The sequence below is a fragment of the Podarcis muralis genome, chromosome W (genome assembly GCF_964188315.1).
Source record: "Podarcis muralis chromosome W, rPodMur119.hap1.1, whole genome shotgun sequence".
NCBI lineage: Eukaryota > Metazoa > Chordata > Lepidosauria > Squamata > Lacertidae > Podarcis > Podarcis muralis.
In genome coordinates, this window is record NC_135674.1 from 28,417,465 (window position 1) to 29,502,911 (window position 1,085,447).

At 48.4% G+C, this 1,085,447-nt stretch overlaps 7 protein-coding genes and 1 long non-coding RNA gene across 12 annotated transcripts; 2 read left to right on the forward strand and 6 right to left on the reverse strand.

The window, feature by feature from the left end:
* The first annotated feature begins 36,610 nt into the window (after positions 1–36,610).
* LOC144326341 (kyphoscoliosis peptidase-like) lies at positions 36,611–50,379 on the forward strand. Its single transcript, XM_077922876.1, has 7 exons — positions 36,611–36,650; positions 37,738–37,820; positions 44,673–44,741; positions 46,095–46,203; positions 47,440–47,557; positions 48,907–49,068; positions 50,256–50,379. The coding sequence occupies exons 1-7, from the start codon at positions 36,611–36,613 to the stop codon at positions 50,377–50,379; spliced, it is 705 nt and encodes a 234-aa protein (XP_077779002.1).
* Positions 48,115–701,638, reverse strand: LOC114584510 (unconventional myosin-XVIIIb-like). 2 transcript variants are annotated; one of them, XR_013391460.1, is made up of 7 exons: positions 701,550–701,638; positions 687,596–687,816; positions 684,883–684,993; positions 683,140–683,244; positions 673,975–674,130; positions 656,951–657,054; positions 48,115–48,168 (listed from the first exon to the last, which is right to left on the reverse strand). XR_013391460.1 is itself a non-coding variant. In XM_077922810.1 (6 exons), exons 3-6 carry the CDS (start codon positions 684,958–684,960, stop codon positions 657,040–657,042), a joined length of 354 nt encoding a protein of 117 aa, XP_077778936.1. In that variant the 5' UTR covers positions 684,961–684,993; positions 687,596–687,816; positions 701,550–701,638; the 3' UTR covers positions 656,845–657,039. The 2 variants fall into 2 exon arrangements, 1 of the variants encoding a protein (XP_077778936.1); XM_077922810.1 differs by lacking the exon at positions 48,115–48,168 and having other exon boundaries at positions 656,845–657,054.
* LOC144326342 (kyphoscoliosis peptidase-like) lies at positions 75,819–82,776 on the reverse strand. The gene is made up of 6 exons (XM_077922877.1): positions 82,650–82,776; positions 81,643–81,725; positions 80,179–80,287; positions 78,825–78,942; positions 77,121–77,282; positions 75,819–75,942 (listed from the first exon to the last, which is right to left on the reverse strand). The coding sequence occupies exons 1-6, from the start codon at positions 82,774–82,776 to the stop codon at positions 75,819–75,821; spliced, it is 723 nt and encodes a 240-aa protein (XP_077779003.1).
* On the reverse strand, positions 166,829–176,696 carry LOC144326343 (kyphoscoliosis peptidase-like). The gene is made up of 5 exons (XM_077922878.1): positions 176,691–176,696; positions 171,195–171,375; positions 169,841–169,958; positions 168,137–168,298; positions 166,829–166,952 (listed from the first exon to the last, which is right to left on the reverse strand). Exons 1-5 carry the CDS (start codon positions 176,694–176,696, stop codon positions 166,829–166,831), a joined length of 591 nt encoding a protein of 196 aa, XP_077779004.1.
* LOC144326374 (putative helicase senataxin) lies at positions 336,298–569,757 on the reverse strand. 2 transcript variants are annotated; one of them, XM_077922942.1, is made up of 26 exons: positions 569,556–569,749; positions 523,188–523,365; positions 514,808–515,012; positions 512,231–512,340; positions 500,562–500,781; positions 499,569–499,688; positions 491,003–491,174; positions 455,081–455,171; positions 451,689–454,571; positions 443,766–443,868; positions 442,417–442,575; positions 441,580–441,803; positions 428,497–428,664; positions 407,337–407,484; positions 406,335–406,436; positions 381,334–381,449; positions 380,607–380,678; positions 379,436–379,588; positions 376,467–376,574; positions 375,109–375,296; positions 371,318–371,410; positions 357,755–357,919; positions 345,202–345,300; positions 343,360–343,447; positions 337,787–337,940; positions 336,298–337,639 (listed from the first exon to the last, which is right to left on the reverse strand). In XM_077922942.1, the coding sequence occupies exons 2-26, from the start codon at positions 523,362–523,364 to the stop codon at positions 337,614–337,616; spliced, it is 6,144 nt and encodes a 2,047-aa protein (XP_077779068.1). In that variant the 5' UTR covers position 523,365; positions 569,556–569,749; the 3' UTR covers positions 336,298–337,613. The 2 variants fall into 2 exon arrangements, with proteins under 2 accessions (XP_077779068.1, XP_077779069.1); XM_077922943.1 differs by lacking the exons at positions 336,298–337,639; positions 337,787–337,940; positions 343,360–343,447; ... (3 more) ...; positions 375,109–375,296; positions 381,334–381,449 and having other exon boundaries at positions 569,556–569,757.
* LOC144326258 (protein CIMAP1C-like) lies at positions 648,218–656,836 on the forward strand. Its single transcript, XM_077922809.1, has 5 exons — positions 648,218–648,328; positions 650,765–650,934; positions 651,959–652,069; positions 652,709–652,822; positions 655,208–656,836. The coding sequence occupies exons 2-5, from the start codon at positions 650,811–650,813 to the stop codon at positions 655,690–655,692; spliced, it is 834 nt and encodes a 277-aa protein (XP_077778935.1). The 5' UTR covers positions 648,218–648,328; positions 650,765–650,810; the 3' UTR covers positions 655,693–656,836.
* LOC144326266 (uncharacterized) lies at positions 688,359–693,309 on the reverse strand. Of its 2 annotated transcripts, none has more exons than XM_077922819.1 (2): positions 689,087–693,309; positions 688,359–689,056 (listed from the first exon to the last, which is right to left on the reverse strand). In XM_077922819.1, the coding sequence occupies exon 1, from the start codon at positions 691,440–691,442 to the stop codon at positions 690,510–690,512; it is 933 nt and encodes a 310-aa protein (XP_077778945.1). In that variant the 5' UTR covers positions 691,443–693,309; the 3' UTR covers positions 688,359–689,056; positions 689,087–690,509. The 2 variants fall into 2 exon arrangements, with proteins under 2 accessions (XP_077778945.1, XP_077778944.1); XM_077922818.1 differs by having other exon boundaries at positions 688,359–688,861; positions 688,901–693,309.
* On the reverse strand, positions 688,359–701,251 carry LOC144326267 (uncharacterized). Of its 2 annotated transcripts, XR_013391462.1 has the most exons (3): positions 701,053–701,251; positions 700,210–701,013; positions 688,359–690,084 (listed from the first exon to the last, which is right to left on the reverse strand). It is a non-coding gene; the product is annotated as an uncharacterized LOC144326267 (long non-coding RNA). The 2 variants fall into 2 exon arrangements; XR_013391461.1 differs by having other exon boundaries at positions 700,210–701,251.
* Positions 701,639–1,085,447: the final 383,809 nt, after the last annotated feature.

The window sequence follows — 1,085,447 nt, forward strand, 5'->3', positions numbered from 1 at the left end:
AGGAGGGCTTTAAACTGACTAATGTGAGGGAGGGAGACAGTGCACCTGAAGGTAGGAGTCGATCAATTGATGAAGATGATCATCCAAATGTCATAGACCGAATGGAGCAAAGAGCATGCAGACCTAGTGGTGGGAGGAGAAAATCCTTAAATAAGAGACACGGGGGAATGATTAATGGACTTCAATGTCTGTACACTAATGCGCAAAGCATGGGAAATAAACAAGATGAGCTTGAGCTCTTGGTACAGCAAACTAAATATGACATAATAGGCATCACTGAAACCTGGTGGGATAAGTCCCACGATTGGAATGTAATAATGGAGGGATACAATCTATTTCAGAGAAACAGACCAGACAAGAAAGGAGGAGGAGTGGCGTTATATGTCAGGGATGTGTATACCTGTGAAGAGATCCAAGATTTAGAACCTCAAAGCCAAAGTGAGAGCATTTGGGTCAAAATTAAGGGAGAGAAGAATAACAGAGACCTCATTGTGGGAGTTTACTATAGATCCCCAAGCCAAACGGAGGACATAGATGATGCCTTCCTGGAACAGATGGCCAAGCATGCAAAAGGAAGGGAGATAGTAGTAATGGGGGACTTCAATTACCCGGATATTTGTTGGATGTCAAACTCAGCCAAGAGCATAAGGTCAAACAGATTCCTCACTGGCCTTGCAGACAACTTCATTGTCCAGAAAGTGGGAGAAGCAACAAGAGGAACAGCCATTTTAGATCTGGTCCTAACCAATGTTGAGGACCTGGTTAGTGGGGTAGAAGTGGAAGGATCATTAGGCGCGAGTGATCATGCTCTTCTGAAGTTTACTATACAGCGGAAAGGAGCAGCCAAGCATACTAGGACTCAATTTCTTGACTTTAAGAAAGCCGACTTCATAAAACTTAGGGAAGTGCTGGGTGAGATCCCATGGACAGTAATACTAAAAGGAAAGGGAGTTCATGATGGCTGGGAGTTTGTTAAGAGGGAGATAGTAAAAGCACAACTTCAGGCAATACCAATGAGACGGAAACATGGAAGGTGCCTAAAGAAGCCAGGGTGGCTATCTAAAGAACTTTTAACTGAGTTAAGATTAAAAAAGGATGTGTACAAAAAATGGAAAAGGGGGGAAACCACCAAAGAGGAATTCAAACAAATAGCCAGCACGTGTAGACACAAAGTCAGAAAAGCTAAAGCACAGAAGGAACTCAGGCTTGCTAGAGAGGTTAAAAGCAACAAAAAAGGCTTTTATGGGTATGTCCGTAGCAAAAGGAAGACCAAAGAAACAGTGGGGTCACTCAGAGGAGAAGATGGTGAAATGCAAACAGGGGACACAGAAAGGGCTGATCTCCTCAATGCCTTCTTTGCCTCAGTCTTCTCCGATAAAGAAAACAATGCCCGACCTGAAGAATTTGGAGCAAATGATTCAGCAGAGGAAACACAGCCCAGAATAACTAAGGAGATAGTACAAGAATACTTGGCTAGTCTAGATGTATTCAAGTCTCCAGGGCCAGATGAACTGCATCCAAGAGTATTAAAAGAACTGGCAGATGTGATTTCAGAACCACTGGCAGTCATCTTTGAGAATTCCTGGAGAACAGGCGAAGTCCCGGCAGACTGGAGGAGGGCAAATGTTGTCCCTATTTTCAAAAAGGGGAAAAGAGAGGACCCAAATAATTATCGCCCAGTCAGTCTGACATCAATACCAGGGAAGATTCTGGAGAAGATCATTAAGCAAACAGTCTGTGAGCACCTAGAAAGGAATGCTGTGATCACCAATAGTCAGCATGGATTTCTGAAAAATAAGTCATGTCAGACTAACTTGATCTCGTTTTTTGACAGAATTTCAAGCCTGGTAGATGAAGGGAACGCAGTGGATGTAGTCTACCTTGATTTCAGCAAGGCATTTGACAAGGTGCCCCATGATATTCTTGTAAAGAAGCTGGTAAAATGCGGTCTTGACTATGCTACCACTCAGTGGATTTGTAACTGGCTGACTGACCGAACCCAAAGGGTGCTCATCAATGGTTCCTCTTCATCCTGGAGAAGAGTAACTAGTGGGGTGCCACAGGGTTCTGTCTTGGGCCCAGTCTTATTCAACATCTTTATCAACGACTTGGATGATGGACTCAAGGGCATCCTGATCAAATTTGCAGATGACACCAAACTGGGAGGGGTGGCTAACACCCCAGAGGACAGGATCACACTTCAAAACGACCTTGACAGATTAGAGAACTGGGCCAAAACAAACAAGATGAACTTTAACAGGGAGAAATGTAAAGTATTGCACTTGGGCAAAAAAAAATGAGAGGCACAAATACAAGATGGGGGACACCTGGCTTGAGAGCAGTACATGTGAAAAGGATCTAGGAGTCTTGGTTGACCACAAACTTGACATGAGCCAACAGTGTGACGCGGCAGCTAAAAAAGCCAATGCAATTCTGGGCTGCATCAATAGGAGTATAGCATCTAGATCAAGGGAAGTAATAGTGCCACTGTATTCTGCTCTGGTCAGACCTCACCTGGAGTACTGTGTCCAGTTCTGGGCACCACAGTTCAAGAAGGACACTGACAAACTGGAACGTGTCCAGAGGAGGGCAACCAAAATGGTCAAAGGCCTGGAAACGATGCCTTATGAGGAACGGCTAAGGGAGCTGGGCATGTTTAGCCTGGAGAAGAGGAGGTTAAGGGGTGATATGATAGCCATGTTCAAATATATAAAAGGATGTCATATAGAGGAGGGAGAAAGGTTGTTTTCTGCTGCTCCAGAGAAGCGGACACGGAGCAATGGATCCAAACTACAAGAAAGAAGATTCCACCTAAACATTAGGAAGAACTTCCTGACAGTAAGAGCTGTTCGACAGTGGAATTTGCTGCCAAGGAGTGTGGTGGAGTCTCCTTCTTTGGAGGTCTTTAAGCAGAGGCTTGACAACCATATGTCAGGAGTGCTCTGATGGTGTTTCCTGCTTTGCAGGGGGTTGGACTCGATGGCCCTTGTGGTCTCTTCCAACTCTATGATTCTATGATTCTATGGATGTGTTTTTAAATGTTTTTGTTTCTCTTGTTTTGCTGTGTTTTTAGTTTTTTCCTTTTATTTTTGATGTATTGTGAACTTTTTTTGTTTTTTGTTTTTCTTTCTTTATTCTGTAACTATTAAACCCTTAATATTTTTTTTTAAAAAAAACAACAACACAAAGTTTTTTGCAACTGGGTAAAAACGCATTTTAACCAACCTATTAAAAACCTGTTTTCTGACCGGGGCGGGGAATTTTAATACTGTGTATGCCAATAAGGCGGTTTTTGAGCCAAAAAGCTACAATGATGTTCAGAATTTACCTAAGCACCAAGCTGTAAATTGGTATTGTTACAGCTAAAATCTGGGTGCGGGGCTACTCTGCCACCCAGCTCGTCGGACTAAGTCCGCGGGTCCCTGCGGAAGAAAATGAGCTCAGCCGGGCACAGGAGCAAACTGCAGAAGATCCAAGTTTATTGCGCAACAGGTTCAAGACAAGATTGAACCGCGAGAAAGGGGTGACATGAACTTTTGAAACTCCCTTCATGTCCCAGAATACAGTGCAAAATACATCCCAGTTACATCATGAATACATTAAGAAGAGGTTGGGTTACACAGAATTAACATATGGAGGAGGGAGGGGGGAATATGCAGAGCTGGAGATATGCGCAGATATGCACATCCTGATTACCGGTGATGAGAAGACAATGGTCCATGTATGCATGGTCTGCCACCTGGCATTGCCCGCAGGAAAGGCTTGGCAGAGTGATTTGACAGGATTAGGGTCTTGACACCTTGCTTGAGGGATTATGGAGGACAGGGGAGGTGTCATGGAGTCCTAGAGAAATTGAGCAAATTGGCATGTTGATTTTTTTATGGATTTTATAGATTTTAGTCCCTTTTGACATTGACAATTGGGAATAAATGGATATATTGTAGCGAAGAAGAAGGTGAAGAAGACATGCCCCCCCTTCCGTAACAGTCCCCCATTCGGAGATAGATTTGCATTAAAGTTCTGTAAGAACTTGCAAATCTTTTCTCCGCACCCTAAATCTCGGTGAAGGTAGGGGTGCCCTGTGAGTGGGAATAGGCTATAATGGAAAAGGAGGTGGGTTGAGCAGGGCAGCAAAGGAGGGAGCAACACGGACCAATACAATTTACGCGCGTGTTATATAGATATGCGCTAAATAATAACTTGGTATCTACCGTACCAGATGTGTGGGTTTCTGCAAACCTGAAGGGACTTGCAAACCATGCCTCTTAAGGTCATTTGCAAGTATAGTAGTGCAGATAGCTGGATATAGGATATCACATAAAAGAACACCTGTTGTATTTTGTTCAATAGTGGTCTATGCCAGTGTTTCCCAACCTTGTGCCTCCAGCTGTTTTTGAACTACAACTCCCATCATCCCTGACTAGCAAGACCAGTGGCAAGGGATGATGGGAATTGTAGTCCAAAAACAGCTGGAGGCACAAGGTTGGGAAACACTGGTCTATGCTTTACATTTAGCAGGAAGGTCCACTACTGACTGAAAAAAAAAATGCAGTTTGGTTTTTTTAGCTCCACCGTTTTTGTGTTCTCAGGTGCGAAGGTAGCTCTTCTGTGGTCTCACACCGGCATGGTGTCACAGTAGTGGCAATCCCTGGAGAATCCACTTAGGGCTTTCATATTAACCATGTTGCATGGCACTCACCACAGCTGGCACAGGTTTGGACACGTCATGAGAGAAATGTCTTTGCCTTGGCCATTCTATGGGATTTTATTATTATAGGGTCTGGTCTTGCAGTCATGGGAAGTTGCTCACTTGCACTTTAAGGACCAAAAAGCTAATTGCAGCCTGGATACACTTGCCCAATTCAAACTGAGTCCAATTTGAATTTATCTTGCCCCATGGTTCTTAACTTTTCAAACCAATCTGTTAAAAGAAAACCATTCTTAAAAAGGGCACTTGTCCAAATAAGTCAATTTAACTCTATAAGGGATCATTCCTGCTAAACCAAAGCATATCCACCTTCCTGAAGCTCCTCCTTGGTAAAGTGAGTTTTAGCACATTTTAAAATGGGTAGGGAAGTTGGCAGAGTGTCAGGTGAAACAACGAAATGTGGTTATAAATTTATCTAATTCTAAACATTGTACTACATAATAGCCTGATTTGTTAAAAGGCATAAAGTGTATGAGAATCCTCCACTGGGGTGTAAGGAATAAGACATTAAACATAAAACAATTACACACAAAAATAGCCCCCCCATTTGTGGAAATAACACACTGTCAGACACATTTCAACATTCCTACGTAATAACACATAATACAAAACAAACTAATTAAGTATCAGTTGCATATCTTGAGACAATTGTAATATTTTTACGCATGTATCTTCTCAATGCCGGAGCACAGTCTTGAGGTTCAAAAGTGAGAAAAGGTCCTTGCAATTCAACTCCTCCCCCCCCTTTGTCAGCCCCACTCCCCCGACAGTCTATATCCTTTGAAAGAAATAGCTGTGGCCACTTTGAAAACTTTGGTGTCTGTTGTTGTTGCAGGTCTTGTGGTGGCGAAGCTTTTCATTGGATCTGTAGTAACACATTTGTAGAAGTGATATCCTGTATGGGGCAGGGTTTTGGGGACTTAAAAGACAGAGTTAGAAAAGGGAAGGGGCGAAAGGCAAAAAGGATGTCCTTCAGTTTCCGTGGGAAGCTGCAAATAATAAAAATCTTAGCGGATTAAGCATTTTATTCATTTCAATATTATTATCACACTTCCATATTGTCAGAGCTGCCCTAGGTCCCAGCTCACAAAGGACCAACGCCAGTTCGTTGTTATATAAAACAGTCTTTATTGAAGCTCAGTTTCGCTTTCACAGCCGCGGCGCGCAGCTCTACGTCTCAAACTCTAGACCGCCGAAGCTCCGTCTGAGTCTCCTCCCCCCAGACACCAGTTTAAGACTCTAGCCTTGCTCCACCTCTTCCTTTGCTCTTTCCTCCTCTGGTTCCGCCTGTCCGCTGGGGTCTTGCCCTTCCTAGACTCTTCTGACACTGAGTCCCCTGAGTCTTCCCCCTGCCTCCGGCGGGCTTTAGGACCTGGTTCCCAATCCGGGTTTTCTGCTGTCCCGCGCGCCTGTACATTCGAACTTGGCGCGCGCACCCAGCCGGCCACCTTCCTCCTGACCGTTACACTGCTCCTGTCACTGCTTCCTCCTTCGGGGAGGCTAGCTGGATCTGACCTCCCCTCCGTTCCCCCACTCTCCGATAGAGGCGTGGTCAGCCCTGACTCATCTTCTCTCCCTGCTGGAGGAGACACTGGCCCTGACACATGGGACTCTTCCCCCCCCCACTACGCTCTGGTGGGGAAGCTGGTCCTGATCTCCCGCTGCTGCTTTGGGAGTCCCCGCTGGCCCCTTGCTTCTGGTGCGTCCCCCCTGGGACCCCCCTTGCCCTGACCATCGGCGCCTCCTTCTGGGAATCTTCTGATTCGCTGGAGAGGCTCATGGAATCTCTCGGGTCACTGTCATTCTCCCCTCCGCTGCCCTCAGATTCTTCCCCTTCGCTCTCCATTTCCTCTCTCCCCTGTGCCTCTGCTCCTGAGCCCCTGACATCCATCCCCCCCTCGAAGCCCCCCCTTCCCCCCTCCCCCTCTTCAGGTGTGGGTTCCGGGTGCTCCAGTGCTGTGGGGGTGAGTGCGGGATACCGTTCTCTCCCCCTGGAATGCAGCCGGCCAGCTGGATCCGGCCAGCCCGTAATGGGCTCGTCGAAGTCGATCTCCTCTGCTGCCATCTCTCTGCAGGTGTGCTCGAACCCAGGATCCTCCCCCAACACGTCCATGTCCTTCCCTCCCCTTGTCTCCTCGGGTGATGTTGCGAGTAAGGGTCCCCTCGGCAGTTCCCTGCTCCACCCCACCTCCGGTTGATTGTCCCACCAATAGGAACGGTCTGTGCCAAACCCCGAGAGTGATCCCTCTGGGGAGCTTGTTTCTGGCGCCGTTTCCTCAGCTGATGAGAACCCCTGGAACGTGCTGGCTGAAAGTGTGGGTGTGAAAAGCCAGTCGTCGAAAAAATCTGCTGGCATAGGTCTGTGTGGGAAGAGTGCATGGAACTCGTCTTTGAGGTAGTGCTCCTCCACGGCATAGTACGGTACCCACCTGTTGGCGCTGGCCGGGGTACCTTCCCTGGCGAGGAGATATTCAACCCCCTCTTCCCCCCATCTCGAGTCTAAAATCTCCGTGACCTCGTTGAGTGGCGCCGCCCTCGGTGACCCCTCCCCTGTTGGCGATTTACTGAGTGGGTCTGGTGTGTCCCTTGGCGCCTGAAACCTGTGGGGTTCCTTGTAGGGTGTGAGCACTGACCTGTGAAATACCGGGTGCATTCTGGAGCCCTCCGGGAGCGTCAACCGGTAGGCCACTGGATTGATTTGTGCCTCGACTTGGTAAGGCCCTAGCTGCTTGTGTCTAAGCTTCTTCTTAGCTAACGTTCTGGCCGGCACTGCCTGGGCTGCTAACCATACCCAGTCCCCCACCTGGATGTCTTCCCCGACTCTCCTGTGCCTGTCTGCCTGCATTTTGTAGGCGTGTTTTGCTAGTTCCAAGTGCCTTCGGAGTTGCTCGTGGACTTCCTGCAACTCTGCTGCCAAGTGCTCTGCTCCCCGTGGCTCCCCCTCCCCCTTCGTCTCTAATCCCGGGAAGGTTCTGGGATGCCGCCCATTGTTGGCGAAGAACGGCGTCACCCCTGTAGACGCGTGCTTCGTGTTGTTGTAGGCAAACTCGGCCAGCGGTAGGTAGTCCACCCAGGTCGAGGGCTGTTGGTTCGCGTAGCATCGCAGATACTGCTGCATGATGGCGTTGACCCTCTCCGCTTGTCCGTTGGTCTGCGGGTGTCGTGCCGACGCTAAGTTGATCTTGACGTTCAGGATGCCCAGCAGCTTCTGCCAGAAGCTCGAGATGAATTGGCGACCGCGGTCGGACAGGATGGACCGCGGTAAACCGTGAACTCTGAACACGTGGTCTATGAACAGCTTGGCGGTCTGTTCCGCTGTGGCCACCTTCACGCAAGGAATGAAGAGCGCCATCTTGGTGAATAGGTCTATGACCACGAGTACCGCTGTTTTGCCTCGCGAGCTGGGCAGATCTGTGACAAAGTCCAGGGCCACTTTCTCCCACGGTTCAAGCGGCGTCTGTAGCGGTTCCAGCAGTCCCGCCGGCGCCCTGTGTACTGGTTTGGCCCTTTGGCATGTGTCACACCGAGCGACGTAATCCGCAACTTCTCCCCTCATCTTGGGCCACCAAAAGTCTCTGGCTACTAATTCCGCCGTCTTGTCCTTGCCGAAGTGCCCAGCGCTGGGCGCGTCGTGTAACTGCTGCAGGACTTTCGCGCGAAGGTCGTCTCCCGGCACGTAGAGAGCCCCTTTGCGGATGAGCAGTCCGTCGCGTATCTGGAACTCTTCGTCCTTCGCTGTGCCTCTTTGCACCTCCTCCATCTTGGATTGTGCGAACGAGTCCGTCTGCAGCACGCGACGCACCGCGTCCAGGTCCACGGTGGCTGAAGCGCACGCCCACGCTTTCGGTGCGAAAATGTGTTTGGCCGCCACCGGTGCCGCTTCCTCGAGATACTGCGGCTTCCTGGATAGTGCATCCGCCATGACGTTGTTGTCTCCCGGGATGTATTCTATCCTGAAGTCGAAATCCGCAAAGAACTCCGCCCAGCGGATGTGTCTCCAGTACTCCAGGTTCTTATGGTCCGTCCGGACCTGCACTGTGTGTCTGGCTCCGATGAGGAAGTGCCGCCACGCCTTGAAGGCTGCATGAATAGCCAGCAACTCCCTGTGCCAGATGGTGTAGTTCTGTTCCGACTTGCTGAGTTTCCTGGAGTAGAATGCGCACGGCCTCCAGTTCCCTTGCGGATCTTGCTGCAACAGGACCGCCCCCACCGCTCTGTCCGAGGCGTCCGTTTCAACCCTCATTGGTTTGCTGGGGTTTACGTGCAGCAGCTGTTCTTCGGACGCGAAGAGGCGCTTGAGTCTCCGAAAGGACTGCTCCGCCTGGTCCGTCCAGGTGAACTTCTTCTTCTTGGAGCTGAGGGTGTCCGTGATGGCCGCCGTCTCCATCGCGAACCCCTTGATGAACTTGCGATAAAAGTTGGCGAAGCCGACGAACTTCTGGACCTCCTTCCGATTGCGCGGGCTCTTCCAGTCCAACACCGAGCGGACCTTGGTGCTGTCCATGGCGAGTCCCTTGTCGGACAGCTTGTAGCCGAGGAAATCCACCTCCGTCATGTCGAACTGGCACTTCTCCAGTTTGGTGTAAAGTCTGTGCTCCCGTAGTCTCTGCAGGACCTCCTTGACGTCTCCCTCGTGAGCCTCCTGTGATTCTGAGAAGATCAGGATGTCGTCTAGGAAGCAGACGCACTTCTTGTAGAGGAGTCCCGCCAACACGTGGTGCATAAATGCTTGGAAACAATGGGAGCCATTTTGGAGACCAAACGGCATAACTCGATATTCATAGGTGCCTAAAGGCGTAAACATGGCCGTCTTCCACTCATCGCCCTCCCGCATGCGTATAAGGTTGTATGCCCCTCGTAAATCCAACTTGGTGAAGATTCGTCCCTTCCTCACCGTCGCGAGCAGGTCGTCGATCTTGGGCATGGGGAATGCTGTGGGCTTTGTCCTGGAATTTATGATTCTGTAATCAACTACCAGCCTGCGTTGGGGCGTGTCTTTCTTCTTCACGAAAAACACGGGACTGCCCCCCACTGCTTTGGATTCTTGGATGAATCCCTGCTCCAAGTTGTGATCTATGAACTCCCTGAGTTCTTGCAGTTCGTCTTCAGACATGGAATACAGTTTTCCAGTTGGCAGCGTCGCCCCCGGCAGGAGGTCAATCTTGCAGTCGTAGGGCCTGTGGGGAGGCAGCTTGTCCGCTTCCTTCTCGCAGAAGACCTCCAAAAACGCCTTGTACTTGTTAGGTACCGCTTGTACCATGCCTAGGTGTAGCTGTGGTTCATCCTCTTGCCCCTCTTCTTCCTGGCTGGTCCGGATGCAGTGTTCCGCGCAGTAGGAGGAGCAGAAGGTCAATTGACGCTGGTACCATGCTAAAGCCGGGCTGTGCCTATCCAGCCAACTCATGCCCAACACTATGGGCGTGTCCGACAGGTGGGTGACGTTGAAGCTGATGACTTCGCGGTGATTTCCAATTTGCATTACCATAGGGGGTGTTTGCTGTACCACCTGTCCTCCCAGTAGCTCTCTGCCATCGACCGTGACTACGTTTAGGGGCATCGTGGCTGGTAGGAGCGCTATGCAATGTTGCCTGATGAAGTCCACTCCTACAAAGTCTGCATTACTGCCAGAGTCAATGGTAATAGGAACTTCCAGGGTGAGTCCATTGGGCAGCTGGAGCGATGTGGTGAGTTGCACCACTGGTTTGGGTGGGAGGGGGTCTGTGGGCTGTAAAATCTCTGGGGACTGCTTCACTGACTCGCCTGGCTGGGCCCCAGTGCTTCTGCCTCCAACCAGGCTTCGTCGTTTCCCTGTATCTGTTCCCCCTGCTGAACTGCTCCCCTTACTGTTGCTGAGGCTGCAGTGTGCCTCTGGATCCTCTGGGGACACTCTTTGGCCATGTGCTGTGCACTGTCGCAGATATAGCACTTCCTGTTCCCTCTAGGAGCCTTCGCCTTGACTGCTCCTGGTGTTTGGGCTCTGGTCGCTGTCTGAGCCCTGGCACCACCTATCTCCATCGGCTCTTCTCCCCTCCCCAGTGGAGGCGTGGATTGCGCGCGCCCTGTCTCTCTGGGTAGGAAGGGAGTTGTTCTGGCTGGTGTGCGCCCCATACTTCCCTCATTCCTGCTCCAAGGGCGTTCTTCCAGGCGCACGCCTATCGCCAGCGCTCTCTGCACGACTTCTGTGGTGCTGTTAGGTCTCTCCCCCCTCGCCAGCTCATCTTTCACGGCCCCATTTAGTCCCTCCCAGAACAGATCCCTGACGGCAGCGGAGTCCTTCTCCCAGCCCAGCACATTTACTAACGCAAAAAAGCGGGAGTGATATTGTCTCACAGTGGCTTTGCCCTGCTTCAGCCCATGCATTTCCCTCCTGGCCACATCCACATCTACCGTTGATTTAAAGCAATCGTCCATAGCCTTGATAAATGCTTTTGAATCTTGGAGGGCGGGATCATTTTCGCGCCATAAATTGCGCAGCCACGATTTAGCTTCCCCATGCAGATGAGTTATTATGAAGCCTACTTTCTCCTCCTCATCTCTAAAGTCTTTCCGAAGCAAATTGAGCACGAAAACTATGTCTGCTCTGAAGTTAGGATACTGCTGCAGGTTCCCGTCGAAGTGGGCTACGATGCTGCCCCCCCTCTTCCCGAGGCCAACTCCCTCCGGCTTGGTTCCTGGCAGCCCCTCTTTGCCCAAACGTTCCCACCTGGTCTGCAGATCCTGGCAGAGCGCTACTGCTTCTTCCTCTCTCTTTCTGGATGCTGCTACTTCTGCGTAAAGCGTCGTGACTGCTGCTTGCAGCTCTTTCACCTTCTCCTCTGTAGTCATCTTTGCCTATCTTCGTGAGCTCGCAAAACACCAAGTTTTGCCCCTCGCTGTGCGAACTCACGCTGCGAGGGTTGAATTTGAGAGACGGAGCTTACTGTCAGAGCTGCCCTAGGTCCCAGCTCACAAAGGACCAACGCCAGTTCGTTGTTATATAAAACAGTCTTTATTGAAGCTCAGTTTCGCTTTCACAGCCGCGGCGCGCAGCTCTACGTCTCAAACTCTAGACCGCCGAAGCTCCGTCTGAGTCTCCTCCCCCCAGACACCAGTTTAAGACTCTAGCCTTGCTCCACCTCTTCCTTTGCTCTTTCCTTCTCTGGGTCCGCCTGTCCGCTGGGGTTTTGCCCTTCCTAGACTCTTCTGACGCTGAGTCCCCTGAGTCTTCCCCCTGCCTCCGGCGGGCTTTAGGACCTGGTTCCCAATCCGGGTTTTCTGCTGTCCCGCGCGCCTGTACATTCGAACTTGGCGCACGCGCCCAGCCGGCCACCTTCCTCCTGACCGTTACACTGCTCCTGTCACTGCTTCCTCCTTCGGGGAGGCTAGCTGGATCTGACCTCCCCTCCGTTCCCCCACTCTCCGATAGAGGCGTGGTCAGCCCTGACTCATCTTCTCTCCCTGCTGGAGGAGACACTGGCCCTGACACATGGGACTCTTCCCCCCCACTACGCTCTGGTGGGGAAGCTGGTCCTGATCTCCCACTGCTGCTTTGGGAGTCCCCGCTGGCCCCTTGCTTCTGGTGCGTCCCCCCTGGGACCCCCCTTGCCCTGGCCATCGGCGCCTCCTTCTGGGAATCTTCTGATTCGCTGGAGAGGCTCATGGAATCTCTCGGGCCACTTTCATACTCCCCTACGCTGCCCTCAGATTCTTCCCCTTCGCTCTCCATTTCCTCTCTCCCCTGTGCCTCTGCTCCTGAGCCCCTGACACATATAATTACTGTTATTATCTGCTAAGTTTGTTTGCTTTCCTTCACTTTGGTCTTTTCTTCTCCCTCCCATATTATTAAATAAAAAATTACTCCATATGTAGAGAAAGAGGACTGTAAAAAAATACAAGGTTAAAATAATAATAAAACACACAGACACACATACACAATGACCTATGAGGAACCAAAAATAAATAAATGCTAAGACACACAATTTTAAGAAATCTGAAGCAACAATGAAAATAAAAGAGTGTTTCTTGATGTGACAATATCGGCTAGGATGTTAATAGCAAAATACTGGGAAATGACTTAATACCAAGAAAAATGAATGGCAATTTAAAGTTGTGCAAGTACCTTGAACTAGCACATGCACAGAATTAATAAGAAATGCTCAGGCAAAAGGTAAACAAATACCATTCCACAAACAATGTTTGGTTGTGCTTCGATTAATTTCATAGACATAAATAAATGAAAACAGATTATTTGTAACTTAAAAGTGTCAAAGCCACAAAGAGATGGAAGTCACTAATATAGCAGGGATTCAGACTTGTTTCACAGAACAGAAAGAAAGTTGCTGTGGGAGAAAAGAAGGGACAAACACTTTGTTATCGGGGTTCACATATCCTGTTAAAAGGGAAAATTATTTCATGTGAGAAGCCTGTCAGGAAATGCTGTTCCTAAAATGCACACAAACAAAGTCTGTGATTTAAATCCCATTGAGGGGGGGAATGCTTTGATATTTACCTGTGAAAAGAATTTGGCATGTTAAGATTTGAAACTTGGCAACCTCTTGACTTTGATGGTCCAGTACTTAACCCTTTTGTCTTACGTAGCCCCTGGAGCAAAGGACACATTAAGGATGATTTCCCTCAATGGTTCCAAGTTTTACATAAGGAAATTTGGATAAGTTTCTCCCTGCAGCCCAAGCTCTCCAAACCTCCTCTCCTCCCTCCTTCCTCTCTCTTTTTCTTTTCCTTTTTTTTAAAAGCTGATCTAGCCTCTGTGTATGTGCAGAGTTCATGTCTCAGCAAACCTTTTATACTATTGAAAATGTTGAATCTTTTGGCTAAATTACCATTTGAATAAAGGAAATGAAGGGTAAGGAGTAGATTTTTAAAAATAGGGTTAGATTTAAAACAAAACAAGAAACTCCGCAATTCAAGCATTTACCAAAGCTAGAAATTTTCTAGGGGATCATGTGCAGCCCAAGCAAGGGAGTGCTTCCTTTATTTACAGGAAAGGGCTATCATTTTGTGTGATTTCCCTCTGGTCATTCGCGGAACAATGCCACGCCCTTCTATATGGGGAAAATGGCCAGAGAGTCAGAATTCATAGGATTTTTTAACATTCTAAGTCATTTCAGCCTTACCATTTGCAGACAAAAAAATTTTTCCTGCCCTTTATTTACAGGATTGGTCAAGGCCCATATGTATTTGTATGTGCTTAAACTTTGAATTGACTTTGAAGTCTGATTTTTAAATAGTAGACAAAATGATAAACACTGTAATCACTCAAATGCTTGATATTACCAGTTGTGCTTCAAAACATTACAGCTTCACCTGTCACCTTTTAAAACTAAAGAGCAAAGCTAGGCTGAATTTCAACTCCATCACCACACCAGAATTTAAGAATTACCCTCCAATGCTTGCGGACACATGTCCTTCCACACAGCCACAAATTGGGAGAGTTGAAAGGGACCCTGGGGTCATCTAGTCCAACCCTCCAAAATATAGGGTTCACAGCAAGATTTCACAGCAAGATTTGTACTACCAAAGAGACACACACATACTTATGTACACAGGCACTACTGGGGAAGAGAGCACAATCAATGCTCCTATCATGTACTAAGCAAGAGGAAAATAAAAGTACCCAGCTTTATACAGAACCCTTTTAGCAGATCTTGAAGCTAGTTTGAGTGAGAGTTTACTTCCTTAGACTAAGAGTGCAAGTTCCTAGAGAAATGCCCTAAAGGAAGAACAGTTTTCCTAAGATAAGATAGGAAGAGAATCTGGGAGAGAATATTTTATAAGCATAGGGTTATTTCAGTTGATATAACCACTCAAATAATAAAAGCAGTCCTGGATTTGATTTAAAAGGGATACAAAAGTTAATAATGTTTCTGAACTTGCATAGGAATAGTACGCCTAATTAAGATTTTTTTTTTAAAAAAATAACAATACATAGGAAAGTGAGATGTCGGGTACTTTTAGCAAAGAATGTGCCCCCCTCCCTTGTTGAAGGAAGCTTACTCAGGAGTAAATTCACTTGGCACAGAAGTAAGGGGGGGGGACCTGAAAGAGACTGAAACAAGTGGGGGAGGCATTTTCCAATAAGAAACCAGGAAACCCTGGCTGATCTTAGAGACTGATATCAGGACGGGACTCTATAGATAGACAATTGTTGTCTATCAAAGCTTCTACCTTTTATTAACAATTTTCTTAGAAGGAACACCTATTTTCATAGGCATGTGCTTAATGAAATACATACACTGCATTTTAGCTAGAGAGAGCAGTTGGCTCAACTAGGCTTTTGCAGCAGAAACATTAGTTTCTTCACAGCACATTTCAAAATACTGGAAAAAAGACTGGAACACGGATGTAGAATCACAAACTCAAAGGTTGCAATATAACATTATCTACCATCAACTTAAAATCATACTCCTCACTTAAGCTACTCGGAGGAAGACTCTTTGGAGCCTCTCTCAAATAACAAACATTTGCACCCTTTCATTCTCATTTTGTTTTTGTTTTTTTCCTGTTTTAAGATTGATAAGGTCCAGCATGGCTTCCCTAGATTTAAATTTTGAAGCAAGCTTGTAGTTTAAACTATGCACACTTAAGAAAGGCAGTCTGTCAGAGACAGAAGGAACAGACAACACACATAACAGACAACATGTAAACATACATATTCTCATATATGTATTAACAGACAACACACATAACAGACAACATGTAAACATATATATTCTCATCCTTTAGTTGGTTATTGCAAGGAGTTGGGCCGCTTCCTTTGGCTTCATTAAGTGAAATTAGTAGGAAGGTCCCACATGGTTTTATGAGCTTCCTTGCCTCTTCAAACACACCACCAGTTAATCAAACTGGCAGGGCTCACAACGCTTGGTTGACTGGGTACCCCTTTATATATGCATGCGTTGCTGTTGTTGCTTTTTTTGTTGTTTTTGTCGGGAATCAAGCCCTTCTCATGAGAAGCTGGCAGCAGTCCCAGGCACCCGGCTTGAGTTCCCTGTTGACCTCCCTGGCTGCATTCCCCAGCAGACGCAGGCAAGGTCTCGATCGGCAATTCTTCTCAAACGTGAGAAGAACACACCCCTCTTTCCTGCCTCCCCAGGCAGGAGAAAGAGATAGACAGAAACGTATTTACATGCCTTTTATTTCTGTCTTTGCAGCGTTTCAGAAAACATGACTGCACTCTTCAAATTCCGGCAGTCGACTCTCACAAACTCCTCCTGTACTTCCTGTACAGCTCATATTACACTCTGAGGTAATTCCGGTGCTGCGCACTGTGAAATGACTGCCCCTTTGTTCCCACAGCAGTTCCAACATTTCCATCATGTTTACATTCCAAGCTAGGACTTCGCAGCAGCATTGCTTCATTATCGTAACAGTTTTTTTCTTTTTTGGGGGGTGTCTGGGATAGAGAAGGGAGAAAGAGAGGGGTTGATTAGGATTTGGGTAACTTGTACAGGGGGCTATTTAGGGTTTTCCTTTTCCTTGTTGCTTGGCAACTTCCTAACGGTTTAACGAGCTCCACCCACTCGGTTCCTTTTTCTATTCCTTTCCTATTTCCTATTTAATAACCTGGGGTTCCTTTCCACTCTGCCGATCCCGCCCAATTCCTCATGGGCTATCCCTCCTGGCAACCTCCTACCTATCGTCACAATCTCAGGAAAAGGGGCCCTACTGGATGCCCGCGCCGTGCGGTGCCAGATCGGGCGATCCCTGGATAGAGTTTTGAACCGAAAATCCCCCTTGCTTTTGGAAGTGGGCTCACGCACGATACACGTGTTACGTGGCACCGACCAGTGCGGCTGGGATTGAGACAGAAAGCAAGACCCCTTCCTGCCCCCTTGCTAGGACGCTAGGGAAGTTCGGAAAGAGAGCTCCAACCCCTTGCTTTCAACTGAGATGCCCGTTGCGGAGAGTCGGCTGTCTTTCAAGTCGGCTCTCTCCGTCTTACTTTCGGGCTCCCAATTGGTGCGGCTGGCTGGAGGGTTTTTTTTTTTTAAGAGAAAGAGATAGAGCTCAGAACCCCCCTTTCGGGTTGAGCGGCGGTCCACGGTCTCTCTCACTAACCGGACCAAGAGAAAGGTAAGAAGGAGCGATAGAGAGGAGGGCAGAGAATTCAGTTGCCAGGAGATTTCCACCCCCTTCCCACCAGTGCACTGGATTTTTCCTTTTCCTTATACTCACGTGTCTTCTATGATGATCCCGGGATCGATGAATAAGCCAGCTGGATCCCTCTTTGCTCCCCGGCTGAACTCCTGGGGCTTTCGATTACCGCCCGGAAGATGGCCGGGGGTCCAAAGGATCTTCCCAGGCAAAATGGCCCAGTGCCGGCTGAAGATTTCAGGGCCCCCGGTCAGCAACACGGGAGAACCGCAAAATGCCCCACGTGGGCCACCATCTGTTATGGCTAAAATCTGGGTGCGGGGCTACTCTGCCACCCAGCTCGTCGGACTAAGTCCGTGGGTCCCTGCGGAAGAAAATGAGCTCAGCCGGGCACAGGAGCAAACTGCAGAAGATCCAAGTTTATTGCGCAACAGGTTCAAGACAAGATTGAACCGCGAGAAAGGTGAACTTTTGAAACTCCCTTCATGTCCCAGAATACAGTGCAAAATACATCCCAGTTACATCATGAATACATTAAGAAGAGGTTGGGTTACACAGGATTAACATATGGAGGAGGGAGGGAGGAATATGCAGAGCTGGAGATATGCGCAGATATGCACATCCTGATTACCGGTGATGAGAAGACAATGGTCCATGTATGCATGGTCTGCCACCTGGCATTGCCCGCAGGAAAGGCTTGGCAGAGTGATTTGACAGGATTAGGGTCTTGACACCTTGCTTGAGGGATTATGGAGGACAGGGAAGGTGTCATGGAGTCCTAGAGAAATTGAGCAAATTGGCACATTGATTTTTTTATGGATTTTATAGATTTTAGTCCCTTTTGACATTGACAATTGGGAATAAATGGTGTCAGGGGTGCCTCAGGTCCCAGCTCACAAAGGACCAACGCCAGTGTCTCTTTATATACAAAAGTCTTTATTGAAGTTCATTGTTGGTTTTACATCCGTGGTGCGCATCCCTACGTCTGTAACTCTAGACCGTCGAAGCTCCGTCTGACTCTTCCCCTCCCCTACACCAGTTTAACACCCGAGCTTTGCTCCACCTCTTCCTCTGCTCTTTTCTCCTCTGGGTCCTCCTGCCCCCTGGGGCTCCACCCCTCCTGGACTCCTCGGAGGCGGATTCCTCTGACTCCTCCCCCTGTCTCCGGCGGGCTTTGGGACCTGGCTCCCAATCCGGATTTTCTGCTGACCCGCGCGCCAGCACATTTGAACTTGGCGCGCGCTCCCAGCCGGCCACTTTCCTCCTAACGGCTACACTGCTCCTGTCACTGCTTCCTCCTTCGGAGGGGCTGGCTGGAACTGACCTCCGCTCCGCCCCTCCACTCTCCGACGGAGGCGTGGTCAGTTCTGACTCTCTCTCTCTCTCTCCCTGCTGGAGTGGACGCCGGTTCTGATCTGTGGGCTTCTTCCCCCCCGCTACGCTCTGGCAGGGAAGCTGGCCCTGATCTCCAGCTGCCGCTTGGAGACTCACCGCTGGCCCCCCTTGCCCTGACCCTGGGCACCTCTTTCTGAGAATCTTCTGATTCACTGGAGAGACTCATGGAATCTCTCGGGTCACTGTCATACCCTCCTAAGCTCCCCTCAGATTCCTCCCCTTCGCTCTCCAACTCCTCTTTCCCCTTTGGCTCTGCCCCTGAGCCCCTGACAAATGGATATATTGTAGCGAAGAAGAAGGTGAAGAAGACATGCCCCCCCCTCCGTAACAGTATAAAGCTATGAACTCCGTAACAGTATAAAGCTATGAACTTTAAAAGAGCACAACACTTGGTCTCTTGTACCACAAACCCCAGATATGAGACTTATTGATTCAAAATGGGTTTATAGAGTTAAATGAATGACAAAAATGAAGTTGTAAGGTACAAGGCTAGATTAGTTGCTAGGGGTTTTCAACAAATTCCAGGCGAAGATTATGATTTGTGTTATTCACCAAGTGTAAAATACGAAACAGTTAAGCTTTTGTTAAAAGATGCATCACAACGTGGACATTCTGTTTATCAATTAGATATAAAAACTGCAGATTTGTTTGCAGATTTAAAATAACAAATTTTTATGCGTGTCCCTGAAGGCATAGATGCCGCTGAAGGTTTGGTATGCAAATTAAATAAATCCTTTTATGGTCTGCACCAAAGTGGAAGGAATTGGCACCAAACTTTAGCAAAAGAATTGCTGGATATTGGTTTTTCGCAAGGAAAGGCAGACAATTGTGTGTTTATAAAAGAAAGGGCAAATTCTGTAACAAAAATATGTGTGTATGTAGATGACGTGTTAATTTCTACAAAAACTAAACAGGAATATGAAGAGGTAGTTTCACAGTTACAGAAGAAATTTGATGTGGTGGAATTAGGCATAGCTAAAAATTACTTATCCATGCAAATTGAGAAAGGCAAAAATGGATCTTTTCTGGTTCATCAAACTGCAAAAATTGATGATCTTGTTGAAATGCTATGCTTAGAAAATGCAAATGGGAAGGAAACGCCTATGATGTGTGGTTTCACCTTTACAGGTGAAGATAAGCCATTTCCTAACAAAACTTTGTATCGTTCTGCTATAGGCAAGCTAAATTTCATTCAAAGAATCTCAAGACCAGATATAACTTATGCTTTTCACTTTCTGGCAAAATTTGTGGAAAAGCCCACTACGCAATGTTTCTCTTCTGTTAAGAGAGTGGTAATGTAAACATACCAAACATTATAGGTTGCAATTTACATCAAGCATTGACAAAGGTTTTGAAATTTTCCGCGATGCATCTCATGCAGTGGAACAAAATAATTGCAGGGGTGTGTCTGGTATGGTGTTTTGTTATAACGGTTGTCCATTTGAATGGAAGTCCCAGACGCAAACCATTATTTGTCTCTCCACAACAGAGAGTGAATTATGTGCATGCGTTCAGGCCACTCGTGATGTAGAATGGTATCTGCAAGTATTTGCAGACCTACAGATGCAAGTAACAATACCAGTAAAAGTTTACCTTGATTCTCAGAGCGGACTCGCTATCCTGTGTTCAGAGACCAATACGCAGCGCACTAGAGTCTTAAGATTACGTTTACAGTTTGTAAAGAAACTAATTGCTGACGAAATGATTGTATTTGAATATGTTCCAGGTGACAATCAAATTGCGGACATTTTTACAAAAGCACTTCCAAAGGGTACGCATGAAAGACATGTACAAAATATGCTTTATGTTTTTGTTCCACAATGATGAACTGCAGGGGAAATGTTGAATGGTTTCTTTAAATGTAAAGGTTCATCATTGTTCCACCCAATGTGTATGTCTTTAAGGGGCCAGAGCAAGGGCCAGAGCAAAATAACGAGACCCAGCTTTACAGCTGTGAAACATAGCAGGTGCTGCTGAGTTGAATTGATTAAGCTGTGTCAGCAATTGGGTGTAGTACATAAGGAGCAGCACCTAGCTCTCCCATTACCCTGGGGGATGGGTTGGTGGTTGGGTCTGGTTTGTTGTTGATGTATTTAGTGTGTAAGGAGTTTTTGTTTTTGTAATTAAAACCTTGTTTAAGTACTTTTTGAGTCCCTTTTTAATGCATGGTCTCCCCAGCAAGCTCTCTGCAGCGCTACCATACTGCAAATAGCCAACAGCTGGTAACTTCAAGAACACTACCCAACCATTTCGTCCTCTGTTGTCCCCTTCTCCTTGTGTCCTCCATCTTTCCCAACATCAGGGTCTTTTCCAGGGAGTCTTCTCTTCTCATGAGGTGGCCAAAGTATTGGAGCCTCAGCTTCACGATTTGTCCTTCCAGTGAGAACTCAGGGCTGATTTCCTTAAGAATGGATAGGTGTGATCTTCTTGCAGTCCATGGGACTCTCAAGAGTCTCCTCCAGCACCATAATTCAAAAGCATCAATTCTTCGGCGATCAGCCTTCTTTATGGTCCAGCTCTCACTTCCATACATCACTACTGGGAAAACCATAGCTTTTACTATATGGACCTTTGTTAGCAAGGTGATGTCTCTACTTTTTAAGATGCTGTCTAGGTTTGCCATTGCTTTTCTCCCAAGAAGCAGGCGTCTTTTAATTTCGTGGCTGCTGTCACCATCTGCAGTGATCATGGAGCCCAAGAAAGTAAAATCTCTCGGACTTCCAGGTTGGTGCCTCCGGCAATGGCGGAGTTCCTCTGATCGGGAGGAACTTGCCCCGTGGGAAATTGGGTCTGTACCGCCGCGGTGAAGGCGGAGACCCATAAAAATCACAGGCGGGAGAAGCCTGTGAACGTGGGATTCGGCGGGCACCTTTTGCGCCTCCCCTACTTGCGGGGGAACCCGGTTTCGGGGACCCGGAGCGACGTGGGGTGAGCGGCGCGGTGCTTCAAATCGTCTGCTTCTTCCACGGAGCGAAGCCGCATAGCTGTTGCCGGAGAGCGCTGACTTTTTCCTGTGGACAATTTGACTTTAAAGTAATTACCCGTGAGTAGAGCTGAAACGGGAGAATTGGACTTTAAACATTTAATTTGGCATCAAAACGGGGAGGTTCAAAACAGGAAGTCCGCCTTCCCTATTTGTAAATAGATTGAGGCAAGGAGGCTGCAAGCTGAAGTCTTGGAAAGCCTTTCGTAAAAGACTAAACTTCCATCGGTAAAGAGCATAAAACCCCCCTTGGAGGCAGGAGAAGGGGGGGGGGAGTTGTGGACTGAGTGCCTGCAGGAGAGAGTGGAAAAAGTTAAAATACCGCCGCTCTGACCCTGGAAATGGGCTGCTGGTAGGACTGACGTTTTGGAATGTTCATTGACAGCATTTAGAACGTTCATTGACAGGTAGCGAAATGAGAGAATACATTGTTTCTACTGTCTCCGGTTGCTTTTAAAGAGGAGATAAAGTAACTGAAAACTTAAACTAACTTTGGATTATTGGAACATTGTCTAAAAGAGGACAGTACTGACTAATACAAATGGAAACTGTTTCCCCTAGTGGAAGCTTTTGAAATTGGTTGCTCCATAGGAGCTGGGCTAGGGGAATTTTCCAGCTGCAAGATAAAGAAGTGTGAGACTCTGGGATTGACCTTGAGTCTCTTAAGTGTTATGGCAAAAGGAAAGGAAAAAATAGACGGAATGTCGACAGAAGAGGCCTTAGTGGCCGTATTGGTGAAAATAAACAATTCGCTGGAACAGCTTCACAAGAAAACAGATGTGATGAATGTGAAAGTAAATGCTGCAAATATTAAAATAGACTTAATGGCAGAAAGTTTAAATAATCTGGGACAAAAGGTGAATACCTATACAGAAACCATCCAGAAATTGATACAGGAATCTACTCTGATACGGCAAACTGCGGATGAAGCCAAGGAGAAAACCCTTGCTGCTGAATTTGAAGCAATTCAATTGGAGAGAGAGAGAGTCCCTTCCATACAAGGACAACTTGAGGAACATAAGCTAACATTTGTTATGATTGAACTTAAAGAGAAACAGATGAATTTGAGGATCAGAGCCCTACCTGAGGAAAAGGAAAGCTTGACAGAGGTTCAGGAGGAGACAGGACTAATATCGGTTGAGAAAGAGAGGTTTTTGGAGGTTAGTATGACCGCCAGAAATGTGAATTTATTCAAGGACAATGGTGAAGGACGTTGGATTGAAGGGAAGGAGGATTTGGAAATATGGTTAAATCTGAAGTTGTCATTGTTGGGCCGAGTTGCTGTGGGGGGAACGAGGGTTGCTGTGTTGTCGGGGATGCTGTTTTTGTTTCAAACATTGCAAGTTTTGGATGGGATAGATTGTATCAGGAGGTGGCAGAGGGATGTCTCTAGATTTGCCTGGCAGGGCAGGGAGCCACGAGTAAAATTTAAGATATTGACGGATGCTAAAGAAGGAGGTGGACTTGCCCTGCCAGACCCCTAAACTTTGTTGTGAACCATCTGCTTTTTGCTGGCTGAGAGAATGGTTGCTTCTTGAAAGCACTGAAGTGCTAGATAAATGGCAGATGAAGTTGATGGACTATATGGAATTGGCGCAAATGACTGGCAAGATCCGAGACCAGGGAGAAGAGTTGGTGGAAGAAGACTGGAAAAAGTTTAAAGACTATTTATAGAAATATTGTAAAATTAATGAATGTTAAAAAAATGTTGAAATGAAGTTATATGGCTTTAGTAGAAACGTTATAAGGAATTAAGTATAAATAGATTAATAGAAAATTAAAGGAAAAAAATAAGGTAAGAATGTGTTAAGATAATTATAGGATAGAAAACAGAGGAAGATGGAAAGGAATTGCTGAAATAATAAATAGAAGTGGAATACAAAAAGGGAGGTGTGAGGAGGTCGATGGAAATAAGCGAATGAAAGATAGGATGTTGAAAATGTTTGAGGTGATTTTAAATTGTCTTTGTTTGTTTTTGTTTTGCTTTGTATGTGGTGTTTTTGAATTGTATTTTTATTGTTCTTTTTTCTTTTTTCTTCTTTCTTTTCTTGTGTAATGTTGTGTTGAAATTGTTTGAAAAGTAATAAATATTTTATTTTTTTTAAAAAAGAAAGTAAAATCTCTCACTGCCTCCATTTCTTCCCCTTCTATTTGCCAGGAGGTGATGGGATCAGTGGCCATGATCTTCGTTTTTTTGATGTTGAGTTTCAAACCATGTTTTGCGCTCTCCTCTTTCACCCTCATTAAAAGGTTCTTTAATTCCTCCTCACTTTCTGCCATCAAGGTTGTGTCATCTGCATATCTGAGGTTGTTGATATTTCTTCCAGCAATCTTAATTCCGGCTAGGGATTCATCCAGCCCAGCCTTTTGCATGATGAATTCTGCATATAAGTTAAATAAGCAGGGAGACAAAATACAGCCTTGTCGTACTCCTTTCCCAATTTTGAACCAATCAGTTGTTCCATATCCAGTTCTAACTGTAGCTTCTTGTCCCACATAGAGATTTCTCAGGAGACAGATGAGGTGATCAGGCACTCCCATTTCTTTAAGAACTTGCCATAGTTTGCTGTGGTCAACACAGTCAAAGGCTTTTTGTAATTTGGTCTCTGGTTCCTCTGCCCCTTCTAAATCCAGCTTGCACTTCTGGGAGTTCTCGGTCCACATACTGCTTAAGCCTGCCTTGTAGAATTTTAAGCATAACCTTGCTAGCGTGTGTAAAAGGTAAAGGTAAAGGTACCCCTGCCCGTACGGGCCAGTCTTGCCAGACTCTAGGGTTGTGCGCTCATCTCACTCTATAGGCCGGGAGCCAGCGCTGTCCGCAGACACTTCCGGGTCACGTGGCCAGCGTGATGAAGCTGCTCTGGTGAGCCAGCGCAGCACGCGGAAACACCGTTTACCTTCCCGCTAGTAAGCGGTCCCTATTTATCTACTTGCACCCGGGGGTGCTTTCAAACTGCTAGGTTGGCAGGCGCTGGGACCGAGCAACGGGAGCGCACCCCGCCGCGGGGATTCGAACCGCCGACCTGACGATCGGCAAGTCCTAGGCGCTGAGGTTTTACCCACAGCGCCACCCGCGTCCCACAGCGCCATTTCACCTAGCGTGTGAAATGAGTGCAATTGTGCGGCAGTTGGAGCATTCTTTGGCACTGCCCTTCTTTGGGATTGGGATGTAGACTGATCTTCTCCAATCTTCTGGCCACTGCTGAGTTTTCCAAATTTGCTGGCATATTGAGTGTAGCACCTTAACAGCATCATCTTTTAAAATTTTAAATAGTTCAGCTGGAATACCATCACTTCCACTGGCCTTGTTATTAGCAGTGCTTTCTAAGGCCCATTTGACTTCACTCTCCAGGATGTCTGGCTCAAGGTCAGCAACCACACTACCTGGGGTGTACGAGACATCAATTTCTTTCTGGTATAATTCCTCTGTGTATTCTTGCCACCTCTTCTTGATGTCTTCTGTTTCTGTTAGGTCCTTACCACTTTTGTCCTTTATTATGGTAGTCTTTGTACGAAATGTTCCTTTCATTTCTCCGAATTTCTTGAACAGATCTCTGGTTCTTCCCATTCTGTTGTTTTCCTCTATTTCTTTGCATTGCTCGTTTAAGAAGGCCTTCTTGTCTCTCCTTGCTATTTTTTGGAAATCTGCATTCAATTTCCTGTATCTTTCACTATCTCCCTCGCATTTTGCTTGCCTTCTCTCCCCCGCTATTTGTAAGGCCTCGTTGGACAGCCACTTTGCTTTCTTGCATTTCCTTTTCGTTGGGATGGTTTTCATTGCTGCCTCCTGTATAATGTTGTGAGCCTCCATCCACAGTTCTTCAGGCACTCTGTCCACCAAATCTAAATCCTTAAACCTGTTCCTCACTTCCACTGTGTATTCATAAGGGTGTTGACTTAGATTGTATCTTACCGGCCCAGTGGTTTTTCCTACTTTCTTCAGTTTAAGCTTGAATTTTGCTATAAGAAGCTGATGATCTGAGCCACAGTCAGCTCCAGGTCTTGTTTTTGCTGACTGTATAGAGCTTCTCCATCTTTGGCTGCAGAGAATATAATCAATCTGATTTTGATGCTGCCCATCTGGCGATGTCCATGTGTAGAGTCGTCTCTTGTGTTGTTGGAAAAGCGTGATTGTGATGACCAGCTTGTTCTCTTGACAGAACTCTATTAGCCTTTGCCCTGCTTCGTTTTGATCTCCAAGGCCAAACTTGCCAGTTGTTCCTTTTATCTCTTGCCTCCCTACTTTAGCATTCCAATCCCCTATAATGAGAAGAACATCCTTCTTTGGTGTCACTTCTATAAGGTGTTGTAAATCTTCATAGAATTGCTCAATTTCAGTTTCTTCAGCACCAGTAGTTGGTGCATAAACTTGGATTACTGTGATGTTAAAATGTCTGCCTTGGATTCGTATCGAGATCATTCTATCATTTTTGAGATTGCATCCCAGTACAGCTTTTGCCACTCTTTTGTTGACTATGAGGGCCACTCCATTTCTTTTACGTGTTTCTTGCCCACAGTAGTAGAGATGATGGTCATCCGAACTGAATTCGCCCATTCCCGTCCATTTATTCTTGCCATCTCATTTTTGACCACATCCAACTTACCCAGGTTCATGGTTCTTACATTCCAGGTTCCTATGCAATACTTTTCTTTACAGCATTGGACTTTCCTTTCGCTTCCAGGCATATCCGCAACTGAGCGTCCTTTCGGCTTTGGCCCAGCCACTTCATCAGCTCTGAATCTAATTGTACTTGTCCTCCGCTCTTCCTCAGTAGCATTCCTCTTCCTTGGACGCCTTCCGACCTGAGGGGCTCATCTTCCAGCGTCATAACATTTATATGCCTGTTGTCTTTGTCCATGGAGTTTTCTTGGCAGGGATACTGGAGTGGCTTGCCAGTTCCTGCTCCAGGTGGATCACGTTTGGTCAAAACTCTCCACTATGACCTGTCCATCTTGGGTGGCCTTGCACGGCATAGCTCATAGCTTCCCTGAGTTATTCAAGCCCCTTCGCCACGGCAAGGCAGTGATCCATGAAGGGGGAGTCTTTTTAGATGAGTCTAAAAAGCCCGGGACACAAATTTTCACGGCCCTCTAATGGCTATGGTGGCTGATTTACAGGTAGGTAGCCATGTTGGTCTTCCGTAGTCGAAACAAAATAAAAAAATGCCTTCCAGTAGCACCTTAGAGACCAACTAAGTTTGTTATTGGTATGAGCTTCCGTTTGCATGGTATCTGAAGAAGTGTGCATGCACACGAAAGCTCATACCAATACTAACTTAGTTGGTCTCTAAGGTGCTACTGGAAGGAATTTATTTATTTTGTTTGTTTGTTTTGTTTTGTTTCATATTACAGATGTAGGAAATCTTTGGCCATCCAGATGTTGCTGAAGTATAGCTCCTGTCATTTCTGGCCATTGGCTAAGCTTGCTTGGCCTGATGGGAGTTGCAGCTGAGCAACGTCTGGAGTGTTACGATATAGAAGCAATGCAGCTGCGAGCTGGTAGCTTGAAAACAAAGCATGATGTAATGTTGGGACTGTTCCGTGGGAAACAGAGGGACAGTCATTTCACACGGCAATGCACCGGAATTAGCTCAGAGTGTAATATGAGCTCTTCCTCTTGCTCTTGTACAGGAAGTACAGGAGGAGTTTCACTCTCGACTGCCGGAATTTGAAGAGAGCAGTCATGTTTTTTGTAACGCTGCAAAGACAGAAATAAAGGCATGTAAATACGTTTCTGTCTATCTCTTTCCCCTGCCGGGGGGGCAAGAAAGAGGGGGGGGTGTTCTTCTCACGCTGAGAAGAATCGCCTATCGTGACCTAGCCTGGATCTTGCTGGGGAATGCAGACAGGGAGGTCAACAGGAGATCAAGCCGGGTGCCTGGAGAGTTGCCAGTTACTACTGATATAGGCTTGAATTCCGACATGGAGGGCCAAAGGTTCTGCATGCCTGCTATATAAGCATGGCGGTCCTTTGCACCTGGTCCTTTATTGGCACAGTTATCCAATTCAGGACCAGGGTGTCCACCACACCTGCCTGCCCCCTCTCCCCAAGAAACAGTCCATTGATTTCAGTGGATCTGCTCAAAGCTGAATTCAACACAACCCTATACATGCAAATTTGCTTCAGGAACATTCAAACCATTGAGCAGGGTTGGGGAACCTGTGGCTCCCCAGAACTCCCATCATCCCTGCCACGAAACCACTGCTTGACCTGATAACTGGGGCTGAAAGAAGTCACCTGCACATTTCTTCAAAGAGTCCACAAAATCCCATACAAATTCCTTTTCCTGACTGCAGGACATCTGCTGCCTCTGAAGCCCTCTTGGCTTCATCATAGAAGGCTTCCGTATCATATTCTGGAGAAATAAACACATTTATGAACTATCACCCCAAAGCACGAAATGCATAGTGAATAAGGGTCTGCAAAAGTCATGTGTGGGTTACAAACGTTCAGAAGATGCGAGTGATCAATCAATTCAATGAACATATATCTTTTTTCCTTAATGAAATAACAAAAGTTTATTGTGTAACAAATCACCATCAATTGAAGAGTGGCAAACAAAACTTTTTGAATATGTAAACCTAGCAAAATTGACGCAAAAGATTAGGAACCAAAAGAATGCAAGGTTTGTGAATGATTGGAACAAATTTATGACCTATATTGAAGGGAAACACAGAAATTTAAGGACTGTAGCGGGTTTGATATAAATCTCATGATGTGTGTCAGGGGTTCAAGAGCAGAGGGACAGGAAAGGGAGGAATTAGAGACCGAGGGAGAGGAATCCGAGGGAGAGGTCAGCGATGATAGCCGTCCGAGGTCTCTAAGTCTCTCCAGCGAATCAGAGGATTCACAGAAAGGGGCTCCCGTGATCAGAGCTAGGGGGTTGCCAGAGGGAACACCTCAGGAAGGAGGGGCCAGAGGGGACTCAGAGAGCAGCAGCTGGAAATCGGGACCAGCTTCCCCACCGGAGAGCAGTAGAGGGGAGGAGCCCCAGGCATCGGCAGCAGGCAGCTTTCCGTCAGCGGAAGGACATGAGTCAGGGTTAGCCACGCCTGCATCAGAGAGCGAGGAAACGGTCAAAAGGAAGGTCAGGGGCAGCGCGCGCGCCAAGTTCAAATGTACAAGAGGGTGGCGCAATGAGCAGCCCGGAGAGGGAGCCGGGTCCCAAAGCCCGCCGAAGAGAGGGGGAGGAGTCCGAGGGGTCTGCATCCGAGGCGTCCAGGAAGGAAGGCACCCCGGGGGGTAGTAGGACCCAGAGGCGGAAGGAGAAACGCAGAAGGTGGAGTAAGGCTAGAGTCTTAAACTGGTGTACAGGGGGCGGAGACTCAGACGAGGCTTCGCTGGTCTAGGGTCTAGACGTAGAGACGCACGCTAGGGTTTGAAAATGGGAACTAAACTTCAATAAAGACTTTTGTACAGTTCTGCTGGCTAGCGTTGGTCTTCTGTGAGCTGGGACCTGGAGGCAGTCTCTGACAGTAAGCCTCGTCTCCACATTTCATCGGTTTTCTTCGCCTCAAGCATCGCTACGGGAGCGAGGCAGGGAGGGCAGAAGACTGGTGCCTTGCGAGCTCACAAAAGTCAGGCGAGATGACTACAGAACAGAAAATAGCTTCCCTGCAAGAAGCGGTGACACAACTCAGCGCTGAAATAATCGCATCCAGGAAGAGAGAGGAAGAAGCGGCGGCTGCCTGCAGAGATCTTCAAGCCAGGTTGGAAGGGCTTGCGAAGCAGGGGCTACCGGGACCCAGATCCGAGGGGATTGGGTTGGGGAAGAGAGGAGGCAGCATTGTATCTCATTTTGATGGGAATTTGCAGCAGTACCCCAATTTCCGAGCAGACGTGCTGTTTGCGCTGCAGCTGTTGGATAGAGACTTTAGAGATGAGCAGGAGAAAGTGGGGTTCATCTTGTCCCATTTGCATGGGGACGCGAGAGCATGCATGCGCAATCTGTGGAGGGATAAGGATCCAGCGCTCCAAAGCGCAAATGCATTCATTAAGGCAATGGATTCCTGTTTCTTATCAAACATAGACGTTGAAATTGCCCGGAAAGACATATTTGGGCTAAGACAAGGGAAAGCCAGCGTCAGGCAGTATCATTCCCGGTTTTTTGCATTGGTCAACGCGCTGAATTGGGATAAGGATTCTCCGCCAGTTAGAGACCTTTTTTTGGAGGGATTGAGCCCACAGATCAAGGATGAGATGGCACGGGGAGAGAGACCCACAACCACTCAGCAAGTGGTTGAAAGAGCGCTATCGATTGGGGTGAGGCAGGAAGAACGCCCATGGAGCAAAGAAGAAGGGCGTTGGGGACGCACACCAGCGAGAGTGCCCCCCCTCTTGCCCAGAGATGCAGCGCGTGTGCAGTCCACGCCTCCACAGGGAGGGGGAGAAGAGCAGATGGAGATTGGCGGTGCTAGGGCTCACTCAGCTACCAGAGCCTTAACACCGGGAGCAGTCAAACCGAAGCTGCCTAGAGGGAACAGGAAGTGCTATATATGTGAGAGTGGACAGCACATGGCGAAAGAGTGTCCCCAGAGGCTCCACAAGCACACTGCAGCTTCAGTGACAGTACTGGAAAAAACTCAGCAGAGAGAACCACAGCAGGGAAACGACGGAGTCTGGCTGGAAACGGAGGCACTGGGGCCCAGCCAGACGAGTCAGTGAGGAAGTCCCCAGAGATTTTGCAGCCCACAGACCCCCTCCCACCCAAACCAGTGGTGCAGCTCACCGCATCGCTCCAGCTGCCCAATGGACTCACCTTAGAAGTGCCTATTACAATTGACTCTGGCAGTAATGCAGACTTTATAGGACTGGAGTTCATCCAACAACACAACGTAGCGTTACTGCCAGCTACGCTGCCCCTGAAGGTTGTCACGGTGGATGGCAGGGAACTGCTAGGGGGGCAAGTGGTACAGCAGACGCCGCCGATGGTGATGCAAATTGGGAATCACCGGGAGGTCATCAGCTTCAATGTCACCCAACTGTCAGACACGCCTGTAGTATTAGGCATGAGTTGGCTGCACAGGCACAGCCCAGCATTGGCTTGGTACCAGCGCCAACTGACTTTTGGCTCCTCCTACTGTGCGGAACACTGCATTATACCCAGCCCAGAAGGGGAAGAGGAAGACCCGCAGTTACAGTTGGGCACGCTGCAAGCAGTACCCCTCAAGTATGCGGAGTTTTTGGAAGTATTCTGCGAGAAGGAGGCGGACAAGCTACCTCCTCACAGGCCCTATGACTGCAAGATTGACCTCCTGCCGGGGGCGACGCTGCCAACTGGGAAACTGTACTCCATGTCTGAGGATGAACTGCAGGAACTCAGGGAGTTCATAGATCACAATTTGAAGCGTGGGTTCATCCGGGAGTCAAAAGCGGTGGGAGGCAGTCCAGTATTCTTTGTGAAGAAGCGGGACACGCCCCAAAGGAGGCTGGTCGTGGACTATCGAATTTTAAACTCGAAAACCAAGCCCTCAGCCTTCCCCATGCCCAAGATAGACGACCTGCTCGCGACGGTGCGGAAAGGACGCGTTTTCACCAAGTTGGATCTACGTGGGGCGTACAACCTGATTCGCATGCGCGAAGGCGACGAGTGGAAGACGGCCATGTTCACGCCACTGGGCACCTACGAATACAGAGTTATGCCCTTCGGATTACAAAATGGCTCTCACACTTTCCAAGCCTTTATGCATCATGTGCTGGCGGGGCTCCTTTACAAGAAGTGCGTATGCTTCCTGGACGACATCCTGATTTTTTCAGAATCGCGAGAGGCGCACGAGAGGGATGTCAGGGAAGTTCTGCAGAGACTGAAGGAGCACAGGCTGTACGCCAAGCTGGAGAAGTGCCAGTTCGACATGACGGAGGTGGATTTCCTGGGATACAAGTTGTCGGACACGGGGCTCGCCATGGACAGCGCCAAGGTTCGCGCAGTTTTAGACTGGAAGAGCCCACGCAATCGGAAGGAAGTCCAGCGGTTTGTCGGCTTTGCCAACTTTTACCGCAAGTTCATCAAGGGATTTGCCATGCAGACAGCGGCCATCACCGACACGCTCAGCTCCAAGAAGAAGAAATTCATCTGGACGGAGCAAGCGGAGCAGTCCTTTCAGAAACTCAAGCGTCTCTTCGCGTCCGAAGAGCAGCTGCTGCATGTGAATCCCAGCAGACCCATGAGGGTGGAGACAGACGCCTCAGACAGAGCCGTGGGAGCCGTCCTGTTGCAACAAGACCAGCAGGGGGACTGGAGGCCGTGCGCCTTCTACTCGAGGAAGCTCAGCAAGTCGGAGCAGAATTATACCATCTGGGACAGGGAGTTGCTAGCCATCCATGCAGCGTTCAAGGCATGGCGGCACTTCCTTATCGGAGCCAGACACACAGTGCAGGTCCACACGGACCACAAGAATCTGGAGTACTGGCGCACGGCTAGGTTCCTCAACCAGAGACACATTAGATGGGCAGAGTTCTTCGCGGATTTCGACTTCAAGATAGAGTACATCCCAGGCGACAACAACGTGATGGCGGATGCATTGTCCAGAAAGCCGCAATACCTTGAGGAGGCGGCACCGTCGGCGGCCAAGCACATTTTCGCACCGGAAGCGTGGGCATGCGCGTCGGCAACCGTGGACCTGGACGCCGTACGTCGCGCGCTGCGGGAAGACCCCTTCGCACAAGCCAAGATGGAGGAGGTGCACAAGGGCACAGCGAAGGCCGACGAGTTCCAGATACGAGATGGGTTGCTCCTCCACAAGGGAGCACTCTACGTGCCGGGAGACGACCTCCGCGCAAGGGTCCTGCAGCAGCTACACGACGCTCCCACCGCCGGGCACTTTGGCAAAGAAAAGACTGTCGAACTAGTAGCCAGAGACTTTTGGTGGCCCAAGATGCGGGGGGAAGTAGCGGATTACGTCTCGAGATGTGACACCTGCCAAAGGGCCAAGTCAGTTCACAAACCGCCGGCGGGACTGCTGGAACCGCTGCAGACACCGTCTGAACCGTGGGAGAGGGTGGCCCTGGACTTCGTCACGGATCTGCCCAGTTCGAGGGGAAAGACAGCAGTGCTAGTGGTGGTGGACATGTTTACTAAAATGGCACACTTCATTCCGTGTGCGAAGGTAGCCACGGCAGAGCAGACCGCCAAACTGTTCATAGACCACGTGTTCAAAGTCCACGGTCTGCCACGGTCTATTCTCTCCGACCGGGGGCGACAGTTCATCTCGAACTTCTGGCAGAAGCTGATGGGCATTCTGAACGTCAAAGTCAATTTGGCGTCGGCGAGACACCCACAGACCAACGGGCAAGCGGAGAGGGTCAACGCCATCATGCAGCAGTACCTGAGATGCTACGCCAATCAGCAGCCCACGACATGGGTGGACTACCTGCCACTCGCCGAGTTCGCTTACAACAATACGAAGCACGTGTCGACGGGGGTGACGCCGTTCTTCGCCAACAACGGGAGGCATCCCAGAACCTTCCCGAGTTTAGAGAGAGTGGGGGAGGGGGAGCCACAGGCAGCGGAAGCCTTAGCGTCGGAGTTGCAGGAAGTCCACGAACAGCTCAGGAGGCAGTTAGAACTAGCAAAACACGCATACAAAGTGCAGGCCGACAGACACAGAAGAGTTGGGGAAGACATACAGGTGGGAGACTGGGTCTGGTTAGCAGCGCAAGCAGTGCCGACCAGATCGTTAGCAAAGAAGAAGCTAGGGCATAAGCAGCTAGGGCCTTACCAAGTCCAGGCACAGGGCAATCCAGTGGCCTTCCGGTTGGCACTTCCGGAGGGTTCCAGAATGCATCCGGTGTTCCATAGATCGGTGCTCACGCCCTACAAAGCACCTCATAGATTTCAGGAGCCAGGCACAGCGCCAGACCCGCTAAGAGAAGGGCCCAGAAAGGGAGGGTCGCCAAGAGGGGGCCACATCAACGAGGTCACAGAGATTTTAGACTCGAGATGGGGGGAAGAGGGAGTAGAATATCTCCTAGCCAGAGAGGGTACCCCGGCCAGTGCCAACAGTTGGGTGCCGGACTATGCCTTGGAGGAGCCCCTGCTCAAGGAAGAATTTCATGCCCTCTTCCCACACAGGCCCATGCCAGCCGAGTATTTCGACGACTGGCTCTTCACACCCACACTTTCAGCCAGCACATTCCAGGGGTTCTCCTCGGACGAGGAACAGGCCCCAGTCACGAGCTCCCAGGTGGGTTCGCCACCGGGGTCTGCCTCAGACAGCTCTTATTGGTGGGACGATCGACCAGAGGAGCAGTGGCGCAGGAAGTGGCTGAGGGGTCCTTGGCTGGGACCACCCGAAGAGGGGGAGGGGGGCGAGACGGACATGGACGTGTTGGGGGAAGACGTGGGGTTCGAGCACGGAGACAGAGAGATGGAAGCAGAGGAGAGCGACGTAGACGAGTACATGGGGGACGAACTGTATCCTGCACGCACCCCCGCTACGACGGAGCACCCAGTACCCACACCGGAAGGAGGGGAGGGGGGAAGGGGGGGCTTCGAGGGGGGGATGGATGTCAGGGGTTCAAGAGCAGAGGGACAGGAAAGGGAGGAATTAGAGACCGAGGGAGAGGAATCCGAGGGAGAGGTCAGCGATGATAGCCGTCCGAGGTCTCTAAGTCTCTCCAGCGAATCAGAGGATTCACAGAAAGGGGCTCCCGTGATCAGAGCTAGGGGGTTGCCAGAGGGAACACCTCAGGAAGGAGGGGCCAGAGGGGACTCAGAGAGCAGCAGCTGGAAATCGGGACCAGCTTCCCCACCGGAGAGCAGTAGAGGGGAGGAGCCCCAGGCATCGGCAGCAGGCAGCTTTCCGTCAGCGGAAGGACATGAGTCAGGGTTAGCCACGCCTGCATCAGAGAGCGAGGAAACGGTCAAAAGGAAGGTCAGGGGCAGCGCGCGCGCCAAGTTCAAATGTACAAGAGGGTGGCGCAATGAGCAGCCCGGAGAGGGAGCCGGGTCCCAAAGCCCGCCGAAGAGAGGGGGAGGAGTCCGAGGGGTCTGCATCCGAGGCGTCCAGGAAGGAAGGCACCCCGGGGGGTAGTAGGACCCAGAGGCGGAAGGAGAAACGTAGAAGGTGGAGTAAGGCTAGAGTCTTAAACTGGTGTACAGGGGGCGGAGACTCAGACGAGGCTTCGCTGGTCTAGGGTCTAGACGTAGAGACGCACGCTAGGGTTTGAAAATGGGAACTAAACTTCAATAAAGACTTTTGTACAGTTCTGCTGGCTAGCGTTGGTCTTCTGTGAGCTGGGACCTGGAGGCAGTCTCTGACAATGTGTTAATTATTTAATAAAACAACTGCTGGAAAGACAAACCATAGATATTAAGAAGCCTGAAAGCAGGAGGGAAGGAGGTCAGTGGGGAGATGAAGAGAGAGGTGGAATATTAAGGTTTTAAAGAAGCAAAGGAGAAGAGTAAGACCTGAACTGGAGATCGGTTACTTATTGCTTATTTGTTCACTTATCATTTTCTTTTTTCTATATTACTTCTGTGTAACGAAGGTCTAGCTGTTTGGTCTTCTTTTTTATGTATTAATTTTTGGTTGTGTATATAAATCAAATAAAGAGAATTAAAAAAAAACAAAAAAAAACCAAATCACCTATATGATGGCACATCCGCATCCAAATGGCTCGGACTTTCTCCAGGTCACTGTGGGCTTTTTTGAGCAAGACGCTCACCAGGTTTTCCACGCTATCCTTGACATTCACCTGTTTCACAAAAGGTAAATAGATTTGGTAGCAGTTAGACTGGGTCAGTGTCAGGATGCACTGGTGGACTGGATGAGGGGCAATAAACTGCATTTGAATCCTGGGGCGATGGAGTAGCTTGGTGGGTGGTTCTCATGTTCCAGAAATTGACAGGTTTCCTGTTCTGGATGTGGTTGCACTCCCCCTGAAGGAGCCAGGGCATAGTTGGGGGCACTCCTGGAATAATAATAATAATAATAATAATAATAATAATAATAATAATAATAATTTAAAAAATAAAAATTTATACCCCGTCCGTCTGGCTGGGTTTCCCCAGCCATTCTGGGCGGCTCCCAACAGAATATGAAGAATAATAATAATTAAAAAATAAAACATCAAACATTTAAAACTTCCCTAAACAAGGTTGCCTTCAGATGTCTTCTAAAGGTCAGGTGCTTATTTCCTTGACATCTGATGGGAGGGCATTCCACAGGGTGGGCACCACCACTGAGAAGGCCCTCTGCCTGGTTCCCTGTAGCTTTACTTTTCACAGTGAGGGAACCGCCAGAAGGCCCTCGGAGCTGGACCTCAGTGTCTGGACTGAAGGATGGGAGTAGAGACGCTCCATCAGGTATACTGGGCCAGGGCTCTTTAGGGCTTGAAAGGTCAGCACCAACACTTTGAATTGTGCTCGGAAACGTACTGGGAACCAATGTAGGTCCTTCAGGACCGGCGTTATGTGGTCCCGGCAGCCACTCCCAGTCACCAGTCTAGCTGCCGCATTCTGGATTAGTTGTAGTTTCCGGGTCACCTTCAAAGGTAGCCCCACATAGAACACATTGCAGTAGTCCAAGCAGGAGATAACCAGAGCATGCACCACTCTGGCGAGACAGTCTACATCTTTGTCACTAGACAGCAAAAGTTTCTTACAGTGGTACCTCGGGTTAAGAACTTAATTTGTTCTGGAGGTCTGTTCTTACCCTGAAACTGTTCTTAACCTGAGGTACCACGTTAGCTAATGGGGTCTCCCGCCGCCGCACGATTTCTGTTCTCATCCTGAAGCAAAGTTCTTAACCCGAGGTACTATTTCTGGGTTAGCGGAGTCTGTAACCTGAAGCGTCTGTAACCTGAAGCGTCTGTAACCCGAGGTACCACTGTATCTGGCTAGGAGTGCCTTTTACCAGCTTCATCTGGTTCGCCAACTACGGCTGTTCCTGGCTAGGGATAGCCTGGCCACTGTAGTCCATGCTAGATTACTGCAATGTGCTCCAACTGGGGCTGCCCTTGCTTTGGAAGCTCCTGCTGGTGCAGAATGCCACGGCCAGATGGGAGCTTGTGGTGGAGACCATGTGACGCCATTGTTAAAACAGCATCTACTAATTTACAAAGCCTTGAGCAACTTCAGGACAGCTCTGTCAGAAGAGCATGAGCAAAAGGGATTCCGCCCCCCCCCCCGCCCCCCCCCCCAGCATAACATAGGGCAGGGTGAGGAGATACCTGGCTGAAACATCGGCTTGCAGGTTGACTGGGTAAAGAAATTAGCATTTGGAGCTGAATGTTGGCAGAAGCTGAACGGAAGCAGAATCCCTTTTGGAGGAAAGCACTTAACCCTGGCTACAGTCAGGAAAATAAGAGACCTAAGATTTGTTATTGGAAATATATGTGTGATAGGAAAGATTCTAGATCTGTCTGGCTAAGGTGGAGATGCAATAAGCATATGTTTGGTCTTGCAACTCAAACAAAGTGTGCTCCCGTTATGTATGGCATCATGGAGGAGGAAGGGAAGGAGGAAGGAGGTGAGATCAGCAACTCTGTGATTGTCAGTGTAACATTGAGGGCTTATCCACACTTACATTTCCTCTGCTCCTTCCAGGTATGGTCTGTGCTTTATAGCTCTGTGAGCGCTCTTTTTTTTGCCCCAGAACATTCCCCTAAAAACCCACTCTTTGGTGCTAATTCAGAGCAAATGTCAATCGGCAGAAAACCCAAACTGACATTTGTGCAAGTTTAACCTGGTCAGCCTTTACAATACAATGTCCCAGAAGGCCTTTGCAACTCAGCTCTCTCCCAAGCCCGGGCTCTGCCTCACCCGGGCAAGCACAGCTCCACTGCCAGGATGAGGACTCTGTGGGATGATGGAAATTGCAATCTATGCTTTCATGTGCATCTTGTCTCATCCCAACAGTAGCAATTTTGTAGGCTTTCCAGGAGAAGGAGGAAGATCAATGGCGCTTAAGAAAAAAGATCTGTACAGTAAATATAACTTCTTTGTTATGGCTATATGTGGCTATATATTAGGTGTGGGGAACGTTTGGCCCTCCAGATGTTGTTGGACTACAACTGCCAACAGCCTCAGCAAGCATGGCCAGTCGCGAGGAATGATGTGAGTTGTATATCATAGTAGTAGAGAAAGCAATTTTCATGAGAGCCCGTCCACACCTCTTGAGATGTTCTGGGAACAAGGCTTGCGTGGTAAAAATTAGATGCACCTTACATTTAACACCAAGGCCGGCCCTAACGTTAGGTAGTTGAGAGGGCCATCTCGGGCTTCAGATATTCCTGGGTGGGTGGAGGGAAGAGAAGACACATCCTCGCATACTATGCTGTTTGCCCTACGCCCACTAGGTTAGCCTGCTCTCCTCAGGTATGGTAAAGGATTCTATCCCATACCACCATTTAGTTTTTTGCAAGTGGAATGGGGTTTCTATGTGTGGCATGTGGGCGGGTACATTTTGTCCATCACCTCAAGCAGCCCTGCTTGTGTCACTGTTACGCTGCCATTATAGTTCCTGAAATGAGCCTACAGTTAACGTCCCAATGAATGGATACTGTAGATAGGTATGAGAACAGATCAAAATCCACGTCTTCCATGTTTCTTCCTAGACTATCCTTGGGCTGAATCCAATGAGAAATCGATAGAAATAGACTTGACGCAGTTCGAGGAACTCGATGCCTATGCACAGAAGGTATGCTGTCTCTTATTGTGATATATTTACAAGTGGAGTAATAGCAAGGAATCTGCTAGGATGCCTATTCGGGGGTTGTTTTTAACGTGGATTTGGATTTTAAGAGTACCTTCAAGTGTGCTCTCCTGAGAGGAGGCAACTTCTTATGTCCACATTGAAGGTCACAATGGGAGGTGTCATGAGTCACAAGACCCTGTTTTGTGCATGTTTTGTCCACAACAGAGGGCCTGTTCACATAGGCTGAAGACACATAAGAATACGAATAAGAATAAGAAGAGTAATAAGAGTAATTTATTATTTATACCCCGCCCATCTGGCTGGGTTTCCCACAAAAGATTTAAAATACATTAAAACATTAGTCATTAAAAACTTCCACCCTGTGGAATGCCCTCCCATCAGATGTCAAGGAAATAAGCATCTGACCTTTAGAAGACATCTGAAGGCAACCTTGTTTAGGGAAGTTTTAAATGTTTGATGTTTTATTTTTAAATTATTATTATTATTCATATTCTGTTGGGAGCCGCCCAGAATGGCTGGGGAAACCCAGCCAGATGGATGGGGTATAAATTTTTATTTTTTTAATTATTATTATTATTATTCCAGGAGTGCCCCCAGCTATGCCCTGGCTCCTGACTCCCATCAGGCCAAGCAAGCTTAGCCAATGGCCAGAAATGACAGGAGCTATACTCCAGCAACATCTGGATGGCCAAAGATTTCCTACATCTGTAATATGAAACAAAACAAAACAAACAAACAAAATAAATAAATTCCTTCCAGTAGCACCTTAGAGACCAACTAAGTTAGTTATTGGTATGAGCTTTCGTGTGCATGCACACTTCTCCAGATACCATGCACACGGGTGTTGCGTGCCAAGTCCCCCTCCCCCCTTGAGAAATAAAGACACAGGACACGGTATATAAGGTTAATGGGCGAAAATGTGAGATTTTGACCAGCTTCGGCCCCTCTGAAGCTGATACAGGCTCGTCTCATCTTGAGCCCACGCAGAGCAGTCCACACAGCAGAAGGACAAGCAGTATGTGCCACATTCTGAACTTTATTTCCTCTCTATGCTGAGAGAATACAAACATGCATCTTGCCTCTGTGAGAGCAGAGAAGCAACCGTCTCTCTAACAAAGAAACCAAGAGAACAGTGAAAAACAGGAAACCAGTGAACGTCACACCCAGTCTCCCATTCCCGTGGGAATCCAACAGTAACTTGGACTGTGGAATGCAAAACAATGTCTTGTGACTGCAGTTGCTGCTCAGTGAGGGAAATAGAAACCAACATCCTCCCCCTTTCTGTGAACATCACTGGGCAGCATGTTCGCACAATATCAGTACAAACCCAACTTCTGCACATAGGTACAGTGTTGATCCCTTGATACAATCTTGGACAATACATCAGCAGGAATTTCATTACCTGGCATATAGGACACCGTTACGAGTCCCTTCTGAATACATTCCCTAGCATGTTGCAGTTTCAATTGCAAATGCTTCGTGCTTTGCTTACAACCTTCCGAATTCAGCAAAGCCAAACATGCTTTGTTGTCCTGGTAAACCTGGATTGGACATTTGACAGGAATTTTCATGTCTTTGCACAATTGTAACAACCATTCACAATCCTTAAGTGAATAAGACAGTGCATTCAGTTCAGCTTCACAAGTACTTAACCTAACTGTTGATTGCTTCTTGCATGACCAATCAAATAGACCCTGATTGTACATGTAGCAAACTCCAGACGTACTTTTCCTGTCTGTAGTGTCACTTCCAAAACTTGCATCTGCAAATATCTCAAGACCACCAGACTTCTGATTGTTAAATCTCAGTCTGTAATGCATAGTGCCTTTCAAATAGTGAGCTATGCGTTTCAGAGCTTTCCAATCCTTAACAGTAGGATTGTTGACTTGTCTGCTTAGCAAATTACAGCTAACAGCAATGTCAGGTCTTGAACATCTGGCAATGAAGTTTAGTTTGCCTAGCACACTTCTGTACAGTGTAGTGTCAGAAAATGCTTCCTCAGTGTCATCTACCTGATAACCTGTTGTCATCGGTGTGTCTACAGGGTTAGCATCCATCAGGTTTAGTTTGCTTAACACATCAGCAATTTCCCGTGACTGGTGTACAAGAATGTTACCATCTTGATCTCTCTCTATTTCCAGAGATAGGTAGTTGTTTACCTCACCAAGATCTTTCATGTCAAAATGCTCTTTCAGTTGAGCTAGGGCGTTATTGTACATTGTGACATCCTTCCAAAAGAACAGAATATCATCAACATAAAACAAGCAATACAGCTTCTTTTGCCTTTCCTCTTTGACAAATACACATGGATCAGCTTTCCCTTGCTGAAAACCTAGAGAAAACAATACTTCAGTGAGTTTTGTGTGCCAGCACCGTGCACTTTGTTTGAGACCATAAAGGGACTTCTTCAGAGCACAAGCAAATCCCTGTTTTATCTGTACGCCATCAGGTGGAAGCATATAAAGAGATTCACCTAGAGATCCGTACAAAAACGCTGTATTCACATCGTGGTGACTAACATGTAGATTCTCCTCTGCAGCAAGCTTGAGCATAAGCCTAATGCTCTCATACCTCACAGTGGGTGAGTAGGTCTCGTGATAGTCTTCACCTGGTACCTGTGAAAAACCTCTGGCTACCAATCTGGCTTTGTGTCTTACTATCTTGCCATTTTGATCAGTCTTCGCTTTGAAGACCCATTTGCTTCCAAGCAGTTTCATTCCTGGAACTACTGGAACTAGCTCCCATGTTTTGTTCCTTTCTAAGGAATCAAGCTCAGCCTTCATGGCATTTAACCATGGCTCAGCATCCTTTGAATCCAGATCCTGGATTTCTTGGAAACTTGAAGGTTCAAATACCTTCTTGGAGCTTTTAACAGCTGCCATTGCTGTTTTTGCAAATTCATCAGCAAATCTGTTTGGAGGTCTGCCTTTTGTGGCTCTTTGAGACCTGCGAATTAGCCTTAGGTCTTCAGCACTCTCCTCTTCCTTCTTAGGAGAAAAGTGACCTATTGTGAACAAAGGTTCCTCCAATTCTTGATCAGAGCTTTCAGAGGGTCGCATAGAGGCTTTCGCACTCTTGAAATCCTCTGAATCATCTGATTCAGTCTCAGACTCAGAATCAGGACCTTCATCAGTGGGTGTGGGTTGTTGCGGCAGCTGCTGCTGTTGCTGTTGCTGCTGCTGTTGCTGTTGCCTATCCTTAGTCTCATCACTGTCATCAGGATAACATTGGAAAATTCCCACATTCTCCCCCCACTTGGCATTGTACTCAACACTTCTTGTCAGGGAACTGCCATCGGAGCCTAGAGTGGAGGTAAGGCTCCCCAACGATGCAGGAGAAGGGACCAGCAGGGGGAGAGAGAACACTTCCTTTGAGGAAGGAAATAGGAGTGACACCAGGAAGCAAGGGGGAACTGCGGAGAGAGGGCTCCAAGACTCTTCCACAGAGACCAGTGGGGAGAGCCCAGGACCTCCGTTGGGCACGCCCACTCTGCGCAGGAGACTTCCACGCAGGGAGGCTAGGAGGAGACTTGGCGTCAAAGAGTTTCTATGTTGGAAGAAGTTCAGGAAATGCCCACTGACTGATTCTGCCAGCGACTGACACAGCCATGGAGAAAGGGCTGTCCAGCCAGGGAAAGGTTTAGCCAGGCTACGTTGCCTAGAACAGTAGCACCCTTTACGCACAAGCAACCCCAATACCCTTTACACTTCTTGTGAGCCTAATTGTCTTACAGTCAGCCATCATCATTCTGTAAGAACCTTTCTGATAGCCTAGAAAGATACCATGCAATCCACGCTTGCCTAACTTGGAGCTTTGTGGTGTGTGAACCCACATGTCAGAACCAAAAATTCTCATGTGTTTGATGGTTTCTTGCCAAACATCTTCTCATAGGGGGTACAACCAATCGCTGAAGATAACCTGTGATTATAACTGTAAACAAAACAAGCCAAAGATTCGGCCCAATAACTCTCTGGAAGATTGGCATCATGCAGCAAGGTTTTTAACCCTTGAAGCAATGTCTGATTTACCCTCTCGCAAAGTCCATTCTGCCATGGCGAACGAGGACTAGACAAATCATGTTGAATTCCTTTTTCAGTCAAAAAAGCTTCAAACTGCTGAGAAGTGAATTCCCCCCTGTGATCAGTGAAAAGAGTCTTTATCTTCTTACCATGCACGTTTTCCAACCAAGCACAGAATTCCTTGAACCTTGTAAAAGCCTCTGATTTCTGCTCAAGATTGTACACATAAATATACCTGGAAAATACATCAATGAGAACCATGAAGTACCTGTTTCCACCCAAAGAGGGCGATAGTGGACCAACCAAATCAGCATGAACAACCTGGTATGGTTCTGTAGCTTTCCTACTAGACACCTTACCTTTCGCAGCCATTTTCACTTTGTTTGCTGCGCATGCCTTGCACTTCATGTGGTACCTGCAGGGTTTAATGGTCATACCTTCAACCAAGACAAGCATTTTTGATACTTTCCCAAAATGCAAATGACCAAATTTCCTGTGAAAATCATGAATACATCCTGCATGCAAACTTTTGTTAGAACCTGCAATGCAACAAGTTTCATCCTGCACAACATCATCAAAATACAAAACAAACAAACAAACAACATATTCAGCATGCAATACATAATCGTTTTTCTTTGTGATGGTGCACTTATTGTTCTTGAATGAAACGTCAATTTTCCGTTCATTCAGCTGCGCAACACTGAGTAGATTGTGTGAAGCATCTGGAACGTAGAGAACATCTTGTATCGATAAGTCCAACCTGTGAAGAACAACAGTTCCGTAGCCTTGACTGGGGATCGTGTGGTCATCCGCCTGGTGAATCGCACCTTCCTGCGGTGTTAAAGACACGAACAGTCGCTTATTGTTGCATAAGTGTCTGGTCGCTCCTGAATCCACCACGAAGAAAGATCTAGACGTCTTCTGGACCTTTGCAACCTTTGGAGTGAAGCGTGAGACCATCGTCTTGTGCTGCGTTGTCCTGGACACCGGACCTTTGCCTTTGCCTTTTCCACGTGATGAGCTTTCTCTGCGCTGCTCTGTCTTGGCCCTGGGAAATCTGCATTCCCTCTTCACGTGGCCTAGACGTCCACACGAGTAGCATTTCACTGCCTTCAAAGCTTTGGCGCCATCTGGTGGTTCCACTGCATTCTGGGATGACGTCTGTGAAGACTCCCCCTTACCCATGCAGCTAGCACCTCGCCTGTCCGCTTCATTCAGAATCACGGCAATAACATGTGCTACTGTGATCTGAGCAGTTGGCTGAACAGCAATCTGAGTGGCAACGGACTCCCAACTTGAACCCAAAGAATGTAGTATCATGAAGGAATACACAGCCTCTGGAAAGGTGAGTCCTCTCTGTTGCAGCTCATGTCTCAGATTCTGCATCTCCATCAGATGTGTACGAACACCTGCACCTTCAGCAAGTGCCATATCATGCAGCTTGGCATAGTAGAACAAAGAAGCACCAGCCTGTGTTCTCAAATGAGCAGCTCTCAAAGTGCTCCAAATCTCTCTGGCTGAGGTCTTCTCACGCAACAGAGCTCTTCTGGGGAGACTATCAATGTAAGAGTTCCCCTTGCTTTGGAATCCTTAGCTGCCCATTCATCTGTTATTGGAGCTGGGGGGGGGTGTCTGTAATAACTGTAAACAGACCTTCTTTTCGCAGAAGAGCCTCTGCGTAGAGTACCCACTCCGCATAATTCTTCTTATTGAGCTTTGGAATCCCAAAAGCATCAGCCAGCCTTGCATTAGCCATCTCTGCTGCTTTAATCAAGCTGTGTCTGTGTACAGCTGCTTCATTCCAAAAGCACTTTTAAAAGTACTTTCGCTTTTCAAGCCTCCGAGCCTGTGAGCCTGTGCAAACAGCTCTAAAAGTTCAAAGTCCAGCCATAAAGCCATTAATTAGGAGCTGGCAGGCTTCCCGGAGCAATGAGCACATACCTCTCATCAATCTTCTTGACGCGCAGAGCTGATAATGTCCGATCCACTGTTTCTCTGTTCCTTTGCCAGCAGCCATTATTCAGTCAGATTTCGTTTTTCTGGGCCCGGAACCAAAAATGTGAGATTTTGACCAGCTTCGGCCCCTCTGAAGCTGATACAGGCTCGTCTCATCTTGAGCCCACGCAGAGCAGTCCACACAGCAGAAGGACAAGCAGTATGTGCCACATTCTGAACTTTATTTCCTCTCTATGCTGAGAGAATACAAACATGCATCTTGCCTCTGTGAGAGCAGAGAAGCAACCGTCTCTCTAACAAAGAAACCAAGAGAACAGTGAAAAACAGGAAACCAGTGAACGTCACACCCAGTCTCCCATTCCCCTGGGAATCCAACAGTAACTTGGACTGTGGAATGCAAAACAATGTCTTGTGACTGCAGTTGCTGCTCAGTGAGGGAAATAGAAACCAGCAGAAACTTGGCCACAACTTTATTGTGAAGCCCAAGCTTGCTGAGCTCTTCAAGAGATAGGTGGGGGCTCCCAAAGGCTTCCCCTCCTTCCTTTAAGCCTGATCTCACTGCAGTCCTAAAAGGGGGAGACTCTCCAAGACTGTAGTGATATTAGGCTCTTTCCCTCCTCCCTTTTAGGCCTGATGTCTCTTTGTTGGTAGTGAAAGGGATTTTGACCCAAGATACAGATCCCAATAAGGATCTGGCACACAAAGTCCAGACGTTTCCCACCTATTCAGCCTAGCTGGAGAGAGCCAACCTGAGGAAGCTGGCACAAGCTTCTATCTAGATGCTTCAAGAAATAGGGTGGGGGCTTGGCAGCGAAATAGAAATTCTAACAAGGCTGATGCGTCTGATAGCTAACCTAAAAAATCCAATCAGAAATCAATACAAATAGACTTGGCAAAGTTTAAGGAACTGGATGCCTATGCACAGAAGGTATGCTGTCTCTTATTGTGATATATGCAGCAAGGAATTTGCTAGGATGCTGAGGTTTTTAATGTGCATTTGGAATTTGAGAGTGCTTTCAAGTGTCCTCTCCTGATAGGAGGCAATTACTTCTGTTCAGATGGAAGGTCCGAACTGGGAACATCATGAGTCACAAGACCCTGCTCCTGTTTTCCAGAAAACTAACACGGTGGAGCACCTATTCACATGGGCTGCACACACCATGCATTTGAAGAACACCAACTCCCCAAAAGAACTATGGGAGCTGTAGTTTTCCCCTCACAGAGCTACAAATCCTAGAACCCTTAACAAACCACAGGATTCTCTTTCTCTCTCTGTTCGTGCGTGAATTAAATGCATGTATATACACCCATATTTAGTTATTTTGCAGCATTGCTTTGCTTTAAAAATTCAGGAGATAGCTCCAAAGTCAATTCGGAGGAGAGCTAGCAATCATAGGCAATATGAAAGGGTTTGAACGACTCCTCTCTCTTTCACAATTCACTTTCGATCGTATTTATACTACAGACTGAAATTGATTTGGTAGTTATTTCCTCTCCTCGGGGAACTCCGAGTACTATACTTCTGTGAACAAGGCTAGCAGTCATTAACAGAAAATTCTCAGGGCCCTTGCCAAACCACAACTCCCAGGAATCTCTGGGGGGCCTCGCCAGAATTAAACTGGCATAAAATTAATATACTGGTGCAGTAATCAGCCCTGGGTTTCCCCCAGTGCTGTCAAGTGACAACAGTAGGGCCGGCTCAGGATCCAGGGTTGCCTTGGTCCCTCCCTGCCCCCAGAATGCCCCCCCCAGTTGTACTTCCACCCCCCCAAAGGTGCAATCCTGGGGGCGTGGCGCCCGGCACGGTGTGGGGGGGTGCGTGGCGCATGTTGGGGGCGGCCGCAATGGTACCCCCTCCCCGATGGTGCCGGGGGCAGTGCGCTCCCCCCCCCCCGTTCCTCTGCCAGTAGCAATGGGGGAACTCTGCACTTGTGGGGAGACAGTAGCAAAGAGGATTTGGGTTTCAGCTGAAGATTGTAGAGATAACATGCCTGTGAACCCTGGAAAAAGGAAAGGTTAATCATGCGTCTCCCTTCAGAACAACTTCCCCCCCAAGGGTACATTTTTGGCAAGTATAATAAATTCTTTGATTGATCAATCAAGTAAAACACATACACTTAATTGACTAACTGTGCAATCCCAGTGAATTCAGCAAGAGACACTCTTGTAAGTGCACGCAGGATTGCACCCTTTAAACAAGTGGACTTAGGTAGAAGAAAGGAACTGGTACCCCCTCGTCCATATTAACTGCTTCCAAGTCTATTTCCCTTCTGTGAAACAGGTGAATGTCAGGAATAGCGTGAAAAACCTGGTGAGTGTCTTGCTCCAAAAAGCCCACAGTGACCTGGAGAAAGTGCGAGCCATTTGGATGTGGATCTGCCACCATATAGGTAGGTGGGGGTACCACCTTTCTGCATACTTGAGTCCCCTTGCCTCTGACAACTTCCGGTATTAAAAGATCAGCCTTTGTCACTGCCCTGCGCCCATGAATCCAGCTCTGTAGCAGAGTTCTTTAGCAGACACCCAGTCCAGTGATTGCCAGCCAAGGAAGATGGATACGTAAGGTCATATCAAAGCAAGTTATATTCAGAGTAGACCGGCTGAAATCAAAGGATGTAAGTAACTCATGGACATTAAATTTAGTGGGTCTACTCCGAGCATGGCTTCTTTGCAGCTGTCTCGGGCATTTTCACCATTTCATAGCCAGTCATGTCAGCTCCATTTGCACAAAGGATTCTGGATTGTAACCTGTGTGGATCAGTGATTTGGTGTTTGGCTCACACAGAGCTTGACTGGGATCTCTGTTCAGCCATGAATCTCAGAAGGGATCAGGAGGTGCTCATTGATAACAGAAATCACTGGGTTAAAGCTCACTGAAAGTGCCGCGGTAGCATTATTATCAATTTACGATGGGGTGGAAGGTTTGCAGGCTATGAAGGACTCGCTCACAAATTTATTGAAAGCTGCACGAATTATGATAGCTAGCAAGTGGAAGGGGCAAGCAGAATATAAAATGGGAAAATGGTATGAAGAGGTGTGGGATATATAGCTATTAATGATAAATGAACATGTGCCATTAAGGTAAGACGGGGAATATGCAGGAGGAATGATTTTGAGGAGATATGGAGGGTGTTTGTAGAATTTGTACTGTTACAACGGAAAGGGGTCAAACCATCGCTAGAGGTGTTGAAATTTGGGGAGGTTGGATAGTTACAATGGAATGGTCTCGCTGGTGGGGTGCACATTTTTATTCTTATTTATTTATTCTTATTACTTTGTCAAAATAAAGTAAAGGTCGCAGCACGGGAGGAGAGAAGGTGTCTCCCGACTCCTAACCCTTGCACCAGTGTGCATTTTTATTTGACAACAAGACCCTGGGTCTACACAAAGCAGATTTACGAGTGCTTCCAGACTTTCTCTTTTGAGGTGCGATTCAATCACATATGGGCAAATTCATGTTGTGCAATCAAAAGTTCATTTGGAGCTCTTGCAAGACAAGCCACCCCACCCCCCAATCAGATTTTGGAAACCAGGAAAGATATCGAGAAACACGATGGAAAGTGTTGCAAAGTGTTGCCACCCCACAAGCAAATCAGAATGGGTGCTCATTGTCTTTATTTCTACAGAATATGATGTGGAAGGCTGCTATAACCTGGACAAGGTGTCATTTAAACCAGCTGATGTCCTTCAGTCAGGAAAGGCTATTTGCGGTGGATACGCTCGACTCTTTCAAGAAATGTGCAGGTAACTTCTGTTGGCTCCAGCCATCATGGCAAGTGGTTGTTACTTGGCTGTAGCGATAGGAGATCTGGAGAGCCACAGGTTCCCCACCCCTTGCCCTAGGCAGCCATCTCCATGCTTAGGCGTGATCAACTCGCACATGACAGCCCTCAGAAATAAGTAAATCAATAGATTTTAAGCAGAAAATGGCGGGAGAGAGCTGGAGAGTCCTCATGGCTCATGAGGAGACCCTCCCCAGAACCCAAAGAGGACTTCAGTGGGAGCGGAGGAAGCCCCAAAGAGAACGGAGGCACAGTGGGGCTTTGTTTAGGCTGCTCAGCCTCCCCACCTAGTAGCTGACACACGTCACAGCATGGCAGCTGCTGCTGCTTTTCCACAGGTCCTCCAGCCAGCTCCAGAGCTTCAACTCTAGTTGAAAGGAGTGTTGTGGGGAGAGAGAGCTGGAGAGCAGGGAAAAATGAGCTTTTTTTAGTGTGTGCTCCTACTTACACAGGGACACGGGTGGCGCTGTGGTCTAAGCCACTGAGCCTCTTGGGCTTGCCGATCAGAAGGTCGGCGGTTCAAATCCCCACGACGGGGTGAGCTCCCGTTGCTCGGTCCCAGCTCCTGCCAACCTAGCAGTTCGAAAACATGCCAAAAAGTGCAAATAGATAAATAGGTACTGCTCGGGCGGGAAGGTAAACGGCGTTTCCGTGCGCTGCTCTGGTTTCGGTGTTCTGTTGCGCCAGAGGCGGCTTTGTCAGGCTGGCCACATGACCCGGAAAAACTGTCTGCGGACAAACGCCGGCTCCCTCGGCCTGTAAAGTGAGATGAGTGCCGCAACCCCAGAGTTGTCTGTGACTGGACTTAACTTTCAGGGGTCCTTTACCTTTACCTTTACCCTACTTACACAATTTTTGCTTATGTGCATGGGGTTCCGGAACATGACCCACCATGTAAGTGGAGGAATGCCCACACTGTGAATGATCCTGAAGCAAACTTGCATATATAGGGCTGCATTGAATTGAGTAGATCCACTGGAATCCATAGACTTAAAAATTACTTGAATTTAATGGGTCTCTTCCCTGTGTGACTTAGTTCCTCATCCATACTTACCTTTGCTCTGTGCTTTATAGGCACAGGTCCTGGCTTTCCAGGTCCGTGTCCAAATGTTGTTGTTGTTGTTTCATCCCAGGAAAACTTGTGTTTTCCTGCCAAATTGGAGCAAATGAGAATCTGTGGAGAACCTGATTGCTGTTTTCTCTGATCCAGCAAAATGAAGGACGGCCACTCCAGCCTATCAAAGCGGTGAAAGCAACCACTTGTCCTCTTGGTAGCAACACTGTTCCTGAATACCTTCCTTCCCCTCTCAGTATTGCAGGGATACAGTGCCAGTATTTGATAGGCAGCTGCAGCGTAAAGGGGAAGAGCGACCATGCCTGGAATGCTGTCCGCATTGATGGAAGGTGGCATCTCTTAGACTGCACCTGGGGAAGTGGCTCTGTGAATACTGCTTTTAGCAAGTTCACTTTCAGGTACGTTGTTAGGCAGACCAGGCAGAGCGTGGGACACACTGAGGGGATAGCAGAAGAAGAAGAGTTTGGATTTGATATCCCGCTTTCTCACTACCCTAAGGAGTCTCAAAGCGGCTAATATTCTCCTTTCCCTTCCTCCCCCACAACAAACACTCTGTGAGGTGAGTGGGAGTGGGGCTGAGAGACTTCAGAGAAGTGTGACTAGCCCAAGGTCACCCAGCAGCTGCAGGTGGAGGAGCAGGGAAGCGAACCCGGTTCCCCAGATTACGAGTCCACCGCTCTTAACCACTACACCACACTGGCTCTCACAGTTAACTTCATTTGCTTTCAGGTGGTTTTGTTTTGCTTGGACCACTTGTCAGAGTTTGCAATTTGATGGCCGCAGGGCTGATTAATGTAAGCAAGTGCAATAAGAATGCTGCAGCTAGGTTGGTGACTGGGAGCGGCCGCCGAGACCATATAACACCGGCCCTGAAAGACCTACATTGGCTCCCAGTACATTTCCAAGCACAATTCAAAGTGTTGGCGCTGACCTCTAAAGCCCTAAATGGCCTCGGCCCAGTATACCTGAAGGAGTGTCTCCACCCCCATCCTTCAGCCTGAGGTCCAGCTCTGAGGGCCTTCTGGCAGTTCCCTCACTGTGAGAAATGAGGTTACAGGGAACCAGGCCTTCTCAGTAGTGGCGCCCGCCCTGTGGAACGCCCTCCCATCAGATGTCAAGGAAATACAATAACTATCTGACTTTTAGAAGACATCTGAAGGCAGCCCTGTTTAGGGAAGTTTTTACTGTTTGAAGTGTTATTCCGTGCAGAGTGGCTGTGGAGGCCCGGCCAGATGGGCGGGGGTATAAGTAATATTTCATTATTATTATTGTTATTATTATTATTATTATTATTATTATTATTATTATTATTATTATTATTAAGCCATGGGCATGGAGTGTCCTGATGGCAGGGATAGATACCATCTATTTATCCTCTTTGAACAGTTCTGGAGTGTTGTGCTTATTCTGGGCTACATGTGTAAAATCTGGGGATTCTGGAGGCGGGATTGTTGCAACACAGCAGCTTCCTCAACCAGATGCCCTCCAGCTGCTCTGGATCACCACTCTGTTTGCCTGCCTGGCCCTGGTGCTGATTTAGGCATTATTATGAAATACTAGACTATTGCGCTTTCTCCTTTTGCAGGTACGATGAGTTTTACTTCCTTACTCACCCCACTCTGTTTATTAAGAAGCACTTCCCTGAGGACCCCAAGTGGCAGCTTCTGAAACAGACGGTGACACTGGAGCATCAGCATGATCTGACTTAAATGCAGAAGGACTGACCGTCGCAGTCATAAGAACATCAACCACTGAAAATGGGTAAAGTCAATTAGAAGCATCTGTCTTGTTCCCTTTGATATCACAGTTACATCCACAATCAGCCTCATGTACAAGCTGTTACTGCAGTGTAGATAACAGGGATGGAGAACCAGAGGCCCTTTCAGAGGTCCTGCACTACAACTTATCCAGAATGCGGCAGCTAGACTGGTGACTGGGAGCGGCCGCCCAGACCACAGAACTTGAAAGACCTACATTGGCTCCCAGTCCATTTCCGAGCACAATTCAAAGTGTTGGTGCTGACCTTGAAAGCCGCCTAAACGGCCTCGGTCCAGTAGACCTGAAGGAGCGTCTCCACCCCCATCGTTCTGCCCGGACACTGAGGTCCAGCCCCGAGGGCCTTCTGGCGGTTCCCTCACTGCGAGATGCCAAGTTACAGGGAACCAGGCAGAGGGCCTTCTCGGTAGTGGCTCCCGTCCTGTGGAACGCCCTCCCATCAGATGTCAAAGGAATAAACAACTATCTGATGTTTAGAAGACATCTGAAGGCAGCCCTGTTTAGGGAAGTTTTTTAATGACTGATGTTTTAATGTATTTTTAAGCTCCTGTTGGAAGCCGTCATCCCTGACTATCATGTGGTTGATGGGACATAAGAATTCAGCAACATCTGGAGGAAATCAGAGTGGCGAAGGCTGGTTTAGCACACCACCCCAGACTCTCAGCTGTGGTTAATGTTATAAAGTTATAGAGTTATTATAGAGTTGGAAGGGACCACAAGTGTCATTTTGCCTAACCCCCAGCAATGCAGGATTATTATTTTTGAGGCTCAAACCCACGACCCTGAGATTAAGAGTTTAAACAAGCTAGCTGGATGAGCCATGGTTTAAAGATGGCTTATCAAACCAATCAACCAGGGTTAACAATAAGCATAGTTCATCAGATTTGGGTGAGGCAACAAGCTGTGGTTAAGCCTAACGAGGATGTAGTTTCCAAACTCTTCACCGCTTGTGTAGAGGGAGGAGGGGGGAATGTGTGAGCCCACGCTTGCTTTGGCTCATTCCCAGCATACTAAACCATGGTTTCACTTGACATCTGAACTGGGTCTGTAAGTATCGACCTTAGATACCTTTGTTTGCCCCTAGTGCTGATTTAGATAGTGTTGCTAAATACTGCACTATTGACCTCTCTTTTTCAGGTACCATGTGATTTACTTCCTCAACCATCCTGTTCTGATTATTAGCACTTCCCAGATGATCCCAAATGGCAGCTTCTGAAGCAGACTTCTGCACCTGCAGCAGCTTGAATGGAATCCGCCTACCGTGTAATTTGATATCCTTCAAGGACAGTCACTTGTCTCGGGCATCACTGCTAAACTGACCACGGTTTTGATGCACAGGGTTTTTAGCTTGACACAAAGTTTTTAAAAATGGAAAACATATATAATATATATAACATGATACTTGTTTCAATGAGCTAAAATTGATTGCAGTAGCTATTTACAAATTTACAGTATAACAAAGAAATCGGGGAGGTGTTCCAGGATTTCTTTTTAAAGGCCGTATCAAAAAATGAGTAAAGTGGGAAACCCTAGATTGATTTTGAAAAGCAGATAATGAAAGGGTACAATTAATGTTTAGGCATAAACTTGTTCATATAAAAATGTGTTGAATCCATCCTTTACAGTACAGCAACACAAATCATTAGCATTTTATCCACCATATTCTTGAGACACCCTAATGTGGTCCTATCCATTCACTTAAAGTAGTAGCAGATTTTATATATATATATAGCAAACAGTAAATAAAAAGAGTACAATCCATAAATTGGTGCAAACTTTTGGGGCTTGCCTTTGATTTCCCAGTGTGTTTGTAAATGCAATAAAGTTTCACTGTTCTCCGCCAAATGTGTCCTTGTGTTTTGTTCCTCTTGCTTGATTCAGTTGTTTAATATGTGGCAATGTAATAAATTTACAGTCGTACCTTGGATCCCGAACGCCTTGCAAGTCGAACGTTTTGGCTCCCAAAAGCTGCAAGCCCGGAAGTGAGTGTTCCGGTTTGCGAACGTTATTTGGAACCCGAGCGTCCAACGCGGCCTACGAGGCTTCCGATTGGAAGCCACGCCTTGGTTCCCAAACATTTTGGAAGACGAACGGACTTCCAGAACGGATTCCGTTCGACTTCCGAGGTACGACTGTACCTACAGCATGATCACATCTTACACGCAGAGGCATATCTAGGGGTTCTCTATGTAGAGGTGAAGGGGGTAAGGTCCTGAAAACTGCTGCTACTTAGGGGTCTAAAACAGATACATTTTTACTTAGCTTTAACACACTTACAACTGTTATTTTATAGTGCAGAGCAACAGGGACAGAAGGAACCATGAGAGAAGCGGTGACTGGCTTCACGGTTTCCCCCACATAATGGTTTTTTACACGGCACGCGCACACATTGTGATTAATATTATGGCACTGTTCTAAAACCAAGGTGCGGCTTCCAATTGGCGCCGGCGCCCCGGAAACAATCGGCCACATCGGACATTCGGCTTCCGAAAAAAGTTTGCAAACCAAAGCATTTAACTTCTGGGCTTGCGGCGTTCGGGTTCCGATTTGTTCGTCAACTGAGCCATTTGAGAACCAAGGTTCCACTGTGCCTTCAAGTGTCTTCTCCAGATAGGAGGCAACTTCTTCTGTTCACATTGAAGGTCCCAATGGGGAACAATGTGGGTCACACAAGACCATGCTCCTGTCTTGCACATGTTCTAACACAATAGGGCACCTGTTTACAGGTGTACACCTGTGTACCCAAGAAAAAGGAAAGCTTAAGCATCTTTCAGAATACTTTTTACCCAGGGGCAAGTTTTTGCCAAATTTAAGAAATTAAGTGGTCAATCAGCTAAAACACATACATTTAATTGACCAGCTGTGCAACCCTGAGCAGTTTTACTCACTGAGCAGCCCCACTGAGTTCAGCAAGATTGACCCTCTTGTAAGTGCCTGTAAAAATGCACCCCACATTTTCTTTAAACCATGTCAGGCTTAGAGAGAAAAAGGGAACTGGGTACTCCTTATTCGTGTCAGCTGCTCCTGAATCTATTTCCCTTTTTTGCCTGGTGCCTAAAGGTGTATGATGAAGGTGCCAGCCAAGCATTCCACAAACAGGGAGCCACTGCAGATAAGGCCCGTTCTTGTGTTGCCACCCTTTGGCCCTCTCGTGGGGGAGGCACACAAAGAAGGGCCTCTGATGTTTATTTCAGGGTCCGGGTAGGTTCTCATGGAGAGAGATCCTTCATGTCTTTGCTTTAGGAAAGAGGTACAAGGAGACCCCCTCAGCTCAGTTCTAGCAACTGGAACAATAATTCTTGATTATTGTGGTTATAGGTTTAAAAAAAGGCCACTGTCCTGAAAATGCAGTGGGGCCTATTGTAGCTTTGCAAATCAGCCCACAAGTGAGGTGGGGGGAACTTTGATCTTTCAAATTTCAGTGGCGCTCTGTGCAAGGTCAAAATCCAGCAGCTCCCTGCCTCACCACCTGCTCTGCTCAATTCACTACATCATAGTTGCGACACCCTGCAGTGCCCCCCTTGGCTTGATGCCCAGTTTGGCAGAACTGGCTGCACTGCCCTAGATCTGCCTCTGCCACAAGTTACTAGTCCTCAACATTTCACTTGCTCACACTGACTTCCTTTAGGTACCCATGTCCATGTTATCTATCTATCTATCTATCTATCTATCTATCTATCTATCTAATTTATTACGGTTGGAGACCAGCTCATAAAGCGCACTTGGGGGTACAGTCACAGAAGAAAACCAGAGAATTAAAAAATGTACAAGAATAAATTTAAAAACAATGTACAACAATAAACTATCGCAGGGAGTTGACCCAGAGTCACCCATGGAACCGAGTTTGGGGATTTTCATAATGAACTAGTTTGAGTTGGGAGATGGTCTGTGCCTACAGCTCTGTACACAGAATCTGGCGACCATCCAGGTCGTCTTCTGATCTTTGCCTAACAGGAAAAGGTCAAGTTTTTGCTTTTCCGGGAGGTTGGCGAGCCTCACCAGCAGGGGATCAATGGTCTTACTACGTGCCTCTTCATAAAAGAGACATCTAAAGAACAAGTGCTCTGGGCTTCCTGTCTCTCCCAATGGACAGGCGCAAAGACTCTGAGCATATGGGACTTTTTAAAGGCTCCTTCCAGGACCGGCGAGGGCAGAGCGAGCTTCTGGCGAGTGTAAGGGCTCTTCTTGCATTTTTAGATACGAGAAAGAAGAGATATGCTGCCGGTGCAGCTATATCTCTCTCGATTTCTCCAATTTTATAGTCGGGGCACCTTGCGCAGTCCTGTTGTCTCTCGGTGTCTAAGATTCTTTGCCTGACCGTGGCTTTTGCCTGGCCCAACCCCAGGCTCAGAAGGGCTTGAGGGGCAAAACCCAGTTTCTGAAGGGTGTTCAGGACTGCAGTCTGCCAGCCTGACTGGAATTGATCGCAGAGGAGCAGATTCAATGTCAGCCATTTGTAGATTGATGTTAGGCAGATATAAGCCTCCACTCTCATCATCCCCATTTCTAGTCTAACCCATGCGTTTGAGACACATCTGGGGACTTGTAGGAGAGCTCTAAGAAGTTTGGATTGAACTCTCTCAAGCGGGGAGAAAGCAGAGGAAGGCGGGCCCAGAAAGGATCCATAAAGGAGCTGTGCCAAAGTTTTGGCCTTGTATAATTTTAGAGCCGCGGGGATGACGAAGCCCCCTTGTGCTCTGAAAAATTTAAGGATACAGTTTGCGGTTTTTTCCGCTGAGCTCCTGATGGAGTTTATGTGAAGTTTGTTGGTTCCTGAGGCCTGTACCTAGATATTCCTAGATACTTATAATTTGTGACTTGTTCTAATTTATGGCCTTAGAGTTCCCAGCTTCTAAGCTTTGGTTTTCCCCCAAAAGCGAGTATCTTGGTCTTTTGATAGTTGATTTTGAGACATTCAGTTTCGCAGTATGCTGCGAGCTTCCTTAGTGCTCTTTTGAGTCCAATGGGGGTTCTAGATAGAATTACTGCCTCATCGGCATATAGCAGGACCGAAATATGCTGATTTGCGAGCTTCGGAGGGTGGAGTTCTGAGTCATTGAGTGCAGATACTAAATTATTTAAATAGAAATTGAATAGTAGAGGGGCCAATAGGCACCCTTGACTGACTCCTTTGAAGGTTTTAATGGGGTCCGTTAGGTGTCCTAGGCGGCTACACCTGACTCTAAGAGCCGTGTTTGCGTGGAGTGCCTGAATTAAGAGCAGAAGCTTTCTATCTATATTGGTACCCTGTAGTCTGTCCCAGAGTCTGGTTCTGGAGACTATCTGTCTATCTAGCTAGCTAGCTATTCAGTGCTTTTTTTCTTTAAAAATGTTTAGGGGTACTCTCATTTTCTTACTCATATTTAAACACGGCCCCTCAATGAGGCCAAACTTAGATTCACAAAATGTTTAGGGTTATGCACACCCCCCCCCGCGTCCCCCCAGAAAAAAAATCTGTCTCTCTCTCTCTCTCCTATCTATCTCTATCTATCTATCTATCTATCTATCTATCTATCTATCTATCTATCTCTGTATTTCTTTCAGTAGAAGCGGAAAGTATTGTAATAGGAAAAAAGATAACCTATGTGATATATTAATTCAGCTTTTAAATCCATTGTATTTTCAGACATAGTCAGGTTTATCAAGGTGAATGAATAGGGCCTGCCAAAAGGGCCCGAGAGCATAAACTCACCACTGCCCTTACCTGCTTTTCTTGCCATTCCCATCCATCCCTCACCGTTCATTTGTATAAAACTGGAGAGAAACACTCTGGAGAATTCACTGAACTGCTATTCTGTGACCTGAAAAGTTCCCTCCAGGGGCTGTGTGTAGGGATCAGATGGGATTACCATGAGGAATTATAAAATATACATCAAGCCGTCGTGTCCACGATGAAAGCATTGTGTTGACTGGGTTTGATATATTGACGATAATTTCTGATTAAATCCCATAAGATTCTACATTCATGCCCTTTTCATGCCCTTTTGACTCTACTGCCCATTCCTCTCTTCCCCACTTGTCACGTACACAGCAGTTGCTTCGCCAGGCAGGCATCCTGTGCCATAAAGATAGTGGGCGAGTTACTTTGATGTCGTTTCTTATATATAATCTTAAAATGTTAATCTTGGAGCCAGGAAACAGATTTCACATTAAGGTGATAATGGTCACTGTCCTCCTGGCCATCCTTCTTATCATGTGTACTGATTTTTTATGACCTCCGGGGTTGCTGTATTCGCACCTTTGTAGTATTCATTCATTTACCCAAAGTATGTATGCCTAACTAGTGTTTATAGTTTAACTTTGTCCCCACTTGAGGTTTGTTTGAATGCTCCGAGGAAATCTGATTGGTTCTTACGAGCACTGTGTAAAGGATTCTTTTGCTAATAAAATGGCCTGGCGAGGGGTGTGGGGTACGCACTTTTCTCCGAGAGCCTTGCTGGTCAAAGCCCCGTGTCTTGTTTTTAATCAGGGTCCAGTCCTTCCTTTACTTTGCGAACGCAACAGCTGTGCCTGGAATGAGCTTCTGCTTCCTAACTATCCTAGGATTCCGGTCTGCCAGGCTTACCAGTTCCTGGTAAATAGACACTCCATGGACCAGTCAGTTGCTTCATTTCACAAACCCTGCTTTTGTAAGAGGCCCAAACAAATCAAGATGCTCTGGTTACCTTTTCGGCATAGATGCTCAGCAGGGACATCCAGGTAATGATTCTTCTCCCTTGGAGAAGACTTCTCAGTGCACCTAGGAGAAACAGGTAAGTTGGGTTGGGTTGAAATAAACGACAGACGAATGGCAAGTGTCATATGGGAGGCATCTCTCGAGCATGTCTCGGGGAGTCCCTTTTATTGAATATTACAGCATTGCCACATATGTGCTTGTTGCTGATTGGTTAATAATAATAATAATAATAATAATAATAATAATTTATTTATACCCCGCCCATCTGGCTGAGTTTCCCCAGCCACTCTGGGCGGCTCCCAATCAGTGTTAAAAACAGTACAGCATTACATATTAAAAACCTCCCTGAACAGGGCTGCCTTAAGATGTCTTCTGAATGTCAGGTAATTATTTATCTCTTTGACACTACCGAGAAGGCCCTCTGTCTGGTTCCCTGTAGCCTCACTTCTCGCAATGAGGGAACCGCCAGAAGGCCCTCGGCGCTGGATCTCAGTGTCCGGGCTGAACGATGGGGATGGAGACGCTCCTTCAGGTATACAGGACCGAGGCCGTTTAGGGCTTTAAAGGTAAGCACCAACACTTTGAATCGTGCTCGGAAACGTACTGGGAGCCAATGCAGATCTCTCAGAACCGGTGTTATGTGGTCTCGGCGGCCGCCCCCAGTCACCAGTCTAGCTGCCGCATTGTGGATTAATTGCAGTTTCCGGGTCACCTTCAAAGGTAGCCCCACGTAGAGTGCGTTGCAGTAGTCCAAGCGTGAGATAACTAGAGCATGCACCACTCTGGCGAGACAGTTCGCGGGCAGGTAGGGTCTTAGCCTGCGTACCAGGTGGAGCTGGTAGACAGCTGCCCTGGACACAGAGTTAACCTACGCCTCCATGGACAGCTGTGAGTCCAAAATGACTCCCAGGCTGTGCACCTGGTCCTTCAGGGGCACAGTTACCCCATTCAAGACCAGGGAATCCCCCACACCAACCCGCTCCCTGTCCCCCCAAAACAGGACTTCTGTCTTGTCAGGATTCAACCTCAATCTGTTAGCCGCCATCCATCCTCCAACCGCCTCCAGGCACTCACACAGGACCTTCACCACCTTCACTGGTTCTGATTTAAAGTAGAGTTAGAGCTGGGTGTCATCTGCATACTGATGAACACCCAGTCCAAACCCCCTGATGATCTCTCCCAGCGGCTTCATATAGATATTAAAAAGCATGGGGGAGAGGACAGAACCCTGAGGCACCCCACAAGTGAGAGCCCAGGGGTCTGAACACTCATTCCCCCCCCCCCCCACTTTCTGGACATGGCCGAGGAGGAAGGAGCGGAACCACTGTATGACAGTGCCCCCAGCTCCCAGCCCCTCTAGACGGTCCAGAAGGATGTTATGGTCGATGGTGTCAAAGGCCGCTGAGAGATCCAGCAGAACTAGGAAACAGCTCTCACCTTTGTCCCTAGCCCGCCGGAGATCATCAACCAGCGCGACCAAGGCAGTTTCAGTCCCATGGTGAGGCCTGAATCCCGATTGGAAGTGATCCAAATGGTCCGTTTCCTCCAGGCGTGCTTGGAGTTGTTCAGCAACCACCCGCTCAATCACCTTGCCTAAGAATGGCAGATTTGAGACTGGGCGATAGTTGGCCAAATTGGCCGGGTCTAAAGATGTTTTTTTAAGAAGCGGTTTAATGACCGCCTCTTTCAGCGGCTCTGGGAAGGCTCCCTCACAGAGGGAAGCATTCACCACCCCGCAGAGCCCATCACCCAGCCCTTCCCGGCTCGCTTTTATCAGCCAGGATGGGCAAGGATCAAGGAGACAGGTGGTCGGTTTCACTTGTCCAAGCAGCCTGTCCACATCCTCGGAGGTAACAGATTGGAATTGATCCCATGTAACAGGACCAGACAGAACTCTAGCACTCTCCCGCCGTGGCCCTGCTCCCACGGTGGAGTCTACCTCCTTCTGAATCTGAGCGATTTTATCTGCAAAAAACTTTGCAAAAGCATTGCAGGAGATCTTGGGGTCCCTACCAGGCCCCGGTGGTACAGGTGGTTCCGATAGATTGCGAACCACCTGAAAAAGTCTCCTGCTGCTGTTTTCTGCAGATGCAATGGAGGCGGCGAAGAAGGCCCTCTTCGCCGTCGCCATTGCCACTTGGTAGGCTCGACATTGAGCTCTAGCCCGTGTCCGGTCTGATTCAGAATGAGTTTTCCGCCACCGGCGCTCTAGCCATCTCAACAATTGTTTCATCACCCTCAGCTCCGGGGAAAACCACGGGGCTGTCCGGGCTCCATGCAATCGGAGAGGGCGCTTCGGAGCCAGACAGTCAATAGCCCTGGTTAACTCCGCATTCCAGCGTGCCACCAGGGAATCAGCTGAAAGGCCATCAACTTGGGATAAAGCATCCCCTACCACTCTCTGGAAGCCAAATGGATCCATTAAGTGGCGGGGGTGGACCATCCGAATCGGTCCCACCTCCCTGCAGAGGGGAAGGGTTGCGGAGAAGTCCACAAATTAGAAGTTAACACAAATACAATGCAAGGGTTGCATATAGACATTAATCATCAATAGATTAAAGGTTGGGAAAGGGAACACAGAATTGGACAGGTATGAAAGCCTCCTTATTAAACTATTACTAATGATTGATATAACAAAACTTAAAAGAGCAAAACTATCGCATTCCGTAGATGTGGTCAACCATGCATTAAGAACAGGTCAGGGTACGATGTTTCATGAACTCAATGTGAACTAAACATTCTAGGGTGGGTGAGGAAGGAATGCTTCAGCTTAGAGCGATTTGCCAGAGCCATGTGCAGAAGCAAAACTTCCCATCATCTCCCCCTTTCTTTTCTTTTCTTTGGTGAGATGTTGCTATATGATTTCAGGGTGAATGGGACAAACATACTTCGGGATATGTGGTTTGCCAGCGCATGCCCGAAGTAAGTCTGCCCACATTTCCCCTATTATTTACTGTTGGTGCTGCCACTTCACAAAGTAGGCAGCAATGATTTTATTAGGTGGCTGAGGAGGAGAAAGAAGCTGAGACCAAAGACGCATGAGACCAGGAATGCATTGGATGAAGCAGCATAGCAAAATTAATATACATATTATGACAATAACGTATTGAAAAAGTTTACGAAACCAATTCAGATTTGGCAACCAGCCAGTGAGCCACTGGGCGAACGAATCCCAGAGGCCAGAAAATCCAACGTCCTGTTTAATATGGTGTGTAAGATTTTGCAAATGAGAGATTTGCTTTTGAATGGCTTTAGAATTATCAGTAATATTGAAACAACACATGTCATTCACTTGTTCACAGCCATAATGATGAAGCATGAGCAAATAGTCATGAACTTCCAGGGTGAAAAAGGGGAGAAGTGAGTCACATCCATTTGCCACAACTGGTTGGCCTCCAGCCCACGGGGATTGACACCAGGGCTGGGGTGGCCAATCTGATTAGAGCATTGAGGGCATTGTTGGATAATTGCACGAGACGCTTCCAACGGAATTTGGAATTGGCGGCTAAGAGCTTTTGCATTCTGATGATGGAAAGCATGACTTTCAATGGGGGAGACAGGCAAAGCCCTAACCAAAGAGTCTGCTTTTGCATTATCATCAGTGAGAAAGCCTGGGAAGGGTTGGTGAGAGCGAATATGCACCACAAATAGTGGGTGGCAGCAATTGGAGAGAAGCAATTGTAAGGACAGGAAAAGGCTCAATAGATTGTCATCCAATAAAGGACTTACATAGCTGCCCTGTAAACGAGTTATAACATTGGCAACATAAAGGCTATCCACTACCAAATTAATTGGCTGTGAGGAGAAATGATGCAGAGCTTTAATGGCAGCTGCCAACTCAGAACGCTGAGCTGATTTTTGCGGGAGAGTATAGAGGCTGTGCCATTCCTCATTTTGTTGCCATACAACCACCCCCCTGGAGAGGGCTCCACCAGTGAAAACAGTAGGGGCATCCAAAGGGACAGGAGACAATATGGAAGAGAAAGATAGGGAAAATTGTCTACCCATTTGCAGGCGAGGGTCGGCGGGGACATGGCAGTCCACCAAGCCGACAAAATCGGCTAAAGCGCATTGCAAATCCATGCTAGTGGAAAGAACAGTCTCCCATTGCTCCAGGGGCATGGGCACAATAATTTGGTGGCAATCGATACCAAAGAGACTTTTGCATCGACGGCGACCCTTGCTGATGAGCTGAGCAAGGAGATCCACTAAAGGAGTCACCATGTTTTTTGGTGTATGATGTAAATACAACCATTCAATAATATGAACTTTTGATGGGCCTGACTGAATAAGGGCCGCAAAAGGTTGAACAGAATCTGTCATTATGACCACATCTGGCAAAACATTAAGAATTGCTCGATCAACCCAGTGGAGACGCATAATTTCCTTTAAGTGGGCAACGATTTTCTGTTGAGAGGAGGTCAAGGTAATTTGCTCACCAGGAGATTGATGGCCTTTTAAGGCTGAAAAAAATGGCCGTAAAACTTCAAGAGGGATTTTAAAATATGGTCTTATCCAATTGATATTGCCCAGCAATTGTTGTAGCTGGACATATTTCATTGTTTTCGGAAGATGAAGCTCAGGGACTATGGGAATGGAATAGCTAACTATCATTTTGTGTCCCAAGTAATGAAAAGGAGAGGATTCCTGCACCTTTTCGGGAGCAATTTGCAAACCATAAATTGACAAACAGGCTACCATATCATGTTTCCATTGAGGGGGAAGGTGGGGGCCAGTAATCAAAATATCATCCATGTAATGTTAAACTAAGAGGTGTGGATACTGAAGACGGAAAGGCTGGAGGGCTTGATTCACATAATATTGGCACATGGTAGGGGAATTCAGCATTCCTTGCGGTAGGACTTTCCATTGATACCGTTCCGTGGGCTGGCTGTTATTTAACATAGGAACAGTGAAAGCAAAGAATTTACGATCCTTCTCCTGTAAGGGGATGGAGAAGAAGCAATCTTGCAAATCTATGATAGCCAATTGATAAGAATGGGGGATCACATTTGGATTAGGCAGACCACACTGCAAGGGCCCCATGGGTTCAAGGATGTCATTAATCTTCCTTAAATCCTGGAGAAATCTCCATTTCCCACTTCTCTTTTTTATGACGAAGATGGGGGTATTATAGGGGCTAACAGAAAACTCAATATGGTCTGCCAATAATTGTTCATTCACCAATTGTTTTAAAGCAAGTAGCTTTCCCCCCGTTATGGGCCATTGTTCCACCCATACAGGGGTGGTGGATTTCCAGTTGAGAGGGAGTGCAAGCTTACTCATTAAATTGAATGGTAGCTTGTAATTGTTGTAGTAGATCTCTGCCCCACAGATTGAGGTGGATTTTCAACACACAGGGCTGGATGTATGCAATGGTTTCAGAGCTATCAGGCAGAGAAACAGGCAACCACTGTACGCTTTTGGAAGAGGTTTGAGGTCCACCCACACCCCAAACTGCAGAGGCAGACTCAAGGGGCCACGTGGGGTCCCAGCAATTACTGGATATAACAGAAATGTCTGCGCCCGTGTCAATCAAGCCTTCCAGAACTTTGCCATTGATTTTATACTTACGAAGAAGTTTCTGTTCACCAATCCTCTGGATTACAGCTAACAGCTGTGGAGAGAGGGGAGAGAGCTGGTGCAAATTATTATCCATAATAGAAGCAGTAGGATGAGAAGGGAGCACTACCAAATGCGCCCAAGACTCACCCTTTTTTAACTCCATGGGCATATGGCTCCAAAGTTGAATCATGATTGTGCCCACATAGTCAGGATCTAGGACTCCTGGAATAACCAGGATTCCTTCTTTGGCCACAGAGAATTTGGGTAAAATTAAGCCTGCGACCTTAGGTGGTAGTGGGCCCGCCAATTGGGTGGGCATGAGCACAATTTCACCAGGTAAAACAGCGTCTTTGGTTTCCTGATTGATTAAATCAATGGTGAAATCAGAGGGTGTATCCTTAGAAAAATTTTCAATAGTGGAAACTAACGGCGGAGGGCTCTCTATTTGTCCTGGCCCGAGAGCTGGGCCCCTATGGAGTTTCCCGAACTCCTGCACTGATTTGCCCAATGATAGCCTTTTCCGCATTTTGGGCATTTTTTGGAAGGTTTAGCCTTATTGGCATCACCATTCCTGTTTGCTCCCCCGCCAGGGGCTCTGCATTGTTTAGCAAAATGACCTGGGCGTTTGCAATTGAAGCAATTGCCCGTGGGCTTATTGCCCGCCTGGATGGCACCGGCAAGCAAAGACATCGTGTGGCTCTGGCTGCCAACATCTGCACAGGTTTGAATCATATCGGCCAGGTCATATTTGGGGTGATGTATGATTGCCTGCAAAGCCTTCTTGCAATCGGTGTTCGCATTTTCAAAGGCCAATTTTTCCATCAATTCATTTTGAGCTGTAGGGTCATCAATCTGCCTGGTGAATGATTCTTTCAATCTATCTATAAATTGATGGTAAGGCTCCGAATGTTGTTGCTTAATATTAATGAAGGAACTCAGCGGTTGCCCTGAGACAGGGACTTTTCGAAAGGCGCGTTGTACACAGATCGCGGTGCGACTGAAATGTAAAGGTGTCAATTGCGCCTGGGCTGGTATATTATCATACAGACCAGCGCCAAAGAGTTGGGTGGCTGAATGCTGTGGATCAGCCAGGGCTGCTGCGCTATGCTTAAATTCACTTTCAAAAACCACATACTGAGCAGGAGATAAAAGCATGCGCATCAAATCCTTCCAATCTTGAGGTAGCATTGTGTAACCATTTGCGATCCCCTCCAGCATCCCTAGCACATAAAAAGATTTGAGGCCAGAATCAGTAATGGCTTTTCTTAATTCTCTCAGAACAGAATAAGGAAGCGCCTCATACATAACCTGCTGTTGTGCAGTGCCGGGGTTCACATAGGAGATAGGGAAAGCAGATGGCATTTCCCCAGCCCATCCAGCCTCTTCCTCTAAGGAGAGGAGCCCTTGCTGCCTAGCTTGAGAAAGCGCGGCGCGCACAGCTCCTGTGGGAGAGCACGCAGGGGCTGAGGCAGGCGAAGGAGGGATGGGGGGTGGATGTGGGCTGAGGCGTAGGGAGGGGTTGGCAAGGTTGCGATGGAGGCAGAAGCTTTGGGTAAGGTGGGGGATTGTCTGCTTCGGCTAAAAGAGCAGGGGCCGACGGAGATGCCTGTGGTCCTAATCTAGCGACGGCATCTGCACATTTCTGCCAAGTGAGCAGACAATGAATTGGTGCCCTCGGTTCTGTGAAGAGGGTTTTTCCGATCTTTTGCCAAGCTTCTGATCCCAGAGAGCCGGACTCTGGGTACCAGGGGCACTGGCAAGCAATCTCACATAACAATTGTTCAATTTCTTTCAAAGAAATATGAGCACCCGCCACCCACTGTCTAACGAGATGAAGCAGCTCCCTGGCATGCTCCTGTTGGAACTTTGTCAGTCCCCCTCCCCCCCATACTCACGAAATAGCGCGCTGAGACTTTTCCAGTCGAGTGAAGTGGAGGAGTGGCTGCGTAAAGGGATCTGGCACGTCGGGGTCACCAGATGTTGGGTTGAAATAAACGACAGACGAATGGCAAGTGTCATATGGGAGGCATCTCTCAAGCATGTCTCGGGGAGTCCCTTTTATTGAATATTACAGCATTGCCACATATGTGCTTGTTATGGAAGTGTATGTAGCCTTTGGCTGAAGTCCACATGCTTCCCTCCTGCGCGCTCCCCTCAGCTCTCCGGTCAGCTACTTGTAGCAGAGTGTACGCAGCGTAGAAACTGTTGCTGTGTGTGTGTGTAATAAATCAAGCTGCACGCTCGCGTTCTTGGTTATCTCTTTCCAGTCTTTAATCGTGTAGAAAAAACAACTCATAAATTCAGCCTGGCGACAGCGCACTCATTTTGCCTGCTCACGCCAACAGAACGGAACGAACACTGAGACACAGAAACACTCCCCTCTGTGAACTAAACCACGCCTCAGAATGTGAGACGTCACTCAGAACTTCTTAACCCTGTAAGTTCTGATTCTCTCCACACCCCCTCTCGTATTGCATTCTGAGGGGAACTGTGAACACACATGTACAGACCTCTGAGAGTTCAACACCTTCCCCATTGCCTTTCGCCCCTTCCTGGCGTCTTTGTCAGGCAACTGTTGATTCTCCTCAAAACTCTCAGGTTCGCACTGTGCGAAACCAACCCACGCATTGGTGACCTGAAACCTCTCAGGTGGAATTCCCTTTGTTGCCCGAGATGATCGCCTGGGCACAAATTGGGGTGCTCCTTCTGACCCACTGGGGCCAGCAAGTGTGTCTTCTCCATCAGACGACTCCCCCTCTGACTTGACCCGTCTGTGAGCTTTCTGCATTATGCTAACAGGAGATGAAGGCTCACTCTTGGACTCTCCTTTAACAACCTGTGGAGACGCCCAATCCTGTTCTGGACTCTGATCCTCATCAACAGGTTCAGCCTCTAGCTCTCCCTCATCCTCAGAATCAGACAGACAATCTGAGTGAACGTCAGGGCTCGCTTTGCGCCTTGCCCAACCATCCTGCTCATAGAACTCAGCGTGTTTACTGATCAGAAGCTTGGTCTGATCACCTTCTGGATATGCAAACCTCCACCCCTTTGTCGCAGGTTCATACCCACAGAAGATCATTTCCTGGACCTTTGGACCACCCTGCTCTTGCAGAGCTTTTGGTACCGGCTCCAAGGCTTTCGTACCAAACACACGGAGGAAATGCAGGTTCGGCTTCTCTCCGTGAAGCATAAAATGCGGGGTTTCACCTACCACTGAATTGTAGGACCTATTCTTCGTGAAATTTACAGCTTTTATCCCTTCAGCCCAAAAACCTTGAGGCAAACCAGAGTCATTCAGTAGAATCTCTGTTGCTTGAACCAGAGCTTTGCTCCTAAGCTCTGCCACTCCCCTCTCCTGAGAAGTCACCTTGTGACGTATCCCTTTCTGGCGAAAGAATTTCTGCAGAGCAGACCCAGTAAACTCTGCACATCGGTCACTCTGGAACCCCTGCACCTTGGTGGAGAACCTTAGTTCCACCTCCGCAATCCAATCTTTGATCAGTTGCGTTGCATCTTCCTTAGTTCTCAGTGTGAATACCCATGAATTCTGGGTAAAATCATCTGAAAGCATCAGCACAAACCTGGCCCCGCCCAGACTTGGCTTTGGCATGGGACCGAAAAGGTCTGTGTGCACAAGCTCAAAAGGCTTTGAGGTTACCCTCTCCACCCTGGGATAACTACACCCTTTTACATTCGCTTTTCTGCAAGCCCTGCACTTTAGGGATTTACCACATTCTCTTATTTTGCACCCTTTAGTGCACTCTGGTAGCATCTGGATATCTTCACAAGAACCATGTGACATTCTCTTGTGCCACACGCAAGCACATGAAACATGAGTGTGAACGGTTGCACACTGTGCCTGTGCTTTCTCAGCATTCCCTTCACCCTCCAGAGGTGTTTCAAGAACAAAAAGGCCGTTTTGCCCTTTTGGAACACTGATAAGTTGCTTCCCCCCTCTGGAAATTGTACAGACATTCTTCTCAAAGCAAACCTTATACCCCTCTTGTAAGAGACAAGGTACAGATAAAAGACAATGTTTTATCCCTGGCGCCACGAAGACTTCCAGCTGCGCCTGCAAAACAGAAACATAAACATTTCCAACATCAGACAATGACTTTTGTGACCCATCTGCAAAACAAACTGTTTTCCCAGCTAAAACAGGTTTGCAGTTCCACATCTCGACACTAGGTGTCGCTGTTATGAGATGCCTGTTCGCACCACTGTCAATTATCCAGCGCATCACTCTGTCCTCACTGTGGTTGTCCTTAACTGTTGCCATAGCAACAAACTTCTCGCTGCCCCCGTCCTTGGGGCCTCTGCAGATGTCCTCTCTGGTTGTCACGGCAACAGACTTCCCCCGACAGGAAGACTTGCTCACGACCTTCAAAGCTTCCGTAGATGCAACTCTCTCAGTTGCCTTGGAGACCGGACTTGCCTCGGCGTTCCCACACAACTCTGAAGCTCTTATCTGTCTTTGCTGCAGGTGGCTGACCTTGGAGCCTTTAGCTCTTTTCAGCTTCCCAGGCTCACGACGTAAACAGCTCTCAGCAGCTTTTGGAGAAAGAGGCGTCTCTGAGCTTCCACCGCTCACTGCCCCCCCACTGCTCCCAGGGCTCCCAGGACGTTTTCCTGCACCCCCTCTGGTGGGTAAAGGGCTCCCAACTCTTGGCCTCTCTCCTGGCTCCTCACAAACACTAGCAGCATTGCCAGCGACAGCAACAGTCCCTTCGCCCCCCTGTGGGGCCTCCCAGCTCTGCTTAGAACAGGGGTTCCCAGAGTGGGCACAGGCTGTGGGATTAACCAGAGGGTGCTAGGAGGCAAGAGGGGCATTGGGGGTATAACTATCAGAATTTGAAAAACTGGTATCACTCAATCAAGCTCATCGATTTTACTGATTTAATTGAACTAAATAGTTTTAACTGGATTTGGACTAAATGTGCAATTGATCGTTGCTGTTTTGAATTTTATTGCGTTATTATCTTCCTTAGTTGGTCATGCAAACCACTATTCTGAATACCGTTGTACCTCTGCTCCCGAATGCCTTGGGAGTCAAACGTTCTTTTGGAAGCCGAACGTCCAGTGGGGCTTCCACGGCTTCTGATTGGCTGCAGGAGCTTCCTGAGGCCAATCAGAAGCCTCACTTTGGTTTCCAAACGTTTCAGAAGTCAAATGGACTTCTGGAACGGACTCCGTTCGACTTCCAAGGTACGACTGTACAGTGGAACCTCGGTTGTCGAACATAATCCGTTCCGGAAGACCGTTCGACTTCCGAAACATTTGACAACCAAGGATCAATTGCCGATCGGCAAATTCTTTTTTAAAAATGGACTTCCGTTCGACTTCCGAGGTGCATTCAAAAATGGAAGCATTCGCTTCCGGGTTGTCGGCGTTCAGGTTCTGAATTGTTCGGCTTCCAAAGTATTCAACAACCAAGGTTCCCCTGTAATGCTTTTTATAGAGTGGGACTGTAGGAGGCACTGGGGATGAGTCTATGGAACCAAGCGGGCAGCAGCCCCAGAAAGTTTGGGAACCACTGGCTTAGAAGTCCAGAGTATGGTACAGGCAATCCTCGTTTTGTGTAAGGGTTTAGTTCCGGACCTCTGTGCAGCTTGGCGGACCGCATGTTCACTCCTTTTTTCACTCCTTTTTGTGACGTCTATATGACGTTTTAGGGCTATTTCTGGGTTTGGAGCCCTGCATGTGAGCAATATGAGGAACAAAATCAGATGAGCTTACGAAAATAAACTCATGAGAGTTTAGCATATTATGCTTGTCACAAATACACACACACACACACTCAACAAATGAAAAGAAAAAGCCATATGTTTTAACTTTATTCTCTTCTTTGGAGTTCTTAGTGTTAAGAAATATGATGAGATGCTACTTGAAATGTGTTTTACATGCAGTATTTCTTTTGATCAACATAACACCACAATGTGCAACTTACCTAGCATAAAAGTGTTGTCATGTGTGTCATTTAAACCTCTTTTTAGGACTGCCATAATTACTTCCCTGACTTTACCTTACTAGATTGCCAAAAACACAAGTTGGCCCTCGTGCTTCTGCTTTATTTGGGTTCCCAACTTACTATAACTATGTTTAAAAAATACAATATGCATTTAAACATGACATTCTTGCTTTTGTCTTGAGAAACTTTATTTGAAAAGCTATCAGTCACGATTACAATTAGATGGTATAGCAATAACTGCAGAAATCAGTTTCTTGCACAACAGCAATTATTATTTGCTAAAGTAATAGTTCTGCTGCTCTGGTTCGCCAGAAGCGGCTTAGTCATGCTGGCCACATGACCTGGAAGCTGTACGCTGCCTCCCTCGGCCAATAAAGCGAGATGAGCGTCGCAACCCCAGAGTCGGCCACGACTGGACCTAATGGTCAGGGGTCCCTTTACCTTTACCTTTTTCTCTCTAAGCCTGACACTTGTTTAAAGAAAATGTTGGGTGCATTTTTACAGGCACTTACAAGAGGGTCAATCTTGCTAAACTCAGTGGGGCTACTCAGTGAGTAAAACTGCTCAGGGTTGCACAGCTGGTCAATTCCACCTAAACATTAGGAGGATTCCACCTAAACATTAGGAAGAACTTCCTGACAGTAAGAGCTGTTCGACAGTGGAATTTGCTGCCAAGGAGTGTGGTGGAGTCTCCGTCTTTGGAGGTCTTTAAGCAGAGGCTTGACAACCATATGTCAGGAGTGCTCTGATGGTGTTTCCTGCTTGGCAGGGGGTTGGACTCGATGGCCCTTGTGGTCTCTTCCAACTCTATGATTCTATGATTCTATGATTCTATGATTCTATGATTCTATGATTCTATGATTCTATGATTCTATGATTCTATGATTCTATGATTCTATGATTCTATGATTCTATAATTAAATGTATGTGCTTCGGAAGTCAAATGGACTTCCAGAACGGATTACATTCGAGAACCAATGTACCACTGTACTATCAAATTCCAAATCCACATGAAAAAAAACCCTCAGCATTCTAGCAGATTCCTTACAGGACTATAATTCCACACTGTATATATCACAATAAGAGACAGCATGCCTTCAACACATGGGCATCCAGTTCCTTAAACTGCATCAAGTCCATCAGTACCGATTTCCCATCAGATTGTTTCTGGGACAGAGTTGATCCTTGTTCTCCTTTCCTCTTGAAAGGCTACAAAATGGTTATCCTTGGGATGAGACAATATGTACATTAAAACATATATTGCAATGCCCACCATCCCTGACCATTAGCCATGCTGGCTGAGACCATCTGTATGGCCACAGATTGCCCGGCCCTGATATTTTATTTTTATGGGTTTTCCACACACATCTGCTCAGCTTCTGTGAGAACAGGATGCTTGAATAGTTGGGCCATTGGCCTGATCCAGCAGGCTCTTTTTATGTTCTTACGTTAGAGGTATGCTGCCTTTGTGCACGGCTGTTCCACTTACCTCTCATGTTCAAGCCATAATAAACGAGTGAGTGCCTGAGCATGTGCAGAGTGCCACCCTCCCTCAGTGGTGAAATAAATAATCACTACTTTTACTTGAAGCCCTGATAGCCATCGCACCCAGCAGCTCTGGTATGTTTCGTGCACACAATAGAGCACCCTTGATGGATCAAGACCGATGACACAATGCCACGTTGTGTTTCTGTTCCGTAGAAGTTGTTTCAACTTTCGTGCACGCAATTTCTGCTTTTGATGGAGACCTTGGCATATGATAAGAGTAACAGGAACAGCACTTACGGCGCCAAAACAAAAGTGAAAGCAGAACAAGTTTGGACAAAACAGCACAGCAGTGTGTCAAAGTTCCCTGAAGTCCCAATTGCACATTTCCTCCCCTGCCAGGTAGATTTCGGCAATTCATAGTCTATGTTTTATGTGGATCTGCCCACATATAATTAATGGAAAGGTCCATCTCCTGTTCCCATTGCCGATTGATATAAGAGGTGTGCTCAGTTTGTTTTTAGGGCGTCCTTCTTTTTGCAGGGAATGGGGTGTAGTATTTTTTGGTATTAATTACTATACTATTTTCATCATCATCATCATCATCATAATCATCATCATCATCATTTATTCCTTATACCCCGTCCATCTGGCTGCGTTTCCCCAGCCACTCTGGGAGGCTTCCAACAAAATATTAAAAATACAATAAAACATCAAACATTAAAAACTTCCCTAAACAGGGCTGCCTTCAGGTATCTTCTAAAAGTATAAGTTATATATCATTCATAATTCCACTTCATATCATTTTCATATAATTTAATTGTGATATTATGTTTTCAATACAGTGGTACCTTGCTTCTTGAACTTAATCCGTTCCGGAAGTCCATTCGCCTCCCAAAACCACTTGAAAACCAAGGCGCCGCTTCCGATTGGCTGCAGGAGCTTCCTGCACTCAAGCGGAAGCCGCGTCGGACGTTTGGCTTCCGAAAAACTGGAACACTCACTTCTGGATTTACGGCGTTTGGGAGCCGATTTGTTTGGGAGCCAAGCCGTTTGACTACCAAGGTACAACTGTAAGTCTGATTGAATTTGGTGGGGCTTACTCTCAGGCAAGTGGGTTTAGAATTGCAGCCTAAAGCAGCTTTGGAGGCTGGCTGTGTCCACACTATGAACTTAGGACTTGCCTGCACCAGAGCAGAATTTGCAGTCTAGAGTAGATTTGCATCACCCTGTCTCCCCATGAATATATGGGCCTTCAGATGAGATACTTCCCACCCCATTGTTCCCCTGGACCTTTTGCCCTTTAAATTCAGGGTTTTTCAGTCCTCAGAAAGTCCAAAATGGGCATGATCGAGAAACCCCTTTGCACGTAGTACAAGAAACATGTATTAGTGCTGAGCCCCAGAATAAATTTCCCCCATCATATTTGGGAGACAGATAAAACTATAACAAAAGATTATTATTTCTTTTTCTTACAGAGGAACAGCACAATTCTATGTGTCTTTGCTTTAGGAAAGACCTCTAGGAATTTCTGGTTACAAATCAAAACTTAGCCACCATGCTGAAAATAATGCAGGGCCTACCGTAGCTTTGCAAATAAGTCCACAAGTGACTAGCCCTCAACATTTCACTTGTTCGCCTTGACCTCATTAAGTAGAGAAGTGTACTGTCATTTTGTGACAGAGACGTTTCCTCCAAGGCAACTGTCCTAGAATGCCAGTCTGCAAAATTTGCCAGTCACCATTAAGTAGATATCTCATTCGCGAAGTCAGTTGTTTCATTTCACAAATGCTGTTTTTGTAAGAGACCCAAACAAATCGGGATGCTCTGCTTACCTTTTGGCGTCGATGCTCAGTGAGGACGTCCAGGTGATGATTGTTCAACTTTGAAGATTGGGTATTGCTGCAGGAGTCTCTGTTTCTCTCGAGGTAAATGATTCCTTAAGCTATTACATTATTTCTAGAGGGTGGAGGAAATGCTTGTGCTTTCGGTTTAGAGAGCGAGGGGGAATTCTGGGGAATTCAAGCAAAGAACAAAGCGTCAAAACAGAGCTTTGTGGCTTGAGTATGACTTGATCTCAGTCCAGACAGATCAACCATATGTGGCCAGTTTACAAGCCCCCCTACCCCTGGTACCCTTTCTCCCTGTATTGCTGCTCCAGAACTTTTCACTGCTTAGAAATGTAGGACACAATATTGGATTGTCGGAGGGGTTGGATTCCTATTGGATCGGTTAGTCTAGGCTTAGCAGAGTGAGCAGGGCAGGCAGCCCCTAGTGCCGTATTTACATGTAAGCTAAACAAGCTATAGTTTAGGGCCCCACTCTCTTGGTCCCCCCCTTCAAATTTAAAGGAAATAAAACCTGGATGTACATTTCCAAAATATAAGGTAAAAAAAATAAAAATAAAACCTACAGACAGCAACAGTGTTTTGTGTTGTGTAGGGACACGGGTGGTGCTGTGGTCTAAACCACTGAGCCTCTTGGGCTTGCCGATCAGAAGGTCGGCGGTTCGAATCCCCTTGACGGGGTGAGCTCCCGTTGCTCGGTCCCTGCTCCTGCCAACCTAGCAGTTCGAAAGCACATCAAAGTACAAGTAGATAAATAGTAAACGGCATTTCCGTGCGCTGCTCTGGTTCGCCAGAAGCGGCTTAGTCATGCTGGCCACATGACCCGGAAAAACTGTCTGCGGACAAATGCCGGCTCCCTCGGCCTATAGAGCGAGATGAGCGCGCAACCGCAGAGTCGTCCGCGACTGGACCTAACGGTCAGGGGTCCCTTTACCTTTTAGCCATCACAAATAATACTGCTTTCTCTCAAAGTTGACACCTTTCACGAAAACTGATAAGTTACCTGTTGTAGGGAATCATTTCTCCTCTTTTCTTAATCCAAACCCACACTTTTAAGCCACTTACTTAAGCAAACTTAGACAAATTCTTTTCGAAGAATAACAAGGTTTGAGAGGAGGGCTAGATGTTACCTGGTTTTCAAAATCGTGATAGAGCACCAGCTAAATTTTGCAATGTACCAATATATCACCATGTCTGCAATCAGGATGGAGCTATGTAGAGGCACTAGCTGGCTTCACAGTTTTTCCCGCATGGTGATTTTTGCATAGAGCACACACACATACTTTAAGGCTGGGCAATGTATCAATACATTTGGGGGTGAGGAAATAAGTTTGAAGTCCACAGCGTGGTAACAGTGCCATAATATTAATCACAAGGTGTGCGCGTGCCGTGTAAAAAACCATTATGTGGGGAAAACCGTGAAGCCAGTCACCGCTTCTCTCATGGTTCCTTCTGTCCCTGTTGCTCTGCACTATAAAATAACAGTTGTAAGTGTGTTAAAGCTAAGTAAAAATGTATCTGTTTTAGACCCCTAAGTAGCAGCAGTTTTCAGGACCTTACCCCCTTCACCTCTACATAGAGAACCCCTAGATATGCCTCTGCGCGTAAGATGTGATCATGCTGTAGGTACAGTCGTACCTCGGAAGTCGAACGGAATCCGTTCTGGAAGTCCGTTCGTCTTCCAAAATGTTTGGGAACCAAGGCGTGGCTTCCAATCGGAAGCCTCGTAGGCCGCGTTGGACGCTCGGGTTCCAAATAACGTTCGCAAACCGGAACACTCACTTCCGGGCTTGCAGCTTTTGGGAGCCAAAACGTTCGACTTGCAAGGCGTTCGGGATCCAAGGTACGACTGTAAATTTATTACATTGCCACATATTAAACAACTGAATCAAGCAAGAGGAACAAAACACAAGGACACATTTGGCGGAGAACAGTGAAACTTTATTGCATTTACAAACACACTGGGAAATCAAAGGCAAGCCCCAAAAGTTTGCACCAATTTATGGATTGTACTCTTTTTATTTACTGTTTGCTATATATATATATAAAATCTGCTACTACTTTAAGTGAATGGATAGGACCACATTAGGGTGTCTCAAGAATATGGTGGATAAAATGCTAATGATTTGTGTTGCTGTACTGTAAAGGATGGATTCAACACATTTTTATATGAACAAGTTTATGCCTAAACATTAATTGTACCCTTTCATTATCTGCTTTTCAAAATCAATCTAGGGTTTCCCACTTTACTCATTTTTTGATACGGCCTTTAAAAAGAAATCCTGGAACACCTCCCCGATTTCTTTGTTATACTGTAAATTTGTAAATAGCTACTGCAATCAATTTTAGCTCATTGAAACAAGTATCATGTTATATATATTATATATGTTTTCCATTTTTAAAAACTTTGTGTCAAGCTAAAAACCCTGTGCATCAAAACCGTGGTCAGTTTAGCAGTGATGCCCGAGACAAGTGACTGTCCTTGAAGGATATCAAATTACACGGTAGGCGGATTCCATTCAAGCTGCTGCAGGTGCAGAAGTCTGCTTCAGAAGCTGCCATTTGGGATCATCTGGGAAGTGCTAATAATCAGAACAGGATGGTTGAGGAAGTAAATCACATGGTACCTGAAAAAGAGAGGTCAATAGTGCAGTATTTAGCAACACTATCTAAATCAGCACTAGGGGCAAACAAAGGTATCTAAGGTCGATACTTACAGACCCAGTTCAGATGTCAAGTGAAACCATGGTTTAGTATGCTGGGAATGAGCCAAAGCAAGCGTGGGCTCACACATTCCCCCCTCCTCCCTCTACACAAGCGGTGAAGAGTTTGGAAACTACATCCTCGTTAGGCTTAACCACAGCTTGTTGCCTCACCCAAATCTGATGAACTATGCTTATTGTTAACCCTGGTTGATTGGTTTGATAAGCCATCTTTAAACCATGGCTCATCCAGCTAGCTTGTTTAAACTCTTAATCTCAGGGTCGTGGGTTTGAGCCTCAAAAATAATAATCCTGCATTGCTGGGGGTTAGGCAAAATGACACTTGTGGTCCCTTCCAACTCTATAATAACTCTATAACTTTATAACATTAACCACAGCTGAGAGTCTGGGGTGGTGTGCTAAACCAGCCTTCGCCACTCTGATTTCCTCCAGATGTTGCTGAATTCTTATGTCCCATCAACCACATGATAGTCAGGGATGACGGCTTCCAACAGGAGCTTAAAAATACATTAAAACATCAGTCATTAAAAAACTTCCCTAAACAGGGCTGCCTTCAGATGTCTTCTAAACATCAGATAGTTGTTTATTCCTTTGACATCTGATGGGAGGGCGTTCCACAGGACGGGAGCCACTACCGAGAAGGCCCTCTGCCTGGTTCCCTGTAACTTGGCATCTCGCAGTGAGGGAACCGCCAGAAGGCCCTCGGGGCTGGACCTCAGTGTCCGGGCAGAACGATGGGGGTGGAGACGCTCCTTCAGGTCTACTGGACCGAGGCCGTTTAGGCGGCTTTCAAGGTCAGCACCAACACTTTGAATTGTGCTCGGAAATGGACTGGGAGCCAATGTAGGTCTTTCAAGTTCTGTGGTCTGGGCGGCCGCTCCCAGTCACCAGTCTAGCTGCCGCATTCTGGATAAGTTGTAGTGCAGGACCTCTGAAAGGGCCTCTGGTTCTCCATCCCTGTTATCTACACTGCAGTAACAGCTTGTACATGAGGCTGATTGTGGATGTAACTGTGATATCAAAGGGAACAAGACAGATGCTTCTAATTGACTTTACCCATTTTCAGTGGTTGATGTTCTTATGACTGCGACGGTCAGTCCTTCTGCATTTAAGTCAGATCATGCTGATGCTCCAGTGTCACCGTCTGTTTCAGAAGCTGCCACTTGGGGTCCTCAGGGAAGTGCTTCTTAATAAACAGAGCGGGGTGAGTAAGGAAGTAAAACTCATCGTACCTGCAAAAGGAGAAAGCGCAATAGTCTAGTATTTCATAATAATGCCTAAATCAGCACCAGGGCCAGGCAGGCAAACAGAGTGGTGATCCAGAGCAGCTGGAGGGCATCTGGTTGAGGAAGCTGCTGTGTTGCAACAATCCCGCCTCCAGAATCCCCAGATTTTACACATGTAGCCCAGAATAAGCACAACACTCCAGAACTGTTCAAAGAGGATAAATAGATGGTATCTATCCCTGCCATCAGGACACTCCATGCCCATGGCTTAATAATAATAATAATAATAATAATAATAATAATAATAATAACAATAATAATAATGAAATATTACTTATACCCCCGCCCATCTGGCCGGGCCTCCACAGCCACTCTGCACGGAATAACACTTCAAACAGTAAAAACTTCCCTAAACAGGGCTGCCTTCAGATGTCTTCTAAAAGTCAGATAGTTATTGTATTTCCTTGACATCTGATGGGAGGGCGTTCCACAGGGCGGGCGCCACTACTGAGAAGGCCTGGTTCCCTGTAACCTCATTTCTCACAGTGAGGGAACTGCCAGAAGGCCCTCAGAGCTGGACCTCAGGCTGAAGGATGGGGGTGGAGACACTCCTTCAGGTATACTGGGCCGAGGCCATTTAGGGCTTTAGAGGTCAGCGCCAACACTTTGAATTGTGCTTGGAAATGTACTGGGAGCCAATGTAGGTCTTTCAGGGCCGGTGTTATATGGTCTCGGCGGCCGCTCCCAGTCACCAACCTAGCTGCAGCATTCTTATTGCACTTGCTTACATTAATCAGCCCTGCGGCCATCAAATTGCAAACTCTGACAAGTGGTCCAAGCAAAACAAAACCACCTGAAAGCAAATGAAGTTAACTGTGAGAGCCAGTGTGGTGTAGTGGTTAAGAGCGGTGGACTCGTAATCTGGGGAACCGGGTTCGCTTCCCTGCTCCTCCACCTGCAGCTGCTGGGTGACCTTGGGCTAGTCACACTTCTCTGAAGTCTCTCAGCCCCACTCCCACTCACCTCACAGAGTGTTTGTTGTGGGGGAGGAAGGGAAAGGAGAATATTAGCCGCTTTGAGACTCCTTAGGGTAGTGAGAAAGCGGGATATCAAATCCAAACTCTTCTTCTTCTGCTATCCCCTCAGTGTGTCCCACGCTCTGCCTGGTCTGCCTAACAACGTACCTGAAAGTGAACTTGCTAAAAGCAGTATTCACAGAGCCACTTCCCCAGGTGCAGTCTAAGAGATGCCACCTTCCATCAATGCGGACAGCATTCCAGGCATGGTCGCTCTTCCCCTTTACGCTGCAGCTGCCTATCAAATACTGGCACTGTATCCCTGCAATACTGAGAGGGGAAGGAAGGTATTCAGGAACAGTGTTGCTACCAAGTGAACTTGCTAAAAGCAGTATTCACAGAGCCACTTCCCCAGGTGCAGTCTAAGAGATGCCACCTTCCATCAATGCGGACAGCATTCCAGGCATGGTCGCTCTTCCCCTTTACGCTGCAGCTGCCTATCAAATACTGGCACTGTATCCCTGCAATACTGAGAGGGGAAGGAAGGTATTCAGGAACAGTGTTGCTACCAAGAGGACAAGTGGTTGCTTTCACCGCTTTGATAGGCTGGAGTGGCCGTCCTTCATTTTGCTGGATCAGAGAAAACAGCAATCAGGTTCTCCACAGATTCTCATTTGCTCCAATTTGGCAGGAAAACACAAGTTTTCCTGGGATGAAACAACAACAACAACATTTGGACACGGACCTGGAAAGCCAGGACCTGTGCCTATAAAGCACAGAGCAAAGGTAAGTATGGATGAGGAACTAAGTCACACAGGGAAGAGACCCATTAAATTCAAGTAATTTTTAAGTCTATGGATTCCAGTGGATCTACTCAATTCAATGCAGCCCTATATATGCAAGTTTGCTTCAGGATCATTCACAGTGTGGGCATTCCTCCACTTACATGGTGGGTCATGTTCCGGAACCCCATGCACATAAGCAAAAATTGTGTAAGTAGGGTAAAGGTAAAGGACCCCTGAAAGTTAAGTCCAGTCACAGACAACTCTGGGGTTGCGGCACTCATCTCACTTTACAGGCCGAGGGAGCCGGCGTTTGTCCGCAGACAGTTTTTCCGGGTCATGTGGCCAGCCTGACAAAGCCGCCTCTGGCGCAACAGAACACCGAAACCAGAGCAGCGCACGGAAACGCCGTTTACCTTCCCGCCCGAGCAGTACCTATTTATCTATTTGCACTTTTTGGCATGTTTTCGAACTGCTAGGTTGGCAGGAGCTGGGACCGAGCAACGGGAGCTCACCCCGTCGTGGGGATTTGAACCGCCGACCTTCTGATCGGCAAGCCCAAGAGGCTCAGTGGCTTAGACCACAGCGCCACCCGTGTCCCTGTGTAAGTAGGAGCACACACTAAAAAAAGCTCATTTTTCCCTGCTCTCCAGCTCTCTCTCCCCACAACACTCCTTTCAACTAGAGTTGAAGCTCTGGAGCTGGCTGGAGGACCTGTGGAAAAGCAGCAGCAGCTGCCATGCTGTGACGTGTGTCAGCTACTAGGTGGGGAGGCTGAGCAGCCTAAACAAAGCCCCACTGTGCCTCCGTTCTCTTTGGGGCTTCCTCCGCTCCCACTGAAGTCCTCTTTGGGTTCTGGGGAGGGTCTCCTCATGAGCCATGAGGACTCTCCAGCTCTCTCCCGCCATTTTCTGCTTAAAATCTATTGATTTACTTATTTCTGAGGGCTGTCATGTGCGAGTTGATCACGCCTAAGCATGGAGATGGCTGCCTAGGGCAAGGGGTGGGGAACCTGTGGCTCTCCAGATCTCCTATCGCTACAGCCAAGTAACAACCACTTGCCATGATGGCTGGAGCCAACAGAAGTTACCTGCACATTTCTTGAAAGAGTCGAGCGTATCCACCGCAAATAGCCTTTCCTGACTGAAGGACATCAGCTGGTTTAAATGACACCTTGTCCAGGTTATAGCAGCCTTCCACATCATATTCTGTAGAAATAAAGACAATGAGCACCCATTCTGATTTGCTTGTGGGGTGGCAACACTTTGCAACACTTTCCATCGTGTTTCTCGATATCTTTCCTGGTTTCCAAAATCTGATTGGGGGGTGGGGTGGCTTGTCTTGCAAGAGCTCCAAATGAACTTTTGATTGCACAACATGAATTTGCCCATATGTGATTGAATCGCACCTCAAAAGAGAAAGTCTGGAAGCACTCGTAAATCTGCTTTGTGTAGACCCAGGGTCTTGTTGTCAAATAAAAATGCACACTGGTGCAAGGGTTAGGAGTCGGGAGACACCTTCTCTCCTCCCGTGCTGCGACCTTTACTTTATTTTGACAAAGTAATAAGAATAAATAAATAAGAATAAAAATGTGCACCCCACCAGCGAGACCATTCCATTGTAACTATCCAACCTCCCCAAATTTCAACACCTCTAGCGATGGTTTGACCCCTTTCCGTTGTAACAGTACAAATTCTACAAACACCCTCCATATCTCCTCAAAATCATTCCTCCTGCATATTCCCTGTCTTACCTTAATGGCACATGTTCATTTATCATTAATAGCTATATATCCCACACCTCTTCATACCATTTTCCCATTTTATATTCTGCTTGCCCCTTCCACTTGCTAGCTATCATAATTCGTGCAGCTTTCAATAAATTTGTGAGCGAGTCCTTCATAGCCTGCAAACCTTCCACCCCATCGTAAATTGATAATAATGCTACCGCGGCACTTTCAGTGAGCTTTAACCCAGTGATTTCTGTTATCAATGAGCACCTCCTGATCCCTTCTGAGATTCATGGCTGAACAGAGATCCCAGTCAAGCTCTGTGTGAGCCAAACACCAAATCACTGATCCACACAGGTTACAATCCAGAATCCTTTGTGCAAATGGAGCTGACATGACTGGCTATGAAATGGTGAAAATGCCCGAGACAGCTGCAAAGAAGCCATGCTCGGAGTAGACCCACTAAATTTAATGTCCATGAGTTACTTACATCCTTTGATTTCAGCCGGTCTACTCTGAATATAACTTGCTTTGATATGACCTTACGTATCCATCTTCCTTGGCTGGCAATCACTGGACTGGGTGTCTGCTAAAGAACTCTGCTACAGAGCTGGATTCATGGGCGCAGGGCAGTGACAAAGGCTGATCTTTTAATACCGGAAGTTGTCAGAGGCAAGGGGACTCAAGTATGCAGAAAGGTGGTACCCCCACCTACCTATATGGTGGCAGATCCACATCCAAATGGCTCGCACTTTCTCCAGGTCACTGTGGGCTTTTTGGAGCAAGACACTCACCAGGTTTTTCACGCTATTCCTGACATTCACCTGTTTCACAGAAGGGAAATAGACTTGGAAGCAGTTAATATGGACGAGGGGGTACCAGTTCCTTTCTTCTACCTAAGTCCACTTGTTTAAAGGGTGCAATCCTGCGTGCACTTACAAGAGTGTCTCTTGCTGAATTCACTGGGGTTGCACAGTTAGTCAATTAAGTGTATGTGTTTTACTTGATTGATCAATCAAAGAATTTATTATACTTGCCAAAAATGTACCCTTGGGGGGGAAGTTGTTCTGAAGGGAGACGCATGATTAACCTTTCCTTTTTCCAGGGTTCACAGGCATGTTATCTCTACAATCTTCAGCTGAAACCCAAATCCTCTTTGCTACTGTCTCCCCACAAGTGCAGAGTTCCCCCATTGCTACTGGCAGAGGAACGGGGGGGGGGGGGAGCGCACTGCTCCCGGCACCATCGGGGAGGGGGTACCATTGCGGCCGCCCCCAACATGCGCCACGCACCCCCCCACACCGTGCCGGGCGCCACGCCCCCAGGATTGCACCTTTGGGGGGGTGGAAGTACAACTGGGGGGGGCATTCTGGGGGCAGGGAGGGACCAAGGCAACCCTGGATCCTGAGCCGGCCCTACTGTTGTCACTTGACAGCACTGGGGGAAACCCAGGGCTGATTACTGCACCAGTATATTAATTTTATGCCAGTTTAATTCTGGCGAGGCCCCCCAGAGATTCCTGGGAGTTGTGGTTTGGCAAGGGCCCTGAGAATTTTCTGTTAATGACTGCTAGCCTTGTTCACAGAAGTATAGTACTCGGAGTTCCCCGAGGAGAGGAAATAACTACCAAATCAATTTCAGTCTGTAGTATAAATACGATCGAAAGTGAATTGTGAAAGAGAGAGGAGTCGTTCAAACCCTTTCATATTGCCTATGATTGCTAGCTCTCCTCCGAATTGACTTTGGAGCTATCTCCTGAATTTTTAAAGCAAAGCAATGCTGCAAAATAACTAAATATGGGTGTATATACATGCATTTAATTCACGCACGAACAGAGAGAGAAAGAGAATCCTGTGGTTTGTTAAGGGTTCTAGGATTTGTAGCTCTGTGAGGGGAAAACTACAGCTCCCATAGTTCTTTTGGGGAGTTGGTGTTCTTCAAATGCATGGTGTGTGCAGCCCATGTGAATAGGTGCTCCACCGTGTTAGTTTTCTGGAAAACAGGAGCAGGGTCTTGTGACTCATGATGTTCCCAGTTCGGACCTTCCATCTGAACAGAAGTAATTGCCTCCTATCAGGAGAGGACACTTGAAAGCACTCTCAAATTCCAAATGCACATTAAAAACCTCAGCATCCTAGCAAATTCCTTGCTGCATATATCACAATAAGAGACAGCATACCTTCTGTGCATAGGCATCCAGTTCCTTAAACTTTGCCAAGTCTATTTGTATTGATTTCTGATTGGATTTATCCCATGGATAATCTAGGAACAAAAATGGAAAAGTCATTCTTGAAACAGTGGGGAAAGGGAGGGGGAGCAAAGGATGACCTATGCTGTGATTTAAAGGGTTGGAATACAGGGAACCAATAGGGAATAGAGATAGGGAGCCTTTTCTGCTTCTCCCCAAGGGAAATACAGCAGCAGGGAGTAGACCAACGTTGCTCTGCTTAAAAGGACACAGACAGAAGGAAGGAGAGGGAGAATGCTGAACCAGGTAGGATTTTGATCTGATCTTGCAAGACCATTTTGAGTACAGTACACAAGGCGTATGGCATGGTTTGCACTTCCCACTGGAAGAGCTGGTACCTCCTTAGAGAAGCCCTCTTCGCACCAAACATCTGGCTTTGATAGGAATCCCTTAACCCCGGCTGCAAATTTCACTGCATCCGTCTGCAATATGCATTCAACAGAACGCCAACTGCAAGCTCATTTCAGGAACTATAATGGTAGCATAGCAAGAACACAAACAGGGCTGCTTGAGGTGAGGGAGACAATGTACCCACATGCCACATATTGAAGCTCCAGCCTTAGAGGGAAAAAATATAGTGCAGCTTTCCCCCCCAGCCAGAACTCACTGGAACTGAGTTCTGGCACCTCTCAGGTTGGTGCCATTGCCATTGTAAAAGAACAAGGGAAGCGTTCGTGGTGAGTTCTGGCACCTCTTTTTCTAGAAAAATAACACTGAGCACAGTTAATTTTTACCATTCAAGCCTTGTTCCCAGGATATCCCAAGAGGTGGGTGCAGAGATGTAGCTGGGGGGGTGGGAGGGGGCACTGGGCGCCACACCACAGGGGGCAGCACTTCCCGCGGGGCCAGTAGCGCGCCCGAGCCATGCATTTTTTCTTTTTCTATTTTGTAATATTGTAAAAACCCCAATAAAAATTTTATATATATAAAAAAATTACCATTCAAGCCTTGTTCCCAGGATATCCCAAGAGGTGGGTGCAGAGATGTAGCTGGGGGGGGCACTGGGCGCCACACCACGGGGGGCAGCACTTCCCGCGGGGCCAGAAGCGCGCCCGAGCCACGCATCTCTCCTGGGAGTGACGTGGTGGCTTGGGCCCCTGAGCGGCTAGCTACGCCACTGGGTGGTTGAGTGACGGGCTCATAAAATGATTTCCTAAGATACGCAGCACTACTAAGTAGCATTAATATATACAGCAGGTGTAGGGGATCTTTGGCCCTCCAGATGCTGGGGAAGTACAGCTCCCATAATCCCTGGCCATGCTTGCTGGGACTAACAGGTGTTGTCACCCAACAACATCTGGAGGGCCAAAGGTTCCCTGCAGCTGACACAGAGGATCCAGATCAATAGCCATACATAAGCTTCTATTTACCATAGAGATCTTCTTCCTGAGGCAGCATTGATGCTTGTACTCCTCCCATCTTGAAAGCCTACTTGAAAGGCGCTCCTTGGAGGAACAGTTAAGTGCTTCGAGCCAGGAATGAAATGCCCAACTGGAGGGATGAGGGAAGAGCATGGCTTGATCTGGGTTTATCAAACCCTTGCTTGGAGACCTTGGCATTAGGAGACGAGTAGCAGGAAGAGCATCCATGAAGTCAAAACAAAGGGGGAAAGCATAACATGTTTGAGCAAACCAGCGCTGGAGTGTGTCAAAGTTCCCTGCGTGGGGAAGCGCAGATACAGAAGGTGTCCCCATTGCTCATTTCCTCTCCCCTCCTGTGGTTTCCAGCAACTGGTATTCAGAAGCATTTCTGCCTCCAACTGTGAAGGCAGAGCATAGCCATCAATGCTAGTAGCCATTGATAGCCCTCTCCTCCAAGGACGTGTCTAATGCTCTTTTAAAGCCATCGATGTTTCGAGGCCTTTACTGTCTCTTGTGGGAACAAGTTCCATAGTTTAACTATGTGCTCCATGAAAAAGAATATATATTTAGTAATTAGATCCTTTTTTTAGGTTAGCTATCAGACGCATCAGCCTTGTTAGAATTTCTATTTCGCTGCCAAGCCCCCACCCTATTTCTTGAAGCATCTAGATAGAAGCTTGTGCCAGCTTCCTCAGGTTGGCTCTCTCCAGCTAGGCTGAATAGGTGGGAAACGTCTGGACTTTGTGTGCCAGATCCTTATTGGGATCTGTATCTTGGGTCAAAATCCCTTTCACTACCAACAAAGAGACATCAGGCCTAAAAGGGAGGAGGGAAAGAGCCTAATATCACTACAGTCTTGGAGAGTCTCCCCCTTTTAGGACTGCAGTGAGATCAGGCTTAAAGGAAGGAGGGGAAGCCTTTGGGAGCCCCCACCTCTCTCTTGAAGAGCTCAGCAAGCTTGGGCTTCACAGGGAAGGGAAGAAACCTCTCCCTCCTTTTTTAGTGCTCAGAAGGATCTGAAGGGATGGGCAATTCTACTTAGTACTGAGTATTGGCTCGCCAAAGAGCTCTCTGCCAGGAGTGCCATGGCTCAGCCCAACTGAATGGGATGTTCTGCGTTGATATGAAGGGGGAGCCATCCTGCTTAGCAATGGGTCCCTGGTTTCTGCATTTCTTCAGAGGATCCTGACAACTAGTCCCATGCTTTGAGGGCTGTGCAAAGAAAGCAGCTTTGGAAAGCCATGTCCTATCAGTCAAGCCTCACCCCTTACCTGCATGTGAGAATGGCCTCATGGACCAAATGGGGAAGACTTGGGGAGGGGGCAAGATGTGCTCAGAGGTCAGACGTTCCCCACCCCAAAATTTCACCTCAGGAACTGATGGACTCTTACTTTGCCTCACAATCGTTTTGAAATGTGCCGGGTTTTCGACGTTCGGGAGCCGAAACGTTCCAAAACGCAGGCGTTCGGGAGCTGAGGTTTGACTGTAATATATATATATATAATTTAAAGATATTTATTAAGATTTTCAAAATATTACTACAAAAAAAAGAAAAATACAAAATAAAAATAATTAAAAACAATTCAATCTTTCCATTACTTATCTTTCATTTGCTTGTTTCCCGGACCTCCTCACACCTCCCTTTTTTGTATTCCAATTCAATTTGTTAGTTCAGCAAATCCTTTCAACTCTTTGTTTATCCTAGTCTTTAATCATAAAATATTATAACATTAAATTTTTACCTGTTAATAATCCATTTTTTCATATTCCTTTATGGCATTACAGCTAAAAACCACTTAACTTCTATCCAACATCATTCTAACATTCATTGATTTTGCAATATTTCTGTAAGTAATCTTTAAATTTTTTCCAGTCTTCTTCCACCGACTCTTCTCCCTGGTCTCGGATTCTGCCAGTCATTTCCGCCAGTTCCATATAGTCCATCACCTTCATCTGCCATTCTTCCAGTGTGGGTAGATCTTGTGTCTTCCAATACTTTGTTTTTTGTTTGTTTTTTTAAAGATATTTATTAAAGTTTTAAACAATAAAACAAACTTCACATTCACAACCAGATAGGAAAAAGGAAAAAACACCATCACAATCAATCAAGAAAACCAAAAAAAAAGTACAATAAAAAACCCCTAAGAAATAGAAGAAAAAAGACATAAAAAAGAGATAAAAAACCAGTTTCTTAGTTATAGTTTTCATAACCCTCCTTCCAGACTCCCTCACATCTCCCTTTTCTGTGTTCCCTTTTACACAATCTTATTCAGCAATGCCTCACCTTCTTTCAAATCTTATTTTGTATTATACATTTCAACTATTATGTCTCCAATTTTTCCCTTTATTATCAGTTATTTAAGTTTGACATAATATTATTCTAACTTCACCTTTGTTCTTATAGACCATTTTTCACATACTCCTTTCAACTATGTCACTAATGCCATATTATCCTTATATCCTGCATCATTCTAACATTCATACAATTTGCAATACTTTTGCAAGTAGTCTTTAAATTTCTTCCAGTCCTCTTCCACCAGCTCTTCTCCCAGGTCTCGGATTCTGCCAGTCATTTCTGCCAATTCCATATAGTCTATCAGTTGCATCTGCCATTCTTCCAGAGTGGGCAAATCTTGTGTCTTCCAATGTTTTGCGATAAGTATTCTTGCTGCTCTTACTGCGTACATAAAGAAAGTTCTATCCTTTTTTGGCACCATTTGGCCAACAATGCCCAAAAGGAAGGCCTCTGGTTTCTTAGGGAAGGTATATTTAAATACCTTTTTCAGTTCATTATAGATCATTTCCCAGAAAGCCTTTACCTTTGGGCACGTCCACCAAAGGTGAAAGAATGTTCCCTCAGTTTCTTTACATTTCCAACACTTATTATCTGGCAAATGATATATTTTTGCAAGCTTGACTGGGGTCATGTACCACCTGTATATCATTTTCATAATATTTTCTTTCAAGGCATTACATGCCGTAAATTTCACACCAGTGGTCCATAACCGTTCCCAGTCAGCAAACATAATATTATAGCCAATGTCTTGCGCCCACTTTATCATAGCTGATTTGACTGTTTCATCCTGAGTGTTCCATTTTAACAGCAAGTTATACATTCTTGAAAGTACCTTAGTTTTGGGTTCTAGCAATTCTGTTTCTAGTTTCGATTTTTCCACCTGGAAACCTGTTTTTTTGTCCATATTGAAAACCTCCCTAATTTGACGATAATGTAACCAATCTCGCACTTTATCTTTTAGTTTCTCAAAACTCTGCAATCTCCATGTGTCTCCTTCTTTTTCTAATATCTCCCAATATTTTGGCCACTTGGCCTCCATATTGAGTCTTTTCTGAGCCTTAGCTTCCATTGGTGACAACCACCTTGGGGTCTTATTTTCTAATAAATCTTTGTATCTTATCTAGACATTAAACACTGCTTTCCTGACAATATGGTTCTTAAATGCTTTGTGAGCTTTGACCTTGTCGTACCACAGATATGCATGCCACCCAAACACATTGTTGAACCCTTCCAAATCCAAAATATCAGTGTTCTCTAGAAGTAGCCAGTCTTTCAACCAGCAGAAAGCTGCTGATTCATAATACAGTTTCATGTCTGGCAGGGCAAACCCTCCTCTTTCTTTAGCATCAGTCAGTATTTTGAATTTTATTCTGGGCTTTTTGCCCTGCCAGACAAACTTAGAAATATCTCTCTGCCACCTCTTGAAACAATCCATCTTGTCCACAATCTGCAAAGTCTGAAACAAAAACAGCATTTTTGGCAATACATTCATCTTTATAGCAGCGATTCGACCCAACAAGGAAAGCTTCAGTTTTGACCAAATTTCTAGATCCTTTTTGATTTCTGACCAACATTTTTCATAATTATCTTTACATAAATTCAAGTTTTTAGCCGTCATATTAATCCCTAGATATTTCACCTTTTTAACCACATTTAACTCTGTCTCCCTCTGAAACCTTTCTTTTTCCATAGTTGTCAAGTTTTTTTCCAGAACCTTAGTTTTTTGCTTGTTTAATTTAAATCCCGCCACCCGACCAAATTCTTGAATCAGTTCTAAAACCCTTTTCGTACTAGATTCTGGCTCCTGTAATGTCAAAACCAGGTCATCTGCAAAGGCCTTAAGTTTGTATTGTTTAGCTCCGACCTGAATTCCTTCAATCAACCGGTCCCTTCTGATCATGTTCAAGAGCACCTCCAGGACCGAAATAAATAACAATGGAGAGATAGGGCAACCCTGTCGTGTTCCTTTCTCAATTTTAAACTCTTCTGACACCACATTATTAACTATCAATTTTGCCTTTTGTTCTGAATAGATTGCGTCTATGCCATTTTCAAACCCCCGTCCCACTCCCATTCCCTTAAGATTTTTCTTCATAAAATTCCAAGAAATATTGTCAAAGGCCTTCTCCACATCAATAAAAATCAACACTGCTTTTGTATTAGTGTTCATTTGCAATAGCTCCAGAATGTCAATAATGTTCCTTGTGTTATCAGATAAGTGTCTGCCTGGGAGAAAGCCTGCCTGGTCTTTATGAATCACTTCATTTAGCACTCTTTTTAATCTATTTGCTAATATGTCTGCAAAAATTTTATAATCCACATTTAAAAGGGAAATGGGACGGTAGTTCTTAAGTTGTGTCTTTTCAGTTTCAGATTTAGGTATAAGTGTGATGAAAGCTTCTTTCCACGACTCCGGTGCCTTCTTCCCCTCCATAATCTCATTGCAAACCTCCTTCAGTGGTTGAATTAAATAGTTTTTCAAGGTCTTATAATACTTGGAGGTTAGCCCATCCGGCCCTGGAGATTTGCCCAATTGCATGTTCTGAATGGCACCTTCAATCTCTTGTTCTGTTATTTTATAGTTCAATATTGTCTTATTTTCTTGAGATAGTTTTGGTAATCCGTTATTTGTTAGAAATTGATCTATCTCAGTCTCTTTTTGCGGCCCTTGGGTATAGAGTTGTTTAAAGTATCTCTGGAAGCATTTTCTAATCTCCACAGGGTTCTGAATGTTTCTCCCTTCAATCTCTAAGTTAGTAACCGTGTTCAGCTTCTGTCTTTTTTTCAACTGCCATGCTAGCAGTTTTCCGCATTTATTTGCCGATTCAAAAGTCCTTTGTCTCATTTGTTTAATTTTCCATTCAACTTCCTGATTTATCAATTTCATATATTGTACTTGATGTAGTTTAATTTCTCTCAGAATCTCCTGTGACTTTGGTTTCGATCTTAATTTTTTCTCTCCTTCTTTTATTTTCTCCAAGATCTTATCCTTTTTCTCATTCTGAACTCTTTTTTTAATTGCATTCTGTTGTATCAGAAACCCCCTCATAACCGCTTTACTTGCATCCCAGATTACTCTTTTTTCCACTGTAGTTCTCAAATTTACTTCAAAATAATCACTCAGGTTCTTTTGGGCCTTCTTAACAATCTCCTGGTCTCTTAATAAGGTGTCATTCATCTTCCATCTGAAGGAACCAGTTGGAGTTAATTTCATTTCCATCTTTACTGCATTATTGTCGGAGCAGGTTTTTGAGCAGATTTCCACCTTTCTAATCTTAGGTGCCAGTCCTCTAGTTATCCATATTTGGTCGATTCTTGTCCATGTCATTTTGGCTTCAGAGAAGAATGTCCCCTCTCTTCCTAAGGGGTTTTTTGTTCTCCAGATATCAATCAGATCCATATTGTCAGTTAATTCAAAAAAGGTTTTTGGTAGCCTGCCCTCTTTTGTCATACTTTGGCTTTGCACTTTGTCCATGTTCATAGATACCACCCCATTCATATCGCCCATCATAATGATGTTATTATAGTCCATATAGTCCAACATTGTCTCATGCAGCTTCTTGTAGAATTCCGATTTCCCCTCATTTGGTGCGTAAATCCCCAAAATCAAGAATTTTTCCCCTTGTATTTGAATTTCAATTGCCAAAATTCTTCCTTGCTCATCTTTAAAAAGAAGTTTTGGTGACAGGCTTTCTTTGGATGGCGGCTAACAGATTGAGGTTGAATCCTGACAAGACAGAAGTACTGTTTTTGGGGGACAGGACGCGGGCAGGTGTGGAGGATTCCCTGGTCCTGAATGGGGTAACTGTGCCCCTGAAGGACCAGGTGCGCAGCCTGGGCGTCATTCTGGACTCACAGCTGTCCATGGAGGCACAGGTCAAATCTGTGTCCAGGGCAGCTGTTTACCAGCTCCATCTGGTACGCAGGCTGAGACCCTACCTGCCCGCAGACTGTCTCACCAGAGTGGTGCATGCTCTGGTTATCTCCCGCTTGGACTACTGCAATGCACTTTACGTGGGGCTACCTTTGAAGGTGACTCGGAAACTACAACTAATCCAGAATGCGGAAGCTAGACTGGTGACTGGGGGCGGCCGCCGAGACCATATAACACCGGTCTTGAAGGACCTACATTGGCTCCCAGTACGATTCCGAGCACAATTCAAAGTGTTGGTGCTGACCTTTAAAGCCCTAAACAGCCTCGGTCCAGTATACCTGAAGGAGTGTCTCCACCCCCATCATTCTGCCCGGACGCTGAGGTCCAGCGCCGAGGGCCTTCTGGCGGTTCCCTCATTGCGAGAAGCAAAGCTACAGGGAACCAGGCAGAGGGCCTTCTCGGTAGTGGCGCCCGCCCTGTGGAACGCCCTTCCAGCAGATGTCAAAGCGATAAACAACTACCTGACATTCAGAAGACATCTTAAGGCAGCCCTGTTCAGGGAAGTTTTTAACGTGTGATATTTTACTGTATTTGTGGTTTTTATGGAAGCCGCCCAGAGTGGCTGGGGAGGCCCAGCCAGATGGGCGGGGTATAAATAATAAATTATTATTATTATTATTATTATTATTATTATTATTATTATTATGCATAGATCACAACTACTTTGCAATAAGTATTCTTGCTGCCGTTGTAGCGTACATAAAGAAAATTCTATCCTTCTTTGACACCAATTGGCCGACCATGCCCAGGAGAAAGGCCTCTGGTTTCTTCAGGAAGGTATATTTAAATACCTTTTTCAGTTCATTATAGATCATTTCCCAGAAAGCCTTAATCTTAGGGCATGTCCACCAAAGGTGAAAGAATGTACCTTCATTTTCTTTGCATTTCCAACATTTATTATCAGGCAAATGGTAAATTTTTGCAAGCTTGACTGGAGTCATGTACCACCTATATATCATTTTCATAATATTTTCTCTTAAGGCATTACATGCCGTAAATTTCATACCGGTGGACCACAACTGTTCCCAGTCAGCCATCATAATGTTATGTCCCACATCTTGCGCCCATTTAATCATAGCAGATTTAACCGTCTCATCCTGAGTATTCCATTTCAGCAGCAAGTTATACATTTTTGACAAAATCTTAGTTTTGGATTCTAACAGTTCTGTTTCCAATTTAGATTTTTCCACCTGGAAGCCGACTTTCTTATCTGTATTGTAAGCCTCCATTATCTGATAATAATGAAGCCAATCTCGCACTTTGTCTTTTAGTTTCTCAAAACTCTGCAGTTTCAATCTGTCTCCTTCTTGTTCCAAAATTTCCCAATATTTCGGCCATTTGGCCTCCATATTGAGCTTTTTCTGAGCTTTTGCTTCCATTGGTGACAACCACCTTGGGGTTTTATTCTCCAATAAGTCCTTATATCTAATCCAAACATTAAACAATGCTTTCCTGACAATATGGTTTTTAAATGCTTTATGTACTTTAACCTTGTCATACCACAGATATGCATGCCACCCAAAAACGTTGTTAAAACCTTCTAAATCCAAAATGTCTGTGTTCTCAAGAAGCAGCCAGTCTTTCAGCCAGCAGAACGCTGCTGATTCATAATAAAGTTTAAAGTCTGGCAGGGCAAATCCGCCCCTTTCCTTTGCATCAGTTAATATCTTAAATTTTATTCTGGGCTTCTTGCCCTGCCAGACAAATCTAGAAATATCTTTCTGCCACTTCTTGAAACAGTCCATTTTGTCCACAATTTGCAATGTTTGAAACAAAAACAACATTCTAGGCAATACATTCATCTTTATGACTGCAATTCGACCCAACAAGGAAAGCTTCAAATTTGACCAAATTTCTAAATCTTTTTTCACTTCCATCCAACATTTTTCATAGTTATCTTTAAACAAATTCCAATTTTTTGCTGTCATGTTAATCCCCAGGTATTTCACTTTCTTAACCACAGTCAAACCTGTTTCATTCTGAAACTTCTCTCTTTCAGACAATGTTAAATTTTTCTCTAAAACCTTAGTTTTTGACTTATTCAGTTTAAATCCTGCAACCTGACCAAATTCTTGAATTAGTTCTAATACTCTTTTAGTACTAGATTCTGGCTCCTGTAACATCAGAACTAGGTCATCTGCAAATGCTCTCAGTTTATACTGTTTGGCTCCGACCTGTATACCTTTAACCAACCGGTCCCTTCTAATCATATTCAGCAGGACCTCCAGGACCGATATGAAAAGCAATGGGGAAATTGGGCACCCCTGTCGTGTCCCTTTTTCTATCTTAAATTGTTCCGTAACCACATTATTTACAATTAGTTTGGCCTTTTGTTCAGAATATATTGCACCTATACCATTTTCAAAACCTTGGCCTACCCCCATACCCTGTAAGTTCTTTTTCATAAAACTCCAAGAAATATTGTCAAAAGCTTTCTCCGCATCCACAAATATCAGAACTGCTTTAGTGTTAATATTCACTTCTAGCTTTTCCAAAATGTCAATTATGTTTCTCAAGTTATCAGATAGATGTCTTCCCGGTAGAAAGCCCGCTTGGTCCTTATGAATCTCTTCAATCAATACTTTTTTCAGTCTCTTAGCCAAAATATCAGCAAAAATTTTGTAATCCACATTTAATAAGGATATGGGACGGTAGTTCTTAAGTTGAGTCTTTTCAATCTCTGTTTTCGGTATAAGTGTAATATAAGCCTCTTTCCACAATTCTGGTGCCCTTTTCCCTTCCAAGATTTCATTGCAGACTTCCTTCAAAGGTTGTAGTAACCACTCCTTCAAAGATCTGTAATATCTGGAAGTCAGCCCATCCGGTCCTGGAGACTTGCCCAATTGCATATTTTGAATGGCACCTTCTATCTCCTGGTCAGATATTTTGCAATTCAACATTAACTTATTTTCTTGCGAGATTTTTTGTAATCCATTTGTTTTCAAAAAACGGTCAATGTCCATTTCATTCTGTGGCCCTTGTGCATATAATTGTTTGAAATACTTCTGGAAGCAATTTCTAATCTCGATTGGATTATGTATGTCTTTTCCTTCTACTTCCAAATTTGTAATGGTATTTAGCTTTTGTCTTTTTTTCAATTGCCAAGCCAGTAGTTTCCCACATTTATTCGCTGATTCAAATGTCTTCTGTCTCATTTGTTTAATTTTCCATTCTATTTCCTGATTCATCAGTTCCATATATTGTACTTGATAAAGTTTTATTTCTCTCAAAATCTCCTGTGACTTTGGCTTTACTCTCAGTTTTTTCTCCCCTTCTTTTATTTTCTCCAAAATTTTATCTTTTTTCTCATTTCGACTTCTCTTCTTTATTGCATTCTGTTGTATCAAGAACCCTCTCATCACAGCTTTACTTGCATCCCAGATTACTCTTTTTTCAACATTAGTAGCCATATTTATTTCAAAATAGTCTCTCAAAGTTTTTTGGGCCTTTTTATATACTTCTTCATCTCTAAAAAGGGTGTCATTCATCCTCCATCTAAAGGAGCCGGTTGTTGTTTGGTTCATCTCCATCTTTACAGCATTATGGTCAGAGCAAGTTTTGGGGCAGATTTCCACTTTCTTTATAGAATCATAGAATCATAGAGTTGGAAGAGACCACAAGGGCCATCGAGTCCAACCCCCTGCCAAGCATTTATCTTTGGTGCCGTTCCTCTAGTAATCCAAATTTGGTCAATTCTAGTCCATGTCATCTTAGCTTCAGAGAAAAAAGTTCCCTCTCTCCCAAGGGGGTTCTTAGTTCTCCAGATGTCAATCAAGTCCATATTGTCAGTCAATTCAAAGAAAGTTTTTGGTAGTCTACCATCTTTGGTGACTACCTGTTTTTGTGCCTTGTCCATGTTTGTAGATACTACTCCATTCATGTCTCCCATCAGAATTATATTATAGTCCATATAGTCCAGCAGGATCTCATGCAGCTTCTTAAAGAAATCAGATTTCCCCTCATTCGGTGCATACACCCCTACAATCAAAAATTTCTCTCCTTGAAATTGAATTTCAATTGCCAAATATCTTCCTTGTTCATCTTTAAAAATAAATTTCGGTAGCAATTTTTCCTTTGCATATATCACCACTCCTCTCTTTTTGACTTTGTCAGACGAAATAAACTCTTGTCCCAATCTCTTGTTAATAAGTATTTTCCTGTGTAACCTCATTACATGTGTTTCCTGTAAACAAGTCAAGTCCAATTGTTCTTTTCTTAATATATGAAAAACACCTTTTCTCTTTCGAGGGGAGTTCAGTCCATTACAATTCCAACTTAGAAGTTGCAGAGCCATGGTGAATTACTTAGTTTTTCCTCCAACTGCGCCAAGTTGTTGTTCTTCTTCTGTCGGTGGTGTGTCTTTCCCTGGGCCAAAAAGTCCAAATGATAAGTTTGCTATGTCTAGAATTCCTTTTCCTGATGCAATCGGCTCCTCTCCAGATTCCACTTCCTTCTGTAAGTCCTCCTCGTGGTCTTTCAAAAACTTGTCTTTGTCATTCACTGTCCTTATTCTTATTTTCCTTCCTTTGTATTTAAAAGATAGACCTTGAGGAAATTCCCACCTGAAGAGTATTCTGTTTCTTCTCAATAGGACGACAAGATCTCTGTAATAAGCCCTTACATCCAAAATATGTTTGGGTATACCCTTAAAGATCTCCACATGTGAGTCTTCAATTTCCAGAGTTCTTTGGTAGTGCAGATTCAAGATTTTATCTCTTTCTTCTTTTGTTCTAAAGGTAATCAAACAGTCTCTTGCTTTGTTCTTTCTTTGTCCTTTACCAAGTCTAAATGCACTCACAATCTTGAATTCTTCCTTCCCCAGGTCCTGTTGCCAAAAATCTATAAATTCCTTTGTAAGGAAGTCCGCCAGGCTACCTTTCTCACTTTCAGGTACTGCTCTGATTCTTAAATTTCTCTCCTTTCCTTGTAATTCAATCATAGACAGTGTCAGATCATGCTCCTCTAGTTTCTTATATACCGGTGGTATCTTCTCCTGAGTGGCAATTGCAACCTCCTTAGCTTCCTCTGCTATCTTTCGAGTCGAGGCCGATTCCTCTAGTAGTTTTTCAATTGTCTGTGTATTAGAATTCACCTTCTTTCCCAGTTCATTAATACTTGTAGTGTTCAAATCAATTTTTGCTGAGGCCTCAGCTACTTGTTTATTTGTCTCTGCTACTTGTTTGTTTGTCTCTGCTACCTGTTTTGTTAAATTTTCCAAGGATTCATTGATTTTGCCGAGTGCCTGAGCCAATACATCTTCAGATGACATAACTTTTGGTTTTGCTTGCGAAGCCGCAGCTCCTACTATGCCTGCTGCTCCGGATGTTGATGCCCTTCTCTGATGTGCAGTGTCAGTCTTGTATTGTCTGCTGGACCTGGTAGTTTTTTCCTGTGGCAGCTCTATCTTCCCTTTCTCATTTGCCATAACACTCTCATGTAAAACCCAAGGTCAGTCTCACGCCTGGTAGATTTGTTTTGAAGAGGAATTTTCCACAGCTTGGTTATTTAGTGGCTTACTTGTTGTGCAACATAGTCTCCTCTAGGGGGATACACTTCCAATTTCACTTTGCAACTTTTAAAACAAATATGGTTCTTATGAGTTCCCCGTATCCCTTAAAAGCCACTATTTCAATGTCCTTAATAGTTACTTTATAGTCAAAAGCAGTTCTAAAAACACTGTATCTTTTGCAGAGTTATTTCAGGGTTCTTTACCCCTAGCGTGCTGACAGCCTTCCCACTGATCGGCTTTCCCTGTCATAGGCAGTCCATTCCCAGGTTTTAGAGGCAGCGGATATATATTTACTCCCTCTTTTCTTGCAGGTAATAGTGCTCAATTCCCCCCCCCCTCCGCTCCTGCAAACAGGAGGGGAATCGCTTTTTTGATGTTGGATTTTAAGCCTTTAAGAAACGTCTTTCAAAGTCTCAGCTTTACAGTCTCTTTGCTTTGATCTATTTACAAGCCGGAAAGGCAGACTTCCTGTTTATGCCTTTCCCATTTCAGTGCCAAAATTGCTCAAAATTTTCTCCAATTAATTCGCTTAAACCTACTCACAGGTAGTTGCTTTAGAGTCCAATTATCCAGAAAGAAATCAGCGCTCTCCGACTATGGCCATGCGGCTTCGCTCCGCGGAAGAGGTAGACGACTCTCAGCCCCGCGCCGCTCACCCCCGCTCCGTTCTGTAGCCTTTAAAAAGGCTCCTTCGCAGCTGGGGGGGGGACGCAAATGGTGGCCGCCGAGTCTCCAAGTTCACAGGCTTCCCAGTCCCGCGGAGCCGGTTCCCTCTGGAGCTCAGAGGGAATCCGACATTAGTCGCTGGCGCTGACCGGAAGTCCCCCCCCTCTGGAGCTCTCTCTCTCCCTCCGGCACTGATGGCAGTTCCCTGACATCCACCTCCTCCCCAGGACCCCTCCCACCCCCGGCGCGATTTTCCGACACAACCTCCTCTCTCTCGTTGGCGATGATGCGGGGAATCCACTAAAGGAGCCGTCATCCTCTTCTGAGGATTCAAAACCAGCCTCCCATCCGCTCGGATATCTACCCGCTGGTTGAACTTCCCAGTCTGATTCTTCTCCCTCGGACACCTCCTCTCCCTCCTCTTCGGAGGCAGCAAAAACCCACAAAGTCCCCTTCGTCGTCTGTGGGTCCAAATTCTTCCTCCCAAAATCTAGCTAATGGTTTGGGCTTATCCGGGAACAAACTGTGGAATTCTTCCACCAGCTACTCTGCAGTGATTGATTCAGCAGGGACCCACGTGTTTTCCGACCTGGGTTCCCCCTCCCAGGCTACCAAGTACTCTACCTGGCGACCTCGCCACCTTGAATTGAGTATTTCTGTGGCTTTGTTACAGTGTTCCCTCTCCTCGACTCGGGGGTGGGTGGTAACCCCCCCTCCTGTCCCGGGAATTCCCGCCCCTCCCTGTACGGTGAAAGTAGGGACCTGTGGAACACCAGATGTATCTTCATGCTGTCAGGCAACTTGAGTTTAAATGCCACTGGGTTCACCTGCTGCATGACCTCAAAAGGCCCTAGCTGTTGGAATTCTGCCCGGTCAGAGGAATGTGCCACAGCGTAGGCACCGGCAGATATTCCTGTCGACCTCCCCGCGTTTCCCTCTGCTGATAAGCAGGCGAGGTCCCGGCGATTCTTCTCAGATGTGTGAGAGGAACACACCGTTCTTCCTCTCTCCCCTTTGGTGTCCCCCAGGGAGGGGAAAGAAGCAGACAGAAAACTATTTACATCCTTTATTTCTGCCTCTCATATCAGTACAGAGAAACATGTCTGCACTCGACAACAGCAAGAAGAAACTCCACCCATGTACTTCCAGTACAGGTCATATGACACACCCACTGAGCTAACATCCGGTGCTCAGTACAGAATGGACTGCCCCTTTGTTCCCATGGCAACAGTCACAAACATCCTGTCTGGCTTTACAGCCACAAGCAGCAGACTGAGCTGCTAGAGCCTTTGCTTGCTGCAGCATTGGTGCTTTATGGTAACATACTCCCCCTAAAGTATCAATGCTTGCCGCGAGCAAAGCGTCATCCAGAGAAGAAAACAAACAGTTGTTATACTTATAACATTCCCCTGTTGTTTCAGTTCCACCCTTGGAACTACCCGCCACTGGTTTAACCAATGTACCTCTCTGGTTGTGTGACTTCGCATTACCTTGGTTAACAACTCTCTGTTGTGCCTTTGTCTCTGACTCAGACACATCTTCAATCTGTCCTTGGTCGTTTACAACAGCAACATATGCTAGGTTAGCAAACTCATTTGAATACCTCTTGGGTGGTACACCCTTCGTTGCTCTCTTAGACCTACGTAAGAGTTGCTTCTCTTCTCTGCTTTCTGGTTCAGCCTCTGAACTCTCTGGAGAACCAGCACTAAGCTTAATCAGTGGTTCATCCTTCTCTTCTGAGGGTCTAGTCATTATTTGAGATTTCCTCTCAATGACTGTTACAACTGAGCTGTCTGAGCTATCGCTGTCATCATCAGTACCACTGAACTCAATAAGATCAAACTCATCATCAGAATCATCAGAATCATCTGTGGGATATGCGTGAACAACCACTCTCTCCTGTTCAGGAGCACTCTCTAGAAATTTTGTGAGAATCACCTGACCAGATTCAGACAAAATTACTCTATAGAGACCTTTTTCATAACCCACAAAGATGCCTCTGGCATTCTTAACCCCACTTGGAGCTTCTGTTCTCACATGAGACCCGAAAACCTTAAAATAGGCAACAGAAGGTTTTCTATTAAACAGCTTCTCAAAAGGAGAACATCCCAACTCTGTTGAGACTTTTCTCAACCACACATGAAGATAGGACGCTAGCGACTCGGCCCAATATTCATGTGGTAAATGTGAACTCAGCAATTGTGCATGCATTCCCTTTTGCAATTCTTTGTTCACTTTTACACAGACACATTTCTTCCATGCTTCTTCGGAACTAGCAAGTTTGTGTCTTATCCCTTTTCCATCCAGGAACCTCTGGAAATCCTGTAACAGAAAAACTGGCTTGTCATCTGTGAAAAGACAATCAATGTTAGCATCATGCATATTTTTAACCTTGTCACAAAACTCCTGAAACTTTTCTAAAGTTTCCTGCGGTTTCTTCATCATATAAACCCAAGAATAATTAGTGTAACAATCAACACACACAAGGTAATATTTTGCACCGCCCCTAGATGGTTCTAAAGGACCAATCACATCAGCATACACCCGCTGAAACGCTCTGTCGACCTTCTTAGCCACCTTTTTGGTGTCCTCTTTGTTGGTCAGACCTGTAAGAGAAATTTCGTTAGAATCAGAAGTATTACATTTCATGTAATCACTTTGATCAAAAGTCAACAAATACAGTCCATCTTTCTCTTTGGCAGTAAGAAACAGTTCTCCATCTTTGTAGATCTTGCATCTTTCAGCATCATAGTACAGTTTCAGTCCCTTCTTAGCAATCTGCGAAGCACTCAGCAGACTAAACTTCAGTTCTGGAACCAGGTAAACATCGCTTATAGTCAAGTTCAGACTCTCAAGATACACAGTTCCAATTCCGGTCGCTTCCAGTTCTTGACCGTTGGCTTGTTGCACAGTGAAGCTTTGCTTCTTCAACGTCGAAAACAGTTGTCTGTGTGGGCAGAGATGCTTCGTTGCACCCGTGTCGATTATGAATGCGTTCCCAACATCTGGCGTGGTTCCTTTCGCCATCATCGCCTTTGCAGGTTTCACCTGGCACTTGTTACGGCTTTCGTTTGACGCCTCAGGCTTCGTAGAGCTGTTCTTGGCTCCTTTTGACTGTCGCGGCTTCCTACAGTTCCGCTGTAGATGCCCAGTCTGTCTACAATTGTAACATCGGACAGCACTCAATGCTACAGCATTCCCCTGAGTAGCATCAGCAGTGGGAAGATTTGAACTCTGTTCTTGCACCCTCCCTTTAGGGGCAACCCTTGGGATGACAACCACACCCGGTCTCCCACCCGTATGGCCTCCCCCTCCCGACGGTGCCTGTCTGCCTGCCTCTTGTAAACTTCCTTGGCCCGCTCTAAGTTCAGCCTGAGTTGCTGGTGTAAAGCCTCCATTTCCTCCACAAATTGCTCAGCCACCGGTACGCTCCATCCTTCCTCCCCCCGCCCCGGGAATGCCCTGGGGTGACACCCGTAATTGGCCATGAAAGGGCTCATGCCCGTGGACACGCGTTCAGCGTTATTGTACGCAAATTCAGCCAAAGCTAATTTCTCTACCCAATCGTTCTGTCTCTCACCGACATAGCAGCGCAGGTATTGCTGGAGTATGCCATTCGCTCTTTTGGCTTGTCCGTTGGTTTCCGGGTGCCTCACCGTCGAGAAGCTCACCTCGACCTGTAGCAAGCTCATGAGTTTCCGCCAGAACCGGGAAGTAAATTGTTTCCCGCGATCCGAGATTACCCTCAAGGGAGCCCCATGCAGTCTGAAAATGTGATCCACAAACAGTTTGGCTGTCTCCTCTGCCGTTGCTGCATGTGAGCACGCTACGAAATGGCACATTTTGGTCAGTAGATCGACTACTACCATGACCGCTGTCTTTCCCCTTGACTTGGGCAGATCTGTCATAAAATCGATGGACACCACCTCCCAGGGCCTTTCCGGTGTGGGTAAGGTTTCCAGTAACCCCGCAGGGGCCGCCCTTTCCCCCTTAGCCCTCTGGCATCGGTCGCACCCTCGTACATATTCTCTTACGTCTTCCCTTACCCTTGGCCACCAGAACTGCCTGGTGACAAGTAGCATGGTCTTGTGCTGCCCAAAGTGCCCAGCTGTTGGGTTGTCGTGGAGTTGTTTAAGTACCTTCCCCCTCAAAGTCTCCCCCTGTACATACAGCGCCCCCTTATAGTACAATAGCCCTTCCTTTTCCTCGAACCGTCCATTGACTTCCTTTCCGGCCCTGAGTTCCCTGATTTTGGTCTGAGCAAACTCATCATCTCTGGTGAGCCCTGCCAGTTCCCGTTTCCCAACCAATGCTCCCCCACACACCCACCGGTCCTCGGGGAACATGTACCTGGTCTCTGGTGGCCCCTCTCCTTCCATGTACTCCGGTTTCCGGGAGAGAGCATCTGCCCTTACGTTTTCCTCTCCCGGCACGTACCGGATCTTGAAGGAAAACTTGGCGAACTCCTGGGACCATCTGATCTGTCTCTGGTTGAGCACCCGCGCGGTCCGCCAGTATTCCAAGTTCTTGTGGTCAGTTCGGACCTGGATCTTGTGCCGCGCCCCTATCAACAGATGTCTCCATTGCCGAAAAGCCGCATAGATGGCAAGCAGTTCTCGGTCATACACTGTGTAGTTTTGCTCTGACTTGCTCAGCTTCCTTGAGAAAAAGGCACACGGCATCCAGTTCTGCTTGACCCCGGGCTGCAAAAGGACCGCTCCAATGGCACGGTTGGACGCATCCATCTCCAGTCTCATGGGCTTCTCCGGATCCACGTGCAGGAGCTGCTCTTCCGAGGCAAACGCCCTCTTCAGTTTTTCAAAGGATTGCTGTGCTCCCTCTGTCCATGCAAACTTCTTTTTGCTACTAAGACAATCCGTAATGGGTGCTGTCAAGTGAGCGAAGTTCTTTATGAACTTCCTATAGAAGTTGCTGAAGCCTAGGAACCTTTGCACATCCTTTCTGTTTTGGGGGGCTTTCCATTCCAGCACTGCCTTCACCTTGCCCGGATCCATGGCTAGTCCCTTGTCTGACAGCCTGTACCCCAGGAACTCGACCTCCCTGGCGTGGAATTGGCATTTTTCCAGCTTGACCCACAACTGATGCTTCTTCAATCTCTGTAGCACCTCCCTGACGTCTCTGACGTGTTGCCTTTCATCGTCTGAATAGATTAAGACGTCATCCAAAAAGGCTACGCAATTCTTGTACAGCAGGGGCCCCAACACATGGTGCATGAAGGCTTGAAAGCAGGCGGACCCCGATTGTAATCCAAAAGGCATAACTAAGTACTCAAAAGCCCCCAGGGGGGTGAACATGGTCGTTTTCCATTCGTCCCCCTCCCTTATCCTAATCAGATTGTACGCTCCCCTGAGGTCTAGCTTGGTAAAAATCTTCCCCTGCCTCACACGTGTCAAAATATTGTCAATCCTGGGCATTGGGAAAGTCACGGGTTCTGATACCAGGTTCAGGGCCCTGTAATCCACGACTAGTCTGGGCTGATTAGTCTCCTTTTTGTCCACAAAGAACACTGGACTGGCCCCACCACCTTAGATTCCCTCATGAAACCTCTCTTCAGATTCTTGTCAATGAACTGCCTCAGCTCCTGCATCTCCCGGTCGGACATGGCGTACAGCTTACCCACTGGTAAATGAGCCCCTGGAAGCAGGTTGATTTGGCAGTCAAAGGGCCTGTGGGGGGGGGGTAGTTTGTCTGCCTCCCTTTCACTGAAGACCTCCTTCAAATCAGCATATTGTGGTGGCACCTGCCCTTTTTGCTCCAGGGCCAACCCCGCGACTCTGGCTACAGTCAATCTTGGCTCCTCCCCCCCAGACAGTGTTCTGAGCAGTAAGCTGACCCAAAGGTGACCGACCGCTGATGCCATGACACTGTTACGAAAAAGGAGCAATGCAGCAGCGAGCTCCAGCTGGCTGGAATGCCAGACAGGATGTTGATGCTTGTGACTGTACCGTGGGAACAAAGGGGCAGTCTATCCACTGTACTGAGCACCGGATGTTAGCTCAGAGTGTCATCTGACCTGTACTGGAAGTACAGGGGAGGAGTTCTCTCTCTCTGCTGTTGGTGTTAAGAGAGTACAGACACGTTTCTCTGTACTGCTGAAAGACAGAAATAAAAGGCATGTAAATACATTTCTATCTGTCTCTTTCCCCTCCCTGGGGAATGGCAGGGAGGAGGGGAAGAGTGGTGTGTTCTTCTCACGTTAGAGGAGGATCGCCGATAGAAGATCTCCCCTGATCTTGCCGGGAGTCGCAGACGGGAAGGTCAACAAGGAATTAAGCCCGGTGCCTGGAGAGTGGCCAATTCCTCTGATAAGGCTTAATTATGACAACTGGTAGCAGTGCCGGTGGTTTTCTGATCCATGGAAATGCAGAATGAGAGGTTGATGGGATCGTTTGTCATCCTCTGCACCAAATGAAAGAAGATAACGTCTGCGAGCAGCCAGAAGCTGAACAGATGGCTGGACACCGAGATGAGGTGTTTTCCAAGCAACGGAGCCCCAAAAGGTATGCTGATTTTCGGGCTAAAAAGTGTGAACGCAGATTGATTTATTCTCTGGTTCACGGGAGCTGCGTTTTGGAAAAACAGCTCCGAGAGCGAAGCTTTGAATTCTTGTGGTTGATAAGATTTCCTGTTCAAAGATTGGAATGCACAGTTGCTAAGCAACGACCGTCAGTAAGGTGGAAAGCTACTGACAAAAGGGGCTGGCTCAGAAAGAGCCTGGGAAGAGAAAGTTGTTTTGGCTATCTTCGCTGCTGTGCAAGGACTGAGAAACAGCTTGCAGTTTGCCTGCCAGAGTAGGCAGTAAACAACCCAGCAAAGACTTTTGGTTTTTTACAGGCTTGAGAGTGGGAACTGAGGCTTGGGTTCAAAATGGATGCCAAGAAGGGGGGAGGCTTACCTTATCCACCTCCCCTGACTAATGACAATTATTCATCTTGGTCTGTAAAGATGAAGGCCCTGCTGCAGAATCAGAGGATCTTTGGGGTGATTGAGAACCCCATTCCTGCAGCACCAACCATAGGTTGGGAATCACAGAATGTTAAGGCCAGGACGGCTATAATTCTGTGTGTCTCAGATTGCCAATTGGTGCATATTCAGGATTTAGAATATGCGCGAGAGATTTGGGAGACGCTGCGTAGAACACATCAGAGGGATGCTGGTTCTTCAGCGTTGCTGTATTTTGAGAAGCTGACCAATCTGAGGCTTGCGCCTGATGGAGATGTTCAAGTGCACCTGACGGAGATGAAATATCTGCGCCAACAGATGGTGGAACGCAATTTCCGTCTACAGGAGGAAGTGTTTTGCTTCATGATGATAAACAGCCTAAATCGGACTTACAAAACGGTTGCCAGTCAGCTGGGTTCCCTACCTGCCGCCGATCTCACGGCAGAGAGAGTGTGCGCCGTCGTTCTGAATGAACACGACAGACTTGCTGCACTGGAAGTAAAGGACAGGGGGAGGGAGGAACGGAGTTCTAACTCCCCCACTGATGTTGCTACTGGAGAGAATGCTGTAGCTTTGAACGTTGTCCGCTGTTACAATTGTGGACAGGCTGGGCATCTTCAGCGGAACTGTAAGCAGGGGGACAATATACAGCCTTGTCGTACTCCTTTCCCAATTTTGAACCAATCAGTTGTTCCATATCCAGTTCTAACTGTAGCTTGTTGTCCCACATAGAGATTTCTCAGGAGACAGATGAGGTGATCAGGCACTCCCATTTCTTTAAGAACTTGCCATAGTTTGCTGTGGTCGACACAGTCAAAGGCTTTTGCATAGTCAATGAAGCAGAAGTAGATGTCTTTCTGGAACTCTCTAGCTTTCTCCATAATCCAGCGCATGTTTGCAATTTGGTCTCTGGTTCCTCTGCCTCTTCTAAATCCAGCTTGCACTTCTGGGAGTTCTCGGTCCACATACTGCTTAAGCCTGCCTTGTAGAATTTTAAGCATAACCTTGCTAGCGTGTGAAATGAGTGCAATTGTGCGGTAGTTGGAGCATTCTTTGGCACTTCCCTTCTTTGGGATTGGGATGTAGACTGATCTTCTCCAATCCTCTGGCCACTGCTGAGTTTTCCAAATTTGCTGGCATATTGAGTGTAGCACCTTAACAGCATCCTCTTTTAAAATTTTAAATAATTCAGCTGGAATATCATCACTTCCACTGGCTTTGTTATTAGCGATGCTTTCTAAGGCCCATTTGACTTCACTTTCCAGGATGTCTGGCTCAAGGTCAGCAACCACACTACCTGGGGTATACGAGACATCAATTTCTTTCTGGTATAGTTTCTCTGTGTATTCTTGCCACCTCTTCTTGATGTCTTCTGCTTCTGTTAGGTCCTTTCCACTTTTGTCTTTTATTATGGAAATCTTTGTACAAAATGTTCCTTTCATATCTCCAATTTTCTTGAACAGATCTCTGGTTTTTCCCATTCTATTGTTTTCTTTTATTTCTTTGCATTGCTTGTTTAAGAAGGCCTTCTTGTCTCTCCTTGCTATTTTTTGGAAATCTGCATTCAGTTTCCTGTATCTTTCACTATCTCCCTCACATTTTGCTTTCCTTCTCTCCCCCACTATTTGTAAGGCCTCGTTGGACAGCCACTTTGCTTTCTTGCATTTCCTTTTCATTGGGATGGTTTTCGTTGCTGCCTCCTGTACAATGTTACGAGCCTCCATCCATAGTTCTTCAGGCACTCTGTCCACCAAATCTAAATCCTTAAACCTGTTCCTCACTTCCACTGTGTATTCATAAGGGATTTGACTTAGATTGTATCTTACCGGCCCAGTGGTTTTTCCTACTTTCTTCAGTTTAAGCTTGAATTTTGCTATAAGAAGCTGATGATCTGAGCCACAGTCAGCTCCAGGTATTGTTTTTGCTGACTGTATAGAGCTTCTCCATCTTTGGCTGCAGAGAATATAATCAATCTGATTTTGATGCTGCCCATCTGGTGATGTCCATATGTAGAGTCGTCTCTTGTGTTGTTGGAAAAGAGTGTTTGTGGACCAGGGAGAAGAGTTGGTGGAAGAAGATTGGAAGAAATTTAAAGACTATCTACAGAAATATTGTAAAATTAATGAATGCTAGAATGATGTTGGATTAAAAGTTAAGTGGTTTTTAGCTATAACGCTATAAGGAATATGAAAAAATGGATTATTAACAGGTAAAAATTTAATGTTACAATATTTTAAGATTAAAGACTAGGATAAATAAAGAGGGAAAGGATTTGCTGAACTAACAAGTTGAATTGGAATACAAAAAGGGAGGTGTGAGGAGGTCCGGGAAACAAGCAAATGAAAGATAAGTGATGGAAAGATGGAATTGTTTTTAATTATTTTTATTTTGTATTTTTCTTTTTTCTTTTTTCATTTTGTAATATTTTGAAAATTTCAATAAATATCTTAAAAAAAAAAAAAAAAGAGTGTTTGTGATCACCAGCTTGTTCTCTTGGCAGAACTCTATTAGCCTTTGCCCTGCTTCATTTTGAACTCCAAGGCCAAACTTGCCAGTTGTTCCTTTTATCTCTTGACTCCCTACTTTAGCATTCCAGTCCCCTATAATGAGAAGAACATCCTTCTTTGGTGTCATTTCTATAAGGTGTTGTAAGTCTTCATAGAATTGCTCAATTTCAGTTTCTTCAGCACTGGTAGTTGGTGCATAAACTTGGATTACTGTGATGTTAAAAGGTCTGCCTTGGATTCGTATCGAGATCATTCTATCATTTTTGAGATTGCATCCCAGTACAGCTTTCGCCACTCTTTTGTTGACTATGAGGGCCACTCCATTTCTTTTATGGGATTATTGCCCACAGTAGTAGATATGATGGTCATCCGAACTGAATTCGCCCATTCCCGTCCATTTTAGTTCACTGATGCCCAGGATGTCAATATTTATTCTTGCCATCTCATTTTTGACCACATCCAACTTACCCAGGTTCATGGTTCTTACATTCCAGGTTCCTATGCAATATTTTTCTTTACAGCATTGGACTTTCCTTTCGCTTCCAGGCATATCCGCAACTGAGCGTCCTTTCGGCTTTGGCCCAGCCGCTTCATCAGCTCTGGATCTACTTGTACTTGTCCTCCGCTCTTCCTCAGTAGCATGTTGGACGCCTTCCCACCTGAGGGGCTCATCATCCAGCGTCATAACTTTCATATGCCTGTTGTCTTTGTCCATGGAGTTTTCTTGGCAGGGATACAGGAGTGGCTTGCCGGTTCCTGCTCCAGGTGGATCACGTTTGGTCAAAACTCTCCACTATGACCTGTCCATCTTGGGTGGCCCTGCACAGCATAGCTCATAGCTTCCCTGAGTTATTCAAGACCCTTCGCCACGGCAAGGCAGTAGACCCTGCATTATTTTCAGCATGGTGGCTAAGTTTTGATTTGTAACCAGAAATTCCTAGAGGTCTTTCCTAAACCAAAGACACATAGAATTGTGCTGTTCCTCTGTAAGAAAAAGAAATAATAATCTTTTGTTATAGTTTTATCTGTCTCCCAAATATGATGGGGGAAATTTATTCTGGGGCTCAGCACTAATACATGTTTCTTGTACTACGTGCAAAGGGGTTTCTCGATCATGCCCATTTTGGACTTTCTGAGGACTGAAAAACCCTGAATTTAAAGGGCAAAAGGTCCAGGAGAACAATGGGGTGGGAAGTATCTCATCTTGAAGCAACTTCTATGGAACAGAAACACAACGTGGCATTGTGTCATCGGTCTTGATCCATCAAGGGTGCTCTATTGTGTGCACGAAACATACCAGAGCTGCTGGGTGCGATGGCTATCAGGGCTTCAAGTAAAAGTAGTGATTATTTATTTCACCACTGAGGGAGGGTGGCACTCTGCACATGCTCAGGCACTCACTCGTTTATTATGGCTTGAACATGAGAGGTAAGTGGAACAGCCGTGCACAAAGGCAGCATACCTCTAACGTAAGAACATAAAAAGAGCCTGCTGGATCAGGCCAATGGCCCAACTATTCAAGCATCCTGTTCTCACAGAAGCTGAGCAGATGTGTGTGGAAAACCCATAAAAATAAAATATCAGGGCCGGGCAATCTGTGGCCATACAGATGGTCTCAGCCAGCATGGCTAATGGTCAGGGATGGTGGGCATTGCAATATATGTTTTAATGTACATATTGTCTCATCCCAAGGATAACCATTTTGTAGCCTTTCAAGAGGAAAGGAGAACAAGGATCAACTCTGTCCCAGAAACAATCTGATGGGAAATCGGTACTGATGGACTTGATGCAGTTTAAGGAACTGGATGCCCATGTGTTGAAGGCATGCTGTCTCTTATTGTGATATATACAGTGTGGAATTATAGTCCTGTAAGGAATCTGCTAGAATGCTGAGGGTTTTTTTTCATGTGGATTTGGAATTTGATAGTACAGTGGTACATTGGTTCTCGAATGTAATCCGTTCTGGAAGTCCATTTGACTTCCGAAGCACATACATTTAATTATAGAATCATAGAATCATAGAATCATAGAATCATAGAATCATAGAATCATAGAATCATAGAATCATAGAATCATAGAATCATAGAGTTGGAAGAGACCACAAGGGCCATCGAGTCCAACCCCCTGCCAAGCAGGAAACACCATCAGAGCACTCCTGACATATGGTTGTCAAGCCTCTGCTTAAAGACCTCCAAAGACGGAGACTCCACCACACTCCTTGGCAGCAAATTCCACTGTCGAACAGCTCTTACTGTCAGGAAGTTCTTCCTAATGTTTAGGTGGAATCCTCCTAATGTTTAGGTGGAATTGACCAGCTGTGCAACCCTGAGCAGTTTTACTCACTGAGTAGCCCCACTGAGTTTAGCAAGATTGACCCTCTTGTAAGTGCCTGTAAAAATGCACCCAACATTTTCTTTAAACAAGTGTCAGGCTTAGAGAGAAAAAGGTAAAGGTAAAGGGACCCCTGACCATTAGGTCCAGTCGTGGCCGACTCTGGGGTTGCGACGCTCATCTCGCTTTATTGGCCGAGGGAGGCAGCGTACAGCTTCCAGGTCATGTGGCCAGCATGACTAAGCCGCTTCTGGCGAACCAGAGCAGCAGAACTATTACTTTAGCAAATAATAATTGCTGTTGTGCAAGAAACTGATTTCTGCAGTTATTGCTATACCATCTAATTGTAATCGTGACTGATAGCTTTTCAAATAAAGTTTCTCAAGACAAAAGCAAGAATGTCATGTTTAAATGCATATTGTATTTTTTAAACATAGTTATAGTAAGTTGGGAACCCAAATAAAGCAGAAGCACGAGGGCCAACTTGTGTTTTTGGCAATCTAGTAAGGTAAAGTCAGGGAAGTAATTATGGCAGTCCTAAAAAGAGGTTTAAATGACACACATGACAACACTTTTATGCTAGGTAAGTTGCACATTGTGGTGTTATGTTGATCAAAAGAAATACTGCATGTAAAACACATTTCAAGTAGCATCTCATCATATTTCTTAACACTAAGAACTCCAAAGAAGAGAATAAAGTTAAAACATATGGCTTTTTCTTTTCATTTGTTGAGTGTGTGTGTGTGTGTATTTGTGACAAGCATAATATGCTAAACTCTCATGAGTTTATTTTCGTAAGCTCATCTGATTTTGTTCCTCATATTGCTCACATGCAGGGCTCCAAACCCAGAAATAGCCCTAAAACGTCATATAGACGTCACAAAAAGGAGTGAAAAAAGGAGTGAACATGCGGTCCGCCAAGCTGCACAGAGGTCCGGAACTAAACCCTTACACAAAACGAGGATTGCCTGTACCATACTCTGGACTTCTAAGCCAGTGGTTCCCAAACTTTCTGGGGCTGCTGCCCGCTTGGTTCCATAGACTCATCCCCAGTGCCTCCTACAGTCCCACTCTATAAAAAGCATTACAGGGGAACCTTGGTTGTTGAATACTTTGGAAGCCGAACAATTCAGAACCTGAACGCCGACAACCCGGAAGCGAATGCTTCCATTTTTGAATGCACCTCGGAAGTCGAACGGAAGTCCATTTTTAAAAAAGAATTTGCCGATCGGCAATTGATCCTTGGTTGTCAAATGTTTCGGAAGTCGAACGGTCTTCCGGAACGGATTATGTTCGACAACCGAGGTTCCACTGTACAGTCGTACCTTGGAAGTCGAACGGAGTCCGTTCCAGAAGTCCATTTGACTTCTGAAACGTTTGGAAACCAAAGTGAGGCTTCTGATTGGCCTCAGGAAGCTCCTGCAGCCAATCAGAAGCCGTGGAAGCCCCACTGGACGTTCGGCTTCCAAAAGAACGTTTGACTCCCAAGGCATTCGGGAGCAGAGGTACAACGGTATTCAGAATAGTGGTTTGCATGACCAACTAAGGAAGATAATAACGCAATAAAATTCAAAACAGAATCATTGCACATTTAGTCCAAATCCAGTTAAAACTATTTAGTTCAATTAAATCAGTAAAATCGATGAGCTTGATTGAGTGATACCAGTTTTTCAAATTCTGATAGTTATACCCCCAATGCCCCTCTTGCCTCCTAGCACCCTCTGGTTAATCCCACAGCCTGTGCCCACTCTGGGAACCCCTGTTCTAAGCAGTGAAAAATTATGGGGCAACAATACAGAAAGAAAGTGCTTTTTTAAAAAAGCCAGTCCTTTTTTTAAAAAAAAAATGTTTAGGGGTACTCTCATTTTCCTAGGCATATTGAAATACTGCCCCTCAATGAGGCCAAACGTAGATTCACAAGATGTTTAGGGGTATGCGTATGCCCCTCGCGTCCCCTCAGGAAAAAAAGCACTGGGTAGGACAATACGCAGGCCACATCTGGGTGACCTTTCCTCCTGACTGAGTTCAAGCCACGTTAATCCCTCACTCCTCCCCTTTGGGACTTTATTCCTTGATTACACAAATGCAGAGTTCCCCGTTACTCTCCAAATTCACACTGCTATGCCGTTGTGATGATGACACACCTTGGCTGTATAAATTTCTTTCCCTAAGCAACCTCTATAAATAATATGATTGCTTGCATTTGCATTGTGTGAGAGAGATAAAGTTCAGCCTTTCTCCAACAAGGAAATGAAACAACTCTGATGGGAAGTTTTGCTTCTGCACATGACTCTCTAAGCTGAAGCATTCCTTCCTCACCCACCCTAGAATGTTTAGTTCACATTGAGTTCCATAGGCGCCGACTCCATGGGGCCTGAGGGGGCCCGAGCCCCCTCCAAAATTCGTTTGGGGGGGCTCTGCCCCCCCAATAATTTAAGAAAATTATTAGTTATATTATCCTTTGTAAAATCACAAAATTATGTTGGTATTTTTTATTTTCCTTGTTTGACGATAGTTACCTTTTAAAATACATTCAGTAATGAGTTAAAACAAATAATTATTACGGTAGTAAGCAGGTTAACTGAAAAGAGTGGTGTGAATCATGATAGTGTTACGGTGCTGCGGGCACACTTAGAATTTGTCCCAGTGCGCGAACCTTCATGTAAAGTCTGGCGGGCCAGCGCTGCGGCCGCGGCGACATCAAAAGGACTGGAGCAGAAGCGCCTGGAATCCTCCACCTCGCGTCGCCTTGACGCTTCGAGACATTACGACGCCGCGGCTATATAAAGCCCACCCTGCTGGCGCAGTCATTCAGTGTGGATAGTTTCGTTCAGTGCATGCTGCAGACATGTTTAGCGTTCCGACTTTAGTGTTTAGTGGACTCTTTTATATGACTATATTTTATTCGTTTACTTTAGTCTCTTAGTGTATTGTGAATTAAGTTTGCAATGGATAAATTTGTTACCAAAAAGGCGCGCTTGGAAGTTGATGATACTGCAAGTCAACCTCCGACAATAATTGTGTCGTCAATTGCTTCGTCGTCTTCAGGCGAGAACTGTTCACAGCCGAAACCTGGACAATCCGGTAAGGGAAGATCATTTCAGAAGTCTTGGTTGAATATGAAGCATGTACCGAAAAAGTTTTTTGCAAAACCTGCAAAGAGGCAGATGCTAAAAATCTATTACAATTTTCTTCAAAAAAAGAAGATGCATTTATTTCCGTAGGGTTTTCTAACTGGAAAAAGGCTTTGGAAAAAATCCATCTTCATGAAAATACGTTTACGCATAAAGAAGGTGTTCTGAAACTAAATTCCATCACTAACCGAAGTGTGGCCTCCCAATTGAATGAACAGTTAGATAGTGATATGAAGAAAGGCCGTTTAGCTCTTGAGACAATTTTTACTACCGTGCAATTTTTATGCCGACAAGGACTAGCAATTAGAGGGCACGAAGATGTAAACTCAAATTTTTTTCAATTGTTGGAACTCCGAAAGAATGACGTACCTGAGTTAAAAGATTGGTTAGGGCGTTCGGGGTATAAGTGGACGTCCCACGATATTCAAAACGAGATAATTGATCTACTAGGAAAGTCTGTGTTGAGAAAAGTATTGGCTTCAATCAAGAAGACTAAACATTTTTCTATTATGGTTGACGAAACAAGTGATTCTTCGCTTCACGAACAAGTGTCATTTTGTATTCGTACTGTCGATGATGATTCCTTAATTATCAACGAAGACTTTATTGGCTTATACGAGACCCCCAACACTGAATCACAAACTCTGTTTAGTATTTTAAAAGACGTATTTGCTCGTCTTGATTTGTCAATGGATAACTTAAGAGGACAGTGCTATGATGGTGCCTCGAATATGAGAGGCAAGTTCAAAGGACTAAAAAAGTTAGTTTTGGATATACAACCAAAAGCACGTTATGTGCACTGCACTGCTCACAGTTTAAACTTGGCAGTTGTAGACAGTCTCCGCCATCTTACGTCTATGAGGGATATTATGGCCTTAGCCAAGGACTTAATAAACACCGTAAGGGAATCCAACAAAAGGATGGGACTTTTCAGAAGCATACGCTGTGAGAGCGCCAACGACCAAGCTGGTCTACGACCCCTTTGCCCGACTCGATGGACTATGCGAGCTTCTAGTATCTTGAGAATATTGAAAAACTTTGAAGAACTTCTAGAGTTTTTTGAAACATTTTCTGCAGAGGACAAAACAGAGGCAGGTTACAAATGTGCAGGCTACCTTGAGTCAATGTTACAATTCAAAACTTATTTCTTTTTACGTCTTTATTGCCATGCAATGAACCCAGTAGAGGATGTCAATGAAAAAATTCAATGCCCTCATCTAAGTGTTGCTGATCTGGAAAAAATATATGAGGGCTTGATTTGTATATTGAATGGAAGGCGTGATAGTTTTGAACACTTTTGGGAATTGTGTTTAAAAGGAAAACCTTCACAAGTTGATGATCCTTCGCTTCCTCGGAATCGACGTATACCAAAGAAGTATGAAAACAATGAAGCCAGCTCACCGCACACTTTCAAAACCCCAAAGGAATACTACAAAGCTATTTACATTGAAGTTTGTGAAACGGTGCAATCTTGCATTACTGAGCGGTTTGCATCAACTGGATTCACACAGGTCATTGCAGTTGAACAAGAGTGCTTGCTTTTAGTAAACAGAGGTGAAACAAATTTTGAAAAATCAACTGAGTTTTTCAAAAATGACCTAGACATTGAGAGACTGCGCTTACACTTGAATATGTTAGCCGATATCGCTAATAAAAAACAACTGGTCTTAAAAAACATGCGTGATGTGAGAAAGTACATTACACAAGAGCCTGCAGTTGGAGAAATGTTATGTGAAGTAGTGAAGTGCATTAAGCTTCTCCAAGTAGTTCCAATCACGACAGCAACAGCAGAACGGTCATTTAGCGCCCTTAGATGTCTGAAGTCATATCTCCGATCAACAATGGGACAGAAGCGATTGAACAACTTGGCTGTTCTTCAAGCCCATCGAGATGTTTTGGATGAATTGGATATCCGACCAGTCATCAACGACTTCATATTCAGTAATCCAGTCAGACGGTCGACATTTGCACCTTTCTAAAGACACTCTAGCCCTAATAATGGTATTTAGAGCAATATTAAAAATCTTTATAAAATAGAGAATTAAATACATACAGAATGTTAAATTTTCAGTTTTGAAATATTAGTACTAGTTTAGTACTGTATTTCTATATTACTATAGTACTGTATTAGTTGTTTTCAAATACTTAAATATTTTTAGGGTGTGAGACCCAATTAAAGCCCGTTATTTACATACAGTATTACAGTATTTACATACAGTATTAGGCATACTGTATTAACTTTATTAACTGTATTAAAGCATTAACTTTGAGATATTGTTTTTATTTAATGAACCCTCAGCCTTATTCAAAGTAAGCTTAAATTAGCTATTTCACTTATTAATCAAAGTGCTATTACTGTGCGACAGCAATATTTTATGTTTTATTCTTTTAATGATAGTTTAGGATTTATTTAAATATCATTTCAGTCTTTTCAGAGCTATATATTCACTGCTCTGTAATAGTCTATAAGCATAATTGTTACTGTAAATTAAATTAGCTTTTTACGAAAATACCGTGCGTGTTTATGTTTTGTTTCTTTTTTCAAAGCCAAAAAGTGTTTCAGGCTTGTCGAGTTTCCCGGAGTGTGGAGTTATAGAGAGTCGAGTTTTCGGGGTTCTAATGTTGATCATATGACTCTAAAATACTTTAAAAAAACTTTAAAACTCACTAATTTTCATCTAAAATTTAGAAAACTTCCCGGGGCAGGACCCCGGTATGGGCCCCCCCAATATTTTTTATAAGTCGGCGCCCCTGTTGAGTTCATGAAACATCGTACCCTGACCTGTTCTTAATGCATGGTTGACCACATCTACGGAATGCGATAGTTTTGCTCTTTTAAGTTTTGTTATATCAATCATTAGTAATAGTTTAATAAGGAGGTTTTCATACCTGTCCAATTCTGTGTTCCCTTTCCCAACCTTTAATCTATTGATGATTAATGTCTATATGCAACCCTTGCATTGTATTTGTGTTAACTTCTAATTTGTGGACTTCTCCGCAACCCTTCCCCTCTGCAGGGAGGTGGGACCGATTCGGATGGTCCACCCCCGCCACTTAATGGATCCATTTGGCTTCCAGAGAGTGGTAGGGGATGCTTTATCCCAAGTTGATGGCCTTTCAGCTGATTCCCTGGTGGCACGCTGGAATGCGGAGTTAACCAGGGCTATTGACTGTCTGGCTCCGAAGCGCCCTCTCCGATTGCATGGAGCCCGGACAGCCCCGTGGTTTTCCCTGGAGCTGAGGGTGATGAAACAATCGTTGAGATGGCTAAAGCGCTGGTGGTGGAAAACTCATTCTGAATCAGACCGGACACGGGCTAGAGCTCAATGTCGAGCCTACCAAGTGGCAATGGCAACGGCGAAGAGGGCCTTCTTCGCCGCCTCCATTGCATCTGCAGAAAACAGCAGCAGGAGACTTTTTCAGGTGGTTCGCAATCTATCGGAACCACCTGTACCACTGGGGCCTGGTAGGGACCCCAAGATCTCCTGCAATGCTTTTGCAAAGTTTTTTGCAGATAAAATCACTCAGATTCAGAAGGAGGTAGACTCCACTGTGGGAGCAGGGCCAGGGCGGGAGAGTGCTAGAGTTCTGTCTGGTCCTGTTACATGGGATCAATTCCAATCTGTTACCTCCGAGGATGTGGACAGGCTGCTTGGACAAGTGAAACCGACCACCTGTCTCCTTGATCCTTGCCCATCCTGGCTGATAAAAGCGAGCCGGGAAGGGCTGGGTGATGGGCTCTGTTGGGTGGTGAATGCTTCCCTCTGTGAGGGAGCCTTCCCAGAGCCGCTGAAAGAGGCGGTCATTAAACCGCTTCTTAAAAAAACATCTTTAGACCCGGCCAATTTGGCCAACTATCGCCCAGTCTCAAATCTGCCATTCTTAGGCAAGGTGATTGAGCGGGTGGTTGCTGAACAACTCCAAGCACGCCTGGAGGAAACGGACCATTTGGATCCCTTCCAATCGGGATTCAGGCCTCACCATGGGACTGAAACTGCCTTGGTCGCGCTGGTTGATGATCTCCGGCGGGCTAGGGACAAAGGTGAGAGCTGTTTCCTAGTTCTGCTGGATCTGTCAGCGGCCTTTGACACCATCGACCATAACATCCTTCTGGACCATCTAGAGGGGCTGGGAGCTGGGGGCACTGTCATACAGTGGTTCCGCTCCTTCCTCCTGGGCCGTGTCCAGAAAGTGGTGGGGGGGATGAGTGTTCAGACCCCTGGGCTCTCACTTGTGGGGTGCCTCAGGGTTCTGTCCTCTCCCCCATGCTTTTTAATATCTATATGAAGTCGCTGGGAGAGATCATCAGGGGGTTTGGACTGGGTGTTCATCAGTATGCAGATGACACCCAGCTCTACCTTTCCTTTAAATCAGAACCAGTGAAGGTGGTGAAGGTCCTGTGTGAGTGCCTGGAGGCGGTTGGAGGATGGATGGCGGCTAACAGATTGAGGTTGAATCCTGACAAGACAGAAGTCCTGTTTTTGGGGGACAGGGAGCGGGTTGGTGTGGGGGATTCCCTGGTCTTGAATGGGGTAACTGTGCCCCTGAAGGACCAGGTGCACAGCCTGGGAGTCATTTTGGACTCACAGCTGTCCATGGAGGCGTAGGTTAACTCTGTGTCCAGGGCAGCTGTCTACCAACTCCACCTGGTACGCAGGCTAAGACCCTACCTGCCCGCGAACTGTCTCGCCAGAGTGGTGCATGTTCTAGTTATCTCACGCTTGGACTACTGCAACGCGCTCTATGTGGGGCTACCTTTGAAGGTGACCCGGAAACTGCAATTAATCCACAATGCGGCAGCTAGACTGGTGACTGGGAGTGGCCGCCGGGACCACATAACACCGGTTCTGAGAGATCTGCATTGGCTCCCAGTACGTTTCCGAGCACGATTCAAAGTGTTGGTGCTGACCTTTAAAGCCCTAAACGGCCTCGGTCCTGTATACCTGAAGGAGCGTCTCCACCCCCATCGTTCTGCCCGGATGCTGAGGTCCAGCGCCGAGGGCCTTCTGGCGGTTCCCTCATTGCGAGAAGTAAGGTTACAGGGAACCAGGCAGAGGGCCTTCTCGGTAGTGTCAAAGAGATAAATAATTACCTGACATTCAGAAGACATCTTAAGGCAGCCCTGTTCAGGGAGGTTTTTAATATGTAATGCTGTACTGTTTTTAACACTGATTGGGAGCCGCCCAGAGTGGCTGGGGAAACTCAGCCAGATGGGCGGGGTATAAATAAATTATTATTATTATTATTATTATTATTATTATTATTATTATTATTATTATTATTATTATTATTATTATTATTATATTACCCAATCAGCAACAAGCACATATGTGGCAATGCTGTAATATTCAATAAAAGGGACTCCCCGAGACATGCTCGAGAGATGCCTCCCATATGACACTTGCCATTCGTCTGTCGTTTATTTCAACCCAACCCAACTTACCTGTTTCTCCTAGGTGCACTGAGAAGTCTTCTCCAAGGGAGAAGAATCATTACCTGGATGTCCCTGCTGAGCATCTATGCCGAAAAGGTAACCAGAGCATCTTGATTTGTTTGGGCCTCTTACAAAAGCAGGGTTTGTGAAATGAAGCAACTGACTGGTCCATGGAGTGTCTATTTACCAGGAACTGGTAAGCCTGGCAGACCGGAATCCTAGGATAGTTAGGAAGCAGAAGCTCATTCCAGGCACAGCTGTTGCGTTCGCAAAGTAAAGGAAGGACTGGACCCTGATTAAAAACAAGACACGGGGCTTTGACCAGCAAGGCTCTCGGAGAAAAGTGCGTACCCCACACCCCTCGCCAGGCCATTTTATTAGCAAAAGAATCCTTTACACAGTGCTCGTAAGAACCAATCAGATTTCCTCGGAGCATTCAAACAAACCTCAAGTGGGGACAAAGTTAAACTATAAACACTAGTTAGGCATACATACTTTGGGTAAATGAATGAATACTACAAAGGTGCGAATACAGCAACCCCGGAGGTCATAAAAAATCAGTACACATGATAAGAAGGATGGCCAGGAGGACAGTGACCATTATCACCTTAATGTGAAATCTGTTTCCTGGCTCCAAGATTAACATTTTAAGATTATATATAAGAAACGACATCAAAGTAACTCGCCCACTATCTTTATGGCACAGGATGCCTGCCTGGCGAAGCAACTGCTGTGTACGTGACAAGTGGGGAAGAGAGGAATGGGCAGTAGAGTCAAAAGGGCATGAAAAGGGCATGAATGTAGAATCTTATGGGATTTAATCAGAAATTATCGTCAATATATCAAACCCAGTTGTCAGGGCTGCCTCAGGTCCCAGCTCACAAGAGACCAACGCCAAGTCCAGTTTATATATAAAAATGTTTATTGAAGTCCATTGTACGCTCCACAGCCGAGGCGCGCAGCCCCACGTCTGTTACGCTTAGACCGCTGAAGTCCCCTCTGAGTCAGTCCCTCCTCTGCACCAGTTTAAGAGGGCTGTGCTGCTCCACCTCTTCCTTTCCTTCCTTTTCCGCAGGGTCTTCCTGCCCCCTGGGGTTTCGCCCCTCCTGGATTCCCCTGACGCGGAATCCCCAGACAGCTCTTCCCCCCTCCTGCGTGCTTTGGGACCTGGCTCCTCCTCCAGGCTCCCTGTTCTTCCGCGCGCCTCCACATTTGAACTTGGCGCGCGTTCGCAACCGCTAACCTTCCTCTTGACAGTTACACTACTCCCTGCACTACTCCCCTCCCCTTCCGGGAGGATGTCTTGTTCCGATCTCCCCTCCCTCTCTGCTTTCGGACCTGCTTCTCCTGTCACTCTGGAATCTCCACCCCCTTCACTGCGCTCTGGCGGAGAAGCCGGTCCCGACTCCCAGCTCCCACTTTGGGTTCCCCCGCTGGTCCCCTGCTCCTGACGAGTCCCCCCTGTGACTCCCCTTGGCCTGACCACAGGCGCCCCCTTCTGGGAATCCTCCGATTCACTTGAAAGACTCACAGAATCCCTCAAGTCATCGTCATCCTCTTCCTCGCTGCCCTGGGATTCTTCCCCCTCGCTCTCTGTCTCCTCCCTCACCTGTGCCTCTGTCCCTGAACCCCTGACATCCATCCCCCCTCGAAGCCCCCCCTTCCCCCCTCCCGCCGCTCGGGCGCAGGTTCTGGGAGCTCCGTCGTTGCGGGGGTAGATGCTGGACACAGGTCGTCGACGTCGATCTCCTCTGCTTCCAGTTCAGTGTATGTGTGCTCGAACTCGGGTTCATCCCCCAAGTTGTTCGCGTCCTCCTCTTCCCCTGTTACTTCGGGCGGTGCTGTTTGCCAAGGACCCCTCAGCCACCTCCTGCGCCAGTCCTCTTCTGGTTGATCGTCCCACCAGTAAGAGGGGTCCGTGTCCACCCCCGAGCACGATCCCCTTGGAGGGCTCGATTCTGGCGTCGTCTCCTCTGCGGAGGAGAACCCCCGGAAAGTGCTGGCTGAAAGTGTGGGCGTAAAAAGCCAGTCGTCGAAATACTCGGCTGGCATGGGCCTGTGTGGGAAAAGGGCATGGAACTCGTCTTTGAGAAGAGGTTCCTCCAGAGCGTAGTCCGGCACCCAACTGTTGGCGCTGGCCGGGGTACCTTCTCTGGCGAGAAGATATTCTACTCCCTCTTCCCCCCATCTCGAGTCCAGAATTTCTGTGACCTCGTTGAGTGGCGTGGCCCTCGGTGACTTCCCCCCTCTTGGTGACTCTCTGTGTGGGTCTGGTGCCGTCCCTGACTCCTGAAATCTGTGTGGGGCCTTGTAGGGAGTGAGCACCGACCTATGAAAGACCGGGTGCATTCTGGAACCGTCCGGGAGGGTCAACCGAAAAGCTACGGGATTGATCCTGGCCTCAACTTGGTACGGCCCTAGCTGCCTGTGTCCTAGCTTCTTCTTAGCTAACGACTAGGCCGGCATCGCTTGGGCCGCTAACCATACCCAGTCCCCCACCTGGATGTCCTCTCCTGCCCTCCTGTGCCTGTCTGCCTGCACTTTATAGGCTTGTTTAGCTAGCTCCAAGTGCCGCCGAAGCTCCTCGTGGACCTCCTGCAGTTCTGCTGCTAAATGGTCAGCTCCCTGCGGCTCCCCCTCCCCCGTCGTCACCAACCTCGGGAAGGTTCTGGGATGTCGCCCATTGTTGGCGAAGAACGGTGTCACCCCCGTTGACGCGTGCTTCGTGTTGTTGTAGGCAAACTCGGCCATCGGCAAGTAGTCCACCCAAGCTGCAGGTCGTTGATTGGCGTAACATCGCAGGTACTGCTGCATGATGGCGTTGACCCTTTCCGCTTGGCCGTTGGTCTGTGGATGTCTTGCCGACGCTAAGTTGATCTTGACGTTCAGGATACCTAGGAGCTTCTGCCAGAAACTGGAAATGAATTGGCGACCCCGGTCGGACAGGATGGACCGTGGCAAGCCGTGCACCCTGAATACGTGGTCTATGAACAGTTTGGCGGTCTGTTCCGCTGTCGCCACCTTCGCGCAAGGAATGAAGTGCGCCATCTTGGTGAACAGGTCTACAACCACAAGTACCGCCGTCTTGCCTCGGGAGCTGGGCAGATCAGTAACAAAGTCCAGCGCTACCCGCTCCCACGGCTGTAGTGGCGTCTCCAGCGGTTCCAGTAGTACCGCTGGCTTCTTGTGCACTGGCTTGGACCTCTGGCAGGTGTCACACCTGGCGACGTAATCCACGACCTCTCCTCGCATTTGGGGCCACCAAAAGTCTCTGGCTACCAAGTCCGCTGTCTTCTCCTTGCCGAAATGACCCGCGCTGGGTGCGTTGTGCAACTGCTGCAGAACCTTCGCGCGGAGATCGTCCCCCGGCACGTAGAGGGCACCTTTGCGAGTTAGCAGACCGTCGCGTATCTGGAACTCGTCGTCCCGTGCTGTACCTCTGCGTAGCTCTTCCATCTTGGATTGTGCAAACTGATCCGTTTGCAGCGCGCGACGCACCGCGTCCAGGTCCACGACGGCTGAAGCGCACGCCCACGCCTGTGGTGCGGAAATGTGCTTGGCTGCCACTGTTGCCGCTTCCTCGAGATATTGCGGTTTCCTGGAGAGCGCATCTGCTATGACATTGGAGTCTCCCAGGATGGACTCTATTCGGAAGTCGAAATCCGCGAAGAATTCCGCCCAGCGCATGTGCCTCTGGCTCTGGAGCTTCGCCGTGCGCCAATACTCTAGGTTCTTGTGGTCCGTGCGGACCTGCACGGTGTGCTTGGCTCCTATGAGGAAGTGCCGCCACGCTTTGAAAGCCGCGTGAATGGCCAACAACTCCCTGTCCCAGATGGTGTAGTTCTGTTCCGACTTGCTGAGCTTCCAGGAATAGAAAGCACAGGGCCTCCAGTTCCCTTGCGGATCTTCCTGCAAAAGGACGGCCCCAACCGCTCTGTCGGATGCGTCAGTCTCGACCCGCATGGGCCTGCCGGGATTCACGTGCAGCAGCTGTTCCTCGGATGCGAAGAGGCTCTTAAGTTTCCGAAAGGACTGCTCTGCCTGGTCCGTCCAGGTGAACTTCTTCTTTTTGGAACTGAGAGTGTCCGTGATCGCTGCCGTTTCTTTCGCGAAACCCCTGATGAATTTGCAGTAAAAGTTGGCGAAACCAACGAACCTCTGGGCCTCCTTCCGATTGCGCGGGCTCTTCCAGTCCAACACCGCGCGGACCTTGACGCTGTCCATGGCTAGTCCCTTGTCGGATAGCCTGTAGCCCAGGAAATCCACCTCCTTCACGTCGAACTGGCACTTCTCCAGTTTGGCGTAGAGCCTGTGTTCCCGTAGTCTCTGCAGGACCTCCTTTACGTCCCTCTCGTGAGCCTCCTGCGATTCCGAGAAGATCAGGATGTCATCGAGGAAGCATACGCACTTCTTGTAGAGGAGTCCCGCTAGCACGTGGTGCATAAATGCTTGGAAACAGTGCGAGCCATTTTGGAGACCAAAAGGCATAACTCTGTATTCATAGGTGCCCAACGGCGTGAACATGGCCGTCTTCCACTCATCGCCCTCACGCATGCGTATGAGATTGTACGCTCCGCGTAGATCCAACTTGGTGAAGATCTTCCCCTTCCTCACCGTCGCAAGCAGGTCGTCAATCTTGGGCATGGGAAAAGCCTTGGGCTTTGTCATCGAGTTTATGGCCCGATAGTCCACAATGAGTCTCTTTTGGGGCGTGTCCTTTTTCTTCACGAAAAACACAGGACTGCCCCCCACTGCTTTGGATTCCCGGATGAATCCCCGCTTCAAATTGTGCTCTATGAACTCCCTGAGTTCTTGCATCTCATCCTCAGACATGGAATACAGCTTGGCAGTCGGCAGCGTCGCCCCTGGTAAAAAGTCAATCGCACAGTCGTAGGGCCGGTGGGGTGGCAACTGGTCAGCTTCTTTTTCGCAGAAGACCTCCAAAAACCCCTTGTACTTGTGGGGGACTGCCTGCACCATGCCGAGGTGTAACTGCCGCCCTTCCTCCTGGCCCTCCTCCTTCTGGCCTGTCTGGATCCAATGTTGTGCGCAGTAAGATGAGCCAAAGGTGAGCTGCCGCTGGTACCACGCTAATGTTGGACTGTGTCTATCCAGCCAGCTCATGCCTAACACTATAGGCGTGTCTGACAGGCGGGTGACATTGAAGCTAATGACTTCTCGGTGATCTCCAATCCGCATCACCATAGGAGGCGTCTGTTGCACAACTTGCCCTCCTAGCAATTTTCTGCCATCGACCGTGACGACGTTCAAAGGCAGCGTGGCTGGTAGAAGCGCTATGCGATGCTGCTTGATGAACTGCACCCCCACAAAGTCCGCGTTGCTCCCAGAGTCGATTGTAATGGGGACTTCCAGGGTGGTTCCATTAGGCAGCTGGAGCGTTGCAGTGAGCTGCACTACTGGCTTGGGTGGTAAGGGGTCTGTATGCTGCAAAATCGCTGGGGACTGCTTTACTGACTCGCCTGGCTGAACCCCAGCATTTCTGCTTCCAGCCAGGCACTGCCGTTTCCCTGAAGCTGCTCTCCGTGAAGCACCTCTTCTGTTACTGTTGCTAATGCTGCAGTGTGTTTCTGGAGCCTCTGGGGACACTCTTTGGCCATGTGCTGCGCACTGTCACAGATGTAACACTTCCTGCTCCCTCTAGGAGGCTTCGCCTTGACTGCACCGGACGCTGGGGCTCCGGCCGCTGTCTGAGCCTTAGCACCACCAAGCTCCATCGGTTCCTCCCTCTGCCTCAGCAGAGGCGAGGGATGCGCACGGCCCAGATCCCTGGGAATAAAGGGAGGCGCTTTAGCTGGTGCGCGCACCTGGCGACCCTCTTCACTGTGCCAAGGACGTTCTTCGTGCCGCACTCCAATCGTGAGTGCCCTCTGCACGACGTCTGCTAGGGTCTGAGGTCTGTCTCCCCTGGCCAATTCATCCTTTATGGAGCCATGGAGCCCCTCCCAGAACAAATCTCTCACTGCTTTGGAGTCCTTTTCCCAACCCAGTACGTTCAGCAATGCAAAAAAGCGAGAATGGTACTGACGCACTGTAGCTTTGCCCTGCCGCAATCCATGCATCTCCCGACGCGCCACATCAACGTCCACGGTAGATTGGAAGCAAGCATCCATAGCTTTGATAAATTCGTCAGAGTCTCTGCGGGCAGGACCATCTTCGCGCCACAAATTGCGCAGCCAGGCTCTAGCTTCCCCATGCAAGTGGAACACAATAAAACCCACTTTCTCCTCCTCATCTTTAAAGTCTTTCCGAAGCAAATGCAGCGCATACACGACGTCTGCTCTGAAACTGGGATAGTGCTTCAGGTTCCCGTCGAAGTGGGCTACTAAACTGCCCCCCCGCCTTCCGAGTCCGATTCCCTCTGATCTGGACCCCGGGAACCCCTCTTTGCACGCACGTTCCCACCTGACTTGCAGATTGTGGCATCGTGCCTCCGCTTCTTCACTCTTCTTCTGGGAGACCACTACCGCAGTGGAAAGCTCGGTGACTGCGTTTCGGAGGGCTGCTAACTGTTCCTCCGCATTCATGGCTGCCAAACTTCGTGAGCTTTGCAAAAAAAAATTTGCGTTCTTTTGGAGAGGGGACTTACTGTCAGGGCTGCCTCAGGTCCCAGCTCACAAGAGACCAACGCCAAGTCCAGTTTATATATAAAAATGTTTATTGAAGTCCATTGTACGCTCCACAGCCGAGGCGCGCAGCCCCACGTCTGTTACGCTTAGACCGCTGAAGTCCCCTCTGAGTCAGTCCCTCCTCTGCACCAGTTTAAGAGGGCTGTGCTGCTCCACCTCTTCCTTTCCTTCCTTTTCCGCAGGGTCTTCCTGCCCCCTGGGGTTTCGCCCCTCCTGGATTCCCCTGACGCGGAATCCCCAGACAGCTCTTCCCCCATCCTGCGTGCTTTGGGACCTGGCTCCTCCTCCGGGCTCCCTGTTCTTCCGCGCGCCTCCACATTTGAACTTGGCGCGCGTTCGCAACCGCTAACCTTCCTCTTGACAGTTACACTACTCCCTGCACTACTCCCCTCCCCTTCCGGGAGGATGTCTTGCTCCGATCTCCCCTCCCTCTCTGCTTTCGGACCTGCTTCACCTGTCACTCTGGAATCTCCACCCCCTTCACTGCGCTCTGGCGGAGAAGCCGGTCCCGACTCCCAGCTCCCACTTTGGGTTCCCCCGCTGGTCCCCTGCTCCTGACGAGTCCCCCCTGTGACTCCCCTTGGCCTGACCACAGGCGCCCCCTTCTGGGAATCCTCCGATTCACTTGAAAGACTCACGGAATCCCTCAAGTCATCGTCATCCTCTTCCTCGCTGCCCTGGGATTCTTCCCCCTCGCTCTCTGTCTCCTCCCTCACCTGTGCCTCTGTCCCTGAACCCCTGACACCAGTCAACACAATGCTTTCATCGTGGACACGATGGCTTGATGTATATTTTATAATTCCTCATGGTAATCCCATCTGATCCCTACACACAGCCCCTGGAGGGAACTTTTCAGGTCACAGAATAGCAGTTCAGTGAATTCTCCAGAGTGTTTCTCTCCAGTTTTATACAAATGAACGGTGAGGGATGGATGGGAATGGCAAGAAAAGCAGGTAAGGGCAGTGGTGAGTTTATGCTCTCGGGCCCTTTTGGCAGGCCCTATTCATTCACCTTAATAAACCTGACTATGTCTGAAAATACAATGGATTTAATAGCTGAATTAATATATCACATAGGTTATCTTTTTTCCTATTACAGTACTTTCCGCTTCTACTGAAAGAAATACAGAGATAGATAGATAGATAGATAGATAGATAGATAGATAGATAGATAGATGAGAGAGAGAGAGAGAGAGAGAGATTTTTTCTGGGGGGACGCGGGGGGGGGTGCATACCCCTAAACATTTTGTGAATCTAAGTTTGGCCTCATTGAGGGGCCGTGTTTAAATATGAGTAAGAAAATGAGAGTACCCCTAAACATTTTTAAAGAAAAAAAGCACTGAATAGCTAGCTAGCTAGATAGACAGATAGTCTCCAGAACCAGACTCTGGGACAGACTACAGGGTACAAATATAGATAGAAAGCTTCTGCTCTTAATTCAGGCACTCCACGCAAACACGGCTCTTTTTTAAAAAAAAAAAATATGCATTTTTATTGAAGTTATACACAAAAACAGACATATAAGAAAATACAAAGAGAAAATTACAAAGAAAAGAGAAGAGAAAAAAAACACTCATCCGAAAAAAGAAAAACACACAATCTGAACTTCCTTCCATCCTTTTGATAAGTATCAAATATCTCCTTCCATTACGTATTTGATTTTCAATCTATAGTCTTAAATTCACTCGCTGGTCGTATTGTTCTAACCCCGTCAGTTCACTTTAAACATTTATTCCAATATATTTCCAAAATTTGCTCCAATTTTTCAGAAATTTCTGTTCATCCTGATCTCTTATTTTACCTGTTAATTTGTCAAGATCAGCATAGTTTACCATTCTAATCTGCCAGTCCTTTATGTTGGGGATAGTTTCCACTTTCCAATATTGTGCCAACATAATTCTCGCTGCTGTGGTGGCGTAGAGGAATATCGTCCTATCTTCCTTTTTAATTTCTTTATCCATCATTCCCAACAAGAAGGCTTCAGGCCTCTTGGGAAAGGTATACTTAAATATTTTTTTAAGTTCATTATAAATTGATTCCCAAAAGCCTTTCACCTTTTTACATGTCCACCATAAATGATATAGGTCACCCTCCACCTCGCCACATTTCCAGCATCTCTTGTCCTTTAATCTATACATTTTGGCCAGTTTCACAGGGGTGTGGTACCATCTATATAGCATCTTCCAGATATTTTCTCTCAGTGCCATACATGCTGTGAACTTTATGTTACAATTCCAAACTTCTATCCACCTTTCGAAATCAATATTATAACCAAAGTCAATTGCCCATTTAATCATTGCCTCCTTCACCTCCTCGTCCTTTGTGTACCACTCTAATAGTATATCATAAATTCTGGACAGGGTTTTGTTTTTGCCTTCTATTACTTCTATATTAAATTTTGATTTTTTATCATCAAAACCCACCTTCCTCTTATCCTCTTTTAACAAATCATTCACCTGGTGGTATTGCAGCCAACCAGTGAATAAATTTTTTATTTCTTCATAAGGTCTAAGTTTGGGCCCTTGGTCTGTTTTTCTTAACATTTCTTCATAGGTGGCGTTTATCTCCTCCATATTTATTTTCTTGACCGTTAAAGCCTCTATTGGTGAAATCCACCATGGGGTCTCCTTGAAACCTCCTTGAAAACAAACACGGCTCTTAGAGTCAGGTGTAGCCGCCTAGGACACCTAACGGACCCCATTAAAACCTTCAAAGGAGTCAGTCAAGGGTGCCTATTGGCCCCTCTACTATTCAATTTCTATTTAAATAATTTAGTATCTGCACTCAATGACTCAGAACTCCACCCTCCGAAGCTCGCAAATCAGCATATTTCGGTCCTGCTATATGCCGATGAGGCAGTAATTCTATCTAGAACCCCCATTGGACTCAAAAGAGCACTAAGGAAGCTCGCAGCATACTGCGAAACTGAATGTCTCAAAATCAACTATCAAAAGACCAAGATACTCGCTTTGGGGGGAAAACCAAAGCTTAGAAGCTGGGAACTCTAAGGCCATAAATTAGAACAAGTCACAAATTATAAGTATCTAGTAATGGTGGTACAGGCCTCAGGAACCAACAAACTTCACATTGAAGCCTTAGTTACTTGGGATCCATTTGCCCGCTTACCCAGGACGTAGAGGTGACAAAGAAGCACCAGGGATTCAGTTCCTTCGGAGAAAAAAGTTTATTGTGATCTGCGCAGAGGCAACCAGCAGAATTGCTTCCATTTTTTTTAAATAATTTTTTATTGGTTTTTCAACATAGATTAAAGACAAAACAATACACAATACAAAAACAAACAATACATATAAACACAAATAATTTCAGAACCTTTTTTTCATAAACCCTACTTTCCTGACCTCCCCATGCCTCCCCTTTTCTGCATCCCTGTTTTAAAATTTCTTCAGCAACCCCTCGCATCCATTAACCGATTACTCGTTTTCTTTTTTCCCTTCTTCTCTTACTTAATCAATTACAGCTGTAATTCTATTTTTTCCCTTTCCCTTGACATTTTAGCACTCATTAATTTTACAACAGTTCTTAAGATATACTTTAAATTTCTTCCAATCTTCTTCCACCGTCTCTTTTCCTTGGTCACGGATTCTGCCAGTCATCTCCGCCAGTCACATATAGTCGATCACCTTCGTCTGCCATTCTTCCAGTGTGGGTAGTTCTTGTGTCTTCCAATACTTTGCTAAGAGAATCCTTGCTGCTGTGGTAGCATACATGAAAAACGTCCTATCTGGTCCGGGTGAACATTAACTATATTTCGCCACAGGGGGTCTATTAACTGCAGTGCCCTCTGATGGCCAGCCAGTTCCTTGCGTGGGCCAATCTACTTCACATAAAGTTCTGAGTCTCTCTTTCTTCAACTTAAAACCCCAAACGTCATCTTTTGTAGCTGTTCTCCAGTTATCCAGTAAACACTGCAAAGGGGTACATTTACTGCCTCCAGACCCCATGTCTAACAGAATAGTCCACTCCTATACGGGACTTCTCTTCAAACACACCGGTTTCGCTACAGACCGTGGCTTGGACAAGCTCGCGCTGCCAAGAAACTCACAGTCCTACACACGCTTGGCCAAGGGGATGCTAAGCCCCGGCCACTCATACATTCATCCTTTCAATGGAGTATTCTTCACACCACACACAACACAGGCTCCCCTCTGTCCTCCCCTCCTACCCTACTGGCGGCACTTTACTGCCAAGGCCAGTTTCCTTCCTGGTGGCACTTTATTGCCACGGCCAGGCGAGGTTGATCAAGCCTCTAGCCCCTTTCCCTTAGGGCTTACCTTTCTCCCGTTGTGGGTCCCTTTCCTCGGCCGTCCTTTTTTCTCCCTCGACCGGGTGTCTCCACTTCGGGACGGTGTGGCTGGCTCCCCCTACAAACTGGCAGGGTGCGTGCTGGAGCTGCGAGCGCCAGTCCAAGCTGTTCACCGCGGTCGAGCCTGGCCTCCGGTCCAATGGGTTGGGGCAAATCCCGGCACGAGCCCCCAAATCTGAAGCCTTAATTACTTGGGATCCATTTGCCCGCTTACCCAGGACGTAGAGGTGACAAAGAAGCACCAGGGATTCACTTCCTTCGGAGAAAAAAGTTTATTGTGATCTGTGCAGAGGCAACCAGCGGAATTGCTTCCAAAGGCTGGCGGCCCCTAATACACGTAAGCAAGCGATATTTATACCCCTGCAGCACCTCCCGACCACCCCACCACCAGTAACTCATCATATCATCTTCCCCAATCTGCCTTCTTGCCTCATTGGGTGTTGCTAAAGCATTTTGGCAGTGCACTCCTTTTGCTTATCAGCCAAGCCTGCATATCTTGTTTGCTCCAGATGCATTCCTCCTCCTTCTCTCCGGGCGTTGCCTTCCAACTGTCAATACACTCCCTGCCTATTCCCTTCAACATAAACTCCATCGGGAGCTCAGCGGAAAAAACCGCAAACTGTATCCTTAAATTTTTCAGAGCACAAGGGGGCTTCGTCATCCCCGCGGCTCTAAAATTATACAAGGCCAAAACTTTGGCACAGCTCCTTTATGGATCCTTTCTGGGCCTGCCTTCCTCTGCTTTCTCCCCGCTTGAGAGAGTTCAATCCAAACTTCTTAGAGCTCTCCTACAAGTCCCCAGATGTGTTTCAAACGCATGGGTTAGACTAGAAATGGGGATGATGAGAGTGGAGGCTTATATCTGCCTAACATCAATCTACAAATGGCTGACATTGAATCTGCTCCTCTGCGATCAATTCCAGTCAGGCTGGCAGACTGCAGTCCTGAACACCCTTCAGAAACTGGGTTTTGCCCCTCAAGCCCTTCTGAGCCTGGGGTTGGGCCAGGCAAAAGCCACGGTCAGGCAAAGAATCTTAGACACCGAGAGACAACAGGACTGCGCAAGGTGCCCCGACTATAAAATTGGAGAAATCGAGAGAGATATAGCTGCACCGGCAGCATATCTCTTCTTTCTCGTATCTAAAAATGCAAGAAGAGCCCTTACACTCGCCAGAAGCTCGCTCTGCCCTCGCCGGTCCTGGAAGGAGCCTTTAAAAAGTCCCATATGCTCAGAGTCTTTGCGCCTGTCCATTGGGAGAGACAGGAAGCCCAGAGCACTTGTTCTTTAGATGTCTCTTTTATGAAGAGGCACGTAGTAAGACCATTGATCCCCTGCTGGTGAGGCTCGCCAACCTCCCGGAAAAGCAAAAACTTGACCTTTTCCTGTTAGGCAAAGATCAGAAGACGACCTGGATGGTCGCCAGATTCTGTGTACAGAGCTGTAGGCACAGACCATCTCCCAACTCAAACTAGTTCATTATGAAAATCCCCAAACTCGGTTCCATGGGTGACTCTGGGTCAACTCCCTGCGATAGTTTATTGTTGTACATTGTTTTTAAATTTATTCTTGTACATTTTTTAATTCTCTGGTTTTCTTCTGTGACTGTACCCCCAAGTGCGCTTTATGAGCTGGTCTCCAACCGTAATAAATTAGATAGATAGATAGATAGATAGATAGATAGATAGATAGATAGATAACATGGACATGGGTACCTAAAGGAAGTCAGTGTGAGCAAGTGAAATGTTGAGGACTAGTAACTTGTGGCAGAGGCAGATCTAGGGCAGTGCAGCCAGTTCTGCCAAACTGGGCATCAAGCCAAGGGGGGCACTGCAGGGTGTCGCAACTATGATGTAGTGAATTGAGCAGAGCAGGTGGTGAGGCAGGGAGCTGCTGGATTTTGACCTTGCACAGAGCGCCACTGAAATTTGAAAGATCAAAGTTCCCCCCACCTCACTTGTGGGCTGATTTGCAAAGCTACAATAGGCCCCACTGCATTTTCAGGACAGTGGCCTTTTTTTAAACCTATAACCACAATAATCAAGAATTATTGTTCCAGTTGCTAGAACTGAGCTGAGGGGGTCTCCTTGTACCTCTTTCCTAAAGCAAAGACATGAAGGATCTCTCTCCATGAGAACCTACCCGGACCCTGAAATAAACATCAGAGGCCCTTCTTTGTGTGCCTCCCCCACGAGAGGGCCAAAGGGTGGCAACACAAGAACGGGCCTTATCTGCAGTGGCTCCCTGTTTGTGGAATGCTTGGCTGGCACCTTCATCATACACCTTTAGGCACCAGGCAAAAAAGGGAAATAGATTCAGGAGCAGCTGACACGAATAAGGAGTACCCAGTTCCCTTTTTCTCTCTAAGCCTGACATGGTTTAAAGAAAATGTGGGGTGCATTTTTACAGGCACTTACAAGAGGGTCAATCTTGCTGAACTCAGTGGGGCTGCTCAGTGAGTAAAACTGCTCAGGGTTGCACAGCTGGTCAATTAAATGTATGTGTTTTAGCTGATTGACCACTTAATTTCTTAAATTTGGCAAAAACTTGCCCCTGGGTAAAAAGTATTCTGAAAGATGCTTAAGCTTTCCTTTTTCTTGGGTACACAGGTGTACACCTGTAAACAGGTGCCCTATTGTGTTAGAACATGTGCAAGACAGGAGCATGGTCTTGTGTGACCCACATTGTTCCCCATTGGGACCTTCAATGTGAACAGAAGAAGTTGCCTCCTATCTGGAGAAGACACTTGAAGGCACAGTGGAACCTTGGTTCTCAAATGGCTCAGTTGACGAACAAATCGGAACCCGAACGCCGCAAGCCCAGAAGTTAAATGCTTTGGTTTGCAAACTTTTTTCGGAAGCCGAATGTCCGATGTGGCCGATTGTTTCCGGGGCGCCGGCGCCAATTGGAAGCCGCACCTTGGTTTTAGAACAGTGCCATAATATTAATCACAATGTGTGCGCGTGCCGTGTAAAAAACCATTATGTGGGGAAAACCGTGAAGCCAGTCACCGCTTCTCTCATGGTTCCTTCTGTCCCTGTTGCTCTGCACTATAAAATAACAGTTGTAAGTGTGTTAAAGCTAAGTAAAAATGTATCTGTTTTAGACCCCTAAGTAGCAGCAGTTTTCAGGACCTTACCCCCTTCACCTCTACATAGAGAACCCCTAGATATGCCTCTGCGCGTAAGATGTGATCATGCTGTAGGTACAGTCGTACCTCGGAAGTCGAACGGAATCCGTTCTGGAAGTCCGTTCATCTTCCAAAATGTTTGGGAACCAAGGCGTGGCTTCCAATCGGAAGCCTCGTAGGCCGCGTTGGACGCTCGGGTTCCAAATAACGTTCGCAAACCGGAACACTCACTTCCGGGCTTGCAGCTTTTGGGAGCCAAAACGTTCGACTTGCAAGGCGTTCGGGATCCAAGGTACGACTGTAAATTTATTACATTGCCACATATTAAACAACTGAATCAAGCAAGAGGAACAAAACACAAGGACACATTTGGCGGAGAACAGTGAAACTTTATTGCATTTACAAACACACTGGGAAATCAAAGGCAAGCCCCAAAAGTTTGCACCAATTTATGGATTGTACTCTTTTTATTTACTGTTTGCTATATATATATATAAAATCTGCTACTACTTTAAGTGAATGGATAGGACCACATTAGGGTGTCTCAAGAATATGGTGGATAAAATGCTAATGATTTGTGTTGCTGTACTGTAAAGGATGGATTCAACACATTTTTATATGAACAAGTTTATGCCTAAACATTAATTGTACCCTTTCATTATCTGCTTTTCAAAATCAATCTAGGGTTTCCCACTTTACTCATTTTTTGATACGGCCTTTAAAAAGAAATCCTGGAACACCTCCCCGATTTCTTTGTTATACTGTAAATTTGTAAATAGCTACTGCAATCAATTTTAGCTCATTGAAACAAGTATCATGTTATATATATTATATATGTTTTCCATTTTTAAAAACTTTGTGTCAAGCTAAAAACCCTGTGCATCAAAACCGTGGTCAGTTTAGCAGTGATGCCCGAGACAAGTGACTGTCCTTGAAGGATATCAAATTACACGGTAGGCGGATTCCATTCAAGCTGCTGCAGGTGCAGAAGTCTGCTTCAGAAGCTGCCATTTGGGATCATCTGGGAAGTGCTAATAATCAGAACAGGATGGTTGAGGAAGTAAATCACATGGTACCTGAAAAAGAGAGGTCAATAGTGCAGTATTTAGCAACACTATCTAAATCAGCACTAGGGGCAAACAAAGGTATCTAAGGTCGATACTTACAGACCCAGTTCAGATGTCAAGTGAAACCATGGTTTAGTATGCTGGGAATGAGCCAAAGCAAGCGTGGGCTCACACATTCCCCCCTCCTCCCTCTACACAAGCGGTGAAGAGTTTGGAAACTACATCCTCGTTAGGCTTAACCACAGCTTGTTGCCTCACCCAAATCTGATGAACTATGCTTATTGTTAACCCTGGTTGATTGGTTTGATAAGCCATCTTTAAACCATGGCTCATCCAGCTAGCTTGTTTAAACTCTTAATCTCAGGGTCGTGGGTTTGAGCCTCAAAAATAATAATCCTGCATTGCTGGGGGTTAGGCAAAATGACACTTGTGGTCCCTTCCAACTCTATAATAACTCTATAACTTTATAACATTAACCACAGCTGAGAGTCTGGGGTGGTGTGCTAAACCAGCCTTCGCCACTCTGATTTCCTCCAGATGTTGCTGAATTCTTATGTCCCATCAACCACATGATAGTCAGGGATGACGGCTTCCAACAGGAGCTTAAAAATACATTAAAACATCAGTCATTAAAAAACTTCCCTAAACAGGGCTGCCTTCAGATGTCTTCTAAACATCAGATAGTTGTTTATTCCTTTGACATCTGATGGGAGGGCGTTCCACAGGACGGGAGCCACTACCGAGAAGGCCCTCTGCCTGGTTCCCTGTAACTTGGCATCTCGCAGTGAGGGAACCGCCAGAAGGCCCTCGGGGCTGGACCTCAGTGTCCGGGCAGAACGATGGGGGTGGAGACGCTCCTTCAGGTCTACTGGACCGAGGCCGTTTAGGCGGCTTTCAAGGTCAGCACCAACACTTTGAATTGTGCTCGGAAATGGACTGGGAGCCAATGTAGGTCTTTCAAGTTCTGTGGTCTGGGCGGCCGCTCCCAGTCACCAGTCTAGCTGCCGCATTCTGGATAAGTTGTAGTGCAGGACCTCTGAAAGGGCCTCTGGTTCTCCATCCCTGTTATCTACACTGCAGTAACAGCTTGTACATGAGGCTGATTGTGGATGTAACTGTGATATCAAAGGGAACAAGACAGATGCTTCTAATTGACTTTACCCATTTTCAGTGGTTGATGTTCTTATGACTGCGACGGTCAGTCCTTCTGCATTTAAGTCAGATCATGCTGATGCTCCAGTGTCACCGTCTGTTTCAGAAGCTGCCACTTGGGGTCCTCAGGGAAGTGCTTCTTAATAAACAGAGCGGGGTGAGTAAGGAAGTAAAACTCATCGTACCTGCAAAAGGAGAAAGCGCAATAGTCTAGTATTTCATAATAATGCCTAAATCAGCACCAGGGCCAGGCAGGCAAACAGAGTGGTGATCCAGAGCTGCTGGAGGACATCTGGTTGAGGAAGCTGCTGTGTTGCAACAATCCCGCCTCCAGAATCCCCAGATTTTACACATGTAGCCCAGAATAAGCACAACACTCCAGAACTGTTCAAAGAGGATAAATAGATGGTATCTATCCCTGCCATCAGGACACTCCATGCCCATGGCTTAATAATAATAATAATAATAATAATAATAATAATAATAATAATAATAATAATGAAATATTACTTATACCCCCGCCCATCTGGCCGGGCCTCCACAGCCACTCTGCACGGAATAACACTTCAAACAGTAAAAACTTCCCTAAACAGGGCTGCCTTCAGATGTCTTCTAAAAGTCAGATAGTTATTGTATTTCCTTGACATCTGATGGGAGGGCGTTCCACAGGGCGGGCGCCACTACTGAGAAGGCCTGGTTCCCTGTAACCTCATTTCTCACAGTGAGGGAACTGCCAGAAGGCCCTCAGAGCTGGACCTCAGGCTGAAGGATGGGGGTGGAGACACTCCTTCAGGTATACTGGGCCGAGGCCATTTAGGGCTTTAGAGGTCAGCGCCAACACTTTGAATTGTGCTTGGAAATGTACTGGGAGCCAATGTAGGTCTTTCAGGGCCGGTGTTATATGGTCTCGGCGGCCGCTCCCAGTCACCAACCTAGCTGCAGCATTCTTATTGCACTTGCTTACATTAATCAGCCCTGCGGCCATCAAATTGCAAACTCTGACAAGTGGTCCAAGCAAAACAAAACCACCTGAAAGCAAATGAAGTTAACTGTGAGAGCCAGTGTGGTGTAGTGGTTAAGAGCGGTGGACTCGTAATCTGGGGAACCGGGTTCGCTTCCCTGCTCCTCCACCTGCAGCTGCTGGGTGACCTTGGGCTAGTCACACTTCTCTGAAGTCTCTCAGCCCCACTCCCACTCACCTCACAGAGTGTTTGTTGTGGGGGAGGAAGGGAAAGGAGAATATTAGCCGCTTTGAGACTCCTTAGGGTAGTGAGAAAGCGGGATATCAAATCCAAACTCTTCTTCTTCTGCTATCCCCTCAGTGTGTCCCACGCTCTGCCTGGTCTGCCTAACAACGTACCTGAAAGTGAACTTGCTAAAAGCAGTATTCACAGAGCCACTTCCCCAGGTGCAGTCTAAGAGATGCCACCTTCCATCAATGCGGACAGCATTCCAGGCATGGTCGCTCTTCCCCTTTACGCTGCAGCTGCCTATCAAATACTGGCACTGTATCCCTGCAATACTGAGAGGGGAAGGAAGGTATTCAGGAACAGTGTTGCTACCAAGTGAACTTGCTAAAAGCAGTATTCACAGAGCCACTTCCCCAGGTGCAGTCTAAGAGATGCCACCTTCCATCAATGCGGACAGCATTCCAGGCATGGTCGCTCTTCCCCTTTACGCTGCAGCTGCCTATCAAATACTGGCACTGTATCCCTGCAATACTGAGAGGGGAAGGAAGGTATTCAGGAACAGTGTTGCTACCAAGAGGACAAGTGGTTGCTTTCACCGCTTTGATAGGCTGGAGTGGCCGTCCTTCATTTTGCTGGATCAGAGAAAACAGCAATCAGGTTCTCCACAGATTCTCATTTGCTCCAATTTGGCAGGAAAACACAAGTTTTCCTGGGATGAAACAACAACAACAACATTTGGACACGGACCTGGAAAGCCAGGACCTGTGCCTATAAAGCACAGAGCAAAGGTAAGTATGGATGAGGAACTAAGTCACACAGGGAAGAGACCCATTAAATTCAAGTAATTTTTAAGTCTATGGATTCCAGTGGATCTACTCAATTCAATGCAGCCCTATATATGCAAGTTTGCTTCAGGATCATTCACAGTGTGGGCATTCCTCCACTTACATGGTGGGTCATGTTCCGGAACCCCATGCACATAAGCAAAAATTGTGTAAGTAGGGTAAAGGTAAAGGTAAAGGACCCCTGAAAGTTAAGTCCAGTCACAGACAACTCTGGGGTTGCGGCACTCATCTCACTTTACAGGCCGAGGGAGCCGGCGTTTGTCCGCAGACAGTTTTTCCGGGTCATGTGGCCAGCCTGACAAAGCCGCCTCTGGCGCAACAGAACACCGAAACCAGAGCAGCGCACGGAAACGCCGTTTACCTTCCCGCCCGAGCAGTACCTATTTATCTATTTGCACTTTTTGGCATGTTTTCGAACTGCTAGGTTGGCAGGAGCTGGGACCGAGCAACGGGAGCTCACCCCGTCGTGGGGATTTGAACCGCCGACCTTCTGATCGGCAAGCCCAAGAGGCTCAGTGGCTTAGACCACAGCGCCACCCGTGTCCCTGTGTAAGTAGGAGCACACACTAAAAAAAGCTCATTTTTCCCTGCTCTCCAGCTCTCTCTCCCCACAACACTCCTTTCAACTAGAGTTGAAGCTCTGGAGCTGGCTGGAGGACCTGTGGAAAAGCAGCAGCAGCTGCCATGCTGTGACGTGTGTCAGCTACTAGGTGGGGAGGCTGAGCAGCCTAAACAAAGCCCCACTGTGCCTCCGTTCTCTTTGGGGCTTCCTCCGCTCCCACTGAAGTCATCTTTGGGTTCTGGGGAGGGTCTCCTCATGAGCCATGAGGACTCTCCAGCTCTCTCCCGCCATTTTCTGCTTAGAATCTATTGATTTACTTATTTCTGAGGGCTGTCATGTGCGAGTTGATCACGCCTAAGCATGGAGATGGCTGCCTAGGGCAAGGGGTGGGGAACCTGTGGCTCTCCAGATCTCCTATCGCTACAGCCAAGTAACAACCACTTGCCATGATGGCTGGAGCCAACAGAAGTTACCTGCACATTTCTTGAAAGAGTCGAGCGTATCCACCGCAAATAGCCTTTCCTGACTGAAGGACATCAGCTGGTTTAAATGACACCTTGTCCAGGTTATAGCAGCCTTCCACATCATATTCTGTAGAAATAAAGACAATGAGCACCCATTCTGATTTGCTTGTGGGGTGGCAACACTTTGCAACACTTTCCATCGTGTTTCTCGATATCTTTCCTGGTTTCCAAAATCTGATTGGGGGGTGGGGTGGCTTGTCTTGCAAGAGCTCCAAATGAACTTTTGATTGCACAACATGAATTTGCCCATATGTGATTGAATCGCACCTCAAAAGAGAAAGTCTGGAAGCACTCGTAAATCTGCTTTGTGTAGACCCAGGGTCTTGTTGTCAAATAAAAATGCACACTGGTGCAAGGGTTAGGAGTCGGGAGACACCTTCTCTCCTCCCGTGCTGCGACCTTTACTTTATTTTGACAAAGTAATAAGAATAAATAAATAAGAATAAAAATGTGCACCCCACCAGCGAGACCATTCCATTGTAACTATCCAACCTCCCCAAATTTCAACACCTCTAGCGATGGTTTGACCCCTTTCCGTTGTAACAGTACAAATTCTACAAACACCCTCCATATCTCCTCAAAATCATTCCTCCTGCATATTCCCCGTCTTACCTTAATGGCACATGTTCATTTATCATTAATAGCTATATATCCCACACCTCTTCATACCATTTTCCCATTTTATATTCTGCTTGCCCCTTCCACTTGCTAGCTATCATAATTCGTGCAGCTTTCAATAAATTTGTGAGCGAGTCCTTCATAGCCTGCAAACCTTCCACCCCATCGTAAATTGATAATAATGCTACCGCGGCACTTTCAGTGAGCTTTAACCCAGTGATTTCTGTTATCAATGAGCACCTCCTGATCCCTTCTGAGATTCATGGCTGAACAGAGATCCCAGTCAAGCTCTGTGTGAGCCAAACACCAAATCACTGATCCACACAGGTTACAATCCAGAATCCTTTGTGCAAATGGAGCTGACATGACTGGCTATGAAATGGTGAAAATGCCCGAGACAGCTGCAAAGAAGCCATGCTCGGAGTAGACCCACTAAATTTAATGTCCATGAGTTACTTACATCCTTTGATTTCAGCCGGTCTACTCTGAATATAACTTGCTTTGATATGACCTTACGTATCCATCTTCCTTGGCTGGCAATCACTGGACTGGGTGTCTGCTAAAGAACTCTGCTACAGAGCTGGATTCATGGGCGCAGGGCAGTGACAAAGGCTGATCTTTTAATACCGGAAGTTGTCAGAGGCAAGGGGACTCAAGTATGCAGAAAGGTGGTACCCCCACCTACCTATATGGTGGCAGATCCACATCCAAATGGCTCGCACTTTCTCCAGGTCACTGTGGGCTTTTTGGAGCAAGACACTCACCAGGTTTTTCACGCTATTCCTGACATTCACCTGTTTCACAGAAGGGAAATAGACTTGGAAGCAGTTAATATGGACGAGGGGGTACCAGTTCCTTTCTTCTACCTAAGTCCACTTGTTTAAAGGGTGCAATCCTGCGTGCACTTACAAGAGTGTCTCTTGCTGAATTCACTGGGGTTGCACAGTTAGTCAATTAAGTGTATGTGTTTTACTTGATTGATCAATCAAAGAATTTATTATACTTGCCAAAAATGTACCCTTGGGGGGGAAGTTGTTCTGAAGGGAGACGCATGATTAACCTTTCCTTTTTCCAGGGTTCACAGGCATGTTATCTCTACAATCTTCAGCTGAAACCCAAATCCTCTTTGCTACTGTCTCCCCACAAGTGCAGAGTTCCCCCATTGCTACTGGCAGAGGAACGGGGGGGGGGGAGCGCACTGCCCCCGGCACCATCGGGGAGGGGGTACCATTGCGGCCGCCCCCAACATGCGCCACGCACCCCCCCACACCGTGCCGGGCGCCACGCCCCCAGGATTGCACCTTTGGGGGGGTGGAAGTACAACTGGGGGGGGCATTCTGGGGGCAGGGAGGGACCAAGGCAACCCTGGATCCTGAGCCGGCCCTACTGTTGTCACTTGACAGCACTGGGGGAAACCCAGGGCTGATTACTGCACCAGTATATTAATTTTATGCCAGTTTAATTCTGGCGAGGCCCCCCAGAGATTCCTGGGAGTTGTGGTTTGGCAAGGGCCCTGAGAATTTTCTGTTAATGACTGCTAGCCTTGTTCACAGAAGTATAGTACTCGGAGTTCCCCGAGGAGAGGAAATAACTACCAAATCAATTTCAGTCTGTAGTATAAATACGATCGAAAGTGAATTGTGAAAGAGAGAGGAGTCGTTCAAACCCTTTCATATTGCCTATGATTGCTAGCTCTCCTCCGAATTGACTTTGGAGCTATCTCCTGAATTTTTAAAGCAAAGCAATGCTGCAAAATAACTAAATATGGGTGTATATACATGCATTTAATTCACGCACGAACAGAGAGAGAAAGAGAATCCTGTGGTTTGTTAAGGGTTCTAGGATTTTGTAATGGTTGTGAGGGGTTACTTGTGCGTAAATTGCCTTCGGTTTAGTTAGTTTGCTTGCCCAACCATGCTTGGGGTCAGAGCTCTCCCTCCGTCACTTGCAGAATCCGTCAGTGGGCGTCTCTTAAACCTCTTCCAGCATAAAAGCTGTTTGACCCCAAGTCTCCTCCTAAGTTCCCTGTGCGGAACGCGTCTGCGCAAGTGAGGGGAAGGCAGGGGCGTGCCAGCGCTCTCTCCACTAGATTCGGGTGAAGGGTCTGGGAGCCCTGTCACCAATTCCTCCATTTCCCTCTCTTCCCTATTGGTGTTACACTGAATTCCTTTCCCCCTGCTGCTCCCCTCTCCAGCATCGTTCGGGAGCCCTGCCTCCGCTTCTCGCTCTGATGTCAGTTCCCTGACATCCACCTCCCTCCCAGGACCCCCTCCACCCCCGGCCTGACCCTGTGACGGGACCTTGTCCCCTTCTTCAGCCGACGATGCAGGGAACCCCCGAAAGGAGCTGCCGTCGTCGTCCGAGGACTCAAACCCCGCTTCCCACCCACTCCGATTTCTCACGGGAGGGGCTTCCCAATCTGATTCCTCCTCTCCTGACGATTCTCCTCCTTCCTCTGGGGAGGCTGGAAAACCTCCGAAATCCTCCTCCTCCTCATCGGTGGTGGCAAATTGCTCCTCCCAGAATAGCTCCAGGGGTTTGGGCTTCCTCGGATACCTGTTGTGGAACTCTTCCATCAGATATCCATCATCTATTTCCCTCGCTGGAACCCACGTGTTTTCTGACTCGGGTTCCCCCTCCCAAGCCACTAGGTACTCCACCTGCCGCCCTCGCCAGCGCGAGTCCAAGATCTCCATTACCTGGTGGTGGTGTTCCCTCTCTTCCAGTAGCGGGTGTGTGAGCCCTTCCCCTCCTACCCCCCGGACTCTCCGCTCCCCCCTGTACGGAGAGAGCAGCAACCTATGAAATACCGGGTGGATTTTCATGCTGTCTGGCAACTTGAGCCGGAATGCCACCGGGTTCACTTGGTGTGTCACCTCAAATGGTCCCAGCCGTTTTGGCCTCAGTTTCTTACACCCGCCCTTGAAGGGTAAGCCTTGTGTGGACAACCACACCCGGTCCCCCACCCTAATGGTCTCCCCTTCGCGGCGGCGTTTGTCTGCTTGTCTTTTGTACGCCTCCTTGGCCCTTTCCAGATTCATCTTAAGCTGCTGGTGCAGGGCTTCCATTTCTTCCACGAACTGCTCTGCGGCGGGCACGCTCCACCCTTCCTCCCCCCTCCCTGGAAAGGCCCTGGGGTGACACCCATAATTAGCCAAGAACGGGCTCATCCCCGTGGACACATGCTCCGCATTGTTATATGCAAACTCTGCCAGTGCTAGCCTTTCTACCCAATCGTTCTGTCTCTCGTTGACGTAGCAGCATAGATATTGTTGTAAAATGCTGTTCGCCCTCTCTGCTTGCCCGTTAGTTTCCGGGTGCCTCGCCGTCGAGAATCCCACCTCCACCTGCAATAAGTTCATAAGCCTCCTCCAAAACCTCGAGGTAAATTGTTTCCCTCGGTCTGAGATAACCCTTGAAGGAGCCCCATGCAACCTGAAGATGTGATTCACGAACAACTGGGCGGTTTCCTCTGCTGTCACCGCATGAGAGCACGCTATGAAATGGCACATTTTGGTTAGCAGATCTACTACTACCATGACTGCTGTCTTCCCTCTAGATTTGGGTAAATCTGTCATGAAATCGATAGACACCACCTCCCAGGGTCTTCCCGGTGTGGGTAAGGGTTCCAGTAGTCCTGCCGGGGCTGCCCTATCTCCCTTGGCCCTTTGGCAGCGGTCACACCCCCGTACATACTCTCATACATCTTCCCTCACCCTTGGCCACCAAAACTCCCTGGTGAACCGTAACATGGTCTTGTGTTGTCCAAAGTGCCCCGCTGTTGGGTTGTCGTGAAGCTGTTTGAGCACCCTTTCCCGCAAGGCTTCCCCGGGCACATACATTGCTCCCTTGTAGTACAGCAGTCCTTCCCTTTCCTCAAAACCTCCCCGGTCTCCCCCAGTTCCCCTGAGTTCCCTGATTCTGGTTTGGGCGAATTCGTCCTGGCGAATTAGCTCGGTCAGTTCCCGTTTCCCAACCAATGCTCCCCCACAAACCCATCGTTCCTCAGGGAACACGTGTCGAGCTTCTGGTGGTCCTTCTCCTTCCATGTACTCCGGTTTTCGGGAAAGCGTGTCTGCTCTCACGTTCTCTTCTCCTGGCACATACTTGATCTCAAAGAAGAACTTGGAGAACTCCTGAGCCCACCGAATCTGTCTCTGGTTGAGAACTCGCGCTGTTCTCCAGTATTCCAAGTTCTTGTGATCAGTGCAAACCTGAATCTTGTGCTGAGCCCCTATTAGGATATGTCTCCACTGGCGGAATGCCGCATAAATAGCTAACAGTTCGCGATCATACACCATGTGATTCAATTCTGATTTATTCAGCTTCCTTGAGAAGAAGGCGCACGGCCTCCAGGTGTGTTGGCCCCGTCCCGGCTGGAGTAATACCACGCCTATGGCTTTGTCCGATGCGTCGGTCTCTATCCTCATCGGCTTCTGCAAGTCCACGTGCAAGAGCTGTTCCTCAGAGGCGAACGCCTTCTTTAGCCTTTCGAAGGACCGTTGGGCACTTTCCGTCCAGATGAACTTCTTTTTGCTACTGAGGCAATCCGTGATGGGCGCGGTCAAGTGGGCGAAGTTCTTGATGAACTTCCGGTAGAAATTGCTGAACCCGAGGAACCTCTGTACATCATTCCGGGTCTTGGGGGCCTTCCAATCCAGCACCGCCTGCACCTTGCCGGGGTCCATGGCTAGGCCTCTGTCTGACAACCTGTATCCCAGGAATTCCACTTCTTTGGCATGAAACTGGCACTTTTCCAGCTTGACCCACAGCTGGTGTTCTTGTAGCCTTTTCAGCACTTCCCTGACGTCCTGGACATGTTGTTTTTCATTGTCCGAATAGATCAGGACGTCGTCCAGAAATGCTACGCAGTTCTTGTACAGCAGGGGACCCCGCACATGGTGCATGAAGCTTTGAAAACAGGCTGAGCCCGACTGTAATCCAAAGGGCATGACCAGGTACTCAAAGGCTCCTAGGGGGGTGAACATGGTGGTTTTCCATTCGTCCCCCTCTCTCATTCTAATCAAGTTGTATGCTCCCCGAAGGTCCAGCTTGGTAAAAATCTTACCCTTCCTTACCCTAGTCAGAATATCATCAATTCTGGGCATTGGGAAGGTCACGGGTTCCGATACGAGGTTTAATTTTCGAAAGTCCACTACAAGCCTAGGCTGATCCGTGTTTTTTTTGTCCACAAAGAACACAGGGCTGCCCCCCACTGCCTTAGATTCTCTTATAAACCCCCTTTTCAGGTTTTTGTCTATAAAGTCTCGCAACTCCTGCATCTCTCGGTCCGACATGGCATACAGCTTACCCACCGGCAGCTGCGCCCCAGGGAGTAGGTTGATTTGGCAGTCGAAGGGTCTATGTGGCGGCAGCCTGTCTGCTTCCTTCTCGCTGAAGACCTCTTGTAAGTCCGCATACTGTGGCGGCACTTCTGCACTCTGCTTCAGTGTAGTTGCTGCCACTCTGGCCAATCTCACCCTGGGCTTCACTCCCCCTAGACAGTGTTCCAAACAGTGCGCTGACCCAAAGGTGACTGTCCGTTGATGCCAAGCCACCACTGGATCATGTAGCACTAGCCAGCTCATGCCCAGTATTATAGGGGGTCCCGCCAGTGTGGCCACGTGAAAGGCAATGGTTTCTGTGTGCCTGGACACACTCATCCTCATTGGCGGGGTTTGATGTGTTACCTCCCCTCCCAGCAGCTCCCTGCCATCTATTGTGGTCACTTGGAGTGGGAAATCAAGTGGCAGCAGGTGCAGTTGGTGCTCCAGTGCAAACTCCTTACTAAAAAAATTACAGGAGCTGCCTGAGTCCAGCATTGCCTTCACCTTGACTGGGTGTCCATTCGGGAGTTCTAGCACCACCTCTATCGCTATAGAGACCTTGGGTGGGTCCGGTTGGGGCACTTCTATTATCTGTTCGCTTGGCTGCTGCGCCCCCCTGTGGGCAGTCAAGCGCTGGCGTTTCCCTGCACCTTCTCCTCTGCCCCCTCTTCCTCATTTCCAGCGGCTCCCACCATCCCTTGCCAAGCCTTTCTTTGTGGACAGACCCTGGCAAAGTGTCCTGGCCGTTGGCAGAGGAAACATTTCTTGGTGCTTTTCCCAGCCTTTCCTTCCCTTTTGCCTCCTTGTTGGGCGCTCGGAACCTTGCGTGCGCGCGCCCCATCAATTTCCATTGGCACCACGCCGTCGGGAGGCTGCTTTGGCATCTCAGGAATGCGGTAGTCAAGGCAACGCTCTCCTCTCCCTTCCCGCCTTTCCAAAGCGCGCGCTTCCTGGCGAGCGCCTATCGCCATCGCAGCCTTTGTCAGCTGATCCATAGTCTCCGGGCGGGGCGCGCGGGAGAGTTCATCTTTGACGGTTGGGGACAACCCCTCCTCAAAAAGCATCCGTACGGGGGGGCTATCTAGGTCCCATTCAAGCCTGTGTATTAACATCGCAAAACGGGACCAGTAGTCTCTAACTGAAAGATCCCCCTGTTTGCATCCCATCAGCTCCCGCTGGGTCAGACTCTCCCCCAATTGGCTTGAATACATAGCGTCCATCGCCTGCAAAAACTTCCGGACGTCCTTCATGGCGGGGTTCTGCGCGGCCATTAAGGGTCTAACCCATTGCCTCGCGCTGCCCTCAAGGTGCCCCACGATATACGCCACCTGCGCTGCCTCGTCAGCAAAGTCATCCTGCTGCAGCTGCAAGGCGTACTCTATTTCTGTTCGGAATCCATTATATTCCTGGGGCTTCCCCCCAAATTTGTGTACCAGTCCTGGCACCTTCTTTGCCACTGGGGTGGGTCTAACCTGTGCGTCCTGGGTGCGCCTCTCATCCAGCCGCGCCATCAGCAGGGCTACGTGCCGTTCCAGCTCCTGGTTCCTCTTCACCAGGTCCTGCACTCCCACAGCTTCCTCTGCTGCCCCGGTGCCTCCAGTCTGGCTCATGTTTCTCCTGCTTGCGCACAAGTAACGTCAAAGACTGACGGATTGCTGTAATGGTTGTGAGGGGTTACTTGTGCGTAAATTGCCTTCGGTTTAGTTAGTTTGCTTGCCCAACCATGCTTGGGGTCAGAGCTCTCCCTCCGTGACCTGTTAGTCACTTGCAGAATCTGTCAGTGGGCGTCTCTTAAACCTCTTCCAGCATAAAAGCTGTTTGACCCCAAGTCTCCTCCTAAGTTCCCTGCGCGGAACGCGTCTGCGCAAGTGAGGGGAAGGCAGGGGCGTGCCAGCGCTCTCTCCACTAGATTCGGGTGAAGGGTCTGGGAGCCCTGTCACCAATTCCTCCATTTCCCTCTCTTCCCTATTCCAGATGGAAAAATCAAAATTGGAAACAGAACTGTTAGATCCCAAAACTAAGACTTTGTCAAGGATGTATAACTTGCTGTTGAAATGGAATACTCAGGATGAAACAGTGAAATCTGCTATGATTAAATGGGCACAGGATGTTGGACATAACATTATGATGGCTGACTGGGAACAGTTATGGACCACAGGTATGAAGTTTACAGCATGTAATGCTTTAAGAGAGAATATTATGAAAATGATATACAGGTGGTACATGACACCAGTTAAGCTTGCAAAAATCTATCATTTGCCCGATAATAAGTGTTGGAAATGTAAAGAAACTGAAGGTACATTCTTTCACCTTTGGTGGACGTGCCCAAGGATTAAGGCTTTCTGGGAGATGATATATAATGAAATGAAAAAGGTATTTAAATATACCTTCCTGAAGAAACCAGAGGCCTTTCTCCTGGGCATTGTCGGCCAATTGGTGCCAAAGAAGGATAGAACTTTCTTTTTGTACGCCACAACGGCAGCAAGAATACTTATTGCAAAGTATTGGAAGACACAAGATCTACCCACACTGGAAGAATGGCAGATGAAGGTGATGGAGTATATGGAACTGGCGGAAATGACTGGCAGAATCCGAGACCAGGGAGAAGAGTTGGTGGAAGAAGACTGGAAAAAGTTTAAAGATTACTTACAGAAATATTGCAAAATCAATGGATGTTAGAATGATGTTGGATAGAAGTTAAGTGGTTTTTAGCTGTAATGCTATAAAGGAATATGAAAAAATGGATTATTAACAGGTAAAAATTTAATGTTATAATATTTTATGATTAAAGACTAGGATAAACAAAGAGTTGAAAGGATTTGCTGAACTAACAAATTGAATTGGAATACAAAAAAGGGAGGTGTGAGGAGGTCCGGGAAACAAGCAAATGAAAGATAAGTAATGGAAAGATTGAATTGTTTTTAATTATTTTTATTTTGTATTTTTCTTTTTTTTGTAGTAATATTTTGAAAATCTTAATAAATATCTTTAAATTATATATATATATATTACAGTCAAACCTCAGCTCCCGAACGCCTGCGTTTTGGAACGTTTCGGCTCCCGAACGTCGAAAACCCGGCACATTTCAAAACGATTGTGAGGCAAAGTAAGAGTCCATCAGTTCCTGAGGTGAAATTTTGGGGTGGGGAACGTCTGACCTCTGAGCACATCTTGCCCCCTCCCCAAGTCTTCCCCATTTGGTCCATGAGGCCATTCTCACATGCAGGTAAGGGGTGAGGCTTGACTGATAGGACATGGCTTTCCAAAGCTGCTTTCTTTGCACAGCCCTCAAAGCATGGGACTAGTTGTCAGGATCCTCTGAAGAAATGCAGAAACCAGGGACCCATTGCTAAGCAGGATGGCTCCCCCTTCATATCAACGCAGAACATCCCATTCAGTTGGGCTGAGCCATGGCACTCCTGGCAGAGAGCTCTTTGGCGAGCCAATACTCAGTACTAAGTAGAATTGCCCATCCCTTCAGATCCTTCTGAGCACTAAAAAAGGAGGGAGAGGTTTCTTCCCTTCCCTGTGAAGCCCAAGCTTGCTGAGCTCTTCAAGAGAGAGGTGGGGGCTCCCAAAGGCTTCCCCTCCTTCCTTTAAGCCTGATCTCACTGCAGTCCTAAAAGGGGGAGACTCTCCAAGACTGTAGTGATATTAGGCTCTTTCCCTCCTCCCTTTTAGGCCTGATGTCTCTTTGTTGGTAGTGAAAGGGATTTTGACCCAAGATACAGATCCCAATAAGGATCTGGCACACAAAGTCCAGACGTTTCCCACCTATTCAGCCTAGCTGGAGAGAGCCAACCTGAGGAAGCTGGCACAAGCTTCTATCTAGATGCTTCAAGAAATAGGGTGGGGGCTTGGCAGCGAAATAGAAATTCTAACAAGGCTGATGCGTCTGATAGCTAACCTAAAAAAAGGATCTAATTACTAAATATATATTCTTTTTCATGGAGCACATAGTTAAACTATGGAACTTGTTCCCACAAGAGACAGTAAAGGCCTCGAAACATCGATGGCTTTAAAAGAGCATTAGACACGTCCTTGGAGGAGAGGGCTATCAATGGCTACTAGCATTGATGGCTATGCTCTGCCTTCACAGTTGGAGGCAGAAATGCTTCTGAATACCAGTTGCTGGAAACCACAGGAGGGGAGAGGAAATGAGCAATGGGGACACCTTCTGTATCTGCGCTTCCCCACGCAGGGAACTTTGACACACTCCAGCGCTGGTTTGCTCAAACATGTTATGCTTTCCCCCTTTGTTTTGACTTCATGGATGCTCTTCCTGCTACTCGTCTCCTAATGCCAAGGTCTCCAAGCAAGGGTTTGATAAACCCAGATCAAGCCATGCTCTTCCCTCATCCCTCCAGTTGGGCATTTCATTCCTGGCTCGAAGCACTTAACTGTTCCTCCAAGGAGCGCCTTTCAAGTAGGCTTTCAAGATGGGAGGAGTACAAGCATCAATGCTGCCTCAGGAAGAAGATCTCTATGGTAAATAGAAGCTTATGTATGGCTATTGATCTGGATCCTCTGTGTCAGCTGCAGGGAACCTTTGGCCCTCCAGATGTTGTTGGGTGACAACACCTGTTAGTCCCAGCAAGCATGGCCAGGGATTATGGGAGCTGTACTTCCCCAGCATCTGGAGGGCCAAAGATCCCCTACACCTGCTGTATATATTAATGCTACTTAGTAGTGCTGCGTATCTTAGGAAATCATTTTATGAGCCCGTCACTCAACCACCCAGTGGCGTAGCTAGCCGCTCAGGGGCCCAAGCCACCACGTCACTCCCAGGAGAGATGCGTGGCTCGGGCGCGCTACTGGCCCCGCGGGAAGTGCTGCCCCCTGTGGTGTGGCGCCCAGTGCCCCCTCCCACCCCCCCAGCTACATCTCTGCACCCACCTCTTGGGATATCCTGGGAACAAGGCTTGAATGGTAAAAATTAACTGTGCTCAGTGTTATTTTTCTAGAAAAAGAGGTGCCAGAACTCACCACGAACGCTTCCCTTGTTCTTTTACAATGGCAATGGCACCAACCTGAGAGGTGCCAGAACTCAGTTCCAGTGAGTTCTGGCTGGGGGGGAAAGCTGCACTATATTTTTTCCCTCTAAGGCTGGAGCTTCAATATGTGGCATGTGGGTACATTGTCTCCCTCACCTCAAGCAGCCCTGTTTGTGTTCTTGCTATGCTACCATTATAGTTCCTGAAATGAGCTTGCAGTTGGCGTTCTGTTGAATGCATATTGCAGACGGATGCAGTGAAATTTGCAGCCGGGGTTAAGGGATTCCTATCAAAGCCAGATGTTTGGTGCGAAGAGGGCTTCTCTAAGGAGGTACCAGCTCTTCCAGTGGGAAGTGCAAACCATGCCATACGCCTTGTGTACTGAAATTGATTTGGTAGTTATTTCCTCTCCTCGGGGAACTCCGAGTACTATACTTCTGTGAACAAGGCTAGCAGTCATTAACAGAAAATTCTCAGGGCCCTTGCCAAACCACAACTCCCAGGAATCTCTGGGGGGCCTCGCCAGAATTAAACTGGCATAAAATTAATATACTGGTGCAGTAATCAGCCCTGGGTTTCCCCCAGTGCTGTCAAGTGACAACAGTAGGGCCGGCTCAGGATCCAGGGTTGCCTTGGTCCCTCCCTGCCCCCAGAATGCCCCCCCCAGTTGTACTTCCACCCACCCAAAGGTGCAATGGGCAGTGGCGAAGCTGCATGCTCTGGCACCAGGGGCGGAGAGCAGGCAGGGGCGTGGCTGCCGTGTGTCCTGGGGGCGTGGCACATCGCCTGCGGGGGCGTGACATGCATCCTGGGGGCGTGGCTCCCGGCACGGTGGGGGGGGGTGCGCGGCGCATGTCGGGGGCGGCCGCAATGGTACCCCCTCCCCGATGGTGCCGGGAGCAGTGCGCTCCCCCCCCCCCCCCCGTTCCTCTGCCAGTAGCAATGGGGGAACTCTGCACTTGTGGGGAGACAGTAGCAAAGAGGATTTGGGTTTCAGCTGAAGATTGTAGAGATAACATGCCTGTGAACCCTGGAAAAAGGAAAGGTTAATCATGCGTCTCCCTTCAGAACAACTTCCCCCCCAAGGGTACATTTTTGGCAAGTATAATAAATTCTTTGATTGATCAATCAAGTAAAACACATACACTTAATTGACTAACTGTGCAATCCCAGTGAATTCAGCAAGAGACACTCTTGTAAGTGCACGCAGGATTGCACCCTTTAAACAAGTGGACTTAGGTAGAAGAAAGGAACTGGTACCCCCTCGTCCATATTAACTGCTTCCAAGTCTATTTCCCTTCTGTGAAACAGGTGAATGTCAGGAATAGCGTGAAAAACCTGGTGAGTGTCTTGCTCCAAAAAGCCCACAGTGACCTGGAGAAAGTGCGAGCCATTTGGATGTGGATCTGCCACCATATAGGTAGGTGGGGGTACCACCTTTCTGCATACTTGAGTCCCCTTGCCTCTGACAACTTCCGGTATTAAAAGATCAGCCTTTGTCACTGCCCTGCGCCCATGAATCCAGCTCTGTAGCAGAGTTCTTTAGCAGACACCCAGTCCAGTGATTGCCAGCCAAGGAAGATGGATACGTAAGGTCATATCAAAGCAAGTTATATTCAGAGTAGACCGGCTGAAATCAAAGGATGTAAGTAACTCATGGACATTAAATTTAGTGGGTCTACTCCGAGCATGGCTTCTTTGCAGCTGTCTCGGGCATTTTCACCATTTCATAGCCAGTCATGTCAGCTCCATTTGCACAAAGGATTCTGGATTGTAACCTGTGTGGATCAGTGATTTGGTGTTTGGCTCACACAGAGCTTGACTGGGATCTCTGTTCAGCCATGAATCTCAGAAGGGATCAGGAGGTGCTCATTGATAACAGAAATCACTGGGTTAAAGCTCACTGAAAGTGCCGCGGTAGCATTATTATCAATTTACGATGGGGTGGAAGGTTTGCAGGCTATGAAGGACTCGCTCACAAATTTATTGAAAGCTGCACGAATTATGATAGCTAGCAAGTGGAAGGGGCAAGCAGAATATAAAATGGGGAAATGGTATGAAGAGGTGTGGGATATATAGCTATTAATGATAAATGAACATGTGCCATTAAGGTAAGACGGGGAATATGCAGGAGGAATGATTTTGAGGAGATATGGAGGGTGTTTGTAGAATTTGTACTGTTGCAGCGGAAAGGGGTCTGATACGGAAGGAGGGGGCATGTCTTCTTCACCTCCTTCTTCGCTACAATATATCCATTTATTTCCAATTGTCAATGTCAAAAGGGACTAAAATCTATAAAATTCATAGAAAATCAACGTGCAGATTTGCTCAATTTCTCTAGGACTCCATGACACCTCCCCTGTCCTCCATAATCCCTCAAGGAAGGTGTCAAGACCCTAATCCTGTCAAATCACTCTGCCAAGCCTTTCCTCCGGGCAATGCCAGGTGGCAGACCATGCATACATGGACCATTGTCTTCTCATCACCGGTAATCAGGATGTGCTTATCTGCGCATATCTCCAGCTCTGCATATTCCTCCCTCCCTCCTCCATATGTTAATCCTGTGTAACCCAACCTCTTCTTAATGTATTCATGATGTAACTGGGATGTATTTTGCACTGTATTCTGGGACATGGAGGGAAGTTTCAGAAGTTCATGTCACCCCTTTCTCGCTGTTCAATCTCGTCTTGAACCTGTTGCGCAATAAACTTGGATCTTCTGCAGTTTGCTCCTGTCTCCGGCTGAGCTCATTTTCCTCCGCAGGGACCCGCGGACTTAGTCCGACGAGCTGGGTGGCAGAGCAGCCTCGCACCCAGATTTTACCATAACAGATGGCGCCCAACGTGGGGCTTGTTGCGGTTCTCCCGTGTTGCTGACCGGGGGCCCTGAAATCTTCAGCCGGCACCGGGCCATTTTGCCTGGGAAGATCCTTTGGACCCCCGGCCATCTTCCGGGCGGTAATCGAAAGCCCCAGGAGTTCAGCCGGGGAGCAAAGAGGGATCCAGCCGGCTTATTCATCGATCCCGGGATCATAATTGAAGACGCGTGAGTATAAGGAAAAAGGAAAATCCAGTGCACTGGTGGGTAGGGGGTGGAAATCTCCTGGCAACTGAATTCTCTGCCCTCCTCTCTATCGCTCCTTCTTACCTTTCTCTTGGTCCGGTTAGTGAGAGAGACCGTGGACCGCCGCTCAACCCGAAAGGGGGGTTCTGAGCTCTATCTCTTTTCCTTAAAATCTCCAGCCAGCCGCACCAATTGGGAGCCCGAAAGAAAGACGGAGAGAACCGACTTGAAAGACAGCCGACTCTCCGCAACGGGCATCTCAGTTGAAAGCAAGGGGTTGGAGCTCTCTTTCCGAACTTCCCTAGCGTCCTTGCAAGGGGGCAGGAAGGGGTCTTGCTTTCTGTCTCAATCCCAGCCGCACTGGTCGCTGCCACGTAACACGTGTATCGTGCGTGAGCCCGCTTCCAAAAGCAAGGGGGATTTTCGGTTCAAAACTCTATCCAGGGGTCGCCCGATCTGGCACCGCACGGCGCGGGCGTCCAGTAGGGTCCCTTTTCCTGAGATTGTGATGATAGGTAGGAGGTTGCCAGGAGGGATAGCCCAGGAGGAATTGGGCGGGATTTGGCAGAGTGGAAAGGAACCCCAAGTTTTGGAATAGGAAGTAAGGAAAGGAATAAAGGGAAACCGGATAGTTAGAGCTCACTAAAACCACTAGGAAGTTGCCAAGCAACAAGAGATAGAAAAAACCCCTAAATAAACCCCTGTACGAGTTACCCAAATCCTAATCAACCCCTCTCTTTCTCCCTTCTCTATCCCAGACCCCCCCCAAAAAAAGAAAAACAACAAAAAAGCAACAACAGCAACGCATGCATATATAAAGGTTAATCCACAATGCGGTAGCTAGACTGGTGACTGGGAGTGGACCACATAACACCGGTTCTGAGAGATCTGCATTGGCTCCCAGTACGTTTCCGAGCACGATTCAAAGTGTTGGTGCTTACCTTTAAAGCCCTAAACGGCCTCGGTCCTGTATACCTGAAGGAGCGTCTCCACCCCCATCGTTCAGCCCGGACACTGAGATCCAGCGCCGAGGGCCTTCTGGCGGTTCCCTCATTGCGAGAAGTGAGGCTACAGGGAACCAAACAGAGGGCCTTCTCGGTAGTGGCGCCCGCCCTGTGGAACGCCCTCCCATCAGATGTCAAAGAGATCAATAATTACCTGACATTCAGAAGACATCTTAAGGCAGCCCTGTTCAGGGAAGTTTTTAATATGTAACGCTGTACTGTTTTTAACACTGATTGGGAGCCGCCCAGAGTGGCTGGGGAAACTCAGCCAGATGGGCGGGGTATAAATAATAAATTATGCCTCCCATATGACACTTGCCATTCGTCTGTCGTTTATTTCAACCCAACACAACTTACCTGTTTCTCCTAGGTGCACTGAGAAGTCTTCTCCAAGGCTGACTGTGGGACTCGGCGGGCACCTTTTGCACCCCCCCCCCCCAATCGGCGAAGGAGTCCAGATTTGGGCTCCGGAGCGGAGCGGGGAAGTGGCGCTGTGCTGTGAGTCGTCTGCTTCTTCCGTGGAGTGAAGCCGCGTAGCCGTTGCCGGAGAGCGCTGCCTTCTTCCTGAAAATTTGACACTAAAATAACGATCCGTGAGTAGGTCAATTTCGGAACTAAAGGAACTGTACAAAAAGATTTGGCACTGAATGCGGAAAGGCATAAACAGGAAGTCTGCCTTCCGTTCTTGTAAATGGACTAAAGCAATGAACTTGTAAGCGGAAACCTCAAAGGACGTTCTTAAGGATTACAATCCGAACATCTAACAAGCGTTTTCCCCCTTTGATGCAGGGGAGGAGGGGGGGGGGAAGGATTTGAACGGTATTTCCCTGCTAAAAGAGAGTGCAAGAGCAGTTAAATCCCGCTGCTCAAATCCCTGAGACCGGCTCCTAGTGAACATTAAAAAAGCCGTATTGGGAAACGTGCTGTTGCTGAAAGTACTTTCTCTTTTGACAGTTAACTCTGCGTCTGAGGATACAATTAAGATACAATATTACTGACTGATTTCTCCTAACTTCAAAGTATCAGGAAATAATTGGAAACAGAAACTGTTGTCCTTTTGAGACTGGGGGAAAAAGTAAGTTACTTTAAGATATTATTGACTGTTGCTGCTACTGTGTCCCCCTAGAGGAACTTTGAAATTCTTGCAACTGCAGCTGGACTAAGGGGAATTTTCCATTTCAAAACAAACTCTGACTCTGAGTGTGTGACCGGCCTTGATAGACTCTGACTCTGACTTTGTGTGACTGACCTTGACTTTTATCTGGAGGGTTATGGCAGATGGGAAAGACAAGTTAGAGTCCCTACAAGCAACCAGGTCTGGCAGAGTACTTCGTACAGACGGTGGGCTGCAAAGGAGAGCTTCGACATCCGGCCCTGCTGGCTTGCCAACAGCAACCCCATTGGCACAATCTAAACCTAAAGGTATGGCTGCTGACGATGCCCTGGCCCAGGCACTTAGTAAAATAAATGAATCTTTGGATAAAATAAGCAAACAAGTAGCCGAGGCATCGAGTAAAATTGACCAAAACACCACAAGTATTAATCAAAATACTACAAGCATTAATAATTTGGGTCAGAAGGTAAACACTAATACTGAGACTATTCAGAAATTACTACAGGAATCTACTTTGATACGAAAGACAGCCGATGAGGCACAAGAAATTGCAACCACTACCGCCACCGTTGTAGAAGAGAAGATACCACCGATACACAAACAACTACAAGACCACAGATCAATATTGTCTATGATCGAGTTGAGGGAGAAACAAGCAAATTTAAGGGTCAGGGCGGTTCCGGAATTGGAGAAAAATAATTTGATTGAATTTCTTACACAGGAATTTGCAGACTTCTGGAATCCAGATTTGGAGAAGGACAGCTTCAAGATACTGAGTGCTTTTAGACTTGGACAAGGAGGGAGAAAGAACAGAGTGAGAGACTGTTTGATCACCCTCCGATCAAAAGAGGAGAGAGACAAAATCTTGAGTCTGCATTTCCAGAAGACTTTGGTGATACATCAGTCAAGAGTGGAAATATTCAAGGATATTCCAAAACACCTTTTGGACCTTAGGTCCAATTACAGAGATTTGACTGCATTGCTGAGAAGTAACGGAATCTTTTTCAGGTGGGAATTCCCCCAAGGCCTGTCTTTTAGTTACAAAGGCAAGAAGATAAAAATAAGATCAGAGGACGACAAACTTAAATTTTGGAGAGACCACGGAGAAGACCTGCAGAAGAAAGCTGAAGGAGAGTTAAGCGCACTTGTAAGTGAAACTTTGGATATACCAGATCTACCTCCTGAATTAAAAGACCGCCTGAAGAAGGTGATACCACCAACAGAACAGGAACAGGCACTGGGTGCTGTTGGAGGAGAAGCATAGTAAATATATCATGGCTCTGCAACTATTAAGTTGGAATTGCAACGGTTTGAACTCCCCTCAGTGAAGGAGATCTGTGTTTCATTTATTAAAAAAGGAACAATTGGATTTGATTTGTTTACAAGAAACACATATAACAAGGTTACATAGGAAACTATTGATTAATAAAAGACTTGGTCAGGAGTTTATTTCATCGGACAAGGTAAAAAAAAGAGGAGTTGTGATTTATGCAAAAGAAAGATTACTACCGAAATTTATCTTTAAAGATGACCAAGGAAGATTTGTGGCAGTTGAAATTCAAATACAGGGAGAAAATTTTTTGATAGTAGGCGTTTATGCACCAAATGAGGGGAAATCTGATTTTTTAAAAAAGTTGCATGAGATCCTGATGGACTATTTGGATTACAATGTAATTTTGCTGGGAGACATGAATGGAGTGGTATCTACACATATGGACAAGGCACAAAGACAGGTAGTCACCAAGGATGGTAGACTACCGAAAACTTTTTTCGAGATGACAGACAACTTGGATTTAGTTGATATTTGGAGAACAAAAAACCCCTTGGCTAAGGAGGGAACCTTCTTTTCTGTTTGTTTTTTTTTAATGCATTTTTATTGAAGTTATACACAAAAACAGACATATAAGAAAATACAAAGAGAAAATTACAAAGAAAAGAGAAAAGAAAAAAAACGAAAAAAAACACTCATCCGAAAAAAGAAAAACACACAATCTGAACTTCCTTCCATCCTTTTGATAAGTATCAAATATCTCCTTCCATTACGTATTTGATTTTCAATCTATAGTCTTAAATTCACTCGCTGGTCGTATTGTTCTAACCCCGTCAGTTCACTTTAAACATTTATTCCAATATATTTCCAAAATTTGCTCCAATTTTTCAGAAATTTCTGTTCATCCTGATCTCTTATTTTACCTGTTAATTTGTCAAGATCAGCATAGTTTACCATTCTAATCTGCCAGTCCTTTATGTTGGGGATAGTTTCCACTTTCCAATATTGTGCCAACATAATTCTCGCTGCTGTGGTGGCGTAGAGGAATATCGTCCTATCTTCCTTTTTAATTTCTTTATCCATCATTCCCAACAAGAAGGCTTCAGGCCTCTTGGGAAAGGTATACTTAAATATTTTTTTAAGTTCATTATAAATTGATTCCCAAAAGCCTTTCACCTTTTTACATGTCCACTATAAATGATATAGGTCACCCTCCACCTCGCCACATTTCCAGCATCTCTTGTCCTTTAATCTATACATTTTGGCCAGTTTCACAGGGGTGTGGTACCATCTATATAGCATCTTCCAGATATTTTCTCTCAGTGCCATACATGCTGTGAACTTTATGTTACAATTCCAAACTTCTATCCACCTTTCGAAATCAATATTATAACCAAAGTCAATTGCCCATTTAATCATTGCCTCCTTCACCTCCTCGTCCTTTGTGTACCACTCTAATAGTATATCATAAATTCTGGACAGGGTTTTGTTTTTGCCTTCTATTACTTCTATATTAAATTTTGATTTTTTATCATCAAAACCCATCTTCCTCTTATCCTCTTTTAACAAATCATTCACCTGGTGGTATTGCAGCCAACCAGTGAATAAATTTTTTATTTCTTCATAAGGTCTAAGTTTGGGCCCTTGGTCTGTTTTTCTTAACATTTCTTCATAGGTGGCGTTTATCTCCTCCATATTTATTTTCTTGACCGTTAAAGCCTCTATTGGTGAAATCCACCATGGGGTCTTTCTTTCAAGGAGGTTTTTGTTCCTTTCCCATGCTTGATATAATGGTCCCCTAAAAATATGGTCTAAGAAACTCTTGTGGACTTTCACTTTCCCATACCAAAGGTACGAATGCCATCCGTACCGATTATTAAAGCCTTCCAGGTCCAGTAGCTCTCTATTCTCCAGTTTTATCCAATCTTTTAACCAAAGTATACAAGCCGCTTCATAGTATAAGCTTAGGTCCGGGAGAGAAAAACCCCCTCTTTCTTTTTTATCTATCAAAATTTTCATTTTTATCCGTGGCCTTTTCCCCTGCCAAATATACTTTGCCAAGGCTCTCTGCCACTCTTTACATTGTTTTAGGCCTTTAAGTATGGGGATGGTTTGGAATAAAAATAACATTCTGGGCAGAATGTTCATTTTAACAACAGCTATCCTCCCCAAATAGGAGAGTTTCATCCTCTCCCAAATTTCCATGTCTTTCTTTATAATCCTCCAGGTGGCATCGTAATTATCCTTGTATAAATTTATGTTCTTAGCTGTAACCCAGATCCCAAGATATTTCACTTTCTTAGCTACCGCAATTTCGGTCCTTCTTTCTAGATCTATCATTTCTTCCTTTGTTAAATTTTTAACTAACATTTTGGTTTTATTTTTATTTACCTTAAGTCCTGCCACGGCTCCAAATTCGTCAATTTTTTGTAAAGCTTCTTTTACGCTATTTTTTGGGTCTTCTAAGGTTAGTACGATGTCATCTGCAAAGGCCTTGATTTTGTATTCCCTCTTTCCTACCTTGACTCCTGTAACTTCTGTTGCCCCCCTCAGTCTCTCGTTTAGTATTTCTAATACTGTTATAAACAATAGAGGGGACAGGGGGCAGCCCTGTCTAGTTCCTTTATATATACTAAAATATTCTGTTGTGGTGTTGTTTATTACCAATTTTGCCTTCTGTTCCTTGTATATAGCTTCTATGCCTTTTCTAAATTTCTCTCCCATTCCCATCATTTCCAAACTTTTCTTCAAGAAATCCCACGAGATGTTATCGAACGCTTTTTCAGCATCTATGAATACCAAGGCCGCTTGTCTATCTATGCTCATATCCAAATATTCAATAATGTCTATCAAGTTCCTTACATTGTCCCTTAGTTGTCTCCCTGGAAGGAAGCCCGTTTGATCTTTATGTATTCTGTTGTTCAGAACCTTTTTTAGTCTTTCTGCCATTATATCTGCAAATAGCTTGTAATCATTATTTAATAGTGAAATTGGCCTATAGTTTTTCACTTCCAAGGTATCTGCCTCTTTTTTGGGAATTAAAGTAATATATGCTTCCTTCCAGGTATTCGGGATCCTTCCTTCCTTTAATATATTGTTCATCACTTCTCCTAACACTGGGGATATTTGGTTACTTAGTGTTTTATAATATTTGGCCGAGAGGCCATCTGGACCTGGCACGTTCCCATTTTTCATCTTTTTAATAGCCTTCTTTATCTCTTCTTGAGTAATTTTCTGGTCTAGTATCTCTTTTTCTTCTTTTGGGATTTGTTTTAAATGATGTTCTTGCAAAAAGTGCTCTATTTCTTGTTTTGTTTCCTTTCCTCTTTTATATAAGTCCTTATAATATTTTTGAAATATCTTCCTTATTTCTTTTGGCTCTTCCACAATCCTTTCTCCTTCCCTTATCTTACTGATCGTGTTTTGTTTTCTTCTTTCTCTTATTTGCCACGCCAAATATTTGCCTATCTTGTTTGCAGATTCAAATGTCCTCTGATTCATCATTTTAATTTTCCATTCTACCTCTTGGTCAATTATTGTAGAAAGTTTAGCTTGTAATATCTTTATATTCTGCTTTGCAATCTCCTCACTGGGGTTAATGGTTATTTTTTTTTCATTTTCCATAATCTGTGTTAGGATCTGTTCCTTCTTTGACTCTTTTTCTTTTCTTACTTGACTATTTTTCTGTATTAAAAAGCCCCTCATAACTGCCTTTCCTGCGTCCCACACCGTCTCTATAGCAGTTTCCCCGTTTAAATTCCATTTAAAGTAATCTTCTATTGTCTCTATTGCCTTATTTACGATCTTCTGATCATGAAATAGAAATTCATTCATTCTCCATCTAGTTGTTTTAATATCCTTGCCTTTCAGCTCAATGTAAACCGCATTATGGTCAGATATAATTCTTGGGAGAATTTCTGATTTAATTAAATTATGAGTTAATTCCTTCGAGATCCAAATGCTATCTATTCGCCCCCAACTCTGATTTGGGTTTGAGAAGAAAGTATATTGTTTTATAGTGGGGTTTTTGAGTCTCCATGCATCAGTTAATCCCAGATTATTTACCATGTCGAAAAAGGATCGCGGTAATTTACCTTCCTTCTTCTCTTGTTTTTTTGTTAACTTATCTAAATTTGGAGACACCACCCCATTAAAGTCACCCATTAAAATCATTTTTTGATCCATCCATTCCATCAATTTATCTCCTAATTCAGAATAGAAGGCAGATTTTTTATCGTTTGGAGCATATATTCCAACAACAATTATTTTTTCTCCCTGAGACACCATCTGAACAATGATTACTCTCCCTTGATCATCTTTATATAATAATTGTGGCTCATATTTTTCCTTAATATATAATACCACCCCTCTTTTCTTCACTCTATCTGATGTCACAAAATCTAATCCCAGTCTCTTATTACATAATAGTCTCTTATGCTTATTTATTATATGCGTCTCTTGGAGACATATTAAATCATAATTCTTTTTCAATAATACATGCGTAATCTGATTCCTTTTGTTTTTATTGTTCAACCCATTCACATTCCAGTTTAGTATTTTTAACGTCATCTGTTCTGTAATATAAGTTAACTTATCAAACCTATGCGCAATCTACTGTTCTTTGTCTCCTTTCTCTAGTTCTTCTCCTTCTCCTTTTGAGCTCTCCTCTCTTTCTTCTTCTTCACTCCCCCCATTTTCTTCCCCCTGCTGGTTCCCCACCTCCTCCTCCCCCATCATTTCCCCCAGGTCCTTCTCATATCTCCTTGCAAATTTTTGTAGTTCTGAGATGGTAGACAGTTTGAACTTTTTTTCTTTGAAATAGAATGAAATACCTTCCGGAAACTCCCATCTGTACAGGACCCCATTTTTCTTCAATTGATTTGTTAATTTTTTATATGGGTCCCTCCTTCGAAGAAATCTCGAAGGAATCTCTTTATAAATAATAATTGGGTTTCCTCCAATATATAACCTTTTAACATAATTCTGTTTCAAAATTTCATTTCTTATCTCCAATGAATTAAACATGGCTATTACATCTCCTGGCAATTTTTTCCCTCTGGCTTTTGCCGATTTTATTCTTATTCGGAATATGTTTACCAGACCATGGTTTATCTCTTCTTCTTTTCTATCTAACCATATTGCCAGCTCTTTCACCACTTTAGCTCGGATATTCTCATTTAGATCCTCTGATATTCCTCTAAATTTTAGGTTAGATTGATTCTGGCGCATCTGCGTCATAGCCATGTTGTCCAACAACTCTTCCTGTGTTGCTCCTATCTCTTTAACTTCTAGTCTAATCCTGTCCATCTCTTTCTTACTGTCTTTCGCGTCCTTTTGCACCCTCTTCACTGAATCCTCCAAGCCCTTAGTTCTTACCGAGAGGTCCTTAACCTTTCCTGTCAATTCTCCCACCACTTCCTCCAGTTTCTTATCTAGGGTATCTTGAACCTCTATCAATTTTCTCTCAATGTACTGTTCATTATTTTTAAATTCCTTTCTTATTTCGGCCATCAAGCTATCATAATCTCTAATTTCTCTTGCCTCCTTCCCCTCTTCTTGTCTTGAAGGCCTCCTTTCCGCTGGTGTTGCCACCCCTTTCTTAGAACCGTTCGGCATTTGTGTATTTGAGTTTAAATCTTCCTAATATACTGTAGGGGTAAGGTATAGAGGTAACCAGGCTAACGTCCCTCGGATAATTACAACGGGGGTCCAAAATTAACTAAATTGGTACAGTGCAAAAGTTAACTCTTATTTAAGGTCAAGTAATACTAATACAATACAATAATAGTACTATTTTGACTGGACCTAAGTCAAAACAGGTGTTTGAGTCCTCAAAGTCTTATGGTTAAATATAATAAGCACCTGAACCACCAAAACGCCTCCAGATTCAGGGGATTCTCATGAGTAGGGTTCTGCAAAGACATATTCTTTAACTTTGCATCCCGGGGTGTATGTCTCTTTAAATCCCAGAGAGAGACAAGAGAGTCACAGCCGTCTCTGAAGATCAAGAGCGTAATAATAGTACAATTTTGACTGGATCTAAGTCAAGACAGGTGTTTGAATCCTCAAAGCCTTATGGTTAAATATAGTAAGCACCTGAACCACCAAAACGCCTCCAAATTCAGATGATTCTCATGGGTAGGGTCCTGCAAAGACGTATTCTTTAACTTTGCATCCCGGGGTGTATGTCTCTTTAAATCCCAAGGAGAGACAAGAGAGTCACAGCCGTCTCTGAAGATCAAGAGCATATCCGATTAAATTAACGAAGGTGGGCCCCTTTTAGCTTGCACAGTATGGCAATCTTTTCACAGTCTCACGGTCTTTAAACAAGGTTTAAACACTTTAAACACAGTCTCACAGTTCCTGTCTTTAAGCACAAAGTGCAGCTAAGGCACCTATCTCCCATACTCCGTTTGAGTCCCAATTCTCCCCAGTCCTGCAGTTTAGAAACAGAAAACCTCTACGAAAATCCGTGCTGGCTGTAGCACTCTCCTTCCCGATGAAACAGAAAAGTCTTTTCCCCTCTCTCTAAACCGTTTAATAATTCCGCTGTAACTGTTACCTTGCCTCCGACACTTTATACTTTGTGTCTGAGGTCTTTCCACCACACCACACTCACTTGGCGGTTTGTTTTCTTCTTTTTGTTTCCTCCTCTCTCCCAGCGTCTTGCTATACTCTTTTATCACCTTATCGCCAGAGATGGATTCCTCCTCCTTTTTCACCAGCTTATTCCTTCTCCGCTGGGTTCTTATCAAAACATTCCATTAATCTTACCCTAATTGATGTTCTCCAATATTTTCTTTAACCTCCACTGCTTTTTCCACAGTGTTTTTATAACTCCTTCCCAGCTTCTCCGCTGTTGTTGGAGGTCCGCCGCTTTCCCTCGGAGCTTGAGGCTTCACAGCATGGAGTCTGTTGCCTCCCCTTTATGCTGCAGCTCCAGCCTTGTTAAAACGCCGGCAACACAGGCGAGCACAGGCAGCGTCGCAGGGTGCTTGTCCCCCAGGATTCCCTCCTGTGGTTTCGGGGTTCACGTAGCCTTCATGGCCCCTCTAAATCTCCATGCTGTTCTAGACTCCGGGAACCTTCTTTTCTGAAGCCAAAATGACATGGACTAGAATTGACCAAATATGGGTAACTAGAGGAATGGCACCAAAGATTAGAAAAGTGGAAATCTGCCCAAAAACCTGCTCCGACCATAACGCTGTCAAGATGGAAATGAAACTAATACCAACTGGTTCCTTCAGATGGAGGATGAATGACACCTTATTTAGAGATGAAGAAGTGTTTAAAAAGGCCCAAAAAACCTTGAGAGACTACTTTGAGATAAATATGAACACCAATGTGGAAAAAAGAGTAATCTGGGACGCTAGCAAGGCTGTTATGAGAGGGTTCTTGATACAACAGAACGCACTAAAAAAGAGAATCCAGAATGAGAAGAAGGATAAAATTTTGGAGAAAATAAAGGAAGGTGAAAAAAAAATGAGAGCAAAACCCAAGTCGCAGGAGATTCTGAGAGAAATAAAGTTATATCAAGTACAATTGATGAAAATGATGAATCAAGAGATTGAATGGAAAATTAAACAAATGAGACAAAAGATATTTGAGTCGGCTAATAAATGTGGGAAACTGTTGGCTTGGCAAATGAAAAAAAGACAAAAACTAAATACAATCACTAACTTAGAAGTGGAAGGAAGGAACATACAGAACCCAGCTGAGATCAGAAATTGCTTCCAGAGGTACTTCAAACAACTATATACACAAGGGCCACAGAAAGAAACTGATGTAGATCGATTTTTGAAAAAAAATGGATTACAAAAAATCTCTCAAGAAAATAAATCAATGTTGAGCTATAAAATAACTGAACAAGAGATAGAAGGTGCCATTCAGAATATGCAATTGGGTAAATCTCCAGGACCGGATGGACTGACTTCTAGATACTACAGATCTTTAAAGGAATGGTTAGTACAACCTTTGAAAGAGGTCTGTAATGAAATAATGGAGGGGAAAAGGGCACCAGAGTTGTTGAAAGAAGCATATATCACACTTGTACCGAAAATAGAGACTGAAAAGACGCAGCTTAAGAACTATCGTCCCATATCACTGCTTAATGTGGATTACAAAATTTTTGCAGATATTTTGGCTAAAAGACTAAAAAGAGTGTTAGTGGAAGAGATACATAAAGACCAAGCAGGCTTTCTCCCGGGAAGACATTTATCTGACAATGTGAGAAACATAATTAATATTCTAGAGAAACTACAAGTGAATATAAACACTAAGGCAGTTTTAATATTCGTGGATGCGGAGAAAGCGTTTGACAACATTTCTTGGACTTTTATGAAAAAGAATTTACAGGGTATGTGGGTAGGCCAAGGTTTTGAAAACGGTATAAGTGCAATATATTCAGAGCAAAAGGCTAAATTAATTGTAAATAATGTGGTGACGGAAGAATTTAAGATAGAAAAAGGGACAAGACAAGGTTGCCCAATCTCCCCATTGCTTTTTATATCGGTCCTGGAGGTTTTGCTGAATATGATCAGAAGGGACCAGTTGGTTAAAGGTATACAGGTCGGAGCCAAACAGTACAAATTGAGAGCATTTGCAGATGATTTAGTATTGACGTTACAGGAGCCAGAATCTAGTACGAAAAGGGTCTTAGAACTGATTCAAGAATTTGGTCAGGTTGCAGGGTTTAAACTGAATAAGTCAAAAACCAAGGTTTTAGAGAAAAATTTAACACCAATAGAGAGAGAGAGGTTTCAGAATATGACAGGTTTAACAGTGGTTAAGAAAGTCAAATACTTGGGGATCAACATGACAGCAAAAAATGGGAATTTATTTAAAGACAACTATGAAAAATGCTGGGTTGAAGTGAAAAAAGATTTAGAAATATGGTCAAATTTGAAGCTTTCATTGCTGGGCCGTATCGCTGCTATAAAAATGAATGTATTGCCAAGAATGTTGTTTTTGTTTCAGGCATTGCAAATTGTGGACAAGGTGGACTGTTTCAAGAAGTGGCAGAGAGATATTACAAGATTTGTCTGGCAGGGCAAGAAGCCTAGAATAAAATTTAAAATATTAACAGATGCAAAGGAAAGAGGTGGATTTGCCCTGCCAGACTTTAAACTTATTATGAATCAGCAGCTTTTTGCTGGTTGAAAGAATGGCTACTTCTCAAAAACACAGACATTTTGGATTTGGAAGGTTTTAACAATGTATTTGGATGGCATGCATATTTGTGGTATGATAAGGTTAAAGCGCATAAAGGATTTAAAAACCATATTGTTAGAAAAGCATTGTTTAACATATGGATAAGATATAAGGATTTATTGGAAAATAAAACCCCAAGGTGGCTGTCACCGATGAAAGCGAAAGCTCAGAAAAAGCTCAATATGGAGGTTAAATGGCCGAAATATTGGGAGATTTTGGAAACAAGATGGAGATAGACTAAAACTGCAGAGTTTTGAGAAACTAAAGAACAAAGTGCGAGACTGGCTTCATTATTATCAGATAATGGAGGCATACAATTTGGACAAGAAAATTGGCTTCCAGGTGGAAAAATCAAAATCGTTTATTTCAACCCAACCCAACTTACCTGTTTCTCCTAGGTGCACTGAGAAGTCTTCTCCAAGGGAGAAGAATCATTACCTGGATGTCCCTGCTGAGCATCTATGCCGAAAAGGTAACCAGAGCATCTTGATTTGTTTGGGCCTCTTACAAAAGCAGGGTTTGTGAAATGAAGCAACTGACTGGTCCATGGAGTGTCTATTTGCCAGGAACTGGTAAGCCTGGCAGACCGGAATCCTAGGATAGTTAGGAAGCAGAAGCTCATTCCAGGCACAGCTGTTGCGTTCGCAAAGTAAAGGAAGGACTGGACCCTGATTAAAAACAAGACACGGGGCTTTGACCAGCAAGGCTCTCGGAGAAAAGTGCGTACCCCACACCCCTCGCCAGGCCATTTTATTAGCAAAAGAATCCTTTACACAGTGCTCGTAAGAACCAATCAGATTTCCTCGGAGCATTCAAACAAACCTCAAGTGGGGACAAAGTTAAACTATAAACACTAGTTAGGCATACATACTTTGGGTAAATGAATGAATACTACAAAGGTGCGAATACAGCAACCCCGGAGGTCATAAAAAATCAGTACACATGATAAGAAGGATGGCCAGGAGGACAGTGACCATTATCACCTTAATGTGAAATCTGTTTCCTGGCTCCAAGATTAACATTTTAAGATTATATATAAGAAACGACATCAAAGTAACTCGCCCACTATCTTTATGGCACAGGATGCCTGCCTGGCGAAGCAACTGCTGTGTACGTGACAAGTGGGGAAGAGAGGAATGGGCAGTAGAGTCAAAAGGGCATGAAAAGGGCATGAATGTAGAATCTTATGGGATTTAATCAGAAATTATCGTCAATATATCAAACCCAGTCAACACAATGCTTTCATCGTGGACACGACGGCTTGATGTATATTTTATAATTCCTCATGGTAATCCCATCTGATCCCTACACACAGCCCCTGGAGGGAACTTTTCAGGTCACAGAATAGCAGTTCAGTGAATTCTCCAGAGTGTTTCTCTCCAGTTTTATACAAATGAACGGTGAGGGATGGATGGGAATGGCAAGAAAAGCAGGTAAGGGCAGTGGTGAGTTTATGCTCTCGGGCCCTTTTGGCAGGCCCTATTCATTCACCTTGATAAACCCGACTATGTCTGAAAATACAATGGATTTAAAAGCTGAATTAATATATCACATAGGTTATCTTTTTTCCTATTACAGTACTTTCCGCTTCTACTGAAAGAAATACAGAGATAGATGATAGATAGATAGATAGATAGATAGATAGATAGATAGATAGATAGATATAGATAGATAGATAGATAGATAGATAGATAGATAGATAGATAGATAGATAGATAGATAGATAGATGAGAGAGAGAGAGAGAGAGACAGATTTTTTTTCTGGGGGGACGCGGGGGGGTGCATACCCCTAAACATTTTGTGAATCTAAGTTTGGCCTCATTGAGGGGCCGTGTTTAAATATGAGTAAGAAAATGAGAGTACCCCTAAACATTTTTAAAGAAAAAAAGCACTGAATAGCTAGCCAGAAGCGGCTTAGTCATGCTGGCCACATGACCTGGAAAAACTGTCTGCGGACAAATGCCGGCTCCCTCGGCCTATAGAGCGAGATGAGCGCGCAACCGCAGAGTCGTCCGCGACTGGACCTAACGGTCAGGGGTCCCTTTACCTTTTAGCCATCACAAATAATACTGCTTTCTCTCAAAGTTGACACCTTTCACGAAAACTGATAAGTTACCTGTTGTAGGGAATCATTTCTCCTCTTTTCTTAATCCAAACCCACACTTTTAAGCCACTTACTTAAGCAAACTTAGACAAATTCTTTTCGAAGAATAACAAGGGTTGAGAGGAGGGCTAGATGTTACCTGGTTTTCAAAATCGTGATAGAGCACCAGCTAAATTTTGCAATGTACCAATATATCACCATGTCTGCAATCAGGATGGAGCTATGTAGAGGCACTAGCTGGCTTCACAGTTTTTCCCGCATGGTGATTTTTGCATAGAGCACACACACATACTTTAAGGCTGGGCAATGTATCAATACATTTGGGGGTGAGGAAATAAGTTTGAAGTCCACAGCGTGGTAACAGTGCCATAATATTAATCACAAGGTGTGCGCGTGCCGTGTAAAAAACCATTATGTGGGGAAAACCGTGAAGCCAGTCACCGCTTCTCTCATGGTTCCTTCTGTCCCTGTTGCTCTGCACTATAAAATAACAGTTGTAAGTGTGTTAAAGCTAAGTAAAAATGTATCTGTTTTAGACCCCTAAGTAGCAGCAGTTTTCAGGACCTTACCCCCTTCACCTCTACATAGAGAACCCCTAGATATGCCTCTGCGCGTAAGATGTGATCATGCTGTAGGTACAGTCGTACCTCGGAAGTCGAACGGAATCCGTTCTGGAAGTCCGTTCGTCTTCCAAAATGTTTGGGAACCAAGGCGTGGCTTCCAATCGGAAGCCTCGTAGGCCGCGTTGGACGCTCGGGTTCCAAATAACGTTCGCAAACCGGAACACTCACTTCCGGGCTTGCAGCTTTTGGGAGCCAAAACGTTCGACTTGCAAGGCGTTCGGGATCCAAGGTACGACTGTAAATTTATTACATTGCCACATATTAAACAACTGAATCAAGCAAGAGGAACAAAACACAAGGACACATTTGGCGGAGAACAGTGAAACTTTATTGCATTTACAAACACACTGGGAAATCAAAGGCAAGCCCCAAAAGTTTGCACCAATTTATGGATTGTACTCTTTTTATTTACTGTTTGCTATATATATATATAAAATCTGCTACTACTTTAAGTGAATGGATAGGACCACATTAGGGTGTCTCAAGAATATGGTGGATAAAATGCTAATGATTTGTGTTGCTGTACTGTAAAGGATGGATTCAACACATTTTTATATGAACAAGTTTATGCCTAAACATTAATTGTACCCTTTCATTATCTGCTTTTCAAAATCAATCTAGGGTTTCCCACTTTACTCATTTTTTGATACGGCCTTTAAAAAGAAATCCTGGAACACCTCCCCGATTTCTTTGTTATACTGTAAATTTGTAAATAGCTACTGCAATCAATTTTAGCTCATTGAAACAAGTATCATGTTATATATATTATATATGTTTTCCATTTTTAAAAACTTTGTGTCAAGCTAAAAACCCTGTGCATCAAAACCGTGGTCAGTTTAGCAGTGATGCCCGAGACAAGTGACTGTCCTTGAAGGATATCAAATTACACGGTAGGCGGATTCCATTCAAGCTGCTGCAGGTGCAGAAGTCTGCTTCAGAAGCTGCCATTTGGGATCATCTGGGAAGTGCTAATAATCAGAACAGGATGGTTGAGGAAGTAAATCACATGGTACCTGAAAAAGAGAGGTCAATAGTGCAGTATTTAGCAACACTATCTAAATCAGCACTAGGGGCAAACAAAGGTATCTAAGGTCGATACTTACAGACCCAGTTCAGATGTCAAGTGAAACCATGGTTTAGTATGCTGGGAATGAGCCAAAGCAAGCGTGGGCTCACACATTCCCCCCTCCTCCCTCTACACAAGCGGTGAAGAGTTTGGAAACTACATCCTCGTTAGGCTTAACCACAGCTTGTTGCCTCACCCAAATCTGATGAACTATGCTTATTGTTAACCCTGGTTGATTGGTTTGATAAGCCATCTTTAAACCATGGCTCATCCAGCTAGCTTGTTTAAACTCTTAATCTCAGGGTCGTGGGTTTGAGCCTCAAAAATAATAATCCTGCATTGCTGGGGGTTAGGCAAAATGACACTTGTGGTCCCTTCCAACTCTATAATAACTCTATAACTTTATAACATTAACCACAGCTGAGAGTCTGGGGTGGTGTGCTAAACCAGCCTTCGCCACTCTGATTTCCTCCAGATGTTGCTGAATTCTTATGTCCCATCAACCACATGATAGTCAGGGATGACGGCTTCCAACAGGAGCTTAAAAATACATTAAAACATCAGTCATTAAAAAACTTCCCTAAACAGGGCTGCCTTCAGATGTCTTCTAAACATCAGATAGTTGTTTATTCCTTTGACATCTGATGGGAGGGCGTTCCACAGGACGGGAGCCACTACCGAGAAGGCCCTCTGCCTGGTTCCCTGTAACTTGGCATCTCGCAGTGAGGGAACCGCCAGAAGGCCCTCGGGGCTGGACCTCAGTGTCCGGGCAGAACGATGGGGGTGGAGACGCTCCTTCAGGTCTACTGGACCGAGGCCGTTTAGGCGGCTTTCAAGGTCAGCACCAACACTTTGAATTGTGCTCGGAAATGGACTGGGAGCCAATGTAGGTCTTTCAAGTTCTGTGGTCTGGGCGGCCGCTCCCAGTCACCAGTCTAGCTGCCGCATTCTGGATAAGTTGTAGTGCAGGACCTCTGAAAGGGCCTCTGGTTCTCCATCCCTGTTATCTACACTGCAGTAACAGCTTGTACATGAGGCTGATTGTGGATGTAACTGTGATATCAAAGGGAACAAGACAGATGCTTCTAATTGACTTTACCCATTTTCAGTGGTTGATGTTCTTATGACTGCGACGGTCAGTCCTTCTGCATTTAAGTCAGATCATGCTGATGCTCCAGTGTCACCGTCTGTTTCAGAAGCTGCCACTTGGGGTCCTCAGGGAAGTGCTTCTTAATAAACAGAGCGGGGTGAGTAAGGAAGTAAAACTCATCGTACCTGCAAAAGGAGAAAGCGCAATAGTCTAGTATTTCATAATAATGCCTAAATCAGCACCAGGGCCAGGCAGGCAAACAGAGTGGTGATCCAGAGCAGCTGGAGGGCATCTGGTTGAGGAAGCTGCTGTGTTGCAACAATCCCGCCTCCAGAATCCCCAGATTTTACACATGTAGCCCAGAATAAGCACAACACTCCAGAACTGTTCAAAGAGGATAAATAGATGGTATCTATCCCTGCCATCAGGACACTCCATGCCCATGGCTTAATAATAATAATAATAATAATAATAATAATAATAATAATAATAACAACAATAATAATAATGAAATATTACTTATACCCCCGCCCATCTGGCCGGGCCTCCACAGCCACTCTGCACGGAATAACACTTCAAACAGTAAAAACTTCCCTAAACAGGGCTGCCTTCAGATGTCTTCTAAAAGTCAGATAGTTATTGTATTTCCTTGACATCTGATGGGAGGGCGTTCCACAGGGCGGGCGCCACTACTGAGAAGGCCTGGTTCCCTGTAACCTCATTTCTCACAGTGAGGGAACTGCCAGAAGGCCCTCAGAGCTGGACCTCAGGCTGAAGGATGGGGGTGGAGACACTCCTTCAGGTATACTGGGCCGAGGCCATTTAGGGCTTTAGAGGTCAGCGCCAACACTTTGAATTGTGCTTGGAAATGTACTGGGAGCCAATGTAGGTCTTTCAGGGCCGGTGTTATATGGTCTCGGCGGCCGCTCCCAGTCACCAACCTAGCTGCAGCATTCTTATTGCACTTGCTTACATTAATCAGCCCTGCGGCCATCAAATTGCAAACTCTGACAAGTGGTCCAAGCAAAACAAAACCACCTGAAAGCAAATGAAGTTAACTGTGAGAGCCAGTGTGGTGTAGTGGTTAAGAGCGGTGGACTCGTAATCTGGGGAACCGGGTTCGCTTCCCTGCTCCTCCACCTGCAGCTGCTGGGTGACCTTGGGCTAGTCACACTTCTCTGAAGTCTCTCAGCCCCACTCCCACTCACCTCACAGAGTGTTTGTTGTGGGGGAGGAAGGGAAAGGAGAATATTAGCCGCTTTGAGACTCCTTAGGGTAGTGAGAAAGCGGGATATCAAATCCAAACTCTTCTTCTTCTGCTATCCCCTCAGTGTGTCCCACGCTCTGCCTGGTCTGCCTAACAACGTACCTGAAAGTGAACTTGCTAAAAGCAGTATTCACAGAGCCACTTCCCCAGGTGCAGTCTAAGAGATGCCACCTTCCATCAATGCGGACAGCATTCCAGGCATGGTCGCTCTTCCCCTTTACGCTGCAGCTGCCTATCAAATACTGGCACTGTATCCCTGCAATACTGAGAGGGGAAGGAAGGTATTCAGGAACAGTGTTGCTACCAAGTGAACTTGCTAAAAGCAGTATTCACAGAGCCACTTCCCCAGGTGCAGTCTAAGAGATGCCACCTTCCATCAATGCGGACAGCATTCCAGGCATGGTCGCTCTTCCCCTTTACGCTGCAGCTGCCTATCAAATACTGGCACTGTATCCCTGCAATACTGAGAGGGGAAGGAAGGTATTCAGGAACAGTGTTGCTACCAAGAGGACAAGTGGTTGCTTTCACCGCTTTGATAGGCTGGAGTGGCCGTCCTTCATTTTGCTGGATCAGAGAAAACAGCAATCAGGTTCTCCACAGATTCTCATTTGCTCCAATTTGGCAGGAAAACACAAGTTTTCCTGGGATGAAACAACAACAACAACATTTGGACACGGACCTGGAAAGCCAGGACCTGTGCCTATAAAGCACAGAGCAAAGGTAAGTATGGATGAGGAACTAAGTCACACAGGGAAGAGACCCATTAAATTCAAGTAATTTTTAAGTCTATGGATTCCAGTGGATCTACTCAATTCAATGCAGCCCTATATATGCAAGTTTGCTTCAGGATCATTCACAGTGTGGGCATTCCTCCACTTACATGGTGGGTCATGTTCCGGAACCCCATGCACATAAGCAAAAATTGTGTAAGTAGGGTAAAGGTAAAGGACCCCTGAAAGTTAAGTCCAGTCACAGACAACTCTGGGGTTGCGGCACTCATCTCACTTTACAGGCCGAGGGAGCCGGCGTTTGTCCGCAGACAGTTTTTCCGGGTCATGTGGCCAGCCTGACAAAGCCGCCTCTGGCGCAACAGAACACCGAAACCAGAGCAGCGCACGGAAACGCCGTTTACCTTCCCGCCCGAGCAGTACCTATTTATCTATTTGCACTTTTTGGCATGTTTTCGAACTGCTAGGTTGGCAGGAGCTGGGACCGAGCAACGGGAGCTCACCCCGTCGTGGGGATTTGAACCGCCGACCTTCTGATCGGCAAGCCCAAGAGGCTCAGTGGCTTAGACCACAGCGCCACCCGTGTCCCTGTGTAAGTAGGAGCACACACTAAAAAAAGCTCATTTTTCCCTGCTCTCCAGCTCTCTCTCCCCACAACACTCCTTTCAACTAGAGTTGAAGCTCTGGAGCTGGCTGGAGGACCTGTGGAAAAGCAGCAGCAGCTGCCATGCTGTGACGTGTGTCAGCTACTAGGTGGGGAGGCTGAGCAGCCTAAACAAAGCCCCACTGTGCCTCCGTTCTCTTTGGGGCTTCCTCCGCTCCCACTGAAGTCCTCTTTGGGTTCTGGGGAGGGTCTCCTCATGAGCCATGAGGACTCTCCAGCTCTCTCCCGCCATTTTCTGCTTAGAATCTATTGATTTACTTATTTCTGAGGGCTGTCATGTGCGAGTTGATCACGCCTAAGCATGGAGATGGCTGCCTAGGGCAAGGGGTGGGGAACCTGTGGCTCTCCAGATCTCCTATCGCTACAGCCAAGTAACAACCACTTGCCATGATGGCTGGAGCCAACAGAAGTTACCTGCACATTTCTTGAAAGAGTCGAGCGTATCCACCGCAAATAGCCTTTCCTGACTGAAGGACATCAGCTGGTTTAAATGACACCTTGTCCAGGTTATAGCAGCCTTCCACATCATATTCTGTAGAAATAAAGACAATGAGCACCCATTCTGATTTGCTTGTGGGGTGGCAACACTTTGCAACACTTTCCATCGTGTTTCTCGATATCTTTCCTGGTTTCCAAAATCTGATTGGGGGGTGGGGTGGCTTGTCTTGCAAGAGCTCCAAATGAACTTTTGATTGCACAACATGAATTTGCCCATATGTGATTGAATCGCACCTCAAAAGAGAAAGTCTGGAAGCACTCGTAAATCTGCTTTGTGTAGACCCAGGGTCTTGTTGTCAAATAAAAATGCACACTGGTGCAAGGGTTAGGAGTCGGGAGACACCTTCTCTCCTCCCGTGCTGCGACCTTTACTTTATTTTGACAAAGTAATAAGAATAAATAAATAAGAATAAAAATGTGCACCCCACCAGCGAGACCATTCCATTGTAACTATCCAACCTCCCCAAATTTCAACACCTCTAGCGATGGTTTGACCCCTTTCCGTTGTAACAGTACAAATTCTACAAACACCCTCCATATCTCCTCAAAATCATTCCTCCTGCATATTCCCCGTCTTACCTTAATGGCACATGTTCATTTATCATTAATAGCTATATATCCCACACCTCTTCATACCATTTTCCCATTTTATATTCTGCTTGCCCCTTCCACTTGCTAGCTATCATAATTCGTGCAGCTTTCAATAAATTTGTGAGCGAGTCCTTCATAGCCTGCAAACCTTCCACCCCATCGTAAATTGATAATAATGCTACCGCGGCACTTTCAGTGAGCTTTAACCCAGTGATTTCTGTTATCAATGAGCACCTCCTGATCCCTTCTGAGATTCATGGCTGAACAGAGATCCCAGTCAAGCTCTGTGTGAGCCAAACACCAAATCACTGATCCACACAGGTTACAATCCAGAATCCTTTGTGCAAATGGAGCTGACATGACTGGCTATGAAATGGTGAAAATGCCCGAGACAGCTGCAAAGAAGCCATGCTCGGAGTAGACCCACTAAATTTAATGTCCATGAGTTACTTACATCCTTTGATTTCAGCCGGTCTACTCTGAATATAACTTGCTTTGATATGACCTTACGTATCCATCTTCCTTGGCTGGCAATCACTGGACTGGGTGTCTGCTAAAGAACTCTGCTACAGAGCTGGATTCATGGGCGCAGGGCAGTGACAAAGGCTGATCTTTTAATACCGGAAGTTGTCAGAGGCAAGGGGACTCAAGTATGCAGAAAGGTGGTACCCCCACCTACCTATATGGTGGCAGATCCACATCCAAATGGCTCGCACTTTCTCCAGGTCACTGTGGGCTTTTTGGAGCAAGACACTCACCAGGTTTTTCACGCTATTCCTGACATTCACCTGTTTCACAGAAGGGAAATAGACTTGGAAGCAGTTAATATGGACGAGGGGGTACCAGTTCCTTTCTTCTACCTAAGTCCACTTGTTTAAAGGGTGCAATCCTGCGTGCACTTACAAGAGTGTCTCTTGCTGAATTCACTGGGGTTGCACAGTTAGTCAATTAAGTGTATGTGTTTTACTTGATTGATCAATCAAAGAATTTATTATACTTGCCAAAAATGTACCCTTGGGGGGGAAGTTGTTCTGAAGGGAGACGCATGATTAACCTTTCCTTTTTCCAGGGTTCACAGGCATGTTATCTCTACAATCTTCAGCTGAAACCCAAATCCTCTTTGCTACTGTCTCCCCACAAGTGCAGAGTTCCCCCATTGCTACTGGCAGAGGAACGGGGGGGGGGGAGCGCACTGCCCCCGGCACCATCGGGGAGGGGGTACCATTGCGCCCGCCCCCAACATGCGCCACGCACCCCCCCACACCGTGCCGGGCGCCACGCCCCCAGGATTGCACCTTTGGGGGGGTGGAAGTACAACTGGGGGGGGGCATTCTGGGGGCAGGGAGGGACCAAGGCAACCCTGGATCCTGAGCCGGCCCTACTGTTGTCACTTGACAGCACTGGGGGAAACCCAGGGCTGATTACTGCACCAGTATATTAATTTTATGCCAGTTTAATTCTGGCGAGGCCCCCCAGAGATTCCTGGGAGTTGTGGTTTGGCAAGGGCCCTGAGAATTTTCTGTTAATGACTGCTAGCCTTGTTCACAGAAGTATAGTACTCGGAGTTCCCCGAGGAGAGGAAATAACTACCAAATCAATTTCAGTACACAAGGCGTATGGCATGGTTTGCACTTCCCACTGGAAGAGCTGGTACCTCCTTAGAGAAGCCCTCTTCGCACCAAACATCTGGCTTTGATAGGAATCCCTTAACCCCGGCTGCAAATTTCACTGCATCCGTCTGCAATATGCATTCAACAGAACGCCAACTGCAAGCTCATTTCAGGAACTATAATGCAGTGTTTCCCAACCTTTTTTGGGCAAAGGCACACTTGTTTCATGAAAAAAATCTCGAGGCACACCACCATTACAGCCCCGTGACGTCAGCGCGCAGCGTCACGCCGGGAGGGACGCACGAAAGTGTAAGTTTCAATTTTTTCCCCTCCCCCTTGCCTTCCTTCTGTGCCAACCGCCAAAAAGCCAAGAAAAAAGCCAAGACTTTAGGGCAGCAGGTCGACACGGAAGAAGCTCCTACCTAAGGACAGGTGCGACGGCCGTGTCCTCTTCTGCCACACTTGGCAGCCCTGCCTCACGGTCGTGACTCCCACCCTGATTTCTCCCCGCAGGTCGAGCGGCACAGGCAGCCCAATGTGTCCAGCCCAGACACAAGCCCCGCTTCCCCACTCTAGATCCTGAATGCGACCAAGTGCTCTGGACTCCCGAGCAGGGTGGGAAAGAGGACTCGCATCTGGTAGCCTCCGGGCTCCTCGCCTGCTCGAGGGATGGCATTGCAGGCAAGCTGCCGGCCGTCGCCATCGCCGCCCCCTCATGCGAGTGGACCTGCCCGGAGTGGTGGGCCGGGGGAGGCTCGCTCTCTGTGGGGATGTGGCCCGCACGCGCGGCCCCGCTTCCTCCTGCCCAGGGCTGAGCTCCTTACCCGCGATCTCGGTCTCGCGCACGCGGATCCCACTTATTCTGAAGCTCGCGCCACTAGCTGGGGCTCTCACACCGTGCCAGGGCGAGGCGGCGCGGCCCACTGACGTCATCGCGGCTCGCTGCCGCCCTCGACTTCCCTGTTCCCTCCCCTCCCTCGGGTCGCCGTGGTTACCGAGGACTGCAAGCTGCTCGGGCGAGCGTGGGGCATTAAGTGGGAGAAGGAAAATTAAAATTAAAACTCGCCTGAAGGCCGCCTCTCCGGATACAGTGGTGCCTCGCAAGACGAAATTAATTCGTTCCGCAAGTCTCTTCATCTTGCGAGTTTTTCGTCTTGCGATGCACGGTTTCCCATAGGAATGCATTGAAAATCAATTAATGCGTTCCTAGGGAAACCGCCTTCAGACCAGGTCCGGGGACAGTCTGTCCCCCGACCTCTTCTGAAGGCTGGGGGGGGGGGACAAGGGCTTTTCTTCCCACCCCCAGCATTTTAAAAAACCCCGGGACAGCGGAGGACTTCTCCGCTGTCCGGGGCAATCTTAAAATGCTGGCGGGCGGCATTTTAAAATCGCCCGGGACAGCGGAGGACTTCTCCGCTGTCCGGGGCGATTTAAAAGCCCCTGGGAAGGCAGGCAGGGGGGACAAAGATTTTCGCCCCCCGCCCGCCTTCAGAAGAGGTCCTGGACCTCTTCTGAAGGTGGGCGGGGGCGAAAGTCTTTGCTCCCCCCTGCCTGCCTTTCCGGGAGAGCGGAGAAAGGCAGCGCGTTTCACCGCTGTCCCGGATGGCTTTAGAAGGTCCTTGACCTCTTCTGAAGGCGGGCGGGGGCGAAAGCCTTTGCTCCCCCCCTGCCTGCCTTCCCGGGAGAGCAGAGAAAGGCAGCGCGTTTCACCGCTGTCCCGGATGGCTTTAGAAGGTCCTTGACCTCTTCTGAAGGCGGGCGGGGGCGAAAGCCTTTGCTCCCCCCTGCCTGCCTTCCCGGGAGAGCGGAGAAAGGCAGCGCGTTTCTCCACTGTCCCGGACGGCTTTTGAAGGCAGGCTTTTGAAAGCCGTCCGGGACAGCGGAGAAACGCAGCGCGCCCTTGCCGCTGCCCCCCGACTTGGCTGGAAGGCTGGCGGGGGGAGAAGCCTGCTCCTCCCCATCACCAGCCCCGCAAACTCGGGGGACAGCGGGAGAGGCGCAGCCCGCCCTTGCCGCTGCCCCCCGACTTGGCTGGAAGGCTGGCGGGGGGAGAAGCCTGCTCCTCCCCATCGCCAGCCCCGCAAACTCGGGGGACAGCGGGAGAGGCGCAGCGCGCCCTTGCCGCTGCCCCCCGACTTGGCTGGAAGGCTGGCGGGGGGAGAAGCCTGCTCCTCCCCATCGCCAGCCCTGCAAACTCGGGGGACAGCGGGAGAGGCGCAGCGCGCCCTTGCCGCTGCCCCCCGACTTGGCTGGAAGGCTGGCGGGGGGAGAAGCCTGCTCCTCCCCATCGCCAGCCCTGCAAACTCGGGGGACAGCGGGAGAGGCGCAGCGCGCCATCCCGCTGTCTCCCGACATGGTTTGGAGGCTGGCGGAGGGCTTCCTCCTCCCCCAGCCCCGCAAGCTCCCAGAGCGATGCCAAAGCTGCGCGCATCTGGGGGGATGCCAAAGCTTCCCCCGCCCCAGCCCCACGCCTGGCGGTGGGGGAATAATTTTTTCCCCCTTTATTCCCCCCCCCCCCCCGCCAATTTTTCCCGCGGCACACCAGGCAACGTCTCGCGGCACACTAGTGTGCCGCGGAACACCGGTTGGGAAACACTGCTATAATGGTAGCATAGCAAGAACACAAACAGGGCTGCTTGAGGTGAGGGAGACAATGTACCCACATGCCACATATTGAAGCTCCAGCCTTAGAGGGAAAAAATATAGTGCAGCTTTCCCCCCCAGCCAGAACTCACTGGAACTGAGTTCTGGCACCTCTCAGGTTGGTGCCATTGCCATTGTAAAAGAACAAGGGAAGCGTTCGTGGTGAGTTCTGGCACCTCTTTTTCTAGAAAAATAACACTGAGCACAGTTAATTTTTACCATTCAAGCCTTGTTCCCAGGATATCCCAAGAGGTGGGTGCAGAGATGTAGCTGGGGGGGTGGGAGGGGGCACTGGGCGCCACACCACAGGGGGCAGCACTTCCCGCGGGGCCAGTAGCGCGCCCGAGCCACGCATCTCTCCTGGGAGTGACGTGGTGGCTTGGGCCCCTGAGCGGCTAGCTACGCCACTGGGTGGTTGAGTGACGGGCTCATAAAATGATTTCCTAAGATACGCAGCACTACTAAGTAGCATTAATATATACAGCAGGTGTAGGGGATCTTTGGCCCTCCAGATGCTGGGGAAGTACAGCTCCCATAATCCCTGGCCATGCTTGCTGGGACTAACAGGTGTTGTCACCCAACAACATCTGGAGGGCCAAAGGTTCCCTGCAGCTGACACAGAGGATCCAGATCAATAGCCATACATAAGCTTCTATTTACCATAGAGATCTTCTTCCTGAGGCAGCATTGATGCTTGTACTCCTCCCATCTTGAAAGCCTACTTGAAAGGCGCTCCTTGGAGGAACAGTTAAGTGCTTCGAGCCAGGAATGAAATGCCCAACTGGAGGGATGAGGGAAGAGCATGGCTTGATCTGGGTTTATCAAACCCTTGCTTGGAGACCTTGGCATTAGGAGACGAGTAGCAGGAAGAGCATCCATGAAGTCAAAACAAAGGGGGAAAGCATAACATGTTTGAGCAAACCAGCGCTGGAGTGTGTCAAAGTTCCCTGCGTGGGGAAGCGCAGATACAGAAGGTGTCCCCATTGCTCATTTCCTCTCCCCTCCTGTGGTTTCCAGCAACTGGTATTCAGAAGCATTTCTGCCTCCAACTGTGAAGGCAGAGCATAGCCATCAATGCTAGTAGCCATTGATAGCCCTCTCCTCCAAGGACGTGTCTAATGCTCTTTTAAAGCCATCGATGTTTCGAGGCCTTTACTGTCTCTTGTGGGAACAAGTTCCATAGTTTAACTATGTGCTCCATGAAAAAGAATATATATTTAGTAATTAGATCCTTTTTTTAGGTTAGCTATCAGACGCATCAGCCTTGTTAGAATTTCTATTTCGCTGCCAAGCCCCCACCCTATTTCTTGAAGCATCTAGATAGAAGCTTGTGCCAGCTTCCTCAGGTTGGCTCTCTCCAGCTAGGCTGAATAGGTGGGAAACGTCTGGACTTTGTGTGCCAGATCCTTATTGGGATCTGTATCTTGGGTCAAAATCCCTTTCACTACCAACAAAGAGACATCAGGCCTAAAAGGGAGGAGGGAAAGAGCCTAATATCACTACAGTCTTGGAGAGTCTCCCCCTTTTAGGACTGCAGTGAGATCAGGCTTAAAGGAAGGAGGGGAAGCCTTTGGGAGCCCCCACCTCTCTCTTGAAGAGCTCAGCAAGCTTGGGCTTCACAGGGAAGGGAAGAAACCTCTCCCTCCTTTTTTAGTGCTCAGAAGGATCTGAAGGGATGGGCAATTCTACTTAGTACTGAGTATTGGCTCGCCAAAGAGCTCTCTGCCAGGAGTGCCATGGCTCAGCCCAACTGAATGGGATGTTCTGCGTTGATATGAAGGGGGAGCCATCCTGCTTAGCAATGGGTCCCTGGTTTCTGCATTTCTTCAGAGGATCCTGACAACTAGTCCCATGCTTTGAGGGCTGTGCAAAGAAAGCAGCTTTGGAAAGCCATGTCCTATCAGTCAAGCCTCACCCCTTACCTGCATGTGAGAATGGCCTCATGGACCAAATGGGGAAGACTTGGGGAGGGGGCAAGATGTGCTCAGAGGTCAGACGTTCCCCACCCCAAAATTTCACCTCAGGAACTGATGATTGCCTCACAATCGTTTTGAAATGTGCCGGGTTTTCGACGTTCGGGAGCCGAAACGTTCCAAAACGCAGGCGTTCGGGAGCTGAGGTTTGACTGTAATATATATATATATATTTAAAAGATATTTATTAAGATTTTCAAAATATTACAAAAAGAAAAATGCAAAAGAAAAATAATTAAAAACGATCTGGCGGAATTCCTATGTTCTTCCTCTCTGATCTTCTTGGAGTAAAACTGGCCTCATCTTCACTATCATCCCCCTCAGATTTTCGCCCCCTTAGAGGAGAGTAAGACTCATCCTTTGATGTTGGTGAAAAATGACTGGCATTCTGTTCACTAGCCTCAGGAGATGCAGATTTTACAGCCCTGTCACCTTTCTCTTCAGTGTTTACATTGCCTGGTTCCCTTTTAACACTCAAATGTGAGGAACCACCCTTTGATGCCTGGAACCAAACCTCTGAATTAGCATGTAGCCCACTATTTCCAACCACAAACCTCCACCCTTTGCCCAAATCCTGGTAACCAACAAACATAAGCTGCTGTGCTTTGGGGTCACCCTTTCTGCACTGTGATCGTGGCACATGAACCCATGCCTTCACACTGAACGTGCGCAAATGATCAGCTTTGGGCTTTTTTCTGAACAGCATAAAATAGGGTGTTGTTCCAATCGTGCTGTGGACCAAGCGGTTCTGAACATAATTGGCTGTCAAGATCGCCTCCCATCAATAGCGTTTGGACAAGCCAGAATCCTCAATCATTTCTTGCAGAGACCTTTTCTTTCTCTCTGCCTCTCCATTCTTCTCTGGACTATGAGGGTTTGTCTTTCTGTGCCCAATTCCATGCCTTTGTAACCATGATTGGAATGCATCTGACAGAAATTTGCTTCCACGGTCAGATTGAAACTTTTAAACTTTGTGTGGGAATTGCCTCTCAACATATGGCACCCAGTCTTTAAACTTAGAGGAAAACCTCTGCCTTGTGCTTCATGGGATAAACCCAACTAAACCTTGTGGCATCATCAATTATAGTTAGCACATACTGGGAATTGCCCCTGCTGAGTTTAAAAGGACCACACACATCAGCATGAACAAGCTGAAAAGGTTTCTCACTCACCTTCTCACTTCGAGGATAAGACCCTTGGTGGCTCTTGACCTGTTTGCATACATTACAGTCAAGATATTTATCACAGCCTTGTAATTCACATCCATCACTCAAATCTGGCATTTTTGCTACACTACGCCAATTTGAATGACCAAGTCAGTGAGGCCACGGATGTAAACATTTTTTGTGTAACGCCTCATTTTTGCATGCAGGCTGTGCATCACTGCTAGTAAGCACAGACTCCTGTACACCGTCCCTTAACACAAATAAACCATTTTCTTTTTTTAATAAATTTTATTAAATTTTCCACCGTGATAACACAAACCACAAAGCAAGATGATACACAAAAACAGAAAAGGAAAAAGGGGAAAGAAGAAAGGGGGGGAAAGGGGGAACAATAAACAGATAGACAATAATAACAAACTTAATTCTTCACAAGTCCAACCTTTTAAAACATCTTGGTTGACTTCCTCAAATCCCTCCCTTCTGAGTTTCCTTGTAATTAAAAGTAACAGCTTTCCAATATCATTATTAAACTAAAACAATTTCCAATTATAGTCCATCTTATTCACTTTTCTTAACATTCTGAATTTAACCCTAGGCCTATTTGTTTCTTTCAAGTAATTTCTATTTTTTTATATTACAATATTTATTCAAATAGTCCTTGAATTTCCTCCAGTCCTCTTGAAACTCCTCTTCTTTCTGGTCGCGGACTCTTCCAGTCAGGTCAGCTAGCTCCGAAAAGTCCATCATCTTCATCTGCCAACCTTCCACTTTTGGTAGTTCTTGTGTTTTCCAATTTTTAGCAAGTAATATTCGGGCGGCCGTTGTGACATACAAAAATAATTTAACATCTTTCTTGGGCAATTCTAAACCTGTTATTCCAAGAAGAAAGGTCTCTGGTTTCTTAATAAATGTATATTTCAACATTTTTTTCAGTTCGTTATAAATCTTCTCCCAGAAGTCCTTCATCTTGGGACAGGTCCACCAAATATGGAAAAAAGTACCTTCTTTTTCTTTACATTTCCAACAAAGATTATCACTATTGTGATAAATCTTTGCTAGTTTTACAGGGGTCAAGTACCATCTATACATCATCTTCATACTGTTTTCCTTTAACATCGTACATGCCTCTCCCAGTCCTCCATCATTATATTATGTCCCACATCTCTTGCCCAATCAATCATAACCGATTTAACTTGTTCATCCTTAGTATGCCACTCCAACAACAAATTATACATTTTAGACATATTCTTATCATTAGTATCTAACAACTCCATTTCCAATTTGGTTTTTTCTGTTGCAAAACCATTTCTCTTATCCATCTTATATAATTCGTTAATTTGATAATATTGCAACCAATTCACTTTATCTTTAATTTGTTCAAATGGTTTTAATTTAAAACCGTCCTGATCCTCTAACAAATCTGAATACCTCAACCATTTGTTTTCCATATTTAACTTTTTTGGGGCCTGTGCTTCCATTGGTGAAATCCATTTTGGTGTTTTTCTTACTAAGAGATCTTTGTATCTAGTCATAGAATCATAGAATCATAGAATCATAGAGTTGGAAGAGACCACAAGGGCCATCGAGTCCAACCCCCTGCCAAGCAGGAAACACCATCAGAGCACTCCTGACATATGGTTGTCAAGCCTCTGCTTAAAGACCTCCAAAGAAGGAGACTCCACCACACTCCTTGGCAGCAAATTCCACTGTCGAACAGTTCTTACTGTCAGGAAGTTCTTCCTAATGTTTAGGTGGAATCTTCTTTCTTGTAGTTTGGATCCATTGCTCCGTGTCCGCTTCTCTGGAGCAGCAGAAAACAGCCTTTCTGCCTCCTCTATGTGACATCCTTTTATATATTTGAACATGGCTATCATATCACCCCTTAACCTCCTCTTCTCCAGGCTAAACATGCCCAGCTCCCTTAGCCGTTCCTCATAAGGCATCATTTCCAGGCCTTTGACCATTTTGGTTGCCCTCCTCTGGACACGTTCCAGTTTGTCAGTGTCCTTCTTGAACTGTGGTGCCCAGAACTGGACACAGTACTCCAGGTGAGGTCTGACCAGAGCAGAATACAGTGGCACTATTACTTCCCTTGATCTAGATGCTATACTCCTATTGATGAGGCCCAGAATTGCATTGGCTTTTTTAGCTGCCGCGTCACACTGTTGGCTCATGTCAAGTTTGTGGTCAACCAAGACTCCTAGATCCTTTTCACATGTACTGCTCTCAAGCCAGGTGTCACCCATCTTGTATTTGTGCCTCTCATTTTTTTTGCCCAAGTGCAATACTTTACATTTCTCCCTGTTAAAGTTCATCTTGTTTGTTTTGGCCCAGTTCTCTAATCTGTCAAGGTCGTTTTGAAGTGTGATCCTGTCCTCTGGGGTGTTAGCCACCCCTCCCAGTTTGGTGTCATCTGCAAATTTGATCAGGATGCCCTTGAGTCCATCATCCAAGTCGTTGATAAAGATGTTGAATAAGACCGGGCCCAAGACAGAACCCTGTGGCACCCCACTAGTCACTCTTCTCCAGGATGAAGAGGAACCATTGATGAGCACCCTTTGGGTTCGGTCAGTCAGCCAGTTACAAATCCACTGAGTGGTAGCATAGTCAATACATAGTCCATACATTGTATAACGCCTTTCTAATTACATGGTTCTTAAAACCACTGTGGGCCTTTATCTTGTCATACGATAAATATGCATGCCATCCAAATTGATTATCCAGTCCCTCCACATCATCATTCTCTAATTGAATCCAATCCTTGATCCAGCAGAAGGCAGCAGCTTCAAAGTATATCTTCAAATCTGGTAGGGAAAAGCCCCCTCTTTCTTTTATATCTGTAAGTAATTTATATTTAATTCTAGGTTTTTCCCCCTGCCAGATAAATTTAGACAATGCCTTCTGCCATTCTTTAAAACATTTAACATTATCAATGATTGGTAAAGCTTGAAATAGAAACAACATATTTCGCAATACATTCATCTTAACCACCGATATTCGGCCCATCAATGAAAGTTTTAGGTTTAACCATATCTCAAGATCTCTCTTGATTTCATTCCATAATTTTTCATATTTATCTTTATAAAGATTCAAATTCTTTACCGATAAGTTCACACCCAAATATTTAACTTTTTTCACAGAAACAAGGCCTGTCCTTTCAAAAAGGGGTTTTCTTTCCTCATTATCTAAGTTTCCCCCCCCCCCCAAACTTTGGTTTTGCTCTTGTTTAATTTAAATCCTGCTACCTGCCCAAACTCTTGAATCAGCTCCAGTGCTTTTACTGCACTGGTTTCTGGATCTTGTAAAGTTAAGACCAAGTCATCAGCAAAGGCTTTTAATTTATATTGCTTGGATCCTACTACAATGCCTTTAACCTCCTCCTCTTTCCTCAACATGTTTAGCAAAACCTCCAGAACAGAGATAAATAGCAGAGGGGAAAGCGGGCACCCTTGCCTGGTTCCTTTCTCAATTCTGATTTCCTCTGAGACCACATTATTAACTATGATTTTTACTTTTTGTTCAAAATAGATCGCATTGATACCATTTTAAAATTCCTGGCCAACCTCAATTCTTTCTAGGTTTTTCATCATAAATAACCAAGAAACATTATCAAAGGCCTTTTCAGCATCAATAAACATTAACATTGCTTTACAATTTCTTTTCGCTTCCAACCTTTCTATTATATCAATTATATTTCTAATGTTATCTTTCATTTGTCTCCCAAGCAGAAATCCTGCCTGGTCCTTGTGTATATAATCTGATAGAAACTTTTTTAGTCTATTGGCCAAAATATTCGCAAAGATTTTATAATCCGCATTAAGTAATGAGATTGGTCTATAATTTTTTACATCAGATCTATCTTGATCTGTTTTTCATGCCATTTAGAAGGAACCTTTTATCCTCGGGAATTTTCTACATTTCATTTGCCTCAAGAAATTGCTCAATTTTATCCTTATCTTCTTTACCTTTTTTATACAGCTGTTTAAAGTATTTCTGGAAACATTTTCTTATATCTGCAGGGTTTTCCATAGATTTCCCATCAGATACAATATTTGTAATAGTACTTTGCTTCTGTCTCTTTTTTAATTGCCAAGCCAACAATTTCCCACATTTATTCACAGATTCAAAATTTCTCTGTTTCATCATTTTAATTTTCCATTCTATTTCCTGGTTAATAATTTGAGAAAATTGAATCTGCAATGCTTTAATTTCTTTTGGAATCTGTTGACTCTTTGGCATTAATCAGAGTACTGTGTCCAGTTCTGGGCACCACAGTTCAAGAAGGACACTGACAAACTGGAACGTGTCCAGAGGAGGGCAACCAAAATGGTCAAAGGCCTGGAAACGATGCCTTATGAGGAACGGCTAAGGGAGCGGGGCATGTTTAGCCTGGAGAAGAGGAGGTTAAGGGGTGATATGATAGCCATGTTCAAATATATAAAAGGATGTCATATAGAGGAGGGAGAAAGGTTGTTTTCTGCTGCTCCAGAGAAGCGGACACGGAGCAATGGATCCAAACTACAAGAAAGAAGATACCACCTAAACATTAGGAAGAACTTCCTGACAGTAAGAGCTGTTTGGCAGTGGAATTTGCTGCCAAGGAGTGTGGTGGAGTCTCCGTCTTTGGAGGTCTTTAAGCAGAGGCTTGACAACCATATGTCAGGAGTGCTCTGATGGTGTTTCCTGCTTGGCAGGGGGTTGGACTCGATGGCCCTTGTGGTCTCTTCCAACTCTATGATTCTATGATTCTATGATTAATCTTAAACTCTTCTCTTTGTCCTTTATTTGAGACAGAATTTTCTCTTTTTTCTCATCCTGTATCTTTTTCTTTATCAAGTTCTGTTGTATGAGGAAACCTCTCATTACTGCCTTACTTGCATCCCAAATGACTCTTGTTTCTACCTCTGTGTTCCTATTTAGTTCAAAATAGTCTTTTAGAGTCTTTTGGGCCTTACTAATCATCTGTTCATTCCTCAACAACTCATCATTCATCCTCCATCTAAAGGAGCCCTGCAGGTATAATTTCATCTCCAAAACCACTGCATTATGATCTGAGCAAGTCTTAGGGCAAATTTCTGTTTTAGTAACCTTAGGAACCAAATCTCTGGTATAGTATAGTCTCTCTCCATTGGATTTCGTAGCCTCCATATGTCCGACAAATTGTATTTATCAGTCATATCAAAGAAAATCTTTGGTAGTCTGCCGGAGCTTGGATTTTTCTGTCCCTGTGTTTTATCCATTAATGTTGATGCTACTCCATTCAGGTCTCCCATTAAAATCAATTTGTAATCCATATAATCCATAAATTTTAAGTCCAGATTCTTAAAGAATTCCACTTTGCCATCATTTGGTGCATAAATTCCCAGCAAAAGAAATTTATCGCCTTGTGCCGTAATTTCAACTGCAATGTACCTCCCTTCCTCATCTTTAAACAGCAATTTGGGGTTCCATTTTTCTTTAACATAAAAAACCACGCCTCTTTTTTCACTTTGTCAGATGAAATAAATTCCTGCCCAAGTTTCTTATTTTGGAGAATTTTCCTGTGAAGTCTTATAACATGTGTTTCTTGTAAACAGATTATATCCAAATTCTGTCTTGCCAATACATGATAAACTTGATTCCTTTTAAAACATGAATTTAGACCATTTACATTCCAGGAGTAAATTTTCAATGACATCCTGATTTGTTAGGGGCCCACTGCCCCTGCCCCCAGTAAAGGAGAACTTTCCAGTCCAAGCTCTTTTGCGTTTTTCTCCAGAAATCTTTCTTTCTCTCCGACAGTTCTTATTCTTTGTTTCCTTCCTTGAAATTTAAAAGATAGTCCCTCCGGGAACTCCCACCTGAAGAAAATGTTCTTTCTTCTTAGGGCACTAGCCAAATCCGTATAATTATTTCTCAGGGGCCAAAAAGTGTGTCGGAATGTCTTTAAACAGAATTCTTCCCTCCTCACCTATCTTTAAACTTTTTTTATAATGGTGGCCTAAAATAATATCTCTCTGCTCTTTAGTTTTAAAAAACACCATACAGTCATGTGTAATCTTAGCATCTGTTTTAGGTCCAAATCTGTAGGCCTTGTCAATCCAGGAATTTAATTCTTCTTTTGAGAGAACCCAGTACGTTGCAAATTCTTCAATTAACCAATCCTTCAAATTATCCTGCTCTTTCTGGGGTATGCCCCTCAATCTCAGATTACATTCCCTCTGTTTTATTTGCAGAGACGCAATTGAAATTTGAGATTCTCGCTGAATTGTCTATAAGTCAGGAATTCTCACAGTTTCCAAATGCGCCAGTCCTGACTCATGTGCTGACACATCTGAGTTAACTTGCATCAAATCTTGTCTTAATTGAGCAAAGTCACTTTTTAATTCCTTTATAGACTTTTGATTTCCTCTTACTTCTGTTTTAATTTCCTGAAGCAATTGCAACACAGACTCCTCAAAAGTTGGTGACTTAGAGTCCCTCCTTACTTTGGTTTTTGTTTTCTCTGTCTTTTCTCGTTTCTCTCCCCCATCCATAACTTGTAATTCTTTTGTTCAAGGTCAGTCTCAGACACAAGGGGGAGATAAGGAGGCAGACAGTTTCCCTTCTCAAGCCTCTCCACCAGTCTTAATATAAAAGTCAACAGTCTCTCTAACTTGTAATCCTTTTTTTTACTCCTTTCTTAATTCCCCAGAAGTTAATAACACAGTAGTGTTATTAAAGGATTGGGTGACATATTTTACAGAAATATATGGCCCCTGTCCTGACCCACCCCCACAAGTTTACTATACTCAGTTATCAGAACTGACAGAATGGCCAGACGTCACGCCCAATCAGATTAAGAGGCTAATCGCAAGCCAACTAGCTAATAAAGCTCCAGGAGAAGACATGATCCCAATGGAGATCTATAAGATAAGACCTGATTTCTGGTCACCCATTTTTGCAAAATTGTTTTCATACAGTAACAGCTCAGGTCGCATACCTGAAGGGTGGAAGTTGAGTATAATTGCCCCAATATATAAAAAGGGTGATAAGAAAAACCCTGCCAATTATAGACCCATTAGTTAGTTAGATGTAGCCTCCAAACTATATGCCAGGCTCCTTCTTGGGAGACTAGAAGAATGGGCAGATACAAATAAGGAAAGTCCCTTCCAACAGCCCTTTGCAGCCTTTGTGCCTTTTTACTGCTCTGGCTTGCTTCCCTTTGCCTTTGAAGCTAACGAGCTCATAAATCAGCCCCAGAAAGTACTCACGTCTTGTTGCTAGGCAACGGCAGTTATCAGCTCTCCCCCGGAATGCTTGGTATGTGGCCTTCTCTCCGCTCTGTTTTAACCCAAAAAGAGGAGCCCTTCAGTGAACCGAAGAATTTTCAACCGCGTTCACCATACAGCCATAAATCAGCAATCATCAGGGGTCCGTGGAACGTAGCAAAACAGCAAACACGTCTCCACCAGCCGTCCTTAGTCGTTACTTTGTAGCCACCATCCGCGTGCTACCATTTCCTTGCAGAGGATGTATACGATCCAGCAACCATCCTCTGCTACCATATGTTGGAAAAACAAGTCCCCTCCGGAGAGGCTGGCCCCTCTCCCTGCTCTCGGAGCTTGTTTACCGGTGATCTTCCTCTGGCTGACATCCCGGACAGACCAGGGAGATCTTGATAGGCGACATTTCCCAGCGTGGAAAATCCACACCCCCTCCCTCCTTGCATACCGGCAAGAGAAAGGAGATAGTCAGAAATCCTTTTACATCTTGTTTATTTCTGACTGATGTAACTCTACAAAAAACATGTCCGAACAGTTCAGTGTTCAGCAAGCAAGTGACTAAGACTTCCTTCACATACGCAACAGGAAGGTCTCATATTACACACTTCACAAAGCTTTGAGAAGCCTGTGAACTTCCGGGAAGATTCTTTCCCACAGCTAGTCACATCATGTGATGTTTTCACCAAGCTGCCAGTTTGCAGCTGCGTCGCTCTAGCGGTTTCGCCAACCTTCAAAGCACCGGTGCTATTTCAGGCGAAAGAGCTCACCCTTCCAGCAGAACGGGCAGTCTGGTAGACCCCTCCCCAATGTTACTCCGTCCCTCTGGATTTCACAACATGCGTCTTTGAAAAGAACATAAAACCCAGAATTCACCAAACAAGAGACAGACATCAGGTTGCTCTGCAGCGAGGGAATGCACAGTACATTGTCCAGCTGCGTGTGCAGACAGGGTACGAAGACAGATCCCTCCAATTTCACATTGGACTTCCTCCCATCTGCCAACACGACCTGTTTTCATGGCGAAGAGGCCTTCTTGGCAAAAAACACCTTTGAAGCAATCAGGTGTCTGGAACTGCCTGAATTGATGACCCAAGTGATTTGCTGCTCATCTTCGTAACTCTCGTCCACTGCAGTCACCAGGTGCACCGTCTGCTTCCTCTTGCTTCTTTTGCTGCTGTTGACGGTGCAAATGACCTTCGGAAGCAGCCCCCTCCGGACAGGACTTCCACAGATGCTTAGTCGAACAGCACTTGTAACAAATCTGGTGGCCACCAACAAGAAACATCTGACCTTTGTAACTGCCAACAAGGGTTTTGCCACCAAGTGCTAAGGCATCTTTTGCAAAGGGATCAAATTCTTATTTCACTCATTATAATGCACATCAATCTCTGACTTTTGTCTTCTGGGTTTCTGGGGGTTTTCCTGTTGTTATTGTGTCTCTCACAGCTACAATAAACCTACCATTAAAATTATGGACTGGTCATTTCTTTGTCAGAGGGCAAACGGGCAAATTTAGCAGGGGATCAAATACTTTCCCCCCTCACTGTATATGCTGCTATCAATTTTAGATCTTGTTGGCTATTAGACACTAGAAAACAACTAGATAGCGAGGAAAGCATATTGCAGAATTACAGCTGGATATGTGTTTCTCCTTCTGAGCTTTGAAGAACAGGGTCAGACCAAGTGACACAAAGGGTGGGTTCTTGTGGCCAAGCAGCTGCTTCGCTTCTCTCCCAAAGGTGAGGGAAGATGTGGAGCAAAGTAAGAGCAGCACCAGCTGCTTTCCAGGGGAAACCCTGCCAGGTGGGTGGGGTATACATCGTCATCATCACCATCATATTATTCCCACTCCAACCAAGGGGAGGAAAGATTGCTGACTCAGAGCTTCTCTATTTTCAAGGTCGGGACACAACAGAACCATGGCACAAATCCCAAAGTGACTCTCATCCCCAGTTGAAATGGGGCCTCTCACCCACAAAAGAAATAACCTTATGAAGTCAACTTCAAAATGGAATTGTATCCACTTTAATTCAAGTGGTGCCAGAACCCTGTTGCTACAAACCATGCAGGAACAGAAAAGATGGATCTAGGGGAGTGTGGTTGCACCGGACACGAGAGTTTCTAGCATGCTGCAGCAGGCACAACAACTATGACAGCCAATGGAAGGCAAGATGTGTGGGGCACCAGATTTTGACATCACGCAGGGTGCCACTGAAATTTGAGGTGCCAAGGTCCACCACTGGGAACAGTCTTAGGGGCTCTGACTATCAACAAAGATGAGGTACTACCCAGTACTAAAGACTGCTCCACCATGGAACCACTACAGTATTTTCCATGCTACTGATCTGGGGCTACAGTCCCCATCATTCTCTTTTTTTTTTTAAATGATATTTATTAAAAGTTTAACAAATTACACAGAAAAGAAAAGGAGAGAAGACAATAAAAAGTTACAATACTTCAAAAATAGAAAAAAAACACAATAAAAAACAATTATAAGAAAACAATAAGAAAAACAAAAAAAACATTTAAAAGCAAAAACATTTAAAAACACATCCAATTTCCATATCTTTGTCTTTCATTTACTTGTTTCATCGACCTCCTCACACCTCCCTTTTTTGTATTCTAATTCAATTAGCTATTTCAGCAAATCCTTTCCATCTTTCTCAATTTTTGTTCTATAATTCATCTTAACACAATTTGACCTTAAATTTTACATTTTCTATCCTTTAGTTGTCTTAATTTACTTTAACCTTATCTTACCATAAAAAACCCTAAAACTTAAAAACATATTTATGCATAACTCTTTAAAACATTTCTACTAAAGCCGAATAGTTTCATTCCAAGATCTTTCTAACACTCATTAATTTTGCAATATTTCTCTAAATGAATTTTTAAATTTCTTCCTATCTTCATCCACCGTCTCTTCTTCCTGGTCTCGGGTTCTGTCAGTCCTTTCTGCCTGTACCCTCTAGTCCATCAACCTGGTGATCTTATGTCCGAGGCTCTTAACTCTTTTCCATGTCCCTTCTGCAGATCGTCTTCATATTTGTACCTGCACTTTACTTTATCTTCGACTGGTCTTGTTCTTGGTTTCCTTCCTTTATCACTGAGGAGTGGCTCTCGGGGAAACAATCTAAAAATGTCTTTATCCCTTCTCGACAGGTCAGCCCATTCTCCATAGTCAGCACCAAAATCCAAAAAATATTCCGAAGCACACTTCAATGTCCCTCCAAAGTCAAGGGCCTTGACCACTCCAGTCTCCCCCTGGCCCAAAACCAGTTCCCAAAAGCCAGGACATCCCTGCATAGGGGCGTCTGACCAACTTGCCATCTCCAATCCCAAGAGGACTCCATCTCTCCAAGTCTGGCCCACTCCAGATTCAGTCACCAGAGGCAACAACTTATGTTCCTGCGGGGCCACAGCTCTCTCGACTTGTATTACTTGAGGTTCATCAACAACCTCCTCCTTTGTCTTCTCCACAGCTTGCCCTGTCAGAGCATATTCTTGAGTCTGTCCCTGAACAGGTTCAGTAGAAGTATTCACTGTTTGTCCAAAATTATCAATTGCTGTGGTCATCAAATCCATCTTCTCATGAAGCTGTTCCAGTAGGGGGGCTCGTGGATGAGGGAACCAAGATGGCGCCGAGGCAAGTCACGCTCTCCAGTGCTCACTTTTATTCTTTTAAAACCTTATCTTAATTGCCCTCCGGATGCCAATTTCTAACAAACGGAAAACATTTTAAAGACTCTGAGCACTTTTATAATTCCTGCTGGCTCTGCGAGCTTCAGCTTGTCTTCAGCTTGTTCCAGCCTGCTCCCTCCCTCCTTATCAGCTACCCGGTCAAGGTTGCCAGAGAGGAGAGAACGCTGCTGCCTGAGCTGAGAGCAGAGAGCAGAGAGAGAAGGGGTCTAAAGACAGAACTGTGAACTGCTTACCCAACCAATGGTGCCTGGAGAAGGAGGGTAAGGAGAGACACGACTGTGAGCCCTGCTTTGAGACTGGCCCATAGACACCCAGCTCTGCTGAACACAGAGAAAGATAAAGCTTGGAGATTCGGGGGTTAACTGAACTGACTGACCCCCGCCCAGCTGGGGGCTGTGTGAACTAGCTGGGGACAGCATTCCTGCTTCGCAGCTGAAGAGGAAGTGTAGTAGCTGGAAAGACTCTTCATTTTAACAAACTGTTCTGAGGAGACCAGCATTTATACCCTCAGAGACTCCTGGTGAAGGCATCCTGAGTTTTTTTACAGGAAGTTTTTAATTTACACAATAACTCTGCAACAGTGTATCGGATAGGACCCCTCTGGAGGTTTGGAAAACCGGCTCCAGCAAGATATCGTCCTGTGCCCTGCCTTATGTGGTAGGCCTCTGAAAGACTGCTTAGAAGGAATCAGTGAACCAGCCCACAGAAAGTTTCCCTTCTGGGGCTCTTGGATATCCTTCGTTCAGTATAGGGCGGTGGGAGATGGCCTCTAAAGACTAAGCTGGGGCCCGAAATACAAGGTTATCATAGCTGTACATGCTCTATAGCCAAACTCCACTATTATCCTTTTCCAGCTGCACATAAATTGCCTAAATAAGGCAATTTTTATTTTAATGTAGTTTTTAGCCGTTTTATTACTGCTGCCCCTTTGGCAGCATTGTTTTATTATTATATCCTGACTAGGTTGCAGCATTTGTGAAACAGCGCTGGTCACATGATTGAGGCGAAAACTACAGGCTTAGGACAATCGCCAAGATCTAAAAGCAGAGAACTCAAATAGAGAAATATACTGAGGTTGTTGATGAGCACATCAGGAAGCTGCTGCAGAGAGCAGGTGGGAATATAGATTGATACCCCCACTTGCCCCCCAATTTAAGGCAGTTGCACCTGGGGTAAACTGCCCTCTCTCTATATCAAGACAACTTCTACCATGGTTTTTACTAGAAGAACATATAAGGAGTTGGGTATACTGCCTGACTCGGCAATCAGCCCCCCGGGCCCTGGTAAAAGACAAAGCAAAATCACAAATTACTTTCCTAAGATGGAGGAGGATAAGAGTCCACAAAAAGAGTTAATTCTTGATGAAGTAATACCCCCCTCTCTTACTGTTCTTGATTGGACATCTTATTCTAAAGAGACATATCAAGATACTGGAAATATTAACTCCCCATGCAGCCTAGCGCAAGAACTAGCTTTAGCCGAGGAACTTCAGGAGGGAAATACCTCTATTATTAAGGAACAGCTGCCCACGGAAGAAATTACATCAACCCATCAAAATCAGATACCTATTCCAAAATACTCCCAAACAGAATTGAGTGACGGCCGCCCTTTGGATTATTCCCTAGCAATAAGTACTGATCTAGCCAACAAAAAAAATTATCTAACAATAACAAATGGGCTATTGCTGACGTTAGTAGAAAATTTTACACCTCAATTAAAAGAGACAAAATTAAATGATATGCCCCAAGAACATAAAACAGTTGAGCTAGTGGGGACGAACAAACCAGTAACAAATAAGAATCTGCAAAGACATAACTCAAGGGTAAAAGTGAAGAAAAGTAAAAATATCAAAACAACAAGGAAAGCCAAGTATACCCGCAGTAATCGAAGCATACATTGGCAGAAATTGCTTAAACTTCTTCCCTCGGCCCCAAATAAATCGACCACACGGGGCAGCAAAAAGAAGGGTAAAAAGAGAGAAACAAAGATAGTTACACAGCAACCGGCTAAGGAGGACTCGCCAAGGCTGACTCCAGTAGCAAGTGAGAAGGCAGAAGTAACAATTCAGTCCCTGGATAACCAACTATTTAACAAACCTGATGCTGCGGAAGTAGAGGCCTCTACCTATGAAGGCAATAAAACACTTAGCAAATCGAACAGCGGGGAAGAGGAAGCGTTCAGTAGAGATGATACCCCCCTTCAGACCTGGCAAGCCTCCAGTCAGGAAAGAGATTGGAATTTGATCCTAAATCCCCAAAAATTGGTACTCACGAACTTCCCGAAGCCTAAGGGCTTCCTCACAGGGAAACAGCGAATAATGAACTTTGTATCTAGCCTAAATGACATACTGCCAGGAATGGTTAATTCTAATGATATCACCTCGGTGGAATATCTACATTATGATGGTCACTCAGTGAGAGCACTGACCACTTTTAAGGATCAGAACCTGGCCAAGTTCATTTTTAGGTCAAGACCTGCCTTTTTAAAAGCACGGATAACAATACTTAGGCTCTTTGAAAATAAGGCTCCTTTGAGCCCCCTTTTGAAAACTAAGCAGGCAAATCTTAGAAAGGGGAAACAACTCTCAAAATTCTGGCCTGACAAACAGAATCCGCAACGCCTTGTGAGCAAAGGTGAGGATCTCTTTACTATGGAAGAAAATATCCTAATTGACCAATTCTGGATGTTCCCACCATTAATACAAACTGACATCTTGGGAAGACTAGACAAGCTAAGATATAAGCTGGCCAAGAGAGCTCCAGGCAACGAGGTTATTAAGGGAGACCAAAAAAAGACCACAACACGTAACCATCAGATTAAAGCGGAGATTAACTTTCCACCAAGAGAGAATGTGCCACCCTTCAAGGAGAGCACTCCATCACCCCCCCCCCGAAGGAGAAATATCCCTAAGGTGACCCCACCAGACGTATGGGACAAAATGAGATACCTAGATGAAACAGAATTGGGCCAAAATCAGGCCGCAACAGAATATCCACAGAAGGAATTTATGCATAATAAAGATCCGGTGTTCACAAACGTGAGCACTTTGCATCCACCTATTGAAATCATAGAGCGGCTGGATAGCCCGCCATACAAAGACGATAGGCGACCGATACATAAAGCGACAAACCCTAAAAGTACGTTAGCTAATAATTGACAAAGACTTGACTGCGATAAAGCCAATCTTACATTTTTATCATGGAACATTGCTGGTTGGCTCAACAGGGCGACTGACCAATCATTTGTCAATTTTATTCAAGATCATGATATAGTCTTCTTGCAAGAGACATGGCTAACAGGGGATTTAGATGTCAATGGTTTTGCCTCATTTTCGCTCGCAGGTTCACCAAGCAACAAAGGGGGACGAGTTAAGGGTGGGCTAGGCATTCTAATATCCACAAGGCTGAGAGCATCTTTCGTCGAGCTGGAGCCTCTGAGCAGTGTGGCCATGGCATTATTAATGAAATGCAGATATTGCACACTTCTATTGATTAATATATATGCCCCTCCACAAAGAGGCAAGCAGCTTACCAAAAATATCTGGCATAGGCTAGAATCATATGTCGATGAGCTAATGAATCAAACTCCTGCAGCGGCAGTGCTGCTGGCTGGGGATTTAAATGCCAGAATTGGCCCATCAGATGAAGCGTTATATGCTCATTTCCATGACGTACCTCCCATTTCTGAAGAAGCCCATTCTATTCCCCCAAGGCTCTCAAAAGACAAGGGCTGCAACTACGCAGGCCTATGCCTTCTACGTTTTTCCAACAATCTGGATCTGACTGTATTAAATGGTCGTGTCGACAGAGAACCCAGTGGGGAATTTACATTTATATCCAACATGGGAGCCTCCACTATCGATTACGTCCTGGTGTCATCTAACCTTTTGAGCAGAGCACGGGAATGCAAAGTGGTGGAGAGGGTTGACAGCGACCATCTACCGCTCTGTTTAATACTGGATGTAAGAAAAGATTTATTTTGCTCTGATAAACTTGTAGCCCCATGTTTCGAAAACATGGAGCTAAGATACTCACGTATTAAATGGTCCAGCAAATTGAGTGATGAAATATCGGAAAGACTTCACTCAGATACTTTTCTTGCTAGAAAGGAGAACCTCGTTAATTCTCCAACTCCTGAGGCTAGATTAGACATGTTCCGGGAACTGATTTCGTCCCTACAACCTTATCTAACCAACAAAAAAACGCCACGGCAATCTCTACACTCTAATAAATCCAAACCTTGGTTTGACCAAGAATGCACGGCTATGAAACGCCTCCTGCTGGATAAGTACAGGAACTATAGATCAGCGAACTTACCTTCGCTTCCATTAGACTGGTTTGAGTTAAAACGCAGTTATAAAGCTTTGATTAACAAGAAAAAGCTCCAGGCACAAAGGGAGGATTGGCAGTGCCTAGTGGAGGCCTCCCAAAGGAAAGATTCTGCCACGTTTTGGAAAATAATTGCAAAAAGCTGGAGAGACTCCCCGATTGAAATCGAATATTCTATACCCGCTGGAGCATGGGAGGCCTATTTCCTCTCATTATATTCATCAAATCAACTGGTTCCAGTTCTGCTTCCTGCTTCAAGTGAATTTGGCAAGGAATGGCCCCCTGTGACCACAGAAGAAATTACTGGCCTTATTCAATCTCTTAAATCAGGGAAAGCCCCGGGTGCTGACAATATCCCACCAGAAATTCTTAAGGCAAATGTCGAATGGTGGGCCCCTGTGCTAGCCGCCTTGTTCACTAGTATAAATCAAGCGGCTATTATACCCGAGGACTGGGGTTTAGCCATCATCATTCCAATATTCAAGAAAGGAAACAGAACTGAGCCAGCTAACTACAGACCAATCAGTCTACTAAGTATTATTAGCAAACTGTACACTGCTCATTTATGTGATAAATTAGTGGAGTGGATGGAAAGAGAGCATATTCTATCAGAAGCTCAAGCTGGTTTTAGAGCTAAGCGTTCAACTATAGACCAGGCCCTTATCCTTCAACACTTGGCAGACAAATACTCTAGAAAAGGGGGGTCTTTATATGCAGCTTTTGTGGATTTTAAATCGGCTTTTGATCTAATACCAAGGGACAGACTCTGGGAAAAGCTTGGCGCTACAAACATAGATAAACGCTTATTACGCCTTATCCGTGGTCTATACGAAAACACCAGGGTGAGGGTAAGATGCGATCGGTCAGGCCATCTAACTAAAGAAATTCAAACGCACTATGGGGTTAAACAAGGATGTGTCCTCGCGCCAACGCTATTTAATTTCTATATCAACTCTCTAGCAGTAAATATGGCAAAAGAAAATGCCCACCCTCCCAAACTGGCAGGTATGCCCCTCCCGGTGCTTCTGTATGCGGATGACGCAGTCCTACTCTCCTTTTCCTGTGTTGGCTTGAGGAAGCTTTTGAGATCACTTGCTGACTATTGTCAAGCGGAACAACTATCAATAAATTACAGCAAATCTAAAATTATGGTGTTTTCAAAAAAAAGAAGGAAACACAAATGGAGAATTAATGGTCAACCTATTGACCAGGTAGCAACTTTCAAATACCTGGGAATAACTTTTCAGGAAAGGGTCTCGTGGCACCAACAGATGAAAAACGCCATTGCCAACGCAGGAAGGGCCAATAAAGCCCTTACAAGATTTTTTCACGGGAAAGGGGGTAAATACGTTCCGGTGGCGTCCCAGGTTTTCGCTGCAAAAATGCTCCCACAACTCACTTATGGATCCCAGGTTTGCAGTTTTAAAAATTTTGCGCCTATGGAGGCATTTCAAACAAAATTCTATCGGTTTTTATTGGGGATCCCCCCCCTGTGTATCTAATATAGCTGTCCGCTTAGAAGTTGGACAACCACCCGTTAACGCGCGGTTGTGGATTCTAAAGATACACTACTGGTTAAAACTTATTTCCCCCCCGGCCGGTTTGGCTCCTTTAACACTCTTAGACACCTTTCATTCTACCTGGAAAGCTTCCCTGTTTGAAAAGATAAGAAGCTTGGGATTCTCCCCGCAGATCTTGATAGCGGCAGGATATGAGAGAGCCAGAAGTCAAGTGCTCCAACGCATTAGGGACATAGAGCTGCAATGTCATATGGGCAAAATGGATAAACATGCCACAATTAGAGACTTTGGGAGAGGGTTCTCACCCGCAAATTATCTGGCTGATTTACAAATACCTAAGTACAGACACTCCTTTACCCTGGCCAGATTTAACGTTCTGCCCTCTGCCCTGCTGCTAGGCAGATATGAGGGCAAACCATATGAGTCACGTGTTTGCCCATGTGGCTCATCGGAAGTGGAAACAAGTCTGCATGTATTGCTGCACTGTAGTTACTACGAGGATCTACGCCTGACCTTTATTGCCCCAGTTCTACAAAAGCTTAGAAATGTACCAGAACCCCAATGTATGAGAGCCTTGGTAGAAGATAAGGTTCCTGAAATTACGATCAATGTTGCCAAATTTTGTGTAGCCGCTATTAGGCGCAGGAAACAAGAGCTTTCCAATGTCAATATGCAGGCAAAGGCAAATACTTAATTTTATTTATGCTGTCTAATTTTAAATTGCTGTTATGGCCTAATCTGTATTGAAATTGTCCTTTGTTTTTTCCGGTGCTATGTTTCGCTGACAAGCTGTACGAGTTAATCTGGTCTGTGACCGTTTAATAAAATTTGATTTGATTTGGTTCCAGTAGGGCACTTGTTTTGCAAAAAGCAATCACTAAAACTTCCTCTGCCCACATTGTTATTCAAGGTCAAATGTCTGGTTCTCACGATCTTTAATTTCTACAGCTGTACAATTCCCCAGGTCCACTCCAGCAACAGTTCAAAAGCTCCCTGTAGAGGAAACAATTTCTATTTGTATCCATCCTTTTACAAGCAGATCCAGCAACAAAATTTCTTTCATTTTTCAAATATTTGTTCCTTTTTAGTACAAAAGGAAACATTGGAATCAAAATGTTTCTCTTATTTGACTATCTGTCAACATACATTCTATTCACAGTCAATGAACTTACCCAAAACATCCGTCTTTGACAGCCCGTTCCCAGGTTCAAGATGATAGAAATTTGTCTTTCTTTACTCTCCCTCCTGCAGGCTTGAACAATTTAAAATTTCCCCCCCTCTTCTCCTGCTTCCAAGGGGGGTTTTACAGTTATAATCGATGGAAATTTAGCCCTTTACAAAAGACTTTCCAGACTTTAGCTTGCGATGTCTTTGCTTCAAACTATTTACAAAAGCGAAAGGCGGACTTCCTGCTTAGACCTTCCCGCTCCAATGCCAAATTACGACATTTTATAATCCAATTTTCCGTTCTACTCACGGATACTTGTTTAGAGTCCAATTGTCCACAGGAAAAAGTCAGCGCTCTCCGGCAATGGCTGTGCGGCTTCACTCCGTAAAAGTAGTGGTCGATTCAAAACACCGCGCCACTCACCCCACGTCGCTTCGGAACTCCGAAAAAGGGTTTCCCTGCGAGTAGGGGAGGCGCTCTTGGTGTCAGCCGAATCCCACGTTCCCAGGCTTCCTCCGCCTGGGATTTTTAAAGGGTCTCCGCCTTCGCCGCGGCGGCAAGACCCGATTTTTGCGGAGCGGGTTCCTCTCGGTCAGAGGAACACTGCCATTGCCGATGGCGCTAACCCGGAAGTCCAGTCCCCATCATTCTCAGTCCTCAGCTTGCCAGAAGATCTCACACAGTACTTGTGAGCCTTTGTTTACATTGCTTGGCACAAAAACCACAAGAACATAAGAGCCTTGCTGGATCAGACCAGAGACCCATCTAGTCCAGCATCTTGTTCTCACAGTAGCCAGCTGAATGCCCCTGTGGAAAGAACACAACCAGGACCTAACAGCAAAAGCATTCTCTCCAATTTTGATTTCCAGCAACTGGCATTTGGAGGCATACTGTCTCCAAGAGTAAAGGTAGAACATAGTTCTATCCTCCACAGGGTTGTCTAATACACTTTAAAATCATCCGGGTACTCACCTTGTTGCATAATTTTCACTCATGACTGTTTTTTAAGAGGTGTAGTACCATTGGCGACTTTTGCTCTCAGATGCTCCCCGTCAGATAAAGCACCTCCCGCAAACTGCTGAATCATTTGGGAAATGCAGTTAAAAGGTCAAGAGCTACGTTGAAAAGCTCATTTGGCACAACATCATATTCTGCATTGGGAACAATATTTTTGTGAGCCATTAACACCATTTTAAAACTCTGGTGAACCCTCAATCCTATTTTGGTACCTAATTGTGACTACAGAGCTAACCTGGGTCATTTTTGAAAAGCTAATTGCAGCTGCTCAACATGCTAACCCTTTCAAGATTTCTGCATGTCAGAGTTTCAGGTCTGATTGCCATGGCGTTTGGCTGCTTTCCCAGAGCACCGGACCCCAATCATGCATTTATTCAGGGATGATATGGGGGTAATTATCCCTGCCAACCCCCCCAGGGTTGTCCGATAACTGCCGCTCACTACAGAATGCGGGGGCAGAGACACTGGGTGCTGAGCATTGCACAAATTGGAAACTCTCCAGAGCCATCGCCATGAGCAGGAGGATCCCTGTTCTTTAAAAATATTTGAATTCAGACTCTGAAACAGGCATGTTCTGGAAAGAAGGAGACAAAAAAAAGACCTGCTAAATAATTCAGTCGCTGAGTGCCAAGGCTTTGATCGGAGAAGGATTTTTGTCGTTTTGCTACAGTTTATGTGAGGTGAGCGACTGTTTCTTTCCTATTCATGATTTGAATTGATTAGAATTGGCAAAAACAAGATTGATGTGCTTCCAGTTTGGGACAATAAAATGGCAAACTGTGACACAGTTGAAAAAGAAAGGAGCCTAAGGGGCGGAAGACAGCTGGTAGATTACAATTGGGGTATATTTCACACAAAAACTGCATCTGCTTGTATGGATTTGTGTCGTATATGGATGAAGGTGAATCTATAAAGTGAAGGTGAATCTCTGGTCCTTGCGAGCTTCCCCTAGGGAGGGCAAGCTTGGATTTTAGAGGAACCAAATAATTATTAACTCTGGAATATACTCGATGGCATTGCCTTCTACAGAAGATTCTTATCTGGATCCGGGAAACATCCGCTCATTAAGAGACTTGAAAGACTACTTTGAATTTTATTAAAGGAAAGCTGGAAGACAGCCCAGAGTTTTAGAGATAAAAGCATGAAACGGTAACAGCAAGAATAAAATTCCTCTTGCAAGCCAACATATATATGGATTTGTTAAACACGATTGAAAGTCGCATACCAGTGATTGTGATGACGATAAAGGATTAAGATCGGAATTATGATCTTGGGAATAAACAACAGAGAAAAATGCAGGAACAAGAATAAAAGATTCTCTCCTTCCGGCCAGAACATGGGAAGTCCCTTTTAAATTATTTAATTTGGAATGTAGAATTGGCTTTATTATTTGTGCTATGATGTGGTATGATTTGACATGTTATTAATTGGAATGTTATTAATGGAAAATTAATAAAAAATGTTTTTTTAAAAAAAGAGCTTCAGGTTTTCTCCCTTCTGTCACCTGCCTTTTGGAAGTGGCATCTCTGATCCCACAGGACTGCTCCTCATTTCCAAAACCACCATCATTTGCTGAAACGCTGTGCCTCTGCTTTTCCAGTCAACATAGCAGCTGCTGGAATTCCAGTGTCAATACAATATTGGCACAGAACTGGAAGCTTTTAATATTAACATGCCTGTTGTGAAAACTTTAGAAAAACCTGTGTTTTCATGAACAAATAGTGCTTAAGTGTTCAGCAGAAGTGAATGCACATTATATAAAGTTATTTCCTTCCTTAGATCTAGGAGTATAGGGCAGGTTGTGCTATCATTTTTATCAAGCAAAATGCCTCCAAAAGAGAGTCTGTTGAAGGCTTCAATTAATCTGCGTGCCTTTTCTTTTCTCTGCACAGCTACAGCTGTCGCTTATTTTACCCCCCAAAACAGTATACACTTCAACACATTATATTGTGGTAGAGAATACCACACTGTTATCACTGTGTTTATCAAGTGAGTTTTTTGTATATCTCATGTTCTTCACCAAACCCTCCACTCAACTTGATCATTTTCCATCTTGCTCATCCCCCTCTCTTGAGCAGGTGGGCCTAGAGGCTTCTGGCTATTTTGGCATTTCTCTTGGGCTCTGTTTTAGTTTTATTTATTCATTTTGTGAAATGCAGAAATATTACTTTTCACAGCCTTTACTTGCCAGTGTTTTTCAAAATCAAGAGACATGATTTCGTGCTTTCTTTCCAGATTAGTTCCTGTTCTGGTTTTGGTAACCCAAAGCTCAACTTTAACTTTGGAGCTCAGGATGAGGTTGCTTCTGTTCTGACCCAAATATGACATCAGCAAATACTTTTAATAAATCCATGCTGAATACTATTTGCTCTATCCAAATCCATAGTTGAAGGTTCAAGAGTGGGGTAGGATTGATATGTGGAAAGTAATTGTGACATAAGTTTTCCCCTCCTTGGCTTGGACATCATCAGCCTCCCTGTTGGAAAGGGACTACTGGAAGCAGAAAAACTTGCAAGGTGGTGGTATTTAGGAGCTAGATAACCCTAAATATTGGTGGGGAGGAGGGGAGAACTCAACATGGGGATGCCATTTTGACATGCATAATATATAGTTCAGAACCTAAACACTATGACGAAAGGGTTCTTCTCTGATGCTCACATAGAAAATCCCCCATTTGCTTTTCAGTCTTTTAAATTATGGAGTATGTGTTTCTTACCATTGTCTTTTTTTGGTCACATTTACTTCCCTACACCCCCCTGACAGGTCACATTAGGAAAAGTGTTAAAAGTCATAGTGATAATGCGGAGCCTCTTCATTTACCGAACAATTGTCAAGGGGTATCATGAAAATGTATACACGGACGATGGCAAGGTAAGTGTCTCTTCCATATTTCCCTTTGCTATGGATGTTTATATGGAACTTGGTGCTCAGACATTTACAGAAGAGCAAGTCTCTACAACTGATGCATCTCTGGCCCAAGAAGCTGTCCTAATGTTATTTATGTAAAGCATCCCACTTTTAATTTTAGATAACGTCTCTCCTGATTTACTACATCCTCAGCCCTTAGACCAGGTGTGAGGATCCTTGGCACCCCAGATGTTGCTGGGTGGCAAGTATCACAATCCTTGGCCATTACCCATGCTTGCTAAAGCTGATGGGAGTTATCATTAAGCAGCTTCTGAATGGCCAAAGGTTCTCCACACTTGCCTTAGGCCCATGTTGCATCATTATTAGTATCTACTATTGCTGGGGCACATCAGTTGTCCAGGCTTTGGATCCCCCCCCCCCCCCCGAGCCACCAGGAAATTGTACACAAATTTTCCATTCAAGAAGGAAAAGCCTCTTTTTGGTGAGAAATCGGGGGCTTGTCCCAAGTTGGTTTAATCTGATGGCAGCCACAGCATTCTGAATGGCAGCTATTAAGGAAGTGCAACCTGCTTCCATGAGTGATCTGCTTCATGGGGGGGGGGGGGAATCACCTGGCTTGAACCCCTAATTTCTCTTGACTGCATGCACTCCATATGGCTTTCTGTGGCGCTTTAGAGGATGTTAATGGGACCTGACAGCCTTCAAGTTGGTTTCTTTCTCTCTTCAGAGTGGAATGGGCTCTTGCTGTCAGAGAAGTTCCCTCACTGAAAAGGGTAGATCAAGCAGGTACAGAGGCAGAGGGAAGAGAATGCCTCAGAGAGGAGGGAGAAGCGGGGAGTAGCAGGAATTTGACCTCTGTACAGAGAGGCACAGCGAACTGGAATGCAACTGACAGGCTCCAGTGAAGACAAAACAGAAGGAGAGGGGGAGATAGGAGGGGTGGAATCGCCCAGAAGCAGGAGACTTTTGAAGCTAGCCGAGAAGAGGGGGGCTGGAAGGAGGAAAAGGTGGGGGATTTCCTGCTGGGACAGGAAAGGGAGGAATCACCATGTTTCGGCAGCTGGATCATCATCAGAGGACTTACCAAAGCTCCTTGTAATGTAAGCACATCAAAGTACAAGTAGATAAATAGGTACCGCTCCGGCGGGAAGGTAAATGGCATTTCTGTGCGCTGCTCTGGTTCTCCAGAACGAGATCCAGGACCCCCAGATTCCTTTACCGGAATACCCTTATTCATGGAGGGGCAGGTGATGGCTGCACCTCCCCTCCCACCCACTTCAATAAGCCAATGCCTAACTCCCACACGAGCCTAGCGCTCGCCGCCAACACCCTTACTTCACAAACAGTCCTTCAAGCCATCTGGGATCTTGGCCAACCACACATTGTTACCTTTGTCAGATAAATGCACTCCATCTGCCCTAAACAGGGCTGCATTAGAGAAGGTAATACCAGGGTGGTATTACGAGTCTCAGATATGTTTAGAGACCCATGCACGCTCTATCAGCAGAGTGTGTAAATCTTCTCACAGCAGAAGAGGTGGACAGAGAAACGTGTAAGCATTATATTACAGCATTTTATTCAGCAGCAGGAACAAAGGAAAAAATATGTCTGCTTCCCTTTGTCTGCAGCAAAAAAAAGCAGTAACACAAAAGCTATCTACAAAAGCTATATAGAAAGTGCTGGAAGTAAACAGGCATGTGACACACAAATATCATGCCTGTACCCTTTTAAGGTGGAATGGAACTACATCCTCCCCCTTTCCATGTAACCTGTCGGACTTGTGGTTCAACCCAATTGCAACCTCTGTACATAAACCTTAAGTTGTTCTCTGTTAACAACCTTAGACAACAGATCTGTAGGAATTTCGTTTCCTGGCATGTAGGACACCAGAATGAGTCCTTTCTGAATACACTCTCTTGCACAATGTAGCTTTATCTGCAAATATTTGGTTCTTTGCTTGCAACTCTCTGAGGCCAACAAAGCCAAACAGGATCTGTTATCTTGATACACCTGTATAGGACATGTCACTTTGACTCTGATGTCCTGAAACAGTTACATCAACCATTCACAACCCATGAGTGAAGATGACAGGGCATTGAGTTCTGCTTCACAGGAACTTAGGCTTACTGTCGTCTGCTTTTTGCACAGCCAGTCAAACAGACAGTGGTTGTACATGTAGCACACTCCAGGAGTGCTTGTACCATCTGTGGTGTCACTTCCAAAACTAGCATCTGCAAAGATTTCAAGACCTCCAGTCTTCTGACTTGTGAACCTCAGTCTGTAGTGCAAAGTCCCCTTCAAATAGCGGGCTATGCGCTTCAGAGCTTTCCAATCCTGAACAGTAGGATTGTTGGCATGTCTGCTAATCTGGTTAGTGCTTACAGCTATGTCAGGTCTTGAACATCTAGCAATAAAATTCAGCTTGCCTAGAATGCATCTGTACAGTGTGGTGTCAGAAAATGCTTCAGCAGTACTATCTACCTGGTAACCTGTCACCATCGGTGTGTCTGCTGGGTTTGCATCAACCAAATTCAGCCTGGTTAATACATCAGCAATTTTCTGTGTTTGGTGTACCAGAAAATTACCTGCCTGGTCTTTCTCCACCTGCAGAGAAAGATAGTTGGATACCTCACCAAGATCCGTCATGTCAAAGTGCTCCTTCAGTTGAGCTAGGGTGCTTTGGTACAAAGCCTGATTCTTCCAGAAAAGAAGAATATCATCAACAAAGCATAAACAATACAGTTTGCTTTGCCCCTCCTCTTTGACAAACACACATGGATCAGCTTTGCCTCGGTGAAAACCTAGAGAAAGCAACGTCTCAGTGAGTTTTGTGTCCCAACACCTGGCACTCTGCTTGAGACACTATAGGGACTTCTGTAGTTTACAGACCATTTTCTTCTGTATCTGCATTCCATCAGGTGGAAGCATATACAGCTCCTCCCCCAAAACCCCGTACAAAAAAGCTGTGTTCACATCGTGATGAGAAACGTGCAGTTTCTCCTCTTCAGCATTCTTGAGCATTAGTCTAATGCTCTCATACTTGACGGTGGGTGAGTAGGTCTCGTGGTAATCCTGTCCTGGTACCTGTGAAAAACCTCTGGCGACCAATCTGGTTTTGTGCCTGACAACCTTGCTAGTCTGGTCTGTCTTGGCCTTGAAGACCCATTTGCTGCCAACCAGTCTCATTCCTGGGACTACTGGCACTAGCTCCCAGGTTTGGTTCCTATTAAAGGAATCAACTTCAGCCTTCATGGCATTAAGCCATGGTTCAGCATCTTTAGAGGTTAATTCTTGCACCTCTTGGAAGCTTGATGGTTCCCACACCTTCTCTGAGCTACTAAGAACAGCAGTTGCTATCTTAGCAAACTCATCAGCAAATCTCTTTGGAGGTTTGCCTTTTGTGGCCCTTTCAGATCTGCATGCTAGACACAAGTCTTCTGCACTCATGTCCTCCTTCTTAGGATAAAAGAGGCCAATGGTGAACAGTGGTTCTTCCAGTTCAATGTCAGACGCATCAGATGGTCTGACTGAGGCCTTTGCGCTCTTGTAGTCTGCTGTGTCATCACTGTCGCTGACAGCAGCACCAGCGCTGCTCACTGAGCTGGAATCCGAATTCTGATCATCATCCTCAGCTTCCCCTTCTATCTCATCATCTTCATCCCCCTCTGAGTGACTCTGAAAAATTCCCACATCCCCCCCCCCATTTGGGATTGTACTCAACACTCTTTGTGACCCTAATGGTCTTAGAGTCAGTCATGAATACCCTGTATGCACCTTTTTCGTACCCCATGAACAAACTATGTGCCCCACGCTTCCCAAGCTTGCTGCTCTGTGGGGTGTGGACCCACATGTCAGAACCAAAGATTCTCATGTGCTTGACGTAAGGTTTCTTACCAACATCTTCTCATAGGGAGTACAACCAATAGGTGATGACAGTCTCCTGTTATAGGAATAAAGGAAACACGATAAAGCTTCAGCCCAATATTTCTCAGGGAGATTGGCATCATGCAACAAGGTTTTAAGGCCTTGCAGCAAAGTCTGGCTTGCCCACTCGCAAAGTCCATTCTCCCATGGAGATCTGGGACTTGAGAGGTCGTGCTGGATTCCCTTCTCAGTCAGGAAAGCTTCAAACTGCTGAGAAGTGAATTCACCGCCTCAATCAGTAAATAAACAGCCAGTGCGTTTACTGTGAGCATTCTCCAACCAAGCACAGAATGCCTTGAACTTAGGAAACGCTTCTGACTTCTGCTGGAGCACAAACACATGAATGTACCTGGAAAAAGAATCAATTAAAACCATGAAGTGCATTGCTCCACCCAAAGAGGGTGCAAGTGGACCTACCAGGTCTGCATGGACTAGCTGATAGGGTTTGGAAGCCTGTCTGTCAGACACCTTGCCTTTCGGAGCAATCTTTACTTTGTTTTCAGCACAAGATATACATTTCATGTGAAACTTACAGGGTTTGATGGACATACCCTGAACCAACCCAGGCATCTTGGCCAGTGCCTGCCATGACATGTGACCAAATCTTCGGTGCGCCTCGTGAATACATCCTGCATGAAGAACTTTGTTAGTTCGTGCAACATAACAAGATTCAACATTAGACACATCAACAGCATTGTGATCATAAGTTATCAAGAACAAGCCACCCCGTTATGCAATTCGATTGATAAGACAATCAGAAAACATTGGCACCTGATACAAGACGTACCAGGCTGCCCTTTTATACCTCCACAGATCAGTTTCCGTAGAACCAGGAACTTTAAAGACATGCTTGTACACGCAGATATAACAGATAAGAACCAGCCGCAAGATTGCAATATAAAGGGACATTTTAAATGCGGAAGATGTGCAACGTATGGTTTAACAGTTGAAATGAAAGATTTTATTATACCTGGAACCAACAGCATTATCAAACTGGAAGCATTTACCAACTGAAATTCCCGTGGAGTGGTATAATAATAATAATAATAATAATAATAATAATAATAATAATAATAATAATAATTTATTATTTATACCCCGCGCATCTGGCTGGGTTGCCCCAGCCACTCTGGGCGGCTTCCAACTGAATATTAAAAACAGTACAGCATCAAACATTAAAAACTTCCCTAAAGAGGGCTGCCTTCAGATGACTTTTAAAAGTAAAATAGTTGTTTATTGCTTTGACATCTGCTGGGAGGGCGTTCCACAGGGCAGGCGCCACTACCGAGAAGGCCCTCTGCCTGGTTCCCTGTAACCTTACTTCTCGCAATGAGGGAACCGCCAGAAGGCCCTCGGCGCTGGATCTCAGTGTCCGGGCTGAACGATGGGGGTGGAGACGCTCCTTCAGGTATACTGGACCGAGGCCATTTAGGGCTTTAAAGCTCAGCACCAACACTTTGAATTGTGCTCGGAAACATACTGGGAGCCAATGCAGATCTCTCAGAACCGGCGTTATGTGGTCCCGGCGGCCACTCCCAGTCACCAGTCTAGCTGCCGCATTCTGGATTAATTGCAGTTTCCGGGTCACCTTCAAAGGTAGCCCAATGTAGAGCGTGTGGCAGTAGTCCAAGCGGGAGATAACTAGAGCATGCACCACTCTGGCAAGACAGTCCGCGGGCAGGTAGGGTCTTAGCCTGCGTACCAGGTGGAGCTGGTAGACAGCTGCCCTGGACACAGAATTAACCTGTGCCTCCATGGACAGCTGTGAGTCCAAAATGACTCCCAGGCTGCGCACCTGGTCCTTCAGGGGCACAGTTACCCCATTCAGGACCAGGGAATCCCCCACACCCGCCCCCTGTCCCCCCAAAACAGTACTTCTGTCTTGTCAGGATTCAACCTCAATCTGTTAGCCGCCATCCATCCTCCAACAGCCTCCAGGCACTCACACAGGACCTTCACCGCCTTCACTGGTTCTGATTTAAAGGAGAGGTAGAGCTGGGTGTCATCTGCATACTGATGAACACCCAGCCCAAAGCCCCTGATGATCTCTCCCAGCGGCTTCATATAGATATTAAAAAGCATGGGGGAGAGGACGGAACCCTGAGGTACCCCACAAGTGAGAGCCCAGGGGTCTGAACATTCATCCCCCACCACCACTTTCTGGACACGGCCCAGGAGAAAGGAGCAGAACCACCGTATAACAGTGCCCCCAGCTCCCAGCCCCTCTAAACGTTCCAGAAGGATGTTATGGTCGATGGTGTCAAAGGCCGCTGAGAGATCCAGCAGAACTAGGAAACAGCTCTCACCTTTGTCCCTAGCCCGCCGGAGATCATCAACCAGCGCGACCAAGGCAGTTTCAGTCCCATGGCGAGGCCTGAATCCCGATTGGAAGGGATCCAAATGGTCCGCATCCTCCAGGCGTGCTTGGAGTTGTCTGGCAACCACCCGCTCAATCACCTTGCCCAAGAATGGTAAATTTGAGACTGGGCGATAGTTGGCCAAATTGGCTGGGTCTAAAGATGTTTTTTTAAGAAGCGGTTTAATGACCGCCTCTTTCAGCGGGTCTGGGAAGGCTCCCTCACAGAGGGAAGCATTCACCACCCCGCAGAGCCCAGCCCTTCCCGGCTAGCTTTTATCAGCCAGGATGGGCAAGGATCAAGGAGACAGGTGGTCGGTTTCACTTGTCCAAGCAGCCTGTCCACATCCTCGGAGGTAACAGATTGGAATTGATCCCATGTAACAGGACTAGACAGAACTCTAGCACTCTCCCACCCTGGCCCTGCTCCCACGGTGGAGTCTACCTCCTTCTGAATCTGAGCGATTTTATCTGCAAAAAACTTTGCAAAAGCATTGCAGGAGATCTTGGGGTCCCTACCAGGCCCCGGTGGTGCAGGTGGTTCCGATAGATTGCGAACCACCTGAAAAAGTCTCCTGCTGCTGTTTTCTGCAGATGCAATGGAGGCGGTGAAGAAGGCCCTCTTCGCCGTCGCCATTGCCACTTGGTAGGCTTGACGTTGAGCTCTAGCCCGTGTCCGGTCTGATTCAGAATGAGTTTTCCGCCACTGGCGCTCTAGCCGTCTCAACGATTGTTTCATCACCCTCAGCTCCGGGGAAAACCACGGGGCTTTCCGGGCTCCATGCAATCGGAGAGGGGGCTTCAGAGCCAGACAGTCAATAGCCCTGGTTAACTCCGCATTCCAGCGGGCCACCAGGGAATCAGCTGAAAGGCCATCAACTTGGGATAAAACATCCCCTACCACTCTCTGGAAGCCAATTGGATCCATTAAGTGGCGGGGGCGGACCATCCGAATCGGTCCCACCTCCCTGCAGAGGGGAAGGGTCGCGGAGAAGTCCAGTTGCACCAGGAAGTGATCTGACCATGGCACTTCTTTTGTTTCGCTTTTAGTTAATGTCAGATCACCAACATCCGTAGAGGTAAACACCAAGTCTAAGGCATGTCCGCGGCTATGAGTTGGGCCAAACTTATTCAGGGACAGCCCCATGGAGGCCATGCTTTCCACGAAGTCCCGAGCGGCCCCTTGTAAGGTCGTGTCGGCATGGATGTTAAAATCCCCCAGGACAACCAAGCTAGGTGTCTCCAGGAGCATATCCGCCACGACCTGAAGCAGCTCGGGCAGGGAATCCTTGGTGCAGCGGGGAGGTCGGTACACCAATAGGAATCCTGTACTGCCCCTATTGCCCAACTTCCAGAACATGCACTCAGAAAATTGGGTCTTCCCAATAGGACACCTGGTGCAGACTAATGACTTCCTAAAAATCACTGCAACCCCCCCTCCCCGCCCACATGACCTGGGTTGCTGTGCGTAAGAGAAACCTGGTGGGCAAGCAGCGGCAAGGACAGGCCCATCTGCCTCATCCAACCAGGTCTCTGTCACACATGCCAGGTCAAATCCTCCATCCACAATCAGGTCGTGGATGGCAGTGGTTTTATTCATCATTGACCTGGCATTGCACAGAAACACTTTCAGGTCATGTGGGTTTACCTTGCTGATTCCAGTATCCTTCTGGTCAGACCTGGAGGCAGGGGTAGTCCTCAAACAACGACTAAACCTGCCTCCTCAGTAATGACATGGTCTGGTCTTAGCGTAACTCCTCCTCCGGCCCGTGATCACTGAGATCGGGTGTCCCAATACATTCTCTCCTGTGGAACCTGCCCCAGCCATTCTATTGGCTGAGGCCCACTCCCAGGCATCCCTGACCCTTCCCCTTAAAAGGCAAAATACAAACTATATAATAACTTAACAGAATAATAAAAATAGAAGCACAGCAAAAAACAATAGTGCTAAAATTAAACTATTCCCCACCCTAACTAAATACTTAACCAACCGCAAACAGAAATAAAATTATAAAATTATAAAACATTATGAAAAACAACCACCACCATTTAAGGTGCAGCAAATTAAAAGCAGTTAAAACATTTAAAACCATTTTGTCACTTGCTGCAGGTAGCTGCTCAGGCCTCTAAACTGTAGTGGTGAGTGCAGGCCCCGCCCCCTAGGCCAGATGGAGTTGGCAGGAGAGGGAGCGGTCCTCCCAACACTCACGGAGGCAGCAACAGCAGCAGTGTCCCAGAGGCCTTGATGGAGGCCCTCAAGCTGCGGAGATGAGTGCAGGCCCGGCCCCCCAGGCCAGATGGAGTTAGCAGGAAAGGGAGCGGCCCACACAGCACTCACCAGAGCAGCAGCAGCAGCAGTAGTAATGTCCCGGAGGCCTCTCTCCGGCCTCTTAAGCTGTGGTGATGAGTGCAGGCTCCGCCCCCCAGGCCAGATGGAGTCAGCAGGAAAGGGAGCGGTCCTCCCAACACTCATGCAGGCAGCAACAAGAGCAGTGTCCCGGAGGCCTTGATGGAGGCCCTCATCATTGGCGGTGAGTGTAGGCTCCGCCCCCTAGGCCAGATGGAGTTGGCAGGAAAGGGAGCGGCCCACCCAGCACTCACTAGAGCAGCAGCAGCAGCAGTGTCCTGGAAGCCTCCCTCAGGCCTCTTAAGCTGTGGCGGTGAGTGCAGGCTACGCCCCCTAGGCCAGATGGAGTTGGCAGGAAAGGGAGCGGCCCACCCAGCACTCACTAGAGCAGCAGCAGCAGCAGTGTCCTGGAAGCCTCCCTCAGGCCTCTTAAGCTGTGGCGGTGAGTGCAGGCTCCGCCCCCTAGGCCAGATGGAGTTGGCAGGAAAGGGAGCGGCCCACCCAGCACTCACTAGAGCAGCAGCAGCAGCAGCAGTGTCCTGGAAGCCTCCCTCAGGCCTCTTAAGCTGTGGCGGTGAGTGCAGGCTCCGCCCCCTAGGCCAGATGGAGTTGGCAGGAAAGGGAGCGGCCCACCCAGCACTCACTAGAGCAGGAGCAGCAGCAGCAGTGTTCCGGAAGCCTCCCTCAGGCCTCTTAAGCTGTGGCGGTGAGTGCAGGCTCCGCCCCCTAGGCCAGATGGAGTTGGCAGGAAAGGGAGCGGCCCACCCAGCACTCACTAGAGCAGCAGCAGCAGTGTCCTGGAAGCCTCCCTAAGGCCTCTTAAGCTGTGGCGGTGAGTGCAGGCTCCGCCCCCTAGGCCAGATGGAGTTGGCAGGAAAGGGAGCGGCCCACCCAGCACTCACTAGAGCAGCAGCAGCAGTGTCCCGGAAGCCTCCCTCAGGCCTCTTAAGCTGTGGCGGTGAGTGCAGGCTCCGCCCCCTAGGCCAGATGGAGTTGGCAGGAAAGGGAGCGGCCCACCCAGCACTCACTAGAGCAGCAGCAGCAGCAGCAGTGTCCTGGAAGCCTCCCTCAGGCCTCTTAAGCTGTGGCGGTGAGTGCAGGCTCCGCCCCCTAGGCCAGATGGAGTTGGCAGGAAAGGGAGCGGCCCACCCAGCACTCACTAGAGCAGGAGCAGCAGCAGCAGTGTTCCGGAAGCCTCCCTCAGGCCTCTTAAGCTGTGGCGGTGAGTGCAGGCTCCGCCCCCTAGGCCAGATGGAGTTGGCAGGAAAGGGAGCGGCCCACCCAGCACTCACTAGAGCAGCAGCAGCAGTGTCCTGGAAGCCTCCCTAAGGCCTCTTAAGCTGTGGCGGTGAGTGCAGGCTCCGCCCCCTAGGCCAGATGGAGTTGGCAGGAAAGGGAGCGGCCCACCCAGCACTCACTAGAGCAGCAGCAGCAGTGTCCCGGAAGCCTCCCTAAGGCCTCTTAAGCTGTGGCGGTGAGTGCAGGCTCCGCCCCCTAGGCCAGATGGAGTTGGCAGGAAAGGGAGCGGCCCACCCAGCACTCAATGTATGCAATTCAATGTATTTGCGACCGTTGGTACGTGCGCAGCACTACAAGAACGGTTAAAACTAGAATACTAGAGCATAAGAATCGTATTTTTAACAAGGTGTTGGAAGCACCTCTTACATCTCACGTCTTAGAGGCTAAACATAAGGCAACGAATTTCAGATGGTTTATCATTTATAAACATCACACTCCTGAGGCAAACACGGATATCTTAAGAAAGAAATTATTACAGAAAGAAATATATTGGATTTTTAGATTTGGCTCCTTAATTCCGTCAGGTCTCAATGCTTATATTGACTTTAGTTCATTTTTATAATTTTCTACAACTCCATTCAATATCATTCTTGTTATTTTTTCCAAACTTTTCCAATCCCACCCATTGTTTGAACAAAATGGCCTGTCCCTTACAAATTTTTTTCACCCTATAGTATATAAACCTGTGATTGGAAACACCCAGTAACATCTAGACCATGGGAGCGTTTCAGCCCTGTTCTTGAGTTTGTTTGAAATCTAAAACAGCTTATCTTGTATTCCTTTCTTTGAATTTGTGCCATTTAGGTTTTTAAACCTTTTTGTAAAAGCAGCACTAGAATTTTCACAGTTGAGTCCTCAACCCTTTATTACTGTGCTTTGCTTTCTTCAAGTTGGGCTTTGTTTTAAACTTGCCATTTAGGTTTTCAAACTTTTTTTGTAAATTCAGTATTAGAAACTGTACTTTTGAGTCCTCAATCCTTTATTACTGCGCTTTGCCTTACCTAGGTCAAGCTAGGATTATAATACTTCAGAATTTTGGGGGGTTCTACCCCCTTTTTTGAATTTTGTTCATTTAAAGTTTATGATTTTTCTATTTCCTTCCGAGGAAACTGAATAGTTCAGTGAAACGAGGTTTGTAGCCGGCATCCCGTTAAGGCTCTGTTCAATCTTAGGTTTTTCTAATTTTTTCCTTTTTGATTTTTATTATTTAGTTTATTTCCACAAGATAATATTTCTAGTCGATTACTTCTCGTTTCAGGGATTTTCACGGTATTTCATTTGTTTTGTGCAATTTCTCAGTTCCATGACTGTCTTTTTTCTATTGCTATCTGGTATGCAGGCTGAGACCCTCTCTGCCCATGGACTCTCTTGCCAGAGTGGTGCATGCTCTGGTTATTTCCCGCTTGGACTACTACAATGCGCTCTATGTGGGGCTAACTTTGAAGGTGACCCAGAAATTACAACTAATCCAGAATGCGGCAGCTAGACTGGTGACGGGGAGTGGCCGCCGAGACCACATAACACTGGACCTGAAAGACATACATTGGCTCCCAGTACATTTCTGAGCACAATTCAAAGTGTTGGTGCTGACCTTTAAAGCCCTAAACGGCCTCAGCCCAGTAGACCTGAAGGAGCGTCTCCACCCCCATCGTTCTGCCCGGACACTGAGATCCAGCACCAAGGGCCTTCTGCTGGTTCCCTCACTGTGAGAGGCGAAGTTACAGGGAACCAGGCAGAGGGCCTTCTCGGTAGTGGCTCCCGCCCTGTGGAACACCCTCCCATCAGATGTCAACGAAATAAACAACTATCAGACTTTTAGAAGACATCTGAAGGCAGCCCTGTTTGTTTAGGGAAGCTTTTAATATTTGATGAATCATTGCATTTTAATATTCTGTTGGAAGCCGCCCAGAGTGGCTGGGGAAACCCAGCCAGATGGGTGGGGTCTAAATAATAAAGTATTATATTTATTATTATCAGTTAAACTCCTGAACTGGTGCCTGGAAGTGCCTGGAAGCTGTTTTGGGCTAAATGAGGGAGAACAAGCAGAGACTTTAGTCCAGACAAAATGGAGGCACTATAAGTAGGGAAACAGACTGCACGGGATAGAGGTTTTTGGCTGGTCTTAGATGGAGGTTGCACTCTCCCCTGAAGGACCAACCAAGTTTGCCCAGATGATGGCAGCCAAGAATCCTTTATAGGAGCTAGGGAAGGTATGCCAGTTGTCTCAGTTATCTATGCACTAGTGGGATCCTGACTATTGTAATGCACTGAGGCTGCCCAGACAACATGAGGTTGATTTTGAAGACAGTTTGGAAATTTCAGCTGGTGCAAAATTGTGGCCACCTAGGTACTGTTCGGTGCCAGTCAGTCAGTTCACATTATGTTTATAGTGTATTAATTATGCTGTTTGCCAGTGTATTTCCAGTCCCCATTTTAAAATTCTGGTGCTCAGAGTTACAGGTCACAGGGACAGCTGATACATGTTCAGGAGGTTTTTCCACAATAGGCATATCTCTAGCATGCAGGCAGCATTTGTGAGGGAATGGTTTGGGTGTCTAAGCAGGGTCAACATGCACAGACCCACTCTCCCACTCAGGGCTGGCCCAATACATTTTAGCACCTGAGGCAAGCCATAAAATGGTGTCCCCCACACCAGGGAAGAAGGGAGGAGTGAAGATCTACATAGAAAACAAGGGTGAGGGTCAAAGCAACTTTACCTGATGGTTGGACTGGTAATCAAAGGCAGGTGCAGAGTCCAGGAGACCCCAGAGGGCAGTCTCCATAGGAGGAAGACCAGCAGTCCCTCCTATTTGCCAAGAGGCCATTGTGGAGGCAACATTTGGAGCAGCTGCTGAGGAGGCAGCAGATTGGGCCTCCAAGGAACCCTGGCACTGCAGCAGCAACAGAGGCAATGCATTCCTCAGAGGCTTGATTTGCCACTTCTGTGGATCCTGCTGACAGAGGCAGTTGCCTCACCTTGCTATATGAGTAGGCCAACCCTGCTCCTATCTCATGTGAGGCTGGATGCCTGAATAGGCCTTACGTTGCATGTGCACTGTGTTGGGATCGTCCTACTCTCGTGTAGGACCCTGGCAGAGACACATGCCCAACTGGCAAGTTCTCTCCCTCCTGGTCTGTCGTTTGGCAGCTTCAAAAGCTTTCTTCAGCCTGAACATCACAGTGATTGATACCAAAAGGCATCAGCACACTTAGGAACCTGCAGAGTATTTGCAGTTTGCATAACGAAACTCAGTATCACAGCATTTTGGCTAATCTACTTTATTTACATATACACTTGGAGCATTCTACCTTAGCTCCTTCCTCTTTGTCATCAGACAGCAGAGAGAAAAAGAACAAAGGACAATAGTCCCACTTCACGGAACACAGTAACACAAAACATCCTGTCTCTGTCACTTCCCATACTGTGGAATGAAAACATACACCATCATGTGATAGACAACAATCCCATGACTGCAAACACGGAGCAAGAATCCTCTGTCTAGTGGAAAGGTTTAGGATTCCAGTTTAAATTTGGTTGTCAGGTATACAACCAATAAAGGTCTAATAAAAAGGTGGAATGAATCTGTGTTTCTTAATATTTCATGTATGTTGATATTGCTTGCATCTGCCACAGGACCTTGACTCCACTGTTACAGCAGATGAATTTCAAGAGATGTCCAGAGTACTGTTATGTTGGAAGAGTTTGTTAGTAAGTTTCAAGGATGCAAACAAGGTGCTTGGATTGGTCAGGGTGACAGTTTGCATTCTGGACCCATGGCCCTCTTGGCTGAGAAAAACTTAACAGGGAAGGGACAGCTGGCTGGCCCAGGGAAGTATTAATGCTTCCTTGTGAGAGGGACAGGGCCCTGTCTGCTTGAAGAAGGCAGTGGCAAAACCACTCATTAAGAAACTCTCCCTGGATTCAGAAAATCTAAGTAATTACCAGCCAGTTGCCAATTTCCCCTTCTTGGGCAAGGTTCTTGAGCAAGTGGTCATGGGACAGATCCAGGCACTGTTGGAGGAAATTGATTTTCTTAAAAAAAAATATATTGTCAGGGAACTGCCATCGGCTCAGGGGCGAGAGGGGAAAAGCCGGGTGGATTACAGAGAGCCCCCAAAGATCATGGGAAGCAGCAGCACCTCAGCAGAGGAGAATAGCCACGCCTCTAGTGGAGAGGAGCTTCAAGGCTCGGAGGAGGTGAGGCGGTGCCAGGACACCTTGCCTGAGCAAAGCGGGGAGGAGAGAGGTCCTCCGTTACCCACGCCTTCCTTGCGCAGTAGGCTTCCGCGCAGAGAGGGGAGGCGCAGACTGGGCATCACTCAACTACTCTGCTGGGGAAGGTTTAAGGACCGCCCACTCTCAGATTCTGCCAGTGAATGAGCAAGCCACGGAATAGAGGAGCTCTGCATGGTGAAGGGGTTTTTTTGCACCAATAACAAGACTTTACAACAGACTAGGGAGGCATTTGCCTGATTGCTCTCGAGCAACCCCCTGGTACCTGTAACATATATACCGTAGTTTTCACTCTATAGGACGCACTTTTTCCCCTCCAAAAATTAAGGGGAAATGTGTGTGCGTCCTATGGAGCGAATGCAGGCTCCTTGGCTTCAGCGATAGCAACGCGAAGCCTCCGAAGCGCAGAGGGAGCGCTCCCTCCGCGCCTCGGAGGCTTCGCGTTGCTTTCGCTGAAGCGTGGAGAGCGAGGGATAGCCTTCAGGGATAGCCGCCTGAAGCCTTCGGAGCGCAGCGTGAGTTCCCGCTGCGCTCCGCAGGCTTCAGGTTCCTTTTGCTGAAGCCAGGAGAGCAAGACTCTCTCAGCTTCAGCAGAGAGGGAGAGCTGTGCAGCGCCCCTTCAGCCAAGCGGGAGGAGAAATGGAAGGGGCTCCGTTTCTCCTGCCACTTCGCTGAAGGGGCGCTGAGCAGAGAGGGGGAGAATTTTTTTTCGTGTTCTCCCCCTCTAAAACTAGGTGCGTCTTATAGAGCGAAAAATACCGTATATTGGTTTTTCCATGTATACATCCTCTAACAATATTTCTCTAACAATTTTTCATATTTCCCCCCCTCCTCCCCTGGACTTCCCTCATGTTCCCATTTTGTTTTATTTCCATATTACTCACCCTGCGTGTTGTTTCCCAAAATTTTCCCCATACATCTTACTTTTTGTTATATACAATTGTGTTTGTTTATTCAAACCCTGCCAGTGAGTCCAATTCTTTATGTTGCCTCTTCATATATGTTGCAAATGGTTCCCATTCTCTTTTAAAATCTTTGTTATCCTTTTCATGTCATTTCTGTGTTAATTTTGCCAGTTCTGCATATTCCATAAGTTTCCCTTGCCATTGTTCTTTCGTTGGTATTTCTTCTGTCTTCCAAACTTGTGCTAATATAATTCTTGCTGCTGTTGTTGCATACATAAATAATTTCCAATTTTCTTTTTTTAAATCTTGAGCTAAAATTCCTAGGAGGAATGCTTCTGGTTTCTTAACAAAAGTCTTTTTAAGCATTTTTTTCAATTCATTATATATCATTTCCTTATAATTTCTAGCCCTTTTGCACTCCCACCACATATGATAAAATGTACCATCTTTTTCTTTACGTTTCCAACAGGTTTTAAATCCCTTTTTATACATTTTTGCCACTTTCTTTGGTGTAATATGCCATCATATTCAAATAATTCTCTTTCAATAAGATGCAATCTGTAAATTTTAAATTCACCTCCCACATCTTTCCCCAATCTTCCAGTTGTATATTATGACCTAAATCCTGAGCCCACTTTATTTGTGCTGACTTTACCATTTTGTTCAGCGTTTCCCCATATAACAGGAGATTATACATTTTTCTAAAGTAATTTCGTATCACTCTCAATTATCTCTTTTTGAAAGTTTGACACAGTAGCTCAAACCTTTCTTATTGTTTTCCTTAAACTGTTTGTTCAGTTGTCTATGATGTAACCAACTTTGCAATGTAGTCTTTAGTTCCTCATGTTCTTTCAGCTTTAACCCTTTTTCAGCCCCTATTAATAATTCTCTGTACGTCAGCCAACTGGAGGAAATTGATTTTCTAGATCCATATCAGTCAGGATTTAGGCCCAGTTTTGCACATTTCGCTTTGGCAAGGGAAATGTGTCCCTGTTAATTCTCCCCAACCTCTCAGTGTATTTTGATACCATCAACCATAGTATCCTTCTACTTGGATGGTCCAGAGGGTGATACTTGGTGAGTGCTCTTCGTCTCCATTTGGAACCCCAAATTTTATCCCCTGTGTTGTTGAACATGTATCTACATGAAACCCCTGAGTGAGGTCAACTGGAGTTTTGGAGTGCGTTGTCATCTCTATTCCTCCTTTGCATCTGCAGGTGTGGCAGTGGATGTGTTGGACCATTGTCTTGCCTCTGTAATGGACTGGACGAGAGCCAGTAAAGTGAAGCTTAAGGCTCAGGCACTGTTAGTGGGTCATTCTCTGGACTGGATAGAGTGGAGGTTGCCCATTCTTGATGGGTTTGCACTCCCCCTGAGGGAATGGGTACACAGCTTGGGAGTACTCCTGGGTCCATTGCTGTCACTTGAGGCTCAGGTGACCTTGGTGGGGCAGAGTGCCTTCCATAAGCTTTGGCTGATGGTCCAGCTGCACCCCTATCTGGACAGGGCTAACCTAACTTCTATCATCTGTGCTTTGGCAAGATCTAGGTTAGATTTCTGCAATGTGTTATACATAGGACTGCCTCTGAAGAAAGCTGCTGCAAAATTTGGTAGTCAGATTGCTCACCAGGGCAATACACTTTGAGCATAAAATGCCAACCCTAACCCAACTGCACTTTGTGCAAGTTAGTTTCTGGGCCCAATTCAGAGTACTGGTTTTGACCTATAAAGCCTTAACCAACTCAGGAATGCAATAACTCAAGGACCACCTCTCCCTATATGCGCCGTCTCTGATGCGCTTGCTTGTGTGCCTCCACCATGAGAGGTCTGGAGGGCAGCAAAATGAGAATGGGCCTCTTCTGTGGTGGCTTCCCACTTGTGGAAGGCTTTCCGCAGAGAGGCTTGCCGGACGCCATCATTGCATATCTTTAGACACCAGTCAAAAACATTCCTCTTCTTCCAGGCCTAATTAAACAACCTATGGCCTTTTAAATTGGGGGGGGGGTACTGTTTTTGCTTATTACTATGTTACATATTTTTGTGTTTTTATATTGTAAACTTCCCTGTAATCCTCAGATGAAGATGAAGATATACATTTAATGATGATGATATGGGACTTGTTTCTTTTTCTGCAGCTTGACATATGGACCAAGTCCAACTATCAAGTGTTTCAAAAGGCAAGTTTCTTTGTTTCTAAATGGTGTCTGCTTTATGTTATGTTATTTTATTTCATATTTGAATATGACCTTGTATATACACCGTTTTCAAAATGTGCACATACAGTGGAACCTCGTTTTGTGGCTGGGATCCGTTCCGGAGCCCCGGTCCCTAACCAAAAATGACGCAGGCCAAAGTGCATGCACGAGCGGCAAACCTGGAAGTAACCCGTTCCTGTACTTCTGGGTTTGCTGCGGATGTTCACCGGAATGGACGCAAGCGGAGGCAGACGCAGGACGAGGTTTGACTGTACTGTCTCTTAGGTTGCATATGCATTCTGAAGTAAGTGAATGCTTGTTTAGTTAAATGTTCTGGCAACTGTTCTGGATTCCACCTTCCTCAACACACTTGGAGCTTCACAGATGTGCTAGAAGGCAAAGGTGGCCATTTTAAGAACAGGTTGAAGTAATTCTCTGCATATGCAGAGAGCTCACAATTTGGTTTAAAAGAAAACACTCAATTTCATTCTGTCTCCTGTATTACGTCTGTGAAGTATTAGGATGTTGAGTCTATAGATCCAGTAGTCAACTCTTCTAAATTCCCAAGCAAAATATAAAGCATATGTACGTGTGCATGTACTATATATGATTGGTAAAAAGTATTTATCCACCCACATGTCAGAAAAATAAATTAGATGTTTGCTGCATGTGGTGGGAATGTCTGGAAGCAATAAGGTTTTGGAAAACAATAGTCGACTAAAGGTTTTAGAATATGAGACTCCTTATGACTCGGTTTTTGTTTATTTTTGTTGAATCGTATGAAATGTTTTTCAATGGTAACAGCACCTAGAATTTTATATGCAGAAAATAGGGATTGCCAAAAGCACCATTTATTAAGGAAGGGTGTGATAAAATATAGGAACTTGTCTCAATGGGTAATTAACACATTTAAATTATATTTTAAAAAATAATCATGGATTTACAGTATTTTTAAATATTACATTTATGTCAAGATTAATTTTGGTTATTCTGTTCCTAGCAGGTAGCCTATATTATCATTTTTGCCTTGAACTTTGTTTGTAAACATTGTAGAGTTGGAAGGGATTCAAAGGGTCATCTAGTCCAACCCCCTGCAATGCAGGAATGTAACATGTAACAACCAGGATTGGTTGGGTGGTTCAGTTTTCATGTGAATTTTCATTTTAAGCTTCTGTAAATTTGGGGCATGAATTGTTGTTGCTGTTCTTAAACTTCATATGTAAGCTGAGCTATTGATACATACTCTCTAATACACACACACACACACACACACACACACACACACACACACAAATTACAAGACATTTGGTCCATTATAAGAGCTATTGAAACTGTAGTAATTGTATTGTAAATGGCCACTTGCTTGGCAGGGTCACAGCTGGTGAGTAAAGATTACCACGTGTGTACAACATGTTAGGCTTTAGCAGGTGTTGTTTACCACGTCCAAGAAACAGGTTGTCAACCCAAGGAAGGGCAGAGATCTCATTGGCACTGGGACAACAGTAAAGAAGACAGTGCTCAGGACAAAGCAAAATACTCAGACTCTTGACAAGTTGCTTAGGCCCTAGAAGCTGGTTTTGAGCCTGGGGCTTTATAGGTCCTTGTTGATCCTGTTTGACCTGTGCAGCTAATAATATTCACTCTGTCTGGTTCTACATTCCATTGAGCTTTGTTTGACAGGCTTACCTGGCAAGTTAGAGTGCTGGTGATGAAGGTCCTAGTTTCAGGTGTGGGCAGACACACACATGCATCTACATGTATATGTTTAAACTTACTATTTTTCTTTCAAAATAAGAAAGATTATTATTTTAAGTGTCCATCTTAAATGTGATTTGACACAGCAGGGAGAGAAATGCTTAAATCATTCCCCTATGAACCTATACAATGTTGGTTTCTATGCCTATTTCAAGTTCTAGGGATTGATGAATGACCTAAGAATTACAAGACTTTTGGTGCATTAAAAGACCTATTGATGATGTGGTGTAAGTCAGTGTTTCCCAACCTTGGGCCTCCAGCTGTTTTTGGACTACAACTCCCATCATCCCTAGCTAGCAAGACCAGTGGTCAGGAATGATGGGAATTGTAGTTCAAAAACAGCTGGAGGCCCAAGGTTGGGAAACACTGGTGTAAGTAACCACTTGCCTAATGGTGTCTGTGGTGTTGAGTAAAAATCACTTCCATAAGGAGACCAGGTCAAAGATGGTAGACACTAGCAGATTTGCCTCTACTGCTTTAATCCCAACTCCAAGGGGATGACTTGACATTCCAAGTTTAAGCTAAACCCATTCTCATTTTATGGGATCCAAACCTTAAGTTGAAGGAACTTAAAAAGTCCAATATACTTTGCATAATTTCCTGTCCCATTTCCCCCCTCTGGTACAGTGGCTTACAAACTGTTCTGAAGAACCTTGTGATACGTCAGAGTGTATTCATGGTTTCTCAGTAGGAAGTGTTGGCATGCGACCAAGGAAACGGGGGCAGTTGGCAGGCCCCCATCTGGCTCCAGCCCACAGGCCGGTGTGCCGGGCAATCTCCAGTCCTTGGATCAGCATGAATCTGCGACCCGAGCCCAGGCTTTTGAAGACTGAGCATGCTACTCAGCAGCGTAAATGCGCAAGCAGAAGTGGCAGGAGAGGTTGTGTGAGCATATTTACAAGCAGTTTATTCAGCATACATCAGGACAAAAGGAAACATGTCTGATCTCCTTTGTGTCCAAAGCAAGACAGCTAAAGCAAAAGCAATGCACAAACGGAAGTTCCCAGCAAGCTGTGCTGGACTGTAAACAGACATGTGACATGCAACAATCCACACGTCTGTTCTTAAGGTGGTACGGAATATCCAAACAGGAAGATCAGGAAGATTACCGATCTTTCCCTCCAATATATGGCTGACAGTGTTATACACTTGCTAAGGAACCTGGTTCACATGGAATGACATTGAGGGGCCTAATAGGACCTGTCCAGCATCCTATGTGACATCCTAGAATGCCACATATGGAGAAGTTCTTCAACAGATGTGGAAAATAGTTCACTAAAAGTTGAAAGTTTCGAAAAGCCATTGCTCAAGTTTGTCAAACAAATACCAGCAAGAGACTCTTGAGCTTGGGCCTGGCCTGGAGGCATTCCACTGCAATTCCTGTATAGATATCTCTTGAAACTTTTGGTGCCAGGATTCTGTGTTCACCCAAAAGTAAATAATTTTGACCTGTGATGCCAGCTTCCTCCAGATCATAGAATAGCTTCAGGGAGGTAGGTATCAGCCCATTCCCTGACTAGCATTAAGAGGCAGAATAACACAGTAAGTTAGTCTGTTACCCGAGAGACAAGTGAGAATTAACAGATGATTGAGAAAAAATTGGTCAAGCCATAAGACTGAGAGAGGGTGAGAGCTTAGCATAAGTTTACCAGACGTCCCCGTTTCCCAGGGACAGTCCCTGGATTTACAAATCAGTCCCCTGACAAAATCCATCTATTTAGTAGGAAGTTGAAATGTGTCCCCGGATTCGTTGAAAAAAGTCTGGTAACCTTAGCTTAGCAGATAAGATGGGAACTCTGGAGTGGAAATAAATGGTGTGCTGGTTAGAGTGTTGGACTAGGACCTGGGAGACCAAGCTTCAAATCCCCACTCAGACATGTAGCTTTATGGGTGACCTTGGACCAGTCACCATCTCCCAGCCTACCTATTGCACAAGGTTTGGGAAGAGAGAGAGCGAAAGAGAGATGCCACCCTGAGCTTCTTGGAAAATAAGGCTGATGTTTCATTTATTTGTTTGCTTTTCTCTGTTTTTACGCCACCCTTCAGCAAAGCTACCAGGGCAATATACAAAGAAATAGTAAAACCTTTTCTTTTCTTTTTTACAATGAAATACAAAAACACAGACAAAACAGACCAGGAGCATAGAAACTCCGCAGAACAAGTAAAACCTAACCAGCCACTTTGCACATTCCATTGTGGAAGGCAAATCATCAGCATCAGCATCTTTGCTTAAAACGCAGCATAGATTGCACTAGGCAAACCTTCTTGGAAAAGGGAAATAGTTTTAAGGGTGCTTCAGTGCATAGTCAGAGGCTACAGGCGACCACCTCCCTTCAGGGTTACACACAGCAGCTGCTGGGTGCTATATGAATCACCCCTAGAAACACAACATGGGAGGCAGCCCCCATTCTGCATGGTGGGACCAACACAAGTCCAGACATGGGGACTTCCGGTGGAGCGCGATCCCGTCGGAAGCGAGGGATTTTTCAGTGAGAGGAATCCCGGCTATTTTGGAAGGAAAAGGGGGTGCTACAGGGCGCAGTAGCCCCCTATTAAGCCTCTGGAGGGTGTTCAGGGTCTCAGGTTCCCGGCAGTGCCCAAAAAGCTGCCCGTCCGGCCGTCAGGTAGCCTCCAAAAAGGGGTGAAGAGTACAGCGGAACGGGATAGCGGGCTATCGGGAAACCATTGCTGCATCTGAATAGCGAAGCCCCGAGCTTGCAAGGAACAGCGCTCCGCTCTCAAAACTCAGAAATTTGGACCCAATTAAACTACAAATTAGAAGATGTGGATTTAAGGAAGGCTCTGAAATAACAAGGATTTATTTGAGTTCAGCTGCTATCTGGAATCAGCTTAGACGCAGCAATACATGCAGAGCTCGAAAATGAAAGTAAGTTGCCGCTAGCGGCTATTGTCTCCGTTTCCCTCGTAACTTTTAGGAACAAAGTAAAGAAGTTAAAAGTAACTTTTGCAGAAGATATAAAGAAGTACAAGGCTACTACAAAAAAGAGGGAACAGAAAGTTATTATTGTGGCGTATAGAGGTCTTGGATGTAAAGGAGGATATATAAAGAACAAGATTCTTTGTCTCTCCACTTTCGCTTTTAAAGACAAAGAATGGAGAAACGGAAGGATAGTTTCCGACTCCATTGTTAATAGTAAAAGCTTCGGAAAGGCTGCAGTTGCAGTGAAGAGGAATTAATACATTTTTCTTTCACTCTCCCTATTAACTAAATTTATAAATTCGGCATACTAAAATTGAAAGTTGGAAATAGTTGGAGTTTGTATATTTGGACTGATTAATTTATGTCGCTCAAATTTGGACATTGATCTCCTAGTGGATGGAATGGGACAGTACAACTTGTTTTTCATGGTTCATTTCAAGGTTAGTGGATTATTTATGAAGTGACTTTGGCTTTTCTCCCCTTCTGTGCTGTATTCTTGCGGAACGCTTCCCTTTGGAATAATATTGGTTAATTTTTGCAGATACTTTAATTCTCTCCTGGTTCTTTTTTTTATCATCACTATTACTATTTTGGAGGGGTCATTTCATTTCATCTGGATTACAACATAATTTGAACTTGGATTTTAATGTTGTTTTTACTTCAATAAGCACACTCCTAAATCCATTTTATTTTCAAACTATAAATTGGACGTGTTCTGGATTACAATACAAGCCCATCAGGATTACAATTTGATTTATTTGGTTTACAATTCTTTTTGGATTACAAATTTGTTCGGATTACAACCCCATTTGGATTACAATTGATGCAAGCATAAATCCAGAAAGATAACCCAACTAAGGATTAGCCCAATTGGGGGCAAGAAGATTGGAACTTTGGATTTGATTCTGATTTGACTTTTATTTCTCCCAAATTATTGAGGGAGATTAATTAAATTCTATTTTGGGGTTTAAGTTGTGAGATATCTCTATTCGTAAAAAGACTCGGTTTTTGCTATTTCTGACACTCTTCCCTTCATCCCCCTTTTCTTTTTTTTTCTTTTTCTTTTTTCTGTCTTTCCTAAAAGTGATACATTACAATTTAAAATTGGAAAATTGGTTAAATTTTATATTTATCTGTGCTGTGATTTGACTAAGTGGGGAACGTGTTACGAGATCAGTGTTAAGTGATATTTTGTCGAAAATGACGCATCAACAGAAGAAAGGGATGGATGGGGGGACGCCAACAGACAGGAGAGCATCTAAACAAGAAACAGATTTTAAAGCAGAAATATTGAAAATGTTTGCAGAAATTAGACAAAGTGAAAACAATTTGGAAACAAAATTAGAACAAGTGGATAGTAAAATTGGGAAAATGGATAAAAAAATTGATTAGATAGTTAATGAACTGAAAGGGCAAACTAAAGAGGTATCTAAGAGAACACAATCACTAGAAGAGGGGTTGAAAAAGACAAAATCGGAGATGAGGGAAGTGAAACGAGAGGAAAAAAGGATGAAGGCGGAAATGATAGAATTAAATGAATCTCAGGAGGAAATCAAAGATGCAATTGCTATTGTCAGGGAACTGCCATCGGAGCTAGAGGCGGAGGGAAGGCTCCAGAGTGATGTTGGAGAGGGTCCCAGCAGGGAGAGAGGCAGCCCATCTGCTGGGGAAGGAAATCAGCGTAACACCAGTGGAGAAGGGGGGCAGATGAGGGAATCGGAGAGGAGTCTCCAGGACTCTTCACCGGAGACCAGCGGAGAGAGTACGGGTACTCCGCTGCCCACACCTTCCCTGCGCAGAAGACTTCCGCGCAGGGAGAGTAAGAGGAGACTTGGCGTCAAACAGCTTTTATGCTGGAAAAGGTTCAAGAAACGCCCACTGACGGATTCTGCCAGCGACTGAGACAGTCACGATGCTGGAGGCTGTTCAGTCAGAAAGGGTTAACCAGGTAACCTAGCCAGGAGTGGCGGTAACTTACGCACGAGCAATCCCTAAACCCATTACAGCAATCCGTCAGTCTCCGACGTTGCTTGTGCGTAGCTCCAGAGAGGCAGCACCATGAGCCAGACCGGGGGAGCCGGAGAGACGGAGCAAGCAGCTGCAGTGCAAGGTCTGGTAGAGAGAAACCGAGATTTGGAACAGCATGTAGCTCTCCTGACGGCACGGCTGGATGAAAGACGAGCTCAGGATGCTCAGGTCAGACCCACCCCCATCGCAAGGAAGGTACCGGGGCTGGTACACAAGTTTGGGGGGAAACCCCAGGACTACAATGCGTTCCGAACGGAAATAGAGTACGCTTTGGAACTGCAGCATGATGACTTTGCTAACGATGAGCAACGGGTGGCCTACGTGGTGGGGCATCTGGAGGATGGGGCAAGGGAATGGATTAGGCCCCTTATGGCGACGCAAAATCATGTCTTGAAGGACCTTAAGAAATTCTTTCAGGCGATGGATGCGATGTATTCAAGTGAGGTCCAGCAAAGTGTGACTCGGCGACAACTGATGGGGTGCAAGCAGGGGAGCCAGTCAGTTAGAGACTACTGGTCGCGCTTTGCGATGTTGATCCACCATCTCGGGTGGGATCTGGACTCTGAACCGATTCAAATGTTGTTTGAGGAGGGGTTGTCCCCAACGGTGAAGGACGAGCTGTCCCACGCGCCCCGCGCGCAGTCGATGGATCAGCTGACCAAGGCTGTGCTTGCGATTGGAGTGAGGCAGGAAGAAACGCGAGGTGAGAGGGGAACGTTGCCATGACTACCGCATTCCTGAAATACCAAGACAGCTTTCCCAGGCGGCTGAGCCAATGGAAATAGATGGCGCACGCGAGAGAGAGGTTTCAAACTCCAGTGAAGGTCGCAAGAGGGAGGGGAAGGATTGGAAAACCACCAAGAAGTGTTTCCTCTGCCAACGGCCGGGACATTTTGCAAGGGTCTGCCCTCAAAGAAACGCCTGGCAAGGGATGGTGGGGGCTGCTGGCTGTGAGGAGGAGGGGGGCGAAGGGCAGGGAAACGACAGCGCCTGGCTGCCAACCAAAGGGGCCAGCAGCCAGGCCAGCAACCAATAGAAGTGCCCCAGCCTGACCCCCCCCCCCAGGGCAGCGATAGCCATAGCAGTGGTGCTAGAACTCCCGAATGGGCACCCAGTCAAGGTTGAGGGGCTGCTGGATTCGGGCAGCTCCTGCAATTTCTTTAGCAGGGACTTCGCTCTGGAGCACCAAATACACTTGCTACCCCTGGATTTTCCCTTGCAAGTGACCACCATCGATGGCAGGGAACTTCTGGGAGGGGAAGTGACACACCAGACCCCGCCAATGCGAATGAGGGTTTCCAGGCACACGGAGACCATTGCCTTTCACGTGGCCACACTGGCAGGACCCCCAATAATACTGGGAATGAGCTGGCTGGCACTGCATGATCCAGTAGTGTCATGGCATCAGCGGTCAGTCACCTTTGGGTCAGATTACTGTTTGGAACACTGTCTGGGGGGGGAACCCCAAGAAGGACAGTGGCCAGGGTGGCTGGGCTGGCGGTGGAAACTAAGGGAGAGGTGCCACCACCATATGCTGACCTAAAGGAAGTCTTCAGCGAGAAGGAGGCGGACAGACTACCCTCCCCCCATAGGCCCTTTGACTGCCAAATCAACTTAATGCCAGGGGCTCAGCTGCCTGTGGGTAAGCTGTATGCCATGTCGGACAGGGAGATGCAGGAGTTACGGCAGTTCATTGACAAGAACCTGAAGAGGGGGTTCATAAGAGAATCAAAGGCGGTGGGGGGCAGTCCGGTGTTCTTTGTGGACAAAAAAGGGACTAATCAGCCCAGGCTGGTCGTGGACTATAGGGCCCTAAACCTGGTAACTGAACCCGTGACCTTCCCAATGCCCAGGATTGACGACATTTTAACACGAGTGAGGCAGGGGAAGATTTTCACCCAACTGGACCTCAGGGAAGCGTACAATTTGATCAGGGTAAGGGAGGGGGGCGAATGGAAGACCACCATGTTCACCCCCCTGGGGGCTTTTGAGTACTTAGTTATGCCATTTGGATTACAATCGGGCTCCGCCTGCTTTCAAGCATTCATGCACCACGTGTTGGGGTCCCTGCTGTACAAGAACTGCGTAGCCTTCTTGGATGACGTCTTAATCTATTCAGACAATGAGGAGCAGCATGTCAGAGACATCAGGGAAGTGCTAAAGAGGCTGCAGAAGCACCAGTTGTGGGTCAAGCTGGAAAAATGCCAATTTCACTCCAGAGAGGTCGAGTTTCTGGGGTACAAGTTGTCAGACAAGGGACTAGCTATGGACCCAAGCAAGATGCAGGCAGTGCTGGAATGGAAAGCCCCCAAAACCCAGAAGGATGTGCAGAGGTTCCTAGGGTTCAGCAACTTCTACAGGAAGTTCATCAAGAACTTCGCCCACTTGACAGCGCCCATCACAGATTGTCTCAGTAGCAAAAAGAAGTTCGCATGGACAGAAGGTGCTCAGCAATCCTTTGAAAGACTGAAGAAGGCATTCGCTTCGGAAGAGCAGCTCCTGCACGTAGATCTGGAGAAACCCATGAGGCTAGAGACCGACGCGTCCGACAGAGCCATTGGGGCGGTTCTTTTGCAGCCAGGGAGGAGCAAGCAGGAATGGAAGCCGTGTGGCTTTTTCTCGAGGAAGCTGAGTAAGTCGGAGCAAAACTATATGGTGTATGACCGCGAACTGCTTGCGATCTATGCGGCGTTTCGCCGATGGAGACATCTGCTAATAGGGGCACAGCACAAGATCCAGGTTTGCACAGATCACAAGAACTTAGAGTACTGGAGGACTGCATGAGTACTCAACCAGAGACAGATTCGATGGGCACAGGAGTTCTCCAAGTTTTCCTTCGAGATCTGATACATGCCGGGAGAGGAAAACGTAAGAGCAGATGCTCTCTCACGGAAGCCAGAGTACATGGAAGGAGAGGGACCGCCGGAGATATGACACGTGATCCCCGAGGACCGATGGGTGTGCGGGGGAGCCTTGGTTGGGAAACGAGAACTGGCCGGGCTTACTAGAAACGACGTGTTCGCTCAAACTAAAATCCGGGAACTCCGAGACGGAAGAGAAAACCATGGGGGGTTTGAGGAAAAGGAAGGGGTGCTATACTATAAGGGGGCACTGTATGTACCGGGGGAGACCCTGAGGGGGAAGGTACTCAAACAACTCCACGACAACCCCACAGCTGGGCACTTTGGACAGCACAAAACCATGCTGCTCGTCACCAGGCAGTTCTGGTGGCCAAGGGTGAGGGAGGATGTACGGGAATATGTACGGGGGTCCGACCGCTGCCAAAGGGCAAAGGGGGAGAGGGCTGCCCCCGCGGGGTTACTGGAACCCTTACCCACGCCGGGAAGACCCTGGGAGGTGGTGTCCATTGATTTTATGACAGATTTGCCCAGGTCCAGGGGAAAGACAGCAGTCATGGTAGTAGTCGATCTACTGACGAAGATGTGCCATTTCATAGCTTGCTCACATGCGGTGACAGCAGAGGAGACAGTCAAGTTGTTTGTGGATCACATCTTCAGGTTGCATGGGGCGCCCTCAAGGGTCATCTCAGATCGCGGGAAACAATTTACTTCCAGGTTCTGGAGGAAGCTCATGAGCTTGCTGCAGGTCGAGGTGGGCTTCTCAACGGCTCGACACCCGGAAACCAACGGGCAAGCTGAAAGAGCGAACGGCATACTCCAGCAATACCTACGCTGCTATGTCAGCGAGAGACAGAATGATTGGGTAGAGAAATTAGCGCTGGCTGAATTTGCGTACAATAACGCTGAACATGTATCCACGGGCATGAGCCCGTTCATGGCCAATTATGGGTGTCACCCCAGGGCCTTCCCGGGGAGGGGGGAGGAAGGGTGGAGCGTACCTGCGGCAGAGCAGTTTGTGGAAGAAATGGAGGCATTGCACCAGCAACTCAAGATGAACTTGGAGCGGGCCAAGGAGGTTTATAAGAGGCAGGCAGACAAGCACCGTTGGGAGGGGGATGCCATACGGGTGGGAGACCGAGTGTGGTTGTCAACCCAAGGGTTGCCCCTAAAGGGAGGGTGCAAGAATAATTTGGGACGCAAGCAAGGCCGTGATGCGAGGTTTCCTAATACAACAGAACTCTATAAAGAGGAAAAAACAGAATGAGAGGAAAGAAAATTTTTTGGAAAAAATGAAAGAAGGTGAAAAGAAATTGAGGTCTAAACCAAAGTCTCATGAGATTTTGAGAGAAATAAAGTACTACCAGATGCAGTATATGGAACTGATGAATCAAGAGATAGAATGGAAAATTAAGCAAATGAGACAAAGGACATTTGAATCAGCAGACAAATGTGGGAAACTTCTATCATGGCAACTGAAAAAGAGGCAAAAACTGAATACAGTGACAAGTTTAGAAATGGATGGAAAGATTATCCACAAACCAAATGAGATAAGTAATTGCTTTCAAAGTTTCTTCAGGAAATTATATGCACAAGGGCCAGTCAACGAACAGGAAATAGAAGAATTTCTTAAGAAACATGGATTACCAAAAATTTCAGAGCAAAGTAAAATGATTTTGAATGAGAAAATAACAGGACAAGAAATAGAGGGTGCCATTCAGAATATGCAATTGGGAAAATCTCCAGGACCAGATGGTTTGACCGCTAGATACTACAAAGCGTTGAAGGAATGGTTAGTACAACCACTGAAGGAAGTCTGCAATGAAATTTTGGAGGGGGAAAAGGCACCTGAATCGTGGAAAGAAGCTTTCATTTCACTTATACCGAAAACTGAGACTGAAAAGAACCAGGTTAAAAACTACCGCCCTATATCATTACTTAATGTGGATTACAAAATTTTTGCAGACATTTTGGCAAAAAGACTGAAGAGAGTGTTGGTAGGGGAGATTCATAAGGACCAAGCTGGCTTTCTTCCAGGGAGACATATGTCAGATAATGTGAGGAATATAATAGACATTTTGGAACTGTTAGAGGCGGACATTAATAGGAAGGCTGTTTTAATTTTTGTGGACGCGGAGAAAGCCTTTGATAATATTTGTTGGAGCTTTATGAAGAAGAATCTCCAAGGGATGGGGGTAGGCCAAGGTTTTGAAAACGGTATAGGTGCAATATACTCTGAACAAAAAGCAAAGTTAATCGTAAATAATGTGGTTACGGAAGAAATACCTATAGAAAAAGGTACACGACAGGGATGCCCAATATCCCCTTTACTTTTTATATCAGTCTTGGAGGTTTTGTTAAACATGATCAGAGGGGACCAGTTGGTTAAAGGAGTTCAGGTCGGAGCCAGACATTACAAATTAAGGGCATTTGCAGATGATTTAGTATTGACCTTGCAACAGCCAGATACTAGTACTAAAAGAGTATTAGAACTAATTGAGATATTTGGTCAAGTAGCAGGATTTAAACTGAACAAACAGAAAACGAAAGTGTTGGAGAAAAATCTAACAATTGCTGAAAAAGAGAAGTTTCAGAGTGAAACAGGTTTAGTGATAACAAAAAAAGTGAAGTACCTGGGGGTAAACTTAACATCTAAGAATGTGAACTTATTTAAGGACAATTATGATAAATGCTGGACAGAAGTAAAAAAAGATCTAGAAATATGGTCAAGGTTGAGACTTTCCTTGTTAGGCCGAATTGCTGTCATCAAGATGAATGTATTGCCTAGAATGTTGTTTTTATTCCAGACGTTGCAGATTGTGGACAAGATGGACTGTTTCAAGAAGTGGCAGAAAGACATATCTAAATTTGTCTGGCAGGGCAAAAAGCCCAGAATAAAATTTAAGATTTTAACTGATGCAAAAGATAGAGGGGGGTTTGCCCTGCCGGACTTAAGACTCTACTATGAATCGGCAGCTTTCTGCTGGTTGAAACATTGGCTGCTTCTTGAGAACACAGACATTTTGGATCTGGAAGGGTTTGATAATAGATTTGGCTGGCATGCATATATATGGTATGACAAGGTAAAATTGCATAAAGGTTTCAAAAACCATATTGTCAGGAAAGCATTATATAATGTTTGGATGCGGTATAAAGATTTATTGGAAAGTAAAACTCCCAGGTGGTTGTCACCAATGGAAGCCAAAGAGGTGAAAAAACTTAATATGGAGTCTAAATGGCCCAAATATTGTGAAATTTTAGAACAAGATGGTGAAAAAGTTAAATTACAGAGTTATGAGAAATTAAAGTCCAAAGTACGAGACTGGCTTCAGATAAACGAGGTATTTAAACAGGACAGGAAAATAGGCTTCCAGATGGAGAGGTCAAAATTAGAAACAGAACTGTTAGAACCCAATACTAAGAACTTGTCAAGAATGTATAATTTGCTGTTGAAATGGAATACACAGGATGAAACGGTGAAATCAGCTATGATTAAATGGGCGCAAGATATCGGTCATGACATCATGTTTGCTGACTGGGAGCAGTTATGGACCACCGGTGCTAAGTTCACGGCATGTAATGCCTTAAGAGAAAACATAATGAAAATGATCTACAGGTGGTACATGACCCCAGTCAAGCTTGCAAAAATTTACCATTCGCCCAATAACAAATGCTGGAAATGTAATGAGACTGAAGGTACCTTTTACCACCTTTGGTGGACCTGCCCGAAGATTAAAGCCTTTTGGGAAATGATCTATAATGAAATTAAGAAAGTCCTTAAATGGACCTTTCCTAAGAAACCTGAGGCTTTTCTCTTGGGCATGGTTGGCCAATTGGTGTCAAGGAAGGATAGGACGTTTTTCATGTATGCTACTACAGCAGCAAGAATTCTTCTGGCAAAGTATTGGAAGACACAAGAACTACCCACTCTGGAAGAATGGCAGACGAAGGTGATTGACTATATGGGACTGGCAGAGATGACCGGCAGAATCCGTGACCAGGGGAAAGAGACAGTGGAAGAAGATTGGAAGAAATTTAAAACATATCTTAAAAATTGCTGTAAAATTGAGGAGTGTTAAGATGTTAAGGAACTAAGAAATAGAGAATTGCAGCTGTAATTAATAAGTTAAAAAAAAAGGAATCTAATGAAAGTGAATTAAAATAATTAGTTAATTGGAGGAGTTGCTGAAGAAATGTAAAACAAGGATGCAGAAAAGGGGAGGTATGGGGAAGTCCGGGAAGTAAGGTGTATGAAAATAAGATTATGAAATTATACATGTTTATATGTTTGTATGTTTTTGTATTGTGTATTGTTTGTCTTTATTATGTGTTTGGAAAATTAATAAAAAAAAATTTTTTAAAAAAAAACAAGAGGTTGCAGCCAAGGCGGCTGGGACCCTTTGAGGTAACACAGCAGGTGAACCCTGTGGCATTCAAGCTCAAGTTGCCTGACAGCATGAAGATACATCCGGTGTTCCATAGGTCCCTACTCTCGCCGCACAGGGAGGGGCGGGAATTCCTGGGGCGGGAGGGAGGAATCACCGCCCACCCGCGAGTAGAGGAGAGGGAACTCCACAACCAAGCCACAGAAATACTCAATTCAAGGTGGCGAGGGCGCCAGGTGGAGTACTTAGTGGCTTGGGAAGGAGAACCCGAGTCAGAAAACACGTGGGTCCCCGCGGAGGCAGTCAATGATGGGTATCTAGTGGAAGAATTCCACAGCCTGTTCCCAGAATAACCAAAACCACTAGCAAGATTCTGGGGGGAAGAATTTGGTACCATAGATGACGAGGAGGAATTTGTGGGTTTTCCTGCCTCTGAAGAGGAAGGAGGGGAAATGTCAGAGGGAGAAGAATCAGACTGGGAGGCAAGAGTTCGAAGAGGGTGGGAAGCGGGTTTTGAATCCTCAGAGGATGACGACAGCTCCTTCAGGGGCTTCCCCGCATCGTCGGCCGAGGAAAGGGACGAGGTTGGATCAGAAGGTTGTCGGGCCTGGGGTGGAGGGGGTCCTGGGGGGGAGGTGGATGTCAGGGAACTGCCATCGGAGCTAGAGGCGGAGGGAAGGCTCCAGAGTGATGTTGGAGAGGGTCCCAGCAGGGAGAGAGGCAGCCCATCTGCTGGGGAAGGAAATCAGCGTAACACCAGTGGAGAAGGGGGGCAGATGGGGAAATCGGAGAGGAATCATAGAATCATAGAGTTGGAAGAGACCACAAGGGCCATCGAGTCCAACCCCCTGCCAAGCAGGAAACACCATCAGAGCACTCCTGACATATGGTACTCCAGGTGAGGTCTGACCAGAGCAGAATACAGTGGCACTATTACTTCCCTTGATCTAGATGCTATACTCCTATTGATGCAGCCCAGAATTGCATTGGCTTTTTTAGCTGCCGCGTCACACTGTTGGCTCATGTCAAGTTTGTGGTCAACCAAGACTCCTAGATCCTTTTCACATGTACTGCTCTCAAGCCAGGTGTCCCCCATCTTGTATTTGTGCCTCTCATTTTTTTTGCCCAAGTGCAATACTTGACATTTCTCCCTGTTAAAGTTCATCTTGTTTGTTTTGGCCCAGTTCTCTAATCTGTCAAGGTCGTTTTGAAGTGTGATCCTGTCCTCTGGGGTGTTAGCCGCCCCTCCCAGTTTGGTGTCATCTGCAAATTTGATCAGGATGCCCTTGAGTCGATCATCCAAGTCGTTGATAAAGATGTTGAATAAGACCGGGCCCAAGACAGAACCCTGTGGCACCCCACTAGTCACTCTTCTCCAGGATGAAGAGGAACCATTGATGAGCACCCTTTGGGTTCGGTCAGTCAGCCAGTTACAAATCCACTGAGTGGTAGCATAGTCAAGACCGCATTTTACCAACTTCTTTACAAGAATATCATGGGGCACCTTGTCAAATGCCTTGCTGAAATCAAGGTAGGCTACATCCACTGCGTTCCCTTCATCTACCAGGCTTGTAATTCTGTCAAAAAACGAGATCAGGTTAGTCTGACATGACTTATTTTTCAGAAATCCATGCTGACTATTGGTGATCACAGCATTCCTTTCTAGGTGCTCACAGACTGTTTGCTTAATGATCTGCTCCAGAATCTTCCCTGGTATTGATGTCAGACTGACTGGGCAATAATTATTTGGGTCCTCTCTTTTCCCCTGTTTGAAAATGGGGACAACATTTGCCCTCCTCCAGTCTGCCGGGACTTCGCCTGTTCTCCAGGAATTCTCAAAGATGACTGCCAGTGGTTCTGAAATCACATCTGCCAGTTCTTTTAATACTCTTGGATGCAGTTCATCTGGCCCTGGAGACTTGAATACATCTAGACTAGCCAAGTATTCTTGTACTATCTCCTTAGTTATTCTGGGCTGTGTTTCCTCTGCTGAATCATTTGCTCCAAATTCTTCAGGTCGGGCATTGTTTTCTTTATCGGAGAAGACTGAGGCAAAGAAGGCATTGAGGAGTTCAGCCCTTTCTGTGTCCCCTGTTTGCATTTCACCATCTTCTCCTCTGAGTGACCCCACTGTTTCTTTGTTCTTCCTTTTGCTACGGACATACCCATAAAAGCCTTTGTTGTTGCTTTTAACCTCTCTAGCAAGCCTGAGTTCATTCTGTGCTTTAGCTTTTCTGACTTTGTGTCTACAAGTGCTGGCTATTTGTTTGAATTCCTCTTTGGTGGTTTCCCCCCTTTTCCATTTTTTGTACACATCCTTTTTTAATCTTAACTCAGTTAAAAGTTCTTTAGATAGCCACCCTGGCTTCTTTAGGCACCTTCCATGTTTCCGTCTCATTGGTATTGCCTGAAGTTGTGCTTTTACTATCTCCCTCTTAACAAACTCCCAGCCATCATGAACTCCCTTTCCTTTTAGTATTACTGTCCATGGGATCTGTCCACTTGTAACTCCTTGTACCTTTTGATGTTCCATTCTACTTCTTTGTTTATTATCATTGCAAATTGAGTTTGTAGAATCTTAATTTCTTGCTTAATTTTTAAATTATTGGGTTTTTTATTAGTTTTTGTTCATTGTCCATAATCTGCTTTAAAATTTCTTTTTTCCCTTTTCCCCTGTTTTTATTCTTCAATGAATTCTGCTGAATAAAAAATCCTCTCATGACTGCTTTGCTTGCATCCCAAACAATGTTCATCTTTGTACCTTTATTGATGTTATCCATAAAATATTCGGTTAATTTCTTTTGTGCTTTTTCTATGATCTTCTGGTCATCCAACAGATAATCGTTGATTCTTCATCTGAAAGTTCTTTCTTCAAAACCTTTTAGTTCCAATTTTATTGGGTTGTGGTCTGAGATTACTTTAGGTTGTATTTCAATTTGTTGGATTCTTGGAGTCAATTCATTCGAAACCCATATTTGATCAATTCTTGACATTGACTGATTCGGTTCTGAATCATACGTAAATTGCTTCTCCAATGGGTGTCTAAGTCTCCAAATGTCAATCAAATTGTAATTCTTGGTCATTGTGAAAAAAGTCTTAGGTAATTTCCCTTCTTTGTTTGTTCCTTCTCTTAATCTATCCATTTCCAATGAAACCACTCCGTTCATATCTCCCATTATTATGATTTTCTGATCCATATATTCAAATAGTTTTTCTTCCAAAACTTTGTAAAAATCAGTCTTATTTCCATTAGGTGCATAGATCCCGACAATAATTAAATTTCCGCCTTGCCATTTGATCTGGACTGCTATTATTCTTCCTTCTTCATCTTTAAATATTTGTTGGGATTCAATTTTGTTTTTGATGTATAAAACAACCCCCCTTTTTTTTCTCTTTATCCGAAGATATAAATTCATTCCCAAGTCTTTTGTTGATCAAAATTTTCCTGTTTCCTTGCCACATGGGTTTCTTGTAGGCATATAATGTCCAGATTTTTCTTTTTTAAGAATTGTTCAATTTTATTTCATTTCTTCTTATCATTCATCCCATTAATATTCCAATTCCATAATTTTAACACCATGTTAAATTCCAATTAAATAAATTTAGTTTAGTTTCTTTATGACCTTCCCCCTCCTCCTCCTCCTCCTCCTCCTCCTCCTCCTTCTTCAGACTTCTTTCCTTTCTCTTCTTCTTCTTCCCCCGATTCTGAAGATCCTACTCCTCCTTCTGCACCTTTGACCTCTTCTTCTTCCACTTGTAACTCCTTGTACCTTCTTGTAAATTTCCCTATTTCTTCTGGGCTTGTCAATCTGCGCTTCTTAGTTTTGTAGAAAAATGAAATTCCCTCTGGAAATTCCCATTTGAAGTCGATCTTGTTTTTCTTAAGAATCTGCACCAGTGGCTTATATGGGTCTCTTCGTTTCAACAGCCTTATAGGGATGTCTTTAAAAATGATTATGTAGTTTCCATCTATATATAGTCTTTTCTCTGTATTCTTCTGTAGTATCAGATTTCTCATCTCTCTGTCCTTAAACATAATTAAACAGTCTCCTGGAAATGTTCTTGCCTTAGTTGTTCTTACTCTCATTCTAAATGCATTTTGTGCTGTTTTTGCAACTTCTTCCACTGGTAGCTCCAACCACTGCGCAATTTCCGTTATCAATCTCTCTTTGATATTTTCATTCTGTATTTCTGGCACAGATCTCAGCCTCAGGTTCACTTCCCTCTGTCTCAGTTCATTCATAGCTGTAATGGGTTTAGGGATTGCTCGTGCGTAAGTTACCGCCACTCCTGGCTAGGTTACCTGGTTAACCCTTTCTGACTGAACAGCCTCCAGCATCGTGACTGTCTCAGTCGCTGGCAGAATCCGTCAGTGGGCGTTTCTTGAACCTTTTCCAGCATAAAAGCTGTTTGACGCCAAGTCTCCTCCTACTCTCCCTGCGCGGAGGTTTTCTGCGCAGGGAAGGTGTGGGCAGCGGAGTACCCGTACTCTCTCCACTGGTCTCCGGCGAAGAGTCCTGGAGACAAGATGGGGGACACCTGGCTTGAGAGCAGTACATGTGAAAAGGATCTAGGAGTCTTGGTTGACCACAAACTTGACATGAGCCAACAGTGTGACGCGGCAGCTAAAAAAGCCAATGCAATTCTGGGCTGCATCAATAGGAGTATAGCATCTAGATCAAGGGAAGTAATAGTGCCACTGTATTCTGCTCTGGTCAGACCTCACCTGGAGTACTGTGTCCAGTTCTGGGCACCACAGTTCAAGAAGGACACTGACAAACTGGAACGTGTCCAGAGGAGGGCAACCAAAATGGTCAAAGGCCTGGAAACGATGCCTTATGAGGAACGGCTAAGGGAGCTGGGCATGTTTAGCCTGGAGAAGAGGAGGTTAAGGGGTGATATGATAGCCATGTTCAAATATATAAAAGGATGTCACATAGAGGAGGGGAAAAGGTTGTTTTCTGCTGCTCCAGAGAAGCGGACACGGAGCAATGGATCCAAACTACAAGAAAGAAGATTCCACCTAAACATTAGGAAGAACTTCCTGACAGTAAGAGCTGTTCGACAGTGGAATTTGCTGCCAAGGAGTGTGGTGGAGTCTCCTTCTTTGGAGGTCTTTAAGCAGAGGCTTGACAACCATATGTCAGGAGTGCTCTGATGGTGTTTCCTGCTTGGCAGGGGGTTGGACTCGATGGCCCTTGTGGTCTATTCCAACTCTATGAATCTATGATTCTAAGGTTAAAACAGAAAAACTTTGAATTCGCTAACAAATCAGGGAAATGGCTTGCGTGGCAAATTAAAAAGAGAAAGAAGCAGAATACAATCAATAATATTATTGTAAATGGTGAAGAGACATCCAATCCGAAAGAAATTAGAAAGGGATTCTTGGATTTTTATAGGCAACTATATAGAAATAAGGAAAGGAACAATAGGAAGAAAATAGAAAGATTTCTAAAAGATAAAAAGGTGCAGAAGATCCCAACAGAACAAAAAGACCAGCTGAATGCCCCAATAGAAATTGATGAGATTAAAGAGGTTATAAAAGAATTGAAGAGGGGAAAGGCCCCGGGACCAGATGGATTTACTATACTATACTCTACTATAAAGAAATGAGAAACGTTTTGATGACACCATTGAAAGAAGTTATGAATAATATTTTAAAAGTAAGAGAGATTCCAGAAACGTGGAAAGAAGCATTTATTACTCTGATTCCAAAACAAGATTCTGATTTAACACAAGTTAAAAACTACAGGCCTATCTCACTGTTGAATACGGATTATAAAATATTTGCAGGAATTTTAGCGAAGAGAATGAAAAAGATATTGATAAGAATCATCCACAAAGACCAAGCAGGTTTCCTGCCAGGCAGACAAATGAAAGATAACATAAGAAATATAATCAATATTTTGGAATACCTGACTGCCAGGAATGAGAAGCAAGCGGTACTAATGTTTGTGGATGCAGAAAAGGCCTTTGATAATATAGTTTGGGATTTTATGCTGAAAAAATTGGAATACATGGATGTGGGGAAAGAGTTTTTCAATGGAATCAAGGCAATATATACAGAACAGAGAGCTAAACTGATAGTCAATAATGTAATTACGGAAGATATAAAAATATCTAAAGGAATGAGACATGGGTGTCCACTCTCGCCATTGTTATTTATAACAGTCCTAGAGGTCTTTTTAAGTGCGATCAGACGAAACAGATTAATAAAAGGGGTGACAGTAGGTCAGAATGAATATAAAGTTAAAGCCTTTGCCAATGATCTGGTAATAACGATTGAAGAACCAATGGAAAGTGTAAAAGTAGTATTGGAGGAAATCGAACAATTTGGAAATGTGGCCAGGTTTAGATTGAATAAGAAAAAAACAAAAATAATGGCTAAAAACATGGAGCAAAATACGATAGAAATAATGCAACAATTGACAGAGATAGAGGTGGTGAAAAAGGTAAAATACTTGGGAATTTGGTTAACTCCTAAAAATATTGATCTGTTCCAGAATAATTATGTACAGGTTTGGAAGGGAATAAGGAATGATCTGGAGGTGTGGAGTAGAATGAAATTGTCCTTTTGGGGCAGAATTTCTACGATAAAGATGAGCGTGCTTCCAAAGATGTTATTTTTATTTCAGACTATCGCCATTATAAAGGGGGTAGGGATTTTCAAAGAATGGCAAAGAGTGATTTCAAGGTATATCTGGCAGGGGGGAAAGCCAAGAATAAAATATAAGTTACTAACGGATGCAAAAGAAAGAGGAGGCTTTGCCCTGCCAGATATGAAATTATATTATGAAGCAGCATGCCTATGTTGGTTAAAGGAATGGATAAAACTAGAAAACAAGGAATTACTAGATCTTGAAGGTTTTGATAACAGATTTGGATGGCACGCATATCTATGGTGTGACAAAAAGAAAGTCCATAAAGGTTTTGGGAACCACATCTTCAGGAATTCGTTAATAGAAGTATGGGACAGATACAAAAAATTATTGGAACCAAGAGTACCACATTGGCTATCTCCGTTGGAGGTTATGAGTGTAAAGAAAATTAATATGAGAAGTAAATAGATTACATATGGTGAAATGGTAATTAAAGGAGGAGGAAAATGGAAATTGAAACCATATGAACAAGTTAAAGAGCATGTATATGATTGGTTACATTATTTCCAAGTAAATGAAATGTTTAAAAAAGATATAAAAGAAAGTGGTTATGGAGAAAAAGAATCAAAGTTTCAAACAGACATTATAAATAATGAATGCAAAATTCTGTCAAAAATGTATAAGATATTATTGGAATGGTATACAAAAGATGAAGAGGTCAAATCGGTAATGATACAATGGGCCAAAGACTTTGGGTATAATATTCAATTTGATGACTGGGAAAAGTTGTGGAAAGAAAATTTAAAATTCACTGCATGCATGACGTTGAAGGAAAATGTTATGAAAATGTTTTATAGATGGTACATCACACCGGTAAAATTAGCAAAAATGTATAAGACATGTAATAAGTGTTGGAAATGTAAAGAAAAAGAAGGAACGTTTTATCATATGTGGTGGGAATGTAAGAAAGTGAAGAGTTTCTGGGAAGCGATATATAATGAATTGAAAAAGATGTTAAAATATACCTTTGTAAAGAAACCAGAAGCTTTTCTTTTAGGGATTACAGGAAAAGAAATAAGAAGAAAGGATTTTAAACTATTTCAGTATGCAGTTACAGCAGCAAGAATAAAAATTATTTTTTTAAAAAAAGGAACTGGACAAACTAACTGGGAAAATTAGATATCTGCGAGAACAAAAGTTCATCGAAGACTGGGGAAAGTTTGTAGAGTATCTGAAAAATGTATGTGATGTGCAAACAACGCTAGTGGGGTTTCAAGAAGCACTGTAAAAGTTAAGATGTATTGTCAAAAAGAAATAGAAGGGGGAGGGATGCCAAATGGCAATACAATGAAGGGAATGCGTACTGAAGAATAACTATGGATGATTACCAGAGAAGCTGAAGGAAGTCCAAAAAAGATTTAATTTGTTAAAATTTGGATAAAATTGTATAATTGTATAATTTTGTTGGAAAATTAATAAAAAATTATTAAAAAAAAACACCTCTGCAAGACACCTCCCCTACACTCTGCTACTCTGTTCTCCTGAGGAGTTGCCACGTAGGTAAGTCTATGTTTAATCCCTTGGGATCGCAACCAGTTTTTTAGGGAGCTTGCTATAAATTCTCCTCCTCTGTCTGTCTGAAAAGAGCACATCTTTTGGCCAAGCTGCCTCTCTATCCTTCTTACCCAGAACTTCAAAATTTGGGCAACTTCAGACTTTTGCTTCAGTGGGTAGACCCAGCCGAACCTAGAATAGTCATCCACTAGGATCACACAATACTTGTTACGGGAGACACTTGGTGGGAAAGGACCAGTTACATCAGCATGAATCAACTCCAGTCGTTTTTTGGTTTCTCTCTGGCTTGCTCTTGCTACTAGGCAAGCCCTGCTTTTAACCTCCTTGCAAATATTGCATTCTAAGTAATTATCACAATTTGTAATGTTTTTCATCCCCCCCCCCAACTCCAAAGTTTTGTTCAGCACCTTAAAGCTGGCACGAGCCAGACGCCTGTGCAGCAGATGAATGCACATATCATGGGGCGGGACATTTTGCACATTCACAACCTTAGACTCACACTGCAGTACATACATATAAGTTCTAAGGTTAGCATTTGCCAATACTGCCCCATTTTGCTTTATCTGGCACTGATCTCCCACAAAGTTTACTTCAAAGCCTACTTTTGCCAAGTTATTCCAGAGTATTCCAGAGTCAGCTTATCAGTCTCTACTGTCTTGAGGGAATTGACCAGCATATCATAGCTGTCGTCAAGGGAACTCAGGACTATAAAGACTTTGTCCTCTTCCCCCACAGGCCTCCCTCTTAAGGCTAGCTCCTGGAAACAGCCTGTTAGGAACTTTAGGTGGTTTACCAGGGAGTCACCTGATTTTATCCAACACCGGTACATTCTCCTGGTCAGTGTTATCAGCGAGCCAGCTGTCCCTGGCACATGGACAGCCTTGAGCGCATTCCACGCCTCACTTGCCATCACCTTATCTGCTACGTAGACTAGTTGGCTGTCGTCCACTCCAAGGATGATCATAGCCAAATCTTTCTCATCCTTTTCTAGCTGGGCCTCTGCTTGTGCCAGCTTTTCATCTTCGTCCTCATCCTCCTCAGGGGGCTGCGGTGGATCTTCCACCACTTTCCACAGGCCCTCACGCTTGAGGAAGTGTTGCATGCGGACTGACCAGATGCTGTAGTTTGTGGTCATCAGCTTCTCCAGCAACATGCCAGCTCTGGACTGCTCCATACCTGCAGCTCACCTCCAGCAACCACAGCTAGATAACTGCTACCTGTACTCTTGCGCAGCGGAAGTGTGCTGGGCCGTAACCCTGTCACGAATTCTTCGCGGCGCTTTAGCAGAAATGCTCAGAGTTCCAGGTTCTTCAGTGCAGTATATTTATTGTGAGTTATATATACAAATATCTACAGGCTATAATACACGAGCAGTTCATACAGTCAAACAGAGTACCTGGCTGCACCTTAAGGCAAATAGGAAGACCTTTCTATCTCTCTCTCTTTGACCACACTCTTCTACACCACACCTTTCCTGCTGGACAGGTTTCCCTTTTAAACCGATGACAGCCAATCAACTGTCAGCACATTACTGCTGAGTCATTCTGACCCAGCACTTCCATAGAAAGTATTGCAGGCTGATTGCATCAGCCAGTTGCATCAGCTAGCAAACTCAAGCCTGCAGACTTACTATCTCACACAGCATTCTGCGCATCCCGACACCCCTTCCCTCTTGTAGATGGTACAGAGATAGATGGACCAATGATCCGGCTTTGTATAAGGCAGGTTGCTAGGTAACATTGGCTGATGATGAAATGCCCAAGCCTCCTTGTGCATTTTGTATCTGAGCTGCTGTAGCTTAGTGGGTGTCAGGGAACTGCCATCGGAGCCGATAGTGGAGGTAAGGCTCCCCAACGATGCAGGAGAAGGGACCAGCAGGGGGAGAGAGAACACTTCCTTTGAGGAAGGGAATAGGAGTGACACCAGGAAGCAAGGGGAAACTGCGGAGAGAGGGCTCCAAGACTCTTCCACAGAGACCAGCGGGGAGAGCACAGGACCTCCGTTGGGCACGGCCACTCTGTGCAGGAGACTTCCACGCAGGGAGGCGAGGAGGAGACTTGCTGTCAAAGAGTTTCTATGTTGGAAGAAGTTCAGGAAACGTCCACTGACGGATTCTGCCAGCGACTGACACACCCATGGAGAAAGGGCTGTCCAGCCAGGGAAAGGTTTTGCCAGGCTACGTTGCCTAGAACAGTAGCACCCTTTACGCACAAGCAACCCCAATATCCTTTATAGCAATCCGTCAGTCCTTGACGTTGTTTGTGCGCAGCGACAGGGCAGGGCAGCACCATGAGTCAAACCGGAGGAGCCGGAGCCGGAGAGGGAGCAGCGGCAGCGCCAAGTCTGGAGGAGAGAAACCGAGATTTGGAACAGCAGGTGGCTCTATTAGCGGCGCGGCTAGATGAAAGGAGGACTCAGGATGCCCAGGGGAAGCCCACCCCCATCGCAAGGAAGGTACCGGGACTGGTGCACAAGTTTGGGGGAAACCCCAGAGATTATAATGCATTCAGGACAGAGGTACAGTACGCGCTGGAACTGCAGTATGATGACTGCTGATGATGGGGAGAGGGTCGCTTATGTTATTGGGCATCTTCAGGACGCGGCCAGGGAATGGATTCGGCCATTAATGGCAACGCAGAACGCTGCCCTGAAGGACCTTCGGAAATTTTTCGGCGCCATGGACGCCATGTTCTCAAGTGGGGTGGAGCAGAGTGTGGCTCGCAGGGAACTGATGGCGTGCAAGCAAGGGGGCCAGACAGTTAGAGAGTACTGGTCGCGTTTTGCGATGCTTATACACAGGCTCGGGTGGGAACTGGGCTCAGAACCAGTGCAGATGCTGTTTGAGGAAGGCTTATCCCCCTCAGTGAAGGACGAACTTTCCCGCGCGCCCCGCCCTCAATCGATGGACCAGCTGACTAAGGCTGTGCTTGCGATTGGAGTACGCCAAGAAGCGCGCGCTCTAGAGAAGCGGGAGGGGAGAGGAGAGCGTTGGCATGACAACCGCATTCCTGAAATACCGGAGCAACCTTCCCAGCCAGTGGAACCAATGGAGATTGGGGGAGCGCGCGCGTGCGGGGTTTCAAACTCCAGTGACGTTCAAAAGAAGGAGGGAAAGGAGGGGAAAACAGCCAAGAAGTGTTTCCTCTGCCAACAGCCAGGACATTTTGCCAGGGTCTGCCCTCAAAGGAAGGCATGGCAAGGAATGGAATGGTGGGGGCTGCTGGCTGTGAGGAGGGGGCAGAGGAGGAGCAGGGAAAAGCCAACGCTTGGCTGCCGATCAAAGGGCACAGCAGCCAAGCCAGCAACCAGTAAGAGTGCCCAAGCCAGACCCCCCCCCCAAGCAGCCATAGCCATAGAGGTGGTGCTAGAACTTCCCAATGGGCACCCAATCAAGGTTAAGGCACTGCTGGATTCAGGCAATTCCTGTAATTTTTTCAGCAAGGATTTTGCTCTGGAGCACCAGCTATACCTCCTGCCTCTAGACTGTCCCTTACAAGTAACGACCATTGATGGCAGAGAACTCCTGGGAGGGGAGGTGACGCACCAGACTCCCCCCATGAGAATGAGGGTTTCCAGACACACAGAGACCATTGCCTTTCACGTAGCCACACTGGCAGGACCACCCATCATACTGGGAATGAGCTGGTTGGCACTACATGATCCAGTAGTGGCATGGCATCAGCGGACAGTTTCTTTTGGGTCAGCTCACTGCTTGGAACACTGTCACGGGGGGGGAAACCCCGAGGATGGCTGTAGCCAGGGTGGCAGGGATGGAGGTGGGGGAAAAGAGAAAGGTACCGCCACAATGTGCTGACCTGCAGGATGTATTCAGCGAGAAGGAAGCGGATAAACTACCCCCCATAGACCCTTCGACTGTCAAATCAACCTACTCCCAGGGGCTCAGCTGCCAGTGGGTAAACTGTATGCCATGTCGGACAGGGAGATGCAGGAGTTGCGAGAATTTATCGACAAGAACCTGAAAAGAGGTTTCATAAGAGAGTCAAGGGCGGTGGGAGGCAGTCCGGTGTTCTTTGTGGACAAAAGAGACAGCCAACAGCCCAGATTGGTCGTAGATTACAGGGCCTTGAACCTTGTATCGGAACCAGTGACCTTCCCAATGCCCAGAATTGACGATATTTTAACCAGGGTGAGGAAGGGGAAAATTTTTACCAAGCTGGACCTTCGGGGTGCGTACAATTTGATTAGGATGAGGGAGGGGGATGAATGGAAAACCACCATGTTCACCCCTCTGGGGGCCTTTGAATATCTCGTTATGCCTTTTGGATTACAATCAGGCTCCGCCTGTTTTCAATCTTTCATGCACCACGTGTTGGGATCCCTGCTGTACAAGAATTGCGTGGCCTTTTTAGATGACGTGTTAATCTATTCGGACAACGAGGAGCAGCATGTCAAAGATGTCCGGGAAGTGCTAAAGAGACTACAGGAACACCAGTTGTGGGTCAAACTGGAGAAGTGCCAATTCCACGCCCGAGAGGTAGAGTTCCTGGGATACAGGTTGTCGGACAAGGGCCTAGCTATGGATCCAGGCAAGGTGCAGGCGGTGCTGGAATGGAAGACCCCCAAGACCCGGAAGGACGTGCAGAGGTTCCTGGGGTTTGGGAACTTCTACAGGAAGTTCATCAAGAACTTCGCCCACTTAACCGCACCCATCACCGATTGTCTCAGCAGCAAAAAGAAGTTTGTCTGGACGGAAGATGCACAGCAGGCCTTTGAAAGGCTGAAGAAGGCCTTCGCTTCGGAAGAGCAGCTCTTGCACGTGGATCTGCAGAAGCCAATAAGGCTGGAGACAGATGCGTCAGACCGAGCCATAGGGGCGGTGCTGCTCCAGCCGGGGGACCAGTCCAGCTGGAGGCCGTGCGCGTTCTTCTCGAGGAAGCTGAGCAACTCGGAGCAAAACTACACGGTGTATGACCGGGAACTGCTTGCAATTTATGAAGCCTTTCGATGCTGGAGACATTTGTTAATAGGGGCGCAGCACAAGATCCAGGTGTGCACGGACCATAAGAACCTGGAATACTGGAGGACTGCACGAGTACTCAACCAGCGGCAGGTGCGATGGGCGCAGGAGTTCTCCAAGATTTTTTTTGGAGATTCGGTACGTGCCGGGAGAGGAAAACGTCAGAGCAGACACCCTCTCCCGGAAGCCGGAGTATATGGAAGGAGAAAGACCACCAGAAGCCCGACATGTGATCCCCGAGAACCGATGGGTGTGTGGGGGAGTATTAATAGAGAGGCGAGAACTGGACGGATTGACAAAGGACGACGAGTTCGCCCAAACCAAAATCAGGGAACTCAGGGGCACGCGGGAAAACCATGGGGGTTTTGAGGAGAAAGAAGGGGTACTGTATTACAGGGGAGCACTGTACGTACCAGGGGATGACTTGAGGAGAAGGGTACTCAAACAGCTCCATGATAACCCGACGGCGGGGCATTTCGGTCAACACAAAACCATGTTGCTGGTCACCAGGCAGTTCTGGTGGCCAAGGGTGAGGGAAGATGTACGAGAGTACGTACGAGGGTGCGACTGCTGCCAGCGAGCAAAGGGGGAGAGGGCGGCGCCCGCGGGGTTACTAGAACCCTTACCCACACCGGGAAGACCATGGGAGGTGGTATCCATAGATTTTATTGCCCAAGTCAAGGGGTAAAACCGCCGTAATGGTGGTTGTCGACCTGTTAACAAAAATGTGCCACTTTATCGCTTGCTCACATGCGGTGACGGCAGAGGAAACGGCCAGGCTGTTTGTGGATCACATTTCAGGCTGCATGGCGCCCCCTTAAGGGTTTTGTCCGACCGAGAGAAGCAATTTACTTCCAGGTTTTGGAGGAAGCTCATGAGCTTGCTGGAAGTCGAGGTAAGCTTCTCAACGGCCAGACACCCGGAGACCAACGGGCAAGCGGAAAGAGCGAACAGTATACTCCAACAATACCTACGCTGCTATGTCAGCGAGAGGCAGAACGATTGGGTGGAGAACCTAGCGTTGGCCGAATTTGCGTGCAATAACGCGGAACATGTGTCCACGGGTATGAGCCCGTTCATGGCCAATCATGGATGTCACCCCAGGGCCTTCCCAGGGGGAGGGGAGGAGAGGTGGAGTGTACCGGCAGCGGAGCAGTTTGTGAAAGAAATGGAGGCCTTACACCAACAAGATGAACTTGGAACGGGCCAAGGAAGTGTATAAGAGGCAGGCCGACAAGCACCGTAGGGAAGGAGAAACCATACGGGTGGGGGACCGGGTGTGGTTGTCAACCCAAGGGTTACCGTTCAAGGGAGGTTGCAAGAAGTTGCGGCCAAGGCGGCTGGAACCTTTCGAGGTATCACAGCAGGTTAATCCAGTGGCCTTTAGACTCAAGTTGCCAACCAGCATGAAACTACACCCAGTGTTCCATAGATCCCTACTCTCCCCGTACAGGGAGGGACTGGAAACTCCGGGGCGAGAGAGAGAGGCCCCCATTCACCCACACGTAGAGGAGAGGGAACTCAGTAGTCAAGCCACGGAAATACTCGATTCAAGATGGCGAGGGGGACAAGTGGAGTATTTGGTGGCTTGGGAGGGGGAACCAGAATCGGAAAACACGTGGGTTCCGGCGGAAAACATTAGGGATGAGTATCTCCGGGGGGAGTTTCACGGCAGGTTCCCAAGGAAGCCCAAACCGACAGCGAGGTTCTGGGAGGAGCAGTTTGGCACCACGGACGAGGAAGAAGATTTTATGGGGTTTCCGGCCTCCGAGGAGGAGGGAGGAGAGGTATCCGAGGGAGAGGAATCGGACTGGGAAGAGTACCCAGTGCGAAGAGATAGCAACAGGTGGAGAGCAATGTTTGAATCTTCGGAGGAGGGGGAGAGCTCCTTCCGGGGATTCCCCGCATCACCGTCAGGGGAAAGGGAGGAATTTAGACCCAAGGAACGGGACGGAGGTGAGGAAGGGGTCCTGGGGGGGAGGTGGATGTCAGGGAACTGCCATCGGAGCAGATAGTGGAGGTAAGGCTCCCCAACGATGCAGGAGAAGGGACCAGCAGGGGGAGAGAGAACACTTCCTTTGAGGAAGGGAATAGGAGTGACACCAGGAAGCAAGGGGAAACTGCGGAGAGAGGGCTCCAAGACTCTTCCACAGAGACCAGCGGGGAGAGCACAGGCCCTCCGTCGGGCACGCCCACTCTGCGCAGGAGACTTCCACGCAGGGAGGCGAGGAGGAGACTTGCTGTCAAAGAGTTTCTATGTTGGAAGAAGTTCAGGAAACGCCCACTGACGGATTCTGCCAGCGACTGACACAGCCATGGAGAAAGGGCTGAACCAGCCAGGGAAAGGTTTTGCCAGGCTACGTTGCCTAGAACAGTAGCACCCTTTACGCACAAGCAACCCCAAAATCCTTTACAGTGGGTAACAGTTTAAGCTGTGAACTTGCCATATGGCTTTCCTTGTCCCAATCCCACCTCCACATCTGTAACATGGGAATGATAATACTGGCTTACTGTATTGGGTTGGGTGCTTCTGAATGATTGCTGGCCTTTTACGTGAAGTGCCTCATGTATTTGAATTCTGCTTGCTTCTAGAGTGCATTCCGCACCCAGGGATGGCACCTTCCTCTGATCTGGATTAGTCAGGATCCACTCCAATCTCATGCTCTACAGTGGAAGAGGCCTTCCCACCCTTCAGGCCAGCCCTACCTATGACTGGAGTAGATTAGGTCTCTTGGTACTCCAAAAGAGCCCAGTTGACATCACTATTTTTTTGTGGTGGAGGGGGGTTGCTTCTTCTGTCTCCTTGTGTATTTTGCCTTCTGTGTTTTTGATGTGACTTGGTTCTCCATTCATTGTTGCTTTCTAGTCTGTGTTACCTTTGATCACGTAGGTACTTGTGTTCAAGGGGGTAGGGTGTCATGGTATTGCCAGAGAATGCAGGGGAGGAGCAGAGACAGGCAGAGGGAGGGGGGCAGGAAGTGGCGATTGAGGGAAAAGGGGAAAGCCAGGAGGCGGGACGGCTCACAGATGTTGTACCAGAGCCTCACAGGAAGTTTTGGCACAGACAGTGAGACAATGCCTATTCCGTCTGCCAAAGAAAGGAGAGTGTTAAAGAGGAAGGGGGAGAGGCATCACATGAAACTGTTGCGATATGGATGCAATGCAGCTGCAAACTGCTAGCTTGAAAACATCACATGACGGGAATGTTGGGACTGTCTGTGGGAAACAGTGGGACAGTCAGTTCACAGGGCAATGCACCGGAATAATAATAATAATAATAATAATAATAATAATAATAATAATAATAATAATAATAATAATAATAATAATAATAATAATAATTTATTTATACCCCGCCCATCTGGCTGGGCTTCCCCAGCCACTCTGGGCGGCTTCCAAAAGAATATTAAAATACTATAATACATCAAACATTAAAAGCTTCCCGAAACAGGGCTGCCTTCAGATGTCTTCTGAAAGCCTGGTAGTTGTTGTTCTCTTTGACATCTGGTGCGAGGGTGTTCCACAGGGAAGGCGCCACTACCGAGAAGGCCCTCTGCCTGGTTCCCTGTAACTTGACTTCTCGCAGTGAGGGAACCGCCAGAAGGCCCTCGGGGCTGGACCTCAGTGTCCGGGTAGAACGATGGGGGTGGAGACGCTCCTTCAGATATACTGGACCAAGGCCGTTTAGGGCTTTAAAGGTCAGCACCAACACTTTGAATTGTGCTCGGAAACGTACTGGGAGCCAATGTAGGTCTTTCAAGACCGGTGTTATGTGGTCTCTGCGGCCGCTCCCAGTCACCAGTCTAGCTGCCGCGTTCTGGATTAGTTGTAGTTTCCGGGTCACCTTCAAAGGTAGCCCCACGTAGAGCGCATTGCAGTAATCCAAGCGGGAGATAACCAGAGCATGCACCACTCTGGCAAGACAGTCCGCAGGCAGGTAGGATTTGACCTGTGCCTCCATGGACAGCTGTGAGTCCAAAATGACTCCCAGGCTGCGCACCTGGTCTTTCAGGGGCACAGTTACCCCATTCAGGACCAGGGAATTCTCCACACCTGCCCGCCTCCTGTCCCCCAAAAACAGTACTTCTGTCTTGTCAGGATTCAACCTCAATCTGTTAGCCGCCATCCAACCTCCAACCGCCTCCAGGCACTCACACAGGACCTTCACTGCCCTCACTGGTTCTGATTTGAAAGAGAGGTAGAGCTGGGTATCGTCCGCATACTGATGAACACCCAGCCCAAATCCCCTGATGATCTCTCCCAGCGGCTTCATGTAGATGTTGAAAAGCATGGGGGAGAGGACAGAACCCTGAGGCACCCCACAAGTGAGAGCCCAGGGGTCTGAACACTCATCCCCCACCACCACTTTCTGAACACGGCCCAGGAGGAAGGAGCGGAACCACTGTATGACAGTACCCCCAGCTCCCAGCCCCTCAAGACGGTCCAGAAGGATGTTATGGTCGATGGTATCAAACGTCGCTGAGAGATCCAGCAGAACTAGGAAACAGCTCTCACCTTTGTTCCTAGCCCGCCGGAGATCATCAACCAGTGCGACCAATGCAGTTTCAGTCCCATGATGAGGCCTGAATCCCGACTGGAAGGGATCCAAATGGTCCACTTCTTCCAGGCGTGCCTGGAGTTGTTCAGCAATCACTCGCTCAATCACCTTGCCCAAGGATGGAAGATTTGAGACTGGGCGATAGTTGGCTATCGTGGCCACATCTATAGATGGTTTTTTAAGAAGCGGTTTAATAACCGCCTTTTTCAGCGGGTCTGGGAAGGCTCCCTCACGGAGGGAAGCATTCACCACCCCACGAAGCCCATCGCCCAGTCCTTCCCGGCTAGCTTTTATAAGCCAGGATGGGCAAGGATCCAGGAGACAGGTGGTTGGTTTCACTCGTCCAAGCAGCCTGTCCACATCCTCAGGGGTAACAGATTGGAATTGATCCCACACAACTTGACTAGACAGGACTCTAGCACTCTCCCGCCCCGGCCCTGCTCCCACGGTGGAGTCTACCTCTTCTCGAATCTGAGCGACTTTATCTGCAAAAAACTTTGCAAAGTCATTGCAGGAGATCATGTGGCCCCTACTGGGCCCTGATGGAGCAGGTGGTTCCGCTAAATTGCGAACCCCCTGAAAGAGTCTCCTGCTGCTGTTTTCCGCAGATGCAATAGAGGCGGTGAAGAAAGTCTTCTTCGCCGTCGCTATCGCCACTTGGTAGGCTCGACATTGAGCTCTAACCCGTGTCCGGTCAGATTCAGAATGGGTTATCCGCCACCGGCGCTCTAGCCGTCTCAACGATTGTTTCATTGCCCTCAGATCCATGGAAAACCATGGGGCTGTCCGGGCTCCATGCAACCGGAGAGGGCTCTTTGAAGCCAAACAGTCAATAGCCCTGGTTAACTCCACATTCCAGTGGGCCACCAGGGAATCAGCTGAAAGGCCATCAACATGGGATAAAATATCCCCTACCACTCTCTGGAAACCATTTGGATCCATTAAGTGGCGGGGGCGGACCATCCGAATCGGTCCCACCTCCCTGCAGAGGGGAAGGGTCGCGGAGAAGTCCAGTTGCACCAGGAAGTGATCTGACCATGGCACTTCTTTGGTTTCGCTTTTACTTAGTGTCAGGTCACCAACATCCATAGAGGTGAACACCACATCTAAGGCATGCCCATGGCTATGAGTTGGGCCAGACTTATTCAGGGACAGCCCCATGGAGGCCATGCTTTCCACGAAGTCCTGAGCGGCCCCTTGTAAGGTCGTGTCGGCATGGATGTTAAAATCCCCCAGGACAACCAAGCTAGGTGTCTCCAGGAGCATATCCGCCACGACCTGAAGCAGCTCGGGCAGGGAATCCTTGGTGCAGCGGGGAGGTCGGTACACCAATAGGAATCCTGTACTGCCCCTATTGCCCAACTTCCAGAACATGCACTCAGAGAACTGGGTCTTTCCAATAGGACGCCTGGTGCAAACTAATGACTTCCTAAAAATCACTGCAACCCCCCCTCCCCGCCCACAAGGCCTGGGTTGCTGTGCGTAAGAGAAACCTGGTGGACAAGCAGCGGCAAGGACAGGCCCATCTGCTTCATCCAACCAGGTCTCTGTCACACATGCCAGGTCAAATCCTCCATCCATAATCAAGTCGTGGATGGCAGTGGTTTTATTCATCATTGACCTGGCATTGCACAGCAACATTTTCAGGTCATGTGGGTTTCCCTTGCTGATTCCAGTATCCTTCCGGTCAGGACCAGACCTGGAGGCAGGGATAGTCCTCAGACAACGACTAAGCCTGCTTCCTCGGTAATGACATGGTCTGGTCTTAGCGTAACTCCTCCTCCTACCCATGATCACTGAGATCGGTTGTCCCAGTGCATTCCCCCCTGTGGAACATGCCCCAGCCATTTTGTTTGCTGGGACCCACTCCCAGGCAGCCCTGACCCCTCCCCTTAAAATCAAATTAAAGCCTATACAAAAAACAAACTAACAGAACAATAAAACTATAAAAACAAAAAACAAAGTTACAAACACAACATAATTAAATTAAACAAATTCCCACACCCAACTAAACACCCACCCCACCCCACACACCCAAGGCCTCCCTGGAGCCCCATAAGCTGCGGAGGTGAGTATGGGGCCCGCCCCCAGGCCCAAGGTGGAAAATGGGCTTCAGGGGGGAGTGGTCCTCCCCAAGACTCACCGGCAAAGCAACAGCAGCAATGTCCCAAGGTCTCCTTGGAGCTTTATATGCTGTGGTGGAGTATGGGGCCCGCCCCCAGGCCCAAGGTGGAAAATGGGCTTCAGGGGGGAGCGGTCCTCCCCAAGACTCACCGGCAAAGCGGCAGGAATTTGCTCAGAGTGTAATTTGAGAACTTCCTCTTGTGTATGTACAGGAAGTACAGGAAGTCTTTGTCACTTGATTGCTGGAGTTTGAAGAGTACAGACACGTTTTCTGTAATGCTGCAAAGACAGAAATAAAATCATGTAAATAGATTTCTGACTACTTTTCTTTCCCCTGCGGAAGCAGGAGGGGGGTGTGTGCATTTACCCACGCTTGGAAAAATGTCGCCTATCAATATCTCCCTGGTCTGTCCGGGAAGTCAGCCAGAGGAGGTTACCGGTAAGCAAGCTCCAAGAACTGTGAGAGGGGCCAGCCTCTGTGGAGGGGGCTTGCAAACCGACAAGTGGTAGCAGGTAGCAGGCAGATTGTAAACAACCCAATAGACATTTGGAGTTTTCAGCTCGCTGCTGAAAGCTGAAGCTTGAGATTGAGATGGCTTTGTTCTCTCAGAAGCTCCGAAAAGCTTGTGAAGCTAGAGTGATAAGCAAGAGCCGAAAGTTGACTACACCAGAGGGGGAGAGCCAAGATGACGCTAGCCAAATCCTGAGAACTCATCTAAAGCTGGGAGGAGCTTTGAGCCCAGAAGGGGGAGTGAAGGAACTGTTGCTGTTCCTATACTTGCTGCAATGGATGTTGCTGACAGGGGGAGTGATGCTTGGAGTTATAGCGCCCCCACTGCTATTGCAAGGAAAGAGCAAGCTGAAGCTCTGAACATTGTTTGTTGTTACAATTGTGACAAGCCTGGGCATGTTCAGAGGAAGTGTAAGAAGCCACGTCAACAGAAAGGAGCTAGAGGGAGCTCTGGAAAGCCTGAAGTTTCTAGCAGAGGTCAAGCCAAGTCCCAGGCAAAACCAGCTATGGCTTTGATGTCGACAAAGGCCACATTTTCAGCAGAAAACGCTTTTGTTTTGGACACTGAAGCGACGCAACACATGACATCACGCCGAGAACTGTTTTCTACGTTTGAGAAGCAAAGCTTCACTGTGAAACTGGCCAATGGTCAGGAAATGGAAGCAACCGGGATCGGAACTGTGTATCTAGAAAGCCTGAACTTGACTATAAACAATGTTTATTTTGTTCCTGATTTGAATTACAATCTGTTGAGTGTATCTCAAATCACTAAGAAGAAACTGGTGTTATCCTATGATGAGGAAAGTTGCAAAATCTACAAAGATGGAGAGCTGTATCTTTCTGCCAGAGAGAAAGACAGACTGTATCTGTTAACTTTTGATAAAAATGATTATAAAATGTGCACAGCATGTGAATCTAAAATGCTTTCTCTTGCAGGTATCTCAAAAGAAGACACGAGAGGAAAGGCAACAAAGATTAACAAAGTTTTTCAGCGAGTGTATGCTGATGTGATTGGTCCTCTAGCACCATCTAGAGGCAATGCAAAGTACTATCTTGTATTTGTAGATCACGATTCTCAATATGTATGGATTTATACATTGAGATCTCCCAGAGAAACCTTAGAAAGGTTTAAGGAGTTTTGTGAGAAGGTTAAGAATGTTCATGATGCTAACATTGATTTTCTTTTCACAGATGAGAAGCCAATTTTTCTTTCACAGGATTTTCAGGATTTCCTTGAGAAGCAAGGGATAGAGCACAAGGTTGCTGTTTCTGAAGCTGCATGGAACAAAACTGTTTGTGTAAAAGTGAACAGAGTGTTGCAAAATGGCATGAAGGCACAATTGCTGAGTTCACACTTGCCACATGAGTATTGGGCTCAATCTTTATCTTGTTTTTGTTACACTTGGGTGAGAAAGGTTTCAAAAGGTATGGAATGTTCTCCTTTTGAGAGGCTGTTCCACAGAAAACCTTCTGTAGCGCATTTTAAGGTTTTTGGATCTCAAATCAGGATGGAAACTCCAGATGGGGTGAAGAATGCCAGAGGCATTTTTGTGGGTTATGAAAAGGGTCTCTACAGAGTAATTTTGTCTGAATCTGGTCAGGTGATTCTCACAAAATTTCTGGAGAGTGCTCCTGAACAGGAGAGAGTAATTGTTCACACATTTCCCACTGAGGACAATTCAGATGATGATGTTGATTTTACTGATTACAGTGGTACTGATGATGACAGTGATAGCTCAAAGAGCTCAGTTGACACAGTCATTGAGAGGAAATCTCACACAATAGCTAGACCTTCACAAGTGAAGGATGAACCACTGTTTACTATTGGAACTGGTTCTCCAAAGAGTCCAGAGGATGAGCCACTGAGCAGAGAGGATCAGCACCTCATACGCAGATCTGAGAGGGTTACAAAGGGTGTACCACCCAAGAAATATTCAAAAGGGTTTGCTAACTCAGCTGTTGCATGTGTTACTATTGTTGACAACTCAAGACAGGTTAAAGGTGTGTCCAAGTCAGAGAGAAAGACACAACAGGGAGTTGCTAAGCGTAACACTACATTCCCTAGCCAAGGTAATGCAGAAGCACTCATTCCTTGGAAGTCAGACAACCAGAGAGTTACACTGGTTAAACCAGTGGCGGGTAGTTCCAAGGGTGGAACTGAAACAACAGGGGATTGTTACATGTATAACAACTGTTTGTTTTCTTCTTTGGGTCCTTTGTTCGCAGCTCACATTGATTCATATGGGGGAGTATGTTACGATATGGATGCAATGCAGCTGCAAACTGCTACCTTGAAAACATCACATGATGGGAATGTTGGGACTGTCTGTGGGAAACAGTGGGACAGTCAGTTCACAGGGCAATGCACCGGAATTTGCTCAGAGTGTAATTTGAGAACTTCCTCTTGTGTATGTACAGGAAGTACAGGAAGTCTTTGTCACTTGATTGCTGGAGTTTGAAGAGTACAGACAGGTTTTCTGTAATGCTGCAAAGACAGAAATAAAATCATGTAAATAGATTTCTGACTACTTTTCTTTCCCCTGCAGAAGCAGGAGGAGGGGGTGTGCATTTACCCACGCTTGGGAAAATGTCGCCTATCAATATCTCCCTGGTCTGTCCGGGAAGTCAGCCAGAGGAGGTTACCGGTAAGCAAGCTCCGAGAACTGTGAGAGGGGCCATGTAATCACTGAGGTATTTGGAGGAGCCACTGTTAGTGGTCCCTCATGCCTCAAATGCACCTTTCATATACACCAGGAGCCAGGCATTCAGTATTGTGAGCCCAAGTCTGTGGAACTCCCTGTTGGGAGAGCGCTATCTGCAGCCCCCCCGATCTCCGAGCGTCCTCCGGTGAGCATAGCTCTGGAAAAGGCATCCTCTTCTTCTCCAGGGCGCTCCAGCGACATAAACCAGCTTGGTTTATGCACACTAGCCTTCTGGCTTAACACAGCAAAAGGAAAGAGGCATCGTAGTTCTAAACTACAGAATATTTACAGACAACAGCATTATGGCATCTGTCCTTGCCAGCTCAAAGAACAAACAGAACAGCGTAAAAGTGAAAGTAAAGTTTCACAGACTCACACCGGAAGAGAGATAAGACAGACTTCCTTTCTCACACTCCTCTCAGACAGGCGTATGAAATATACCAATCACAAAATCAACATCGGGGAGCATGAAATCCTAACATCCTCCCCCATTTCAGGTAACCGATGCCGCATAAGCTAAGGCAGCAGTAAGTGAAGTAAACTTACAGTTGTCAAACACATAGTATACCCCTGTAGTAACCGTTCTACCTTTGGAACTTCATGCAACTGGACTGGCCTTGTGCCTGACCATTTTGCACTTCTGGTTACCTTCCTTCCATGGGACTAGAGCCTTAGCTCTTTTCCTGTCTGAGAAAACAGTGTTGGCCCTTGCAGCCTTTGAGCGTGGTTTCGCGTCCTTTGAAGACAAACCTTGTACCCCTTGCAAGACCTCAGGTTCTGAAACCTGTTTCGTGCTACTACCCACAGCTATATTTGCAACAGCTGTGTTAGCAAACTCATGAGCATATTTGATGGGTCTTCTACCCTTTGGTGCTCTCTCTGACCTGCACATTAAGCTCATGTCTTCCTTACTGCGCTTCTCCTGTGGAGAATGGTGACCTATTGTGAACAGTGGTTCCTCCAGTTCATGATCAGACTGTTCAGATGGTCTAATCATCGTGACTGCACTCTTATAGTCTGCTGTATCAGTTGAATCGCTACCTGTGCCCCCACTGTCACTGTCAGATCCCTCACCTGAGCCATCATTGACAGGATAACTTTGGAAAATAGTTACATTTATTGGCATGCACCCAAGGAAACGAGGGCCATTGGCAGGCCCCCAGCTGGCTCCAGCCCACTGGCTGGTGTGCTGGGCGAACTCCGGTCCTTGGTGCAGCATAAATCTGCGGCCAAGGCTTTTGAAGACTGAGCACGCAATTCAGCAGAGAAAATGCTGTGCAAACAGAAGTGACACAAGAGGCTGTGTGAGCATATTTACAAGCACGTTTATTCAGTGTAGATCAGGACAAAAGGAAACATGTCTGATCTCCTTCGTGTCCAAAGCAAAACAGAAAGTTCCCAGCATGCAATGCTGGTATGTGTTACAGACATGTGACACGCAACAGTCCCACGTCTGTTCCTTACGGTGGAATGGAACATCCCAACAACACACACACACCCTGTTTTGCAGTGTACTCCACATCTCTATCAAGTAGAACTGTGTTGGTGTTAGACATCAGTACTCTGTACTAGCCTTTTTTGTACCCCAGAAATATACCATGTGCACCACTTTTGCTGAGCTTCTCACTCTGTGGTGTCTCCACCCACATGTCAGACCCAAAAACCCTAAGGTGTTTGACAAAAGGCTCTTTCTGGAACAGTTTCTCATAGGGTGTGCATTTGACAGCTTTGGAGTATCTCCTGTTATAAGAATACACATAGCAATTCAGAGATTCAACCCAAAACTCATTTGGCAAGCCTGCACTAAGCAGTAACGCTCTCATGGCTTTTTGTAACTCCATGTTTACCCTTACACATAAATTGGTGTTCCATGAAGACTCCTGGGTAGCAACTTTGTGCTTCATCCCTTGTGCAGCCAGGAAACTTCCAAATTCCTGTGAAACAAAATCCTGTTTCTGACCTGTGAAAAGACAATCAATTTGCACATCATGGACAGATTTTACCCATGCACAAAATTCATTGAACGTTGTCAACACTTGATTTCTCTTCTCTAGCATATAGACCCATGCATATTTAGAATGAGAATCAACCAAAATCAGGTAATACTTGGCATTGCCTCTAGAGGGTGATAGAGGACCCACCTGCTGAAAAGCCGTTTTGCCTTTCAGAGCCACATTGACTCTTACCTCTTGTGTCACATTATCATTACATTAATCATTATCAAATGAAAGTAAATACAAGCCGTCTTCATTGTAAGCATACAGAAGATCATGTCCATTCTTGGCAATGACGCATTTCTGCCTGTCAAAAGAAACACAATAATCTTGCACCGTTAGCTGAGACACACTGAGCAAATTATAAGTCATTGTCCACTGTGGTCTGGATGCCCTGAAGGAATATTTTCCCAATCCCTTCACTTCTCAGACAAAGACCATCTGCTTGCTTGATGGTGTCATGTTGCTCCTTAAAGGTAACAAACAAACCTTTCTGTCCAGTTAGATGGACTGTCACCTCAGTATCTATGACAAAGGCATTCTGGGTAGTTGGGGAGGTGCTTGGTGTGATTAAAGCAAGTGCCTGGGTAGAGCTAGACTTGGCACGATTCTTGCCACTGGCCCCTAGTGCCCCGGAGCTCTTGGGCTTCTTGCCGTTCCTGCAGTTCTTCTGCAGGTGGCCCGCTTTCCCACACTTCCACCACCGTAGGGCTTTCAAAGCAACAGCCTCCCCTGTACCTTCCACTGCTGAGAGGGGTGCTTTTGTGGCTTTGGCCTCCCCCTCATCAGCTGCAAGCGCCATCTGGCAGTCAGACTCATTCAAGAGCATTGAGCAGACTCTCTGAACAGTCAAATCAGCAGCTGGCAGAGCTCCAAGCTGTGATGCCACAACCGCATACCATGCTGTTGATAATCATAAAACAAAAGAGTGACTCCGGAAGTTCAAACTCCCTCTGCACCAGCTGGTCATGCAGAAACTTCATCTGGGTGAGGTGTTTCTGCAATTCTCCCCCCACTTTCAGCTTCAAATTGGAAAGCCTCTGGAAGTGCAACAGGGCGGATCTTGCTGCGACATGAAGATGTGCTTCTCGTAAAGCAAGCCACACCTCCTGTGCTGTATTCAATCCTTGAATATGGATAAGCTGGTTGTCCAACACAGACAAGGTGATCGCAGCTCTCGCTTGTTTATCAGCTTTGCGCCACCCTCTGTTCGGTACCTGTGGCATGAGGTCACCTATAACATGCCATACGTGTTGTCTTATTAAGACAGCTTGCGGAGAGAGTGTGCATGCTCTAGCTCGAGCCTGTCATCTGCCCTGGAACTCCCCTGCCAAGCTAAACAATTTATGGCCTAAAGGAATGTAAGATAAACTGAAAAAAGAAAATAAAGACTAAAGAGAGAGTGTGAAGTTGTAGAGAAACTGGGGTTGCCGAATTCAAGCCTGCAAACTTGGTAAGAAAGTCGCTAAATTAACTTCAAGCCTAACGGAGACGCCCAGCAGTTCCCTCTTATTTATGACTCTATTTAACAACCTAAGGATGGCAAAAACGTTGAAAGATTTATCAGTTCAGCTAGCAACTTTTCAGGACTTAATGCTTGCCTCCCAAAACAACATTAGAGAAGATATCAAGTCGGTGAAGGAGGATGTCTTACGGATAGGAGTCAAATTAAGGGGGTGAAGCAATTAGCAATTCAAGCTAAAGAGCTAGCCCAGAAAAAATGGAAAAAAGGTAACTACTCTATCTAAACAGGTGGCAGAATTGTCGGACCGCCAGAGAAGAGCTAATATGATTTTGGGAGGAATTCCGGAAGAAATACAGGCTAAAGAGCTGGAAGAAACTTTGAGAACCTGGCTATGTACTCAAGGAGTTAGTTTGAAGGCAGAAGATGTGGAACAAGGCCATCGCTGCCGAGGGCCCAAGGGGAGAAAATCCCCCAGGAATGTAATAGTTAAATTTTCTAGAGAGAAGCTGCAACAGCAGGTATACCAGACTTTGAAGAAAATTAAAGAACTGAGTTTCCAAGGGAAAAGAGTGTGGGTGAGTTGAGACATATGCTAGGCTAGGTAAAGGTAAAGGTACCCCTGCCCATCAGGGCCAGTCGTGTCCGACTCTAGGGTTCCGTGCTCATCTCGCTCAAGAGGCTGGGAGCCAGCACTGTCCGAAGACACTTCCGGGTGTTGGAATCTTCAAGCCTTGTCAGAGGAATTGACGGTTGCAGTGGCGTCTCCAGCGGTTCCAGTAGTCCGGCTGGCTTCTGGTGCACTGGCTTGGACCTCTGACAGGTGTCACATCTGGCGACGTAATCCGCGACCTCTCCTCGCATTTGGGGCCACCAAAAGTTCCTGGCTACCAGTTCCGCTGTCTTCTCCTTGCCGAAATGGCCCGCGCTGGGTGCGTCGTGCAACTGGTGCAGAACCTTTGCGCGGAGATCGTCCCCTGGCACGTAGAGGGCACCTTTGCGAGTTAACAGCCCGTCGCGTATCTGGAACTCGTCGTCTCTCGTTGTACCTCTGCGCAGCTCTTCCATCTTGGATTGTGCAAACTGATCCGTCTGCAGCGCGCGACGCACCGCGTCCAGGTCGACGGCGACTGAAGCGCACGCCCACGCCTGCGGTGCGAAAATGTGCTTGGCTGCTACTGTTGCCGCTTCCTCGAGATATTGCGGTTTCCTTGAGAGCGCATCGGCTATGACATTGGAGTCCCCCAGGATGTACTCTATTCGGAAGTCGAAATCCGCGAAGAATTCCGCCCAGCGCATGTGCCTCTGGCTCTGGAGCTTCGCCGTGCGCCAATACTCTAAGTTCTTGTGGTCCGTGCGGACCTGCACGGTGTGCTTGGCTCCTATGAGGAAGTGCCGCCACGCTTTGAAAGCCGCGTGAATGGCCAACAACTCCCTGTCCCAGATGGTGTAGTTTTGTTCCGCCTTGCTGAGCTTCCGGGAGTAGAAAGCACAGGGCCTCCAGTTCCCTTGCGGATCTTCCTGCAAAAGGACGGCCCCTACCGCTCTGTCTGATGCGTCAGTCTCGACCCGCATGGGCCTGCCGGGATTCACGTGCAGCAGCTGTTCCTCGGAGGCGAAGAGGCTTTTAAGCTTCTGAAAAGAGCGCTCCGCCTGGTCCGTCCAAGTGAACTTCTTCTTCTTGGAACTGAGAGTGTCCGTGATTGCTGCTGTCTCCTTCGCGAAACCCCTGATGAACTTGCGGTAAAAGTTGGCGAAACCGATGAACCTCTGGACTTCCTTCCGATTGCGTGGGCTCTTCCAGTCCAACACCGCGCGGACCTTGACGCTGTCCATGGCCAGCCCCTTGTCGGACAGCTTGTAGCCCAGGAAATCCACCTCCGTCACATCAAACTGGCACTTCTCCAACTTGGCGTAAAGCCTGTGTTCCCGTAGTCTCTGCAGGACCTCCTTTACGTCTCTCTCATGAGCTTCCTGCGATTCCGAGAAGATCAGGATGTCGTCGAGGAAACACACACACTTCTTGTAGAGGAGTCCCGCTAGCAGGTGATGCATAAAGGCTTGGAAGCAGTGGGATCCATTTTGGAGACCAAAAGGCATAACTCTGTATTCATACGTGCCCAGAGGCGTGAACATGGCCGTCTTCCACTCATCGCCCTCACGCATGCGTATGAGATTGTACGCTCCACGCAGATCCAACTTGGTGAAGATCCTCCCCTTCCGCACGGTCGCTAGGAGGTCGTCAATCTTGGGCATGGGAAAGGCCTTGGGCTTTGTCATCGAGTTTATGGCTCGATAGTCCACAATGAGTCTCTTCTGGGGCGTGTCCTTCTTCTTCACAAAAAACACAGGACTGCCCCCCACCGTTTTGGATTCCCGAATGAATCCGCGCTTCAAATTGTGCTCTATGAACTCCCTGAGTTCTTGCATCTCATCTTCAGAAATGGAATACAGCTTTGCAGTCGGCAGCTTCGCCCCCAGCAACAGGTCAATCGCACAGTCGTAAGGCCTGTGGGGTGGCAGATGGTCAGCTTCCTTCTCGCAGAAAACCTCCAAAAATCCCTCGTACTTGCGGGGGACTGCCTGCACCATGCCGAGTTGCAGTTGCTGCCCAGCTTCCTCCTCTTGGCTGGACTGGATGCAATGTTGAGCACAGTACGATGAGCAAAAGGTGAGCTGTCGCTGGTACCACGCCACTGCTGGACTGTGTCTCTCTAGCCAGCTCATGCCTAACACTATAGGCGTGTCCGATAGGCGGGTGACGTTGAAGCTAATGACTTCTCGGTGATTTCCAATCTGCATCACCATGGGAAGCGTCTGTTGCACAACTTGCCCTCCTAGCAATTTCCTGCCATCGACCGTGACTACGTTCAGGGGCGTCGTAGCTGGCAGAAGCACTATGCGATGCTGCTTGACGAACTGCACCCCCACAAAGTCCGCGTTGATTCCAGAGTCGATTGTAATGGGGACTTCCAGGGTGGTTCCATTCGGCAACTGGAGTGTTGCAGTGAGCTGCACCGCTGGCTTGGGTGGTAAGGGGTCTGTGTGCTGCAAAATCGCTGGGGACTGCTCTACAGACTCGCCTGGCTGAGCCCCAGCATCGCTGTCTCCAGCCAGGCACTGTCGTTTCCCTGAAACTGCTCTTCGTGAAGTACGTCTGCTGCGACCGTTGCTAACGCTGCAGTGTGCTTCTGGAGCCTCTGGGGACACTCTTTAGCCATGTGTTGTGCACTGTCACAGATGTAACATTTCCTGTTCCCTCTAGGAGGCTTCGCCTTGACTGCACCGGACGTTGGGGCTCTGGTTGCTGTCTGAGCTCTAGCACCACCAAGCTCCATCGGTTCCTCCCCCTGCCGCATCAGAGGCGAAGGATGCGCCTGGCCGAACTCCCTGGGGATAAGAGGAGGTGCCCTGGCTGGCGCACGCACCTGGCGACCTTCCTCACTGTGCCAAGGACGTTCTTCGTGTCGTACTCCAATCGCAAGAGCCCTCTGTACTACTTCTGCTAGGGTTTGAGGTCTGTCACCCCTGGCCAATTCATCTTTTATGGAGCCGTGGAGTCCCTCCCAGAACAAATCTCTCACTGGTTTGGAGTCTTTTTCCCAGCCCAATACAGTCAGCAATGCAAAAAAGCGCGAATGGTACTGACGCACAGTGGCTTTGCCTTGTCTGAGTCCGTGCATCTCTCGGCGCGCAACATCAACATCCACGGTGGACTGGAAACAAGCGTCCATAGCTTTGATAAATTCATCAGAATCGCGGCGGGCAGGACCATCTTCACGCCACAAATTGCGCAGCCACGCTCTAGCGTCTCCATGCAAATGAGACACAATAAAACCCACTTTCTCCTCCTCATCTTTAAAGTCATTGCGAAGCAAATGCAGTGCATATAGGACGTCTGCTCTGAAACTGGGGTAGTGCTTCAGGTTCCCATCGAAGTGGGCGACTAAACTGCCCCCCTGCCTTCCAAGTCCAATTCCTTCTGATCTGGACCCTGGGAACCCCTCTCTGCATGCACACTCCCACCTGGCTTGCAGATCCTGGCATCGCTTCTCCGCTTCGTCACTCTTCTTCTGAGAGGCTATTACCGCAGTGGAGAGCTCGGTGACTGCGTTCCGTAGTGCTGTCAACTGAATCCTCCGATTCACTTCAAAGACTCATGGAAACCCTCAAGTCATTGTCATCCTCCTCCTCCTCGTTCCGGGATTCTTCCCCCTCGCTCTCAGTCTCCTCCCTCATCTGTGCCTCTCTCCCTGAACCCCTGACAATCTCCATCAGGCGCAAGCCTCAGATTGGTCAGCTTTTCAAAATGCAGCAATGCTGAAGAACCAGCATCTCTCTGATGTGTTCTACGCAGCGTCTCCCAAATATCTCGCTGTCAGAGCTGCCTCAGGTCCCAGCTCACAAAGGACCAACGCCAGTTCCTCTTTATATACAGAAGTCTTTTTTGAAGTTCATTATTGGTTTGACAGCCGTGGCGCGCAGCCCTACTTCTGAAACCCTAGACCGTCGAAGCTCCATCTGAGTCTCCTCCCCCCAGACACCAGTTTAAGACCCTAGCTTTGCTCCACCTCTTCCTCTGCTCCCTCTTCCTCTGGGTCCGCTTGTCCGCCGAGGTCTTGCCCTTCCTAGACTCTTCTGAGGCTCAATCCCCTGAGTCTTCCCCCTCCCTCCGGCGAGCTTTAGGACCTGGTTCCCAATCCGTGCTTTCTGCTGTCCCGCGCGCCTGTACATTTGAACTTGGCGCGCGCGCCCAGCCTGCCACCTTCCTTCTGACCGTTATACTGCTCCTGTCGCTGCTTCCCTCTTCGGGGATGCCAGCTGGGCTTGACTCCGCCTCCCTGCTTGCCGGAGGAGACGCTGACTCTGACCTATGGGGCTCTTCCCTCTCACTACTCTCTGGTGGGGAAGCTGGCCCTGATTTCCAGCTACTGCTTTGGGAGTCTCCGCTGGCCCCCTGCTTCTGGTGTGTCCCCCCTGGGACCCCCCTTGCCCTGGCCATCGGCGCCCCCTTCTGGGAATCTTCTGATTCACTGGAGAGGCTCATGGAATCTCTCGGGTCACTGTCATTCTGCCCTCCGCTGCCCTCAGATTCTTCCCCTTCGCTCTCCATTTCCTCTCTCCCCTGCGCCTCTGCTCCTGAGCCCCTGACATCCATCCCCCCTCGAAGCCCCCCCTTCCCCCCTCCCCCTTCCACTCTTCTGACTTGTCGTTGCTTAGCAACTGTGTATACCATTCTTATCAAGGTATGCAAGGTATGCGGCTGTTTTCCCCACAGTGCTGGTTTCTCTCAAACGCAGACACTACTGTGAACCGAAGACTGCCTCTTAACGCGTTCACTCCACAGCCATAAATCCACCATACCTTTGGGGCTCCGTTGCTTGGCATTCACCTCGTCTCGATGCCCAGCCGTCTGTTCAGCTTCAAGCTGCACGCAGACATTATCTTCTTTCCCTTGGTGCAGAGGATGAAGAACAAGCCATCAACCTCTCATGCTGATTTCAATGGATCAGAACCACCGGCATTGCTACCAGATGTTGGAATCTTCAAGCCTTGTCAGAGGAATTGGCCACTCTCCAGGCACCCGGCTTGAGCTCCATGTTGACCTCCCCGTCTGCGACTCCCGGCAGGATACAGGCGAGGTCTCTATCGGCGATCCTCCTCAAACGTGAGAAGAACACACCACTCTTCCCCTCCTCCCTGCCTTCCCCAGGGAGGGGAAAGAGACAGACATAAATGTATTTACATGCCTTTATTTCTGTCTTTGCAGCAGTACAGAGAAACACGTCTGCACTCTCCAAACACCAACAGCAGAGAGAGAGACTCCACCCCTGTACTTCCAGTACAGGTCAGATGACACTCTGAGCTAACATCCGGTGCTCAGTACAGTGAATAGACTGTCCCTTTGTTCCCACGGTACAGTCCCAAACATCAACATCCTGTTTGGCTTTCCAGCCAGCTGCAGCTCGCTGCTGCATTGCTCCTTTTTCGTAACACCGGGTCACATGGCCAGCGTGACTAAGCGGCATCTGGCGAGCCAGCACCAGCGCAGCACACGGAAACGCTGTTTACCTTCCTGCTAGAAAGCGGTCCCTATTTATCTACTTGCACTTAGAGGTGCTTTCGAACTGCTAGGTAGGCAGGAGCTGGGACCGAACGACGGGAGCTCACCCCGCTGCGGGGATTCGAACCGCCAACCTTTCGATCTGCAGGTCCTAGGCTCTGGGGTTTAACCCACAGCGCCACCCGCGTCCCATATGCCAGGCTACTCCAAGGCAAAAAAGCCAAATGAAACCTTATGCACAAAAACTGCATAATAACGACATAAGGTTTACCTGGCTATACCCTGCCTCTATACTGATTTTTAAAGATGGTAAAAGGTTTATAGCCGAGAACCCAACAGAGGCTGGGATTTTATTGACGCAGCTGGGAATCAAACTTGATGAGTTACTACTACAGGTAATTGAGGAGGAGGAGGCGGAAGAGGTGGATGCAGGAGAAGGACACTCAGGTGAAGCTTCAACACGACCAGAGAAAAGACCAAGAACACACTCGCATGATGTTACGTCTTAAAGGAGTAAAGAGGCCATCAAACAAACTGTTTTATTGAAATGTTTTGGTTAAGGGGAGGGAGGGGATGCGTGCTTTTTCGGAATGTGGAGAGAGGGGATGAAAATTCTTCCTCGATATATTTTCTCTTCCATGGGGGGGAGGGGGGTAAAGAATTGTAAGGGGGGGGAGAAATCCTCAGCTTAACGTACACAAAATTCAAAGCAACAAAGAATATGGTTAATTCAATCAAAATTATTTCACTGAATGTCAATGGTCTTAAATCCAACCGTAAACGATATAGGTTATCCAGGCTAGCCAGAGAACAAGGAGCCGATATAATATGTCTTCAAGAAACCCATACACAGGCAGGGGTCTTTCCAAGCCTTACCTGGAGATGCCATTGAGCATTGAATCTGGGACCTTCTCCATGCAAAGCAGATGATCAATAACAAGCTATGGGCCTTTCCCTATATACTCTGCAGTCCCACTACTTTCCATAAGTAGATGCAACTAAAATTCAGTCTGCGCACCTGCAAGTAGGCATTTGGGGTCAATATAGTAAAAAAGTATCTCTGTAGAGATAAGGCTATGAACCAGATGCTTTGTATACTGAAAGTGCAGAAAATACTCCTGCCTGAAACATGGGGGGGGGGGGGGCAGCTGCCAGTTTTTGTCGGCCAATCTTCCTACCCTGGTGCTGTTGGACTCCAATTCCCATCAGCCCTGGCCAGTATCACTAATGCTCAGAGATGATGGGAGTTGTAGTCAAACAACATCTGGAGGGCTGCAGGTTCCCTATGACAATAGCAAAACATACAGACCAATGATGTGTTTCTCTTTTCCAATTTTTTTAATTAATTTTCCACATTTATAACAGACATAACATATAAAACACACAAAAGAAAACACATTACAATACTAAAGAAAAAAAAGAAACAAAAATATAAACACTTATTACTTCTAAAACCCCATTTAACTTTCATTGTTAACTGACTTCCTCAAATCCCCCCTAACTGAATTTCATTATATCACCATGTAACAGTTCTCCAAAATCATATTTCTAATAAAATTAACTCCTTCAATTTACTATCTTCTTCTCTTTTCTTAATGATCTAAATCCATAATGCTTTACAATTCATTCTTATTCTAATCCTAAACCTGTTTGATACTTTTAAGTGACTTCTAATTATTTTATGTTACAATATTTGGCTAAGTAATCTTTAAATTTCTTCCAATCCTCTTGTGTCTCCTCTTCTTTCTGGTCGCGGATTCTTCCAGTCAGGTCGGCCAGCTCCAAAAAGTCCAACATCTTCATCTGCCATTCTTCTACTGTTGGTATTTCTTGCGATTTCCAGTTTTTGGCTAATAGCAGTCTTGCTGTTGTAGTGCCATACAAAAACAACCTAACATCTTCTTTGGGCAATTCCAATCCTATTATTCCAAGTAGAAAGGCTTCTGATTTCTTAACAAATGTATTTTTCAACATTTTTTTCAACTCATTATAAATCTTTTCCCAGAAGTCCTTCACCTTGGGACATGTCCACCACATATGATAAAAGGTGCCTTCTTTTTCTTTGCACTTCCAACATAAATTATCATTTGTGTGGTAAATCTTTGCTAATTTTACCAGGGTTAAGTACCATCTATACATCATTTTCATAATGTTTTCTTTTAATGCAGTACATGCAGTAAACTTAACCCCTTTCTTCCACAACCTTTCCCAATCTTCTAACCCCTGGAGGGCTGCAGGTTCCCTATGACAATAGCAAAACATACAGACCAATAATGTGATTCAGCATTAGGCAGCTTCGTGTGTTTTTGTTCCCTTCTGTGCCCAGGAGTCGCAGAAACTGGTATGTTTTTTATCACTGCAGCCAAAATGGACCTGATCATATTTATTTATTAAATTTATTATATCCTGCTTTTCCTCCTTAAGGAGCCCAGGGTGGCAGATACATGAGTGATTAATAGTTTAATCATCTAAAAATATCCCCAATACAGAAACAGACTAGGAAATACCTCTATTTAAAATGGTTGTTGAAAGAGGATGGTTTTCATTAGGTGCCAAAGACAACAGAGATGGTAAATATCAGATTATATATTTCCCCAACAAAGGCAGCGCTGCCAAACAGACCTGCCCTAAAATTGGCAACTCTTCCTGCCTAGTCATGGCCCTCCTTTCTGATCAAGATTTAAATCCATGTTGGCCATGAACAAAAGATATCTGCATATATTCTTGCTGAGACTTAAGGCACGTGTTTGAAAGGATAGCTGTGAAACTGGTTTTAGAAATGTTTCTGTATGATTTCACATTTCTGAAGCATGTGGCTCTTGGATAGATATCGTTTGGATGCGAGAGGCAGACTCCAGCATCTCATAATGAAAAGGTCACTTTTTATGAGCTGAATTTGATTTTGGTCTAGCTGCAAGGAAGTCCTGGCTGTCCATGGTGACCCTTCAGTTACAAATACCTGCTTGTCACTGCAGGAATTTCTGTTTATGTTGTTGCTTATTGAGAGAGGACAGGCATTCCAATAAAGTATACTATCAGCTATACTGTGACCTTGTGGGTTTTTGGTATACTTGCTTCTAAAGTCTGCCTCTCTCTGGACTCAAGCCAAGATACATTTCCCATCCTCTGCATCATTGGTCTTGACATAAGTGATGACCTTGGGATGTGATGACCTTGGGAAGTGATGACCCTCCCTTTTTTCTTTTTCTTTCCGACTTTTAAAGACCTGGTTAAGAAGTTACATGAAGCTGTTCCAGGCTCCATGCCAGCGCTGCGGAAGGTATCTGCAAGATGGTCTACCACCCACATGGTGGGACTTTCGGACACTGGAGGAGTTCCATGACACCTGTAGGCGTTCCTACAGGTGTCACTGGAGGAGTTCCATGACTAACCTGGAGGCTGACGGAAGTCTGTGGAGGAAACAGACTCAGAAGTTGGGTCCCAAGAAACACCTCTTTACTGTTTCTCCAAATATCTGTATGGACAACTCACAACTTAATTTGTACAAAGTCAGCTTTATGCACTTGGCTGGGGGGGGGGAGTAAAAATAAACACGGGGTGGGTGCTGGGGGCTGGAGGAGTTGGCAGTCCCTCCCATCATTGCACTCATCTTAGAGGGAGCATTTGGAGGTGCAGGGAGACAGTGTAGTGGCCTTTGTAGTGGCCTAAATTATTGGCAAATAATTTAAATTTTGATTCCTTTTCCCATATTTATTTTTGTTTCAGATACAGCAGGCTTTTTGTTATTTGTTGAATTTCTATAGTTTCCGATTTCTGACATGTAACTTTGATTTGCTTCCTAATTTTTATAGAACCAATTGGTTTATGGTGCTGTTCTAATTGTTTCAATTCAATATGTAAGGATGTTGCTGTTTGTTCATGTTTACATATCTTATTCTTTCCTGCCATACTGCTGCTTTCATAGAACCACACATCATTTTTTCTGGTAAATCTATATCTGCAATAGGTTCAAAATGTTCTGAGATGGTTGTGGAGATGGCTTCCACAGCTAATTGGCTGGTTAGTAGAATCATAGAATCATAGAATCATAGAGTTGGAAGAGACCACAAGGGCCATCGAGTCCAACCCCCTGCCAAGCAGGAAACACCATCAGAGCACTCCTGACATATGGTTGTCAAGCCTCTGCTTAAAGACCTCCAAAGAAGGAGACTCCACCACACTCCTTGGCAGCAAATTCCACTGTCGAACAGCTCTTACTGTCAGGAAGTTCTTCCTAATGTTTAGGTGGAATCTTCTTTCTTGTAGTTTGGATCCATTGCTCCGTGTCCGCTTCTCTGGAGCAGCAGAAAACAGCCTTTCTCCCTCCTCTATGTGACATCCTTTTATATATTTGTACATGGCTATCAGATCACCCCGTAACCTCCTCTTCTCCAGGCTAAACATGCCCAGCTCCCTTAGCCGTTCCTCATAAGGCATCGTTTCCAGGCCTTTGACCATTTTGGTTGCCCTCCTCTGGACACGTTCGAGTTTGTCAGTGTCCTTCTTGAACTGTGGTGCCCAGAACTGGACACAGTACTCCAGGTGAGGTCTGACCAGAGCAGAATACAGTGGCACTATTACTTCCCTTGATCTAGATGCTATACTCCTATTGATGAGGCCCAGAATTGCATTGGCTTTTTTAGCTGCCGCATCACATTGTTGGCTCATGTCAAGTTTGTGGTCAACCAAGACTCCTAGATCCTTTTCACATGTACTGCTCTCAAGCCAGGTGTCCCCCATCTTGTATTTGTGCCTCTCATTTTTTTTGCCCAAGTGCAATACTTTACATTTCTCCCTGTTAAAATTCATCTTGTTTGTTTTGGCCCAGTTCTCTAATCTGTCAAGGTCGTTTTGAAGTGTGATCCTGTCCTCTGGGGTGTTAGTCACCCCTCCCAGTTTGGTGTCATCTGCAAATTTGATCAGGATGCCCTTGAGTCCATCATCCAAGTCGTTGATAAAGATGTTGAATAAGACCGGGTCAAGTCCGCATTTTACCAGCTTCTTTACAAGAATATCATGGGGCACCTTGTCAAATGCCTTGCTGAAATCAAGGTAGACTACATCCACTGCGTTCCCTTCATCTACCAGGCTTGTAATTCTGTCAAAAAACGAGATCAGGTTAGTCTGACATGACTTATTTTTCAGAAATCCATGCTGACTATTGGTGATCACAGCATTCCTTTCTAGGTGCTCACAGACTGTTTGCTTAATGATCTGCTCCAGAATCTTCCCTGGTATTGATGTCAGACTGACTGGGCGGTAATTATTTGGGTCCTCTCTTTTCCCCTTTTTGAAAATAGGGACAACATTTGCCCTCCTCCAGTCTGCCGGGACTTCGCCTGTTCTCCAGGAATTCTCAAAGATGACTGCCAGTGGTTCTGAAATCACATCTGCCAGTTCTTTTAATACTCTTGGGTGCAGTTCATTTGGCCCTGGAGACTTGAATACATCTAGACTAGCCAAGTATTCTTGTACTATCTCCTTAGTTATTCTGGGCTGTGTTTCCTCTGCTGAATCATTTGCTCCAAATTCTTCAGGTCGGGCATTGTTTTCTTTATCGGAGAAGACTGAGGCAAAGAAAGCATTGAGGAGTTCAGCCCTTTCTGTGTCCCCTGTTTGCATTTCACCATCTTCTCCTCTGAGTGACCCCACGGTTTCTTTGTTCTTCCTTTTGCTACGAACATACCCATAAAAGCCTTTTTTGTTGCTTTTAACCTCTCTAGCAAGCCTGAGTTCATTTTGTGCTTTAGCTTTTCTGACTTTGTGTCTACACGTGCTGGCTATTTGTTTGAATTCCTCTTTGGTGGTTTCCCCCCTTTTCCATTTTTTGTACACATCCTTTTTTAATCTTAACTCAGTTAAAAGTTCTTTAGATAGCCACCCTGGCTTCTTTAGGCACCTTCCATGTTTCCGTCTCATTGGTATTGCCTGAAGTTGTGCTTTTACTATCTCCCTCTTAACAAACTCCCAGCCATCTTGAACTCCCTTTCCTTTTAGTATTACTGTCCATGGGATCTCACCCAGCACTTCCCTAAGCTTTATGAAGTCGGCTTTCTTAAAGTCGAGAAATTGAGTCCTAGTATGCTTGGCTGCTCCTTTCCGCTGTATAGTAAACTTCAGAAGAGCATGATCACTCGCGCCTAATGATCCTTCCACTTCTACCCCACTAACCAGGTCATCAACATTGGTTAGGACCAGATCTAAAATGGCTGTCCCTCTTGTTGCTTCTCCCACTTTCTGGACAATGAAGTTGTCTGCAAGGGCAGTGAGGAATCTGTTTCACCTTATGCTCTTGGCTGAGTTTGACATCCAACAAATATCCGGGTAATTGAAGTCCCCCATTACTACTATCTCCCTTCCTTTTGCATGCTTGGCCATCTGTTCCAGGAAGGCATCATCTATGTCCTCCGTTTGGCTTGGGGATCTATAGTAAACTCCCACAATGAGGTCACTGTTATTCTTCTCTCCCTTAATTTTGACCCAAATGCTCTCACTTTGGCTTTGAGGTTCTAAATCTTGGATCTCTTCACAGGTATACACATCCCTGACATATAACGCCACTCCTCCTCCTTTCTTGTCTGGTCTGTTTCTTTGAAATAGATTGTATCCCTCCATTATTACATTCCAATCGTGGGATTTATCCCACCAGGTTTCAGTGATTCCTATTATGTCATATTTAGTTTGCTGTACCAGGAGCTCAAGCTCATCTTGTTTATTTCCCATGCTTTGCGCATTAGTGTACAGACATTGAAGTCCATTAATCATTCCCCCGTGTCTCTTATTTAAGGATTTTTTCCTCCCACCACTAGGTCTGCATGCTCTTTGCTCCATTCGGTCTATGACATTTGGATGATCATCTTCATCAATTGATAGACTCCTACCTTCAGGAGCACTGTCTCCCTCCCCCACATTAGTCAGTTTAAAGCCCTCCTGATGAGGTTTCTGAGATTTTTTGCAAAAACATTCCTCCCAACCGTTGTGAGGTGCAGCCCATCGCTTTCCAGAAGTCCATCTTCAAGAAACTGCATTCCGTGATCTAAGAATCCAAACCGTTCCTGTTTACACCATTTGCGAAGCCAGTTGTTCACTTCCACTATTTTTCCCTCTCTCCCTGGGCCACGTCGTTCAACTGGGAGGACAGATGAGATGACAATTTGTGCATTTAATTGCTTCAATTTCCTGCCCAGAGCCTCATAATCTCTTTTGATCTTCTGGAGGCTATTGCTTGCAGTGTCATTGGTTCCCACATGAACCAAGAGGAAGGGGTATTTGTCAGTGGGTTTTATGATTCCTTGCAGTCGTTCAGTTACATCTTGGATCTTAGCCCCGGGGAGACAGCACACCTCCCGAGACATCTTGTCAGGCCCACAGATCACTGCTTCTGTTCCCCTCAGTAGGGAATCCCCTATCACCACTACACGCCTCCTCTTAGGTCTGGTCGGGGTTCTTCTGTGAGCTGTCCGTTCCAAGGTCGCCTGGACATTCCCTGAGGACTGCCTTTGCTGCTCGTCTTCATATACCTGATGGACTGTAATGAGGGAGAGATCCTCAAATGGAGTCTGCTCTTTGTCTTCCATGGTAGGGGAAAGGACCTCAAAGCGATTGCGTATTTCTAAACAATCAGAGCGAACCCTGGGCCTCCTACTTCTTTGAGTCACGTTTCTCCATATATCTGGCTCCTGTGTTGGTGAACTAGCCACCTTCTCAGGGGAGTCCCCTGTCTCTTCCTTGGTGGAGACGGTGTGCTCTGTTGCTTCCAAGAAGAGTTCCAGGTCTCTAATTCTTTGGAGCGTAGCTACACGTTCCTCCAGTTGCTGGACTTTGTCTTTTAAGAGGGCAATCAACATGCAATTGCTGCAGGTAAAGCTGCCTGCAACCTTTGGCAAGATGGCAAACATTGCGCAGGAACCACAGGTGACTGCAGCTGTTCCCTCACCCTCCATCTTGAGAACGTGTCGTTGGGGGTGACTACAGTGGTCCTCTATCATAAAAAGTGTGGAGACAGGACAAATAAATCCCCCCCAAAAAACCTAGGTCTCCCCCAACAAATGTTTGAGACTAGCTCCCCTAAATCTAAAATATGGATCAAACTGCGCGCGCTGCTAGGCGCGCGCCGCTCCCCTAAAACTCTGATAAGCTCCTCCCACAGCTAATCACCTACCTCAACAGAAGCCCTGCCCCCTCTGACCTTTGCACAGAGAGAGCAGCTAAACAGCCACAAGAAACTCACACAAGAAAACCCTTTTTGTTCCTTCTTCAGCTGCTGCCCTAAAACTCTGATAAGCTCCTCCCACAGCTAATCACCTACCTCAACAGAAGCCCTGCCCCCTCTGACCTTTGCACAGGGAGAGCAGCTAATCAGACACAAAGAAACACACACACACAAGAAAACCCTTTTTGCTCCTTCTTCAGCTGCTGCCCTAAAGCTCTGATAAGCTCCTCCCACAGCTAATCACCTACCTCAACAGAAGCCCTGCCCCCTCTGACCTTTGCCCAGAGAGAGCAGCTAAACAGCCACAAGAAACTCACACAAGAAAACCCTTTTTCTTGTGACGCTAGTAATTTAGCGTCAAAATGCCATGATTGTGTGGTTCCATGCATGTTTAAAATAGGATTAGTAGACCAGACTGGAGAAGGATCAGGTACCAGGCAGTGGTGGAGAAAGGGGGGTGGGGTGGGGGCAAGCCGCCCTGGGTTCCATCATGAGGGGGGAGACAAAATGTTCAACGTGCCCGCTCCTGGCCCCGAAAGAAAGCAGTGGCTTCGGGTGAACAATGCTGCCACGTTCTTTCCGCTGCCGCCGGTTGCCCTGGTGGGAAAGGAGAAGGTGGGGGTGGAGGGTGAGGGTGAGGCAGCACGAGCCCAAAACTCCAGGACACTGACCCTCGAGCCCGGCCGTGGCTCTGCCTCCTCCTCTTCTCAGGGAGGACACCTCACCGGCCAGCTACGCACGTGTTGCCTTGGACCATGAACGTGCCTCCGGTTTGGGCTCAGGCAGAGGCTGGAGAGAGGAGGGACCTCACAGCCGGCTTCAAGGGGCGGGCAAACGTGCATTTGGAGCGCTCGTGTGTAGCTGTTTGCTCTCGCCACGTCCCGCCTGCCTCCAAGGCTGCTTGTGATGGCCTGGGATTCGGACTCGGAGGCTGAACCTGAGGAATCCCAGCCTGCACAGGACTCCCTGCCTCCAGAACCAGCTGAGCCGGGGCTGGGGCTTGAGCCTGAAGGGTCCTCACCTGTGCCGGATCCTCAGATGCAGGCACCAGCTGAGTCTGCTCTGGCTCCTGAGGTGATGGAGGACCCATTGCCTGCAGGTGCTCCACTCTCAGCCCTGTCAGGGGAAGCTGAGGTTGCCTCTGGGTCTGGTAACCCTCCAGCCTCTCCTGGGCTGCAGAGGCTCAGGGCAGAGAGGCGGAGGGAACTAAGTTCTTGCAGGAGGAGTGCTCGCCTCCAGGCTAGGAGAGGCAAGTCACCTGTGGACCGGGGCCGCCCTACGCCTCGGGGCAGATAAAAGCCAGCCAGCCCCAGTCCCAAGTTGCGGGAGCAACGTTGTTGGTAGCCTGTTCCTGCCTGCACCCTGTCCTGCTCTTCTGCCAGAGTTCCTGACCTCACCCGACTCCCTGCCTTGGACCCAGCTTCAGCTTTGACGGACTGCCTCCATACTGCACCCTCGACCTTGGACTGGACTTGGACCTAGCCGCACGGATAACCCTCGGGACCAGCACACTGCTGCTTGCTTCTTTCCCTGCTGGTTGACAGGGAAGGAGGCGCTTCCCTGCCAGTGGCTGCAGACGGCGGGGGGCGGACGCCTGTGTGGCTCCTTGCTTTTCTCTTTCTTTCTTTCTCCATTTCCTCCAAGGGAATGATAAAATGGAGGGAGCAGGACTCTGAGCCAAAAAGAAAAGGGAAAGGGGTAGGGAGAGAGAAGGCAGCGTTGGCATGAAGCTAAGCCGGGTCTAAAGATGTTTGTTAAGAAGCAGTGGGTCTCTGTCAGTGGCTTCCCAGCTCACTTTTATTAGCCAGGATCAAGGAGACAGGTGGTTGGTTTCACTCGTCCAAGCAGCCTGTCCACATCCTAGGAGGCAACAGATTTGAATTGATTCGATGCAGCTTGACTAGACAGGACTCTAGCACTCTCCCACCCTGGCCCTGATCCCATAGTGGAGTCCACCTTTCTCTGAATCTGAGCGATTTCATCTGCAAAAAACTGCAGGAGATCTTGGAGTCTTTGCCAGGCTCCGATGTCAAAGGTGGTTCTGTTAAATTGCGAACCACCTGTGTAGTAATAGCGGGGACTATTCCCCCCCCCCTGACCAGTCCTCTAGACACCGGCAGGACCTGGCAGGAAGAGGGAGAGTTCGCTAGGTGTTGCAAGTCACAAGCCCAAACAGTAAAGCTACCACCACCTCCTTTCCTGGGCCACCCTCAAATGGGGTTCAAGGAGGAGAACCCCCCTTCGATATTTACCAGGTTGCACAGGCCTGAGTCACTTTACCGTGACGCAGACAGAAATTCAACAGGTAGGTGTCCAAACGGTAAGGCACCAGTTCAGCTTCTCCTAGCAAAGGCACAAAATACAAAAGGCAAAAGTCCTTTTCCAGGTTTATTGAAAAAGCCACTCAAAAGGTTTGCACAGTTCTTGAAAGGGTTACAAACAGAAAATAAAAACATTGAAAAATATCGTTAACTAAAATCATACTCACACAGTAACAGTTCAAAGCACAGCGAGTAGTCAAAGTCCTTTCACTGGTCGAACGCCCTCAGGTGAAACAGCAGGGCAAGATGTTCTGCAGTTTGCATCTGAATTCCCCAAACCTTTATCCTTGAAAACCCCACGTGGAGGACAGGTTTAGGGACCAATCATTTCTTTAGTTTAATTACCAATTTACCAATGGTTGTATGATGAGACAATATCTCTTGATTGTCAGGAGACCAGCACAGCTGAACTTTGTTTAGACTCAGAGGCCTTGAGATCAAAAGGCTCCTGCTCTGTTCCCAGCTCTCTCTGACAGGTACCAGGCTCTTGACTTGTAAATTACTTGATAGCCTTTTGTACCTTTTCACACCCAATCCACATTCAAGCTCCCAGCTGCCAGGATCTGCAAATCAGATAACATCCCATCCTGCCTAAAGTCGGGATGTAATTGATTCACACTTCTAAAGACAGGGAGTTTTACAGTTAAAGAGACCAGACACCCCTTCCCCAGAAGGCCACAGTTTTAGCTCTCCCACAATGCCTCACACCTGCGTGAACCAACGTTTTGACATACCAAAATTTCCCAACTTCACTACAACCTGAAAGAGTCTCCTGCTCCTATTTTCTGCAGATGCAATAGAGGCAGTGAAGAAAGCCCTCTTCGCCGTCGCTATCGCCACTTGGTAGACTTGTCGTTGAGCTCTAACCCATGTCCAGTCTGATTCAAAATGAGTTTTCCGCCACCAGTGCTCTAGCCTTCTCAGCTATTGTTTCATTGCCCTCAGCTCCGGGGAAAACCACGGGGCTGTCTGTCCAGACTTCATGCAACCGGAGAGGGCTCTTTGGAGCCAAACAGTCAATAGCCCTGGTTAACTTCGCATTCCAGCGGGCCACCAGGGAATCAGCTGAAAGGCCATCAACTTGGGATAAAACATCCCCTACCACTCTCTGGAAACCATTTGGGGGCGGACCATCCAAATCGCTCCCACCTCCCTGCAGAGGGGCAGGGTCACAGAGAAGTCCACTTGCACCAGGAAGTGATCTGACCATGGCACTTCTTTTGTTTCACTTTTACTTGGTGTCAGTTCACCCACGTCACTAGAGGTGAACACCAGGTCTAAGGCATGTCTGCGGCTATGAGTTGGGCCAAACTTTTTCAGGGACAGCCCCATGGAGCCCATGCTTTCCACAATGTCCCGAGCGGCCTCTTGTAAGGTTGTGTTGACATGGATGTTAAAATCCCCCAGGACAACCAAGCTAGGTGTCTCCAGGAGCATATCCGCCACGACCTCAAGCAGCTCAGGCAGGGAATCCTTGGTGCAGCGGGGAGGTCGGTACACCATAAGGAATCCTGTACTGCCCCTATTGCCCAACTTCCAGAACATGCACTCAGAAAATTGGGTCTTCCCAATAGGACGCCTGGTGCAAACTAATGACTTCCTAAAAATCACTTTACCCCCCCTCCCTGCCCACATGACCTGGGTTGTTGTGCGTACAAGAAACCTAGTGGACGAGCAGCGGCAAGGACAGGCGCATCTGCTTCATTCAACCAAGTCTCTGTCACACATGCCAGGTCAAGTCCTCCATCCACAATCAAGCCGTGGCTGGCAGTGGTCTTATGAATCATTGACCTGGCATTGCACAGCAACACCTTCAGGTCATGTGGGTCTCCCTTGTTGATTCCACTATCCATTCAGTCAAGACCAGACCTGGAGGCAGAGATAGTCTTCGGAGAACAACTAAACCTGCCTCCTCGGTAATGATGTGGTCTGGTCTTAGCATAGCTGCTCCTCCTACCTGTGATCACAGAGATCTGGTGTCTCAGGACATCTTCACCTGTGGAAATTGCCCCAGCCATTCTATTGGCTGGGGCCCACTCCCCAGCAGCCCTGACCCTCTCCCCTTAAGAACCAGATACAAACTATAGAAAACAATAGAAAAAAAAAAACCCAGCAAACCAAAGAACCAAAAAGAAAAACAATTCACAATTATATTAAAAATGAACGAACCCCCAGCCCCATCTAGACATTAATCCCACCCCAACACAGTAAAAACCAAATCGTTAACCAAAATTTAAAACACCCCCACCACTTAAAATGACACAGATAAAATATAACTTAAAACCAATTTAAAAAAGGAGTCCTCTCTGCTGAGTAGCCGCTGCAGCCTTTGTGAAGCCTGTCAGACCCCCTCCCCAAGCCAGGTGGAAAGAGGCAAGGCAGGGCCCTTCCAGCCCTTCTCAGGCAAATCATAATATATCCAGCTGCCTCAGCAGAAAAGAACAGAACCTTCTGGAAGGAATTTTCTGGTTTCTGCCCTCAAGACTTTAGCCATGACATTCGTCCCACTGCCAGAAAAGCATCTTTAGCTCCCTAGTTTCTATGTGTAGGAAAAATGTGATATGACCATAAAAGCAGGGCTAACAGAAAGCCAATAGCCAAAGCTGACAAATAATAAATCATATAGCCATTAAGCCTATGAATAATCTAACAACGTGGATCAATGAAAAATAAGAAACAAGCAAGCTATCTGTTTATCTGTTTATCTGTTTATCTGCTCATCTGTTTCTGTAACTGCAAGCTTCACTTAGTACAAAGTAGGCCGTTGGCTAAAAGCGGGTGGGATGCTTAAAGTCAACAGAAGTTTAAACTGTACCCATGTTTATAGTGTGCTTAGAATGCTTGATAGTGTAATAGATAGTACAGGCAAGTGTGATAAAGTAAGCGGTATCTCAAAAACACCCATGGGTGAAAAACAGAAATTAGAACATCTAGTGGTTTTTGTGGGTTTGCATACACACACAACTAGATTCCTAGCCTCAGCTGGAAAGATGCCATATGAAGTTCCTTTCCCCATTTGCCAGGAGCCTGAGCTCCATTTGGGGTTCCTCATTCCGCACCCCAAGGTTCCTTCAAGGCATTGCAGCCCCCAGGAAGCCTTTTCAGAAAGGCAGGAGACCCTCAGCAGAGAACAGCCAAGTCCAGTTCTTCTCTGCAATGGCTTCTTCTTCTGAGAGCTCCCTCTCTTTCTTGTCTGGGCTGTACTGGGAGGACCCCAGTTAAGCCAGTTCCCCAGAGTCCCCCCACTGGGCTCCAGTGGCCCCCTGAGACCTGCAGGGATTTGGAGGGGGAGCGACTTCTCCTGTGGAAATACCGCCTGAGGGAGAGGAACAGACGTCTTGGTCCATTTTGGAGGCAAGTGAGGGCCGTCCAGAAAGGACTCCTGGGACCCCGAGGGGCCAGAAGGGGAGCCTCCAGCCTTGTCTGGGGAAGAGCCCCCCTTTCCCCTAGGCCTGCAGGTGGAGCCCTTCTCCTAGCGCTGACTCTTGGGGTGACAAAGGAAGTTGGTCCGGGGGGGGGGGTCAAACTCCCCTGAGGGAACCATCCACCTCTGAGGAGATAAAGCCCTTATTATTATATTATTATTCTCCTTCTTAGGCCTCAGAGACAGAGAGGGGCTTTCCCTCCTCGCCCCCTTCACCTGTCCTAGTGGAGAACCTGGCGTATCCCCCAAGGCCGCTTGCCTGGCATATCCCAATGGAGAGGCCTCCTCCACTGGGCCAACATGGCGAGGAGAGAGGCTGCCCTGTGGAGGCCAAGCCATCATGGCAGGCAGGACGCCCCATGAGCACTGGCACCTGAAGGTACCGCCCTACTTCAGCTGGGCGGAGAGACCCCCAAGAGTGTGGCATCACAAGCTCCTCTGCTTCCACATACAGCAACACCTCCAATAAGCCCTCAGTACAAGGCAGACCATCTTGCTTTAGTTGACATAGACTCTGCAGGTGACAATCCTGACTAGCCAGCTGACCTGGACCCCAAGAACCCCCATAACTCAGACACCCCTGGGTCTTTGCACTTGTGGAATCTGGGGAATGACCTTCTTGGCAGAACTGAAAAGAATTTATTGCACGCCTTCTGTGCTCTGCCACAAGACGCCCAGAATGAAATACTCTCCAGATTTGACCTCTTACGTTCCTGCCTGACAAGTTGGAAGAAGGAACAGAAGGGCTCATGCAAGCAAAACTTGACCCTTTGTGCTCCAGATCCAGCCCACCAAATATTCCACCGTGAGTTGAATTTATGGGCTGAGAAGCCCCCCTCCCCTCACCACCAGCAGGTTACTGAACCCTCTTTCCTACCAATTGGAGATGAAAAGCTTCCCCAAGATTTAGTCCCCAAGCACCTAGCATGGGGGCACCTATATGTAATAGCTACTCTGCTATTTTCTGCCCATGCTCTGGGGTTGCAGTTTTCAGGCTTGGGGACAGGACGGTGACTGGTTTTGGCACCAAGACCTGTCCATAAGCCCCACTGAGTTCAATGGGATCTACTCTCAGGTCACTACTGTGCAGACCATGCCAGCCTTATGAAGTGGGGTCAGGAGCAAACAGGTGAACTTTGCTGTATGGTAAGTTCTTCCTTCTGGCATTAGGAAGGGTTGGTCTTCAGTATGTGTCTCTTGAGTGAAGGCTTTTAGCTGGAGCAGGATTGAGAAGTGATCAGTGTCAAATTTAGGCATAACTTCTAGGGTCTTAACATAAGGAAGGAGGTCCCTAGAAACCGTTATATAGTCTATAGCCGGGATGTCCAACCGGTCGATTCCCGGGTGATAGCGGTACATTGTGGTCAATTGTGGGCTTATTTTCCTCCACTTTTTTCCCGCTTTGCCGCTGATTTCTTCCAGACGCTCATCTCAGGAGTTCCAAGGGGTGAGCACTCACCGAAGGGGTGAAAGAGGGGGTTGCTAGGCTTCACAACTCCCAAAAGATCCAGGAGGGCTTCCTGCATCTAAAAGGACACGCTGAGGCGTTGGAGGGGTCTCCGGAGTTGAAGGAGACCACAGGCGCCCACAACAGCGTTCCCTCCCCACGGAGAGAAAGCCTGACTTCGGGAGTGATCCTGCGGCAGACGCTCCAAAGAAAAGAGGCGTCTGGTATCTGCAAGCACGGTTGGTCCCCCAGAAAAATCTATCAAAACATAAGTAATTAAGCATAAATCTTACGGCAGCTAGAGGCTTCTTTGAGCTGGAAGCTGTACAAAGGACTGGGAGTTCAACCGAAGTGAATGGAAAGATAGCTGAGATTAACCAGACGCTTAATTAATGCAAGAGAAAGAGGAGGTCAAACCCATTGCATTTTGAAATACAATCCAGGAAAAAACAAGGTGGAGAAGAGAATTACAATTACAATTATATTGTTTTACAACAGCTTGCATGGACTGCTGTAATATCAAATCAAGAAAGAAATAAGGGGGGAAAGACTAAAAGGTGACCTATCCCTTTAATATATTGGAGAACGTCTGAGGCAATTATGGACGATATGGAGGAAAGGAATGAATGGGCCTGAAGACTTAAAGACCTACCCAAACCCCAGTGTTAAATTAATGGAGTGATTAAAAATGTTTTGCTGAGAGAGCTTATGTGTGAGAGACATTCGATATACAGGCTTTTACGCAGCAGAAAGCCTTTCTCCCTTTCATTAAAAAATTCCACAGTTATTTGAATTGATAGTCAATATGGTGGAAAGAGATGAACGCATCTGAGGTTCTATAAAGGTAAAGGTACCCCTGCCCGTACGGTCCAGTCTTGACAGACTCTAGGGTTGTGCGCTCATCTCACTCTAGAGGCCGGGAACCAGCGCTGTCCGCAGACACTTCTGGGTCACGTGGCCAGCGTGACGAAGCTGCTCCGGCGAACCGGCTCCAGAGCAGCACACGGAAACACCGTTTACCTTCCCGCTGTAAAGCGGTACCTATTTATCTACTTGCACTTAAGGGTGCTTTCGAACTGCTAGGTGGGCAGGAGCTGGGACCGAACGACGGGAGCTCACCCCGCCGCGGGGATTCGAACCGCCGACCATGCGATCGGCAAGTCCTAGGCGCTGAGGTTTTACCCACAGCGCCACCCGCGTCCCCAGAGGTTCTATAGATCACCCCAAATCCTAGTGCTGCACTCCACAGAGCAAGTAAGGATTTTTGGTGGAGGAAAGAGCTAAAGGTGCTTTGGACTTCTGGACTTGAGATTCTTATTGAGCCAGCTCTTAGACGAATGAGAGAGACAATAGACATTCAAGCTCTTGTTTTTGTGTAGTATGGAGGCCTGACTTCCTTGTGTTAAAATTTGCAGAAGTCACACCAGTTTTGCTGATTTACTTCACACTATTCTTGACTGTTGAAGGGGGTGCGGGGGAAAAAGTTTTTGTGGTGAGAAGAGCCTGGGTGTTATGTACTGAGTGAATAGGATCCAAACTGCAGCAGTCTGATTGGTCCTAGAACAATAGGATCCAAAAGGCAGCAGTCTGATTGGTCTTAGAACAATGCAGCAGTATGATTGGTTGGCAGGAACCACCCAATCATGCTCCAGATAGAAGTGAATCCACAACCTGATTGGCTTACAGTAGAATTCCAGAATTAGCCAATCATGTGCAGCCCATTGTGTAAATAATGTATATAAAGCAGACCCCTCAGACATTCATTCATTCCTCCTTACCACTATGAGCTGAATAAAGAGCATGAAATCACTTTGCGACTCTGAGTATATTTCACTGGCGACGAGGATGGGATCCCGCTGAGCTGACTGCCACACACAGCACCGCAGCACCGCCACCTGCCGCACCGCTGCCTTGCACCGTGTATCCAGGCTTCAGCTCCGGGACACAAGGAACTCAGAATGGCAACCGACAGCAGCTTCTCGCCGTTCAACCCAGCATCTGGAGACTGGGAAGCGTACGCCTCCCGTTTCACCTTCCTCCTAGAAGCCAAAGGGGTCACCGATGCAGAAGACGCCAAGAAGAGGGCAATATTCTTCAGTGTCTGCGGAGAGGAGACGTTTGAAATCGCCCGGGCTCTCCTTGCACCTGAAGACGTCACTACTGTTCCATACAAAACAATAATGGAACAGCTGAAGGGGCACTTTTCGCCACAGCCCTCAGTGGTGGCTCGTCGAAATGCCTTCTACGCAAAGCGGCAAGCCCCTGGGGAAACCATAACTGGGTTTGTGACCTCTCTCCGCCAAGCTGCCCGGTTCTGCAACTTCTCAGAGCTGGAGAACATGCTTCGTGACCGCCTCGTCGGTGGCCTGAAGGATGAGAAGCTGCAACGACGCCTCTACGCTAAGAAGAACCTAACGTTCCAGGTCGCTCTGGAGGAGGCCCTGGCAACGGAAGCTGCCGAGAGGTCAACGCAAGAGGCACGGCCGAGCCAGCCGTCCCAACCGAGGGTCCACCACGAAGACCTCACCGACGACTCAGGATCCGACAGGGAGGAGGTGCACAGAGTACAGCAGCGCACTCAAGCAGCCCACATACCACAGCTGCCTCGACGAGAAGGAGGGAACTGCGCAAGCTGTGGAGAAAGTCACGAGAGGAGGACCTGCCGTTTCCGCAACGCAGAGTGCAGGCAGTGCAGAAAATTGGGACACATCGCCCGGGTGTGTCGGGCTCGGCCCACCCGACGCCAGGCATCAGATGACCAATCCAAGAGCCCCAGGTCCCGGGGCCCAACGCACCAAGGCAACTCGACGGAGCTCACGGACTTCCAGGTATACCAGTTGCCCCACCCCAACGTAGAGAAAATTTATGTAGAGGTACAGATAGAGGGGGCCCCATGCCGCATGGAGCTTGACACGGGTTCAACTCTATCCATAATCTCGGCAAGGACCTTAAGGAAACTGTGTCCTACTGGGGGTCCCAAACTCAGGCCAGCCCCATTCACCCTCCGGGACTTCCAGAAACGTAAGGTCCCCACAATGGGGGTGGGGACCTTCAGGGTGCAATACCGAGGGCGGACGCGGCAACTGGACTTGCTTGTGGTCAAGGGCCCCTACATTAGCTTACTGGGATTGGCATGGTTTGGACCACTGGGGCTAGCCATCACCGGGGTGAACCACATGAGCTTACAAGTGGACGTGGACGCCATATGCAAGGAATTTCCGGGGGTTTTCGATGGGAAATTGGGACAGTATACGGGGCCCCCCATTGCTCTACAGCTTGACCCCGCAGTACGACCAGTCAGGCTCAAGGCCCGCCGGGTCCCGTTCGCCCTGAAACCCCGTATAGATGAGGAATTGGACCGACTCGTGGAGCAAGGAGTGCTGGAGCCGGTGCCTAATGCCCCCTGGGAAACCCCAATCGTCACACCCGTCAAGCCTAATGGTTCGGTACGCATCTGCGCAGACTACAAATGTACCATAAACAAGGCCCTCACGGCCCATGCATACCCAGTGCCAGTGGTCAGCCATGTCCTTGCCACCCTGGCTGGGTCGAAAATTTTTGGCAAGCTGGACTTGGCCCAAGCATATCAACAGCTGCCAGTAGATGAGGCTACAGCAGAGGCACAGACGATTGTGACGCACAGAGGAGCGTTCAGGGTAAAGCGGCTGCAATTCGGGGTCAGCGTGGCACCAGGCATATTCCAGAATCTAATGGACTCTCTCCTTAAAGGGATTCCTGGTGTCACCCCCTTCTTCGATGATGTGTTGATTGCCGGGCCAACACCCGAGGAGTTTGAGGACCGCCTCCGCACCGTTCTGCACCGTTTCCAGACGGCGGGTCTCAAGGTGAAGCGGGAAAAATGTCTACTAGGAGTGCCTCAGGTGGACTTTCTGGGATTTATGGTGGACGCAGAAGGGGTCCACCCAACTGGGGACAAGGTACGGGCCATTTGTGATGCCCCAGCGCCCAAGAACAAGACTGAACTTCAGGCCTTCTTGGGACTATTGAACTTTTACCATTCCTTCCTTCTCCACAAGGCGGCGGTAGCGGAGCCCCTACACAGACTCCTTGACAAGCGGGCCCCTTGGGTGTGGGGCCAGCGTCAGGAGGCCGCATTCCAGGCAGTCAAGGACTTGCTTGTCTCAAACTCGGTCTTGGCACACTTCGACGAGAGGCTGCCGGTGGTGCTAGCATGCGACGCCTCACCCTATGGCATTGGCGCTGTCCTGGGACACCAACTCCCGGATGGAAGAGAGGTACCGGTGGCATACTTTTCCCAGACACTCAACGAAACCGAGCGGAACTACTCGCAAATCGACAAGGAGGGTCTGGCAATCGTGAAGGGAGTAAAAAAATTCCATGATTTCTTGTACGGGCGGCCCTTCACTGTGGTGACTGACCACAAGCCGTTGCTTGGCTTGTTTGCCCCCGAAAAGCAGACCCCCCAAGTGCTGTCTCCTCGCGTCCTCAGGTGGTCAATTTTCCTTGCCAGCTACCAGTATGCACTGATTCACCGCCCTGGGAAGGCGATGGGCCATGCGGACGCCCTCAGCAGGCTACCACTACCGGAAACAGGCCCCGACCCAGCACCTGCACAAGAGGTTATGAGCCTGGAGCTGCTTCCCGACCGCCCCATTCAGGCACAAGAAGTCGCACACCATTCCAAGAAAGATAGGGTCATCTCCCGGGTCCTGGACTGGGTGTGGAGGGGATGGCCCAGCAGCAGCCCCGGGCCAGAATTCGCCGGCTACACAACCCGCAAACATGAACTGTCAGCCCACAAGGGGTGCCTGTTATGGGGAAGCAGGGTCGTTGTTCCCCAGCCCCTCCGCAAAAGGGTCCTCACAGCCCTACACGAGACACACCCAGGGGTAGTAAGAATGAAAGCCCTTGCCAGGAGTTATGTGTGGTGGCCGGGGATCGACGGAGAGATAGAGGCCTGGGTCAAACACTGCCAGGCCTGCCAAGAATCCCGCCCAGATCCCCCAAGGGCCCCAGTCCAGTCCTGGGAGTCCGCCCGAGCACCATGGTCACGCCTGCATGTGGACTTCGCTGGCCCCTTTCAGGGGAAAACATTCTTCATAGTGGTGGACTCCTACACCAAATGGCTGGAAGTCGCACTGGTACCGTCCACTTCTACGTCCGCAGCCATCCGGGTACTACGCAGGCTGTTTGCAACCCACGGGCTCCCTGACACTCTCGTCTCAGACAACGGGACTGCATTTACGTCAGGAGAATTCCAAACCTTCACAGCGCAGAACGCCATCCGCCACATCCGTTCAGCGCCATTCCACCCGGCCACCAATGGCCAAGCAGAACGCATGGTGCGGACCACCAAGGACACCCTTCGCCGCATGACGCAAGGGGATTGGGAGTACCGCCTTGCCACATTCCTTCTAGCACAGCACAGCACCCCCAGCTCAACGACTGGCCGGAGCCCCGCTGAACTACTAATGGGTCGGCGCCTTGCAATCAGATTGGACCGCCTTCACCCCAATAGAGCTCAGGATGAGGTAGGGGTGGGGGAAGGCAGGAACCCCCGGACCTTCGAGGCTCAGGACCCAGTGTACGCAAAGAATTTTGGGGCAGGCCCTGCATGGGTACCCGCCACAGTCACCAGGGTCACTGGCCCCGTGTCGTACGAGGTGCTAACAGATGGGGGGCAATGCTGGCGCCGCCACTGCGACCAGATACAGCGACGATTCCCGGGAGAAAACCAGGAGGAGGAGGACAGGTCAAAGGAGTCCCAAGGGAACAGTGGGGCAGTGAGGCCCATAGAGCAGCAAGGGCAAGCAGGAGAGGCAGAATCAGTAAATACAGAGAGGACCCGTGAGGCCGAAAGGACACCGGAACCAGAACTACGACTGAGCGAGCAGGTTGCACCAGACCAAACAGCCCCATCACAGCCAGCATCCTTGGAACGCGAGCCAGAACCTGAACCCCAGACCAGGGAGCACCCCAGGCCGCAACGCACACGTAGGCCGCCGGCATACCTTGAGGACTATGAATGCGACCTCCCGGGCAGGACTGGAACTTAGAGGGGAGGGGTGTTATGTACTGAGTGAATAGGATCCAAACTGCAGCAGTCTGATTGGTCCTAGAACAATAGGATCCAAAAGGCAGCAGTCTGATTGGTCTTAGAACAATGCAGCAGTATGATTGGTTGGCAGGAACCACCCAATCATGCTCCAGATAGAAGTGAATCCACAACCTGATTGGCTTACAGTAGAATTCCAGAATTAGCCAATCATGTGCAGCCCATTGTGTAAATAATGTATATAAAGCAGACCCCTCAGACATTCATTCATTCCTCCTTACCACTATGAGCTGAATAAAGAGCATGAAATCACTTTGCGACTCTGAGTATATTTCACTGGGGAAGCCAAGAGAAGATTTTAAAGAACTGTTAAGTAAAAAAGGCCCTCCCGACAGGGTGGGGGGGTTTACTGGGCTCCCCTCTATTGGTGGCAAGAGGAAATTACTCTGCAAGTAACAGGAAAGTTATATAAAGGCTGGTTACATGTGTAGGGAAATGGACAAGGGGATTTCGGACAACTAGTGGACAAAACTGGTAACTGAGTAAAAATTTATTTATTTATTTTTTCTCCTTTTCCCTGTTAAATGTTATTATTATTATGTTGTTATCATCATCGATGAGACAGTGTGCATTAGAGGTGTAATATAGAAGTATTATAAAACACAATTTGTCAGGAAAAGAAGTAGCTACGGGTACTAACGGATTATATAACAATTGGTTATGTCAAATGTGAATAAGAAATTTATGAATCCAGCGGGAGTTGTGTTATCTGCAAATCCTAGCAGGAGAAACGCAAATCAAGACACAGAAATGAATTCGGAAAGGAGAGATCTTCTCCTGGGACTGAGAAAAGACATTTCAGAGATGAAGAAAGAGATGAACGACAGTATAAGATCAACAGATCAAAAGTTGGATAAGATGGGGCAAAAATTAGAGGAAAATGCAAAAATGGTGTTAGAAATGATGGTTAAAATCAATGATCTGGTGGTTAAAAATTTGGAAATAACAAAGACTGTACAAGAATTAAAAGGGAAAACGATAAGTTTGGAGGAAGGGCTAAGAAAAGTACAGAAGGAGAACAGAGAAAAAAAAGGGGAAACAGAAAAAAACTAAGAAAGAGCTGGCAGATATGAAAGAAACCCATGAGGCAGTCCTAGATGCAATCTCTATGATTGAAATGCACAGAAGAGAAAAAACATTGAGATTTAGATCTATTCCAGAAGAACCAGATGAAGTGATAGAGCAAAAAATATCATCAGAATTAGCCAAATGGATTGGAATAGAAGAGCAGGAAATGAGAAACAAAATTGAGAGAGCCTTTAGAATCAGATCAAGAATTGCAAGAGCTAATAATTGACCTGGGGACTGTCTGGTAACTTTTGTGAATATGGATATTAGAGATAAAATGCTACAAATGAGCAGTACGGCAAAACCTAAAATTCAGGAAACAGACATAAACATTCATAAAATTGTTCCATCGAGGCTTTTAAGAAAAAGGGAAGAATATAAACTGTTGGTGGAAGCACTAAATAAGAAATCAATTGTGCACAGATGGGAATTCCCTGAGGGATTTCCCTTTTTTTACAAAGGGAAAAGGAGAAGATTTGTTACTTGGGAGGACGCTGACAAATTTTGGAGAACATATAGAGAGGAGTTAGGAGGTAAAAGACAGCTGGGAGGAGGGGCGGACGACCTTAAAAAACAATCCGAGGAGGAAGAGTCTTAAGTGTCAGGAAACTGACATCGGAGCAGAGTGGAGAGCCGAGGCTCCCAAATGATGCCGGAGAGGGAACCAGTACAGGGATAGAGAGGAAGTCCGCTGGGGAAGAAAAGCAAGGAGACACAAGGGAGAAAGAAGGGGTGGAAAGCTTATCGGAGGGAAGGCTCCGAGACTCTTCCAGTGAGGTGAGTGAGGAGAGTGGAGGACCACCGATAAGCACGCCCACTCTGCGCAGAAGGCTGCCGCGCAGAGAGGCTAGAAAGAGGCTGTCCGTTAAGGAATTTTTATGCTGGAGGAAATTTAGAAAATGCCCACTGACGGATACTGCCAGTGACTGAAGCAGACGTGCCCAAGGGGAGGGCTGCTCAGCCGGGGGGAAAAGCAACCGCATCAAGCAGTTTGCAGGAGGAGGAGGTTTACACACAAGCAACCCCAATTTCCTTGATAGCAATCCGTCAGTCACTTACGTTGCTTGTGTGAAGGAGAATAAGTGCATCGTCATGAGTCAACCAGGAGGAGCCGGCGCCGGAGAGGGGGCCACGGGAGCTGGTGTTCCAGTGCAAAACTCTTGCTAAAAAAATTACAAGAGCTGCCTGAATCTAGCAGCGCCTTCACCTTAATTGGGTGTCCATTTGGGAGTTCTAGTACCACCTCTATTGCTATAGCAGCTCGAGGTGGGTCTGGTTTGGGCACTTCTACTGGTTGCTCGCCTGGCTGCTGTGCCCCTCTTCCTGCAGCCAAGCATTCTCGTTTCCCTGCGACTTAGCCCTTTCCTCCTCACTCCCCACTGCCCCCACCATACCCTGCCACGCCTTCTTCTGAGGGCACACTCTGTCCGAAGAACAGCTGCTGCACGTAAACCCCAGTAAACCAATGAGGGTCGAAACGGACGCCTCAGACAGAGCGGTGGGGGCAGTCCTGTTGCAGCAAGATCCGCAAGGGAACTGGAGGCCATGCGCATTCTACTCCAGGAAACTCAGCAAGTTGGAACAGAACTACACCATCTGGGACAGGGAGTTGCTGGCCATTCATGCAGCCTTCAAGGCGTGGCGACACTTCCTCATCAGAGCTAGACACACAGTGCAGGTCCGCACGGACCATAAGAACCTGGAGTACTGGCGCACGGCGCGGTTCCTGAACCAGAGACACATCCGCTTGGCGGAGTTCTTTGCGGATTTCGACTTCTGGATAGAATACATCCCGGGAGACAACAACGTCATGGCGGATGCACTGTCCAGGAAGCCGCAGTACCTCGAGGAAGCGGCACCGGTGGCGGCCAAACACATTTTCGCACCGAAAGCGTGGGCGTGCGCTTCAGCCACCGTGGACCTGGACGCGGTACGTCGCGCACTGCAGACAGATTCGTTCGCACAATCCAAGATGGAGGAGGTGCGAAGAGGCGCAGCGAAGGATGACGAGTTCCAGATACGCGACGGACTGCTCATCCGCAAGGGGGCCCTCTACGTGCCGGGAGACGACCTCCTGTCCGACCGCGGTCGCCAATTCATCTCGAGCTTCTGGCACAAGCTGCTGGGCATCCTGAACGTCAAGATCAACTTAGCGTCGGCACGACACCCGCAGACCAACAGACAAGCGGAGAGGGTCAACGCCATCATGCAGCAGTACCTGAGATGCTACGCGAATCAACAGCCCGCGACCTGGGTGGACTACCTACCGCTGGCCGAGTTTGCCTACAACAACACGAAGCACGTGTCTACGGGGGTGACACCGTTCTTCGCCAACAATGGGCGGCATCCCAGAACCTTCCCGGGGTTGGAGACGAAGGGGGAGGGGGAGCCACGGGGAGCAGAGGCCTTGGCAGCGGAGTTACAGGAGGTCCACGAGCAACTCCGAAGGCACTTGGAGCTAGCAAAGCACGCCTACAAAATGCAGGCAGACAGGCACAGGAGAGTCGGGGAAGACATCCAGGTCGGGGACTGGGTCTGGTTAGCAGCCCAGGCAGTGTCGGCCAGGACGTTGGCTAAGAAGAAGCTCGGACACAAGCAGCTAGGGCCTTACCAAGTCGAGGCACAAATCAATCCAGTGGCCTTCCGGTTGGCACTCCCGGAGGGCTCCAGAATGCACCCGGTCTTTCATAGATCAGTGCTCACACCCTACAAGGAACCCCACAGGTTTCAGGCGCCAGGGACCGCACCAGACCCACTCAGCACATTGCCAACAGGGGAGGGGTCACCGAGGGCGGCGCCACTCAACGAGGTCACGGAGATTTTAGACTCGAGATGGGGGGAAGAGGGAGTTGAATATCTCCTCGCCAGGGAAGGTACCCCGGCCAGCGCCAACAGGTGGGTGCCGTACTATGCAGTGGAGGAGCACTACCTCAAAGACGAGTTCCATGCACTCTTCCCACACAGACCTATGCCGGCAGATTATTTCGACGACTGGCTTTTCACACCCACACTCTCAGCCAGCACGTTCCACGGGTTCTCATCAGATGAGGAGCCGGCGCCAGACACACGATCCCCGGAGGGATCACTCTCGGGGTTTGCCACAGACCGCTCTTATTGGTGGGACAATCAACCGGAGGTGGGGTGGAGCAGGGAACTGCTGAGGGGGCCCTTACACGCAGCATCGCCCGAGGCAACAGGGGGAGAGACGGACATGGACGTGTTGGGGGAGGATCCTGGGTTCGAGCACAGCTGCAGAGAGATAGAAGCAGAGGAGATCGACGTCGACGAACCCATCACGGACTGGCCGGATCCAGCTGGCGAGCTGCACACCAGGGGGGAAGAACTGTACCCCGCACTCACCCCCACAGCACTGGAGCATTTGGAACCCGCACCCGAAGAAGGGGAGGGGGGAGGGGGGGCTTCGAGGGGGGATGGATGTCAGGGGCTCAGGAGCAGAGGCACAGGGGAGAGAGGAAATGGAGAGCGAAGGGGAAGAATCTGAGGGCAGCGTAGGGGAGTATGAAAGTGGCCCGAGAGATTCCATGAGTCTCTCCAGCGAATCAGAAGATTCCCAGAGTGGGGCGCCGATGGCCAGGGCAAGGGGGGTCCCAGGGGGGACACACCAGAAGCAAGGGGCCAGCGGGGACTCCCAAAGCAGCAGCGGGAGAGCAGGACCAGCTCCTCCACCAGAGCGTAGTGAGAGGGAAGAGTCACATGTATCAGGGCCAGCTTCGCCTCCAGCAGGGAGAGAGAAGGAGTCAGGGGTGGCCACGCCTCCATCGCAGAGTGAGGGAACGGAGGGAGAGTCAGGTGCAGCTAGCCTCCCCGAAGGGGGAAGCAGTGACAGGAGCAGTGTAACGGTCAGGAGGAAGGTGGCCAGCTGGGGGCGCGCGCCAAGTTCGAATGTACAGGCGCGCGGCACAGCAGGAAACCCGGATTGGGAACCAGGTCCTAAAGCCCGCCAGAGGGAGGGGAGGACTCAGGAGACTCAGCGTCAGAAGAGTCTAGGAGAGGCGAGACCCCAGCGGACAGGCGGGCCCAGAGGAGAAGAGAGCAGAGGAAGAGGTGGAGCAAGGCTAGAGTCTTAAACTGGTGTCTGGGGGGAGGAGATTCAGACGGAGCTTCGGCGGTCTAGAGTTTGAGATGTAGAGCTGCGCGCCGCGGCTGTGAAAGCGAAACTGAGCTTCAATAAAGACTGTTTTATATAACAACGAACTGGCGTTGGTCCTTTGTGAGCTGGGACCTAGGGCAGCTCTGACAGGTACGTACAACGCATCAGAGAGATGCCGGTTCTTCAGCGTTGCTGTATTTTGAGAAGTTAACCAATCTGAGATTAGCGCCTGATGGAGATGTCCAAGCGCACCTGACAGAAATGAAATTTCTGCGTCAACAGATAGTGGAACGCAATTTCCGTCTACAGGAGGAAGTGTTTTGCTTCATGATGATAAACAGCCTTAATCGGACTTACAAGGTTGTTGCCAGTCAGCTTGGTTCCCTCCCAGCGGCAGACCTGACTTCGGAGAGAGTGTGTGCTGTGGTTCTTAATGAACACGACCGACTTGCTGCATTGGAAGTGAAGGACAGGGGGAGGGAAGAACAGAGTTCAAATCTCCCCACTGCTGATGCTACTGGAGAGCATGCTGTAGCATTGAGCGCTGTCCGATGTTACAATTGTAGACAGACTGGGCATCTACAGCGGAACTGTAGAAAGCCACGACAGTCAAAAGGAGCCAAGAACAGCTCTACGAAGCCTGAGGCGTCAGGCAAAAGCCGTACCAAGTGCCAGGTGCAACCTGCAAAGGCTATGATGGCGAAAGGAACCACGCCAGATGTTGGGAACGCATTCATAATCGACACGGGGTGTACAAAACACTTGTGCCCGCACCGAGAACTGTTTTCGACGTTGAAGAAGCAAAGCTTCACTGTGAAACAGGCCAACGGTCAAGAGTTGGAAGCGACCGGGATTCGGACTGTGTATCTTGAGAGTCTGAACTTGACTATAAGCAATGTTTACCTGGTTCCAGAACTGAGATTTAATATGTTTACCTGGTTCCAGAACTGAGATTTAATCTGCTGAGTGTGTCGCAGATTGCAAAGAAAGGACTGAAACTGTCCTATGATGCTAAAAGCTGCAAGATCTTCAAAGATGGAGAACTGTATCTTACTGCCAGAGAGAAAGATGGACTGTATTTGTTGACTTTTGATCAAAGTGATTACATGAAATGTAATTCTTCTGACTCCTTCATGGATCACTGCCTTGCCGTGGCGAAGGGGCTTGAATAACTCAGAGAAGCTATGAGCTATGCCGTGCAGGGCCACCCAAGATGGACAGGTCATAGTGGAGAGTTTTGACCAAACGTGATCCACCTGGAGCAGGAACTGGCAAGCCACTCCAGTATCCCTGCCAAGAAAACTCCATGGACAAAGACAACAGGCATATAAAAGTTATGACGCTGGAAGATGAGCCCCTCAGGTCGGAAGGTGTCCAACATGCTACTGGGGAAGAGCGGAGGACAAGTACAAGTAGATTCAGAGCTGATGAAGCGGCTGGGCCAAAGCCGAAAGGACGCTCAGTTGCGGATATGCATGGAAGCGAAAGGAAAGTCCAATGCTGTAAAGAAAAATATTGCATAGGAACCTGGAATGTAAGAACCATGAACCTGGGTAAGTTGGATGTGGTCAAAAATGAGATGGCAAGAATAAATATTGACATCTTGGGCATCAGTGAACTAAAATGGACGGGAATGGGCGAATTCAGTTCGGATGACTATCATATCTACTACTGTGGACAAGAAACCCGTAAAAGAAATGGAGTGGCCCTCATAGTCAACAAAAGAGTGGTGAAAGCTGTACTGGGATGCAATCTCAAAAATGATAGAATGATCTCGATACGAATCCAAGGCAGACCTTTTAACATCACAGTAATCCAAGTTTATGCACCAACTACTGGTGCTGAAGAAACTGAAATTGACCAATTCTATGAAGACTTACAAGACCTTATAGAAGTGACACCAAAGAAGGATGTTCTGCTCATAATAGGGGATTGGAATGCTAAAGTAGGGAGTCAAGAGATAAAAGGAACAACTGGCAAGTTTGGCCTTGGAGTTCAAAACGAAGCAGGGCAAAGGCTAATAGAGTTCTGTCAAGAGAACAAGCTGGTCATCACAAACACTCTTTTCCAACAACACAAGAGACGACTCTACACATGGACATCACCAGATGGGCAGCATCGAAATCAGATTGATTATATTCTCTGTAGCCAAAGATGGAGAAGCTCTATACAGTCAGCAAAAACAAGACCTGGAGCTGACTGTGGCTCAGATCATCAGCTTCTTATAGCAAAATTCAAGCTTAAATTGAAGAAAGTAGGAAAAACCACTGGGCCGGTAAGATACAATCTAAGTCAAATCCCTTATGAATACACAGTGGAAGTGAGGAACAGGTTTAAGGATTTAGATTTGGTGGACAGAGTGCCTGAAGAACTATGGATGGAGGCTCGTAACATTGTACAGGAGGCAGCAACGAAAACCATCCCAATGAAAAGGAAATGCAAGAAAGCAAAGTGGCTGTCCAACGAGGCCTTACAAATAGCGGGGGAGAGAAGGCAAGCAAAATGCGAGGGAGATAGTGAAAGATACAGGAAATTGAATGCAGATTTCCAAAAAATAGCAAGGAGAGACAAGAAGGCCTTCTTAAACAAGCAATGCAAAGAAATAAAAGAAAACAATAGAATGGGAAAAACCAGAGATCTGTTCAAGAAAATTGGAGATATGAAAGGAACATTTTGTACAAAGATTTCCATAATAAAAGACAAAAGTGGAAAGGACCTAACAGAAGCAGAAGACATCAAGAAGAGGTGGCAAGAATACACAGAGGAACTATACCAGAAAGAAATTGATGTCTCGTATACCCCAGGTAGTGTGGTTAGCAGCCACTTTTTTGAACTGAATTTAAATAAGGGCACCGATTTAAAGATAGTCTGGGATGCTAGTAAAGCTGTCTTAAGAGGTTTCTTTATTCAACAAAACGTAATTCAAAGAAAACAAAAGGGGGAAAAACAACAAGAAATCTTAGAGGAGATTAGAAAAAGCGAGCTGGAATTATACAAAAAAAAACAAATAGTGTAGAATTAAAAAGAAATATTAAGATCCTACAATCTCAATAGTTAATGCATGGAGGTCCTTCTTCCTTCTTTGGAGGTCTTTAAGCAGAGGCTTGACAACCATATGTCAGGAGTGCTCTGATGGTGTTTCCTGCTTGGCAGGGGGTTGGACTCGATGGCCCTTGTGGTCTATTCCAACTCTATGATTCTATGATTTTATAATGCTAATAAATGCAGAAATGGAATGGAAACTAAGATTATTGAAACAAAAAACCTTTGAACATGCTAATAAACCAGGAAAGTTATTAGCATGGCAACTAAAGAAGAGAGAGGCAGAAAGGATTCTAAATAGAGTTAAGTGCGAAGGCAAAATAATAAACAACCCTAAAGAAATAGAGAAACGATTTCTCGAATTCTTTAGAGAACTCTATAAGGAAGGAAATGAAACATCAGAAGAAGTTAAAGAATATTTAGAACAGAACGGTCTTCCAAAACTTACTAAAGAACAAAACGAACTGTTGAATGCCCCTGTTACATTGTACGAAATTCAATGAGCAATTAAGGAAGCAAAGATAGGAAATTCACCAGGGCCAGATGGCCTACCGGCAATGTATTATAAAAAATTTGAGGACATACTGTCTGACCCATTAAGAAGTATCATGAACAACATCTTAAAAGATGGAACCATGCCGGACTCATGGAAAGACAGCCTTATTGCATTAATTCCAAAACAGGGAACGGACAATCTTATTAACAACTATAGGCCTATCGCACTCCTAAATAGCGATTATTAATTATATGCAAATATTTTAGCCGAAAGATCAAAAAAAGTATTCCAGATGATTATACACAATGACCAAGCTGGCTTTTTGCTCGGGAGGCACATCTATAGCAACACTAGAAACATTATAAACTTATTAGAGTATTTAGACTTAAGAATAGAAAAGAAGGCAGTCTTAATGGCCATAGATGCTGAAAAAGCTTTCGAAAGGGTCTCCTGGAAATTTATGAAAGGTCTATTACACCATATGGATTTTGGTATACAGTATATAAAAGGGATTGAAGCAATATATTCAAAACAAAAAGCTAAAATCATAATAAATGGAAATTTACCACAGGAGTGTGAAATCAGTAAAGGGGTCAGACAAGGTTGCCCACTATCCCCCTTAATTTTCATACTAACATTGGAAGTCTTATGTAAACGAATTAGGGAGGAAAAAGAAATAAAAGGGATTGTGCTGGGAAATAGAAGTTACAAAATGAGGGCATTTGCTGATGATCTAATTATAACTACGGAGCAACCAAAACAGAGTCTAACAAAGGCGTTGGAAATAATATATGCCTATGGTAAAGTTGCGGGGTTCAAACCGAATTTAAACAAGACAAAACTATTAGTTAAAAATTTGTCGCCAGATGAAAAAGCAGAATTAGAAAAAATAATACAAATTAAAATCTACCCCAAAATCAAGTATTTAGGATTATGGATAACACCAAATAATATTAACTTGTATGAAGATAATTATATTAATTGTTGGAAAGACATCAAAAGACAGTTGGAGACATGGACAAGCCTAAACTTATCATTCCTGGGCCGTATTTCAGTAATTAAAATGATAGTCTTACCGAAGCTACTCTTTTTATTCCAAACGATTCCAATTATAGGAAAGACCAGCAGTATTGACAAGTGGCAAAAAGAAATTTCTAACTTTTTGTGGAAGGGTAAAAGACCAAGAATAAAGCATAAGATATTAATAGATACTGTAGAAAGAGGAGGGCTTGGCAGGGGGTTGGACTCGATGGCCCTTGTGGTCTCTTCCAACTCTATGATTCTAGGTGGCTTCGGGTTACCGGATTTGAAGCTATATTACGAAGCCTCATGTCTTCTCTGGTTGAAAGATTGGTGTTTATTAAAAAATTGGCATACTTTAGATCTAGAAGGTCATGACACACGTTTTGGATGGCATGGCTTTCTTAATTATGGGAAAATAAAGGCGCACCGGAGTTTTTCAAATCATATAATAAGAAATGCTATATATAAGGTGTGGGGAAAATACAAAAGATATTTGGAACAGAAAACCCCAAGATGGAACTCTCCATTAGAAGCAATCGCTGTTAAAAAACCAACAACATCAAAGAAAACTGGATAACGTGTAACACAATATTAAGGGAGGAGGGTCAAATAATATTGATAAGTTATGAGAAAATAAAAGATCACTTTTCTAGTTGGCTAGATTACTTCCAGGTGAATGAAATGTTCAGACAGGATAAGCAGATAGGTTTTGAAGAGGAGCCTTCAAGATTTGAAAGAGAATTACTGAATAGTAAAACTAAAATAATCGCAAAAATGTATAGACTTCTTTTAGACTACGAAGTAATGGATGAGGAAGTTAAGGCTTCAATGATAAAGTGGGCCCAAGATGTGGAATGTGGGCCGTCCAATAATGCTAAAAGATTGGGAAAACTTATGGAAGGTAAATTTGAAATTTACAGCCAGCTATAAGAGAGAACGTGATGAAAATGGCTCATAGGTGGTACCTCACTCCTTCCAGATTATCAAGAATGTATAAAAATTTGGCGAATGCTTGTTGGAGATGTGGAGAAAATAACGGTGACATGATCCACATGTGGTGGACGTGTGGAAAGATTAAGATTATTTGGGGGGAAATATACGATGAATTATAGGGGACCCAGGTGGCGCTGTGGGTAAAAGCCTCAGCGCCTAGGGCTTGCCGATCGAAAGGTCGGCGGTTCGAATCCCTGCGGCGGGGTGCGCTCCCGTCGTTCGGTCCCAGCGCCTGCCAACCTAGCAGTTCGAAAGCACCCTCGGGTGCAAGTAGATAAATAGGGACCGCTTTCTAGCGGGAAGGTAAACGGCGTTTCCGTGTGCGGCTCTGGCTCGCCAGATGCAGCTTGTCACGCTGGCCACGTGACCCGGAAGTGTCTCCGGACAGCGCTGGCCCCCGGCCTCTTGAGTGAGATGGGCGCACAACCCTAGAGTCTGGCAAGACTGGCCCGTACGGGCAGGGGTACCTTTACGTTTACCTTTATACGATTGTCAGGGGCTCAGGAGCAGAGGGACAGGAAAGGGAGGAATTAGAGACCGAGGGGGAGGAATCCGAGGGAGAAGTTAGCGATGATAGTTGCCCGAGGTCTCTAAGTCTCTCCAGCGAATCGGAGGATTCACAGAAAGGGGCTCCCGTGGTCAGAGCTAGGGGGTTGCCAGAGGGAAAACCCCAGGAAGGAGGGGCCAGAGGGGACTCAGAGAGCAGCAGTTGGAAATCGGGACCAGCTTCCCCACCGGAGAGCAGTAGGGGGGAGGAGTCCCAGGCATCGGCATCAGGCAGCTTTCCGTCAGCGGAAGGACATGAGTCAGGGTTAGCCACGCCTGCATCAGAGAGCGAGGAAACGGTCAAAAGGAAGGTCGGAGGCAGCGCGCGCGCGCCAAGTTCAAATGTACAAGAGGGTGGCGCAATGAGCAGCCCGGAAAGGGAGCCAGGTCCTAAAGCCCGCCGAAGGGAGGGGGAAGAATCCGAGGGGTCCGCCTCCGAAGCGTCCAGGAAGGAAGGGACCCCGGGGGGTAGTAGGACCCAGAGGCGGAAGGAGAGACGGAAAAGGTGGAGTAAGGCTAGAGTCTTAAGCTGGTGTACAGGGGGCGGAGACTCAGACGGAGCTTCGCCGGTCTAGTGTCTAGACGTAGAGATGCACGCTAGGGTTGGGAAATGGATAATGTACTTTAATAAAGACTTTTGTATATTACCGCTGGCTAGCGTTGGTCCTCTGTGAGCTGGGACCTGGAGGCAGTCTCTGACAACGATGAATTAAAAAAGATGATGGGGACAACTTTTACCAAAAAAACGGAGGCATTTCTATTAAGTATTTTAGATAGAGAGATCCCAAAAAATCTAAGAGAGGTATTTTTGTATGCAACCGCAGCGGCTCGTATACTTGTGGCCAAGGGATGGAAAGATCATGAGGCTCCAAAAATAACAGATTGGCAAATCAAATTACAGGAATTGGTGGCGACGGCTCAACTGACTAGTAAACTCAAAGGAAACTCAAAGCAAAAATTAGCAGAAAAATGGGATGTTTATAAAAAATATGTTCAAAAATACAATAGTTTTGACTCCGTGCTAGCATTCGAGTGATAAAGAAACTAAAAGGAGGTGGACTACAATAAAGGATTTAATATGTTTTCAGAATGTATTAGAAAAATTATATAGAAAGGTTTATTGTTTTGTGTACATTCAAATGTAAGATAAATCCTATGCAAAGGGACTTGACAGGAAGAAAAGATTTTGGAAGATAAAAGAGGGAAAATATTTACTTTCATTACTATCATTTTCTGTGCGGGTGTGGGTGTCTGTCTGCACATATGTGTGTTGTTGTATGCAATGTTTGGGAGGAAATAAGACAGTAAATAACAAATAACAAACTAAATATTGATGTATGTAATTTTTATTTCTTAATCATATTTTGTGGTAGTATGGCTGTATTGCTTTTTGTCACATAAAACCATTCAATAAAAATTATTTTTTAAAAAAAGATTTCCTCCACCGGGGGTGGGGGGGAGAGTATCGCCCCCTTGCTGTGTCATTCGCACATGTCAGAGCTGGCTCCAGGTCCCAGCTCACAGAGGACCAACGCTAGCCGGCAGTAATGTACAAAAGTCTTTATTGAAGTACAGTTTCCATTTTCAAGCCGCAGCGCCCAGCTCTACGTCTTAGAGGCTAGACCGGCGAAGCTCCATCTGAGTCTCCACCCCCTGTACACCAGCTTAAGATTCTAACCTTACTCCACGTCTTCCGTCTCTCCTTTCTCCTCTGGGTCCTTCTGCCCCCCGGGGTCCCCTCCTTTCTGGACTCTTCTGACGCTGACGCTGACCCCTCTGACTCCTCCCCCTCCTTTCGGTGGGCTTTGGGACCTGGCTCCCTATCCGGGCTGCCAACTGCGCCGCCCTCCTGTACATTTGAACTTGGCGCGCGCGCCCAGCCTTCAACCTTCCTCTTGACCGTTTCCTCGCTCTCCGATGGAGGCGTGGCCAATCCTGACTCCTCTCCTCCCGCTGGCGGTGAGCCTCCTGATCCCGATACCTGGGACTCCTCCCCCCTACTGCGCTCTGGTGGGGAAGCTGGTCCTGATTTCCAACTGCTCGCTCTCCGTGCTCTCGCCGACGTCGATCTCCTCTGCTTCCATCTCTTTGCCTCCGTGCTCGAACCCAACGTCCTCCCCCAACACGTCCATGTCCGTCTCTCCCCCGTTCTCCTCTGGGGATGTTGCCTGCCAAGGACCCCCCAGCCACTTCCTGCGCCACTGCTCCTCTGGTCGATCGTCCCACCAATAAGAGCGGTCTGAGGCAGACCCCGAGGGTGATCCCTCCGGGGAACGTGTGTCTAGTGCCGGTTCCTCGTCCGAGGCGAACCCCTGGAATGTGCTGGCTGAAAGTGTGGGTGTGAAAAGCCAGTCGTCGAAATACTCGGCTGGCATGGGCCTGTGTGGGAAAAGGGAATGAAACTCGTCTTTGAGCAGAGGTTCCTCCAAAGCATAGTCCGGCACCCAACTGTTGGCGCTGGCCGGGGTACCTTCTCTGGCGAGAAGATATTCTACTCCCTCTTCCCCCCATCTCGAGTCTAAAATCTCTGTGACCTCGTTGATGGGTTCCCCCCTTGGCGACCCCCCCTTGTGGGCGTTTCCCTGAACGGGTCTGGTGCCGTGCATGGCTCCTGAAATCTGTGAGGTGCTTTGTAGGGCGTGAGCACTGATCTATGGAAAACTGGGTGCATTCTGGAACCCTCCGGAAGTGCTAACCGGAAGGCCACTGGATTGACCTGTGCCTGGACTTGGTAAGGCCCTAGCTGCTTATGCCCTAGCTTCTTCTTCGCTAACGATCTGGTTGGCACTGCTTGCGCTGCTAACCAGACCCAGTCTCCCACCTGTATGTCTTCCCCAACCCTTCTGTGTCTGTCAGCCTGCAGTTTGTATGCGTGCTTTGCTAGTTCTAACTGCCTCCGAAGCTGTTCGTGGACCTCCTGCAACTCTGATGCTAAGGCTTCCGCTGCCTGTGGCTCCCCCTCCCCCACTCTCTCTAATCCCGGGAAGGTTCTGGGATGCCTCCCGTTGTTGGCAAAGAACGGTGTCACCCCCGTGGACACGTGCTTCGTGTTGTTGTAGGCGAACTCGGCGAGCGGCAGGTAGTCCACCCATGTTGCAGGCTGCTGATTTGCGTAGCATCTCAGGTACTGCTGCATGATGGCGTTGACCCGCTCCGCTTGTCCGTTGGTCTGCGGGTGTCTCGCCGACGCTAGGTTGATCTTGACGTTCAGGATGCCCATCAGCTTCTGCCAGAAGTTCGAGATGAACTGTCGCCCCCGGTCGGACAGGATAGACCGTGGTAGACCGTGAACCCTGAACACGTGGTCTATGAACAGTTTGGCGGTCTGTTCCGCCGTGGCCACCTTCGCGCACGGAATGAAGTGGGCCATTTTGGTGAACATGTCCACCACCACTAGCACTGCTGTCTTGCCCCTCGAGCTGGGCAGATCCGTGACAAAGTCCAGGGCCACCCTCTCCCACGGTTCGAGCGGTGTCTGCAGCGGTTCCAGCAGTCCCGCCGGCAGTTTGTGCACTGACTTGGCCCTTTGGCAGGTGTCACACCTCGAGACGTAATCCGCGACTTCCCCCCGCATCTTGGGCCACCAAAAATCTCTGGCTACTAATTCTACAGTCTTCTCTTTGCCAAAGTGCCCGGCGGTGGGTGCGTCGTGCAACTGCTGCAGTACCTTCGCGCGGAGGTCGTCTCCCGGTACGTAGAGGGCCCCTTTGCGGATGAGCAATCCGTCGCTGTCAGAGACTGCCTCCAGGTCCCAGCTCACAGAGGACCCACGCTAGCCAGCGGTAATATACAAAAGTCTTTATTGAAGTACATTATCCATTTTCAAACCCTAGCGTGCGTCTCTACGTCTAGACACTAGACCGGCGAAGCTCCGTCTGAGTCTCCGCCCCCTGTACACCAGCTTAAGAGTCTAGCCTTACTCCACCTTTTCCGTCTCTCCTTCCGCCTCTGGGTCCTACCACCCCCCGGGGTCCCTTCCTTCCTGGACGCTTCGGAGGCGGACCCCTCGGATTCTTCCCCCTCCCTTCGGCGGGCTTTAGGACCTGGCTCCCTATCCGGACTGCTCATTGCGCCAACTTCTTGTACATTTGAACTTGGCGCGCGCGCGCTGCCTCCGACCTTCCTTTTGACCGTTTCCTCGCTCTCTGATGCAGGCGTGGCTAACCCTGACTCATGTCCTTCCGCTGACGGAAAGCTGCCTGCTGCCGATGCCTGGGACTCCTCCCCCCTACTGCTCTCCGGTGGGGAAGCTGGTCCCGATTTCCAGCTGCTGCTCTCTGAGTCCCCTCTGTCCCCTCCTTCCTGAGGTGTTCCCTCTGGCAACCCCCTCGCTCTGACCACGGGAGCCCCTTTCTGTGAATCCTCCGATTCGCTGGAGAGACTTAGAGACCTCGGGCGGCTCTCATCGCTCACTTCTCCCTCGGATTCCTCCCCCTCGGTCTCTAATTCCTCCCTTTCCTGTCCCTCTGCTCCTGAGCCCCTGACATCCATCCCCCCCTCGAAGCCCCCCCTTCCCCCCTCCCCTCCTTCCGGTGTGGGTACTGGGTGCTCCGTCGTAGCGGGGGTGAGTGCCGGATACAGTTCGTCCCCCGTGTCGTACATCAAACCGGCTAGGTCCGGCTCGTTCTCCGTGCACTCGTTGACGTCGATCTCCTCTGCTTCCATGTCTCTGCCTTCGTGTTCGAACCCCACGTCCTCCCCCCACACGTCCATGTCCGTCTCCCCCCCGTTCCCCTCTGAGGGTGATGTCTGCCAAGGACCCCCCAGCCACTTCCTGCGCCACTGCTCCTCTGGTCGATCGTCCCACCAATAAGAGCGGTCTGAGGCAGACCCCGAGGGTGAGCCCTCCGGGGAGCGTGTGTCTGGTGCCGGTTCCTCGTCCGAGGCGAACCCCTGGAACGTGCTGGCTGAAAGTGTGGGTGTGAAGAGCCAGTCGTCGAAATACTCGGCTGGCATGGGCCTGTGTGGGAAGAGGGCATGAAATTCTTCCTTGAGCAGAGGCTCCTCCAAGGCATAGTCCGGCACCCAACTGTTGGCACTGGCCGGGGTACCCTCTCTGGCTAGGAGATATTCTACTCCCTCTTCCCCCCATCTCGAGTCTAAAATCTCTGTGACCTCGTTGATGTGCCCCCCTCTTGGCGACCCTCCCTTTCTGGGCCCTTCTCTTAGCGGGTCTGGCGCTGTGCCTGGCTCCTGAAATCTATGAGGTGCTTTGTAGGGCGTGAGCACCGATCTATGGAACACCGGATGCATTCTGGAACCCTCCGGAAGTGCCAACCGGAAGGCCACTGGATTGACCTGTGCCTGGACTTGGTAGGGCCCTAGCTGCTTATGCCCTAGCTTCTTCTTCGCTAACGATCTGGTCGGCACTGCTTGCGCTGCTAACCAGACCCAGTCTCCCACCTGTATGTCTTCCCCAACTCTTCTGTGTCTGTCAGCCTGCAGTTTGTATGTGTGCTTTGCTAGTTCTAACTGCCTCCTGAGCTGTTCGTGGACTTCCTGCAACTCCGACGCTAAGGCTTCCGCTGCCTGTGGCTCCCCCTCCCCCCCTCTCTCTAAACCCGGGAAGGTTCTGGGATGCCTCCCGTTGTTGGCGAAGAACGGCGTCACCCCTGTCGACACGTGCTTCGTATTGTTGTAAGCGAACTCTGCGAGGGGCAGGTAGTCTACCCATGTCGTAGGCTGCTGATTGGCGTAACATCTCAGGTACTGCTGCATGATGGCGTTGACCCTCTCCGCTTGCCCGTTGGTCTGTGGGTGTCTCGCCGACGCTAGATTGATCTTGACGTTCAGGATGCCCATCAGCTTCTGCCAGAAGTTCGAGATGAACTGTCGCCCCCGGTCGGAGAGAATAGACCGTGGCAGACCGTGGACTTTAAACACGTGGTCTATGAACAGTTTGGCGGTCTGTTCCGCCGTGGCCACCTTCGCACACGGAATGAAGTGTGCCATTTTGGTAAACATGTCCACCACCACTAGCACTGCTGTCTTTCCCCTCGAACTGGGCAGGTCCGTGACAAAGTCCAGGGCCACCCTCTCCCACGGTTCCGATGGTGTCTGCAGCGGTTCCAGCAGTCCCGCCGGCTGTTTGTGAACTGACTTGGCCCTCTGGCAGGTGTCGCATCTCGAGACATAATCCGCTACTTCCCCCCGCATCTTGGGCCACCAAAAGTCTCTGGCCACTAATTCTACCGTCTTTTCTTTGCCAAAGTGCCCGGCGGTGGGAGAGTCGTGTAGCTGCTGCAGTACCCTTGCGCGGAGGTCGTCTCCCGGCACGTAGAGCGCTCCCTTGCGGATGAGTAACCCGTCTCTTATCTGGAACTCGTCGTCCTTCGCCGTGCCCTTGTGCACCTCCTCCATCTTGGTTCGTGCGAAGGGGTCCTCCTGCAGCGCTTGACGTACGGCGTCCAGGTCCACGGTTGCCGAAGCGCATGCCCACGCTTCCGGTGCGAAAATGTGCTTGGCCGCCGACGGTGCCGCCTCCTCGAGGTATTGCGGCTTTCTGGACAATGCATCCGCCATTACGTTGTTGTCGCCCGGGATGTACTCTATCTTGAAGTCGAAGTCCGCGAAGAACTCCGCCCATCTAATGTGCCTCTGGTTCAGGAACCTCGCCGTGCGCCAATACTCTAGATTCTTGTGGTCCGTGCGGACCTGCACTGTGTGTCTGGCTTCGATAAGGAAGTGCCGCCATGCCTTGAACGCTGCATGGATGGCTAGCAACTCCCTGTCCCAGATGGTGTAATTCTGCTCCGACTTGCTGAGCTTCCTCGAGTAGAAGGCGCACGGCCTCCAGTCCCCCTGCTGGTCTTGTTGCAACAGGACGGCTCCCACGGCTCTGTCTGAGGCGTCTGTCTCCACCCTCATCGGTCTGCTGGGATTCACATGCAGCAGCTGCTCTTCGGACGCGAAGAGGCGCTTGAGTTTCTGAAAGGACTGCTCCGCTTGCTCCGTCCAGATGAATTTCTTCTTCTTGGAGCTGAGCGTGTCGGTGATGGCCGCCGTCTGCATAGCGAACCCCTTGATGAACTTGCGGTAAAAGTTGGCAAAGCCGACAAACCGCTGGACTTCCTTCCGATTGCGCGGGCTTTTCCAGTCCAATACTGAGCGAACCTTGGCGCTGTCCATGGCGAGCCCCTTGTCCGACAGTTTATAGCCCAGGAAATCCACCTCCGTCATGTCGAACTGGCACTTCTCCAGCTTGGCGTACAGCCTGTGCTCCTTCAGTCTCTGCAGAACTTCCCTGACATCCCTCTCGTGCGCCTCTCGCGACTCAGAAAATATCAGGATGTCGTCCAGGAAGCATACGCACTTCTTGTAAAGGAGTCCCGCCAACACCTGATGCATGAAGGCTTGAAAACAGTGAGAGCCATTTTGTAATCCGAAGGGCATAACTCTGTATTCGTAGGTGCCCAGTGGCGTGAACATGGCCGTCTTCCACTCGTCGCCCTCCCGCATGCGAATCAGGTTGTACGCCCCTCGCAGATCCAACTTGGTAAAAACGCGTCCTTTCCTCACCGTCGCGAGCAGGTCGTCTATCTTGGGCATGGGGAAGGCCGAGGGCTTGGTTTTCGAGTTCAAAATTCTATAGTCCACCACCAGTCTTTTTTGGGGCGTATCCCGCTTCTTCACAAAGAATACTGGGCTGCCTCCCACCGCTTTCGACTCCCGGATGAACCCGCGCTTCAAATTGTGATCTATGAACTCCCTGAGTTCCTGCAGTTCATCCTCAGACATGGAATACAGTTTCCCGGTTGGCAGCGTCGCCCCCGGCAGGAGGTCAATCTTGCAGTCATAGGGTCTGTGCGGAGGTAGCTTGTCCGCCTCCTTCTCACAGAATACCTCCAAAAATTCCGCATACTTGAGAGGCACTGCTTGCAGCGTGCCCAAATGTAGCTGCGGGTCATCCTCTTCCCCTTCTGGGCTAGGTAGGATGCAATGTTCCGCACAGTAGGAGGAGCCAAAAGTCAGTTGGCGCTGGTACCAAGCCAATGCTGGGCTGTGCCTGTGCAGCCAACTCATGCCCAAAACTACGGGCGTGTCCGACAATTGGGTGACATTGAAGCTGATGACTTCCCGGTGATTCCCAATTTGCATCACCATAGGTGGTGTCTGCTGTACCACCTGCCCCCCCCAGCAGTTCCCTGCCATCTACTGTGACCACCTTCAGGGGCAGCGTGGCTGGCAGTAGCGCTATGTTGTGTTGCTGAATAAACTCCAGTCCGATAAAGTCCGCATTACTGCCAGAGTCAATCGTAATAGGCACTTCTAAGGTGAGTCCATTGGGCAGCTGGAGCGATGCGGTGAGCTGCACCACTGGTTTGGGCGGGAGGGGGTCTGTGGGCTGCAAAATCTCTGGGGACTTCTTCACTGACTCGTCTGGCTGGGCCCCAGTGCCTCCGTTTCCAGCCAGACTCCGTCGTTTCCCTGCTGTGGTCCTCTTTGCTGATTTGCTTCCATTACTGTCAAGGAAGCTGCAGTGTGCTTGTGGAGCCTCTGGGGACACTCTTTCGCCATGTGCTGTCCACTGTCGCAGATATAGCACTTCCTGTTCCCTCTAGGCTGCTTCGTTTTGACTGCTCCCGGTGTTAAGGCTCTGGTTGCTGAGTGAGCCCTAGCACCGCCAATCTCCATCGGCTCTTCGCCCCCTCCCTGTGGAGGCGTGGACTGCGCACGCGCGACATCCCTGGGCAAGATGGGGGGCCCTCTCGCTGGTGTGCGTCCCCAACGCCCTTCTTCTTTGCTCCATGGGCGTTCTTCCAGCCGCACCCCCACCGTTAGCGCTCTTTCAACCACTTGCTGAGTGGTTTTGGGTCTCTCCCCCCTTGCGATCTCATCCTTGACCTGCGGGTTCAATCCCTCCCAAAAGAGGTCTCTAACAGGCGGAGAATCCTTATTCCAACCCAGGACGTTGACCAATGCAAAAAAGCGGGAATGAAACTGCCTTACGCTGGCTTTCCCTTGCCTTAGCCCAAATATGTCCTTCCGGGCAATGTCAATGTCAATGTTTGATAAAAAGCAGGAATCCATTGCTTTAATGAATGCATCTGCGCTTTGGAGCGCTGGATCCTTATCTCTCCACAGATTGCGCAGCCATGCTTTCGCGTCCCCTTGCAAATGGGACAAGATAAACCCCACCTTCTCTTGCTCATCTCTAAAGTCTTTTTCCAGCAGTTTCAGCGCAAACTGCACGTCTGCTCGGAAATTGGGGTAGTGCTGTAAATTCCCATCGAACTGAGATACAATGCTGCCTCCTCTCTTCCCCAACCCAATCCCCTCGGATCTGGGTCCCGGTTGCCCCTGCTTCGCAAGCACTTCCAACCTGGCTTGGAGATCTCTGCAGGCAGCAGCCGCTTCGTCTTCTCTCTTCCTGGATGCGATTACCTCCGCGTTGAGTTGTGTCACCGCATTTTGCAAGGCAGCTATTTGCTGTTCGGTAGTCATTTCGCCTGACTCTTGTGAGCTCGCGAGGCACCAGTCTTCTTCCCGCGCTGCTTTTTTTTTAAAAAAAATATTTTTTATTGGTTTTTTACACATATAAAAACAATACAAAACAAAACAAAACACATACATCAAAAACATACAACAAAAATTTGACTTCCCCATACCTTCCTTTCACCACATCCTTGTTTTAACATTTTTTCAGCAACCCTTCAGTCGATTTTAGCTCAAATCTCTTTTAGATTTACATAAGGTTTACCCTTTACAGCTGTAATTCTCGATTTCTTACCCCTAACATCTTAACAGTCCTCACTTTTACAATAGTTCTTAAGATATATTTTAAATTTTCTCCAGTCCTCCTCCACTGTCTCTTTCCTCTGGTCACGGATTCTGCCGGTCATCTCTGCCAGTCCCATGTATTCCGTCACCTTCGTCTGCCATTCTTCCAGAGAGGGTAGTTCTTGCATCTTCCAATACTTTGCCAGTAAGATTCTTGCTGCTGTGGTTGCATACATAAAAAAATTCTTATCCTTCTTTGGTACCAATTGGCCGACCATGCCCAAGAGAAAAGCCTCCGGTTTCTTCCCGCGCTGCTTATACCCACGCAGCGACTCCTTCGGTGAAGAAAACTGATGAAACTTGAGACGGAGCTTACTGTCAGAGACTGCCTCCAGGTCCCAGCTCACAGAGGACCCACGCTAGCCAGCGGTAATATACAAAAGTCTTTATTGAAGTACATTATCCATTTTCAAACCCTAGCGTGCGTCTCTACGTCTAGACACTAGACCGGCGAAGCTCCGTCTGAGTCTCCGCCCCCTGTACACCAGCTTAAGAGTCTAGCCTTACTCCACCTTTTCCGTCTCTCCTTCCGCCTCTGGGTCCTACCACCCCCCGGGGTCCCTTCCTTCCTGGAGGCTTCGGAGGCGGACCCCTCGGATTCTTCCCCCTCCCTTCGGCGGGCTTTAGGACCTGGCTCCCTATCCGGGCTGCTCATTGCGCCACCCTCTTGTACATTTGAACTTGGCGCGCGCGCGCTGCCTCCGACCTTCCTTTTGACCGTTTCCTCGCTCTCTGATGCAGGCGTGGCTAACCCTGACTCATGTCCTTCCGCTGACGGAAAGCTGCCTGCTGCCGATGCCTGGGACTCCTCCCCCCTACTGCTCTCCGGTGGGGAAGCTGGTCCCGATTTCCAGCTGCTGCTCTCTGAGTCCCCTCTGTCCCCTCCTTCCTGAGGTGTTCCCTCTGGCAACCCCCTAGCTCTGACCACGGGAGCCCCTTTCTGTGAATCCTCCGATTCGCTGGAGAGACTTAGAGACCTCGGGCGGCTCTCATCGCTCACTTCTCCCTCAGATTCCTCCCCCTCGGTCTCTAATTCCTCCCTTTCCTGTCCCTCTGCTCCTGAGCCCCTGACACATTGCTTTAATGAATGCATCTGCGCTTTGGAGCGCTGGATCCTTATCTCTCCACAGATTGCGCAGCCATGCTTTCGCGTCCCCTTGCAAATGGGACAAGATAAACCCCACCTTCTCTTGCTCATCTCTAAAGTCTTTTTCCAGCAGTTTCAGCGCAAACTGCACGTCTGCTCAGAAATTGGGGTAGTGCTGTAAATTCCCATCGAACTGAGATACAAGGCTGCCTCCTCTCTTCCCCAACCCAATCCCCTCGGATCTGGGTCCCGGTTGCCCCTGCTTCGCAAGCACTTCCAACCTGGCTTGGAGATCTCTGCAGGCAGCAGCCGCTTCGTCTTCTCTCTTCCTGGATGCGATTACCTCCGCGTTGAGTTGTGTCACCGCATTTTGCAAGGCAGCTATTTGCTGTTCGGTAGTCATTTCACCTGACTCTTGTGAGCTCGCGAGGCACCAGTCTTATTCCCGCGCTGCGTATACTCACGCAGCGACTCCTTCGGTGAAGAAAACTGATGAAACAGGAGACGGAGCTTACTGTCAGAGACTGCCTCCAGGTCCCAGCTCACAGAGGACCCACGCTAGCCAGCGGTAATATACAAAAGTCTTTATTGAAGTACATTATCCATTTTCAAACCCTAGCGTGCGTCTCTACGTCTAGACACTAGACCGGCGAAGCTCCGTCTGAGTCTCCGCCCCCTGTACACCAGCTTAAGAGTCTAGCCTTACTCCACCTTTTCCGTCTCTCCTTCCGCCTCTGGGTCCTACCACCCCCCGGGGTCCCTTCCTTCCTGGACGCTTCGGAGGCGGACCCCTCGGATTCTTCCCCCTCCCTTCGGCGGGCTTTAGGACCTGGCTCCCTATCCGGGCTGCTCATTGCGCCACCCTCTTGTACATTTGAACTTGGCGCGCGCGCGCTGCCTCCGACCTTCCTTTTGACCGTTTCCTCGCTCTCTGATGCAGGCGTGGCTAACCCTGACTCATGTCCTTCCGCTGACGGAAAGCTGCCTGCTGCCGATGCCTGGGACTCCTCCCCCCTACTGCTCTCCGGTGGGGAAGCTGGTCCCGATTTCCAGCTGCTGCTCTCTGAGTCCCCTCTGTCCCCTCCTTCCTGAGGTGTTCCCTCTGGCAACCCCCTCGCTCTGACCACGGGAGCCCCTTTCTGTGAATCCTCCGATTCGCTGGAGAGACTTAGAGACCTCGGGCGGCTCTCATCGCTCACTGCTCCCTCGGATTCCTCCCCCTCGGTCTCTAATTCCTCCCTTTCCTGTCCCTCTGCTCCTGAGCCCCTGACAGTCGCGTATCTGGAACTCGTCGTCCTTCGCCGTGCCCCTGTGCACCTCCTCCATCTTGGCTTGTGCGAAGGGGTCCTCCTGCAGCGCTCGACGTACAGCATCCAGGTCCACGGTTGCCGAAGCGCACGCCCACGCTTTCGGTGCGAAAATGTGCTTGGCCGCCGCTGGTGCCGCCTCCTCGAGGTATTGCGGCTTCCTGGACAGTGCATCCGCCATGACGTTGTTGTCGCCTGGGATGTACTCTATCCTGAAGTCGAAGTCCGCAAAGAACTCCGCCCATCGTATGTGCCTCTGGTTCAGGAACCTTGCCGTGCGCCAGTACTCCAGGTTCTTATGGTCTGTGAGGACCTGCACTGTGTGTTTGGCTCCGATAAGGAAGTGCCGCCACGCCTTGAATGCTGCATGAATGGCTAGCAACTCCCTGTCCCAGATGGTGTAGTTCTGCTCTGACTTGCTGAGCTTCCTGGAGTAGAAGGCGCACGGTCTCCAGTCCCCATGCGGGTCTTGCTGCAACAGGACTGCTCCCACGGCCCTGTCTGAGGCGTCCGTTTCAACCCTCATCGGTCTGCTGGGATGCACATGCAGTAGCTGCTCTTCGGACGAGAAGAGACGCTTGAGTTTCTGAAAGGACTGCTCCGCTTGCTCCGTCCAGATGAACTTCTTCTTCTTGGAGCTGAGCGTGTCGGTAATGGCCGCCGTCTGCATAGCGAACCCCTTGATGAACTTGCGGTAAAAGTTAGCAAAGCCAACAAACCGCTGGACCTCCTTCCGATTGCGCGGGCTCTTCCAGTCCAACACTGAGCGAACCTTGGCGCTGTCCATGGCGAGCCCCTTGTCCGACAATTTGTAGCCCAGGAAATCCACCTCCGTCATGTCGAACTGGCACTTCTCCAGCTTGGCGTACAGTCTGTGCTCCTGCAGTCTCTGCAGAACTTCCTTGACGTCTCTCTCGTGAGCCTCCTGCGATTGTGAAAATATCAGGATGTCGTCCAGGAAGCAGACGCACTTCTTGTAGAGGAGTCCCGCTAACACGTGACGCATGAAGGCTTGAAAACAGTGGGAGCCATTTTGTAATCCAAAGGGCATAACTCTGTATTCATAGGTGCCCAGGGGCGTGAACATGGCCGTCTTCCACTCGTCGCCCTCCCGTATGCGAATCAGGTTGTACGCCCCTCGCAGATCCAACTTGGTGAAAACGCGTCCTTTTCTCACCGTCGCGAGCAGGTCGTCGATCTTGGGCATGGGGAAGGCTGTGGGCTTGGTTTTCGAGTTCAAAATTCGATAGTCCACCACAAGCCTTTTTTGGGGCGTGTCCTTTTTCTTCACAAAGAATACGGGACTGCCCCCCACTGCCTTCGACTCCCGGATGAAACCGCGCTTCAAGTTGTGATCTATGAACTCCCTGAGTTCCTGCAGTTCGTCTTCAGACATGGAATACAGTTTCCCGGTCGGCAGCGTCGCCCCCGGCAGGAGGTCAATCTTGCAGTCATAGGACCTGTGGGGAGGTAGCTTGTCCGCCTCCTTCTCACAGAAAACCTCCAAAAACGCTGCGTACTTGATGGGCACTGCTTGCAGCGTGCCTAATTGTAGCTGCGGGTCATCCTCTTCCCCTTCCGGGCTAGGCAGAATGCAATGTTCCGCACAGTAGGAGGAGCCGAAAGTCAGTTGGCGCTGGTACCAAGCCAATGCTGGGCTGTGCCTGTGCAGCCAACTCATGCCTAATACTACAGGCGTGTCCGACAGTTGGGTGACATTGAAGCTGATGACTTCTCGGTGATTCCCAATTTGCATCACCATCGGAGGCGTTTGCTTCACCACCTGCCCCCCCAGCAATTCCCTGCCATCCACCAGTTGGGTGACATTGAAGACATTGTGGCAATGGATATATTGGGACCCCAGCTAATTGATTTATTGGTCCTCAATTAGCTTTTATGGCAGCCCGGTCTGGCGCGCTTCCCTCAGCTGTGCCACTCAGCTCCGTCGTCCGGTAGCTCCAGTCACACCTCAGCAGAGATAAACACAGCGGTGATGAAACTGTCACGTCCTTCACTTAGCTTCCAGACAAACACACACAGAGTCCAGGTTTGTCCATTTCAGCTCTTTATTCCGACATTCCCCCAGGGATCTCCTGGGCTCCTTTCCGCCATTACAGGCTACGTCTTTCTCCCTCAAAGACCAGAGGGGAACAGACAGAAACTCCTCCCAGGCTCCTCCCAGCTTCTACAAGCTGACGTCTGAATGTTGAGGCATCATGGGAACTTCTTAACCAGTTAAGTTCCAAACCTGACACCCCCTCTATGCCGAAACCATTCTGACAAGACCTTCTGAGTTCAACACCTTCCCCTTTGCCTTGTGCCACTTCCCGGCATCTTTCCCAGGCACCCGTTGAACCCCTTCAACATTCCCAGAATCACACTGTGCGACACTTTTCCACGCACCTGTGACCTGATACCCTACTGACCCATTAAAGCCAGCAGTTGTGTCTTCTCCGTCAGACTTTTCCCCCTCTGACCTGACACCCTGTTTGTGAGCTTTCTCCATTACCGGAGATGAAGCCTCACACCTGGACACTCCTTTAACAACCCTTGGAGATGCCCAAACCTGCCCTGAACCCTGACCCTGGACTTGGTCCCCATCACCGGGTTTTGAACCCTGATTCTGGACCTGATCCCCATTCACCGGGTTCAGCCACAGCCTCCCTTCTCCCTTGAGAAGACTTTGCACCCGTCACCTGGTGACGTATTCCCTTTTCCTTGAAAAATTCCTCCAGAGCAGACCCAGTAAACTGTGACCCTCGGTCGCTCTTGAACCCTTGCACCCTGGTGGAAAACCTTAGTTCCACCTCCGCAACCCAATCCTGGATCAGTTGCGCCGCCTCCCCCTGTGATTTGAGAGAGAGACACCAGCCAACCTGGCTGTGGCCATCTGTCAGCGTCAGCACAAACCTGGCCCCACCCAGACTCTCACACCTCATGGGTGCTGACAGATCTGTGTGTGAACAAGCTCAAAGGGCTTCTTTGGCTACCCTCCCAAACCCGGGAAAACCAAGTACCTTTGCACTTTTGCATGCCCTGCACCCTTGGGACCTCCCACATTTCCGGAGTTTGTACCCTTTTGTGCACCTGTGCAATTTTTGCACATCTTTGGGAACCTTAGCACACTGCACCTGTGCTTTCCCAGCATTCCCACCACCCTCCAGAGGTGACTCCAGAACAAAGAAATTATTCTTGCTCTTCGCCATGTTGACCCGTTGTCGCCCCCTCTGAAAATGGAACAGGTGTCATTTTCAAAGCAAATTTTTTGAACCCCTGCGTCATTAGAGCAGATACAGATAACCGACAACTATTCAGTCCCGGCACAACGTAGACCTCTTGCTCCTCCTGTAAAGGAGAGAAAAACACGTTAGCCACACCACAGACTGATTTTCTGTGCTCCGTCTGCGAACAAAACAATCAATCCTGTTGAAACAGCCCTGCAGTTCCGCATTTTGCCTGCAGGCTTGCCTATCAGGTGCTGCCTGATAGTAGAATCCAAAAAACACCCAGCATGTCACCATGTCCTGGCTGGAGTTGTTCTTCACAGTTGCCATAGAAGCAACAAACGTCCCGCTGCCTCTGTCCTTGGCAGCGTCCGAAACCGCAACATCCTGCGTTGCTCTGAAGACTGGACTTATCTCAGAGTTCCCAGACAACTCTGCAGCACGTATCTCCCTCTGCAGCAGATGGCTGGCCTTGAAGCCTGTAGCTGTGTCCTGTTTCCCAGGCTTCGACTTTTGACGCAAACATCTCTTGGCAGCCTTTGGAAAAAGAGGCTTTCCTGTGCTTTTACTGCTCACCGCCCCCCCACTGCTCCCAGGGCTCCCAGGACGCTATCCTGCACCCCCAGTGGTAGGTAAAGGGCTCCCAGCAGCTTGCCTCTCTCCAAGCTCCTCACGCAGATGTTGAACTCCAGTGGAAAATCACTGCCTTGGGCTCCTCCCGCTGGCCTCCTTCTCCTTCTTCCGGAAAAGCACTCTTTGCCAGCTTTGCCCCCTCTGAACCTCCACTTCATTCCAGCACGTACAGTGGAAAACTTTAAACGTGCCTTTGGAAACGTTCGCCCCCCCCTCTGGGGCCCACAGCCCTTCCCAGCTGTGCACCGGCTCTCACGAAGGTGGGCAGCGCCATCTTGCCTTCCTGTTCTGAAGCAGCCATCTCCCGGCCCTTGCTGTCTGCCTCCAGCCTCACAAACTCCCTGGAGCACTAGGCAAACGGCCTCTGGCTTCCTGGCACCCAGAACAGTAGACTTCAGATCAGCAGCCAGGTTGCCCAACTTCTTAAAGTGAGCATGGAATGTCCTCCAAGACCTGGCAGCCTGCCATCCTCTTCCGTTATCCCAAGGGGCCCCAAGCTGTACTTACAGATCACAAGCTCCTCTGGCACTCCCTTCCGTGGAGAAACGATTTTCCAGCTGCTCTTCAGCTCTCCGCAACACAGGCAACCACTTTGTGTCTTTCAGTCAGCCGCTTTTAGCTCCGCAGCTACTCCTTGCCTCTTAACACCAGGCAAAACACCATCTCCTGCCGAACTTCAAACGCATTCCGGCAGCCTCTTCAGTGACAGTTTTACAAGCGGTGATTAGTACCCATAACCTGTGGCAATAGATATATTGGGACCCCAGCTAATTGATTTATTGGTCCTCAATTAGCTTTTATGGCAGCCCGGTCCGGCGCGCTTCCCTCAGCTGCGCCACTCAGCTCCGTCGTCCGGTAGCTCCAGTCACACCTCAGCAGAGATAAACACAGCGGTGATGAAACTGTCACGTCCTTCACTTAGCTTCCAGACAAACACACACAGAGTCCAGGTTTGTCCATTTCAGCTCTTTATTCCGACATTCCCCCAGGGATCTCCTGGGCTCCTTTCCGCCATTACAGGCTACGTCTTTCTCCCTCAAAGACCAGAGGGGAACAGACAGAAACTCCTCCCAGGCTCCTCCCAGCTTCTACAAGCTGACGTCTGAATGTTGAGGCATCATGGGAACTTCTTAACCAGTTAAGTTCCAAACCTGACATCCCGGTCGGCAGCGTCGCCCCCGGCAGGAGGTCAATCTTGCAGTCATAGGACCTGTGGGGAGGTAGCTTGTCCGCCTCCTTCTCACAGAAAACCTCCAAAAACGCTGCGTACTTGATGGGCACTGCTTGCAGCGTGCCTAATTGTAGCTGCGGGTCATCCTCTTCCCCTTCCGGGCTAGGCAGAATGCAATGTTCCGCACAGTAGGAGGAGCCGAAAGTCAGTTGGCGCTGGTACCAAGCCAATGCTGGGCTGTGCCTGTGCAGCCAACTCATGCCTAATACTACAGGCGTGTCCGACAGTTGGGTGACATTGAAGCTGATGACTTCTCGGTGATTCCCAATTTGCATCACCATCGGAGGCGTTTGCTTCACCACCTGCCCCCCCAGCAATTCCCTGCCATCCACCGTGACAACCTTCAGGGGCAGCGTGGCTGGCAGTAGCGCTATGCTGTGTTGTTGAATGAAATCCAGTCCTATAAAGTCTGCGTTACTACCAGAGTCAATGGTAATTGGCACTTCCATAGTGAGTCCATTGGGTAGCTGGAGCGATGCGGTGAGCTGCACCACTGGTTTGGGCGGGAGGGGGTCTGTGGGCTGCAAAATTTCTGGGGACTGCTTCACTGACTCGTCTGGCTGGGCCCCAGTGCCTCTTCTTCCAGCCAGACTCCGTCATTTCCCTGCTGTGGTTCTCTCTGCTGAGTTGCTTCTGTTACTGTTGCGGAGGCTGCAGTGTGCTTGTGGAGCCTCTGGGGACACTCTTTCGCCATGTGCTGAGCACTGTCGCAGATGTAGCACTTCCTGTTCCCTCTAGGAGGCTTCGCTTTGACTGCTCCCGGTGTTAGGGCTCTGGTTGCTGACTGAGCCCTGGCGCCTCCAATCTCCATCGGTTCCTCTCCCCCTCCCTGCGGAGGCGTGGATTGCGCACGCGCTGCATCCTTGGGAAAGAGGGGAGGTGCTCTCGCTGGCGTGCGTCCCCAACGCCCTTCTTCTTTGCTCCATGGACGTTCTTCCAGGCGCACCCCAATCGTCAGCGCCCTCTGGACAACTTCCTGAGTGCTTTGGGGTCTCTCCCCCCTTGCAATTTCGTCTTTCACATTTGCATTCAAGCCTTCCCAAAAAAGGTCTCTGACTGGAACAGAATCTTTCTCCCATCCCAGCGCATTGACCAATGCAAAAAAGCGGGAATGATACTGCCTTACACTGGCTCTCCCTTGTTTCAGCCCATGTATGTCTTTTCTGGCGATATCAATGTCTATATTTGATAAAAAACACGAATCCATCGCTTTAATGAATGCATCCGCACTTCGGAGCGCCGGATCCTTATCTCTCCACAGATTGCGCAGCCACGCTTTAGCTTCTCCATGCAAATGGGATAAGATAAACCCCACCTTCTCTTGCTCATCTCTAAAGTCTTTATCCAGCAGTTGCAGCGCAAACAGCACGTCTGCTCGGAAGTTAGGGTACTGCTGTAAATTCCCATCGAAATGAGATACAAGGCTGCCTCCTCTTTTCCCCAGCCCAATCCCCTCTGATTTGGGTCCCGGTTGCCCCTGCTTAGTAAGCACTTCCAACCTGGCTTGGAGATCCCTGCAGGCGGCAGCCGCTTCGTCTTCCCTTTTCCTGGATGCGAGTATCTCCGCGTTGAGTTGTGTCACTGCATTTTGTAGGGCTGCTATTTGCTGTTCGGTAGTCATCTTGCCTGACTTTTGTGAGCTCGCGAAGCACCAATCTTCGCCCCTCGCTGCGTCCACTCACGTTGCGAGGTTTTTGGTGCAAAACGCAGATGGAGCTTACTGTCAGAGCTGGCTCCAGGTCCCAGCTCACAGAGGACCAACGCTAGCCGGCAGTAATGTACAAAAGTCTTTATTGAAGTACAGTTTCCATTTTCAAGCCGCAGCGCCCCAGCTCTACGTCTTAGAGGCTAGACCGGCGAAGCTCCATCTGAGTCTCCACCCCCTGTACACCAGCTTAAGATTCTAACCTTACTCCACCTCTTCCGTCTCTCCTTTCTCCTCTGGGTCCTTCTGCCCCCCGGGGTCTCCTCCTTTCTGGACTCTTCTGACGCTGACGCTGACCCCCCTGACTCCTCCCCCTCCTTTTGGCGGGCTTTGGGACCTGGCTCCCTATCCGGGCTGCCAACTGCGCCGCCCTCCTGTACATTTGAACTTGGCGCGCGCGCCCAGCCTTCAACCTTCCTCTTGACCGTTTCCTCGCTCTCCGATGGAGGCGTGGCCAATCCTGACTCCTCTCCTCCCGCTGGCGGTGAGCCTCCTGATCCCGATACCTGGGACTCCTCCCCCCTACTGCGCTCTGGTGGGGAAGCTGGTCCTGATTTCCAACTGCTGCTCTCTGAGTCCCCTCTGGCCCCTTCTTCCTGGGGTGTCCCCCTAGGCACCCCCCTTGCTCTGACCATGGGAGCCCCTTTCTGTGAATCTTCCGATTCGCTGGAAAGACTCAGAGACCTCGGACCGCTGTCATCGCTAACATTTCCTTCGGATTCCTCCCCCTCGCTCTCTATTTCCTCCCTTTCCTGTGCCTCTGCTCCTGAGCCCCTGACAGCACATGATTGCAAAAACGGAAGACGGAGTTATCGCTGCAGGGGTTAGTACCTTGGCGAGCATAACTATGGTGTCTCCCCCTAAAAAAAGCTCCACAGCTTTGGCTTGGCGCCCCCCCCCCCATGGGTAGATCACTGCTTTTTTCTTTTTCTTTGTGGGAGTAGATCACAGTCTCTTGGGAGTTAGAATCATAGAATCATAGAGTTGGAATAGACCACAAGGGCCATCAAGTCCAACCCCCTGCCAAGCAGGAAACAGGACGTCCCTGGTCTATAGCACGCCTTCTGGAGCCAGAATTCATCTAGGTAGTCACTTTCAAAGGCACCATTTAAGATGTAGAGGTTTAGCCTAAATGCTGTTTGAGCCAAGCAGATGCCTGCAAAGTTTGATTTCTGATCTTTTGAACAACGGGTGAGGAGGAATCCATCGGCTTCAAGGTTGGGAGGAGAACATTTGTGCTGTGCATAAAGGGCATGATCATTAGGGCCCAATCTGGCATTGAGATCCCCTCCCAAAACTACAGGTGCATTTGGGTTAAGCAAAAGAAGGTCAGTGGTATAAATTTAAAGTTCAGCCCACAAGGTTCTGATCTGATATTTCTGCCTCATTGGGGGCATGTAAGCGTTAATTACCAACAGGGCCTGGTGGCTGAATTGGATTAACACTGCCCTGGCTTATGACTTGAATGAGGGGAGAGGGTTTGAAATGGCATGTAGGGTAGTGGAGACCCACCATGCCCCTTTTCGCTCTTCCACGCTTTACCCTAGATCTGCCCCAGTTGAGAATGAATGAAATCCATTGAGTAACAGCTCATCCGCTGTCCATGTTTCCTGGATCATTATGATGTCATGATGGGAGAGAAAGTCTTTAAAACAAGGATCTCTGGTGGGAGCAAACCACCTGGCCACATTCCAGGATAAAAGGGTGACCTTATGCTGGTCACTTGGTTGTCAAGCAGTTGCATTGTGAACCAGGGCCTGGGTGGGTAATTTTTGCAGGAGCAATAGCTGTGCATTGGGTGATGGTTGAGATGGTTGTAACTGTCGGGAATCAAGCCTTTATCAGGAGAAACTGGCAACTCTCCCAGGCACCTGGCTTGATCTCCTGTTGACGTCCCTGTCTGCTTTCCCGGCAAGATCCAGGCAGAGGTCGCGATAGGCGATCCTTCTCAGCGTGAGAAGAACGCACCCCTCTTTCCTGCCCCCCGGACAGGGGAAAGAGATAGACAGAAAACGTATTTACATGCCTTTATTTCTGTCTTTGCAGCGTTACAAAAAACATGACTGCTCTCTTCAAATTCCGGCAGTCGAGAGTGAAACTCCTCCTGTACTTCCTGTACAGCTCATATTACACTCTGAGCTAATTCCGGTGCTTCGCACTGTGAATAGACTGTCCCTCTGTTTCCCACGGAACAGTCCCAACATTCCCATTATGTTTTGCTTTCAAGCTACCAGCAGCTCGCGGGTGCATTGCTTCTATATCGTAACAGTAATTGTGTCTCCTTCTGTGATGAGGGGGAAGGTGCTGTACCATCATGTTCCTGCTCTCCCTTCTCTGCCATATGTTCTAGCGAGGAGACTGGGAGAATCAGTCAGAAAAATGGGGATCCCAGGCAAGCAGGGGTGTCATCACTTTAGCAGGGGATGTTGGAAAAACACCCGGGAAGGCCGCCACCTTCCCAAGACACCGAGGTGTCTCTCCGGTGGTCACCCTCTGGCTGTAAATCTTCCTCAGTCCAGAGAGACCGGTAATAAGCGACCCCTCCCTCCTGAGAGAGGAGCACACTCGTCTTCTGGCATCTCATTGCAGAAGAAAGAGACAATCAGTAGCTCTAACCTACTTTATTCATTGTCTATACACAGAGACTCCATGAGCGTGTCTGCTCTCTCTGAGCAGCAGTACAGAAGAACACACTTCACTCAGAAGCGAAAGTAACTTTTTTACAGTACTGAGACTGAGCAGAGACTTCCTGTCTCACGCTCTCAGACACTCACATGATGTAAACAACCATTGTGCTGCTCGCTGCGCAGCTGGTGAGATAAAAATCCTAACAGGGGAGACATCCTTTAACTTGTCCAAGGAGAGGAGGGGAACTGTTTCTCCTGTGAATCAGGTTCCCTCAGGGCCAGGAGGGGCTTCTGAGATGGGGAAGCTCAGCCTGATCTTTTGTTCCCCTTCCTTCCCTCCGCCTCCCCTTTTTGTGAAGATTGCCCGCTCTGGGATCCCACAGCTGGTTCTCCCCTGCTCTCCTCGCTGGCCCAAGTGGGACTAATTTAGCCAGCTAGCCCTGGTGATCATCTAATGTTTATTGGATGGATTTTCCCTCTAAATTGATTTTTGATTTTATTGTTATTTACGCTTTATACTGTATTTTATGCTGTTGTTGTTTTTCGTAGCATCAATTGTTTTAAATTTGTTGTTAGCCGCCCTGAGCCCAGTTTCCTGAACCGGGAAGGGCGGGGTATAAATAAAAAATTATTATTGTTGTTGTTGTTATTATTTATCTCTGAAATCTTACACTTCATATCTAAATTCTTTTTGTCATTTTTAAAAGTTTTAGTTGGAAATATTGTAACCCATCTATTACCTTTTCTCTTACTTCTTCAAAGTCTGTTAATTTTAATTGGTTGTCAATTTCTGTTAACAGCTCTCTATATGTCGGCCAATTTATTCTCATATTTACTTTATCCAAAGATATTGCTTCTAATGGGGAAAGTCACAATGGTGTTTTCTGTTCTAATAAAGCTTTATATTTCTCCAAAACTTTAAGAATCAATTATAATTATGATTATAAAAACTTTTATGAACTTTTGCCTTATGATACCATAGATAAGCATGCCTGGTGTTGCAGTTTTCAGGCTTGGGGACAGGACGGCGACTGGTTTTGGCACCAAGTTCTGTCCATAAGCCCCACTGAGTTCAATGGGATCTACTTTCAGGTCACTACTGTGCAGACCATGCCAGCCTTATGAAGTGGGGTCAGGAGCAAGTGGTTACACTTACACTCCCCAGTGCAGGGCAAGAGGGGGTGTGAGGTTTGGAGTTTACAAGGTTAACATCTCTGTGTGTCCTGCATCTGGGGAGGAGCTATCCCTACATCCGGGAAGCTGACTTATTTGTCTGTGAGTTACTTTCACTTTTCTGCCGAGAGACGGAGGAGCCATGTCGGCTGTCTCTGATGGTCTGTTTATTTTATCTGTCTGATGTAAATAAAGTTGTTAGTTTAGAAGAACAACAGTGTGTGGACTCTTCCTTCACTCACACAAGAAGCACTCGCTGTGCTGCTCTGCTACAAGTCCGGGAATTCTGGAGCTGTGGAAACATACCAGACCCGAACAGAGCATTTGCTTTGAGACGCTGCTACAAATGTGGCTCCCCCTCCCATCTCGTGAGAGACTGCCCGGTAGAGGCACAGGAAGGGCCCAAGGTCGTCTCCCATGGCAACCAGATTAGAGGCTCTTCCACAGCTGTGAGACGTGGGAAACCGAAGCCAAAAGCAACTGGCAGGGATGGCCCTGAACATAAACACTTGGCAGCTTCCATGGCAACAGTCAAGAGCTGTAAACAGGACACTGTGCTGACCTTCGTGATTGACTCAGGAGTTTCACACCACCTTGTGCCCTCTGGTGGTTTTTTGCAGAACTACACCTCTGTAGTCTGGAAAATCCATCTGTCTTGCAGATGGCACTGTTTTGCTTTTTCTTACAGGACTCGATACAGGCGTTTGTCGTTCCTGGACTGTCCTGCGGGCTGCTATCCGTCACCGCTCTTATTGCTGATAATTATAGAGTCTGTTTTGAGAATAACATGTGCTCTATTTCCAGGGATGAGCAACAACTAGTCAGTGTGGAATGTAAAGACAGGCTGTTTGTGCTAGAAGCTTCTCTTGCAGGTCCAGGTACCACGGAAACAGCTCAAGCACAATGTGCCAACGTTCCAGTCCATGATGCATGTGCACATCTTTGGCACAGATGAATGGCTCACGTGTCGTGGGGTTACATGAAGAAGATCCCAGAGTGCACTGAGGGGTGCAAAATGAAGTCATATGCTAATTTTCTTGAGTGCAGAGCGTGTAAGCCCGCAAAGGTGAAAATGTGCACCTACCCAAGGTCTGAAAGGGTGACCACTAGATCTTTTCAGCTGGTGCATGCAAATTTGTGTGGCCCTATGTCAGTAGCCAGTCTGGGCGGGGCCAAATATGTGCTCATGCTGATAGATGATTTCTCAAGAAATTCCTGGGTTTTCATGCTTAAACATAAGAGTGAGGCTGCGCCACTGATCAGAAACTGGATTGCGGCAGTGGAACTGCAGTTCTCCACGCATGTGTAGAACTTTCAGAGTGACCGTGGTGGGGAATTCACCGGGTCTGCTCTGCAAAGTTTCTTCCAGCAGAAGGGAATACAACACAGGTTGACATTACCATACAGTCCCCAACAGAATGGCGTTGCAGAATGCCGGAACAGAACACTGCAGGAAATGTTTGCAGCGTTGCTGTTTGATGCCGGGCTTCCCCAGTGCTTTTGAGGGGAATTTTGGAAGACGGCCAACTTCACTTTGAACAGGTTGTTTTAACTCTGTTGTAGGGGACACACCCTATTTTCTGCTGCACAGCAAGAAGCCCAAGGTTCATTTCTTCCGTGTTTTTGGCTGCGAGGCTTGGGTCCTTATACCAAAGGCCAAACGCAGAAAGGGTGGCCCTAGGTCTCAAAAGATGATTTTCTTTTTTTTTGTTTTTTAAATGATATTTATTGGGGGGGGGTTAAATTACACACACAAAAAAAATAAAAACAAAACAGAAAAACAAAAAATAAAACCATCCTTCTCAAATTCTCCACTTTCAATACCTTCTTTCTTTGACCTCCTCCTCCTCCCTTTTCTTGTATCCTGATTAATAATAATCGCAACAAATCCTTTCCTTAATTCATAAAATTCTGTCATTACATTACCTTAATCTATTTTCATCTTCTCATATAAAAAAACCTTAAAGTTTAAAACTTAAATCTTATTTTTACCAACTTCTCCTAACCATAACATTCTTATCTAATTCTTTAGACATTTTTACAAGAGCCAAATAATTTCATTTCAACATTTTTCTAACATTCATCAATTTTATAAAACAGTCCTCATGATAAAAGAAAAGGAAAAAAAAACAATCCAATCTTCATCCAGCGTCCCTTCCTCCTGGTCCCGGGTTTTGTCAGTCCTTTTTATCCTATTAATCCTGGTAATCTTATATCCGAGGCCCTCAAGTCTCTTCCATGTCCCTTCCGCAGCTCTTCTTCATATTTTCCTTTCATTCGTGGGAACTCCAGCTTGGTAATGCTTTGGACCCTTTTCAACAGATCAGCCCCTTTTCCATAGACCAGACTGGACTCCATATGGTATTTAAAAACATGTTCCAGATTCCCTCCAAAATTAAAAGCCCCCACAGCTCCAAACATCTGACGGCCCATTGCCAGACTCGAAAAGTCCAAATCTCCCTGTATAGGGGGGTCCATCCAGCCCCCCATTTCCAAACCTAACCAAACTTTATCTTTCCAAGTCTGGTTTTTTCCAAGTTCATTTGTCAAATCCAAAAATTTATGTTCCTGCTGGGCCGCTGCTCCCTCCATCTCTGGCGCCCAAGATTCAGCAACATCCTCTTCTTTCAGTTGTTCTGTCATGGCACACTCCTGTTTTAGTTCCTGGGTGGGCTCCATATAATTTCCCACTACCTGTCCAAAAGTTTCGGCCGCATTCGTCATTAAATCCGTCTTCTGGCTTAACTGATCCAATAGGGCATTTATTTTGCAGAGAGCACCCAACAGTGCTTCTGAAGACATTGTCCTGCAAGGTCACAAATCCTTTCCCACGGTAATCTGAGGCAGCTGCAAACTCCCAGGAATTAGTTACAATTTCACAGTCCCCCTCTAGGGGGAAAGCTTCTAGTTTTTCTTTCTTTTGATAACAATAGCAACAAAGTTTCTTTTTAAAAATATTTTGTCCATATTTGTTCTTTTAAAATGCGAAAGGAAACACTGGAATCACTATGTTTCTCTTCTCTTAACTATCTGTCAGAGACATTTGTTTCTGGTCAATGAGCTTCAAAACGTCAATTCTGACACCCCGCTCCAGGATCAGGACGGTGGAAAATTGCTTTGAACTCACTTCTGCAGGTTTAAACAGCCCAAAAGAGATCCCCCTTCTTCTCCTGCTACCGAAGGAGGGTTCAGCGATTTTAAATGATGAAAGCCAATCCTTTGAAAGTGATTTTCAAAGCTCTAGTTTACGTTGTCTTTGCTTTGTTCTGACTACAAGGAAACGGAAGGCTGACTTCCTGTTTAGACCTTCCCGTTTCAGTACCAAATTAGGGTAAATTTTAAGTCCAAATTCCTTTCTATTTCGCCAGTTCTTTATTCAAGTCCAAATATTCAATGTTTCAGTACTCACGGGTGGTTATTTTAGATGCCAAATTGTCCCAGGAAAAAGGCAGCACTCTCCGGCAACGGCTATGCGGCTTCGCTCCGCAGAAAAAGCAATTGACTCACAGCACCGCGCCACTTCCCCCTCGTCGCTTCGGAGCCCGTTAGTGGGTTTCTTTGCGGGTTGGGGGGCGTTAAGGGTGCCCGCCGAGTCCCACGGTCACAGGCTTCATCTGCCTGTGATTTCCAGAAGGGTCCCCGCTTCGCCGCAGCGGAAAGGACCCATCAGGGTCTTTTCCAGGGAGTCTTCTCTTCTCATGAAATTATTATTATTTTATTATTTCTTGAATTTTTTATTGCCCTTCATCTGAGGATCACGTTTACAATATAAAAACACAAAAATATACAACATAGTAACAAACAAAACAATAAAAACCCCACAATTTAAAAGGCCATAGATAGTTTAATTCACCAAAATCCTGGGAGAAGAGGAATGTTTTTGCCTGGCACCTAAAGATATGTAATGAAGGTTGTAATTCTGTCAAAAAACGAGATCAGGTTAGTCTGACATGACTTATTTTTCAGAAATCCATGCTGACTATTGGTGATCACAGCATTCCTGTCTAGGTGCTCACAGACTGTTTGCTTAATGATCTGCTCCAGAATCTTCCCTGGTATTGATGTCAGACTGACTGGGCGGTAATTATTTGGGTCCTCTCTTTTCCCCTTTTTGAAAATAGGTACAACATTTGCCCTCCTCCAGTCTGCTGGGACTTTGCCTGTTCTCCAGGAATTCTCAAAGATGACTGCCAGTGGTTCTGAGATCACATCTGCCAGTTCTTTTAATACTCTTGGATGCAGTTCATCTGGCCCTGGAGACTTGAATACATCTAAACTAGCCAAGTATTCTTGTACTATCTCCTTTGTTATTCTGGGCTGTGTTTCCTCTGCTGAATCATTTGCTCCAAATTCTTCAGGTCGGGCATTGTTTTCTTTATCGGAGAAGACTGAGGCAAAGAAGGCATTGTGTGTGTGTGTGTTTCTTTGTGGCTGATTAGCTGCTCTCCCTGTGCAAAGGTCAGGGGGGCAGGGCTTCTGTTGAGGTAGGTGATTAGCTGTAGGAGGAGCTTATCAGAGCTTGCAGCGCAGCAGCTGAAGAAGGTGCAAAAAAGGGTTTTTCTTGTGTGTGTGTGTGTGTGTGTGTGTGTGTGTGTTACTTGTGGCTGATTAGCTGCTCTCCCTGTGCAAAGGTCAGAGGGGGCAGGGTTTCTGTTGAGGTAGGTGATTAGCTGTGGGAAGACCTTATCAGAGCTTGCAGGGCAGCAGCTGAAGAAGGTGCAAAAAAGGGTTTTTCGTGTGTGTGTGTGTGTGTGTGTGTGTGTGTGTGTGTTTCTTTGTGGCTGATTAGCTGCTCTCCCTGTGCAAAGGTCAGAGGGGGCAGGGCTTCTGTTGAGGTAGGTGATTAGCTGTGGGAGGAGCTTATCAGAGCTTGCAGGGCAGCGGCGCGCGCCTAGCAGCGTGCGCAGTTTGATCCATCTTTTAAATTTAGGGGAGCTAGTCTCACACATTTGTTGGCGGAGACCTAGGTTTTTTTGGGGGGGAGTTATTTGTCCTGTCTTCACGCTTTTTATGATGGAGGACCGCTGTAGTCACCCCCAACGACATGTTCTCAAGATGGAGGATGAGGGAACAGCTGCAGTCGCCTGCGATTCCTGCGCAATGTTTGCCATCTTGCCAAAGGTTGCAGGCAGCTTTACTTGCAGCAATTGCATGTTGATTGCCCTCTTACAAGACAAAGTCCAGCAACTGGAGGAACGTGTAGCTACGCTCCAGAGAATTAGAGAGCTGGAGCTCTTCTTGGAAGCAACAGAGCACACCGTCTCCACCAAGGAGGAGACAGGGGACTCCCCTGAGAAGGAGGCTAGTTCACCAACACAGGAGCCAGATAGATGGAGAAACGTGACTCAAAGAAGTAGGAGGCCCAGGGTTCACTCTGATTGTTTAGAAATACACAATCGCTTTGAGGTCCTCTCCTCTAGCATGGAAGACGAAGAGCAGGCTCCATTTGAGGATCTCTCCCTCATTACAGTCGATCAGGTATATGAAGACGAGCAGCAAAGTCAGTCCTCAGGGAATGTGCAGGTGACCTTGGAACAGACAGCTCACGGAAGAACCCCGACCAGACCTAAGAGGAGGCGTGTAGTGGTGATAGGGGATTCCCTACTGAGGGGAACAGAAGCAGTGATCTGTGGGCCTGACAAGATGTCTCGGGAAGTGTGCTGTCTCCCCGGGGCTAAGATCCAAGATGTAACTGAACGACTGCAAGGAATCATAAAACCCACTGACAAATACCCCTTCCTCTTGGTTCATGTGGGAACCAATGACACTGCAAGCAATAGCCTCCAGAGGATCAAAAGAGACTACGAGGCTCTGGGCAGGAAATTGAAGCAATTAAACACACACATGAAGAAGGGCCTCTGTGGGTATGAGCCAGGGACCAAGGGGTGGAGATTTGCCTATCCAACAGGTGACCAGTCCAGGATTCTGTTCAGCAACAGTGCTGAATTCTGTGAGCAGAGTGGGTGGACACGCATACATGGGAACCCTGATGTTCTTTCAGAGAGTCTGCTTGACTCTGCTGATAAAGAAGAGGAAGAGGTTGAACCTGCTGCTGAGGCACAGAGTCCTGACCCAGAACAGGTAGAGGGGAGAACTTCTCCTAAAGCGGTGAAGCTTGAACAGAGGAGTGCTCCTTCCTCTCCCACAGGTTCAGCTGAGAAGTCTAGACAGTGCCGTAAGTCAGAGGGGGAGCTCTCTGATGCCAAGGACGTTCTAGCTGGCCCTAGTGTGTCAGAGGGGGTACCTGAAGTTGAGTTGAGACTTTCAACTCAGACAACAAAAGGTAAACCTCCTAACAGGTTTACAGTCACAAGTGTGTGGGTTGGTATGGCACAGTGTGAACCTGAGTGTTTTGAGGATGTTCAGAAACTGCCTCAGGAAGAAGCCAGGAAATGGCATGAGACAATGCAGAAGGAGATGAGCTCAATGGAGTCTCTAGGTCTGTTCTCCCTTACAACGTTGCCGGCTGGCAAACAGGCTGTGAGTAGCCGCTGGGTTTACTGTCTTAAAACCCACAGCAACTGGAGAACCGCAGTACAAGGCTAGGCTAGTAGCCAGAGGGTTCACGCAGCAGAAGGGACTGCATTATACTGAAGTATATGCTCCTACTTCCAGAAGTGAAACTCTGCACATGCTCTTAGCCATTGCTGCACAAAGAGGTTTGCAGGTGCATCACTTTGATGTGGATGTAGCCTATTTGAACTCAGACCTCCAGGAGCAGTTGTACATGCTCCCTCCTACAGGGTTTGAGGGCAAGGGGCAAGGCATTGTGTGGAGATTGCACAAATCGATTTATGGGCTAAGACAATCAGCCAGGAATTGGAACTTGTGTCTGAATGAAGCCTTAGAGAAGCTAGGTTTCAGGAAGAGTCTTGCTGACAGCTGCCTGTACTTTAAAGGGTCAGGAGAGTCACAGGAAATGGTTTTGGTCTTTGTTGATGACATCATTCACTTCTCAGGGGCAAACAAACGGGTGCAGAAATTTGCCAAAGAGCTTGGTAAACGTTTTCAGCTCAAGAACCTAGGTGCAGTAAAGATCTACCTAGGTGTGCAAATAGTTAGAACTGAAAATGGTAGCTTCTTGCTCAGTCAGAAAGGCAAGATTGAGCAGTTGCTTGAGAAGTTCAGAATGTCTCATTGTGCAGGACTCAGGACACCCATGGAGACAAGCTACGTGAAAGACAGTCAGCTAACAGAACACGCTGAGTTCGAGAACGCTGAGCTCTTTCAGTCAGCCCTGGGTAGTCTGTTGTATCTGTCCCAATGGAGCAGACCAGACATTGCGTTTGCTACCAATCTGCTCAGTAGGGAAGCTACGAAGCCCAGTGTAAGTCCCTGGAATGGTATCAAGCAGGTACTGTGGTACCTGCAGGATACCAAGGACTTCAGTCTCAAACTGTCAGCTGCTGGTGAGACGAAGCTCACGTCCTGGACAGACAGCGACTGGGCAAATCTGGATGACGGGAAGTCCGTATCTGGGATGGTAATAAAGGTTGGGGAATCTCTTATTGGGTGGAAGTCCTGGAAGCAAAGTCTCATTGCGCTGTCCTCTACTGAGGACAGCGCACTGTCGGATTTGTGCCGGGAACTGGAGTTCTATAGATGCCTGGTACAAGAGATCTGTGGGGATTGTAACTCTTCAAATGCTGAAATCTGTTTCTTCAACTGCAGCAAAGAGGTAAGCGTTATGATGAGACTGACCAAACCTACATTATCCTTTCAAGTTTGCCTGAAAGCTGGTTGCCCGTGATTAACAGCATGGAGAGTATGCGTCCCTGAGATCTGACCCTTGAGTATGTGGTTGGAAGATTGACCAAAGAAGCAGAAAGGAGGCCAGATAGACAGGCTGAACTCCAAGAGCGAAGGAGTTACAGCCAAGGGGGCCAGCAGCAGAATCTGCCAATGGAGCAACGCCAAGGTTTGGACTTGGCCATGGCATTGAGGAGGTGCTATAGATGCAACCAACCTGGGCATCTCCAGCGTCAATGCAGAGCAAGACTTCCAGGAGACGACATGGAGCAGAGACAGCAATCGACACAGAAATGTAAGCAGAAGGGGTTCTCTTCAGGGAAGAAGAACACGCATTCTGCTCAGCTTGGGTCTGCATTTTCTCGAGAGGAGAGGATACCTCAAGGAATGTGGTTGCTGCACTCTGGCAGCAGCAGGGTTATCTGCAACAATAAGGAGGACTTTAGGACCCTCGAGAAGCCAGTCGACAGAAAAGACTCGATCTATCTTGCTGATGGTCGTAGGAGCAAGATTGATGGCCAGGGAATATGTTTCCTGCAGTGCTTGAACACTACTCTACCAGAGATTCTGTTTGTCAGCAGTTTGGACGATTGTTTACTCTCTGTAAGCTGTTTGATTAATGCAGGGTATATATGCAGGACAGATCCTGAAGCTGAGACTCCAATACTTTGGCCACCTCATGAGAAGAGAAGACTCCCTGGAAAAGCCCCTGATGTTGGGAAAGATGGAGGGCACAAGGAGAAGGGGACGACAGAGGATGAGATGGTTGGACAGTGTTCTCGAAGCTACCAGCATGCGTTTGACCAAACTGCGGGGGGCAGTGGAAGACAGGCGTGCCTGGCGTGCTCTGGTCCATGGGGTCACGAAGAGTCGGACACGACTAGACTAAACAACAACAACAACAAATAGTGTTAAGTTCACGCAGGATGGTTGTCTGATAAAGAATGGAACACAGGTATGTGGCCATGCAAAGATGGAAAATGGGTTATATGTAATGCAGGACAAGCCTGTTAAAGCAGCCTAGGTGGTTCAGGATAATTTGCCAGTTCATAAGGGGTGTGTACGTGAATTACATAGGAAAGTGGGTCATGCAAATTTTCGTGTGCTTTCAAAGATGCAAAAGGTGTGCAATAACCTAAAAGTAAATAGCTGTAACTGTTTCCTAGATTGCAATGTATGTAAAATGGCCAAATCTAAGAGGAAGCCTGTGGCTTCTAAAAGTGACAGAGTATCTAAAGAAGTTTTAGAACTTGTCCATTGTGACATGATAGGTCCTTTCCCACAGAAGACTGAAGGGGGGCACCAGATATGCTTTTCTGGTAATAGATGATAAATCACGTTTTAGTTGGTTGCTGTTGTTAAAGCAGAAATCGGAGTGTTTCCCCACATTCAGAGAATGGGTTGCCCAAGCTGAAATCATTTGACTAACCCTTATAGCCCTGCATCATTTGACTAACCCTTATAGCCCTGCTGAAAATGGTCTGTGTGAAAGACGTGGGGCTGTAATAAAGTCAGTAAAGGATTGCCTGCTAGTGGATGCAGGATCAGGTCACAACCATAGGCTGAGGGGTGAGGCTTTCCTCACAGCAAACTTTCTGATTAATAGAACCTGGTCAAGCTCTATAAAGGATTTTCCTTATCGTGCGTTGTTTGGGAAAGAACCAGAGTGGTTGATGATCATAACTGGGGTTCTTGGGCACATGTAAATATCCCCAAAGCTCAGCACCAAAAAGGGGGTGCTAGATTGCAGAGACTGCGGTTTGTGGGGTATCAGTCCTGTGGCAAAGGGTGGTGTTTCAATTTACTCCCAGGATGCTTGGTTTTGTCACGAAGTGCAGACTTTGCTGACCAGGACAGATGGACTGCGATCCATGCCAACCCAGATTACCTACTGCTCCTGCAAGTAAGAGAAGAGGTTTCTTCTCAGCCATTGGCAACACAGGAGCAGGAGAAGGCAGATTTTCCCAAAAGATGTGGCAATAGATAATATTTCTCTAGAGGTAGAGGAAGAAGAGCCAGAGATAAGGGAGCAGGAAGTAGTTGTGGCTAGACACTCTCAATGTTCAAACAAGGGTGTACCTCCTCAACGTTTGACCCTAGGAGGAGTGAAAGTATGCAATGTGAGTTGTGTGGAACCACAAAGTTATAATGAAATCTTAGACTTACCCCCTGGGGAACGTGCTTTGTGGGAACAAGCTATGAAAGAAGAAATGGACTCTTTTAAATGTAAGTGTTTGAGGTCATAATGCCACCACCTGGTGGCAGAGTGGTGTCATGCAAGTGGGTTTATAAAAGGAAAACCCTTGCATCTGGGGAACCATGTTTTCAAGCCAGATTAGTAGCGAAAGGGTTCACTCAGATTAAAGGGGAGAGTTATGATGAAGTGTTTTATCCCACTGTAAAGAGTGAAACCTTTCATTTAATGCTTTCCATTGCTGCTGTAAGACAATTAGCAGTGCACCATTTTGATGTTGATGCTGCATATCTGCATGCAGATTTAGACCATGAAGTGTTAATGAGACAACCCCCTGGGTTTGAAGAGGGGAATGGTGCAGTTTGGCATTTGAAAAAGGCTGTCTATGGTCTCAAACAAAGTGGAAGGTGTTGGAACCAGTGTTTAAATGAAGCCCTTGTAAAACTTGGTTTTAAAAGGAGTGTGGCTGATCCATGCCTCTACACCAAGGGGACAGGCAACAAATATCTAATGCTCTTAGTCTTCGTTGATTATTTGCTTGTAGCAGGGAGTTCCACAGATGAGATCCAGAAGCTAACAAGTCAGCTGGAAAAGAGGTTTAAGCTTAAAGCCTTAGGGCCTGTAAGCAATTACTTGGGAGTAGAAGTAAGGTGGGAAGCCGAAGGAAGCTTCCTATTGAGCCAGAAGGAGAAAATTCTTCATTTGATAGAGCAGTTTGGCATGGAAAACTGCAAGCCAGTTCAGACTCCCATGACACCAGATTTCCCAAAGACAGTGTGTGATGATGAATTTGATCAGCCTGAGTTGTATCACTCAAAAATAGGATCACTGTTATATTTGAGCCAGTGGTCAATTTGCGTGTGCTGCAAATGTTCTGAGCCAATGTGTATCTAAACCCAGTACTGCCGATTGGTGTGCTTTGAAAAGGCTTATCAGATATCTAAAGGGGACATTAAATGTATGTGTCAGGGGCTCAGGAGCAGAGGCACAGGAAAGGGAGGAAATAGAGAGCGAGGGGGAGGAATCCGAAGGAAATGTTAGCAATGACAGCGGCCCGAGGTCTCTGAGTCTTTCCAGCGAATCGGAAGATTCACAGAAAGGGGCTCCCATGGTCAGAGCAAGGGGGGTGCCTAGGGGGACACCCCAGGAAGAAGGGGCCAGAGGGGACTCAGAGAGCAGCAGTTGGAAATCAGGACCAGCTTCTTGATGACCTGGTTAGTGGGGTAGAAGTGGAAGGATCATTAGGCGCGAGTGATCATGCTCTTCTGAAGTTTACTATACAGCGGAAAGGAGCAGCCAAGCATACTAGGACTCAATTTCTTGACTTTAAGAAAGCCGACTTCATAAAACTTAGGGAAGTGCTGGGTGAGATCCCATGGACAGTAATACTAAAAGGAAAGGGAGTTCATGATGGCTGGGAGTTTGTTAAGAGGGAGATAGTAAAAGCACAACTTCAGGCAATACCAATGAGACGGAAATATGGAAGGTGCCTAAAGAAACCAGGGTGGCTATCTAAAGAACTTTTAACTGAGTTAAGATTAAAAAAGGATGTGTACAAAAAATGGAAAAGGGGGGAAACCACCAAAGAGGAATTCAAACAAATAGCCAGCAAGTGTAGACATAAAGTCAGAAAAGCTAAAGCACAGAATGAACTCAGGCTTGCTAGAGAGGTTAAAAGCAACAAAAAAGGCTTTTATGGGTATGTTCGTAGCAAAAGGAAGAACAAAGAAACAGTGGGGTCACTCAGAGGAGAAGATGGTGAAATGCAAACAGGGGACACAGAAAGGGCTGAACTCCTCAATGCCTTCTTTGCCTCAGTCTTCTCCGATAAAGAAAACAATGCCCGACCTGAAGAATTTGGAGCAAATGATTCAGCAGAGGAAACACAGCCCAGAATAACTAAGGAGATAGTACAAGAATACTTGGCTAGTCTAGATGTATTCAAGTCTCCAGGGCCAGATGAACTGCATCCAAGAGTATTAAAAGAACTGGCAGATGTGATCTCAGAACCACTGGCAGTCATCTTTGAGAATTCCTGGAGAACAGGCGAAGTCCCGGCAGACTGGAGGAGGGCAAATGTTGTACCTATTTTCAAAAAGGGGAAAAGAGAGGACCCAAATAATTACCGCCCAGTCAGTCTGACATCAATACCAGGGAAGATTCTGGAGCAGATCATTAAGCAAACAGTCTGTGAGCACCTAGACAGGAATGCTGTGATCACCAATAGTCAGCATGGATTTCTGAAAAATAAGTCATGTCAGACTAACCTGATCTCATTTTTTGACAGAATTACAACCCTGGTAGATGAAGGGAACGCAGTGGATGTAGCCTACCTTGATTTCAGCAAGGCATTTGACAAGGTGCCCCATGATATTCTTGTAAAGAAGCTGGTAAAATGCGGACTTGACTATGCTACCACTCAGTGGATTTGTAACTGGCTGACTGACCGAACCCAAAGGGTGCTCATCAATGGTTCCTCTTCATCCTGGAGAAGAGTGACTAGTGGGGTGCCACAGGGTTCTGTCTTGGGCCCGGTCTTATTCAACATCTTTATCAACGACTTGGATGATGGACTCAAGGACATCCTGATCAAATTTGCAGATGACACCAAACTGGGAGGGGTGGCTAACACCCCAGAGGACAGGATCACACTTCAAAACGACCTTGACAGATTAGTGAACTGGGCCAAAACAAACAAGATGAATTTTAACAGGGAGAAATGTAAAGTATTGCACTTGGGCAAAAAAAATGAGAGGCACAAATACAAGATGGGTGACACCTGGCTTGAGAGCAGTACATGTGAAAAGGATTTAGGAGTCTTGGTTGACCACAAACTTGACATGAGCCAACAGTGTGACGCGGCAGCTAAAAAAGCCAATGCAATTCTGGGCTGCATCAATAGGAGTATAGCATCTAGATCAAGGGAAGTAATAGTACCACTGTATTCTGCTCTGGTCAGACCTCACCTGGAGTACTGTGTCCAGTTCTGGGCACCACAGTTCAAGAAGGACACTGACAAACTGGAACGTGTCCAGAGGAGGGCAACCAAAATGGTCAAAGGCCTGGAAACAATGCCTTATGAGGAACGGCTAAGGGAGCTGGGCATGTTTAGCCTGGAGAAGAGGAGGTTAAGGGGTGATATGATAGCCATGTTCAAATATATAAAAGGATGTCACATAGAGGAGGGAGAAAGGTTGTTTTCTGCTGCTCCAGAGAAGCGGACACGGAGCAATGGATCCAAACTACAAGAAAGAAGATTCCACCTAAACATTAGGAAGAACTTCCTGACAGTAAGAGCTGTTCGACAGTGGAATTTGCTGCCAAGGAGTGTGGTGGAGTCTCCTTCTTTGAAGGTCTTTAAGCAGAGGCTTGACAGCCATATGTCAGGAGTGCTCTGATGGTGTTTCCTGCTTGGCAGGGGGTTGGACTCGATGGCCCTTGTGGTCTCTTCCAACTCTATGATTCTATGATTCTATGATTCTATGATCCCCACCAGAGCGCAGTAGGGGGGAGGAGTCCCAGGTATCGGGATCAGGCGGCTCACCGCCAGCGGGAGGAGATGAGTCAGGATTGGCCACGCCTCCATCGGAGAGCGAGGAAACGGTCAAGAGGAAGGTTGGAGGCTGGGCGCGCGCGCCAAGTTCAAATGTACAGGAGGGCGGCGCAGTTGGTAGCCCGGATAGGGAGCCAGGTCCTAAAGCCCGCCGAAAGGAGGGAGAGGAGTCAGGGGGGTCAGCGTCAGAAGAGTCCAGAAAGGAGGAGACCCCGGGGGGCAGAAGGACCCAGAGGAGAAAGGAGAGACGGAAGAGGTGGAGTAAGGTTAGAGTCTTAAACTGGTGTACAGGGGGTGGAGACTCAGATGGAGCTTCGCCGGTCTAGCTTCTAAGACGTAGAGCTGCGCGCTGCGGCTTGAAAATGGAAAATGTACTTCAATAAAGACTTTTGTACATTACTACCGGCTAGCGTTGGTCCTCTGTGAGCTGGGACCTGGAGGCAGCTCTGACAGTATGTTTGAAGATATCTAGTACACAAGATGAAAAACTAGAAGTATTTGTTGATGCGGACTGGGGAAGCTGTGTAGCTACCAGAAAACCTACAAGTGGAATGGTTATGATGTTTGCCAATTCCATAATTGGATGGAGGTCAAAGAAACAAGGATTTGTTGCAACCTCATCCTGTGAGGCAGAATATGGGAGCCTGTCGCTAGCATGCAATGAAATCATGTGGTTTATACAGATACTAAAAGAGCTAGATTGTAAAGTAGATTTGCCTATCCAAGCGTATGAAGATAGTCAATTGTGCATTGAATTAGTGGGCTCAGAAATAACGAAGTCTGCATCAAAGCATATTTCTATCCGTCATGCAAATGTTAGAGATTGCGTACAGAATGGGGTAATCAAACTGGAGTATTGTCAATCACAATATTGCTGATTTGTTTACCAAGCCTTTGCCAACAACATGTCATAATGAATTGATGACAAAACTGGGTTTATGTTTATATTGTATGTATGTTTTGTTTTCTGTTGGGGCTTTTTGCATTTAAGAAACAGAAGGGGTGTCATGGCTAAAAATTGGCCGCTGTTTCTTTAATGCTAAAAGAACTAAGTCAGCATGGGTCAACGGCCTACAATGACTCATGCAACCTTTCACCTAATTCTACCTGTATATATAGAGTGGTCAATGTTAGTGTTGTGTTGTGGGTTGGTTAGAGAAAGCTGGTAGTGTTGATGTGTGTACAAGCTCATCTCTAACTTGGTTTTGCGGAATTTGCGAGAGGAGCTCAGCAGCTACGGGGGAGTTGCGGTTAAGGAAATGTTGGTAGTGTTCTTTCCAGCGCAGTGCAATAGCTTCTTTTATCTTTTAGAAGTGTGGTACCATCTGTTGAGCATAGGGGGCATATGCCATGATTTATTGGTTCATAGATGGTCTTTGTGGCTTTAAAGAAACTCTGTGCATCATGAGTGTCGGCTAAGTGTTGGATCTCTTGAGCTTTTTTTTATCCAACAGGTGTTTTTTAGTTCTCTGGTTCTTCTTTGAACCTCAGCCTTAGCATCGGCATAGGTTTTTTTCTTAGTGGCACAGTTTCTATCTCTTTGCCAGATCTGAAAGGCCTTCCTTTTCTTGTTCATAAGGCATTCAGTCTCACTGTTATTCTCATCAAACCAGTCCTGGTGTTTCTTGGTTTGGTATCCAATAATTTGTTCACAGGCTGCACTAATGGATGTTTTTAGCTTGGCCCAGTGTTCCTTGATGTTATCAGGGAATTCTGAAAACAGATGGTCCTTAAGAGTTGTTTGGAAGCAATCCTGCTTAATAGGATCTTGAAGGGCTTGAGTGTTTATTTTATGCCTTGGTTTCCTTCCTTGAAGCCTGCGTTGAGGTATAATCTTGATAGCCATCATGGAGTGTATTAACACTGGGAAACATTTTTTTTTTTGCATTGACACCTGCAGTTGTTCTAACCTAATTTTGACGTGCTGTTTTCATATCTGAAGTTGGTTTTGTTCTGTAAGCTCTAGTTTATTTTTTTTATAAGATATTTATTAAGATTTTTTAGAGAGATACATAAGAACATATAAAAAATAAAACAATACAAAACATAAAGCAAAGAAGATAAAGAATACATAAAAAATAAAGAATAAACATTTCCCCCTTTAAAGTTCTGAATTTCTTAACCCTGTTTCTTGGCTTCCCCACACCTCCCTTCCTTGTGTTCCTGTTTACCATCAGATTCAGCAAATCCCTATCTTTCAAATCTCGTTATCTGTTAAAATGTTGTAAGTTCTAGTTTAATTCATGTTTTTCACTTTTCACCATAAGCTTTGTTTTTCACAATGCAAGAATTCAATATTTTATTCAACACATAGCCAAAGTAGAACAATATGAGTATAAATGTAAGTGACTTATATAGCATTGAATATGTATATTTATGTACAGTTGGAGGTATGCAAAAAAAATGTATTCCCTTGGGATACACAGTATACTAGGGAACAAATTTTTTTTCCCATTTTCCTGTTGCATGAGATTTTTCAACTGTTCTTTTATGTTCTTTCAATGCTGATTTCAAATTTGAAATCGATTTTTGTGCACGTGCTATAGTTATCTTTCAATTTCCAACTTTTGCCAATATGTCATATTTGCACTGGGGATAAGTGGACACTGACACGTTGATCTACCCTAAGCACATGGTAATTATTGATTTGCAAACTTAATTTTTCTTTATTTTTTATAGTTTTGTAACCTAAATATTTGTATTTTTCAGATCGGACCATGGCTTCTTCAAGTAGACAAAAATGTATAAGCGCTAATGGAATGTGGAAAACATCACATTGTTTTGGGAAAAACAGTGTGTGCCGGAAACAGTACAGCAAGGAGGCTTGGAGGTGGGCTGCAAAACTTTACACAACATTCAGATAAGAGTTGTGAGATGATGCCAAGGCCAAGGATATGAGATGCCAAAAACACGCTAAAAACAAGGAGCAAGGAGTTGTGTAATGCCACACATCAAATGAACAAGGTGTATAAATGACAAAGCTCTCCAGCCTCAGTTGCGTGCCAGACATTTGACAGCGCTGTCGTCTGGTCACCTGTGACTCTTACTGAATCTGGCCCATTCAGTGAAGAGTGGTGAGTATGGGAGATGTATGGATGCGTATATGACTGAGTGCATGTTCCCTGTCTTGTCGTGTTTGTTGATCAATAAAGCAATGTTATAGAGAAAATCCAGTATTGGTTGTCTGGGGTTTACTTGTGCCTTCCTAGAGTGTACTGGGTCTCATGTATGCTAAACATGTAAACAGATTAAAAGGACCTAATTGGTCATAACAGGTTTGGGACTGGCTTTTGGAAGGTGCCTGTTTGTGAATTTGTTTTGTGTGTGTAGATCAGTGCACGCTGACCAACGTGCAGTCTTCGCAGTAAGCCTCTATTCTGATGGCCTGAGTAATCACGACAACCAGTAGATTCTTATCTGCTGCAGCCTTCATCCGCCCTCACAGCCATTGTAGCATACCATTATCATCCGCCTGTTCTGCCGTTGAGGACTTATTGGATCATTCTTTGTCTAGCTCCTTTCCTTTGACCTTACCACCTTGGGTACAGCACACTAAACAGCTGTAAGGCCACTGAGGTTACTTCACAAGTTGGACACAAGAGAGAGCATGAGGGAAATAGCTGAAGGGAACTCCTCTCTATTAAAAATCATCTCTGAGGCCAACACACATACAATTCAGAAAAAGCAGAACATATTGTGAAAACAATTTGTATTTCATTACTTTCAGTTTTATTTTTCTCAAAAAAGGTAAATGTACTTTTAAATTTACATTTCAGCTATTACACTGAAGAAGCAGACAGTTGTACCAAAATGTTAATGCTGCTCGAACACTTTGCTGAATAACATTTTTTGATCTCCTGTTCTATGTGAAGGAAACCAAGAATTAACTGTCAGAGTAGAAGTAGTAATAATGATTTGATCTGTATACTGCCCTTTATCAAAAGGGCGATGTACATTAGAAACACATTCCAAAACATCAGTGATAATCATAACAACAGTCCTCTCCAGCCTGCAAACTTCTCCAACCAGATGCTGTCCAGATGTTTTGGACTACAACTCCCATCAGCCCCAGTCAGTGAAGGTTTTGCGCTCTCACATCAGTTTCAGCGTCATACAGCTGGCCAGGGCTGAGGGGAATTGTAGTCCAAAACATCTGGAAGGCACCAGGTTAGATTACAGTCTCTCCTGCCAAAGCTCATCTTGCCAGACTGCTGGATGTCAATTTGTCGGGGAGGCTGCAATGTGAGGATGCACTTGGCCCATGGCTCCTTGGCTCATAAGTGGCAGCAGATCCAATGCAAAAGGAAATCTTCATCTTTTACACTTGCAGAAATCTGCACAAATCACTTCTATGAAATGCCTGCTATGTTCCCTGTTGCAACATTATGTACACAGTGCCTTCTTTTTAAATTATTATCTATAAATGTTTTTATCATGTATACAAAAGAATAAAAATGTGAACTAAGAAATAAGTGGTGTCGCTCTCGCCAAATTAAATTTTAGGGCCAGAAAGAAATATGGCAGCAGGAACAACTTCAGCACTCACCCAGGCGTGCTGGCCCAATGAGGGCTGGACATGCTAACCTGAGACACCAGCAAGCCAAACTCTCATGGTGAGCTGTTTGCATGTGACAAGGCACATGTCAGGACACTCACCCCAGGGGCATGTGATTTAACTGTGGCCACAGCCAGGCCTGTTTCACCTCTAAAAGATAAGTTTCTCTACATGCCGTACAAATATACACTACACCCAACATTTACAGTGTGTGATTTCTTGAAGTTTACAGCACAGGAAGCAGGCTGCCTAACTCTCCATGATATAGAAAACAATCACTCAAAATGCATTATCTTTCAGGCAGATGACCTTGCAATCCAGGAAAAGGCTGTGGAGAAAAGTACACCAGCAGCCACAATAAAAGGTTCTGAGTATACGGGAGGGACTGTGGGGCTACTGCATTGTCCTCTGTCGCTTGGCATCAAGGGGGGCCTAGATTTCCAGCAATTCATCTGAGGCCTTCACTTTCATTGCTGGATCTTTTGGCCAGCTCCTGTGTAGGAAAGAATGGCTTTAGGGAAGAGGAATCCTGAGATACTGGCAAGGGCCATGCCTCACTGTTTCCTGGAGCAGGAGCACCAGCTGAGTATTGCCAGGTATGTCATCCAGGAGCTCCATGCAACTCAGATGCTGCACTCACCTGTCCTTGTTTGGCTCTGCTGGACTGCTATGGGCTTCAAGATCTTCTTAGCATCACTTGCATAGCAAGGAACATTGTATTTGGCACTGGAGGTCTTGATGATGGCACCTCTTTTCTGAGCATCTTGAATCAAAGCATTCCAATCTTCATTTTCCTACAATGGTTTTTATTTTATTTTAAGAAACAATAAATTATTAGGACAGGAGACTGGGCAGGTGCGGTAGTGACGGTTTATAAACAAGAGTTGGGAAAATTCATGGATTCGAAGTTAATCCTGCTGCCTCAAAGTAGAGGCTGTTGTAGCTTGCTCCCAGTTCTCTTTTCTTCAAAGGCAGGGACAGGAACCTGGTGACCAAATCAGTCCCCCCCAGCATTCCCAGTCAGCCCACCACCCTTCAACTTGTCAATCCCACCTGCTCCCTCTAAGGAGATTCTTTTAACTTCTGTTGCACTGCAGGAGAGGGCGAGTGTGATTGTGTGGGTCTCTGGCTCCATCTGCTTTTGGAGTATGCCTCTCAACAGCATTCCACAAGGAAAAATGGAGGAGACCTTAGCTTGAAAAAGACTGGCTAAATTAATCTGAAATACTAAAGACCACTAATAATGGGTGTCAGTAGAAATTAGGGCACAGAACTTCCTTTGGATTGCACTCACTGGTAAACAGTGGCTTCTGAACACACAACAGAGAATCCCTCCAATTCATTTGTACATAGGCTACAATTATCCTTCCCTCCTCACTGCAGCTATAGAACCACCAGTGACAGAGAAACAAGTATTGTTTAATGCAAGTCCACTAACAACTCTGCCACTTTACAGGAGCAACAGCAAACCATCATCACCAGGACTTCCAAATGGAGAAATCTGGATTGGAGGCCCTCTAGTGGCAAAGTCATTGCAGTACAAGACTGACAAAAGTGACCATAATAAGACTGAGTGCATACGTATGTGAGTGACTGTGATTTCACACAGAAAAGTGGCAGGATGGGAAAGAGGGTGCTGAAGTCTCCCCCACTCCACCTACTTTTCTCCCGACAGGGCTCACTCCCAGTCCAAGAGCCTGACTGGGAGAAAAGTGTCAGGATAGAGAAGAGTCTGATGGCGCAGAAGCAACTGGCATGGTAGAGAACCTGATCCCTTTCTCTGCTTGAAATAAACCCTCCCCACCACACAGTTTGGCATTTTAAAACACTGAGATGAGTGCAGAACTTCTGTGGCCCTCTATATGCTGCTTAACTACATCTCCCACCATCCCTTGACCATTGGCTATGCTGGCTGTGGCTGATGGGAGTTGTACAACATCTGTAGGGCTGTAGGATTCCCAGTCCCTGCCCTTACAGCCTCTCACGAACAACCTTGGTGGATCAGATCAAATGGTCCACCCCCTGAAGTGCCATGCTTGGTCTTGCATGAAAAATAGCAGTGGTGGGGAAGCTGTGTTGTTGGCTTCCAATTCCCACCAGCCCCAGCCAGCATAGCTAAAGGTCAGAAGACGGGAGTTGTAGTCCAGCAACACTGGGAGGCAGCAGAGCTTCCTTAGCTCTGGAATATAGTTGTCAGGGAATTGCCATCAGTGCCGGAGAGAGAGAGAGAGCTCCAGAGGGATCCCAGAGAGCGTCCCTGGATTGGGAGAGGCAGCCCATCTTCTGGGGAAGGGAATCAGCTCAGCTCCAGTGGAGAAGGGGGGGCAGATGGGGGAATCTGAGAGGGAGTCACATGACTCCTTGCCGGGGACCAGCGGGTGGAGGAAGGGTCCTCTGCTGCCTACGCCCTCCTTGCGCAGAAGGCTTCCGCGCAGGGAGAGTAGGAGACTGGGTGTGAAAGAACTTCTATGTTGGAAGAAGTTTAAGAAACGCCCACTAACGGATTCTGCCAGCGATTGAGACAGCCACGGGTGAGTGGCTGTCCGGACAGGAAAGGTTCACTCAGGCAACCCAGCCAGGTGTTGGCACTGGCTTACGCACGAGAAACCCCTAGAACCATTACAGCAATCCGTCAGTCCCTGATGTTGCTTGTGCGCAGCCCCAGAGAGGCAGCACGATGAGCCAAACAGAGCCGGCCGGAGGAACGGAGCAAGAAGGATTGGTGCGAGGTCTGGTCGAGAGAAACCAAGACCTGGAGGCGCATGTAGCTACCCTGACGGCGCGGCTGGAGGAGAGACGGGCTCAGGATGCACAGGTCAGAGCCACCCCGATAGGGAGGAAGGTTCAGGGGCTGGTACACAAATTTGGTGGAAAGCCCCAAGACTACAATGCATTCCGAACGGAAATCCAGTACGCTTTAGAACTGCAGAAAGATGACTTTGCTGATGACGGGGAGAGGGTGGCTTACATTGTGGGACATCTGCAGGATGGGGCGCGTGAGTGGGTCAGGCCCCTAATGGCGACGCAGAATGATGCATTGAAAGATCTCAAGAAATTCTACCACGCGATGGACGCGATGTACTCCAGCGAGGTTGAGCAAAGCGTGACACGCCGGGAGCTGATGGGGTGCAAGCAGGGGAGCCAGTCCGTCAGAAACTACTGGTCACGTTTTGCGATGTTAGTCCACAAGCTTGGGTGGGATCTGGGCTCTGAACCAATGCAAATGTTTGAGGGGGGGTTTGTCCCCTGAAGTGAAAGACGAATTGTCCCGAGCGCCCCGCCCACGGTCGATGGATGAACTCACAAAGACTGTGCTTGCGATCGGTGTACGCCAGGAAGCGTGGGCTCAGGAGAAGCGGGAGATAAGAGCGGGACGTTTCCATGACAACTGCATTCCTGAAATGCCGAGGGAGCCTTCCCAGGCGGCGGAGCCGATGGAAATTGATGCAGCGCGCGCAAAGTTTCAAACGCTGGCGAACGTCGGAAGAGGGAGGGGAAGGACTGGAAAACTACCAAGAAGTGTTTCCTCTGTCAGCGACCGGGACATTTTGCAAAGGTCTGCCCTCAACGGAAGGCCTGGCAAGGCATGATGGGGGCTGCAGGCCACGACGAGAAGGGGGAGGAGGGGCAGGCGCAGGGAAAAGCCAACGCCTGGCTGCCAACCAGTGGGGCCAGCAGCCAGGCCAGCAACCAATAGAAGTGCCCCAGCCTGACCCTCCCAAGGCAGCAATAGCCATAGAGTTGGTGCTAGAACTCCCAAACGGGCACCCCGTCAAGGTGGAGGGACTGCTAGATTCTGGCAGCTCGTGTAATTTCTTCAGCAGAGACTTCGCTCTGGAGCACCAACTCCACCTGTTGCCACTAGATTTTCCCTTGCAGGTGAACACCATAGATGGCAGGGAACTCCTGGGAGGAGAAGTGACACACCAGACACCGCCAATGCGAATGAGGGTCGGCAGGCACACAGAAACCATTGCCTTTCACGTGGCCACGTTGGCAGGACCCCCAATAATACTAGGAATGAGCTGGCTGGCAATGCATGACCCGGTGGTGTCATGGCATCAGCGGTCGGTCACCTTTGGGTCAGCTTACTGCTCAGAACACTGCCCGGGGCGGGGGGAGGAAGGATGGAGCGTACCGGCGGCTGAGCAATTTGTGGAGGAAATGGAGGCCTTACACCAGCAACTCAGGCTGAACTTGGAGCGGGCCAAGGAAGTTTACAAGAGGCAGGCAGACAGGCACCGTCAGGAGGGGGAGGCCATACGGGTAGGAGACCGGGTGTGGTTGTCATCCCAAGGGTTGCCCCTAAAGGGAGGGTGCAAGAAGTTGCAGCCTAGGCGGCTGGGGCCTTTTGAGGTCATGCAGCAGGTGAACCCAGTGGCATTTAAACTCAAGTTGCCTGACAGCATGAAGATACATCCGGTATTCCACAGGTCCCTACTTTCACCGTACAGGGAGGGGCGGGAATTCCCGGGACGGGAGGGAGGGGTTACCACCCACCCGTGGGTCGAGGAGAGGGAACACTGTAACGAAGCCACGGAAATACTCGATTCAAGGTAGTGAGATTGCCAGGTAGAGTACTTGGTAGCCTGGGGGGGGGGGGGGACCCAGGTCGGAAAACACGTGGGTCCCTGCTGAATCAATCACTGACGGGTATCTGGTGGAAGAATTCCACAGTTTGTTCCCGGATAAGCCCAAACCATTAGCTAGATTTTGAGAGGAAGAATTTGGACCCACAGACGACGAAGTGGACTTTGTGGGTTTTCCTGCCTCCGAAGAGGAGGGAGAGGAGGTGTCCGAGGGACAAGAATCAGACTGGGAAGTTCAACCAGCGGGTAGAGATCCCAGCGGATGGGAGGCTGGTTTTGAATCCTCAGAAGAGGATGACGGCTCCTTTAGGGGATTCCCCACATCATCGCCAACGAGAGAGAGGAGGTTGTGTCGGAAAATCGTGCCGGGGGTGGGAGGGGTCCTGGGGAGGAGGTGGATGTCAGGGAACTGCCATCAGTGCCAGAGGGAGAGAGAGAGCTCCAGAGGGATCCCAGAGAGCGTCCCGGGATTGGGAGAGGCAGCCCATCTTCTGGGGAAGGGCATCAGCTCAGCTCCAGTGGAGAAGGGGGGCAGATGGGGGAATCTGAGAGGGAGTCACATGACTCCTTGCCGGGAACCAGCGGGGGGAGGAAGGGTCCTCCGCTGCCTACGCCTTCCTTGCGCAGAAGGCTTCCGCGCAGGGAGAGTAGGAGGAGACTGGGTGTGAAAGAACTTCTTTGCTGGAAGAAGTTTAAGAAACGCCCACTGACGGATTCTGCCAGCGATTGAGAAAGCCACGGGTGAGTGGCTGTCCGGACAGGAAAGGTTCACTCAGGCAACCCAGCCAGGTGTTGGCACCGGCTTACGCACGAGAAACCCCTAGAACCATTACAATAGTATTGCCAGTTAAAGCTCAATTGTGGAAAGACCTAAAGTAACCTAATTGTTTTATAATTTATGAAACCTGAGTTTCAGGTTCCTCTGGGCACCCACAAGCGACAGGGCCTTCTCAGTGGTGGCTCCCTCTTTGTGGAATGCCCTCCCTGGGGAGCTATGCCTTTCTCCCTCATCATTGCCTTTCAGGAGGCATTTGAAAACATGTTTGTTTAGCCAGGCACTTTTGGTGGTTGAAGAACACTGTTCCTAGCAATGCTGAGATCACTGGATGAGAGAAAGGTCCCCCCCCCCCCCCCGATTTTTAATCGTAGCTGTTTTTAGAATGCTTTAACATTTATTCTGTGTGTGGCATGTTTACCACACTGGGCTCATTTGGGCAGAACATAAATTCAATAAATAAGCAAATGCTGCCCAATATTTTCCCTAACACTGCTGATTCAAAATACATAATTACTTACGACACCTTTTGACCAGCCTGATGCTTTCCAGGTGTTTTGAACTACAACTCCCACTTGCCACAGCCAGCAGAGCCAACATGTGCCCTCTTTTGCAAGTGTGGGCAGAGGGCCCAATCTATACAGGGTACTGTGCTCAGAAAATCCTGTGGGCACCCCTGAATCCTGTTATGCTCTCCTTCCAAACAACCCTATGAAGTAGGCTTGATTTATAGCTTTTGGAGGTGATATGGGGAGTTTGTGTGTGTGTATAAATCCAGGTGTCTTTGGGCCAAGCCCAGGACACCACCATTAACCCTCCACAAAGGTGTTTATTTCTTCTTCCACGTACCATGAGCGTTTGCAGGTGTCCAAGGATGAAGAGACTGTACTTGGCTCGGGTGATGGTGATATTCAATTGCTGCAGACTCTTCAGAAACCTAGTGTCAGGGAGAGGAAGACGGGAGAAGATTTAAGAACAGAAAGCAGCACTTATAGAGAGCCTAAAGAGATCATTAGCAGCCTGTAGTCTGACAGCGAGTCAGAGGCAGGGGGGGAGGAGGATGAGCCTGGAACAAGTCATTCTGTACACAGAGGAAGTCAGGGGCGGGGTTTCCGCAGACTTGCATGCTGGGTAAAAAAAAGGGGGGGAGCAGACGCAGCAACTGTGCCAAAGGGGTCGGACGTTAATTGAAACACTGGAGATGTACTTTTGAACTTTGTCAGTAAATCAAATAGATTGGAAATGGCCGTGAGCCCGGAGTTTTATCTATGCTGGCTTGACAGCATAAAGCCTCTGACACCTAAAGACGGGGGGAAACCCTGTATGTAAGGCTGGCTCAGGATGGGCAGCTATGTCCACAGTGCCCTACTAGCTACCACTGTGGGGTTCAACTAAATCCCTGTTTAAATTTCAAAGGCATTAAAAAAGTTTCAGGCATTCCCACCAAGGAGGAATAAATCTTAAAATCAGTCCATGCTCTGCTTTTGCAATTTCAGCTGCTCCCTACCCGCCACCATGTGGCTTCCAAGCGCAGACACCCCCACCACCATAAAAAAAAAACACATGTGGAAAGGAAGTGGGCTGGTGGTGGAAACCAGCTTCATTCCATGTCAGGACCTTCAGCTGCCTATCCAGCACAACCTGTTGGTGGAGTAATACTATTTGTTGTGATTCAGGTGACTTGAAAAACAGAAATGCATCATTAGCACAACAGTGAAATTTTTTCTCCTTCTAAACCCCCCCCCCCCCAACTTTTAAATAAAATAATAAAAAGAAGTCCAACCCTGCTTGCCTGATTTCAGCCCCTTGTGAGTTATTCCTGACCTGCTCTCGACTCCCACCTTGACACTTGAACAGCAGTTCTTCTGGGGCGCATCTAAAAGCACTGGACCCATCGAAGCCAGGAGCCCTCTGATAGGGGCTCCCCATTTTGTGACCCATCTGAAGCTACAGAAGAGGAGAGGCAAGAGGGTGTCTGCACTCTGCCCTCCATTCTGCCCCAAAGCCCAATGCTTCCTTCTGGCCTTGCCAACCCCTCAACTTCCCTGTTTGCCCACCTCCCAGATATATAGTTCAGTTGTAAGCTGACAAAGTGCCCCTCACCTTCAACACACACTGCACCTCCACTTACAATATGAACTTCTGGCTTCAAGATCTGGCTTTTATTGTGTGCTACCCTAGACTGCCATTAGGTTCCTTCCAGGCAGTTTGACAGAAGGGCACATACACACAGTTTTTGGGTTGTGGGACAGGCAGGCACTTTCACATCCTGCTATTTTTTTCTGGAAGAGCCAGAAGAGTTGCTACCACTGGTTAGAGGCCCCCTCTTCTCCCCCCCCCCAGCTAGACACCCCTCCCCCCCCAGCTAGAAGCCCCCTCCCAGATTTCCCAACATAAGGAATTGTAAATTCATTGGGATAAGGGAGGTGAAATGAGGAAGCTAACACAGCCTTGGCCCTGCCAGAGTGCCACACTTTGGGAACTCCTCTCATAAGATCCCTTATGGGCATCACAGGTGGTCAAGAGTGGAGTACAAGACCACCATAGGGGCTCCAACACCCCTTGTTCCAACCTTGAATTGTGGACAGTGGCCCACATACTTGACCACCCCAAGGATCACATCTTAAGTGTCAGAATTGCCAAGTTGAGGCACCTCAGTTGTCACCTCGCACTATGACAGCAAAGTCTTACCCAACTGATCCTTGCATGCTGTTCACTCGAACACAGGACACAATGATACAGTCCTTCTCACGGCCCTGGAACCCATCCACGAGGTCAACTTCCCCGACTCTGTAGAGAAAAGGAATGTCATATGGTGCCATCCTAAATACACTTCTCTCTTTACCACCACCACTCATCCCCAAAAGAGAGGTGAAACTGATTGAGAAGGAAACAAACCACACTTTTATGAAGTTAAAGAAAACTCCACACTTCTTGTCTGAAATAGAAAACTGTAAACAGTGAGAGAGCAAGCGAGGGAGCACATGGTAGATTGGAGAGATTACTTGAGTCAGTAGGTGGGCTGTTGCGCCTCACTTTTCTCATATGTAAAATGGGAATATAACCTGTATTTTACACACTGCTGTTGCAAGAACAAATGAGATGGGAATGTTAAGGATAGTAGGAAAGGATATATTGAATAAGTATTATCCTTCCTTCACTCATGCTAGTAAGTGATGTAGCAGAGCAGATTCCCCTCAATATACCTGGAAGCTAGCTTGCGGATTCGTTTGAAATATAAATTTTATTTATATCCCGCCCTCCCCAGCCGAAGCCGGGCTCAGGGCGGCTAACAACAATAAAATAATGCAACATTAGAAACCATTTCATTCTAAAATTAATTCAAATCAAATTGATGGCAACCATTGGGCTAGAGTTCTGTGAAGATTGCCAAAGGAGGGAGTCAGGCTGTGCCCTTGCCAAAGGCCTGGTGGAACAGCTCTGTCTTGCAGGCCCTGTGGAAAGATGTCAAGTCCCGCAGGGCCCTAGTCTCTTGTGACAGAGCGTTCCACCAGATCGGAGCCACAGCTGAAAAAGCCCTGGCTCTAGTTGAGGCCAGCCTAACCTCTCTGTGGCCTGGGACCTCCAAGATGTTTTTGTTTGAAGACCGTAGGTTCCTCCGTGGGACATACCAGGAGAGGCGGTCCCGTAGGTATGAGGGTCCTAGGCCGTATAGGGCTTTAAAGGTTAAAGCCAGCACCTTAAACCTGATCCTGTACTCCACCGGGAGCCAGTGCAGCTGGTATAGCACCGGGTGAATGTGATCTTGCAGCGAGGACCCCGTAAGGAGTCTCGCCGCGGCATTCTGCACCCACTGGAGTTTCTGGGTCAGTCTCAAGGGCAGCCCCACGTAGAGTGAGTTACAATAATCCAGTCTGGAGGTGACCGTCGCGTGGATCACAGTGGCTAGGTCAGGGCGAGAGAGGTAAGGAGCCAACTGCTTAGCTTGGCGGAGATGAAAAAATGCCGCCTTTGTTATAGCTGCAATCTGCGCCTCCATGGAAAGGGAGGTGTCGAAGATTACACCCAAACTCTTAACGGACGGTGCTGGCACTAATTGCGCCCCCGTAAGAGATGGGATTTGCCCCCCCAATCCCATATCGTCCCGACCCAGCCACAGGACCTCTGTCTTCGAAAGATTTAACTTCAACCGACTCCCACATAACCATCCAGCCACAGCTTCCAAACATCTGATCAGTGTGTCTGGGGCCGAGTCAGGATGGCCATCCATCAACAGATAGAGTTGGGTGTCATCAGCATACTGATGGCAGCCCAGCCCAAAACTCCGAACAAGCTGGGCAAGGGGGCGCATAAAGATGTTGAAAAGCATCGGGGAGAGTATCGCACCCTGAGGAACTCCACACAGCAAGGAGTGGCGCGATGACAATTCCCCCCCAAGCGCGACCTTCTGTCCCTGACCAGAGAGAAACGAGCGCAGCCACTGAAGGACTGTGCCCTGGATCCCCACGTCGGCGAGGCGGTGGTCCAGGAGTTTGTGATCGACCATGTCGAAGGCTGCTGACAGGTCTAGAAGAATCAGCAGCCCCGACCCGCCTCGATCCAGCTGCCTGCGGAGATCATCTGTTAGGGCGACCAGAGCCGTCTCGGTCCCATGACCAGCGCGGAAGCCGGACTGGAATGGATCCAAAGCCGATGTTTCATCCAGAAACCCACCAAGCTGTTCAGCAACCGCTCTCTCAATCACCTTACCCAGGAATGGAGGATTTGAAACCAGGCGGTAATTGGATAGATCTAAGGGATCTAATGATGTTTTCTTTAAGAGCGGACGCACCACTGCCTCCTTCAGTTCCCCTGGGAATGTCCTGGTGCCAAGGGACAAATTGATGATACCCCCCAGGGGGGCCCGCACCTCATCTGGACATGCTCTAATCAGCCAAGACGGGCATGGATCAAGAGGACAGGTGGTGGGCTTTCCAGCTCGGAGGAGTCTGTCCACATTGGCTGGGGATAGCCGGTCAAAGTGGTCCAATACTGGACCCGAGGACAGTCGAGGGGCCTCCAGTTCCTTTATTGTATCCAAATTGGCAGGGAGGTCGTGGCGGAGCAACAGGACCTTCTCCGCAAAAAAGCTCGCAAATGCCTCACAGCTGTGTGTCAAATTGTTATTTAAATTTAGCTGTCCTTCGAGGGACGTTAAAGACCGAATTATACTAAATAATTACGCTGGGCGAGAGCTGGCGGATGCAATGGAGGCCGAGAAGTAGGACTTCTTAGCGGCCTTCACTGCCATCTCGTAGGTTTTCATAAAAACCCTATAAGATGTTCTTGAGGCTCCGTCGCGGGCACCCTGCCATACTCGCTCTAGCCGTCTGAGGTCCCGCTTCATTTTCCGGAGCTCCTCAGTAAACCAGGGAGCCTGGTTTCTGTGGGGTCACATTAGATTATTATGGGCACCACTCTGGGCAGCTCCCAACAGATTAAAAACAGAATAAAACATCAAACATTTAAAACTTCCCTAAACAAGGTTGCCTTCAGATGTCTTCTAAAGGTCAGGTGCTTATTTCCTTGACATTTGATGGGAGGGCATTCCACAGGGTGGGCGCCACCACTGAGAAGGCCCTCTGCCTGGTTCCCTGTAACCTCACATCTTGCAGTGAGGGAACCGCCAGAAGGCCCTCGCAGCTGGACCTCAGTGTCTGGGCTGAACGATGGGGGTGGAGATGCTCCTTCAGGTATACTGGGCCGAGGCCGTTTAGGGCTTTAAAGGTCAACACCAACACTTTGAATTGTGATTGGAAACATACTGGGAGCCAATGTAGGTCTTTCAAGACTGGTGTTATATGTCCAAAAAATTCTCTCCCTGGAGTTATAGAAAAGATTCAAAATTTGGGGAAGTGGCAGGATTTAAAGTAAATAGGAATAAAACTAAATTATTAGTCAAAAGTTTGAAGGAAGAAGAGAAAAAAAGAGTTGGAGCAAAATATCGAGATAGAAGTCCATAAAAAGATCAAATATTTAGGGATATGGTTAACATGAAGAAACATAAATATTTACAAAGATAATTATGAAGAAGTGTGGCTCGAGATAAAAAGAAATTTAGAATTATGGAGCAGAATGAACCTCTCCCTGCTAGGAAAAATAGTAGCGGTAAAAATGAATGTTTTGCCAAAAATGCTATTTCTGTTCCAGTCAGTCCCAGTAATGGTAAAAGATGATTGCCTTAAAAAATGCCAGAAGGAAATTTCAAAGTTTATCTGGGGGGGGGGGGGGCAAAAGGCCAAGGATAAAGTATAAGTTACTTACAGATACAAAAGAAAGAGGCGGTTTGGCCTGCCCTCCCATACCTTAAATTGTATTATGAGGCTGCACGTTTGGTATGGATTAGGGACTGGATAAAGCTGGAAAAGCAAGAAGCATTGGATTTGGAAGGTCATGATAATAGATTCGGATGGCATGCATATCTATGGTATGGGAAAGGAAAAGTACATAAAGGATTTTATAATCATATAATTAGGAAATCATTAATGAGGGTTTGGGAGAGATATAAAGATTTAATAGAACAGAAGACACCTTGGTGGCTCTCACCACTTGAAGCTTTGCTGCTCAAGCCACTTGGTAAAAAAGGAAAATGGCTTACATACAGTGATTTACTAAAGGACCGAGAAGGAAAATGGAAGCTAAAAGAGTATGAGGAAATAAAAGATCATTTTCAGAGTTGGTTACATTACAGGCAATTACACAAGATATACAAAGAAGACAACAAGAAAGGATTTAGTTAAACTACTTCTAGATTTCAAAAGGAAGTGATAGAAGGAAAAGTGAAGTTGCTGAACGGTGCATATAGTATTCTGCTAGAATGTGAAACAAAAGATGAGGTGAAATCGGTCGTGATCAAATGGGCACAAGATATAGGACATAATATACAATTTGAAGATTGGGTTAAATTGTGGAGAATAGATTTAAAATTTACAGACTGTTCTCTTTTGAAAGAAAATTATATGAAAGTGATGTATAGATGGTATATAACACCAGTACAGATTGCAGGAATGTATAAAACCGGGTCAAATGTATGCTGGAAGTGTAAAGAAATAGAAGGGACTTTTTACCAAATGTGGTGGGAATGTAGAGAAATTAAAAATTTTGGGGAAATGATATATAATGAGTTGAAGAAAATGTTTAAATTAACATTTGTAAAAAAACCAGAAGCACTTTTGTTAAGGATTGTAGGGAAAGACCTGCCAAGGAAAAGAAATAACTTATTTATGTATGTGACAACAGTGGCAAGAGTCTTGATTGCACAAGGATGGAAGAATGAGGAAATCCCAACGAAAGAACAGGGGCAAGAGAAACTGATGAACTATGCAGAACTGGCGAAATTGACATGCAAACTACGAGACAAGGACAACTGTGACTTCAAAGAAGAATGGGAACCTTTTACAAATTACCTAAAAAAACAACAAAATGAATTCGACTCCCTGGCAGGTTTTGAATAAACATACACAAATTTATTGAGGGATAACATAGAAGATAGATAATATAAGGATGTATACAGTTTTATAATATAAGAAAGTTAACACTGGATGAGAAATCAGAGAGGAGCTGAGGGAAGTCGTAGGGGGGAGGGAGGGTTTGTTGGGGAGGTGGGAGGGAAAAAATGGGGGGGGGAATAAGGAAGATGATTTGTTTTGATAATTTGCTATGTTGAAATTGTTAATAAAAAAAATTCAAAAAAAAGAAAGAAAAAAGACTGGTGTTATATGCTCCTGGCGGCCACTCCCAGTCACCAGTCTAGCTGCCGCATTCTGGATTAATTGCAGTTTCCGGGTCACCTTCAAAGGTAGCCCCACGTAGAGCGCATTGCAGTAATCCAAGCGGGAGATAACCAGAGCATGCACCACTCTGGTGAGACAGTCCGTGGGCAGGAAGGGTCTTAGCCTGCGTACAAGGTGGAGCTGGTAGACAGCCGCCCTGGACACAGAATTGACCTGCGCCTCCATGGACAGCTGTGAGTTCAAAATGACTCCCAAGCTGCGCATCTGGTCCTTCAGGGGCACAGTTGCCCTATTCAGAACCAGGGAGTCCTCCACACCCACCTGCCCCCTGTCCCCCCAAAACAGTACTTCTGTCTTGTCAGGATTCAGCCTCAATCTGTTAGCCGCCACCCATCCTGCAACCACGTCCAGACACTCACACAAGACCTTCACTGCCTTCACTGGTTCTGATTTGGAAGAGAGGTAGAGCTGGGTAACATTCGCATACTGATGATCTCTCCCAGAGGCTTCAGATAGATGTTAGAAAACATGGGGGAGAGGACGGAACCCTGAGGCACCCCACAAGTGAGAGCCCAGGGGTCCGAACATCCATCCCCTAACTCCACTTTCTGAACACGGCCCAGGAGGAAGGAGAGGAATCACTGTCTAACAGTGCCCCCAGCTCCCACCCCCTCTAGACGGTCCAGAAGGATGTCGTGGTCGATGGTGTCAAAGGCCGCTGAGAGATCCAGCAGAACTAGGAAACAGCTTTCACCTCTGTCCCTAGCCCGCCGGAGATCATCAACCAGCACGACCAAGGCAGTTTCAGTCCCATGATGAAGCCTGAATCGCAAATGGAAGGGATCCAAATGGTCCGCATCCTCCAGGCGTGCCTGGAGTTGTTCCGCAACCTGTTGGAAAACGCCCTGGGGAGGCTCCTTCAGATGGCAACTGAATGATGATCTGTTGAGAAGTTCATTAATTGTTAATAAGGCCCAAAAAACCCTAAAGGATTATTTTGAACTTAATATGAATCAAGGAACGGAAATAAGGGTTATTTGGGAGGCCAGCAAAGCGGTAATGAGAGGGTTTCTGATACAACAAAACACAATTAGGAGAAAGTCACAGAATGAGACAAAAAATAAAATTATGGAACAACTAAACGATAAAGAGAAGAAGCTTAGAGGAAACCCAAAGAATTTGCAGATCCAAAAAGAAATTAAAGCCCTACAGGTTCAATATTCACAGTTAGTAAATCAATAAACTGAATGGAAGATAAGAAGGATGAGACAAATAAATTTTGAATCTGCAAATAAATGTGGGAAATTATTACCCTGGCAACGAAAGAAGAGACAAAAACAAAGTACTATTACAAACATTGATGCAGAAGGAAAATCTGTAGAGAACCCTGCAGACATTAGAATATGCTTTTACAAATATTATAAACAACTGTATAAAAAGGATAAAGAAGAAATAGGGAAAACTGAGCAATTTATAAAGACTAATGGGTTGCAACAGATTCCGGAGGATAAAAAGAATCTACTAAAAGGTTTAATTACAAACCAGGAAGTGGAACAGGCAATAAATTCAATGCAACTTGGCAAGACACCAGGACCTGATGGTCTATCAGCGAAATATTATAAGACATTGAAAGACTGGCTCATTCAACCTCTGGTAGAAGTATCTAATTTGATTTTGGGAGGGGGCAAAGCACCTGAAACCTGGAAGCAAGCTTATATTACTCTGATCCCTAAACAGGGTCAGGATAGATCCAACGTTAAAAACTACAGACCAATCTCCCTACTCAATGTGGATTATAAAATTTTTGCAAACATACTGGCCAACGGGCTAAAGAAGGTTTTATCTGAGTATATTCATAAAGACCAGGCAGGATTTCTTCCTGGAAGACATATGAAAGACAACATTAGAAATGTTGTAGATATTTTGGAAAAGTTAGAAGCAAGAAAGAGTTGTAAAGCAATGTTAATGTTTATTGATGCAGAGAAAGCCTTTGACAATGTTTCTTGGAGTTTTATGTTACATAATTTAGAGAGTATGGGGATAGGTCATGATTTTTTAAATGGTATTAAAGCGATCTATCTAGAACAAAAAGCCAAAATTATTGTAAATAATGTGGTTTCAGAGGAAATTAGAATTGAGAAAGGAACCAGGCAAGGGTGCCCACTTTCCCCTCTGCTGTTTATTTCAGTCCTGGAGGTTAGAAAAGATGAACAAGTCAAAGGTATTACAGTAGGTTCAAAACAATACAAATTAAAAGCCTTTGCTGATGATCTAGTTCTGACATTACAAGATCCAGACTCCAGTGCAGTCAAAGCACTGGAGCTGATACAAGAGTTTGGTCAGGTAGCAGGATTTAAATTAAACAAGAGCAAGACCAAAGTAATTGAGAAAAATCTGGATAATGAAGAAAGAAAACTATTACAAGAAAAAACGGGCCTAGATTTTGTGAAAAAAGTTAAATATTTGGGCGTGAACCTGTCTGGGAAAAATCTGAACTTGTACAAAGATAATTATGAGTAATTATGGAATGAAATTAAGAGAGATTTGGAGATATGGTCACATTTAAAATTGTCATTAATGGGCCGGATTTCTGTGATTAAGATGAATGTGCTGCCAAAGATGCTCTTCCTGTTTCAAGCCCTCCCAGTTATATATAGATAATGCGAAATGCTTTAAAGAATGGCAGAAAGCACTCTCTAGATTTATCTGGCAGGGGAGGAAACCCAGAATTAAATATAAATTAGTTACGGATTCTAAAGAAAGAGGGGGATTTTCCCCGCCAGATTTAAAAATCTATTTTGAAGCTGCTGCACTTTGCTGGATTAAAGAATGGATGCAACTAGAAGACACAGATCTATTAGATTTGGAGGGATTTGACAATGTGTTTGGCTGGCATGCATATTTATGGTATGACAAGGTAAAGGCCCATAATGCATTTAAAAACCATGCAATTAGGAAATCGTTGTATAATGTTTGTATAAAATATAAAGAACTCTTAGAAAGAAAGACGCCCAGATGGCTTTCACCAATGAAGGCAAAGGCCCAGAAAAAACTAAATATGGACACCAAATGGTTGAGATATTATGATTTATTAATAGAAGAAGGAGGTTACAAATTAAAACCATTTGATCTAGTTAAAGATAAGCTAAACTGGTTACATTACCACCAGATCAATGAATTGTATAAATTGGATAAGAAAAATGGTTTTGCTTATGAAAAATCTAAGTTGGAGACCGAGTTGTTGGATACTAAAGATAAAAATTTATCTAAAATGTACAAGCTATTGTTGGAGTGGCACACAAAAGATGAACAAGTTAAATCTGTGGTGATAGATTGGGCAAGAGATGAAGAAAATAATATGTTTGAGGACTGGGAAAGATTGTGGAAGAAAGGGGTCAAGTTCACCGCATGTAAAAGAAAATATAATGAAAATGATGTATAGATGGTATTTGACTCCTGTAAAATTAGCAAAGATATATCATAATTGTGACAATATATGTTGGAAATGTAAAGAAAAGAAAGGAACCTTTTATCATATGTGGTGGACCTGTCCCAAGGTGAAAGACTTCTGGGAAAAGATTTATAATGAATTGAAAAAAATGTTGAAATATACATTTATAAAGAAACCAGAGGCCTTTCTTCTTGGAATAACAGGTTTGGAATTGCCCAAGAAAGATATTAAATTACTTTTGTATGCCACAACTGCTGCTCGTATTTTGTTAGCTAAAAAGTGGAAAACCCAAGAATTACCAATGATAGAAGAATGGCAGATGAAGATGATGGATTTTTCGGAGCTAGCCAACCTAACCGGAAGAGTCTGCGACCAGAAGGAGGAGGAGTATCAGGAAGAGTGGAATAAATTTAATGACTATTTAGTTAAATTTGTTAAGTTAAACTAACTGAAAATAGCTTACAGATACTTGATTGGCTTAGGATTTTATTTATGTTAAGTGATTAATTAATATGTTTAATTCCATAAGGTGAGGATTTAAGGATGTTAATGTTGAAGTTAAATTTCATAAGAATTGGGATTTGGAAAACCGTTAAAAGGACATGCAATTAAATTCAACCAAGGGGAAGCGAGGAAGTCACTTAACAAAGTTAATAAGTGTAATTTTCAATAAGGCTATGATTTATGTTTGTTGTGTTTGCTTGTTTATAATATTGTGAAAACCAATAAAAAAAATTGGGGGGGGGGGGGGAGGAAAACGCCTTGGGGATGCCTGCAAGCCCCCGTATCTCCGAGCATCCTCCAATGTGTGCAGCACTGGAAAAGGCATCTCCCTTCATCTCTAGGGAACTCAGCGACATATACCAGCTGGCATATGCACACTAATCTTCTGGCATAACACAGCAAGAAGCGTGAAACAACAGAGATCTAATCTACTATTTATTTACACTCTATATACAGACTACAGCATAATGGTGTCCGTTCTCTTCCGAGAGAACAGAAGAAGTGAAAGTACAGTCCAAAGTACATACAACGAAAGAGAGATAAGGATGTCTTCCGTTCCCATAGTCTTCTCAGACAGGCATGTGATTTACAACAATCTCAAATGCAGCGACGGTGGAGTGAAATGCTAACGCAGCCACCCGCTCAATCACCTTGCCCAAGAATGGAAGTTTTGAGACTGGGCAATAGTTGGCCATATGGGCTGGGTCCAAAGATGCTTTTTTAAGAAGCGGTTTAATAATTGCCTCTTTCAGTGGGTCTGGGAAGGCTCCCTCACAGAGGAAAGCATTCACCACCCATCTCCCAGCCCAGCACTTCCCGGCTTGCTTTTATGAGCCAGGATGGGCTGTCAAGGAGACAGGTGGTTGGTTTCACTTGTCTAAGCAGCCTGTCCACATCCTCGGAGGTAACAGATTGGACTTGATCCCACGCAACTTGACTAGACAGAACTCTAGCACTCTCTTGCCCTGGCCCTGCTCCCACGGTGGAGTCTACCTCTTCCCGAATCTGAGTGGCTTTATCTTTGCTGGTGTCCCCTTTAATCCCTCTTCAAAGAATAAAGACACAAGAGTCTTTCTGAGTAAAGTAACAAAATGTTTACTCACATTTCAGTTCATTTGATCCCTGAAAGGCAGGCTTTACTTGGTAGTTACACAATAAAGAGTCTGAGTTCATCTCATATGGAGACTGAACTCATGTGCTGCTGGCTGAGAGCCAGCAGACAGCAAAATTACATTAAGACAACAAAATGGATGGAGGAGAGCAGCATGGCAGCAAAAGATAAACAAGAGAATAGAAAGCAAGTGAAGCAAGACAAACAAGACTGAGAAAATGGCTGCATGACTCGGCACTTTTATGGAGTCAGCCAGAGCGATGCCCATCTCCTAGGTCACATGCAGGGGAGGGATGCTCCACACCAGTGGAAGAGGACGTTACCCTGACTGGATGTCCCCCTGCCTGTGCCTACTCTAGGGAAATAAGGAATGTTGCATTTGACTGCACCAATGGATTACATCCCACAGGGATATTGTGCTGAGCTATCAGTATACAGACGCTTTACCGACTACCATCAACAAATAAGGAAGATCCCTGCCCCAGGGAACCAACAATGTACCGTACATTTTAGCAACAGGGAAACAACAGAGGGAAGTTTTTATTTTATTAAATAATAAGTTCAGGGAAGTGAGAGATAAGGCTAACAAGGGATGACTACGCACAAGCGTAGTCTCATTTGCTTGGGATGTACTTCAGCAGCATGCAAGGCCTCACAAGCGACATCATAGAATCATAGAGTTCGAATAGACCACAAGGGCCATCGAGTCCAACCCCCTGCCAAGCAGGAAACACCATCAGAGCACTCCTGACATATGGTTGTCAAGCCTCTGCTTAAAGACCTCCAAAGAAGGAGACTCCACCACACTCCTTGGCAGCAAATTCCAGCTCTTACTGTCAGGAAGTTCTTCCGAATGTTGAGGTGGAATCTTCTTCCTTGTAGTTTGGATCCATTGCTCTGTGTCCGCTTCTCTGGAGCAGCAGAAAACAACCTTTCTCCCTCCTCCATATGACATCCTTTTATATATTTGAACGTGGCTATCGTATCACCCCTTAACCTCCTCTTCTCCAGGCTAAACATGCCCAGCTCCCTTAGCCGTTCCTCATAAGGCATCGTTTCCAGGCCTTTGACCATTTTGGTTGCCCTCCTCTGGACACGTTCGAGTTTGTCTAAAATCTAAAATGGCTGTTCCTCTTGTTGCTTCTCCCACTTTCTGGACAATGAAGTTGTCTGCAAGGGCAGTGAGGAATCTGTTTGACCTTATGCTCTTGGCTGAGTTTGACATCCAACAAATATCCGGGTAATTGAAGTCCCCCATTACTACTATCTCCCTTCCTTTTGCATGCTTGGCCATCTGTTCCAGGAAGGCATCATCTATGTCCTCCGTTTGGCTTGGGGATCTATAGTAAACTCCCACAATGAGGTCTCTGTTATTCTTCTCTCCCTTAATTTTGACCCCAATGCTCTCACTTTGGCTTTGAGGTTCTAAATCTTGGATCTCTTCAAAGGTATACACATCCCTGACATATAACGCCACTCCTCCTCCTTTCTTGTCTGGTCTGTTTATCTGAAATAGATTGTATCCCTCCATTATTACATTCCAATCGTGGGACTTATCCCACCAGGTTTCAGTGATGCCTATTATGTCATATTTAGTTTGCTGTACCAAGAACTCAAGCTCATCTTGTTTATTTCCCATGCTTTGCGCATTAGTGTACAGACATTGAAGTCCATTAATCATTCCCCCATGTCTCTTATTTAAGGATTTTTTCCTCCCACCACTAGGTCTGCATGCTGTTTGCTCCATTTGGTCTATGACATTTGGATGATCATCTTCATCAATTGATAGACTCCTACCTTCAGGAGCACTGTCTCCCTCCCCCACATTAGTCAGTTTAAAGCCCTCCTGATGAGGTTTCTGAGATTTTTGGCAAAAACATTCCTCCCAACCACTGTGAGGTGCAGCCCATCGCTTGCCAGAAGTCCATCTTCAAGAAACTGCAGTCTGTGATCTAAGAATCCAAACCGTTCCTGTTTACACCATTTGCGAAGCCAGCTGTTCACTTCCACTATTTTTCCCTCTCTCCCTGGGCCACGTCGTTCAACTGGGAGGACAGATGAGATGACAATTTGTGCATTTAATTGCTTCAATTTCCTGCCCAGAGCCTCGTAAAGATGAAGATGACGGTCACTTTTGGAGGAAGACAGGGGGGATACTTACAGTGCTTTTGTACACCAGGAATGAGAAACCCATGGTCCTCCAGATGATGCTGGACGGTATCCCGCATCATCGCTGCCAACAGGCCATACTGCCTGGGACTGATGGGAGCTGAAGTCCAGCAGCATCTGGAGGGCCTATTGCACACTGAATGCAGTATTTCAACAACTTAATCATGATTCAATTGAGAGTAAACTTCACCTCCAGTAACTTGACTGACACTCTGCTGAATCAAGAGGCCCAGTTAAAGGGATTTTAATGCCACTCAAGGCTTGTGAAATTCTTACCTATTTTCTCCAAATTCTTTCTCCAGCTGGCTCAGGATCCTTCTTTTCTGAGCACTGCATGGGGTGATGATCCCAATGTTGCGAAAGCTGATGTCTCTCTTTTTGCTCTTAATTAACTTCATTAATTCTATTACCAGCTTAACTTCCTGGAGATTAATGAAGGAACTGAACAAGAAAGAAATAGAAGGGGAGGGAGAAAGGGATGAGCTGAAGGCCTTGTATTTGGATGTGTGCCTCATTTTAAAAGTTATCACAGATTCTCTCTCTTAGGGTTCTTTTGGGACATACACTCAAAGAACTGTAGAGTTGGAAGGGACCCCAAGGGTAATCTAGTCCAACCCCCCTGCAATGCAGGAATTCCAACTAAAGCACTCATGACAGATGGCCATCCAACCTGTGATGGCCTGGGATTCCGAGTCTGAGAGCGATCCGGAGGAATCCCAGCCGGCACAGGAGTCCCCGCCTCCAGGGCCGGCTGAACTGGGGCAAGGCCTAGATGCTGAGGAACCTCAAGAGCAGGCACCAGGTGAAACCATTCTGGCCCCAGACGTGCTGGAAGACTCAGTGGCTACAGGTGAGCCTCCCCCGGGGCCCAGTAACCCTTCGGCCTCTCCTGATCTGCAGAGGCTTAGGGCAGAGAGGCGAAGGGAACTGGTGTCTCCCAGGAGGAGTGCTCGCCTTAAGGCCAAGAGAGGCGGGGCTTCTGGGGGCCGGGACCGCCCCCGGCCTTAGAAGAAGATAAAGGTCAGGCAGCCCGGTCCCAGGTTGCGGGAGCAACGTCGTTGTGGAGTACCTGCTTTACCCAGTCCTTGATCTGCACTCCCAGTGTGCCTGTTCCTTGCCCGGCTTCCTGTTCCTGACTATCCGGTGTTCCTGTTCCTCGCCTGGACTCCTGCTTCTGCCCTACCAGTGTTCCTGTTACCCCGCCCGGCTCCCTGTCTCGGACCTCGCGTCTCATCTAGTGATCGTCTACCCTGCTAGAGACTCTGGACTGATCTTGGCCTACGGTAATAGTACCTTATCCCCCCTGGGACCAGCACAGTTTGCTCCCGCCACACCTGCACTCCCTCTTTGTTGGGGTGCATTCGGGAAGAGTCAGAGGCCATGGCCGACCAAGCGGCTACACTGTTGGCAATAGCCCAGGAGAACCAGGCCTTGAGGCACACCGTGCAGCAGCTCAGTAACGCGGTTACGGCACTACAGCAGCGTTTGGACGCCCTACCGGCTCCTGGGGCCGACGCCCCGGCTTCTGGCAAGTACCCAGTGGCCTTGCCTGAGAAATTTGATGGGGCCCCGGCCAGCTTTCCCGTGTTCCTTGCCCAGGCCAAGCTGTATATTCAGGGGCGCGCCCGGAACTTCCCTGACGACCGCACCAAGGTGCATTTTTTGATTAGTTTGTTAAAGGACCAGGCGGCCAAGTGGGCGTTGCCGCTGTTCAGGCAAGACTCCCCCTTGCTGGCAGACTACGGGGGGTTTTGCAATCTGTTGGAGGCCGCGTTCGGCAACTCTCAGAAGGGGAGTCAAGCCAACCGGGCGATTCGGCGGTTGAGACAGGGCAAGTCCACGGTGGCCGCATACACCACAGAATTCCGGCTGCTGGCACAGGACTTGACCTGGAACGACTCTGCTCTTCGGGACCAGTATCTCGAGGGGCTTTCCGATGAGATACTGGACCAGCTGGCCACAATGGAACGCCCCACCACGCTAGACGCCCTTATTCAGCGGAGTCTACAGATAGACGATCGGCTAGAGGACCGGCGTCAGGCTCGGGGCCGCCGGCACCTCCAGTTCTCGGCCCCAGTGTCTACCAGCAGCCCCACAGGCCCAGCTGAGTCATTGGAGGAACCTATGCAGCTTGGGGCAGTGCGGCCACGCCTCTCCCCCGCAGAGAAGTCGCGGCGTCGGGAGGGGAATCTATGTCTCTATTGTGGCGGAAGCGGACACTATGCACGGTCCTGTCCTGAGAAACCGCCAACCCCAGTAGCTGATGGCCCTGGCTACCTGGGGTCCCAAACAGCACAGAATGGGGCCGCACCAATTGAATTGCAACACCTTATGGTCCCAGTACATCTATACCCTCCAGGAGGGCCATGGATTCTTACCCATGCTCTGGTGGATTCAGGGGCAACCCGCTCTTATATGGACGCTGCTTTTGCTGCCCAGCATCGGGTGCCACTTCGGAACAAGCCAGAACCGGTACAGGTGGAGGCAATCGACGGACGGCCCCTGCGTTCGGGTGCCGTTACTCAGGAGACCCAGCCCCTGGTCCTGTGCCTCCAGCAGCACCGTGAGATGCGAACTCTGGATATTGCCTCCATGCCCCGGTTCCCCCCTGGTGCTTGGGATAGACTGGCTGGAGGCTCACAATGTGCAGATTGACTGGGTCAAACGGACTGTACACTTCCCAGACCCCAGTTCTCCTGCTGAGACTGAGATGCTAGCAGCTGCGCCCACTGAGGAGGCTGCTGCAACGCTCCCCGCTGAGTACCAGGACTATCACGATGTGTTCGAGGAAGGGGGCCAGACCAGCTGCCGCCGCATCGGTCCTTTGACTGCGGCATAGACCTCCAGCCCGGAGCGCCTCTACCGGTGAGTCGCTTATACTCGTTAACAGAGCCAGAGCGCGAGGCTTTGCAGGACTTCTTGCGCAAGAACCTGGAGCGTGGGTTCATTAGGCCTTCTACCTCGCCCACTGCTGCGCCAGTGCTCTTTGTTAAAAAGAAATGTGGGGAGCCCCGCCTTTGCCATGATTACCGGGCCCTGAACAAAATTACCATCCTGGACCGGTACCCCTTGCCCCTTATTTCGGAGTTACTGGAGCGGGTGCAAGGGGCGCAGGTGTTCACCAAGCTAGACCTCCGGGGTGCCTACAATTTGATTCGGATCCGCGCCGGGGATGAGTGGAAGACAGCATTCGGGACCCGGTACGGACAGTTCGAATACCTGGTTATGCCCTTTGGTTTGTGCAACGCGCCTGCTGTGTTCCAACGGTACATCAACCACGTGTTCCAGGACTTGCTAGACAAGTACGTGGTGGTGTACTTGGATGACATTCTGGTTTACTCCCGTGACCCGGCGTGCCACGAGGGCCATGTCTGGACCGTGCTGCAGCGCTTGCTCGAGCATCGTCTGTATGCAAAGCTCAGCAAGTGCGAGTTCCATCAGCGGTCAGTGGACTTCCTGGGGCACCGACTCTCACCAGTTGGGGTGCAGATGGATCCTGGGAAGGTGGCAGCGGTTTGAGAATGGGCGGCACCTCGGAACCGCAAGGACTTACAGCGTTTCCTGGGGTTCGCCAACTATTACCGGACCTTCATTGCGGATTATGCTCACCGCACCACCCCGTTGACCCGGCTTCTGCGCCCCAAGACGCCGTTTTCCTGGGACAAGGAGGCGGAGGAGGCATTTCAAGGGTTGAAGGCCTGTTTCCAGAGAGCGCCAATCTTGCAACATCCGGATCCTTCTCGACCCTTTGTGGTAGAGACTGACGCCTCCAGTACGGCTCTCGGTGCCGTCTTGTCTCAGCAGCACGGACCGGAAGCGCCACTCTTACCCTGCGCCTTCTATTCCCGCCAGCTCCTTCCAGCGGAGCGTAACTATACCGTGTGGGAGCGGGAACTACTGGCCATCAAGGTGGCCTTTGAGGTTTGGCGCCACCATCTTGAAGGAGCACGACACCCGGTGGAGGTGAGAACCGACCACCGGAACCTGGAATACCTCCAGACCACCCGCAAGCTGAACCAAAGGCAGATCCGGTGGGCGTTGTTCTTTTCCCGGTTCCAGTTCCGGATCCGCTACATCCCTAGCTCCCAAAACCAGAAGGCGGATGCCCTGTCCCGGAAACCTGAAGACAACGCAGACACGGTTCAGCAAGCAGCACCCACCACGATCCTACCACCAGCTGCATTCCTGGCCACCCAGGAGGTTGAGCCACTGCAGGCTCGGGTGCGGGAACAGCAGCGGGTCGACGCTTGGGCCCAGGAACGACTCAGGGAACTGGCCAAAGGATCATGCCCTCGGTATCCAGGGCTGGTCTCGCATCAGGGTCTTCTGCTGCACCACGGGCGCCTGTACATCCCACCAGGGCCGCTGCGGGCTGAGGTTCTCCGGATGACCCATGATGCTCCAGCGGCGGGGCACTTTGGGCGGTATCGGACCACCCATCTGGTAAGCCGTGAGTTTTGGTGGCCCCGTTTGAAGGCTGATGTGGCTCGCTACGTCGCTGGTTGTGACGTCTGCAGGCGGGCCAAGGGGCCTACCGGGCGACCCCCCCGGCCTTCTTCAGCCATTGCCGGTTCCACCACGTCCTTGGCACACAGTTTCTCTGGACTTTGTAGTGGAGTTACCCCCGTCTCGTGGCTGCACCTGCCTTCTAGTTTTCTCCGACCACTTCACGAAGATGGTGCATTGTGCCCCCTGCCCATCCGTACCCTCAGCTAAGGAAACTGCGCAGCTGTGTAGTGTAGTGTAGTGTAGTGTCCGACCGCGGCGTTCAGTTCACGTCCCGGTTTTGGCGTGCTTTGCACCAGGCCCTCGGAACAGAGGTCTGTCTCTCATCTGCTTACCACCCACAGACTGATGGCCAGACGGAACGGGCGAACGCGGTGCTGGAGCAGTACCTCCGGTGTTACTGCAGCTACCAGCAGGACGACTGGGTCGACCACCTAGCATTGGCGGAGTTCGCTTATAACAACGCGGTGAATGCATCCACCCAGCAGACCCCGTTCCAAGCCAGTTATGGTTTTCATCCACGGTTGTTTCCGGATGTGCTGCCGGCATCTGCGGTCCCTGCGGTGACAGAGTGGCTTCAGGAGCTCCAGTCCCAGCAACAGCTGTTGATGGAGCAGCTGCGCCACGCCAAGGAGGCGTACAAGGTCCAGGCCGACCGCCACCGCCAGGTGGGGCCGGAACTTCACGTCGGTGACCTGGTATGGCTCTCCACTCGCCACCTCCACCCTTCTCGACCTTCGCGGAAGCTGGCCGCCCGGTTCACCGGCCCGTTCCCTATCGTGAACCAGGTCTCGCCTGTGGCATTCCGTCTCCGGTTGCCAGCAAACCTGAAGGTTCACCCGGTATTCCACAGGTCCCTTTTGAGTCCGGTGGCCCCACCCGACGAGTTCCACCCGAACCGTCCCCGACTGCAGCCAGTTTTGGTGCAGGGAGAGCCTGAGTACGAGGTGGAACGCATTCTGGACTCCCGATACCGCAGGGGAAGGCTGCAGTATCTCATTGACTGGAAGGGGTATGGGCCAGAGGACCGTTCCTGGGAACCAGCGGTCAACGTCCACGCACCTGCCTGCATCCGAGAGTTTCATGCGGCGTACCCCAGCAAGCCGGGTCCGGACCCTCAAGTGAGGGGGGGGCCTGGGAGGGGGGATGGTGTGATGGCCTGGGATTCCGAGTCTGAGAGCGATCCGGAGGAATCCCAGCCGGCACAGGAGTCCCCGCCTCCAGGGCCGGCTGAACTGGGGCAAGGCCTAGATGCTGAGGAACCTCAAGAGCAGGCACCAGGTGAAACCATTCTGGCCCCAGAGGTGCTGGAAGACTCAGTGGCTACAGGTGAGCCTCCCCCGGGGCCCAGTAACCCTTCGGCCTCTCCTGATCTGCAGAGGCTTAGGGCAGAGAGGCGAAGGGAACTGGTGTCTCCCAGGAGGAGTGCTCGCCTTAAGGCCAAGAGAGGCGGGGCTTCTGGGGGCCGGGACCGCCCCCGGCCTTAGAAGAAGATAAAGTTCAGGCAGCCCGGTCCCAGGTTGCGGGAGCAACGTCGTTGTGGAGTACCTGCTTTACCCAGTCCTTGATCTGCACTCCCAGTGTGCCTGTTCCTCGCCCGGCTTCCTGTTCCTGACTATCCGGTGTTCCTGTTCCTCGCCTGGACTCCTGCTTCTGCCCTACCAGTGTTCCTGTTCCTCGCCTGGCTTCCTGCTTCTGCCCTACCAGCGTTCCTGTTACCCCGCCCGGCTCCCTGTCTCGGACCTCGCGTCTCATCTAGTGATCGTCTACCCTGCTAGAGACTCTGGACTGATCTTGGGCTACGGTAATAGTACCTTATCCCCCCTGGGACCAGCACACAACCTCTGCTTAAAATCCTGCAAGGAAGGAGAGTCCACAGTCACCTGAGGGAGTCCATTTCACTGTCAAGCAGCTCTTACTGTCATAAAGTTCTTCCAGGTATATAGTTGGAGTCTCCTTTATTGTAACCTAAAGCCATTGGTTTGAGTCCTACCCTCCAGAGAAGGAGAAAACAAGCTTGCTCCATCCTCCATGTGACAGCCCTTGAAATATTTGAAAATGACGGTCATATCTCCTCTCAGTCTCCTCTTTACCAGGCTAAACATACCAAATTCCCTCAATGGTTCCTCATAAAACTTGGTTTCCAGACCCTTGATCATCTTGGTCACCCTGCTCTGCACATGTTCCAGCTTGTCATCACCCTTCTTAAATTGTGGTGCCCAGTACGAGACATCGTATTCCAGGTGTGGTCTGACCAAGGCAGAATAGAGTGGTACTATTACTTTCCTTGATCTGGACACTAGACTTCTGTTGATGCAGTTTAGAAGATCATTTTTGCTGCTGCATCACACTGCTGACTCATGTTAGGCTTGTGATCTACTAAGACACATACTACTGACAATGCCTTGTTAGTAATATAAGATGGTGTCCCCCATCTTATATCTGTGCCCTGAACAGTGCTAGATGACCTCAAAGATTGCTTCAATCTTAGCTTTTTTAAAAACTCTTAAGTGTGCCCACCCACCAACAGCTAAGGAGAACATGGCCACAAAAGCTGCCACATGCTCTTATTGTGGTGGAAAGTGGGAAAACACCAGATCATGATTGCTGCAGCCTTCCCATTGGGACATCTGGTTGCTCACTGTGAGGACAGGATGTGGGATTTGATGGGATTCTGGCCTGATCCAGCAAGCAAGCTCTTCTTATGTTCTTGATCAAATCAATCTGTGGCAGGTAAGTTACCCAAAGATCAGATCGTGAAGCTGAGGCTCCAAGACTTTGGCCACCTCATGAGAAGAGAAGACTCCCTGGAAAAGACCCTGATGTTGGGAAAGTTGGAGGGCACAAGGAGAAGGGGATGACAGAGGACAAGATAGCTGGACAGTGTTCTTGAAGCTACGAACATGAGTTTGACCAAACTGCGGGAGGCAGTGGAAGACAGGAGTGCCTGGCGTGCTCTGGTCCATGGGGTCACAAAGAGTCGGACACGACTAAACAACAACAACAACAAGTTACCCAAATTGTCCACCAAGCCAGAGTTCCACACCACACAGCAGACCTTTCAAATGTAGCAGGGATGACACCATATACCTGTAGTCCAGCAACAATCTGGGTTTATAACAGCACCTCTGGGAGGGAAACAGGTTTCCCCATTCCTGTCATACAATAGAGTTCAGGACTAAATCAGGGGTGGTGCACCTTTTGTTGGGACTCCCAACTCTCATAGCTCAGGGTGGGGATGCTAAGAGATTGCAGACGAGCCATGAGCTCCTTACTCTAGGATGAGAGAGGGACCCTTGGGGTGGGGGGCTAAGCAGGGCACTTTAGCTTTTTCTGAGGGCTGGATTAGATGGCCAGTGTGTGGCAGCTGTGAAAATGCTATGCTAGGAAACATTAGGAAAGGAATGAAAAATAAAACTGCCAACATCACAATGCAGTTACACAAATCTACAGTGAGACTGCATTTGGAATACTATGTAGAGTTTTGGTCGCCTCCTCAAAAAGGAAAAGCTTCAGGAAAAGGGCAGCCCAAATGATGAGGGGGATGGAGTGACTCCCCTATGAGGAAAGGTGGCAGCATTTGGGACTTTTTACTTTAGAAAACAGGCGACATGATAGAAGTGTATGAAATTACACATTGTGTTTTAAGTTTTCATTGTTTTTATCTGTTAAGTTGCTTTGAGATTTGTTTGTGTAAAAAGCAGCTAACAAATGTAATTGTGATGGGATAATGAGCTGCTTGTGCGTAAAATGCAAGTCCCTCAGAGTTTGGTCAAGTTCTCAAACATCTGCCTGCGACGGAGCCCCTCCGGCATGGCTGCGTCAGTCGCTAGCAGAATCCGAAAGTGGTTGCTTTCGGAATCTCTTCCAACATAAAAGCTCCTTAACGGAAACACGTCTTCTGGACTCTCGGCGTGACAGTTTCCGGCGAGGAGTGGGTGTCCCTATAGGAGGTCTTGAGACCTCCCCACTGTTTTCGCTGGAAGTGTCTCTGAGCCATCCCTCCGACTCACTTTCCCTTGGAGTCCCTTCTCTCCCCCTACTGGTTCCCTCTTCAGCTGCTACGTCTCTCTCAACCTCAGTGAGCCTTTCCACCTCCTGTCCTTCCGATGGCAGTTCCCTGACATCCACCTCCCCTCCAGGGCCCCCTTCACCCCCTCCCGTCCCCTCCTCTATGGGCGGTGAGGAGGCAAAACCCCTGAAAGAACCTCCCTCATCTTCCGAAGTCTCGAACACTTCCCTCCACTTGTTGCTGTCCCTGGTCTCCCGGTACTCCTCGTCATCGGAGTCAATTCCCTCTTCCCACTCCGATTCCGCGAATCCTTCCAGTTCCTCTTCCTCGTCGGTGGTGCCGAAATACTCCCTCCTAAACCTTGCTACAGGCTGAGGTTTCCTCGGGAACCTTTGGTGGAACGTTTCTATTAAAACCTCGTCATTGACCTCCCCTGCAGTCACCCAGGTGTTTTCTGACTCCGGTTCCCCTTCCCACGCCACCAAATACTCCACCTGATTTCCCTTCCACCTGGAATCGAGGATTTCCGCTACATGGTTGCTGCGTTCCCTTTCTTCCAAGGCTGGTCCCCTGGCGTGCTCCCCTTCACGTCCCCCCCTGTACGGTGACAGTAACGACCTGTGGAACACTGGGTGCAATTTCATGTGGTTGGGCAACCGGAGTTTGAAAGCCACTGGGTTGACCTGCTGAATGACCTCAAAGGGTCCCAATCTTTTGGGTCTCAATTTCTTACAACCCCCTTTGAAAGGCAACCCTTGGGTTGACAGCCACACCTGATCCCCCACAATTACGGCTTCACCTGCCCTTCTGTTCTTGTCTGCCTGCTTCTTATATTGTTCCTTGGCCCTTTCTAAGTTGAGCTGGAGCTGATGATGGATCGCTTCCATCTCTTCTACAAAATGTTCGGCCGCTGGGACGCTCCATCTCTCCCCTCCACCCCCTGGAAATGCCCTGGGGTGACACCCGTGATTAGCCAAAAAGGGGCTCATCCCTGTAGACACATTCTCCGCATTATTGTAGGCAAATTCTGCCAGCGCCAAATTTTCGACCCAATCGTTCTCTCTGTCATTGACATAACACCTCAGGTATTGTTGGAGGATACCATTTGCTCTTTCCGCCTGCCCATTGGTTTCAGGGTGCCGGGCAGTCGAAAAATTGACCTCCACGTGCAACAAGCTCATGAGCTTCCTCCAGAACCTGGACGTAAATTGTTTGCCTCTGTCTGAGATCACCCTCAAGGGGGCGCCGTGCAACCTAAAAATGTTTTCTACAAACAACTTCGCGGTTTCTTCCGCTGTGACTGCATGTGAGCATGCTACAAAGTGGCACATCTTAGTTAACAGGTCTACTACTACCATGATGGCTGTTTTCCCCTTGGACTTCGGCAGATCCGTCATGAAATCTATCGATACCGCTTCCCAAGGCCGTTCTGGCGTGGGTAATGGTTCTAATAACCCTGCCGGCGCCCGCCTTTCCCCTTTGGCTCGCTGACATTGGTCACACCCTCTTACATACTCCCTTACATCTTCCCTCACCTTGGGCCACCAAAATTCCCTGGTAACCAACCACATGGTCTTGTGTTGCCCAAAATGTCCCGCCGTGGGGCTATCGTGCAGCTGCTTGAGTACTCTCCCCCTCAATTCACCTTCGGGTATATACAGTGCCCCTTTGTAATACAATGCCCCATTTCTTTCCTCAAAACCCCCGGGGCTCTCGCCCTCCCCCCTGAGACCTCTGAGCTTATCCTGGGCATATTCATCATTTTCCGTTTCCTCTACCAGTTCTCGTTGCCCCACCAGCGCCGCCCCACACACCCAGTGGTCCTCAGGGATGACATGTCTCTCTTCGGTTGCCCCCCCCCTCCAAATACTCAGGTTTACGTGAGAGAGCGTCCGCCCTGACGTTTTCTGGGCCTGGCACATAACGAATTTCAAAGTGGAATTTGGAGAACTCCTGTGCCCATCTCACTTGTCGTTGGTTGAGCACTCGAGCCGTTCTCCAATACTCTAAATTCTTGTGGTCGGTGCACACTTGCACCTTATGTTGTGCCCCAATTAATAAATGTCTCCACCTCCGGAACGCTTCGTGAATGGCGAGTAGTTCCCGGTCATACACTGTGTAGTTCCTCTCGGATTTATTCAGCTTCCGCGAGAAGAAGGCACACGGTCTCCACTCCGACGTACTCCTCCCCGGTTGAAGAAGCACCGCCCCTACCGCCCGGTCTGACGCATCGGTTTCCACTCTCATGGGTTTTTGTAAATCCACATGCAGAAGTTGCTCTTCCGAGGCGAATGCCCTTTTCAGTTCTTCAAATGCTCGCTCCGCCTCCGCCGTCCAAACAAATTTCTTCTTGCTGCTGAGGCAGTCGGTGATGGGAGCCGTCAAGTGGGCAAAGTTCTTGATGAACTTCCGATAAAAGTTCCCAAACCCCAGGAATCTTTGCACATCCTTCTTGGTCTTCGGTGTTTTCCATTCCAGTACCGCTTGGACCTTGCCTGGATCCATGGCCAATCCCTTGTCTGACAAGCGGTACCCCAGGAATTCCACCTCCTTGGTATGAAACTGACACTTCTCCAGTTTCACCCACAGCTGGTTGGCTTGCAGCCTGCCCAACACTTCTCGAACGTCCCTCACATGCTGCTCCTCATTCTCCGAATATACCAACACGTCGTCTAAAATGGCCACACAATTCTTGTAGAGCAAAGGTCCCAGGACGTGGTTCATAAAGGCTTGAAAACACGCCGAGCCTGCTTGCAGACCGAAGGGCATAACGAGATATTCAAAGGCTCCCAAAGGGGTGAACATGGTGGTCTTCCATTCATCCCCCTTCCTTATTCGTATCAGATTGTACGCCCCCCGCAGGTCCAGTTTTGTAAAGATCTTTCCCTTCCTCACCCTAGTCAAAATGTCATCGATTCGGGGCATAGGGAAAGCCAGGGGTTCCGACACTGCATTCAGGGCCCTAAAGTCCACTACAAGCCTCGGCTTATCTGTGGTTTTTTTGTCCACAAAAAACACTGGGCTGCCCCCCACCGCTCGGGACTCTCTGATGAAACCTCGTTTCAGGTTTTTGTCAATGAACTCCCTTAACTCCTGCATCTCCCTGTCTGACATGGCGTACAGCTTGCCCACTGTGAGTTGAGCCCCAGGGAGTAGATTGATTTGACAGTCAAAGGGTCTATGCGGCGGCAGTTTGTCTGCTTCCCTTTCGCTGAATACGTTGCTCAGATCTGCGTATTGCGGGGGCACCTTCCCTTTATCCGTTACTTCCATCCTGGCTAGGGTGACTCTGGCTCCTCCCGGAACCATCCCCTCTTTGCAGCGTTCTAGGCAATGCGCTGACCCAAAGGAGACCACCCTCTGATGCCAGCCCACTAGCGGATCGTGTAGCGCCAGCCAGCTCATCCCCAAAATAATGGGAGCTCCTCCCAAGGTGGCCACATTAAACGCTATCCGTTCGGTGTGCCTTGCCACCCTCATTATCATCGGGACAGTCTGTTGGCTAACTTCTCCTCCCAACAGCTCTCTGCCGTCAATCGTGGTCACCTGCAAGGGGTTACTTAAAGGGATAGTCTGTATCTGGTGCTCAGCTGCAAACTCCTTACTCATGAAATTACAGGAGCTGCCTGAATCCAAAAGCGCCTTGATCTTTAGTGGGTGTCCGTTTGGCAGCTCTAGTAACACCTCTATCACTAAAGCAGGTCTTGGAGGTTCCGGCGTGGGCACTTTCACTGCTCTTTGGCCTGGCTGCTGTGCCCCGACGGTGGCAGCCAGGCGTTGGCTTTTACTTGCTCCTTGCCTTCCTCCTCCTTTTCCCCAACAGCTCCCGCCATCCCTTGCCATTCCTTTCTTTGTGGGCAGACTCTGGCAAAGTGACCTGGCTGTTGGCAGAGATAACATTTCTTGACGCTCTTCCCCTCCTTCTTCCGCCCTTCACTGGGATTTGAAACTGCGCGCGCGCGCGCTGTGCCAATTTCCATCGGCTCTGCCGGCGGGAAAGGTGGCTCTGGAATGTCTGGAATGCGGAAATCCCTCCAACGTTCCCCTTTCCCTTCCCGCTTTTCCAAAGCCCTCGCCTCCTGGCGTGCTCCTATGGTCAGCGCGGATTTGGTCAGCTGGTCCATAGACTCCGCCCTGGGCGCCCGGGAAAGTTCGTCTTTCACCGCCGAAGAAAGCCCTTCTTCGAAAAGCATTTGGATGGGTTCTGCCGATAGATCCCACCCCAACTTATGGATCAGCATGGTAAACTCAGTCCAGTACTCACGGACAGATCGGCTCCCCTGTTTGCAAGCCATTAACTGCCTTCGCACCACTCCCTGCTCAATGTCACTTGAAAACATCAGGTCCATGGCACGAAAAAACTTCCTCGTGTCCTTTAGGATCTCATTATTCACTGCCATCAGGGGCCTGACCCAGTCTTTTGCCCCCGCTTTGAGATGGCCAATCACAAAAGCCACTCGCGACTCCTCGTCGGGGAAGTCATCAAACTGCAGATTGAGAGCATATTGCATCTCTGTTCTAAAGGCATGATAGTTCCTGGGATCCCCCCCCAAACTTCTGCACCAATCCTGGCACCTTTCTGGCGAGCGGGGTGGTTTTTCCCTTTTCTGCATCCTGAGCCCTCCTCTCCTCGAGCCGTGCCGTTTGCAGCGCTAGCTGGACCTCCAACACCCTGTACCTTTCTTCCAGGTTTGGACCGGCTCCAGCTCCTCCTGCTCCTCCGGTTTCGGCTGGGTTGCTCATGATGCCTTTCCCTGCACAAGCTGCTTACAGAGACTTTCGGATTGCTGTGATGGGATAATGAGCTGCTTGTGCGTAAAATGCAAGTCCCTCAGAGTTTGGTCAAGTTCTCAAACCTCTGCCTGCGACGGAGCCCCTCCGGCATGGCTGCGTCAGTCGCTAGCAGAATCCGAAAGTGGTTGCTTTCGGAATCTCTTCCAACATAAAAGCTCCTTAACGGAAACACGTCTTCTGGACTCTCGGCGTGACAGTTTCCGGCGAGGAGTGGGTGTCCCTATAGGAGGTCTTGAGACCTCCCCACTGTTTTCGCTGGAAGTGTCTCTGAGCCATCCCTCCGACTCACTTTCCCTTGGAGTCCCTTCTCTCCCCCTACTGGTTCCCTCTTCAGCTGCTACGTCTCTCTCAACCTCAGTGAGCCTTTCCACCTCCTGTCCTTCCGATGGCAGTTCCCTGACAGTAATTAATAAAAAACAGTGTTGGCTTTATGTGGGATTTTAAATTTTGTTTCTTTATTTTACTCCTGCTAGCCACTTTGAAAAGTGCGACTACAAATTCACAAAGCAAATAAATGAAAAACTTACTTGCTCTCCTGTTCTTCCTGGCCATCCAAAACATCAAAGAGGAGGTACGGTAGGAAGGGCCATTCCAAAGAGAATCGGCTCTCTTCTGTCCATCTATAATGCAATGAGAAATCATAATAGCTTTTAAAAAGCAGTGTGCTGAGATCTATTTGCTCAATTCTTCACTGCAGGAGGAAACACTATCCGTCACATAATCATTCACATGATGTTCCCCACATAGAGAAAACTAGCATGTCAGGGAGGTGGTGTGGGGGATGACAGAAACTGTTCTCCCTGGTGTCATCGTTTTCTACATGAAGGGGAATATTCAAACAGCATGACAAACATATTCTGTGAATAGCAGTGGAAGGGCAAAAAATCCAGAGGCTTATATAGATTTTCCCTGGCGATGGCTCAGTAAGTTTTGGGGACCCTGGGAGGCTCTTTCAGCAGTCAGGGATTGAGACCTTAACACCTTGTTCTTTCCAAAGATTCTCATTCCGTGTTCCTAATATATCTGGGCTTCCTGCCCTTTGAATTGCAACAGGCTTGTTCCAACAGGCTTTTGAGAACTGATTGCTTTTAATGAAAGGGCTGGTGTCAGATGGGCGGGGTATAAATAATAAACAATAAATTATTATTATTATTATTATTGTTGTTGTTGTTGTTGTTGTTGTTATTATTATTATTATCATGCTGTTGTTATTGTAATTATGTGCATGTTTTAAACAGTTTTTATATATGTATATAGTTTTAATTATATTAATGTTTAATTGTTTTAAATTATTGTTTCTATGATTTTAGAATTTCTTGTTTTTATCTGTAAGCTGCCTTGAGTCCCATCAAAGGAAAAAAGCAGGGTGTGTGGGTGTGTGTTTTATATTTATATTTTAGAGGTGTGGGAGGCAGGTGCCAGTGTCCTTGATTTTCCCTGGGCTAACAGAAAACCCTACCTAAGAAATTATGTCAAGTAAGATAAATTACAAAAATAATTCACAAGCTGTATGCATAATTAATACATGTTATAGAAACCAGCTTTTCTTGGCACATTTTTTTTTAAAAAAGCTCATCATTATCAGCTTGGCGTACTACAGCTATTTGCCATTATAAAAGATCAGCCATGTATCAAAAAAGCAAATAATTCAACATTAACATTTCAGAAATGGGGGAGGAGGTGTGCTCAGCCAGTAATCAAGATGGCTGCATAACTCTGAGCTCCTGCCCGAGAGCACACAATTTATGTTCAAAACAGTCGATAAATTAGGAAGACTGGAAAGCTTTTACTCCCACTCGGAAGGGGAATGTCAACAAATATGCCGAGACAAAAACAAGGGAATATACTGAATTTTCTCAAGCTGCAGGGTTAGGGAGAAGCCAGGGCAATGAGTCAGCAGAAAGATAACATGGCACCTGGCCCAACTAAGACTGGCCCAAGCATGGCAGGAAAAGATACAAATGCACTACTGAGAAAGGAATTTGCAGCTCAACATGAAGAAAAAGCTTTAAAAATTGCTTCAAGAGAATATGGATATGAAATCAAAGCTGGATGATTATCAAAAAAATACTTAGAACAGGTTAATTTTCATTTCAGAGGCTTTTCAGAAGGGACAGAAAATGACACTACTGTGGACTTTATATGGTTTAAATTGCGAATACCTGCCTTGGAACTATCTTCCGAGGATACTGAAAGAGCCCACAGAGCCCATCAATTCATCTGCATGCTTCAGCTCCTCCAAGATACATTATTATATGTTTCCATAGATTTAAGTAAAAAAGATGAGCTCTGGAGAGCACTTAAGAATGTGGAAAAGATAACTTTTAAAATTCAGCTAATTATGGTTCTCTGGGACCTATAGTCAGGGCACATTGTAAAAAGGAGAGAATTTTACCCAATAACATCTAGATTACAAGAAGTAGGAATCAGATAGGAAATTATTAAAAAATCTTCATTTCAGTAAAAAAAATATCACCACCTTTAGCAAGTCTCTCACTTGACATTGTTTAAGCATTTGATTGCGCAGAACCAAATTTAATGGAGGCAGTTAAGAAATTTCAACCTGGTCCAAAATTGGTAAAAGCTTTGGAAGGCGAATATGTTCTCAGTTGTTCTCAGTTGTGAAACAAAACAGGGATGTCCTCTGTCACCCCTGTTATTTGTCTTAATTGTAGAACCATTAGCAATCAAATTATGCAGTCCCCTCTCTGGTACGGGAGTGGTTATAAAGGAAAAAGAACAAAATTTAAGCCTCTATGCCAATGATTTAATTTTGTGCACCTCTGACTCTATCACAGCACGTAAAATATTATGTACAGAATTGGAGCGATTCTCCAGGGACTCAGGATTGCAAGTTAATTTTCAGAAACCAGAAGTAATGTTTTTTCATACACCATCCCTTAGACAACAGACTTATGGCCACATCTAAAATATGATTGTAACTAAATTACTTTTTTTGTTCCAGACACTGCTAGTTTGGCTACAAATAGCTCATCTGAACAAATGACAGAAAAAATTAATAAGTTTATATTTCAATTGGACCAACCAGATATTAGCATACCGCTCTATACCCACAGGTCTCAGAGTAGTTCACTGTATTATACCACTACTGGTTGGTTAATGGTTGAGGCATTCTGAATTTAAGTAGCTATTATGAAACAACCCAACTTAGCCATATGGTGGAATTGATGTCATCCAGTAAGCAAACCCAATGATCAACACTGGCGGATATAGAAGTTGATGGTGTTCCTATAGAGGTATTAGCACGAATGAAAAATAAGCTTTGCTTGTTGAGTTGGCTTACTAAGCCCTATGTACTCATGTCATTTAGAATATGGAAAAAATGGCCCCAAGTTTTAGCTCCAGGACTGTCACCTATAATTTCGATCCAACACCATCCTTTATATCAAAATAAAAACAATTTATCTAATGTGAAGCTATGGAAAGAACGCCATTGATGTCACTTGAAAGATTACTATAGGATAGGACAACCTCTTAAAAAGGTAAAAGGTAAAGGACCCCTGACAGTTAAGTCCAGTTGCGAATGACTCTGGGGTTGCAGCGTTCATCTTGCTTTACTAGCCAACAACCTCTTACAATAGCAGAAATACAAGTACGTTTAGAAAATAATCAAATTTCATGGCTGTTAGGATATCAGCCGAGATCATTTCTTACAAATACACAGATTAAAAATGAAGCTACAAGTAAACTAACAGAATATGAAAATATAGTAATAAGAGATAGCATTTCCCTTTTATACAAAACACTTATTGAGAACCAATTTTGCCCCCAACAAAATCTAAAAAGCTGGTGGGAATTAAATTGGGATATAAACACTGAAGAGGTTAAACAGAACAATTTATGGACAAAAGCACCATATAAATTTCTGTCAGCAACTATTAGGGAACGTTCACTAAAAATTGTACATGGATGGAATTTAACACCATCATTTTTAATATACAGTATATTAAAAAAGAAAGAACAAGAAAGTGGTTAGAATGGAAGAAAAAAAATAAAGTATCAAATTAGGTTGCTGGAAAGAGTCAGGTTTGAGGCCTATGATCATGCACAGAATTTTCATTCAACTAAGTACTCACCAGTAGTGTCAGAGCAAGTACATTCATTCACACAAACACACCAGATATGATGAGCTAAAGCAGGGCCCTCCAGGTGTTGCTGGAATACAACCCCCACCATCCCTGACCACCAGCCAAAATTCCAGGGTAATATGGAACCTATGTCCACACTTAGGTCACCTTTTCATGAAATGCCTGTTGCCTTGAGGCAAGGTAAAAAAATTAGTAAGATGTCTACACACCGGTCAGTTTTCAGGGCATGGTCGTAGATGTAATTGGAAGGGAAGAGGCAGATCTCTGGGTGCATCCTGTACTGAGTCCTCAAGCACAGGACTGGAAGCCTGTCACTGTGTTTTTCTTGGATTTGCCCATTCAGGTGTCTGCAGAGTCGGCCCATCAGAGACTGCCTGTAGCCGTAATCCTCAGCTTTCTGCCAAAGCAAGGGAGGGGAGGAGGAGTAAAACTTTCAGGGAATGGGTTAAGCACAGGCAGCAACAATTAAAGAACAAGAGATGAGAAGTAGAAGCATGCATATGTACTCAGTACTTGGTCTGGGCCCCTTTTGCATCAATTACTGCCTCAATGCGGTGTGGCATGGATGCTATCAGCCTGTGGCACTGCTGAGGTGTTATGGAAGACCAGGATGCTTCAATAGCAGCCTTCAGCTCTTCTGCATTGCCCGGTCTCATGTCTCAGAGGTCCAATATTGCTCTATTTGCAATCCTTGTTTTGCTGATTTCATTTAATATTCTAATTTTATGAGATTTTCTGAGATTGTTAATTTGGGGTTTTCTGAGATTGTTAATTTGGGGTTTTCGTCAGCTGTACGCCATGATCATCACAATTATAACAAATAAAGGCTTGACATATCTCGCTTTGCATGTCATGAGTCTATCTCATATATTAGTTTCACCTTTTAAGTTGAATTACTGAAATAAATGAACTTTTCCACAATATTCTAATTTTCCGAGTTTCACCTGTATTTGAACTAGAGATTAGGAATGAGTGAACTATTCTGGGTTACCAGAATAACCCAGTCCCACAAAATAACCCAATCTTTTATTTATTTGAAAGTGGGAAAGATGGCAGCGTAAGAGGGTGCAGGAACTTCTCCCCTCTCCTTATGCTCTTTGCAGCATATCAGAACTAAGAGAAATGGTGGTGCTAGAGAAAAATAAAAGTCTCTCAAAGACTACTGCTGTGGGAATATCCCTTGATATACATATAAAAAAATACATTCTTAAAGCATTGGCCCTATCTACTCTTGCCTCTGCCCTACCAGCCATTGGAGTTTCTCCCAGAAAAACAGTACTTGGTATATACACTTCTTTTTAACCAAAAGGGATGTTGTCTACTAACATGGTAATCACACAGGCTGATTTCACAGAAACTCACAGAATTGTGTAAATAATTTGATCAGATAAACTAATTGAATCATTTTCACCGTAGGCAGCTCATACACCATTAAGGACCTGATAGATGTTTTACTTTATTTATGCCAAAAGCAGGGTCATTAGATGCTTATAAACAGCCTGTCAGTTTTCAGCTCTACAACTTTTTTCTGGGATAGTCAAAACACCTTAATTGTTGACATACTCACCATAGATTTAACTGTAGGAGGGAGCTGCTTTGGGTCTCCAACCAGGACCAGCTTTTTGCAGCCATGAATGAGTGGGATGATAGTTTCAACCTCACAAGCCTGCATGGCCTTTTAAAAAGACAAAGGGACCAGTTTAAATGAGAGAGATCAAGAGAGATCTTAAGATCTTGCCGCACAAGTCGCCTTGTATCAAATCCTGCTATACCACATCTGCAACTCATCCATTCTGACATAATAGCCTCCCCTGACCCTCTGGATCCAGTTTTCAGGAGTCTGGGGTGGGAGGGAAGAGGCCAGGATCTTTCGATCCAATCCATAGCAGGGAGCTACTCAAGGATCTTGCTTAAAAAAAATAAATTCCTAGCTCTCCAACATTTATTTGGTTGCCTCCAACTTCAATACAATTTGCTTTCCCTGTATGATTACTTTGACATAGTTCAGCTTTCCCACCCCAGCTGGTGCCTTCCAAAAATGTTGGAACGACAAGTTCCATCAACTGAAGCTGTATCACATAATGCTAAACCACACATCTTAATGTTAGCATGCAAACAAGACTAGTAGAACACTGGCTGAACCCCCCAAAATGGGGTAGATCACTGCCAGTTTTTAACTCTGTGAGTAGATCGCAGTCTCTTGGGAGTTGGCCACCCCTGGACTACAGCAACTGAATTCTGAAGTGTGTGTGGGGTTTTCTGTTTCTGTTTTTTGTTTTTAAAGGGTGGCAGCAGCTTCTTCAACTTGAGATTTAAGTTACCTAGGCATCGAAGTCAAAATTTCCACCCTCAAAATGTGCAAAGCACTCATGACCAGGGCTAGGGATGGTGTCAACTTTCGCTAAACTGTACAACTGGGAACCTGCATGGTTGAAGACCGAGTGCTTTCAACTGATGGCCTACATTTATAATGCGAACACTTAATTTAGGCATCAGGCTGTCAGGTGAGAAGCGTGTCTTGGCAGCCTACAGCTGTTCATGTAATTCTATAAAGCTGTTAATATAGTTCTATAAAATTCCATGCTCACCCCTTCCTGCCCCAGGTATCTTTGGGTATGACTCCTCTGGAAGAATTTTCAATGAGGGGCATGCTGCTCAGCACCAACATGCTTGGGCTGGATGAACAGCAAAAGGAAGGCTTTCAATGTAGTGATTAGGCCCAGGGTCAGAGAAAGAGGAGGCAAGCTACTGTGCTTACTGATTAAAGTTTTAAAAAAACAAAACCAAAAAAACTCCAACAACAAACTGTAAACCTGATTCATTGTAGAGGTGCAGAAAGAAAAAAAGGTTGCTTCATAGATTATTCAGAGCTGTTTTCTGAGCTCAGGTTTACAGAAGAGAGTGTTTCTGGGTCTAAGGAATTTGTAAGCATTTAAAGCTCCTGAAGGGAGTTATGTACTCTGAAACGTATAGAGCAGCAACAGTAAAAATACATTTAATCAGTAAGCACAGCAGCTTGCCTCCTCTTTCTCTCTTTTTGTCTTCATGCACACACCAGGCCCACGGTACCAACCACTACAGAACAAGTGCCAATCAGGGATTTAGGTGAGATGCTTTCCCCACTGTGACATGCTATTAGGGTTAGGCTGGTCAGGTGAATTAGCGGGTGATCATCTGGTTGGATCAAGTGGTTCATGGCCTCCCAGGCTTAGAGCTTGACTGGAGCTGCTTCGCTGACATAAATGTTATTTAGTACTTATGTAGCGGTTTTCCATAAGCATTCAAAGAGCTTTCTGTAATTATGTAAAAGGTTCTTGCAGAGAGGGGCTTGCCTAAGGCTACTCATGGGTAGCTGACATGATGTCCTCCAGAAGGCAGCTGTCTTGTGTGCAGAAGGTCCCAGGTTCAGTCCTTGGCATCTCCAGGTAGGGCTGGGAGAGATTCCTGCCTAAAACCTTGGAGAGCTGCTGTAAGTCAGTGTGGACAATACTGAGCAAGATGGACCAATGGTCTGATTTAGTATAAGGCACATTCCTATGTTCCTAAGGAGTCCCCAACCTTTTTGGGCTCAAGGGCATATTTGGAAATCTACTGTATTTTTCGCTCTATAGCGAAGGGGAAATGTGTGTGCGTCCTATGGAGCGAATGCAGGCTTCAGGCAGCTATCCGCAAGCCTGCAGCCTGAAACCCAGGGAGCGCAGTGCCAACTCCTGCTGCGCTCCCCCGGCTTCAGGCAGCTATCCGCAAGCCTTCGGAGCCCGGCGGGAACTCCCGCTGCGCTCGGAAGGCTTGCGGATAGCTTTCTGTTCTGGGGGCTGGGGTCGGGGGAAGCTCGAGCTTCCCCTGCCCCCAGCCCCGCAAGCTCCAGGAGTGGCGGCGAGGTTGCGCACAATCTTGCCGCCGCTCCTGGACCTGTTTTGGGGGCTTCCCCCGCCCCAGCCCCACGGCTAAAAACAAAGCCGCGCACAGCCTCTCCCGGCTGGAGAGGTTGCACGTGGCTAAAGAGGAAGCCAAGACAGCCAGTGGGATGGATCCCACTCACTGTCTTGGCTTCTTTGCTCTTTGGAGCTGGGGGGGGGATATTTTTTTCCTTTATTCCCCCCCCCCAAAAAAAAACACCTAGGTGCACCCTATGGTCCGGTGCGCCCCATGGAGCGAAAAATACGGTAAGTAACAGTTAAGGACACAAGAAAATACTTATTTCACAAAAGAAAAACTGGCAATGATCTGACTCCCCCGTCTGCCCACCCACCCCCCTTTGGCAAACCATGTATGCACGCCTTGAAATAAAAAAGAGGAAAAAAGCAGGCAACACCACAAAAAACAGTCAAAACACATCAAACAAAAAAGCTGCCTTGAGGGCTTTTAATGTCAGAAGAGGGTGCTGGTGGTGGGGAAACATTTGTATAAATACAAAACAAGGCAGCCAAAGTGAACAGGGCTGTTTCTGCAGTCTGTAAAAGGTACTAAAGACACCTTCCATCCTCCTGCCCCAAATATGCCCTTGCTACTGTAGTGCCTATATCCCCCACTAACCATGTCCACGATGACGCAGCTCAGAGGATCACAGTCCAGCCGCTGGAATACTGCACCCAGCAGGCTGCTCCCACTGGTGCTCAGTGTGCAGCAGATGATGTGAGACTCCAGGATGATGTTCGTTTTCATGTCGCTTTGCGATCGCCCACAAACCTGGGAAACACAAGAGCCAGGAACTTCCTTTTTAAGAGCACCTAATTTTTAGACAGAGACCAGTTTTCTTTCAGCTGCCTGTTTTGTTTTTGCAACAGCAGCCATGGTCAGGCAGGCAAAACAAGTCCATGCTCAGTGTGTGGTTGAAGATGAAGTCAGCTGCTTTTAGAAGAAGAACTGGATTGGATGCTAAAATGACAGGCCATAGTTCTGTGAAGGGGTGCCCATTTTGCATGCAGGAGGTGTCAGCTTCAATCGCCAATATCTCCAGATAGGGCAAACAATACTGACCAAGTTAGATCAATGGCCTGACTCAGTATAAAGCAGCTTCCCAATGCTCCTATGACTCAGGATAAACACAGCCAAATACCTGCTTAGAGTCCCTATGAAGGTGTATGTGTTCACCCATGTGGTGCTCAGGAATGCAACAGTGCCCCTTAGAATTTCTCTCGATGCCCACCAAGCCACAGCCTCACCTTCTATGGCATGAGGTGGTGAGGAAAGTTACCCTAACCCAGCTTGGAAAGCACATAGGGTTGTATCCAATCCAGTGAATGAACATGACGAGCCCATTAGGCTCATTAATCTAAGTGGGTAAAAATTAATTGTATACAGTCCATAGAGCTGAAAGAGGAAGTGGGAGAAAGCCACCAGCACCCAAGCCTCCCATGCCCAAGCCAAACACAAACAAACAAACAAGCAAACCAGCCCCCCCCCCAACCCAGACATTTCCTTTAAAATGTAAAAATCCCCCGGGGTGGGCATGTTGGCCCAACAAAAGATGACATGTCCAGGATTTCCCAGACCTATGGCAACCCTAGTCTATGATTTGGCTGAGATAATGGCACGTGGCTGATGTGCAACAGAGTAGCAGCACAATCAGTGATCTGTACTAACAGGAGAGATATTCTGATTTCCTAGCTGGAGCTAATCCAAGACACAAGCACTTTTTTGCATGATGAGATGAAGCAGTTCACCAAGGTTGTTTTTAAGAGCATCTTAGTGATGAAACTCATACCTCCTTCAGTTGAACAGTGAGCCTCTTGCTCTCTTCTGCAAGCCTGCGAGTTTCCTGCTCTAACTGTTGTTTCTGAAAGAAAGATGAGGTGGGTGGGAATTTACTCGTTTTTGACATGAATACTCAACCAATCATGGGGAAGGGCATAGCTCAGTGGTAGAGCATCTACTTTGGATGCAAAAGGTCCCAGATTCAATCCCCAATGGTATCTCTAGGTAGGGCTGCCAGGTAACCCTGTCTGAAACCCTGGAGAGTTGCTGCCTGTCAATGTTGACAATAATGAGCTAGATCAGGCTTCCTGAACCTCAGCACTCCCGATGTTTTTGGCCTACAACTCCCATGATCCCTAGCTAGCAGAACCAGTGGTCAGGGATGATGGGAATTGTAGTCTCAAAACATCTGGAGGGCCGAGCTTGAGGAAGCCTGAGCTAGATGGATCTATTTTCTGACTCAATATAGGGCTGCTTACGGAAAGAAAAAAAAAAGGTCTGAACAGCCTCCCTGCTACTTGATCCCCACTTTAACTGAAGACTGAGCATTTGAGCAAGTAAAACATGTGTCTCCCCACTACCCCACATCAGGTTTCGGCCCACCCGCTGTGCCTCCAAGCCTTCACACTTTTAACTGAAGAGCATGTCTGAACTACAGTTTCAGACCACAGCCTACCGGACAGACTGAGTAGGATATAATAATCCTGGTCAAATTACACATGGCAACTAACAAGTACCTTCTCTTTGCTTTGACTTTCGTCTATAGCACACTGGCAAGAAAGAGCATCCAGTCGTTGATCTATCTCTTTCTTCCGCTTGTGGATGTCTTGATCTTTCCCAAGGGCTGCTCGGCCTAAGGAATCCAACCAAATGCTTTTAATTTAGAAATTTATATCCCACTTTCAAAATGGAACTTTGGTTGCTTACCATTCTCACACTGAAATTCAATGCTTCTGACATTCATTAAACTGTGGGTTTATACTGTTATATTGTTATATGGTGGGGGGATCCCTAGAAATTAATAAATGGTAAGGTTTTGATTATTTGGGATATGAAGGGAATATACAAGCTGCAGAGGAATTCCTGGGCTAGCCTATCAGGGGCGCCGACTTATAAAAAATATTGGGGGGGCCCATACCGGGGTCCTGCCCCGGGAAGTTTTCTAAATTTTAGATGAAAATTAGTGAGTTTTAAAGTTTTTAAAAAGTATTTTAGAGTCATATGATCAACATTAGAACCCCGAAAACTCGACTCTCTATAACTCCACACTCCGGGAAACTCGACAAGCCTGAAACACTTTTTGGCTTTGAAAAAAGAAACAAAACATAAACACGCACGGTATTTTATTTTATAAAGATTTTTAATATTGCTCGAAATACCATTATTAGGGCTAGAGTGTCTTTAGAAAGGTGCAAATGTCGACCGTCTGACTGGATTACTGAATATGAAGTCGTTGATGACTGGTCGGATATCCAATTCATCCAAAACATCTCGATGGGCTTGAAGAACAGCCAAGTTGTTCAATCGCTTCTGTCCCATTGTTGATCGGAGATATGACTTCAGACATCTAAGGGCGCTAAATGACCGTTCTGCTGTTGCTGTCGTGATTGGAACTACTTGGAGAAGCTTAATGCACTTCACTACTTCACATAACATTTCTCCAACTGCAGGCTCTTGTGTAATGTACTTTCTCACATCACGCATGTTTTTTAAGACCAGTTGTTTTTTATTAGCGATATCGGCTAACATATTCAAGTGTAAGCGCAGTCTCTCAATGTCTAGGTCATTTTTGAAAAACTCAGTTGATTTTTCAAAATTTGTTTCACCTCTGTTTACTAAAAGCAAGCACTCTTGTTCAACTGCAATGACCTGTGTGAATCCAGTTGATGCAAACCGCTCAGTAATGCAAGATTGCACCGTTTCACAAACTTCAATGTAAATAGCTTTGTAGTATTCCTTTGGGGTTTTGAAAGTGTGCGGTGAGCTGGCTTCGTTGTTTTCATACTTCTTTGGTATACGTCGATTCCGAGGAAGCGAAGGATCATCAACTTGTGAAGGTTTTCCTTTTAAACACAATTCCCAAAAGTGTTCAAAACTATCACGCCTTCCATTCAATATACAAATCAAGCCCTCATATATTTTTTCCAGATCAGCAACACTTAGATGAGGGCATTGAATTTTTTCATTGACATCCTCTACTGGGTTCATTGCATGGCAATAAAGACGTAAAAAGAAATAAGTTTTGAATTGTAACATTGACTCAAGGTAGCCTGCACATTTGTAACCTGCCTCTGTTTTGTCCTCTGCAGAAAATGTTTCAAAAAACTCTAGAAGTTCTTCAAAGTTTTTCAATATTCTCAAGATACTAGAAGCTCGCATAGTCCATCGAGTCGGGCAAAGGGGTCGTAGACCAGCTTGGTCGTTGGCGCTCTCACAGCGTATGCTTCTGAAAAGTCCCATCCTTTTGTTGGATTCCCTTACGGTGTTTATTAAGTCCTTGGCTAAGGCCATAATATCCCTCATAGACGTAAGATGGCGGAGACTGTCTACAACTGCCAAGTTTAAACTGTGAGCAGTGCAGTGCACATAACGTGCTTTTGGTTGTATATCCAAAACTAACTTTTTTAGTCCTTTGAACTTGCCTCTCATATTCGAGGCACCATCATAGCACTGTCCTCTTAAGTTATCCATTGACAAATCAAGACGAGCAAATACGTCTTTTAAAATACTAAACAGAGTTTGTGATTCAGTGTTGGGGGTCTCGTATAAGCCAATAAAGTCTTCGTTGATAATTAAGGAATCATCATCGACAGTACGAATACAAAATGACACTTGTTCGTGAAGCGAAGAATCACTTGTTTCGTCAACCATAATAGAAAAATGTTTAGTCTTCTTGATTGAAGCCAATACTTTTCTCAACACAGACTTTCCTAGTAGATCAATTATCTCGTTTTGAATATCGTGGGACGTCCACTTATACCCCGAACGCCCTAACCAATCTTTTAACTCAGGTACGTCATTCTTTCGGAGTTCCAACAATTGAAAAAAATTTGAGTTTACATCTTCGTGCCCTCTAATTGCTAGTCCTTGTCGGCATAAAAATTGCACGGTAGTAAAAATTGTCTCAAGAGCTAAACGGCCTTTCTTCATATCACTATCTAACTGTTCATTCAATTGGGAGGCCACACTTCGGTTAGTGATGGAATTTAGTTTCAGAACACCTTCTTTATGCGTAAACGTATTTTCATGAAGACGGAATTTTTCCAAAGCCTTTTTCCAGTTAGAAAACCCTACGGAAATAAATGCATCTTCTTTTTTTGAAGAAAATTGTAATAGATTTTTAGCATCTGCCTCTTTGCAGGTTTTGCAAGAAACTTTTTTGGTACATGCTTCATATTCTAGCCATGTATATTTGATCAGCCAAGACTTCTGAAATGATCTTCCCTTACCGGATTGTCCAGGTTTCGGCTGTGAACGGTTCTCGCATGAAGACAACGAAGCAATTGACGACACAATTATTGTCGGAGGTTGACTTGCAGTATCATCAACTTCCAAGCGCGCCTTTTTGGTAACAAATTTATCCATTGCAAACTTAATTCACAATACACTAAGAGACTAAAGTAAACGAATAAAATATAGGGGACGGGGACGGCCACAACGTAGAAGCTGGCTAGGCTGGATGGCCAAGCTCAGTATTATCTACACTGACCCACTGTTCCTAAACTGTGGCACCGGCCAAGCCAGCTCAGAATTGTCAGCACTGGGTAAGGTTCCACTTAAAATTAAAATTGCTGGCTGTGACAGCTGAGTCAATCTCGCCCTGACTTAGCTGTAACCTTACTCTTTAGGATTAAACAGCGCCTATTCCAATAAAACGTACCCCGGTAGCTGTGACTCAAATCCCGTTAACGCTAGCTCAGGCCCAGATTTATTATTGTTATTATTATTTTTTATTTATGAATATGCTATTATTAGTTCTCTAACTATATCTAGAATTGTGTTTCTATCCAAAAGGCTCAACTTAAAATTTCCCCAAATCAATTAATGAAGGCAACAAATTCCTAGTGAAAGAGAACCCTTATTTGTTAATTAAGGCAACAAATTCCCAGTGAAAGAACCCTTATTTGCTTGCAGGCTATAATTTTTTAGCTAGAGGGAGGAATGAGAGGCTTAGTAGCCAGTGCCAAGAATCACCGCTAAACCAGGCACTGTGGCCCCTCAGCAAAATTCACGTAGAGTTATTTACAGCATTCAAATTGCAGTCCCAAACCTCCACTCTACTCGGCACTGAGGCAAAGCAGGACAAATTCCGCCAATAAGAACCACGAAAGCGAATTAATTGCAATAATCTATATGGCCTCTACCTTATGCAGAACCTTATGCAATTAAAATCCCCAGCAATTAAATCACTTATGCACTTAAATCCCTTGATTCCTTCTGAAATTAAATCCAACTAGCAAAATTGAAACACTCGTTAAATCACTAATGAATTACCTCTGCGCTAAATTAGAATTAAATTAGAATATTATTTAAAAGGAACAGAGCTGGCTTGTCTGAGTTGAATTAAAATATTATTTAAAGGAACAGGGAGATGAGGTGCCTTGTGAATGAATTGACGAAAAAATTATATCTCCCAACCAATTACTTTAAATAAATTGTCTTCCCCAAGTCAAGCACTTTAAATAGCACTATCGCTTAATTAAATTTCCTGTTTAAACATGGTAGCACAGTAGACGTAATTCTTGTTGCTCTATAATAACTTTTATTTTGGGGTAATCCTTCCTAAAAGACATTTTAGGCTCCCCCTAGAGGTTTTTGGACTTAACAACAGTGATTTTGCTTTACTTTCTATTTCTTGGCCTGCTGGCTGAGTGTTGCATCTGGGCTGTCCCTTTCCCATGGGAACAACTCAGCTTGACCTTGACTTCTAGATAAGTTTGGAATGAGTGGCGCAAAGAAAAAGGAGACTAAAGAAAAAGAACAAAGACCAAGAACGAGACAAACAACTCTAGCCTCAACTCTACAGCAACGTAGATCGTCTGTGCCTATTTTGCACTCTGAGGAAGAAGCTGCCTCCTTGCCACTGGCAGGGAGAGGAGAGACAGAGGATTTACAATTGGAGGATATGGCCTCAGGATCAGCTTCTTCCATTCTAGAAAAAATCTATGAAAAATTGGAATCTTTGGATAAGAGAGTGGAATCTTTGGACAAAAAAGCTGATGAGCAAACTGCGAAAATAGACCAGAACACAGAATGCCTAAATAGAATAACTGGGCAAGTGGCACAGAACACTCAATCAATTGCAAAATTGGAGGAGGCCTCAGGTGAAAACAGGAAATTGGTTGAAGACACTAGCCAAAGACTTGGACAGTTAGAAAAAGAGGTAAGACCACTCAACAAACAAGTAGGTGAACACCAGACCTATCTTTCGATGATTGAATTGAAAAATAGGGAGACCAATTTAAGGATAAGATTTGTACCCGAAGTAGAAGAAGATCAACTGGCTGAGTTCCTGACTAAAATATTTTCCGTGCAGTGGAAACTGGAAGAAAAAGACTTTAAAATTACATCAGCCTTTAGGCTGGGAAGATTGATAAGAAAAGACAAGCCCAGAGATTGCTTGATTACAGTGAGATCAAAGGAGGAAAGGGACAGAATTTTGGGCCTACATTACAAAAACTCACTGGACATTTTGGACAAAAGAATTGAAATTTTTAAGGATATTCCTAGACAGCTTTTGGATTTGAGATCAGGATACTTGGAACTAGCAAAACTACTGAGGAACAACTCAATCATCTTTAGGTGGGAATTTCCTCAAGGATTATCGTTTACTTTTAGAGGGAGGAAGATCAAAATCAGAACATTGGAAGATAGAGACAAATTTCTGAACCAGTACGGAGAAGACCTTCATAAAGGACTTGGATCACTGCCGGAGCCTGGAGCACCAAAGGAACCGGCACCCTTGGATGACAAAGTACCACCCCTTGAAAAATAACCAGATTTCTACAGGATGTCTCTGCAACTTCTGAGCTGGAACATAAATGGCTGCAACATTCCCGAAAAAAGGAAGAAAATCTTCCATATATTAAAAAAGGAACAATTGGACATTATTTGCTTGCAAGAAACACATGTGACTAGGCTCCATAGAAAAGTTTTGGTAAATAAAAGACTCGGCCAGGAATTTATATCTTCGGACAGAGTAAAGAAGAGAGGGGTGGTGATATATGCAAAGGAGAGCCTTTCACCCAAATTATTATTCAAAGATGAACACGGCAGAATTTTGGCAGTTGAAATACAGCATCAAGGAGAAAAAATTATGTTATTAGGAATTTATGCACCAAATGAAGGGAAATCGGAATTTTACAAGAAGCTGCATGAGAGCATGCTGGAATATCTGGACTTTGACAACATCATCATGATGGGAGACATGAATGGGATTGTATCAACTAACATGGATAAGTCGCAAAGTCAAAAAGTTACCAAAGATGGCAGACTACCAAAGACCTTTTTTGAAATGACAGACAATATGGACTGGATTGACATCTGGAGAATGAGAAACCCCTTGGGAAAGGAAGGAACATTCTTCTCTGAAGCCCATCTGACTTGGACAAGAATCGACCAAATTTGGATTACTAGAGGTCTGGCACCTAAGGTCAGAAAAGTGGAAATCTGCCCAAAGACCTGCTCCGACCACAACGCTTTGAAAATGGATTTGGCATTGTTACCAACCGGTTCCTTTCGATGGAAGATGAACGACAACCTATTTAGAGACCAGGAGATTATTAAAAAGGCCCAAAAAGCATTGAAAGACTATTTCGAAATAAATCTGAACACAACGGTGGAAAAAAGAACAATTTGGGACGCAAGTAAAGCAGTGATGAGAGGGTTCCTAATACAACAGAATGCTATTAAGAAAAGGAAACAAAATGAAAAGAAAGACAAGATCCTGGAAAAAATAAAAGAATTAGAGAAGAAGCTAAGAGTAAATCCGAAGTCGCAGCCGATTCTGAGAGAAATTAAACTTCATCAGGCACAATATTCTAAACTGATAAATCAGGAAATAGAATGGAAGATTAAGTCAATGAAACAAAAAACGTTTGAATCGGCAAATAAATGTGGGAAACTGCTGGCTTGGCAGTTGAAGAAGAGACAAAAGTTAAATATAGTAACAAATCTAGAAATTGAAGGAAGAAATATTCAGAACCCCGTGGAAATCAGAAAATCTTTCCAGAAATATTTCAAGAAACTATATACTCAAGGGCCACAAAATGAGGTTGAGATTGAACAATTTTTGAAAAAAAACAGTTTTAAAAAGTTTACACAAGAAAATAGACTACTCCTGAATAGTCAAATAACACGACAAGAAATTGAACATGCCATTCAGAACATGAAGCTGGGCAAATCTCCAGGACCAGATGGCTTGACCTCCAAGTATTACAAGACAATGAGTGACTATCTGATTCAACCTTTGATGGAGGTCAGCAATGAAATTTTGGAGGGAAAGAAAGCGCCGGAATCGTGGAAGGAAGCTTTTATCACGTTGATACCAAAATCAGAAACTGAAAAGACACAACTTAAGAACTACCGCCCCATCTCCCTTTTAAATGTGGATTACAAAATATTTGCTGATGTTTTAGCAGGCAGACTTAAAAGAGTTTTGAATGAAGTAATTCATAAGGACCAGGCTGGCTTTCTCCCAGGTAGACATATGTTTGCAAACACAAGGAACATTATTGACATTTTGGAACTTTTGCAAACAGATATAAACACTAAAGCAGTGCTGATTTTTATAGACGCGGAGAAGGCCTTTGACAACATCTCCTGGAAATTCATGAAGGGAAATTTAAAAGAAATGGGAGCGGGGCGGGGTTTTCAAAATGGGATTGATGCAATATATTCAGAACAAAAAGCCAAATTGATAGTTAACAATGTGGTAACGGAAGAATTTAAAATTGAAAAAGGAACACGACAAGGCTGCCCGATCTCCCCTCTGTTATTTATTTCAGTTCTAGAGGTGCTCTTGAACATGATTAGAGGGGACCGGCTGGTGCAGGGGATCCAGGTCGGAGCGAAACAATACAAACTTAAAGCTTTTGCAGATGACCTAGTTTTGACATTGCAGGAGCCAGAACCTAGTACGAAAAGAGTATTACAACTGATACATGATTTTGGTCAGGTGGCAGGATTTAAGCTAAATAAACAAAAAACGAAGGTGATAGGGAAAAATATGACAGATACAGAGTCAGAACGGTTTCAGAGAGAAACAGAATTATCATTGGTGAAAAAGGTAAAGTACCTAGGGGTTAATATAACAGCCAAAAATCTGAGTCTATTTAAGGATAATTATGAAAAATGTTGGTCTGAAATTAAGAGAGACTTGGACAGTTGGGCAAAACTGAAGCTTTCTTTGTTAGGACGAATAGCTGCGATTAAGATGAATGTGCTGCCAAAGATGTTGTTTTTGTTTCAAACATTGCAAATTGTGGATAAAACGGAGTGTTTCCGGAGGTGGCAGAGAGATATTTCCAAATTTGTCTGGCAGGGCAAAAAGCCCAGAATCAAGTTTAAGATATTAACAGACGCAAAGGAAAGAGGGGGCTTTGCCCTGCCAGACTTAAGGTTGTACTATGAAGCCGCAGCTTTCTGCTGGCTAAAAGATTGGCTACTTCTCGAAGACACTGATGTGTTAGATTTGGAAGGTTATAACAATGCTTTTGGTTGGCATGCATACTTGTGGTATGACAAAGTTAAGATCAACAAGGCTTTTAAGAACCATATTGTCAGAAAAGCAGTGTTTAATGTCTGGACAAAATACAAAGACTTATTGGAAAACAAAACTCCAAGGTGGCTCTCACCTTTGGAAGCTAAGGCCCGGAAAAGACCCAATATGGAAGCCTACTGGCCAAAATATTGGGAACTGTTAGAAAAAGATGGAGATAATTGGAAACTGCAGAGTATGGAGAAAATGAAAGACAACGTGCGAGACTGGTTACACTACGCTCAGATTAAGGAAATTTTTAAAAGTGATAAAAAGTTAGGATTCCAGGTGGAGAAATCGAAGTTGGAAACAGAACTGTTAGAACCTAAGACTAAGGTACTTTCAAGAATGTATAATTTGCTGTTGAAATGGAACACACAAGACGAAATGGTTAAGTCGGCTATGATAAAATGGGCACAGGATATTGGGCATAACATTATGTTTGAGGACTGGGAAAGGTTGTGGACCACTGGGTTGAACTTTACTGCATGTAACGCTTTGAAAGAAAACGTAATGAAAATGATATACAGATGGTACATGACCCCAGTTAAACTCGCCAAAATATACCATTCGTCTGATAACAAATGTTGGAAATGTAAAGAAAATGAAGGAACATTCTTTCACCTCTGGTGGACTTGCCCTAAAGTGAAGGCCTTCTGGGAAATGATATATAATGAGCTGAAAAAGGTATTTAAGTATACCTTTACCAAGAAACCAGAGGCCTTTCTTTTGGGCATTGTCGACCAGAAGGTGTTAAAGAAAGATAGAACATTTTTCATGTATGCAACAACAGCAGCAAGGATACTACTCGCTAAGAACTGGAAAACTCAAGATCTACCCACACTGGAAGAATGGCAGATGCAACTGATGGACTATATGCAACTGGCGGAGATGACTGGCAGAATCCGAGACCTGGGAGAAGAAAGGATTGAAGAAGATTGGAAGAAATTCAAGACTTACTTACAGAAATATTGTGATTTAGTGGAATGTTAAGAAGGATGCTTGGTTATAAATAATTGGCCATCACTAAAATAGATCAGGAATTGATGATAAGAGAGATTAAGAGAAACAAATTTGCAGGAGAATTATTTTATTGTATTTAAGTAAGTGGTTACAGATTTGGAAATAAGATTATAATTTGCTTGACAAAAACTTATTAATGATGTAAGTGGGAGCGGGAGACGTGAGGAAGTTTAAGGATATTATGAAATTTTGTTAAAACAAAGTAACAATGTTTATTAATATTGTATTCTTCTTTCTAAAAACCCTAATAAATATTTATAAAAAAAATAAAAAAAAAATAAACGTGGTAGCACAGTAGACGTAATTCTTGTTGCTCTATAATAACAGGCTGTTGCTCTATAGCAACGGAGCTAGCAGAGGCCACCCTTCTCCCGAAGCCTTGCCTGCTTTAAAATGGCGTCCGCCTCAGCCCCTGTGGGGAAATGTAATGGCGGCCGCGGATGAACTACCGCCGCTGAAAACTATCCCCTCGGTAAAAGGGGTGCCTACTGTGGGAGGGGGTACCAAAGTGCGGCTACCAAGCAGTCAACTCCCAAACTCCGCTACTTTGCTTATTTAAAACAATGAATTTAAACCAAGGCTTATTTCCCACGTGGCTTGCCTCTCCTAAAATGGCCGCCGCCAAAAAGCCACGTGGTCATCCAAAATGGCTGCCGCAAAGCTATCCCGTTGCCTAGCGACGGCGCTAAATCTCCCAGTGGTAGCCGTTTGCTGCGAAAACCAGCAACCCCTGATGTTTAAACGCTCCAGCACTGGTTTTTTTGATGTTGGACTCTGGCGCTGATATAGGATTGGGAAAGTAAGGCTAAGAAAAAGCCTCTCCCATTGGATGGGAGGTGGACTGGACGCCTAATTATAACAGAATTATTTGAATCAGTAAAGCGGGTTGGATTTTTACTTTAATAGACCCAACTAGATTCTTATATGCGTATTTCCCATAATTGGACTACTTCAGTGTAAATCTGGGACTACTTTAGTGTAAATCTTTGCACTCCTCTTTTACAAACGATACGTAATAAGAACTGTAATAAGGATCGTAATAAGACGTGCATCCTTCCTCCTTTGTGGATTAGGCCAGCAAGTGGCTGAAGTTTGGAGGGTTAAGCCAAACTGGACAGAGTAATACACGAAACCATTTTGAAGATCTTGTGGAAACCTCTCTCAAATATTCCTAAAAGACAGTCGGGGTCCAGTAAATAACATAACACGGAAGTAAGAATTCTTTAAGGCTAAATGGGGGGGACGATATTTCCACTACTCTGATATATATTCCGATATACAGAGTTGTGGGTAAAATTCTGATTAAGGCTTGGCCATACTCCTCCACTGCCTGGATATTTATATATATTTATTTATGTTCTGTGTGATTTAGTATAACGAAGTGAAGATAAGGAGATTGTGAGCCCCTAAGGGGAGAGACCTAGAAGCAGTATATACTGCGTGAAAGTAGGAGTAAAATGTCGGGGAAGAATGGAAAAAAGGGGGGTGGGACTCCAGCCGAAAGGAAGACATCTAGACAAGAGGAAATCAAAGACCTAGATTACTTGTGGCTAAAAATTAAGGAGGAGCTTAAGCAGAATGAAACACATATAGAAACACATATAGAAAGCAAACTGGAAGAAATGCAGGAGATGATAGATAGAAAGATAGAAGGAGCAGTAGGGGAACTATCTATTAAAATCCAGGAATTATCTGCTAAGTCTAAAACATTTGAAGAGACAAATAAAAGAATTCAAAAAGAAATAAGAGAACAGAAAAAAGAGACAGACAAAATAAAAGAGGAGAGGAAAGAGGTGAACAAAACACAGGAGCGAATGTGGGACAACATGGCTATGACAGAAATGCGACAGAGACAATTGCACCTAAAATTTAGAGGAATAGGAGAAGAAATGAGGGAGAATATAAAGGAAAAGATGATTAAGGAGTTAGCGAAATGGTTAGATTTGAAAGAGAAAGAAGTAGCATGCACGATAGAAAATGCCTTTAGAATAAGGATGAGAACATACCAGGACAGGACAAAAAGACCTCTTGGGGACTGTCTAGTTATTTTTAACTCAACAGGGATGAAAAATTTAATACTAAAAATGAGTTACCATAAAAAATTAATAATAGATGGTAGACCTATAATTATTCTCAAGGAAATACCAGTTAGACTCCTTCGCAAAAGGGAAGGATACAGACAAATTGTAGGGGTCCTGAGAAGAAATGGTATACAGTATAGATGGGAGTTCCCCGAAGGGATTGCTTTCTTCTATAAAGACAAAAGATTCAAGTTGACGGACTCGCAAGAGGTGGGAAAATTCCTGAGGAGATACGAGAAGGAGCTGAGCAAAAGTGAAGACAGGCCAAGAGATAGAGAGGGTAATAAGGAGGAGAGGAGGGGAGAGGAGGAAAGAAGAGAACTACGGGAGGGGAGGGGGGTAGAAGGAGAAGGTGAAGAAGCAGAAGAGGAGGAGGAAGAGGTAGCGGGAGAGGAAGAGGAAGAGGAGGAAGAATATTCAAGGAATTGAAAGTCCTTAACACAAGTTTGAAATTTACTTAAAACAAACAGAACTGAGTTTTAGTAATGTCGTTAAAATTTTTGTCCTGGAATGTAAACGGTCTAAATGAAAAGTCAAAAAGGAATAAAATAGAGAAAGTTTTGAGGAATAAAAACTTAGATGTGATTTGCTACCAAGAGACACATGTAGCTAAAAAACATAAACACATATTGATTAACAAAAAGTTGGGCGTTGAATTCATTAACTCAGATGTTAATAAAAAAAGAGGGTTGGTAATATATGTTAAAGAAAAATGGGAACCTGTGTTAATATGTAAGGATGAGGAAGGAAGAATTTTAGGAGTTCAAATTAATTACCAAGGAGAAAAGCTTAATGTAGTAACTGTATATGCACCTAATACAAAAAAAGCAGAATTCTTCAAAAAACTGGAACAAGTACTATTAGAATTAGAAAATTATAAATTAATTCTTTTAGGGGATTTGAATGGAGTCCCAGCACCGGAATTAGATAGAAGTGAAAAAACAAGGAAAGCGAATCAAGGGAAACTTCCAAAAGCCTTTAACGAGCTGCAAGAAAACCTAGACTTGATTGATATTTGGAGACATAAAAACCCAATAGAGAAACAATTTACACATTTTTCAGAACCACATCAGAGTTGGGGAAGAATCGACCAGATCTGGGTCTCAAGGGAACTTTCGATAAGAACAATGAAATGTGAGATAGAACCAAGAACATTGTCGGACCATAATCCAATAGTCTTGGAAATTAAATGCGAATCATTAGGACCATACAGGTGGAGAATGAACGAATACTTATTCGAAAACGTAGAGATTATTGAGAAGGCAAAAAATACACTGAAAGAATATTTTGACTTAAATCTGAACTCAGAAATTAAAATTGACACCGTGTGGGACGCAAGCAAGGCAGTCCTCAGGGGTTTTTTGATCCAACAGAATAAATATAGAAAGAAATTAAGAGAATCAAAGAAGGAAGAAATAGTTAAACAATTAAAAGATTATGAGAAAAAATTAACAATAAATCCCGGGGATGAAAAGACCAAACAAATTCTTAAATTGCTGCAAATACAATACTCAACATTAATAAATCAAGAAATAGAATGGAGAATAAAGTCAATGAAGCAAAAATATTTTGAATCTGCAAACAAGACGGGGAGACTACTGGCATGGCAATTAAGGAAAAGGAAAAGACAAAATGTGATTAACAAAATTAATTTTGAAGGACAAACAATAGAAGACCCAAACGAAATAAAGGGGAAGTTTCTACAATTTTATGAAACCTTGTATAATAAAAAGGAGGATGAAGAGATAGCAGAGATTGGGAGATATATGGAAAGAAATGGGGGTGAACAACTGCCGGAAGAAGAAAAAACATACTTAAATAATTTAATAACGGTGGAAGAAGTAAAGGAAGCAATTAAGAAAATGAAGCCAGGGAAAGCACCAGGCCCAGATGGCCTGTCGCAAAAATATTATAAAGTCTTAGAGGAATATCTAGCACCGGTTTTAAGGGATGTAATGAATAATATTTTACAAGGAGGGATGATACCTGATTCCTGGAGAGAAGCACACATCACGCTGATACCAAAACCAGAGTCTGATAAACTGGATATTAAAAATTATAGGCCGATATCGTTGCTTAACAATGATTATAAGATCTTTGCCGAAATAATGGCTAATAGGCTAAAGAAATACCTGATAAAGGCTATTCATAAAGATCAAGCCGGATTTTTGCCAAAACGACAGTTAAAGGATAACGTAAGACATATAGTAGACATTATTGAATATTTAGATTTTAAAATTGATATCCCTGCGGCGTTAATTTTCATAGACGCTGAAAAGGCGTTTGATAATGTATCTTGGAGCTTCCTGATAAAATGTATGGAGAGGGTAGGAATAGAGGGGCCCTTTTTGGAAGGCTTAAAAGCGATCTATTCAAGTCAAAGGGCTAAATTAATTATTAATAATAACCTAACCAATTCATTTATGATCACTAAGGGTACAAGACAGGGATGCCCTCTGTCCCCTCTCCTATTTATTATGATTTTGGAAGTGATTATGAAGAAAATAAGGGAAACACCAGAAATCAGAGGTATCAGAATGGGAGCAAAAGAATATAAACTAAAGGCATACGCCGATGACCTAGTAATAACGGTAGAAGAACCAACAAAATGTATAGTTAAAGCCTTAGAGTTACTTGAACAGTTTGGGAAACTGTCTGGGTTTAAGCTAAACAAAGCTAAAACAAAGATGTTAACAAAAAATTTGACTGAAGATTTAAAAAGTCAGTTAGAGCGGCAAACAGGGATTAAGGTTGTAAAAAAGGTGAAATATTTGGGTATTTGGATATCAACAAAAAACATAAACTTAGTAGAAGATAATTATAACAGAACATGGAGAGAGATTAAAAAAGATTTAGACGATTGGAGTAGATTAAAACTCTCCTGGTCGGGAAGAATGGCTGCGATTAAAATGAGTACCCTTCCAAAGCTGATATTCCTATTTCAAAACATCCCAGTGATTAGAGGCACGACAATGTTTAAGGACTGGCAGAGGACCCTGTCTAGATTTATCTGGCAGGGCAAAAGAGCAAGAATCAAATTTAAATTACTTACAGACAGGAGAGAAAGAGAAATTGTATTATGAAGCCGCGTGCCTGTGCTGGATCAAGGATTGGATAACCTTGGAAAATACGGATCTTTTGGACTTAGAGGGATTTAATGCCAGATTTGGCTGGCATGCATACCTATGGCACGATAAAGAAAGGGTACATAAAGAATTCTCCAACCATATTATTAGAGGAGCGTTGCTGGAGGTATGGAATAGAAATAAAAGACTGTTAGAAAAAGATACTCCCTGGTGGCTATCACCGATTAACATCATAACAATTAAAAAAATAAACATGGAAAACCAAAGATGGACCTACAAAGACCTCTTGATAAAATCGGATAAAGGTTGGAAAATTAGACCATATGAAGAACTAAAGGATAAACTAATGGGATGGCTTCAGTTTCATCCAATTAATGCCCTATGGAATGAACACAAAAAAGCAGGGATGAATGAGAAAAAATCCAAGTATCAGGTAGAAATAATAGAAGGGAACACCAAACTCTTATCTAAAATGTATAATCAATTATTGGAGTGGGATACTAAAGACGAAGAAGTGAAAGAGGTTATGATTAAATGGGCCATAGATTTGGGATACAATCTGGATTACGATAGGTGGGAGAAACTTTGGAGTAAAGACATGAAATTTACAGCTTGTGTAGGGCTCCGAGAGAATATGGCAAAGATGATGTACCGTTGGTACATAACCCCAGCGAAGTTGGGAAAGATGTATAAGACTGGAGACAAAACTTGCTGGAAATGTAGGAAAAAAGAGGGGGATTTCCACCACATGTGGTGGACGTGTGAGGAAGTGAAAAGATTTTGGGGCCTCATCTATGATGAATTAAAAAAGATCCTGAAATACACTTTTCCCAAAAATCCTGAAGCTTTTCTCTTAGGAATGGTCGGAGATGAGATCAAGAAAGAAGACCAAACCATGTTTCAGTATGCAATGGTAGCAGCCAGGATATTGCTAGCGCAAAATTGGAAAACACCTAACATCCCAACTATTAGAGAGTGGCAAACTAAGTTATTTGAGTACATAGAACTTGCAAAGATGACACAGAAGATCAGGCATCAGAAAAATACCAAATTTATTAATGATTGGAACAAATTTATTTCATATACAGAAGCAAACTTAGGAAATATTAAAATCACAGTAGGTGAAGCATAAAACCTGTGATGTAAAGATAATAGCTGTAAAAGGATACTGCAGAGGATAACATCGGGATATAGCTCAAACTGTGGTGGAGGGAAGTCAGATTAACAACACAACATGATTTAATGGTTTTTTGTGATTTATTCCTATTTATGCATCTTAGTTTTTCTTCTTTTTCCAAAGTTGTAAGTATATTGTTTATTTTTTGGTTGTTGCTTTTTCTTTTTCTTTTTCTTTTTTCTTTTCTTTTTTGATATGTCTGTGATTTTGGATGTATTATATGTATTTTATGCTGGAAATAAAGTTTTTGAGAAACTAAAAAAGAAAAAAAGAAAAAAGAAAACCAGCAACCCCAAAGCAACCGCTCCCAAAGCGAAACGAGCCCGTGCCCTGAATGCTAGTGCTGAATCAGGGACACCCCAGGAACGGACGCAACAGCAGGGAGAGGACCCACGCACCCCTAAGACTTGCAGGCTTGACCCCCGGTAAGCTCCACGGCAATACAACCTGATCGAAGAGGTGAGGACTCCTCCTCCCGGAATCTCAGCAGAGCCGCGTGGCTGAAGAGGTGAAGCGATTCGGAGAGGTGATGCTGTTCCTGCGTGAAGTAGCAATGTGCCGGGCAAAGGAGCCTCTCAGTGGCTTCGGGGGTGGGCGGTCAGCTCCCTTAAGCAAGGCAATAGCAGCAGCAAGCAGAAGGCGCTCAAACCGCTGAGTATGCCCTGTAGCCTTGACTATTTAATCCAATTCCCCCGGCTGCGCAGCGAAGCGGCACGAGGTGATCCGCCGACGATCCGTCAACAGAGACGGCGGTTTGGTGGGCAGGGATTCCCTGCAGCAGAAGCGGAGCGGTCGGGGCGAAACAGCAAGCAAAGTCCGACCTGCTAAAGAAACCTGGAAAAGAAACCTAGAAACCCGGAGCAGCAGTCAAGTATACAAACCTCAGAGGAACCTCCGAAAACGTGGGGGCTAGCCGGAGAAGAGAGGGCGAGCCCCCTCTGCTCCGGCCCTAAATAGGGCAAGCCATGCCCCCCCAGCCAGCCGATTGGCTGGCTGGGAGGCGTGGCCGGTCGGGATTCCCCTGTTCTCGCGGGGGCTGAAACCGCCAGGAGGAAGGGAATTCCCCCCGGCAGTGGCGGTGGTGCTGCGAAGCAGCGAGGCAGGAGCCCCCGCCCCCGGGGATTCCCTAATCTCGCGGGGGACGGCCGGGGCTCTCCGACTAGGGCGCGCGACTGGCTGGCTGGCTGGCTGGCGAGGGAGCAGGTGGGGAGGAGGCGGGGGACGGCGGCGGCGAGGGGCGCCTGAGATTATTGGGGGGGCGGAGCCCCCCCAAACAAATTATTGAGGGGGCTCGAGCCCCCTCAGGCCCCATGGAGTCGGCGCCTATGTAGCCTATGCAAAACGACCTAGCCAAGCTATGGCCATTAAGAAACAATTGTTGTTGTTGCTTCCGGAGGCGGCGCGAAACGGCAATGGCGGTCCTCTTTAGTCTCTAAAGAGGGGCTCCGCAGAAAAGGATCGTTCGCTACGGCACAGCCACGATCCATTAAGAAAAACCACGAGCAGAGTGAGCTCGTGGCCGTGGGACTCAGCGGGCACCTGGAGCGACCCCCAAAACGAAGAAGGGACCCCGTAAGGGGCTCCGGAAGCGCGGAGGGGAAGCGGTGCTGAGAGTTCATCGCTCTTTCCGCGGGAGCGAAGCCGCGCGGCTGCTGATGATGAGCGCCGACCTTTCTTCCTTAACCATTGGACTCCAAATTATCTACTCGTGAGTAAGAGCAACTTTATTTTGGATTTACAAATTTAGAAATTTGGCTGAAAGCGGGAGACGAAAAAAAAAAAGAGGAAGTCCGTCTTCCGGCAACGCTTACAGATCAAAGGCAAAGGAACTGACAGGCTGGAAGCTGCAGAAAGAGATTTTAAAACTGGAAGTATTATGCGTCTGATAGAACTGGCGATTGAAATGAAAAGCAAGTTCTCTCTTTTATCTACTTTACTGTGTTGAAGCAATCTGGGAACCTTCTCCTTTGGTGGATTTTAAAGTTTAAAACCCAGCCTCGGGATGGCGGGGGAAAAGAATATCTTTTGCGGATACATTTTATAAAACTGAAATAGATACATAGAGGCAATTCTGGAACATAAAATTAAGTAATTGTATCCTGCACCTTGGGAGGTGACTTTTGTGGCAATTTTGCAAGGGCTTTGCAAGTGGAAAAAAGCTTTAAGGACTATTGTTAAACTATTTAGCTGCAGGAACTTTAATGGCGACCAAAACATTTTTCCTTCTTTCCTGAACTCAAATTGTACTCCCTTTAACTGTACTCCCTCTAGTGGAGATTGGGATTTACAATTTCCTGGGAACTAACTTTGTTTTGACTATCTGCTGCTGGTTATCTACATTGAGGTCTGCTCTTCCCATGGAACATTTGACAGTTTGACCTTGACTCATAGACAGGTGGGGAATGAGTGGCCCTCCGAAAACAAGATCTGCAAAAGCGAAAGCAGTAAAAGGCCAACTTGTGCAAACAACTTTGACTTCCCAGTCACGTAGATCATCAGTTCCTGCCGTACTGAAGGGAATTGAACCTCCAACAACAGATGAATTGAAGGGAATTGAATCTTCAACAACAGCTGAACTAAAGGAAGCTGAACAACCATCAACGGAGGATATGGCTGTAGGTGGATCCGATACACTTCTGAAGGAAATGCTACAACAATTTGCAATCTTAAATAAGAAGGTTGACGATCAAACAGCAAAAATCGACTTAGCCACATCCTCTATCACAAAGTTATCTGAACAAGTGGCACAGCACTCACAAGCAATTGGGGATCTAAAAGACGCTACTTCTGAGAACTGGAAATTGGCCGAAGCTGCGAACGAAAAAGCTGACCAAGCAATTCAAAAAGTGGATGAATTGAAAGGAGAGGTAAGGCCACTACACAAGCACATTGGCGACCAGCAGGCCTACCTGTCTATGGTGGAATTGAGAAACCGGGAAAATAATTTGAGATTACGTTCTATCCCAGAGCTTGAGAAAGAAGATTTGACTGGTTACTTGACAGCAGAATTTTCCAAACTCTGGGGCATAAAGGAAGGCGAAGATTTTAAAATAACAACTGCATTTAGATTGGGAAGTGTCGCCAGGAAGGACAGACCCAGAGACTGTCTGATTATACTAAGGACCAAACAGGAGAGAGACAAGATACTTGACCTTCATTTTAATAAATCACTTGAGATCCAGGACAGAAGAGCGGAAATTTATAAGGATATACCAAAACAATTACTGGATCTCAGATCTATCTATACTGACCTAGCAAAACTTTTGAGAAGCAACGGGATACCTTATAGGTGGGAGTTCCCACAAGGTCTATCGTTTAAATACAAAGGAAAGAAGGTTAGAATTAAAACAAAAGAGGACAACCAGAAGTTCCTGCACGACCACGGAGAGGACCTTCAGAAGGGAACAGCAGTCCCTTGGCCTCCGCCACAGTCTGAAGTAGAACCAGTACTATCGCCCTCGGATTTGGACAAAAAGGAGGACACCCCATAAAGAGTAACAACAGATTGATACAGGATGTCTCTGCAGCTGTATAGTTGGAACATTAATGGGGCAAATTCCCCGGAAAAACGAAAAAGGATTTTTCATATTCTGAAAAAGGAACATTTGGATATAATTTGCTCGCAAGAAACGCATGTGACTAGGCTCCACAGGAAAGTACTAATCAACAAAAGACTAGGCCAAGAATTTATTTCATCAGACAAAGTAAAAAAGAGAGGCCTGGTGATCTACGTAAAGGAGAACCTAGCACCGAAATTTTTGTTTAAAGATGAGCAAGGAAGAATCTTGGCAATTGAAATACAATCTCAAGGAGAAAAAGTTTTGATATTAGGAATTTATGCACCAAATGAGGGGAAATCAGAATTTTATAAGAAGCTACATGAGACATTACTGGACTATCTGGACTACTCGAACATCATTATGATGGGAGATATGAATGGGGTGGTCTCTACTCTGATGGATAAGTCACAAAACCAAAATTTAACCAAGGATGGCAGACTACCGAAAACTTTTTTTGAACTGACAGACAATATGGATTTGATCGACATTTGGCGGACAAGGAACCCCCTAGGTAAAGAGGGAACTTTCTTTTCTGAGGCCCACTTGTCATGGACAAGAATCGACCAAATTTGGACAACTAGAGGGCTGGCACCAAAGACTATAAGAGTGGAAATCTGCCCAAAGACTTGCTCCGACCATAACGCCCTGAAAATGGAATTGAGACTTACTCCAGCCGGCTCCTTCAGATGGAAAATGAATGACACCCTGTTTAGAGATCAAGGGATTGTAAAGAAGGCCCAAAAAACTTTAAAGGATTATTTTGAAATTAACATGAACACTTCAGTGGAAAAAAGAACAATCTGGGACGCGAGTAAAGCTGTAATGAGGGGGTTTCTGATACAACAAAATACAATTAAGAAAAAACTCTGGAATGGGAAAAAGGATAAAATATTAGAGAAGATAAGAGATGGAGAGAAAAGATTGAGATCTAAACCAAAATCTAAAGAGATCTTGCGAGAAATTAAATTCCATCAGGCACAATACTTGAAACTGATAAATCAAGAAGTGGAATGGAAAATTAAACAAATGAGACAAAGATCGTTTGAGTCAGCAAATAAATGTGGGAAACTGCTGGCATGGCAGTTGAAAAAAAGACAGAAACTTAACTACGTTACCAATCTAGAGGTGGAAGGGGAAAACATCCAGAAACCAGGTGAAATTAGAAAGTGTTTCCAGAAATACTTTAAAAAGTTGTATACACAAGGGCCTGAGGAAGTGTCTGAGATGGAACGATTTTTGAAACTCAACGGTTTACCAGAATTATCTCAAGAGAAGAAATCAATCTTGAATTGTAAAATAACACAACAGGAAATTGAGGATGCCATTCAGAATATGCAGCTGGGCAAATCTCCAGGCCCAGATGGGCTTACCTCCAAGTACTATAAGACACTAAAAGACTATTTGATTCAACCACTAATGGAGGTTTGTAATCAGATTATGGGGGGAGGAAGGGCACCGGAAACGTGGAAAGAAGCTTTCATCACATTGATACCCAAAGTGGAAACTGAAAAGACTCAACTTAGGAACTACCGTCCCATCTCACTCCTAAATGTGGATTACAAAATATTTGCAGACATTTTAGCAAGCAGATTGAAAAAGGTTTTAAATGAAGTAATTCATAAGGACCAAGCAGGCTTTCTCCCTGGTAGGCATCTGTTTGACAATACTAGGAATATTATAGATATTCTGGAACTTTTGCAAACAAATATTAACACTAAAGCGGTGTTAATTTTTATTGATGCTGAGAAGGCCTTTGACAATATTTCTTGGAAATTTATGAAGAAAAACTTGGAAGGGATGGGAGTGGGACGGGGGTTTGAAAATGGCATAGAAGCAATTTATTCAGAACAAAAAGCTAAGTTGATAGTGAACAATGTGGTGACAGAGGAGTTCCATATTGAAAAAGGAACACGCCAGGGGTGCCCCCTATCCCCCCTATTATTTATATCAGTCCTGGAGGTTTTGCTGAACATGATTAGGAGGGACCGGCAAATACAGGGGATCACGGTCGGAGTGAAACAATATAAACTGAAAGCATTTGCAGATGACTTAGTTTTAACACTACAGGAGCCAGAATCTAGTACAAAAAGAGTTTTGGAACTGATACAAGAATTTGGTCGGGTGGCAGGATTTAAGTTGAACAAACAAAAAACTAAAGTTTTGGGGAAAAACTTGACGCCTTTAGAAACAGAAGGGTTTCAGAAGGAAACAGAGTTAATTGTGGTTAAGAAAGTGAAATACCTGGGGGTAAACTTGACGCCCAAAAATTTGAACTTATTTAAAGACAACTATGAAAAATGTTGGTCAGAAGTTAAAAAAGACCTAGAAATTTGGTCAAGACTGAAACTTTCCTTGTTAGGTCGAATAGCAGCTATAAAGATGAACGTTTTGCCAAAAATGTTGTTTTTGTTTCAAGCCTTGCAGATCGTGGACAGAATGGAATGTTTTGGAAAGTGGCAGAAGGACATTTTGAAGTTTGTTTGGCAGGGCAAAAAGCCCCGAATTAAGTTTAAAATACTAACTGATGTAAAAGAAAGAGGGGGGTTTGCCCTGCCGGACTTAAGGTTATACTACGAAGCTGCAGCCTTCTGCTGGATGAAAGATTGGATTTTGTTAGAAAACACTGATGTCCTAGATCTGGAAGGCTTTAATAATTCGCTAGGTTGGCATGCGTACTTGTGGTATGACAAGGTGCAAACACATAAAATGTTCAAAAACCATATTGTCAGAAAAGCAATATTTATGGTCTGGACAAAATATAAAGACTTACTTGAAAGTAAGACTCCGAGGTGGCTATCACCAGTGGAGGCCAAGGCGCGGAAAAAACCCAATATGGAGGCCGGCTGGCCGAAATATTGGGAATTAATAGAAAAAATTGGAGACAATTGGAGGCTGCAGAGCTTTGAAAAACTAAAGGATAAGGTGCAAGATTGGTTTTATTATGCCCAAATTAATGAGGTTTTTAAGTTGGACAAAAAAATAGGATTCCAGGTGGAAAAATCGAAACTTGAGACAGAGTTGTTAGAACCAAAGACCAAGGTATTATCGAGAATGTATAACTTGCTGCTTGAATGGAATACTCAGGATGAGATAGTTAAATCAGCCATGATAAAGTGGGCTCAAGACATTGGGCATAATATTATGTTTGAAGACTGGGAAAGGTTATGGACCACCGGTATGAAATTCACGGCATGTAATGCCTTGAAAGAAAACATTATGAAAATGGTATATAGGTGGTACATGACCCCAGTCAAGCTTGCTAAGATATACCATTTGTCTGATAACAAATGTTGGAAGTGTAAGGAGGCTGAAGGGACATTCTTTCACCTTTGGTGGACCTGTCCAAGAGTGAAGGCCTTCTGGGAGATGATCTATAACGAGTTAAAAAGGGTGTTTAAGTACACCTTTCTTAAGAAACCGGAGGCCTTCCTCTTGGGCATTATGGACCAAAAGGTGTTAAAGAAGGATAGAACGTTTTTTATGTATGCCACCACAGCAGCAAGAATTCTGATCGCTAAACATTGGAAGACTCAAGATTTGCCCACACTGGAAGAGTGGCAAACGCAACTGATGGACTACATGGAGTTGGCCGAGATGACCGCCAGAATCCGAGATCTGGGAGAAGAAGAAATTGAGGAGGATTGGAAAAAATTCAAGGACTATTTGCAAAAATTTTATAAGTTATATGAATTATAAAATGACGCATAACCTGAAATGTTAGCCCCAGCAATGAGAATGCAATATTTATGAAATTGGATAATATTATTGAAAGAATCAAAGTTTAAATGTTAAAAATGATAATATGTTTTGTTTCCAGAGTAAATGGATAATAAGGAATTTAAACTTAAACTGCAATTGAAAGTACAAAAGAAACATATGAAATAAGGTTATAACTTGCTGATAAATTTATTGCCAGGAACGCATTGTGCGGGAGATGTGGGGAAGTTCGATAGAAAGTTGAAATAAGCTGTTGAAAGGTTACGATTCTCTTTTTTTTCCTTTTTGTGTTTTTTCTTTTGTCTTTTTTGTTTTTCTTCTTTTTCTTCTGTTTGTGATTGAAAAAATGCAATAAAAATTACTTTAAAAAAAAAAAGAAACAATTGTTGTTGTTTAGTCATTTAGTCGTGTCCGACTCTTCGTGACCCCATGGACCAGAGCACGCCAGGCACTCCTGTCTTCCACTGCCTCCCGCAGTTTGGTCAAACTCATGTTCGTAGCTTCAAGAACACTGTCCAGCCATCTCGTCCTCTGTCGTCCCCTTCTCCTTGTGCCCTCCATCTTTCCCAACATCAGGGTCTTTTCCAGGGAGTCTTCTCTTCTCATGCAGTGGCCAAAGTATTGGAGTCTCAGCTTCAGGATCTGTCCTTCCAAGGAGCACTCAGGGCTGATTTCCTTAAGAATGGATGCGTTTGATCTTCTTGCAGTCCATGGGACTCTCAAGAGTCTCCTCCAGCACCATAATTCAAAAGCATCAATTCTTCGGCGATCAGCCTTCTTTATGGTCCAGCTCTCATTTCCATACATCACTACTGGGAAAACCATAGCTTTAACTATACGGACCTTTGTTGGCAAGGTAATGTCTCTGCTTTTGAAGATGCTGTCTAGGTTTGTCATTGCTTTTCTCCCAAGAAGCAAGCGTCTTTTAATTTCGTGGCTGCTGTCACCATCTGCAGTGATCATGGAGCCCAAGAAAGTAAAATCTCTCACTGCCTCCATTTCTTCCCCTTCTACCTGCCAGGAGGTGATGGGACCAGTGGCCATGATCTTCGTTTTTTTGATGTTGAGCTTCAGACCATATTTTGCGCTCTCCTCTTTCACCCTCATTAAAAGGTTCTTTAATTCCTCTTCACTTTCTGCCATCAAGGTTGTGTCATCTGCATATCTGAGGTTGTTGATATTTCTTCCGGCAATCTTAATTCCCGCTAGGGATTCATCCAGCCCCGCCTTTCGCATGATGAACAATACAGGGCCATTAAGGGCCATTGGCAATGCAAGAGAGCTGTCCTTCTCCACTGTCCTGAGGTGTGAACAGTAACCAGGGATTTAGAAGTTACAGATGGGTAGCCGTGTTGGTCTGCCATAGTCAAAACAAAAAAAATTCCTTCCAGTAGCACCTTAAAGACCAACTAAGTTAGTTCTTGGTATGAGCTTTCGTGTGCATGCACACGTGTGCATGCACACGAAAGCTCATACCAAGAACTAACTTAGTTGGTCTTTAAGGTGCTACTGGAAGGAATTTTTTTTGTTTTGACAGGGATTTAGAAGGCTTCCCTGGGTGACTGTATTTGAGGTAACATGAAAAGAGTGCCTTTAGCAAGGTGTGCTGGGAAGAAGAAAGGGAGGCGGAGAGAGAAAGTTCCATCTTGAGCAGGCAGGCTGGGAGAACAGGGAACAAGCCCTTCTTGAGATGACCATGCTGTAAGATCTGGACTCCCTTTATCTAAACTCAGGTGTAAATATGTGAATAAATCATATTTCTTAAAGCTACACAAGCCTCTGCCGCACCTTGATTCTCAAAGGAACACAGATCCTGGTTGAGCACCTGGAACACCGCCTAGAATTTTGCTACTGCTTAGCAGAGTGGGGGGGTGACACCCAATCTTTATGACAATATCCAGTGCCAGTCAGCTCCATTGATTTCAATGGGTCTACTAACATTACAACCCAGAGGTTCCTGTTATACCCCAATTACGAAACTGATTTAAAACTGCTGGGAATGACTTTTAAGAAGACTTTATAGCTGAAGTGATTTCAGTTATATTTTTTGTTTTGTGTGTGATGCTTTATTGTTGAATTATGCTTAGATAAAGCCAGAGTAAAAGCCAGAGTATATATTTGATAAAATAAACATCTTTGGCTGCAGACCAGGATAGGATGGGAGGGATAGGATGGTGTTACGGGATTTCATCCCTGCTCACAATCTGGGAAAGGTCTGTCCCAGATAGAACAGAGACTGGGGGCTATGAAGAACCAACTTTTGAACCCCACTGTTAAGCAGACTAATTAGGAGACAGCAAATGGTGTGAGGGAGGAACCCTTTACAAACTACTCACTCATTCTGCGATTGGCCTGGGCATCCAGACTGAATTTCTGTACGTCCTTGCTGATCCATTTTTCTTCCCCCAGCCTCACCAGGTTGATGTCACCACAGTTTCCTGGGTGTGAAACAGACACTTAGAGCCCTGCTGAAGTACAGCTAGCTTTTTTAAACTAGAAAGACATTTGACAAATAAATACTTTTGATCTGCTTAGCAAATCCTGAAATCTGTATCTTGCACATCCTCAATAAGAGTTAGAAAAAGTTGAAAAATGGCAACCAAAATGACCAAGGGGATACAGCAACAAGGAAAGGTTGTAACATTTGGGACTTTTTGGTTTAGAGAAAAGGCAAGAGGCAACAAGCCAGATGTTTATAGAATTATGCAAGGCATGGAGAGAGTGGCTACAGAAAAGTTTCTCCCTCTGTCTCAGAACACTGGAATTCGTGGGTATCTTAAAATGCTAAATGCTGGAAGTCTTAGGACAGATTTTAAAAATTACTTATTCACACAGTGCACAGTTAACTAGGAAACTCGTTCCTCGTCAAGGTTCTTTTGCTGCAGACACCCTTAGGGCAGCTTACAGAAAACAAGACAAAACAACAAAATAAAAATACAACACTAAAACCTGTAAAAATAAGTGCAGCAAAGCTTTTAGTAGGTAAGTGCAGCACTAAAAGGATCCCAAAGAACCTTTAAAAAGTGTACGGGTGTACAAGAAAGGCTTTGCTTGGAGTCTACAGGATAAACAGAGGGCATCAGGGAGATTAGATTGGGGGCCTTCAGCATTCCAAACACATGGTCCACCACCAAGATCCAACCCTGTCCCAAAGGATTTCAGATGGATCCTCTGCAAGGACAAATGCCTTAGGAAAAGCAAAGCACCCACTACCTATACTGGCAGAGGGGGGGGGTCTAAGTGACTTAAACGCGGAATAATGTCTTATTCTTCAGTTATGACCAAGCCAATTGCTCCCTCCAGCTATGAATTCCACAGATGAGAACTGGCCATCATACCCAAAGGCTTTTCCTTGTCCTGACATTTTTCCTTGAACTCAACAATCATTATTTTCATGAGGTGATCTAGAGCAGCGTTGGATGGAGCACAGACCAGCACACGGTTCCTCTTGATCTTGCTTTCTACAGGATTCTCTTTCCCAGATCTCTGGAGATTTAAAGAGGGGAAAAAAGTCATAGGGTTGTAAAATATACCTAGAATATACCCATTGAAACAAATCAACCATATAGTCATGCCCAGACTAGGAGTGCATACGGTAATTGAAGTTGGGTCTTTCAGAGGTCATCTAGTCCAATCCCCTGCCGGACAAAGGGTCTAAAATGCAGGATGCAACCACAACATCCCTGAAAAAATAGCTGGGTAAAAGACCCACTGTAATGGAAAGCCTGCCCACCTCCAGAGGCAGTCCTGTGCACTTTTGAAAAGCTCCTGCCCCTGTGAAGTACCCTCTAATATTTAGCCATTAGTTCTAGTTCTGCACTCTGGGCATAAAGAAGACTGAGAAAAAGTTAAGTGCAATAATGCAGGGCAGTCGTCTTCCACCTTTTCAGATCAAAGTCCCTTTTTAAAGCCCAAGGGTCATATCCAACTGAAATATACTCAGAGTCGAGTGTGGATTTCATGCTCTTTATTCAGCTCATAGTGGTGAGGAGGAATGGAAGTTCCCCCAAACTGTCTGCTTTATATACATTATTTAAACAATGGGTCGCACGTGATTGGCTAATTCCGGGATTCTCCTGTAGGCCAATCAGGTTGCGGATTCACTTCCACCTGGAGCTGGATTGGGTGGCTCCTGCGGACCAATCAGACTGCTGCATTTTGGATCCTATTCAACTCAGTACATAACACCAACTAAGTTTTATTCAAAGTGCACACATTAAAATTATGGGGCCTATGTTACTCATGCACAGTAATTTCAAAGGGTCTATTCCAAGTAGGACTAAAAAGAGCCTGCTGGACTACTCCAATGACCCATCTAGTCCAGCATCCTGTTCCCATGGGGGCCACCCAGATGCCTGTGGGAAACCAGAGAGCAAAACATGAGCATACGAGGACCTTCCCCTCCTGTGGTTTCAAGAAACTAGTATTCAGAAGGATTACTGCCTCTGACAATGGAAACAGAGCATAGCCTAGCCATCATGGCAAGAAGCCATTGATTGCCCTTCCGTGAATTTATCCAATCCTCTTTTAACATCACTGCCTCCTATAGATACACCCCAGATGTGCACTCTGAAATTTATTTTTAAAGGAAAATGACACAAAAAAAGGAGTCCTTAACCATTTAGAGTTGTCACTTTCCCCCCTCCTCTTGCATCTTTTGTGTCCTTGTGTGACCCAATACATAGCAATTTAGAAGGCTTAGTATTCTCCAGCATTTTACAGTGCTACCTCTGGTTACGTACTTAATTTGTTCCAGAGGTCCTTTCTTAACCTGAAACTGTTCTTAACCTGAAGCACCACTTTAGCTAATGGGGCCTCCTGCTGCCGTTGCGCTGCCGGAGCACAATTTCTGTTCTTATCCTGAAGCAAAGTTCTTAACCTGAAGCACTATTTCTGGGTTAGCGGAGTCTGTAACCTGAAGCGTATGGAACCTGAAGCGTATGTAACCCGAGCTACCACTGCATTTCTGTCCAAAGAAAAACAGTGCCTGCACATTTTCTGGTTTTTTTTATTTAACATGTTTTATATACTGGTTAATTAAAAATATATACATAGAGTGAAATAAAACATTCATACAAAATAGCAAAAAAATCACTTTAAAAATAGTAAAATAATAAAGCAATAAAAGAAAGAGATAAAAATCAACATTTTTTTAAAAAAAACAAATGTACATAATAAAATTGTACAGCTGGGTAGGCTTGCCTAAATGGAAATGTTTTGAGTACGTCTAAAATGGTACAAGGAAGGGCGACAGATCTGCGAGACTGATGATGGAAAGAGTGCTTTTATTTATGAAAGTGATGATATATGGAAACCATCTCGACATGATGATTGGACGAACGGAAAATTCACACAGGATTATAACTGGTGTTTACCTGCTTAAGGAGATTATCAGAAGAGATCATAAAGATCATAAAGAAAAAAAGAAAAATATACAAACAAGATGAGATGTGAGAACAGCAAGATAGGACTGGATAGAATTATGAACATTATTTGGACAGATTTGTGGATATTAACGCAGCAGCAAGATGATGATTGGAATCCCCTTCGGAACTTGAAATATGGGTCCCCCCAACAAAAAAATTAAAATTCGGCTTTGTAATTCGGAATTTATGTGATGTGATTTGATTTGATTGGTCGGTTAATAAAAATTATTTTTAAAAAAATAAAAATAAATAAAATGGTACAAGGAAGGCACCTGCTTAATTTCAGTGGGCAGGGGATTCCAGAGAGTAGGTGCCGCGTCCTGGAAGAATTGGTTCCTTGCAAGTACAAAATGGACAAGAACAGGCCCAATTAAAAGAGAAGAAAGTGTTGGGATGTGAATAGATGCTAGCAGAGGATATATTTATTAGATATTGTCCTTTCCTAGCATCTATTCACATCCCAACAAATGGGGTCCAAGGGATGTGGGTTGCGCTGTGGTATAAACCACTGAGCCTCTGAGCTCCCATTGCTTTGTCCAAGCTCCTGCCAACCCAGCAGTTTGAAAGTGCACCAGCGTGAGTAGATAAGCAGATAACACTGCAGCAGGAAGGTAAATTTTTGATAAGTGTGCTCTGGCACTTATCACGGTGTCCCGTTGCGCCAGAAGTGGTTAGTCATGCTGACCGCATGACCCGGAAAGCTGTCTGTGAACACCGGCTCCCTCAGCCTGAAGCGAGATGAGCACCACACCCCATAGTCGCCTTTGACTGGACTTAACTGTCCAGGGGTCCTTTACCTTTTTACCTTTAATGGGGTCCAGATTAGATTATTTCAACCCTATCTAAAATAAAAAACAGCACCAGTCTAAAACCAGTATATAATAGAGGAGCATTCATTCATTAATTTATTGAACACTGTTTATATGGAAACATAGGAAGCATCCTTATACTGGCCAAACTCCTTAAATATTGTGTACACTGACTGGCATCAGCAAGGATGCCTCCAGCAGGGCAACACCAAAGGGTGTGGGCCAATGAGGGTGTGGGCCAACCCCCTTTTGCAAAAATAACGGTGTTAATGGGGATGGGATTTTAACTTGGGTGGGTGTTGCTTATTTGAGGGGTAGGGTTGTTTTTAGTTGTTCTTAAATGTTATGTGTTACATGTTAATTTGTATTTTGTTTTTGTATTTTTTGGTTTTATAAGACTATTTTACAGCCTTTTAAATGTGTTTGTGGGAGGGGGTGTATTGTTTTGTTTTTATTTTAACTATTTACCTTGCATTTTCATCCTGTGAACAGCCCTGAGATAGTGTGAGGAAGGACGGTATATAAATCTAATAAATCTAATAAATAATAATAATAATAATAATAATAATAATAATAATAATAATAATAATAATCAGAAGGTCTCCAGGGTTTTAAGCGGGAAGCCTTTCCTAGCTCTATCTGAATATGCCAGGGATTGAACACGGGACCCTTTCTGCATGCAGATCAGATGCTCTACCACTTTAGCTATGTCCCTTCCCATTAATTAACAACAATAACCAAGCACCCCACATTTTACGTAACATAATATATGTGGTTCTTGTTATTTGCCGTTGAAATAAGACAGCCTGGATCACTTCCTGGTGCAACTAGACTTCTCCATGACCCTTCCCCAGTGCAGGAAGATGGGACCTACTTGGATGGTCTGCCCCACCACGTAATGGATCCAAATGGTTTCCAAAGGGTGGCAGGGAATGTCTTATCCCATGTTGATGGCCTTTCAGCTGATTCGCAGGTGGCCCGCTGGAATGCGGAGTTAACCAGGGCTATTGACTGTCTGGCTCCAAAGAGCCCTCTCCGGTTGCATGAAGTCTGGACAGACAGCCCCGTGGTTTTCCCCGGAGCTGAGGGCAATGAAACAATAGCTGAGAAGGCTAGAGAGCCAGTGGCAGAAATCCCACTCCGAATCAGACAGAACATGGGTTAGAGCTCAACGTCAAGCCTTTCTTAGCCGCGTCTGTTGCATCTGCAGAAAACAGCAGCAGAAGACTCAGGTGGTTTGCAATCTAACGGAACAACCTTCGCCATTGGGGCCTGGTGAGGACCCCAAGATCTCCTGCAATGGTTTTTTGCAAAGTTTTTTTGCAGATAAAGTTGCTCAGGTTCAGAAAGAGGTAGACTCCACCGTGGGAACAGGGCTGGGGCGGGAGAGTGCTAGAGTCCTGTCTAGTCAAGTTGCATGGGATCAATTCCAATCTGTTACCTCCGAGGATGTGGACAGGCTGCTTGGACGAGTGAAACCGACCACCTGTCTCCTTGATCCTTGCCCATCCTGGCTAATAAAAGAGAGCTGGGAAGGGCTGGGCGATGGACTCTGCGGGGTGGTGAATGCTTCCCTCTGTAAGGGAGTCATCCCAGACCCACTGAAAGAAGTGGTTATTAAACCACTTCTTAAAAAAAACATCTTTGGACTCAGCCCATATGGCCAACTATCGCCCAGTATCAAGTCTTCCATTCTTGGGCAAGGAAACTGAGCGGGTGGTTGCTGAACAATGTATGGAGGATTTGGACCATTTGGATCCCTTCTAGTAAGGATTCAGGCCTCATCAGGGGACTGAAATTACATTGGTTGCGCTTGTCAATTACCTCCGCCAGGCTAGGGACTAAGGTGAAAGCTTTTTCCTAGTTCTGCTGGATCTTTCAGCAGCCTTTGAGATCATTGATCATGACATCCTTCTGGACAGTCTAGAGGGGTTGGGAGCTGGGGGCACTGTTATACAGTGGTTCCGCTCCTTCCTCCTGGTCCGTGTCCAGAAAGTGGTGTTGGGGGATGAGTGTTCAGACCCCTGGGTGCTCACTTGTGGGGTGCCTCAGGGCTCTGTCCCCCACAAGTTGCAGTATAAGTTACAATGTCAGCTGAATTTGGGAAAACCACTTGAAGAATCTGTAGTGTTGAGCTATTTCAATTGCTTTTGTTTTATTTGCTCATTGCAAACAGTTTAGAGTCTGTAAATTTTGATAATAAACCTGATGAGCAATGGGGATTGAATAATTTCAATTGCAACTGTATATGAAGTCATTAGAAGAGATCATCAGGGCGTTTGGGCTGGGTGTTCACCAGTATGCAGACGATACCCAGCTCTACCTCTCATTTAAATCACAACCAGTGAAGGCAGTGAATGTTCTGTGTGAGTGTCTGGAGGTGGTTGGAGGATGAATGGTGGCTCATGGATTGAGGTTGATGTTAGCATTTCACTCCACCGTCGCTGCATTTGAGATTGTTGTAAATCACATGCCTGTCTGAGAAGACTATTGGAACGGAAGACAGCCTTATCTCTCTTTCATTGTATGTACTTTGGACTGTACTTTCACTTCTTCTGTTCTCTCGGAAGAGAACGGACACCATTATGCTGTAGTCTGTATATAGAGTGTAAATAAATAGTAGCTTAGATCTACAATGTCCCACGCTTGTTGCTGTGTAACGCTAGAAGTATAGCGTGCATAAATCAAGCTGATTTATGTCGCTGGAGCACCCTGGAGAAGAAGGGAGATGCCTTTTCCAGTGCTGCACACATCGGAGGACGTTTGGAGTTTCGGGGGCTTGCAGGCAGCCCCAGGGCGAATTCCAACATTGGTAGCAGAGGATGGTTCCGGGTCATCGCACTCTGGAGCAGCGACGCCGGTTTTGCGTCTGGAGGGAGCCTGCTGATCGGCACAGAAGCACGGTGTGAAGCTGCAATGAGCCATGAGAAAGAGACCTGCATTCCAGCCAGGAGTGGGGAGCTGCAAGTACTGTGATTTATGAGGCAATTAAAACCTCGGAAAGTGAGCGCTGCCACTGGAATTAGCGAGCTGCTTGTTGAAATTTATGACTGCTGACTGCTAGCTGCTGTTTGATGCTGCAAAGGCTTTTGGCTATAAAGTAAAAGCCGAGATGGATTCCAAGCACAGAATCGGAACGATGTCCTGTCTGCTTCTGATGGGCAATAATTATTCAGGATGGTGTGTAAAAATGGAAGCGCTTTTGCTTCGATAAAGACTGTGGTTTGTTATAGATGACCCAATGCCACAGGTACCAACCAGACGGTGGTGTGATGCCAATAAACAGGTGAGGGCTGTGATCATGTTGCATGTATCAGATAACCAACTGATCCATATCCAGGGTTTGGTGAAAGCACAGGCAGTCTGGCTTGCTCTAAGAGAAGCGCATCTTCGCATCGCCGCAGGATCCGCCCTATTATATTTCCAGAAGCTTTCCAATATGAAGCTGAGAACTGGGGGAGATTTGCAAAAACATCTTACACAGATGAAGTTTCGGTGTGACCAGTTGGAGCAGAGGGAGGTCCTGCTTCCGGAGTCCCTTTTCTGTTTTATGATAATCAACAGCATGGATACGTCATATGCGGTTGTTGCATCGCAGCTTGGAGCTCTGCCAGCTGCTGATTTAACAGTCCAGAGAGTCTGTTCAATGCTTCTGAATGAGTCTGACCGCCAAATGGCACTTGTAGCTGATGAGGGGGAGGCCGAAGCCTCAAAAACACCCCTGTCGGCGGTGCAAGGTGCAGAGGGGGCCGTTGCTTTGAAAGCCCTGTCGCGTTTCAAGTGTAGGGAGAAAGGCCACCTGCAACGTGACTGCAGGAAGCGCCAGAAGCCCAAGGAAGCTACAAGGAGTGGAGGGGTCGGAGGCAAGAATTGTGCCAAGCCCAGCTCTACCCAGGCACTTGCTTTGATCATGCAATGCACCACCTCACCTACTCATAATGCTTTTGTGGTAGATACGGGGGCGACATTTCATCTCTGTAGTCAGAAAGGTTTGTTTGTTACCTTTAAGGAGCAGAATGACACCATCAAACAGGCAGATGGACGTTGTCTGCGAAGTGAAGGTATTAGGAAAATATACCTTGAAAGCATCCAGACCTCAGTACAAAATGTACTATATGTTCCGGGACTGACTTATAATTTGCTCAGTGTTTCTCAGCTAACTGCACAAGATTTCTGTGTTTCTTTTGACAGGGAGAAGTGCATCATCGCAAAGGATGGAGATGATCTTCTGTTTGCCTACAATGAAGATGGGCTGTATTTACTTTCATTTGACGGTAATGAATGTAATGATGATGTTGATAACGATGTGACACGTGTGATGTGTAGAAACAAAGGTCACTGTGGCTCAAAAGGGCAGAAAGCCTAGTAAAATAGTCAAAAGAGCTTTTCAGCAGGTGCATGCTGATGTAATTGGTCCTCTATCACCCTCTAGAGACAATGCCAAGTACTACCTGATTGTGGTTGATTCCTATTCGGAATATGCATGGATTTATATGTTAAAAAGGAAGAATCAGATTCTAGGTTTCAGGTTCCAGCTTCCCTTTGGCTTCCCTACCAGATATTTTTATCCCACTCCCTAAGTTACGTAGAGGAAATGGGAAAAGCTGCTTTTCGACAGAGAGAGAAAAGCTGCTTGGTGCTGCAAGCCTTTGCCAAGAATGTAGCCCTGATTTATGTGCTACAAAGGGAGGACATTTCCCGATGCTTCTGAATCATTCCCTGAGCAGAGAATGGGTAGTGGCAGAAAGTGAAAGCTGGAGGAGTGCTGCGGCAAGACTTGTGAAGCTATGGGGGAGTAAGTCCCGCGATGAAGCTGCATAATAGCAGACAAGGCAAAAGGCCTGGGAAGAATTGGGGGGGGGGGGGTTGTTTTGTTCCCGGAACTGAAAAGGCAGTTTGAGACAAAGGCTGTGTCTTATGCCAGACATTGTGTATGTTCAGCAGGAATTGAAGCTGCGTCACACGATGGACACTTCAAGATGGCGGGGGCTGCTAAACGGGATGCCAGAGAGGTTCGGAGGACTAGATTTGCTGTCTCCGATGCCCACATGCAGTGGGAGGCAATTGCTGAGCGGACTGCCAGAAGTAATACCCCAGGGAAAGCTGATACAGTATCCCAGAGAGGGTTGTGTTCCTGACACTGAAAGCTTCACAGAAGAGAGGCTTTTGAAGGAAGAATGCACAAGGGGGGTGTTTCCTGTTCCTGTTAAGGGCGAGAAATCTCCAAAGCAGGAGTAGCAAGGGGAGTTGACTGCCATGTCATCCCAATCTTCACTGCAACCAGCAGGTGGCACTGCTGTGTTTGAAGCAGTGGAAAGTTTTTCCTGTGAGAAGTTTGGACAGAGTTCAAAAGTCAGGGACATTTGCAGCGTTTCCGACAGGCGACATGAAGCAAGGCCAGAGATGCAAAGATGCAGCGCAGATATGGTGACTAGCTGTTCCAGTACAGAGATGCAAGAATCTTTTGTGCTAGATTCTGAGGCGAAGAAACACCTTTGTGGAAGATGGAACTGGTTCACCGCGTGTACACCACAGAAGGGTCTGATCCACCAGTCGGGTGGAGACTTCTTGGAGGTACATAGCACCGGGATCGTGGAACCGAAAAGCTGTAAAGTTGTGATGTCTAATGTGTTTTTCATTCCAGGTTGAGAAGCCCAGCTGATGCAGCCTGGATGTTCTGTTTATGTCAACAAACAGCGTGCAACCATCCAGAAGAACGAAAGCGACATTATAAATGGCTTGTTCTTACTATGTTGTGATGTTAACATGGGGGGTGGTGGGAAAGTTGGAGAGACAAGTGATGCTATGTCTGATAACCATCTTTTTCATGCAGGATGTGTGCATGGGTCTTCCAGGTTGCTGGTGTCTGACACAAAGATGGTCAGGTGTACCAAATGTGCTCAGGACAAAGCAAAGGAAGGAGGCGATATGGGTATCTTACAAAGGCACCCTATTGGTAATGGAGATTCTGATGTATGGATTCAGAGGCAACAGAGTGACACGCTCAGCAAACATAGTTTGCAAGGCCTTTCCCTGGATTCAGACAAAAGTTCTGCTAGGGACTGCGACAAGGTAAACCCAAGACGTGCAAAGGGACCAACAGATGGGTCTGACATGTGGGTGCAGACGTCACAAGGCAGGAAGCATAGATTCTTCCTCGGGTATGGTGGCTTGTACAAAGTACTGAGACCTCATGCCAAGATGATTTTACTCACTAGGGATGTTGAGTGCAGTGAAAAATGGGGAGGAAATGTGTGTGTTTTCCAAGGCAACCCCATTGCTTCAGACTCAGATACTGAGTCTACTGCTGATGCTGAAAGTGAGGCGAGTTCCACTGATACAGTGAAAGACATGCGCCTGGTGTACAGATCTGAGACAGCTACCACCAGGTATGCTCAGGAGTTTGCTAACACAGCTATTGCAGTTTTAGCTGTGGCTAGTGGCTCGACACAGGTCTTGGAATCCGAAGTCTTGAAAGGGATACAGGGTTTGTCCTCAAAGGACGGGAAACCACACCCAAAGGCTGTAAGGGTAGACACTGTTTCCTTGGAGAAGAAAGCTGAACCATGTCCAAAGGCCATGTGTGCCAACACCGATTCCTCAGAGAGGAACGAGGCTAGGGTTCGAGTCCCAACAAAGCCAGGTGTGAAACTTCTTGATAGTCAGGAGAACTATGACGCCAAGACTAGTCAGAAGTGCAAGATGGTAAGGCCCAAGGCCAATCCAGTTGCATGTAGTTCCAAGGGTGGAACGGAAGGTACAGGGGTATACTGTGTGTATGACATCTGTATGGTTGTTGCAGTTACACTGATGACTACAACACTGCTCATGCATCGGGGGAGGATGTTAGGATTCTTGCTCCGTGTCTGCAGTCATGGGATTGTTGTCTATCACATGATGGTGTATGTTTTCATTCCACAGTATGGGAAGTGACGGAGACAGGATGTTTATGTTACTGTGTTCCATGAAGTGGGACTATTGTTTTTTGTTCTTTTTCTTTTTGCTGTCTGATGAGAAAGAGGAAGTATTATACGTAAATAAAAGTAGATTAGCCAAAATGCTGTGCTACTGAGTTCTGTTACGCAAACTGCAAATACTCTGTAGGATCCCTAAGTGTGCTGATGCTTCTTGGTATCAGCCACTGTGATGTTTGGGCTGAAGAAAGCTTTTGAAGCTCCCGAACGACTGACCAGGAGGGAGAGAACATGCCAGTCAGGCATGTGTCTCTGCCAGTGTCCTACACGTGAGTAGGACGATCATAACAGTCTGTATATAGAGTGTAAATAAATAGTAGCTTAGATCTACAAAGTCCCACGCTTGTTGCTGCGTAACACTAGAAGTATAGTGTGCATAAATCAAGCTGATTTATGTTGCTGGAGCACCCTGGAGAAGAAGGGAGATGCCTTTTTCAGTGCTGCACACATCGGAGGACGCTCGGAGTTTCAGGGGCTTACAGGCGGCCCCAGGGCAAATTCCAGCAGTTGAATCCCAACACTAAGTAAAAGCAAAAACAAAAGAAGTGCCATGGTCGGATCACTTCCTGCGATCCTTCACTTTTCTGCGATCCATCACTTTTCCGCGACCCTTCCCCTCTGCAGGGAGGTGGGACCGATTCAGATGGTCCGCCCCCGCCACTTAATGGATCCAAATGTGTCAGGGGACTGCCTTCAAGGGAGGGAAGAGAGACAGGAACGTACTGACAGCCTCCTCCTTTGTTGAGCAGCTGCACCTTGTCAGAGTCTGGTGAAAGCGAGCCTTTAGGAGAAACGAATGACGAGAGAAAGGGGGGAGGAGGCAAAGGCTCAGTCAGGCTGAGATGAGCCACGACACTGCTCCCAGGGAGTTGGAAGCGCCTCTTCTGTTGCATATTTTTTGCCAGGGAATTACACGTAAGGAAAAGAGGGGGAGAGGGGTTTTCCCGGGCTTTTATGCTGGGGGGCAAACAGGAAAAAGGCACTTCCGGAATCTGCTAGTGATTGAGGCAGACATTGATTTTGGACCTCTGGACTGTACATAGTTTTGCACTCAATAAAATCTGTAAAAGACAGGTGGGAGTCCTGGCTGTTATCTTCGTAAGCAACCACACACACTCCTCACAAAATGGTTTCCAGAGAGTGGTAGGGAATGTTTTATCCCATGTTGATGGCCTTTCAGCGGATTCCCTGGTGGACTGCGGAGTTAACCAGGGCTATCGACTGTCTGGCTCCAAAGCGCTCCAACTGAATGGAGCCCGGACAGCCCCGTGATGTTCTCCAGAGCTGAGGGCGATGAAACAATCACTGAGACAGCTAGAGAACCAGAACCAGTGAAGGGGGTGAATGTCTTGTGTGAGTGTCTGGAGGCGGTTGGAGGATGGATGGCGGCTAACAGATTGAGATTGAATCCTGACAAGACAGAAGTACCGTTTCAGGGGGGCAGGGGGTGGGTGGGGGACTGTCACCATCAGTGTTTCTGCTGGGTTTGCATCAACCAAATTCAGTCTGGTTAATACACCAGCAATTTTCTGTGTTTGGTGTACCAGAAAATTACCTGCTTGGTCCTTCTCCACCTGCAGAGAAAGATAGTTGGATACCTCACCAAGATCCTTCATGTCAAAGTGCTCCTTCAGCTGAGCTAGGGTGCTTTGGTACAAAGCCTGATTCTTCCAAAACAAAAGAAGATCATCAAAAAAAACATAAACAATACCGTTTGTTTTGCCCCTCCTCTTTGACAAACACACATGCCTTGGTGAAAACCTAGAGAAAGCAATGTCTCAGTGAGTTTTGTGTCACAACACCTGGCACTCTGCTTGAGGCCATATAGGGACTTCCGTAGTTTACAGACCATTCCCTTCTGTACCTGCACTCCATCAGGTAGAAGCATATACAGCTCCTCCCCCAAAATCCCGTACAAAAAAAGCTGTGTTCACATCGTGATGAGAAACGTGCAGTTTCTCCTCTGCAACAATCTTGAGCATTAGTCTAATGCTCTCATACTTGACGGTGGGTGAGTAGGTCTCGTGGTAATCCTGTCCTGGTATCTGTGAAAAACCTCTGGCGACCAGTCTGGCTTTGTGCCTGACAACCTTGCCATTCTGGTCTGTCTTGGCCTTGAAGACCCATTTGCTGCCAACCAGCCTCATTCCTGGGACTGTTGGCACCAGCTCCCAGGTTTGGTTCCTATTCAAGTAATCAACTTCAGCCTTCATGGCATTAAGCCATGGTTCAGCATCCTTCGAGGTTAACTCCTGGACCTCTTTGAAGCTTGAAGGTTCCCACACCTTTTCTGAGCTACCAAGAACAGCAGTTGCTGTCTTAGCAAACTCATCAGCAAATCTCTTTGGAGGTCTGCCTTTGGTCGCCCTTTCAGACCTGCGTACTAGACGCAAGTCTTCTGCACTCATCTCCTCCTTCTTAGGAAAAAAGTGGCCAATGGTGAACAGTGGTTCTTCCAGTTCAATGTCAGACACATCAGATGGTCTGACTGAGGCCTTTGCGCTCTTGTAGTCTGCTGTGTCATCACTTGTCGCTGACAGCAGCACCAGCGCTGCTCACTGAGCTGGAATCCGAATTCTGATCATCATCCTCAGCTTCCTCTTCTACCTCATCATCATCATCTTCATCCTCCTCTGAGTGACTCTGAAAAATTCTCACATTCCTCCCCCCCCATTTGGGATTGTACTCAACACTCTTTGTGACCCTAATGGTCTTAGAGTCAGACATGAATACCCTGTATGCACCTTTTTTGTACCCCATGAACAAACTATGTGCCCCACGCTTCCCAAGCTTGCTGCTCTGAGGGGTGCGGACCCACATGTCAGAACCAAAGATTCTCATGTGCTTGACGTAAGGTTTCTTACCAAACATCTTCTCATAGGGAGCACAACCAATAGGCGATGACAGTCTCCTATTATACGTATAAACAAAACTATTCAAAGACTCCGCCCAATATTTCTCAGGAAGATTGGCATCGTGCAACAAGGTTTTTAGGCCTTGCAGCAAAGTTTGGTTTGCCCACTCGCAAAGTCCATTCTCCCATGGAGATCTGGGACTTGAGAGGTTGTGCTGGAGTCCCTTCTCAGTCAGGAAAGCTTCAAACTGCTGAGAAGTGAATTCACCGCCTCGATCAGTAAACAAACAGCCAATGCGTTTACTGTGAGCATTCTTCAACCAAGCACAGAACGCTTTGAACCTAGGAAACACTTCTGACTTCTGCTGGAGCATAAACACATGAATGTACCTAGAAAAAGAATCAATTAAAACCATGAAGTACCTTGCTCCACCCAAAGAGGGCGTAAGTGGACCAACCAGGTCTGCATGGACTAGCTGGTAGGGTTTGGAAGCCTGTCTGCTAGACACCTTGCCTTTTGGAGCAACCTTCACCTTGTTCTCTGCACAAGATACACATTTCATGTGAAACTTACAGGGCTTGATGTTCAAACCCTGAACCAACCCAGGCATTTTGGCCAGTGCCTGCCAAGACAAGTGACCAAATCTTCGGTGCGCCTTGTGAATACATCCTGCATGAAGAACTTTGTTAGTTTGTGCAACACAACACGATTCAACATTAGACACACCAACAGCTTTGTCATCATAAGTTATCAAGAACAAGCCATCAACAAACTTTGCATGCAAAATGTCCTCTTTGCCCTTCCTGATGACACAGATGCCCTTCTTGAAAGAAATCTCAAAGTCTTGCTCAGTCAGCTGTGGGATGCTGAGCAAATTGTCTGCAGAATCTGGAACAAAAAGTACTTTGCTGATGATTGTATGCAGACTTGCCAGTTTCACTGTCCCGAATCCTGCAACTCTCAGAGTCTTACCATCAGCCTGCTGAATTTCCCCATCCTGAGGTGTGAAGGAAATAAACAGATGCCGATCCTTCGCTACGTGCGTCAACGCTCCTGAATCCACAACCAATCTGCCTTTGGCCTTTGGAGAAGCAGTTCCAGCAAACAAAGCCTTGTTTTTCACCAGCTTGGGTTTCTTGCCCCCCTGCTTCTGGCCATCTGCAGGCTTCTTCTTTGGTTTCCCTCCAGCCTTTGGGCAATGACACTGAATGTGACCTTGATTTCCACAGTTGCAGCACTTCACAGCTGCCAACGCCTTGGCTCCCCCTGGAGGCTGGAATGCTGTGCCACACTGCTCACCCTGAAGCACACAAGCTGGTTCAGCTGCATTCCTCCAATCATATTCGTTTTGCAAGGTCACCAAAACTTTTGAAGCAGTGTGCTCCTGCGCAGGAAGAGTTGCCAGCTGGCTCGCCACAGCGCAGCAGCTCACATCTAAAGAATCCAGGATAAGGATTGCAAACAGAGATTCTGGCATGTTGAAACCTCTTTGAGTCAATTCCTGTCTGAGTTTCTGTAACTCTAGGACATGACTTCTGAGGTCCCCCCCCCCCCCCCGGCTCCAAGCACTTCTTGTGCAGCTTTTTGAAGTAAAGCAACACAGACCTAGCTTCTTGTTGGAGATGTGAGGCCTGAAGCCCCTCCCACATCTCACGCGAGCTGGTCTTGCCAGCCAGGGTAATTAACTCTTCTGGAGCTACTGAGAGCAGAATTACCCCCATGGCTCTTGGATCTTGTACAACCCATGCATCAATAAGAGGTGCTTGGGGGTCCTCAGAAACAGTGTGCCACACACCAAGCCTTCTCAACTGGCCCTTGCAGTACCTTGCCCAGGTCTGATAACTGTGGCCATTAAGCTTTGGACACGGAACACCATCTGAGGCTTGTAAAAGATCCATTCCTGCTCTTCATGCAAGCCTTGGAACTGGATACAATTTACAATCAGCCTTATCTTTAGCACGTCGTAAATCAGACATAGCGTGCTTCTCTCTCCGGCCTAATTGGTTCTTGGCACAGACTTCAAAAGCCTTCTAGCTGTGGCCGGGACAATCAGCTTCACATACCTCTGTCTCTGCTGGGAGCCATCAGCAGTCTTACTCTCCTGTAAGCGCCATGGATCTGGGCCCGAAACCCTTTTGCTGGGAAGGGAACCTGAGCTTACAGGGTTAAACAGCTCAGAGTGTACGCCCTGCCTACTGTTGGGAGGGGGGAGACTCTGCGTCATTTCCGAGTCTCTCAAGTCTTTGTTCTCTCTACTTTCGCTTTTGAGGAGAGTGGACGTGTTTTTCACGATGCTGTTCGCTGTGATAGATAATGGATAGTCTGCTGTAAATAAAAACTGCTTTTAGCTGCTAAGATCCTGTGTGGACTTTATTTAAGCACGCTGAAGCAAGCACTGGAGTTTTTTTTGAAAGCTTTCTCTTGCCGCTGCTGAACTCTGCTTCGCTCAGAGCATCGGAATGTGGCCTTTGAAGTCCGAGGCCTGGCCGAGAGGGAGCACAGCCGAAGCGGGCCGGACGTCAAGATTTATCTGAGCAATAAATCAATCAACATTTATCAGGTTATGGACGTTAATTACTGCAATTAGAGAAAGCTTTGAAGTGCTGTGTGTTGAGAAGCTGCCGTTTTTGCTGCCGGAGGAAAACGTCCTGCTTTAAGGCTCTGCCTGGGAGAAAGCAGGGAAACTGACTGCAAAGCTGTGTGCTGCAAAGGGACGCTGGAGGCCTATCCTCGGAGCCGGTTGGTACGCGTGAGTACTCCAAAGCCCCAAGGGGGGACCGGGGGAGGAGATGGCTGAGCTCCAGGACTTTTATGATGTCCCGTTTGAAAAACTCACAACCCAGTCCTGGGATATCTGGGTTAGAAGAGTAAGGGGGTGGTTTTTGGCCACAGGGCTGTGGAGTATAGCCCAGAAGGAGCCGGCCCCACCCATGCCAGTTGCTGCTGAAGATGGCACAGCAGACCTGGAGGCTGCTTTGCTGGAAGATAGAGAGCAGAGAAAGCAAAGAGAGCTCTGCATGTTGAAAGCTAGCGTGGACTCTTTGCTGTTGCCCCACCTGGAGGGCATTGAGTCGGCTCAGGCCGCCTGGCAGGTGCTGAGGAGTCTGTGTGAAAGCTCAGCAGGAGTCCAGGGCCGGGAGAAAGCCGAGAGCAGGGAGGAAGCCGAGAGCCCAGAGGGGGCTGCTGGCCATGTTCCTGAAGTTACAGCTGGGAGTAGCTGCTTTGTCTCCGAGGGGCTATGTGATGTTGAGGCCTACAACCAGAGTGCTGGGGAGCGTGCAGGCCCAGGCTGTGCACCCAAAGGTGGGGGTGCTGGGAACGCAGAAATGGCTGAAGAGGGAGCTGTGAGAGCTTTTGCTACGCGTCGCTGTTATCGCTGTGGCTCCCCCTCCCATCTGGTGAGAGAATGTCCAGTGGAGGCACAGGAACAGCCGAAGGCCGTCTCCCGTAGCAACCAGATAAAGGGCTCTTCTTCAAAGCGTGGGAAAGGCAAGCCGAAGGCAGCTGGCGGAGACACTGAACATAAACATTTGGCTGCCTCTATGGCTGTAGTCAAGAGTTGTCAACAGGATGCTGTGCTGGCTTTTGTCATAGACAGTGGAGCTTCCCATCATCTCGTGCCATCTGCAGGATTTCTGGAGAACTGCACCTCTGTAACTTCTGGGAAGACTGTCTGTTTAGCAGATGGGACTCGACACCCACTCACACAGACTGGCTCACTGTTTTGTCCTTTCTTGCAGGATTCAATCCAGGCTTTTGTTGTTCCAGGACTGTCCTGCGCGTTGCTGTCTGTCAGTGCACTTCTTGCTGAGAACTACAGAGTGTGTTTTGAAGACAATAAGTGCTCTATTTCCAAGAATGGACAGCACCTAGTTAGTGTTGAATGTAAAGACAGGTTGTTTGTATTGAATGCTTCTTTTGCAGGTCCAGGTGACACGGAGGAGGCTCAAGCACAGTGTGCTAACGTTCCAGTTCATGATGCGTGTGCTCACCTCTGGCACAGACGCATGGCACACGTGTCCTGGGGGTCAGTGAAAAAGATCCCAGAGTGTACGCAAGGGTGCAAAATGAAATCATGTGCTAAGTTTCTAGATTGCAGAGCGTGCAAGTCCGCAAAGGTGAAAACGTGCACATACCCTAGGTCTGAGAGGGTGACCACTAGGGCTTTTCAGTTAATTCATGCAGATTTGTCTGGTCCGATGTCTGTGAGTAGTCTGGGAGGAGCCAAATATGCGCTGGTTCTGATTGATGACCATACGCGCAACTCCTGGACCTTCACGATCCGACACAAAAGTGAAGCTGCACCGCTAATCAAAGACTGGATTGCGGCTGTGGAACTGCAGTTTTCCACACGGGTGCAAAACTTTCAGAGCGATCGCGGTGGGGAGTTCACCGGGTCTGCACTGCAAAGTTTCTTCCGCAAGAAGGGGATTCAACACAGGTTGACCTCTCCGCACAGTCCCCAACAGAATGGGATTGCAGAAAGACGGAACAGGACTCTAGGGGAGATGTCCGCAGCTCTTTTGTTTGATGCCGGGCTCCCACAGCGCTTTTGGGGGGAGGCTTGGCGAACGGCCAACTTTGTTTTGAACAGGTCGTTCAATTCAGTCGTAGGTGACACACCGTACTTTTTGCTGCATGGAAAGCAACCGAAAGTGCACTACTTTCGCGTTTTTGGTTGTGAGGCGTACGTTTTGATACCAAAAGCCAAACGCAAGAAAGGTGAACCCAAGTCCCAGAAGATGATTTTTTGTGGGTATGAGCCAGGGACCAAGGGGTGGAGGTTTGCGTATCCGTCAGGGAATCAGTCCAGGATTCTGCTCAGCAACAGTGCTGAATTCTGTGAGCAGAGTGGCTGGGCAAGGATACATGGGAACCCTGACATCCTGTCAGAGAGTCTGCTTGACTCTGCTGATGAAGAAGAGGAAGAGGTTGAACCTGCTACTGAGGCTCAGAGTCCAGACCCAGTGCAGGTAGAGGGGAGAACTTCTCCCAAGGCTGTGAAGATTGAGCAACGCAGTGCTCCATCTTCCCCCACAGGTTCGGCTGAGAAGTCCAGAAGGCGCAGTAAGTCAGAGGGGGAGCTCTCTGATGCCAAGGACGTTCTAGCTGGCCCTAGTGGGTCAGAGGGGGTTCCTGAAGTAGTGCTGCGTCGATCAGCTCGGACGACCAAGGGGAAACCTCCTGATAGGTTTGCCGTCACTAGCGTGTGGGTTGGAATGGCACAGTGTGAACCCGAGAGTTTTGAGGATGTTCAGAAACTGCCTCGGGAAGAAGCCAGGAAATGGCATGAGGCGATGCAGAAGGAGATGAACTCAATGGAGTCTCTAGGTGTGTTCTCCCTCACGAAGTTGCCAGTGGGCAAACAGGCAGTGGGTAGCCGCTGGGTTTACCGTCTTAAGCCCACAGCGACAGGAGAACCGCAGTATAAGGCCAGATTAGTGGCGAGAGGATTCACGCAGCGCAGGGGGTTGCATTATACGGAAGTTTATGCTCCCACCTGTAGGAGTGAATCTCTACATTTGCTCTTGGCCATTGCTGCACAAAGAGGGTTGCTGGTGCATCACTTTGATGTGGATGTTGCTTACTTGAACTCAGACCTCCAGGAGGATCTGTACATGCTTCCTCCTCCAGGGTTTGAGGGCAATGAGCAAGGTACTGTGTGGAAACTTCACAAGTCAATTTACGGCCTGAAGCAGTCGGCCAGGAATTGGAACTTGTGCCTGAATGAAGCTTTGGAGAAGCTAGGTTTCAAGAAGAGTCTTGCTGACAGTTGTCTGTTCCTTAGAGGATCAGGAGACTCACAGGAACTGGTTTTGTTTTATGTTGATGACATCATCCACATTGGAAAGGCAGACAAACAGGTGCAGAAGTTTGCCAAAGAGCTTGGGAAACGATTTCAGCTCAAGGACCTAGGTGCAGTAAAGATCTACCTAGGCGTCCAGATAGCGAGAACTGAGGATGGTAGCTTCTTGCTCAGTCAGAAAGGCAAGATTGAACAGTTGCTTGAGAAGTTCAGAATGTCCGATTGTGCAGGAGTTCGGACACCCATGGAGACGAACTTCGTGAAAGAGAGCCAGCAAGCAGAAAGTGCTGAGTTCGAGAATGCTGAGCTCTTTCAGTCAGCTCTAGGTAGTCTGTTGTATCTGTCCCAATGGAGCAGACCAGACATTGCCTTTGCTACCAACCTGCTAAGTAGGGAAGCGTCAAAGCCCAGTGTGAGTGCTTGGCACGGTATCAAGCGGGTACTGCGCTACCTGCAGCATACCAAAGACTTCTGTCTCAAGCTGCCAGCTGAAGGTGAGGCGAAGCTCACATGCTATGCGGACAGTGATTGGGCGAATTCGCAGGACCGCAAGTCTGTGTCTGGATTGGTGGTAAAGTTTGGGAAGTCACTAATTGGGTGGAAGTCCCGGAAGCAAAGTCTCATTGCGCTGTCTTCTACTGAGGCTGAATTCAGTGCACTGTCAGATTTGTGCCGGGAGCTAGAGTTCTATAGATGCTTGGTGCAAGAGATCTATGGGGATTGTAGCTTGCCCATCACGGTTTGGGAAGACAATCAACCTTGTTTGAAATTGGCTGAATCTGCGCAATTTAAGGCCAGAACCAAGCATCTGGACATACGTTTCAAAAATGTGTGTCAGAGTGTTCAGTCAGGTTTGATTCGGCTGAAGTACTGTGCCAGTCACAGTAACTTGGCTGATGGATTTACCAAACCTTTAAGCTTCCAGCGTCATGGGGAGTTTTGTGGTGGTTTGGAGTTGGGGGTAAGTTCTGTACTTACTTTCCCCACAGTAGCGCAGGACGAGAGGGGGTGTGAAGGGAACCTGAGCTTACAGGGTTAAACAGCTCAGAGTGTACGCCCTGCCTACTGTTGGGAGGGGGGAGACTCTGCGTCATTTCCGAGTCTCTCAAGTCTTTGTTCTCTCTACTTTCGCTTTTGAGGAGAGTGGACGTGTTTTTCACGATGCTGTTCGCTGTGATAGATAATGGATAGTCTGCTGTAAATAAAAACTGCTTTTAGCTGCTAAGATCCTGTGTGGACTTTATTTAAGCACGCTGAAGCAAGCACTGGAGTTTTTTTTGAAAGCTTTCTCTTGCCGCTGCTGAACTCTGCTTCGCTCAGAGCATCGAAATGTGGCCTTTGAAGTCCGAGGCCTGGCCGAGAGGGAGCACAGCCGAAGCGGGCCGGACGTCAAGATTTATCTGAGCAATAAATCAATCAACATTTATCAACTGCCAGGAGTCGGGGGCATCAGGCAGGCATCAGACAGGCCCCCAGCTGGCTCCAGCCACCAGTTGGCAGCCGGTCTCCCTTGGAACAGCATCAAACAGTGACACAAGCCTCAGATACGTTTAGAGACCCGTGCACGCTCTGTCAGCAGAGTGTGTAAATCACCTCACAGCAGAAGAGGCAGACAGAGAGATGTGCAAGCATAATGTACAGCATTTATTCAGCATAGTTCAGGAACAAAGGAAAACATGTCTGCATCCCTTCGTGTCCAGCAAAACAGCAAAGCAAAAGCTATATGCAAACGGAAGTTCCCAGCGAGTGCTGAAAGTAAACAGGCATGTGACACACAACAGCCTGTTCCTGAATGGGGCAACTGTGCCCCTGAAGGACCAGGTGCGCAGCCTGGGAGTCATTTTGGACTCACAGCTGTCCATGGAGTCCCAGGTTAATTCTATGTCCAGGGCGGCTGTCTACCAGCTCCACCTGGTACGCAGGCTGAGACCCTACCTGCCTGCGCACTGTCCCACCAGAGTTATACATGGTCTGGTTATCTCCTGCTTGGACTACTGCAATGCGCTCTATGTAGGACTACCTTTGAAGGTGACTTGGAAACTACAACTAATCCAGAATGCAGCAGCTAGACTGGTGACTGGGAGTGGCTGCCGAGACCATATAACACTGGTCCTGAAAGATGTACCTTGGCTCTCAGTATGTTTCCCAATACAATTCAAAGTGTTGGTGCTGACCTTTAAATCCCTAAACACCCTTGGCCCAGTATACCTGAAGGAGCGTCTCCACCCCCATCATCCAGCATGAACACAGAGAACCAGCACCGAGGGCCTTCTGGCGGTTCCCACTGTGAGAAGTGAAGTGACAGGGAACCAGACAGAGAGCCTTCTCAGTAGTGGCGCCCTGTGGAACGCCCTCCCATCAGATGTCAAGGAGATGAGTAACTATATTACCTTCAGTAGATATCTGAAGGCAGCCCTGTATAGGGAAGCTTTTTAAGGCTTAATGTTTTACTATGTCTTTATATACGCTGGAAGCTGCATATGGAAGGCAGGGTACAAATAAATTATATTATTATTATTAATTATTATTATTATTACTACTGGAATGCCATTTGTTGTCCAGCCTTCTCGATATTCTCACACATCTTACAAGGACCAGCACATGCAGGGTGTTACCAACCTGACCTACCTTGCTGAGGATTCGGTAAAGGAGCCCAAGGATAGTCTTAGATTTCCCAGTCCCAGGTGGCCCATGGATCAAGCAAACTTTGGGCAATGAAGGCAGCTTCATCACGAAGGTGTAAGCAGTTTCAATAGCTGTCCTTTGATCTTCATTAAGCTCCTTCATGTACGAAGACTGTGGGGCAAAGGAGAGGACAAAGGTGCATCTCTCACCAGAACGGACCGTTCCGAGATTTCTGTGACCTAGTTCACACTAATACAATGCCAAACCATGGCTTAGTGTGAGCATGTGGGTTTGCAGAACAGGAGACTGTGATGGCTTTACTTACAGTATTCTACTGCTGTGAGCTAGGTCTTGGTTTGGGCTACAGCAAGTTTTCCAAACTTAAGCCTGTGGTTTGCCTCTCTTAAAGTTTGAACCACATGTCCAAGTCCAGAAGACACATGCAAGCCAAACCATGGTTTAGCTCACAGTAGCAGGACCTCAAGGCGAATCAAACTAGCCACCATCTCCTCTTTGAGCACCTGCAAGTTTGCACTAAGCCATGGTTTGGTTTAGCATTTTGTGCAAACTGACCCTGCGTTATCTGTCCTCACTTCAGAGGTACAAAAGCCCCAAGGATTTGGAAGTCTCTCTTCAATGGACCTCTCATTTTGCAGAAAATTGCCACAGGAATGTTATCACAATGTCATTCTCTCCTAAGGCCCAAGTTCAACTTTCAGGAGGAAGAGTGGGATATAAATTGAATAAAGAAATGAAGACGAAGGAGGAGACTGTGGAAGACTGCTGCTGATGTTCATCAGCTTTGTGCCAACCAGATGTTTTGGACTACCAGTCCCATCAGCCCTGGCCAGCACGGCCAATGGTTGGAGGTGATGGGAGTTGTAGCCCCAAACACCTGGGGAGTGTCAGGCTGGGGGAAGGTTGACTTAAGACAGGTAATGTGCGCTCAAGCCTAATTTTGGCTATGGAAAGACAGGTGGGACTCAGTGAATTTCCCAAGCAGCTAAATTTCACATCCATGTGAGATACAGCCAAACAGGAGACAAAAAAGGTGTAGATGGAATTATGCACTGGGTAGTGGCAGGGGGACCTTTTCAGTCCAAGGGCCACATTCCTTCCAGAACAACATTCTGAGGGCCACATGGCAGGGACAAAAGTGAGCAACGCAAACATGGTGGGTTTTACCTTTCTTCACATTCAAGACACCACTCTCCTCCCAGATTCAGGCAAGCAAGAGGCTTGATCAGAGCTCAAGGACACATCCCAACCAGGCAGATAACACCACCACCACTCAAGGAGGGTGCAAAGCAAGGCCAGTGAAGGGCAAGGCCTGGGTGTCTCTAATTCATTCTCGCATTGCTGGATCATGTGATCCTTATTTACATTCCACACTGCTGGAAGTGTGGGAACAGAAACTCAGATAAGAGAACTTCCGTTCTGTGTGTTTTTATTTTTCTGCTCTTTGTTCTCTGCTTTCGGACAGAGAAGACGTGTGTGAGAGTCACTGCTCACACCAGTCATGTTTTGTTGTTTTGATTTGCTGTAAATTAATAAATTTCGTGATGCCACACGCCTACACAGCCTCGCTTCTTGCAGAACTCTGCTATGCATGCATACAGCTCCACTGGATGTATGTCGCAGTTCTCCTGCGTACAGAGGAATGTACGCACACTGGGGACAGTGTGTGTGGCCTAGGCAGACTTGCAAGTGCCAGTCAGAGAGGCCTGGAGGGACCTCCGGTGGAGCGCGATCCTGCCGCAAGCAAGGATTTTTCCGTGAGGAGAATCCTGTGCTATTTCGGGCGAAAAGGGGTGCTACAGGGCGCAGTAGCCCCCAAATTTAATCTCTGGGGGGTCACCCGGAGTGACAGGTTCCCAGCGAAGCCAGGAGCAGCCCGCCCGGCCATCATAGAATCATAGAATCATAGAATCATAGAGTTGGAAAAGACCACAAGGGCCATCGAGTCCAACCCCCTGCCAAGCAGGAAACACCATCAGAGCACTCCTGACATATGGTTGTCAAGCCTCTGCTTAAAGACCTCCAAAGAAGGAGACTCCACCACACTCCTTGGCAGCAAATTCCACTGTCAAACAGCTCTTACTGTCAGGAAGTTCTTCCTAATGTTTAGGTGGAATCTTCTTTCTTGTAGTTTGGATCAGGTAACTCCAAAAGGAGCGAAAAGAACGGTGGAGCGGGAAGCGACCTAATGGCGGATTCCCTCTGAGCTCCGGAGGGAATCGGCTTCGCGGAGCTGGGTCTTGCCGCTGCGGCGAAGCGGGGACCCAAAGAAATCACAGGCGGTGAAGCCTGTGAACTTGGAGGCTCGGCGGGCTCCATTTGCGCCCCCCCCCCCCACTGCGAAGGAGCCTTTTTAAAGGCTTCGGAACGGAACGGGGGAGAGTGGCGCGGGGCTGAGAGCTGTTTACCATCTCTGCGGAGTGAAGCCGCACGACCAGGGTCGGAGAGCGCTGATTTCTTCTCTGGGCAATTGGATTCCAAAGTAACTACCCGTGAGTAGGTTTAAATGAACTATTTGGAAGAAAAATTACTGTGAATGTGGCCGAAACGGGAAAGGTAAAAACAGGAAGTCTGCCTTTCCGGACTGCAAATAGATCAAAGCAAAGAGACTGCAAAGCTGTAACTTTGAAAGAAGTCTTTTTAAAAGCTTCAAATCCAACACGAAAAAGGAGATTCCCCCCTCTGTTTGCAGGTACAGAGGGGTGAAATTTGAGAAATATTTGCCCTGCAAGAAAGGAGGGAAGGAAAGGTATTTCTGCTGACTTTAAGACCTGGGAACGGACTGCCTATGTTAGGGAAGCCGAACAGTGGGATGAATTGTTACCACTTTAAGGGTCAAGAACTGTGATTCAACTCTGCAAAAGATACAGTGTTCCAAAACTGTATCAGAAAAGAAAGTAACTTTTAAGGACTTTGTTTGTGGCTTTTAAGGGATATTGGGGGCTTATTTAGGACTTTATTTGTTTTAAAAGTAGCAAAGTGAAGTTGGAACTGTGTCCCCCTAGAGGAGACTATGTTGCAATAACAACTAAGCCATCAAGCAACTAAACAGTGGAAAATTCCTCTTCAAAACAATTTTTTCCAGGCGTGAGTTTGACCTTGGGCTGTATGTAAGAGTGTTATGGCAGATGACAAAGGAAAGATAGAGCTGCCACAGGAAAAAAATTACCAGGTCTGGTAGACAATACAAGATTGACACTGCACATTAGAGAAGGGCCTCAACATCCGGAGCAGCAGGCACAGCAGGGGCTGCAGCTTCACAAGTAAAATCAAAGACTATGTCATCTGAAGAGCTATTGGCTCAAGCACTGGGCAAGATTGACGCATCTTTGGAAAAATTAACTAAACAGGTTGCAGAGACAAATAAACAAGTAGCTGAGGCCTCAGCAAAAATTGATTTGAACACCACAAGTATTAATGAATTGGGAAATAAGGTGAATTCTAATACACAGTCTATTGAAAAATTACTGGAGGAATCTGCCTCGACTCGAAAGTTAGCAGAGGAAGCTAAGGAAATTGCAAACGCGGTTCAAGAGAAGATACCACCAGTATATAAGAAATTAGAAGAGCATGACCTGACACTGTCTATGATAGAACTAGAAAGAAAGGAGAGGAATTTAAGAATCAGAGGAGTGCCAGAAAATGAGAAGGACAACCTGGTAGACTTTCTTACAAAGGAAATAACAGATTTTTGGCAACAGGACCTGGGGAATGAAGAACTCAAGATAGTGAGTGCATTTAGACTTGGTAAAAGACAAGGAAAGAATAAAGCAAGAAACTGTCTGATCACTTTAAGAACAAAAGAAGAAAGAGATAAAATTTTGAATTTGCACTACCAAAGAACACTGGAAATTCAAGATTCATTTGTGGAGATTTTCAAGGATATACCTAAACATATCTTGGACGTAAGGGCCTACTACAGAGACTTGGTTGTTCTACTGAGAAGAAATAGAATACTCTTCAGGTGGGAATTTCCCCAAGGTCTGTCTTTTAAATATAGAGGAAAGAAGATAAGAATAAGGACAGTAACGGATAAAGACAAGTTCTTGAAGGACCACGAGGAGGACCTACAGAAGGAAGTGGAGTCTGGTGAGGAACCATCGGTATCAGGAAGAGGAATCTTAGACATAGCAAACTTATCATTTGGACTTCCCGGCCCAGGGAAAGACAAACCACCGACAGAAGAAGAACAACAACTTGGTGCAGTAGGAGGAAAAACTAAGTAATTCACTATGGCGTTGCAACTTTTAAGTTGGAATTGTAATGGACTGAATTCCCCTCGAAAGAGAAAAGGTGTCTTTCATATTTTAAGAAAAGAACAACTGGACCTGATATGTTTACAGGAAACACACGTAATGAGATTGCACAGGAAACTACTTATTAATAAGAGATTGGGACAAGAGTTTATTTCGTCTGACAAGGTTAAAAAGAGAGGAGTGGTGATATATGCAAAGGAGAAACTTTTACCGAAATTAATTTTCAAAGATGAACAAGGAAGATATTTGGCAATTGAAATTCAACTTCAAGGAGATAAATTTTTGATTGTAGGGGTGTATGCACCGAACGAAGGGAAATCTGAATTTTTTAAGAAGTTGCATGAGACTCTTATGGACTTTATGGACTATAATATAATCCTGATGGGAGATATGAATGGAGTTGTATCTACAAACATGGATAAGGCACAAAAACAGGTAGTCACCAAAGATGGTAGACTACCAAAAACTTTCTTTGAAATGACTGACAATATGGACTTGATTCTCCTTCATGGATCACTGCCTTGTTGTGGCGAAGGGGCTTGAATAACTCAGAGAAGCTATAAGCTATGCCGTGCAGGGCCACCCAAGATGGACAGGTCATAGTGGAGAGTTTTGACCAAACGTGATCCACCTGGAGCAGGAACTGGCAAGCCACTCCAGTATCCCTGCCAAGAAAACTCCATGGACAAAGACAACAGGCATATAAAAGTTATGACGCTGGAAGATGAGCCCCTCAGGTCGGAAGGTGTCCAACATGCTACTGGGGAAGAGCGGAGGACAAATACAAGTAGATCCAGAGCTGATGAAGCGGCTGGGCCAAAGCCGAAAGGACGCTCAGTTGCGGATATGCATGGAAGCGAAAGGAAAGTCCAATGCTGTAAAGAAAAATATTGCATAGGAACCTGGAATGTAAGAACCATGAACCTTGGTAAGTTGGATGTGGTCAAAAATGAGATGGCAAGAATAAATATTGACATCCTGGGCATCAGTGAACTAAAATGGACGGGAATGGGCGAATTCAGTTCGGATGACTATCATATCTACTACTGTGGGCAAGAAACCCGTAAAAGAAATGGAGTGGCCCTCATAGTCAACAAAAGAGTGGTGAAAGCTGTACTGGGATGCAATCTCAAAAATGATAGAATGATCTCGATACGAATCCAAGGCAGACCTTTTAACATCACAGTAATCCAAGTTTATGCACCAACTACTGGTGCTGAAGAAACTGAAATTGACCAATTCTATGAAGACTTACAAGACCTTATAGAAGTGACACCAAAGAAGGATGTTCTGCTCATAATAGGGGATTGGAATGCTAAAGTAGGGAGTCAAGAGATAAAAGGAACAACTGGCAAGTTTGGCCTTGGAGTTCAAAACGAAGCAGGGCAAAGGCTAATAGAGTTCTGTCAAGAGAACAAGCTGGTCATCACAAACACTCTTTTCCAACAACACAAGAGACGAATCTACACATGGACATCACCAGATGGGCAGCATCGAAATCAGATTGATTATATTCTCTGCAGCCAAAGATGGAGAAGCTCTATACAGTCAGCAAAAACAAGACCTGGAGCTGACTGTGGCTCAGATCATCAGCTTCTTATAGCAAAATTCAAGCTTAAACTGAAGACAGTAGGAAAAACCACTGGGCCGGTAAGATACAATCTAAACCAAATCCCTTATGAATACACAGTGGAAGTGAGGAACAGGTTTAAGGATTTAGATTTGGTGGACAGAGTGCCTGAAGAACTATGGATGGAGGCTCGTAACATTGTACAGGAGGCAGCAACGAAAACCATCCCAATGAAAAGGAAATGCAAGAAAGCAAAGTGGCTGTCCAACGAGGCCTCACAAATAGCGGGGGAGAGAAGGCAAGCAAAATGCGAGGGAGATAGTGAAAGATACAGGAGATTGAATGCAGATTTCCAAAGAATAGCAAGGAGAGACAAGAAGGCCTTCTTAAACGAGCAATGCAAACAAATAGAGGAAAACAACAGAATGGTAAGAACCAGAGATCTGTTCAAGAAAATTGGAGATATGAAAGGAACATTTCGTACAACAGATCGCTCAGATTCGGGAAGAAGTAGACTCCACCGTGGGAGCAGGGCCGGGGCGGGAGAGTGCTAGAGTTCTGTCTAGTCAAGTTGAGTGGAATCAATTCCAATCTGTTACCTCCGAGGATGTGGACAGGCTGCTTGGACGAGTGAAACCAACCACCTGTCTCCTGGATCCTTGCCCATCCTGGCTTATAAAAGCTAGCCGGGAAGGACTGGGCGATGGGCTTCGTGGGGTGGTGAATGCTTCCCTCCGTGAGGGAGCCTTCCCAGACCCGCTGAAAGAGGCGGTTATTAAACCGCTTCTTAAAAAACCATCTTTAGATGCGGCCACGATGGCCAATTATCGCCCAGTCTCAAATCTTCCATTCCTGGGCAAGGTGATTGAGCGAGCGGTTGCCGAACAACTCCAGGCACGCCTGGAAGAAGCGGACCATTTGGATCCCTTCCAGTCGGGATTCAGGCCTCATCATGGGACTGAAACTGCCTTGGTCGCACTGGTTGATGATCTCCGGCGGGCTAGGGACAAAGGTGAGAGCTGTTTCCTAGTTCTGCTGGATCTCTCAGCGGCGTTTGATACCATCGACCATAACATCCTTCTGGACCGTCTTGAGGGGCTGGGAGCTGGGGGTACTGTCATACAGTGGTTCCGCTCCTTCCTCCTGGGCCGTGTTCAGAAAGTGGTGGTGGGGGATGAGTGTTCAGACCCCTGGGCTCTCACTTGTGGGGTGCCTCAGGGTTCTGTCCTCTCCCCCATGCTTTTCAACATTTACATGCAGCCGCTGGGAGAGATCATCAGGAGGTTTGGGCTGGGTGTTCATCAGTATGCCGATGATACCCAGCTCTACCTCTCTTTTAAATCAGAACCAGTGAAGGCGGTGAAGGTCCTGCGTGAGTGTCTGGAGGCGGTTGGAGGATGGATGGCGGCTAACAGATTGAGATTGAATCCTGACAAGACAGAAGTACTGTTTTTGGGGGACAGGAGGCGGGCAGGTGTGGAGGATTCCCTGGTTCTGAATGGGGTAACTGTGCCCCTGAAGGACCAGGTGCGCAGCCTGGGAGTCATTTTGGACTCACAGCTGTCCATGGAGGCACAGGTCAAATCTGTGTCCAGGGCAGCTGTTTACCAGCTCCATCTGGTACGTAGGCTGAGACCCTATCTGCCTGCGGACTGTCTCGCCAGAGTGGTGCATGCTCTGGTTATCTCCCGCTTGGACTACTGCAATGCACTCTACGTGGGGCTACCTTTGAAGGTGACTCGGAAACTACAATTAATCCAGAATGCGGCAGCTAGACTGGTGACTGGGGGCGGCCGCCGAGACCATATAACACCGGTCTTGAAAGACCTGCATTGGCTCCCAGTACGTTTCCGAGCACAATTCAAAGTGTTGGTGCTGACCTTTAAAGCCCTAAACGGCCTCGGTCCAGTATATCTGAAGGAGCGTCTCCACCCCCATCATTCTGCCCGGACGCTGAGGTCCAGCGCCGAGGGCCTTCTGGCAGTTCCCTCATTGCGAGAAGCAAAGCTACAGGGAACCAGGCAGAGGGCCTTCTCAGTAGTGGCGCCCGCCCTGTGGAACGCCCTTCCAGCAGATGTCAAAGCGATAAACAACTACCTAACATTCAGAAGACATCTTAAGGCAGCCCTGTTCAGGGAAGTTTTTAGCATGTGATTTTACTGTATTTTTGGTTTTTATGGAAGCCGCCCAGAGTGGCTGGGGAGGCCCAGCCAGATGGGCGGGGTATAAATAATAAATTATTATTATTATTATTATTATTATTACCATAATAAAGGACAAAAGTGGTAAGGATCTAACAGAAGCAGAAGACATCAAGAAGAGGTGGCAAGAATACACAGAGGAATTATACCAGAAAGATATGGATGTATCGTACACCCCAGGTAATGTGGTTGCTGACCTTGAGCCAGACAGCCTGGAGAGTAAAGTCAAATGGGCCTTAGAAAGCACTGCTAATAACAAGGCCAGTGGAAGTGATGGTATTCCAGCTGAACTATTTAAAATTTTAAAAGATGATGCTGTTAAGGTGCTACACTCAATATGCCAGCAAATTTGGAAAACTCAGCAGTGGCCAGAAGATTGGAGAAGATCAGTCTACATCCCAGTCCCAAAGAAGGGTAGTGCCAAAGAATGCTCCAACTACCGCACAATTGCACTCATTTCACACGCTAGCAAGGTTATGCTTAAAATTCTACAAGGAAGGCTCAAGCAGTATGTGGACCAAGAACTCCCAGAAGTGCAAGCTGGATTTCGAAGGGGCAGAGGAACCAGAGACCAAATTGCAAACATGCGCTGGATTATGGAGGAAGCTAGAGAGTTCCAGAAAGACATCTACTTCTGCTTCATTGACTATGCAAAAGCCTTTGACTGTGTCGACCACAGCAAACTATGGCAAGTTCTTAAAGAAATGGGAGTGCCTGATCACCTCATCTGTCTCCTGAGAAATCTCTATGTGGGACAAGAAGCTACAGTTAGAACTGGATATGGAACAACTGATTGGTTCAAAATTGGGAAAGGAGTACGACAAGGCTGTATTTTGTCTCCCTGCTTATTTAATTTATATGCAGAATACATCATGCGAAAGGCTGGGCTGGATGAATCCCAAGCTGGAATTAAGATCGCCGGAAGAAATATCAACAACCTCAGATACGCAGATGACACAACCTTGATGGCAGAAAGTGAGGAGGAATTAAAGAACCTTTTAATGAGGGTGAAAGAGGAGAGCGCAAAATATGGTCTGAAGCTCAACATCAAAAAAACGAAGATCATGGCCACTGGTCCCATCACCTCCTGGCAAATAGAAGGGGAAGAAATGGAGGCAGTGAGAGATTTTACTTTCTTGGGCTCCATGATCACTGCAGATGGTGACAGCAGCCACGAAATTAAAAGACGCCTCCTTCTTGGGAGAAGGGCAATGACAGGCCTAGACAGCATCTTGAGAAGTAGAGACGTCACCTTGCCAACAAAGGTCCGTATAGTTAAAGCCATGGTTTTCCCAGTAGTGATGTATGGAAGTGAGAGCTGGACCATCAAGAAGGCTGATCGCCGAAGAATTGATGCTTTTGAATTATGGTGCTGGAGAAGACTCTTGAGAGTCCCATGGACTGCAAGAAGATCAAACGCATCCATTCTGAAGGAAATCAGCCCTGAGTGCTCACTGGAAGGACAGATCGTGAAGTTGAGGCTCCAGTACTTTGGCCACCTCATGAGAAGAAAAGACTCCCTGGAGAAGACACTGATGCTGGGAAAGATGGAGGGCACAAGGAGAAGGGGGCGACAGAGGACGAGATGGTTGGATAGTGTTTTCGAGGTTACCAGCATGAGTCTGACCAAACTGCGGGAAGTAGTGGAGGACAGAGGTGCCTGGCGTGCTCTGGTCCATGGGGTCACGAAGAGTCGGACACGACTAAACGACTAAACAACAACAAAAGACAAAAAAACTTTGAATTTGCGAACAAATCTGGTAAATGGCTTGCGTGGCAAACCAAAAAGAGAAAAGAGCAAAATACAATTAATAAAATTATTGTAAACGGAGAAGAGGTTGACAATCCGAAAGGAATTAGAAAAGGATTTTTGGACTTTTATAGACAACTATATAAAAACAGAGAAAGAAATAATATGAGGAAAATAGAATGATTTTTGAAAGAAAAAAAGGTGCAGAAGATCCCGGCAGAAAAGAAAAACAATTGAATGCCCCAATAGGAAACGAGGAGATAAAAGAGGCCATAAAGGAAAAGGGGGAAAGCCCCTGGACCAGATGGATTCACACCAGGCTACTATAAAGAACTGAGAGATGCTTTAATGACACCATTGAAAGAAGTCATGAACAATATTTTAAAAGAAAGAGACATCCCTGAAACGTGGAAAGAAGCATTTATTACACTTATCCCTAAACAGGACTCAGATTTAACACAAGTTAAAAATTACAGGCCTATTTCACTGCTTAATACAGACTGTAAGATATTTGCATGGATTTTAGCGAACAGATTGAAAAAGATATTGCAAGAAATTATTCACAAAGATCAAGCGGGTTTCCTTCCAGGCAGGCAGATGAAAGATAATATAAGAAATGTAATTAATATTTTGGAGTATCTAACTGCCAGGAATGAGAAACAAGCTATATTAATGTTTGTAGATGCGGAAAAGGCCTTTGACAATATTGCTTGGGATTTTATGTTGAAGAACTTGGAATATATGGATGTAGGGATAGAGTTTTTAATGGGATAAAGGCAATTTATACAGAGCAGAAAGCAAAATTAATTGTTAATAATGTGATTACAGAAGATATCAAAATAACAAAAGGAACTAGACAGGGATGTCCACTCTCACCACTGCTATTTATAATGGTCCTAGAGGTTTATTTGAGGTCGATGAGACAAAATGAATTAATAAAAGGGGTAACAGTTGGTCAGAATGAATACAAAGTGAAAGCCTTTGCAGATGATCTAGTAATTACGATTGAAGAACCATTAGAAAGTGTAAAAGAAGTATTGGAAGAGATTGAGAAATTTGGAAATGTGGCAGGGTTCAGACTAAACAAGAAGAAAACTAAAATAATTGCTAAAAATATGGATCAAAGTATGATAGAAATAATGCAACAAAGAATAGAGATAGAGGTGGTGAAAAAGGTAAAATATTTAGGAATTTGGTTAACTCCTAAAAATATTGATTTGTTTCAGAATAATTATACACCGGTCTGGAATGGAATAAGGAAAGATTTGGAGATGTGGGGAAGATTGAAGTTATCTTTTTGGGGTAGAATCTCTATGGTTAAAATGAGTGTTCTTCCAAAGATGTTATTTTTGTTTCAGACTATCCCCATAATAAAGGGGGTAGTAATTTTTAAAGAGTGGCAAAGAGTGCTCTCAAGGTATATCTGGCAGGGTAAGAAGCCGAGAATTAAATTTAAGTTATTAACAGATGCAAAGGAAAGAGGAGGCTTCGCCCTGCCGGACTTGAAACTATACTACGAAGCAGCATGTCTTTGCTGGTTGAAAGAATGGATAAAATTAGAGAATAGGGAGTTATTAGATTTAGAAGGATTTGACAACAGATTTGGATGGCACGCATATTTATGGTGTGAAAAGAATAAAATTCATAAAGGTTTCGGGAACCACATATTTCGGAGCTCACTAATAGAAATATGGGATAGGTACAAAAACATATTAGAACCCAGAGTTCCACACTGGTTGTCTCCATTAGAGGTTATGAGTGTAAAGAAAATAAATATGAGAGGTAACTGGATTACATATGGTCAATCAAAGGAGGAGGAAAGTGGAAACTAAAGCCATACGAACAAGTTAGAGAACATGTTTATGACTGGTTGCATTATTTTCAGGTTAATGAAATGTTTAAAAAAGATATCAAAGAAAAGGGTTATGTAGAAAAAGACTCAAAGTTCCAGACAGAAGTGATAAATAATGATTCTAAAATTCTGTCAAAAATGTACAAAATATTGTTGGAATGGAATATGAAAGATGAGGAAGTTAAATCGGTAATGGTACAATGGGCCAAAGATTTTGGTTACAATATACAGTTTGAGGATTGGGGAAAACTGTGGAAGGAGAACTTAAGATTCACTGCTTGTATGGCACTAAAAGAAAATGTTATGAAAATGTTTTACAGATGGTATATCACACCGGTAAAATTAGCAAAAATGTATAAGATGTGTAATAAGTGTTGGAAATGTAAGGAAACAGAAGGAACGTTTTATCACATGTGGTGGGAATGTAAGAAAGTGAAGGGATTTTGGGAGATGATATACAATGAAATGAAAAAAAATGTTAAAATGTACATTTGCAAAGAAACCAGAGATATTTCTTTTAGGGATTACAGGAAAAGAAATAAGAAGAAAGGACTGTAAACTTTTCCAATATGCAGTTACAGCAGCAAGAATTCTACTGGCCCAGAAATGGAAACAAGAGGAAATACCGGCGGTAGAAGAATGGAGACTGAAGCTGACAGGCTATGCAGAACTGGACAGATTAACTGGGAAAATTACATATCTTCGAGAGCAAAAGTTCATCGAGGACTGGGGGAAATTTGTCGAATATCTGAAAAGAACGTGTGATGTGCAAACAACGCTAGTGGGGTTCCAAGAAGCACTGTGAAAGTTGGGATATATTGTTTGAAAGAAATAGAAGTGGGAGGGAAGGTTAATGGCAATATAAACAGAAGAAATGCGTAACTGGGAGGCAAATATGGATGATTGTCAGAGAAGCTGAAGGAAGTCCAAATAGAGTTAAATTTGTGGAAATTCTGATATGATTGTTTATTTGTGTTGGAAAATTAATAAAAATTATTAAAAAAACAACAACAGAGAGGCCTGGAGGGTGGCATTTGGCCCCTGGGACTGAGGTCCCCACCCTTGTCTCACATCTAAAAGACCATGTTCCCAAGAGATGCAGATTTGTGGCCACATGTTACAGGCAACACTGGAAAAGCGGTGGTGTGTGAACCATAATTCCGAAGGCTTCCCTGGAGATGGCAGGAGAAAGCTTCCATCTGCTGCTAATCTTAACAGCTAACTGTCTCTCCTCCTATCCCCCGCCTCCACCTCCGGAAAGTTGGCTGCTGGAGTAGAAATATTCTCTTGCCTCTCTCTGGTCTTCTCTGCCCATCTCTGAGGGAGTTTCAACTTAACACCTGGCTCATTGGCATACGATTTGTGTAATGGGTAGCAAAATATCTTATACCTCCCCAAGTCAGAACTGGGTTATATTGCCTTTTAAAACAAACACTTACAGAAGTCTCCAAGTCCACAGTTGAGCCTGTCAGACAGAAGTCAGAGTTTTGTGGGCTGATTATGGCTTTGGCTAGAGGGCTTCGGTTCAGAAGAAGGAGGGCCTTGAACATTTGCTCCGTTGTCACCAAAGAACTGACCACCACACACCTGACATTCTTATCAACACCGGACAAATTTCCTTGTGTCTTGACAGACAGGAGACAGGCATCCTGCTCTTTCATCTCTGAGAGAGAGAGAGAGAGAGAGAGAGAGAGAGAGAGAGGGGTACAATTCAGAAACCACAGTGTATGCATTCATTATCATCTAGCATTCAAATCATGATTTGAGAGCTTTTCTAGCATACATATTAACAGACTGTACATTGTTTAGAGCAGTGTTTCCCAACCTTGTGCCTCCAGCTGTTTTTGAACTACAACTCCCATCATCCCTGACTAGCAAGACCAGTGGCAAGGGATGATGGGAATTGTAGGCCAAAAACAGCTGGAGGCACAAGGTTGGGAAACACTGGTTTAGAGTTCTTTGCCTGCTTCCATTTCCCAAAACCGTGGCTTGTAACCCCACTTCAAACAATGGCTTCTGATCTCAATCCATGGCTTCTTGGCTTGCCAGTGGATGATAAACCATGGTTTGTCAACTCAAAAGTTCATGCCAAACTATAGTTAAGCTTTCTTAACCACAAAGCTTGGTGCAATACCTGGACTGAGCCAGAATTTCATGCTGAAATAGCAGAAATGGGTCCCCCATCCCAAATCAAATAACTTACTGACACCAAGGGTTGGCTAACATAATTGTTTTGTACACTTACTTATTAGTTTTTTTTAAAAAACAACACCTACCAGTATGAAACCGAGTCACATAGCCCACATGGCGTAATGGACAGCTCTCTGCCTTGCCTTCTTTGCTATAGAAGTTTTGCTTTTCAGACAATATTAAGAACACCAAGTCACATTCCTTTGGGTGCAGCTGTTTCTCTAAATTGCTTCTTGAGATGTTAACTGGAGAAGTAATTTGAACGCAGAACAAAAATATGCAAGCATTTAGCCACATACAGATACAACTACGTTGTTACCAAAAGCTCTTAATAAAACAGTAGGCATGTCGAGCACAAGTTGCTACAGCTGAACTTTGAATTCCAGATTTTTTTGGTTACCCAGTCGCACATTCTAATAAATAATTCACTCAATTTAGTTGTATGAGCTTTTTCATTGGTGAGACCTGCTGAGGTCCATTTTGGAGAGAGAAAGCATTCTGGGTACTGAGATAAAGCAGGCACGTTGTTGTTGTTTAGTCGTGTCCGACTCTTCGTGACCCCATGGACCAGAGCACGCCAGGCACCTCTGTCCTCCACTACCTCCCGCAGTTTGGTCAAACGCATGCTGGTAACCTCGAAAACACTATCCAACCACCTCGCCCCCTGTCGCCCCCTTCTCCTTGTGCCCTCCATCTTTCCCAGCATCAGTGTCTTCTCCAGGGAATCTTCTCTTCTCATGAGGTGGCCAAAGTACTGGAGCCTCAGCTTCACGATCTGTCCTTCCAGTGAGCACTCAGGGCTGATTTCCTTCAGAATGGATGCGTTTGATCTTCTTGCAGTCCATGGGACTCTCAAGAATCTTCTCCAGCACCATAATTCAAAAGCATCAATTCTTTGGCGATCAGCCTTCTTTATGTCCAGCTCTCACTTGCATACATCACTACTGGGAAAACCATGGCTTTAACTATACGGACCTTTGTTGGCAAAAGCAGGCGCACCTTGCCTCAATCCTCGTTTTTTTTTTTTTTAATCAAATAATATTGATTTTTATTCATTATTCATTTAATCATTTGCAGCACCTGGATATCAGTTTGTTTGTGTCACAGATATTGGTTTATTTTATTTCATAAAATTTATACACTGCTTGTTTGGTTTTTCACAACTTCAAAGCAGTTTACCAAAAGATTAAAACATTTTTTAAAAATCAAATCAACGAGAAACTGAAAACAGGCTAAAATACACATCAACATTCTGTGTTGGGCAGAAAAGCAAAAAAGATACAGGCAGAATAAAGTATAATAGCCCTTGACTGCTCACCCCAACAGTCTAGTGTTAACACAAGCACTTCTGTTATCTACTACAACCACCATTAAAAACAGGACTGCATTTCTACTTCCCATTTGTTTATATGCAGTGAAATTCTCACTCACTCACTTGTAAAATCTGCTTCATTTGTGTCTGCATTGAAGTTCAGCAAATTCAACTCAAAAGGCCTTTGCTCTTTTGATTTCTGGTTCTCTAGCCACTCCTGTGCCATCTGCAGGGAAATGGAAGCATAGGCTTAAGAGACTGCTCTTCCACCACATGTGGGCTGCTAAAACCATTGGGCAGGATTCCCTGCTCATAAATGGGGCCCAGAGAGTCTGTGGCTCACCACAGTTAACTTTATTGACTGATTTTCACAGAGAGCAAAGGGAGTTACAGTCTAAGGAAATAATAAAATCCCTGCTTGCAGCAGCCCAACAACTGGTGGCACAAAACTCGAGAAATTTAGCAAACTTGCAACTTTTCTTATGAGGACAAAAGGTATGGACAGTGATATTAATGAAGAAACTTACCAAATATATGAAAGCTCTATATTGAACATAAGACTCCAACCATTTTATGGACATATGATGTTCTGTTATTACTTTCCTGTTTGGGAATCCATCAAATTAGCAGCCTCCATCTCCTCATGGACAATTGTGATGCAATGTATTTTGTTAAATACACATGCTCTTGCTTAGTGGGATTGGGAGGGAGGACTGTATTGCTTAAAAAAAAAAGTCTATTGATGTATTAGCATAATTTTGATGCATACATTTGTAAAACTAAATAAAAACATTCAACACCTGTCCCATCCAAAAAAAAAACCCAAATGGGACACTTTTAACCCCGCTCCCCCTTGCCAAAAAACCCTAGAGTCCACTACTACACTAGTGCAACAGTTAGGCTTACAAAAATCCATTTTGCATGAACGAGACACACCTTTCAAAGGCTGGTGTGGGGAATCTGTTTAGGGAAGTTTTTAATGTCTGATGTTTTATTGTATTTTTAATATTTTGTTGGAAGCCGCCCAAAGTGGTGGGGTTGTTGTTGTTGTTGTTGTTGTTGTTGTTGTTGTTGTTGTTGTTGTTGTTGTTGTTGTTATTATTATTATTATTATTATTATTATTATTATTATTATTATTATTTTAACTTTTGGCCTTCCAGATATTGCTGGACTACAATGCCCATCCATCCATCCATCCCTGGTGACACTGGCCATATGCTAGGGCTGATGGGAGTTGTAGTTGAGTAACATCTGGAGGGTCACAGATGTTCCCCCACCTCCTATCCTAAGACAACATCCACACCCTACATTTTAAAGCACTGTTATACCACTTTAAACAGCCATGGCTCCTTCCCGCATAGGCTGTAATGATCTCAGACAGGCAAGCAAGCCTTGATAAGATTTAATGACTCCCTGTCAGTTTTATGGTACATTTATAATAAATTACATCCAGAGTGCAGCTCCCAGCCTGACACTCTTGAAACAAGTTAGTCACTCTAAGTCTCCGCCCTTGTCACAGCAAGAAGGATGCCAAAGTCCAGCCTTTCCCCTTTTGCACTTCCGTTGCATTCTAACCTTTTCAGCTCTCAAAAGAAGAACTCCCTGTCCGCTGCCTTTCTGCTGGTTGCTTAGCAACCCTCCCACTGCCGTCTATCTCTCCCCCTCCCTTTCTCTAGCTGAGTCAGGGAACTCTTGAGAAAGCCCACCTCCTCCTGCTCTGTCTGCGATCTTTGGTCTCCAGAGTCGGACTCTTCCCCAGCATTCGATTCAGTCATGTCCCTGACATAGGCATCCTGGGAAATGGAGTTTGTCAAGGATGCTGAGAGTTGTTAGGAGAGCCCTTTTCCTCTCACACAGAGCTACAATTTCTAGAGTGGTTTAACAATCAAGCAATAGGAGCCTCTTGACACCGTTAATGAACTTCAGTTCCCAAGATGCTTTGGGGGAAGCCAAGACTGTTTAAAGTGGTACAATACTGATTTAAATGTATGTGCAGGTGTGGCTTAAGTTTAATTGGGGAGGACGAAACTTTCATTTTTAGGAAGGATTCAGCCATAAAGATGAATATTTTACCTAAGATGTTATTCTTATTCCAAACAATACCAATAATAAATAACACAAGCTGCTTTAAGGAATGGCAAAGAGATATTTCAATATTTGTCTGGCGGGGAGAAAGCCAAGAATAAAGCATAACATTTTGATGGATACTAAAGATAGAGGTGGCTTTGCAATGCCAGACTTTTGATTGTATTGATAATACACAATTGCTAGATCTAGAAGGATACGGTAATAAATTTAGCTGGGACGTATGTTTATGGTATGGTAAAGCGACGATATATAAAAAGTTCTCAAATCATGTACTCAGGAAGAACTTATATAGAGTCTGAGAGAAGTATAAAGACTTACTGGAAATGTTATTGTACACATGTAAGTTCATTAGCAGGATTAACTTAAACCAAACAGACTGGCGCGGCTCCCTAGGCTTGCGGATAGCAGGCTGTTCTGGGGGCTGGGGTCGGGGGAACCTCGGGCTTCCCCCGCGCCAGCCCTGCGCCTGGGGGGGAAAATTTTTTTCCCCTTTATTCCCCCCCCCCCAAAAAAAAACTAGGTGCGTCCTATGGGGCGAAAAATACGGTATTTGTTTGAAAATATTGGATCCGTATTTTTGTCAAAATATTTTTGAAAAATGTAATTAAAAAAGCAATTTCACAGAAAAAAACAAAACATGGAAAAGAAATGGGTGACCTATAGGGACCTACTGGACCTCACAGAAGAGGGTGTGATGCTTAAGAACAGGCATAGGCAAACTCGGCCCTCCAGCTGTTTTGGGACTACAACTCCCATCATCCCTGACCAGTGGTCCTGTTAGCTAGGGATGATGGGAATTGTAGTCCCAAAATATCTGGAGGGCCGAGTTTGCCTATGCCTGCTTAAGAAGTTAGAGGATAAAAAGGATTGGTTGATCAATTAGTTGCAATACTATCAACTGATTGAAGTATTTAAACAAGGTAAGAAGCATGGGTTTATTAATCAAAGCTCTCAGTTTGAAAAAGAGTTATTAGAGAACAGAGAAAAACTAATTTCAAAGATGTATAAGAGGCTTTTAGGATGAGAAACTAAAGATTGAAATAGATAAATCTGCTATGATCCACTGAACTAGCAATGTGGGCACAATATAGAGATGAAGGCATAGGAAAAACTGTAGAAATTGAATATAAAATTCTCAGTGTGTTATGTTTTGAAAGAAAACTTTATGAAAATGACTCACAGATGGTACTTGGCACCGAGTAAGCTAGCAAAAATGTACAAATCAGAGTCAGGCTTATGTTGGAAATGTAAAGAAGCAGAAGACACTTTTTACCATATGTGGTGGACATGTAAAGTGGCTAAGAGTTTTTGGGAGATGGTTTATAATGAGGTTAAAAAATTACATAAGGTGATGCTCCCAAAAAACTCCAAGGCATTTCTCTTAGGGATAACTGGGTCAGATGTTTCAAGAAGACAGACGATTGGCAAGGTGAAAAAATAATAATAGTCGGGATCTATGCACCTAATGGAAACAAAACTGATTTTTACAAAAACCTGGAAGAAATATTGTTGGAATATATGGATCAAAAGATAATTCTGATGGGAGATATGAACGGGGTAATCTCAACAGAAATGGATAGACTGAGGGATAGTGGAACAAAGGAAGGTAAATTACCCAAAACATTTTTTGAATTGGTTAGAAACTGTAATTTAACAGATATTTGGAGGTTACGACATCCACTGGAAAAACAATTCACATTCTACTCAGAACCAAACCAGTCGATGTCTAGAATCGACCAAATTTGGATCTCAGGTGAGCTAATTCCAAGAATCTCTCAAGTGGAAATTGAAGCAAGAGTAATCTCAGATCATAGCCCGATTAGATTAGAAATGAAAGGTTATGAGGAAAGAACATTCAGATGGAGAATGAATGATTACTTATTTGATGACCAAAAATTTGTACAAGAGGCACAGGAGAAATTGAAAGAATATTTTGTTGATAACTGTAACAAAGGAACGAAAATGAGTATAGTGTGGGATGCAGGAAAGGCGGTGATGAGAGGGTTTTGTATACAACAAAACTCAATCAAAAAGAAGAATAGAGAGAAAGGAAAGAGAGAGATTTTAAAACAGATTATGGAAAACGAACAAAAGCTAATCAAAAAACCAAATAATTTGAAAATTAAACAAAGCATTAAGTCCTTGCAAATTCAATTTGCAATGCTAATTAATAAGGAGGTGGAATGGAATATCAAAAAATTAAGACAAAAAAACTTTGAATTCGCGAATAAATCAGGAAAATGGCTTGCCTGGCAGATCAAAAAAAGAAAAGAACAAAGCACAATTAAAAAGATTAAGATAAAAGAAGAAGAGATAACCAGTCCCAAAGGAATTAGGAAAGGATTTTTGGATTTTTATAGTCGATTGTATAAGAATAAAGAGAAGAATAACATGAGGAAAATAGAGAGATACCTAAAAGAGAAAGAGGTGCAAAAGATCTCGACAGAAGCAAGGGAAAGGCTGAACACCCCAATAGATAGTGAGGAGATTAAGATGGCTATAACAGAGTTGAAAAATGGGAAAGCCCCAGGACCAGACGGGTTTACAGCAAGGTATTATAAGGAGCTGAGGCTAACCCTGACGACACCATTAAAAGAAGTACTGAATAATATTCTTAAAGAGAGAGAGATTCCAGAAACCTGGAAGGATGCATTTATAACCTTTATCCCAAAAGAGGATGCGGACCCAACACAAGTAAAGAATTATAGACCGATCTCTTTGTTAAATACAGACTATAAAATTTTTGCAGGAATAATGGCAAAAAGATTAAAAAAGGTACTACAGAGAATTATTCATGAAGACCAAGCGGGTTTCCTTCCCGGCAGACAGATGAGGGATAATGTGAGAAACATAGTAAACATATTGGAATATCTGACAGCCAGGAACGAGAGACGAGCAATGATAATGTTTGTAGATGCCGAAAAGGCATTCGACAATATATCATGGGACTTTATGTTGAAAAATATGGAATATTTGGAGAAGGGGAACGATTTTCTCAATGGAATAAGGGCTATATATAATGAACAGAGAGCCAAGTTGATAGTAAATAATGTGATAACAGAAGAAATTAAGATATCAAAAGGTACTAGACAGGGCTGCCCGCTCTCACCCTTACTGTTCATAATGGTTTTAGAGACTCTTCTGAACTCAATTAGGAAAAACGGAAAAATAAAGGGAGTAACAGTAGGCCAAAATGAATATAGAATCAAAGCCTTTGCTGACGATTTGGTCATAACGGTGGAAGACCCGATGAATAATGCAATGGAAGTACTAGAGGAAATGGAAAAATTTGGGGAGGTGGCAGGTTTTATATTAAATAGGAAAAAAACTAAAATTCTAACAAAAAATATGGACCAAACAATGATGGAGATGCTACAGCAGCAAACAGGAATTGAAATTGTTAAGAAGGTTAAATATTTGGGAATATGGATAACACCGAAAAATATTGACCTGTTTCAAAACAATTATGTCCCGGCGTGGAATGGAATTAAGAAAGACCTGGAAGGGTGGGGAAGGTTAAAACTATCCTTTTGGGGTAGAATAGCAATGATAAAGATGAACGTGCTACCCAAGATACTATTTTTATTTCAGACGATCCCTATATTAAGAGGTGTAAAAATCTTTAAGGAATGGCAAAGAATTATTTCAAGATATATCTGGCAGGGCAAAAAACCAAGAATCAAATATAAACTGTTAACGGACGCAAAAGAAAGAGGAGGATTTGCCCTGCCAGATTTGAAGTTGTATTATGAGGCATCATGCCTTTGTTGGATAAGGGAATGGATCAAACTCAAAAATACAAAATTATTGGATTTAGAGGGATTCGATAATAGATTCGGGTGGCACGCCTATCTAGGGCAAGAGAAGAAAAAGGGATATAAATCGTTTGAAAATCATATATTCCGGAAATCTTTAATCGAAGTTTGGGACAGATATAAAAACATATTAGAAAGGGGGGTACCACATTGGCTATCCCCACTAGAGGCAATGGGAGGCAAAAAAATTAACATGAGAAGTAATTGGATTACGTATGGAGATCTGGTGATAAAAGAAGGAGAGAAATGGAGAGTAAAACCATATGAGCAAGTAAAAGAACATGTATTTGATTGGCTGCACTATCTTCAGATAAGTGATATGTTTAAAAAGGAGGTGAAAGAAAAAGGGTATAATGAAAAAGATTCGAGGTTTCAATCAGAGATTGTCAATAATGATTGTAAATTAATATCTAAAATGTACAAAATCTTATTGGAATGGCATACGATGGATGAGGAAGTCAAAGAGGTAATGATCCATTGGGCCAGAGACTTAGGGTATAGTATAGAGCTGGAAGAATGGCAAAAAATATGGAAGGAAAATCTGAAGTTCACCGCATGTATAACGTTGAAAGAAAATGCCATGAAAATGGTATACAGATGGTATATGACACCGGCTAAGTTGGGAAAAATATACAAAATCTGTAACAAATGCTGGAGATGCAGAGAGAAAGAGGGAACGTTCATGCACATGTGGTGGGAATGTAAGAAAGTGAAGGGATTCTGGGAAGCAATATATAATGAGTTAAAAAAAATGCTGAAGTACAGTTTTGTAAAGAAGCCAGAGACCTTCTTGTTAGGGATAACCAGAAAGGAAATAAAAAGAAGGGACTTTAAACTCTTCCAGTACGCAATTACAGCAGCAAGAACATTGATAGCTCAAAGGTGGAAACAAGAACAAGTACCGACCCTGGACGAATGGAGAAGCAAACTAACAGACTATGCGGAACTGGACAAACTAACTGGAAAAATCAGACTTCAAAGAGATCATAAGTTTTTGGAGGACTGGGGAAAATTTAGAGAGTATTTGAAAACTGTATGTGAGGAGAATATAACGCTAGTGTGTTTTAAAGAAGCTTTGTGAAATTTAAGGAAGATTGCAAGATGGTAAATGAGGATAAAAATTTTTTTATTTATAAGCGATACTTGAAATAAGGAATGTGTAGATAAGAGAATAACTTTGGATGATTCTCAGGGGAGTTGTGGGAAGTTCAACAAAATAGAATATGTGATGTGTAAAATGAAATGACTAGAGATTTTATGGAAAAATTCAATAAAAATTTAAAGCAAAAAAAAAAAAAAGATGTTTCAAGAAGACAGACGAACCAATTGTATGCTACAACAGCAGCAAGAGTACTCTATGCACAAAAATGGCGAAATCAGGAGACACCTACTAAAGAAGAGTGGCAGTTTAAACTGACAGAATATGCCGAATTGGCAAACTTAACTATGGAAATTAGAGATCAAGAAGAGGTAGGTTTTAAGGAGGAGTGGAAACCTTTTGTTGAATATTTACAGAATTATTGTAAACATGTTAAAACGTAGGTAGGATTTGAATGAAGAACAGCAACTGAATACTTGTTGTTGAGTACAGTGTGGAAAAGACAAGGTACAGTGGTGCCTCGCAAGACGAAATTAATCCGTTCCGCGAGTCTCTTCGTCTTGCGGTTTTTTCGTCTTGCGAAGCACGGCTATTAGCGGCTTAGCGGCTATTAACGGCTTAGCGGCTATTAACGGCTTAGCGGCTTTAAGAAAAAGGAAACAAACTCGCAAGAACTCGCAAGACGTTTCGTCTTGCGAAGCAAGCCCATAGGGAAATTCGTCTTGCGGAACGACTCAAAAAACGGAAAACCCTTTCGTCTAGCAAGTTTTTCGTCTTGCGAGGCATTCGTCTTGTGGGGCACCACTGTATAGAATATTGATAATATGCAGCAAATTTAAAAATTACGGGGGAAACCATGGAGGGGGCGGGGAAGTTGAACACAAAATGGATGTGTATTTGGAAACATGTGTCAACTTGTCAACTTTTGAAAGAGAGAGAGAGAGAGAGAGAGAGAGAGAGAGAGAGAGAGAGAGATTGCAGCTAGTGGGAGGATTTCCTTTGAGGAGGAAAGAGAAAAACGAGGTGGTCTGTTGCCAGCTTACCATTTCAAATGCATTTAGCATCATTAAGGGGAAGAAAGTATTGAAGTAGTCATTGTAATCCTCAAACTTGGCTGTGACAGGGGCAACAATAGACTGAAGGAGATGGCTTGGTGGCCCAAACAGTTTAAAGTTTGCAAACATGTCATAGTTCCACTTCAGCACCTCTCTGGTGAAAATCCCATGGTCTCTCTGCTGGGCATTCACAATGTTTGCTTGTGCAAAGGGTTGGTGCACTTTGTTCCAAGAACCAGCTCTGGGGGTGGGCAGCGCCATGACAATATGGTTATTTTGCACATTCAGCAACTGAGGGGTGTTGTTTGAAATCCGAGGCTGGAGAATGCTGCTCAGCGTCGGGGTCTTGAACTGCAAGTCATCATTACTACCCTGCAGTGGGCTTGCAGATATATTGACTTCCATGTTTGAGAGGTAACTGCCATCTTCTATTTGTGAACACAGTTCCATGTCCACTGGATCCAACTGTGTAAGAAAGAAGCCGTCACCATCTTTGTTCTCATTCAATTGGGGCTCTCTCTTTTTCAAAGCCACATCCTCGTCACATGGGCTAGAGGAGGGATCTGGAAAGGTCAAATGATTGGTTTTACTAGCTCCAGCAGAACTTTCCTTCTGCTTTTCCACCCCCACCATACTGGCAGACTGCACAGGTCTTAGCTCTGCCGCCTTGGGTTTTTTGGCTGGCTGAGCCTCCTGAGTTTCTCCGTGAGTACACTGACAATTCTCTCTCTCTTTGGGGTTTGTCTGCCTATAGAGCTGACGTTTTTGGCAGGCAAAATTGTTCTTATTTCTAGTAGTTAGTTGCTGAGCATTTACTAATTGTGATGTCCTTTCCTGGGGAACATCCACCTCGCCAACAATTTCCCTGTAACTGTGCAACTCAGCAAGACTGTCCTGTGTGCACTGAGCAAGTTCAGCTGCTCTTTGGACTTTCTCTGATAGGCCATGTTTTTCTGTCACTAAGGTTGGGGCTGGCATATGTTGGATTTCGTTGGGTGGGAGCAGAGCAGGAGTAGATCTTGCCAGTTTTGCCAGCAGTGGTTTTTTACTGTGCATGCTTGGCTTGATGCTTCCCTTGGGACTTTCTCTAGCTATTTTAACCTGCCCATATTCTACAGAGCTCTTCCCTGGCTGAATAGTGGATTCTTTGACAGCAGGTGCTGACCCTGAAGGACTGGCAGATGCTGATGTACTGGGCAGAACTGGATCTGTGCACCTGGAACAGCTTCCATTGCCAGCACATATCCCTGTGAAATTTGAGCATACCACTGCATTTCCCTTGCCGATGTGGCCTTCACGAGCTGCTGTATGATGTATGAGGTCTGGAGTAGTCAATGGCTCTTGCTCTGGGGCACTGAATTTCTTCTCAAGGCACACGTCCACTTGCCCTTTCCTGCTCTCTCTACCAGCTTTCATTTTGTTTTCATCCTCATCTGAAGAAGCGTCAGAAATAATGACTTGGTTTGGGGAATCATCTGCACCAGCAGACAACTTGTTGCTCTCTCGGGCAGACAAAGTTTGAACAGCGCCTTTAGCTTTCCTCTTAATGCATTTTTGGTGACGGATGATGCTTTCCTGGCTAGAGTCAATGGGTAAACTGGTTCCTTTAGCACACACAACAGAGGCCTTGCCTGAGCTTGCCTCTGATTTGCAAGGCAATGTGTCTGATGTGCTGCCTCTGGCTACAATGATTTCACTCCTCTGCCCTTCCTGGCTCTTTGTTCTGTCTCTGACCAACTGCAGCTTTTCTGTTCCTGGCTCCAGATTGGTATTTCCTCTCCTACTGCTTTCAGGTAACAGTTTTAATTGCAGGGTGCTGTCTGGTTTCAGAGATCTGATTTTGCTTGTAAGGTCATTTAGACCAACCTTTCTCTCCAAAGCACTGCTGCTGTTACCATTCTTTTCTGTAAGAGATCTGGAAGAACTGGGCTTCTCCTTTGTGCTGAAGTCTTTGGTCTCCAGGTCTTGAAAACTGAGGCCAAAGCTTTTGTAGAAGGGATCTTGCTTGTTTTGGAACCCTGGCCATTGATGAGACACCACATTTTTCTGGGCATCCATGTGTCTGTTTGCTAACACAGACAAGCAGGGTAGGTGCTCATTGTCCATATTCATTGGACATCCGTCTTCCTGCCTTTTGTGGTTCATCAGGAAAGTAGGTGAAGTTACACAAACAGGAGGGCTCTTCACAAGGGAGGAAGGATTTAACGATTTGCTCATGATGCTCCATATGATCTCCTTCAGAGTGTTCTGTAATTCTAGAGCCTGCGGGGAACTCAGCTCCCAGTGCTTGTGGCTACGGCGAAGCAAGTTGAGTTCATCAAGGAACTGCTTACAAGTGGGTGACTGCACAACCTGATACCCTTCCTTCAGGATGTTACGGATCAGTTTCATGCAGGCAAACTGTATGGGCTCAGGTTCCCAAGATGGTGATGTCACTGTGCTTCTTAAGCTATTCCTGACTACTCTTCTCTCAATGCCAGGCATGAACACCGTACTTGGAAGCATGACACATTTCACCACTATCCACACCCACATTTCTGAGCTGATCCACAGAAAATGAAGGCAATTTTTCTTAAGGCTGCACTCAACAACAGTCACCAAGATCCAGATGAAGAACTCAGACACTTTGTCACAAGTCTCAACAGTGCCACTGAGGACATTTTGGATTTCCAAACACAGGTGATGAATGACCACTATGCTGTAGGCAATCCCCAGGTCCTTCAGGTCCATAAGGGAGTGGATAAAAGGGATGAACCATAAAAAAGTGCTGTTGTGCAACTGCATGTCTTGGCCGATGTCAGAATGTAACAGGTCGGTCAGAGTCTGCATATCTTTGTACAAGTAGAGGCAGTAATCAGGACAAATGGTATCCTGAAACAGGAAACAGGAAGTCAATGTTTAGCAGCATGTTCTCAACTTTCCTGCTCTGCATATCCAACAACAACCCGCCTCACTTCAAGGATTTCACTAGGATGGGAAAGGGGGATTTGTCACCCTTCAAGTGTTGCTGGACTTCAAATTGCACCAGCCCCAGCTAGCATGGCCAACAATCAGAGATTATGGGAGTTGTAGCCACAGGTCCCCTGTCCCTATACTAGTCACTATACAGTGATATTTTTTTTTGGGGGGGGGGGGTATTGCCAGCCAACAAGGCTAGAAACATTTTTTTAAAAAATGAAAAAAGGACAAGGTTTTCAAGGGGGTGAATTCTGTCGCCAATAAAAAACCACCCTTCAAACAAACATGGAGGAGGAAAACTGCTTCTGTTCTAGAGGACAGATGTGATTTGATACTTCTCTATAACTATAATTCAGAACCGTCCACATAGCCATGTTTCAAGCATGGAAGAAGACAGTAAGATAGATCAACAAGCAAGTTACCTTGTGGGGCTTTTCAATGTGGTAGTCATGCGCCAGTTGGCTGCAAGTGACAAATTCATCTCCATAGTCCGACATGGGCTCAGATTTAGTCCTTCAAAAATATTAAGAAAGCCAAGGGTTTTGTCAGGAGCCAGTCATGTGAAGGTCAGCAATAAAAAAACACTGGTGTCAGTGAAGTTAACTCTTTATTCAAAGAAACAAAAACAGTGCAGGCCTAGTGATCCCAGCAACTCTTCCCAGTAGGTCTTGGCCCAATGCAGAAGTTGCAAGGACTGAAGGTCCCTGCCCTCCCACAGCTGCCTATGGTCTCTCCTCTCCAGGGGTTTTTCCAAGCAGTCGGAGACTACGTCTGCACGCAACCAATCTCTCCTCTGCTCTTTTCATTTCTCTGCATGTTCTGGGAGGCCGGGGGGAGCGGAGCTGGTCATAGAAGGGAGACACTCCTTAGTCCTTCAGCAGCCTGCCTCTTCTTGGTCTACTGGCCCCCTTCCTCTCCAGCCTCTGAATTATGACTTTCTGCCCCAGCTTCTTCCTGTTCACTAAACCCTGTTACCTCTTCAGCTTCCAACACCACCTACTCCCAGTCCGCTCCCTCTTCTTCCTCTGACCACTCTTCAGCATCCCACCATCAGTCCCCTGGCTCTGAGCCTTCTTCCCCTGGAGGATCCCTTCGGGGTTCTCCAGCTGGCACCTCCCACCACTCCCCTGCATCCAGGCAGTCCATGACAGGTTTAAACCATTAGCTACTTATTTAAATGTGTAGTACACACTATTCTGAAAGCTCGAGATGGGGGGGGCGGGCAGAAAAGAACAGAATAAAATGTAATTAAGCTCAGTGTTATTTCCTCATTGACTTGGAGTCCCAAGGCTATGGGAATGATTATGGTCTTACAACATAATTTGTCACAAAGAACACTGTCAGGGGCTCAGGAGCAGAGGCACAGGGGAGAGAGGAAATGGAGAGCGAAGGAGAAGAATCTGAGGGCAGCGTAGGGGAGTATGACAGTGACCCGAGAGATTCCATGAGCTTCTCCAGCGAATCAGAAGATTCCCAGAAGGGGGCGCCGATGGTCAGGGCAAGGGGGGTCCCAGGGGGGACGCACCAGAAACAAGGGGCCAGCGGGGACTCCCAAAGCAGCAGCGGGAGATCAGGACCAGCTTCCCCACCAGAGCATAGTGGGGGGGAAGAGTCCCATGTGTCAGGGCCAGCGTCTCCTCCAGCGGGGAGAGAAGATGAGTCAGGGCTGACCACGCCTCTATCGGAGAGTGGGGGAACGGAGGGGAGGTCAGGTCCAGCTAGCCTCACCGAAGGGGGAAGCAGTGACAGGAGCAGTGTAACGGTCAGGAGGAAGGTTGCCGGCTGGGCGCGCGCGCCAAGTTCGAATGTACAGGCGCGCGGGACAGCAGAAAACCCGGATTGGGAACCAAGTCCTAAAGCCCGCCGGAGGCAGGGGGAAGACTCAGGGGACTCAGCGTCAGAAGAGTCTAGGAAGGGCAAGACCCCAGCGGACAGGCGGAACCAGAGGAGGAAAGAGCAAAGGAAGAGGTGGAGCAAGGCTAGAGTCTTAAACCGGTGTCTGGGGGGAGGAGATTCAGACGGAGCTAAGGCGGTCTAGAGTTTGAGACGTAGAGCTGCGCGCCGCGGCTGTGAAAGCGAAACTGAACTTCAATAAAGACTTTTGTATATAACAACGAACTGGCGTTGATCCTTTGTGAGCTGGGACCTCGGGCAGCTCTGACAGTAAGCTCCATCTCACATTATAGAATTGAACCCTCGCAGCATGAGTTGGCGCAGCGAGGGGCAAAACTTGGTGTTTTGCGAGCTCACGAAGATAGGCAAAGATGACTACAGAGGAGAAGGTGACAGAACTGCAAGAAGCAGTCACGACGCTTTACGCAGAAGTAGCAGCATCCAGAAAGAGAGAGGAAGAAGCAGTAGCGCTCTGCCGGGATCTGTAAACCAGGTGGGAACGTTTGGGCAAAGAGGGGCTGCCAGGACCCAAGCCGGAGGGAGTTGGCCTCGGGAAGAGGGGGGGCAGCATCGTAGCCCACTTCGACGGGAACCTGCAGCAGTATCCTAACTTCAGAGCAGACATAGTTTTCGCGCTCAATTTGCTTCGGAAAGACTTTAGAGATGAGGAGGAGAAAGTAGGCTTCATAATAACTCATCTGCATGGGGAAGCTAAATCGTGGCTGCGCAATTTATGGCACAAAAATGATCCCGCCCTCCAAGATTCAAAAGCATTTATCAAGGCTATGGACGATTGTTTTAAATCAACAGTAGATGTGGATGTGGCCAGGAGGGAAATGCATGGGCTGAAGCAGGGCAAAGCCACTGTGAGACAATATCACTCCCGCTTTTTTGCGTTAGTAAATGTGCTGGGCTGGGAGAAGGACTCCGCTGCCGTAAGGGATCTGTTCTGGGAGGGACTAAATGGGGCCGTGAAAGATGAGCTGGCGAGGGGAGAGAGACCTAACAGCACCACAGAAGTCGTCCAGAGAGCGCTGGCGATAGGAGTGCGCCTGGAAGAACGCCCTTGGAGCAGGGATGAGGGACGTATGGCACGCACACCAGCCAGAACAACTCCCTTCCTACCCAGAGAGACAGGGCGCGCGCAATCCACGCCTCCACTGGGGGGGGGGGGGAGAAGAGCCGATGGAGATAGGTGGTGCCTGGGCTCAGACAGCGACCAGAGCCCAAACACCAGGAGCAGTCAAGGCGAAGGCTCCTAGAGGGAGCAGGAAGTGTTATATCTGCGACAGTGCACAGCACATGGCCAAAGAGTGTCCCCAGAGGATCCAGAGGCACACTGCAGCCTCAGCAACAGTAAGGGGAGCAGTTCAGCAGGGGGAACAGCTACAGGGAAACGATGAAGCCTGGTTGGAGGCAGAGGCACTGGGGCCCAGCCAGGCGAGTCAGTGAAGCAGTCCCCAGAGATTTTACAGCCCACAGACCCCCTCCCACCCAAACCAGTGGTGCAACTCACCGCATCGCTCCAGCTGCCCAATGGACTCACCCTGGAAGTCCCTATTACCATTGACTCTGGTAGTAATGCAGACTTTGTAGGAGTGGACTTCATCAGGCAACATCGCATAGCGCTCCTACCAGCCACGATGCCCCTAAACGTCGTCACGGTCGATGGCAGAGAGCTACTGGGAGGACAGGTGGTACAGCAAACACCACCTATGGTAATGCAAATTGGAAATCACCGCGAAGTCATCAGCTTCAACGTCACCCACCTGTCGGACACACCCATAGTGTTGGGCATGAGTTGGCTGGATAGGCACAGCCCGGCATTAGCATGGTACCAGCGGCAATTGACCTTCTGCTCCTCCTACTGCGCAGAACACTGCATCCGGACCAGCCAGGAAGAGGAGGGGCAAGAGGATGAACCACAGCTACACCTAGGCATGATGCAAGCGGTACCCAACAAGTACAAGGCGTTTTTGGAGGTCTTCTGCGAGAAGGAAGCGGACAAGCTGCCTCCCCACAGGCCCTACGACTGCAAGATTGACCTCCTGCCGGGGGCGACGCTGCCGACTGGAAAACTGTATTCCATGTCTGAAGACGAACTGCAAGAACTCAGGGAGTTCATAGATCACAACTTGAAGCGGGGATTCATCCAAGAATCCAAAGCAGTGGGGGGCAGTCCCGTGTTTTTCGTGAAGAAGAAAGACACGCCCCAACGGAGGCTGGTAGTTGATTACAGAATCATCAATTCCAGGACAAAGCCCACAGCATTCCCCATGCCCAAGATCGACGACCTGCTCGCGACGGTGAGGAAGGGACGAATCTTCACCAAGTTGGATCTACGAGGGGCGTACAACCTTATACGCATGCGGGAGGGCGATGAGTGGAAGACGGCCATGTTTACGCCTTTAGGCACCTATGAATATCGAGTTATGCCGTTTGGTCTGCAAAATGGCTCCCATTGTTTCCAAGCCTTCATGCACCACGTGTTAGCGGGACTCCTCTACAAGAAGTGCGTCTGCTTCCTAGACGACATTCTGATCTTCTCGGAATCGCAGGAGGCTCACGAGGGAGACGTCAAGGAGGTCCTGCAGAGACTACGGGAGCACAGACTTTACGCCAAACTGGAGAAGTGCCAGTTCGACATGACGGAGGTGGATTTCCTGGGCTACAAGCTGTCCGACAAGGGACTCGCCATGGACAGCACCAAGGTCCGCTCGGTGTTGGACTGGAAGAGCCCGCGCAATCGGAAGGAGGTCCAGAAGTTCGTCGGCTTCGCCAACTTCTATCGCAAGTTCATCAAGGGGTTCGCGATGGAGACGGCGGCCATCACGGACACCCTCAGCTCCAAGAAGAAGAAGTTCACCTGGACGGACCAGGCGGAGCAGTCCTTTCGGAGACTCAAGCGTCTCTTCGCGTCCGAAGAACAGCTGCTACACGTAAACCCCAGCAAACCAATGAGGGTTGAAACGGACGCCTCGGACAGAGCTGTGGGGGCGGTCCTGTTGCAGCAAGATCCGCAAGGGGACTGGAGGCCATGCGCATTCTACTCCAGGAAACTCAGCAAGTCGGAACAGAACTACACCATCTGGGACAGGGAGTTGCTGGCCATTCATGCAGCCTTCAAGGCGTGGCGGCACTTCCTCATCGGAGCCAGACACACAGTGCAGGTCCGCACGGACCATAAGAACCTGGAGTACTGGCGCACGGCGCGGTTCCTGAACCAGAGACACATCCGCTGGGCGGAGTTCTTTGCGGATTTCGACTTCCGGATAGAATACATCCCGGGAGACAACAACGTCATGGCGGATGCACTATCCAGGAAGCCGCAGTATCTCGAGGAAGCGGCACCGGTGGCGGCCAAACACATTTTCGCACCGAAAGCGTGGGCCTGCGCTTCAGCCACCGTGGACCTGGACGCGATGCGCCGCGCGCTGCAGACGGATTCATTCGCACAATCCAAGATGGAGGAGGTGCGAAGAGGCACAGCGAAGGACGACGAGTTCCAGATACGCGACGGACTGCTCATCCGCAAAGGGGCTCTCTACGTGCCGGGAGATGACCTCCGCGCGAAAGTCCTGCAGCAGTTACACGACGCACCCAGCGCTGGGCACTTCGGCAAGGACAAGACGGCGGAATTAGTAGCCAGAGACTTTTGGTGGCCCAAGATGACGGGAGAAGTCGCGGATTACGTCTCTAGGTGTGACACATGCCAAAGGGCCAAACCAGTACACAGGAAGCCGGCGGGACTGCTGGAACCGCTACAGACGCCGCTCGAACCGTGGGAGAAAGTGGCCCTGGACTTTACCAGCTCGCGAGGCAAAACAGCGGTGCTCGTGGTCGTAGACCTGTTCACCAAGATGGCGCACTTCATTCCTTGCGCGAAGGTGGCCACAGCGGAACAGACCGCCAAGCTGTTCATAGACCATGTGTTCAAAGTTCACGGCTTACCGCGGCCCATCCTGTCCGACCGAGGTCGCCAATTCATCTCGAGCTTCTGGCAGAAGCTGCTGGGCATCCTGAACGTCAAGATCAACTTAGCGTCGGCACGACACCCGCAGACCAACGGACAAGCGGAGAGGGTCAACGCCATCATGCAGCAGTACCTGCGATGCTACGCGAATCAACAGCCCTCGACCTGGGTGGACTACCTACCGCTGGCCGAGTTTGCCTACAACAACACGAAGCACGGGTCTACAGGGGTGACACCGTTCTTCGCCAACAATGGGCGGCATCCCAGAACCTTCCCGGGGTTAGAGACGAAGGGGGAGGGGGAGCCACGGGGAGCAGAGCACTTGGCAGCAGAGTTACAGGAGGTCCACGAGCAACTCCGAAGGCACTTGGAACTAGCAAAACACGCCTACAAAATGCAGGCAGACAGGCACAGGAGAGTCAGGGAAGACATCCAGGTGGGGGACTGGGTCTGGTTAGCAGCCCAGGCAGTGCCGGCCAGAACGTTAGCTAAGAAGAAGCTCAGACACAAGCAGCTAGGGCCTTACCAAGTCAAGGCACAAATCAATCCAGTGGCCTTCCGGTTGGCACTCCCGGAGGGCTCCAGAATGCACCCGGTCTTTCATAGGTCAGTGCTCACACCCTACAAGGAACCCCACAGGTTTCAGGCGCCAGGGAACGCACCAGACCCACTCAGCAAATCGCCAACAGGGGAGGGGTCACCGAGGGCGGCGCCACTCAACGAGGTCACGGAGATTTTAGACTCAAGATGGGGGGAAGAGGGAGTTGAATATCTCCTCGCCAGGGAAGGTACCCCGGCCACCGCCAACAGGTGGGTACCGTACTATGCCGTGGAGGAGCACTACCTCAAAGACGAGTTCCATGCACTCTTCCCACACAGACCTATGCCGGCAGATTATTTCGACTGGCTTTTCACACCCACACTTTTAGCCAGTACGTTCCAGGGGTTCTCATCAGCTGAGGAAACGGCGTCAGAAACAAGCTCCCCAGAGGGATCACTCTCGGGGTTTTTCACAGACCGCTCTTATTGGTGGGACAATCAACCGGAGGTGGGGTGGAGCAGGGAACTGCTGAGGGGGCCCTTACACGCAGCATCACCCGAGGTAACAGGGGGAGGGAAGGACATGGACGTGTTGGGGGAGGATCCTGGGTTCGAGCACAACTGCAGAGAGATGGAAGCAGAGGAGATCGACGTCGACGAGCCCATTATGGGCTGGCCGGATCCCACTGGTTATCCATATTTGGTCGATTCTTGTCCATGTCATTTTGGCTTCAGAGAAGAATGTCCCCTCTCTTCCTAAGGGGTTCTTTGTTCTCCAGATATCAATCAGATCCATATTGTCAGTTAATTCAAAAAAGGTCTTTGGTAGTCTGCCCTCCTTTGTCATACTTTGACTTTGCGCTTTGTCCATGTTCGTAGATACCACTCCATTCATATCGCCCATCATAATGATGTTATTATAGTCCATATAGTCCAACATTGTTTCATGCAGCTTCTTGTAGAATTCCGATTTCCCCTCATTTGGTGCGTAAATCCCCAAAATCAAAAAAATTTCCCCTTGTATTTGAATTTCAATTGCCAAAATTCTTCCTTGCTCATCTTTAAAAAGAAGTTTTGGTGATAGGCCTTCTTTTGCATAGATCACAACTCCTCTCTTCTTCACTCTGTCAGATGAAATAAATTCTTGGCCTAGTCTCTTATTAATTAGCACTTTCCTGTGAAGCCTAATCACATGCGTTTCCTGTAAGCAGATAATGTCCAATTGTTCCTTTTTTAATAAATGAAAAATCTTCCTTCTTTTCTCTGGGGAGTTAAAACCATGAATATTCCAGCTTAGAAGTTGCAGAGACATGTTGAACTGTTTATACCTTCGGTTGCGGTGGTATCACTTCCAGCTCGTCAGTACCCAAAGGTGTAGGTATCAAACTTAACGGTCCGGATCCTGAGGCTCCTGATTCCCCTTCAATCCCTTTCTGAAGGTCTTCTCCGTAGTCACTCAAAAATTTTCCCTTGTCTTCAACTGTCTTGATTTTAACTTTCTTCCCCCTAAAGGTAAAGGATAATCCCTGGGGGAACTCCCACCTGAAAGCAATTCTGTTACTTCTCAATAGTTTCACCAAGTCTCCGTAGCTAGATCTAAGATCCAGTAAGTGTTTCGGGATGTCCTTGTAGATTTCCACTCTCAAATCCTGAATTTCAAGGGTCTTTTGAAAATGTGCACTCAATATCTTGTCTCTTTCTACCTTCGTTCTGAGAGAGATCAGGCAATCTCTAAACTTGCCTTTCCTCCCTCCTTTTCCAAGTCTGAATGCACTTACAATTTTAAAGTCTTTATCTTCTTCCAAAGGCCAAAATTCAGTAAATTCTTTTGTCAAATATTCAGTTAAATCTCCTTTTTCAAGTTCTGGAACTGATCTCAATCTCAAGTTATTTTCCTTACTTTTTAATTCTATCATAGACAGGTATGCCTGGTGTTCGCCAATCTGTTTGCGCATAGGTTTTACTTCCTCTTGCACAGCCTCTGCTTTCTGTTTAGCCTCCTCGGCTAATTTACGATTTTCTGTGGTGGCTTCCAGTAGTTTCCCAATTGATTGTGCATTTAAAGCAACTTGTTGAGTCAAATTGTTAACACTAGCTGTGTTTTGGTCAATTTTAGATGATTGTTCAGCCACTTGCTTGCTCAGGCCTTCCAGTTTTTCAAAAATTTTATCTAATACTGAAGGAAAATCTCCTCCTGTAGCCATTCCTTCCGGCCTAACTTGCTCTAATTCTTCCTCTTGTGTCACAGAGACAGTAGGAACAGATGATCTGCGCAGCTGTGAGATTAGAGTAGTTTGTTGTGATTTAGCTTTGGCTGATCTTGTTCTCCCAGTCCCACTCATCCCACTTCTGTCTATGCGTCAAGGTCAGTCAGATTGCAATTCCCATGGGAATCCACAAGTCCGCAGATAAGCAGAAAAAGCCCCCAGTAGATGTAAATTTCCAAAGTTCCTCTAGAGGGAGTTTAAATGTATCTTAAGGGGGAAAACAAAGTTGTTGTTCCTGCAGAATTTTTCCAAGTTACTCCAAATCCCTTAAAAGTTAATAACAGTATCAAACAACCTCAAAGTCCCAATAGTCCTCCAGGCCTTTAACCTTTGCAGAATTAATCTTTAAAGTACTTACAATGTCTCTAGAGAGTGCCAGATTCAATGTAACATTTCAAGAACAATCCAGTGTAGCAATCCAATGTTACAAAGTCCAACAGTCTGACAGTTCTAGTAATCAGGCAGCCCAACTGCCTGGGTTTCTTGGTAAATTTTGTAAATCCACAGAGGAAAAGGTAAAAAGACGTCCACAAATAGGAAAGTGAAATCCACAAATATCAGGGCAAAATCAGTTCAATTGATGCACGGGTTACTTCCTTTTTAAAAGTCCCAGCTTCAAAGGCATTAGAAAGATTTAAGTCTTTGCTTTGAGTCTTTAAACAGTACCGGGAGACGGACTTCCCGGTTGCGTCTCCCGCTTCAGCCAAATCTTAAATGAATTTAGTCCCAGATTCAATAAATTTCCCCTACTCACTGGGTGCTGTTTTTATAGCTGAATGTCCCCAGGAAAAGGGTCAGCGCTCACCGACAGCAGCTTTGCGGCTTCACTCCACAGAAAGAGCGATCGACTCCCAGCACTGCGCCAGCCCTTCCACGCTCCGGAGCCCCTTACGGAGTTCCTTCAACATTTCAGGGGGCGCTGATGGTGCCCGCCGAGTCCCACGGCCCCAGGCTATTGCTGCCTGCGGTTTTTCAGGATGGGTCTCCGCTTCGCCGTAGCGGACGACCCGTTTCTGCGGAGCTTCCCCTTTACAAGGTAAAGAGGACCGCCATTGCCGTTCGCGCCGCCCCCGGAAGTCTTAGCAGGTGCCTATCTCCCTGGCTGGGTGCAAACACCTGGCTGGGCTGCCAAAGTGAACCTCTTCTGTCCGGACAGCCACTCACCCGTGGCTGACTCAATTGCTGGCAGAATCCGTGAGTGGGCGTTTCTTAAACTTCTTCCAGCAAAGAAGTTCTTTGACGCCTAGTCTCCGCCTACCCTCTCTGCGCGAAAGCCTTCTGCACAGGGAGGGCGTGGGCAACGGAGGACCCCTACTCTCCCCGCTGGTCCCAGGCAAGGAGTCATGGGACCGCCTCGCCACTTCCCCCACCTGCCCCCCTTCTCCACTAGTGCTACGCTGATTCTCTTCCCCAGAAGATGGGCTCCTCCTCCCGATCCCTGGATGCCTCTGGCTTTTGCGCTCCCCCTCCAGTACTGATGGCAGTTCCCTGACACGGACCTTTGTCGGCAAGGTGATGTCTCTGCATTTTAAGATCATAGAATCATAGAGTTGGAATAGACCTCAAGGGCCATCGAATCCAACCCCCTGCCAAGCAGGAAACACCATCAGAGCCCTCCTGACATATGGTTGTCAAGCCTCTGCTTAAAGACCTCCAAAGAAGGAGACTCCACCACACTCCTTGGCAGCAAATTCCACTGTCAAACAGCTCTTACTGTCAGGAAGTTCTTCCTAATGTTTAGGTGGAATCTTCTTTCTTGTAGTTTGGATCCATTGCTCCGTGTCCGCTTCTCTGGAGCAGCAGAAAACAACCTTTCTCCCTCCTCTATATGACATCCTTTTATATATTTGAACATGGCTATCGTATCACCCCTTAACCTCCTCTTCTCCAGGCTAAACATGCCCAGCTCCCTTAGCCGTTCCTCATAAGGCATCGTTTCCAGGCCTTTGACCATTTTGGTTGCCCTCCTCTGGACACGTTCCAGTTTGTCAGTGTCCTTCTTAAACTGTGGTGCCCAGAACTGGACACAGTACTCCAGGTGAGGTCTGACCAGAGCAGAATACAGTGGCACTATTACTTCCCTTGATCTAGATGCTATACTCCTATTGATGCAGCCCAGAATTGCATTGGCTTTTTTAGCTGCCGCGTCACACTGTTGGCTCATTTCAAGTTTGTGGTCAACCAAGACTCCTAGATCCTTTTCACATCACTCGCGCCTAATGATCCTTCCACTTCTACCCCACTAACCAGGTCATCAACATTGGTTAGGACCAGATCTAAAATGGCTGTTCCTCTTGTTGCTTCTCCCACTTTCTGGACAATGAAGTTGTCTGCAAGGCCAGTGAGGAATCTGTTTGACCTTATGCTCTTGGCTGAGTTTGACATCCAACAAATATCCGGGTAATTGAAGTCCCCCATTACTACTATCTCCCTTCCTTTAGACAGATGCTGTCTAGGTTTGTCATTGCTTTTCTCCCAAGAAGCAGGCGTCTTTTAATTTTGTGGCTGCTGTCACCCTAGCTGCCTTAAAAAATGCTGTAATATTGTTCCTCCCATCTCAGCCTCTCTCTGAGGTCATGCCAAAGGTAATTCCATTGCCATCGGCACCTTCATTTGCCTGGGTAAATGCCATGTCACCTACTTATTTAGTGGGCAATGCTCCATAAAGGGCTCAGACTACAGTGCAAAAATTGACTATTCCAAATATGGCAGAAGGAAGCAGTGAAGAAGAAAAAATAGCTGTTACATTGCCATTATTAGCAGTCTGTCCTGTTGCTCAGAATGCACAGGGACAGAGAGCCCATGAATCATTGCCCTTCGCAGTTTTTAACAAATTGAAGCGAAGTGTGACAGAAAATGGCTTGGATGGCATTCTTGATGGGCTAAGAGCAGCCAGTACTTTAATTCCAATGAAACAATTGGCTTATGAAAATGCACAATTGGCTTATGAAAATGAAAATGAAACAATTGGCTTATGAAAATGCAGAGATTGCTCAAATGAGTAAGACCTTGCCAGAATATTGACACCGAGACTCACAAATCTGCCCTCCTAGCAGCAGCTTTGTCTCCTTCAGCTCATCCTGCTAAAGACAGGCAATGCCACGACCGACCGGTGGCCTTCCAGCCTGAGTCTAAATGGGAGAACAAAGACTGTTGTGCCAGCTGATTGTCAGTCTTTTACTGAAGCTAAATTAGAAGCAATAGCTGGCTCTTCTAACACATTTGCTTTTAACACACAGTCTCATGTGACAAATCTCCGCCATGCCGCTAAGGGCAGTGCTGGTTTGAATCTACTGACAGCAGAACTTGCTACTTTTCAGTTCCAGTTCCCTATGGTGGTTTATAAAATTAAGACATAGCATACAGGTCTGATTCCACCTCAGACAGTGAGACTCATTCTTCATCGCTTATTTGCAGACTTTTTTCTCCTTTCCTCCCTGAACTTAAAATTCCTAATGAATTTACTTTACAGGAGTTGCAGAGTTTTGGGGTCACTTCATACGCGTGATTTTCCTTAAATACAATGTTTTCACCTACAGGACTCCTTTTCCCCCCAGACACTGCTGACAGAATAGTGATTTTAGAGTGGCTGCACTCTAAATTGCCTAACACTGGATTTGATATTGCTGCTTGTTATTTGCTTTTTTCTAAACAGGAACACGAATCCTTAATGAGTTCTTCTCTTTCCTATCAGTTTGCATTTCCTGATTATATTTGGGATAGTTTATTTTAACCCTCCTAAAAGATTCATGCCTGGTTTTGATTCAAACAGGTTCCTATTCAACACCTTTAGAGCATTTTAACGTATAAGGACTCTGAAAATAACTGGCTTTTTTTTTTTTTTTGCAGCTAATCAGAAAACTGACAGAGACCAGCCTACACGTCCACTGCATTTTGTGATTTTGTGTGAAGTGGGATATCTTTTTATCACATTTGGCTATTTCCGATCTTTCTCCGATGCTAGATTTTAATCTACTCTCTTTGTTCTTGACACTGAAATATCTCTTGACAAATAGAACTATGCCTTTCTATGCTGCTCATGTTTACTCTCACGTTTGCTCCCATACAGGATGCAAAGATGCACTTTCAGAAGGTAATCAACATGCTGATTCTGCTCTGAAATCTCTCTGACCATTATTTTCTAATGCAATTGACAGCCATACATTTTTTCACCAGGGAGCTAAGCAGCTGCATAAAACATTTTTTCCATTCCTCTGACACGAGCTAAGGATATTGTTGGTGGATGTCCTTCATGCGCTTTAACTCCTGTTAACTTTACCTTAAATCAATTAACTGTTTCCTTTCTTAATAAATTTTCTCCTATGAAATGCCATTGTAGGAAAGAGGTACCTCTGGAACACCCTCTAGTGACGTACCAGCAGCTCCCCAACCCGTAGTGAGAGGGACCCATTCCTTTGATTACCTGGGGGCAGGGATACCCTACTGTTCTTACTTCCTCAGGTCCTGTGTGGATTCCAAGTCACTGTATCTATCCCTATCGGCCCAGACATGCGCTGGTACCAAGGCCTGCAGAACCCCATTCTGGACTTTGCAAGGATCATGACCCCGACTCCGCCTCTACAGGCTCAGCAACCCCATGCGAAAGTCCATCGCACCCGTCCTCATCCTTGAAAGGCTGGGGGATGCCCGAAGGTGACATGGGGAATGCTGAAGACCTTGACCTCTGATGCCAGGACACAATTTCAGCATCTTGATGTTCCAGCAGAATCGGAGACTTTTTTCATAGCCTTGATTACTCAGCTAAATATGAACTCTATGCTGATTTTATATTATTTGTTTTCTTGATACCTTAGTACTCAATGTATCTATCTTCCCCCTGAAACTTCTTCTAGTCATAGCTATAACTGGTGGATGCGTTTAGCTAAAGTGGCTAACGTCTCTCATTTTTGTCTGAGTGAAACATATGATATGCACACTACCTTAGGAAATTGTATACTCCCTGTTTGTACACAGCCTTTCCATATGGCACATGCCACAAACATGGGAAAGTGGTTTTCTGGCTGGCTTTCTAAAGGTATCATTGGTTATACTAATCTCCATGATTGGGGAACAGTGACACAAAAGTTACCTCTGGATGCAATATTGTTATACACACCTAGAGTTGCAGCACCACCAGACACCTCTTGTGCTCAGACTGTGAATTGCAGTGAGAAAGCAACTCACTGTCTGGACACAGGCAGGCCAACTTGGACTTGCTCACGTGTTCAACAGATTACTTTTAATTATGCTCATGTGCGCTTACCAGATAGCTGGTTTTTCACGTGTAATCAAAGAAGTTATAATTACATTCCTGCAAATTTATCTGATACTCAGTGCTGCCTCAGCAGACTGACATGGGTCCTGCCTAGTTGCTCAATTTTAGAAAAGAATAGGCAGAGGATGTTACGCTCTCCTTTAGGAATATCTGCTAGACATCGTTATGTGATACAAGAACACATACATGAACATGAAGAGAACACAGTACCCCTGCTACCTTAACCTCTACTATCTTAAACTCTTCTTACAAAAAAAATTAAAATTAAAAAATAAATAAATTTTAAATAAATAAAAAACGGTGAGATACACACTCCTCCCAGAGTCTTGCTGGTTCAAGCCTCTGTGTGTATTTTATTATCAGAGTCTAATCCTTCCTTTGCTTTGGGAACGCCTCATCCAATAGCATATTTAACCAATCTTGAAATACCAAAACAGCGAAGAGCTTTCACTCTGACACCTTATGAGGAGAGAAAATGCCCCTGCAGTTCTGGACACATAGAAACAATTGACCATGTTTTCCTCCACTGCCAGTATTACACAAACATACGTGTTAGTTTTATTCTGCCGATCATACACAAATTCCCAGGACACACAAGGCAGTTCAATATCTCCTTACTGCTCCTTACATACGTCAGAGGATGGTATGTGCCCCACAGGTCTAAAACAAAGGGCTTGATTTACATGTTTTATGTGTTTTTATCTACTGTTTTTATCTGCTTCTATGTTGGTCTGTGATCCATGAAGGGGTGTTAAGATGCTACACTCAATATGCCAGCAAGTTTGGAAAACTCAGCAGTGGCCAGAGGATTGGAGAAGATCAGTCTACATCCCAATCCCAAAGAAGGGCAGTGCCAAAGAATGCTCCAACTAGCGCACAACTGCACTCATTTCACACGCTAGCAAGGTTATGCTTAAAATTCTACAAGGAAGGCTCAAGCAGTATGTGGACCAAGAACTCCCAGAAGTGCAAGCTGGATTTCGAAGGGGCAGAGGAACCAGAGACCAAATTGCAAACATGCGCTGGATTATGGAGAAAGCTAGAAAGCTCCAGAAAGACATCTACTTCTGCTTCATTGACTATGCAAAAGCCTTTGACTGTGTCGACCACAGCAAACTATGGCAAGTTCTTAAAGAAATGGGAGTGCCTGATCACCTCATCTGTCTCCTGAGAAATCTCTATGTGGGACAAGAAGCTACAGTTAGAACTGGATATCGAACAACTGATTGGTTCAAAATTGGGAAAGGAGTACGACAAGGCTGTATATTGTCCCCCTGCTTATTTAACTTATATGCAGAATTCACCATGTGAAAGGCTGGGCTGGATGAATCCCAAGCCGGAATTAAGATCGCCGGAAGAAATATTAACAACCTCAGATATGCAGATGACACAACCTTGATGGCAGAAAGTGAGGAGGAATTAAAGAACCTTTTATTGAGGGTGAAAGAGGAGAGCGCAAAACATGGTTTGAAGCTCAACATCAAAAAAACAAGGATAATGGCCACTGGTTCCATCACCTCCTGGCAAATAGAAGGGGAAGAAATGGAGGCAGTGAGAGATTTTACTTTCTTGGGCTCCATGATCACTGCAGATGGTGACAGCAGCCACGAAATTAAAAGACGCCTGCTTCTTGGGAGAAAACCAATGACAAACCTAGACAGCATCTTAAAAAGCAGAGACATGACCTTGCCAACAAAGGTCCGTACAGTGGTGCCTCGCAAGACAAAATTAATTCGTTCCACGAGTTTTGTCGTCTTGCAATTTTTGTCGTCTTGCGAAGCACAGTGTCGGGAAAGTTTTGGAAAAGCTTTAAAAACCTCAAAAAAGGCTACCACACCGCGTTCTATGAGTTGCTCCTCGAAGTCAAGTCGCAACTGTATTAACGGTGTTAAGAAAAAGGAAACAAACTTGCAAGACGTTTCCGTCTTGCGAAGCAAACCCATAGGGAAAATCGTCTTGCGAAGCAGCTCAAAAAACAAAAAACCCTTTCGTCTAGCGAGTTTTTTGTCTTGCGAGGCATTCATCTTGCGAGGTACCACTGTATAGTTAAAGCCATGGTTTTCCCAGTAGTGAGCCCTGAGTGCTCACTGGAAGGACAGATTCTGAAGCTGAGGCTCCAATACTTTGGCCACCTCATGAGAAGAGAAGACTCCCTGGAAAAGACCCTGATGTTGGGAAAGATGGAGGGCACAAGGAGAAGGGGACGACAGAGGACGAGATGGTTGGACAGTGTTCTCGAAGCTACTAACATGAGTTTGACCAAACTGTGGGAGGCAGTGGAAGACAGGAGTGCCTGGCGTGCTCTGGTTCATGGGGTCACGAAGAGTCGGACACGACTAAACGACAAAACAACAACAACAATGTTGGTCTACTGCAGTGATTTCAAACAATGTGCTGTGACACCCTGGGGTGCCTTGGATGATGGTCAGGGGTGCAGAGAGCAACATGGGCCTCTATCCCTCTTTCCTTCGCTCCCTTGCATCTCTGCCTCCCATAGGCTTGCAGAGCTGTTTGTTGCAGCAGCCCTGGCTACAAGCTCCCCAGGCAAATGGTGCCTCTGGAGCTAGCCAGGGGGTACTTCCCAGGCCTCTGTGGGGCAGTGTGAGAAGGCATCTCTCTTTGGGGCAGGGGGGCAGCTCAAAGACCGGGGCGGCAGCAGCAGCTGCCTGGAGAACTCCTAAGGAGAGGGGAAAGGAGGCTGAGGGAACAGTCCACAAGGGAGGGTGTTTGAAAAAGGGTGAGAGGCTGCCGGCTCTGCAGACAAGGGGTGACATAGCTGGGGTCCTGAGGACTTCTGGTCTTGGGAAGGAGGCGTGAGCAGGCACGCTGAGAAGCGCCACAGCGTGAATGCAAGGAGAAGTATAAATTAAAGGTGATTAAAACCTATTTAAGGATTTATGGACAGGAGGAAGGTTTTGGAGGGAACTTAAGAACAATTATATCTGAGCTTATCAGCATTTTAGCAGCTGGGCAATATCAAACGTCAAAAAGACGAGGAGGGCTTGCTGAGGGCTAGAAGAGCATGTCAAAAAAATAATACAGTCTCAAAACAAATGAAGTGAGACGCTTCAGCTCTAACTTCCCCAAAAGCCACAGAAAGAAAGAAAAGCTTTGACAAAAGAGCAACGGAAATGCAGGAAGGCCAAATATTGTCAGAGTCACATGAGATGATTCACTTATTACGGTCTATTAAAGAAGACATTGGGGAGCTTAAGACAGAAATGTCAGCGATTAAACAGGATACATCACAAATGAGAATAGATCTACAAGTTTTAATATCTCATATGAACACACTTGAACAGCGTGTTAATGTCTTGGAGAAAATATCTGTGATGGCCTGGGATTCAGAGTCTGAGAGCGATCCGGAGGAATCCCAGCCGGCACAGGAGTCCCCGCCTCCAGGGCCGGCTGAACTGGGGCAAGGCCTAGATGCTGAGGAAACTCAAGAGCAGGCACCAGGTGAAATCATTCAGGCCCCAGAGGTGCTGGAAGACTCAGTGGCTACAGGTGAGCCTCCCCCGGGGCCCAGTAACCCTTCGGCCTCTCCTGATCTGCAGAGGCTTAGGGCAGAGAGGCGAAGGGAACTGGTGTCTCCCAGGAGGAGTGCTCGCCTTAAGGCCAAGAGAGGCGGGGCTTCTGGGGGCCGGGACCGCCCCCGGCCTTAGAAGAAGATAAAGGTCAGGCAGCCCGGTCCCAGGTTGCGGGAGCAACGTCGTTGTGAAGTATCTGCTTTACCCAGTCCTTGTTCGGCACTCCCAGTGTGCCTGTTCCTCGCCCGGCTTCCTGTTTCTGACTCTCCGGTGTTCCTGTTCCTCGCCTGGACTCCTGCTTCTGCCCTACCAGTGTTCCTGTTCCTCGCCTGGCTTCCTGCTTCTGCCCTACCATCGTTCCTGCTACCCCGCCTGGCTCCCTGTCTCGGACCTCGCGTCTCATCTAGTGATCATCTACCCTGCTAGAGACTCTGGACTGATCTTGGCCTACGGTAATAGTACACAGTTTGCTCCCGCCTCACCCGTACTCCCTCTTTGTTGGGGTGCGTTCGGGAAGAGTCAGAGGCCATGGCTGACCAAGCGGCTACACTGTTGGCAATAGCCCAGGAGAATCAGGCCTTGACGCACACCGTGCAGCAGCTCAGTAACGCGGTTACGGCACTACAGCAGCGTTTGGACACCCTACCGGCTCCTGGGGCCGACGCCCCGGCTTCTGGCAAGTACCCAGTGGCCTTGCCTGAGAAATTTGATGGGGCCCCGGCCAGCTTTCCCATGTTCCTTGCCCAGGCCAAGCTGTATATTCAGGGGCGCGCCCGGAACTTCCCTGACGACCGCACCAAGGTGCATTTTTTGATTAGTTTGTTAAAGGACCAGGCGGCCAAGTGGGCGTTGCCGCTGTTCAGGCAAGACTCCCCCTTGCTGGCAGACTACGGGGGGTTTTGCAATCTGCTGGAGGCCGCGTTCGGCAACTCTCAGAAGGGGAGTCAAGCCAACCGGGCGATTCGGCGGTTGAGACAGGGCAAGTCCACGGTGGCTGCATACACCACAGAATTCCGGCTGCTGGCACAGGACTTGACCTGGAACGACTCTGCTCTTCGGGACCAGTATCTCGAGGGGCTTTCCGATGAGATACTGGACCAGCTGGCCACAATGGAACGCCCCACCACGCTAGACGCCCTTATTCAGCGGAGTCTACAGATAGACGATCGGCTAGAGGACCGGCGTCAGGCTCGGGGCCGCCGGCACCTCCAGTTCTCGGCCCCAGTGTCTACCAGCAGCCCCACAGGCCCAGCTGAGTCATTGGAGGAACCTATGCAGCTTGGGGCAGTGCGGCCACGCCTCTCCCCCGCAGAGAAGTCGCGGCGTCGGGAGGGGAATCTATGTCTCTATTGTGGCGGAAGCGGACACTATGCACGGTCCTGTCCTGAGAAACCGCCAACCCCAGTAGCTGATGGCCCTGGCTACCTGGGGTCCCAAACAGCACAGAATGGGGCCGCACCAATTGAATTGCAACACCTTATGGTCCCAGTACATCTATACCCTCCAGGAGGGCCATGGATTCTTACCCATGCTCTGGTGGATTCAGGGGCAACCCGCTCTTATATGGACGCTGCTTTTGCTGCCCAGCATCGGGTGCCACTTCGGAACAAGCCAGAACCGGTACAGGTGGAGGCAATCGACGGACGGCCCCTGCGTTCGGGCGCCGTCACTCAAGAGACCCAGCCCCTGGTCCTGTGCCTCCAGCAGCACCGTGAGATGCGAACTCTGGATATTGCCTCCATGCCCCGGTTCCCCCTGGTGCTTGGGATGGACTGGCTAGAGGCTCACAATGTGCAGATTGACTGGGTCAAACGGACTGTACACTTCCCAGACCCCAGTTCTCCTGCTGAGACTGAGATGCTAGCAGCTGCGCCCACTGAGGAGGCTGCTGCAACGCTCCCCGCTGAGTACCGGGACTATTACGACGTGTTCGAGGAACGGGGGGCAGACCAGCTGCCGCCGCATCGGTCCTTTGACTGCGGCATAGACCTCCAGCCCGGAGCGCCTCTACCGGTGAGTCGCTTATACTCGTTAACAGAGCCAGAGCGCGAGGCTTTGCAGGACTTCTTGCGCAAGAACCTGGAGCGTGGGTTCATTAGACCTTCTACCTCGCCCACTGCTGCGCCAGTGCTCTTTGTTAAAAAGAAATGTGGGGAACTCCGCCTTTGCCATGATTACCGGGCCCTGAACAAAATTACCATCCCGGACCGGTACCCCTTGCCCCTTATTTCGGAGTTACTGGAGCGGGTGCAAGGGGCGCAGGTGTTCACCAAGTTAGACCTCCGGGGAGCCTAAAATTTGATTCGGATCCGCGCCGGGGATGAGTGGAAGACAGCATTCGGGACCCGGTACGGACAGTTCGAATACCTGGTTATGCCCTTTGGTTTGTGCAACGCGCCTGCTGTGTTCCAACGGTACATCAACCACGTGTTCCAGGACTTGCTAGACAAGTACGTGGTGGTGTACTTGGATGACATTCTGGTTTACTCCCGTGACCCGGCGTGCCACGAGGGCCATGTCCGGACCGTGCTGCAGCGCTTGCGCGAGCATCGTCTGTATGCAAAGCTCAGCAAGTGCAAGTTCCATCAGCAGTCAGTGGACTTCCTGGGTCATCGACTCTCACCAGGTGGGGTGCAGATGGATCCTGGGAAGGTGGCAGCGGTTCGAGAATGGGCGGCACCTCGGAACCGCAAGGACCTACAGCGTTTCCTGGGGTTCGCCAACTATTACCGGACCTTCATTGCGGATTATGCTCACCGCACCACCCCGTTGACCCGGCTTCTGCGCCCCAAGACGCCGTTTTCCTGGGACAAGGAGGCGGAGGAGGCATTTCAAGGGTTGAAGGCCTGTTTCCAGAGAGCGCCAATCTTGCAACATCCGGATCCTTCTCGACCCTTTGTGGTAGAGACTGACGCCTCCAGTACGGCTCTCGGTGCCGTCTTGTCTCAGCAGCACGGACCGGAAGCGCCACTCTTACCCTGCGCCTTCTATTCTCGCCAGCTCCTTCCAGCGGAGCGTAACTATACCGTGTGGGAGCGGGAACTACTGGCCATCAAGGTGGCCTTTGAGGTTTGGCGCCACCATCTTGAAGGAGCAAGACACCCGGTGGAGGTGAGAACCGACCACCGGAACCTGGAATACCTCCAGACCACCCGCAAGCTGAACCAAAGGCAGATCCGGTGGGCGTTGTTCTTTTCCCGGTTCCAGTTCCGGATCCGCTACATCCCTAGCTCCCAAAACCAGAAGGCGGATGCCCTGTCCCGGAAACCTGAAGACAACGCAGACACGGTTCAGCAAGCAGCACCCACCACGATCCTACCACCAGCTGCATTCCTGGCCACCCAGGAGGTTGAGCCACTGCAGGCTCGGGTGCGGGAACAGCAGCGGGTCGACGCTTGGGCCCAGGAACGACTCAGGGAACTGGCCAAAGGATCATGCCCTCGGTATCCAGGGCTGGTCTCGCATCAGGGTCTTCTGCTGCACCACGGGCGCCTGTACATCCCACCAGGGCCGCTGCGGGCTGAGGTTCTCCGGATGACCCATGACGCTCCAGCGGCGGGGCACTTTGGGCGGTATCGGACCACCCATCTGGTAAGCCGTGAGTTTTGGTGGCCCCGTTTGAAGGCTGACGTGGCTCGCTACGTCGCTGGTTGTGACGTCTGCAGGCGGGCCAAGGGGCCTACCGGGCGACCCCCCGGCCTTCTTCAGCCGTTGCCGGTTCCACCACGTCCTTGGCACACAGTTTCTCTAGACTTTGTAGTGGAGTTACCCCCGTCTCGTGGCTGCACCTGCCTTCTAGTTTTCTCCGACCACTTCACGAAGATGGTGCACTGTGCCCCCTGCCCATCCATACCCTCAGCTAAGGAAACCGCGCAGCTGTACCTTCAGCATGTCTTCCGCCTGCATGGCCTACCCGAGCGTGTAGTGTCCGACCGCGGCGTTCAGTTCACGTCCCGGTTTTGGCGTGCTTTGCACCAGACCCTCGGAACAGAGGTCTGTCTCTCATCTGCTTACCACCCACAGACTGATGGCCAGACGGAACGGGCGAACGCGGTGCTGGAACAGTACCTCCGGTGTTACTGCAGCTACCAGCAGGACGACTGGGTCGACCACCTAGCATTGGCGGAGTTCCTTATAACAACGCGGTGAATGCGTCCACCCAGCAGACCCCGTTCCAAGCCAGTTATGGCCTTCATCCACGGTTGTTTCCGGATGTGCTGCCGGCATCTGCGGTCCCTGCGGTGACAGAGTGGCTTCAGGAGCTCCAGTCCCAGCAACAGCTGTTGATAGAGCAGCTGCGCCAGGCCAAGGAGGCGTACAAGGTCCAGGCCAACCGCCACCGCCAGGTGGGGCCGGAACTTCACGTCGGTGACTTGGTATGGCTTTCCACTCGCCACCTCCACCCTTCTCGACCTTCGCGGAAGCTGGACGCCCGGTTCACCGGCCCGTTCCCTATCGTGGACCAGGTCTCGCCTGTGGCATTCCGTCTCCGGTTGCCAGCAAACCTGAAGGTTCACCCGGTATTCCACAGGTCCCTTCTGAGTCCGGTGGCCCCACCCGACGAGTTCCACCCGGACCGTCCCCGACCGCAGCCAGTTTTGGTGCAGGGAGAGCCTGAGTACGAGGTGGAACGCATTCTGGACTCCCGATACCGCAGGGGAAGGCTGCAGTATCTCATTGACTGGAAGGGGTATGGGCCAGAGGACCGTTCCTGGGAACCAGCAGTCAACGTCCACGCACCTGCCTGCATCCGGGAGTTTCATGCGGCGTACCCCAGCAAGCCGGGTCCGGACCCTCAAGTGAGGGGGGGGGCCTGGGAGGGGGGATGGTGTGATGGCCTGGGATTCCGAGTCTGAGAGCGATCCGGAGGAATCCCAGCCGGCACAGGAGTCCCCGCCTCCAGGGCCGGCTGAACTGGGGCAAGGCCTAGATGCTGAGGAAACTCAAGAGCAGGCACCAGGTGAAATCATTCAGGCCCCAGAGGTGCTGGAAGACTCAGTGGCTACAGGTGAGCCTCCCCCGGGGCCCAGTAACCCTTCGGCCTCTCCTGATCTGCAGAGGCTTAGGGCAGAGAGGCGAAGGGAACCGGTGTCTCCCAGGAGGAGTGCTCGCCTTAAGGCCAAGAGAGGCGGGGCTTCTGGGGGCCGGGACCGCCCCCGGCCTTAGAAGAAGATAAAGGTCAGGCAGCCCGGTCCCAGGTTGCGGGAGCAACGTCGTTGTGAAGTATCTGCTTTACCCAGTCCTTGTTCGGCACTCCCAGTGTGCCTGTTCCTCGCCCGGCTTCCTGTTTCTGACTCTCCGGTGTTCCTGTTCCTCGCCTGGACTCCTGCTTCTGTCCTACCAGTGTTCCTGTTCCTCGCCTGGCTTCCTGCTTCTGCCCTACCATCGTTCCTGCTACCCCGCCCGGCTCCCTGTCTCGGACCTCGCGTCTCATCTAGTGATCATCTACCCTGCTAGAGACTCTGGACTGATCTTGGCCTACGGTAATAGTACCTTATCCCCCCTGGGCCCAGCACAATATCATTTGCAACACAAAGCCTGATGGACAAATGCTTACTCCAGTTGGAATCTGATATCGAAGGAAAAACCTTAAAATTTTTGGTCTTAAAAACCTTCCTCCTGAAGGAATTCAGGTAATTGAATATATAGAGAGCTGTTTAACGGAAATGCTGGAGCTACAGCTGGATTTAAAGGTGGAGATAAATGGTGTTAAAAGTTTTCCACTGAAAACCAAGAAAGCAAGAGGGGAAACATATATAACAATAATTCAATTTGCGTGCACAAGGGTGCGAGATTGTATCCTTAAAACTTTCCGGGAAAAGTCAAATGCTAAACCCCTTGAATGGAGGGGCAATATCATTTCTATTTTCCCGGACTATGCTCCAATGGTGGCAGAAAAGAGACGATTATTTGCTCCTGCTCACAAGCTAGCAAGGGAATTAAAAATACAACACTTTACAATACACCCAGCTACTTTCTGCTTAAAGATAAATGATGAACTGCGCCGTTTTTAAAACCATGATAATGCGATATCCTACCTCCAAGCAATAAATTGTGGATAAAGAGCCATGGTGAAGGGTAGGGGGGCTTTTCCTTTTTCTCCTACTCTAATTGAAAATGGTGTGGGGTAATGCCCTCCATTTTGAAGCTCTTCTTTGACCTTTCTGCTTGAAGAACCTCCAACTCATGTTGACTCACCATCTGAACAAAGTATCTTTGGCATAGAGCCATGAAACTCTAGATATATTAGTAATTTAATAATGGTGGAATTCTATATACCCTCGGGTTAATAGTCAACTGGTTTTATACCACTATTAAAGTCGAAATGCCGTGGAAATATTGATTTGTCATTCAATAAGTCTCAAACCATGTAATTATATGTTGTTTACTTATGTATATACCGTATTTTTCGCTCCATAGGGTGCACCGGATCATAGGTCGCACCTAGTTTTGGGAGGAGGAAAACAAGAAAAAATTATTCTGAATCCCAGAAGCCAGAACAGCAAGAGGGATCTGGCTTCTGGGATACCATGTGGCTGTTCTGGCTTCTGGGATAACCGCGCCAAGCCTCTTCAGGGCAGCGGGAAGAAGGCTTCCCCTGCCCGAAGAGGCTGTGCAGGGCTAAGACAGAAGCCAGGACAGGCGCGTCGCTGAAGGGGCACTTCTCTTCCTCCTCCGGCTTCGCATGACAGGCGCGTCGCTCAAGGGGCGCTGCACAGAGAGGGAGAAGGCGCAGCGCCCCTTCAGCGAAGCTGGAGAAGGAACAGAAGGAAACCCTTCTGTTCCTCCTCCGGCTTCCAGGTCAGGTGCGTCGCCGCGAAGCCAAGGAGCCTGCATTCGCTCCATAGGACGCACACACATTTCCCCTTCATCTTTGGAGGGGAAAATGTGCGTCCTATAATCAAAAGGGGGAAATGAAGCAAATCGACAATTCCTTTAAATCCTTATGTGCTAAGTCAAAAGCTCCCAACCATTATATTGGTGAAATTAGGAGCTCGAAGGGGTGAATGTTTGCGTCTTCTACATGCATTTTTTCTTTTGTTATCTATTTGTGTTTTATTGTTAAGTGTACTAAGTGTGAGGAGAACCTGAGCTTACAGGGTTAAACAGCTCAGTTCGTATGTCCTGCCTTCTGAGGGGGCGGAGAGATCCTACGTCACACATCCGGGATCTGTTTCTTTGTTCTGTTATTCTGGTTTCGTTTTTGTACGGAACAGAGATGTACTTTTTACCAGACACTGGATGATGATTTATACTGCTGTAAATAAACGCTTCTAGATTAGAGAAGCTGACTGGACTTTTGATTTATGCACACTAAAGGCAAGCACAGAGGGCAGAAGGCTAAAAGGCTAAATATGCTGTGTTTACTCTGCTGTGCTCAGAGGTCCGGGCAAAGCAGATACGAACCACAGAAGCCTGCAGGACCTTTACCCTGAGCAATATTTCACACTAAGTAGTTTCCTTTTTCCTTTTTTATCGTTAGTACTGTTACTATTATTATAAATTGTTGGTCATTTGTGCCTACCTTTTCAGAACTCTTCCTATTTGTAGCTAGAGCTATTTCCTAGTTTCCTCTCTTTTCTCTCTCTATCCCTCTTTGAATATTTTCAAATACTAATTATTTGATTGAAATACTTAAAATTTAATTACAAGGTGTATTAAATTGATCGGGTAGTATCTGCTCTATATATATTTAGATATGTAAGAAGGTGAATTAACTCTGTTTCACAATCCATATGTTAAATACAAGCACGGTTAATAGATGTCTCTAATTAGAGCAATAATTATTTGCAATATATTTGGTTCATACTAAGCCTTCCCAAGACTTTGCCGAAGATAAAAATAGAGGACAAGAGACCCTATAGATAAAAGCTGCAATTTATAATATGAGAATTATAGGTATGGATGCCAAGGGATTAAAGGAAAGGAAAAAACAGATCCTAACACTTAACTATTTTCAGTCATTAAAGGCTGATATAGGACTATTACAAGAAACACATTTGACAGAACAAGGGGCACAAACTTTGAAAAGTCAATAGGTAAAATAAGTTTTTTCAACAAATCTAGATGAAAATGCAAAGGGAGTCACGATTCTATTTAGGAAAGGCTGGTCTTATGAAACGCAAGATATAATAAGAGAGGAAGATGGTCAGTGTTTAATAACTGTAATTAAAACAGAAGGGATAGAAATAGCAATAGTCGATGTCTATGCCCCTAATACTGATGACCATTAAGTTTATTCACAACTGTTTTAAGAGATTAAGCTCTTTATCGTATCAGTATCTGATAATTGGTGGAGACTTTAATGAAATTTTAGACCCGCAGATGGACGCCACTTCTACAGCTAGGAAAAAAATGACGAAGGTTAGAGAGAGAGAATTAATTATTATATGATATACTGGAATTTAGTGGATTCATGGAGACTACAGCATCCTAAGGAAAAATCCTATACATATTTTGCAGGAATTCACAATACCCAGCACAGAATTGATTTTTTTTTAACATCAACATCACTACACTTCTTTACTAGCCGATGTGACATTGATATTCCCATTATAGCTGATCACTCAGCAGTAATATTGGAATGTAATCTATCCAATACCCAGGAAGGTATGAGGAGATGGTATCTTAATATATCATTATTAAATGATAAAAACTTCATTCAATATATAACGCAAGATACGCAAATATATTTTAAAAATAACTCCAAATCATTAACTCCAAGACTGAAGGAATGGGAAGGCTACAAAGCTTATATCAGAGGGAAGAAAATATCTTTCTCTGCCAACAAGGTCAAGATGCAAAAATTAAAAGAAAATAACCTAAAAAAAACTTTTAAAACATTATGGGGCAATATGGCAAATAACCCATCTAGGGTTACATATGAAAGAATACAACAACAAACACTAGAACTGGATAATATACTAGCTCAAAAAATTGAGTTCAGCTTATTATGTCTAAGACAAACATATTGGGAACAGGGAGAAAGACCGACAAAAATTCTAGCTAATCATCTAAAGCAGAAGAAAATGAACCAAATAATACCTTTAATAAGAAAGGGGGGGAAATCACAGCGACCTCATCAACAGATATAAATAACAATTTTTTTAAATTCTACAAAAAGCTATATGAAGGGCCAGAAAATATACCAGAGGATGAGGTGGAAAACTTTTTTCAGGATATTAAACTACCAACCATTGAAGAATATCACAAAGATATGCTATCAGCCCCCTGATATTGAGAATGAAATAGAAACAATGGGTAATGGAAAATCACCTGGACCAGATGGATTTCCTATAGAATAGTATAAAATATTCAAAAAATTATTAGTCCCCAGACTTCTAGAAGTTTATGAGGAAACAATATGAGTTTATGAGGTATAAAGGTGTCTATGCTGCAACATTTAATGAAGCTTTAATAATAATTATAGCAAAACCTAACAAAGACCCCACTGAATGTGCAAATTACAGACCAATTTCATTAATGAATGTCGATGCAAAGATTCTGAATGCAATACTGGCTGAAAAATTACAAAAAGTCATCCAAGACTTGGTACTTAATAATCAAATAATCAAATAAAAACAAGACAAGCCACAGATAATGTAAGATTAACAATAGATTTGATAAATTTAAAGAGCAAGAGGAGTTTATGATAATGTCACTAGATGCAGAAAAGGCTTTTGATAGAATCTATAAAGAATTCATAGGGATTGTGTTATGTAAATTTGGCTTCCCTACAGAATACTGTAACTGGATTAAAATGATTTACAAAAATCCAACATCTCGGACTGTTACAAATGGTAGAATATCTAATGTGATTAATCTAAAACGAGGAACAAGACAAGGATGCCCTCTGTCTCCGTTACTATTTAATCTATGCCTGGAACCACTAACAAGAGTAATAATTCAAGATGAGCATATCAAGGAGGTAAAACACAACAAAGAAAATTACAAAATTGTATTATTTGCAGATGACATCCTTCTATTTATTACAAAACCAGAAGATACAATTCCAATAATTATGGAGAAAATAAAAACCTTTGGCTGAATATTGGGCTATTCCATAAATTGGCCAAAATCAGAGATTTTGCCAATAGGGCATTGTATACAAATAGGCATTGTATACAAGGGACGCGGGTGGCGCTGTGGGTTAAAGCCTCAGTGCCTAGGACTTGCCGATCGAAAGGTTGGCAGTTCGAATCCCCGTGGCGGGGTGCGCTCCCGTTGCTCAGTCCCAGCGCCTGCCAACCTAGCAGTTCGAAAGCACCCCCGGGTGCAAGTAGATAAATAGGGACCGTTTACTGGCGGGAAGGTAAACGGCGTTCCGTGTGCTGCGCTGGCTCGCCAGATGCAGCTTGTCACGCTGGCCACGTGACCCGGAAGTGTCTGCGGACAGCGCTGGCCCCCGGCCTATAGAGTGAGATGGGCGCACAACCCTAGAGTCTGTCAAGACTGGCCCGTACGGGCAGGGGTACCTTTACCTTTACCTATACAAATAGGCTACATTGTATAAAAACCATCAATTTTGGATGTGCAAAGACTTTATTAAATATTTGGGCATAATGATTTCATCAGATGTTAACCAAATCGTAAAATTACATTTGAATCAAATTATAAAAGAAATTTATTTTGATATTGAAAGGTGGGGACCTCCAAACCTTTCCCTTTGGGGAAAGGTTAATGTCCTTTAATTAATGTCCTTTAAGGACTATTGTTCCAAAGCTTTTATACATTCTTAGAGGATTACCAATATATATTCCCAACTTATATTTTCAAAAAATAAATCAAATATTTAGATTGTGCCTGTGGGGTACAAAGCCACCAAAAATATCATTACATAAAATGCAACTTCCAACTAAGGAAGGTGGTTTTGGACTCCCAAATCTGGAATTATATCACCAGGCCTACCTGCTGAGCAAGACAAATTGTTGGAGAGCAAGCAGGAATCCCAGTTGGGCTACTCTCAAATATAGTTTCATTGAATCTCTTGTGGGGTGGACCAATCTCAGCTACAACTATAAGAAATATCCCATTAATCTGGAGACTATTAAAGCACCCATAAAAATTTGGATGAACATATATAAAAATAATAAGGATGACCCTTACCAGCATGAGAAATTAACAATATGGGCCAACCCAAAACTAAAAATTGGAAATCAAGTACAGTGGTACCTCGGGTTACAGACGCTTCAGGTTACAGACTCCGCTAACCCAGAAATAGTACTTCAGGTTAAGAACTTTGCTTCAGGATGAGAACAGAAATCTTTGAAAGAGGGAAGCTGTTGGGCTGCCTGCTGCTGCCTGCGCACTAAAAATCTGGTGGACTCTGACTGGGTGAGCTGACCTTGAAACTTTGGAATAGCTATGGCTAATGGGGTAGATAAGTCTGAGAAAAGTAAAAGTAAAGATAGAAGACCTTCTAAAGCACCAACTTTTGAAGAGGAGGTGATGCAAATGTTAACAGACATAAGAGCAGGTGTGAGAGGAACTCAGCAGACTGTACAGGAGTTGAAACAAGAATTTGTAGATGTGAAAAAAGGCATTCAAGAGGTCAGGGAGGAAGCTGCTGCCCACGAAACAAGATTGAGGGAATTGGAAACAGTGAGAGTGCCTGACGTGGAGAAGATTCAACAGGATGCACTCAATGCAATTGCTTTTTTTACAGATGAAGGAACGGGAGAATCAACTGAGAGTAAGAGGCGCACCCCAATTGGAACAAGATAATCTTAAGGATTGACATTGGGTCTACATTACAAAAAAAGCTTGAAGATTAAAGATAAGCTAATTGTTTTGTTTAAGGAGATTCCAAAGCATTTTTTTAACCTAAGGAATAACAACGCAGACTTGGCTGGAACTCTGAGAAGGAAGAACATCTTTTTTAGGTGGGAATTTCCAGAAGGCCTTTCCTTTAAATTTCAAGGAAGGAAACAAAGAATTAGGACCGTCGAAGAAAAAACAGGGTTCCTGGAAAAAAATGCCAAGGATCTGGGATTGGAAAGTGAGCAGACGCCAGGGGCAGGCGCAGGAGCTCCTGAATAGTTTAAGATGGTATTGAGAATATATTCATGGAATGTTAATGGTTTGAACTCACGACCAAAAAGGAACCAAGTATACCATGTGTTAGCAAAACAGAATTTGGACATAATTTGTTTGCAAGAAACTCATGTTACTAGATTACACAGAAAAGTCCTTCAGAATAAGAGACTTGGTCAAGAATTCATTTCATCTGACAAAGTGAATAAAAGAGGAGTGGTCGTTTACGTGAAAGAAAAATGGAATCCCAAAATGATGTTCAAAGATGAGGGAAGATATATTGCAGTAGAAATCAATGCACAAGGCGAAAAATATTTGCTGTTGGGAATTTATGCACCAAATGATGGCAAAGCAGAATTTTTTAAGAACTTGGAAACAGGACTTCTGGACTATTTGGATTATAAATTGATTTTGATGGGGGACCTGAATGGAGTTGCATCAACGCTTATGGATAAAACACAGACACAGAAAGTAATGAATGCTGGCAGATTACCAAAGGTTTTTTTTGAAATGGTGGACAAATTTGACCTGTCAGACATATGGAGAGTGAGAAATCCAACTGAAAAAGACTTCACATTCTATTCAGATACAAATCAAACAGAAATGGGGTGCTTCTTGCCCCCATCTTTGGACAGTGTCCTTCTGGCCCCATTAAGACTTCCTCTAAGTCATTTCTAAAAAGATTAAACAACGGGGGGGAGGCAGAATACAATCCTATCTGACCCCTCTTAACATTGTGATTTTGTTAGAGAGTTGCCCCAGCAACCTACATGTTCCTATCTATCATGGGAATTGGGGTTGCTTGTGTGTAAACCTCCACCTGCTCCAAACTGCGTGAGGCGGTTGCGTTTTCCCCGGCTGAGCAGTCCCCCTTGGGCACGACTGCTTCAGTCGCTGGCAGAATTCGTCAGTGGGCGTTTCCTAAACTTCTTCCAACATAAAAATTCCTTAACGGACAGCCTCCTTCTCGCCTCTCTGCGCGGTAGCCTTCTGCGCAGAGTGGGCGTGCCTATCGGTGGTCCTCCACTCTCCTCACTGACCTCACTTGAAGAGTCTCGGAGCCTCCCCTCCGAAGTGCTCTCCAACCCTCCTTTCTTCCTGGTGTCACCTGATTTTCCTTCCCCCGCGGGAGCCCTCTCTCCTCCTGTACTGGTTCCCTCTCCGGCATCATTGGAGAGCCTCGCCTCTCTATTTTGCTCCGATGTCAGTTCCCTGACATCCACCTCCCTCCCAGGGCCCTCCTCCTCCCCCGTCCGTTCTTTGGACGGCGACACGGGAAACCCCCGGAAAGAACTGTCCCCTCCATCTGATGACTCAAATACCCCTTTCCATCTGCTGCTGTGCCTTTCCACCCCCCAATCTTCCCCTTCGGATTCTTCTTCTTCGAACAATTCTCCTTCCCCCTCCTCAGACTCGGGAAATCCCACAAAATCTTCTTCATCGTCTGTGGTGCCAAATTGCTCCTCCCAGAACCTCTCTCTAGGTTTGGGTTTCCTCGGGTACCTGCGATGGAAAGCCTCCTGCATATACTCATCCCCCAACTCCTCCGCTGGAACCCATGTGTTCTCTGCTTCTGACTCCCCCTCCTAAGCTACCAAATACTCCACTCGCCCTCCTTTCCACCTGGAATCGCGAATTTCAGCTGCATGCCCAGAGTTCTCTTTCTTCCATCGACGGAAGCAAGGACGAGTCTCCTTCTTGGCCCAACCACTCCCTTCCCTCCCGGACTGGTGAGAGCAAGGACCTGTGGAAAACTGGATGCAATTTCATGTTGGGGGGCAATTTGAGCCTAAAGGCTACCGGATTCACCTGTTGGGTTACTTTGAACGGTCCCAATCGTTTTGGCCGTAACTTCTTACATCCTCCTTTGAACGGCAACCCCCGAGTGGACAACCACACCTGGTCCCCCACCCTTATGGTTTCCCCTTCCCTGCGGTGCTTGTCAGCCTGCCTTTTGTACTTTTCCTTGGCTCTTTCTAGGTTGATTTTTAGCTGTTGGTGTAAAGCCTCCATCTCTTCCACAAATTCTTCTGCTGCAGGAACACTCCACCTTCCCGCCCCCTCCCCCGGGAAAGCTCTGGGGTGACACCCGTAATTAGCCATGAATGGGCTCATCCCCGTGGATACATGTTCCGCATTGTTGTATGCAAACTCCGCCAGTGCTAGTTTGTCCACCCAATCATTCTCCCTGTCGTTCACGTAGCAACGTAAGTATTGTTGAAGTATGCTATTGGCTCTTTCTGCTTGTCCATTGGTCTCTGGATGTCTCGCCGTCGAGAAGCTCACCTCCACATCTAGCAAGCTCATCAGCTTCCGCCAGAATCTGGACGTAAATTGGCGGCCTCTGTCGGATACAATCCTCAAGGGGGCGCCATGCAACCTGAACACATGCTCTACAAACAGTTTAGCTGTCTCTTCCGCTGATACCGCATGCGAGCATGCAATAAAGTGGCACATTTTGGTCAGCTGATCAACTACCACCATTACTGCCGTCTTTCCCCTGACCCTGGGTAAATCTGTCATAAAATCCACGGATACCACCTCCCATGGTCTCTCTCGCGTGGGTAGAGGCTCCAGTAACCCCGCTGGCACTGCCCTCTCCCCTTTTGCTCTCTGGCAGCCCCGTACGTATTCTTTGACATCCTCCCTCACCCGTGGCCACCAGAACTCCCTGGTGACCAGTAGCATGGTTTTGTGTTGGCCAAAATGCCCTGCTGTGGGGTTGTCATGAAGTTGTTTGAGTATTCTACTCCTCAACTCCCCCTCTGGTATGTAAAGTGCACCCTTGTAGTACAAAGCCCCGTCTCTTTCCTCAAAACCCCCTTGACCATCTCCTGCATTGAGGATCTCCCTGATCTTGTTCTGAGCATACTGGTCTTCCCTTGTCAACCCCGCTAGCTCTTGCCTCCTTACCAACACCCCCCCACACACCCATCGGTCCTCAGGTATGACATGACGTACTTCCGGCACTCCCTCCCCTTCCAAGTACTCTGGTTTGCGTGAGAGAGCGTCCGCTGACATTTTCCTTTCCCGGCACATACCTAATCTCAAAATTAAACTTAGAGAACTCCTGTGCCCACCGCACCTGTCTTTGGTTCAACACTCGAGCAGTTCTCCAATATTCCAAGTTCTTGTGGTCAGTGCACACTTGGATCTTGTGTTGTGCACCTATCAAAAAATGTCTCCAGCGCCTGAAGGCCTCGTGAATTGCCAGCAGCTCTCGATCGTACACCGTGTAGTTTTGCTCTGACTTGTTCAGTTTTCTTGAAAAGAAGGTGCACGGCTTCCACATTTCCCCATCTCCCGGCTGGAGCAATATGCCCCCCACCGCTCTGTCTGATGCGTCCGTCTCCAGTCTCATTGGCTTTCGCAGATCCACATGTAGGAGTTGTTCTTCCGAGGTGAACGCCTTCTTAAGTTTCTCAAAAGACCGCTGTGCCTCTTCCGTCCATTCAAACTTCTTCTTGCTACTAAGGCAATCCGTTATAGGTGCCGTCAAATGGGCGAAGTTCTTGATGGACTTCCTGTAGAAGTTTCCAAACCCCAAGAACCTTTGCACGTCTTTCCGGTTCTTGGGAGGCTTCCATTCCAGCACTGCTTGCACCTTACCCGGGTCCATGGCTAATCCTTTGTCCGACAGCCGGTAACCTAGGAACTCCACCTCTCGGCCGTGGAATTGGCACTTCTCCAGCTTGACCCACAATTGGTGCTCCTGCAGTCTTTTCAGCACTTCCCTGACGTCTTTCACATGCTGTTCCTCATTCTCTGAGTAGATCAGCACGTCGTCCAAGAACGCCACGCAATTCTTGTACAGCAGTGAGCCGAGCACGTGATGCATAAATCCTTGAAAAGTGCTGGAGCCGCATTGTAATCCGAAGGGCATAACTAAATACTCAAAGGCCCCCAGAGGAGTGAACATGGTGGTTTTCCATTCATCCCCCTCCCTCATCCTTATCAGATTGTACGCCCCCCTCAGGTCCAGCTTGGTAAAAATCTTTCCCTTCCTTACCCTGGTCAAGATGTCGTCAATTCTGGGCATAGGGAAGGTCACGGGTTCCGACACCCGGTTTAACGCGCGGTAATCAACTACAAGCCTGGGCTCTTTGGAGTCTCGTTTGTCCACAAAGAACACTGGACTACCTCCCACCGCCCTGGACTCTCGTATAAACCCTCTTTTCAGGTTCTTGTCGATAAACTTGCGCAACTCCTGCATCTCTCTATCTGACATGGCGTACAACTTCCCCACTGGCAGCTGCGCGTCTGGAAGCAGGTTGATTTGACAGTCAAAGGGCCTGTGGGGGGGTAGTCTATCCGCCTCCTTCTCGCTGAAAACTTCTTCTAAATCAGCATATTGAGGTGGTACCCTTCCCCTTTCCCCTACCGCCATCCCTGCCACTCTGGCTACTGCCATCCTCGGGTATGCCCCTCCGTGACAGTACTCTACGCAGTGGGCCGACCCAAAGGTGACTGTTCGCTGATGCCACCCCACCACTGGGTCGTGCAATGCTAGCCAACTCATCCCCAGTATGATGGGTGGTCCTGCTAAGGTGGCTACGTGAAAGGCAATTGTCTCTGTGTGTCTGGAAACCGTCATTTTCATGGGTGGGGTCTGGTGGGTCACTTCCCCCCCCCCAAAGAGTTCTCTCCCATCAATAGTTGTTACTTGCAAGGGGTGTTCTAGAGGCACCACCTGGAGCTGGTGTTCCAGCGCAAAATCCTTGCTAAAGAAGTTGCAAGAGCTGCCTGAATCCAGCAGCGCCTTCACTTTGATTGGGTGTCCGTTGGGGAGTTCTAGCATCACCTCTATGGCTATGGCTGCTCGGGGAGGGTCTGGTTTGGGCACTTCTACTGGTTGCTCGCCTGGCTGCTGTGCCCGCTTTCCTGCAGCCAAGCACTGTCGTTTCCCTGCGCCTTATCCCTTTCCTCCTCACTCCCCACTGACCCCACCATTCCTTGCCATGCCCTCTTCTGAGGGCACGCTCTGGCAAAATGTCCCGGCTGCTGGCAGAGGAAACACTTCTTATTGGCTTTCCCCTCCTTCTTCCGGACCTCGCTGGAGTTTGAAACCCCGCGCGCGCTCGCCCCTCCAATCTCCATCGGCTCCTCGGGCGGCAGCATTGACGCTGGCACGTTAGGAATGCGGTTGTCATGCCAACGCTCTCCTTTGCCTTCCCGCCTTTCCAGAGCGCGCGTTTCTTGTCGAACTCCCACAGCGAGCGCCAACTTAGTCAGCTGATCCATCGACTCCGGGCGGGGTGAGCGGGAAAGTTCATTTCGCACCCAAGACGATAAACCTTCCTCAAATAACATTTGCACGGGTTCGGAACTGAGATCCCACCCAAGTTTATGGATCAACATCGCAAATCGCGACCAGTACTCTCTCACTGACTGGTTCCCTTGTTTGCACCCCATCAGTTCCTTGCGCGTAACACTTAGTTCCACATCACTCGAGAACATGTGGTCCATGGCGCTAAAAAACTTTCTCAGATCCTTCAAAGCAGCATTCTCCGCCGCTATCAAGGGCCGGACCCAATCCCTGGCCCGCCCTTCCAGGTGCCCCACCACGAAAGCAACTCTTCCCCCATCGTCTGCAAAGTCATCATACTGCAGGTCCAGTGCGTACTGCACCTCTGTTTTAAATGCATTATAATCTCTGGGGTTGCCCCCAAACTTCTGCACTAGCCCTGGTACCTTCCTTGCGATGGGGGTAATCTTCCCCTGGGCATCCTGAGTCCTCCTTTCATCCAGCCATGCCGCTAGTAGAGCCAGTTGCTGTTCCAAATCTCGGTTTCTCTCCTCCAGACTTGGTCCTCCCTTGGCCCCCTCTCCTGTGCCGGCTCCTCCGGTTTGACTCATGACGATGCACCTGTCCTCTTTCACACAAGCAACGTAAAGGACTGACGGATTGCTATCATGGGAATTGGGGTTGCTTGTGTGTAAACCTCCACCTGCTCCAAACTGCGTGAGGCGGTTGCGTTTTCCCCGGCTGAGCAGTCCCCCTTGGGCACGACTGCTTCAGTCGCTGGCAGAATTCGTCAGTGGGCGTTTCCTAAACTTCTTCCAACATAAAAATTCCTTAACGGACAGCCTCCTTCTCGCCTCTCTGCGCGGTAGCCTTCTGCGCAGAGTGGGCGTGCCTATCGGTGGTCCTCCACTCTCCTCACTGACCTCACTTGAAGAGTCTCGGAGCCTCCCCTCCGAAGTGCTCTCCAACCCTCCTTTCTTCCTGGTGTCACCTGATTTTCCTTCCCCCGCAGGAGCCCTCTCTCCTCCTGTACTGGTTCCCTCTCCGGCATCATTGGAGAGCCTCGCCTCTCTATTTTGCTCCGATGTCAGTTCCCTGACACTATCACTATATAAGGCTTTTATAAGGTATAGGAGTCTCTTGTCCTCCATCACTGAATACAACTTTGACCATAATTTGGATCTAGGGATGGAGTCAAAGGCAGATTTTAGGTCCATAAAGGCCATATATAAATGGCCTTGGAGTGGTCCTAGTATATTTCTCTGCTAGGTGTGACAGCACAAGACAGTGGTCAGATGTTGAGTACTTCGTACGGAAAGCGGCCTTGGCTTCAGAGGTTATGTTATTATCCTCAAGAAATGTTGCCAATTTAAAGCAAAGGAAATGGGCATATAATTTCCCCATTATGGAAAGCAAACTAATTGGCTTATAGTTGCCAAGATCTATAGGTTGTCCTTTCTTGTAAATTGGGACCACAATTGTATACTTCCAGCTAACTGGGATTTTACCTGAGTTATTAACCTCTGTGAAAAGAGAATGTGCAAACTGCTGTATTTTAAAAATAATAATAAAAGGATAAAGGACCAACCTGATGCAACTTTGGCGAACAGTCTCTCTTGCTTTCTGATAGCTCGCATTGTTGACAATAGTTTGAAATGCCTGGATTGGATCAATGACCTGTCCCCATACTTTAGACCCAAGCTTATCCAGGATCACCATGAAACAGTGGAGCGCAGGCCAGAAAGGATTGATGCTTTCATCTAAAAAACAAAAAACAAAAAACAAAACAAAAAAAAACATGCTTAGATGGGAAATAGCACTTAGAAGACAATAAAAACATGTAAATTTAAAAACAGTAAAGAAAAACTTGTTGGGTACAAGAGAAAAAATGTAAAAATCCAGTATCAGGCAACACCTTTTATCCAGACCAACCAAAACTTCCAAAAAATAAGTGAACAAGTTCTTTGGAAGGCTCCATCAGGTTGAATTTCAACCGAGGATCATTCCACGCCAAATCACAAATCACCTGATTTTAATATTTGACCGTGCTCTCACGACTCAAAACTTCAGTTTTCTTCAGTTTTTTTAATGTGTCATGGTAATGCCGGAGAATGCCAGGGAGGAGCAGGAACAGGCAGAGGGAGGTGGGCAGGAAGTGGCGATTGAGTGATCAGAGTGATCTGATCTCTGAGTGATCAGAGGTATTTATTGCGAAGAGCATTCACAAGCCATCACCACTATGAGATAACCTCAAATAAATTTTTAAAGATTTTTTGATCCAAAATTGGCCACAGGAGAATTTTTTGAAAATTTCAATTTTTGTGCAATTTAGGCTAATGCAATTTCTGTGTCAGTTTAGAAAAAACCTGCTGTTTCGCTTATTTTTCAAGCGATTGGGCTTACTTTGGTATCAAAATAAAGCTAATTGTGGTCTCTTTCAAAATAAGGTATAAAAATGGTATTAGGTGCCACAGAAAAAGGTCACCAACCATTCAAAGTGAATTTTTGTCATTTTATTCCCGGTATGTTCAATAAGCCATAGCGCACAAACCACAACTAACACGTGTATCATACTTTTGTTGTAGAATGGGCTAACCATGTACTTATTATGCTGTAAAAATAAGGAGGGTGTTTTTTGTGGTTATAAAATAAATTGATTTTGAAGGGGCAAGAACAAATGAGCCCTATATTCCAAACAAAGTGCTTGATTAACCTGGAGGTAGGCTGTATGAACTCTGTATTGATTTGTAATGTTTTGTTGGGTCTCTGGACCGTAATAAAGATAGTTGTTGATTTTGAAGGGTTTTTTTTACAAAAAAATATATTACTTTTTTGGACAGGTTTAAGGTCTCTTTGAGCCTGAAATAACTCACACATTCGTGAAAATAGTTAAAATTGTACCCTCTGATGTTACAATGTCATCTGATGAATAAAAAAAATTAAGTTTTATTGATTATTTAATAAAAACAAAATACGTCTCAGAGCCCTTGTTCATTTTATTGTGTAAAACACTTTTGCAATGATATGGTCAAAGCTGTTTTGTTTCCCATACATGTAATATGGTCAATGATGCTGTTTTTTTAAAATAAATTTTATTGGATTTTACAATTTTATATTCAACCAAATAACACAATGTAACATTTGTCATATAAAAAACACACACACAAAAACCTTCCTCATGACTTCCCTCAACTTCCCCTTCCGGTTCTTTAAATATTTATTACTTCTGCTTAATTTTTGTCTTATTTTTATGATCTTATACCTCAATATTCTTAAATCCCCGGGACAGGGTGAGCTCCCGTTGCTCGGTCCCTGCTCCTGCCCACCTAGCAGTTTGAAAGCACGTCAAAGTGCAAGTAGATAAATAGGTACCGCTCCGGCAGGAAGGTAAACGGCGTTTCCGTGTGCTGCTCTGATTCCCCAGAAGCGGCTTAGTCATGCTGGCCACATGACCCGGAAGCTGTACGCCGGCTCCCTCGGCCAATAAAGCGAGATGAGCGCCGCAACCCCAGAGTCAGCCACGACTGGACCTAATGCTCAGGGGTCCCTTTACCTTTAATATATATGAGGCAATGTTATAATCGGAGGGGGGGTTAATGTTGCTGAACTGGATGCTTTTCTCATGGAGCAGCTACAACAAATGTACTATGGATAAATTAATGAGAGTTGCAGAAATTAAATCAATCTGAAGAAGGTGCAACCAAATTGATTTCTGCTCCTTGGGGCTTATCCACACTTACCAGTGGTTTATTTAAAAGTGCCAGTGGTTTATTTAAAAGGTGGTCCCTCACCTGGGTTACAAATAGAAGTGGTATAGAGGTGAATTCTAAATACATTTGTAATGGGATGATGAGCTGCTTGTGCGTAATATGCAAGTCCCTCAGAGTTTGGTCAAGTCCTCAAACCTCTGCCTACGACGGAGCCCCTCCAGCATGGCTCCGTCAGTCGCTAGCAGAATCCGAAAGTGGTCTCTTACGGAATCTCTTCCAGCATAAAAGCTCCTTAACGGAAACACGTCTTCTGGACTCTCGGCGTGACAGTTTCCGGCGAGGAGTGGGTGTCCCTATAGGAGGTCTTGAAACCTCCCCACTTTTTTCGCTGGAAGTGTCTCTGAGCCATCCCTCCGACTCACTTTCCCCTGGAGCCCCTCCTCTCCCCCTGCTGGTTCCTTCTTCAGCTGCTAAGTCTGTCTCAACCTCAGGGAGCCCTTCCACCTCCTGTCCTTCCGATGGCAGTTCCCTGACATCCACCTCCCCTCCAGGGCCCCCTTCACCCCCTCCCGTCCCCTCCTCTACGGGCGGTGAGGAAGCAAAGCCCCTGAAAGAACCTCCCTCATCTTCCGAAGTCTCGAACACTTCCCTCCACCGGTTGCTGTTCCTGGTCCCCAAGTACTCCTCGTCATCGGAGTCAATTCCTTCTTCCAGCTCCGATTCCGTGAATCCTTCCAGTTCCTCCTCCTCATCGGTGGTGCCGAAGTACTCCCTCCTGAACCTTGCTACAGGCTGAGGTTTCCTCGGGAACCTTTGGTGGAACGTTTCTATTAAGACCTCGTCATTGACATCCTCTGCAGTTACCCAGGTGTTTTCTGACTCCGGTTCCCCTTCCCACGCCACCAAATACTCCACCTGATTCCCCTTCCACCTGGAATCGATGATTTCCGCAACATGGCTGCTGCGTTCCCTTTCTTCTAAGGCAGGTCCCCTGCTGGATTCCCCTTCACGTCCCCCCCTATACGGTGACAGTAAGGACCTATGGAATACTGGGTGCAATTTCATGTGGTTGGGTAACCGGAGTTTGAAAGCCACTGGGTTGACCTGTTGAATGACCTCAAAGGGTCCCAACCTTTTGGGTCTCAACTTCTTGCAACCCCCTTTGAACAGCAAGCCTTGGGTTGACAGCCACACCTGATCCCCCACAATTACGGCTTCACCTTCCCTTCTGTTCTTGTCTGCCTGCCTCTTATATTCTTCTTTGGCCCTTTCTAAGTTGAGCTGGAGCTGACGATGGATCGCTTCCATCTCTTCTACAAAAAGTTCGGCCGCCGGGACGCTCCATCTCTCCCCTCCTCCCCCTGGAAATGCCCTGGGGTGACACCCATAATTGGCCAAAAAGGGGCTCATCCCTGTAGACACATTCTCCGCATTATTGTAGGCAAACTCTGCCAGCGCCAACTTTTCGACCCAATCGTTCTCTCTGTCATTGACATAACACCTCAGGTACTGCTGGAGGATACCGTTTGCTCTTTCCGCCTGCCCGTTGGTTTCAGGGTGCCGGGCAGTCGAAAAATTGACCTCCACGTGCAGTAAGCTCATGAGCTTCCTCCAGAACCTGGACGTAAATTGTTTGCCTCTGTCTGAGACCACCCTCAAGGGGGCGCCATGCAACCGAAAAATGTGTTCTACAAACAATTTCGCTGTCTCTTCCGCTGTGACTGCATGTGAGCATGCTACAAAGTGGCACATCTTAGTTAACAGGTCTACTACTACCATGATGGCTGTTTTCCCCTTGGACTTCGGCAGATCCGTCATGAAATCTATCGATACCGCCTCCCATGGCCGTTCGGGGGTGGGTAAGGGTTCTAATAACCCTGCCGGCGCCCGCCTTTCCCCTTTAGCTCGCTGGCATTGGTCACACCCTCTTACATACTCCCTTACATCTTCCCTCACCTTAGGCCACCAAAATTCCCTGGTAACCAACCACATGGTCTTGTGTTGCCCAAAATGCCCCGCTGTGGGGCTGTCGTGCAGCTGCTTGAGTACTCTCCCCCTCAATTCTCCTTCGGGTATATACAGTGCCCCTTTGTAATACAATGCCCCATTTCTTTCCTCAAAGCCTCCGGGGCTCTCTCCCTCCCCCCTGAGACCTCTGAGCTTATCCTGGGCATATTCTTCATTCTCCGTTTCCTCTACCAGTTCTCTTTGCCCCACCAGTGCCGCCCCACACACCCAGCGGTCCTCTGGGATGACATGTCTCTCTTCGGTTGCCCCCTCCCCCTCCAAATACTCAGGTTTGCGTGAGAGAGCGTCCGCCCTGACGTTTTCTGGGCCTGGCACGTAACAAATTTCAAAGTGGAATTTGGAGAACTCCTCGGTCCATCTCACTTGTCGTTGGTTGAGCACTCGTGCTGTTCTCCAATACTCTAAATTCTTGTGGTCTGTGCACACTTGCACCTTATGTTGTGCACCAATCAATAAATGCCTCCATCTCCGGAACGCTTCGTGAATGGCGAGTAGTTCTCGGTCATACACCGTGTAGTTCCTCTCGGACTTATTCAGCTTCCGCGAGAAGAAGGCACACGGTCTCCACTCCGACTTACTCTTCCCCGGTTGTAGAAGCACCGCCCCTACCGCCCGGTCTGACGCATCTGTTTCCACTCTCATAGGTTTTTGTAAATCCACATGCAGGAGTTGTTCTTCCGAAGCGAACGCCCTTTTCAGTGCTTCAAATGCTCGCTCCGCCTCCGCCGTCCAAACAAATTTCTTCTTGCTGCTGAGACAGTCAGTGATGGGAGCCGTCAGGTGGGCAAAGTTCTTTATGAACTTCCGATAAAAGTTTCCAAACCCTAAGAATCTTTGCACATCCTTCTTCGTTTTCGGTGTTTTCCATTCCAGTACCGCTTGGACCTTGCCTGGATCCATGGCCAATCCCTTGTCTGACAAGCGGTACCCCAGGAATTCCACCTCCTTGGTATGAAACTGACACTTCTCCAGCTTCACGCACAGCTGGTTGGCTTGCCGCTTGCCCAACACCTCGCGGACGTCCCTCACATGCTGCTCTTCATTCTCTGAATATACCAACACGTCGTCTAAGAAGGCTACACAATTCTTGTAGAGCAAAGGCCCCAGGACGTGGTTCATAAACGATTGAAAACACACTGAGCCCGCTTGTAGACCGAAGGGCATAACGAGATATTCAAAGGCCCCCAAAGGGGTGAACATGGTGGTTTTCCATTCATCCCCCTTCCTTATTCGTATCAGGTTATACGCCCCCCGCAAGTCCAGTTTTGTAAAAATCTTTCCCTTCCTCACCCTGGTCAAAATGTCATCAATTCGGGGCATAGGGAAAGCCAGAGGTTCTGATACTGCATTTAGGGCCCTGAAGTCCACTACAAGCCTCGGTTTATCTGTGTTTTTTTTGTCCACAAAAAACACTGGGCTGCCCCCCACCGCTCTGGACTCTCTGATGAAACCTCGCTTCAGGTTTTTGTCAATGAACTCCCTTAACTCCTGCATCTCCCTGTCTGACATGGCATACAGCTTGCCCACTGGGAGTTGGGCCCCAGGGAGTAGATTGATTTGACAGTCAAAGGGTCTATGCGGCGGCAGTTTGTCTGCTTCCTTTTCGCTGAATACGTTGCTTAGATCAGCGTATTGTGGGGGCACCTTCCCTTTGTCCGTTACTTCCGTCCCTGCCAGGGTGGCTCTGGTCCCTTCCGTAGCCCTCCCCTCTTTGCAGTGTTCTAGGCAATGCGCTGACCCAAAGGAGACCACTCTCTGATGCCAGCCCACTAGCGGATCGTGCAGCGCCAGCCAGCTCATCCCCAAAATAATGGGCGCTCCTCCCAAGGTAGCCACATTGAACGCTATTCGTTCGGTGTGCCTTGCCACTCTCATTATCATTGGAACCGTCTGTTGGCTGACTTCTCCTCCCAGTAGCTCCCGCCCATCGATCGTGGTCACCTGCAAGGGGTTACTGAAAGGGACAGTTTGTATCTGGTGCTCAGCTGCAAACTCCTTACTCATGAAATTACAGGAGCTGCCTGAGTCCAATAGCGCCTTTATCTTCAGTGGGTGTCCATTTGGCAGCTCTAGTAACACCTCTATCACTAAAGCAGGTCTTGGAGGTTCCGGCGTGGGCACTTTCACTGCTCTTTGGCCTGGCTGCTGTGCCCCGACGGTGGCAGCCAGGCGTTGGCTTTTACTTGCTCCTTGCCTTCCTCCTCCTTTTCCCCAACAGCTCCCGCCATCCCTTGCCATTCCTTTCTTTGTGGGCAGACTCTGGCAAAGTGACCTGGCTGTTGGCAGAGATAACATTTCTTGGCGCTCTTCCCCTCCTTCTTCCGCCCTTCACTGGGATTTGAAACTGCGCGCGCGCGCGCTGTGCCAATTTCCATCGGCTCTGCCGGCGGGAAAGGTGGCTCTGGAATCTCTGGAATGCGGAAATCCCTCCAGCGCTCCCCTTTCCCTTCCCGCCTTTCCAACGCTCTCGCCTCCTGGCGTGCTCCTATGGTCAGCGCGGATTTGGTCAGCTGGTCCATAGACGCCTGGGCGCCCGGGAAAGTTCGTCTTTCACCGCCGAAGAAAGCCCTTCTTTGAAAAGCATTTGAATGGGCTCCGCTGATAGATCCCACCCCAATTTATGGATCAACATGGTAAACTCAGTCCAGTACTCACGGACAGATCGGCTCCCCTGTTTGCAAGCCATTAACTGTCTGCGCACCACTCCCTGCTCAATGTCGCTGGAAAACATCAGGTCCATGGCGCGAAAAAACTTCCTCGTGTCCTTTAGGATCTCATTATTCACTGCCATCAGGGGTCTAACCCAGTCCTTCGCCCCCGATTCGAGATGGCCAATCACAAAAGCCACTCGCGACTCCTCGGCGGGAAAGTCATCAAACTGCAGATTGAGAGCATATTGCATCTCTGTCCTAAAGGTGTGATAGTTCCTGGGATCCCCCCCAAACTTCTGCACCAATCCTGGCACCTTTCGTGCGAGCGGGGTGGTTTTTCCCTTTTCTGCATCCTGAGCCCTCCTCTCCTCGAGCCTCGCCGTCTGCAGCGCTAGCTGGACCTCCAACACCCTGTACCTTTCTTCCAGGCTTGGACCCGCTCCAGCTCCTCCTGCTTCTCCGGTTTCGGCTGGGTTGCTCATGATGCCTCCCCTTGCACAAGCTGCTTTCAAGGACTTTCGGATTGCTGTAATGGGATGATGAGCTGCTTGTGCGTAAAATGCAAGTCCCTCAGAGTTTGGTCAAGTCCTCAAACCTCTGCCTACGACGGAGCCCCTCCAGCATGGCTCCGTCAGTCGCTAGCAGAATCCGAAAGTGGTCTCTTACGGAATCTCTTCCAGCATAAAAGCTCCTTAACGGAAACACGTCTTCTGGACTCTCGGCGTGACAGTTTCCGGCGAGGAGTGGGTGTCCCTATAGGAGGTCTTGAAACCTCCCCACTGTTTTCACTGGAAGTGTCTCTGAGCCATCCCTCCGACTCACTTTCCCCTGGAGCCCCTCCTCTCCCCCTGCTGGTTCCCTCTTCAGCTGCTAAGTCTGTCTCAACCTCAGGGAGCCCTTCCACCTCCTGTCCTTCTGATGGCAGTTCCCTGACAACATTACTTCTAAATACATTACTTCTGGTAAATCAGCCACCATAGCCATTAGAGGGCCGTGAAAATTTGTGTCCCAGGCTTTTTAGACTCATGGATCACTGCCTTGCCGTGGCGAAGGGGCTTGAATAACTCAGGAAATGACATCCCACAGGATAAGAAAAGGATGTTTTTATATGCCACAGTCACAGCCAGATTGCTACCTGCTAGAAATTGGAAAGGAGACATCATTCCCACTAAAGAAGATTGGATAATTAAATTATGTGAATTTATAAGATTGGCCAAATTAACGGCAGCCATAAGAAATCAGTCCAACCAAAATCTAAGGAAGGAATGCCAATGTTTTGAGGACTATATGAAAAAACACTGCTCTAACAATAATATATTGCTATGCGTAGAATAAGTATGTAAAGATGAATCAAACTAAGGTAAAATTAATAATGGATATATATTGGATAATACAAGACACAATGTTAAACTATTTATAGTATAAAGGATGTCAAGTTGTGGTGGAAGGAAGCTACACAGGTGAAAGTTTTAGTATTTCTTTATTTTTGTGTATATGGGTTTTGTTTTGTTTTTTTCCAAAGTATGATATGCAAAATGGAATAATGATTTTTCTTTTTCTTTTTCTTTTTGAATAAATAAAAAAGTTTTTTTTAAAAAAAAACTAGCTGTAAGCCATCATATACTATGACATAACATTTCCACATTAAGTAAGTTACTTGGCGTACAAGTTCTGTGAAAGGAATGATTTTACCTTAAGAGAGTGGACACTCAGACTGTTTTTAATTTGCTTGTATCACTGCCCCCAATGATTATTAGTTACTTACCCTCCGTTGGTTTCTTCATGGCCTTCATTATGCACGGCATGAAGTCAATCTGCTTGTCTGGGCCAAACAACAACAAATCCATGGCTTGTTCTTCCAGCACCATCAACAACATACAGATACCTACAACAATGAAAATGAGAAAGTTCAGAAGCTATCACTGGGTGTTGGTTTAACTCCCGATCTTAATCCACAACCAAAACAAAACCTACTTTTGTAATTGCACCTGCTAGCATGCCACTCAAACTTTTAATCTCTGGAGCCCTCTAGAGCTTGGGAATACAACTCCCATCATCCCTGGCAGCAGACCATATTGACTGATGGGAGTTGGGAGTCCAACAACATCTGGAGGGCATCATGTTAGCTTCCCCTGTTTTTCATTACACATTTCTTTGAACAGGTTGCACAAACATAGTTGAGATGGTGTAATTTTTAAAAATGATATATGCAACAGTTAAACGCCACAAAAAAATGTCTGATACAGGTAAAGGAAGGAAAGTTTTCATTCTACAAAGAACAGGAGAAAAGGAGCCTCAGGGCGCAAGCCTGCAGCCCTCTAAATTCTATTAGACTACAATTCCCATCAGCCCCAACTGGCAAGCTAATAGTCCAAGATTATGAGAAACATATTCCAGCAACATCTAAGACCACAGGTTAGTAAGCTTTTAGCTATATGGACCAATGGTCAAATTCAGTGTAAGGTAGCTTTCTGTGTGTGTGTGTGTGTGTGTGTGTGTGTGTGTGTGTGTGCGCGCGCATGCATGCACTGGAGGGGAAGACACAAAGACTGAGTGTGGGGTGGTTGTACCCAGGCTCACCCCATGCCCATTTTGGGGGCACACACAGTGCTGGCATGAAGCCCTCAGAGGTTTTGTTATGAGCCAACGTTGCCCATGCGCCAAAAGACAAAAAGGTTTAGCCATCTCTGCTGTACTACAATGCTACCACTCTCTATAGAATGGTTCATGCCTAACATCTCAGCTTGCTTCTACTCACCTAGCCAGTAGTTTTTGTAACTGGTGGTATCATACAGATGGCGAGGCAACAAGATAAGATTCCCCTTCTCGACTATTGCAAGGTTATAAGTATCAGAGTTTTCAAAGTGGTCCAGCTCTATGACTCTGAACAAGCACGTCAACACTTCCTGGATGTTGTAATAGTCGTCCCTGTCCACCTTCCCCAGGCTCCTGGCTTTCAGGATGGCCCACTGGCGAATCTGTGGGTTTGGAGGGACACTAGGAATTACTACAGTAAGGAATCACAACAGTAATTGTTAAGACAAATTGGGGCAGGAAGCAAGTTGGCACGAAAAGCAACTATTATAAAGCGTAAGATAAAGGTTCAAATTCCAAACCAGACAGCCTAGATATCTATTTCTAGAAATGCTTATTTGAAGGTTGTGAACTTCCTAGCCTCCTCACTTCCCAACCACCCTAGACACTGAGGGACAAGAGACCACCTTTTAACAACAACCTTTTAAAAAACAGATTCTGGGCAGAATTACTAAAAATAGAACTGTGTTAATAACAATGTAGAACAGTTTGGATGTTACTTTGGGTTGTATCCTGTGTCAGTCCTATGCAGAGCAGGCCCACTGAAATTGATGGGCGCTGTCAAGGATGCGTATGGTTGCTCACGAGTAAACAGCCAGGACGCCGACCTGCCTTTTTATAGGTTTTATTTGGTGCAAACTATGTACAGTGCAGAAGTCCAAAGTTCATGTCTGCCTCAGTCAGTAGCAGATTCCAAGAGTGGGTTCTCCCCCCCCCCCATAAGAACCTGGACACCCCCAATCTCCTCCTCTTTTCCTTATGTTTGATTCCCTTGCGAAAACTAGGCGACGGAAGCTGCATGTCTGTTTCCCTATCGTTCCTGCCTCCTTCCCCCCTTTTGATGGCAGTCCCCTGACAGGCACGATCAACTTAGGTTTGTTAACTTCAATGGGTATAAGTTAGTTCTCAATCAATCTCCTTTATTGGCATAGTAAGAGTATGTCGTATACATGGATTGGAAAACAACACAGGTAACAAAACATAGTAGGAGGCACTTTAGGATAAAACTGTCCAGACGTTGTGAGATACAAAGGTGGCTCTTAGGACCTATGGTGACGTAATTTACTGCCGTTACTCCAAAATCTTGCCGCATTCTCCAAGTCATTCCTACAGTTATTCAACAGATAGGTCACCCTGGAAGATCCCCTCCTTCAATAAGGGGGCCAAATACTAATCATTTATTTTTACATAAACTGGGCAATGAAATAAAATGTGTGTGATAGATACAGCCTGTTTTGTGCCACAAGGGCAGTACCTTTCAGAATAAGGGATTTTCAAGAATCTAACATCTTACTAGATGGCAAGATGTGAAATCTTGAGAGGGAAATAGCTCTGCTTAGGTGGGGAGCATAAAGGTAATGTAAATATGGAGGGCCCTGGCCAAATGAGGGTAGAATTCCCAACCCCAATGGGGAACAGGTTTTATTGGCTGTACTGCTAAGGGCTTGGAATTCAATCTCTAGGATTCTGCACTTGATTGTCTGGAATGCTTCCAATTATGGGAGCATAAGCAGCGACTCGAGTGATAGGTCACATGTTCTGATTCTGCTTTCAATGCGAGCCAACCATATGGAGTCGTGGGATTCCACCAGCATATGGGAAGTTAAAGAAGATGGGTCAGACTTCTTTATACGCAAACTCGGCCAAGAGGAGCAAGGCCACCCAGTCATCCTGCTGGTAACTGCCGTAACAACACAGGTACTGCTGCAGTGTGTTGTTGGTTCTCTCTGCCTCTCTGTTGGTCTCTGGATGATGAGCTGAAGAGAGGCACAGTTCCATGTCCAGAAGTTGCATGACTTTCTTACAGAACTGGGAGGTGGAACTGGGTTCCTCTTTCAGATACAATTCGCTGTGGCAGACTGTGCAGCTTGAAGACATGATCTACGAAGAACTGGGCTGTCTCTTAGGCTGTTGGAAGCCCCTTGCACAGTCTGTTGTCACGAGGACAGCAGTTCAGTAATGAAGTCCATGGCTATGGTCTCCCAGGGCCCCTGCGATGTAGGCAGGGGTTGCAGTAGCCCCATCAGGGCTTCTTGTGGCCACTTGGCACGCTGACAGGTTTTGCAGGCGTGAACCTACTCCTTGACGTTCTAGGCACCCACGGCCACCAAAACTGTTGCATCTGAGATTGTCAGCTTGCATCAAGGTGCAAGCGGCAGGACACTGGGTCCCAGAGCACGACACGGCTGGCACTCTCCGATGTCATTCTCATAGCCGGAAATATCTGTTCGATAAAATGACTGGAATTGGACAATAAACAGACATAGCCTGCACCGAAGAAGACTAAAGAAAAATCTGCAGAACTGTACAGTTCCTGGTGTTTAAGAGATTCTTCAAAGAGATTCTCATCATGGTGTGTGGATTACGGAGGTGTTTGGTGTGTCTTTTTTCTCTTCTTAACATCTACAGTTGGTTTTCAATGCCAAGCCTCATTAAGAAACTTAAAAAAAAAAAAAGTACAGATGGACTTCTATTTATAATTAAGTATTCAATTGCACAGCTTTACTTACACTTGAAAGACTTGATAAAGATGAAAGAAGAAACAAGACAGCGCTTGTTAATATGACGCAGAACGGAAAAATGAGAATTCCCCCCTTTTTGAGAGAAGCGGGAGATATTTGCTGGCTGACTTTGTAATGACTGGAGATAACAATTAGGGACTACATATAGTGCAGCTGTTTGCAGATGTTTTTCATTATGAGCGAGAGAGAAGGCTGATGGATGTCTAGCAGCCCCCCTTCTAGGGCCCGGAGGGGGGGATTGTGTGGTCTCTGAGAGGCTGATCCATCGCCAAATGACTTATATCTGTAGAATACAGCTCATTTACATTGCATTATTGCAAACAGTATGCTTAACAATTTACAGTAATAACATAACAATGTGGAAACAACTATGTTATTAAATCTCAAACGAAAAGCTTGGACAACAGCCCGGATTGGAAGATTGGAACGGAGTCAGGGAAAGCTGTGCTAGCAAATAGACAGTTGAAAAAATATATGTTGATGTTGTTTAGTTTAGTCGTGTCTGACTCTTCGTGACCCCATGGAGCAGAGCACACCAGGCACTCCTGTCTTCCACTGCCTCCCACAGTTTGGTCAAACTCATGTTCGTAGCTTCAAGAACACTGTCCAGCCATCTCGTCCTCTGTCGCCCCCTTCTCCTTGTGCCCTCCATCTTTCCCAACATCAGGGTCTTTTCCAGGGAGTCTTCTCTTCTCATGAGGTGGCCAAAGTATTGGAGCCTCAACTTCACGATCTGTCCTTCCAGTGAGCACTCAGAGCTAATTTCCTTAAGAATGGATGCATTTGATCTTCTTGCAGTCCATGGGACTCTCAAGAGTCTCCTCCAGCACCATAATTCAAAAGCATCAATTCTTCGGCGATCAGCCTTCTTTATGGTCCAGCTCTCACTTCCATACATCACTACTGGGAAAACCATGGCTTTAACTATACGGACCTTTGTTGGCAAGGTGATGTCTCTGCTTTTTAAGATGCTGTCTAGGTTTGCCATCGCCTTTCTCCCAAGGAGCAGGTGTCTTTTAATTTCGTGACTGCTGTCACCATCTGCAGTGATCATGGAGCCCAAGAAAGTAAAATCTCTCACTGCCTCCATTTCTTCCCCTTCTATTTGGGAGTTCTCGGTCCACATACTGCTTAAGCCTGCCTTGTAGAATTTTAAGCATAACCTTGCTAGCGTGTGAAATGAGTGCAATTGTGCGGTAGTTAGCATTCTTTGACACTGCCCTTCTTTGGGATTGGGATGTAGACTGATCTTCTCCAATCCTCTGGCCACTGCTGAGTTTTCCAAATTTGCTGGCATATTGAGCGTAGCACCTTAACAGCATCATCTTTTAAAATTTTAAATAGTTCAGCTGGAATATCATCACTTCCACTGGCCTTGTTATTAGCAGTGCTTTCTAAGGCCCATTTGACTTTACTCTCCAGGCTGTCTGGCTCAAGGTCAGCAACCACATTACCTGGGGTGTACGATACATCCATATCTTTCTGGTATAATTCCTCTGTGTATTCTTGCCACCTCTTCTTGATGTCTTCTGCTTCTGTTAGGTCCTTACCACTTTTGTCCTTTATTATGGTAATCTTTGTACGAAATGTTCCTTTCATTTCTCCGATTTTCTTGAACAGATCTCTGGTTTTTCCCATTCTATTGCTTTCCTCTATTTCTTTGCATTGCTCGTTTAAGAAGGCGTTCTTGTCTCTCCTTGCTATTTTTTGGAAATCTGCATTCAATTTCCTGTATCTTTCACTATCTCCCTCGCATTTTGCTTGCCTTCTCTCCCCCGCTATTTGTAAGGCCTCGTTGGACAGCCACTTTGCTTTCTTGCATTTCCTTTTCATTGGGATGGTTTTCGTTGCTGCCTCCTGTATAATGTTACGAGCCTCCATCCATAGTTCTTCAGGCACTCTGTCCACCAAATCTAAATCCTTAAACCTGTTCACTTCCACTGTGTATTCATAAGGGTTTTGACTTAGATTGTATCTTACCGGCCCAGTGGTTTTTCCTACTTTCTTCAGTTTAAGCTTGAATTTTGCTATAAGAAGCTGATGATCTGAGCCACAGTCAGCTCCAGGTCTTGTTTTTGCTGACTGTATAGAGCTTCTCCATCTTTGGCTGCAGAGAATATAATCAATCTGATTTCGATGCTGCCGATCTGGTGATGTCCATGTGTAGAGTCGTCTCTTGTGTTGTTGGAAAAGCGTGTTTGTGATGACCAGCTTGTTCTTTTGACAGAACTCTATTAGCCTTTGCCCTGCTTTGTTTTGATCTCCAAGGCCAAACTTGCCAGTTGTTCCTTTTATCTCTTGATTCCCTACTTTAGCATTCCAATCCCCTATAATGAGAAGAACATCCTTCTTTGGTGTCACTTCTATAAGGTGTTGTAAGTCTTCATAGAATTGCTCAATTTCAGTTTCTTCAGCACCAGTAGTTGGTGCATAAACTTGGATTACTGTGATGTTAAAAGGTCTGCCTTGGATTCGTATCGAGATCATTCTATCATTTTTGAGATTGCATCCCAGTACAGCTTTCGCCACTCTTTTGTTGACTATGAGGGCCACTCCATTTCTTTTACGGGATTCTTGCCCACAGTAGTAGATATGATGGTCATCCGAACTGAATTCGCCCATTCCCGTCCATTTTAGTTCACTGATGCCCAGGATGTCAATATTTATTCTTGCCATCTCATTTTTGACCACATCCAACTTACCCAGGTTCATGGTTCTTACCTTCCAGGTTCCTATGCAATATTTTTCTTTACAGCATTGGACTTTCCTTTCGCTTCCAGGCATATCCGCAACTGAGCGTCCTTTCAGCTTTGGCCCAGCTGCTTCATCAGCTCTGAATCTACTTGTACTTGTCCTCCGCTCTTCCTCAGTAGCATGTTGGACGCCTTCCGACCTGAGGGGCTCATCTTCCAGCATCCTAACTTTTATGTGCCTGTTGTCTTTGTCCATGAAGTTTTCTTGGCAGGGATACTGGAGTGGCTTGCCGGTTCCTGCTCCAGGTGGATCACGTTTGGTCAAACCTCTCCACTATGACCTGTCCATCAAAGGCCCAGACTATGGAGGAAAATTAATAATTACAATTTGGACTATAATCGGTCATTTTTATAAATTTTAGTTTATTATTTTTAATTGGATTATGATCTGGATATGTTGATTGGCTGTTTTTATTGGAAAACCAATAAAAATGATTTTTTAAAAACCAAAGCCTGCCGCATCAAGTGATACAAGGTTTTATGCTGTCCGAAGCGAGCTGTCGTGGCACTGACGTAGAACTTGGCCATCTTTCTCTGAAAAAAGCTCCATCCTGGTGCTTCACTCCCTCGGCGCAGCCAAATTGTCCGCCGTCTGTTGCTGGAAATCAGAGGACCCCCCTCCCCAAAACTCTCCAGCTCTGTTGCTTCCTTGCTAGTTCCCTCCATGGATTGCTCTTCCATGTCCCACCAGTCTGAACCAGGCTCAAAATCCTCTTCTTCCCCAGTGTCACTCCCTGGTCCCTCCTGGTTAACTGGCTGCCACCACTACTTATCTAGCCAGTTCCTGACATTGGCTCAGTGTGGGCACAGACTCTGACAGGGCTACGACTCCTGCTCTGCAAGACAGTTCTGTTCCAGCCCCTTTCCCTCTCCCCTTCAGAGCTTGAGAGGGTAGAGCAGAGAAAAGGGCAAAGCAATTTAGAGCTGAGTCACAGAAGGCTGCCGGGAGGGAGGCTTAAATGAGGGAAGGAGAAGTCGGAAACTCAATCCTGCAACTTACTAATGTGGAGTGTGTCTGGCTATCTCTGTGTGTGAAGCAATAAAAAGTTCATTGCTGGTCAAGTCTTTGTCAGCTTCTGAATTCCAGCAACAGATAATGTTCTGAAGAAGTGTGCATGCACACGAAAGCTCATACCAATAACTAACTTAGTTGGTCTCTAAGGTGCTACTGGAAGGAATGTTTTTATTAAGTTTCTTTAAGGCAGAGAATATCAAAATTTATGCAGAATTCTTTAAAATTCATATCTTCTAACTTGGGGGAACATCCTGCCACATTCCATGATAAGACCTTGCATGTATTGTTGAGGACAGGTTGATTGTGCAGCTGGCCTGCTGAATTCCTTATTGGAGTTATAACTTCATAGTCAGACAAGGCTTGAACTTCATGTGTCCCGTGTCCCCCCCCCCCCCAAGTTTGTGTGGCACTGGGTGCTGAAAACTCTATTGAACTATTCATTACAAGAATCATTATATCAATCCAGTTCTACAATTTGATTTGATTCCCCAACTTTGTCCACAAACACAGACCCGCCTCCTATCAAAGGGTTAGAGAACTCCTTTTTAGTAGTTAGAATTTGGGTTGTTGATTTCAGGTCAGGGAGAGCTAATTCTTCCAGATTAAGAAATCTTCTTTGGAGCCATTCAACAGAGGTTATAGAATAACTTGAAGGGACAGCATAGTTATACTCTCTGATAGGAGGGTGTTCCTTATCAATTTGATTATCTTTGTTTATTGGGGGGGGGGGTTCTCCATCTCTTCCCTTTGTTTACCTCTGTGTTGGTTAGACATTATTTCCATAATTTGATCCGTGATTGTATTAGCTTTCTCTGGAGGCCGAAAGTGAACAAGGGTGTATTGTAAGGAAGTCATTCTGCTAATGATTTCTTCCTGTGACTGGTAAGGGAGGGCTAAAAAAGAGTTTAAGTGTCTCTTTTCATCAAAGGCAAGGGAATCGTCAAACTCATATTTGGAATGGTGTTCTTCTTGGCTTTTAGCAGGTGCTGAAAAGAGTACAGTAATGTTAGTAGGCAGGGAGCCCCAAAGTGTAGGTGCTGCCATGCTAAAAGATTGATTTCCTTCAACGGCAGAACGAGTATTATGTGACACCTGTATCGGTGTCAGTTCTGCAGACTAAAGCAGTCAAATGGGCATATATGGGGTAAGGCCATCTCTCAAGTAAACTGGTTGCAAGCTGTTCAGTGTTTTATATACCAAATGGGCAACCAGTGCAGGTATGTGAGCATAGGTGTTATATGCTGACACGGTCTCATTCCTGTCAGCAACCATGATGCACCATTCTGCACTAACTGCAGCTTCGGGATCAAGCGCAAGGAATGTCACACATAGAGTGCATTGTAGTAATGCAATCTTGAAGCAACCATCCTTTTGCGGGAAGCGTGTTCTAACAGGCCCATCTATCTACTCCAGTATGGAGGACCTGAAGAACCACTGAAGGCAGTGAAGGTCCTGTGTGAGTGTCTGGAGGCGGCTGAGGGATGGGTGGCGGCTAACAGATTGAGGTTGAATCCTGACAAGACAGAAGTACGGTTTTGTGGGGACAGGGGGTGGGTGGGTGTGGAGGACTCCCTGGTCCTGAATGGGGCAACTGTGCCCCTGCAGGACCAGGGGCACAGCCTGGGAGTCCTTTTGGACTCACAGCTGTCCATGGAGGCACAGGTCAAATCTGTGTCCAGGGCAGCTGCGTACCAGCTTCATCTGGTATGCAGGCTGAGACCCTACCTGCCCGTGGACTGTCTTGCAAGAGTGATGCATGCTCTAGTTATCTCCTGCTTGGACTACTGCAATATGCTCTATGTGGGGCTACCTTGGATGGTGACCCGGAAACTGCAACAAATCCAGAATGCAGCAGCTAGACTGGTGACTGGGAGTGGCCGCCGAGACCAAATAACACTGGTCCTGAAAGACCTACATTGGCTCCCAGAATGTTCCGGAGCACAATTCTCAGAGTTGTTGCTGACCTTTAAAGCCCTAAACGGCCTTGGTCCAGTATACCTGAAGGAGTGTCTCCACCCCCATCTTTCAGCCCGGACACTGAGGTACAGCTCTGAGGGCCTTCTGGCGGTTCCCTCCTTGCGAGAAGTGAGGTTACAGGGAACCAGGCAGAGGGCCTTCTCAGTGGTGGTGCCCACCCTGTGGAATGCCCTCCCATCAAATGTCAAGGAAATAAACAACTATCTGACTTTTAGAAGACATCTGAAGGCACCCCTGTTTAGGGAAGTTTTTAATGTTTGATGTTTTATCGTGTTTTCAATATTCTGTTGGGACCCATCCCGAGTGGCTGGGGAAACCCAGCCAGATGGGCGGGGTATAAATAATAATAATAATAATAATAATAATAATAATAATAATAATAATAATAATAAATTGTTGTTGTTGTTATAACCTCTTCTCATAGAATCATAGAATCATAGAATCATAGAGTTGGAAGAGACCACAAGGGCCATCGAGTCCAACCCCCTGCCAAGTAGGAAACACCATCAGAGCACTCCTGACATATGGTTGTCAAGCCTCTGCTTAAAGACCTCCAAAGAAGGAGACTCCACCACACTCCTTGGCAGCAAATTCCACTGTCGAACAGCTCTTACTGTCAGGAAGTTCTTCCTAATGTTTAGGTGGAATCTTCTTTCTTGTAGTTTGGATCCATTGCTCCGTGTCCGCTTCTCTGGAGCAGCAGAAAACAGCCTTTCTCCCTCCTCTATGTGACATCATTTTATATATTTGAACATGGCTATCATATCACCCCTTAACCTCCTCTTCTCCAGGCTAAACATGCCCAGCTCCCTTAGCCGTTCCTCATAAGGCATCGTTTCCAGGCCTTTGACCATTTTGGTTGCCCTCCTCTGGACACGTTCCAGTTTGTCAGTGTCCTTCTTGAACTGTGGTGCCCAGAACTGGACACAGTACTCCAGGTGAGGTCTGACCAGAGCAGAATACAGTGGCACTATTACTTCCCTTGATCTAGATGCTATACTCCTATTGATGAGGCCCAGAATTGCATTGGCTTTTTTAGCTGCCGCGTCACACTGTTGGCTCATGTCAAGTTTGTGGTCAACCAAGACTCCTAGATCCTTTTCACTCTCTTTTTTTTTTATATAAATTTTTATTGGGTTTTCAAATTTTATAAAGACAACACACACATAAAAAAGACAAAGACAAAACACGTATAATTTCATATCCTTACTTTCTTATCCCTCTTTCCCTGACTTCCCCCCACCCCCCCCTCATACATCCCAATTTCCAAAGTTAGTTCAGCAAGTTTTTATCCCTTCCCTTAACCTAATCTGTTGTTTTTGAACTTAATTCTTTTAACTAAGTCACATTTTACTTATCCCATTCTCTTATTAATATCAAATCTTTTTTTTTTCTAAGGTCGACCTAATTTCTCATCCACAAATTTCCCCTTTTTTATATTAAAATATAAATCAAAATAACAAAACACAAAAGTCATAAATTTTCCAACTTCTGCTCTCCCCCTCCCCCCCTACCCCGGTTTCCGTCCCTTCCCAAATAATTATCCACCCATGCAGTTCCTAGCCCGGATTCCTCACGTCCGAGGCCTTTAAATCTCTGTCCGTCTCTCTCTGTCGGTTTTGTTGGTAGTCCTTTTTGTTGGACCTCAGGTTTCGAGGGTGATCTGTCACAACCACATCTCCTTCTCTTGCGTCCAAAGTAGTTAAAAGAACTTGCTGCCAGAGATCTGCCATAGGTCTCCCGTACTCAAACTCAGAAAAGAAGAGGAAGTCCCAATCATATTTCTTTGCTCTTTTAAAATCCATTATTCCAAAAAGTCCAGAGACTTCCTCCTTTGCTTTTCTCATCCTTCTCACCTTTCCCAGATTTGTAATCCAAAAATCTTCTGCTTCATTTTCTGACAACATAAACTTCTGCTTGTCATTTTCTGCCAGTACCTTCTCCCCTCCTTCCTCCTTTTCCATCAATTCCACAGATGTCACTTCTGATTCAGCTGCAGATTTTCCCCCAGTCAAGTCCTTTGTTCCATCAGTAGGGTTGTTTGTTTTAGAGATCAAGGTCGTGAGTTCTTTGTTCATAGCCGTACTCTGTTCTTGCAAAATTCCCACGAGAAAAAAGGCTCTTTCAATTTCTGCCAGTAATTTTCCCTCTGCAGCCATTGCAATGTCACTAAATCCCCCCTAGGGGGATTCCAGTTAAGTTACTTTCCTTTCCAACAATCCGTTACTTTGTTTTTGTTTTTTTTTTATTATTACTTTGTTTCCAACCACTTCTAGTAAAATGTAACACCTTTAGTCCAGAGAGATATTAAGTAATTCAATTCTTAGTTTTGTCCACCCGTTTGACAGCTCCTTTGACAGCTGTCAAACTCCTTATTCTTTTTCGTAGGACTCACACGCAGGACGCTCCCGGGTTCGGGGGGGGGGGGTTACAAATTTTTCTAACGCTCCTCTCTTCTCTCCAGCACAAAAAACTTCTTCTATCAAATTCTTGGAATAACTTTTATCAAACATCAAAAACACACTGTTCTCTCAACCTTAGTTCTCCGATCCTTGCTTTAGATCGTTTGTAGATAGGGGGGTGCGGACTTCCCTTTAGCACATCCCCCCGGTCGTACCAAATTAAAGGTAGGAATTTTTAAAGTCCGAATTCCCTGTACTCACAGGTTTTTGTTTCCAGTCCAAATTTCGGGAAGAAAGTTAACGCTCTCCGGCCATGGCTCGCGGCTTCGCTCCACTGAAGTAGCGGTCTACTCCCAGCACCACGCCACTCTCCGTACCCTCTCCGTAGCCTTTAAAAAGGCTCTTCGTGGGTCAGGGAGGGCGCTTAAGGTGCCCACTGAGTCACCAAGTCCACAGGCATCCGCGCCTGTGGTTTCTGAGGGTCCCCGTGTCGCCGGCACAGCAAGACCCGTCTTCAGCAGAGCCGATTCCCTCCGGAGCTCGGAGGGAATCCGCCATTAGCCGATCGCGTCAACCCGGAAGTCCCTGTTATAACCTCTTCTCAGAGTGTCCAGCCAGATGCCCCAGTGGGAAACCCACAAGCAGGACCCAAGCACAAGAGCATCCACGTTCCTGTGGTTTCCAGCAACTGGCAATCAGAAGCATTATTGCTTCAGACTATGAAGGCACACATGTTGAAAACCTCTGATTTAGGGGACTAGCCTAGTCCCCCATGTCCATTGACCACATGCCACTGTGTGGGAGCAAGTTCCATAGTTTAACTGTGCACTGTGTCAAGGAGGATCTATTTCATCTGTCATCTGTTTAGGACAGCTTAATCCTACGTAGCAAAACTGAAAAAGAAAGAAAAGAATAACCGGAAAAAGGAAATTAAAGCAGCTCACCACTTCATTAGGATGTACCATGAGCAGATAGATCCCAGGGTGTTTCCCAGCCACCTGGTAGGAGCAGTTGATTTCCTCCATTTTACAAAGAGCCTCCACACACAGCTCACCTAACAATTTAAAAAAGAGAGCGCCAAATGTTAGGGCTGTTGGAACCACCATAATATGAAGGCAAATGATCCCTGCATAAGATGAAAGTCATCCTCAAAGAATCATAGAACAGGAACAGTCACTATGCAGATGGTTTTATCCTATAAAGCGTCTTAAGGGAGATACCTGACTCGCCTTTTCATGAAGTTCAGAAAGGAGTGTGTTTAGCTTAGCTTTGTTTTGTTTGCAAAATGAATCACATGGTCAGGCATTTGGGGAAGGGGGCTTTCTTTGTTTTGATCCACTACCTTTTTATTATTAGTGTTTTGTCCCAAAAGCAGCAGCTCTGGTCTGTGTGAATACAAGTGATCACTGATGTCTTCTGTTAATCCTGGTGTCCTCTATTAATCCTGCCAATTAATTGTTTTTGGGGTTTTTTATAATATTTAATTGTAATTGTTTTTGTTTTTGTTTTTTTTAATAATATTTAATTGTTTTTGAAAGATGCTTCCCCCCGCCCTTCTCACACACAGAACTAAATGCATATTTTATGATGGCACATGTCACCTACAATTGTTAGAACTGGTTGTGGGGTTTTTAAAAAGTCATCATTTTTTTTCAACACTTCTTATACCCCTGTATTGCAGACCAACCTTGCTACCCCTTAGATTACAAATGGAGGAAGAGGAAGCAGAGACTGGCAGAATCGCTAGAACTGAGTTACGTTCCTCTAGACAAATGGTGAAACTCCAAATGGTGACCTGCTTAGGGAAGCTATTCCTGTCTGTTTAAATAGGCAGGACTTGGTTTGCCCAATACAGTGGTACCTCGGGTTACAGAAGCTTCAGGTTACAGGCGCTTCAGGTTACAGACTCCGCTAACCCAGAAATAGTACCCAGCTCTACTGATACCGAGCTCTACCTCTCTTTTAAATCAGAACCAGTGAAGGCGGTGAAGGTCCTGTGTGAGTGCCTGGAGGCGGTTGGAGGATGGATGGCGGCTAACAGATTGAGGTTGAATCCTGACAAGACAGAAGTACTGTTTGGGGGGGCGGGTGTGGGGGACTCCCTGGTCCTGAATGGGGTAACTATGCCCCTGAAGGACCAGGGGTGCAGCCTGGGAGTCATTTTGGACTCACAGCTGTCCATGGAGGCGCAGGTTAATTCTGTGTCCAGGGCGGCTGTCTACCAGCTCCACCTGGTACGCAGGCTGAGACCCTACCTGCCCGCAGACTGTCTCACCAGAGTGGTGCATGCTCTGGTTATCTCCCACTTGGACTTCTGCAATGCGCTCTACGTGGGGCTACCTTTGAAGGTGACCCGGAAACTGCAATTAATCCAGAATGCGGCAGCTAGACTGGTGACTGGGAGTGGCCGCCGGGACCACATAACACCGGTCCTGAAAGATCTGCATTGGCTCCCAGTACGTTTCCGAGCACAATTCAAAGAGTTGTTGCTGACCTTTAAAGCCCTAAACGGCCTTGGTCCAGTATACCTGAAGGAGCGTCTCCACCCCCATCGTTCAGCCTGGACACTGAGGTCCAGCGCCGAGGGCTTTTTAACAAATATGTGACAAGAAAAGATGTAACCCTAGTGGTTGGATGACCTTGTCTGACTATGAGGCATGTGTGTGTGTGTGTGTGTGTGTGTGTGTGTGTGTGTGTGAATGAATTGGCATTAGCAGCTATATAGAAAGGGACATTGGAGGCAAAGCTCTGTTAGGAAGAGAAACAGAATTTGTTGCTCTCTTTCTTTCTTTGGCTGGGGTTCTACATTTACCATTCATCTGACAGGCAGAAATTCAGCATGTGTGGAGGATATGAGTCATTGAAATTAATGTGCATTGCTAACTTAGATCTATAAATTTCATTGGGTCTTCCCTATGAGTATGACCAGCATTGGAAATGTAGCTAGATTTTATGCAATAGCCATAAGTCAAAGAAAGCAAAAGATTACACAGCTGCATAAAATGTTATAAACCGCTACAGTTCTTAATTAAAACTCCTATTCTTTTAAAACTTTTATGGTATTTTATTCCTCTAAACACACATTTTAAGTACATTCAATTACTATATTGATTGTTAAACCCCATATTTATCATTTTTATTGCTTATGTAGAGAATTATGCAGAAATTCTGGTTTAGTATGCTGGCTGTTTGCCGTAATAACATTGATTGATTGCTTTGAAGTCATTTCATTCTGCATCAGGTAAAGTAATTTTAGCCCCCCCCCCCAGTCCCATATTTTGCCCAACCAAAGGTGACAACCCTAGATGAGCAGCAGAATATATATTCTATAAATAAAAACAATACTCCTTTTGTAATAGGTTTTTTTGGGGGGGTGGGGGGGGATAGTAAAACAAAAAAACAAATCCCAGTCAACATATCACCTCCAGCTGTATTCTGAGAAGACTTTCCATAGCTGCTTTTATTGAACTACTAATGCAGGGGGAGAACTGGATCATGTTCAGGTGCCACCAGATACTCACTGAGACGTTCATGAAGTAACAGGTAGGGGTACTTCAGCATTTCCAACAATGGCACTCTGAGGTTCTCCTCAAAGTTGGAATCCGTATAATGGCACAGTTGCGTTTCCCCATCTTTGTCTACAATGAAGAGGTCACTGTCATCTTCCTCCTGCATTGATTTCTCAAAGTGGGTAATAAGGCGAGTGATTTCAAGCTTGCACAGGATCTGCAATTGGGGGGGGGGGGGAACCGTATAAAATTCTAGAACAGAGAGAGCAACTGACTCTGCTGTCCTAAGAAGACACCAGCTGAAAACAACAGAATCTGTAGATTATTATTTATTAAATTTATATCCCCCTCTTCCTCCCAAAAGGAACCCAGGGCACCAAACACACAAGTGATAAAATAATTAAAAGATCTAAAAGCTATTCCAATAGAGATGCAGACTGAGGAAGATCTCTGTTTAAAAGCCTTAAATGGTCAAGTGGCAACAACCAGAGAGAACACGTCAGTTTTAAGAAGGAATAAATCAGAATCATTTATTTTTTTTATATATATATATATAAAAAGACACCACAACAGATAAAAAATGACTGCATTCAAGCTTCTTGGCTATAGAAGTATAACTCACAAGGAATTATATAGGATAAAAGAAAGCAAAAGTACATTATGCATAATTAGGTTGTATGCAGGCGTCTTTTAATTTTGTGGCTGCTGTCACCATCTGCAGTGATGGAGCCCAAGAAAGTAAAATCTCTCACTGCCTCCATTTCTTCCCCTTCTATTTGCCAGGAGGTGATGGGACCAGTGGCCATGATCTTTGTTTTTTTGATGTTGAGCTTCAGACCATATTTTGCGCTCTCCTCTTTTACTCTCAATAAAAGGTTCTTTAATTCCTCCTCACTTTCTGCCATCAAGGTTGTGTCATCTGCATATCTGAGGTTGTTGATATTTCTTCCGGCAATCTTAATTCCGGCTAGGGATTCATCCAGCCCAGCCTTTCACATGATGAATTCTGCATATAAGTTAAATAAGCAGGGAGACAAAATACAGCCTTGTCGTACTCCTTTCCCAATTTTGAACCAATCAGTTGTTCCATATCCAGTTCTAACTGTAGCTTCTTGTCCCACATAGAGATTTCTCAGGAGACAGATGAGGCACTCCCAGTTCTTTAAGAACTTGCCATAGGCTGTCTGGCTCAAGGTCAGCAACCACATTACCTGGGGTGTACGATACATCCATATCTTTCTGGTATAATTCCTCTGTGTATTCTTGCCACCTCTTCTTGATGTCTTCTGCTTCTGTTAGGTCCTTACCACTTTTGTCCTTTATTATGGTAATCTTTGTACGAAATGTTCCTTTCATTTCTCCGATTTTCTTGAACAGATCTCTGGTTTTTCCCATTCTATTGCTTTCCTCTATTTCTTTGCATTGCTCGTTTAAGAAGGCGTTCTTGTCTCTCCTTGCTATTTTTTGGAAATCTGCATTCAATTTCCTGTATCTTTCACTATCTCCCTCGCATTTTGCTTGCCTTCTCTCCCCCGCTATTTGTAAGGCCTCGTTGGACAGCCACTTTGCTTTCTTGCATTTCCTTTTCATTGGGATGGTTTTCGTTGCTGCCTCCTGTATAATGTTACGAGCCTCCATCCATAGTTCTTCAGGCACTCTGTCCACCAAATCTAAATCCTTAAACCTGTTCACTTCCACTATGTATTCATAAGGGTTTTGACTTAGATTGTATCTTACCGGCCCAGTGGTTTTTCCTACTTTCTTCAGTTTAAGCTTGAATTTTGCTATAAGAAGCTGGTGATCTAAGCCACAGTCAGCTCCAGGTCTTGTTTTTGCTGACTGTATAGAGCTTCTCCATCTTTGGCTGCAGAGAATATAATCAATCTGATTTCGATGCTGCCGATCTGGTGATGTCCATGTGTAGAGTCGTCTCTTGTGTTGTTGGAAAAGCGTGTTTGTGATGACCAGCTTGTTCTCTTGACAGAACTCTATTAGCCTTTGCCCTGCTTCGTTTTGATCTCCAAGGCCAAACTTGCCAGTTGTTCCTTTTATCTCGACTCCCTACTTTAGCATTCCAATCCCCTATAATGAGAAGAACATCCTTCTTTGGTGTCCTTCTATAAGGTGTTGTAAGTCTTCATAGAACTGGTCAATTTCAGTTTCTTCAGCACCAGTAGTTGGTGCATAAACTTGGATTACTGTGATGTTAAAAGGTCTGCCTTGGATTCGTATCGAGATCATTCTATCATTTTTGAGATTGCATCCCAGTACAGCTTTCGCCACTCTTTTGTTGACTATGAGGGCCACTCCATTTCTTTTACGGGTTTCTTGCCCACAGTAGTAGATATGATGGTCATCCGAACTGAATTCGCCCATTCCCGTCCATTTTAGTTCACTGATGCCCAGGATGTCAATATTTATTCTTGCCATCTCATTTTTGACTACATCCAACTTACCCAGGTTCATGGTTCTTACCTTCCAGGTTCCTATGCAATATTTTTCTTTACAGCATTGGACTTTCCTTTCGCTTCCAGGCATATCCACAACTGAGCGTCCTTTCAGCTTTGGCCCAGCTGCTTCATCAGCTCTGAATCTACTTGTACTTGTCCTCCGCTCTTCCCCAGTAGCATGTTGGACACCTTCCAACCTGAGGGGCTCATCTTCCAGCGTCATAACTTTTATGTGCCTGTTGTCTTTGTCCATGAAGTTTTCTTGGCAGGGATACTGGAGTGGCTTGCCGGTTCCTGCTCCAGGTGGATCACATTTGGTCAAACCTCTCCACTATGACCTGTCCATCTTGGGTGGCCTTGCACGGCATAGGTCATAGCTTCTCTGAGTTATTCAAGCCCCTTCGCCACGGCAAGGCAGTGATCCATGAAGAGGATCCTACTTGCCTACAACTGATTGCTTCTGGAAGTCTGCATATGCTCTGCTATATTCAACTGGGTCTGGCTAAGATCCTGCAACAGGTTAAAGTTGCCAGACATCAATAGTATCTGGAAAGCCTACAAGCTGTATGTATATAGCACTGTCCAGAACTGTAATATCGTCTGCATCAGTAAACATTTTGGACCTTCAGCTGCTGTGTGGTGGTGACTGGAACTGGGGGCAACTATGGGCTATGTGGGTCACTCACCTCAGATTCCCAGCAGGGGCTGTAAGGGGAAGGGCTGCAGCTCAGAGCACCTGATTTGCATGCACAAGGTCCCAGGTTCAATCCCAGGCATCTCCAGGCAGGGCTGGGAGAGACTCTCAATACTGAGCTATATTGACCAGTGGTCTAATTATCTACAAGACAGCTTCCTTTGTAACAATTTCAAAGGCAGAGAAGACATTTTTAAATAAGAAATGAAATTTAAAAGCTGTGCCAACACAAAAATGCTGCAAATGGAAGGGTCAAGACAGAATGGAGCTCAGCACTGGCAAATGGTGCTGTGTACTTTACTTACATGGAGTCTATTCAGCACCCACACAAACATATCCCTGGCCATCTTGTAATTCAATCACAGTCTTCAAACACACGTTTGGACTCTCAATAACTGTGCAAGGTTTTAGAAAAGATATATAGCCAAGATCCTGGAAGATCCAGGCAAGGAAGAACAAACTGTTTTATGAGTCAGGCTAACTGGCCAGACAAAATACTGAAAAGACGCTTAAGCATTAAACCAAACAGGAAAGGAAGCAATACAACAGAAAGGGAAAGAGGTGGCAGACAAAAGAAAAACAGAAAACTGCAGTAACCCAGAAAGCCCAGTGGCACCTAAAGAGCAAGAAATTAGTTGCTTAGGCTGCAACAGAGTAACATGGCTACCTCTTTGAAAATTGTTAAAATAACGAGGGCATAGTGTTAGTCCATTAAGAGGGAAAAAATTCCAAGCACACCAATACAAATCTATGGAGCAACCACATTCCGAATACAGTGGTACCCTGGTTTACGAACTTAATCCGTTCCGGAAGTCCGTTCTTAAACCAAGGCGTGCTTTCCCATAGCAGCAGGGGACTCAATTTACACTCAACAGGAAGCGGAACATGTTCTGCTTCCAAAGCAAAGTTCACAAACCAAAACACCTACTTCTGGGTTTGCAGCGTTCTTAATCAAGCTGTTCATAAATTAAGCTGTTCTTAAACCAAGGTACCACTGTACTGTGCACAGCTCTGGTTGCTTCACCTCAAAAAGGATATTGTAAAGTTTGGAAACCTTCAGAAAAGGGCCACCAAAATGATGAAAAGAATAGAGTGACTCCCCTATGAAGAAAGGCTGCAATGTTTGGGACTTCTTGGTTTAAAGAAAAGGCGAGTAAGGGGTGACATGGTAGGAGTTTATAAATGTTTGCATGACATGGAAAAAAGTTTTCCTACCTCTCTGATAACACTAGAATTCATGGACTTCCAATGAAGCTGAATGCTTGAAGATTTAGGACAAATAAAAGAAAGGTCTTCTTCATGCAGCACATAGTTAAACTATTGAACTTGCTCTCACAGGAGGCAGTGGTTGCCACCAACCTGGATGACTTTAAAAGAAGGATTAGATAAATTCATGGAGAAGGCTATCAATGGCTCCTAGCCATGATGACTATGATCTGTCTCCACAGTTGGGAGGAAGTAATGCTTCTGAATACCAGTTGCTGGAAACTACAGGAGGGTAGGGGGCACTGGTGGAGGAAGAGGAGTGGGGGGGGGAGCGCACCGCCACCGGCAGCGCGATCCCGGCAGGGTGCCATCGCACCTGCCCCCCCCCCCCGCCTGCACTGGGCGTACCACACCGCTGCGGGTGGCGCATGCCAGCCCCACCCCCGCCTGCTCTCCGCTCCGCCACTGGTAGGGGGCTCTTGTGCTCGGGCCCTGCTGATGGGTTTCACACAACTAACTGTGAGAACAGGATGTTGGACTAGGTGGGCCCCCTTTGGCTTGATTCATCAGGCTCTTCTTATATTCATTACAACTTTAATTAGTTTTTTTCTTGTTGTTAGAAGAAGCTGAAATGTCAGAATGTAGGCAGCAAGTCTTGGCACTCCCCGGAACTCTTTTTCAGGGTTAGATAAGTATTAAAATGTGTATGCCAGAAGAATGAGACAGAGGAGAGGAAAAAGCTGGGCATGGTGAAAAAACTCCTCCAAAGTTTGCAGCTGGTAATAGCTTTTTGTATAGTACACTTAAGCAGACTTAATTAGTTAGATCATGCTTCGTGCAATTCAGATTTTGAGTTACACCAAGGGTGACTGGGACAAAACAAAACTAAGCAGCTGCTCCCACTTGAAAGTCTAAACAGCAACAGTTAATTTGAGCTCTGTTTTCAAAGCAAAGAGGAATTCAGGCGTTTCTTTTTAAGGAGAGGGAGAGAGGAAGAGAGAGACAGACAAACAGAGACAGAGAAACATTAGGGTTGCAAGGGGAAGAAAAGGACTTGCAGGCAATTTTATTTTTCACACAAGGAAAGACTTATTTACAAAGTGAGTTAAATGCAGAAAATTTACTTGCATAATTGCTGCAGCCAGCTTATGAGTGCAACTTTAAAAAAATGCAGTTGATTGTATCTAGTGTTCTCTGAACTGAAGTCCAATTTAGATTAATGGGCATGACTAATTTAGGCATATATATATATTTCAATGGGTCTACCTGGAAAACATTGTTGGCTAGAACCCAGCAAGCTATATAGCCAATGTGCTTATGACACACAACTGAAACAATATTAAATGTATGCTATGTTATGTATTACCATTAACAGATTTCTGTCCACTCACAGATCCCTGCCCTCCTTTCACATTGCTGTTCCCTGGTCCAAATCCCTGTGTTTTCCCCTCCATTAAGTTTAAGTGAGCAAGTGCATCACCCCCAGAAAAAGCTACACCACACTTTTATTCTGTGCCAATGGTCAGATCACTTCCTGGTGCAACTGGACTTCTCCGCGACCCTTCCCCTCTGCAGGGAGGTGGGACCAATTTGGATGGTCCGCCCCCGCCACTTAATGGATCCATTTGGCTTCCAGAGAGTGGTAGGGGATGCTTTATCCCAAGTTGATGGCCTTTCAGCTGATTCCCTGGTGGCCCGTTGGAATGCGGAGTTAACCAGGGCTATTGACTGCCTGGCTCCAAAGTGCCCTCTCCGATTGCATGGAGCCCAGACAGCCCCGTGGTTTTCCCCGGATCTGAGGGCAGTGAAACAATCATTGAGATGGCTAGAGCGCCGGTGGCGGATAACTCATTCTGAATCGGATCGGACACAGGTTAGAGCTCAACGTCAAGCCTACCAAGTGGCGACGGCGAAAAGGACCTTCTTCACTACCTCTACTGCATCTGCAGAAAACAGCAGCAGGAGACTCTTTCAGGTGGTTGGCAATCTATTGAAACCACCTTCGTCACCGGGGCCTGGTAGGGACCCCAAGATCTCCTGCAATGCTTTTGCTAAGTTTTTTGCAAATGAAGTCGCTCAGATTCGGAAGGAGGTAGACTCCACCGTGGGAGCAGGGCCAGGGCGGGAGAATGCTGGAGTCCTGTCTAGTCATGTTATATGGGATCAATTCCAATCTGTTACCTCCGAGAATGTGGACAGGCTGCTTGGACAAGTGAAACCAACCACCTGTCTCCTGGATCCTTGCCCATCCTGGCTTATAAAAGCTAGCCGGGAAGGACTGGGCGATGGGCTTCGTGGGGTGGTGAATGCTTCCCTCCGTGAGGGAGCCTTCCCAGACCTGCTGAAAGAGGCAGTTATTGAACCGCTTCTTAAAAAACCATCTTTAGATGCGGCCACGATGGCCATCTATCGCTCAGTCTCAAATCTTCCATCCTTGGGCAAGGTGATTGAGCGAGTGGTTGCTGAACAACTCCAGGAACACCTGGAAGAAGTGGACCATTTGGATCCCTTCCAATTGGGATTCAGGCCTCATCATGGGACTGAAACTGCCTTGGTCGCACTGGTTGATGATCTCCGGCGGGCTAGGGACAAAGGTGAGAGCTGTTTCCTAGTTCTGCTGGATCTCTCAGCCGCCTTTGTTACCATCGACCATAACATCCTTCTGGACCGTCTAGAGGGGCTGGGAGCTGGGGGCACTGTCATACAGTGCTTCTGCTCCTTTCTCCTGGGCTGTGTCCAGAAAGTGGTGATGAACATGAATGTTCAGACCCTTGGGCTCTCACTTGTGGGGTGCCTCAGGGTTCCGTCCTCTCCCCCATGCTTTTTTATATCTATATGAAGCCGCTGGGAGATCATCAGGGGGGTTGGGCTGGGCGTATGCAGTATGCAGATGATACCCAGCTCTACCTCTCCTTTAAATCAGAACCAGTGAAGGCGGTGAAGGTCCTGTGAGAGTGCCTGGAGGCGGTTGGAGGATGGATGGCGTCTAACAGATTAAGGTTGAATCCTGACAAGACAGAAATACTGTTTTTGGGGGACAGGGGGCAGGCTGGTGTGGGGGATTCCTTGGTCCTGAATGGGGTAACTGTGCCCCTGAAGGACCAGGTGCGCAGCCTGGGAGTCATTTTGGACTCACAGCTGTCCATGGAGGCGCAGGTCAATTCTGTGTCCAGAAGGAGCGTCTCCACCCCCATCGTTCAGCCCGGACACTGAGATCCAATGCCAAGGGCCTTCTGGCGGTTCCCTCACTGCAAGAAGTGAGGTTACAGGGAACCAGGCAGAGGGCCTTCTCAGTAGAGGTGCCTGCCCTGTGGAACGCCCTCCCATCAGAGGTCAAGGAAAAGACATCTGAAGGCAGCCCTGTTTAGGGAAGTTTTTTATGTTTAATGTTGTATTGTGTTTTTAATATCCGATTGGGAGCTGCCCCGAGTGGCTGGGGAAACCTAGCCAGATGGGCGGGGTATAAATAATAAATTATTATTATTCTAAGTGAGTTGGAACTGGGCAGTGCTTACATTCCTAAGGGCACCTTTACAGATCCTATTTCTTACATATAAACCAGCTTTGTATCACTGGCCCATTTATCCAAGTATTGCCTGCTCTGCTTGACCATCAGCTTTCCAGGGGGCAGTCATGTGGGCTGTCTTTTTTTAATTGGAGATCTTATTTTAAGCCAGTTCTTAGGATCATACACCAGGGTGGCTACCACCCACTTTACAGCCCAAAGCAGATTTCAGCAGGCGGGAGGAAGGTAAGGAAGAGATTTGTTTGGCACCCCCAATATTTTGTTGTTGTTGTGGCTTCAAAGTGCTGCACATCACATAGGGGAGGGGGGAATGAGTCATCTGATGACATCACTGCGACTTCAGGTGAGCAACCCCACCAACCTCTACCACCAGCTGAATCAAGCTACCCACCCCTGAAGCTATCAAATACGGTAACTACTGGCCTTCTGCCTGCCCAAATCTGCTATGACTGTCTCTGTCATCAGCCAGCCCCAACACAGCCAGGATATAGTGGGCTATCAATCAAAGCAAATTACCTCATGGAAGGATGGCAACTCATCCTTTGCTTTATGGTACTCATCCACACACTCTATGCAGTAACAGAGGTCATTATTGGCTGAAGCAAATTCATTTGCAGGCAATGTAGAGGAAGCATAACTTTTTAGCAGGTTGACGACTGAATCATCAGAGGTGCACCAACGACATGCACCCATTCTGCAGATAAACACAAAAATAAAAAAAGAGAAAGAGAAATAATTATTTGCAATTATTTGAAAACACGAACACAGAAATGTTCTGAGTAAAGTTCAACAACATAGAAAGCTGCTTTATATCGAGCCACACAAAAGAACACAGATGAGCCTGACATATCAGGCCAATCACCCATCTAGTCCAGCACCCTGTTTTCAGTTGCCAACCAGATGCTTGTGGGAGACTGGCAAGCAACACCCAAGCACAACTGCACTCTCCCCTCCTGCTGTTTCCAGAAACTGGCATTCAGAAGTATTATTGCCTCCAACCATGGAGGCAGAGCATAGCTGTCATAGCTAGTAGTCATTGACGGCATTATGCTCCTTGAATTTGCCCAAACCTCTTTTAAAGCCATCTGATTTGGTGGCCATCATTGCCTCCTGTTGGATCGTTGTGTTCCATCTAACACAATATTGTCTGCACTGACTGGCACCAGCTCTCCAGGGTTTCCTACAGAGGACAACACCCAGCCCTACCTGGAGATACTGAGAACTGACTCTGGGACTGTTTAAATTCAAAGCAGATGGTCCACCACTGAGCTACAGCCCTTCCCAAGTTATCTCATGGAGAAGCTCCCATACACAAACTCATACTTGTACATACAAGAACTACCAATACAGTGGTACCTTGGTTTACAACCATAATCCGTTCTGGAGGTCTGGTTGTAAACCAAAACAGGTTCCGGGTTTGACGTGGTTGTAATCCAAAATGGTTGTAATTCAAAGCGCTTGCAATAATAATAATAATAATAATAATAATAATAATAATAATAATAATAATTTATTATTTATACCCCGCCCATCTGGCTGGGTTTCCCCAGCCACTCTGGGTGGCTTCCAACAAAGTATTAAAATACAGTGGTCTGTTAAACATCAAAAGCTTCCCTAAAGAGGGCTGCCTTCAGATGTCTTCTAAAAGTCTGGTAGTTGTTTTTTTCGTTAACATCTTGTGGGAGGGCGTTCCACAGGGCGGGTACCACTACCGAGAAAATGAACAAGGAATCTGCCAATGCTTGAAGATAATATATGCACAACCCTCCTATGTTCCCAGGTGAAATTGGGCAGTCTCATACTATAGTTGCACCCAGGAAGATTGTTAACACTTTTTATTATTATTTCTCAAGGCCTTTGAAATGCAGTTTAGGGAAGTTTTAGAGTGAATGCATTAACAGCTATAGCTTCCTGTGGTTCAGTTGATGTCTTCCAAGTTTTTACATGTAGCAGTTTGATGGTTGTTAGCTCCCCAGTTTCCTTTTGGAGAGGAGAAGCAGTTTAGAAATTTTAAGTGATAAATAAATTCCACAAGATCACAAGAAATGGGATGCGCAAACTTCAGCTTTAGCTATGGATCCTTAATACGCAAACTGTTCTCTGCTTCTTGGATAGGCTTGTTTTAAGACAATTCAAAATTTCTCTCTAATAAAATATAAATATTTACCTCAAATACACATTAAAGCAGATAAAGGCTAGTGAAATTTTCACTTTCACTTTTCCCATGTTTGCATTTACTCTTGGCTTAATCACAGATAACTTTCTAGTGACGCCACCCTGTGTCACTTACTTCCTGTTCTTTGTAACCAAATAATAGTAATCATAATTTTATTATTTGTACTCTGCCCATCTGACTCGGTTTCCCCAGCCACTCTAGGCAGCTTCCTGCAGATAAAGAACACAATAAAACATCAAACATTCCCAATAACCCCCGCTACTTTCTTTATATTTATTTTACAGGCAAATATACTGCACAAATCAACTAGGTGGTGGACACATTTGTAAAGCAGCATAAAGGTACTTAGCACCTGGACAGAGATATGCAATAGTAGGGCTGGGCGATATGTGGGTTTCAACCAGAGGACTCCTCTGCTGAGTGCCTAGGGTCCCATTCCTGCCTCTCTCCACCTGGCCTAGAGTGGGGCCTGACAGGCCCATGAGGACTGCTGCTCAGCAGAGAGGACCTCTTTTTTAAAAAAAACTGTTTTTAAACTGTTTCGATAGCCTTTTAATTTGTTTTTTTTCCCAACAACCTCAGATATGCAGATGACACAACCTTGATGGCAGAAAGTGAAGAGGAATTAAAGAACCTTTTAATGAGGGTGAAAGAGGAGAGCGCAAAATATGGTCTGAAGCTCAACATCAAAAAAACGAAGATCATGGTGACTGGGCCCATCACCTCCTGGCAAATAGAAGGGGAAGAAATGGAGGCAGTGAGAGATTTCACTTTCTTGGGCTCCATGATCACTGCAGATGGTGACAGCAGTCACGAAAATAAAAGATGCCTGCTCCTTGGGAGAAAGGCGATGGCAAACCTAGACAGCATCTTAAAAAGCAGAGACATCACCTTGCCAACAAAGGTCCGTATAGTTACAGCCATGGTTTTCCCAGTAGTGATGTATGGAAGTGAAAGCTGGACCATAAAGAAGGCTGATCGCCGAAGAATTGATGCTTTTGAATTATGGTGCTGGAGGAGACTCTTGAGAGTCCCATGGACTGCAAGAAGATCCAACGTATCCATTCTTAAGGAAATTAGCCCTGAGTGCTCACTGGAAGGACAGATCCTGAAGCTGAGGCTCCAATACTTTGGCCACCTCATGAGAAGAGAAGACTCCCTGGAAAAGACCCTGATGTTGGGAAAGATGGAGGGCACAAGGAGAAGGGGACGACAGAGGACAAGATGGTTGGACAGTGTTCTCAAAGCTACAAACATGAGTCTGACCAAACTGCGGGAGGCAGTGGAAGACAGGAGTGCCTGGCGTGCTCTGGTCCATGGGGTCACGAAGAGTCGGACACGACTAAACGACTAAACAACAACAACATAGAGATTCTCTATCTCCAGGTTCTCTGTCCAGTTTGGGGGGGGGGGGGACCTAGAGTGTTTGTTCCTGGTGTTGGGCAATCAGGACAGATTAGGGATTCTGCTAGTTTTCCACCCGCCTCACTGCCCAGCAGTCTCCCTGCCTGAGATGACAGAGTTGGTCTTGGAGGCAGTGTTGGGGACTCCCAGACTACTGGTTCTGGGAGACTTCAACATCCATGTTGAGACAGCTGGCTCTGGGGCGTCTCAGGACTTCATGGCTGCCATGACAACCATGGGGCTGTTCCAACATGTCACCGGCCCAACACACTCTGGACCTTGTTTTCTGGACTGGACAGGAAGAGGTGATTTGAAGGTGGGGGACATTGACATCAGTCCCTTGTCGTGGTCAGATCACTTCCTGTTGAGATTTAGGATGTCAGCACCTTTCCCCCTCCACAGAGGGGGATCTATTAGGAAGGTCCGCCCTCGGAGGCTGATGGATCCAGTGGGATTCCAAACAGGTCTGGGGGATTTTTCGGCTGATATGACTGGCGCCCCTGTCAAAGCCATTGTTCAGCCCAGACACTGAGGTCCAGCCCAGAGGGCCTTCTGGTGGTTCCCTCACTGTAAGAAGCCAAGTTACAGGGAACCAGGCAGAGGGCCTTCTCGGTAGTGGCGCCCACCCTGTGGAATGCCCTCCCAGCAGATGTCAAAGAGAAAAACAACTACCAGACTTTTAGAAGACATCTGAAGGCAGCCCTGTCCAGGGAAGCTTTTAATATCTGAAAGACTATTGTATTTTAATAGTTTGCTGGTGCCGCAATCCTCCCCAAGGGCCGATCTCTCTCTTTTTTAAATTAATTTACATCCATACACGATCTTAGGTACATGTACAGCCTTAAATAGTTATACCATTAAATATTGATTTAAACTTGTATTTGTACATACTCTTTTCTTATAATTTCTAACTAAACAAAAATAAACCAAAGTAAAAAATCCAATAAACTAAATTATATGAAAACAGACTTCAGTTCCAGCTGCTGCAGAGGAAAATGTCGGTGTGCTGAGTGTCGTCTGTGACACGGAGCCGGCGGAGAGGCTTTGAGGGCAGCGCCAGAGCTCAGCGCACCCCCCAAAAAACCCCACAGGAGTGTGGGGACCCAAGGGTTCCTGCAGAGCAAGAATTCTTCCCCCCCCCCCCCCGAGCAAAGGGGAAGAGGCTTGAGAACGCTCCAGGCAACAACGCAACCTCCTGCTGAAGCTACGATCCGTCACCAGAAGCAGCAGACCTTCCTAATTAGAGGTAAAAGCCAATAAAACAATTTAAAGGCGCAGTTAGACCATAAAACTTCAATTTGGCGAAACGGAAACAAAATAGGAAGCCAGTTTCCGATCTTTGCGGACAGGCTCTGCAAGGGAACTTTTTTGTGAATGGGACTCAGACCTAGTTTATTGCTATGGAGAATTGCTACAGCTAACTTTGACTGGAAGGATGGTTACATTCTAATGGCTTGCAACTTTAACTGTATCCAGTTACCCAGTGAGATATAAGTGAAAATCTACACAGCTGGAGGTTTAAGCAACTTTATAAAAAAAATTGGAAGAGCTAAAGAAGAAAGGGGGAAGTAAAGACAGGAAGCCTGCAGGGAACTCTTGCACATTTGGGGGGCAACCTCCAAAGTAAAAGTAGAAAAGAGCCTGGAACAGCTTCCCAAGTACTCTAAAGTACCCCAAAAAGAAATGGGTAAAGGTACCCCTGCCCGTACGGGCCATTCGTGTCCGACTCTAGGGTTGTGCGCCCATCTCACTTAAGATGCCGGGGGCCAGCGCTGTCCGGAGACACTTCCGGGTCACGTGGCCAGCTTGACGAAGCTGCAGCTGGCGAGCCGGCACCAGCGCGGCACACGGAAACACCGTTTACCTTCCCGCTATATAGCGGTACCTATTTATCTACTTGCACTTTTTAGGGGTGCTTGCGAACTGCTAGGTGGGCAAGAGCTGGGACCGAAAGACGGGAACTCACCCCGCCGCGGGGATTCAAACCGCCGACCATGCGATCGGCAAGTCCTAGGCGCTGAGGTTTTACCCACAGCGCCACCCGCGTCCCTTTAAAAAGAAAAAAGAAAAAAGAAATGGGAGAGTTCTCCAAATAAGATTTGTTAATCAAAGCCTCAGCTGCTTGATAATTGGAACTTTAGTTGCCTGTGAATTTGCGATTTGGAAAACAAGACTACGGCCATGGGATTAAAAATAAGAACTAACTAAAAGGACCTACAAGTTATGGAAATATTGCAAACCACCACCATTTGAGAGACTATAAGTAGATAAGTATAATTTAAAGAATAATTTCTTCTCTGCTGGTTTTTTATTTGTTTTGTGCATGCCTTTTGTTCCAAGACAATATTGGAAATTGGAAATATATTTTTAAATTTACCTCCCTTGTTCTTGGAATATTAACTGGTTCCCCCCCCCCTTATTGTTAAATACTGTATTTACATATTCTATGTTACATGTTTTATTGACAGTTTCCCCTTTTTTTCTTTTTCTTTTTATATCTTCCTTTGCTTAGGGGATAAAAGTGAATGTGAAAGTGTGACGGGGAGAGAAATAGCTGACAAAAGGGAAAGGGAAACCGGGAGAAAGCTGGGAGGGGGTGATAGCTGTACAGCCGAACAGATTCAGAGCTGGCAGGTGTGACCTTGAACAACTCATACAATACTTGGAACCAACAGATAAGAAATGTCGGGGCCAGACAGAATAACAACACGTAAAACAGCAGCTTCGGTTGCTGCTGCAGCTGCAAGATGGGCCAGTGTTCAGGGCGATAATGGGGGAAAAGGCGACAAAGAACAGACAGACCCTTTTGCACTGCAGCTTTTAGAATTTAGGAAAGAGATGATGAAATCAATGCAAGAATTTACACAACAGGTCCGTAGTGACATGGAAAAATCTAATTTATTGTTGAAGGAACAAGTACATAGAGATATTGAGAACTCAAACAAAGTTCTAAAAGAACAGTTTGGGATATTGGGAGATAAGGTTAGCAATTTGGAGACAAAAGTAGAAAAATTAAGAGAGGAAGTCACAGAAGTAAGGGAGGAACAAAAAGGGATGTCAAGGGGTTCAAGAGAAACAGAGTGATTTAGAAGATCAGGTTTTACTTCTGCAATTACAAGAACGGGACAGGACGGTCAGAATCAGAGGGCTACCAGACTCTGACTCTGAGCCAGTCCTAGAGACATATGCGACACAGACAATTTCAGAGTGGATGGGGGAAAGTAAAGATTGGCTGGATGGCTCAGTTGAAAGCTGTTTTGGAATTAAATTGTTTCAGAGCAGAGAACGGAAGCAGCCAGGAGACATTTTGTTAACATTAGTGACAAAAAAGTGAAGGACACAATCCTTCAGAATAGCTTTGAAAATGATCTCGTGGTTGCTGGACATAAAGTAGGCATTTTTAGAGAAATTCCTCTGAAATTGAGATTAAGAACAACAAAATACCGTGTGATGGCCTGGGAATCCGATTCAGAGGATGAACCGGAGGAATCCCAGCCTGAACAGGAGTCCCCGCCTCCAGGGCCGGCTGAACTGGGGCAAGGCCTTGATTCTGAAGCGCCTGCACCTGTGCCGGATCCTCAGGAGCAGGCACCAGGTGAATCCATTCTGGCCCCAGAGGTGCTTGAGGACTCAGTGCCTACAGGTGAGTCTCCCCCTGGGTCCAGTAACCCTTCAGCCTCTCCTGAACTGCAGAGGCTTAGGGCAGAGAGGCGAAGGGAACTGGTTTCTCCCAGGAGGAGTGCTCGCCTTAAGGCCAGGAGAGGCGGGTCTCCTGGGGGCCGGGACTGCCCCTGGCCTCAGAGAAGATAAAGGCCAGTCAGCCTGGTCCCAGGTTGCGGGAGCAACGTCGTCGTTGAGTACCTGCTCCTGTCCGGACCCAGACCTGACCCTCCAGTGTTCCTGTCCCCGCTCGGCTTCCTGCTTCGGACCTCGCCCCGCTCCTTGCGAACTGTTTCCAGGCTAGTGACCCAGGACCGGACTTCGACTACGTCAACGGTAACCTTCCCCCCGGGACCAGCACATACCGGTTTTTGACAACGGCTCTTAGGCGAGCTGACATCAGATACAAATGGGAATTTCCTGAGGGTATCTCCTTTACATACATGAAGAGGAGATATAAACTGACATCAGAATTTCAGGCGAGAGAATTCCTGGATAAAAATAGGAGAGACTTAGACCCCAAACAAGACAGGGGAGACCCCCGATCTGAGCAAAAGAAAGCCTTGGAACAGGCTTTCAGGGAAAACAGATATTGTAACTGACTCTGGAAATGGCCAATCTTAAATTACTGAGTTGAAATGTTAACGGTTTGAATTATGAAGCCAAATGACATCGGATTGAACATGTAATAGCAAAACAGAAATTGGATATAATGTGTTCCCAAGAGACACATATTGTCAGGCAATCCAAACATTACAAACCCAATGTTCAATGATTATAAATCATATTGTCAGCGGCTGCCTCGGGTCCCAGCTCACAAAGGACCAACGCCAGTTGCTCTTTATAAACAAAAGTCTTTATTGTGGTTCATTGTTGGTTTGACATCCATGGCGCGCAGCGCTACGTCTGAGTCCTTAGACCGGCGAAGTCCCGTCTGAATCCGCCCCTCCTGTACACCAGTTCAATACCCGAGCCTTGCTCCACCTCTTCCTTTCCTCCCTCTGCTCCTTTCGCCTCCGGGTCCTCCTGCCCTCTGGGGTCCCAACCCTCCTGGACTCTTCGGAGGCGGATTCTTCTGACTCCTCCCCCTGTCTCCGGCGGGCTTTGGGACCTGGCTCCCAATCCGGATTTTCTGCTGTCCCTCGCGCCTCTACATTTGAACTTGGCGCTCGCGCCCAGCCGCCCACTTTCCTCCTAACGGCTACACTGTTCCCTTCACTGCTTTCTCCTTCAGGGAGGCTGGCCGGCCCTGCTCTCTCCTCCGCCCCTCCACTCTCTGACGGAGGCGTGGTCAGTCCTGCCTCACTCCCTCCTCCTGCAGGAGGAGGCTTTTGTTCTAATCTGTGGGATTCTCCCCCCCCCCCCCCCGCTGCGCTCTGGTGGGGAAGCTACCCCTGATTTCCAGCTGCCGCTTGGCGACTCCCCACTGGCCCCCCTTGCCCTGACCCTGGGGGCCTCCTTTTGGGAATCTTCTGATTCGCTGGAGAGACTCAGGGAATCTCTCTGGTCACTGTCATACCCTCCTGCGCTCCCCTCCGATTGTTCCCCTTCGCTCTCCATCTCCTCCTTCTCCTGTGGCTCAGTCCCTGAGCCCCTGACACATATGAATAAAAATGAACAAAGGAACTCCATAAATAAATGGATCCATTGCTCCAAACTACAAGAACGAAGATTCCACCTAAACATTAGGAAGAACTTCCTGACAGTAAGAGCTGTTCGACAGTGGAATTTGCTGCCAAGGAGTGTGGTGGAGTCTCCTTCTTTGGAGGTCTTTAAGCAGAGGCTTGACAACCATATGTCAGGAGTGCTCTGATGGTGTTTCCTGCTTGGCAGGGGGTTGGACTCGATGGCCCTTGTGGTCTCTTCCAACTCTATGATTCTATGTTAATTTTATTTATGGAGTTCCTTTGTTCATTTTTATTCACTTCCAGGCTAACAACTTCCCCGGCTTATTTGCATGCTCAAAATATTTTTCTTTTATTCTTTTTATTTTCCAGCTGATTTCCTCGTTTATAATCATTGAGTATTGGGTTTGTAATGTTTGGATTGCCTGTTTTACTGCCTCTTTATTTGCTTTGTTTGGCAGCTGTTTCTCCTTTTTCATAATTTTCTCTAATATTTCTTTTTTCTTTTTCTCTCTCAATTTCCTTTTAAATGAGCTTTGTTGTATAAAGATAAACATAAATGGCAGAATTACAGACAAGCTGAAATACGAGAAGGATTTCTTAAATATTTTTCTGAGCTGTATAGACAAGGGAAAGAAAAAAACATTTAAGATAGAAGAGTACATCAGAAATAGCAATATGCCATATTTAAAACAAGAACAAAGGAATATCCTTAACTCCCAGATAACAATGCAAGAGACACGGGGGAATGATTAATGGACTTCAATGTCTGTACACTAATGCGCAAAGCATGGGAAATAAACAAGATGAGCTTGAGCTCCTGGTACAGCAAACTAAGTATGACATAATAGGAATCACTGAAACCTGGTGGGATAAATCCCACGATTGGAATGTAATAATGGAGGGATACAATCTATTTCAAAGAAACAGACCAGACAAGAAAGGAGGAGGAGTGGCGTTATATGTCAGGGATGTGTATACCTGTGAAGAGATCCAAGATTTAGAACCTCAAAGCCAAAGTGAGAGCATTTGGGTCAAAATTAAGGGAGAGAAGAATAACAGTGACCTCATTGTGGGAGTTTACTATAGATCCCCAAGCCAAACGGAGGACATAGATGATGCCTTCCTGGAACAGATGGCCAAGCATGCAAAAGGAAGGGAGATAGTAGTAATGGGGGACTTCAATTACCCGGATATTTGTTGGATGTCAAACTCAGCCAAGAGCATAAGGTCAAACAGATTCCTCACTGCCCTTGCAGACAACTTCATTGTCCAGAAAGTGGGAGAAGCAACAAGAGGAACAGCCATTTTAGATCTGGTCCTAACCAATGTTGATGACCTGGTTAGTGGGGTAGAAGTGGAAGGATCATTAGGCGCGAGTGATCATGCTCTTCTGAAGTTTACTATACAGCGGAAAGGAGCAGCCAAGCATACTAGGACTCAATTTTTTGACTTTAAGAAAGCCGACTTCATAAAGCTTAGGGAAGTGCTGGGTGAGATCCCATGGACAGTAATACTAAAAGGAAAGGGAGTTCAAGATGGCTGGGAGTTCGTTAAGAGGGAGATAGTAAAAGCACAACTTCAGGCAATACCAATGAGACGGAAACATGGAAGGTGCCTAAAGAAGCCAGGGTGGCTATCTAAAGAACTTTTAACTGAGTTAAGATTAAAAAAGGATGTGTACAAAAAATGGAAAAGGGGGGAAACCACCAAAGAGGAATTCAAACAAATAGCCAGCACGTGTAGACACAAAGTCAGAAAAGCTAAAGCACAAAATGAACTCAGGCTTGCTAGAGAGGTTAAAAGCAACAAAAAAGGCTTTTATGGGTATGTTCGTAGCAAAAGGAAGAACAAAGAAACCGTGGGGTCACTCAGAGGAGAAGATGGTGAAATGCAAACAGGGGACACAGAAAGGGCTGAACTCCTCAATGCCTTCTTTGCCTCAGTCTTCTCCGATAAAGAAAACAATGCCCGACCTGAAGAATTTGGAGCAAATGATTCAGCAGAGGAAACACAGCCCAGAATAACTAAGGAGATAGTACAAGAATACTTGGCTAGTCTAGATGTATTCAAGTCTCCAGGGCCAGATGAACTGCATCCAAGAGTATTAAAAGAACTGGCAGATGTGATTTCAGAACCACTGGCAGTCATCTTTGAGAATTCCTGGAGAACAGGCGAAGTCCCGGCAGACTGGAGGAGGGCAAATGTTGTCCCTATTTTCAAAAAGGGGAAAAGAGAGGACCCAAATAATTACCGCCCAGTCAGTCTGACATCAATACCAGGGAAGATTCTGGAGCAGATCATTAAGCAAACAGTCTGTGAGCACCTAGAAAGGAATGCTGTGATCACCAATAGTCAGCATGGATTTCTGAAAAATAAGTCATGTCAGACTAACCTGATCTCGTTTTTTGACAGAATTACAAGCCTGGTAGATGAAGGGAACGCAGTGGATGTAGTCTACCTTGATTTCAGCAAGGCATTTGACAAGGTGCCCCATGATATTCTTGTAAAGAAGCTGGTAAAATGCGGTCTTGACTATGCTACCACTCAGTGGATTTGTAACTGGCTGACTGACCGAACCCAAAGGGTGCTCATCAATGGTTCCTCTTCATCCTGGAGAAGAGTGACTAGTGGGGTGCCACAGGGTTCTGTCCTGGGCCCGGTCTTATTCAACATCTTTATCAACGACTTGGATGATGGACTCAAGGGCATCCTGATCAAATTTGCAGATGACACCAAACTGGGAGGGGTGGCTAACACCCCAGAGGACAGGATCACACTTCAAAACGACCTTGACAGATTAGAGAACTGGGCCAAAACAAACAAGATGAATTTTAACAGGGAGAAATGTAAAGTATTGCACTTGGGCAAAAAAAATGAGAGGCACAAATACAAGATGGGTGACACCTGGCTTGAGAGCAGTACATGTGAAAAGGATCTAGGAGTCTTGGTTGACCACAAACTTGACATGAGCCAACAGTGTGACGCGGCAGCTAAAAAAGCCAATGCAATTCTGGGCCTCATCAATAGGAGTATAGCATCTAGATCAAGGGAAGTAATAGTGCCACTGTATTCTGCTCTGGTCAGACCTCACCTGGAGTACTGTGTCCAGTTCTGGGCACCACAGTTCAAGAAGGACACTGACAAACTGGAACGTGTCCAGAGGAGGGCAACCAAAATGGTCAAAGGCCTGGAAACGATGCCTTATGAGGAACGGCTAAGGGAGCTGGGCATGTTTAGCCTGGAGAAGAGGAGGTTAAGGGGTGATATGATAGCCATGTTCAAATATATAAAAGGATGTCACATAGAGGAGGGAGAAAGGCTGTTTTCTGCTGCTCCAGAGAAGCGGACACGGAGCAATGGATCCAAACTACAAGAAAGAAGATTCCACCTAAACATTAGGAAGAACTTCCTGACAGTAAGAGCTGTTCGACAGTGGAATTTGCTGCCAAGGAGTGTGGTGGAGTCTCCTTCTTTGGAGGTCTTTAAGCAGAGGCTTGACAACCATATGTCAGGAGTGCTCTGATGGTGTTTCCTGCTTGGCAGGGGGTTGGACTCGATGGCCCTTGTGGTCTCTTCCAACTCTATGATTCTATGATTCTATGATTCTATGATTCTATGAACTACTTGAGGCAATAAAAAGCTCTAAAAATGGCAAGTCCCCAGGCCCAGATGGCTTTACGGCAAAATATTATAAGAAATTAAATGAACAATTAGCGAACCCATTGAAAGATGTCATGAATGAAATATTGAACACAGCTGAAATCCCAGAAACATGGAAACAGGCCTATATAACAGTAATTCCAAAACAAGACACAGATTTACTGCAAATTAAAAACTATAGGCCTATCTCCTTGTTAAATAACGATTACAAATTGTTTGCAAATATTCTAGCTAACAGATTAAAAAAAATTAAATGAATATATACATCAAGATCAAGCCGGGTTCTTAGCAGGAAAACAAATGAAGGAGAATATAAGGAATATTTTGAATATAATAGAATATTTGGAGGCTAAAAATGAAAAGAAAGTGGCAATGATGTATATAGACGCCGAAAAAGCCTTCGATAATGTTTCTTGGAAGTTCATGATAAAGCTGTTTGAAGAAATCAGAAGCGGTCCTAAGTTTTTAAAAGCAATAGCAGCAATCTATTCAGAACAAAAAGCCAAACTAATTATAAATCAGGTGATAACGGATGACTGTAAGATCCAAAAAGGAACAAGACAAGGATGCCCATTGTCACTATTATTGTTTATTCTGGTTTTGGAAGATCTTGCAAAAAAACGTAAGAGCAAATGAAGAGATTACAGGTGTAAAAACTGGGGAAAGTGAATTCAAGTTAAAAGCGTATGCAGATGACCTAGTGATAACAGTGGAAGAACCTAAAACTCTACTCCCTAAAGTAATAGAAAAAATTCAGAATTTTGGGGAAGTGGCAGAATTTAAGTTAAATAGGAATAAAACTAAATTATTAGTTAAAAACATGAAAGAAGAAGAAAGAACTGAATTAGAACAAAACATTGAGATTGAAGTCCATAAAAAGGTTAAATGTTTAGGGATATGGTTAACATCAAGAAATATAAACCTATCTAAAAATAACTATGAAAAAAATTGGCTTGAGGTAAAAAGAAATTTAGAAATATGGAGCAGAATGAATCTCTCAATGTTAGGAAAAATATTGGCGATTAAAATGAATGTGTTGCCAAAAATGCTATTTCTTTTTCAATCAATACCAGTCATCCTGAAAGATCAATGTTTTAAAAAATGGCAGAAAGAGATTTCAAGATTTATCTGGGGGGACAAAAGGCCAAGGATAAAACAGAAAATACTTACAGATGTAAAAGATAGAGGCGGGTTTGCCCTCCCAGACCTTAAATTGTATTATGAATCTGCTTGTTTGGTATGGATCAGGGACTGGATGAGATTGGATAAGCAAGAGGCATTAGAACTAGAAGGACATGACAACAGATTCGGCTGGCATGCATACTTATGGTACGGGAAAGGGAAGGTTCATAGAAGTTTTTACAACCATATAATCAGGAAATCACTAATGAGAGTATGGGAGAGATACAAAGACTTATTGGAACAAAAGACCCCATGGTGGCTTTCACCACATGAAGCATTACTGCTCAAACCACTTGGAAAGAAAGGAAAATGGCTCACATATGCTGATTTATTAAAGGAACATGATGGAAAATGGAAATTAAGAGATTATGATGAGATCAAAGACCACTTTCAGAGTTGGTTGCATTATCGACAACTATATGAAACACATAAAGAAGACAGCAAGAAAGGATTTAGTTATACTAGATCTAGGTTTCAAACAGAAGTGATTGAAGGAAAATGAAACTACTGAAGGCCGCATACAGCATACTATTAGAAAGGGAGACGAAAGATGAAGAGGTAAAATCAGTTATGATAAAATGGGCACAAGATGTAGGTCACAACATTATGATGGAAGATTGGGAAAAATTATGGAAAATTGACTTAAAATTTACAGTCTGTTCCCTATTGAAGGAGAATTACATCAAGATGATGTACAGATGGTACACAACACCAGTGCAGTTAGGGGAAATGTACAAAACTAGTTCAAATAGATGTTGGAAGTGTAAGGAAAAGGAGGGGACATTTTATCATATGTGGTGGGATTGTAAGGTAATTAAAAAATTTTGGGAAATGATATACAACGAATTGAAGAAAATGTTCCATTTAACATTTGTTAAAAAACCCGAGACATTTTTGTTGAGGATTGTAGGGAAAGACTTGCCAAAAAAATTGAAAAACATCTTCATGTATGCGACAGCGGCAGGAAGAATTCTAATAGCACAAGGATGGAAGACTGAAGAAACCCCAACTAAAGAATCATGGCCAGAAAAATGGATGGACTATGCAGAACTGGCCAAACTGACATACAAGCTATGGGACAAGGATAACTGTGACTTTAAAGATGAATGGGAACCCTCTACAAAGTATGTGAAGACACAACAAAGTGAACTGGACTCCTTGGCTGGTTTTGAATAAACATTCACAAACTTTTTATTGATAATAATCAGCTAAATAGTTTGAGGATTTATACAACTGTGTAACATGCAGAAAACAGCATTTTTAGAGAAATCAAAGACTGGAACTGAGGGAAGTCGGGGGGTGGGGGTGGGTGAGTTCTGTGGGGGGAGGTAGGGGAGGGAGAAAAATGGGGGGGAATAAGGATGATATGTTTCTGGATAATAGGTTTTGTTTTAATTTTGAATAAAAGTTATTAAAAAAAACAAAACCCAGACTTCCTGTCATTTCCCGATGTAAGTTACATTTATGACACTGAATGTACTTATACTTCTTACCTTACTCTTACTATAGTTTCTAGTACTTTCTTATAACATATACCGTATTTTTCGCTCGATAACACGCACCCGACCATAACACGCACGTAGTTTTTAGAGTAGGAAAACAAGAAAAAAAATATTCTAAACAAACAGTGGGTGTATGATTTTTGTGGTTCATGCTGTGGCCACAGACATGTGATCTGACGGTGAGTTTGGGGTAGCCCAACGCAAAAATCCTGAGGATCCATGTGGATCCATGTTTGTAACCACGTTTTTGCACCACTGCGGCCCCAGGCAACAGTGGGTGCGTGATTTTTTTGGTGCAAACTGTAGCCATGGACATGCTATGTGATCTGGTGGTGAATTTGGGGTGACCCAGTGCAAAAATCCTGAGGATCCATGTGGATCTGTACTTTGTAACCACGTTTTAAGTGGGGAGGGAAGGAAAAGCACTCAAGGGACAAGGAGCACGCGTGGAGTGTGTGGAGAAGGATGCTGCTAATAATGCAGAAGAGGGGCATAAGGGGAGAAGGCTCCTCCCCTCTCCCGCTTTGCTCCTTTAAAGCAAGCAGGCTCTGCTTCTCTCCCTCCTCCCCGGCTCATCCCCCCCCCCCCCCAGCTTAGCGAGCTGAAAAACTTTGCTGCTATTTAGCGAGCTGAGTGGGGAGGAGGGACAGAGAGCCTGCTTGCTTTAAAGGAGCCAACTGGACAGGAGCCGCTTACACTCGTGTAAGCGGCTTCTCTCCTCTCCCGCTTTGCTCCTTTAAAGAAGCAGGCTCTCTGTCCCTCTCTCCTCCCCATTCAGCGGCTCTTCTCCCGCTTTGCTGTTTCAAAGCGAGCCACAGAGGAGGGAAGCATTCGCTCCGTAACACGCACAGACATTTCCCCTTACTTTCTAGGAGGAAAAAAATGCGGGTTATGGAGCGAAAACTACGGTAGTACCGTTTTTCCTTGCTTAGTAATATTTAATTTACACAAACGCTGCCATAGATGTTATGTTGCTGTTATATATTTATGCAGGTATTTCTTGAACATATCCCATTTTTGAGTGAATGATTGTTTTGTATTTCCCCTTAATCTCTCTGTCAACTGAGCCAATTCTGCATAGTCTAATAACTTATTCTGCCATTCCCTTAGGTAAAGGTAAAGGGAACCCCTGACCATTAGGTCCAGTCGTGGCTGACTCTGGGGTTGGGGCGCTCATCTCGCTTTACTGGCCAAGGGAGCCGGCGTACAGCTTCCAGGTATGTGGCCAGCATGACTAAGCCGCTTCTGGCGAACCAGCGCAGCGCACGGAAACGCCGTTTACCTTCCCGCCGGAGCGGTACCTATTTATCTACTTGCACTTTGACGTGCTTTCGAACTGCTAGGTTGGCAGGAGCAGGGACCGAGCAACGGGAGCTCACCCCGTCACGGGGATTCAAACCGTCGACCTTCTGATCAGCAAGTCCTAGGCTGTGGTTTAACCCACAGCGCCACCCGCATCCCATTCCCTTACTGTTGGTAATTTTCCCCCTTTCCAGTTCGATGCAATTAATAACAAGGCAGCGGCTATTGCATATTAAAAAAATTCTCTTATATTTTTGGTGATATCATTGCCTAAAATTCCAAGTAGAAATGCTTCTGGTTTCTTTGCAAATGTTAATTTAAAGATCTTTTTCATCTCATCATAGATGAGGTTCCAGAACTCTTTAATTTTTCAGCATGTCCACCACATATGGTACATATCTCCTTTTGTTTCTCCACACTGCCAAAATTTGTCTGAAATATTTTTATACATCTTGGAGAGTTTGGATGGTGTAAGGTAACACCTGAACTGCATTGTCATTCATGTTAGTTTTCCAAAGAGTTTCCCATTCACTCATCATAATGGTGCATCTGATGTCTTGTGCCCATTCAATCATTACCGCCTTCACCTCCTCCTCCTTGACTTCCCGGTCAAGGAGGAGTCGGTACATTCTGGAAATAATTTTGGTATTGTTCTTTAACAATTCTTTTTCTAATTTTGAGGGCTCGTTGTTAAATGCATTTTTTTATCTTGCTTAAATGTCTCAAAGAGCTGGTGGTATTCTAGCCATCCTGATAATTGATCTTTTATTTCTTCATATCTCTTTAATTTTATTTGATTACCATCTTGTATTAATAACGAATTGTAAGTCAGCCAATTTCCTTCCATATTTTTCTTTTTAACTGCCTTAGCCTCTAAGGGAGAAATCCAACATGGGGTTTCTGGTTCCAACAGGGCTTTATATTTTGCCCATACTTTAAACAACGAATTTCTTATTATGTGGTTGGTAAAGCTCTTATGTACTTTTGACGTGTCGTAATTTAAATAGGCATGCCAACAGAAACGGAGATCATGCCCTTCGAGATCCAGTACATCTGTATTCTTAAGTTGACACCAATCTTTTATCCAAGAGAGACATGCGGCTTCATAATATAATTTTAAATCAGGAAGGCCGAATCCCCCCCCCCCTTGATATCAATAAGTAGAGTATGTTTTATCCTCGGTCTGCACCCCTGCCAAATAAATTTAAGAGATTTCCTTCTGCCATTTTGTTATACAGCCTCTGCCCCCGATAAGTGGAATGGTTTGAAACAGAAAGAGTAGCTTTGGCAAGATATTCATTTTTATAGTCGATACGCGTCCCCAAAAAGACAAATTTTGTCTACTCCAAATCTCCATATTCCTTTTTACTTCGGACCATGTATTAATATAATTGTCTTGATAAAGATTAATGTTTTTCGATGTTAGCCATTTTCCGAGATATTTCATTTTTTGGCAGAACCTCAATTGTGTTGTCCTCTCAATTCCTTCTTTCTCTTGAACCGTGAGGTTCTTAGCAATAAGTTTGGTCTTTTTACTATTTAGTTTAAACCCTGCCACCCTCCCATAGTTGCTAATTATTTCTAAAATTTTGTTGATGCTTTCTTTAGGATTTTCCATTGTTATAACGAGATTGTCCGCAAATGCCCGTAGTTTGTATGTTTTATTTCTGAGTGTTATTCCCTTAATGTTTCCCCCCCCTAATTTTCTTATTTAGCACTTCCATCACTAAGATGAAAATTAACAGCAAGAGAGGACATCCCTGTCTGGTCCCTTTATTTATCTCACACTCTTCAGTTATGTTACCATTAATAATTATTCTTGCCTTTTGTTTAGTATAGATTGCCTGGATTCCATTACCAAAAAGTTCTCCAAATTCCATTTGTTGTATCATGGTTATCATAAATTTCCAAGAAATCTCGGCGCGGCTGCACAATCCTCCCCAGGGGCCGATCTTGGCGCGGGGGGCGCCAAATGTCACCCCCCCTTCAGGATGACACCCAGGGTGGTCCGCAATCCTCCCCTTTTGTTGGAAGCCACCCAGAATGGCTGGGGAAAGCCAGCCAGATGGGTGGGGTATAAATTATTATTATTATTAATTGTTATTATATTGCAGGAAAGGCTTTCAAGTATTTGAGATAATTCCAGTTTTCATATTTAATTATAAAATCTCAAGTATGAAAACTAGCTTTCATTGTAGTTTGAATAAATCTAGGTAGTCATAGAATCATAGTAGGAAGGTACCCCAAGGCAGTGGCGAAGCTGGGTGCAACGCCCCGCCATCCTCCCTGGGGGCCGATCTTGGTGCAGGGGACACCGAATGTCACCCCCCCCCTTCAGGATGACACCCGGGGTGGTCCGCATCTCACACACACCCCTTCCTATGCCCCAGACCCAAGGGTCATCTAGTCCAACCCCCTGCAATGCAGGAATATAGTGTGTGCATGTGTGTATCTGTAAAGCTGGTACAATTGAAGTACTGTGATTTATGAAGAACTGCTATGTGGTGGGAGTTATTTCTTTAGGCCAGTAGCATAACTCAATTGGTTCAAGCAATGGTGCATGTGTGCATGTGCATGTATGTGACTAACAGCATGTGAGCGTGTTCAGAAAGCAGTACAAAAATCAAATTGAGTAAATAATGGTGACTAGTCATTCTGTTTTTGCACCTGCAACCTAGGTTCTAGGAGCCATGTGATGGATAGCTTTTCTATCCCGGTTTCCAACACTGGCAAAGACCATAGCCTCCTCACATACTGACACGGCCCAGCAATTCTTATGTCATGTGATTGAGAGAATTTGTGTGACCTGAATTATGTAGGTCTTTGAGACACTTCCAAGTTCAAGAAGGTCAGTATAGGAAAGGGGTAGGCAACCTAAGGCCCATGGGCCGGATGCGGCCCAATCGCCTTCTCAATCCGGCCCACGGATAGTCCGGGAATCAGCGTGTTTTTACATGAGTAGAATGTGTGCTTTTATTTAAAATGCATCTCTGGGTTATTTGTGGGGCAGAGGAATTTGTTCATTCCCCCCCCCCCCAAAAAAAAATATAGTCCGGCCCACCACATGGTCTGAGGGACGGTAGACCGGCCCACAGCTGAAAAAGGTTGCTGATCCCTAGTCTAGGAAAACATGATTTACTTTACCTCAGAAGAATGAGGCTTATACAACGTCTATGCCATATATCAGGCATGCCCAACACATCAATCGTGATCAACTCATGGATCGTGGGATGCATTTTGGTCGATCGCGCTGGAGGATTGCTGCTCACCTCTTCCTCCTCTAGGAAGGAAGCCAGGGAGCTTGGCTACAGTTCTCCCACCATTTACACATTTACTGGTGGGACTTCTGGTGCTGCCGCCATGGCAAACTGTGGATCCCATGATAGCAGATGCCAGCAGCGCAGTTAATTAAGGATAATCTGGGAGTAATTATCCTTGCAAGCCCCCCCCCCCCCTGGGTTGGAGAGGGGAGAGCTTTCACTCGTGGATCATCCAATAACTGCCTCTCGCTCCGATGGAATGGGGGGGGGGGGCAGGGATGCAGAGTGCATAGCATTGCACATATTGGAAAATCCCCAATGCAGTCACCATGAGCGGAGGTACCGTATTTTTCGCTCCATGAGACGCACTTTTTTACTCTTAAAAAGTAAGGGGAAATGTCTGTGCGTCCTATGGAGCGAATGTGTGGTACCTGGAGCCAAATTGCCAGAGTGCGGCACTCTCTTGGGCTGCTCTTTGGTGGGGGGGGGGGGAGCCGCGTTCCTCTGCTGGCAGCCTCGGCTTCCCCCTGCAGCCCCGGGAAGCTTTGGAGCAGCAGGAGGGCTGTGCGCCCATGCCCCAAGCTCCTGGGCTGCTGAATGGGGGTGGGGGGTGCTGCTCTGCACCAGCCTGCCCTTTCCCCTCAAGGTTTGGAGCAGCGGGCAGGCTGTTCGCTGAGAGAGGGGAGGATGAGGATGGAGAGGAGGGGGACCAAGAAGCTGGGTGAAGGGAGAGGAGGTACTGTAGGTTTCCGTGAGTGGAGAGTCATGGTAGAGGGCAAAGGAGAGGGAGCAGCGAAGGGGAGAAATTGCAGACATCACCTGAGGAGTTTGGGTGAAAGGGATGGAGTGGAGGAGGCTGGTAAAGGCGACTGTGCTGCTTGGGGAGGGGGAGAAAAAAGTGGGGAGAAGGAAAGCCTCCCAAGCCTGCCGCTGAGAAGCTCTGCTCAGCTGTTTCTTGACTGTAATTCAAGTAAAGGGAATGTTTGCGAGCAGCTGGCAGGCTGTTCGCTGAGAGAGGGGAGGAAGAGGACTGAGAGGGAAAATGTGGCATTAGCAATGCTTTGGATGGATACGAAGATGGTATTTTACATGAAGATAGCGAAGAAAGTGATGTCAGTGATTGTGAGCAACTGAGCTTCATAAATTCTGACTTTAGCAGTGATGAGTTCTTGGGGTTCACAGAAGACTAGAAGAGTACTCAAACCTTAAAGTCTCTCTTCATTTGTTAATGACAGTGATGATGGTTCTTAATGCCATTGTTGACTGCTGTTCACTTTACATGGCTGTAATATGATTCTGATATACCGGTTGTTTATTAAATACAGTAGTTTATGCAACATTTGATTCAGAATATTTTTTTCTTGTTTTCCTCCTCTAAAAACTAGGTGCACCCTATGGTCGGGTGCATCCTATAGAGCGAAAAATATGGTACTTCTGTTTCTTTTAAGACGGATCTCAATTTGGATTTAAGAAACAGATGTGTTCTGGATGAAGGAGAAAGATAACCTGCTAAATGAATCAGCCACTGAATGCCAAGGTTTTGATCTGGAGAGGACTCTCGTTATCGTAACTGTAATGCTATGTAAGTGAAGAGGAGCCTTTGTTCTCATTTTACATTATATTTGCTGTGCTATGATTCGGCAAGCCTGCACCAAATGGACTACAACTATATATGGAATGCAAGAGGGATTCAACAAAAACCTATAATTTTATTTACAGAGTACTTGAAAGAATAGACTGTGTGAAGTACTGTGGTGATTTGTGACATTGCCTACCAAAGAGAGCTCTAATTCTGATTTATGATGGTTTTGGCGAGACACCAGATCGTTAGAAAGTTTGAAAGGATCAGAGGAGATAAACGCTGGAAGTAAGCCAGGAGCCGTGGCCAGACCCTGGGGGGCTTTCGGATTTGGAGAGACAAAATGGAGAAGTTGTGGCGTACTTATAAATGAGTTTTCAAAGGCAGAGCAATGTTGAAGAAAATGGACTGATTACAACATGAAAGAAAAGTAGGTAAACAAATATTTCAAACAGAAATTACAGGATATAAATTCCCTCTGCAAGCTAATGGATATGGATTTATTAAATACCTGCCTCTGGGTCTGGTCCTGACCGGACGGATACTAGAATCAGCAAGAGATACCCACATGACCTGAAGGTGCCGCTGTGCAATGCCAGGTCAATGATTCATAAGACCACTGCCATCCATGTCTTGATCGTGGATGGAGGACTTGACCTGGCATTTGTAACAGAGACTTGGTTGGATGAAGCAGATGGGCCTGTCCTTGCCGCTGCTTGTCCACCAGGTTTCTCTTACGCACAGCAACCCAGGCCTTGTGGGCGGGGAGAGGGGGTTGCAGTGATTTTTAGGAAGTCATTAGTTTGCACCAGGCGTCCTATTGGGAAGACCCAGTTCTCTGAGTGTATGTTCTGGAAGTTGGGCAATAGAAGCAGTACAGGATTCCTTTTGGTGTACCGACCTCCCCGCTGCACCAAGGATTCCCTGCCCAAGCTGCTTCACGTCATGGCGGATGTTCTCCTGGAGACACCTAGCTTGGTTGTCCTGGGGGATTTTAACATCCATGCCAACAGGACCTTATAAGGGGCCGCTCGGGACTTCCTGGAAAGCATGGCCTCCATGGGGCTGTCCCTGAATAAGTCTGGCCCAACCCATAGCCACAGACATGCCTTGGACCTGGTATTTACCTCTATGGATGTTGGTGATCTGACACTAAGTAAAAGCAAAATGAAAGAAGTGCCATGGTCAGATCACTTCCTGGTGCAACTGGACTTCTCCGCGACCCTTCCCCTCTGCAGGGAGGTGGGACCGATTCGGATGGTCCGCCCCCGCCACTTAATGGATCCAAATGGTTTCCAGAGAGTGGTAGGGGATGCTTTATCCCATGTTGATGGCCTTTCAGCTGATTCCCTGGTGGCCCACTGGAATGCGAAGTTAACCAGGGCTATTGACTGTCTGGCACCAAAGCACCCTCTCCAATTGCATGGAGCCCGGACAGCCCCGTGGTTTTCCACGGATCTGAGGGCAATGAAACAATCGTTGAGACGGCTAGAGCGCCGATGGCGGATAATTCTTTCTGAATCGGATCAGACACAGGTTAGAGCTCAATGTCGAGCCTACCAAGTGGCGGTAGCGACGGCAAAGAAGACTTTCTTCACCGTCTCTATTGCATCTGCAGAAAACAGCAGCAGGAGACTTTTTCAGGTGGTTCACAATTTAGCAGAACCAGCTGCTACATCGGGGCCCAGTACGGGACACATGATCTCCTGCAATGATTTTGCAAAGTTCTTTGCAGATAAAGTCGCTCAGATTCGGGAAGAGGTAGACTCCACCGTGGGAGCAGGGCCAGGGCAAGAGAGTGCTAGAGTTCTGTCTAGTCAAGTTGCGTGGGATCAAGTCCAATCTGTTACCTCCGAGGATGTGGACAGGCTGCTTGGACAAGTGAAACCACCACCTGTCTCCTTGATCCTTGCCCATCCTGGCTAATAAAAGCTAGCCGGGAAGGGCTGGGCGATGGGCTCTGCGGGGTGGTGAATGCTTCTCTCTGTGAGGGAGCCTTCCCAGACCCGCTGAAAGAGCCGGTTATCAAACCACTTCTTAAAAAAACATATTTAGATTCTGCCAATATGGCCAACTATCGCCCAGTCTCAAATCTTCCATTCTTGGGCAAGGTGATTGAGCGAGTGGTTGCTGAACAACTCCAGGCATGCCTGGAAGAAGCAGACCATTTGGATCCCTTCCAGTCGGGATTCAGGCCTCATCATGGGACTGAAACTGCCTTAGTCACACTGGCCGATGATCTCCGGGGGGCTAGGGACAAAGGTGAGAGCTGTTTCCTAGTTCTGCTGGATCTCTCAGTGGCTTTTGACACCATCGACCATAACATCCTTCTGGACCGTCTAGAGGGGCTGGGAGCTGGGGGCACTGTTATACAGTGGTTCCGCTCCTTCCTCCTGGGTCGAGTTCCGAAAGTGGTGGTGGGGGATGAGTGTTCAGAAACCTGGGCTCTCACTTGTGGGGTGCCTCAGGGTTCTGTCCTCTCCCCCATTGCTTTTCAACATCTACATGCAGCTGCTGGGAGATATCATCAGGAGGTTTGGGCTGGGTGTTCATCAGTATGCGGATGATACCCAGCTCTACCTCTCTTTCAAATCGGAACCAGTGAAGGCGGTGAAGGTCCTGTGTGAGTGTCTGGAGGCGGTTGGAGGATGGATGGCAGCTAACAGATTGAGGTTGAATCCTGACAAGACAGAAGTACCGTACTTTTCGGACCATAACACGCAGTTTTTTCCCCCTAAAAGACAAAGGGAAATGTGAGTGCGTGTTATGGAGCGAATGCAGGCGGGAGGAGCGCAGCGTGTCCGCCTGCTTGCCTGCTCTATGGCTTTCCAGCAGCCTGTCTTCCCCTCCCCCGTCGCTGGGAAGCCGGCAAGGCAGCCTGCCCTCCCCCGTCGCTGGGAAGCCGGCAAGGCAGCCTGCCCTCCCCTGTCGCTGAGAAGCCGGCAAGGCAGCTTGCCCTCTCCTGTCGCTGGGAAGCCTGCAACAGCTGAGCGCAGAGTGTCTGCCTGCTTGCCTGCTCTATGGCTTTCCAGCAGCCTGTCTTCCCCTCCCCCGTCGCTGAGAAGCCGGCAAGGCAGCCTGCCCTCCCCCGTCGCTGAGAAGCCGGCAAGGCAGCCTGCCCTCCCCTGTCGCTGAGAAGCCGGCAAGGCAGCTTGCCCTCTCCTGTCGCTGGGAAGCCTGCAACAGCTGAGCGCAGAGTGTCTGCCTGCTTGCCTGCTCTATGGTTTTTGGCGAGGTGGGAGAAGAGAGGCAGCTCGGAAGCCGGCAACAGCTGAGCGCCAGGGTCAGAGAAGGAAGACAGCCTCTCTTTCTCAGTGTCTGCCTGCTCTATGGCTCTCCCTTACACACATGTAAGCAGCTCTTACTCTGCTATCTTTACAATGAGCCGGAAGGAGGGACAAAGAGGGCATCCCCTTCCGTCCATCCCCCAGCACCTCACCGGTAAATTCAAACAAAGCGGCTTACAAGGCTCGTGTCCCTGCGTCTCCTCCTCTTTCTGCTCTCATTCGAGGCAAGGCAGCTGCACAAAGGTGAGTTCCCCCTCTCTCTTCCTTCCCTCCCTCCCTCTTCCAACTTCAAACAATATTGGGGGGCAGCCAGGTAAGCCCCACCTCACATACCACAATGGGGAGTGGGGGATGACTCCCTCAAATATTTAATGGGGGGGGGAGGCACCTAGGCCCATAGGAATTGGCTGCTTTGCCTAGGACAAATGTGAGCTCTCCCTCCCTCTTCCAACGTCAATAAAATATGGGGGGGGGGGGCAGGTACAGGTAAGCCCCACCTCACAGACTGCAATGATCTCAAGACAAAGTGCATGCACACTGGTACCTTATATGAATAGCAATGCCCATCAGCATGGGGGGAGGATGACTCCCTCAAATATTAATGGGGGGGGAGGCACCTAGGCGTATAGGAGTTGGCTGCTTTGCCTAGGAGAAATGTGAGCTCCCCCCCCCCTTCCTTCATCACTGTATTGGATATACCGTACCATACATTACTGACAGTTCCTTCATCATTTTCTTGCAGAAAACTGTATTTTCTTGCAGAAAACCTCCCCCGTTCTGATAAGGATGATAAAGCAGAGAAGACTAGCATATAAAATTCCTTTTAAACTAGAAGTAGTAAAATATGCTAAGGAGCATGGAAACAGAGCAGCAGAGAGACATTTTGGGCCACCTCCAACAGAAAGAATGATAAGAGATTGGAGGAAACAGGAGGATCAGCTGCAAAAAGCAGATAAAAATAAGCACACTTTTCATGGACATGCTGCAAAGTGGCCACAGTTGGACGTGGCCATGAAAGAATGGATCACGCATCACCGGAATAATGGCATCACAGTCTCCACAAAAATGATAATATATGAAGCCAAACGCATTGCTTTAGAGAAAGGCATTCATGATTTTACTGGCTCACCATCATGGTGCTACAGATTTATGAAGCGATGTGGCCTTTCTATGCGCACGAAAACTAGAATTGCACAAAAAATGCCAGAAGAATATGAATCAAAGATTCTGTCTTTTCATAAATTTGTAATTGATGCTAGGAAGAGAAATGGATTTGAAATTGGCCAGATTGGGAATATGGATGAAGTCCCGCTAACCTTTGATGTGCCATCTAATAGGACTGTTGATCTGAAAGGTGCCAAAACTATTGCTGTGAAAACCTCTGGACATGAGAAAACCCATTACACGGTTGTGTTGTCTTGCTGTGCAGACGGCACCAAATTGCCACCCATGTTAATTTTCAAAAGGAAAACATTTCCAAAAGAAAAAAATTCCTTCCAGTAGCACCTTAAAGACCAACTAAGTTAGTTCTTGGTATGAGCTTTCGTGTGCATGCACACTTCTTCAGATACACCAAAAGAAGTGATTCCACGAGGAATTGTTGTACATGTTCATGAGAAAGGATGGATGGACGAAAATGGAATGAGAGTATGGGTTGAAAAAGTGTGGTCCAAACGTCCTGGAGGGCTTTTGAAAAAACCTGCCTTATTAGTACTGGACCAGTTTAGAGCACATATTAGCGAAACTACAAAAAAGTGCTTTAAAGAAGCAAAGACTCATCTAGCTGTAATTCCTGGAGGTCTTACCTGCCAGTTGCAACCTCTCGACGTTTCCATCAACAAGCCATTTAAGGTCTTTATGCGAGAAGAGTGGAACAAATGGATGGCTGCTGGTAATCATGATCTGACACCTACTGGACGAATGAAGAGGCCCACTATCACTCAAGTTTGTGAATGGGTGAAAACATCATGGCACTCGATGAAGGAGGAAATCGTTGCACAGTCATTCAAAAAATGTGGCATTAGCAATGGTTTGGATGCAAAAGGAGATGACATTTTATATGAAGATGGCGAAGAAAGTGATGCCAGTGATTGTGAGGAGCTGAACTTCATAAATTCTGACTCTGGCACTGATGAGTTCTTGGGGTTCACAGAAGACTAGAAGAGTATTCGAACCTAAAATTCTCTCTTCATTTGTTAATGACAGTGATGATGGTTCTTAATGCTGTTCACTGTTGACTGCTGTTCACTTTACATGGCTGTAATATGATTCTGCTTTACCGGTTGTTTAATAAATAGTTTAGTACAACATTTGATTCAGAATATTTTTTTTCTTGTTTTCCTCCTCTAAAAACTACGTGCGTGTTATGGTCAGGTGCGTGTTATAGAGCGAAAAATACGGTACTGTTTTTGGGGGACAGGAGGCGGGCAGGTGTGGAAGACTCCCTGGTCCTGAATGGGGTAACTGTGCCCCTGAAGGACCAGGTGTGCAGCCTGGGAGTCATTCTGGAATCACAGCTGTCCATGGAGGCACAGGTCAATTCTGTGTCCAGGCCAGGTGTTTATCAGCTCCATCTGGTACGCAGGCTGAGACCCTACCTGCCCGCGGACTGTCTCACCAGAGTGGTGCATGCTCTGGTTACCTTCTGCTTGGACTACTGCAAGGCGCTCTATGTGGGGCTACCTTTGAAGCTGACCCAGAAACTACAATTAATCCAGAATGCGGCAGCTAGACTGGTGACTGAGAGCGGCCGCTGAGACCATATAACACCGGTCTTGAAAGACCTACATTGGAGACTTCCGGGGAGGTGCCTCCGGGTAATGGCGGAATTCCTCTGATCGGGAGGAATTTGCCCCGTGGGAATTGGGTCTGGCCACCACGGCGAAGGCGGAGACCCGCAAAAAATCACAGGCGGGAGAAGCCTGTGAGCGTGTGTCAGAGCTGCGCCCCTGACAGCGTGGGATTCGGCAGGCACCTTTTGCGCCTCCCCTACTCGCGGTGAAACCCGGTTTCGAGGATCCGGAGCGAAGTGGGGTGAGCGGCGCGGTGCTTCGAATCGTCTGCTTCTTCCACGGAGCGAAGCCGCATAGCTGTTGCCGGGGAGCACAGACTTTTTCCTGTGGACAATTTGACTTCAAAGTAATTACCTGTGAGTAGAACTGAAGCGGGAGAATTGGCTTTTAAACGTTTAATTTGGCATCGAGACGGGGAGGTCCAACACAGGAAGTCCGCCTTCCCTATTTGTAAATAGACTGAAGCAATAAGGCTGCAAGCTAAAGTCTTGGAAAGCCTTTTGTAAAAGACTAAATTTCCATCGGTCAAGAGTATAAAACCCCCCCTTGGTGGCAGGAGAAGGGGGGGGGGAGCTTTGGACTGAGCATGCCTGCAGGAAAGAGTGAAGAGAGTTAAAACACCACCGCTCTGACCCTGGAAACGGGCTGCTAGCAGGACTGACGTTTTGGAATGTTCATTGACAGCGCTTAGAACGTTCTTTGACAGCTAGCAAAATAAGAGAAAATACATTGCTTCTTCTGTCTCCGGTTGATTCAAGAAGGAGCAAAAGTAACTGAAAAATTGAAACTAACTTTGGATTTGTGTTTAAAAGAGGATACTAATTGACTATCACCAATGGAAGCGAAGGCACAGAAAAAACTCAATATGGAGGCCAAATGGCCGAAATATTGGGAAATCCTGGAACAAGATGGAGACAGAATAAAATTGCAGAGCTTTGAAAAATTGAAAAATAAAGTGCGAGATTGGCTCCATTATTACCAAATAATGAAGGCATACAAATTGGACAAAAAAGTTGGTTTCCAGGTGGAAAAATCAAAATTGGAAACAGAATTGTTAGATTCAAAAATCAAGAATTTGTCAAGAATGTATAACTTGCTGTTGAAATGGAACACTCAGGATGAAATGGTAAAATCAGCTATGATTAAATGGGCACAAGATGTTGGACATAACATAACGATGGCTGACTGGGAACAGTTATGGACCACAGGTATGCAATGCCCTAAGAGAAAATTTAATGAAAATGATCTACAGGTGGTACATGACACCAGTCAAGCTTGAAAAAATTTACCATTTGCCCGATAATAAATGTTGGAAATGTAAGGAGACTGAAGGTACATTCTTTCACCTTTGGTGGACATGCCCAAGGATTAAGACATTCTGGGAGATGATTTATAACGAAATGAAAAAGGTATTTAAATATACCCTCCTGAAGAAACCAGAGGCCTTTCTCCTGGGCATGGTCGGCCAATTGGTGCTAAAGAAGGACAGAACTTTTTTTATGTATGCCCAAGCTTCCCCCGACCCCAGCCCCCAGAACAGGCTGCCGCCCCAAGCCTTGCGCGCCCGATGGGACCTCCCGCCGGGCGCGCGAGGCTTGCCGACATCTGCCCGAAGCAGGGGGCGGGCTCCGCAGCTTGCCCCCTGCTTCGGGATCCAGGCTGCCGCCCCAAGCCTTGCGCGCAAGGCTTGTCAACATCTGCCCGAAGCAGGGGGCGGGCTCCGCAGCTCACCCCCTGCTTCAGGATGCAGGCTGCCACCCGAAGCCTTGCCGACATCTGCCCAAAGCAGGGGGCGGGCTCCGCAGCTCGCCCCCTGCTTCGGGATGCAGGCTGCCGCCCCAAGCCTTGCGAGCAAGGCTTGCCCACATCTGCCCGAAGCAGGGGGCGGGCTCCGCAGCTCGCCCCCTGCTTCGGGATCCAGGCTGCCGCCCCAAGCCTTGCGCGCAAGGCTTGCCCACATCTGCCCGAAGCAGGGGGTGGGCTCCGCAGCTCACCCCCTGCTTCGGGATGCAGGCTGCCGCCCCAAGCCTTGCCGACATCTGCCCGAAGCAGGGGGCGGGCTCCGCAGCTCGCCCCCTGCTTCGGGATGCAGGCTGCCGCCCCAAGCCTTGCGAGCAAGGCTTGCCCACATCTGCCCGAAGCAGGGGGCGGGCTCCGCAGCTCGCCCCCTGCTTCGGGATCCAGGCTGCCGCCCCAAGCCTTGCGCGCAAGGCTTGCCCACATCTGCCCGAAGCAGGGGGTGGGCTCCGCAGCTCACCCCCTGCTTCGGGATGCAGGCTGCCGCCCCAAGCCTTGCGCGCAAAGCTTGCCGACATCTGCCCGAAGCAGGGGACGGGCTCCGCAGCTCGCCCCCTGCTTCGGGATGCAGGCTGCCGCCCCAAGCCTTGCGCGCAAGGCTTGCCCACATCTGCCCGAAGCAGGGGGTGGGCTCCGCAGCTCGCCCCCTGCTTCGGGATGCAGGCTGCCGCCCCAAGCCTTGCGCGCAAGGCTTGCCCACATCTGCCCGAAGCAGGGGGTGGGCTCCGCAGCTCGCCCCCTGCTTCGGGATGCAGGCTGCCGCCCCAAGCATTGCGCGCAAAGCTTGCCGACATCTGCCCAAAGCAGGGGGCGGGCTCCGCAGCTCGCCCCCTGCTTCGGGGTGCAGGCTGCCGCCCCAAGCCTTGCGCGCAAGGCTTGCCCACATCTGCCCGAAGCAGGGGGCGGGCTCCGCAGCTCGCCCCATTCCTTGGGGCTGCAGGCTGCCACCCCAAGCCTTGCGCGCCCGGCAGGGCCTCCCGCCGGACGCGTGAGGCTTGCGGATAGCTTCCTGAAGCCTGGAGAGCGAGAGGGGTCGGTGCGCACCGACGCCTCTCGCTCTCCAGGCTTCAGCGAAAGCCTGCATTCGCCCCATAGGACGCACACACGTTTCCCCTTCATTTTTGGAGGGGAAAAAGTGTGTCCTATAGGGCGAAAAATACGGTACATACAGGCACCTCAAAAGTGGTGGGTTTCTGAGTCCTCTGCCAAGTGGGTCTTAGTTCATTTATCTTCACAGACAATACTGAGCTGCAAATGTCTTGGAGGAGGAAGGGAAGGAGCCCTGTCTGCAATGAGCCCACCACATGTAAAAACAAAGTAGTGCTTTCTTTGGCAAGTGTCAGAAAAAGGTGAAGAAATTCATCAGGCCACAGAAGTTTGGGTCTCTCAGACTTGCAAATGTCTTTACAGTGGTGCCCCGCAAGACAAATGCCTCGCAAGACGGAAAACCCGCTAGACGAAAGGGTTTTCCGTTTTTGAGCTGCTTCGCAAGACGATTTTCCCTATGGGCTTGCTTCGCAAGACGAAAACGTCTTGCAAGTCTTGCAAATTTTTTTCGCTTTCCCCCCCCCCTTTTTCTAAGCCGCTAAGCGCCTTTTAGCCGCTAAGCCTTTAATAGCCGCTAAGCCGCTAAACCGCTAATAGCGCTAATCCGCTTAGCCGCTAATAGGGTTGCTTCACAAGACGAAAAAACCGCTAGACGAAGAGACTTGTGGAACGGATTATTTTCGTCTTGCGAGGCACCACTGTATTTAATGCACTCACGGCAACCTTTGTAGCTTGTGCACTTCTGCCTTAAGGCAGCCTTCCTCCAGGCAGGACACTGGCTGGTGAGTATTGTGCTCCCAAGCAGCTGGGTGGCAGCAGGCTGGGGATTCTGCCTCAAGGCATGGCACACTTCCTGGCAGAAGTGAAGCATACCTTTGCTCCTGCTATCTCAGGGCACTGATAGGTAATGGGGAACCAAGGAGTTATCTTAATATCATTCAGGAACTAGTATTACATCTCAGCTTTTACTCCTCTCTTTTCAGTGTTTTTAAAATCCTTCAAGTTATCTTGGTGCTATAGGAGCTGGCCAGAGAAGGTCACCTCCCCCCACAGCAAGCCTAAACCTCAGGAAAGTGGGTCAAACTGTGGCACAGTGGGAAGCCACAGCATGGGCTCTTCCCTGGGCTTTCTGGGGTGAAGTGGGAAGGAGCATTGCTGCTGTGTCTCTCACACCTCCAAGGTAATGATGTTTGAACCCAGCCTAAGTGGTGGAGAAAATAGAACATAAGAAGAGCCTGTTGGCTCAGGCTAAGTACCCACCGAGTCCAGCATCCTGTTCTCACAGTTGAAGAATACCAATGGAAGAGTGTGGTAGATCACTGCCAGTTTTTGATAATGGATGGTAGATGTAGATCACAGGCTACTTGAAGTTGGACATGCCTGCCATATATCAACAAGCACCATAATAGCAGCGTTCAAAATTAGCCGGGCGCCAATCGCATTTTGCAACTGGCAACCGGCCTTTTGTGACTGGATGGAGATGTCCGGGTGCCACCCTTGGGGCCTAGTATCTCCACCTGCCTGGCTACAGTCAGCTGGTTTGCCAGGCACCACAGCAGCAAAATACGCAAGATGCCTCTTTTCTCTGATGCAGCGCCTCTGGGAGAATCAGGTGTTTTGTGGGTTAGCGTGGCTGCAGAAGACTCTGCAGACCACCTGATTCTATGTCTTGGTTAATTAACAGAGTATTGTGTTTGTAATATTTTTATCTCTTGTTCTAACTCTATTACCTGATTTCTTACTAATCTCTTTCTTTTTGTTAGTTCCTTTAAAATACCTTGAATAATTGCCTCTCTTATTTTTTGGTATGCATTCTGTTGGATCATATATCCCCTTCATGACCACCGTGCCTGTGTCCCACACCACATTTGCATCTACGTCTTTGTTGAGATTAAGTTCAAATTGTTATCTTAGAATCGCCTTCCCTTTGGTTACTACTTCTGAATTATTTAATACAGCCTCATTTATTCACCATCTGTAACCTTTTTGCTTCTCCCCCAATATTCCTGAAACCAAATCAGGTGTTCTGCGGGGTGGCACGGCAGTAAAAATAAAAAATAAATGGCACCTAGACATTTTGTTTTGGCACCCACAACCTAGGTCCCAGAAGCCACATGGCTCCTAGCTTTCCTATCCCAGTTTCTAACACTGTTGCTGGGACTCCAGTATCCATTAGCCCCAGTCAGCATGGCCAATGGTAGGAAAGGGCTGTATCTCAGTGGTTAGAGCACATGCTTTGCATGCAGAAGGTCCCAGGTTCAATCTCCAACATCTCCAGGGAAACTGCCAGGTAACCCTGCCTGAAACCCTGGAGAGCTGCTGCCAGTCAGTGTAGACAATACTTAGCTAGATGGACCAAAGGTCTGATTCAGTATAAGACAGCTTCCTAGGTTTCCTATGGTGGGAGTTGTAGTCCAGGAAGGGTTATGGGTTAGTGAACCCTGCACTATGACGACCACAGGATGTTTATTTTTTACAAGCACATACATATATATATATATATATATATATATATGCTTTCGTAGATTTTCACGGGTACAGGAATGCAGGTTTTGGTGTCCTCGGGTGTCTTCCCGTGTAAAAGATGGGGTGTCTAGGCGACGTTTCGACGAGGTCTCACTCGTCATCTTCAGGCTGGTGCTTTCGGCTTCTTGTTACTGGAACAGAGCAGGATCTCAGTGTTTGAGTTCCTATAAATACTGTTGAGGAGGTGTGGTGTATAGCCTCCAATGTTCTGGGCAGAGAGGATATATATATATCAATGGAAAGATAATTTTATGAAGAATGCAATACAAGAAAGTTTGTTCAATTATCTGTATTCTATCAAAGGTTATAGCCAAATAACCAGAAAAAGGAAGCACAACTTGCTTAGGTTGATATGCTGCAGCTTTCCTTCATTGGAAGGTAGCCAATGAGCATGAGTGCTTAGATAGCATCAACAGTGTCTCCAAAAATTTTTACACATCACTTGGGAAGACAGGAGAACTAATATCAGTGTACTGGAAGAAGCAAAGATCACCAGTCTTGAAGCAATGATTCTTCGACATCAACTTTGTTGGACTGGTCATGTTGTGTGGATGCTTGATTATCGTCTTCCAAAGCAACTACTCTATTCTGAACTTAAAAATGGAAAGCGTAATGCTGGTGGTCAACAAAAGAGGTTTGAAGAGTGTCTCAAGGCAAATCTTTAAAAAGTAGTATAAACGCAGACATCTGGGAAACACTGGCCTGCAAGCGCTCCAATTGGAGAACAGCCTTTACCAAAAGTGTCCTGGGCTTTGAAGACACTCGAACTCAGGACGCAAGGGAGAAACGTGCTAAGAGGAAGGCACACTTGGCAAATCCACACTGTGATCAACTCCCGCCCGGAAACCAATGTCCCCACTGTGGAAGGACTTATGGGTCCAGAATTGGCTTCCATAGTCACTTACGGACTCATTGTTAAATCCGTGTTTATGGAAGATAATCTTACTCGGCTACGAGTTATTGCCAAAGAAGAAGGAGGAGGATTCAGCTATTGATGTTATGTACTGGAGCTGAGAGGAGGACATTTGCCAGTGTTTTTATGTGATTGCTATCAAGTTGATTATTTTTTTGTGTGTTCTTTCATTTAGATTGCTGCTGCCGCTCTGCCGTGAGTTTGTGGGGAGGGCTCTTCCCCCTGCAAGCCCATTCTCCATCTTGGGCCTGGGGGTGGGCCCCATACTCCACCTCAGCATATAAGGCTCCAAGGAGGCCTCGGGACATTGCTGCTGCCGCTTTGCCGGTGAGTCTTGGGGAGGACCGCTCCCCCTGCAAGCCCATTCTCCATCTTGGGCCTGGGGGCGGGCCCCATACTCCACCTCAGCATATAAGGCTCCAAGGAGGCCTCGGGACATTGCTGCTGCCGCTCTGCCGTGAGTTTGTGGGGAGGGCTCTTCCCCCTGCAAGCCCATTCTCCATCTTGGGCCTGGGGGTGGGCCCCATACTCCACCTCAGCACATAAGGCTCCAAGGAGGCCTCGGGACATTGCTGCTGCCGCTTTGCCGGTGAGTCTTGGGGAGGACCGCTCCCCCTGCAAGCCCATTCTCCATCTTGGGCCTGGGGGCGGGCCCCATACTCCACCTCAGCATATAAGGCTCCAAGGAGGCCTCGGGACATTGCTGCTGCCGCTCTGCCGTGAGTTTGTGGGGAGGGCTCTTCCCCCTGCAAGCCCATTCTCCATCTTGGGCCTGGGGGTGGGCCCCATACTCCACCTCAGCACATAAGGCTCCAAGGAGGCCTCGGGACATTGCTGCTGCCGCTCTGCCGTGAGTTTGTGGGGAGGGCTCTTCCCCCTGCAAGCCCATTCTCCATCTTGGGCCTGGGGGTGGGCCCCATACTCCACCTCAGCACATAAGGCTCCAAGGAGGCCTCGGGACATTGCTGCTGCCGCTCTGCCGTGAGTTTGTGGGGAGGGCTCTTCCCCCTGCAAGCCCATTCTCCATCTTGGGCCTGGGGGCGGGCCCCATACTCCACCTCAGCATATAAGGCTCCAAGGAGGCCTCGGGACATTGCTGCTGCCGCTCTGCCGTGAGTTTGTGGGGAGGGCTCTTCCCCCTGCAAGCCCATTCTCCATCTTGGGCCTGGGGGTGGGCCCCATACTCCACCTCAGCACATAAGGCTCCAAGGAGGCCTCGGGACATTGCTGCTGCCGCTTTGCCGGTGAGTCTTGGGGAGGACCGCTCCCCCTGCAAGCCCATTCTCCATCTTGGGCCTGGGGGCGGGCCCCATACTCCACCTCAGCATATAAGGCTCCAAGGAGGCCTCGGGACATTGCTGCTGCCGCTCTGCCGTGAGTTTGTGGGGAGGGCTCTTCCCCCTGCAAGCCCATTCTCCATCTTGGGCCTGGGGGTGGGCCCCATACTCCACCTCAGCACATAAGGCTCCAAGGAGGCCTCGGGACATTGCTGCTGCCGCTTTGCCGGTGAGTCTTGGGGAGGACCGCTCCCCCTGCAAGCCCATTCTCCATCTTGGGCCTGGGGGCGGGCCCCATACTCCACCTCAGCATATAAGGCTCCAAGGAGGCCTCGGGACATTGCTGCTGCCGCTCTGCCGTGAGTTTGTGGGGAGGGCTCTTCCCCCTGCAAGCCCATTCTCCATCTTGGGCCTGGGGGTGGGCCCCATACTCCACCTCAGCACATAAGGCTCCAAGGAGGCCTCGGGACATTGCTGCTGCCGCTTTGCCGGTGAGTCTTGGGGAGGACCGCTCCCCCTGCAAGCCCATTCTCCATCTTGGGCCTGGGGGCGGGCCCCATACTCCACCTCAGCATATAAGGCTCCAAGGAGGCCTCGGGACATTGCTGCTGCCGCTCTGCCGTGAGTTTGTGGGGAGGGCTCTTCCCCCTGCAAGCCCATTCTCCATCTTGGGCCTGGGGGTGGGCCCCATACTCCACCTCAGCAAATAAGGCTACAAGGAGGCCTCGGGACATTGCTGCTGCTGCTCTGCCGTGAGTTTGTGGGGAGGGCTCTTCCCCCTGCAAGCCCATTCTCCATCTTGGGCCCGGGGGGCAGGGCCCACACTCACCACCGCCACAACTTTAAGGACACTGGTGCTGCTGCAGCAAAAAATTTTTAAATGTTTTTATATATTTTAAAGTGTTTTAAAGGTGTTTTTATTTTTTATTTTGTTGTACCACCATAAACGGTGGCTTTATCCATGTATTTTTATTTTGTTTTGTTTTATTTGGGGTTGGGGTGGGCTGGTTGTTGAGTGGGGTGGGGATTGGTTTTGTTTTGGTGTAATTGTTTTTGTTTGTTTGCTTTTATATTTTGTAAATGGAGGCGAGTATGAGGCTTAGGATTCCTACTGTGGAGGGGCAAGGGAGGTATGGCGGTGGGGGCAGATGTCATAGGCGAAGGGGATCGAGATACGGATATGCTCGTACCCCTTCCAATCTGCGCCCCATCCCGAGAGACGAGGGTAGGGTGAGCAAGGATTACTCACCTCCGTCACTGGTGTTGTGCAATGCCAGGTCTATAGGCAACAAAACCGCCACCCTGCGAGATTTCTTCATCTCTCAGGGGGTCGACCTGGCTTGTGTGACGGAGACCTGGGTGCGTGAAGGGGATACTGTTACCTTACGAGAGATGGCGCCCCCGGGTTTCTCCGTCCTCCACCAGTCGCGGACTGTGGGCCGGGGGGGAGGGGTGGCATTATTAATCCGGGAAGATTGTTCTTTCAGGGCTCTACCATCGCCATCGATCCCCGGCATTGAATGTGTTGGCCTAGTGTGGGGCTCCGAGGTGAGCTTGGCTGTCTGGCTGGTGTACCGGCCACCTAGCGCACCAGCAGCCACCCTGTCAGGCCTATTGGAGGCGGTGGACGGCTGGGCCTTGGAGTTCCCTAACCTATTGGTATTGGGGGACTTCAACATCCATGCTGATGCCATTCCCTCCTCACAGGCTCTGGACCTGGTGTCTTCCATGGCGACACTAGGGCTCTCCCAGTTTGTTTCGGGCCCCACACATCAAGCAGGCCACACGCTGGATTTGATCTTTGGCGTCGGTATAGATGTGATCATGTTTCCTTCGATGAAGGTGCCATGGTCTGATCACTACGCCCTGAAAGCCAGGATTGACGTTCCACCCCCACCCTGCTTAGGTGGCGAGCCGATTTGGGCTCGCCCGCAGAGGCTGATGGACCCTGATAGATTCTGTCAAGCCTTGCAGGACCTTGCTCCCCCTGGCGACTCATTGACTGAGCTTGTTGAGGGCTGGAATACCCAGCTCCTGGCAGCCATCAATGAGATCGCACCTAAGCGCCCTCTGCGACCCCGCAGAAACCGGGCTCCCTGGTTTACCGAGGAGCTCTGGAAAATGAAGCGGGACCTCAGACGGCTAGAGCGAGTATGGCGGGGTGCCCGTGATGGAGCTTCAAGAACATCTTATAGGGTTTTTATGAAAACCTACGAGATGGCAGTGAAGGCCGCTAAGAAGTCCTACTTCTCGGCCTCCATTGCATCCGCCAGCTCTCGCCCGGCGCAATTATTTAGTATAATTCGGTCTTTAACGTCCCTCGAAGGACAGCTAAATTTAAATAACAATTTGACACACAGCTGTGAGGCATTTGCGAGCTTTTTTGCGGAGAAGGTCCTGTTGCTCCGCCACGACCTCCCTGCCAATTTGGATACAATAAAGGAACTGGAGGCCCCTCGACTGTCCTCGGGTCCAGTATTGGACCACTTTGACCGGATATCCCCAGCCGATGTGGACAGACTCCTCCGAGCTGGAAAGCCCACCACTTGTCCTCTCAACCCGTGCCCGTCCTGGCTGATTAGAGCGTGTCCAGACGAGGTGCGGGCCCCCCTGGGTGATATCATCAATTTGTCCCTTGGCACCGGGATATTCCCAGGGGAACTGAAGGAGGCAGTGGTGCGTCCGCTCTTAAAGAAAACATCATTAGATCCTTTAGATCTATCCAATTACCGCCCAGTTTCGAATCTTCCATTCCTGGGTAAGGTGATTGAGAGAGCGGTTGCGGAACAGCTTGGTAGGTTTCTGGATGAAACATCGGCTCTGGATCCATTCCAGTCCGGCTTCCGCGCTGGTCATGGGACCGAGGCGGCTCTGGTCGCCCTAACAGATGATCTCCGCAGGCAGCTGGATCGAGGCGGGTCGGGGCTGCTGATTCTTCTAGACCTGTCAGCAGCCTTCGACATGGTCGATCACGAACTCCTGGACCACCGCCTTGCCGATGTGGGAATCCAGGGCACAGTCCTTCAATGGCTGCGCTCGTTTCTCTCTGGTCGGGGACAGAGGGTGGCGCTTGGGGGGGAATTGTCATCCCGCCACTCCTTGGTGTGTGGAGTGCCCCAGGGTGCGATACTCTCCCCAATGCTTTTTAACATCTTTATGCACCCCCTCGCCCAGCTTGTCCGGAGTTTTGGGCTGGGCTGCCATCAGTATGCTGATGACACCCAACTCTATCTGTTGATGGATGGCCATCCTGACTCGGCCCCAGACACACTGATCAGATGCTTGGAAGCTGTGGCTGGATGGTTACGTGGGAGCCGGTTGAAGTTAAATCCTTCGAAGACAGGGGTCCTCTGGCTGGGACGGGACGATATGAGATTGAGGGGGCAACTCCCATCTCTTGCGGGAGTGCAATTAGTGCCAGCACAGTCTGTTAAGAGTTTGGGTGTAATCTTCGATACCTCCCTCTCCATGGAGGCGCGATTGCAGCTATAACAAAGGCGGCATTTCTCCGCCAAGCTAAGCAGTTGGCTCCTTACCTCTCTCGCCCTGACCTAGCCACTGTGATCCACGCGACGGTCACCTCCAGACTGGATTATTGTAACTCGCTCTACGTGGGGCTGCCCTTGAGACTGACCCAGAAACTCCAGTGGGTGCAGAATGCCGCAGCGAGACTCCTTACGGGGTCTTCGTTGCGAGACCACATTCATCCGGCGCTATACCAGCTGCACTGGCTCCCGGTGGAGTACAGGATCAGGTTTAAGGTGCTGGTCTTAACCTTCAAAGCCCTATACAGGCTAGGACCCTCGTACCTACAGGACCGCCTCTCCTGGTATGCCCCACAGAGGAACTTACGGTCTTCAAATAAAAACATCTTGAAGATCCCAGGCCACAGAGAGGTTAGGCTGGCCTCAACTAGAGCCAGAGCTTTTTCAGCTGCGGCTCCAACCTGGTGGAACGCTCTGTCGCAAGAGACAAGGGCCCTGCAGGACTTGACATCTTTCCGCAGGGCCTGCAAGACAGAGCTGTTCCACCAGGCCTTTGGTCAGGACGCAGCCTGACTCCCTCCTTTGGCAATCTTTACAAAACTTTAGTTTATGGTTGCCATCAATTTGTAATTTAATTAATTTTTATAATGTTTTATAATGTTGCGCTGTTTTAGTGTTGTTAGCCGCCCTGAGCCCGGCTTCGGCTGGGGAGAGCGGGATATAAATAAAATTTATTATTATTATTATTATTATTATTATTATTATTATTATTATTGAGCTTGTAAAATGTAATAAAATTAAAGGAATGGCACAAAGAGTTGACTGGTCACCCAGAAAGTGATGTAAAATAGTACTATCAAGTGAACAGTTATGAAGAAATTAGAATAAAAAATGGTGAAAACTTAACCAAAGGTGGCATTCCTAAAATTTTGATGAGGTGTAAGGAGACTTAGACAAGGAGAAGGGGACGACAGAGGACGAGATGGTTGGATGGTGTTCTCGAAGCTACCAGCATGAGTTTGACCAAACTGCGGGAGGTAGTGGAAGACAGAGGTGCCTGGAGTGCTCTGATCCATGGGGTCACGAAGAGTCGGACACGACTAAACGACTAAACAACAACAAGGAGACTTAGTCACTCCAAAATCAGACTGGTAAAGGCAGGAAAAGGTGCACAACAGCAAGTGACGATAGAAGAACTGAGAGACTGTACCTACGTGACAGAAGAAAATCATCTGGGTGTATACAAGATGACATGGTGCAACGTAATGTGAAGTTGTCTGCTAGCACTGTTCAGCGCAGATTGAAGGAATATGGTCTAAATGCTAGAATTCCATGGAATAATAATAATAATTTATTATTTCTACCCCGCCCATCTGGCTGGGTTTCCCCAGACACTCAGGGAGGCTTCCAACAAAAGATTAAAAATACATTAAAACATCAGTCATTAAAAACTTCCCTAAACAGGGCTGCCTTCAGATGTCTTCTAAATGTCAGATAGTTGTTTATTTCTTTGACATCTGATGGGAGGGCGTTCCACAGGCCGGGCGCCACTACCGAGAAGGCCCTCTGCCTAGTTCCCTGTAACTTGGCTTCTCGCAATGAGGGAACCACCAGAAGGCCCTCTGGGCTGGACCTCAGTGTCTGGGCAGAACGATGGGGGTGGAGACGCTCCTTCAGGTATCCTGGACCGAGGCCGTTTAGGGCTTTCAAGGTCAGCACCAACACTTTGAATTGTGCTTGGAAACGTACTGGGAGCCAATATAGGTCTTTCAAGACTGGTGTTATGTGGTCTCGGCAACCGCTCCCTGTCACCATTGTTTTAAAAAAAGGCATTGTTATCTCTCAAACAAAACCCATGTTAACTGGGTAAACCCATGAGCTAAAACCCATGTTAACTGGACAGCGGAACAATGGGACAGTGCTATTTGGAGTGATGAAACCAAAATCTCTGCTTAGTAGTGATGGCATGAAATATGTGAGAAGAATCAGAGGAGATTTACATCCTACTTGCATTACACCTACCATGAAACACCCAGTTAGTGTTATGATCTGGGGTTGAGTGACAGCAAAAGGTGTGAGCAGAATTTGCATCATTAATGGGAATGTAAATGCCCCAAAATACATAGCCTAGAGACCTTAACCCAGGGCTCAGCAAACTTTTTCAGCGGGTGGCCGGTCCACTGTCCCTCAGACCTTGTATATTTTGAAAAAAAAGTAATTAATGCATTCCTATGCCCCACAAATAACCCAGAGATGCATTTTAAATAAAAGGACACATTGTACTCATGTAAAAACATGCTGATTCCCAGACCACCCGCGGGCCAGATTTAGAAGGTGATTGGGCCGGATCTGGCCCCCGGGCCTTAGTTTGCCTACCCATGCCTTAACCCAATCCAAAATCTATGGAGCCGACTAAAGAACCTTGTTAGTCAGAAGCAACTCAGCAATAAAACCCAATTAATAGAGGCAATAATTCAATCTGGGTTTCACATTATTACAGCTGCAGAACTAAAGAAACTTGGTTCACTCTATGGGAAGGCATTGTAAGACCGTAATTAAAGCTAAAGGTTACCCAACTAAGTATTAACTGACATGGTGAGAATTTTTGTATATCTCATTTTTTCTATGTGTTTCATGTTTCTTCTTGATGACTGCTGTTGTAATAAATAATCCTTCATAAAATTTATTGCATTACATTCTTTATTAAATTATCTTTCCATTGATATATAATTTTATGGTATTACTTCAAAAAATAGTGGTGTTGTGAGCCATCAAACCTCGGAAATACACTTTTTCCAAAAGGTTTCCACAATTTTGGCCACTAGTGTATACAGAGTGCCTCCTACATTCCTCACAGAAAGTAAACTTTTCATTCAAGAAAAGCTTGCTTTGCTGTGTGTAACTATGAATTTCACATTGGGCAGCATGGGCACCACAGAGTGCAGACATCATATGGGGACAGATAAAGGGAGAGCAGCATTAAAGAAAAGAAAACCAGATTCTGTAAGTGAGTGCAATTAACATAACGGGGAGACTTGTTTGGAACAAACAGTGACTGATTCCCTACACCGACAAGCAAGCACCATCTCGCCTGAACTTGTGAACTGCAGGGAGGCAAGGGAGGGAAAGTAGCAAAGTGATTGGAAGACCCAGCCCCAGAAATCTTTTTGTCTTTGCAGACTAGTTATTTATGATTTACTGTACAGAGAACACAGACAGGCAAAGCAGCAAAAGCTTCCCACAAACGTGATAAAGGATTTGCCCATCTGCCACACACCTTTGCTTTGGGAAGTGTACAGAGAAGAGACAACATGCAGAGCATCCCAGAATGGCTTCCCAGAGCCCATCACCAAGAGTATCCTGCTACTGCTGCCACTGTCCACTCCACACCTGCTCTTTCAATCTTCCAGGGGTCATCCAGATGGTGAACACAGGAGCAGCCACCTCACTGCTTCACCGGAATTTTATAGGTGCCACAGTAACACTCACTTGCCTTGTATGGAGGCAGTGGCCCCCTTTTTCTCCCAGAGTCCCACACCAACATTTGGAAGGCATTCTGCTTCCCACGTAGGGGACTTGAGAGGGTGGTGAAGGGGAGGGGGAGAGACATGCTCTGCTGCTATGGGGGTAGTTAGGAGGGTCAGAGCCCAGACAGAGGCTGGTGGGAATGCAGTAGCAGAGGAAGATACTCAGAGGCATCGGGGAGCAACCTAGAAACCAAGTCAGGACTGGGGCTCAATTTCATATACTTGTCTGTTTGGAAGTATAAGTGACAGAGAGGACATAGGAAGTTGCTTTGTGCTGCTGAGGACCACTGGCCCAACTTTCTCAGTATTGCATACCCTTGCACACCCTTCAAGTATCCCTATTTTCCAGGGAGAGTCCCAGAATTACGAAAGCCATCCTGGCTTCTGATTTGATCTGGGAATGTCCCCGTTTCCCCATGTCAGTGCTGCCGCCACCAAACTCAGGGAGGAGCCGGCACTTGTCCTGAGCTGCGGCGGTGAGGGAGCATCCTGTGGACTCTCCATGACCATTGCCGCCGCCACAAACCCCCTCCCTTGGGTAGCTCATAGCGGCTGCTGGAGAACGGGTGAGGATGTGGAATGTTGGAGGGCAGAGTATTAGCTACACTGAACCACTTCCCTGAGGGCACCACTGAAAACTACAAAGGCTTACATCTCCAGAAGCACTGATGTCCATATCACATTCACTTGGGTATCACTCATTGGAGCGAGGTACATTCGGCCCAGGGTTCAAAACGAACACGTGCTTTTTGCAATTCAATAGTGCCACCTTGCAACCAAGTTTAGATTTCCTGTTGCAATGTTGCGACTAAAATCTCCAGCAAGGGCAACATCCCTAAGAGCAAGCACAAAAGCTGAAAACCTGTTACCAGGTTGTTGAGCTTAAGGCACTCTGCAAGAAGCCTTTAGATACGCAGGAAGAAGAAATCTGATTCCATTGTGCTACTGTTTGCAAGAGCTGCAAAGCAAGTTGTCTGCTGGTCTGCTGTAGAAAAAACAGCAGAGCAGCTGGTTTTTCAGCCCACCCCCACACCTCCCCTCCAGAGCTGCTTGTGTTTAAGCAATGACCTTGGTGAGATAAAGAGCTCAGCCAAGTACAGCAAAGCCAGAGGAACAGAGGCTCCGTCTCCATAGCAACAAGACCAGATTTACATACCTCACAGAAAACGGGGACTATGACTCAGTTGAGGGAGTCAGTAAGTAGACTTACAAGACTCTCCCCAGACTCCAAAAAGCATCCAGAATAAAGGGTCCTTAGAACAGAAGATGGACCAACAAAACAAAGAGGCTGCAGATAGTGTGGAAGCTATGGGACTTAGGGAAAACAATTATTTAAAAGCAATTTAAAACCATTTACTGTCACAGAAATAAGGTGGGTTCTAAAAATATGCCCAAGCAGGCAAATGCATAATTTTGCAACCAGCCAACCCTTGTTGATTTTTTTGTGTGTGGGGGGGGGGGGGTGGAGGCAACCAGATGGGGAGAAATGGATTCAAGTCCCTAACCTGCCCCCCCATGTTTTATTCAAGTAGACGCCCTTGCATGCTTAAGTTACAGTATAAAAAACCCCAATTGTGCAACGATACAATATAGCTCTGTATTTAGGATACTACCTAAAATGCTCCCCACTCCAATCCCCAGCAAGTGACAGGGTCATAGCCTGTCCCATCAGGCTCTCTTTTAAACCAATTCAGACCACTGTTTACACAGACTAGCAGCAACCATCCAGAGTTTCACACAGAGGACATTTCCAGGGCCATCTGGAGATGCTGGGGATTTAAACTGGGACCTTCTGCATGTGGAATACTGTATATGCTCTACCAGGAAATTATTTCAGCCTAGGTGGTTGCAGTGGGGAAATATAAATGGGCAGTTCTCTGGTGGGTTGAAGGATGTGTCTTAGGAGGTCAAACACACAAGAACCCTCTCCTGTGTGTGTGCAGATCAAGAAGGAAAGTCACATATTTGGGGGCTCTCCCCAGGAGTGTATTAGAAGGGAAGCAGCAAATGCATGGGGTGTTGTTTGTGTGTGTGTGTGTGTGTGTGTGTGTGTGTGTGTGCGCCCGTGCAAGAGAGATAAAAAAAGGGCGGGGGAAGAAAATGCGGAAAGGGGTGCTCCTGTGTGCCTGCTGTGAGGGGGAAACTGAGTTGCATGGAGAACAAATGAGGTGAGAAAATATGTCCGTTGAGGGCATGGGCGTAGCCTGTTGGGATATGAGTACTACGCAGCTGCGAACAAGCAGTTCAATGTTTACATCACATGATGGGTCTAACCGTGGGACAGGATGTTCCAAGCAATTCTCAGGGATTTGTTCTCTGTCTAATATGCGACCTTCCTGTTGTTTGTGTCGAGGAAGTCTAACGCAGTTGCTCGGAGGAGACTGAGTGAGCAGACATGCTTTTCGTACAGTGTACAGTCATGAATAAAGTAGAGATGAAATAGTCTACTTTCTGACTGTTTTCTTTCTCCTGCTGCTATGCAAGGGGGAAGGGGGTGTGCACCTTTCATCAGGGAGGTGTCGCCTATCAAGATCTCCCTGGTCTGCCGGGATGCCAGCCAGGGTAGGTCACCGGCAAACAGGCCCCAACAAGCCTGGGAAGATGAGCCAGCCTTCCCAAGGGGGCCAGTTTCCAACAAGTGGTAGCACGTGGATGGTCGAGGCAACAAGGCACAGCTAAGGGGGGCAGCTGTCCCCCTAAATCAAGTAAGTCCATACAAAATACTTAGATGAAGTTCTGTGCCCCCCCCTAAATCCTGGCTACGCCCATGGTGAGGGGCAAAAAGTCAAACACATGCAGTGGGGGGACGGGGTCTCTGCGTGTCCGTCAGGAGTAGAGATGTAAAATTTCCGGAAATTTTGAAGCCACGAGAAAAAACCGTTTTCCCTGTTTTTTCCCGGGGGGGGAATGGAAATTTTGGAAAAATTGAAAAAAAGGTCAGTGTGGAGTAGTTTTACAAATTGCATAAAACACAGTGTAGATAAAAGTATTATGCTTGCAATAAAACAGGTAACCAACCCCTTTTCCTCAAAAGCAATAAAAAAAGCAAGAAACCATCAACATTAAAAATAATCAGATTTGCCCCTTAGAACCAACAGCAAATAAAGTTAAGGTCCACCTCAATATTTAAGCTCCATAGAAGGTCTACCCTTTGAGTAGTGCTTAAAAAAATAATCCAAAACAAAAACAAAACCAGAAGAAACAACATATACAGTTTATTCTATCTCATTTTTTGAACTACTGCTATCATTTTCCATTTCTTCTTCCTCTTCCTCTGTCATTTTTCTCATGGACTTCTAAAAAAAGGCTTTGGGGGAAAATGGGAGGGGGGGAAACCTGTTTTCCCCCCTGTTTCCCCCCAGGTCTTTCAATCTCTACTTGACCACAGGCAGCGCAAAGCATAAGGCAATTTTTCTGCATGCCAGGCCAAGAAGTAACCAACATCCAGTTACTGAATAGTATGTTGCACTACGGCTTAAACTCTGAAAGGAAAAGGCGTGTATGTGGTTTTTTTAATTGAATTTATTATATATTATAAACCGGACGCGGGTGGCGCTGTGGGTTAAACCACAGAGCCTAGGACTTGCCGATCAGAAGGTCGGCAGTTCAAATCCCCGCGACGGGGTGAGCTCCCGTTGCTCGGTCCCTGCTCCTGCCCACCTAGCAGTTTGAAAGAACGTCAAAGTGCAAGTACAGTGGTACCTCGGGTTAAGTACTTAATTTGTTCCAGAGGTCTGTTCTTAACCTGAAACTGTTCTTAACCTGAAGCACCACTTTAGCTAATGGGGCCTCCCGCTGCTGCCGCACCGCCGGAGCACGATTTCTGTTCTCATCCGAAGCAAAGTTCTTAACCCGAGGTACTATTTCTGGGTTAGCGGAGTCTGTAACCTGAAGCGTATGTAACCCAAGGTACGACTGTAGATCAATAGGTACCGCTCCGGCGGGAAGGTAAACGGCATTTCCGTGCGCTGCTCTGGTTCGCCAGAAGCGGCTTAGTCATGCTGGCCACATGTCCCGGAAGCTGTACGCCGGCTCCCTCGGCCAGTAAAGCGAGATGAGCGTCGCAGCCCCAGAGTCGTCTACGACTGGACCTAATGGTCAGGGGTCCCTTTACCTTTATTATAAACTGCATGGTGGTAAGAGAGCTTTCTAAACAGTTTACAAAAATATACAACAGAATATTAAAATGATTGATAAAACACAGTTAAAAGCAGGTATTTAAGAGTATTCAAAAGATCTTTAAAGTCAGCAGTGGTTAAAAGGAAGTAAATCACATGCAGCTTCTACGTGTTCAGATGGGCTGGCCCTAACGAAAATGTTTTGAGCAGCACTCAGAAAGAGTACAGTGAGAGCACCTGCCTGGTGTCAGTTGGCACGGGGCACCAAAGTGGGGGTGCTGGAAGGCCTGGGGGGTGGAAAAATTGGGGGGAGGGAACAGTTTTTTTCAGTTTTTCCCCCCAAGCCATTTTTTTTCAGGAAAAATTGGGGGGAAAGTGTGTGTGGAATATTCAACCTATATCGAACTTCCCCCCCCCCCCCAATTTTTCCGGAAAAAAGCGGCTTTGGGAAAAAACAGAAAATACCTGGGGGCTTCGCTTCCCCCATTTTCCCCCCAGGCCTTCCCATCTCTAGTCAGGAGAGAAACAGCCATATATAACGAGAGCACCCCTCTCCTGGCATGGGGGAGAGGAGGAGAAGCAAAGGCACCTTCTAGGATGTGATAGAAGTGACGGGAGAGGAATAAAAAAAAAAAAGTTGTGAGGAGTAGCTGAGAGAGAAGGAGACTAGAAGTACCAGCACCCCATAACAATAATTCATGATAATTAACTGTTGTTATGATGATGATTTTTTTGTACTCCCCCTTCACCACCGCCCCTTACCTGCTTCTCCGGGCAGGAGTCTCCGAGACAGTCAGCTGCGCTCTCTCACTCCTTCCCAACCCTCACACCGCCAGCCCGTTCTCCTGTTCTGGGGCTTTGCCTCGCTCCCTCCAGGCATTTCCGGTCGGAGTGGCCCATCCCACTCCGCAACAGAAAATACTCATCCTAGGAGGTGGCCCCGCTCTCCTTCTGTCCCGCCTCTGACCGGAAAGAGTAAATTTTAGACCAGTAGTAGGAAGAACCCCGGAGCCACTTCCGGCTCTGCTTCCCGCTTCTCGGTCTCCTTACGGACTCTGCATAGACTTAGAAATCTATACTTGTTCTCATTCTAGAGACGAGACTTCCGAGTTACTGTATCTCACACACTGCGGCTGCGCGATATGATTAGACTGAGCCGAAGTAAAGCCAGGCGGGAATACGGGACTTGAGCACGGCGGTGATTGGGCGGCAGAGTCCTCACAGGAAAAGGGTAAAAGGCGGATCCAGCTGATTTTAAACGGATCCTCATGAATTCATATGATTTTTTTCATTCAAATTAAATAAAAACACCATGATACTGTAGGCCATGTCTTACTCTGTAGGGGGACTGGGTTAAAGGCGGATCTACACGGATCCTCATGGATCCTCCACTTTTTAAAAAATAACTCCAACAAATCCAGTGTCAAATCACACCTGGAAGGCACGCCTACAGACTGGACTATAAAAAACATGGATCCACAGCATGGATCCTCATGAATTCATATGATTTTTATATTGAAACAAAATAAAAACACCATGATACTCCAGACCACATCTTAGTCTGTAGGCAGAACCAAACGAATCACGCATCCACTGTTTCATGGTGCCGCAATGGCGCAAAAACATGGTTAAAAAACACGGATCCTCATGGTTTTTGCACTAGATCAGCTCGAAGTCACCATCAGATCAAACATCATGGCCATGGGCACAACATGCACCACAAAAATCACAGATCCACGGCTTCCTGGCGACACTGTGGCCCAAAAACGTGGTTCTGAAGCACGGATCCTCATGGATCCTCACACTTCTAACATTGGGCCACCACAAACTCACTGTCAAATCACATGTCATAGCCGGGGGCACATCCTGCACCAGAAAAAACTCAGATCCACAACTTCCTCGCCACTCCATAGCCCAAAAACATGGTTTCGAAGCATAGATCCTCATGGATCCTCACGCTTTTTGCACTGGGCCACCCATAACTCACCGTAAAAATCACACGTCATAGCCAGGGGCACAGCCTGTACCACAAAAAAACTAGGATCCACAACTTCCTTGTCATACTGTGGGCCAAAAACATGTTTCTGAAGCACGTATCCTCATGCATCATCTTGCTTTTTGCATTGGGCCAACCCAAACTCACCGTCAAATCACACATCATAGCCAGGGGCACAGCCTTCACCACAAAAACAAGAATCTACGGCTTCCTGGCCAAACCATGGCCCAAAAAACGTTGTTTCGAAGCATGGATCCTCATACATCCTCATGTTTTTTGCATTGGGCCCCCCATAACTCACCGTCAAAACACACATCATAGCGAGGGGCACAGCCTGCACCACAAAAAACTCAGATCCATGGCTTCCTTGCCGTTTTAGGCGCAAAAACGTGGATTCGAAGAACGGATCCTCATGGATCCTCACGCTTTTTTCATTGGGACACCCCTACCTCACCATCAAATCACACATCATAGCCAGGGGCATAGCCTGCACCACAGAAAACTCGGATTCATGGCTTCCTGGCTACTCTATGGCCCAAAAACATGGTTTCGAAGCACGGACCCTCATGGATCATCTTGTTTTTTGCATTGCCCACCCCAAACCCACGGTCAAATCACACATTGTAGTCAGGGGCACAGCCTGCACCACAAAAATCTAGTATCCACCGCTTCCTGATCATACCATGGCCCAAAAACCTGTTCTTGAAGCACGTATCCTCATGGATGATCTTGCTTTTTGCATTGGCCACCCCAAACTCACCGTGAAATCACACATCAAAAAACTCAGATCCACGGCTTCTTGGCCACTCTAGGCCCATAAAGGTGGTTTTGAAGAACATATTCTCATGGATCCGTATTGAGCCTCAGGTTTTTTGCATTGGGCCCCCCAAACTCACCATCAAATCACACATCATAGTCAGGGGCACAGCCTGCACCAGAAAAAACAAGGATCTACAGCTTCCTGGCCAAACCATGGCCCAAAAAACGTGGTTTCGAAGCATGGATCCTCATACATCCTCATGTTTTTTGCATTGGGCCCCGCATAACTCACTGCCAGATCACACATCATAGCCAGGAGCACATCCTGCACCACAAAAAACAAGGATCTACAGCTTCCTGGCTAAACCATGGCCCAAAAACATGGTTTCCTCATGCTTTTTGAACTGGGTCAAACCAAACTCACCGTCAAATCATACATACAGCCTGCACCACTAAAATCCAGGATCTACCACTTCCTGGTCATACCGTGGCCCAAAAACATGTTTTTGAAGCACGTATCCCCATGGATCCTCACGCTTTTTACATTGGGCCAACCCAAAATCACCGTCAAATCACACATGATAGCCAGGGGCACAGCCTGCACCAGGAAAAAAACAGATCCATGGCTTCTTGGCCGTTCTAGGCCCAAAAATGTGGTTTCGATGCACGGCTCCTCATGGATCCTCACGCTTTTTGCATTGGGCCAACTGTAACTCACCGTCAAATCACAGTCAAATCCTCATTGATCTTCATGCTTTTTGCATTGGGCCCCTCCCTAACTCACCTTCAGATCACACATCATAGCTAGGGTCACAGCAGCACCACACACACACAAAACAATTCCACGGCTTCCTAGCCGCTCCATGGCCCAAAAACGGGGTTTCGAAGCACTGATCCTCATGGATCCTCACGCTTTCTGCATTGGGCCTACCCAACTCACCGTCAAATTACAAATCATAGCCAGGGGCAGAGCCTATACAACAAAAAACATGGATCTACAGCTTCCTGGTGATACCGTGGCCCAAAAACATGTTTTTGAAGCACGTATCCTCATGAATCCTCATGTTTTTTGCATTGGGCCAACCCAAACTCACTGTCGAATTACACATGATAGCTAGGGGCACAGCCTGCACCAGAAAAAACACAGATCCATGGCTTCTTGGCCCTTCTAGACCCAAAAACGGGGTTTCGAAGCACGGCTCCTCATGGATCCTCACGCTTTTTGCATTGGGTCACCCCTGACTCACCGTCAAATCACACAACATAGTCATGCGCACAGCCTGCACCACAAAAAAAACGGTTCCAAGGCTTCCTAGCCGCTTCATGGCCCAAAAACGGGGTTTCGAAGCACGGATCCTCATGGATCCTCACTCTTTTTGCATTGGACCATTCCAAACTCTATGTCAAATCACACGTCATAGCCAGGGGCACAGCCTGCACCACAAAAATCTATGATCCACTGCTTCCTGGCTGCTCCATGGCCCAAAAATGTGGCCGTTATAGACCCAAAAACGTTGTTTCTAAGCACGGATCCGCATTGATCCTCATGTTTTTTGCATTGGGGCAACCCAAACTCACCGTCAAATTACACATGATAGCTAGGGGCACAGCCTGCACCAGAAAAAACACAGATCCATGGCTTCTTAGCCCTTCTAGACCCAAAAACGGGGTTTTGAAGCACGGCTCCTCATGGATCCTCATGCTTTTTGCATTGGGCCACCCATAACTCACCGTAAAAATCACACGTCATAGCCAGGGGCACAGCCGGTACGACAAAAAAAATGGATCCACGGCTTCCTAGCCATACCATGGCCCAAAAACATGTTTTTGAAGCACGTATCCACATGGATCATCTTGCTCTTTGCTGCTGCTACTGCTGTAGTGTGTGCTGGGTGGGCCGCTCCCTTTCCTGCCAACTCCATCTGACCCAGGGGGCGGAGCCTGCACTCACCGCCACAGCTTGAGGGCCTCCATCAAGGCCTCCGGGACACTGCTGCTGATCTAGTGAGTGCTGGGTGAGCCGCTCCCTTACCTGCTGACTCCATCTGCTTAGGGGGCGGAGCCTGCAATCACTGCCACAGCTTAATAGGCCTGAGGGAGGCTTCCGGGACACTGCTGCTACTGCTGCTCTTCAAAGAAACAGACCAGACAAGAAAGGAGGAGGAGTGGCGTTATATGTCAGGGATGTGTATACCTGTGAAGAGATCCAAGATTTAGAACCTCAAAGCCAAAGTGAGAGCATCTGGGTCAAAATTAAGGGAGAGAAGAATAACAGTGACCTCATTGTGGGAGTTTACTATAGATCCCCAAGCCAAACGGAGGACATAGATGATGCCTTCCTGGAACAGATGGCCAAGCATGCAAAAGGAAGGGAGATAGTAGTAATGGGGGACTTCAATTACCCGGATATTTGTTGGATGTCAAACTCAGCCAAGAGCATAAGGTCAAACAGATTCCTCACTGCCCTTGCAGACAACTTCATTGTCCAGAAAGTGGGAGAAGCAACAAGAGGAACAGCCATTTTAGATCTGGTCCTAACCAATGTTGATGACCTGGTTAGTGGGGTAGAAGTGGAAGGATCATTAGGCGCGAGTGATCATGCTCTTCTGAAGTTTACTATACAGCGGAAAGGAGCAGCCAAGCATACTAGGACTCAATTTTTTGACTTTAAGAAAGCCGACTTCATAAAGCTTAGGGAAGTGCTGGGTGAGATCCCATGGACAGTAATACTAAAAGGAAAGGGAGTTCAAGATGGCTGGGAGTTCGTTAAGAGGGAGATAGTAAAAGCACAACTTCAGGCAATACCAATGAGACGGAAACATGGAAGGTGCCTAAAGAAGCCAGGGTGGCTATCTAAAGAACTTTTAACTGAGTTAAGATTAAAAAAGGATGTGTACAAAAAATGGAAAAGGGGGGAAACCACCAAAGAGGAATTCAAACAAATAGCCAGCACGTGTAGACACAAAGTCAGAAAAGCTAAAGCACAAAATGAACTCAGGCTTGCTAGAGAGGTTAAAAGCAACAAAAAAGGCTTTTATGGGTATGTTCGTAGCAAAAGGAAGAACAAAGAAACCGTGGGGTCACTCAGAGGAGAAGATGGTGAAATGCAAACAGGGGACACAGAAAGGGCTGAACTCCTCAATGCCTTCTTTGCCTCAGTCTTCTCCGATAAAGAAAACAATGCCCGACCTGAAGAATTTGGAGCAAATGATTCAGCAGAGGAAACACAGCCCAGAATAACTAAGGAGATAGTACAAGAATACTTGGCTAGTCTAGATGTATTCAAGTCTCCAGGGCCAGATGAACTGCATCCAAGAGTATTAAAAGAACTGGCAGATGTGATTTCAGAACCACTGGCAGTCATCTTTGAGAATTCCTGGAGAACAGGCGAAGTCCCGGCAGACTGGAGGAGGGCAAATGTTGTCCCTATTTTCAAAAAGGGGAAAAGAGAGGACCCAAATAATTACCGCCCAGTCAGTCTGACATCAATACCAGGGAAGATTCTGGAGCAGATCATTAAGCAAACAGTCTGTGAGCACCTAGAAAGGAATGCTGTGATCACCAATAGTCAGCATGGATTTCTGAAAAATAAGTCATGTCAGACTAACCTGATCTCGTTTTTTGACAGAATTACAAGCCTGGTAGATGAAGGGAACGCAGTGGATGTAGTCTACCTTGATTTCAGCAAGGCATTTGACAAGGTGCCCCATGATATTCTTGTAAAGAAGCTGGTAAAATGCGGTCTTGACTATGCTACCACTCAGTGGATTTGTAACTGGCTGACTGACCGAACCCAAAGGGTGCTCATCAATGGTTCCTCTTCATCCTGGAGAAGAGTGACTAGTGGGGTGCCACAGGGTTCTGTCCTGGGCCCGGTCTTATTCAACATCTTTATCAACGACTTGGATGATGGACTCAAGGGCATCCTGATCAAATTTGCAGATGACACCAAACTGGGAGGGGTGGCTAACACCCCAGAGGACAGGATCACACTTCAAAATGACCTTGACAGATTAGAGAACTGGGCCAAAACAAACAAGATGAACTTTAACAGGGAGAAATGTAAAGTATTGCACTTGGGCAAAAAAAATGAGAGGCACAAATACAAGATGGGTGACACCTGGCTTGAGAGCAGTACATGTGAAAAGGATCTAGGAGTCTTGGTTGACCACAAACTTGACATGAGCCAACAGTGTGACGCGGCAGCTAAAAAAGCCAATGCAATTCTGGGCCTCATCAATAGGAGTATAGCATCTAGATCAAGGGAAGTAATAGTGCCACTGTATTCTGCTCTGGTCAGACCTCACCTGGAGTACTGTGTCCAGTTCTGGGCACCACAGTTCAAGAAGGACACTGACAAACTGGAACGTGTCCAGAGGAGGGCAACCAAAATGGTCAAAGGCCTGGAAATGATGCCTTATGAGGAACGGCTAAGGGAGCTGGGCATGTTTAGCCTGGATAAGAGGAGGTTAAGGGGTGATATGATAGCCATGTTCAAATATATAAAAGGATGTCACATAGAGGAGGGAGAAAGGCTGTTTTCTGCTGCTCCAGAGAAGCGGACACGGAGCAATGGATCCAAACTAAAAGAAAGAAGATTCCACCTAAACATTAGGAAGAACTTCCTGACAGTAAGAGCTGTTCGACAGTGGAATTTGCTGCCAAGGAGTGTGGTGGAGTCTCCTTCTTTGGAGGTCTTTAAGCAGAGGCTTGACAACCATATGTCAGGAGTGCTCTGATGGTGTTTCCTACTTGGCAGGGGGTTGGACTCGATGGCCCTTGGGGTCTCTTCCAACTCTATGATTCTATGATTCTATGAGTGCTGGGTGGAACGCTCCCTTTCCTGCCACCTCCATCTGACCTAGGGGGCGGAACCTGCACTCACCTCCAAAGCTTGAGGGCCTCCATCAAGTTCTCCGGGACACTGCTGCTGCTCTAGTGAGTGTTGGGTGGGCCGCTCCCTTTCCTGCTGACTCCATCTGCTTAGGGGGCGGAGCCTGCAATCACTGCCACAGCTTAATAGGCCTGAGGGAGGCTTCCGGGACACTGCTGCTGCTGCTGCTGCTCTATGGAGTGCTGGGTGGAACGCTCCCTTTCCTGCCACCTCCATCTGACCTGGGGGGCGGAACCTGCACTCACCTCCAAAGCTTGAGGGCCTCCATCAAGTCCTCCGAGACACTGCTGCTGCTCTAGTGAGTGCTGGGTGGGCCGCTCCGTTTCCTGCCAACTCCATCTGGCCTAGGAGGCGGAGCCTGCACTCACCACCACAGCTTAAGAGGCCTGAGGGAGGCTTCCGGGACACTGCTGCTGCTCTAGTGAGTGCTGGGTGGGCCAATCCCTTTCCTGCCAACTCCATCTGGCCTAGGGAGCGGAGCCTGCACTCACCGCCACAGCTTAAGAGGCCTGAGGGAGGCTTCCGGGACACTGCTGCTCCTGCTGCTGTACTGAGTGCTGGGTGGGCCGTTCCCTTTCCTGCCAACTCCATCTGCTCTAGGGGGCGGAGCCTGGACTCACCGCCACAGCTTAAGAGGCCTGAGAGAGACTTCCGGGACACTGCTGCTGCTGCTGCTCTAGTGAGTGCTGGGTGGGCCACTCCCTTTCCTGCCAACTCCATCTGACCTAGGGGGCGGAGCCTGCACTCACCGCCACAGCTTAAGAGGCCTGAGGGAGGTTTCCGGGACATTGCTGCTGCTGCTCTTGTGAGTGCTGGGTGGGCCGCTTCCTTTCCTGCCAACTCCATCTGGCCTAGGAGGCGGAATCTGCACTCACCGCCACAGCTTAAGAGGCCTGAGGGAGGCTTCCGGGACACTGCTGCTGCTGCTGCTCTAGTGAGTGCTGGGTGGGCCGCTCCCTGTCCTGCCAACTCCATCTGGCCTAGGGGGCGGAGCCTGCACTCACCGCCACAGCTTAAGAGGCCTGAGGGAGGCTTCCGGGACACTGCTGCTGCTGCTGCTGCTCTAGTGAGTGCTGGGTGGGCCGCTCCCTTTCTTGTGAACTCCATCTGGCCTAGGGGGCGGAGCCTGCACTCACCGCCACAGCTTAAGAGGCCTGAGGGAGGCTTCCGGGACACTGCTGCTGCTGCTGCTCTAGTGAGTGCTGGGTGGGCCGTTCCCTTTCCTGCCAACTCCATCTGGCCTAGGGGGCGGAGCCTGCACTCACCGCCACAGCTTGAGGGCCTCCATCCAGGCCTCTGGGACACTGCTGCTGCTGCTCAAGTGAGTGCTGGGTTAGCTGCTCCCTTTCCTGCCAACTCCATCTGGCCTAGGGGGCGGAGCCTGGACACACCGCCACAGCTTCATCATTTATTTATTACGGCCGTAGGCCCATACAGGTAAAAACAACACATAAATAACAGCTTGTGCACGTGGGGAAAAAACAGCCGCTAAAACACCACTATAACAATAAAATACTATAAGATGGAATGGCATACTACGCCTTAATTAGCTTGTAGTGCTCCTTGGCATCGCTTTTGGGTAAGGACAGCGACCAGGAACCTAGCCACTTTCAGGGTCGTATGGGTATCCTTATCCTGCAAGATTTGGGCAAGGTGGAATTTTGGTGGGGTACCCTCTAGTTTCTGTATGATTGGTCCCAACAAATTTGCCCGTGGCACATTGAACAAGGGGCAAGTGAACATAATGTGCTGGAGCGACTCCGGCGTCTCCTTATCACATTCGCACATGGCGGGGGCTTGGCCCTTTGAGAATCTATGTCTCAGGACATTGGAGGGAAAAACGTTAAACCTCGCTTTGGTGAAGGCCAGTCTATGGGCAACAGTCGAAAGGGAGGAGAGGTATGATGGAACGCAGTAAGTTAAAGTGATACCAATGTTCTGGGGCGAACAAACACCTCCCCCCAGTGTATAATTTCGCTGTAAGTCGATGTCATCCAGTCTTTGGCGGATCAGTCTTTGAGCAGTGATTTGGTCTAGTTTTAGGGAATCTGAGGGAGAGATTCCATAACTCAGGAGTTTGGCATGAATTCTACTAGTCCAAAGGCTAGAGAATTCATCTCGCCATAAGCATTGGACAAGGTAATGGTTTGGTAATCTATGCCACAATGATAACCAATAATTGAAGACTTGCTTCCACAGGCAAGTTTCTAAGGATGCGATCTTCAATTCTAGTCGCATGGCTGCGTTGCTTACGCACCGGGGGAGCATTTGGAGCCGACGTAGGAATTGGTTTTGCAGAGTCTCAAGAGGAGCAAGATCTGTCATCACAGCCCAGAGCGGGGCAGCATAAGCAAGCACGGCAACCACTTTTGCCTTGAACACCTTTAGGGCCAAGGGAACATGCAGAGCTCCGTCCGAAAAGAAAAATCGGAGGAGCGCATATGACAGAGTTTTGGCCTTGTTAAGTAGGTGTTGAATTTCAGCTTTCCACCCCAAATTGTATTGAAAAATAACTCCTAGGTATTGAAATTTTAGGACTTGCTCTATTTTTGCTCCACCAAGCTTCCATTCGTATAATCTCCGGCTTCTGGCGAAAATCAGAATCTTGGATTTAACATGGTTGATGGTTAATTGGTTGAGTTGACAATACGTGGCAAAGATCTTCAGAGCTCTGGTTAGTCCAACACGTGTATAAGATAGAATTACCGCGTCGTCCGCATATAAAAGGAGTGGGCAGCGGTAATCCGCTAGTCTAGGCGCGTGTGTACTTGGAGATGAGTTAACTAGGGGTGCTCGCATGTCGCTGATGAATAGGTTGAATAGGCAGGGAGCCAATATACATCCTTGGCGCACTCCCTTGTTTATTGGTATCGAATTTGTGAGGTCGCCCGCAGGAGTAAGTCTCACTCTGGCAAGGGTACCTTCGTGGAGCTGACTTATAAGCCATAAGAGTCTTCTATCAATGCCCTGTTTCGCAAGTTTCTCCCAAAGAATATTTCTAGGAACGCTGTCGAAGGCTGCCTTTAGATCTAAGAAGGCAGCACAGAGGTAGCCCCGGGGAGGGGAGGAGTACACCGCAACAGCTTAAGAGGCCTGAGGGAGGTTTCCGGGACACTGCTGCTGCTGCTATAGTGAGTGCTGGGTGGGCCGCTCCCTTTCCTGCCAACTCCATCTGGCCTAGGGGGCGGAGCCTGCACTCACCGCCACAGCTTAAGAGGCCTGAGGGAGGCTTCCGGGACACTGCTGCTGCTGCTGCTCTAGTGTGTGCTAGGTGGGCCGCTCCCTTTCCTGCCAACTCCATCTGCCCTAGGGGGCGGAGCCTGCACTCACCGCCAATGATGAGGGCCTCCATCAAGGCCTCCGGGACACTGCTGCTGCTGCTGGTGCTCCAGTGCGTGCTAGGTGGGCCGCTCCCTTTCCTGCCAACTCCATCTGCCCTAGGGGGCGGAGCCTGCACTCACCGCCAATGATGAGGGCCTCCATCAAGGCCTCCGGAACACTGCTGCTGCTGCTGGTGCTCTAGTGTGTGCTGGGTGGGCTGCTCCCTTTCCTGCCAACTCCATCTGGCCTAGGGGGCGGAGCCTGCACTCACCGCCACAGCTTAAGAGGCCTGAGGCATGCTTCTGGGACACTGCTGCTGCTGCTGCTGCTCTAGTGAGTGCTGGGTGGGCCGCTCCCTTTCTTGCGAACTCCATCTGGCCTAGGGGGCGGAGCCTGCACTCACCGCCACAGCTTAAGAGGCCTGAGGGAGGCTTCCGGAACACTGCTGCTGCTGCTCCTGCTCTAGTGAGTGCTGGGTGGGCCGCTCCCTTTCCTGCCAACTCCATCTGGCCTAGGAGGCGGAGCCTGCACTCACCGCCACAGCTTAAGAGGCCTGAGGGAGGCTTCCAGAACACTGCTGCTGCTGCTCTAGTGAGTGCTGGGTGGGCTGCTCCCTTTCCTGCCAACTCCATCTGCCCTAGGGGGCGGAGCCTGCACTCACCGCCAATGATGAGGGCCTCCATCAAGGCCTCCGGAACACTGCTGCTGCTCCTGCTGCTCTAGTGTGTGCTGGGTGGGCTGCTCCCTTTCCTGCCAACTCCATCTGGCCTAGGGGGCGGAGCCTGCATTCACCGCCAATGATGAGGGCCTCCATCAAGGCCTCCGGGACACTGCTGCTGCTGCTGGTGCTCCAGTGTGTGCTGGGTGGGCTGCTCCCTTTCCTGCCAACTCCATCTGGCCTAGGGGGCGGAGCCTGCACTCACCGCCAATGATGAGGGCCTCCATCAAGGCCTCCGGGACACTGCTGCTGGTGCTCCAGTGTGTGCTGGGTGGGCTGCTCCCTTTCCTGCCAACTCCATCTGGCCTAGGGGGCGGAGCCTGCACTCACCGCCAATGATGAGGGCCTCCATCAAGGCCTCCGGGACACTGCTGCTGGTGCTCCAGTGTGTGCTGGGTGGGCTGCTCCCTTTCCTGCCAACTCCATCTGGCCTAGGGGGCGGAGCCTGCACTCACCGCCACAGCTGAAGAGGCCTGAGGGAGGCTTCCGGGACACTGCTGCTGCTCTAGTGAGTACTGGGTGGGCCGCTCCCTTTCCTGCCAACTCCATCTGGCCTAGGGGGCGGAGCCTGCACTCACCGCCAATGATGAGGGCCTCCATCAAGGCCTCCGGAACACTGCTGCTGCTGGTGGTGCTCTAGTGTGTGCTGGGTGGGCTGCTCCCTTTCCTGCCAACTCCATCTGGCCTAGGGGGCGGAGCCTGCACTCACCGCCACATCTTAAGAGGCCTGAGGGAGGCTTCCGGAACACTGCTGCTGCTGCTCCTCTAGTAAATGCTGGGTGGGCCGCTCCCGTTCCTGCCAACTCCATCTGGCCTAGGGGGCGGAGCCTGCACTCACCGCCACATCTTAAGAGGCCTGAGGGAGGCTTCCGGGACACTGCTGCTGCTGCTCCTCTAGTGAATGCTGGGTAGGCCGCTCCCGTTCCTGCCAACTCCATCTGGCCTAGGGGGCGGAGCCTGCACTCACCGCCACAGCTTAAGAGACCTGAGGGAGGCTTCCGGGACACTGCTGCTGCTCTAGTGAGTGCTGGGTGGGCCAATCCCTTTCCTGCAAACTCCATCTGGCCTAGGGGGCGGAGCCTGCAATCACCGCCACAGCTTAAGAGGCCTGAGGGAGGCTTCCGGGACACTGCTGCTGCTCTAGTGAGTACTGGGTGGTCCGCTCCCTTTCCTGCCAACTCCATCTGGCCTAGGGGGCGGAGCCTGCACTCACCGCCACAGCTTAAGATGCCTGAGGGAGGCTTCTGGGACACTGCTGCTGCTGCTGCTGCTCTAGTGAGTGCTGGGTGGGCCGCTCCCTCTCCTGCCAACTCCATCTGGCCCAGGGGGCGGAGCCTGCACTCACCGCCACAGCTTAAGAGACCTGAGGGAGGCTTCCGGGACACTGCTGCTGCTCTAGTGAGTGCTGGGTGGGCCAATCCCTTTCCTGCAAACTCCATCTGGCCTAGGGGGCGGAGCCTGCAATCACCGCCACAGCTTAAGAGGCCTGAGGGAGGCTTCCAGAACACTGCTGCTGCTGCTGCTGCTCTAGTGAGTGCTGGGTGGGCCGCTCCCTCTCCTGCCAACTCCATCTGGCCCAGGGGGCGGAGCCTGCACTCACCGCCACAGCTTAAGAGACCTGAGGGAGGCTTCCGGGACACTGCTGCTGCTCTAGTGAGTGCTGGGTGGGCCAATCCCTTTCCTGCAAACTCCATCTGGCCTAGGGGGCGGAGCCTGCAATCACCGCCACAGCTTAAGAGGCCTGAGGGAGGCTTCCGGGACACTGCTGCTGCTCTAGTGAGTACTGGGTGGTCCGCTCCCTTTCCTGCCAACTCCATCTGGCCTAGGGGGCGGAGCCTGCACTCACCGCCACAGCTTAAGATGCCTGAGGGAGGCTTCCGGGACACTGCTGCTGCTCTAGTGAGTACTGGGTGGTCCGCTCCCTTTCCTGCCAACTCCATCTGGCCTAGGGGGCGGAGCCTGCACTCACCGCCACAGCTTAAGAGGCCTGAGGGAGGCTTCCGGAACACTGCTGCTGCTGCTCCTGCTCTAGTGAGTGCTGGGTGGGCCGCTCCCTTTCCTGCCAACTCCATCTGGCCTAGGGGACGGAGGCTGCACTCACCGCCACAGATTAAGAGGCCTGAGGGAGGTTTCCAGGACACTGCTGCTCCTGCTGCTGTAGTGAGTGCTGGGTGGGCCGCTCCCTTTCCTGCCAACTCCATCTGGCCTAGGAGGCGGAGCCTGCGCTCACCGCCACAGCTTAAGATGCCTGAGGGAGGCTTCCGGGACACTGCTGCTGCTGCTGCTCTAGTGAGTGCTGGGTGGGCCGCTCCCTTTCCTGCCAACTCTATCTGGCCTATGGGGCGGAGCCTGCAATCACCGCCACAGCTTAAGAGGCCTGAGGGAGGCTTCCGGGACACTGCTGCTGCTGCTGCTGCTCTATGGAGTGCTGGGTGGGACGCTCCCTTTCCTGCCAACTCCATCTGGCCTAGGGGGCGGAGCCTGCACTCACCGCCACAGCTTAAGAGGCCTGAGGGAGGCTTCCGGGAAACTGCTGCTGCTGCTATAGTGAGTGCTGGGTGGGCTGCTCCCTTTCCTGCCAACTCCATCTGGCCTAGGGGGCGGAGCCTGCACTCACCGCCACAGCTTAAGAGGCCTGAGGGAGGCTTCCGGGACACTGCTGCTGCTCTAGTGAGTGCTGGGTGGGCCAATCCCTTTCCTCCCAACTCCATCTGGCCTAGGGGGCGGAGCCTGCACTCACCGCCACAGCTTAAGAGGCCTGAGGGAGGCTTCCGGGACACTGCTGCTGCTGTAGTGAGTGCTGGGTGGGCCAATCCCTTTCCTGCAAACTCCATCTGGCCTAGGGGACGGAGCCTGCAATCACCGCCACAGCTTAAGAGGCCTGAGGGAGGCTTCCGGGACACTGCTGCTGCTGCTCTAGTGAGTGCTGGGTGGGCCGCTCCCTTTCCTGCCAACTCCATCTGGCCTAGGGGGCGGAGCCTGCACTCACCGCCACAGCTTAAGAGGCCTGAGGGAGGCTTCCGGGACACTGCTGCTGCTGCTGCTCTAGTGAGTGCTGGGTGGGCCGCTCCCTTTCCTGCCAACTCCATCTGGCCTAGGGGGCGGAGCCTGCACTCACCGCCACAGCTTAAGAAGACTGAGGGAGGCTTCCGGAACACTGCTGCTGCTGCTGCTGCTCTAGTGAGTGCTGGGTGGGCCGCTCCCTTTCCTGCCAACTCCATCTGTCCTAGGGGGCGGAGCCTGCACTCACCGCCACAGCTTAAGAAGACTGAGGGAGGCTTCCGGAACACTGCTGCTGCTGCTGCTGCTCTAGTGAGTGCTGGGTGGGCCGCTCCCTTTCCTGCCAACTCCATCTGGCCTAGGGGGCGGAGCCTGCACTCACCGCCACAGCTTAAGAGGGCTGAGGGAGGCTTCCGGGACACTGCTGCTGCTGCTCTAGTGAGTGCTGGGTGGGCCGCTCCCTTTCCTGCCAACTCTATCTGACCAAGGGGGCGGAGTCTGCACTCACCGCCACAGCTTAAGAGGCCTGAGGGAGGCTTCCGGGACACTGCTGCTGCTGCTATAGTGAGTGCTGGGTGGGCTGCTCCCTTTTCTGCCAACTCCATCTGGCCTAGGGGGCGGAGCCTGCACTCACCGCCACAGCTTAAGAGGCCTGAGGGAGGCTTCCGGGACACTGCTGCTGCTGCTGCTGCTCTAGTGAGTGCTGGGTGGGCCGCTCCCTTTCGTGCCAACTCCATCTGGCCTAGGGGGCGGAGCCTGCACTCACCGCCACAGCTTAAGAGGCCTGAGGCATGCTTCTGGGACACTGCTGCTGCTGCTGCTCTAGTGAGTGCTCAGTGGGCCGCTCCCTTTCCTGCCAACTCCATCTGGCCTAGGGCGCGGAGTCTGCACTCACCGCCACAGCTAAAGAGGCCTGAGGGAGGCTTTCAGGACACTGCTGCTGCTGCTGCTCTAGTGAGTGCTGGGTGAGCCGCTCCCTTTGCTGCCAACTCCATCTGGCCTAGGGGGCGGAGCCTGCACTCACCGCCACAGCTTGAGGGGCTCCATCAAGGCCTCCGGGACACTGCTGATGCTGATGCTGCTAACCCTTTCCTGCCAACTCCATCTGGCGTAGGGGGATTAGCCTGTAATCACCGCCACAGCTTAAGCAGCCTGAGGGAGGCTTCCGGGACACTGCTGCTGCTCTAGTGAGTGCTGGGTGGGCCGCTCCCTTTCCTGCCAACTCCATCTGGCCTAGGGGGCGGAGCCTGCACTCACCGCCACAGCTTACACAGCTTAAGAGGCCTGAGGGAGGATTCCGGGACACTGCTGATGCTGATGCTGCTCTAGTGAGTGCTGGGTGGGCCGCTCCCTTTCCTGCCAGCTCCATCTGGCCTAGGGGGCTTAGCCTGTACTCACTGCCACAGCTTAAGCAGCCTGAGGGAGGCTTCCGGCACCCTGCTGCTGCTGCTGCTCTTGTGAGTGCTGGGTGGGCCGCTCCCTTTCCTGCCAACTCCATCTGGCCTAGGGGGCAGAGCCTGCACTCACCGCCAAAGATGAGGGCCTCCATTAAGACCTCCGGGACACTGCTGCTGCTGTTGGTGCTCTAGTGCGTGCTGGGTGGGCCGCTCCCTTTCCTGCCAACTCCATCTGGCCTAGGCGGCGGAGCCTGCACTCACCCCCACAGCTTAAGAGGCCTGAGGGAGGATTCCGGGACACTGCTGCTGCTGCTGCTCTAGTGAGTGCTGGGTGGGCTGCTCCCTTTCCTGCCAACTCCATCAGGCCTAGGGGACGGAGGCTGCACTCACCGCCACAGCTTAAGAGGCCTGAGGGAGGTTTCCGGGACACTGCTGCTGCTGCTGCTCTAGTGAGTGCTGGGTGGGCAGCTCCCTTTCCTGCCAACTCCATCTGGCCTAGGAGGCGGAATCTGCACTCACCGCCACAGCTTAAGAGGCCTGAGGGAGGCTTCCGGGACACTGCTGCTCCTGCTGCTGTACTGAGTGCTGGGTGGGCCGTTCCCTTTCCTGCCAACTCCATCTGCTCTAGGGGGCGGAGCCTGGACTCACCGCCACAGCTTAAGAGGCCTGAGAGAGACTTCCGGGACACTGCTGCTGCTGCTGCTCTAGTGAGTGCTGGGTGGGCCACTCCCTTTCCTGCCAACTCCATCTGACCTAGGGGGCGGAGCCTGCACTCACCGCCACAGCTTAAGAGGCCTGAGGGAGGTTTCCGGGACACTGCTGCTGCTGCTCTTGTGAGTGCTGGGTGGGCCGCTTCCTTTCCTGCCAACTCCATCTGGCCTAGGGGGCGGAGCCTGCACTCACCGCCACAGCTTAAGAGGCCTGAGGGAGGCTTCCGGGACACTGCTGCTGCTGCTGCTCTAGTGAGTGCTGGGTGGGCCGCTCCCTGTCCTGCCAACTCCATCTGGCCTAGGGGGCGGAGCCTGCACTCACCGCCACAGCTTAAGAGGCCTGAGGGAGGCTTCCGGGACACTGCTGCTGCTGCTGCTGCTCTAGTGAGTGCTGGGTGGGCCGCTCCCTTTCGTGCCAACTCCATCTGGCCTAGGGGGCGGAGCCTGCACTCACCGCCACAGCTTAAGAGGCCTGAGGCATGCTTCTGGGACACTGCTGCTGTTGGTGCTCTAGTGCGTGCTGGGTGGGCCGCTCCCTTTCCTGCCAACTCCATCTGGCCTAGGGCGCGGAGTCTGCACTCACCGCCACAGCTTAAGAGGCCTGAGGGAGGATTCCGGGACACTGCTGCTGCTGCTGCTCTAGTGAGTGCTGGGTGGGCTGCTCCCTTTCCTGCCAACTCCATCAGGCCTAGGGGACGGAGGCTGCACTCACCGCCACAGCTTAAGAGGCCTGAGGGAGGTTTCCGGGACACTGCTGCTGCTGCTGCTCTAGTGAGTGCTGGGTGGGCCGCTCCCTTTCCTGCCAACTCCATCTGGCCTAGGAGGCGGAATCTGCACTCACCGCCACAGCTTAAGAGGCCTGAGGGAGGCTTCCGGGACACTGCTGCTCCTGCTGCTGTACTGAGTGCTGGGTGGGCCGTTCCCTTTCCTGCCAACTCCATCTGCTCTAGGGGGCGGAGCCTGGACTCACCGCCACAGCTTAAGAGGCCTGAGAGAGACTTCCGGGACACTGCTGCTGCTGCTGCTCTAGTGAGTGCTGGGTGGGCCACTCCCTTTCCTGCCAACTCCATCTGACCTAGGGGGCGGAGCCTGCACTCACCGCCACAGCTTAAGAGGCCTGAGGGAGGTTTCCGGGACATTGCTGCTGCTGCTCTTGTGAGTGCTGGGTGGGCCGCTTCCTTTCCTGCCAACTCCATCTGGCCTAGGAGGCGGAATCTGCACTCACCGCCACAGCTTAAGAGGCCTGAGGGAGGCTTCCGGGACACTGCTGCTGCTGCTGCTCTAGTGAGTGCTGGGTGGGCCGCTCCCTGTCCTGCCAACTCCATCTGGCCTAGGGGGCGGAGCCTGCACTCACCGCCACAGCTTAAGAGGCCTGAGGGAGGCTTCCGGGACACTGCTGCTGCTGCTGCTGCTCTAGTGAGTGCTGGGTGGGCCGCTCCCTTTCTTGTGAACTCCATCTGGCCTAGGGGGCAGAGCCTGCACTCACCGCCACAGCTTAAGAGGCCTGAGGGAGGATTCCGGGACACTGCTGCTGCTGCTGCTCTAGTGAGTGCTGGGTGGGCCGCTCCCTTTCCTGCCAACTCCATCTGGCCTAGGAGGCGGAATCTGCACTCACCGCCACAGCTTAAGAGGCCTGAGGGAGGCTTCCGGGACACTGCTGCTGCTGCTCTTGTGAGTGCTGGGTGGGCCGCTTCCTTTCCTGCCATCTCCATCTGGCCTAGGAGGCGGAATCTGCACTCACCGCCACAGCTTAAGAGGCCTGAGGGAGGCTTCCGGGACACTGCTGCTGCTGCTGCTCTAGTGAGTGCTGGGTGGGCCGCTCCCTGTCCTGCCAACTCCATCTGGCCTAGGGGACGGAGCCTGCACTCACCGCCACAGCTTAAGAGGCCTGAGGGAGGCTTCCGGGACACTACTGCTGCTGCTGCTCTAGTGAGTGCTTGGTGGGCTGCTCCCTTTCCTGCCAACTCCATCTGCCTTAGGGGGCTGAGCCTGCACTCACCGCCAAAGATGAGGGCCTCCATTAAGACCTCCGGAACACTGCTGCTGCTGCTGCTCTAGTGAGTGCTGGGTGGGCTGCTCCCTTTCTTGTGAACTCCATCTGGCCTAGGGGGCAGAGCCTGCACTCACCGCCACAGCTTAAGAGGCCTGAGGGAGGATTCCGGGACACTGCTGCTGCTGCTGCTCTAGTGAGTGCTGGGTGGGCCGCTCCCTTTCCTGCCAGCTCCATCTGGCCTAGGGGGCAGAGCCTGAACTCACCGCCACAGGTTAAAAGGCCCGAGGGAGGCTTCCGGGACACTGCTGCTGCTGCTGCTCTATTGAGTGCTGCGTGGGTCGCTCCCTTTCCTGCCAGCTCCATCTGGCCTAGGGGGCAGAGCCTGAACTCACCGCCACAGCTTAAGAGGCCTGAGGGAGGCTTCCGGGACACTGCTGCTGCTGCTGCTCTAGTGAGTGCCGGGTGGGCCGCTCCCTTTCCTGCCAACTCCATCTGGCTTAGGGGGCGGAGCCTGCACTCACCGCCAAAGATGAGGGCACTTGGCAGCAGAGTTGCAGGAGGTCCACGAGCAACTCCGAAGGAACTTAGAACTAGCAAAACACGCCTACAAGATGCAGGCAGACAGGCACAGGAGAGTCAGGGAAGACATCCAGGTGGGGGACTGGGTCTGGTTAGCAGCCCAGGCAGTGCCGGCCAGAACGTTAGCTAAGAAGAAGCTTAGACACAAGCAACTAGGGCCTTACCAAATCGAGGCGCAGATCAATCCAGTGGCCTTCCGGTTGACGCTCCCGGAGGGCTCCAGAATGCACCCGGTCTTTCATAGGTCGGTGCTCACACCCTACAAGGAACCCCACAGGTTTCACACCCCAAGGGCCGCACCAGACCCACTCAGCAGATCACCAACAGGGGAGGGGTCACCGAGGGCGGCACCACTCAACGAGGTCACGGAGATTTTGGACTCGAGATGGGGGGAAGAGGGAGTTGAATATCTCCTCGCTGAGGGAGGTACCCCGGCCAGCGCCAACAGGTGGGTACCGGACTATGCCTTGGAGGAGCACTACCTCAAAGACGAGTTCCATGCACTCTTCCCTCACAGACCTATGCCGGCAGATTTTTTCGACGACTGGCTTTTCACACCCACACTTTCCGCCAGCACGTTCCAGGGGTTCTCATCAGAGGAGGAACCGGTCCCAGACACAAGCTCCCCAGAGGGATCGCTCTCGGGGTTTGGCACGGACCGCTCTTATTGGTGGGACAATCAACCGGAAGTTGGGTGGAGCAGGGGACTCTTACACGCAACCTCGCCCGAGGTAACAGGGGGAGAGAAGGACATGGACGGGTTGGGGGAGGATCATGAATTCGAGCACAGTTACAGAGAAATGGAAGCAGAGGAGATCGACGTTGACGAGCCTATTACGAGCTGGCCGGATCCAGATGACCGGCTGCGCACCAGGGGGAGAGAACGGTATCCCGCATTCACCCCTGCAGCACTGGAGCACCCGGAACCCGCACCCGAAGAGAGGGAGGGGGGAAGGGGGGGCTTCGAGGGGGGATGGATGTCAGGGGCTCAGGAGCAGAGGCACAGGGGAGAGAGGAAATGGAGAGCGAGGGGGAGGAATCTGAGGGCAGCGGAGGGCAGAATGACAGTGACCCGAGAGATTCCATGAGCCTCTCCAGTGAATCAGAAGATTCCCAGAAGGGGGCGCCGATGGCCAGGGGAAGGGGGGTCCCAGGGGGGGGACACACCAGAAGCAGGGGGCCAGCGGAGACTCCCAAAGCAGTAGCTGGAAATCAGGGCCAGCTTCCCCACCAGAGCGTAGTGGGGGGGAAGAGTCCCATAGGTCAGGGCCAGTGTCTCCTCCGGCAAGCAGGGAGGAGGAGTCAGGCCCAGCTGGCATCCCCGAAGAGGGAAGCAGCGACAGGAGCAGTATAACGGTCAGAAGGAAGGTGGCAGGCTGGGCGCGCGCGCCAAGTTCAAATGTACAGGCGCGCGGGACAGCAGAAAGCCCGGATTGGGAACCAGGTCCTAAAGCCCGCCGGAGGGAGGGGGAAGACTCGGGGGACTCAGCGTCAGAAGAGTCTAGAAAGGGCAAAACCCCGGCAGACAGGCGGACCCAGAGGAGGAAAGAACAAAGGAAGAGGTGGAGCAAGGCTAGAGTCTTTTTTTTTTTTTAATATTTTATTAAATTTTCTTTCAGATAGTCAGAGATTTACAGAATAAAAAGTAAAAAGTGAAGATAAGAAAAAGAAAGAATACATAAACACCAACTTTCCAAAATACTTTAACCGTTCCAATCGGACTTCCCCACATCTTCCGAATCCTGCGTTCTTTGCAATTAAAACATCAGCAATTTGTTACCTTATTTCATGTCTTACTGTATCTTTCAAATACTATGTTTCTAAATTTAAAATACTGTATCTCAGTTATTTGTACCTTAAAAATAAACATAGTATGGTTACTTCATGTTGTCCACCTCATCTTTCTTATAACTTAGTTTCCAATTCACCTATTCAAGTTGCTGAAGCAAAAGTTTCCTAATCGTGCACATTCTTAACATTCATACAACTTATAATGTTTTTGCAAATAGTCCTTAAATTTTTTCCAGTCCTCCTCCATTATTTCCTCTCCCAAATCTCGGATTCTGCCAGTCATTTCAGCCAGTTCCATGTAGTCCATCAACTGCGTCTGCCATTCTTCCAGCGTGGGTAAATCTGGTGTCTTCCAGTGCTTTGCGATGAGAATTCTTGCTGCTGTAGTAGCATACATAAACAAAGTTCTATCCTTCTTTAACACTTTCTGGTCCACCATGCCCAGGAGGAAGGCCTCTGGTTTCTTGGGAAAGGTATACCTTAATACCTTTTTTAGCTCATTATATATCATTTCCCAGAAGGCCTTCACTTTTGGGCAGGTCCACCAGAGGTGAAAGAATGTCCCTTCAGCCTCCTTACATTTCCAGCATTTATTGTCAGACAAGTGGTATATCTTAGCAAGCTTGACTGGGGTCATGTACCACCGGTATATCATTTTCATAATGTTTTCCTTCAAGGCATTACATGCCGTGAACTTCATTCCGGTGTTCCATAACCTTTCCCAGTCTACAAACATAATGTTATGCCCAATGTCCTGTGCCCACTTTATCATGGCAGATTTTACTGTCTCATCCTGTGTATTCCATTTAAGCAGCAAGTTGTACATTCTAGAGAGTATCTTAGTTTTTGGTTCTAACAGTTCCGTCTCTAATTTCGATTTTTCCACCTGGAAACCAACTTTTTTATCTATTTTAAACACCTCTTGAATTTGAGCATAGTGTAGCCAGTCTCGCACCTTATTTTTTAATTTCTCCTGGCTCTGCAACCTCCAATTGTCTCCAGTTTTTTCAATTATTTCCCAATATTTCAGCCAGTAGGCCTCCATGTTGGGTCTTTTTCGAGCCTTGGCCTCCACCGGTGATAGCCACCTCGGGGTCTTGCCCTCTAGTAAGTCTTTGTATTTCATCCAGACCATGAATATTGCTTTTCTGACAATATGGTTTTTAAACAATTTATGAGCTTTAACCTTGTCGTACCACAAATATGCATGCCAACCAAAAGCATTGTCAAACCCTTCCAGATCTAGGACATCAGTGTTCTCCAACAAAAACCAGTCCTTCAACCAACAGAAGGCTGCAGATTCATAATACAACCTCAAGTCTGGCAGGGCAAACCCCCCTCTTTCTTTCGAGTCAGTTAGTATTTTAAACTTTATTCGGGGCTTTTTGCCCTGCCAGACAAATTTGGAGATATCCTTCTGCCACTTTCCAAAACATTCCACTCTGTCCACAATCTGTAGGGCTTGAAACAAAAATAACATTTTCGGCAATACATTCATTTTTATAGCTGCAATTCGACCCAACAAGGAAAGTTTCAGTCTTGACCAAATTTCCAAATCTTTTTTGATTTCTACCCAACATTTTTCATAATTATCTTTAAATTCAAATTTTTGGAAGACAAATGAACCCCCAGGTATTTCACTTTTTTAACAACACTTAATCCTGTCTCTCTCTGAAACCCATCCGTTTCTGTAGATGTCAAATTTTTAGCCAAAGCCTTAGTTTTTTGCTTGTTCAACTTAAATCCCGCCACCCGACCAAATTCCTGAATCAGTTCTAACACTCTTTTTGTACTAGATTCTGGCTCCTGTAATGTTAAAACCAGGTCATCTGCAAATGCTTTCAGTTTATATTGTTTCACTCCGACCTGTATTCCTTGTACCATCCGGTCCTCCCTAATCATGTTCAAAAGCACCTCCAGGACTGAAATAAATAAAAGAGGGGATAAGGGGCACCCCTGTCGTGTCCCTTTTTCAATTTTAAACTCCTCTGTCACCACATTGTTCACTATCAGTTTAGCTTTCTGCTCTGAATAGATTGCTTCTATTCCATTTTCAAACCCCCGTCCCACTCCCATCCCTTCCAAATTTTTCTTCATAAACATCCAAGAAATGTTGTCAAAGGCTTTCTCCGCATCAATAAAAATTAACACTGCTCTTGTATTGATTTTAGTTTGCAAAAGTTCCAAAATGTCAATAATATTCCTGGTATTATCAAACAAATGTCTTCCTGGGAGGAAGCCTGCCTGATCTTTATGGATTACTTCATTCAGTACTTTTTTAAGTCTACTTGCCAGGATATCTGCAAAGATTTTGTAATCCACATTTAAGAGTGAGATGGGACGGTAGTTTTTGAGTTGAGTCTTTTCAGTTTCCACTTTGGGAATCAATGTGATGAAAGCTTCTTTCCACGACTCCGGTGCCTTCTTCCCCTCCATAATCTGGTTACACACCTCCATCAAAGGTTGTATCAGATAGTCTTTCAAAGTCTTATAATATTTGGAGGTAAGCCCATCAGGGCCTGGAGACTTGCCTAGTTGCATATTCTGAATGGCACCTTCAATTTCCTGTTGCGTTATTTTGCAATTCAGGCTTGTTCTCTTTTCCTGAGTTATTTTTGATAATCCATTGGTTTTTAAGAATTGATCTATTTCAAACTCTCTCTGTGGCCCCTGTGCATAGAGTTCTTTAAAATATCTCTGGAAACACTTTCTGATTTCTTCTGGTTTCTGGACAATTCTCCCTTCAATCTCTAGATTTGTAACTGTATTCAATTTTTGTCTCTTTTTCAACTGCCATGCTAGCAGTTTTCCACATTTATTTGCTGATTTGAATGATCTTTGCTTCATTTGTTTAATTTTCCATTCCACCTCTTGATTTATCAATTTCGAATATTGTGCTTGATGGAATTTAATTTCTCTCAGCACCTCCTTCGACTTTGGTTTGGTCCTCAGTTTTTTCTCTCCTTCTCTTATTTTCTCCAAGATCTTCTCCTTTTTTTCATTCCAGAGTCTTTTCTTGATCGTATTTTGTTGTATCAGAAACCCTCTCATAACTGCTTTGCTTGCGTCCCAGATTGTTCTTTTTTCTACCGTAGTATTCAAATTTATTTCAAAATAGTCTCTTAAAGTTTTTTGGGCCTTCTTCACAATCTCCTGATCTCTTAGTAAGGTGTCATTCATTTTCCATCTGAAGGAACCGGTTGGAGTAAGTCTCAATTCCACTTTCAAGGCGTTATGGTCGGAGCAGGTTTTTGGGCAGATTTCCACTTTTCTAGTTTTAGGTGCCAGCCCTCTAGTTGTCCATATTTGGTCGATTCGTGACCATGACAAATGAGCCTCAGAAAAGAAAGTTCCTTCTTTACCTAGGGGGTTTTTTGTCCTCCATATGTCAATCAAATCCATATTGTCAGTTAGTTCGAAGAAATTTTTAGGCAGTCTTCCATCAGTCGTTAAGTTTTGATTTTGTGACTTATCCATGTTTGTTGATACCACCCCATTCATGTCTCCCATCATAATGATGTTGGGATAGTCCAAATAGTCCAGCATAATCTCATGCAGCTTCTTAAAAAATTCTGATTTCCCATCATTAGGTGCGTATATTCCTAATATCAGGAATTTTTCTCCCTGTGTCTGAATTTCAATCGCCAAAATTCTTCCTTGATCGTCTTTAAATAAGAATTTCGGTGACAGGCTCTCCTTTGCATAAATCACCACTCCTCTTTTCTTGACTTTGTCCGATGAAATAAATTCTTGGCCTAGTCTTTTGTTGATTAACACCTTCCTGTGGAGCCTAGTCACATGGGTTTCTTGTAAGCAAATAATGTCCAAATGTTCTTTTTTCAAAATGTGAAATATTTTCCTTCTTTTTTCCGGGGAATTTCCGCCATTTATATTCCAACTAAGTAGCTGCAGAGACATCCTGGACTAATTTGTTGATCTTATAGTGGGGTCTCTTCCTTTTCTTCTGATCCCGAGGGTGTTAGTCCAGCTCCAGGCGGTGTTGATCCGGGTAGTGGTGGTGGCCAAGATGCTGCTGCTCCTTTTTGGAGGTCTTCACCGTATTCGTGCAGGAACTTTTGCTGGTCTTCTGTTGATTTGATTTTAACCTTCTTTCCTTTATGGGTAAAGGATAATCCTTGTGGGAACTCCCACCTATAGGGAATTTCGTTGTGTCTCAACAATTTTGCTAGTTCTGTATAAGTGGCTCTTAGGTCCAATAACTGTTTCGGTATGTCTCTGTAGATTTCAGCCTTTTTATCTTGTATTTCAAGTGATTTTTTGAAGTGTAGGCCTAGTATCTTGTCTCTCTCTTCCCTTGATCTCAAAATTATCAGGCAGTCTCTGGATCTGTCTTTCCGTACCACTCTTCCCAGTCTGAATGCCGATACAATTTTAAAATCCTTGTCTTCTTTTATACCCCAGAACTTGGAAAATTCTGTTGTCAAATAGCCAATCAAATCTCCTTGTTCAAGTTCTGGAATGGCTCTCAGTCTGAGATTGTTTTCCCGATTTTTCAATTCCACCATTGACAGGTAGGCTTGTTGTTCACTGACCTGTTTATGCAGGGGTTTAACTTTGCCCTTAATCTCCTCGACCTTCTTATTTGCTTGGTCGGCTTTTTGAATAGCTTCCACAGCTAATTTATGGTTTTCAGTCGTTGCTCCTTGCAAATTTTCAATTGCTTGTGTGTGCTGGGAAACCTGGTCAGTCAATTTGCTAATCGAGGATATAGATTGGTCAATTTTTGTTGATTGATCATCCACCTTTTGGTTTAAGATTGACAATTGCTCTAAAATTTGTTTCAAGACTGCTTCAGATCCTCCTACTGCCATATCCTCTGCTGCAGATTGTTCAACTTCCACCTCCTGTGCTACCAGCACAGCTGGGACAGATGATCTACGTGCTTGAGTCAACGTTGTTTGGACAAGTTGTGCAGTTTGTTTTGCTTTAGCTGCTTTAGCTGCTTTAGCTGCTCTTGTTTTCCCTGTGTCACTCATTCCACACCAGCCTCTGTTCAAGGTCAAATTGTCTATTGTTCCATGGGAGAGACAAGTCCAAAATATAAACAATCCAATACCGAGAAGTCAAAATAAAGTGTAGTTCCCAAGCCTTTGTAAGTCCAAGCTCCTATAGGGGGAGTGCCACAAAAGTTTAGCAGAAAGAAGGAACCTTTTCCGCCATTAAAGTTCCTGCAATTTCAAACAAAGCCCCTGTAATTCCAATACAAAAGGAAAGTCCTCCAGAGCTCTTCTTTAAGTTAAACAAAGTCTCAAGAAAGGTGTCTGCAACAGTATCTAATCAGTAGTGCTCAAAAGTAGCAGTTTAAGTTCATGTATCAGTTCCCGCAGTTTGACAAGTCTCTTACGTCTGGCAGCTCGCCGATTTGGTTTCTTTGATCCTTAAAATCCACTGTCAGGGGGATAGCTCCAACTTAAAAATCCCACAAGTTTGAAAGAAATTTCCTCTTTTTCTTTTAAGAGCCGGTTTGGTAAATGCACGATAGTTCAAACTTTTTACAATCTCTTTTAAATCGCTTCCCGCTTCTCAGAGTCTTTGCTTTGATCTTATAAACAAAACCGGAAGACGGACTTCCTGTTTCTCGTCTCCCGTTTTCTGCCGAATTTAGCAATTTAGTCCCAAATCTTAATGCCCCTTACTCACGGGTATGTTGCTTGTAGCCAGATGTTTCAGAAAGAAAGGTCAGCGCTCATCAGTAACAGCCGCGCGGCTTCGCTTCCGCGGAAAGAGCGATGAACTCACAGCACCGCTCCCCCTTCTACGTTCCGGAGCCCCTTACGGGGTTCCTTCTTCGTTTCTGGGGGGGCTTTAGGTGCCCGCCGAGTCCCACGGCCACGGGCTCACTCTGCCCGTGGTTTTTCTTGATGGGTCGTCGCTATGCCGCAGCGTACGACCCTTTTCCACGGAGCCCCTCTTCAGAGTCTGAAGAGGACTGCCATTACCGTTTCGCGCCGCCTCCGGAAGTCCTAGCAAGGCTAGAGTCTTAAACTGGTGTCTGGGGGGAGGAGACTCAGACGGAGCTTCGGCGGTCTAGGGTTTTTTTTTTTTTTAAATATTTTTTATTGCTTTGTTTTCCAGGGTCAAAGTACAACGTCAATGCATCGTCGATAACACAACAAAAGCTTTTTTTTTTTTTTACAAAATGAAAAAAACAAAAAAGAATACACTTTCCCAAATCTTTTTCTTTTTTTTCATCATCAACTGGACTTCCCCACATCCTCCATCCCTGCATTCCTTACAATAAAAAATCAACAGCAAATTAATACCTTGTTTCATGTGTTTTTGTATTTTCATCTAAAATATTTACTCTAAAAGTTAAGCTTTTCTCAGTCATAACTTAGTTTCATTCATTTCCGAATCTCAATACTGAAGCATGTTTTTCTCAAAACTTAGCAAATTCTCAACATTCATATAACTTAAAATGTTTTTGTAAATAGTCCTTAAATTTTTTCCAGTCCTCTTCCACTGCCTCTTCTCCCTGGTCTCGGATTCTGCCGGTCATTTCAGCCAATTCCATGTAGTCCATCAGTTGCGTGTGCCACTCTTCCAGTGTGGGTAACTCCTGTGCCTTCCAGTATTTGGCTATAAGGATTCTTGCTGCTGTAGTTGCATATAAAAAGAAAGTTCTATCTTTCTTTACCACTCTCTGGCCCACAATGCCCAGGAGGAAGGCCTCTGGTTTCTTGTGAAAGGTATACTTAAATACCTTTTTCAACTCATTATAAATCATTTCCCAAAAAGCCTTCACCCTCGGGCATGTCCACCAAAGGTGAAAGAATGTTCCTTCAGCCTCCTTACATTTCCAACATTTATTGTCAGACAAATGATATATCTTTGCAAGTTTGACTGGGGTCATGTACCACCTGTACATCATTTTCATAATGTTTTCTTTCAAGGCACTACATGCCGTAAATTTCATACCGGTGGTCCATAACCTTTCCCAGTCTTCAAACATAATGTTGTACCCAATATCTTGCGCCCATTTTATCATGGCTGATTTAACTGTCTCGTCTTGAGTATTCCATTTAAGCAACAAGTTATACATTCTTGAAAGCACTTTCATCTTAGGTTCAAGTAGTTCTGACTCTAGTTTTGATTTTTCCACCTGGAAACCATTTTTTTTGTCCTTTTTAAAGGTCTCTAAAATTTGGGCGTAATGAAACCAGTCTCGCACCTTTCCTTTCAATTTTTCAAAACTCTGCAACCTCCAAGTGTCCCCCACTTTTTCTATTATTTCACAATATTTTGCCCAGCCACCCCCCATATTAAGTATTTTTGTGGCCTTAGCCTCCATCGGTGACAACCACCTCGGAGTCTTATTTTCGAGTAAGTCCTTGTATTTAATCCAGACAGTAAACAAAGATTTCCTGACAATATGGTTTTTAAATAACTTATGAGACTTTACCTTGTCGTACCACAAATATGCATGCCATCCAAAAGCATTGTTAAACCCTTCCAGATCTAGGACATCAGTGTTTTCTAGCAAGAACCAATCTTTCATCCAGCAGAAGGATGCAGCTTCATAATACAGCCTTAAGTCCGGCAGGGCAAATCCCCCTCTTTCCTTCGCATCTGTTAGTATTTTAAATTTTATTCGGGGCTTTTTGCCCTGCCAGACAAACTTCATAATGTCCCTCTGCCACTTTCCAAAACACTCCACCCTGTCCACGATCTGCAGGGCCTGAAACAGAAACAACATTCTTGGCAATACATTCATCTTAACTGCTGCGATTCTTCCCAACAAGGAAAGTTTCAGTCTTGACCAGATTTCTAAGTCCTTTTTAATTTCAGACCAACATTTTTCATAATTATCTTTAAACAAATTCAAATTTTTCCCAGTCAAATTAACCCCCAGGTATTTCACTTTTTTAACCACATTTAGTTCCGTTTCCTTCTGGAACCCCTCTATTTCTAAAGGTGTCAAGTTTTTCGCCAGGACCTTAGTTTTTTGTTTATTTAACTTGAATCCCGCCACCCGACCAAACTCATGGATTAGTTCTAAAGCTCTTTTTGTACTGGGTTCTGGCTCCTGTAGTGTCAAAACCAAATCATCTGCAAAGGCCTTCAGTTTATATTGTTTTCCTCCGACCTGTATTCCTTCCACCCGCTGGTCCTTCCTAATCAAGTTTAGCAAAACCTCCAGAACAGAAATAAATAGCAAGGGTGATAGGGGGCACCCCTGTCGTGTTCCTTTTTCAATTTTAAACTCCTCTGTCACCACATTGTTTACTATCAATTTAGCTTTTTGTTCTGAATAGATTGCTTCAATACCGTTTTGGAACGCCCTTCCCACTCCCATCCCTTCCAAATTTTTCTTCATAAATTTCCAAGATATGTTGTCAAAGGCCTTCTCCGCATCTATAAATATCAAAACTGCTTTCGTATTCAAATTTGTCTGTAGTAGTTCCAGGACATCCACAATGTTCCTAGTGTTGTCAGACAAATGCCTGCCAGGGAGGAAGCCTGCTTGGTCTTTATGAATTACTTCGTTTAAAACTTTTTTCAATCTGTTTGCCAAAATATCAGCAAAAATCTTGTAATCCACGTTTAGGAGTGAGATAGGACGATAGTTCTTAAGTTGAGTCTTTTCAGATTCCAATTTTGGTATCAAAGTAATGAATGCCTCTTTCCACGATTCTGGTGCCCCCTTCCCCTCCATAATTTGGTTGCATACCTCCATCAATGGTTGAGTCAAATATTCCTTCAATGTCTTATAATACTTGGAGGTAAGTCCATCTGGGCCCGGGGATTTGCCTAATTGCATGTTCTGAATGGAACTTTCAATTTCCTGTTGTGTTATTTTATAATTCAGGGCTGTTTGTTTATCTTGTGTTAGTTTTTCCAGGCCGTAGCTTTTTAAAAATTTATTTATCTCAGTCTCCACTTGGGGTCCTTGAGTGAACAATTTTTTGAAATATCTCTGGAAACACTTTCTAATTTCTTCTGGTTTCTGAATACATTCTCCTTCAACCTCTAGATTGGTAACAAAGTTCAATTTTTGTCTCCTTTTCAGCTGCCATGAAAGCAGCTTCCCACATTTATTTGCCGATTCAAATGATCTTTGTCTCATCTGTTTAATTTTCCATTCAACTTCTTGATTTATCAGTTTCGCATATTGTGCTTGATGGAATTTTATTTCTCTTAAAACTTCTTTTGATTTTGGATTAAGTCTCAACCTTCTCTCTCCGTCCTTTATCTTTTCCAAGATCTTGTCCTTTTTACCATTCCAGAGTTTTTTCCTAATAGTATTCTGTTGTATCAGGAACCCTCTCATAACAGCTTTACTTGCGTTCCAGATTGTTTTCTTTTCCACCGAAGTGTTCCAATTTATTTCAAAATAGTCTTTCATCGTTTTTTGGGCCTTCTTTACAATCTCCTGATCTCTGAACAAAGAGTCATTCATTCTCCATCTGAAGGATCCAGCTGGTGTGAGTCTCAAGTCTATTTTCAAGGCGTTATGGTCGGAGCAAGTTTTGGGGCAGATCTCTATTTTTTTAGTCTTAGGTGCCAGTCCTCTAGATATCCAGATTTGGTCGATTCGTGTCCAAGATAGGTGGGCCTCAGAAAAGAATGTTCCCTCTTTACCTAGAGGGTTCTTTATCCTCCAAATGTCAATCAAGTCCATATTGTCTGTAAGTTCAAAAAAAGTCTTTGGTAGTCTGCCATCTTTAGTCAAGTTTTGGTTTTGTGACTTGTCCATGTGTGTGGAGACAACCCCATTCATATCTCCCATCAAGATGATGTTATTATAGTCAACATGGTCCAGCATTATCTCATGCAGCTTCTTGTAAAATTCCGATTTCCCCTCGTTCGGTGCATAAATTCCTACTATCAGAAATTTTTCTCCTTGTGATTGTATTTCAATCGCCAGAATTCTTCCTTGTTCATCTTTGAACACAAATTTTGGTGCTAGGCTCTCCTTTGCATATATCACTACTCCTCTTTTCTTTACTTTGTCTGATGAAATAAATTCTTGGCCTAGTCTCTTGTTAATTAATACTCTTCTGTGGAGCCTGGTCACGTGAGTTTCTTGAAGACAAATGACGTCTAGTTGTTCTTTCCTCAATATATGAAAAATCCTTTTCCTTTTTTCGGGGGAGTTTGCACCATGAATGTTCCAACTGAAGAGCTGCAGAGACATCCTGGATCAGTTTGTCAGCCAATAGGGTTGTCTCCCTTGTCGTCTATTCCTGGAGGTGGATCTTTTTCACCAAGCGGGGGGGGTGGCCAGGTACCTGCTGTTCCTTTCCGGAGGTCCTCCCCGTGGTCGTTCAGGAACTTTTCTTGCTCCTCTGCTGTTCTAATTCTTACCTTCTTCTCTTTCCAGTTAAAAGATAGTCCTTGGGGGAATTCCCACCTGTAAGGAATTGTGTTGTTTCTCAGTAATCTTGCCAGATCTTTATATGTAATTCTTAAGTCCAACAACTGTTTTGGTATATCTCTGAAGATTTCTGCTGTCTTTCCCTGTATCACCAATGAATTTTTGAAGTGTAGGCCGAGTATATTATCTTTTTCTTGCTTAGATCTCAATATGATCAAGCAATCTCTTGGTTTATCCTTCTTAGCCACTCTTCCCAGTCTAAAGGCGGTGACAATTTTGAAGTCCTTCTCTTCTGCCAAGCCCCAGAACTTGGATATTTCTGCTGTCAAAAAGCCGGTCAGATCTTCCTTTTCTAATTCTGGGATATTTCTAAGCCTAAGATTGCTTTCTCTGTTTTTCAGCTCCGCCATAGACAGGTAGGCCTGCTGTTCAGTAACCTGTCTGCTCAGTGGTCTTACTTCTCCTCTTAGTTCCTCTATCCTTATTTTATTTTGGTCTGCTTTTGCACTTGCTTCCTCGGCTAATTTTCGACTCTCTGTTGTAGTCTTTTCAATATTTCCTATCGCCTGTGTATTTTGAGCAACTTGGTCTGTCAATTTATTAATTGTAGCTGTCACCTGGTCAAATTTAGCCGCTTGTTCATCAGCTTTCTTGTTTAAAGCTGCCAGTTGGTCCAATATTTCTTTAGAGATAGGGTCTAGCCCTCCTGCAGCCATATCCTCCAAAACTGGCTGTTTAAGTTGTCCTTCTTGCAAACCTGTCACAATTGGAACCGATGACCTACGTTGCTGCACAGGCAAAGTTAATTGCAGTAGTTCAGCTTGTTTTGCTTTCTTGCCAGCCCTTGTTTTTCCTGCACCACTCATTCCACAGCTGTCTATGTTTCAAGGTCAAATTGTAAATCCCATGGGAAAAGCAATCCAAAAAGTAAACATCCAGACATAAAAAATTCCAAAACAGCTAGCAGTTCTCAGAGACTGATAATTCCACAATCCAGCAGGGGGAGCACCCCAGAGGTTAGAGAGAAAGATGAAAATTTTCCATTAAGTTCCCAAGTAGAGTAAAATCCAAAACAGAGGGGGGAACCCTCTAAATTCCCTTTAAACTGCAGAGAGTAAAAGTTCCTTACAAAGGTGCTTGCAACAGTTCCTTTCTTGTAACTTGCAAAATAGCCCAATGAAACTTTGTATCCCTATACACAGTCACCACAGTCTGATGTTACTTTGTATCCAGACAGCCCGAGAGCTGGGTCTCATAACTTTGTAATCCACAAAAGATGAAGAGGGATAACACAGTCTCTGTCCACTTATAATACAGTTTTAATTTTCCTTAACTTTTTGGCAATCAAGTCCGAATTTGCAGGGTAAATTCCAAGTTCTTTTGAACTCCTTTCAACGCTTCCGTTTTAGAAAGACTTTGCTCAGCACTTTAAACAGAGACGGAAGACTGACTTCCTTTTTAGCGTCTCCCGCTTTCAGCCGAAATTCACGAATTACTGTTCAAATAGAGTCTCAAATTTCTTACTCACGAGTATGTTGTTTCGAATCAAATGTTCAAAGAAGAAAGGTCAGCGCTCATCAGCAGCAGCCGCGCGGCTTCACTTCCGCGGAAAGAGCGATGGATTCACAGCACCGCTACCCCCTCCACGTTCCGGAGCCCCTTACGGGGTCCCTTCTGCGTTTCCGAGGTCGCTCCTGGTGCCCGCCGAATCCCACGGCCACGGGCTCACTCTACCCGTGGATTTTCTGAATGGGTCGTCGCTGTGCCGCAGCGCACGACCCTTTTCCGCGGAGCCCCTCTTCAACAGCTGAAGAGGACCGCCATTGCCGTTTCGCGCCGCCTCCGGAAGTCCGGCGGTCTAGGGTTTAAGACGTAGAGCTGCGCGCCGTGGCTGTAAATGAGAAACTGAACTTCAATAAAGACTATTTTATATAACAACGGACTGGCGTTGGTCCTCTGTGAGCTGGGACCTGAGGCAGCTCTGACACACGCGTATGAAGTGACCCCAAAACTCTGCAACTCCTGTAAAGTAAATTCATTAGGAATTTTAAGTTCAGGGAGGAAAGGAGAAAAAAGTCTGCACATAAGCGATGAATCACCTCCCATGACTGCTGAAATGTTTGGGAACTTAGTGTAACAGAAAGCTAAGTGTTCTTCAAGTGTTTCCCATTTGGAATGGAGGTCCACTACCTGCCCCCCAGGGGGGAAATAAACATTTGTTACCAGTAATTCAAATTTCCCTCCTGAAATCAATCCTGTAATCGCGTAAGGAGAGGAAGATTTAACAAGTGTAAGTTTTGCTTGCAATTTGAGGGAAATGGCTATTACCAAACCTCCCCTAGGGCGTCCACCTTTAAGAGAGGGGCTAGCTGGAAGCAAAATGGTATCATATCCATTTATGTCAATCACCTCCTCTTCCCAAGTTTCTTGTAGGAGAATTACTTGGAATAAATTAACAAATTTCAGGAAGTCTGGATCAGATTTCTTCCCCCTCCATCCCGCAATATTCCAGCATAAAAATGACATTGAGGAGTGGCTGGGTTGGTCGTTAGGTAGTCAGATCATGTGGGAATGGGATTCTAAATTTGGGGGAGTTTCAGCTTCAAAAAAATCAGTAATTTTCCTTTGAGAAGGTGGCAATCGTGCTATACATCCCAACTGTTTAGATTTATTGGGGTGGTTTGGGTGCAAAGTCGTGCCACTCGTCTCGCTAAAGGCAGATGTTAGGCCTAAGATAGTCGACTTTTCAGAGCCAGATGGTAGAATTAGGGGGGTATTACTTAGAGAGAGCGAAATTAAGTCAACAGGTATCGTGCCACTAGTTGAGTGATCATTAATTGTTTGGATAGTTTTGTTAATACGACCTGTCGGGTCTTCGACCAGATCACTCTTCGGGGCTAAAAGTAAAATGGAGTCGTCTCTCATTTGTTGGTCTGGTTCAGCTGGTTCTGTTACCGGTTCGATGGTATCTATGGATTTATTCAACTTGCACACTGTCAGGGGCTCACACGTTAGAAGAGAGTGAGTTAATAAAGTTACAAGTAAGTGGACCCATATGGGGCACTTTACATGGAGAGCCTAATTCAGATTCGTTAAGTTCCCTCATTTTGTCCCAGGCAGATGTTGTAGCCATATTTGCCTCAGAGATGGGGTGTATGGTAGATGGGTCTGGTGATGGGGTTTTCGCCTCCAGAATATGGAAGAGTGGATTCATCTCCACAACAACCAGTTGGCTGGTAGGGGTGGGTGCCTTCCCAACCCACAGGTCCAGTTCTTGGTGGTATAAGCGTGGGACAGAATCTGAACCACAGTCTCTATCAAGCATATTTTGTTTAGGTAATCTCAGCTGTTCCTCCGTCACTTTTGTCAGGCAGAAGTAAAGGGTATCAATTTTATGAAGTATTTCTTTCTGAACTTCTTGCGGGAGAACGCTATAAGAGTGGAGTAAGTTATTATCAAAGCTATCAAGGTCGATTCCCTGATTCTCCGCATATCTGGGTCCAAGGGAGTCCAACCTTTGAGAGTCCTTGGCAACCAGACCAGTAGGATGTTTGGAGATGTCCTCCGCAGAGTTTATATCAATTAGAACGTGTTGGTCAATCTCATGTTGAATTTTTGGCAAATTTACAATATGGGGGATAAGTGGAATTGGAGGTGCTTCATTTTTAAAGTACCTTGAGATTCTTATACCACTCGTCTCCAGATGTTCTCTACATTTGTACACTAGTTTTGCCAGTCTCCCCTCATAGAATGAGACCACCGCTCTGGCAAGGAATCCGTTGAAGTATAGATATTCCACTTGGGCCAAATCAGTAGAGTTATTAAGGATACCTGGCATATAGATCTTTAAAAGGTTCAATAGATGGGCTTTACGCTCTTCTTGTGACAGGAGTCCTGGGGGTTTAGGATAATTTGATAAAACGAGTTTGTTTCGGTACAGCACCAGATTCCAGTTTTTATTTGTTAGATTTGTCAGATTTCTCTTCTTAGAGGGATTGGATAGAATGTAAGACCATGGATCTTGGATCAAAATGTCTTGCTTGGAGTTAGGCGTTGGGGTAGGTGTTAAGGGTTCCAAGCAATCCATCGCAGCGCCAGGGCAAGGGTTTATAGAACGTTCTTGCTTAGAAGATTTCCTGGTTAGAAGTTTCTCCGTGTTCCCACTGATCTCGGTTATTGGGATACTCTTGAGAAGATTAAAGAGCTTTTTAAAATCCATTTTTTTGTAACGCACTGCCTTAAAATTTTTAACATTTCTGCTCTTTTTAACCCTTATGGGCCTCCTTTTCAAGGCAGTAGCCCTACAAGATCTCTTGGCCTTCCTTGGTGATCTGTTTTTGCAGGTGGTAGGAAGGAAGTTGTTGTTACTTTCCAATTCTACAGTCACCCTGCTGGGTTCCCTACAGAGAGTTTTGCAAGTGTCCATCATTATAGTGAGGATTTTTGTACAGGTGGCCAGATGGGATTTTATATTTTCAATATCCTCAGTTAAAAGCACAAGCCATTTGATAACTGATAAATCCTCATCCTCATTTGTCTCAAGTTGGAAGCAGGAGTCTCTTGATGTTTTAGGGTTTCCCGAAGACATCTCTGCAATTTTTTTTAGCATTAGTTCTTCCACTTCTCGGACTTGGGATGGTTCAGGAGAAGCTTGGGATTTAAGTCTCTGTTTTGGGAGTACTTCGGTGACTGTACCAATTATGTTTGGATTTACTTTGGGCTTTATTGGCCCTTTGTTGTGGCATTCTTCTACACAATCCTCTCTCTGCACAGCCGGCCCTTCAGTGCAGGAGGGAGAAGTTTCAGTTTCCTGCTGATTCTCACTCGGCTTGACTTTACCCCTATTCTTAAAGGGCCGAGTGCTTTTTGTTTGTGCTCCCTTTAGGGTAGCTCTTTTAGAGAGAGGTCTTAGATCACTCCGATAAAAGCCTGGTGTTCTACAGCCACTCCTGGTCCTCACCATTATTTATCTTGTAAAGGTCAGGTTGGTAAAAATCTCACCTCGGTTCATTAGCTCCGTCGGGTGTTGCAGCAGGGTTCTCCGCGAGACTACTTCCAAGGTAGGCAAGTAATTGAGACCAATTTGCTGAGCTCCTTTGCCGTGGCAGTGTCAGCGGCGCCATTCTGGGCCGTGTCGCCCTCCTAGCTCAGTGGGAAAGCATCCGAGATAACAAGGAAGTAAAACCACGAAATGATAAAGTAGGGCAGTAAAACAATAAAATAAAACAATAAAAGGACAATAAAACTATAAAATGGTGAGAGCAGCTGCCTCACCCTGCCTCACAGATCGGTGGCCATCTTGATCCCGGTTTTCCAAAGTAAAGGAAGGATTGAATTCTGATTAATAAGAATGCACACAGAGACTTGAACCAGCAAGACTCTGGGAAGGGTGTGTATAATCGTGTCTCTCTGTGCCTGTCTGTGTGCAGCCCCTGGCCCAGGTAGTTTTTATTCACAAAAGAACTTTTTACAGAGTGTTCGTAAGAACCAATCAGATTTTTTCTGAGCATTTCCACAAACCCACGTGGGGAGAAAGCTAAACCACCATAACTAATTAAGCACAGGGTAAACAAAGAACAGAACTACAAAGAAGAGCATTTGGCAACCCCGGAGGTGATAAACAAGCAATATATATGATAAGAAGGATGGCCAGGAGGACAACGATCATTATCACCTTCATGTGAGATCTGTTTCCTGGCCCTAAGATTAACATCCTACATCAAAGAAACTTGCCCACTGTCTTTGATGACCCAGGAGCCTGCCTGGCGACAACTGGGCTGTGTACGTGACTTGTCAGGCAAGGAGAAATGGGCAGCAGGGGCAAAAGGGCATGAAAAGGGCACGAATGTAGAATCTTATGGGATTTAAGAAGAAATTATCGTCAATATATCAAACCCAGTCAACACAATGCTTTCATCATGGTTTGATGTATATTTTATAATTCCTCATGGTAATCCCATCTGATCCCTACAGTCGCCCAGATGGATGACCTTTGCAGACAGGTGCCTATGAAAAACTAAGGGTTATGGGAATCGGAGGCAGTGTATCTTTACTTACTTGCTTCCATTTTAAGGGGGGAAGAGAAGCATGCATGTGTGGAAAACAATGTGGTCCAATGAAATTTGATATTGTGTCACACCAGGCCCACAGATGTTTGAAGAAAAATTCAGTGGTGCATCCCGGGGTATCAGCCCACGTGTAGTTCAGATTCTGCAGTTTGATTGCACCCAAATGGCAGAAGATGCAGAGTGCTCTGTGTCAGAGCTGGCCCACACCTCCTTGCAGGCATGTCTTAAGCTTTAAGACCATGGGCCTCCAACCATTTGTGCCATATGACCAAATAAGGCAACTGTCCAACTGCAGCAGCCCCATTTCCTTTGTAAAAGACGATGAGGAACCCAACAGAGGATGAAGTACCAAGGCACTGATGCCCCTGCTATTTGCAGAATTCTAATGATCCTAGCAGAGCTGATTCTCTACTGAGGACTTGTTGCCTCAGTTGGCCGGAATGACTGACTGCAGGTACAAGGCAGGGCAGACCTCGTAGACACCCAGGGCTTTAGCCCCCTCAATATTTCTAGGAAGGGTGCTCAGTCCCCCCAGTATTGAGGGGACCGCCATCCCCCACCACCAGGCTGTTGCTGTGGCCACAAATGACTGTCACCAGCAGTCGTGGGAGGCCAAGGGCCCTGTTAGCCACGAGGGACATGTGACAAATATGAATGCCCATAGCCACAAGTGTGCTCACTTCCTTGCGGAGAATCAGGAAGTATGGATACTACTGGCAGCTCCTGAAGATAACAAAAATGCTTAGGTCACAGATGCAATCTGTGAAGGAGTTTAACTGGGGGTAGTGTATATCATTGCCCTTCTGGTATCTTGAGAATTTCCCCCTGTTCCACTGAACGAACGCCATCCCTTCGCACTGTAGCCCTCGCAGGAGAGGATCCTCTCAGTGTTTTTTGTGGGCTTTATCCTGCTGCATGGGTCCTCCTACCACCTCAAGAGGACTCAGCTTTCACAATGGCAGAAGTGGCTCTTTTCAGGTGTAGCCTATCAGAAGGCAGAAGAGGCACATTTCCCAGATACACTCAGTAGAGGACCAGACCTCCTTGGACAGAGACCTTTTCCATGGCACAGGAGCGTCCTGGATAAAGCCTATTTGCACAGACATCTTTAACGCCTGCTTGGCCTTGTCAGTTAATAGCGCAGTTTACTTTGCTACTGTTTACTTTGCTAAGGAAGCCTCCTACTTGAAGAACTATGCCAAGGAAGCCAACGACAAACTGTTTGGTGTTGGTGGGTCACTATTGGAGAGGTAGCTCAAAGCTTAGGTGGTGTACCTCCCAGATTTTTGAAGAAAAATTCAGTGGTGCATCCCGGGGTATCAGCCCACGTGTAGTTCAGATTCTGCAGTTTGATTGCACCCACATGGCAGAAAATGCATCGTGCTCTGTGTCAGAGCTGGCCCACACCTCCTTGCAGGCATGTCTTAAGCTTTAAGACCATGGGCCTCCAACCATCTGGGCCATATGACCAAGTAAGGCAACTGTCCAACTGCAGCAGCCCCATTTCCTTTGTAAAAGACGATGAGGTAACAAAAAGGTGAAGAAATAAGAAAGAACAGATTTTTGAAGAAAAATTCAGTGGTGCATCCCGGGGTATCAGCCCATGTGTAGTTCAGAATCTGCAGTTTGATTGCACCCAAATGGCAGAAAATGCAGAGTGCTCTGTCTCGGAGCTGGAAAATCAATAAAAAAATTTGAAAACCCCCCAGAAACATTGAAAATCTCATTTTCTTTAGGAAAAGAAGGAGAACAGGAGATTAACCTCATGCTCTGAAAAGGCTGCAAAACAAAGATCATGCATAAATTGTGCCTAAGGAAGGTTCTAAACAGCTGCGGGGTGTAGGTTGGTCCTGCTGCTAGTACCCTTCTGGCTTTTAAGAGCCGCAAAACTGCCGCAACAACCGTAACAAACGAGGGTTGTTTAAAAGACAGGGAATATAGAATGCAAAATGGTTGACAATTCAGACTGCCTGCTCTGGTCCAGTCCTGTACTGACAGTACCTTCCCAGAGTAAACACCCCCGTACCAGTTTGACAGCTCCTTCATCTGACAGCTCCGTTTGACAGCTCTGCAGTTTGACAGCTCCTTCATCTGACAGCTCCGCGGTTTGACAGCTCTCCAGCTTGACAGCTCCTACATCTGACAGCCCCACCATGACCACCACCATACCCACTCTCCTCGTCTTTTACATCCTCAGTACTGCCTCGACGCTTTCCCAACACACTACAACAACACATGCTTCATGCCCTGGATTACAAATTGAATACAAATATCTGGATTTTGGAATTGTTGACATGGTTAAAACAGGGACATTAGACCGCTTGGGGGACTTTGACTTCTGTCTACCCGAGACCCGCGTCCTCCTCCGGCACGCAATACTGCCGGCCCTCGCTACACACCAAACCTGGGAACTCTTCATTCGCTCTCCCTCCTATACCCCACTTGACAAACTCATTCTCACCAGAGATGGCCTTTGGAACCGTGCCCACTGCCTCAATGGTTCTTATATACTTTTCTCCGACGGAACACCCCAACAAACCTTAAACTGGACACTCCTAGACAATGGCGGCGGACAGTCAGTCTACACTGACCGGAATCATCCCACAGACAACCTAATCCATGGATTCTACTGCCAAAGAGTAGACTCCACTCCTCGTCATACCACCCTACAGGGAGTCTGCCTCTGAAGGTACTGCTGCGTTTGGGACATCGGCATCGCCTCCACGTGGGACGGCAAAGCGTACCTTGAGGGCTGGCACCACTCCATAACGCCTCCAGCGGAATGGGATACCACCGGACCCCAGAGGTGTGGAGGTTTAGCCACAAACCTCACCTACCTACTCCGACAAGACCCGCTTCACCCCCTGGCACCACACCTCGACAAAGGGGGGAACTGTGGATATCTGAAAACCCCACCAATAATGACCTCTTGTCCACCTGGCATTCCAACACCTACGTAAAACTGGTCTCCCAAATTGCAAAGCAAACGACCACCGACGATTGCTGGATCTGCGCAAACGCTCCGGCGCACCTCCACAGTGGCATACCATTCCTTGGAGTACCCCTCACCCTACAACAACATCTCTCCGCTGACGTACGGTCCTGGAACCTCACCGCTGTGAACCTGACCCACCAGTACATTTACCTAAACGGACCTACTAAAGGCGACCTCTGCCGGAAGTTCAGCGGCAATGACAAACTCATCGGCGAAAGCACCTGTAAGTACACTATTGATATCACCTTAAGCGGTAGGATTACCCTATGGCAACATGGCAACCCCTCTACCCATCCCAACTTACTGTCTGCATGGAGAACCGTAATGGACTTACCTGACTCCTGGGACCCCTCCCAGGTTTCCCAGTGTTTCTTCCGCGCCTTCCTCACTGGCCGCATAGACTCGTGCCTACAGGGGTTGTTCTGGGTTTGTGGCCACCGCGGCTGTGTATGGGCCAGCCCCCACTCCCGTGGCACCTGCTATCTTGGACTAATTTTGCCGGGAATCCGGGTAACCCAAGAACTTCCCCCCGGAAGGAGACGTAATAAGAGGGCAAAGGACTTGTCAGAACTTTCTGATGTGGCAGCCAATGGAGAAACCTACAGTCGGGCTCTCTTTCCCGCGTACGGAGCAGGCTCAAACCACGTCGACATCCTCAAGCTAACGGACATTTTATTGAACTTTATGGAAGAGTCCAATGCGGCCACCCAATCTATCCTGATGGAACTAACGGAGGTCAGACAGACTTCGATTCAGAACCGTCTTGCTTTGGACTATGTTCTTGCCTCGACCGGAGGCGTATGTGCCCTTGTGGGGACTGAGTGCTGCACATACGTCTCTGATCAAACCCTGAATATCACTGGACATCTTAACAACATCCACAAGCTAACCGATGAGCTTAAAGACATTCAGCATGAAGGACTGTCAGACGTCCATTTGTGGAGCTGGCTACCGGGGTCCGGATGGATAAAGCAACTCCTGGGAAACGGACTCCTGATCTTAATCACTGTAACCATCTGCATTACTGTCTTCTGCTGCGCGATTCACTGTTTCCCGATGTGCTGTCAAACCTGCGGCTCTTGCGCTTCGGTCCTTCGTCCACGATCGTCTATGCCTGCACCTGCGGCTCGATCGACCCTCATCGAAATGGGACCCCTGAAGAATCCACAGAATCTGGACTCTAGGTATGACATGTCAGACTTCTATTGATTTATGCGGAGAGAAGGATTGCGCGGTCTTTACCTTCGCAATCTTATCTCCGAAGGGGGGAACTGTGGCCGGAGACCCCCCCTCCTTTTCCTTACACACTCACTAGTAATGCACAAGCACCACATTCACACATCCACACATCTTCCCAACCCTGGAGACGCTCCTTTGAGGGCTATCTCTCAAATAAGGCCTTCCGTAGATAAGGAAGTGCCAACCTGACAGCTCCTCACGAAACCCTTTATTTCCCATATATTCTCCTTAGCAGATCGGAACGTTCTCCCTCGCCCTATCTGTACTATTGGTAGACCGGCCGCCTGAACTCCAGGTCAGCCTGCTGCCGCCTCGACCAATCAGCATTAGCGAACAGCGCCCCTGGAGGCGGCTACGCAGGTACTGCAGCCGGCATCTACTGCTTCTCCGCTTTGACAGCCCGCTAATACAATGTTTCCGAATTCAATTGACCGTGACTGATTTAATCAAAATGTTGCAACATTGTTTCCGGAACTTGAAAGTACCTTGAACGTCAAAGTCCTTTTCCTTCAGAAATTCACCAAAAACCAACCGTACATCGGATTCGCATCGGACCAATTTTATTCCACTTCAGATTACAAGGACTATCAAAGGGGGGTGGCCTGGCACCAACCGGCCATAATTCCCCAAGCGGGCGAGCATGTACACACTGCCCCCTCCCAACTGGTCTGTCTGCCTTGATAGCCATCTTGATCGGCTCAGACAGAAAGCTATCATGGACACAATGGATCGCACACACTAGTGTATTCGACACAAGCTGTGACAAAGGGACCATGGCCGGATTCCCCTCAGGGGGCAGGAAATACCTTCTTTCCCTTTGTCCCCATAAAGTGACTCATGTGGAGGAGGGAGGGGGACTCAGGCCAGGTGTCAGGATGCTCAGATTACCTGCGCAACCCCTCCCTTGACTCCTCCTCGTTTTAATATAATCATGATGTAAATATGATGTAATTGTGGGGGTGTAGCTAAGGGGATTAGCAATTAATAAAAGTTAGGGTCTCCCTTTGTTCAGGGCTTCCATCTTGCTTCACCTCGTGGGCGGTGGGAGTCCTGTCGTGACAGTCTTTCTGAATAAAGACCGAGCCTACTGGCTGCTGTTTTGCTCTGAATTGCTCTGGTTGGTGTCTTCATTTGTCCAAGAGAGCCCTCGGATTTTCCGGTAACAGGTGTGCTGAAATTGTATGACCCCAGGGAATTTTGTGGGGGCGCTTCAACATTTTGGGGGCCCTCAGCCCACGTCCCCCAGACGGCATGAGCACAACATGTGGTGTGCTGAAATGGCATGACATGACCCTAGGGAATTTTGAGGGGGGCCCTTCAACATTTTGGGGGCCCTCAGCCCATGTCCCCCTAGACGGCATGAGCACAACATGGGGTGTGCTGAAATTGCATGACCCCAGGGAATTTTGAGGGGGGCGCTTCAACATTTTGGGGGCCCTCAGCCCATGTCCCCTTAGATGGCATGAGCACAACATGGGGTGTGCTGAAATTGCATGACCCCAGGGAATTTTGGGGGGGCGCTTCAACATTTTGGGGGCCCTCAGCCCATGTCCCCCCAGACGGCATGAGCACAACATGGGGTGTGCTGAAATTGCATGACCCCAGGGAATTTTGAGGGGGGCGCTTCAACATTTTGGGGGCCCTCAGCCCATGTCCCCTTAGATGGCATGAGCACAACATGGGGTGTGCTGAAATTGCATGACCCCAGGGAATTTTGGGGGGGCGCTTCAACATTTTGGGGGCCCTCAGCCCATGTCCCCCCAGACGGCATGAGCACAACATGGGGTGTGCTGAAATTGCATGACCCCAGGGGATTTTGAGGGGGGCCCTTCAACATTTTGGGGGACCTCAGCCCATGCCCCCCTAGACGGCATGAGCACAACATGGGGTGTGCTGAAATTGCATGAGCACAGGGAATTTTAAGGGGGGCGCTTCAACATTTTGGGGGCCCTCAGCCGATGCCCCCCTAGATGGCACAAGAGCACCATGTGGTGTGCTGAAATGGCATGACATGACCCTAGGGAATTTTGAGGGGGGCCCTTCAACATTTTGGGGGCCCTCAGCCCATGTCCCCCTAGACGGCATGAGCACAACATGGGGTGTGCTAAAATTGCAGGACCCCAGGGAATTTTTTTTGGGGGGCGCTTCAACATTTTGGGGGCCCTCAGCCCATGTCCCCCAGACGGCATGAGCACAACATGGGGTGTGCTGAAATTGCATGACCCCAGGGAATTTGGGGGGGCGCTTCAACATTTTGGGGGCCCTCAGCCCATGTCCCCCTAGACGGCATGAGCACAACATGGGGTGTGCTGAAATTGCATGACCCCAGGGAATTTGGGGGGCGCTTCAACATTTTGGGGGCCCTCAGCCCATGTCCCCCTAGACGGCATGAGCACAACATGGGGTGTGCTGAAATTGCATGACCCCAGGGAATTTTGAGGGGGGCCCTTCAACATTTTGGGGGCCCTCAGCCCATGCCCCCCTAGATGGCACAAGAACACTATGGGATGTGCTGAAACTGCATGAGCACAGGGAATTTGAGGGGGCCCTTCAACATATTGGGGGCCCTCAGCCCATGTCCCCTTAGATGGCATGTGCTGACATCACACCGCTCCAGGGCATTTTGAGGGGGGCACCCCCTTGAAAATTTGGAGTCCTTGGCCTCCCCATCCTGTATATGTCATAAGCACACCATGGGGGTGTGCTGGCATTGTGTGATCCCAGGGCATTTTGAGGGGGCCCACGCCTATTGAAAATTTTGGGCGTACCTTGACCCCCTAGATATCTCAAGCACACCATAGGGTCTCACTGTCTCACTGTCTCTTAAAGTCTCACTGTCCCAGGGAATTTTGAAGGGGCCCACCCCTTCTTTAAAATTTCGGGGGTCCTCAGTCCTTTGCCACTATACAGTGGCGTAGCATGGGTTGTCAGCACCCGGGGCAAGGCAAGTAATTTGCGCCCCCTAACCCGTGGATTTGCACCCCCTAACCCGTGGATTTGCGCCCCCTAACCTGTGGATTTGCCCTAACCCCAGATGTTGCGCCCGGTGCGGCCGGCCCCCCCTGCACCCCCCACGCTACGCCACTGCCACTATAGCCTGTGCAGTCAGGCCTCTGGATTTCCCTCTTGCATAGATGCTGTATTGGGTCCCTGGACAGCAGGTGGAGGATATCTGCAGGATTAGGAGCAACTGAGGAAAGACACAGTTGTTGAAAATTAGGCTTCGGGGTACTTATAGAGGAGAAGGAAGGGGTGAGGCATACAGAACTTGGCTGGGAGTGGGATTTGTGGGGCTGGCAGGGTGAGGTTTGGGGCTGGGGCTGGGGCTGCAGCAAGAAACTGCTAGGGTGTTTTCCTTGGGGGAACAGTTTGCGATATAACACTGGGGAAAGAGTTTGTGGTGTAAAAATCCTTTTTTAAAAAAGTTTGTATTGATTGATTGATACTTATTCTAAGACAGACAGAAATAATATTCATTATAAATATATATTTTATAATATACTGAGTTAAAACAGCTACTTAAGCTAAGAAAGAGCAGAAAGAAAGTCAGAAGGAAGAAAATACAAGAAAAAGAGAAAACAAAAGTAGAAGACAAAGGGAAAGAAAGAAAACAACTAAAGGGAGAGACTAGAATAAAAGGACTTCTGGGTCTCAGTAGCTATGTATGATACTGGTTTATAGAAAATAGAATGTTAAAGAGAGTATTTTTTTTTTCAATCTTCAAATTCAGATACTGCAAGTTCATTTTCTCTTTCACACAAAAGGTCCATAGGAAACTTCCAAGCCTTAACAAATGCTAGTAATGATTTTTCTCTAATTAAACATGTTAGCTTAGCCATCTAAGGCAATGTGGGGTAAAACTCCTGTAGTTGTAGATATTTTTATTTTATTTTTTGCAGCAAGGGAAGGGCTGGGAGCAAGGTCATTGAGGCTTTTCCCAGTCCATGAAGTTCAGAAGCATTATAAACAAACATTACAATTCAACTTTAGCTTAAACACATTCCTACTTTCATCTCGGGTTTCCCCCACCTTAAACAAGAAAGAAAAAAAGCTTTCAGACTACCCAAAAAGGATTAGCAATGAGATTGTAAACTTGAGGACGGGAACTATCTTTTTTGTTTGTGTGTGGGGAAAATTATTTACTTAGACATAATATTTGTACCTACTTAACATTTGGTTTATCAGTTTTCCTACTACATAAAAACCAAATATTAATGCAACTTTTATAGTAGCAAAAAGCAAAGGCAGCTTTGCATAGCCTATTGCGTTTAGGCGTTATTCTAGCTTAAGCTTTAGGCCCGGACCAAAAATTTCAAAGCCAATGTTTCCAAAAGATTGTGCTGTTTTAATATTAAGTGTGAAAACATTTAAACAATCGTCACTTACAGTTCCCATAGTTGTTTGCTAATAGTAATGGAGAATCTGTGACTCTTTTGGATGCTATTGGGACTCTAGCTGGAAGAGAAGCTGGAAAAGGAATAGCTGGGGAAAGACACAGCTGTTGATAATGAGGCTTCAGCGTTCTTAGAGGAGAAAGGGGCGAGGCAGAAAGGCTTTTGATTTTCTTTCACCCATAGAAGCCCAGCTAATACATTTATATATATAAGAAAATTTCAGTACTTCCTAATCCATGAAATTCAGAAGCTTTATAACGAAACATCGCAGTACACCTTTAGCTTAAACACATTCCTGCTTTTCTCTCTGGTACTGAATGTGGGAAACACCCTATGTGCTTTACAGGCATTTCACACAACCTTGCCATTACTTGATAAGTGTAATTGCGTGTCAAGGTCCCCAAACCACCCCTCAAATAATAATAATAATAATAATAATAATAATAATAATAATAATAATAATAATGTCAGCGGCTGCCTCAGGTCCCAGCTCACAAAGGACCAACGCCAGTTGCTCTTTATAAACAAAAGTCTTTATTGTGGTTCATTGTTGGTTTGACATCTGTGGCGCGCAGCGCTACGTCTGAGTCCTTAGACAGGCGAAGTCCCGTCTGAATCCGCCCCTCCTTTACACCAGTTCAATACCCGAGCTTTGCTCCACCTCTTCCTTTCCTCCCTCTGCTCCTTTCGCCTCCGGGTCCTCCTGCCCTCTGGGGTCCCCACCCTCCTGGACTCTTCGGAGGCGGATTCTTCTGACTCCTCCCCCTGTCTCCGGCGGGCTTTGGGACCTGGCTCCCAATCCGGATTTTCTGCTGTCCCTCGCGCCTCTACATTTGAACTTGGCGCTCGCGCCCAGCCGCCCACTTTCCTCCTAACGGCTACACTGTTCCCTTCACTGCTTTCTCCTTCAGGGAGGCTGGCCGGCCCTGCTCTCTCCTCCGCCCCTCCACTCTCTGACGGAGGCGTGGTCAGTCCTGCCTCACTCCCTCCTCCTGCAGGAGGAGGCTTTTGTTCTAATCTGTGGGATTCTCCCCCCCCCCCCCGCTGCGCTCTGGTGGGGAAGCTACCCCTGATTTCCAGCTGCCGCTTGGCGACTCCCCACTGGCCCCCCTTGCCCTGACCCTGGGGGCCTCCTTTTGGGAATCTTCTGATTCGCTGGAGAGACTCAGGGAATCTCTCTGGTCACTGTCATACCCTCCTGCGCTCCCCTCCGATTGTTCCCCTTCGCTCTCCATCTCCTCCTTCTCCTGTGGCTCAGTCCCTGAGCCCCTGACAAATAATAATAATAATAAATTTTATTTATATCCCGCCCTCCCCAGCCTTAGCCGGGCTCAGGGCGGCTAACAACAATAAAACAGTACAAAAGTACAGCATAAACAACACTCTAAAATCATTCATTCTAAAATTAATTAATTCAAGCCACTGGCAGCCATTGGGCCAGAGCTCCGCGAAGATTGCCGAGGGAGGGAGTCAGGCTGTGCCCTGGGCCAAAGGCCTGGTGGAACAGCTCTGTCTTGCAGGCCCTGCGGAAAGATGTCAAGTCCCGCAGGGCCCTGGTCTCTTGGGACAGAGTGTTCCACACTCACAACACAAATAACTCACAACACACACATAATTTTTGTTTAAGGTTTTTGGCATAATTTTGGCCACAACTTTATTAACATACATGATTGTTAGTGGTTGCTTAGGCATTGGTTAAGACTATCTGTCCCCCCCCCCCCGCCCCCCGCCTGGGGAGAGAACTTACTTCCGAATTCCACCGAAAGCCAGTAAGGGAAAACAATATTGGGGAGAAATGGAGCTGAGCGACAGGCCCTCACTTCTCCCCGCATGCTCCCTAGGGCTTGCCGGTCCTAGCCCCATTCCAGGGATTCGGACGAAAACATGGCAAGCCCCAGGATTCCTTTAACGGAATTCCCTTTCCGCAGCAGCGTTGGAGGGGCAGGCCCAGCCAATCCTTGCCCCTCTTCCAACCAATTTGATAACCAATGCCTAACCGCAACTTACAAGTTGTGACGATTTGCAGTAGACAAGAAACAAATCAGCCAGATGGACAAAATTCCTACCAGTCCCCTGCCACAACAGCAGATGACCCCATGACAGGCATAGCAAGGTCAACGCAGAAAACCCTTAAATTTAGGGCGGGCGGGCGGGTGTTCCGATGCACGCAGCAAAGAGAAAGTTTCCAAGCTGCGTGCACAGAATATAAAGCATTAGATCCCTCCCACCAAATTGCAACACATAAATTGCCCCAGCAACTCGACCAACTAATCATTGCCACAGGCCAACTTTCCAATCCTGCCTGGCAACCAAGGGGGGGGGTGGCGGCCTGATAGACCCCACCGCAACCAGCGCTCTCCATTAAGGAGAACACTCTTTGTCACATGAAAGTGGTGGGGCATGGGTGAGAAGGCAAAACCTGTTTACATCCCAGGGGAAAGAAATGACTTGGGTATCAATCACCCATTTTCTGACTTCCTTCTACACTTGACCAGATGTACCCTCTTCAGCTGTGTCTGTCTTTCCAACCAGGGAAATGTTAATGCAATTTGGACTGTAAACAGAGTCAGGTACAGCTGTCCCCATGATCATAGCTGGAAGAAAATTACATCTGTGTCCACAGAAATGCCTGCCAGTGTTTCAGTTAGTAGTTCAGTTCATGCTTACATGCCCACATGTGATTTCAGCTGAAGTCTGCTTATGTGCTAGGGAAATCAAGCAGGCAAACATTTGGCAGCAACTCGCCATGCACTCGTAATGTACAGTACTTCCAGTCTGTAGGATGGTTCAGTTAAGAGAGATGTGATGTTTCGTTTCTCTGTGCCAAGTAACTGCAGCATCACAAGCAAGTTCCCCAGAGGTTGCAAAACTTGACACAAACATTCCATAAGCCCCTCTGCTTCTCAAAAGGCTAAACTGTGCTCTCGCCTCTTTTTTTGGCTCATTGTTAGTGCCCTCGCGTATGCATCTTGCTTTGTTGGGTTGCCAGGCTCCATAGCATGCTATATTTTTCCATTTTCAGCTAGCTGGCACTTATCACTTTATTTGTCTGCTCCCTAAGATTGCCCTCCCCCCCCCCAACTTTGAAACGTGTCATTCATTTAATAAATGAGGGAGATGGGAGGGGTGTGTGTAGGAAGCTAGCACAAAACTGCAGACAAACTTAGCAGGTCTGACAGCAAAAACCCTCAGTCTTGTCAAGTTTGTTTCAGAAATTCATCTCTGCTGCTACCATTGATAACCTGGATTACTAGACTATGCCAGTCCAGAGAACACCAGGCTGTTTCAAAGTGAGTTTTAGGAACATAGGAAGCTGTTTTATACCAGGTCAGCTGGTTTGTCCATCAAGCACAGTGTTGTCTATTCTGACTGGCAGCACCTCTCCAAGGTGTCAAGCAGAAGTCTTTTCAATCACTTGCTATCTGATCTTCTTAACAGGAAATGCCAAGATTTCAGTCTGGGACCTTAAACGTGCAGTGTATGTGCTGTGCCTCTAAGATTATGGTCTCTTCTTTGAAAGCAGATACCTTGTGTAGCAGCTCTAGACCCTTGGTTAGGGGAACTTAAAGGGTTAAGATGTTCTACATGAGCAGAGGCTTGGGCTCACAGGGCTCAAGTTTATTATTTCTTCAATACTGATACGGATCGGAAGGGGGGGGTACCTCCTCTCCCCCTCTCCCTTGAACGACCGAGGCGATGACCTCAAGGGTACCCACCGTTCACCCACCCTCAGTTCCCCTCACCGTTGCACAAGCACCACACTTCTCCCACAACCCCTTCTCTTCTTTCTTTCACGAGCGAAATAAGCTCATATATATAAATATATTCCCCTATCTCTTCCTATGCCTATTCGCGCTCCATACTTAGAATGAGTAGACCGAGTGTTTCTCCATCCCCGCTTATTCCTATGCCTGCGTTTTAGCCAATCACAGCCATGCATTCTCTCTGCAGAGGCGAGCTCAGGGAGCTACTGCACGCCTCATTTCACTTCTGACAAGCTGCTGACGGCCCCCCGTTGCGAGAACAATGGAACCGAAACCCCTGACCTCGTAAACCTGTCAAACTCTTGTTACAATGTATCCATTCTTGCAAAATGTATCCATTCTGTTTCCGCTTTTGATCAACACTACGGAATAGGCTGGAAACCATCGGAACCTTTGGAAATTCACATAAAATCAACCACAACTCCGATTTCCTCGTACACAGGAACTTCTTAATCCTGTCAGATCGTCTTGCCTAACCCTTCCTCCGGGCAATACCAGGTGGCAGACGATGCATATCACTGGCCCATTGTCCTGCCACCACCGGTACTCAAGAAATGTTTATTTATGTATATCTCTCACTCCGCATATTCCCCCTCCCTTATCTTAAATGTTAATCAGTGTAACCCCACCTCTCTGTAAACATATTCATGATGTGTGTAATATATTCATGATGCAACCCGTGAAACCCAACCTTCTCATTATGTATTCATGACGTTTCTTGCACTGTATTCTGGGACTTGGAGGGAACTTTTAAAAGTTTATGTCGCCCCATTCTCGGGGTTCAATCTCGCTTTGAACCTGTTGCGCAATAAACTTGGATCTTCGTACTTTGCTCCTGCGTCCGGCTGAGCTTCCTTTTCCTCCGCAAAGACCCACGGACTCTGTCCGATTGGCTGGGTGGCAGGGTAAATACGCACCCAGATTTCCGTAACAATACCAAGCTGCAATCGACTCTGAATTTTAGAGGCAAATGGCAAGTTGTCTTTTTTGAAGATTTCATTTAACTGGTGATACTGTAACAAGTTTTCTTATCCATTCTTGAATGTCTTTTGGAAGAGCATACATGAAAGAATGGTGCATGCACACACACAAAAATGGCAGTGTAGTCCATACTTATTTAGCACCATGTAGTTAATCAGTTCCCTTTTCCTATTTGCAACCAGAACTTGAGGCATCTGGGGTTGACTTCTCTCCTGTTTGGAAGGTTAACCTTTGAAACCCTCAGAGATAGAACACTTAAAGCAAACAAATAAGAGAGTGTGGTTTCACTCATGGCCTACGGGTCCCAAGAATGTGGCCTCCAAACTACACCTCTTCCTTAAACCGGCAGGATGGCTATTATTTGGAAGAAGGGGGTAGTTCATCCCAATTCTGAGTTCTTATCTCTGCTTTGCTTTGTTGGTGGTCTGAACTAATTAGTGCCGAAAGCAGTCCTTGTTACCACATATGAGACTCTGGATAAGTGACAGGTCTTTGTGCAGATGTGAATCCTTTCTTTTTTGTAACTCACTGTTTTGTCTTGTCTGCATTCGGCATCCCACTGAACACGCGTCTAACAAACCTCACCCATGCTGTGCAAAATCTCTTGGAAACTGTCCCTATCTTCAAACATACAAAGACATATTATCCTGATTTCTCCCTCTCTCTTTCCATAGACTATGATCAGGCATTCCTGAGCTAGCTTGTCTGCAACCTATTTCCTTCACTGAAACAATGCCTGAATTATATTATTGAAAGCAGGAGAGGATCATTCCCCCCCTTTGTTTTCTTTTGAAAAGAACAACAACAAACAAGGTAGAGCAGAAATGGAGATCAAGGCAACAGATCTGGAAAGGTGCTTTGAAAGTCAGAATACAAACTATTCTAGGCGAAAGGGTGGACAATAGAAGAAAATATACAGATTGACAGGGACTGGCCTCAGGCCTGCTGACTGGGAAGTGGCATTTATTGACTCCTGCTCGCAGGGCTGAGAACTGGGAAAGGTGGTAATTCCATCATCTTGTTTCATTGATTTCCATAGGATTTAAATATGACTAAAGGAGTGGTATAACGGTTAATTCTGCAGTGCTAGAGCTAACCATGACAGTCCCAAGTCATGTCCTCAATGCAAGTAAATAGCACAAGGCCCAGTTTATTAGGATCAGTATGCTCCTACATAAAGTTTCTTGGTGCAAAGCCGCATTGAGTGCAATGAAATTTATTTCTGGCTGCATAAGTACAACTTGCAAAACACACTGAGCTTTAACAAAATCTTCAGCCAGTGCAAATGCAGCTTTAGTTTTAATTAGAAATGCAAACAATATTGCACAGGAGTGTTACCATTCAAATTACTAATGTGCAGTAGGAACCCCATCAAAATAATGAAATGTGTGGCCTTCCTTGGTTACTTCCCTTGTTCTCTTGACCTCCTCCATTCTAACGTTATGAAGAAACTTGAATGAGGCAATTATAAGGGTGTAAATTAACTGGACACCCCTGCAGATAATACCAGAGAACACTCTGGTTCTGCAAAACGTCCAGGAATTAGATGCTTCTCTACATTCTCCTTTCAGCACACCACAGGACTAAAGTTTAACCAGTTCCATGTGTTTGTGATTTGCTCTGGTTAGCATATGTAACAACACCCAGAACTTAATTGTGTGCTTTTAAGTGGCATATTTCAAGTCTCCACCTCTCCTCAATTGCTGCTCAAAATAATGCATACCTTTTTTTAAAAAAAAAAACAACTGCCTGATAGAGCCATTTCCTTTTCTCTCACTTTTGTTTTGTTACACACACGTAAGACAGAATTAAATGACATGGGTAAGGATATAAGGGGAACAGTTGAAGTTCTAACGAGGTCCTTGTGGATGGCATAATTACCCGCAGACAATCTTGTGGTAGATAATGAGGTATGAAAAACAATAAATCACATTTTCTGCTACATTGTTAAGCATCAGGTCACCCCTAGATCTTGACAATTTCCTGCAATGATAGGTGCTTAGAAAGCCTATGATTCAGTTCCAGGAGATATTGGTGACAGGCGCTGTAAGGCAAATACTGCTTCAGCCTACCAAGAAATTCCTCTTGAAAGAAATTTGTCTCTCACCTGAGGGATAATTACCTCCTGTACCTGGAAATGCTTCATTTCAAATTACTGTGGACTTGACTGTTCACATAATTTCACTCTCTGTGCTTATGTGCACATTCCACATGTACTAATCCAGGGATTCAAAGGTGAAAAGTAGGCGAATAGGTAAGCAGTGGCGGCGGTGGGGGGAGAATGGTGGGGCCAGAATGCACAAACTTTTCAAGGCTAACTTTACTGAAGCTGCATAGGCAGACCAAGCAGCTACTCACAGGCAGGAGAAGGGATGGCGGGCACAATTCAAGAGGCAGCTGCTATTTTGTAATCAGCTTTTTGCCAAATTGCAGTCAAATTCCTCGGATGTGACCCAGGCGTGTCCATCCACGTCCATCGCATGTCCTACTTGGCTACCTACATCCCATGCCTCCTGTGGCTGCTCAAGACGGCCACTTGCAGTCCCATAACAACCCAGCGGTGGCCAGTGGCGGCCCCTTCGGTATCGGAGGGACTGATCCCCCTGCCTAGAAATATTGAGGGGGCTGAAGCCCCATATACCCGTTACCCCTGCTTTCTTGTATCTTTTGGTTTAGAAAGGGGTCCTTACTGTCACAGTTGCTTCTCTCATAGGAGATAGATGGTGAAGACTCCACCTGTTCTGATTCTCTCATGTCCCACTCGGCTACCTATGGTGTGTGCCTCCTGCAGCTGTAGGTGACTGTCATTTGCAGCCCCATAACTACAACCTGGCGATGGGGGATAGTGGGGGGGGGGGGCGGGCTGAGCCCCCATGGCCAGGATTTAATCCAGCTGGGAATGGATTTAATAATCTTGTGTTTTCCGAGCTGCCCCACCAGTTTGCCTGAGATGGGTGGGAGGAGTTATTAACATTCCAAATTCTCCTTCATCTTTCACTCACTGGCCCGTCTGTGTGGTCAAATTCCTCAATGTGACCTAGATGTGTTCATCCACATCTGTCGTACGTCCCGCTCAGGTACCTACGCCCGGCGCCAAATGAATTGTTTGGTCCCATAGGCTGCATTAAGATGGGGTGAAAAACTAAGGATTTTGCTCTAGTTTGAGTTGCCAATCATTCTGGTTCCTTCCTCTTGGTTAAAAGTTGTTTATTTGTTTGGAAACCTGTTATGATACCCTGCAGTATGCAAATGGATTAAATCAAATTTTCCCCCTCCCCTCTCCTCCATCTTCGCCTCCCCTGCCAGGCGTGGCCATTCATATTTGTCGCATGTCCCTCGTGGCTAACAGGGCCCTTGGCCTCCCACGGCTGCTGGTGACAGTCATTTGTGGCCACAGCAACAGCCTGGTGGTGGGGGATGGCGGTCCCCTCAATACTGGGGGGACTGAGCACCCTTCCTAGAAATATTGAGGGGGCTAAAGCCCTGGGTGTCTACGAGGTCTGCCCTGCCTTGTACCTGCAGTCAGTCATTCCGGCCAACTGAGGCAACAAGTCCTCAGTAGAGAATCAGCTCTGCTAGGATCATTAGAATTCTGCAAATAGCAGGGGCATCAGTGCCTTGGTACTTCATCCTCTGTTGGGTTCCTCATCGTCTTTTACAAAGGAAATGGGGCTGCTGCAGTTGGACAGTTGCCTTATTTGGTCATATGGCACAAATGGTTGGAGGCCCATGGTCTTAAAGCTTAAGACATGCCTGCAAGGAGGTGTGGGCCAGCTCTGACACAGAGCACTCTGCATCTTCTGCCATTTGGGTGCAATCAAACTGCAGAATCTGAACTACACACAGGCTAACACCAGGCAGGCCCCAGAAGAAGGATCTTTCTTGTATCTTTTTTGTTTACAAGGGGTCCTTGCTGTCATAGGAGCTTCTCTGCTAGGAGAGGTACGAGGTAAGTTTCTTTTCCTGCTTCTGCTTTTCCAACAAATATTTTAAATTGCTAAATTATGGCTTAATTTTTGTATTTTTTGTTAACTGCCTTGATCTTTTCAGAAGAAAGGAAAGGAGAGTGTAGCCTTCATTACACTGTAATGCACAAGCACCACACACACACAACTCCCCCCCACACACACGTCCCACCTCCCCGAGCCTGGAGATGACCCCTCTAGAGGGGCATCCCCTGAAAGCCTTCCATAAATAAGGAAGTGCTAACTTGACAGCTCCGCACGGAACCCCTTTTATTTTCATATATTTTCCCTGAGTAGACCTATTCTTATTATGGGTTGACCAACTCTCCGAACTCGAGGTCAATCGGTTGCCGCTTCAACCAATCAGCGCTACTGAATTGTGGCGGCCACGCAGGTACTGCAGGCAAAGGCGCTTTTCCCTATACTTTGACAGTTCTCAAATACAAAGTTTCCGAGTTCAATTGACCGTGACTGATCTAATCAAAATGTTGCAACCGGCTTCCGGAAAAGCGAAAGCGCTTTGAACTTCTAGGACAGTTTTCTTCATAAATTCACCATAAATCAGCCGTATATCGGATTTTCACCGGACCACTTTTATTCTGCTCCACATTACAAGGACTATCAAAGGGGGGTGGCCTGATACCAGTCAGCCATAATCCCTTGACCGAGCAGGCACGTACTCTGCAGCCCTTCCCAGTTGACATGGCAACCTTGATAGTCATCTTGATGGGCTCAGACAGAAGACTATCAAGGACACAACGAACTGCATACACTAGTGGATTCAACATGGACTACGACAAAGGGACAGTGATCGGATTCCCCTCAGGGGGCAGGAAACTGTGCCTATCCTTTTGTCTTTTGGAAATGGCTCATGGGGAGGAAGAGCCCCCCCCCAAAAAAACCTCCGGCCAGGTGTCTTGGTACTCAGATTACGTGTGCAACCCCTCCCCTGACTCCTCCTGTTTTAATGTAGTCATGATGTAGTTATGATGTATTTCTAGGGGTGTAACTCAGGGGATTAGAAGCTAATAAAAGTTGGGGTCTTCTTTTGTTCTGGGCTTCCATCTTGCTTCACCTTGTGGGCGGTGGGAGTCCTGTCGCGACAGTTTTTCTTCAATAAAGACCGAGCCTACAGGCTGCTGATTTGCTCCAAATTGCTCTGGTTGGTGTCTTGATTTCTGCCCAAGGGAGCCCTCGGATTCTCCGGTAACAAGAGCAAAAGTAAAAATATTTTAAATAAATACATAAAGATATTCAAGGAGATATTCAAGGATACAGTGTTAATGTTACCATGAATTAAACTAGGGGTTTTTTTATTTGTTTAAAAACATTGTATGATTTATTCTTTGTACCCCGCCCATCTGGCTGGGTTTCCCCAGCCACTCTGGGTGGCTTCTAAGCAGCCCATGGGGGTCGTTTAACCGGCCCCCGAGCCACCCCTGAACTGAACTGCCCGCTTCGCGAGTCCCCACGTGCTGCACAAAACCAGCGCAGCACGGTGTGGGGTAAACCTTGCCAACCCCTGGTTTAAGGCATGCCTGCAAGGAGGTGTCAGCCAGCTCTGACACAGAGCTTCTCCCCATCGCCAGCCCCACAAGCTCAGGGGACAGATATCCGCAAGCCTGGGGAGACCGGCGCGACTTCCTGCCGGGCTCCCTAGGCTTGCGGATAGCAGCCTGTTCTGGGGGCTGGGGTCGGGGGAAGCCTGGGGGGGGGGGGAATAATTTTTTTCCCTTTATTTCCCCCCCCCCCAAAAAAAAAAACTAGGTGCGCCTTATGGGCCGGTGCGCCCTATGGGGCCAAAAATACGATAACTTTTGGAAACTGATAAAAGTAAAAACCTTCCTTTGTTTAGGACTTCTTCCTGCTTCTCCCATGCGGTTGGGTGGGAGTCCTATAGCAACACTTTTGAATAAAGATGAAACCCTACTGGCTGCTGTTTTGCTCCTGTTTTCTTGTATTTGTTTGGCAATCCAAGTGAGTCCAGGAATTTTCCTTTTACAAATGGCAACCTCTGTCTGTCCAGGCCCAATATTCATCCTCTTAGATGGGCCATCAACACCATTCTTCATGCATACCCTCCAACATTTCTCTGATGAAAACAGGGATGTTCTTTTCTGTAATAACAATAAATATAATATAATATAATATAATATAATATAATATAATATAATATAATATAATATAATATAATATAATTAATATAATATAATATAATATAATATAATATAATATAATATAATATAATATAATATAATATAATTAATATAATATAATATGTTATTTATACCTCGCTCATCTGACTGGGTTGTCTCATTTAAAAACATAAACATTAAACTTTTTTTTTAATCCTTACACAGGGATGCCTTCAGATGTCTTTTAAAGGTTGTCTAGTTACTTATCTCCTTGGCTCAGGGGTCGCCTAACTCATAGAATCATAGAATCATAGAATCATAGAATCATAGAGTTGGAAGAGACCACAAGGGCCATCGAGTCCAACCCCCTGCCAAGCAGGAAACACCATCAGAGCACTCCTGACATATGGTTGTCAAGCCTCTGCTTAAAGACCTCCAAAGAAGGAGACTCCACCACACTCCTTGGCAGCAAATTCCACTGTCGAACAGCTCTTACTGTCAGGAAGTTCTTCCTAATGTTTAGGTGGAATCTTCTTTCTTGTAGTTTGGATCCATTGCTCCGTGTCCGCTTCTCTGGAGCAGCAGAAAACAGCCTTTCTCCCTCCTCTATGTGACATCCTTTTATATATTTGAACATGGCTATCATATCACCCCTTAACCTCCTCTTCTCCAGGCTAAACATGCCCAGCTCCCTTAGCCGTTCCTCATAAGGCATCGTTTCCAGGCCTTTGACCATTTTGGTTGCCCTCCTCTGGACACGTTCGAGTTTGTCAGTGTCCTTCTTGAACTGTGGTGCCCAGAACTGGACACAGTACTCCAGGTGAGGTCTGACCAGAGCAGAATACAGTGGCACTATTACTTCCCTTGATCTAGATGCTATACTCCTATTGATGAGGCCCAGAATTGCATTGGCTTTTTTAGCTGCCGCGTCACACTGTTGGCTCATGTCAAGTTTGTGGTCAACCAAGACTCCTAGATCCTTTTCACATGTACTGCTCTCAAGCCAGGTGTCCCCCATCTTGTATTTGTGCCTCTCATTTTTTTTGCCCAAGTGCAATACTTTACATTTCTCCCTGTTAAAATTCATCTTGTTTGTTTTGGCCCAGTTCTCTAATGTGTCAAGGTCGTTTTGAAGTGTGATCCTGTCCTCTGGGGTGTTAGTCACCCCTCCCAGTTTGGTGTCATCTGCAAATTTGATCAGGATGCCCTTGAGTCCATCATCCAAGTTGTTGATAAAGATGTTGAATAAGACCGGGCCCAAGACAGAACCCTGTGGCACCCCACTAGTCACTCTTCTCCAGGATGAAGAGGAACCATTGATGAACACCCTTTGGGTTCGGTCAGTCAGCCAGTTACAAATCCACTGAGTGGTAGCATAGTCAAGACCGCATTTTACCAGCTTCTTTACAAGAATATCATGGGGCACCTTGTCAAATGCCTTGCTGAAATCAAGGTAGACTACATCCACTGCGTTCCCTTCATCTACCAGGCTTGTAATTCTGTCAAAAAACGAGATCAGGTTAGTCTGACATGACTTATTTTTCAGAAATCCATGCTGACTATTGGTGATCACAGCATTCCTTTCTAGGTGCTCACAGACTGTTTGCTTAATGATCTGCTCCAGAATCTTCCCTGGTATTGATGTCAGACTGACTGGGCGGTAATTATTTGGGTCCTCTCTTTTCCCCTTTTTGAAAATAGGGACAACATTTGCCCTCCTCCAGTCTGCGGGGACTTCGCCTGTTCTCCAGGAATTCTCAAAGATGACTGCCAGTGGTTCTGAAATCACATCTGCCAGTTCTTTTAATACTCTTGGATGCAGTTCATCTGGCCCTGGAGACTTGAATACATCTAGACTAGCCAAGTATTCTTGTACTATCTCCTTAGTTATTCTGGGCTGTGTTTCCTCTGCTGAATCATTTGCTCCAAATTCTTCAGGTCGGGCATTGTTTTCTTTATCGGAGAAGACTGAGGCAAAGAAAGCATTGAGGAGTTCAGCCCTTTCTGTGTCCCCTGTTTGCATTTCACCATCTTCTCCTCTGAGTGACCCCACGGTTTCTTTGTTCTTCCTTTTGCTACGAACATACCCATAAAAGCCTTTTTTGTTGCTTTTAACCTCTCTAGCAAGCCTGAGTTCATTTTGTGCTTTAGCTTTTCTGACTTTGTGTCTACACGTGCTGGCTATTTGTTTGAATTCCTCTTTGGTGGTTTCCCCCCTTTTCCATTTTTTGTACACATCCTTTTTTAATCTTAACTCAGTTAAAAGTTCTTTAGATAGCCACCCTGGCTTCTTTAGGCACCTTCCATGTTTCCGTCTCATTGGTATTGCCTGAAGTTGTGCTTTTACTATCTCCCTCTTAACAAACTCCCAGCCATCTTGAACTCCCTTTCATTTTAGTATTACTGTCCATGGGATCTCACCCAGCACTTCCCTAAGCTTTATGAAGTCGGCTTTCTTAAAGTCGAGAAATTGAGTCCTAGTATGCTTGGCTGCTCCTTTCCGCTGTATAGTAAACTTCAGAAGAGCATGATCACTCGTGCCTAATGATCCTTCCACTTCTACCCCACTAACCAGGTCATCAACATTGGTTAGGACCAGATCTAAAATGGCTGTTCCTCTTGTTGCTTCTCCCACTTTCTGGACAATGAAGTTGTCTGCAAGGGCAGTGAGGAATCTGTTTGACCTTATGCTCTTGGCTGAGTTTGACATCCAACAAATATCCGGGTAATTGAAGTCCCCCATTACTACTATCTCCCTTCCTTTTGCATGCTTGGCCATCTGTTCCAGGAAGGCATCATCTATGTCCTCCGTTTGGCTTGGGGATCTATAGTAAACTCCCACAATGAGGTCACTGTTATTCTTCTCTCCCTTAATTTTCACCCAAATGCTCTCACTTTGGCTTTGAGGTTCTAAATCTTGCATCTCTTCACAGGTATACACATCCCTGACATATAACGCCACTCCTCCTCCTTTCTTGTCTGGTCTGTTTCTTTGAAATAGATTGTATCCCTCCATTATTACATTCCAATCGTGGGACTTATCCCACCAGGTTTCAGTGATTCCTATTATGTCATATTTAGTTTGCTGTACCAGGAGCTCAAGCTCATCTTGTTTATTTCCCATGCTTTGCGCATTAGTGTACAGACATTGAAGTCCATTAATCATTCCCCCGTGTCTCTTATTTAAGGATTTTTTCCTCCCAACACTAGGTCTGCATGCTCTTTGCTCCATTCGGTCTATGACATTTGGATGATCATCTTCATCAATTGATAGACTCCTACCTTCAGGAGCACTGTCTCCCTCCCCCACATTAGTCAGTTTAAAGCCCTCCTGATGAGGTTTCTGAGATTTTTTGCAAAAACATTCCTCCCAACCGTTGTGAGGTGCAGCCCATCGCTTGCCAGAAGTCCATCTTCAAGAAACTGCAGTCCGTGATCTAAGAATCCAAACCGTTCCTGTTTACACCATTTGCGAAGCCAGTTGTTCACTTCCACTATTTTCCCCTCTCTCCCTGGGCCACGTCGTTCAACTGGGAGGACAGATGAGATGACAATTTGTGCATTTAATTGCTTCAATTTCCTGCCCAGAGCCTCGTAATCTCTTTTGATCTTCTGGAGGCTATTGCTTGCAGTGTCATTGGTTCCCACGTGAACCAAGAGGAAGGGGTATTTGTCAGTGGGTTTTATGATTCCTTGCAGTCGTTCAGTTACATCTTGGATCTTAGCCCCGGGGAGACAGCACACTTCCCGAGACATCTTGTCAGGCCCACAGATCACTGCTTCTGTTCCCCTCAGTAGGGAATCCCCTATCACCACCACACGCCTCCTCTTAGGTCTGGTCGGGGTTCTTCTGTGAGCTGTCCGTTCCAAGGTCGCCTGGACATTCCCTGAGGACTGCCTTTGCTGCTCGTCTTCATATACCTGATCGACTGTAATGAGGGAGAGATCCTCAAATGGAGTCTGCTCTTCGTCTTCCATGGTAGGGGAAAGGACCTCAAAGCGATTGCGTATTTCTAAACAATCAGAGCGAACCCTGGGCCTCCTACTTCTTTGAGTCATGTTTCTCCACATATCTGGCTCCTGTGTTGGTGAACTAGCCACCTTCTCAGGGGAGTCCCCTGTCTCTTCCTTGGTGGAGACGGTGTGCTCTGTTGCTTCCAAGAAGAGTTCCAGGTCTCTAATTCTTTGGAGCGTAGCTACACGTTCCTCCAGTTGCTGGACTTTGTCTTTTAAGAGGGCAATCAACATGCAATTGCTGCAGGTAAAGCTGCCTGCAACCTTTGGCAAGATGGCAAACATTGCGCAGGAACCACAGGCGACTGCAGCTGTTCCCTCACCCTCCATCTTGAGAACGTGTCGTTGGGGGTGACTACAGTGGTCCTCTATCATAAAAAGTGTGGAGACAGGACAAATAAATCCCCCCCAAAAAACCTAGGTCTCCCCCAACAAATGTTTGAGACTAGCTCCCCTAAATCTAAAATATGGATCAAACTGCGCGTGCTGCTAGGCGCGCGCCGCTCCCCTAAAACTCTGATAAGCTCCTCCCACAGCTAATCACCTACCTCAACAGAAGCCCTGCCCCCTCTGACCTTTGCCCAGAGAGAGCAGCTAATCAGCCACAAGAAACTCACACAAGAAAACCCTTTTTGTTCCTTCTTCAGCTGCTGCCCTAAAGCTCTGATAAGCTCCTCCCACAGCTAATCACCTACCTCAACAGAAGCCCTGCCCCCTCTGACCTTTGCCCAGAGAGAGCAGCTAAACAGCCACAAGAAACTCACACAAGAAAACCCTTTTTGTTCCTTCTTCAGCTGCTGCCCTAAAGCTCTGATAAGCTCCTCCCACAGCTAATCACCTACCTCAACAGAAGCCCTGCCCCCTCTGACCTTTGCACAGGGAAAGCAGCTAATCAGCCTCAAGAAACTCACACAAGAAAACCCTTTTTGTTCCTTCTTCAGCTGCTGCCCTAAAGCTCTGATAAGCTCCTCCCACAGCTAATCACCTGCCTCAACAGAAGCCCTGCCCCCTCTGACCTTTGCACAGAGAGAGCATACCCTTCATCATTTCTCCAATGAAAACTGTCACGTCCTAAGGAAAAATGGGACATTCCAGGATCAAATCAAAAACTGGGATGGCTTCTGTAATTCTGGGACTGTCCCTGAAAAATAGGGACACGTGGAGAGTCTGGTCATGTTAACACCTTTATCCCAGGTGAGGTCTTGGCTTGGAAATAAAGCTTAGCCTGCATTTTTCCACTGGCCTTCAATCTTCTTTAAACGCCCAATATTCAAAATCTTACCATTTATTAATTTCTAGGGTATTGCCCTTCCAGTGGAACTGGTCCAAGATATACTGCTGCCTGACCTAAAGGATTTGATAAAGGCCCACCCCACCCCTAGTCCATGTACAGAGGCAGCTGAACAGACAAGTAGCTGAATCTTCCTTCCACTGCCCTCTACTACGTTTGAGGGCAGCAGGCTAGCTTAGGCCATCTGGGATGCAAGCCTCCATTCTCCAACATCCAGTTGCCACTGCCTAACTCCACGGGCTCTCCGCCTCGGGTGTCATACCTGAGGATGGGTGACACTGCCGTGTCAACCCCCTGGGACGCTCACCGTGGGTGGTGGCGCCCCTGTGCTCACTGCCCTGCCCCATGGGACGCTCACCGCGCTGCCTCCGTGGGCGGCTCCCCCCACCCCTGGGTGCACAGATGTGCACCACTCTGGGTGCTGGAGCAGCTAGCCCCGCCTCTGCCTGACTCACAGCATTTGCCACCTGGAACAGCCATAAAAATGTAAGATCAGGTCCATCTAGTCCAGCATTCCATTCTCACAGTGGCCAACCAGATGCCTGTGGGAAACCCACAAGCAGGATTCAAGCACAAGAGGCCCCTCCCCTCCCGTGTCTCCAGCACCGGGAATTGAGAAGGATTGTGGAGGCAGAGCAGAGCCATCCTGGCTAGTAGCCATCCTTCATGAATTTGCCTAATCCTCTTTTAAAGCCATCCATGCTGGTGGCCATCATTGCCTCTTGTGGGAGGGAGTTCCACAGTTTAAGTATGTGCTGCATGAAAATACCTCCTTTTAGGTGTCCTGAATCTTCCAACATTCTGCCTCATTGGGTGGTCACCTCCCTCTACTTAACAGTAGGCTCTGCCCTGTGGGGAGAAATTTCATGATGACAAAAGACAAGCTCAGGCTACCTTTCGGGGTGGCCAGGATGACATAATAGCAGCACATGACATTTCAGCTGACAGCTAGAGCGGGCATAAGACAAACAGACTGCTGCATTGATATTTGACAAGGTGACCACAGCTGTGCTTATCTCCATTTCCATTCTTTGGCCACATAGAATGGTGTCGGCTTCCTTTGTTTCTGAGATACATGGTACAAGTGGTGAGGCAACACATGCCATGGTCACATTACTTTGTATCAGTCTGAGCATCTGTTTCTTTGGCCTTGACTGTCATTGTCAGCTGAAACCACAGTAACAGGCTTTCCTGGGCTGTGTCCTCATGCTACACCCCAACCCGCAATGGTCTGCTGAGTCTATCTTGAGCCATCATGAAATCAGGCTCTGGTCACTTGATCAGATTATCAGTACACAAACATGGAAAATTCTCTCTTCAAATGACAAATCTCTTCACCACATATTTATGTATTTGAGGGGAAAACATTGTAGCTCAGTGGCATGCAGAAGGTCCCAGGTCCCTTCCCTGGCATCTCTGATTAAATAAGAGCTAGGGAAGAATTGTCACTCCCTGAGACCCCATCAGGGCTATGCGGACAGATATTCTGTTGTTGTTGTTTTTTAAATCATGATTTTTATTGAGTTTTCCATATTTCATTTCATTTTATAATACATATCCCAAGCTCATATTACTGCTCCAAGCGAGCATCGACTTCCTTCCATCACTCTTTCTGACTTTCCTATTATTTTAACATATTTGTCACATTTCTATAATCACTTCCTTACCATGTATAATCATTTAACAATCACCCTTTCATTTGTAAATTAGCTACTTCTTTCCACATTACAAAACATTTCACGTTAATGTTACAAATAATTTAAGGTGTTTACAACTTTCTTTCAAATAATTTATAAATTTGCTCCAGTCCCTTTGAAATCTTTCAGCGGGTCGGTTCCTAATTTTCTCTGTCAGCTTTGCCAGTTCCATGTACTCTACCATCTTTATCTGCCAGTCGTCTAGAGTGGGGAGCTCTTGCTGTTTCCATCTTTGGGCCAGGAGGATTCTTGCCGCCGTTGTGGAGTACATAAATAGGTTAACATCTTTTGGGTGGATTTCCTCGTCAATTAATCCTAATAAAAATACTTCTGGCTTTTTATTATTTATAATGAATTTAAAAAGGTATTGACCTTTTTAAATTCATTATAAATAGTATCCCAGAAGATTTTAACTTTGGTACAAGTCCACCACATATGTAGGAAATTCCCTCCTTCTTCCCTACATTTCCAACATAATTTATCTTGGCTTCTATACATTTTGGCTAATTTACTTGGTGTGATGTACCAACGGTACATCATTTTCATTAAATTTTCTTTAAGTGTCACACATGCCGTAAATTTGATTGTTTTATTCCACATTACCTCCCACCTCTCAAAATCAATATTATGCCCCAGATCCTGTGCCCATCTTATCATCACACTCTTTACCTCCTCATCCTTTGTTTTGCACTCTAGTAGTACCTTATACATTTTTGATATAATTTTCTTATTACTACCCAGCAGTTCTGTCTTAATCTTTGATTGGATGTTACTAAAACCATTGCTTTTATTGTCTTTCTTAAAGATATCTTGTAACTGGTGGTATTGTAACCAATCGGTTAATATCCCTCTCAATTCTTTGAATGATTTTAACTTTAATTTACCATCCACTTCCACCAATAGCTCTCTATTGGTCCTTTCCCATGTTTTTCTTTTTTACTGCAAATGCCTCTAATGGTGAGACCCAACACGGAGTTTTATGTTCTAATAGATTTTTATGTGTAGTCCATACCTCATACAAGGATTTTCTAATAATGTGGTGCAGAAACCCTCTGTGAACTTTTGTCTTTCCGTACCACAGGTAGGCATGCCACCCGTATCTATTATTGAATTCCTCTAAATCTAGTACCTCCTCATTGTCTAATGCTATCCAATCGCACAACCAACAAAAACAAGATGCTTCATAATAAATTTTTAGATCTGGCTGGGAGAATCCACCTCTTTCTTTTGCATCAGTCCTAGGTTTCTTTCCCAGGCAGATATATTTAGAAATAGGTTTTTGCCAGATGTCAAATTGTTTCGTTCCACATATAATAGGAATGGTCTGGAATAAGAATAACAGTTTCGGGAGCATGTTCATTTTAATAGCAGCAATTCTGCCCATCAACGATAATTTCATTCTGGTCCAAATTTCCAGGTCTTGTTTAATCTCTGTCCACACCTTTTCATAATTATCTTTATATAAGTTGATGTTTTTTGTCGTTAGCCATACCTCCAAGTATTTTACTTTTTTTGCAATTGTTAGTCCTGTTTTCATTAGTAACTCTTCTATTTCTTTACTATACATGTTTTTTGTTAGTAGTTTCGTTTTGCTCTTATTAAGTTTAAATCCAGCAAGATGACCATATTCTTCTATTTTTTCCATTGCCTCAATTGAACTATTTATTAGTTGTTCCAACGTCAACACTACATCATCTGCAAAAGCTTTATATTTGTATTCTTTTAAACCAATTTCTATACCTTTTACTCTTTTTGTTTCAGTTATTTTTTTCAGCAGAACTTCTAGTGCCGTTATGAATAATAATGGCGATAGCAGGCAGCCTTGCCTTGTCCCCTTCGTTATCTCAATTCTTTCCGTTAAAGTATTGTTAATTATTAATCTAGCAAATTGTTCGGAATAGGTAGATTTAATTCCATTCAGATATTCTGAGCGAGTATCGAGGCAGCTTCTTATGTATTTTGTGACTTGATGCAAGAACCTTCCCTCGCAGTCTCAGTCACCTCACTGCTATGTTAGGAAAGTGATACTGGCCTACCTTGGAAGGCTGTTGTAAGAAAAAAAGTGGGTTTTTAAAATTGTACCCATGGTTTTTCAGAACATATGGCTTGTCTAACTGATGCACTTACCTAAACTCACCTTTTACATGCCTTCTGAGGACATCAACTTTTCTTTTTCTTCCATGCTGCCCCCAGCAAAGGAAATTTTTGTGTTTCATTTGTGTTCCTTTGCATACTTCTGTATCTGTATTTTATTTTGTTGTACTTAGCTTTGGGGGAAAACCCTTAATAGACAAATATACAATGTTTAAATTGTTATATTGAACCAAAAACAGAGGTGCCACACTACTGGCAATTGCAAGTATGAGAACATTGCTGGAAATTAGCATCTTGAATCCTAAGATCATCTGGGGTGCATGTCCAGTGGTTGTTGCTTCTGCTTGGATGAATTGGATAAAATGATTCTAGGGTAATTAAATGTTGACCTACATATCCATTTTTCATTTTCATATACAGTGGTACCTCGGGTTAAGAACTTAATTCATTCCAGAGGTTCATTCTTAACCGGAAACTGTTCTTAACCTGAGGTACCACTTTAGCTAAAGGGGCCTCCCACTGCCGCCGTGCAATTTCTGTTCTCATCCTGAAGCAAAGTTCTTAACCCGAGGTACTACTTCCAGGTTAGCAGAGTCTGTAACCTGAAGCGTATGTAACCCGAGATACCACTGCATAGTTATTGTGTTCTATATAATTTTAAGTATAATTCCCCATACAACAAGTGAATAGTAAGAGAACTCATACAAGTAATGCTGACAACAACCCCTCACACACACTACCGTATTTTTTGCTCTATAAGACGCACCAGACCATAAAATGCACCTAGTTTTTGGAGGAGGAAACAAGAAAAAAAATATTCTGAATCCCAGAAGCCAGGACAGCAAGCGAGATCGCAGTGATCCCGCTTGCTGTCCTGGCTTCTGGGATAGCCACGCGCAGCCCCCAGCAGCGGGATGATGGCTCCTGTTGCCTGGGAGAACTTGTGCATGGCTAAGGCTCCCCCAAGACCCGTGCTCCCTTTAAAGAGCCTGTGAAGCGCTCTTTCCCCGGGGAAAATCCCCCAAGAGCCGCACACAAGCTCCACACGGCTCTTTAAAGGGAGCACTGAGCAGAGCCTCCCACCTGCATTCGCTCCATAAGACGCACACACATTTCCCCTTACTTTTTAGGAAGGGAAAAGTGTGTCTTATAGAGCGAAAAATACGGTAAGTAGAATAAGAGAAGCATAACCACCCCACCCCACCCCGCTTGCCACTCCCCCCACTCCCTCTTTTTTCTTTTTCTTCTTCTTCTTCTTCCTAATTGTTTAAACCAATTCATAAACCAATAACTTATACATTGATCACTAATAATGAAACATATGTTGTAGATATTTTCCCACAATTATTATGCTTGTATGTTATTCTTGTTTATATAAGCCAATAAACACACACACACACATACATACATACACACACAATTTTAGTTCTCATTTCCCCTAATTTCTTTCCAAGCAATTTTCCCCAAAATAACACATTTCTGTTTGTTATTGCCACAAATATATGTATTTTTGATGCACACTTTTCCCTAACGTATGTCCACATTGTTTTTTGTTGGAGAACCATGTGGCAAAATTCCAAGAAGTGCAAATTTCAAAAGAAAGCTGTGTTTCAGTGTGCCTCTTGTTTAAGGAAGGGTGAATTTAAGTTGACAGACCAACAGGAAGTGGAAAAATTTATGAGGAGGTATGAGAAAGAACTTGGCAAGGTTGAGGACAGACCAAGAGATAGAGAGGGGAACAAAGATGAGAGAGGAGGAAGAGAGGAGAGCGAAAGATTGCGAGAGGGGAGGGAGGCAGAAGACGAGGGGGTGGAAGAGGAGGTAGGTTTAGTAAGTGGTGAAGAAGCAGAGGAAGAAGACGATATAGGGAACGGAAAACCCTAAATATAATTTTGAAAACCTAAAAAGAAAAAACAGAAGTTAGTTTTAGTAATGTCTTTGAATTTTTTGTCCTGGAATGTAAACGGTTTAAATGAAAAATCCAAAAGGAATAAAATAATGAAAGTTTTGAGGAACAAAAACTATGATGTGATCTGCTGTCAAGAAACTCATATAGCCAAAAAACACAAACATGTACTGATTAATAAAAAGTTAGGGGTTGAATTTATTAACTCAGATGTCAACAAAAAAAGAGGACTGGTGATTTACGTTAAAGAAAAATGGGAACCGGTGTTAATATGTAAAGATGAGGAGGGAAGAATTCTGGGAATTCAAATCAACCACCAAGGAGAAAAATTTAATGTAGTAACTGTATATGCCCCTAATACAAACAAAGCAGACTTCTTTAAAAAATTGGAACAAATGCTGCTAGAATTAGAAAATCATAAATTAATTTTACTTGGAGACATGAATGGAGTCCCTGTACCAGAAATGGACAGGAGTGAAAAAAGGAGGAAGGTGAACCAAGGGAAACTCCCAAAATCTTTTAATGACCTACAAGAAAACTTAGATTTGATTGATATTTGGAGGTATAAAAACCCAATAGAGAAACAATTTAGGCATTTCTCAGAATCACACCAGAGTTGGGGTAGAATTGACCAGACCTGGGTTTCAAGAGAACTTGCGATAAGAACAAGGAAATGCGAAATAGAACCTAGAACACTTTCCGATCATAATCCAATTATTTTGGAAATAAAATGTAGATCATTGGGACCATACAGGTGGAGAATGAACGAATACTTATTAGAAATTGAAGAGATTATTGAGAAAGCTAAAAATACTTTGAAAGAATATTTTGAGTGGAATTTAAACAAAGAAACCGAAATTGATATAGTTTGGGAGGCAAGTAAAGCAGTTCTTAGAGGATTTCTGATCCAACAGAACAGTTATAGAAGGAAACTAAGAGAATCAAAGAAGGAGGAAATGGTCAAACAATTAAAAGAATGTGAGAAAAAACTAACAATAAATCCTGAGGACGAAAGGACCAAACAAATATCTAAAGTGTTGCAAACACAATACTCAACATTATTAGGTCAAGAAGTAGAATGGAGAATAAAATCAATGAAGCAAAAATATTTTGAATCGGCAAATAAAACGGGGAGATTACTGGCATGGCAACTAAGAAAAAGCAAAAAGCAAATGGTGATTAACAAAATTAAAATAGAGGAGCAGATAATAGAAGATCCTAATGAAATAAAGGGAAAGTTTCTTCAATTTTATGAAACCCTGTACAAAAAAAGGAGGATGAAGACATAGCAGAGATAGGGAGATATTTGGGAAAAAATGGGGGTGAACAGCTGACAGAAGAAGAAAAATCATATTTAAATAAACTAATAACGGTGGATGAGGTTAAGGAGGCTATTAAAAAAATGAAGCCAGGGAAAGCTCCAGGCCCAGACGGTTTGTCACAAAAATATTATAAAGTCTTGGAGCAATACATAGCCCCCGTTTTATGCGATGTATTTAACAACATTCTCATAGGCGCCGACTCCATGGGGCCTGAGGGGGCCCGAGCCCCCTCAAAAATTTTATTGGGCTCTGCCCCCCCAATAATTAAAAAAATTATTGCGCGCCTTGGCTCCCGCGGCCGGCGAGGGGAGCCCGGGCCGCGCGCGGCTGCTGCTGCCGCCTCTCCTGGGGGCGCCGCCTCCCCGGGCGGGAACGCTGCGGGTGCGCGAGGGAGGAGGGCGGCCCCCGGGGGCTGGGAGAGCCGGGCTGCCGTGGCCGAGAGGGCTGCTCTGCCGGGCGCCGCTGACATAATTTAAGCAAATTATCGCGCGCCTTGGCTCCCGCGGCCGGCGAGGGGAGCCCGGGCCGCAAGCGGCTGCTGCTGCCGCCGCCGTTTGTGGTCATGGCGGAGCTGCCGCCTAGGGAGGAGGGGAGAGGGAGCTGGCGGGGGGGGCAGGCGGTGAAGGGGGCTTGGCTGCGCTCTCTCTCTCTCTCTCTGGCTCTCGGGCTCTCTCTCGGGCTCTTCCCGCCCAGGGCTTGTGGGCATCTGCTCTGAGACGAAGATGGAGGTGACTTCCCTTAAAGGTCATGGAATCATAGAGGTGGAAGGGACCCAAAGGTCATCCAGTCCAACCCCCAGCAATTCAGGACTCACAGCTAAAGCATCCCTGGCAGATGCCCCCCCCCCACCTCTCCCTAAAAGCCCCTTCCCCTGTCTGACTGCTCTCACCACCAGAAAGGCCTTCCTAATGTTTTGTGGGAATCTCATTAAGCCTACAGAGCTATATATGCAAATGGATCTACTTATTATTTCCCTTGAAGATACATTGATTCGTTTGTTACTGTGGTTTCGATCAATACTTTCCAAAGATCTTTATATTTGTCCATGCATGATCTTTGTCTGAAAGCTCATGGGTTGCAGGAGTTGTCATAGGAGGTTATATTTTTGTCCTTCCAACTGTTATGGAAATTACAGGGGGGGGGGGGACATCTTTAAAGTTGTTAAATGTTGCAAATATTATGCCTGAATGTACCCTTTCAACTTGACAGCTCAGGGAAGTTACCTAGATAAAATCCTGTAACACAATGTATCAGCCTTAATCATTTTGCAGATGTTAAGGGGGGGGGGGCAGAGCCTGCAGCCACCATCCCTTTCCGGTGGGGAGGGGGCAGAGGAAAGACAGGAAGCTTTTCCCTGCAGAGTTAGACCCCTTGGCTGCGTGGCCCTCGGGTCCCTTCAAACTCCTGGGCGTTTTGCTGGTGGGGGGCTGTGTGGGGGCCTGGGCGATGTCAGAAGAGGAAGCTTGCAGGCCTGGTTGTCTGTTGGGGGCAGCAGGAAGAGGCGGAGGGCAGGATGTGCAGCCCCTGCCTGGCTTTCCTGTGGGACCAAGGAAGCGGCTGGGGGGGGGGACTTGGCCGCTGGCCTTTGTTGCGGAGGCGGCAGTGTGGGAACACCAGTCCCAAGGGCAGCCTCTGGGGTCTGGGTGCTGCTGCCTGTCTCCTGCCATGGACTTGGCGGGGGGGGGCTGTGCTATTGGGCTGGCAGAGACTTAACGGGGGCTGCCTCTCCCAGCCAAAGCTGACCCACAAAATTGCAACCCAGTGTGTGTGTTTGTGTGTGTGGGGGGGGGGACCAGCCTGCGCAGGGTAAGCCCCGATGGGGCTCCTGGGCTCCTTCTGATGCATGAAAATTGGAGGTTGTCCTTTACAGCTCAGCTCCCCAAGGGGCTCAAAGCCTCCCAAGTCCATTATCAGTCGGAGACGAATGAGTGGAAGCTGGAAGAAAGGGGGAATCTTTATTTTTCTGTTGAAACAGAGCCCTCCTTCCCACTGACATTTGCAAGGAGGGGAGGACCCCAAACAAAGGTGTGCAGCAGCTTTGAAAGACTTTTCCGGCTCAACATCAGGAAGAGCTTTCTGACAATAAGAGCTGTTCAGACGGTCTCTGCTCCCTGGGAGAGGCTAGGTGGCCATCTGTCAGGGATGCTTGAGCTAAGATTCCTGCATTGCAGGGGGCTGGACTAGATGACCTTGGGGTCCCTTCTGTCTCTATGATTCTATGATTAGCATAATACAAGCATCTCAGGAAGAGGCATCTACCAACAGAAATCCAAGAGTGTGGCTTCTCTCCTGTCTGTCAAGGGACCTGCAGATGCTGGTTGCCTTACTTGGCCAGTTCCTTAGGACTGGTACATACAGTCATACCTCGGGTTACAGATGCTTCAGCTCAAGCATTTTCAGGTTATGGATGCACTGAAACCCAGAAGTACCGGTGTCGGGCCAGCCATTACAAGTGGCACTTCTTTAATATAAAATAAAGACATTGAGAGCGAGTAATATTCCATAATAAGAGAGAGAGCTCATTGAGACTTCTCCTCTCCTCCGATCACTTTTTTATTATCCTTTGTTCTGTCCAGCCGCATGGCTGCATTCCAATGTCTCACGTTACCTCATCCGGTCAAGCTTTTATTGCACCCATGCCATATAAGGCCATTGCATTCCAAGACCTTGTAAAGCTCAGAGTGCTGGTCACGAGGTCCGGAGGTACCCTGCAGTATTTACAAACCTCTGCCATGGCTTTATGACTCCCACATGCCCTCTTTCTTTATATTTTAATCAGAGCCATATATATCAGTACCAATGGTTATGTCGAGAGCGATAGGCGACTCTTGTGAGACCGGAAGTGGGCCGCGGACTGGAGAACCATGCAGTACATACAGAAATTAAAGAAGGAATACATTGTATATAGCAACACAAAATAATGCAAATAACTACTATAATAATCACTATAATCAATAAATGTCGAAGCCAACTTCCATCCGGAAGCCAAGAATATAAGAATTCTGATTCCAAGCTGCATGGTAGGCTTCCTTTCTAGTTTATAACCATGCACTGGTATGCACTGGTATTGGTCACTGTATGTTCCTGTAAGAGAACAAGAGCTATTAAACATGAATTTCAAAGTATATTGACAGTTTGGATATATGCCCCATGATTCTTTCCCCTCTTTAATTTGAAAACAAATGGGGGCAGGCATACACACCCAACATTTAGAAGCATGCAATAAACTGGTAAACATAATCATATCTTGTACAAAAATATTATCCCTCCATATCTTATGATAATTTTCACCCCTAAAAGTCTTATTCAACAACACTGTTCTTCTAGTTCGAGAGTGGCTGAGCCGTGGATGCTGCCAGCCAGAGTAGGATTCTGATGACAGCGGCTTGCCAGCTGATAAGGTGAAATATGGTGGTTTCAACTGGACTAGATCGTCTGCTTCTCTTCCTTGTATAATGGTGCAGCAAAGGATGGCAAGGCAAATGGTTAGGAAGGCGCTTCCGCGGTTGAAGATGCTCGCCATGGCCGCACGCCATCCTTGGGAACAGGAAGCACCTTGGGACACAATATCCCTAGCTTGGGCCAAAGGAATAGAAAACTGCTTAGCCAATGCTTTCACAGGGAGATGAAAGGTGTTATGACATAGTACAGGATCAGAAAAGAGAGAAAAGGCAGAAATGTTCTTCAAGGCTGCATCTGCTCTTGCATTGCCCTCTGCTAAATACCCTGGGTGCGATGTGTGGGAGCGAAGATGTGCAACATAATAAGGGAACTCTCTGTGCTGAAGTAAGGCCTGCAGGGCAAGAAACAAGGAAAATAAGTCAGAATCCAAGGAAGGAGTTATATAAGAGATTGGTAAAATAGCAAAAAGGCGATATACATACTGAGTCATATCCACAATAAGATTGAAAGTTTGAGTAGGAAAGGATTGAAAGGCAAGAATCACAGCCGCTAGTTCAGCTCGCTGGAGGGGTAAATAAACATTTCCATTTTCCTCCCTCCTCCCATGTCACCACCCCCCTACTTTTTGTTCCATCCGTGAAGAGGGTTAGTGCAGAGGGGAGAGGTGTGAGAGACAAGGGGATAGCCAAGACATAGGTGACCTGTGTCAAAAATGTCAAACGGTCATCCTTTGGGGGGTTAAAAATGGTGACACCTATAAAATCAGCCAAGGCGATTTGCACGGCAGCATTTGTGATCAATAAATGCTGCTGTTCAGTCTGTGAAAAAGGCAAATAAATTGATGCAACATCAAAACCGCTCAAAGCTATTGCTCGTGAACGTCCTTTGATAACAATGTCTGATGTGGATTCAATTACGGAATAAATGTTTTTTGGAGGGGTATGAGGTAACTGTATCCATTCTATAATGCAGATAGTCTTCTTCTTGCCAAATTCCTGTTGGCAATAATGGTGTAGCAAATACTGCCAGATGCAGCTGTTGTTCAGCACCTCTAGGTGGCGCATGCGGAAAGGTTTTGATGCTTCATCCATAAAATGCTGACAAAGTGTAGGGGAGTTCCGCATGCTGTGAGGCAGGACAATCCACTGACATCGCTGGATGGGTTGAGAATTGTTATATACTGGCAATATAAAAGCAAACTGTTCCTGTCTGCTGGAGCCAGTGGGATGAAGATGGTCCAATGTGGCCGAAAGTCAATTGTTCAGAAATAAGCTGTTCAGAAACAAGCTGGTGCTGCGGATTTTTCTTTTGGTGGAGGCCACCGTTCTTGTCTGATTGAACCCCACCTAGACTGGATACTGGTGGGTTCCGGGATTTTTCTCATTGCTTGTTGAGCAGCAAGAGCAGTATCCCTCAATAAGATCTGCAGCAGTGTGGCTTGTACTGAAGCCTGAGCAAAGGGGCCATGCCCCATCATAGCATCCATCACATCTGCGAGGGTAAGATTAGGATTATTCCCTCTTGCTTGTTGCTGTAATGCAGGAGCATAAGAACCACAGGCGATTTCCCATTCATGGGCAAACAATACAGCAGCTGATGGGGGCAAAACTGTACGTGCCAAAAGCTTGATGTCATCTGGAACCAACAGTTGGGCTTGAGTTCCTGCTGGAGCACCAGCAGGGGGCACAATAACAGGGAATGCCATGGTATCCTGAGATAAGGAACAGGCAAGTACTGCACGTTGAAAAGGGGTAGCTGGTTGTGCTGCTGAAAGAGCAGGGTCATTTCCAGCCAGACCACGGTATTTTTGCAGGATTGGGTCCTCTGGTGAGGAACTGTAGTCTGGAGGTTTGGGGTCTGGGGGTGCTGGCAAAGCAAGTGCTGGAACACATGGCAGGACAGCAGGCTGAATTAAAGAAGCTGAAGGTTGTATTGGCAATGCAGCCATGGAGATATTTTTTGGTGATAAAGAACCCATAGCATATCGAACCTTGCACCAAGCATTTAAAATCCGAGCACTACTGCTGGGGAGCCCATGAAAATGTTCACCAATCTTGTCCCAATGTTTTATTTCCCATGTTCCATTCAAAGGGAAACAGGGACAATGTTCATCAATAGCCAGAATGAGCTGTATCAAATCACCATCAGGAACTTCCAATTTGTTGGAGGAGAGGAGAAATTTTAAGTCTTTTAAAAATTTCTGTTGTGGAGAAGATAGGGAGCTACCCATGTCTCTAAAATCTTGATAAAAAAAAGAAGAAAAGGGATCGGACTCACCCTGGGATCTTTTTTAAGATGCTTCAGCGCTTTGCAATCCTTGCCGGACGTAGGGGGCCGATGATATCCACTGCTTGGATCGAAAATCCTCTCACAGTTTCTGTTAGAATCCTCTTAGTCTGCCTCAGACTGTTTGCTTAAGTTGCTTCTTTTTTTCTCTTTTAAAAACCTCAGTCGTATTTATTATTCAGCCTCACACGGGGCACCACTTGTCGGGCCAGCCATTACAAGTGGCACTTCTTTAATATAAAATAAAGACATTGAGAGCAAGTAATATTCCATAATAAGAGAGAGAGCTCATTGAGACTTCTCCTCTCCTCCGATCACTTTTTTATTATCCTTTGTTCTGTCCAGCCGCATGGCTGCATTCCAATGTCTCACGTTACCTCATCCGGTCAAGCTTTTATTGCACCCATGCCATATAAGGCCATTGCATTCCAAGACCTTGTAAAGCTCAGAGTGCTGGTCACGAGGTCCGGAGGTACCCTGCAGTATTTACAAACCTCTGCCATGGCTTTATGACTCCCACATACCGGAATGGGTTACTTCCAGGTTTCGGCACTTGTGCATGAGCAGAAGCGCTAAATCACAACCTGTGTGTGCGCAGACGCAGCAATGTGAGTTGCGAACACTGCGGGTTGCGAACGTGCCTCCCACATGGATCACGTTCGCAACCCGAGCGTCCACTGTACCTTGGTTCTCGAACAGAATGCGTTCCGGGAGTCCATTCGACTCCCGGAACCATTTGAAAACCAGAGTGCGGCTTCTGCCAGAGGAGCCCCCTGCAGCCAATTGGAAGCCGCACCGGATGTTCGCCCTCCAAAAATCATTTGAAAACCAGAACACTCACTTCCGGGTTTCGATTGTTCAGAAGCCGATTTGTTTGGGAGCCAAGGTGCTCGGCTTCTCAGGTACAACTGAACCTGAGTCCTTGGGGGCGCCGCCTCCCCGGGCGGGAACGCTGCGGGTGCACGAGGGAGGAGGGCAGCCCCCGGGGGCTGGGAGAGCCAGGCTGCCGTGGCCGAGAGGGCTGCTCTGCCGGGCGCCGCTGACATTGGAACTTAGAAAACTTCCCGGGGCAGGACCCCGGTATGGGCCCCCCCAATATTTTTTATAAGTCGGCGCCCCTGAACATTCTGCAGGGAGGGAAGATACCAGACTCGTGGAGAGAGGCGCACATCACGTTAATACCCAAACCAGATGCGGATAAACTAGATATACGAAACTACAGGCCGATATCACTACTCAATAATGATTATAAAATCTTTGCTGAAATAATGGCAAAAAGATTTTAAAAATACCTGATAAAATTAATTCATAAAGATCAAGCCGGATTTCTGCCTAGCAGACATATAATAAACATCATTGAATACTTAGAACTTAAAAATGACATCCCCGCGGCTCTAATATTTATCGACGCGGAAAAGGCTTTTGACAATGTATCCTGGAGTTTCCTTCTAAAGTGTATGGAAAGGGTAGGGATAGAGGGGCCTTTTTTGGAAGGCATTAAAGCAATTTACTCAAGCCAAAGGGCTAAATTAATTATTAATAATAACCTAACAGATTCTTTTAGGATTTCAAAGGGTACAAGGCAGGGGTGCCCTCTGTCCCCTCTTCTGTTCATTATGGTTTTGGAAGTTATTACAAATAAAATAAGGGAAACGCAGGAAATAAGAGGAATTAGAATTGGAGTAAAAGAATATAAATTAAAGGCATATGCCGATGATTTAGTAATATCGCTAGAAGAACCAATAAAAGGCGTGGACAAAGTTTTGGAGCTGTTGGAAGAGTTCGGAAAGCTATCCGGGTTTAAGTTAAACAAAGTTAAAACAAAAATGTTGACAAAGAATTTGGCCGAAGATTTAAGAAATCAGTTAGAACAACAAACAGGGATTAAGGTAGTGAAAAAGGTGAAATACTTGGGCATTTGGGTAACTACAAAAAACATAAATTTAGTAGAAGATAACTATAATAGAACCTGGAGAGAGATTAAAAAAGATTTTGATAGTTGGAGTAGATTAAAACTCTCCTGGGAGGGAAGAATGGCTGCTATTAAAATGAGTATTCTCCCAAGATTATTATTCTTATTTCAGAATATCCCAGTGATTAGAGGCACGACAATGTTTAAGGAATGGCAGAGGACCCTGTCCAGATTCATCTGGCAGGGGAAAAGAGGAAGAATCAAGTTTAAATTACTCACAGATAGAAGAGAAAGAGGGCGGTTCTCTGTCCCAAACTTACAACTATATTATGAGGCTTCGTGCCTGTGTTGGATCAAAGACTGGATAGTTCTGGAAAAATTGGACTTGTTGGACCTGGAGGGTTTCGACGCCAGATTTGGCTGGCATGCTTATCTATGGCAGGATAAAGAAAGGGTGCACAAGGGATTCTCCAACCATATTGTCAGAGGTGCGCTGTTAGAAGTGTGGAATAGAACCAAGAGATTGTTGGAAAAGAACACCCCTTGGTGGCTATCACCAGTTAATATTTTAACAATTAAAAAACTTAACATGGAAAGCCAAAGATGGACCTACGAAGACCTCTTGATAAAATCGGATAAAGGATGGAGAATTAGACCATATGAAGAACTAAAGGATAAGTTAACGGGGTGGCTACAGTTTCATCAAATTAACGCCCTATGGAATGAGCATAAAAAAATAGGGATGAATGAGAAAAAATCTAAGTATCAGGTGGAAATATTAGAAGGAAATAGTAAACTCCTATCCAAAATGTATAATCAATTATTGGAATGGGACACCAAGGATGAGGAGGTGAAAGAGGTTATGATAAAGTGGGCCATAGATTTGGGATATAACCTAGACTATGATAGATGGGTGAAACTTTGGACTAAGGACATAAAATTTACAGCCTGTGTAGGACTCCGAGAGAATATGGAAAAAATGATGTACCGTTGGTACATCACCCCTGTGAAACTAGGAAAGATGTATAAAACCGGGGACAAAACATGCTGGAAATGTAAAAAAAAGGAGGGTGACTTCCACCATATGTGGTGGTCGTGTGAAGAAGTGAAGAGGTTCTGGGGCTCTATCTATGACGAACTAAAAAAGATCCTGAAATACACATTCCCCAAAAAAGCAGAGGCATTCCTTCTGGGAATGGTTGGTGAGGAGATTAAAAAAGAAGATCAAACCATGTTCCAATATGCAATGGCGGCAGCCAGGATACTCCTAGCGCAAAATTGGAAAACATCTAATATTCCAACAATTAGAGAATGGCAAAACAAGCTATTTGAGTATTTAGAGTTAGCAAAAATGACACAGAAGATCAGGCATCAGAGTAACAAAAAGTTTATTAGTGATTGGAATAAATTCATAATATATATGGAAATTTTTTTAGGAAACATTGAAATAACAGTAGGTATAACATAGAACCTGTGATGTTAATATAATGGTTGCAAAAAGGAACTGCAAGAAAGTTATGGATGTGATATAGCTCAGATCGTGGTGGAGGGAAGTCAGATTGACGATATGATAGGATATGATATGAATTAGTACTTTTGGAGAAATGTATTTATGTATTAGTATTTGTTGTTTCTTTTTTTCTTTTTCTTCTCTTTTGGATATGTTTGTGGTTTTAAGATACTGTATGCTGGAAATAAAATTGATTTTTAAAATTAAAAAAAAAAAAGAGAGAAGGACCAACGCTGAAACCACACACACACACACACACAAAAAAGGAAGGATGAATTGGGTCAGTTTCATGTTAAGGGAACTGAATTTCCCCTCCATCCCTCTGTTCATATTGAGACACATTCTCTTTTGCTTTGGGGTTCATTTTTTTATGCTTTCTGGACTTTTTGTTTCATTTTATCTGGGATGTGGTCATTGTTGCCCAGGCAGTCTGTGCAAACCCCCTTCTCTGAGCTCCTGGGAGTGGGGGGAGGTTAGAATACAAATGCTGCAAATAAAACAAAAAAATGGAACAAAAAATAAATGAATACTATATCATATGAAGGCAAAGGAATGGGGAACATGGTCTTAGCATGGGCATAGGGAGGACTTTTGTTAGCGGGGCAGAACTGACATGATTGGTCAGTTAAGTATTTCTATTGTTTTATTTGATAGGGAGCAGCTGCCCTCTGTCCCCCCCCCCCCCCTTAGCTATGCCCATGGGTCTTATGAAACGAAGTGTGGTATTTTGGGGTTGTGGCTCTCTCTCCCCACCCCCCACCCCACCGGTGGCTGGTAACTTGCAAGGAAGGAGGACTTGTATTAGCAGCACACAAAGAGAGGGAGAGAGGGAGGGAGGGAGAGTATTCTGCCAGAACCATGGTAATATGGAAATAAACAAGTCTGGTTCCACACTTGCATCAGCATCGCCTGGGCAACCTGGGAGCGAATTGCAACATGAGGCATTGTTTATGTTCCAAAAAGGAGGGGGTAGAGGAGGAATTGGAAAGCTGAGTAACATCCCCACTCCTTACTTGAAATCTACATCCAGATTTCCATTCCATCCAGAGAAGCAGCATCAGCGGTATGGGTGACTGACACAACCAATTGCTACTTTGATTGGTAACTGAAATCCTAAAACCTTTGTTTGCTGTGTATTAGCATGATTAGGGTTAGGGAGCATAGCAATGCAAAGGCCAGTTGCCACCTCTCTTAGAAAGGTGGCATTGCAGCCACTTTCCAGAGTATTAGAAAGACACAGAAGAAATTGTTTGTATTCTCCAGATGCTGCCCCACAGACCATGCCACTAAGAAGGAGATGACAAAAGGCACTGTTTTTGTGCCCTGTATTTACGTTTTATTCCCCACCCCCTCCAAAGTGCTCAGGGTGAGGGATCAGGCCTGGTCTCATGCTCTGGAGGTGGTGCTCCCTTCATTCTGCTCCTCTGTCCTGAAGGACTCTGGGATTGGGGTGGACACAGTTGTGGTTTTCCAGGGAGGAAGGGTCAGACTTACGCTTGGAATGTCTGGAATCAGTATTTTGGTACCTGGAAAAGGGCAGGCGGCAGCTTACTCATGCCAAATATAAGCAGGATATAAATGTAAGAAAACAACTAGCTAAATAAATACTCCCCCTTCAATGCCCCCTTCAATGCCATCTAGGTCTTCAGCTGGTGGGTCAGGACTTCCACCAATACTTCCACCATGCAAATATATGGTCAATGATGAAGAAATGGATCCCCAAATGCATGTTACTGAAAAGGTTGGAGATCCCTGATCTAGCCTTTCGTCCATCATAGAATCACAGAACTGTAGAGTTGGGAAGGCCCATGAGTGTCATCTAGTCCAACCCCCTGCCATGCAGGAATCTTTTACCCAACATGGTGCTCGAACCCATGACCCTGAGATTAAGAGTCCCATGCTGCACCAACTGAGTCATCCTAGGTTCAACAAGTCTTGTGGCAGCAAATTCCACACATTAATGGTGAGTGTGCTTTGCTGCCAACAAATAAGAACGTAAGAACATAAGAATCTGTTGGATCTGGCCAAAGGGCATCTAGTTCAGCATTCTGTTCTCACAGTGACCAACCAGATGCCTGTGGGAAACCTGCAAGCAGGATCCAAGCACTCTCCTCCCCTGTTTCCAGCAACTGGTATTCAGAAGCAGGACATAGTCATCCTGACTAGTTGTCACTGATAGCTTTATCCTCCTCTGTGAATTTATCCAGTCCTCTTTAAAAGCCATCCATGTTGGTGGTCAGCACTGCCTCCTGTGGGAGGGAGTTCCATAGTTAAACTAAGCGCTGTTTATTGGGGCTTTGCTTAATGCTATCAACACACATGAAACTATTTCCCCAACTCCTGCCTGCTGGTTCCCCTTGCATGTTTCTTTTGGTGTGTTTTCTACATGGCTATTTTGCTATTAATCATCTCTATTGTTTTCCTTCTGCTATTTGGGATTGTGCTACTGTTGCTTGAGCTGCTTGTAATTATATTTTATGGTTGCAATTTCATTCCATGTTGTTCATTTTAAATTGTTCTGAGCTGCCTTGTTGTTGAAAGGCAGGCTGGGGGGGCAGTAAAATCAGGGGTCAATAACCTTTTTTTTTTAGTGCAAGGGCCATATTTGATAACCATCTGAGGGCCATGTACCAGTGTTGAATGGGGTTAGAGACAAAAACTGGGTGGAGCAACAGGAGGGACTCTTTGTGCATTAGGCTATAATCCAGCTCCACCCCCCCCCCCAAGTTTCTATACCTACCCCTGCCCCCATCTTCATCCAGGAAAGCAAGAGGCTTTCATCTCACATTCAAGCCAGGCAAAAGCACTTGAAGAGGGCACAAAGCAGGGGCAGGGAGGCTTGTGACCTGGAGAGAGTGCTAATGGTCAGAGAGAGAGAGAGGTCTGGTTGGTGGCATGTGGCTCCTGGGCTGAGCCTCCCGTTCCTGGTTTAAATAAACAAAGGCACCCAGACCTCTGGATTCACCCTCATTCCCTTAGCCCTTACAGTGCAGGGGCTGCAAAGGGGCTCTTCTCTGTCTGTTGTTGGACTAAAACTCCCATCATCCCATGGTGACTGGGGCTGATGGGAGTTGGAGTCCAACAAGCTCTTGGGATGTTGGCTACCCTGGCCTAGGTACATGCCCTTAAATCACATAAACAAGCAGCAATCTCCATTCTTTTAGCACTTATGGTCCTTATGTGGCCAAAACAGCACCATCTGTGCAAGATGGAGGGCTCAGCAAGCCTGGAGAAAACAGCAAGGTTTGAAGATGGATAGGATAGGATAGGATAGGATAGGATAGGATAGGATAGGATAGGATAGGATAAGATCCCTCAGAGGAGAACACTCCCCCCCTCCCCAAATAGCCCAATGTGAACTTAGCATACTTAGTGGAAATTGAATACTGTTTGGGGTGGGGTAGAATGGAGTAGCTGGAACCCTGAGCTGCAACACTCCATGGTGCAACATTTTATTGCAGGTTGGACTTGCATTCATTCATTTACTTTCATTCCCCAGAGCACTGGTGACACATACGACTCCCCACTGCAGTGGGCACACTCCAATGCTGACTTCCAGAGCCAAAGGTGCAGCTCAGCCTGTTAGTTGCCTTTCTGGTATCTCTAAGCATCCAGCCAGAGTGCCGGCCATCAAGAAGCAGTATGCATCCATCAGTGCCAAGTATAAAGGTGAGCTGTGGGAATAGATGGGGCAAGAGAGAGAAGGAGATCAGGAATAGAGGTACCCATATCTTTGCCAGTCTGGATGTGTTCAACAGCATTGTTGAAAGACCCTCTGGCATCTGGTTAGCCCCTGTGAGAACAGGATGCTGGACTCGGTGGCTGGCTGGCTTGATCCATCAGGGTTCCTTTTTTGTTCTTGTGGAAACCAAAGAAGGAAACTGATCTACATTTCTCAGTCACCATCAGAACTTTCTTCCAAGAGTACTGCTAGCATGCGAGACAGTGCATATTTCCTTGTTAATAAATAATAATAATAAATAATAAATTTTATTTATATCCCGCCCTCCCCAGCCAAAGCCGGGCTCAGGGCAGCTAACAACAATAAAATAATACAACATTCTAAAATCATTTCATTATAAAATTAATTCAAATCAAATTGATGGCAACCATTGGGCTAGAGTTCTGTGAAGATTGCCAAAGGAGGGAGTCAGGCTAATAATATTTTTTTCCCCTTTTGTTTTCCTTTTCCTGTGGCTGGTAAGTCACCACTGCTGTTGTCCTACCAGGGTAACGCTTGTTTAAAGGGGATGAAGGAAGGGGGTTGGGAGATTACAGGCAGAGCATAGGTGGTTGAGTAAAATGGGAAATCTTCTCTGGCTTGAATTATAGTCCAAGCCACAGAAGAATTCAGGTGCCTTGTAATGCTCACTTCCTATTGCAATGCAAATATCCTGGCCCAAGGTTAGCGAGATTTTACCAGAGGGAGAAGAAAAGTATGTTGTGGGACTTCCATCAGCCCCAGCCAGTCTGGTTCAATGGTCAGAGATGATGGGAGTTGCAGTGCAGCAACACCTGGAGAGCTGTAGCTCCACAACCCAATATATTATTCAATATATTATTCAACACAATATATTATTCCATTTTGCCCTTTTACTATTACCCAATGTGGCAGCTCATAATCTGCAAATGCTAATGGTTCCGGGTTGTCTTCCCATTATTTTATCCCCCCCTCCTTGTGGTTCTGTTGCAGGGCCAGGACCTGGGAAGTATGGTAGGCAGCCTCTCACTGGCATTAAGGACCATGACTTCACCAAGTATGCTGAGCCAGCCTACACAATGCGTGTGAAATCCAGTGAAAGATGTAAGATGCTGACAAGTTAGGTTCTGTGTTATTTGGGTTTTCCCAACAGCATTAACTGACCCACAGGGTGAAGCTGGCTAAACAACTGTTAAATTTACTGGCAAAACATTTGAACAGAGATTGACAACCTGTGTTTTTGGGACTCTCTAATTATCGGGGCCACAGTTGATGGGACCTGGGTGATCCATGACCAAGAGCTGGGTGGCTTTCCAAAATTTCCATTCCAACTGGATCAATGGCACTGCATGTAGATGGCTAATGTAGTTGTTTCTTGACTACAACTCCCATCAGCCCCAGTCAGCATGGTCAAGAATGATAGGAGTTATAGTCCAGCAAGGGCTGGAGGGTCTTATACTGCTGATTTAGGGCCCTTCATAGTAAAATTATGGCTGCACCAAAATCAGGGTTCTCAGTTGTACAGCTGCGGACCTTAGTGGGAAGAGGATGATCTACACTTAAGCCATGTTGAAGGATAACAGGAATGGAGGTCCAGGGGGGCGGAGCTTAACATATTCACTGCTATCTAGCTAGTGGGTGCCTTTAATTGATATCGGACAGGAAGTCAGTCATTGCAACCAAGCTAAATAGCTCAGAATCCACACCATGCCTCATGCAGACAATTCTTCTTTCCTTTGCAAGTGATCTCGATCACGGAGAGTCCTGGGCCCTGCTACTATGTGGACCCAAGCATTTCCCGTCTAGGGATATGGAGACCAGTTTCATTCCGCATGGTGCAAGAGAGAAAGCGGCCATGTAAGTTGAAAGATGAGAGATACTATGATGGTCAAGATGGGGCTGGAGTGGCATCTGTGCAATTTTGTGGTGAAGATGTTTCTTTCTCACCTTGTGCAAAGAAGGCTTGTTGGTCAATCCCTGAACATGCAAGAGAGGGAAAGAAAAAGAATGAGTGTGAGTGAATGAATGAGCAGGTGTGTTACGCGTGAAAATGGATGTGTGGGAGCATTATGTGTGGAGCTGTGGCCTTAAACCACTGAGTCTCTTGGGCTTGCCGAGCAGAAGGTTGGTGGTTCGAATCCCTGAGACAGGGTGAGCTCCCCTTGCTCCGTTCCAGCTTCTGCCAATCTAGCAGCTTGAAAGCATACCTGTGCAAGTGGATAAATAGGTACTGCTCCGGCGGGAAGGTAAACGGTGTTTCCATGCACTCTAGCTTCTATCACAGTGTCGCGTTGCACCAGAATGCTGGCCACATGACTCAGAAAGCTGTCTGCTCCTTCAGCCTGAAGCAAGATGAGCGCCACACCGCATAGACGCCTTTGACTGGGCTTACAGTAACTGTCCAGAGGTCCTTTACCTTACATTTACCTTTTACCTGCATGCATGTGGATTTGTGTATGAATGACAGAGAGCAGGGGTAGACTTTGGTAATATGGTTTTCTAAGTGAGGACAAAATTTGGCACTTCCCCCAATATATTTTATTTCCACAGTAATTCCTTTTGGTACAGTTGCTTTTTAATGGGGTTTCTCAGTAGGTACCCACATGAATATAAGTATTTATTATTATTATTATTATTATTATTATTATTATTATTATTATTATTATTATTATTATTACTATTATTATTACTATTATTATTATTATTTTATGCCCCCTTGGCTCAGCACCCTGAGCAGGGGAACAGCCTGCACTGCCCTAGATCTGGCACTACAGAGAGAAGCATATGAAAAAGAGACAGGTGGCCTCACCCTCTTTTTTTATCAGCCACACTCACTGTTTGTCCCAGCCCCACTGGTTTGCAGGCCCTGGAAGGTTGACTGCATGGGAGTGTTGTCCATAGGCTGTAAAAGTTTATTCACTCTTTGATAAAAAAATTATTTCTGAGTAGGGGGTGTCAAGAACCAGACAGGAAAACCAGCTATGTACAGAGACCTTACCTAAGTGGGCTGTTTGATGTGGGAGATTGTCTGGGCTGATATCAAAGTGTAGTTTAAAAGCGTCTGTGACGCCCATCCATCCCTCCATTCATTCTGTGTGTGTGTGTGTGTGATCCCTATTGCTTTCCAGCTATTGGCCTTGACCGAGTGGGGCTGCTCGAAAGGGGCATTCAAGGAACTGGGGGAAATATAGTTTTCCTGATTGGTGTTCCACCAAGTCAACTGGGTTGAAAAAACACTTTTTACCATTAGGGTGTCTAAGTGTCCTACTTTACAGAGGGCAGTCCTCTAGGCAAAGGGTTCTTCCATGTGCTATATATATCAATAGTAACACCTTGAACCTGGCCTGGTAGCAAATCAGCAGCCAGTGCAGATCTTTGAGCACAGGTGTTATATGCTGACAAGGTCTCACTCCTGCCAGCAATCATGTTGCAACATTCTGGTCAATCACGCTGGAAGTCTCATCTTCCTGATGCCAAGGGACCATAAGATGTTGAGCATGTGGCTGATGAACGGACAGAAAGGAGAGCCACCAAAAACAGCATAAGGGAAAACAAGAGGGTCATGTTGCTTTAGAGTCATAATCTAGGAAGTAGTCTGGAGGGTACCTATGGAATTAACACTAAATGACAGTGAATTGCAAGGGAAGATGTCATGGAAGAGATTAATAGCAGTGCACTCTTAACTCCACAGGTGATGCACTTAGTTGGAAAGGCTGCTAGGAGAGGAGATTGGAGGACAATGCCATGATTTTTAAAAGTGGGGGGGATTTTCAGTCAAGGCAAGGAGGATAGTGCCTCTTCCTCCAACATCCTCAAAGTCACAACAGTTTACAAATGATTCAGCTTAAGAACAAATAGAATTCTCAAATTTAGAGAGAGAAAGAGAGAGAGACTATGCAAGGCTTGTCATCTACAAGGAGGAGCAGAGTATTGTAGCAAATACATGGGGGCATTGATACATCAATGGCAGCTTGGGATCTACTAATAGATCAATAAGTGGGGGTTTTTTACTCCTAACATTAGCAAGTAAAACAGCAACTTAAAAAACAAACAAACCCTGCACGGCAGATTGCTCCTTCTCTTTAAGCCTCAATGTTTCTCACCTGTCAGATTTTACGTCCATCATTCCTGCCTCCTCCTGTGCTCCTGTAGGATATGATGTATCCACAGGTTTATCCACATGCTCGACAGTGGGGAGCACCAAGTGAGGGGTGTCACCTCCTATCTGCTCTTGGCTTGCAGTTATATCTTGTACGCCTGCCCCAAATGAGTACTACGTGGAGAAGATACACCCACTTGAAGAGTCGAATGCACCAGCGTACACTATGGGCCTTCGAACGCACTACTGGGTGAGCAGCCCAAACCCAGCACCCAACCAATACACCCTTCCACAGACACTGGGTCCAAAGCTGCCTGTCAAACCTGCAGCTCCCTGCCTCTCAATGGCATCCAGTGCCTCTGTGTGGGGCTATGCTAAAGACCTGGTGAGAGGGCCTGGCCCGGCAATGTATACCATACCTGAACCAGATGTTTACCTGTGCCACCAGCCATCCTACAGCATCTCCCAAAGGTTTGCTTCCTCCAGCAAGAACTATACACCAGGACCCCCTGACTACAATGCGGAGCTGGTCACCACCAACAAACCCAGAGCCCCACGGTTCAGTCTTGGGATTCGTCACTCTGAGTATTCTCATGGCACACCTCCAGTTTGTTTACTCAAAGAGTGAGGGTGGACTCACAGGCCACAGAGGTGACTTGCCCCTTTGGGTAGACCCACCTCCAAATAGTTCCATTGTGACACAGTGTCAGGAAGCAGGTGTAAATAGCTTGTTTCAGAGGGAGAGATTCTGATGAACTTTGAACACGTTTGGGCTATGCCAGGGTCAGGTAATTGGGGAGGGGGACTAGATAGCTCTTGATTAAGGAAAGCCCTCCTTTGTGAGACAGGGGGTCTGCCTTGGTTCTTGGCAAAATCCTTTCTCTATTCTTCCTCCTTCCAGTGTGCATTACTAGTGTTTTATTTTTATTTCTAAGGAACTGGCTAGCATAGGGTGAAGTGTTTCTCACCCCACCACTTAATTCGCTTTCTGTTACAGAAGATTATTGGGAAGAAGGCTAAGACGCTCTTTTTGCTCATATAAGAAATAGTTTTATAATTTTGTAAGTATTACCTTTTTTTTTTTTACAAAGCTCCATAAATATTTATTTTTCTTGCTACTATTCTATTTACACTGAGAATGAAATGCAAAATGAGAGAGCTGTTTTTAATATTGTGTTTTACCAGTGTATATTGAAGAGCCTTCCAAAGAGTGAATTTATAGGGCAGTCTATGTAACTTGTTTACATGTTACTTGCTTTGTGTAAGTAAGTAAATAAATAAATCCAATTTAGATCACAGTTTTGGATTTTGTCAGCTTGGGATGACTAATGTACCTTCTAACATGCCTATCATCAAACCACATTCATTATGCTCTCAATTGATAAATGTAGGCTACATTGATTATGATCATGAGCTCTGTGCATCCCTTCCCCCTCCATACCCAGGTGATTCAATGTATGAAAGGGAGAGTGAGACTGGGCTGCTTACGTATCGTTTTCTATCCTAACCTCTTATTTGTTGCATGCAGCACCATTTCTGTTCTGCTACAGTTTGTCTCCTGCCAGCAAATATGTTATTTGTCTTGTTGTCTGCTGGTGGTGAAATTATGGCACTTCACATCAGTCTCGAGGTTGAGGGTGCCTCCTGCCCACAACACATACACAAAATTTCCTCAAAGAGAAATGCTGGTTCTTAGCTCTCTCCTCCTAATCTAGATGAGCACCACAAGCCAAAAACCACTTTCTTGGGAAGAAGACTCACTGAACTCACTCATAAGAATGCGCCAGCTCCCTCGGCCAATAAAGCGAGATGAGCGCCGCAACCCCAGAGTCGGTCACGACTGGACCTAATGGTCAGGGGTCCCTTTACCTTTTACCTTTACTTACTCTTGAAGTAAGACTCAGCTGCCAATCTAGTTGGATTCAGGCATGGAAATGGGAAGGGTACCACCTTGTCTTTTCTCTCAGGTCCTGGCCTATGCCCTGCAACCCTAGATATAGAGGAATCCAGAGGTGAGGGGACTCTGCACATGTTCACAGACACTCTCCGATTGATGGCTATCATGCCACTGCACAACTCTCATTCATTTCAACTCGGTCCACACAAGAGAAATTCCAAGTGGCCTTTGCCCCGTGCTGGTGAATGAGGGTGCCATGCTTGTTGTGTTTGGGTCTGCCCCTGAAAAGCTTACAACTGAATCCTTGGGCCACAGCAACAACTTCCGGTACTTCCTGCCTTAAATGGATGCAGTTCACACGCTAGCGGAGACCATTTGTGGAGGAAAACAAGGATGATTTGGGAGTAATTGTTCTTACAAGCTCCCCCCACGGCCCGTGAGGAGTGAGCTTCACTCACAGATCATCTTAATAACTGCCTCTCACTCTGGTATGGAACCCGGAGGCAGGAGATGCTGAGTGTAAAAGTGCTTAGTGAAAAGTGAAATAGAATGGGGGAAGGTTCTTTCCTGCCTGGCATGTCTTGTTTGTGGGCTTTCCAGAGGCATCTGCTTTGCCATTACTGAAAACAGAATTTTGGACTCTTTAGTTCTGATGGGGCATATCCAATAACTAGTAGCCACCAGACTTCAGGGCCCATTAATCTTATGTATGCATCTTCTAGTCACCAGCAACAACTGAAGAAGTCTCTTTAGCTGTAAAAAAAACAAAAACCCAAGCTTTGTTTAACAGCTATAGCTGTACCACCCTTCCTCATCCTTAATTCAGGTTATAAACACAGATAGTTTATCTGTTTCTTGCTTCCTCCCCTTTCTGCAAGGTTGTTCACACACACACACACACACACACACACACACACACACACACACACACACACACACAGAGAGAGAGAGGGAGAGAGAGGTGCTCCCTTGCTCCCACCCCCCCATCTCTGTTGCTCTTTCCTCTTTTCTTTTTTGCTTCTTACATCTGCATAATGGAATTTTCCCACTTGGGAACAAACAAATTGAAATTCCCATCAAAAAAGATGCATAATGTATGAACAGATCAACAGTGTTAAGTTGGCAGCGTCCTGCCATCTGTTAGATACCTCAGACTTACCAAACACAACTCTAAAGAGATTTTGATTCTGATGAACATACAGATTGTGTTTGTTTGTTTGTTTTTTAAAAAAATCAAAGTTGGGGGATTTCTCTCCCCTTCCTCCGAAAAAAACACCCTTTCTCCTGTTTGTTGAATTCTCCTGGTTATTGCAATTTGCAGAGCTGATTGTGAGACACTCTTGGAATTCATGATGGTCTTAAACTAAAAAGAATGACAATGTGTTTTCAAACGTAATGCTGCCCTTCCTATGCATAACAGAGAGATGAAGGCTGCAAAGTGTGCTGGCTTTCTGGCAAAGCTCTGTCCCAAGTTGGATCCTCTTGGTCATTACTAACTTCTGCAAGGCACCTGCCCCCATCAGCCCCATAGGCCAGCATCATATGTTTGGGGTGACTGGGGCTGATGAGAATTGAAGTCCAAAACAAGATTTGTGAAGCCTCTTCTAGATTAATGCTGCCATAGGAGCCAACACTCCTATGAGCTGAGAATTCTTCAGCCTCCCAAATAAAATATTTGAGGGGGCCACCCACCCAAGTTGATGGGTATTGCCATTCAAATGTTGTGTATGCACCATGCCATGTGACTGATTATGTGGAGTTGGGGCTTACCTGCCTCCCCCAATATTTCATTCAAGTTGGCAACTCTGAATGCTACACCACAGCAAGAGGAGATCTCATTTTGGTTTCTTTTACTAAGAAGTTGGAATAGCCTAACTTCTGTCTCCTATGCCCTGGCAACCTCGAGGTTAGATTACTGCAATGTGTTATATATGGGGTTAACTTTGAAGAAGTGGGCCACGGGTGGCGCTGTGGGTTAAACCACAGAGCCTAGGACTTGCTGATCAGAAGGTCGGCAGTTCGAATCCCTGCGACAGGGTGAGCTCCCGTTGCTCAGTCCCTGCTCCTGCCAACCTAACAGTTCGAAAGCACGTCAAAGTGCAAGTAGATAAATAGGTACCACTCCAGCGGGAAGGTAAACGGTGTTTTCGTGCGCTGCTCTGGTTTGCCAGAAGCGGCTTAGTCATGCTGGTCACATGACCTGGAAGCTGTACGCCGGCTTCCTTGGCCAATAAAGCGAGATGAGCGCCGCAACCCCAGAGTCGGCCACGACTGGACCTAATGGTCAGGGGTCACCTTTACCCTTTACCTTTGAAGACAGTTTGGAAACTGTAGCTGATGTAGAGGCCAGGTTGCTCACTGGGGCAAGACAGTCTCAGCATATAACACAAATCCTGGCTCAACTGCTACCAGTTAGCCACTGGGCCTAATTCAAAGTAAAGCCATTTGCAGCTCAAGACCCCAGTACCTCAAGGACTACCACTCCCCATATGACCCTTCCTGGAATATGTGGTCATCATAAGAGTCGCCCTCCTTCTGCCCTCTCCATGGGAGGTCCAGAAGGTGGCAACATGAGAATGGGACCTTTTCAGAAGGGGCTCCCCACTTGTGCAATGCATCTTTAAAGGGAAAGGGACCCCTGACCATTAGGTCCAGTCGTGGCCGACTCTGGGGTTGCGGCGCTCATATCGCTTTACTGGCCGAGGAAGCCGGCGTACAGCTTCCAGGTCATGTGGCCAGCATGACTAAGCTGCTTCTGGCGAACCAGAGCAGCGCATGGAAATGCCGTTTACCTTCCCGCCGGAGCGGTACCTATTTATCTACTTGCACTTTGACGTGCTTTCGAACTTCTAGGTTGGCAGGAGCAGGGACCGAGCAACGGAAGCTCAGCCCATCCCATCGCGAGGATTGAAACCGCCGACCTTCTGATCGGCAAGTCCTAGGCTCTGTGGTTTAACCCACAGCGCCACCCGCGTCCATTGCAATGCATCTTTAGGCACCAGGCAAAAACATTTATTTTCCACAGGCCTTTTAATTATCTGTGGCCTCCTTGGGTGGGTAGTTGTTTTATTTATTTATTTTAAATATAATTTTTATTAACAGGCCAATCAAACCACATTATTTCCAAATCACATTAGTTCCAAATTATACAGCCAGATTTTTAAATTTTTGTTGGGGGTACCCATACTTCAAGCTCCGAACAGGGGTCCAAGCATCACTTATATTGCTGCTTTAATTAGACAGTTCTATCCAGTTTAGTCCAGATAGTCTCTTTATTACTTTCTTCATCTTCTTGTTGTTATCATATATTCCTTTCTTTGCGATTTATGATAATCTTCACAAGCGGGTTGAAAACAAACATCCTCTGTGTGGGATTTACACTCTCCAAAAATCATATCACATAGGGACAGACACCTCCGTAAAGAACTTTCCCTCTGTCCGTTAATTTTCCCAGGCTTGCCAAGCATATCTCAGAGGGCTCTGCCAGGTCTCGATCACATTCCAATCATCATTCACATTCCGATGACCCTGGTCCTCCTCCCCCCGTCCTTCTTAGGCAAGCCTGTCTTGGCGAGACGCCATTTAAAACTGTGTCATAAAACTTTCCTCCGTTCTCCGATGTTTACCAATCCTCTCTTTGATCAATAATTCACTCCACACAGTTCTTAAATTCCTGCTTGTGATTAATAAAATGCAACGATTCTTCTCTCTGGGGTGTAGGGTTATTAATACTCACATAAGACAAAAAAAAGAAAAGTTTTTTCCTCCACCCCCTTTCTGTTTCACTCCAAACATACCTGTCAGAGACTGCCTCCAGGTCCCAGCTCACAGAGGACCAACGCTAGCCAGTAGTAATGTACAAAAGTCTTTATTGCAGTACAGTTTCCATTTTCAAGCCCTAGCGTGCGTCTCTACGTCTAGAGACTAGACCGGCGAAGCTCCGTCTGAATCTCCGCCCCCTGTACACCAGCTTAAGACTCTAACCTTACTCCACCTCTTCCGTCTCTCCTTCCGCCTCTGGGTCCTACTACCCCCCGGGGTCCCTTCCTTCCTGGACGCTTCGGACGCGGACCCCTCTGACTCTTCCCCCTCCCTTCGGCGGGCTTTAGGACCTGGCTCCCTTTCCGGGCTGCTCACTGCGCCACCCTCTTGTACGTTTGAACTTGGCGCGCGCGCCCAGTCTCCGACCTTCCTTTTGACCGTTTCCTCGCTCTCTGATGCAGGCGTGGCCAATCCTGACTCATGTCCTTCCGCTGACGGAGAGCTGCCTGATGCCGATACCTGGGACTCCTCCCCCCTACTGCTCTTTGGTGGGGAAGCTGGTCCCGATTTCCAACTGCTGCTCTCTGAGTCCCCTCTGGCCCCTCCTTCCTGGGGTGTTCCCCTTGGCAACCCCTTTGCTCTGACCACGGGAGCCCCCTTCTGTGAATCCTCCGATTCACTGGAAAGACTTAGAGGGCGGCTGTCATCGCTAACCTCTCCCTCGGATTCCTCCCCCTCGGTCTCTATCTCCTCCCTTTCCTGTGCCTCTGCTCCTGAACCCCTGACATCCATCCCCCCCTCGAAGCCCCCCCTTCCCCCCTCCCCTCCTTCCGGTGTGGGTACTGGGTTCTCCGTCGTTGTGGGGGTAAGTGCCGGATACAGTTCGTCCCCCGTGTCGTGCATCCAGCCGGATAAGTCCGGCTCGTTCTCCGTGCACTCGTCGACGTCGATCTCCTCTGCCTCCATCTCTCTGCCTCCGTGTTCGAACCCCACGTCCTCCCCCAACACGTCCATGTCCGTCTCTCCCCCGTTCCCCTCTGAGGGTGATGCCTGCCAAGGACCCCCCAGCCACTTCCTGCGCCACTGCTCCTCTGGTCGATCATCCCACCAATAAGAGCGGTCTGAGGCAGACCCCGAGGGTGAGCCCTCCGGAGAGTGTGTGTCTGGTGCCGGTTCCTCGTCCGAGGCGAACCCCTGGAATGTGCTGGTTGAAAGTGTGGGTGTGAAGAGCGAGTCGTCGAAATACTCGGCTGGCATGGGCCTGTGTGGGAAGAGGGCATGAAATTCGTCTTTGAGCAGAGGCTCCTGCAAGGCATAGTCCGGCACCCAACTGTTGGCACTGGCCGGGGTACCCTCTCTGGCTAGGAGATATTCTACTCCCTCTTCCCCCCATCTCGAGTCTTAAATCTCTGTGACCTCGTTGATGCGCTCCCTTTTTGGCGGTCCCCCCTTTGTGGGCCTTTCTCTGAGCGGGTCTGGTGCCGTGCCTGGCTCCTGAAATCTATGGGGTGCTTTGTAGGGCGTGAGAACCGATCTATGGAAAACCGGGTGCATTCTGGAACCCTCCGGAAGTGTCAACCGGAAGGCCACTGGATTGACCTGTGCCTGGACTTGGTAAGGCCCTAGCTGCTTATGCCCTAGCTTCTTCTTCACTAACGATCTGGTCGGCACTGCTTGAGCTGCTAACCAAACCCAGTCTCCCACCTGTATGTCTTCCCCAACTCTTCTGTGTCTGTCAGCCTGCAGTTTGTATGCGTGCTTTGCTAGTTCTAACTCCCTTCGAAGCTGTTCGTGAACCTCCTGCAACCCTGACGCGAAGGCTTCCGCTGCCTGTGGCTCCCCCTCCCCCACTCTCTCTAAACCCGGGAAGGTTCTGGGATGCCTCCCGTTGTTGGCGAAGAACGGTGTCACCCCCGTAGACACGTGCTTCGTATTGTTGTAAGCGAACTTGGCGAGTGGCAGGTAGTCCACCCATGTTGTAGGCTGCTGATTTGCGTAGCATCTCAGGTACTGCTGCATGATGGCGTTGACCCTCTCCGCTTGTCCGTTGGTCTGTGGGTGTCTCGCCGACGCTAGATTGATCTTGACGTTCAGGATGCCCATCAGCTTCTGCCAGAAGTTCGAGATGAACTGTCGCCCCCGGTCGGATAGGATAGACCGTGGTAGACCGTGGACTTTGAACACGTGGTCTATGAACAGTTTGGCGGTCTGTTCCGCCGTGGCCACCTTCGCGCACGGAATGAAGTGTGCCATTTTGGTAAACATGTCCACCACCACTAGCACTGCTGTCTTTCCCCTCGAACTGGGCAGATCCGTGACAAAGTCCAGGGCCACCCTCTCCCACGGTTCGAGCGGTGTCTGCAGCGGTTCCAGCAGTCCCGCCGGCGGCTTGTGCACTGACTTGGCCCTCTGGCAGGTGTCGCACCTCGACAGGAGGTCAATCTTGCAGTCATAGGACCTGTGAGGAGGTAGCTTGTCCGCTTCCTTCTCGCAGAAAACCTCCAAAAACTCCGCATACTTGAGTGGCACTGCTTGCAGCGTGCCCAATTGTAACTGCGGGTCATCCTCTTCCCCTTCTGGGCTAGGTATAATGCAATGTTCCGCACAGTAGGAGGAGCCAAAAGTCAGTTGGCGCTGGTACCAAGCCAATGCTGGACTGTGCCTGTACAGCCAACTCATGCCCAATACTACAGGCGTGTCCGACAATTGGGTGACATTGAAGCTGATGACTTCCCGGTGATTCCCAATTTGCATCACCATAGGCGGCGTCTGCTGTACCACCTGCCCCCCCAGCAATTCCCTGCCATCCACCATTACAACCTTCAGGGGCAGTGTGGCTGGCAGTAGCGCTATGTTGTGTTGTTGAATGAACTCCAGTCCTATAAAGTCTGTGTTACTGCCAGAGTCAATAGTAATAGGCACTTCTATTGTGAGTCCATTGGGTAGCTGGAGCGATGCGGTGAGCTGCACCACTGGTTTGGGCGGGAGGGGGTCTGTGGGCTGCAAAATCTCTGGGGACTTCTTCACTGACTCGTCTGGCTGGGCCCCAGTGCCTCCGTTTCCAGCCAGACTCTGTCGTTTCCCTGCTGTGGTTCTCTCTGCTGAGTTGCTTCCGTTACTGTTGCTGAGGCTGCAGTGTGCTTGTGGAGCCTCTGGGGACACTCTTTCGCCATGTGCTGAGCACTGTCGCAGATGTAGCACTTCCTGTTCCCTCTAGGCGGCTTCGTTTTGACTGCTCCCGGTGTTAAGGCTCTGGTTGCTGAGTGAGCCCTAGCACCGCCAATCTCCATCGGCTCTTCGCCTCCTCCCTGTGGAGGCGTGGAATGCGCACGCGCTGCATCCCTGGGCAAGAGGGTGGGCACTCTCGCTGGTGTGCGTCCCCAACGCCCTTCTTCTTTGCTCCATGGGCGTTCTTCCAGCCGCACCCCAACCGTTAGCGCTTTCTCAACCACTTGCTGAGTGCTTTTGGGTCTCTCCCCCCTCGCAATTTCATCCTTGACATTTGGGTTCAATCCCTCCCAAAAGAGGTCTCTAACCGGCGGAGAATCTTTCTCCCAACCCAGCGCGTTGACCAATGCAAAAAAGCGGGAATGATACTGCCTTACACTGGCTCTCCCTTGTTTCAGCCCATGTATGTCCTTCCGGGCAATATCAATGTCTATGTTTGATAAAAAACAGGAATCCATCGCTTTAATGAATGCATCTGCACTTCGGAGCGCTGGATCCTTATCTCTCCACAGATTGCGCAGCCATGCTTTCGCGTCTCCATGCAAATGAGACAAGATAAACCCCACCTTCTCTTGCTCATCTCTAAAGTCTTTATCCAGCAGTTGCAGCGCAAACAGCACGTCTGCTCGGAAATTGGGGTACTGCTGTAAATTCCCATCGAAATGAGATACAATGCTGCCTCCTCTCTTCCCCAGCCCAATCCCCTCGGATCTGGGTCCCGGTTGCCCCTGCCTCGTAAGCACTTCCAACCTGGCTTGGAGATCTTTGCAGGCAGCAGCCGCTTCGTCTTCTCTCTTCCTGGATGCGATGATCTCCGCGCTGAGTTGTGTCACCGCATTTTGCAGGGAAGCTATTTGCTGTTCGGTAGTCATCTCGCCTGACTCTTGTGAGCTCGCGAGGCACCAGTCTTCTTCCCTCCCTGCGTACACTCACGCAGCGACGCTTTTGGTGAAGAAAACTGATGAAAAGGGGGAGACGGAGCTTACTGTCAGAGACTGCCTCCAGGTCCCAGCTCACAGAGGACCAACGCTAGCCAGTAGTAATGTACAAAAGTCTTTATTGCAGTACAGTTTCCATTTTCAAGCCCTAGCGTGCGTCTCTACGTCTAGAGACTAGACCGGCGAAGCTCCGTCTGAATCTCCGCCCCCTGTACACCAGCTTAAGACTCTAACCTTACTCCACCTCTTCCGTCTCTCCTTCCGCCTCTGGGTCCTACTACCCCCCGGGGTCCCTTCCTTCCTGGACGCTTCGGACGCGGACCCCTCTGACTCTTCCCCCTCCCTTCGGCGGGCTTTAGGACCTGGCTCCCTTTCCGGGCTGCTCACTGCGCCACCCTCTTGTACGTTTGAACTTGGCGCGCGCGCCCAGTCTCCGACCTTCCTTTTGACCGTTTCCTCGCTCTCTGATGCAGGCGTGGCCAATCCTGACTCATGTCCTTCCGCTGACGGAGAGCTGCCTGATGCCGATACCTGGGACTCCTCCCCCCTACTGCTCTTTGGTGGGGAAGCTGGTCCCGATTTCCAACTGCTGCTCTCTGAGTCCCCTCTGGCCCCTCCTTCCTGGGGTGTTCCCCTTGGCAACCCCTTTGCTCTGACCACGGGAGCCCCCTTCTGTGAATCCTCCGATTCACTGGAAAGACTTAGAGGGCGGCTGTCATCGCTAACCTCTCCCTCGGATTCCTCCCCCTCGGTCTCTATCTCCTCCCTTTCCTGTGCCTCTGCTCCTGAACCCCTGACAATACCAGTCTCTTAATGGTGATTCATCACTTGATTTATTTGTCCCGCCCGTCGCTCCGCTCACAGAAATCCATTAATCAGCAGTCTTAACTCCCGATCTTCGCTTGATGTATGTGCTTTAGCTTCTTTCCAATTATATATTTCCAATTATATATTTCGAGCTAAAGCGAGCCAGTGCGCTGATTGGAGACAGCATCAGGAAGAGCCGACTTCACCCGAGGGCTCGTGCCAAGTGTCCGCACCCCCTTCTTTCGAATCCGGGGGTGAATTATGGACACAGCCGGCAAGGCAGTCCCCCCCCCATCTCCTTGGGGGGGCCGGGAAGGCTGCATACTTCCCATAGCAGCCTCTTAATTACCTCGTGTGGGTCAGAGAGATGTTATTGTCGGCTATCTTCCAATGCACCACCTGGTGGCCCCCGGGTGGGTAGTTGTTTTAATCCTGCATTTTAAAAGTATGAATTTATTTTAGATTTTTCTATGCTTTGTTTTATGATGGTCTAAATGTGTATTATTTACATATTGTTTTAATTCACTTCAGGCTGCACTAGCAAAAAGAGTGACTAGTAAGTTTATTTAAAATAATAAATAAATAAATAAATAAATAAATAAATAAATAAATAAATATTATTATTATTATTATTATTATTATTATTATTATTATTATTATTATTATTATTAAAGGCCTTTATATACCACTCAGTCATTAGCATTTCTAAGTAGTGGGCCTAAGAATAAACTATATAGAAAATAAAACAATAAAGATCCATATTAAAACCAAACACTATTTTTAAAATATAATAATGTCAGAGCTGCCCTAGGTCCCAGCTCACAAAGGACCAACGCCAGTTCGTTGTTATATAAAACAGTCTTTATTGAAGCTCAGTTTTGCTTTCACAGCCGCGGCGCGCAGCTCTACATCTCAAACTCTAGACCGCCGAAGCTCCGTCTGAGTCTCCTCCCCCCAGACACCAGTTTAAGACTCTAGCCTTGCTCCACCTCTTCCTCTGCTCTCTTCTCCTCTGGGCCCGCCTGTCCGCTGGGGTCTCGCCTCTCCTAGACTCTTCTGACGCTGAGTCTCCTGAGTCCTCCCCCTCCCTCCGGCGGGCTTTAGGACCTGGTTCCCCATCCGGGTTTCCTGCTGTGCCACGCGCCTGTACATTCGAACTTGGCGCGCGCGCCCAGCCAGCCACCTTCCTCCTGACCGTTACACTGCTCCTGTCACTGCTTCCCCCTTCGGGGAGGCTAGCTGCACCTGACTCTCCCTCCGTTCCCTCACTCTGCGATGGAGGCGTGGCCACCCCTGACTCCTTCTCTCTCCCTGCTGGAGGCGAAGCTGGCCCTGACACATGGGACTCTTCCCCCTCACTACGCTCTGGTGGAGGAGCTGGTCCTGCTCTCCCGCTGTTGCTTTGGGAGTCCCCGCTGGCCCCTTGCTTCTGGTGTGTCCCCCCTGGGACCCCCCTTGCCCTTGCCATCGGTGCCCCCCTCTGGGAATCTTCTGATTCGCTGGAGAGACTAATGGAATCTCTCGGGCCAGTCTCATACTCCCCTACGCTGCCCTCCGATTCTTCCCCTTCGCTCTCCATTTTCTCTCTCCCCTGTGCCTCTGCTCCTGAGCCCCTGACAAATAACAACAACAACAACAACAACAACAACAACAACAACGTCTACTGGATTTACCTGTATTGTCTTACCTATAATATCCACTTAAGAGGGCAGCTTGGGTGCTTCTCATTTATTTGCTACTCTCCTGCAGCCACAATTATGGTCATATGACCAGCTTGACCAGCAGTACAAAACTAGGGCATTCACCGTATATCTCACTGCCACCGCCCCCCGGCATATGCAGTGTTCTCCCCCTCCTCTGGTAATTCCCACAACAACCCTGAGAAGTAGACCAGCCTGAGAGGCAGTGTAGTCACAAGGTCACATCCAGTAAGCTTCATAGCTGAGTGGGGATTTGAACCCTGCGCTCCCAGGTCCTAGTCAGAAACACTAACCACTATCCCACATGGTCTCTCTCCCGCAGTCACAGGGTGCAAGAGAAACTTCCTCTGGCAGAAAGTGTGACTTTGGAACACCCCAACCCCCTTGCCCACCCAAGGATTTGGCAAAGGATTTACTCCCATACAAAACCCAGCTCCAAAAGCCTCTTAATGAACAAATCCCAGCCATGAGCTATTGTGCTGCCGGGGGGGGGGGGGGGGGGGCGCTAATGCACCATGCCTGCTAAAACCCATTTCATCCAGCAAAAACACCTTGTCCTTTAAAGTTACTGGAGCTTTCTATTTTTTATTACTCATCTGGGGCTTGAGAAGCCATTATTGTCATTAGGAGATTTCCGAGGTTTAACCCTCTGCTGTTAGCATTTAGTTCCACTGCCAGGAATTCGCCAGCTCACATATTTACTGGAAAAGCAGGCAAATATACATTGTACACAGAGACATGAGATGCCTGCATGCCAGATCCTAGTTTCCACCCATCCTCTCTTAAAAACTGCAAATTCCGCCACACTCCAGCCAATAAGCAGAGTGGCAGGGGAAACCAAACAGATGGGAGGGGTATAAAAAATAAATTACTCTTAAATTATTATTATTATGAAGGCAGGATGACACAGATGGAGCCAGCGCCATTGTCAACTGCTCCCTTCCCCATCATCATCAGTGCAGAAATATGTTAGCCTGCAACTTTTAAAAAGAAAGAAAGAGAAGAGAAGAGACAGTCCAAGGAGGACAGAGCGTGCTCATTCAGGGGCCACAGAGTGTTGAAGGCAAACATTTGGGGAGGGGAAGGGAGGAAGCAGACAGGGAGAGAGTGGGAGCACTGGAGTCCCTGACAACGAACAGCATCTTGGGTGGAGGGGTATTTTATTGTTCTCTTGGTGGTGGATACTTAGGTGGTGAACTGAATCTGATAACAGGGATGAATGATGGACTCATGTTACTGTGCAGATTCCCTTCTTCTTAGTGACACGTTGGTGATGTATCTGGAAATGTATTATGGGAAGGGAGGGAGGTCTTAAAAGTCCATGCAACCCCATGCTCGGGGTTCCTACTCTTTGTGTGTTTGAACCTTGTTGCAACAAATAAAGATCAGGTCTACTGACCGCTCTTTGCTTCTTTAACTTGGCAGGAGATTCCTTCTTTTGCTGACCAGGAGAGACCTGTGGGGAGTGGCACCCCAACAAGCTGGGCAGCAGAGTAAACTTACACCCAGAAGTATTATAACTGTATAACCAAAGGGAAAATGAGCAATAAATTGTTTGTCAAACGTAGAGCTTCCATGTGCAGCAACAGTGAATTTTTCAGCATGTTATACCCTAATGGAGAATTTATAAAAAAGGATGTATAGATGGTAACTCTGTGCAAACTCTTTCAAGGAGTTTTGACGTGTGAATTTATTATTGAGTGAGCTTCCTTCAATTGTATTTTTGTTTGATTACTCATTTCAGGAAATGATACTTTTGTAATCATGCTAGATTCCAGGTAAGGTGAAGAAATGCTTTTTGCAAGCCTTATTTCAAGTAGAAAACATCCTTCCATTGCAATCCTATCACAGCCTGGCTGACTAGCTTGCATTTGGCAGGGAAATTGTTCACCCCCTTACTTTCCTGTGTGTAGCTCAATGAAACAACCGACCTTAGTTATTTGAAATGCATTCCAAGTTCTGAATGGAGTGAAATGCTTGCATATAATATTTATTACTTGCGGGTGGGTGTCTGCCTGTATGATGAAGGCATGGGTGTATGATGAAGGCATACATGTGTTTGTATGATGGCAGACTGGTTTGGAAAGACTTTGTGGGCGTGGAAGAATTTAACAATCACTTTAAAATACCTGGCTGTCTTTTGCCTAACTTATCCTGTTTTCCTAAGGTTATGTTGCATATCTAGGGTGATCGGGAAATTAGCAATTATTTTTCAGACTTTAGTTAAAGGGTTTGTGTATGTATTTTAAAAATCTTTAAAAGTTGTTACACACTGCAAGTGTTTCCCCAGTATAAGGAATTATAAGTAACATAGTTATTTACTTCTTTGTTCCCTTTTCTCCACCCAAGGTTTGCAGTGTAAGTCTCAATTTACTGCTTTGCTGCATTGCTTTTGCAGGGTGGATGGTTGGCTCAGTGCATATTAGCCATGCCTGCCTTCCTAACGTAAGAGGAAGGGGGCTGAAAGAAAACGTAAGGAATCAATAAAAATAGTATAAAAAATAAAACTTTTTATTCAAAAAATATATTGCCGACTTTTATGCCTTTTAAAACAAATGTATTGAGTTGTGAGTGTGCAAACATGCATGGGCTGTGTGGGCCAAACTAAGTCTTTGACTCGGGTGAGAGAAAGCCTGTTTTATTCTGGCAATAGCTCCCAGAAAGGTCAATGTTGCAGAAAAAACTCTTTTTGGGGGGTGTTAAAAAAAAAGCAAGCAGTGTTTCGTAAAAGCCTTTGTCAAATCATAACAGATTGCCCAATTAAGCCCAAATGAGATGAAGGGTAAATGAAAGTCAATGAACATCATCTGTCTTTGGTGCCAAAGAAGAGCCCAGCAGACCAGTGGAGATTAATTTTTAAATGTGGCATTAACACCCAGAAAAAACAGAGGGGAAAATTCTCCTCAGGCCAGATTAAAAGTGAAAGCCATCATGTCAGATGAGGGAAGCTGCCAAATGCTGGCAAAGGGAGCACTGGAGAACAATGCTCTTCATCCTAGGGAAATGTGGGAAACCCTTTCAGAGAATCATAGAACTGTACAGTTGGAAGGGACGAGAGGGTCTCTTTGACAGGCTCTGCTTATGTTTTGCTTTTGCATTTGTTGATATACAGTTCTGCCGTGCAAAATATTTAAGCCAGAGCTGCAGATGATTCAGGAAGGATCCAGTGAATCTTTCAACATTCAGCTTCATCCGATATCCACAAGTAACAGTATTGGGAGAAAACCTTTTCTTTCTGTCCTTTCTTTGTAAAGGAGCTGCTCCATTCCCTTGATTAAAGGCTTGTGGTGAGAAGACTAATACCTCCAGTCATCTATTATGGGAAACAGAGGCGGAGCTAGCTGCTCTGGCCCCCAGAATGGTGCACATGCTGTGCACCCGTGGGCGGGGCTAGCCACCCACAGGGCAGGGCGAGGCGAGCATCCCAGGGGGTGCCACCTGCGGCGCGTGGCCCAGGGGGGCGGGGGGCGATGTCACCCCCCTCAGAGATGACACCCAGGGTGGCCCGCACCCATCGCACCCCCTTCTTCTGCCAGTGATGGGATACGCACTTTTTAAAAAATGTAGAGATTATTTTGCATGGTGAGTGCAAAGGAGGAAATCTAGCAACCACAGCTTCAGTATCCAAACGACCAAGACAGAAATGAGGTTAAAATCCATGCTGTAGTCCAATACAGATGCATGTATGAACAGGTGTCAGTATTCTAGTTTTATCAAATAATCACATAAAAACAGCAAAATACATGGACTGAGAAAACTCACCCACAACTGTGGGATTTTGGCAATGCTTACCACCCTCACAGTATTTTCAGAATGGGAAGAATATATCTCATAGCAGGTCAGGTTTTTAGTTCCCACTTTCAAATATATGCCTGCAGCTCAGTTTGGGGAAAGAGTTTTATCAGGAAATTCAGAAGGCAGGGAAACAGCTTAGATTCCCTCCTCCCAACAATTTTCTCCATTGTTAACCATCCCTCCCTAACCCTGCTTTTCTGCAAAGGAGCCAGACACCTGGACTTTCCTGCACATAATGGCATGCCAAGTAGAGACTGGCTGTGAGGACAGCATTTGCTGCAAACACACAGCCAAGGGCACCAGCCCAGAAAAGGTTTGACCATCTATTTCCTCCTGCTGCCTCCTCCCATCAAGCCAGGGAAGAAACAGCTGCAGCTCACAGATGCTATTTACCCAGAATTATTATCCTAATTATAGATGTGTGCTAGCTGTAATTGCCTACGTCTCCAGAATGGCATGTTTTCAATGGAAATAAGCAAAGCAGATTATTGATTTAATGGCTCTGGAAGACTGGTGTCACTAAATTGCCATTACCCTCCATGCAATTCTTCTGTCAGGCGTAGGGATGTGCTTTGCAGGACTGAATCAGAGTACAGTGGTGCCCCGCAAGACGAACGCCTCGCAAGACAGAAAACCCGCTAGACGAAAGGGTTTTCCGTTTTGGAGGCGCTTCGCAAAACGAATTTCCCTATGGGCTTCCTTCGCAAGACGAAAGCTGATAGGGAAATCTCCGGGACAGTGGGGAAGCGCAGGGCGTCTTCCCCACTGTCCTCGGACCTCCTCCGAAGGCTGGCGGCGGGGCGGAGAGACCTCCTCCCGCCGCCAGGCTTTGGAAGGCTGCTCCGAAGCCTGGCAGGGGGGCGGAGAGACCTTCTCCTGCCGCCAGGCTTCGGAAGGATGCTCCGAAGCCTGGCAGGGGGGCGGAAAGACCTTCTCCCGCCGCCAGGCTTCGGAAGGATGCTCCGAAGCCTGGCGGGGGGGGGGGCGGAGAGGTTTTTTAAAATGCTGGCGGGTGGCAGCGAAGGTTTCGCTGCCGCCCGCCAGCATTTTAAAATCGCCCCGGACAGCGGAGAAGTCCCCCGCTGTCCCGGGGTTTTTTAAAATGCTGGGGGTGGGAAGAAAAGCCCTTGGGGGTGGGAAGAAATGCTGGGGGTGGGAAGAAAAGCCCCAGCCTTCAGAAGAGGTCGGGGGACAGACTGTCCCCGGACCTGGTCTGAAGTCGGTTTCCATAGGAACGCATTGATTGATTTTCAATGCATTCCTATGGGAAACCGTGCTTCGCAAGACGACAAAATCGCAAGACGACAAAACTTGCGGAACGAATTAATTTCGTCTTGCGAGGCACCACTGTAGCTGTGAGCAGTCTCCATCACCCCTTCTCCCCACACACCACCTGCTAATCCCATTCTCACACACCTCCAATCTGTTGCACCTGGATGGCTGGCTGAGGAGCCTTCCACACAAACATTATTGTTTGGGTATTTACAAAGTACAGCACTTACGTTACCTGAATAAAGTCATTGTGCCGTTATCAACACCTGCAGCTAGTCTTGACTTTATCATCGCATGCCAAACTTTTCTACAACAACTTGTCAGGTTTTTTTTCCATTTAGGGGATGCCATCAACCAGCATGGTTGGGCACCTGCTGGAGGGGGGACCTGCACCCCAGAAAGAAGTCCACTATCTAGTGTTCCCTTGGGTCTGCACCTCCCCTTGTCCATTGCAACATGGCTTGCTTGCTCACCCACCTCTTGCTCTGATCCAGGCTACGGTGGTGGCAACAGAACTTCTGACTACCAGTAGGGCCGGCCCAACCATGAGGCAAGGTGAGGCGAATGCCTTGGGCAGCAGGAGCCACAGCATTTTGCAGTTTCCCTCAGGTGCCAAAACATCTTGGGCAGCCCTGAATACCCATTGCTAGAAACTGAAGGAGAGGAGGGGCTCTTGTGCCTGAATCCTGCTTGCGGGCTTCCCAGAGACATCTGCTTTGCCACTGTGAGGAGAGGAGGCTGCACTGGGGGTAGGGATTGGCCTGACCCACCAGGACCCTCCTTATGTTCTTAACTGGCAGTGAGGGCTGGAGCCTGGATAGAAAACTTCCAGTGTTTGACGCCAGGAGTTCCACAACAGCCAAAGCAAATGCAGCATATAAATGGAAGAACACATTGTGACTCTTCTCATTTCCCGAAAAGCATTTAGCAACAGATGTGGGGCTCTGCATGTTTAAACTGAATGATTTCTACACCCCCACCCCACCCCTTTGACTCTCTCTCCTCCCCCACCCCACCCCGTTCCTAATCTAAGGAGATCCATCTCGGGATTCTCTCCCTGCAGCTTCTGGTCCACAACACCAGGCCCCTCCAGGATCCCTTTTCCCCTCCAACAGCAGATGCTGAAAGCACAGCTTGGCGATTGCAAGCAGTAGAAAGACAGAAGCAAACACACAGAGGAGAGACTAATTAGTGTGGTCCAAGGAATTAAAGACAGAAACAATCTATTTAACTAATTGCCTTAATTAAATTCTAAATGCTTCCTGTGAAAGATGCCTGTCTATACTGAAGGCACTTTAAAAAATAAAGAATGGGTTGGGGATGTAGATTAATTCTTTTACTTCTATTATTGGGATATTGTTTTTTCTTTTTATTTTATATATTGTGATCTGTTTTGTGAACCACCCTGAGACCTCTGGGTATAGGGCGGTATGTAAATTCAATAAATAATAAATAATAATAATAATAAATGCAGTCAACCAATCCATCCATCCATCGATCCAGCTTCTCACCTTGCCACGAAGCTTCTCCAGCTCCTCCCTGCCCCCGGACGACCCTGCATCTGCCCCTGAGGTCTCCAGCAGGAGCTGCATGTCAGCCAGCAGAGCATGAGTCCTCTTCAGGTCACGCCGGAGTCGCTTCTCCACATCAAAATCTCGATGGCCAATCTGGAAAGGGGGTGGGAAGAGAAAGCAGGGGCAGGCTTAGGGTGGGCAACTTGCACCAAGCCCCAAATCTCATGCCCTTTCCCCTTTGCACCCATAAGTATAAATTAGCATATGCAAATTTTGTGCAGAGGGGAGCATTGGGCTGTGCCTCAGGCACAGACACGCCCCCCCCCAGCACTTGCCAAGGCCTCTTCCACCACCCCACCCAGCTTTTCTTAAAATGAAGGGTTTCTTTTTTCTTGCTTGGTTGGGGATGGCTTTGTTTTGGGGGCTGTTGCCTGCATTCATTTTATCTGTCTTGTCTTCTATTTGAGGGGGAAATGTAGGTATTTTCCTAGATTTCTAGATATGCCCCTCAACCCCCAAAAAGACTGGGGACTCCACAGAATAGCTGGTCCTTCTTTCCTTCAATGTCGTTAATTAATTTCCTGCTTCCTCTCACAAGACCTCAAGGCAGCCAGCCACCAATCAAGTACAATTAAAATTCAAAAACAATTTTTAAAAACGGAGGCAGCAGTCTCAGGTGGCAGAGTATGAGGGGGTAGCACCGTCATGGGCATCACACCCATCCTCCACTGCTGGCAGAGAAGCTGTGTCAGCAGCTTCTGGTGAGCTCTCATGAGAGCCCCAAGGAATCTTGTGGAATCTTGCAAGATCTCGCAAGAAGCCACGGTCACTTCTCCTCACTTCTCTGGGAAACCCAGTCAGATGGGCAGGTATAAATAATAAATTATTTATCTTTATCTTCATCATCATCATCATCTAGAGCCACCATGGGTGCCAGAGAAGCAAGGTGAAGTGGCTTCTTGTTTTGCCTCAGGCTGCACAATGGGACACCACGGCCCCTGGACAACACACAACCAGGTTTAAGCCAAAGAAGAGCCACAATGTCCACACAGCATGAAGGATGCTTTGTCAGGATTTGATTAATGCTTGTAATGTATGAAAAACTATGGAAAAATGGATTCTTATTCTTTGAACAAAATAGAGAAAATAAGATAAGCAGATAAAAAAAAAGATTGATAATGGTAACCATGGAAGGGCGGAGGGAAGTCAAAGGATTCAGGGAATCCTAAATGAGGAGGTGAATGGTGTGTCTGAATTTAAATTTGTTATGTAAAACATATATTTATGTCATTTCTTACATAGATACAAAGTTAACAAAAAGAAAATAGATTGATATATTTTGACAATTACCGTATTTTTCGCCCCATAGGACGCACTTTTTCCACTCCAAAAATGAAGGGGAAATCTGGGTGCGTCCTATGGGGCGAATGCAGGCTTTCGCTGACGCTTGGAGAGCGAGAGGGGTTGGTGCGTGTGAGGAGAACCTGAGCTTACAGGGTTAAACAGCTCAGAGTGTACGCCCTGCCTACTGTTGGGAGGGGGGAGACTCTGCGTCATTTCCGAGTCTCTCAAGTCTTTGTTCTCTCTACTTTCGCTTTTGAGGAGAGTGGACGTGTTTTCACGATGCTGTTCGACAATGGATAGTCTGCTGTAAATAAAACTGCTTTTAGCTGCTAAGATCCTGCGTGGACTTTATTTAGCACACTGAAGAAAGCACTTAAGCTTACAGCTTTCTCTAACCGCTGCTGCTTAACTCTGCGTTTTGCTCAGAGCATCGGAATGTGGCCTTTGAAGTCCGAGGCCTGGCCGAGGGGGTGCACAGCCGAAGCGGGCTGGACGCCAAGATTTATCTGAGCAATAAATCAATCACCTTTAACAGGTTATGGACGTTAGTTACTGCAATTAGAGAAAGCTTTGAAGTGCTGTGTGTAAAGGCTGTGGAAATTGAGAAGCTGCTGTTTTTGCTGCCGGAGGAAAAAGTCCTGCTTTGAGGCTCTGCCTGGGAGAATGCAGGGAAACTGTCTGCAATGCTGTGTGCTACAAAGAGCTACTGGATGCCTCTCCTCTGAAGCTGGCTGGTACGCGTGAGTACTTCAAAGCCCCAATGGGAGCACTGGGGGAGGAGATGGCTGAGCTCCAGGACTTTTATGATGTCCCGTTTGAAAAGCTCACAACCCAGTCCTGGGATATCTGGGTTAGAAGAGTAAGGGGGTGGTTTTTGGCCACAGGGCTGTGGAGTATAGCCCAGAAGGAGCCAGCCCCACCCATGCCAGTTGCTGCTGAAGATGGCACAGCAGACCTGGAGGCTGCTTTGCTGGAAGATAGAGAGCAAAGAATGCAAAGAGAGCTCTGCATGTTGAAAGCTAGCGTGGACTCTTTGCTGTTGCCCCACCTGGAGGGCATTGAGTCGGCTCAGGCCGCCTGGCAGGTGCTGAGGAGTCTGTGTGAAAGCTCAGCAGGAGCCCAGGGCCGGGAGAAAGCCGAGAGCAGGGAGGAAGCTGAGAGCCCAGAGGGGGCTGCTGGCCATGTTCCTGAAGTTACAGCTGGGAGTAGCTGCTTTGTCTCCGAGGGGCCGTGTGATGTTGAGGCCTACAACCAGAGTGCTGGGGAGCGTGCAGGCCCAGGCTGTGCACCCAAAGGTGGGGGTGCTGGGAACGCAGAAATGGCTGAAGAGGGAGCTGTGAGAGCTTTTGCTACGCGTCGCTGTTATCGCTGTGGCTCCCCCTCCCATCTGGTGAGAGAATGTCCAGTGGAGGCACAGGAACAGCCGAAGGCCGTCTCCCGTAGCAACCAGATAAAGGGCTCTTCTTCAAAGCGTGGGAAAGGCAAGCCGAAGGCAGCTGGCGGAGACACTGAACATAAACATTTGGCTGCCTCTATGGCTGTAGTCAAGAGTTGTCAACAGGATGCTGTGCTGGCTTTTGTCATAGACAGTGGAGCTTCCCATCATCTCGTGCCATCTGCAGGATTTCTGGAGAACTGCACCTCTGTAACTTCTGGGAAGACTGTCTGTTTAGCAGATGGGACTCGACACCCACTCACGCAGACTGGCTCACTGTTTTGTCCTTTCTTGCAGGGTTCAATCCAAGCTTTTGTTGTTCCAGGACTGTCCTGCGCGTTGCTGTCTGTCAGCGCCCTTCTTGCTGAGAACTACAGAGTGTGTTTTGAAGACAATAAGTGCTCTATTTCTAAGAATGGACAGCACCTAGTTAGTGTTGAATGTAAAGACAGGTTGTTTGTATTGAATGCTTCTTTTGCAGGTCCAGGTGACACGGAGGAGGCTCAAGCACAGTGTGCCAAAAGCCAAACGCAAGAAAGGTGAACCCAAGTCCCAAAAGATGATTTTTTGTGGGTATGAGCCAGGGACCAAGGGGTGGAGGTTTGCGTATCCATCAGGGAATCAGTCCAGGATTCTGCTCAGCAACAGTGCTGAATTCTGTGAGCAGAGTGGCTGGGCAAGGATACATGGGAACCCTGACATCCTGTCAGAGAGTCTGCTTGACTCTGCTGATGAAGAAGAGGAAGAGGTTGAACCTGCTACTGAGGCTCAGAGTCCAGACCCAGTGCAGGCAGAGGAGAGAACTTCTCCCAAGACTGTGAAGATTGAGCAACGCAGTGCTCCATCTTCCCCCACAGGTTCGGCTGAGAAGTCCAGAAGGCGCAGTAAGTCAGAGGGGGAGCTCTCTGATGCCAAGGACGTTCTGGCTGACCCTAGTGGGTCAGAGGGGGTTCCTGAAGTAGTGCTGCGTCGATCAGCTCGGACAACCAAGGGGAAACCTCCTGATAGGTTTGCCGTCACTACCGTGTGGGTCGGAATCGCACAGTGTGAACCCGAGAGTTTTGAGGATGTTCAGAAACTGCCTCAGGAAGAAGCCAGAAAATGGCATGAGGCGATGCAGAAGGAAATGAACTCAATGGAGTCGCTAGGTGTGTTCTCCCTCACGAAGTTGCCGGTGGGCAAAAAGGCCGTGGGTAGCCGCTGGGTTTACCGTCTTAAGCCCACAGCGACAGGAGAACCGCAGTATAAGGCAGATTAGTGGCGAGAGGATTCACGCAGCGCAGGGGGTTGCATTATACGGAAGTTTATGCTCCCACCTGTAGGAGTGAATCTCTACGTTTGCTCTTGGCCATTGCTGCACAAAGAGGGTTGCTGGTGCATCACTTTGATGTGGATGTTGCTTACTTGAACTCAGACCTCCAGGAGGATCTCTACATGCTTCCTCCTCCAGGGTTTGAGGGCAATGAGCAAGGTACTGTGTGGAAACTTCACAAGTCAATTTACGGCCTGAAGCAGTCGGCCAGGAATTGGAACTTGTGCCTGAATGAAGCTTTGGAGAAGCTAGGTTTCAGGAAGAGTCTTGCTGACAGTTGCCTGTTCCTTAGAGGATCAGGAGACGCACAGGAACTGGTTTTGTTTTATGTTGATGACATCATCCACATTGGAAAGGCAGACAAACAGGTGCGGAAGTTTGCCAAAGAGCTTGGGAAACGGTTTCAGCTCAAGAACTTGGGTGCAGTAAAGATCTACCTAGGTGTCCAGATAGCGAGAACTGAGGATGGTAGCTTCTTGCTCAGTAAGAAAGGCAAGATTGAGCAGTTGCTTGAGAAGTTCAGAATGTCCGATTGTGCAGGAGTTCGGACACCCATGGAGACGAGCTACGTGAAAGATAGCCAGCAAGCAGAAAGTGCTGAGTTTGAGAATGCTGAGCTCTTTCAGTCAGCTCTAGGTAGTCTGTTGTATCTGTCCCAATGGAGCAGACCAGACATTGCCTTTGCTACCAACCTGCTAAGTAGGGAAGCGTCAAATCCCAGTGTGAGAGCTTGGCACGGTATCAAGCGGGTACTGCGCTACCTGCAGCATACCAAAGACTTCTGTCTTAAGCTGCCAGCTGAAGGTGAGTCAAAGCTCACATGCTATGCGGACAGTGACTGGGCGAATTCGCAGGACCGCAAGTCTGTGTCTGGATTGGTGGTAAAGTTTGGGAAGTCACTAATTGGGTGGAAGTCCCGGAAACAAAGTCTCATTGCGCTGTCTTCTACTGAGGCTGAATTCAGTGCACTGTCAGATTTGTGCCGGGAACTAGAGTTCTATAGATGCTTGGTGCAAGAGATCTATGGGGATTGTAGCTTGCCCATCACGGTTTGGGAAGACAATCAACCTTGTTTGAAATTGGCTGAATCTGCGCAATTTAAGGCCAGAACCAAGCATCTGGACATACGTTTCCAAAATGTGTGTCAGAGTGTTCAGTCAGGTTTGATACGGCTGAAGTATTGTGCCAGTCACAATAACTTGGCCGATGGATTTACCAAACCTTTAAGCTTCCAGCGTCATGGGGAGTTTTGTGGTGGTTTGGAGTTGGGGGTAAGTTCTGTACATACTTTCCCCACAGTAGCGCAGGACGAGAGGGGGTGTGAGGAGAACCTGAGCTTACAGGGTTAAACAGCTCAGAGTGTACGCCCTGCCTACTGTTGGGAGGGGGGAGACTCTGCGTCATTTCCGAGTCTCTCAAGTCTTTGTTCTCTCTACTTTCGCTTTTGAGGAGAGTGGACGTGTTTTCACGATGCTGTTCGACAATGGATAGTCTGCTGTAAATAAAACTGCTTTTAGCTGCTAAGATCCTGCGTGGACTTTATTTAGCACACTGAAGAAAGCACTTAAGCTTACAGCTTTCTCTAACCGCTGCTGCTTAACTCTGCGTTTTGCTCAGAGCATCGGAATGTGGCCTTTGAAGTCCGAGGCCTGGCCGAGGGGGTGCACAGCCGAAGCGGGCTGGACGCCAAGATTTATCTGAGCAATAAATCAATCAGCAGATAAAAATCAGCAGATTAAAAAAAAAGATTGATAATGGTAACCATGGAAGGGCGGAGGGAAGTCAAAGGATTCAGGGAATCCTAAATGAGGAGGTGAATGGTGTGTCTGAATTTAAATTTGTTATGTAAAACATATATTTATGTCATTTCTTACATAGATACAAAGTTAACAAAAAGAAAATAGATTGATATATTTTGACAATTACCGTATTTTTCGCCCCATAGGACGCACTTTTTCAACTCCAAAAATGAAGGGGAAATCTGGGTGCGTCCTATGGGGCGAATGCAGGCTTTCGCTGAAGCCTGGAGAGCGAGAGGGGTTGGTGCGCACCGACCCCTCTCGCTCTCCAGGCTTCAGGAAGACATCCGCAGCCTAGGCAGCCCTGCGGGAGTTCCCGCAGGGCTGTCTAGGCTGCGGATAGCAGCCTGCTTCACGGAGCGTCGGGCGCCCTGAAAGCAGAGCGCCCGGCGCTTCGGGAACACATCCGCAGCCTAGGCAGCCCTGCGGGGGGTCCCGCAGGGATGTCTAGGCTGCGGATAGCAGCCTGCTTCATGGAGCGTCGGGCGCCCTGAAAGCAGAGCGCCCGGCGCTTCGGGAACACATCCGCAGCCCAGGCAGCTCTGCGGGAGGTCCCGCAGGGATGTCTAGGCTGCAGATAGCAGCCTGCTTCCTGGAGCGTCGGGCGCCCTGAAAGCAGAGCGCCTGGCGCTTCGGGAACACCACCGCAGCCTAGGCACCCCTGCGGGAGGTCCCGCGGGGATGTCTAGGCTGCAGATAGCAGCCTGCTTCCCAGAGCGCCGGGCGCCCTAAAAGCAGAGCGCCCTGCGCGCCGGACAAACACCCGCAGCCTGGGGAGTCCTGCAGGAGTTCCCTGCAGGGCTCCCCATGCTGCGGACAGCAGCCTGCCGCCCGGCGGGTGGGCGGGGCACCCTGAAGCAGAGCGCCCCGCGTGCCGGACAGGCACCCGCAGCGTGGGGAGCCCTGCAGGAGTTCCCCGCAGGGCTCCCCACGCTGCAGATAGCAGCCTGCCGCCCGGCAGGCGGGGCGCCCTGAAGCAGAGCGCCCCGCGCGCCGGACAGACATCCGCAGCGTGGGGAGCCCTGCAGGAGTTCCCCGCAGGGCTCCCCACGCTGCGGATAGCAGCCTGCCGCCCGGCGGGAGGGGCGCCCTGAAGCAGAGTGCCCCGCGCGCCGGACAGACATCCGCAGCGTGGGGAGCCCTGCAGGAGGCTTGAGAGAGTGGCTGCAAACGCTCTTCTGCAGCGTTTCTTCAGCTCTTCTGCAGCGTTTCAAGCAATGGCCAAATTGGCAGCTCTTTCCTTCTGCTAGCAGAAACAGCCAATGAATCACAAGTGGTGGAGGTCAGAGGAAGGCAGTGGCACTGGCAGCAGCAGCAATCTCTTGCCTGCCTGCCTCCAGCGGCCCTCAGGAACCATGAGCACAGAGCAGAGGCCACAGAAAGCACTGCAGAACACCCTTGGTGCCCCAGGGGGAGCAGCTGGCACAGGGGCTGCCTTTCTCAGCTTCAATGGGCCAGCAAGTTCAAAGCAAGAGCCTGGAAATTAAACTGAGTTACTCCACAAATCTGCAGTTCTGATTTTTGAAAATGTCAGTTTGCTTTTGATATCTGTTTCAGTAAGGCACCTTTTAAAAACAAACAGTATCTTGTTATTAAATATAAGCATCTTAAATTTAGTTCCTTCTCTCCCTCCACACACCACACCTCATAGAAGTTAAAACTAACAAATTAGAAAAGGTATAAATTCCACTTCTTCCAAGCAAATTCCAATTCTCCAAAATCCACTTTCATGGGTCACGTCTTGCCCTTAAGATGACTTTTAACACATCCTGAATTATGCATTCTGCACAGTTATCAGCCATTAACTGTACTGTGCTTGGTATTTGAAGATGCAACCCAGAATCTGTCCTCACACACAAGACGCGTGAGGCTGCACAGGAAGGAGGCAGAGCCCAGCTACAAAGCCAAGTGAGGCAGGGAGCATTCAGGACAAGGGGTCCTGAAAAGCCAACTAAAAATGTAAGAACATATGAAGACTCCTGCTGGATGCGTACACTCACAAGTGTACACATCCTTCATATATAATGGCTACTCCTCCTCCCTTCCTGTTTGGTCTATTCCTTTTAAACAGGTTATACCCCTCAATTTCTACATTCCAGTCATGGGTCTCATCCGGTTTCAATAATGTCTACCAGAGTCATATTTGCCATCCTGCATTAAAAGCTCCATTCGTCTTGCTTGTTTCCCATACTTGGTGCATTTGTGTAGAGACAACAGAAACAATGAGTTGTTCCCTCCAGCTGCTTCCTTCTTGTAGTTTCTTGCCCTTTAGCAGGTTTCGGTTTCAGTTAGGGTTAGGGTTAGGGCGAGTTTCCTGTGCATCAAATAAACCATTATCCCTAGCACTGTGAATTCTTCTGTCATCTGTAATGTTGTCTCCCTCGCCCTGAAGTTCTAGTTTAAAGCTCTCCTGATCAGATTCGCAAGACTCCTAGCAAACACATTTGTGCCAACTGCTGTGAGGTGCAGCCCATCTCTTGCCAGAAGTCCTTCCTCAAGACCATGATCCAAGAAGCCAAACCCTTCCTCATTACCCCACCAGCGCAGCCAGTAGTTTATCTCCAGTATTTTCCTGTCTTCTTGTGCCACAACCGCTCCTCCACATGCAGCTGCTGGGTGACCTTGGGCTAGTCACACTTCTCTGAAGTCTCTCAGCCTCACTCACTTCTATCCATGGGCTGTTAGGCTACTGAATGAAAAGATAAAAACAGGGCAACTGGCTTTCGGGTTTGATGGATGTGCGTCAGTAAACGAGGGGAATTAAGACTAAGAGAGCTGAGTGGGGGTGCTCGTGTAATCTCACTGTATACAAGTTGTACAAGTGACAATAAAGTATTTCAATTTCAATTTTCTATAGGCAAGTATTGTGATTTCATTTTATTTTAGGTAAGGAAGGGCATTCAGTTATGTGAGTTCCCTTCTACACCCTGAAATTGCACAATCAGCTGGTTTGCCATCAGCTTGTGAGCCTGAGATCGATTCTAGACACTTTGGAGCTCTTTGGCATTTAAAAGGCTTTGTGATTCTGCACTGTTTAGATTGTGTGGTGACAATTGCCTGTGTGCTACTGCCTTGGCTTACACATTTATTTTATTCTGTAAGGGTGAAAGGAAGGCATTGGAGGCTGTGCTCCCTTGCCACCCTGCATCTCCAGGAAAGGAGATGGCGGGGTAGAGACAAGCCACCTGTTCCACTGCTGGCGTTCTATGTTGTTTCCCCAGGGCCTAACGGTGACATCCTTCCAAGTCACTGACAGATTGCCGTTCCCTTACCTGTTCACAGAGTGTGGCAATCAGCCCTTCCAGGTCCCGCTTCTCACAGAGAATTGCCTGCTTCTCTTCGCCCTCCTGCTCACACTGCATCTCCAGCTGACGCAGCTGTAAAAGAGGCCAAGGAACAGAGCGATGTCTGAATGGACTGAGCGGAACTGAGAGGGGGAGCCAGCAAGTAGCAGCAGCCTGCAGCCATTGCTAATGCCATCCTTTCTTCACCAGAACAACTTTCCTTATGTCCAGAAACCTGAAATTGCACTGGTGGTATTTTTGTTTTTAATTGCTCTTTGTTTTATGTTTCAAAGGCAGCTCCTGACTGGGAAAAACTGACCCAAGAAAGAAAAACAAATACAGCTTGACCCTTTTTGATTGATTGGATTGGAAGCGTCGTTTATAAGAATTGAAACTATCCTCTTACAGTTTCTGGGTTAATTTGGGATTCCTTGCATGTTGTTGATGTTGTTGTTATTGTCATCAATATTATTGTCATCATTATCTTTGATTATCATCTTCTAAACCAACGCCTCAATGTGATTTGCATATAAGATAATTAAAAACATTTTAAAACACAAAACAACAGATGCATTTAAAATAAGACTAAAGTCCTAACAAGTGGGCACTTGCAGAGGCAACCATCAAAGGTGTCATTAAAACCGACACCTTCAAGATCAGGGCCACAATCTGAGGCCCATCATTTTATCTCTTAATTCCAGCCCATAACATGCATGCCGATGCTGTCCCCACTCATCCATATCATGATTTATTTGTAGTTCTTTAAAATAATGTCTCTTTTCTGTGAAAAGATCAATAGCAGCCCAAGGAAATGGAAATCCATGAAGATTCATGCATACCAAGCAGCAGACCTTAACATTACACATTAGATTCAGATTTCTAATATATCACTATAATTTTGAAAACAAGCTTTGCCTAATATTTTTAGTGCCTCTGAAGCATCATAGGCAGAAATAATTATATAGTTAATTAAAAAGAAATTAATTTGAATCCAGTCTTGCTTTTACTCAGTGGGACCAGAAAGCATATATAATCAGCCACAATTCTCTCTAATTTATAGAAGCAGAACTAATCTCACCTATATATCAATGAGATCTGCCTTCCAATGACAGCGGTCAAGCTCCAGTGTCCATTGTGCTCCGCATTCTGTATCCGACAAGACAGAACGGTCCGTGGGACAAATCAGCTGAACACAAGACCATCCGAAGAGACTGCTGGGTCAGGCCAACAGCTCATCCAGCACAGCACCCAGCAAACAAGACCTGAACACAAGAGCCCTCTTCCCTCCAGTGGCAACTGGGATTCAGAAGCATTACTGGAGTCAGCTCTGGAGGCAGAGTTTTGCCAGTATGCCTGGAAGTCATTGATAGCCTTCTCCTCCATGAATTTGTCTAATCCTCTTTTAAAGCCACCCCACTTCTTCCTAAGGGAGGGAGTCACATAGTTTAATATGTGCTGCGTGAAGAAGTCCTTTCTTTTGTCTGTCCTGAATCTTTTAACATTCAGCTTCATATGAGACAGGGAGAATAACTTCTCGCTGTCCAGTACTTTCTCCATGCCACACATAGGTACTTAGCCATTATTCACTGCAGCTGCTTCCTACGTGAAATGAACAGGACGGCCTTCAAGGGCAGGAGTGGAGAGCTCTGTCTGCTGGAATGCCCAGAGCTACAGAAATCTGCCAGACTAAGGACACACAAGGACAAAGGTGGCTGCCTCCCCATGCCATACCTTTTTCTGGCACGACTGCCGAACATCCTCCAGCTCTTCCTCCTTGTCCTCCAGCTCCTTCTGGTGAAGCTGTTTCATCCTCTCAATTTCCAGTTCAAGTATCAGGTGAAGCTGAAAGGAAGCACCAGGACAATATGAAGATGAAGGTGATGAATTATCCACCCTTCACTGTGAGGTCCTGGGGGCAGGGTTACAACAACCTGAGCACTCAAGATGGTCTTTCAGATATTTGGGACCTGAGCCGTTCTGGGTTTTGAACACTAACACAAGCACCTTCAGTTGGGGAGGGTGACTTGTTTGTGTTTTTTTTAAAAGATATTTATTAGAATTTTACAAAATGAAAAAAGAAAAAAGAATACAAAATAAAAATAGATAAAAAACAATTCCATCTTTCCATCACTTTCTTTCATTTGCTTATTTCCCGGACCTCCTCACACCTCCTTTTTTGTATTCCAGTTCAATTTGTTAGTTCAGCAAATCCTTCCCCTCTTTGTATATCCCAATCTTTAATCTTAAAATAATGTAACATTAAATTTTTATCTGTTAATAGTCCATTTTCCCCCCATACTCCTTATAGCGTTATAGCTAAAAACCACATAACTTTTCATCCAACATCATTCTAACATTCATTAATTTTACAATATTTCTGTAGGTAGTCTTTAAATTTCTTCCAATCTTCTTCCACCGACTCTTCTCCCTGGTCTCGGGTTCTGCCAGTCATTTCTGCCAATTCCATGTAGTCCATCACCTTCATCTGCCATTCTTCCAGGGTGGGTAGATCTTGTGTCTTCCAATACTTTGCGATAAGTATTCTTGCTGCTGTCGTGGCATACATAAAGAAAGTTCTATCCTTCTTTGGCACCAATTGGCCGACAATGCCCAGGAGAAAGGCCTCTGGTTTCTTCAGAAAGGTATATTTAAATACCTTTTTCATTTCATTATATATCATCTCCCAGAAAGCCTTAATCCTTGGGCACGTCCACCAAAGGTGAAAGAATGTACCTTCAGTTTCTTTACATTTCCAACACTTATTATCGGGCAAATGATAGATTTTTGCAAGCTTGACTGGTGTCATGTACCACCTGTATATCATTTTCATAATATTCTCTCTTAAGGCATTACATGCCGTAAACTTCATACCTGTGGTCCATAACTGTTCCCAGTCAGCCATCATAATGTTATGTCCAACATCTTGTGCCCATTTAATCATAGCAGATTTCACCGTTTCATCCTGAGTATTCCATTTCAACAGCAAGTTGTACATTCTTGACAAAGTCTTAGTTTTGGGATCTAACAGTTCTGTTTCCAATTTTGATTTTTCCACCAATCCAATTTTCTTATCCGAATTGTATGCCTCCATTATTTGATAATAATGAAGCCAATCTCGTGCTTTATTTTTTAGTTTTTCATAACTCTGCAATTTCAGTTTGTCTCCCACTTGTTCCAAAATTCCCCAATATTTCGGCCATTTGGCCTCCATATTTAGTTTTTTCTGAGCCTTCGCTTCCATCGGTGACAACCACCTTGGGGTTTTATTTTCAAGCAAATCCTTATATCTTGTCCAAACATTAAACAATGCTTTCCTGACAATATGGTTTTTAAATGCTTTATGTGCTTTGACCTTATCATACCACAGATATGCATGCCATCCAAATACATTATTAAAACCTTCCAGATCCAAAATGTCTGTGTTTTCAAGGAGTAGCCATTCTTTCAACCAGCAGAAAGCTGCTGATTCATAATAAAGTTTAAGGTCTGGCAGAGCAAATCCACCTCTTTCCTTTGCATCTGTTAATATTTTAAATTTTATTCTGGGCTTCTTGCCCTGCCAGACAAATCTAGAAATATCTCTCTGCCACTTCTTGAAACAATCCATTTTGTCCACAATTTGCAATGTTTGAAACAAAAATAACATTCTTGGCAATACATTCATCTTTATCGCAGCAATACGGCCTAGCAGTGAAAGCTTCAAGTTTGACCAAATTTCTAAATCTTTTTTCACTTCTGACCAGCATTTTTCATAATTGTCTTTAAATAAGTTCCTATTTTTAGCTGTCATGTTAATCCCCAGGTATTTCACTTTCTTAACCACTGTTAAACCTGTCTCATTCTGAAACCTCTCTCTTTCAATCGCCGTTAAATTTTTCTTTAAAACCTTTGTTTTTAACTTATTCAGTTTAAATCCTGCAACCTGACCAAAGTCTTGAATCAGTTCCAAAACTCTTTTGGTACTAGATTCTGGCTCCTGTAATGTCAGTACTAAAGGGGAGGGTGACTTGTTGAGGGTTTCTGTTGAGAGCCACATTCACTTATGGAAAATTTGTTGGGAACCACTGATCTGTAGTGGGTGGAGCCAAACATCACTGAAGGCACCCTCTCCCCCCTCTCTTTCTGCTACTCCCTCATCTTATTTTCTCTTCCTTGTAGTCCATGGCTGGGGGGGGGGTGTAGGTTGCTTGCCCCCCTGCATCACCTTTCTGTGCTCCTTAAAATAACCCTGTAATTGAGGTCAGTCCTATTGACTCTAGATGGGGGGCGGGAGACTGAGGGCTGTGGAGAAGAGAGTTTTGCACGGTCCTCTTCTTCCCAAGCTCTTGTGCCTAGCTCAGTACTTCCTAGCTGGTGCTCTTGGAACAGAGGGAGGGCAAGGCTGCACCCAAAGTGCCATTGAAAGCCAAATCACTCAGCACCCATCCTCAGGAGGCCACCTTACCTGTTCCAGCTGTTCAATGGTGCTTGCTTGGGAGCTCAGCTCCTTCTGCTGCTCAGAGGCTCTTGACTCCAGGTCCCAAAGTTTCTTCTGGAGGGCAGCCAGCGAGTTGGCATCCAGGTCCTTGGGGGCGCTGAGCTCCTGCACCTGGCTGCTCAACAGCACAAGCCGCTGGTTGAGGCTGGCATTGTCCAATTCTTTTTGCTGGGGGCGGCAGGGGGGATCTTGAAGGTGGGGGGACATAGAAGACAAGGGAAAAAATTGACACATCCACAGTTTAGTCAACTGGATCATTTATTTATTTATTTATTTGCCATCTATATACATGTGCCATCAGGAAACAACATTCTCTAGGCAACTTACAATATCAATAAAACATTAAAATGCAGCATCCATAAGGCAGGAGAGTTAAACGATTTCAGATACTGTACCTTGAAAAAGGTCTTGGAAAACAATACAGGTAACATTTCTTGGTGCTGATAGGATTTAAAATCAGAAGCTAGGCAAGATGTGCTTTCTTTTTAAAGTGCATCTCAAAAAAAAACATTTCAAAATAAAAATTTTGAGATCCTGAATTCTGAAGCCATTTTTGAATTCTTTTCTTCAAAGGTTTTTATGTAGCTGTTTTTTGAATTGTCCTTATTGATAATATTAATGTTTCGTTGTTTTGCAAACCGCCTGGAATGAAGCCTTATTTACCTAGGGATCCATCAGCCACGCCATCCCCGGACCTTGGAGGGAACAAAAGTACCAGGAAAGCAAAATCTTCTTTGGAGAAAAAGAGTTTATTAAAATCTGTCCACAGAAACATTCTGTACACAGAGACAACCAGTTGGATAGCTCCTGAAAATACACTGGCTGTAAAGAAATACGCATCTACAGACTTCTTATACTCTTCTGAACACTCTCCCCCCTCCCATACCTTCTCAAATTATTCCCTTACATAGCACATCTATATTGCTTGCTAAACACATTTTATTGCTTGCTAAACATTCCTGTCTTTCTGCTAGCTAAGCATTTCCTCTGCTGGTTAAGCATTTTCTCTGCTCAGTAAGTTCCCCCTCCCACCTCCTTGTACACGTGTCTTCTTTGCATTAGTAAGCATAAGGCAGGAAAAGGGGGGCCTCTTTAACAGGCCTGGTTTAAATCTGCAGACAGCAGCTAACAGGGTAGGAAATGAACTTTTGACCTGCCAGCCAAATTTAGTAGGTCTGGTTAGTTACTGCTAACAGCAGCGGTTTCTTGCTAGCTGACTAGGCAGGAAACGACCTCCTGACCTTCTTGCTAGCTGACTAGGCAGGAAATGACCTCCTGACCTGTCTGATTAGAAATAGCAAGCAACTGCTGTCTTTGCTAACTGTCTGGCCGAAATTTGCAGAAGTAAGATTAGCTCAGAGATTTACTTAGGAATTTACTGCAGATAGTATTCACAAAGTACAGAGCTTAGAAAATATTGAGAGAAACCTTTCCCATCTCCCTTTAATTGAGAGAAACCTTTCCCATCTCCCTTTACTCCCTCCTCTTCTTTTGAACAATCTATTACTTAGATTCGTTCTGGGGTTGGGGTCTATATTCTCTCATAAAAACAATCACACACAGATCCATTGTGCGAGACATCATCTTTTCCATCATATGTTGCAAGCATTGCATCAAGCAGGGTATACAGAAGCAGAAAAGCAATAGAAGCATTATTGGGCCTATCACCATAGTAAATATCCTCCCCATCCATCCACCTGGGAAGATGCCGTCCAACCAAGACATATCCCAGCCCTCCCAAGTTTGTACAGGGACATGTGCCACCCTTTCAATGCTAGCCGCCAGATCACGGATAGCCTCGCCATGGACTGAAATGTTGAAACAACATGCTCCATTTCAGCCATTTGTAACCACCTTTTTTAGGGGTTATGGGCACCCCACTCAGTCATCAAACGGGAAATGTCGGCAAGGGAAGTCGGGGGACTTTTTCTTGCCTGTGCCAATACACATGTGGGCTCTCCAACTAAAAAGAAAAGACTGCTGCTAAAACTCTAGCCTGGTGAGGAGTCAAATGCCCAATGGGGTGGTCCTCTTCCCAAATTATTGTAAGTCTCGCTCTGTCCCTATATTGTGGTAGGATATTCTCAGGTGGGTGAGTTCGTAGAACAGGTACGTTGGGAGCGCTGCCCGCGGGCGCCCCTCCCATCCAATTCTCCAGCTGTGCGTAGAGATATCAGCAGAGCGGTCGTCAGCGGGCGCCTGGAGATAGTCAGCCGAAGGGAGTTCTCTGGATCTGGTGTTACTGTCCAGTCGGAAATGGCTTTCTTCACTCGAGTATGGTGGACCCACGGGGTGATGCCAGCAACCTTCACAGCAGTAGGTGTAGAGAGTAGCACAGTGTAGGGTCCCCTCCAGCAAGGCTGTAGGGGGGGCTCGCTGCCAGTCTTTCACCTACGCTTCGTCACCTGGCTCGAACTGATGGAGCCAACACACAGGGGTTGCGAGCCTGGGTCCACCTGTCGAGACAAAAGAAAACTCGGAAGAATATCTGGACTTAATTATTCAATTGCATATCCTGGCTAGCATATGGAGTTAACATTCTAACATATGGAACTGGTCTTCCAAACAGAATTTCAAAAGGTGACAGGTGGGTTCGCTTTGACGGGAGACTGCGGACCCTGAGTAATGCCAGAGGTCAACATGGTCACCCAATTAGACCCGGTTTCCTGCGTCAGCTTGGACAGCTGATTCTTTAGAGTCCTGTTCATTCTCTCTACCTTTCCAGAACTCTGGGGTCTATAAGCAGTATGCAGCTTCCAGTTGATCTGGAGCGCTTTTGTCAGTCCCTGTAGGACTGCATGAACAAATGCTGGTCCATTGTCAGATCCTATGGACCTTGGCAATCCATAGCGAGGGATGATTTCCCTAAGCAGGCACCTGGTTACTTCAAATGCCTTTTCAGTCTTTGTTGGCCATGCTTCGGCCCTCCGGTGTAGGTGCACACTGCCACCAGCAGGTAGCGGTGTAGTCCACAACGGGGTAATTCAGTAAAGTCCACGACAAGATCTTCCATAGGTGCAGTTCCACTATGCTGAATCCCTGGGGGAGCCAGTGGTCCGGCTCTGGGATTATTCTTTTGACACAGCAGGCATTTCCTGGAAATCTGGGCTGCCAGTTGGTAGAGGTGGGCTATATAGAAGCACTTCTCCAGCTGCTTGGTTGTAGCATCTGGCCCTATGTGGGTTGAATCATGGTATCTCTGGGTAACCTGCCGAGAAAGGGACTCTGGAATCCATATCCTGTCATCAGGGGTAAGGTACCATCCTTCTTTGGACGATGTCAGCTCCTGAGCATCTGCAGTGTCCCTTTCCTGCTTCATGTAAGCTGGCATGTCAGTGGTGCTTAAAATCTCTTCTGGGACCAGTGCTCCAATAACCAAGGCGGGGGCCAGTTCCCGGGCTGCTTCTTTGGCCACTTTGTCTGCCAATCGGTTTCCTCTGGCCACTTCTCCTGGTCCAGTCTTGTGTCCATAACAATGGATAACTGCCACTGCCTCGGGCTCCCATACAGCATCCAGAAGGTTCAACAAGGCTTGTGGGTGGGCCACCTGGCTTCCTCTGGAGGTAAGCAAACCTCTTTCTTTCCATAAGGCTCCATGGGCATGTAAAGTCAGGAATGCATACTTAGAATCTGTATAAATGTTTATCTTCTGTCCCTTTGCCAGGCTCAGGGCTCTGGTAAGCGCAGTTAGCTCTGCCAGCTGGGCCGATGTTCCAGGCGGGAGTGACTTTGCTTCGATCACCTGGTCTTCCAGGGCTACCACTGCATAGCCTGCCTTCCGGTGTCCAACCTCAATGAAGCTGCTTCCATCCATAAACCATGATGGCCACTAGGGGTCTGCTTCATCTTTAAGGTCAGGTCTGCTAGAGTACACCTCATCCATTACTTCAATGCAGTCATGCGTGGGCTCCTCACCTACTCCTACCGGTAATAGGGCAGCTGGGTTGAGGGCTGTGGTGACTTGGAATTTCAAACGTGGGTGCAACAATAACATCTGACACTTCCTCATCTTCGCTTGGGAGAGGAAATAGGTACCCTTCATGTCAAGCAGTGCTGGGACTGCATGCGGAGTCACACAAACAGTGTCTTGGCCAAAAGTAAATTTGTCTGCTTTGTTCAGTAGGGTAGCTACTGCCACAACTGCTCTCATGCATGGCGGTAAACCTTGTTCTGTAGGCGTCAGGCGCTCAGATAGGTATGCCACGGGCTGCTGCCAGCTTCCCAATTTTTTTGGCATAGCACTCCCTTTGCTGTTCCCTGGTCTTCATCCACAAACAGGGAGAAAGGCTTCTCAGGATTTGGGATGCCCAGCGCTGGTGCTTGCTGCAATGCCTTTTTCAAATCCTTGAAGGCATGCTGTTGCTCTTTCCTAAGCAGCCTTGCCCTCCTCTTCTTCTCCTAACGGTGGACTTCCCGTCTTCAGGGCCATCAACTTCTCTGCCTGGTACTTCTCCTTTTTTCTTCTGGGTCTCTTTTTCCCTCTGATTATAAATGGTCTGGGCTAATTCCAACATCCATTCAAGGGTGTGGCCCATAAAAACCTTCATTTTTCTTGGTGGATATCGGGCGCCGCTTGGGCTACAAAGGCAGTTTTTATGATAGGGGCATTGGCAGCCTCATCTGGGTCCACAGGGATATACTGGCGGTAGGCTTCCTTCAGCCTCTTTAAGTAGGCTCCAGGGGCCTCCTCTGTCCCTTGTACTATTTCTCTGGCCTCCACGAAGTTGGTGGGTTTTCTGGCTGCCCTCCTCATGCCATTTAAGACATTCTGGCGATAAGTGGTGAGGGTATTTTGCCCTTCAATGGTCTGATAATCCCAATTCGGTGTAGTTTCAGGATATCCTGCTGCAACAGCTTGATCTCCTGCCCCCTGCGCTCTCATGTGTGCTCGGGGCTTCAGCATGAATTCGCCTAGCCTCTTCTGTAGTTAGCAGGGCATCCATCAAATATTGCACATCATAAAAAGTGGGGTTGTATGTTTTAAAAATTCCCTCAAACAGCTTAATTATTTTGGCAGGGTTTTCTTCAAATGAAGGGTTTTGGTTCTTCCAATTACAAACATCTGCACTAGAGAAGGGGACATGTTGAACTGTATGAGTTCTATTGGGCACCACCCCATCAGGTCCCGCGGGGGTCGGAGGGTCATACACTCTATGGAGAGGCATCACTCTGGCCGCGCCCTTCTCCTGTGCTTTATGTGCCCTATGGAGGGTCACTCTTTTCACTGCCTTCCCCACTCCTTCTGCCACTTTCTTCTCTGTTCCCCTATACATCCCGCTGTTTTTAACATATGGGGACTGACGTCCACTTCTCATAAAGTTCCACATACTTTTTCAAATGTTCTGCCTGTTCCTCTGTTCATATCTTTCCATCACTTGTCAACTTAATCAATCTTCCTACAAATGCCTCATCCTCATCATCCTCTTCTCGTTCCTCCCTTTCTCCATCTTCGCCCAGGTCTTAACAATGCATTGTCCACGGGATTGGGGCTGGGCCATCTGTTCCCTGTGGCGGGGGTGGTGCCAGGGCTGTTGCCAGGGCATAAGGCGGTGGGGGCATTAAAACTTTTATCTTCTTCCCTCTCTGAATCCTGGAGGACTGGGGGGTTGTCCTCCTGTCTTCCTGACTGAGCAAATACGGCTGCCTGAGACTTTTTGGCAGCATGACTTCAGCCAGGAGGGGGGGGGGGTTCTTTTGTGGCATCTGAATATAGACTGCATTTTTAATCAAGGTTTATATTGACTTATATTTTGATCAGGTTCAAAAAGTCTAAAAAGGGCTTGAATTCATAAAAGTTTCATGCCAGGCAGACCAGCTGCTTAAGAAAACACTGGCAATGTTTTCCTCCTAGACAAGGGGCCCCCTTGATTTATAGCAGGAAAATAACTTTCAAAGTCGTAAAAGCTGGAATTACAGGCTGAAGACCAAGGCTACACAGACCCTACATAATTAAAAGTGGTAGGTAAACAGTAGAATAAAACCATGTGCCTTAAACTTGAGCCACAGGACAAAAGGTCAAGAGCACATGGAAGAGAAAACAACTAGCTGGAGTATGAACAGGGGAAGAGGCTTTTTATTTCCTATTTTATTTTGAGGCTGTAAACTGTTCCTTCCTTTTACTTTGAGGAGATTTATCCTTCTAAAAAGCTATATATGTTATGTATGAAATATGCTGGCTTAAATGTAATTATGCAAAGGATTTAAGAAATGCTAAATTCTTATTTCATATAGTTGTAAGAGTTGTATTTAAGTCAGCCCCCCTGCCAGAAATGAGACGCCATCCGAGCAGTTCTGATATATATGGTTGTCAGACATTTGTTTAGAAACCTTCATATGAAGTAGATCTTTCAATGTTGATGTGAAACTCAAGATCCTTGACATATGTTTAAGATACAAATTTAAGATTAACCATTTGTTTTAGAAGGCAGTAGGGCAAGGAGGGCAGGAGGTGAGCTGGTAATTAAGATTCCTTGTTGAGACACATGTAAAGATATATTAATACTTGTTTGTCAATTATAAATGGAAGGAAATATAGCTCTTTGTCTCCCATAAAAGGCAATAGGAAATGAGTGTATTTTTGTGATTGGTCATACCAATCAGCCAATAGGAATTTCAACCAGGCTGATGGGACAGATGCAGCCACAGGAGGAGCATAGGGGGCTGGATTAAGGAAATATAAGTGCTGGCCATAATGGCAGGAGGCAGGCCAGAGCTTGGTAATCATATACCACTGTGCCTCACATTTATTTGTCTGACAAATAAATTATTATTTTAATTTCTCTGTTGCTGCGTTGAATATTTCATTCCAGCTAAGCGTCAACCACAAGCAGGGTGCTACATTTTATGGTGCCGTGACTCGGATAAGTGGTCTGCTGGAACGCAGCCCCTTCGCCCTATTGAGCAGGGTACAAGAGAGAGGATCTCTAAACTGCTTTTCCAGCGCGCACTGGATAAATTTTTCCAGGGGAACGCAGAAGTCTCGTCTGTCTGATACCCTGCTCACTGGCGGCGACGGACCGGGGGGAAACGGAACCAGCTAAGGGTAAGTGCACTAAGGGGTTTTGGCCCTCCAATTAATTGGGAGGAAGAGAAGTCCTGATCAAACTTCTGCGTCTCAGTAAAGGGGAACTGAGTACGCTAGGTGGCTGGGTACATCAGATGGTGATCTGGTGTAGGGCAAAAGGGAAGATTGGGAGGTAGAGTGTGGTTGAAGTATCTAGCGCATTGCATGTGTGAGAAAGTACAATGTGTAACTGACCTAAGTGTGGAGTGAGTACTACTTCGTTTCCCAGTAAGGTGTGTGTGTGAGTGACTGAGTGGATACTTCACAGGGCCATACAATGGGAGTTGGGGGTTCAAAGGGGGGAAATACACCTCTTGAATGTATGTGAAATAATTTTAAGAAAGCCTTCTCAGGGGCATATGGAGTCAAAAGGACGCCAGAGCGCTTGAGAACGTTATGTGAACTAGAATGGCCAAAACAAAATACTGAATGGCCATCTCAAGGAACCTTTGATATAAATTTAGTAAGCAAACTTTGGTCTAACATCACCAAAGAAACTGGAGGGTGCCCAGAACAATTTTCATATATAGATTCTTGGCTGAGCACATTAAATAAAAATCCTCCATGGATAAGGGAATGCAAAGTCCAACGATGTAAATTATTGGCTGTAAAAGCCAAAGCTAGGAAAGGAATCTTGCCAAATAAATTCAAACCCTCCACCAGTTGTAACCCCAAGGCAAGAAAGTGGAACGAATAATGGGGGTAGAGACACAGAACTTGACTCCTTGATAGATTATGATAAATATCTTCAGGAGGCATTGGAGTCCTATAATGAAGCCCAAGCAGAAGTGGTTATTCCACCTGTGAGTCCCAGTAGAACTCCATCTACAGTCTCTTTTAGTGGAACAACTGATTGCCTACCCCAAACCCCTGTACATCCAAGTCCTAGAGAATTATTACAGAAGTTACAGGGAGACCTTAATCGGTCAGCAAGCAATACAGCCAGGCGTATTAAGCTGTTAAAAGAACGCCTTGGGACAAATACCATCCCCTATGATTTGAGGCCCCTAGAGCAAAGTGAAGAAAAAGGTCACGTAGTAGCCCCTCTCAGAAGAGTATTTGATGCACTTGAGGAGCCTGTGCTGGTTAATGGGCAACCTGGACCACGGCCACCTCGAACTTCGACCCTGCAATGTATTCCATTCACAACTACAGTCTGATGAATTGGAAAACGCCCCATCTTTCGCAGAAAAACCTCAGGCTATGATGGACTTGGTGACTTCAATAGTAATACTCTCTTCACCACTGAGGAAAGGAGAGACATAATTGAAAAGGCACAGATATATTTGCGTGAGCAGGCCAGAGTGGGAAATATTTATAATATTGACCGTCATCTCCAGGACAACTATCCCTTGGAAGATCCTAATTGGGATCCAAACAATGCGATTCACCTGGCCAGGCTTACCACCTACCGCCAGACGCTTGTGCAAGGTATCTGCAGGGCATGCCAGAAGCCCACTAATATGTCTAAAGTTTCAGGAGGGTAGATGTGTTACCCATAACACTGTTTCGTGTTCGGTGCGCACCCACAAAAAGACTTAAGTTGTCACCTTTTGAGCTCCTGTATGGGAGGCCGCCCTCCTTTGTTCAGGATATTCCAACTGACCTCAAACAAATAGGAGACCATGTGACACAGGGATAAGTGCAATCTCTCTCCCGTGTTTTTGTCTCTCTCCCGTGTTTGTTTGTTTTTTTATCTTAACAGGTGGGCCCTCAAGCACACGCCGTGCAGCATTGCTGAGCAGATTCATCAGCTCCAGGCTGGCATAGCATATGGGTGAAAGAGTGGAAAACGTGATCCACTTGCACCTAAGTGGCGTGGACCTTACACCGTCTTGCTCTCTACTCCAACAGCGGTGAAGGTAGCTGAGGTGACCCCCTGGATTCATCACTCTCGTTTGAAGAAGTCTGAAGGCAGTTGGACGTGCAAAGGTGACCCCTCTAATCCTTTAAAACTGACTCTCTCCAAAAACCCCTGTATCTAGCCCTACGGGGAACGGGCTAGGTCACGGGCAACATTAGACGACCGGCCTGCTGCAGCCACAACTTGGAAGCTGGCTGACCTGCGCACGCCTGAAGCTTGAGGAGCATCTGAACCAGCGATTGTGAAAGGGAAGATTCTCTTATACAATTGATTGACTGCCCCCTTGTGGAACAATTATCAGAGATATTACACATTGGGGATCCTCGGGATATATGTTTTGGTCTTGGTGGTTCCCCATTTCTGTCACTGGGGGAATTATATTGGGACTAATAGTTTTATGCTATCACAATAAGGTAATCTTTTGTGGAAGGAATGCATATGCTAGACATCAACATGATTTTATTATTAATCCTGATCCCTTGGTAAGGGGAAGGGTCCTTGAATCTGACCAAATTTGTTAAATATGGATTCAGCCATGACCACAATATGTGGGTAGGCTTAGCTGCGATGGTAGGCAATGTGGCAAATAGGACCAATTGCCTTGTTTGCTCTCTTGGGCCAGATGATTCAGAGGGAGGTATGCCCTTATTACCGATACCATTAGATGCCATTGGTATGGTAAGCGAAATGCCACACCAAACAGAAGTACAGAATTTCCCCGGATGGAACTCAACTAAACCATTACGAGTTATACCTGTACAAGGGGAATTCTGTGTACATAAATCATCAGATGCAGCTGATTCTACTATGATAGGCTCTTCTCATTGTCACTATACTTGGGATTATATTAAGAATAGTCATACCTGGGCACACGGTACTACCTATCGAACTCGGAATACCTTGCCCTGTGCACCTCCTTTTATTCATGCATGGAAAGTGGTATGGAACACAACTGTGACAGAAAAAGGCAATCTAACATACTGCACTGTGAACTCTCTGCCTCTTTTGATATTTTCGCCTTCTGTACTCCACGTACCAAAAACCTCAGACCCGATGGTTGTGGTGGATATGTGGAGAATGGGCATACAAGAAACTCCCTTCCAAATGGAGTGGGACTTGTTTCCTGGGATGGGTATTACCACTAATGTGGATTTTGCCCACTAGTTCAGCTAAGCGAACACAAAGAAACGCTGATATTTCTCATATAGCAGGAGGAAGTACCCAAAGTTGGAGCGGTACTGATGATTGGCCACCAGAGCGCATTATAGCCTATTATGATCCTGCCTCCTGGAATCCTGGTGAGCTCATACAAGGGGCACGGGATCCTATTTATAATCTAAACAGAATAATTCAATTACAAGCAGTAGAGGAACTTGTAACCAATGCAACGGCCCAGAGTTTGAGACTTATTGCACAACAGTTGGATGAAAGTAGAGCCCCATTTTGCAGCTGAAAATGGGAATGGATTATGTACTTGCCAGGCAGGGAGGTCTATGTGGAGTCTTGAACTTGACAGGGAATGCCTGTTGCTTTAACATTTCTGATAATGGTGAGGCAATCCGTGTGTTGGCCACAAGGAAGGATGGGATATGGGATGGCTCACCAATTGGTTACCTAATGTCACAGGACTCAAAGGGATACTATTGTCTTGCTTGTTTTTCTTGACGGTAGTAATAATGGTTTTATGTATGGTGCCATGTATCATCTCATGTTTTAAGATCAAGCTATCAAGGACCTTGGTGTGAAGCAAGGTCCTTGAGCTTGAAAGGGGGGAATGTGGCATCTGAATATAGACTGCATTTTTAATCAAGGTTTATATTGACTTATATTTTGATCAGGTTCAAAAAGTCTAAAAAGGGCTTGAATTCATAAAAGTTTCATGCCAGGCAGACCAGCTGCTTAAGAAAACACTGGCAATGTTTTCCTCCTAGACAAGGGGCCCCCTTGATTTATAGCAGGAAAATAACTTTCAAAGTCGTAAAAGCTGGAATTACAGGCTGAAGACCAAGGCTACACAGACCCTACATAATTAAAAGTGGTAGGTAAACAGTAGAATAAAACCATGTGCCTTAAACTTGAGCCACAGGACAAAAGGTCAAGAGCACATGGAAGAGAAAACAACTAGCTGGAGTATGAACAGGGGAAGAGGCTTTTTATTTCCTATTTTATTTTGAGGCTGTAAACTGTTCCTTCCTTTTACTTTGAGGAGATTTATCCTTCTAAAAAGCTATATATGTTATGTATGAAATATGCTGGCTTAAATGTAATTATGCAAAGGATTTAAGAAATGCTAAATTCTTATTTCATATAGTTGTAAGAGTTGTATTTAAGTCAGCCCCCCTGCCAGAAATGAGACGCCATCCGAGCAGTTCTGATATATATGGTTGTCAGACATTTGTTTAGAAACCTTCATATGAAGTAGATCTTTCAATGTTGATGTGAAACTCAAGATCCTTGACATATGTTTAAGATACAAATTTAAGATTAACCATTTGTTTTAGAAGGCAGTAGGGCAAGGAGGGCAGGAGGTGAGCTGGTAATTAAGATTCCTTGTTGAGACACATGTAAAGATATATTAATACTTGTTTGTCAATTATAAATGGAAGGAAATATAGCTCTTTGTCTCCCATAAAAGGCAATAGGAAATGAGTGTATTTTTGTGATTGGTCATACCAATCAGCCAATAGGAATTTCAACCAGGCTGATGGGACAGATGCAGCCACAGGAGGAGCATAGGGGGCTGGATTAAGGAAATATAAGTGCTGGCCATAATGGCAGGAGGCAGGCCAGAGCTTGGTAATCATATACCACTGTGCCTCACATTTATTTGTCTGACAAATAAATTATTATTTTAATTTCTCTGTTGCTGCGTTGAATATTTCATTCCAGCTAAGCGTCAACCACAAGCAGGGTGCTACACTTTTCCACATTGGTCTTCCATGTGGAAATGTAGGGGATTTGATCAGGGTGGACATTCAAAATGTTCTGATATAATGGATTAATGGGTTGCAAATCAAGGGTCCCGGTGGACGGCCAATTTGTTATTTTGGGGTGGGCCAATCTAATTCACAATGTCCTCATCTTCCCCTCTCATCAGCTTGAATCCCCAAAAGCATTTCAAAGGGGTACTTTTACTTTGGCCAGAACCCATTTCTTCCAGATCCTTCGCTACTATTCACAGTAAAAATTCTCTCACACTTCACACACAACAGACCTACAATTGCTCGGCCAAGGGGACACTAAGCCCTGGCCCACACTTGACAACAATTCAGTTACTGGAATATCTGACATGCAACATAACAACATACAACATACAAATCACATCAATATAATTTCAACATGTAACACACTAAACACACCAAAATAACTTCAGCATGCAATACACAAAACACACCAAAATAACTTCAGCATGCAATACTCAAAACACACCAAAAAAAATCACAATATATATATATCCCTCCCTCTTCTGTTCCAAATTTTTGCTGGTGGCACTCTCCTGCACAACCAGTCCCCTTTTTACCAAACCTTACTGGTGGCATAACACTGCCACGCCCTTTTTTCCCTTCCTGGTGGCCCTCTGCACAACCAGGTGAGGCTTGATCAGACCTCGCCCCCCTTTTCCTTGGGGGCCCACGCCCTTTCCCTTGGGCTTACCGTTTTCCGCTGTGGACCTGTCCCCTTGGCGCCGTCCTCTTTGTTTTTCTCCCTCAACAAGATGTCTCCACTGCAGGACAGTGTGGCCGGCTTCCCCCACGAAACAGGTGGGGTGCGCGCTGAAGCCTGCAAACGCTGCTGAGCTGTTCACCTTGGTTGAGCCTGGCCCTCCGGTCCGTATTGGGGAGAGGGCTGATCCCGGCACGAGCCCCCAAAGAAATGAAGCCTTATTTACCTAGGGATCCATCAGCCACGCCATCCCCGGACCTTGGAGGGAACAAAAGTACCAGGAAAGCAAAATCTTCTTTGGAGAAAAAGAGTTTATTAAAATCTGTCCACAGAAACATTCTGTACACAGAGACAACCAGTTGGATAGCTCCTGAAAATACACTGGCTGTAAAGAAATACGCATCTACAGACTTCTTATACTCTTCTGAACACTCTCCCCCCTCCCATACCTTCTCAAATTATTCCCTTACATAGCACATCTATATTGCTTGCTAAACACATTTTATTGCTTGCTAAACATTCCTGTCTTTCTGCTAGCTAAGCATTTCCTCTGCTGGTTAAGCATTTTCTCTGCTCAGTAAGTTCCCCCTCCCACCTCCTTGTACACGTGTCTTCTTTGCATTAGTAAGCATAAGGCAGGAAAAGGGGGCCTCTTTAACAGGCCTGGTTTAAATCTGCAGACAGCAGCTAACAGGGTAGGAAATGAACTTTTGACCTGCCAGCCAAATTTAGTAGGTCTGGTTAGTTACTGCTAACAGCAGCGGTTTCTTGCTAGCTGACTAGGCAGGAAACGACCTCCTGACCTTCTTGCTAGCTGACTAGGCAGGAAATGACCTCCTGACCTGTCTGATTAGAAATAGCAAGCAACTGCTGTCTTTGCTAACTGTCTGGCCGAAATTTGCAGAAGTAAGATTAGCTCAGAGATTTACTTAGGAATTTACTGCAGATAGTATTCACAAAGTACAGAGCTTAGAAAATATTGAGAGAAACCTTTCCCATCTCCCTTTAATTGAGAGAAACCTTTCCCATCTCCCTTTAGGAGGTTTTTTCTGACAACCAAGTAGTATATAAATTTCATGAAATTAAATCAATTAATAAAAACTTGGGAAGGTTGGCTTTTGAATTCAGACTTTGAGATTCTGACAGATTTGTGCAGCTGTCTGACCTGTGTAGCAGCAGTGGCATATCTGGATGCATTTTGCCGTGGCTCATTTCACAGAACCATAGGATTGTAGAGTTGGAGGGGCCCTCAAGGGTCATCTAGTCCCACCACAGAACCCTTGTGCCCTTTGCTCCTCTTCCTTCCTTCCTTCTGCCCTGCCCTGCCTTACCTCTAAGCTCCGCTGCAACTTCCCCAGCTCAAACTATGACTATAGGCAATAGAGCCTGAAGAGGAGAAGCAAGAGGACAGGAAGGGGAGGGAAACGGGCGGAAGAGGCTGTGCTGCCGCCATGTTGGGCGAGGGCAGGAGTACCGGAAGGAGGTGCCTCCGGAGGAGAGGCATGAGCACAGGAAGGGGAGGGTAACGGGCGGAAGAGGCTGTGCTGCCGCCATGTTGGGCGAGGGCAGCGGTACCGGAAGGAGGTGCCAGCGGAGGAGAGGCAAGAGGACAGGAAGAGGAGGGGAAAGGGGGGGAAGAGGCGCTGCGACGTTGCTCTCTCGACCCCGCTCTCCCCAGGGTGCAGCCCTGCCCCCCGCCCCGCCCTCACCTGCCTTTCTCCCCCAGTGGCCTTCCTCTCGTGCACCTTGGCGGAGGGATGGTGCGGGTGGGCCACGGAAGTTTATATACAAGAATATACATACCTAGATATAGGTGTCCATTTGTAAATATATAAAAATAAAATGGATATATGTATATGTGTTTGTATATATGCAGTGCTTCTTTTCTAAAAAAAAATGATTGGGGGTACTCTCATTTTGACTCAAGAAAATCACCATTTTATAGTTCAAACCGGGAAAAATAAATACAGTAAATGGACAAAAGTACATTCACAAAATGTTTTATGCATTCCTCTGCGTCCCCCCCCCCCCCAGAAAAAAGCACTGTATATGTTCTGCCAAGGGCAGGGTTATTTCTGGATCTGGAGCCAATAAGCACGCCAGTGGATGAAGAATAAGCAATGATTTATTTGCATAAGGTTAACAGATAGCAGCAGGCATACAAAACACAAATTATAGCATACCAGAGAGGAGTCACACACAAATTCCCCTTCAGCTGCCCGGAGCTCCAGGTAGAGCAGCGAGAGAGACCCCCTGGCCGACAGTCTCACAGCATCTGGTACCTCCATTTGTGAAGAAGCTCACTGAGCCCCTTCAGCCTACAGCTTTTATAGACAACTTTGATTTGATTGATTGCACCTGGTTAGCAGGCATCACTCATGATCAGCCTGGGACGCCAGGTGCAACTAATGCAGAGCAGCTGAGAGTCTCCAACCCAATTCACTGCAACTGGGTATCCTCCCGAGTAGCCAATCAGCACTTAGAACACAGGGGACCCAGAAAACTCCTGACACAGGTGTGTGAAAAACAAATTATACTATCATGTTTTAGCAAACCTTAAACCACGGGTGTAAAAGGGAAAGAGACATGTCATCTAATTCCTCGAATTTACAATGGTCTCCCGTGTTTCCCCTACAGTGTATGTGTGTGAGTGCATACAGTCAAACCTCAGTTCCCAAACGGCTCCGTTTTGGAATGTTTCGGCTCCAGAATGCTGAAAACCTGGAAGTAAATGCTCCAGTTTTTGGAAGCCAAAACTTCCAACGCAGCCTCTGCTTGAGTGCAAGAAGCTCTTGCAGCCAATTGGAAGCCATGTTGTCTAATGTTTTGGAAGCCGAACAGGCTTCTGGAATGGATTATGTTCGACAACCAAGGTTTGACTGTGTGTGTGTGTGTATACATAAAATGGATTTGTGGATATATGTATGTGTATGTGTATCTATCTATATATATGCATGGATATATGTATATAAATAAAATGGATGTATGGATGTGTGTGTGTGTGTGTGTGTGTGTGTGTGTATGCATATATATATATATATATATATATATATATATATATATATATATATAATATGGATATGTGTATGTATGTGTGTGTGTGTGTGTGTGTCCATAGATAGATAGATAATTTATATTGATCAACCATCTTCGGATGAAGGGCACTCTATATACAATGTATAGAGTGTCACAACAAGCCATTTGGAAAGCTCTGGTGTAAAAAAAGATATATATAAAATGATATACTGTATGTTCTACAGTGATGCCTCCTACAGTCCACAAAATGAATAAATATTACCCTTGGGATGGCATCTTGCTGGCTGTGCCTCAGCACAGGCTACTTCATCTATGTCTCCGGCACCCACTCAGGTTGAGCTGAGCTGGTCAGCCCCACCCTGGCGGCAAACGGGTCCTGCCACGTGAGTCCCTTTGTTGGGTGGGCAGGCAGGGACACACACGTGTGTGTGTTTCATGAAGGGAAAACAACCCATTATTATTACTATTACCGTCGTCATTTACTATTTATTATTTACGGAAATATTGGGGCAGATTATTATAATCATTTACCATTTATTATTTCCAGAAATATGGGAGCCACCACCACTCTGTTGTCTCACCCATCTTTCAGCACTAATATTTCCTCCTGTTTTGCTTTGTTTAGACTTGTGACACTTTGCTATTTGTAGGTGAATGAACACCGAAAGAACAATTAAAGCTTATTTGTCTTGTTTCTACTGAGATGGAACCAAAACACCTATGCTTGGTTTGGGCAGATAACAAACATTTCACTGCGATTTTTAGGTGAATGTGCATTCTAATCCGAAAAGCAACTGTCAGGGCCGCCTCAGGTCCCAGCTCACAAGAGACCAACGCCAAGTCCACTTTATTTACAAAAGTCTTTATTGAAGTACATTGTTTGTTCCACAGCCGAGGCGCGCAGCCCCACGTCTGTTACGCTTAGACCGCTGAAGTCCCCTCTGAATCAGTCCCGCCTCTACACCAGTTTAAGAGGCTTGTGCTGGTCCACCTCTTCCAGTACCGCCGTCTTGCCTCGGGAGCTGGGCAGATCAGTAACAAAGTCCAGCGCTACCCGCTCCCACGGTTGCAGTGGCGTCTCCAGCGGTCGCGTATCTGGAACTCGTCGTCTCTCGTTGTACCTCTGCGCAGCTCTTCCATCTTGGATTGTGCAAACTGATCCGTCTGCAGCGCGCGTCGCACCGCGTCCAGGTCGACGGCGACTGAAGCGCACGCCCACGCCTGCGGTGCGAAAATGTGTTTGGCTGCTACTGTTGCCGCTTCCTCGAGATATTGCGGTTTCCTTGAGAGCGCATCGGCTATGACATTGGAGTCCCCCGGGATGTACTCTATTCGGAAGTCAAAATCCGCGAAGAATTCCGCCCAGCGCATGTGCCTCTGGCTCTGGAGCTTCGCCGTGCGCCAATACTCTAAGTTCTTGTGGTCCGTGTGGACCTGCATGGTGTGCTTGGCTCCTATGAGAAAGTGCCGCCACGCTTTGAAAGCCGCGTGAATGGCCAACAACTCCCTGTCCCAGATGGTGTAGTTCTGTTCCGCCTTGCTGAGCGTCCGGGAGTAGAAAGCACAGGGTCTCCAATTCCCTTGCGGATCTTCCTGCAAAAGGACGGCCCCTACCGCTCTGTCTGATGCGTCCGTCTCGACCCGCATGGGCCTGCTGGGATTCACGTGCAGCAGCTGTTCCTCGGAGGCGAAGAGGCTTTTAAGCTTCTGAAAAGAGCGCTCCGCCTGGTCCGTCCAAGTGAACTTCTTCTTCTTGGAAATGAGAGTGTCCGTGATTGCTGCTGTCTCCTTCGCGAAACCTCTGATGAACTTGCGGTAAAAGTTGGCGAAACCGACGAACCTCTGGACCTCCTTCCGATTGCGCGGGCTCTTCCAGTCCAACACCGCGCGGACCTTGACGCTGTCCATGGCCAGCCCCTTGTCGGACAGCTTGTAGCCCAGGAAATCCACCTCCGTCACATCGAACTGGCACTTCTCCAACTTGGCGTAGAGTCTGTGTTCCCGTAGTCTCTGCAGGACCTCCTTTACGTCTCTCTCGTGAGCCTCCGGCGATTCTGAGAAGATCAGGATGTCGTCGAGGAAGCATACGCACTTCTTGTAGAGGAGTCCCGCTAGCATGTGATGCATAAAGGCTTGGAAGCAGTGGGATCCATTTTGGAGACCAAAAGGCATAACTCTGTATTCATACGTGCCCAGAGGCGTGAACATGGCCGTCTTCCACTCATCGCCCTCACGCATGCGTATGAGATTGTACGCTCCGTGCAGATCCAACTTGGTGAAGATCCTCCCCTTCCGCACGGTCGCTAGGAGGTCGTCAATCTTGGGCATGGGAAAGGCCTTGGGCTTTGTCATCGAGTTTATGGCTCGATAGTCCACAATGAGTCTCTTCTGGGGCGTGTCCTTCTTCTTCACAAAAAACACAGGACTGCCCCCCACCGCTTTGGATTCCCGAATGAATCCGCGCTTCAAATTGTGCTCTATGAACTCCCTGAGTTCTTGCATCTCATCTTCAGACATGGAATACAGCTTTGCAGTCGGCAGCTTCGCCCCCGGCAACAGGTCAATCGCACAGTCGTAAGGCCTGTGGGGTGGCAGCTGGTCAGCTTCCTTCTCGCAGAAAACCTCCAAAAATCCCTCGTACTTGCGGGGGACTGCCTGCACCATGCCTAGTTGCAGTTGCTGCCCAGCTTCCTCTCCTTGGCTGGACTGGATGCAATGTTGAGCACAGTACGATGAGCAAAAGGTGATCTGTCGCTGGTACCACGCCACTGCTGGACTGTGTCTCTCTAGCCAGCTCATGCCTAACACTATAGGCGTGTCCGATAGGCGGGTGACGTTGAAGCTAATGACTTCTCGGTGATCTCCAATCCGCATCACCATAGGAGGCGTCTGTTGCACAACTTGCCCTCCTAGCAATTTTCTGCCATCGACCGTGACTACGTTCAGGGGCGTCGTGGCTGGCAGAAGCGCTATGCGATGCTGCTTGACGAACTGCACCCCCACAAAGTCCGCGTTGCTCCCAGAGTCGATTGTAATGGGGACTTCCAGGGTGGTTCCATTCGGCAACTGGAGTGTTGCAGTGAGCTGCACCGCTGGCTTGGGTGGTAAGGGGTCTGTGTGCTGCAAAATCGCTGGGGACTGCTCTACAGACTCGCCTGGCTGAGCCCCAGCATCGCTGTCTCCAGCCAGGCACTATCGTTTCCCTGAAACTGCTCCTCATGAAGTACGTCTGCTGCGACCGTTGCTAAAGCTGCAGTGTGTTTCTGGAGCCTCTGGGGACACTCTTTAGCCATGTGCTGTGCACTATCACAGATGTAACATTTCCTGTTCCCTCTAGGAGGCTTCTCCTTGACTGCACCGGACGTTGGGGCTCTGGTTGCTGCCTGAGCTCTAGCACCGCCAATCTCCATTGGTTCCTCCCCCTGCCGCATTAGAGGCGAAGGATGCGCCTGGCCGAACTCCCTGGGGATAAAAGGAGGTGCCCTCGCTGGCGCACGCACCTGGCGACCTTCCTCACTGTGCCAAGGACGTTCTTCGTGTCGTATTCCAATCGCAAGAGCCCTCTGTACTACTTCTGCTAGGGTTTGAGGTCTGTCACCCCTGGCCAATTCATCTTTTAAGGAGCCATGGAGTCCCTCCCAGAACAAATCTCTCACTGGTTTGGAGTCTTTCTCCCAGCCCAATACAGTCAGCAATGCAAAAAAGCGCGAATGGTACTGACGCACAGTGGCTTTGCCTTGTCTGAGTCCGTGCATCTCTCGGCGCGCAACATCAACGTCCATGGTGGACTGGAAACAAGCGTCCATCGCTTTGATAAATTCATCAGAATCGCGGCGGGCAGGACCATCTTCACGCCACAAATTGCGCAGCCACGCTCTGGCGTCTCCATGCAAATGAGACACAATAAAACCCACTTTCTCCTCCTCATCTTTAAAGTCATTGCGAAGCAAATGCAGTGCATACAGGACGTCTGCTCTGAAACTGGGGTAGTGCTTCAGGTTCCCATCGAAGTGGGCGACCAAACTGCCCCCCCGCCTTCCAAGTCCAATTCCCTCTGATCTGGACCCTGGGAACCCCTCTCTGCATGCACGCTCCCACCTGGCTTGCAGATCCTGGCATCGCTTCTCCGCATCGTCACTCTTCTTCTGAGAGGCTATTACCGCAGTGGAGAGCTCGGTGACTGCGTTCCGTAGTGCTGTCAACTGTTCCTCCGCACTCATGGCTGCCACACTTCGTGAGCTTTGCAAAAAAAATTTTGCGTTCTTTTTGAGAGGGGACTTACTGTCAGGGCCGCCTCAGGTCCCAGCTCACAAGAGACCAACGCCAAGTCCACTTTATTTACAAAAGTCTTTATTGAAGTACATTGTTTGTTCCACAGCCGAGGCGCGCAGCCCCACGTCTGTTACGCTTAGACCGCTGAAGTCCCCTCTGAATCAGTCCCGCCTCCACACCAGTTTAAGAGGCTTGTGCTGGTCCACCTCTTCCTGTCCTTCCTTTTCCGCAGGGTCTTTCTGCCCCCCTGGGTTCCTCCCCTCCTGGATTCCCCTGACGCTGAGTCCCCAGACGCCTGTTCCCCCCTCCTCCGTGCTTTGGGACCAGGCTCCTCCTCCGGGCTCTCCGCATTTCCGCGCGCCTCCACATTTGAACTTGGCGCGCGTTCACTACCCCTGACCTTCCTCTTGACAGTTACACTACTCTCTGTACTACTCTCCGCCCCTTCCGGCAGGACGTCTTGCCCCGATCTCCTTCCCCTCTCCGCTTCCTGCTCTGCTTCGTCTGTCACACTGGGAACTCCACCCTCTTCACTCCGTTCCGGCGGGGAAGCCGTCCCCGATCTCCAACTCCCACTCGGGATTTCCCTGCTGCTCCCCTGCTCCTGACGAGTCCCCCCTGTGGCTCCCCTTGGCCTGACCAGGGGCGCCCCCTTTTGGGAATCCTCCGATTCACTTGAAAGACTCATGGAAACCCTCAAGTCATTGTCATCCTCCTCCTCCTCGTTCCTGGATTCTTCCCCCTCGCTCTCAGTCTCCTCCCTCATCTGTGCCTCTCTCCCTGAACCCCTGACAGCAACAATTGAAAGTAAGGCCAATCCAAGCTTATTCGTCTTCTTTCTACACATACGGAAGCGAAAACACGGTGTTTTGTTATGTTGGTCTCATTACATACACTTTGCAATTTCTGGGTTAATGTTGCATTAACACCAAAGAACACAACTTGATATAAGCGAAATCCAGATTCTTCTTTCGATGTAGCTGGAACCCAAAACAACCTGTTTTGCTTTGTTATAGCTTACTGCACTTCGCTTTGCTATTTATTGGTGAATGAACACCGAATGAAAAAATCCCAGCTTATTCGTCTTGTTTCTATTGAGATGGAACCAAAACACGTATGCTTAATTTGGACTGATAACAAACATTTCACTGCGATTTTTTGGTGAATGTGCATTCTAATCCCAAAAACAACAATTCGAAGTAAGCCCAATCAAAGCGTGTTCGTCTTCTTTCTACACATATGGAAGCGAAAACATGGTTGTCAGAGCTGCCTCAGGTCCCAGCTCACAGAGGACCAACGCCAGTCCGTTGTTACATAAAATAGTCTTTATTGAAGTTAAGTTTCTCTTTTACAGCCGCGGCGCGCAGCTCTACGTCTTTAACCCTAGACCGTCGAAGCTCCGTCTGAGTCTCCTCCCCCCAGACACCAGTTTAAGACCCTAGCCTTGCTCCACCTCTTCCTCTGCTCCCTTCTCCTCTGGGTCTGCTTGTGCGCCGAGGTTCTGCCCTTCCTAGACTCTTCTGACGCTGAGTCCCCTGAGTCTTCCCCCTCCCTCCGGCGAGCTTTAGGACCTGGCTCCCAATCCGGGCTTTCTGCTGTCCCGCTCGCCTGTACATTTGAACTTGGCGCGCGCGCCCAGCCTGCCACCTTCCTTCTGACCGTTATACTGCTCCTGTCGCTGCTTCCCTCTTCGGGGATGCTAGCTGGGTCTGACTCCTCCCTGTTTGCCGGAGGAGACGCAGACTCTGACCTATGGGGCTCTTCCCCCCCACTACGCTCTGGCGGGGAAGCTGGTCCTGATCTCCAGCTACTGCTTTGGGAGTCTCCGCTGGCCCCCTGCTTCTGGTGTGTCCCCCCTGGGACCCCCCTTGCCCTGGCCATCGGCGCCCCCTTCTGGGAATCTTCTGATTCACTGGAGAGGCTTATGGAATTTCTCGGGTCACTGTCATTCTGCCCTCTGCTGCCCTCAGATTCTTCCCCTCCGCTCTCCATTTCCTCTCTCCCCTGCGCCTCTGCTCCTGAGCCCCTGACAATGGTGTTTTGTTAGTTTGGTCTCATTACATACACTTTGCAATTTCTGGGTTAATGTTGCATTAACACCTGTCAGGGGTTCAGGGACAGAGGCACAGGTGAGGGAGGAGACGGAGAGCGAGGGGGAAGAATCCCAGGACAGCGAGGAAGAGGATGACAATGACTTGAGGGATTCCATGAGTCTTTCAAGTGAATCGGAGGATTCCCAGAAGGGGGCGCCTGTGGTCAGGCCAAGGGGAATCACAGGGGGGACCCGTCAGGAGCAGGGGACCAGCAGGGGAACCCAGAGTGGGAGCTGGGAGTCGGGACCGGCTTCTCTGCCAGAGCGCAGTGAAGGGGGTGGAGATTCCAGTGTGACAGGGGAAGCAGGTCCGAAAGCAGAGAAGGAGGGAGGATCGGAGCAAGACATCCTCCCGGAAAGGGAAGGGAGTAGTGCAGGGAGTAGTGTAACTGTCAAGAGGAAGGTCAGAGGTTGTGAACGCGCGCCAAGTTCAAATGTGGAGGCGCGCGGAAGTACAGGGAGTCCGGAGGAGGAGCCAGGTCCCAAAGCACGCAGGAGGGGGGAAGAGCTGTCTGGGGATTCCGCGTCAGGGGAATCCAGGAGGGGCGAAACCCCAGGGGGCAGGAAGACCCTGCGGAAAAGGAAAGAAAGGAAGAGGTGGAGCAGCACAGCCCTCTTAAACTGGTGCAGAGGAGGGACTGACTCAGAGGGGACTTCAGCGGTCTAAGGGTAACAGACGTAGGGCTGCGTGCCTCGGCTGTGGAGCGGACAATACATTCCAATAAACATCTTTGTATATAAACTGGACTTGGCGTTGGTCTCTTGTGAGCTGGGACCTGAGGCAGCCCTGACAGTAAGTCCCCTCTCAAAAAGAACGCAATTTTTTTTTTGCAAAGCTCACGAAGTTTGGCAGACATGAATGCGGAGGAACAGTTAGCAGCCCTGCGAAACGCAGTCGCCGAGCTTTCCACTGCGGTAGTGGTCTCCCAGAAGAAGAGTGAAGAAGCGGAGGCACGATGCCACAATCTGCAAGTCAGGTGGGAACGTGCGTGCAAAGAGGGGTTCCCGGGGTCCAGATCAGAGGGAATCGGACTCGGAAGGCAGGGGGGGGGGGCAGTTTAGTAGCCCACTTCGATGGGAACCTGAAGCACTATCCCAGTTTCAGAGCAGACGTCGTATATGCGCTGCATTTGCTTGTTTTTTAAACATGTTTTAACATGTTTTAAAATTTCCCTTTTCCTTTAGATTTTTTATATATGGGGGTGGGATGGATGTGTGGGTGGCTTGGGAATTTGTTAGATTTTGATGAATTTGTAATTTTTGCAGTTTTTATTTGTATTGTTTTATTGTTTTCTGGGTTGTTTTTGTTTTTTGTTTTTATTGTTTTAAGGTTTTATTGTTTTAGGCTGCGAAAGAATAATACTAATTGCCATCAATGGAGGCTACTATGAGGCCTGGGATTGCTACCGTGGAGGGGCGAGGGAGGTATGGCGGTGGGGGCAGATGTTATAGGCGAAGGGGATCGAGATATGGATACGCTCGTACCCCTTCCAATCTGCGCCCCATCCCGAGGGACGAGGGTAGGGTGAGCAAGGATTACTCACCTCCATCACTGGTGCTGTGCAATGCCAGGTCTATAGGCAATAAAACCGCCACCCTGCGAGATTTCTTTATCTCGCAGGGGGTCGACCTGGCTTGTGTGACGGAGACCTGGGTGCGCGAAGGGGCAACAGTTACCCTACGAGAGATGGCGCCCCCGGGTTTCTCCGTCCTCCACCAGTCGCGGACTGTGGGCCGGGGGGGAGGGGTGGCATTATTAATCCGGGAAAATTGTCCTTTCAGGGCTCTACCACCGCCATCGATCCCCGGCATTGAATGTGTTGGCCTAGTGTGGGGCTCCGAGGAGAGCTTGGCTGTCTGGCTGGTGTACCGGCCACCTAGCGCACCAGCAGCCACCCTGTCAGGCCTATTGGAGGCGGTGGCCGGCTGGGCCTTGGAGTTCCCTAACCTATTGGTATTGGGGGACTTTAACATCCATGCTGATGCCACTCCCTCCTCACAGGCTCTGGACCTGGTGTCTTCCATGGCGACACTAGGGCTCTCCCAGTTTGTTTCGGGCCCCACACATCAAGCAGGCCACACGCTGGATTTGATCTTTGGCGTAGGTATAGATGTGATCATGTCTCCTTCGATGAAGGTGCCATGGTCTGATCACTACGCTCTGAAAGCCAGGATTGACTTTCCACCCCCACCCTGCTTAGGTGGCGAGCCGATTTGGGCTCGACCGCAGAGGCTGATGGACCCTGATAGATTCCGCCAAGCCTTGCGGGACCTTGCTCCCCCTGGCGACTCATTGACTGAGCTTGTTGAGGGCTGGAATACCCAGCTCCTGGCAGCCATCGATGAGATCGCACCTAAGCGCCCTCTGCGACCCCGCAGAAACCGGGCTCCATGGTTTACCGAGGAGCTCCGGAAAATGAAGCGGGACCTCAGACGGCTAGAGCGAGTATGGCGGGGTGCCCGTGACGGAGCCTCAAGAACATCTTATAGGGCTTTTATGAAAACCTACGAGATGGCGGTGAAGGCTGCTAAGAAGTCATACTTCTCGGCCTCCATTGCATCCGCTAGCTCTCGCCCAGCGCAATTATTTAGTATAATCAGGTCTTTAACGTCCCTTGAGGGACAGCCAATTTTAAATAACAATCTGACACACAGCTGTGAGGCATTTGCGAGCTTTTTTGCGGAGAAGGTCTTGTTGCTCCGCCATGACCTCCCTGCCAATTTGGATACAATAAAGGAACTGGAGGCCCCTCGACTGTCCTCGGGTCCAGTATTGGACCACTTTGACCGGATATCCCCAGCCGATGTGGACAGACTCCTCCGAGCTGGAAAGCCCACCACTTGTCCTCTTGACCCGTGCCCGTCTTGGCTGATTAGAGCGTGTCCAGACGAGGTGCGGGCCCTCCTGGGGGATATCATCAATTTGTCCCTTGGCACGGGGACATTCCCAGGGGAACTGAAGGAGGCAGTGGTGCGCCCGCTCTTAAAGAAAACATCATTAGATCCTTTAGATCTATCCAATTACCGCCCGGTTTCGAATCTTCCGTTCCTGGGTAAGGTGATTGAGAGAGCGGTTGCTGAACAGCTTGGTGGGTTTCTGGATGAAACATCGGCTCTGGATCCATTCCAGTCCGGCTTCCGCGCTGGTCATGGGACCGAGACGGCTCTGGTTGCCCTAACAGATAATCTTCGTAGACAGCTGGATCGAGGCGGGTCGGGGCTGCTGATTCTTCTAGATCTGTCAGCAGCTTTCGACATGGTTGATCATGAACTTCTGGACCACCGCCTTGCCGACGTGGGGATCCAGGGCACAGTCCTTCAATGGCTGCGCTCGTTTCTCTCTGGTCGGGGACAGAGGGTGGCGCTTGGGGGGGAATTGTCATCGCGCCACTCCTTGGTATGTGGAGTACCTCAGGGTGCGATACTCTCCCCGATGCTTTTCAACATCTTTATGCGCCCCCTCGCCCAGCTTGTTCGGAGTTTTGGGCTGGGTTTCCATCAGTATGCTGATGACACCCAACTCTATCTGTTGATGGATGGCCATCCTGACTTGGCCCCAGACACACTGACCAGATGTTTGGAAGCTGTGGCTGGATGGTTACGTGGGAGCCGGTTGAAGCTAAATCCTTCGAAGACAGAGGTCCTGTGGCTGGGACGGGGTGATATGGGATTGGGGGGGCAACTCCCATCTCTTGCGGGGGTGCAATTAGTGCCAGCACCGTCCGTTAAGAGTTTGGGTGTAATCTTCGACACCTCCCTTTCCATGGAGGCGCAGATTGCAGCTATAACAAAGGCGGCATTTTTCCATCTCCGCCAAGCTAAGCAGTTGGCTCCTTACCTCTCTTGCCCTGACCTAGCCACTGTGATCCACGCGACGGTCACCTCCAGACTGGATTATTGTAACTCGCTCTACGTGGGGCTGCCCTTGAGACTGACCCAGAAACTCCAGCGGGTGCAGAATGCTGCAGCGAGACTCCTTACAAGGTCTTCGCTGCGAGATCACATTCACCCGGTGCTATACCAGCTGCACTGGCTCCCGGTGGAGTACAGGATCAGGTTTAAGGTGCTGGTTTTAACCTTTAAAGCCCTATACGGCTTAGGACCCTTGTACCTACGGGACCGACTCTCCTGGTATGCCCCACAGAGAAACTTACGGTCTTCAAATAAAAACATCTTGAAGGTCCCAGGCCACAGAGAAGTTAGGCTGGCCTCAACGAGAGCCAGGGCCTTTTCGGCTGTGGCTCCGATCTGGTGGAACACTCTGTCACAAGAGACCAGGGCCCTGCGGGATTTGACATCTTTCCGCAGGGCCTGCAAGACAGAGCTGTTCCACCAGGCCTTTGGCAAGGGCACAGCCTGACTCCCTCCTTCGGCAATCTTCGCGGAGCTCTGGCCCAATGGCTGCCAGTGGCTTGAATTAATTAATTTTAGAATGAATGATTTTAGAGTGTTGTTTATGTTGTACTTTTGTACCGTTTTATTGTTGTTAGCCGCCCTGAGCCCGGCTAAGGCTGGGGAGGGCGGGATATAAATAAAATTTATTATTATTATTATTATTGCTTCGGAAAGACTTTAAAGATGAGGAGGAGAAAGTGGGTTTTATTGTGTCCCACTTGCATGGGGAAGCTCGAGCCTGGCTGCGCAATTTGTGGCGCGAAGATGGTCCTGCCCGCAGAGATTCTGACGAATTTATCAAAGCCATGGACGCTTGCTTCCAATCTACCGTGGACGTTGATGTGGCGTGTCGGGAGATGCATGGATTGCGGCAGGGCAAAGCTACAGTGCGTCAGTACCATTCTCGCTTTTTTGCATTGCTGAACGTACTGGGTTGGGAAAAGGACTCCAAAGCAGTGAGAGATTTGTTCTGGGAAGGGCTCCATGGCTCCATAAAGGATGAGTTGGCCAGGGGAGACAGACCTCAGACCCTAGCAGACGTCGTGCAGAGGGCACTCTCGATTGGAGTGCGCCACGAAGAACGTCCTTGGCACAGTGAAGAGGGTCGCCAGGTGCGCGCACCAGCTAAAGCGCCTCCTTTTATTCCCAGGGATCTGGGTCGTGCGCATCCCTCGCCTCTGCTGAGGCAGGGGGAGGAACCGATGGAGCTTGGTGGTGCTAAGGCTCAAACAGCGGCCGGAGCCCCAGCGTCCGGTGCAGTCAAGGTGAAGCCTCCTGGAGGGAGCAGGAAGTGTTACATCTGTGACAGTGTGCAGCACATGGCCAAAGAGTGTCCCCAGAGGCTCCAGAAGCACACTGCAGCATTAGCAACAGTAACAGAAGAGGTGCTTCACGGAGAGCAGTTTCAGGGAAACGACAGTGCCTGGCTGGAAGCATAAATGCTGGGGCTCAGCCAGGCGAGTCAGTAAAGCAGTCCCCAGCGATTTTGCAGCATACAGACCCCTTACCACCCAAGCCAGTGGTGCAGCTCCCTGCAACGCTCCAGCTGCCTAATGGAACCACCCTGGAAGTCCCCATTACAATCGACTCTGGGAGCAACGCGGACTTTGTGGGGGTGCAGTTCGTCAAGCAGCATCGCATAGCGCTTCTACCAGCCACACTGCCCCTGAACGTCGTCACGGTCGATGGCAGGAAGTTGCTGGGCGGGCAAGTTGTACAACAGACGCCACCCATGGTGATGCAGATTGGAAATCATCGCGAGGTCATTAGCTTCAACGTCACCCGCCTGTCAGACACGCCTATAGTGTTAGGCATGAGCTGGCTGGATAGACACAGCCCAACATTAGCGTGGTACCAGCGGCAGCTCACCTTTGGCTCATCTTACTGCGCACAACATTGTATCCAGACAGGCCAGGAGGAGGAGGGCCAGGAGGAAGGGCAGCAGTTACACCTCGGCATGGCGCAGGCAGTGCCCCACAAATACAAGGGGTTTTTGGAGGTCTTCTGCGAAAAGGAAGCGGACCAGTTGCCACCCCACCGGCCCTACGACTGTGCGATTGACCTTTTACCAGGGGCGAAGCTGCCGACTGCAAAGCTGTATTCTATGTCTGAGGATGAGATGCAAGAACTCAGGGAGTTCATAGAGCACAATTTGAAGCGGGGATTCATCCGGGAATCCAAAGCAGTCCTGTGTTTTTCGTGAAGAAGAAGGACACGCCCCAAAAGAGACTCATTGTGGACTATCGGGCCATAAACTCGATGACAAAGCCCAAGGCTTTTCCCATGCCCAAGATTGACGACCTGCTAGCGACGGTGAGGAAGGGGAGAATCTTCACCAAGTTGGATCTACGCGGAGCATACAATCTCATACGCATGCGTGAGGGCGATGAGTGGAAGCCGGCCATGTTCACGCCGTTGGGCACCTATGAATACAGAGTTATGCCTTTTGGTCTCCAAAATGGCTCCCACTGTTTCCAAGCATTTATGCACCACGTGCTAGCGGGACTCCTCTACAAGAAGTGCGTATGCTTCCTCGACGACATCCTGATCTTCTCGGAATCGCAGGAAGCTCACGAGAGGGACGTAAAGGAGGTCTTGCAGAGACTACGCGAACACAGACTCTACGCCAAACTGGAGAAGTGCCAGTTCGATGTGACGGAGGTGGATTTCCTGGGCTACAGGCTATCCGACAAGGGACTAGCCGTGGACAGCGCCAAGGTCCGCGCGGTGTTGGACTGGAAGAGCCCGCGCAATCGGAAGGAGGTCCAGAGGTTCGTCGGTTTCGCCAACTTTTACCGCAAATTCATCAGGGGTTTCGTGAAAGAGACGGCAGCAATCACGGACACTCTCAGTTCCAAGAAGAAGAAGTTCACCTGGACGGACCAGGCGGAGCAGTCCTTTCGGAAACTTAAGAGCCTCTTCGCATCCGAGGAACAGCTGCTACACGTGAATCCCGGCAGGCCCATGCGGGTCGAAACTGACGCATCCGACAGAGCGGTTGGGGCCGTCCTCTTGCAGGAAGATCCGCAAGGGAACTGGAGGCCCTGCGCTTTCTATTCCCGGAAGCTCAGCAAGTCGGAACAGAACTACACCATTTGGGACAGGGAGTTGTTGGCCATTCACGCGGCTTTCAAAGCGTGGCGGCACTTCCTCATAGGAGCCAAGCACACCATGCAGGTCCGCACTGACCACAAGAACCTGGAGTATTGGCGCACGGCGAAGCTCCAGAGCCAGAGGCACATACGCTGGGTGAAATTCTTTGCGGATTTTGACTTCCGAATAGAGTACATCCCGGGAGACACCAATGTCATAGCAGATGCGCTCTTCAGGAAACCGCAATATCTCGAGGAAGCAGCAACAGTGGCAGCCAAGCACATTTTCGCACCGCAGGCGTGGGCGTGCGCTTCAGCCGTCGTGGACCTGGACGCGGTGCGTCGTGCGCTGCAAACGGATCAGTTTGCACAATCCAAGATGGAAGAGCTGCGCAGAGGTACGGCGAGGGACTGTCAGGGGCTCAGATACGCGACTGTCAGGGGCTCAGGGACTGAGCCACAGGAGAAGGAGGAGATGGAGAGCGAAGGGGAACAATCGGAGGGGAGCGCAGGAGGGTGTGACAGTGACCAGGGAGATTCCCTGACTCTCTCCAGCGAATCAGAAGATTCCCAGAAGGAGGCCCCCAGGGTCAGGGCAAGGGGGGCCAGTGGGGAGTCGCCAAGCGGCAGCTGGAAATCAGGGGTAGCTTCCCCACCAGAGCGCAGCGGGGGGGGGGAAGAATCCCACAGATTAGAACAAAAGCTTCCTCCTGCAGGAGGAGGGAGTGAGGCAGGACTGACCACGCCTCCGTCAGAGCGTGGAGGGGCGGAGGAGAGAGCAGGGCCGTCCAGCCTCCCGGAAGGAGAAAGCAGTGAAGGGAGCAGTGTAGCCGTTAGGAGGAAAGTGGGCGGCTGGGCGCGAGCGCCAAGTTCAAATGTAGAGGCGCGAGGGACAGCAGAAAATCCGGATTGGGAGCCAGGTCCCAAAGCCCACCGGAGACAGGGGGAGGAGTCAGAAGAATCCGCCTCCGAAGAGTCCAGGAGGGTTGGGACCCCAGAGGGCAGGAGGACCCGGAGGCGAAAGGAGCAGAGGGAGGAAAGGAAGAGGTGGAGCAAAGCTCGGGTATTGAACTGGTGTAAAGGAGGGGCGGATTCAGACGGGACTTCGCCGGTCTAAGGACTCAGACGTAGCGCTGCGCGCCACGGATGTCAAACCAACAATGAACCACAATAAAGACTTTTGTTTATAAAGAGCAACTGGTGTTGGTCCTTTGTGAGCTGGGACCTGAGGCAGCCGCTGACAGTAAGTCCCGTCTCTCTAAAAATTAACCCTCGCAGCGCGAGTTGGCGCGGAGAGGGGCAAGACTTGGTGTTTTGCGAGCTCACGAAGAGAGGGAAAGATGACTACAGAAGGGAAGGTGGCACAGCTGGAAAAAGCGGTTGAGACGCTTTACGCAGAGCTGGAAGTTTCCAGGAAGAGAGAGGAGGAAGCAGCGAAGTTCTGCGAGGATCTGCGAACCAGGTGGGAAAAACTGGGCAAGGAAGGGCTGCCGGGACCCAGACCAGAGGGAGTTGGCCTCGGAAAGCGGGGGGGGGGGGGCAGCATTGTCGCCCATTTTGATGGAAACCTACAGCAGTATCCTAATTTCAGAGCAGATGTAGTTTTTGCGCTCAAACTGCTGCGGAAGGACTTTAGAGATGAGGAGGAAAAAGTGGGATTTATCATAACTCACTTGCATGGAGATGCAAGATCCTGGCTGCGCAATTTATGGCGCGACAATGATCCCGCCCTCCAGAATTCAGACGCTTTCATAGCGGCTATGGACGCTTGTTTCCAGTCTACCACAGATGTAGACGTGGCTAGAAGAGAGATGCACGGCTTAAGGCAGGGCAAAGCAACAGTAAGACAATATCACTCCCGCTTTTTTGCGTTGGTAAACACGCTACGCTGGCAAAAAGACTCTGCAGCAGTGAGGGATCTGTTCTGGGAGGGGCTAAACGCTTCCGTGAAAGATGAGCTGGCCAGGGGAGAGAGACCTAGCACCACGGCAGAGGTCGTTCAGAGAGCGCTCACGATAGGAGTGAGAATGGAGGAACGCCCCTGGGGCAGAGATGAGGGTCTCTTCGCACGCACACCGGCCAGAGCACCTCCCTTCATGCCCAGGGAGAGTGGACGCGCGAACTCCACGCCTCCATTGGGGGAGGGAGAAGAACCGATGGAGTTGGGCAGCGTTAAGGCTCAGACAGCGACCAGAGCCCCAACACCAGGAGCAGCCAAGACGAAAACTCCTAGAGGGAGCAGGAAGTGCTTCATATGCGACAGTGCACAGCACCTGGCCAAAGAGTGTCCCCAGAGGATCCAGAAGCACACTGCAGCCTCAGCAACAGTAAAAGGAGATTTTCAGCAGGGGGATGAGCAGCAGGGAAACGGGCAAGCCTGGTTGGAATCAGAGGCACTGGGGCCCAGCCAGGCAAGTTTCTGAAGCAGTCCCCAGAGATTCTGCAGCCCACAGACCCCCTCCCGCCCAAACCAGTGGTGCAACTCACTGCATCACTCCAGTTGCCCAATGGACTCACCCTGGAAGTCCCCATCACCATTGACTCTGGTAGCAATGCAGACTTTGTGGGGGTGGACTTCATCAAGCAGCACCGCATAGCGCTTCTACCGGCCACGATGCCACTGAACGTCGTCACAGTCGATGGCAGGAAGCTGCTAGGAGGGCAAGTGGTACAGCAAACACCACCTATGGTGATGCAAATTGGGAATCATCGCGAAGTCATCAGTTTTAACGTCACTCACCTATCAGACACGCCCATAGTGTTGGGCATGAGTTGGCTGGATAGGCACAGCCCGGGATTGGCTTGGTACCAGCGCCAATTGACCTTCGGCTCCTCCTACTGCGCAGAACACTGCATCCAGCCCAGCCAAGAGGGGGAAGGGCAGGAGGATGAACCAGAGCTACACCTCAGCATGGTGCAGGCAGTACCAGACAAGTACAAGGAGTTTTTGGAAGTCTTCTGCGAGAAGGAAGCTGACAAGCTGCCTCCCCATCGGCCCTACGACTGCGCGATTGACCTCCTGCCGGGGGCGACGCTGCCGACGGGGAAGCTGTATTCCATGTCTGAGGACGAAAGGAAAGAACTCAGGGAGTTCATAGAGCTCAACTTGAAGCGGGGATTCATCCAAGAGTCCAAAGCAGTGGGGGGCAGTCCCGTGTTCTTCGTGAAGAAAAAAGACACGCCCCAAAAGAGGTTGGTAGTTGATTATAGGCTCATAAACTCGAGGACAAAGCCCACGGCATTCCCCATGCCCAAGATCGACGACCTACTAGCGACGGTGAGGAAGGGGAGAATCTTCACCAAGCTGGATCTGCGAGGCGCATACAATCTGATACGCATGCGGGAGGGCGATGAGTGGAAGACGGCCATGTTTACGCCCTTAGCACCTATGAATACAAAGTTATGCCTTTTGGCCTCCAAAATGGCTCTCACACGTTCCAAGCATTTATGAACCACGTGTTAGCGGGACTCCTATACAAGAAGTGCGTCTGCTTCCTCGACGACATCCTGATCTTCTCGGAATCGCAGGAGGCTCACGAAGGGGACGTCAAGGAGGTCCTGCAGAGACTACGGGAGCACAAGCTTTACGCCAAGCTGGAAAAGTGTCAGTTCGACGTGAAGGAAGTGGATTTCCTGGGCTACAAGCTGTCAGACAAGGGACTCGCCATGGACAGCAACAAGGTCTGCTCGGTGCTGGACTGGAAGAGCCCGCGCAATAGGAAGGAAGTCCAGAAGTTCGTCGGTTTCGCCAACTTCTACCGCAAGTTCATCAAGGGCTTTGCGAAGGAGACGGCGGCTATCACGGACACCCTCAGCTCCAAAAAGAAGAAGTTCATCTGGACGGACCAGGCGGAGCAGTCTTTTCAGAGACTCAAGCGTCTCTTCGCGTCTGAGGAACAGCTGCTTCACGTCAACCCCGGCAGACTGCTGAGGATCGAGACTGACGCATCAGACAGAGCGGTGGGGGCGGTCCTGTTGCAGGAGGATCCGCAAGGGAACTGGAGGCCCTGCGCATTTTACTCCAGGAAGCTCAGCAAGTCGGAGCAGAACTACACAATCTGGGACAGGGAGTTGCTGGCCATTCATGCAGCCTTCAAAGCGTGGCGGCACTTCCTCATTGGAGCCAGACACACCGTGCAAGTCCGCACGGACCATAAAAACCTGGAGTACTGGCGCACGGCGAGGTTCCTGAACCAAAGACACATCCGTTGGGCGGAGTTCTTTGCGGATTTCAACTTCAGGATAGAATACATCCCGGGAGACAACAACGTCATGGCAGATGCCCTGTCCAGGAAACCGCAGTATCTGGAGGAAGCGGCGCCGGCGGCAGCTAAACACATTTTCACACCGGCAGTGTGGAAGTGCTCGGCAGCCACCGTTGACCTGGACGCGGTACGTCGCGCGTTAAAGACGGATCCATTCGCACAATCCAAGATGGAAGAGGTGCGACAGGGCACAGCGAAGGACGCCGAGTTCCAGATCCGTGACGGACTGCTCATCCGCAAAGGGGCTCTATACGTGCCGGGAGACGAACTCCGCGCGAAAGTCCTGCAGCAGTTACACGACGCACCCAGCGCTGGACATTTCGGCAAGGACAAGACAGCGGAATTAGTAGCCAGAGACTTTTGGTGGCCCAAGATGAGGGGTGAAGTTGAGGATTACGTCGCTCGGTGTGACACTTGCCAAAGGGCCAAACCAGTACACAGGGCACCGGCGGGACTGCTGGAACCGCTTCAGACGCCGTTTGAACCGTGGGAGAGAGTAGCCCTGGACTTTGTCACAGATCTGCCCAGCTCGAGAGGCAAAACAGCGGTGCTCGTAGTAGTAGACCTGTTCACCAAGATGGCGCATTTCATTCCTTGCACGAAGGTGGCCACGGCGGAACAAACCGCCAAGCTGTTCATAGACCACGTGTTCAGAGTTCACGGATTGCCGAGGTCCATCCTATCCGACAGGGGGCGCCAGTTCATCTCGAATTTCTGGCAGAAGCTGCTGGGCATCCTGAACGTCAAGATCAACTTAGCGTCGGCACGACATCCGCAGACCAACGGACAAGCAGAGAGGGTCAACGCCATCATGCAGCAGTACTTGCGCTGCTACGCGAATCAACAACCCTCGACATGGGTGGACTACCTACCGCTGGCCGAGTTTGCCTACAACAACACGAAGCACGCGTCGACAGGGGTGACGCCGTTCTTCGCCAACAATGGGCGGCATCCCAGAACCTTCCCAGGTTTGGAGACGACAGGGGAGGGGGAGCCACAGGGGGCAGAGCACTTGGCAGCAGAATTACAGGAGGTCCACGAGCAACTCCAAAGGAACTTAGAACTCGCAAAACACGCCTACAAAGTGCAGGCAGACAGGCACAGGAGAGTCAGGGAAGACATCCAGGTGGGGGACTGGGTATGGTTAGCAGCCCAGGCAGTGCCAGCCAGAACGTTAGCTAAGAAGAAGCTTGGGCACAAGCAGCTAGGGCCTTACCAAGTCGAGGCACAAATCAACCCAGTAGCTTTCCGGTTGACCCTTCCGGAGGGTTCCAGAATGCACCCGGTCTTTCATAGGTCGGTGCTTACACCCTACAAGGCACCACACAGGTTTCAGGCGCCAGGGACCGCACCAGACCCACGCAGACAATCACCCACAGGGGGGGAACCACGAAGGGCGACACCGATCAACGAGGTCACAGAGATTTTGGACTCGAGATGGGGGAGGAGGGAGTTGAATATCTCCTTGCCGAGGAAGGTACCCCGGCAAGCGCCAACAGGTGGGTACCGGACTATGCCCTGGAGGAGCGCTATCTCAAAGACGAGTTTCATGCGCTCTTCCCCCAAAATCCCATGCCGGCAGATTTTTTCGACGACTGGCTTTTCACACCCACACTTTCGGCCAGCACGTTCCAGGGGTTCTCATCAGACGAGGAGCCAGAGCCGGGCTGGAGCACACCAAGGGGATCTTGTTCGGGGGTAGACACTGACCGTTCCTATTGGTGGGACGATCAGCCGGAGGAGGAATGGAGACGAAAATGGTTGAAGGGACCTTGGCACGCAGCTCCCGACGTACCGGAGGGTGGGGAGGACATGGACGTGTGGGGTGAGGATCAGGGGTTTGAGCACGAATACAAAGAGATGGAAGCGGAGGAGATAGACGTCGATGAGCACAGTACGGACTGGTTGGATCCAGAGGGAGGGCTGCACGACAGGGGCATCAAACAGTATCCAGCTCTCGCCCCCCAAGCACTGGAGCGCCCGGAACCCACGCCCGGAGAGGGGGAGGGGGGAAGGGGGGGCTTCGAGGGGGGATGGATGTCAGGGGCTCAGGGACTGAGCCACAGGAGAAGGAGGAGATGGAGAGCGAAGGGGAACATCGGAGGGGAGCGCAGGAGGGTGTGACAGTGACCAGGGAGATTCCCTGAGTCTCTCCAGCGAATCAGAAGATTCCCAGAAGGAGGCCCCCAGGGTCAGGGCAAGGGGGGCCAGTGGGGAGTCGCCAAGCGGCAGCTGGAAATCAGGGGTAGCTTCCCCACCAGAGCGCAGCGGGGGGGAAGAATCCCACAGATTAGAACAAAAGCTTCCTCCTGCAGGAGGAGGGAGTGAGGCAGGACTGACCACGCCTCCGTCAGAGAGTGGAGGGGCGGAGGAGAGAGCAGGGCCGTCCAGCCTCCCGGAAGGAGAAAGCAGTGAAGGGAGCAGTGTAGCCGTTAGGAGGAAAGTGGGCGGCTGCGCGCGCGCGCCAAGTTCAAATGTAGAGGCGCGAGGGACAGCAGAAAATCCGGATTGGGAGCCAGGTCCCAAAGCCCGCCGGAGACAGGGGGAGGAGTCAGAAGAATCCGCCTCCGAAGAGTCCAGGAGGGTTGGGACCCCAGAGGGCAGGAGGACCCGGAGGCGAAAGGAGCAGAGGGAGGAAAGGAAGAGGTGGAGCAAAGCTCGGGTATTGAACTGGTGTAAAGGAGGGGCGGATTCAGACGGGACTTCGCCGGTCTAAGGACTCAGACGTAGCGCTGTGCGCCACGGATGTCAAACCAACAATGAACCACAATAAAGACTTTTGTTTATAAAGAGCAACTGGCGTTGGTCCTTTGTGAGCTGGGACCTGAGGCAGCCGCTGACAGCGACGGTCTGCTAACTCGCAGAGGTGCCCTCTACGTACCACGGGACTATCTCCGCGCGAAGGTTCTGCAGCAGTTGCCAGACGCACCCAGCGCGGTTCATTTCGGCAAGGAGAAGACAGCGGACTTGGTAGCCAGGGACTTTTGGTGGCCCCAAATGCGAGGAGAGGTCGCGGATTACGTCGCCAGGTGTGACACCTGTCAGAGGTCCAAGCCAGTGCACAAGAAGCCAGCGGGACTACTGGAACTGCTGGAGACACCACTACAGCCGTGGGAGCGGGTGGCACTGGACTTTGTTACTGATCTGCCCAGCTCCCGAGGCAAGACGGCGGTACTTGTGGTTGTAGACCTGTTCACCAAGATGGCGCACTTCATTCCTTGCGCGAAGGTGGCGACAGCGGAACAGACCGCCAAACTGTTCATAGACCACGTGTTCAGGGTGCACGACTTACCACGGTCCATCCTGTCCGACCGGGGTCGCCAATTCATTTCCAGTTTCTGGCAGAAGCTCCTAGGTATCCTGAACGTCAAGATCAACTTAGCGTCGGCAAGACATCCACAGACCAACGGCCAAGCGGAAAGGGTCAACGCCATCATGCAGCAGTACCTGCGATGTTACGCCAATCAACGACCTGCAGCTTGGGTGGACTACTTGCCGATGGCCAAGTTTGCCTACAACAACACAAAGCACGCGTCAACGGGGGTGACACCGTTCTTCGCCAACAATGGGCGACATCCCAGAACTTTCCCGGGGTTGGTGACGACGGGGGAGGGGGAGCTGCAGGGAGCTGACCATTTAGCAGCAGAGCTGCAGGAGGTCCACGAAGAGCTTCGACGGCACTTGGAGCTAGCTAAACAAGCCTATAAAGTGCAGGCGGACAGGCACAGGAGGGCAGGAGAAGACATCCAGGTGGGGGACTGGGTATGGTTAGCAGCCCAAGCGGTGCCGGCCAAGTCGTTAGCTAAGAAGAAGCTAGGACACAGGCAGCTAGGGCCGTACCAAGTTGAGGCCAGGATCAATCCCGTAGCTTTTCGGTTGACCCTCCCGGAAGGTTCCAGAATGCACCCGGTCTTTCATAGGTCGGTGCTCACACCCTACAAGGCCCCACACAGATTTCAGGAGTCAGGGACGGCACCAGACCCACGCAGAGAGTCACCAAGAGGGGGGAAGTCACCGAGGGCCACGCCACTCAACGAGGTCACAGAAATTCTGGACTCGAGATGGGGGGCAGAGGGAGTAGAATATCTTCTCGCCAGAGAAGGTACCCCAGCCAGCGCCAACAGTTGGGTGCCGGACTACGCTCTGGAGGAACCTCTTCTCAAAGACGAGTTCCATGCCCTTTTCCCACACAGGCCCATGCCAGCCGAGTATTTCGACGACTGGCTTTTTACGCCCACACTTTCAGCCAGCACTTTCCGGGGGTTCTCCTCCGCAGAGGAGACGACGCCAGAATCAAGCCCTCCAAGGGGATCGTGCTCGGGGGTGGACACGGACCCCTCTTACTGGTGGGACGATCAACCAGAAGAGGACTGGCGCAGGAGGTGGATGAAGGGGCCTTGGGAAACAGCACCGCCCGACGTAACAAGGGAAGAGGAGGACGCGGACAAGTTGAGGGACGAACCCGAGTTCGAGCACACATACACTGAACTGGAAGCAGAGGAGATCGACGTCGACGACCTGTGTCCAGCATCTACCCCCGCAACGACAGAGCTCCCAGAACCTGCGCCCGAGCGGCGGGAGGGGGGAAGGGGGGGCTTCGAGGGGGGGATGGATGTCAGGGGTTCAGGGACAGAGGCACAGGTGAGGGAGGAGACGGAGAGCGAGGGGGAAGAATCCCAGGACAGCGAGGAAGAGGATGACAATGACTTGAGGGATTCCATGAGTCTTTCAAGTGAATCGGAGGATTCCCAGAAGGGGGCGCCTGTGGTCAGGCCAAGGGGAGTCACAGGGGGGACCCGTCAGGAGCAGGGGAGCAGCAGGGGAACCCAGAGTGGGAGCTGGGAGTCGGGACCGGCTTCTCTGCCAGAGCGCGGTGAAGGGGGTGGAGATTCCAGTGTGACAGGGGAAGCAGGTCCGAAAGCAGAGAAGGAGGGAGGATCGGAGCAAGACATCCTCCCGGAAAGGGAAGGGAGTAGTGCAGGGAGTAGTGTAACTCTCAAGAGGAAGGTCAGAGGTTGTGAACGCGCGCCAAGTTCAAATGTGGAGGCGCGCGGAAGTACAGGGAGCCCGGGGGAGGAGCCAGGTCCCAAAGCACGCAGGAGTGGGGAAGAGCTGTCTGGGGATTCCGCTTCAGGGGAATCCAGGAGGGGCGAAACCCCAGGGGGCAGGAAGACCCTGTGGAAAAGGAAAGAAAGGAAGAGGTGGAGCAGCACAGCCCTCTTAAACTGGTGCAGAGGAGGGACTGACTCAGAGGGGACTTCAGCGGTCTAAGCGTAACAGACGTGGGGCTGCGCGCCTCGGCTGTGGAGCGGACAATACATTCCAATAAACATCTTTGTATATAAACTGGACTTGGCGTTGGTCTCTTGTGAGCTGGGACCTGAGGCAGCCCTGACAACACCAAAGAACACAACTTGAAATAAGCGAAATCCATATTCTTCTTTCGATGTAGCTGGAACGCAAAACAACCTGTTTTGCTCTGTTTTAGCTTACTACACTTTGCTTTGCTATCTGTTGGTGAATGAACACCGAATGAAAAAATCCCAGCTCATTCGTCTTGTTTCTATTGAGATGGAACCAAAACACCTATGCTTGGTTTGGGCTTATAACAAACATTTCACTGCGATTTTTAGGTGAATGTGCATTCTAATCCGAAAAACAACAATTGAAAGTAAGCCCAATCCAATCTTATTCGTCTTCTTTCTACACTTATGGAAGTGAAAACACGGTGTTTTGTAATGTTGGTCTCATTACATACACTTTGCGACTTCTGGGTTAATGTGACATTAACACCAAAGAACACAACTTGAAATAAGCAAAATCCAAGATTCTTCTTTCTAAGTAGATGGAACCCAGAAAAACCTGTTTTGCTTTGTTTAGGTTCGATTTGATATGTGGGTGAATGAACACCGAAAGAACAATCCAAGCTTATTCGTCCTCTTTCTTTTGAGATGGAACCAAAACACCTATGCATGATTTGGGCTGATAACAAACATTTCACTCTGCGATTTTTGAGTGAATGTGCATTCTAACCCGAAAAAGAACTATTGGAAATAGGCCCAAAAAGAGCTTTATCATCTGCTCTTTATGTAGATGGAACCCCAAACACCTTTTTACTTTGGTTGGGGGTGATTCTGGTGCACACCCAAAAAACACCATGCGAATTGAAATAAGCCCAATCAAAGCTTATTCGTCTTCTTTCTACGCATATGGAAGCGAAAAGACGGTGTTTTGTTATTTTGGTCTCATTACATACACTTTGCGATATCTGGGTCAATGAGCATTTACACCAAAGAACACAACTTGAAATAAGCGACATCCAAGATTCTTCTTTCGATGTAGCTGGAACCCAAAACAACCTGTTTTGCTCTGTTTTAGCTTACTACACTTTGCTTTGCTATTTGTAGGTGAATGAACACCGAAAGAACAATTAAAGCTTATTTGTCTTGTTTCTACTGAGATGGAACCAAAACACGTATGCTTAATTTGGGCTGATAACAAACATTTCACTCTGCGATTTTTGGGTGAATGTGCATTCTAACCCGAAAAAGAACTATTGGAAATAGGCCCCAAAAGAGCTTTATCATCTGCTTTTTATGTAGATGGAACCCCAAACACCTTTTTACTTTGGTTGGGGGTGATTCTGGTGCACACCCAAAAAACACCATGCGAATTGAAATAAGCCCAATCAAAGCTTATTCGTCTTCTTTCTACGCATATGGAAGCGAAAAGACGGTGTTTTGTTATTTTGATCTCATTACATACACTTTGCGATATCTGGGTCAATGAGCATTTACACCAAAGAACACAACTTGAAATAAGCGACATCCAAGATTCTTCTTTCGATGTAGCTGGAACCCAAAACAACCTGTTTTGCTCTGTTTTAGCTTACTGCACTTTGCTTTGCTATTTGTTGGTGAATGAACACCGAATGAAAAAATCCCAGCTTATTCGTTGTCAGGGGTTCAGGGAGAGAGGCACAGATGAGGGAGGAGACTGAGAGCGAGGGGGAAGAATCCCGGAACGAGGAGGAGGAGGATGACAATGACTTGAGGGTTTCCATGAGTCTTTCAAGTGAATCGGAGGATTCCCAAAAGGGGGCGCCCCTGGTCAGGCCAAGGGGAGTCACAGGGGGGACTCGTCAGGAGCAGGGGAGCAGCAGGGGAACCCCGAGTGGGAGTTGGAGATCGGGGCCGGCTTCCCCGCCGGAACGGAGTGAAGAGGGTGGAGTTCCCAGTGTGACAGACAAAGCAGAGCAGGAAGCAGAGAGGGGAAGGAGATCGGGGCAAGACGTCCTGCCGGAAGGGGCGGAGAGTAGTATAGAGAGTAGTGTAACTGTCAAGAGGAAGGTCAGAGGTAGCGAACGCGCGCCAAGTTCAAATGTGGAGGCGCGCGGAAATGCGGAGAGCCCGGAGGAGGAGCCTGGTCCCAAAGCACGGAGGAGGGGGGAGCAGGCGTCTGGGGACTCAGCGTCAGGGGAATCCAGGAGGGGAGGAACCCAGGGGGGCAGAAAGACCCTGCGGAAAAGGAAGGACAGGAAGAGGTGGACCAGCACAAGCCTCTTAAACTGGTGTGGAGGCGGGACTGATTCAGAGGGGACTTCAGCGGTCTAAGCGTAACAGACGTGGGGCTGCGCGCCTCGGCTGTGGAACAAACAATGTACTTCAATAAAGACTTTTGTAAATAAAGTGGACTTGGCGTTGGTCTCTTGTGAGCTGGGACCTGAGGCGGCCCTGACAATTGTTGTATATAAACTGGACTTGGCGTTGGTCTCTTGTGAGCTGGGACCTGAGGCGGCCCTGACAGTAAGTCCCCTCTCCAAAAGAACGCAAATTTTTTTTTGCAAAGCTCACGAAGTGTGGCAGCCATGAGTGCGGAGGAACAGTTGACAGCGCTACGGAACGCAGTCACCGAGCTCTCCACTGCGGTAATAGCCTCTCAGAAGAAGAGTGACGAAGCGGAGAAGCGATGCCAGGATCTGCAAGCCAGGTGGGAGTGTGCATGCAGAGAGGGGTTCCCAGGGTCATAGAATCATAGAATCATAGAATCATAGAATCATAGAATCATAGAATCATAGAGTTGGAAGAGACCCCAAGGGCCATCGAGTCCAACCCCCTGCCAAGCAGGAAACACCATCAGAGCACTCCTGACATATGGTTGTCAAGCCTCTGCTTAAAGACCTCCAAAGAAGGAGACTCCACCACACTCCTTGGCAGCAAATTCCACTGTCGAACAGCTCTTACTGTCAGGAAGTTCTTCCTAATGTTTAGGTGGAATCTTCTTTCTTGTAGTTTGGATCCATTGCTCCGAGTCCGCTTCTCTGGAGCAGCAGAAAACAGCCTTTCTCCCTCCTCTATGTGACATCCTTTTATATATTTGTACATGGCTATCATATCACCCCGTAACCTCCTCTTCTCCAGGCTAAACATGCCCAGCTCCCTTAGCCGTTCCTCATAAGGCATCGTTTCCAGGCCTTTGACCATTTTGGTTGCCCTCCTCTGGACACGTTCGAGTTTGTCAGTGTCCTTCTTGAACTGTGGTGCCCAGAACTGGACACAGTACTCCAGGTGAGGTCTGACCAGAGCAGAATACAGTGGCACTATTACTTCCCTTGATCTAGATGCTATACTCCTATTGATGAGGCCCAGAATTGCATTGGCTTTTTTAGCTGCCGCGTCACATTGTTGGCTCATGTCAAGTTTGTGGTCAACCAAGACTCCTAGATCCTTTTCACATGTACTGCTCTCAAGCCAGGTGTCACCCATCTTGTATTTGTGCCTCTCATTTTTTTTGCCCAAGTGCAATACTTTACATTTCTCCCTGTTAAAATTCATCTTGTTTGTTTTGGCCCAGTTCTCTAATCTGTCAAGGTCGTTTTGAAGTGTGATCCTGTCCTCTGGGGTGTTAGTCACCCCTCCCAGTTTGGTGTCATCTGCAAATTTGATCAGGATGCCCTTGAGTCCAGATCAGAGGGAATTGGACTTGGAAGGCGGGGGGGCAGTTTAGTCGCCCACTTCGATGGGAACCTGAAGCACTACCCCAGTTTCAGAGCAGACGTCCTATATGCACTGCATTTGCTTCGCAATGACTTTAAAGATGAGGAGGAGAAAGTGGGTTTTATTGTGTCTCATTTGCATGGAGACGCCAGAGCCTGGCTGCGCAATTTGTGGCGTGAAGATGGTCCTGCCCGCCGCGATTCTGATGAATTTATCAAAGCTATGGACGCTTGTTTCCAGTCCACCGTAGATGTTGATGTTGCGCGCCGAGAAATGCACGGACTCAGACAAGGCAAAGCCACTGTGCTTCAGTACCATTCGCGCTTTTTTGCATTGCTGACTGTATTGGGCTGGGAGAAAGACTCCAAACCAGTGAGAGATTTGTTCTGGGAGGGACTCCATGGCTCCATAAAAGATGAATTGGCCAGGGGTGACAGACCTCAAACCCTAGCAGAAGTAGTACAGAGGGCCCTTGCGATTGGAGTACGACACGAAGAACGTCCTTGGCACAGTGAGGAAGTTCGCCAGGTGCGTGCGCCAGCGAGGGCACCTCCTTTTATCCCCAGGGAGTTCGGCCAGGCGCATCCTTCGCCTCTGATGCGGCAGGGGGAGGAACCGATGGAGCTTGGCGGTGCTAGAGCTCAGACAGCAGGATGTCCCTGAATGTAGTCACGGTCGATGGCAGGAAATTGCTAGGAGGGCAAGTTGTGCACCAGACGCCTCCCATGGTGATGCAGATTGGAAATCATCGAGAAGTCTTTAGCTTCAACGTCACCCGCTTATCAGACACGCCTATAGTGTGAGGCATGAGCTGCCTAGAGAGACACAGTCCAGCAGTGGCGTGGTACCAGCGACAACTCACCTTTTCCTCATCGTACTGTGCTCAACATTGCATCCAGTCCAGCCAAGAGGAGGAAGCTGGGCAGCAACTGCAACTCGGCATGGTGCAGGCAGCCCCCCGCAAGTACGAGGGATTTTTGGAGGTTTTCTGCGAGAAGGAAGCTGACCAGCTGCCACCCCACAGGCCTTACGACTGTGCGATTGACCTGTTGCCGGGGGCGAAGCTGCCGACTGCAAAGCTGTATTCCATGTCTGAAGATGAGATGCAAGAACTCAGGGAGTTCATAGAGCACAATTTGAAGCGCGGATTCATTCGGGAATCCAGAGCGGTGGGGGGCAGTCCTGTGTTTTTTGTGAAGAAGAAGGACACGCCCCAGAAGAGACTCATTGTGGACTATCGAGCTATAAACTCGATGACAAAGCCCAAGGCCTTTCCCATGCCCAAGATTGACGACCTCCTAGCGACCGTGCGGAAGGGGAGGATCTTCACCAAGTTGGATCTGCGCGGAGCGTACAATCTCATACGCATGCGTAAGGGCGATGAGTGGAAGACGGCCATGTTCACGCCTGTCAGAGACTGCCTCCAGGTCCCAGCTCACAGAGGACCAACGCTAGCCAGCGGTAATATACAAAAGTCTTTATTAAAGTACATTATCCATTTTCAAACCCTAGCGTGCGTCTCTACGTCTGGACACTAGACCGGCGAAGCTCCGTCTGAGTCTCCGCCCCCTGTACACCAGCTTAAGAGTCTAGCCTTACTCCACCTTTTCCGTCTCTCCTTCCGCCTCTGGGTCCTACCACCCCCCGGGGTCCCTTCCTTCCTGGACGCTTCGGAGGCGGACCCCTCGGACTCTTCCCCCTCCCTTCGGCGGGCTTTAGGACCTGGCTCCCTATCCGGGCTGCTCATTGCGCCACCCTCTTGTACATTTGAACTTGGCGTGCGCGCGCTGCCTCCGACCTTCCTTTTGACCGTTTCCTCGCTCTCTGATGCAGGCGTGGCTAACCCTGACTCATGTCCTTCCTCTGACGGAAGGCTGCCTGATGCCGATGCCTGGGACTCCTCCCCCCTACTGCTCTCCGGTGGGGAAGCTGGTCCCGATTTCCAGCTGCTGCTCTCTGAGTCCCCTCTGGCCCCTTCTTCCTGAGGTGTTCCCTCTGGCAACCCCCTAGCTCTGACCACGGGAGCCCCTTTCTGTGAATCCTCCGATTCGCTGGAGAGACTTAGAGACCTCGGGCGGCTCTCATCGCTCACTTCCCCCTCGGATTCCTCCCCCTCGGTCTCTAATTCCTCCCTTTCCTGTCCCTCTGCTCCTGAGCCCCTGACAACGCCTCTGGGCATGTATGAATACAGAGTTATTCCTTTTGGTCTCCAAAATGGATCCCACTGCTTCCAAGCCTTTATGCATCATGTGCTAGCGGGACTCCTCTACAAGAAGTGTGTGTGCTTCCTCGACGACATCCTGATCTTCTCGGAATCGCCGGAGGCTCACGAGAGAGACGTAAAGGAGGTCCTGCAGAGACTACGGGAACACAGACTCTACGCCAAGTTGGAGAAGTGCCAGTTCGATGTGACGGAGGTGGATTTCCTGGGCTACAAGCTGTCCGACAAGGGGCTGGCCATGGACAGCGTCAAGGTCCGCGCGGTGTTGGACTGGAAGAGCCCGCGCAATCGGAAGGAAGTCCAGAGGTTCGTCGGTTTCGCCAACTTTTACCGCAAGTTCATCAGAGGTTTTGCGAAGGAGACAGCAGCAATCACGGACACTCTCAGTTCCAAGAAGAAGAAGTTCACTTGGATGGACCAGGCGGAGCGCTCTTTTCAGAAGCTTAAAAGCCTCTTCGCCTCCGAGGAACAGCTGCTGCACGTGAATCCCGGCAGGCCCATGCGGGTCGAGACTGACGCATCAGACAGAGTGGTAGGGGCCGTCCTTTTGCAGGAAGATCTGCAAGGGAACTGGAGGCCCTGTGCTTTCTACTCCCGGAAGCTCAGCAAGGCGGAACAAAACTACACCATCTGGGACAGGGAGTTGTTGGCCATTCACGCGGCTTTCAAAGCGTGGCGGCACTTCCTCATAGGAGCCAAGCACACCGTGCAGGTCCGCACGGACCACAAGAACTTAGAGTATTGGTGCACGGCGAAGCTCCAGAGCCAGAGGCACATGCGCTGGGCGGAATTCTTTGCGGATTTCGACTTTCGAATAGAGTACATCCCGGGGGACTCCAATGTCATAGCCGATGCGCTCTCAAGGAAACCGCAATATCTCGAGGAAGCGGCAACAGTAGCAGCCAAGCACATTTTCGCACCGCAGGTGTGGGCGTGCGCTTCAGTCGCCGTCGACCTGGACGCGGTGCGACGCGCGCTGCAGACGGATCAGTTTGCACAATCCAAGATGGAAGAGCTGCGCAGAGGTACAACGAGAGACGACGAGTTCCAGATACGCGACGGGCTGTTAACTCGCAAGGGTGCCCTCTACGTGCCAGGGGACGATCTCCGCGCAAAGGTTCTGCACCAGTTGCACGACGCACCCAGCGCGGGCCATTTCGGCAAGGAGAAAACAGCGGAACTGGTAGCCAGGGACTTTTGGTGGCCCCAAATGCGAGGAGAGGTCGCGGATTACGTTGCCAGATGTGACACCTGTCAGAGGTCCAAGCCAGTGCACCAGAAGCCAGCCGGACTACTGGAACCGCTGGAGACGCCACTGCAATCGTGGGAGCGGGTAGCGCTGGACTTTGTTACTGATCTGCCCAGCTCCCGCGGCAAGACGGCGGTACTGGTGGTTGTGGACCTGTTCACCAAGATGGCGCACTTCATTCCTTGCGCGAAGGTGGCGACAGCGGAACAGACCGCCAAACTCTTCATCGACCACGTGTTCAGAGTGCATGGGCTGCCACGGTCCATCCTGTCCGACAGGGGGCGCCAGTTTGTTTCCAGTTTCTGGCAGAAGCTCCTAGGTATCCTGCACGTCAAGATCAACCTATCGTCGGCGAGACATCTACAGACCAACGGTCAAGCAGAGAGGGTCAACGCTATCATGCAGCTGTACCTGAGATGTTACGCCAATCAGCGACCCGCAGCTTGGGTGGATTACCTGCCGATGGCTGAGTTTGCCTACAACAACACGAAGCACGCGTCGACGGGGGTGACGCCGTTCTTCGCTAACAATGGACGACATCCCAGAACCTTCCTGGGGCTCGTAACGACGGGGGAGGGGGCGCCGCAGGGGGCCGACCATTTCGCAGCAGAACTGCAAGAGGTGCACGAGGAGCTGCGGAGACATTTGGAACTAGCTAAACAAGCCTATAAAGTGCAGGCGGACAAACACAGGAGGGCGGGAGAAGACATCCAGGTGGGGGACTGGGTATGGTTAGCGGCCCAAGCGGTGCCGGCCAAGTCGTTAGCTAAGAAGAAGCTAGGACACAGGCAGCTAGGGCCATACCAAGTTGAGGCCAGGATCAATCCCGTAGCGTTTTGACTGGCCCTCCCCGAAGGTTCCAGAATGCACCCGGTCTTTCATAGGTCGGTGCTCACCCCCTACAAGGCCCCACACAGATTTCAGGAGTCAGGGACGGCACCAGACCCACGCAGAGAGTCACCCAAGAGGGGGAGGTCACCTAGGGCCGAACCACTCAACGAGGTCACAGAGATTCTGGACTTGAGATGAGGGGAAGAGGGGGTAGAATATTTTCTCGCCAGAGAGGGTACCCCAGCCAGCGCCAACAGTTGGGTGCCGGACTACGCTTTGGACGAGCCTCTTCTCTTTCTTTTTTTTTTTTTATAATAATTTTTATTCATTTTTCAAACACATAATAAAAAACAAACACAACACAGAACAGAAACATACAACACATTTAAACATGTATAATTTCATACTCTTAATTTCATGCACCTTCTTTCACCCGACTTCCCCATACCTCCCTTTCGCTGCATCCTTATTTACCATTTTTTAGCAACCCTTTGGTCAATTTATCTATTTACTTCCCTTTCATTGAGTTTTCTTTAATTTGTTAGTTACAGCTGTAATTCTCTGCTTCTTACCCCTTGACATCTTAACACTCCTCAATTTTACAACAGTTTTTAAGATACATTTTAAATTTCTTCCAATCCTCTTCCACTGTCTCTTTCCCCTGGTCGCGGATTCTGCCAGTCATCTCTGCCAGTCCCATAAAGTCAGTCACCTTTATCTGCCATTCTTCCAGAGTAGGTAGTTCTTGCATCTTCCAATTCTTTGCCAGAAGAATTCTTGCTGCTGTGGTAGCGTACATAAAAAAGGTCCTGTCCTTCTTTGGCACCAATTGGCCAACCATGCCCAGGAGAAAAGCCTCAGGTTTCTTAGGAAAGGTCCACTTAAGGACTTTCTTAATTTCATTATAGATCATTTCCCAGAAGGCTTTAATCCTCGGGCAGGTCCACCAAAGGTGGTAAAAAGTACCTTCAGTCTCATTACATTTCCAACATTTGTTATTGGGCAAATGATAAATTTTTGCAAGCTTGACTGGGGTCATGTACCACCTGTAGATCATTTTCATTATGTTTTCTTTTAAGGCATTACATGCCGTAAATTTAATACCAGTGGTCCATAACTGTTCCCAGTCTGCAAACATAATGTCATGACCGGTATCTTGTGCCCATTTAATCATAGCTGATTTCACTGTTTCATCCTGTGTATTCCATTTCAACAGCAAATTATACATTCTTGACAGGTTCTTGGTATTGGGTTCTAACAATTCTGTTTCTAGTTTTGACCTCTCCTTCTGAAATCCTATTTTCCTGTCCTGTTTAAATGTCTCATTTATCTGATGGTAATGCAACCAATCTCGAACTTTGGACTTTAATTTCTCATAACTCTGAAGTTTAACCCTTTCACCATCATGTTCTAAAATTTCACAATATTTTGGCCATTTAGAGTCCATATTAAGTTTTTTCACCTCTGTCAGGGAACTGCCATCGGAGGAACCGGTGGTGAAAGGGATCACGCAGGCTGGGAGAGACTCAGCAGCGGAAGCAGGAACCAGCAGAGGGAGAGGTGGGTCTCTGGTGGAAGGGCTCACGCAGGCTGGGAGAGACTCAGCAGCTGAAGCAGGAACTAGCAAGGGGAGAGGTGGATCTCCGAGGGAAAGCGAGCAGGGGGGAAGGCTCAGGGACTCTTCCAGCGAGAGCAGTGGGGGGGTATCTGAAGCTCCCATAGGGAGACCCACGCCTCGCCGGAAACTGTCACGCCGTGAGTCCAGAAGACGTGTTTCCGTTAAGGAGCTTTTATGCTGGAAACGATTCCGAAAGCAACCACTGTCGGAATCTGCAAGTGACTAGAGCAGCCATGTCTGAGGGGCTCTGTCACAGACAGAAGTTTGTGGGTTTGAACAAACTCTGAGGGACTACGATTTTACGCACAAGCAGCTCATCATCCCATCACAGCATTCCGACAGTCTTTGTAAGCTGTTTGTGCAGGAGAAGGCATCATGAGCGAACCAGCCGGAACCGGGCAAGCAGGAGTTGGAGCAGGGCCAAGCCTGGAGGAAAGCTACCGGGCGTTGGAGATCCAGCTAGCGCTGCAGACGGCAAGGCTTGAGGAGAGAAGGGCTCAGGATGCAGACAAAAGGGGAAAAGCCACCCAGTTCCCCAGAAAGGTACCAGGATTGGTGCAGAAGTTTGGGGGGGACCCCAAGGACTACCATGCCTTTAGAACAGAGATGCAATATGCCCTCAATGTGCAGTTTGATGAATTCCCTGACGAGGAATCACGAGTGGCTTTCGTGATTGGGCATCTTGAAAAGGGAGCACGGGATTGGGTGAGACCCATGATGGCAACGAATAGTGCCGTCCTAAAGGACACAATGAAGTTCTTTCGTGCCATGGATCTGATGTTTTCCAGCGATATTGAGCAGGGAGTGGTGCGCAGGCAGCTCATGGCTTGCAAACAGGGGATGAATGGAAAACCACCATGTTCACCCCTTTAGGGGCATTTGAATATTTAGTTATGCCATTTGGATTACAAGCAGGGTCGGCGTGCTTCCAAGCTTTTATGAACCACGTACTGGGGCCTTTGCTGTACAAGAATTGTGTGGCCTTCCTAGATGACGTGTTGGTGTACTCTGAGAATGAGGAGCAGCATGTAAGAGACGTCAGAGAAGTGTTGAGCAGGCTGCAGGCCAACCGGCTGTGGGTGAAACTGGAGAAGTGTCAGTTTCATACCAAGGAGGTGGAGTTTCTGGGGTACCGCCTGTCAGACAAGGGATTGGCCATGGACCCCGGCAAGGTCCAGGCAGTGCTGGAATGGAAAACACCCAAAACAAAGAAGGATGTGCAGAGGTTCCTAGGGTTTGGGAACTTTTATCGTAAGTTCATTCGGAACTTTGCCCACCTGACGGCGCCCATTACGGACTGTCTCAGCAGTAAAAAGAAATTCGTTTGGACTGAGGAGGCGGAGCGAGCCTTTGAGGAACTGAAAAGGGCCTTCGCCTCGGAGGAGCAACTTCTACATGTGGACTTACAAAAAAAGATGAGGGTCGAAACAGACGCATCAGACAGAGCCATAGGGGCGGTGCTTCTTCTGCAGCCAGGGAAGGAGGAGTCAGAGTGGAGACCGTGTGCCTTTTTTTCACAGAAACTGAACAAATCCGAGAGGAATTACACGGTGTATGACCGAGAACTTCTTGCTATTCATGAGGCCTTCCGGAAATGGAGGCACCTGCTAATTGGCGCACAACATAAGGTGCAAGTGTGCACTGACCACAAGAATCTAGAGTATTGGAGAACGGCACGAGTGCTCAACCAACGGCAGTTGAGATGGGCTCAGGAGTTCTCCAAATTTAACTTTGAGATTTGTTACGTGCCAGGCCCAGAGAACGTTAGGGCGGACGCTCTCTCACGCAAACCTGAATATTTGGAGGGGGAGGGAGCACCCGAAGAAAGACATGTGATTCCAGAGGACCGCTGGGTGTGTGGGGCGGCATTGGTGGGGCAAAGAGAACTGGTAGAGGGAACGGAGAATGATGAATACGCCCAGGACAAACTCAGGGGTCTCAGGAGGGAGGGAGACAAACCCGGAGGTTTTGAGGAGAAAAACGGGGCGTTGTATTACAAGGGAGCGTTATATATACCTGAAGGAGAGTTGAGGGGGAAGGTACTCAAGCAGCTGCACGATAGCCCCACAGCAGGGCATTTTGGGCAACACAAAACCATGTGGCTGGTTACCAGGGAATTTTGGTGGCCCAAGGTCAGGGAAGATGTGCGGGAGTATGTGAGAGGGTGTGACCAATGCCAGCGAGCCAAAGGGGAGAGGCGGGCGCCGGCAGGGTTATTAGAACCGCTACCCACACCTGAAAGACCATGGGAAGCAGTGGCAATAGATTTTATGACTGATCTGCCAAAGTCCAGAGGGAAAACAGCCATCATGGTTGTGGTAGACCTGTTAACCAAAATGGCCCACTTTATAGCCTGCTCACATGCTGTCACGGCAGAAGAAACAGCTAAATTGTTTGTAGAAAATGTGTTTAGGTTGCATGGCGCCCCCTTGAGGGTGGTTTCAGACCGAGGGAAACAATTTACTTCCAGGTTCTGGAGGAAGCTCATGAGCTTACTGCATGTAGAGGTCAATTTTTCGACTGCCCGGCATCCTGAAACCAACGGGCAGGCAGAAAGAGCCAATGGCATCCTCCAGCAATATTTGAGGTGTTATGTCAATGACAGAGAGAATGATTGGGTGGAGAAGCTGGCATTGGCGGAATTTGCCTACAACAATGCAGAGAACGTGTCCACGGGGATGAGCCCCTTTTTGGCTAATTACGGGTGTCATCCCAGGGCTTTCCCAGGAGGGGAGGGGGAGAGATGGAGTGTTCCAGCTGCCGAACAGTTCGTAGAAGAAATGGAAGCGATCCATTGCCAGCTACAGCTAAATTTAGACAGGGCCAAGGAGGAATATAAGAAGCAGGCAGACAAAAACCGAAGAGAAGGTGAAACCATTAGGGTGGGGGACCAGGTGTGGCTGTCAACCAAAGGGTTACCCTTCAAAGGGGGTTGTAAGAAGTTAAGACCCAAAAGACTGGGCCCATTTGAAGTCACGCAACAGGTCAACCCAGTGGCTTTCAGACTCCGGTTACCGAACCACATGAAGCTGCACCCAGTTTTCCACAGGTCGTTGCTGTCACCGTATAAAGGGGACAGAGAAGGGAGGGTGACTCGGGGACCAGCAATGGAGGAAAGGGGACAAAGCTACCATGTAGCGGAGATCCTCGATTCCAGGTGGAAGGGAGATCAAGTAGAGTATTTGGTAATGTGGGAAGGGGAACCGGAGTCGGAAAACACCTGGGTCATGGCGGAGGATGTCAATGACGAGGTTTTAACAGAAACTTTTCATCAGAGGTTCCCAAGTAAACCTCAGCCAGTGGCGAGGTTCAGGAGGGAATACTTTGCCACCACCGACGAAGAAGAGGAGTTGGAGGGGTTCACAGATTCCGAGGAGGAGTCGGAGTCAGCGAGCCAGAACGGAGACCGATGGAGGGAAATGTTCGAGACGTCTGAAGATGAAGAGGAGTCTTTTCAGGGTTTTACCTCCTCACCACCCAGAGGAGAGGGAACGGGAGGGGGTGAAGGGGGCCCTGGAGGGGAGGTGGATGTCAGGGAACTGCCATCGGAGGAACCGGTGGTGAAAGGGATCACGCAGGCTGGGAGAGACTCAGCAGCGGAAGCAGGAACCAGCAGAGGGAGAGGTGGGTCTCTGGTGGAAGGGCTCACGCAGGCTGGGAGAGACTCAGCAGCTGAAGCAGGAACTAGCAAGGGGAGAGGTGGATCTCCGAGGGAAAGCGAGCAGGGGGGAAGGCTCAGGGACTCTTCCAGCGAGAGCAGTGGGGGGGTATCTGAAGCTCCCATAGGGAGACCCACTCCTCGCCGGAAACTGTCACGCCGTGAGTCCAGGAGACGTGTTTCCGTTAAGGAGCTTTTATGCTGGAAACGATTCCGAAAGCAACCACTGTCGGAATCTGCAAGTGATTAGAGCAGCCATGTCTGAGGGGCTCTGTCACAGACAGGAGTTTGTGGGCTTGAACAAACTCTGAGGGACTGCGAATTTACGCACAAGCAGCTCATTATCCCATCACAACCTCCTTAGCTTCCATCGGTGACAACCACCTGGGAGTTTTACTTTCCAACAAATCCTTATATCGGATCCAAACATTGTATAATGCTTTTCTAACAATATGGTTTTTAACCCCTTTATGCGCCTTTACCTTGTCATACCATAAGTATGCATGCCAACCGAAGCTATTATCATACCCTTCCAGATCCAAAATGTCTGTGTTCTCAAGAAGTAGCTAGTGTTTCAGCCAGCAAAAAGCTGCCAATTCATAATAGAGTCTTAAGTCCGGCAGGGCAAACCCCCCTCTATCTTTTGCATCAGTTAAAATCTTAAATTTTATTCTGGGCTTTTTGCCCTGCCAGACAAATTTTGATATGTCTTTCTGCCACCTCTTGAAACAGTCCATCTTGTCCAAAATCTGCAAAGTCTGAAATAAAAATAACATTCTAGGCAATACATTCATCTTAATAGTGGCAATTCGGCCTAACAAGGAAAGTCTCAACCTTGACCATATTTCTAGATCTTTCTTTACTTCTGACCAACATTTTTCATAATTGTCTTTAAATAAGTTCACATTCTTAGATGTTAAGTTTACCCCCAGGTATTTCACTTTTTTCGTTATTTCCAAACCTGTTTCAGTCTGAAATCTCTCTCTTTCCTCCCTTGTTAAATTTTTTTCCAGCACTTTCGTTTTCTGTTTGTTCAATTTAAATCCTGCTACTTGACCAAATATCTCAATTAGTTCTAATACTCTTTTAGTACTAGTGTCTGGCTGTTGCAAGGTCAATACTAGGTCATCTGCAAATGCTCTTAGTTTGTAATGTCTGACTCCGACCTGAACTCCTTTAACCAACTGGTCCCTTCTAATCATGTTTAACAAAACCTCCAGGACTGATATAAAGAGCAAAGGGGACATTGGGCATCCCTGTCGTGTACCTTTTTCTATGGATATTTCTTCCGTTACTACATTGTTTACAATTAACTTGGCTTTTTGTTTGGAGTATATTGCACCTATACCGTTTTCAAAACCTTGGCCTACCCCCATCCCTTGGAGATTCTTCTTCATAAAGCTCCAACAGATATTATCAAAGGCTTTCTCCGCGTCCACAAAAATTAAAACAGCTTTCCTATTAATGTCCATTTCTAACAGTTCCAAAATGTCTATAATGTTCCTCACATTATCTGACATATGTCTCCCTGGAAGAAAGCCAGTTTGGTCCTTATGAATCTCCCCTACCAACACTCTCTTCAGTCTTTTTGCCAAAATGTCTGCAAAAATTTTATAATCCACATTAAGTAAAGATATAGGGCGGTAGTTTTTAACCTGGTTCTTTTCAGTCTCTGTTTTCGGTATAAGTGAGATGAAAGCCTCTTTCCACGATTCAGGTGCCTTTTTCCCCTCCAAAATTTCGTTGCAAACTTCCTTCAGTGGTTGTATTAACCATTCCTTCAGCGCTTTGTAGTATCTAGCAGTCAAACCATCTGGTCCTGGTGATTTTCCCAATTGCATGTTCTGAATGACACCCTCTATTTCTTGTTCTGTTACTTTCTCATTCAGAATCATTTTACTTTGTTCTGAAATTTTTGGTAGTCCATATTTTTTGATAAATTCTTCTATTTCTTGTTCGTTAACTGGCCCTTGTGCATACAATTTCTTAAAGAAACTTTGAAAACAATTACTTATCTCATTAGGTTTGTGGATAATCTTTCCATCCATTTCTAGACTCGTCACAGTGTTCAATTTCTGCCTCTTTTTCAATTGCCATGACAGAAGTTTCCCACATTTATCTGCTGATTCAAATGTCTTTTGTCTCATTTGCTTTATTTTCCATTCTATTTCTTGATTCATCAGTTCCATGTATTGCATCTGATAATACTTTATTTCTTTCAGAATCTCATGAGACTTTGGTTTAGACCTCAATTTCTTTTCTCCTTCTTTCATTTTTTCTAAGATCTTTTCTTTCCTCTCATTTTGTTTTTTCCTCTTTATAGAGTTCTGTTGAATTAGGAAACCTCGCATCACGGCTTTGCTCGCATCCCAGATTGTTCTTTTCTCCACTTCTGTTCTCAAATTTATCTCAAAGTAATCTTTCAATGTTTTTTGGGCCTTCTTATAAATCTCTTCATCTCTAAATAGGGTGTCATTCATTCTCCATCTAAAGGATCCAGCTGTTGTTAATTTCATCTCCATCTTTACCGCGTTATGGTCGGAGCAGGTTTTTGGGCAGATTTCTACTTTTTTTATTCTTGGCGCCAGACTACTAGTAACCCAGATTTGGTCAATTCTTGTCCAAGTCATTTTTGCTTCAGTGAAAAAAGTTCCCTCTCTCTCAAGAGGGTTCCTTGTTCTCCAAATGTCAAGCAAGTCCATAGTTTCAGTCATTTCAAAGAAAGTCTTTGGTAATCTCCCTTCCTTGGAAATCACTTGTCTCTGTGCTTTGTCCATGTTTGTGGAGACGACTCCATTCATGTCTCCTATCATTACAATTTTGTAGTCTAAAAAGTCCATTAAAGTCTCATGCAACTTCTTAAAAAATTCAGCCTTCCCTTCATTTGGCACATAAACTCCTACTATCAAAATTTTTTCTCCTTGGATTTGTATTTCAATTGCCAGATATCTTCCTTGTTCATCTTTAAATATCATTTTTGGAGCCAATTTTTCTTTTGCATAAATCACCACACCTCTTTTCTTAACTTTATCTGACGAAATAAATTCCTGTCCAAGTCTCTTGTTAATCAGCAATTTCCTGTGTATCCTGGCAATATGGGTTTCTTGCAAACATATTAGGTCTAATTGTTCTCTCTTCAAAATGTGAAAAATTTGACGTCTTTTTCGGGGAAGGTTCAAACCATTACAGTTCCAGCTAAAAAGTTGCAGAGACATTTTGTTATTAGGTGCCTATTCCTCCGACTGCTCCAAGCTTTTGTTCTTCCTCTGATGGTTGTGGTAAAAGTCCAAATGATAGGTTGGCAATGTCAGGTGGTTCTTTCTCCCCTACAGTTCCTTTCTTCAGGTCTTCCAGAAATCTCTCCAGAAACTGTTCCTTGTCTTGAGTTGTTCTTATTTTGATCTTCCTTCCTTTGAAATTAAAGGATAATCCTTGTGGGAACTCCCACCTAAAAGGTATAGAGTTTTTCTTCAGCAGGTCGACCAAGTCTTTAAAGAGGGTTCTCATCTCCAAGATATATTTAGGGATATCTTTAAAAATCTGTACTTGACAATTCTGGATCACCAGTGCCTTTTGATAATGCAGGTTCAATATTTTATCTCTTTCTTCCTTGGATCTCAATGTAATTAGACAATCCCTTGGTTTTTTACCCTGTCTCCTGCCCAGCCGAAAGGCTGTTGTTATTTCAAACTCATCATCTTCTCCCCATTCCTCTTGCCAAAAAGCTGCAAAGTTCTCTGTGAGGAATTCCGCAAGATTGTCCCCCTCACTTTCAGCAACCAATCTTAATTTCAATTTTTTCTCCTTCCTCTGCAATTCCAGTAAAGACAAGGTTGCATCATGTTCATTCACTTTTTTTATAATCGGCACAAACTTTTCCTTTGTCTCCTCTGCAGTATTTTTTGCACTTTCAGCAATCTTTCTTGTTTCAGAACTTTCTTGAATTAATTTATTAATAGAATCTGTATTGGATGTTACACTTGCAGTGTTCAAGTCCAATCTTGCTGTGAGTTCTGTCAATTTTTTAGAGTTCTCTGTAGACAATTTTGTCAGTGCTTCCAGAGATTGGTTTATTTTAAGCAGTGCCTGTGTCATAGGATCCATAGATGCTGCTACTGCCTTTTCCTGTGCAGCTGGTATTGTACTTGATATTGAGCCCCTTTTCTTTTGTCCTTGCTTTGTTTTAGATCTGGTTGCTATCTCCTCAGCTGGGCCACTCATGACCTCAAGGTCGTTCTCACAGGAAAAGCTTGCAAGTGGAAAATCCCAGTTTCTTTTTTCATGTAACAGTTTCTCTTTAAACCCTCTAGAGGGAGCATTCAATTGTATCCAAATGGAAAAGAGAAACAAAGGAGCCAGGAAAACATAGAGCAATGAGCAAAAAGTTCAAGAGTCCACAATGTAAATCCACAATTGTTTCAATATAACCAAAAGTTCAGCAGAATAATTCCATTAAAGTCCGATTACTTTGTTTCAGACAAAACCCCACTTTGTATCCAGTTTAAACTGACAGTTCACTTCCCCGGTGCCTTGCTCAGGCAGCCCGACCTGGGGGATTTGACAGTGAAAGATCTTTTTTCTCCGATTATTTTCACGCAGGTTAACAATATTCGATTTTTCTTCCCCCCTTCTCCTGCCTGTTGGGGGGAGGTCTGAGTCCGATGTCAAGTTTGACAGCTTAGAAAGATTATTTTTCCTTTCAAATACAGCTGACTCTTTTCGTTGCTTTGTTTATCATGCAGCTCGGGGAGGCAGACTTCCTTAATTTGTGCCTTTCCCGTTTTCAGCCAAATTTCAAAATTTAGAGTCCCGTTCAATCCCTCGATCTTACTCACGGGTATTGCAGTCAATTTGTTGTTTCAGGAAGGAATCGGCGCTCTCCGTTAATGGCGACGCGGCTTCACTCCACGGGCTGGGTAGCGACTCTCAGCACCGCGCTCACACCCGATGCCGCTCCGGAGCCTTTAAAAAGGCTCCTTCACAGTACCGGGGGGCGCAAAGGTGCCCACCGAGTCTCCTTGTTCACAGGCTTCCGCGCCTGTGATTTTAGGGGTCCCCCGCTCGCCGTAGCGGGTCAGACCCGAACTCGCGGAGCAGTCCTGCCTCGGAGCTTGAGGCTAGGACCGCCATTAAACGCTGGCGCCGACCGGAAGTCTGGACGAGCCTCTTCTCAAGGACGAGTTCCATGCCCTTTTCCCACACAGGCCCATGCCAGCCGAGTACTTTGACGACTGGCTTTTTACGCCCACACTTTCAGCCAGCACTTTCTGGGGGTTTTCTTCCACGGAGGAGGGAACGCCAGAATCGAGCCCTCCTAGGGGATCGTGCTTGGGGGTGGAGACGGAACCCTCTTATTGGTGGGACGAGCAACCAGAGGAGGACTGGCGCAGGAGGTGGAGGGAGGGGCCTTGGCCAACAGCACCGGACGAAGTAACAATGGGAGAGGAGACCGAGAACACTTTGGGAGACGAACCCGAGTTCGAGCACACATACACTGAGCTGGAAGCAGAGGAAATAGAAGTAGACGAACTGTATCCAGCATCTACCCCTGCAGAGACGCGGCTCCCAAAACCTGCGCCCGATGGGTGGGAGGGGGGAAGGGGGGGCTTCGAGGGGGGATGGATGTCAGGGGTTCAGGGAGAGAGGCACAGATGAGGGAGGAGACTGAGAGCGAGGGGGAAGAATCCCGGAACGAGGAGGAGGAGGATGACAATGACTTGAGGGTTTCCATGAGTCTTTCAAGTGAATCGGAGGATTCCCAAAAGGGGGCGCCCCTGGTCAGGCCAAGGGGAGTCACAGGGGGAACTCGTCAGGAGCAGGGGAGCAGCAGGGGAACCCCGAGTGGGAGTTGGAGATCGGGGCCGGCTTCCCCGCCGGAACGGAGTGAAGAGGGTGGAGTTCCCAGTGTGACAGACAAAGCAGAGCAGGAAGCAGAGGGGGGAAGGAGATTGGGGCAAGACGTCCTGCCGAAAGGGGCGGAGAGTAGTACAGAGAGTAGTGTAACTGTCAAGAGGAAGGTCAGAGGTAGCGAACGCGCGCCAAGTTCAAATGTGGAGGCGTGCGGAAATGCGGAGAGCCCGGAGGAGGAGCCTGGTCCCAAAGCACGGAGGAGGGGGGAGCAGGCGTCTGGGGACTCAGCGTCAGGGGAATCCAGGAGGGGAGGAACCCAGGGGGGCAGAAAGACCCTGCGGAAAAGGAAGGACAGGAAGAGGTGGACCAGCACAAGCCTCTTAAACTGGTGTGGAGGCGGGACTGATTCAGAGGGGACTTCAGCGGTCTAAGCGTAACAAACGTGGGGCTGCGCGCCTCGGCTGTGGAACAAACAATGTACTTCAATAAAGACTTTTGTAAATAAAGTGGACTTGGCGTTGGTCTCTTGTGAGCTGGGACCACGTCTGTTACGCTTAGACTCCCACTGGGAAGGTTCTGGGATGCCGTCCATTGTTAGCGAAGAACGGCGTCACCCCCGTCGACGCATGCTTCGTGCCATCGGCAGGTAATCCACCCAAGCTGCGGGTCGCTGATTGGCGTAACATCTCAGGTACTGCTGCATGATAGCGTTGACCCTCTCTGCTTGGCCGTTGGTCTGTGGATGTCAATCCGACGATAGGTTGATCTTGACGTGCAGGATACCTAGGAGCTTCTGCCAGAAACTGGAAACAAACTGGCGCCCCCTGTCGGACAGGATGGACCGTGGCAGCCCATGCACTCTGAACACGTGGTCGATGAAGAGTTTGGCGGTCTGTTCCGCTGTCGCCACCTTCGCGCAAGGAATGAAGTGCGCCATCTTGGTGAACAGGTCCACAACCACCAGTACCGCCGTCTTGCCTCGGGAGCTGGGCAGATCAGTAACAAAGTCCAGCGCTACCCGCTCCCACGGTTGCAGTGGCGTCTCCAGCGGTTCCAGTAGTCCGGCTGGCTTCTGGTGCACTGGCTTGGACCTTTGACAGGTGTCACATCTGGTGACGTAATCCGCGACCTCTCCTCGCATTTGGGGCCACCAAAAGTCCCTGGCTACCAGTTCCGCTGTCTTCTCCTTGCCGAAATGGCCCGCGCTGGGTGCGTCGTGCAGCTGGTGCAGAACCTTTGCGCGGAGATCGTCCCCTGGCACGTAGAGGGCACCTTTGCGAGTTAACAGCCCGTCGCGTATCTGGAACTCGTCGTCTCTCGTTGTACCTCTGCGCAGCTCTTCCATCTTGGATTGTGCAAACTGAGCCGCTTCCTCGAGATATTGCGGTTTCCTTGAGAGCGCATCGGCTATGACATTGGAGTCCCCCGGGATGTACTCTATTCGAAAGTCGAAATCCGCAAAGAATTCCGCCCAGCGCATGTGCCTCTGGCTCTGGAGCTTCGCCGTGCACCAATACTCTAAGTTCTTGTGGTCCGTGCGGACCTGCACGGTGTGCTTGGCTCCTATGAGGAAGTGCCGCCACGCTTTGAAAGCCGCGTGAATGGCCAACAACTCCCTGTCCCAGATGGTGTAGTTTTGTTCCGCCTTGCTGAGCTTCCGGGAGTAGAAAGCACAGGGCCTCCAGTGCCCTTGCGGATCTTCCTGCAAAAGGACGGCCCCTACCGCTCTGTCTGATGCGTCTGTCTCGACCCGCATGGGCCTGCCGGGATTCACATGCAGCAGCTGTTCCTCGGAGGCGAAGAGGCTTTTAAGCTTCTGAAAAGAGTGCTCCGCCTGGTCCGTCCAAGTGAACTTCTTCTTCTTGGAACTGAGAGTGTCCGTGATTGCTGCTGTCTCCTTCGCGAAACCTCTGATGAACTTGCGGTAAAAGTTGGCGAAACCGACGAATCTCTGGACTTCCTTCCGATTGCGCGGGCTCTTCCAGTCCAACACCGCGCGGACCTTGACGCTGTCCATGGCCAGCCCCTTGTCGGACAGCTTGTAGCTCAGGAAATCCACCTCCGTCACATCGAACTGGCACTTCTCCAACTTGGCGTAGAGTCTGTGTTCCCGTAGTCTCTGCAGGACCTCCTTTACGTCTCTCTCGTGAGCCTCCGGCGATTCTGAGAAGATCAGGATGTCGTCGAGGAAGCACACACACTTCTTGTAGAGGAGTCCCGCTAGCACGTGATGCATAAAGGCTTGGAAGCAGTGGGATCCATTTTGGAGACCAAAAGGCATAACTCTGTATTCATACGTGCCCAGAGGCGTGAACATGGCCGTCTTCCACTCATTGCCCTCACGCATGCGTATGAGATTGTACGCTCCACGCAGATCCAACTTGGTGAAGATCCTCCCCTTCCGCACGGTCGCTAGGAGGTCGTCAATCTTGGGCATGGGAAAGGCCTTGGGCTTTGTCATCGAGTTTATGGCTCGATAGTCCACAATGAGTCTCTTCTGGGGCGTGTCCTTTTTCTTCACAAAAAACACAGGACTGCCCCCCACCGCTTTGGATTCCCGAATGAATCCGCGCTTCAAATTGTGCTCTATGAACTCCCTGAGTTCTTGCATCTCATCTTCAGACATGGAATACAGCTTTGCAGTCGGCAGCTTCACCCCCGGCAACAGGTCAATCGCACAGTCGTAAGGGCTGTGGGGTGGCAGCTGGTCAGCTTCCTTCTCGCAGAAAACCTCCAAAAATCCCTCGTACTTGCGGGGGGCTGCCTGCACCATGCCTAGTTGCAGTTGCTGCCCAGCTTCCTCTCCTTGGCTGGACTGGATGCAATGTTGAGCACAGTACGATGAGGAAAAGGTGAGCTGTCGCTGGTACCACGCCACTGCTGGACTGTGTCTCTCTAGCCAGCTCATGCCTAACACTATAGGCGTGTCTGATAGGCGGGTGACGTTGAAGCTAATGACTTCTCGGTGATCTCCAATCCGCATCACCATAGGAGGCGTCTGTTGCACAACTTGCCCTCCTAGCAATTTTCTGCCATCAACCGTGACTACGTTCAGGGGCGTCGTAGCTGGCAGAAGCGCTATGCGATGCTGCTTGACGAACTGCACCCCCACAAAGTCCGCGTTGCTCCCAGAGTCGATTGTAATGGGGACTTCCAGGGTGGTTCCATTCGGCAACTGGAGTGTTGCAGTGAGCTGCACCGCTGGCTTGGGTGGTAAGGGGTCTGTGTGCTGCAAAATCGCTGGGGACTCCTCTACAGACTCGCCTGGCTGAGCCCCAGCATCGCTGTCTCCAGCCAGGCACTGTCGTTTCCCTGAAACTGCTCTTCGTGAAGTACGTCTGCTGCGACCGTTGCTAACGCTGCAGTGTGCTTCTGGAGCATCTGGGGACACTCTTTAGCCATGTGCTGTGCACTATCACAGATGTAACATTTCCTGTTCCCTCTAGGAGGCTTCGCCTTGACTGCACCGGACGTTGGGGCTCTGGCTGCTGTCTGAGCTCTAGCACCGCCAATCTCCATCGGTTCCTCCCCCTGCCGCATTAGAGGCGAAGGATGCGCCTGGCCGAACTCCATGGGGATAAAAGGAGGTGCCCTCGCTGGCGCACGCACCTGGCGACCTTCCTCACTGTGCCAAGGACGTTCTTCGTGTCGTATTCCAATCGCAAGAGCCCTCTGTACTACGTCTGCTAGGGTTTGAGGTCTGTCACCCCTGGCCAATTCATCTTTTATGGAGCTGTGGAGTCCCTCCCAGAACAAATCTCTCACTGGTTTGGAGTCTTTCTCCCAGCCCAATACAGTCAGCAATGCAAAAAAGCGCGAATGGTACTGACACACAGTGGCTTTGCCTTGTCTGAGTCCGTGCATCTGTTGGCGCGCAACATCAACATCCACGGTGGACTGGAAACAAGCGTCCATCGCTTTAATAAATTCATCAGAATCGCGACGAGCAGGACCATCTTCACGCCACAAATTGCGCAGCCACGCTCTGGCATCTCCATGCAAATGAGACACAATAATTTGAATTTCCTGACTGATAGGCCGCAGACAGTGAGAATGGGACCTTACTATTCTTCTACTCTAGTATTAAGCACAGGAGCCCCTCAGGGATGTGTGCTAAGTCCCTTTCTCTATTCCCTGTACACATTTGATTGCACCCCACTGTATAAGTCCAACACAATCATCAAATTTGCGGATGATACAACAGTGGTGGGGCTCATTAGTGAGAACGATGAGACTGCTTATAGGAAAGAAGTACAGGGGTTAATTCAATGGTGTAAAGAAAACAATCTTATGCTTAACACCAAAAAAACCAAAGAACTCATAATTGACTTTAGGAGAAAGAAAAGTGTATTTTTACCATTGCACATAAATGGCGAGGAGGTGGAGAGGGTTGGTAGTTTTAAATACCTGGGCATTTATATCTCTGAGGACCTCTCATGGACTGCAAATATTAATATGGTTGTGAGGAAGGTGCAGGGGAGGTTGTATTTCCTGAGAATGCTCAGGGGACTGAATCTATCTCAGCACCTACTTCTGTCCTATTATCACAGTACCATCGAGAGTGTCTTAACCTATAGTATATTATCGTGGTATGGGAGCAGCTCTGAAATGGATAAAAAAGCTTTACAGAGAATAATTAAAATTGCCCAGAATGTTATTGGGCTCCAACTACCAACCCTGGATGAGATCTTCACGTCTCGCACTTTGAAGAAGTCACACAATATCCTGAGAGATCCCACCCATCCTGCTCACAACTTCTTTGAACTGTTGCCTTCGGGCAGAAGATATAGGACAATGAAAACACGAACCACACGCCTTCTGAATAGTTTCTATCCAAGAGCTCTGATTGCACTAAATAATGATCTCAGGGCCAGTTGCAAGGAATAGCAAGCAGGGAGTAGGAAGGAATGAGATAGGTTTTAGGTTATGTTATGCCTTTAATAGGTTATGTTATATTCTGGATTATGTTATGTTTTTATAGATTATGTCTGAATAGGATGAGAGTGTTGGAGATACGTGCAAATGTGTATGTGAACCCGGTCTTTGGGTGGGCGTTTGATTTTCGTTGTTGTGTATACTGTGTATATACGGACAATGACAATAAATTTATCTATCTATCTATCTATCTATCTATCTATCTATCTATCTATCTATCTATCTATCTATCTGTCAGAGCTGGCTCCAGGTCCCAGCTCACAGAGGACCAACGCTAGCCGGCAGTAATGTACAAAAGTCTTTATTGAAGTACAGTTTCCATTTCCAAACCGGAGCGCCCCAGCTCTACGTCTTAGAGGCTAGACCGGCGAAGCTCCATCTGAGTCTCCGCCCCCTGTACACCAGTTTAAGACTCTAACCTTAGTCCACCTCTTCCGTCTCTCCTTTCTCCTCTGGGTCCTTCTACCCCCCGGGGTCCCTTCCGTCCTAGACTCTTCTGACGCTGACGCTGACCCCCCTGAGTCTCCTCCCTCCTTTCGGCGGGCTTTAGGACCTGGCTCCCTATCCGGGCTGCCCACTGCGCCTCCCTCTTGTACATTTGAACTTGGCGCGCGCGCCCAGTCTCCGACCTTCCTTTTGACCATTTCCTCGCTCTCCGATGGAGGTGTGGCCAATCCTGACTCATGTCCTCCCGCTAGCGGTGCGAGGCCTGATCCCGATGCCTGGGACTCCTCCCCCCTACTGCGCTCTGGTGGAGAAGCTGGTCCTGATTTCCAACTGCTGCTCTCTGAGTCCCCTCTGGCCCCTTCTTCCTGGGGTGTCCCCCTAGGCACCCCCCTTGCTCTGACCATGGGAGCCCCTTTCTGTGAATCCTCCGAGTCGCTGGAGAGACTCAGAGACCTCGGACGGCTGTCATCGCTAACATTTCCTTCAGATTCCTCCCCCCTAGGTCTCTATTTCCTCCCTCTCCTGTGCCTCTGCTCCTGAGCCCCTGACATCCATCCCCCCCTCGAAGCCCCCCCTTCCCCCCTCCCCTCCTTCCGGTGTGGGTACTGGGTGCTCCGTCGTTGTGGGGGTGAGTGCCGGATACAGTTCGTCCCCCTTGTCGTACATCCAGCCGGATAAGTCCGGCTCGTCCTCCGTGCTCTCGCCGACGTTGATCTCCTCTGCCTCCATCTCTCTGCCTCCGTGCTCGAACCCAACGTCCTCCCCCAACACGTCCATGTCCGTCTCTCCCCCGTTCTCATCTGAGGGTGTTGCCTGCCAAGGACCCCCCAGCCACTTCCTGCGCCACTGCTCCTCTGGTTGATCGTCCCACCAATAAGAGCGGTCTGAGGCCGACCCCGAGGGTGATCCCTCCGGAGAGCGTGTGTCTGGTGCCGGTTCCTCGTCCGAGGCGAACCCCTGGAACGTGCTGGCAGAAAGTGTGGGTGTGAAAAGCCAGTCGTCGAAATACTCGGCTGGCATGGGTCTGTGTGGGAAAAGGGCATGAAACTCGTCTTTGAGCAGAGGTTCCTCCAAAGCATAGTCCGGCACCCAACTGTTGGCGCTGGCCGGGGTACCTTCTCTGGCGAGAAGATATTCTACTCCCTCTTCCCCCCATCTCGAGTCTAAAATCTCTGTGACCTCGTTGATGGGCTCCCCCCTTGGCGACCCCCCCCCTTGTGGGCGTCTCCCTGAGCGGGTCTGGTGCCGTGCCTGGCTCCTGAAATCTGTGAGGTGCTTTGTAGGGCGTGAGCACTGATCTATGGAAAACTGGGTGCATTCTGGATCCTTCCGGAAGTGTCAACCGGAAGGCCACTGGATTGACCTGTGCCTCGACTTGGTAAGGCCCTAGCTGCTTATGTCCGAGCTTCTTCTTCGCTAACGATCTGGCCGGCACTGCCTGGGCTGCTAACCAAACTCAGTCTCCCACCTGTATGTCTTCCCCAACCCTTCTGTGTCTGTCAGCCTGCAGTTTGTATGCGTGCTTTGCTAGTTCTAACTGCCTCCGAAGCTGTTCGTGGACCTCCTGCAACTCTGATGCTAAGGCTTCCGCTGCCCGTGGCTCCCCCTCCCCCACTCTCTCTAATCCCGGGAAAGTTCTGGGATGCCTCCCGTTGTTGGCGAAGAACGGTGTCACTCCCGTGGACACGTGCTTCGTGTTGTTGTAGGCGAACTCGGCGAGCGGCAGGTAATCCACCCATGTTGCGGGCTGCTGATTTGCGTAGCATCTCAGGTACTGCTGCATGATGGCGTTGACCCGCTCCGCTTGTCCGTTGGTCTGCGGGTGTCTCGCCGACGCTAGGTTGATCTTGACGTTCAGGAAGCCCATCAGCTTCTGCCAGAAGTTCGAGATGAACTGTCGCCCCCGGTCGGACAGGATAGACCGTGGTAGACCGTGAACCCTGAACACGTGGTCTATTGAACAGTTTGGCGGTCTGTTCGGCCGTGGCCACCTTCGCGCACGGAATGAAGTGGGCCATTTTGGTGAACATGTCCACCACCACTAGCACTGCTGTCTTGCCCCTCGAGCTGGGCAGATCCGTGACAAAGTCCAGGGCCACCCTCTCCCACGGTTCGAGCGGTGTCTGCAGCGGTTCCAGCAGTCCCGCCGGCGGTTTGTGCACTGACTTGGCCCTCTGGCAGGTGTCGCACCTCGAGACGTAATCCGCGACTTCCCCCCGCATCTTGGGCCACCAAAAATCTCTGGCTACTAATTCTACAGTCTTCTCTTTGCCAAAGTGCCCGGCGGTGGGAGCGTCATGTAACTGCTGCAGTACCCTTGCGCGGAGGTCGTCTCCCGGTACGTAGAGTGCCCCCTTGCGGATGAGTAATCCGTCGCGTATCTGGAACTCGTCGTCCTTCGCCTTGCCCCTGTGCACCTCCTCCATCTTGGCTTGTGCGAAGGGGTCCTCCTGCAGCGCGCGACGTACGGCTTCCAGGTCCACGGTTGCCGAAGCGCACGCCCACGCTTCCGGTGCGAAAATGTGCTTGGCCGCCAACGGTGCCGCCTCCTCGAGGTATTGCGGCTTCCTGGACAGTGCATCCACCATGACGTTGTTGTCGCCTGGGATGTACTCTATCCTGAAGTCGAAGTCCGCGAAGAATTCCGCCCATCGTATGTGCCTCTGGTTCAGGAACCTTGTCGTGCGCCAGTACTCCAGGTTCTTGTGGTCCGTGCGGACCTGCACTGTGTGTTTGGCTCCGATAAGGAAGTGCCGCCATGCCTTGAACGCTGCATGAATAGCTAGCAACTCCCTGTCCCAGATGGTGTAGTTCTGCTCTGACTTGCTGAGCTTCCTGGAGTAGAATGCGCACGGTCTCCAGTCCCCATGCGGGTCTTGTTGCAACAGGACAGCTCCCACGGCCCTGTCTGAGGCGTCTGTCTCCACCCTCATCGGTCTGCTGGGATTCACATGCAGTAGCTGCTCTTCGGACACGAAGAGACGCTTGAGTTTCTGAAAGGACTGCTCCGCTTGCTCCGTCCAGATGAATTTCTTCTTCTTGGAGCTGAGCGTGTCAGTGATGGCCGCCGTCTGCATAGCGAACCCCTTGATGAACTTGCGGTAAAAGTTGGCAAAGCCAACAAACCGCTGGACTTCCTTCCGATTGCGTGGGCTCTTCCAGTCCAATACTGAGCGAACCTTGGCGCTGTCCATGGCGAGCCCCTTGTCCGACAATTTGTAGCCCAGGAAATCCACCTCCGTCATGTCGAACTGGCACTTCTCCAGCTTGGCGTACAGTCTGTGCTCCTGCAGTCTCTGCAGAACTTCCCTGACATCCCTCTCATGAGCCTCTCGCGATGCTGAAAATATCAGGATGTCGTCCAGGAAGCAGATGCACTTCTTGTAGAGGAGTCCCGCCAACACGTGATGCATGAAGGCTTGAAAGCAGTGGGAGCCATTTTGTAATCCGAAGGGCATAACTCTGTATTCATAGGTGCCCAGTGGCGTGAACATGGCCGTTTTCCACTCGTCGCCCTCCCGTATGCGAATCAGGTTGTACGCCCCTCGCAGGTCCAACTTGGTGAAAACGCGTCCTTTCCTCACAGTCGCGAGCAGGTCGTCTATCTTGGGCATGGGGAAGGCTGAGGGCTTGGTCTTCGAGTTCAAAATTCTATAGTCCACCACCAGTCTTTTTTGGGGCGTGTCCTTTTTCTTCACAAAGAATACGGGACTGCCCCCCACTGCTTTCGACTCCCGGATGAAACCGCGCTTTAAATTGTGATCTATGAACTCCCTGAGTTCCTGCAGTTCGTCTTCAGACATGGAATACAGTTTCCCGGTCGGCAGCGTCGCCCCCGGCAGGAGGTCAATCTTGCAGTCATAGGACCTGTGGGGAGGTAGCTTGTCCGCTTCCTTCTCGCAGAAAACCTCCAAAAACTCCGCGTACTTGAGTGGCACTGCTTGCAGCGTGCCCAATTGTAACTGCGGGTCATCCTCTTCCCCTTCTGGGCTAGGTATAATGCAATGTTCCGCACAGTAGGAGGAGCCGAAAGTCAGTTGGCGTTGGTACCAAGCCAATGCTGGACTGTGCCTGTGCAGCCAACTCATGCCCAATACTACAGGCGTGTCCGACAATTGGGTGACATTGAAGCTGATGACTTCCCGGTGATTCCCAATTTGCATCACCATCGGCGGCGTTTGCTGCACCACCTGCCCCCCTAGCAACTCCCTGCCATCCACCGTGACAACCTTCAGGGGCAGCGTGGCTGGCAGTAGCGCTATGTTGTGTTGTTGAATGAACTCCAGTCCTATAAAATCTGCGTTACTGCCAGAGTCAATAGTAATAGGCACTTCCATAGTTAGTCCATTGGGTAGCTGGAGCGATGCGGTGAGTTGCACCACTGGTTTGGGCGGGAGGGGGTCTGTGGGCTGCAAAATTTCTGGGGACTGCTTCACTGACTCGTCTGGCTGGGCCCCAGTGCCTCTGTTTCCAGCCAGACTCTGTCGTTTCCCTGCTGTGGTTCTCTCTGCTGAGTTGCTTCCGTTACTGTTGCGGAGGCTGCAGTGTGTCTGTGGAGCCTCTGGGGACACTCTTTCGCCATGTGCTGCGGATTGTCGCAGATGTAACACTTCCTGTTCCCTCTAGGCGGCTTCGCTTTGACTGCTCCCGGTGTTAGGGCTCTGGTTGCTGACTGAGCCCTGGCACCTCCAATCTCCATCGGTTCCTCTCCCCCTCCCTGCGGAGGTGTGGATTGCGCACGCGCTGCATCCCTGGGAAAGAGGGGAGGTGCTCTCGCTGGCGTGCGTCCCCAACGCCCTTCATCTTTGCTCCATGGACGTTCTTCCAGACGCACCCCAAGTGTCAGCGCCCGCTGGACGATTTCCTGAGTGCTCTTTGGTCTCTCCCCCCTTGCAATTTCATCTTTAACATTTGCATTCAAGCCTTCCCAAAAAAGGTCTCTGACTGGAGCAGAATGTTTTTCCCAACCCAGCGCGTTGACCAATGCAAAAAAGCGAGAATGATACTGCCTTACAGTGGCTCTTCCTTGTTTCAAACCATGTATGTCTTTTCTGGCGATATCAATGTCTATATTAGATAAAAAACACGAATCCATCGCTTTAATGAATGCATCCGCACTTTGGAGCGCCGGATCCTTATCTCTCCACAGATTACGCAGCCACGCTTTAGCGTCTCCATGCAAATGAGAGAAGATAAACCCCACCTTCTCTTGCTCATCTCTAAAGTCTTTATCCAGCAGTTGCAGCGCAAACAGCACGTCTGCTCGGAAGTTGGGGTACTGCTGTAAATTCCCATCGAAATGAGATACAAGGCTGCCTCCTCTCTTCCCCAGCCCAATCCCCTCTGATTTGGGTCCCGGTTGCCCCTGCTTAGTAAGCACTTCCAACCTGGCTTGGAGATCCCTGCAGGCGGCAGCCGCTTCGTCTTCCCTCTTCCTGGATGCGATTACCTCCGCGTTGAGTTGTGTCACTGCATTTTGCAGAGCTGCTATCTGCTGTTCTGTAGTCATCTTGCCTGACTTTTGTGAGCTCGCGAAGCACCAATCTTCGCCCCTCGCTGCATAACCTCACGCTGCGAGGTTTTTGGTGGAAAAGGAGATGGAGCTTACTGTCAGAGCTGGCTCCAGGTCCCAGCTCACAGAGGACCAACGCTAGCCGGCAGTAATGTACAAAAGTCTTTATTGAAGTACAGTTTCCATTTCCAAACCGGAGCGCCCCAGCTCTACGTCTTAGAGGCTAGACCGGCGAAGCTCCATCTGAGTCTCCGCCCCCTGTACACCAGTTTAAGACTCTAACCTTACTCCACCTCTTCCGTCTCTCCTTTCTCCTCTGGGTCCTTCTACCCCCCGGGGTCCCTTCCGTCCTGGACTCTTCTGACGCTGACGCTGACCCCCCTGAGTCTCCTCCCTCCTTTCGGCGGGCTTTAGGACCTGGCTCCCTATCCGGGCTGCCCACTGCGCCGCCCTCTTGTACATTTGAACTTGGCGCGCGCGCCCAGTCTCCGACCTTCCTTTTGACCGTTTCCTCGCTCTCCGATGGAGGTGTGGCCAATCCTGACTCATGTCCTCCCGCTGGCGGTGCGCCGCCTGATCCCGATGCCTGGGACTCCTCCCCCCTACTGCGCTCTGGTGGAGAAGCTGGTCCTGATTTCCAACTGCTGCTCTCTGAGTCCCCTCTTGCCCCTTCTTCCTGGGGTGTCCCCCTAGGCACCCCCCTTGCTCTGACCATGGGAGCCCCTTTCTGTGAATCCTCCGAGTCGCTGGAGAGACTCAGAGACCTCGGACGGCTGTCATCGCTAAAATTTCCTTCAGATTCCTCCCCCCTAGGTCTCTATTTCCTCCCTCTCCTGTGCCTCTGCTCCTGAGCCCCTGACAGCAACATTAACCCAGAAATCGCAAAGTGTATGTAATGAGACCCAAATGACAAAACGCCGTCTTTTCGCTACCATATGTGCAGAAAGAAGACGAATAAGCTTTGATTGCGCTTACTTGCAATTGCTGCTTTTCAGATTAGAGTGCCCATTCACCCAAAAATCATGCAGTGAAATGTTTGTTATCAGCCCAAATTAAGCATACGTGTTTTGGTTCCATCTCAATAGAAACAAGACGAATAAGCTGGGATTTTTTCATTCGGTGTTCATTCACCAACAAATAGCAAAGCAAAGTGTAGTAAGCTAAAACAGAGCAAAACAGGTTGTTTTGCGTTCCAGCTACATCGAAACAAGAATCTTGGATGTCGCTTATTTCAAGTTGTGTTCTTTGGTGTTAATGCAACATTAAACCAGAAATCGCAAAGTGTATGTAATGAGACCCAAATGACAAAAAACCGTCTTTTCGCTACCATATGTGCAGAAAGAAGACGAATAAGCTTTTATTGCGCTTACTTGCAATTGCTGCTTTTCGGATTAGAGTGCACATTCACATCGCAAAGTGTATGTAATGAGAGCCAAATGACAAAACACCGTCTTTTCGCTACCATATGCGTTGGTACCAAGCCAATGCTGGACTGTGCCTGTACAGCCAACTCATGCCCAATACTACAGGCGTGTCCGACAATTGGGTGACATTGAAGCTGATGACTTCCCGGTGATTCCCAATTTGCATCACCATCGGTGGTGTTTGCTGTACCACCTGCCCCCCCAGCAGTTCCCTGCCATCTACTGTGACCACCTTCAGGGGCAGCGTGGCTGGCAGTAGTGCTATGTTGTGTTGCTGAATAAACTCCAGTCCTATAAAGTCCGCATTACTGCCAGAGTCAATCGTAATAGGCACTTCTAAGGTGAGTCCATTGGGCAGCTGGAGCGATGCGGTGAGCTGCACCACTGGTTTGGGCGGGAGGGGGTCTGTGGGCTGCAAAATCTCTGGGGACTTCTTCACTGACTCGTCTGGCTGGGCCCCAGTGCCTCCGTTTCCAGCCAGACTCCGTCGTTTCCCTGCTGTGGTCCTCTCTGCTGATTTGCTTCCATTACTGTCAATGAAGCTGCAGTGTGCTTGTGGAGCCTCTGGGGACACTCTTTCGCCATGTGCTGTCCACTGTCGCAGATATAGCACTTCCTGTTCCCTCTAGGCGGCTTCGTTTTGACTGCTCCCGGTGTTAAGGCTCTGGTTGCTGAGTGAGCCCTAGCACCGCCAATCTCCATCGGCTCTTCGCCCCCTCCCTGTGGAGGCGTGGACTGCGCACGCGCGACATCCCTGGGCAGGAGGGGGGGCCCTCTCGCTGGTGTGTGTCCCCAACGCCCTTCTTCTTTGCTCCATGGGCGTTCTTCCAGCCGCACACCCACCGTTAGCGCTCTTTCAACCACTTGCTGAGTGCTTTTGGGTCTCTCCCCCCTTGCGATCTCATCCTTGACCTGCGGGTTCAATCCCTCCCAAAAGAGGTCTCTAACAGGCGGAGAATCCTTATCCCAACCCAGGACGTTGACTAATGCAAAAAAGCGGGAATGAAACTGCCTTACGCTGGCTTTCCCTTGTCTTAGCCAATGCGATTACCTCCGCGTTGAGTTGTGTCACCGCATTTTGCAAGGCAGCTATTTGCTGTTCGGTAGTCATTTCGCCTGACTCTTGTGAGCTCGCGAGGCACCAGTCTTCTTCCCGCGCTGCGTATACTCACGCAGCGACTCCTTCGGTGAAGAAAACTGATGAAATTTGGAGACGGAGCTTACTGTCAGAGACTGCCTCCAGGTCCCAGCTCACAGAGGACCAACGCTAGCCAGCGGTAATATACAAAAGTCTTTATTAAAGTACATTATCTATTTTCAAACCCTAGCGTGCGTCTCTACGTCTGGACACTAGACCGGCGAAGCTCCGTCTGAGTCTCCGCCCCCTATACACCAGCTTAAGACTCTAGCCTTACTCCACCTTTTCCGTCTCTCCTTCCGCCTCTGGGTCCTACCACCCCCCGGGGTCCCTTCCTTCCTGGACGCTTCGGAGGCGGACCCCTCGGACTCTCCCCCCTCCCTTCGGCGGGCTTTAGGACCTGGCTCCCTATCCGGGCTGCTCATTGCGCCACCCTCTTGTACATTTGAACTTGGCGCGCGCGCGCTGCCTCCGACCTTCCTTTTGACCGTTTCCTCGCTCTCTGATGCAGGCGTGGCTAACCCTGACTCATGTCCTTCCTCTGACGGAAGGCTGCCTGATGCCGATGCCTGGGACTCCTCCTCCCTACTGCTCTCCGGTGGGGAAGCTGGTCCCGATTTCCAGCTGCTGCTCTCTGAGTCCCCTCTGGCCCCTCCTTCCTGAGGTGTTCCCTCTGGCAACCCCCTAGCTCTGACCACGGGAGCCCCTTTCTGTGAATCCTCCGATTCGCTGGAGAGACTTAGAGACCTCGGGCGGCTCTCATCGCTCACTTCCCCCTCGGATTCCCCCCCCCCCCTCAGTCTCTATTTCCTCCCTTTCCTGTCCCTCTGCTCCTGAGCCCCTGACAGTAGCGAAAAGATGGTGGTTTGTCATTTGGCTCTCATTACATACACTTTGCGATTTCTGGGTTAATGTTGCATTAACACCAAAGAACACAACTTGAAATAAGCGACATCCAAGATTCTTGTTTCGATGTAGCTGGAACGCAACACAACCTGTTTTGCTCTGTTTTAGCTTACTACACTTTGATTTGCTATTTGTTGGTGAATGAACACCGAATGAAAAAATCCCAGCTCATTCGTCTTGTTTCTATTGATATGGAAGCAAAACACGTATGCTTAATTTGGGCTGATAACAAACATTTCACTGCGTGATTTTTGGGTGAATGGGCACTCTAATCTGAAAAGCAGCAATTGCAAGTAAGCGCAATCAAAGCTTATTCGTCTTCTTTCTGTACATATGGTAGCGAAAAGACGGTGTTTTGTCATTTGGGTCTCATTACATACCGTCAGGGGTTAAGGAGCAGAGGCGAGGGCAAGGGAGGAAACAGAGAGCGAGGGGGAGGAGTCCGAAGAAAGGATGAGTGATGACGACGACCCGAGATCTCCGAGTCTTTCCAGTGAATCGGAAGATTCACAGAAAGGAGCGCCAGTGGCCAGAGCAAAGGGGGGGCCTAGGGGGACACCCCAGGAGGAAGGGACCAGCGGGGGTTCAGAGGGCAGCAGTTGGAAATCGGGGCCAGCGTCCCCACCAGAGCGCAGTGGAGAGGAAGGACGTCAGGGATCGAGCCCTGGCAGCTCGCAGCAGGGAGGAGGGCATGAGTCAGGAGTGACCACGCCCCCATCGGGGAGCGAAGAAACGGTCAAGCGGAAAGTGGAAGGCTGGGCACGCGCGCCAAGTTCAAATGCACAGGAAGGCGGCGCAGTAAGCAGCCCGGAAAGGGAGCCAGGTCCTAAAGCCCGACGCAAGGAGACAGGAGGGTCCGGGGGGTCAGCGTCAGAGGAGTCCCGGAGGGAGGAGACCACGGGGGGCAGAGGGACCCAGAGAAGGACGGTCAGGCGGAAAAGGTGGAGTAAGGCGAGGATATTAAGTTGGTGTACGAGGGGCGGAGATTCAGACGGAGCTTCGCCGGTCTAGCCATAAGACGTAGAGTTGCACGCAGCAGCTTGGAAATGGAAACTGTAACTCAATAAAGACTTTTATAAAGCGAACGCTGGCTAGCGTGATCCTCTGTGAGCTGGGATCGGAGAGCAGCTCTGACAGTAAGCTCCGTCTCTCATTCCTGTGGGCATCGAAAGCCTAGCGGAGAGGAGAGAAGGCTGGTGCCTACTCGAGAGCTCACGAACGGCAGACAAGATGACGGCCGAACAACAGATAGCGGATCTCAGAGAAGCAGTGACACAACTGAATGCCGAGGTACTTGCATCCAGGAAGAGAGAGGAGGACGCAGCTGCCGCCTACAGAGATCTCCAGGTCAGATTGGAAATGCTTATGAAGCAAGGGCAACTGACACCCAGACCGGAGGGGATTGGGTTGGGGAGACGAGCAGGCGGTCTAGTCTCTCACTTCGATGGGAATTTGCAACAGTACCCCAACTTTAGAGCAGATGTAAAGTGTGCACTGCAACTGCTGGAAAAGGACTTTAGAGATGAGCAAGAGAAGGTGGGGTTTATCATGTCCCATTTGCATGGAGATGCTAAAGCATGGCTGCGCAATTTGTGGAGAGCTAAGGATCCGGTGCTCCAAAATGCGGATGCCTTCATTAAAGCGATGGATGGGTGCTTCTTATCAAGCATAGACGTGGATCTTGCCCGGAAGGAGGTGCATGGACTTAAGCAGGGGAGGGCCAGTGTACGGCAGTATCATGCCCGCTTTTTTGCATTGGTCAGTGCCCTGGAATGGGACAGAAATTCGGCGCCAGTCAGAGACCTGTTTTGGGAAGGCTTGAGCGGCCCGGTTAAGGACGAAATTGCGAGGGGGGAGAGACCCCGGAGCACGCAGGAGATCGTTCAGAGGGCGCTCGCAGTTGGGGTCCGTCTGGAGGAACGTCCTTGGGGCAAGGACGAAGGGCGCGGAGGGCGCGAACCAGCCAGAGGCTACTCCTTCGTTCCCAGAGAAGCAGCGCGTGCGCAATCCACGCCTCCGCCAGGAGGAGGAGCGGAACCTATGGAGGTTGGCGGTGCAAGGGCTCAGTCAGCAACCAGAGCCCTAGCACCGGGAGCAGTGAAAGCAAAGCCTCCTAGAGGGAACCGGAAGTGCTACATCTGCGACAATCCCCAGCACATGGCGAAAGAGTGTCCCCAGAGGCTCCACAAGCACACTGCAGCCTCAGCAATGGTAACTGCAGCGACTCAGCAAGGAGAACCACAGCAGGGAAACGAAGGAGTCTGGCTGGAGACAGAGGCACTGGGGCCCAACCAGACGTGTCAGTGAAGCAGTCCCCAGAGATGTTGCAACCCACGGACCCCCTCCCGCCGAAACCAGTAGTGCGGCTCACCGCATCGCTCCAACTACCCAATGGACTCACCATGGATGTGCCAATCACTATTGACTCAGGAAGCAATGTGGACTTTATAGGGCAAGACTTTGTCGAACAGCACGATATACAGTTGCTGCCTGCCACACTGCCCCTGCAGGTAGTCACGGTGGATGGCAGGGAGCTGCTCGGGGGGCAAGTCGTGAAGCAAACGCCACCAATGGTGATGCGACTTGGGAACCACAGGGAAGTCATCAGCTTCAATGTCACTCAATTATCGAACACGCCCATTGTACTGGGCATGAGTTGTCTGGACAAGCACAGCCCGGCGATGGCGTGGAATCAGAGGCAGCTGACTTTCGGCTCTTCCTATTGTGCTGAACACTGCATCCTGCCCCAGCAGGAGGGAGAGGAAGAGGAGTCACAGCTGCAGCTTGGGACGCTGCAAGCTGTTCCCCACAAGAACGCGGACTTTTTGGAGGTTTTCTGCGAGAAGGAGGCGGACAAGCTACCCCCCCCCCCCCACAGACCATACGACTGCAAGATCGAGCTCCTACCAGGGGCGGCGTTGCCAAAGGGGAAACTGTACTCCATGTCTGAGGACGAACTACAGGACCTCAAAGAGTTCATAGATCACAATCTGGAGCGCGGTTTCATCCGAGAGTCCAAGGCAGTGGGGGGCAGTCCGGTATTCTTTGTCAAGAAGAAAAACACGCCCCAAAAAAGGCTCGTGGTGGACTATCGGATTTTGAACGCTGTGACCAAGCCATCGGACTTCCCCATGCCCAGGATCGACGACCTCCTCGCGACGGTGCGCAAAGGACGCGTCTTCACCAAGTTGGACCTCCGAGGGGCGTACAACCTCGTTCGTATGCGGGAGGGCGACGAGTGGAAGACGGCCATGTTCACGCCCCTGGGCACCTACGAATACAGAGTTATGCCTTTTGGATTACAAAATGGCTCCCACTGCTTTCAAGCTTTTATGCATCACGTCTTGGCAGGGCTGCTCTACAAGAAGTGTGTCTGTTTCCTAGATGACATACTCATCTTTTCTGAATCGCAGCACGATCACGACAGAGACGTCAAAGAAGTGCTGAGCAGACTACAGCAGCATAGGCTCTACGCCAAGCTGGAAAAATGCCAGTTCGACGTGTCGGAGGTGGACTTCCTGGGCTACAGGTTGTCAGACAAAGGGCTCGCAATGGACAGCGCCAAGGTTCGCGCAGTTTTGGATTGGAAAAGTCCGCGCAACCGGAAGGAGGTCCAGCGGTTTGTGGGCTTTGCGAACTTCTATCGCAAGTTCATCAAGGGGTTCGCGATGCAGACAGCGGCCATCACGGACACGCTCAGCTCCAAGAAGAAGAAATTCATCTGGACGGCGCAAGCAGAGCAGTCCTTTCAGGCACTCAAGCGTCTCTTCGCGTCGGAGGAGCAGCTACTACACGTCAACCCCAGCAGACCAATGAGGGTGGAGACGGACGCTTCAGACAGAGCCGTAGGAGCAGTTCTGTTGCAGCAAGACCCGCAGGGGGCTTGGAGGCCGGGAGCGTTCTACTCCAGGAAGCTCACCAAGTCAGAACAGAACTACACCATCTGGGACAAAGAGTTGTTAGCCATTCATGCAGCCTTCAAGGCGTGGAGGCACTTCCTGATCGGAGCCAAGCACACAGTGCAGGTCCGCACGGACCACAAGAATCTGGAGCACTGGCGCACGGCGAGGTTCCTGAACCAGAGGCAAATACGTTGGGCAGAGTTCTTTGCGGACTTCGACTTCCGTATAGAGTATGTCCCGGGGGACACCAACATCATGGCGGACGCCCTCTCCCATAAACCGCAGTACCTCGAAGAGGCGACGCCAGCGGCGGCCATGCATATCTTCGCACCGACAGCGTGGGCGTGCGCTTCGTCGACTGTTGACCTGGAGGCGGTACGACGTGCATTGCGGGACGACTCTTTCGCGCGAGCAAAGATGGCAGAGGCGCACAGGGGCACGGCGGCGACCGACGAGTTCCAGGTTCGCGATGGATTACTCCTCCGTAAAGGGGCCATCTACGTGCCAGGGGACGATCTTCGCGCCAAGGTACTGCAGCAGTTGCACGACGCGCCCACTGCCGGGTACTTTGGCACAGAGAAGACAATAGAATTAGTCGCCAGAGACTTCTGGTGGCCCAGAATGAGAGGGGAAGTCGCGGACTACGTGGCGAGGTGCGACACCTGCCAGAGGGCCAAACCAGTACACAGACCGCCGGCGGGACTGCTGGAACCTCTGCAAACCCCGTTCGAACCATGGGAGAGAGTGGCCCTGGACTTTGTCACGGATCTGCCCAGCTCGAGGGGCAAAACGGCAGTCCTAGTGGTGGTGGACTTGTTCTCCAAGATGGCACATTTCATTCCGTGTGCGAAGGTGGCCACGGCGGAACAAACCGCCAAACTGTTCATAGATCACGTGTTCAAGGTTCACGGTCTGCCGCGGTCCATACTGTCTGACAGGGGGCGGCAGTTCATCTCGAACTTCTGGCAGAAACTGATGGGCTTCCTGAACGTCAAGATCAACCTGGCTTCGGCTAGACACCCGCAGACCAACGGGCAAGCGGAGCGGGTCAATGCCATCATGCAGCAGTACCTGAGATGCTACGCAAATCAACAGCCGGCGACGTGGGTGGACTACCTGCCGCTCGCCGAGTTCGCCTACAACAACACGAAACACGTGTCCACAGGGGTGACGCCGTTCTTCGCCAACAACGGAAGGCACCCCAGAACCTTCCCGGGACTGGAAAGAATGGGGGAGGGGGAGCCGCAGACAGCAGACGCGTTCGCGTCAGAGTTGCAAGAGGTCCACGACCAACTTCGGCGGCACCTGGAGCTGGCTAAACACGCATACAAGGTGCAAGCGGACAAACACAGGAGAGTCGGCGAAGAGATCCAGGTGGGAGACTGGGTCTGGTTGGCAGCCCAAGCAGTGCCGGCCAGGTCATTAGCGAAGAAGAAACTAGGGCATAAACAACTAGGGCCCTACCAAGTCGAAGAACAGGTCAACCCGGTGGCTTTCAGGCTGATGCTTCCGGAGGGTTCCAGAATGCATCCGGTGTTCCACAGGTCGGTACTCACTCCCTACAAGACACCTCACAGGTTTCAGGAACCAGGAACGGCTCCGAGTCCGCTACGAGAGGGAACCGAAGAAGGGGGAGTGACACAAGAGGAGTCCATCAACGAGGTCACAGAGATTTTGGACTCTAGATGGGGAGAAGAGGGAGTAGAATACCTCCTCGCCAAGGAGGGCTTCCCGGCCAGTGCCAACAGCTGGGTGCCAGGCTACGCCTTGGAGGAACCTCTGCTCAAGGACGAGTTTCACGCCCTTTTCCCACACAGGCCCATGCCAGCAGACTTTTTCGACGATTGGCTTTTCACACCGACGCTTTCAGCCAGCACTTTCCACGGGTTCGACTCGGACGAGGAACCGACAATGGACACGCGTTCCCCGGAGGAGTCGCCCTCGGGATCTGCCTCAGAGCCCTCGTATTGGTGGGACGATAGACCAGAGGAGCAGTGGCGCAGGAAGTGGCTGGAGGTTCCAGGTCGAGCGACGGACCCGGGAACGACTGAGGCGGAGACGGACGTGGACATGTTCGGGGAGGACCTGGGCTTCGAGCACGGCGGCACAGAGATGGAAGCGGAGGTGACCGCTGTCGACGAGCGCAGGGAGGAAGAATCGGAAGTCTTCAGTTGGAGGCCCGCCAAGGGAAGCGAACTGTATCCGGCATTCGTCCCCATGACTCGGCAGCACCCAGCTCCCGCACCGGAAGGAGGGGAGGGGGGAAAGGGGGGCTTCGAGGGGGGGATGGATGTCAGGGGTTCAGGAGCAGAGGCGAGGGCAAGGGAGGAAACAGAGAGCGAGGGGGAGGAGTCCGAAGAAAGGATTAGTGATGACGACGACCCGAGATCTCCGAGTCTTTCCAGTGAATCGGAAGATTCACAGAAAGGAGCGCCAGTGGCCAGAGCAAAGGGGGGGGCCTAGGGGGACACCCCAGGAGGAAGGGACCAGCGGGGGTTCAGAGGGCAGCAGTTGGAAATCGGGGCCAGCGTCCCCACCAGAGCGCAGTGGAGAGGAAGGACGTCAGGGATCGAGCCCTGGCAGCTCGCAGCAGGGAGGAGGGCATGAGTCAGGAGTGACCACACCCCCATCGGGGAGCGAAGAAACAGTCAAGCGGAAAGTGGAAGGCTGGGCGCGCGCGCCAAGTTCAAATGCACAGGAAGGCGGCGCAGTAAGCAGCCCGGAAAGGGAGCCAGGTCCTAAAGCCCGACGCAAGGAGACAGGAGGGTCCGGGGGGTCCGCGTCAGAGGAGTCCCGGAGGGAGGAGACCACGGGGGGCAGAGGGACCCAGAGAAGGACGGTCAGGCGGAAAAAGTGGAGTAAGGCGAGGATATTAAGTTGGTGTACGAGGGGCGGAGATTCAGACGGAGCTTCGCCGGTCTAGCCATAAGACGTAGAGTTGCACGCAGCAGCTTGGAAATGGAAACTGTAACTCAATAAAGACTTTTATAAAGCGAACGCTGGCTAGCGTGATCCTCTGTGAGCTGGGATCGGGGAGCAGCTCTGACACATACACTTTGCGATTTCTGGGTTAATGTTGCATTAACGCCAAAGAACACAACTTGAAATAAGCGACATCCAAGATTCTTGTTTCGATGTAGCTGGAACGCAAAACAACCTGTTTTGCTCTGTTTTAGCTTACTACACTTTGCTTTGCTATTTGTTGGTGAATGAACACCGAATGAAAAAATCCCAGCTCATTCATCTTGTTTCTATTGATATGGAAGCAAAACACGTATGCTTAATTTGGGCTGATAACAAACATTTCACTGCGTGATTTTTGGGTGAATGTGCACTCTAATCTGAAAAGCAGCAATTGCAAGTAAGCGCAATCAAAGCTTATTCGTCTTCTTTCTGCACATATGGTAGCGAAAAGACGGTTTTTTGTCATTTGGGTCTCATTACATACACTTTGCGATTTCTGGTTTAATGTTGCATTAACACCAAAGAACACAACTTGAAATAAGCGACATCCAAGATTCTTGTTTCGATGTAGCTGGAACGCAAAACAACGTGTTTTGCTCTGTTTTAGCTTACTACACTTTGATTTGCTATTTGTTGGTGAATGAACACCGAATGAGAAAATCCCAGCTTATTCGTCTTGTTTCTATTGAGATGGAAGCAAAACACGTATGCTTAATTTGGGCTGATAACAAACATTTCACTGCATGATTTTTGGGTGAATGGGCACTCTAATCTGAAAAGCAGCAATTGCAAGTAAGCGCAATCAAAGCTTATTCGTCTTATTTCTGCACATATGGTAGCGAAAAGACGGTGTTTTGTCATTTGGGTCTCATTACATACACTTTGCGATTTCTGGGTTAATGTTGCATTAACACCAAAGAACACAACTTGAAATAAGCGACATCCAAGATTCTTGTTTCGATGTAGCTGGAACGCAACACAACCTGTTTTGCTCTGTTTTAGCTTACTACACTTTGATTTGCTATTTGTTGGTGAATGAACACCGAATGAAAAAATCCCAGCTCATTCGTCTTGTTTCTATTGATATGGAAGCAAAACACGTATGCTTAATTTGGGCTGATAACAAACATTTCACTGCGTGATTTTTGGGTGAATGTGCATTCTAATCCGAAAAGCAACAATTGAAAGTAAGCGCAATCAAAGCTTATTCGTCTTCTTTCTGCACATATGGTAGCGAAAAGACGGTGTTTTGTCATTTGGGTCTCATTACATACACTTTGCGATTTCTGGGTTAATGTTGCATTAACACCAAAGAACACAACTTGAAATAAGCGACATCCAAGATTCTTGTTTCGATGTAGCTGGAACGCAAAACAACCTGTTTTGCTCTGTTTTAGCTTACTACACTTTGATTTACTATTTGTTGGTGAATGAACACCGAATGAAAAAATCCCAGCTTATTCGTCTTGTTTCTATTGAGATGGAACCAAAACACGTATGCTTAATTTGGGCTGATAACAAACATTTCACTGCGTGATTTTGGGGTGAATGTGCACTCTAATCTGAAAAGCAGCAATTGCAAGTAAGCGCAATTGTCAGAGACTGCCTCCAGGTCCCAGCTCACAGAGGACCAACGCTAGCCAGCGGTAATATACAAAAGTCTTTATTAAAGTACATTATCCATTTTCAAACCCTAGCGTGCGTCTCTACGTCTAGACACTAGACCGGCGAAGCTCCGTCTGAGTCTCCGCCCCCTGTACACCAGCTTAAGAGTATAGCCTTACTCCACCTTTTCCGTCTCTCCTTCCGCCTCTGGGTCCTACCACCCCCCGGGGTCCCTTCCTTCCTGGACGCTTCGGAGGCGGACCCCTCGGACTCTTCCCCCTCCCTTCGGCGGGCTTTAGGACCTGGCTCCCTATCCGGGCTGCTCATTGCGCCACCCTCTTGTACATTTGAACTTGGCGCGCGCGCGCTGCCTCCGACCTTCCTTTTGACCGTTTCCTCGCTCTCTGATGCAGGCGTGGCTAACCCTGACTCATGTCCTTCCGCTGATGGAAGGCTGCCTGATGCCGATGCCTGGGACTCCTCCCCCCTACTGCTCTCCGGTGGGGAAGCTGGTCCCGATTTCCAGCTGCTGCTCTCTGAGTCCCCTCTGGCCCCTCCTTCCTGAGGTGTTCCCTCTGGCAACCCCCTAGCTCTGACCACGGGAGCCCCTTTCTGTGAATCCTCCGATTCGCTGGAGAGACTTAGAGACCTCGGGCGGCTCTCATCGCTCACTTCCCCCTCGGATTCCTCCCCCTCGGTCTCTAATTCCTCCCTTTCCTGTCCCTCTGCTCCTGAGCCCCTGACATCCATCCCCCCCTCGAAGCCCCCCCTTCCCCCCTCCCCTCCTTCCGGTGTGGGTACTGGGTGCTCCGTCGTAGCGGGGGTGAGTGCCGGATACAGTTCGTCCCCCGTGTCGTACATCAAACCGGCTAGGTCCGGCTCGTTCTCTGTGCACTCGTTGACGTCGATCTCCTCTGCTTCCATGTCTCTGCCTTCGTGTTCGAACCCCACGTCCTCCCCCCACACGTCCATGTCCGTCTCGCCCCCGTTCCCCTCTGAGGGTGATGTCTGCCAAGGACCCCCCAGCCACTTCCTGCGCCACTGCTCCTCTGGTCGATCGTCCCACCAATAAGAGCGGTCTGAGGCAGACCCCGAGGGTGAGCCCTCCGGGGAGCGTGTGTCTGGTGCCGGTTCCTCGTCCGAGGCGAACCCCTGGAACGTGCTGGCTGAAAGTGTGGGTGTGAAGAGCCAGTCGTCGAAATACTCGGCTGGCATGGGCCTGTGTGGGAAGAGGGCATCAAATTCTTCCTTGAGCAGAGGCTCCTCCAAGGCATAGTCCGGCACCCAACTGTTGGCACTGGCCGGGGTACCCTCTCTGGCTAGGAGATATTCTACTCCCTCTTCCCCCCATCTCGAGTCTAAAATCTCTGTGACCTCGTTGATGTGCCCCCCTCTTGGCGACCCTCCCTTTCTGGGCCCTTCTCTTAGCGGGTCTGGCGCCGTGCCTGGCTCCTGAAATCTATGAGGTGCTTTGTAGGGCGTGAGCACTGATCTATGAAACACCGGATGCATTCTGGAACCCTCCGGAAGTGCCAACCGGAAGGCCACTAGATTGACCTGTGCCTGGACTTGGTAAGGTCCTAGCTGCTTATGCCCTAGCTTCTTCTTCGCTAACGATCTGGTCGGCACTGCTTGCGCTGCTAACCAGACCCAGTCTCCCACCTGTATGTCTTCCCCAACTCTTCTGTGTCTGTCAGCCTGCAGTTTGTATGCGTGCTTTGCTAGTTCTAACTGCCTCCTGAGCTGTTCGTGGACTTCCTGCAACTCCGACGCTAAGGCTTCCGCTGCCTGTGGCTCCCCCTCCCCCACTCTCCCTAAACCCGGGAAGGTTCTGGGATGCCTCCCGTTGTTGGCGAAGAACGGCGTCACCCCTGTCGACACGTGCTTCGTATTGTTGTAAGCGAACTCTGCGAGGGGCAGGTAGTCTACCCATGTCGTAGGCTGCTGATTGGCATAACATCTCAGGTACTGCTGCATGATGGCGTTGACCCTCTCCGCTTGCCCGTTGGTCTGTGGGTGTCTCGCCGACGCTAGGTTGATCTTGACGTTCAGGATGCCCATCAGCTTCTGCCAGAAGTTCGAGATGAACTGTCGCCCCCGGTCGGAGAGAATAGACCGTGGCAGACCGTGGACTTTAAATACGTGGTCTATGAACAGTTTGGCGGTCTGTTCCGCCGTGGCCACCTTCGCACACGGAATGAAGTGTGCCATTTTGGTAAACATGTCCACCACCACTAGCACTGCTGTCTTTCCCCTCGAACTGGGCAGGTCCGTGACAAAGTCCAGGGCCACCCTCTCCCACGGTTCCGATGGTGTCTGCAGCGGTTCCAGCAGTCCCGCCGGCGGCTTGTGAACTGACTTGGCCCTCTGGCAGGTGTCGCATCTCGAGACGTAATCGGCTACTTCCCCCCGCATCTTGGGCCACCAAAAGTCTCTGGCCACTAATTCCACCGTCTTTTCTTTGCCAAAGTGCCCGGCGGTGGGAGCGTCGTGTAGCTGCTGCAGTATCCTTGCGCGGAGGTCGTCTCCCGGCACGTAGAGCGCACCCTTGCGGATGAGTAACCCGTCTCTTATCTGGAACTCGTCGTCCTTCGCCGTGCCCTTGTGCACCTCCTCCATCTTGGTTCGTGCGTAGGGGTCCTCCTGCAGCGCTTGACGTACGGCGTCCAGGTCCACGGTTGCCGAAGCGCATGCCCACGCTTCCGGTGCGAAAATGTGCTTGGCCGCCGATGGTGCCGCCTCCTCGAGGTATTGCGGCTTTCTGGACAATGCATCCGCCATTACGTTGTTGTCGCCCGGGATGTACTCTATCTTGAAGTCGAAGTCCGCGAAGAACTCCGCCCATCTAATGTGCCTCTGGTTCAGGAACCTCGCCGTGCGCCAGTACTCTAGATTCTTGTGGTCCGTGCGGACCTGCACTGGGTGTCTGGCTCCGATAAGGAAGTGCCGCCATGCCTTGAACGCTGCATGGATGGCTAGCAACTCCCTGTCCCAGATGGTGTAATTCTGCTCCGACTTGCTGAGATTCCTCGAGTAGAAGGCGCACGGCCTCCAGTCCCCCTGCTGGTCTTGTTGCAACAGGACGGCTCCCACGGCTCTGTCTGAGGCGTCTGTCTCCACCCTCATCGGTCTGCTGGGATTCACATGCAGCAGCTGCTCTTCGGACGCGAAGAGGCGCTTGAGTTTCTGAAAGGACTACTCCGCTTGCTCCGTCCAGATGAATTTCTTCTTCTTGGAGCTGAGCGTGTCGGTGATGGCCGCCGTCTGCATAGCGAACCCCTTGATGAACTTGCGGTAAAAGTTGGCAAAGCCGACAAACCGCTGGACTTCCTTCCGATTGCGCGGGCTTTTCCAGTCCAATACTGAGCGAACCTTGGCGCTGTCCATGGCGAGCCCCTTGTCCGACAGTTTGTAGCCCAGGAAATCCACCTCCGTCACGTCGAACTGGCACTTCTCCAGCTTGGCGTACAGCCTGTGCTCCTTCAGTCTCTGCAGAACTTCCCTGACATCCCTCTCGTGCGCTTCTCGCGACTCAGAAAATATCAGGATGTCATCCAGGAAGCATACGCACTTCTTGTAAAGGAGTCCCGCCAACACGTGATGCATGAAGGCTTGAAAACAGTGAGAGCCATTTTGTAATCCGAAGGGCATAACTCTGTATTCGTAGGTGCCCAGTGGCGTGAACATGGCCGTCTTCCACTCGTCGCCCTCCCGCATGCGAATCAGGTTGTACGCCCCTCGCAGATCCAACTTGGTAAAAACGCGTCCCTTCCTCACCGTCGCAAGCAGGTCGTCTATCTTGGGCATGGGGAAGGCCGAGGGCTTGGTTTTCGAGTTCAAAATTCTATAGTCCACCACCAGTCTTTTTTGGGGCGTATCCCGCTTCTTCACAAAGAATACTGGGCTGCCTCCCACCGCTTTCGACTCCCGGATGAACCCGCGCTTCAAATTGTGATCTACGAACTCCCTGAGTTCCTGCAGTTCATCCTCAGACATGGAGTACAGTTTCCCGGTTGGCAGCGTCGCCCCCGGCAGGAGGTCAATCTTGCAGTCATAGGGTCTGTGCGGAGGTAGCTTGTCCGCCTCCTTCTCACAGAATACCTCCAAAAATTCCGCATACTTGAGAGGCACTGCTTGCAGCGTGCCCAAATGTAGCTGCGGGTCATCCTCTTCCCCTTCTGGGCTAGGTAGGATGCAATGTTCCGCACAGTAGGAGGAGCCAAAAGTCAGTTGGCGTTGGTACCAAGCCAATGCTGGGCTGTGCCTGTGCAGCCAACTCATGCCCAAAACTACGGGCGTGTCCGACAATTGGGTGACATTGAAGCTGATGACTTCCCGGTGATTCCCAATTTGCATCACCATAGGTGGTGTCTGCTGTACCACCTGCCCCCCCAGCAGTTCCCTGCCATCTACTGTGACCACCTTCAGGGGCAGCGTGGCTGGCAGTAGCGCTATGTTGTGTTGCTGAATAAACTCCAGTCCTATAAAGTCCGCATTACTGCCAGAGTCAATCGTACTAGGCACTTCCAAGGTGAGTCCATTGGGCAGCTGGAGAGATGCGGTGAGCTGTACCACTGGTTTGGGCGGGAGGGGGTCTGTGGGCTGCAAAATCTCTGGGGACTTCTTCACTGACTCGTCTGGCTGGGCCCCAGTGCCTCCGTTTCCAGCCAGACTCCGTCGTTTCCCTGCTGTGGTCCTCTCTGCTGAGTTGCTTCCATTACTGTCAATGAAGCTGCAGTGTGCTTGTGGAGCCTCTGGGGACACTCTTTCGCCATGTGCTGTCCACTGTCGCAGATATATCACTTCCTGTTCCCTCTAGGCGGCTTCGTTTTGACTGCTCCCGGTGTTAAGGCTCTGGTTGCTGAGTGAGCCCTAGCACCGCCAATCTCCATCGGCTCTTCGCCCCCTCCCTGTGGAGGCGTGGACTGCGCACGCGCGACATCCCTGGGCAAGAGGGGGGGCCCTCTCGCTGGTGTGCGTCCCCAACGCCCTTCTTCTTTGCTCCATGGGCGTTCTTCCAGCCGCACACCCACCGTTAGCGCTCTTTCAACCACTTGCTGAGTGCTTTTGGGTCTCTCCCCCCTTGCGATCTCATCCTTGACCTGCGGGTTCAATCCCTCCCAAAAGAGGTCTCTAACAGGCGGAGAATCCTTATCCCAACCCAGGACGTTGACTAATGCAAAAAAGCGGGAATGAAACTGCCTTACTGTCAGATACTGCCTCCAGGTCCCAGCTCACAGAGGACCAACGCTAGCCAGCGGTAATATACAAAAGTCTTTATTAAAGTACATTATCCATTTTCAAACCCTAGCGTGCGTCTCTACGTCTGGACACTAGACCGGCGAAGCTCCGTCTGAGTCTCCGCCCCCTATACACCAGCTTAAGACTCCAGCCTTACTCCACCTTTTCCGTCTCTCCTTCCGCCTCTGGGTCCTACCACCCGCCAGGGTCCCTTCCTTCCTGGACGCTTCGGAGGCGGACCCCTCGGACTCTTCCCCCTCCCTTCGGCGGGCTTTAGGACCTGGCTCCCTATCCGGGCTGCTCATTGCGCCACCCTCTTGTACATTTGAACTTGGCGCGCGCGCGCTGCCTCCGACCTTCCTTTTGACCGTTTCCTCGCTCTCTGATGCAGGCGTGGCTAACCCTGACTCATGTCCTTCCTCTGACGGAAGGCTGCCTGATGCCGATGCCTGGGACTCCTCCCCCCTACTGCTCTCCGGTGGGGAAGCTGGTCCCGATTTCCAGCTGCTGCTCTCTGAGTCCCCTCTGGCCCCTCCTTCCTGAGGTGTTCCCTCTGGCAACCCCCTAGCTCTGACCACGGGAGCCCCTTTCTGTGAATCCTCCGATTCGCTGGGGAGACTTAGAGACCTCGGGCGGCTCTCATCGCTCACTTCCCCCTCGGATTCCTCCCCCTCGGTCTCTAATTCCTCCCTTTCCTGTCCCTCTGCTCCTGAGCCCCTGACAACGGTGTTTTGTCATTTGGCTCTCATTAAATACACTTTGCGATTTCTGGGTTAATGTTGCTTTAACACCAAAGAACACAACTTGAAATAAGCGACATCCAAGATTCTTGTTCGATGTAGCTGGAACGCAACACAACCTGTTTTGCTCTGTTTTAGCTTACTACACTTTGCTTTGCTATTTGTTGGTGAATGAACACCGAATGAAAAAATCCCAGCTTATTCGTCTTGTTTCTATTGAGATGGAACCAAAACACGTATGCTTAATTTGGGCTGATAACAAACATTTCACTGCATGATTTTTGGGTGAATGTGCATTCTAATCCGAAAAGCAACAATTGCAAGTAAGCGCAATCAAAGCTTATTCGTCTTCTTTCTGCACATATGGTAGCGAAAAGACGGTGTTTTGTCATTTGGGTCTCATTACATACACTTTGCGATTTCTGGATTAATGTTGCATTAACACCAAAGAACACAACTTGAAATAAGCGACATCCAAGATTCTTGTTTCGATGTAGCTGGAACGCAACACAACCTGTTTTGCTCTGTTTTAGCTTACTACACTTTGATTTACTATTTGTTGGTGAATGAACACCGAATGAAAAAATCCCAGCTTATTCGTCTTGTTTCTATTGAGATGGAACCAAAACACGTATGCTTAATTTGGGCTGATAACAAACATTTCACTGCGTGATTTTGGGGTGAATGTGCACTCTAATCTGAAAAGCAGCAATTGCAAGTAAGCGCAATCAAAGCTTATTCGTCTTCTTTCTGCACATATGGTAGCGAAAAGACGGTGTTTTGTCATTTGGGTCTCATTACATACACTTTGCGATTTCTGGGTTAATGTTGCATTAACACCAAAGAACACAACTTGAAATAAGCGACATCCAAGATTCTTGTTTCGATGTAGCTGGAACGCAAACACAACCTGTTTTGCTCTGTTTTAGCTTACTACACTTTGCTTTGCTATTTGTTGGTGAATGAACACCGAATGAAAAAATCCCAGCTTATTCGTCATGTTTCTATTGAGATGGAACCAAAACACGTATTGTCAGAGACTGCCTTTAGGTCCCAGCTCACAGAGGACCAACGCCAGCCAGCGGTAATATACAAAAGTCTTTATTAAAGTACATTATCCATTTTCAAACCCTAGCGTGCGTCTCTACGTCTAGACACTAGACCGGCGAAGCTCCATCTGAGTCTCCGCCCCCTGTACACCAGTTTAAGACTCTAGCCTTACTCCACCTTTTCCGTCTCTCTTTCCGCCTCTGGGTCCTACCACCCCCCGGGGTCCCTTCCTTCCTGGACGCTTCGGAGGCGGACCCCTCGGACTCTTCCCCCTCCCTTCGGCGGGCTTTAGGACCTGGCTCCCTATCCGGGCTGCTCACTGCGCCACCCTCTTGTACGTTTGAACTTGGCGCCCGCGCCCAGTCTCCAACCTTCCTTTTGACCGTTTCCTCGCTCTCTGATGCAGGCGTGGCTAACCCTGACTCATGTCCTTCCGCTGACGGAAAGCTGCCTGATGCCGATGCCTGGGACTCCTCCCCCCTACTGCTCTCCGGTGGGGAAGCTGGTCCCGATTTCCAGCTGCTGCTCTCTGAGTCCCCTCTGGCCCCTCCTTCCTGAGGTGTTCCCTCTGGCAACCCCCTAGCTCTGATTATGGGAGCCCCTTTCTGTGAATCCTCCGATTCGCTGGAGAGACTTAGAGACCTCGGGCGGCTCTCATCGCTCACTTCCCCCTCGGATTCCTCCCCCTCGGTCTCTAATTCCTCCCTCTCCTGTCCCTCATCCTCAGACATGGAATACAGTTTCCCGGTTGGCAGCGTCGCCCCCGGCAGGAGGTCAATCTTGCAATCATAGGGTCTGTGCGGAGGTAGCTTGTCCGCCTCCTTCTCACAGAATACCTCCAAAAATTCCGCATACTTGAGAGGCACTGCTTGCAGCGTGCCCAAATGTAGCTGCGGGTCATCCTCTTCCCCTTCTGGGCTAGGTAGGATGCAATGCTCCGCACAGTAGGAGGAGCCAAAAGTCAGTTGGCGTTGGTACCAAGCCAATGCTGGGCTGTGCCTGTGCAGCCAACTCATGCCCAAAACTACGGGCGTGTCCGACAATTGGGGGACATTGAAGCTGATGACTTCCTGGTGATTCCCAATTTGCATCACCATCGGTGGTGTTTGCTGTACCACCTGCCCCCCCAGCAGTTCCCTGCCATCTACTGTGACCACCTTCAGGGGCAGCGTGGCTGGCAGTAGCGCTATGTTGTGTTGCTGAATAAACTCCAGTCCTATAAAGTCCGCATTACTGCCAGAGTCAATCGTAATAGGCACTTCTAAGGTGAGTCCATTGGGCAGTTGGAGCGATGCGGTGAGCTGCACCACTGGTTTGGGCGGGAGGGGGTCTGTGGGCTGCAAAATCTCTGGGGACTTCTTCACTGACTCGTCTGGCTGGGCCCCAGTGCCTCCGTTTCCAGCCAGACTCCGTCGTTTCCCTGCTGTGGTCCTCTCTGCTGATTTGCTTCCATTACTGTCAATGAAGCTGCAGTGTGCTTGTGGAGCCTCTGGGGACACTCTTTCGCCATGTGCTGTCCACTGTCGCAGATATAGCACTTCCTGTTCCCTCTAGGCGGCTTCGTTTTGACTGCTCCCGGTGTTAAGGCTCTGGTTGCTGAGTGAGCCCTAGCACCGCCAATCTCCATCGGCTCTTCGCCCCCTCCCTGTGGAGGCGTGGACTGCGCACGCGCGACATCCCTGGGCAAGAGGGGGGGCCCTCTCGCTGGTGTGCGTCCCCAACGCCCTTCTTCTTTGCTCCATGGGCGTTCTTCCAGCCGCACACCCACCGTTAGCGCTCTTTCAACCACTTGCTGAGTGCTTTTGGGTCTCTCCCCCCTTGCGATCTCATCCTTGACCTGCGGGTTCAATCCCTCCCAAAAGAGGTCTCTAACAGGCGGAGAATCCTTATCCCAACCCAGGACGTTGACTAATGCAAAAAAGCGGGAATGAAACTGCCTTACGCTGGCTTTCCCTTGTCTTAGCCCAAATATGTCCTTCCGGGCAATGTCCACGTCAATGTTTGATAAAAAGCAGGAATCCATTGCTTTAATGAATGCATCTGCGCTCCGGAGCACTGGATCCTTATCTCTCCACAGATTGCGCAGCCATGCTTTCGCGTCCCCTTGCAAATGGGACAAGATAAACCCCACCTTCTCTTGCTCATCTCTAAAGTCTTTTTCCAGCAGTTTCAGCGCAAACTGCACGTCTGCTCGGAAATTGGGGTAGTGCTGTAAATTCCCATCGAACTGAGATACAAGGCTGCCTCCTCTCTTCCCCAACCCAATCCCCTCGGATCTGGCTCCCGGTTGCCCCTGCTTCGCAAGCACTTCCAACCTGGCTTGGAGATCTCTGCAGGCAGCAGCCGCTTCGTCTTCTCTCTTCCTGGATGCGATTACCTCCGCGTTGAGTTGTGTCACCGCATTTTGCAAGGCAGCTATTTGCTGTTCGGTAGTCATTTCGCCTGACTCTTGTGAGCTCGCGAGGCACCAGTCTTCTTCCCGCGCTGCGTATACTCACGCAGCGACTCCTTCGGTGAAGAAAACTGATGAAATAGGTGACGGAGCTTACTGTCAGAGACTCCCTCCAGTTCCCAGCTCACAGAGGACCAACGCTAGCCAGCGGTAATATACAAAAGTCTTTATTAAAGTACATTATCCATTTTCAAACCCTAGCGTGCGTCTCTACGTCTGGACACTAGACCGGCGAAGCTCCGTCTGAGTCTCCGCCCCCTATACACCAACTTAAGACTCTAGCCTTACTCCACCTTTTCCGTCTCTCCTTCCGCCTCTGGGTCCTACCACCCCCCGGGGTCCCTTCCTTCCTGGACGCTTCGGAGGCGGACCCCTCGGACTCTTCCCCCTCCCTTCGGCGGGCTTTAGGACCTGGCTCCCTATCCGGGCTGCTCATTGCGCCACCCTCTTGTACATTTGAACTTGGCGCGCGCGCGCTGCCTCCGACCTTCCTTTTGACCGTTTCCTCGCTCTCTGATGCAGGCGTGGCTAACCCTGACTCATGTCCTTCCTCTGACGGAAGGCTGCCTGATGCCGATGCCTGGGACTCCTCCCCCCTACTGCTCTCCGGTGGGGAAGCTGGTCCCGATTTCCAGCTGCTGCTCTCTGAGTCCCCTCTGGCCCCTCCTTCCTGAGGTGTTCCCTCTGGCAACCCCCTAGCTCTGACCACGGGAGCCCCTTTCTGTGAATCCTCCGATTCGCTGGAGAGACTTAGAGACCTCGGGCGGTTCTCATCGCTCACTTCCCCCTCGGATTCCTCCCCCTCGGTCTCTAATTCCTCCCTTTCCTATCCCTCTGCTCCTGAGCCCCTGACAGTTGCATTAACACCAAAGAACACAACTTGAAATAAGCGACATCCAAGATTCTTGTTTTGATGTAGCTGGAACGCAACACAACCTGTTTTGCTCTGTTTTAGCTTACTACACTTTGATTTACTATTTGTTGGTGAATGAACACCGAATGAAAAAATCCCAGCTTATTCGTCTTGTTTCTATTGAGATGGAACCAAAACACGTATGCTTAATTTGGGCTGATAACAAACATTTCACTGCGTGATTTTGGGGTGAATGTGCACTCTAATCTGAAAAGCAGCAATTGCAAGTAAGCGCAATCAAAGCTTATTCGTCTTCTTTCTGCACATATGGTAGCGAAAAGACGGTGTTTTGTCATTTCGGTCTCATTACACACACTTTGCGATTTCTGGGTTAATGTTGCATTAACACCAAAGAACACAACTTGAAATAAGCGACATCCAAGATTCTTGTTTCGATGTAGCTGGAACACAAAACAACCTGTTTTGCTCTGTTTTAGCTTACTACACTTTGATTTGCTATTTGTTGGTGAATGAACACCGAATGAAAAAATCCCAGCTCATTCGTCTTGTTTCTATTGATATGGAAGCAAAACACGTATGCTTAATTTGGGCTGATAACAAACATTTCACTGCGTGATTTTTGGGTGAATGTGCACTCTAATCTGAAAAGCAGCAATTGCAAGTAAGCGCAATCAAAGCTTATTCGTCTTCTTTCTGCACATATGGTAGCGAAAAGACGGTGTTTTGTCATTTGGGTCTCATTACATACACTTTGCGATTTCTGGGTTAATGTTGCATTAACACCAAAGAACACAACTTGAAATAAGCGACATCCAAGATTCTTGTTTCGATGTAGCTGGAACGCAAAACAACCTGTTTTGCTCTGTTTTAGCTTACTACACTTTGCTTTGCTATTTGTTGGTGAATGAACACCGAATGAAAAAATCCCAGCTCATTCGTCTTGTTTCTATTGATATGGAAGCAAAACACGTATGCTTAATTTGGGCTGATAACAAACATTTCACTGCGTGATTTTTGGGTGAATGTGCATTCTAATCCGAAAAGCAACAATTGCAAGTAAGCGCAATCAAAGCTTATTCGTCTTCTTTCTGCACATATGGTAGCGAAAAGATGGTGTTTTGTCATTTGGGTCTCATTACATACTGTCAGGGGATCAGGAGCAGAGGGACAGGAAAGGGAGGAATTAGAGACCGAGCGGGAGGAATTCGAGGGGGAAGTGAGCGATGAGAGCCGCCCGAGGTCTCTAAGTCTCTCCAGCGAATCGGAGGATTCACAGAAAGGGGCTCCCGTGGTCAGAGCTAGGGGGTTGCCAGAGGGAACACCTCAGGAAGAAGGGGCCAGGGGGGACTCAGAGAGCAGCAGCTGGAAATCGGGACCAGCTTCCCCACCGGAGAGCAGTAGGGGGGAGGAGTCCCAAGCATCGGCATCAGGCAGCCTTCCGTCAGAGGAAGGACATGAGTCTGGGTTAGCCACGCCTGCATCAGAGAGCGAGGAAACGGTCAAAAGGAAGGTCGGAGGCAGCGCGCGCGCGCCAAGTTCAAATGTACAAGAGGGTGGCGCAATGAGCAGCCCGGATAGGGAGCCAGGTCCTAAAGCCCGCCGAAGGGAGGGGGAAGAGTCCGAGGGGTCCGCCTCCGAAGTGTCCAGGAAGGAAGGGACCCCGGGGGGTGGTAGGACCCAGAGGCGGAAGGAGAGACGGAAAAGGTGGAGTAAGGCTAGAGTCTTAAGCTGGTGTATAGGGGGCGGAGACTCAGACGGAGCTTCGCCGGTCTAGTGTCCAGACGTAGAGACGCACGCTAGGGTTTGAAAATGGATAATGTACTTTAATAAAGACTTTTGTATATTACCGCTGGCTAGCGTTGGTCCTCTGTGAGCTGGGACCTGGAGGCAGTCTCTGACAGTTGCATTAACACCAAAGAACACAACTTGAAATAAGCGACATCCAAGATTCTTGTTTCGATGTAGCTGGAACGCAAACACAACCTGTTTTGCTCTGTTTTAGCTTAGTACACTTTGCTTTGCTATTTGTTGGTGAATGAACACCGAATGATAAAATCCCAGCTCATTCGACTTGTTTCTATTGAGATGGAACCAAAACACGTATGCTTAATTTGGGCTGATAACAAACATTTCACTGCATGATTTTTGGGTGAATGTACACTCTAATCTGAAAAGCAGCAATTGCAAGTAAGCGCAATCAAAGCTTATTCGTCTTCTTTCTGCACATATGGTAGCGAAAAGACGGTGTTTTGTCATTTGGGTCTCATTACACACACTTTGCGATTTCTGGGTTAATGTTGCTGTCAGAGCTGCTCCCCGATCCCAGCTCACAGAGGATCACACTAGCCAGCGTTCGCTTTATAAAAGTCTTTATTGAGTTACAGTTTCCATTTCCAAGCTGCTGCGTGCAACTCTACGTCTTATGGCTAGACCGGCGAAGCTCCGTCTGAATCTCCGCCCCTCGTACACCAACTTAATATCCTCGCCTTACTCCACCTTTTCCGCCTGACCGTCCTTCTCTGGGTCCCTCTGCCCCCCGTGGTCTCCTCCCTCCGGGACTCCTCTGACGCTGACCCCCCGGACCCTCCTGTCTCCTTGCGTCGGGCTTTAGGACCTGGCTCCCTTTCCGGGCTGCTTACTGCGCCGCCTTCCTGTGCATTTGAACTTGGCGCGCCCGCCCAGCCTTCCACTTTCCGCTTGACCGTTTCTTCGCTCCCCGATGGGGGTGTGGTCACTCCTGACTCATGCCCTCCTCCCTGCTGCGAGCTGCCAGGGCTCGATCCCTGACGTCCTTCCTCTCCACTGCGCTCTGGTGGGGACGCTGGCCCCGATTTCCAACTGCTGCCCTCTGAACCCCCGCTGGTCCCTTCCTCCTGGGGTGTCCCCCTAGGCCCCCCCTTTGCTCTGGCCACTGGCGCTCCTTTCTGTGAATCTTCCGATTCACTGGAAAGACTCGGAGATCTCGGGTCGTCGTCATCACTCATCCTTTCTTCGGACTCCTCCCCCTCGCTCTCTGTTTCCTCCCTTGCCCTCGCCTCTGCTCCTGAACCCCTGACACGTATGCTTAATTTGGGCTGATAACAAACATTTCACTGCGTGATTTTTGGGTGAATGGGCACTCTAATCTGAAAAGCAGCAATTGCAAGTAAGCGCAATCAAAGCTTATTCGTCTTCTTTCTGCACATATGGTAGCGAAAAGACGGTTTTTTGTCATTTGGGTCTCATTACATACTTTGCGATTTCTGGTTTAATGTTGCATTAACACCAAAGAACACAACTTGAAATAAGCGACATCCAAGATTCTTGTTTCGATGTAGCTGGAACGCAAACACAACCTGTTTTGCTGTGTTTTAGCTTACTACACTTTGCTTTGCTATTTGTTGGTGAATGAACACCGAATGAAAAAATCCCATCTTATTCGTCTTGTTTCTATTGAGATGGAAGCAAAACACGTATGCTTAATTTGGGCTGATAACAAACATTTCACTGCGTGATTTTTGGGTGAATGGGCACTCTAATCTGAAAAGCAGCAATTGCAAGTAAGCGCAATCAAAGCTTATTCGTCTTTTTTCTGCACATATGGTAGCGAAAAGACGGTTTTTTATCATTTGGGTCTCATTACATACACTTTGCGATTTCTGGTTTAATGTTGCATTAACACCAAAGAACACAACTTGAAATAAGCGACATCCAAGATTCCTGTTTCGATGTAGCTGGAACGCAAAACAACCTGTTTTGCTCTGTTTTAGCTTACTACACTTTGCTTTGCTATTTGTTGGTGAATGAACACCGAATGAAAAAATCCCAGCTTATTCGTCTTGTTTCTATTGAGATGGAACCAAAACACGTATGCTTAATTTGGGCTGATAACAAACATTTCACTGCGTGATTTTTGGGTGAATGTGCATTCTAATCCGAAAAGCAACAATTGCAAGTAAGCGCAATCAAAGCTTATTCGTCTTCTTTCTGCACATATGGTAGCGAAAAGATGGTGTTTTGTCATTTGGGTCTCATTACATACTGTCAGGGGATCAGGAGCAGAGGGACAGGAAAGGGAGGAATTAGAGACCGAGCGGGAGGAATTCGAGGGGGAAGTGAGCGATGAGAGCCGCCCGAGGTCTCTAAGTCTCTCCAGCGAATCGGAGGATTCACAGAAAGGGGCTCCCGTGGTCAGAGCTAGGGGGTTGCCAGAGGGAACACCTCAGGAAGAAGGGGCCAGGGGGGACTCAGAGAGCAGCAGCTGGAAATCGGGACCAGCTTCCCCACCGGAGAGCAGTAGGGGGGAGGAGTCCCAGGCATCGGCATCAGGCAGCTTTCCGTCAGCGGAAGGACATGAGTCAGGGTTAGCCACGCCTGCATCAGAGAGCGAGGAAACGGTCAAAAGGAAGGTCGGAGGCAGCGCGCGCGCGCCAAGTTCAAATGTACAAGAGGGTGGCGCAATGAGCAGCCCGGATAGGGAGCCAGGTCCTAAAGCCCGCCGAAGGGAGGGGGAAGAGTCCGAGGGGTCCGCCTCCGAAGCGTCCAGGAAGGAAGGGACCCCGGGGGGTGGTAGGACCCAGAGGCGGAAGGAGAGACGGAAAAGGTGGAGTAAGGCTAGAGTCTTAAGCTGGTGTATAGGGGGCGGAGACTCAGACGGAGCTTCGCCGGTCTAGTGTCCAGACGTAGAGACGCGCGCTAGGGTTTGAAAATGGATAATGTACTTTAATAAAGACTTTTGTATATTACCGCTGGCTAGCGTTGGTCCTCTGTGAGCTGGGACCTGGAGGCAGTCTCTGACAAGTTGCATTAACACCAAAGAACACAACTTGAAATAAGCGACATCCAAGATTCTTGTTTCGATGTAGCTGGAACGCAAACACAACCTGTTTTGCTCTGTTTTAGCTTAGTACACTTTGCTTTGCTATTTGTTGGTGAATGAACACCGAATGATAAAATCCCATCTTATTCGTCTTGTTTCTATTGAGATGGAACCAAAACACGTATGCTTAATTTGGGCTGATAACAAACATTTCACTGCATGATTTTTGGGTGAATGTACACTCTAATCTGAAAAGCAGCAATTGCAAGTAAGCGCAATCAAACCTTATTCGTCTTCTTTCTGCACATATGGTAGCGAAAAGACGGTGTTTTGTCATTTGGGTCTCATTACACACACTTTGCGATTTCTGGGTTAATGTTGCTGTCAGAGCTGCTCCCCGATCCCAGCTCACAGAGGATCACGCTAGCCAGCGTTCGCTTTATAAAAGTCTTTATTGAGTTACAGTTTCCATTTCCAAGCTGCTGCGTGCAACTCTACGTCTTATGGCTAGACCGGCGAAGCTCCGTCTGAATCTCCGCCCCTCGTACACCAACTTAATATCCTCGCCTTACTCCACCTTTTCCGCCTGACCGTCCTTCTCTGGGTCCCTCTGCCCCCCGTGGTCTCCTCCCTCCGGGACTCCTCTGACGCTGACCCCCCGGACCCTCCTGTCTCCTTGCGTCGGGCTTTAGGACCTGGCTACCTTTCTGGGCTGCTTACTGCGCCGCCTTCCCGTGCATTTGTACTTGGCGCGCGCGCCCAGCCTTCCACGTTCCGCTTGACCGTTTCTTCGCTCCCCGATGGGGGTGTGGTCACTCCTGACTCATGCCCTCCTCCCTGCTGCGAACTGCCAGGGCTCGATCCCTGACGTCCTTCCTCTCCACTGCGCTCTGGTGGGGACGCTGGCCCCGATTTCCAACTGCTGCCCTCTGAACCCCCGCTGGTCCCTTCCTCCTGGGGTGTCCCCCTAGGCCCCCCCTTTGCTCTGGCCACTGGCGCTCCTTTCTGTGAATCTTCCGATTCACTGGAAAGACTCGGAGATCTCGGGTCGTCGTCATCACTCATCCTTTCTTCGGACTCCTCCCCCTCGCTCTCTGTTTCCTCCCTTGCCCTCGCCTCTGCTCCTGAACCCCTGACACGTATGCTTAATTTGGGCTGATAACAAACATTTCACTGCGTGATTTTTGGGTGAATGGGCACTCTAATCTGAAAAGCAGCAATTGCAAGTAAGCGCAATCAAAGCTTATTCGTCTTCTTTCTGCACATATGGTAGCGAAAAGACGGTTTTTTGTCATTTGGGTCTCATTACATACACTTTGCGATTTCTGGGTTAATGTTGCATTAACGCCAAAGAACACAACTTGAAATAAGCGACATCCAAGATTCTTGTTTCGATGTAGCTGGAACGCAAAACAACCTGTTTTGCTCTGTTTTAGCTTACTACACTTTGCTTTGCTATTTGTTGGTGAATGAACACCGAATGAAAAAAATCCCATCTTATTCGTCTTGTTTCTATTGAGATGGAAGCAAAACACGTATGCTTAATTTGGGCTGATGTCAGAGACTGCCTCCAGGTCCCAGCTCACAGAGGACCAACGCTAGCCAGCGGTAATATACAAAAGTCTTTATTAAAGTACATTATCCATTTTCAAACCCTAGCGTGCGTCTCTACGTCTAGACACTAGACCGGCGAAGCTCCGTCTGAGTCTCCGCCCCCTGTACACCAGCTTAAGACTCTAGCCTTACTCCACCTTTTCCGTCTCTCCTTCCGCCTCTGGGTCCTACCACCCCCCGGGGTCCCTTCCTTCCTGGACGCTTCGGAGGCGGACCCCTCGGACTCTTCCCCCTCCCTTCGGCGGGCTTTAGGACCTGGCTCCCTATCCGGGCTGCTCATTGCGCCACCCTCTTGTACATTTGAACTTGGCGCGCGCGCGCTGCCTCCGACCTTCCTTTTGACCGTTTCCTCGCTCTCTGATGCAGGCGTGGCTAACCCTGACTCATGTCCTTCCGCTGACGGAAGGCTGCCTGATGCCGATGCCTGGGACTCCTCCCCCCTACTGCTCTCCGGTGGGGAAGCTGGTCCCGATTTCCAGCTGCTGCTCTCTGAGTCCCCTCTGGCCCCTCCTTCCTGAGGTGTTCCCTCTGGCAACCCCCTAGCTCTGACCACGGGAGCCCCTTTCTGTGAATCCTCCGATTCGCTGGAGAGACTTAGAGACCTCGGGCGGCTCTCATCGCTCACTTCCCCCTCGGATTCCTCCCCCTCGGTCTCTAATTCCTCCCTCTCCTGTCCCTCTGCTCCTGAGCCCCTGACAGCTGTTAACAAACATTTCACTGCGTGATGTTTGGGTGAATGGGCACACTAATCTGAAAAGCAGCAATTGCAAGTAAGCGCAATCAAAGCTTATTCGTCTTCTTTCTGCGCATATGGTAGCGAAAAGATGGTGTTTTGTCATTTGGCTCTCATTACATACACTTTGCGATGTGAATGTGCACTCTAATCCGAAAAGCAGCAATTGCAAGTAAGCGCAATCAAAGCTTATTCGTCTTCTTTCTGCACATATGGTAGCGAAAAGACGGTGTTTTGTCATTTGGGTCTCATTACATACACTTTGCGATTTCTGGTTTAATGTTGCATTAACACCAAAGAACACAACTTGAAATAAGCGACATCCAAGATTCTTGTTTCGATGTAGCTGGAACGCAAAACAACCTGTTTTGCTCTGTTTTAGCTTACTACACTTTGCTTTGCTATTTGTTGGTGAATGAACACCGAATGAAAAAATCCCAGCTTATTCGTCTTGTTTCTATTGAGATGGAACCAAAACACGTATGCTTAATTTGGGCTGATAACAAACATTTCACTGTATGAATTTTGGGTGAATGGGCACTCTAATCTGAAAAGCAGCAATTGCAAGTAAGCGCAATCAAAGCTTATTCGTCTTCTTTCTGCACATATGGTAGCGAAAAGACGGTGTTTTGTCATTTGGGTCTCATTACATACACTTTGCGATTTCTGGGTTAATGTTGCATTAACACCAAAGAACACAACTTGAAATAAGCGACATCCAAGATTCTTGTTTCGATGTAGCTGGAACGCAACACAACCTGTTTTGCTCTGTTTTAGCTTACTACACTTTGATTTACTATTTGTTGGTGAATGAACACCGAATGAAAAAATCCCATCTTATTCGTCTTGTTTCTATTGAGATGGAAGCAAAACACGTATGCTTAATTTGGGCTGATAACAAACATTTCACTGCGTGATTTTTGGGTGAATGTGCACTCTAATCTGAAAAGCAGCAATTGCAAGTAAGCGCAATCAAAGCTTATTCGTCTTCTTTCTGCACATATGGTAGCGAAAAGACGGTGTTTTGTCATTTGGGTCTCATTACACACACTTTGCGATTTCTGGGTTAATGTTGCATTAACACAAAAGAGCACAACTTGAAATAAGCGACATCCAAGATTCTTGTTTCGATGTAGCTGGAACGCAAAACAACCTGTTTTGCTCTGTTTTAGCTTACTACACTTTGATTTGCTATTTGTTGGTGAATGAACACCGAATGAAAAAATCCCAGCTCATTCGTCTTGTTTCTATTGATATGGAAGCAAAACACGTATGCTTAATTTGGGCTGATAACAAACATTTCACTGCGTGATTTTTGGGTGAATGTGCACTCTAATCTGAAAAGCAGCAATTGCAAGTAAGCGCAATCAAAGCTTATTCGTCTTCTTTCTGCACATATGGTAGCGAAAACACGGTTTTTTGTCATTTGGGTCTCATTACATACTTTGCGATTTCTGGTTTAATGTTGCATTAACACCAAAGAACACAACTTGAAATAAGCGAAATCCAAGATTCTTGTTTCGATGTAGCTGGAACGCAAAACAACCTGTTTTGCTCTGTTATAGCTTACTACACTTTGCTTTGCTATTTGTTGGTGAATGAACACCGAATGAAAAAATCCCAGTTTATTCGTCTTGTTTCTATTGAGATGGAACCAAAACACGTATGCTTAATTTGGGCTGATAACAAACATTTCACTGCATGATTTTTGGGTGAATGGGCACTCTAATCTGAAAAGCAGCAATTGCAAGTAAGCGCAATCAAAGCTTATTCGTCTTCTTTCTGCACATATGGTAGCGAAAAGACGGTTTTTTGTCATTTGGGTCTCATTACAAACACTTTGCGATTTCTGTGTTAATGTTGCATTAACGCCAAAGAACACAACTTGAAATAAGCGACATCCAAGATTCTTGTTTCGATGTAGCTGGAACGCAAAACAACCTGTTTTGCTCTGTTTTAGCTTACTACACTTTGCTTTGCTATTTGTTGGTGAATGAACACCGAATGAAAAAATCCCATCTTATTCGTCTTGTTTCTATTGAGATGGAAGCAAAACACGTATGCTTAATTTGGGCTGATAACAAACATTTCACTGCATGATTTTTGGGTGAATGGGCACTCTAATCTGAAAAGCAGCAATTGCAAGTAAGCGCAATCAAAGCTTATTCGTCTTCTTTCTGCACATATGGTAGCGAAAAGACGGTTTTTTGTCATTTGGGTCTCATTACATACACTTTGCGATTTCTGGGTTAATGTTGCATTAACACCAAAGAACACAACTTGAAATAAGTGACATCCAAGATTCTTGTTTCGATGTAGCTGGAACGCAACACAACCTGTTTTGCTCTGTTTTAGCTTACTACACTTTGCTTTGCTATTTGTTGGTGAATGAACACCGAATGAAAAAATCCCATCTTATTCGTCTTGTTTCTATTGAGATGGAAGCAAAACACGTATGCTTAATTTGGGCTGATAACAAACATTTCACTGCGTGATGTTTGGGTGAATGTGCACTCTAATCTGAAAAGCAGCAATTGCAAGTAAGCGCAATCAAAGCTTATTCGTCTTCTTTCTGCGCATATGGTAGCGAAAAGACGGTGTTTTGTCATTTGGCTCTCATTACATACACTTTGCGATGTGAATGTGCACTCTAATCCGAAAAGCAGCAATTGCAAGTAAGCGCAATCAAAGCTTATTCGTCTTCTTTCTGCACATATGGTAGCGAAAAGACGGTGTTTTGTCATTTGGGTCTCATTACATACACTTTGCGATTTCTGGGTTAATGTTGCATTAACACCAAAGAACACAACTTGAAATAAGCGACATCCAAGATTCTTGTTTCGATGTAGCTGGAACGCAACACAACCTGTTTTGCTCTGTTTTAGCTTACTACACTTTGCTTTGCTATTTGTTGGTGAATGAACACCGAATGAAAAAATCCCAGCTTATTCGTCTTGTTTCTATTGAGATGGAACCAAAACACGTATGCTTAATTTGGGCTGATAACAAACATTTCACTGCATGATTTTTGGGTGAATGGGCACTCTAATCTGAAAAGCAGCAATTGCAAGTAAGCGCAATCAAAGCTTATTCGTCTTCTTTCTGCACATATGGTAGCGAAAAGACGGTGTTTTGTCATTTGGGTCTCATTACAAACACTTTGCGATTTCTGTGTTAATGTTGCATTAACACCAAAGAACACAACTTGAAATAAGCGACATCCAAGATTCTTGTTTCGATGTAGCTAGAACGCAACACAACCTGTTTTGCTCTGTTTTAGCTTACTACACTTTGATTTACTATTTGTTGGTGAATGAACACCGAATGAAAAAATCCCAGCTTATTCGTCTTGTTTCTATTGAGATGGAACCAAAACACGTATGCTTAATTTGGGCTGATAACAAACATTTCACTGCATGATTTTTGGGTGAATGGGCACTCTAATCTGAAAAGCAGCAATTGCAAGTAAGTGCAATCAAAGCTTATTCGTCTTCTTTCTGCACATTTGGTTGCGAAAAGACGGTGTTTTGTCATTTGGGTCTCATTACACACACTTTGCGATTTCTCGGTTAATGTTGCATTAACGCCAAAGAACACAACTTGAAATAAGCGACATCCAAGATTCTTGTTTCGATGTAGCTGGAACGCAAAACAACCTGTTTTGCTCTGTTTTAGCTTACTACACTTTGCTTTGCTATTTGTTGGTGAATGAACACCGAATGAAAAAATCCCAGTTTATTCGTCTTGTTTCTATTGAGATGGAACCAAAACACGTATGCTTAATTTGGGCTGATAACAAACATTTCACTGCGTGATTTTTGGGTGAATGGGCACTCTAATCTGAAAAGCAGCAATTGCAAGTAAGCGCAATCAAAGCTTATTCGTCTTCTTTCTGCACATATGGTAGCGAAAAGACGGTTTTTTGTCATTTGGCTCTCATTACATACACTTTGCGATGTGAATGTGCACTCTAATCCGAAAAGCAGCAATTGCAAGTAAGCGCAATCAAAGCTTATTCGTCTTCTTTCTGCACATATGGTAGCGAAAAGACGGTTTTTTGTCATTTGGGTCTCATTACGTACACTTTGCGATTTCTGGTTTAATGTTGCATTAACACCAAAGAACACAACTTGAAATAAGCGACATCCAAGATTCTTGTTTCGATGTAGCTGGAACGCAAAACAATCTTTTTTGCTTTGTTTTAGCTTACTACACTTTGATTTGCTATTTGTTGGTGAATGAACACCGAATGAAAAAATCCCAGTTTATTCGTCTTGTTTCTATTGAGATGGAACCAAAACACGTATGCTTAATTTGGGCTGATAACAAACATTTCACTGTGTGATTTTTGGGTGAATGGGCACTCTAATCTGAAAAGCAGCAATTGCAAGTAAGCGCAATCAAAGCTTATTCGTCTTCTTTCTGCACATATGGTAGCGAAAAGACGGTTTTTTGTCATTTGGGTCTCATTACATACACTTTGCGATTTCTGGGTTAATGTTGCATTAACGCCAAAGAACACAACTTGAAATAAGCGACATCCAAGATTCTTGTTTCGATGTAGCTGGAACGCAAAACAACCTGTTTTGCTCTGTTTTAGCTTACTACACTTTGCTTTGCTATTTGTTGGTGAATGAACACCGAATGAAAAAATCCCATCTTATTCGTCTTGTTTCTATTGAGATGGAAGCAAAACACGTATGCTTAATTTGGGCTGATAACAAACATTTCACTGCGTGATGTTTGGGTGAATGTGCACTCTAATCTGAAAAGCAGCAATTGCAAGTAAGCGCAATCAAAGCTTATTCGTCTTCTTTCTGCGCATATGGTAGCGAAAAGACGGTGTTTTGTCATTTGGCTCTCATTACATACACTTTGCGATTTCTGGTTTAATGTTGCATTAACACCAAAGAACACAACTTGAAATAAGCGACATCCAAGATTCTTGTTTCGATGTAGCTGGAACGCAAAACAACCTGTTTTGCTCGGTTTTAGCTTACTACACTTTGATTTGCTATTTGTTGGTGAATGAACACCGAATGAAAAAATCCCAGCTCATTCGTCTTGTTTCTATTGATATGGAAGCAAAACACGTATGCTTAATTTGGGCTGATAACAAACATTTCACTGCGTGATTTTTGGGTGAATGTGCACTCTAATCTGAAAAGCAGCAATTGCAAGTAAGCGCAATCAAAGCTTATTCGTCTTCTTTCTGCACATATGGTAGCGAAAAGACGGTTTTTTGTCATTTGGGTCTCATTACATACTTTGCGATTTCTGGTTTAATGTTGCATTAACACCAAAGAACACAACTTGAAATAAGCGACATCCAAGATTCTTGTTTCGATGTAGCTGGAACGCAAAACAACCTGTTTTGCTTTGTTTTAGCGTACTACACTTTGCTTTGCTATTTGTTGGTGAATGAACACCGAATGAAAAAATCCCATCTTATTCGTCTTGTTTCTATTGAGATGGAAGCAAAACACGTATGCTTAATTTGGGCTGATAACAAACATTTCACTGCGTGATGTTTGGGTGAATGGGCACACTAATCTGAAAAGCAGCAATTGCAAGTAAGCGCAATCAAAGCTTATTCGTCTTCTTTCTGCACATATGGTAGCGAAAAGACGGTGTTTTGTCATTTGGGTCTCATTACATACACTTTGCGATTTCTGGGTTAATGTTGCATTAACACCAAAGAACACAACTTGAAATAAGCGACATCCAAGATTCTTGTTTCGATGTAGCTGGAACGCAACACAACCTGTTTTGCTCTGTTTTAGCTTACTACACTTTGCTTTGCTATTTGTTGGTGAATGAACACCGAATGAAAAAATCCCAGCTCATTCGTCTTGTTTCTATTGATATGGAAGCAAAACACGTATGCTTAATTTGGGCTGATAACAAACATTTCACTGCGTGATTTTTGGGTGAATGTGCACTCTAATCCGAAAAGCAGCAATTGCAAGTAAGCGCAATCAAAGCTTATTCGTCTTCTTTCTGCACATATGGTAGCGAAAAGACGGTTATTTGTCATTTGGGTCTCATTACATACTTTGCGATTTCTGGTTTAATGTTGCATTAACACCAAAGAACACAACTTGAAATAAGCGACATCCAAGATTCTTCTTTCGATGTAGCTGGAACGCAAAACAACCTGTTTTGCTCTGTTTTAGCTTACTACACTTTGCTTTGCTATTTGTTGGTGAATGAACACCGAATGAAAAAATCCCATCTTATTCGTCTTGTTTCTATTGAGATGGAACCAAAATACGTATGCTTAATTTGGGCTGATAACAAACATTTCACTGCATGATTTTTGGGTGAATGTGCACTCTAATCTGAAAAGCAGCAATTGCAAGTAAGCGCAATCAAAGCTTATTCGTCTTCTTTCTGCACATATGGTAGCGAAAAGACGGTGTTTTGTCATTTGGGTCTCATTACATACACTTTGCGATTTCTGGTTTAATGTTGCATTAACACCAAAGAACACAACTTGAAATAAGCGACATCCAAGATTCTTGTTTCGATGTAGCTGGAACGCAAAACAACCTGTTTTGCTCTGTTTTAGCTTACTACACTTTGCTTTGCTATTTGTTGGTGAATGAACACCGAATGAAAAAATCCCAGCTTATTCGTCTTGTTTCTATTGAGATGGAAGCAAAACACGTATTGTCAGAGACTGCCTCCAGGTCCCAGCTCACAGAGGACCAACGCCAGCCAGCGGTAATATACAAAAGTCTTTATTAAAGTACATTATCCATTTTCAAACCCTAGCGTGCGTCTCTACGTCTGGACACTAGACCGGCGAAGCTCCGTCTGAGTATCCGCCCCCTATACACCAGCTTAAGAGTCTAGCCTTACTCCACCTTTTCCGTCTTTCCTTCCGCCTCTGGGTCCTACCACCCCCCGGGGTCCCTTCCTTCCTGGACGCTTCGGAGGCGGACCCCTCGGATTCTTCCCCCTCCCTCCGGCGGGCTTTAGGACCTGGCTCCCTATCCGGGCTGCTCATTGCGCCACCCTCTTGTACATTTGAACTTGGCGCGCGCGCGCTGCCTCCGACCTTCCTTTTGACCGTTTCCTCGCTCTCTGATGCAGGCGTGGCTAACCCTGACTCATGTCCTTCCGCTGACGGAAAGCTGCCTGATGCCGATGCCTGGGACTCCTCCCCCCTACTGCTCTCCGGTGGGGAAGCTGGTCCCGATTTCCAGCTGCTGCTCTCTGAGTCCCCTCTGGCCCCTCCTTCCTGAGGTGTTCCCTCTGGCAACCCCCTAGCTCTGACCACGGGAGCCCCTTTCTGTGAATCCTCCGATTCGCTGGAGAGACTTAGAGACCTCGGGCGGCTCTCATCGCTCACTTCCCCCTCGGATTCCTCCCCCTCGGTCTCTAATTCCTCCCTCTCCTGTCCCTCTGCTCCTGAGCCCCTGACAGTAGCGAAAAGACTGTTTTTTGTCATTTGGGTCTCATTACATACACTTTGCGATTTCTGGGTTAATGTTGCATTAACGCCAAAGAACACAACTTGAAATAAGCGACATCCAAGATTCTTGTTTCGATGTAGCTGGAACGCAAAACAACCTGTTTTGCTCTGTTTTAGCTTACTACACTTTGCTTTGCTATTTGTTGGTGAATGAACACCGAATGAAAAAATCCCATCTTATTCGTCTTGTTTCTATTGAGATGGAAGCAAAACACGTATGCTTAATTTGGGCTGATAACAAACATTTCACTGCGTGATTTTTGGGTGAATGGGCACTCTAATCTGAAAAGCAGCTATTGCAAGTAAGCGCAATCAAAGCTTATTCGTCTTCTTTCTGCGCATATGGTAGCGAAAACACGGTGTTTTGTCATTTGGCTCTCATTACATACACTTTGCGATGTGAATGTGCACTCTAATCCGAAAAGCAGCAATTGCAAGTAAGCGCAATCAAAGCTTATTCGTCTTCTTTCTGCACATATGGTAGCGAAAAGATGGTTTTTTGTCATTTGGGTCTCATTACATACTGTCAGGGGCTCAGGAGCAGAGGGATAGGAAAGGGAGGAATTAGAGACCGAGGGGGAGGAATCCGAGGGGGAAGTGAGCGATGAGAGCCGCCCGAGGTCTCTAAGTCTCTCCAGCGAATCGGAGGATTCACAGAAAGGGGCTCCCGTGGTCAGAGCTAGGGGGTTGCCAGAGGGAACACCTCAGGAAGAAGGGGCCAGAGGGGACTCAGAGAGCAGCAGCTGGAAATCGGGACCAGCTTCCCCACCGGAGAGCAGTAGGGGGGAGGAGTCCCAGGCATCGGCATCAGGCAGCCTTCCGTCAGAGGAAGGACATGAGTCAGGGTTAGCCACGCCTGCATCAGAGAGCGAGGAAACGGTCAAAAGGAAGGTCGGAGGCAGCGCGCGCGCGCCAAGTTCAAATGTACAAGAGGGTGGCGCAATGAGCAGCCCGGATAGGGAGCCAGGTCCTAAAGCCCGCCGAAGGGAGGGGGAAGAGTCTGAGGGGTCCGCCTCCGAAGCGTCCAGGAAGGAAGGGACCCCGGGGGGTGGTAGGACCCAGAGGCGGAAGGAGAGACGGAAAAGGTGGAGTAAGGCTAGAGTCTTAAGCTGGTGTATAGGGGGCGGAGACTCAGACGGAGCTTCGCCGGTCTAGTGTCCAGACGTAGAGACGCACGCTAGGGTTTGAAAATGGATAATGTACTTTAATAAAGACTTTTGTATATTACCGCTGGCTAGCGTTGGTCCTCTGTGAGCTGGGACCTGGAGGCAGTCTCTGACAGTAAGCTCCGTCTCAAATTTCATCAGTTTTCTTCACCGAAGGAGTCGCTGCGTGAGTATACGCAGCGCGGGAAGAAGACTGGTGCCTCGTGAGCTCACAAGAGTCAGGCGAAATGACTACCGAACAGCAAATAGCTGCCTTGCAAAATGCGGTGACACAACTCAACGCGGAGGTAATCGCATCCAGGAAGAGAGAAGACGAATCGGCTGCTGCCTGCAGAGATCTCCAAGCCAGGTTGGAAGTGCTTGCGAAGCAGGGGCAACCGGGACCCAGATCCGAGGGGATTGGGTTGGGGAAGAGAGGAGGCAGCCTTGTATCTCAGTTCGATGGGAATTTACAGCACTACCCCAATTTCCGAGCAGACGTGCAGTTTGCGCTGAAACTGCTGGAGAGAGACTTTAGAGATGAGCAAGAGAAGGTGGGGTTTATCTTGTCCCATTTGCAAGGGGACGCGAAAGCATGGCTGCGCAATCTGTGGAGAGATAAGGATCCAGCGCTCCGGAGCGCAGATGCATTCATTAAAGCAATGGATTCCTGCTTTTTATCAAACATTGACATTGAAATTGCCCGGAAGGACATATTTGGGCTAAGACAAGGGAAAGCCAGCGTAAGGCAGTTTCATTCCCGCTTTTTTGCATTGGTCAACGTCCTGGGTTGGGATAAGGATTCTCCGCCTGTTTGAGACCTCTTTTGGGAGGGATTGAACCCGCAGGTCAAGGATGAGATCGCAAGGGGGGAGAGACCCAAAAGCACTCAGCAAGTGGTTGAAAGAGCGCTAACGGTGGGTGTGCGGCTGGAAGAACGCCCATGGAGCAAAGAAGAAGGGCGTTGGGGACGCACACCAGCGAGAGGGCCCCCCCTCTTGCCCAGGGATGTCGCGCGTGCGCAGTCCACGCCTCCACAGGGAGGGGGCGAAGAGCCGATGGAGATTGGCGGTGCTAGGGCTCACTCAGCAACCAGAGCCTTAACACCGGGAGCAGTCAAAACGAAGCCGCCTAGAGGGAACAGGAAGTGCTATATCTGCGACAGTGGACAGCACATGGCGAAAGAGTGTCCCCAGAGGCTCCACAAGCACACTGCAGCTTCACTGACAGTAATGGAAGCAAATCAGCAGAGAGGACCACAGCAGGGAAACGACGGAGTCTGGCTGGAAACGGAGGCACTGGGGCCCAGCCAGACGAGTCAGTGAAGAAGTCCCCAGAGATTTTGCAGCCCACAGACCCCCTCCCGCCCAAACCAGTGGTGCAGCTCACCGCATCGCTCCAGCTGCCCAATGGACTCACCTTAGAAGTGCCTATTACGATTGACTCTGGCAGTAATGCGGACTTTATAGGACTGGAGTTTATTCAGCAACACAACATAGCGCTACTGCCAGCCACGCTGCCCCTGAAGGTGGTCACAGTAGATGGCAGGGAACTGCTGGGGGGGCAGGTGGTACAGCAAACACCACCGATGGTGATGCAAATTGGGAATCACCGGGAAGTCATCAGCTTCAATGTCACCCAATTGTCGGACACGCCCGTAGTTTTGGGCATGAGTTGGCTGCACAGGCACAGCCCAGCATTGGCTTGGTACCAACGCCAACTGACTTTTGGCTCCTCCTACTGTGCGGAGCATTGCATCCTACCTAGCCCAGAAGGGGAAGAGGATGACCCGCAGCTACATTTGGGCACGCTGCAAGCAGTGCCTCTCAAGTATGCGGAATTTTTGGAGGTATTCTGTGAGAAGGAGGCGGACAAGCTACCTCCGCACAGACCCTATGACTGCAAGATTGACCTCCTGCCGGGGGCGACGCTGCCAACCGGGAAACTGTATTCCATGTCTGAGGATGAACTGCAGGAACTCAGGGAGTTCATAGATCACAATTTGAAGCGCGGGTTCATCCGGGAGTCGAAAGAGGTGGGAGGCAGCCCAGTATTCTTTGTGAAGAAGCGGGATACGCCCCCAAAAAGACTGGTGGTGGACTATAGAATTTTGAACTCGAAAACCAAGCCCTCGGCCTTCCCCATGCCCAAAATAGACGACCTGCTCGCGACGGTGAGGAAAGGACGCGTTTTTACCAAGTTGGACCTGCGAGGGGCGTACAACCTGATTCGCATGCGGGAGGGCGACGAGTGGAAGACGGCCATGTTCACGCCACTGGGCACCTACGAATACAGAGTTATGCCCTTCGGATTACAAAATGGCTCTCACTGTTTTCAAGCCTTCATGCATCACGTGTTGGCGGGACTCCTTTACAAGAAGTGCGTATGCTTCCTGGACGACATCCTGATATTTTCTGAGTCGCGAGAAGTGCACGAGAGGGATGTCAGGGAAGTTCTGCAGAGACTGAAGGAGCACAGGCTGTACGCCAAGCTGGAGAAGTGCCAGTTCGACATGATGGAGGTGGATTTCCTAGGCTACAAATTGTCGGACAAGGGGCTCGTCATGGACAGCGCCAAGGTTCGCTCAGTATTGGACTGGAAAAGCCCGCGCAATCGGAAGGAAGTCCAGCGGTTTGTCGGCTTTGCCAACTTTTACCGCAAGTTCATCAAGGGGTTCGCTATGCAGACGGCAGCCATCACCGACACGCTCAGCTCCAAGAAGAAGAAATTCATCTGGACGGAGCAAGCGGAGCAGTCCTTTCAGAAACTCAAGCGCCTCTTCGCATCCGAAGAGCAGCTGCTGCATGTGAATCCCAGCAGACCGATGAGGGTGGAGACAGACGCCTCAGACAGAGCCGTGGGAGCTGTCCTGTTGCAACAAGACCAGCAGGGGGACTGGAGGCCGTGCGCCTTCTACTCGAGGAAGCTCAGCAAGTCGGAGCAGAATTACACCATCTGGGACAGGGAGTTGCTAGCCATCCATGCAGCGTTCAAGGCATGGCGGCACTTCCTTATCGGAGCCAGACACACAGTGCAGGTCCGCACGGACCACAAGAATCTAGAGTACTGGCGCACGGCGAGGTTCCTGAACCAGAGGCACATTAGATGGGCGGAGTTCTTCGCGGACTTCGACTTCAAGATAGAGTACATCCCGGGCGACAAAAACGTAATGGCGGATGCATTGTCCAGAAAGCCGCAATACCTCGAGGAGGCGGCACCGTCGGCGGCCAAGCACATTTTCGCACCGGAAGCGTGGGCATGCGCTTCGGCAACCGTGGACCTGGACGCCGTACGTCAAGCGCTGCAGGAGGACCCCTTCGCACGAACCAAGATGGAGGAGGTGCACAAGGGCACGGCGAAGGATGACGAGTTCCAGATAAGAGACGGGTTACTCATCCGCAAGGGAGCGCTCTACGTGCCGGGAGACGACCTCCGCGCAAGGATACTGCAGCAGCTACACGACGCTCCCACCGCCGGGCACTTTGGCAAAGAAAAGACGGTGGAATTAGTGGCCAGAGACTTTTGGTGGCCCAAGATGCGGGGGGGAGTAGCCGATTACGTCTCGAGATGTGACACCTGCCAGAGGGCCAAGTCAGTTCACAGACCGCCGGCGGGACTGCTGGAACCGCTGCAGACACCATCGGAACCGTGGGAGAGGGTGGCCCTGGACTTTGTCACGGACCGGCCCAGTTCGAGGGGAAAGACAGCAGTGCTAGTGGTGGTGGACATGTTCACCAAAATGGCACACTTCATTCCGTGTGCGAAGGTGGCCACGGCGGAACAGACCGCCAGACTGTTCATAGACCACATGTTTAAAGTCCACGGTCTGCCACGGTCTATTCTCTCCGACCGGGGGCGACAGTTCATCTCGAACTTCTGGCAGAAGCTGATGGGCACCCTGAACGTCAAGATCAACCTAGCGTCGGCGAGACACCCACAGACCAACGGGCAAGCGGAGAGGGTCAACGCCATCATGCAGCAGTACCTGAGATGTTACGCCAATCAGCAGCCTACGACATGGGTAGACTACCTGCCCCTCGCAGAGTTCGCGTACAACAATACGAAGCACGTGTCGACAGGGGTAACGCCATTCTTCGCCAACAACGGGAGGCATCCCAGAACCTTCCCGGGTTTAGAGAGAGTGGGGGAGGGGGAGCCACAGGCAGCGGAAGCCTTAGCGTCGGAGTTGCAGGAAGTCCACGAACAGCTCAGGAGGCAGTTAGAACTAGCAAAGCACGCATACAAACTGCAGGCTGACAGACACAGAAGAGTTGGGGAAGACATACAGGTGGGAGACTGGGTCTGGTTAGCAGCGCAAGCAGTGCCGACCAGATCGTTAGCGAAGAAGAAGCTAGGGCATAAGCAGCTAGGGCCTTACCAAGTCCAGGCACAGGTCAATCCAGTGGCCTTCCGGTTGGCACTTCCGGAGGGTTCCAGAATGCATCCGGTGTTCCATAGATCGGTGCTCACGCCCTACAAAGCACCTCATAGATTTCAGGAGCCAGGCACAGCGCCAGACCCGCTAAGAGAAGGGCCCAGAAAGGGAGGGTCGCCAAGAGGGGGACACATCAACGAGGTCACAGAGATTTTAGACTCGAGATGGGGGGAAGAGGGAGTAGAATATCTCCTAGCCAGAGAGGGTACCCCGGCCAGTGCCAACAGTTGGGTGCCGGACTATGCCTTGGAGGAGCCTCTGCTCAAGGAAGAATTTCATGCCCTCTTCCCACACAGGCCCATGCCAGCCGAGTATTTTGACGACTGGCTCTTCACACCCACACTTTCAGCCAGCACGTTCCAGGGGTTCGCCTCGGACGAGGAACCGGCACCAGACACACGCTCCCCGGAGGGCTCACCCTCGGGGTCTGCCTCAGACCGCTCTTATTGGTGGGACGATCGACCAGAGGAGCAGTGGCGCAAGAAGTGGCTGGGGGGTCCTTGGCAGACATCACCCTCAGAGGGGAACGGGGGCAAGACGGACATGGACGTGTGGGGGGAGGACGTGGGGTTCGAACACGAAGGCAGAGACATGGAAGCAGAGGAGATCGACGTCAACGAGTGCACGGAGAACGTGCCGGACCTAGCCGGTTTGATGTACGACACGGGGGACGAACTGTATCCGGCACTCACCCCCGCTACGACGGAGCACCCAGTACCCACACCGGAAGGAGGGGAGGGGGGAAGGGGGGGCTTCGAGGGGGGGATGGATGTCAGGGGCTCAGGAGCAGAGGGACAGGAAAGGGAGGAATTAGAGACCGAGGGGGAGGAATCCGAGGGGGAAGTGAGCGATGAGAGCCGCCCGAGGTCTCTAAGTCTCTCCAGCGAATCGGAGGATTCACAGAAAGGGGCTCCCGTGGTCAGAGCTAGGGGGTTGCCAGAGGGAACACCTCAGGAAGGAGGGGACAGAGGGGACTCAGAGAGCAGCAGCTGGAAATCGGGACCAGCTTCCCCACCGGAGAGCAGTAGGGGGGAGGAGTCCCAGGCATCGGCATCAGGCAGCCTTCCGTCAGAGGAAGGACATGAGTCAGGGTTAGCCACGCCTGCATCAGAGAGCGAGGAAACGGTCAAAAGGAAGGTCGGAGGCAGCGCGCGCGCGCCAAGTTCAAATGTACAAGAGGGTGGCGCAATGAGCAGCCCGGATAGGGAGCCAGGTCCTAAAGCCCGCCGAAGGGAGGGGGAAGAGTCCGAGGGGTCCGCCTCCGAAGCGTCCAGGAAGGAAGGGACCCCGGGGGGTGGTAGGACCCAGAGGCGGAAGGAGAGATGGAAAAGGTGGAGTAAGGCTAGAGTCTTAAGCTGGTGTATAGGGGGCGGAGACTCAGACGGAGCTTCGCCGGTCTATTGTCCAGACGTAGAGACGCACGCTAGGGTTTGAAAATGGATTATGTACTTTAATAAAGACTTTTGTATATTACCGCTGGCTAGCGTTGGTCCTCTGTGAGCTGGGACCTGGAGGCAGTCTCTGACACATACACTTTGCGATTTCTGTGTTAATGTTGCATTAACACCAAAGAACACAACTTGAAATAAGCGACATCCAAGATTCTTGTTTCGATGTAGCTGGAACGCAAAACAACCTGTTTTGCTCTGTTTTAGCTTACTACACTTTGATTTGCTATTTGTTGGTGAATGAACACCGAATGAAAAAATCCCAGTTTATTCGTCTTGTTTCTATTGAGATGGAACCAAAACACGTATGCTTAATTTGGGCTGATAACAAACATTTCACTGCGTGATTTTTGGGTGAATGGGCACTCTAATCTGAAAAGCAGCAATTGCAAGTAAGCGCAATCAAAGCTTATTCGTCTTCTTTCTGCACATATGGTAGCGAAAAGACGGTTTTTTGTCATTTGGGTCTCATTACATACACTTTGCGATTTCTGGGTTAATGTTGCATTAACGCCAAAGAACACAACTTGAAATAAGCGACATCCAAGATTCTTGTTTCGATGTAGCTGGAACGCAAAACAACCTGTTTTGCTCTGTTTTAGCTTACTACACTTTGCTTTGCTATTTGTTGGTGAATGAACACCGAATGAAAAAATCCCATCTTATTCGTCTTGTTTCTATTGAGATGGAAGCAAAACACGTATGCTTAATTTGGGCTGATAACAAACATTTCACTGCGTGATGTTTGGGTGAATGTGCACTCTAATCTGAAAAGCAGCAATTGCAAGTAAGCGCAATCAAAGCTTATTCGTCTTCTTTCTGCACATATGGTAGCGAAAAGACGGTTTTTTGTCATTTGGGTCTCATTACGTACACTTTGCGATTTCTGGTTTAATGTTGCATTAACACCAAAGAACACAACTTGAAATAAGCGACATCCAAGATTCTTGTTTCGATGTAGCTGGAACGCAAAACAACCTGTTTTGCTCTGTTTTAGCTTACTACACTTTGATTTGCTATTTGTTGGTGAATGAACACCGAATGAAAAAATCCCAGTTTATTCGTCTTGTTTCTATTGAGATGGAACCAAAACACGTATGCTTAATTTGGGCTGATAACAAACATTTCACTGCGTGATTTTTGGGTGAATGGGCACTCTAATCTGAAAAGCAGCAATTGCAAGTAAGCGCAATCAAAGCTTATTCGTCTTCTTTCTGCACATATGGTAGCGAAAAGACGGTTTTTTGTCATTTGGGTCTCATTACATACACTTTGCGATTTCTGGGTTAATGTTGCATTAACGCCAAAGAACACAACTTGAAATAAGCGACATCCAAGATTCTTGTTTCGATGTAGCTGGAACGCAAAACAACCTGTTTTGCTCTGTTTTAGCTTACTACACTTTGCTTTGCTATTTGTTGGTGAATGAACACCGAATGAAAAAATCCCATCTTATTCGTCTTGTTTCTATTGAGATGGAAGCAAAACACGTATGCTTAATTTGGGCTGATAACAAACATTTCACTGCATGATTTTTGGGTGAATGGGCACTCTAATCTGAAAAGCAGCAATTGCAAGTAAGCGCAATCAAAGCTTATTCGTCTTCTTTCTGCACATATGGTAGCGAAAAGACGGTTTTTTGTCATTTGGGTCTCATTACATACACTTTGCGATTTCTGGGTTAATGTTGCATTAACACCAAAGAACACAACTTGAAATAAGTGACATCCAAGATTCTTGTTTCGATGTAGCTGGAACGCAACACAACCTGTTTTGCTCTGTTTTAGCTTACTACACTTTGCTTTGCTATTTGTTGGTGAATGAACACCGAATGAAAAAATCCCATCTTATTCGTCTTGTTTCTATTGAGATGGAAGCAAAACACGTATGCTTAATTTGGGCTGATAACAAACATTTCACTGCGTGATGTTTGGGTGAATGTGCACTCTAATCTGAAAAGCAGCAATTGCAAGTAAGCGCAATCAAAGCTTATTCGTCTTCTTTCTGCGCATATGGTAGCGAAAAGACGGTGTTTTGTCATTTGGCTCTCATTACATACACTTTGCGATGTGAATGTGCACTCTAATCCGAAAAGCAGCAATTGCAAGTAAGCGCAATCAAAGCTTATTCGTCTTCTTTCTGCACATATGGTAGCGAAAAGACGGTTTTTTGTCATTTGGGTCTCATTACGTACACTTTGTGATTTCTGGTTTAATGTTGCATTAACACCAAAGAACACAACTTGAAATAAGCGACATCCAAGATTCTTGTTTCGATGTAGCTGGAACGCAAAACAACCTGTTTTGCTCTGTTTTAGCTTACTACACTTTGCTTTGCTATTTGTTGGTGAATGAACACCGAATGAAAAAATCCCAGCTTATTCGTCTTGTTTCTATTGAGATGGAACCAAAACACGTATGCTTAATTTGGGCTGATAACAAACATTTCACTGCATGATTTTTGGGTGAATGGGCACTCTAATCTGAAAAGCAGCAATTGCAAGTAAGCGCAATCAAAGCTTATTCGTCTTCTTTCTGCACATATGGTAGCGAAAAGACGGTGTTTTGTCATTTGGGTCTCATTACAAACACTTTGCGATTTCTGTGTTAATGTTGCATTAACACCAAAGAACACAACTTGAAATAAGCGACATCCAAGATTCTTGTTTCGATGTAGCTGGAACGCAACACAACCTGTTTTGCTCTGTTTTAGCTTACTACACTTTGATTTACTATTTGTTGGTGAATGAACACCGAATGAAAAAATCCCAGCTTATTCGTCTTGTTTCTATTGAGATGGAACCAAAACACGTATGCTTAATTTGGGCTGATAACAAACATTTCACTGCATGATTTTTGGGTGAATGGGCACTCTAATCTGAAAAGCAGCAATTGCAAGTAAGTGCAATCAAAGCTTATTCGTCTTCTTTCTGCACATTTGGTTGCGAAAAGACGGTGTTTTGTCATTTGGGTCTCATTACACACACTTTGCGATTTCTCGGTTAATGTTGCATTAACACCAAAGAACACAACTTGAAATAAGCGACATCCAAGATTCTTGTTTCGATGTAGCTGGAACGCAAAACAACCTGTTTTGCTCTGTTTTAGCTTACTACACTTTGATTTGCTATTTGTTGGTGAATGAACACCGAATGAAAAAATGCCAGCTCATTCGTCTTGTTTCTATTGAGATGGAACCAAAACACGTATGCTTAATTTGGGCTGATAACAAACATTTCACTGCGTGATGTTTGGGTGAATGTGCACTCTAATCTGAAAAGCAGCAATTGCAAGTAAGCGCAATCAAAGCTTATTCGTCTTCTTTCTGCGCATATGGTAGCGAAAAGACGGTGTTTTGTCATTTGGCTCTCATTACATACACTTTGCGATGTGAATGTGCACTCTAATCCGAAAAGCAGCAATTGCAAGTAAGCGCAATCAAAGCTTATTCGTCTTCTTTCTGCACATATGGTAGCGAAAAGACGGTTTTTTGTCATTTGGGTCTCATTACGTACACTTTGCGATTTCTGGTTTAATGTTGCATTAACACCAAAGAACACAACTTGAAATAAGCGACATCCAAGATTCTTGTTTCGATGTAGCTGGAACGCAAAACAACCTTTTTTGCTCTGTTTTAGCTTACTACACTTTGATTTGCTATTTGTTGGTGAATGAACACCGAATGAAAAAATCCCAGTTTATTCGTCTTGTTTCTATTGAGATGGAACCAAAACACGTATGCTTAATTTGGGCTGATAACAAACATTTCACTGCGTGATTTTTGGGTGAATGGGCACTCTAATCTGAAAAGCAGCAATTGCAAGTAAGCGCAATCAAAGCTTATTCGTCTTCTTTCTGCACATATGGTAGCGAAAAGACGGTTTTTTGTCATTTGGGTCTCATTACATACACTTTGCGATTTCTGGGTTAATGTTGCATTAACGCCAAAGAACACAACTTGAAATAAGCGACATCCAAGATTCTTGTTTCGATGTAGCTGGAACGCAAAACAACCTGTTTTGCTCTGTTTTAGCTTACTACACTTTGCTTTGCTATTTGTTGGTGAATGAACACCGAATGAAAAAATCCCATCTTATTCGTCTTGTTTCTATTGAGATGGAAGCAAAACACGTATGCTTAATTTGGGCTGATAACAAACATTTCACTGCGTGATTTTTGGGTGAATGTGCACTCTAATCTGAAAAGCAGCAATTGCAAGTAAGCGCAATCAAAGCTTATTCGTCTTCTTTCTGCACATATGGTAGCGAAAAGACGGTTTTTTGTCATTTGGGTCTCATTACATACTTTGCGATTTCTGGTTTAATGTTGCATTAACACCAAAGAACACAACTTGAAATAAGCGACATCCAAGATTCTTGTTTCGATGTAGCTGGAACGCAAAACAACCTGTTTTGCTTTGTTTTAGCTTACTACACTTTGCTTTGCTATTTGTTGGTGAATGAACACCGAATGAAAAAATCCCATCTTATTCGTCTTGTTTCTATTGAGATGGAAGCAAAACACGTATGCTTAATTTGGGCTGATAACAAACATTTCACTGCATGATTTTTGGGTGAATGGGCACTCTAATCTGAAAAGCAGCAATTGCAAGTAAGTGCAATCAAAGCTTATTCGTCTTCTTTCTACACATTTGGTTACGAAAAGACGGTGTTTTGTCATTTGGGTCTCATTACACACACTTTGCGATTTCTCGGTTAATGTTGCATTAACACCAAAGAACACAACTTGAAATAAGCGACATCCAAGATTCTTGTTTCGATGTAGCTGGAACGCAAAACAACCTGTTTTGCTCTGTTTTAGCTTACTACACTTTGATTTGCTATTTGTTGGTGAATGAACACCGAATGAAAAAATCCCAGTTTATTCGTCTTGTTTCTATTGAGATGGAACCAAGACACGTATGCTTAATTTGGGCTGATAACAAACATTTCACTGCGTGATTTTTGGGTGAATGGGCACTCTAATCTGAAAAGCAGCAATTGCAAGTAAGCGCAATCAAAGCTTATTCGTCTTCTTTCTGCACATATGGTAGCGAAAAGACGGTTTTTTGTCATTTGGGTCTCATTACATACACTTTGCGATTTCTGGGTTAATGTTGCATTAACGCCAAAGAACACAACTTGAAATAAGCGACATCCAAGATTCTTGTTTCGATGTAGCTGGAACGCAAAACAACCTGTTTTGCTCTGTTTTAGCTTACTACACTTTGCTTTGCTATTTGTTGGTGAATGAACACCGAATGAAAAAATCCCATCTTATTCGTCTTGTTTCTATTGAGATGGAAGCAAAACACGTATGCTTAATTTGGGCTGATAACAAACATTTCACTGCGTGATGTTTGGGTGAATGTGCACTCTAATCTGAAAAGCAGCAATTGCAAGTAAGCGCAATCAAAGCTTATTCGTCTTCTTTCTGCGCATATGGTAGCGAAAAGACGGTGTTTTGTCATTTGGCTCTCATTACATACACTTTGCGATGTGAATGTGCACTCTAATCCGAAAAGCAGCAATTGCAAGTAAGCGCAATCAAAGCTTATTCGTCTTCTTTCTGCACATATGGTAGCGAAAAGACGGTTTTTTGTCATTTGGGTCTCATTACATACTTTGCGATTTCTGGTTTAATGTTGCATTAACACCAAAGAACACAACTTGAAATAAGCGACATCCAAGATTCTTGTTTCGATGTAGCTGGAACGCAAAACAACCTGTTTTGCTCTGTTTTAGCTTACTACACTTTGATTTGCTATTTGTTGGTGAATGAACACCGAATGAAAAAATCCCAGTTTATTCGTCTTGTTTCTATTGAGATGGAACCAAAACACGTATGCTTAATTTGGGCTGATAACAAACATTTCACTGCGTGATTTTTGGGTGAATGGGCACTCTAATCTGAAAAGCAGCAATTGCAAGTAAGCGCAATCAAAGCTTATTCGTCTTCTTTCTGCACATATGGTAGCGAAAAGACGGTTTTTTGTCATTTGGGTCTCATTACATACACTTTGCGATTTCTGGGTTAATGTTGCATTAACGCCAAAGAACACAACTTGAAATAAGCGACATCCAAGATTCTTGTTTCGATGTAGCTGGAACGCAAAACAACCTGTTTTGCTCTGTTTTAGCTTACTACACTTTGCTTTGCTATTTGTTGGTGAATGAACACCGAATGAAAAAATCCCATCTTATTCGTCTTGTTTCTATTGAGATGGAAGCAAAACACGTATGCTTAATTTGGGCTGATAACAAACATTTCACTGCATGATTTTTGGGTGAATGGGCACTCTAATCTGAAAAGCAGCAATTGCAAGTAAGCGCAATCAAAGCTTATTCGTCTTCTTTCTGCACATATGGTAGCGAAAAGACGGTTTTTTGTCATTTGGGTCTCATTACATACACTTTGCGATTTCTGGGTTAATGTTGCATTAACACCAAAGAACACAACTTGAAATAAGTGACATCCAAGATTCTTGTTTCGATGTAGCTGGAACGCAACACAACCTGTTTTGCTCTGTTTTAGCTTACTACACTTTGCTTTGCTATTTGTTGGTGAATGAACACCGAATGAAAAAATCCCATCTTATTCGTCTTGTTTCTATTGAGATGGAAGCAAAACACGTATGCTTAATTTGGGCTGATAACAAACATTTCACTGCGTGATGTTTGGGTGAATGTGCACTCTAATCTGAAAAGCAGCAATTGCAAGTAAGCGCAATCAAAGCTTATTCGTCTTCTTTCTGCGCATATGGTAGCGAAAAGACGGTGTTTTGTCATTTGGCTCTCATTACATACACTTTGCGATGTGAATGTGCACTCTAATCCGAAAAGCAGCAATTGCAAGTAAGCGCAATCAAAGCTTATTCGTCTTCTTTCTGCACATATGGTAGCGAAAAGACGGTTTTTTGTCATTTGGGTCTCATTACGTACACTTTGTGATTTCTGGTTTAATGTTGCATTAACACCAAAGAACACAACTTGAAATAAGCGACATCCAAGATTCTTGTTTCGATGTAGCTGGAACGCAAAACAACCTGTTTTGCTCTGTTTTAGCTTACTACACTTTGCTTTGCTATTTGTTGGTGAATGAACACCGAATGAAAAAATCCCAGCTTATTCGTCTTGTTTCTATTGAGATGGAACCAAAACACGTATGCTTAATTTGGGCTGATAACAAACATTTCACTGCATGATTTTTGGGTGAATGGGCACTCTAATCTGAAAAGCAGCAATTGCAAGTAAGCGCAATCAAAGCTTATTCGTCTTCTTTCTGCACATATGGTAGCGAAAAGACGGTGTTTTGTCATTTGGGTCTCATTACAAACACTTTGCGATTTCTGTGTTAATGTTGCATTAACACCAAAGAACACAACTTGAAATAAGCGACATCCAAGATTCTTGTTTCGATGTAGCTGGAACGCAACACAACCTGTTTTGCTCTGTTTTAGCTTACTACACTTTGATTTACTATTTGTTGGTGAATGAACACCGAATGAAAAAATCCCAGCTTATTCGTCTTGTTTCTATTGAGATGGAACCAAAACACGTATGCTTAATTTGGGCTGATAACAAACATTTCACTGCATGATTTTTGGGTGAATGGGCACTCTAATCTGAAAAGCAGCAATTGCAAGTAAGTGCAATCAAAGCTTATTCGTCTTCTTTCTGCACATTTGGTTGCGAAAAGACGGTGTTTTGTCATTTGGGTCTCATTACACACACTTTGCGATTTCTCGGTTAATGTTGCATTAACACCAAAGAACACAACTTGAAATAAGCGACATCCAAGATTCTTGTTTCGATGTAGCTGGAACGCAAAACAACCTGTTTTGCTCTGTTTTAGCTTACTACACTTTGATTTGCTATTTGTTGGTGAATGAACACCGAATGAAAAAATGCCAGCTCATTCGTCTTGTTTCTATTGAGATGGAACCAAAACACGTATGCTTAATTTGGGCTGATAACAAACATTTCACTGCGTGATGTTTGGGTGAATGTGCACTCTAATCTGAAAAGCAGCAATTGCAAGTAAGCGCAATCAAAGCTTATTCGTCTTCTTTCTGCGCATATGGTAGCGAAAAGACGGTGTTTTGTCATTTGGCTCTCATTACATACACTTTGCGATGTGAATGTGCACTCTAATCCGAAAAGCAGCAATTGCAAGTAAGCGCAATCAAAGCTTATTCGTCTTCTTTCTGCACATATGGTAGCGAAAAGACGGTTTTTTGTCATTTGGGTCTCATTACGTACACTTTGCGATTTCTGGTTTAATGTTGCATTAACACCAAAGAACACAACTTGAAATAAGCGACATCCAAGATTCTTGTTTCGATGTAGCTGGAACGCAAAACAACCTTTTTTGCTCTGTTTTAGCTTACTACACTTTGATTTGCTATTTGTTGGTGAATGAACACCGAATGAAAAAATCCCAGTTTATTCGTCTTGTTTCTATTGAGATGGAACCAAAACACGTATGCTTAATTTGGGCTGATAACAAACATTTCACTGCGTGATTTTTGGGTGAATGGGCACTCTAATCTGAAAAGCAGCAATTGCAAGTAAGCGCAATCAAAGCTTATTCGTCTTCTTTCTGCACATATGGTAGCGAAAAGACGGTTTTTTGTCATTTGGGTCTCATTACATACACTTTGCGATTTCTGGGTTAATGTTGCATTAACGCCAAAGAACACAACTTGAAATAAGCGACATCCAAGATTCTTGTTTCGATGTAGCTGGAACGCAAAACAACCTGTTTTGCTCTGTTTTAGCTTACTACACTTTGCTTTGCTATTTGTTGGTGAATGAACACCGAATGAAAAAATCCCATCTTATTCGTCTTGTTTCTATTGAGATGGAAGCAAAACACGTATGCTTAATTTGGGCTGATAACAAACATTTCACTGCGTGATTTTTGGGTGAATGTGCACTCTAATCTGAAAAGCAGCAATTGCAAGTAAGCGCAATCAAAGCTTATTCGTCTTCTTTCTGCACATATGGTAGCGAAAAGACGGTTTTTTGTCATTTGGGTCTCATTACATACTTTGCGATTTCTGGTTTAATGTTGCATTAACACCAAAGAACACAACTTGAAATAAGCGACATCCAAGATTCTTGTTTCGATGTAGCTGGAACGCAAAACAACCTGTTTTGCTTTGTTTTAGCTTACTACACTTTGCTTTGCTATTTGTTGGTGAATGAACACCGAATGAAAAAATCCCATCTTATTCGTCTTGTTTCTATTGAGATGGAAGCAAAACACGTATGCTTAATTTGGGCTGATAACAAACATTTCACTGCATGATTTTTGGGTGAATGGGCACTCTAATCTGAAAAGCAGCAATTGCAAGTAAGTGCAATCAAAGCTTATTCGTCTTCTTTCTACACATTTGGTTACGAAAAGACGGTGTTTTGTCATTTGGGTCTCATTACACACACTTTGCGATTTCTCGGTTAATGTTGCATTAACACCAAAGAACACAACTTGAAATAAGCGACATCCAAGATTCTTGTTTCGATGTAGCTGGAACGCAAAACAACCTGTTTTGCTCTGTTTTAGCTTACTACACTTTGATTTGCTATTTGTTGGTGAATGAACACCGAATGAAAAAATCCCAGTTTATTCGTCTTGTTTCTATTGAGATGGAACCAAAACACGTATGCTTAATTTGGGCTGATAACAAACATTTCACTGCGTGATTTTTGGGTGAATGGGCACTCTAATCTGAAAAGCAGCAATTGCAAGTAAGCGCAATCAAAGCTTATTCGTCTTCTTTCTGCACATATGGTAGCGAAAAGACGGTTTTTTGTCATTTGGGTCTCATTACATACACTTTGCGATTTCTGGGTTAATGTTGCATTAACGCCAAAGAACACAACTTGAAATAAGCGACATCCAAGATTCTTGTTTCGATGTAGCTGGAACGCAAAACAACCTGTTTTGCTCTGTTTTAGCTTACTACACTTTGCTTTGCTATTTGTTGGTGAATGAACACCGAATGAAAAAATCCCATCTTATTCGTCTTGTTTCTATTGAGATGGAAGCAAAACACGTATGCTTAATTTGGGCTGATAACAAACATTTCACTGCGTGATGTTTGGGTGAATGTGCACTCTAATCTGAAAAGCAGCAATTGCAAGTAAGCGCAATCAAAGCTTATTCGTCTTCTTTCTGCGCATATGGTAGCGAAAAGACGGTGTTTTGTCATTTGGCTCTCATTACATACACTTTGCGATGTGAATGTGCACTCTAATCCGAAAAGCAGCAATTGCAAGTAAGCGCAATCAAAGCTTATTCGTCTTCTTTCTGCACATATGGTAGCGAAAAGACGGTTTTTTGTCATTTGGGTCTCATTACATACTTTGCGATTTCTGGTTTAATGTTGCATTAACACCAAAGAACACAACTTGAAATAAGCGACATCCAAGATTCTTGTTTCGATGTAGCTGGAACGCAAAACAACCTGTTTTGCTCTGTTTTAGCTTACTACACTTTGATTTGCTATTTGTTGGTGAATGAACACCGAATGAAAAAATCCCAGTTTATTCGTCTTGTTTCTATTGAGATGGAACCAAAACACGTATGCTTAATTTGGGCTGATAACAAACATTTCACTGCGTGATTTTTGGGTGAATGGGCACTCTAATCTGAAAAGCAGCAATTGCAAGTAAGCGCAATCAAAGCTTATTCGTCTTCTTTCTGCACATATGGTAGCGGAAAGACGGTTTTTTGTCATTTGGGTCTCATTACATACACTTTGCGATTTCTGGGTTAATGTTGCATTAACGCCAAAGAACACAACTTGAAATAAGCGACATCCAAGATTCTTGTTTCGATGTAGCTGGAACGCAAAACAACCTGTTTTGCTCTGTTTTAGCTTACTACACTTTGCTTTGCTATTTGTTGGTGAATGAACACCGAATGAAAAAATCCCATCTTATTCATCTTGTTTCTATTGAGATGGAAGCAAAACACGTATGCTTAATTTGGGCTGATAACAAACATTTCACTGCGTGATGTTTGGGTGAATGGGCACACTAATCTGAAAAGCAGCAATTGCAAGTAAGCGCAATCAAAGCTTATTCGTCTTCTTTCTGCACATATGGTAGCGAAAAGACGGTGTTTTGTCATTTGGGTCTCATTACATACACTTTGCGATTTCTGGGTTAATGTTGCATTAACACCAAAGAACACAACTTGAAATAAGCGACATCCAAGATTCTTGTTTCGATGTAGCTGGAACGCAACACAACCTGTTTTGCTCTGTTTTAGCTTACTACACTTTGCTTTGCTATTTGTTGGTGAATGAACACCGAATGAAAAAATCCCAGCTCATTCGTCTTGTTTCTATTGATATGGAAGCAAAACACGTATGCTTAATTTGGGCTGATAACAAACATTTCACTGCGTGATTTTTGGGTGAATGTGCACTCTAATCCGAAAAGCAGCAATTGCAAGTAAGCGCAATCAAAGCTTATTCGTCTTCTTTCTGCACATATGGTAGCGAAAAGACGGTTATTTGTCATTTGGGTCTCATTACATACTTTGCGATTTCTGGTTTAATGTTGCATTAACACCAAAGAACACAACTTGAAATAAGCGACATCCAAGATTCTTGTTTCGATGTAGCTGGAACGCAAAACAACCTGTTTTGCTCTGTTTTAGCTTACTACACTTTGCTTTGCTATTTGTTGGTGAATGAACACCGAATGAAAAAATCCCATCTTATTCGTCTTGTTTCTATTGAGATGGAACCAAAATACGTATGCTTAATTTGGGCTGATAACAAACATTTCACTGCATGATTTTTGGGTGAATGTGCACTCTAATCTGAAAAGCAGCAATTGCAAGTAAGCGCAATCAAAACTTATTCGTCTTCTTTCTGCACATATGGTAGCGAAAAGACGGTGTTTTGTCATTTGGGTCTCATTACATACACTTTGCGATTTCTGGTTTAATGTTGCATTAACACCAAAGAACACAACTTGAAATAAGCGACATCCAAGATTCTTGTTTCGATGTAGCTGGAACGCAAAACAACCTGTTTTGCTCTGTTTTAGCTTACTACACTTTGCTTTGCTATTTGTTGGTGAATGAACACCGAATGAAAAAATCCCAGCTTATTCGTCTTGTTTCTATTGAGATGGAAGCAAAACACGTATTGTCAGAGACTGCCTCCAGGTCCCAGCTCACAGAGGACCAACGCCAGCCAGCGGTAATATACAAAAGTCTTTACTAAAGTACATTATCCATTTTCAAACCCTAGCGTGCGTCTCTACGTCTGGACACTAGACCGGCGAAGCTCCGTCTGAGTATCCGCCCCCTATACACCAGCTTAAGAGTCTAGCCTTACTCCACCTTTTCCGTCTTTCCTTCCGCCTCTGGGTCCTACCACCCCCCGGGGTCCCTTCCTTCCTGGACGCTTCGGAGGCGGACCCCTCGGATTCTTCCCCCTCCCTCCGGCGGGCTTTAGGACCTGGCTCCCTATCCGGGCTGCTCATTGCGCCACCCTCTTGTACATTTGAACTTGGCGCGCGCGCGCTGCCTCCGACCTTCCTTTTGACCGTTTCCTCGCTCTCTGATGCAGGCGTGGCTAACCCTGACTCATGTCCTTCCGCTGACGGAAAGCTGCCTGATGCCGATGCCTGGGACTCCTCCCCCCTACTGCTCTCCGGTGGGGAAGCTGGTCCCGATTTCCAGCTGCTGCTCTCTGAGTCCCCTCTGGCCCCTCCTTCCTGAGGTGTTCCCTCTGGCAACCCCCTAGCTCTGACCACGGGAGCCCCTTTTTGTGAATCCTCCGATTCGCTGGAGAGACTTAGAGACCTCGGGCGGCTCTCATCGCTCACTTCCCCCTCGGATTCCTCCCCCTCGGTCTCTAATTCCTCCCTCTCCTGTCCCTCTGCTCCTGAGCCCCTGACAGTAGCGAAAAGACTGTTTTTTGTCATTTGGGTCTCATTACATACACTTTGCGATTTCTGGGTTAATGTTGCATTAACGCCAAAGAACACAACTTGAAATAAGCGACATCCAAGATTCTTGTTTCGATGTAGCTGGAACGCAAAACAACCTGTTTTGCTCTGTTTTAGCTTACTACACTTTGCTTTGCTATTTGTTGGTGAATGAACACCGAATGAAAAAATCCCATCTTATTCGTCTTGTTTCTATTGAGATGGAAGCAAAACACGTATGCTTAATTTGGGCTGATAACAAACATTTCACTGCGTGATTTTTGGGTGAATGGGCACTCTAATCTGAAAAGCAGCTATTGCAAGTAAGCGCAATCAAAGCTTATTCGTCTTCTTTCTGCGCATATGGTAGCGAAAACACGGTGTTTTGTCATTTGGCTCTCATTACATACACTTTGCGATGTGAATGTGCACTCTAATCCGAAAAGCAGCAATTGCAAGTAAGCGCAATCAAAGCTTATTCGTCTTCTTTCTGCACATATGGTAGCGAAAAGACGGTTTTTTGTCATTTGGGTCTCATTACATACTGTCAGGGGCTCAGGAGCAGAGGGATAGGAAAGGGAGGAATTAGAGACCGAGGGGGAGGAATCCGAGGGGGAAGTGAGCGATGAGAGCCGCCCGAGGTCTCTAAGTCTCTCCAGCGAATCGGAGGATTCACAGAAAGGGGCTCCCGTGGTCAGAGCTAGGGGGTTGCCAGAGGGAACACCTCAGGAAGAAGGGGCCAGAGGGGACTCAGAGAGCAGCAGCTGGAAATCGGGACCAGCTTCCCCACCGGAGAGCAGTAGGGGGGAGGAGTCCCAGGCATCGGCATCAGGCAGCCTTCCGTCAGAGGAAGGACATGAGTCAGGGTTAGCCACGCCTGCATCAGAGAGCGAGGAAACGGTCAAAAGGAAGGTCGGAGGCAGCGCGCGCGCGCCAAGTTCAAATGTACAAGAGGGTGGCGCAATGAGCAGCCCGGATAGGGAGCCAGGTCCTAAAGCCCGCCGAAGGGAGGGGGAAGAGTCTGAGGGGTCCGCCTCCGAAGCGTCCAGGAAGGAAGGGACCCCGGGGGGTGGTAGGACCCAGAGGCGGAAGGAGAGACGGAAAAGGTGGAGTAAGGCTAGAGTCTTAAGCTGGTGTATAGGGGGCGGAGACTCAGACGGAGCTTCGCCGGTCTAGTGTCCAGACGTAGAGACGCACGCTAGGGTTTGAAAATGGATAATGTACTTTAATAAAGACTTTTGTATATTACCGCTGGCTAGCGTTGGTCCTCTGTGAGCTGGGACCTGGAGGCAGTCTCTGACAGTAAGCTCCGTCTCAAATTTCATCAGTTTTCTTCACCGAAGGAGTCGCTGCGTGAGTATACGCAGCGCGGGAAGAAGACTGGTGCCTCGTGAGCTCACAAGAGTCAGGCGAAATGACTACCGAACAGCAAATAGCTGCCTTGCAAAATGCGGTGACACAACTCAACGCGGAGGTAATCGCATCCAGGAAGAGAGAAGACGAAGCGGCTGCTGCCTGCAGAGATCTCCAAGCCAGGTTGGAAGTGCTTGCGAAGCAGGGGCAACCGGGACCCAGATCCGAGGGGATTGGGTTGGGGAAGAGAGGAGGCAGCCTTGTATCTCAGTTCGATGGGAATTTACAGCACTACCCCAATTTCCGAGCAGACGTGCAGTTTGCGCTGAAACTGCTGGAAAAAGACTTTAGAGATGAGCAAGAGAAGGTGGGGTTTATCTTGTCCCATTTGCAAGGGGACGCGAAAGCATGGCTGCGCAATCTGTGGAGAGATAAGGATCCAGCGCTCCGAAGCGCAGATGCATTCATTAAAGCAATGGATTCCTGCTTTTTATCAAACATTGACATTGAAATTGCCCGGAAGGACATATTTGGGCTAAGACAAGGGAAAGCCAGCGTAAGGCAGTTTCATTCCCGCTTTTTTGCATTGGTCAACGTCCTGGGTTGGGATAAGGATTCTCCGCCTGTTAGAGACCTCTTTTGGGAGGGATTGAACCCGCAGGTCAAGGATGAGATCGCAAGGGGGGAGAGACCCAAAAGCACTCAGCAAGTGGTTGAAAGAGCGCTAACGGTGGGTGTGCGGCTGGAAGAACGCCCATGGAGCAAAGAAGAAGGGCGTTGGGGACGCACACCAGCGAGAGGGCCCCCCCTCTTGCCCAGGGATGTCGCGCGTGCGCAGTCCACGCCTCCACAGGGAGGGGGCGAAGAGCCGATGGAGATTGGCGGTGCTAGGGCTCACTCAGCAACCAGAGCCTTAACACCGGGAGCAGTCAAAACGAAGCCGCCTAGAGGGAACAGGAAGTGCTATATCTGCGACAGTGGACAGCACATGGCGAAAGAGTGTCCCCAGAGGCTCCACAAGCACACTGCAGCTTCACTGACAGTAATGGAAGCAAATCAGCAGAGAGGACCACAGCAGGGAAACGACGGAGTCTGGCTGGAAACGGAGGCACTGGGGCCCAGCCAGACGAGTCAGTGAAGAAGTCCCCAGAGATTTTGCAGCCCACAGACCCCCTCCCGCCCAAACCAGTGGTGCAGCTCACCGCATCGCTCCAGCTGCCCAATGGACTCACCTTAGAAGTGCCTATTACGATTGACTCTGGCAGTAATGCGGACTTTATAGGACTGGAGTTTATTCAGCAACACAACATAGCGCTACTGCCAGCCACGCTGCCCCTGAAGGTGGTCACAGTAGATGGCAGGGAACTGCTGGGGGGGCAGGTGGTACAGCAAACACCACCGATGGTGATGCAAATTGGGAATCACCGGGAAGTCATCAGCTTCAATGTCACCCAATTGTCGGACACGCCCGTAGTTTTGGGCATGAGTTGGCTGCACAGGCACAGCCCAGCATTGGCTTGGTACCAACGCCAACTGACTTTTGGCTCCTCCTACTGTGCGGAGCATTGCATCCTACCTAGCCCAGAAGGGGAAGAGGATGACCCGCAGCTACATTTGGGCACGCTGCAAGCAGTGCCTCTCAAGTATGCGGAATTTTTGGAGGTATTCTGTGAGAAGGAGGCGGACAAGCTACCTCCGCACAGACCCTATGACTGCAAGATTGACCTCCTGCCGGGGGCGACGCTGCCAACCGGGAAACTGTATTCCATGTCTGAGGATGAACTGCAGGAACTCAGGGAGTTCATAGATCACAATTTGAAGCGCGGGTTCATCCGGGAGTCGAAAGCGGTGGGAGGCAGCCCAGTATTCTTTGTGAAGAAGCGGGATACGCCCCCAAAAAGACTGGTGGTGGACTATAGAATTTTGAACTCGAAAACCAAGCCCTCGGCCTTCCCCATGCCCAAAATAGACGACCTGCTCGCGACGGTGAGGAAAGGACGCGTTTTTACCAAGTTGGATCTGCGAGGGGCGTACAACCTGATTCGCATGCGGGAGGGCGACGAGTGGAAGACGGCCATGTTCACGCCACTGGGCACCTACGAATACAGAGTTATGCCCTTCGGATTACAAAATGGCTCTCACTGTTTTCAAGCCTTCATGCATCACGTGTTGGCGGGACTCCTTTACAAGAAGTGCGTATGCTTCCTGGACGACATCCTGATATTTTCTGAGTCGCGAGAAGTGCACGAGAGGGATGTCAGGGAAGTTCTGCAGAGACTGAAGGAGCACAGGCTGTACGCCAAGCTGGAGAAGTGCCAGTTCGACATGATGGAGGTGGATTTCCTAGGCTACAAATTGTCGGACAAGGGGCTCGTCATGGACAGCGCCAAGGTTCGCTCAGTATTGGACTGGAAAAGCCCGCGCAATCGGAAGGAAGTCCAGCGGTTTGTCGGCTTTGCCAACTTTTACCGCAAGTTCATCAAGGGGTTCGCTATGCAGACGGCAGCCATCACCGACACGCTCAGCTCCAAGAAGAAGAAATTCATCTGGACGGAGCAAGCGGAGCAGTCCTTTCAGAAACTCAAGCGCCTCTTCGCATCCGAAGAGCAGCTGCTGCATGTGAATCCCAGCAGACCGATGAGGGTGGAGACAGACGCCTCAGACAGAGCCGTGGGAGCTGTCCTGTTGCAACAAGACCAGCAGGGGGACTGGAGGCCGTGCGCCTTCTACTCGAGGAAGCTCAGCAAGTCGGAGCAGAATTACACCATCTGGGACAGGGAGTTGCTAGCCATCCATGCAGCGTTCAAGGCATGGCGGCACTTCCTTATCGGAGCCAGACACACAGTGCAGGTCCGCACGGACCACAAGAATCTAGAGTACTGGCGCACGGCGAGGTTCCTGAACCAGAGGCACATTAGATGGGCGGAGTTCTTCGCGGACTTCGACTTCAAGATAGAGTACATCCCGGGCGACAAAAACGTAATGGCGGATGCATTGTCCAGAAAGCCGCAATACCTCGAGGAGGCGGCACCGTCGGCGGCCAAGCACATTTTCGCACCGGAAGCGTGGGCATGCGCTTCGGCAACCGTGGACCTGGACGCCGTACGTCAAGCGCTGCAGGAGGACCCCTTCGCACGAACCAAGATGGAGGAGGTGCACAAGGGCACGGCGAAGGATGACGAGTTCCAGATAAGAGACGGGTTACTCATCCGCAAGGGAGCGCTCTACGTGCCGGGAGACGACCTCCGCGCAAGGATACTGCAGCAGCTACACGACGCTCCCACCGCCGGGCACTTTGGCAAAGAAAAGACGGTGGAATTAGTGGCCAGAGACTTTTGGTGGCCCAAGATGCGGGGGGGAGTAGCCGATTACGTCTCGAGATGTGACACCTGCCAGAGGGCCAAGTCAGTTCACAGACCGCCGGCGGGACTGCTGGAACCGCTGCAGACACCATCGGAACCGTGGGAGAGGGTGGCCCTGGACTTTGTCACGGACCGGCCCAGTTCGAGGGGAAAGACAGCAGTGCTAGTGGTGGTGGACATGTTCACCAAAATGGCACACTTCATTCCGTGTGCGAAGGTGGCCACGGCGGAACAGACCGCCAGACTGTTCATAGACCACATGTTTAAAGTCCACGGTCTGCCACGGTCTATTCTCTCCGACCGGGGGCGACAGTTCATCTCGAACTTCTGGCAGAAGCTGATGGGCACCCTGAACGTCAAGATCAACCTAGCGTCGGAGAGACACCCACAGACCAACGGGCAAGCGGAGAGGGTCAACGCCATCATGCAGCAGTACCTGAGATGTTACGCCAATCAGCAGCCTACGACATGGGTAGACTACCTGCCCCTCGCAGAGTTCGCGTACAACAATACGAAGCACGTGTCGACAGGGGTAACGCCATTCTTCGCCAACAACGGGAGGCATCCCAGAACCTTCCCGGGTTTAGAGAGAGTGGGGGAGGGGGAGCCACAGGCAGCGGAAGCCTTAGCGTCGGAGTTGCAGGAAGTCCACGAACAGCTCAGGAGGCAGTTAGAACTAGCAAAGCACGCATACAAACTGCAGGCTGACAGACACAGAAGAGTTGGGGAAGACATACAGGTGGGAGACTGGGTCTGGTTAGCAGCGCAAGCAGTGCCGACCAGATCGTTAGCGAAGAAGAAGCTAGGGCATAAGCAGCTAGGGCCTTACCAAGTCCAGGCACAGGTCAATCCAGTGGCCTTCCGGTTGGCACTTCCGGAGGGTTCCAGAATGCATCCGGTGTTCCATAGATCGGTGCTCACGCCCTACAAAGCACCTCATAGATTTCAGGAGCCAGGCACAGCGCCAGACCCGCTAAGAGAAGGGCCCAGAAAGGGAGGGTCGCCAAGAGGGGGACACATCAACGAGGTCACAGAGATTTTAGACTCGAGATGGGGGGAAGAGGGAGTAGAATATCTCCTAGCCAGAGAGGGTACCCCGGCCAGTGCCAACAGTTGGGTGCCGGACTATGCCTTGGAGGAGCCTCTGCTCAAGGAAGAATTTCATGCCCTCTTCCCACACAGGCCCATGCCAGCCGAGTATTTTGACGACTGGCTCTTCACACCCACACTTTCAGCCAGCACGTTCCAGGGGTTCGCCTCGGACGAGGAACCGGCACCAGACACACGCTCCCCGGAGGGCTCACCCTCGGGGTCTGCCTCAGACCGCTCTTATTGGTGGGACGATCGACCAGAGGAGCAGTGGCGCAAGAAGTGGCTGGGGGGTCCTTGGCAGACATCACCCTCAGAGGGGAACGGGGGCAAGACGGACATGGACGTGTGGGGGGAGGACGTGGGGTTCGAACACGAAGGCAGAGACATGGAAGCAGAGGAGATCGACGTCAACGAGTGCACGGAGAACGTGCCGGACCTAGCCGGTTTGATGTACGACACGGGGGACGAACTGTATCCGGCACTCACCCCCGCTACGACGGAGCACCCAGTACCCACACCGGAAGGAGGGGAGGGGGGAAGGGGGGGCTTCGAGGGGGGGATGGATGTCAGGGGCTCAGGAGCAGAGGGACAGGAAAGGGAGGAATTAGAGACCGAGGGGGAGGAATCCGAGGGGGAAGTGAGCGATGAGAGCCGCCCGAGGTCTCTAAGTCTCTCCAGCGAATCGGAGGATTCACAGAAAGGGGCTCCCGTGGTCAGAGCTAGGGGGTTGCCAGAGGGAACACCTCAGGAAGGAGGGGCCAGAGGGGACTCAGAGAGCAGCAGCTGGAAATCGGGACCAGCTTCCCCACCGGAGAGCAGTAGGGGGGAGGAGTCCCAGGCATCGGCATCAGGCAGCCTTCCGTCAGAGGAAGGACATGAGTCAGGGTTAGCCACGCCTGCATCAGAGAGCGAGGAAACGGTCAAAAGGAAGGTCGGAGGCAGCGCGCGCGCGCCAAGTTCAAATGTACAAGAGGGTGGCGCAATGAGCAGCCCGGATAGGGAGCCAGGTCCTAAAGCCCGCCGAAGGGAGGGGGAAGAGTCCGAGGGGTCCGCCTCCGAAGCGTCCAGGAAGGAAGGGACCCCGGGGGGTGGTAGGACCCAGAGGCGGAAGGAGAGATGGAAAAGGTGGAGTAAGGCTAGAGTCTTAAGCTGGTGTATAGGGGGCGGAGACTCAGACGGAGCTTCGCCGGTCTAGTGTCCAGATGTAGAGACGCACGCTAGGGTTTGAAAATGGATTATGTACTTTAATAAAGACTTTTGTATATTACCGCTGGCTAGCGTTGGTCCTCTGTGAGCTGGGACCTGGAGGCAGTCTCTGACACATGCACTTTGCGATTTCTGGTTTAATTTTGCATTAACACCAAAGAACACAACTTGAAATAAGCGACATCCAAGATTCTTGTTTCGATGTAGCTGGAACGCAAAACAACCTGTTTTGCTCTGTTTTAGCTTACTACACTTTGCTTTGCTATTTGTTGGTGAATGAACACCGAATGAAAAAATCCCAGCTTATTCGTCTTGTTTCAATTGAGATGGAACCAAAACACGTATGCTTAATTTGGGCTGATAACAAACATTTCACTGCATGATTTTTGGGTGAATGGGCACTCTAATCTGAAAAGCAGCAATTGCAAGTAAGCGCAATCAAAGCTTATTCGTCTTCTTTCTGCACATATGGTAGCGAAAAGACGGTGTTTTGTCATTTGGGTCTCATTACATACACTTTGCGATTTCTGGGTTAATGTTGCATTAACACCAAAGAACACAACTTGAAATAAGCGACGTCCAAGATTCTTGTTTCGATGTAGCTGGAACGCAACACAACCTGTTTTGCTCTGTTTTAGCTTACTACACTTTGATTTACTATTTGTTGGTGAATGAACACCGAATGAAAAAATCCCAGCTCATTCGTCTTGTTTCTATTGATATGGAAGCAAAACACGTATGCTTAATTTGGGCTGATAACAAACATTTCACTGCATGATTTTTGGGTGAATGTGCATTCTAATCCGAAAAGCAACAATTGCAAGTAAGCGCAATCAAAGCTTATTCGTCTTCTTTCTGCACATATGGTAGCGAAAAGACGGTGTTTTGTCATTTGGGTCTCATTACATACTGTCAGGGGTTCAGGAGCAGAGGCGAGGGCAAGGGAGGAAACAGAGAGCGAGGGGGAGGAGTCCGAAGAAAGGATGAGTGATGACGACGACCCGAGATCTCCAAGTCTTTCCAGTGAATCGGAAGATTCACAGAAAGGAGCGCCAGTGGCCAGAGCAAAGGGGGGGCCTAGGGGGACACCCCAGGAGGAAGGGACCAGCGGGGGTTCAGAGGGCAGCAGTTGGAAATCGGGGCCAGCGTCCCCACCAGAGCGCAGTGGAGAGGAAGGACGTCAGGGATCGAGCCCTGGCAGCTCGCAGCAGGGAGGAGGGCATGAGTCAGGAGTGACCACACCCCCATCGGGGAGCGAAGAAACGGTCAGGCGGAAAGTGGAAGGCTGGGCGCGCGTGCCAAGTTCAAATGCACGGGACGGCGGCGCAGTAAGCAGCCCGGAAAGGGAGCCAGGTCCTAAAGCCCGACGCAAGGAGACAGGAGGGTCCGGGGGGTCAGCGTCAGAGGAGTCCCGGAGGGAGGAGACCACGGGGGGCAGAGGGACCCAGAGAAGGACGGTCAGGCGGAAAAGGTGGAGTAAGGCGAGGATATTAAGTTGGTGTACGAGGGGCGGAGATTCAGACGGAGCTTCGCCGGTCTAGCCATAAGACGTAGAGTTGCACGCAGCAGCTTGGAAATGGAAACTGTAACTCAATAAAGACTTTTATAAAGCGAACCCTGGCTAGCGTGATCCTCTGTGAGCTGGGATCGGAGAGCAGCTCTGACAGTAAGCTCCGTCTCTCATTCCTGTGGGCATCGAAAGCCTAGCGGAGAGGAGAGAAGGCTGGTGCCTACTCGAGAGCTCACGAACGGCAGACAAGATGACGGCCGAACAACAGATAGCGGATCTCAGAGAAGCAGTGACACAACTGAATGCCGAGGTACTTGCATCCAGGAAGAGAGAGGAGGACGCAGCTGCCGCCTACAGAGATCTCCAGGTCAGATTGGAAATGCTTACGAAGCAAGGGCAACTGACACCCAGACCGGAGGGGATTGGGTTGGGGAGACGAGCAGGCGGTCTAGTCTCTCACTTCGATGGGAATTTGCAACAGTACCCCAACTTTAGAGCAGATGTAAAGTGTGCACTGCAACTGCTGGAAAAGGACTTTAGAGATGAGCAAGAGAAGGTGGGGTTTATCATGTCCCATTTGCATGGAGATGCTAAAGCATGGCTGCGCAATTTGTGGAGAGATAAGGATCCGGCGCTCCAAAATGCGGATGCCTTCATTAAAGCGATGGATGGGTGCTTCTTATCAAGCATAGACGTGGATCTTGCCCGGAAGGAGGTGCATGGACTTAAGCAGGGGAGGGCCAGTGTACGGCAGTATCATGCCCGCTTTTTTGCATTGGTCAGTGCCCTGGAATGGGACAGAGATTCGGCGCCTGTCAGAGACCTGTTTTGGGAAGGCTTGAGCGGCCCGGTTAAGGACGAAATTGCGAGGGGGGAGAGACCCCGGAGCACGCAGGAGATCGTTCAGAGGGCGCTCGCAGTTGGGGTCCGTCTGGAGGAACGTCCTTGGGGCAAGGACGAAGGGCGCGGAGGGCGCGAACCAGCCAGAGGCTACTCCTTCGTTCCCAGAGAAGCAGCGCGTGCGCAATCCACGCCTCCGCCAGGAGGAGGAGCGGAACCTATGGAGGTTGGCGATGCAAGGGCTCAGTCAGCAACCAGAGCCCTAGCACCGGGAGCAGTGACAGCAAAGCCTCCTAGAGGGAACCGGAAGTGCTACATCTGCGACAATCCCCAGCACATGGCGAAAGAGTGTCCCCAGAGGCTCCACAAGCACACTGCAGCCTCAGCAATGGTAACTGCAGCGACTCAGCAAGGAGAACCACAGCAGGGAAACGAAGGAGTCTGGCTGGAGACAGTGGCACTGGGGCCCAGCCAGACGTGTCAGTGAAGCAGTCCCCAGAGATATTGCAACCCACGGACCCCCTCCCGCCCAAACCAGTAGTGCGGCTCACCGCATCGCTCCAACTACCCAATGGACTCACCATGGACGTGCCAATCACTATTGACTCCGGAAGCAATGCGGACTTTATAGGGCAAGACTTTGTCGAACAGCACGATATACAGTTGCTGCCTGCCACACTGCCCCTGCAGGTAGTCACGGTGGATGGCAGGGAGCTGCTCGGGGGGCAAGTCGTGCAGCAAACGCCACCAATGGTGATGCGACTTGGGAACCACAGGGAAGGCATCAGCTTCAATGTCACTCAATTATCGGACACGCCCATTGTACTGGGCATGAGTTGGCTGGACAAGCACAGCCCGGCGATGGCGTGGAATCAGAGGCAGCTGACTTTCGGCTCTTCCTATTGTGCTGAACACTGCATCCTGCCCCAGCAGGAGGGAGAGGAAGAGGAGTCACAGCTGCAGCTTGGGACGCTGCAAGCTGTTCCCCACAAGTACGCAGACTTTTTGGAGGTTTTCTGCGAGAAGGAGGTGGACAAGCTACCCCCCCACAGGCCATACGACTGCAAGATCGAGCTCCTACCAGGGGCGGCGTTGCCAAAGGGGAAACTGTACTCCATGTCTGAGGACGAGCTACAGGACCTCAAAGAGTTCATAGATCACAATCTGGAGCGCGGTTTCATCCGAGAGTCCAAGGCAGTGGGGGGCAGTCCGGTATTCTTTGTCAAGAAGAAAAACACGCCCCAAAAAAGGCTCGTGGTGGACTATCGGATTTTGAACGCTGTGACCAAGCCATCGGACTTCCCCATGCCCAGGATCGACGACCTCCTCGCGACGGTGCGCAAAGGACGCGTCTTCACCAAGTTGGACCTCCGAGGGGCGTACAACCTCATTCGTATGCGGGAGGGCGACGAGTGGAAGACGGCCATGTTCACGCCCCTGGGCACCTACGAATACAGAGTTATGCCTTTTGGATTACAAAATGGCTCCCACTGCTTTCAAGCTTTTATGCATCACGTCTTGGCAGGGCTGCTCTACAAGAAGTGTGTCTGTTTCCTGGATGACATACTCATCTTTTCTGAATCGCAGCACGATCACGACAGAGACGTCAAAGAAGTGCTGAGCAGACTACAGCAGCATAGGCTCTACGCCAAGCTGGAAAAATGCCAGTTCGACGTGTCGGAGGTGGACTTCCTGGGCTACAGGTTGTCAGACAAAGGGCTCGCAATGGACAGCGCCAAGGTTCGCGCAGTTTTGGATTGGAAAAGTCCGCGCAACCGGAAGGAGGTCCAGCGGTTTGTGGGCTTTGCGAACTTCTATCGCAAGTTCATCAAGGGGTTCGCGATGCAGACGGCGGCCATCACGGACACGCTCAGCTCCAAGAAGAAGAAATTCATCTGGACGGCACAAGCAGAGCAGTCTTTTCAGGCACTCAAGCGTCTCTTCGCGTCGGAGGAGCAGCTACTACACGTCAACCCCAGCAGACCAATGAGGGTGGAGACGGACGCTTCAGACAGAGCCGTAGGAGCAGTTCTGTTGCAGCAAGACCCGCAGGGGGCTTGGAGGCCGGGAGCGTTCTACTCCAGGAAGCTCACCAAGTCAGAACAGAACTACACCATCTGGGACAGAGAGTTGTTAGCCATTCATGCAGCCTTCAAGGCGTGGAGGCACTTCCTGATCGGAGCCAAGCACACAGTGCAGGTCCGCACGGACCACAAGAATCTGGAGCACTGGCGCACGGCGAGGTTCCTGAACCAGAGGCAAATACGTTGGGCAGAGTTCTTTGCGGACTTCGACTTCCGTATAGAGTATGTCCCGGGGGACACCAACATCATGGCGGACGCCCTCTCCCGTAAACCGCAGTACCTCGAAGAGGCGACGCCAGCGGCGGCCATGCATATCTTCGCACCGACAGCGTGGGCGTGCGCTTCGGCGACTGTTGACCTGGAGGCGGTACGACGTTGTCAGGGGCTCAGGAGCAGAGGGACAGGAAAGGGAGGAATTAGAGACCGAGGGGGAGGAATCCGAGGGAGAAGTTAGCGATGATAGCGGCCCGAGGTCTCTAAGTCTCTCCAGCGAATCGGAGGATTCACAGAAAGGGGCTCCCGTGGTCAGAGCTAGGGGGTTGCCAGAGGGAACACCCCAGGAAGGAGGGGCCAGAGGGGACTCAGAGAGCAGCAGTTGGAAATCGGGACCAGCTTCCCCACCGGAGAGCAGTAGGGGGGAGGAGTCCCAGGCATCGGCAGCAGGCAGCTTTCCGTCAGCGGAAGGACATGAGTCAGGGTTAGCCACGCCTGCATCAGAGAGCGAGGAAACGGTCAAAAGGAAGGTCGGAGGCAGCGCGCGCGCCAAGTTCAAATGTACAGGAGGGTGGCGCAATGAGCAGCCCGGAAAGGGAGCCAGGTCCTAAAGCCCGCCGAAGGGAGGGGGAAGAGTCCGAGGGGTCCGCCTCCGAAGCGTCCAGGAAGGAAGGGACCCCGGGGGGTGGTAGGACCCAGAGGCGGAAGGAGAGACGGAAAAGGTGGAGTAAGGCTAGAGTCTTAAGCTGGTGTACAGGGGGCGGAGACTCAGACGGAGCTTCGCCGGTCTAGTGTCTAGACGTAGAGACGCACGCTAGGGTTTGAAAATGGATAATGTACTTTAATAAAGACTTTTGTATATTACCGCTGGCTAGCGTTGGTCCTCTGTGAGCTGGGACCTGGAGGCAGTCTCTGACAGTAAGCTCCGTCTCAGATTTCATCAGTTTTCTTCACCGAAGGAGTCGCTGCGTGAGTATACGCAGCGTGGGAAGAAGACTGGTGCCTCGCGAGCTCACAAGAGTCAGGCGAAATGACTACCGAACAGCAAATAGCTGCCTTGCAAAATGCGGTGACACAACTCAACGCGGAGGTAATCGCATCCAGGAAGAGAGAAGACGAAGCGGCTGCTGCCTGCAGAGATCTCCAAGCCAGGTTGGAAGTGCTTGCGAAGCAGGGGCAACCGGGACCCAGATCCGAGGGGATTGGGTTGGGGAAGAGAGGAGGCAGCCTTGTATCTCAGTTCGATGGGAATTTACAGCAGTACCCCAATTTCCGAGCAGACGTGCAGTTTGCGCTGAAACTGCTGGAGAGAGACTTTAGAGATGAGCAAGAGAAGGTGGGGTTTATCTTGTCCCATTTGCAAGGGGACGCGAAAGCATGGCTGCGCAATCTGTGGAGAGATAAGGATCCAGCGCTCGGAAGCGCAGATGCATTCATCAAAGCAATGGATTCCTGCTTTTTATCAAACATTGACGTTGACATTGCCCGGAAGGACATATTTGGGCTAAGACAAGGGAAAGCCAGCGTAAGGCAGTTTCATTCCCGCTTTTTTGCATTAGTCAACGTCCTGGGTTGGGATAAGGATTCTCCGCCTGTTAGAGACCTCTTTTGGGAGGGATTGAACCCGCAGGTCAAGGATGAGATCGCAAGGGGGGAGAGACCCAAAAGCACTCAGCAAGTGGTTGAAAGAGCGCTAACGGTGGGTGTGCGGCTGGAAGAACGCCCATGGAGCAAAGAAGAAGGGCGTTGGGGACGCACACCAGCGAGAGGGCCCCCCCTCTTGCCCAGGGATGTCGCGCGTGCGCAGTCCACGCCTCCACAGGGAGGGGGCGAAGAGCCGATGGAGATTGGCGGTGCTAGGGCTCACTCAGCAACCAGAGCCTTAACACCGGGAGCAGTCAAAACGAAGCCGCCTAGAGGGAACAGGAAGTGCTATATCTGCGACAGTGGACAGCACATGGCGAAAGAGTGTCCCCAGAGGCTCCACAAGCACACTGCAGCTTCATTGACAGTAATGGAAGCAAATCAGCAGAGAGGACCACAGCAGGGAAACGACGGAGTCTGGCTGGAAACGGAGGCACTGGGGCCCAGCCAGACGAGTCAGTGAAGAAGTCCCCAGAGATTTTGCAGCCCACAGACCCCCTCCCGCCCAAACCAGTGGTGCAGCTCACCGCATCGCTCCAGCTGCCCAATGGACTCACCTTAGAAGTGCCTATTACGATTGACTCTGGCAGTAATGCGGACTTTATAGGACTGGAGTTTATTCAGCAACACAACATAGCGCTACTGCCAGCCACGCTGCCCCTTAAGGTGGTCACAGTAGATGGCAGGGAACTGCTGGGGGGGCAGGTGGTACAGCAGACACCACCTATGGTGATGCAAATTGGGAATCACCGGGAAGTCATCAGCTTCAATGTCACCCAATTGTCGGACACGCCCGTAGTTTTGGGCATGAGTTGGCTGCACAGGCACAGCCCAGCATTGGCTTGGTACCAACGCCAACTGACTTTTGGCTCCTCCTACTGTGCGGAACACTGCATCCTACCTAGCCCAGAAGGGGAAGAGGATGACCCGCAGCTACATTTGGGCACGCTGCAAGCAGTGCCTCTCAAGTATGCGGAATTTTTGGAGGTATTCTGTGAGAAGGAGGCGGACAAGCTACCTCCGCACAGACCCTATGACTGCAAGATTGACCTCCTGCCGGGGGCGACGCTGCCAACCGGGAAACTGTATTCCATGTCTGAGGATGAACTGCAGGAACTCAGGGAGTTCATAGATCACAATTTGAAGCGCGGGTTCATCCGGGAGTCGAAAGCGGTGGGAGGCAGCCCAGTATTCTTTGTGAAGAAGCGGGATACGCCCCAAAAAAGACTGGTGGTGGACTATAGAATTTTGAACTCGAAAACCAAGCCCTCGGCCTTCCCCATGCCCAAGATAGACGACCTGCTCGCGACGGTGAGGAAAGGACGCGTTTTTACCAAGTTGGATCTGCGAGGGGCGTACAACCTGATTCGCATGCGGGAGGGCGACGAGTGGAAGATGGCCATGTTCACGCCACTGGGCACTTACGAATACAGAGTTATGCCCTTCGGATTACAAAATGGTTCTCACTGTTTTCAAGCCTTCATGCATCACGTGTTGGCGGGACTCCTTTACAAGAAGTGCGTATGCTTCCTGGACTACATCCTGATATTTTCTGAGTCGCGAGAAGCGCACGAGAGGGATGTCAGGGAAGTTCTGCAGAGACTGAAGGAGCACAGGCTGTACGCCAAGCTGGAGAAGTGCCAGTTCGACATGACGGAGGTGGATTTCCTGGGCTACAAAGTGTCGGACAAGGGGCTCGCCATGGACAGCGCCAAGGTTCGCTCAGTATTGGACTGGAAAAGCCCGCGCAATCGGAAGGAAGTCCAGCGGTTTGTCGGCTTTGCCAACTTTTACCGCAAGTTCATCAAGGGGTTCGCTATGCAGACGGCGGCCATCACCGACACGCTCAGCTCCAAGAAGAAGAAATTCATCTGGACGGAGAAAGCGGAGCAGTCCTTTCAGAAACTCAAGCGCCTCTTCGCGTCCGAAGAGCAGCTGCTGCATGTGAATCCCAGCAGACCGATGAGGGTGGAGACAGACGCCTCAGACAGAGCCGTGGGAGCCGTCCTGTTGCAACAAGACCAGCAGGGGGACTGGAGGCCGTGCGCCTTCTACTCGAGGAAGCTCAGCAAGTCGGAGCAGAATTACACCATCTGGGACAGGGAGTTGCTAGCCATCCATGCAGCGTTCAAGGCATGGCGGCACTTCCTTATCAGAGCCAGACACACAGTGCAGGTCCGCACGGACCACAAGAATCTAGAGTACTGGCGCACGGCGAGGTTCCTGAACCAGAAGCACATTAGATGGGCGGAGTTCTTCGCGGACTTCGACTTCAAGATAGAGTACATCCCGGGCGACAACAACGTAATGGCGGATGCATTGTCCAGAAAGCCGCAATACCTCGAGGAGGCGGCACCGTCGGCGGCCAAGCACATTTTCGCACCGGAAGCGTGGGCATGCGCTTCGGCAACCGTGGACCTGGACACCGTACGTCAAGCGCTGCAGGAGGACCCCTTCGCACGAACCAAGATGGAGGAGGTGCACAAGGGCACGGCGAAGGACGACGAGTTCCAGATAAGAGACGGGTTACTCATCCGCAAGGGAGCACTCTACGTGCCGGGAGACGACCTCCGCGCAAGGGTACTGCAGCAGCTACACGACGCTCCCACCGCCGGGCACTTTGGCAAAGAAAAGACGGTAGAATTAGTGGCCAGAGACTTTTGGTGGCCCAAGATGCGGGGGGAAGTAGCGGATTACGTCTCGAGATGCGACACCTGCCAGAGGGCCAAGTCAGTTCACAGACCGCCGGCGGGACTGCTGGAACCGCTGCAGACACCATCGGAACCGTGGGAGAGGGTGGCCCTGGACTTTGTCACGGACCTGCCCAGTTCGAGGGGAAAGACAGCAGTGCTAGTGGTGGTGGACATGTTTACCAAAATGGCACACTTCATTCCGTGTGCGAAGGTGGCCATGGCGGAACAGACCGCCAAACTGTTCATAGACCACGTGTTTAAAGTCCACGGTCTGCCACGGTCTATTCTCTCCGACCGCGGGCGACAGTTCATCTCGAACTTCTGGCAGAAGCTGATGGGCATCCTGAACGTGAAGATCAACCTAGCGTCGGCGAGACACCCACAGACCAACGGGCAAGCGGAGAGGGTCAACGCCATCATGCAGCAGTACCTGAGATGCTACGCCAATCAGCAGCCTACGACATGGGGAGACTACCTGCCCCTTGCAAAGTTCGCTTACAACAATACGAAGCACGTGTCGACAGGGGTGACGCCGTTCTTCGCCAACAACGGGAGGCATCCCAGAACCTTCCTGGGTTTAGAGAGAGTGGGGGAGGGGGAGCCACAGGCAGCGGAAGCCTTAGCGTCGGAGTTGCAGGAAGTCCACGAACAGCTCAGGAGGCAGTTAGAACTAGCAAAGCACGCATACAAACTGCAGGCTGACAGACACAGAAGAGTTGGGGAAGACATACAGGTGGGAGACTGGGTCTGGTTAGCAGCGCAAGCAGTGCCGACCAGATCGTTAGCGAAGAAGAAGCTAGGGCATAAGCAGCTAGGGCCTTACCAAGTCCAGGCACAGGTCAATCCAGTGGCCTTCCGGTTAGCACTTCCGGAGGGTTCCAGAATGCATCCGGTGTTCCATAGATCGGTGCTCACGCCCTACAAAGCACCTCATAGATTTCAGGAGCCAGGCACAGCGCCAGACCCGCTCAGAGAAGGGCCCAGAAAGGGGGGATCGCCAAGAGGGGGGCACATCAACGAGGTCACAGAGATTTTAGACTCGAGATGGGGGGAAGAGGGAGTAGAATATCTCCTAGCCAGAGAGGGTACCCCGGCCAGTGCCAACAGTTGGGTGCCGGACTATGCCTTGGAGGAGCCTCTGCTCAAGGAAGAATTTCATGCCCTCTTCCCACACAGGCCCATGCCAGCCGAGTATTTTGACGACTGGCTCTTCACACCCACACTTTCAGCCAGCACGTTCCAGGGGTTCGCCTCGGACGAGGAACCGGCACCAGACACACGCTCCCCGGAGGGCTCACCCTCGGGGTCTGCCTCAGACCGCTCTTATTGGTGGGACGATCGACCAGAGGAGCAGTGGCGCAGGAAGTGGCTGGGGGGTCCTTGGCAGACATCACCCTCAGAGGGGAACGGGGGCGAGACGGACATGGACGTGTGGGGGGAGGACGTGGGGTTCGAACACGAAGGCAGAGACATGGAAGCAGAGGAGATCGACGTCAACGAGTGCACGGAGAACGAGCCGGACCTAGCCGGTTTGATGTACGACACGGGGGACGAACTGTATCCGGCACTCACCCCCGCTACGACGGAGCACCCAGTACCCACACCGGAAGGAGGGGAGGGGGGAAGGGGGGGCTTCGAGGGGGGGATGGATGTCAGGGGCTCAGGAGCAGAGGGACAGGAAAGGGAGGAATTAGAGACCGAGGGGGAGGAATCCAAGGGAGAAGTTAGCGATGATAGCGGCCCGAGGTCTCTAAGTCTCTCCAGCGAATCGGAGGATTCACAGAAAGGGGCTCCCGTGGTCAGAGCTAGGGGGTTGCCAGAGGGAACACCCCAGGAAGGAGGGGCCAGAGGGGACTCAGAGAGCAGCAGTTGGAAATCGGGACCAGCTTCCCCACCTTAGAGCAGTAGGGGGGAGGAGTCCCAGGCATCGGCAGCAGGCAGCTTTCCGTCAGCGGAAGGACATGAGTCAGGGTTAGCCACGCCTGCATCAGAGAGCGAGGAAACGGTCAAAAGGAAGGTCGGAGGCAGCGCGCGCGCGCCAAGTTCAAATGTACAGGAGGGTGGCGCAATGAGCAGCCCGGAAAAGGAGCCAGGTCCTAAAGCCCGCCGAAGGGAGGGGGAAGAGTCCGAGGGGTCCGCCTCCGAAGCGTCCAGGAAGGAAGGGACCCCGGGGGGTGGTAGGACCCAGAGGCGGAAGGAGAGACGGAAAAGGTGGAGTAAGGCTATACTCTTAAGCTGGTGTACAGGGGGCGGAGACTCAGACGGAGCTTCGCCGGTCTAGTGTCTAGACGTAGAGACGCACGCTAGGGTTTGAAAATGGACAATGTACTTTAATAAAGACTTTTGTATATTACCGCTGGCTAGCGTTGGTCCTCTGTGAGCTGGGACCTGGAGGCAGTCTCTGACAGACGTGCATTGCGGGACGACTCTTTCGCGCGAGCAAAGATCGCAGAGGCGCACAGGGGCACGGCGGCGACCGACGAGTTCCAGGTTCGCGATGGATTACTCCTCCGTAAAGGGGCCATCTACGTGCCAGGGGACGAGCTTCGCGCCAAGGTACTGCAGCAGTTGCACGACGCGCCCACTGCCGGGCACTTTGGCACAGAGAAGACGATAGAATTAGTCGCCAGAGACTTCTGGTGGCCCAGAATGAGAGGGGAAGTCGCGGACTACGTGGCGAGGTGCGACACCTGCCAGAGGGCCAAACCAGTACACAGACCGCCGGCGGGACTGCTGGAACCTCTGCAAACCCTGTTCGAACCATGGGAGAGAGTGGCCCTGGACTTTGTCACGGATCTGCCCAGCTCGAGGGGCAAAACGGCAGTGCTAGTGGTGGTGGACTTGTTCTCCAAGATGGCACATTTCATTCCGTGTGCGAAGGTGGCCACGGCGGAACAAACCGCCAAACTGTTCATAGATCACGTGTTCAAGGTTCACGGTCTGCCGCGGTCCATACTGTCTGACAGGGGGCGGCAGTTCATCTCGAACTTCTGGCAGAAACTGATGGGCTTCCTGAACGTCAAGATCAACCTGGCTTCGGCTAGACACCCGCAGACCAACGGGCAAGCGGAGCGGGTCAATGCAATCATGCAGCAGTACCTGAGATGCTACGCAAATCAACAGCCTGCGACGTGGGTGGACTACCTGCCGCTCGCCGAGTTCGCCTACAACAACACGAAACACGTGTCCACAGGGGTGACGCCGTTCTTCGCCAACAACGGGAGGCACCCCAGAACCTTCCCGGGACTGGAAAGAATGGGGGAGGGGGAGCCGCAGACAGCAGACGCGTTCGCGTCAGAGTTGCAAGAGGTCCACGACCAACTTCGGCGGCACCTGGAGCTGGCTAAAGACGCATACAAGGTGCAAGCGGACAAACACAGGAGAGTCGGCGAAGAGATCCAGGTGGGAGACTGGGTCTGGTTGGCAGCCCAAGCAGTGCCGGCCAGGTCATTAGCGAAGAAGAAACTAGGGCATAAACAACTAGGGCCCTACCAAGTCGAAGAACAGGTCAACCCGGTGGCTTTCAGGCTGATGCTTCCGGAGGGTTCCAGAATGCATCCGTTGTTCCACAGGTCGGTACTCACTCCCTACAAGACACCTCACAGGTTTCAGGAACCAGGAACGGATCCGAGTCCGCTACGAGAGGGAACCGAACAAGGGGGAGTGACACAAGAGGAGTCCATCAACGAGGTCACAGAGATTTTGGACTCTAGATGGGGAGAAGAGGGAGTAGAATACCTCCTCGCCAAGGAGGGCTTCCCGGCCAGTGCCAACAGCTGGGTGCCAGGCTACGCCTTGGAGGAACCTCTGCTCAAGGACGAGTTTCACGCCCTTTTCCCACACAGGCCCATGCCAGCAGACTTTTTCGACGATTGGCTTTTCACACCGACGCTTTCAGCCAGCACTTTCCACGGGTTCGACTCAGACGAGGAACCAACAATGGACACGCGTTCCCCGGAGGGGTCGCCCTCGGGATCTGCCTCAGAGCCCTCGTATTGGTGGGACGATAGACCAGAGGAGCAGTGGCGCAGGAAGTGGCTGGAGGTTCCAGGTCGAGCGACGGACCCGGGAACGACTGAGGCGGAGACGGACGTGGACATGTTCGGGGAGGACCTGGGCTTCGAGCACGGCGGCACAGAGATGGAAGCGGAGGTGACCGCTGTCGACGAGCGCAGGGAGGAAGAATCGGAAGTCTTCAGTTGGAGGCCCGCCAAGGGAAGCGAACTGTATCCGGCATTCGTCCCCATGACTCGGCAGCACCCAGCTCCCGCACCGGAAGGAGGGGAGGGGGGAAAGGGGGGCTTCGAGGGGGGGATGGATGTCAGGGGTTCAGGAGCAGAGGCGAGGGCAAGGGAGGAAACAGAGAGCGAGGGGGAGGAGTCCGAAGAAAGGATGAGTGATGACGACGACCCGAGATCTCCGAGTCTTTCCAGTGAATCGGAAGATTCACAGAATGGAGCGCCAGTGGCCAGAGCAAAGGGGGGGGCCTAGGGGGACACCCCAGGAGGAAGGGACCAGCGGGGGTTCAGAGGGCAGCAGTTGGAAATCGGGCCCAGCGTCCCCACCAGAGCGCAGTGGAGAGGAAGGACGTCAGGGATCGAGCCCTGGCAGCTCGCAGCAGGGAGGAGGGCATGAGTCAGGAGTGACCACACCCCCATCGGGAAGCGAAGAAACGGTCAAGCGGAAAGTGGAAGGCTGGGCGCGCGCGCCAAGTTCAAATGCACAGGAAGGCGGCGCAGTAAGCAGCCCGGAAAGGGAGCCAGGTCCTAAAGCCCGACGCAAGGAGACAGGAGGGTCCGGGGGGTCAGCGTCAGAGGAGTCCCGGAGGGAGGAGACCACGGGGGGCAGAGGGACCCAGAGAAGGACGGTCAGGCGGAAAAGGTGGAGTAAGGCGAGGATATTAAGTTGGTGTACGAGGGGCGGAGATTCAGACGGAGCTTCGCCGGTCTAGCCATAAGACGTAGAGTTGCACGCAGCAGCTTGGAAATGGAAACTGTAACTCAATAAAGACTTTTATAAAGCGAACGCTGGCTAGCGTGATCCTCTGTGAGCTGGGATCGGGGAGCAGCTCTGACACATACACTTTGCGATTTCTGGTTTAATGTTGCATTAACACCAAAGAACACAACTTGAAATAAGGGACATCCAAGATTCTTGTTTCGATGTAGCTGGAACGCAAAACAACCTGTTTTGCTCTGTTTTAGCTTACTACACTTTGCTTTGCTATTTGTTGGTGAATGAACACCGAATGAAAAAATCCCATCTTATTCGTCTTGTTTCTATTGAGATGGAACCAAAACACGTATGCTTAATTTGGGCTGATAACAAACATTTCACTGCGTGATTTTGGGGTGAATGTGCACTCTAATCTGAAAAGCAGCAATTGCAAGTAAGCGCAATCAAAGCTTATTCGTCTTCTTTCTGCGCATATGGTAGCGAAAAGACGGTGTTTTGTCATTTGGGTCTCATTACATACACTTTGCGATTTCTGGGTTAATGTTGCATTAACACCAAAGAACACAACTTGAAATAAGCGACATCCAAGATTCTTGTTTCGATGTAGCTGGAAAGCAAAACAACCTGTTTTGCTCTGTTTTAGCTTACTACACTTTGATTTACTATTTGTTGGTGAATGAACACCGAATGAAAAAATCCCAGCTTATTCGTCTTGTTTCTATTGAGATGGAACCAAAACACGTATGCTTAATTTGGGCTGATAACAAACATTTCACTGCATGATTTTTCGGTGAATGGGCACTCTAATCTGAAAAGCAGCAACTGCAAGTAAGCGCAATCAAAGCTTATTCGTCTTCTTTCTGCACATATGGTAGCGAAAAGACGGTGTTTTGTCATTTGGGTCTCATTACATACACTTTGCGATTTCTGGGTTAATGTTGCATTAACACCAAAGAACACAACTTGAAATAAGCGACATCCAAGATTCTTGTTTCGATGTAGCTGGAAAGCAAAACAACCTGTTTTGCTCTGTTTTAGCTTACTACACTTTGCTTTGCTATTTGTTGGTGAATGAACACCGAATGAAAAAATCCCAGTTTATTCGTCTTGTTTCTATTGAGATGGAACCAAAACACGTATACTTAATTTGGGCTGATAGCAAACATTTCACTGCGTGATTTTTGGGTGAATGTGCACTCTAATCTGAAAAGCAGCAATTGCAAGTAAGCGCAATCAAAGCTTATTCGTCTTCTTTCTGCACATATGGTAGCGAAAAGACGGTGTTTTGTCATTTGGGTCTCATTACATACACTTTGCGATTTCTGGGTTAATGTTGCATTAACACCAAAGAACACAACTTGAAATAAGCGACATCCAAGATTCTTGTTTCGATGTAGCTGGAACACAACACAACCTGTTTTGCTCTGTTTTAGCTTACTACACTTTGATTTGCTATTTGTTGGTGAATGAACACCGAATGAAAAAATCCCAGCTCATTCGTCTTGTTTCTATTGATATGGAAGCAAAACACGTATGCTTAATTTGGGCTGATAACAAACATTTCACTGCGTGATTTTTGGGTGAATGTGCATTCTAATCCGAAAAGCAACAATTGCAAGTAAGCGCAATTGTCAGAGACTGCCTCCCGGTCCCAGCTCACAGAGGACCAACGCTAGCCAGTAGAACTGTACAAAAGTCTTTATTGAAGTTTAGTTTCCATTTTCAAGCCCTAGCGTGCGTCTCTACGTCTAGACCCTAGACCAGCGAAGCCTCGTCTGAGTCTCTGCCGCCTGTACACCAGTTTAAGACTCTAGCCTTACTCCACCTTCTTCATTTCTCCTTCCGCCTCTGGGTCCTACTACCCCCCGGGGTGCCTTCCTTCCTGGACGCCTCGGAGGCGGACCCTTCGGACTCTTCCCCCTCTCTTCGGCGGGCTTTGGGACCTGGCTCCCTATCCGGGCTGCTCATTGCGCCACCCTCTCGCACATTTGAACTTGGCGCGCGCGCGCTGCCTCTGACCTTCCTTTTGACCGTTTCCTCGCTCTCTGATGCAGGCGTGGCTAACCCTGACTCATGTCCTTCCGCTGACGGAAAGCTGCCTGCTGCCGATGCTTGGGACTCCTCCCCCTTACTGCTCTCCGGTGGGGAAGCTGGTCCCGATTTCCAACTGCTGCTTTCTGAGTCCCCTCTGGCCCCTCCTTCCTGTGGTGTTCCCTCTGGCAACCCCCTAGCTCTGACCACGGGAGCCCCTTTCTGTGAATCCTCTGATTCGCTGGAGAGACTTAGAGACCTCGGACGGCTATCATCGCTGACCTCTCCCTCGGATTCCTCTCCCTCGGTCTCCAATCCCTCCCTTTCCTGTCCCTCTGCTCCTGAACCCCTGACAGCAATCAAAGCTTATTCGTCTTCTTTCTGCACATATGGTAGCGAAAAGACGGTGTTTTGTCATTTGGGTCTCATTACATACACTTTGCGATTTCTGGGTTAATGTTGCATTAACACCAAAGAACACAACTTGAAATAAGCGACATCCAAGGTTCTTGTTTCGATGTAGCTGGAACGCAATACAACCTGTTTTGCTCTGTTTTAGCTTACTACACTTTGATTTACTATTTGTTGGTGAATGAACACCGAATGAAAAAATCCCAGCTTATTCGTCTTGTTTCTATTGAGATGGAACCAAAACACGTATGCTTAATTTGGGCTGATAACAAACATTTCACTGCATGATTTTTGGGTGAATGTGCATTCTAATCCGAAAAGCAACAATTGCAAGTAAGCGCAATCAAAGCTTATTCGTCTTCTTTCTGCACATATGGTAGCGAAAAGACGGTGTTTTGTCATTTGGGTCTCATTACATACACTTTGCGATTTCTGGGTTAATGTTGCATTAACACCAAAGAACACAACTTGAAATAAGCGACATCCAAGATTCTTGTTTCGATGTAGCTGGAAAGCAAAACAACCTGTTTTGCTCTGTTTTAGCTTACTACACTTTGATTTACTATTTGTTGGTGAATGAACACCGAATGAAAAAATCCCAGCTTATTCGTCTTGTTTCTATTGAGATGGAACCAAAACACGTATGCTTAATTTGGGCTGATAACAAACATTTCACTGCATGATTTTTGGGTGAATGGGCACTCTAATCTGAAAAGCAGCAACTGCAAGTAAGCGCAATCAAAGCTTATTCGTCTTCTTTCTGCACATATGGTAGCGAAAAGACGGTGTTTTGTCATTTGGGTCTCATTACATACACTTTGCGATTTCTGGGTTAATGTTGCATTAACACCAAAGAACACAACTTGAAATAAGCGACATCCAAGATTCTTGTTTCGATGTAGCTGGAAAGCAAAACAACCTGTTTTGCTCTGTTTTAGCTTACTACACTTTGCTTTGCTATTTGTTGGTGAATGAACACCGAATGAAAAAATCCCAGTTTATTCGTCTTGTTTCTATTGAGATGGAACCAAAACACGTATGCTTAATTTGGGCTGATAGCAAACATTTCACTGCGTGATTTTTGGGTGAATGTGCACTCTAATCTGAAAAGCAGCAATTGCAAGTAAGCGCAATCAAAGCTTATTCGTCTTCTTTCTGCACATATGGTAGCGAAAAGACGGTGTTTTGTCATTTGGGTCTCATTACATACACTTTGCGATTTCTGGGTTAATGTTGCATTAACACCAAAGAACACAACTTGAAATAAGCGACATCCAAGATTCTTGTTTCGATGTAGCTGGAACACAACACAACCTGTTTTGCTCTGTTTTAGCTTACTACACTTTGATTTGCTATTTGTTGGTGAATGAACACCGAATGAAAAAATCCCAGCTCATTCGTCTTGTTTCTATTGATATGGAAGCAAAACACGTATGCTTAATTTGGGCTGATAACAAACATTTCACTGCGTGATTTTTGGGTGAATGTGCATTCTAATCCGAAAAGCAACAATTGCAAGTAAGCGCAATTGTCAGAGACTGCCTCCCGGTCCCAGCTCACAGAGGACCAACGCTAGCCAGTAGAACTGTACAAAAGTCTTTATTGAAGTTTAGTTTCCATTTTCAAGCCCTAGCGTGCGTCTCTACGTCTAGACCCTAGACCAGCGAAGCCTCGTCTGAGTCTCTGCCGCCTGTACACCAGTTTAAGACTCTAGCCTTACTCCACCTTCTTCATTTCTCCTTCCGCCTCTGGGTCCTACTACCCCCCGGGGTGCCTTCCTTCCTGGACGCCTCGGAGGCGGACCCTTCGGACTCTTCCCCCTCTCTTCGGCGGGCTTTGGGACCTGGCTCCCTATCCGGGCTGCTCATTGCGCCACCCTCTCGCACATTTGAACTTGGCGCGCGCGCGCTGCCTCTGACCTTCCTTTTGACCGTTTCCTCGCTCTCTGATGCAGGCGTGGCTAACCCTGACTCATGTCCTTCCACTGACGGAAAGCTGCCTGCTGCCGATGCTTGGGACTCCTCCCCCCTACTGCTCTCCGGTGGGGAAGCTGGTCCCGATTTCCAACTGCTGCTTTCTGAGTCCCCTCTGGCCCCTCCTTCCTGTGGTGTTCCCTCTGGCAACCCCCTAGCTCTGACCACGGGAGCCCCTTTCTGTGAATCCTCTGATTCGCTGGAGAGACTTAGAGACCTCGGACGGCTATCATCGCTGACCTCTCCCTCGGATTACTCTCCCTCGGTCTCTAATTCCTCCCTTTCCTGTCCCTCTGCTCCTGAACCCCTGACAGCAATCAAAGCTTATTCGTCTTCTTTCTGCACATATGGTAGCGAAAAGACGGTGTTTTGTCATTTGGGTCTCATTACATACACTTTGCGATTTCTGGGTTAATGTTGCATTAACACCAAAGAACACAACTTGAAATAAGCGACATCCAAGATTCTTGTTTCGATGTAGCTGGAACGCAATACAACCTGTTTTGCTCTGTTTTAGCTTACTACACTTTGATTTACTATTTGTTGGTGAATGAACACCGAATGAAAAAATCCCAGCTTATTCGTCTTGTTTCTATTGAGATGGAACCAAAACACGTATGCTTAATTTGGGCTGATAACAAACATTTCACTGCATGATTTTTGGGTGAATGGGCACTCTAATCTGAAAAGCAGCAATTGCAAGTAAGCGCAATCAAAGCTTATTCGTCTTCTTTCTGCACATATGGTAGCGAAAAGACGGTGTTTTGTCATTTGGGTCTCATTACATACACTTTGCGATTTCTGGTTTAATGTTGCATTAACACCAAAGAACACAACTTGAAATAAGCGACATCCAAGATTCTTGTTTCGATGTAGCTGGAACGCAAAACAACCTGTTTTGCTCTGTTTTAGCTTACTACACTTTGATTTGCTATTTGTTGGTGAATGAACACCGAATGAAAAAATCCCAGCTTATTCGTCTTGTTTCTATTGAGATGGAACCAAAACACGTATGCTTAATTTGGGCTGATAACAAACATTTCACTGCGTGATTTTTGGGTGAATGGGCACTCTAATCTGAAAAGCAGCAATTGCAAGTAAGCGCAATCAAAGCTTATTCGTCTTCTTTCTGCACATATGGTAGCGAAAAGACGGTGTTTTGTCATTTGGGTCTCATTACATACACTTTGCGATTTCTGGGTTAATGTTGCATTAACACCAAAGAACACAACTTGAAATAAGCGACATCCAAGATTCTTGTTTCGATGTAGCTGGAACGCAAAACAACCTGTTTTGCTCTGTTTTAGCTTACTACACTTTGATTTGCTATTTGTTGGTGAATGAACACCGAATGAAAAAATCCCAGCTCATTCGTCTTGTTTCTATTGATATGGAAGCAAAACACGTATGCTTAATTTGGGCTGATAACAAACATTTCACTGCGTGATTTTTGGGTGAATGGGCACTCTAATCTGAAAAGCAGCAATTGCAAGTAAGCGCAATCAAAGCTTATTCGTCTTCTTTCTGCACATATGGTAGCGAAAAGACGGTGTTTTGTCATTTGGGTCTCATTACATACACTTTGCGATTTCTGGGTTAATGTTGCATTAACACCAAAGAACACAACTTGAAATAAGCGACATCCAAGATTCTTGTTTCGATGTAGCTGGAAAGCAAAACAACCTGTTTTGCTCTGTTTTAGCTTACTACACTTTGATTTACTATTTGTTGGTGAATGAACACCGAATGAAAAAATCCCAGCTCATTCGTCTTGTTTCTATTGATATGGAAGCAAAACACGTATGCTTAATTTGGGCTGATAACAAAAATTTCACTGCGTGATTTTTGGGTGAATGGGCACTCTAATCTGAAAAGCAGCAATTGCAAGTAAGCGCAATCAAAGCTTATTCGTCTTCTTTCTGCACATATGGTAGCGAAAAGACGGTGTTTTGTCATTTGGGTCTCATTACATACACTTTGCGATTTCTGGGTTAATGTTGCATTAACACCAAAGAACACAACTTGAAATAAGCGACATCCAAGATTCTTGTTTCGATGTAGCTGGAACGCAACACAACCTGTTTTGCTCTGTTTTAGCTTACTACACTTTGATTTGCTATTTGTTGGTGAATGAACACCGAATGAAAAAATCCCAGCTCATTCGTCTTGTTTCTATTGATATGGAAGCAAAACACGTATGCTTAATTTGGGCTGATAACAAACATTTCACTGCGTGATTTTTGGGTGAATGTGCACTCTAATCTGAAAAGCAGCAATTGCAAGTAAGCGCAATCAAAGCTTATTCGTCTTCTTTCTGCACATATGGTAGCGAAAAGACGGTGTTTTGTCATTTGGGTCTCATTACACACACTTTGCGATTTCTGGGTTAATGTTGCATTAACACCAAAGAACACAACTTGAAATAAGCGACATCCAATGTCAGAGACTGCCTCCAGGTCCCAGCTCACAGAGGACCAACGCTAGCCAGCGGTAATATACAAAAGTCTTTATTAAAGTACATTATCCATTTTCAAACCCTAGCGCGCGTCTCTACGTCTGGACACTAGACCGGCGAAGCTCCGTCTGAGTCTCCGCCCCCTATACACCAGCTTAAGACTCTAGCCTTACTCCACCTTTTCCGTCTCTCCTTCCGCCTCTGGGTCCTACCACCCCCCGGGGTCCCTTCCTTCCTGGACGCTTCGGAGGCGGACCCCTCGGACTCTTCCCCCTCCCTTCGGCGGGCTTTAGGACCTGGCTCCCTATCCGGGCTGCTCATTGCGCCAACCTCTTGTACATTTGAACTTGGCGCGCGCGCGCTGCCTCCGACCTTCCTTTTGACCGTTTCCTCGCTCTCTGATGCAGGCGTGGCTAACCCTGACTCATGTCCTTCCTCTGACGGAAGGCTGCCTGATGCCGATGCCTGGGACTCCTCCCCCCTACTGCTCTCCGGTGGGGAAGCTGGTCCCGATTTCCAGCTGCTGCTCTCTGAGTCCCCTCTGGCCCCTTCTTCCTGAGGTGTTCCCTCTGGCAACCCCCTAGCTCTGACCACGGGAGCCCCTTTCTGTGAATCCTCCGATTCGCTGGAGAGACTTAGAGACCTCGGGCGGCTCTCATCGCTCACTTCCCCCTCGGATTCCTCCCCCTCGGTCTCTAATTCCTCCCTTTCCTGTCCCTCTGCTCCTGAGCCCCTGACATCCATCCCCCCCTCGAAGCCCCCCCTTCCCCCCTCCCCTCCTTCCGGTGTGGGTACTGGGTGCTCCGTCGTAGCGGGGGTGAGTGCCGGATACAGTTCGTCCCCCGTGTCGTACATCAAACCGGCTAGGTCCGGCTCGTTCTCCGTGCACTCGTTGACGTCGATCTCCTCTGCTTCCATGTCTCTGCCTTCGTGTTCGAACCCCACGTCCTCCCCCCACACGTCCATGTCCGTCTCGCCCCCGTTCCCCTCTGAGGGTGATGTCTGCCAAGGACCCCCCAGCCACTTCTTGCGCCACTGCTCCTCTGGTCGATCGTCCCACCAATACGAGTGGTCTGAGGCAGACCCCGAGGGTGAGCCCTCCGGGGAGCGTGTGTCTGGTGCCGGTTCCTTGTCCGAGGCGAACCCCTGGAACGTGCTGGCTGAAAGTGTGGGTGTGAAGAGCCAGTCGTCGAAATACTCGGCTGGCATGGGCCTGTGTGGGAAGAGGGCATGAAATTCTTCCTTGAGCAGAGGCTCCTCCAAGGCATAGTCCGGCACCCAACTGTTGGCACTGGCCGGGGTACCCTCTCTGGCTAGGAGATATTCTACTCCCTCTTCCCCCCATCTCGAGTCTAAAATCTCTGTGACCTCGTTGATGTGTCCCCCTCTTGGTGACCCTCCCTTTCTGGGCCCTTCTCTGAGCGGGTCTGGCGCTGTGCCTGGCTCCTGAAATCTATGAGGTGCTTTGTAGGGCGTGAGCACCGATCTATGGAACACCGGATGCATTCTGGAACCCTCCGGAAGAGCCAACCGGAAGGCCACTGGATTGACGTGTGCCTGGACTTGGTAAGGCCCTAGCTGCTTATGCCCTAGCTTCTTCTTCGCTAACGATCTGGTCGGCACTGCTTGCGCTGCTAACCAGACCCAGTCTCCCACCTGTATGTCTTCCCCAACTCTTCTGTGTCTGTCAGCCTGCAGTTTGTATGCGTGCTTTGCTAGTTCTAACTGCCTCCTGAGCTGTTCGTGGACTTCCTGCAACTCCGACGCTAAGGCTTCCGCTGCCTGTGGCTCCCCCTCCCCCACTCTCTCTAAACCCGGGAAGGTTCTGGGATGCCTCCCGTTGTTGGCGAAGAACGGCGTCACCCCTGTCGACACGTGCTTCGTATTGTTGTACGCGAACTCTGCGAGTGGCAGGTAGTCTACCCATGTCGTAGGCTGCTGATTGGCGTAACATCTCAGGTACTGCTGCATGATGGCGTTGACCCTCTCCGCTTGCCCGTTGGTCTGTGGGTGTCTTGCCGACGCTAGGTTGATCTTGACGTTCAGGATGCCCATCAGCTTCTGCCAGAAGTTCGAGATGAACTGTCGCCCCCGGTCGGAGAGAATAGACCGTGGCAGACCGTGGACTTTAAACACGTGGTCTATGAATAGTCTGGCGGTCTGTTCCGCCGTGGCCACCTTCGCACACGGAATGAAGTGTGCCATTTTGGTGAACATGTCCACCACCACTAGCACTGCTGTCTTTCCCCTCGAACTGGGCAGGTCCGTGACAAAGTCCAGGGCCACCCTCTCCCACGGTTCCGATGGTGTCTGCAGCGGTTCCAGCAGTCCCGCCGGCGGTCTGTGAACTGACTTGGCCCTCTGGCAGGTGTCGCATCTCGAGACGTAATGGGCTACTTCCCCCCGCATCTTGGGCCACCAAAAGTCTCTGGCCACTAATTCCACCGTCTTTTCTTTGCCAAAGTGTCCGGCGGTGGGAGCGTCGTGTAGCTGCTGCAGTATCCTTGCGCGGAGGTCGTCTCCCGGCACGTAGAGCGCTCCCTTGCGGATGAGTAACCCGTCTCTTATCTGGAACTCGTCGTCCTTCGCCGTGCCCTTGTGCACCTCCTCCATCTTGGTTCGTGCGAAGGGGTCCTCCTGCAGCGCTTGACGTACGGCGTCCAGGTCCACGGTTGCCGAAGCGCATGCCCACGCTTCCGGTGCGAAAATGTGCTTGGCCGCCGACGGTGCCGCCTCCTCGAGGTATTGCGGCTTTCTGGACAATGCATCCGCCATTACGTTGTTGTCGCCTGGGATGTACCGTATTTTTCGGACTATTGGACGCACCGGTCCATAGGACGCACCTAGATTTCGGGGGGGGGAAATAAAGGCAAAAAAATTTATCCCCCCCCCCCGCCAGGCGCGGGGCTGGGGCGGGGAAGCCCGAGCTTCCCCCTCCCCCAGAACGGGACCCAGAGCCATGCCGAAGCTGCGCGCAGCTTTGGCATCGCTCTGGGAGCTTGCGGGGCTGGGGGAGGAGGAAGCCTTCCGCCAGCCTCCAAACCATGTCGGGAGACAGCGGGAGGGCGCGCTGCGCCTCTCCCGCTGTCCCCCGAGTTTGCGGGGCTGGGCCAGCCTTCTAACCAAGTCGGGGGACAGCGGGAAGGGCGCGCTGCGCCCCTGCCGCTGTCTCCCGAGTTTGCGGGGCTGGCGATGGGGAGGAGCAGGCTTCTCCCCCCGCCAGCCTTCTAGACAAGTCGGGGGACAGCGGGAAAGGCGCGCTGCGCCTCTCCCGCTGTCCCCCGAGTTTGCGGGGCTGGCAACGGGGAGGAGCAGGCTTCTCCCCCCGCCAGCCTTCTAGCCAAGTCGGGGGACAGCGGGAAGGGCGCGCTGCGCCTCTCCCGCTGTCCCCCGAGCTTGTGGGGCTGGCGGTGGGGCTCTCCTGAAGCCTGGAGGTTGTGGGGCTGGTGGGGGGGAGAAGCAGGCTTGCTTCTCCCACCCCCAGCCTCCAGATCAGGTCGGGGAATAGCGGGATGGCGGAGCGCCGCCATCCCGCTATTCCCCGACCTGATCTGGAGGTTGTGGGGCTGGGGGGGGGGAGAAGCAGGCTTGCTTCTCCCACCCCCAGCCTCCAGATCAGGTCGGGGAATAGCGGGATGGCGGAGCGCCGCCATCCCGCTATTCCCCGACCTGATCTGGAGGTTGTGGGGCTGGTGGGGGGAGAAGCAGGCTTGCTCCTCCCACCCCCAGCCTCCAGATCAGGTCGGGGAATAGCGGGATGGCGGAGCGCCGCCATCCCGCTATTCCCCGACCTGATCTGGAGGTTGTGGGGCTGGGGGGGGGAGAAGCAGGCTTGCTCCTCCCACCCCCAGCCTCCAGATCAGGTCGGGGAATAGCGGGATGGCGGAGCGCCGCCATCCCGCTATTCCACGACCTGATCTGGAGGTTGTGGGGCTGGCGGTGGGGCTCTCCTGAAGCCTGGAGGTTGTGGGGCTGGTGGGGGGGAGAAGCAGGCTTGCTTCTCCCACCCCCAGCCTCCAGATCAGGTCGGGGAATAGCGGGATGGCGGAGCGCCGCCATCCCGCTATTCCCCGACCTGATCTGGAGGTTGTGGGGCTGGGGGGGGGGGAGAAGCAGGCTTGCTCCTCCCACCCCCAGCCTCCAGATCAGGTCGGGGAATAGCGGGATGGCGGAGCGCCGCCATCCCGCTATTCCCCGACCTGATCTGGAGGTTGTGGGGCTGGGGGGGGGGGGAGAAGCAGGCTTGCTCCTCCCACCCCCAGCCTCCAGATCAGGTCGGGGAATAGCGGGATGGCGGAGCGCCGCCATCCCGCTATTCCACGACCTGATCTGGAGGTGGTGGGGCTGGGGGGGGGGAGAAGCAGGCTTGCTTCTCCCACCCCCAGCCTCCAGATCAGGTCGGGGAATAGCGGCATGGCGGAGCGCCGCCATCCTGCTATTCCCCGACCTGATCTGGAAGTTGTGGGGCTGGGGGGGGGGGAGAAGCAGGCTTGCTCCTCCCACCCCCAGCCTCCAGATCAGGTCGGGGAATAGCGGGATGGCGGAGCGCCGCCATCCCGCTATTTCCCGACCTGATCTGGAGGTTGTGGGGCTGGAGGGGGGGAGAAGCAGGCTTGCTCCTCCCACCCCCAGCCTCCAGATCAGGTCGGGGAATAGCGGGATGGCGGCGCTTCGCCATCCCCCTATCCCCCGAGCTTGTGGGGCTGGGGGGGGGGAGAAGCAGGCTTGCTTCTCCCCCCGCCAGCCTCCAGATCAGGTCGGGGAATAGCGGGGTGGCGGCTCTGCGCCTCCCCGCTGTCCCCAGCTTTTGGGTGCAGGCTGCTGCCCGCAAGCCTTGCGAGCCCGCGGGACATCCCGCCGGGCTTGCAAGACTTGGGATAGCTTCCTGAAGCCTGGAGAGCGAGAGGGGTCGGTGCGCACGGACCCCTCTCGCTCTCCAGGCTTCAGCAAAAGCCTGCATTCGCACCATAGGACGCACACACATTTCCCCTTCATTTTTGGAGGGGAAAAAGTGCGTCCTATAGTGCGAAAAATACGGTACTCTATCTTGAAGTCGAAGTCCACGAAGAACTCCGCCCATCTAATGTGCCTCTGGTTCAGGAACCTCGCCGTGCGCCAGTACTCTAGATTCTTGTGGTCTGTGCGGACCTGCACTGTGTGTCTGGCTCCGATAAGGAAGTGCCGCCATGCCTTGAACTCTGCATGGATGGCTAGCAACTCCCTGTCCCAGATGGTGTAATTCTGCTCCGACTTGCTGAGCTTCCTCGAGTAGAAGGCGCACGGCCTCCAGTCCCCCTGCTGGTCTTGTTGCAACAGGACGGCTCCCACGGCTCTGTCTGAGGCGTCTGTCTCCACCCTCATCGGTCTGCTGGGATTCACATGCAGCAGCTGCTCTTCGGACGCGAAGAGGCGCTTGAGTTTCTGAAAGGACTGCTCCGCTTGCTCCGTCCAGATGAATTTCTTCTTCTTGGAGCTGAGCGTGTCGGTGATGGCTGCCGTCTGCATAGCGAACCCCTTGATGAATTTGCGGTAAAAGTTGGCAAAGCCGACAAACCGCTGGACTTCCTTCCGATTGCGCGGGCTTTTCCAGTCCAATACTGAGCGAACCTTGGCGCTGTCCATGGCGAGCCCCTTGTCCGACAGTTTGTAGCCTAGGAAATCCACCTCCGTCATGTCGAACTGGCACTTCTCCAGCTTGGCGTACAGCCTGTGCTCCTTCAGTCTCTGCAGAACTTCCCTGACATCCCTCTCGTGCGCTTCTCGCGACTCAGAAAATATCAGGATGTCGTCCAGGAAGCATACGCACTTCTTGTAAAGGAGTCCCGCCAACACGTGATGCATGAAGGCTTGAAAACAGTGAGAGCCATTTTGTAATCCGAAGGGCATAACTCTGTATTCGTAGGTGCCCAGTGGCGTGAACATGGCCGTCTTCCACTCGTCGCCCTCCCGCATGCGAATCAGGTTGTACGCCCCTCGCAGATCCAACTTGGTAAAAACGCGTCCTTTCCTCACCGTCGCGAGCAGGTCGTCTATCTTGGGCATGGGGAAGGCTGAGGGCTTGGTTTTCGAGTTCAAAATTCTATAGTCCACCACCAGTCTTTTTTGGGGCGTGTCCCGCTTCTTCACAAAGAATACTGGACTGCCTCCCACCGCTTTCGACTCCCGGATGAACCCGCGCTTCAAATTGTGATCTATGAACTCCCTGAGTTCCTGCAGTTCATCCTCAGACATGGAATACAGTTTCCCGGTTGGCAGCGTCGCCCCCGGCAGGAGGTCAATCTTGCAATCATAGGGTCTGTGCGGAGGTAGCTTGTCCGCCTCCTTCTCACAGAATACCTCCAAAAATTCCGCATACTTGAGAGGCACTGCTTGCAGCGTGCCCAAATGTAGCTGCGGGTCATCCTCTTCCCCTTCTGGGCTAGGTAGGATGCAATGCTCCGCACAGTAGGAGGAGCCAAAAGTCAGTTGGCGTTGGTACCAAGCCAATGCTGGGCTGTGCCTGTGCAGCCAACTCATGCCCAAAACTACGGGCGTGTCCGACAATTGGGTGACATTGAAGCTGATGACTTCCCGGTGATTCCTAATTTGCATCACCATCGGTGGTGTTTGCTGTACCACCTGCCCCCCCAGCAGTTCCCTGCCATCTACTGTGACCACCTTCAGGGGCAGCGTGGCTGGCAGTAGCGCTATGTTGTGTTGCTGAATAAACTCCAGTCCTATAAAGTCCGCATTACTGCCAGAGTCAATCGTAATAGCACTTCTAAGGTGAGTCCATTGGGCAGCTGGAGCGATGCGGTGAGCTGCACCACTGGCTTGGGCGGGAGGGGGTCTGTGGGCTGCAAAATCTCTGGGGACTTCTTCACTGACTCGTCTGGCTGGGCCCCAGTGCCTCCGTTTCCAGCCAGACTCCGTCGTTTCCCTGCTGTGGTCCTCTCTGCTGATTTGCTTCCATTACTGTCAATGAAGCTGCAGTGTGCTTGTGGAACCTCTGGGGACACTCTTTCGCCATGTGCTGTCCACTGTCGCAGATATAGCACTTCCTGTTCCCTCTAGGCTGCTTCGTTTTGACTGCTCCCGGTGTTAAGGCTCTGGTTGCTGAGTGAGCCCTAGCACCGCCAATCTCCATCGGCTCTTCGCCCCCTCCCTGTGGAGGCGTGGACTGCGCACGCGCAACATCGCTGGGCAGGAGGGGGGGCCCTCTCGCTGGTGTGCGTCCCCAACGCCCTTCTTCTTTGCTCCATGGGCGTTCTTCCAGCCGCACACCCACCGTTAGCGCTCTTTCAACCACTTGCTGAGTGCTTTTGGGTCTCTCCCCCCTTGCGATCTCATCCTTGACCTGCGGGCTCAACCCCTCCCAAAAGAGGTCTCTAACAGGCGGAGAATCCTTATCCCAACCCAGGACGTTGACTAATGCAAAAAAGCGGGAATGAAACTGCCTTACGCTGGCTTTCCCTTGTCTTAGCCCAAATATGTCCTTCCGGGCAATGTCAACGTCAATGTTTGATAAAAAGCAGGAATCCATTGCTTTGATGAATGCATCTGCGCTTCGGAGCGCTGGATCCTTATCTCTCCACAGATTGCGCAGCCATGCTTTCGCGTCCCCTTGCAAATGGGACAAGATAAACCCCACCTTCTCTTGCTCATCTCTAAAGTCTTTTTCCAGCAGTTTCAGCGCAAACTGCACGTCTGCTCGGAAATTGGGGTAGTGCTGTAAATTCCCATCGAACTGAGATACAAGGCTGCCTCCTCTCTTCCCCAACCCAATCCCCTCGGATCTGGGTCCCGGTTGCCCCTGCTTCGCAAGCACTTCCAACCTGGCTTGGAGATCTCTGCAGGCAGCAGCCGCTTCGTCTTCTCTCTTCCTGGATGCGATTACCTCCGCGTTGAGTTGTGTCACCGCATTTTGCAAGGCAGCTATTTGCTGTTCGGTAGTCATTTCGCCTGACTCTTGTGAGCTCGCGAGGCACCAGTCTTCTTCCCACGCTGCGTATACTCACGCAGCGACTCCTTCGGTGAAGAAAACTGATGAAATTTGAGACGGAGCTTACTGTCAGAGACTGCCTCCAGGTCCCAGCTCACAGAGGACCAACGCTAGCCAGCGGTAATATACAAAAGTCTTTATTAAAGTACATAATCCATTTTCAAACCCTAGCGTGCGTCTCTACGTCTGGACACTAGACCGGCGAAGCTCCGTCTGAGTATCCGCCCCCTATACACCAGCTTAAGACTCTAGCCTTACTCCACCTTTTCCGTCTCTCCTTCCGCCTCTGGGTCCTACCACCCCCCGGGGTCCCTTCCTTCCTGGACGCTTCGGAGGCGGACCCCTCGGACTCTTCCCCCTCCCTTCGGCGGGCTTTAGGACCTGGCTCCCTATCCGGGCTGCTCATTGCGCCACCCTCTTGTACATTTGAACTTGGCGCGCGCGCGCTGCCTCCGACCTTCCTTTTCACCGTTTCCTCGCTCTCTGATGCAGGCGTGGCTAACCCTGACTCATGTCCTTCCTCTGACGGAAGGCTGCCTGATGCCGATGCCTGGGACTCCTCCCCCCTACTGCTCTCCGGTGGGGAAGCTGGTCCCGATTTCCAGCTGCTGCTCTCTGAGTCCCCTCTGGCCCCTTCTTCCTGAGGTGTTCCCTCTGGCAACCCCCTAGCTCTGACCACGGGAGCCCCTTTCTGTGAATCCTCCGATTCGCTGGAGAGACTTAGAGACCTCGGGCGGCTCTCATCGCTCACTTCCCCCTCGGATTCCTCCCCCTCGGTCTCTAATTCCTCCCTTTCCTGTCCCTCTGCTCCTGAGCCCCTGACATCCAAGATTCTTGTTTCGATGTAGCTGGAACGCAAAACAACCTGTTTTGCTCTGTTTTAGCTTACTACACTTTGATTTGCTATTTGTTGGTGAATGAACACCGAATGAAAAAATCCCAGCTCATTCGTCTTGTTTCTATTGATATGGAAGCAAAACACGTATGCTTAATTTGGGCTGATAACAAACATTTCACTGCATGATTTTTCGGTGAATGGGCACTCTAATCTGAAAAGCAGCAATTGCAAGTAAGCGCAATCAAAGCTTATTCGTCTTCTTTCTGCACATATGGTAGCGAAAAGACGGTGTTTTGTCATTTGGGTCTCATTACATACACTTTGCGATTTCTGGGTTAATGTTGCATTAACACCAAAGAACACAACTTCAAATAAGCGACATCCAAGATTCTTGTTTCGATGTAGCTGGAACGCAAAACAACCTGTTTTGCTCTGTTTTAGCTTACTACACTTTGATTTGCTATTTGTTGGTGAATGAACACCGAATGAAAAAATCCCAGTGTCATGGGCTCAGGATCAGAGGGACAGGAGAGGGAGGAATTAGAGACCGAGGGGGAGGAATCCGAGGGGGAAGTGAGCGATGAGAGCCGCCCGAGGTCTCTAAGTCTCTCCAGCGAATCGGAGGATTCACAGAAAGGGGCTCCCGTGGTCAGAGCTAGGGGGTTGGCAGAGGGAACACCTCAGGAAGGAGGGACCAGAGGGGACTCAGAGAGCAGCAGCTGGAAATCGGGACCAGCTTCCCCACCGGAGAGCAGTAGGGGGGAGGAGTCCCAGGCATCGGCATCAGGCAGCTTTCCGTCAGCGGAAGGACATGAGTCAGGGTTAGCCACGCCTGCATCAGAGAGCGAGGAAACGGTCAAAAAGAAGGTCGGAGACAGCGCGCGCGCGCCAAGTTCAAATGTACAAGAGGGTGGCGCAATGAGCAGCCCGGATAGGGAGCCAGGTCCTAAAGCCCGCCGAAGGGAGGGGGAAGAGTCCGAGGGGTCCGCCTCCGAAGCGTCCAGGAAGGAAGGGACCCCGGGGGGTGGTAGGACCCAAAGGCGGAAGGAGAGACGGAAAAGGTGGAGTAAGGCTAGAGTCTTAAGCTGGTGTACAGGGGGCGGAGACTCTGACGGAGCTTCGCAGGTCTAGTGTCTAGACGTAGAGACGCACGCTAGGGTTTGAAAATGGATAATGTACTTTAATAAAGACTTTTGTATATTACCGCTGGCTAGCGTTGGTCCTCTGTGAGCTGGGACCTGGAGGCAGTCTCTGACAGTAAGCGCCGTCACCAAATTTCATCAGTTTTCTTCACCGAAGGAGTCGCTGCGTGAGTATACACAGCGCGGGAAGAAGATTGGTGCCTCGCGAGCTCACAAGAGTCAGGCGAAATGACTACCGAACAGCAAATAGCTGCCTTGCAAAATGCGGTGACACAACTCAACGCGGAGGTAATCGCATCCAGGAAGAGAGAAGACGAAGCGGCTGCTGCCTGCAGAGATCTCCAAGCCAGGTTGGAAGTGCTTGCGAAGCAGGGGCAACCGGGACCCAGATCCGAGGGGATTGGGTTGGGGAAGAGAGGAGGCAGCCTTGTATCTCAGTTCGATGGGAATTTACAGCACTACCCCAATTTCCGAGCAGACGTGCAGTTTGCGCTGAAACTGCTGGAAAAAGACTTTAGAGATGAGCAAGAGAAGGTGGGGTTTATCTTGTCCCATTTGCAAGGGGACGCGAAAGCATGGCTGCGCAATCTGTGGAGAGATAAGGATCCAGCGCTCCGAAGCGCAGATGCATTCATTAAAGCAATGGATTCCTGCTTTTTATCAAACATTGACGTGGACATTGCTCGGAAGGACATATTTGGGCTAAGACAAGGGAAAGCCAGCGTAAGGCAGTTTCATTCCCGCTTTTTTGCATTAGTCAACGTCCTGGGTTGGGATAAGGATTCTCCGCCTGTTAGAGACCTCTTTTGGGAGGGGTTGAGCCCGCAGGTCAAGGATGAGATCGCAAGGGGGGAGAGACCCAAAACCACTCAGCAAGTGGTTGAAAGAGCGCTAACGGTGGGTGTGCGGCTGGAAGAACGCCCATGGAGCAAAGAAGAAGGGCGTTGGGGACGCACACCAGCGAGAGGGCCCCCCCTCTTGCCCAGGGATGTCGCGCGTGCGCAGTCCACGCCTCCACAGGGAGGGGGCGAAGAGCCGATGGAGATTGGCGGTGCTAGGGCTCACTCAGCAACCAGAGCCTTAACACCGGGAGCAGTCAAAACGAAGCCGCCTAGAGGGAACAGGAAGTGCTATATCTGCGACAGTGGACAGCACATGGCGAAAGAGTGTCCCCAGAGGCTCCACAAGCACACTGCAGCTTCATTGACAGTAATGGAAGCAACTCAGCAGAGAGGACCACAGCAGGGAAACGACGGAGTCTGGCTGGAAACGGAGGCACTGGGGCCCAGCCAGACGAGTCAGTGAAGAAGTCCCCAGAGATTTTGCAGCCCACAGACCCCCTCCCGCCCAAACCAGTGGTGCAGCTCACCGCATCGCTCCAGCTGCCCAATGGACTCACCTTAGAAGTGCCTATTACAATTGACTCTGGCAGTAATGCGGACTTTATAGGACTGGAGTTTATTCAACAACACAACATAGCGCTACTGCCAGCCACGCTGCCCCTGAAGGTGGTCACAGTAGATGGCAGGGAACTGCTGGGGGGGCAGGTGGTACAGCAGACTCCACCTATGGTGATGCAAATTGGGAATCACCGGGAAGTCATCAGCTTCAACGTCACCCAATTGTCGGACACGCCCGTAGTTTTGGGCATGAGTTGGCTGCACAGGCACAGCCCAGCATTGGCTTGGTACCAACGCCAACTGACTTTTGGCTCCTCCTACTGTGCGGAACATTGCATCCTACCTAGCCCAGAAGGGGAAGAGGATGACCCGCAGCTACATTTGGGCACGCTGCAAGCAGTGCCTCTCAAGTATGCGGAATTTTTGGAGGTATTCTGTGAGAAGGAGGCGGACAAGCTACCTCCGCACAGACCCTATGACTGCAAGATTGACCTCCTGCCGGGGGCGACACTGCCAACCGGGAAACTGTATTCCATGTCTGAGGATGAACTGCAGGAACTCAGGGAGTTCATAGATCACAATTTGAAGCGCGGGTTCATCCGGGAGTCGAAAGCGGTGGGAGGCAGCCCAGTATTCTTTGTGAAGAAGCGGGATACGCCCCCAAAAAGACTGGTGGTGGACTATAGAATTTTGAACTCGAAAACAAAGCCCTCGGCCTTCCCCATGCCCAAAATAGACGACCTGCTCACGACGGTGAGGAAAGGACGCGTTTTTACCAAGTTGGATCTGCGAGGGGCGTACAACCTGATTCGCATGCGGGAGGGCGACGAGTGGAAGACGGCCATGTTCACGCCACTGGGCACCTACGAATACAGAGTTATGCCCTTCGGATTACAAAATGGCTCTCACTGTTTTCAAGCCTTCATGCATCACGTGTTGGCGGGACTCCTTTACAAGAAGTGCGTATGCTTCCTGGACGACATCCTGATATTTTCTGAGTCGCGAGAAGCGCACGAGAGGGATGTCAGGGAAGTTCTGCAGAGACTGAAGGAGCACAGGCTGTACGCCAAGCTGGAGAAGTGCCAGTTCGACATGACGGAGGTGGATTTCCTAGGCTACAAACTGTCGGACAAGGGGCTCGCCATGGACAGCGCCAAGGTTCGCTCAGTATTGGACTGGAAAAGCCCGCGCAATCGGAAGGAAGTCCAGCGGTTTGTCGGCTTTGCCAACTTTTACCGCAAGTTCATCAAGGGGTTCGCTATGCAGACGGCGGCCATCACCGACACGCTCAGCTCCAAGAAGAAGAAATTCATCTGGACGGAGCAAGCGGAGCAGTCCTTTCAGAAACTCAAGCGCCTCTTCGCGTCCGAAGAGCAGCTGCTGCATGTGAATCCCAGCAGACCGATGAGGGTGGAGACTGACGCCTCAGACAGAGCAGTGGGAGCCGTCCTGTTGCAACAAGACCAGCAGGGGGACTGGAGGCCGTGCGCCTTCTACTCGAGGAAGCTCAGCAAGTCGGAGCAGAATTACACCATCTGGGACAGGGAGTTGCTAGCCATCCATGCAGCGTTCAAGGCATGGCGGCACTTCCTTATCGGAGCCAGACACACAGTGCAGGTCCGCACGGACCACAAGAATCTAGAGTACTGGCGCACGGCGAGGTTCCTGAACCAGAGGCACATTAGATGGGCGGAGTTCTTCGCGGACTTCGACTTCAAGATAGAGTACATCCCGGGCGACAACAACGTAATGGCGGATGCATTGTCCAGAAAGCCGCAATACCTCGAGGAAGCGGCACCGTCGGCGGCCAAGCACATTTTCGCACCGGAAGCGTGGGCATGCGCTTCGGCAACCGTGGACCTGGACGCCGTACGTCAAGCGCTGCAGGAGGACCCCTTCGCACGAACCAAGATGGAGGAGGTGCACAAGGGCACGGCGAAGGACGACGAGTTCCAGATAAGAGACGGGTTACTCATCCGCAAGGGAGCGCTCTACGTGCCGGGAGACGACCTCCGCGCAAGGGTAATGCAGCAGCTACACGACGCTCCCACCGCCGGGCACTTTGGCAAAGAAAAGACGGTAGAATTAGTGGCCAGAGACTTTTGGTGGCCCAAGATGCGGGGGGAAGTAGCGGATTACGTCTCGAGATGCGACACCTGCCAGAGGGCCAAGTCAGTTCACAGACCGCCGTCGGGACTGCTGGAACCGCTGCAGACACCATCGGAACCGTGGGAGAGGGTGGCCCTGGACTTTGTCACGGACCTGCCCAGTTCGAGGGGAAAGACAGCAGTGCTAGTGGTGGTGGACATGTTTACCAAAATGGCACACTTCATTCCGTGTGCGAAGGTGGCCACGGCGGAACAGACCGCCAAACTGTTCATAGACCACGTGTTTAAAGTCCACGGTCTGCCACGGTCTATTCTCTCCGACCGGGGGCGACAGTTCATCTCGAACTTCTGGCAGAAGCTGATGGGCATCCTGAACGTCAAGATCAACCTAGCGTCGGCGAGACACCCACAGACCAACGGGCAAGCGGAGAGGGTCAACACCATCATGCAGCAGTACCTGAGATGTTACGCCAATCAGCAGCCTACGACATGGGTAGACTACCTGCCCCTCTCAGAGTTCGCTTACAACAATACGAAGCACGTGTCGACAGGGCTGACGCCGTTCTTCGCCAACAACGGGAGGCATCCCAGAACCTTCCCAGGTTTAGAGAGAGTGGGGGAGGGGGAGCCACAGGCAGCGGAAGCCTTAGCGTCGGAGTTGCAGGAAGTCCACGAACAACTCAGGAGGCAGTTAGAACTAGCAAAGCACGCATACAAACTGCAGGCTGACAGACACAGAAGAGTTGGGGAAGACATACAGGTGGGAGACTGGGTCTGGTTAGCAGCGCAAGCAGTGCCGACCAGATCGTAAGCGAAGAAGAAGCTAGGGCATAAGCAACTAGGGCCTTATCAAGTCCAGGCACAGGTCAATCCAGTGGCCTTCCGGTTGGCACTTCCGGAGGGTTCCAGAATGCATCCGGTGTTCCATAGATCAGTGCTCACGCCCTACAAAGCACCTCATAGATTCCAGGAGCCAGGCACAGCGCCAGACCCGCTAAGAGAAGGGCCCAGAAAGGGAGGGTCACCAAGAGGGGGACACATCAACGAGGTCACAGAGATTTTAGACTCGAGATGGGGGGGAGAGGGAGTAGAATATCTCCTAGCCAGAGAGGGTACCCCGGCCAGTGCCAACAGTTGGGTGCCGGACTATGCCTTGGAGGAGCCTCTGCTCAAGGAAGAATTTCATGCCCTCTTCCCACACAGGCCCATGCCAGCCGAGTATTTCGACGACTGGCTCTTCACACCCACACTTTCAGCCAGCACGTTCCAGGGGTTCGCCTCGGACGAGGAACCGGCACCAGACACACGCTCCCCGGAGGGCTCACCCTCGGGGTCTGCCTCAGACCGCTCTTATTGGTGGGACGATCGACCAGAGGAGCAGTGGCGCAGGAAGTGGCTGGGGGGTCCTTGGCAGACATCACCCTCAGAGGGGAACGGGGGCGAGACGGACATGGACGTGTGGGGGGAGGACGTGGGGTCCGAACACGGAGGCAGAGACATGGAAGCAGAGGAGATCGACGTCAACGAGTGCACGGAGAACGAGCCGGACCTAGCCGGTTTGATGTACAACACGGGGGACGAACTGTATCCGGCACTCACCCCCGCTACGACGGAGCACCCAGTACCCACACCAGAAGGAGGGGAGGGGGAAGGGGGGGCTTCGAGGGGGGGATGGATGTCAGGGGCTCAGGAGCAGAGAGACAGGAGAGGGAGGAATTAGAGACCGAGGGGGAGGAATCCGAGGGGGAAGTGAGTGATGAGGGCCGCCCGAGGTCTCTAAGTCTCTCCAGCGAATCGGAGGATTCACAGAAAGGGGCTCCCGTGGTCAGAGCTAGGGGGTTGCCAGAGGGAACACCTCAGGAAGAAGGGGCCAGAGGGGACTCAGAGAGCAGCAGCTGGAAATCGGGACCAGCTTCCCCACCGGAGAGCAGTAGGGGGGAGGAGTCCCAGGCATCGGCATCAGGCAGCTTTCCGTCAGCGGAAGGACATGAGTCAGGGTTAGCCACGCCTGCATCAGAGAGCGAGGAAACGGTCAAAAGGAAGGTCGGAGGCAGCGCGCGCGCGCCAAGTTCAAATGTACAAGAGGGTGGCGCAATGAGCAGCCCAGATAGGGAGCCAGGTCCTAAAGCCCGCCGAAGGGAGGGGGAAGAGTCCGAGGGGTCCGCCTCCGAAGCGTCCAGGAAGGAAGGGACCCCGGGGGGTGGTAGGACCCAGAGGCGGAAGGAGAGACGGAAAAGGTGGAGTAAGGCTAGAGTCTTAAGCTGGTGTACAGGGGGCGGAGACTCAGACGGAGCTTCGCAGGTCTAGTGTCTAGATGTAGAGACGCACGCTAGGATTTGAAAATGGATAATGTACTTTAATAAAGACTTTTGTATATTACCGCTGGCTAGCGTTGGTCCTCTATGAGCTGGGACCTAGAGGCAGTCTCTGACACCCAGTTTATTCGTCTTGTTTCTATTGAGATGGAACCAAAACACGTATGCTTAATTTGGGCTGATAACAAACATTTCACTGCGTGATTTTTGGGTGAATGGGCACTCTAATCTGAAAAGCAGCAATTGCAAGTAAGCGCAATCAAAGCTTATTCGTCTTCTTTCTGCGCATATGGTAGCGAAAAGACGGTGTTTTGTCATTTGGCTCTCATTACATACACTTTGCGATGTGAATGTGCACTCTAATCCGAAAAGCAGCAATTGCAAGTAAGCGCAATCAAAGCTTATTCGTCTTCTTTCTGCACATATGGTAGCGAAAAGACGGTTTTTTGTCATTTGGGTCTCATTACGTACACTTTGCGATTTCTGGTTTAATGTTGCATTAACACCAAAGAACACAACTTGAAATAAGCGACATCCAAGATTCTTGTTTCGATGTAGCTGGAACGCAACACAACCTGTTTTGCTCTGTTTTAGCTTACTACACTTTGATTTGCTATTTGTTGGTGAATGAACACCGAATGAAAAAATCCCAGCTCATTCGTCTTGTTTCTATTGATATGGAAGCAAAACACGTATGCTTAATTTGGGCTGATAACAAACATTTCACTGCGTGATTTTTGGGTGAATGTGCATTCTAATCCGAAAAGCAACAATTGCAAGTAAGCGCAATGAAAGCTTATTCGTCTTCTTTCTGCGTATATGGTAGCGAAAAGACGGTGTTTTGTCATTTCGGTCTCATTACATACACTTTGCGATTTCTGGGTTAATGTTGCATTAACACCAAAGAACACAACTTGAAATAAGCGACATCCAAGATTCTTGTTTCGATGTAGCTGGAACGCAAACACAACCTGTTTTGCTCTGTTTTAGCTTACTACACTTTGCTTTGCTATTTGTTGGTGAATGAACACCGAATGAAAAAATCCCAGCTTATTCGTCTTGTTTCTATTGAGATGGAACCAAAACACGTATGCTTAATTTGGGCTGATAACAAACATTTCACTGCATGATTTTTGGGTGAATGGGCACTCTAATCTGAAAAGCAGCAATTGCAAGTAAGCGCAATCAAAGCTTATTCGTCTTCTTTCTGCACATATGGTAGCGAAAAGATGGTGTTTTGTCATTTGGGTCTCATTACATACACTTTGCGATTTCTGGGTTAATGTTGCATTAACACCAAAGAACACAACTTGAAATAAGCGACATCCAAGATTCTTGTTTCGATGTAGCTGGAACGCAAACACAACCTGTTTTGCTCTGTTTTAGCTTACTACACTTTGCTTTGCTATTTGTTGGTGAATGAACACCGAATGAAAAAATCCCAGCTTATTCATCTTGTTTCTATTGAGATGGAACCAAAACACGTATGCTTAATTTGGGCTGATAACAAACATTTCACTGGGTGATGTTATCCAAAGTACATTATCCATTTTCAAACCCTAGCGTGCGTCTCTACGTCTAGACACTAGACCTGCGAAGCTGTCTCCGACCTTCTTTTTGACCGTTTCCTCGCTCTCTGATGCAGGCGTGGCTAACCCTGACTCATGTCCTTCCGCTGACGGAAAGCTGCCTGATGCCGATGCCTGGGACTCCTCCCCCCTACTGCTCTCCGGTGGGGAAGCTGGTCCCGATTTCCAACTGCTGCTCTCTGAGTCCCCTCTGGCCCCTCCTTCCTGGGGTGTTCCCTCTGGCAACCCCCTAGCTCTGACCACGGGAGCCCCTTTCTGTGAATCCTCCGATTCGCTGGAGAGACTTAGAGACCTCGGGCAGCTATCATCGCTAACTTCTCCCTCGGATTCCTCCCCCTCGGTCTCTAATTCCTCCCTTTCCTGTCCCTCTGCTCCTGAGCCCCTGACACGTATGCTTAATTTGGGCTGATAACAAACATTTCACTGGGTGATGTTTGGGTGAATGGGCACACTAATCTGAAAAGCAGCAATTGCAAGTAAGCGCAATCAAAGCTTATTCGTCTTCTTTCTGCGCATATGGTAGCGAAAAGACGGTGTTTTGTCATTTGGCTCTCATTACATACACTTTGCGATGTGAATGTGCACTCTAATCCGAAAAGCAGCAATTGCAAGTAAGCGCAATCAAAGCTTATTCGTCTTCTTTCTGCACATATGGTAGCGAAAAGACGGTTTTTTGTCATTTGGGTCACACTCCATACACTTTGCGATTTCTGGTTTAATGTTGCATTAACACCAAAGAACACAACTTGAAATAAGCGACATCCAAGATTCTTGTTTCGATGTAGCTGGAACGCAAAACAACCTGTTTTGCTCTGTTTTAGCTTACTACACTTTGCTTTGCTATTTGTTGGTGAATGAACACCGAATGAAAAAATCCCAGCTTATTCGTCTTGTTTCTATTGAGATGGAACCAAAACACGTATGCTTAATTTGGGCTGATAACAAACATTTCACTGCATGATTTTTGGGTGAATGGGCACTCTAATCTGAAAAGCAGCAATTGCAAGTAAGCGCAATCAAAGCTTATTCGTCTTCTTTCTGCACATATGGTAGCGAAAAGACGGTGTTTTGTCATTTGGGTCTCATTACATACACTTTGCGATTTCTGGGTTAATGTTGCTGTCAGAGACTGCCTCCAGGTCCCAGCTCAAAGAGAACCAACGCTAGCCAGCGGTAATATACAAAAGTCTTTATTAAAGTACATTATCCATTTTCAAACCCTAGCGTGCGTCTCTACGTCTAGACCCTAGACCAGCGAAGCCTCGTCTGAGTCTCCGCCCCCTGTACACCAGCTTAAGACTCTAGCCTTACTCCACCTTTTCCGTCTCTCCTTCCGCCTTTGGGTCCTACCAGGCCCCCGGGGTCCCTTCCTTCCTGGACGCTTCGGAGGCGGACCCCTCGGACTCTTCCCCCTCCCTTCGGCGGGCTTTAGGACCTGGCTCCCTATCCGGGCTGCTCATTGCGCCACCCTCTTGTACATTTGAACTTGGCGCGCGCGCGCTGCCTCCGACCTTCCTTTTGACCGTTTCCTTGCTCTCTGATGCAGGCGTGGCCATCCCTGACTCATGTCCTTCCTCTGACGGAAGGCTGCCTGATGCCGATGCCTGGGACTCCTCCCCCCTACTGCTCTCCGGTGGGGAAGCTGGTCCCGATTTCCAGCTGCTGCTCTCTGAGTCCCCTCTGGCCCCTCCTTCCTGAGGTGTTCCCTCTGGCAACCCCCTAGCTCTGACCACGGGAGCCCCTTTCTGTGAATCCTCCGATTCGCTGGAGAGACTTAGAGACCTCGGGCGGCTCTCATCGCTCACTTTCCCCTCGGATTCCTCCCCCTCGGTCTCTAATTCCTCCCTTTCCTGTCCCTCTGCTCCTGAGCCCCTGACATCCATCCCCCCCTCGAAGCCCCCCCTTCCCCCCTCCCCTCCTTCCGGTGTGGGTACTGGGTGCTCCGTCGTAGCGGGGGTGAGTGCCGGATACAGTTCGTCCCCCGTGTCGTACATCAAACCTGCTAGGTCCGGCTCGTTCTCCGTGCACTCGTTGACGTCGATCTCCTCTGCTTCCACGTCTCTGCCTTCGTGTTCGAACCCCACGTCCTCCCCCCACACGTCCATGTCCGTCTCGCCCCCGTTCCCCTCTGAGGGTGATGTCTGCCAAGGACCCCCCCAGCCGCTTCTTGCGCCACTGCTCCTCTGGTCGATCGTCCCACCAATAAGAGCGGTCTGAGGCAGACCCCGAGGGTGAGCCCTCCGGGGAGCGTGTGTCTGGTGCCGGTTCCTCGTCCGAGGCGAACCCCTGGAACGTGCTGGCTGAAAGTGTGGGTGTGAAGAGCCAGTCGTCGAAATACTCGGCTGGCATGGGCCTGTGTGGGAAGAGGGCATGAAATTCTTCCTTGAGCAGAGGCTCCTCCAAGGCATAGTCCGGCACCCAACTGTTGGCACTGGCCGGGGTACCCTCTCTGGCTAGGAGATATTCTACTCCCTCTTCCCCCCATCTCGAGTCTAAAATCTCTGTGACCTCGTTGATGTGTCCCCCTCTTGGTGACCCTCCCTTTCTGGGCCCTTCTCTTAGCGGGTCTGGCGCTGTGCCTGGCTCCTGAAATCTATGAGGTGCTTTGTAGGGCGTGAGCACCGATCTATGGAACACCGGATGCATTCTGGAACCCTCCGGAAGAGCCAACCGGAAGGCCACTGGATTGACCTGTGCCTGGACTTGGTAAGGTCCTAGCTGCTTATGCCCTAGCTTCTTCTTCGCTAACGATCTGGTCGGCACTGCTTGCGCTGCTAACCAGACCCAGTCTCCCACCTGTATGTCTTCCCCAACTCTTCTGTGTCTGTCAGCCTGCAGTTTGTATGCGTGCTTTGCTAGTTCTAACTGCCTCCTGAGCTGTTCGTGGACTTCCTGCAACTCCGACGCTAATGCTTCCGCTGCCTGTGGCTCCCCCTCCCCCACTATCTCTAAACCCGGGAAGGTTCTGGGATGCCTCCCGTTGTTGGCGAAGAACGGCGTCAGCCCTGTCGACACGTGCTTCGTATTGTTGTAAGCGAACTCTGCGAGGGGCAGGTAGTCTACCCATGTCGTAGGCTGCTGATTGGCGTAACATCTCAGGTACTGCTGCATGATGGCGTTGATCCTCTCCGCTTGCCCGTTGGTCTGTGGGTGTCTCGCCGACGCTAGATTGATCTTGACGTTCAGGATGCCCATCAGCTTCTGCCAGAAGTTCGAGATGAACTGTCGCCCCCGGTCGGAGAGAATAGACCGTGGCAGACCGTGGACTTTAAACACGTGGTCTATGAAAAGTCTGGCGGTCTGTTCCGCCGTGGCCACCTTCGCACACGGAATGAAGTGTGCCATTTTGGTGAACATGTCCACCACCACTAGCACTGCTGTCTTTCCCCTCGAACTGGGCAGGTCCGTGACAAAGTCCAGGGCCACCCTTTCCCACGGTTCCGATGGTGTCTGCAGCGGTTCCAGCAGTCCCGCCGGCGGTCTGTGAACTGACTTGGCCCTCTGGCAGGTGTCGCATCTCGAGACGTAATCGGCTACTTCCCCCCGCATCTTGGGCCACCAAAAGTCTCTGGCCACTAATTCCACCGTCTTTTCTTTGCCAAAGTGCCCGGCGGTGGGAGCGTCGTGTAGCTGCTGCAGTATCCTTGCGCGGAGGTCGTCTCCCGGCACGTAGAGCGCTCCCTTGCGGATGAGTAACCCGTCTCTTATCTGGAACTCGTCGTCCTTCGCCGTGCCCTTGTGCACCTCCTCCATCTTGGTTTGTGCGAAGGGGTCCTCCTGCAGCGCTTGACGTACGGCGTCCAGGTCCACGGTTGCCGAAGCGCATGCCCACGCTTCCGGTGCGAAAATGTGCTTGGCCGCCGACGGTGCCGCCTCCTCGAGGTATTGTGGCTTTCTGGACAATGCATCCGTCATTACGTTGTTGTCGCCCGGGATGTACTCTATCTTGAAGTCGAAGTCCGCGAAGAACTCCGCCCATCTAATGTGCCTCTGGTTCAGGAACCTCGCCGTGCGCCAGTACTCTAGATTCTTGTGGTCCGTGCGGACCTGCACTGTGTGTCTGGCTCCGATAAGGAAGTGCCGCCATGCCTTGAACGCTGCATGGATGGCTAGCAACTCCCTGTCCCAGATGGTGTAATTCTGCTCCGACTTGCTGAGCTTCCTCGAGTAGAAGGCGCACGGCCTCCAGTCCCCCTGCTGGTCTTGTTGCAACAGGACGGCTCCCACGGCTCTGTCTGAGGCGTCTGTCTCCACCCTCATCGGTCTGCTGGGATTCACATGCAGCAGCTGCTCTTCGGACGCGAAGAGGCGCTTGAGTTTCTGAAAGGACTGCTCCGCTTGTTCCGTCCAGATGAATTTCTTCTTCTTGGAGCTGAGCGTGTCGGTGATGGCTGCCGTCTGCATAGCGAACCCCTTGATGAACTTGCGGTAAAAGTTGGCAAAGCCGACAAACCGCTGGACTTCCTTCCGATTGCGCGGGCTTTTCCAGTCCAATACTGAGCGAACCTTGGCGCTGTCCATGGCGAGCCCCTTGTCCGACAGTTTGTAGCCTAGGAATTCCACCTCCGTCATGTCGAACTGGCACTTCTCCAGCTTGGCGTACAGCCTGTGCTCCTTCAGTCTCTGCAGAACTTCCCTGACATCCCTCTCGTGCGCTTCTCGCGACTCAGAAAATATCAGGATGTCGTCCAGGAAGCATACGCACTTCTTGTAAAGGAGTCCCGCCAACACGTGATGCATGAAGGCTTGAAAACAGTGAGAGCCATTTTGTAATCCGAAGGGCATAACTCTGTATTCGTAGGTGCCCAGTGGCGTGAACATGGCCGTCTTCCACTCGTCGCCCTCCCGCATGCGAATCAGGTTGTACGCCCCTCGCAGATCCAACTTGGTAAAAACGCGTCCTTTCCTCACCGTCGCGAGCAGGTCGTCTATCTTGGGCATGGGGAAGGCCGAGGGCTTGGTTTTCGAGTTCAAAATTCTATAGTCCACCACCAGTCTTTTTTGGGGCGTATCCCGCTTCTTCACAAAGAATACTGGGCTGCCTCCCACCGCTTTCGACTCCCGGATGAACCCGCGCTTCAAATTGTGATCTATGAACTCCCTGAGTTCCTGCAGTTCATCCTCAGACATGGAATACAGTTTCCCGGTTGGCAGCGTCGCCCCCGGCAGGAGGTCAATCTTGCAGTCATAGGGTCTGTGCGGAGGTAGCTTGTCCGCCTCCTTCTCACAGAATACCTCCAAAAATTCCGCATACTTGAGAGGCACTGCTTGCAGCGTGCCCAAATGTAGCTGCGGGTCATCCTCTTCCCCTTCTGGGCTAGGTAGGATGCAATGCTCCGCACAGTAGGAGGAGCCAAAAGTCAGTTGGCGTTGGTACCAAGCCAATGCTGGGCTGTGCCTGTGCAGCCAACTCATGCCCAAAACTACGGGCGTGTCCGACAATTGGGTGACATTGAAGCTGATGACTTCCCGGTGATTCCCAATTTGCATCACCATCGGTGGTGTTTGCTGTACCACCTGCCCCCCCAGCAGTTCCCTGCCATCTACTGTGACCACCTTCAGGGGCAGCGTGGCTGGCAGTAGCGCTATGTTGTGTTGCTGAATAAACTCCAGTCCTATAAAGTCCGCATTACTGCCAGAGTCAATCGTAATAGGCACTTCTAAGGTGAGTCCATTGGGCAGCTGGAGCGATGCGGTGAGCTGCACCACTGGTTTGGGCGGGAGGGGGTCTGTGGGCTGCAAAATCTCTGGGGACTTCTTCACTGACTCGTCTGGCTGGGCCCCAGTGCCTCCGTTTCCAGCCAGACTCCGTCGTTTCCCTGCTGTGGTCCTCTCTGCTGATTTGCTTCCATTACTGTCAATGAAGCTGCAGTGTGCTTGTGGAGCCTCTGGGGACACTCTTTCGCCATGTGCTGTCCACTGTCGCAGATATAGCACTTCCTGTTCCCTCTAGGCGGCTTCGTTTTGACTGCTCCCGGTGTTAAGGCTCTGGTTGCTGAGTGAGCCCTAGCACCGCCAATCTCCATCGGCTCTTCGCCCCCTCCCTGTGGAGGCGTGGACTGCGCACGCGCGACATCCCTGGGCAAGAGGGGGGGCCCTCTCGCTGGTGTGCGTCCCCAACGCCCTTCTTCTTTGCTCCATGGGCGTTCTTCCAGCCGCACACCCACCGTTAGCGCTCTTTCAACCACTTGATGAGTGCTTTTGGGTCTCTCCCCCCTTGCGATCTCATCCTTGACCTGCGGGTTCAATCCCTCCCAAAAGAGGTCTCTAACAGGCGGAGAATCCTTATCCCAACCCAGGACGTTGACTAATGCAAAAAAGCGGGAATGAAACTGCCTTACGCTGGCTTTCCCTTGTCTTAGCCAAATATGTCCTTCCGGGCAATGTCAATGTCAATTGTCAGAGACTGCCTCCAGGTCCCAGCTCACAGAGGACCAACGCTAGCCAGCGGTAATATACAAAAGTCTTTATTAAAGTACATTATCCATTTTCAAACCCTAGCGTGCGTCTCTACGTCTGGACACTAGACCGGCGAAGCTCCGTCTGAGTCTCCGCCCCCTATACACCAGCTTAAGACTCTAGCCTTACTCCACCTTTTCTGTCTCTCCTTCCGCCTCTGGGTCCTACCACCCCCCGGGGTCCCTTCCTTCCTGGACGCTTCGGAGGCGGACCCCTCGGACTCTTCCCCCTCCCTTCGGCGGGCTTTAGGACCTGGCTCCCTATCCGGGCTGCTCATTGCGCCACCCTCTTGTACATTTGAACTTGGCGCGCGCGCGCTGCCTCCGACCTTCCTTTTGACCGTTTCCTCGCTCTCTGATGCAGGCGGTCTAGTCTCTCACTTCGATGGGAATTTGCAACAGTACCCCAACTTTAGAGCAGATGTAAAGTGTGCACTGCAACTGCTGGAAAAGGACTTTAGAGATGAGCAAGAGAAGGTGGGGTTTATCATGTCCCATTTGCATGGAGATGCTAAAGCACGGCTGCCCAATTTGTGGAGAGATAAGGATCCGGCGCTCCAAAATGCGGATGCCTTCATTAAAGCGATGGATGGGTGCTTCTTATCAAGCATAGACGTGGATCTTGCCCGGAAGGAGGTGCATGGATTTAAGCAGGGTAGGGCCAGTGTACGGCAGTATCATGCCCGCTTTTTTGCATTGGTCAGTGCCCTGGAATGGGACAGAGATTCGGCGCCAGTCAGAGACCTGTTTTGGGAAGGCTTGAGCGGCCCGGTTAAGGACGAAATTGCGAGGGGGGAGAGACCCCGGAGCACGCAGGAGATCGTTCAGAGGGCGCTCGCAGTTGGGGTCCGTCTGGAGGAACGTCCTTGGGGCAAGGACGAAGGGCGCGGAGGGCGCGAACCAGCCAGAGGCTACTCCTTCGTTCCCAGAGAAGCAGCGCGTGCGCAATCCACGCCTCCGCCAGGAGGAGGAGCGGAACCTATGGAGGTTGGCGATGCAAGGGCTCAGTCAGCAACCAGAGCCCTAGCACAGGGAGCAGTGAAAGCAAAGCCTCCTAGAGGGAACCGGAAGTGCTACATCTGCGACAATCCCCAGCACATGGCGAAAGAGTGTCCCCAGAGGCTCCACAAGCACACTGCAGCCTCAGCAATGGTAACTGCAGCGACTCAGCAAGGAGAACCACAGCAGGGAAACGAAGGAGTCTGGCTGGAGACAGAGGCACTGGGGCCCAACCAGACGTGTCAGTGAAGCAGTCCCCAGAGATGTTGCAACCCACGGACCCCCTCCCGCCCAAACCAGTAGTACGGCTCACCGCATCGCTCCAACTACCCAAAGGACTCACCATGGACGTGCCAATCACTATTGACTCAGGAAGCAATGCGGACTTTATAGGGCAAGACTTTGTCGAACAGCACGATATACAGTTGCTGCCTGCCACACTGCCCCTGCAGGTAGTCACGGTGGATGGCAGGGAGCTGCTCGGGGGGCAAGTCGTGAAGCAAACGCCAACAATGGTGATGCGACTTGGGAACCACAGGGAAGTCATCAGCTTCAATGTCACTCAATTATCGGACACGCCCATTGTACTGGGCATGAGTTGGCTGGACAAGCACAGCCCGGCGATGGCGTGGAATCAGAGGCAGCTGACTTTCGGCTCTTCCTATTGTGCTGAACACTGCATCCTGCCCCAGCAGGAGGGAGAGGAAGAGGAGTCACAGCTGCAGCTTGGGACGCTGCAAGCTGTTCCCCACAAGTACGCAGACTTTTTGGAGGTTTTCTGCGAGAAGGAGGCGGACAAGCTACCCCCCCACAGACCATACGACTGCAAGATCGAGCTCCTACCAGGGGCGGCGTTGCCAAAGGGGAAACTGTACTCCATGTCTGAGGACGAGCTACAGGACCTCAAAGAGTTCATAGATCACAATCTGGAGCGCGGTTTCATCCGAGAGTCCAAGGCAGTGGGGGGCAGTCCGGTATTCTTTGTCAAGAAGAAAAACACGCCCCAAAAAAGGCTCGTGGTGGACTATCGGATTTTGAACGCTGTGACCAAGCCATCGGACTTCCCCATGCCCAGGATCGACGACCTCCTCGCGACGGTGCGCAAAGGACGCGTCTTCACCAAGTTGGACCTCCGAGGGGCGTACAACCTCATTCGTATGCGGGAGGGCGACGAGTGGAAGACGGCCATGTTCACGCCCCTGGGCACCTACGAATACAGAGTTATGCCTTTTGGATTACAAAATGGCTCCCACTGCTTTCAAGCTTTTATGCATCACGTCTTGGCAGGGCTGCTCTACAAGAAGTGTGTCTGTTTCCTGGATGACATACTCATCTTTTCTGAATCGCAGCACGATCACGACAGAGACGTCAAAGAAGTGCTGAGCAGACTACGGCAGCATAGGCTCTACGCCAAGCTGGAAAAATGCCAGTTCGACGTGTCGGAGGTGGACTTCCTGGGCTACAGGTTGTCAGACAAAGGGCTCGCAATGGACAGCGCCAAGGTTCGCGCAGTTTTGGATTGGAAAAGTCCGCGCAACCGGAAGGAGGTCCAGCGGTTTGTGGGCTTTGCGAACTTCTATCGCAAGTTCATCAAGGGGTTCGCGATGCAGACGGCGGCCATCACGGACACGCTCAGCTCCAAGAAGAAGAAATTCATCTGGACGGCGCAAGCAGAGCAGTCCTTTCAGGCACTCAAGCGTCTCTTCGCGTCGGAGGAGCAGCTACTACACGTCAACCCCAGCAGACCAATGAGGGTGGAGACGGACGCTTCAGACAGAGCCGTAGGAGCAGTTCTGTTGCAGCAAGACCCGCAGGGGGCTTGGAGGCCGGGAGCGTTCTACTCCAGGAAGCTCACCAAGTCAGAACAGAACTACACCATCTGGGACAGAGAGTTGTTAGCCATTCATGCAGCCTTCAAGGCGTGGAGGCACTTCCTGATCGGAGCCAAGCACACAGTGCAGGTCCGCACGGACCACAAGAATCTGGAGCACTGGCGCACGGCGAGGTTCCTGAACCAGAGGCAAATACGTTGGGCAGAGTTCTTTGCGGACTTCGACTTCCGTATAGAGTATGTCCCGGGGGACACCAACATCATGGCGGACGCCCTCTCCCGTAAACCGCAGTACCTCGAAGAGGCGACGCCAGCGGCGGCCATGCATATCTTCGCACCGACAGCGTGGGCGTGCGCTTCGGCGACTGTTGACCTGGAGGCGGTACGACGTGCATTGCGGGACGACTCTTTCGCGCGAGCAAAGATGGCAGAGGCGCACAGGGGCACGGCGGCGACCGACGAGTTCCAGGTTCGCGATGGATTACTCCTCCGTAAAGGGGCCGTCTACGTGCCAGGGGACGATCTTCGCGCCAAGGTACTGCAGCAGTTGCACGACGCGCCCACTGCTGGGCACATTGGCACAGAGAAAACGATAGAATTAGTCGCCAGAGACTTCTGGTGGCCCAGAATGAGAGGGGAAGCCGCGGACTACGTGGCGAGGTGCGACACCTGCCAGAGGGCCAAACCAGTACACAGACCGCCGGCGGGACTGCTGGAACCTCTGCAAACCCCGTTCGAACCATGGGAGAGAGTGGCCCTGGACTTTGTCACGGATCTGCCCAGCTCGAGGGGCAAAACGGCAGTGCTAGTGGTGGTGGACTTGTTCTCCAAGATGGCACATTTCATTCCGTGTGCGAAGGTGGCCACGGCGGAACAAACCGCCAAACTGTTCATAGATCACGTGTTCAAGGTTCACGGTCTGCCGCGGTCCATACTGTCTGACAGGGGGCGGCAGTTCATCTCGAACTTCTGGCAGAAACTGATGGGCTTCCTGAACGTCAAGATCAACCTGGCTTCGGCTAGACACCCGCAGACCAACGGGCAAGCGGAGCGGGTCAATGCCATCATGCAGCAGTACCTGAGATGCTACGCAAATCAACAGCCTGCGACGTGGGTGGACTACCTGCCGCTCGCCGAGTTCGCCTACAACAACACGAAACACGTGTCCACAGGGGTGACGCCGTTCTTCGCCAACAACAGAAGGCACCCCAGAACCTTCCCGGGACTGGAAAGAATGGGGGAGGGGGAGCCGCAGACAGCAGACGCGTTCGCGTCAGAGTTGCAAGAGGTCCACGACCAACTTCGGCGGCACCTGGAGCTGGCTAAACACGCATACAAGGTGCAAGCGGACAAACACAGGAGAGTCGGCGAAGAGATCCAGGTGGGAGACTGGGTCTGGTTGGCAGCCCAAGCAGTGCCGGCCAGGTCATTAGCGAAGAAGAAACTAGGGCATAAACAACTAGGGCCCTACCAAGTCGAAGAACAGGTCAACCCGGTGGCTTTCAGGCTGATGCTTCCGGAGGGTTCCAGAATGCATCCGGTGTTCCACAGGTCGGTACTCACTCCCTACAAGACACCTCACAGGTTTCAGGAACCAGGAACGGATCCGAGTCCGCTACGAGAGGGAACCGAACAAGGGGGAGTGACACAAGAGGAGTCCATCAACGAGGTCACAGAGATTTTGGACTCTAGATGGGGAGAAGAGGGAGTAGAATACCTCCTTGCCAAGGAGGGCTTCCCGGCCAGTGCCAATAGCTGGGTGCCAGGCTACGCCTTGGAGGAACCTCTGCTCAAGGACGAGTTTCACGCCCTTTTCCCACACAGGCCCATGCCAGCAGACTTTTTCGACGATTGGCTTTTCACACCAACGCTTTCAGCCAGCACTTTCCACGGGTTCGACTCGGACGAGGAACCGACAATGGACACGCGTTCCCCGGAGGGGTCGCCCTCGGGATCTGCCTCAGAGCCCTCGTATTGGTGGGACGATAGACCAGAGGAGCAGTGGCGCAGGAAGTGGCTGGAGGTTCCAGGTCGAGCGACGGACCCGGGAACGACTGAGGCGGGGACGGACGTGGACATGTTCGGGGAGGACCTGGGCTTCGAGCACGGCGGCACAGAGATGGAAGCGGAGGTGACCGCTGTCGACGAGCGCAGGGAGGAAGAATCGGAAGTCTTCAGTTGGAGGCCCGCCAAGGGAAGCGAACTGTATCCGGCATTCGTCCCCATGACTCGGCAGCACCCAGCTCCCGCACCGGAAGGAGGGGAGGGGGAAAGGGGGGCTTCGAGGGGGGGATGGATGTCAGGGGTTCAGGAGCAGAGGCGAGGGCAAGGGAGGAAACAGAGAGCGAGGGGGAGGAGTCCGAAGAAAGGATGAGTGATGACGACGACCCGAGATCTCCGAGTCTTTCCAGTGAATCGGAAGATTCACAGAAAGGAGCGCCAGTGGTCAGAGCAAAGGGGGGGCCTAGGGGGACACCCCAGGAGGAAGGGACCAGCGGGGGTTCAGAGGGCAGCAGTTGGAAATCGGGGCCAGCGTCCCCACCAGAGCGCAGTGGAGAGGAAGGACGTCAGGGATCGAGCCCTGGCAGCTCGCAGCAGGGAGGAGGGCATGAGTCAGGAGTGACCACACCCCCATCGGGGAGCGAAGAAACAGTCAAGCGGAAAGTGGAAGGCTGGGCGCGCGCGCCAAGTTCAAATGCACAGGAAGGCGGCGCAGTAAGCAGCCCGGAAAGGGAGCCAGGTCCTAAAGCCCGACGCAAGGAGACAGGAGGGTCCGGGGGGTCAGCGTCAGAGGAGTCCCGGAGGGAGGAGACCACGGGGGGCAGAGGGACCCAGAGAAGGACGGTCAGGCGGAAAAGGTGGAGTAAGGCGAGGATATTAAGTTGGTGTACGAGGGGCGGAGATTCAGACGGAGCTTCGCCGGTCTAGCCATAAGACGTAGAGTTGCACGCAGCAGCTTGGAAATGGAAACTGTAACTCAATAAAGACTTTTATAAAGCGAACGCTGGCTAGCGTGATCCTCTGTGAGCTGGGATCGGGGAGCAGCTCTGACAACATGAGTCAGGATTGGCCACGCCTGCATCAGAGAGCGAAGAAACGGTCGAAAGGAAGGTCAAAGACAGGGCGCGCGCGCCAAGTTCAAACCTACAAGAGAGTGGCGCAGTGAGCAGCCCGGATAGGGAGCCAGGTCCTAAAGCCCGCCGAAGGGAGGGGGAAGAGTCAGAGGGGTCCGCGTCCGAAGCGTCCAGGAAGGAAGGGACCCCGGGGGGGTAGTAGGACCCAGAGGCGGAAGGAGAGACGGAAGAGGTGGAGTAAGGCTAGAGTCTTAAGCTGGTGTACAGGGGGCGGAGATTCAGACGGAGCTTCGCCGGTCTAGTGTCTAGACGTAGAGACGCACGCTAGGGTTTGAAAATGGAGAATGTACTTAAATAAAGACTTTTGTATATTACCGCTGGCTAGCGTTGGTCCTCTGTGAGCTGGGACCTGGAGGCAGTCTCTGACAATTTCACTGCGTGATTTTTGGGTGAATGAGCACTCTAATCTGAAAAGCAGCAATTGCAAGGAAGCGCAATCAAAGCTTATTCGTCTTCTTTCTGCACATATGGTAGCGAAAAGACGGTGTTTTGTCATTTGGGTCTCATTACATACACTTTGCGATTTCTGGGTTAATGTTGCTGTCAGAGCTGGCTCCAGGTCCCAGCTCACAGAGGACCAACGCTAGCCGGCAGTAATGTACAAAAGTCTTTATTGAAGTACAGTTTCCATTTCCAAACCGGAGCGCCCCAGCTCTACGTCTTAGAGGCTAGACCGGCGAAGCTCCATCTGAGTCTCCGCCCCCTGTACACCAGTTTAAGACTCTAACCTTACTCCACCTCTTCCGTCTCTCCTTTCTCCTCTGGGTCCTTCGACCCCCCGGGGTCCCTTCCGTCCTGGACTCTTCTGACGCTGACGCTGACCCCCCTGAGTCTCCTCTCTCCTTTCGGCGGGCTTTAGGACCTGGCTCCCTATCCGGGCTGCCCACTGCGCCGCCCTCTTGTACATTTGAACTTGGCGCGCGCGCCCAGTCTCCGACCTTCCTTTTGACCGTTTCCTCGCTCTCCGATGGAGGTGTGGCCAATCCTGACTCATGTCCTCCCGCTGGCGGTGCGCCGCCTGATCCCGATGCCTGGGACTCCTCCCCCCTACTGCGCTCTGGTGGAGAAGCTGGTCCTGATTTCCAACTGCTGCTCTCTGAGTCCCCTCTTGCCCCTTCTTCCTGGGGTGTCCCCCTAGGCACCCCCTTGCTCTGACCATGGGAGCCCCTTTCTGTGAATCCTCCGAGTCGCTGGAGAGACTCAGAGACCTCGGACGGCTGTCATCGCTAACATTTCCTTCAGATTCCTCCCCCTCGGTCTCTATTTCCTCCCTCTCCTGTGCCTCTGCTCCTGAGCCCCTGACAGCAACATTAACCCAGAAATCGCAAAGTGTATGTAATGAGACCCAAATGACAAAACACCGTCTTTTCGCTACCATATGTGCCGAAAGAAGATGAATAAGCTTTGATTGCGCTTACTTGCAATTGCTGCTTTTCAGATTAGAGTGCCCATTCACCCAAAAATCACGCAGTGAAATGTTTGTTATCAGCCCAAATTAAGCATACCTGTTTTGGTTCCATCTCAATAGAAACAAGACGAATAAGCTGGGATTTTTTCATTCGATGTTCATTCACCAACAAATAGCAAATCAAAGTGTAGTAAGCTAAAACAGAGCAAAACAGGTTGTGTTGCGTTCCAGCTACATCGAAACAAGAATCTTGGATGTCGCTTATTTCAAGTTGTGTTCTTTGGTGTTAATGCAACATTAACCCAGAAATCGCAAAGTGAATGTAATGAGAGCCAAATGACAAAACACCGTCTTTTCGCTACCATATGTGCAGAAAGAAGATGAATAAGCTTTGATTGCGCTTACTTGCAATTGCTGCTTTTCAGATTAGAGTGCACATTCACCCAAAAATCACGCAGTGAAATGTTTGTTATCAGCCCAAATTAAGCATACGTGTCAGAGACTGCCTCCAGGTCCCAGCTCACAGAGGACCAACGCTAGCCGGCGGTAATGTACAAAAGTCTTTATTTAAGTACAGTATCCATTTTCAAACCCTAGCGTGCGTCTCTACGTCTAGACACTAGACCGGCGAAGCTCCGTCTGAATCTCCGCCCCCTGTACACCAGCTTAAGACTTTGACCTTACTCCACCTCTTCCGTCTCTCCTTCCGCCTCTGGGTCCTACTACCCCCCGGGGTCCCTTCCTTCCTGGACGCTTCGGACGCGGACCCCTCTGACTCTTCCCCCTCCCTTCGGCGGGCTTTAGGACCTGGCTCCCTATCCGGGCTGCTCACTGCGCCACCCTCTTGTACGTTTGAACTTGGCGCGCGCGCCCTGTCTTTGACCTTCCTTTCGACCGTTTCTTCGCTCTCTGATGCAGGCGTGGCCAATCCTGACTCATGTCCTTCTGCTGACGGAGAGCTGCCTGATGCCGATACCTGGGACTCCTCCCCCCTACTGCTCTTTGGTGGGGAAGCTGGTCCCGATTTCCAACTGCTGCTCTCTGAGTCCCCTCTGGCCCCTCCTTCCTGGGGTGTTCCCCTTGGCAACCCCCTTGCTCTGACCACGGGAGCCCCTTCCTGTGAATCCTCCGATTCGCTGGAGAGACTCAGAGACCTCGGACGGCTGTCATCGCTAACCTCTCCCTCGGATTCCTCCCCCTCGGTCTCTATCTCCTCCCTTTCCTGTGCCTCTGCTCCTGAGCCCCTGACAATACGTGTTTTTGTTCCATCTCAATAGAAACAAGACGAATAAGCTGGGATTTTTTCATTCGGTGTTCATTCACCAACAAATAGCAAAGCAAAGTGTAGTAAGCTAAAACAGAGCAAAACAGGTTGTTTTGCGTTCCAGCTACATCGAAACAAGAATCTTGGATGTCGCTTATTTCAAGTTGTGTTCTTTGGTGTTAATGCAACATTAACCCAGAAATCGCAAAGTGTATGTAATGAAACCCAAATGACAAAACACCGTCTTTTCGCTACCATATGTGCAGAAAGAAGACGAATAAGCTTTGATTGCGCTTACTTGCAATTGCTGCTTTTCAGATTAGAGTGCCCATTCACCCAAAAATCACACAGTGAAATGTTTGTTATCAGCCCAAATTAAGCATACGTGTTTTGGTTCCATCTCAATAGAAACAAGACGAATAAGCTGGGATTTTTTCATTCGGTGTTCATTCACCAACAAATAGCAAAGCAAAGTGTAGTAAGCTAAAACAGAGCAAAACAGGTTGTGTTGCGTTCCAGCTACATCGAAACAAGAATCTTGGATGTCGCTTATTTCAAGTTGTGTTCTTTGGTGTTAATGCAACATTAAACCAGAAATCGCAAAGTGTACGTAATGAGACCCAAATATCAAAAAACCGTCTTTTCGCTACCATATGTGCAGAAAGAAGACGAATAAGCTTTGATTGCGCTTACTTGCAATTCCTGCTTTTCAGATTAGAGTGCACATTCACCCAAAAATCACGCAGTGAAATGTTTGTTATCAGCCCAAATTAAGCATACGTGTTTTGCTTCCGTCTCAAAGAAACAAGACGAATAAACTGGGATTTTTTCATTCGGTGTTCATTCACCAACAAATAGCAAAGCAAAGTGTAGTAAGCTAAAACAGAGCAAAACAGGTTGTTTTGCGTTCCAGCTACATCGAAACAAGAATCTTGGATGTCGCTTATTTCAAGTTGTGTTCTTTGGTGTTAATGCAACATTAACCCAGAAATCGCAAAGTGTATGTAATGAGACCCAAATGACAAAACACCGTCTTTTCGCTACCATATGTGCAGAAAGAAGACGAATAAGCTTTGATTGCGCTTACTTGCAATTGCTGCTTTTCAGATTAGAGTGCCCATTCACCCAAAAATCACGCAGTGAAATGTTTGTTATCAGCCCAAATTAAGCATACGTGTTTTCCTTCCATATCAATAGAAACAAGACGAATGAGCTGGGATTTTTTCATTCGGTGTTCATTCACCAACAAATAGCAAAGCAAAGTGTAGTAAGCTAAAACAGAGCAAAACAGGTTGTTTTGCGTTCCAGCTACATCGAAACAAGAATCTTGGATGTCGCTTATTTCAAGTTGTGTTCTTTGGTGTTAATGCAACTGTCAGGGGTTCAGGAGCAGAGGGACAGGAAAGGGAGGAATTAGAGACCGAGGGAGAGGAATCCGAGGGAGAGGTCAGCGATGATAGCCATCCGAGGTCTCTAAGTCTCTCCAGCGAATCAGAGGATTCACAGAAAGGGGCTCCCGTGGTCAGAGCTAGGGGGTTGCCAGAGGGAACACCCCAGGAAGGAGGGGCCAGAGGGGACTCAGAGAGCAGCAGCTGGAAATCGGGACCAGCTTCCCCACCGGAGAGCAGTAGAGGGGAGGAGCCCCAGGCATCGGCAGCAGGCAGCTTTCCGTCAGCGGAAGGACATGAGTCAGGGTTAGCCACGCCTGCATCAGAGAGCGAGGAAACGGTCAAAAGGAAGGTCGGAGGCAGCGCGCGCGCGCCAAGTTCAAATGTACAAGAGGGTGGCGCAATGAGCAGCCCGGAGAGGGAGCCGGGTCCCAAAGCCCGCCGAAGAGAGGGGGAGGAGTCCGAGGGGTCCGCATCCGAGGCGTCCAGGAAGGAAGGCACCCCGGGGGGTAGTAGGACCCAGAGGCGGAAGGAGAAACGCAGAAGGTGGAGTAAGGCTAGAGTCTTAAACTGGTGTACAGGGGGCGGAGACTCAGACGAGGCTTCGCTGGTCTAGGGTCTAGACGTAGAGACGCACGCTAGGGTTTGAAAATGGGAACTAAACTTCAATAAAGACTTTGTACAGTTCTGCTGGCTAGCGTTGGTCTTCTGTGAGCTGGGACCTGGAGGCAGTCTCTGACAGCAACATTATCCCAGAAATCGCAAAGTGTATGTAATGAGACCCAATGACAAAACACCGTTGTCAGAGCTGCTCTCCCATCCCAGCTCACAGAGGATCACGCTAGCCAGCGTTCGCTTTATAAAAGTCTTTATTGAGTTACAGTTTCCATTTCCAAGCTGCTGCGTGCAACTCTACGTCTTATGGCTAGACCGGCGAAGCTCCGTCTGAATCTCCGCCCCTCGTACACCAACTTAATATCCTCGCCTTACTCCACCTTTTCCGCCTGACCGTCCTTCTCTGGGTCCCTCTGCCCCCCGTGGTCTCCTCCCTCCGGGACTCCTCTGACGCTGACCCCCCGGACCCTCCTGTCTCCTTGCGTCGGGCTTTAGGACCTGGCTCCCTTTCCGGGCTGCTTACTGCGCCGCCTTCCTGTGCATTTGAACTTGGCGCGCGCGCCCAGCCTTCCACTTTCCGCTTGACCGTTTCTTCGCTCCCCGATGGGGGTGTGGTCACTCCTGACTCATGCCCTCCTCCCTGCTGCGAGCTGCCAGGGCTCGATCCCTGACGTCCTTCCTCTCCACTGCGCTCTGGTGGGGACGCTGGCCCCGATTTCCAACTGCTGCCCTCTGAACCCCCGCTGGTCCCTTCCTCCTGGGGTGTCCCCCTAGGCCCCCCCCTTTGCTCTGGCCACTGGCGCTCCTTTCTGTGAATCTTCCGATTCACTGGAAAGACTCGGAGATCTCGGGTCGTCGTCATCACTCATCCTTTCTTCGGACTCCTCCCCCTCGCTCTCTGTTTCCTCCCTTGCCCTCGCCTCTGCTCCTGAACCCCTGACAACCGTCTTTTCGCTACCATATGTGCAGAAAGAAGACGAATAAACTTTGATTGCGCTTACTTGCAATTGCTGCTTTTCAGATTAGAGTGCACATTCACCCAAAAATCACGCAGTGAAATGTTTGTTATCAGCCCAAATTAAGCATACGTGTTTTGCTTCCATATCAATAGAAACAAGACGAATGAGCTGGGATTTTTTCATTCGGTGTTCATTCACCAACAAATAGCAAATCAAAGTGTAGTAAGGTAAAACAGAGCAAAGCAGGTTGTGTTGCGTTCCAGCTACATCGAAACAAGAATCTTGGATGTCGCTTATTTCAAGTTGTGTTCTTTGGTGTTAATGCAACATTAACCCAGAAATCGCAAAGTGTATGTGTCAGACCTGCTCTCCGATCCCAGCTCACAGAGGATCACGCTAGCCAGCGTTCGCTTTATAAAAGTCTTTATTGAGTTACAGTTTCCATTTCCAAGCTGCTGCGTGCAACTCTACGTCTTATGGCTAGACCGGCGAAGCTCCGTCTGAATCTCCGCCCCTCGTACACCAACTTAATATCCTCACCTTACTCCACCTTTTCCGCCTGACCGTCCTTCTCTGGGTCCCTCTGCCCCCCGTGGTCTCCTCCCTCTGGGACTCCTCTGACGCTGACCCCCCGGACCCTCCTGTCTCCTCGCGTCGGGCTTTAGGACCTGGCTCCCTTTCCGGGCTGCTTACTGCGCCGCCTTCCCGTGCATTTGAACTTGGCGCCCGCGCCCAGCCTTCCACTTTCCGCTTGACCGTTTCTTCGCTCCCCGATGGGGGTGTGGTCACTCCTGACTCATGCCCTCCTCCCTGCTGCGAGCTGCCAGGGCTCGATCCCTGACGTCCTTCCTCTCCACTGCGCTCTGGTGGGGACGCTGGCCCCGATTTCCAACTGCTGCCCTCTGAACCCCCGCTGGTCCCTTCCTCCTGGGGTGTCCCCCTAGGCCCCCCCTTTGCTCTGGCCACTGGCGCTCCTTTCTGTGAATCTTCCGATTCACTGGAAAGACTCGGAGATCTCGGGTCGTCGTCATCACTCATCCTTTCTTCGGACTCCTCCCCCTCGCTCTCTGTTTCCTCCCTTGCCCTCGCCTCTGCTCCTGAACCCCTGACATCCATCCCCCCTCGAAGCCCCCCTTTTCCCCCTCCCCTCCTTCCGGTGCGGGAGCTGGGTGCTGCCGAGTCATGGGGACGAAAGCCGGATACAGTTCGCTTCCCTTGGCGGGCCTCCAACTGAAGACTTCCGATTCTTCCTCCCTGCGCTCGTCGACAGCGGTCACCTCCGCTTCCATCTCTGTGCCGCCGTGCTCGAAGCCCAGGTCCTCCCCGAACATGTCCACGTCCGTCTCCGCCTCAGTCGTTCCCGGGTCCGTCGCTCGACCTGGAACCTCCAGCCACTTCCTGCGCCACTGCTCCTCTGGTCTATCGTCCCACCAATACGAGGGCTCTGAGGCAGATCCCGAGGGCGACCCCTCCGGGGAACGCATGCCCATTGTCGGTTCCTCGTCCGAGTCGAACCTGTGGAAAGTGCTGGCTGAAAGCGTCGGTGTGAAAAGCCAATCGTCGAAAAAGTCTGCTGGCATGGGCATGTGTGGGAAAAGGGCGTGAAACTCGTCCTTGAGCAGAGGTTCCTCCAAGGCGTAGCCTGGCACCCAGCTGTTGGCACTGGCCGGGAAGCCCTCCTTGGCGAGGAGGTATTCTACTCCCTCTTCTCCCCATCTAGAGTCCAAAATGTCTGTGACCTCGTTGATGGACTCCTCTTGTGTCACTCCCCCTTGTTCGGTTCCCTCTCGTAGCGGACTCGGAGCCGTTCCTGGTTCCTGAAACCTGTGAGGTGTCTTGTAGGGAGTGAGTACCGACCTGTGGAACACCGGATGCATTCTGGAACCCTCCGGAAGCATCAGCCTGAAAGCCACCGGGTTGATCTGTTCTTCGACTTGGTAGGGCCCTAGTTGTTTATGCCCTAGTTTCTTCTTCGCTAATGACCTGGCCGGCACTGCTTGGGCTGCCAACCAGACCCAGTCTCCCACCTGGATCTCTTCGCCGACTCTCCTGTGTTTGTCCGCTTGCACCTTGTATGCGTGTTTAGCCAGCTCCAGGTGCCGCCGAAGTTGATCGTGGACCTCTTGCAACTCTGACGCGAACGCGTCTGCTGTCTGCGGCTCCCCCTCCCCCATTCTTTCCAGTCCCGGGAAGGTTCTGGGGTGCCTTCCGTTGTTGGCGAAGAACGGCGTCACCCCTGTGGACACGTGTTTCGTGTTGTTGTAGGCGAACTCGGCGAGCGGCAGGTAGTCCACCCACGTCGCAGGCTGTTGATTTGCGTAGCATCTCAGGTACTGCTGCATGATGGCATTGACCCGCTCCGCTTGCCCGTTGGTCTGCGGGTGTCTAGCCGAAGCCAGGTTGATCTTGACGTTCAGGAAGCCCATCAGTTTCTGCCAGAAGTTCGAGATGAACTGCTGCCCCCTGTCAGACAGTATAGACCGCGGCAGACCGTGAACCTTGAACACGTGGTCTATGAACAGTTTGGCGGTTTGTTCCGCCGTGGCCACCTTCGCACACGGAATGAAATGTGCCATCTTGGAGAACAAGTCCACCACCACTAGCACTGCCGTTTTGCCCCTCGAGCTGGGCAGATCCGTGACAAAGTCCAGGGCCACTCTCTCCCATGGTTCGAACGGGGTTTGCAGAGGTTCCAGCAGTCCCGCCGGCGGTCTGTGTACTGGTTTGGCCCTCTGGCAGGTGTCACACCTCGCCACGTAGTCCGCGACTTCCCCTCTCATTCTGGGCCACCAGAAGTCTCTGGCGACTAATTCTATCGTCTTCTCTGTGCCAAAGTGCCCGGCAGTGGGCGCGTCGTGCAACTGCTGCAGTACCTTGGCGCGAAGATCGTCCCCTGGCACGTAGATGGCCCCTTTACGGAGGAGTAATCCATCGCGAACCTGGAACTCGTCGATCGCCGCCGTGCCCCTGTGCGCCTCTGCCATCTTTGCTCGCGCGAAAGAGTTGTCCCGCAATGCACGTCGTACCGCCTCCAGGTCAACAGTCGCCGAAGCGCACGCCCACGCTGTCGGTGCGAAGATATGCATGGCCGCCGCTGGCGTCGCCTCTTCGAGGTACTGCGGTTTACGGGAGAGGGCGTCCGCCATGATGTTGCTGTCCCCCGGGACATACTCTATACGGAAGTCGAAGTCCGCAAAGAACTCTGCCCAACGTATTTGCCTCTGGTTCAGGAACCTCGCCGTGCGCCAGTGCTCCAGATTCTTGTGGTCCGTGCGGACCTGCACTGTGTGCTTGGCTCCGATCAGGAAGTGCCTCCACGCCTTGAAGGCTGCATGAATGGGTAACAACTCCCTGTCCCAGATGGTGTAGTTCTGTTCTGACTTGGTGAGCTTCCTGGAGTAGAACGCTCCTGGCCTCCAAGCGCCCTGCGGGTCTTGCTGCAACAGAACTGCTCCTACGGCTCTGTCTGAAGCGTCCGTCTCCACCCTCATTGGTCTGCTGGGGTTGACGTGTAGTAGCTGCTCCTCCGACGCGAAGAGACGCTTCAGTGTCTGAAAGGACTGCTCTGCTTGCGCCGTCCAGATGAATTTCTTCTTCTTGGAGCTGAGCGTGTCCGTGATGGCCGCCGTCTGCATCGCGAACCCCTTGATGAACTTGCGATAGAAGTTCGCAAAGCCCACAAACCGCTGGACCTCCTTCCGGTTGCGCGGACTTTTCCAATCCAAAACTGCGCGAACCTTGGCGCTGTCCATTGCGAGCCCTTTGTCTGACAACCTGTAGCCCAGGAAGTCCACCTCCGACACGTCGAACTGGCATTTTTCCAGCTTGGCGTAGAGCCTATGCTGCTGTAGTCTGCTCAGCACTTCTTTGACGTCTCTGTCGTGATCGTGCTGCGATTCAGAAAAGATGAGTATGTCATCCAGGAAACAGACACACTTCTTGTAGAGCAGCCCTGCCAAGACGTGATGCATAAAAGCTTGAAAGCAGTGGGAGCCATTTTGTAATCCAAAAGGCATAACTCTGTATTCGTAGGTGCCCAGGGGCGTGAACATGGCCGTCTTCCACTCGTCGCCCTCCCGCATACGAATGAGGTTGTACGCCCCTCGGAGGTCCAACTTGGTGAAGACGCGTCCTTTGCGCACCGTCGCGAGGAGGTCGTCGATCCTGGGCATGGGGAAGTCCGATGGCTTGGTCACAGCGTTCAAAATCCGATAGTCCACCACGAGCCTTTTTTGGGGCGTGTTTTTCTTCTTGACAAAGAATACCGGACTGCCCCCCACTGCCTTGGACTCTCGGATGAAACCGCGCTCCAGATTGTGATCTATGAACTCTTTGAGGTCCTGTAGTTCGTCCTCAGACATGGAGTACAGTTTCCCCTTTGGCAACGCCGCCCCTGGTAGGAGGTCGATCTTGCAGTCGTATGGTCTGTGGGGGGGTAGCTTGTCCGCCTCCTTCTCGCAGAAAACCTCCAAAAAGTCTGCGTACTTGTGGGGAACAGCTTGCAGCGTCCCAAGCTGCAGCTGTGACTCCTCTTCCTCTCCCTCCTGCTGGGGCAGGATGCAGTGTTCAGCACAATAGGAAGAGCTGAAAGTCAGCTGCCTCTGATTCCACGCCATCGCCGGGCTGTGCTTGTCCAGCCAACTCATGCCCAATACAATGGGCGTGTCCGATAATTGAGTGACATTGAAGCTGATGACTTCCCTGTGGTTCCCAAGTCGCATCACTATTGGTGGCGTTTGCTTCACGACTTGCCCCCCGAGCAGCTCCCTGCCATCCACCGTGAGTACCTGCAGGGGCAGTGTGGCAGGCAGCAACTGTATATCGTGCTGGTCGACAAAGTCTTGCCCTATAAAGTCCGCATTGCTTCCTGAGTCAATAGTGATTGGCACGTCCATGGTGAGTCCATTGGGTAGTTGGAGCGATGCGGTGAGCAGCACTACTGGTTTGGGCGGGAGGGGGTCCGTGGGTTGCAACATCTCTGGGGACTGCTTCACTGACACGTCTGGCTGGGCCCCAGTGCCTCTGTCTCCAGCCAGACTCCTTCGTTTCCCTGCTGTGGTTCTCCTTGCTGAGTCGCTGCAGTTACCATTGCTGAGGCTGCAGTGTGCTTGTGGAGCCTCTGGGGACACTCTTTCGCCATGTGCTGGGGATTGTCACAGATGTAGCACTTCCGGTTCCCTCTAGGAGGCTTTGCTTTCACTGCTCCCGGTGCTAGGGCTCTGGTTGCTGACTGAGCCCTTGCACCGCCAACCTCCATAGGTTCCGCTCCTCCTCCTGGCGGAGGCGTGGATTGCGCACGCGCTGCTTCTCTGGGAACGAAGGAGTAGCCTCTGGCTGGTTCGCGCCCTCCGCGCCCTTCGTCCTTGCCCCAAGGACGTTCCTCCAGACGGACCCCAACTGCGAGCGCCCTCTGAACGATCTCCTGCGTGCTCCGGGGTCTCTCCCCCCTCGCAATTTCGTCCTTAACCGGGCCGCTCAAGCCTTCCCAAAACAGGTCTCTGACTGGCGCCGAATCTCTGTCCCATTCCAGGGCACTGACCAATGCAAAAAAGCGGGCATGATACTGCCGTACACTGGCCCTCCCCTGCTTAAGTCCATGCACCTCCTTCCGGGCAAGATCCACGTCTATGCTTGATAAGAAGCACCCATCCATCGCTTTAATGAAGGCATCCGCATTTTGGAGCGCCGGATCCTTATATCTCCACAAATTGCGCAGCCATGCTTTAGCATCTCCATGCAAATGGGACATGATAAACCCCACCTTCTCTTGCTCATCTCTAAAGTCCTTTTCCAGCAGTTGCAGTGCACACTTTACATCTGCTCTAAAGTTGGGGTACTGTTGCAAATTCCCATCGAAGTGAGAGACTAGACCGCCTGCTCGTCTCCCCAACCCAATCCCCTCCGGTCTGGGTGTCAGTTGCCCTTGCTTCGTAAGCATTTCCAATCTGACCTGGAGATCTCTGTAGGCGGCAGCTGCGTCCTCCTCTCTCTTCCTGGATGCAAGTACCTCGGCATTCAGTTGTGTCACTGCTTCTCTGAGATCCGCTATCTGTTGTTCGGCCGTCATCTTGTCTGCCGTTCGTGAGCTCTCGAGTAGGCACCAGCCTTCTCTCCTCTCCGCTAGGCTTTCGATGCCCACAGGAATGAGAGACGGAGCTTACTGTCAGAGCTGCTCTCCGATCCCAGCTCACAGAGGATCACGCTAGCCAGGGTTCGCTTTATAAAAGTCTTTATTGAGTTACAGTTTCCATTTCCAAGCTGCTGCGTGCAACTCTACGTCTTATGGCTAGACCGGCGAAGCTCCGTCTGAATCTCCGCCCCTCGTACACCAACTTAATATCCTCGCCTTACTCCACCTTTTCCGCCTGACCGTCCTTCTCTGGGTCCCTCTGCCCCCCGTGGTCTCCTCCCTCCGGGACTCCTCTGACGCTGACCCCCCGGACCCTCCTGTCTCCTTGCGTCGGGCTTTAGGACCTGGCTCCCTTTCCGGGCTGCTTACTGCGCCGCCTTCCTGTGCATTTGAACTTGGCGCGCGCGCCCAGCCTTCCACTTTCCGCTTGACCGTTTCTTCGCTCCCCGATGGGGGTGTGGTCACTCCTGACTCATGCCCTCCTCCCTGCTGCGAGCTGCCAGGGCTCGATCCCTGACGTCCTTCCTCTCCACTGCGCTCTGGTGGGGACGCTGGCCCCGATTTCCAACTGCTGCCCTCTGAACCCCCGCTAGTCCCTTCCTCCTGGGGTGTCCCCCTAGGCCCCCCCTTTGCTCTGGCCAGTGGCGCTCCTTTCTGTGAATCTTCCGATTCACTGGAAAGACTCGGAGATTTCGGGTCGTCGTCATCACTCATCCTTTCTTCGGACTCCTCCCCCTCGGTCTCTGTTTCCTCCCTTGCCCTCGCCTCTTCTCCTGAACCCCTGACAGCTACCATATGTGCAGAAAGAAGACGAATAAGCTTTGATTGCGCTTACTTGCAATTGTTGCTTTTCGGATTAGAATGCACATTCACCCAAAAATCACGCAGTGAAATGTTTGTTATCAGCCCAAATTAAGCATACGTGTTTTGGTTCCATCTCAATAGAAACAAGACGAATAAACTGGGATTTTTTCATTCGGTGTTCATTCACCAGCAAATAGCAAATCAAAGTGTAGTAAGCTAAAACAGAGCAAAACAGGTTGTGTTGCGTTCCAGCTACATCGAAACAAGAATCTTGGATGTCGCTTATTTCAAGTTGTGTTCTTTGGTGTTAATGCAACATTAACCCAGAAATCGCAAAGTGTATGTAATGAGACCCAAATGACAAAGCACCATCTTTTCGCTACCATATGCGCAGAAAGAAGACGAATAAGCTTTGATTGCGCTTACTTGCAATTGTTGCTTTTCGGATTAGAATGCACATTCACCCAAAAATCACGCAGTGAAATGTTTGTTATCATCCCAAATTAAGCATACCTGTTTTGCTTCCATCTCAACAGAAAGAAGACGAATAAACTGGGATTTTTTCATTCGGTGTTCATTCACCAACAAATAGCAAATCAAAGTGTAGTAAGCTAAAACAGAGCAAAACAGGTTGTGTTTGCGTTCCAGCTACATCGAAACAAGAATCTTGGATGTCGCTTATTTCAAGTTGTGTTCTTTTGTGTTAATGCAACATTAACCCAGAAATCGCAAAGTGTATGTAATGAGACCCAAATGACAAAACACCGTCTTTTCGCTACCATATGCGCATAAAGAAGACGAATAAGCTTTGATTGCCCTTACTTGCAATTGCTGCTTTTCGGATTAGAGTGCCCATTCACCCAAAAATCATGCAGTGAAATGTTTGTTATCAGCCCAAATTAAGCATACGTGTTTTGGTTCCATCTCAATAGAAACAAGACGAAAAAACTGGGATTTTTTCATTCGGTGTTCATTCACCAACAAATAGCAAATCAAAGTGTAGTAAGCTAAAACAGAGCAAAACAGGTTGTGTTGCGTTCCAGCTACATCGAAACAAGAATCTTGGATGTCGCTTATTTCAAGTTGTGTTCTTTGGTGTTAATGCAACATTAACCCAGAAATCGCAAAGTGTATGTAATGAGACCCAAATGACAAAGCACCATCTTTTCGCTACCATATGCGCAGAAAGAAGACGAATAAGCTTTGATTGCGCTTACTTGCAATTGTTGCTTTTCGGATTAGAATGCACATTCACCCAAAAATCACGCAGTGAAATGTTTGTTATCAGCCCAAATTAAGCATACCTGTCAGAGACTGCCTCCAGGTCCCAGCTCACAGAGGACCAACGCTAGCCAGCGGTAATATACAAAAGTCTTTATTAAAGTACATTATCCATTTTCAAACCCTAGCGCGAGTCTCTACGTCTGGACACTAGACCGGCGAAGCTCCGTCTGAGTCTCCGCCCCCTATACACCAGCTTAAGACTCTAGCCTTACTCCACCTTTTCCGTCTCTCCTTCCGCCTCTGGGTCCTACCACCCCCCGGGGTCCCTTCCTTCCTGGACGCTTCGGAGGCGGACCCCTCGGACTCTTCCCCCTCCATTCGGCGGGCTTTAGGACCTGGCTCCCTATCCGGGCTGCTCATTGCGCCACCCTCTTGTACATTTGAACTTGGCGCGCGCGCGCTGCCCCTGACTTTCCTTTTGACCGTTTCCTCGCTCTCTGATGCAGGCGTGGCTAACCCTGACTCATGTCCTTCCTCTGACGGAAGGCTGCCTGATGCCGATGCCTGGGACTCCTCCCCCCTACTGCTCTCCGGTGGGGAAGCTGGTCCCGATTTCCAGCTGCTGCTCTCTGAGTCCCCTCTGGCCCCTCCTTCCTGAGGTGTTCCCTCTGGCAACCCCCTAGCTCTGACCACGGGAGCCCCTTTCTGTGAATCCTCCGATTCGCTGGAGAGACTTAGAGACCTCGGGCGGTTCTCATCGCTCACTTCCCCCTCGGATTCCTCCCCCTCGGTCTCTAATTCCTCCCTTTCCTGTCCCTCTGCTCCTGAGCCCCTGACATCCATCCCCCCCTCGAAGCCCCCCCTTCCCCCCTCCCCTCCTTCCGGTGTGGGTACTGGGTGCTCCGTCGTAGCGGGGGTGAGTGCCGGATACAGTTCGTCCCCCGTGTCGTACATCAAACCGGCTAGGTCCGGCTCGTTCTCCGTGCACTCGTTGACGTCGATCTCCTCTGCTTCCATGTCTCTGCCTTCGTGTTCGAACCCCACGTCCTCCCCCCACACGTCCATGTCCGTCTCGCCCCCGTTCCCCTCTGAGGGTGATGTCTGCCAAGGACCCCCCAGCCACTTCTTGCGCCACTGCTCCTCTGGTCGATCGTCCCACCAATAAGAGCGGTCTGAGGCAGACCCCGAGGGTGAGCCCTCCGGGGAGCGTGTGTCTGGTGCCGGTTCCTCGTCCGAGGCGAACCCCTGGAACGTGCTGGCTGAAAGTGTGGGTGTGAAGAGCCAGTCGTCGAAATACTCGGCTGGCATGGGCCTGTGTGGGAAGAGGGCATGAAATTCTTCCTTGAGCAGAGGCTCCTCCAAGGCATAGTCCGGCACCCAACTGTTGGCACTGGCCGGGGTACCCTCTCTGGCTAGGAGATATTCTACTCCCTCTTCCCCCCATCTCGAGTCTAAAATCTCTGTGACCTCGTTGATGTGTCCCCCTCTTGGCGACCCTCCCTTTCTGGGCCCTTCTCTGAGCGGGTCTGGTGCTGTGTCTGGCTCCTGAAATCTATGAGGTGCTTTGTAGGGCGTGAGCACCGATCTATGGAACACCGGATGCATTCTGGAACCCTCCGGAAGTGCCAACCGGAAGGCCACTGGATTGACCTGTGCCTGGACTTGGTAAGGTCCTAGCTGCTTATGTCCTAGCTTCTTCTTCGCTAACGATCTGGTCGGCACTGCTTGCGCTGCTAACCAGACCCAGTCTCCCACCTGTATGTCTTCCCCAACTCTTCTGTGTCTGTCAGCCTGCAGTTTGTATGCGTGCTTTGCTAGTTCTAACTGCCTGCTGAGCTGTTCGTGGACTTCCTGCAACTCCGACGCTAAGGCTTCCGCTGCCTGTGGCTCCCCCTCCCCCACTCTCTCTAAACCCGGGAAGGTTCTGGGATGCCTCCCGTTGTTGGCGAAGAACGGCGTCAGCCCCGTCGACACGTGCTTCGTATTGTTGTAAGCGAACTCGGCGAGTGGCAGGTAGTCTACCCATGTCGTAGGCTGCTGATTGGCGTAACATCTCAGGTACTGCTGCATGATGGCGTTGACCCTCTCCGCTTGCCCGTTGGTCTGTGGGTGTCTCGCCGACGCTAGGTTGATCTTGACGTTCAGGATGCCCATCAGTTTCTGCCAGAAGTTCGAGATGAACTGTCGCCCCCGGTCGGAGAGAATAGACCGTGGCAGACCGTGGACTTTAAACACGTGGTCTATGAACAGTCTGGCGGTCTGTTCCGCCGTGGCCACCTTCGCACACGGAATGAAGTGTGCCATTTTGGTGAACATGTCCACCACCACTAGCACTGCTGTCTTTCCCCTCGAACTGGGCAGGTCCGTGACAAAGTCCAGGGCCACCCTCTCCCACGGTTCCGATGGTGTCTGCAGCGGTTCCAGCAGTCCCGCCGGCGGTCTGTGAACTGACTTGGCCCTCTGGCAGGTGTCGCATCTCGAGACGTAATCGGCTACTTCCCCCCGCATCTTGGGCCACCAAAAGTCTCTGGCCACTAATTCCACCGTCTTTTCTTTGCCAAAGTGCCCGGCGGTGGGAGCGTCGTGTAGCTGCTGCAGTACCCTTGCGCGGAGGTCGTCTCCCGGCACGTAGAGCGCTCCCTTGCAGATGAGTAACCCGTCTCTTATCTGGAACTCGTCGTCCTTCGCCGTGCCCTTGTGCACCTCCTCCATCTTGGTTCGTGCGAAGGGGTCCTCCTGCAGCGCTTGACGTACGGCGTCCAGGTCCACGGTTGCCGAAGCGCATGCCCACGCTTCCGGTGCGAAAATGTGCTTGGCCGCCGACGGTGCCGCCTCCTCGAGGTATTGCGGCTTTCTGGACAATGCATCCGCCATTACGTTGTTGTCGCCCGGGATGTACTCTATCTTGAAGTCGAAGTCCGCGAAGAACTCCGCCCATCTAATGTGCCTCTGGTTCAGGAACCTCGCCGTGCGACAGTACTCTAGATTCTTGTGGTCTGTGCGGACCTGCACTGTGTGTCTGGCTCCTATAAGGAAGTGCCGCCATGCCTTGAACGCTGCATGGATGGCTAGCAACTCCCTGTCCCAGATGGTGTAATTCTGCTCCGACTTGCTGAGCTTCCTCGAGTAGAAGGCGCACGGCCTCCAGTCCCCCTGCTGGTCTTGTTGCAACAGGACGGCTCCCACGGCTCTGTCTGAGGCGTCTGTCTCCACCCTCATCGGTCTGCTGGGATTCACATGCAGCAGCTGCTCTTCGGACGCGAAGAGGCGCTTGAGTTTCTGAAAGGACTGCTCCGCTTGCTCCGTCCAGATGAATTTCTTCTTCTTGGAGCTGAGCGTGTCGGTGATGGCCGCCGTCTGCATAGCGAACCCCTTGATGAACTTGCGATAAAAGTTTGCAAAGCCGACAAACCGCTGGACCTCCTTCCGATTGCGCGGGCTCTTCCAGTCCAACACTGAGCGAACCTTGGCGCTGTCCATGGCGAGCCCCTTGTCCGATAATTTGTAGCCCAGGAAATCCACCTCCGTCATGTCGAACTGGCACTTCTCCAGCTTGGCGTACAGCCTGTGCTCCTTCAGTCTCTGCAGAACTTCCCTGACATCCCTCTCGTGCGCTTCTCGCGACTCAGAAAATATCAGGATGTCGTCCAGGAAGCATACGCACTTCTTGTAAAGGAGTCCCGCCAACACGTGATGCATGAAGGCTTGAAAACAGTGAGAGCCATTTTGTAATCCGAAGGGCATAACTCTGTATTCGTAGGTGCCCAGTGGCGTGAACATGGCCGTCTTCCACTCGTCGCCCTCCCGCATGCGAATCAGGTTGTACGCCCCTCGCAGATCCAACTTGGTAAAAACGCGTCCTTTCCTCACCGTCGCGAGCAGGTCGTCTATCTTGGGCATGGGGAAGGCCGAGGGCTTGGTTTTCGAGTTCAAAATTCTATAGTCCACCACCAGTCTTTTTTGGGGCGTATCCCGCTTCTTCACAAAGAATACTGGGCTGCCTCCCACCGCTTTCGACTCCCGGATGAACCCGCGCTTCAAATTGTGATCTATGAACTCCCTGAGTTCCTGCAGTTCATCCTCAGACATGGAATACAGTTTCCCGGTTGGCAGCGTCGCCCCCGGCAGGAGGTCAATCTTGCAATCATAGGGTCTGTGCGGAGGTAGCTTGTCCGCCTCCTTCTCACAGAATACCTCCAAAAATTCCGCATACTTGAGAGGCACTGCTTGCAGCGTGCCCAAATGTAGCTGCGGGTCATCCTCTTCCCCTTCTGGGCTAGGTAGGATGCAATGTTCCGCACAGTAGGAGGAGCCAAAAGTCAGTTGGCGTTGGTACCAAGCCAGTGCTGGGCTGTGCCTGTGCAGCCAACTCATGCCCAAAACTACGGGCGTGTCCGACAATTGGGTGACATTGAAGCTGATGACTTCCCGGTGATTCCCAATTTGCATCACCATAGGTGGTGTCTGCTGTACCACCTGCCCCCCCAGCAGTTCCCTGCCATCTACTGTGACCACCTTCAGGGGCAGCGTGGCTGGCAGTAGCGCTATGTTGTGTTGCTGAATAAACTCCAGTCCTATAAAGTCCGCATTACTGCCAGAGTCAATCGTAATAGGCACTTCTAAGGTGAGTCCATTGGGCAGCTGGAGCGATGCGGTGAGCTGCACCACTGGTTTGGGCGGGAGGGGGTCTGTGGGCTGCAAAATCTCTGGGGACTTCTTCACTGACTCGTCTGGCTGGGCCCCAGTGCCTCCGTTTCCAGCCAGACTCCGTCGTTTCCCTGCTGTGGTCCTCTCTGCTGATTTGCTTCCATTACTGTCAATGAAGCTGCAGTGTGCTTGTGGAGCCTCTGGGGACACTCTTTCGCCATGTGCTGTCCACTGTCGCAGATATAGCACTTCCTGTTCCCTCTAGGCGGCTTCGTTTTGACTGCTCCCAGTGTTAAGGCTCTGGTTGCTGAGTGAGCCCTAGCACCGCCAATCTCCATCGGCTCTTCGCCCCCTCCCTGTGGAGGCGTGGACTGCGCACGCGCGACATCCCTGGGCAGGAGGGGGGGCCCTCTCGCTGGTGTGCGTCCCCAACGCCCTTCTTCTTTGCTCCATGGGCGTTCTTCCAGCCGCACACCCACCGTTAGCGCTCTTTCAACCACTTGCTGAGTGCTTTTGGGTCTCTCCCCCCTTGCGATCTCATCCTTGACCTGCGGGTTCAATCCCTCCCAAAAGAGGTCTCTAACAGGCGGAGAATCCTTATCCCAACCCAGGACGTTGACCAATGCAAAAAAGCGGGAATGAAACTGCCTTACGCTGGCTTTCCCTTGTCTTAGCCCAAATATGTCCTTCCGGGCAATGGCAATGTCAATGTTTGATAAAAAGCAGGAATCCATTGCTTTGATGAATGCATCTGCGCTCCGGAGCGCTGGATCCTTATCTCTCCACAGATTGCGCAGCCATGCTTTCGCGTCCCCTTGCAAATGGGACAAGATAAACCCCACCTTCTCTTGCTCATCTGTAAAGTCTTTTTCCAGCAGTTTCAGCGCAAACTGCACGTCTGCTCGGAAATTGGGGTCGTGCTGTAAATTCCCATCGAACTGAGATACAAGGCTGCCTCCTCTCTTCCCCAACCCAATCCCCTCGGATCTGGGTCCCGGTTGCCCCTGCTTCGCAAGCACTTCCAACCTGGCTTGGAGATCTCTGCAGGCAGCAGCCGCTTCGTCTTCTCTCTTCCTGGATGCGATTACCTCCGCGTTGAGTTGTGTCACCGCATTTTGCAAGGCAGCTATTTGCTGTTCGGTAGTCATTTCGCCTGACTCTTGTGAGCTCGCGAGGCACCAGTCTTCTTCCCGCGCTGCGTATACTCACGCAGCGACTCCTTCGGTGAAGAAAACTGATGAAATTTGAGACGGAGCTTACTGTCAGAGACTGCCTCCAGGTCCCAGCTCACAGAGGACCAACGCTAGCCAGCGGTAATATACAAAAGTCTTTATTAAAGTACATTATCCATTTTCAAACCCTAGCGTGCGTCTCTACGTCTGGACACTAGACCGGCGAAGCTCCGTCTGAGTCTCCGCCCCCTATACACCAGCTTAAGACTCCAGCCTTACTCCACCTTTTCCGTCTCTCCTTCCGCCTCTGGGTCCTACCACCCGCCAGGGTCCCTTCCTTCCTGGACGCTTCGGAGGCGGACCCCTCGGACTCTTCCCCCTCCCTTCGGCGGGCTTTAGGACCTGGCTCCCTATCCGGGCTGCTCATTGCGCCACCCTCTTGTACATTTGAACTTGGCGCGCGCGCGCTGCCTCCGACCTTCCTTTTGACCGTTTCCTCGCTCTCTGATGCAGGCGTGGCTAACCCTGACTCATGTCCTTCCTCTGACGGAAGGCTGCCTGATGCCGATGCCTGGGACTCCTCCCCCCTACTGCTCTCCGGTGGGGAAGCTGGTCCCGATTTCCAGCTGCTGCTCTCTGAGTCCCCTCTGGCCCCTCCTTCCTGAGGTGTTCCCTCTGGCAACCCCCTAGCTCTGACCACGGGAGCCCCTTTCTGTGAATCCTCCGATTCGCTGGAGAGACTTAGAGACCTCGGGCGGTTCTCATCGCTCACTTCCCCCTCGGATTCCTCCCCCTCGGTCTCTAATTCCTCGCTTTCCTGTCCCTCTGCTCCTGAGCCCCTGACAACGGTGTTTTGTCATTTGGGTCTCATTACATACACTTTGCGATTTCTGGGTTAATGTTGCATTAACACCAAAGAACACAACTTGAAATAAGCGACATCCAAGGTTCTTGTTTCGATGTAGCTGGAACGCAACACAACCTGTTTTGCTCTGTTTTAGCTTACTACACTTTGATTTACTATTTGTTGGTGAATGAACACCGAATGAAAAAATCCCAGCTTATTCGTCTTGTTTCTATTGAGATGGAACCAAAACACGTATGCTTAATTTGGGCTGATAACAAACATTTCACTGCGTGATTTTGGGGTGAATGTGCACTCTAATCTGAAAAGCAGCAATTGCAAGTAAGCACAATCAAAGCTTATTCGTCTTCTTTCTGCACATATGGTAGCGAAAAGACGGTGTTTTGTCATTTGGGTCTCATTACATACACTTTGCGATTTCTGGGTTAATGTTGCATTAACACCAAAGAACACAACTTGAAATAAGCGACATCCAAGATTCTTGTTTCGATGTAGCTGGAACGCAAACACAACCTGTTTTGCTCTGTTTTAGCTTACTACACTTTGCTTTGCTATTTGTTGGTGAATGAACACCGAATGAAAAAATCCCAGCTTATTCGTCTTGTTTCTATTGAGATGGAACCAAAACACGTATTGTCAGAGACTGCCTCCAGGTCCCAGCTCACAGAGGACCAACGCTAGCCAGCGGTAATATACAAAAGTCTTTATTAAAGTACATTATCCATTTTCAAACCCTAGCGTGCGTCTCTACGTCTAGACACTAGACCGGCGAAGCTCCATCTGAGTCTCCGCCCCCTGTACACCAGTTTAAGACTCTAGCCTTACTCCACCTTTTCCGTCTCTCTTTCCGCCTCTGGGTCCTACCACCCCCCGGGGTCCCTTCCTTCCTGGACGCTTCGGAGGCGGACCCCTCGGACTCTTCCCCCTCCCTTCGGCGGGCTTTAGGACCTGGCTCCCTATCCGGGCTGCTCATTGCGCCACCCTCTTGTACATTTGAACGTGGCGCGCGCGCGCTGCCTCCGACCTTCCTTTTGACCGTTTCCTCGCTCTCTGATGCAGGCGTGGCTAACCCTGACTCATGTCCTTCCTCTGACGGAAGGCTACCTAACGCCGATGCCTGGGACTCCTCCCCCCTACTGCTCTCCGGTGGGGAAGCTGGTCCCGATTTCCAGCTGCTGCTCTCTGAGTCCCCTCTGGCCCCTCCTTCCTGAGGTGTTCCCTCTGGCAACCCCCTAGCTCTGACCACGGGAGCCCCTTTCTGTGAATCCTCCGATTCGCTGGAGAGACTTGGAGACCTCGGGCGGTTCTCATCGCTCACTTCCCCCTCGGATTCCTCCCCCTCGGTCTCTAATTCCTCCCTTTCCTGTCCCTCTACTCCTGAGCCCCTGACAGTTGCATTAACACCAAAGAACACAACTTGAAATAAGCGACATCCAAGATTCTTGTTTCGATGTAGCTGGAACGCAACACAACCTGTTTTGCTCTGTTTTAGCTTACTACACTTTGATTTACTATTTGTTGGTGAATGAACACCGAATGAAAAAATCCCAGCTCATTCGTCGTGTTTCTATTGATATGGAAGCAAAACACGTATGCTTAATTTGGGCTGATAACAAACATTTCACTGCGTGATTTTTGGGTGAATGTGCACTCTAATCTGAAAAGCAGCAATTGCAAGTAAGCGCAATCAAAGCTTATTCGTCTTCTTTCTGCACATATGGTAGCGAAAAGACGGTTTTTTGTCATTTGGGTCTCATTACATACTTTGCGATTTCTGGTTTAATGTTGCATTAACACCAAAGAACACAACTTGAAATAAGCGACATCCAAGATTCTTGTTTCGATGTAGCTGGAACGCAAAACAACCTGTTTTGCTCTGTTTTAGCTTACTACACTTTGCTTTGCTATTTGTTGGTGAATGAACACCGAATGAAAAAATCCCAGCTCATTCGTCTTGTTTCTATTGATATGGAAGCAAAACACGTATGCTTAATTTGGGCTGATAACAAACATTTCACTGCATGATTTTTGGGTGAATGGGCACTCTAATCTGAAAAGCAGCAATTGCAAGTAAGCGCAATCAAAGCTTATTCGTCTTCTTTCTGCACATATGGTAGCGAAAAGACGGTGTTTTGTCATTTGGGTCTCATTACATACACTTTGCGATTTCTGGGTTAATGTTGCATTAACACCAAAGAACACAACTTGAAATAAGCGACATCCAAGATTCTTGTTTCGATGTAGCTGGAACGCAAACACAACCTGTTTTGCTGTGTTTTAGCTTACTACACTTTGCTTTGCTATTTGTTGGTGAATGAACACCGAATGAAAAAATCCCATCTTATTCGTCTTGTTTCTATTGAGATGGAAGCAAAACACGTATGCTTAATTTGGGCTGATAACAAACATTTCACTGCGTGATGTTTGGGTGAATGGGCACTCTAATCTGAAAAGCAGCAATTGCAAGTAAGCGCAATCAAAGCTTATTCGTCTTTTTTCTGCACATATGGTAGCGAAAAGACGGTTTTTTATCATTTGGGTCTCATTACATACACTTTGCGATTTCTGGTTTAATGTTGCATTAACACCAAAGAACACAACTTGAAATAAGCGACATCCAAGATTCTTGTTTCGATGTAGCTGGAACGCAACACAACCTGTTTTGCTCTGTTTTAGCTTACTACACTTTGATTTGCTATTTGTTGGTGAATGAACACCGAATGAAAAAATCCCAGCTCATTCGTCTTGTTTCTATTGATATGGAAGCAAAACACGTATGCTTAATTTGGGCTGATAACAAACATTTCACTGCATGATTTTTGGGTGAATGGGCACTCTAATCTGAAAAGCAGCAATTGCAAGTAAGCGCAATCAAAGCTTATTCGTCTTCTTTCTGCACATATGGTAGCGAAAAGACGGTTTTTTGTCATTTGGATCTCATTACATACACTTTGCGATTTCTGGGTTAATGTTGCATTAACACCAAAGAACACAACTTGAAATAAGCAACATCCAAGATTCTTGTTTCGATGTAGCTGGAACACAAAACAACCTGTTTTGCTCTGTTTTAGCTTACTACACTTTGATTTGCTATTTGTTGGTGAATGAACACCGAATGAAAAAATCCCAGCTTATTCGTCTTGTTTCTATTGAGATGGAACCAAAACACGTATGCTTAATTTGGGCTGATAACAAACATTTCACTGCATGATTTTTAGGTGAATGGGCACTCTAATCTGAAAAGCAGCAATTGCAAGTAAGCGCAATCAAAGCTTATTCGTCTTCTTTCTGCACATATGGTAGCGAAAAGACGGTGTTTTGTCATTTGGGTCTCATTACATACACTTTGCGATTTCTGGGTTAATGTTGCATTAACACCAAAGAACACAACTTGAAATAAGCGACATCCAAGATTCTTGTTTCGATGTAGCTGGAACGCAAACACAACCTGTTTTGCTCTGTTTTAGCTTACTACACTTTGCTTTGCTATTTGTTGGTGAATGAACACCGAATGAAAAAATCCCAGCTTATTCGTCTTGTTTCTATTGAGATGGAACCAAAACACGTATTGTCAGAGACTGCCTCCAGGTCCCAGCTCACAGAGGACCAACGCTAGCCAGCGGTAATATACAAAAGTCTTTATTAAAGTACATTATCCATTTTCAAACCCTAGCGTGCGTCTCTACGTCTAGACACTAGACCGGCGAAGCTCCATCTGAGTCTCCGCCCCCTGTACACCAGTTTAAGACTCTAGCCTTACTCCACCTTTTCCGTCTCTCTTTCCGCCTCTGGGTCCTACCACCCCCCGGGGTCCCTTCCTTCCTGGACGCTTCGGAGGCGGACCCCTCGGACTCTTCCCCCTCCCTTCGGCGGGCTTTAGGACCTGGCTCCCTATCCGGGCTGCTCATTGCGCCACCCTCTTGTACATTTGAACGTGGCGCGCGCGCGCTGCCTCCGACCTTCCTTTTGACCGTTTCCTCGCTCTCTGATGCAGGCGTGGCTAACCCTGACTCATGTCCTTCCTCTGACGGAAGGCTACCTAACGCCGATGCCTGGGACTCCTCCCCCCTACTGCTCTCCGGTGGGGAAGCTGGTCCCGATTTCCAGCTGCTGCTCTCTGAGTCCCCTCTGGCCCCTCCTTCCTGAGGTGTTCCCTCTGGCAACCCCCTAGCTCTGACCACGGGAGCCCCTTTCTGTGAATCCTCCGATTCGCTGGAGAGACTTGGAGACCTCGGGCGGTTCTCATCGCTCACTTCCCCCTCGGATTCCTCCCCCTCGGTCTCTAATTCCTCCCTTTCCTGTCCCTCTACTCCTGAGCCCCTGACAGTTGCATTAACACCAAAGAACACAACTTGAAATAAGCGACATCCAAGATTCTTGTTTCGATGTAGCTGGAACGCAACACAACCTGTTTTGCTCTGTTTTAGCTTACTACACTTTGATTTACTATTTGTTGGTGAATGAACACCGAATGAAAAAATCCCAGCTCATTCGTCGTGTTTCTATTGATATGGAAGCAAAACACGTATGCTTAATTTGGGCTGATAACAAACATTTCACTGCGTGATTTTTGGGTGAATGTGCACTCTAATCTGAAAAGCAGCAATTGCAAGTAAGCGCAATCAAAGCTTATTCGTCTTCTTTCTGCACATATGGTAGCGAAAAGACGGTTTTTTGTCATTTGGGTCTCATTACATACTTTGCGATTTCTGGTTTAATGTTGCATTAACACCAAAGAACACAACTTGAAATAAGCGACATCCAAGATTCTTGTTTCGATGTAGCTGGAACGCAAAACAACCTGTTTTGCTCTGTTTTAGCTTACTACACTTTGCTTTGCTATTTGTTGGTGAATGAACACCGAATGAAAAAATCCCAGCTCATTCGTCTTGTTTCTATTGATATGGAAGCAAAACACGTATGCTTAATTTGGGCTGATAACAAACATTTCACTGCATGATTTTTGGGTGAATGGGCACTCTAATCTGAAAAGCAGCAATTGCAAGTAAGCGCAATCAAAGCTTATTCGTCTTCTTTCTGCACATATGGTAGCGAAAAGACGGTGTTTTGTCATTTGGGTCTCATTACATACACTTTGCGATTTCTGGGTTAATGTTGCATTAACACCAAAGAACACAACTTGAAATAAGCGACATCCAAGATTCTTGTTTCGATGTAGCTGGAACGCAAACACAACCTGTTTTGCTGTGTTTTAGCTTACTACACTTTGCTTTGCTATTTGTTGGTGAATGAACACCGAATGAAAAAATCCCATCTTATTCGTCTTGTTTCTATTGAGATGGAAGCAAAACACGTATGCTTAATTTGGGCTGATAACAAACATTTCACTGCGTGATGTTTGGGTGAATGGGCACTCTAATCTGAAAAGCAGCAATTGCAAGTAAGCGCAATCAAAGCTTATTCGTCTTTTTTCTGCACATATGGTAGCGAAAAGACGGTTTTTTATCATTTGGGTCTCATTACATACACTTTGCGATTTCTGGTTTAATGTTGCATTAACACCAAAGAACACAACTTGAAATAAGCGACATCCAAGATTCTTGTTTCGATGTAGCTGGAACGCAACACAACCTGTTTTGCTCTGTTTTAGCTTACTACACTTTGATTTGCTATTTGTTGGTGAATGAACACCGAATGAAAAAATCCCAGCTCATTCGTCTTGTTTCTATTGATATGGAAGCAAAACACGTATGCTTAATTTGGGCTGATAACAAACATTTCACTGCATGATTTTTGGGTGAATGGGCACTCTAATCTGAAAAGCAGCAATTGCAAGTAAGCGCAATCAAAGCTTATTCGTCTTCTTTCTGCACATATGGTAGCGAAAAGACGGTTTTTTGTCATTTGGATCTCATTACATACACTTTGCGATTTCTGGGTTAATGTTGCATTAACACCAAAGAACACAACTTGAAATAAGCAACATCCAAGATTCTTGTTTCGATGTAGCTGGAACACAAAACAACCTGTTTTGCTCTGTTTTAGCTTACTACACTTTGATTTGCTATTTGTTGGTGAATGAACACCGAATGAAAAAATCCCAGCTCATTCGTCTTGTTTCTATTGAGATGGAACCAAAACACGTATGCTTAATTTGGGCTGATAACAAACATTTCACTGCGTGATTTTTGGGTGAATGGGCACTCTAATCTGAAAAGCAGCAATTGCAAGTAAGCGCAATCAAAGCTTATTCGTCTTCTTTCTGCGCATATGGTAGCGAAAAGACGGTGTTTTGTCATTTGGCTCTCATTACATACACTTTGCGATGTGAATGTGCACTCTAATCCGAAAAGCAGCAATTGCAAGTAAGCGCAATCAAAGCTTATTCGTCTTCTTTCTGCACATATGGTAGCGAAAAGACGGTGTTTTGTCATTTGGGTCTCATTACATACACTTTGCGATTTCTGGGTTAATGTTGCATTAACACCAAAGAACACAACTTGAAATAAGCGACATCCAAGATTCTTGTTTCGATGTAGCTGGAACGCAACACAACCTGTTTTGCTCTGTTTTAGCTTACTACACTTTGATTTACTATTTGTTGGTGAATGAACACCGAATGAAAAAATCCCAGTTTATTCGTCTTGTTTCTATTGAGATGGAACCAAAACACGTATGCTTAATTTGGGCTGATAACAAACATTTCACTGCGTGATTTTGGGGTGAATGTGCACTCTAATCTGAAAAGCAGCAATTGCAAGTAAGCGCAATCAAAGCTTATTCGTCTTCTTTCTGCACATATGGTAGCGAAAAGACGGTGTTTTGTCATTTGGGTCTCATTACACACACTTTGCGATTTCTGGGTTAATGTTGCATTAACACCAAAGAACACAACTTGAAATAAGCGACATCCAAGATTCTTGTTTCGATGTAGCTGGAACGCAACACAACCTGTTTTGCTCTGTTTTAGCTTACTACACTTTGATTTGCTATTTGTTGGTGAATGAACACCGAATGAAAAAATCCCAGCTCATTCGTCTTGTTTCTATTGATATGGAAGCAAAACACTTATGCTTAATTTGGGCTGATAACAAACATTTCACTGCGTGATTTTTGGGTGAATGGGCACTCTAATCTGAAAAGCAGCAATTGCAAGTAAGCGCAATCAAAGCTTATTCGTCTTCTTTCTGCACATATGGTAGCGAAAAGACGGTTTTTTGTCATTTGGGTCTCATTACATACTTTGCGATTTCTGGTTTAATGTTGCATTAACACCAAAGAACACAACTTGAAATAAGCGACATCCAAGATTCTTGTTTCGATGTAGCTGGAACGCAAACACAACCTGTTTTGCTCTGTTTTAGCTTACTACACTTTGCTTTGCTATTTGTTGGTGAATGAACACCGAATGAAAAAATCCCAGCTTATTCGTCTTGTTTCTATTGAGATGGAAGCAAAACACGTATGCTTAATTTGGGCTGATAACAAACATTTCACTGCGTGATTTTTGGGTGAATGGGCACTCTAATCTGAAAAGCAGCAATTGCAAGTAAGCGCAATCAAAGCTTATTCGTCTTCTTTCTGCACATATGGTAGCGAAAAGACGGTTTTTTGTCATTTGGGTCTCATTACATACTTTGCGATTTCTGGTTTAATGTTGCATTAACACCAAAGAACACAACTTGTGATGGCCTGGGATTCCGAGTCTGAGAGCGATCCGGAGGAATCCCAGCCGGCACAGGAGTCCCCGCCTCCAGGGCCGGCTGAACTGGGGCAAGGCCTAGATGCTGAGGAAACTCAAGAGCAGGCACCAGGTGAAATCATTCAGGCCCCAGAGGTGCTGGAAGACTCAGTGGCTACAGGTGAGCCTCCCCCGGGGCCCAGTAACCCTTCGGCCTCTCCTGATCTGCAGAGGCTTAGGGCAGAGAGGCGAAGGGAACTGGTGTCTCCCAGGAGGAGTGCTCGCCTTAAGGCCAAGAGAGGCGGGGCTTCTGGGGGCCGGGACCGCCCCCGGCCTTAGAAGAAGATAAAGGTCAGGCAGCCCGGTCCCAGGTTGCGGGAGCAACGTCGTTGTGAAGTATCTGCTTTACCCAGTCCTTGTTCGGCACTCCCAGTGTGCCTGTTCCTCGCCCGGCTTCCTGTTTCTGACTCTCCGGTGTTCCTGTTCCTCGCCTGGATTCCTGCTTCTGCCTTACCAGTGTTCCTGTTCCTCGCCTGGCTTCCTGCTTCTGCCCTACCATCGTTCCTGCTACCCCGCCCGGCTCCCTGTTGATCTTGGCCTACGGTAATAGTACCTTATCCCCCCTGGGACCAGCACAGTTTGCTCCCGCCACACCCGCACTCCCTCTTTGTTGGGGTGCGTTCGGGAAGAGTCAGAGGCCATGGCTGACCAAGCGGCTACATTGTTGGCAATAGCCCAGGAGAACCAGGCCTTGAGGCACACCGTGCAGCAGCTCAGTAACGTGGTTACGGCACTACAGCAGCGTTTGGACGCCCTACCGGCTCCTGGGGCCGACGCCCCGGCTTCTGGCAAGTACCCAGTGGCCTTGCCTGAGAAATTTGATGGGGCTCCAGCCAGCTTTCCCATGTTCCTTGCCCAGGCCAAGCTGTATATTCAGGGGCGCGCCCGGAACTTCCCTGACGACCGCACCAAGGTGCATTTTTTGATTAGTTTGTTAAAGGACCAGGCGGCCAAGTGGGCGTTGCCGCTGCTCAGGCAAGACTCCCCCTTGCTGGCAGACTACGGGGGGTTTTGCAATCTGTTGGAGGCCGCGTTCGGCAACCCTCAGAAGGGGAGTCAAGCCAACCGGGCGATTCGGCGGTTGAGACAGGGCAAGTCCAAGGTGGCCGCATACACCACAGAATTCCGGCTGCTGGCACAGGACTTGACCTGGAACGACTCTGCTCTTCGGGACCAGTATCTCGAGGGGCTTTCAGATGAGATACTGGACCAGCTGGCCACAATGGAACGCCCCACCACGCTAGACGCCCTTATTCAGCGGAGTCTACAGATAGACGATCGGCTAGAGGACCGGCGTCAGGCTCGGGGCCGCCGGCACCTCCAGTTCTCGGCCCCAGTGTCTACCAGCAGCCCCACAGGCCCAGCTGAGTCATTGGAGGAACCCATGCAGCTTGGGGCAGTGCGGCCACGCCTCTCCCCCGCAGAGAAGTCGCGGCGTCGGGAGGGGAATCTATGTCTCTATTGTGGCGGAAGCGGACACTATGCACGGTCCTGTCCTGAGAAACCGCCAACCCCAGTAGCTGATGGCCCTGGCTACCTGGGGTCCCAAACAGCACAGAATGGGGCCGCACCAATTGAATTACAACACCTTATGGTTCCGGTACATCTATACCCTCCAGGAGGGCCATGGATTCTTACCCATGCTCTGGTGGATTCAGGGGCAACCCGCTCTTATATGGACGCTGCTTTTGCTGCCCAGCATCGGGTGCCACTTCGGAACAAGCCAGAACCGGTACAGGTGGAGGCAATCGACGGACGGCCCCTGCGTTCGGGCGCCGTCACTCAAGAGACCCAGCCCCTGGTCCTGTGCCTCCAGCAGCACCGTGAGATGCGAACTCTGGATATTGCCTCCATGCCCCGGTTCCCCCTGGTGCTTGGGATGGACTGGCTAGAGGCTCACAATGTGCAGATTGACTGGGTCAAACGGACTGTACACTTCCCAGACCCCAGTTCTCCTGCTGAGACTGAGATGCTAGCAGCTGCGCCCACTGAGGAGGCTGCTGCAACGCTCCCCGCTGAGTACCGGGACTATCACGACGTGTTCGAGGAACGGGGGGCAGACCAGCTGCCGCCGCATCGGTCCTTTGACTGCGGCATAGACCTCCAGCCCGGAGCGCCTCTACCGGTGAGTCGCTTATACTCGTTAACAGAGCCAGAGCGCGAGGCTTTGCAGGACTTCTTGCGCAAGAACCTGGAGCGTAGGTTCATTAGACCTTCTACCTCGCCCACTGCTGCGCCAGTGCTCTTTGTTAAAAAGAAATGTGGGGAGCTCCGCCTTTGCCATGATTACCGGGCCCTGAACAAAATTACCATCCCGGACCGGTACCCCTTGCCTCTTATTTCGGAGTTACTGGAGCGGGTGCAAGGGGCGCAGGTGTTCACCAAGCTAGACCTCCGGGGAGCCTACAATTTGATTCGGATCCGCGCCGGGGATGAGTGGAAGACAGCATTCGGGACCCGGTACGGACAGTTCGAATACCTGGTTATGCCCTTTGGTTTGTGCAACGCGCCTGCTGTGTTCCAACGGTACATCAACCACGTGTTCCAGGACTTGCTAGACAAGTACGTGGTGGTGTACTTGGATGACATTCTGGTTTACTCCCGTGACCCGGCGTGCCACGAGGGCCATGTCCGGACCGTGCTGCAGCGCTTGCGCGAGCATCGTCTGTATGCAAAGCTCAGCAAGTGCGAGTTCCATCAGCAGTCAGTGGACTTCCTGGGTCATCGACTCTCACCAGGTGGGGTGCAGATGGATCCTGGGAAGGTGGCAGCGGTTCGAGAATGGGCGGCACCTCGGAACCGCAAGGACCTACAGCGTTTCCTGGGGTTCGCCAACTATTACCGGACCTTCATTGCGGATTATGCTCACCGCACCACCCCGTTGACCCGGCTTCTGCGCCCCAAGACGCCGTTTTCCTGGGACAAGGAGGCGGAGGAGGCATTTCAAGGGTTGAAGGCCTGTTTCCAGAGAGCGCCAATCTTGCAACATCCGGATCCTTCTCGACCCTTTGTGGTAGAGACTGACGCCTCCAGTACGGCTCTCGGTGCCGTCTTGTCTCAGCAGCACGAACCGGAAGCGCCACTCTTACCCTGCGCCTTCTATTCCCGCCAGCTCCTTCCAGCGGAGCGTAACTATACCGTGTGGGAGCGGGAACTACTGGCCATCAAGGTGGCCTTTGAGGTTTGGCGCCACCATCTTGAAGGAGCAAGACACCCGGTGGAGGTGAGAACCGACCACCGGAACCTGGAATACCTCCAGACCACCCGCAAGCTGAACCAAAGGCAGATCCGGTGGGCGTTGTTCTTTTCCCGGTTCCAGTTCCGGATCCGCTACATCCCTAGCTCCCAAAACCAGAAGGCGGATGCCCTGTCCCGGAAACCTGAAGACAACGCAGACACGGTTCAGCAAGCAGCACCCACCACGATCCTACCACCAGCTGCATTCCTGGCCACCCAGGAGGTTGAGCCACTGCAGGCTCGGGTGCGGGAACAGCAGCGGGTCGACGCTTGGGCCCAGGAACGACTCCGGGAACTGGCCGAAGGATCATGCCCTCAGTATCCAGGGCTGGTCTCGCATCAGGGTCTTCTGCTGCACCACGGGCGCCTGTACATCCCACCAGGGCCGCTGCGGGCTGAGGTTCTCCGGATGACCCATGACGCTCCAGCGGCGGGGCACTTTGGGCGGTATCGGACCACCCATCTGGTAAGCCGTGAGTTTTGGTGGCCCCGTTTGAAGGCTGACGTGGCTCGCTACGTCGCTGGTTGTGACGTCTGCAGGCGGGCCAAGGGGCCTACCGGGCGACCCCCCGGCCTTCTTCAGCCGTTGCCGGTTCCACCACGTCCTTGGCACACAGTTTCTCTAGACTTTGTAGTGGAGTTACCCCCGTCTCGTGGCTGCACCTGCCTTCTAGTTTTCTCCGACCACTTCACGAAGATGGTGCACTGTGCCCCCTGCCCATCCATACCCTCAGCTAAGGAAACCGCGCAGCTGTACCTTCAGCATGTCTTCCGCCTGCATGGCCTACCTGAGCGTGTAGTGTCCGACCGCGGCGTTCAGTTCACGTCCCGGTTTTGGCGTGCTTTGCACCAGGCCCTCGGAACAGAGGTCTGTCTCTCATCTGCTTACCACCCACAGACTGATGGCCAGACGGAACGGGCGAACGCGGTGCTGGAACAGTACCTCCGGTGTTACTGCAGCTACCAGCAGGACGACTGGGTCGACCACCTAGCATTGGCGGAGTTCGCTTATAACAACGCGGTGAATGCGTCCACCCAGCAGACCCCGTTCCAAGCCAGTTATGGCCTTCATCCACGGTTGTTTCCGGATGTGCTGCCGGCATCTGCGGTCCCTGCGGTGACAGAGTGGCTTCAGGAGCTCCAGTCCCAGCAACAGCTGTTGATGGAGCAGCTGCGCCAGGCCAAGGAGGCGTACAAGGTCCAGGCCGACCGCCACCGCCAGGTGGGGCCGGAACTTCACGTCGGTGACTTGGTATGGCTTTCCACTCGCCACCTCCACCCTTCTCGACCTTCGCGAAAGCTGGACGCCCGGTTCACCGGCCCGTTCCCTATCGTGGACCAGGTCTCGCCTGTGGCATTCCGTCTCCGGTTGCCAGCAAACCTGAAGGTTCACCCGGTATTCCACAGGTCCCTTCTGAGTCCGGTGGCCCCACCCGACAAGTTCCACCCGGACCGTCCCCGACCGCAGCCAGTTTTGGTGCAGGGAGAGCCTGAGTACGAGGTGGAACGCATTCTGGACTCCCGATACCGCAGGGGAAGGCTGCAGTATCTCATTGACTGGAAGGGGTATGGGCCAGAGGACCGTTCCTGGGAACCAGCGGTCAACGTCCACGCACCTGCCGGCATCCGGGAGTTTCATGCAGCGTACCCCAGCAAGCCGGGTCCGGACCCTCAAGTGAGGGGGGGGCCTGGGAGGGGGGATGGTGTGATGGCCTGGGATTCCGAGTCTGAGAGCGATCCGGAGGAATCCCAGCCGGCACAGGAGTCCCCGCCTCCAGGGCCGGCTGAACTGGGGCAAGGCCTAGATGCTGAGGAAACTCAAGAGCAGGCACCAGGTGAAATCATTCAGGCCCCAGAGGTGCTGGAAGACTCAGTGGCTACAGGTGAGCCTCCCCCGGGGCCCAGTAACCCTTCGGCCTCTCCTGATCTGCAGAGGCTTAGGGCAGAGAGGCGAAGGGAACTGGTGTCTCCCAGGAGGAGTGCTCGCCTTAAGGCCAAGAGAGGCGGGGCTTCTGGGGGCCGGGACCGCCCCCGGCCTTAGAAGAAGATAAAGGTCAGGCAGCCCGGTCCCAGGTTGCGGGAGCAACGTCGTTGTGAAGTATCTGCTTTACCCAGTCCTTGTTCGGCACTCCCAGTGTGCCTGTTCCTCGCCCGGCTTCCTGTTTCTGACTCTCCGGTGTTCCTGTTCCTCGCCTGGATTCCTGCTTCTGCCTTACCAGTGTTCCTGTTCCTCGCCTGGCTTCCTGCTTCTGCCCTACCATCGTTCCTGCTACCCCGCCCGGCTCCCTGTTGATCTTGGCCTACGGTAATAGTACCTTATCCCCCCTGGGACCAGCACACAACTTGAAATAAGCGACATCCAAGATTCTTGTTTCGATGTAGCTGGAACGCAAACACAACCTGTTTTGCTCTGTTTTAGCTTACTACACTTTGATTTGCTATTTGTTGGTGAATGAACACCGAATGAAAAAATCCCAGCTCATTCGTCTTGTTTCTATTGATATGGAAGCAAAACACGTATGCTTAATTTGGGCTGATAACAAACATTTCACTGCGTGATTTTTGGGTGAATGTACACTCTAATCTGAAAAGCAGCAATTGCAAGTAAGCGCAATCAAAGCTTATTCGTCTTCTTTCTGCGCATATGGTAGCGAAAAGACGGTGTTTTGTCATTTGGGTCTCATTACATACACTTTGCGATTTCTGGGTTAATGTTGCATTAACACCAAATAACACAACTTGAAATAAGCGACATCCAAGATTCTTGTTTCGATGTAGCTGGAACGCAACACAACCTGTTTTGCTCTGTTTTTGCTTACTACACTTTGATTTGCTATTTGTTGGTGAATGAACACCGAATGAAAAAATCCCAGCTTATTCGTCTTGTTTCTATTGAGATGGAAGCAAAACACGTATGCTTAATTTGGGCTGATAACAAACATTTCACTGCGTGATTTTTGGGTGAATGTGCATTCTAATCCGAAAAGCAACAATTGCAAGTAAGCGCAATCAAAGCTTATTCGTCTTCTTTCTGCACATATGGTAGCGAAAAGACGGTGTTTTGTCATTTGGGTCTCATTACATACACTTTGCGATTTCTGGGTTAATGTTGCATTAACACCAAATAACACAACTTGAAATAAGCGACATCCAAGATTCTTGTTTCGATGTAGCTGGAACGCAATACAACCTGTTTTGCTCTGTTTTAGCTTACTACACTTTGATTTACTATTTGTTGGTGAATGAACACCGAATGAAAAAATCCCAGCTTATTCGTCTTGTTTCTATTGAGATGGAACCAAAACACGTATGCTTAATTTGGGCTGATAACATACATTTCACTGCGTGATTTTGGGGTGAATGTGCACTCTAATCTGAAAAGCAGCAATTGCAAGTAAGCGCAATCAAAGCTTATTCGTCTTCTTTCTGCACATATGGTAGCGAAAAGACGGTGTTTTGTCATTTGGGTCTCATTACACACACTTTGCGATTTCTGGGTTAATGTTGCATTAACACCAAAGAACACAACTTGAAATAAGCGACATCCAAGATTCTTGTTTCGATGTAGCTGGAACGCAAAACAACCTGTTTTGCTCTGTTTTAGCTTACTACACTTTGATTTGCTATTTGTTGGTGAATGAACACCGAATGTAAAAATCCCAGTTTATTCGTCTTGTTTCTATTGATGGAACCAAAACACGTATGCTTAATTTGGGCTGATAACAAACATTTCACTGCGTGATTTTTGGGTGAATGGGCACTCTAATCTGAAAAGCAGCAATTGCAAGTAAGCGCAATCAAAGCTTATTCGTCTTTTTTCTGCACATATGGTAGCGAAAAGACGGTGTTTTGTCATTTGGCTCTCATTACATACACTTTGCGATTTCTGGGTTAATGTTGCTTTAACACCAAAGAACACAACTTGAAATAAGCGACATCCAAGATTCTTGTTTCGATGTAGCTGGAACGCAACACAACCTGTTTTGCTCTGTTTTAGCTTACTACACTTTGCTTTGCTATTTGTTGGTGAATGAACACCGAATGAAAAAATCCCAGCTTATTCGTCTTGTTTCTATTGAGATGGAACCAAAACACGTATGCTTAATTTGGGCTGATAACAAACATTTCACTGCGTGATTTTTGGGTGAATGGGCACTCTAATCTGAAAAGCAACAATTGCAAGTGTCAGGGGCTCAGGAGCAGAGGGACAGGAAAGGGAGGAATTAGAGACCGAGGGGGAGGAATCCGAGGGGGAAGTGAGCGATGAGAGCCGCCCGAGGTCTCTAAGTCTCTCCAGCGAATCGGAGGATTCACAGAAAGGGGCTCCCGTGGTCAGAGCTAGGGGGTTGCCAGAGGGAACACCTCAGGAAGAAGGGGCCAGAGGGGACTCAGAGAGCAGCAGCTGGAAATCGGGACCAGCTTCCCCACCGGAGAGCAGTAGGGGGGAGGAGTCCCAGGCATCGGCATCAGGCAGCTTTCCGTCAGCGGAAGGACATGAGTCAGGATTAGCCACGCCTGCATCAGAGAGTGAGGAAACGGTCAAAAGGAAGGTCGGAGGCAGCGCGCGCGCGCCAAGTTCAAATGTACAAGAGGGTGGCGCAATGAGCAGCCCGGATAGGGAGCCAGGTCCCAAAGCCCGCCGAAGGGAGGGGGAAGAATCTGAGGGGTCCACCTCCGAAGCGTCCAGGAAGGAAGGGACCCCGGGGGGTGGTAGGACCCAGAGGCGGAAGGAGAGACGGAAAAGGTGGAGTAAGGCTAGAGTCTTAAGCTGGTGTATAGGGGGCGGAGACTCAGACGGAGCTTCGCCGGTCTAGTGTCCAGACGTAGAGACGCACGCTAGGGTTTGAAAATGGATAATGTACTTTAATAAAGACTTTTGTATATTACCGCTGGCTAGCGTTGGTCCTCTGTGAGCTGGGACCTGGAGGCAGTCTCTGACAGCAAGTAAGTGCAATCAAAGCTTATTCGTCTTCTTTCTGCACATATGGTAGCGAAAAGATGGTGGTTTGTCATTTGGGTCTCATTACATACACTTTGCGATTTCTGGGTTAATGTTGCATTAACACCAAAGAACACAACATGAAATAAGCGACATCCAAGATTCTTGTTTCGATGTAGCTGGAACGCAACACAACCTGTTTTGCTCTGTTTTAGCTTACTACACTTTGATTTGCTATTTGTTGGTGAATGAACACCGAATGAAAAAATGCCAGCTCATTCGTCTTGTTTCTATTGAGATGGAAGCAAAACACGTATGCTTAATTTGGGCTGATAACAAACATTTCACTGCGTGATGTTTGGGTGAATGTGCATTCTAATCCGAAAAGCAACAATTGCAAGTAAGCGCAATCAAAGCTTATTCGTCTTCTTTCTGCGCATATGGTAGCGAAAAGATGGTGGTTTGTCATTTGGGTCTCATTACATACTGTCAGGGGTTCAGGAGCAGAGGGACAGGAAAGGCAGGAATTAGAGACCGAGGGAGAGGAATCCGAGGGAGAGGTCAGCGATGATAGCCGTCCGAGGTCTCTAAGTCTCTCCAGCGAATCAGAGGATTCACAGAAAGGGGCTCCCGTGGTCAGAGCTAGGGGGTTGCCAGAGGGAACACCTCAGGAAGGAGGGGCCAGAGGGGACTCATAGAATCATAGAATCATAGAATCATAGAGTTGGAAGAGACCACAAGGGCCATCGAGTCCAACCCCCTGCCAAGCAGGAAACACCATCAGAGCACTCCTGACATATGGTTGTCAAGCCTCTGCTTAAAGACCTCCAAAGAAGGAGACTCCACCACACTCCTTGCCAGCAAATTCCACTGTCGAACAGCTCTTACTGTCAGGAAGTTCTTCCTAATGTTTAGGTGGAATCTTCTTTCTTGTAGTTTGGATCCATTGCTCCGTGTCCGCTTCTCTGGAGCAGCAGAAAACAGCCTTTCTCCCTCCTCTATGTGACATCCTTTTATATATTTGAACATGGCTATCATATCACCCCTTAACCTCCTCTTCTCCAGGCTAAACATGCCCAGCTCCCTTAGCCGTTCCTCATAAGGCATCATTTCCAGGCCTTTGACCATTTTGGTTGCCCTCCTCTGGACACGTTCCAGTTTGTCAGTGTCCTTCTTGAACTGTGGTGCCCAGAACTGGACACAGTACTCCAGGTGAGGTCTGACCAGAGCAGAATACAGTGGCACTATTACTTCCCTTGATCTAGATGCTATACTCCTATTGATGAGGCCCAGAATTGCATTGGCTTTTTTAGCTGCCGCGTCACACTGTTGGCTCATGTCAAGTTTGTGGTCAACCAAGACTCCTAGATCCTTTTCACATGTACTGCTCTCAAGCCAGGTGTCACCCATCTTGTATTTGTGCCTCTCATTTTTTTTGCCCAAGTGCAATACTTTACATTTCTCCCTGTTAAAATTCATCTTGTTTGTTTTGGCCCAGTTCTCTAATCTGTCAAGGTCGTTTTGAAGTGTGATCCTGTCCTCTGGGTCTCATTACATACACTTTGCGATTTCTGGATTAATGTTGCATTAACACCAAAGAATACAACTTGAAATAAGCGACATCCAAGATTCTTGTTTCGATGTAGCTGGAACGCAAAACAACCTGTTTTGCTCTGTTTTAGCTTACTACACTTTGATTTGCTATTTCTTGGTGAATGAACACCGAATGAAAAAATCCCATCTTATTCGTCTTGTTTCTATTGAGATGGAACCAAAACACGTATGCTTAATTTGGGCTGATAACAAACATTTCACTGCGTGATTTTTGGGTGAATGGGCACTCTAATCCGAAAAGCAGCAATTGCAAGTAAGCGCAATCAAAGCTTATTCGTCTTCTTTCTGCACATATGGTAGCGAAAAGACGGTTTTTTGTCATTTGGGTCTCATTACATACACTTTGCGATTTCTGGTTTAATGTTGCATTAACACCAAAGAAAACAACTTGAAATAAGCGACATCCAAGATTCTTGTTTCGATGTAGCTGGAACGCAAAACAACCTGTTTTGCTCTGTTTTAGCTTACTACACTTTGCTTTGCTATTTGTTGGTGAATGAACACCGAATGAAAAAATCCAAGCTCATTCGTCTTGTTTCTATTGATATGGAAGCAAAACACGTATGCTTAATTTGGGCTGACAACAAACATTTCACTGCATGATTTTTGGGTGAATGGGCACTCTAATCTGAAAAGCAGCAATTGCAAGTAAGCGCAATCAAAGCTTATTCGTCTTCTTTCTGCACATATGGTAGCGAAAAGACGGTGTTTTGTCATTTGGGTCTCATTACATACTTTGCGATTTCTAGTTTAATGTTGCATTAACACCAAAGAACACAACTTGAAATAAGCGACATCCAAGATTCTTGTTTCGATGTAGCTGGAACGCAACACAACCTGTTTTGCTCTGTTTTAGCTTACTACACTTTGATTTGCTATTTGTTGGTGAATGAACACCGAATGAAAAAATGCCAGCTCATTCGTCTTGTTTCTATTGATATGGAAGCAAAACACGTATGCTTAATTTGCGCTGATAACAAACATTTCACTGCATGATTTTTGGGTGAATGTGCACTCTAATCTGAAAAGCAGCAATTGCAAGTAAGCGCAATCAAAGCTTATTCGTCTTCTTTCTGCACATATGGTAGCGAAAAGACGGTTTTTTGTCATTTGGGTCTCATTACATACACTTTGCGATTTCTGGGTTAATGTTGCATTAACACCAAAGAATACAACTTGAAATAAGCGACATCCAAGAACCTTGTTTCGATGTAGCTGGAACGCAACACAACCTGTTTTGCTCTGTTTTAGCTTACTACACTTTGATTTGCTATTTGTTGGTGAATGAACACCGAATGAAAAAATGCCAGCTCATTCGTCTTGTTTCTATTGATATGGAAGCAAAACACGTATGCTTAATTTGGGCTGATAACAAACATTTCACTGCGTGATGTTTGGGTGAATGTGCACTCTAATCTGAAAAGCAGCAATTGCAAGTAAGCGCAATCAAAGCTTATTCGACTTCTTTCTGCACATATGGTAGCGAAAAGATGGTGGTTTGTCATTTGGGTCTCATTACATACACTTTGCGATTTCTGGGTTAATGTTGCATTAACACCAAAGAACACAACTTGAAATAAGCGACATCCAAGATTCTTGTTTCGATGTAGCTGGAACGCAACACAACCTGTTTTGCTCTGTTTTAGCTTACTACACTTTGATTTGCTATTTGTTGGTGAATGAACACCGAATGAAAAAATCCCAGTTTATTCGTCTTGTTTCTATTGAGATGGAACCAAAACACGTATGCTTAATTTGGGCTGATAACAAACATTTCACTGCGTGATTTTTGGGTGAATGGGCACTCTAATCTGAAAAGCAGCAATTGCAAGTAAGCGCAATCAAAGCTTATTCGTCTTCTTTCTGCACATATGGTAGCGAAAAGACGGTTTTTTGTCATTTGGGTCTCATTACATACACTTTGCGATTTCTGGGTTAATGTTGCATTAACACCAAAGAACACAACTTGAAATAAGCGACATTCAAGATTCTTGTTTCGATGTAGCTGGAACGCAACACAACCTGTTTTGCTCTGTTTTAGCTTACTACACTTTGATTTACTATTTGTTGGTGAATGAACACCGAATGAAAAAATCCCAGCTTATTCGTCTTGTTTCTATTGAGATGGAACCAAAACAGGTATGCTTAATTTGGGCTGATAACAAACATTTCACTGCGTGATTTTTGGGTGAATGTGCACTCTAATCTGAAAAGCAGCAATTGCAAGTAAGCGCAATCAAAGCTTATTCGTCCTTGTCAGGGGTTCAGGAGCAGAGGCGAGGGCAAGGGAGGAAACAGAGAGCGAGGGGGAGGAGTCCGAAGAAAGGATGAGTGATGACGACGACCTGAGATCTCCGAGTCTTTCCAGTGAATCGGAAGATTCACAGAAAGGAGCGCCAGTGGCCAGAGCAAAGGGGGGGCCTAGGGGGACACCCCAGGAGGAAGGGACCAGCGGGGGTTCAGAGGACAGCAGTTGGAAATCGGGGCCAGCGTCCCCACCAGAGCGCAGTGGAGAGGAAGAACGTCAGGGATCGAGCCCTGGCAGCTCGCAGCAGGGAGGAGGGCATGAGTCAGGAGTGACCACACCCCCATCGGGGAGCGAAGAAACGGTCAAGCGGAAAGTGGGAGGCTGGGCGCGCGCGCCAAGTTCAAATGCACGGGAAGGCGGCGCAGTAAGCAGCCCGGAAAGGGAGCCAGGTCCTAAAGCCCGACGCAAGGAGACAGGAGGGTCCGGGGGGTCAGCGTCAGAGGAGTCCCGGAGGGAGGAGACCACGGGGGGCCGAGGGACCCAGAGAAGGACGGTCAGGCGGAAAAGGTGGAGTAAGGCGAGGATATTAAGTTGGTGTACGAGGGGCGGAGATTCAGACGGAGCTTCGCCGGTCTAGCCATAAGACGTAGAGTTGCACGCAGCAGCTTGGAAATGGAAACTGTAACTCAATAAAGACTTTTATAAAGCGAACGCTGGCTAGCGTGATCCTCTGTGAGCTGGGATCGGGGAGCAGCTCTGACACATACACTTTGCGATTTCTGGGTTAATGTTGCATTAACGCCAAAGAACACAACTTGAAATAAGCGACATCCAAGATTCTTGTTTCGATGTAGCTGGAACGCAAAACAACCTGTTTTGCTCTGTTTTAGCTTACTACACTTTGCTTTGCTATTTGTTGGTGAATGAACACCGAATGAAAAAATCCCAGCTTATTCGTCTTGTTTCTATTGAGATGGAACCAAAACACGTATGCTTAATTTGGGCTGATAACAAACATTTCACTGCATGATTTTTGGGTGAATGGGCACTCTAATCTGAAAAGCAGCAATTGCAAGTAAGCGCAATCAAAGCTTATTCGTCTTCTTTCTGCACATATGGTAGCGAAAAGACGGTGTTTTGTCATTTGGGTCTCATTACATACACTTTGCGATTTCTGGGTTAATGTTGCATTAACACCAAAGAACACAACTTGAAATAAGCGACATCCAAGATTCTTGTTTCGATGTAGCTGGAACGCAACACAACCTGTTTTGCTCTGTTTTAGCTTACTACACTTTGATTTGCTATTTGTTGGTGAATGAACACCGAATGAAAAAATGCCAGCTCATTCGTCTTGTTTCTATTGATATGGAAGCAAAACACGTATGCTTAATTTGGGCTGATAACAAACATTTCACTGCGTGATTTTTGGGTGAATGTGCACTCTAATCTGAAAAGCAGCAATTGCAAGTAAGCGCAATCAAAGCTTATTCGTCTTCTTTCTGCACATATGGTAGCGAAAAGACGGTGTTTTGTCATTTGGGTCTCATTACATACACTTTGCGATTTCTGGGTTAATGTTGCATTAACACCAAAGAACACAACTTGAAATAAGCGACATCCAAGATTCTTGTTTCGATGTAGCTGGAACGCAACACAACCTGTTTTGCTCTGTTTTAGCTTACTACACTTTGATTTACTATTTGTTGGTGAATGAACACCGAATGAAAAAATCCCAGCTTATTCGTCTTGTTTCTATTGAGATGGAACCAAAACGCGTATGCTTAATTTGGGCTGATAAACATTTCACTGCGTGATTTTTGGGTGAATGTACACTCTAATCTGAAAAGCAGCAATTGCAAGTAAGCGCAATCAAACCTTATTCGTCTTCTTTCTGCACATATGGTAGCGAAAAGACGGTGTTTTGTCATTTGGGTCTCATTACACACACTTTGCGATTTCTGGGTTAATGTTGCATTAACACCAAAGAACACAACTTGAAATAAGCGACATCCAAGATTCTTGTTTCGATGTAGCTGGAACGCAAAACAACCTGTTTTGCTCTGTTTTAGCTTACTACACTTTGCTTTGCTATTTGTTGGTGAATGAACACCGAATGAAAAAATCCCAGCTCATTCGTCTTGTTTCTATTGATATGGAAGCAAAACACGTATGCTTAATTTGGGCTGATAACAAACATTTCACTGCATGATTTTTGGGTGAATGGGCACTCTAATCTGAAAAGCAGCAATTGCAAGTAAGCGCAATCAAAGCTTATTCGTCTTCTTTCTGCACATATGGTAGCGAAAAGACGGTGTTTTGTCATTTGGGTCTCATTACATACTTTGCGATTTCTGGTTTAATGTTGCATTAACACCAAAGAACACAACTTGAAATAAGCGACATCCAAGATTCTTGTTTCGATGTAGCTGGAACGCAAAACAACCTGTTTTGCTCTGTTTTAGCTTACTACACTTTGCTTTGCTATTTGTTGGTGAATGAACACCGAATGAAAAAATGCCAGCTCATTCGTCTTGTTTCTATTGATATGGAAGCAAAACACGTATGCTTAATTTGGGCTGATAACAAACATTTCACTGCGTGATGTTTGGGTGAATGTGCATTCTAATCCGAAAAGCAACAATTGCAAGTAAGAGCAATCAAAGCTTATTCGTCTTCTTTCTGCGCATATGGTAGCGAAAAGATGGTGGTTTGTCATAGAATCATAGAATCATAGAATCATAGAATCATAGAGTTGGAAGAGACCACAAGGGCCATCGAGTCCAACCCCCTGCCAAGCAGGAAACACCATCAGAGCACTCCTGACATATGGTTGTCAAGCCTCTGCTTAAAGACCTCCAAAGAAGGAGACTCCACAACACTCCTTGCCAGCAAATTCCACTGTCGAACAGCTCTTACTGTCAGGAAGTTCTTCCTAATGTTTAGGTGGAATCTTCTTTCTTGTAGTTTGGATCCATTGCTCCGTGTCCGCTTCTCTGGAGCAGCAGAAAACAGCCTTTCTCCCTCCTCTATGTGACATCCTTTTATATATTTGAACATGGCTATCATATCACCCCTTAACCTCCTCTTCTCCAGGCTAAACATGCCCAGCTCCCTTAGCCGTTCCTCATAAGGCATCATTTCCAGGCCTTTGACCATTTTGGTTGCCCTCCTCTGGACACGTTCCAGTTTGTCAGTGTCCTTCTTGAACTGTGGTGCCCAGAACTGGACACAGTACTCCAGGTGAGGTCTGACCAGAGCAGAATACAGTGGCACTATTACTTCCCTTGATCTAGATGCTATACTCCTATTGATGAGGCCCAGAATTGCATTGGCTTTTTTAGCTGCCGCGTCACACTGTTGGCTCATGTCAAGTTTGTGGTCAACCAAGACTCCTAGATCCTTTTCACATGTACTGCTCTCAAGCCAGGTGTCACCCATCTTGTATTTGTGCCTCTCATTTTTTTTGCCCAAGTGCAATACTTTACATTTCTCCCTGTTAAAATTCATCTTGTTTGTTTTGGCCCAGTTCTCTAATCTGTCAAGGTCGTTTTGAAGTGTGATCCTGTCCTCTGGGTCTCATTACATACACTTTGCGATTTCTGGATTAATGTTGCATTAACACCAAAGAATACAACTTGAAATAAGCGACATCCAAGATTCTTGTTTCGATGTAGCTGGAACGCAAAACAACCTGTTTTGCTCTGTTTTAGCTTACTACACTTTGCTTTGCTATTTGTTGGTGAATGAACACCGAATGAAAAAATCCCATCTTATTCGTCTTGTTTCTATTGAGATGGAACCAAAACACGTATGCTTAATTTGGGCTGATAACAAACATTTCACTGCGTGATTTTTGGGTGAATGGGCACTCTAATCCGAAAAGCAGCAATTGCAAGTAAGCGCAATCAAAGCTTATTCGTCTTCTTTCTGCACATATGGTAGCGAAAAGACGGTTTTTTGTCATTTGGGTCTCATTACATACACTTTGCGATTTCTGGTTTAATGTTGCATTAACACCAAAGAAAACAACTTGAAATAAGCGACATCCAAGATTCTTGTTTCGATGTAGCTGGAACGCAAAACAACCTGTTTTGCTCTGTTTTAGCTTACTACACTTTGCTTTGCTATTTGTTGGTGAATGAACACCGAATGAAAAAATCCAAGCTCATTCGTCTTGTTTCTATTGATATGGAAGCAAAACACGTATGCTTAATTTGGGCTGACAACAAACATTTCACTGCATGATTTTTGGGTGAATGGGCACTCTAATCTGAAAAGCAGCAATTGCAAGTAAGCGCAATCAAAGCTTATTCGTCTTCTTTCTGCACATATGGTAGCGAAAAGACGGTGTTTTGTCATTTGGGTCTCATTACATACTTTGCGATTTCTAGTTTAATGTTGCATTAACACCAAAGAACACAACTTGAAATAAGCGACATCCAAGATTCTTGTTTCGATGTAGCTGGAACGCAACACAACCTGTTTTGCTCTGTTTTAGCTTACTACACTTTGATTTGCTATTTGTTGGTGAATGAACACCGAATGAAAAAATGCCAGCTCATTCGTCTTGTTTCTATTGATATGGAAGCAAAACACGTATGCTTAATTTGCGCTGATAACAAACATTTCACTGCATGATTTTTGGGTGAATGTGCACTCTAATCTGAAAAGCAGCAATTGCAAGTAAGCGCAATCAAAGCTTATTCGTCTTCTTTCTGCACATATGGTAGCGAAAAGACGGTTTTTTGTCATTTGGGTCTCATTACATACACTTTGCGATTTCTGGGTTAATGTTGCATTAACACCAAAGAATACAACTTGAAATAAGCGACATCCAAGAACCTTGTTTCGATGTAGCTGGAACGCAACACAACCTGTTTTGCTCTGTTTTAGCTTACTACACTTTGATTTGCTATTTGTTGGTGAATGAACACCGAATGAAAAAATGCCAGCTCATTCGTCTTGTTTCTATTGATATGGAAGCAAAACACGTATGCTTAATTTGGGCTGATAACAAACATTTCACTGCGTGATGTTTGGGTGAATGTGCACTCTAATCTGAAAAGCAGCAATTGCAAGTAAGCGCAATCAAAGCTTATTCGTCTTCTTTCTGCACATATGGTAGCGAAAAGATGGTGGTTTGTCATTTGGGTCTCATTACATACACTTTGCGATTTCTGGGTTAATGTTGCATTAACACCAAAGAACACAACTTGAAATAAGCGACATCCAAGATTCTTGTTTCGATGTAGCTGGAACGCAACACAACCTGTTTTGCTCTGTTTTAGCTTACTACACTTTGATTTGCTATTTGTTGGTGAATGAACACCGAATGAAAAAATCCCAGTTTATTCGTCTTGTTTCTATTGAGATGGAACCAAAACACGTATGCTTAATTTGGGCTGATAACAAACATTTCACTGCGTGATTTTTGGGTGAATGGGCACTCTAATCTGAAAAGCAGCAATTGCAAGTAAGCGCAATCAAAGCTTATTCGTCTTCTTTCTGCACATATGGTAGCGAAAAGACGGTTTTTTGTCATTTGGGTCTCATTACATACACTTTGCGATTTCTGGGTTAATGTTGCATTAACACCAAAGAACACAACTTGAAATAAGCGACATTCAAGATTCTTGTTTCGATGTAGCTGGAACGCAACACAACCTGTTTTGCTCTGTTTTAGCTTACTACACTTTGATTTACTATTTGTTGGTGAATGAACACCGAATGAAAAAATCCCAGCTTATTCGTCTTGTTTCTATTGAGATGGAACCAAAACAGGTATGCTTAATTTGGGCTGATAACAAACATTTCACTGCGTGATTTTTGGGTGAATGTGCACTCTAATCTAAAAAGCAGCAATTGCAAGTAAGCGCAATCAAAGCTTATTCGTCCTTGTCAGGGGTTCAGGAGCAGAGGCGAGGGCAAGGGAGGAAACAGAGAGCGAGGGGGAGGAGTCCGAAGAAAGGATGAGTGATGACGACGACCTGAGATCTCCGAGTCTTTCCAGTGAATCGGAAGATTCACAGAAAGGAGCGCCAGTGGCCAGAGCAAAGGGGGGGCCTAGGGGGACACCCCAGGAGGAAGGGACCAGCGGGGGTTCAGAGGGCAGCAGTTGGAAATCGGGGCCAGCGTCCCCACCAGAGCGCAGTGGAGAGGAAGAACGTCAGGGATCGAGCCCTGGCAGCTCGCAGCAGGGAGGAGGGCATGAGTCAGGAGTGACCACACCCGCATCGGGGAGCGAAGAAACGGTCAAGCGGAAAGTGGGAGGCTGGGCGCGCGCGCCAAGTTCAAATGCACGGGAAGGCGGCGCAGTAAGCAGCCCGGAAAGGGAGCCAGGTCCTAAAGCCCGACGCAAGGAGACAGGAGGGTCCGGGGGGTCAGCGTCAGAGGAGTCCCGGAGGGAGGAGACCACGGGGGGCAGAGGGACCCAGAGAAGGACGGTCAGGCGGAAAAGGTGGAGTAAGGCGAGGATATTAAGTTGGTGTACGAGGGGCGGAGATTCAGACGGAGCTTCGCCGGTCTAGCCATAAGACGTAGAGTTGCACGCAGCAGCTTGGAAATGGAAACTGTAACTCAATAAAGACTTTTATAAAGCGAACGCTGGCTAGCGTGATCCTCTGTGAGCTGGGATCGGGGAGCAGCTCTGACAAACACGTATACTTAATTTGGGCTGATAACAAACATTTCACTGCGTGATTTTTGGGTGAATGTCCATTCTAATCCGAAAAGTAACAATTGCAAGTAAGCGCAATCAATGCTTATTCGTCTTCTTTCTGCGCATATGGTAGCGAAAAGATGGTGTTTTGTCATTTGGCTCTCATTACATACACTTTGCGATTTCTGGGTTAATGTTGCATTAACACCAAAGAACACAACTTGAAATAAGCGACATCCAAGATTCTTGTTTCGATGTAGCTGGAACGCAACACAACCTGTTTTGCTCTGTTTTAGCTTACTACACTTTGATTTGCTATTTGTTGGTGAATGAACACCGAATGATAAAATCCCATCTTATTCGACTTGTTTCTGTTGAGATGGAAGCAAAACACGTATGCTTAATTTGGGCTGATAACAAACATTTCACTGCGTGATTTTTGGGTGAATGTGCATTCTAATCCGAAAAGTAACAATTGCAAGTAAGCGCAATCAAGGCTTATTCGTCTTCTTTCTGCGCATATGGTAGCGAAAAGACGGTGTTTTGTCATTTGGCTCTCATTACATACACTTTGCGATTTCTGGGTTAATGTTGCATTAACTCCAAAGAACACAACTAGAAATAAGCGACATCCAAGATTCTTGTTTCGATGTAGCTGGAACGCAACACAACCTGTTTTGCTCTGTTTTAGCTTACTACACTTTGATTTGCTATTTGTTGGTGAATGAACACCGAATGATAAAATCCCATCTTATTCGTCTTGTTTCTATTGAGATGGAACCAAAACACGTATGCTTAATTTGGGCTGATAACAAACATTTCACTGCGTGATTTTTGGGTGAATGGGCACTCTAATCTGAAAAGCAGCAATTGCAAGTAAGCGCAATCAAAGCTTATTCGTCTTCTTTCTGCACATATGGTAGCGAAAAGACGGTTTTTTGTCATTTGGGTCTCATTACATACACTTTGCGATTTCTGGTTTAATGTTGCATTAACACCAAAGAAAACAACTTGAAATAAGCGACATCCAAGATTCTTGTTTCGATGTAGCTGGAACGCAAAACAACCTGTTTTGCTCTGTTTTAGCTTACTACACTTTGCTTTGCTATTTGTTGGTGAATGAACACCGAATGAAAAAATCCAAGCTCATTCGTCTTGTTTCTATTGATATGGAAGCAAAACACGTATGCTTAATTTGGGCTGACAACAAACATTTCACTGCATGATTTTTGGGTGAATGGGCACTCTAATCTGAAAAGCAGCAATTGCAAGTAAGCGCAATCAAAGCTTATTCGTCTTCTTTCTGCACATATGGTAGCGAAAAGACGGTGTTTTGTCATTTGGGTCTCATTACATACTTTGCGATTTCTAGTTTAATGTTGCATTAACACCAAAGAACACAACTTGAAATAAGCGACATCCAAGATTCTTGTTTCGATGTAGCTGGAACGCAACACAACCTGTTTTGCTCTGTTTTAGCTTACTACACTTTGATTTGCTATTTGTTGGTGAATGAACACCGAATGAAAAAATCCCAGTTTATTCGTCTTGTTTCTATTGAGATGGAACCAAAACACGTATGCTTAATTTGGGCTGACAACAAACATTTCACTGCATGATTTTTGGGTGAATGGGCACTCTAATCTGAAAAGCAGCAATTGCAAGTAAGCGCAATCAAAGCTTATTCGTCTTCTTTCTGCACATATGGTAGCGAAAAGACGGTGTTTTGTCATTTGGGTCTCATTACATACTTTGCGATTTCTAGTTTAATGTTGCATTAACACCAAAGAACACAACTTGAAATAAGCGACATCCAAGATTCTTGTTTCGATGTAGCTGGAACGCAACACAACCTGTTTTGCTCTGTTTTAGCTTACTACACTTTGATTTGCTATTTGTTGGTGAATGAACACCGAATGAAAAAATGCCAGCTCATTCGTCTTGTTTCTATTGATATGGAAGCAAAACACGTATGCTTAATTTGCGCTGATAACAAACATTTCACTGCATGATTTTTGGGTGAATGTGCACTCTAATCTGAAAAGCAGCAATTGCAAGTAAGCGCAATCAAAGCTTATTCGTCTTCTTTCTGCACATATGGTAGCGAAAAGACGGTTTTTTGTCATTTGGGTCTCATTACATACACTTTGCGATTTCTGGGTTAATGTTGCATTAACACCAAAGAATACAACTTGAAATAAGCGACATCCAAGAACCTTGTTTCGATGTAGCTGGAACGCAACACAACCTGTTTTGCTCTGTTTTAGCTTACTACACTTTGATTTGCTATTTGTTGGTGAATGAACACCGAATGAAAAAATGCCAGCTCATTCGTCTTGTTTCTATTGATATGGAAGCAAAACACGTATGCTTAATTTGGGCTGATAACAAACATTTCACTGCGTGATGTTTGGGTGAATGTGCACTCTAATCTGAAAAGCAGCAATTGCAAGTAAGCGCAATCAAAGCTTATTCGTCTTCTTTCTGCACATATGGTAGCGAAAAGATGGTGGTTTGTCATTTGGGTCTCATTACATACACTTTGCGATTTCTGGGTTAATGTTGCATTAACACCAAAGAACACAACTTGAAATAAGCGACATCCAAGATTCTTGTTTCGATGTAGCTGGAACGCAACACAACCTGTTTTGCTCTGTTTTAGCTTACTACACTTTGATTTGCTATTTGTTGGTGAATGAACACCGAATGAAAAAATCCCAGTTTATTCGTCTTGTTTCTATTGAGATGGAACCAAAACACGTATGCTTAATTTGGGCTGATAACAAACATTTCACTGCGTGATTTTTGGGTGAATGGGCACTCTAATCTGAAAAGCAGCAATTGCAAGTAAGCGCAATCAAAGCTTATTCGTCTTCTTTCTGCACATATGGTAGCGAAAAGACGGTTTTTTGTCATTTGGGTCTCATTACATACACTTTGCGATTTCTGGGTTAATGTTGCATTAACACCAAAGAACACAACTTGAAATAAGCGACATTCAAGATTCTTGTTTCGATGTAGCTGGAACGCAACACAACCTGTTTTGCTCTGTTTTAGCTTACTACACTTTGATTTACTATTTGTTGGTGAATGAACACCGAATGAAAAAATCCCAGCTTATTCGTCTTGTTTCTATTGAGATGGAACCAAAACAGGTATGCTTAATTTGGGCTGATAACAAACATTTCACTGCGTGATTTTTGGGTGAATGTGCACTCTAATCTGAAAAGCAGCAATTGCAAGTAAGCGCAATCAAAGCTTATTCGTCCTTGTCAGGGGTTCAGGAGCAGAGGCGAGGGCAAGGGAGGAAACAGAGAGCGAGGGGGAGGAGTCCGAAGAAAGGATGAGTGATGACGACGACCTGAGATCTCCGAGTCTTTCCAGTGAATCGGAAGATTCACAGAAAGGAGCGCCAGTGGCCAGAGCAAAGGGGGGGCCTAGGGGGACACCCCAGGAGGAAGGGACCAGCGGGGGTTCAGAGGGCAGCAGTTGGAAATCGGGGCCAGCGTCCCCACCAGAGCGCAGTGGAGAGGAAGAACGTCAGGGATCGAGCCCTGGCAGCTCGCAGCAGGGAGGAGGGCATGAGTCAGGAGTGACCACACCCGCATCGGGGAGCGAAGAAACGGTCAAGCGGAAAGTGGGAGGCTGGGCGCGCACGCCAAGTTCAAATGCACGGGAAGGCGGCGCAGTAAGCAGCCCGGAAAGGGAGCCAGGTCCTAAAGCCCGACGCAAGGAGACAGGAGGGTCCGGGGGGTCAGCGTCAGAGGAGTCCCGGAGGGAGGAGACCACGGGGGGCAGAGGGACCCAGAGAAGGACGGTCAGGCGGAAAAGGTGGAGTAAGGCGAGGATATTAAGTTGGTGTACGAGGGGCGGAGATTCAGACGGAGCTTCGCCGGTCTAGCCATAAGACGTAGAGTTGCACGCAGCAGCTTGGAAATGGAAACTGTAACTCAATAAAGACTTTTATAAAGCGAACGCTGGCTAGCGTGATCCTCTGTGAGCTGGGATCGGGGAGCAGCTCTGACAAACACGTATACTTAATTTGGGCTGATAACAAACATTTCACTGCGTGATTTTTGGGTGAATGTCCATTCTAATCCGAAAAGTAACAATTGCAAGTAAGCGCAATCAATGCTTATTCGTCTTCTTTCTGCGCATATGGTAGCGAAAAGATGGTGTTTTGTCATTTGGCTCTCATTACATACACTTTGCGATTTCTGGGTTAATGTTGCATTAACACCAAAGAACACAACTTGAAATAAGCGACATCCAAGATTCTTGTTTCGATGTAGCTGGAACGCAACACAACCTGTTTTGCTCTGTTTTAGCTTACTACACTTTGATTTGCTATTTGTTGGTGAATGAACACCGAATGATAAAATCCCATCTTATTCGACTTGTTTCTGTTGAGATGGAAGCAAAACACGTATGCTTAATTTGGGCTGATAACAAACATTTCACTGCGTGATTTTTGGGTGAATGTGCATTCTAATCCGAAAAGTAACAATTGCAAGTAAGCGCAATCAAGGCTTATTCGTCTTCTTTCTGCGCATATGGTAGCGAAAAGACGGTGTTTTGTCATTTGGCTCTCATTACATACACTTTGCGATTTCTGGGTTAATGTTGCATTAACTCCAAAGAACACAACTAGAAATAAGCGACATCCAAGATTCTTGTTTCGATGTAGCTGGAACGCAACACAACCTGTTTTGCTCTGTTTTAGCTTACTACACTTTGATTTGCTATTTGTTGGTGAATGAACACCGAATGATAAAATCCCATCTTATTCGTCTTGTTTCTATTGAGATGGAACCAAAACACGTATGCTTAATTTGGGCTGATAACAAACATTTCACTGCGTGATTTTTGGGTGAATGGGCACTCTAATCTGAAAAGCAGCAATTGCAAGTAAGCGCAATCAAAGCTTATTCGTCTTCTTTCTGCACATATGGTAGCGAAAAGACGGTGTTTTGTCATTTGGGTCTCATTACATACACTTTGCGATTTCTGGGTTAATGTTGCATTAACACCAAAGAACACAACTTGAAATAAGCGACATGCAAGATTCTTGTTTCGATGTAGCTGGAACGCAACACAACCTGTTTTGCTCTGTTTTAGCTTACTACACTTTGATTTGCTATTTGTTGGTGAATGAACACCGAATGAAAAAATGCCAGCTCATTCGTCTTGTTTCTATTGATATGGAAGCAAAACACGTATGCTTAATTTGGGCTGATGACAAACATTTCACTGCATGATTTTTGGGTGAATGGGCACTCTAATCTGAAAAGCAGCAATTGCAAGTAAGCGCAATCAAAGCTTATTCGTCTTCTTTCTGCATATATGGTAGCGAAAAGACGGTGTTTTGTCATTTGGGTCTCATTACATACACTTTGCGATTTCTGGGTTAATGTTGCATTAACACCAAAGAACACAACTTGAAATAAGCGACATCCAAGATTCTTGTTTCGATGTAGCTGGAACGCAACACAACCTGTTTTGCTCTGTTTTAGCTTACTACACTTTGATTTGCTATTTGCTGGTGAATGAACACCCAATGATAAAATCCCATCTTATTCGTCTTGTTTCTATTGAGATGGAACCAAAACACGTATGCTTAATTTGGGCTGATAACAAACATTTCACTGCGTGATGTTTGGGTGAAGGTGCACTCTAATCTGAAAAGCAGCAATTGCAAGTAAGCGCAATCAAAGCTTATTCGTCTTCTTTCTACACATATGGTAGCGAAAAGACGGTGTTTTGTCATTTGGGTCTCATTACATACACTTTGCGATTTCTGGGTTAATGTTGCATTAACACCAAAGAACACAACTTGAAATAAGCGACATCCAAGATTCTTGTTTCGATGTAGCTGGAACGCAAACACAACCTGTTTTGCTCTGTTTTAGCTTACTACACTTTGATTTGCTATTTGTTGGTGAATGAACACCGAATGAAAAAATCCCAGTTTCTTCGTCTTGTTTCTGTTGAGATGGAAGCAAAACACGTATGCTTAATTTGGGCTGATAACAAACATTTCACTGCGTGATTTTTGGGTGAATGTGCATTCTAATCCGAAAAGCAACAATTGCAAGTAAGTGCAATCAAAGCTTATTCGTCTTCTTTCTGCGCATATGGTAGCGAAAAGATGGTGGTTTGTCATTTGGCTCTCATTACATACACTTTGCAATTTCTGGGTTAATGTTGCATTAACACCAAAGAACACAACTTGAAATAAGCGACATCCAAAATTCTTGTTTCGATGTAGCTGGAACGCAACACAACCTGTTTTGCTCTGTTTTAACCTACTACACTTTGCTTTGCTATTTGCTGGTGAATGAACACCCAATGATAAAATCCCATCTTATTCGTCTTGTTTCTATTGAGATGGAACCAAAACACGTATGCTTAATTTGGGCTGATAACAAACATTTCACTGCGTGATGTTTGGGTGAATGGGCACTCTAATCTGAAAAGCAGCAATTGCAAGTAAGCGCAATCAAAGCTTATTCGTCTTCTTTCTGCACATATGGTAGCGAAAAGACGGTGTTTTGTCATTTGGGTCTCATTACATACACTTTGCGATTTCTGGGTTAATGTTGCATTGACACCAAAGAACACAACTTGAAATAAGCGACATCCAAGATTCTTGTTTCGATGTAGCTGGAACGCAACACAACCTGTTTTGCTCTGTTTTAGCTTACTACACTTTGATTTGCTATTTGTTGGTGAATGAACACCGAATGATAAAATCCCATCTTATTCGTCTTGTTTCTATTGAGATGCAACCAAAACACGTATGCTTAATTTGGGCTGATAACAAACATTTCACTGCGTGATTTTTGGGTGAATGGGCACTCTAATCTGAAAAGCAGCAATTGCAAGTAAGCGCAATCAAAGCTTATTCGTCTTCTTTCTGCGCATATGGTAGCGAAAAGACGGTGTTTTGTCATTTGGCTCTCATTATATACACTTTGCGATTTCTGGGTTAATGTTGCATTAACACCAAAGAACACAACTTGAAATAAGCGACATCCAAGATTCTTGTTTCGATGTAGCTGGAACGCAACACAACCTGTTTTGCTCTGTTTTAGCTTACTACACTTTGATTTGCTATTTGTTGGTTAATGAACACCGAATGAAAAAATCCCAGCTCATTCGTCTTGTTTCTATTGATATGGAAGCAAAACACGTATGCTTAATTTGGGCTGATAACAAACATTTCACTGCGTGATGTTTGGGTGAATGTGCACTCTAATCTGAAAAGCAGCAATTGCAATTAAGCGCAATCAAAGCTTATTCGTCTTCTTTCTGCACATATGGTAGCGAAAAGACGGTGTTTTGTCATTTGGCTCTCATTACATACTGTCAGGGGTTCAGGAGCAGAGGCGAGGGCAAGGGAGGAAACAGAGAGCGAGGGGGAGGAGTCCGAAGAAAGGATGAGTGATGACGACGACCCGAGATCTCCGAGTCTTTCCAGTGAATCGGAAGATTCACAGAAAGGAGCGCCAGTGGCCAGAGCAAAGGGGGGGCCTAGGGGGACACCCCAGGAGGAAGGGACCAGCAGGGGTTCAGAGGGCAGCAGTTGGAAATCGGGGCCAGCGTCCCCACCAGAGCGCAGTGGAGAGGAAGGACGTCAGGGATCGAGCCCTGGCAGCTCGCAGCAGGGAGGAGGGCATGAGTCAGGAGTGACCACGCCCCCATCGGGGAGCGAAGAAACGGTCAAGCGGAAAGTGGAAGGCTGGGCGCGCGCGCCAAGTTCAAATGCACAGGAAGGCGGCGCAGTAAGCAGCCCGGAAAGGGAGCCAGGTCCTAAAGCCCGACGCAAGGAGACAGGAGGGTCCGGGGGGTCAGCGTCAGAGGAGTCCCGGAGGGAGGAGACCACGGGGGGCAGAGGGACCCAGAGAAGGACGGTCAGGCGGAAAAGGTGGAGTAAGGCGAGGATATTAAGTTGGTGTACGAGGGGCGGAGATTCAGACGGAGCTTCGCCGGTCTAGCCATAAGACGTAGAGTTGCACGCAGCAGCTTGGAAATGGAAACTGTAACTCAATAAAGACTTTTATAAAGCGAACGCTGGCTAGCGTGATCCTCTGTGAGCTGGGATCGGGGAGCAGCTCTGACACATACACTTTGCGATTTCTGGGTTAATGTTGCATTAACACCAAAGAACACAACTTGAAATAAGCGACATCCAAGATTCTTGTTTCGATGTAGCTGGAACGCAACACAACCTGTTTTGCTCTGTTTTAGCTTACTACACTTTGATTTGCTATTTGCTGGTGAATGAACACCGAATGAAAAAATCCCAGTTTATTCGTCTTGTTTCTATTGAGATGGAACCAAAACACGTATGCTTAATTTGGGCTGATAACAAACATTTCACTGCGTGATTTTTGGGTGAATGGGCACTCTAATCTGAAAAGCAGCAATTGCAAGTAAGCGCAATCAAAGCTTATTCGTCTTCTTTCTGCACATATGGTAGCGAAAAGACAGTGTTTTGTCATTTGGCTCTCATTACATACACTTTGCGATTTCTGGGTTAATGTTGCATTAACACCAAAGAACACAACTTGAAATAAGCAACATCCAAGATTCTTGTTTCGATGTAGCTGGAACGCAACACAACCTGTTTTGCTCTGTTTTAGCTTACTACACTTTGCTTTGCTATTTGTTGGTGAATGAACACCGAATGAAAAAATCCCAGCTCATTCGTCTTGTTTCTATTGATATGGAAGCAAAACACGTATGCTTAATTTGGGCTGATAACAAACATTTCACTGCGTGATTTTTGGGTGAATGTGCACTCTAATCTGAAAAGCAGCAATTGCAAGTAAGCGCAATCAAAGCTTATTCGTCTTCTTTCTGCACATATGGTAGCGAAAAGACGGTTTTTTTTCATTTGGCTCTCATTACATTCACTTTGCGATTTCTGGGTTAATGTTGCATTAACACCAGAGAACACAACTTGAAATAAGCGACATCCAAGATTCTTGTTTCGATGTAGCTGGAACGCAAAACAACCTGTTTTGCTCTGTTTTAGCTTACTACACTTTGCTTTGCTATTTGTTGGTGAATGAACACCGAATGAAAAAATCCCAGCTTATTCGTCTTGTTTCTATTGAGATGGAACCAAAACACGTATTGTCAGAGACTGCCTCCAGGTCCCAGCTCACAGAGGACCAACGCTAGCCAGCGGTAATATACAAAAGTCTTTATTAAAGTACATTATCCATTTTCAAACCCTAGCGTGCGTCTCTACGTCTAGAGACTAGACCGGCGAAGCTCCGTCTGAATCTCCGCCCCCTGTACACCAACTTAAGACTCTAACCTTACTCCACCTCTTCCGTCTCTCCTTCCGCCTCTGGGTCCTACTACCCCCCGGGGTCCCTTCCTTCCTGGACGCTTCGGACGCGGACCCCTCTGACTCTTCCCCCTCCCTTCGGCGGGATTTAGGACCTGGCTCCCTATCCGGGCTGCTCACTGCGCCACCCTCTTGTACGTTTGAACTTGGCGCGCTTGCCCAATCTCCAACCTTCCTTTTGACCGTTTCCTCGCTCTCTGATACAGGCGTGGCCAATCCTGACTCATGTCCTTCCGCTGACGGAGAGCTGCCTGATGTCGATACCTGGGACTCCTCCCCCCTACTGCTCTTTGGTGGGGAAGCTGGTCCCGATTTCCAACTGCTGCTCTCTGAGTCTCCTCTGGCCCCTCCTTCCTGGGGTGTTCCCCTTGGCAACCCCTTTGCTCTGACCACGGGAGCCCCCTTCTGTGAATCCTCCGATTCACTGGAAATACTTAGAGACTTAGGGCGGCTGTCATCGCTAACCTCTCCCTCGGATTCCTCCCCCTCGGTCCCTATCTCCTCCCTTTCCTGTGCCTCTGCTCCTGAACCCCTGACATCCATCCCCCCCTCGAAGCACCCCCTTCCCCCCTCCCCTCCTTCCGGTGTGGGTACTGGGTGCTCCGTCGTTGTGCGGGGTAAGTGCCGGATACAGTTCGTCCCCCGTGTCGTGCATCCAGCCGGATAAGTCCGGCTCGTTCTCCGTGCACTCGTCGACGTCGATCTCCTCTGCCTCCATCTCTCTGCCTCCGTGTTCGAACCCCACGTCCTCCCCCAACACGTCCATGTCCGTCTCTCCCCCGTTCCCCTCTGAGGGTGATGCCTGCCAAGGACCCCCCAGCCACTTCCTGCGCCACTGCTCCTCTGGTCGATCGTCCCACCAATAAGAGCGGTCTGAGGCAGACCCCGAGGGTGAGCCCTCCGGAGAGTGTGTGTCTGGTGCCGGTTCCTCGTCCGAGGCGAACCCCTGGAATGTGCTGGTTGAAAGTGTGGGTGTGAAGAGCCAGTCGTCGAAATACTCGGCTGGCATGGGCCTGTGTGGGAAGAGGGCATGAAATTCGTCTTTGAGCAGAGGCTCCTCCAAGACATAGTCCGGCACCCAACTGTTGGCACTGGCCGGTCTTTCCCCTCGAACTGGGCAGATCCGTGACGAAGTCCAGGGCCACCCTCTCCCACGGTTCGAGCGGTGTCTGCAGCGGTTCCAGCAGTCCCGCCGGCGGTTTGTGCACTGACTTGGCCCTCTGGCAGGTGTCGCACCTCGAGACGTAATCCGCTACTTCCCCCCGCATCTTGGGCCACCAAAAGTCTCTGGCTACTAATTCTACAGTCTTTTCTTTGCCAAAGTGCCCGGCTGTGGGAGCGTCGTGTAGTTGCTGCAGTACCCTTGCGCGGAGGTCATCTCCCGGCACGTAGAGTGCCCCCTTGCGGATGAGTAACCCGTCGCGTATCTGGAACTCGTCGTCCTTCGCCTTGCCCTTGTGCACCTCCTCCATCTTGGCTAGTGCGAAGGGGTCCTCCTGCAGCGCGCGACGTACGGCATCCAGGTCCACGGTTGCCGAAGCGCATGCCCACGCTTCCGGTGCGAAAATGTGCTTGGCCGCCGACGGTGCCGCCTCCTCGAGGTATTGCGGCTTCCTGGACAGTGCATCCGCCATGACGTTGTTGTCGCCCGGGATGTACTCTATCCTGAAGTCGAAGTCCGCGAAGAACTCCGCCCATCTAATGTGCCTCTGGTTCAGGAACCTTGCCGTGCGCCAGTACTCCAGATTCTTGTGGTCCGTGCGGACCTGCACTGTGTGTTTGGCTCCGATAAGGAAGTGCCGCCATGCCTTGAACGCTGCATGGATAGCTAGCAACTCCCTGTCCCAGATGGTGTAATTCTGCTCTGACTTGCTGAGCTTCCTGGAGTAGAAGGCGCACGGTCTCCAGTCCCCATGCGGGTCTTGTTGCAACAGGACAGCTCCCACGGCTCTGTCTGAGGCGTCTGTCTCCACCCTCATCGGTCTGCTGGGATTCACATGCAGTAGCTGCTCTTCGGACGCGAATAGGCGCTTGAGTTTCTGAAAGGACTGCTCCGCTTGCTCCGTCCAGATGAATTTCTTCTTCTTGGAGCTGAGCGTGTCGGTGATGGCCGCCGTCTGCATAGCGAACCCCTTGATGAACTTGCGGTAAAAGTTGGCAAAGCCGACAAACCGCTGGACTTCCTTCCGATTGCGTGGGCTTTTCCAGTCCAATACTGCGTGAACCTTGGCGCTGTCCATGGAGAGCCCCTTGTCCGACAATTTGTAGCCCAGGAAATCCACCTCCGTCATGTCGAACTGGCACTTCTCCAGCTTGGCGTACAGCCCTTGCTCCTGCAGTCTCTGCAGAACTTCCCTGACATCCCTCTCGTGCGCCTCTCGCGATTCTGAAAATATCAGGATGTCGTCCAGGAAGCATACGCACTTCTTGTAGAGGAGTCCCGCCAACACATGATGCATGAAGGCTTGAAAACAGTGAGAGCCATTTTGTAATCCGAAGGGCATAACTCTGTATTCGTAGGTGCCCAGTGGCGTGAACATGGCCGTCTTCCACTCGTCGCCTTCCCGTATGCGAATCAGGTTGTACGCCCCTCGCAGATCCAACTTGGTAAAAACGCGTTCTTTCCTCACCGTCGCGAGCAGGTCGTCTATCTTGGGTATGGGAAATGCTGAGGGCCTGGTTTTCGAGTTCAAAATTCTATAGTCCACCACAAGTCTTTTTTGGGGCGTGTCCCTCTTCTTCACAAAGAATACGGGGCTGCCCCCCCACTGCTTTCGACTCCCGGATGAAACCGCGCTTCAAATTGTGATCTATGAACTCCCTGAGTTCCTGCAGTTCGTCTTCAGACATGGAATACAGTTTCCCGGTTGGCAGCGTCGCCCCCGGCAGGAGGTCAATCTTGCAGTCATAGGACCTGTGAGGAGGTAGCTTGTCCGCTTCCTTCTCGCAGAAAACCTCCAAAAACTCCGCATACTTGAGTGGCACTGCTTGCAGCGTGCCCAATTGTAACTGCGGGTCATCCTCTTCCCCTTCTGGGCTAGGTATAATGCAATGTTCCGCACAGTAGGAGGAGCCAAAAGTCAGTTGTCGTTGGTACCAAGCCAGTGCTGGACTGTGCCTGTACAGCCAACTCATGCCCAATACTACAGGCGTGTCCGACAATTGGGTGACATTGAAGCTGATGACTTCCCGGTGATTCCCAATTTGCATCACCATAGGCGGCGTCTGCTGTACCACCTGCCCCCCCAGCAATTCCCTGCCATCCACCGTTACAACCTTCAGGGGCAGTGTGGCTGGCAGTAGCGCTATGTTGTGTTGTTGAATGAACTCCAGTCCTATAAAGTCTGCGTTACTGCCAGAGTCAATAGTAATGGGCACTTCTATTGTGAGTCCATTGGGTAGCTGAAGCGATGCGGTGAGCTGCACCACTGGTTTGGGCAGGAGGGGGTCTGTGGGCTGCAAAATTTCTGGGGACTTCTTCACTGACTCGTCTGGCTGGGCCCCAGTGCCTCCGTTTCCAGCCAGACTCCGTCGTTTCCCTGCTGTGGTTCTCTCTGCTGAGTTGCTTCCGTTACTGTTGCTGAGGCTGCAGTGTGCTTGTGGAGCCTCTGGGGACACTCTTTCGCCATGTGCTGAGCACTGTCGCAGATGTAGCACTTCCTGTTCCCTCTTGGCGGCTTCGTTTTGACTGCTCCCGGTGTTAAGGCTCTGGTAGCTGAGTGAGCCCTAGCACCGCCAATTTCCATCGGCTCTTCGCCCCCTCCCTGTGGAGGCGTGGACTGCGCACGCGCTGCATCCCTGGGCAAGAGGGCGGGCACTCTCGCTGGTGTGCGTCCCCAACGCCCTTCTTCTTTGCTCCATGGGCTTTCTTCCAGCCGCACCCCAACCGTTAGCGCTTTCTCAACCTCTTGCTGAGTGCTTTTGGGTCTCTCCCCCCTCGCAATTTCATCCTTGACATTTGGGTTCAATCCCTCCCAAAAGAGGTCTCTAACCGGCGGAGAATCTTTCTCCCAACCCAGCGCGTTCACCAATGCAAAAAAGCGGGAATGAGACTGCCTTACACTGGCTCTCCCTTGTTTCAGCCCATGTATGTCCTTCCGGGCAATATCAATGTCTATGTTTGATAAAAAACAGGAATCCATCGCTTTAATGAATGCATCTGCACTTCGGAGCGCTGGATCCTTATCTCTCCACAGATTGCGCAGCCATGCTTTCGCGTCTCCATGCAAATGAGACAAGATAAACCCCACCTTCTCATGCTCATCTCTAAAGTCTTTATCCAGCAGTTGCAGCGCAAACAGCACGTCTGCTCGGAAATTGGGTTACTGCTGTAAATTCCCATCGAAATGAGATACAAGGCTGCCTCCTCTCTTCCCCAGCCCAATCCCCTCGGATCTGGGTCCCGGTTGCCCCTGCCTCGTAAGCACTTCCAACCTGGCTTGGAGATCTTTGCAGGCAGCAGCCGCTTCGTCTTCTCTCTTCCTGGATGCGATGATCTCCGCGCTGAGTTGTGTCACCGCATTTTGCAGGGAAGCTATTTGCTGTTCGGTAGTCATCTCGCCTGACTTTTGTGAGCTCGCAAGGCACCAGTCTTCTTCCCTCCCTGCGTACACTCACGCAGCGACGCTTTTGGTGAAGAAAACTGATGAAAAGTGGAGACGGAGCTTACTGTCAGAGACTGCCTCCAGGTCCCAGCTCACAGAGGACCAACGCTAGCCAGTAGTAATGTACAAAAGTCTTTATTGCAGTACAGTTTCCATTTTCAAGCCCTAGCGTGCGTCTCTACGTCTAGAGACTAGACCGGCGAAGCTCCGTCTGAATCTCCGCCCCCTGTACACCAACTTAAGACTCTAACCTTACTCCACCTCTTCCGTCTCTCCTTCCGCCTCTGGGTCCTACTACCCCCCGGGGTCCCTTCCTTCCTGGACGCTTCGGACGCGGACCCCTCTGACTCTTCCCCCTCCCTTCGGCGGGCTTTAGGACCTGGCTCCCTTTCCGGGCTGCTCACTGCGCCACCCTCTTGTACGTTTGAACTTGGCGCGCGCGCCCTGTCTTTGACCTTCCTTTTGACCGTTTCCTCGCTCTCTGATGCAGGCGTGGCCAATCCTGACTCATGTCCTTCCGCTGACGGAGAGCTGCCTGATGTCGATACCTGGGACTCCTCCCCCCTACTGCTCTTTGGTGGGGAAGCTGGTCCCGATTTCCAACTGCTGCTCTCTGAGTCCCCTCTGGCCCCTCCTTCCTGGGGTGTTCCCCTTGGCAACCCCTTTGCTCTGACCACGGGAGCCCCCTTCTGTGAATCCTCCGATTCACTGGAAAGACTTAGAGACCTAGGGCGGCTGTCATCGCTAACCTCTCCCTCGGATTCCTCCCCCTCGGTCTCTATCTCCTCCCTTTCCTGTGCCTCTGCTCCTGAACCCCTGACACGTATGCTTAATTTGGGCTGATAACAAACATTTCACTGCATGATTTTTGGGTGAATGGGCACTCTAATCTGAAAAGCAGCAATTGCAAGTAAGCGCAATCAAAGCTTATTCGTCTTCTTTCTGCACATATGGTAGCGAAAAGATGGTGTTTTGTCATTTGGGTCTCATTACATACACTTTGCGATTTCTGGGTTAATGTTGCATTAACACCAAAGAACACAACTTGAAATAAGCGACATCCAAGATTCTTGTTTCGATGTAGCTGGAACGCAACACAACCTGTTTTGCTCTGTTTTAGCTTACTACACTTTGATTTGCTATTTGTTGGTGAATGAACACCGAATGAAAAAATCCCAGCTCATTTGTCTTGTTTCTATTGATATGGAAGCAAAACACGTATGCTTAATTTGGGCTGATAACAAACATTTCACTGCGTGATTTTTGGGTGAATGTGCATTCTAATCCGAAAAGCAACAATTGCAAGTAAGCGCAATCAATGCTTATTCGTCTTCTTTCTGCGCATATGGTAGCGAAAAGACGGTGTTTTGTCATTTGGGTCTCATTACATACACTTTGCGATTTCTGGGTTAATGTTGCATTAACACCAAAGAACAAAACTTGAAATAAGCGACATCCAAGATTCTTGTTTCGATGTAGCTGGAACGCAAAACAACCTGTTTTGTTCTGTGTTAGCTTACTACACTTTGCTTTGCTATTTGTTGGTGAATGAACACCGAATGAAAAAATCCCAGCTTATTCGTCTTGTTTCTATTGAGATGGAAGCAAAACACGTATGCTTTATTTGGGCTGTTAAGAAACATTTCACTGCGTGATTTTTGGGTGAATGGGCACTCTAATCTGAAAAGCAGCAATTGCAAGTAAGCGCAATCAAAGCTTATTCGTCTTCTTTCTGCACATATGGTAGCGAAAAGACGGTGTTTTGTCATTTGGGTCTCATTACACACACTTTGCGATTTCTGGGTTAATGTTGCTGTCAGAGCTGCTCCCCGATCCCAGCTCACAGAGGATCACGCTAGCCAGCGTTCGCTTAATAAAAGTCTTTATTGAGTTACAGTTTCCATTTCCAAGCTGCTGCGTGCAACTCTACGTCTTATGGCTAGACCGGCGAAGCTCCGTCTGAATCTCCGCCCCTCGTACACCAACTTAATATCCTCGCCTTACTCCACCTTTTCCGCCTGACCGTCCTTCTCTGGGTCCCTCTGCCCCCCGTGGTCTCCTCCCTCCGGGACTCCTCTGACGCTGACCCCCCGGACCCTCCTGTCTCCTTGCGTCGGGCTTTAGGACCTGGCTCCCTTTCCGGGCTGCTTACTGCGCCGCCTTCCCATGCATTTGAACTTGGCGCGCGCGCCCAGCCTTCTACTTTCCGCTTGACCGTTTCTTCGCTCCCCGATGGGGGTGTGGTCACTCCTGACTCATTCCCTCCTCCCTGCTGCGAGCTGCCAGGGCTCGATCCCTGACGTCCTTCCTCTCCACTGCGCTCTGGTGGGGACGCTGGCCCCGATTTCCAACTGCTGCCCTCTGAACCCCCGCTGGTCCCTTCCTCCTGGGGTGTCCCCCTAGGCCCCCCCTTTGCTCTGGCCACTGGCGCTCCTTTCTGTGAATCTTCCGATTCACTGGAAAGACTCGGAGATCTCGGGTCGTCGTCATCACTCATCCTTTCTTCGGACTCCTCCCCCTCGCTCTCTGTTTCCTCCCTTGCCCTCGCCTCTGCTCCTGAACCCCTGACAGCAGCAATTGCAAGTAAGCGCAATCAAAGCTTATTCGTCTTCTTTCTGCACATATGGTAGCGAAAAGACGGTGTTTTGTCATTTGGGTCTCATTACATACACTTTGCGATTTCTGGGTTAATGTTGCATTAACACCAAAGAACACAACTTGAAATAAGCGACATCCAAGATTCTTGTTTCGATGTAGCTGGAACGCAACACAACCTGTTTTGCTCTGTTTTAGCTTACTACACTTTGATTTGCTATTTGTTGGTGAATGAACACCGAATGAAAAAATCCCAGCTCATTCGTCTTGTTTCTATTGATACGGAAGCAAAACACGTATGCTTAATTTGGGCTGATAACAAACATTTCACTGCGTGATTTTTGGGTGAATGGGCACTGTCAGAGCTGGCTCCAGGTCCCAGCTCACAGAGGACCAACGCTAGCCGGCAGTAATGTACAAAAGTCTTTATTGAAGTACAGTTTCCATTTCCAAACCGGAGCGCCCCAGCTCTACGTCTTAGAGGCTAGACCGGCGAAGCTCCATCTGAGTCTCCGCCCCCTGTACACCAGTTTAAGACTCTAACCTTACTCCACCTCTTCCGTCTCTCCTTTCTCCTCTGGGTCCTTCTACCCCCCGGGGTCCCTTCCGTCCTGGACTCTTCTGACGCTGACGCTGACCCCCCTGAGTCTCCTCCCTCCTTTCGGCGGGCTTTAGGACCTGGCTCCCTATCCGGGCTGCCCACTGCGCCGCCCTCTTGTACATTTGAACTTGGCGCGCGCGCCCAGTCTCCGACCTTCCTTTTGACCGTTTCCTCGCTCTCCGATGGAGGTGTGGCCAATCCTGACTCATGTCCTCCCGCTGGCGGTGCGCCGCCTGATCCCGATGCCTGGGACTCCTCCCCCCTACTGCGCTCTGGTGGAGAAGCTGGTCCTGATTTCCAACTGCTGCTCTCTGAGTCCCCTCTTGCCCCTTCTTCCTGGGGTGTCCCCCTAGGCACCCCCCTTGCTCTGACCATGGGAGTCCCTTTCTGTGAATCCTCCGAGTCGCTGGAGAGACTCAGAGACCTCGGACGGCTGTCATCGCTAACATTTCCTTCAGATTCCTCCCCCTCGGTCTCTATTTCCTCCCTCTCCTGTGCCTCTGCTCCTGAGCCCCTGACATCCATCCCCACCTCGAAGCCCCCCCTTCCCCCCTCCCCTCCTTCCGGTGTGGGTACTGGGTGCTCCTTCGTTGTGGGGGTGAGTGCCGGATACAGTTCGTCCCCCTTGTCGTACATCCAGCTGGATAAGTCCGGCTCGTCCTCCGTGCTCTCGCCGACGTCGATCTCCTCTGCCTCCATCTCTCTGCCTCCGTGCTCGATCCCAACGTCCTCCCCCAACACGTCCATGTCCGTCTCTCCCCCATTCTCATCTGAGGGTGTTGCCTGCCAAGGACCCCCCAGCCACTTCCTGCGCCACTGCTCCTCTGGTTGATCGTCCCACCAATAAGAGCGGTCTGAGGCAGACCCCGAGGGTGATCCCTCCGGAGAGCGTGTGTCTGGTGCAGGTTCCTCGTCCGAGGCGAACCCCTGGAACGTGCTGGCTGAAAGTGTGGGTGTGAAAAGCCAGTCGTCGAAATACTCGGCTGGCATGGGCCTGTGTGGGAAGAGGGCATGAAATTCTTCTTTGAGCAAAGGTTCCTCCAAGGCATAATCCGGCACCCAACTGTTGGCGCTGGCCGGGGTACCTTCTCTGGCGAGGAGATATTCTACTCCCTCTTCCCCCCATCTCGAGTCTAAAATCTCAGTGACTTCGTTGATGGGTTCCCCCCTTGGCGACTCCCTCTTTGTGGGCGTTTCCCTGAGCGGGTCTGGTGCCGTGCCTGGCTCCTGAAATCTGTGAGGTGCTTTATAGGGCGTGAGCACTGATCTATGGAACACCGGGTGCATTCTGGATCCCTCCGGAAGTGTCAACCGGAAGGCCACTGGATTGACCTGTGCCTCGACTTGGTAAGGCCCTAGCTGCTTATGTCCGAGCTTCTTCTTGGCTAACGATCAGGCCGGCACTGCCTGAGCTGCTAACCAAACCCAGTCTCCCACCTGTATGTCTTCCCCAACCCTTCTGTGTCTGTCAGCCTGCAGTTTGTATGCGTGCTTGCTAGTTCTAACTGCCTCCGAAGCTGTTCGTGGACCTCCTGCAACTCTGATGCTAAGGCTTCCGCTGCCCATGGCTCCCCCTCCCCCACTCTCTCTAATCCCGGGAAAGTTCTGGGATGCCTCCCGTTGTTGGCGAAGAACGGTGTCACTCCCGTGGACACGTGCTTCGTGTTGTTGTAGGCGAACTCGGCGAGCGGCAGGTAGTCCACCCATGTTGCGGGCTGCTGATTTGCGTAGCATCTCAGGTACTGCTGCATGATGGCATTGACCCGCTCCGCTTGTCCGTTGGTCTGCGGGTGTCTCGCCAACGCTAGGTTGATCTTGACGTTCAGGAAGCCCATCAGCTTCTGCCAGAAGTTCGAGATGAACTGTCGCCCCCGGTCGGACAGGATGGACCGTGGTAGACCGTGAACCCTGAACACGTGGTCTATGAACAGTTTGGCGGTCTGTTCGGCCGTGGCCACCTTCGCGCACGGAATGAAGTGGGCCATTTTGGTGAACATGTCCACCACCACTAGCACTGCTGTCTTGCCCCTCGAGCTGGGCAGATCCGTGACAAAGTCCAGGGCCACCCTCTCCCACGGTTCGAGCGGTGTCTGCAGCGGTTCCAGCAGTCCCGCCGGCGGTTTGTGCACTGACTTGGCCCTCTGGCAGGTGTCGCACCTCGAGACGTAATCCGCGACTTTCCCCCGCATCTTGGGCCACCAAAAATCTCTGGCTACTAATTCTACAGTCTTCTCTTTGCCAAAGTGCCCGGCGGTGGGAGCTTCATTTAACTGCTGCAGTACCCTTGCACGGAGGTCGTCTCCCGGTACGTAGAGTGCCCCCTTGCGGATGAGTAAACCGTCGCGTATCTGGAACTCGTCGTCCTTCGCCTTGCCCCTGTGCACCTCCTCCATCTTGGCTTGTGCGAAGGGGTCCTCCTGCAGCGCGCGACGTACGGCTTCCAGGTCCACGGTTGCCGAAGCGCACGCCCACGCTTCCGGTGCGAAAATGTGCTTGGCCGCCGACGGTGCCGCCTCCTCGAGGTATTGCGGCTTCCTGGACAGTGCATCCGCCATGACGTTGTTGTCGCCTGGGATGTACTCTATCCTGAAGTCGAAGTCCGCGAAGAATTCCGCCCATCGTATGTGCCTCTGGTTCAGGAACCTTGCCGTGCGCCAGTACTCCAGGTTCTTGTGGTCCGTGCGGACCTGCACTGTGTGTTTGGCTCCGATAAGGAAGTGCCGCCATGCCTTGAACGCTGCATGAATAGCTAGCAACTCCCTGTCCCAGATGGTGTAGTTCTGCTCTGACTTGCTGAGCTTCCTGGAGTAGAATGCGCACGGTCTCCAGTCCCCATGCCGGTCTTGTTGCAACAGGACAGCTCTCACGGCCCTGTCTGAGGCGTCTGTGTCCACCCTCATCGGTCTGCTGGGATTCACATGCAGTAGCTGCTCTTCGGACGCGAAGAGACGCTTGAGTTTCTGAAAGGACTGCTCCGCTTGCTCCGTCCAGATGAATTTCTTCTTCTTGGAGCTGAGCGTGTCGGTGATGGCCGCCGTCTGCATAGCGAACCCCTTGATGAACTTGCGGTAAAAGTTGGCAAAGCCGACAAACCGCTGGACTTCCTTCCGATTGCGTGGGCTCTTCCAGTCCAATACTGAGCGAACCTTGGCGCTGTCCATGGCGAGCCCCTTGTCCGACAATTTGTAGCCCAGGAAATCCATCTCCGTCATGTCGAACTGGCACTTCTCCAGCTTGGCGTACAGTCTGTGCTCCTGCAGTCTCTGCAGAACTTCCTTGGCATCCCTCTCATGAGCCTCTCGCGATTCTGAAAATATCAGGATGTCGTCCAGGAAGCAGACGCACTTCTTGTAGAGGAGTCCCGCCAACACGTGATGCATGAAGGCTTGAAAGCAGTGGGATCCATTTTGTAATCCGAAGGGCATAACTCTGTATTCATAGGTGCCCAGTGGCGTGAACATGGCCGTCTTCCACTCGTCGCCCTCCCATATGCGAATCAGGTTGTACGCCAACTCGCAGGTCCAACTTGGTGAAAACGCGTCCTTTCCTCACAGTCGCGAGCAGGTCGTCTATCCTGGGCATGGGGAAGGCTGAGGGCTTGGTCTTCGAGTTCAAAATTCTATAGTCCACCACCAGCCTTTTTTGGGGCGTGTCCTTTTTCTTCACAAAGAATACGGGACTGCCCCCCACTGCTTTCGACTCCCGGATGAAACCGCGCTTTAAATTATGATCTATGAACTCCCTGAGTTCCTGCAGTTCGTCTTCAGACATGGAATACAGTTTCCCGGTCGGCAGCGTCGCCCCCGGCAGGAGGTCAATCTTGTAGTCATAGGACCTGTGGGGAGGTAGCTTGTCCGCTTCCTTCTCGCAGAAAACCTCCAAAAACTCCGCGTACTTGAGTGGCACTGCTTGCAGCGTGCCCAATTGTAACTGCGGGTCATCCTCTTCCCCTTCAGGGCTAGGTATAATGCAATGTTCCGCACAGTAGGAGGAGCCGAAAGTCAGTTGGCGTTGGTACCAAGCCAATGCTGGACTGTGCCTGTACAGCCAACTCATGCCCAATACTACAGGCGTGTCCGACAATTGGGTAACATTGAAGCTGATGACTTCCCGGTGATTCCCAATTTGCATCACCATCGGCGGCGTTTGCTGCACCACCTGCCCCCCTAACAACTCCCTGCCATCCACCGTGACAACCTTCAGGGGCAGCGTTGCTGGCAGTAGCGCTATGTTGTGTTGTTGAATGAACTCCAGTCCTATAAAGTCTGCGTTACTGCCAGAGTCAATAGTAATAGGCACTTCCATAGTTAGTCCATTGGGTAGCTGGAGCGATGCGGTGAGTTGCACCACTGGTTTGGGCGGGAGGGGGTCTGTGGGCTGCAAAATTTCTGGGGACTGCTTCACTGACTCGTCTGGCTGGGCCCCAGTGCCTCTGTTTCCAGCCAGACTCCGTCGTTTCCCTGCTGTGGTTCTCTCTGCTGAGTTGCTTCCGTTACTGTTGCGGAGGCTGCAGTGTGTCTGTGGAGCCTCTGGGGACACTCTTTCGCCATGTGCTGCGGATTGTCGCAGATGTAACACTTCCTGTTCCCTCTAGGCGGCTTCGCTTTGACTGCTCCCGGTGTTAGGGCTCTGGTTGCTGACTGAGCCCTGGCGCCTCCAATCTCCATCGGTTCCTCTCCCCCTCCCTGCGGAGGTGTGGATTGCGCACGCGCTGCATCCCTGGGAAAGAGGGGAGGTGCTCTCGCTGGCGTGCGTCCCCAACGCCCTTCATCTTTGCTCCATGGACGTTCTTCCAGACGCACCCCAAGTGTCAGCGCCCGCTGGACGATTTCCTGAGTGCTCTTTGGTCTCTCCCCCCTTGCAATTTCATCTTTAACATTTGCATTCAAGCCTTCCCAAAAAAGGTCTCTGACTGGAGCAGAATGTTTTTCCCAACCCAGCGCGTTGACCAATGCAAAAAAGCGAGAATGATACTGCCTTACAGTGGCTCTTCCTTGTTTCAAACCATGTATGTCTTTTCTGGCGATATCAATGTCTATATTAGATAAAAAACACGAATCCATCGCTTTAATGAATGCATCCGCACTTTGGAGCGCCGGATCCTTATCTCTCCACAGATTACGCAGCCACGCTTTAGCGTCTCCATGCAAATGAGAGAAGATAAACCCCACCTTCTCTTGCTCATCTCTAAAGTCTTTATCCAGCAGTTGCAGCGCAAACAGCACGTCTGCTCGGAAGTTGGGGTACTGCTGTAAATTCCCATCGAAATGAGATACAAGGCTGCCTCCTCTCTTCCCCAGCCCAATCCCCTCTGATTTGGGTCCCGGTTGCCCCTGCTTAGTAAGCACTTCCAACCTGGCTTGGAGATCCCTGCAGGCGGCAGCCGCTTCGTCTTCCCTCTTCCTGGATGCGATTACCTCCGCGTTGAGTTGTGTCACTGCATTTTGCAGAGCTGCTATTTGCTGTTCTGTAGTCATCTTGCCTGACTTTTGTGAGCTCGCGAAGCACCAATCTTCGGCCCTCGCTGCGTAACCTCACGCTGCGAGGTTTTTGGTGCAAAGGGGAGATGGAGCTTACTGTCAGAGCTGGCTCCAGGTCCCAGCTCACAGAGGACCAACGCTAGCCGGCAGTAATGTACAAAAGTCTTTATTGAAGTACAGTTTCCATTTCCAAACCGGAGCGTCCCAGCTCTACGTCTTAGAGGCTAGACCGGCGAAGCTCCATCTGAGTCTCCGCCCCCTGTACACCAGTTTAAGACTCTAACCTTACTCCACCTCTTCCGTCTCTCCTTTCTCCGCTGGGTCCTTCTACCCCCCGGGGTCCCTTCCGTCCTGGACTCTTCTGATGCTGACGCTGACCCCCCTGAGTCTCCTCCCTCCTTTCGGCGGGCTTTAGGACCTGGCTCCCTATCCGGGCTGCCCACTGCGCCGCCCTCTTGTACATTTGAACTTGGCGCGCGCGCCCAGTCTCCGACCTTCCTTTTGACCGTTTCCTCGCTCTCCGATGGAGGTGTGGCCAATCCTGACTCATGTCCTCCCGCTGGCGGTGCGCCGCCTGATCCCGATGCCTGGGACTCCTCCCCCCTACTGCGCTCTGGTGGAGAAGCTGGTCCTGATTTCCAACTGCTGCTCTCTGAGTCCCCTCTTGCCCCTTCTTCCTGGGGTGTCCCCCTAGGCACCCCCCTTGCTCTGACCATGGGAGCCCCTTTCTGTGAATCCTCCGAGTCGCTGGAGAGACTCAGAGACCTCGGACGGCTGTCATCGCTAACATTTCCTTCAGATTCCTCCCCCTCGGTCTCTATTTCCTCCCTCTCCTGTGCCTCTGCTCCTGAGCCCCTGACACACTGCATGATTTTTGGGTGAATGGGCACTCTAATCTGAAAAGCAGCAATTGCAATTAAGCGCAATCAAAGCTTATTCGTCTTCTTTCTGCACATAGGGTAGCGAAAAGACGGTGTTTTGTCATTCGGTGTTTTGTCATACTGTCAGGGGTTCAGGAGCAGAGGGACAGGAAAGGGAGGAATTAGAGACCGAGGGAGAGGAATCCGAGGGAGAGGTCAGCGATGATAGCCGTCCGAGGTCTCTAAGTCTCTCCAGCGAATCAGAGGATTCACAGAAAGGGGCTCCCGTGGTCAGAGCTAGGGGGTTGCCAGAGGGAACACCACAGGAAGGAGGGGCCAGAGGGGACTCAGAAAAGAGCAGTTGGAAATCGGGACCAGCTTCCCCACCGGAGAGCAGTAGGGGGGAGGAGTCCCAAGCATCGGCAGCAGGCAGCTTTCCGTCAGCGGAAGGACATGAGTCAGGATTAGCCACGCCTGCATCAGAGAGCGAGGAAACGGTCAAAAGGAAGGTCAGAGGCAGCGCGCGCGCGCCAAGTTCAAATGTGCGAGAGGGTGGCGCAATGAGCAGCCCGGATAGGGAGCCAGGTCCCAAAGCCCGTCGAAGAGAGGGGGAAGAGTCCGAAGGGTCCGCATCCGAGGCGTCCAGGAAGGAAGGCACCCCGGGGGGTAGTAGGACCCAGAGGCGGAAGGAGAAACGAAGAAGGTGGAGTAAGGCTAGAGTCTTAAACTGGTGTACAGGGGGCGGAGACTCAGACGAGGCTTCGCTGGTCTAGGGTCTAGACGTAGAGACGCACGCTAGGGCTTGAAAATGGAAACTAAACTTCAATAAAGACTTTTGTACAGTTCCACTGGCTAGCGTTGGTCCTCTGTGAGCTGGGACCGGGAGGCAGTCTCTGACAGTAAGCCTCGTCTCTCATTTCATCGGTTTTCTTCGCCTCAAGCATCGCTACGGGAGCGAGGCAGGGAGGGAAGAAGACTGGTGCCTTGCGAGCTCACAAAAGTCAGGCGAGATGACTACAGAACAGCAAATAGCTTCCCTGCAAGAAGCGGTGACACAACTCAGCGCTGAAATAATCGCATCCAGGAAGAGAGAAGAAGAAGCGGCGGCTGCCTGCAAAGATCTTCAAGCAAGGTTGGAAGGGCTTGTGAAGCAGGGGCTACCGGGACCCAGATCCGAGGGGATTGGGTTGGGGAAGAGAGGAGGCAGCCTTGTATCTCATTTTGATGGGAATTTACAGCAGTACCCCAATTTCCGAGCAGACGTGCTGTTTGCGCTGCAGCTGCTGGATAAAGACTTTAGAGATGAGCAAGAGAAAGTGGGGTTTATCTTGTCCCATTTGCATGGGGACGCGAAAGCATGGCTGCGCAATCTGTGGAGGGATAAGGATCCAGCGCTCCAAAGCGCAAATGCATTCATTAAGGCAATGGATTCCTGTTTCTTATCAAACATAGACATTGACATTGCCCGGAAGGACATACATGGGCTACGACAGGGGAAAGCAAGTGTAAGGCAGTATCATTCCCGGTTTTTTGCATTGGTCAACGCGCTGAATTGGGATAAGGATTCTCCGCCAGTTAGAGACCTTTTTTGGGAGGGATTGAGCCCACAGATCAGGGATGAGATGGCACGGGGAGAGAGACCCAAAACCACTCAGCAAGTGGTTGAAAGAGCGCTAACGATTGGGGTGAGGCAGGAAGAACGCCCATGGAGCAAAGAAGAAGGGCGTTGGGGACGCACACCAGCGAGAGTGCCCCCCCTCTTGCCCAGGGATGCAGCGCGTGCGCAGTCCACGCCTCCACAGGGAGGGGGCGAAGAGCCGATGGAAATTGGCGGTGCTAGGGCTCACTCAGCTACCAGAGCCTTAACACCGGGAGCAGTCAAACCGAAGCTGCCTAGAGGGAACAGGAAGTGTTACATCTGCGACAATCCGCAGCACATGGCGAAAGAGTGTCCCCAGAGGCTCCACAGACACACTGCAACCTCCGCAACAGTAACGGAAGCAACTCAGCAGAGAGAACCACAGCAGGGAAACGACAGAGTCTGGCTGGAAACAGAGGCACTGGGGCCCAGCCAGACGAGTCAGTGAAGCAGTCCCCAGAAATTTTGCAGCCCACAGACCCCCTCCCGCCCAAACCAGTGGTGCAACTCACCGCATCGCTCCAGCTACCCAATGGACTAACTATGGAAGTGCCTATTACTATTGACTCTGGCAGTAACGCAGACTTTATAGGACTGGAGTTCATTCAACTTCCCCCCGCATCTTGGGCCACCAAAAGTCTCTGGCTACTAGTTCGACAGTCTTTTCTTTGCCAAAGTGCCCGGCGGTGGGAGCGTCGTGTAGCTGCTGCAGTACCCTTGCGCGGAGGTCGTCTCCCGGCACGTAGAGTGCTCCCTTGTGGAGGAGCAACCCATCGCGTATCTGGAACTCGTCGGCCTTCGCTGTGCCCCTGTGCACCTCCTCCATCTTGGCCTGTGCGAAGGGGTCTTCCCGCAGCGCGCGACGTACGGCGTCCAGGTCCACGGTTGCCGACGCGCATGCCCACGCTTCCGGTGCGAAAATGTGCTTGGCCGCTGATGGTGCCGCCTCCTCAAGGTATTGCGGCTTTCTGGACAATGCATCCGCCATCACGTTGTTGTCGCCTGGAATGTACTCTATCTTGAAGTCGAAGTCCGCGAAGAACTCTGCCCATCTAATGTGTCTCTGGTTGAGGAACCTAGCCGTGCGCCAGTACTCCAGATTCTTGTGGTCCGTGTGGACCTGCACTGTGTGTCTGGCTCCGATAAGGAAGTGCCGCCATGCCTTGAACGCTGCATGGATGGCTAGCAACTCCCTGTCCCAGATGGTATAATTCTGCTCCGACTTGCTGAGCTTCCTCGAGTAGAAGGCGCACGGCCTCCAGTCCCCCTGCTGGTCTTGTTGCAACAGGACGGCTCCCACGGCTCTGTCTGAGGCGTCTGTCTCCACCCTCATGGGTCTGCTGGGATTCACATGCAGCAGCTGCTCTTCGGACGCGAAGAGACGCGTGAGTTTCTGAAAGGACTGCTCCGCTTGCTCCGTCCAGATGAATTTCTTCTTCTTGGAGCTGAGCGTGTCGGTGATGGCCGCTGTTTGCATGGCAAATCCCTTGATGAACTTGCGGTAAAAGTTGGCAAAGCCGACAAACCGCTGGACTTCCTTCCGATTGCGTGGGCTTTTCCAGTCTAAAACTGCGCGAACCTTGGCGCTGTCCATGGCGAGCCCCTTGTCCGACAACTTGTAGCCCAGGAAATCCACCTCCGTCATGTCGAACTGGCACTTCTCCAGCTTGGCGTACAGCCTGTGCTCCTTCAGTCTCTGCAGAACTTCCCTGACATCCCTCTCGTGCGCCTCTCGCGATTCTGGAAAAATCAGGATGTCGTCCAGGAAGCATACGCACTTCTTGTAAAGGAGTCCCGCCAGCACATGATGCATAAAGGCTTGAAAACAGTGCGAGCCATTTTGTAATCCGAAGGGCATAACTCTGTATTCGTAGGTGCCCAGTGGCGTGAACATGGCCGTCTTCCACTCGTCGCCTTCGCGCATGCGAATCAGGTTGTACGCCCCTCGTAGATCCAACTTGGTGAAAACGCGTCCTTTCCTCACCGTCGCGAGCAGGTCGTCTATCTTGGGCATGGGGAAGGCTGAGGGCTCGGTTTTCGAGTTTAAAATTCTATAGTCCACCACCAGCCTCTTTTGGGGCGTGTCCCGCTTCTTCACAAAGAATACTGGACTGCCTCCCACAGCTTTTGACTCCCGGATGAACCCGCGCTTCAAATTGTGATCTATGAACTCCCTGAGTTCCTGCAGTTCATCCTCAGACATGGAATACAGTTTCCCAGTTGGCAGCGTCGCCCCCGGCAGGAGGTCAATCTTGCAGTCATAGGGTCTGTGAGGAGGTAGCTTGTCCGCCTCCTTCTCGCAGAATACCTCCAAAAACTCCGCATACTTGAGGGGTACTGCTTGCAGCGTGCCCAACTGTAACTGCGGGTCATCCTCTTCCCCTTCTGGGCTAGGTATAATGCAATGTTCCGCACAGTAGGAGGAGCCAAAAGTCAGTTGGCGCTGGTACCAAGCCAATGCTGGGCTGTGCCTGTGCAGCCAACTCATGCCTAATACTACAGGCGTGTCCGACAGTTGGGTGACATTGAAGCTGATGACTTCCCGGTGATTCCCAATTTGCATCACCATCGGCGGCGTCTGCTGTACCACCTGCCCCCCCAGCAGTTCCCTGCCATCCACCGTGACAACCTTCAGGGGCAGCGTGGCTGGCAGTAGCGCTATGTTGTGTTGTTGAATGAACTCCAGTCCTATAAAGTCTGCATTACTGCCAGAGTCAATCGTAATAGGCACTTCTAAGGTGAGTCCATTGGGCAGCTGGAGCGATGCGGTGAGCTGCACCACTGGTTTGGGCGGGAGGGGGTCTGTGGGCTGCAAAATCTCTGGGGACTTCTTCACTGACTCGTCTGGCTGGGCCCCAGTGCCTCCGTTTCCAGCCAGACTCCGTCGTTTCCCTGCTGTGGTTCTCTCTGCTGAGTTGTTTCCATTACTGTCACTGAAGCTGCAGTGTGCTTGTGGTAGCGAAAAGACGGTGTTTTGTCATTTGGGTCTCATTACATACACTTTGCGATTTCTGGGTTAATGTTGCATTAACACCAAAGAACACAACTTGAAATAAGCGACATCCAAGATTCTTGTTTCGATGTAGCTGGAACGCAAAACAACCTGTTTTGCTCTGTTTTAGCTTACTACACTTTGATTTGCTATTTGTTGGTGAATGAACACCGAATGAAAAAATCCCAGCTCATTCGTCTTGTTTCTATTGAGATGGAACCAAAACACGTATGCTTAATTTGGGCTGATAACAAACATTTCACTGCGTGATTTTTGGGTGAATGGGCACTCTAATCTGAAAAGCAGCAATTGCAAGTAAGCGCAATCAAAGCTTATTCGTCTTCTTTCTGCACATATAGTAGCGAAAAGACGGTGTTTTGTCATTTGGCTCTCATTACATACACTTTGCGATTTCTGGGTTAATGTTGCATTAACACCAAAGAACACAACTTGAAATAAGCGACATCCAAGATTCTTGTTTCGATGTAGCTGGAACGCAACACAACCTGTTTTGCTCTGTTTTAGCTTACTACACTTTGATTTGCTATTTGTTGGTGAATGAACACCGAATGAAAAAATCCCAGCTTATTCGTCTTGTTTCTATTGATATGGAAGCAAAACACGTATGCTTAATTTGGGCTGATAACAAACATTTCACTGCGTGATTTTTGGGTGAATGGGCACTCTAATCTGAAAAGCAGCAATTGCAAGTAAGCGCAATCAAAGCTTATTCGTCTTCTTTCTGCACATATGGTAGCGAAAAGACGGTGTTTTGTCATTTGGGTCTCATTACATACACTTTACGATTTCTGGGTTAATGTTGCATTAACACCAAAGAACACAACTTGAAATAAGCGACATCCAAGATTCTTGTTTCGATGTAGCTGGAACGCAACACAACCTGTTTTGCTCTGTTTTAGCTTACTACACTTTGATTTGCTATTTGTTGGTGAATGAACACCGAATGAAAAAATCTCAGCTTATTCGTCTTGTTTCTATTGAGATGAACCAAAACACGTATGCTTAATTTGGGCTGATAAGAAACATTTCACTGCGTGATTTTTGGGTGAATGGGCACTGTCAGAGCTGGCTCCAGGTCCCAGCTCACAGAGGACCAACGCTAGCCGGCAGTAATGTACAAAAGTCTTTATTGAAGTACAGTTTCCATTTCCAAACCGGAGCGCCCCAGCTCTACGTCTTAGAGGCTAGACCGGCGAAGCTCAATCTGAGTCTCCGCCCCCTGTACACCAGTTTAAGACTCTAACCTTACTCCACCTCTTCCGTCTCTCCTTTCTCCTCTGGGTCCTTCTACCCCCCGGGGTCCCTTCCGTCCTGGACTCTTCTGACGCTGACCCCCCTGAGTCTCCTCCCTCCTTTCGGCGGGCTTTAGGACCTGGCTCCCTATCCGGGCTGCCCACTGCGCCGCCCTCTTGTACATTTGAACTTGGCGCGCGCGCCCAGTCTCCGACCTTCCTTTTGACCGTTTCCTCGCTCTCCGATGGATGTGTGGCCAATCCTGACTCATGTCCTCCCGCTGGCGGTGCGCCGCCTGATCCCGATGCCTGGGACTCCTCCCCCCTACTGCGCTCTGGTGGAGAAGCTGGTCCTGATTTCCAACTGCTGCTCTCTGAGTCCCCTCTTGCCCCTTCTTCCTGGGGTGTCCCCCTAGGAACCCCCCTTGCTCTGACCATGGGAGCCCCTTTCTGTGAATCCTCCGAGTCGCTGGAGAGACTCAGAGACCTCGGACGGCTGTCATCGCTAACATTTCCTTCAGATTCCTCCCCCTCGGTCTCTATTTCCTCCCTCTCCTGTGCCTCTGCTCCTGAGCCCCTGACATCCATCCCCCCCTCGAAGCCCCCCCTTCCCCCCTCCCCTCCTTCCGGTGTGGGTACTGGGTGCTCCGTCGTTGTGGGGGTGAGTGCCGGATACAGTTCGTCCCCCTTGTCGTACATCCAGCCGGATAAGTCCGGCTCGTCCTCCGTGCTCTCGCCGACGTCGATCTCCTCTGCCTCCATCTCTCTGCCTCCGTGCTCGATCCCAACGTCCTCCCCCAACACGTCCATGTCCGTCTCTCCCCCATTCTCATCTGAGGGTGTTGCCTGCCAAGGACCCCCCAGCCACTTCCTGCGCCACTGCTCCTCTGGTTGATCGTCCAACCAATAAGAGCGGTCTGAGGCAGACCCCGAGGGTGATCCCTCCGGAGAGCGTGTGTCTGGTGCCGGATCCTCGTCCGAGGCGAACCCCTGGAACGTGCTGGCTGAAAGTGTGGGTGTGAAAAGCCAGTCGTCGAAATACTCGGCTGGCATGGGCCTGTGTGGGCAGAGGGCATGAAATTCTTCTTTGAGCAAAGGTTCCTCCAAGGCATAATCCGGCACCCAACTGTTGGCGCTGGCCGGGGTACCTTCTCTGGCGAGGAGATATTCTACTCCCTCTTCCCCCCATCTCGAGTCTAAAATCTCCGTGACTTCGTTGATGGGTTCCCCCCTTGGCGACTCCCTCTTTGTGGGCGTTTCCCTGAGCGGGTCTGGTGCCGTGCCTGGCTCCTGAAATCTGTGAGGTGCTTTATAGGGCGTGAGCACTGATCTATGGAACACCGGGTGCATTCTGGATCCCTCCGGAAGTGTCAACCGGAAGGCCACTGGATTGACCTGTGCCTCGACTTGGTAAGGCCCTAGCTGCTTATGTCCGAGCTTCTTCTTGGCTAACGATCTGGCCGGCACTGCCTGAGCTGCTAACCAAACCCAGTCTCCCACCTGTATGTCTTCCCCAACCCTTCTGTGTCTGTCAGCCTGCAGTTTGTATGCGTGCTTTGCTAGTTCTAACTGCCTCCGAAGCTGTTCGTGGACCTCCTGCAACTCTGATGCTAAGGCTTCCGCTGCCCGTGGCTCCCCCTCCCCCACTCTCTCTAATCCCGGGAAAGTTCTGGGATGCCTCCCGTTGTTGGCGAAGAACGGTGTCACTCCCGTGGACACGTGCTTCGTGTTGTTGTAGGCGAACTCGGCTAGCGGTAGGTAGTCCACCCATGTTGCGGGCTGCTGATTTGCGTAGCATCTCAGGTACTGCTGCATGACGGCGTTGACCCGCTCCGCTTGTCCGTTGGTCTGCGGGTGTCTCGCCGACGCTAGGTTGATCTTGACGTTCAGGAAGCCCATCAGCTTCTGCCAGAAGTTCGAGATGAACTGTCGCCCCCGGTCGGACAGGATGGACCGTGGTAGACCGTGAACCCTGAACACGTGGTCTATGAACAGTTTGGCGGTCTGTTCGGCCGTGGCCACCTTCGCGCACGGAATGAAGTGGGCCATTTTGGTGAACATGTCCACCACCACTAGCACTGCTGTCTTGCCCCTCGAGCTGGGCAGATCCGTGACAAAGTCCAGGGCCACCCTCTCCCACGGTTCGAGCGGTGTCTGCAGCGGTTCCAGCAGTCCCGCCGGCGGTTTGTGCACTGACTTGGCCCTCTGGCAGGTGTCGCACCTCGAGACGTAATCCGCGACTTCCCCCCGCATCTTGGGCCACCAAAAATCTCTGGCTACTAATTCTACAGTCTTCTCTTTGCCAAAGTGCCCGGCGGTGGGAGCTTCATGTAACTGCTGCAGTACCCTTGCGCGGAGGTCGTCTCCCGGTACGTAGAGTGCCCCCTTGCGGATGAGTAATCCGTCGCTGTCAGAGACTGCCCCCAGGTCCCAGCTCACAGAAGACCAACGCTAGCCAGCAGAACTGTACAAAGTCTTTATTGAAGTTTAGTTCCCATTTTCAAACCCTAGCGTGCGTCTCTACGTCTAGACCCTAGACCAGCGAAGCCTCGTCTGAGTCCCCGCCCCCTGTACACCAGTTTAAGACTCTATCCTTACTCCCCCTTCTACGTTTCTCCTTCCGCCTCTGGGTCCTACTACCCCCCTGGGTGCCTTCCTTCCTGGACGCCTCGGAAGCGGACCCTTCGGACTCCTCCCCCTCTCTTCGGCGGGCTTTGGGACCCGGCTCCCTCTCCGGGCTGCTCATTGCGCCCCCCTCTTGTACATTTGAACTTGGCGCGCGCGCGCTGCCCCTGACCTTCCTTTTGACCGTTTCCTCGCTCTCTGATGCAGGCGTGGCTAACCCTGACTCATGTCCTTCCGCTGACGGAAAGCTGCCTGCTGTCAATGTTTGGGACTCCTCCCCCTTACTGCTCTCCGGTGGGGAAGCTGGCCCCAATTTCCAGCTGCTGCTCTCTGAGTCCCCTCTGGCCCCTCCTTCCTGGGGTGTTCCCTCTGGCAACCCCCTAGCTCTTACCACGGGAGCCCCTTTCTGTGAATCCTCTGATTCGCTGGAGAGACTTAGAGACCTCGGATGGCTATCATCGCTGACCTCTCCCTCGGATTCCTCTCCCTCGGTCTCTAATTCCTCCCTTTCCTGTCCCTCTGCTCCTGAACCCCTGACATCCATCCCCCCCTCGAAGCCCCCCCTTCCCCCCTCCCCTCCTTCCGGTGTGGGTACTGGGTGCTCCGTCGTAGCGGGGGTGCGTGCAGGATACAGTTCGTCCCCCATGTACTCGTCGACGTCGCTCTCCTCTGCTTCCATCTTTCTGTCTCCGTGCTCGAACCCCACGTTGTCCCCCAACACGTCCATGTCCGTCTCGCCCCCCTCCCCCTCTTCGGGTGGTCCCAGCCAAGGACCCCTCAGCCACTTCCTGCGCCACTGCTCCTCTGGTTGATCGTCCCACCAATACGAGTGGTCTGAGGCAGACCCCGGTGGCGAACCCACCTGGGAGCTCGGGAGTGGTGCCTGTTCCTCGTCCGAGGCGAACCCCTGGAATGTGCTGGCTGAAAGAGTGGGTGTGAAGAGCCAGTCGTCGAAATACTCTGCTGGCATGGGCCTGTGCGGGAAGAGGGCATGAAACTCCTCTTTGAGCAGAGGCTCCTCCAAGGCATAGTCCGGTACCCAGCTGTTGGCACTGGCCGGGGTACCCTCTCTGGCTAGGAGATATTCTACTCCCTCTTCCCCCCATCTCGAGTCCAAAATCTCTGTGACCTCGTTGATGTGTCCCCTCCTAGGCGACCCCCCCTTTCTGGGCCCTTCTCTGAGCGGGTCTGGTGCTGTGTCTGGCTCCTGAAATCTATGAGGTGCTTTGTAGGGCGTGAGCACCGATCTATGGAACACCGGATGCATTCTGGAACCCTCCGGAAGAGCCAACCGGAAGGCCACTGGATTGCCCTGTGCCTGGACTTGGTAAGGTCCTAGCTGCTTATGTCCTAGCTTCTTCTTCGCTAACGATCTGGTCGGCACTGCTTGCGCTGCTAACCAGACCCAGTCTCCCACCTGTATGTCTTCCCCAACTCTTCTGTGTCTGTCGGCCTGCACCTTGTATGCGTGTTTTGCTAGTTCTAACTGCCTCCTGAGTTGTTCGTGGACTTCCTGCAACTCCGACGCTAAGGCTTCCGCTGCCTGTGGCTCCCCCTCCCCCACTCTCTCTAAACCCGGGAAGGTTCTGGGATGCCTCCCGTTGTTGGCGAAGAACGGCGTCACCCCCGTCGACACGTGCTTCGTATTGTTGTAAGCGAACTCGGCGAGTGGCAGGTAGTCCACCCATGTCGTGGGCTGCTGATTGGCGTAGCATCTCAGGTACTGCTGCATGATGGCGTTGACCCTCTCCGCTTGTCCGTTGGTCTGTGGGTGTCTCGCCGACGCCAAATTGACTTTGACGTTCAGAATGCCCATCAGCTTCTGCCAGAAGTTCGAGATGAACTGTCGCCCCCGGTCGGAGAGAATAGACCGTGGCAGACCGTGGACTTTGAACACGTGGTCTATGAACAGTTTGGCGGTCTGCTCTGCCGTGGCTACCTTCGCACACGGAATGAAGTGTGCCATTTTAGTAAACATGTCCACCACCACTAGCACTGCTGTCTTTCCCCTCGAGCTGGGCAGATCCGTGACGAAGTCCAGGGCCACCCTCTCCCACGGTTCAGACGGTGTCTGCAGCGGTTCCAGCAGTCCCGCCGGCGGTTTGTGAACTGACTTGGCCCTTTGGCAGGTGTCACATCTCGAGACGTAATCCGCTACTTCCCCCCGCATCTTGGGCCACCAAAAGTCTCTGGCTACTAGTTCGACAGTCTTTTCTTTGCCAAAGTGCCCGGCGGTGGGAGCGTCGTGTAGCTGCTGCAGGACCCTTGCGCGGAGGTCGTCTCCCGGCACGTAGAGTGCTCCCTTGTGGAGGAGCAACCCATCGCGTATCTGGAACTCGTCGGCCCTCGCTGTGCCCCTGTGCACCTCCTCCATCTTGGCCTGTGCGAAGGGGTCTTCCTGCAGCGCGCGACGTACGGCGTACAGGTCCACGGTTGCCGACGCGCATGCCCACGCTTCCGGTGCGAAAATGTGCTTGGCCGCCGCCGGTGCCGCCTCCTCAAGGTATTGCGGCTTTCTGGACAATGCATCCGCCATCACGTTGTTGTCGCCTGGAATGTACTCTATCTTGAAGTCGAAGTCCGCGAAGAACTCTGCCCATCTAATGTGCCTCTGGTTCAGGAACCTTGCCGTGCGCCAGTACTCCAGATTCTTGTGGTCCGTGCGGACCTGCACTGTGTGTTTGGCTCCGATAAGGAAGTGCCGCCATGCCTTGAACGCTGCATGGATAGCTAGCAACTCCCTGTCCCAGATGGTGTAATTCTGCTCTGACTTGCTGAGCTTCCTGGAGTAGAAGGCGCACGGCCTCCAGTCCCCCTGCTGGTCTTGTTGCAACAGGACAGCTCCCACGGCTCTGTCTGAGGCGTCTGTCTCCACCCTCATGGGTCTGCTGGGATTCACATGCAGCAGCTGCTCTTCGGACGCGAAGAGACGCTTGAGTTTCTGAAAGGACTGCTCCGCTTGCTCCGTCCAGATGAATTTCTTCTTCTTGGAGCTGAGCGTGTCGGTGATGGCCGCTGTCTGCATGGCAAATCCCTTGATGAACTTGCGGTAAAAGTTGGCAAAGCCGACAAACCGCTGGACTTCCTTCCGATTGTGTGGGCTTTTCCAGTCCAAAACTGCGCGAACCTTGGCGCTGTCCATGGCGAGCCCCTTGTCCGACAACTTGTAGCCCAGGAAATCCACCTCCGTCACGTCGAACTGGCACTTCTCCAGCTTGGCGTACAGCCTGTGCTCCTTCAGTCTCTGCAGCACTTCCCTGACATCCCTCTCGTGCGCCTCTCGCGATTCTGAAAAAATCAGGATGTCGTCCAGGAAGCATACGCACTTCTTGTAAAGGAGCCCCGCCAGCACATGATGCATAAAGTCTTGGAAAGTGTGAGAGCCATTTTGTAATCCGAAAGGCATAACTCTGTATTCGTAGGTGCCCAGTGGCGTGAACATGGCCGTCTTCCACTCGTCGCCGTTGCGCATGCGAATCAGGTTGTACGCCCCACGTAGATCCAACTTGGTGAAAACGCGTCCTTTCCGCACCGTCGCGAGCAGGTCGTCTATCTTGGGCATGGGGAAGGCTGAGGGCTTGGTTTTCGAGTTTAAAATTCGAAAGTCCACCACCAGCCTCCTTTCGGGCGTGTCCCGCTTCTTCACAAAGAAAACTGGACTGCCTCCCACCGCTTTTGACTCCCGGATGAACCCACGCTTCAAATTGTGATCTATGAACTCCCTGAGTTCCTGCAGTTCATCCTCAGACATGGAGTACAGTTTCCCAGTTGGCAGCGTCGCCCCCGGCAGGAGGTCAATCTTGCAGTCATAGGGTCTGTGAGGAGGTAGCTTGTCCGCCTCCTTCTCGCAGAATACCTCCAAAAATTCCGCATACTTGTGGGGTACTGCTTGCAGCGTGCCCAACTGTAACTGCGGGTCTTCCTCTTCCCCTTCTGGGCTGGGTATAATGCAGTGTTCCGCACAGTAGGAGGATCCAAAAGTCAGTTGGCGCTGGTACCAAGCCAATGCCGGGCTGTGCCTGTGCAGCCAACTCATGCCTAATACTACAGGCGTGTCCGACAGTTGGGTGACATTGAAGCTGATGACCTCCCGGTGATTCCCAATTTGCATCACCATCGGTGGCGTCTGCTGCACCACCTGCCCCCCTAGCAGTTCCCTGCCATCCACCGTGACAACCTTCAGGGGCAGTGTGGCTGGCAGTAATGCTATGTTGTGTTGTTGAATGAACTCCAGTCCTATAAAGTCTGCATTACTGCCAGAGTCAATTGTAATAGGCACTTCTAAGGTGAGTCCATTGGGCAGCTGGAGCGATGCGGTGAGCTGCACCACTGGTTTGGGCGGGAGGGGGTCTGTGGGCTGCAAAATCTCTGGGGACTTCCTCACTGACTCGTCTGGCTGGGCCCCAGTGCCTCCTATTCCAGCCAGACTTCGTCGTTTCCCTGCTGTGGTGCTCTCTGCTGAGTTGTTTCCAATACTGTCACTGAAGCTGCAGTGTGCTTGTGGATCCTCTGGGGACACTCTTTCGCCATGTGCTCTCCACTCTCACATATATAGCACTTCCTGTTCCTTCTAGGCAGCTTCGATTTTACTGCTCCCGGTGTTAAGGCTCTGGTAGCTGAGTGAGCCCTAGCACCGCCAATCTCCATCTGCTCTTCGCCCCCTCCCTGTGGAGGCGTGGACTGCGCACGCGCTGCCTCTCTGGGCAAGAGGGGGGGCACTCTCGCTGGTGTGCGTCCCCAACGCCCTTCTTCTTTGCTCCATGGGCGTTCTTCCTGCCTCACCCCAATCGACAACGCTCTTTCAACCACTTGCTGAGTGGTTGTGGGTCTCTCTCCCCGTGCCATCTCATCCTTGATCTGTGGGCTCAATCCCTCCCAAAAAAGGTCTCTAACTGGCGGAGAATCCTTATCCCAATTCAGCGCGTTGACCAATGCAAAAAACCGGGAATGATACTGCCTTAAGCTGGCTTTCCCTTGTCTTAGCCCAAATATGTCTCTCCGGGCAATGTCAATGTCTATGTTAGATAAGAAACAGGAGTCCATTGCCTTAATGAATGCATCTGCGCTTTGGAGCGCTGGATCCTTATCCCTCCACAGATTGCGCAGCCATGCTTTCGCGTCCCCATGCAGATGAGACAAAATAAACCCCACTTTCTCCCGCTCATCTCTAAAGTCTCTCTCCAGCAGCTGCAGCGCAAACAGCACGTCTGCTCGGAAATTGGGGTACTGCTGCAAATTCCCATCAAAATGAGATACAATGCTGCCTCCTCTCTTCCCCAACCCAATCCCCTCGGATCTGGGTCCCGGTAGCCCCTGCTTCACAAGCCCTTCCAACCTGGCTTGAAGATCTCTGCAGGCAGCTGCCGCTTCTTCCTCTCTCTTCCTGGATGCGATTATTTCAGCGCTGAGTTGTGTCACCGCTTCTTGCAGGGAAGCTATTTTCTGTTCTGTAGTCATCTCGCCTGACTTTTGTGAGCTCGCAAGGCACCAGTCTTCTGCCCTCCCTGCCTCGCTCCCGTAGCGATGCTTGAGGCGAAGAAAACCGATGAAACTCGGAGACGAGGCTTACTGTCAGAGACTGCCTCCAGGTCCCAGCTCACAGAAGACCAACGCTAGCCAGCAGAACTGTACAAAGTCTTTATTGAAGTTTAGTTCCCATTTTCAAACCCTAGCGTGCGTCTCTACGTCTAGACCCTAGACCAGCGAAGCCTCGTCTGAGTCTCCGCCCCCTGTACACCAGTTTAAGACTCTAGCCTTACTCCACCTTCTACGTTTCTCCTTCCGCCTCTGGGTCCTACTACCCCCCTGGGTGCCTTCCTTCCTGGACCCCTCGGAAGCGGACCCTTCGGACTCCTCCCCCTCTCTTCGGCGGGCTTTGGGACCCGGCTCCCTCTCCGGGCTGCTCATTGCGCCCCCCTCTTGTACATTTGAACTTGGCGCGCGCGCGCTGCCCCTGACCTTCCTTTTGACCGTTTCCTCGCTCTCTGATGCAGGCGTGGCTAACCCTGACTCATGTCCTTCCGCTGACGGAAAGCTGCCTGCTGCCGATGTTTGGGACTCCTCCCCCTTACTGCTCTCCGGTGGGGAAGCTGGCCCCGATTTCCAGCTGCTGCTCTCTGAGTCCCCTCTGGCCCCTCCTTCCTGGGGTGTTCCCTCTGGCAACCCCCTAGCTCTGACCACGGGAGCCCCTTTCTGTGAATCCTCTGATTCGCTGGAGAGACTTAGAGACCTCGGATGGCTATCATCGCTGACCTCTCCCTCGGATTCCTCTCCCTCGGTCTCTAATTCCTCCCTTTCCTGTCCCTCTGCTCCTGAACCCCTGACAGTCGCGTATCTGGAACTCGCCGTCCTTCGCCTTGCCCCTGTGCACCTCCTCCATCTTGGCTTGTGCGAAGGGGTCCTCCTGCAGCGCGCGACGTACGGCTTCCAGGTCCATGGTTGCCGAAGCGCACGCCCACGCTTCCGGTGCGAAAATGTGCTTGGCCGCCGACGGTGCCGCCTCCTCGAGGTATTGCGGCTTCCTGGACAGTGCATCCGCCATGACGTTGTTGTCGCCTGGGATGTACTCTATCCTGAAGTCGAAGTCCGCGAAGAATTCCGCCCATCGTATGTGCCTCTGGTTCAGGAACCTTGCCGTGCGCCAGTACTCCAGGTTCTTGTGGTCCGTGCGGACCTGCACTGTGTGTTTGGCTCCGATAAGGAAGTGCCGCCATGCCTTGAACGCTGCATGAATAGCTAGCAACTCCCTGTCCCAGATGGTGTAGTTCTGCTCTGACTTGCTGAGCTTCCTGGAGTAGAATGCGAACGGTCTCCAGTCCCCATGCGGGTCTTGTTGCAACAGGACAGCTCTCACGGCCCTGTCTGAGGCGTCTGTGTCCACCCTCATCGGTCTGCTGGGATTCACATGCAGTAGCTGCTCTTCGGACGCGAAGAGACGCTTGAGTTTCTGAAAGGACTGCTCCGCTTGCTCCGTCCAGATGAATTTCTTCTTCTTGGAGCTGAGCGTGTCGGTGATGGCCGCCGTCTGCATAGCGAACCCCTTGATGAACTTGCGGTAAAAGTTGGCAAAGCCGACAAACCGCTGGACTTCCTTCCGATTGCGTGGGCTCTTCCAGTCCAATACTGAGCGAACCTTGGCGCTGTCCATGGCGAGCCCCTTGTCCGACAATTTGTAGCCCAGGAAATCCACCTCCGTCATGTCGAACTGGCACTTCTCCAGCTTGGCGTACAGTCTGTGCTCCTGCAGTCTCTGCAGAACTTCCTTGGCATCCCTCTCATGAGCCTCTCGCGATGCTGAAAATATCAGGATGTCGTCCAGGAAGCAGACGCACTTCTTGTAGAGGAGTCCCGCCAACACGTGATGCATGAAGGCTTGAAAGCAGTGGGATCCATTTTGTAATCCGAAGGGCATAACTCTGTATTCATAGGTGCCCAGTGGCGTGAACATGGCCGTCTTCCACTCGTCGCCCTCCCATATGCGAATCAGGTTGTACGCCCCTCGCAGGTCCAACTTGGTGAAAACGCGTTCTTTCCTCACCGTCGCGAGCAGGTCGTCTATCCTGTGCATGGGGAAGGCTGAGGGCTTGGTCTTCGAGTTCAAAATTCTATAGTCCACCACCAGCCTTTTTTGGGGCGTGTCCTTTTTCTTCACAAAGAATACGGGACTGCCCCCCACTGCTTTCGACTCCCGGATGAAACCGCGCTTTAAATTGTGATCTATGAACTCCCTGAGTTCCTGCAGTTCGTCTTCAGACATGGAATACAGTTTCCCGGTCGGCAGCGTCGCCCCCGGCAGGAGGTCAATCTTGTAGTCATAGGACCTGTGGGGAGGTAGCTTGTCCGCTTCCTTCTCGCAGAAAACCTCCAAAAACTCCGCGTACTTGAGTGGCACTGCTTGCAGCGTGCCCAATTGTAACTGCGGGTCATCCTCTTCCCCTTCAGGGCTAGGTATAATGCAATGTTCCGCACAGTAGGAGGAGCCGAAAGTCAGTTGGCGTTGGTACCAAGCCAATGCTGGACTGTGCCTGTGCAGCCAACTCATGCCCAATACTACAGGCGTGTCCGACAATTGGGTGACATTGAAGCTGATGACTTCCCGGTGATTCCCAATTTGCATCACCATCGGCGGCGTTTGCTGCACCACCTGCCCCCCTAGCAACTCCCTGCCATCCACCGTGACAACCTTCAGGGGCAGCGTGGCTGGCAGTAGCGCTATGTTGTGTTGTTGAATGAACTCCAGTCCTATAAAGTCTGCGTTACTGCCAGAGTCAATAGTAATAGGCACTTCCATAGTTAGTCCATTGGGTAGCTGGAGCGATGCGGTGAGTTGCACCACTGGTTTGGGCGGGAGGGGGTCTGTGGGCTGCAAAATTTCTGGGGACTGCTTCACTGACTCGTCTGGCTGGGCCACAGTGCCTCTATTTCCAGCCAGACTCTGTCGTTTCCCTGCTGTGGTTCTCTCTGCTGAGTTGCTTCCGTTACTGTTGCGGAGGCTGCAGTGTGTCTGTGGAGCCTCTGGGGACACTCTTTCGCCATGTGCTGCGGATTGTCGCAGATGTAACACTTCCTGTTCCCTCTAGGCGGCTTCGCTTTGACTGCTCCCGGTGTTAGGGCTCTGGTTGCTGACTGAGCCCTGGCACCTCCAATCTCCATCGGTTCCTCTCCCCCTCCCTGCGGAGGTGTGGATTGCGCACGCGCTGCATCCCTGGGAAAGAGGGGAGGTGCTCTCGCTGGCGTGCGTCCCCAACGCCCTTCATCTTTGCTCCATGGACGTTCTTCCAGACGCACCCCAATTGTCAGCGCCCGCTGGACGATTTCCTGAGTGCTCTTTGGTCTCTCCCCCCTTGCAATTTCATCTTTAACATTTGCATTCAAGCCTTCCCAAAAAAGGTCTCTGACTGGAGCAGAATGTTTTTCCCAACCCAGCGCGTTGACCAATGCAAAAAAGCGAGAATGATACTGCCTTACAGTGGCTCTTCCTTGTTTCAAACCATGTATGTCTTTTCTGGCGATATCAATGTCTATATTAGATAAAAAACACGAATCCATCGCTTTAATGAATACATCCGCACTTTGGAGCGCCGGATCCTTATCTCTCCACAGATTACGCAGCCACGCTTTAGCGTCTCCATGCAAATGAGAGAAGATAAACCCCACCTTCTCTTGCTCATCTCTAAAGTCTTTATCCAGCAGTTGCAGCGCAAACAGCACGTCTGCTCGGAAGTTGGGGTACTGCTGTAAATTCCCATCGAAATGAGATACAAGGCTGCCTCCTCTCTTCCCCAGCCCAATCCCCTCTGATTTGGGTCCCGGTTGCCCCTGCTTAGTAAGCACTTCCAACCTGGCTTGGAGATCCCTGCAGGCGGCAGCCGCTTCGTCTTCCCTCTTCCTGGATGCGATTACCTCCGCGTTGAGTTGTGTCACTGCATTTTGCAGAGCTGCTATTTGCTGTTCTGTAGTCATCTTGCCTGACTTTTGTGAGCTCGCGAAGCACCAATCTTCGGCCCTCGCTGCATAACCTCACGCTGCGAGGTTTTTGGTGCAAAGGGGAGATGGAGCTTACTGTCAGAGCTGGCTCCAGGTCCCAGCTCACAGAGGACCAACGCTAGCCGGCAGTAATGTACAAAAGTCTTTATTGAAGTACAGTTTCCATTTCCAAACCGGAGCGCCCCAGCTCTACGTCTTAGAGGCTAGACCGGCGAAGCTCCATCTGAGTCTCCGCCCCCTGTACACCAGTTTAAGACTCTAACCTTACTCCACCTCTTCCGTCTCTCCTTTCTCCTCTGGGTCCTTCTACCCCCCGGGGTCCCTTCCGTCCTGGACTCTTCTGACGCTGACGCTGACCCCCCTGAGTCTCCTCCCTCCTTTCGGCGGGCTTTAGGACCTGGCTCCCTATCCGGGCTGCCCACTGCGCCGCCCTCTTGTACATTTGAACTTGGCGCGCGCGCCCAGTCTCCGACCTTCCTTTTGACCGTTTCCTCGCTCTCCGATGGAGGTGTGGCCAATCCTGACTCATGTCCTCCCGCTGGCGGTGCGCCGCCTGATCCCGATGCCTGGGACTCCTCCCCCCTACTGCGCTCTGGTGGAGAAGCTGGTCCTGATTTCCAACTGCTGCTCTCTGAGTCCCCTCTTGCCCCTTCTTCCTGGGGTGTCCCCCTAGGCACCCCCCTTGCTCTGACCATGGGAGCCCCTTTCTGTGAATCCTCCGAGTCGCTGGAGAGACTCAGAGACCTCGGACGGCTGTCATCGCTAACATTTCCTTCAGATTCCTCCCCCTCGGTCTCTATTTCCTCCCTCTCCTGTGCCTCTGCTCCTGAGCCCCTGACAGGCACTCTAATCCGAAAAGCAGCAATTGCAAGTAAGCGCAATTGTCAGAGACTGCCTCCAGGTCCCAGCTCACAGAGGACCAACGCTAGCCAGCGGTAATATACAAAAGTCTTTATTAAGGTACATTATCCATTTTCAAACCCTAGCGTGCGTCTCTACGTCTAGACACTAGACCGGCGATGCTCCGTCTGAGTCTCCGCCCCCTGTACACCAGCTTAAGACTCTAGCCTTACTCCACCTTTTCCGTCTCTCCTTCCGCCTCTGGGTCCTACCACCCCCCGGGGTCCCTTCCTTCCTGGACGCTTCGGAGGCGGACCCCTCGGACTCTTCCCCCTCCCTTCGGCGGGCTTTAGGACCTGGCTCCCTATCCGGGCTGCTCATTGCGCCACCCTCTTGTACATTTGAACTTGGCGCGCGCGCGCTGCCTCCGACCTTCCTTTTGACCATTTCCTCGCTCTCTGATGCAGGCGTGGCTAACCCTGACTCATGTCCTTCCGCTGACGGAAGGCTGCCTGATGCCGATGCCTGGGACTCCTCCCCCCTACTGCTCTCCGGTGGGGAAGCTGGTCCCGATTTCCAGCTGCTGCTCTCTGAGTCCCCTCTGGCCTCTCCTTCCTGAGGTGTTCCCTCTGGCAACCCCCTAGCTCTGACCACGGGAGCCCCTTTCTGTGAATCCTCCGATTCGCTGGAGAGACTTAGAGACCTAGGGCGGCTCTCATCGCTCACTTCCCCCTCGGATTCCTCCCCCTCGGTCTCTAATTCCTCCCTTTCCTGTCCCTCTGCTCCTGAGCCCCTGACATCCATCCCCCCCTCGAAGCCCCCCCTTCCCCCCTCCCCTCCTTCCGGTGTGGGTACTGGGTGCTCCGTCGTAGCGGGGGTGAGTGCCGGATACAGTTCGTCCCCCGTGTCGTACATCAAACCGGCTAGGTCCGGCTCGTTCTCCGTGCACTCGTTGACGTCGATCTCCTCTGCTTCCATGTCTCTGCCTTCGTGTTCGAACCCCACGTCCTCCCCCCACACGTCCATGTCCGTCTCGCCCCCGTTCCCCTCTGAGGGTGATGTCTGCCAAGGACCCCCCAGCCACTTCTTGCGCCACTGCTCCTCTGGTCGATCGTCCCACCAATAAGAGCGGTCTGAGGCAGACCCCGAGGGTGAGCCCTCCGGGGAGCGTGTGTCTGGTGCCGGTTCCTCGTCCGAGGCGAACCCCTGGAACGTGCTGGCTGAAAGTGTGGGTGTGAAGAGCCAGTCGTCGAAATACTCGGCTGGCATGGTCCTGTGTGGGAAGAGGGCATGAAATTCTTCCTTGAGCAGAGGCTCCTCCAAGGCATAGTCCGGCACCCAACTGTTGGCACTGGCCGGGGTACCCTCTCTGGCTAGGAGATATTCTACTCCCTCTTCCCCCCATCTCGAGTCTAAAATCTCTGTGACCTCGTTGATGTGCCCCCCTCTTGGCGACCCTCCCTTTCTGGGCCCTTCTCTTAGCGGGTCTGGCGCTGTGCCTGGCTCCTGAAATCTATGAGGTGCTTTGTAGGGCGTGAGCACCGATCTATGGAACACCGGATGCATTCTGGAACCCTCCGGAAGTGCTAACCTGAAGGCCACTGGATTGACCTGTGCCTGGACTTGGTAAGGCCCTAGCTGCTTATGCCCTAGCTTCTTCTTCGCTAACGATCTGGTCGGCACTGCTTGCGCTGCTAACCAGACCCAGTCTCCCACCTGTATGTCTTCCCCAACTCTTCTGTGTCTGTCAGCCTGCAGTTTGTATGCGTGCTTTGCTAGTTCTAACTGCCTCCTGAGCTGTTCGTGGACTTCCTGCAACTCCGACGCTAAGGCTTCCGCTGCCTGTGGCTCCCCCTCCCCCACTCTCTCTAAACCCGGGAAGGTTCTGGGATGCCTCCCGTTGTTGGCGAAGAACGGCGTCACCCCTGTCGACACGTGCTTCGTATTGTTGTAAGCGAACTCTGCGAGGGGCAGGTAGTCTACCCATGTCGTGGGCTGCTGATTGGCGTAACATCTCAGGTACTGCTGCATGATGGCGTTGACCCTCTCCGCTTGCCCGTTGGTCTGTGGGTGTCTCGCCGACGCTAGATTGATCTTGACGTTCAGGATGCCCATCAGCTTCTGCCAGAAGTTCGAGATGAACTGTCGCCCCCGGTCGGAGAGAATAGACCGTGGCAGACCGTGGACTTTAAACACGTGGTCTATGAACAGTTTGGCGGTCTGTTCCGCCGTGGCCACCTTCGCACACGGAATGAAGTGTGCCATTTTGGTAAACATGTCCACCACCACTAGCACTGCTGTCTTTCCCCTCGAACTGGGCAGGTCCGTGACAAAGTCCAGGGCCACCCTCTCCCACGGTTCCGATGGTGTCTGCAGCGGTTCCAGCAGTCCCGCCGGCGGTTTGTGAACTGACTTGGCCCTCTGGCAGGTGTCGCATCTCGAGACGTAATCCGCTACTTCCCCCCGCATCTTGGGCCACCAAAAGTCTCTGGCCACTAATTCTACCGTCTTTTCTTTGCCAAAGTGCCCGGCGGTGGGAGCGTCGTGTAGCTGCTGCAGTACCCTTGCGCGGAGGTCGTCTCCCGGCACGTAGAGCGCTCCCTTGCGGATGAGTAACCCGTCTCTTATCTGGAACTCGTCGTCCTTCGCCGTGCCCTTGTGCACCTCCTCCATCTTGGCTCGTGCGAATGGGTCCTCCTGCAGCGCTTGACGTACGGCGTCCAGGTCCACGGTTGCCGAAGCGCATGCCCACGCTTCCGGTGCGAAAATGTGCTTGGCCGCCGACGGTGCCGCCTCCTCGAGGTATTGCGGCTTTCTGGACAATGCATCCGCCATTACGTTGTTGTCGCCCGGGATGTACTCTATCTTGAAGTCGAAGTCCGCGAAGAACTCCGCCCATCTAATGTGCCTCTGGTTTAGGAACCTCGCCATGCGCCAGTACTCTAGATTCTTGTGGTCCGTGCGGACCTGCACTGTGTGTCTGGCTCCGATAAGGAAGTGCCGCCAAGCCTTGAACGCTGCATGGATGGCTAGCAACTCCCTGTCCCAGATGGTGTAATTCTGCTCCGACTTGCTGAGCTTCCTCGAGTAGAAGGCGCACGGCCTCCAGTCCCCCTGCTGGTCTTGTTGCAACAGGACGGCTCCCACGGCTCTGTCTGAGGCGTCTGTCTCCACCCTCATCGGTCTGCTGGGATTCACATGCAGCAGCTGCTCTTCGGACGCGAAGAGGCGCTTGAGTTTCTGAAAGGACTGCTCCGCTTGCTCCGTCCAGATGAATTTCTTCTTCTTGGAGCTGAGCGTGTCGGTGATGGCCGCCGTCTGCATAGCGAACCCCTTGATGAACTTGCGGTAAAAGTTGGCAAAGCCGACAAACCGCTGGACTTCCTTCCGATTGCGCGGGCTTTTCCTGTCCAATACTGAGCGAACCTTGGCGCTGTCCATGGCGAGCCCCTTGTCCGACAGTTTGTAGCCTAGGAAATCCACCTCCGTCATGTCGAACTGGCACTTCTCCAGCTTGGCGTACAGCCTGTGCTCCTTCAGTCTCTGCAGAACTTCCCTGACATCCCTCTCGTGCGCTTCTCGCGACTCAGAAAATATCAGGATGTCGTCCAGGAAGCATACGCACTTCTTGTAAAGGAGTCCCGCCAACACGTGATGCATGAAGGCTTGAAAACAGTGAGAGCCATTTTGTAATCCGAAGGGCATAACTCTGTATTCGTAGGTGCCCAGTGGCGTGAACATGGCTGTCTTCCACTCGTCGCCCTCCCGCATGCGAATCAGGTTGTACGCCCCTCGCAGATCCAACTTGGTAAAAACGCGTCCTTTCCTCACCGTCACGAGCAGGTCGTCTATCTTGGGCATGGGGAAGGCCGAGGGCTTGGTTTTCGAGTTCAAAATTCTATAGTCCACCACCAGTCTTTTTTGGGGCGTATCCCGCTTCTTCACAAAGAATACTGGGCTGCCTCCCACCGCTTTCGACTCCCGGATGAACCCGCGCTTCAAATTGTGATCTATGAACTCCCTGAGTTCCTGCAGTTCATCCTCAGACATGGAATACAGTTTCCCGGTTGGCAGCGTCGCCCCCGGCAGGAGGTCAATCTTGCAATCATAGGGTCTGTGCGGAGGTAGCTTGTCCGCCTCCTTCTCACAGAATACCTCCAAAAATTCCGCATACTTGAGAGGCACTGCTTGCAGCGTGCCCAAATGTAGCTGCGGGTCATCCTCTTCCCCTTCTGGGCTAGGTAGGATGCAATGTTCCGCACAGTAGGAGGAGCCAAAAGTCAGTTGGCGTTGGTACCAAGCCAGTGCTGGGCTGTGCCTGTGCAGCCAACTCATGCCCAAAACTACGGGCGTGTCCGACAATTGGGTGACATTGAAGCTGATGACTTCCCGGTGATTCCCAATTTGCATCACCATAGGTGGTGTCTGCTGTACCACCTGCCCCCCCAGCAGTTCCCTGCCATCTACTGTGACCACCTTCAGGGGCAGCGTGGCTGGCAGTAGCGCTATGTTGTGTTGCTGAATAAACTCCAGTCCTATAAAGTCCGCATTACTGCCAGAGTCAATCGTAATAGGCACTTCTAAGGTGAGTCCATTGGGCAGCTGGAGCGATGCGGTGAGCTGCACCACTGGTTTGGGCGGGAGGGGGTCTGTGGGCTGCAAAATCTCTGGGGACTTCTTCACTGACTCGTCTGGCTGGGCCCCAGTGCCTCCGTTTCCAGCCAGACTCCGTCGTTTCCCTGCTGTGGTCCTCTCTGCTGATTTGCTTCCATTACTGTCAATGAAGCTGCAGTGTGCTTGTGGAGCCTCTGGGGACACTCTTTCGCCATGTGCTGTCCACTGTCGCAGATATAGCACTTCCTGTTCCCTCTAGGCGGCTTCGTTTTGACTGCTCCCGGTGTTAAGGCTCTGGTTGCTGAGTGAGCCCTAGCACCGCCAATCTCCATCGGCTCTTCGCCCCCTCCCTGTGGAGGCGTGGACTGCGCACGCGCGACATCCCTGGGCAAGAGGGGGGGCCCTCTCGCTGGTGTGCGTCCCCAACGCCCTTCTTCTTTGCTCCATGGGCGTTCTTCCAGCCGCACACCCACCGTTAGCGCTCTTTCAACCACTTGCTGAGTGCTTTTGGGTCTCTCCCCCCTTGCGATCTCATCCTTGACCTGAGGGTTCAATCCCTCCCAAAAGAGGTCTCTAACAGGCGGAGAATCCTTATCCCAACCCAGGACGTTGACCAATGCAAAAAAGCGGGAATGAAACTGCCTTACGCTGGCTTTCCCTTGTCTTAGCCCAAATATGTCCTTCCGGGCAATGTCAATGTCAATGTTTGATAAAAAGCAGGAATCCATTGCTTTAATGAATGCATCTGCGCTTCGGAGCGCTGGATCCTTATCTCTCCACAGATTGCGCAGCCATGCTTTCGCGTCCCCTTGCAAATGGGACAAGATAAACCCCACCTTCTCTTGCTCATCTCTAAAGTCTTTTTCCAGCAGTTTCAGCGCAAACTGCACGTCTGCTCGGAAATTGGGGTAGTGCTGTAAATTCCCATCGAACTGAGATACAAGGCTGCCTCCTCTCTTCCCCAACCCAATCCCCTCGGATCTGGGTCCCGGTTGCCCCTGCTTTGCAAGCACTTCCAACCTGGCTTGGAGATCTCTGCAGGCAGCAGCCGCTTCGTCTTCCCTCTTCCTGGATGCGATTACCTCCGCGTTGAGTTGTGTCACCGCATTTTGCAAGGCAGCTATTTGCTGTTCGGTAGTCATTTCGCCTGACTCTTGTGAGCTCGCGAGGCACCAGTCTTCTTCCCGCGCTGCGTATACTCACGCAGCGACTCCTTCGGTGAAGAAAACTGATGAAATTGGAGACGGAGCTTACTGTCAGAGACTGCCTCCAGGTCCCAGCTCACAGAGGACCAACGCTAGCCAGCGGTAATATACAAAAGTCTTTATTAAGGTACTGTCAGGGGCTCAGGAGCAGAGGGACAGGAAAGGGAGGAATTAGAGACCGAGGGGGAGGAATCCGAGGGGGAAGTGAGCGATGAGAGCCGCCCGAGGTCTCTAAGTCTCTCCAGCGAATCGGAGGATTCACAGAAAGGGGCTCCCGTGGTCAGAGCTAGGGGGTTGCCAGAGGGAACACCTCAGGAAGGAGGGGCCAGAGGGGACTCAGAGAGCAGCAGCTGGAAATCGGGACCAGCTTCCCCACCGGAGAGCAGTAGGGGGGAGGAGTCCCAGGCATCGGCATCAGGCAGCTTTCCGTCAGCGGAAGGACATGAGTCAGGGTTAGCCACGCCTGCATCAGAGAGCGAGGAAACGGTCAAAAGGAAGGTCGGAGGCAGCGCGCGCGCGCCAAGTTCAAATGTACAAGAGGGTGGCGCAATGAGCAGCCCGGATAGGGAGCCAGGTCCTAAAGCCCGCCGAAGGGAGGGGGAAGAGTCCGAGGGGTCCGCCTCCGAAGCGTCCAGGAAGGAAGGGACCCCGGGGGGTGGTAGGACCCAGAGGCGGAAGGAGAGACAGAAAAGGTGGAGTAAGGCTAGAGTCTTAAGCTGGTGTACAGGGGGCGGAGACTCAGACGGAGCTTCACCGGTCTAGTGTCTAGACGTAGAGACGCACGCTAGGGTTTGAAAATGGATAATGTACTTTAATAAAGATTGAAAATGAGGAAATAGAGGAGGTAATTAGAGACCTAAAGAGGGGCAAAGCACCAGGCCCTGACGGATTTACTGCAGGATATTACAAAGAAATGAAATCTATTTTGGTGGGACCTTTGAAAAAGACTATGAACATCATCTTAAAGAAGGAGAAATCCCAGAGACCTGGAAGGAAGCATACATCACGTTCCTCCCCAAACAAGACGCGGATTTAACCCAGGTTAAAAACTATAGACCAATCTCACTGCTGAACACGGATTATAAAATATTCGCAGGAATCCTGGCAAAAAGGTTAAAAAATGTGTTAGTAGATATTATTCATACGGACCAGGCAGGATTCCTGCCAGGTCGGCAGATGAGGGATAATACAAGACATATTATTGATATGTTAGAATTTTTGTCTGTTAGGATTGATAAGCAAGTCACAATGATGTTTATTGACGCCGAAAAGGCGTTTGATAATGTGATATGGAACTTTATGTTGAGAAATCTAGAATATATGGATGTAGGTAACAACTTCTTCAACGGGGTAAGGGCAATATATACTGAACAAAAGGCCAAACTGATTGTAAATGGTACGGTTACGGAAGAGATAAAAATAAGGAAGGGCACAAGACAGGGCTGTCCGCTCTCCCCGTTACTATTTATAACAGTGTTAGAAGTACTCTTAAACTCGATAAGACAAAATGGAAATATAAAAGGAGTAACGTTAGGAAAGAATGTGTATAAAACTAAGGCCTTTGCCGATGATTTGATAGTGATGACAGAAGACCCTATAACCTCAGTAGAAGAAATCTTGAAGGAAATAGAATCATTCGGAGAAGTGGCTGGGTTTAAACTAAATAAGAAAAAAACAAAAATGATATATAAAAACGTAGATTCAAGGACAATAGAGGCAATCCAACAGCAATCACAGATAGAGACGGTCAAAAAGGTCAAGTACCTCGGCATCTGGCTAACACCTAAAAATATAGACCTATATAAAAATAACTACGAGCCGATGTGGAGGGAAGTAAAGAGAGACTTAGAAAAATGGGGACGGTTAAAATTGTCAATGTGGGGAAGGATGAATATGATCAAGATGAATGTTTTATCAAGACTAATGTTCCTATTCCAGTCTATCCCTATAATAAAAGGGTGCAGGATTTTCAAAGAATGGCAAAGGACAATTTCGAGGTTTATATGGCAGGGCAAAAAACCCAGGATTCAATTTAAATTACTAACAGATGTAAAGGAAAGGGGGGGCTTTGCCCTGCCAGACCTGAAATTATACTATGAGGCATCTTGCCTAAGTTGGTTAAAAGATTGGGTTAAATTGGAAAATACGGAGCTCCTCGATCTGGAGGGCTTCGATAACTACTTTGGATGACATGCCTATTTATGGAAGAACAAAATGAAAGCACATAAGGGGTTTGGTAATCATATATTTAGAGGACCGCTAATCGAAGTGTGGGAAAGATATAAAAATGTGTTAGAACCGAAAACACCACACTGGTTATCACCCCTTGAAATAACAAGCATAAAAACGATCAATATGAGAAGCAACTGGGCAACATATAACCAGTTAGTTATCAAAGTGGATGGGAAATGGAGAACAAAACCTTATGAACAGATAAAAGAGTATGTTTACGATTGGCTTCATCACCAACAGATTAACCAGATGCTTAGCAGAGACATCAAGGAAAGAGGCTATGCGGACAATGACTCGAAATTTCAGACGGAAATAATAAATAATAAACTGAAAAACATAACCAAGTTGTATAGGATGCTGCTAGACTGGAATTTAGCAGACGAGGAAGTTAAATCAGTGATGATCCGCTGGGCAAAAGATATAGGGCATAGTATACAATTCGAGGACTGGGAAAGATTATGGAGAGACGGGTTGAATTTTACGGCGTGTACTGTGATAAAGGAAAATGTCATGAAGATGGTTTACAGGTGGCACCTGACACCCATGAAACTTTCAAAGATGTATAAGGTGGATAATAAGTGCTGGAGGTGTAAAGATGCAGTGGGCTCCTTTTACCACATGTGGTGGGAGTGTGGAAGGGTAAAGCTGTTTTGGGAGAAGGTTTATACCGAATTAAAAAAGATACTAAAGTACACGTTTGTAAAGAAACCAGAAATTTTCTTATTAGGGATGCTAAGACAAGAAATAAAAAAGGAGGATCGCAGATTGGTATACTATGCGGTAACAGCAGCAAGGGTTTTAATAGCTCAGAGGTGGAAACAGCAGGAAATCCCAACAACGGAGGAGTGGAGATCTAAACTATCGGAGTATGCAGAACTCCATAAATTAACGGGGAAAATTAGATATATAAAAGACCAAGTGTTCATTAAGGATTGGGGAAAGTACGCAGATTATCTGGAAGGTATTAGTGATGGACAAATAACGCTAAAGGGATTTAAAGATGCACTGTGATAGACTACGGGTTATTGGGTAAGGAAAAGAGAGAACAAAATTGGAGACAATGACAATAACAATATAGAAGATGAAACGTGTAACTTTATTTATTGCTTCGAACGACTTGCGGCCAAGCTAAAGGAAGTCCTGAAAGAAACAGCTATGTTATAGGAGATTGTAAAAACAATAATTATGTGTACCTTTTATTTGTTTCTTTTGTTTTTTCTGTATGTTCTTTCTTTTTTGTGTTGTTGTCTTTGTTATATGTGTGTTATCTTTGTTTTTCTTTTTATGGAATAATCAATAAAAAAGAATAATAATAAAAAAAAAAGAGTCAGGCGAAATGACTACCGAACAGCAAATAGCTGCCTTGCAAAATGCGGTGACACAACTCAACGCGGAGGTAATCGCATCCAGGAAGAGAGAAGACGAAGCGGCTGCTGCCTGCAGAGATCTCCAAGCCAGGTTGGAAGTGCTTGCGAAGCAGGGGCAACCGGGACCCAGATCCGAGGGGATTGGGTTGGGGAAGAGAGGAGGCAGCCTTGTATCTCAGTTCGATGGGAATTTACAGCAGTACCCCAATTTCCGAGCAGACGTGCAGTTTGCGCTGAAACTGCTGGAAAAAGACTTTAGAGATGAGCAAGAGAAGGTGGGGTTTATCTTGTCCCATTTGCAAGGGGACGCGAAAGCATGGCTGCGCAATCTGTGGAGAGATAAGGATCCAGCGCTCCGAAGCGCAGATGCATTCATTAAAGCAATGGATTCCTGCTTTTTATCAAACATTGACATTGACATTGCCCGGAAGGACATATTTGGGCTAAGACAAGGGAAAGCCAGCGTAAGGCAGTTTCATTCCCGCTTTTTTGCATTAGTCAACGTCCTGGGTTGGGATAAGGATTCTCCGCCTGTTAGAGACCTCTTTTGGGAGGGATTGAACCCGCAGGTCAAGGATGAGATCGCAAGGGGGGAGAGACCCAAAAGCACTCAGCAAGTGGTTGAAAGAGCGCTAACGGTGGGTGTGCGGCTGGAAGAACGCCCATGGAGCAAAGAAGAAGGGCGTTGGGGACGCACACCAGCGAGAGGGCCCCCCCTCTTGCCCAGGGATGTCGCGCGTGCGCAGTCCACGCCTCCACAGGGAGGGGGCGAAGAGCCGATGGAGATTGGCGGTGCTAGGGCTCACTCAGCAACCAGAGCCTTAACACCGGGAGCAGTCAAAACGAAGCCGCCTAGAGGGAACAGGAAGTGCTATATCTGCGACAGTGGACAGCACATGGCGAAAGAGTGTCCCCAGAGGCTCCACAAGCACACTGCAGCTTCATTGACAGTAATGGAAGCAACTCAGCAGAGAGGACCACAGCAGGGAAACGACGGAGTCTGGCTGGAAACGGAGGCACTGGGGCCCAGCCAGACGAGTCAATGAAGAAGTCCCCAGAGATTTTGCAGCCCACAGACCCCCTCCCGCCCAAACCAGTGGTGCAGCTCACCGCATCGCTCCAGCTGCCCAATGGACTCACCTTAGAAGTGCCTATTACGATTGACTCTGGCAGTAATGCGGACTTTATAGGACTGGAGTTTATTCAGCAACACAACATAGCGCTACTGCCAGCCACGCTGCCCCTGAAGGTGGTCACAGTAGATGGCAGGGAACTGCTGGGGGGGCAGGTGGTACAGCAGACACCACCTATGGTGATGCAAATTGGGAATCACCGGGAAGTCATCAGCTTCAATGTCACCCAATTGTCGGACACGCCCGTAGTTTTGGGCATGAGTTGGCTGCACAGGCACAGCCCAGCACTGGCTTGGTACCAACGCCAACTGACTTTTGGCTCCTCCTACTGTGCGGAACATTGCATCCTACCTAGCCCAGAAGGGGAAGAGGATGACCCGCAGCTACATTTGGGCACGCTGCAAGCAGTGCCTCTCAAGTATGCGGAATTTTTGGAGGTATTCTGTGAGAAGGAGGCGGACAAGCTACCTCCGCACAGACCCTATGACTGCAAGATTGACCTCCTGCCGGGGGCGACGCTGCCAACCGGGAAACTGTATTCCATGTCTGAGGATGAACTGCAGGAACTCAGGGAGTTCATAGATCACAATTTGAAGCGTGGGTTCATCCGGGAGTCGAAAGCGGTGGGAGGCAGCCCAGTATTCTTTGTGAAGAAGCGGGATACGCCCCAAAAAAGACTGGTGGTCGACTATAGAATTTTGAACTCGAAAACCAAGCCCTCGGCCTTCCCCATGCCCAAGATAGACGACCTGCTCGCGACGGTGAGGAAAGGACGCGTTTTTACCAAGTTGGATCTGCGAGGGGCGTACAACCTGATTCGCATGCGGGAGGGCGACGAGTGGAAGACGGCCATGTTCACGCCACTGGGCACCTACGAATACAGAGTTATGCCCTTCGGATTACAAAATGGCTCTCACTGTTTTCAAGCCTTCATGCATCACGTGTTGGCGGGACTCCTTTACAAGAAGTGCGTATGCTTCCTGGACGACATCCTGATATTTTCTGAGTCGCGAGAGGCGCACGAGAGGGATGTCAGGAAAGTTCTGCAGAGACTGAAGGAGCACAGGCTGTACGCCAAGCTGGAGAAGTGCCAGTTCGACGTGACGGAGGTGGATTTCCTGGGCTACAAACTGTCGGACAAGGGGCTCGCCATGGACAGCGCCAAGGTTCGCTCAGTATTGGACTGGAAAAGCCCGCGCAATCGGAAGGAAGTCCAGTGGTTTGTCGGCTTTGCCAACTTTTACCGCAAGTTCATCAAGGGGTTCGCTATGCAGACGGCGGCCATCACCGACACGCTCAGCTCCAAGAAGAAGAAATTCATCTGGACGGAGCAAGCGGAGCAGTCCTTTCAGAAACTCAAGCGCCTCTTCGCGTCCGAAGAGCAGCTGCTGCATGTGAATCCCAGCAGACCGATGAGGGTGGAGACAGACGCCTCAGACAGAGCCGTGGGAGCCGTCCTGTTGCAACAAGACCAGCAGGGGGACTGGAGGCCGTGCGCCTTCTACTCGAGGAAGCTCAGCAAGTCGGAGCAGAATTACACCATCTGGGACAGGGAGTTGCTAGCCATCCATGCAGCGTTCAAGGCTTGGCGGCACTTCCTTATCGGAGCCAGACACACAGTGCAGGTCCGCACAGACCACAAGAATCTAGAGTACTGGCGCACGGCGAGGTTCCTGAACCAGAGGCACATTAGATGGGCGGAGTTCTTCGCGGACTTCGACTTCAAGATAGAGTACATCCCGGGCGACAACAACGTAATGGCGGATGCATTGTCCAGAAAGCCGCAATACCTCGAGGAGGCGGCACCGTTGGCGGCCAAGCACATTTTCGCACCGGAAGCGTGGGCATGCGCTTCGGCAACCGTGGACCTGGACGCCGTACGTCAAGCGCTGCAGGAGGACCCCTTCGCACGAGCCAAGATGGAGGAGGTGCACAAGGGCACGGCGAAGGACGACGAGTTCCAGATAAGAGACGGGTTACTCATCCGCAAGGGAGTGCTCTACGTGCCGGGAGACGACCTCTGTGCAAGGGTACTGCAGCAGCTACACGACGCTCCCACCGCCGGGCACTTTTTGGCAAAGAAAAGACGGTAGAATTAGTGGCCAGAGACTTTTGGTGGCCCAAGATGCGGGGGGAAGTAGCGGATTACGTCTCGAGATGCGACACCTGCCAGAGGGCCAAGTCAGTTCACAAACCGCCGGCGGGACTGCTGGAACCGCTACAGACACCATCGGAACCGTGGGAGAGGGTGGCCCTGGACTTTGTCACGGACCTGCCCAGTTCGAGGGGAAAGACAGCAGTGCTAGTGGTGGTGGACATGTTTACCAAAATGGCACACTTCATTCCGTGTGCGAAGGTGGCCACGGCGGAACATACCGCCAAACTGTTCATAGACCACGTGTTTAAAGTCCACGGTCTGCCACGGTCTATTCTCTCCGACCGGGGGCGACAGTTCATCTCGAACTTCTGGCAGAAGCTGATGGGCATCCTGAACGTCAAGGTCAACCTAGCGTCGGCGAGACACCCACAGACCAACGGGCAAGCGGAGAGGGTCAACGCCATCATGCAGCAGTACCTGAGATGTTATGCCAATCAGCAGCCTACGACATGGGTAGACTACCTGCCCCTCGCAGAGTTCGCTTACAACAATACGAAGCACGTGTCGACAGGGGTGACGCCGTTCTTCGCCAACAACGGGAGGCATCCCAGAACCTTCCCGGGTTTAGAGAGAGTGGGGGAGGGGGAGCCACAGGCAGCGGAAGCCTTAGCGTCGGAGTTGCAGGAAGTCCACGAACAGCTCAGGAGGCAGTTAGAACTAGCAAAGCACGCATACAAACTGCAGGCTGACAGACACAGAAGAGTTGGGGAAGACATACAGGTGGGAGACTGGGTCTGGTTAGCAGCGCAAGCAGTGCCGACCAGATCGTTAGCGAAGAAGAAGCTAGGGCATAAGCAGCTAGGGCCTTACCAAGTCCAGGCACAGGTCAATCTAGTGGCCTTCCGGTTGGCACTTCCGGAGGGTTCCAGAATGCATCCGGTGTTCCATAGATCGATGCTCACGCCCTACAAAGCACCTCATAGATTTCAGGAGCCAGGCACAGCGCCAGACCCGCTAAGAGAAGGGCCCAGAAAGGGAGGGTCGCCAAGAGGGGGGCACATCAACGAGGTCACAGAGATTTTAGACTCGAGATGGGGGGAAGAGGGAGTAGAATATCTCCTAGCCAGAGAGGGTACCCCGGCCAGTGCCAACAGTTGGGTGCCGGACTATGCCTTGGAGGAGCCTCTGCTCAAGGAAGAATTTCATGCCCTCTTCCCACACAGGCCCATGCCAGCCGAGTATTTCGACGACTGGCTCTTCACACCCACACTTTCAGCCAGCACGTTCCAGGGGTTCGCCTCGGACGAGGAACCGGCACCAGACACACGCTCCCCGGAGGGCTCACCCTCGGGGTCTGCCTCAGACCGCTCTTATTGGTGGGACGATTGACCAGAGGAGCAGTGGCGCAGGAAGTGGCTGGGGGGTCCTTGGCAGACATCACCCTCAGAGGGGAACGGGGGCGAGACGGACATGGACGTGTGGGGGGAGGACGTGGGGTTCGAACACGAAGGCAGAGACATGGAAGCAGAGGAGATCGACGTCAACGAGTGCACGGAGAACGTGCCGGACCTAGCCGGTTTGATGTACGACACGGGGGACGAACTGTATCCGGCACTCACCCCCGCTACGACGGAGCACCCAGTACCCACACTGGAAGGAGGGGAGGGGGGAAGGGGGGGCTTCGAGGGGGGGATGGATGTCAGGGGCTCAGGAGCAGAGGGACAGGAAAGGGAGGAATTAGAGACCGAGGGGGAGGAATCCGAGGGGGAAGTGAGCGATGAGAGCCGCCCGAGGTCTCTAAGTCTCTCCAGCGAATCGGAGGATTCACAGAAAGGGGCTCCCGTGGTCAGAGCTAGGGGGTTGCCAGAGGGAACACCTCAGGAAGGAGGGGCCAGAGGGGACTCAGAGAGCAGCAGCTGGAGATCGGGACCAACTTTCCCACCGGAGAGCAGTAAGGGGGAGGAGTCCCAGGCATCGGCATCAGGCAGCTTTCCGTCAGAGGAAAGACATGAGTCAGGGTTAGCCACGCCTGCATCAGAGAGCGAGGAAACGGTCAAAAGGAAGGTCGGAGGCAGCGCGCGCGCGCCAAGTTCAAATGTACAGGAGGGTGGCGCAATGAGCAGCCCGGAGAGGGAGCCAGGTCCTAAAGCCCGCCGAAGGGAGGGGGAAGAGTCCGAGGGGTCCGCCTCCGAAGCGTCCAGGAAGGAAGGGACCCCGGGGATAGTGTACTTTAATAAAGACTTTTGTATATTACCGCTGGCTAGCGTTGGTCCTCTGTGAGCTGGGACCTGGAGGCAGTCTCTGACAGGTACATTATCCATTTTCAAACCCTAGCGTGCGTCTCTACGTCTAGACCCTAGACCGGCGAAGCTCCGTCTGAGTCTCCGCCCCCTGTACACCAGCTTAAGACTCTAGCCTTACTCCACCTTTTCCGTCTCTCCTTCCGCCTCTGGGTCCTACCACCCCCCGGGGTCCCTTCCTTCCTGGACGCTTCGGAGGCGGACCCCTCGGACTCTTCCCCCTCCCTTCGGCGGGCTTTAGGACCTGGCTCCCTATCCGGGCTGCTCATTGCGCCACCCTCTTGTACATTTGAACTTGGCTCGCGCGCGCTGCCTCCGACCTTCCTTTTGACCGTTTCCTCGCTCTCTGATGCAGGCGTGGCTAACCCTGACTCATGTCCTTCCGCTGACGGATGGCTGCCTGATGCCGATGCCTGGGACTCCTCCCCCCTACTGCTCTCCGGTGGGGAAGCTGGTCCCGATTTCCAGCTGCTGCTCTCTGAGTCCCCTCTGGCCCCTCCTTCCTGAGGTGTTCCCTCTGGCAACCCCCTAGCTCTGACCACGGGAGCCCCTTTCTGTGAATCCTCCGATTCGCTGGAGAGACTTAGAGACCTCGGGCGGCTCTCATCGCTCACTTCCCCCTCGGATTCCTCCCCCTCGGTCTCTAATTCCTCCCTTTCCTGTCCCTCTGCTCCTGAGCCCCTGACAGCAATCAATGCTTATTCGTCTTCTTTCTGCGCATATGGTAGCGAAAAGACGGTGTTTTGTCATTTGGCTCTCATTACATACACTTCTTGTTTCTGTTGAGATGGAACCAAAACACGTATGCTTAATTTGGGCTGATAACAAACATTTCACTGCGTGATTTTTGGGTGAATGTGCACTCTAATCTGAAAAGCAGCTGTCAGAGCAAGGGGGGTGCCTATGGGGACACCCCAGGAAGAAGGGGCCAGAGGGGACTCAGAGATCAGCAGTTGGAAATCAGGACCAGCTTCCCCACCAGAGCGCAGTAGGGGGGAGGAGTCCCAGGTATCGGGATCAGGCGGCTCACCGCCAGCGGGAGGAGATGAGTCAGGATTGGCCACGCCTCCATCGGAGAGTGAGGAAACGGTCAAGAGGAAGGTTGGAGGCTGGGCGCGGGCGCCAAGTTCAAATGTACAGGAGAGCGGCGCAGTTGGTAGCCCGGATAGGGAGCCAGGTCCTAAAGCCCGCAGAAAGGAGGGACAGGAGTCAGGGGGGTCAGCGCCAGCGTCAGAAGAGTCCAGAAAGGAGGAGACCCCGGGGGGCAGAAGGACCCAAAAGAGAAAGGAGAGACGGAAGAGGTGGAGTAAGGTTAGAGTCTTAAACTGGTGTACAGGGGGTGGAGACTCAGACGGAGCTTCTCCGGTCTAGCTTCTAAGCCGTAGAGCTGGGCGCTGCGGCGTGAAAATGGAAACTGTACTTCAATAAAGACTTTTGTACATTACTGCCGGCTAGCGTTGGTCCTCTGTGAGCTGGGACCTGGAGCCAGCTCTGACAGTAAGCTCCGTCTCACTTTTGCACCAAAAACCTCGCAACGTGAGTGGGCGCAGCGAGGGGCGAAGATTGGTGCTTCGCGAGCTCACAAAAGTCAGGCAAGATGACTACCGAACAGCAAATAGCAGCCCTGCAGAATGCAGTGACGCAACTCAACGCGGAGATACTCGCATCTAGGAAGAGGGAAGACGAAGCAGCTGCCGCCTGCAGGGATCTCCAAGCCAGGTTGGAAGTGCTCACTAAGCAGGGGCAACCGGGACGCAAATCAGAGGGGATTGGGCTGGGGAAGAGAGGAGGCAGCCTTGTATTTCATTTCAATGGGAATTTACAGCAGTACCCTAACTTCAGAGCAGACCTGCTGTTTGCACTGCAATTGCTGGATAAAGACTTTAGAGATGAGCAAGAGAAGGTGGGGTTTATCTTATCTCATTTGCATGGAGAAGCTAAAGCGTGGCTGCGCAATCTGTGGAGAGATAAGGATCCGGCACTCCGAAGTGCGGATGCCTTCATTAAAGCGATGGATTCGTGTTTTTTATCAAATATAGACATTGATATCGCCAGAAAAGAGATACATGGGCTGAAACAAGGGAGAGCCACTGTAAGGCAGTATCATTCCCGCTTTTTTGCATTGGTCAATGCGCTGGCATGGGAGAAAGATTCAGCTGCAGTCAGAGACCTTTTCTGGGAAGGGTTGAATGGAGCTGTGAAAGACGAAATTGCAAGGGGGGAGAGACCCCAGAGCACTCAGGAAGTTGTTCAGAGGGCGCTGACGATTGGGGTGCGCCTGGAAGAACGTCCATGGAGCAAAGAAGAAGGGCGTTGGGGACGCACGCCAGCGAGAGCACCTCCCCTCTTTCCCAAGGATGCAGCGTGTGCGCAATCCACGCCTCCGCAGGGAGGGGGAGAGGAACCGATGGAGATTGGAGGCGCCAGGGCTCAGTCAGCAACCAGAGCCCTAACACCGGGAGTAGTCCAAGCGAAGCCTCCTAGAGGGAACAGGAAGTGCTACATCTGCGACAGTGCTCAGCACATGGCGAAAGAGTGTCCCCAGAGGCTCCACAAGCACACTGCAGCCTCCGCAACAGTAACAGAAGCAACTCAGCAGAGAGAACCACAGCAGGGAAACGACGGAGTCTGGCTGGAGGAAGAGGCACTGGGGCCCAGCCAGACGAGTCAGTGAAGCAGTCCCCAGAAATTTTGCAGCCCACAGACCCCCTCCCGCCCAAACCAGTGGTGCAGCTCACCGCATCGCTCCAGCTACCCAATGGACTCACTATGGAAGTGCCTATTACTATTGACTCTGGCAGTAACGCAGACTTTATAGGACTGGAGTTCATTCAACAACACAACATAGCGCTACTGCCAGCCACGCTGCCCCTGAAGGTTGTCACGGTGGATGGCAGGGAATTGCTGGGGGGGCAGGTGGTGAAGCAAACGCCCCCGATGGTGATGCAAATTGGAAATCATCGGGATGTCATCAGCTTCAATGTCACCCAACTGTCGGACACGGTTGTAGTATTGGGCATGAGTTGGCTGCACAGGCACAGCCCAGCATTGGCTTGGTACCAGCGCCAACTGACTTTTGGCTCCTCCTACTGCGCAGAACACTGCATTCTGCCTAGCCCGGAAGGGGAAGAGGATGACCCACTGCTACAATTAGGCACGCTGCAAGCAGTGCCCCACAAATACGCAGCGTTTTTGGAGGTTTTCTGCGAGAAGGAAGCGGACAAGCTACCTCCCCACAGGTCCTATGACTGCAAGATTGACCTCCTGCCGGGGGTGACGCTACCGACCGGGAAACTATATTCCATGTCTGAAGACGAACTGCAGGAACTCAGGGAGTTCATAGATCACAACTTGAAGCGCGGTTTCATCCGGGAGTCCAAGGCAGTGGGGGGCAGTCCCGTATTCTTTGTGAAGAAAAAAGACACGCCCCAAAAAAGGCTTGTGGTAGACTATTGAATTTTGAACTCGAAAACCAAGCCCACGGCCTTCCCCATGCCCAAAATCAACAACCTGCTCGCGACGGTGAGAAAAGGATGCTTTTTCACCAAGTTGGATCTGCGAGGGGCGTACAACCTTATTCGCATACGGGAGGGCTACGAGTGGAAGACGGCCATGTTCACGCCACTGGGCACCTATGAATACAGGGTTATGCCCTTTGGATTACAAAATGGCTCCCACTGTTTTCAAGCCTTCATGCATCACGTGCTAGCGGGACTCCTCTACAAGAAGTGCGTCTGCTTCCTGGACGACATCCTGATATTTTCAGAATCGCAGGAGGTTCACGAGAGAGACGTCAAGTAAGTTCTGCAGAGACTACAGCAGCACAGACTGTACGCCAAACTGGAGAAGTGCCAGTTCGACATGACGGAGGTGGATTTCCTGGGCTACAAATTATCGGACAAGGGGCTCGCCATGGACAGCGCCAAGGTTCGCTCAGTGTTGGACTGGAAGAGCCCGCGCAATCGGAAGGAGGTCCAGCGGTTTGTCGGCTTTGCAAACTTTTATCGCAAGTTCATCAAGGGGTTCGCTATGCAGACGGCGGCCATTACCGACACGCTCAGCTCCAAGAAGAAGAAGTTCATCTGGACGGAGCAGGCAGAGCAGTCCTTTCAGAAACTCAAGCGTCTCTTCTCGTCCGAAGAGCAGCTACTGCATGTGAATCCCAGCAGACCAATGAGGGTTGAAACGGACGCCTCAGACAGGGCCGTGGGAGCAGTCCTGTTGCAGCAAGACCCGCAGGGGGACTGGAGGCCGTGCGCCTTCTACTCCAGGAAGCTCAGCAAGTCGGAGCAGAACTACACCATCTGGGACAGGGAGTTGCTAGCCATTCATGCAGCATTCAAGGCGTGGCGGCACTTCCTTATCGGAGCCAAACACACAGTGCAGGTCCGCACAGACCATAAGAACCTGGAGTACTGGCGCACGGCTAGGTTCCTGAACCAGAGGCACATACGATGGGTGGAGTTCTTTGCGGATTTCGACTTCAGGATAGAGTACATCCCAGGCGACAACAACGTCATGGCGGATGCACTGTCCAGGAAGCCGCAATACCTCGAGGAGGCGGCACCAGCGGCGGCCAAGCACATTTTCACACCGAAAGCGTGGGCGTGCGCTTCGGCAACCGTGGACCTGGATGCGGTACGCCGCGCGCTGCAGGAGGACCCCTTCGCACAAGCCAAGATGGAGGAGGTGCACAGGGGCACGGCGAAGGACGACGAGTTCCAGATACACGACGGATTGCTCATCCGTACCGGGAGACGACCTCCGCGCGAAGGTACTGCAACAGTTGCACGACGCACCCACCGCCGGGCACTTTGGCAAAGAGAAGACTGTAGAATTAGTAGCCAGAGACTTTTGGTGGCCGAAGATGCGGGGGGAAGTCGCAGATTACGTCTCGAGGTGCGACACCTGCCAAAGGGCCAAGCCAGTGCACAAACCACCGGCGGGACTGCTGGAACCGCTGCAGACACCGCTCGAACCGTGGGAGAGGGTGGCCCTGGACTTTGTCACGGATCTACCCAGCTCGAGGGGCAAGACAGCAGTGCTAGTGGTGGTGGACATGTTCACCAAAATGGCCCACTTCATTCCGTGCGCGAAGGTGGTCACGGCGGAACAGACCGCCAAACTGTTCATAGACCACGTGTTCAGGGTTCACGGTCTACCACGGTCTATCCTGTCCGACCGGGGGCGACAGTTCATCTCGAACTTCTGGCAGAAGCTGATGGGCATCCTGAACGTCAAGATCAACCTAGCGTCGGCGAGACACCCGCAGACCAACGGACAAGCGGAGCGGGTCAACGCCATCATGCAGCAGTACCTGAGATGCTACGCGAATCAGCAGCCTGCAACATGGGTGGACTACCTGCCGCTCGCCGAGTTCGCCTACAACAACACGAAGCACGTGTCCACGGGGGTGACACCGTTCTTCGCCAACAATGGGAGGCATCCCAGAACCTTCCCGGGATTAGAGAGAGTAGGGGAGGGGTAGCCACAGGCAGCGGATGCCTTCGCGTCAGAGTTGCAGGAGGTCCACGAACAGCTTCGAAGGCAGTTAGAACTAGCAAAGCACGCATACAAACTGCAGGCTGACAGACACAGAAGGGTTGGAGAGGACATACAGGTGGGAGACTGGGTTTGGTTAGCAGCCCAGGCAGTGCCGGCCAGATCGTTAGCGAAGAAGAAGCTCGGACATAAGCAGCTAGGGCCTTACCAAGTCGAGGCACAGGTCATAGAATCATAGAATCATAGAATCATAGAATCATAGAGTTGGAAGAGACCACAAGGGCCATCGAGTCCAACCCCCTGCCAAGCAGGAAACACCATCAGAGCACTCCTGACATATGGTTGTCAAGCCTCTGCTTAAAGACCTCCAAAGAAGGAGACTCCACCACACTCCTTGGCAGCAAATTCCACTGTCGAACAGCTCTTACTGTCAGGAAGTTCTTCCTAATGTTTAGGTGGAATCTTCTTTCTTGTAGTTTGGATCCATTGCTCCGTGTCCGCTTCTCTGGAGCAGCAGAAAACAGCCTTTCTCCCTCCTCTATGTGACATCCTTTTATATATTTGAACATGGCTATCATATCACCCCTTAACCTCCTCTTCTCCAGGCTAAACATGCCCAGCTCCCTTAGCCGTTCCTCATAAGGCATCATTTCCAGGCCTTTGACCATTTTGGTTGCCCTCCTCTGGACACGTTCCAGTTTGTCAGTGTCCTTCTTGAACTGTGGTGCCCAGAACTGGACACAGTACTCCAGGTCAGGTCTGACCAGAGCAGAATACAGTGGCACTATTACTTCCCTTGATCTAGATGCTATACTCCTATTGATGAGGCCCAGAATTGCATTGGCTTTTTTAGCTGCCGCGTCACACTGTTGGCTCATGTCAAGTTTGTGGTCAACCAAGACTCCTAGATCCTTTTCACATGTACTGCTCTCAAGCCAGGTGTCACCCATCTTGTATTTGTGCCTCTCATTTTTTTTGCCCAAGTGCAATACTTTACATTTCTCCCTGTTAAAATTCATCTTGTTTGTTTTGGCCCAGTTCTCTAATCTGTCAAGGTCGTTTTGAAGTGTGATCCTGTCCTCTGGGGTGTTAGCCACCCCTCCCAGTTTGGTGTCATCTGCAAATTTGATCAGGATGCCCTTGAGTCCATCATCCAAGTCGTTGATAAAGATGTTGAATAAGACTGGGCCCAAGACAGAACCCTGTGGCACCCCACTAGTCACTCTTCTCCAGGATGAAGAGGAACCAGGTCAATCCAGTGGCATTCCGGTTGACACTTCCGGGGGGGTCCAGAATGCACCCGGTCTTCCATAGATCAGTGCTCACGCCCTACAAGGCACCTCACAGATTTCCGGAGCCAGGGACGGCACCAGGCCCGCTCAGGGAGCCGCCCACAAGACTTCTGGAGGCGGCGCGAAACCGTAATGGCGGTCCTCTTCATCCTCTGAAGAGGGGCTCCGCGGAAAAGGGTCGCACGCTGCGGCATTGCGGCGACCCATTCAGATAAACCACGGGTAGAGTGAGCCCGTGGCCGTGGGACTCGGCGGGCACCAGAAGCGACCCCGAATGCGCAGAAGGAACCCCGTAAGGGGCTCCGGAGTGTTGAAGGAGTTGCAGTGCTGTGAGTTCATCGCTCTTTCTGCGGAAGCGAAGCCGCGCGGCTGTTACAGATGAGCGCCGACCTTTCTTCCTGAAAACATCAGGCTGCAAGCAACATACCCGTGAGTAAGGGGCATTAATTTGGAAACTAAATTGTTGAATTTGGCTGAAAACGGGAGACTAAAAATAAAAGGAAGTCCGTCTCCCGACATTGCTAGCAAGATCAAAGCAAAGACTCTGAGAAGCGGGAAGCGCTTTGAAAGAGAGCTGTCAAAGTTGGAACTTTCGTGCATTTATGGACTTGGTTGTTAAAAGGAAAGAATAGATCTTCTTTAAGTTAAAGGGACTTTGAATTTGAGCTATCCTCTTGCTTTTGGATTACTTAAGATAAAGAGCCAGATCGTCGGGCTGCCAGACAGGAGAGAACTGTTAAACTGCGGAAACTGTTACCGCTCAATTGTTACTTTTGAGCACAAATAGACTGGATTTGACATTGTTGCAGGCACCTTTATTGAAACTTTGTTAAATATAAAAAGAGCTCTGGGGAACCTCTCTTTTGCTCCGGACTATAGAGCTTTTGGACTGGGATTAAAGGGACTTTAATGGTGGAAAACTTCCTTCTTTGTCTTGAATTCTGGTGGCACTCCCCCTAGAGGATTTTGGAATTATAAAAGCCTGGGAACTGCTTTTTATTTTGACTTTCTCTCTACTGATTGTTTACAAACTGGATCTGCCTTTCCCATGGGACAATAGCTAAGTTGACCTTGAACATTGACAGGTGTGGAATGAGTGGTACAGGAAAAACAAGAGCCGCTAAAGCTAAGGAAGCCAAGGAAAAAGAAAAGGAAAAAAAGCCTGGACAACTGGTACAAACAACTTTGATCCAAGGACGCAGATCATCGGTCCCAGCTGTGCTGGTAGCACAGAAGGCGGAAACAGAAAAGTTTGCAGAGGAAGATATGGCAGCAGGAGGTTCTGAAGCAGTTTTAAAACAAATCTTGGAACAACTGTCAACCTTAAATCAAAAGGTTGATGACCAATCATTAAAAACTGACCAATCTATATCCTTGATCCAGAAACTGACCGACCAGGTTTCCCAGCATACACAAGCAATTGAAAACCTACAAGGAGCAACGGCTGAAAACCGTAAACTAGCTGTGGAAGCCTCTCAAAAAGCAGAGCAAGCGAATAAAGGGGTCGAGGAGATTAAGGGAGAAGTCAAACCCCTGCGCAAACAGATTGGCGAACAACAAGCCTACCTGTCAATGGTGGAATTGAAAAATCGTGAGAATAACCTCAGACTGAGAGCTATTCCAGAACTTGAACAAGGAGATTTGATCGGCTACCTGACAACAGAATTTTCCAAGTTCTGGGGTATAAAAGAAGATAACGACTTTAAAATTGTTTCGGCATTCAGACTGGGAAGAGTGGTAAGGAAGGACAGATCCAGAGACTGTTTGATAATTTTGAGATCAAGGGAAGAGAGAGACAAGATACTAGGCCTTCACTTCAAAAATTCACTTGAAATACAAGATAAAAAGGCGGAAATTTACAGAGATATACCTAAACAACTATTGGACCTTAGAGCAGCCTATACAGAACTGGCAAAACTTTTGAGACACAACGGAATTCCTTATAGGTGGGAATTCCCACAAGGACTATCTTTTACATACAAAGAAAAGAAGGTTAAAATCAAATCGACAGAAGATCAGCAAAAGTTCCTACACGACCACGGAGAAGACCTCCAAAAAGGAGCAGCAGCAGCTTGGCCACTACCGGGCCCAACACCTGGAGCTGGACCATTGCCCATACCCTCGGGAGTAGAAGAAAAGAAGGAGATCCCACAATAGGACCAACAAATTAGTACAGGATGTCTCTGCAGCTATTAAGTTGGAATATAAATGGTGGAAATTCCCCGGAAAAAAGAAGGAAAATATTTCACATCTTGAAAAAAGAACATTTGGACATTATCTGCTTGCAAGAAACCCATGTGACTAGGCTCCACAGGAAAGTACTAATTAACAAAAGATTGGGCCAGGAATTTATTTCATCTGACAGAGTCAAGAAAAGAGGAGTGGTAATCTACGCAAAGGAGAGCCTCTCACCGAAATTCTTATTTAAAGATGAACAAGGAAGAATCTTGGCGATCGAAATTCAGACACAGGGAGAAAAATTCCTGATATTAGGAATATATGCACCCAACGACGGGAAATCGGAATTCTTTAAGAAGCTGCATGAGACTATACTGGACTATTTGGATTATTCCAACATCATCATGATGGGAGACATGAATGGGGTTGTATCCACAAATATGGATAAGTCACAAAACCAAAATTTGACAAAAGATGGCAGACTGCCTAAAACCTTTTTTGAACTAACTGACAATATGGACTTGATTGACATATGGAGGACAAAAAACCCCTTAGGTAAAGAAGGAACTTTTTTCTCTGAGGCCCACCTGTCATGGACAAGAATCGACCAAATTTGGACAACTAGAGGGCTGGCACCTAAGACTAGAAAAGTGGAAATCTGCCCAAAAACCTGCTCCGACCATAACGCCTTGAAAGTGGAATTGAGACTTACTCCAACCGGTTCCTTCAGATGGAAAATGAATGACACCTTACTAAGAGACCAGGAGGTGGTGAAGAAGGCCCAAAAAACCTTAATAGATTATTTTGAAATAAATTTGAATACTACGGTAGAAAAAAGAACTATCTGGGACGCAAGTAAAGCAGTCATGAGAGGGTTTCTGATACAACAAAATACGATCAAGAAAAAACTCTGGAATGGAAAAAAGGAGAAGATCTTGGAGAAGATAAGAGAAGGAGAGAAAAAATTGAGAATTAATCCAAAATCGAAGGAGGTGCTGAGAGAAATTAAATTCCATCAAGCACAATATTCGAAATTGATAAATCAAGAGGTTGAATGGAAAATTAAACAAATGAAACAAAAATCATTTGAATCAGCAAATAAATGTGGAAAACTGCTGGCATGGCAGTTGAAAAAGAGACAAAAATTAAATACAGTTACAAATCTAGAGATTGAAGGGAGAATTGTTCAGAAACCGGAAGAAATTAGAAAGTGTTTCCAGAGATATTTCAAAGAACTGTATGCACAGGGGCCACAGAAAGAGTTTGAGATAGACCGATTTTTAAAAACCAACGGACTACCAAAAGTAACTCAGGAAAAGAGAACAATCCTGAACTGTAAAATAACGCAACAGGAAATTGAAGGTGCCATTCAGAACATGCAACTAGGTAAGTCTCCAGGCCCTGACGGACTTACCTCCAAATATTACAAGACTTTGAAAGACTACCTGACACAACCTCTGATGGAGGTATGTAACCAGATTATGGAGGGGAAGAAGGCACCGGAGTCGTGGAAAGAAGCTTTCATCACATTGATTCCAAAAGTGGAAGCTGAAAAGACTCAACTTAAGAACTACCGTCCCATCTCACTCCTAAATGTGGATTACAAAATTTTTGCAGACATTCTGGCAAGTAGACTTAAAAAAGTTTTGATTGAAGTAATTCATAAAGATCAGGCCGGCTTTCTCCCTGGTAGGCACTTGTTTGATAACACTAGGAACATTATCGATATTTTGGAACTTTTACAAACAAATATCAACACGAGAGCAGTGTTAATTTTCATTGATGCGGAGAAGGCCTTTGATAACATTTCTTGGATGTTTATGAAGAAGAACTTGGAAGGGATGGGAGTGGGACGGGGGTTTGAAAATGGTATAGAAGCAATTTATTCAGAGCAAAAAGCTAAATTGATAGTGAACAATGTGGTGACAGAGGAGTTCAAAATTGAAAAAGGGACACGACAGGGGTGCCCACTATCCCCTCTTTTATTTATTTCAATACTGGAGGTCCTTTTGAACATGATTAGAGAGGACCGGTTGGTGCAAGGTATACAGGTCGGAGTGAAACAATATAAACTGAAAGCATTTGCAGATGATTTGGTTTTAACATTACAGGAGCCAGTATCTAGTACAAAAAGAGTTCTAGAACTGATTCATGAATTTGGTCGGGTGGCGGGATTTAAGCTGAATAAGCAAAAAACCAAGGTTTTGGCTAAAAATTTGACACACACAGAAACAGATGGGTTCCAGAAAGAAACAGAACTAAGTGTTGTTAAAAAAGTGAAATACCTAGGGGTTCATTTGACTGTTAAAAATTTGAATTTATTCAAGGACAATTATGAAAAATGTTGGTCGGAAATTAAGAAGGATTTGGAAATTTGGTCAAAACTGAAACTTTCCTTGTTGGGCAGAATTGCAGCTATAAAGATGAATGTATTGCCGAAAATGTTATTTTTGTTCCAGGCCCTACAGATCGTGGACAGAGTGGAATGTTTTGGAAAGTGGCAGAAGGATATATCTAAATTTGTCTGGCAGGGCAAAAAGCCCCGAATAAAGTTTAAAATACTAACTGATTCGAAAGAAAGAGGGGGGTTTGCCCTGCCGGACTTGAGGTTGTATTATGAATCTGCAGCCTTCTGCTGGTTGAAGGATTGGTTTTTGCTGGAGAACACTGATGTCCTGGATTTGGAAGGGTTTGATAATGCTTTTGGTTGGCATGCATATTTGTGGTACGACAAGGTTAAAGTTCATAAACTTTTTAAAAACCATATTGTCAGAAGAGCAAATTTCGCGGTCTGGTCAAAATATAAAGACTTATTGGAGGGCAAGACCCCGAGGTGGCTATCACCGGTAGAGGCCAAGGCTAGAAAAAGACTCAATATGGAGGCCTATTGGCCAAAATATTGGGAAATAATTGAAAAAACTGGAGACAATTGGAGGCTGCAGAGCCAAGACAAGTTAAAAGATAAGGTGCGGGACTGGCTACACTATGCTCAAATTCAAGAGGTGTTTAAAATAGACAAAAAAGTTGGTTTCCAAGTGGAAAAATCGAAATTAGAGACAGAATTGTTAGAACCCAAAACTAAGACATTATCGAAAATGTATAACTTGCTGCTTCAGTGGAATACACAGGATGAGACAGTCAAATCTGCCATGATAAAATGGGCACAGGATATTGGACACAACATAATGTTTGAAGACTGGGAAAGGTTATGGAACACCGGTATGAAGTTTACGGCATGTAATGCCTTGAAAGAAAACATTATGAAAATGATATACCGGTGGTACATGACCCCAGTCAAGTTAGCTAAGATATACCATCTGTCTGATAATAAATGTTGGAAATGTAAGGAGGCAGAAGGGACATTCTTTCACCTATGGTGGACCTGCCCAAAAGTGAAGGCCTACTGGGAAATGATTCACAATGAGTTAAAAAAGGTATTTAGGTATACCTTCCCTAAGAAACCAGAGGCCTTCCTACTGGGCATGGTGGACCAGAGGGTGTTAAAGAAGGACAGAACTTTGTTTATGTATGCTACCACAGCAGCAAGAATTCTTCTTGCAAAGCACTGGAAGACTCAAGATCTACCTACGTTGGAGGAGTGGCAGACGCAGTTGATGGACTATATGCAACTGGCTGAAATGACTGGCAGAATTCGAGATCTGGGAGAGGAAACAATGGAAGAGGACTGGAAAAAAGTTAAGGATTATTTGCAAAAACATTATAAGTTGTATGAATGTTAAGAAACATGCACGATTAGGAAATTTTCGCTTTAGCAACTTGATTAGGTAAATTGAAAATTAAGACAAGAAAAAAGAGGTGGTAAATGAAACAACTTTATTATGTTAATTTTAAATGTACAAAGTTTGGGATATGAGATTGTGAATTCGGAAACATAATAACTGAAAGATACAATAAGTTAAGAAACAAGGTAACAAATTGCTGAAACTTTTATTGCAGAGAACGCAGGGTCTGGAGGATGTGGGGAAGTCCACCTGGAATATTGGGGGAAAAAAAACTATTGAAAGTTGGACAGAAATAAGCTTTTTTTGTTCTCTAATATCTCTTTTTGTATTTGTTTCTTGCACTTTCATATTGATATCCTGTGTTCATGAACCTAAGAAAAGAAACTCAATAAAAAATATTTTTTTTTAAAAAAAGGGAGCCGCCCACAAGGGGGAGGTCGCCAAGGGGGGAGCCCATCAACGAGGTCACAGAGATTTTAGACTCGAGATGGGGGGAAGAGGGGGTTGAGTATCTTCTCGCCAGAGAAGGTACCCCGGCCAGCGCCAACAGTTGGGTGCCGGACTATGCTTTGGAGGAACCTCTGCTCAAAGACGAGTTTCATGCCCTTTTCCCACACAGGCCCATGCCAGCCGAGTATTTCGACGACTGGCTTTTCACACCCACACTTTCAGCCAGCACGTTCCAGGGGTTCGCCTCGGACGAGGAACCGGCACTAGACACACGTTCCCCGGAGGGATCACCCTCGGGGTCTGCCTCAGACCGCTCTTATTGGTGGGACGATCGACCAGAGGAGCAGTGGCGCAGGAAGTGGCTGGGGGGTCCTGGGCAGGCAACGTCCCCAGAGGAGACCGGGGGAGAGACGGACATGGACGTGTTGGGGGAGGACCTTGGGTTCGAGCACGGAGGCAAAGAGATGGAAGCTCAGACGGAGCTTCGCCGGTCTAGCTTCTAAGACGTAGAGCTGGGGCGCTGCGGCTTGAAAATGGAAACTGTACTTCAATAAAGACTTTTGTACATTACTGCCGGCTAGCGTTGGTCCTCTGTGAGCTGGGACCTGGAGCCAGCTCTGACCAAAAATCTCTGGCTACTAACTCTACAGTCTTCTCTTTGCCAAAGTGCCCGGCGGTGGGAGCTTCATGTAACTGCTGCAGTACCCTTGCGCGGAGGTCGTCTCCCGGTACGTAGAGTGCCCCCTTGCGGATGAGTAATCCGTCGCGTATCTGGAACTCGTCGTCCTTCGCCTTGCCCCTGTGCACCTCCTCCATCTTGGCTTGTGCGAAGGGGTCCTCCTGCAGCGCGCGACGTACAGCATCCAGGTCCACGGTTGCCGAAGCGCACGCCCACGCTTTCGGTGCGAAAATGTGCTTGGCCGCCGCTGGTGCCGCCTCCTCGAGGTATTGCGGCTTCCTGGACAGTGCATCCGCCATGACGTTGTTGTCGCCTGGGATGTACTCTATCCTGAAGTCGAAATCCGCAAAGAACTCCGCCCATCGTATGTGCCTCTGGTTCAGGAACCTTGCCGTGCGCCAGTACTCCAGGTTCTTATGGTCTGTGCGGACCTGCACTGTGTGTTTGGCTCCGATAAGGAAGTGCCTCCACGCCTTGAATGCTGCATGAATGGCTAGCAACTCCCTGTCCCAGATGGTGTAGTTCTGCTCTGACTTGCTGAGCTTCCTGGAGTAGAAGGTGCACGGTCTCCAGTCCCCATGCGGGTCTTGCTGCAACAGTACTGCTCCCACGGCCCTGTCTGAGGCGTCCGTTTCAACCCTCATCGGTCTGCTGGGATTCACATGCAGTAGCTGCTCTTCTGACGAGAAGAGACGCTTGAGTTTCTGAAAGGACTGCTCCGCTTGCTCCGTCCAGATGAACTTCTTCTTCTTGGAGCTGAGCGTGTCGGTAATGGCCGCCGTCTGCATCGCGAACCCCTTGATGAACTTGCGGTAAAAGTTAGCAAAGCCAACAAACCTCTGGACCTCCTTCCGATTGCGCGGGCTCTTGCAGTCCAACACTGAGCGAACCTTGGCGCTGTCCATGGCGAGCCCCTTGTCCGACAATTTGTAGCCCAGGAAATCCACCTCCGTCATGTCGAACTGGCACTTCTCCAGCTTGGCGTACAGTCTGTGCTCCTGCAGTCTCTGCAGAACTTCCTTGACGTCTCTCTCGTGAGCCTCCTGCAATTCTGAAAATATCAGGATGTCGTCCAGGAAGCAGACGCACTTCTTGTAGAGGAGTCCCGCTAACACGTGATGCATGAAAGCTTGAAAACAGTGGGAGCCATTTTGTAATCCAAAGGGCATAACCCTGTATTCATAGGTGCCCAGGGGCGTGAACATGGCCGTCTTCCACTCGTCGCCTTCCCGTATGCGAATTAGGTTGTACACCCCTCGCAGATCCAACTTGGTGAAAACGCGTCCTTTTCTCACCGTCGCGAGCAGGTCGTCGATCTTGGGCATGGGGAAGGCTGTGGGCTTTGTTTTCGAGTTCACAATTCTATAGTCCACTACAAGCCTTTTTTGGGGCGTGTCCTTTTTCTTCACAAAGAATACGGGACTGCCCCCCACTGCCTTGGACTCCCAGATGAAGCCGTGCTTCAAGTTGTGATCTATGAACTCCCTGAGTTCCTGCAGTTTGTCCTCAGACATGGAATACAGTTTCCCTGTCGGCAGCGTCGCCCCCAGCAGGAGATCAATCTTGCAGTCATAAGATCTGTGGGGAGGTAGCTTGTCCGCTTCCTTCTCGCAGAAAACCTCCAAAAACGCTGCGTACTTGATGGGCACTGCTTGCAGCGTGCCTAATTGTAGCTGCGGGTCATCCTCTTCCCCTTCCGTGCTAGGCAGAATGCAATGTTCCGCACAGTAGGAGGAGCCGAAAGTCAGTTGGCGCTGGTACCAAGCCAATGCTGGGCTGTGCCTGTGCAGCCAACTCATGCCTAATACTACAGGCGTGTCCGACAGTTGGGTGACATTGAAGCTGATGACTTCTCGGTGATTCCCAATTTGCATCACCATCGGAGGCGTTTGCTTCACCACCTGCCCCCCCAGCAATTCCCTGCCATCCACCGTGACAACCTTCAGGGGCAGCGTGGCTGGCAGTAGCGCTATGCTGTGTTGTTGAATGAAATCCAGTCCTAAAAAGTCTGCGTTACTGCCAGAGTCAATGGTAATGGGTACTTCCATAGTGAGTCCATTGGGTAGCTGGAGCGATGCGGTGAGTTGCACCACTGGTTTGGGCGGGAGGGGGTCTGTGGGATGCAAAATTCCTGGGGACTGCTTCACTGACTCGTCTGGCTGGGCCCCAGTGCCTCTTCCTCCAGCCAGACTCCGTCGTTTCCCTGCTGTGGTTCTCTCTGCTGAGTTGCTTCTGTTACTATTGCGGAGGCTGCAGTGTGCCTGTGGAGCCTCTGGGGACACTCTTTCGCCATGTGCTGCGGATTGTCGCAGATGTAACACTTCCTGTTCCCTCTAGGAGGCTTCGCTTTGACTGCTCCCGGTGTTAGGGCTCTGGTAGCTGACTGAGCCCTGGCGCCTCCAATCTCCATTGGTTCCTCTCCCCCTCCCTGCGGAGGCGTGGATTGCGCACACGCTGCATCCTTGGGAAAGAGGGGAGGCGCTCTCGCTGGCGTGCGTCCCCAACGCCCTTCTTCTCTGCTCAATGGACGTTCTTCCAGGCGCACCCCAATCGACAGCGCCCTCTGTACCACCTCCTGAGTGGTCTGTGGTCTCTCCCCCCTTGCCATTTCGTCTTTCACATTTGCATTCAAGCCTTCCCAAAAAAGGTCTCTGACTGGAATGGAATCTTTCTCCCATCCCAGCGCATGGACTAATGCAAAAAAGCGGGAATGATACTGCCTTACACTGGCTCTCCCTTGTTTAAGCCCATGTATGTCTTTTCTGGCGATATCAACGTCTATATTTGATAAAAAACACGAATCCATCGCTTTAATGAATGCATCCGCACTTCGGAGCGCCGGATCCTTATCTCTCCAAAGATTGCGCAGCCACGCTTTAGCTTCTTCATGCAAATGGGATACGATAAACCCCACCTTCTCTTGCTCATCTCTAAAGTCTTTATCCAGCAGTTGCAGCGCAAACAGCACGTCTGCTCGGAAGTTAGGGTACTGCTGTAAATTCCCATCGAAATGAGATACAAGGCTGCCTCCTCTCTTCCCCAGCCCAATCCCCTCTGATTTGGGTCCCGGTTGCCCTTGCTTAGTAAGCACTTCCAACCTGGCTTGGAGATCCTTGCAGGCTGCAGCCGCTTCATCTTCCCTCTTCCTGGATGCGAGTATCTCCGCGTTGAGTTGTGTCACTGCATTATGCAGGACTGCTATTTGCTGTTCTGTAGTCATCTTGCCTGACTTTTGTGAGCTCGCAAAGCACCAATCTTCGCCCCTCGCTGCATACACTCACGCTGCGAGGTTTTGGGTGCAAAACTGTGATGGAGCTTACTGTCAGAGCTGGCTCCAGGTCCCAGCTCACAGAGGACCAACGCTAGCCGGCAGTAATGTACAAAAGTCTTTATTGAAGTACAGTTTCCATTTTCAAGCCGCAGCGCCCCAGCTCTACGTCTTAGAGGCTAGACCGGCGAAGCTCCATCTGAATCTCCACCCCCTGTACACCAACTTAAGGCTCTAATCTTACTCCACCTTTTCCGTCTCTCCTTTCTCCTCTGGGTCCTTCTGCCCCCCGGGGTCTCCTCCTTTCTGGACTCTTCTGACGCTGACCCCCCTGACTCCTCCCCCTCTTTTCGGCGGGCTTTGGGACCTGGCTCCCTATCCGGGCTGCCAACTGCGCCGCCCTCCTGTACATTTGAACTTGGCGCGCGCGCCCAGCTTTCGACCTTCCTCTTGACCGTTTCCTCGCTCCCCGATGGAGGCGTGGCCAATCCTGACTAATGTCCTCCCGCTGGCGGTGAGCCGCCTGCTCCCGATACCTGGGACTCCTCCCCCCTACTGCGCTCTGGTGGGGAAGCTGGTCCTGATTTCCAACTGCTGCTCCCTGAGTCCCCTCTGGCCCCCTTTTCCTGGGGTGTCCCCCTCGGCACCCCCCTTGCTCTGACCATGGGAGCCCCTTTCTGTGAATCCTCCGATTCGCTGGAAAGACTCAGAGAACTCGGACCGCTGTCATCGCTAACATTTCCTTCGGATTCCTCCCCCTCGCTCTCTATTTCTTCCCTTTCCTGTGCCTCTGCTCCTGAGCCCCTGACAATACGTGTTTTGGTTTCATCTCAATAGAAATAAGACGAATAAGCTGGGATTTTTTCATTCGGTCTTCATTCACCAACAAATAGCAAAGCAAAGTGTAGTAAGCTAAAACAGAGCAAAACAGGTTGTTTTGCGTTCCAGCTACATCGAAACAAGAATCTTGGATGTCGCTTATTTCAAGTTGTGTTCTTTGGTGTTAATGCAACATTAACCCAGAAATCGCAAAGTGTATGTAATGAGACCCAAATGACAAAACACCGTCTTTTCGCTACCATATGCGCAGAAAGAAGACGAATAAGCTTTGATTGAGCTTACTTGCAATTGCTGCTTTTCAGATTAGAGTGCACATTCACCCAAAAATCACGCAGTGAAATGTTTGTTATCAGCCCAAATTAAGCATACGTGGTTTGGTTCCTTCTCAACAGAAACAAGACGAATAAGCTGGGATTTTTTCATTCGGTGTTTATTCACCTACAAATAGCAAAGCAAAGTGTCATAAGTCTAAACAAAGCAAAACAGGTTAAGTGATTTTTATCAGCCCAAATTAAGCATACTGTCAGGGGTTCAGGAGCAGTTTCCTCCCTTGCCCTCGCCTCTGCTCCTGAACCCCTGACATCCATCCCCCCCTCGAAGTCCCCCTTTCCCCCCTCCCCTCCTTCCGGTGCGGGAGCTTGGTGCTGCCGAGTCATGGGGACGAATGCCGGATACAGTTAGCGGGCCTCCAACAGAAGACTTCCGATTCTTCCTCCCTGCGCTCGTCGACAGCGGTCACCTCCGCTTCCATCTCTGTGCCGCCGTGCTCGAAGCCCAGGTCCTCCCCGAACATGTCCACGTCCGTCTCCGCCTCAGTCGTTCCCGGGTCCGTCGCTCGACCTGGAACCTCCAGCCACTTCCTGCGCCACTGCTCCTCTGGTCTATCGTCCCACCAATACGAGGGCTCTGAGGCAGATCCCGAGGGCGACCCCTCCGGGGAACGCGTGTCCATTGTCGGTTCCTCGTCCGAGTCGAACCCGTGGAAAGTGCTGGCTGAAAGCGTCGGTGTGAAAAGCCAATCGTCAAAAAAGTCTGCTGGCATGGTCCTGTGTGGGAAAAGGGCGTGAAACTCGTCCTTGAGCAGAGGTTCCTCCAAGGCGTAGCCTGGCACCCAGCTGTTGGCACTGGCCGGGAAGCCCTCCTTGGCGAGGAGGTATTCTACTCCCTCTTCTCCCCATCTAGAGTCCAAAATGTCTGTGACCTCGTTGATGGACTCCTCTTGTGTCACTCCCCCTTCTTCGGTTCCCTCTCGTAGCGGACTCGGAGCCGTTCCTGGTTCCTGAAACCTGTGAGGTGTCTTGTAGGGAGTGAGTACCGACCTGTGGAACACCGGATGCATTCTGGAACCCTCCGGAAGCATCAGCCTGAAAGCCACCGGGTTGACCTGTTCTTCGACTTGGTAGGGCCCTAGTTGTTTATGCCCTAGTTTCTTCTTCGCTAATGACCTGGCCGGCACTGCTTGGGCTGCCAACCAGACCCAGTCTCCCACCTGGATCTCTTCGCCGACTCTCCTGTGTTTGTCCGCTTGCACCTTGTATGCGTCTTTAGCCAGCTCCAGGTGCCGCCGAAGTTGGTCGTGGACCTCTTGCAACTCTGACGCGAACGTGTCTGCTGCCTGCGGCTCCCCCTCCCCCATTCTTTCCAGTCCCGGGAAGGTTCTGGGGTGCCTTCCGTTGTTGGCGAAGAACGGCGTCACCCCTGTGGACACGTGTTTCGTGTTGTTGTAGGCGAACTCGGCGAGCGGCAGGTAGTCCACCCACGTCGCAGGCTGTTGATTTGCGTAGCATCTCAGGTACTGCTGCATGATGGCATTGACCCGCTCCGCTTGCCCGTTGGTCTGCGGGTGTCTAGCCGAAGCCAGGTTGATCTTGACGTTCAGGATGCCCATCAGTTTCTGCCAGAAGTTCGAGATGAACTGCCGCCCCCTGTCAGACAGTATAGACCGCGGCAGACCGTGAACCTTGAACACGTGATCTATGAACAGTTTGGCGGTTTGTTCTGCCGTGGCCACCTTCGCACACGGAATGAAATGTGCCATCTTGGAGAACAAGTCCACCACCACTAGCACTGCCGTTTTGCCCCTCGAGCTGGGCAGATCCGTGACAAAGTCCAGGGCCACTCTCTCCCATGGTTCGAACGGGATTTGCAGAGGTTCCAGCAGTCCCGCCGGCGGTCTGTGTACTGGTTTGGCCCTCTGGCAGGTGTCGCACCTTGCCACGTAGTCCGCGACTTCCCCTCTCATTCTGGGCCACCAGAAGTCTCTGGCGACTAATTCTATCGTCTTCTCTGTGCCAAAGTGCCCGGCAGTGGGCGCGTCGTGCAACTGCTGCAGTACCTTGGCGCGAAGATCGTCCCCTGGCACGTAGATGGCCCCTTTACGGAGGAGTAATCCATCGCGAACCTGGAACTCATCGGTCGCCGCCATGCCCCTGTGCGCCTCTGCCATCTTTGCTCGCGCGAAAGAGTCGTCCCGCAATGCACGTCGTACCGCCTCCAGGTCAACAGTCGCCGAAGCGCACGCCCACGCTGTCGGTGCGAAGATATGCATGGCCGCCGCTGGCGTCACCTCTTCGAGGTACTGCGGTTTACGGGAGAGGGCGTCCGCCATGATGTTGGTGTCCCCCGGGACATACTCTATACGGAAGTCGAAGTCCGCAAAGAACTCTGCCCAACGTATTTGCCTCTGGTTCAGGAACCTCGCCGTGCGCCAGTGCTCCAGATTCTTGTGGTCCGTGCGGACCTGCACTGTGTGCTTGGCTCCGATCAGGAAGTGCCTCCACGCCTTGAAGGCTGCATGAATGGCTAACAACTCTCTGTCCCAGATGGTGTAGTTCTGTTCTGACTTGGTGAGCTTCCTGGAGTAGAACGCTCCCGGCCTCCAAGCCCCCTGCGGGTCTTGCTGCAACAGAACTGCTCCTACGGCTCTGTCTGAAGCGTCCGTCTCCACCCTCATTGGTCTGCTGGGGTTGACGTGTAGTAGCTGCTCCTCCGACGCGAAGAGACGCTTGAGTGCCTGAAAGGACTGCTCTGCTTGCGCCGTCCAGATGAATTTCTTCTTCTTGGAGCTGACCGTGTCCGTGATGGCCGCCGTCTGCATCGCGAACCCCTTGATGAACTTGCGATAGAAGTTCGCAAAGCCCACAAACCGCTGGACCTCCTTCCGGTTGCGCGGACTTTTCCAATCCAAAACTGCGCGAACCTTGGCGCTGTCCATTGCGAGCCCTTTGTCTGACAACCTGTAGCCCAGGAAGTCCACCTCCGACACGTCGAACTGGCATTTTTCCAGCTTGGCGTAGAGCCTATGCTGCTGTAGTCTGCTCAGCACTTCTTTGACGTCTCTGTCGTGATCGTGCTGCGATTCAGAAAAGATGAGTATGTCATCCAGGAAACAGACACACTTCTTGTAGAGCAGCCCTGCCAAGACGTGATGCATAAAAGCTTGAAAGCAGTGGGAGCCATTTTGTTATCCAAAAGGCATAACTCTGTATTCGTAGGTGCCCAGGGGCGTGAACATGGCCGTCTTCCACTCGTCGCCCTCCCGCATACGAATGAGGTTGTACGCCCCTCGGAGGTCCAACTTGGTGAAGACGCGTCCTTTGCGCACCGTCGCGAGGAGGTCGTCGATCCTGGGCATGGGGAAGTCCGATGGCTTGGTCACAGCGTTCAAAATCCGATAGTCCACCACGAGCCTTTTTTGGGGCGTGTTTTTCTTCTTGACAAAGAATACCGGACTGCCCCCCACTGCCTTGGACTCTCGGATGAAACCGCGCTCCAGATTGTGATCTATGAACTCTTTGAGGTCCTGTAGTTCGTCCTCAGACATGGAGTACAGTTTCCCCTTTGGCAACACCGCCCCTGGTAGGAGCTCGATCTTGCAGTCGTATGGTCTGTGGGGGGGTAGCTTGTCCGCCTCCTTCTCGCAGAAAACCTCCAAAAAGTCTGCGTACTTGTGGGGAACAGCTTGCAGCGTCCCAAGCTGCAGCTGTGACTCCTCTTCCTCTCCCTCCTGCTGGGGCAGGATGCAGTGTTCAGCACAATAGGAAGAGCCGAAAGTCAGCTGCCTCTGATTCCACGCCATCGCCGGGCTGTGCTTGTCCAGCCAACTCATGCCCAGTACAATGGGCGTGTCCAATAATTGAGTGACATTGAAGCTGATGACTTCCCTGTGGTTCCCAAGTCGCATCACCATTGGTGGCGTTTGCTTCACGACTTGCCCCCCGAGCAGCTCCCTGCCATCCACCGTGACTACCTGCAGGGGCAGTGTGGCAGGCAGCAACTGTATATCGTGCTGGTCGACAAAGTCTTGCCCTATAAAGTCCGCATTGCTTCCTGAGTCAATAGTGATTGGCACGTCCATTGGGTAGTTGGAGCGATGCGGTGAGCCGCAATACTGGTTTGGGCGGGAGGGGGTCCGTGGGTTGCAACATCTCTGGGGACTGCTTCACTGACACGTCTGGCTGGGCCCCAGTGCCTCTGTCTCCAGCCAGACTCCTTCGTTTCCCTGCTGTGGTTCTCCTTGCTGAGTCGCTGCAGTTACCATTGCTGAGGCTGCAGTGTGCTTGTGGAGCCTCTGGGGACACTCTTTCGCCATGTGCTGGGGATTGTCGCAGATGTAGCACTTCCGGTTCCCTCTAGGAGGCTTTGCTTTCGCTGCTCCCGGTGCTAGGGCTCTGGTTGCTGACTGAGCCCTTGCACCGCCAACCTCCATAGGTTCCGCTCCTCCTCCTGGCGGAGGCGTGGATTGCGCACGCGCTGCTTCTCTGGGAACGAAGGAGTAGCCTCTGGCTGGTTCGCGCCCTCCGCGCCCTTCGTCCTTGCCCCAAGGACGTTCCTCCAGACGGACCCCAACTGCGAGCGCCCTCTGAACGATCTCCTGCGTGCTCCGGGGTCTCTCCCCCCTCCCAATTTCGTCCTTAACCGGGCCGCTCAAGCCTTCCCAAAACAGGTCTCTGACTGGCGCCGAATCTCTGTCCCATTCCAGGGCACTGACCAATGCAAAAAAGCGGGCATGATACTGCCGTACACTGGCCCTCCCCTGCTTAAATCCATGCACCTCCTTCCGGGCAAGATCCACGTCTATGCTTGATAAGAAGCACCCATCCATCGCTTTAATGAAGGCATCCGCATTTTGGAGCGCCGGATCCTTATCTCTCCACAAATTGCGCAGCCATGCTTTAGCATCTCCATGCAAATGGGACATGATAAACCCCACCTTCTCTTGCTCATCTCTAAAGTCCTTTTCCAGCAGTTGCAGTGCACACTTTACATCTGCTCTAAAGTTGGGGTACTGTTGCAAATTCCCATCGAAGTGAGAGACTAGACCGCCTGCTCGTCTCCCCAACCCAATCCCCTCCGGTCTGGGTGTCAGTTGCCCTTGCTTCGTAAGCATTTCCAATCTGACCTGGAGATCTCTGTAGGCGGCAGCTGCGTCCTCCTCTCTCTTCCTGGATGCAAGTACCTCGGCATTCAGTTGTGTCACTGCTTCTCTGAGATCCGCTATCTGTTGTTCGGCCGTCATCTTGTCTGCCGTTCGTGAGCTCTCGAGTAGGCACCAGCCTTCTCTTCTCTCCGCTAGGCTTTCGATGCCCACAGGAATTGAGACGGAGCTTACTGTCAGAGCTGCTCTCCGATCCCAGCTCACAGAGGATCACGCTAGCCAGCGTTCGCTTTATAAAAGTCTTTATTGAGTTACAGTTTCCATTTCCAAGCTGCTGCGTGCAACTCTACGTCTTATGGCTAGACCGGCGAAGCTCCGTCTGAATCTCCGCCCCTCGTACACCAACTTAATATCCTCGCCTTACTCCACCTTTTCCGCCTGACCGTCCTTCTCTGGGTCCCTCTGCCCCCCGTGGTCTCCTCCCTCCGGGACTCCTCTGACGCTGACCCCCCGGACCCTCCTGTCTCCTTGCGTCGGGCTTTAGGACCTGGCTCCCTTTCCGGGCTGCTTACTGCGCCGCCTTCCTGTGCATTTGAACTTGGCGCGCGTGCCCAGCCTTCCACTTTCCGCTTGACCGTTTCTTCGCTCCCCGATGGGGGCGTGGTCACTCCTGACTCATGCCCTCCTCCCTGCTGCGAGCTGCCAGGGCTCGATCCCTGACGTCCTTCCTCTCCACTGCGCTCTGGTGGGGACGCTGGCCCCGATTTCCAACTGCTGCCCTCTGAACCCCCGCTGGTCCCTTCCTCCTGGGGTGTCCCCCTAGGCCCCCCCTTTGCTCTGGCCACTGGCTCTCCTTTCTGTGAATCTTCCGATTCACTGGAAAGACTCGGAGATCTCGGGTCGTCGTCATCACTCATCCTTTCTTCGGATTCCTCCCCCTCGCTCTCTGTTTCCTCCCTTGCCCTCGCCTCTGCTCCTGAACCCCTGACAGTTTCATTAACACCAAAGAACACAACTTGAAATAAGCGACATCCAAGATTCTTGTTTCGATGTAGCTGGAACGCAACACAACCTGTTTTGCTCTGTTTTAGCTTACTACACTTTGATTTGCTATTTGTTGGTGAATGAACACCGAATGAAAAAATCCCAGCTTATTCGTCTTGTTTCTATTGAGATGGAACCAAAACACGTATGCTTAATTTGGGCTGAGAACAAACATTTCACTGCGTGATTTTTGGGTGAATGTGCACTCTAATCTGAAAAGCAACAATTGCAAGTACAGTGGTACCCCGCAAGACGAACGCCTCGCAAGACGGAAAACCCGCTAGACGAAAGGGTTTTCTGTTTGCGAGTTGCTTCGCAAGACGATTTTCCCTATGGGCTTGCTTCGCAAGACGAAAGCCCATAGGGAAATCTCTGGGACAGCGGGGAAGCGCAGCGTGTCTTCCCCACTGTCCTCGGACCTCCTCCCGCCGCCCGCCATCGGAACGAAGCTCCGATGCCGGGCGGGGGGGGCGGGAACGCGTTCTCCCGCCGCCCGCCATCAGAACGAAGCTCCGATGCCGGGCGGGGGGGCGGTTACGCGTTCTCCCGCCGCCCGCCATCGGAACGAAGCTCCGATGCCGGGCGGGGGGGGCGGGGACACCTCCTCCCGCCGCCCGCCATCGGAACGAAGCTCCGATGCCGGGCGGGGGGGCGGGGACACCTCCTCCCGCCACCCGCCATCGGAACAAAGCTCCGATGCCGGGCGGGGGGGGCGGGAACGCGTTCTCCCGCCGCCCGCCATCGGAACGAAGCTCCGATGCCGGGCGGGGGGGCAGGGACACCTCCTCCCGCCGCCCGCCATCAGAACGAAGCTCCGATGCCGGGCGGGGGGGCGGGGACGCGTTCTCCCGCCGCCCGCCATCGGAACGAAGCTCCGATGCCGGGCGGGGGGGCGGGGACACCTCCTCCCGCCGCCCGCCATCGGAACGAAGCTCCGATGCCGGGCGGGGGGGCGGGGACGCGTTCTCCCGCCGCCCGCCATCGGAACGAAGCTCCGATGCCGGGCGGGGGGGCGGGGACACCTCCTCCCACCGCCCGCCATCGGAACGAAGCTCCGATGCCGGGCGGGGGGGCGGGGACACCTTCTCCCGCCGCCCGGCTTCGGATGGCTTTCCTGAAGACTTGGGGTGGGAGGAGGGTTTTCCTTCCCACCGCCAACATTCAGAATGCTGTTCTGAATGTTGGCGGTGGGGAGGAAAAACCCTCCTCCCACGCAAGCCCCGGGAACAGAGGGAAAGCGCTGCGCGCCTTCCCCTCTGTTCCCGTACCTGTCCTGAAGGCTTGCGGTGGGGAGAAAAGCCCTTCTCCGCACCGCCAGCCTGGCAAGTGGTTTCCCTAGGAACGCATTAATTGATTTTCAATGCATTCCTAAGGGAAACCGTGCTTCGCAAGACGAAAAACTCGCAAGAAGAATAAACTTGCGGAACGAATTAATTTCGTCTTGCGAGGCACCACTGTAAGCACAATCAAAGCTTATTCGTCTTCTTTCTGCACATATGGTAGCGAAAACATGGTGTTTTGTCATTTGGGTCTCATTACATACACTTTGCGATTTCTGGGTTAATGTTGTTGCATTAACACCAAAGAACACAACTTGAAATAAGCGACATCCAAGATTCTTGTTTCGATGTAGCTGGAACGCAACACAACCTGTTTTGCTCTGTTTTAGCTTACTACACTTTGCTTTGCTATTTGTTGGTGAATGAACACCGAATGAAAAACTCCCAGCTCATTCGTCTTGTTTCTATTGAGATGGAACCAAAACACGTATGCTTAATTTGGGCTGATAACAAACATTTCACTGCGTGATTTTTGGGTGAATGGGCACTCTAATCTGAAAAGCAGCAATTGCAAGTAAGCGCAATCAATGCTTATTCGTCTTCTTTCTGCGCATATGGTAGCGAAAAGACGGTGTTTTGTCATTTGGCTCTCATTACATACACTTTGCGATTTCTGGGTTAATGTTGCATTAACACCAAAGAACACAACTTGAAATAAGCGACATCCAAGATTCTTGTTTCGATGTAGCTGGAACGCAAAACAACCTGTTTTGCTCTGTTTTAGCTTACTACATTTGATTTGCTATCTGTTGGTGAATGAACACCGAATGAAAAAATCCCAGCTTATTCGTCTTGTTTCTATTGAGATGGAACCCAAACACGTATGCTTAATTTGGGCTGATAACAAACATTTCACTGCGTGATTTTTGGGTGAATGTGCACTCTAATCTGAAAAGCAACAATTGCAAGTAAGCGCAATCAAAGCTTATTCGTCTTCTTTCTGCACATATGGTAGCGAAAACATGGTGTTTTGTCATTTGGGTCTCATTACATACACTTTGCGATTTCTGGGTTAATGTTGTTGCATTAACACCAAAGAACACAACTTGAAATAAGCGACATCCAAGATTCTTGTTTCGATGTAGCTGGAACGCAAAACAACCTGTTTTGCTCTGTTTTAGCTTACTACACTTTGCTTTGCTATTTGTTGGTGAATGAACACTGAATGAAAAAATCCCAGCTTATTCGTCTTGTTTCTATTGAGATGGAACCAAAATACGTATGCTTAATTTGGGCTGATAAAAATCACTTAACCTGTTTTGCTTTGTTTAGACTTATGACACTTGGCTTTGCTATTTGTAGGTGAATGAACACCGAATGAAAAAATCCCAGCTTATTCGTCTTGTTTCTGTTGAGATGGAACCAAACCACGTATGCTTAATTTGGGCTGATAACAAACATTTCACTGCGTGATTTTTGGGTGAATGTGCACTCTAATCTGAAAAGCAGCAATTGCAAGTAAGCGCAATCAAAGCTTATTCGTCTTCTTTCTGCACATATAGTAGCGAAAAGACGGTGTTTTGTCATTTGGGTCTCATTACATACACTTTGCGATTTCTGGGTTAATGTTGCATTAACACCAAAGAACACAACTTGAAATAAGCGACATCCAAGATTCTTCTTTTGATGTAGCTGGAACGCAAAACAACCTGTTTTGCTCTGTTTTAGCTTACTACACTTTGCTTTGCTATTTGTTGGTGAATGAACACCGAATGAAAAAATCCCAGCTTATTCGTCTGGTTTCTATTGAGATGGAACCAAAACACGTATGCTTAATTTGGGCTGATAACAAACATTTCACTGCGTGATTTTTGGGTGAATGTGCACTCTAATCTGAAAAGCAGCAATTGCAAGTAAGCGCAATCAAAGCTTATTCGTCTTCTTTCTGCACATATGGTAGCGAAAAGACGGTGTTTTGTCATTTGGGTCTCATTACATACACTATGCGATTTCTGGGTTAATGTTGCATTAACACCAAAGAACACAACTTGAAATAAGCGACATCCAAGATTCTTGTTTCGATGTAGCTGGAACGCAAAACAACCTGTTTTGCTCTGTTTTAGCTTACTACACTTTGCTTTGCTATTTGTTGGTGAATGAACACCGAATGAAAAAATCCCAGTTTATTCGTCTTGTTTCTATTGAGATGGAACCAAAACACGTATTGTCAGAGACTGCCTCCAGGTCCCAGCTCACAGAGGACCAACGCTAGCCAGTAGAACTGTACAAAAGTCTTTATTGAAATATCGTTTCCATTTTCAAACCCTAGCGTGCATCTCTACGTCTAGAGCCTAGACCGAGGAAGCTCCGTCTGAGTCTCCGCCCCCTGTACACCAGCTTAAGACTCTAGCCTTACTCCACCTTTTCCGTCTCTCCTTCCGCCTCTGGGTCCTACCACCCCCCGGGGTCCCTTCCTTCCTGGACGCTTCGGAGGCGGACCCCTCGGACTCTTCCCCCTCCCTTCGGCGGGCTTTAGGACCTGGCTCCCTATCCGGGCTGCTCATTGCGCCACCCTCTTGTACATTTGAACTTGGCGCGCGCGCGCTGCCTCCGACCTTCCTTTTGACCGTTTCCTCGCTCTCTGATGCAGGCGTGGCTAACCCTGACTCATGTCCTTCCGCTGACGGAAAGCTGCCTGATGCCGATGCCTGGGACTCCTCCCCCCTACTGCTCTCCGGTGGGGAAGCTGGTCCCGATTTCCAGCTGCTGCTCTCTGAGTCCCCTCTGGCCCCTCCTTCCTGAGGTGTTCCCTCTGGCAGCCCCCTAGCTCTGACCACGGGAGCCCCTTTCTGTGAATCCTCCGATTCGCTGGAGAGACTTAGAGACCTCGGGCGGCTCTCATCGCTAACTTCTCCCTCGGATTCCTCCCCCTCGGTCTCTAATTCCTCCCTTTCCTGTCCCTCTGCTCCTGAGCCCCTGACAGTATGCTTAATTTGGGCTGATAAAAATCACTTAACCTGTTTTGCTTTGTTTAGACTTATGACACTTTGCTTTGCTATTTGTAGGTGAATGAACACCGAATGTAAAAATCCCAGCTTATTCGTCTTGTTTCTGTTGAGATGGAACCAAAACACGTATGCTTAATTTGGGCTGATAACAAACATTTCACTGCGTGATTTTTGGGTGAATGTGCACTCTAATCTGAAAAGCAGCAATTGCAAGTAAGCGCAATCAAAGCTTATTCGTCTTCTTTCTGCACATATGATAGCGAAAACACGGTTTTTTGGGTCTCATTACATACACTTTGCGATTTCTGGGTTAATGTTGCATTACCACCAAAGAACACAACTTGAAATAAGCGACATCCAAGATTCTTGTTTCGATGTAGCTGGAACGCAAAACAACCTGTTTTGCTCTGTTTTAGCTTACTACACTTTGCTTTGCTATTTGTTGGTGAATGAACACCGAATGAAAAAATCCCAGCTTATTCGTCTTGTTTCTGTTGAGATGGAACCAAAACACGTATGCTTAATTTGGGCTGATAACAAACATTTCACTGCGTGATTTTTGGGTGAATGGGCACTCTAATCTGAAAAGCAGCAATTGCAAGTAAGCGCAATCAAAGCTTATTCGTCTTCTTTCTGCACATATGGTAGCGAAAAGACGGTGTTTTGTCATTTGGGTCTCATTACATACACTTTGCGATTTCTGGGTTAATGTTGCATTAACACCAAAGAACACAACTTGAAATAAGCGACATCCAAGATTCTTGTTTCGATGTAGCTGGAACGCAAAACAACCTGTTTTGCTCTGTTTTAGCTTACTACACTTTGCTTTGCTATTTGTTGGTGAATGAACACCGAATGAAAAAATCCCAGCTTATTCGTCTTGTTTCTATTGAGATGGAACCAAAATACGTATGTGTCAGAGCTGCTCTCCGATCCCAGCTCACAGAGGATCACGCTAGCCAGCGTTCGCTTTATAAAAGTCTTTATTGAGTTACAGTTTCCATTTCCAAGCTGCTGCGTGCAACTCTACGTCTTATGGCTAGACCGGCGAAGCTCCGTCTGAATCTCCGCCCCTCGTACACCAACTTAATATCCTCGCCTTACTCCACCTTTTCCGCCTGACCGTCCTTCTCTGGGTCCCTCTGCCCCCCGTGGTCTCCTCCCTCCGGGACTCCTCTGACGCTGACCCCCCGGACCCTCCTGTCTCCTTGCGTCGGGCTTTAGGACCTGGCTCCCTTTCCGGGCTGCTTACTGCGCCGCCTTCCTGTGCATTTGAACTTGGCGCGCGTGCCCAGCCTCCCACTTTCCGCTTGACCGTTTCTTCGCTCCCCGATGGGGGCGTGGTCACTCCTGACTCATGCCCTCCTCCCTGCTGCGAGCTGCCAGGGCTCGATCCCTGACGTCCTTCCTCTCCACTGCGCTCTGGTGGGGACGCTGGCCCCGATTTCCAACTGTTGCCCTCTGAACCCCCGCTGGTCCCTTCCTCCTGGGGTGTCCCCCTAGGCCCTCCCTTTGCTCTGGCCACTGGCACTCCTTTCTGTGAATCTTCCGATTCACTGGAAAGACTCGGAGATCTCGGGTCGTCGTCATCACTCATCCTTTCTTCGGACTCCTCCCCCTCGCTCTCTGTTTCCTCCCTTGCCCTCGCCCCTGCTCCTGAACCCCTGACAGTATGCTTAATTTGGGCTGATAAAAATCACTTAACCTGTTTTGCTTTGTTTAGACTTATGACACTTTGCTTTGCTATTTGTAGGTGAATAAACACCGAATGAAAAAATCCCAGCTTATTCGTCTTCTTTCTGTTGAGAAGGAACCAAACCACGTATGCTTAATTTGGGCTGATAACAAACATTTCACTGCGTGATTTTTGGGTGAATGTGCACTCTAATCTGAAAAGCAGCAATTGCAAGTAAGCTCAATCAAAGCTTATTCGTCTTCTTTCTGCGCATATGGTAGCGAAAAGACGGTGTTTTGTCATTTGGGTCTCATTACATACACTTTGCGATTTCTGGGTTAATGTTGCATTAACACCAAAGAACACAACTTGAAATAAGCGACATCCAAGATTCTTGTTTCGATGTAGCTGGAACGCAAAACAACCTGTTTTGCTCTGTTTTAGCTTACTACACTTTGCTTTGCTATTTGTTGGTGAATGAAGACCGAATGAAAAAATCCCAGCTTATTCGTCTTATTTCTATTGAGATGAAACCAAAACACGTATTGTCAGGGGCTCAGGAGCAGAGGCACAGGAAAGGGAAGAAATAGAGAGCGAGGGGGAGGAATCCGAAGGAAATGTTAGCGATGACAGCGGTCCGAGTTCTCTGAGTCTTTCCAGCGAATCGGAGGATTCACAGAAAGGGGCTCCCATGGTCAGAGCAAGGGGGGTGCCGAGGGGGACACCCCAGGAAAAGGGGGCCAGAGGGGACTCAGAGAGCAGCAGTTGGAAATCAGGACCAGCTTCCCCACCAGAGCGCAGTAGGGGGGAGGAGTCCCAGGTATCGGGAGCAGGCGGCTCACCGCCAGCGGGAGGACATTAGTCAGGATTGGCCACGCCTCCATCGGGGAGCGAGGAAACGGTCAAGAGGAAGGTCGAAAGCTGGGCGCGCGCGCCAAGTTCAAATGTACAGGAGGGCGGCGCAGTTGGCAGCCCGGATAGGGAGCCAGGTCCCAAAGCCCGCCGAAAAGAGGGGGAGGAGTCAGGGGGGTCAGCGTCAGCGTCAGAAGAGTCCAGAAAGGAGGAGACCCAGGGGGGCAGAAGGACCCAGAGGAGAAAGGAGAGACGGAAGAGGTGGAGTAAGGTTAGAGTCTTAAACTGGTGTACAGGGGGTGGAGACTCAGACGGAGCTTCGCCGGTCTAGCTTCTAAGACGTAGAGCTGGGGCGCTGCGGCTTGGAAATGGAAACTGTACTTCAATAAAGACTTTTGTACATTACTACCGGCTAGCGTGGGTCCTCTGTGAGCTGGGACCTGGAGCCAGCTCTGACAGTAAGCTCCATCTCACTTTTGCACCAAAAACCTCGCAACGTGAGTGGACGCAGCGAGGGGCAAAGATTGGTGTTTCTCGAGCTCACAAAAGTCAGGCAAGATGACTGCCGAACAGCAAATAGCAGCCCTGCAAAATGCAGTGACACAACTCAACGCGGAGATACTCGCATCCAGGAAAAGGGAAGATGAAGCGGCTGCCGCCTACAGGGATCTCCAAACCAGGTTGGAAGTGCTTACTAAGCAGGGGCAACCAGGACCCAAATCAGAGGGGATTGGGCTGGGAAAAAGAGGAGGCAACCTGGTCTCGCATTTCGATGGGAATTTACAGCAGTACCCTAACTTCCGAGCAGACGTGCTGTTTGCGCTGCAACTGCTGGATAAAGACTTTAGAGATGAGCAAGAGAAGGTGGGGTTCTCTTATCCCATTTGTATTTAGATGCTAAAGCGTGGCTGCGCAATCTGTGGAGAGATAAGGATCCGGCACTCCGAAGTGCGGATGCATTCATTAAAGCGATGGATTCGTGTTTTTTTTCTAATATAGACATTGATATCGCCAGAAAAGACATACATGGGTTGAAACAAGGAAGAGCCACTGTAAGGCAGTATCATTCCCGCTTTTGTGCATTGGTCAACGCGCTGGGTTGGGAGAAAGATTCCATTCCAGTCAGAGACCTTTTTTGTAAGGCTTGAATGCAAATGTTAAAGATGAAATTGCAAGGGGGGAGAGACAAAAGAGCACTCAGGAAATTGTCCAGCGGGCGCTGACAATTGGGGTGCGTCTGGAAGAACGTCCATGGAGCAAAGATGAAGGGCGTTGGGGACGCACGCCAGCGAGAGCACCTCCCCTCTTTCCCAGGGATGCAGCGCGTGCGCAATCCACACCTCCGCAGGGAGGGGGAGAGGAACCGATGGAGATTGGAGGCGCCAGGGCTCAGTCAGCAACCAGAGCCCTAACACCGGGAGCAGTCAAAGCGAAGCCTCCTAGAGGGAACAGGAAGTGTTACATCTGCGACAATCCGCAGCACATGGCGAAAGAGTGTCCCCAGAGGCTCCACAGACACACTGCAGCCTCCGCAACAGTAACAGAAGCAACTCAGCAGAGAGAACCACAGCAGGGAAACGACAGAGTCTGGCTGGAGGAAGAGGCACTGGGGCCCAGCCAGACAAGTCAGTGAAGCAGTCCCCAGAAATTTTGCAGCCCACAGACCCCCTCCCGCCCAAACCAGTGGTGCAGCTCACCGCATCGCTCCAGCTACCCAATGGACAAACTATGGAAGTGCCAATTACCATTGACTCTGGTAGTAACGCAGACTTTATAGGACTGGATTTCATTCAACAACACAGCATAGCGCTACTGCCAGCCACGCTGCCCCTGAAGGTTGTCACGGTGGATGGCAGGGAATTGCTGCGGGGGCAGGTGGTGCAGCAAACGCCTCCGATGGTGATGCAAATTGGGAATCACCGAGAAGTCATCAGCTTCAATGTCACCCAACTGTCGGACACGCCTGTAGTATTAGGCATGAGTTGGCTGCACAGGCACAGCCCAGCATTGGCTTGGTACCAGCGCCAACTGACCTTCGGCTCCTCCTACTGTGCGGAACATTGCATTCTGCCTAGCCCGGAAGGGGAAGAGGATGACCCGCAGCTACAATTGGGCACGCTGCAAGCAGTCCCCCTGAAGTACGCAGAGTTTTTGGAGGTTTTCTGCGAGAAGGAAGCGGACAAGCTACCTCCCCACAGATCTTATGACTGCAAGATTGACCTCCTGCCGGGGGCGACGCTGCCGACAGGGAAACTGTATTCCATGTCTGAAGACGAACTGCAGGAACTCAGGGAGTTCATAGATCACAAATTGAAGCGCGGCTTCATCCGGGAGTCCAAGGCAGTGGGGGGCAGTCCCGTATTCTTTTTGAAGAAAAAGGGCACGCCCCAAAAAAGGCTGGTGGTGGACTATCGAATTTTGAACTCGAAAACCAAGCCCACAGCCTTTCCCATGCCCAAGATAGACGACCTGCTCGCGACGGTGAGGAAAGGACGCGTTTTCACCAAGTTGGATCTGCGAGGGGCGTACAACCTGATTCGCATACGGGAGGGCGACGAGTGGAAGACAGCCATGTTCACGCCCCTGGGCACCTATGAATACAGAGTTATGCCCTTTGGATTACAAAATGGCTCCCACTGTTTTCAAGCCTTCATGCATCACGTGTTAGCGGGTCTCCTCTACAAGAAGTGTGTCTGCTTCCTGGACGACATCCTGATATTTTCAGAATCGCAGGAGACTCACGAGAGAGACGTCAAGGAAGTTCTGCAGAGACTGCAGGAGCACAGACTGTACGCCAAGCTGGAGAAGTGCCAGTTCGACATGACGGAGGTAGATTTCCTGGGCTACAAGTTGTCGGACAAGGGGCTCTCCATGGAAAGCGCCAAGGTTCGCTCAGTGTTGGACTGGAAGAGCCCGCGCAATCGGAAGGAGGTCCAGCCGTTTGTTGGCTTTGCCAACTTTTACCGCAAGTTCATCAAGGGGTTCGCTATGCAGACGGCGGCCATTACCGACACGCTCAGCTCCAAGAAGAAGAAGTTCATCTGGACGGAGCAGGCGGAGCAGTCCTTTCAAAAACTCAAGCGTCTCTTCTCGTCAGAAGAGCAGCTACTGCATGTGAATCCCAGCAGACCGATGAGGGTTGAAACGGACGCCTCAGACAGGGCCGTGGGAGCAGTACTGTTGCAGCAAGACCCGCATGGGGACAGGAGACCGTGCGCCTTCTACTCCAGGAAGCTCAGCAAGTCAGAACAGAACTACACCATCTGGGACAGGGAGTTGCTAGCCATTCATGCAGCATTCAAGGCGTGGTGGCACTTCCTTATCGGAGCCAAACACACAGTGCAGGTCCGCACAGACCATAAGAACCTGGAGTACTGGCGCACGGCAAGGTTCCTGAACCAGAGGCACATACGATGGGACTGCTGGAACCGCTGCAGACACCGCTCGAACCGTGGGAGAGGGTGGCCCTGGACTTTGTCACGGATCTGCCCAGCTCGAGGGGCAAGACAGCAGTGCTAGTGGTGGTGGACATGTTCACCAAAATGGCCCACTTCATTCCGTGCGCGAAGGTGGCCACGGCGGAACAGACAGCCAAACTGTTCATAGACCACGTGTTCAGGGTTCACGGTCTACCACGGTCTATCCTATCCGACCGGGGGCGACAGTTCATCTCGAACTTCTGGCAGAAGCTGATGGGCATCCTGAACGTCAAGATCAACCTAGCGTCGGCGAGACACCCGCAAACCAACGGACAAGCGGAGCGGGTCAACGCCGTCATGCAGCAGTACCTGAGATGCTACGCAAATCAGCAGCCGGCAACATGGGTGGACTACCTGCCGCTCGCCGAGTTCGCCTACAACAACACGAAGCACGTGTCCACGGGGGTGACACCGTTCTTCGCCAACAACGGGAGGCATCCCAGAACCTTCCCGGGAAGAGAGAGAGTGGGGGAGGGGGAGCCACAGGCAGCGGAAGCCTTAGCATCAGAGTTGCAGGAGGTCCACGAACAGCTTCGGAGGCAGTTAGAACTAGCAAAGCACGCATACAAACTGCAGGCTGACAAACACAGAAGGGTTGGGGAAAACATACAGGTGGGAGACTGGGTCTGGTTAGCAGCGCAAGCAGTGCCGGCCAGATCGTTAGCGAAGAAGAAGCTCGGACATAAGCAGCTAGGGCCTTACCAAGTCGAGGCACAGGTTAATCCAGTGGCTTTCCGGTTGACACTTCCGGAGGGATCCAGAATGCACCCAGTTTTCCATAGATCAGTGCTCACGCCCTACAAAGCACCTCACAGATTTCAGGAGCCAGGCATGGCACCAGACCCGCTCAGGGAAACGCCCACAAGGAGGGGGTCGCCAAGGGGGGAAACCCATCAATGAGGTCACAGAGATTTTAGACTCGAGATGGGGGGAAGAAGGAATAGAATATCTTCTCGCCAGAGAAGGTACCCCGGCCAGCGCCAACAGTTGGGTGCCGGACTATGCTTTGGACGAGCCGCTGCTCAAGGACGAGTTTCATGCCCTTTTCCCACACAGGCCCATGCCAGCCGAGTATTTCGACGACTGGCTTTTCACACCCACACTTTCAGCCAGCACATTCCAGGGGTTCACCTCGGACGAGGAAACGGCACTAGACACACGTTCCCCAGAGGGATCACCCTCGGGGTCTGCCTCAGACCGCTCTTATTGGTGGGACGATCGACCAGAGGAGCAGTGGCGCAAGAAGTGGCTGGGGGGTCCTTGGCAGGCAACGTCCCCAGTGGAGAATGGGGATGAGACAGACATGGACGTGTTGGGGGAGGACCTGGGGTTCGAGCACGGAGGCAAAGAGATGGAAGCAGAGGAGATCGGCGTCGGCAAGAGCACGGAGGATGAGCCGGACTTATCCGGTTGGATGCACGCCACAGGGGACGAACTGTATCCGGCACTCACCCCCACAACGACGAAGCACCCAGTACCCACACCTGAAGGAGGGGAGGGGGGAAGGGGGGGCTTCGAGGGGGGGATGGATGTCAGGGGCTCAGGAGCAGAGGCACAGGAAAGGGAAGAAATAGAGAGCGAGGGGGAGGAATCCGAAGGAAATGTTAGCGATGACAGCGGTCCGAGGTCTCTGAGTCTTTCCAGCGACTCGGAGGATTCACAGAAAGGGGCTCCCATGGTCAGAGCAAGGGGGTGCCGTGGGGGACACCCCAGGAAAAGGGGGCCAGAGGGGACTCAGAGAGCAGCAGTTGGAAATCAGGACCATCTTCCCCACCAGAGCGCAGTAGGGGGGAGGAGTCCCAGGTATCGGGAGCAGGCGGCTCACCGCCAGCGGGAGGACATGAGTCAGGATTGGCCACACCTCCCTCGGAGAGCGAGGAAACGGTCAAGAGGAAGGTTGGAGGCTGGGCGCGCGCGCCAAGTTCAAATGTACAGGAGGGCGGCGCAGTTGGTAGCCCGGATAGGGAGCCAGGTCCCAAAGCCCGCCGAAAAGAGGGGGAGGAGTCAGGGGGGTCAGCGTCAGCGTCAGAAGAGTCCAGAAAGGAGGAGACCCAGTGGGGCAGAAGGACCCAGAGGAGAAAGGAGAGACGGAAAAGGTGGAGTAAGATTAGAGCCTTAAGTTGGTGTACAGGGTGTGGAGACTCAGATGGAGCTTCGCCGGTCTAGCCTCTAAGACGTAGAGCTGGGGCGCTGCGGCTTGGAAATGGAAACTGTAATTCAATAAAGACTTTTGTACATTACTACCGGCTAGCGTGGGTCCTCTGTGAGCTGGGACCTGGAGCCAGCTCTGACACGTATGCTTAATTTGGGCTGATAACAAACATTTCACTGCTTGATTTTTGGGTGAATGTGCACTCTAATCCGAAAAGCAGCAATTGCAAGTAAGCGCAATCAAAGCTTATTCGTCTTCTTTCTGCACATATCGTAGCGAAAAGAGGGTGTTTTGTCATTTGGGTCTCATTACATACACTTTGCGAATTCTGGGTTAATGTTGCATTAACACCAAAGAACACAACTTGAAATAAGCGACATCCAAGATTCTTGTTTCGATGTAGCTGGAACGCAACACAACGTGTTTTGCTCTGTTTTAGCTTACTACACTTTGATTTGCTATTTGTTGGTGAATGAACACCGAATGAAAAAAATCCCAGCTTATTCGTCTTGTTTCTATTGAGATTGAACCAAAACACGTATGCTTAATTTGGGCTGATAACAAACATTTCACTGCGTGGTTTTTGGGTGAATGTGCATTCTAATCCGAAAAGCAGCAATTGCAAGTAAGCGCAATCAAAGCTTATTCGTCTTCTTTCTGCACATATCGTAGCGAAAAGACGGTGTTTTGTCATTTGGGTCTCATTACATACACTTTGCGAATTCTGGGTTAATGTTGCATTAACACCAAAGAACACAACTTAAAATAAGCGACATCCAAGATTCTTGTTTCGATGTAGCTGGAACGCAACACAACGTGTTTTGCTCTGTTTTAGCTTACTACACTTTGATTTGCTATTTGTTGGTGAATGAACACCGAATGAAAAAATCCCAATGTCAGGGGTTCAGGGAGAGAGGCACAGATGAGGGAGGAGACTGAGAGCGAGGGGGAAGAATCCAGGAACGAGGAGGAGGAGGATGACAATGACTTGAGGGTTTCCATGAGTCTTTCAAGTGAATCGGAGGATTCCCAAAAGGGGGCGCCCCTGGTCAGGCCAAGGGGAGCCACAAGGGGGACTCGTCAGGAGCAGGGGAGCAGCAGGGGAACCCCAAGTGGGAGTTGGAGATCGGGGACGGCTTCCCCGCCGGAACGGAGTGAAGAGGGTGGAGTTCCCAGTGTGACAGACGAAGCAGAGCAGGAAGCAGAGGGGGGAAGGAGATCGGGGCAAGACGTCCTGCTGGAAGGGGCGGAGAGTAGTACAGAGAGTAGTGTAACTGTCAAGAGGAAGGTCAGAGGTAGCGAACGTGCGCCAAGTTCAAATGTGGAGGCGCGCGGAAATGCGGAGAGCCCGGAGGAGGAGCCTGGTCCCAAAGCACGGAGGAGGGGGGAGCAGGCGTCTGGGGACTCAGTGTCAGGGGAATCCAGGAGGGGAGGAACCCAGGGGGGCAGAAAGACCCTGCGGAAAAGGAAGGACAGGAAGAGGTGGACCAGCACAAGCCTCTTAAACTGGTGTAGAGGCGGGACTGATTCAGAGGGGACTTCAGCGGTCTAAGCGTAACAGACGTGGGGCTGCGCGCCTCGGCTGTGGAACAAACAATGTACTTCAATAAAGACTTTTGTAAATAAAGTGGACTTGGCGTTGGTCTCTTGTGAGCTGGGACCTGAGGCTGCCCTGACAGTAAGTCCTTTCTCGAAAAGAACGCAATTTTTTTTTGCAAAGCTCATGAAGTTTGGCAGCCATGAGTGCGGAGGAACAGTTGACAGCACTACGGAATGCAGTCACCGAGCTCTCCACTGCGGTAATAGCCTCTCAGAAGAAGAGTGACGATGCGGAGAAGCGATGCCAGGATCTGCAAGCCAGGTGGGAGCGTGCATGCAGAGAGGGGTTCCCAGGGTCCAGATCAGAGGGAATTGGACTTGGAAGGCGGGGGGGCAGTTTGGTCGCCCACTTCGATGGGAACCTGAAGCACTACCCCAGTTTCAGAGCAGACGTCCTGTATGCACTGCATTTGCTTCGCAATGACTTTAAAGATGAGGAGGAGAAAGTGGGTTTTATTGTGTCTCATTTGCATGGAGACGCCAGAGCGTGGCTGCGCAATTTGTGGCGCGAAGATGGTCCTGCTCGCCGCGATTCTGATGAATTTATCAAAGCTATGGACGCTTGTTTCCAGTCCACCGTGGATGTTGATGTTGCGCGCCGAGAGATGCACAGACTCAGACAAGGCAAAGCCACTGTGCGTCAGTACCATTCGCGCTTTTTTGCATTGCTGACTGTATTGGGCTGGGAGAAAGACTCCAAACCAGTGAGAGATTTGTTCTGGGAGGGACTCCATGGCTCCATAAAAGATGAATTGGCCAGGGGTGACAGACCTCAAACCCTAGCAGACGTAGTACAGAGGGCTCTTGCGATTGGAGTACGACACGAAGAACGTCCTTGGCACAGTGAGGAAGGTCGCCAGGTGCGTGCGCCAGCGAGGGCACCTCCTCTTATCCCCAGGGAGTTTGGCCAGGCGCATCCTTCGCCTCTGATGCGGCAGGGGGAGGAACCAATGGAGCTTGGCGGTGCTAGAGCTCAGACAGCAGCCAGAGCCCCAACGTCCGGTGCAGTCAAGGCGAAGCCTCCTAGAGGGAACAGGAAATGTTACATCTGTGACAGTGCACAGCACATGGCTAAAGAGTGTCCCCAGAGGCTCCAGAAACACACTGCAGCGTTAGCAACGGTCGCAGCAGACGTACTTCACGAAGAGCAGTTTCAGGGAAACGACAGTGCCTGGCTGGAGACAGCGATGCTGGGGCTCAGCCAGGCGAGTCTGTAGAGGAGTCCCCAGCGATTTTGCAGCACACAGACCCCTTACCACCCAAGCCAGCGGTGCAGCTCACTGCAACACTCCAGTTGCCGAATGGAACCACCCTGGAAGTCCCCATTACAATTGACTCTGGGAGCAACGCGGACTTTGTGGGGGTGCAGTTCGTCAAGCAGCATCGCATAGCGCTTCTGCCAGCTACGACGCCCCTGAACGTAGTCACGGTTGATGGCAGGAAATTGCTAGGAGGGCAAGTTGTGCAACAGACGCCTCCTATGGTGATGCGGATTGGAGATCACCGAGAAGTCATTAGCTTCAATGTCACCCGCCTGTCAGACACGCCTATAGTATTAGGCATGAGTTGGCTAGAGAGACACAGTCCAGCTGTAGCGTGGTACCAGCGGCAGATCACCTTTTGCTCATCTTACTGCGCACAACATTGCATCCAGACAGGCAAGGAGAGGAAGCTGGGCAGCAACTGCAACTAGGCATGGTGCAGGCAGTCCCCCGCAAGTACGAGGGATTTTTGGAGGTTTTCTGCGAGAAGGAAGCTGACCAGCTGCCACCCCACAGGCCTTACGACTGTGCGATTGACCTGTTGCCGGGGGTGAAGCTGCCGACTGCAAAACTGTATTCCATGTCTGAAGATGAGATGCAAGAACTCAGGGAGTTCATAGAGCACAATTTGAAGCGCGGATTCATTCGGGAATCCAAAGCGGTGGGGGGCAGTCCTGTGTTTTTTGTGAAGAAGAAGGACACGCCCCAGAAGAGACTCATTGTGGACTATCGAGCCATAAACTCGATGACAAAGCCCAAGGCCTTTCCCATGCCCAAGATTGACGACCTCCTAGTGACCGTGCGGAAGGGGAGGATCTTCACCAAGTTGGATCTGCGCGGAGCGTACAATCTCATACGCATGCGTGAGGGCGATGAGTGGAAGACGGCCATGTTCACGCCTCTGGGCACGTATGAATACAGAGTTATGCCTTTTGGTCTCCAAAATGGATCCCACTGCTTCCAAGCCTTTATGCATCACGTGCTAGCGGGACTCCTCTACAAGAAGTGTGTGTGCTTCCTCGACGACATCCTGATCTTCTCGGAATCGCCGGAGGCTCACGAGAGAGACGTAAAGGAGGTACTGCAGAGACTACGGGAACACAGACTCTACGCCAAGTTGGAGAAGTGCCAGCTCGATGTGACGGAGGTGGATTTCCTGGGCTACAAGCTGTCCGACAAGGGGCTGGCCATGGACAGCGTCAAGGTCCGCGCGGTGTTGGACTGGAAGAGCCCGCGCAATCGGAAGGAGGTCCAGAGGTTCGTCGGTTTCGTCAACTTTTACCGCAAGTTCATCAGAGGTTTCACGAAGGAGACAGCAGCAATCACGGACACTCTCAGTTCCAAGAAGAAGAAGTTCACTTGGACGGACCAGGCGGAGCGCTCTTTTCAGAAGCTTAAAAGCCTCTTCGCCTCCGAGGAACAGCTGCTGCACGTGAATCCCGGCAGGCCCATGCGGGTCGAGACTGACGCATCAGACAGAGCGGTAGGGGCTGTCCTTTTGCAGGAAGATCAGCAAGGGCACTGGAGGCCCTGTGCTTTCTACTCCCGGAAGCTCAGCAAGGCGGAACAAAACTACACCATCTGGGACAGGGAGTTGTTGGCCATTCACGCGGCTTTCAAAGCGTGGCGGCACTTCCTCATAGGAGCCAAGCACACCGTGCAGGTCCGCACAGACCACAAGAACTTAGAGTATTGGCGCACGGCGAAGCTCCAGAGCCAGAGGCACATGCGCTGGGCGGAATTCTTCGCGGATTTCGACTTCCGAATAGAGTACATCCCGGGGGACTCCAATGTCATAGCCGATGCGCTCTCAAGGAAACCGCAATATCTCGAGGAAGCGGCAACAGTAGCAGCCAAGCACATTTTCGCACCGCAGGCGTGGGCGTGCGCTTCAGTCGCCGTCGACCTGGACGCGGTGCGACGCGCGCTGCAAACGGATCAGTTTGCACAATCCAAGATGGAAGAGCTGCGCAGAGGTACAACGAGAGACGACGAGTTCCAGTTTCCGGAGGCGGCGCGAAACGGTGATGGCGGTCCTCTTCGATCTCTGAAGAGGGGCTCCGCAGGAAAGGGTCGTTTCGCTACGGCACAGCGACGACCCACTAAGAAAAACCACGGGTAGAGTGAGCCCGTGGCCGTGGGACTCGGCGGGCACCTGGAGCGACCCCGAAATCGCGGAAGGGACCCCGTAAGGGGCTCCGGAGTGAAGGAGGGGTAGCGGTGCTGTGAGTTCATCGCTCTTTCTGCGGAGGCGAAGCCGCGCGGCTGTCACAGATGAGCGCCGACCTTTCTTCCTTAAAAGATCTGGCTGAGACAACAAACCCGTGAGTAAGGACATTAAATCTGGGGAACAAATTGCTTTTAAATTGGCTGAAACCGGGAGACGATAAAAAGGAAGTCCGCCTTCCGGTACTGCTTACAAGATCAAAGCAAAGGATCTGTCAAGCGGAAAGCAGCTGAAAAGGGAAGCGTTAAAGAGAGCCTTTCATGCACTTTCAGAAGTGATTGTGGAAGAGGAAAGACAGCCTTACTTGTGAGTAAACTTTTAAAAAAAAAATTGGAGAGACCCCCCTCGGTTAAGGGTTATTGAAAGCTAATTTCTAAATTGTCGGGCTGCCGGAGGGGAAACTGTTTTAACTGCGGAACTGTTACAAACTTTTAAGAGATGAAAGTGATACTTTTGAGCTTAAACAAGTTGGAGTGGATACAAGTGGCAGGCACCTTTCTGAAACTTTGTTAAAAGTTAAAAGCACTCTGCAGGACTTTTTTCTATTATCCTTTCTGGGACTATTGTGTGTTCTTAACATAACAGGGACTTTAATGGCGGAAAAGTTGCCTTCTTCTCTCTGAATTTTTGGTGGCACTCCCCCTAGAGGACTTTGGGATTATAAAGGCCTGGGAACAGCTTTTTATGTTTACTCTCTCTTACTGGGTTGTTTTTAAACTGGACCTGTCTTTCCCATGGGACAATAAAAATTTGACCTTGAACATTGACTGATGAGTGGTTCAGGAAAGACAAGAGCAGCTAAAGCCAAGGAAGCTAAGGAGAAGGAAAAAGAAAAAAACCAGGCACAGCTAGTACAAACAACTCTGACTCAGGGACGCAGATCTTCGGTCCCAGCTGTGCTGGGCGCACAAAAGGTAGAAGTTGAAAAGCCTAAAAACTCTGCAGAGGAAGATATGGCAGCAGGAGGATCTGAGGGAGTTTTGAAACAGATCTTGGAGCAATTGGCAGCTTTAAATCAAAAGGCTGACAACCAATCACTAAAAATTGACCAAGCTACATCCTCAATCCAGAAATTGACTGAACAGGTTTCCCAGCACACACAAGCAATTGAAAAATTGCAAGGAGCTACAGCAGAAAATCGTAATTTAGCTGGGGAAGCTATTCAAATTGCAACAGCAGCTAAAAAAGAGGTTGAGGAAGTCAAAGGAGAAGTCAGGCCTTTGCACAAACAAATTGGTGAACAGCAAGCCTATCTTTCTATGGTGGAATTGAAAAATCGTGAGAATAACCTCAGATTAAGAGCAATTCCAGAAATTGAACAAGAAGATTTGATTGGATTCTTGACAACAGAATTTTCAAAATTCTGGAATATAAAGGAAGAAAGCGATTTTAAAATAGTTTCAGCTTTTCGACTGGGAAGATTGGTAAGGAAGGACAGATCCAGAGATTGTTTGATAATTTTGAGATCAAGGGAAGAGAGAGATAAAATATTAGGCCTACATTTTGCAAATTCATTGGAGATACAGGACAAAAGGGTGCAAATTTACAGAGACATACCAAAACAGTTATTGGACTTGAGAACCACCTATTCAGAATTGGCAAGATTGTTGAGACTCAACACAATTTGTTATAGGTGGGAGTTCCCACAAGGAATATCTTTTACTTACAAGCAGAAGAAGGTAAAAATAAGAACACCAGAGGACTTACAAAAGTTCCTGCACGACCACGGAGAAGATCTCCAAAAAGAAGCAGCAGCACATTGGCCTCTACCACAATCTGAGTTACCGCCTGGAGGCGGACCAGGCCCTACACCCTCGGAACCAGAGGACAAAGAAGAAACACCACTCTAGGAGCAACAAAATAGTACAGGATGTCCCTGCAGCTACTTAGTTGGAATATAAACGGCGGAAACTCCCCGGAAAAAAGAAGGAAAATATTTCACATATTGAAGAAAGAACAATTGGACATTATTTGCTTACAAGAAACCCACGTGACCAGGCTCCACAGGAAGGTTCTAGTCAATAAAAGACTAGGCCAAGAATTTATTTCATCTGACAAGGTTAAGAAAAGAGGTGTGGTGATATATGCCAAGGAGAGCCTGGCACCAAAATTTGTGTTTAAAGATGAGCAAGGAAGAATCTTGGCGATTGAAATTCAGACACAAGGAGAAAAAATTTTGATATTGGGAATATATGCGCCAAATGACGGGAAATCAGAATTTTTCAAGAAGCTGCATGAGACTATGCTGGACTATTTGGATTATAACAACATCATAATGATGGGAGACATGAATGGAGTGGTGTCTACACATATGGATAAGTCTCAAAATCAAAACCTAACATCAGATGGAAGACTGCCTAAAACCTTTTTTGAACTGATTGACAATTTGGATCTGATTGATATATGGAGGACAAAGAACCCCCTAGGTAAAGAAGGAACTTTCTTCTCTGAGGCCCACCTGTCATGGACAAGGATCGACCAAATTTGGACGTCTAGAGGGCTGGCACCCAAGACTAAAAAGGTGGAAATCTGCCCAAAAACATGCTCCGACCACAATGCTTTGAAATTAGAACTCAGACTCACTCAAACCGGTTCCTTCAGATGGAGAATGAATGACACCCTTTTAAGAGACCAAGAGATTGTGAAAAAGGCCCAAAAAACGTTAAAGGACTACTTTGAGATAAACCTGAATACCACAGTAGAAAAAAGAACGATCTGGGACGCCAGCAAAGCTGTGATGAGGGGATTTCTTATACAACAAAATACAATCAAGAAAAAGCTCTGGAATGGAAAGAAGGAGAAAATATTGGAGAATATACATCAGGGAGAGAAAAAATTGAGAACCAACCCAAAGTCAAAGGAGGTGCTGAGAGAAATCAAATTCCATCAAGCACAATATTCTAAATTGATAAATCAAGAAATTGAATGGAAAATTAAACAGATGAAGCAAAGATCGTTTGAATCAGCAAACAAATGTGGAAAGCTGCTAGCCTGGCAGCTGAAAAAAAGACAAAAGTTAAATACAGTTACAAATCTAGAGATTGAAGGAAGAATGGTTCTTGTAAAGAAGCTGGTAAAAAGGGTTTTCCTGTGTGAGTTTCTTGTGGCTGTTTAGCTGCGTAGTTTGATCCATATTTTAGATTTAGGGGAGCTAGTCTCAAACATTTGTTGGGGGAGACCTAGGTTTTTTGGGAGGGATTTATTTGTCCTGTCTCCACACTTTTTATGATAGAGGACCACTGTAGTCACCCCCAACGACACGTTCCCAAGATGGAGGGTGAGGGAACAGCTGCAGTCGCCTGTGGTTCCTGCGCAATGTTTGCCATCTTGCCAAAGGTTGCAGGCAGCTTTACCTGCAGCAATTGCATGTTGATTGCCCTCTTAAAAGACAAAGTCCAGCAACTGGAGGAACGTGTAGCTACGCTCCAAAGAATTAGAGAGCTGGAACTCTTCTTGGAAGCAACAGAGCACACCGTCTCCACCAAGGAAGAGACAGGGGACTCCCCTGAGAAGGTGGCTAGTTCACCAACACAGGAGCCAGATATATGGAGAAACGTGACTCAAAGAAGTAGGAGGCCCAGGGTTCGCTCTGATTGTTTAGAAATACGCAATCGCTTTGAGGTCCTTTCCCCTAGCATGGAAGACGAAGAGCAGACTCCATTTGAGGATCTCTCCCTCATTACAGTCGATCAGGTATATGAAGACGAGGAGCAAAGGCAGTCCTCTGGGAATGTCCAGGCGACCTTGGAACCGACAGCTCACAGAAGAACCCCGACCAGACCTAAGAGGAGGCGTGTAGTGGTGATAGGGGATTCCCTACTGAGGGGAACAGAAGCAGTGATCTGTGGGCCTGACAAGATGTCTCGGGAAGTGTGCTGTCTCCCCGGGGCTAAGATCCAAGATGTAACTGAACGACTGCAAGGAATCATAAAACCCACTGACAAATACCCCTTCCTCTTGGTTCATGTGGGAACCAATGACACTGCAAGCAATAGCCTCCAGAAGATCAAAAGAGATTACGAGGCTCTGGGCAGGAAATTGAAGCAATTAAATGCACAAATTGTCATCTCATCTGTCCTCCCAGTTGAACGACGTGGCCCAGGGAGAGAGGGAAAAATAGTGGAAGTGAACAACTGGCTTCGCAAATGGTGCAAACAGGAACGGTTTGGATTCTTAGATCACGGAATGCAGTTTCTTGAAGATGGACTTCTGGCAAGCGATGGGCTGCACCTCACAACGGTTGGGAGGAATGTTTTTGCAAAAAATCTCAGAAACCTCATCAGGAGGGCTTTAAACTGACTAATGTGGGGGAGGGAGACAGTGCTCCTGAAGGTAGGAGTCTATCAACTGATGAAGATGATCATCCAAATGTCATAGACCGAATGGAGCAAAGAGCATGCAGACCTAGTGGTGGGAGGAGAAAATCCTTAAATAAGAGACACGGGGGAATGATTAATGGACTTCAATGTCTGTACACTAATGCGCAAAGCATGGGAAATAAACAAGATGAGCTTGAGCTCCTGGTACAGCAAACTAAATATGACATAATAGGAATCACTGAAACCTGGTGGGATAAATCCCACGATTGGAATGTAATAATGGAGGGATACAATCTATTTCAAAGAAACAGACCAGACAAGAAAGGAGGAGGAGTGGCGTTATATGTCAGGGATGTGTATACCTGTGAAGAGATCCAAAATTTAGAACCTCAAAGCCAAAGTGAGAGCATTTGGGTCAAAATTAAGGGAGAGAAGAATAACAGAGACCTCATTGTGGGAGTTTACTATAGATCCCCAAGCCAAACGGAGGACATAGATGATGCCTTCCTGGAACAGATGGCCAAGCATGCAAAAGGAAGGGAGATAGTAGTAATGGGGGACTTCAATTACCCGGATATTTGTTGGATGTCAAACTCAGCCAAGAGCATAAGGTCAAACAGATTCCTCACTGCCCTTGCAGACAACTTCATTGTCCAGAAAGTGGGAGAAGCAACAAGAGGAACAGCCATTTTAGATCTGGTCCTAACCAATGTTGATGACCTGGTTAGTGGGGTAGAAGTGGAAGGATCATTAGGCGCGAGTGATCATGCTCTTCTGAAGTTTACTATACAGCGGAAAGGAGCAGCCAAGCATACTAGGACTCAATTTCTCGACTTTAAGAAAGCCGACTTCATAAAGCTTAGGGAAGTGCTGGGTGAGATCCCATGGACAGTAATACTAAAAGGAAAGGGAGTTCAAGATGGCTGGGAGTTTGTTAAGAGGGAGATAGTAAAAGCACAACTTCAGGCAATACCAATGAGACGGAAACATGGAAGGTGCCTAAAGAAGCCAGGGTGGCTATCTAAAGAACTTTTAACTGAGTTAAGATTAAAAAGGATGTGTACAAAAAATGGAAAAGGGGGGAAACCACCAAAGAGGAATTCAAACAAATAGCCAGCACGTGTAGACACAAAGTCAGAAAAGCTAAAGCACAAAATGAACTCAGGCTTGCTAGAGAGGTTAAAAGCAACAAAAAAGGCTTTTATGGGTATGTTCGTAGCAAAAGGAAGAACAAAGAAACCGTGGGGTCACTCAGAGGAGAAGATGGTGAAATGCAAACAGGGGACACAGAAAGGGCTGAACTCCTCAATGCCTTCTTTGCCTCAGTCTTCTCCGATAAAGAAAACAATGCCCGACCTGAAGAATTTGGAGCAAATGATTCAGCAGAGGAAACACAGCCCAGAATAACTAAGGAGATAGTACAAGAATACTTGGCTAGTCTAGATGTATTCAAGTCTCCAGGGCCAGATGAACTGCATCCAAGAGTATTAAAAGAACTGGCAGATGTGATTTCAGAACCACTGGCAGTCATCTTTGAGAATTCCTGGAGAACAGGCAAAGTCCAGGCAGACTGGAGGAGAGCAAATGTTGTCCCTATTTTCAAAAAGGGGAAAAGAGAGGACCCAAATAATTACCGCCCAGTCAGTCTGACATCAATACCAGGGAAGATTCTGGAGCAGATCATTAAGCAAACAGTCTGTGAGCACCTAGAAAGGAATGCTGTGATCACCAATAGTCAGCATGGATTTCTGAAAAATAAGTCATGTCAGACTAACCTGATCTCGTTTTTTGACAGAATTACAAGCCTGGTAGATGAAGGGAACGCAGTGGATGTAGTCTACCTTGATTTCAGCAAGGCATTTGACAAGGTGCCCCATGATATTCTTGTAAAGAAGCTGGTAAAATGTGGTCTTGACTATGCTACCACTCAGTGGATTTGTAACTGGCTGACTGACCGAACCCAAAGGGTGCTCATCAATGGTTCCTCTTCATCCTGGAGAAGAGTGACTAGTGGGGTGCCACAGGGTTCTGTCTTGGGCCCGGTCTTATTCAACATCTTTATCAACGACTTGGATGATGGACTCAAGGGCATCCTGATCAAATTTGCAGATGACACCAAACTGGGAGGGGTGGCTAACACCCCAGAGGACAGGATCACACTTCAAAACGACCTTGACAGATTAGAGAACTGGGCCAAAACAAACAAGATGAATTTTAACAGGGAGAAATGTAAAGTATTGCACTTGGGCAAAAAAAATGAGAGGCACAAATACAAGATGGGTGACACCTGGTTTGAGAGCAGTACATGTGAAAAGGATCTAGGAGTCTTGGTTGACCACAAACTTGACATGAGCCAACAGTGTGACGCGGCAGCTAAAAAAGCCAATGCAATTCTGGGCCTCATCAATAGGAGTATAGCATCTAGATCAAGGGAAGTAATAGTGCCACTGTATTCTGCTCTGGTCAGACCTCACCTGGAGTACTGTGTCCAGTTCTGGGCACCACAGTTCAAGAAGGACACTGACAAACTGGAACGTGTCCAGAGGAGGGCAACCAAAATGGTCAAAGGCCTGGAAACGATGCCTTATGAGGAACGGCTAAGGGAGCTGGGCATGTTTAGCCTGGAGAAGAGGAGGTTAAGGGGTGATATGATAGCCATGTTCAAATATATAAAAGGATGTCACATGGAGGAGGGAGAAAGGCTGTTTTCTGCTGCTCCAGAGAAGCGGACACGGAGCAATGGATCCAAACTACAAGAAAGAAGATTCCACCTAAACATTAGGAAGAACTTCCTGACAGTAAGAGCTGTTCGACAGTGGAATTTGCTGCCAAGGAGTGTGGTGGAGTCTCCTTCTTTGGAGGTCTTTAAGCAGAGGCTTGACATCCATATGTCAGGAGTGCTCTGATGGTGTTTCCTGCTTGGCAGGGGGTTGGACTCGATGGCCCTTGTGGTCTCTTCCAACTCTATGATTCTATGATTCTATGATTCTATGATTCTATGATTCTATGAAACCAGAAGAAATTAGGAAGTGCTTCCACAGATATTTTAAAGAACTGTATGCACAGGGGCCCCAGAAACAATTTGAGATAGATCAATTCTTAAAGACAAATGGATTAGCAAAAATTACTCAAGACAAAAGAGTAATCTTGAACTCTAAAATAACTTCACAGGAAATTGAAGGTGCCATTCAGAGTATGCAACTAGGCAAATCTCCAGGCCCGGATGGGCTTACCTCCAAATACTATAAGACTCTGAAGGACTATTTGATACAACCTTTGATGGAGGTATGCAACCAGATCATGGATGGGAAGAGGGCACCAGAAACGTGGAAAGAAGCCTTCATCACATTGATACCTAAGTCAGAATCTGAAAAGACCCAGCTAAAGAACTACCGTCCCATCTCACTCCTGAATGTGGATTACAAAATATTTGCAGACATTTTGGCAAGTAGACTTAAAAAGGTTCTAAATGAAGTAATTCACAAGGACCAAGCAGGCTTTCTCCCTGGTAGACCTTTATATGAAAACACAGTGTTAATTTTCATTGATGCGGAGAAGGCCTTTGATAACATTTCTTGGATGTTTATGAAGAAGAACTTGGAAGGGATGGGAGTGGGACGGGGGTTCGAAAATGGAATAGAAGCAATTTATTCAGAACAGAAAGCTAAATTAATAGTGAACAATGTGGTGACGGAGGAATTTAAAATTGAAAAAGGGACACGACAAGGGTGCCCTCTATCCCCTCTGTTATTTATATCAGTCCTGGAGGTGCTATTGAACATGATTAGGGAGGACCGGTTGGTACAAGGGATAGAGGTCGGAGCGAAACAATATAAATTGAAAGCTTTTGCAGATGACTTAGTTTTGACACTACAGGAGCCAGAACCCAGTACAAAAAGAGTTCTAGAACTTATAGCAGAGTTTGGTCGGGTGGCGGGATTTAAGTTGAACAAACAAAAGACTAAGGTTCTGACCAAGAATTTGACATCTACAGAAACAGAGGGGTTCCAGAGAGAAACAGAATTAAATGTGGTTAAAAAAGTGAAATACCTAGTGTCAGAGACGGCCCCCAGGTCTCAGCTCACAGAAGACCAACGCTAGCCAGCAGAACTGTACAAAGTCTTTATTGAAGTTTAGTTCCCTTTTTCAAACCCTAGCGTGCGTCTCTACGTCTAGACCCTAGACCAGCGAAGCCTCGTCTGAGTCTCCGCCCCCTGTACACCAGTTTAAGACTCTAGCCTTACTCCACCTTCTACGCTTCTCCTTCCTCCTCTGGGTCCTACTACCCCCCTGGGTGCCTTCCTTCCTGGACGCCTCGGAAGCGGACCCTTCGGACTCCTCCCCCTCTCTTCGCCGGGCTTTAGGACCCGGCTCCCTCTCCGGGCTGCTCATTGCGCCCCCCTCTTGTACATTTGAACTTGGCGCGCGCGCGCTGCCCCTGACCTTCCTTTTGACCGTTTCCTCGCTCTCTGATGCAGGCGTGGCTAACCCTGACTCATGTCCTTCCGCTGACGGAAAGCTGCCTGCTGCCGATGCTTGGGACTCCTCCCCCTTACTGCTCTCCGGTGGGGAAGCTGGTCCCGATTTCCAACTGCTGGTCTCTGAGTCCCCTCTGGCCCCTCCTTCCTGGGGTGTTCCCTCTGGCAACCCCCTAGCTCTGACCACGGGAGCCCCTTTCTGTGAATCCTCTGATTCGCTGGAGAGACTTAGAGACCTCGGATGGCTATCATCGCTGACCTCTCCCTCGGATTCCTCTCCCTCGGTCTCCAATCCCTCCCTTTCCTGTCCCTCTGCTCCTGAACCCCTGACACCTAGGGATTTATTTGTCTTCCAAAAACTTGAATCTATTTAGAGATAACTATGAAAAATGTTGGTTGGAAATTAAAAAGGATCTAGAAATTTGGTCAAGACTGAAACTTTCCTTGTTAGGTAGAATTGCAGCTATAAAGATGAATGTATTGCCGAAAATGTTATTTTTGTTCCAAACCCTACAGATCGTGGACAGAGTGGAATGTTTCGGAAAATGGCAGAAGGAAATATCTAAGTTTGTCTGGCAGGGCAAAAAGCCTCGAATAAATTTTAAAATACTAACTGACTCGAAAGAAAGAGGAGGGTTTGCCCTGCCGGACTTGAGGTTATATTATGAAGCTGCAGCCTTCTGCTGGCTGAAGGATTGGTTCTTGCTAGAAAACACTGATGTCCTAGATCTGGAAGGTTTTGATAATGCTTTTGGTTGGCATGCATATTTATGGTATGACAAGGTTAAAGTTCACAAATTGTTCAAAAACCATATTGTCAGAAAAGCAATTTTTGCAGTCTGGATGAAATATAAAGACTTATTAGAGAGTAAAACCCCGAGGTGGCTATCACCGATGGAGGCCAAGGCTCGAAAAAGGCCCAATATGGAGGCCTATTGGCCGAAATATTGGGAAATAATCGAAAAAATTGGAGACAATTGGAAGCTGCAGAGCCAGGACAAACTAAAAAATAAGGTGAGAGACTGGTTACATTATGCTCAAATTCAAGAGGTTTTTAAAATGGATAAAAAAGTTGGTTTCCAAGTGGAAAAATCGAATTTGGAGACAGAATTGCTAGAACCAAAAACTAAGATATTATCGAGAATGTATAACTTGCTGCTTAAATGGAATACACAGGATGAGATAGTTAAATCTGCCATGATAAAATGGGCACAGGATGTTGGACATAACATTATGTTTGAAGACTGGGAAAGGTTATGGAACACCGGAATAAAATTCACGGCATGTAGTGCCCTGAAAGAAAATATTATGAAAATGATATACCGGTGGTACATGACCCCAGTCAAGCTAGCTAAGATATATCACCTGTCTGATAATAAATGTTGGAAATGTAAGGAGGCAGAAGGGACATTCTTTCATCTCTGGTGGACTTGCCCAAAAGTGAAGGCTTTCTGGGAAATGATTTATAATGAACTGAAAAAGGTATTTAGGTATACCTTCCCTAAGAAACCAGAGGCCTTCCTGCTGGGCATGGTGGACCAGAAAGTGTCAAAGAAAGACAGAACGTTGTTTATGTATGCCAGCACAGCAGCAAGAATACTCATCGCAAAGAACTGGAAGACACAAGATTTACCCACGTTGGAGGAATGGCAGACGCAGTTGATGGACTACATGGAATTAGCTGAAATGACCGGCAGAATCCGAGATTTGGATGAGGAATCGGTTGAGGCGGACTGGAAAAAATTTAAAGACTATTTGCAAAAACATTATAAGTTGTATGAACCCTAAGATAGTGCATGTTATTGGAAATGCTATGCTTTAGCAAATATGATTAAGCAAATGGCAAAATAAGTGATAAAAGAGAAAAGAAGATAAAGTGAATCAAACATATTATGTTTATTTTAAAGGTTTCAAATTTGAGATACAATATATTGAATACGGATACATAATAATTGAAAGTTGTAACAAGGTTTGAAATAAGGTAACAAATTGCTGATATTGTTATTACAAAGAATGCAGATCTGGAAGGTGTGGGGAAGTACAATGGTTTTTTTTTTTCCTTTTCTTTTGTAAAAAAAATCAAAAATTGTTTCTTGTATTTGATTTATTCGGCATTGTTTGGAATGCACAAAATTATGAAAAGAAACGCAATAAAAATATTTCAAAAAAAAAAAAAAAAAAAAGAGAGACGACGAGTTCCAGATACGCGACGGGCTGTTAACTTGCAAGGGTGCCCTCTACGTGCCAGGGGACGATCTCCACGCAAAGGTTCTGCACCAGTTGCACGACGCACCCAGCGCGGGCCATTTCGGCAAGGAGAAAACAGCGGAACTGGTAGCCAGGGACTTTTGGTGGCCCCAAATGCGAGGAGAGGTCGCGGATTACGTCGCAGGATGTGACACCTGTCAGAGGTCCAAGCCAGTGCACCAGAAGCCAGCCGGACTACTGGAACCGCTGGAGACGCCACTGCAACCGTGGGAGCGGGTAGCACTGGACTATGTTACTGATCTGCCCAGCTCCCGAGGCAAGATGGTGGTACTGGTGGTTGTGGACCTGTTCACCAAGATGGCGCACTTCATTCCATGCGCGAAGGTGGCGACAGCGGAACAGACCGCCAAACTCTTCATCGACCACGTGTTCAGAGTGCATGGGCTGCCACGGTCCATCCTGTCCAACAGGGGGCGCCAGTTTGTTTCCAGTTTCTGGCAGAAGCTCCTAGGTATCCTGCACATCAAGATCAACCTATCGTCGGCGAGACATCCACAGACCAACGGCCAAGCAGAGAGGGTCAACGCTATCATGCAGCAGTACCTGAGATGTTACGCCAATCAGCGACCCGCAGCTTGGGTGGATTACCTGCCGATGGCTGAGTTTGCCTACAACAGCACGAAGCACGCGTCGACGGGGGTGACACCGTTCTTCGCTAACAATGGACGACATCCCAGAACCTTCCCGGGGTTCGTAACGACGGGGGAGGGGGCGCCGCAGGGGGCCGACCATTTCGCAGCAGAACTGCAAGAGGTGCACGAGGAGCTGCGGAGACATTTGGAACTAGCTAAACTAGCCTATAAAGTGCAGGCGGACAAACACAGGAGGGCGGGAGAAGACATCCAGGTGGGGGACTGGGTATGGTTAGCGGCCCAAGCGGTGCCGGCCAAGTCGTTAGCTAAGAAGAAGCTAGGACACAGGCAGCTAGGGCCATACCAAGTTGAGGCCAGGATCAATCCCGTAGCGTTTCGACTGGCCCTCCCCGAAGGTTCCAGAATGCACCCGGTCTTTCATAGGTCGGTGCTCACCCCCTACAAGGCCCCACACAGATTTCAGGAGTCAGGGACGGCACCAGACCCACGCAGAGAGTCACCCAAGAGGGGGAGGTCACCTAGGACCGAACCACTCAACGAGGTCACAGAGATTCTGGACTCGAGATGGGGAGAAGAGGGAGTAGAATATTTTCTCGCCAGAGAGGGTACCCCAGCCAGCGCCAACAGTTGGGTGCCGGACTACGCTTTGGACGAGCCTCTTCTCAAGGACGAGTTCCATGCCCTTTTCCCACACAGGCCCATGCCAGCCGAGTACTTTGACGACTGGCTTTTTACGCCCACACTTTCAGCCAGCACTTTCCGGGGGTTTTCTTCCGCGGAGGAGGGAACGCCAGAATCGAGCCCTCCCAGGGGATCGTGCTCGGGGGTGGAGACGGAACCCTCTTATTGGTGGGACGAGCAACCAGAGGAGGACTGGCGCAGGAGGTGGAGGGAGGGGCCTTGGCCAACAGCACTGGACGAAGTAACAATGGGAGAGGAGACCGAGAACACTTTGGGAGACGAACCCGAGTTCGAGCACACATACACTGAGCTGGAAGCAGAGGAAATCGAAGTAGACAAACTGTATCCAGCATCTACCCCTGCAGAGACGCGGCTCCCAAAACCTGCGCCCGACGGGCGGGAGGGGGGAAGGGGGGGCTTCGAGGGGGGGATGGATGTCAGGGGTTCAGGGAGAGAGGCACAGATGAGGGAGGAGACTGAAAGCGAGGGGGAAGAATCCCGGAATGAGGAGGAGGAGGATGACAATGACTTGAGGGTTTCCATGAGTCTTTCAAGTGAATCGGAGGATTCCCAAAAGGGGGCGCCCCTGGTCAGGCCAAGGGGAGTCACAGGGGGGACTAGTCAGGAGCAGGGGAGCAGCAGGGAAATCCCTAGTGGGAGTGGGAGATCAGGGCAGGCTTCCCCGCCGGAACGGAGTTGTCAGAGCTGGCTCCAGGTCCCAGCTCACAGAGGACCAACGCTAGCCGGCAGTAATGTACAAAAGTCTTTATTGAAGTACAGTTTCCATTTTCAAGCCGCATCGCCCCAGCTCTACGTCTTAGAGGCTAGACCGGCGAAGCTCCATCTGAGTCTCCACCCCCTGTACACCAACTTAAGGCTCTAATCTTACTCCATCTTTTCCGTCTCTCCTTTCTCTTCTGGGTCGTTCTGCCCCCCGGAGTCTCCTCCTTTCTGGACTCTTCTGACGCTGACGCTGACCCCCCTGACTCCTCCCCCTCTTTTCGGCGGGCTTTGGGACCTGGCTCCCTATCCAGGCTGCCAACTGCGCCGCCCTCTTGTACATTTGAACTTGGCGCGCGCGCCCAGCTTTCGACCTTCCTCTTGACCGTTTCCTCGCTCCCCGATGGAGGCGTGGCCAATCCTGACTCATGTCCTCCCGCTGGCGGTGAGCCGCCTGCTCCCGATACCTGGGACTCCTCCCCCCTACTGCGGTCTGGTGGGGAAGCTGGTCCTGATTTCCAACTGCTGCTCTCTGAGTCCCCTCTGGCCCCCTTTTCCTGGGGTGTCCCCCTCGGCCCCCCCCTTGCTCTGACCATGGGAGCCCCTTTCTGTGAATCCTCCGATTCGCTGGAAAGACTCAGAGACCTCGGACCTCTGTCATCGCTAACATTTCCTTCGGATTCCTCCCCCTCGCTCTCTATTTCTTCCCTTTCCTGTGCCTCTGCTCCTGAGCCCCTGACATCCATCCCCCCCTCGAAGCCCCCCCTTCCCCCCTCCCCTCCTTCAGGTGTGGGTACTGGGTGCTCCGTCGTTGTGAGGGTGAGTGCCGGATACAGTTCGTCCCCCGTGGCGTGCATCCAGCCGGATAAGTCCGGCTCGTCCTCCGTGCTCTCGCCGACGTCGATCTCCTCTGCTTCCATCTCTTTGCCTCCATGCTCGAACCCCAGGTCCTCCCCCAACACGTCCATGTCCGTCTCTCCCCCGGTCTCCGCTGGGGACGTTGCCTGCCAAGGACCCCCCAGCCACTTCTTGCGCCACTGCTCCTCTCGTCGATCGTCCCACCAATAAGAGCGGTCTGAGGCAGACCCCGAGGGTGATCCCTCCGGGGAACGTGTGTCTAGTGCCGGTTCCTCGTCAGAGGTGAACCCCTGGAATGTGCTGGCTGAAAGTGTGGGTGTGAAAAGCCAGTCGTCGAAATACTCGGCTGGCATGGGCCTGTGTGGGAAAAGGGCATGAAACTCGTCCTTGAGCAGCAGCTCGTCCAAAGCATAGTCCGGCACCCAACTGTTGGCGCTGGCCGGGGTACCTTCTCTGGCGAGAAGATATTCTACTCCTTCTTCCCCCCATCTCGAGTCTAAAATCTGTGACCTCGTTGATGGGTTCCCCCCTTGGCGACCCCCTCCTTGTGGGCGTTTCCCTGAGCGGGTCTGGTGCCGTGCCTGGCTCCTGAAATCTGTGAGGTGCTTTGTAGGGCGTGAGCACTGATCTATGGAAAACTGGGTGCATTCTGGATCCCTCCAGAAGTGTCAACCGGAAAGCCACTGGATTAACCTGTGCCTCGACTTGGTAAGGCCCTAGCTGCTTATGTCCAAGCTTCTTCTTCGCTAACGATCTGGCCGGCACTGCCTGGGCTGCTAACCAAACCCAGTCTCCCACCTGTATGTTTTCCCCAACCCTTCTGTGTTTGTCAGCCTGCAGTTTGTATGCGTGCTTTGCTAGTTCTAACTGCCTCCGAAGCTGTTCGTGGACCTCCTGCAACTCCGACGCTAAGGCTTCCGCTGCCTGTGGCTCCCCCTCCCCCACTCTCTCTAAACCCGGGAAGGTTCTGGGATGCCTCCCGTTGTTGGCGAAGAACGGTGTCACCCCCGTGGACACGTGCTTCGTGTTGTTGTAGGCGAACTCGGCGAGCGGCAGGTAGTCCACCCATGTTGCCGGCTGCTGATTTGCGTAGCATCTCAGGTACTGCTGCATGACGGCGTTGACCCGCTCCGCTTGTCCGTTGGTTTGCGGGTGTCTCGCCGACGCTAGGTTGATCTTGACGTTCAGGATGCCCATCAGCTTCTGCCAGAAGTTCGAGATGAACTGTCGCCCCCGGTCGGACAGGATGGACCGTGGTAGACCGTGAACCCTGAACACGTGGTCTATGAACAGTTTGGCGGTCTGTTCCGCCGTGGCCACCTTCGCGCACGGAATGAAGTGGGCCATTTTGGTGAACATGTCCACCACCACTAGCACTGCTGTCTTGCCCCTCGAGCTGGGCAGATCCGTGACAAAGTCCAGGGCCACCCTCTCCCACGGTTTGATCGGTGTCTGCAGCGGTTCCAGCAGTCCCGCCGGCGGTTTGTGCACTGACTTGGCCCTTTGGCAGGTGTCGCACCTCGAGACATAATCCGCGACTTCCCCCCGCATCTTGGGCCACCAAAAATCTCTGGCTACTAACTCTACAGTCTTCTCTTTGCCAAAGTGCCCGGCGGTGGGTGCGTCGTGCAACTGCTGCAGTACCTTCGCGCGGAGGTCGTCTCCGGGTACGTAGAGGGCCCCTTTGCGGATGAGCAATCCGTCGCGTATCTGGAACTCGTCGTCCTTCGCCGTGCCCCTGTGCACCTCCTCCATCTTGGCTTGTGCGAAGGGGTCCTCCTGCAGCGCGCGACGTACAGCATCCAGGTCCACGGTTGCCGAAGCGCACGCCCACGCTTTCGGTGCGAAAATGTGCTTGGCCGCCGCTGGTGCCGCCTCCTCGAGGTATTGCGGCTGTTCTGTAGTCATCTTGCCTGTCAGAGACTGCCTCCAGGTCCCAGCTCACCGAAGACCAACGCTAGCCAGCAGAACTGTACAAAAGTCTTTATTGAAGTTTAGTTTCCATTTTCAAGCCCTAGCGTGCGTCTCTACGTCTAGACCCTAGACCAGCGAAGCCTCGTCTGAGTCTCCGCCCCCTGTACACCAGTTTAAGACTCTAGCCTTACTCCACCTTCTGCGTTTCTCCTTCCGCCTCTGGGTCCTACTACCCCCCGGGGTGCCTCCCTTCCTGGACGCCTCGGATGCGGACCCCTCGGACTCCTCCCCCTCTCTTCGGCGGGCTTTGGGACCCGGCTCCCTCTCCGGGCTGCTCATTGCGCCACCCTCTTGTACATTTGAACTTGGCGCGCGCGCGCTGCCCCTGACCTTCCTTTTGACCGTTTCCTCGCTCTCTGATGCAGGCGTGGCTAACCCTGACTCATGTCCTTCCGCTGACGGAAAGCTGCCTGCTGCCGATGCCTGGGGCTCCTCCCCCCTACTGCTCTCCGGTGGGGAAGCTGGTCCCGATTTCCAGCTGCTGCTCTCTGAGTCCCCTCTGGCCCCTCCTTCCTGAGGTGTTCCCTCTGGCACCCCCCTAGCTCTGACCACGGGAGCCCCTTTCTGTGAATCCTCTGATTCGCTGGAGAGACTTAGAGACCTCGGACGGCTATCATCGCTGACCTCTCCCTCGGATTCCTCTCCCTCGGTCTCTAATTCCTCCCTTTCCTGTCCCTCTGCTCCTGAACCCCTGACATTGCCTGACTTTTGTGAGCTCGCGAAGCACCAATCTTCGCCCCTCGCTGCGTCCACTCACGCTGCGAGGTTTTTGGTGCAAAACTGAGATGGAGCTTACTGTCAGAGCTGGCTCCAGGTCCCAGCTCACAGAGGACCAACGCTAGCCGGCAGTAATGTACAAAAGTCTTTATTGAAGTACAGTTTCCATTTTCAAGCCGCAGCGCGCAGCTCTATGTCTTAGAAGCTAGACCGGCGAAGCTCCATCTGAGTCTCCACCCCCTGTACACCAGTTTAAGACTCTAACCTTACTCCACCTCTTCCGTCTCTCCTTTCTCCTCTGGGTCCTTCTGCCCCCCGGGGTCCCCTCCTTTCTGGACTCTTCTGACGCTGACGCTGACCCCCCTGACTCCTCTCCCTCCTTTTGGCGGGCTTTGGGACCTGGCTCCCTATCCGGGCTGCCAACTGCGCCGCCCTCCTGTACATTTGAACTTGGCGCGCGCGCCCAGCTTTCGACCTTCCTCTTGACCATTTCCTCGCTCCCCGATGGAGGCGTTGCCAATCCTGACTCATGTCCTCCCGCTGGCGGTGAGCCGCCTGCTCCCGATACCTGGGACTCCTCCCCCCTACTGCGCTCTGGTGGGGAAGCTGGTCCTGATTTCCAACTGCTGCTCTCTGAGTCCCCTCTGGCCCCCTTTTCCTGGGGTGTCCCCCTCGGCACCCCCCTTGCTCTGACCATGGGAGCCCCTTTCTGTGAATCCTCCGATTCGCTGGAAAGACTCAGAGACCTCTGACCTCTGTCATTGCTAACATTTCCTTCGGATTCCGCCCCTTCGCTCTCTATTTCTTCCCTTTCCTATGCCTCTGCTCCTGAGCCCCTGACAGTCAGTCATTTCAAAAAAAGTTTTTGGTAGTCTTCCGTCTTTTGTGATTACCTGTTGTCAGGGCCGCCTCAGGTCCCAGCTCACAAGAGACCAACGCCAAGTCCACTTTATTTACAAAAGTCTTTATTGAAGTACATTGTTTGTTCCACAGCCGAGGCGCAAAGCCCCACGTCTGTTACGCTTAGACCGCTGAAGTCCCCTCTGAATCAGTCCCGCCTCTACACCAGTTTAAGAGGCTTGTGCTGGTCCACCTCTTCCTGTCCTTCCTTTTCCGCAGGGTCTTTCTGCCCCCCTGGGTTCCTTCCCTCCTGCTTTCCCCTGACGCTGAGTCCCCAGACGCCTGCTCCCCCCTCCTCCGTGCTTTGGGACCAGGCTCCTCCTCCGGGCTCTCCGCATTTCCGCGCGCCTCCACATTTGAACTTGGCGCGCGTTCGCAACCCCTGACCTTCCTCTTGACAGTTATACTACTCTCTGTACTACTCTCCGCCCCTTCCGGCAGGACGTCTTGCCCCGATCTCCTTCCCCTTTCTGCTTCCTGCTCTGCTCCGCCTGTCACACTGGGAACTCCACCCTCTTCACTCCGTTCCGGCTGGGAAGCCTGCCCCGATCTCCCACTCCCACTCGGGGTTTCCCTGCTGCTCCCCTGCTCCTGACGAGTCCCCCATGTGGCTCCCCTTGGCCTGACCAGGGGCGCCCCCTTTTGGGAATCCTCCGATTCACTTGAAAGACTCATGGAAACCCTCAAGTCATTGTCATCCTCCTCCTCCTCGTTCCTGGATTCTTCCCCCTCGCTCTCAGTCTCCTCCCTCATCTGTGCCTCTCTCCCTGAACCCCTGACATCCATCCCCCTCGAAGCCCCCCCTTCCCCCCTCCCGCCCGTCGGGCGCAGGTTTTGGGAGCCGCGTCTCTGCGGGGGTAGATGCTGGATACAGTTCGTCTACTTCGATCTCCTCTGCTTCCAGCTCAGTGTATGTGTGCTCAAACTCAGGTTCGTCTCCCAAGGTGTTCTCGGTCTCTTCTCCCATTGTTACTTCGTCCGGTGCTGTTGGCCAAGGCCCCTCCCTCCACCTCCTGCGCCAGTCCTCCTCTGGTTGCTCGTCCCACCAATAAGAGGGTTCCGTCTCCACCCCCGAGCACGATCCCCTGGGCGGGCTCGATTCTGGCGTTCCCTCCTCGGCGGAAGAAAAGCCCCGGAAAGTGCTGGCTGAAAGTGAGGGCGTAAAGAGCCAGTCATCAAAGTACTCGGCTGGCATGGGCCTATGTGGGAAAAGGGCATGGAACTCGTCCTTGAGAAGAGGCTCGTCCAAAGCGTAGTCCGGCACCCAACTGTTGGCGCTGGCTGGGGTACCCTCTCTGGCGAGAAAATATTCTACTCCCTCTTCTCCCCATCTCGAGTCCAGAATCTCTGTGACCTTGTTGATTGGTTCGGCCCTAGGTGACCTCCCCCTCTTGGGTGACTCTCTGCGTGGTTCTGGTGCCGTCCCTGACTCCTGAAATCTGTGTGGGGCCTTGTAGGGGGTGAGCACCGACCTATGAAAGACCGGGTGCATTCTGGAACCTTCGGGGAGGGCCAGTCGAAACGCTACGGGATTGATCCTGGCCTCAACTTGGTATGGCCCTAGCTGCCTGTGCCCTAGCTTCTTCTTAGCTAACGACTTGGCCGGCACCGCTTGGGCCGCTAACCATACCCAGTCCCCCACCTGGATGTCTTCTCCCGCCCTCCTGTGTTTGTCCGCCTGCACCTTATAGGCTTGCTTAGCTAGCTCCAAATGTCTCCGCAGCTCCTCGTGCACCTCTTGCAGTTCTGCTGCGAAATGGTCGGCCCCCTGCGGCGCCCCCTCCCCCGTCGTTACGAGCCCCGGGAAGGTTCTGGGATGTCGTCCATTGTTAGCGAAGAACGGTGTCACCCCCGTCGACGCGTACTTCGTGTTGTTGTAGGCAAACTCAGCCATCGGCAGGTAATCCACCCAAGCTGCGGGTCGCTGATTGGCGTAACATCTCAGGTACTGCTGCATGATAGCATTGACCCTCTCTGCTTGGCCGTTGGTCTGCGGATGTCTCGCCGACGATAGGTTGATCTTGACGTGCAGGATACCTAGGAGCTTCTGCCAGAAACTGGAAACAAACTGGTGTCACATCTGGCGACGTAATCCGCGACTTCTCCTCGCATTTGGGGCCACCAAAAGTCCCTGGCTACCAGTTCCGCTGTCTTCTCCTTGCCGAAATGGCCCGCGCTGGGTGCGTCGTGCAACTGGTGCAGAACCTTTGCGCGGAGATCGTCCCCTGGTACGTAGAGGGCACCCTTGCGAGTTAACAGCCCGTCGCGTATCTGGAACTCGTCGTCTCTCGTTGTACCTCTGCGCAGCTCTTCCATCTTGGATTGTGCAAACTGATCCGTTTGCAGCGCGCGTCGCACCGCGTCCAGGTCGACGGCGACTGAAGCGCACGCCCACGCCTGCGGTGCGAAAATGTGCTTGGCTGCTACTGTTGCCACTTCCTCGAGATATTGCGGTTTCCTTGAGAGCGCATCGGCTATGACATTGGAGTCCCCCGGGATGTACTCTATTCGGAAGTCGAAATCCGCGAAGAATCCCGCCCAGCGCATGTGCCTCTGGCTCTGGAGCTTCGCCGTGCGCCAATACTCTAAGTTCTTGTGGTCTGTGCGGACCTGCACGGTGTGCTTGGCTCCTATGAGGAAGTGCCGCCACGCTTTGAAAGCCGCGTGAATGGCCAACAACTCCCTGTCCCAGAAGGTGTAGTTCTGTTCCGCCTTGCTGAGCTTCTGGGAGTAGAAAGCACAGGGCCTCCAGTGCCCTTGCGGATCTTCCTGCAAAAGGACGGCCCCTACCGCTCTGTCTGAGGCGTCCGTCTCGACCCGCATGGGCCTGCCGGGATTCACGTGCAGCAGCTGTTCCTCGGAGGCGAAGAGGCTTTTAAGCTTCTGAAAAGAGCGCTCCGCCTGGTCCGTCCAAGTGAACTTCTTCTTCTTGGGACTGAGAGTGTCCGTGATTGCTGCTGTCTCCTTCGCGAAACCCCTGATGAACTTGCGGTAAAAGTTGGCGAAACCGACGAACCTCTGGACTTCCTTCCGATTGCGCGGGCTCTTCCAGTCCAACACCGCGCGGACCTTGGCGCTGTCCATGGCCAGCCCCTTGTCGGACAGCTTGTAGCCCAGGAAATCCACCTCCGTCACATCGAACTGGCACTTCTCCAACTTGGCATAGAGTCTGTGTTCCCGTAGTCTCTGCAGGACCTCCTTTACGTCTCTCTCGTGAGCCTCCGGCGATTCTGAGAAGATCAGGATGTCGTCGAGGAAGCACACACACTTCTTGTAGAGGAGTCATAGAATCATAGAATCATAGAATCATAGAGTTGGAAGAGACCACAAGGGCCATCGAGTCCAACCCCCTGCCAAGCAGGAAACACCATCAGAGCACTCCTGACATATGGTTGTCAAGCCTCTGCTTAAAGACCTCCAAAGAAGGAGACTCCACCACACTCCTTGGCAGCAAATTCCACTGTCGAACAGCTCTTACTGTCAGGAAGTTCTTCCTAATGTTTAGGTGGAATCTTCTTTCTTGTAGTTTGGATCCATTGCTCCGTGTCCGCTTCTCTGGAGCAGCAGAAAACAACCTTTCTCCCTCCTCTATGTGACATCCTTTTATATATTTGAACATGGCTATCATATCACCCCTTAACCTCCTCTTCTCCAGGCTAAACATGCCCAGCTCCCTTAGCCGTTCCTCATAAGGCATCATTTCCAGGCCTTTGACCATTTTTGTTGCCCTCCTCTGGACACGTTCCAGTTTGTCAGTGTCCTTCTTGAACTGTGGTGCCCAGAACTGGACACAGTACTCCAGGTGAGGTCTGACCAGAGCAGAATACAGTGGCACTATTACTTCCCTTGATCTAGATGCTATACTCCTATTGATGAGGCCCAGAATTGCATTGGCTTTTTTAGCTGCCGCGTCACACTGTTGGCTCATGTCAAGTTTGTGGTCAACCAAGACTCCTAGATCCTTTTCACATGTACTGCTCTCAAGCCAGGTGTCACCCATCTTGTATTTGTGCCTCTCATTTTTTTTGCCCAAGTGCAATACTTTACATTTCTCCCTGTTAAAATTCATCTTGTTTGTTTTGGCCCAGTTCTCTAATCTGTCAAGGTCGTTTTGAAGTGTGATCCTGTCCTCTGGGGTGTTAGCCACCCCTCCCAGTTTGGTGTCATCTGCAAATTTGATCAGGATGCCCTTGAGTCCATCATCCAAGTCGTTGATAAAGATGTTGAATAAGACCGGGCCCAGGACAGAACCCTGTGGCACCCCACTAGTCACTCTTCTCCAGGATGAAGAGGAACCATTGATGAGCACCCTTTGGGTTCGGTCAGTCAGCCAGTTACAAATCCACTGAGTGGTAGCATAGTCAAGACCGCATTTTACCAGCTTCTTTACAAGAATATCATGGGGCACCTTGTCAAATGCCTTGCTGAAATCAAGGTAGACTACATCCACTGCGTTCCCTTCATCTACCAGGCTTGTAATTCTGTCAAAAAACGAGATCAGGTTAGTCTGACATGACTTATTTTTCAGAAATCCATGCTGACTATTGGTGATCACAGCATTCCTTTCTAGGTGCTCACAGACTGTTTGCTTAATGATCTGCTCCAGAATCTTCCCTGGTATTGATGTCAGACTGACTGGGCGGTAATTATTTGGGTCCTCTCTTTTCCCCTTTTTGAAAATAGGGACAACATTTGCCCTCCTCCAGTCTGCCGGGACTTCGCCTGTTCTCCAGGAATTCTCAAAGATGACTGCCAGTGGTTCTGAAATCACATCTGCCAGTTCTTTTAATACTCTTGGATGCAGTTCATCTGGCCCTGGAGACTTGAATACATCTAGACTAGCCAAGTATTCTTGTACTATCTCCTTAGTTATTCTGGGCTGTGTTTCCTCTGCTGAATCATTTGCTCCAAATTCTTCAGGTCGGGCATTGTTTTCTTTATCGGAGAAGACTGAGGCAAAGAAGGCATTGAGGAGTTCAGCCCTTTCTGTGTCCCCTGTTTGCATTTCACCATCTTCTCCTCTGAGTGACCCCACGGTTTCTTTGTTCTTCCTTTTGCTACGAACATACCCATAAAAGCCTTTTTTGTTGCTTTTAACCTCTCTAGCAAGCCTGAGTTCATTTTGTGCTTTAGCTTTTCTGACTTTGTGTCTACACGTGCTGGCTATTTGTTTGAATTCCTCTTTGGTGGTTTCCCCCCTTTTCCATTTTTTGTACACATCCTTTTTTAATCTTAACTCAGTTAAAAGTTCTTTAGATAGCCACCCTGGCTTCTTTAGGCACCTTCCATGTTTCCGTCTCATTGGTATTGCCTGAAGTTGTGCTTTTACTATCTCCCTCTTAACAAACTCCCAGCCATCTTGAACTCCCTTTCCTTTTAGTATTACTGTCCATGGGATCTCACCCAGCACTTCCCTAAGCTTTATGAAGTCGGCTTTCTTAAAGTCGAGAAATTGAGTCCTAGTATGCTTGGCTGCTCCTTTCCGCTGTATAGTAAACTTCAGAAGAGCATGATCACTCGCGCCTAATGATCCTTCCACTTCTACCCCACTAACCAGGTCATCAACATTGGTTAGGACCAGATCTAAAATGGCTGTTCCTCTTGTTGCTTCTCCCACTTTCTGGACAATGAAGTTGTCTGCAAGGGCAGTGAGGAATCTGTTTGACCTTATGCTCTTGGCTGAGTTTGACATCCAACAAATATCCGGGTAATTGAAGTCCCCCATTACTACTATCTCCCTTCCTTTTGCATGCTTGGCCATCTGTTCCAGGAAGGCATCATCTATGTCCTCCGTTTGGCTTGGGGATCTATAGTAAACTCCCACAATGAGGTCACTGTTATTCTTCTCTCCCTTAATTTTGACCCAAATGCTCTCACTTTGGCTTTGAGGTTCTAAATCTTGGATCTCTTCACAGGTATACACATCCCTGACATATAACGCCACTCCTCCTCCTTTCTTGTCTGGTCTGTTTCTTTGAAATAGATTGTATCCCTCCATTATTACATTCCAATCGTGGGATTTATCCCACCAGGTTTCAGTGATTCCTATTATGTCATATTTAGTTTGCTGTACCAGGAGCTCAAGCTCATCTTGTTTATTTCCCATGCTTTGCGCATTAGTGTACAGACATTGAAGTCCATTAATCATCCCCCCGTGTCTCTTATTTAAGGATTTTCTCCTCCCACCACTAGGTCTGCATGCTCTTTGCTCCATTCGGTCTATGACATTTGGATGATCATCTTCATCAATTGATAGACTCCTACCTTCAGGAGCACTGTCTCCCTCCCCCACATTAGTCAGTTTAAAGCCCTCCTGATGAGGTTTCTGAGATTTTTTGCAAAAACATTCCTCCCAACCGTTGTGAGGTGCAGCCCATCGCTTGCCAGAAGTCCATCTTCAAGAAACTGCAGTCCGTGATCTAAGAATCCAAACCGTTCCTGTTTACACCATTTGCGAAGCCAGTTGTTCACTTCCACTATTTTTCCCTCTCTCCCTGGGCCACGTCGTTCAACTGGGAGGACAGATGAGATGACAATTTGTGCATTTAATTGCTTCAATTTCCTGCCCAGAGCCTCGTAATCTCTTTTGATCTTCTGGAGGCTATTGCTTGCAGTGTCATTGGTTCCCACATGAACCAAGAGGAAGGGGTATTTGTCAGTGGGTTTTATGATTCCTTGCAGTCGTTCAGTTACATCTTGGATCTTAGCCCCGGGGAGACAGCACACTTCCCGAGACATCTTGTCAGGCCCACAGATCACTGCTTCTGTTCCCCTCAGTAGGGAATCCCCTATCACCACTACACGCCTCCTCTTAGGTCTGGTCGGGGTTCTTCTGTGAGCTGTCGGTTCCAAGGTCGCCTGGACATTCCCAGAGGACTGCCTTTGCTCCTCGTCTTCATATACCTGATCGACTGTAATGAGGGAGAGATCCTCAAATGGAGTCTGCTCTTCGTCTTCCATGCTAGGGGAAAGGACCTCAAAGCGATTGCGTATTTCTAAACAATCAGAGCGAACCCTGGGCCTCCTACTTCTTTGAGTCACGTTTCTCCATATATCTGGCTCCTGTGTTGGTGAACTAGCCACCTTCTCAGGGGAGTCCCCTGTCTCTTCCTTGGTGGAGACGGTGTGCTCTGTTGCTTCCAAGAAGAGTTCCAGCTCTCTAATTCTTTGGAGCATAGCTACACGTTCCTCCAGTTGCTGGACTTTGTCTTTTAAGAGGGCAATCAACATGCAATTGCTGCAGGTAAAGCTGCCTGCAACCTTTGGCAAGAAAGCACGTGATGCATAAAGGCTTGGAAGCAGTGGGATCCATTTTGGAGACCAAAAGGCATAACTCTGTATTCATACGTGCCCAGAGGCGTGAACATGGCCGTCTTCCACTCATCGCCCTCACGCATGCGTATGAGATTGTACGCTCCGCGCAGATCCAACTTGGTGAAGATCCTCCCCTTCCGCACGGTTGCTAGGAGGTCGTCAATCTTGGGCATGGGAAAGGCCTTGGGCTTTGTCATCGAGTTTATGGCCCGATAGTCCACAATGAGTCTCTTTTGGGGCGTGTCCTTTTTCTTCACAAAAAACACAGGACTGCCCCCCACCGCTCTGGATTCCCGAATGAATCCGCGCTTCAAATTGTGCTCTATGAACTCCCTGAGTTCTTGCATCTCATCTTCAGACATGGAATACAGCTTTGCAGTCGGCAGCTTCGCCCCCGGCAACAGGTCAATCGCACAGCCGTAAGGCCTGTGGGGTGGCAGCTGGTCAGCTTCCTTCTCGCAGAAAACCTCCAAAAATCCCTCGTACCTGCGGGGGACTGCCTGCACCATGCCTAGTTGCAGTTGCTGCCCAGCTTCCTCCCCTTGGCTGGACTGGATGCAATGCTGAGCACAGTACGATGAGGAAAAGGTGAGCTGTCGCTGGTACCACGCCACTGCTGGACTGTGTCTCTCTATCCAGCTCATGCCTAACACTATAGGCGTGTCTGATAGGGGGGTGACATTGAAGCTAATGACTTCTCGATGATTTCCAATCTGCATCACCATGGGAGGCGTCTGTTGCACAACTTGCCCTCCTAGCAATTTTCTGCCATCTACCGTGACTACGTTCAGGGGCGTCGTAGCTGGCAGAAGCGCTATGCGATGCTGCTTGACGAATTGCACCCCCACGAAGTCTGCGTTGCTTCCAGAGTCGATTGTAATGGGGACTTCCAGGGTGGTTCCATTCGGCAACTGGAGTGTTGCAGTGAGCTGCACCGCTGGCTTGGGTGGTAAGGGGTCTGTGTGCTGCAAAATCGCTGGGGACTGCTCTACAGACTCGCCTGGCTGAGCCCCAGCATCGCTGTCTCCAGCCAGGCACTGTCGTTTCCCTGAAACTGCTCCTCATGAGGTACGTCTGCTGCGACCATTGCTAAAGCTGCAGTGTGTCTCCGGAACCTCTGGGGACACTCTTTAGCCATGTGCTTTGCACTATCACAGATGTAACATTTCCTGTTCCCTCTAGGAGGCTTCTCCTTGACTGCACCAGATGTTGGGGCTCTGGCTGCTGTCTGAGCTCTAGCACCGCCAAGCTCCATTGGTTCCTCCCCCTGCCGCATTAGAGGCGAAGGATGCGCCTGGCCGAACTCCCTGGGGATAAAAGGAGGTGCCCTCGCTGGCGCACGCACCTGGCGACCTTCCTCATTGTGCCAAGGGCGTTCTTCGTGTCGTATTCCAATCGCAAGAGCCCTCTGTACTACTTCTGCTAGGGTTTGAGGTCTGTCACCCCTGGCCAATTCATCTTTTATGGAGCTGTGGAGTCCCTCCCAGAACAAATCTCTCACTGGTTTGGAGTCTTTCTCCCAGCCCAATATATTCAGTAATGCAAAAAAGCGCGAATGGTACTGACGCACAGTGGCTTTCCCTTGTTTGAGTCCGTGCATCTGTTGGCGCGCAACATCAACATCCACGGTGGACTGGAAACAAGCGTCCATCGCTTTAATAAATTCATCAGAATCGCGGCGGGCAGGACCATCTTCACGCCACAAATTGCGCAGCCACGCTCTGGCATCTCCATGCAAATGAGACACAATAAAACCCACTTTCTCCTCCTCATCTTTAAAGTCATTGCGAAGCAAATGCAGTGCATACAGGACATCTGCTCTGAAACTGGGGTAGTGCTTCAGGTTCCCATCGAAGGGGGCTACTAAATTTCCTCCCCGCCTTCCGAGTCCGATTCCCTCTGATCTGGACCCCGGGAACCCCTCTTTGCACGCACGTTCCCACCTGGTTTGCAGATCGTGGCATCGCGCCTCCGCTTCTTCACTCTTCTTCTGGGAGACCACTACCACAGTGGAAAGCTCGGAGACTGCGTTTCGTAGTGCTGTCAACTGTTCTTCCGCACTCATGGTTGCCACACTTCGTGAGCTTTGCAAAAAAAATAAAATTTTGTGTTCTTTTGGAGAGGGGACTTACTGTCAGGGCCGCCTCAGGTCCCAGCTCACAAGAGACCAACGCCAAGTCCACTTTATTTACAAAAGTCTTTATTGAAGTACATTGTTTGTTCCACAGCCGAGGCGTGCAGCCCCACGTCTGTTACGCTTAGACCGCTGAAGTCCCCTCTGAATCAGTCCCGCCTCTACACCAGTTTAAGAGGCTTGTGCTGGTCCACCTCTTCCTGTCCTTCCTTTTCCGCAGGGTCTTTCTGCCCCCCTGGGTTCCTTCCCTCCTGCTTTCCCCTGACGCTGAGTCCCCAGACGCCTGCTCCCCCCTCCTCCGTGCTTTGGGACCAGGCTCCTCCTCCGGGCTCTCCGCATTTCCGCGCGCCTCCACATTTGAACTTGGCGCGCGTTCGCTACCCCTGACCTTCCTCTTGACAGTTATACTACTCTCTGTACTACTCTCCGCCCCTTCCGGCAGGACGTCTTGCCCCGATCTCCTTCCCCTCTCTGCTTCCTGCTCTGCTCTGCCTGTCACACTGGGAACTCCACCCTCTTCACTCCGTTCCAGCTGGGAAGCCTGCCCCGATCTCCCACTCCCACTCGGGGTTTCCCTGCTGCTCCCCTGCTACTGACGAGTCCCCCCTGTGGCTCCCCTTGGCCTGACCAGGGGCGCCCCCTTTTGGGAATCCTCCGATTCACTTGAGAGACTCATGGAAGCCCTCAAGTCATTGTCATCCTCCTCCTCCTCGTTCCTGGATTCTTCCCCCTCGCTCTCAGTCTCCTCCCTCATCTGTGCCTCTCTCCCTGAACCCCTGACACCTGTCTTTGTGCTTTGTCCATATTTGACGATACTACTCCATTCATGTCACCCATCATAATTAAATTATAGTCCATATAGTCCAACAGTGTCTCATGCAACTTCTTAAAAAATTTGACTTTCCCTTCATTTGGTGCATAAATTCCCACGATCAAAAATTTCTCTCCTTGAACTTGAATTTCAATTGCCAAATATCTTCCTTGTTCATCTTTAAAAATTAATTTGGCAGCAATCTTTCCTTTGCATATATTACCACTCCTCTTTTTTTAACTCTGTCAGAAGATATAAATTCTTGTCCCAATCTTTTATTAATAAGTATTTTCCTATGTGACCTCGTCACATGCGTCTCTTGTAGACAAATCAAGTCCAATTGCTCTTTTTTAGTATGTGAAAGACACTTTCTCTTCCGGGGAATGTTTAGACCGTTGCAGTTCCAACTTAGAAGTTGCAGAGCCATGATGGGGCTATTTGCTTTTCCCTCCTACTGCTCCAAGTTGTTGTTCTTCTGTCGGTGGTTTCAGTCCGTATGGTAAGTTTGCTATGTCCAGTATTCTTTTTCCTGAAGGAAGTAGCTCCTGTCCCGAATCCGCCCCCTTCTGAAGATCCTCTTCGTATTCTCCTAAGAATTTGTCTTTATCACTCACTGTCTTTATTCTTCTTTTCCTTCCCTTGTATTTAAAAGATAGGTCTTGAGGAAATTCCCACCTAAATGGAATGTTGTTTCTTTTCAGTAGTACCACCAGATCCTTGTACTGACCTCTTGCGTCCAGGATATGTTTCGGGATGTCTTTAAAAATTTCAACAAAAGAATCTTCAATTTGCAAAGTTCTTTGATAGTGCAGATTCAAGATTTTGTCCCTCTCTTCCTTTGATCTTAAAGTTATCAGACAGTCTCTTGCCTTGTTCCTTCTTTGTCTTGTACCAAGTCTAAATGCACTCTCTATCTTAAACTCTTCCTTCTCCAAATCCTGTTGCCAAAAATCCGAAAACTCTTTTGTTAAGTAGTCCACCAGGTTGTCCCCTTCACTTTCAGGTACTGATCTGATCCTTAAATTCCTCTCTTTCCTTTGCATCTCAATCATAGACAATGTCAGATCATGATCCTCCAATTTCCTGAGTACCGGTGGAAACCTTTCGTCAGCAGCAGTTGCAATTTCTTTGGCCTCCTCGGCTATCTTTCGGTGGATGATTCCTCAAGCAATTTCCCAATTGACTGCGTTAGAATTCACCTTATTTCCAAGTTCAATTATACTTTTAGTGTTTAAGTCAATTTTTCCTGAAATTTCAGTTACTTTCTTATTGGTTTCAGCAACTTGTTTACTGGTCTCTGCGCCTTGCTTTGTTAGCTGTTCCAAAGAGTCATTAATTTTCCCAAGTGCTTTCGCAAGTGGGTCTTCAGAGGACATAGCTCTTGCTTTTGTCTGTTGGACAGCAGCTGTTCCAGTGGCTCCGGATGTAGAAGCCCTTCTTTGTTTCAAAATATCAGTCTTATATTGTCTACCGGATCTCAAGATTTTTTCCTGTAATTCTCCTTTCTCTTTGTCATCTGCCATAACACTATCTTACAGTCAAGGTCATTCCCACACTCATAAACTTGTTTCACAATAACTCAGCAGGCTGAGTGTATCTGAAGAAGTGTGCATGCACACGAAAGCTCATACCAAGAACTAACTTAGTTGGTCTTTAAGGTGCTACTGGAAGGAATTTTTTTGTTTCAGCAGGCTATAGTCCAATTGTTGCTGAAACCATCCAAATCTCCTCTAGAGGGCGAAATATCTAAATTCTCTTTGCAATTTTTACCATAAAGACATTCTTACATAGAAAACAGTCCCAAAGTCTCTTAAAAGTTTCTTAAGGAGCCACAATGTTAATGTCCTTCAAAAACCTTCTGAGTGCAACAAAGTCAAAGTATTTCCCAGGGACATGTATCCAAGCTCAGAGTTAATTTCCCAGTTACTTTTTTACCTTGATGTAGTGACAGTCCGCAGCCGGCTTCTCTTCTCCGGCAGTCCGTTCCCAGGGTTGAAATACAGCGGTGTAAACTTTAATTTCTTTCTGTAAATGCAGGCATTTAATGTACACTTTCTTCCCCCCCACTCCTGCCTGTGGGGGAGAGATCCCGATCTCTTTAACGGTGGATTGCTTCTCCAACAACAAAATCTTCAAAAGTTACAGCTTAACAGTCCTTTGCTTTGATCTTACTGCAGAGCGGAAAAGCAGACTTCCTTTTTATTCCTTTTCCGTCTCGGTGCCAAAATTCTTTAAATTTAGCTTCCAATTAATCTTTAAACCTTTATCCTACTCACGGATAGTAGTTTTTTTTAGCTCCAATTCTCAGGAAGAAGTCAGCGCTCTCCGCTAATGGCGACGCGGCTTCACTCCGCAGGCTGGGTAAAACGACTCTCAGCACCGCGCCACTCACCCGCTGCTGTTCCGTAGCCTTTAAAAAGGCTCCTTCACAGCTTTGGGGGGGGCACAAAGGTGCCCACCGAGTCTCCAGTTCACAGGCTTCGTGCCTGTGATTTTTTCGGGTCCCCGCTTCGCCGTGGCTGCAGGACCCGAACCCGCGGAGCAGATCTCCCTCGGGAGCTCCGGGGGAAATCTGCCATTAAGCGCTGGCGCTAACCGGAAGTCTCGCAGGAATATGCAGTTGTTCCATACAGGGATCAAACCTGCAACCTTGGCATTATCAGCCCCATGCTCTAACCAGTTGAGCATTATCAGCCCCATGCTCTAACCAGTTGAGCTATCCAGGCTCTCTAGAATTGTGTGGGACCCCATGGGTCATTTAGTCCAACCCCTTGCAATGCAGGAATATGCAATTGTTCCATAAAGGGATCAAACCTGCAACCTTGGCATTATTGTACCACGATCTAAGCAACTGAGGGTTCCGAAATATATGTAAATTATTTATTATTAATTTTATTTTTATTTTTATTAATTTTATTTGTCTATTTATATATTTATCTTTAGATTTATTTATTTAATTAATCAATTTAATCTTGGTATGTGATGCCATTCCACTTATTCTCTTTATTTTTTTATTATATATTATTATTATTAATATTCTTTATTTTATTTTTTATTTATCCATTTATATTATTATTATTATTCTATTATTATTTATCTATTATTTATTTATTTATTGTTATTATTATTATTTATTATTAGTGTTATTCATTAAAATCTAAACCAGTATTATTTGTTCAATCAATTACCACTGTAAGTAGAATTAATTGCTGATACTATCAATTGTCTACTGTTACTGACGATGATATGAAATAATTATTCCTCACTTGACTGTTCCGTTTGTATATGTCTATAAATTTATTTATTTGCCACCAAACTAATGGGTCAGGTGGATAGACACAGCTAAATATTTAAACCTGCCTCCTGAGGAGCAGCTCACAAGCATGTAGTGATGAAACTATAGGAACAGCAGAGCAACGCAGCCCCCCCACTGCAATAAAATAGAATCAAAGAAAATCGCTCTCAGGGAAATGTCCTGTACTAACACTTTGCAAAACAAAAGGTAATGCTGGAGGTCCAGCAGAAGGAAAATGCTGCCAAAGACAATGTTTCCTTGAGTTGATTATTAACGCTTGGCTATATAAATTCTTAACTTCAGCTGAATTAACTACACTGTGCAAATTCCATGCAATAGTATGCTCAGAACATATTTCCTTATTAATTTATGTATCTGTTAGTCAATATACAATTCAGGCAGATGCACACAATCAATTATATAGAGCTGCTTCCTCCGGTAAAACTCCTAGTGATTTAGAGGGATGGTACAATAGAACAACCAGAGAACAACAGACACAGGAACTGCTAACAAATGAAAATGTAGGAAAATACACTTAAGGAAATGGTCCTTCTACCAGCATTTCAGCAGAACAGTGAGCCTTTTAAATAAATAAATAAATAAATAAATAATTCTCATTCAATCCTCTGCAAAGCAGGAATATGCACGGGGTCCCATACAGAATAAGCTATACGTCACTTAAATGCACCACTTGTATTTATTTATATTTATTAATCACAACCCAGCAAGAGTTCAAGCAGCAGCGCTCAGCTAGTTGTTAGCACCTGGCTCCAAGGAACAGACCCATACACAAAGAAACCCCAACTACAGTCAGACAGAATTGGAAGATAATTGCCTACAATAAATGTTGCCCCTTTTAAATGATAGGCAAATCTAGGTGCAAAGCAACACCAAGTAATCAAACAGAATTGGAAATAACTGCTTACTAGGAAATGCCCAGAAGCTGCAGCCAAATTAAGAGAAAAGGAAATCAACAAGATTCCAGGCCCACACCAGTGGCCCTCTGAAAAGGAGGGGTGAGGTTGCTCTTAAGGGGAATATCTCACTACTGGGAAAACTTCTACCAACAAAGGAAACTTTGCCAAACAAAGAAAAGTAAATCTTTGCCCACAAGGTCAGCTCCATAAGGGTGCTTAAACAGACAAAAGACTGCAAATGGTCAAACTGCTGGTTAGTTAAACTGACAATGCAACTAGAGCTGCTGAACTGCCAGGTGCTTAAAGACAATGCCTAACAAACTGCCAGTCACTCAGAGAGCAATCAAGCCTGCCCCAGGAGTTGAAAAACCTGTCTGGTAACTGAGATGACTCAGGCAAGAAGCAAAGGGAACTCTGCAAGGGTGTGGGGTGCTGGGAGGGGTGGAGGGAGGAGAAGGAAAGCCTGGGGGGAGTTGGGGGGGAGGAAGGGGTAAAATGAACACTCAGGGCAAGGAAAAGTTTAGAAGAAAAGGAAAATAGCTGTCCTTTACAGTGAGCCAAACTGAAGTGGAAATATAAACCGTGGGTTAGCCTGGACTTTTCAGTAAGGGTCTATAAGCCACAACCTTTTGTTTGTTTGTTTGTTTGTTTAAAAGCGGTTTTCTTTAGGGACCCTGTACTGGCAAGTGAAGCCAATGACAAGAACCAGGCAGAGGTACACCTTCAAAGGTTCTAAACGTATAAATGTACAATGCTGAGGAATGGTTCCCTGATCAGAAACCCTGAATTGTCTGCCCCAAGCCCTGCCTTATTTCTTCCCCCAAATGCCAAGCGAAGAGGGGTGTGTGGCTTAGATAAAGTAAGAGGGGTGAGGTTTAAGTGGTACTGTCAGGGCTGCCTCAGGTCCCAGCTCACAAGAGACCAACGCCAAGTCCAGTTTATATACAAAGATGTTTATTGAAGTGTATTGTACGCTCCACAGCCGAGGCGCGCAGTCCCACGTCTGTTACGCTTAGACCGCTGAAGTTTCCTCTGAGTCAGTCCCTCCTCTGCACCAGTTTAAGAGGGCTGTGCTGCTCCACCTCTTCCTTTCCTTCCTTTTCCGCAGGGTCTTCCTGCCCCCTGGGGTTTCGCCCCTCCTGGATTCCCCTGACGCTGAATCCCCAGACAGCTCTTCCCCCCTCCTGCGTGCTTTGGGACCTGGCTCCTCCTCCGGGCTCCCTGTCCTTCCGCGCGCCTCCACATTTGAACTTGGCGCGCGTTCGCAACCGCTAACCTTCCTCTTGACAGTTACACTACTCCCTGCACTACTCCCCTCCCTTTCCGGGAGGATGTCTTGCTCCGATCTTCCCTCCCTCTCTGCTTTCGGATCTGCTTCCCCTGTCACACTGGAATCTCCACCCCCTTCACTGCGCTCTGGCGGAGAAGCCGGTCCCGACTCCCAGCTCCCACTTTGGGTTCCCCTGCTGGTCCCCTGCTCCTGACGAGTCCCCCCTGTGACTCCCCTTGGCCTTACCACAGGCGCCCCTTTCTGGGAATCCTCCGATTCACTTGAAAGACTCATGGAATCCCTCACGTCATTGTCATCCTCTTCCTCGCTGTCCTGGGATTCTTCCCCCTCGCTCTCCGTCTCCTCCCTCACCTGTGCCTCTGTCCCTGAACCCCTGACATCCATCCCCCCTCGAAGCCCCCCCTTCCCCCCTCCCGCTGCTCGGGCGCAGGTTCTGGGAGCTCCGTCGTTGCGGGGGTAGATTCTGGACACAGGTCGTCGACGTCGATCTCCTCTGCTTCCAGTTCAGTGTATGTGTGCTCAAACTCGGGTTCGTCCCCCAACCTGTCCGCGTCCTCCTCTCCCCCTGTTACTTCGGGCGGTGCTGTTTGCCAAGGCCCCCTCAGCCACCTCCTGCGCCAGTCCTCTTCTGGTTGATCGTCCCACCAGTAAGAGGGGTCCGTGTCCACCCCTGAGCACGATCCCCTTGGAGGGCTCGATTCTGGCGTCGTCTCCTCTGCGGAGGAGAACCCCCGGAAAGTGCTGGCTGAAAGTGTGGGCGTAAAAAGCCAGTCGTCAAAATACTCGGCTGGCATGGGCCTGTGTGGGAAAAGGGCATGGAACTCGTCTTTGAGAAGAGGTTCCTCCAGAGCGTAGTCCGGCACCCAACTGTTGGTGCTGGCCGGGGTACCTTCTCTGGCAAGAAGATATTCTACTCCCTCTTCCCCCCATCTCGAGTCCAGAATTTCTGTGACCTCGTTGAGTGGCGTGGCCCTCGGTGACTCCCCCCCCCCTTGGTGACTCTCTGCGTGGGTCTGGTGCCGTCCCTGACTCCTGAAATCTGTGTGGGGCCTTGTAGGGCGTGAGCACCGACCTATGAAAGACCAGGTGCATTCTGGAACCTTCCGGGAGGGTCAACCGAAAAGCTACGGGATTGATCCTGGCCTCAACTTGGTACGGCCCTAGCTGCCTGTGTCCTAGCTTCTTCTTAGCTAACGACTTGGCCAGCACCGCTTGGGCTGCTAACCATACCCAGTCCCCCACCTGGATGTCTTCTCCTGCCCTCCTGTGCCTGTCCGCCTGCACTTTATAGGCTTGTTTAGCTAGCTCCAAGTGCCTCCGAAGCTCCTCGTGGACCTCCTGCAGTTCTGCTGCTAAATGGTCAGCTCCCTGCAGCTCCCCCTCCCCCGTCGTCACCAACCCCGGGAAAGTTCTGGGATGTCGCCCATTGTTGGCGAAGAACGGTGTCACCCCCGTTGACGCGTGCTTCGTGTTGTTGTAGGCAAACTCGGCCATCGGCAAGTAGTCCACCCAAGCTGCAGGTCGTTGATTGGCGTAACATCGCAGGTACTGCTGCATGATGGCGTTGACCCTTTCCGCTTGGCCGTTGGTCTGTGGATGTCTTGCCGACGCTAAGTTGATCTTGACGTTCAGGATACCTAGGAGCTTCTGCCAGAAACTGGAAACAAACTGGCGCCCGCTGTCGGACAGGATGGACCGTGGTAAGCCGTGCACCCTGAACACGTGGTCTATGAACAGTTTGGCGGTCTGTTCCGCTGTCGCCACCTTCGCACAAGGAATGAAGTGCGCCATCTTGGTGAACAGGTCTACAACCACAAGTACCGCCGTCTTGCCTCGGGAGCTGGGCAGATCGGTAACAAAGTCCAGCGCCACCCGCTCCCACGGCTGTAGTGGTGTCTCCAGCGGTTCCAGTAGTCCCGCTGGCTTCTTGTGCACTGGCTTGGACCTCTGACAGGTGTCACACCTGGCAACGTAATCCGCGACCTCTCCTCGCATTTGGGGCCACCAAAAGTCCCTGGCTACCAAGTCCGCTGTCTTCTCCTTGCCGAAATGACCCGCGCTGGGTGCGTCGTGCAACTGCTGCAGAACCTTCGCGCGGAGATCGTCCCCCGGCACGTAGAGGGCACCTTTGCGAGTTAGCAGACCGTCGCGTATCTGGAACTCGTCGTTCCTCGCTGTACCTCTGTGCAGCTCTTCCATCTTGGATTGTGCAAACTGATCCGTTTGCAGCGCACGACGCACTGCGTCCAGGTCCACGACGGCTGAAGCGCACGCCCACGCCTGCGGTGCGAAAATGTGCTTGGCTGCCACTGTTGCTGCTTCCTTGAGATATTGCGGTTTCCTGGAGAGCGCATCTGCTATGACATTGGAGTCTCCCGGGATGTACTCTATTCGGAAGTCGAAATCAGCGAAGAATTCCGCCCAGCGTATGTGCCTCTGGCTCTGGAGCTTCGCCGTGCGCCAATACGCTAGGTTCTTGTGGTCTGTGCGGACCTGCACGGTGTGCTTGGCTCCTATGAGGAAGTGCCGCCACGCTTTGAAAGCCGCGTGAATGGCCAAAAACTCCCTGTCCCAGATGGTGTAGTTCTGTTCCGACTTGCTGAGCTTCTGGGAATAGAAAGCACAGGGCCTCCAGTTCCCTTGCGGATCTTCCTGCAAAAGGACGGCCCCAACCGCTCTGTTGGATGCGTCAGTCTCGACCCGCATGGGCCTGCCGGGATTCACGTGTAGCAGCTGTTCCTCGGATGTGAAGAGGCTCTTAAGTTTCCGAAAGGACTGCTCTGCCTGGTCCGTCCAGGTGAACTTCTTCTTCTTGGAGCTGAGAGTGTCCGTGCTTGCTGCCGTCTCTTTCGCGAAACCCCTGATGAATTTGCGGTAAAAGTTGGCGAAACCGACGAACCTCTGGACCTCCTTCCGATTGCGCGGGCTCTTCCAGTCCAACACCGCGCGGACCTTGACGCTGTCCATGGCTAGTCCCTTGTCGGATAGCCTGTAGCCCAGGAAATCCACCTCCGTCACATCGAACTGGCACTTCTCCAGTTTGGCGTAGAGCCTGTGTTCCCGTAGTCTCTGCAGGACCTCCTTTACGTCCCTCTCGTGAGCTTCCTGCGATTCCGAAAAGATCAGGATGTCGTCGAGGAAGCATACGCACTTCTTGTAGAGGAGTCCCGCTAGCACGTGGTGCATAAATGCTTGGAAACAGTGGGAGCCATTTTGGAGACCAAAAGGCATAACTCTGTATTCATATTACAGATGGGTAGCCGTGTTGGTCTGCCATAGTCAAAACAAAAAAAATTCCTTCCAGTAGCACCTTAAAGACCAACTAAGTTAGTTCTTGGTATGAGCTTTCGTGTGCATGCACACTTATCTGAAGAAGTGTGCATGCACACGAAAGCTCATACCAAGAACTAACTTAGTTGGTCTTTAAGGTGCTACTGGAAGGAATTTTTTCTGTATTCATAGGTGCCCAACGGCGTGAACATGGCCGTCTTCCACTCATCGCCCTCACGCATGCGTATGAGATTGTATGCTCCGCGTAGATCCAACTTGGTGAAGATCTTCCCCTTCCTCACCGTCGCTAGCAGGTCGTCAATCTTGGGCATGGGAAAAGCCTTGGGCTTTGTCATCGAGTTTATGGCCCGATAGTCCACAATGAGTCTCTTTTGGGGCGTGTCCTTCTTCTTCACGAAAAACACAGGACTGCCCCCCACTGCTTTGGATTCCCGGATGAATCCCCGCTTCAAATTGTGCTCTATGAACTCCCTGAGTTCTTGCATCTCATCCTCAGACATGGAATACAGCTTTGCAGTCGGCAGCGTCGCCCCTGGTAAAAAGTCAATCGCACAGTCGTAGGGCCGGTGGGGTGGCAACTGGTCAGCTTCCTTTTCGCAGAAGACCTCCAAAAACTCCTTGTACTTGTGGGGGACTGCCTGCACCATGCCGAGGTGTAACTGCCGCCCTTCCTCCTGGCCCTCCTCCTCCTTGCCTGTCTGGATGCAATGTTGTGCGCAGTAAGATGAGCCAAAGGTGAGCTGCCACTGGTACCACGCTAATGTTGGGCTGTGTCTATCCAGCCAGCTCATGCCTAACACTATAGGCGTGTCTGACAGGCGGGTGACATTGAAGCTGATGAACTCGCGATGATTCCCAATCTGCATCACCATGGGCGGCGTCTGTTGCACCACTTGCCCGCCCAGCAACTTCCTGCCATCGACCGTGACGACGTTCAGGGGCAGTGTGGCTGGTAGAAGCGCTATGCGATGCTGCTTGATGAACTGCACCCCCACGAAGTCCGCGTTGCTACCGGAGTCGATTGTGATGGGGACTTCCAGGGTGGTTCCATTAGGTAGCTGGAGCGTTGCAGTGAGCTGCACCACTGGCTTGGGTGGTAAGGGGTCTGTATGCTGCAAAGGCGCTGGGGACTGCTTTACTGACTCGCCTGGCTGAACCCCAGCATTTCTGCTTCCAGCCAGGCACTGTCGTTTCCCTGAAACTGCTCTCCGTGAAGCACCTCTTCTGTTACTGTTGCTAATGCTGCAGTGTGCTTCTGGAGCCTCTGGGGACACTCTTTGGCCATGTGCTGCGCACTGTCACAGATGTAACACTTCCTGCTCCCTCTAGGAGGCTTCGCCTTGACTGCACCGGCCGCTGGGGCTCCGGCCGCTGTTTGAGCCTTAGCACCACCAAGCTCCATCAGTTCCTCCCCCTGCCTCAGCAGAGGCGAGGGATGCGCACGGCCCAGATCCCTGGGAATAAAAGGAGGCGCTTTAGCTGGTGCGCGCACCTGGCGACCCTCCTCACTGTGCCAAGGACGTTTTTCGTGGCGCACTCCAATCGTGAGTGCCCTCTGCACGACGTCTGCTAGGGTCTGAGGTCTGTCTCCCCTGGCCAACTCATCCTTTATGGAGCCATGGAGCCCTTCCCAGAACAAATCTCTCACTGCTTTGGAGTCCTTTTCCCAGTCCAGCACATTCAGCAATGCAAAAAAGCGAGAATGGTACTGACGCACTGTAGCTTTGCCCTGCCGCAATCCATGCATCTCCCGACGCGCCACATCAACGTCCACGGTAGATAGGAAGCAAGCGTCCATGGCTTTGATAAATTCGTCAGAATCTCTGCGGGCAGGACCATCTTCGCGCCACAAATTGCGCAGCCAGGCTCTGGCTTCCCCATGCAAGTGGGACACAATAAAACCCACTTTCTCCTCCTCATCTTTAAAGTCTTTCCGAAGCAAATGCAGCGCATATACGACGTCTGCTCTGAAACTGGGGTAGTGCTTCAGGTTCCCATCGAAGTGGGCTACTAAACTGCCCCCCCGCCTGCCGAGTCCGATTCCCTCAAATCTGGACCCCGGGAACCCCTCTTTGCACGCACGTTCCCACCTGACTTGCAGATCGTGGCATCGCGCCTCCGCTTCGTCACTCTTCTTCTGGGAGACCACTACCGCAGTGGAAAGCTCGGCGACTGCGTTTCGGAGGGCTGCTAACTGTTCCTCCGCATTCATGGCTGCCAAACTTCGTGAGCTTTGCAAAAAAAATTTTGCGTTCTTTTAGAGAGGGGACTTACTGTCAGGGCTGCCTCAGGTCCCAGCTCACAAGAGACCAACGCCAAGTCCAGTTTATATACAAAGATGTTTATTGCAGTGTATTGTACGCTCCACAGCCGAGGCGCGCAGCCCCACGTCTGTTACGCTTAGACCGCTGAAGTCCCCTCTGAGTCAGTCCCTCCTCTGCACCAGTTTAAGAGGGCTGTGCTGCTCCACCTCTTCCTTTCCTTCCTTTTCCGCAGGGTCTTCCTGCCCCCTGGGGTTTCGCCCCTCCTGGATTCCCCTGACGCGGAATCCCCAGACAGCTCTTCCCCCCTCCTGCGTGCTTTGGGACCTGGCTCCTCCCCCGGGCTCCCTGTTCTTCCGCGCGCCTCCACATTTGAACTTGGCGCGCGTTCGCAACCTCTAACCTTCCTCTTGACAGTTACACTACTCCCTGCACTACTCCCCTCCCTTTCCGGGAGGATGTCTTGCTCCGATCTTCCCTCCCTCTCTGCTTTCGGATCTGCTTCCCCTGTCACACTGGAATCTCCACCCCCTTCACTGCGCTCTGGCGGAGAAGCCGGTCCCGACTCCCAGCTCCCACTTTGGGTTCCCCTGCTGGTCCCCTGCTCCTGACGAGTCCCCCCTGTGACTCCCCTTGGCCTTACCACAGGCGCCCCCTTCTGGGAATCCTCCGATTCACTTGAAAGACTCATGGAATCCCTCACGTCATTGTCATCCTCTTCCTCGCTGTCCTGGGATTCTTCCCCCTCGCTCTCCGTCTCCTCCCTCACCTGTGCCTCTGTCCCTGAACCCCTGACAGGTACCAATGGAAGGGATGGCAGGGTAAATCAAACCCACACTAAAAGAGTAATAAATCAACAAACGGCAGGCACAAACACACGCTGCCAGCACACACACACACAACTTAAAATTAGAGAGGAACAGGCAAGGGAGGGGGAAAACGTACAAGCACCCTGGCCAACAAATTAAAATGTAAGGCAAACCCACTCAGTCACCCAGACCAGCCAGGCAATCAGACGGGCAAGGGCAATAGAGGGAAAAAACATACAGGCACCCTGGCCAAAATTAAAATAAAATGCACAGCCACCAAGGCAGAGGCCAGGGAAGGAAAGTGAGGAGACAAGGGAGATAGAAAGACGGCACTCACACTCAGACCTCGCTGGTGGTGGAGAGACCATGTGCTGGGCAAAGGAAAAAGCTGCAGCTTAAGAAAGGTAATTCACACTTAAACCGCCCAAACAAATCCAGCACCAGGAGTGGGGGGAAATAAAATGTAGGTTTTTTCACAGAAAAGAGGACACAGCAAGACAGCAAGGCAAACTTGGGTGCCTAGGTTTTTTAAAAGCAGTAAAGCAATGAGCGCACGCAAGCCTCCTAAATTTAAAAAGGCAAGCCAGGAACCAGACAGCCTCCACACACACAAACACCCCCCCGACTCCAAACCTCGTGGCTGAGCTCTTCCCTGCGATGACTTTCCCTGCGATGACTCGCGACAAGACGATGGCGAAGAATGAGGCCGGGGAGAGGCTGGCGCTGCAGCAAAAGGCTGCTGAGCACGCCCCCTAGGAGGCACCTGGTTGGGTGCCTGCCGAGGGGTGTGGGCGCCAGCCAGGAGAGGTGGAGGCAGGGGGCTAACGCCTCCTGCTAGGGGCGGTGCTCGGGCTCCCGCCCACAACCACTCCCCTCTCTTCCAGGGAGGAGAGTCTTTATTATTTTCTTGGGGTTGGGGGGGGTTCCCCTCTCAAATTCATAGAACACCTATATTGCCTCTAGAAGAAGTTGTTCAAGCACATGTCTCTTTTTTATATATATAAATTTTTATTAGGGTTTTTACAATATTACAAAATGAAAAAGAAAAAATACAAAATAAAAATAGTTAAAAACAATCAATCTTTTCATCACTTATCTTTCATTTACTTGTTTCCCGGACCTCCTCATACCTCCCTTTTTTTGTATTCCAGTTCAATTTATTAGTTCAGCAGTTTCTTTCCCTCTTTATTTTACCCTGATCTTTAATCTTAAATTATTATAACATTAAATTTTAATTATAAAAGACCATTTTTTCATATTCTTTTATACCATTACAGCTAGAAACCACTTAATTTCAATCCAACATCATTCTAACATTCATTAATTTTGCAATATTTCTGTAGGTAGTCTTTAAATTTCTTCCAGTCTTGTTCCAGCAACTCTTCTCCCTGGTCTCGGATTCTGCCAGTCATTTCCGCCAATTCCATGTAGTCAATCACCATCATCTGCCTGTTCAAGCACATGTCAGCAGGATTGCTGCTCTGGAGGGACAGGCTCATCGGACTTCCTTGAGTGGGAATTGACCTCCTGAGGGTGACATGAACATGTTCCTCATCAACAGCACCTGGAAGAGCTACCCAAAGGTAGATGTTGGTCTATGTCCCACTGTCTCCACCCTGGCCCACCACCTGAGGATACCAGCTGCTGCAGCATCTGGCTAGGCTGGCTAAGCAATGGACATTATGTTTATTTTAATGAACTGAATAGAGTAAAAGATTATGAGTCATGGGAGCATGGAGAGTGCGTGTATTAACAGCGCTTGGTTTATTTTTTTAGTTGCTAATACTGTTTTATAGATTATAAATGCTTTGTTAATCATAATATGACTTTTGCTGTAATTGTAATGTTTAGCGTATTTTTGTTGCCGCTTTGTTTATACACTGGTACCTCGGGTTACAAACACTTTGGGTTACAAACTCCGCTAACCCGGAAGTAGTACCTTGGGTTGAGAACTTTGCCCCAGGATGAGAACTGAAATTGCGTGCCAGCGGGCGGCAGCAGCGGGAGGCCTCATTAGTAAAAGTGCGCCTCAGGTACCACTGTAGTATTTTCTAGGCTGTAATTGTTTTTACTGATGATTTGTTAGGCTGAAAGAGCTGCTCAATGCCCCAGTGCTGGGTCTGAATACAAAACACTCTGAAAACTTGGGGAACCTACAGCCCAGACCTCCTACAAACCCAAAGGAGCAGCAATCTTATCTCCTTCAGAAATGTTACTAAAAATAGCCTAACTGCGTGGACAAGAGTCAATGTGAAAGCTGTGCAAACATTCTTTCTTCTCTTCTCTGGGAGATTAGACCAGTGTTTCCCAACCGGTGTTCCGCGGCACACTAGTGTGCCGCCAGACGTTGCCTGGTGTGCCGCGGGAAAAATTGGCGGGGGGGGGGAATAAAGGGGGAAAAATTATTCCCCCACCGCCAGGCGTGGGGCTGGGGCGGGGGAAGCCCGAGCTTCCCCCTCCCCCAGAACGGGACCCAGAGCCATGCCGAAGCTGCGCGCAGCTTTGGCATCGCTCTGGGAGCTTGCGGGGCTGGGGGAGGAGGAAGCCCTCCGCCAGCCTCCAAACCATGTCGGGAGACAGCGGGATGGCGCGCTGCGCCTCTCCCGCTGTCCCCCGAGTTTGCAGGGCTGGCGATGGGGAGGAGCAGGCTTCTCCCCCCGCCAGCCTTCCAGCCAAGTCGGGGGGCAGCGGCAAGGGCGCGCTGCGCCTCTCCCGCTGTCCCCCGAGTTTGCAGGGCTGGCGATGGGGAGGAGCAGGCTTCTCCCCCCGCCAGCCTTCCAGCCAAGTCGGGGGGCAGCGGCAAGGGCGCGCTGTGCCTCTCCTGCTGTCCCCCGAGTTTGCGGGGCTGGCGATGGGGAGGAGCAGGCTTCTCCCCCCGCCAGCCTTCCAGCCAAGTCGGGGGGCAGCGGCAAGGGCGCGCTGTGCCTCTCCCGCTGTCCCCCGAGTTTGCGGGGCTGGCGATGGGGAGGAGCAGGCTTCTCCCCCCGCCAGCCTTCCAGCCAAGTCGGGGGGCAGCGGCAAGGGCGCGCTGCGTTTCTCCGCTGTCCCGGACGGCTTTCAAAAGCCTGCCTTCAAAAGCCGTCCGGGACAGCGGAGAAATGCGCTGCCTTTCTCCGCTCTCCCGGGAAGGCAGGCAGGGGGGAGCAAAGACTTTCGCCCCCGCCCGCCTTCAGAAGAGGTCAAGGACCTTCAAAAGCCATCCGGGACAGCGGAGAAATGCGCTGCCTTTCTCCGCTCTCCCGGGAAGGCAGGCAGGGGGGAGCAAAGACTTTTGCCCCCGCCCACCTTCAGAAGAGGTCCAGGACCTCTTCTGAAGGCGGGCGGGGGGCGAAAATCTTTGCCCCCCCTGCCTGCCTTCCCAGGGGCTTTTAAATCGCCCCGGACAGCGGAGAAGTCCTCCGCTGTCCCGGGCGATTTTAAAATGCCGCCCGCCAGCATTTTAAGATTGCCCCGGACAGCGGAGAAGTCCTCCGCTGTCCCGGGGTTTTTTAAAATGCTGGGGGTGGGAAGAAAAGCCCTTGTCCCCCCCCCCAGCCTTCAGAAGAGGTCGGGGGACAGACTGTCCCCGGACCTGGTCTGAAGGCGGTTTCCCTAGGAACGCATTAATTGATTTTCAATGCATTCCTATGGGAAACCGTGCATCGCAAGACGAAAAACTCGCAAGACGAAGAGACTTGCGGAACGAATTAATTTCGTCTTGCGAGGCACCACTGTATCCGGAGAGGTGGCCTTCAGGCGAGTTTTAATTTTAATTTTCCTTCTCCCACTTAATGCCCCACGCTCGCCCGAGCAGCTTGCAGTCCTCGGTAACCACGGCGACCCGAGGGAGGGGAGGGAACAGGGAAGTCGAGGGCGGCGGCGAGCCGCGATGACGTCAGTGGGCCGCGCCGCCTCGCCCTGGCACGGTGTGAGAGCCCCGGCTAGTGGCGCGAGCTTCAGAATAAGTGGGATCCGCGTGCGCGAGACCGAGATCGCGGGTAAGGAGCTCAGCCCTGGGCAGGAGGAAGCGGGGCCACGCGTGCGGGCCACATCCCCACAGAGAGCGAGCCTCCCCCGGCCCACCACTCCGGGCAGGTCCACTCGCATGAGGGGGCGGCGATGGCGACGGCCGGCAGCTTGCCTGCAATGCCATCCCTCGAGCAGGCGAGGAGCCCGGAGGCTACCAGATGCGAGTCCTCTTTCCCACCCTGCTCGGGAGTCCAGAGCACTTGGTCGCATTCAGGATCTAGAGTGGGGAAGCGGGGCTTGTGTCTGGGCTGGACACATTGGGCTGCCTGTGCCGCTCGACCTGCGGGGAGAAATCAGGGTGGGAGTCACGACCGTGAGGCAGGGCTGCCAAGTGTGGCAGAAGAGGACACGGCCGTCGCACCTGTCCTTAGGTAGGAGCTTCTTCCGTGTCGACCTGCTGCCCTAAAGTCTTGGCTTTTTTCTTGGCTTTTTGGCGGTTGGCACAGAAGGAAGGCAAGGGGGAGGGAAAAAAATTGAAACTTACACTTTCGTGCGTCCCTCCCGGCGTGACGCTGCGCGCTGACGTCACGGGGCTGTAATGGTGGTGTGCCTCGAGATTTTTTTCATGAAACAAGTGTGCCTTTGCCCAAAAAAGGTTGGGAAACACTGGATTAGACGATTTCCAGGTGCACACAGGACTCCGCATTCTCAGTGAGGCCAGTTACAGATAGGTAGCCGTGTTGGTCTGCCATAGTCAAAACAAAACAAAATTCCTTCCAGTAGCACCTTAAAGACCAACTAGGTTAGTTCTTGGTATGAGCTTTCGTGTGCATGCACACTTCTTCAGATACACTGAAACAGAAGTTGCCAGATCCTTCTATATAGTGAGAAGGTGGGGAGGGGTATTACTCAGAAGGGTGGTGGGAATGGGTGATTGGCAGATAGCTGTGATGAGCCTGTTGACGACTCTTAACGACTGCAATAGGTCTTACAGGAAAAAGCAAGGGGTGAGAAGGTGAAAAATGGCTTTGTCATGTATAATGAGATAATAATAATAATAATAATAATAATAATAATAATAATAATAATAATAATAATAATAATAATAATTTATTATTTATACCCCGCCCATCTGGCTGGGTTTCCCCAGCCACTCTGGGCGGCTTCCAACTGAATATTAAAAACAGTACAGCATCAAACATTAAAAACTTCCCTAAAGAGGGCTGCCTTCAGATGACTTTTAAAAGTAAAATAGTTGTTTATTGCTTTGACATCTGCTGGGAGGGCGTTCCACAGGGCAGGAGCCACTACCGAGAAGGCCCTCTGCCTGGTTCCCTGTAACCTTACTTCTCGCAATGAGGGAACCGCCAGAAGGCCCTCGGCGCTGGATCTCAGTGTCCGGGCTGAACGATGGGGGTGGAGACGCTCCTTCAGATATACTGGACCGAGGCCGTTTAGGGCTTTAAAGGTCAGCACCAACACTTTGAATTGTGCTCGGAAACGTACTGGGAGCCAATGCAGATCTCTCAGAACTGGTGTTATGTGGTCCCGGCGGCCACTCCCAGTCACCAGTCTAGCGGCCGCATTCTGGATTAATTGCAGTTTCCGGGTCACCTTCAAAGGTAGCCCCACGTAGAGCGCGTTGCAGTAGTCCAAGCGGGAGATAACTAGAGCATGCACCACTCTGGCAAGACAGTCTGCGGGCAGGTAGGGTCTTAGCCTGCGTACCAGGTGGAGCTGGTAGACAGCTGCCCTGGACACAGAATTAACCTGTGCCTCCATGGACAGCTGTGAGTCCAAAATGACTCCCAGGCTGCGCACCTGGTCCTTCAGGGGCACAGTTACCCCATTCAGGACCAGGGAATCCCCCACACCCACCTGCCCCTGTCCCCCAAAAACAGTACTTCTGTCTTGTCAGGATTCAGCCTCAATCTGTTAGCCGCCATCCATCCTCCAACAGCCTCCAGGCACTCACACAGGACCTTCACCGCCTTCACTGGTTCTGATTTAAAGGAGAGGTAGAGCTGGGTGTCATCTGCATACTGATGAACACCCAGCCCAAACCCCCTGATGATCTCTCCCAGCGGCTTCATATAGATATTAAAAAGCATGGGGGAGAGGACGGAACCCTGAGGCACCCCACAAGTGAGAGCCCAGGGGTCTGAACACTCATCCCCCACCACCACTTTCTGGACACGGCCCAGGAGAAAGGAGCGGAACCACCGTATAACAGTGCCCCCAGCTCCCAGCCCCTCTAGACGGTCCAGAAGGATGTTATGGTCGATGGTGTCAAAGGCCGCTGAGAGATCCAGCAGAACTAGGAAACAGCTCTCACCTTTGTCCCTAGCCCGCCGGAGATCATCAACCAGCGCGACCAAGGCAGTTTCAGTCCCATGGTGAGGCCTGAATCCCGATTGGAAGGGATCCAAATGGTCCGCATCCTCCAGGCGTGCTTGGAGTTGTCTGGCAACCACCCGCTCAATCACCTTGCCCAAGAATGGTAAATTTGAGACTGGGCGATAGTTGGCCAAATTGGCTGGGTCTAAAGATGTTTTTTTAAGAAGCGGTTTAATGACCGCCTCTTTCAGCGGGTCTGGGAAGGCTCCCTCATAGAGGGAAGCATTCACCACCCCGCAGAGCCCATCGCCCAGCCCTTCCCGGCTCGCTTTTATCAGCCAGGATGGGCAAGGATCCAGGAGACAGGTGGTCGGTTTCACTTGTCCAAGCAGCCTGTCCACATCCTCGGAGGTAACAGATTGGAATTGATCCCATGTAACAGGACCAGACAGAACTCTAGCACTCTCCCACCCTGGCCCTGCTCCCACGGTGGAGTCTACCTCCTTCTGAATCTGAGCGACTTTATCTGCAAAAAACTTTGCAAAAGCATTGCAGGAGATCTTGGGGTCCCTAAGATAAGAATCCAATGTCTTTGTTCAGACCAGGTCTCTCCAGGTCTCGCCAAACTTAAAACCATGAAGAGACCTGGTCTGAACAAAGACATTGGATTCTTATCTCATTATACATGAGATAAGAAATTGAGTCCTAGTATGCTTGGCTGCTCCTTTCCGCTGTATAGTAAACTTCAGAAGAGCATGAACACTCACGCCTAATGATCCTTCCACTTCTACCCCACTAACCAGCTCCTCAACATTGGTTAGGACCAGATCTAAAATGGCTGTTCCTCTTGTTGCTTCTCCCACTTTCTGGACAATGAAGTTGTCTGCAAGGCCAGTGAGGAATCTGTTTGACCTTATGCTCTTGGCTGAGTTTGACATCCAACAAATATCCGGGTAATTGAAGTCCCCCATTACTACTATCTCCCTTCCTTTTGCATGCTTGGCCATCTGTTCCAGGAAGGCATCATCTATGTCCTCCGTTTGGCTTGGGGATCTATAGTAAACTCCCACAATGAGGTCTCTGTTATTCTTCTCTCCCTTAATTTTGACCCAAATGCTCTCACTTTGGCTTTGAGGTTCTAAATCTTGGATCTCTTCACAGGTATACACATCCCTGACATATAACGCTACTCCTCCTCCTTTCTTGTCTGGTCTGTTTCTCTGAAATAGATTGTATCCCTCCATTATTACATTCCAATCGTGGGACTTATCCCACCAGGTTTCAGTGATGCCTATTATGTCATATTTAGTTTGCTGTACCAGGAGCTCAAGCTCATCTTGTTTATTTCCCATGCTTTGCGCATTAGTGTACAGACATTGAAGTCCATTAATCATTCCCCCGTGTCTCTTATTTAAGGATTTCTTCCTCCCACCACTAGGTCTGCATGCTGTTTGCTTCATTTGGTCTATGACATTTGGATGATCATCTTTATCGATTGATAGACTCCTACCTTCAGGTGCACTGTCTCCCTCCCCCACATTAAAACAAAAAAAATTCCTTCCAGTAGCACCTTAAAGACCAACTAAGTTAGTTCTTGGTATGAGCTTTCGTGTGCATGCACACTTCTTCAGATACACACTGAAGAAGAAGATACAGATACACACTGTATCTGAAGAAGTGTGCATGCACACGAAAGCTCATACCGAGAACTAACTTAGTTGGTCTTTAAGGTGCTACTGGAAGGAATTTTTTTTGTTTTGACTATGGCAGACCAACACGGCTACCTATCTGTAACTCCCCCACATTAGTCAGTTTAAAGCCCTCCTGATGAGGTTTCTGAGATTTTTGGCAAAAACATTCCTCCCAACCGCTGTGAGGTGCAGCCCATCGCTTGCCAGAAGTCCATCTTCAAGAAACTGCTGTCCGTGATCTAAGAATCCAAACCGTTCCTGTTTACACCATTTGCGAAGCCAGCTGTTCACTTCCAATATCTTTCCCTCTCTCCCTGGGCCACGTCGTTCAACTGGGAGGACAGATGAGATGACAATTTGTGCATTTAATTGCTTCAATTTCCTGCCCAGAGCCTCGTAGTCTCTTTTGATCTTCTGGAGGCTATTGCTTGCAGTGTCATTGGTTCCCACATGAACCAAGAGGAAGGGGTATTTGTCAGTGGGTTTTATGATTCCTTGCAGTCGTTCAGTTACATCTTGGATCTTAGCCCCGGGGAGACAGCACACCTCCCGAGACATCTTGTCAGGCCCACGGATCACTGCTTCTGTTCCCCTCAGTAGGGAATCCCCTATCACCACTACACGCCTCCTCTTAGGTTTGGTCGGGGTTCTTCTGTGAGCTGTCCGTTCCAAGGTCGCCTGCACATTCCCTGAGGACTGACTTTGCTGCTCGTCTTCATATACCTGATCAACTGTAATGAGGGAGAGATCCTCAAATGGAGTCCGTTCTTCGTCTTCCATGCTAGGGGAGAGGACTTCAAAGCGATTGTGTATTTCTAAACAATCAGAGTGAACCCTGGGCCTCCTACTTCTTTGAGTCACGTTTCTCCATATATCTGGCACCTGTGTTGGTGAACTAGCCTCCTTCTCAGGGGTGTCCCCTGTCTCCTCCTTGGTGGAGACGGTGTTCTCTGTTGCTTCCAAGAAGAGCTCCAGCTCTCTAATTCTTTGGAGCGTAGCTACACGTTCCTCCAGTTGATGGACTTTGTCTTTTAAGAGGGCAATCAACATACAATTGCTGCAGGTAAAGCTGCCTGCAACCTTTGGCAAGATGGCAAACATTGCGCAGGAACCGCAGGCGACTGCAGCTGTTCCCTCACCCTCCATCTTGAAAACGTGTCGTTGGGGGTGGCTACAGTGGTCCTCCATCTTAAAAAGTGTGAAGACAGGACAAATAACCCCCCTAAAAAAAACAAAACACCTAGGTCTCCCCCAACAAACGTTTGAGACTAGCTCCCCTAAATCTGAAAGATGGATCAAACTGCGCGCGCCGCTAGGCTCTGATACAAGCTACAAGCTCTGCCCCCTCTGACCTTTGCACAGGGAGAGCAGCTAATCAGCCACAAAGAAACACACACACGCAAGAAAACCCTTTTTGCTCCTCCTTCAGCTGCTGCCCTACAAGCTCTGATAAGCTCCTCCCACAGCTAATCACCTACCTCAACAGAAGCCCTGCCCCCTCTGACCTTTGCACAGGGAGAGCAGCTAATCAGACACAAAGAAACACACACACACAAGAAAACCCTTTTTGCTCCTTCTTCAGCTGCTGCCCTAAAGCTCTGATAAGCTCCTCCCACAGCTAATCACCTACCTCAACAGAAGCCCTGCCCCCTCTGACCTTTGCACAGAGAGAGCAGCTAATCAGCCACAAGAAACTCACACAAGAAAACCCTTTTTGTTCCTTCTTCAGCTGCTGCCCTGAAGCTCTGATAAGCTCCTCCCACAGCTAATCACCTACCTCAACAGAAGCCCTGCCCCCTCTGACCTTTGCACAGGGAGAGCAGCTAATCAGCCACAAAGAAACACACACAAGAAAACCCTTTTTGTTCCTTCTTCAACTGCTGCCCTACAAGCTATATTTTATTCCTCCACAAACCTGGCCAACAGACAAAACATCAGCTTATCGCTTGTGTTTAGAAGCACAGTGATGAGCATCTTAAACAGTAAAAACAAAAGCCTTTAGGCTGATCTCCCCCTTCTGTTACCCTGTTTATTATAGAAACAGGCCACCGACTGAAAAGTATGGTTAAAACATATAGTTTACTCACAGTCAAGTACCTGTCCTTAGCAACAACAGCAGTAAAAATAAATGCAGGTAAAATACTTGTATTTACAGTGAAAGCAGCCTCAGGCATGAGCCTGATGCTGGAGCAAGCAGATACAAGTCTTCTCCCATTGGCTGGTTGGAGAGAGAGAGAGAGAGAGAGAGAGAGAGAGAAGGAACAGAAAATACTTTTTTTCTTCTTCCCTACCAAGAGAGGAGGGGAAATGAAACAACACAGAGCCTTCTCTACCAATTGCATTGATCTGAGTCCACCTAACAGCAATACTGCTCTGTGATTTTAATCCCCACACTTGCTTACTAGTAAGAATATGCATTTTTAGATTTGATTTCTAAACTCCCACAATATTTACTCCATGGAGCAGTTTCGTTAGCATCCCAGCCTTCCATGGCCTAACACAGTCAAAGCTCCATGAAAGAACCTACCACACCACACCCACCTAGAGCTGGCTCTGAAGTCTGCTTGTTTGTGAAGTGAGGCACTTGGGGTGCTCAGAGGCCCAACCTCTCCAACGGATGTAAGTTGCAGAGCTGCTGATTTCCATACCCCCTCAGGTACCCATCTCACACACCCCTCTGCGATGTCACTGTTTCTGCCAAGAAAGTGCCTGGTAGGTTGAGGCACAACCTCTTCAGTTCTTTGCTCTTCATCCAAACTGGCTATCAGTTGCACTTAAGGAGGCCATCCAACAGTCCCTTGCCTGAGCTAAGCCAAGCCCCCTTGCCCACCTCACCAGCTTCTTACAGACATCTCAGTTCTGTTTTCCCATCACTGCCAACCACAGAGATGCCAACTGAGAGTGCCCACAAATGGCAAGTTTAGTTGAGTGTGTGTGTGACACTATGTCACTGCACTGAATGGTGCCCAAAGCAGCCTGAAACAAAGACCAACTGATTATCAAAACACAGCATCCTTGGAGGTGGCTACTGCTGCTGAAAGCTCTTAACTCTGCCCCTTGCTAAAAACAGGGTTATGACAGGAGGGATGCATTCCATTGTCTCTGCAGGCAAGGGCGGAGGAAGGGGGTGCGGTGGGTGGGTGCCACCCTGGGCGTCACCACTGAGGAGGGTGACAAAATGCTGGGCGGCACTCACCACAGGGCCTGCAGCATGCCCAAACCACCAGTGGTCAGGACCTCATTAGCAGGACCAGTGGTCAGGGATGATGGGCCTTGTATTCCCACAACATTGGGTGACCCAAGGTGGAGAAAGGCTGCTCTGCACTGACTGGCAACCACTCTCTATCTCACACAGGGCAGAGATACCTGGGTGCATTGGGTTCACTGATGCATTTGGTGCAGAAGTTTCCCCTACGCAAGTTGCTCTCTCTGTGGTCTTTGTGGTCTTTAAGAACAGGCGAAAAAGTCCACTGCCAGTCCTTTGGCAAACACACAGGGCAGACGTGAAACCAATTGAATCATCTGAAGCAAACTTAACAGTAATATAAGGCTATGGCTATAAGCACACTAACTTGAAATAAATTTTGTTGAGATCAGTGTGACATTTTGGAACCTGGGTGAAACTATCCTGAAATGGGCAAGTCAGCATAGAGCTCTCTCTCTCTCTCTCTCTCTCTCTCTCTCTCTCTCTCTCTCTCTCTCGTCTTTTCTCTTTACATGGAATGGCTGCAGGTCTGTCCTGCACATTTTTCTGGAAGCAAGTCCCTAATTTATGGGTTCAGGGAAAGGCCCAAAGAAAAAATCTATGCCAATCTAGGCTATTTGCCACAGAAAGGCCTTCATTTGGCACCAACACCCAAGCTAAACACTCTGTCAGTTTGCCTCAGATTCTAGAGAATTGTAGGCTTCAGAGATCCCCAAGGGTCATCCAGCCCACCCCCTGCAATGCAGGAAGTACACTTTGATTGCAACTGACACTCACTCACTGTTGCTCACGAGCACCAGAAGCAGGTGTTGTCCCCTTCCAACGAAAACCCAATCTGTTTTTGGAGATTTCCTGATCTGCACACACCTCCTCAGGTTGGACAGGTGGCCATGTTTCCATTTCACTATTTCATGAAAAGTATGTGTTGCTTGATTGTAGAACAAAAAACCTCAAAGCAGTTTACAAAACCAGCAAAAGCACAGGCTAGCGCAGCACAACTGTATGGTGCGAGGCAAGTTAGGCTGGGAGGAAATAACTGGCTGCGGAGATTCTCAAGCCCGGAAGGAAGCTAGGCTGATCATGCTGATCATAACCAATTTTCTCCAGCACATACTTCACCCCTTCATAGTTCTCCTTCAGTGTACTCGAGTGAGCCAGGGGTTTTGATCCCCCAACTTTAAGCTTTGCCGCACCAATTTATGGAAGATTTCGAGGTTTTATGGCTTCAAACTGATCCCTTTTCAACATAATCACCCAGAACTATCGAACCTGAATACTTCTTGTCATTAAAATAATCATTTCCAATCAAAACAATTATTCGACATGGCATTTTACCCCCACCAACTTCTTCTAAAATGCTCCACACAAGCGTACATGTGAATAAAAATGTAAAAACATGACATGTGGCCATAACTCAAAAAGTTTACCTGACTGAGCAAAACCAATGTGATTTTTGGATTCAGCGCATCAGATTCGTCCTAAATCAGCTGAAAAAACACAGACAACAAATTTGTTGTTGACCAGTGTAATCAAGACCCTTGGAGGGCCATGGGTCGCTGCGGCACTACGCAGCATGGGCATCAAGCTCCGCCAACGCATGCCCCGCTGGGCCATCCAACAAAAGCGTACCTTGGGGTGGATGTTAAGGTTATGGCCACTGTCAGCGCTGCCTCCAGGTCCCAGCTCACAGAGGACCAACGCTAGCCGGTAGTAATGTACAAAAGTCTTTATTGAAGTACAGTTTCCATTTTCAAGCCGCAGCGCGCAGCTCTACGTCTTAGAAGCTAGACCGGCGAAGCTCCATCTGAGTCTCCACCCCCTGTACACCAGTTTAAGACTCTAACCTTACTCCACCTCTTCCGTCTCTCCTTTCTCCTCTGGGTCCTTCTGCCCCCCGGGGTCCCCTCCTTTCTGGACTCTTCTGACGCTGACGCTGACCCCCCTGACTCCTCTCCCTCCTTTCGGCGGGCTTTAGGACCTGGCTCCCTATCCGGGCTACCAACTGCGCCGTCCTCCTGTACATTTGAACTTGGCGCGCGCGCCCAGCCTCCAACCTTCCTCTTGACCGTTTCCTCGCTCTCCGAGGGAGGTGTGGCCAATCCTGACTCATCTCCTCCCGCTGGCGGTGAGCCGCCTGATCCCGATACCTGGGACTCCTCCCCCCTACTGCGCTCTGGTGGGGAAGCTGGTCCTGATTTCCAACTGCTGCTCTCTGAGTCCCCTCTGGCCCCTTCTTCCTGGGGTGTCCCCCTAGGCACCCCCCTTGCTCTGACCATGGGAGCCCCTTTCTGTGAATCTTCCGATTCGCTGGAAAGACTCAGAGACCTCGGGCCGCTGTCATCGCTAACATTTCCTTCGGATTCCTCCCCCTCGCTCTCTATTTCCTCCCTTTCCTGTGCCTCTGCTCCTGAGCCCCTGACATCCATCCCCCCTCGAAGCCCCCCTTCCCCCCTCCCCTCCTTCAGGTGTGGGTACTGGGTGCTCCGTCGTTGTGGGGGTGAGTGCCGGATACAGTTCGTCCCCCGTGGCGTACATCCAGCCGGATAAGTCCGGCTCGTCCTGCGTGCTCTCGCCGACGTCGATCTCCTCTGCTTCCATCTCTTTGCCTCCGTGCTCGAACCCAAGGTCCTCCCCCAACACGTCCATGTCCGTCTCTCCCCCGTTCTCCTCTGGGGATGTTGCCTGCCAAGGACCCCCCAGCCACTTCCTGCGCCACTGCTCCTCTGGTCGATCGTCCCACCAGTAAGAGCGGTCTGAGGCAGACCCCGAGGGTGATCCCTCCGGGGAACGTGTGTCTAGTGCCGGTTCCTCGTCCGAGGCGAACCCCTGGAACGTGCTGGCTGAAAGTGTGGGCGTGAAAAGCCAGTCGTCGAAATACTCGGCTGGCATGGGCCTGTGTGGGAAAAGGGCATGAAATTCGTCTTTGAGCAGAGGTTCCTCCAAAGCATAGTCCGGCACCCAACTGTTGGCGCTGGCCGGGGTACCTTCTCTGGCGGGAAGATATTCTACTCCCTCTTCCCCCCATCTCGAGTGTAAAATCTCTGTGACCTCATTGATGGGCTCCCCCCTTGGCGACCCCCCCTTTGTGGGCGTTTCCCTGAGCGGGTCTGGTGCCGTCCCTGGCTCCTGAAATCTGTGGGGTGCCTTGTAGGGCGTGAGCACTGATCTATGGAAGACCGGGTGCATTCTGGATCCCTCCGGAAGTGTCAACCGGAAGGCCACTGGATTGACCTGTGCCTCGACTTGGTAAGGCCCTAGCTGCTTATGTCCGAGCTTCTTCTTCGCTAACGATCTGGCCGGCACTGCCTGGGATGCTAACCAAACCCAGTCTCCCACCTGTATGTCTTCCCCAACCCTTCTGTGTCTGTCAGCCTGCAGTTTGTATGCGTGCTTCGCTAGTTCTAACTCCCTTCGAAGCTGTTCGTGAACCTCCTGCAACCCTGACGCGAAGGCTTCCGCTGCCTGTGGCTCCCCCTCCCCCACTCTCTCTAATCCCGGGAAGGTTCTGGGATGCCTCTCATTGTTGGCGAAGAACGGTGTCACCCCCGTGGACACGTGCTTCGTGTTGTTGTAGGCGAACTCGGCGAGCGGCAGGTAGTCCACCCATGTTGCAGGCTGCTGATTTGCGTAGCATCTCAGGTACTGCTGCATGATGGCGTTGACCCGCTCCGCTTGTCCGTTGGTCTGCGAGTGTCTCGCCGACGCTAGGTTGATCTTGACGTTCAGGATGCCCATCAGCTTCTGCCAGAAGTTCGAGATGAACTGTCGCCCCCGGTCGGACAGGACAGACCATGGTAGACCGTGAACCCTGAACACGTGGTCTATGAACAGTTTGGCGGTCTGTTCCGCCGTGGCCACCTTCGCGCACAGAATGAAGTGGGCCATTTTGGTGAACATGTCCACCACCACTAGCACTGCTGTCTTGCCCCTCGAGCTGGGCAGATCCATGACAAAGTCCAGGGCCACCCTCTCCCACGGTTCGAACGGTGTCTGCAGCGGTTCCAGCAGTCCCGCCGGCGGTTTGTGCACTGGCTTGGCCCTTTGGCAGGTGTCGCACCTCGAGACGTAATCCGCGACTTCCCCCCGCATCTTGGGCCACCAAAAGTCTCTGGCTACTAATTCTACAGTCTTCTCTTTGCCAAAGTGCCCGGCGGTGGGTGCGTCGTGCAACTGCTGCAGTACCTTCGCGCGGAGGTCGTCTCCCGGTACATAGAGGGCCCCTTTGCGGATGAGCAATCCGTCGCGTATCTGGAACTCGTCGTCCTTCGCCATGCCCCTGTGCACCTCCTCCATCTTGGCTTGTGCGAAGGAGTCCTCCTGCAGCGCGCGACGTACAGCATCCAGGTCAACGGTTGCCGAAGCGCACGCCCACGCTTTCGGTGCGAAAATGTGCTTGGCCGCCGCTGGTGCCGCCTCCTCGAGGTATTGCGGCTTCCTGGACAGTGCATCCGCCATGACGTTGTTGTCGCCTGGGATGTACTCTATCCTGAAGTCGAAGTCCGCAAAGAACTCCGCCTAGCGTATGTGCCTCTGGTTCAGGAACCTTGCCGTGCGCCAGTACTCCAGGTTCTTATGGTCTGTGCGGACCTGCACTGTGTGTTTGGCTCCGATAAGGAAGTGCCGCCACGCCTTGAATGCTGCATGAATGGCTAGCAACTCCCTGTCCCAGATGGTGTAATTCTGCTCCGACTTGCTGAGCTTCCTGGAGTAGAAGGCGCACGGCCTCCAGTCCCCATGCGGGTCTTGCTGCAACAGGACTGCTCCCACGGCCCTGTCTGAAGCGTCCGTTTCAACCCTCATCGGTCTGCTGGGATTTACATGCAGTAGCTGCTCTTCGGACGAGAAGAGACGCTTGAGTTTCTGAAAGGACTGCTCCGCCTGCTCCGTCCAGATGAACTTCTTCTTCTTGGAGCTGAGCGTGTCGGTAATGGCCGCCGTCTGCATGGCGAACCCCTTGATGAACTTGCGATAAAAGTTAGCAAAGCCAACAAACCGCTGGACCTCCTTCCGATTGCGCGGGCTCTTCCAGTCCAACACTGAGCGAACCTTGGCGCTGTCCATGGCGAGCCCCTTGTCCGACAATTTGTAGCCCAGGAAATCCACCTCCGTCATGTCGAACTGGCACTTCTCCAGCTTGGCGTACAGTCTGTGCTCCTGTAGTCTCTGCAGAACTTCCTTGACGTCTCTCTCGTGAGCCTCCTGCGATTCTGAAAATATCAGGATGTCGTCCAGGAAGCAGACGCACTTCTTGTAGAGGAGTCCCGCTAACACGTGATGCATGAAGGCTTGAAAACAGTGGGAGCCATTTTGTAATCCAAAGGGCATAACTCTGTATTCATAGGTGCCCAGGGGCGTGAACATGGCCGTCTTTCACTCGTCGCCCTCCCGTATGCGAATAAGGTTGTACGCCCCTCGCAGATCCAACTTGGTGAAAACGCGTCCTTTTCTCACCGTCGCGAGCAGGTCGTCGATTTTGGGCATGGGGAAGGCCGTGGGCTTGGTTTTCGAGTTCAAAATTCGATAGTCCACCACAAGCCTTTTTGGGGGCGTGTCTTTTTTCTTCACAAAGAATACGGGACTGCCCCCCACTGCCTTTGACTCCCGGATGAAGCCGCGCTTCAAGTTGTGATCTATGAACTCCCTGAGTTCATGCAGTTCGTCTTCAGACAAGGAATACAGTTTCCCGGTCGGCAGCGTCGCCCCCGGCAGGAGGTCAATCTTGCAGTCATAGGACCTGTGGGGAGGTAGCTTGTCCGCTTCCTTCTCGCAGAAAACCTCCAAAAACGCTGCGTACTTGTGGGGCACTGCTTGCAGCGTGCCTAATTGTAGCTGTGGGTCATCCTCTTCCCCTTCCGGGCTAGGCAGAATGCAGTGTTCTGCACAGTAGGAGGAGCCGAAAGTCAGTTGGCGCTGGTACCAAGCCAATGCTGGGCTGTGCCTGTGCAGCCAACTCATGCCCAATACTACAGGCGTGTCCGACAGTTGGGTGACATTGAAGCTGATGACTTCCCGGTGATTTCCAATTTGCATCACCATCAGCGGCGTTTGCTTCACCACCTGCCCCCCCAGCAATTCCCTGCCATCCACCGTGACAACCTTCAGGGGCAGCGTGGCTGGCAGTAGCGCTATGCTGTGTTGCTTAATGAAATCCAATCCTATAAAGTCTGCGTTACTGCCAGAGTCAATGGTAATTGGCACTTCCATTGTGAGTCCATTGGGTAGCTGGAGCGATGCGGTGAGCTGCACCACTGGTTTGGGCGGGAGAGGGTCTGTGGGCTGCAAAATTTCTGGGGACTGCTTCACTGACTCGTCTGGCTGGGCCCCAGTGCCTCTGCCTCCAGCCAGACTCCGTCGTTTCCCTGCTGTGGTTCTCTCTGCTGAGTTGCTTCTGTTACTGTTGCGGAGGCTGCAGTGTGCTTGTGGAGCCTCTGGGGACACTCTTTCGCCATGTGCTGAGCACTGTCGCAGATGTAGCACTTCCTGTTCCCTCTAGGAGGCTTCGCTTTGACTGCTCCTGGTGTTAGGGCTCTGGTTGCTGACTGAGCCCTGGCGCCTCCAATCTCCATCGGTTCCTCTCCCCCTCCCAGTGGAGGCGTGGATTGCGCACGCGCTGCATCCCTGGGAAAGAGGGAAGGTGCTCTCGCTGGCGTGCGTCCCCAACGCTCTTCTTCTTTGCTCCATGGACGTTCTTCCAGGCGCACCCCAATCGTCAGCGCCCTCTGAACAACTTCCTGAGTGCTCTAGGGTCTCTCCCCCCTTGCAATTTCGTCTTTCACAGCTCCATTCAACCCTTCCCAGAAAAGGTCTCTGACTGCAGATGAATCTTTCTCCCATCCCAGCGCATTGACCAATGCAAAAAAGCGGGAATGATACTGCCTTACAGTGGCTCTCCCTTGTTTCAGCCCATGTATCTCTTTTCTGGCGATATCAATGTCTATATTTGATAAAAAACACGAATCCATCGCTTTAATGAAGGCATCCGCACTTTGGAGCGCCGGATCCTTATCTCTCCACAGATTGCGCAGCCACGCTTTAGCTTCTCCATGCAAATGAGATAAGATAAACCCCACCTTCTCTTGCTCATCTCTAAAGTCTTTATCCAGCAGTTTCAGCGCAAACAGCACGTCTGCTCGGAAGTTGGGGTACTGCTGTAAATTCCCATCGAAATGAGATACAAGGCTGCCTCCTCTCTTCCCCAGCCCAATCCCCTCTGATTTGGGTCCCGGTTGCCCCTGCTTAGTAAGCACTTCCAACCTGGCTTGGAGATCCCTGCAGGCGGCAGCCGCTTCGTCTTCCCTCTTCCTGGATGCGAGTATCTCCGCATTGAGTTGTGTCACTGCATTTTGCAGGGCTGCTACTTGCTGTTCGGTAGTCATCTTGTCTGACTTTTGTGAGCTCGCAAAGCACCAATCTTCGCCCCTCGCTGCGCCTACTCACGTTGCGAGGTTTTTGGTGAAAAAGTTGGGATGGAGCTTACTGTCAGAGCTGCCTCCAGGTCCCAGCTCACAGAGGACCAACACTAGCCGGTAGTAATGTACAAAAGTCTTTATTGAAGTACAGTTTCCATTTTCAAGCCGCAGCGCGCAGCTCTACGTCTTAGAAGCTAGACCGGCGAAGCTCCATCTGAGTCTCCACCCCCTGTACACCAGTTTAAGACTCTAACCTTACTCCACCTCTTCCGTCTCTCCTTTCTCCTCTGGGTCCTTCTGCCCCCCGGGGTCCCCTCCTTTCTGGACTCTTCTGACGCTGACGCTGACCCCCCTGACTCCTCTCCCTCCTTTCGGCGGGCTTTAGGACCTGGCTCCCTATCCGGGCTACCAACTGCGCCGCCCTCCTGTACATTTGAACTTGGCGCGCGCGCCCAGCCTCCAACCTTCCTCTTGACCATTTCCTCGCTCTCTGATGGAGGCGTGGCCAATCCTGACTCATCTCCTCCCGCTGGCGGTGAGCCGCCTGATCCCGATACCTGGGACTCCTCCCCCCTACTGCGCTCTGGTGGGGAAGCTGGTCCTGATTTCCAACTGCTGCTCTCTGAGTCCCCTCTGGCCCCTTCTTCCTGGGGTGTCCCCCTAGGCACCCCCCTTGCTCTGACCATGGGAGCCCCTTTCTGTGAATCCTCCGATTCGCTGGAAAGACTCAGAGACCTCGGGCCGCTGTCATCGCTAACATTTCCTTCGGATTCCTCCCCCTCGCTCTCTATTTCCTCCCTGTCCTGTGCCTCTGCTCCTGAGCCCCTGACAGCCACGATTTTGAGACTGTGCGTAATCCGCTGCCCAATGGACAATGCTGTGGCCTATCACCCAGATCTTCATGGTGGGCAAACTTGTAAGACAATTAAATTGCAAGTGATAAGGAGGAGGAGCCGGGACGAATGTGACTTTTGTAGGCTGTTGAGCGCCAGCGCCCCAGTGTCTTGATGTGTGCGGGGTCCCAACCCTGTATCGCCGCTGAAGTGGCAGCCCCAATATGGAACGAGTGCCTGGAATATTCCTGGGGACTAACACTGCAAGCAGATAAGGCTTTGCGTAAGAACAGCAAAAGAGGCTTGAGCCCAGGAGTCAGCCTCTTTTGACCTTAGGCCCGCCGTCCATTGTCCTCCCTGGCCGAGGGCGGGTCAAAGGCCAGCTCAAGCAGGTGGGTGGCACCCGCCCAGGTGAGCCTCGCTCTGTGCCACAAACCATGCCCACCTGTGGGGAAGGGAGGGCGGATATTGGCCCTCCCTTCCTTCAGAGATCTTTGGAAAGCTTTGTTTGTTTGCTTAAACAGGCATCATGATTTTAACCAATGAGTATTGCTTGATATTCATTGACATTTTCATGGATCTTTTGTTGATTCTCCCTTCTTCATTTTCCCACTTGCTATATTGCTACAAAGGGACGCGGGTGGCGCTGTGGGTTAAACCACAGAGCCTAGGACTTGCCGATCAGAAGGTCAGCTTCACCTGGAAACCCTGATTCCCCTCCTCTGCTACTGTTCTACGTTAAGAACACAAGAAGAGGCTGCTGGATCAGGCCCATGGCCCATGGAAGATGCCCTCAGAATACCGCTACACAATGATAGAGGGGATCTGGGTTTCCAGGTGAAGCTTGGCAGAACTGAATGGAGCTGTCAGGGGCTCAGGAGCAGAGGCGCAGGGGAGAGAGGAAATGGAGAGCGAAGGGGAAGAATCTGAGGGCAGCGGAGGGCAGAATGACAGTGACCCGAGAGATTCCATGAGCCTCTCCAGTGAATCAGAAGATTCCCAGAAGGGAGCGCCGATGGCCAGGGCAAGGGGGGTCCCAGGGAGGACACACCAGAAGCAGGGGGCCAGCGGAGACTCCCAGAGCAGTAGCTGGAAATCAGGACCAGCTTCCCCACCGGAGCGTAGTGGGGGGGAAGAGTCTCATAGGTCAGAGTCAGCCTCTCCTCCGGCAAGCAGCGACAGAAGCAGTATAACGGTCAGAAGGAAGGTGGCAGGCTGGGCGCGCGCGCCAAGTTCAAATGTACAGGCGCGCGGGACAGCAGAAAGCCAGGATTGGGAACCAGGTCCTAAAGCCCGCCGGAGGGAGGGGGAAGACTCGGGGGAGTCAGCGTCAGAAGAATCCAGAAAGGGGAAAACCCCGGCGGACAGGCGGACCCAGAGGAAAAGGGAGCAGAGGAAGAGGTGGAGCAAGGCTAGGGTCTTAAACTGGTGTCTGGGGGGAGGAGACTCAGACGGAGCTTCGACGGTCTAGGGTTTCAGACGTAGGGCTGCGTGCCACGGCTGTAAAACCAATAATGAACTTCAATAAAGACTTTTGTATATAAAGAGATACTGGCGTTGGTCCTCTGTGAGCTGGGACCTGAGGCAGCTCTGACAGGAGCATTTTCCAAAACCTTGCCCCAGCCTTTTGCCTCACAGCCATGCTCAGCTCCATGCCCCTCTGTCTATGGAGCGCAACCTTCTTCCACTTCAATCAGGCCTTATGGTTGCTTAAGAACAGAAGAAAAGGCTGTGCTGGGTCAGGCCAATGGCCCATCTAGTCCAGCCTCCTGTTCTCACAGTGACCAACCGGATGGCCGTGGGAAACCAGCAAGCAGCATCCGAGTGCATGAGCCCTCCCCACTCCTGAGGTTTCCAGCAACTGGGATTCAGAAGCATGGAGGCAGAGCAAAGCATTTCGCATGCGCAGAGGTATTTGTCTGCTTGCGCATGTGAGGAAACGCTTGTATCGGGTGGTCCGCCAGAAACAAAAGGGTCTCCTTGTGCTCAGGTCAGGAGCAAATTCAAGGAGCAGGTGTGGCAACAAGAGAGCACTCAACAAACCCCCCCCCCCCAAAAAAAAACCCCAGGGGTAGACTTTGGTGATATGGCGCCCTGAGCTAGGAAACAGCAGGGCTTGAGCTGACCTCTTTGAATTCCAGGTGCCAGAAGAGAGCCCAGCTTCCATCTGCCGTAAGGCCTATTATGGGCTGGCATTGAAGTCACAGTGGCCTCTGCCAAAGCTGGCTTCTTCGAAGTACATTTACAAGCCATTCTGAGGCTACCTACCCAGAAGCTTAGAAGTGGTTACAACTTCTTCTTTTTTTACAATTATATTTTATTGTTTCAATATTTTAAAAATCATTTACAGTCAGAACACAATTTTGACTTTTCTCTTAATTTTCGTCAACTTCCCACCCTGTTTTCCATGGAGTTGTTGTTTCTCTCCTGCTGCACCCCTTCTTCTGTTTGTCAAATCATAACCCCAGTATTATAATCCAATTACTTACGTTGCTCATAGCTCAAATCCTCCTTACGAGTTCAGCGTACTATAATCCGAAAAAGGCCTATTTGTCTACAAAACTGCTAATTTTGCTAGTTCTGCATAGTCCATTATCTCACTTATCCCTTCTTTGGAACTTCTTTTTCCTTCCATTTCTGCGTATATAGAATCCTAGCTGCTGTTGTTACATATAGAAACATCTTTAACTAATTATATCGAATAGCAGGTCACCACAACCAAAAACTGCAGTATCTAGCTCACCATTGCAATGATAAATTCTAAAAATATAATTGAGACAAGACATTTTAAGGAAAATTCATCAGAAACTATTCACTTTGGTTGTTGTTAGTGGCTGTGGACATGCCATAACATTACAGCACATGACTCCTTCACCCCGAGAATCATGGGAACTGTAGTTGACCTCTAAACACAGTGCTATAGGTCCCAGTGCAACACATGCCTGGCTTATCCTAGAGATCACTGTGTGCAAAATTTGCGATGCCACTTGAGCCTAATATTTACCCTGCAATGCCAACCACCTTTGCCCAGGACAATGTACGACATCCTGGACTCAGCTCTTCAAAAATTATTAGAATTTGGACTAAGAAACAGGAGAGTGTTCTGGAAGGAAGGATATTTTAAAAAGACCGGAAGATCAGAATTATGAAATGGGGGGGAAACTTGGAAAAAAAATATTTTAAAAACGCTTCCAAAAATCCCTTTAAAAGAATCAAGTCTTTTTTTAAAAAAAAACGTCCTTAAAAAGTATTTAAAAGAATCCTTTCCAAAAAATTAAAAAAATGTACAGTAGCCCCTTAGAGGTAGGTAGTTGGTCTACCTAGCTGAATCTGGGGGGAAACAAGAGAGAAGAACACAGGAACAAGTGAAAGAAGCTTTCTCCCAACAGCCAGAACATGGAAAGGCCTCCCCAAAATTTTTAGTTTGGAATGTATAATTGGCTTTATTGTTTGTATTATGATGTGGCAAGATTTGATTTGATTTGTTATCATTAGAATGTTACTAATGGAGAATTAATTTTTAAAATATTAAATGCATTAAGAAGTTCTTAGTTCATCTTCAGTGAAGGTTTGCCGGATCATAAATCAGCAAATATAATGTAAATAGGAAAAGACATGAGCAAGAGGTCTCCTTTCCACTGACATCATTTCATCAAGTTGTCATAGTGCTGTGACCTCATGTCTCCAGGGGCTTGGGGGCCCTTAGCAACACTGGTACACAGCGACCTCCACAGAGAGTGAGTGTGTTTTCTTTTTCTCCCCAAAGTCAGTGTGTTATATTTAGTTTTAATTTGGCATTTATGTTCCCTTTTAATAAGAATAAGAATAAGAAAGAGAATTTTTTATTTGTATCCTTCCCTCCCCGGCTGAGGCCGGGCTCAGAGCGGCTAACATCATTAAAAAAAAAACACAGGAAGGACCTTTTAGGCAGAATTTTGTTCCAAAGCCAGAACCATTCAGCTCTTTCAGGGGCTGGCCAGGGTAAAATGGAGAAATTGGAGACAGAGGCCTGTTCAGAGCTATTTGTGGTGGTGTCATTACAACCCATGGAATTCCTTACTAATTAAACGTCTCCCTGATTTCACAAGAGGAATAACCATGCTCTATATAGCTCATAACGGGACGCGGGTGGCGCTGTGGGTAAAACCTCAGCGACTAGGACTTGCCGATCGCATGGTCGGCGGTTCGAATCCCCGCAGCGGGGTGCGCTCCCGTTGCTCGGTCCCAGCGCCTGCCAACCTAGCAGTTTGAAAGCACCCCCGCGTGCAAGTAGATAAATAGGGACCGCTTACTAGCGGGAAGGTAAATGGCGTTTCCGTGTGCGGCTCTGGCTCGCCAGAGCAGCTTCGTCACGCTGGCCACGTGACCCGGAAGTGTCTTCGGACAGCGCTGGCTCCTGGCCTCTAGAGTGAGATGAGCGCACAACCTTAGACCAGGGGTACCTTTACCTTTTTATATAGCTCATGTCTGGGAAAAGGTGGCATTTTCCCAAGGTCTTACCATGAGGGTGCAGTAAATGAGAATTGGCCCCTAACAGCTTGCTTGGTTCCCTCCCCTGTACGTTTTAGGCTCACACACCCCTTTTCTCTGGGATGCGGTGCAGGTCGTGATTTCGGCTGACTTCCCAGAGAGCCTCTGTTGTAAATAAAAATTGCCCTTTTCCCTTATGGGGTATCCAAGAGCCCATATAGAGTCCTTACATAGGTTCCCTATTGGTAGGAGAAGATAACAGAGGCCAACCAGAGAATATTGAGAAGCAAGGCAGCTAGTAAGCTTGATCTTTATTGATCTGTTGCAACAGGGTGCTCCCCTCACCCGCAGGAGAGACGAGGAACCCAGAACAATGGTGCGCAAGGCCTTATATGGACTCTTGAAATTGCCACCCTGTAGACCAAGACCATCCCCTGGAACATCATACATACATCACAGAAGGGGTGTAACCTAAGACCACCCCTCAGATACATCACACCTACATCACAGAAAAGGCGGTCTAAACAGAAATTTAATGTTTTTGTCCTTGTTTATCTCCTGTCTGGCAGGTTACTTGATTGGATTGCCTGGGGAGCCTGGCCAGTCTTTTGTAATGATAAATACTTAGTTCCTGGGCCAGGTCACAGGCTCACAGCCTATTCATACACAGACATACCCTTAAGACAGGATTTGTGAAGGAAAAGACAATGGGGAGGCTTTTCCAGTTTGACCTTGCAGAGAAAACATTTGCTCAGTTTAGGAATCAAAATGGCTTCAGGTCGGTCTTCCTGTGCTGATCTATGTACATGCGCCTATCACACCATCACATGAGCGGTGTGTGTTTTTCAACCGCATTCTAAATGACATACAGCATTACCAAACCAATAAACAGAATATCCAGTCAATCTTCAGTACCTATAAAAGAACTTCAGGGATAGGACCAGAAGCATTAGCCTCATCCTTAGGATCAGAAGCTGAGGCTCCCACAGATGAGAGTTGTTGTTTTCAACACAACAAAGCCACTTCCGAACCTGGCGAGAAGTTGGGGTTGCGGGCTTCATGCCCACTCCATGTGCGCAGGGGCTGGTTCCAGCCCCCGTGAGACCGAGGGAATCCCGGCTGCGTCGTCAACCCAGCCAGCCAGTTGGGTGGCTGGGGGGCGTAGCCTGCCCTATTTAGGGCCAGCGCGGCTGGGGCTCGCCCTCTTCTCGCCTCGCCAGCCATCCCGTTTTGGTTTGTATTAAGGTTGTTTTGTCTCTTGCTTACCTTTTCTTTAGGCTGTGTATCTCAATTCCTTCGGTGATCAATTTTCACTTGGATTTACCTGCACATCAGTGTTGTGCCTCCCATTGGATTGCCTGCCTCAAGCCCGCCCGTGTTCCAGGCAGTCGCTTCGGCAGCCAGAGCCATTTAGCTCCGGAACAGCAGGGCTGAAACCGCGCTGGAAAACCCCATCGACCGGGTGTTCCCTTCTCTCTGGGTGGCTTCTCTGCAGCGGAGCTTTGCGGAACGCGGTTTGCACGTTCAGCGCCAGCCCATTGCCGTTTAGTCCTTTTACTTGGAAGCGCACAGCTCGCCTGACGGATCAGGTTTGGCTGGGGGTTCTTATTTCTAGCCGCATTCGCAGGGTGGTGGGGCAAAAGGAGGGGGGCTTAAAAGGACACGTCTTTGTCGCTACCCCTTTGCATTTGGTACTGGCTGCGTTGCCTTTGCGTTCCAACGGTTGCTTCTTCACCATTATACCTTTCCAAGAACTTCAGCCAGACTTCCAGATCGGATTTTACCTCTTTAGATAGGCGAACCCTGTGATGGGGTGACCGCAAGCCTGCTGACAACCTTGCGAGGCGGCCGCAAAATGGGCAGCCTGGGGAAACCACTCGGCAAGCAAAGTTCAAATGGCCTAACAACGACTGAATCTGCCTGAGCGTAACTTTTCTTAGAGGGAGAAGTTGCTGAATGAGGTCCCTAAGCGCAACCAATTTTTCACTAGGAAGTTTTGAGGTTTGGGCGACTCTGTCCAACTCAATGCCTAGGTATACCATAGTTGTAGCTGGGCCCTCCATTTTATCTGCAGCCAAAGGTACTCCCAGCTCTCCTGCTAAAGATGTGAAGGCTTCCAGAAGAGCCGAGCACTTATGCCTACTATCAGCTACGAGAATAAAGTCACAGATAGGTAGCCGTGTTGGTCTGCCATAGTCAAAACAAAAAAATTCCTTCCAGTAGCACCTTAAAGACCAACTAAGTTAGTTCTCGGTATGAGCTTTCGTGTGCATGCACACTTTCCCCCTCCAAAATTTCATTACAAACTTCCTTCAGAGGTTGTAGTAACCACTCCTTCAAAACTTTATAGTATTTGAAGTCAGTCCATCCGGTCCTGGAGATTTGCCCAATGCCATGTTTTGAATGGCACCTTCTATTTCTTGTTCTGTTATTTCCTGGTTTAAGACTCTTTTACTTTCCTGTGATATCTTTTTCAGTCCATTTTTTCCAAGAAATTGGTCTATGTCCGTATCCTTCTGCGGCCCTTGTGAATAAAGTTGTCTAAAATATCTCTGGAAGCAATTCCTAATCTCAATTGGATTATAAATGTTCTTTCCATCCACTTCTAAATTTGTAACCGTATTCAATTTTTGTCTCTTTTTTATTTGCCAAGCCAGCAATTTACCACATTTATCTGCAGATTCAAAAGTCTTTTGTCTCATTTGCTTAATTTTCCATTCTATTTCTTGATTCATCAACTCCATATATTGTGTTTGATATAACTTAATTTCTCTCAAAATCTCCTGCGATTTTGGTTTTGATCTTAATTTCCTTTCCCCATCTTTTATCTTCTCCAAAAAAATTTCTTTCTTTTCATTTTGGCTTTTCTTCTTTATTGCATTTTGTTGTATCAAAAATCCTCTCATAACGGCTTTACTTGCGTCCCAGATTATTCTTTTTTCTACATTGGTCTTCATGTTAATTTCAAAATAGTCTTTCAAAGTTTTCTGGGCCTTTTTACAAACTTCCTCGTCTCCAAATAAGGTGTCATTCATCCTCCATCTGAAGGTACCAGTTGTTGTTTGCTTCATCACCATCTTTACCGAGTTGTGGTCGGAGCAAGTTTTAGGGCAGATTTCAACTTTTTTTTATCTTTGGTGCCATTCCTCTATTAACCCAAATTTGGTCAATTCTAGTCCATGTCATTTTGGCTTCAGAAAAGAAGGTTCCCTCTCTTTCAAGGGGGTGTTTTATTCTCCAAATGTCAACCAAGTCCATATTGTCAGTCATTTCAAAAAAGGTTTTTGGTAGTCTTCCATCTTTTGTGACTACCTGTCTTTGAGCTTTGTCCATGTTTGTCGAAACTACTCCATTCATGTCCCCCATCAAAATTAGATTATAGTCCATATAGTCCATCAGCATCTCATGCAACTTCTTAAAAAAACTCAGCTTTCCCTTCGTTTGGTGCATAAATTCCCACAATCAAAAATTTCTCTCCTTGAACTTGAATTTCAATTGCCAAATATCTTCCTTGATCATCTTTAAAGATTAATTTCGGTTGTAGTCTTTCCTTAGCATAAATCACCACTCCTCTTTTTTTTTACTCTGTCAGAGGATATAAATTCTTGTCCCAATCTTTTATTGATAAGTATTTTCCTATGTGACCTCGTCACATGCGTCTCTTGTAAACAAATCAAGTCCAATTGCTCTTTTTTTAGTATATGAAAGACACTTTTTCTCTTCCGGGGAATGTTTAGACCATTGCAGTTCCAACTTAGAAGTTGCAGAGCCATGATGGGACTATTTGTCCTTCCCTCCTACTGCTCCAAGTTGTTGTTCTTCTGTCGGTGGTTTCAATCCGTATGGTAAGTTTGCTATGTCCAAAGTTCCTTTTCCTGAAGAAAGTGGTTCTTGTCCCGAATCCACCTCCTTCTGAAGGTCCTCCTCGTGTTCTCCTAGGAACTTGTCTTTATCGCCCACAGTCTTTATTCTTCTTTTCCTTCCCTTGTATTTGAAAGATAGGCCTTGAGGAAATTCCCACCTAAATGGTATGCTGTTTCTTTTCAGTAATATCACCAGGTCCTTGTACTGACCTCTTGCATCCAGGATATGTTTCGGGATATCTTTAAAGATTTCCATGAAAGAATCTTCAATTTGCAAAGTTCTTTGATAGTGCAGGTTCAGAATTTTGTCCCTCTCTTCCTTTGATCTTAAAGTTATCAGACAGTCTCTTGCCTTGTTCCTTCTTTGTCTTGTACCAAGTCTGAATGCACTCTCTATCTTAAATTCTTCCTTCTCCAAATCCTGTTGCCAAAAATCCGAAAACTCTTTTGTTAAGTAGTCCACCAGGTTGTCCCCTTCACTTTCAGGTACTGATCTGATCCTTAAATTCCTCTCTTTCCTTTGCATCTCAATCATAGACAATGTCAGATCATGGTCCTCCAATTTCCTAAGTACCGGTGGGAACCTTTCGTCAGCAGCAGTTGCAATTTCTTTAGCCTCCTCGGCTATCTTTCGAGTGGTGGATGATTCCTCAAGCAATTTTCCAATTGACTGTGTTAGAATTCACCTTATTTCCAAGTTCAATTATACTTTTAGTATTTAAGTCAATTTTTCCTGAAATCTCAGCTACTTTCCTATTTATCTACTTGCACTTTACCTATTTATTTATTTATTTATTTATTTATTTATTTATTTATTTATTTATTTATTTATCTATTTATCTACTTTACCTATTTATCTACTTGCACTTAAGAGTGCTTTCGAACTGCTAGGTGGGCAGGAGCTGGGACCGAATGACAGGAGCTCACCCCTCCGTGGGGATTCGAACCGCCGACCATATGATTGGCAAGTCCTAGGCGCTGAGGTTTTACCCACAGCGCCACCCGCGTCCCGTGTCTACAAAGTATGCCCCGTCAAATTTAAAACCCAGCCACCGGGTGAACCTTCTTCCCAACTTTGTTGTTTTTGAGAAAAGAAGATGGCCGCCGTGTAAGGTTCCTCCTTCCAGTTCTCTCCGACCTCTTCTCCCGATTTGGATTTTACAACCACTGGAGTAAGTTATTTACTTAAGTTTTGCATTTTGCTAGACAAGTAATTGCTGGACTCTCCACTGGTGTGATGCCAGATTTTAATTAAGTGTGACGAAGGAGGATTGCTTTGGATT

Excerpts from the sequence above, each read along its gene's own strand:
- LOC144326341 (XM_077922876.1), top strand. The coding sequence starts at position 36,611 with ATGTATGGCATCATGGAGGAGGAAGGGAAGGAGGAAGGAG. Across the intron at positions 44,742-46,094 it reads TGGATGCCTATGCACAGAAG|GTGAATGTCAGGAATAGCGT; the intron begins GTATGCTGTCTC and ends TCTGTGAAACAG. Across the intron at positions 46,204-47,439 it reads GTGGATCTGCCACCATATAG|AATATGATGTGGAAGGCTGC; the intron begins GTAGGTGGGGGT and ends TTATTTCTACAG.
- LOC144326342 (XM_077922877.1), bottom strand. The coding sequence starts at position 82,776 with ATGCGTGGCTCGGGCGCGCTTCTGGCCCCGCGGGAAGTGCTGCCCCCC. Across the intron at positions 78,943-80,178 it reads GTGGATCTGCCACCATATAG|AATATGATGTGGAAGGCTGC; the intron begins GTAGGTGGGGGT and ends TTATTTCTACAG. Across the intron at positions 77,283-78,824 it reads CTCTTTCAAGAAATGTGCAG|TATTGCAGGGATACAGTGCC; the intron begins GTAACTTCTGTT and ends TTCCCCTCTCAG.
- LOC144326343 (XM_077922878.1), bottom strand. Across the intron at positions 168,299-169,840 it reads CTCTTTCAAGAAATGTGCAG|TATTGCAGGGATACAGTGCC; the intron begins GTAACTTCTGTT and ends TTCCCCTCTCAG. Across the intron at positions 166,953-168,136 it reads TTTAGCAAGTTCACTTTCAG|GTACGATGAGTTTTACTTCC; the intron begins GTACGTTGTTAG and ends CTCCTTTTGCAG.
- LOC144326374 (XM_077922942.1), bottom strand. The coding sequence starts at position 523,364 with ATGGGTGCATGTCGTTGGTGCACCTCTGATGATTCAGTCGTCAACCTG. Across the intron at positions 443,869-451,688 it reads TGCTAAATGCATTTGAAATG|ATGGCACAGGAGTGGCTAGA; the intron begins GTAAGCTGGCAA and ends ATTTCCCTGCAG. Across the intron at positions 442,576-443,765 it reads AAATGAAGCAGATTTTACAA|TTAACATCTCAAGAAGCAAT; the intron begins GTGAGTGAGTGA and ends TTACTTCTCCAG.
- LOC144326258 (XM_077922809.1), top strand. The coding sequence starts at position 650,811 with ATGCTGACTTCCAGAGCCAAAGGTGCAGCTCAGCCTGTTAGTTGCCTT. Across the intron at positions 650,935-651,958 it reads CATCAGTGCCAAGTATAAAG|GGCCAGGACCTGGGAAGTAT; the intron begins GTGAGCTGTGGG and ends GTTCTGTTGCAG. Across the intron at positions 652,070-652,708 it reads TGTGAAATCCAGTGAAAGAT|TGATCTCGATCACGGAGAGT; the intron begins GTAAGATGCTGA and ends TTCCTTTGCAAG.
- LOC114584510 (XM_077922810.1), bottom strand. The coding sequence starts at position 684,960 with ATGAAACAGCTTCACCAGAAGGAGCTGGAGGACAAGGAGGAAGAGCTG. Across the intron at positions 683,245-684,882 it reads GGCAGTCGTGCCAGAAAAAG|CTGCGTCAGCTGGAGATGCA; the intron begins GTATGGCATGGG and ends CCTCTTTTACAG. Across the intron at positions 674,131-683,139 it reads TTGCCACACTCTGTGAACAG|ATTGGCCATCGAGATTTTGA; the intron begins GTAAGGGAACGG and ends CCCCCTTTCCAG.
- LOC144326266 (XM_077922819.1), bottom strand. The coding sequence starts at position 691,442 with ATGGATGGAAGCAGCTTCATTGAGGTTGGACACCGGAAGGCAGGCTAT.